General features: G+C 41.5%; 5 protein-coding genes, 2 non-coding genes and 2 pseudogenes across 23 annotated transcripts; 5 read left to right on the forward strand and 4 right to left on the reverse strand.

Moving 5' to 3' along the window:
- Positions 1-20109: 20109 nt before the first annotated feature.
- On the reverse strand, positions 20110-491997 carry LOC126278659 (zinc transporter 6-A-like). Of its 12 annotated transcripts, none has more exons than XM_049978886.1 (9): positions 491710-491997; positions 476099-476252; positions 450871-450913; positions 428996-429181; positions 412779-412922; positions 403643-403762; positions 389519-389621; positions 378774-378890; positions 20110-21787 (listed from the first exon to the last, which is right to left on the reverse strand). In XM_049978886.1, the coding sequence occupies exons 2-9, from the start codon at positions 476223-476225 to the stop codon at positions 21032-21034; spliced, it is 1596 nt and encodes a 531-aa protein (XP_049834843.1). In that variant the 5' UTR covers positions 476226-476252; positions 491710-491997; the 3' UTR covers positions 20110-21031. The 12 variants fall into 12 exon arrangements, with proteins under 12 accessions (XP_049834843.1, XP_049834838.1, XP_049834832.1 ...); XM_049978881.1 differs by lacking the exons at positions 378774-378890; positions 389519-389621; positions 403643-403762; ... (2 more) ...; positions 450871-450913; positions 476099-476252 and adding exons at positions 35543-35659; positions 46288-46390; positions 60412-60531; ... (2 more) ...; positions 107628-107670; positions 136067-136220 and having other exon boundaries at positions 491710-491979; XM_049978875.1 differs by lacking the exons at positions 378774-378890; positions 389519-389621; positions 403643-403762; ... (1 more) ...; positions 428996-429181; positions 450871-450913 and adding exons at positions 35543-35659; positions 46288-46390; positions 60412-60531; ... (1 more) ...; positions 85765-85950; positions 107628-107670 and having other exon boundaries at positions 491710-491979.
- Positions 90676-90751, forward strand: Trnar-gcg (transfer RNA arginine (anticodon GCG)). Its single transcript has one exon. It is a non-coding gene; the product is annotated as a tRNA-Arg (tRNA).
- On the reverse strand, positions 156414-156531 carry LOC126279287 (5S ribosomal RNA; annotated as a pseudogene).
- Positions 171948-358220, forward strand: LOC126278657 (centromere/kinetochore protein zw10 homolog). Of its 2 annotated transcripts, XM_049978873.1 has the most exons (11): positions 172004-172058; positions 172269-172399; positions 180460-180653; positions 187391-188201; positions 206426-206574; positions 262619-262725; positions 274048-274223; positions 298453-298659; positions 312178-312315; positions 321385-321518; positions 357875-358220. In XM_049978873.1, exons 2-11 carry the CDS (start codon positions 172348-172350, stop codon positions 358088-358090), a joined length of 2184 nt encoding a protein of 727 aa, XP_049834830.1. In that variant the 5' UTR covers positions 172004-172058; positions 172269-172347; the 3' UTR covers positions 358091-358220. The 2 variants fall into 2 exon arrangements, with proteins under 2 accessions (XP_049834829.1, XP_049834830.1); XM_049978872.1 differs by having other exon boundaries at positions 171948-172399.
- On the forward strand, positions 433907-433982 carry Trnar-gcg (transfer RNA arginine (anticodon GCG)). The gene has a single exon. It is a non-coding gene; the product is annotated as a tRNA-Arg (tRNA).
- A 4378-nt stretch (positions 491998-496375) lies between the features above and the next one.
- On the reverse strand, positions 496376-496493 carry LOC126279152 (5S ribosomal RNA; annotated as a pseudogene).
- A 15544-nt stretch (positions 496494-512037) lies between these two features.
- LOC126278656 (centromere/kinetochore protein zw10 homolog) lies at positions 512038-696901 on the forward strand. 2 transcript variants are annotated; one of them, XM_049978871.1, is made up of 10 exons: positions 512038-512316; positions 520942-521135; positions 527923-528733; positions 546995-547143; positions 603714-603820; positions 615267-615442; positions 637124-637330; positions 647573-647710; positions 653709-653842; positions 696556-696901. In XM_049978871.1, exons 1-10 carry the CDS (start codon positions 512265-512267, stop codon positions 696769-696771), a joined length of 2184 nt encoding a protein of 727 aa, XP_049834828.1. In that variant the 5' UTR covers positions 512038-512264; the 3' UTR covers positions 696772-696901. The 2 variants fall into 2 exon arrangements, with proteins under 2 accessions (XP_049834828.1, XP_049834827.1); XM_049978870.1 differs by having other exon boundaries at positions 512167-512316; positions 653703-653842.
- An 8939-nt stretch (positions 696902-705840) lies between these two features.
- Positions 705841-714143, reverse strand: LOC126278660 (RNA-binding protein Rsf1). 4 transcript variants are annotated; one of them, XM_049978888.1, is made up of 4 exons: positions 713944-714143; positions 707350-707911; positions 706666-706767; positions 705841-706278 (listed from the first exon to the last, which is right to left on the reverse strand). In XM_049978888.1, the coding sequence occupies exons 2-3, from the start codon at positions 707901-707903 to the stop codon at positions 706698-706700; spliced, it is 624 nt and encodes a 207-aa protein (XP_049834845.1). In that variant the 5' UTR covers positions 707904-707911; positions 713944-714143; the 3' UTR covers positions 705841-706278; positions 706666-706697. The 4 variants fall into 4 exon arrangements, with proteins under 4 accessions (XP_049834845.1, XP_049834848.1, XP_049834849.1 ...); XM_049978891.1 differs by lacking the exon at positions 713944-714143 and adding an exon at positions 713735-713819; XM_049978892.1 differs by lacking the exon at positions 713944-714143 and adding an exon at positions 713604-713633.
- Positions 714144-744664: 30521 nt separating this feature from the next.
- Positions 744665-852195, forward strand: LOC126278392 (mediator of RNA polymerase II transcription subunit 17). The gene is made up of 10 exons (XM_049978491.1): positions 744665-745083; positions 745216-745404; positions 765793-765928; positions 766021-766201; positions 771159-771344; positions 778251-778456; positions 782340-782602; positions 788561-788870; positions 796804-796952; positions 849951-852195. Exons 1-10 carry the CDS (start codon positions 744995-744997, stop codon positions 850159-850161), a joined length of 1920 nt encoding a protein of 639 aa, XP_049834448.1. The 5' UTR covers positions 744665-744994; the 3' UTR covers positions 850162-852195.
- Positions 852196-1153433: the final 301238 nt, after the last annotated feature.

Consider the following 1153433-nt stretch of genomic DNA (forward strand, 5'->3'; position numbering starts at 1 on the left):
TACCACATATGACCACTCTTTACGGGCAGTGTCATATGTACTGAAAAAGAAATGTGAAACAGGGATGCTAGCAGATATAGTGGTTTGTTTTGTAATATTGCTACATATAGACAACATTCAAATTTTATAAGACTCAATTAAATTCTGTTTTCTGTTTTTTGACTGACAAGTCCCAACATTTTCACAGTGAAGAGAAACCTGTCCCTAGGTTGTGAAGAAAAGCCGAAAGTTACTAGGTAATTGTAGGGATATATCCTTACAATTGGCAACTCTGCTGCATTTATGGGTGCCGATAGAGTTGTATAAAGCATACATTGAAACAATGTGATTAACTGCTAGTTTCTTGATTTTCATCGTTTTATTTATTATAAGATCTATATTAATTTTCTTGTTCTTCCATTATTGATAACTTGTTCTTTTTTACTCTAGATTTACTTTATCATATGACATTTTATTTGCAATTATTATGGTAGAAATTCAAAAACTTATTCTTATACCTACACTAATTACTTATTTTGAAACAATGTCTTTGTTTCAGATATAACACACTTTAGTTAGTTGCGAGTTCATTGTTGTCCTTAGTTATATGTTATTATGCTACTCCCAATTGAAGAACAACCTCCTATGAACACCGTGACTACATTCACCATTTGCAAGATGAACTACGCAATGTGTGTATGTTTAAGACAGCTACCACCCTTCAACTAAAGTATAGCCAACAATGACTACTTTCTCAAATGATATGCTTCAGTGACGCAACTGTACAATGTATTCACTCACGTGCACTATATTTTTGTTTTACTTAGTGCTCAATAATGATTATTAAAATCATACTTTAGGCAGCAAATAAAATATTATCTGCAATTTGGAAAACAATATATTTTAATTATCTAAAAATCACGAGTTGTGCTTTCACAACATATGGTTCAAGTACATGTTTCTCATTTCCCAACGAATAATATGTAATTATTAAGAAATAAGAATAGGCTGTAAATAAGATATTATGCATTACACACAATGTGTAATTGACGATATAGTACCGTTACTGCAAGTAAGTGCAAAGAAGTGTATTAATCGATAATTAAAACATGCAAACTTTAAGAACTGTAGTTAATACAAAGTAAGTACAGGAACAAGAAAGATATGGTGTAATGTAATTACTTCTTTCAAGTAATAAAAAGTTACTACATTGATTCTAAAGTCAATCAAAAACTAATTTCTAATTCAGTGCATTGATAAAAAGAACTTATTTGAGATTTTTGGGCCCTAGTCGGTTTCTCCAAATGTTGCACATCCCTGCTTTTGAAAATAGTCTTTCAGATGGCAATGAAGTCGCCGGTATGCAGAGATATTTATGTGCAGTTTTAAATAGCGCCGGAAATAAAGTTTTATTTTCACTCCAGAATTGAAGGCAATCGTGTTTCCCATCTACATACATAATTCACTATACAATTTTGTCATTGCGGCTGCTGTAGAAAATGTAATGGAACTGGACTGCTCAATGGTTCGTGGTATTTTTCTGTCTTAAACGCCCCAAAGTTTATCTTCAGCATTAGAAGTAGAGGCTGCATCGAAAGCAAGAGACGTTGATGGCTGGTCGAGTGAACCCAACGTCACCCCTGATAAGTAGTCCTTTAATTCATTCATTACCCTCGTTTGTGCACAGCTTACGTTATTTCTAAACTGAAAGCTTTATTTTATTTTATTTTTTAATCGCAGAACGAGAAAAGCAGCTTTTGCTGCTATCCTGTTAGTTCTGTAAACTCCAAGTCGGCTTTCTGTTACATTGGCAAGATCTCTTTGTAAGTATTTACCTGTCTCTGTCATTGTTTATTTTTCTATTTATGGCATTTTGTAGGCCGACTACCAGTAATATAGCAAATGATAGTGACAGATATTTTTTCCGGATGAAATAGCAGTTTTCAAAAGGATGTAACACAGCCACGATATCTTCAGCCAATAACCACTCTCGTGAATCCAAATTTGCTGGAGGTGATTGCAGTGACGGTAAAGCAGTGGAAAGTCAAACCTTAAGCTTTAGCACGCGATCGATCAAGTAAAATTTACTGTTCCAATGGGTACATACATCGTGCTTTAGTCTGATTACATCCAAATTCATTTGCTTCTACTTGGAGACCAAGGCGTATGAGGATGTTGTGCTATCTTTACAACATGAAACAATGAAATGGCATTTAAATATAACTTGCAGTAACTGATTTTTGTCAGGTGTTTCGTCCCCTAAATGAAGTCTGTCCATTTCTACAAAGTCTTTGACTGCAAGACAGAGTGTTAGCGACAGAGAACTGACTGCGCTTATTAAAAATTTCACTAAGGACCAATTGTAAAATCTCGGGATAAATCCAAGGCTAGCTCACTGAGGAATAGGCTGATCACTGGTTAACTTGGAGTGCGCATTGTACGTCGCCATTTTATTCTCGGTTAGTTATTGCCGGAACAACGTTCATGTCGAGTTAAGTTGCCAGCAACTGAACAGTATTCTGATTATTTTCGCGTAGAACATTTCATATTTACGTAGTCGTCGTCGTCTTTGTCTGCAGAAATACTGTGTCAAAAATGAGTGATAAACGTTCCAGATCGCAAAACATTTCAGTTGAGGGTGCCTTGAAGCTGGTAGATACTGTGAATGAGTTAAAGAGTAGATAACACGCAGTTAAAATATTAGCGCAAAACATTTAACTAAATTGGTAGGGTACATACACTCCTGGAAATGGAAAAAAGAACACATTGACACCGGTGTGTCAGACCCACCATTCTTGCTCCGTACACTGCGAGAGGGCTGTACAAGCAATGATCACACGCACGCCACAGCGGACACAACAGGAACCGCGGTGTTGGCCGTCGAATGGCGATAGCTGCGCAGCATTTGTGCACCGCCGCCGTCAGTGTCAGCCAGTTTGCCGTGGCATACGGAGCTCCATCGCAGTCTTTAACACTGGTAACATGCCGCGACAGCGTCGACGTGAACCGTATGTGCAGTTGACGGACTTTGAGCGAGGGCGTATAGTGGGCATGCGGGAGGCCGGGTAGACGTACCCCCGAATTGCTCAACACGTGGGGCGTGAGGTCTCCACAGTACATCGATGTTGTCGCCAGTGGTCGGCGGAAGGTGCACGTGCCCGTCGACCTGGGACCGGACCGCAGCGACGCACGGATGCACGCCAAGACCGTAGAATCCTACGCAGTGCCGTAGGGGACCGCACCGCCACTTCCCAGCAAATTAGGGACACTGTTGCTCCTGGGGTATCGGCGAGGACCATTCGCAACCGTCTCCATGAAGCTGGGCTACGGTCCCGCTCACCGTTAGGCCGTCTTCCGCTCACGCCCCAACATCGTGCAGCCCGCCTCCAGTGGTGTCGCGACAGGCGTGAATGGAGGGACGAATGGAGACGTGTCGTCTTCAGCGATGAGAGTCGTTTCTGCCTTGGTGCCAATGATGGTCGTATGCGTGTTTGGCGCCGTGCAGGTGAGCGCCACAATAAGGACTGCATACGACCGAGGCACACAGGGCCAACACCCGGCATCATGGTGTGGGGATCGATCTCCTACACTGGCCGTACACCTCTGGTGATCGTCGAGGGGACACTTAATAGTGCACGGTACATCCAAACCGTCATCGAATCCATCGTTCTACCATTCCTAGACCGGCAAGGGAACTTGCTGTTCCAACAGGACAATGCATGTCCGCATGTATCCCGTGCCACCCAACGTGCTCTAGAAGGTGTAAGTCAACTACCCTGGCCAGCAAGATCTCCGGATCTGTCCCCCATTGAGCATGTTTGGGACTGGATGAAGTGTCGTCTCACGCGGTCTGCACGTCCAGCACGAACGCTGGTCCAACTGAGGCGCCAGGAGGAAATGGCATGGCAAGCCGTTCCACAGGACTACATCCAGCATCTCTACGATCGTCTCCATGGGAGAATAGCAGCCTGCATTGCTGCGAAAGGTGGATATACACTGTACTAGTGCCGACAATGTGCATGCTCTGTTGCCTGTGTCTATGTGCCTGTGGTTCTGTCAGTGTGATCATGTGATGTATCTGACCCCAGGAATGTGACAATAAAGTTTCCCCTTCCTGGGACAATGAATTCACGGTGTTCTTATTTCAATTTCCAGGAGTGTATATGTATAACTTCCTGTGTTGAATTTAGTTGAATTATCGGGTATTTCTTACTTGACCAGTAAGAGAGCTTTCTAGATTTCTGAATAAAGTATGTAAAAAAATACAATAGTTCTCATTCACAAACAATTTCATATAGATCGACAGAGCAGCTACAATAAGCAAATGATAATTATTATTGTTGTTCTTATGTAAGCTAAGAAACACGTAAATATTACGCACAGAAAAGGTAGCTGAGGCTGTAGATTGGTGGCCCCATATGTGGAATGTAAGTTCCAAAAATACTCGATTCGATAAAGTTCTCACAGGAGAACGCCACAGTCAGTAGGAATACCGTAGTCTTCTATCAAATGTAGCTGTAGAGTAGATGGTGAATTGAATTGCAAGTAGGCACATAAATAGAAGCAACTGTGAAATGCTGTCTGATTTGTGAAATAGTTGGTCTTTATAGCCTCTCCAGGAAACTGTGACAACATAGACATCATGGCGATTGCTTTGATTGAAAATTCTGAAAGGAGCTACTGGCTGTCTTGCTGTTGTATTTACGCCTTAGTACGATTCATTCTTTACAGCAGCAATGGGTGTTATGCAGAAAATACCCTTGCTAAATTATTGACCACTATTTGTGCATCCACTTTCGCAATTCTTGAGAATATATAACTAATGGTTTTTTGATGTGATTATTAATTATATTGAGGGTATATATATATATATATATATATATATATATATAAAGAATAAGCTGCAAACATTTACAAAAAGCATACATTATCTTTTCTATAATCTTGGTGTGGAAATGTACCTATGGCACATACCAACTGGAGGCACCATAAATGATTGAGAAACTGTGTTATACATAATTTTGGGTTGTGTAATCATCTCTAGCACCTGTATGTAATGTGTTAGGGGAAATGTGTTCTTCTTTTCTTGTCATCTCAGCTTAGAACTGCCAACTTTTTTTCAGAATAAAAATACCTAATCTCAAATGTGAAAGAATTGTCAGAGTTGCAAATGGTGTTTCTTCAAAAGTACCTTAACAAGTATCAGAGAAGGAAGAAAAAAACTGTATTGGTTAAAAAAGCATCATCAAGCTCAGAATTAGGATCAGAAAGTAAAAATTAATACAAAAATTTCAGAATAAAAATATATTAATCCATACACATTTGTTTTTTTTTCTTTTCTTTTCATTACACCAGAGAACTGGAATAATTAAAAAGCTGTCTCTTGTGCATATTTTCCAGTGGCACACACATCCTTTTAATCATGGACAGAAACAAATTGCCAGTGGCAAAATGTCTGAGTGTTTGTACTAGCTGGTTCATTGGTAAAACAGAGTCATTTCTGAAAGAAAAAAAAAAGAATGACATGAGACAATTCGAGAGAAATTTAAAAACATAATTTACCGCCAGTCCTTCCATTGTTATCTTTATGTAGATGCAATAACTAAAGATTCCTGTTAACTGAATGAAAAGTACCTATGTTCTTATCACACAGAGATAATTATTTTATGATAAATGTGTGTGTGGTTATATCGATAATACCAGTAACTGAGAAATACAACAGTTATCTGATATAGCTATCTTTTTTTTTTAAAGAAATGCTTTCCTATTAATTTTACTGTTAAATTTAACTTGAGTAAACATAAACAATTTACATGTTTATGAGAATAATGCTAGGTGGTGGACTATTTTGTGGCTGTGAAGCATTCACTGAAAGGTGGAAAATTATTGTCCCACTGGAACATACGAGTGAACAGTATTTTTTACCACAGATTTGGCTGAGTGAACTAGGGACATTTGTGTACTATCAAACTTTTTGTTACGTTAAACAATAACGATAAGCCATCAACTTTAGAAAAATGGTGCTTCACACAAGTAAAATATAAAATATTTCAATTTAAGTTACCTTTAACTCGCTACAAGTTGAAATAAAGTAGAACAATGAAAATAAATTGATACAGGTATTCAAGGAATTTTAAAAACATTGCATTCCAGGCACTCCTTCCACATGCTACAACTATACAGATAATTAGATTCCTATTCTATTCTTATAGAATAGAAATACTTCTGTTTTTTATGATAAATATGGGTTGGCTTATGGGAATAATACTAATAACAAAGAAACAACAGCTACATTCTAGTATAGCTTGGGAAGAATCACATTTTTTTTTTAAAGAAAAAGACCTTTCTTTCCTCTTAATCTTACTGTGTAAAAACTTAGCCTGAGTAAGAACAAATAGTTCACTGACTTCAGTAAATAATGGTAGGTGGGAGGCAATCTCCCAGCTCTGAGGCATTAATGGGCCTGTAATCCTAATATTTTCAATAAAAGGGGGACAGTTGTTTTGTCACTGCTGTGGTGTTTACAAAAAGGAGGCATTTCCAATAACAACCAAATTGGAACGATATGTTCTGTCATTGATGAGATTGGGACACTACTGTTTTGTCAAAACGTTTTGCTACAGGAAAAATCGATGTTTCTGCAAAAACAGAAAAAGCTGTTAATGCAAATTGTACATATAATTGATGTTTTTCGATATGGTTAAGTCTATTATGGCAGTACCTGCTAAATAAAAGGAAACAGTCCTTTTAGCAACCGCCGCAATCGTAGCAGATAAACAAGACCATTTTTCAACCAACCGCCGTTTTAATTATTCTGATTTTCATAAATAACACGACGGAATTTACTAGGTACTGAAATCGGATGCATATTACTACAAACAAACAGTATTATTTTAGAAAACAAAGAAATAGTTCCACCTATCCAGTCATATAAATTCGGAATCGGCGTCGTCACTCTTTCTTTTCCTTCCTCATTCTCATGAACACTTCTGCATATGCCACTATCCCTGCCGTCTTGAAGAGTTATTCCTCGATTAAGCTCGCTAACCGGCCAGAAATTCGCTGGTTATCTCGAGTTTATTCTCCGGTTAGGCACTATTCCGAGAATAGAGATTAACAGGTTGCCGACCGGGGATTGTACAACTGGCCCTAACACTTTTTTTTATTGAAGCTGCATCACTATAATACCTATTTTTGAGCTTATCTGTCGATCTTCCAATATCTGCCGAATAACATTTGCTATTTTTCAACTGCGTGATTGTCTTGTATTTCCGAGGTAGAGATTACTATTCATTGTAATTCTGTTTCTTCTATAAAATGATTGGTCAATAAAACATCTTTTACCTTCTGATGTCTAAATATGTTACAGTAATATGTTCAACCTTCTGCATTATTTCCTTATAAACTGCTGACTCAGTATTATACTTTTCTTCTAACAACTGAGTCAATTTTCTGCTAGAATGCAGATCGTAATCAGCATTTAATATTTTGCTGCATTCGTGGAAACCCTCATTCTCGACAATTCGGAAAAGGCTAGTAATCCATAACTAGCATATGAATCAGGGGGCATCATCTCTAGATTTCAAATGGCTCTGAGCACTATGGGACTTAACATCAGAAGTCATCACTCCCCTAGAACTTAGAACTACTTAAACCTAACTAACCTAAGGACATCACACACATCCATGCCCGAGGCAGGATTCACACCTGCTACGGTGTAAGAGGCCTGCCACACTAATGGCTGAAATCCTACCTAGAAAATCGCTCTCAGATAGCAGAGGTAAAACACATGGGAAAAAACGAACTCCAAGCTTATCAATCGAAACCTTCTACATTAACCCACGGTGTGCCACAAAGCTCAATTTTAGGTTCCTTTCTCTTCTTAATTTTCATAAACGACTTCCCCCTACACGTTCAACACTCCGAACTAGTGCTATTTGCAGATGACACAAGCACATTAATTGAAGGTGAAAACAAAGTGGCTTTAAGTTTAAATGCTTAAGTCACAAATGAAAATCTCAGAGAGTGATTTATGAGGAATAAATTACTGATAAACCCTAAAAAAACAGTCGTCTTACACTTCCATACCCAACAAAATAAAAACACATTTAAACCAAACAGGTCCATGGAAAAGCAAAGAATTAACAGTGTCACTGAAACAAAATTTCTTGGCATCTACTTACAAGACAATCTTAAATGGAAGTCCCACATCACATCATTAAATTCCAAACTATAGAAAATGACTTATGCGATGAGAATTATATGGAACAATACAAGTCCTGAAACAGTTAGAGCGGTGTATTACTCTTGCATACACTCCCTGTTGAGATATGGCATCATATTCTGGGGAAATTCTCCTCCAAGCATAACAACATTCCGGATTCTACCCCTACCATGTATCTATATACTAAAGTTGTCATATACCTAAAAAAAAGCATGCTAAAAATGAAAAAAGTATTTATTCAAAATAAATCTGTACATGAACACCACACAAGAGCAAATAGTGACATACACAGACATCATTGATCATTGTTTACCACACTGTGCAAGAAAGGTGTATATCACTCAGGTTCACATTTGTTTAATAAGCTGCCAAGTAACTCAAAGGCCATAAACAAAATCCATAGCTTTAAAAAATCTGTAACTTCATATCTCTTGGAAAACTGTTTTTACGCAATAACACAGTATCTTGAAAAATAAGTTAATTTTGGTTGTAACAATATAAAAATGTAATGTAACAATATAGCAATATAACAATGTAACAATTTATAAATGTAATGTATACAATCAATGTAACAGTATATTAATGTAATGTCATTTTGTCCAACATCTAATGTATGGTATATGTACCTCAAGGATTCAGGACGTAAATAAATAAATAAATAAACCATAGTAGTCGCGCGGTTCCGAGCGGTAGAGCCTAGAACTGCTCGGCCACCGCGGCCGGCCATCTCTAGATTTCTGCAAAATTTTTCACGGCACAGTCGAACGAGTTTGCTTGAATTGTTTTGTTGATTATTCATCAATACCTGAACAAGTCGCTGGTGGTAGAGATGCCACGTTGGAGGAACAATTACCGGTACTTGTAGATACCGACGTATTACTGTCTAACCCCGAGGGACAATAATATTCACTAGGCTGCTATATTTATATATGTTTTATCAATGTGATTGTATTTCCAAAATATCTGTTCGAACTATTTTTGCACCTCACTCTTCGGGTTCGGTCGCTGCGAAAGCGGCTATGATCTCCCAGCTAGCGTGAAACAAACCGTAACTGAGCGCCGCCATGTAACTCGTTCAACTCGAGTTAGTAATAATCTCAAAAAAGGTTAGCCCGTTTCATAAACCGAGTTGACCCTAAGCTCGTTCAAACCGAATTGGCATGGAAAGTAAATTAACGTTCGGCGTCATTTGCACGTTCAAGTCTGCTCAGGCTGTACTTCTCATAAGCTAAGGTAACAAATCCGAGTCGTTAGGAAAATTCTAACAGTTTCATTTCTCTCGTTAGCGTCTGCGCGGTTTGCGAAGCGGTTTGATTGTAATTTTGTGTCGTATGTGAAATCGGCGATCAACCTGGAACTTTTTTTTATTGTGTGACATCTAAATATCCTATCTCAAAGCAGTATGTTCTACTGATTGCAATTTTTTTAATTTCAGGCTATATAATCAATGCAATATAAATCTTCTAACGCAACATTTTTTTTTTCTTCAGGGCAACTCATAATCAGCGATCTAGTACCCAAATGCCTCGCCACGAGCAGGAGCTGCAGGCCGCAATTTCGAGTCTTTTGACATGAAATTTTGAAGCCGGTGATACATCTGGAATTTGCTACAATGGCGTTCTTAAGGCACACATTGCCTCCTCACGAGCGCTAATTTATGCCACTCTACAAGCTGGAATTTGAAAATATACTCATAAGACACTTTGAATTTGCTGTAAAATTTGTACATTGATCGGACGATCTTTAGGTATCCAAATGCCTCTACATGTGCATGAACGGTTGGCGTGTTGAAGTCCGCAATTCAAAAATACGCTCATGAGACACCCGAAAGTTGCTTTAAGGATTTTGGCGACCATCAGACCATCTTAAGGTAGCCAAATGCTGCGGCTCGAGCATGAATAGTGTAAACATAAAGCTTCGTCATCGTTTCCCTCAGTATCTTTATACTAAAAATAAGTAAATAAATAAAATAAAAAATTAAACTCTTCACGAAATATCATATAAGCATATACAGTTTTAAATATCACAGTGAGTGACGTCGCGTTCTACAGGCATGGACTCAACTCGGTTCACAATTCGTATTCGGTCGGCGCGACGGGGATGTACTTCGACCTCGCGCGAGACTTGTCATCGGCAGCGGCAGCCGCCATGCACCGTCTGAACACAACTCGAGTTAGTTGACAATGTAACTCGGGTTGACTCGAAATCCCTTTAAACCGAGTTAGCCGGTTTGGTAACTCGAGTTGACACGTCTCCACAACTGCCCTTTAGCTGTGGGATCTTTGAATTGTTTACGTGCTCTGTTATTAGTTTTCGAACGAAGCTCTCCGTTCAGATTACGCACATTTCCTAAGCAGTGAGAGTTTAGCGTGCAAGAGATAAACATAAGCTACATTCATTTATAATAGTCTCTCCTACATAATACGCGTAGGAATTTAAGGTTGCTGTTTGACGATCAAATAATTGGGATGAAGATGTACGAGGTAAAATACATTACGAATATTAATGCTACCGTACATTGTCGTTTCAAGTCCTTTCCCCGCGGTGGCAACGTCACCTTTCCCCTCGCCCCTCTCAATCCTCCATGAGCCCAGGGGACTTCTTTCAGCGTAAGCTTGGCTGCTGTCGTTTCGTTCGGATGTAAACAACGCTACTTCCGCAATCTGCCGTCGGCAGTTAGTTTTTACGTTCATAACAGAGTGAAATCTTAGCTCACTTGTTAGAAAATAAGATAGTAAGTGCACTAGCGCCCAAAATTAAATGAACAAACCACAATTTCCCCGTCCTTTCACGATATAATCATACAAACTGTCAACAGATGTCCATACGATCGTGTTCTGCACGGAGGACGGCATTCTAGTCAACGGACAAGCACGCCAACGATGACGTCAGGGCACCTATCAAACGGGATAGAGTTTGCCGGGTGGTCCCACATTCACAATTGCTGTGTACACAGTCACAGACGGTGCAGTATGACACAAAGAAGACGCCTATTAGGCTCTCTCCGGTGGAGGGCCATGGGAAGAATGGAAGCAGGACAGTTGCAAACCGATGTGCCCTGATGGCTTAATGTGAATTGCTCTGTGTAACTGAGAACTGTTATTTGGCATTAAGAGCACGGCAATACCGCCTTAGTACTGCATGGCAACTGCATTTGACCTCGCAGCATCCACAGAACTGTTGTAGTAAGGCAAACGGTATACAGAAGGCTTCAGCAGAGTGGCGTTTATTGTCGGAAACCTGCTGTATATGTACCTCTGACGTTGAGGATGATTCTTTATGGGGTGGACAGGAATTATCTTGACCACTTGAATACCTCTTCATGAAATTGTATGGTTAAATCAGCAAGGTTTAACTGTTGTCAGGTATCATGATGAGATCTTGGGACCTCATGTGTGTTTGTTGCAACGTGCTGTGGGCCCAGACTTTGTGTTGATTGAAGTTAAATGCTGAACCTCATGGAGGACACATGGTTGATGTTTTCTTGGAAATGGAAGATATTTGCATGCATGGTGAAGCCTGCTTGCTCTAACAATTTGATTCCTGTAGAGCACATCAGATGCACTGGGGTACAGGCTGCATCCACCAACCACTCTAAGAGACTTGCGAGCAGTGCTGCAGGAAGAATGGGCATTATTGCTTCAACATGAGATTGATGACATAATTCACAGCAAGCCCCGTCGTCTGTCAGGCCTGCATTGCTGCCAGAGGTAATCACACCTCACAATGAATGCAATAATCAGTTGTTGGAATGTGTGTGTAAATCCATTAAGTGTAAAAAAAGGAATATTTTTGCCTACCGTTATGCATGTTGTAGTTGTTTACATTGTGTAGTCTTTACATTGTTTCTAGTGCACTATGACCTGATTATACAGTTTCCTGGTAAAATAAACGAAACCTCGCAAAATTTAAGTTTGTTGGTTTAATTTTGGACACCAGTGTGTGTGTGTTTTATTTTAGCGCGAAAATTGGGTATAGATATATGTAGCAATTATGAGTTGCTTCAAAGCTTGTAGAATCAGTAAAGTCTACTCATATTTGAAGCACACACACATACCAAATTAAGAATAAAGTATACTACTTTACTGAATTAACGTGGTGCATTGTTGAAATATAATTTAATTGATACTTACTTGTCAAACACCTAATTTCATAAATTAATCAAGCTTGTGGTAATATAAAAGTGTATGTTTCACTGCGTATAATTTTAACTTTTATTGAAACAGGCATAACCTTAAAACTAGTGAAAGAGTAAAAACCTACTGGTTAAAAAAAAAAAAAAAAGTTTTCTTTTGGTTTGACCATTTGGTTAATTTTTGTCCTGCTTATACCTGGTTATTTTATTTTTTTATTAACAACCGACTGGAAAAGAATACCACAATCACCTTGCCTCCTCTTTGTTCCCAAAACGTTGAGTTTTTAAATAAAATGTTCTTTTCTGTTTTTGAAACTCAATAATGTCTATTCTGTTGTCCTGAAATACTGTTACTTTTGACAGTGGGGAAAGCAAACAACAATAGTATAATAACAGCCCCAACAGATAGAAACAAGCCACAGTCAAGTGAAACAAGAGCTGGAACACATCAGTGAGCCAATAGACAACACTCTTTGCATACTCATGAGTGTGTTACCACTGGTAATATGAAAATATATTAGCAAGTGAAATGAGAATAAGGATTTCTCAACTTCTTTTGTAAAAGAAATTAAAATTGGGTGGAAGCATCATAGAAGAGATGATTTTTTTTTCTTTAAAAACTAGTTATGTATAGTACACAATTTTATAGACTTGGTGGTTTTGTACAACTTAGTTTCAATCACAAAATCTCATAGCTAACTTTTCATTAGCAGTAGCTGGTTCGTTCGTGTAGGCAGAACTCGATATTGTTGCCTCAGCATCAAATTTGACCTCTGGTGGTATAGTTCTTGTTCTGGAGTAAGCATGCATTAAGTTATCAGTTAATGTATTATTTCTTTTTTTACAGTTTCTTTGTTACCAATATCTACCCATTTGAAAACTTCTTGCAGCATGATTTTCTGAAGTGATGGGTGGGGATGATGAGTGATGTTCGTGAAATTTAATGAATGCCAAATACCAGGCAAAAGCTGCTAGCCATCGTACAGTATCTTCTCTGTTTGTCAGAGATGAACACACCTACCAACAGAGTATTTTAGTTGATTATTATTTTGGTTACTTTCACAAAGATAGAAAAATCTTTGCTCCAAGTTGAAGCACAAGCAATGCTTTCTGTAAAATTTTATATATGCAGTTATGTAAGCTTTTTTGAATATCTAAGCCAAAACAAAAGAAAAAAGAATGCCACTCATAATATGAGAAGTATATTTTCAGAAATACATGAATACTTCAGTTACTTACGTTTCCTTCCTTGCATCACTGTCACCCTGTCATTTATCTTTAATCACCATACACGACAAATGTAATGTCCCCTCTTCGCTTTTCCTTCCTCTTTTTAACATAAAATTGGTCACTTCACTTAATACGGATAACTAAAAGATATATGAACCATGGACCTTGGACCTTGCCGCTGGTGGGGAGGCTTGGGTGCCTGATAACCGTACCGTAGGTGCAACCACAACGGAGGGGTATCTGTTGAAAGGCCAGACAAACGTGTGGTTCCTGAAGAGGGGCAACAGCCTTTTCAGTAGATGATTGACTGATGTGGCCCTGTAACACTAACCACAGCAGCCTTGCTGTTGTGGTACTGCGAACGACTGAAAGCAAGGGGAAACTATAGCCGTAATTTTTCCCGAGGGTACGCAGCTTTACTGTATGGTTAAATGAGGATGGCATCCTCTTGGGTAAAATATTCCGGAGGTAAAATAGTCCCCCATTCGGATCTCCGGGCGGCGACTACTCAAGAAGATGTCACTATCAGGAGAAAGAAAACTGGTGTTCTACAGATCGGAGTGTGGAATGTCAGATCCCTTAATCGGGCAGAAAGGTTAGACAATTTAAAAAGGAAAATGGATAGGTTAAAGTTAGATATAGTGGGAATTAGTGAAGTTTGGTGGAAGGAGGAACAAGACTTCTGGTCAGGTGACTACAGGGTTATAAACACAAAATCAAATAAGGGTAGTGCAGGAGTTGTTGTTGTTGTTGTTGTTGTTGTGGTCTTCAGTCCTGAGACTGGTTTGATGCAGCTCTCCATGCTACTCTATCCTGTGCAAGCTATTTCATCTCCCAGTACCTAATAGTACCTGCATCCTTCTGAATCTGCTTGGTGTATTCATCTCTTGGTCTCCCTCTACGATTTTTAGCCTCCACACTGCCCTCCAATACTAAATTGGTGATCCCTTGATGCCTCAGAACATGTCATACCAACCGATCCCTTCTTCTAGTCAAATTGTGCCACAAACTTCTCTTCTACCCAATCCTATTCAACACCTAATTAGTTATATTTTCAGCATTCCTCTGTAGCACCGCATTTCAAAAGCTTCTATTCTCTTCTTGTCTAAACTATTTATCGTCCATATTTCACTTCCATACATGGCTACACTCCATACAAATACTATCAGAAACGACTTCCTGACACTTAAATCTATACTCGATGTTAACAAATTTCTCTTCTTCTGAAACGCTTTGCTTGCCATTGCCAGTCTACATTTTATATCCTCTTTACTTCGACCATCATCAGTTATTTTGCTCCCCAAATAGCAAAACTCCTTTACTACATTAAGTGTATCATTTCCTAATCTAATACCCTCAACATCACACGACTACATTCCATTAGCCTCGTTTTGCTTCTGTTGATGTTCATCTTATATCCTCCCTTCAAGACACTATCCATTCCGTTCAACTGCTCTTCCAAGTCCTTTGCTGTCTCTAACAGAATTACAATGTCATCGGCGAACCTCAAAGTTTTTATTTCTTCCCCATAGATTTTAGCACCTACTCCAAATTTTTCTTTTGTTTCCTTCGCTGCTTGCTCAATATACAGATTGAATAACATCGGGGAGAGGTTACAACCCTGTCTTACTTCCTTCCCAACCACTACTTCCCTTTCATGCCCCTCAACTCTTATAACTGCCGTTTAGTTTCTATACAAACTGTAAATAGCCTTTCGGTCCCTATATTTTGCCCCTGCCACCTTCAGAAATTGAAAGAGAGTATTCCAGTCAACATTATCAAAAGCTTTCTCTAAGTCTACAAATGCTAGAAACGTAGGTTTGCCTTTCCTTAATCTAGCTTCTAAGCTAAGCCGTACAGTCAGTATTGCCTCACGTGTTCCAATATTTGTACGGAATCCAAACTGATCTTCCCCAAGGTCAGCTTCTACTAGTTTTTCCATTCGTCTGTAAAGAATTCGTATTAGTATTTTGCAGCCGTGACTTATTAAACTGATAGTTCGGTAATTTTCACGTCTGTGAATACCTGCTTTCTTTGGGATTGGAATTATTATATTCTTCTTGAAGTCTGAGGGTATTTCGCCTGTCTCATACATCTTGCTCACCAGATGGTAGAGTTTTGCCAGGACTGGCTCTCCCAAGTCCGTCAGTAGTTCTAATGGAGTGTTGTCTACTCCTGGGGCCTTGTTGTAACTTAGGTCTTTCAGTGCTCTGTCAAACTCTTCACGCACTATCATATCCCCATTTCATCTTCATCTACATCCTCTTCCATTTCCATAATACTGTCCTCAAGAACGTCGCCCTTGTAGAGACCCTCTATATACTCCTTCCACCTTTCTGCTTTCCCTTCTTTGCTTAGAACTGTGTTTCCATCTGAACTCTTGATATTTATACAAGTGGTTCTCTTTTCTCCAAAGGTCTCTTTAATTTTCCTGTAGGCAGTATCTATCTTACACCTAGTGAGATAAGCCTCTACATCCTTACATTTATCATCTAGCCATCCCTGCTTAGCCATTTTGCACTTCCTTCAGTTTTAATCTACAGTTCATAACCAATAGATTGTGGTCAGAGTCCACATCTGTCCCTGGAAATGTATTACAATTTAAAACCTGGTTCCTAAATCTCTGACTTATCATTATATAATCTATCTGATCTCCAGGATTCTTCCATGTATACAACCTTCTTTTATGATACTTGAACCAAGTGTTAGCTATGATTAAGTTATGCTCTGTGCAAAATTCTCCCAGGAGTAGGTTTAATAATGAATAGGAAAATAGGAGTGCAGGTAAGCTACTACAAACAGCATATTGAACGCATTATTGTGACCAAGATAGATATGAAGCCCACGCCTACCACAGTACTACAAGTTATATGCCAACTAGCTCTGCAGATGACGAAGAAATTGAAAAAAATGTATGATGAAATAAAAGAAATTATCCAGATTGTGAAGGGAGACGAAAATTTAATAGTCATGGGTGACTGGAATCCGACAGTAGGAAAAGGGAAAGAAGGAAACATAGTAGGTGAATATGGATTGGGGCTAAGAAATGAAAGAGGAAGCTGTCTGGTAGAATTTTGCACAGAGCACAACTTAATCATAGCTAACACTTGGTTCAAGATTCATAAAAGAAGGTTGTATACATGGAAGAAGCCTGGAGATACTGACAGGTTTCATATAGATTATATAATGGTAAGACAGAGATTTAGGAACCACATTTCAAATTGTAAGACGTTTCCAGGGGCAGATGTGGACTCTGACCACAATCTATTGGTTATGACCTGTAGATTAAAACTGAAGAAACTGCAAAAAGGTGGGAATTTAAGGAGATGGGACCTGGATAAAATGACTAAACCAGAGGTTGTACAGAGTTTCAGGGAGGACATAAGGGAACAATTGACAGGAATTGGGGAAAGAAATACAGTAGAAGAACAATGGGTAGCTTTGAGGGACGAAGTAGTGAAGGCAGCAGAAGATCAAGTAGGTAAAAAGACGAGGGCTAGTAGAAATCCTTGGGTAACAGAAGAAATATTGAATTTAATTGATGAAAGGAGAAAATATAAAAATGTAGTAAATGAAGCAGGCACAAAGGAATACAAATGTCTCAAAAATGAGATCGACAGGAAGTGCAAAATGCCTAAGCAGGGATGGCTAGAGGACAAATGTAAGGATGTAGAGGCACATCTCACTAGGGGTAAGATAGATAATGCCTACAGGAATTAAAGAGACCTTAGGAGAAAGGAGAACCACTTTTATGAATATCAAGAACTCAGATGGAAACCCGGTTCTAAGCAAAGAAGGGAAAGCAGAAAGGTGGAAGGAGTATATAGAGGGTCTATACAAGGGCACTGTACTTGAGAACAATATTATGGAAATGGAAGAGGATGTAGATGAAGATGAAATGGGAGATATGATACTGCGTGAAGAGTTCGACAGAGCACTGAAAGACTTGAGTCAAAACAAGGCCCGGGGCGTAGACAACATTCCATTAGAACTACTGACGGACTTGGGAGAGCCAGTCCTGACAAAACTCTACCATCTGGTGAGCACGATGTATGAAACAGGCGAAATACCCTCAGACTTCAAGAAGAATATAATAATTCCAATCCCAAAGAAAGCAGGTGTTGACAGATGTGAAAATTACCGAACTATCAGTTTAATAAGCTATATCTGCAAAATACTAACGTGAACTCTTTACAGACAAATGGAAAAACTAGTAGAAGCCGACCTCGGGGAAGATCATTTTGGATTCCGTAGAAATATCGCAACACATGAGGCAGTACTGAGCCTACGTCTTATCTTAGAAGCTAGATTAAGTAAAGGCAAACCTACATTTCTAGCTTTTGTAGACTTAGAGAAAGCTTTTGACAAAGTTGACTGGAATACTCTCTTTCAAATTCTGAAGGTGGCAGGGGTAAAATACAGGGAGCGAAAGGCTATTTACAATTTGTACAGAAACCAGATGGCAGTTATAAGAGCCGAGGGGCATGAAATGGAAGCAGTTTTTGGGAAGGGAGTGAGACATGGTTTTAGCCTCTCCCCCTTGTTATTCATTCTGTATATTGAGCAAGCAGCAAAGGAAACAAAAGAAAGATTTGGAATAGGTATTAAAATTCATGGAGAAGAAATAAAAACTTTGAGGTTCGCCGAAGACATTGTAATTCTGTCAGAGACAGCAAAGGACATCAAAGACCAGTTGAAGGGAATGGACAGTGTCATGAAAGGAGGATATAACATGAACATCAATGAAAGCAAAACGAGGATAATGGAATGTAGTCGAATTAAGTCGGGTGATGCTGAGGGAATTAGATTAGGAAATGAGAGGCTTAAAGTAGTAAAGGAGTTTTGCTATTTGGGGTAGAAAACTAACTGATGATGGTCGAAATAGAGAGGATATACAATGTAGACTGGGAATGGCAAGGAAAGTGTTTCTGAAGAAGTGAAATTTGTTAACATCGAGTATAGATTTAAGTGTCAGGAAGTCGTTTTTGAAAGTATTTGTAAGGAGTGTAGCCATGTATGGAAGTGAACCATGGACGATAAATAGTTTGGACAAGAAGAGAATAGAAGCTTTCGAAATGTGGTGCTACAGAAGAATGCTGAAGATTAGATGGGTACATCACATAACTAATGAGGAAGTATTGAATAGGGTTGGGGAGAAGAGAAGTTTGTGGCACAACTTGACTAGAAGAAGGGATCGGTTGGTAGGACATTTTCTGAGGCATCAAGGGATTACCAATTTAGTATTGGAGGGCAGTGTGGAGGGTAAAATTCGTAGAGGGAGACCAAGAGATGAATACACTAAGCAGATCCAGAAGGATGTAGGTTGCAGTACGTACTGGGAGATGAAGAGGCTTGCACAGGATAGAGTAGCATAGAGCGCTGCATCAAACCAGTCTCAGGACTGAAGACCATAACGTCATTATCGTCGTCATCATCATCATATAAAACTAGTGCTTGTGTACAACTTACATTAATTTCTGCATAAATTGAACTCGAAGGCATGACAGGAATCTTTTTGCGTGTGGTGCGGCGCCTTCTGAATGGGGCATCTCTGAAGAAATGGACATCAGCTTTCTGGACTCTGAGCACTGTCTCATAAAATGGGTGAGGGACGCTGGAGTGACAAACAACAGCACACAGCACCCCAACAAGAGGAGAGCACTGCAGTAAGCCACAGTTACCATACAATTGTGCCAGCACCTCGCTGTCCATCATAAGTCAATCGGATACGAGGCGCTGGCCAGTAATTTGTCTTTTGATCTGCCCATGGCAGTATGCAGCAGCGAAGCTCAGGTACCAAGACAGCTGTGACTCCAGAGCAATGTGCACAGAAAATGCCCAGTACCACCACATGGAGACCACTGTTTAACACCAAAGAGAGGTGCACTCTTCCTTGTTTTGTAATGTTCTATTTGACTGATAACTACACTCTGCTCGCAGATCTTCGATTGTTCACTCAGCACCAATCTAGCTATGTACATGGACTCTGTATCAGATACAATTGTGGTTTACATATTAAAGTGATTGTCTGTTTACTGGTGTTCTCTATTTTGTTTGTTACAACAAAAGACTAGGACAGAGCAGCATCAGAAAGATAGTTGAAGACTAGAGAAGATGGACTGGTTTGTGTTCCAGGAGGAGATTACTTCTTACACAACCACACAAATTTATGTTTGACAATTAGAATGTTGATCCATCATCAATGAAATGCTTTATATTTGGAACATTCGTACATGAGTTTGCAATCTTTGGCCACCAGACTAGCAATAGGAATCTGAATAACATTTATTTGTAAAGTTATTTCATGTGTATAATAAAGACACTGTAATACAGTATACCTCTCTTATCAGATTAACTTGTTTTTATGATCATATGAGGCATGAAGATCTAGGATAACAAAGAGCTGCTTGTCAGAAAAGACTAAATGTATTAATACTATCTGCAAGCAATATGACGATGTGATTGTGTAGCTCTGAAATTATAAACTGGGACAGTAGTGTTCACTGAATTACATTACAGGTAACACAATAAAAACACTAGCAATATGAAAATAATTTTAATTTCCATTTTTTAATATTAAAAAGGACAGTATATTTCTTTGATAAGTCACAGATGATAAACACACACATATAAAGGATTGGAGCACAGACTTCTACTCACCCAAATGAATAGTACTTTTACTCCTTATTTCACACTGATCTGGAATTTTACATTACTTTATTATATTATAAAGGTAAGAGAAATATTTTAATCCCTATGTGATGCACATATTCATTCATACCATCAATTAACACTGTAGCAACCAAAGACCAACAAGCCACAAGGTTCACTTTTTCTTTCTTCTCAATTGACATCTTCCAAATTTTTTAACTGACAAGTGTAATTCGTATCATCTACATCCCTACTGTCTAGAAAATTAAATGGAAACACACTGAACAGTACCAGTTGCCCTTCCCTTTAAACACTTGCAGCCTTAAAAACAGAGAAAAAAGTTTTTGTTTCAGTTTTGTAAATTCTATTCAGTAGCCATCACATTTACAACAGAAATAGAAAAATATGACTAAAATACAGTTTTAAACTTCTTTACTTCTAAGCTTGAAAGTCTTCAACTGTAAAATGGTAAACAATATTTATTGTACTATAAATTGTTATCCAGTCTTTATTATTTAGTTTATTATAGGTTGAAAAACATGCCACCATTACAATGATTACAAAAAACATGGAATCAGCAAAGTTAATCACAAATTTCAATTAAAACTGCTAGATAGCATTAAACTTTGTCATAAAAATACTGGTAGGAAACACTGTCAACAATATTAATAGACTTTTTAAAACTGACATCTGTAATTTCTTGCAGAAAAACTTACAGTTATAAATAAATATTATATGTTTGAGTAATCATTTTCTTGAATATAACAGTGAGTGTTGAAGTCCTTAATAATTCACAGCCATAAACCACATTTTCAGTGCGGACGATACACAAATTTATCAGAATCTAACATATTAGTTCCTGATAGGAGGAGATTATTGTTTCTAACATTCTGAGGATTTGTTACCATTGACACAGGAATCTCGTGTAAGAACGGGTTGTTTTTATGTGGTGAATGATTTATTTCAATAGTAGTTCCAACTAGCGTGCCAAAAGGGTTGCTTGTTTGATCCACACTTTGAAATGATGAACTATTTGCCAGTGGAAGTGAATTACTCACATAATTAGATTCATATGTATTGAAATTTGTTTGCCTCTCACTTCGCTGCACTGCCTGAGTAGCTGGGACAATGTTCATATTGTAGTTTGGAGCCACATTAGTTGTATTTCCTATGTTACTCCAACTGTCAATCTTTCCCACTGGAACTGATGACTTAACGGTCTGGGCAGTAGCACCATGAGGGATGAGTAACCTTGCAGAATAATTGTTACCGGAATGTGGAAGAGCAGTAGCATCTACCCAGTTACCATGAGGCACACGCGCATTTTTGCCATTGACTGCAGAGTTAGTCCGACTATAACTGACATCATTTAAATGAAATGGTTGCGGCACACTGTTTGGCATGGATAGTAATGGAGCAATATTATTCACACCTCTTCTTAAGGTCCATTCATCCTTAAATACTTGCACTGTTAATTCCGATACCACATTTGATAATTTGTCCACAATGTGAGCGAGCACTAGTTGTTCATCTGCATCACGCCGAACACGCACATGAAGAGATCCTGCCTGTAAACAAAATACACGGAAATTAAAGTTTTGTCTTCTTACATCAATGACAGTGAAAATACAAGGGTTAGTCAATAAATAATTTGCAGAGCAGGGTAGTGACAGCAGCACAACAAGAGATGACTGTTCTCTGCATACAGTCCCTCGGCCAATGAAATTGCACAATTGCATGCAGTTCTAGACAGTATTTTGGCATTTAAAACTTACTGGTTTACCCTTGAATTAACAAGATTTTAAAATTGAAATTAAAGACTTTTGCAGGTAGCCACAGTGGTTATTCTTTCCTTTACTTCAATACTGCCACTCAGGTGTATGTGGAGTTTCTCTATATAGTCAACATACCTTTATTTACCTTACATGTTATAATTTGTATGCAGTCATCATGAGACTTGACTATTCAACAAGTGAGAAAGGTGAGAAATGCTGTTTATATGTGAATAGCCCAATCTTCCTGCTCCATGCACACTTCTTTTTATTTCAGCACAATATTATGAAGTGCAAAATCACAGCATCTGTATTAGAGCCATGTAATATTATATATAGACAATAGTTGAACCCTCTGCACTCTGTAATGCGGACACAGGACATCTTTCTGTGCTCTTATTTAAATTTACACAATCCAAGCGGCAAGTGCGCCCCAAAGGATTGGCAAAATCCGTCTGTGGAAACAATGAGGCCACTGACTAACAAGTAGGGTATATATTAAAACAAGTGTGCTTTCATTCAAATATATTTACATAAGCATTACAATACAAAATTTTTTGATTGTGTGAAATTTTTTGAACTTCTTCGGGTGGACAGTTTCCACTGTTATTTAACTTGAATTGTTTACAAATGACTCACTCTCATCATCAAAATCTTTGTCACCCTCGTTTCCACTTAGAAATTCCTCTAAAATCTCTACTATCTCATCCTCAGAAAGAATTGTGCATGAAGAACTAGCCACTCTGCCCCTAGTAACTTGAAAGTAATAATTACAACCTTTCCCTCAACACAACTGCTCAAGTTCAACACTGAGTTAAAACAGGCTGCCCTAAATGGCCAAACTCTGCAACATGGATGCCTAGTATAGTCAGATTCAAAAATGGAGCATGAGAGTACTAAGAAAAATCATGTCGAATGAGGCTTGACATCAGAGTGGAGAACAATGGGTCGAGTGCCTCCAACCACTGGTGAAACAAGTTAATGTACATTTACATGCCCCATAAAAATTGCACATTGCCTGCAGTACATTCCAACAATGCTGTCTGGCAATACAGTGGCCATATAAATTGCATTCATACAGGGTGACATTTATTGAACTAAATGAAATAAAATTGTTGTAACTTCTGAACGGTTTGCGATAGGATGTTCAAACTGCATGGTTGGCCGTGGGGCTTGATGGAAATAGTGTGTGCTGTATGGTTTGGTTTAGAGACAAAGCCCACTTTCATTTGGATTGGCGCAATTGGGGAACTGAGACTCTGCATTCGTGGTCAAGAAGTCTCTTCACCCTCAATGGGTGACTGTGTGGTGTGCAATGTCCAGTCACGAAATAATCAGTGCGATATTCCTTGATGGCACAGTGACTACCGAATAGTACGCGAAACTTTTGGAAGATGTTTTTCATCTCCTTTATCCAGACTGACCCTGATTTTGAAAAGGTGTGGTTCATGCCAGACAGAGCTCGAAGCCATCGAAGCGACAGAGTGTGTAATGTCCTGGAGAAGCAGGGCTCTGGAGTACCCAGAGGCCACTGGCATGGCCCTCAATTGGCCGCCATATTCTCCAGACCTGATCACAGAATATGAGGCCGATGCAGGAAAGCCTGTTGTATAGCTGCCTCCAGTAGGGGCAGGTTATCAGAAATGGAATGATACCTCCTGAACCCACACTGAAAGCAACCAAGAAATTGCCTGAATTCTAAGATCCAGACAAGGCGGTGGTTGACCATCTGCTCCAAGGTCTTTTTCATGCAGCTAGTGAGGGCAGCACTATGATAATTACTAGGGCAGGTACAGTATTTCCCAGGTTTTAAAAGTGGAATTACAACTGACTCATGCCATGAGTTGGGAAAGTGATCTGACACCCAAATGGCACTAAAAGTGCGAGAAGGATATCTTCATTTCGCCAAGTGATGTGACATAGCATACTGTAACTGATTCTGTCATGACCAGGGGATGTGCTCGAGATGCAGACACTGCAGAATCCAGCTCCCATATGGAAAATGGGCAGCTATAATCTTCATCGGTGGTGGACCCGAAGTCCAAATTGCTCCTCTCAGTAACTGCTCTGTAGCAACCCGGATCCTGACTGGCAGTTGAAGTAAATGTGGCAACAAAATAGACTGCTATAGTTTGGGCAATGTCTCATGGCCTAGTTTGAAGAGTGCTTTTCGCCATTACAGCAGCTATGAAACACCCCTCCTGCTCTCTCAGAAATTCTCCTAATGGTCTCCCATACAACAGAACTCTTCGTGGAATGATTAATGATGCTCAGTAACTGTTGCCATGACCTCTTCTTGCTCTCTCAAATAATTTTACACTCACCACCCACAAGGCCATGAGATTCTCGGCAGTTGGCTGCATGCAGGGCTGCATGCCTAGTCCTGATTGCAGAGCAGCATTTGTCACTCTACCAAGGAACAGGGTGCCTCTTCAATTGTCCTGTGCACTGTGGAATGGATGCTTCAGCGGTGCAGCGGATCATTTTGGTAATATGATCCACCTATTGTGAACATTCACATGATGTTCAAACTGGGCTAGCCGATTGTAAAGCATCCAGTCTGCTCTACTGAGCACCCATCGAAATGGTTTCCTTTTGGGTTCCAGCCCATCTGGTAGGTCAAACCAGATCAGAAAGTGATCACTTCCATGCAAGTCATCAATCACTTCCCATTGAGCAAGGTGAGCAAGGACAGGAGAAAAGTGAGAGATAGATGGCAGAGAATGGCCCAGTTCCAGTGCAGAAGTGCATGTTATGTTCCATATTTAACAAACATGCATTTGCTGACAGGAGAAACCTCTCAGTTGCTCTACTCCTGGGGCAGGTAGTTGCAGAGCCCCAAAGACCATTATGTGCATCGAAATAACACAATGGGGTGGGGGAGCTGTGTAAAAAGGTCGTTGAGAGCCTCTTTGTTGAGCGATTTATGTGGAGGCAGATACAGGGAACATATTATCAACAGAAGACGCATGTGCACTGATAATGCAACAGCTTGTAAATTTGCTGTATGGGAGAGAGGCGAGGAGTAGTAGTCAGTACAGATGAAAATACCTAGTTCTCCTCTAGTTTTCTCTCCACTAAGGTCATCCTTTTTGTGGAGTACATAGTCTCATACCACAGAGGTGTATGGCCGATTAAAATTAGTCTCCTGCAGTGACAGACACAGTGGTCAACCCTGAGATAGTAGACAAAGTTCCTCCATAGGCATCCTGAATCCCTGCAAGTTCCACTGAAGTACAGGAGCCATTTCATTGGCATGGTTTTAATTTACCCCTATCGTTGTACTGGGCAGGTGAAGAACTTGTAGAGCAGGGGGCTGAAGGGGCTGCCTGGATCTGAGGCACCTAACTCTGTGATGTCTTCTCAGCAGTCAGATGTGAAAGAATGACACTGATGGCACTCGATGCAGCTTTTGACCTGAACATTGTGATTCTGCACACTACCCATCTGAGGATGAGGGGGACAGGGGATGTTGAGAGGCATTTTGCTTACAGAGTGCCCTCTTGATGCTCACTACGGAACTATTGCTAGTCTTTTCTGTGACAGTTGCTTAATCCTTACTCCCTTTGCCTTGCGTGTACACATGCAAGTACAGGTGCTGGTGGTGGATAGTAGTTCGCTGGACGTCATCTGCATCAAAGAGTTGACCTTAGGAACAGAGTCTGTGCCAGAGAAGCATTAGAGGTGGTAAAGACATGGGGGGGGGGGGGGGGGGGGGGGGAGTGGCGCTTCATCACCTTATATTCCTTTTTGGCTTCTGCGAAGGATATCCACTTGCTCACTTTTAGTTCCTCTGCAACAACAGGGCAATCTCAGCTTCAGACTATGTGGCTTCCAAAGCAGTTAACACAGACTGCTGGAGATGGACAGCCAGTCCCAGCTTCATGGGCTGCTTTCCACATTTCCTGCAGGTTGCTTCGCCCCCACGACTTTGGCTGAAAGCTATAATATGTAATGGTCTTTTTGTTGTGCCTGTCCACAACTCAATGGGTCATCTTTATGGTGAGTGGAAACTATCCTTTGCTTCATGTTATTGGTACTTTTATTTATACTTTATTTTTGTTGAGCAGCACATATCACTGTTTACACAATCAGTTCAATTCCTGCTTCAGACATGTAAAAAAAAAAAAAAAAAAAAAAATCTTTCACTCCACCTCTGATTGAGATGGCACACTGCAGCGGCACAGAGCCCTTTTCAGCCAGCTGTGTAGCTAATATGACTCCACTCTGAAACTCTTTATTGATAACAAGTTTGTTTGTTTGGCCATCCTCCACAGCAAGTGCAGAAATACTTGTTTTGTAAATAAAACTGCATTTTCTTACTGCAAATTAATTTTTCCCAGACACTTTTCACCTTTTTATTACTTTAAGGCATCATCAGTGGGATGGTATGTGGTAATCTGTGTTTCCTCTCATCTGGTCTGGAACCCGCAATACCACTTTATTACCGACACACAGCACAATTCTGTATTCTGAACTTTTTCACACTGTTCACAATGTTTCTCCTTTTTTGTGGTGTACTATTATTCTTTTCCCAATTGATATAGCTATTTCTTCAGACACTGTGCTTTTAGCAATGAAATATTACAACTTCATTATGTGTTGCCACATAATGAAATGCTGCAGCTGCCTGTGACATCAGCAATACTGTCTAGCCAAACCAGAGAATTGACTGTATTGACGCCACACTGCAGAAATGTGGACAGCAAAGATATTGCAGCAAATTACTGCTGTAAGATATGGTCCATGTAAATACCTCTACCATCTGCAGCACCTGATACAAATCATATTTGACTTGCAGACTTTTGAATCTTATCACCCATTATACATTTTCAAGGAGCACATTAATGTTTTAGAGTTATACTTCCTTTAGCTTTAAGCCTATGTCTGCGTCTACATGACTACTATACAGTTCACAATTAAATGCCTGTCAGGAGGTTCATAAACCACCTTTAAGCAATTTCTCTACCACTCTGAACAGTGTATGATAGAAACAAACATTTAAATCTTTCTTTGTAAGCTCTGATTTATCTTATTTTACTGTGATGATCATTTCTCTCTATGTAGGTGGGTACCAACAAAATATTTTTGCATTTGGAGCAGAAAGTAGTTGATTGAATTTTTGCAGAAAGATTTCACAGCAGCAAAAAATGCCTTTGTTTTAACGACTGCCATCCCAACTCGTGTGTTATCATATCTGTGACACACAGTAATACTACAGAAGAGGATGGACAAAGAATATTTATTGTGTGCTTTGGTAAAAAAATTTCTCAATCACATTTAACACTGTGTCATCATAAATACTTGAAAGTACAGTATCCCTCTTGGCCTGGACATAATGACACCCCTGTCTTTAGGACAATGACAAAAAGACTGTTAATATAATTTGGATCCAGAACTAATAACACAATTCAATTACTGATTAAAAAATTTTCAAAGTGAAAAGCATTTTTCAGATAACTGTCAGACAATATAATTTCTGATAGATAGCTCTTTGTTATTTCAGGTTTTTCAGCGGGACAATATTGTTAAACTTCAGCCATTTCTGCACTGTCAAAATTCACATCATCACATTTAATGAATTTGATCAAGTATGCCTAGTATGCAGCACAATATGCAGAACAACAGGCACAATAATTCCTTTTTCCATTCGAGTTCTGTATAAATGAAACTGTTCTCATGTCACAGCTGCATCTCCTAATTTTCCGATTGTGTGCTGGGTGGGAAGGTCTGTACAAATTGGAGTTGTAAGTGGTTCTTCGTGTAGAAAAAAAATGAGTTCAATGAGTAGTTTTAACTTTTTTTTAGTACTTGCAGTGCATCTTAGCAGGTAAAATTTTGACAGTGCATTTCTTTTGGTGTATTCTTCTCATGCGGAAAAATTCACGGTAGGTGTTGGCATGTAGGACTGGACCACTCGCTTGTGAGTATGTAGACGTCTATCTCTAATATGTAATTGAAGATACTCAGCCATTGTTGTTGTTGTTGTGGTCTTCAGTCCTGAGACTGGTTTGATGCAGCTCTCCATGCTACTCTATCCTGTGCAAGCTTCTTCATCTCCCAGTACATACTGCAACCTACATCTTTTCGAATCTGCTTAGTGTATTCATCTCTTGGTCTTCCTCTACGATTTTTACCCTCCACGCTGCCCTCCAATGCTAAATTTGTGATCCCTTGGTGCCTCAAAACATGTCCTACCAACCGGTCCCTTCTTATTGTCAAGTTGTGCCACAAACTGCTCTTCTCCCCAATTCTATTCAATACCTCCTCATTAGTTATGTGATCTACCCATCTAATCTTCAGCATTCTTCTGTAGCACCACATTTCGAAAGCTTCTATTCTCTTCTTGTCCAAACTATTTATCGTCCATGGTTCACTTCCATACATGGCTACACTCCATACAAATACTTTCAGGTATGACTTCCTGACACTTAAATCTATACTCGATGTTAACAAATTTCACTTCTTCAGAAACGCTTTCCTTGCCATTGCCAGGCTACACTTTATATCCTATCTACTTCGACTATAATCAGTTATTTTACCCCTAAATAGCAAAATTCCTTTACTACTTTAAGTGTCTCATTTCCTAATCTAATTCCCGCAGCATCACCTGATTTAATTTGACTACATTCCATTATCCTTGTTTTGCTTTCATTGATGTTCATCTTATATCCTCCTTTCGAGACACTGTCCATTCCGTTCAACTGCTCTTCCAAGTCCTTTGCTGTCTCTGACAGAATTACAATGTCATCGGCGAACCTCAAAGTTTTTATTTCTTCTCCATGAATTTTAATACCTACTCCAAATCTTTCTTTTGTTTCCTTTACTGCTTGCTCAATATACAGTTTGAATAACATCGGGGAGAGGCTACAACCCTGTCTCACTCCCTTCCCAACCACTGCTTCCCTTTCATGCCACTCGACTTTTATAACTGCCATCTGGTTTCTGTACAAATTGTAAATAGCCTTACGCTCCCTGTATTTCACCCCTGCCGCCTTCAGAATTTGAAAGAGAGTATTCCAGTTAACATTCTCAAAAGCTTTCTCTAAGTCTACAAATCCTAGAAGCGTATGTTTGCCTTTTCTTAATCTTTCTTCTAAGATAAGTCGTAAGGTTAGTATTGCCTCACGTGTTCAAACATTTCTGCGGAATCCAAACTGAACTTCCGCTTCTACCAGTTTTTCCATTGGTCTGTAAATAATTCGCATTTTGCAGCTGTGACTTATTCAACTGATAGTTCGGTAATTTTCACATCTGTCAACACCTGCTTTCTTTGGGATTGGAACTATTATATTCTTCTTGAAGTCTGAGGGTATTTCGCCTGTCTCATACATCTTGCTCACCAGCTGGTACAGTTTTGTCATAATTGGCTCTCCCAAGGTGGTCAGTAGTTCCAATGGAATGTTGTCTACTTCCGGGGCCTTGTTTCGACTCAGGTCTTTCATTGCTCTGTCATACTCTTCACGCAGTATCTTATCTCCCATTTCATCTTCATCTACATCCTCTTCCATTTCCATAATATTGTCCTCAAGTACATCGCCCTTGTATAAACCCTCTATATATTCCTTCCAACTTTCCGCCTTCCCTTCTTTGCTTAGAACTGGGTTTCCACCTGAGCTCTTGATATTCATACAAGTGGCTCTCTTTTCTCCAAAGGTCTCTTTAATTTTCCTGTAGGCAGTATCTATCTTACCCCTAGTGAGATAAGCCTCTACATCCTTACATTTGTCCTCTAGCCATCCCTGCTTAGCCATTTTGCACTTCCTGTCGATCTCATTTTTGAGACGTTTGTATTCCTTTTTGCCTTTTTTGCATTTTTATATTTTCTCCTTTCATCAATTAAGTTCAATATCTCTTCTGTTACCCAAGGATTTCTATTAGCCCTCGTCTTTTTACCTACTTGATCTTCTGCTGCCTTCACTACTTCATCCCTCAAAGCTACCCATTCTTCTTCTACTGTATTTCTTTCCTCCATTCCTGTCAATTGTTCCCTTATGCTCTCCCTGAAACTCTCTACAACCTCTGGTTCTTTCAGTTTATCCAGGTCCCATCTCCTTAAATTAGCACCTTTTTGTAGTTTCTTCAGTTTTAATCTACAGGTCATAACCAATAGATTGTGGTCAGAGTCCACATCTGCCCCTGGAAATGTCTTACAATTTAAAACCTGATTCCTAAATCTCTGTCTTACCATTATATAATCTATCTGATACCTCTTAGCGTCTCCGGGATTATTCCATGTATACAACCTTCTTTTATGATTCTTGAATCAAGTACTAGCTATGATTGTTATGCTCTGTGCAAAATTCTACCAGACGGCTTCCTCTTTCATTTCTTCCCCCCAATCCATATTCACCTACTATGTTTCCTTCTCTCCCTTTTCCTACTGATAAAGTCCAGTCACCCATGACTATTACATTTTCGTCTCCCTTCACTACCTGAATAATTTCTTTTATCTCATCATACATTTCCTCGATTTCTTCATCATCTGCAGAGCTATTTGGCATATAAACTTGTACTACTCGAGTAGGCGTGGGCTTTGTGTCTATCTTAGCCACAATAATGCGTTCACTATGCTGTTTGTAGTAGCTTACCCACACTCCTATTTTTTTATTCATTATTAAACCTACTCCTGCATTACCCCTATTTGATTTTGTATTTATAATCCTGTACTTCCATGACCAAAAGGCTTCTTCCTCCTGCCACCGAACTTCACTAATTCCCACTATATCTAACTTTAACCTATCTATTTCCCTTTTTAAATTTTCTAACCTACCTGCCCGATTAAGGGATCGGGTATTCCACGCTCCGATCCGTAGAATTCCAGTTTTCTTTCTCCTGAAAAACTATGGCCGTAGTTTCCCCTTGCTTTCAGCCGTTCACAGTACCAGCACAGCAAGGCTGTTTTGGTTATTGTTACAAGGCCAGACCAGTCAATCATCCAGACTGTTGCCCCTGCAACTACTGAAAAGGCTGCTGCCCCTCTTCGTTTGTCTGGTCTCTCAACAGATACCCCTCCGTTGTGGTTGCACCTACAGTACGGCCATCTGTATCACTGAGGCACGCAAGCCTCCCCACCAACGGCAAGGTCCATGGTTCATTGGGGGGGGGGGGGGGGGGGGACGGACTCACCCATTATGCTAACTGAATCAGAAACCAAACCACACGTTTGTCTGGCCTCTCAACAGATACCCCTCTGTTGTGGTTGTACCTACGGTACGGCCATCTGTATCGCTGAGGCACGCAAGCCTCCCCACCAATGGCAAGGTCCATGGTTCATTGGGGGGGGGGGGGGGAGGGGGGGGGGGAGTCAGCCATTATGCTAACTGAATCAGAAACCAAAAATGCTGATTTCCAGATGTGGTATTCGACCAGTCTAGCAAAACTGATTAAGCCCCTAATATGTAAACATGACAGTGAAAATTAGTTTATGAAATTCAGTTTTTGTCTTCTCGAAGTTGTGTCATATGTAAAAGTAGTGATTACACCAATTTTTGAATTTTAGCTAGTAGACAGATGTATGCATTTTTTGTTCTAAGAAGCTGGGTCCCACAGCTGAATTCTATATTCTGTTACATAGTATGTACAGAGAACGTACAACCATCCACATTACACAAGAGCAATGATACATACTTGGGGTTTTGCACTTTCTGTCTTGCAAACATGTTCTTATGCATATTCTCTTTCCAAAATGGGCTTTGAGATGATATGCAATACAGCATAATAGGTGTAAACAAAGCATAGGGCTACAGAGTGCTGAACAAAATGCATTTAGCTGTCAAGACAGCAATGTATGAAGCCTTCAGTGACCACCATCAAATCATGTTTAACAAAACCCAAAGAAATTCTGGTCATATTAAAAGCTGTTCGTAGCACCAACGTCAGTGTCTAGACACTCCCAGCTGAGATGTGGACTGAAATTGAGAGTAACAAAGCAAAAGCAGAAATGCTTAATTCCATTTTCAAATGCTCCTTTACAAACGAAAACGCAGGATAACTGTCCAAGTTTAATTTTTTTAGCTACTGAAAGATGAGTGAAATAGATATTAGGGCCACTGGAATTGAGAAACAGCTGGAATTGTTAGAACTAACATAGCTCCAGGACTGGATGGAATTCTTGTCAGATTCCATACTGTCTTTGCAGCTGCTCTGCTCAAAAGAATTGGGGGATCAGGTGAGATATCATACACAATTGACATATGATAACCCATTTTATTCAGATATCAATTACAATTGTAATTTGTGTGTGATCCAGTACAATATTTTGCTATCTCAACTCTTTACTTGAGATTTACATGGCATTTACGTAGAACGAGGCACCACAACAGTGAAACAGTTATACTCGTTCCCCTCTAATACAGTGTGTGATCACCGGCCAGTACAGTTTCTTGCACGAGTACAATATCCAGCTCTTCAACCGCTGACCTGCGGGAGGTGTTGGTCTGGCTGCAGTGCATCTGCCAAGTGCATCCCAAACATGCTAAATCGGGTTTAATCCAGTGAACAAGCTGGCCACTCCATTCATTCAATTCAGTCAGCTCCAAGCATGTTGTCCACCAGTGCAGCTCTGTGGGGACAGGTGTTATCGTCCACCAGAAGGAACCCACCTTCTATGGCACCAGCGTAGGGCACAACAAAAGGTCGAAGGATCTGATCTCTATACCTCTGAGCAGTGAAAGCACTATTCTGAATGGCATAGAGGTCCGTACAACCACCAATACTAACTCCTGCCAACACCATTCATCCACCACCATGATATGGTGATGTTTCCTGCACATAGCAAGATATCTTGACTCATCTGTGAACAGCACCCAGCACCTTTTGTTACTACTCCAGTCCTGATGCTCCTCCGTTCAGTTTCTGTGGGCTAAACGGTGTCGTGGTTTTAAAGGGGCACACACCACAGGCCTCCGAAGGCGATTTCAGACTGTTTGTATTGATATTGGGCATCCTGTTGCTGCCTGGAGGGCGTGTGGCAGCTGAGTTGCATTCCGCCTCCTGTTTCGATGGGCTGTTAACATGAGATAATGGTCATGTCATTACCCATGGATGAAATTGGCCTTGCCTTCTTTTAACAGTTCCTGTTGTCTGAAATCGCATCATGGTCATGGTAATTACACTTTAGGACACTCCAATAGCTGCAGCTACTTCCCTTTGTGTCTGTCCCATTTCCAACTGTCCTGTGGCTCACCATGCCATATCTTCGGGTAAGTCACATTGTTGCTGCATTACACTACCTGCTCACTTCACTATTTGAACCCAATGGCTTATGTAATTCATTTGGTAGTGTAAATATAAGTCAACACCAACCCTCTCTGCAGCAACTTTCTGTTATAACCACTATCTCGGTGGCCGTAATGTTGTTGCCTCCACTCCATAGAACTGACAGGAAGACATTGAACCATTTTAGTTCATTCTGACAGTGACAATACATCAGAACCTAGATATCTCAACTGATCCCCTAATTGTCTTGACCAGTGTATAATATATCACAGATATCTGAAACAAAAAGCCATGCCCAGTAGTTGGAAGAAAGCACAGGTCACGTCCATTTACAAGAAGGGTGGTAGAAGTGATCAAACGAAACTACTGCCCAATACCCTTGACTTCGATCTGTTGCTGAATCTTGGAACACATTCTGAGCTCAAAATTGATGATATATCTTGAAAAGAATGACTTACTCCATGCTAACCAGCATGGATTTGAACACACTGATCATGCAAAACCCAACCCTCACTTTTCTCACTTGACATACTGAAAGCTTTGGCTCAAGACATTTAGGTAGACGGAATAGTTCTCAGTTTCAGAAAGCATTTGGAATCAGTGCCGTATAAACACCTATTTGATCATATGTAGTATCAGGTGCAATTTGTAACTGGATTGAGAGTTTCTGGTACGGATCCTCCCTGGTAAGTTATCAAGGATGGGGCTTTGATGACAAATGTAGAAGTAAATTCGGATGTGCCCCATGGAAGTGTGATGAGACCCTTTTTTTTCATGGTGTATATTTATGACCTTGTGGATAATATTAACAGTAACCTCAGAGTTTTTGCAGATCATGCATTTATCTATAATTAAGTACTGTCTGAAAGAAGCTGCTTAAATGTTCAGTCAGATCTTGATAAAATTCCAAAGTGGTGCAAAGATTAGCAACTTGCAGTAAAAGTTTAAAAATGTAAAACTGTGGATTTAACAAAACGAAAAAACATAGTCTTCTATTGCTATAACATCAATGAGTCATAGCTGGAATCGGCCATCTTAAACAAATACCTGAAACACTTTTTATAATATGAAATGGAAAGATCACATAGACTCTGTTGTGGGTAAAGCAGACGATAGAATTTAGTTTACTGGTAGAATATGGGGGAAGTACTATCAGTCTACAAAAGACTGCTTAAAAATTAGCAACAATCCATTCTAGAATATTATTCAAGTGTATGGAACTCGCACTAACAGGGGATACTGAACATATACAGAGAAGGGCAACACAAATGATCACAGGTTTCTTGGACCCATGGGAGGGTGTCACAGAGATGATGAAGAAACTTAACTGGCAGATACTTGAAGAGCCTTGAGAAAGCTTACTTACAAACTTTCAAGAACCAGCTTGAAATAATGACTCTAGGTATACACACCACCCTACATATTGCTAACATAGGGATCATGAGGACAAGATTAGATTAAGTCTAGCACATACAGAGGCATTTAAACAATCATTCTTCTTGTATTCCATACACCAATGGAACGGGAACAAAACCTAATGACTTGTACAATGAAATGTGTTACATTTTTTATATTTACACACAGTAAATAAAGCTATTTAAAACTGTCTGTGATTGAATAGTTCTTTGGGATAAAATCTGTTATGAAACAGCCTTTATTGGGTAATTTTATGTTTTTGCATTCTGATGTAGAATTTACATCTATTTTCACATTTATGACAAAATTCCTATTTTTCAGGTCCCTAGTAACTGGTATGTAGACAATTTTTTTCCTCAGACAGAGAAAAATCACTACAGCTTTAAATCTAAGCAAGACAGCAGCTTTGTTACATTTATTGGTTATTGCCTCAAATCTGAGTGCAACTTTGTTATATATGGAACGTTGATTGTTGCTTTGATGGACAAGATCCCATGGACATCAGTCTCTTGAATATTAATCATGAATCGCTTATCAACATACATGTTTGGCAGGTACAAAGAATTGAGCAAAACTTATTGATACATAAGCTGTAAGATGGAGATTTTTTTATTATTGGTTGTACAAAAAAGATTAAACAGTATGAAGCTGCCTAATGGGGCAAACGCTACACTCCTGCGCAGGAACAACTGACTTTATGCACAAAAACAGTGCACTAACTGGAACAGATTAATTATATTTTTTGAGCTGAAAGGGAATACAATGCCACTGGTTCACAAAAACCACCTTCACATAAAATGTCATACCAATGAAATTACTATCACTGCGTAGGAACATTTTCATAGCATAAATATTTACGTCAACAATAGTGTTCTTTGAAATAACAAGCAGCATAAAATATAACAATAATTTTACCATTTTTCCAAATGAAAGTGTCCAGAAATGTTCATTTCGAAACTCAAGCACACCATCGATGGTTAAAGACTCTCTAAGGCATTTGTCAAGCTGCCCAATCACATGTGAAGGTGTTGTCTAAAAGCAAATAAAATAAATGTTACAACAAAATATGTTTATCAAAAAATTCTTATGAGATTGTGTAAGAAAACTGAATTTTGGCAGTTGTACTCCAGTGTTTATGTATAAAAACCTTACATCCATGCCTGAGAGGTGAAGAGGTATAAGTCCAATTCCCACAGTTTCAACTTACACCGTATTTTTAATTCCCACACACTGCGAAGTTATGCTCCAACCAATGACTGAGTTATGGTAAAATCAATGGTTGAGTTTTGATCCAATCAATGACTGATTTAAGAAATGTTGAACTGACAAACAGCCTTTTAGCACTGCCTAAATTGGGCAAATTCTGGATCACAAATGAAGCAATGAGTGGATATTAGAAAGAAGGTTTAAATGGTGGATACTGGACTTCTCCTCCTATACCTCTCAGGTACAGATATATATTCAATGATTACTAAATTAAAATGATACAACAGTTTCTACACAATGACAACCAAAGTCTAGCACTCTAAATTATTTTTGTTAACTGAGATTAAATGTGTTCAAGCAATCAGTCACTCTAAAATATACTATTTCCATTGCTGTGCTAATCAAATGGATACCATTAAACCATTATTTTTCATAATTTCAGAAACTAAATTATTCTGGTGGATAAAAAGATTTTTTTCAACATCCTTCTTCATAAAGAAGCAAGGTAGCTAGTGACATATAAACCTATTCTCCTTCCCAGTTCCTTTCACATTGCTGAGAACCATCAAAAAATTACTGCATATTAAGGGAAGAAAGAGTCCAGTTTATTAAGAGACCGGGTAATTAGAAATGGATAGATGTTTGAACTGGGCCAGGATATGGAAGGTTGGTTAGTTTGTTGTTTAAAGGGACTAAACTAGTAAGGTTGTGAGTCCTGATAGGTAGAGGTCTGCGCAGATGCGGATATCCGTGGTATTTGTTAATTAACGGATAAAATCGTGACCGGTGCGGGTATCTGCGCGTCATCTGCGGGTAATGAGCAAGGCATCTGCCCAGTATGTACGTTGCAAGGTTAGTTCAGAACTTCAAGTCTGTTGACATTCTTGGAATCTTGCAGGGCCCGGCTAGAGCGGATGTGTGTTGTCCTCAGCCCTGGCTGCGACCAACGTCGCTGTAACCAAGAGACCTGCGCCTAATCCGTTTCCGCGACAGTGTCTTTCGTGTAGCCTCTGAAGTGCTCTCTGGGTGGCAAACCTGCCCACTGTCTACCAGACAGGTGCCCATTGCAATTTTCCGCTGCCTGCAGTTTGCGCTTTGTGGTGACAGAGTGACAACGTGCATCCTAGCAAATATCAGTGAGAGTTCTTTCTTCAAATGAACACCATATCGATGGATACAATTTCGTGTAAGGTGAAATAAGGTGATTTTACATTAGTGAAGGAAAACAAATTGAAATCACCAATTTGGAAAAAATTCGGTTACGTATTTGATTGCAACGAAAAGATAAAAGATATAGTGGCTTGTTTTACATGTAAAAAAGTATATTCCTACACCGGACACAAAAGTGGAACTTCAAATTTGCCAAAACATTCGTGTGAGGCTGGACAAAGCAGCATAATTACTTATTTATATACCAAGAGAAAGTTCCTGAAGTTCTGCCAAATTTGAAAACAGCCGCGACAGAAAAACTTATAAATCTTGTCAGCAAAGACATTTTACCATTCAAAGTTGCATGTGGATCTGGGTTTCTCGAGACGGCACAGTTTCTTATTGATGTGGGGGCCAAGTACGGTGCAGTGAGTGCTAAGGAACTGCTACCTCATGCAACCACTCCTAATTTCTATAACCACTGATTTTGTTGTCACTCTTCGGAAGACAAGTTATTTCTTCCAGACAACGTCACTTATTGCTGGCAGTTTAACTTTTTCACGGGTGCGCCAGTGTTTTGCAGTGTAGGCCTAATACCGTAAATATTGGAAGTGACGAGGACTGAACGCGTAAGCTATAATATAATCATCAGCTGACATGAATGGCTTCAAAAGTTTGACACTGTCGGTAAATGATGCAATGTGCTAGTAACAGTTTAAAACCATTGTCATTTTCAGCTGCCTTGGCACAATAGCAGAGAAATATAGTTGTTTCTATACACGCATTTCCATCATTTGATACTAGTACATTAAATTTTATTTTTTAAAATAGCGTTTCCAATATCACGAGAGCCGAACCGCTACTGTGTGTGCTCCAGACTGCCAATGCTTTCCTGTTTGGAATGGTCTGCTTTAGACTAGGTATAGAACATTTACTGTGATTTAAGAAGTCAAAATTAGTTAAGTTGTCCCAGAAATGGCACCCTAACAATAACTATGTCATTACATAACATAATTGTAAGTACTACTGTCTATTACTATGCATTACTCATTCAAAACTTCAATATATGCTGATGCGGATAAGGAACTTGTGCATGCGGATTAATTGCTGCGGATGTGGTTGCGGATTAGGACCTTGCTGATGTGGATTGCACTTTTCTTATCCGCGCAGTCCTCTACTGATAGGGAAGGAAATTGGTTCGTCTTCACAAGAACAATCTTTGAATTTGCCTTGAGCTATAGAGGGAAACTACAGAAAACTCAACTCCGGAGGGCTGGATTGTGAAATATTACTGTATCTCATTGCTACCTATCTGAATCCCTCGGAGTGCATTAAAGATAAACACCAGCCCTAATTGTCCAATTGTAAAGTGACCTGTTTCCAAATTACATGCAAAAATAACCACTATTTTAGTATACATATAATTCGAAAACGATGCTTTGCTGATTAATGTTGTTCTTATGTGAGAAACATAATATAAATGTGAAATTAATACTGTAGCTAATCGAAAGAAATGTAGCACATGGTCAGGATGTACCAGTAAACCTATCAGTATAAAATTACTACAGCAAATTAAATAGAACACATAAATAAAGCATGTTAATTGAATCTCCAATATATATTAGCAATAAAATTTGGGCACTAGTTGATTTGTTACAAACAAATTTAGAAATATAATTGTTACCTGTAACATAATTGGTCAGAAAATGTTATATTAACTCATAACTAAGTTGAAAATAGGTTCACCTTGTTCAGCACGAAGATTGTAAATTTTTAGCAATGTGTATCTCATATTCGGTTTAACTTTTAATTGTGATTTTACATAAAATTGTAATTTTCATTGTAAATAATTGTTAACAAAAGTATAAATAGAGGTCACGCAGGCGCCTTGGGGCAATCGTTTTTTGGCTAGGGTTGTGAGCAAATGTATTGTAGGCTCACTCGTTTGTTGATTGTTGTAAATACTGTGTCATTTGATGTCAACTTTGGGTACATGTGATGCAACCGGTACAGTTCATCAGGCTCGGACACCGGAGTCCTGGAAATATATTGATATTAAAACTGCACTGTACTTTGGAATTTATTTAGGAGTTTTCCGCAATCCTTTTCATCATCGACTGGGCATTTCACTCAAAACATTTGCAATGTGGAGGTGGGAAAATATAAACATCTCAATTGGGAACTGAACCCTGCTCCTCCAGAATGAGAATCCAGTGTCTTAAACAGTGATCCTCCAAGTTTGCTACTTCAATTTTTTGTTGATGTGTTTAGAATACATTATATTGTTTGGCTTTGTTAGTCAGGTGTAAAGCTTCCCACAAGTCATCATATAGTTGAGGCACTGAGTCCCAAAAGACACATTAACGAGACTGAGAATTGCGCTCGGCTTTCAGATGGATCCTGCTCATGTAGAAACACACACACACGTGTGTGTGTGTGTGTGTGTGTGTGTGTGTGTGTGTGTGTGTGTGTGTGGGTGCGTGCGTGCGTGCTTGCACATGTTCTCTGAACACTTGTTTTTGTGCCTATCAACAACTCAATATCTCGATTACATAGCGAGCTGTTACCTTCACTCTCTCTAATTTTTTTCTGCTCCACAACTGACTTCCCAGTGCCATATTGATATTAAAAAATTTGGCCATTTTGAGCCCAAGCCAAACATGTCAGTCTTCATGGTGGACTTGAGAAGAGATGTGTGTCTTAAAATCTTATGTGGTACTCTGATCAGCATCACCTCTCCACATTAGCAACAGCTGTTTTAATATGCTCTGGGACTTACAGTTCTAATGGTGCTACTGAAGTAGAGCATTTCTTTTGATTTTCTAAACTGAAACCAATAAAAAAAAGTATGAGGGAAATTTTCAAAAAGAAAAGTACTGCAGGTGGTAATAACGAAGGAAAATAAAACTTTGCAAAAAGCAACACAATTGTCCTCAAGATTTTTTTTAATACCACAAGCACTACAAACAGACAGGATCACCATCAAAGTCTAAAAAAAAACTTTTGGAATACTCAACATTAATTCCATCTAAAGATCAGTACATTAAACCACCTGTTGGAAAAACAAAACATTCTAAAAATACAACATTCTAATCCTTGTAATACCAGAAACAAATATTATGGGAGATATACAAGATATGTGGATAACTTGTAGGTGCTTCAAAAAGAAACCTGGTGCAAGGATCATAGGAAACACATGTAATCTCAGAACTGGTGAGACTGATATCTCTGTCAACAGAAAAATATTGAAATCTGTCACAAAATTTGTCGTCTTTTGGATGACTATCATTTTTGACATCTGAATACATAAACAGATTATACACTTGAATCAACTGTCATGTCTCAATCAATAGTGGCTACAAACAAAAAAAGGGAAGAATCCAAAGGAGTAATACAATCACGACAACAGTAAAAAAAATTCCTCATAAAAAAAGTGTCATTACAGATAATGGTAGAGTGTCTGCCACTTACAAAATGAGAAAAATAAACTGTTCACAATCAATCAATCAATCAATACAACTTTGTAAATCCTTCAGTCTAAAATTAATGTCCACTTTCTTCTATGCTATTACATGTGTCTAACTACCACACATCATTCAGTTGTAGGTGAGTGGCTCCCTTTTCTCATTCAGGGTTCTGTACCTCATTTGGTAAAAATGAAATCCTTATAGCATCATTTTGTTGTCCATCTGTCCACCCAACAGACTGTTAAAATCCCTTTTCCTCAGGAACGGGTACACATATCAAGTTGAACTTTATGCCTCATACTAACGTGTAAGGCCAACTGACAGTGAAACAAATTGATGCAACCAAAAAGACAACCATTTATGTCACATTATTTGATACTCAATCTTGAAAACCTGTAGGGTGCTTCCCATTGATCTGTAATGATGAAACTGGACAAGAAGCAAGGTTTCCAGGATAACTAAAGGGAAAAAAAATCTGAAAATTGTTGATTTGTAATTATCTCACACGAAAAAAGTTGTCATTTGTTTCTGACTGCCTGTCTGTCCGTCTGTCTGTATGTTAAGAACCCTTTTTCTCAGGAACGGGTATACGTATTATGCTCAAATTTATGTTACATACTAAAGTAACCTGGTAATGTAATAAATGTAAGTTTCAAAGTCAAAGCAATCAAAAGACACAAGCCTTTATTGTCGCAAACCCTCTCATTAAAACCTGTAGGATACTTACCTTTGACCTAGAATCATGAAATTTGGTAAGAAGCAGCATTTAGCAGTACAAGTAAAGAAACAAAATCTGAGAAGGGTTAATCTGAGGTTATATAATACAAAAATATTTTTTGTCATTTGTTATCCAACATCAAAATTAAAATTAAAACACTCTTGCAAGTCTCAGAATTCCTGGGGCCATTATCTTACTAGTATCAACAGGCAACAATCATCAAGATTCTTGATTCCCGGGATTGATGGACTGTCCATAGAGATAATTAAGTTTCTAAAGAACCCTCAGAGTGCGAGTCCTACTTGCATGTGGCCAATTTTTATTTATTATTTTCATCTCACAACATTTGTCACTGTAGCCAAAAATTAAAAATACAGATTGATAGCATGCAGCTTCAATTAATCATCCAAAATAATTAGAAGAAATCAGGAAGCTGCCAATAAATCTAAAGGAGGGGCAGGGGGATAGGTGAAAAAAAAGTACATGTTAGGAGAAAAAAATTCAGAGAATATGTATAAATCACATTTAGTGAAATAAAGGGTGTAAATAACTCCTAGATAACAGAAAATTTACAAGAATAAAATCAAAGAAAAACACAAAATGTTAAAAACCAAATGTAAAAACATTTTAAAAATGCTACAACAGAACATTAAATAAGACATGGAAAGTTGAAGAGGCATTTCAAAGGAATAACACAATATGTCTCACAAAATATTAAATAAACTTCACTCTTGAAGAATTTTGATAGAGAAAAGAAACTTGGGACCTGAATTTGACAATGCAAATAATTTTTCACTACACGTTTATTACTAAGCTAACTTCTCAACTTTGTAGCATCCAAAATAAGATCAATCTTCCAAACAGTAGACAAACAAGATGTGAACTCTGCACCACCTAATTTAGAAGAACCAACAACTTAAGAATTAAAAAAGGAAACAAAGAATCTACAGAAAATGGCACATAACAAACTTTCAGAAGCAAGACATACAAACTAGGTAGATAGAAAACTGATGCCTGGATATGTTTAATAATCCATCATCATCATCATATTTCAATACAGGAAATACACTGTTCATGTAGCCACCGTCTCCCATCATCCTTAACATTCTAACTTAACAGTTTTTCAGGCGATCAAAATTTATCAGTTTCTAAAGAGACAGATAAAACAAGTACAAACATTTGTAGGGGAGTCACACTTATTCCAAAACTCACAAAATCCCATGTTAGTGCAATATGAAGCAGAGTGGAAAATCATATTGATAAAAACTGGAATATCAGGATAAAATCTACAAAGAAAGGTTATGCAGAAACCACATTTATAGAATTTTAAAGAACATAATAAGTCATGGGATACCTCCTAATATATCATGCCACACCTCTTTCTGACAGGCATAGCGCAGCAACTCGAAGTGGCATGGACTAAACAAGTCGTTGGAAGTCCCGTGTACCCTGCCTCTATTGCCAGCCACAATTGTGAAAGAGCTGCAGGTGCAGAACATTGTTCGTCAATGAGCTCTCCATTATGTCCCACAAGTATTTGATGGGATACATGACAGATGATCCGGGTGGCTAAATCATTCACTTGAACTATCCAGAACAGCCTTCAAACCATTTATGAATAACTATGGCCCAGAGACACGATATCATTGTTTGGAAATGAAGTCCACAAATGGCTGCAAATTGTCTCCAAGTAGATGAACATAAACATTTCCAGTCAATAATCAGTACAGTTGAGCCAGAGCGTCCAGTCCATTTTTGTAAACACAACCCACACCATTATGAAGCCACCACCAGCTTGCACAGTGCCTTGTTGACAACTTGGGCCTATGGCTTCATGGGATCTGCACACACTGGAACCCTATCATCGGTTCTTATCACCTGAAATTGGCACTCATTGGACCAGGCCACAGTTTTCGAGTCATCTATAGAGTGCAACTGTTGTGGTCATAAGCCGAGAAGGGGCACTGCAAGGAAGATGATGTGCTGTTAACAAAGCCACTCGTGTTGGTTGTCTCTGCCACAGTCCATTAACACCAAACTTCACTGCACTGTCCTAACAGATATGTTTGTCATACATTCCACATTGATTTTTGCAGTTATTTCACACAGTGTGGCTTGTCTTTTAATATCAAAAACTCTATGCAAACACAGGTGCTCTTGGTCATTAAGAAAAGGCCAAAAGTGACTGCATTGTCAGTGGTGAGAGGTAATGGCTGAAATTTGGTATTCTATGCACACTACTGACACTGTGGACCTCAGAATATTGAAATCCCTAACGATTTCCGAAGTGGAATGTCTCATGTGTCTAGCTCCAGCTACCATTCCTCATTCAAAATTTATTTATTCCTGTTGTGCAGCCATAACTCCATCTACATTGGTATCTATACCCTACAAACTGTAGTGAGGTGCATGGCAGAGGATACTTCCCATCGTACCTGTTATTAGGATTTCTTCCTGTTCCATTCACGTATGGAGTACGCAAAGAATATTCAAATCTTATCCTCATGATCCCTATGTGAGCAATAAGTAGGAGGTTTTAGTATATTCCTAGAGTAATCATATAAAGCCGGTTCCTTAAACTTTGTTAATACACTTTATCGTGAAAGTTTACACCCGAGTCTGCCATTTGAGATCCTTCAGTATTGCTGTGACACTCTCCCATAGATTAAACTAACTTGTGATCATTCATGTTGCCCTCCTCTGTATACATTCAGTATCCCCTGTTAGTCCTATTTGGTATGGATCCCACACATATGAGCAATGAGTCATGCAATGATTTGTAATCCACCTCCTTTGTAGACTGATTGCACTTCCCCAGTATTCTACCAATAAACCAAATTCTACCACCTGCTTTACCCATGACAAACGATTTGATCATTCGATTTCATATACCTACAAAGTGTTATACCCAGGTATTTGTACGAGTTGACTGATTCCAACAGTGTCATAGATATTATGGTAATAGGATACTACATTTTTTTTCATTCTGTCAAGTGCAAATTTTATATTTCTGAACGTTTATAGCAAGTTTCTATTCTCTGCACCACATTGAAATCTTATCAAGATATGACTGAATATTTATGCAGCTTTTTTCAAGACAGTACTTCATTATAGATAACTGCATCATCTGCAAAAAGCCAAATTTTACTATTAATATTGTCTGCGATGTTATTAATATACAATACAAACAGCAAGGGTCCCAACCCAACACACTTCCCTGGGGCACACCCGAAGTTACTTCTGCATCTGTTGACTCTCCATCCAATTAACAGGCTGTGTCCTTCTTACCAAAAAGTCCTCCATCCAGTCACAAATTTCCCTTGATACCCCTTGTGATCATACTTTTGACAATAAGCAATGGAAATCTTTCCATATGAATCACCTGAATAAAATGACAACTCCACTAATGCACTAACCTTTTATAGTTTGAGTATACAACACTACTGTCATCTGTATATGTGCATATCATTATTCCATGACTTTCTTCACCCCAGTGTGTGTACTAAAACCTGCTCTTCATGCTACAAATTCAAGGTAAATAACAAACTGATAAACTTCAAAAACAATCACTCACAAATAACAAATCTAAAGTCAAAATTCTCAGGAAAATTCTTAAATCATTCAGAATACAGAGCAATTCAAAGTAAGGAGACACACTTTCACCTACACTCTTTAGATGCATATTGGGGGATAATTTTTAAGAAAAAGAAAAGAGTCAATTTATTGAAATTAATGACACAATCAACATGGAAAAAAGAAACTAAATAACTTGTGTTAGCAGAAAATTAACATTTTTTCTATATATACGAATGGAATATGACTCAAATATATCTCGTGGAAAAAATTCGAAAAGAAAATAAACCTATACATCTCCTCATCTAAACATGTTGGATACATTCAAATACTAAAATCTGACTTTGGAAAAATGAATGAAGGAAAAAAACTGAAGGACCCTAAAATCACCCAAAACAAGTGATTAATTAAACAATGGAAAGTCCAGGATGGACTAACAACATTATTATGAAATGAATAGACTGCTACTCACCAAACAGAGAAGATGCTGAGTCATAGAGAGGCAACAATGAAAAGACTGCTATGCATTTGAGCTTTCAGCCAAATGGCCATAATAGAAAACACACATTCACACAAGCACAACTCGCACATGTATGACCACTGTCACTGGCTGCTGTGGCCGGACTGCAGGCTGCTACCATGTCCAACAGGGGCCACAATCTGCATGGGTGGTGGGATAAGGTGGATGCATGGGGCAGGGAGGGGGAAAGACATAAGAATTGTGATGTCCGGAATTAAAAAAAAAAAAAAAAAAAAAAAAAAAAAAAAAAAAAAAAAAAAGGAGGGGGGTAATTTTTTGTTTTTGTTGATAGGAAAGAAAGAAAAAAGGGTGAATAAAGGTGAAGGGAAGTGGTTCTATTTTTACTGGAATGAACTTATTGATGGACATCACAAAAATTTATTTTACCTATATTTTTTTCTTTTACTCATCGAAGAAGACAACACAACACATATAAAAGAAATCATCACACTAATATTATCCACAGAATGATCGTTTCACAAGACACTTTCTAGCTCGACTGACTCTTAAGACTGAACAAGACTCGACTGACTCTACCCTCTCTCTGGACCACAGCCTCTTCACGTCCCTCTGGACCAGAGATTTCAACTGTGATTCGCACGCCGATTATTTAATTAATCGTACAGCTGCTGGGCGCACGCTTGGCGCGTCATTTAAATGGGGTTAAACGCACACCGCGAGAGGCGTGGGCTAGCGGTGTCTTACAGGTATCGCCACAGAATATCTTTGCAAGCATTTCAGTGAGGTACTATCCAGTTACATAGCACAGTCTGAGGTACAATCATATTTGATTCATCTTGTACCAAATGCTCATTAAATAATATAATACCTTCACATCTGCACACAGATCTAACATTGCTGTATAAACTTATTGGCACAAATAATACATAGAAGAATTAAGTCTATAACCATTTTAATAATCTCCAAATATTATTCTGTCACGCAGCATATACTTCAGATTTACTGTTGAGTTCTAGCTACTGATACTTCAAACAGAAACCAAAATATGTAGTATGATAAAACTTACCTGCAAAAGCACTTTCCCAGTATAGACACTCATAGGCAACATAGTTGCACACATCATGACTGCTATTAGTATGGCAGCAAATGTGTCAGCCATATGATAGTTCCTACGAAACGCAGAAAATGTGTTACACATAAAGCAGATTTAAGCACAATCATGCTGCCAAATGTATTTCATATTAAAATCACCCTCAAAAATAAATGAAGTAAGAAAATATATGTCAGTAATAAATTCTGCATTATACTTTGAATACAGCACTGGTGATCTGAGACTGCTCTCTGTGTGAGTCTATGGAATGAAAGCTTGTGTGTGTGTGTGTGTGTGTGTGTGTGTGTGTGTGTGTGTGTGTGTGTTGTGGGAGTGGGTAGAACATGTGCTTAAAATGGGGGAGAAACCTGCAGCTTGAATGCTAGTCACATAGTTGTGCTTTGACACACATCTATGGGTCATGCACCCAATCAGATGCAAGTGTGTAGTTGCCTTTTTATGTGATTAATGCATTTGATGGTAATGATAGTTAGCTTTGAGACATGAAACAGTGAAGGAAGCAAACAAAAAAAAAAAAAAAAAACTATGCAGAATGACAAGGCCCACTAGAAAACCTTGGATATTACATAAGACCTTAAATTTAATTGATGAAAGGAGAAAATTTAAAAATTAAGTGGATAGAACAGAATGTGGACACCAAAAACAAGAGATTAACAGAAAATGCAAAGTGAGAAAACAAGAATGATTATATGAGAAGCTGTAGAGGCATGGGTGTCTACAGAAAAGCGAGATAGCACTTACAGGAAATTTTTTGGAAAAAAGAGAAGCAGCTGTATGACCATCAGTAGCTTAGATAACAACACAGTACTAAGCAAATAAGGGAAGGCTAAAAGGTGGAAGGAATATACTACACTAAGAAAACAAACTTAAAAGACAATATTATGGAAAGGGAAGAGGCAATGGATGGAAATGAGATGTGTGATGTGACACTGTGAGAAGAAATTGACACAGTAATGAAAGACCTAGTAAGTTAAAATAAAAATATATACTTGGAGTACATAAAATTCCCTCAGAATTATTAAAGTTCTTTGGAGAATCAGCCATAACAAAATTGTTTCATCTGATACGTAGGATGTGGGAGACTGGCACACTACCCCCAGACTTCCCTCAAAAAGAAAGTATTAATCCGAATACCAAAGTTGAAAGGTGAGAGTATTATTGAGCCATCAGTTTAATGTGTTATGGTTGTAAAACAAAGATTATCTGCAGAGGAGTGGAAGAGTAACAGAAGCTGATTTTCAGGAAGATAAATTTGAGTTCCAGAGAAGTGTAGAAACACCTAAGGCAATATTGACACGAATTTTCTTAAAAAGATGTAAATACAACAATGAAAAGTATTGTGTGGAATACAAATAATATAAGGAGTACAAGTGCCATATCTGTCACCATATAATTGAGATACTGAGTGACTGATTTGAAGTACAATTTAAATCATTGATATGCATTTGGACAAAGTCTATCCTCAGAGTTAACTAATTCTGAAGTAACAACCCTTCCGCAAGAATGGGGGGGGGGGGGTGAAGAGAGAGGGAGAGGGGGGGGGGAGAGGGAGAGAGAGAGAGAGAGAGAGAGAGAGAGAGAGAGAGAGAGAGAGAGAGAGAGAGAGAGAGAGAGAGAGAGTGAGTTTTTCTCTGGTGTTTCAGCAGTTAGATACCAGCAGTTTCGTTTTTGCAATATACACTATTACACAAATGCTTTATGTGGCACCTGGTGTCAATGAAATAAATTTTCAGTGGAATATTATGTGCACATTCAACAGTATAGTCCCAAATTTGTCTCTTGCGATATCTGGTTCAACACTATATTAACAGAGAGTAAAATCTGAAGAATAACGAATACTCTAGCAGAAATTACTAGTACTGCTACCTACTGGTAGCAGACAGATAACATGGGACCCTTGATGGGGCACCACAGCATGTACACCACACTAACGTCATTCAAACAGTAACTACAAATTACAACTCATAGGAACTGTAAGTGAATGCAACATAGCTGTGCACTGCCTTTTTTGGAGAAAACTGTAAATGCTTTGTTGACCCTGACAGTATACAACCATCTCTATACAATCACTTTGGGATCATGGCATCCATCACACACAATGGTATAAGCCCCTGATACCATGGTTTACACTGAGCGAGGTGGCGCAGTGGTTAGCACACTGGACTCGGATTCGGGAGGACGACACTTCAATCCCGTCTCCAGCCATCCTGATTTAGGTTTTCTGTGATTTCCCTAAATTGTTTCAGGCAATTGCCGGAATGGTTCCTTTGAAAGGACACGGCCGATTTCCTTTCCAATCCTTCCCTAACCCGAGCTTGCGTGCTGTCTCTAATGACCTCGTTGTCGACGGGACGTTAAACACTAGCTACCACCACCACCACCACCACCGCCGCCACCACCATGGTTTACAGAGAAGGTAGGCAAGGAAACACTTGTAATGGAACCTGGAACAAACTGCATGATATCAGGAGGGTTGCCATTGAAGAGCAGGTTGTGATTGACCATCAAATGTCTTAAATAGAGCCATGCATTCCGGCAGATTTATCTGCCTGGGGTTGATTGCTCCATTTTCTTGACTGCATCTTCGTTAGTCAAGTTCAACTTTACTGGGAACAGAGTGCATGAGGCACAATGCTCGTGGCTCCTTCAGGTATCCGGCAGAGTCTGAAGGTCAAATTAATACAGTTTCTGAAAGTATTCAAGAGGCTACAAAGACTACAAAAGTTGACAGTGTTCCAGTACTGTAGTTGCTCCTATATCTATGCTGCATATATGCAGACCAAAGTGACAAGTAAAAATTTGTACCAAGGCCAGGATTTGAACCCAGGTCTCCTGCTCACTAAGCACTTGCACTTACCACCACCATCTGGAGGTGTGGGTTTGAATCCCAGTCTTGGTACAAATTTTCATTTGCCACTTCAGCCTGCATACAAATGTTTGAAATTTGAAAAGGTCTCTTTAACAATACAGTTTCATTTGATTAAAGCATCTGCACCTGGGTTTCAAGTGTGGTCCACCATTTCATTTGATGCCAAGGTGCTACTCCAATACAGTTGGAGAGCCTCTGCAATGCTGTTCAAGTTTAGGGGTATACCAATAGGCTAATGCATCAATGGGAATTTGGACTGCGGACGGAGGCATGATAGTGTTGTCCGTGCAATTGTGAAAGGCCACTGTGCCAGAATGGCATAGTGGTTAGTGCATCTGACCAGTAAGCACAAGACTTGGTTTTGAAGCCTGGCCTTGGTACCAATTTTCATTCATTGCTTCAGTCTGTAGCAGGTCTGTCCAAAAAAATTCTAGAACATTCATAATTTTGTGCCATTGCTGTGTTGGAGTGAAATAAGGTTGGCACCCCTGCACACATCTGTATTTAATGAGTGACTGCTGGAAGTTTCATGTTGTATGCCTGTTAGTGACTGTTCAGTGCTGTACTGAGTAGAACGTTGTGTTGCACATTTTGTGAATTCTAAGATAGCACAGTTAGAGGAACAATGTGTCTGCATCAAGATTTGCGTGAAACTCAAGAAATCCTTTACAGACACACACCAAATGATGCAGAAAACCTACAGTGATGAGTGCTTAAGCCGTACTCAGTATTAAAAATGGTTCACATGGTTTAAGAATGGCTGGAACGAAGTTAAAGATGACCCTCGTTCAGGACGCCCTTAGACATCTATTGATGACACTCATGTTAGGAATGTCAACAAAATTGCGCACGGCAATCGAAGAGTGACTGTCCGAGAGATTGCAAAAGAATATAATATTTCAATTGGATCATGTCATGAAATCCTTACACAGTATATAGGAATGCATTGTGTTGCTGTCAAGTTCATCCCAAGGCTCATGAGTCAAGACCAGAAAGACCATCTGTGAAATCATTGTGCTGCTTCATCCTCTGCACTCTACAGACCTGGTCCATGTAGACTTTTAGATGAGCTGAACCATGGACCTTGCCGTTGGTGGGGAGGCTTGCGTACCGTAGGTGCAACCACAACGGAGGGGTATTTGTTGAGAGGCCAGACAAACATGTGGTTCCTGAAGAGGGGCAGCAGCCTTTTCAGTAGTTGCAGGGGCAACAGTCTGGATGATTGACTGATCTGGTCCTGTAACACTAACCAAAACGGCCTTGCTGTTGTGGTACTGAGAAACAGCTAAAAGCAAGGGGAAACTACAGCCATAATTTTTCCCGAGGGCATGCAGCTTTACTGTATGATTAAATGATGACGGCGTCCTCTTGGGTAAAATATTTCGGAGGTAAAATAGTCCCCCATTCGGATCTCCGGGTGGGGACTACTCAAGAGGACGTCGTTACCAGGAGAAAGAAAACTGGCGTTCTATGAATCGGAGCATGGAATGTCAGATCCCTTAATCGGGCAGGTAGGTTAAAAACTTAAAAAGGGAAATGGAGAGGTTAAAGTTAGATATAATGGGAATTAGTGAAGTTCGGTGGCAGGAAGAACAAGACTTTTGGTCAGGTGAACACAGCGTTATAAATACAAAATCAAATAGGGGTAATGCAGGAGTAGGTTTAATAATGAATAAAAAAAATAGGAGTGCACGTAAGCTACTACAAACAGCATAGTGAACATATTGTTGTGGCCGAGATAGACATGAAGCCATCCCTGCTTAGCCGTTTTGCACTTCCTGTCGATCTCATTTTTGAGATGTTTGTATTTCTTTTTGCCTGCTTCACTTACTGCATTTTTGTATTTTCTCCTTTCATCAGTTAAATTCAGTATCTCTTCTGTTACCCAAGGATTTCTACTAGCCCTTGCCTTTTTACCTACTTGATCCTCTGCTGCCTTCACTACTGCATCCCTCAAAGCTACACATTGTTCTTCTACTGTATTTCTTTCCCCCATTAATGTCAATTGTTCCCTTAAGCTCTCCCTGAAATTCTGTACAACCTCTGGTTTAGTCAGTTTATTGAGATCCCATCTCCTTAAATTCCCACCTTTTTGCAGTTTTTTCAGTTTTAATCTACAGTACATAACCAATAGATTGTGATAAGAGTCCACATCTGTCCCTGGAAATGTCTTACAATTTAAAATCTGGTTCTTAAATCTCTGTCTTACCATTATATAATCTATCTGAAACCGTCTAGTATCTCCAGGCTTCTTCCATGTATACAACCTTCTTTTATGATTCTTGAACCAAGTGTTAGCTATGATTAAGTTGTGCTCCGTGCAAAATTCTACCAGGCGGCTTCGTCTATCATTTCCTAGCGCCAATCCATATTCACCTATTACATTTCCTTCTCCTCCTTTTCCTACAGTTGAATTCCAGTCACCCATGACTATTAAATTTTTGTCTCCCTTCACTACCTGAATAATTTCTTTTATCTCATCATACATTTCATCAATTTCATCATCATCTGCAGAGCTAGTTGGCATATAAACGTGTAAAGCAGTAAAGGGTTTTAGCCTCTCCCCCTTGTTATTCATTCTGTATATTGAGCAAGCAGCGAAGGAAACAAAAGAAAACTTTGGAGTAGGTATTAAAATCCATGGAGAAGAAATAAAAACTTTGAGGTTCGCTGATGACATTGTAATTCTGTCAGAGACAGCATAGGACTTGGAGAGCAGTTGAACGCAATGGACAGTGTCTTGAAAAGAGGGTATAAGATGAACATAAAAAAACGAGAATAATGGAATGTAGTCGAATTAAGTCAGGTGATGCTGAGGGAATTAGATTAGGAAATGAGAGGCTTAAAGTGGTCAAGGAGTTCTGCTATTTGGGGAGCAAAATAACTGATGATGGTCAAAGTAGAGAGGATAGAAAATGTAGACTGGCAAGGGCAAGGAAAGCGTTTCTGAAGAAGAGAAATTTGTTAACATTGAGTATTGATTTATGTGTCAGGAAGTCGTATCTGAAAGTATTTGTATGGAGTGGAACCATGTATGGAAGTGAACCATGGACGATAAATAGTTTGGATAAGAAGAGAATAGAAGCTTTCGAAATGTGGTGCTACAGAAGAATGCTGAAGATTAGATGGGTAGATCACATAACTAATGAGGAGGTATTGAATAGAATTGGGAAGAAGAGGAGCTGGTGGCACTACTTGACTAGAAGAAGGGATCGGTTGGTAGGATATGTTGTGAGACATTGAGGGATCACCAATTTAGTATTGGAGGGCAGCGTGGAGGGTAAAAATCGAAGAGGGAGACCAAGAGATGAATACATTAAGCAGATTCAGAAGGATGTAAGCTGCAGTAGGTACTGGGAGATGAAGAAGCTTGCACAGGATAGAGTAGCATGGAGAACTGCATCAAACCAGTCTCAGGACTGAAGACCACAACAACAACAACAACAACAAAGAAAATTCACAGACAGCACTTCATGCTATCCATCAAGAGGCATATCAGACTACCTTCTGGAAGTGGAAACAGCATTGGGAGTGGTGTATCAACTGTGGAGGAGAGTATTGCAAAGGAGACTATGCACAATAATTAAAAAGTAAGTGCAGAAAAAAACTGTGGATAAAGTTCCAGAATTTTATGAACAGACACTTCTAGAAAAAAATGGACACCCTTTTAAAGATCTAGCCACCAGTCTTGCCACAGTGGTAATACCATTTCCTGTCAAGTCACTGAAGATAAGCTCTTTTGGGCTTGGTTAGCACTTGGATGGGTTACTGCCTGGGTCTGCCAAGCAGTGTTGGCCAGTGGGGTGCACACACCTCTTGTGAAGACAGTTGAGGAGCTACTTGACTGTGAAGTAGTGGCTCCAGTCATGAAAACTGACTGGGAGAGTGGTAGGGTGACCACACTTCCTTCTATATCTGTATCCAGTGATGACTATTGGCTGAGGATGACAAAGCGGTCAGTCGGTACCATTGGGCCTTCCGAGGTCTGTTCAGGAGGGGGGGGGGGGGGGGGAAGTGTCTTTCAGAGGTTTCCAGTTCAACAGGCCATGAGAATACTGTGTATCAATCTACCAGTATACAAACAAGTGGGACTTTTACAAGAATTAGTAGTTTCAAAATACTAAAAGTTTTGTTCACAGTAAGACTGTATAGCATTGGAAATTACAGTAACAATTTAAGACATTTTGTGAATGAAGATTATAATGCACATTGCTGCTACTGCAATGAATGAGCAACGAATTGCTGCAACATTGCATATGAAGTACAAGAAATGGTTACACTTACAGAGCAATAGCACAAGCAGTTCTGAGGTACCACGTATTGACCAATACTGAAACACTCACATCAGTACGTGGCATAGCCTCCACAGGCAGAAATGCACGTGTTGGCTTTGGTATCCAGTCAGTTGTACAGATGGTGAATACTGTCCTGGGATACATTACACTACGCCTGATCAACCTTTCCAAATAGTTCTGTTAAGTTGCTGGTTGATAAGTCGCATGAGTCACTTCTCGTACCATCATATCCCACTCTTGCTTGACTAGAGACAAGTCTTGTGATCATACTGGCCAGGGAAGTTGCTGCAGCACTTCTTGCAATGCACATTGAGTTTCATGGGCAGTGTGTGGGTGAGCATTATCCTACTGGAACAACACATCACCATCCTGTTGCAGGAATGGCAAAAGAACGGGTCTGACAACATTCTGCATATACCAAGTGCTTGTTAGTGTACCCTCCAGAAACAAAAATGGTGAACGAAAGTTATACTAATCGCACCTCAGACCATAAGGCCTGCGATTCAGTCAGTGTGTCTAGAATGAAAGCAGTCCACAAGACAGCACGCACCAGTACCCTCCAGAAACAAAAATGGTGAATGAAATTTACAGCTAATCACACCCCAGACCATAAGGCCTAGGATGCAGTCAGTGTGTCTAGAATGGGTTGGGTTGTTTGGGGGAAGAGACCATACAGCAAGGTCATTGGTCTCATCGGATTAGGGAAGGACGGGGAAGGAAGTCAGTCGTGCTCTTTCAAAGGAACCATCCTGGCATTTGCCTGGAGCAATTTAGGGAAATCACGGAAACCTAAACCAAGATGGCTGGACACGAGATTGAACAGTCGCCCTCCCGAATGCGAGTCCATGTCTAGAATGAACGCAGTCTACAAGGCAGCATTCACCAGATCTATGTCACACACGCAAACGACCAACACTTGCATGCAGAAGACTGTCTTCATTGCCGTAAACCATGGTGCACCATTAAATCTTACAAGTGATGCTCTGATGCTCTGTCAGTGTCAGTCAAGGTGTATATGTCGATGCTGAGGTGTGAATGGAAGACGGGGCTCATGTTGATATGTCTGGGCTCATAAGCTCTTTTATCTGTGTTGTGGTAGCTGTATGATATGCAACTGCTGCCATTACAATATGACAATATGACAATCCTACCAGGAGTCTCTAGTTTGCGGACATCTAGAGCCACATCTACAGGTGTGAGAATGTTCAAATGGCCACTAATACCAGCATCATTGCACAGCTCACGCAGCACATCCAACCTGTGTGACAATGCTCCAAAAGGATCATCTCACCACTCGGAAGGCCACAATCTGATATTTTTCAAACTCACTCAGTTGGCCATAGGAAGCACGAGTGTGTCCCCACGGCGTGATTGCTTGCCTGCTTCACACACCTACAAGTGCTGACCCTTCTTCCAGTCAGCATTCCCTGTTAAAGGGTAGACACAGATAGCTATTTGGTAGCTATGCCACTAGACTATCTTTTGGCCGATGACACTGCAACCATTATTAGTGTATCTACTATCGTGAAGTGACATACGCCATCACTGGATCAAAACTGATGTCATCTTTCCAGATGTACTCTCCCCCACTCCAATATTGTACATATAGATCTTTTAGACTGAAAAAGGTCTGTCAAACCATATAGTTTCATAAGATCTATGTATACCTGCCTCTAGCAAGAGGGTATTTAGTAGAGCTGGGCTTCTCATTCCCGACAAACACAATGGAATGTCTACAGAAAATCTGAATGACCTGATTATGGTGCACTACAATACCATTCTAAGTTTCACATATATTTCCGCCACATCCAGTTTTCACTATCATAAATATCTAAACTCATTAATAGCTCATTTCAGGAATAAATTCATCCAGAAGGCCATTGTAGTAATATGAGCAGAGAAACATTTCTTTATTTACTTGAAGCAAGAAAGTTTTCAACAAACTTCATACTAATTTCTAGTTTGCTGTTTGTGTTCCTTCACTGCCTTAGTTTTTAATTTTAACAAATATATTTGCATCCAACAGATAATTTTGTGTCTGTATCATACAACTGTGATGTCACATTGATATTGTTGCACATACAAGGGGAGACCCAAAAATAGCTGGAATTTCTTTCTAGAAAGCATATACTTTATCGTTTTCAAATACAACCCTAATCTCCTTCGAAGTATTCTCCATTAGCACTAATACACTTGTCCAAATGTTCATTCCAGTGTTCTAAGCACCTTTTAAATTCGTCCTCTTTGATACCTGCTAGCACTTTCATGACATTGCGTTTTACGTCTTCTACATTTGTAAAATGCTTCCCTCTATAGTCTCTTTTCATCCTCGGGGCTAGGAAGAAGTCCGAGGGTGCTATATCCGGCGAATAGGGCGTGTGGGTCAAGGTAGTCATCTTCGTTGAGGCCAAAAACTGACAAACGCTGAGAGCCATGTGCACGGGAGTGTTGTCGTGATGCAGGAACCACACGCCAGAATCCCACAAAGCCAGATGTTTCTGTGACAAACTTCTGCGAAGCCCTTTCATAACCTCCAAATAGAATTGTTGGTTTACTGTCTGGTTTTCAGGGACAAATTCAGAGTGTACGATCCCTTTGATAAAAAAAAAAAAAAAATAAAATAAAAAAAACAGATCAACATCGTTTTCACATTCAATTTCACTTGTCGAGCTTTTTTTTGGTCGAGGTGAGCCAGATGACTTCCATTGTGATGGCTGTTGTTTACTTTCTGGATCGTACCCATAGCACCATGACTCATCACCTGTAATGATTTTGTTGACAAAATGTGGATCATCTTTGAACGCATCCTTCATTTTGAGACAGGCTTGAATGCAACAATCCCCTTGATCTCCGGTAAGAGGCTTCGGCACGAATTTTGCTGCTGCCACTCTTCACATCCCCAAATCGATGGCCAAGATGCGCTGAATTGAGCTCCAGGACAACCCGGACATGTTCTCGAGTTGGTTGATTGTTCTGCGTTGATCTTCACTGATGAGATCACAGATTTTGTCGATGTTGTCTTTGCTTCGAGCAGTTGAAGGTCAACTGGAACGGGGCTGATCTTCAACCACCATTTCTCCCTTTTTAAACCTTGAAAACCATTCGTACACTTGTGTTTTACTAAGAGCATGGTCTTTGTAGGTTGTCTGAATCATCACAACAGTTTCTGCTCCGTTCTTGCCGAGCAAGAAACAAAACTTCACTTCCGCCCGTTGTTCGTAAGAACTAGCCATTTCCTCGTGTCACGTCTGCACTGTAGGCGCACTCAAAGAACTGCCAAAGAAATCACACTTCTCACTGTTGGGTGACGCCATGCGGCAGAATGACTCAGCAGAGCTGCTACTACAACCCTCTGGTGGTGCAACCTGCTACTGGCGCAACCTGCTACTAAAAGTACGTGACGTGCAGCATTACGATTCCGGTAACTTTTGGATCTCCCCTCGTATGTACGAGCAATGCCATCTGACCTCTTTTCACAGGAAGCTGTTATTTGCAAACTCCCAACTTATAAAAAAGTCATGCTTGCTGTAAGATGGGAAAAGCTCAATTATAAGCAAATGGTGTAATAGCCGTAAGGGTTTACATTTCAGTTGTATTACATCACAAGGACGGATAAAGACTTTTCCTCAATGGATAGACCTACTTTGCAACATTCAAGTATTTTACACTTTTCTGTTAACCTATAAGTTTTTGTTTTGGAATTAACTTGTTGAAACCTTTCTTGGAATTCAGTGAGAAGGATGCACCTGCTTTGCAAGGCATACAACTTTAAAGGCAGGAACCACCGAAGTTCACGAACTCTTCTATTACTTTCAGCACAAAGTTTGTTTCTGCATTTATATTTTATATAAGTGTAAGAAGAAAAGGCCTTTTTGTACAAATATGTTAATGGAGACAGGTAACAAAGTTTTTATGGCTTTATTTGGTAGCAGTGGGAACTTCGCCTTTAAAATTGACTAGAAACTTACTGGTGACAATGACTAACGTTTCTGTAGCACAAAGGCACTGGAAATTTCCACAAGCTATTTGTTTAAATTTATATTTAATGTGGATTGAAACATTATTCTCTCTTCCAAGAGATTGTGAATCCAGTTTTTATGACCCGAGAGAGCAGGCAAATATTCTCTGGCAGTTTCTCCGAGTTCATTAAAATGGTCTTTATTTATGTTATTTATGTTCTTGTCTGAACAAAGATGAATTTCTATGAAATAGTGATCATAAACTACACACAACATGAGAACAGTGCTGCCACAAGATAATCACCTAAATGAAAAGCACAATACTGTTTCTGTTCAACAGGCTTAATTTATTCACGTTATCCAGTTTTTGGGTTACAAAGCCATCATTGGAATTGTAGACCATCATTGGAATTTAACTTACTGATGTCACCAATGAAGTTTGTGGCATTTTGTCTGTTTCATTTGGAACGGAGCTTTTCCCCATGCATGTAACAATGTGTTAATTTACCAATCACAAGCAAGAAAGTTTAAGGAAACATCTTGTTCCTGATGTTGCAGCCATCATTTAATTTAAGACCAAAGGTGAAAGACTGTATCTGTAAATACAGTGTGGAGTAAAAAAAAACTGTCTGCTAACTGGCCACAGAGATCTCGTTTGGCCAAAAAGATCCTGCAGTGATAAATCATGTTAAGATAATGTAAGGTGGATGGTCATGCAGATGAACACAAGATACATTCATAGTTCAGTTTTAATCGCATCAAGGATTGATGCAAACAGACTGTCTGGTTTTCTCCCCTTCAGATGCCTCTTAGAACAAGTAGAGCTTTCAGAGAACCGACACAATGACCTGCTAAGGAGGATATATGGGAGACCAGCTTAGTTATCTACTGAACATTAACTTCAAGAACTTCTTGGTTTTGAGGAATGTAGAAAAGCACGATGAAGATGTAAGGATGGTGGCAGAAATTCCTTCTGCCGACATAAATTCATAAACACTATTTTTTCAGTAGAATAGGAAAAGTCTTTGTCCATATTCCATGAACAGAGATCGTCGATACAGTGCTAACGTTGCCGTTTGACTTCACAGGTCCACCAAGAGCTGCAATAGACAAATCTATGAGAAAAGCTCGTGCAGGATTCCTTGACCAGTGCACAGAAAGCATTCTCATTCTCAGTGCTGGGCGAATCCATGTCTCTGTTCCAAAGGGGCAGCCACCACACTTGCCTATTGCCTACACAGATGTGAGCTTTGTATGTTAATGAACAAAACATTCTCCGTCCATCTCTCCTACAATGCGGCATGTGCACACCAGTTGACTGCAACCTTTCTCAAACTATCCACTTAAAAACCTGAATCTCACACATCATATAGCCTCATTTGTCAGCTTCATGATGAACTGCTTATCATATCACTACCTGCCATAGTTATTGTGAAATCTCTATAATTAGTAATGTACTGTGCTCAATTCGAATACTTTGCAATGAAAAATTGGGGTCCCTCTGAGTTTGAACTTGTGTCTGGTGCATGCTAGTCCACACGTTTTTGTGTATGAAATGGGCCTAAAATACTGAGTTTCTCTTTAAACTTGAGACAAGATTCATATCTATTGCCAACCTTGAGAAAATGGATTATATGTAGTGGACTCACTTCTGATCATCTGCACAAATGAGAGTAGAAGTGAAATATTCGTATTATCTTTCAAATCTCATAAACTGTTTGAGTAACCAAAATCAGTTTTTGGCAAATGATAGTGTGTAACGCGGAGTGTATTTTACCACATAGCTAAGCTGCACTTGTACTCAGTTGCTTGATTAATAGAAGACTCTTTCACGATTCTGTTGCAATTGCGGCTGCATTAGCATGTTAGTGAGGTGAAATTGTGTAAACACCACTGTATTTAGAGAAAAGAAGCTAATTTTAACACGGCAACAAGATAAAGAAAAAAGGGTGTACAAGACAGGGGAAAATAAAATGCTCTCTCTGATCCAATTTCAGGGTAATCCTGTACCCATTGTGTTTTTAATAATAAATGGTTGACTTGTCGAATTATTTGTCGTATGGGCATATTATGTTAATATGATCTTTTGCAGACTTGCTAGCAGTAACTTACAAGTTCTACAAGGAAGGCATTTAAGCAAAGGCTTAGGCTGTAGAACTACATCTTCCCTACCGCATTGACCTGTCCTCAAGAGAGAGCCCCCCCCCCCCCCTCCCCCCCGTCACTACTGTTGTTCCCTCCCTACCATGCCTTCTGTGCAGCTACCAGCCAAGAAATGTTGCATGAAACCTACATTACTAATCCAGCCTTTTAAAACTTCTCTAATAAAGTGAAGCAGGTGACCTCAGAAGCCCCATCTGTGCACTATAAAGAAGATGCCAATCCCCCACCAGTGTAATAGTCCTTTTACAAATAAAAGACTACAGCTGGAGTCCCACACTTATGCATGATATGGATTGACATGGTAATGAGAGTGTCGACCAGGGAGTGATGCATATGAAAGCAACTTGGTATGTTTGTTAGTAGTTACTGTGACTCAAGCTATCACACCAACTGTCCAGTGACCATTTGTTCTATCTCCTTGCAACTTTACTGGTGTGGGAAAAGGGCTCATAGCTGTTGGAATGTGTTTGCTTTCACTAGGCTTAGGTATTATTCCACCTTCAACCTAAGAAGCCCACACTTATTCACAGATAAACAGATGGTGCAAAATATTTTTTGAGCAGTTTACACTGTATCAGCAAGAAAAACACAATGGAACCTAAAATAGTGCAGAATTTGCTTTGATCCAGTCTGGGTATACACACCAGATTAAACCAACAGTGATACTGGAGAATATTAAGGTTATTTTGTACTCTAAGTCAGAGTCGATAATCTTGTCTCAAACGATCTAAATAGAACATCACAAATACTAAAAATATAAGGATTTTAAAAAATGAATACAGTTGAATCTTACCTCATTTCTATTAACAGGTCAGTGAAAAATATGAGCAATGCTCCTGTAGATGCTATTAGTACCATGGGGTTAATACGAGGCAGCAACAGACTGCTTAGGGCTGGTATAAATGAGCACACACTGTTGGGAACAAAAGAGTATGATCAGTTCAATGGAGTCAATAAAATAATGGAGACCTAATTGATTTGATCTAAAAAAAAAAAAGGATATTCTATCAATACACTTCTTCAATCCTAGATAATGCTACTACAACTTTGATCTGACATGAACACATGACAAATAGTTTCAATGCTGCTAGCATTGTATACTATCATAAAATAAACATTATTTGCAATTTGATAAACAACTCAAACATAATTTTCATTGAAATATTGTTTATTGGCTTCTGTTTCAGTTTCTTTGGCTGACATTTGTTCCATCGTTTTTCTGACACCTCACCAGCACAAATGGCTGGCAGTCAAAGCTTCACCCTTCATTGCTGGTGGTGAACTGCAATGAAGCAAGAAACTTTGACAATGCCAGCCACTTGTGCTAATGTGGCAACAGGACAATCATCAAACAAATGTTTGCAGAAGAAACTGAGACAGAAGTCAAAATGCAATATGTAAACAAGTGGCCATGAAAGTCTAACAATTTTGTACAACTTTCATTGTTTTTTACTGCATCAGGTCACTGGCTCTTAACTGCAAATGAAAACTACCACAACCAAATGAACAGCAACTTTAATATCAAAATAGGGACTATTAATGCTTTACTTGTGTATTTAAGCTGCACTGATAGAAATTTGAAATTTTTGAAGAAATAAATTGCTGAAGAGCTGTTTCAGTCATCTGCAAGTACGAGGGCTACCCACAATGTACATTACGTTTTTGAATTAAAAATAAATAAAGTATTGGAATTTTTTAAATTATATACATATGAAAGCCACACTTAAATACTACTTTTCTACATAGTTGCTGTTTAAATTAAGGCACTTATCGTAGCGATGGACGAGCTTGGAAATTCCTTCGTTGTAAAATTCGGCCGCCTGCGCCTTCAACCACGTGGTTACCTCTTTTGGGACAGAAAAGGTGTGATTTTTGTGGATTTACTGGAAAGAGGCACTACAATAAACTCTCAAAGGTATTGCGAAACTCTGCACAACGTTAGAAGAGCAATACAAAACAAGTGCAGGGGAAAGTTGGGCTCATAGATCTTGCTGATTCACGACAACGCTCGGGCCCACACGCAATTGCCACTTGTGAAATTCTCGAATCTTTTAGGTGGGAGTTGTTTCCTCATCTGCCGTACAGTCCCGACCTGGCACCGAGCGACTTCCACTTATTCCCAGCAATGAAGAAGTGGTTGGCTATGCAGCATTTTGATGACGACCCACAGCTTCAAGAAGAGGTAACCACATGGTTGAAGGCGCAGGCGGCCGAATTTTACGACGAAGGAATTTCCAAGCTCGTCCATCGCTACGATAAGTGCCTTAGTTTAAATGGCAACTATGTAGAAAAGTAGCATTTAAGTGTGGCTTTCATCTGTATATAATAAAACATTTTTCCAATACTTTATTTATTTTTAATTCCAAAACGTAATGTACTTTGTGGATAGCCCTCATACCACAGACTGTGTTACAATGTCTCATGAAGATGTAGAAAAAGTTAGTTACTTTACAAAAATAATAAATTACCCAAGAACAAAATTATAATTAGACTGAATGGCTTGTCAGTAACAGTTTCCAGTGGGTGAATTCCAGTAATTCCAGAGTGTTCAAGGTGGTTCTTACATTATTGAACTTGTCGTTGAAAGTAATTTTTTTCTTCAGTAGCCAGCAAAACATCATCTACATTCAGAAGGGTCCAATGAGCTAATTTCTGAAGATCTCTGTTGAGCGTGTCCATTATTATGATGAATAATAGTGGGGGCAAGAGCAGCTCCCTGATAAACACCCACAGAAACAGGAGAGTCATTTGATATCCAGCAGCAGAAAGTTGTCAACCTTTAGGGTTATGGTACAGCAGCTGATCCTATTCAGTTAGTTCTTCGGGTACTTCTTGTTCTCAGAGTACAAATCATATGACATCCCCTGGTACTTGGTCAAAAGACTTTAAAATGTCCAGGTAAGTAAAGATGTTTAGATTCTCACAATGTTTCTCAATAAGCAAGCAAGTTACACATATAGTATGAGTGTCCCACAGCCTTCAATAAAACCACTGACAACCTTGCATATCTTGCTGTCTATGATGGACTCCAAGATCTTGATTGTATGCGATAGGAAGTGTACAGGTCAGTAGCTGGAACATTTAGCCAGACTACTCTTTTGTTCCCAAACTGGGACTGAACTGGTCAAACTCCACCCAATTTGTACCTTCTTCTCTTCGATGACATCGTTGGGGAAATCTGTCGGCCTTCAGCTGCCTCCCAGTGCTTGATTTCCACAGCTCTGCTGGAAAATCATCTGGCCGAATCACCTTCCCAAGTTTCATTTTCCCTGTGGCTTCTAGAACTTCTGACTTGGTGATTGATATGATATACCTGGAATAGGTGTCAATTGTTTTACTGAGAAATGTGAGAACTCTCCATTGGGGACTGCTTTGAAGTACTGCTGCCAGCTCTCTCCTGCCTTCATTCAGTCAGTGTTAAGTTTGCCTCCTCTTTCAATGATGTCCAGAATTTCTCTGTCTGCAGTATGCTTAAGCCACTCCTTTGTTAGGTTATAGATAACACACTCGTCCTCTGGCACATCAAGTATTTCACAGATCTCACTGTAATGTGCTGATTTGCAATTGCACCTGCCTACTCTGCATCATGCCTAGCATCAAAATTGGTGTTCATGTTTGCAGATTTTTTGAAGTAAGAAACATGTGATACAATTCTTTCTTCACTCTCATTTTGTTTTTAACATCTCCTATCTGCAACCGTATCTGATGACATGTTTTCGGGCAACCAGGTTTACATTTGCCTATTTGCTCATGGGTAGCTGTTTGAACAATTCAATTTCTTTTAGTACATTCCATGTTGTTTTAATTTCAGTAATAGGTGGAAAATTGATGTTTGACATTATCTCTTTCTCTGAGCAACCATCATTTTATCCATGTAGTTCCATTTTGTTTTTCTTTCTTTTGAGTTGTCATTTTGATGCACATTTGGGCTACGAGTGTGTGTTGTTGAGGAAGCATTATTTAATACAGAACGGCCTTTGCATACCTATAACAGGCCTTTCATCAAGTGTTTGCACAAGGAAGAAGTTCAAAGATGCAAGGGTCACTTCTTGAAAAAATTGATTGAGATAACTAGATTGTGAGCTTCCACAAAACCTAACCTTCTGTCTAACCTAGCATTCACAATATATTCATCAGGGGACTGCTTCTGTACTTGAACCTTGTACACATAATGATGGCACTGTGATGTTTGTCATATGTATGTTCTTATTTGAGTCTCAACAAAGGCAAAACAAAAATAACCAATGGGCTTGACACTTACAAGTTGTTTTTTTTAGTTATCAGCCTTCTGACTGGTTTGATGCAGCCTGCTACAATTTCCTTTTATGTGTCAACATCGACTCAGAGTAGCACTTACACCCAATATTCATGGACATATTACAATCTCTATCTCCCCCTACAGTTTTTGCTCTCTAAGGCTCCCTCTGGTACCATGGTAGCTGTCCATGAAGTCTTAACGCATGCCCTATCATCCTGTCCCTTCTTCTAGCCATTGTTTTACACATATCCTTTCATCAATAAGTCTGTGGAAGACCTCTCCATTTCTTATCTTAATTTTCAGTATCCACACTACATCTCAGACCCTTTAAATTTCTTATTTTCCCACCAATACATAATTCACCTCCATACATACTGTGATCCAGACACACATTCGCAGAAATTTCTTCCTCGAATTCAGGCCTTAATTCGAGGTCTGTGCTAGTCTATTTCTTATGTCTTTCTTGTTTCATTTATTATGTGACATTTTACCACTTTTGATATTAAGTTTATAGCTTATCTCATTTCTGCTACACCACAGTACTTTAACCTTTCTTGGTTTACTCCCAATCCATATTTTGTGCTCAGTTGATTTCATCCATCATTCCTGTAATTCATCAAGACTTTAATTGATGGCGATGATATGAGTGGACTTATTATCTCTTATCCAACCTAAGCATTTTTTTCAGAATTTTATATTGTCACAGGAAAGCTGATTTTTGTTACCAATCCCTCATATATTTTGGTTCAAATGTAATATCAAAGACCTGAAGACTTGTTTTACTTCCTTCTCCCAAAACTAGTAATTTATGAACATCAAACAAGAAGACTGCTACTTCAACATAACCTTTTCTTGTGTTATTAACTATTGTTTCAAATTACTCTGTTTTCTCTTGTCATTTGCATTTCTCAAGACCCCACCACCTCTCAACACACATACTTCTATTCACTTTATCTCTCCTGTTTGGATTTCAAACTTAGCATGTGTTCTTTTTATTCCCACTTCTATGTCTTCCCTTGCTTTTAGTGGATGTGCATGTCTCTCAAGATGAGGGCACTATATAGCATTTCCTTCGATGCATCACCTTCACATATTTTAGAGTTTTTTGTTCCTCATCAGTCAGGGGGATATGTCGGATGTCAACAACTACCGCCCAATCTCTCTTCTGACAGCTCTATCAAAAATTTTTGAGAAAGTAATGTATTCAAGAGTAGCCTCCCATATTTGTAAAAATAAAGTACTAACAAAATGTCAGTTTGGTTTTCAGAAAGGCTTTTCAACAGAAAATGCTATATATGCTTTCACTGATCAAATATTAAATGCTCTGAATAACCGGACATCACCCATTGGTATTTTTTGTGATCTCTCAAAGGCCTTTGATTGTGTAAATCATGGAATTCTTTTAGATAAGCTAAATCATTATGGTTTGAGTGGGGCAGTGCACAAATGGTTTAATTCATACTTAACTGGAAGAATGCAGAAAGTTGAAATAAGTGGTTCGTGTAATGTTAAAACAGCTGATTCCTCAAACTGGGGTGCTATCAAGCACGGGGTCCCACAGGGTTCGGTCTTAGGTCCTTTACTGTTCTTGATATACATTAATGACTTACCATTCCACATTGATGAAGATGCAAAGTTAGTTCTTTTTGCTGATGATACAAGTATAGTAATAACATCCAAAAACCAAGAACTAAGTGATGTAATTGTAAATGATGTTTTTCACAAAATTATTAAGTGGTTCTCAGCAAACGGACTCTCTTTAAATTTTGATAAAACACAGTATATACGGTTCCGTACAGTAAATGGCAAAACTCCAGTAATAAATATAGAATTTGAACAGAAGTCTGTAGCTAAGGTAGAATTTTCAAAATTTTTAGGTGTGTCCATTGATGAGAGGTTAAACTGGAAGCAACACATTGATGGTCTGCTGAAACGTCTGAGTTCAGCTACGTATGCTATTAGGGTTATTGCAAATTTTGGTGATAAGAATCTCAGTAAATTAGCTTACTATGCCTACTTTCATTCACTGCTTTCGTATGGCATCATATTCTGGGGTAATTCATCGTTGAGTAGAAAAGTATTCATTGCACAAAAACGTGTAATCAGAATAATTGCTGGAGCCCACCCACGGTCATCCTGCAGACATCTATTTAAGGATCTAGGGATCCTCACAGTAACCTCACAGTATATATATTCCCTTATGAAATTTGTTGATAATAATCCAACCCAATTCAAAAGTAATAGCAGTGTGCATACCTATAACACCAGGAGAAAGGATGATCTTCACTATGCAGGGTTAAATCTGACTTTGGCACAGAAAGGGGTAAATTATGCTGCCACAAAAGTCTTTGGGCACCTATCAAACAGCATCAAAAGCCTGACAGACAGCCAACTAACATTTAAAAATAAATTAAAAGAATTTCTAGATGACAACTCCTTCTACTCATTGGCTGAATTTTTAGATATAAAGTAAGTAAAAAAAAAACTTAATCATTAGTGTCATGCAATATTTTGTGTAATGTAATTTCTTGTACAGACATCTTTTATTAACCTGACACGTTCCACATCATTACGAAGTGTCGTATTCATGATCTATGGAACAAGTATTAATCTAATCTAATCTAATCTAATCTAATCTCTGTTCTCATGAATTAAGCGACTGGGAGCTATGGAAACATGAATAGCCATCTTTCTCAATTTATGTGGTTCCAAGTGTAGTCCTCCCAATTCTAGCAACCGGAAAGTAGGAGTCTTGTTCTGTCTGATATGATAAAAAAGGTTAAGATATTTCACAATTAATACAGTAGCTCAAAATGATCACAACTAGTGTTACACACATATGAATATAATATATTCTGTATTCCAGTATTAGGCTAACTTGCAGGACTGCAGTCCAAAATAAAGTATCCTTTAACATTTATGGATCACTGCTTCACTTTGTAGTGACAATGACACATTTTATTAATTTTCCGTGCTTCTAACATTTTTAATATTTCATTTACTTAGAAGACATTACTTAGAATAAGCCTGAAAGTGAAATTCCAGCAAATCTTGAAAAAATGGGGGAAATTCAGTCATACAAACTTGTCCGAGGCAGTATCCTAGCAGAGTATCATCAAAAATTTTCTCTCACACCTCAGTAGTAATTTTGTAGTGCACCATTGTGTTCAGAGCAAAATTCTTGATTCTCTTTTCAGGGCATGATTTTAGATAGGTCTGTTCTGACAAACACATTTGGCCTTTGATATTGGCATAACTTCCACACATTACCAGTTAGGATGAATGGACACCTTTCTTCCTTCCCCCTTCAACCCTTCTGCCATAAGTAGAAGCCACTGGCTCTGCTAGCATCCCTTGGTTAGTAAATTTTTGATATATTTAATTATATTATATTTCTGAAAGCATCATGCGCTGAAGCCACTCAAAACATTGCATTCCCTTATAGGTTTTACAGGATTGGAATAAAAATCTTGGGATGTACACTTTAAAACTTTCTGTTTCCAAAATATGACATACGCTGGTTTTCTTAACCTCAGTCTCATCTGCACACTTTTTAGTAGGTTTTTCCGGTGAGTATATGAAAATTGGTATAGGAGACATGGCTTGTTTCTGAGCAAAGTCTACCACACCTGTTATTGTGCTCACCACAAGGGACACTGCTAATTCGAAACTTACCACACAAATGCACAAAATTAATAATTGGGGGATTACTGGTAACCAATCACAATACTGTTGGAGGCAATGAGCACTTGACAGATATGCAAGTAAGACAGAAATACTAACTAAGATTTCAGATATTACCTGAGGCTTGGTGACAATTTCAGTATCATTTATGGCCTGTTAAAGGGACACTGTACCTGAAATTCATTAAAATTTGACATTTTCTGTTTTCTGCTCCATAATGTACTTTGGACTTTCCTGAACATTTTGGTATTTAATACATTACAATCTGACAATAGTGAGACCTTCAAATAATATTTTGAATGTTGATGTGTGACCGTCAAATTTTGCAGCTACACATATATACAACCACAGTTGAGCAGTCAGATCTGAGAACTACACAGTCTAGAAGGCTGTGGACTGCTTTGTTTTGAACCTACAGCTACGTCACAGAAGTTGGCATTACGAATAAACAAATCAGTCATTTGTTTCTGATACTAGTTTTTGTTAAAAGTAGTGTGATTATCAGCTTTTATTGTAGTAAGCTAACTTCTATTTCTTCTTATATGTAAATAAAATGACTAAGCATAAAAGAACTGTGACAATTTAGAGAAGATGAAAAGAGCTGTGTGGAGCACTTTCTATTATCAAATATCAATCAATGAAAAGCCATGTCATGCTTTGTGTCCACTTCCACCAAACAGTTGTGTAAATATAGCCAAGCTCAATTTTCTGGCACCCTGCATGAATTTACACATAAACATTCTCTTCCTTTGGCAGTAATGGAGGCAATCAGACCTATTACAGAGATTTGGCAAATCCTGAGCTACTAAAGAAGTGTTTACATGGGAAGACCCAGAATGTGAATGAGTCCTTCAATAATGTTATGTGGCGCCATGTGATTAAAAATGTATTTGTTGGCCTTATGACTCTAAAGTTAGCAGTGTCTGATGCTGTAATAACTTTTAATGGTAGGAACTATGAAAGACTTACAGATCTGGAGAAGTTACGGGTAAGATTTGGACAGAACACAGCTAAAGGACTGCGGGAACTGGACGAGTTTTGTGTATGTGAAGCAGAGTTAGCTGCCCAGCAAATGACAAAAGAAGCAAGAAAGAAAAGGAGGAGGCAAGCACTGGGCTGTTGTGACACTGAAGAAGACACAGACAATGGTCTAGGGCAATTCTAGTACATAAAAGATGCAGAAATGTTCAGCTGTATAAGAATTTGTGATAAAAAAGTTTTAAACCTAAATATATCTGAACTACATTTTTTGCAATAAATGACCCATTTTCTAAAAAGGTACTGATGGCATGAAATTTTCACAGCATGCCAAATGTGAGATTCGGAACTAGAATAATTAAAATATTAAAATATCCTTTGTTTTTATGTTCATTTATTTACAAAATTCTGGCAAAAAATTGAGTGTTTGGGGGGGGGGGGGGGAAAGAGGGAAGATAGCATGCCCCACAATACGATTTTAGTAATAATTCTAGTTCAGTGTATCTAGAAAGGTGCATTCAACAATTAAGGAAAATTGTAAGTTGGTGTCTTGAAAAGTTACCAAGATATGGGTCACAAAATTCGAAAATTTAACATTGGCGGTATAGGACATACAATGTTTCCTTAACTGCTCAGTATCTCAACAATACAATGAGTTGTTACCTTTAGCATTCCATTAACTGTATTCCACCCAAAATGTTCCAATTTTATATTAAATCCACAAAAATATTTGTCACATTGGCAGATATGCTGTCTCATTCTCATTTCATTTATCTATGACAATTTATCACCTTAAAACTGGCTTTTACTATTTGAACAAAATTGTGGCTACATTTTGTTTATTGAGACATCCGTCAAACAGCAGTGCTTGCAAATAAGTAGCATATGTTAGGGATCAAATAAACACAAACAAGTACCCCACCCACTCTCCCCCTCCTACCCACACAATGAAAACACAACACTTAAAACAAGGATAATATTAACCATAACTTTATTCATATAATCTCACCTCTGACTTATGTCAGAAACATGCTCCTGCAACCAGCTTGAGGATGAGGCAGCGATTACATGTTCTAAAGCAGCGTTGCTTACACCATAGATCACCAGAAGATGAGTTAGGAAAGCAAGTCCCATTCCTACAAGGAGCCGTCCTCTAGAAAACAGAACATGCCATTAACATTTGGATTTCAAAATTTTTCTAAAATAGCCTCTCACACATTATATTTGTTTAGCTAAGGTAATATAACTTGACTATTCAAATTCCAGCAGGCTAGAAAGGTAAGTTGTACTATCTATTTCTAATTATCACTTGAAAATTCAGCTCCTGGAAGATAAAGATGCTGCATATCTTTTCACTGTTGTTTCTTAGTTCACAATCAACCTTACGTACAGTGGAGGTCTGAAGAACTTTGTAACCTTTAATTTAAATGATGAAATGTTATATGGTGACATTAAGAAGCTTATAATCAATGAGAAGTTGAAAATAGAAACAAATTGCCCTCACAGAAAGTTGGAATTAACTCCAGGAAAGAGGATTAATAAGAAACTCTATGATTAAGGCCTTGTACATTGTAATGCAGGGAATAATGTAGCTAAATAAAAAGGGGCATGTAATTGGAAAGATAGGTAAAAAAGACAAAGGGATATTGCAACCAACCTGGAAACAGTTTCTGGTGGCAATAGTAGCTCAATTGTTTTCCAGAACTGCAGTGCAGGAGAAGTCTACTGCAGCTCTTTGAGCTTTTGTGTTAAGTCATTGTCCCAAAACATCTCATAAATGTATAACAAGTACAAACTAGTGCTACCAGCAGAGTACAGTTTTACTTGAACAGAGTTCTTGTTAAAATCTTCATACAGACCCCGGGATAAGAGATTTCTTTCACACTGATGCACACAATTCTAAAGTAAAAATTGGTCTAGTAAGTTTTAACAGCAACCCTGACACCTCTACAATTACATATCTGTGAAGAGCAACATTAGTTGTTCGTAACAGATGGGGTCATCTTCTATTCTTCACATCCTAAACATCTCTCTGAGTGCTATGAGAAGAACAAATGAAACACATCACACATTCTCCAAATCTGCACTTTTTCATCACAATATACCACAATAAATGGTGTTTCAATCATAAACATGTTTCTCCAGTGTTTCACTGTTTTCTTGAGTCAACCATTGCAAACTGGTCCTGGAACACTGTTAATTTCCTTTACGATGGTAGAAGTAGTGACAATGTTCAGCAGCCTAAACAGGACAAAGTGTCACAACAGTGCAGTTGCTTAATGCTGTCTTGTTCACATTTCTGTTTGAATGCTACACAGAAAGTAGTTCCTTGACTATGTATAAAAGGTCTTGACATTTCTTGCACTAACTAATAAGGACCATCACCAAACTAGGTGTGAATCTGACAAGCTCCTCAGAACAATATCTTTTCCACTCTTGTTTAGGCTGATACAGTGAAGATTATCCATATGCTTTGTGTAGCACAGAATATCGTGGTGTGGATAATTTAGATCATGGAACCAAGTTTAGAAAAATAGTGTAATGCCTTTTCCTGTAATGCTATGAAGAATAATTGAATGAGAAAATGACATTATCACAATGGATTCTGTTAATAGAGTTAAGTTCACAAATGTAATCTACATAACTCCACAATGTCGTATGGTATCATAATTTGGGGTAATTCAAACAAAAGATTTCAGACACCTAATGCATGTAATAAGCACTATTTGTGGTGTGAATTCATGAACATAATGCAAAACCCTATTCAAGGAACTGGGTGTACTACTTACTGCTTCTCAGTATATTTATTCCTTAATGACATTTGTTGTGGTTCATGGTGTGGGTTCCTGTAGTCATGTCCTAGTCCATGAACAACGGGCAATGTATGAGTGGCCAAGTAAGTGGTACCGACAGTTGGGATACCAGTTACTTTGGAATAAGGCTGGGCATCTAGGACATAATCTGAGTCGTGGACACCTTTGTGCTCATACGGCAAAGACTACCAAATCCACCGGTTAGTCCCTCAGCCATCAGGGGTAAAACCCAATGGGACTCGGCGCAAGTAAGGCTAGCAACCTGCTTCCCTGGTACTTTAAATATGATGCTGGCAACAATCAGAGCAAAATGCCTCGGACCTTTGGAGGTGACAGAGTCCCACCTCTAACTGACAAACCAGGGACTCCTAAGATACGACTTGGCAAACAAATGGTAATGAGATGGGGAGCTATTAATATCAATGGAGGCTACTCTGGGAAGAAGGTAGAGCTGGCAGAGGCTGCAAGTAAGATGGGGCTGGACGTCTTAGCTGTTAGTGACATTCGGGTAAGGGGTGAGAAAGAGGAGGAAGTGGGAGAATACAAGGTCTACCTGTCAGGAGTCAAAGCAGGAATAGCACAATGGGGTGTAGGCCTTTACATCAGGAAAGAAATGGAACCCAGCGTAGTTGCAGTAAGGTATGTAAACAAACGACTGATGTGGATAGATTTGACAGTGTTTAGCAAGAAAATTAGGATTGTGTCAGTATATTCTCATTGTGAAGGGACAGATCAAGATAAGATGGATAGTTTTTATGAGGCAATCAGTGAAGAGTAAAGGACAAGGACAGTGTTCTGCTCATGGGTGATTTAAACGCCAGGATTGGAAATCGAACAGAAGGATATGAAAAGGTTATGGGTAAATTTGGAGAGTATATGGAGGCCAACAGGAACGGGAAACAACTCTTGGCTTTCTGTGCCTGTATGAGCTTAGTAATCACAAACTCCTTTTTTAAACATAAGAACATTCACCGGTATACTTGGGGAGGCAGGGGAACCAGATCTGTAATTGACTATATAATAACAGATCAGGAATTCAGGAAGGCTGTGAGGGACACACGTGTATTTAGGGGATTCTTTGATGACACTGATTATTATTTAATCTGCAGTGAAATTGGGATTGTGAGGCCGGAAGTGCAGGAGGATAAGAGTGGAGAAACTTCAGGATAAGGAAATCAGGCACACGTACATAACAGTGATATCAGAAAGGTACCAGTTAGTTGAATGTAGTCAATTACAGTCATTGGAAAAGGAATGGACAAGGTACAGGGACACAGTACTAGAAGCGGCTAAAGAATGTCTTGGAACAGTAGTGTGTAAAAGTAGGATGAAGCAAACAGCTTGGTGGAATGACACAGTCAAGGCAGCCTGTAAAAGGAAAAAGAAGGGGTATCAAAAATGGCTACATACTAGAACTCAGGTAGACAGAGAAAGTTTCGTTGAAGAAAGAAACAAAGCCAAACAGATAATTGCAGGCATCCAAGCAGAAATCTTGGGAAGACTTTGGAAACAGGTTGGTGACTATGGGTCCAGCTTCTGGAAAACCATTATGGAGTGTAATTAGCAGTCTTCGAAAGGGAGGTAAGAAGGGAATGACAAGTATTTTGGACAGGCCAGGAAAACTGCTGGTGAATCCTGTGGATGCCTTGGGCAGATGGAGGGAATATTTTGAAGAGTTGCTCAATGTAGGTGAAAATGCAATCACTAATGTTTCAGATTTCGAATGGGATAGGAATGATGATGGAAATAGGATCACATTTGAGGAAGTGGAGAAAATGGTCAATAGATTGCAGTGCAATAAAGCAGCTGGGGTGGATGAAATTAAGTCGGAACTCATCAAATACAGTGGAATGTCAAGTCTTAAATGGCTACACAGGATAATTGAAATGGCCTGGGAGTCGGGAAAGGTTCCATCAGACTGGACAAAAGCAGTAATCACACCAATCTTTAAACATGGAAACAGAAAAGATTGTAACAACTACAGAGGTATCTATTTAATCAGTGTTGTGGGTAAAATCTTCTCAGGTATTGTTGAAAGGAAAGTGCGAATATTAGTTAAGGACCAATTGGAAGAAAATCAGTGTGGGTTTAGGCCTCTTGGAAGGTTGTCAGGACCAGACCTTTAGCTTACGGCAAATAATGGAGAAGTGTTATGAGTGGAACAGGGAATTGTATCTACGCTTTATAGATGTAGAAAACACATATGACTGGGTTCCTAGGAGGAAGTTATTGTCTGTTCTACGAGATTATGGAATAGGAGGCAAACTTTTGCAAGCAATTAAAGGTCTTTACATGGATAGTCAGGCAGCAGTTAGAGTTTATGGTAAATTGAGTTCATGGTTCAGAGTAGTTTCAGGGGTAAGACAAGGCTGCAACATGTCTCCACTGTTGTTCATATTATTTATGGATCATATGTTGAAAACAATAGACTGGCTGGGTGAGATTAAGATATGTGAACACAAAATAAGCAGTCTTGCATATGAGAATGACTTAGTTGTGATGGCAGATTCGACTGAAAGTTTGCAAAGTAATATTTCAGAGCTAGATCAGAAATGTAAGGACTATGGTATGAAGATTAGCATCTCCAAAACGAAAGTAATGTCAGTGGGAAAGAGATATAAACGGATTGAGTGCCAAATAGGAGGAACAAAGCTAGAACAGGTGAACGGTTTCAAGTACTTAGGATGCATATTCTCACAGGATGGCAACATAGTGAAAGAACTGGAAGCGAGGTGTAGCAAAGCTAATGCAATGAGCGCTCAGCTACGATCTACTCTCTTCTGCAAGAAGGAAGTCAGTACCAAGACTAAGTTATCTGTGCACCGTTCAATCTTTCGACCAACTTTGTTGTATGGGAGCGAAACGTTGGTGGTTTCAGGTTACCTTATCAACGAGGTTGAGGTCACGGATATGAAAGTAGCTAGGATGATTGCAGGTACTAGTAGATGGGAACAATGGAAGGAGGGTGGCCACAATGAGGAAATCAAAGAAAAACTGGGAATGAACTCTATAGATGTAGCAGTCAGGGGGAACAGGCTTAGATGGTGGGGTCATGTTACACGCATGGGAGAAGAAAGGTTACCCAAGAGACTCGTGGGTTCAGCAGTAGAGGGTAGGAGGAGTCGGGGCAGACCAAGGAGAAGGTACCTGGATTAGGTTAAGAATGATTTTGAAGTAATAGGTTTAACATCAGAAGAGGCACCAATGTTAGCACTGAATAGGGGATCATGGAGGAATTTTATAAGGGGGGCTATGCTCCAGACGGAACGCTGAAAGGCATAATCATCTTAAATGATGATGATGATGAATGACATTTGTTGTAAACTGTATATCCCTTTTGGCAACACACAGTTCAGTTCACAAAATCAATACTGCGAACAACAACAATCTAGATAAAAATTTAAAGAAACTCACTTTAGTCCAAAATTGACCCACTATCCAGAAACATACATTTTCAACAACTTGCCAGAAATCATAAATAGTTTAGCTATAACTAAAGTTTATTTTAGGAGGCAACTCAAAGACTTACTTGTAGCTAGCTTCTCCTACTCCTCTGACATGCATTATTACTGTTATTACTATTGCTGTATTTTTGATTAAGCAATCTGCCTTCAGGCCACAAGTGGCCCATTGGGACCATCTGACCACCGTGCCATCCTTAGCTGAGGATGCAGATAAGTGGGGTGTATGGTCGGCACACCGCTTTCCCGGTCATTATGATGGTTTTGTTTGACTGGAGCCACTACTATTAGGTTGAATAGCTCGTCAATTGGCATGATGAGGCCGAGTGCATCCCGAAAAATGGCAACCGTGCATGCCGGCCCAGATGGTCATTCATCCAAGTGCCAGCCACACCCGACAGCACTTAACTTCGGTGATCTGACAGGAACCAGTGTATCCACTGCGGCAAGGCTATTGCCACGTATTTTTGATTAATATCACACAAAGTAAAAAAAAAGGTCATGTTCCACATGCACGAGAATCTCCTCAATATGGATCCATGGAAACAGAGTTCACCTAATCTAATCTACATTTGCACACCACAGTCACAACACTGTGTGTGGAGGAAAGTACATAGTATACCTGAATTTCATCTCCCTTTCATATTCTATTTGCAGATGGTAAATGCATAAACCCAAATTTCTTTAATCTCTGCAAACTGGACACACTGCAAATTTTAAGAGCACAACTTTCTGTGATACACAGTGTCTGACTTGTAGCATATCCCATAAGAATTCAATGAAAATTTCTGTGACATGCTTGCTCTGAAGAAACAAAGTTGTGATAAACTGTGCAATTATTCTTTAAATCTACTTCATCTCTTCTATGAATCCATCTATGCACACCCATTTATGTGCAGTATGTTACATTTATTTATCTTGAGGGTCAGCTGCCAATATGTGTGCCATACACTCATCATCTATAAGTCTTTCATAATATTGTATTCATTTTGTACTAATGTTATCTCCCTAGGCATAGTAGTATCATCTGTGAACAGTCACATTCTGCCAGACACTTATTAGGTGACAATGCCGTACTGTAGAAAAGCTGGAGAAAAAATAACACCACAGTATCATTCGACATATCACAACCTACAATATTCTGCATTTCATTAAAGAACAGAGCAAGCTAGGTACAACAGAACGGGTGATTGGAGAATCTGTTTTGATCCCTACAGAGGGAATTTTCAATTAAAAAAGAGTCATCAAATGTGAGTAAAAAATATGTTTATTAATTTTACAACCAATTGAAGCCAGTGAGATAGATCTGTTGTTTTGCACATCTGTCTTATAAATTTTATTACAAATTAGATTGACTATGATTTTGTTATCACATGGAAAACAATTTGCAATCACATCGAAAACAATGTTGTTCTAATGATCTAGGATAAATATTTGCTAGAAAAGGATAAGTTCTTCAGCAGATTTGACACAGAATATAATAAATATACCTCTGAATCCAGAGGCCTTCCATCCATTAACCAACATCAGTTGATTTCATCTTCGCAATCACTTATTTCCAAAACCCTTTATTCATCACAGTCACTGTGTTCAACACCCACAAGGAATAAAAAGACTTATTTCTACAGCTGTGATTTTGGCATCCACAAGATGAATGAAAGTTTGAACTATGTTGTAATCTTTAATGAAGTAATTTTTGGAAAAAAATAGTATTTGTACTTTAATTTCATCGTCTTCTGTTTTGACGTCTCCATGATAAATAACCAGCTGGACAAACTTGCTACACAGAAACGAACCAGTACTGCATTGCACAACAGTCATATTTACGTAAAACACAACTGCATATGACATTCAAAACAAAAATTTTCTAAGAAATTTGTAAATGTTCTTTACTAGATTGCAACCCTTCCCTCACAGCTGCAGATCATACTGACTTTGATCACGCAGTTTGAGCTGTTGCCTATCACTAAGGGGGACCAGACATGGGGATCCAAACAATGTCCAGCACATCCCAAGTGTTCCTCAACTGGTCCACTACTGCGGCTGCTCTGGTTACTACTGGCACTGAAGTTGACCCCTCACCCATGATCGAGTAGGAGGTTCTTCCAAAGGCGACATGCAGTGAAAGACTTTCTGATGTGCCAATTGAAAGACTTGCTGGTTCATATGACAAACAGATTTCAGGCACTGTCTGTAACTGACACAGATCCGGAGCCAGATACAATTGTTTGTCCTGGTTCAGAGGAAGCTGCTTGGCTTGCAATATCCGGGTGGGATTACTAGTAGCTGAGAACTCCTATGTTACACCCATAATGGGGCTTTGTGCACTCTGTGCGCATGCTGGGGTTGGGAGTCATTCCAGATGTCGAAAAGGTCTTTCCACTGACATGAAGATCACAGGGTGCAGCCAACTGCAGGTGGTGCCTCATGTTGATCTTAATGGGGTGTGTCACTTTGGTTACAAGAAATAGTTTGTGGCGGCTATCTGTATCAGTAAAGACTGCCAGTTTAGCTTGCAAGATGAAGACATGCTCACCATCTGTAGCATTATTGTGGACCTTTGGTATGGAGCTGTGTGGAGGATATGAATGAGAGGCTCAGGTAGGTATGTGACAATTTTGGCAGTAGATTCTTTTGATTTTGCCATAGTGTGGTAGTGTATTGTGTTCCACTTCAATACATCAGAGGTCCGTTACACCCAGTTGGTTGCTATAAGGGCAGCGGGTGCTGTCTGGAGTGGACTGGGTAGTTTTTTAGGATACGCAGTCTTGGGGAAAGAACAAAAAGCGTTTCAGTCTTGAAGGTTTCAGGTCAAACAAAGGACAAGGCTAGACCTAGTAACTGCAAATATTATAGTTGCAAACTGTTGTAGCTGTGTTGGAAAAGACCCAGAGTTCCAAATACTAACAGAAAGTACTTAAGTTCAAATCATTACAGGTACTAAAAGCTGGCTACAGCAGGAGATAAGCTCAGCTGAAATTTTTACAAAGGACCTAACAGTATTCAGAAAGAATAGATTAAATATGGTTGCTGGTGGCATTTTTGTCGCTGTTAGAAACAGGTTATCTCGAATCTAAGCCGCACTTTTTTTTCCGGTTTTTGTAATCCAAAAAAACGCCTGCGGCTTAGAATCGAGTGCAAAGTAAGCGGAAGTTCTGAAAAATGTTGGTAGGTGCCGCCACAACTGATTTCTGCCATCGAATATATGTAGCACTACAACAGGCATGTTTTGAGGGCACAAAGATAAATACTGGCGCCAAAACCTCTTCGTCAGTAAAGAAATAAAAAAAATTAAAAAAAAAGGCGGAATTCGAGCTTTTTTTCTCCGCCCCGAGTTTTGACCACTGCACTTTCATGCATTATCCAACAAAGTAAATAGAAGTTTCGTATTGTTCATCTTCTAGCAGCATTTCAATGTACTACGAAAATCCGACTGGCAAGACCGTTTGGGATGTTTGTCAATATGGGAAACTCTACGTCCTGAAATTTTTCCCACCTGTGAGAAGAGATGGTTGCTACTAGGAACTTTTATGAATTGTGAATCACATGCACTATTCTCTCCACCATAAGAATAATACGAATGTAAACATTTTGCCATGTATTCTTTCGTGTTTGCTGCTGTCTCATTTAAATCCTGTTTGCCTAATAAACTCCTAAACTAGAGCGAGACAACAGCAAACGCGTAAGAATACACATATCATGTCATGTTTAAATTCGTATTATTTAATGCCTAATAGTGATACAGTCAGAAATGAAGCACGGCAATTGACTAAATTTTTAAATCTAAGATGACTCTAATTTTTGTGCAGATTATAATGTACTAAAGAGGTATCTGCAAAGATTTTCATACAGAGAAAGCTGTTCGCTAAACTCTCAATCAGAACATCTTCCATCATATGCAGTCTATTATTTGGTTCTTGTTGATCATTATCAAAGAAAGCAGCAGTGTAAGTAACTGCACACAAGAGCAAGCCATGTCGCGAGCGGCGACAGGCTGTAAACACTCATCATCAGAATGTGACAAACAATGCATGACACAGTACAGTAATGCATTTTCAGCTTAGAGTGACGTAAACACATAACAGCAATTATCAGATCAAAGAAAAATAAGCAATCAATTCAAATCAGACAAAGCACGTGAAAAAGGAAGGGTACCCGTATAAAGACGGACAGAGTGCCTGATGCATAGCAATGGCTACCTGGTAAAGCTTAACTGCTAAGCTTATGGCTCGAACCAAACTACTGTAGCTCTATCATCATTCATTCGACCTAAATGGTGTCTCGTATTATAATGGACCAACTATGTTTCGATTTGGAGGTGCGGCCTAAAACTTTTATCTCCCCTTGAATCTCGAGTCTCAAATTTAGGTACGGCTTAGATTCGGGGAATTTTTTTTCCCTTGATTTCGAGTCACATTTTTCAGGTGCAGCTTAGATTCGAGTGCGGCTTAGATTCAAGTAAATACGGTAGTATGGTCCGAGATTGTACTAGACAGCTGTAATAAATTAATAATTGGTTTCTTTTACTGACTGCAACTCAGGTAATACAGCTGCTGAAAGATTTAAAGGAAACTGGAGTATCATGTCAAATAGGGATGCCACTGATACAGTTATAGCTGGAGGTGACTTCAATTTACCCTCAATATGTTGGCAAAAATAAATGTTCAAATCTGATGGTTGGCATAAACCTTTGTTCAAAAATGTACTAAATGATTTCTCCAAAAATTACTTTGAGCAATTAGTTCAGGTGCCGACCTTAAATGGAATTGGTTGTGAAACCATACTTATCCTGTCAGCAACAGGTAATAATGGCAAACAGGGAGCATCAAGATGGACACAACAATAGTGACAATGATCTAGCAACATCCACAAAAAAAGGTGGGAGGGGGGTGCGAGTAAAATTTATCTATTTTAAAAAGCAGATGAAAATTCAGTAAAGGTCTTTCTAAGAGACAGTCTCCATTCTTCCTCCTGAACTAACTGTGTAGGCATTGACCATATGTGGCTTGAATTTCAGGAAAGAGTATCGAATGCAACTGAGAGATTTTTACCAAATAAATTAATAAGAGATGCAACTGATATCCACGGCACACGAAACAGGTCAGTACACTGTTGCAGAAGAAGAAGAAGAAGAAGAAGAAGAAGAAGAAGAAGAAGAAAGGAAAACAGGGCAGAAATTCCAAAGAGATTCTGGTCATATATAAAGTACACCAGCAGCAAGACACAATCAATTAAAAAAAAAATAAATAAATAAATAAAATAACTTCACTGTACGATAGCAATAGCAATGTTACTAAATATGGTTTTCCAAAATTCATTCACCAAAGAAGATAAAGTAAACATTTAAGAACTTGACCAAGAACAGCTGCCAACACAAGTAACTTGGAAGTAGCAGTGAAGCAACTCAAGTCTTCTGGTCCAGACTCTACACCCAGTAGTTCCTCTTCAGAGTATGCTTATACAATAGCTCCATACTTAGCAATCATATAACACTGTTTGCTCAATGAAACATCTGTACCTAAAGACTGAAAAGTTGCACAACAACAAACAACAAAGGAAATAGGAGTAATGTACTGAATTACAGACCCATACAACTCCTGTTGATTTGCAGTATGGTTTCTGAACACTTACTGTGTTTGAATATTATGAATTAGCAAAAAAACTACTGACACACAGTCAGCACTGATTCAGAAAATGTAGCTTCTATGTAACATGACTAGCTTTTTATTCTCATAAATAATGAGTGCTATTGAAAGGGAATATCAAACTGATTCCATATTTCTAGATTTTCCGAAGGTTTGATACCATTGCTCACAAGCAGCTTCTAATCAAATTGTGTGTCTATGGAATATTTTTTCAGTTGTGCAACAGGATTTGTGATTTCCTCTCAGAAAATTCACAGTTAGTAATAACTGATGGAAATTCATCGAGTAAAAGAGAAGTAATATCTAGTGTTCACCAAGAGAGTGTTTAGGACCTGTGCTGTTCCTAATCTATGAGGGTGATTTGATAAGTTTGGTAAAAAGGCAAGGAAAAATGTTTGTTCTGTAAACAACTCACGTTATTTTTTGACATGGTCTCCTTTGCTATACGCTTGGTCCAAGGATCCTGCTGCTTTTTCACCCCATCAGAAAAATAAGTTTTGTCAGACTCTGCAAAATACTCATTGACTGAAAGTATCATTTCCTTAGTGGATGAAAATTTCTTCCTGGCAAGCCAAAGTTTCAAGTTAGGGAACGGGAGGAAGTCACCTGGGGCTAAGCTGCTGAATAGTTTGGTTGAGGAACCAATCCAAAGCTCAATTCATATACTTTAATCTTTGTTATCACTGATATGTGGAACGGTGCATTATCCTGGCAAAAGAGCTCTTTTTTGAGTGCCAACTTTGGCCTTCTTTCAGCCAAATAAGTTTCAAACATTCCAACAATGAAGCATAATAGGATCCAGTTACTAAGACGATTATTTCTTGGAACTCCCAAAAAACAGTGGTGATCATCTTATCAGCTGACAAAATGGTCTTTGCCTTTTTCAGTGCACTTCCACCAGGCTCTGTTCTCTGTTTTCATTGACGTTTTGACTCTGGCATGTAATGATGGATCCAGGTTTCATCAACAGTCACAAATTAGTGCAAAAAGCCTTGCAGATTGTGATTAATCACCAACAGACATTGTGCTGAAATGTTGTACCAGATGCGCGTTTGGTCGACTGTGAGTAATCATAGCGCCCACCTCACACGTATCTGGACACCTGGCTGAAAATAACCTACAAGTTCATGGTGTCCTTCATCAGTAATGCTGAAATTCAATATGGTGTTGGCCCACCCTTAGCCTTGATGACAGCTTCCATTCTCGCAGGCATATGTTCGATCAGGTGCTGGAAGGTTCCTTGGGGAATGGCATCCCATTCTTCACGAAGTGCTCCACTGTGGAGAGGTATCGATGTTGGTCGGTGAGGCCTGGCATGAAGTCGGTGTTCCGAAAAATCCCAAAGGTTTTCTATAGGATTCAGGTCAGGACTCTGTGCAAGCCAGTTCCTTACAGGGATGTTATTGTCGTGTAACCACTCCGCCACATGCCGTGCATTATGAACAGGTGCTCGAACGTGTTGAAAGATGCAATCCCAGAGTTGCTCTTCAACAGTGGGAAGCTAGAAGGTGCTTAAAACATCAATGTAGGCCTGTGCTGTGATAGTGCCATGCAAAATAACAAAGGGTGCAAGCCCCCTCCAAGAAAAATGCGACCACACCATAAAACCACCACCACCGAATTTTACTGTTGGCACTACACATGCTGGCAAATGACGTTCACCAGGCACTCGCCATACCCACGCCCTGCAATCGGATCACCACACTGTGTACTGTGATTCATCACTCCACACAACGCTTTTCCACTGTTCAATCATCCAATGTTTACACTCCTTACACCAAGTGAGGCATCGTTTGGCATTTACCGGAATGATGTGTGGCTTAAGATCGGCCACTTAACAATGAAATCCAAGTTTTCTCATCTCCCGCCTAACTGTCATAGTACTTGCAGTGGATCCTGATGCAGTTTGGAATTCATGGTGATGGTCTGAATAAATGTCTGCCTATTACACATTACAACTCTGTCAGCGGTCTCTGTCAGCCAACAGACGAGGTCGGCCTGTACGCTTATGTGCTGAACATGACTCTTCATGTTTCCACTTCACTATCACATCGGAAACAGAGGACCTAGTGATGTTTAGGAGTGTGGAAATCTCACGTTCAGACATATGACACAAGTGACATCCAATCAACTGACCATATTTGAAGTCCGTGAGTTCCATGGAGTGCCCCATTCTGCTCTCTCACAATGTCCAATGACTACAGAGGTTGCTGATATGGAGTAACTGGCAGTAGGTGGCAGCAAAATGCACCTAAAAAACATATGTTTTTGGGGTTGTCTGGATACTTTTGATCACATAGTGTAGCTTCTTCATAGCCAGCTCTCCATATTCGGCAGTCTTGCATTACCATATCATGGATTTTGTCAATGATTTCCTTTGTAGTGTCCTCAACTGGATGGCAAGAGTGCACTTCGTCTTTGGTGCTTGTCTGACCATCTTTAAATTCGTTAATTCAAATGGAAATGGTCTTCAATGATGGCACAGTCTCTATGTGAACTTCATCTCATTCTATTTTGATTTGTGTGGCAGTACAATTCATGAAATTAACATGGGTATAACAACAGCACAAAACCCAGTTTTCCCATTTTCAATTGCAGTCAACACGCAGTCCAATTCAAATGGCTGCCAACAACGAACTGTAGGCTGCAATTTTTTAAAGTTGTTTATACAATCATTGGAATAATTAAGCTTATCAATCATGAAGGCACAACAAAAATGTTCCATTATTTCACGGAAATTTACCAGGTTTATCAAATAAATCTCATATATAAATAATTCAGGAGATAATCTGAACAAACTTCTTAGATTGCTTGCAGATGATTCTGACATTTACCATCTCATAATGACATCAGAAGACCAAAACCAACTGTAAAATGATTTAGACAAGACATGAGTAAGATGCAAAAAACAGCAATTGACTCTAAATAATGAAAAGTGTGACGTCAACCACATGGGTACTAAAAGGACTCTCTTAAATTTTAGTTACATGATAAATCAGACAAATCTAAATGCTATCAATTCAACTAAATACCAAGAGATTACATTTATAAACAACACACATTTGAATTATCACCTAGATAATGTTGTGAGTAAGGTGAACCAAAGACTGTTTTACTACCAGAACACATAGAAGTGATATGAAATCCACTAATGAGACTGCCTACACTACTCTTGTTTGTCCTCTACTAGAGTATTGTTGTACAGTATGGGATCCTTACCAGATAGGACTGATGGAGGACATTGGAAAAGTTTAAAAAAGGGCAGCTTGTTTCCTACTATCACAAAATAGGGGCAAGAGTGTCACAAGCATGAAACATGATTTAGAGTGGCAATAATTAAAATAAGTTCGTTTTCTGTTGTGGCAAGATCTTTTCATGAAATTTCAATCTCAAACTTTCACCTCTCCTCCGAATGTGAAAATATCATGTTGATGCCCAGTTATAAAAGAAGAAAGGAGCATAATAATAAAATATACAATATGTGCTCAGAAGTACCTGGACAACCCCAAAAATATACATTTTTCATATTAGGTGCATTGTGCTGCCACCTACTGCCAGGTACTCCATATCAGTGACCTCAGTAGCATTAGACATCGTGAGAGAGCAGATGGGGCGCTTTGCGGAACTCACGAACCTCGAACGTGATCAGGTGATTGGGTGCCAATTGTATCATACGTTTGTATGCAAGATTTTCACACTCCTAAACATCCCTAGGTCCACCGTTTCCGATGTGATAGTGAAGTGGAAACATAAAGGGACAAGTAGAGCACAAAAGCATACATGCCGACCTCGTCTGTTGGGCGACAGACACCACCAACAGTTGAAGAGGGTCGTAATGTGTAATAGGCAGACATCTATCCAGACCATCACACAGGAATTCCAAACTGCATCAGGACCCACTGCAAGTACTATGACAGTTAGGCGGGAGGTGAGAAAACTTGGATTTCGTTGTCGAGCAGCTGCTCATAAACCACACATCATGCCGATAAACATCAAACAACGCCTCGCTTGGTATAAGGAGCGTAAATATTGAACTATTGAACAATGGAAAAACTGTGTGTGGAGTGATGAATCATGGTACAAAATGTGGCAATCCGATGGCAGGGTGTGCGTATGGCGACACTGGTGAACATCATCTGCCAGTGTGTGTAGTGCCAACAGTAAAATTCAGAGGCGGTGGTGTTATGGAGTGGTTGTGTTTTTCATGGAGGCAGCTTGCACCCCATCACATCACGGGACTATATTAATGTTTTAAGTACATTCTTGCTTCCCACTGTTGAAGCGCAATTTGGGGATGGCGACTGATTCTTTCAACACAATGGAGTACCTGTTCATAATGCATGGCCTGTGGTGGAGTGGTTGCACAACAACAGCATCCCTCTAATGGACTGGCCTGCACAGAGTCCTGACCTGAATCCTATGGAACATATTTGGGATGTTTTGGAATGTCGACTTCATACCAAGCCTCACCAAGCAACATCGATACCTATCCTCAGTGCAATACTCCATGAAGAATGGGCTGCTATTCCCCAAGCAACCTTCCAGCACCTTATTGAACATATGCCTGTGAGAGTGGAAGCTGTCATCAAGGCTAAGGGTCAGCCAACGCCACACTGAATTCCAGCATTACCGATGGAGGTTGCCACGAACTTGTAAGTCATTTTCAGCCACGTGTCAAGCTACTTTTGATCAAACAGTGTATCAGAGCATGCACGGAAAGATTTAAGAGTTTCTTTTTCCCACGTGCTGTTCCAAAGTGGAACTGTAGATAAATAGTATGAAAGTTGTTCAATGAACCATCTGCGAAGCACATAAGTATGAGCTGCGTAGTAGTCACATAGATGTATACTAAAAATACCTATTTCAACAATTTAGCTTACTGTAGTATGTTTAGTTAAGATACAGCATACAGTTTAGTTATTAATTTCGTTTGCAACTTCTAAAACTTATGTATAAGAAAGAAGAAGAGAGACTTAGGCATTTAGAGAGTGTTTGTGTATATGCTTTGACTCTAACACATTAATTTGTCAATAGGTACACTTCAGTTTTGTTTCAATGATTCAATTAGAAAATGCTTTGCTGGTAGTTACACTGTAAACTTGCAAAAGACCAATAAATAAAAGTTATGTTTTAACTTTGCTAATATCATTGTTTATTGGTAGGCCACAATTTTGCAATACCATACTTATCTTATCTTCATAAATTTATTCTTACCACCACATGTGATGAAATGAAGATCTTAAAAAAAAACCTATGTCATTAATTAAACTTAGTGAAATAACATGCTACGTCAAACTGAAAACTTACGTATGTATCTGTGTTTGTTCAAGGATAAGCCGCTCAATGCTTTCTTTGATGATGAACACTGAAGCCAGTTGTGCCAAAACAGTGCTTCCAAAAACAGCAAGTACCTCAAATCTCTCATATCCAAAACTGTACAATGGAGACGGTTTTTGTTTCTTTACCCAAACTGAAAGAATGCATATTATCAAGCTGCAATGGAAGAAAGAAACAGAAATCAGTTTTATAAAAATATCAATTATTATTATTATTTTTGCTACTGCAATTGAAGAGATAACATCATTGCTACATATTAATATTAGCAGGTACCAGTTGTCTAAATGTTTCATACTATCTAAATAAATTAAATTCATGTTTGTGACGATCAAAATTATAAGTAAATTAACTTGTACATTATACAAGTTAAATTGTTGATTTATTGTACAAGAGACTCCTCAACATTACATAGTGCCAACTTTTTGGTTCATGGTATTGTGGTGTTGTGCAATCTACCTGTAACACATTATTTAATATAGCACAGTACATGAAAACTGAATCACCAAATACGTAAAGTGTGCGTGCACCCACACACACGTGCACGCATGCCCACACATGCGCGCGCGTACACACACACACACACACACACACACACACACACACACACACACACAAGTGTTTGATTTGTGACAGTATACCCCCAGTTCCCAGTACCTGTACCTCTGATTCAAAAAAAGTCGGAATTATAGATTTCGACATCTGGTACAACAGAACTTCACTTACTGTCACTACAAATGTTATATTCACACTTTTAAGAAGTCTAAATTTCAAAAGAAGCTCCTGGAAGGTCACAGTACCAGAACCTCTCTTTTAAAAAATCAAGCATACTATACACAAACCCTTTCGCTGCTACAGACTACCTCTTAGGATTCTGTGCTGAGGCTGCTTTCATTGTGCGTGTACTTCTCACTAAATGCTGGTGCCTGTGCTGATGGATAGCATTCCGGCCGATATGAAATACCTATCATACCATTATACAAAAATTAGTAGGTGAAAAAAATTGATTTTTGCACAATCTGATGTCTTTGCTCCATAAAAAACTGAATTTCTTTTTATTATTCATCATATTTACTATGCTGCATCAAATTAAATAAAATAGTGCATGAAATTTTAAGGAGTTAACAGAGGTAGAAATAGGTAGCATAAATTTTGCATATGGTTGATTTTAGCTTGTACATTGCAGTATATGAAACAATGGTAAGATAACAAAATTTTATTTAAAATTGCTAGCAGAATGATATTTCGTACTTGAGTTATTGGGTTTTATATCCAAGAGGACCAACAGGTGCGACATTCCCAGTTCCATCCATGAAGACTCACTGCCTGCTATGAAATACTTACCAACTGTCTTTAAGAAAACTGTAAGGTGAAATTAAAAAAAAAAAAAAATGATTTTCGCTCATCTTGCAGTCTGATACCTTTGTTGACTGAATTTCTTTTCATTATATGCCATAGTTACTATGCTGCATTAAATAAAACAAAACATTGCGCGAAATTTTGAAGGCACGAAGGCGGAGACAGGATTGGACAAAACTGTTGTATGAAGGGTGCATAAGGTTACTTCAGATAGAAGCCATTACCTGAGATTGAGGCCAGGACGATTATGTGAGCGGAAAGTGCAATGTAAGGGTAACTCCCATCTGTGTAGTTCAGAGAAGGTGGTGGTGGTGGAAGGAAGGACCCATATGGCTCAGGTTCCTTCCCATCCATTTGAAGTTGCCACATCACCTTCAGCGGGTGCTGTCACCCACCCCACAGCCCTTTCCCTGTCTCCCTCTCCCTCCACCCACACCACCTGACACTAGCACCACAACAACCCATCCTCCTGCCACAAAAGAGCACTGACACTGTCAGTCTTGCTGGCACCATGTAAGGGCATAGGCATGTGTGGGAGTGTATGTGTGTTTATTTTGCTCTAGCTCGTCAAAGGATAAAATCGGAAAGCTAGCATGTTTTCTTAGTTTTATACCGACCGGGTGATAAAGTCAGTATAAATTTGAAAACTGAATAAATCGTGGAATAATGTATATAGAAAGGTACAAATTGACACACATGCCTGGAATGACATGGGGTTTTATTAGAACCAAAAAATACAAAAGTTCAAAAAATGTCCGATAGATGGTGCTTCATCTGATCAGACTAGCAACAATTAGCGTAACAAAGTAAGACAAAGCAAAGATGATGTTCTTTACAGGAAATGCTCAATATGTCCACCATCATTCCTCAACAATAGCTGTAGTCAAGGAATAATGTTGTGAACAGCACTGTAAAGCATGTCAGGAGTTATGGTGAGGCATTGGCGTCAGATGTTGTCTTTCAGCGTACCTGGAGATGTCGGTCGATCACGATACACTTGCGACGTCAGGTAACCCCAAAGCCAATAATCGCACGGACTGAGGTCTGGGGACCTGGGAGGCCAAGCATGACGAAAGTGGTGGTTGAGAACACGATCATCACCAAATGTGTGCACGAGAGACCTTTCAAGCATTTAGCAATATGGCGTGGAGTGCCATCCTGCATTTTGGTTCTAATAAAACGCCATGTCATTCCAAGCGTGTCTGTCAGTTTTTACCTCTCTATCTACATGATTCCGTGGTTTATTAAGTTTTCAAATTTATACTTACTTTTTGATCACCTGGTACGTGCCTATCAGCAACTCAATGCTTCAGCTTTTTGGTGAGTGGGTTACTTTAATCCTAAAGCAAGTAGGATGTACGAAGAGCCCATAGACATTCAAAAGCACAAAAACAATTTCAACAGAAAAGAAGCTGTGGGCTATAGTACTAAATAAAACAGACAGCAGCAACTATTCTCTTTCCATGGCATATGGCAGCATGACTCTGTGATCTTAGGCAGCAGTCTGATGACATCATGAACCAATCATTGCATGGATGGATATGAAGAGTTTGGCTTGCTGGGCTTCTTTGAGTCTGTAACACTTTTCTGAGTCATTAAAACCTCCGATGATGTCTCCAGCATTGGAAGACAAAATGTCAGGCAATTAATTATGCCTTGGGCCACGGGCCCTATGCTCATAAAACATATACCACCAATAACGTAAATGCCAGCTGTGACAGCCTCCATTCTATGGTTATAGCTTTTACTTTTGTCCATGATAGGTACAACGTCTTCTTGTTAAAATCATAGCTCTGATGATGAAAGCTTGCTTCTTTAAAACATATCAATTTCATTTTAATTTTATCCATATTTCGCAAACGCTCAGTACAATGGAGAGGAAAAAAAAAGAGCTTTCAGTTACAACTTGTTTTGTTTTCTTAAGTACACAATGCATTTTGGACCCTGTGGGTCCAACATCTGATGTAATTCATCTTAATACATGCTTTATTTTTTTTCTCTTGCATGAGGTGAAATGCATATTCTTGTCACAAAATGCATCATGTACTTAATAAAACATAAAAAGTTGTGACTGAAGGCATTTTTTAAATTCATACCTACAGGATATCAATTTCAGTAATCCTGCTTTATAAGTGTGTTGAGCCTATATTTTAAAATAGCTATGTTTAACCATACCCTTATCTTCACTTCCATTTCACTTCATAACAAAATTTATGAATGGGCTAATGGTGTTGTCATGGTTCTTTTTGTTGCCCTTGGTAGCTAATTTGTTTATGGAAGACATTGAGGAAATAATGCTGTGTCTGTGTTTGAAACCTACAACATTCTTGAGATACCAAAACACCACCATTGAAATAACGTCTCATGGCATAGATAATGTATGTAATCAGCATGACAGACAGCATTGTGATTAGTCTGCAAACAGCCTTAGTTACATACTATGACTCGGTCACCCCTGTAGTGGTACTTTCATCTGGCTGTTTAGGAATCAAGCAAGAACTTATGCAGACATCTGCAGAAAACAATAAATTACACTCAGCTTGACACGTGTGTCAGATTATTGTTCCCAAATAATGGCTTCAACATGTAACTTATTTGCATATTACGAGGAACCGCCTTATTACACACGACACCTGATAATACCACAGCCTTATTATTCCACGTACTACCACACAACAGTCTATCTGAAATCACCCATTTAGGATCAGACAGACGGAACTACAATTTTGCCACTTTTGAGTTTTTAATACCATAAGGTACACAGAATCAAGACCTACGTTACGGCCAAACAAGCGTAGCTCTATCTTATATGATTTACATTTTAGTTGTAAACGATCTACATTTTACAAAAAAAATAATAGTAAGGATCAGACAGACGGAAGAGCTGATCTGTTTTTAGACCAAAGGACGCAGCGTTAATTTGTGAAACGGAACAGCTCTTACGTTTCTCTGATCCTAACAGAACTGTTAGAAGTTGCTTTTCCTGCTACTTCTCTTTAGATACATTGATGTCGTTGCTCCATGTCAAAAATGAATATATGGAGTCCAGAGGAACAAGTATGGTGGAAATGTGCCTGGAGAAGGAACATGATATAATGGAATCTTGTAAGTGTTAGAACCTGTTTCTTAGTGTGTATATTTTGGTAGTAAGTAATTATTATTACTAATATTACTGCTGTTGTCATTATTATTATTATTGAAACTTCCTGGCAGATTAAAACTGTGTGCCGGACTGAGACTCGAACTCGGGACCTTTGCCTTCGCAGGCAAGGTCTCGAGATCGAGTCTCAGTCCGGCACACAGTTTTAATCTGCCAGGAAGTTTCATATCAATGCACACTGGGCTGCAGAGTGAAAATCTCATTCTGGAAACATCCACCAGGCTGTGGCTAAGCCATGTCTCCGCAATATCCTTTCTTTCAGGAGTGCTAGTTCTGCAGAGTTTGCAGGAGAGCTTCTGTAACGTTTGGAAGGTAAGAGACGAGATACTGGCAGAAGTAAAGCTGTGAGGACGGGGCATGAGTCGGGCTTGGGTAGCTCAGTTGGTAGAGCACTTGCCTGCGAAAAGCAAAGGTCCCGAGTTCGAGTCTCGGTCCGGCACACAGTTTTAATCTGCCAGGAAGTTTCATATCAGCATACACTCTGCTGCAGAGTGAAATCTCATTCTGGATTATTATTATTATTATTATTATTATTATTACTATTATTATTATTATTATTATTAGTAGTAGTAGTAGTAGTATTTATATTCATAGTTGAGGAAGAACATGATGTGGAGATGCTCAGGACATTCATTGGTTCAGATACAGATGATGATCCTTCTTCCTATGAACCGGACAACACTACAGATTCTGGTGAGTAGCCAAGCAATTACTAGACACTATAGAAGTTCCAGTTAATTTTCTATTCCCTTCCTCTGAATACCTGTCATGTTATTGTTAAGGACAGCGGTATGGCCATAGAACATCCCTTGTAAAGAGTGTCACAAAAACTGCTGGGGATGCAACTACTGCACAAGTAAATTATCACAATCAGGATGGGGAAACTGCAGATGGCAATGCTCGTATTGAGAATAGTAACAAAACAAGAAAATAAAAAAGGACAGTGGTTAAAGAGGAATGGAAAAGAAATCAAAGAAAATTCAATCGACACCATGGCGGCATATATTTCTACAAAGAATTCCGAAGTTCCTGCAACAAAACATTTTGCCAAAAGATAGCTCTAAATGTCAACGACAGTGCAGCAGAAAGTTTACTGAACAAGACAGACAAAATATCCATAGGGTCTCCTGGGATCTTGGATCAGTTGAGCTACGAAGGCAGTACGCAAGCAAGCTAGTGGAAGAAGAAGAGAAACAGAGTGTGAGGACAAAATCGGGATAACTCACGAAGGAAGAGGACGAATAAATTCTACCTAATATAGGGTTCTGTAAGATTAAAGTGTGTATGCAATTTTTTCTCAAGACATTTGACATTTCTGAAACCTTTGTAAGGAATACTGTTAAAAAAAGAGCAACATCATGTAATTAAGAAAGAGCGAAGAGGATGTCATGAACCAGGTAGAAAGAGACCACAAGAAAGTAAAGAGGTTATAAGCAAACACATTAAGGGTTTTCCTGCCCTTGTTTCTCATTACAAGAGGAAAGAAATGTAGAGCAGATTATTTATCTGCCGATATGAGTATTATGATAACGTATAAGTTATATCAGGAACAATTCTATGAGGAAGGAAAGACAGTCCATAAATTATGACTGGCAGAAAGAAGAAACTTAATTTGAAATTCCACAGGCCACGAAAAGATATGTGTGATAAATGTTTAAAGTTTTCACACATTTTGGCCAAGAAAAAGAAAGACAGAGATTTTAAAAGGGAACAGGAAGAGCATTTGAAAAGGAAAGAAATGGCAAGAGAATTTAACAACATTAAGAAGGAAATCACAAGAAAAGGTGAATCTTTACTAGCTGAATTTGACTTAGAGGCTACGCTTTACTGCTGAAAGTGAATGCAAAGGAAGTATTCCATAAAGAAGGCTCTCTGTATACAATTTCACAGTTCTTAATGTAGGAGAAAACAAAACCAATTCCCGCACACGGGACGAGGCAACAACAAAAGGACGATCCATGCAGGTGCTTCATGTCAGTGGAATTTTTTGAAAAATCATGCAATAAGAAAACTGATAACCTTATTTTCTGGTACATATGGGGGCCAGAACAGGAATGCCAACATGAACACTTTTCTGATGCATATGGGAACCAGAACAGGAATGCCAACATGAGCACTTTTCTGGTGCATATGGGAAGCAGAACAGGAATGCCAACATGAGCATTTTGTGTTTGCATGCAGTGAATACACTAGACATTCCAACTATTGACCAATTGACTTCTTTGAACCTTGATATTCGCAATTGGAAGTAGACTCAAAGCATGCGAGCATCGTAAGAAAAGGTAAACATATGGACGTTTTTTATCCCATTGGCGGGTATACAATTGTAAGAATGACCTCCAGCAAGTACCAGAGTGAAAAAAATGGATAGCACTCAAATTTTAAATTTCAACCAGTTTCAGAAGAAAATAATTTGGAATGGAAAACTGCTGGGAATGGAGAAACTGTGAAATGGCTTGAGATTGTTTGGATGTGATACAGAAAAGATCAGCCAGACATGTTGATTTTCAAGTATTCCTACAATGATCGTGACTTCCAAGTTTTGCACATTATTAAAAGACCTGGCCTGTGAAATTCTTCAAATTCAGGACCTGAAGACAATAGTCTGTGCCCAGCATGTGACAGTCCTGTCTGCATAAGTAAAAAAGAGAAAAAAGATCTTATAGATTTATGTAATAAGGGTCTTAAACCTCACAGGTATCACACTTTATATCAAGAACTCAATGCTGTTTGCTGTTAACGATTTAGAAAATGAGGAAAACATGGAAGAATCACAGGAATAGACTTCATGTTTATTTTCTGTTCCCCCCCCCCCCCCCCCCCCCCCCCCTCGTCTCCTTTATTATTGTTGTTAGTTTATCAAACATAGCTATTTCATGTAAACCACTGATTTTGGCTCATTTAAATGTCTGTGTTGTATTACTTTTGAAACAATAATCCACAAACAGAAAAACAGGTGTGAGAGAGCACAGTTTCATTAAAATGATTTTCCTATGTTTCTTATGTGAAGATTAAAAAATGAGAATATTATTTCTGTTACCTGTAAATTATTTTTTTTTTTTGAGTTCAATGTTACTGCAAACAAATAATAATGACTTTTATTCTCTCGCTTATAGTACTCATTGAATAAAACTTGACACATTCCCATAGCTTATTCCATGTAATCTGTATTTATAAAGACATCATTAACACAACTGCAGTAATCTTTAATATGATAATATTGCTTAAAGCTGCATACTATTTGTTTGATGTTCGTATGTTATACAGCAGTAGTCATTAACTTAAGGATCAGACAGACATAACTACGTGCATAATTTCATAAAATATTTCATTAGTGTCCACCAAGTGACTAGAACATGTAACACCTAGTAGAAAACAACAGTCAATGAAGTATACTCTTTATATACCACAGAAAGGTTTGTGAAAAACTATTAGAAAGTACTCCGTTCTTTGGACAAAACCTTTAAATTGAACTACTGTTTTTGGAGTTTCGTTTCTTCGATCGTAAATGAGCAAAACGGCACATTTCATAAATCTGCTGCTGCACTGAATATGACTTATCAACAGTATCAACCATGAGTTATTAGTCAAACACAAAAAGTTAGGGTACCTGTCAAACTTTATCACAATTCATGTACATATAGCTACAGCAATTTATTCTAACGCCACAACTAATGGACATTATTTTCATGCAATTTCACACAAAACAGGGTGACAGCAAGGGATTTTGAAGTATGTAACAACTAACTGTAATTATAAGAGGCTGGGTAAACTGCAGGAAATACATACTATCACATGAACATCTTCAATCAAACATTCACCTTTGTAGGGAACAAAACATATTTGTCCTGAAATGTTTCAATTAAATAATTAATTGATTATTCATCATCAGCAACAAGTGAAACATTGTCAAACTTGTTTTCTCATCTGCTGCAAACTTAAGATCCTCCAACATTTTGTGGAAATATTAAGAGGTTTTACAACTCTTTCCATACTCAAGAAAAGTGCTTTTTGAAAATCATGCATCTTTCTACAAACATGCATGCACAGTGCTATGGGACCTTTGGTGGTATTCACGGCACAAAATACCACATACTGGAAACATCTCTTTCGAACTATCACCTTCTGAGAATAAGTGAACCTACCTTAAGTATCTCTAACTGAGAATGTAGACAATTTGAACTTATTGAGTCTAGTCATTTCCAATGTCATTTCTCACAATTCTTCTGATGTCAAAGCCATTTGAATAAAATCACTGTATTCCCAACCTGTTCCTCCACTACAAAGACTTTCTGATTCATTCCTTCTCTACTATTCCAACTATTAATGGAGTAGCAGCATTTTCCAAGCAGAAAAGCCAATTTCATTAGTTTTCTTGCTTTTGCATTTCCCCATGTAGATTCATTGTCCCCCTCACCAGACACATTACTGTATTTCTTCCACATTAATCTTTCTTCCCCTGCAATGGAAAAATGTTTTTCAACTGTACAATTGGCCTCTCTACACAAATGCAATGGTAACTAATTATAGGTGAAGCTTTGTCACACATGTTTTTTCATCTACTGCAAACTAATATCCCCCAATACTGGGTGGAAATATTATGAGGTTTTACAACCCTTTCCATACTCATGAAAAGTGCTTTTTGAAAATCATGCATCTTTCTACTAATTTATAGTACTCAAACAAATATATGAGTGTTCTTTTTCTTACACAACAAAACCCGTACGCAAGTTGCTACCTTCCTATAACTGTGGGAAATCTTGCTTGTAAACTGTGTATACTTCACATATTTCACTCAGTATGCTCTTTAACTGTTCTGATGTATAGAAAATACTGAATATTTTTTAATGATACTGTTGTTTCTAATGAACTACAGTTACTGCCCTTCATCTCAGATATAAGAGTCACAGAGGAGAAGCAGCAGGGCCCAAGACGAAAATCTGTTAGTCATGTACAACAGCCACTGAGTCCCATTAAATGTGCTAGGCCATTTACCAAACCAACACATTATTAACTGAAGTAAATTTATTTGTTTGAAAATAAAAAAGTAATATGGATGCTTCATTGTCCAGTGAACACTCTTCTCATAAACGATGTGTTCCCAACTAAGTTTTCTAACAGAGGTAGAAAGAAATGCCAAATAATCCCCACCTCCTTCCGTGTAACAGATTACAACTTATCACATTAGCAGGAATAATTACATTGATATTGCAAATAATTTCTTAAAGTTACTGGAATCAATGCCAAAAGAAACCCTAAAAGATAGTTTATTAGATTGAAAACTGTATTGTCCCTACAGTACAGTTTCTCTCATTACCTTATATTAAATAACTTTCATGACAACACTATACAGTGGCTTGCAAGGGAAAATATGTAACTGCAGAGTGAATTCATAGAATGTTTCAAAGATTTTTTAATGTATATAAAAATAGACGTTAAAAAATACAGAACATTAATAACCCATGAACCCTGAATCATGGACCTTGCCATTGATGGGGAGGCTTGTGTGCCTCAACGATACAGATAGCCATACCGTAGTTGAAACCACAACAGAGGGGTATCTGTTGAGAGGCCAGAGGCCAGACAAATGTGTGGTTCCTGAAGAGGGGCAGTAGCCTATTCAGTAGTTGCTGGAACAACAGTCGGGATGACTGACTGATCTGGCCTTGTAACATTGAGCAAAATGGCCTTACTGTGCTCGTACTGTGAATGGCTGAAAGCAAGCGGAAACTACAGCCATAATTTTTCCCAAGGGCATGCAGCTTTACTGTATGGTTAAATGATGATGGTGTCCCCTTCAGCAAAATATTCAAAGGTAAAATAGACCCCCATTTGAACCTCCATGCGGGGACTACTCAGGATGACGTCATTATCAGGAGAAAGGAGTGTGGAAGATCAGATCCCTTAATCAGGTAGGTAGGTCTGAAAATTAAAATAGGGAATTGGATAGGTTAAAGTTAGCTATAGTGGGAATTAGTGAAGTTCGATGGCAGGAGGAACAAGACTTCTGGTCAGGTGAACACAGGGTTATAAATACAAAATCAAATAGGGGTAACGCAGGAGTAGGTTTAATAATGAATAAAAAAATAGGATTGTGAGTAAGCCACTATGATCAGCAGAGTGGAAGCATTATTGTAGCCAAAATAGACACAAAGCCCATGCCTACCACAGTAGTGCAAGTTTATATGCAAGTTGCTTCACGGATGACGAAGAGCTTAATGAAATGTATGATGAGATAAAAGAAATTATTCAGATAGTGAAGGGAGATGGAAATTTAATTGTTATTGCTGACTGGAATTCGACAGCAGGAAGAGGAAAAGAAGGAAAAGTAGCAGGTGAATATGGAAGGAATGAAAGAGGAAGCCACCTGATAGAATATAGAATTTTGCACAGAGCATAACTTCATCATAGCTAACACTTGTTTCAAAAATCATGAAAGATGGTTGTGTACATGGAAGAGACCTGGAGTCACTGGAACGTTTCTGAGATTATATAATAGCAAGACAGAGATTTAGGAACCAGGTTTTAAATTGTAAGACGTTTCCAGGGGAAGATGTGGACTCTGACCACAATCTATTGGTTATGAACTGTAGATTAAAACTGAAGAAACTGCAAAAAGGTTGGAATTTAAGGAGATGGGACCTGGATAAAGTGACTAAACCAGAGGTAGTAGAAAGTTTCAGAAAGAGCATTAGGGAACAATAGACAAGAACGGAGGAAAGAAATATAGTAGAAGAAGAATGAGTAGCTTTGAGAGATGAAATAGTGGAGGCAGCAGAGGATCAAGTAGGTAAAATGATGAGGGCTGGTAGAAATCCTTGGGTAACAGAAGAAATATTTAATTTAATTGATGAAAGGAGAAAATATAAAAATGCAATAAATGAAGCAGGCAAAAAGGAATACAAAGCCTCAAAAATGACATTGGCGGGAAGTGCAAAATAGCTAAGCAGGGTTGCTAGAGGACAAATGTAAGGATGTACAGGTATATATTACTAGGGGTAAGATAGATACTGCCTACAGGAAAATTAAAGAGACCTTTGGCGAAAAGAGAACCACTTTTATGAGTATCAATGACTCAGATGGAAACTCAGTTCTAAGCAAAGAAGGGAAAGCACAAAGATGGAAGGAGTATATAGAAGGTCTATACAAGGGTGATGTACTTGAGGACAATATTATGGAAATGAAAGAGGACGTAGATGAAGATGTAATGGGAAATATGATACTGCATGAAGAGTTTGACAGAGCACTGAAAGACCTAAGTTAAAACAAGGCCCTGAGAGTAGACAACATTCCATCAGAACTACTGATAGCCTTGGGAGAGCCAGCCCTGACAAAACTGTCATTCAGTGTCAGAGATGTATGAGACAGGTGAAATACTCTCAGACCTCAAGAAAAATATAATAATTCCACTACCAAAGAAAGTAGGCGTTGACAGATGTGAAAATTACCAAACTGTCATAGCTGCAAAATACTAACATGAATGCTTTACAGATGAATGGAAAAACTGGCAGAAGCCGACCTCAGGGAAGATCATTTTGGATTCTGTGGAAATGTCTGAACACGTGAGGCAATACTGATCCTATGACTTATCTTAAAAGACAAATTAAGGAAAGGGTTGGTTGGTTGGTTTGTGGGGGTTAAAGGGACCAGACTACTTAGGTCATCGGTCCCTTGTTCCACGACCATAATAACACACGAAGAAAAGTCCAACAAGCAATAAACACATAACGGAGACGACAAGGGACGACACAGTACAAGAAAGACATAGACGAAGACCAGAGAAAAGAGATTAAAAGACACACAGAGTGCAACGGTCATTGGCCGACCATGAAAATAAAACTGGAAAGGCCAACAACCAAGGGACACATTAAAACAACACAAACTAAAACCCCAGGCCAAAAGCCACAGTCGACACAAAAAAAAATAAAAAGGGACTCTCATATTGAATGATAAAAACCCCCTGCTCGAATAAAACGGAGAACTAAGTCAGCCATAGTAGAGTCATCGGTTAAAAGAGCAGGGAGTGTATCAGGCAGCGCGAACGTCTGCCTGAGGGCAGTTAAAAGTGGGCAGTCTAGTAAGACGTGTACCACGGTCAGGGCCAATCCGCAGCGACAGAGAGGCGGATCGTCACGGCACAAGAGATACGCGTGCGTGAGCCGGGTATGTCCTATGCGGAGCCGGCAGAGGACGACAGCGTCCTTGTGAGACCCCCGCATGGAGGAGCGCCACACACTGGTTGTCTCCTTGACTGCCCGAAGTTTGTTGGGAGAGGGCAGGGTGCGCCACTCATCACGCCAAGCAGCAAGGACCTTCTGCCGCAATACGGATCGGACGTCACTCTCTAAAAGACCGATCTCCATGGCCGGGGAACTGACCGCCTGTTTCGCCAGTTCGTCAACCCGCTCGTTACCCGGGATGCCGACGTGACCCGGGGACCAAACAAAGGTGACAGAGCGGCCGCAACGGACGAGAGTATGGAGGGACTCCTGGATGGCCATCACCAGACGGGAACGAGGGAAACACTGGTCAAGAGCTCGTAAACCACTCAGGGAGTCACTACAGATGACAAAGGACTCACCTGAGCGGGAGCGGAGAAACTCTAGGGCACGATAGATGGCAACCAACTCGGCAGTGTATACACTGGAGCCAGCTGCCAATGACCGTTGCTCACAATAATCCCGTAGAGTGAGAGCGTAACCAGTGTGGCCAGAGACCACCGAACCGTCGGTGTAGGCCACCGCCGCGTTCGGAAACTCGGCCAGGATGGAAAGAAAGCGGCGGCGGAGGGCCTCCGGAGGCACTGAGACCTTCGGACCCTGTGCCAAGTCGAGCCGAAGGCACGGTCGGGGCACACTCCACGGGGGCAGACGGAGATTGGCCCGGAAAACAGGCGGCAGAGGAAAAAAGTCAAGGCCACGGAGAAGGTCCCGGAGGCGAACCGCAATGGGACACCCTGACCGGGGCCGCCTGTCTGGAACATGGACGATCGAGCGCGGGAACAGGAGACGGTAGTTTGGATGCCCTGGCATGCTATAAACGTGCGCGGCATAGGCGGCCAGAAGGCGGTCACGCCGGAACCGCAATGGAGGGACACCAGCCTCCACAAGTATGCTGTCGACGGGGCTTGTCCGGAACGCTCCCGTGGCGAGGCGGATCCCGCAGTGGTGTATGGGATCCAGCAATCGCAATGCTGAAGGCGAGGCAGAACCGTACGCCACACACCCATAATCAAGGCGGGACTGGATCAGCGCTTGATATAGGTGGAGGAGGGTGGACCGGTCGGCACCCCACCTGGTGTGGCTTAAGCAACGGAGAGCGTTTAAGTGCCGCCAGCATGTTTGCTTCAGCTGCCTAATATGGGGCAGCCAAGTCAACCGGGTATCGAACACCAGTCCCAAGAACCGATGCGTCGCGACCACAGCAAGAGGTTCACCGTCAAGGTAAAGGCGCGGCTCAGGGTGAACCGTGCGACGCCGGCAGAAATGCATAACGCAGGTCTTCGCGGGCGAAAACTGGAAGCCATGCGCTACAGCCCATGACTGCGCCTTGCGGATGGCACCTTGCAGCTGCCGTTCAGCAGCGGCGATGCCACTGGAGCTGTAATATAGGCAGAAGTCGTCCGCATATAAAGAAGCCGCGACGGACGACCCCACCGCCTCAACGAGCCCATTGATGGCAATTAAAAACAGGGACACACTGAGGACAGACCCCTGTGGGACCCCGTTCTCCTGGACCCGGGAGGAACTATGCGACGCAGCTACTTGCACGTGGAAGGAACGATACGAAAGAAAATTCTGAATAAAAATCGGGAGCGGGCCCCTAAGGCCCCACCCATGAAGTGTGGCCAGGATGTGATGGCGCCAAGTCGTATCGTATGCCTTCCGCATGTCGAAGAAGACGGCAACCAGATGTTGGCGGCGCGCAAAGGCTGTACGGATGGCAGACTCCAGGGAGACCAGATTATCGGCGGCAGAGCGGCCTTTACGGAACCCACCCTGAGACGGAGCCAGAAGGCCCCGAGACTCGAGGAGCCAACTCAACCTCCGGCTCACCATACGTTCCAGCAACTTGCAAGGAACGTTGGTGAGGCTTATGGGGCGATAGCTGTCCACCTCCAGCGGGTTCTTGCCAGGTTTCAATACGGGGAGGACTATGCTTTCCCGCCATTGAGACGGGAAAACACCCTCGACCCAGACTCGATTGAAAAGATCTAGGAGGCGTCGCTGGCAAGGCACTGAGAGGTGTTTCAGCATCTGGCTGTGAATGCGGTCTGGTCCAGGAGCCGTATCAGGGCAAGCAGAAAGTGCGCTCTGGAATTCCCATTCGCTGAAAGGAGCATTGTACGACTCCGCGTGGCGCGTGTGAAAGGAAAGCCTCCGACTTTCCAACCGCTCTTTCCGGGAGTGGAAGGCCAACGGGTAGTTCGTTGACGCGGAACACTGAGCAAAATGCTCTGCTAACCGGTCCGCAATCGTGTCGGAGTCGGTGCACACTGCTCCATTCAGCGAAAGCCCAGGGACAGAGACAGGTGGCCGATAGCCTTGGAGTCGCCGAATCTTGGCCCAAACCTGCGATGCAGAGGTACCGACGCCAATGGTGGAAACATAACTTTCCCAGCACTCCTGCTTCCGTTGGCGAATAAGGCGTTGGGCTCGGGCGCGGAACTGTTTAAAAGCAATGAGGGTCTCCAACGACGGGTGCCGCTTATGGCGCTGAAGAGCCCGCCGGCGATCTCGAATCGCCTCTGCGATCTCGGGCGACCACCACGGCACAGTCCTCCGCCGAGGTGACCCGGATGTACAGGGAATCGCAGATGCCGCCGCAGAAACGATGCTGGTGGTGACCGACTGAACCACCGCATCAATCGGATCAGTGGAAGGAGGTGCGATCACTGCGACAGATGTAAATAAGTCCCAATCAGCCTTATTCAGAGCCCATCTGGAGGGGCGTTCAGAAGAGTGACGCTGTGGCAGTGACAGAAAGATGGGGAAATGGTCACTACCACATAAGTCGTCATGGACCCTCCAGTGGATGGATGGTGAAAGTCCGGGGCTGCAAATAGAAAGGTCAATGGCTGAAAACGAGCCATGGACCGCACTAAAGTGGGTCGCCTCTCCCGTGTTTAAAAGGCAGAGGTCAAGCTGTGACAGAAGAGTCTCGACATCTCTACCCCGGCCAGTAATCGCGGCGCTACCCCACAAGGGGTTATGGGCGTTAAAGTCGCCCAGCAACACAAAGGGAGGCGGCAGTTGTCCTATCAATGCAGCCAACACATGACGAGAGACATCACCATCCGGCGGAAGGTACAAACTGCAGACAGTAATAGGCTGAGGCGTCCACATCCTTACAGTGACAGCCTCTAAGGGTGTATGAAGAGGCATACACTCGCTGTAGATAGAGTTAAGGACGTAGACGCAGACTCCACCAGACACCCTCTCATAAGCTGCCCGGTTCTTATAATAACCCCGATACCCTCGTAGGGCAGGGGTCCGCATTGCCGGAAACCACGTTTCCTGGAGGGCAATGCAGAAGAAAGGGTGACTGCTGACGAGTTGGCGGAGCTCAGCAAGGTGGTGGAAAAAACCGCTGCAGTTCCACTGGAGAATCACTTTGTCCATGGGCGAAATAGGCGTGAAGGGACCGAGGAGGCAGATCACGTCACTGGGTCACCTACTGCCACCGATCGAGGACCAGTACAATCGGCGTCCTTGGCGTCTGAGGGTATGGCGAGATCCAGGTCCTCAGCGGACGCCAGGATCTCCACCTCATCCCCAGACGCAGAGCCTGTATGGAGCGGTGGGGTGGATGCCACCGCGCGTTCCTTGGCCTTAGAGGCCTTCTTCTTCTTCGTCTTCTCTCTCTGCTCCTTGGGCTTTACTGGCTGGGAGGGCTCCACCGAGTCAGTCTCCGGGACGGAGGAGGAGCGGGAAGCCCTGCGACCAGCCGCTGGCCTGCTTTTCAGCCATTGGCTGACGTCACCCTTCCCAGAGGTGGAAACCTGGGAAGGGAGGGACCCGAGGGATCCCTTGCGAGAGAGAGTCGCCGAAGAAGTCGGACGCTTCTCCGGCTTAGAGTTGGGGACTTGTGTCCCCGATGGTTGGGGGGTCGTTGCTCCTGAGGTAGGTGGTGCAGGAGCAACAGATGGGGAAGTGCCCCCCACCATCAAGGGGGCAGGTGTAGTATTCCGGCTCAGAGTGTTCAGTGGAATCGGTGCAGCAGATGACAAAACTACTGTTTTGGCAGCGGTGGCATAGGAGTTGGTCAGAGCCACAGGATGTAGCCTCTCGTATTTCCGCTTAGCCTCAGTATAGGTCATGCGGTCCAGGGCCTTATATTCCATGATCCTTCGTTCTTTCAGTAGAACCTTGCAGTCTGGCGAGCAAGGGGAATGGTGTTCGCCGCAGTTCACACAGATGGGAGGCGGCGCACATGCAGTATTAGGATGTGAAGGGCGTCCACAATCTCTGCATGTCATGCTGGAAGTACACCGAGATGACATGTGGCCGAACTTCCAGCATTTGAAACACCTCATCGGGGGAGGGATATAGGGCTTCACATCACACCGGTAGACCATCACCTTGACCTTTTCGGGTAGGACGTCACCCTCGAAGGCCAAGATGAAGGCACCGGTGGCTACCTGATTATCCCTCGGACCCCGATGGACGCGCCGGACGAAGTGAACACCCCGCCGTTCTAAATTGGCGCGTAGCTCGTCGTCCGACTGCAAGAGTAGGTCCCTATGGAATATAATGCCCTGGACCATGTTGAGACTCTTATGGGGTGTGATCGTGACGGAAACATCCCCCAACTTGTCACAAGCGAGTAATCGCCGTGACTGTGCAGAGGATGCCGTTTTGATCAATACTGCCCCAGAGCGCATTTTGGACAAGCCCTCCACCTCCCCAAACTTGTCCTCCAAGTGCTCGACAAAAAACTGAGGCTTGGTCGCCATAAACGATTCCCCATCGACTCGTGTACAGACTAAATAGCGAGGTGAATAAGGTTCGCTGCCAACCGTAGCCTTTCGTTCCTCCCATGGCGTGGCCAGGGAGGGGAACGATTGTGGATCATATGCCTGAGCGTTGTATTGAGGCCGAGAACGCTTAGAGACTGCTGGCGGCTGGCCGCCAGCAAGAGATGATGTACCACACTTCATCGCGGGTCATCCGCCCTGATGCCACCTACTCCGACCAAGGGCCCTCCCCACGGGCGCCACCCAGCCTCAGCAACGACCACCTGGCGGGATGGCCATTGCCGGGAGTCCCGATGCCCCAAGGAGACAGGCATCTACTCCTTGGCATACGCGGGGAGTTAACGGCGCAGGCATCAGTAGAGCGATCCCTGTGTTGTCAGGGGGCTACAACCGACAGGGTACATGGCGGCCCCACCACAACGGACTGGCTACCGTGCTGGATTTCAGGTGAAATGTAGTCCATGATCGTCATTGGCGCATAAAGCGACACAGCAGAGCAGACTGCAAAAACCGCACCCAAGAACAAAGCCACGCCCTAGAGATGGTGAGTGGGCGGAACAGCTATGCGACGACGACCAACCAAGCTAGAGATGGTAATGAGCGATGGACACATTGCACCTTGTAAGGCGCCCTTCCCCAATCAGCTCGCTCTTCGGAAGAATTTAGAAGATGGAGGTCAAACCCGGTAGGGGACCATCACAGAAGGCCGAAACGTTTGAGACTCCTTTTAGTCGCCTCTTGCGACAGGCAGGAATACCGTGGGCCTATTCTTACCCCCGAACCCACAGGGGGGTAAGGAAAGGGAAACCTACCTTTCTAGCATTTGTAGACTTAGAGAAAGCATTTGACAATGTTGACTGGAATACTCTCTTTTAAATTGTGGAGGTGGCAGGGGTCTATTACAGGGAGCGAAAGGCTATTTACAATCTGTACAGAAACCAAATGGCAGTTATAAGAGTCGAGGGGCATGAAAGGGAAGCAGTGGTAGGGAAGGGAGTAAGATAGGGTTGTAGCCTATCCCCGATGTTATTCAATCTATATATTGAACAAGCCATAAAGAAAACCAAAGAAATACTCGGAGTAGGAATTAAAATCCATGGAGAAGAACTTTGAGGTTTGCCGATGACATTATAATTTTGTAAGAGACAGCAAAGGACCTGGAAGAGCAGTTGAATGGAATGGATAGTGTCTTGAAAGAAGTTGAACATCAACAAAAGCAAAACAAGGATAGTAAATACTGAGGGAATTACATTAGGAAATGAGAAACTCAAAGTAGTAGATGAGTTTTCATATTTGAGGAGAAAAATAACTGATCATGGTCGGAATAGAGAGGATATAAAACGTAGACTGGCAATGGCAAGGAAAGTGTTTCTGAAGAAGAGAAATTTGTTAACATCAAGTATAGATTTAGGTGTCAGGAAGTCGTTTTTGAAAATATTTGTATGGAGTGTAGCCATGTATGGAAGTGGAACATGGACGATTATTATTTTGGACAAGAAGAGAATAGAAGCTTTCAAAATGTGGTGCTACAGAAGAATGCTGAAAATTAGTTGGGTAGATCATATAACTAATGAGGAGGTATTGAATAGGATTTGGGAGAAGAGAAGTTTGTGGCACAACTTGACTAGAAGAAGCGATCAGTTGGTAGGACACGTTCTAAGGTATCAAGTGAACACTAATTTAGTATTGGAGGGCAGCGTCGAGGGTAAAAATCGTGAACACACAGCGCAGAATCAGAAGGATGTAGGTTGCAGTAGGTACTGGGAGATGAAGAAACTTGCAGAGGATAGAGTAGCATGAAGAGCTGCATCAAACCAGTCTGTGGACTGAAGACCATAACCACAAAAACAACAACAACAACAACAATAATAATTAATAAATTATGAGATTCACTGATCAGTCTTATCTTTCAGGACGCAAATGGTCTAATACTGTTGACAGACACACACGAAAGTATAGCTGACACACTACCTAGTTTTTGGTACTAAAAATACCTCCTTTGGGGAAGCAAGAGCAGTAGGTCAGGTAGTGTTAAAAAAGAAAGGTCAGATCATTTAGGTTCCAGGATGAGAGAGAAACACCTGTATTTCTCCCTATAGATGGGTCTTTCACATCCTGAGAGACCGCCATTTAATTTTTTAACCCTGCACAACCTATCCATCTTGCCGCCACAAGGAAGGAATTATTCATTCTGAAAGCTAGGTATTGTGTCTCTTTTACACATGTCTATCGATAGTATTACACATTTTGCCTCCTGAAGGCAAGTTATGGTCAGTGAATCTGTTGTATTATATTTCTTAACTGAACTTCCCTTTGAACATTAAATGTTCTAACTTAAAAAGTAACTATTCAGTTGTGAAGCCACAAAGTACTGAATAAGCATACATTTATATGTGAAATAATTGCCACTCACGATGCAGTTTATTAAAATATTGCAAAGAATCCTACTTATTGTTCACTGTTTGTTAGGCCAATAAGTTTCACCTATTAAATCTCTATTAGTAAATATGGACCACTTAATAAACAGAACTGTTCTACACGCAGTTAAGTGATTACTTGTGCTGTCTGCAGCTAACTGTTGCTCAATAATTCCCTCTATCTTTTTCAACACCATTTTTTGTTAGTTAATTTATGAGGTGAGTGGAGGAAGCAAGCACTTTTCAACATATCAGCTGCTGCCGGGAGTGGAGCAGTACAAAAGGAGTAACCCCTTACACAGTGCAGCATTTATACATGTTCTGTGTCCATTGATGACGATGATGATACATGTGGTACAAGGGGTCTTTATTGCCCTTATGAAAATCATTATGAGATAAACATGGTTAAAAGAAACCCATAAACATTTCAACATGAATTCATCCCAAAATGTTTGTGTCACAGGTAATACAAATGGGTGGGTCCTCACACTGGAGCAAAAATTTGTGTGTAAAGGGAGCTATGTCTCATGTCGAGACAGGTGAGTAGGACTTCATCCTGCATGCATGATCAAGAGGAGGAATGATATGAATGGACAGTTGGTTTTACAGCCCATAATACATTGTTTCCCATTCCAGCCCCCTGTCCTCCCATGATGCAATGATGCATGATACCCATGATGCATAACCCCCATGATGCATCACCTGGTTCAATAGTGTGTTCAAAACCAGTAAGGGAATGATTCATTCTTCAATTTTGGCATATTCATAGGACACATAGGCTGCTATGTCGGTTTGGTTGTTTCCCTTTATTCATGTGTATACATGTACCCAGTAGAATGCCACCACTTTTCCATTCTGCCGCTGCAAAAGACGAGAATCATGAATGTTCTGTATATTTTCTTTCCAGTTGAGCACATTTGTTGAAGGGCCTACAGGGCACTAAGGGAAACTGAATAGATGAGAAACATTTTCCCCTGGTCCCCTTCTCATAGGCTTTGGTGTATTGAGAAGCACGTACAACTCAGCATAGTATACAGAACACATATCTCATAGGCAGATCCTGAAGATACAATGACAGATTACTATTGAGCGTCCAAGGAATTCCCCGTTCTGATGTGTCTGTAACCACAGTCTTAAAAATCTGGTGCTCACTCAACATATTATCAGACTAATCCCTAATAACAGCATTTGGAATTTTTTTTTCTAGTATTAGTCAAGTTTCAAACAATTCTGACCCTATTGAGAAGACAAGGTGAGAATTTACTCTAATCTTGATAAATAACATTCACTAGGACAATTAGTGCAAAACTGCTACATAGGAGGATAAGTAACGTCGATATATGTGCATGCTTTGGGTATGGAGTATATTTTGTATACTTGTTGCATCAAGAGTAGTTGCTGTCAGATGGGAAGTGGTGGCTCACCAGCATCAGTGCAAAGGCAAGGAATGGAGCTCATCCTAAAAGTCTCTGTGATCAACCCAATTCCCTTATGGTAGACAGAGTAATCACAACCAATCCTAAATCTAAAAAGCAATATATTTTACCTTTAGAATCTCTTTGGGATTTCTTCGTTTATAAGTAGATGCACGACTGTCAGTTGAAGGAACAGTAAAGAACATTCCAGAAATTATTGAATGTATATACCTCCATCAGAAAAGAACTAGTTGCAAACAAGGCATGGCTCTTATTTACCACAGAAATACATAGAGAGCCATTAAGTCCTAAGTGTGTGTGTGTGTGTGTGTGTGTGTGTGTGAGAGAGAGAGAGAGAGAGAGAGAGAGAGACTTTATTCAAATGGTTTCTTTAATTTAATAGTAAGCCAATAGTAAAAGAAAATTGTGTTAACAAAGAAAGATGTATACTGACCATTAATTAAGCACTAACTATAAAATTTAATGGAAACAGAAGGAAAGAAACTTACCTTAGTATATTAAATCCCATTGTGTAAGTATAGGCCAACAAAGCTAGAAAAATAAAACAAGCACAAATAAGATTTTACAATTGTCAAAAGAAAAATTCACTTGAGAAAAGTATTTTTAAGACAAAATTCTGGTCAGCACTTATCTCTAGGAGAAAAATATTAAATACTACCAATATACACACATGAAAGTATACATATTATTCCAGCTTTTGGAACTAATAGTTTCTTCTTTGAGGAGGAGAGAGGCATACAAGGAATGGACAAAAATATGAACGCATCACAAAAACAACACATTACCATGCCTAACACACTGTAGGAAAGCTGCTGTCATCCAAAAAAGCTTCTAATCATTTCCAAGTGGATAAATACAAGTTCTGTATGGTTTTCAAGGGAACCTTATAGCATTCTTCCTGAAAAATAGTGGCACGTTCAGGCAATGATGGCAGAGGTGGATGTGAGCATACACCTTCTCTCCAAAATCGACCACAAAGGCTCAATAATATAGAGATCTGGTGACTGGTGGACAGGGGAGACGTGACAATACATCCTTCTGCTACAAAACTGTCCTGGATGATGTGAGGTGTGTGAACAGGGGGCCTGTCATCTTGGAACACAGAGTCATCATTGGGGAAAACACTGTACCATGGGATGGACCTGATGAGCCAAAATAGGGACATAATCCTTACTACTTTCCCTGAATGATCTGCCCTTCCTTATTGACCTTCTAACACCCATATCTCTCTCTTCCTCAAAGAATGAACTATTAGTTGCAAAAGCAAGAATAGTGTTTGCACTTTAACATGTGTCTATCAGCATAACTTAACATTTTGCATCTTGCCTCAAAAAAGTTTTTAAACATAGAATTTGCATTTTTAAACAGTCAATGAAGACATCTATTGTACAACAGTAGCATCAATAAAAAATAACTCAGTGAAAAATTACATCCAATGCTGGCTTCATTCTTATTAACAGGAATACAAAATTATCAGGGCAAAAGAGGCAGCAAGACAGATCCTCACACTGCACATGAAATCATGAGAAAAGTAAGAGAAAGAGTTGGATGAAGGTACACAAACATAAATAACTGAACTGAAGGGAGGGGACCAGAGTCAAGTAACAAGTAAGTGCTGACTGCAAGGGACAGGGGGTGGGGGCAGAAAATTTGGGTAGTAACAGTGGTATGGGTAGATGTAGGATTCTTGCAATGGATTGTAGGACCAAAAGGTGTGTATGGAAAGTAGTCCTCTCACTAACCATATAATTCACAGGAGTTTGTGTTGGAAGAGAAGATTAAGACTATTTGGGTTGTGGAACAGTCACTGATGTTTCCCATGTTGTGCTCTGTAGCATGCTCCAGCACGGGAAGTTCAATCCTGTTCTTTGTTACAGTTTGGCAATGGTGTTTTATACGAGTAGACATTTAGTTAATGGCTCTGCCAATATAAAAACCATGCAGTAGCTGCTGAAGTGTCGGTATATGACATGGTTGCTTTCACAGATTGTACTGACTTTGTGGAAAAGGATGTGCTGGACGCATGCAATAGACAATTCCATATAGGTTCACCACATGGTCATGGCCTGTGTGCAAGGAGTTGGAAGCAAGAGTGTCATGAAAATGACCCAGAATATTTTCATAAGTTGGTAGTGGGCAATGACCATGACAACAATGGAAATGTTTTTGGAGGAAGACATTCCTCATTTCGAGGTGTAATAAAATGTAGTTTAAGTTCAAGTGAAGCATGCTATTCAGCTGTTCCAGTTTATGGACAGTATGGGATGGGGGTGCTTTTTGGAACTGATTTAGTTACTGTGGTTGAGTATTATGAATATCAGGGATGGGAGATCTGCTTATTGGCCAGATTTAGAAGAGGATGGTGTCTGAAAGTCTTAGAAAGTTTTATATTAAATGTGACTGTGTATCACAGCACAGACATTGTCTGCAGAAGGCAAGTCTGTACAGGAGGGGAATTTCAGCATGGAGCTGTGACAGCCCATAGAAGTATAGTTACTGGTTACAGTTGATGAATTTGAAGCAGATGAAGGTTTTTTATGGTTCCATCAGAGAGGTGAAGGTTTTGTTCATGAATGTTTCCCAGTGAACTGAACCGGGTGAAGAAATGATGCCAAGGTTGTGGAGGAACGAGGACAGCATGCCCTTGTCCCCACATGATGGTCACAAAGATAACCAGATGAGGGGTTTCTGATTCTGTGCAGGTGTAAAGCAGTCCTGTAGGTGGCCCATAAACGGGTTGGTATATTCATACACTGAGAGAGTGCCGTTGGCTGTGTGACAGACTTTTTAAAAATATGTTCCCTTCAAAAGGACGTAGTTTGTCATCTCTACATAGAATAAGGTAGTAAGTTTGGAGTTTGTATGATGCTGGGACAGACAACAAGGTTGCAGAAAAGGGGAACATAAGGTTGGACTGTGGGCAAATGGCTGGACTTCAGTCTAATTAAAATTATTTGTCAGTTGGCACTTCATCCTGGAACTGAGCTCCTCAAACCATAGCTCTCAACATCATATGCAAACTGTCAGTTGCTGTTAGTGCATCATTACAAAACATCAGTGCTCTTGCGGAGTTCAGGTACTGTGGTGTACACATGTAACCCATTACTGTAGTATCAGTGGCCCATTTAACTGTCATCAGTCAAAGAGAACTAAAACGTGTTTTTCCAGTGATGGAAGTCTGCTCCCTGTAATCCAAGCCTTAACTGAAGCACACACGGTGCCCGATGTAGCAATGCTGTAATACCATGTGACAAATGCAAAAAAACAAATGGTTTTTATCAGAATGTAAGATGTATGTCCTTGCAGTGGAAGCACATTAACCAGGCACAATAAAGTTCTTGGGACAGTTTATTTAGCCCACATTAGGAAGGTCGGTGTGCAGGATCTAGAAAAGCTTCAGTGAAATATCTTGGTGCTACTATCAAGTTTGGCAAATATGGAGATAAAGATAATGTGGAATCAGCTGATGTGTTTGTTGTACAATATTCTATATTATTTCAAACATTTTGTGCTGAAACCTATAATAAATAACTTATCTACACTTTGGAGATTGATGATTAGAGATTACACATGATGCACTTTTATCTTCCCTGTTCAGAAAAAGGCAGAGCAGTTTAACATCAAATTAAGAGGTATGGGCAACTACACTCATGCCCATAAATTAAGGATAACTGCAGAACGTGGTGCCACACAACGTGACATTATACAAAACTGGCACTAATAGCATAGGCTTACAGGGAATACATACGACAAAGATCTGTAAGTTGTAATGGTTCTTTATTTACATGACCATTACGGCATTCCAGCACAGTTCTCGATACCACTAATATTGTACTACTTTTCTGCGAAGTAACAGACATATTTTTGTGACAATATTCACATTTGGTTTTATTAATGTATAGGTACTCCGATGTATCGACATATTACAGTGATATGGTTCTAGTGTGTATTCATTTCTGTAAGACTGTCATAATCTTTGACTTACTTGTAACCGTTTTGGCGCGAATGCACACAGAGCAGTCTTTGTTTCACTTTGCAGAAGTTAAGTTGTTATTTCGTTTTGTAAGAGAACAGTCAAGTCTTGTGTTTGGTTAAAGTGGAAATTAAATATATGAAGATTGGTACAAAACTGTTTTCTTGATGATGTGACAATTAAGAAGAAGTATATGTGAATTTACAAGAAGTTTAATAAAAATGTGTATTGTGAACACCAAGTCAAAAATTATTTCTACCATACCATTGTTCTGATCTGGGATTGTTTGATCATTAAGAATTTCCTGAAAAACACATTTGTTAGGTCTTCAGATATTACTAAAATACATATCTGGACCTTCTAGCAGTCAAAGTGGAATCACCCTAGAATCAACAAGATGAGCCATAACCCCTTCAATGAAATCTACGTGGGAATCCATTCAAGATAAGTGCCAAAATTAATGACTTTTTTTATAGTGACTTCATTATTTCCATTCTGACGATACCATCCACAGTCACTAACTTTGTTGTTGTGTGAGCAACATTATTAATCTGATTTCTAACCTACTTTGCAAGTGGTGGTATTGTTAGAAAGTCCACGGTATTGGTGATAAGTTGAGAAAACTGTCCCGAAACACATGTGCTACAAAATGCTACTGTTTCCTGAATGTTGCCCCGACATCAATATGGGATATGATCACCATGCACATGTACACAGGCTGCACAACGGGTTGGCATACTCTGTTGTAGGGATTTGAAGACGTGCAACAATACGTCGACCGAGAGTATCCCTAATGTGCTTGATGGGGTTTAGGTCTGGACAACAGGCAGGCCACTCCATTCGCCTGATATCTTCTGTTTCAAGGTACTCCTCCACGATGGCAGCTCGGTGAGGTAGTATGTTATCATCCATCAGGAGGAAGGTGGGACCCACTGCACCCCTGAAAAGGCGGACATACTGACACAAAGTGATGTCCTGATACACCTGACCTGTTACAGTTCCTCTGTCAAAGACATGCAGGGTGTACGCGTACCGATCATAATCCCACCCCACACCATCAAACCATGACCTCAATACAGGTCCCTTTCAAGGACATTAAGAGGTTGGTATCTGGTTCCTGGTTCACGCCAGACGAAAACCCGGTGAGAATCACTGTTCAGACTATACCTGGACTCATTCGTGAACATAACCTGGGTCTATTGTTCCAATGACCATGTACTGTGTTGTTGACACCAGGCTTTACGGGCTCTCCTGTGACCAGGGGTCAGTGGAATGCACTTTGTAGGTCTATGGGCGAATAAACCACGTCTGTTCAGTTGTCTGTAGACTGAGTGTCTGGAGACAACTGTTCCAATGACTGCGGTAAGTAAGGTTGCCATAATCTCGGAATCCAAAATCAGGACAAAACTTACGGTCACCATAGCCGATCGAAGGAAATAAGAGGAATAAGGAGTCCTCATGCCCACAAGCTAAGGGAAATGTGCATTTAATTAATGATCCAGAGTTTAGGAAGGACCGCTTCATTAAGAAAGCATTTATTACAAAAAATAAGAATATGCATTACATTATTCAGTACATGAAGTTCTATTGTCATCATTTGAGCTTTTCTTATACAAATCGTATTTCTGAGAACCTTGAATAGATGAAAGGAACTTAATTTGGTTCTCAATCAGTTTATGAAATTCACTGCAACTTACATATTTCATATTGGACTGTATTTGCTCCATTGCATTAACTGATTTTACTGTTAACCTATTCCTTTCTTCTGTCCACTGAGAATTCATGAGGGAAAAGACTCTCTCTACATTGGCGTTATGACTGGGAATGGAGAAATAAAATTCCACAATTCTACATAGGCGTTATGACTGGGAATGGAGAAATAAAATTCCACAATTTTCAGCGACTCTGAATACTGCTCACTAGAAATACAATTATGAATGAAGGACACCCATTTCTTATGTGACATCATAGTCTCAAAACTTTCATCTTTGACCTCCTCCAAAACACACTTTAATTTCAGTACTTGGTCAAAGAGAAGGGACTCATTCAATTTACAGCTTGTGTTTTCATGCATCCACTTGAATGTCTTTTCAACATTTTCCCATGAAGGTACAGTCTTTAGCAAAATCCAGTCAAAATGTTTAATATCAGACAAGGGCTTACTACATTTTATCAAGTAATAAATAACAGTTTGAATGAAAAGAGAGACTTCCCCTAGAAATATAGAGTGCTGATATTGTGTGAGGTCAGATATTAATTCTTTAACTTTAGACGTAACGAAAACACACTGTTTTCTGTCTCCTAAAATTTGCAGTATATTTTCTAGCTCCAATCTTACCTCATTCACTGATATGTCTTCCCTCTCAATGCTGCTAACTGCCCTCTGGAAAGGATTCATTTGTGCATACAAGAAGAGCAGATATATTTCACCAACAGAATCAGAAAAGAATTTCTTGAGAAGGGAAGGACATGTATCAAGTGAAAGAAAGTAAGACTTAAGTGCCTTAAACATGTGGATGAACCTCTCTATAGCAGGAAACATGGTGAGCCACCTGGTTGTTACATGTCTAAGTAGGTCCTTATGTGTCACATAAGGACAAATTCTTTTAGTGATGCTACACGAACAGCATATATGGAGAAATAATTAAAAATATATTAAAAACAAAGATTCCAAGACTTACCAAGCGGGAAAGCGCTGGCAGACAGGCACATGAACAAAACACACACACAGAATTACTAGCTTTCGCAACCGATGGTTGCTTCTTCAGGAAGGAGAGGGAAAGACGAAAGGATGTGGGTTTTAAGGGAGAGGGTAAGGAGTCATTCCAATCCCGGGAGCGGAAAGACTTCCCTTGGGGGGGGGGGAGTCATTCCAATCCCGGGAGCGGAAAGACTTGCCTTTTCGCCCCGGACCTTTTCATTTACCCTAAAATCGCATACTGTCCGTGAAATCCGTGGCATATGGCAACCCTAGCGGTAAGGTCCCGAGCAAGGCTACCTGCAGTACTCCATGGCCGCCTGCAGGCACTGATGGTGAGATAACACTTTTCTTGTGGTGTTGTACACTGTGGACGTCTCGTCGTGTAGCACCTGGACACATTTCCTGTCTGCTGGAATCATTGCCATAATCTTGAGATCACACTTTGTGGCACACAGTGGGCCTGTGTTACGACTTGCTCTGTTTGACCAGCCTCCAGTCGACCTCGTATTCTACCCCTCATAATGTCATCAATGTGTGTTCTTTGAGCCATTTTCAACACACAGTCACGATTAGCACGTCTGAAAATGTCTGCACACTTACTCGCTGCACCATACTCTGACATGCACCAACACACCTCTGTGTATGTGGACTGCTACCAGTGCCACCGTACAACGATCACAGGTGAAATGCACCCCATGGTCATAGCCCAAGGTGATTTAAACCCACAAACTGCCCACCAGAGTGTTGTTTCACCATGTATCAGCATTATCCTTAAATTATGAGCATGAGTGTACATCTGTAGGTCATACTCATCACATTTTCTATGGTTATTTGAGAAGTAAACTAAATTGACTTTACAATGGTTTTATTTGAACTAATAATTAGTAACATGGCTACTGTTTATTTGTCACCAATTTCAGCTGCTATGCATTCAGAATACATTGAAATTACTATTACCTTCCATTGTATGTTGCCAGTACCTCTTTCCAGGTATCCTGAATAAGAACCTAAGTTGCCGATGGATAACACTGGTGTGATTGCTTAACTTATGAGGATACAAAGAGAATACATGCATGACACAGAGACCACAACTGGATTATTCAAGCTGCTCTAAATTATTTGGGAGTGCTAACCCTGAAACAGATAGTATCTAATGAAGGTCAAAACAATACTCATACTAGCCGACTGACAGGTTCAAGAAATCCTTGGGACAAGATTATCTCTGTCTTTGGCATTGTCCTTGAACAAAACCACTTTGTGCTTTCTGTAATATCTGTAGGCATTAAGTTATTCACATTCTACAGCTCTTCTTGGAAGATGTAGTAGACAGAGTGCTTATAGTACACAAGATTCACTTATATTAACTCGACCACCTGATCCGGAGTATCCCAACCCGTTGTGCGGCCTGTGTATGTGTGCATGGTGATCATATCCCATATTGATGTCAGGGGAACATGTGCAGGAAACAGGTGGCGTTTTGTAGCACATGTGTTTCGGGACAGTTTTCTCAACTTATCACCAATACCATGGACTTACAGATCTGTGTCATGTGTGTTCCCCGTAAGCCTATGCTATTAGTGCCACCATGTTGTGTGGCACCACATTCTGCAATTATCCTTAATTTATGAGCATGAGTGTAGTTGCCCATCACACCTCTTTCAATTAAAATAAATTTTGGCATTTCAGTAAGTTCAGTGGCAGGGATCAACTGCCAACCAATTGTAGTTCTTCTCGAGTGCTACATGCTCAATGTGATTCATGTTTTGTAGGTGTATACAGAACTTTCTCAAGGATCACTGGCTGCATACCAACACCACTTGCCCCACCACTGTACTACATAGGCATGGTGTATGTTTTACCAACAATGTAGTTATCAGGTACAGGACTGTAAGAAAATAGCACACACATTTGATCAGCTTGATATCCTGAGACCATGCAATCAGGATATCCTTAGACCCAGTCAATACCATACTGTCGGACACTGCATGGGGGAAGAAAGACCCATCTGCTCCCTCTGTAAAAGGAATCATCATTTATTATTTTACGATGGCTTGAAATTATTTGCTTCCTTTAGTGTTTCCCTGGATCTCATAATGGTCAACATGGGCAGTCCAAGTCCCACTTAAATCCAAATGGTATGTATATATGAAACAGGATTCAGAAGCAAATGCAAAGGTACACACTGTATACTAGATGCTGACAGCCAGTTTACTTTCATAGCAGAGCTTTAATTGATGGCCTAAAATTACAGCTGTTTTGTCACTCCTCGGTCAGTGAGTCAATACATTTGAATTTTCATCAAAGTTATGCAGACTAACACATGTGAAGCAATGAAGTGGATGGAATAATGCTTATATCACTGTCATTGCGTTTGGAGATCAATTAAAATTCAAAAATTCAAACTCTTTGCAAATACATCAAAAGAACTGAGCATGGCACAAAACTTTAGTTAACAGATACCACCGAAGAACATAAAGGTCTTCCCAAAAAGCTGCTTATGGCAACCAGAGTGATATTGAAAAATAGTTATCTCTGCTTTGCCAATATGGCTCTCAGCTTAATGCATGAGGATGGTGGGATTCAGGAAATGATAAATCTAAAAACACTCAGATGCTGTAGTAGGGATGCTAAAAGCATGCAAACAACACCTATCAATAATAAAGCAACCCTCAATACCAGTGACAACCAATTGCTCTCCCCAACAAACTTTCTTGTCAAGTGGAGACTTACAACACTACTAGCAAAACCCAGACCCTCCAGAGCAACAGACACAATGAAAGAATTTAGGCTTCAGCAGAAGAAAAGAAAACAACCTGTAATGATTATGTTTCATTCAGCAAATGATAATTTTTTTAATGTATTTTCATTGTCAAAATGGTCCACAATATTATGGAGCATGAGCCAAGTAGTGCTGTGCCATCTGTAGGATAACCACGTAAGGAGATGTTTCAGAGAGCCTGCTGTTTGATAGCAAAAGCAAGGAGGCCAATTAGAATATTTAAAGACAAATGTACTAGACATTAAAATGGAACAAGAATAAGTTAATTAAAAGGTAAAACAATAATGGAAATTCCTGGATGGAGCAACATCCAAAATATGGGAAAGGCAACCAACCGCCAATAACAGATCGATTGACAGAGTACAGAGACATGTAACAGGAAACAGGATTCACACTTGTTTTTGAGTGCTTGCTCTTTTTCTAGCAAAAGTACACACACATTCACCAACACCATCACACAGAAACCATATGCGTACTCGTGTGGACACGGCACTTGGGTATCTGTGTGTGCACTTTTGCTAAAAAACAGAGCACGAGCTCAAAAGCTAGTGTGAATACAATTTCATTTTACATGTCTTTTGCTCCACACAGTGGTCCACTATGAATGAGTGGTTGCCTTTAAACTAAAACAAAAATTACACATAGTTAGTAAATACAGTGTAATAAAAAAAATGAAGCACCACAAAGGAGTTATGCAAACTCAGCACAAATTGATATAAATACAGGTACTGACAGAAAATAAAAAACTGCAAACTCTGGCAGCCGATAGATGAACGTGTGACAGTGTAATGCAATTTCACCGCACAGCTGGCAAGGATAGTAAACAGGGGACATGATGATGACAGGGCATAAAGTGTTTGTGAACTTCATTGCATATACTCAGATGGACAGTAACTATGCCTTGCAGATAGGCACATGAACATTAAACGCAGATGTCAGCATAAGAGAGAGGACATGTTGTCAAGCTCAAAGATGCCAGTTGGAGTAATCGGTAAATTGCTACATCTAGAGAGAGACGACAGGCCGAGAGGATCGAACAATCATTAGAGAGGCACTCAGAGTCCCAGATTCATCATCATCATCATCGATCCAATGTGAAACTGGTGCTTCACTGACCACATGGACCATTAAAAGGTAGTTTACAGAAAGGGTGCTAAGCTTATGGTGCCCCTTGAGTCAACCACCATTGACCTCTGTGGACCAACAAATCTGTGTCAAGCACATTCAGTCTGCAATCTTATTGACTGGAGTAGAACTGTCTTCAGTGATGAGTCCCACTTGAAGCTGAGCTCAATAATCATAGAAGACATGTGTGGAGACACTCCACACAATGGTGGGATACCAACCTGACTGCCCCCTAGCATGAGGCCTGACATATCAGAACACATTGGTAGTCATCTAAGGCACCCTTACCAGCCCAGCAGCACATTGACAATATTCTACACCACGTTTTGTTGCCCTTCATGGGAAGTCATCCTGGCTAACATTTCAGCAAAATAATGTCTTTCCACCCACACGAGGTGGCTATCTGCATGCTAGCCAAATCCTACCTAGGCCAGCAAGGTTTTCAGATCTCCCTTCTGCTGAGAGTGTCTGGAGCATTATGGGCAGGGCCCTCCAACCAGCTCAGGATTTTGACAATCCAACTGGTCAGAATTTGGCACAATATCCCTAAGGAGAACACCCTGCAACACCAAGCTGACTAACAAGTTGGTTGGTTTGTGGGGGTTGAAGGGACCAGACTGTAAAGGTCATCGGTCGTTTTTCCATGACCATGAAGCACCCACAAGGGATAAAAATCAAGCAATGGAGATGACAAAGGATGACACAGAACAAGAAAGACACAGGAAAAGACGAAACAAAAGGAATTAAAAGCACACAGTGTGTGACAGTGGTTGGCTGACCATGGAAACAAAAAATGAAAAGCCAATCACCAAGAAACACTATAAAGCCCAATGTAAAACCATAGGCCAAAGGCCAGACTCAACACAAAAAAGGACAAACCCTTAGATCGAGCGATAAAAGCCCCTTGCACGAATAAAACTCAAAACTAAATCTGCCATTGCAGCGTCATCCGTTAAAAGTGCAGGGAGTGTATCAGGCTGCTGAAACGTCTGCCTGAGCACAGTTCAAAGAGGACAGGCCAACAAGATGTGGACCACTGTCAACACTGATCCGCAGCTACAGAGAGGTGACCGTGCATCAGCTGGGTGTGGCCAATGGAAAGCCGGCAGAGAACAACTGAGTCCTTGCGGGAGGTTCGCAGGGAGTTGCGCCACACACCTGTGGTCTCCTTGACGACACGAAGTTTGTTCGGTGAAGGCAGAGTGCGCCATTTATCGCCCTACGTATCAAGGACCGTCTGCAGCAAAACTGATTGGAGATCACTTTATGAAAGGCCAATCTAGGACAGTGCACTGACAGCCTGTTTGGCCAGCTTGTCAAAAAGTTCATTACCCGGTATGCCAACATGAGCCAGGGTCCACACAAAGACCATGGAGCAGCAACAACGGGAAAGAGTATAGAGGGACTTCTGGGTAGCCATCACCAGATGAGAGTGAGGGAAACACTGGTCAATAGCTCGTAAACCACTCACGGAGTCACTACAGATAACGAAGGACTCACCTGAGCAGGAATGGATATACTCTAGGGCATGAGAGATGGCAACAAGCTCTGCAGTGAAAACGCTGCAGCCAGTCTGCAAAGAGCGTTGTTCAGAATGATCCCCAAGAGTAAAAGCATAACCAACTCGACCAGTAACCATCAAACCGTCGGTATAGGCCATATCAGAGCCGTCAAATGCGTCTAGGACAGAAAGAAGGTGGCGGCAGAGGGCCTCAGGATGGACTAAGTCCTTCGGGCCTGTGCCAAATCCAGCCGAAGGCATGGGCGGGGCATACACCACGGGGATATACGTATATGGGCCCAGAAAAGAGGTGGGAGAGGGAAAAACTCAAGCCCAGAGAGAAGAGCCGAGACGTGAACCACAATAGTACACCCTCACCTGGACCACCGATCTGGGAAATGGACGACTGAGTTGGGGAACAGGAGACGGTAATTTGGATGCCCAGGCACAACATAAGCAGCCGGTAGACATAGGCGCTGGTTACAAAATGGAGGGACACCAGCCTCCATAAGTACGCTGTTTACAGGGCTTATGCGGAAAGCTCCAGTTGCAAGTCGGATCCCACAGTGAAGTATGGGGTCAAGCAGTCTCAACGCAGAAGGTGATGCCGAACCATAAGCCAGGCTCCCGTAATCGAGACAGGACTGAATCAATGCCTGATACAGTTGTAGAAGGGTAAACTGAACGGTACCCCAGCTGGCGTGACTCAAGCACTGAAAAGCATTCAGATGGTGCCAACACGGTTGTTTAAGCTGCCGAATATGAGGGAGCCAAGTAAACTGGGTATCAAAAAGCGAGCCAAAAAAATGGCGTATCTCCACCACAGCAAGAGGTTCACCGTAAAGATAAAGCCGTGGCTCTGATGAACAGTGTGACGCTGGCAGAAATTTATGACGCAGGTCTTGGTGGCCAAGAACTCGAACCGTGCATGACAGCCCACGACTGCACCCTGCGCATAGCACCCTGTAGCTGCTGTTCAGCAACCGCAATTCCAGTGGAGCTATAGTACGAGCATAGAAAGAAGCTGATATGGATGTTCTCACAGGTGCAGTTAGTCCATTGATAGCAAGTAAAAAGAGGCACACACTCAAGACAGAGCTTTGTGGGACCACATTCTCCTGGACTCGGGAGGAACTATGGGGGGAACCAACTTGCACACGGAAGGAACGAAGCGACAGAACATTTTGAATAATAATTGGGAGCAAGTCCCTAAGACCCCACCCATGAAGTGTGGTGAGGATGTGATGTCACCCTGTGGTATCGTATGGCTTCCGCACATCAAAAAAGATGGCAACCAGATGTTGACAGCAGGTAAATGCCGTACGGATGGCAGACTCCAGGCAGACCAGAATATCGGTGGCAGAGCGGCTCTTACGAAATCCACCCTGAGATGGAGCCAGAAGGCCCCGAGACTCAAGTAACCAACTCAACCTCTGGCTCACCATGCATTAGAGAAACTTGCGCAGAACGTTGGTGAGGCTAATGGGGCGGTAGCTGTCCACCTCCAGTGGGTTCTTGTAAGGCTTCAACACTGGTATGACAATGCTTTTCTGCCGCTGAGATAGGAACTCACCCTCAACCCAGATACAGTTGAAAATGTCGAGGAGGCTTCACAGGCAGTTCACCGAGAGGTGTTTGAGCATCTGATAGTGGATGCGAGCCGGGGAGGCGTATTAGGGCAAGCGGCTAGGGTACTTTGGAATTCCCACACACTAAATGGAGCATTGTACGATTCAGGGTGGCACGTGTGGAGTGAAAGGCTCCCATGTTCCAACCGCACTTTCAGGGAGCAGAAGGCCAGTGTGTAATTTGGAGAAGCGGAACTCTGAGCATAATGCTCCGCTAAGAGTTTCGCAATTGTGTCAGAGTCAGTACAAACTGCTCCATTCAGGGAAAGCCCAGGTAAGCTAATGGGGGGCCGATAGCCATAGAGCCACCTGATCTTGGCGCAAACCTGCGATTGAGAGGTACGGAGGCCAAAGGTGGAGACATACCTTTTCCAACACTCCTGCTTGCGTCGGTGAATAAGGCATCGGGCTCGGGCACAGACCCGTTTAAAGACAATGAGGTGTTCCAATGATGGGTGCTGCTTATGACGTTGGAGGGCCCGCCTGCGAACTCTAATCGCCTCAGCGATCTCGGATGTCCACCAAGGAACAGACCTCTGCCAGAGGACCTGGAAGAACAGGGAACTGCAGATTCCACGGCAGAAACGATGCCAGTGGTGATCGTGTGAACCACATCAATGGCATCATTAGAAAGAGGCTCAATAGTGGCAATGGAGGCAAACAAGTCCCAGGCAGCCTTATTCACAGCCCATCTGCAGGGGCGCCCAGAAGAGTGACGCTGTGGCAGTGACAGAAAGATCGGAAAGTGGTCACTACCACACAAGTCGCCATGCACACTCCATTAGACAGATGGTAGAAAGCTAGGGCTGAAGACTGAAAGGTTGATGGCTGAATACATGCCATGCACCACATTGAAATGTGTGGAAGCACCATTATTTAAGAGGGAAAGGTTGAGCTGTGCCAACACTTGCTCAATGACAGTGACTTGGCCTGTTGCCACCAAGCCACCCCACAAAGGATTATGGGCGTTAAAATTGCCCAGTAACAGAAAAGGTAGTGGCAGTTGGTCTATCAGCACAGCCAATACATGCTGTGGGACATCACCATCCAGTGGAAGATAGATACTGCAGACAGTAACAGTCTGAGGCATCCACAGCCGAACAGCGACAGCCTCTACAGGTGTTCGAAGAGGCACACACACTCACTGTAAAGAGAGTTAAGGACATAGGTGCAGATGCCACCAGACACCCTGCTGCCTGCTTCTTATAATAACTCCAATAGCCACGGAGGGTGGTGGTTCGCATCGCCAGAAACCTAGTTCCCTGGAGAGCAATGCAGAAGAACGGATGAAGGCTGAGAAGCTGTTGGAGCTCAGCAAGGTAGTGGAAAAAACCTCTGCAAATCCACTGGAGAATGACATGTTCTGTGGCCAAAAAAGGTGTGAAGGGACCGAAGAAGCAAATTACGCCACTGGGTCAGCTGATGCCATCAACTGAGGACGTGTGCAATCGACATCCTTTGTGCCTGAGGGTCCGGCGAGATCTGGGTCCTCAGCGGACGCCAGAATCTCCACTTCATCCTCAGACACAGAGCCTGTAGGGGGTGGTGGGGTGGTTATCACCGCAAGTTCTTTGGTCTTAGATGTCTCCTTCATGGACTTTTCTCACTACTGCTTGGGTTTCACTGGCGGGGACGGCGTCACTGATTCAGTCTCTGGAACGGTGGAGGATCGTGAAGCCCGAGGACCAGCTGCTTGTGGGCACTTCAGCCACTGATGGGCGTCATCTTTCCCACTGGTGGAAACCTGGGAAAGGAGGGACCCAAGGGACCCCTTTCGAGCGAGAGAAGCCAAAGAAGTTAGACGCTTCTCTGGCTTAGAAGAGTGGTGGTGGTGGATATGGTGTTATGGGCACTCAACAGTGTAGTCTTTAGCGCCCGAACGGAAACAACGGACAAGTGTCACTAAAATGCAGCAAGTGCAAAAATAGGACTAAAATTAAAGGTGAAAGGCTACATAGGCAGTTTGCACGTCAACAGTTGCAAAGTGGAAAGCAGCACATAAAGAGGATAACTGCAAGAGAACGCAGGGGAAATGGTTAAAATGAAACACATAGCACACGTTTGGAACAGGCCTATTACAAGTATAAAAAGGAGTGGTAAGCCACTCGGAGACACACTAAAAATTCCAATCTAAAATTTTAGGCTGAAGCCCAGAAACATCACAGTACCTTAAAACTTTCTTGACACTCGCCTCGTCATCGGCTAAAATCGAGAGCAGATCCCCACTAATATTAACTTCCGCCCTGACAGAACGATATAAATCACACTCAACTAAAATGTGGCGTACAGTGATTTGTACGCCACAGGCATCAGACAGCGGGGGTTCCTCTCGCCGTAGTAAGAAGGCATGCGTAAGAGGACAGTGCCCTATGCAAAGACGTGTAAGGGTCACTTCATCACACCTAGGTGACCGGCACGAGGAACACCACGGCTGGATGGTGGGTTTCACCAATCGCAGCTTATTTTCCCTCACCGCCAGCCATTCCTCCTCCCACAATTGCATATACTTCCGCCGCAGCACAGAAACAACACCTTGCAAAGGAATAGAACATTGTGTCACCTCCGGTAATCTGCAGGCGTCCTTGACAGCTCTATCAACTTGTTCATTTCCCCGTATGCCCACACGCCCTGGCACCCAGCAAAAGGACACTTGCTTGCCCTGTCGTTGGAGGATATACAGTTGGTCGTAAATCAGCTGTTCCAACTTCTCCGCTGGGTACAGGTTCTGCAGTGACTGTAATGCGCTCATTGAGTCAGAGCAAGTTAGGAAGTTTTTGCCCTGAGTACACTGTATCTGCTCCAATGCCTTCAGGATCTGCTCCAATGCCTTCAGGATCGCGTGAAGTTCTGCGGAAAAAACAGTGTATTCCTGGGGAAGGCGGATCCTGATGACACATTCGGGGAACACTACTGAGCAGCCAAGAAAATCCCCCTGTTGGGATCCATCAGTATATACTACTGTAAAATCATGATGCCTATCTAAAATGTTAAAAAATAAAGATTTGAAAGTAAAATCTGATGTACTGTCTTTCTTAAAATTTGCCAAATCTAAAATCGGTCTGGGCCTCTGGAGGAGCCAAGGTGGGTATCTGCTCCAACCTCGATGTGAAACATTAAAACCGGCCACACCCATCTCTAAAATGCAATCCTTTGCACGAATCCCATAGGACCTTGTTGCTCGTTGCCGGTTGCGAAAAAGCCTTTCCAGTGGAGGCCGAGCAACAGTGTGGTGCAGGCGTGTATGGTGTGGATAATGTTTGATAGGCCTGACGCACCATTAGTAGACGCCGCCGGAGGTGAAGTGTCGGTTCACCTGCCTCTGCACACAGGCTTGGTATGGGGCTCGTTCTGAACGCCCCAGTGGCCAACCGAATCCCCTCATGGTGCACCACATCCAACAGCTTCAAATAAGTGGGTCTTGCAGACTCATACACCATGCATCCACAATCAAGCCGGGACCGCACAAAGGCTCTGTAAAACCGGAGCAGACAAGTCCTGTCTGCTCCCCATGTGATTTTAAAATAGACAGCACCTTAAGAGACCGTTTTTTCAGTTCCTTAATGTGTGGCAGCCACGTAAGCATAGAATCAAAAGTGAGGCCCAGAAACTTCACCGTGTCTTTAAAATTCAGAACGGTGTCCCTCATCCTCAACTCAGGCAAGTCAAAAATGGAATGAGAACAGTTAAAAAGAACACACACCGACTTATCAGTTGAAAACTGAAAACCACTCTTCTGTGCCCATTCATCCAAACGTCGGAGAGTGAGTTGCAACTGACGAGTCGTCGTTGCAAGGCTTGAAGGGTAAAATACAGAGAAATCATCCACAAACAAGGAACACTGCACAGGACTTTTCACAACAGACGTAATACTATTAATAGCAATAGCAAATACCATCACACTTAAAACACTACCTTGAGGGACACCATTCTCTTGTTCAAAGCGACTAGACAGTACGTTCCGACTCTGTACCGAAAATAACGTGGTGACAGGAAGGACCGAATAAAATTTGGAAGACATCCACGAAAACCCCATTTGTGGAGCAGCCTGATGATAAGATGCCTCCAAGTAGTGTCGTATGCCTTTGGAATGTCAAAAAAATATTCCCAACAGGTGATGCTGGTGCAGGAAAGCCTATTGTATGGCCGCCTCCAGGAGGGCCAGGTTATCAAAGGTGGAGTGATACCTCCTGAACCCACACTGAAAGCAACTAAGGAGTTGTCTGGATTCTAACATCCAGACAAGGCGGCGGTTGACCATCCGCTCCAAGGTCTTTCCCACGCAGCTACTGAGGGCAACACTACAGTAACTACCCGGGCATGTGCGGTCTTTCCCAGGTTTTAAAAGAGAAATTAAAATTGCTTCACGCCACGAGTCGGGGAAGTGACCGGACTAGATTAAAAAGTCGAGGAGGATTTCTTTATTTCTGCCTGTGAGGTGCCGCAGCATGCTATAGTGGATTCTATCCTGACCAGGGGATGTATCACGAGCCCCACACAATGCAGAATCCAGTTCCCACATGGAAAACGAGCAGTTGTAATCTTCTGTATTGGGTGCGTGGAAGTCAAAACTGCTCCTCTCAGCAGCCACTCTGTGGGGCTCGAAAGCTGGATTCTGACTGGTGGTTGCAGTAATAGCTGCAAAATGAGCCGCCATAGACTGAGCAATATCTTTTGGGGTCGCGTGGAGAGTACCATTCCACATTATAGCAGCCATAGGGCACCTCCCACCTCTCCCAGAAATCCTCCTGATGGTCTCCCATACAATGGAACTTCGTGTAGAACGATTAATGGTGTTAAGGAAGTGCTGCCACGACCTCTTCTTGCTCTCTCGTATAATCCGACGACACTTTGCCCTCGCCTCCCGAAAAGCTGCAAGGTTCTCTACAGTTGGCCGGCATTTGAACCTACGCAGAGCTGCCCACCTAGCCCTGATTGCACAGCGGCATTCGTCGCTCCACCAAGGGACAGGCTGCCACTTTGGTTGTCCCATGGACTGTGGGATGGACGCTTCACTGGCGCGGTGGATCACTTCAGTAATATGATCCACCCATTCCTGGACACTGACCCGATGTTCAAACTGGGTGAGTTGACCATACTGTGCCCAGTTGGCTCTACCGAGCACCCATCGAGCTGGTTTCCTTTCCGGTTCCACTGCATGTGGCAGGTGAATCCAGATGGGGAAGTGATCGCTGCCGTGTAAGTCATCAACCACTTCCCAAGCAGCAGTGTGAGCGATGGCTGGAGAGCAAAGCGATAGATCAATGGCAGAGAACGACCCAGTTGCAATGCAAAAATGCGTGCTTTGACCTGTATTTAGCAAATAGGCACTGGTAGACAGAAGAAGCCTCTCAATTGCTCTACACCTGGGGCAAGTACTCACAGAGCCCCAAAGCATATTGTGTGCATTAATATCACCACAGAGGATGAAGGGGTGGGGGAGCTGTGTAAGAAGATCACTGAGAGCCTCTTCGTCAAGCACATCATGTGGGGGCAGGTAAAGCAAACGTACTGTTAGAATATGGTGCACATGTACTAATATTGCAACTGCCTGTAAATCCGTCGTGAGGGAGTGAGGCGAGGAGTGGTAGTCGGTGTTGACGTAGATACGTACTCCTCCTCGAGCTCTCTGTCCACTCAGGTCGTCCTTTTTGTGAAGGACATAACCACGTAGCTCTGGGGTGTATGTTTCACTGAAATTTGTCTCTTGCAGACATACACACATAGGTCTATCCTTAATCAATAGACGTAGTTCCTCCACATGTGTCCTGAACCCTTGCAGGTTCCATTGTAGTATGGGAGCCATCACAGTGGTTGTATTTTCTGCCTCTCTTTCCGCCGAGGTGGGGAGACTGCAGCGGGTGGAGGCTCAGTCTTGGAGTGAGATGATTGCCCCATATTCTCAGACTCCATCAGCTCTGGGGAAGAGTCTGATGAAGCTTCTTAACATGATCCGAGGGTTTACCAGCTGATTTAATCTGTTGGTGCTGCTTCACATGTGCTTTCCTTTGTTTAGAGGGCTTTGCTGGAACCGGAGCTGGGGTGTTTACGACCATGCTGGGCTTCGGAACAGCCTCAGCAATCGGAGATGCCTGGGGCTCTTCAACGTTAGCTACTGTACCTTTCTCTGCTGTTCTAGGAGGGGCTACAGGCTCTGAAACAGTTGCTGCCTTGCAAGTGCACTGACATGTGCACGTGTTCGTGCCAACACTAACAACCTCCGTCTGTGTAGATGCATCGACCTTCAGAGGCGGCTTCTGAACAATGGAAGCAAAAGACGTAACGAATGTGGGGGGCTGCATGGCCTTAAAGATCTTTTTGGCTTCACTGTAGGGGATACGCTTAGTTGTTTTTATTTCTTGTGTTTTACATTTCTCTAGGAAGATTCTACAGTCCCTACTCCAAACAGGGTGGCTTTCAGAACAGTTTATACATGTGACAGGCGACGAACAGTCAATTCCGTCATGGGCAGCCTTACTACAGTTGCCACACATCGCTTCTCCCTTACACCCTAGAGTTGTATGCCCAAAACGATGGCACTTAAAACAGCGCATTGGGTTTGGGACATACAACCGGACATTTAGTCGAAGAAATCCTGCCGTGACGTGTTCTGGGAGTTTGGGGGTATTGAAAGTAAGAATGAAGGAGTCTGATTTCACCAGGTTCCCATCCACCCTTTTCTGAACGTCAACAAACCCCTCTTTAATTCTTCTACAGGAATGTCAATGAGATCCCTACAGGTAACAACACCCTTACTGGAGTTCAGGGTGCTGTGAAGCTCTGTATTGATAGCGTATTCCCCCAAGCTTTTAGCTGTTTGAAGGTTAACTGCTTGCTGAGCAGTTGATGTTTCAACAAGTAGTGTCCCATTCCGTAAACGCTTCACTGATTTTAAAGTTCCAGCTATTCCTTCTAGACCCTTTTGGATATAGAATGGCGAAACCTTTTCAAAGGAACCCTCTTTCCTTTTTATAATTAAAAACACATTCTGGTTTTCAGTATGTGCTCTGTTACTCTGAACTGCTGTACGTTTGCTGACGTCGGAGTCAGGAGGACTGGCGAACCTAGCCCTCTTGTTGGATTGGGCGGTAGTGCCTACCAGCGGTCCACCCATCCCACTGGCCGGCGAAAAATTAGAATGAGGAAAAGAGGAAGAATTCGTGGTATTCATGGTCGTCCAGCGAGCAGCTAGGGAAACTTACGTCCATCCAGACAGAGCCCCGCATGACTAGATAAGCCTTGTACAACTGAGGTGCGGCAGGTTCCCCAGAGGTTGCCCGCTAGCGACTGTTCCACCTCAACAGCCATGCATCTTATCGGTGCGCAGCACACCTTAAGATTGAAGGTTTTTTTTATAGAGGTATGTACCGTTCTCGCGATCCAGGCAACCAAGCCAAGATCCCCGGTCCCTAAGACACACAACGTTCCACCATTGCACCACACAGTGGTCACTGAAGCATGCCCAGAGCTTACGGTATCAGCAGACTGGTGGTGCACACCAGTCCACAGCTTGAGGACCCCGGGTTTGCCAAGACCGAACCCTCCGGCTTAGAAGTGGGGACGGTTGGCCCCTATGGGTCGGGGGGTGTTGCTCCCAAAGTAAGTGGCACAGGAGCAACAGGGAGGGTAGTGCCCCCCACAAGCAAGGGGGCAGGTGTAGTCTTCTGGTTCTGAGAGGTTACTGTTGTAGGTGGAGCTGATGGGGCTAGAACAGTGGTAGTACTGACAGAAGATGTGGTCATATGAACAGGATGAAGGCTTAGCCTCAGTGTCGGTCAGTCGGTTCAGGGTCTTATATTTCTGTAAAGTCCTGCCATCTGGGGAGCAAGGTGAATGATGTTCTCCGCAGTTGACACAGATGGGAGGTGGGGCACATGGAGTATTGGGAAGTGATGGGCGTCCGCAATCTCAACATGTGGACTGAAAGTATAGTGGGAAGACATATGGCCAGACTTCCAGCACTTAAAGCACTGCATAGGGGGAGGGATATAGGGCTTGAAGTCACAGTGGTAGACCTTCATCTTGCCCTTCTCAGGCAATGTATCGCCACCAAAGGCCAAGATGAAGGCAAGGCTGGCATCCTGATTATCCCTCGAACTCCGATGAATGCGCTGGACGAAATGAACACCTCGCTGCTCCAAATTGGCGCACAGCTCATCATCAGACTGCAAAGGAAGATCCCTGTGGAATATAATACCCTGGACCATACTTAAACTCTTATGGGCGAAATGGTAACAGAAATATCCCCCAACTGGTCACAGGTGAGTAATGTCCATGACTGGGCAGAGAATGGTGTTTTTATTAAGACTGACGCAGAGCACATTTTGGACAAGCCCTCCACCTCCCCAAACTCATCCTCTAAATGCTCGACAAAGAACTGAGGCTTCATAGTCATGAAAGACTCCCTGTCAGCTCTCGTACATACTAGGTACCAGAGCGAATAAGCTTCACTGCCAACCTTAGCCTTTCGTTCCTCCATGGTGTGACCAGGGAGAGTAAAGATTTGGGGGCATATGTGTTTGCATTAAATTGAGCTCTCGAACACTTAGAGACTGCTGGTGGCTGTCCACCAGCAAGAGATTATGTACCACGTATAACTGTGTCACCCGCCCTGATGCAACCCACTCCGACCAAGAGCCCTCCCCCAATGGGCGCAACCCAGCCGCAGCTAGGGCCACCTGCCAGGGTGGCCATCGCCGGGAAGTCCTGATGCACCAGGAAGGGCTTGTAGGATGCTTAAGGAGTCAATACAAATGACGAAGGACTCACCAGAGCAGGAGCGGATATGTTCAAGAGCACAATAGATGGCAACCAGCTCTGCAGTGAATACGCTGCAGCCAACCAGCAAGGAGCGTTGTTCTGTATGGTCAACATGAGCATAAGCAAAGCCAACAAGACCGTTGACCAGTGGTCCATCTGTGTAGATGATTTCTGAGGCCCCAAACTTGCTAGTATGGACCATGGAGGTGCATCGAAGCGAGTCTGCATGAAAGGTGGTAGGGGAGAAGTGTCAAGGTCATGAAGAAGTGACCAGACATGGACAGTGAAGAGATTACCAGTTCTGGCCTGCTCTTGCGAGAGATGGACTGCTGTGTTGGGAAAAACAAAACGGTAATTTGGGTGGCGAGGTGAACTATGGATGTGGGCAGTATAGTCTTCGAGTAATATTTGCCGCCAGAGCCGCAATGGAGGAACGCCAGCTTCTACAAGGAGGCTGTTCAGGAGGCTAGATCGAAAGGCTCCCGCAGCAAGGCAAACTCCACAGTGTCGGAGAGGGTCTAGTAGACTCAGTACAGAAGTGGCGGCTGAACCATACACCACACTTCCTTAATCACATGGGACTGTACAACAACTTGGTACAGCCGCAGTAGTGTACGATGATCAGCACACCAGTCGGTGTGGCTCAGGCATCGAAGTAGATTAAGATGCCACCAGCACTTGTCTTTAAGCTGATGAATATGGGGAAGCCAACTTACGCGGGCATCGAAGATCAGTCCCAGAAAGCGGTAAGTCTCCACTACATCTAGTAGTTGGTCATCGAGGTAAAGTTCTGAATGGGGGTGGACGGTACAACAACAGGCGTCACACAAGTTTTGGTGGCCGAAAACTAGAAGCCGTGACTGAGAGCCCACAACTGTGACTTCTGTATAGCTCCCTGCAGACGGCATTCAGATGCAACAGTAGAAGACGAGCAGAAAGAAATACAAAAATCGTCAGCTTATAGGAAGGGAGAGACTGACAATCCTACTGCTACTGCAAGACCACTGACGCCAATTAAAAAGAGTGGGACGCTCAGGACAGAGCCCTGCAGGACCCCACTCTCTTGTGTATGGGGTGTGCTATGAGAAGCACCAACGCGAACTCTTAAAGTGAGGTACGATAAAAAGTTCTGTATAAAAATTGGGAGTGGACCCCGAAGACCCCACTCATGCAGAGTAGCGAGAATGTAGTGTCACCAAGTAGTATAATAGGCCTTTGTGAGATCGAAAAAGACGGCAATGAGGTGTTGTCACTCGCAGACTCTAGGCACACCAAGTTGTTGTTGGTGGAGCGTCCTTGGCAAAAATCACCCTGGGACGGAGCCAGGAGGTCCGGAGACTCAAGGAGCCAACACAACCATGTGCTCACCATATGTTCCAGAAGCTTGCACAGGTCACTGGTGAGGCTGACAGGGCGATAGCTGTCAACATCTAGTGTGTTCTTCCTGGGCTTTAGCACTGGAATGATGACACTTTCCCACCACTGTGATGGGAAGCCAGAAGGCAGTGTCGGGAATCCGATGACAGATGTTTCAGCATTTGCGAATGGATGTGATCTGGGCCAGGGGATATGTCAGGACAGTCGGCAAGGGCACTAAGAAATTCCCACTCACTAAAAGGAGCATTGTAAGGCTCAGGGTGGCGCGGAGCAAGAGAGAGGCAGTGTCGCTTCACCCTCTGTTTGAGGAGATGAAAGGTGGGATGGTAATTTGCTGACGCAGAGATGCAAGCATAATGCTCAGCAAGATGTTCTGCTATTACGTCGGGATCGGAAGATACAGCTCCGTTTTTGGAAATGCCAGGTACTCCTGCAGGGTTCTGGTAACCAAAAAGTAGGCAGAGCTTGATCCAAACCTGAGAGCAAGAGATTCCTGTTCAAATGGTGGAGACGTAATGTTCCCAACACTCCTGCTTCTTTTGTTTGATGAGGAGGCGAGCCTGTGTTTGGAGCCGTTTGAAGGCGATAAGGTTCTCCTGGAAGGGTGACACTTACGTCGTTGGAGGGCCCGCCTATGGTCTCTAATGGTCGCAGCGATTTCAGGTGACCACTAAGGCAATGATTTCTGCCGGGGGCAACTGGAGGATCGAGGGCTTGCTGATTCAGCTGCAGTGACAATGGCATTAGTGGTGATATGGATCACTTCATGGGTGGTGGCATGCGAGGGGATAAACTATGTTGGTAGTGGATGTGAGGTGTTCCAGTCAGCCTTGGGAAGAACGCACCTTGTCAGGCGTCGAGATGAGGGATGCTGCAGTAGGGACAGGAAAAGTAGAAAGTGGTCACTACCACACAAGTCATCATGTGCTCTCCAGTGAATTGATGGGAGGAGGCCACAATTGCAAACCGATCAATGGCCGAATATGTGCCATGTGCCACACTGAAATGTGTGGAGGCACCTGTGTTTAGGAGGCAAAGGTTGAGACAACTTTGCCACGGCCATTAACCTTGGCTCCACCCAATAAAGGATTATGGGAGTTAAAATCACCCAGAAGGAGAAAAGGTGGGGGCAGTTGCAAAAATTAGTGCAGCTAAAATATGGGGTGGTGCTTCACAATCTGGAGGAAGGTAGATGTTACAGACGGTAATTTCCTGTGGTGTCCTTACCCTGACAGCCACAGCTTCTAAAGGTGTTTGAAGGGGCACAGGTTCACTACAGACAGAGTTAAGGACGAAAATACATATGCCACCCGACAATCTGTCACAGGCAGGACAGTTTTTGTAGTAATCTCAGTAGCCACGAAGGGTGGGCGTTCGCATGGCACGAATCCAGGTCTGCCAAAGTAAAATGCAAAAGGCAGGGGTACTGCTTAAGAGTTGAGGTAATCAGCCAGGTAAGAGAAAAAACTGCAGCTGGAGAATGATGCTTTCTGTCGTCTGGGGCGGCATGGAGTGACCAAGGAGGCAAAATAGGCCTCAGCAGCACCCGTTGCTACTTGCTGAGTATTGGCATTCAGTACCATTGCATCCGGGGCGTCAGCGAGATCTAGGTCCTCAGCGGACGCCAGAATCTCCACCTCGTCATGGGACACAAAGCCGTGGGGGAGTGCTGGTACAAAGGACACTGGAGGCTCCTGTTTCTTAGTGGACTTTTTCTTTGAAGTTTTGCCCTCTCGCCGCTCCTTAGAGGCTTGCTGGGAGGGCTTCTCAGAAGTAACTTCAGGAACAGACAAAGATCTTGAAGCCCTTCGACCAGCAGCCAGTGGCTCTTTCAGCCACTGGCTGGTGTCCCCTGGGCCACTGGTGGGGATCATGGAAGGTAGAGTCCCAAGGGACCCCTTCGGCACGACAGGAGCCGGAGGAGACTGTTGCTTCTCTGGCGGGAGGGAGGGGACCAGTGTCCCTGGCTTTTTGGGGGGACGACGCTCCCAAAGTAGAATCTCTGGGAGGAGCAGGAGAAGTCTTTCCCCCAGACATCTGGAGGGGGGGGAGGAAGATGGGTGGCCCTGAGGACCCACAGGAGCAGCCTTTGATGGTGGGCCTAACAGCATCATCGATGACGACACTGTCATGGCAGTGACATAAGAAGATTCCATGGGAACAGGCTGTAGCCTTTCATATTTTAGTTTAGCCTCACAGTAGATAGCCTGCCCAGGGGCTTTTACTCCATAATTTTACGCTCCTTTTGGAGTACCGGGCTCTCCGGTGAGCAGGGGGAGTGATGCTGTGCAAAGGTCACACAGGTGGAAGGAGTTGCACATAGAGTATTCAGGTGAAGCAATCTCTACATGTGGCTCTGGAAAGGCACCAGGAGGACATGTGCCCAAACTTCCAACATTTAAAGCACTGCATAGGGGGAGGGTCGTAGGGTTTGATGTCACAGCAGTACACTATCACCTTGAGCTTTTCAGGTAATTAATCACCTTCAAAGGCCAAGATGAAGGCATCGGTAGCAACCCTATTGTCTTTTGGCCCCCTGTAAACGCGCCAGACGTAATGAGCACCCCACCATTCTAAATTAGCATGTAACTCGTCCCTGGACTGTAACAGGAGGTCACGATGAAAAATAATGCCCTGGACAATATTGAGGCTTTTGTGGGGAGTGACTGAAACAGGGATATCACCCAGCTTGTACACATGAATAATGCTCGGGACTGGGTTGGGGATGCCGCCTGAATCAAAACCAACCCATTGCGCATCTTGGACATTGCTGTCACTTCCCCAAACTTATGTTCCAGGTGCTCAACAAAAAACAGAGGTTTGGTTTCCAGAAAGGAGTACCGATCAGTTCTGCTGCAAACTAAATAACGTGGAGAATAAGGATCCTGTCGTTCTGAAGCCCTATATTCCTCCCACGGGGTGGCCAGGAAGGGGAATGATTTGGGGTCATATTCTGCACATTTAAGTGAGCCCTCGAATGCTTAGAGACTGCTGGCAGCTGGCCACCAGCAAGAAAAGATGTGCCACGCTTCATTGTGTGTCATCCGCCCTGATGCCACCCACTCTGACCAAGGGCCCTCTCCACAGGCACCACCCAGCCACAGCTAGGGCCACTGCCGGGAGTTCCGATGCCCCAGGGAGACAGGCATCTAATCCTTGGCATATTTGGGGAGTTAATGGCGTAGGCATCAGCAGAGTGATCCCTGTGTTATCAGGGGGCTACAACCAGGGCAGGAAGCGACACTGCATAGTGCACAGCTTATTATCACCCAAGACATGCAGAATGGGTGGGACTGAAATGTGATAATGAGAAAAGGGAGCTAAAGATCACAATGCCGATGGACACAATGCACCAAGTAAGGCACCCTTCCCCAATTGGCTCGTTCTTCGGATTAATTTTGAAATATGGAGGTCAAACCCAAGAGGGGACCATCACATAAGGGCCGAAACACGTGAGACTCCTTTTAGTCACCTCTTATGACAGGCAGGAATATCACGGGCTTATTCTTACCCCTGAACCTACAGAGGGGCACAGATAGGAGAACTGTTACAAAGTCCATCCAGCTGGTCATATCTTTCGCAACTTACCAGGGTGGAGAGAATGTGGAGGAGCATCTCTGTAGTCTTTGATTACAAAATGACGAGCCTTTGTGTTTGTAGCTTGTTAGAAGGATTGGAAATAAAGTTGATGCTGCCAAGTGCTGTCACGTGTTGTATAATATTCTGTGTTATTTCCAATACAGTTGATGTCAGAAGTGAAGAAGGATTTGTATTTTGGTAGGAGGTTCTATTATGTATCGAAGATCTGAACAGGCATTGGAAGCAATAGTGGACTTCTGGAATGGAATCACTGTAGATCTCAAGAAAGTTATTAGAGAGCTTCTGCTAGAATATCACTGCAGAGGATCCTTTAGCAATAGTAGAACAATAAGACAGGAACTACTTTCAGACTGGATAGCTGCTGTATCATCTTTTTAATTGAGGAATGCACTAAGAAGGAAACATGAGCAAGGCTGGATGTGTGCTTATTCAGCAGTCAATGCTTCCAATTACACAGAGGGGGGCTTATCAGTTTAATCGCTTGTACGATACATCAGACTTTGAACAATTGTAGTAAATGCATCTTACATGCCATGCAGAGAATATGTGGAGTTTATCACGAGAAATGCCTTCCAGTTTGGCACTAACTGTCTTAAATTTTTGCACAAGCCTATTGAAAGTACATACTGCAGATTAACATATCCTTATCTCAGTAATACACAAGAATCTATACCCTATTAACAGATAATTTCTTTATTGTGCAGCTGTTTCTTCCCAATAAGGACACAATGTACACAATCCGCATCAAATTCATGACATGAGGTGTGCTGCAATTGTGGTAACATTATAAGAATCCTTAATTCGTTAAACAGTTTTGGACTAAAAAACATTCTAGGTGCATGAAGTGAGCTGCCCTGAAATATTACTGACACATACCAAAGAATGAAAGTACATGAGGTAAACCAGGCTAAATGTATCAAAGATTCTTATAGTGGCCAACATTTTGGTACTAAAAATATTCTGCTGTAGCTCATAGGTTGGTATGTGACATTCACAAAAGCTTTCCATTCATTCTTGGTCTGAAATGCAACCAATCTGTATTGGAGCTATTGATACACTCAGACAGATGTAAGTAATTGAAACATACTACGAAAAGTGGTAGTCCAAGTATGAAATCCCATGGAACATCACAATCAGATTTCAGTTCACATTTTTTGATGTGACAGCATGAATCCACCCTATACTTTCTACAACACACACAGTACACTACACTATCATCATAGACTTTCATTTTTTCTTCTATAATACTGCTGTAACACAGTCTATGTCTAATACTTACAGTTTTTAATATCAGTATTATTTCTTACTGCAATTAATACTATGTAATACAACTTAGCCAGTTTCACAGCTCTACTTATCTACTTTATAACAGTGCATGAATATGCTCAGCTATTCAGCCAAGTTGCAGAATTACAGGTGACTATTCATCCCATTTACCAATCATCTACAGAACACATTAGAATGCTGTACCATAACATGTACATACCCATGCTCTGAGTACTTGAGCACCATGACAGGAGAACACAATAGCATATGATGTTTAGGCCTAGAAGAATAAAAATGTGCTTTGTCTGTCCTTCCTGGATGACGGACAAAAGTTCTTTCTTCAACATATTTCACACAGTCATTCAGAACAGGAGCTGAAAGAAAAATATAAATTTGTTAAATAGTAACATGTGTAGAAATGGAAAATTGCTTTACTTTCGGATGAAATCCTCTCTCTCTCTCTCTCTCTCTCTCTCTCTCTCTCTCTCTCTCTCTCTCTCTCTCTCTCTCTCTCTCTCACACACACACACACACACACACACACACACACACACACAAACACACACACCAATCTGAATAGGCTGGGTGGTAGGGGACATGAACAGCTGTGACGTAGAGTGAGGTGGGGACAAAATGGAGGAGAGAGGGAGGATTGTGATATTATATTTATTCTGGGCAAGGCTGGTGCCGTGAGTCCCAAAGGTACCAAACACCTGGGCTGTCAGTGAGGTTGACAAACTCTCTACGTACTCGCCCCAACTGCCTTACATTCTTGCAGAAGTCTAAAATACTGCTGCCGAATATCATGCTCTTTTCTACATGATAAAGAAGGGTCTTCTCTCCACACACAGATAATTTCTCTGCTGCTCACCTGTTCTTTCCAAACAAGAGTACAATGTACAATGTCAGAACCAAATTCCTGATAGTAGTAGGAATCATGAGAGGATAAGCGAGTGGTATGCTCAGTGCTAGAAAACCCTATTTGAATGCCATAATGTACATTTGCTTTACAAAGGCTGTCTTGCTTGAATGGCCAAAGATAATAAAATAACACTTAAAAAATATGATAGAGTGTAAGGAAACTGGTAGGAATTATAGGGACACACAAAATCCACACGCACCCTCAGGCAGAGAATTTAATACTGAAATTACTAGCATGGAAGCTTCATCAATATATGCAATTGTAACTGTTATTACTGAATAAAGATTAACCATTACAGAAGTCCAGTTGGGATATCCACAGTTGTGGAGAGCATAGCATAGATTACTACTCACCATAAAGATGACACACTGAACTGCAGAAGATAGGCATTATGAAAAGACTGTTAACATTAAGCTTTCGGATAAAGCTTCCATCAGGGGAAATTGTGGGGGGGGGGGGGGGGGGGGGGGGGGGGAATCTGATGAAAGCTTTGGCAGAAAGCTTAATTTTTAACTGCCTTTTCATTGTATGTGTCTCCAAGTCAATTCATCACCTTCATGGTGAGCAGCAAGCTTTCAGGCATTTTATTTCACCTGGTGGTTACTTATGGACCTATCCCAAAATAGTGTAACAAGCCAGCCCAATGTAAGTTGCACCAAGTGAGAAAATCAGGGAGCGTGATTATTTGCATGAAAAATTGTGGAGCTTTGTTGGTTTGGAAAGAAATAAAGATGCATTACATCCACTTAATTAACAATAAGACAATGTTTGTGATATATTCGGTAACTCCCAATAAACAAACAATTACATTGAAATCCAAGTGTGTTGCATGAATTCATTTTTCAAGAACTTGCACTACTGTAGAGTTTGGAGTTTCATGAATCCACAAAAAGTTGCAGCATGGACACCAAGGATTTAAAACAGCTCTGTGTGGCTACCTCTACACGAACAGTAAGCGACATTGCCCACAAATTGTCTCATACAGCAGGTAAGGTAGCTAATTAAGAGGTTAACCATAACTTAGTCTCCATTATTAACAGTAATTCCCAGTGGTAGTGTCATAAGGTGCCAGGAGGAGCAAGTTGAAAAAACTGCTAGGAGCAGCAATGAAAAAACAGGAATGTCATATCTTTGCCATTGACAGATGAAGATGTACCAAAGGCAAAGCTACAGATATTGTTGGTATAGTGGCTCTTTCACAAGTGGCAATAACTGTGACATGTGAATGCTGGTTACTCAAGTTGACTGCCTAAAACTATGAAGACAGCAATATAACTGGTCACAGAGCAGGTGGAAGTCAATCTCTCTTTTGGCAACAGATCATCACTATGTCAGTCTCCTAACTGCCACTGCCACCAGACTTTTTAAAATATCGCTAGACTCCACTAGACTCTGCCAAATTCATTGTCTCAGCTGCTGTATTGCCATGGGTCCCTGACTCTGTTAGCAGTGCTTGGCTACATGAGACAAACTGCAAAATATTTCATCAGGATATCTGTGCTACCATGGTCTATTGCGTAAAATCTCTGAACTTGCTCATGGAATCATCAAATCTCACTGATAGTATTCTAGTGCAAACACTGAACTTGTCATACTTCAAGTGACAGTCCCTTTTACTTCACTTATTTTCTGGAAAAAAAGTTTTCCCAGATACAAGGATCCAACAATTTAAATTGTATTACTGTTTGATGGTGAGTACATATTGTAGCAGTAAAAGAATATATTTGTTCTAGGCTACAGCAAGTGAAGTGCAGGAGGGTGATGGGAGTTTCCATAGAAGGAAAATTGAGGTAATTAGATAACAGAACGTTACAAAAGTGGAAAAGCAATAGGAGACTGAGAGGAAGACAGAACAGGGTGGGAACAGGATGGGGTGGAGGAAGACTGGATGAACGTAAGAACCATCAAAGAGTGAGGTCAGGGAGGTTGCAGGAACAAAGAATACGTTGCATGCAGAGTTCACACATGCAGAGTTCAGAAGAGCATGACTTGAGGGAAAATTCATTTAGTACATGCTATGAAGAATCTATTTAAATCAACCACATTATAACACGGATAACATTTGGCAACTTGTTCGCTTGGTTGACCTATACCCACGGTTTGGCAGTTATCTTTCATCTAGGATGATAGTTTGTTTATGGTCTTACTCACGTAGTTACTGAAACCAATTCTGTTAATATCAGATTCTGAATGTGGATCACAATTTAGGGTACATCTCACAATAACAAAAATTATTACAGCTTTCAAAACTAGTCCTCACCTTTGTATTCCTGTATCTAGTAAGTTATTATATCTATCATAATTTATGTTCGCTTATGTCATTGATTTTAACTTCATCTAAAAATGATGTTTTGAAGATCTAACATTGTTCTATGAAAAATACTTAACATGACACTTGAAAATGGTGGTGAGGACAAAAGGATTATAGACAAAACTGTACAACAATACAAAAATAAATAAAAAAACTAAAAGTTGCAGCCAATCTAGAGTAATCCAAAGAATTCACAATTATAATTAAAAGCTTCAAAAGTGTTCTATGAATGAACAACAGTAAAAATTAGAATGTTAGGAAATGTACTAACAACAGAATGATCAATCTAATTTGTACAATTTCTCACATACTAAAGGCAAACAATTAGAATTAGCGATTACATTAGCATCAAGGAAAACATCAATTTGATTTCAGCCAATCAAGTGGGACAATATATATGTAACAAGAATGATCAAAATCACCCCTGGAGCTGTTTTAACATTCAGAGAAAAACGGTATTAGCTCTTCTGAGTACAAGAATCATTCAGTAATGTTAAAATGAAGAACCTATAGAGAATTGTCAGAAAACTGCAATACTGGATGAATGACAGGCTTATTTTAATTTGTATTTGGGAAAGAAAATGCAGATGTATCTTGATTACAGAGAGATTAAAAGTTTTCACATAAGAATAACCTGACCCATCTCATTTAATCACAGGAGGAATGACAGGCAAAGGAAGCCTTAGAAAGGAGAGCTAGAGAGTTGTGAAGACTAATAAGTGTAGGCAATAACCTAGTGTTGCTTATGAGGTAAGGAAACACTTTGCAAATAATGGTTGCACCCTTATGGACATAGAAAATAGTTATGACAAAAAGGACAAATTTCCACTATTCAGAAGTCACAACAATGAGTAAGGAAGACTACCGCAAGTATTTGAATCATATAGGCACTTAGAATGAAGATCCCAACAACCATTTAAGTAATATGATTTGTAAAAACAATCCTGAATAAAAGAAAGAATGCAGATAGTGTGCCAATGAAGATGATGCAATTGCTGACCAGCAGGCTAAGTATGGATTTATGGAAGTAAATTATTAAGTACTTTGATAGGCATTTAAATATGTCTGCTTGTGTCTGTATATGTGTGGATGGATATGTGTATGTGTGCGAGTGTATAGCTGTCCTTTTTTCCCCCCTAAGGTAAGTCTTTCCGCTCCCGGGATTGGAATGACTCCTTACCCTTTCCCTTAAAACCCACATCCTTTAATCTTTCCCTCTTTCCTGACGAAGCAACCGTGGGTTGCAAAAGCTTGAAATTTTGTGTGTGTGTTTGTATGTTTTTTTATTGTGGCTATCTACCACTGCTTTCCCGCTTGGTAAGTCATGGAATATTTGTTTTTAATATATTTTTGCCATGTGGAATGTTTCCTTCTATTTTATTTAAGTACTTTGATAGCAACACATCCTTTTGACTCATAAATACCAACTTTGAATACAAATAAAAAGAAATACATGGAAAGATTTGAGAGGTTTCTTCTTTGGTATAACAGTCTTGAACCAGGTTGTTGACTGGACACTAGCCAATTTATGAAGTCCTTTCCCTCTTCATTAATCTGTTAGTAACTTTGTCCATTTTTAATGTCATCTGGCATTCCAAGTGTCCTTCCTCTTCTTCTCTTTCCTGCAAATCTTTGCCTCTTTACAGAAGGCAATTTCCTCAAAATATATATCCTCATTCTTATCAAAACCATTTGTATTCTTCCCTCTTGCAACCTTTGGGGTGCTTATTTGCTCCTCATTCTTGTCAACACATTCCACTTTAAGCATCTCACTCTACTAGCATATACCAAAATAATACAACTCTTCTTTACTTGCTGTATAATAAGACACTCAGCGAATTCCTTTCTCAGCTCTATCAAAATCCTTTCTACTCTCAATAAACCATTCACCTATTCAATACACCTTTTATCCATTATTATTTTACTTTTTATTTGCTCCAAACAGCTTCCACTTCCTATCACCAAACATCCCAAGCACCTTTCTATTTTTATTTGTTTCAATGTATTTCCTTCCAATTATATTTTGACAGAACTTCAGCACTTTTTGATTCCCATCACTTTGGTCTTCTCCAGTCTGAGATGTACTGATAGTGAAGCACAAAGTGGACACATTGGTTTTCCAATGAAGGACTGCCCAGGAGAGCTGAAGAGAAATAATCAATTCTGGCTTATACATGCAAGAGCGAGCAATGTAAATTACTTGAAAGATTTCAAACATATACTCTTCACAGTTCCAAAAGAAGGGTACAAACTTCTCATCAAATAGCACATGCCTAGATGAAACACTGAAGTGAGAAATTAACATGCAATGGATGTGGGGCAATCTATTACTGTATAGTATATCATAACAACAAATCTCAGGTGATGTCTGTTTCAGCTCAGACATACAACTGTATCTATATTTCATCTATAACCATGATTCTGCTAGAAACTCGTGACTGGCTCATATAATTTATTAGGCACACACTATTGGAAAATGTAAGGTGTGTGTGTGTGTGTGTGCGTGTGTGTGTGTGTGTTTATATATACACACAAAGATGCTGTAACTTACCAAACGAAAGTGTTGGTATGTTGATAGGAGACAATAAAAAACACATAAACACACACACAAACATCAAGCTTTCACAACCCAAGGTTGCTTCATCAGGAAAGAGGGAAGGAGAGGGAAAAACGAAAGGATGTGGGTTTTAAGGGAGAGGGTAAGGAGTCATTCCAATCCTGGGAGTGGAAAGACTTATCTTAGGGGGGAAAAAGGACAGGTATACAATCGCGCACACACACACATATCCATCCGCACATATACAGACACAGGCAGACGTGTGTGTGTGTGTGTGTGTGTGTGTGGAGGGGGGGGGGGGGGGGGCGAGTGTATACCTGTCCCTTTTTCCCCCTAAGGTAAGTCTTTCCACTCCCGGGATTGGAATGACTCCTTACCCTCTCCCTTGTGTGTTTGTGTATTTTTTATTGTCTCCTACCAACATACCACCGCTTTCATTTGCTAAGTTACAGCATCTTTGTTTTTAGATATATTTTTCCCACGTGGAATGTTTCCCTCTATTATATATATGGGGTGGAGTGGGGCTGACATAGTAAAAAATACCTAACATCTTACCACTCCGTGCCATTTCAGGCAAGCTAGAGAAGCACTTACTTTTCTTGTGGCAAAATAAGAATTTGTTATAAGTTTATATTGTTAATAATATTTAATCATGACAGTGTACTGTATACTGTGACATCCATTACTTCATATTTTGCACGAGTTCACCCTCATTATTATATCACTAACATTGTCATGTCTGTGGCAAAATTTTCTGACAATAATGTTAGCAGCAAACTAGTTCACACATCCTTCTGCACGAGTCAGTTTTAAAAATAAGCCATTCTGGATAAAATCATGTTAAATATCTACAGTGCCACTTTCAACTGATTTAAGTTCTTCACAAATTCATTAATAGATCTCAAGAGTCTGCCTAAGTTTACATTAATTCTGCATGACACAATACAACTCAGTTTGTCACTGATGTCTTCCAATGACAAATCACACAACACTACAGTACTTCTTATGTTCGAGTATAATGTCTTTTCTGGAGACTAGAATCTGCTCTGTAGGAATCAGCATGGGTTTAGAAAAAGACGGTCGTGTGAAACCCAGCTCGCGCTATTCGTCCACGAGACTCAGAGGGCCTTAGACACGGTTTCACCGGTAGATGCAGTGTTTCTTGACTTCCGCAAGGCGTTTGACACAGTTCCCCACAGTCGTTTAATGAACAAAGTAAGGGCTTACGGACTATGAGATCAATTGTGTGATTGGATTGAGGAGTTCCTAGATAACAGAACGCAGCATGTCATTCTCAATGGAGAGAAGTCTTCCGAAGTAAGAGTGATTTCAGGTGTGCCGCAGGGGAGTGTCATAGGACCGTTGCTATTCACAATATACATAAATGACCTGGTGGAAGTTCACTGAGGCTTTTTGCAGATGATGCTGTGGTGTATCGAGAGGTTGCAACAATGGAAAATTGTACTGAAATGCAGGAGGATCTGCAGCGAATTGACGCATGGTGCACGGAATGGCAATTGAATCTCAATGTAGACAAGTGTAATGTGATGCGAATACATAGAAAGATAGGTCCCTTATCATTTAGCTACAAAATAGCAGGTCAGCAACTGGAAGCAGTTAATTCCATAAATTATCTGGGAGTACGCATTAGGACTGATTTAAAATGGAATGATCATATAAAGTTGATCGTCGGTAAAGCAGATGACAGACTGAAATTCATTGGAAGAATTCTAAGAAAATGCAATCCGACAACAAAGGAAGTAGGTTACAGTACGCTTGTTCGCCCACTGCTTGAATACTGCTCAGCAGTGTGGGATCTGCACCAGATAGGGTTGATAGAAGAGATAGAGAAGATCCAGTGGAGAGCAGCGCGCTTCGTTACAGGATCATTTAGTAATCACAAAAGCGTTACGGAGATAATAGATAAACTCCAGTGGAAGACTCTGCAGGAGAGACGCTCAGTAGCTCGGTACGGGCTTTTGTTAAAGTTTCGAGAACATACCTTCACCGAAGAGTCAAGCAGTATATTGCTCCCTCCTACGTATATCTCGCGAAGAGACCATGAGGATAAAATCAGAGAGATTAGAGCCCACACAGAAGCATACCGACAATCCTTCTTTCCATGTACAATACGAGACTGGACTAGAAGGGAGAACCGATAGAGGTACTCAGGGTACCCTCCGCCACACACCGTCAGGTGGCTTGCGGAGTATGGATGTAGATGTAGATGTATATTCACTGTAGCGATGTGGGGCAGAGGCCAATAGCTAGTCGCTGCAATGCAAAATCACCTGGCATATGATTAGTACCCAGTTCCTGGAAGGGAGGTCCTTGGTGATCTCTGTAATGTGTGAGCGTCAATTGACATCCACCAAGAACTCTGTCCCAAAATTTTTTTTGATAGAACTAGTATTTTTGATGTATCAGAAAATAAAGGAACTTCTTATAATTTGATTGGTTTCTTACACACACACACAAACACACACACAGGGTGGTCCATTGATTGTGACTGGGCCAAATATCTCATGAAATAAACGTCAAACGCAAAAACTAGAAAGAACGAAACTTGTCTAGCTTGAAGGCGGAAACCAGATGGTGCTATGGTTGACCTGCTAGGTGGCGCTGCCATAGGTCAAACAGATATCAAAAGAGGGTTTTTTTTTTTTTAAATAGGAACCGCCATTTTTTATTACGGATTCATGTAGTACGTAAAGAAATATGAATGTTTTAGTTAGACCACTTTTTAGTTTTGTGATAGATGGTGCTGTAATAGTCACAAACATATGGCTCACAATTTTAGACGAACAGTTGATAACTGGTAGGTTTTTTAAATTAAAATACAGAACTTAGGTATGTTTGAACATTTTATTTCGGTTGTTCCAATGTGATACATGTACATTTGAGAACTTATCATTTCTGAGAACGCATGCTGTTACAGCGTGATTACCTCTAAATACCACATTAATGCAATAAATGCTGAAAATGATGTCCATCAGCCTCAACGGATTTGGCAATATGTTTAACGACATTCCTCTCAACAGCGAGTAGTTCGCCTTCCATAATGTTCGCACATACATTGACAATGCACTGACGCATGTTGTCAGGCATTGTCGGTCGATCACGATAGCAAATATCCTTCAACTTTCACCACAGAAAGAAATCCGGGGACGTCAGATCCAGTGAACGTGTGGGCCATGGTATGGTGCTTCGATGACCAGTCCACCTGTCATGAAATATGCTATTCAATACCGCTTCAACCGCACGTGAGCTATGTGCCAGACATCAATTGTGTTGGAAGTACATCGCCATTCTGTCATGCAGTGAAACATCTTGTAGTAACATTATGTAGGAAATCAGCATACATTGCACCATTTAGATTGCCATCGATAAAATGGGGGCCAATTATCCTTCCTCCCACAATGCCACACCATACATTAACCCAGCAAGGTCGCTGATGTTCCACTTGTTGCAGCCATCGTGGATTTTCCGTTGCCCAATAGTGCATATTATGCCAGTTTACATTACCGCTGTTGGTGAATGACGATTCGTCGCTTAATAGAATGTGTGCAAAAAATCTGTCATCGTCCCGTAATTTCTCTTGTGTCCAGTGGCAGCACTGTACACCACATTAAAAGTCGTTGCCATGCAATTCCTGGTGCATCGAAATATGGTATGGGTGCAATCGATGTTGATGTAGCATTCTCAAAACCGACGTTTTTGAGATTTCCGATTCTCACACAATTTGTCTGCTACTGATGCGCGGATTAGATGTGACAGCAGCTGAAACACCTACTTGGGCATCATCATTCTTTGCAAGTCATGGTTGACATTTCACATGTGGCTGAACACTTCCTGTTTCCTTAAATAACTATCTAGCGAATGGTCCAGCCACTTGGATGATGTCATCCAGGATACCGAGCAGCATACATTTTACACGCCCGTTGGGCAAGTTGATCACAATAGCCATACATCAACACAATATCAATATTTTCCGCAATTTGTAAACAGTCCATTTTAACATGGGTAATGTATCACGAAGCAAATACCTACCGTCCACACTGGCAGAATGTTAGGTGATACCAGATACTTATACGTTTGTGACTATTACAGCGCCTTCTATTACAAAGCAAAAAAAAAGTTGTCAAACTAAAACATTCAAATTACTTTACGTACCACATGAATATGTAATAAAAAATGGGGGTTCCTATATATATATATATATATATATATATATATATATATATATATATACCAAGCGGGAAAGCGCCGGCAGACAGGCACATGAACAAAACACACAAACACACACACAGAATTACAAGCTTTCGCAACTGGCAGTTGCTTCGTCAGGAAGGAAGGAAGGAGAGGGAAAAATGAAAGGGTGTGGGTTTTAAGGGAGAGGGTAAGGAGTCATTCCAATCCCGGGAGCGGAAAGACTTCCCTTAGGGGAAAAAAAAGGACAGGTGTACACTCGCACACACACACACACATATCCATCCGCACATACACAGACACAAGCAGACACCTGCTTGTGTCTGTGTATGTGCGGATGGATATGTGTGTGTGTGTGTGCGAGTGTACACCTGTCCTTTTTTTTTCCCCTAAGGGAAGTCTTTCCGCTCCCGGGATTGGAATGACTCCTTACCCTCTCCCTTAAAACCCACACCCTTTCATTTTTCCCTCTCCTTCCTTCCTTCCTGACGAAGCAACTGCCAGTTGCGAAAGCTTGTAATTCTGTGTGTGTGTTTGTGTGTTTTGTTCATGTGCCTGTCTGCCGGCGCTTTCCCGCTTGGTAAGTCTTGGAATCTTTATTTTTAATATATTTTTCCCATGTGGAAGTTTCTTTCTGTTTTATATATATATATATATATTTAAAAAAAAATAAAAAAAACAGTTGACAGACACTGGACATGTGGCAGTGGTAGCTGGTGCAGATTTGAAATTCTGCAGGCAGTGTGTTTAATATCATATTACGTGGGATTTGTTCAAATTAGTAACTGCGCAAAAAACTTTACTGATAGTTCTCCAGAGCGGATTCAAGACTGTATTGGATATAAGAGAGTCACTTCAATTGGCATGGTGATAAAAATGGCAAGTCAGTTATGGTGTGCAATACCTATTCTTGGCACTGAGCCACAATGGCATGTGTGACATGATGCAAAGGATGTAAACAGCTTGTTGTTAAATGTTATCTTCGGATGTCTCCGTAACTGGAGTAAACTATTCTGTTTATTCCAAATGTTACAATTTCTGAGGGTGTGGTTAGGCAACAACCTAAAGGCACAGCTTACAGAGGTGTAAGTGGGACAAGTAGCAATCATATTTATAATCTTGGTTCTCACAAGTATTGGCTGTATTTTTCCGTTGAATATGGTATGATTTCTTTTAAGATTTATTTTGTTGGACTTGTCTTGTCTACTCTAGCTACACAGCTCCATTCAAGTTGTCAATTCCATGTTTAATTATTTTTGCAATCTTTCATTAGATGTATACTGCAAATTCTTTTAGGATTTAATTTTGTTGGAATCACTCTGCATACCTCAGCTCACATCTAATTGTAAATTCCATGTTCCATTATTTTTCATGATTTTTAGCTGCATCTTGTTCCTGTCTGTTGCATTTCCTAAGTTTTACTGTTACTGCGATTCTGAGGTTTTTTACGTTAAATGTTATTTTCTCCCTACTCTGAACCCCAGTTTCCCATGGTTGTCCCATTCGTTCCTATACTTAATATTAAGGATTTCACACAATCCTACAATTTGTGATTACAGTTTTGTGTCATGGAAATGTTTATAAGTATGGGATGTTATTTTGAAATCTTGTGTGTGTTGCATATAATAATGAGTGGAATCATATGCTAAAATTTATACAAACTGGTAGTAACCTACAAATTCTGTTGTAACATCTGCCATTACTCCATCAAGTGAGTAGACTCTGAAGTAGCATTTCTGACTTCTGGAAAACATAAACAGAATTAATATTGATGGCCTGAAAATTCTTCATGGTAGTTCCATGCAGAATTCTGTTTGATTTTAATAACAGAACAAAGATATGTCATGAAAATACTACAAGAACCCAACAGCTGTGTGCAAACTGGGGTTTGACATGTAATAACATAGGTCAAAAATAATGAATTGTCAACACATTATGACAAAACCCTCTCCCAAATGCAGAGCAACTGAAATGTATTACTGTGTTTTCCAAGTCAGTGGATACAGTTTGGTGCTGACTTCAGAATGATATGACTACAAAGCAAACATGTAGCTGTCAAGAGGCTCTATGATGGAAGACCAATTCTTCCGATTAACATCTGTCAAGCACTGTCGCAATTCTGATGGAAGGAATATGATATTTTTTGATGATTCAGTATTTTTCGTACTGAATGATGGTGCAGAACAAGTAGTTGGCCAGAAGTTTTCCATTCCAACTACAACTATATCTGACAGTGGCCAAATGCCAGTGACAGTTTGGAGCTAGAAGTGTTTGTGTGGATTGTTAGTGCTTTACAAGACAGATGTTCAAGTTGGTGCTGCCCACGATATCCATTTTATTTGTAATATGATTTTGAATGCAGATGGACATTGAAGTTGAAGAGTTTGGGTGAGATACTAAGTGGTAAAAAAGCCGCATGGTGTGCTCTTTGGAGTACTGAAAATATCTTATAAAGAACTGTCGACAATGTTATGAACAGGATAGATTGCTACTCGCCTGTCTTAATCGTAATGTTGTTGACATTCCAACCTGGATTTTCCATTGTTTTATTATCCCTTCTATCTGCATTTGGACTCAGAATGTATACAATATCTAAAATGACTTGCAACACTAGTACACGATGCAGCAGCGTTCAAAGCATAATTTGACTTGTGTACTACAATGACGTAATGCAGGAATGCACGGCAGCTCATGCCGCATTCGTGTACTAATGAGCTGCCATTTCAAGTGTGACAGTGATATGGAGTGCACAGCATCATGCCTTCGATGTTGAAAGTTATTTCAAGAATAGCCACTCTGTTATTGCTACCCAGCGTCTATTTTGGCAACATTTCAACTTGGGAAGACATGGGAAAGTTCCAAATGGACAGAGCGTTGTGAGGTGGGTACGTGCATTGCGAACAACAGGTTCTGTCTGCAATGGCAAACCGGGAAGAAATTAAAGAACAGTGCGAACACCAGAAGCCATGGAAAATGCTCGTGCTGCACTCTTGCGTAACCCAAAAAGATCTGCTCGTTGTCATGTGCAAACTGTGCATATGCCCAGTCGCTCATTCAGGAGAATATTGTGGTTGACCAAAGTAACCGATCCCACCCGTCAGCTTTGACCCGTGACGTAAGGCTGTTGTGGTGTGTGACGTCACAATGGCGTGGAATTTAGTTTCTGAGAGTTGCGTGTTTGTAGGTGTCGTTTTGATGTGTTCGGTGGTGCTCTCTGGTGGTGTGTTTGTGTGCTGTGTGTTAGCATTGCACGTGTGTGGTATCAGTAGTGACGGTGCTTTTACCAGAATATTTTTCAGGGAGTTAACGATTTTGGCTTTGTTATGTCAATATTACTGTAGGTTTTTTTCTGTTTGTCGTGTGCGAATTTTGGTTAATTGCTTTTTTTTTATGTCTTTGGTATGTATGGATATGACTGACAAGGTCAACAGTTTTCAGTTGTCGGCAATGATGGGGGACAGTGCGTTGTCTCTAATAAAATTTCTCCAACTATTCGAATTTTTGAATGAAGTCGTGAAGTGTTCAGTGTGTCGTGAAGGGATACGGCTTACTGAATTTCCAGCATCTTAGACCAGGGGTGGCTACATGTGGAGATGTTGTAAGGATAACAGGTCAATGAAGCATTTGATTCCAATTCTGTTGGTTTATTGTGTTTTTTGAGGTAGTGACGATTGCGGACGTGGGTGCGGTTTTGGGTTTTATGATTTAGTATCGGGAGTTTCTGTTAACCTATATAGGTCAAGGGAAGTGTTCAAATCCAATGTGTAGTTGTGGCTGTGGGTGTTATGGTATCGGGAGTTGCTGTTGAGCTATATAGGTCAAGGGAAATGTTTGATTCCAATTTGTGGGTTCGAGAGCTGCTGGTGAGCTACATAGATCAAAGGAAGTGTCCGATTCCAGAGGATATTGTGTTTAATGGAATTTGGGGAGTTTTGTGTTGTCGGTTTTTTCCGTCATTTTGTGTGGTTTGATATGGTGATGTGTGTCTAAATTTGCTTATATTTACTTTGTCCCCACCCAAAAACCCCGTTAGTTTAATTAGGTACTTTGTGGAATGTGTGTGTGTTGCTTTTTCAATGTATTTTCATGTTTGTGGTCATGTTTACGTATTGACGCCATAGGCGCCATATTGGAGTCGTAGTGTATGGTTGTTTCCGCCATATTTGTGATGTCATGGGTCAAAGCAGACGGGGGGAATTGGACGCTTCTGTATTTACGAATGTTGCACAAAGACCTCCATTTTCACCCATATACGCTGCAGATTGTTGAGGAAAATAGGCCTCGCGATTGGGTTTCGCGCGAAACATTCTGCTTAATCATGCGTGATCTCCTTAGCCACAATCCATAGATGTTGCACACCATCCTGATGTCAGATGGAGCTCATTTCGAGTTATGTGGTTCAGTGAATAAACAGAATTGCCATTATTGGAGTGATGTAAGCCCTCGTGAACTGCACATCAAGCTCTTGCACGCTTCTCGTGTCACAGCGTGGTGTGGAGTTGCTTCCTTTGGGATTATTGGCTCTTACTTTTTTGAAGAAGACAGTGGTGTGGCTGTAACTATCACCAGTGAATGCTACCTAAAGATGCTGCAAGACTTCCCCAATTAGGTATGCTCGATGTGGGTGTGGAAAAATTATGGTTTCAACAAGATGGAGCAACCTCGCATACAGCAAGAATTTGCATGGATTTCTTGCATCAGACATTTCCTGGTAGAGTAATTTCCCATTTTTGTGACATTTCCTGGCCGTCTCACTCACCTGACCTTTCATGTGCAGACATTTTCCATTGGAGTTACCTGAAGCAAGAAGTGTCCCAAACATGTTGTGCCACCATTCCTGAGTTGAAGGATCGCATCAGAACAGCCATCGGCAATGTCCCAGGGAATACGTTACGCCGAGTAATGGAAAGCTTTCAACACTAGATGAATGTGTTGTGCAGAGGGGGGCATCATTTGACACAAGTCATATTCAAAAAGTAATGCACGCAATGGACAATGACATACACATTAGTAAATGGCATACATTTAACTATTAATTGACATAAGAGGTAATAAATAAATTAAAGTTACTAACTGATGGTGTGTTTTTAATTTCCTACTATGAACGCTGCCTGTATGTTTAAATGAAATGGTCAAATTGCAGGTTTAATCTTGGACTAAAAACCTTCCTGTCACACGCTAGATGAGGTAGTTTTTAGGCCAAAGGAAGGTACAGGTTTCCAACACCAGTGATTTTGTCTAAGGTACTTTTACTTTCACATAAGAAACTCAATGATTACAAATTTCTAAAACTATTCACCTAACATAGGGAATGAAAAATTTATAAACAAACTCATGACATTCAAGGCTACAAAGGTTAAAAATGCTGTTCACTCGCCCATAATGTGTGAGAAAATGTATGTGTCTGTTATGTTAAACACATGTAACTATAAAAATGTCGTAAACATTGCTTACAATGTAATGTGCACAATTCAGAACATGACTATTTATAGTAGGTAAAGTTACAATTTAAGTGAAATTAATCGTGTATATACGTGACTTACGCGAAATACGTGCGCAGCGATAAAACACATGTCCCCATTTGCAATGTCGTGCTTCGGCATTAGGGCTTACTAAAAATTTTGTTCTGTCTATGCATATACTGATATATATAATAAATGTTAAATCTCTAGTTTCGAGCAAATTGCGGCTGTTACCTGATACATAAATTCTTAGGTTCAATTTGGTACAAAGAAACCAGCTGGAAACTCGGTGGCAGCAGCTGACAGACTTTGTAAACATACATCTGGGAAGGAGTGTAGGTATCATGCGGTAGCCTGAACTGGGAAGAAACCTTTCGTGGTTCTTACATTTAACCCGCGGCAGCGGAGACGTATTGTATCAAGAATAATTTGCAGGTGATTTTTGTACAACATACCTTTAAAATCATTTCGAGTATTGTTCCTCTTCTGGTTGACGTTTTTCATTGCAGAATACGTTTACCCCATGTTTAGCGTCTAGTCTTTGTTCCATATCACACAATAGAAAGTCTTGTTTACTTTCTCAGTAGCTATCATCCACTCGGCACTTTTATTATCACGATGAAGTGATATCAAATACAAACAATGCTGGACACAACCACAAAAACACCTCCTATATCCCACATCAGATCATCACACTCGCACACGCGGTAACGTCTGCTTCGGATCGGATGACAGATATCGATGGATCGACATTCACTTAATAGTCGAAAGACAATTCGATTCTCTAAATCGGTGCAGGAGACGACCTTCGGGAGAGGCGTCAGTGGGAGTTCGATCAGCGCGTCTTGTTAATTACTTTCATGTTCCACGGATCATTTTGCACGATAAACCGTAATGACATGGAACAAATAGTCTTATATTCACATTAAAAATTATTTTGTAAATATGACTACATGTAGTCAAGACGCTTTTTACACACAACGCAATTAGAGCACACTTTACACCTTAGCATCAGACGCGAGAACAATGGTGGAACAGCACAACAAAGACAGTCATTTCCAAGCAGACTCAGTTATTTATTCCAGAATGAAATTTCCACTCTGCTGTGGAATGTGCGCTGATATGAAACTTCCTGGCAGATTAAAGCTGGGTGTGGACAGGTCGTGAGTCGTGCTTGGGTAGTTCAGACAGTAGAGCACTTGCCTATGAAAGGCAAAGGTCCCAAGTTCCAGTCTCGGTCTGGCACATAGTTTTAATCTGCCAGGAAGTTACACTTGTTCCTTGTTTATTGCGTTGATATTGACATTCGTTGTTGATGTCGGCAGTCGGTGCCATCTGAGAATCCCCCCTCCGCACTGGCCTATTCCAGTGTGGAGCATTGTGGAGTGACAGGGTAAGTAAGAGGTCGGTCCTGTTCTGACATGTAGCCTTTTGAGGCATTGGATTGATAGTGTCGGTGGTTTGCCTTTGACTAGGATTGAAAATGTCTGTTCCCCACATTGGAGGAGTTTGTAGGGCTTGGAATACGGATGCTATAATGCTGTACAAACTGTGTTGTCATGTAGCGTGATGTGAATGCAGTCACATAGTTCTGTCTGCACAAAAACTGGCCATACACTACGTGCATGTGGGAGTGCTGGGGTGCAGATAGTAGCGATGGGCTGTTTAACACTGTGCACCAAAGGCATTAAGTCTAATGTTGGAACTGGTGACTAAGATAAAAAGAAGTCTGCCAGCAGTGTGAGTCATTCAACTTATATAACCTCTTAGAGAGAGGACTTCAGGTCATCCTTGTATGCAGCGCAGACACCCAGCAATACATCAGTCTTTTGTGCATCATTGCACATCAAAGCGACCTTGAGGGTGAAGTGCCATCTGCTTCTTTGTGGATGGTAAGCAGTTGTATGAAAGCGTTGCACATCACTCAAATTGAGCAGCTGTGCAAAGCAGAGCGACTCGAATTGATGTCCTTGATCAGTTGTAATGGACAATGGGCATCCAAAGCGAGAGACTCGCAATCTAAGAATGCCTGTGCGGGGGTTCTGCCATTATAATGTGTAGTGTAGAGGTCCCTACACAACTAGTTGTATGGTCAGTAGCCAATAACATGTACTTATAGCCATTGGGTTCTGGTAAAGAGACGACTAAATCCAAGTGAAGATGCTGGAAATGCCCTTTTTGTACTTTAAATGTGCTGTGTGGTGGGAATGCATAGTGTCAGGTTTTGCTACAGTGGCGTGGAATGCAGGTGTCTGACCTTTTCTTGCAATCTGCCTTAATTCCTGCCCAAGCGAAATGTTCCATAATTGGTCTTATGGAAGGGCAAACTGCTGTTTCGGACAGACTGTGTAAGCTGTCAAAGATCATTTACTCGAATGACACTGGAACTAAATTTTGTGGTCTACACTGTGACGTGTCACACCATGACTGTGTTGTATGGCTGGGTGCTTTGATGTGTTGGAACCTCAAGCTCCTATTGGGGGCCTATAGGAGGCCCAGTAAATGTTTGTTTTTCTTGTCCTACGGTCAAATCACCAAAATCAATTAGTCCAGTGAAAGACCTAATGCAAGCCACTACATTTTCTCCCTGCTCAAATTTGCGTATCTGTTGATAATTGAGCAATAAAATAGAGGTGTCGGAAGCAGCAGAGGAAAACGTCTCTACTATTGTACTTTTGTTCAAGATTTTTAACACTTCATTCAGGTGTTATGTAAGTGAAATACTGAATTTACTGATTTTTTTAATCACTTTCATTTTCTGTAAGTGCAGAATAACGTTTCATGCACAACTGTTTGAAGAATGCATTTTGTGTACTGTTTGTAGTGGTGCATAATTCTCACATTGTAATACTGTTAATACAGGGTGTACATAAAGTCCAGGAACACTTTCAATTATTTATTGCACAACAACCAAACATTGTACAGATATCATACATATGTCATTTTGAAGAGAAACCCTGATTTTTTTTATTTATTCCGAAATAGCGTAGTTTGGTAATTTGCCGATAGTCAGTGCTAGTAGCAAACATGGTGAGTTCAGGTGCAAAGTGAGCTTTCTGTGTGTTGGAGTTCGACAAAAACAAGTGTGCTACAGCTGTTTCATGAAATGGTCTCCTCAATCATCAGATCTCACTCTGTGTGACTTTTTTCTGTGGGGACACATTAGAGATCTAGTGTATGTACCGCCTCTATTTGCAAGTATGTCTTCTTGTTTCATATGACGCTGAAAACAGAGGGATCCGATGGTAAATGGGCAAAGCCTTGGATGTTGGGTACCAGTTATCGATCAGTGATGGTTCTGGAACTGAGGGTCCCCGCACATATGAAATGTGCCATACTTTTTGGGGGCCAATTTATCAGTGAAGCCCAAGGGCTGTTCGAAGGTGGACAGTGTCCTTAGTTCTTAATTAATTTACAGACGCTTCAGTGATCAGTAACTTTTCAGAAAGAAGGCACTGTGCCATGTAGGAGACAGGATGTCCCTCTGTGGTTTCAGTTCAGTGGTTCGTGCTACCCTGAATGTCGTGGTGACATAAGGGCTGGTACACACTAAATGTACATGTGGTGGAGTCAGTGTCACCGCTTGCACTGTTACAAATAGCACTGTCACTACCCTGTATGCAATTCGTTGGTTCAAAAACGAGATAGTTTCAATGGGAAGACAAACTAGATGTCTAACAGATTTATCCAGTGTTGGTTGGTGTTTTCACAGCGCTTCTCCAGAAGCAGCCTTTATTCACGTTGTCAGAAGTGTCTATCAAATTCAGATTCAGTAAAGCCTGAGTCAGTGATTCGTCGAGGTGAGCATACTCGTTGTTACTGCCAGGGTTGTGGATGAAGTTCTGTACTCCGTTTTGCAGGTCCTCCACATTATGTTGGATCTCCATGAGGCTGAAGTTCTGCGAAGTTAGGCTCTTTACATTGGCGGGAGGTCGATGTAACAATGATAGGAGCTGATAATCGGATTCGCTTGCATAGTGACGTCTGTAATAATGAACTCCGTTATTGTAAAGGCAGACATTCTACTCTGTAGTGCTCTGTTCCATTGTTCATGTCCACTAGAAAACCTGTCCATTACTGAAATCAATGTTATGTACAGTAGTACCATATGTTATAATGATTGATCCAGTCACCACCCTGGGTAGTGGTGAAGTATCTGTGACCAGTTGAGTAGCAAAATGAGTTGGAAGAGTGCTGAGTTTGGAAGATGATTCACCAGGAAATGCTGCTTAGTATGCTGGTCACGTAAACACAGATAATGGGTCAAACACGTTTGGTTCACACTGGTGATTCTACTTCATGCTTTAGCAGTGTCACAACCACTGACACTTGGTGAAGGTCACAGATGACGTTTGCATGACTGAAGAAAGGAACGCATATGCAGGTAGTGGTGCCAGAGTGTGCATGGAAACAACAGTTATGTGCAATCTGTTGGTTGTTCTCCATATTCCAAACGGTGAAACGTGCCTGGTGGCTTGTTGTCAGCTGATTGTGGTGTATCTCAGTCACCAGAGGATAAGGACCTGACTCATATTTGTAGTATCAGATATTTCTGCATGTGCCGTCTATTTTTCGTACGGCAATTGTGGCAGGGAAGGACAAGATGGCTGCCAGTTCTCTGTGCATGGCGTGTAGGTGTGCACTAGAAGTGATCAGATGTATTTGGTAGTCATAAGCCACGTCGATACACAACACAGCTGCCAAAATTTATTAACTTAAGTGGCTTCAATGGTAACAGGCAAGTCTTGAGAGATAACATTCAAACAGCTACAATAGTAATCGTATTTAAAACAATAAAGATTAACTTTCTTGAAAGGGACAAAATCTTAGAGCTACGGAAGTTAATTCCCCAAATGAACCACTGGGCCACTAGCATTTGCTTACCACGAAAACTAAACTAAATTCTGTCTGAAAAGATGTTGGAAGACCCAACGGCACCGACCGGCCGCCATGTCATCCTCAGGCCACAGGCATCACTGGATGCGGATATAGAGGGGCATGTGGTCAGCACACCACTCTCCATATGTCAGTTTTCGAGACCGGAGCTGCTACTACTCAGTCAAGTAGCTCCTCAGCTTGCTTCACAAGGTCTGAGTGCACCCTGCTTGCCAACAGCGCTCGGCAGAGCAGATGGTCACCCATCCAAGTGCTTGCCCAGCCTAACCGTGCTTAACTTCGGTGATCTGATGGGAACCGGTGTTACCACTGCAGCAAGGCCGTTGGCATTTGCTTACCACAGACACAGACAATTTTATGGTCGTTACATCAGTCAGAGAAGCAACAACTTCCAGCACAAATAAAACTCAGTTTCGTCCTCAGAGGTCACTAACACGCGCATAAGTCTAGAACACATGACAATTACTTACAGGCATGGCTGAAAAAATAAGTAGATATTGAACAAGTTGTAATTAAAAGAAATTTTAAAACACCCAAATACAGCACTCAGATAATGCCAAACAGAGTGATGGGGAACCATAGGCAATCCAGCATAGTGGGAGCAACTTCAGCGTGGGAGCACATGTGTAAATCAAGTAGCAAGTACATTACCCCTAAAGGGCAGAACAGACTGTGCCAGAAAACTAACAGTACTCCAACACTCACATCAGCAACTATGCCAGGTTAATATAGGGTAAACTGGCTGTGTCGACATTAGGTCCAAGCATTGCTGACCGACACCACTCTATCGACCACCAGATAACCATGATCATCTCATTGTACATCGCATGTGCCTCTTCTCTCTCCCTCGCTGACTGCGTATGAATGACTGCCCATGTGTTCAACAAGCTGCTCCAAGGGACTACAACTGAAGACCCAACTAATAGGAAACCGAAGCGCCACCTAGTGACTGAATAGAGACAGATGGAATCAGTAGGCAAAGGTGTAAAAACTTAGAATGAGCAAACATGCCTCAGGAAGATTGCTTTGAATGTTGCCATATGGTGTCAGCAAGAGCAAGAATACTCGTGGGAGGGGTTTGATAGTCATTGACACTCGCATTTTAGTTTTTAAGTGGTTCCATGCAGTTTGGTGCAACATGCAATCCTTGGGACACATCATCCAGATTGACGAATGGCCGTAATAGCTTCTGATGCACTTTGAGATCCATTGTCTCAGCAATAAGCGTTATGGCATGTTCACCGGTTTCACACAAAACAAACCGTTGTGACAAGTCACCAGTGTACGAATTCGTGTGGCAGTGATTACAAATGATATTCAAGTACTGATGCCACGAAGCACACAAATATAAACTAATACCTAATTAACTCTTGTACACACAATGTAATCAGAGTACACTTTACACTGTTGCATCACACGTAAGAACAATGGTGGAACAGCACATAAAAGACAATCCAAAGAGGCTCAATTGTTCATTGTTTTTTGTGTGACATTGGTGATCACTATTGATATTAGTAGTCGACGACACAACAACCTTTTACACACTATAGTCATAGACTTCTTCTATGGAATGGAAGCACTTGTAAGGGAGAAACCTTTTTAGTTTGTTTTCAAATTTTGTTTTTCTGTCTGTCAGACATTTTATATCATTGGATAAGTGATCAAAAATTTTTGTTGTAACATTGAACTGTAGTGGATTGTTTACAACTAACTTCATGATTGAATGAATATAGTGTGAAGTAGCGGTCAAATAGGCCCACACATTAAGCTTATATGAAGGGCTTATTTCAATAGTGGTACAAGTCCATTACTTCCACTTTTCTGCTGATAATGCTTCTGCAATTAATGATCCAAACAGAAAGAAAGGTTCACCTCTAGCAAGAAGCCACATGCTTGGATATTTCTGGTATCTCAACTGCAGATTTTTCAGCACTCATTTAACTTTAGGACTGTGTATCTCACAATGAACAAAAATGGACTTGTACCACTATTGAAATAAGATCTTCACATCAACAAGATGATCATTGGTGAGAACCACATAGTACATTTTTGGGCAACAAAGGCTTTCTTTCTTAAAGATCACTTATCTCAGAACATTATTCCAAGTGACATTACTGAATGAAATTATGGAAAATATGTAAACTTACTCGTTTGTCTTTTCCAAAGATTTGCTATGATTTTAAGTGCAAATGTAAATGAAATAAGTTGGTTTAGGAGATTCAAAATGCTGTTTTTTCAGTCCAAATTCTCATCTGTATGGACACATAAGAATTCTGAAGTTTCCACACTATTTGACATTACACTTGTCATTAGGATAGTACCTCTACATGTGCAAAACTGAGTATGTTGTGTCTTTTTAAAATTGAGCATGAGTTCATTTGCAGAAAACCAGTGAATGATAATTTTAAGAACACTGTTTACAAAATCTTCTCTTACTGTATCCATGCTTGGATTCATTACACTACTAATGTCATCTACAAAAATAACGAATTCTGTTTTTTTTAATATTAGATGGAAGATTGTTTATGTATATGAGGAACAAGAGCAGATCTGATGTTGAGCCTTGGGGAATCCATGTTATTTCTCTTTAGTCAGAATAACTACACTGGTTGAATTACTAATTACAACATTCTGAATTCTTTAGGTTGGATGTGATGTTATCTATTTGTTGGCTATGCCATCAGTCCCGTGCTCCTCAGTTAATCTAGGAGAATACTGTGTGATTAACGGAGTCAAACGCCTTAGATAGGTCGCAGAAAATACCAACCAGCGCTATTTCTTTATTTAATGCTTTTAGAACTTGGTGAGTAAACATGTAAATCAAGTTCTCAGTATGGCAACTCTTCTGAACTCCAAACTGTGAGTTAATGGTTCAAATGGTTTAAATGGCTCTGAGCACTATGGGACTTAACATCTAAGGCCATCAGTCCCCTAGAACTTAGAACTACTTAATCCTAACTAACCTAAGGACATCACACACATCCATGCCCGAGGCAGGATTCGAACCTGCAACCGTAGCAGTCGAGCGGTTCCAGACTGTAGCGCCTAGAACTGCTCAGCCACTGCAGTCAGCTTTGAGTTAATGAGGATATTACTGCTGCTAAGGTGAGATACTATTGTAGAAGACACTACCTTCTCAAAAGTTTTGGAAAATGATTCCAGTAGTGAAACAGATCTATAGTTATTGATGTCTCTCGCATCACCTTTCTTATAGAGGGCTTTAACAGCGGCATATTTCAGTTTCCTTGGAAAAGTGCTTTGAGGTAGTGGTGCATTACATATTTTGCATGTGACTGTGCTTATTACATGAGAAAAATCTTTTTTATGGAGAATATATATTTTCCTATTTTCAGAAGGAGAAGTCGGTGACACATTCTTATGACTGGATTTTAAGAGAGTTTCTTTTTCATAATGATGTTGTGATTTGCTCTTGAACTGTTTCTCCCTATATTTTCTATTGTATTTAAGAAATGGTTACTGAACATTTTTTCTTTGACTTATCATTACTAGCCCTTTCCTTCAATTCAGTAGTGATCTTATTCTGTTCTTTGGCCACTTGTCCTGTCTCTCTTATCACTATATTCTGTATAGCCTTGAGTCTGTTGTTGGCAGTACTGATTTCTGATACTGAATTTTAACAATGTTTCTTTAGTAATTTTAATAGCTTTTATAGTGTGGAACTACTGCAGAATCTCTATTTGTTCCTTTCACTGTATATTTTGATCCTTCTGGTGACCTATAGTTTTTTAAATGGCTGTTTCATATCCTTTCTGATTTCTATTTTAAAATGAAGCATCCAGAAGAAAACTCTGGTAAATCAAATTCTTCTTGTAAATGAATTGTTGTCACCGCCTTGTTCTCATATTTAACCAAAATATTGGTGGATTAAAGAAAAAAAGTAGATTCTCACAAAAGTAAAGTAAAAAATAATGTTACCATTTTCCACCAAAATATTTCAGGATTGAAGAATAAAGTAGATGACCTCCTGGTTTGTTTAGATGACATTGAATCTGATAATGTAATAGGTATACTGTGCCTGTCTGAGCATCATATTGTATCTGATATGGAAAAGGTAAATATCAGTGGTTATAAACTAGCTGCACATATAAGTAGCGAGAATAAGGTGAGAGGAGGAGTTGCCATATATGTCAAAAGTTATCACTGTGTAAGAAGCTTAGATATAAGGAAGTTTTATCTAGAGCAACATATAGAAGCATGTGCCTGTCAACTTAAACTGAAAGAGGGTTCTTTTATAATTGTAACAGTATATAGGTCCCCTTCAGGAAACTTTCATTTATTCCTGGAAAACTTGGATGCCTTGTTGTGCTATCTGTCAGATATGGGAGAGCAAATTATTATTTGTGGGGACTTCAATGTTAAGTGAAAGAGTGTAATAGGAAGAATGACCTGTAAGTCTTGCTCGGTTCTTTCAATTTGACATCTTTCATTGGTTTTCCTCCTCAGGTAGTAAAGGACAGCAACACATTCATAGATAACACTTTTATAGACCAAGGCAAGTTTAAAAACATAAATTCTTGTCCTTTTGAGAATGGCCTTTCTGATCATGGTGCTCAGCTAGTTACAGTGTATGACATAGCTTCATTCAGTAATTCAAAACTACCCTCTAAAGTTGTGCATTCAATTAATGACTCAACAATTAGAAATTTCAGGGAAAATCTTCAGCAGTTAGACTGGGATGAGGTGTACAAGGAACCCAATGCTAATTTAAAATATAACTTATTTCATGATACACTTGCAAGAGAATTTGAAGTTGAGCAGTTAGACTGGGATGAGGTGTACAAGTAATCCAATGCTAATTTAAAATATAACTTATTTCATGATACACTTGCAAGAGAATTTGAAGTTAAAACTAAAAACCTTGGCTTACTACAGAAATAAAAATATTTTGTAACCAAAAAGGGAGCAGTATCTAACAAGAAAGAGTAACGACCCAGAAACAGCCAAATATTATAAAAACTACTGTGCTACATTAAGAAAGGTTATTAAAAAGTCCAGAAGCATGTGCATCATGTCTGGGATTAATACCCCTGATAACAAAATCGAAACAATTTGGAATATTATTGCACAGGAGACAGGGCAACCAAGGGTACAGGAAGATGGCATTACCATCAAAGCAATTGGAAATTTGACAAACAACTGCCCTCACTTGGTGGCCATCAGTGGTTAACTGGTAAATGAAGTCCACCTGTCTGGTGACCCTTTTTTGAATAGTGTTGTGATTTGAGTGTGATCTATGAAAACTGCGAATTCTGTACCTTCCATACAGTCACAGAAATGCTTGACAATCGTGTAGATTGTGTACAGTTCCCAATCTATTATGCTCAAGTTTTTTGGCTTCTCCATTAACAGTGAGGAGAAGAATGCCAGGACTGCCATGGCTGTCACTGTGCTGTTGTAAGGTGGCGCCAGCTACCTCTTAGCTTTCATCTAACACAGTGGTCATAGGCGCCTTTTTTTGCAAATGACTCATTACTACTATCCATGTGGCATACTCCTTCACTGACTCAAATGCCGCAGTTGCTTCCACATTTCAAGCACCCTACTCATATCTGCTGTGAATTTTCCTTTAACCTCTCTGGTCAAGGTCAATGGTGCTAGCAGATGGGCCACATGTGGCAGGTGGTGACGGTAGTATTTAAGCATTCCCCAAAATCTTCTAAATTCCTTGAATGTCCTTGGTCGTGTTGCTTTCTGGGTCACCCCAACTCGTTCTGGGAGGGGTAGGACGCCTGACGTCGACATCTCAAACCCTAAAATGTTCACGCTACATTTCCGAAAAATGCACTTGTGTTTATTCACCACTACCTTACTTACAGGAGTCGTTCAGAAAGTGGTAGAAGATGCCAAGTATCCTGTGACAGTGGATGAAAAAAAAGGGATATCGTCCATATAACAGTATACCTCTTCAGGCTGTGTAGTCCTTGGTGGAGGAAACCCTGTCACGTCTGGGAAGCATGTTTTATACCATGTGGCATATGCGAATACTCTTGTCTACTGGAGCGAAGAATTTGTATCTTCACATGTGCACTGTTGGCAATGGTAAAAGCTGTCACACCCACCAATTCACTATTCATGTCCTTTATTTGTGGAATGGGGAACCTGTAAGTGATGGTTCTGCCATTCAGTAGCTGGTAATCTCCACACAGTGTCCATGACGAATCTCTTTTAGGCTCCATGTGTAGAGGAGAGGTCCATTGGCTGTTTAAACATATTTCCAACCTTAATCTGCCTGTCAATGTCTGCTTCAGCTGCAATCAACTTCTCAGTTGTGAGGCGACAAGGTCTTAAAGCTACTAGTTGTCCTGGTGCTATTTGGACAAAGTGCTGCGTTTTTGATCTTCTTCCAAGTTGGTCATTTGGTGGAATGGTGAGGCTAGGGAACTCTTTCAGGATCCTTTGGAATTCGTTCTCTTGCAACATGCTTGCAACAGCAGCTCGGGGCATTGGAACTCCTCAGATATCCACAAGTACATGGTAATGATATAGGATGTCTGGTCCAAATATTAAGTTTTTCCATCTGTAATTAAAAAATTTCACATGATTAGTTCCTTTATGCCAATATCAAGGTTCAATTTCTTCTCGCCATGTGTTGGAATGTATGTGTTGTTAGCTGCTGTGCTGTGGAATAAGGCGCCCTTACAGTTGTGTTGATTGAACACTGACATCAGATCCTGCATCCACTAAAAACTTCAAATGGGATGTTTTATTCGTAATGAAGTGTCGTTTTGATGTTGTTTGTGAGCAAGTGAAACCAATACAGAAGTGTTTTATTTATTTATTATCGTCCCAATGATCACATTTGTGATATAGTATTTGTCAGGTACATTTTAAAACTATATAATATCTTTACAAAATTGTTATCTGTGCTGAATTCATATGAATCTATCTTACGTTTAATACAATATACAACTAATAAGTATTTTTATAACATAATTTATTATGTGCTTGACAGACATATTCACTGATGTAATTCCATTTGTCACATTAACTTAAACACATATTCTTATACAGTTGCACAGAGATATTTACTTATGCTGTAATAACATTTGTCAAGCATGTGGTTCTTTATAACAGTTTTAATTTTTTCCTCATTTTCCAGCTCTTTGATATGTTTTGGTAGTGCAGGGGCTACAACACTCCCTAATATGTGGAGTCTTCGAAACTAAAGGTTTCACAAACAGGTATGGCAGTAGTGTAATTTCATCACTTATGAATAATGTCTGTGCCTGGAATCGGATGAAACATGCTGTTCATTCCCTGTGTTTGACTGTCGCCTCAATGCCCTCGTCCATTACTGTCCAGGAAACCTGTTGCTGTGAATGCATGCATAGAAGCTGCTGTGTCAGTGAGCTGGGGACGACAGAGCAGAGGTCAATGCAGGCATCTTCGCATGTCGCGGGCCAGGGCGTGCCACTAGCGGAAATGTGAGCGGACGATTTCTTATAATCTGGCGTGGCAGTCGTAACAGGGGTAGGGTGTCTTGACAGCTGCACTCGATGGTCAGCTGTCGAGGGCATTTGGTAACTGCCGCAGAGCCTAGGAAGTGCGAAACTTGTTGCCAAACTGGCGGTAATACCAGCACCAACTGCTCTCCTTGTTTCATTGCCATCCACTGTCTAGTTCTTCTTCTTCCTACTGTTTGCCTTTGAACTGCTCTGCCGAGCTCTCCGTTCAGTGTAGTGCTGTCACCTGTGCTACAAGCGCTTGTACTTTTACGGTTAGTTTCTGGGAGTCGAAGTGAGGTGCTGCACGTGGCAGTCTCGCTTCGGGGCCAGCATTGGTCGAATTAATGCTATCACGCTTCGTTTGATGCAACCTGCCATGCTTCCAGCTATGTCTACCAACAGTTTTAGTGAAGTGTTATTATCCATCGCTAAGATAAGTCTCATGCACTCTGGAAGTCTGCTGAGTCATAGTATATGGAAGGACTGCTCAGAAAGTAGGTCGGATCCCACTGGCTATTGCAGTTGCATAGTAGGTGGGTAGGGGATGTGTTTGCTAATTCCTCATTCGCCATTAATCTGCGGAGCCTTTATTCTGCTGGTTAGACAATGTTTAATTAGGCAGGCTTTATGCGCTGCATAGCTATGTGTGTATAAGGCATCCTCTACTATGATTGTTTGAGTCTCACTTAGGTGAGTGACTACGTAATGGAATTGTAGTGTGTTGCATTTGGCATTGTGTTGTTAGGAAACGATTTCCACATCCAGGAACCAGAGTTTTGGTCAGTAAATGCAGAACACAGGTAAGTTAATGTCTTGTGCATTCCTACCTTGTGTGGCCAATTGTAGAGGTTGTTGTTCTGATGTACTATCCGCCGTACTATCTGGTGGTTGCGTGATGTTGCCACTGTCCTCTGTTTTGGTGCTGACACTGTTGCCTGAAGGCATGTTGCTGAGTTCTGTGCAGAGTCACCGTTGGAGGGATGCTAGCTGAAGTGCAGTAGGTGCAATGATGTACACTGGTTGATCTTTCTATACCTTTACTTTAAACAATATCCCTCTAAAAAGTACATTTTGTTCCACATAAAACTGGTAGTCCTCACACCTGAGATTCCAGTAGCAATGAACTAACTAAAAAGGAATACATAACAGTAACGTTAAAAATATATAGGTATCTGTTTATAAGAATGCTGGAGTAGGGGCCATGGGCATCTAGGTATCACTGACTTCACATTGATGCTACCAGCAACATGCTGTAGTTCTGGAGTTCTGTTAATATTTTTAGTAGCAAACAACCCACTATAGTTACCAAGGGTGACAGTCACTCTATGTTGTTAATAAATAAATAAAATAAATTTGTCATTTTCCCTTTTTGATGGTAACTCAGTGATGTTATGTTTTATTCTTTTGTTGAGATGTTGTGCTGATACAGAAGTAAATAAAAGTTACCTGAATTTTATCAAATAAATCGTTATTATTATAAGTAAACCAATAATTCATATGCCTTAAGAATGCCCACAGTTCTCTAAATTTATCAGGTTATGGACCCTGTGTTGATTTACAGGTCATATAAATTGCTTCTATAATACAAAGGACGCGATCTCACTACTGATGAGGCCCAGGAATTTTAAATTCTGCTGTCCACTGGAGCTAATTTTAGTAACCAGAAATATTTGAATTGAGGTACTGTTAAATGAGATGGATCTGCTTGCAGTATTCTGAAATGGTCGTATATGAAGAGAATGATATATTAGATGAACATCCAAAGAGAGATGCTATTAGCAAGTTTGAAGAAATGTGAAAATAAATGTAAGTCACAAATCGTACAAAGAATTTCTAATAACTATCTAGAGACTGCAAAAGACAAAGCTACTGGTACGTTTTTTGATCTGTGATTATCACAGTGCAATGCTTTTAAGCGAAGAGTATTAGCAAGTCAGTTGTTAGTTTAGAAATGTGATCTAACAAATTTGCTGCTTCCAGATCATTTTCACCATTTCGACAATTAACTCGAGAGCAAGATTAGAAAACACCAACACTGTTTGCCATATGTTGTTGACAATACCACTGGATTCCATAATCTAGTCACAGTGTTAGAAACACTCTCACTAGATATGTTAACTCTAGATTTTGTATGAATTTTGTCCTTTTGTTCTTTTATATGAACAGACAAAAAGGAAAGATGTTGTCAAGAAAGACCACGTTAACTCATCGACGGGTTCTCTGTTGTGGTCTTGACAATAATCTAAGTCTGATAATTTTGATTGCAATATTAAATCAGATAATGGAGGTACTAATCGTTTTATTTTTCGGTGTTACAGCTATGAAGTGAAAGGACAAAAAATGTCAGATTATCCAAAAACCAGAGAAAAACGAAGAACAGAAACCAAAACAAAATTCTGCAGGGGTAGTGTCTGATGATAAAAACAGAAAACAGAATAACTACTGTTTCCCTGCAGCTAATTCTGAAATTTCAGCAACATCATCTTAAATTAAATTGTATTTGCTTTTCTGGGCTCCAGACAATTTAATAAATAGTAATACACTTGTAAAACAGAAATCAATATTGCAACATTCAGAACATTTCTGTATTCTAAGTGTGTTGGTGAAATTGAATTTTCAGTTGTGTAGCGACAACAAAATTCCGATTCTGATTAAAGATATTTTGCCAGTTCCAGACCTCATCTGTACAAGTCTGATGACATTGTTCAAAAGGACAATGTGACTCTTGACACTGCACAAAGGAGCAAGTCAAACATGTGCACATTAGATTTTACAAATAAGAAAATGCCATGTCATGTAGTTTCACCAACACAGACAACCTGATCCGAGTTACAATAATATTTGTAAGTAGCAGATGCTAATTTAGGGCATGAACTTCACAGCTGACAAGTCAGTTTACGATTTTTGTCGTACATGCTCGGATGGGAAACAGGTGTCACAGCCCCATAAAACACAAAGAGTAAAAACAACCATACCATTAGAACTAGTGATCTAAATGGACCAATTGCTCTAAACACATAAGATAATAAAAGGTATGTTTTAACATTTATTGATGATTTTACTCATTTTGTTTGCGCATATGTACACTCCTGGAAATTGAAATAAGAACACCGTGAATTCATTGTCCCAGGAAGGGGAAACTTTATTGACACATTCCTGGGGTCAGATACATCACATGATCACACTGACAGAACCACAGGCACATAGACACAGGCAACAGGGCATGCACAATGTCGGCACTAGTACAGTGTATATCCTCCTTTCTCAGCAATGCAGGCTGCTATTCTCCCATGGAGACGATCGTAGAGATGCTGGATGTAGTCCTGTTGAACGGCTTGCCATGCCATTTCCACCTGGCGCCTCAGTTGGACCAGCGTTCGTGCTGGACGTGCAGACCGCATGAGACGACGCTTCATCCAGTCCCAAACATGCTCAATGGGGGACAGATCCGGAGATCTTGCTGGCCAGGGTAGTTGACTTACACCTTCTAGAGCACGTTGGGTGGCACGGGATACATACGGACGTGCATTGTCCTGTTGGAACAGCAAGTTCCCTTGCCGGTCTAGGAATGGTAGAACGATGAGTTCGATGACGGTTTGGATGTACCATGCACTATTCAGTGTCCCCTCGACGATCACCGGAGGTGTACGGCCAGTGTAGGAGATCGCTCCCCACACCATGATGCCGGGTGTTGGCCCTGTGTGCCTCGGTCGTATGCAGTCCTGATTGTGGCGCTCACCTGCACGGCGCCAAACACGCATACGACCATCATTGGCACCAAGGCAGAAGCGACTCTCATCGCTGAAGACGACACGTCTCCATTCGTCCCTCCATTCACGCCTGTCGCGTCACCACTGGAGGCGGGGTGCACGATGTTGGGGCGTGAGCGGAAGACGGCCTAACGGTGTGCGGGACCGTAGCCGAGCTTCATGGAGACGGTTGCGAATGGTCCTTGCCGATACCCCAGGAGCAACAGTGTCCCTAATTTGCTGGGAAGTGGCGGTGCGGTCCCCTACGGCACTGCGTAGGATCCTACGGTCTTGGCGTGCATCCGTGCGTCGCTGCGATCCGGGCCCAGGTCGACGGGCACGTGCACCTTCCGCCGACCACTGGCGACAACATCGATGTACTGTGGAGACCTCACGCCCCACGTGTTGGGTAATTCGGCGGTACGTCCACCCGGCCTCCCGCATGCCCACTATACGCCCTCGCTCAAAGTCCGTCAACTGCACATACGGTTCACGTCCACGCTGTCGCGGCATGCTATCAGTGTTAAAGACTGCGATGGAGCTCCGTATGCCACGGCAAACTGGCTGACACTGACGGCGGCGGTGCACAAATGCTGCGCAGCTAGCGCCATTCGACGGCCAACACCGCGGTTCCTGGTGTGTCCGCTGTGCCGTGCGTGTGATCATTGCTTGTACAGCCCTCTCGCAGTGTGCGGAGCAAGTATGATGGGTCTGACACACCGGTGTCAATGTGTTCTTTTTTCCATTTCCAGGAGTGTATTTTCTAGAAGCAAAGTCATAAGTGTAAAAAATTTTCAAAATTCTCGAAACTATTCTACAGCTCATTTTAATTCGTCTTTGTTGTGATAATGGCTGAGTATATCCTTCAAATGAACTGAAAATTTGCTTTGGAGATTTGTACTTTCGATTTGCGTTAATAGTGAGATATACAGAACTTCAGAACTGGGTTTCTGCATGTCTAAAGAGGACTATTTTGCATTGTGCACTTCTCAAATCGAAACTTGACAAGAGTTTGTAGATGGAACAGTTTTGGCTGCAATGTGTATAGCAAGTAGAAGTGTAGCTACAGCATTGGAAGGAAAAGCACCAGTGGTTCTGTGGTATGGGGTTGTATAGCCTTGGCCGGCTGGGCTGGGCGAGCGGTTCTAGGCGCTACAGTCTGGAACCGCGCGACAGCTACGGTCGCAGCTTCGAATCCTGCCTAGGGCATGGATGTATGTGATGTCCTTAGGTTAGTTAGGTTTAAGTAGTTCTACGTTCTAGTGGACTGATGACCTTAGAAGTTAAGTCCCATAGTGCTCAGAGCCATTTGAATTTTTCTATAGCCTTTTCCAAAATTTCAAAGGAACTTGTTGTTAGAAAGTTTGATTCTTATTCACTTACATGGATTTTTATTAGCTGTTAACCAAATGGATACATATTTTGTCGTCCAGAGCTGCAGAAAGTCATTTCAGGAAAGAATGCAACTTCTGGTGAAACAAAATTCAACTAGTGTGCAACGATATTCAGGAAAAGATGTAAACAGGGCATAAGATTACAAGACAGACGAATTCAGGGCGGAAGAATACAAGACAGACGAATTCAGGGCAGAAGAATACAAGACAGATGAAACCAGAACATAAGAATGCAAGGCAGACGAAAAGAAGAAAGAAGAAAAGAAGACAGATAATTGAAAAGAACCGGTCAAGATCCCTGAAAAGTTACAGACACTTCAATGGGAATGAAGGGTGTCTGTATGATTTGACGATTATGCAGTACTAGCCTTGCACGCTGAATCATTTATTGTTGATGTTCCTAAATGCTACGAAAATATACATGTGGGACATGATGAACATGAATGGAGGGAAGCAATCAATGAAAAAATGATGTCATTGGAACTTAATGAGTCATATTCATGGGAATCCAAAGAAGAGACCAAATGAGAGCGAATGGGTTTTCAAAATTAAACGAAATCAAGGTAGCAAGGGTAAGGGTTTTAGTCAAAGGATGTGCTCAGAGAAAGGGTTATGATTATGATGAAATGTACACTCCTGTTGCATATTTCGCATGTTGAGAACATTGGTGTCAATCATCATTGCAGGGGATATATTTATATGCCAAATGGATGTCAAAAATGCCTTTCTACATGGGGATGACACAGGTAGAAAGAAACAAATCATTATATTAAAGAAGGACTTGTATGCACTGAAACAAGTTCCTCATACACCGAATGCAACAACTGTCAAAATACTGGACTTAGACAGTCAAACATTGGCAGATTTTTGTATATTGATAATTTGTAAAACAGTAGAGTGTATCTCATTTTATATGTAGATTTTATTATATTGTCTGCAAGTAACTCTTATGAGGTCGACAGGATCAAAAAGGATTTGGAAGATCGATTTTTCATTTGAGATATGTGTGAACGTTGATTTCGAAAGGTCAGACGACGGAAAGATTATGAGTCAACCTGTATACTTGCAATAACTACTGGAAAATTTTGACATGAACGATTGTTACCGAATTAAGGCACCAAAGGAGACCAAATCCACAATGGAAAGCAGACCAGAGATGAATAATGATCAATATTACATAGGTGAATCTAAACCATTAGACCAGTTGATGGTTATTTGATGTATGCTGTGATTTCAAAACAAGATCTGAGTATAGCAGTATATTATTTCAGCAAACACCAAATCAAAGCAATGGAGAGCCATTGGAAGGGACTTAAAAGAGTAGCAATATATATTAGATGAATGTTCAATTTTGGTTTGTGTTATTGAAGAGAATGAGCAGAGTTGGTTCTCTGCTATGTAGATACTGTACAGGTTTTGGCAGTGGAGAAGATAGGAAATCTACATTAGGATTCATTTTGAAAGTGCAAGGAAATACTGTTTGTTGACAACAAAACGTCAAAGCTGTGTCTCCTTACCTTCAACTGAAGCTAAAAATGTAGTTTTGGTCACAGAAGCAGGTGAACTTCTATGACTAATTCAATTGGCAACTGACATAGGACTCTAAGTCAACTGCCCAGTAAGGACTCTTGAAGACAACCAATCTTGTATTCATTTGCTTCAAAGGTTCGAAGAATGAAACACGATGATATTAAATACAATTTCGCCAAAGATAATGTGAGTAGATAAATTATTGGTGTGTATTATATAAATACTAAGGAACAACTGGCTGATTTGTTGACTAACTCATTATCCAGTGAAAAGTTTGAAAAGCTGCAAGGTTGTTTAAATGTTGTTGGGGTGGATAGAGTGTTCTTTGAATTTAAGAAGAGTGTTGAGGGTTGCAATTAAAATCTCTCATCTCAATTACTTTTTAGAATGTTCCTTTTCGTTTTTAATGGCAACTCTCTATTGGTGTATGTTGTTGATATGTTGTTGTCAAGTGTTGCAGTTTCTTGTGCTTACTCCAAAGTAAATAAAAGTTACCTGTAGTCCATCAAATAAATGGTGATTGTTACAAGCAAACGGATAATTTTTGTGCTTAATGCCTATAGCTCTCGAAATTTATTGTATAAATATTCCTACTAAGAGGTAATGCATTGTAACAGGGATCATTTTGTGTTACCGATTAGCAAGATTTAAAAAGATAACTGTATTTACCATATTTGTGCTTCTTTCTTCCCCTGTATTTATAAAACTTAGAAAAAATCACTGACAGCATGATTATGACATTAATTAACTGCTTGAAAGAGAGTTAAGTGCTAAAATTTAAAAACAAGTTACATTACAATTTCTTCAGGAGCTCATAGCAGAAAACAATCAACAGTCAATGTGTAACCTGTGTAAAGCGCGACAACTCCGTGGAGGATGGAGTCTCATAATCAAATGTAAAGGTCGAGATGCCACAGGGAACTGACACCTGACTGCCAGCTCTCCTTCTTTCTACTTAGGAACACGGGAAGTCCTCTCACAAGTATGTGCACTTGTGACAGTGTTACGAATCTGCAGACAATTTGTATTATAATTCTAATAGTTGAAAATACATTGTGTTGTTATGAGGTGATTGAAATAATAATAACTGTGACATACAGATATGCACACATTAAAATAAGTCTGAACATTATGAGTTACCTGAATATGCCGGCCCTCTGGAGCTGCCGCCTGCGTGTAGCACATGCCTTGCAGTTCCAGAAGCCCTGGGTACATTAAGTGGTGTATCGATAGTGTCTGCGAATAGAGTTAGTAATAAAGAAGTAATAAATTAAATCATTATTCCTGATGCAGCAGATTTATTGCATGAAAGGAGAGATTGTAGTACGAGATAAACGTTTCCCATTTATTATTTTGGGAGTGGAACTAGCGAGAAAAAGTTTTGTAAACCTTTGAAATTACATGTAAAGTTTGTTGCAAGTCACGAAGTGCTCTCATTCCCAAATAGTGGAAGAATAAAACGTTGGTAATTGCACGAGATGAGTTAGCCTCAAAACATATGCACAGTTTCTAATTTTTATAATCTTATTTTCATCCTTCAACGCAAAAGTTAAAAAAAAATCGCCCAATGATTACGTGAAATACTGGAACCAAATTTTTGCCACTGATATCGTTGGATAGGCAACTTACAACTGGGAAAATGAATCATAAACCGGTATAGATATTCAGTAATGTAAATTACGTATTGGCCTAGATGATGTAAACAAAAGTATTAATGTATGCAATAATTTGCTAGATACTAGTTATTAGACGTATGTATAGGTTTCAGTGTTTGCATACAAATTTTACTTGATCCATGTTTTGCCCATATAATGTATGTCGTCTACGGATTTTAATACACAATATACATGGAGGTATTCTTACCTCCATGACAATATACATGTATTTTTTTTAAAAATCTTTGCTTGCTCCTTTGTTTACGGTCAGACTGTCCATGATTGTGTTGGCTAAAGTGGGTGGCTAGTTGACAGGAGACGAACAACAAGCAGGCGGCAAAAAGCAACTGATGAAGATTGAGATGAGTGGAAGTTTTTTATCTGAGGTTCTCCTATCTGCAGGTATGTTTATAGTACACTGTGTTTAAGGGACCCAAAATCCTCAAATATAAAAGTGTTAAACGATCAAAAGTGGCATTAATAAAGGGGCGCTAAATTTATGCTGTAGAGAAAGTATGTTGATGTCTCGCGTTAGTGTGGTTGTATAGTGTACACAAAGCTAGTGGTTAGATACTTGACTACTATCTTATATGAGTTCTCTGAAATGATCTTTTAGTTTCAAATTTTATAAAGAAAATTGCACGAAATAAGGCTCGAGTGTAGGCGTCAGACTCTGCTACAAATCAATCTTTTTCTGCGAACTTTATTTCATACTCGTTCACTTCTTCAACTGTCAAGTAAACTGACTTTCCAAAGTTTACTAGACGTCAGTCTACGCTACGTATCAGTCTGTCACTGCGATGTGCAATCAATAGTTTAGGAGGAGACGGCCGTTTTCTAACACTAGTCGCCGGAGCAGGATATCAAAGCAGTTTCAGAGTGAGCTTTGAATTTAAACCAACTTTGACGACTTTACAAACAAGATAGTAGGTTGACGAAAAAATTGACCCATTGCAAAATCACTACACTAATATAAATTTCCTAAATTGCTATCACAGGTACAAAAATGTACAGGATAGTAATAATTTTTATGTTGAAAGTAATTAAACATGTCATAATAGTGTGTACTGCAGAAAGTAAAAGCAAAATAATATGGAATTCATAAAACATGAAACTGGAAGGCTAGACAGTTGCAACACACAAATCAAAGGCGGCAGTAAAGTAATAGAAAATACTCATGAATTTGCAAATCTTGTAAATGATTAGTTCTGTGGCATTGTGGAGATGTTGTGTCAAACTACTACTGAAACATCTGTTAATTACACTACAAATACAATGATATTTTCCACAATAAAGCTTTAAATCACTAGGACAGTAAAAAAATTGAAAAACAAGAAGTCTGCAGGCATAGATGGGATTTCATTCTCTGTTCCGAATGTTTGCGGAGATGGCATACAATCCCACTTAACAAATATACTAAATAAATCCTTTTATTAAAAGTATTTTCCAGAGTACCAAAAGCACTCGTGTCATTACTAAAGAAAAGCAATGAAGAGATTATAGAAAACTGCAGGAAAGTTTCATTATTGTCAGCATTTTCAAAAATAAGTGAATCATTTGTGGAATGTAGACAGATGAGCTACATTCATAAACACGACCTTTTTAATGAAGCACGGTTTAGTTTCAAAATGGCAGAATTTCAATAACAGCCATTACAGAGTTCACAAAAGTTGTGTTTGAAGCTCTTGACAAGGTAGACTGTTATAAGCATACTCTTAGGCCTGCCCAAGGCTTTTGACTACAAAAAGCAGGGCCTACTAAGCTGTCTAGAAGCCCTAAGGGGAAGGGAAATAGCAGAAGGAAAAAAAAAGATGGTATGCATGTAAGCTGGCAATAAATTTTTAGCAAAACATTTATCAGACAAGAAACATACAAACATAGGAGTGCATCGGTGTAATTGAATCCAATTCTGTTTGTAGTATATATCAATGATTTTCTAGACAGTATAAGATGTGGAGAAAAAATTTCGTTGCTGATAACAGCAGCATCATAGCCACTAAAACACCAGAATTCCTAATAAAGAAGGCAAAAAAAAATCTCAGGGATATTTTCAATTGGACAGTATGCAACGAATTATTGTTTAGCTAAAGAAAACAGTGTACACTTCAACACAGAGGGAAAGAACAAATCTGTTTCATTAAACATATATATGATAAACGTATGGATCGTGTTACAAGCACAGAGTTGTTAGGGATGCATATTGATAGTCAGTTAAAATGGAATAAAGGTGCAAAAGATACTGACAAAAGGAATATCATCAGCAAACTAAGTATCTGTTCTTTACCAAGCGAGCACACATATCAAACTATTTTGCATAGCAGGGAAAACTTTAGTAGCTATTTCTGTAACAGTTAAAATAAATAGTTGAACAAGAGTCAGTTTGGACTTGCATTTGCCAAACAAAAACCCAAAACAGCTTTTTCTGTCAGAGAATAAAATTTATAGGAAAATGCACAAGAAGATGGAAAAGATTACTAAAATATTTATGTTTAAAAATGAAGCTTAATGTACTTTATAAGTAATGCATGCTACACAACTAAAGATTACTTAGAGCGCTCAGAGCATGTGCTAATAATGAAAATGGACAACTACAACACTGTCACATTACAGTATGTTATCACAATGTAATGATTTTACAAAGAAATATGCCTAGATCTACAGTACATGATAGTAATGTTTTGCCATTCCCCTGAGGTCAAAATACTACTCATTGTGGAGGACACTGACTACTTTCCAGATGGACTGAAGGTGGACATGGAATGTTTGTGTTCCTGGAGGTGCCAGTGGGCGTCCGTGGTAAACACTGAAAAGACCAATATTTTAGAATTGTGCAGGACAATTTGCATTTTGAAGGAATAAGCTTTTCCATGTGGCCCTCTTTGGATTCACCATTTCAGACTACAGGGTTTTCCTCTCTAGACTTAACACTGTGCCAGACTTGTTTCTTATTGATTTTGTGAGGGGATTTCAATATAAGCTTTGAGACAAAAATGTTAACAGATTTACTTGACTCTTTTATTTACTTGAGATTAGCATCGCCAAAATGAAAGTAATGACAGTGGGAAAGAAATATAAACGGATTGAGTGCCAAATAGGAGGAACAAAGTTAGAACAGGTGGATGGTTTCAAGTACTTAGGATGCATATTCTCACAGGATAGCAACATAGTGAATGAACTGGAAGCGAGGTGTAGCAAAGCTAATGCAGTGAGCGCTCAGCTAAGATCTACTCTCTTCTGCAAGAAGGAAGGCTAAGTTATCTGTGCACTGTTCAATCTTTCGACCAACTTCGTTGTATGGGAGCGAATGCTGGGTGGATTCATGTTACTTTATCAACAAGGTTGAGGTTACGGATATGAAAGTAGCTAGGATGATTGTAGGTGCTAGTGGATGGGAACAATGGCAGGAGGGTGTCCACAATGAGGAAATCAAAGAAAAACTGGGAATGAACTCTATAGATGTAGCAGTCAAGGCGAACAGGCTTAGATGGTGGGGTCATGTTACACGCATGGGAGAAGCAAGGTTCCCCAAGAGACTCATGGGTTCAGCAGTAGAGGGTAGGAGGAATCGGGGCAGACCAAGGAGAAGGTACCCGGATTCGGTTAAGAATGATTTTGAAATAATAGGTTTAACATCAGAAGAGGCACGAATGTTAGCAGTGAATAAGGGATCATGGAGGAATTTTATAAGGGGGCTATGCTCCAGACTGAATGCTGAAAGGCATAATCAGTCTTAAATGATTATTATTATTATTATTATTATTATTATTATAACCTGGTACAGACAACATACTTTCTAACTTGAGTTAAGGGAAACACCATCATGATCATAATCAACATCTTCATATAAATCATGTATTAAAATATTTATTGTAAAGTTTTTGTTCAAGTTATCACTCAGTGTTCTTTTTCAGATCTCATTAATTGTGAGTTGTGACAGGCCTTATTTTTTTTCCACAGCGCATGATTGTTATCATTTTTTATGTGACACATTGCAGTTGATACTGGTACAATAAATATTTTAAATATCTTCATAGACTGTTTTCTGCTTGTTTGAAACAGCATGAGCAAAAAAATTAGCAATGGTGTGTCAGATCATAATGCACAGGTAGTAAGACTGAAAACAATCAAAGCAGAATCATATCCCAATGTGTAAACAACAAAAGATATAGCGATATGATTCCACTTGCAATTTAGACATTTACAGCTAATGTTGAAGGGCTAACTTAGCAAGAATTCTACTTTACAAATGACTTGATTGACAAGTATAAACACTTCTTCAAACCTGTAACACTTTCTTTAAAAACTCTTTCCCACTGGGAAAAAAAGAAGCAACCTTATTACACAGTACTAATAAGCAACTGATTTGGATAACTGATGTCATTAAAATAACAAGTAACTGGAGCTATATCATAATATGGACATTTGGAGCCCATTAACAGAATCATACCACAGACAATACTGCAATGTCTGAGGAGTGTCATCAGACAGTGTAAAAGTTCAGTGCATCACACCAAGAGAATATAAAGCTTTCAGAACAAAATTAAAACTGTATATCCAATTGTGAAAGATTATCAGGGCATAATGTTGGTGCTCAGTATATTACACTTCTCATGTGTGAGAATGAAACTATTAGTTGTGCACAATATTTAAAAATTACTTTTGTCAACAGCTGGCAAGTTAAATCAAAATTTTATTGGTACGGGTAAATACACGAAACTTTTGAAAGTTGGTGTTCCAAGACATCACATGCAAACAATCAAAGACAAACATGAATCAATTATTACATTATTAAGGAGTAAAAACTCCCATGGGTTTGACGAAGTTTTAAATAGGTTATAAAGATCGGAGCACCATAAATTATTTCTGTAATGGGTCATTTATGCGTTGTGCCTCTTAGATGTGGTCTATTTCTTAACAGATTGAAATACTTATGAATGAAACCACTTTATTAAACATGTGAAAGAGATGTTGTAAACAATTTTGAAAGAGATGTCGCAAACAGTTTGAGAGTAGTCGCACATCCTAATGCACATGAAAATAATACCAGATACATAGTTTGGCTTCAGGGAGGGTGTTATCACTGTGTGAGAAACTACCAGTGCTAAATGATAGGTTGAGGATGGTAGGTATTTTCTTTTATATAACAAAAGCATTTGATTGTGTGGATCATACTATACTTCTGCATACATTAGAACATTATGGGATTACGGAAGAAGCTCAACAGTAGTTCACTTCATCCTGGAAAGTAGGAAACAGATGATTGTCCTCCTATGTTGACAAATAGGGAAGAGATCAAAATCTGATTGGTGTCAAGCATTGGCAGCCACAGAAATTTTTCCAAGGGGAGGGGGGCAAGACACAAAAATTTGCTAGTTTTAATGTAAATGATTTGTTGTGTCTGAAAATGTGTTGTGCTTCAAGAGCTAAATTTGACAAGTACACCAAATTAATTGTATCTCAAAAGACTGATAGTTGTCTACTTGGTATCTTTGGAATCTAAACATTTTAAGAGTATATGCAAAGTTCCTGTGGTCTACGGGTAGCGTCTTTGACCAGTAATCAGAATGTACTGGGTCACAGTTTCAGACTGAGCCAGAGCTTAAATTGTGAATAAAAATCATCAATAAAGGCGGCCAGTGACTTGTGGCATAAGAAGTTGCCCTCATTCTGTCAGCGGCCTTGTCAAAGATGGCGGAGGATTCGACAGAGCTTCATGGCATTATCTTGCCCTTGGAGTGGAAGACTGCCCCTAAAAGGCAGAAGAATTAGCAGTGATCAATGGCATGAGCATGCAGAAGGCAATGGAAACAACTGAATTAAAGATACACGATGTGTATCCACAGGACATGTGTCCAGCAAGTGGGAAAAAAAATGGAAAAAAAGTTTCATGGTCTCTCCATTGGCAAAAGATTCCAGACTAGTCCCCATTTGTATCTCTGAGAGGAGGACACTGAGGAAAACATTAAATAACTAATGAAAGGATAATGTTTTGCAAGTTGGGGTATGAAATATCAGAAGTTTGACCATGGTAGGAAAGGTAGAAAATCTGAAAAGGTAGAAAAGGATTTCTGGTCAGAAACGTATAGGGTAATATCAACAGCAGAAGAAAATGGCGCAATCGGAATATGATTATTTATGGATAGGAAGGTAGAGCAGAAAGTGAGTTACTGTGAACGTGTTGAACAATGAGGTTTGTGCTGGCCATTCAGGTCTTTTTGCATGGTATTTCAACTGCATGACTCAAGTCTTCTCCAGGTGCTGTCTGATACTAATTCCAGTGTGACACGAGTCGGGGCTTTTTCCACATAGGAATCAGTATCTGACAGCACCTGAAGAAGACTGTGAGTCATACAGTTGAAATATTGTGTAAGAAAGATGCAAATAACTGGCAGAAACATGATTTTTCAACATGACAGTGCCTCACCAGGAAAGCCTGAATAATTAATGTGAAGAGTTCAGTGATAGGGTTGTTCTCATCAGAATTGGCAGCAAACCAGCACCATTAACAATAGTTCACAGTACATACCAGTGTCACAACCAGAAGATAGAGAGATAGAAAATGTATGTGATGATATTGAAAGGGTAATTCAATACGTAAATGGAGATGAAAATCTAATAGTAATGGGAGACTGGAATGTGGTTATAGGGGATTGAACGGAAGAAAGCTTCACTGGAGAATATGGACTTGGCAGTAGAAATGAGAGAGGAAAAAGATTGATTTCTGCAGTAAATTTCAGCTAGTAATAGCAAATACTCTGTTCAAGAATCACAAGAGGAGGAGGCATACTGAAAAAGCCAGGAGATATGGGGAGATTCCAGTTAGGATTACATCATAGTCAGGCAGAGATTCGAAAATCAGATATTGCATTGTAAGGCATACCAAGGAGCAGATACAGACTTAGATCACAATTTAGTAATTATGGAAGAGTAGGCTGAAGTTAAGAGTCTAGTCAGGAAGAATCAATGTGTAAAGAAATAGGATAGAAGTACTAAGGAGTGAAGAGAAATGCTTGATGTTCTCTGAGACTGTAAATAGTGTGATAATGAATTGCTCAGATGGCAGTTCAGTTGAAGAGGAAAGGACATCTCTGACGAGGCTGGTCACATAAGTTAGGAAAAAAACCCTAGGTACAAGGAAGTAACTGTGAGGAAACCATGGCTAACATAAGAAATACTTAAGTTGGCTGACAAAAGAGGAAAGTTCAAAAACTTCCGTGGAAATTCAGGCGTACAGAACTACACGTCACTTAGGAATGAAATAAATAGTAAGTGCATGGAAGCCAAGGCAAAACGGATACATGAAAAATGTGAAGAAATGATGGTCAGAAGGACTAACTTATGATGTAGTCAATGTCAAAACAATCTCCATTGAAATTAAAAGCAAGGGCAGTGACATTAAAAGTACAGTGTGAATTCTGATAGGGAGCGAGCAGATAGGTGGAATGAGTACATTGATTTTCTTTATGAGAGGGATAATTTGTACGAAGACATGACAGGGGAAGCAGTAGCTGACAGGGAAGAGATAAAGGATCCAGTATTAGTCAATATTTAAATGAGCTTTGGACGACTTACGATCAAATCAGGCAGAAGGGATAAATAACATTTCGTTGAAATTTCTGAAATCGTAAGGGGGGGGGGGGGGGGTAAGTGGCAACAAAGTGATTATTCACGTGAGTGTGTAGAATGTATGAAACTGGCGATGCACTGTCAACTTTTGGAGAAACATCAACCACACAATTCTGAAGACAGCAAGTGCTGAGAAGTGTGAGAATTATCACACAATTAGCTTAGCAGATCATGCATACAAGTTGCTGACAAAAGTAATATACTGGAAAATGCAAAAGAAAATTAAGGATCTGTTGGGTGATGACCAGTTTGGCTTTAGGAAAGATAAAGGCACCAGAGAGGCAGCTCTGACATTGCAGTTGATAATGGAAGCAAGACTAAAGAGACTCAAGGCATGTTCATAAGATTTGTCAACCTGGAAAAAATGTTTGACAATGTAAAATGTTGCAAAATGTGTAAAATAGGGATAAGCTGTAAGGAAAGACAGATAATATACAATATATACAAGAATGAAGAGGGAGCAATAAAACTTCACCAAAATGAAGTGCTCAGATTAAAAAGGGTGTGAGACAGGGATCTAGTCTTCCACCTCTACCGTTCAATATGTACATCGATGAAGTAATGTTAAAAATAAAAGAACTGTTCAATGCCAGTGGATTCTGGTCCGAGCTGCTGGGGATGGCTGTCATGTGTGAGAGGTGTGCTTTGCTTGTGTGTGTGTGTGTGTGTGTGTGTGTGTGTGTGTGTGTGTGTGTGTGTGTGTGTGTGTGTGTGTGTGTTTTACAGTGTAATAGGTGAGGAAAGCATGTAGTCTTGTGATTTATTTTGCATTAAATGAAAAATTACCAATGATATTTTGAAACTGCTATTTACGTACATTTTATTTCTGTTTACAGAGGAGGCAGAGATAAAAGACCTGAATATCAGTATTGATAATGTATCAATGAAAGTACAGGACCTGAAGACCGAAGTTAAGAAGGTCATAGAAGAAACATGTCACCTTCTCCCATCAGGAAATGAGCAACTTGTCAGTCAGGCGGAGAAACTGAAAACAAACATGAAAAATATTTATGAAAGGATTGAGAACCAGGTAAATTTGGTATGGAGTCATTGTGCTGATACCTTCACCACATCTTGACCACATATCCCTGCTGCAATGATGGACCTTCAACTTTCATTAGTTCAGTCTTCTTCATTCTATTCTGTGCTCCACCAACCTTACAGTTCTGCAGTGGGATAAATTTAACCTGACATATGTTAGGTGGTAGCCTTTCTTTTTGGTACTATGAGCGTAGCTTTGTTCCAGTCTTAGATCCTTCTAAAGAATATTTTGAAGGAGAGGGTGCTTAAAACAACACTGTTGGTATAATTGAAGTCTTTATTCAAAAGTACCAGAGGCCCAAGCGCAACCATCCCACTGTCTCATGAGCTGAAGGACTCATGTGGCTCTGCCAGGAGCGAGTCCTCCATTGTGTCCTTCAGTTGTCAAATGAGTTGAAATGCTTTCCTTTGAGATTTTTTTTTTAGTGGACCACATATATGGAAGTCACATGGCAACAAGTGTGGGATCTAGACTGGATGCTTGAGCTGCTCCCACTTGGACTTGGCCATTACACTGTGTGCGATCTTGAAGACGTGTGGACGCGCGTTATCATGGAGCAGAATCACTCCCCTGTGAGCAGCGCAGGCCGTTTGCAGTTGATGGACTTGGGTAGGCAACCAAGTGCCTCACAGTGCATGTCACTATTAATGGGTTGTACATGCTGCAGGATTTCGATGAGTGTCGGACCTCGGGGGAGGGGAACATCGAGCATTACCATGCCTGCTGAAGGCACAGATTTGAATTTTTTAGGGGGATGTGCTGATGCCTGCTTCCATTGCATGCATGTCTCACTATGGTACTCCAAAGTGGCATATTGAATTTCAACCGTTGTGGTTGTTACAACGTTCCATACCTTTTCATTTGAACACACTATGTAATACAGGATTTTCTGACTGACTACTCCAGAAATTTCTTTTCCTACACTTGATTGTCTCTAATAACTTCAGTTCTTCTGTTACTTTTTTGAATATTGCCCGATTTCTTATTTTTCTTTCAATTTACACCACATATTTTTCTTCAGACTATATTTCTAACTATTGCCTTTTGCTTTTTGCTGTGACCACATTTCAGTGCCATATGTGGCTACACTCAGCATCAAGCACTTGACTAGTCTTTTTCTTTACTGCTGGTCTAAGATACAATAGAACACTCAATTTTGTAGGAAATTACTGTTAGAATGTAAACATTTTATGAGTAAAGGAGACCGCTGGCTGAAAATCAGAAGCATTAGTTGTCAACAGGCACACACAAAAAAATAAAGAAAATCTGCGGTATTTGAAGTAATCATTTATTGAACTAGAGTATAAATATATATGTGTATACCTTAGTCCCTATACGATGCTGGCTGGTCGTACAAGGCCTATTCTCAAGATCCTTCCCAACCCCCCCCCCCCCCCCCCTAAAGTGGTAAGTGGTGTTCTTTCACTCCCCCACCCCCAACATGTACATCATCCTACCCCTTCGCTATCCCCATACCACTTCTTACCTCTCCTTCCTCCCTGTGCAGTTCCCACTCTCACTTTCTTGCCATAGTGATCCATCCATGTAGCTCCTCCTACTCCAGTCCTGTCACAGGCTTATCCTACACATAAGAGGCTGGGACATCTGTCTAATTAGCCATGTCATACATCATATCTGCTGCAAACAATGCACAGCTTGTTGTTGTTGTTGTTGTTGTTGTTGTTGTCTTCAGTCCTGAGACTGGTCTGATGCAGCTCTCCATACTACTCTATCCTGTGCAACCTTCTTCATCTCCCAGTAACTACTGCACCCCACATCCTTCTGAATCTGCTTAGTGTATTCATCTCTTGGTCTCCCACTACGATTTTTACCCTCCACGCTGCCCCCCAATACTATTCGAATGATTACCAACCAGCTGTCGACAAGGACAGGCCACTGCCTAACTGCTGCCAAGAATAAAGTTGACCACCTGGCGGCTTAACATGCAGCTGACCCCAGTGCTCAATTTCAATGGTTGTTTCACAACCTGGGCCATCTGGAGCTTTTCCTCTGTCCACAGCTTGTCTGAACTATCAGATGGGAGTTATCCTTGCAAAAATCCTTTGCTACTGTAACCACATGGTCTCAGTCTCTGCTACCACCCCACCCCCCAACCCTCTGCGGTTCCAGGGGTTAGAATAGGACCGAGGTATTCCTGCCTGTCATAAGAGGCCTTTATGTGATGCTCACCTGTCAGCTTTGGCCTCCATCTTTCTAAATTTTTCCGAAGAGCGAGCCAATTGGGGAAGGGCGCCATACACGGTGCAACATGTCCATTGTGCATTGAGATCTTTAGCCCACTTTCTTGTCATCGCATTGCAGTCCTGCTCATTCCCCATCTCTTGGGTGAGGACACCTTCCTGGCTGCATTTTCCACTGTGCGCTGTGCAGTATTGCTTTCTGTGCTGACGATGACCATGGACTTACCTCATATCCAGCATGATAGCCAGTCCGTCGTGGTGAGACCACCATGTACTCTGTTGTTTGTAGTCCCCTGACAACACAGGGATCGCTTTGCTGATGCCTGCACCATTAACTCCCCACGTATACCATGGAGTAGATCCTTCCAGGTGGCCCTTGCTGAGGCTGGGTGGCACCCATGGGGAGGACACCTGGTGGGAGTGTGAGGCATCAGGGCAGATGACACGCCATGAAGCGTAGTATGTCATCTCTTGCTGGTGGTCCGTTGCCAGCAGTTTCTAAGCAGGCAAAGTCTAACTTGAATGCTAAGAAATATGACCCCATTTCGTTCCTCTCCCTGGCCGCACCATGAGAGGAATGCCAGGCTAAGGATTTCAGTCAAGCTTATTCGCCCCAGTACCTCGTATGTACGAGAGTTGATTGGGAATCTTTCATGTCCATGAAGCCTAAGTTTTTTGTGGATCATATGGAGGACAAGTTTGGGGAGGTGGAGGGCTTGTCAAAAATGCGGTCTGGGTCAGTCTTGATAAAAACAGCATCCTCTGCCCAGTCACGGGCATTACTCACTTGTGACAAGTTTGGGGATGTTTCCGTTACCATTGCACCCCATTATAGCTGAAATATGGTCCAGGGTATTATATTACACAGGGGTGTTCTTTTGCAGTCTGACGACGAGCTGTGCATCAATTTAGAGCGGCGAGGTGTTTATTTCACCCAGCGCATCCATCAAGGTCCAAGGTATAATCAGGTTGCCACCAGTGCCCGAAAAGGTCAAGGTGCTGGTCTATCGCTGTGACATCAAGCCATATATCCCTCCCCCGGTGCAGTGCTTTAAGTGCTGGAAGTTCGGCCATATGTCTTTCCGCTGTACTTCCAGTGTCACATGTCGAGATCGTGGATGTCCATCACATCCCAATACTCATGTGCCCTGCCTCCAATCTGTGTCAACTGCGGAGGGCATTATTCACCTTGCTCACCAGACTGCAGGATTTTACAGAAAAGAGGGAAAATCGTGGACTGTAAGACCCTGGACACTGAGGCTAAGAGAAAATTTGAGCACCTACATCCTGTTGCTATGACCACCTTTTACGCCGCCACCACGAGAGCAGTTGTTGCCCTATCGGTTCCTCGCATTCCTGTCACCTCTCAGAACCAGAAGACACCACCTGCTCCCTTGACAGGGGGGGGGGGGCGCATTCCATCCCTGTTGCTCCTGCACCACTTATTTCGGGAGCAACACCCCTCCCAACCAACGGGGATATCAGTCCCCACTTCTGAGACAGAGAGTATTTTTCAGCTCCTCTTGCTAGGAAGTTGTCCCTTGGGTCACTCCCTTCCCAGATTTCTGCTAGTGGGAAAGATGACACCCACCAGTGGCTGAAGAGCTCAAAAGTGGCTTGTTGTAGGGCTTCACACTCATCCTCATTCCCAGAGACTGAATTAGTGAAGTCCTCCCAGCCAGGGAAACCCAAGGAGCAGCAAGAGAAATCGAAAAAGAAGGTCCCCAAGAGCAAGGGAATTGCGGTGGCACCCAAATCACTGCTACCTACAAGCTCTGCATCTGCTAATTTAGTTTTACAATTAATATGTGACGTTGGGTTTTATCATTCTATATAAGTTTTAATGCATGTCCTTTGTCCCTTTGTATTCTCGACTCTAAATTTGTTTGTTTGTTTGCTGGGGGGGGGGGGGGGGGGGAGTGCAAGCATTGGGGAGGACAACCAAGAGACAAGACATTGTGAAAAAAAAAAACACATTCAATAACCATCTGAAATACCATAAAAATGAGAACAACTAACAAGTCAAGATGATGTGTTTCCAAAAGCCGCAGAGCTATGTGGAGGCCTTTATTCGCAACTACCAGTGTCATGCCAGTATAGGTGCATTTTCAGTTTTATGATGGTTATATTTTTGTAATGTAGGTGGACAATTATAGAGTTCCAGCGTTCAGGGAGTTATCTGCATCAAGAGTCAAATCATATTGTTGGGTTGACATAATAAAATTGAGTAAACCCAAAGGATGCTTGTCAAAAATGTTCTAAGCATGACTGCTGAATGAGTAGGATATATTGCAGGATTTGGTAGACATCAGCTGTATAAAACTGATGTAAGTAAAACTTAAAAATCTTGTATGATGTATGTACATTTGCCTTATTACTAACAGTCCAATTTGGTGAAAGCAGCCTAGGAGGCTAGTAATACTCCGGAAAGCGGAAGCCCACGGTGCCAAAGAGGCCAGAGAGACATCACTTGTCACTACGCGGCAGTATGTTCTGTGTCATTAAAGCGTCAGTACATATGACATAATGATGTCCATGGTACTCAAAATTTATGATACTGTGATGAAACTTGAATGGATGATTAATGTAATTGCACGGTCAACACACACAATGACACAAATTGTGTGGTATGCTGGATTTACTTAGCTACAGAAATGACCTTATGTATGCTAATAATGATATCTAATTCTGTGTGTTACATAATTTCGAAGTCTTGTCCATCAGGCTACATGTGTATGTTGATTATTTTTAGGTCTAAAGATGGTCATCATTGATAAACATTAATTACCTGATTAATAAATTTTTGTGGTCTGTGACTTGATTTAAAATAAAATAAATGTAAGACACATGTGAAATACCGCCAGATTTCAAGAACACATGATAATTCCTATTCCAAATAGGCGTTTGTTGATAGGCATGAGTCATTTACATAAGAATGGAAAAACCTGATAGAAGCCAACGTTGGGGAAGATCAATTTGGGTTCCAGAGAAATATAGGAATCGTTGAATCAATTCTGATCCTATGACTTATTTTAGAAGATAAGGAAAGGCAAATATATGTTCATTACCTTTGTAGCTTTAATGAAAATGTTTGACTGTGCTGAATGGACTACACTCTTTGAAGTTCAGTAGGTAGCAGGGATAAAATACAGGAAGCCAACTGTTATTACAACTGGTGCAGGTACCAGATTGCAGCAGTAATAGTCAAAGGACAGAAATGGAAGCAGTAGGTCAGTAATCGAGAAGGGAGTGAGACTGGGTTGCAGCCTATCTGTGATGTTATTGAATGTGTCCTGTGAGCAAGCAGTAAAAGAAATTAAGGAAATTTGTAAAGGGAAATAATGTTTGCGGAGGGAAAATAAAAACTTTGAGGTTTTCCAATGACATTGTAACTGTCAGAAATGGCAAAAGATTTAGAACAACAGTTAATGGAATGGATAGCTTCTTCAAAACAGACTATAAAATGAACATCAACAAAAACAAAACAAGACTAATTTAGGCAGCTAAATAACTGTTGACAGTCTATGTAGAGAGGATAAAAAAATGGGAATTGGCAATAGCAAGAATAGCACTTCTAAAAGAGATGAAGTTTATAACATCTAATGTTAATTTATGTGTTAGAAAGTGTTTTTTGAAGTTATAAGTCTGCAGTGTAGCCATGTACGGAAGTGAAACGTGGATGATAAGCAGTTCAGACAAGAAGGGAATAGAAGCTTGTGAAATGTGGTGCTACAGAATAATTCTGAATATTAGACAGATTGATCGAATAATTAACGAGGCGAAATTTAATTGAAATGGTGGAAAATAAATTTGTGATACAACTTGACTAAGAAGAGACTAATTGAATGAACACTCCGTTACGCATTGAGGTATTGTCCTTTTGGTAATGTGTGTGTGTGTGGGGGGGGGGGGGGGGAGGAGGTAAAAATTATAGAGGAAGCTTTAGGTATGAATAAAGTAAGGAAGTTGAAATCCGTATAGGTTGCCATAGTTATTTGCAGGTGGGAAGGCTTGCCCATGATAGACTACTATATAGAATTTCTTGAAAGCAGTCCTTAAACTGACGACTACAACAAAAACACAGTACATAATCTATCCAGTTTTGTCAAAGGGGAAAGCAATCTCATGTTCCAGCCTCTTTTGAAAAGTGCACTGTAACGTGAGTAATACCCCTGATAAGGCTCCATTTAATGTTGTTCAAAAATGGGTAACTGCTGTTGCATTCCATCTGATTTTTTGTTAAGGCAGAAACTGTGTAGTATGTAATTAATGTATTTTGCAGTCTGTTGTGTTTATGTGCCGAAATAAATAGCTATCCGTAGTCTTGGTAACAATTTTGTATTACTGCTACTCACATTCCAGCACTATGATTAAAAATACTGTTTATTGTATTATGGTTGTTATTTAAGGTACCCTGTATGTTTAGAAAGGTCCATTCTAAGATTGTTTTGTAAGCCAAATGACTGACTGGATGCTGCCAGATTTGTATGTAATAACTGTTGTAATTATTTTTTCCCCTTTCAGCATAAATTTCAACTACAGAATTCAACTGGAGAGCTGAAAAGATTGTCAGAAATACTCCAAGAAACTAATCTTTCTCTCCAGTTTGTAACTGAACTAATAGAGATAGATGTGGCACTGCAAACTTGCTGTGAACTGCAAGCAAAAGGAGAATATTTAAAAGCAGCAGAAAGATTAAGAAAACTTGAATCTTTCTTCCAAACAAGTCATGAACAAGAACTGGAGATCATAAAGGCTTTGTCAAAGGAACGAATTTTATATCTTGAGAAATTTCTGTATGATTTGCGAGAAATATGGAAGTTGTGCATAAACATAAATGAGACAGAAGTGGAGAAGAACCGGCAGATATTGTTCAAAGTAAACATTTCTCGTTTAAATGACATAGAGCAAATGATGAAGGCCCTTGATTATCTGGAGAAACTTGAGTTTTCTTTCAAGAAATTGGCAACACTAATACAAAAATCAATTTTGGAGCCTGTCATCTTAAATGAATGTTTTGTAGAAACATTTACTGATGAGAAACATGCAGTACTAGAAATACAGATGAAAGGTGGCTCGTCTAGGCCAAACTATAAACTTGTTTTCAGAAATCTGATGGAGATCTTCTGTTTTCTAGAAAAATATTTAAATGTTGAAATAAATAAGAATTTCTTTGTCTTAAATAAACTTGGTGATATGATATGTGCAGAGTTTATGGAATACCTGATCAAAAATTCTCTCTCGCATACAATACCATCTCATAGTGAAGAGTTTGCTGATTATGATAATGTCATTAAGGCTGTTGAAGAATTCCAGGAATATGTTATAAAAATAGGTAAGAGTCTTTTTAATTTAATAGGCAAAATATTTATGATGAATGCTGTTTCGGCAGTACATTAAACAGGGTGATTCAAAAAGAATACCACAACTTTAAAAATGTGTATTTAATGAAAGAAACATAATATAACCTTCTGTTATACATCATTACAAAGAGTATTTAAAAAGGTTTTTTTTCACTCAAAAAGAAATTCAGAGATGTTCAGTATGGCCCTCTCCAGACACTCAAGCAATATCAACCCGATACTCCAACTCGTTCCACACTCTCTGTAGCATATCAGGGGTAACAGTTTGGATAGCTGCTGTTATTTCTCGTTTCAAATCATCAATGGTGGCTGGGAGAGGTGGCCGAAACACCATATCCTTAACATACCCTCATAAGAAAAAATAGCAGGGGGTAAGATCAGGGCTTCTTGGAGGCCAGTGATGAAGTGCTCTGTCACGGGCTGCCTGGCGGCCGATCCATCGCCTCGGCTAGTTGACGTTCAGGTATTTATGGAGAGATAAGTGCCAATGTGGTGGCGCTCCATCCTGCTGAAATATGAATTGTTGTGCTTCTTGTTCGAGCTGAGGGAACAGCCAATTCTCTAACATCTCTAGATACTGTAGTCCAGTTACAGTAGCACCTTCGAAGAAAAAGGGACCAAAAACTTTATTGGCTGAAATGGCACAGAAAACGTTCACCTTAGGCGAGTCACGTTCATACTGAGTTGTTTCCTGCGGATTCTCAGTTCCCCATATACAGATACTGTGACGGTTGACTTTCCTGTTAGTGTGGAAAGTTGCTTCATCACTAAACACAATCTTTGAAACCGAAAGATTCATCTGTTTCCATTTGAGCAAGGATAAAATCACAGAAATCGTTTCTTTTAATCTTATCAGCTGCAGACAGTGCTTGAACCAATTTCAGACGATAAGGTTTCATAACTAACCTTTTTCGTAGGACTCTCCATACAGTTGATTGTGGAATTTGCAGCTCTCTGCTAGCTCTGCGAGTCGATTTTCCTGGGCTGCGAACAAATGCTTGCTGGATGCGTGCTACATTTTCATCACTCGTTCTCGGCCGTCCAGAACTTTTCCCTTTGCACAAACACCCATTCTCTGTAAACTGTTTATACCAACGTTTAATACACCACCTATCAGGAGGTTTAACACCATACTTTGTTCGAAATGCACGCTGAACAACTGTCGTCGATTCACTTCTGCCGTACTCAATAACACAAAAAGCTTTCTGTTGAGCGGTCGCCATCTTCGCATCAACTGACGCTGACGCCTAGTCAATAGCGCCTCAAGCGAACAAATGTACAACTAAATGAAACTTTATAGCTCCCTTAATTTTGCTGAGAGATAGTGCTTAGGTCTGCCTTTTGTCGTTGCAGAGTTTTAAATTCCTAAAGTTGTGGTATTCTTTTTGAATCACCCTGTATTTTGTACACATGTGGATACACAAAAATTACTGAAGATAGTAATTCTTTTGATGAAGATAACCGCTATGGTACTAGAAAATACACTCTTCCTTGGGACTCTGGTGCTTTTTGCACCCAGGAGGCACCTTACTATTGAACTGTTACTTAGATTAGCTAAATTAATGGTTTAGATGCTGCTGTTTACTATTTTAATGAATGTATGGTTACAGTAATATTAGCTTACCTGTACCTGGAAAATAATACTTATTACAGTGAGAAAATATGTTGTAACATTATGTTTCATCAACTTGAACTTATAATATTTCTGTATTCCATAAAACTGTTAGTTGAATATAATCTAATTGACAAGTTGTTATGATTTGTCTTGATTGTGTAGTGGCAATGAGCAAATGTAACTTCCTTCTTTGGGTTGGTAATGTTTGTTTCTGTTGTAAAATCTTCACCTTTCAACACACAAAATCAATTAAACTGCTCATACAAATGGAAACGGAATCTTTCATTAATAATTTTAATTCTTCTGCACGAATAGTTAACATTTGTGAACAATTTTCAGTTTCTTTCACAAGCATATTTCATCGCACACAGTATTTAAGCTTGAAATATATTGGAATGAAATAAATAAAAAATTCTTATTTTCAATATATTTTATCAGAAAATCAGTTTCAGAAATCTCTTACATTTTATCATTCTTTGAACAAAGATTTTTAACTGAATATCTTGACTGTTGCAGTGGACAAAAGTGCAGTCTGTCACATAATCGGCAGTAGTGCAGTCAGGTTGAGAAATTACAGCATTACATTCATGTGCAATATTATATTATGACATTTATGAGTAGTGATGCTTGTCACTTCTGGAGGAGAAATGATTGTAAGCACTGCTGCACTATGCTGGAAAATAACAGCTTCTCATGAAACTTCAAGCTAATTTGGCAGTGGTGCAAGAAGAATTAGCAGTTTTTCATGCCGCATTCTGGAGTAGTAGTTAGATGTAGATCAGAGAATTGGATTAGGCTTCATCACTAAAGGAGATACAGGATACATTTGGGGTATCCTGTCTCAATGCCCATGTATCATATGATTATAAAAATTATTTCCATGCTGCTCTTGGTGGAGAGAGATGTGAAGGGATGGAACCTACAGATAAATTGCAACAACAACAGGAACATTAATTTTTCCCTCTTCTGCATCAGTTGTTTCCTTCTATTATGTTGTCTAGGTGTTACATTGCTATTTTCACATAAGTGGTTGAAGAGGTTGATACATTTGTGAGGATATCTAGCCACATACACCATACAAGAATGAACTGCATTCTTCCTACACTCTCTGCGTTGGTAAATTCTATCATCTAATCATAACCGACTGCTTGGACTGTCAGACACTAACTGACTAGCAAGTTGCAGCACACTCAAGGAACACACGAGCACACTGTAAGCAAACATAACAACTTGGTACCTAGTATCCACACAGGTTGAATGGCACAAACAAGTGTTGGTGTGGAAATTTTCAAAGTATGATATCTTGTAAGTGACTTAGACTACAGTCCTGTGACAAACACAGTCGACATTCTAATCAACTCTACTTTTAGTTTGTTAATGTGAATCATTATTGTTCCATTTAAAAGTGTGTGTTTGCACAAAAGATTGTAAGTATTATTACACTGTCTTTATTGGCTAACAATATGAGACCCTGACTACCAATCCATTGTGTTAAGTCCACACGTCAATAACACTTCCCATTTATGCAATATTTGCAGTTCAAGTTTCACTCTGTGTAATTGCAGTTAAAACAGCTACAAGTACAACAGACTACTGCAACTAGGAAAAAGCCTATGTCATTGAAGAAAATACATTTAGTGTCTTCTATTGAAACATCAGAAGCTACGTTAATAAAAAGGATGAACTTCTTATATACATTCAGGAAAATGAAAGGATAGCTGGACTTTAAGCATATCGGAACATCATGTGGAAATCACTGAGAGAGGACAGATTCATCTTGATGGCTGCAAGCTAATATCTCACTACCCTAGAACTGATAGGAAGAAAGAGAACTTGGATATATATACAAAAGTTGGTGGCTCTTGAAACTAATGAATATTGTGATTAACAGCTTTTTAAATGCTGTGCGACAATAGTATTCAGAATACACATAAGCTTGTGGTATTTACAGTTGTAGAACACCAGTAGGAAGTATCTTAAGCTTGATAGTTTTAATGAGGTTATGCAGACTTGACTATGGAAAAGTTATGGTCACTAATCAGCACAGATTTAGAGAGCATCAGACTTGCGAAACTCACCTTGCTCTTGTCTCTCGAGATGTCCTGCGAATCATGAATGAAGGGCAATAGGCGTATTCCATTGTTTAGATTTCCAGAAAGTGTTTGACACTGTGCCTACTGCAAACATTGAGTGAAGGTACAGTGGCTCGAAGACTTAAGGAATAGATCCCAGTACTCTTTCGTCAATAGTGAGTGTTCATCAGACACATGGGTGCCATCAGAAGGGTCCCAGGGAAGTGTGATAGGACTGCTCTTGTTCTCTGTATACATAAATGATATGACGAACAGGGTAAGCAGCAATTGGCAGCTATTGGCTGACTATGCTGTGGTGTATGTGAAGATGTCATCATTTTATGACTCGGGGAGCTTACAAGATGACTTAAGACAGAATATCTGCTTGGTGTGACAAATGACAGCTTTCTCTAAATATAGGAAAACGTAAATTAATACGAATGAGTAGGAAAAGCTATGCTGTAGCATTTGAATACAGCATTAGCAGTGCTGCTTGACACAGTCACATCAATTAAAATATGTAAGTGTAACATTGCAAAGCACTATGAAATGGAATGAGCACACCATGTTGGTAGTAGGAAAGGCAAATGCTCAACTTCATTTTATTGGGAGTATTTTGGGAAAATGTAGCTCATTTATAAAGGAGACAGTGTAGAGAATTCTATTGTGTCCTATTCTTGGCAACTGCTGGAGTGTTTGAGATATGCACCAGGCTTGATTACAGGAAGACATGAAAGCCATTCAGGGACACGCTGCTAGATTTACTACCAATATGTTTGATCAACACACAAGTATTGCACTGGTGCTTCATAAACTCAAATGAAAGCCCCATTTGGGTTCAGGGGTAAGAATAGGCCTGTGGTATTCCTGCCTGTCGTAAGATGCGAAAAAAGGAGTCTCGAACGTTTTGGCCCATATGTGATGGTCCCCTCTTGGGTTTGACCACCATATTTCAAAATTATTTCGAAGAGCGAGCCAGTTGGGGAAGAGCACCTTACTTGGCGTATTGTGTCCATCGTGCATTGAGACCTATAGCCAGCTTATTCATCGTTGCATTGCAGTCCCGCCCGCTATTCATCTCTTGGGCGAGGATACATTCCTCGCTGCGATTTCCACCATGCACCCTGCAGTGTCGCTTTCTGCACTGACGACGACCATGGACCACTTGCCACATAATATCCAGCACGGTAGCCAGTCCGTTGTGGTTGGGCTGCCATGTACCCTGTTGGTTGTAGCTCCCTGACAACACAGGGATCGCTCTACTGATGCCTGCGCTGTTAACTCCCCATGTATGCCAAGGAGAAGATGCCTATCTCCCTGGGGCCTCAGGACTCCTGGCAATGGCCATCTGGCCAGATGGCTCTTGCTGTGGCTAGGTGGCGCCTGTGGGGACAGCCCTTGGTCAGAGTAAGTGGCATCAGGTTGGATGACACGCAATGAAGCATGGCACATCTTCTCTTGCCCACCACCAGTCTCTAAGCATTCGAGGGCTCACTTTAATGCTAACATGTATGACCCCAAATCGTTTCCCTCCCTGGCCATACCATGGGAGAAACGAAAGGCTATGAATGACAGCGAGACATATTCGCCCCGGTATCTAGTCTGTACGAGAGCTGATGGGGAATCCTTTGCGTCCATGAAACCTCAGTTCTTTGTAGAGCATTTGAGGACAAGTTTGGGGAGGTGGAGGGCTTGTCAAAAATGCGGTCTGGGTCAGTCTTGATAAAAACAGCATCCTCTGCCCAGTCAAGGGCATTACTTGCTTGTAAGATGCTAGGTGATGTTTCTGTTACTATCACACTCCATAAAAGCTTAAATATGGTCCAGGGCGTTATCTTCCACAGGGACCTTCTTTTACAGTCCGACGATGAGCTGCGCATCAACTTAGAGTGACAAGGTGTTCATTTCATCCGGCACGTCTACTGGGGTCCAAGGGATAATCAGGTTGCCACCGGTGCCTTGATCTTGGCCTCCGAGGGTGACACATTATTCGAGAAGGTGAAGGTGATAGTCTACTGCTGTGATGTCAAGCCATATATCCCTCCACCGATGCGGTGTGTCAAGTGTTGGAAGTTCGGCCATATGTCTTCCCGCTGTGCTTCCCGCCTCATATGTCACGATTGTGGTCATCCATCCCATCCCAATACTCCTTGTGCCCTGCCTCATGTCTGTATCAACTGTGGAGAGCACCATCCCTCTTGCTCACCAGACTGTATGATTCTACAGAAGGAACAGAAAACAATGGAATACAAGACCCTGGGCCGACTGACCTACATGGTACACGGAAATTTGAACGGCTCATCCCCTGCGCATGACATAATCTTATGCCACCACCGTCACTCCATCCGTTGCACCGCATACAGTCAGCTCTGAGAGCCGAAGGTCTACAGCTGCCCCCTTGATGGTGGTATTGGGGAGGGGGGCCACTTCCCTCCCTGTTGCTCCTGCACTACCTACCTTTGTAGCTGCACCCCCCCCCCCCCCCCCAATCCCTAACCATGGGGAACACCAGCCCCCACTTCTAAGCCGGAGAAGCGTAAGTCTTCTTCGGCTTCTCTCGCTAGGAAGGGATCCCTTGATCACTCCCACCAGTGGCAAACCAGACACCCGCTAGGGACTGAAGAAGCACCAGGTAGATGGTCGTAGTGCTTCGCGGTCCTCTTCAGTCCCAGAGACTGAATCAAAGAAGACCTCCCAGCAAGGGAAACCAAAGGAATAGCATTAGAAATCGAAATCGAAGGCCCCTAAGACCAAGAAAATTGCAGTGGCACCCACTCCACCGCTACGTACAAGCTCTGTGTCTGAGTATGCGGTGGAGATTCTGGCGTTTACTGAGGATCTAGATCTCGCCGATCCCTCAGACATGATGGATGTCGCTCCCATTGGTACTCAGTCAGTGGCAGCAGGTGACCCAGCAGTGTAATCTGCCTCCTTGGTCCCTTCATGCTTTTCTCGGCCATGGACAATGTCATCCTCTAGTGGAACTGCAGTGGTTTCTTCCATCTTGCTGAGCTCCGACAACTTCTCAGCCTTCACCCTTTCCTCTGCATTGCTCTTCAGGAAACTTGGTTTCCGGCGATGTGAACCCCTGCCTTCCGTGGCTATTGGGGTTATTATAAGAACTGGCCAGCTTATGAGAGGGTATCTGGTGGCATCTACATCTATGTCCTTCACGCTTTTTACAGTGAGTCTGTCCCTCTACAAACACCTTTAGAGGCTGCCACTGTTTGGGTGTGGACGCCTCAGGCTGTTACTGTCTGCAGTCTCTACCTCCCGCAGCATGTCCTGGCTGCGCTGATAGCCCAATTGCTGCCACCTTTTCTGTTACTGGGCGACGCCCATAACCCTCTGTGGGACCATTGAGCAAGTATTGACACAACTCGACTTTTCTCTTTTTACTACTGGTGCTTTCACACATTTCAGTGTGGTGCATGGCACATACTCAGCCATCGACCTTTCGATCTGCAGCCCTAGCCTATTACCATCTGTCCAATAGAGTGTGCATGACGACTTGTGCGGTAGTGACCACTTTATGATTTTTTTGTCACTGCCACAGTGTCACTCTTCTGGGCGCCCCTGCAGATGGGATATGAATAAGGCTGACTGGGACTTGTTCACCTGCACTGCCACTATTGAGCTTCTTTCCAATGACGCCATTGATGCGGTGGTTGACTCGGTCACCACCGGCATTGTTACTGCTGCAGAATCTGCCATTCCCTGTTCTTCTGGGTTCCCTCGGCGGAGGACTGTGCCTTAGTGGACACCCGAGATCGATGAGATGATTAAAGATCGCAGGCAGGCACTCCAGCATCACAAGCAGCATCCCTTATTGGCACACCTCATCGCCTTTAAACGGCTCTGTGCATGAGCCCGCCACCTCATTCGCCAATGCAAACGGGAGTGCTGGGAAAGTTATGTCTCCACCATTGGCCTCCGTACCTCTCCATCACAGGTTTGGGCGAAGATTAGGTGACTCTGTGGCTATCAGACCTCCGTCAGCGTACCTGCGCTTTCACTGAATAGAGCGGTCTGTACTGACTCTGACACAATTGCAAACTGCTTAGTGGAGCATTTTGTTCAGAGTTCTGCTTCTGTGAATTGGAACATCGGAGCATTTCATTTCACACAAGCCACCCTGAATCGTACAATGCTCCATTCAGTGAGTGGGAATTCCAAAGTGCCCTAGTCACCTGCTCTGATACGGCTTCCGGGCCAGATCACATCCACTGTCAGGTGCTCAAACACCTCTCGGTGGACTGCCAGTGATGGCTCTTAGACCTTTTCAACCATGTCTGGGTTGAGAGTGATTTCCTGTCGCAGTGGCCGGAAAGCATCGTAATCCCTGTGTTGAAACCTGGCAAGAACCCACTGGAGGTGGACAGCTACTGCCCCATTAGCCTCACCAGTGTTCTTTGCAAGTTACTCAAACGCATTTTGAGCCAGAGGTTGAGCTGGCTACTTGAGTCTCGGGGCCTTCTTGCTCTGTCCCAGGGTGGGTTCCGTAAGGGCCACTCTGCTCCCAATAATATAGTGTGCCTGGAGTCTGCCATCCGTATGGCCTTAGCCTGCAGACAGCATCTGGTCGCCGTCTTTTTTGACATGTGGAAGGCATACGATATGACATGGCAACATCACATCCTCTCTACGCTTCATGGTTAGGGTCTTCAGGGACTGCTCCTGATTTTCATACAGAGTTTTCTGTCGCTTTGTTCCTTCCGTATGCAAGTTGCGGCCTCCCATAGTTCCTCCCGAGTTCATGAGACTGGAGTACCACAAGGATCTATATTAAGTGCCTGCCTCTTTTTAATTGCAATTAATGGGCTCGCTGCGGCGGTGGGAACATCTGTCTCAGCATCCTTGTATGCTGACTATTTCTGCCTATACTTCAGCTCCACTGTCATTGCAGCTGCTGAACGGCAGCAGCAGACCGCTATCCACAAGGCGCAGTCTTGGGCTGTAGCACATGGCTTCCAGTTTTTGGCTTCCAAGACCTGCGTTATGCATTTCTGCTGGCGACGCACTGTTCTCCCTGAGCCACAGCTCACAGCTTTATCTTGATGGCGAACCTCTTGCTGTGGTGGGGACCCATCAGTTTTTGGGATTGCTTTTTGATACCTGGTTGACTTGGCTCCCTCATATTTGGCAGCTTAAACAGATGTGCTGGCGGCATATTAATGCTCTTCGTTGCTTGAGTCACAGCAGCTGGGCTGCTGATTGGTCTATTCTTCTATGGCTGTACCAGGCGTTAATTCAGTCCTGTCTAGATTATGGGAGCCTGGTTTACGGTTCGGCATCACCTTCTGCATTGCAGTTGCTTGACTCCATCCTTCACAGTGGGATCCGACTTGCCACTGGAGCTTTCTGGACAAGTACTGTCAGCAACATACTTGTGGAGGCGGGTGTCCCTCCATTGTGGTTGCGGCGCCAACAATTATTGGCCGCTTATCTACACACGTTTGTAGCTTGCCTGAGCATCCCAATTATTGTCTCTTGTTCCATCAGTTGGTCGTCCATATTCCGGTACGGCGGCCCTGGTCAGGGGGCATGATCGCGGTTCGCATCAGAGCTCTTCTCTCTCTCTTGTCTGGTGATAGCTATCCAGGAGTCCGTCCATACTCTGTGATCTTTATGTGGACCCCGGGTCATGTCGGCATCCTGGGAAATGAATGTGTTGACACGCTGGCCAATAGAGGAGGCAAAAAATAACGTAACTGATAGAAATAACTGCGATAACTGTTCCTCTGATATAGGCAGTTATTTCAATAACTGTCTAATGTCAACAGTGCCTCGCACCATCTGTTGACCGAAGATCGTATTACGCTTTCCTGTCAACTCATTGGAGATCTGGCTAGGAACTAGGGAGAGGGTAGACCATTTGGAAGGCGTTCTATAGGCAATGGGAATAACTGTGAGACTGCGCGCCATCTGTTGATAAGAACTGTGTACTACATCATGCGCCTTCGTTACTTTTAGCACAAACAATTAAATAAAGTTAATGTCCAAGCGGTGGCTGATAGGAGCTGCAGTACAGGCATTAACAAGTACGGTCGTTCCCTTAAGCCACCGCCTCATATGTCAATTTAGCTTGGACGGGCTGTATAAAGAGATGTACCATAAGGAATTCGAGTGACTATGGAAATAACTGTCAGAGATCGGTATTTTCCTCTGGCAGTTATCGTTATTGGCTCTCTGGTAGTTATCGGGCTACCATTACAGGTAACCTGGTAGTTGGTAACGGAATAACTGTGTATCTGTGTTCCTGATACAATGACTCCAGTGATATTTCAGAGACGATAGTTACTGGAGCGAACAAATATTTACGTACTTCTTCGGAAATAGCTGCTGGCCATTGCGAATGACAAATAACATGTCAGAAATTATAACATAATACAGTTGAATATAATAATTATCATCCCCATCATTTGTCAGGAGATTGTCAAAATATGTGAATATATCACAGTAACTGCTAATATTTACAGAATTGATACGCTGTCAGAATAAAACACAGTTACGCACTTTTAATAAATTTATCATACACAGAATACCTGATCTTGACTGTTGCAACCAAGTGCTGTCAAAACTGAAATATAGCAGAATTTTTACCTAAGTTGGTATATCAGTCTCTGTTACGATATTCGTCTACAGAGTAGAAGAAGGGGTCAATGGAAGCGTCTGATTCCACCCGTCTGCTTCGACGTAAAGGTGTTGTGGTGTGTGAATGTCATTACGGCACGGTGTTTGAGTTTTTTTTTTTGTGTGTGTGGGGGGGGGGGGGGGGGCCTTCCGATCTAGTTCGCAATGCTGGAATTTGCTGGTGGTAGTTAATTTTTTTTTCTAGCTGTGATGTTTTGTGTGTTTATGGAGTATTGAATGTGATTTAATTTATGTAGAGATGATTGATTTGTGAACTTTTGGGATTGTGGTTGGTTTTTTGGCATCAGTAGCTGTTGTGGACCTATATAGGTCACCGGAAATGTCCGATTCCCATTTTCATAGTTGTATGTGTTGATGTTTTAGTATCGTCATTTGAGGTTGACCTATGTAAGTCAAGGGAAATTTCAGATTCCAATTTTCGTACTTTTAGTTGTGGGTATTGGTGTTTTGGTATGGGTACTTTGGTTGACCTATATTGTTCAAGGGAAGTGTCCAGTTACTTGTTGGCAGTTTATTGAAAATGCATGTTCCTGAATATTGGACACCTTTTGGACCAAGATAAGTGATTTTAGGTCTTTATGTAGATTGCTGTTCCCATTTCTAGTACTGATATTATGTATTGAGCTATTGGTTGAAAATACTTGTAACAAATTTAATTAAGGAATAAATATACTAGGAAGCAGTAGTTAGAATACAAAGTTCCTTGAACAGGTTCCTACATGATGTTCTTGAATTTATACCACGAACGATTTTTATTACACGCTTTTACATGCAAAAAACTTTTGCTACGTTTGATAAGTTAACACAGAATATGCTCCCTTATGAAATAATAGAGTGAAAAAATGTGGTATGCCCTTCCCACTGAATTTATTATCGAGTTGTAGTCCCAGAAATGTAACACTGTCAACTTTTTCGATCTGCATGTCTTCATATGCTATAAACATGCTGTAGCTGGAGAAATCGAGCAGTTTCCAAATCTGACATAAAACTTGGATTAGCGTACTCACACTTTCCCCAATAGGACTAGCTTTTACAGCACAGGAGTAAACGAATCTGTCACATTATGTATATTTTTTGTTGTATTACAAGGCTGTACACTTTATTCTATTATGTGAGCAGCACAAGAAATTAAACTTCGAATTTAACCTACAGTACTCAGTTTACATATTACTTCACACTTAAAAACGCACGTTGTTAACATTTTACTTAAACAGTGCTGTGGCGAAGTTCCGCGTACTTTGTCACAGCTGCGAAGATAATATTTCTAATAGCGACCGGTAACCTACAAACATATAATATGAGACACTAATAATCGTTCTAACATCAACTAAAATGTACCCCGAGTTAATAAGTTAAGGTTATGACATGATTCATACGACATTTATGCCATTTCACACTACTCGCAATTATACTGATAACTAAACTGATCGATTCCAACTATGTCGTTATTTAACTGTAGTCCCTCGGAGTATTCGGTATTCGCTACCGAAAAATAACTTGGCAGTTATTAATAACTGTTAACGATAACGGTTATCAAAAAATAACTGGAACTGTGATAACGGTTACTCCAGAATAATCGTTTGGCCCACCTCTACTGGCCAAACAGGCTGTCGGTGCACCAGCCTTGGAGATCGGCTTTTCAGAGAGTGACCTCAGGTCAGTTTTGTGGCAGAATGTACTTCACACCCGGGGTGAAGAATGTCGCACCCTTCCTTCACTCAACAAACTTTGGGCCATCAAAGAGGCTACTGGTGCGTGGCGCTCCTCCTTCCGGGTCTCTCACAAGGACTCTGTTGTACTCTGCCAGCTGGGCATTGGCCTATTTATTGTGCCACGAGAGCCCACCTTTATGTCTCTGCGGGTTAGCTTTGACGGTGGTCCACATCTTGTTTGACTGCCCGCTTTTAACTTGGACGCTCGCGCTGCCTGATACGCTTCCTGCACTTTTATCAGACGACGTTTTGATGGCAGATTTAGTTTTGAGTTTTATTCATGCAGGGGGTTTTTATCGCTTGATTTAAGTGTTTGTCCTTTTTTTGTGTTGAGTCTGGCCTTTGGCCTTTGATTTTAGACTGGGGTTTTTCGTGTGTTTCTTAGTGGTTGGCATTTCCTTTTTTTTTCTATGGTCGGCCAACCATTGTCACACTCGGTGTGATTTTAATTCTTCTTTTCTGGTCTCTGCTTGTGTCTTTCTTGTCCTGTGTCATCTCTTGTCATCTCCATTGTTTGTTCTTATTCTTTGCGGGTGTTTCAAGTTTGTGGAAAAAGGGACCGATGGCCCTAGTAGTCTGGTCCCTTCAATCCCACAAACCAACCAATCAGTGAACAACACTGCCATTTGCAGCCATTTTAGACTGTTTGTGAATAACACATCTAATCACAAATACTAAATTAAAAAGACTGCTGACTAAAACATTAATATAACTGGAAACACCAGCCATATGAAGGTGACCATGATAGCCCAAACCAGTTATGGTATTGAATCCCTGGTATGAGAATCCCTGGAGGGAAGACACTTGTTTTTGCAAAACTCTATTGAGGAAATTTAAAGAACCGGCATTTGAAGCTGGCAGCAGAAAGATTTTACTGCTGCCAATGTACATTTAGCATAAGGTCCATGAAGACAGGATAAAAAAAATTAGGGCTCGTATGGAGGCATATAGACAGTTGTTTTTCCCTTGCTCCATTTGCAAGTGGAGCACATAAGGAAATGACTAAAAGTGGCACAAGCTACCCTCTTCTATGCACTCTACGATGGCGTGTGAAGTATATATGTAGATGTAGAATTGTTGTCTGTGGAGACTTAAATGATGAACTTCTGCCATTGTGACAGCTATTAACAGTTGTTTTTGCAGTGATTTAGCATTAAAACCAATAGTCAATTTTTACCTGACCATTGCGATCAAATGTAAACAATAAAATATACCAAGCAGTTTCACTACAGATCATAGAAGAAAAAGATTTTCCCCTCATCCTCTCTAGTAAGTATCCCTGGACTTGGGATCCTGGGTTCCTGTACCTATATCCTTAACACATCGACTGCTGCGGATATGCTCGGTACCACTTTGGCCCTTGCATCATTGTTCGTAATAAGACTACATAGTTGCTTAGTGTTTTGTGATCAGGCTACTTCACCTTGTGTTGAATATTTTCTGGAGCACACAGCTGCGATTTTGTCTTTTCACCCAGAGTTGGATGAACACTACAACATTATAAATACAGCAGCGAACAAATCTTGTGAAGTCTTAAAGTTCCTGGCTTTCTCTGCAGATGAATTACTACATAAACTCACAGAGTCATTAAAATTCAACATAGAAATATGTCCAATAGTTTTTGACTCACTTCTAGTGCCCAACTGTGATTACAGCTCATGTCTTTAGATGCACTTGAGTAATTTCGTGTTCTTTCTCAGTTACTTGTTCCTAGTAATTTCTCTTATCTCTGCACCCCACACTGTACTAACTGAATGAAGAATTAAACGAGCCTCAGCTTACTGTAGAGTGTTTTTGTAAGCCAAAATATTGTACTCTGTTGGTCACAACTAGTTTTAAAAGTGATTTATATTCATTACCATAACTGGTTTGGGCTATCATGGTCACCTTCATATGGCTGATGTTTCCAGTTACATTAATGTTTTAGTCAGCAGCATTTTTAATCTAGTATTTGTGGTCACATGTGTTATTCACAAACAGTCTAAAATGGCTGCAAATTTCATGACTTCCAGTATCAATAAACTAATCCTAATATGTTGCTTATAGTGAAAGGAGTACACTGACAGTCTTATCACTTCAGTTATGTTGGCCTTTACTGTTAACCCTATAAGAACTTTTCCACTGCACTTTGTTGAACTTGTTTCATGAGACTGGCTAGTAATTTCATGTGTGATTTTGTTCTTTAGGCTACAGCAATCTGAGTATATAATCATAGGTGGACATCTGTGTAAATTGTGTTAGGAAGGCCCAGGTGGCACTGCCCTGTGTAGTAGCTAATCAAAGGATTGCTTTAATTTTGAGTTACTTCTTGCTAAGCGAAGTGACTATAACTGAGCTTTCTGTGGTACAGTGATGCTTAATCTTTTTTCCCCATTCATCCAAAACTTACAAAATAAGTCTTACAGCCCAAAATATCCAATCATTCCTGTTCATTGTGCTAGAATACTAGCTCTTCTAAATAAAACTTTTATGTGTTGGAAATCTTTTTGGAAGTTAACTATTAAGTTTTGAGCACATAACTGAATAAAAGTTCCCTAGGCAGCTGTCAGTATGAAGTGTGAACACAGAACACAGTTAGCTGCTGCACTCACTTGGCGAGATGCCATCTAAGCACAACAGTGTGCATTCACAGTGCCTCTCCAAATGACTATTTAAGTCCTTCTCCTGTGGCAGTCATTCGACCTCTGCAGCACCCTATATCAGACCCATGACCCATCCCAGATTGCTACTCACATCATACACAGTTGCAGGCCACAGTGGTCAGAGAGAGTGGCCATGTGTGTGTGAGTTAAAATTGTGTAGATATGCATGTATTTTCTATTTCTGAAGGAGGACTTTTTTGTTCGAAAGCTTAATGTTTAGCAATCTTTATACACCTATCTTTGAGTCGATGTGTCTTGCATGTGGAGAGAGAGGAAATATATCCTTTTCATAATGTTGTTGTTACTTCATTTTGGACGTTCCACTGTTTAATTTTTATAATTTTGAATAATATGTTGCCTTCAGTATTGGAAAGTTGTCAAAAGTAACAGAAGATAATCATCTGGCCATAATTTTGTTGAAAACTGTAGTGTTAAAAGAGTAAGTCTCTTCACATCTCTTCAATATTTATCAGCTTTTTCACATGAACTATAATAGACAAATAGCAGTGAAAGAATACACTTCCAACAGTTCCTTTTGTTTCCACTGTGACAATCTGGAATGACTGATTCTGGTTTGTCATGGTAGTAAAGAAAGGTAAAGCTGTTATCAGCCCAACAGTTGCTTTGAACACCCCAGTGCTTTTCTAGGCATGGTCCTATTGAAGGTTGTGTGTCCTTGACTTTCTCTAAACTTTGATCTGGCTTATCCACCTAGTCCAATGGGGCCTACAGTTCAGCAAGGACTTGCAACCATGGTGCAACTGAACATTTTTCACACTAACAAACATTGACATAAGTGAAAGAAGTAATAAATGATGGATAAAAATTCTAGGACTTACTGGGCATTGAACCCAAGAGCTTTAGATCCATAATCTGGCACATTTATGATGAACCAATGACATACTCTTCTTGTACTAACAATTTGTCAGAGCTTCTTTTAAAAATCTCAGGAAAATTTCAGAAGCTGAATCATCAAATGCGTACACAAATGGACAAAAATAACTTTTTTTCAATTGAGATGTGTCACTAAAGCAGGCTGTGTTCTCCAACATTTCGTCCTCACTTTCAGATGCTTCAGCTTCTGAAGAATTTTCATCTCCTGCAGAACTGGATGAATGTGTTATCCCAGCTTGTGTACGTGGGTCAGGACTTTTACTTAGTTTCTGTTGAAGAGCCGTCAGTTCCATCTAGTTAGAATCTCAAACATTTCTTCCTCTGAACAACTATGACAGCATGCTCTTTTCTTATAAGGGGACCTTCCGGTCTCCGACATTTTTGTTTCGGGTGAGTCTTATAAAAGGGTTCTGAAGTTTTGAATGTAGCTCATACACACTTTATGTATGGGGTGATAAGTGAAGTAGCTCAGTCAGTAGTGTGTGAGCCAGTCGTGTAACAGATTTGGGTTCGGTCATACCTACCTCCTAGTATGTTTTCATTTTGTTTTTTAGTTGTTTTAAAAATTATAACAATTGTTAAATAAAGTTAATGACGTAAAGTATTATCAATTAAATCATAAATAATTTTATTTTATGTGTGAAATGGTTGTCACACCTACTTAAAATGTGAATTACATTCATCAGTACTATTTTATTTTCAAATGGTTGAATAATTTCAGATGCAGTTTCAATGAAGGTAAATTAATTATCACTATCACAAGATTCTGGGTGGAGTTCCATTATATAAATTTTTTTTACAGTATCATGTTCACTTGAAAATTTGTATTTTATGTGCAAACAGCAGAATGATAATTGTCATAAAAACATTGAAAACAAAAAATATTTTGACATTTTACACAGTTTATGAACGATGATTGTTTTAAAGGAGAAACATAAAAGATATGTTGAAAAAGATACTTTGTTGACATTCCTGAAAACTTCTCTTTCATCAGAAAGCCTGGAAATATACCAGGCATATTGGATCCTTCCCTTAAAAATTGGTGATGACAATCTTCATGAGAATTTATTTCTCTGTTATTTTCAATAAGATAAGCACAGTTTTGTATATGCTTTATCAGATATTTTTTTACTTGTCTATGAAAACGGATGTCTCATGGTTGAAAAAGTGGAGTACATTTCAGAGGACTCACTTTAATTTTACACTTTGATGATTTCTTGTCATCCTGGAAGATTTTGTCGTATAATTCAGGCTTTGCTTGTCCACCCCAAGAGTCAATAACTGTTCCTGACCCATGTAAGACTTCAAACATCAGTTGAGAAAGTCAGTATACAGTTCTGTCATTAGCTTCCCAGATTTGAAAGACGATATTACAACGTTTTTATAACTTTGCTCATATTCTTTTATTGTTTTTTGAACTCAGGGACCAAAATTACTGGTTGCCTCTTACAAACAAAAACACGCATGAGTTAGGATGTTTTCGTATAGTGAGAACACATTGAGTGGTATATGTCAGCATCAATTTATCCATGTTGTGTCATTTGATGACCCTTCCACAGCTTATCATCACCCAATTTTGTATTAACTTTGTAATGACAGTAATTAAAGCCTCCATGAAAAATGCATTTGAAATTATTCAGCTTTATAAAAAGAAGATATTGATGAGAGTAATTCACATTTTAAGTAGGCTGTGACAGCAATTTCACAAACAGAATAAAATTATTTATGATTTAATTTAAAACACTTAAAGTCATTGACTTTATTTAAAAGTTGTTATAATTTTTAAAACAATTAAGAAAACAAAATAAAATCGAGCCTGCGGGTAGGATCGAACCCTGATGGGCTGTATGACATTCTAGCATGCTACTCACTGAGCTATTTCACCTGTATGCTGAAAAGCTGCTTCTGCTGAATAGTGCGCTTTAAGACTTCTATGAGTGGACACCCTTGAGGTATACTACCAACCTGCAACATCTCATCCCAAACAGAATTTCCAAGACCTGAAGGTCCCCTTTCCAGTAAAAACAAATCATAGTCAATAGACAGTAACTGCCAGTGAAGATGATAACAACAACTAAAGATCACAGCAGCAAATTCCACAGGAACTCCAACCAGCAGTCCAAATGTCAAATAGTTTTCAGACACTCGGCACAAGACATTTTATCAATCTGGAGCACACAGGGTTCAGCAAGGCAGGGCACACAAACGTATCTATAACACTTGGTGGAAGGAGCAGTGATACACCAAACACATCTAGAACAACTGTTTGATGTAGTAACATGTCTAGAGCAATCAAAGAGGGTTAAGCCTTACCATCTGTTTTCCTCCAATGTGTTACTCTCTTTTGCCAGGTGGAGATCTTCATGTTTCAAAAGCTAGCAATTTTATGTCTATTTCTCTCTGTTTGTATCATAAATTTTAGTATTAATAATGTTCCTGTTCTGGAACTTGCTGCAATCTGTCTATATTAAATTCACTCGTGGTATTAATTACAGCACATTGTGTGTGTGAGTATATTCTAACAAATGTTTGTATCATTAGTGTTGCACTTAAGATACTTAGTTTACCATTTACATTACACCTAATGTGTTATATTTTTATTTTCAGGTTTCTTTAAGGACACGGCAAATTCAATTTTGAACTATGCTAAAAATGTTGATGTTTTATTTGCAAACAAAACCTGTGAAACATATTTGGCAAAGGCACGAGAAATAATGAAACAGGATTTGCATGAAATGATTGAAGTTGGACCTTGGGCAAGTACTAGTATCTTAATTAAATTTGAATGTTTTCATGACCAGTGCCAGTTACCACAAAACTTTTTGATTACTTGTGTAAATCTGTGCCTGTTTTGTAGAATTGTACCAATGCTTCAACCACCACTCTAGATTCTTCTGTAGTGCAGAGAAGGGGGGTTAACGTCTTCATCACATGCAGCTTCTCAGTTGCATGTGCCACCATGGTTGGTAAACACTTCTGAGGAGTCTGCTAGTAGTTGCAGAGTATAGGTTTCATGAACCTGTGGTTCCCAAGCTTGGTCAGTAATGGCAGTCATCCATAACTGTAATCTCTGCACAGGCATCAGTGATTACTGCTAGGTGTGACATAGTGGAGAGCTGGAATATAATTTTTGAAGTAATCAGACATTTGATGGGTCTGATGTTTCTGGTATACGTAAGTGATCATCCACTTGTCTTGTCAGGAGACGCAAATTTTGGAATTCTTGCAGATGATTAAATATAGGATTAAACATTACTGTCAGTCCTCTTACTGGAAAGGCAGTTAATGAAATATTTAAAAAGATCAAAAGATGGTTAAAGGAAACTGTATAATTTTAATAAGAGTCATTGCATTCAATTCAGTGCATACTCAGTGAACTACAAAAATACTCCACTCAAACAGTGAAATACAGGGAGCAGAAAGTGTTAAATTTTGGTGGAACCCATACCCTAGATTTAATTAAACACATTAGTTCAGCAATATTTGTAGTTTGTATAATTACTGCTTTAGCTGATTTAAGTATGAGGAAACTAGCTTGTTTGGCATATTTCCATTCACTAAGAGTTACAGAATTTTGTTGGAGTGAAGTGTGGAAATTCATCTTATATAGATAGTATTTTCAGAACACAAGAGCATTTAATAACAGTTAAATGTGGTGATAACTCTAGAACATCCTGCTGAGACCTCTTAAAAAGCTTGGTATTATGACAGGTGCTTTTTCTTCATCATCATCCACTTCATTCTGTCATATTCAAAGTGTCGGCAAAGGAGGCTTCTCCACCAATTACAGTTGGTTAAACTTCACTCCCTCTTGATGCTGTCCCAGCTATGTTCTTCCAACATTGCTCAACATCAGATCCCCCCTGCGGGTCCGAGGGTTAGAATAGGCCCGAGGTATTCCTGCCTGTCGTGAGAGGCGACTAAAAGGAGTCCCTCCCCCTAAAGGGGGTAGTTAGCGCCTGAGTCCGGAGACGGACGGTTTCACGACCTATATTTGTGTTCATTTTGGTTTTTCACTTCTTCTGGTTTCTTCCTTCCTTTGGTTGGTTCCTTTCTTTGTTCTTCTCCACCTCACTGTCTTACTTACTCTTCTCCTTGCCTTCTTCTCCTTGCCTTCTTCTCCTTGCCTTCTTCTCCTTGCCTCCTTCTCCTTCTCTGGTCTCCGCTTCGGCGTTTGAGACAGTCTGTCCTTTCTTTCCCTCTCTCCTTTCTTTCTCCTCTTCTTCCTTCCTCCCTGTACGTGCCTGAAGGCCGACCCACGCGTTAGCACGCGTAGCCGGTGACGGGGTAACGCGTAATTCCCCGCCCTGGGTAGACAAGTAAGGCACGCACGTACCCCCTGGTAAAGGCCAGGCCCAGGGAGGGGTGATTGCCTGAGCTGACACCTTCCGACCATGCCGATTGGTCCCTCCGTCCGTTTCTCGGGAGGTGTGAACAATCACCTAAGACGGGAGTACCCGCTGAGAGGGTCCCCACAAGGAAGGAGCGTGCCATCGGAGACGCTGGCAATTATGGGGGATTCCTCCGCAATGGATTTCTCTTCTTCTTCTCTCTCAACTTCTGTCCACAAACGGAAACTTGACCAGCCACCAGTGACAAAAGTACTACCGCCTGCCCCACAGTTCCTCGTAGTTTCTCGATCTGAGGACGGAAAGGATTTTTCCTCTGTCAACCCTTTCGTTATCCATAAGGGCGTAGATGCCATAGCCAGATCTGTCAAGTCTTGTACCAGGTTGCGTAATGGTACCTTGTTACTAGAAACTGAGGGCGCCTTTCAGGCACAAAAACTGCTTCGGGCCACACTCCTGTACACGTTCCCTGTCTGGGTGGAGCTTCACCGCACTTTGAATTCGTCTCGTGGTGTGGTCTATACTAGATCACTCGACGGATTGACTGACGAGGAGATTCAGTCTTTCCTCGCTGAGCAGGGCATGACGGCAGTTCCATAGCGTCATGAAAAAGGTCAGCAATGACCTTGTACCGACCCGGACATTTTTCTTGACCTTTGATAGTGTTCAGCTGCCGTCGCGCATCAAGGCGGGCTACGAGGTTATTTCTGTTCGCCCCAATGTCCCGACACCTACGCATTGCTACCAGTGTCAGCGTTTTAATCACACTCGCCATTCTTGTTCCAATGCGGCTACATGTGTGACTTGTGGCAGGAATGCCCATGAGGGTGACTGTCCACCTCCGTCTCCTCATTGTGTGAACTGTCGCGGTGACCATGCAGCGTCCTCCCGCGACTGCCCCATCTACAAGGAAGAACGCTGTATCCAAGAAATTCGGGTCAAAGAGAGAGTCTCCATCTCGGCTGCTCGCAAGCTATTCGCTAGTTGGAAGCCCACGTTGCTCCCAGCGGGGAAGTACAGTACTGTCCTCGCCTCTCCTCGGACTACCAGGGAGGTGGCGACGCAGACATGCGATCTGACCTTCAGCACTACGGTCGTCCGTTCGGCCAGTGCTAAGATCGCCCGGCCGACGTCTCCTCTTCCTCCCATCGCCCCTCTGACACAAGCACCTTTATCAGCTTCTGCCAGGACGAAGACCCAGAAGTCAGAAGCACGGGCCTTCAAGAAAGAACCGTCTCGTGCATACCTTCTACGTACCTCTAACCCTCAGCCATCGACCAATCCTTCCACAAAACGACCTTCCAAGAAGGCTCATAGGAAGCACAGTTCTCCTTCCCCGCCACGGCGCATTTCTCCTCCTGCAACCCCCAGCGGTTGCCGCCCCAGGCCGTCATCCGTTTCGCCTGGTAGCCGAACATCTGGCCGTTCACCAGCGGAGGAAGCTCCCCCTCCCGGCCATCTTCACAAGGTGGCCGATGAACCTATAGAACAAATGGACGATGACTGTCCGCCTCCTGCTAGCGGCGGCAGTGCTCGCTTGAAGCCGGGCCCTCAGCGGCCTTCTAGATGAGCCCTTCTTGCATCTTCTTCTTCTCACGATGGCACTTATTCACTGGAATATTCGCAGCATTTGTTCCAACCGAGAGGACTTGAAATTGCTGCTCTGCTTGCACCGTCCGCTCGTCGTAGCCCTCCAGGAAACGAAGCTATGCCCATGCGATCAAATTGCCTTGGCACACTACACCTCTGAGCGTTTTGACTTACCCCCTGTGGCAGGTATTCCGGCTCATGGAGGGGCTATGTTGCTGGTCCAGGATGATATCTACTATGATCCCATCACATTGCACACCGGTCTGCAGGCAGTTGCCGTCCGCATTACTCTCTCCAATTTTACATTTTCCATCTTTACCGTTTACACTCCATTGTCGTCTGCCGTTACCAGGGCAGACATGCTGCAAATTATTGCTCAGCTCCCTGCACCATTTTTGTTAACTGGAGACTTCAATGCTCACCATCCTCTTTGGGGCTCTCCAGCATCCTGTCCGAGGGGCTCCCTGTTAGCAGACTTTTCAACCAGCTCAGTCTTGTCTGCCTCAATACTGGCGCCCCTACTTACCTTTCAGACACCTCTCACACCTATTCCCATTTAGACCTCTCTGTATGTACTACCCAACTTGCATGCCGGTTTGAGTGGTATGTGCTTTCTGATACATATTCGAGCGATCACTTCCTGTGTGTTATCCATCTCCTGCATCATACCCCCTCTCCGTGCTCAACTAGTTGGAACATCTCCAAAGCAGACTGGGGTCTCTTCACTTCCAGGGCGACCTTTCAGGATCAAACCTTCACAAGATAATCAGGCCGCACACCTCACGGAAGTCATTCTCACTGCTGCTGAATATTCCATCCCTCACACTACTTCTTCTCCATGCCGCGTACCGGTCGCCTGGTGGACCGCAGCATGTAGAGACGCTTTATGTGCTCGTCGACGTGCTTTACGTACCTTTAAACGCCACCCTACAGTGGCGAATTGTATCAATTATAAACGAGCAGTGTTGTCGTATTTTTAAAGAAAGCAAGAAAGCCAGCTGGGCTACTTTCACAAGCACCTTCAACAGTTTTACTCCTTCTTCTGTTGTCTGGGGTAGCCTGCGCCAGCTATCTGGCACTAAGGTCCACTCACCAGTTTCTGCCTTGACGGTCGCGAATGATGTCCTTGTGGCCCCTGAGGATGTCTCCAATGCCTTCGGCCGCTTTTTCGCAGAGGTTTCGAGCTCCATTCATTACCCCCCCCCCTGCCTTCCTCCCCCGAAAACAGGCAGAGGAGGCTTGGCCACCTAATTTCCACTCCTCGAATTGTGAAAACTACAATGCCCCATTCACCATGTGGGAACTCGAAAATGCGCTTGCCCTGTCACGGTCCTCTGCTCCGGGGCCTGATTCTATTCATATTCAGATGCTGAAGAACCTTTCTCCTGCACATAAAGGCTTCCTTCTTCGTACTTACAATCTCATCTGGATTGAGGGACATGTTCCCCCATGCTCGCGTGAGTCTATTGTTGTGTCGATTCCTAAGCCGGGGAAGGAGAAGCACTTGCCTTCCATTTATCGACTGCACGGCCGTCCATCTTACGCCGCCTCAACTCCATACAACATCGGGGTTTACGGCTTGCGATCGGAGCGTTTTATACTAGTCCCGTCGAGAGTCTTCATGCTGAAGCCGGTGAATTGCCACTCACCTACCGGCGCGATATACTGCTTTGTCGTTACACCTGTCGGCTTCTGTCAATGCCCGACCACCCATTGTATCGTTCCTTTTTTGACAACTCTCTCGACCGTCAATACGGGTTGTATGTCTCTGCCCTGCTACCCCCTGGAGTTCACTTTCGTCGTCTCCTTCAACACCTTTATTTTTCACTCCCTGCAACCTTTAGAGTGGGCGAGAGCCACACGCCACCTTGGCTCCAGGCTCAGGTTCGCGTTCACCTTGACCTCCGCTCGCTCCCAAAGGAGGTTACCCCCGGTTCAGTATACCACTCCCGTTTTGTCGAACTTCGATCGAAGTTCATTAATATGACCTTCATTTATACAGATGGCTCTATGACCAATGACGGGGCCGGGTGTTCTTTTATTGTCGGGGCACAAAGTTTCAAATACCGGCTACATGGCCATTGTTCGGTCTTCACAGCTGAGCTCTTTGCCCTCTACCAGGCTGTTCTTTATGTCTGCCGCCACAGACATTCTGCTTATGTCATCTGCTCCGATTCTCTGAGCGCCATCCAGAGCCTCAGTGATCCGTATCCGGTTCACCTTTTCGTGCACCGGATCCAACGCTCTCTTCAGCAGCAGGTGGACGATGGGTCTCCATTTAGCTTTATGTGGATTCCTGGCCATGTCAGTATCCCTGGGAACGAAGCTGCAGATGCCGCGGCCAAGGCTGCGGTTCTCCAGCCTCGGACGGCTTCTTGTTGTGTCCCTTCATCAGATTGTAGCAGGGTCATTTGTCGGCACATTTTATCGCTGTGGCATGCCGATTGGGCTGCACTTAGGGACAACAAGCTCCGGGCCTTGAAACCTCTTCCCGTAGCTTGGACGTCCTCCTCACGTCCTTCTCAGCGGGAGGAGGTTGTTTTGGCCTGGCTACGAATTGGATACTGCTAGTTCAGCCATCGCCATCTGCTGACGGCAGCGCCGGCGCCGTTCTGTCCATGTGGGCATTTGCTGACGGTCCGCCGCATTTTAACGTCCTGTCCGTATTTTACTACGCTGCGTCTTGATCTTGGCCTGCCATGTACTCTGGATGCCATTTTAGCGGATGACCCAGGAGCTGCTGCTCGCGTTCTTCGTTTTATCAACTTGACACACCTGTCTAAGGACGTTTGATTATGCTGTAGTTTTTTAATCATATGCCTGTTAATACGTCTTTTATAGTGTTGTCCCTTTTAGTTGTTGTTTTAACCTTGTGCCTCGCGGTACATTCCTAAATTAGTCAGGGCGCTAATGACCATTGTAGTTGTGCGCCCTAAAAAAAAAAAAAAAATCATCAGATATTACTACAGCCTTGTATCTGAGACTTTCTGTTGGTTCTCTACCCCTCAGTTTTAAATCGTACATTACTCGTCGTATAGCTTGTTAGGATCCATATGTGCCATCCGTCCATACCATTTTTCTCGTGGCTGAAACTAAGACCATATATTTCTGTTCAGGTGTTTGTTTAATCTTGAGAGTCTTCTTTAGAGTAGCTGCCGTAGACATAAGTCATCTGTAAACCACATGACATTCATTTTTTCACCTCCTGTTGTTTCATGTACTTTTCCCTGGGTCACTTTCATTGCAGCAGTTAAAAGAAGGGGAGACAGAACTCCATGTTGTCGTAGTTCAGATTTCATGACAATGGTTTCAGTCATGCCTGTAGGTGTTTCGACTTTACTGTGGCTGTCATCATTCAAATTCTTGATCCTGTGTACTATGTCATCCTGTACTGCAATTTTCTTCAGTATTTCCCACACCTTTCCTGTGTCCACAGTGTCAAATGCTTTCTTTATATTTAAAAAGGCTAACAAAAGGTCTTGGTTGTGTTTATAGTATTTTTTCATTAATTGCTGGAGAGCAACAATTAAAGCCAATGTCAATCTTCCCTTCCTAAATCCATACTGTTCTTCCAAGAGATTTTCTTCAATCAAGGGTCTGATATTACACTCCAGAATTCTTTCATAAGTTACACCCAAGTGAGATGTGAAAGTGATACATCTATAATTGCAGCATTGCTATCACCTTTCTTGAAAATTGGGATTATGATATCCCTGTTTCCAATCAGCAAGTACCTTCCCCTTTTTCCATATCTTATAGAAAAGTCTGTAGATCCATTGTGTTCCTGCAACTCATGTGGCTTTCTTCAGTTATTTCATCAACCCAGCTGATTTTCCAATTTTGATTTATTTCTGAGCTTATTCTACATCATTCCAAATTAGGTCTGCCCCACTGCCTGAGTCAAATGGGTGTGATGCAGCACTGTCTTCTTGTGTATGCTGCATATAATTTACTTTTAACAGCTCATCAAAGTAAGACTTCGAATAATCATCTTGTGGTGTTGCAGTTTTTCTTGTTATATCCGTGCTTGCTATGGAATGGCAAGAGGAATTCTGCCTTATGCAAAACACCTTTTTTCTGTTTTGTTTCACCCAGACATGTTTCAGCACATTTTGTGCTATCTTCAGTGGGTTCTTTTTTTGTTTTTTAACTATGTAATTGTTGTTACAAATTAACATTTAGTGATACATTTTGGTACATAATATTACATCTCATAAAAGGTATAAAATACTCTACACAAAATAGAAAATCTATACACTACGGTTTAACAGTTGTTCAGCTATATTATTATATTTTCCACAAATATGATACTCTATTTAGTTTATTTCATGTAGATATCACTTTCTTTCTGTGATTCTCTATATTATGGTCATATTCATTTACAATTGTGAATGAATAATTGTTGTAAAATATTATACATCATTTGTTCATAGTTCACAGTTGAGATATTTATTAACGACCTGATGCCCTGTGTGTTGTTTATAACATTATATCCAAGTTCTATTCAGAGCTAATTGGCAAAAAGAGTGGATGTATGCATTAGTTTACATACCTTACATGATATTATTGGACGTTTATTGTGGTAAATATTCTGCTATACAAGGTACAACTTCTCATCCACAAAACAGCAAAATGTAATTTTTATTTTTCTGTTTATTATGCATTTTCAGTCGGAAATGAATGTATATCACGTTTTTTCGTGTGTAACTTACGGTTTTGATATTGTGGTGCTTTCTCATATGTTGCTGGAAAAGTGAATAGGCAGATTTCGTGGCCTATGGTCCCTTGACACTGCACTTCCACAGGTTTTTTTTCCCCCAAACATAGAGTTTTTGCCACCATTACGTGTTGTTGGGGCTGTGTGGTGTTCATTTGGTTCTTAGCTTGTTTGGCTGGGTGAGGCAGGTGAGTTTGATGTGAAGTGTATTTGGCATCTGTGGTGTTTGGTTTGTGTGTGTGTTTTCAGGAGTGGGGTGGAGGGAGGGAGGTAGGTAGGTAGGTAGGTAGGTAGTTTTTTTGTTTGGGTATTATTTGTATAGTAGTCCTACTGTAGCGAAGAGGGTTTTATTGCATAATGATGTGTATTCATTGAGTACTTTCTTTCTTTGGGCTATTGATTTTTGGGTGTGATTGTTTTCTTCCATAGTTAATTTTTGGTATAAGCTGTTACTAGTTTTAAGGATGTGTAAGTCTGTTTCAATGTTTGTTGGGTGGTGATTGTGAGCTATCAGGTGGTCTACAAATGTTGAGTGTGAGTTATTGCTTTTCAGTGCTCCGAGGTGTTCTGTGTACCTGGTTCTGAAATTCCTGAATATTTGGCCCACATATACAGACTGACAGCAGTTGCAAATAAGTTGGTATATACTGGCCTGGCTATATTTTTCAGTGTTGTCTAACGTTTTGATGACTTAAAGTGTGTGTGTTGATCTGGGTTATACTGATTTATTTTCCCAAACCACATTCCACTTCTTTACGAGATGACTTACTTGGGGTTTGCATCCACTGTTCTCTACTGGATAGCCAACTGCTGCAAACACTCTTGACTTCTTCTCCGTCAAATAACACTAGGTACAGGAACTTCCAAGTTTCTTTCTACTCATGAAATAAGTAGCCCATACAAACTTTACTTTTTGTCAATTAACAATGTATTTGACTGTCAAGCACAATAAAAAATTCTCACTTTCAACAAAATATCTACTTCCAGCAAGTCTCTCGTACAGTCGTACATTAGAAACAAATTGTTTTACATTCAAAGGATAGTCCGCTTAGACACCATGGCTTTCAGAAAAAGTGTCTGAAAATACGTCCTGCCTTTAACAAGGATGATTCAAGAGTCTACAAGAGTACTTTTTCAACTGTTCTTGTAATAATTAACAATAGTCAATGGCACAATAAGCACAGAGCAGCATGTAAACTCCATGGTTCTTCATTACACGCACACCAACACATCTATGGAGTGTCCGACAGGTACTTGTTGGTGCCGTTTGACCGCTGCGTCTACTTTCTTCCTGTGACTGATTTTAAACCTGCACACAGAAACATGTGATGCACAGTAGGTAGGATTTTACCATCCCATACTCGTACCTAGAATATCGTGTGTTCGAGACAGTAGAAGGCTGAGTGGTTATAGAATTTACACAGAAATCCTTGAATCTCTACATATCTCCACCCCCCCCCCCCCCCATGCCTAGATTTAACATGTGATATTAATCATTATTCAAATAATACCACTCATAATAACATTTCCTATGTTAACAGTATACATTTCTTACATATATTTATATACATCTCTCTCTTTTCTCTAACAATTCTCTGTCCTCTCTGGAACCATCTTTCGCTTACTGTTTCTCTATTCTTTTCTTATTTTACTTTGTTATTAGGACACAAGCATTTATTTGTGGTTTTAGTCAGCTTTACTATATTTAGGCATTGTGAGGACTCTTCTTCTTTTTTTCACTTCCTTTTTCAATCGAAAACTTCAAGTGTTTATGACACATGAGTAATCTATTTTCTATTCTTATCTTTTTGTTCTTCCTTTTTCCTAGTATGTTCTATTTTCATTTGTTGTAGCTTGGAGGAACTCTGTGCAAAATGAAAGTGTTGTTTTGATACATACTTCCATGAAACATAATAATGCTAGTTGTTAATAGAATTTACACTTTCCAAAATAATTCCTATAAAATTTGTGACCTTTATCAAGATACTGTCCCCTTCTCCTAGGATCAGCACCTATTCATTGTTTGTGGGTTGACCTTATGAGGGCACTTCCTCTTTCCATTCTGGTTGGTGCGCCCCTTACAAAACATCTCTATTTTTTTAGGCCACAGATCCTCCTATCTCCACGTAGGTACATCTGCCCTTTATACTTAGAGAATGCTGCGTATGCCCCCCTTATCCTTTCTGAGTAGGCCTCACTGTTCATTACCCTAATATACAGTTCTATGTATACCATAATTAAGTATCTTCTTGTAAAGCTAGTAATTTATTTTAAACTTTGCATTTATTCTTTAATATATCATTCACTCCATAGAGTCCTCCTCTATTTATCAAATTCCATAATTTCAATAGATACTGTGTCTATATATACTGCTTACGTCCTCCTGTCCTTCAGTTCATGAGAGTTTTTATTGCACTGGTGTTGTTTATGCCTTTTTCTTATTTAGCCATTACTCATTACTATTTTATAGTTGTTTGTTATATATTGGCACCTCTCCTTACGTATATTCGATGTAGAACCGTCATAACTCCCCATGTATGTGCACATAATTCCCTATGTACACACCTTTTTCTCTACAACACCTGGCGGTTCTCACATCATGACAGGCTTTGTCTTATATAATTTAATGTTTGTGTAGAAGTGTATATTTTTATATATATGTGGATATGTGTTCGTGTAGTCTGATTCTTCAGCCTTCTTAACTAAAGATAAGATCTAGGTTATTAGTAACCACGGAAATAAGGAAGGACTTCAGCGATAGAAGTTTATGAATATTGAAATAGGGAAAAGATGGACAGGTCCTCAAGATGGGAAGTAAGAAAGGAAAAAATAGATGTGTTTGCCAGGATCGAAGAAGAGAAAGAAGATAGCCCAAAGACATGAACCCCCCCCCTCCCCCTCTCTTCCCCAGGATCCCTACCTCTCAGGGTACTTGAGTGAGATGCTGGAGGAGATTTGGTGTTAAATTGTCTCCTACAGAACGGACTTGTCCCACCTTTATCTTTGAGGTCCCCAAAGTGAATCTTAGCAACCCTATGGAAACGGCAAATGAAGAAGAATCCGGCACACTTGTTTGCGAGTGTTGTTCGAAAGGTGTGATGTGTGTTTTGTGTTAGTCATGGTTTACCTTTTCTTGTAAATCATGCTTTTAGCTACAATACCCACATCTTTCAAAATTTATACAAACCCTCCCATCCATATCACATCTCGTAAAAGGTATAAAGTACTCGACACAAAATAGAAAATCTATACACTATGGTATAACAGTTGTTTGGCTAGTCACATCTTATTGTATTTTTCACAAATATAATACTCTATTTAGTTTATTTCGTGTAGATATCAATTATTTTCTGCAATTCACTTAAGGTGATCTCTATATTATGGTCATAGTCATTTGCAATTGTGAATGAATAATTGTTGTAAAATATTATACATCATTTGTTCATAGTTCGCAGTTGAGATATTTATTAATGACCTGATGCATAGAAGGTATCGAACAGCAAATTCAATCTTCTTAGAATCTTTCCAATTTTTTTTTTTAAGAAATGCGTCGAATGTACATCTCTGTGTGGCTTAAATTGAGGGAATTGTCTAGATAACCCTAAATTAGCTTCCCATTGTAAATCAGTTACAGTTTCACTAGTCAGGTGAAGGTACCCTTTTTCTACTTTGTCTTGCATAAGCCTAAATCCTCGCCACAGGTCTTCTATACCCTTCCTGGTATCATTAAGTTCGGAAGAAGGAATAGGTGATATGTTCCCAGATATTATTCTCGCGGTAACTTTTCTATCTATAATTTCTCCAAATGGTTCCCCCAAACTAATTACATTTATGATATCAGAATTAGCTATTTTCTCTTTGAAATTCCTTTCTACATTATCTACTTGTGTACTGATACCTGTAATTTGCGACTGAATGATTGGCATTAACTCATTCTGCTTATCTACACTCTCTTGCAAAGTTTACAACCCATGCCTTACATCGTTACATTGTATAATGTATATATTTTCAGAAGATCCTAACTTTTCAACAAGTTCTGATTCTACATTGTTACATTTGTTCTCAATGTCCAGTTCTAACTTTTTTGTCAAATCCTGAAAGGTATCATTCTGTTTCTGACTAAGATCGGAAAACATATGATTTATATGAATAATCAAAGAGTTTGTCAACTCATTTCTTAAATCTACTTTTAAATTCTCTGCTTTAGTACTTACAGTGTCAAACTCAGTCTTCAAGGTGCCTATGCCTTCACGCAGATTACTAAATTCTTTACTTTGAGAGTCAAATTTGGCGTTTAAAGCATATGTAATTTACTTAGAGTCGCACTTTGAGCTTTAATTAAATTTACGAACTCAGGACTGTCAGGTATTTCTTTGCTAACTTTCATGGCCATAGCTGGGTTTCCCTAGCCAGTGAACAGCAGCTGGTGCTGGCAGTGGCAGATGTAGGTTGGTTTCCGTGTCAGTGTCCCCGCAATGTGTGTGTGAGCGGTATACTCCACACACTTGATCTTTTTGGTTGAAGTGTTCTGGTCATACTTTTTCTTAGTCCAATACGTTGAAATCTTCTTTGCTCTTTTATCGTTGTGAATTTTTCGTGTCTTCACCATTTTTCATTCAAATTTTGCTCCATAGGATACTCAAACATATTCCAATGTTTCAGAATAAATCCTTTGTCTTGTTATGTCTGGTTGCTATGGCATAACACAACAGTTTCTTTTCTCGCTCTTGACTGAAAATTCCAGTTTTTACAGTCCTTTCATAAAGGTCGCCATGTTCTAACAACTTAAAGTGTGAAAGTAGACATACTAACTTTACTTTTTGTCAATCAAAATGTATTTGACTTTCACGCACAATAAAAAATTCTCACTTTCAACAAAATATGTACTTCTGGCAAGTCATATGTTAGAAACAAATTGTTTTACATTCAAAAGGAAGTCTGCTTAGACACCAAGAATTTCAGAAAGAGAATCTGAAAATATGCCTTGCCTTTAACAAGGCTGATTCAAAAGTCTACAAGAGTACTTTTTCAACTGTTCTTGTTATAATTAACAATAGTCAATGGCACAATAGGCACAGAGTGGCATGTAAATTCCATGGTTCTTCATTACACAATCGCTAACACATCTATGGATTGTCCGACAGGTACAAGTCGGTGCCGTTCGACCACTGTGTCTACTTTCTTCCCGCGACTAATTTCAAACCTGCACACACAAACATGTGATGCACAGTAGGTAGGATTTTACCATCCACAATTTTACCTACAATATCATGTATTCAAGATGGTAGAAGGCTGAGTGGTTATAGAATTTACACAGACATTCTCGAATCACTAGAGTTGGTGGTATTTCTTCCAAGTCTGCTTTGTATTGTGTTGTTGGCTCTGTATGCTATGTTGAGTCCTTGTTTCTTTAGTATGTTACCCACCCTGTGTGTGACTGTGTTGTCGTAAGTCATTATGTGCCATTTGTTGCTTACTGTCTGCAAATTTGTTGTGTGTGTGTGTGTGTGTGTGTGTGTGTGTGTGTGTGTTTCATGGTTATGTGTTGTTTGTTTTTGTATTTAGTGGTTTATTTTGTCCCTCTCTCTTTGTATCAGACCCATTCTCCTGTGCAATTTGTTTTATTGTGTTGAGTTCTTGTGTGTAATCATGTTTGATCATGGGTATTTTGTTCAGTCTGTGTAGTAAATATCTGAAGCTGGCTTCTTTGTGAGTTATGAGGTGATTGGATTGGTTATGAATAATGGTGCTGGTGATCGTGGGTTTTCTGTAGGTTGTGAATTCATGTTTGTTGTTTCTTTTGTGTATGGTGAGATTAAGAAATTAAGTTTTTCATCTGTTTGTGTTTCAGCGGTGAACTGTATTTGTGGGTGGATGGAGTTTATGTTGCCATGAAGTTCTTTTAAGTGAGGCTGTGGTTCATCTATTAAGCAGATTGTCATCTATATATCTCTACCGGTATATTATTTTGTACTGTTTTGGTATTACTATTTTGCTAAAGTTTTGTTTTTCTATCTGACTGAGGAAAATGTCAGTTAGGAGGCCACTGATTGGGGATCCCATAGGTAGTCACATCTTGTTGAGAGTAAAATCTGTTGTTGAATGTGAAGTAGTTTTGCTCTGTGATGAGCCTGAGGATGGCTGATATTTTTTGTATGTTTGTTGTGGGTATGTTTCCTTGTAATTGAATGTTTCTTTCTATGATGTTGATGGTTTCTTCTGTTGAGATGTGTGTGGAAATGGGAAATTATGTCAAATGAAATCAGTGTTGCTGTGTTTGGTATGTTTTCATTTCTTATTTTTTCTATTAAGTCACTTGAGTTCTTTAGACTTCTGTTTTCAGTGAATTTGTATACTGTCTGTAGCAAAGTGTCCCCCCCCCCCCCCCCCCCCCTAAGTAGTATGTTGGTGCTTTGGTAAAGTTCATCAGTGGACGTATGGGTATTCCAGGTTTGGGAAGCTTAGGCAATGATTTTAGGCTGGGGGCCTTGTGATTTTTCTGTATCATTCTTTTAATCTATGCTTCTGTGAAAATTGTTTCTATGTTTTTCAGAGTTTTCTGTAACTTACTTTGGTATCCGTTTGTTGGATCCTTTCTTAATCATGTGATGTTGTTGCTTTGGATGAATTCTAATGTTTTGTCAAGGTATTCCTGTTTGTTTATGACTTCTATTGAATTACCCTTGTCGGATTTTGTGATGATGGCATTTTCTTGTGTTAATTTGTTCTGAAGTTTTCTGTATGTTTTTTCTTCAGCAGTCCTTGCGTTTTCTTTTATGGTGGTTTTGTTCTCTTTGATTATGTTTCTTATTTCCTCAGCACCTAGTTCTCTTGTTAGATTTGCAGTGAATTCAGATGTGTTTAGTTTTTCTTGTTGCTTTATGATGTGTTAAGTTTCTGTTATGATGTTTTCTACTGTCCTGTGTGACACCATTGTGTTTATGTTGTTTGGGACCCTTCTCAAGTAGAGGCTGCTTTCTTATTCAGATAATTTTATGCCTGTTAGATTGACTACTGTTTTGTGAAAGGTGATGGGATTGGTTGGTGTTTGTGTGGTTTATCATTTTTGTGAGATCAAGAGAGTTCACTTGAACAGTAAATTTTGCAGTTGGTTCTCAATCAAAATATAGTCTTTAAGAAATCCACTTTTTCCATCCCATTCATACTTTGTGATGTTACAGCTTTTTTGTTTTTAGTACCAAGAGTTGCCTCCTACAAAATGGTCCATCATCCAGTCAAAACCACATTTTACATCTACAAAATAATCTTTCATTTGATGATCAATAGTAATAAAAATTCCGTTTTTTTTTGCTTGAGCTTCTCTTGTCCAGAATACAGTAGATGATATCCCTCTCATAAGTCTTTTGATCCTTGTTCTATCCTTTTTCTTTTCTTTTCTTTTCCCCCACAGAGTTCATGTATGTGAATTTTTCTCATTTTCATCAAATCCTCTATTTTGCCAGTTAGTGTCAGAATATTAAGTGTGGCAGTTTCGATTCGAGTCACATATCAAGTTTTTTGTGTTCTCCACTTTCATTGTGATGTAAACCGTCATTAATATCATTGGCAGAGGGAGAGCAAGAACTTTTTTGGGAGATAGGTGTTTCCATCCAAGGCCACATGTAGACTTGAAAGCAATTAAATTTGTTTAGAAACTGGATCACTGGGCCTGTCACTTCCGAATATTTGAATGTCAGGGTTCTCACCCATAGCCTTGGAGTTTCCACTCCATCACAAGGCAGTGGTTCCATTTTCATTTAATCCTTAGAAGAAAGGTCATCTCCTCTCCTAGCTTTATTGCTGAACTGGAGTATCCTTCTCCGACCTTGGTGCCATTAAGATCTTCACCCGCAACCCTGGGCGTGGATCTGTGCTATACACTAGGAGATTGGGTCCCTGCCTGAACTCATCCATTCTGTCATTGTGGCATACTGAAATGTAGAATGCCCACCTGCGTGATATTTATGTGCCAGGCAGGAATTACTCACGTAGATGAGAAGGGAAAGTGACCCAACCTTCCTTGAGCTGGGCTGATAGATGGGTATGATGCCACTCCCAAAGGTAGTTCACGACATATACTGAGGTGACGGTACCGTGCTGCACCTCCTTTTGCCTGGCGTAGTAAAGCACCTAGACATTGTGTGGGCCCAACAAGTCATTGGAAGTCCCCTGCAGAAATATTATGCCAAGCTGCCGTACAGCCGTACATAATTGTGAAAGTGTTCCCAGTGCAGGATTTGGTACATGAAATGACTTCTCAATTTTTTCCCAGAAATGACTGCTTGATTATTTTCCAGAGATGTTGGGTGATCTGCGTGGCCAAATCATTTATATAAATTGTTCAGAATGTTCTTCAAATCAGTTATGAAAAATTGCAGCCCGATGACATGGCACATTGTGTTCCAGGAATATTCCATCATTGTTTGGGAACATGCAGTCCATGAATGGCTGCAAATGGCCTCCAAGTAGCAGAACATAACTGTTTAGAGTCAGTGATCAGCTAAGTTTCACCAGAAGACCCAGGCCATTCCAGGTAAATACAGCCCACACTATTACGGAGCCACCACCAGCTTGACAACTTCTGGCCATGACTTTGTGGGATGTGTGCCACACTCAAACCCTAAAATCAGCTCTTACCAACTGAAATCAGGACTTACCTGACCAGCCACCAGTTTTCTTGTTGTCAAGGGTTCAACAGATGTAGTCACAAGCCCAAGAGAGGCGCTACAGGTGATGTGCTGTTAGCAAAGGCACTCGCATTGGTCATCTGCTGCCACGGCCCATTAACACCAAATTTTGCTGCACTGTCGAAATGACGTTTGTTGTACACCCAATATTGATTTCTGCAGTTACTTCATCCAGTGTTGCTTGTCTGTTAGCTCTGATTATGCAAACGTCGCTGGTTTTGGTCATTAATTGGAGGCTGTCAGCCCCTGTGCTGTCTGTGGTGAGAGGTAATGCCTGAAATTTGGTATTCTCAGCACAACCTTGACATTGTGGATTACAGAATATTGAATGCCCAAACAATTTCCAAAATGGAGTCATGGGTGTCAGCTCCAACTACCATTCTGCATTTAAAATCTGTTAATTCCTAACATGCCACTGTAATCACGTCGGTCACCTGAGTGCAAATGATAGCTCTGCTAGTACTCTACCCTTTTATGCCTTGTGTACATCATACTACTTCCATCTGTATATGTGCATATTGCTATCCCTTGACGTTTGCCACCTAAGTGTATATTCACTGACAGAAAAAAGTCACAGCACAAAAAATAATTAATGTAGAGCAATGAAATTTTGGGAATACTTCTGTTTAGGTAAAATATTGAAGTCATTAACAGTGCAACATCATTGTTTAATATATGTGCAAGATAACCATTGCAGATGTGAAATGCTGGTTCATTAATAACTAGTGTAACCTCCAGTATGTTGAATGCAAGCATGCAAATGTGCGTACATTGTAGACAGATCTGTTGATCGAGCAAGCCAAGGCAGCAAATCGGTTTCCTGTAGAGACTGTAGCATTACGACAGTGGTATGTGGGCAAGTGTCACCCTGTTGGAAAACAACCCCTGTAAGGTTTTTCATTAATGGCAGCACAACAGGTTGATTCACCAGATTACCAAGCAATTTTGTAGCCAGGGTGCATGGGATAACCACAAGAGGGGTCCTGCTGTCATGTGAAATCGCAACCCAGACCATAACTCTTGTATAGAGCCAGTGTGTCTTAACACACAGACAAGTTGGTTGCAGGTGCTCAACTGGCCACCTTCTAACCACCACATGGCCATCAGTGCACCAAGCCAGAACCAGGTTTCATCAGAAAATGTAACAGGCCTCCACCCTGTCCTCCAATGAGCTCTTGCTTGACACTGATGAAGTCTCTGATGGCAGGGGTTTGGGGTGAGTGGAATGCATGCTACGAGACATCTGGTTCCGAGATGTCCTTGAAGCAGCTGATTCGTAACAATCTGTTGTGTCACTGTGGGGCCAACAGCTGCTCAAATTGCTGCTGCAGATGCAGTATGGTGCACTAGAATCATATGCTGAACACTATGGTCTTGCCCTCGGTAGTGCCAAGTGACCATCCTGACCCTGATCATCTTGCAACTGTACAGTCTAGTGACCCCCACTGCCATCAATCATATATAGTGGCCACATTCGTCCCAGGTCTTTCTGCAGTATTGCAGAAGGAGCATTCAGCTTCTCATAGCCCTATTGCATGATCTCATTCAAATTCAATGTGGTGTTGAAAATGGTGTCTTTGTCACCTTAAAGGCATTCTTGACTGACACCAACTCACTATCTCTAATCTCAAAGTTAACTAATACTCACCACCATTATAGTATGTATTTAAATCAGATGTAGAAACACACCTACCAACTTTTGTTTGTCACACAGCTTCTTCTTGGTGTGACTTTTTTCCCCGTCAGTGTATTCATAAATGTCCTTTGTCATTATCAGTATTTCTTATCATTAGTATTTCTTTCTTTATTTCTTTTTTTTTCTTCGTGGGAACTCTTGAAAACAATATTTGAGGGTATATTAAAAACAAAGATTCCAAGACTTACCAAGCGGGAAAGTGCCAGCAGACAGGCACAATGAACAAAACACACACAGTATTACTAGCTTTCGCAACCGATGGTTGCTTCTTCAGGAAGGAGAGTGAAAGACGAAAGGATGTGGGTTTTAAGGGAGAGGGTAAGGAGTCATTCCAATCCCGGGAGCGGAAAGACTTCCCTTAGGGGAAAAAAAGGACAGGTGTACACTCGCTCGCGCGCGCGCGCGCGCGCGCGCACACACACACACACACACACACACACACACACACACACACACACACACACACATATCCATCCGCACATACACAGACACAAGCAGACATATTTAAAGGCAAAGAGTAAGGGCAGAGATGTCAGTCGAGGCGGAAGTACAGAGGCAAAGAAGTTGTTGAAAGACAGGTGAGGTATGAGCGGCGGCAACTTGAAATTAGCGGAGGTTGAGGCCTGGCGGATATCGAGAAGAGAGGATATACTGAAGGGCGAGTTCCCATCTCCGGAGTTCGGATAGGTTGGTGTTGGTGGGAAGTATCCAGATAACTCGGATGGTGTAACACTGTGCCAAGATGTGCTGGCCGTGCATCAAGGCATGTTTAGACACAGGGTGATCCTCATTACCAACAAACACTGCCTGCCTGTGTCCATTCATGCGAATGGACAGTTTGTTGCTGGTCATTCCCACATAGAAAGTGTCACAGTGCAGGCAGGTCAGTTGGTAAATCACGAGGGTGCTTTCACACATGGCTCTCCCTTTGATCGTGTACACCTTCCGGGTTACAGGACTGGAGTAGGTGGTGGTGGGAGGGTGCATAGGACAGGTTTTACACTGGGGGTGGTTGCAAGGGTAGGAGCCAGAGGGTAGGGAAGGTGGTTTGGGGACTTCATAGGGATGAACTCAGAGGTTACGAAGGGTAGGTGGACGGCGGAAAGACACTCTTGGTGGAGTGGGGAGGATTTCATGAAGGATGGATCTCATTTCGGGGCAGGATTTTAGGAAGTCGTATCCCTGCTGGAGAGCCACATTCAAGGTCTGATCCAGTCCCGGGAAGTATTCTGTCACAAGTGGGGCACTTTTGGGGTTCTTCTGTGAGAGGTTCTGAGTTTGAGGGGATGAGGAAGTGGCTCTGGTTATCTGCTTCTGTACCAGGTTGGGAGGGTAGTTGCGGGATGCGAAAGCTGTTTTCAGGTTGTTGGTGTAATGGTCGAGGGATTCAGGACTGGAGCAGATTCGTTTGACACGAAGGCCTAGGCTGTAGGGAAGGGACCGTTTGATATGGAATGGGTGGCAGCTGTCATAATGGAGGTACTGTTGCTTGTTGGTGGGTTTGATGTGGATGGATGTGTGAAGCCGGCCATTGGACAGATAGAGGTCAACGTCTAGGAAAGTGGCATGGGATTTGGAGTAGGACCAGGTGAATCTGATGGAACCAAAGGAGTTGAGGTTGGAGAGGAAATTCTGGAGTTGTTCTTCACTGTGTGTCTTTGATGAAGGATAGACACCAACCACTTTCTCGAACGCCTGGAATCCGTACCCAGTCTGTTACCCCCGGAAACCATCCTTGTAACCATTGATGCCACTTCCCTATACACGAATATCCCGCACGTCCAGGGCCTCGCTGCAATGGAGCACTTCCTTTCACGCCGATCACCTGCCACCCTACCTAAAACCTCTTTCCTCGTCACCTTAGCCAGCTTCATCCTGACCCACAACTTCTTCACTTTTGAAGGCCAGACATACCAACAATTAAAGGGAACAGCCATGGGTACCAGGATGGCCCCCTCGTATGCCAACCTATTTATGGGTCGCTTAGAGGAAGCCTTCTTGGTTACCCAAGCCTGCCAACCCAAAGTTTGGTACAGATTTATTGATGACATCTTCATGATCTGGACTCACAGTGAAGAACAACTCCAGAATTTCCTCTCCAACCTCAACTCCTTTGGTTCCATCAGATTCACCTGGTCCTACTCCAAATCCCATGCCACTTTCCTAGACGTTGACCTCTATCTGTCCAATGGCCGGCTTCACACATCCGTCCACATCAAACCCACCAACAAGCAACAGTACCTCCATTATGACAGCTGCCACCCATTCCATATTAAACGGTCCCTTCCCTACAGCCTAGGCCTTCGTGTCAAACGAATCTGCTCCAGTCCTGAATCCCTCGACCATTACACCAACAACCTGAAAACAGCTTTCGCATCCCGCAACTACCCTCCCAACCTGGTACAGAAGCAGATAACCAGAGCCACTTCCTCATCCCCTCAAACCCAGAACCTCTCACAGAAGAACCCCAAAAGTGCCCCACTTGTGACAGAATACTTCCCGGGACTGGATCAGACCTTGAATGTGGCTCTCCAGCAGGGATACAACTTCCTAAAATCCTGCCCCGAGATGAGATCCACCCTTCATGAAATCCTCCCCACTCCACCAAGAGTGTCTTTCCGCCGTCCACCTAACCTTCGTAACCTCTTGGTTCATCCCTATGAAGTCCCCAAACCACCTTCCCTACCCTCTGGCTCCTACCATTGCAACCGCCCCCAGTGTAAAACCTGTCCTATGCACCCTCCCACCACCACCTACTCCAGTCCTGTAACCCGGAAGGTGTACACGATCAAAGGGAGAGCCACGTGTGAAAGCACCCACGTGATTTACCAACTGACCTGCCTGCACTGTGACGCTTTCTATGTGGGAATGACCAGCAACAAACTGTCCATTCGCATGAATGGACACAGGCAGACAGTGTTTGTTGGTAATGAGGATCACCCTGTGGCTAAACATGCCTTGATGCACGGCCAGCACATCTTGGCACAGTGTTACACCATCCGAGTTATCTGGATACTTCCCACCAACACCAACCTATCCGAACTCCGGAGATGGGAACTCTCCCTTCAGTATATCCTCTCTTCTCGATATCCGCCAGGCCTCAACCTCCGCTAATTTCAAGTTGCCGCCGTTCATACCTCACCTGTCTTTCAACAACTTCTTTGTCTCTGTACTTCCGCCTCGACTGACATCTCTGCCCTTACTCTTTGCCTTTAAATATGTCTGCTTGTGTCTGTGTATGTGCGTATGGATGTGTGTGTGTGTGTGTGTGTGTGTGTGTGTGTGTGTGTGCGCGCGCGCGCGAGTGTACACCTGTCCTTTTTTTCCCCTAAGGGAAGTCTTTCCGCTCCCGGGATTGGAATGACTCCTTACCCTCTCCCTTAAAACGCACATCCTTTTGTCTTTCCCTCTCCTTCCTTAAGAAGCAACCATTGGTTGCGAAAGCTAGTGATTCTGTGTGTGTGTGTGTGTGTGTGTGTGTGTGTGTGTGTGTGTGTGTGTGTGTTTTGTTCATTGTGCCTGTCTGCCGGCGCTTTCCCGCTTGGTAAGTCTTGGAATCTTTGTTTTTAATATATTTTTTCCATGTGGAAGTTTCTTTCTATTTTATTTACATCATAATTTATTTGAGGGTATTTTATAATTAAAATTAACACTGTAATACAACAATATCCCATAATGTTATATCATTGTAGTTTACTTAAACAAAATGTACATCTTTGACTACTTTCCACATTCAAGGGAAACATCTCTATGGAATCCATGAAATATGATTAAGGTATTGTAATAGTTAGCTAGTCCGCAAGGTGGGTTGTGTGATGAGTTGTAATGCTGCTGTTGAGGCAAAACGGGAGCTAAGGAAGAATCAGTGAGATATCTACCACACCAAGATTGTTAGGCTTACCCTATCAGGTGGAGCTCCTGTTTCTATGGAGGGTTTATTGTGTACCTTTGAGGCTGTCTGAATGAATTCGTCATATTCGAATTGTAATATTGCCAATGGATAGCATGGATCAACATCCAAGCCAACAAGGTGGCATAGACACCAATTCATGCTAATATTTCATCTAAAAAGAATATTTTTAACCAATAATATCTACATATTCATAGATACTTCACAAGCCACCATACAGTGTGTGACAGAGGGTACCATATGTCACTACTAATCATTTCCTTTCCTGTTCCACTCACAAATGATGAGGGAAAAACAACTACATACCTCCACATGAACCCTAATTTCTTGTATCTTATTTTTGTAATACTTAGAAGCAATGTACATTGACAGCAATAGTATCGTTCTGCAGTCGGCTTCAAATGCGAGCTCTCTAAATTTTCTCAATAGAGTTTGTTGAAAAGAACATTGCCTTTCCTCCAAGGATTCCCATTTGAGTTCTTGAAGCATCTGCATAACATGCACTTGTTGTTCGAACCTAACAGTAACAAATCTAGCTGCCCGCATCTGAATTAATTTGATGTCTTCCTTTAATCTGACCTGGTACGGGTCCCAAATACTCTAGCAGTATTCAAGAATAGGTTGCACCAGCATCCTACATATGGTCTTCTTTACAGATGAACCTAACTTTTCTACAGTTGTCCCATAAACCAAAGTCAACCCTTCACTTTCCCTACAGACCTCAGATAATTGTTCCATTTCATATCGCTTTGCAACATTAGACTTACATATTTGAAGAATGTGACTGTGTCGAACAGGACACTACTAATGATGTATCTGAACATTACGGGTTTGTTTTGAACATTACGGGTTTGTTTTTCCTACTCAGTCACATTAACTTACACTTTTTACATATAGAGCTAGCTGTCATTCACCACATCAATACCCCCCAGGGGGTCCACAACTCTTTTGTGGGTATGTGCGTAGCGAGCATGGGACCCCAAGCTAGGGTGGCCCTCCTTCCTTTCCAGGCTGCATACCTTCCTTTTCCGCATCCTTCCCCATCCCCCATCTTCACCCCCCCCCCCCCCCCCCTGCCTCCGCCTCTTTCCTTCCCTTCCCTTTCTCCCCCTCTGAGAGTATGTTTTGCGCCTACGTCCGGAGACGGATGCTCAAAAATTTAACACATTCTTCGCTTTCTCTGCTTCCAAGTCTTCGTCCCTCCTTTGTCCTTCTCTTTTCCTTACCTCTTCTCTTAACCCTTTTCTCCGCTGAGGCATTTGAGACCTCTTCTTTCCTTTCCCTTCCTTTGTTTTTCCCTTTCTCTTTTTACCACCTCCCTGTGTGTGTCTGAAGGCCGACCCACGCATTTCCATGCGTAGCCGGTGACGCGTAATTCCCCACCCCGGGTAGACAGGTAAGACATGTACGTACCTCCCGGTAACGGCCAGGCCCAGGGAGAGGTGATTACCTGAGCTGATACCTTCCGAAAGTGCCGATTGGTCCCTCCATCCGTTTCTCGGGAGGTGTGACCTGAGGTGTGAACAATCACCTAAGGCAGGAGTGCCCTCAGAGAGGGCCCCCACAAGGGAGGAGCGCACCATCAGAGACGCCGGAAATCATGGGGGATACTTCCGCAATGGTTTCCTCATCTTCTACTATGTCTGCTCACAAGCGTAAGTTCAATGAGTCTCAGCCACAGACAGTTCTTCCATCGTTGCCACAGTTCCTTGTTGTTTCTCGTTCTGACGAGGTGTCGTCGCAATTGCAGGTCCTGTAAAGTCATGTTCCAGATTAAGAAATGGTACCTTGTTGTTAGAAACAGTAAGTGCCCTCCAGGCACAAAAATTGCTGTGTACTTCACTGCTACACACCTTCCCTGTCCGTGTGGAAGTGCACCGCACTTTAAATTCCTCACATGGGGTCATTTATACATGCTCCCTCGACGGATTGTCTGACGAGGAAATTCAACACTACCTGTATGACCAGGGCATAACGGCTGTTCATAGTCATGAAAAGGGTTGACACAAACATTGTTCCAACCCGTACTGTCTTCTTGACACTTGACAGAGTTCAACTCCCATCGCACATAAAAGCGGGCTATGAGATAATTTCCATTCGCCCTTATATCCCAAACCCTACCCGTTGCTATCGGTGTCAGCGATTCAATCATACCAGCCAATCCTGTTCCAATCCGGCCAAATGTGTTATGTGTGGCAAGGATGCCCATCCCCTCATTGCATCAACTGTATGGGTGACCACGCTGCTTCCTCTAGAGATTGCCCCATTTTTAAAGACGAAAAGCTCATTGAGGAAATCAGAGTGAAGGAAAAGGTGTCGACCTTTGCTGCTCAAAAATTATTCTCCAGTCGAAAGCCCACTGTGCTTCAGACAGGTAAATACAGCACTGTCCTTGCCTCTCCTCAGCCCACAAAGGAGGCGGCCACACAGACTTTTGATCTCACCTTTAGTGCCACGGTCGTCAGATCAGCCAGCGCAAAGATCGCCCATTCAACTTCCCCACTTTCGCCTGCTCACCCTATGCCTCACCATTCATCGGGTTCTGCTAAATCTCGAGCCCAAAAGTCAGGCACCCGACTTCCAAAAAAAGAGCCTACTCGTGACGATTTTTTACATACCCCAACTTCACAACCATCGGTTCCTCCTCCATCTAAACATCCTGTTTCCAAGAAGGCAAATAAGAAACCCAGTTCCTCTCCTTCTCTGCCACGGCGTGTCTCATCTACAGCACCACCTGGCGGTAGCAGCCCTCGGCCGTCTTCTGTGTCGCCGAGGCGCACTGCTGGCCGCTGATCAACTGGCCGATTGCTGGTGGCAGGAGCTGCTCCTGAACAACCTATTGATCAGGATCTTCTGCCTTTGGCTGAATGCTGTTCCATGCTGTTGGTCGCAAGTTCTGAGCAGTCATTGAGTTGAGGACAACCTTGGTCACTTTTTTCCATTTTCTGTCCACCCTATGTCCATTATCCATTCAAATATCCACGGCATTCGAGCCAATTGGGAAGAATTGTCGATCCTCTTACAATCCTACTCGCCGGTCATCCTCTGTCTTCGGGAAACAAAGCTGCGTCCAAACGACCGCTTTGTTTTCCCCCATTTTCAGTCAGTCCGATTTGATCTCCTCTCTGTTGAAGGCACTCCAGCACATGGAGGACTCATGATTCTTCTTCATGATACTCTCACCCAATCCCCTTAAACACTTCCTTCCAAGCTGTCGCTGTCTGTCTTTCCCTTTCTGGATACACCTTCTCTCTTTGTACTGTATACATTCCATCGTCCACACCAATGCCACGAGCTGATCTTCATCTTCTTGGTCAGCTTCCACCCCCCTATTTGCTGGTTGGGGACTTCAATGCCCACCACCCGCTTTGGGGATCTCCACATCCTTGTCCATGTGGCTTACTATTGATAGACGTCTTCCACCAAGCGGATCTTGTTTGCCTCAACACTGGGGACCCTACATTATTGTCTGCCTCCACGACAAATTTCTCTCATTTGGACCTTTCGGTTGGTACTGTTTCACTAGCTCGGCGCTTCAAATGGTTCGCTCTTGCTGATACACACTCGAGTGACCACTTTCCGTGTGTCCTTTGATTGCAGCCACAACTGCCATATATGTGCCTGCGACGCTGGAAGTTTGCCCAGAAGATTGGACACTTTTTTTTGTCTCTAGCGACATTCGATGACTGTCAGTTTCCTAGCGTCGACGGTGAGGTCACTCATATTACAGACGTTATTCTTACAGCTGCGGAACGTTCCACACCTCGCACCTCCGAATTGCCCCGGCGCCCCCCTAGTTCCTTGGTGGAACGAGGCATGTCATGATGCAATACTTGAGTGGCGATGTGCTCTTCGCGTTTTCAGACACCATCCCACTTTGGCCAACTGCATCCGCTATAAGCAGTTCCGTGTGTGATGCCGTCAACTCATCCGCGGTAGCAAGAAGGCAAGCTGGGACTTCTTTACTAGCTCATTTAACACCTTCACTCCCCCCTCGGAAGTTTGGAGTCGGATTCGACGGTTATTTGGCACGCCTAGTTTCTCCCCGGTCTCTGGGCTCACTGTCGCGCATGATACATTAGTGGACCCCGTCGCAATTTCTAACTCATTGGGTCAACACTTTGCTGAGATTTCGAGCTCTTCAAATTACTCGCCAGTGTTTCTCTCGAAGAAACATGCAGCGGAAGTGCAACCTCTATCTTTCTCCTCTCAAAATCGCGAAAGCTATAATACTGTTTTCTCCATGCAGGAACTCCAACATGCACTTTCTTCTTCTCGCTCCTCCGCCCCAGGACCGGATGGTATCCACATCCAAATGTTGCTGCATTTATCAACCCATAGTCTGCGTTACCTCCTACCCCTTTATAATCAAATTTGGACCGACCGTACTTTTCCCAGACGATGGCGGGAAGCTATCGTCGTTCCTGTTCCGAAACTTGGAAAAGACAAACATCTCCCCTCTAGCTATCGCCCCATTTCTCTCACGAGTAGTGTATGTAAGGTTTTGGAGAGTATGGTGAATTGCCGTTTAGCCTGGTGGCTGGAGTCCTGCAGTCTTTTAACACCTGCCCAATGCAGTTTCCGAAAGCATCGTCCTGCAGTTGACCATCTTGTTGCTCTCTCCAATTATATCATGAACAATTTTCTCCGGAAACGCCAAACAGTAGCAATATTTTTTGATCTGGAGTGAGCATATGATACCTGTTGGAGGACAGGCATCCTCCGCACACTTGGGGCTTTTGAGGTCGGCTGCCCCTTTTTCTTCACGAATTTATGGCAGAATGCACATTTAGAGTGCATGTGAACACTACTCTCACCTATACTTTCTCCAAAGAAAACTGGGTACCCCAGGGCTCCGTGCTAAGTGTTGTACTGTTTGCCATTGCCATAAATCCAATTATGGATTGTCTCCTTCCTGATGTCTCGGGCTCCCTCTTTGTGGGCGATTTTGTGATCTACTACAGCTCTCAACGGGGCAGCCATCTTGAACGATGTCTTCAAGGATGTCTTGATCACCTCCACACTTGGAGCATCGAAACAGGCTTCCACTTCTCTCCCAGTAAGATCGTTTGTGTTAATTTTTGGCGTCATACGGAGTTTCTTCCACCTTCCTTACATCTTGGACCTGTCGACCTTCCATTTTCGGACATCGCTGAATTCTTGGGTCTTATGTTTGACAGAAAACTGTGCTGGTCCTCCCACATTTCCTATCTTTCGGCTCACTGTCTGCGATCCCTCAACACCCTCCGTGTCCTGAATGGTACCTCCTGGGGAGCGGACCGAGTGGTCCTTCTCCGCCTCTATCGCGCCTTAGTGCACTCGAAATTGGACTATGGAAGCATAGTTTACTCCTCCGCTCGGCTGTCTATTCTTCGGCGTCTCGACTCTATCCACCACCATGGATTACGTTTAGTGTCTGGAGCTTTTTACACCAGCCCTGTGGAAAACCTTTGTGCTGAGACTGCTGAACCTCCACTGTCCAATCGGCGAGCTGTCCTTCTGGGTCGTTATGCTAGCCATCTCTCTTCCATGTCTGCTAATCTGGCTCATGACATTTTTTTCGATGCCTCCTTGGATTTAGGGTATGCAGACTGCCCTTCCTCCCCACTGCCACCGGGAGTCCGCTTCCGTCAACTGCTCCATTCTCTTTCCTTCCGCTTTCCTAAAACTTTCTTGACAACTTGAGGTACAGCACCGCCTTGGCTCTGTCCCCGGACCTGCCTGCTCCTTGACCTTTGTCAGTTTCCCAAAGATGGTACCCCTTCACTTGTTTATTGTCGGGCATTTGCTGCTCTATGTGCACAAATGAAGGAAGCCACATTTATTTACACTGATGGCTCAGAAACATTGTTTGGTGTAGGGAGTGCCTATATTGTTGGCAACACCCCAAATCGATTTTGGCTTCCCAACCAGCGTTCGGTTTATACTGCAGAGCTATACGCTGTTCTCCAGGCTGTACAATACATCCATCGCCATCAGTGGATACAGTATGTAATCAGCTCAGACTCTCTCAGCTCTCTCCTTGGTCTCGAAGCTCTCTACCCTGTACACCAAGCGAGGTGGTGCAGTGGGCAGACACTGGACTCACATTCGGGAGGATGATGGTTCAATCCCACATCCGGCCATCCTGTTTTAGGTTTTCCGTTATTTCCCTAAATCGCTCTAGGCAAATGCCGGAATGGTTCTTTTCAAAGGGCACGGCTGACTTCATTCCCCATCCTTCCCTAATCCGATAAGACTGATGACCTCGCTGTCTGGTCTCCTTCCCCAAAAACAACCCAACAACTCTCTACCCTGTCCACCCTCTGGTCCATCGGATTCAGGACTGCCTCCACTTGCTCCACTTGGGGGGCGTCTGTGGCGTTCCTCTGTATCCCAGGACATGTTGGTATCTGTGGAAATGAGGCGGCCGATATAGCAGCCAAGTCTGCAGTCTCTCTTCCTCAGCCACCTATTCGCATGATTCCCTTCGCTGATCTACGGAGTGTTTTATGTCGTCGTGTTGCTCTTTTATGGCACGCACATTGGTCAACACTTCCCAATAATAAATTGCAGGACGTGAAAGCTCTTCCCTGTGCTTGGACCTCTTCGTCCTGAACACGTTGTTGCTAGGAGATAATTTTAACTAGACTCGGGATAGGGCACTGTCTTTTTAGCCATCGACATCTTTTAAGTGGCGATCCTCCCCCACTCTGTCCCCACTGCTCTCAGCTGTGGACGGTAAGACACCTTTTACTTGAGTTCCCTATTTTACTCCGTTACGCGCCCGTCTACAGCTGTCGCCCGTTATATCTTCCATTTTAGCAGATGACACACGCTCAGCCGATCGCGTTCTCGAGTTTATGAGTGCCAGTAAGATGTCAATCATTTGAAGCTGTTTTTGGAGACAACCAACCCCCTTCTATAGTGGTTTTTTAAGCTTTCCTTCTATTTTTAGTTTCTCCAATTTTTTGAGTTTCGTTCCCATTACTGCTGGTTTCCAGTTTCGTTTTTTTACCTTTTCGTAAGTCACAGACTGGGCGCTAATGATCGTAGCAGTTTTGCGCCCTAAAACCATAACAAAAAAAAAAACCACATCAACAAGAATTTTGTCAAGCCATCTTGTATCCCCTTACAGTTACTCAACTTTGACACCATAGTGTTCACCACAACATCATCAGAAAACAACCGTGAATTGCTGCCCACCCTGCCCAGCTAATCATTGCTGTGTATAGGGAATAACAGCAGTCCTATCACACTTCTCTGGGGTACTCCTGATGATACTTTTGTTTCTTATGAACTCTTATAGTCGAGGACAACATATTGAGCTCTGCTGCTTAAAGAGTCTTCGAGCCACTCATATCTGTCAACCTATTCTATGTGCTCATACTTTCATTAACAGCCTGCAGTGGGGCACCATGTCAAATGCTTTCTGGAGATCTAGAAATTTGGAGTCTTCATCCATAGTTTGCAGTGCATTGTGAGAAACGGGCAAGCTGGGTGTCACATGAGCAATGCTTTCTAAAACCATGCTGATTGGTGGACATAAACTTCTTGGTCTCAGGAAAGTTTATTATATTCAAACTGAGAATATGTTCAAGGATTTTGCAGCAAGCAGAAGTTAGTGACATTGGTTTGTAATTTTGTGAGTCTGTTATTTTACAGTTCTTATATACAGGAGTCACCTACACTATTTTCCAGTCGCTTCAGAATTTTAGCTGGGGAGGAATTTGCAATTAATGCCTGTTGGATAAGGAGCCAGTGCTGTAGAGTACTCCTTGTAAAACCAAGTTGGAATTCCTTCCAGACCTAGTGACTTGTTTGCTTTCAGGTCTTCCAGCTGTTTCTCTACACCAGGGATGCTTATTGCTGTGTTGTCCATACAGATGACTGTCCGATGGTCACATGACGGCATGTTTGTACAATTTTCCTGCCTGAATGATTTTTTTGAATGCCTTAGTCACATTTAGCGATTGTAAATAGGACCAGAATTTCCTCTGGTTCACTGCCAGATGTTTTGACAATGTGTGACAGTGGTAGTTCTAAGCTTCACACATAGATCTTTTCACAGACAAATCTCTACTAACCTTTGCTTGCCGTCATTTGTGCATTCTCTTTTGAACTAAAAGTACAACAGCCTCTGCTTCCTCAGCATTTCCTGAATTTCATTAGTAAACCGAGGTGGGTCTTGTCCTTAATCCACTCACTAGGCACATAATTCCTCTACATAGATCATTCTGGAACTAAGTGATGCAAATTCACTGTCTAAGTGTTGCATGACCTGGGTATTTTTGTGCTGCTGATAGATTTTCTTTGAACGTCTCTACAACTGTTGCAGTGGAATCAGGTTGCCTCGAAAAACATCCAACAATTAACTTGGTTTTGCCCACACCTGTTACACGTGACCACATAAATTGACTGTCACACTCAACTTCAACCTCAATATAGTATTTCTTTCTGACATACATTCCATGATTTGCTGAGTAGCTCAGGGCTTTCCACATCAAGTTTGAGACAGCTCTCGGTCCCTAGCATAATTTGAGTGCAAGAACTTTCCTGGAAAGCAGTAAATTTGGGAAGTTTGATATGAATACTTATGAATACTTTGACAAGGCAGTCTGACTTCCCTTGCTCAGACTACCGACCAGCCTAAAAAACTCTTCACAAGTACTTTGCTGCCTGAGTAGCTGCTTAAAGTGTGTAGTGTACCTCTGACCTATCAAGGGGAGTCCTACAAATCCCCTCACTATAATGCAAGTCTAAAAATCTGCACACAAGACTGTCACAGAGTTGACAAAGCCTTTGGTTTGGGCTCTCCTCTCTGCTGCAAACAAAAGGACATTGATCAGCTCTGGAAACAGGTCTGTAGATTGTGAGCTCTGCTTGCACCCCATGCACGAGGACAGCAGCATTCACTGTGTCCGCCAGCCATCTATATGAATTGAGGATGGACTTAGAACCCATGTGACAGATGTTGTTGGTGCTGACATGAGCCATAACTTCCAGACCACTGCACCCTGCATGCTCGATAGTCACAGGCAGGATCATCTTTACATCTTGGATGAGGCCGCCCAGTAGACATGCCAATTGCACGTTGGCGTCTTTTTTCCAGCCAGGTCATGTTTAGAGTGAAAATGAAAATTTTAGTTTTTTGTTTGTCTGAAGAAAGTAGAGGCGCTAAGCACGCACATTCCTCCCCCCCCCCCCCCTCCCCCTCCCTCAGTGTACATCGTCTGCTCCAAGAGAACACTACAGCTGAGGATGATTAAAAATCAATTTCCCCTCAGTGTAGAACAGTGTGCAGAAATTACATATATTCTGTCCATATGTGTTTCTTATGTTCGTACTAGCAACCCATATCTTATTCAATGTAGTGTTAGCAAACTGTGGAAAATACCTCCTAATATCGTGTTGGACCTCGTTTTGCTGGCATAATGCAGCAACTCGACATGGCATGGACTCAGCAAGTTGTTGGAAGCTCTTGCAGAAATATTAAGCCATGCTGACCTATATCTAACCATAATGTGAAAGTGTTGCCAGTACAGGATTTTGTGCATGAACTGACATCTCGATTGTGTCCCATCAATGTTCATTGGGTTTCCTGTTGGGTGACATGGATGGGCAAATCATTCGCTCAAACTGTCCAGAATGTTCTTCAAATCAGTTGTGAAAAATTGTCATCCATAAAAATTCCATCGTTGTTTGGGAGCATGAGGATTGTGTTTGGAAGCATGAAGATTGTGAATGGTTCCAAATGGTCTCCAGTCAGGGATTAGTCCATTCCGAGTAAACACAGCCCACACCATTGTGGAGCCACCACAAATTTGCACATTGCCTTGTTGACATTTTGGGTCCATGGTTTTGTTGGGTCTGCACCACACTCTTAACCCTACCACCAGCTCTTACCAACTGAAATAGGGACTCATCTGCCCAGGCCATGATTTTTGAGTTTTCTAGGGTCCAACCACTAGGGTAATGAGCCCAGGACAGGTGCTGCAAGTGATGTGGTCTGTTAGTAGAGACACTTAAGTGGGTCATCTGCTGCCATAGCCCATTAACGCCAAATTTTGTTGCACTGTCCTGATGGCTACATTTGTCGTAGGTTCCGCTTTGAGTTCTGTGGTTATTTCATGGAGTGTTACTTGTCTTGTTAGTACTGACAACTCTTCGCGAACACTGCTGCTCTCGGTCATTAAGTGAAGGCTCTTGGCCAGTGTGTTGTCTATGGTGAGAGGTAATGCCTGAAATTCGGTATTCTCCACACACTCTGGACTCTGTGGATCTCACTGATTCCGTAATGGTTCTCGAATTGGAATGTCCTATGTGTCTAGCTCCAACTACTATTCTACATTCAGAGTCTGCTAATTTCCTTCAAGTGGCCATAATCATGTTGAATTGACACACCTTAGTACAAATGCAATTCACTTTTACATCTTGTGTACATGATACTACCACTATCTATATGTGTGCATAATGCTGTCCCATGACTTTTGTCGCCTCATTGAATAATCACACTTGGTGTTGAGTTTTAATGAGCAGTCTTTCAATTTCATCATACATGTTGAAACATGCTTTCTCAAAAATAGCCTTTCTATCATTTTCAGTGTACTGCTTCACACAAAAGTTTCCATATTTGATCTCGGGCACAAGTATTCTACTTTTGGTTGCAAATTCTTTTGTCAAACATTCATTGCTAATTATCTTTCACTGTGCATTTCCCCATGGCTTTTGTTTTTCTGCCATCAGCTAAAGTTATGTTTTCAGCTAAAATATTTTAACCACAGCTGAAAAATAATTTTCATTTGGAAGCATGTGATGCTTGAGTTGCCCTTGAATTCACAATCCAGTGGCCACTTTTCAGTGGAGCTGTACCACAGGAAGCACTCACGCTAACAGCACTACTACTGTATCCCATTCATTTCGAAGTCCAAATAGTCACTGCTAGATCTCCATCTTTAATTTCATACAGTTTTGTTTATTGTTACAACATGAAAGCACATCAGTGGCTATATGTATATCCATTTGATGAACACCTGTCTTATATTATAGTGTATTAAACAAGGTATGAACGGCGAACCAGAGCTGGCACCCAGGCAAATTGTGGAAATCAGTTAATTCCTTTTGCAAAAGATTTTAATTGAGCTGAAGTTAATGCTCAGCTATTGCTATCATTGGTATGTGCACCATTCATATTTTACCTGCAAAAACAGTCACCCTCATCCCGATTTTTATGTCACACTTAGCTGTATTAGACCATGGTCTAAGATAAGTTTAAACAGTTTGAAAAAGCCTTGGTGCATTTCTGCTTTATGTGCATAAAACTTGTTTTCTGGGAGGTTTTGAAGCATGACATTTGTGTACTTTATGCTTAAATGAATCAGTTAAAAATTTCACATGAAAGTAGATAAATTGATGAAGTCAAAAGGAATTTTTTCCTTTATTCAATAATCTTTACCCATTGTCGAGATATGATGGTTTAAAGTTGAGCTAAATGTAGCACATAAAATTCATTCTTACATGAACTGAATACATGGAAATGATTTAAAGTTTGTCAGATAAATAAAAGTGCATTTATGCGATAAAATTGAAAACTTTATTTCAAAAATTTAGTTTTGTTCAAATTTTCCATGCAAAACACTCATTTTTGTGAGTTTTTTATGCACATCTCTTCTGTGTTTCAGACTAGTGTGAATCGATTCAAATTTTGTTTGAAGTTAGACTAATATATGTAATTAATGGGTGTCCTGTTGTTTTGTGAAAACTTTATCTGTTGCCATGATATAAGCAATGTGGTGTGTAAGACAATGAAAAAAACCAAGTATATCAGAACACTTGTTCGGGTTCGGGGGTAAGAATAGGCCCGCGGTATTCCTGCCTGTCGTAAGAGGCGACTAAAAGGAGTCTCAAACGTTTCGGCCTTATGTGATGGTGCCCTCTTGGGTTTGACCTCCTTTTTTCCAAATTTCTGCTGTTAGTGCGTGCCATTTGGGGAAGGACGCCTTACGTGGTGTTTTTCTATTGTCATGTGGCGGGATTTACACCCAAAGTCTTCTGGGTTGCCTCCTCCTCGTCTTGTGCGCAATCCCCTTCTTAGCACCCACGACAACTGTGGACCCTTTCAACACCTAAAATCCAGCACTGTATCCAGTCCGTTGTGGTGGGGTCGTCATGTGCCCTCTTGGTGGTAGCCCCCTGACCACACAGGGATCGCACTACAGACGCCAGAGCTGTTTCCTCCCCATGTATGCCAAGGTGTATGTGCCCATCTTGTCTGGGGCACGGGGACTCCGGGCAGCGGGATATTGGCCAGGTACCCGTTGCTTTGGCTGGGTGGCGCCCTTGGGGAGAGCTCTCATTCAGAGTAGGTGGCATCTGGGTGGATGTGGCGCAATGAAGCACAATAAATCACACCAAGCTGGTGGTCGCACGGCCACCAGCATCTCTAAGCGAGGCAGAATTGAATTTGGTGCTGTGCAATATGACCCTCAGTCATTCCCCTTGTTGGCTGCGCTGTGGGAGGGATGCGGATCTAGTGCCAAGAGGAAGCCTTACGTACCACAATACCTTGTCTGCAACAGGACTGATGGTGACTCCTGTCTTACTACGAAGCCTCTTGTTTTTTGTGGACCACCTGGAGGATAAGTTTGGGGAAGTGGTGGGGTTGTCTAAAATGAGGAATGGGTCCATCCTCCTCAAGACGTCCTCCCCAGCCCAGTCACGGGCGTTGCTCTTGTGTGATAAGCTGAGTGATGTCTCTGTTACCGTCACTCCCCACAGTAGCTTAAATATGGTCCAGGGGATTATTTACCATCGTGACCTATTGTTGCAATCCGACGACGAGCTGAGAGCCGACTTGGAACGACGTGGTGTGCATTTTGTCCGTCATGAACATAGAGGACCCAAGACTAACAGGGTGGCCTTCGAGGGTGCTGTATTGCCTGAGAAGGTCAAGCTAATGGTTTACCGTTGTGACGTCAAGCCATACATCCCTCCCCCGATGCAGTGCTTCCAGTGGTGGAAGTTTGGGCATATGTCCTCCCGTTGCCCATCCAATGCCACATGTCGAGATTGCGGACGCCCCTCTCATCCCGATTCTCCATGTGTGCCTCTGCCTGTATGCGTCAAGTGTGGGGAGCACCACTCTCCATGCTCGCCGAATTGCCCCGTTCTTCATAAGGAGCGGAAGATAATGGAATTTAAGACCCTGGACTGGCTTACTTATCGAGAAGCAAAACTGAAATTTGAAAGGTTGTATCCTGTTTCCCTTCAAACATCTTATGCTGCAGTCATGTTTCGTCGCCCTCGCGAGTGGCAGTTGTCGTCTCATCAGTGCCGCCTTCAGTGGGCCCTCGGAGCCGTGCATCTCTGTCTGCTCCCTAGTGTCTGGGGGCAAGCCTTCCTCTGTTGCCCCCATAGCCGTTGGGGGCAAACCCTCTTCTTTCACTCCCCCCACGCTTACTTCGGGAGTGACATCTGCTCCAAAACTGGTGGGCTCGATCCCTCTCCCTCCTTCTCCGCCGGCGTTGCCTCTGCCAGTTCCTCTCTCATGGAAGGGGTCCCTCGGGGCTCTCGCTTCCTCCGTTTCTTCTCCTACCCAGCCGGATGTCAGCCAGTGGTTGAAGGTTCCGCCACCTGCTGGACGTAGGGCTTCTGCATTGTCAGCCTCCGACGCTCCTTCAGAGAAGCTCTCCCAGCCCTCTAACCCTAAGGACAAATGCGAAAAGAAGGAACGGCACGTGTCCAAGAAGAAGGACGTTCCGGCGGTTTGAGTACCACCTGCAGTCAATAGTTCTGGCTCCGGGGATGAGGTGGAGATACACGCCTCTGCTGCGGATCTCGCCCCCACGGAACCCTCGGGGGCCTTTCTTCTGGACGCAGCTGAATCTCCCCCGGTGGGGGCCGTCGGCTCTGAGGCGCCGTCTGCCTCTTAGTCACCTCCACACCCTCCCAGTCCCTTCCAGCTTCCATTCTCCAGTGGAATTGCGGCGGTTATTTCCGCCACTCGCCTGAGCTCCGGATGCTTCTGAGTGTTTTTCCCCTGTTCTCTGCATTGCTCTTCAGGAAACTTGGTTTCCAGCAATGCCGACCCCCGCCCTTCGCGGTTATCGGGGATACTATAAGAACCGCGCTGCCTGTCAACGAGCGTCAGGTGGAGTTTGCCTCTTTGTTCACCACTGTCTGTAGCTCGCCCGCACCCCTTCTGACGCCTTTAGAGGCAGTCGCTGTCAGGGTTGAGCTCTCGCTGGCTATTACTGTTTGCTCTGTTTACATTCCTCCAGATGGGGAGCTCCCCTGACATGTCTTGGCTGCGCTGCTGGCTCAACTCCCGCCACCATTGCTGCTTCTGGGCGATTTCAATGCCCACAACCCTCTATGGGGTGGGACTGTCTCAGATGACCGCAGTTGTGCCGTGGACCATGTGTTGGCTCAGCTCGACCTTAGCCTCTTGAACACCGGTCCTCCTACGCATTTTCAGTGTGGCCCATGGCTCTTTATCGGCCGTCGATCTCTCTCTTTGCAGCCCCAGACTTGTCCCATCCCTCCACTGGAGAGTGCATCTGACCTGTGTGGTAGTGACCATTTTCCCATCTATTTGTCACTGCCCCGTGTCATTCTTCTGGGCGCCTGCCCTGCTGGGCTCTCAACAGGGCTGACTGGCCGGCTTTTACTTCCACTGCCACCATTGAGTCTCCCCCACAGGGTGACATTGACAAGGTGGTCCGTGTCTTGACCACATCAATCATTTCTGCAGCCGAGGCTGCCATCCCCTGCTCTTCTGGACTCCCTCGGAGGAAGGCTGTACCCTGGTGGTCGCCGGAGATTGCTGAGGCTGTTTGCAACCGTAGGCGAGCTCTCCAGCGTCATAGGCGGCCCCTGTTTTTGGAGACCCTCATCGCCTTTAAGAGGCTCCGTGCGTTGACCCGTCGTCTTATTACACGGCGTAAGCAGGAGTGCTGGGAGAGGTATGTCTCATCCTTGGGCTCCGGTGTCTACTCCTCGCTCATGTGCTCCCGGATCCGGCGGATTTATGGATACCAGACCCCTATGGGTGTCCCTGGAATCTCCCTGGACGGCGCTGTCTGCACGGATGCTGCCGCCATTGCTGACCACCTTGCCGCGCACATTGCTATGAGCTCTGCGACTGCAACTTACCACCCCCCCCCCCCACCCCCCCCCCCCCCACCCCCCCGGCCTTTTGCTCTCTAAAGGAGCGAGCCGAGCGGACGCCGGTATCATTCCACACACGGCGTTCTGAAAAGTACAATGCTCCTTTCAGCGATAGGGAATTCCTCGCTGCCCTTGCCGATTGCCCTGATACAGCACCAGGACCAGACTGCATCCACGCACTCCAGGGACTGCCAGAGACACATCCTCACCGTCTTTAACCACATTTGGGGCGAGGTCTTGTTCCCGTCGCAGTGGCGAGAGGGTGTTATTGTCCCCATCTTGAAGCCCGGTGCGGACCCACTGGCGGTGGACAGCTATCGTCCCATTACCCTCACCAACGTTTTGTGCAAATTGCTCGAACGTATGGTGGGGCGGCATTTGTGTTGGGTCCTTGAGTCGCGCGGACTCCAGGGTGGCTTCCGTCGGGGCCGGTCTGCTGCGGACAATTTGGTGCGGCTGGAATCTGCTACCCGTACGGCATTTGCCCGACGTCAGCATCTCGTTGCTGCATTTTTTTATCTGCGGGAGGCGTATGACACCACATGGCGGCATCACATCCTTGTTACGTTGCACGAGTGGGGTCTTCGTGGTCAGCTCCCGGCTTTTCTTCAAACCTTTTTATTGCACCGCTCTTTCTTGGTGCAAGTCGGTGCCGCCTCTAGTTCATCTTATATACAGGAAAATGGGGTCCCGCAGGGCACGGTGTTGAGCATCTCCTTATTTCTAGTGGCCATTAATGGTCTGGCTGCAGCCGTGGGGTCGTCGGTGTCTCCTTCTTTGTATGCCGATGACTTCTGCATCTCATTTAGCTCAACGACTACAGGAGTCGCCGAGCGCAGGCTGCAAGTAGCCATTCGCAAGGCAGCATCATGGGCTCTGACTCATGGTTTTCAGTTCTGTGCAGCTAAGACTCGAGTTATGCACTTCTGCAGGCGTCGGACGGTCCACCCTCATTCTGAACATTACCTCTACGGCCACCTACTTGAAGTGGTGGACACTAGCCACTTCCTAGGACTCATCTTTGATGTCCGGCTCACATGGGTTCCTCATACTACTCATCTGAAGCAAAAGTGCTGGCGGCACCTCAGCGCCCTCTGCTGCCTGAGCCACGCGTCTTGGGGTGCAGATCGCTGCACGCTGTTGAGATTGTACAGAGCCCTTGTGCAGTACAGGCTTGATTATGGGAGCCTGGCCTATGGGTCTGCATCACCCTCAGTGTTGACGTTGTTGGACCCCATACACCACTGTGGGGTTCGGCTTGCAACTGGCGCTTTCCGTATGAGCCCCGCGGATAGTCTACTGGTGGAGGCTGGGGTTCCCCTGCTCCGGATTCGCCGCCACCGACTGCTCACCGACTATGCTGTCCACATGCATTGCTCGCCGGGCCATACCAATCCTCGCCTGCTTTTCCCTGCCATGGTCCTCCATCTTCCCGAACGGCGACCTATGTCTGGGCTTTCCATTGCTGTCTGCGTCCAGTCCCTGCTGTCGGAACTGGGCTCATTCCCTCTTCTGCCTCCCTTCTGGGTCCATGCACCTACGCCTCCCTGGTGTCTGCCCCGGCCGTCCGTCCATCTGTCCGTCTGGACTTTTCACAGGGACTCAAGGACTCGGTTCCGCCTGTGGCCCTCTGTCGACGTTTTCTTGCACTCCTCTCCTCATTCTCGGGCTATGAGACTGTCTACACTGATGGTTCCCTGGTTGATGGTCGTACTGCCTACGCTTTTGCTCATGCTGCCCATGTTGAACAGCGCTCCTTGTCGGCTGGCTGCAGTATTTTTACTGCAGAGCTGGTGGCCATATTGCGCGCTCTTGAGCATATGCGTTCCTGCTCAGGTACGTCCATCGTCATCTGCAGTGACTCCCTGAGCAGCCTCCAGGCTATCGACTGCTGCTATACCTCTTCTCCTCTGATATCATTTATTCAGGAGTCTGTTTCTGCCATTACCAGCTCTGGTCGTTCGGTGGTCTTTGTTTGGACGCCAGGTCACATTGGCATCCCGGGGAACGAACGTGTCGACAGGCTGGCCAAGAGGCGATCGACGCCTCAGCTTTGGAGATCGGCCTCCCAGCTCGTGATCTGCAGTTGGTGTTGTGCCGTAAAGTGCTTGGGATGTGGCATGATGAGTGGCGTAGCCTGACATCGCCGAATAAACTGCGAGCTGTTAAGGAGACGACCGATGTGTGGCGGTCCTCCCTGCGGGCTTCTCGCAGGGACTCTGTCTTTCTGTGTCGGCTCCGCATCGGCCATACCTACCTGACGCACCGCCATCTTTTGCATCAGGAGGATCCCCCCCTGTGTCGGTGTGGGTCTCGGCTGACGGTCGCCCACATTTTGTTGGAGTATCCCCGACTGCGTACCCTCTGGCAGTCTTTTAATCTCCCGGGCACTTTGCCTTTGGTTTTATGCAATGATGCCTCCATGGCTGATGACGTTTTAAATTTTATCCGTGGTAGTCCTTTTTATGGTTCCATTTAGGGAGGTCCTGCACCTTCCCCTTTCTGTGTCTCTTGTTCTCGAGTCTCTCATCATTGGTTGCAGATTTTAGCGTGTAGTCGGATGGTTGACTCTTTCCCCTTTTTTTTTGTTCTCGTGGTCAGTCAACCAGTCTCTGGCCACCTCTTTTTTTCTGTTTCTTTCTGTCTGGTGTTCATCTGTACTCTTCTTGTCTGTCGTGTTCGTTGCCGCATTTGTGTTCTTTCAGAGCCTGGGGGGGGGGGTCTCCTTCCCCTCGGGTTTTTTACCTGCTCCTCAACTTTTCGTCTCGCCTGTTTTTGGAATGAGGGACTGATGACCTTAGCTGTTTAGTCCCCTTTAAACATCCCAACCACCACCACCACCACCACCACAGTTGTTGCGTGAGTCAACAAAAATTTGCAGCGGTTGCAGATTACGACAGTCTGTTGCCAGAATTATGGTAGAGTAAAACTTGGGAAGAAGAATGAAAAATGATCCCATCGTGGCACAAATGAAGATAAATATGTCTTGGGCAGAGTCTGGCCATGTAAAAGAAAGGAAGTAGCTTTCCAGGGAGTTTAAAAGACGTTTAAATCAAAACTTTTCGACATGTTTGTGCATTTTCATGAGTTAACTCTACTTGAGCTCTCTTAGACCCATCCTGTTACTTGAATGGTGACGGGTATAAAACCAAATAGAGACAAATTTTTGTGCATCTAGAGAACGGGATACATTACAATAGGAAGTATCTGAGAGTGGGATTGCATCCATAATAGAAAATATCACTGTGTGGGGACGAAGGGAAATGCAATGTTGATGACAGGATGGCATACACCGTGTTGTATGCTACTATACCAATGTCTCCTCTTTTCTTGTTTCTTGAGCCCGGATTCTTGAGATATCTTGTGAAGAGTCATGATAAAAGTTTAGTGGTGTCATGGGACAATCTGTTGTGGATGAATTTGTTTCCAACTAATAATTTGTCCAGTTAATGTGAAATAATTATGTGTGATAGAAGTGTTCAGATAAACCTTATTACACTTCAACAAGATTTTAATAATTCCACCTGGTGCAGTTTATCCTAGAATTGGAGGCCTATTGCTCTGTTTTAATGAAGTAATGCCCATTCAGCTATATTGGCATTTATCACTGGTTGTGATATGAACTGCTGCTTGGCAGTGTTCTTGAGTATTCAAAATCAACTTGCAGTTAATGTTCATTTATCAATAAGAACAGTGTTTGTCAGTGAAATGCAGTATCAATGAAGTTACACAACAGTTGGTAATTTAACTTTTGAAACCGCTGGTTTATTGGCATTTCTGGAAAAGAACACTCGTATACTCTCATTCGATCAGCAAATTCCATGTTACAGTTTGTATGTGTAATGGGACATATCGCAAATCATTCTAATGAATGAATGAATTGATTTGGATTACAGTGTTGAAAAGCAACATGATCAACAAGGTGATATGTGTCCTAATTAATACAGAACTTTGATATTTTGAATAAATTTTCAGTTCGTTTTTATCAAAAATCAGTGTTTGTCTCGAAAAGTAATCTCAATATGTGATTTAATGGAAAGCTCAACCACACGCTAGCATGTAATGTGTTTCAAATCAAGTGTGCAGGTTTCGATTTTCCCTGATGGGCTAAAGGATTTTTTGTAATAACGTGATGTGTGTCTCACACATAAAGTGTAAATGAAACTGGATTTGTCTCAGTTTGGCTCAAAATCACAAAATGATATTCACCGCAGTGTACATGCACACAGTGGTAACTTGTCTAAGAGTAAAAGCCGCACATAAATCACACTTTTTACATGCATACAAAAATCAAAATACCTTTGTATTAAACAGATAAATTATGGCATGCAATTACTAATTAAACATTTCCTATTCTAAATAAATTTCAAGAACTTGTATTTCATAATCAACAAAATTTTATCCTGTGAAAGGAATTATTAGTCTGCTGATACGGATTCAGATTACTGTCAACTCATGTCTGGACGATGACGTCACGAATTGATACTTGCTTGAAATGAACGAAATACTCTGTCCACGACATATTTGCCTTTTATGTGCTATGGTAGGAGCATTTTTCATTCTGGTCAGTAGTGTATAATTTTCCATAGATTGACAGTTCCTCAGTTTTAGCGAATATTAATTGCCTTCTCATTTGCACAGTATGAAATAAGCTCTCCTTGGGCTACATGATTTTAGACCTTCCCATACTGTTTTCGCATTTACCAAATTTATTTGCTTTTGCTGCTCATCGCATTCGGGAAGTGTAATTATTGAAAATTTCGTACCTTGAAATTTGATATGTATGCCTTTTTTTTTTTATCAACAACTGATGCATGTTCACCAGGTACTGTCTTGCGAGGCTCAGTTTCACCTTCACATCAGACTATATTAGTCGTTTTTATTTGGTATGACCAGGAAGCTTGATTCACTCCATTTAGTTTCTCAGTGCCGTGTCTTGTATTCCGTCATCTCTGTATATTTTACAGATTGTCTTACTCTTGTTAAAAGAACACATTTCATGTCCTAAAATTCAGTAACATATCTTGACATCTTTCCCAAATGCATTGCCCAAAAATGCTTTGATGATATTGGCAAATGTTTAGTCTTTTTCATATGTTTGAGTTTTAGATTGGCTAATTGACACTAATGCAGTTTTCATTTTTTATTAGCTTTCCTGGATCCAAAGCCATTGTTGATGTGGAATAAACAGTAACATTACACCCATTAATATTTGTTGGGAAAAACAGCATACATCAGTAATAAGAATTAAGAAATTATGGACTGCAGGGTGCGACCGCAACGAAATGCGTTGTTATAGGGGTTCTTGGGACGAGAGGATATTAGAAGAAAGGGCTACCCCAATTCCACCGACCACGTGTGGGATGCGTTGGGGAGATATATTTGACCACGTCAGTGTGCACTAACGCCCAGCCAGCAACTGTCAACTGCCCTGGTGGAACAATGAAACACCCTATCACCACAGCTCCTTACCGACCGTTATTCAGCATGAGACCACGTTGCCGAGCAGGAATTGCCGTCTGTTCTTAATGGAACAAAAACTTACTCATTTTTCACCATCTTTTTAAACCACATCACCATGAAAGATAACCCAGTTACAAAAATGGAACAAATAAAGGAGCTGTTATCCACTTGCTTAATGTTAATTCGCAACACTTAAACTTGCCTGAAAGAGGGACAATACGAAGATAGTCAAACAGTGAATGCTCAGCAAAGCCGACGTGTAATATGTGAAGTCTCCTTGTCTTGGATAGTGCAGTAATTGCCCTGTGTCTGGAAGAATTCGCCAAAGGTACCAAGCCTATTATTGGCAATAGGCCATGAGAGATTGAAACTGTGTGTGTGTGTGTCACTGCTGAGGCAAGAGAGGTTTCTGCCCTGGAGACCATAATGTAGCTGGCTGAAGAATGACCCAGCTGTGATTTACAGTAACAGGTTTGCGAAACATACTTGTGAATAAGGCTGGAACAAGTTGGAATTTTTCACTCCAGGATGCTGGATGTCACTCTGTGAGAGCTTTTTTGCACCACAATTGTGACCTGTTCTGAGTGACACAGATAATGCAGTTTCTGCAAATGAGGAAGCTTCACATGAAGGTATTTAGTGGATTTTCAACTGTCAGTTGCCGCAGTTGGCTGTTTGGGAAACATGCAAGACAACAATGAATAACACCTAAAGAGAAAAAGGTGTTTTCAGTAACACTGCATGTTAGCGGACATTACAATGAACTACCTGATTCTATCATGAAATACATAAGCAACATTTGGAGGCAAGATTAACTGGTAGTAAATTTGAAAAGAGTTAGGAAAAGGCATGGTTTCATTCAGTGAACATTCTATTTTATGCCAGTCCTTGATATTTAAAGTTGTCACATCTGCATATGCAGCTGAGTTGTTTTATGAGGGATGATCAAAAATTTTCCATTTGTGGGCATTGCTGCAGCATATATGCAATCCAGTGTGACTCTGATGTGGTTATATAAGTACTGGCTTGCAGGCAAGGTGTTAGTGTGGCCTTTGAACGGAAGTTTTTTGATCACCCCTTATTCGATGATGTTAACCACTTTAAGAGCCTTGGCATACCTGAGGAGTGAGCAGCATGTCTGATTATCAAATGGAGGGTTCCGGTTCAATTTCTGGTAGTGCCAAGGGCTATTCTTTGGTGAGAGGATGGGAATGGGTCAAATTTGGCTTCATGAGATCTATTGTGGAACTACTAAAGTACAAAGCTTCCCAATGACAGGATTTCATGGGGTGTCCAGCTGGACCATGTCAGTACATCATGTCCTCAGACAGTTGTATTTCCTCTGATTTCTTAATGGTGGAGATTTAAGACTGTGATGTGTGGGGCTCAATTTTTGTTTCATAATTCGATTGTAGGAAAAGGATGAGAAGGAAAACTTAGGTGAAAATGTACTGGAGAAAGGAATGAAAGAGGAAGTCACCTGGTAGAGTTTTGCACAGAGCATAATGTAACTGTTGCTAACACTAGGTTTCAGAATCATAAAAGAAGGTTGTATATGTGGAAGAGAGCTGAAGATTGTAGGGTTTCAGATTGATTATATAATGATTAGACAGATATTTAGGAACCAGGTTTTAAATTGTAAGACGTTCTCTGGGGTAGATGTGGACTCTACCCACAATTTATTGGTTATGAACTGTAGATTAAAACTGAAGAAATAGGGGAAAGGTCAGAAGTTAAGGAGATGGGGTCTGGATAAGTTGAAAGAAGCAGAGGCTGTGAGCTTCAGAGGAAGCTTCAGGCAACAGTTGGCTAAAACAGGGAAAAGGAATACAGTAGATGATGAATGGGTAGCTTTAAGAGATGATATAGTGAAAGCAGCAGAGGATCCAGTAGGTAAAAAGACAAGGACTATCAAGAATCTGTGGATAACACAAGAGATATTGAATTTAGTTCTTGAAAGGAGAAAATTTAAAAATGCATCAAAAGAAACAGGTGAAAGGCAATATAAACATCTAAAAAATGAGATTCACATGACCTGCAAAATTGCTGAACAAAAATGGCTAGAAGACAAGTGTAAGGATTTAGGAGCATATTTCACTAGAGGCAAGATACAGGGTGTGGTAGATAAGTAATGAGGCTCAGTCTAGAAAAACAAATTTATTGATCCAATTTGTACAAAACGTTAATATTCTTCAAAGTACTCGCCTTGGGCATCGACACAACGTTGCCAGTGCGTTTTCCAAGCGTCATAGGCCCCACTGTAGTCCGTTTGAGTTATCCCAGTTAGTGCCTTCGTGACAGCACATTGGATGTTCGGAATATAGTCGAAACGATGACCCTTCAGGCATCTTTTGACCTTCGGAAATAGGAAGAAATCAGGACGACTCAAGTCAGGGCTGTATGGTGGCTGTGGCAGAACTTCAACTCCAATTTGGGTCAAGTAGGAGGTCACGAGGAACGCTCTGTGCGCCGGAGCGTTGTCGTGGTGGAGACGCCAGCGTTGAGCAAGGTCCTGTCGCTTCTGTTTGACGGCTCTGTGCAATTGCTGAAGGACTTCTTTGCAGAATTCGACATTGACAGTCTTCCCCTGAGGGACAAACTCTTTGTGAATTAACCCCCGCTTGTCGAAAAACACAATCAGCATTGTCTTGATGCGGGACTTTGACATTCTTGCTTTCTTCAGCCGCAGGGATGCCGATTTTTGCCACTCCGAGCTCTGGGCTTTCGTCTCCGGGTCGTACTGGAATGTCCACGATTCGTCGCCTGTTACTACGTTGTCTAAAAAGTCTGGATTATTTTCCAAATCATTCTACATCTCACAGCAAACGTCCACTCGTTGTTGCTTTTGTTCGGCGGTGAGCACTCGGGGAACCAATTTTGCGCAAACTTTCCTCATCATCAAATCGTGCGTAACAATTTGGTGAACCGTAAATTTATTACGGAGACCTCATTGGCGATCATTTTGAGACTTAACGACGGTCGGAGTCCAGGAGTTCTTTCACTCTGGCCACCGTTTCATCCACACGACTCGTTGAAGGGCGTCCAGATCGTTCCATGTCTTCAACAGATTCCCTCCCGTTCTTAAATTCATTAAACCACCGGAACACTTGAGCTCTTGATAGGGAGTCTTCTTTGTAGGCCTCCGTAATAATAGCAAAAGTATCCAAAGCAGTTTTGCCCAAGCGAAAGCAAAATTTGATTGCATACCGCTGTTCTATCGAGCGAACAATCTTCAGCGTTTTCACAAGTGTCACTGGCACACAAACAATGTAATATGCGAAGCTCGACCCTCACTGCACCAGAGCTCCGACGCGACTGCGAACCAGTCCTATTGTTAGCTCAGTTCCCCCACCACGTGACGTACAGGTGGAGACCGCCCTACGAGCGACTGGTGCGCCGCGCGGCGGCCAGTCTCATTACTTATCTATCACACCCTGTAGACACTGCCTACAGGGAAGTTAGAGGCTTTTGGGGCAAAAGAGACGCAGCTGTATGAATATTGAGAGCCCAGATGGTAAACCATTCCTAAGCAAGGAAGGGAAAGGTGGAAGGAGAATACAGAGGATCTATACAATGGATATGAAAATGAAAGCAATATTTTAGAAAGGGAAATGGATGTAGATGAAGATTAGATGACAGGTACGATACCATGAGAAGAATTTGACAAAGCTCTGAAGGATCTCAAGTAGAAAGAAGATCCCAGGAGTAGACGACATTCTGTCTGAACTACTGATAGTGTTGGGAGAGCCAGCCATGACAAAACACTTCCATCTGGTGTGCGAGAGGTATGAGACAGGCAGAATACCCCCAGACTTCAAGAAGAATGTGGTAATTCCAGTTACAAAGAAAGCAGTTGCTGACAAGTGTGAAAATGACTGAACTATAAGTTTAATAAGTCATGGTTGCCAGATACTAACACAAATTCTGAACAGAAAAATGGGTAAACTGGTAGAAGCAGACCTCGGGGAAGATTAGTTTGGATTCTGGAGAAATTTAGGAACATGCGAGGCAGTACTGACCCTGTGATGCTTCTTAGAAGATAGGTTAAGGAAAGGCAAAACTACATTCGTAGACTTAGAGAAAGCTTTTGATAATGTTGACTGAAATACTTTCTTTGACATTATGAAGGTATGAGGTGTAAAATAGGCAAAGCGGAAGTCTATTTACAACTTGTACAGAAACCAGATGGCAGTAATGGGAGCCGAGGGACATGAAAGGGAACCAGTGGTTGAGAAGGGAGTGAGATAGGGTTGTAGCCTATTCCCGATGTTAGTCAGTCTATACATTGAACAAGGAGTAAAGGAAAGTGAAGAAAAATTTAGAGTGGGAATTAAAGTTCAGGGAGAGGAAATAAAAACTTTGAGATTTGCCGATGACATTGTAATTCTGTCAAAGACAGCAAAGGACTTGGGAGAAGAGTTGAACGGAATGATCATTGCCTTGAGAGGAGGATATAAGATGAACATCAACAAAAACAAAACATGGATAATGATATGACACTTAAAGTAGTAGATGTGTTTTCTCATTTGGGCAAATGGAAGAAAAGCATTTCTGAAAAGGAGAAATTTGTCCACTTTGAACTATGTTTTCTCTAAAAGAATTGTCTGGAGTGTAGCCATGTACAGAAATTAACCATGGATGATGAACAGTTTAGACAAAAAGAGAATAGAAGCTTTCAAAGCGGACCTATAGAGGAATGTTGAAGATTAGATGGGTAGATTACATAACTAACGAAGAGGTACTGAATAAAATTGGGAGACAACAAATTTGTGGCAAAGTTTGAGCAAAAGAAGAGACTGATTGATAGGACACAATATGAGACATTAAGGGATCTTCAATTCAGTATTTGAGGGAAGTGTGCGGATGGTAAAATTCATAGAGGGAGACAAGGAGATGAATACTGTAAGCAGATTCAGAAAGCTGTAGGTTGCAGTAGTGATTCAGAGATGAAGAGGCGCTCACAGGATAGAGCAGTGTGGAGAGGTGCATCAAACAAGGCTTGAGACTGAAAGCAACATCAAAACAGCATAGTTGATTAAGTGACCAATAGATATATAATGTTCGACAATAGCTGTGTTGCTGGCCTGCAGGGGCAAACCACTGGTGCTCCATAATATTCTCATAAAAAGGTGCATATGGTTTGTCCTGCATAAGATTTGCAGGGCTTCGTGAAACCTTGTAAATGTTTTTTACAGAACAGTAGATCATCTTTGATCCCAGACGTGCTCAATTTTGCACTGGAGGACAAGATGTACATTAACCTTATGTTTTCTTAGTACTCTACTTATTTTCATAGCAACATTTCCTATATATGGCAGGTGAAATGTCACTTTGAAGTCCCCATCCCGTTCCCTGTTCTGCCATATATCGTTTATATGTCTGCAACATACCTAGTATCTGATGAGATGAATATCAATTTTCTAGGAAGGCAGTCTGTATATGTACCAGTTCTGACTGCAGGTCCCACTGCCTGTGCTGGGTAGTGGCAACTGCTAGCCTGTAAATACAGCCTGTGAGTGGGCTTATTTTATGTTATAAAATATTGAGTCTCATAGAGACTGCTCAAACCATAAGGTCAAACTAGAAATGTCCTATATATTACCAGAATATTGTGGGTTGTAAAATGATTGAGTCAAGTGATCTCTCCTCAAAATATCCTGTAAAACTTTTGGTCACTAGGGGAGACAAAGGGCTCCACACACTACACTATCACAGCATTCAAAGGACTCATTAAGTAAAAAAATATGTTGCGGACAGACTGTGGTCAAACTTTGGTGTTTTATCATTCTCTAAACTGTTACTGATCAGATGTAGTGAGTCCACCAAAGGTATTATTGTAATAGGTAAGACAGTGTCAGAACTACTGAATAATTCAATACTTTTCAGTTAAGTGACTTAAATCTGATGAAAAAATTAGTATAACGGCATATGTGCTGCAGATACTTGCCTACAATGGGACTGAATAAATATGTCAATCATTTGGTCAAACCATAAAGGGACACTCCAACATTATCAATCACAGTAGGTCATAGAGGTAAACATTTCTTGTAGACTTAAGCATATACTGCAAGTGAACTGTGTTATCACAATATTATGTCATCTCAGTCTTTTGATAGCCTCCTTTGGTGGAGAGCTGACTGTCAAAAGCCCTGAAGTTTTCCTCATTATGTTTCTTACTGATCCTGCAGTACACTGTGTCAGGTGAAAAATGTTGATCTTGTGGCATCAGCATGGTATTGTTACATTTATCTGCTTTTAATACTATACTTGCCATACCTGGTTGTAAGTTGCGGAGACTACTCTCTCTATTGGCCATACGTTACTCTTCTGTGGTATAGCTCTTCTTATCACTGGATAAGGCAACCAAGAAAGTTCCGCTGCAGCATCGGGTGTAAGAGAGTAAATCGCCTCGGTGGTGCAGCTTACAAAGTTTACTAGTGGTGGTGAAACAGATGTAGGATAAAAATTAAGACCTCTTACCTGCTCTGACACAGTTGTGACATAAATCAATTTTTGTGCCAAATATGAAAATATATCATAAAACACAAACTTCCAGTGGCATCTGTGTCGCAGATCTATTAAACTTTGTGATCTGTCTCATCAGATCAGTGAGTGTCCAGTTCACCTTGCTTGCAAATCACACCCATACATCAAACTTTTGGGACTGAATCATGAAGGAATCAGTGGTAATGTGACCATCTGAGGAGGATAAATTGTGTTGGTGGTTTGCAGCTGGACACCATATGGAATCCTGTAATTGGGACACTTCATGCTCTGCATAGTTGACATCTTGCTGTGATTGTACAAAATGAAGATGATTGATCAATATTGAAATGGTCAGTGTTCACCATGGAGGGTGCTCAAAGATGTGTGCAGACTTGTAGGAGAAAAGCATGCACTCCAGTATCACCTGCATTCCGACTTCAGAGTATGTCATGCACATTCCAGAGGGGTCTTAAGTATTAAAGTTCATTGTTACCTTCCCCATCATACAACTGCAGATAACCAGATGGCATGGCACCTGAATATTGTGACAGGAATTACTTTCATGTGATGACATTTTTATTGTTACTTTGCAGAAGTGCTGTAACAAGTACATATGAGAAGACAGCGTGCAGAATGGGGTTTGGGGAAGGCATTGGTGCTCGGTTCCTATTTGATCTAAAAACATGGGGTAAAAAGTTTTTGGTTTAGTCTGGACCAGCAGCCATTTTTATAGCTATTAGAACATCTACATTGCTGTAGCCATGTTACAGTATATTAAGCAAGATTAGAATGATGAACGAGGGCTGGCATCCAGGCAAATTGTACAAAATGATTAATTCCTTGCGCGAAATATTTTAATTCAGATGAAATTAATGCCACCCTTTTTATGTACACTGTTCAGATTTTATGTGCGAAAACAATCTCCCTCATTTGGATGTCACGTCATCCTTAAATAACTCTGGACTGGGTGGTCTACGATAGATTTTAACAGTTTGAATAAAATCTTTCTTTGTTTGGATTTTACAGGCAAAAACAGGTTTTTCTGGGAGGTTTTTAAAGTGTACAACTTCTACACTTTAAATTTTGAATCACTTGAAACTTTGCACGAAAGTAGGTAAATAGAGTCAAACAGCTTTTTTCCGTCCATTAATCTTTATCTTGTTTTAAAGTCAACCTAAATGTTGCATGTAAAATTTGTCTTATATGAACTGAATGTGCAGAAATGACTTAGACTGAACCATATAAATAAAAGATGCATTCTGATGATAAAATTGAAAACTCACTTTTAAAAATCTAGCTTCATTCATTTTTGATGTGCAGGAAACATGTTTTTGTAAGATTTTTATATGTGCCACGTCTATGTTTCAGACTTGTTTAAATTGGTTCAAGTTTTGTAAGAAAGTAGACAAACATGTGTAATTAAGGTCCATCCTGTTGTTTTGTGAAAGCTTTTCCGCTGTCACAGTTGTTGTTGTTGTTGTTGTTGTTGTGGTCTTCAGTCCTGAGACTGGTCTGATGCAGCTCTCCATGCTACTCTACCCTGTGCAAGCTTCTTCATCTACCAGTACCTGCTACTGCAACCTACATCCTTTTGAATCTGTTTAGTGTATTCATCTCTTGGTCTCCTTGTACGATTTTTAACCTCTACGCTTCCCTCCAGTACTAAATTGGTGATCCCTTGATGCCTCAGAACATGTTATACCAACCAATCCCTTCTTCTAGTCAAGTTTTGCCACAAACTTCTCTTCTCTCCAATCCTATTCAATACCTCCTCATTAGTTATATGATCTACCCATCTAATCTTCAGCATTCTTCTGTAGCACCACAATTCGAAAACTCCTGTTCTCTTCTCGTCCAAACTAGTTATTGTCCATGTTTCACTTCCATACATGGCTACGCTCCATACAAATACTTTCAGAAACGACTTCCTGACACTTAAATCAATACTCGATGTTAACAAATTTCTCTTCTTCAGAAACGCTTTCCTTGTCATTGCCAGTCTACATTTTATATCCTCTCTACTTCGACCATGATCAGTTAGTTTGCTCCCCAAATAGCAAAACTCCTTTACTGCTTTAAGTGTCTCATTTCCTAATGTAATTCCCTCAGCATCACCCGACTTAATTTGACCACATTCCATTGTCCTTGTTTTGCTTTTTTTGATGTGCATCTTATATCCTCCTTTCAAGACACTGTCCATTCCGTTCAACTGCTCTTCAAAGTCCTTTGCGATCTCTGACAGAATTACAATGTCATCGGCGAACCTCAAAGTTTTTATTTCTTTTCTGTGGATTTTAATACCTACTCCGAACTTTTCTTTTGTTTCCTTTAGTGCTTACTCAATATACAGATTGAATAGCATCGGGGAGAGGCTACAACCCTGTCTCACTCCCTTCCCAACCACTGCTTCTCTTTCGTGCCTCTCGACTCTTATAGCTGCCATCTGGTTTCTGTACAAATGTAAATAGCCTTTTGCTCCCTGTATTTTACCCCTGTCACCTTCAGAATTTGAAAGAGAGTATTCCAGTCAACATTGTCAAAAGCTTTCTCTAAGTCTACAAATGCTAGAAATGTAGGTTTGCCTTTCCTTAATCTAGCTTCTAAGATAAGTCATAGGGTCAGTATTGCCTCACGTGTTCCAATATTTCCAGGGAATCCAAACTGATCTCCCCCGAGGTCGGCTTCTACCAGTTTTTTTATTCGTCTGTAAAGAATTCGCATTAGTAGTTTGCAGCTGTGACTTATTAAACTGATAGTTCAGTAATTTTCACATCTGTCAACACCTGCTTTCTTTGGGATTGGAATTATTGTATTCTTCTTGAAGTCTGAGGGAATTTCGCCTGTCCCATACATCTTGTTCACCAGATGGTAGAGTTTTGTCAGGACTAGCTCTCCCAAGGCTGTCAGTGGTTCTAATGGAATGTTGTCTACTCCCGGGGCCTTATTTTGACTTAGGTCATTCAGTGCTCTGTCAAACTCTTTATGCAGTATCATATCTCCCACTTCATCTTCTTCTACATCCTCTTCCATTTCCATAATATTGTCCTCAAGAACATTGCCCCTGTATAGACCCTCTATATACTCCTTCCATCTTTCTGCTTTCCCCTCTTTGCTTAGAACTGGGTTTCCATCTGAGCTCTTGATATTCATGCAAGTGGTTCTCTTTTCTCCAAAGGTCTCTTTAATTTTCCTGTAGGCAGTATCTATCTTACCCCTCGTGAGATAAGCCTCTACATCCTTACATTTGTCCTCTAGCCATCCCTGCTTAGCCATTTTGCACTTCCTGTCGATCTCATTTTTGAGACATTTGTATTTCTTTTTGCCTGCTTCACTTTCTGCATTTTTGTATTTTCTCCTTTTATCAATTAAATTCAGTATCGCTTCTGTTACCCAAGGATTTCTACTAGCCCTCGTCTTTTTACCTACTTGTTCCTCTGCTGCCTTCACTATTTCATTCATCAAAGCTACCCATTCTTCTTCTACTGTATTTCTTTCCCCCATTCCTGTCAATTGTTCCCTTATGCTCTCCCTGAAACTCTGTACAACCTCTGGTTTTATCAGTTTGACCAGGTCCCATCTCCTTAAATTCCCACCTTTTTGCAGTTTCTTCAGTTTTAATCTACTGTTCATAACCAATCGATTGTGGTCAGAGTCCTGATCTGCCTCCGGAAATGTCTTACAATTTAAAATCTGATTCCTAAATCTCTGTCTTACCATTATATAATCTAAATAATTAATGGAAAATCTAATATAAAGATGTGAAACAAATACTAACAAAGAGATAGAGGGGCTAGCCAGTACTTACCTCAGCTCAGTACAGTCGATAGATACACAAAAGACAACTGAAAATTTCCATTCCTAGCTTTCGGAAAAAATGTTCCTTCATCAGGGAGGAGAGAGGGGAAAGAAAGGGAAGAAGGGAAAGTGGATTTAGTTACTCACAACCCAGGTTATGAAACAACAGGGAAAGGAAACCTTTCTTTCCCATTATATAATCTATCTGAAACCTGTCAGTATCTCCAGGCTTCTTCCATGTATTCAACATTCTTTTATTATTCTTGAACCAAGTGCTAGCTTTGTCTAAGTTATGCTCTGTACAAAATTCTATATTCTATCAGGTGGTTTCGTCTTTCATTCCTTACCCACATTCCTTGTTCACCTACTGCTTTTCCTTCTCTTCCTTTTCCTGCTATCGAATTCCAGTCAGCAATAACTATTAAATTTTCATCTCCCTTCAGTATCTGAATAATTTCTTTATCTCATCATAAATTTCATTAAGCTCTTCGTCATCTGCAGAGCTAGTTGGCATATAAACTTGTACTACTGTAGTAGGCATGGGCTTCGTGTCTATCTTGGCCACAATAATGCATTCACTATGCTGTTTGTAGTAGCTTACCCGCTCCTATTTTTTTATTCGTTATTCATTGTTATTTATTTATTTATTTATTTATTTATTCATTATTATGTCAAAATATAGCGGTCTAAAGTTGAACATAAAATGCACATAAGATGTGTGTTATGCAAATCACATATGCTGAGATGGTTTAAAGTGATACAGATCATGATAAAAAATATATTCTTATGGTTGTTATAAGAAACATTTGCAAAAATCTTTCTTTGTTTGGTTGTATGTCTGAAAAACCACACATTTGCACGTGAAACTGTGTTTTTAGGAAATTTCAGTTTGAGTGCTATCGTTGCGTATAATTAAAACAAAACAAAAAAAAAAAACTGGTTATTGAAGTTGGTTCTCATTTTGTTGCTTATACATTAAAAACTTTATTCAGCAGTAACTTAAAATCATTGAAAAATCTTTATTCGTGCAAAACAACATGTGTACCAAGCCAGTATTAAGGATTTATAGTTATTTTTCATATGTTTGCACGTAGAGACTCATGCATATCTAAATTAAAAATTCCTTCTCATCCAGTCCAGTAAGTCTTGACTGACCTGCGATTCTGTGTGACTTTCCCAAAATCTACCCCTCTTCTTAGACACCTCCTGCCCTTTTCCTTCACCCTTCTTCCTTCCGATTCAACCCTTCTGCCTGAAGGAGCCACTGGCTCAAAATTTTTTCTAATTATAAACTCCTTTTATGTGTGCATTCTGCCACCTCTCGGTGAGTAGATTTTTTTTATCTCTGCAATTATATTATTTTATTATGAATTAAATTTGTGTAACTGTAAAACAAACAAGTTAAGGGAAAAAATAAAAAATAAATAAAGTTTTAAAAAATTAAGAAATATGAATCAAAATAACAAAATTATAAAAATAATAAAAATAAGAAATAAAACAGAAGAGCATGGAATGTCAGATCCCATAACCTGATGATACTAATTTGCATGTCTTTCCTCAAAGTGAGAGATGGCTTTAGCCCTACAGTGCCCTCGATTGCTGTATAACATCCTCTATATATTTTTGGATACCTAAATCCAGAAGAAGATAGTCTTAGGGAAACATTTGCTAAAATATATACCATTGGTAATTATCCAGTGAGGCAATACAAACAGAAATTACAAAATTGTTTACATAATTTTTGAATATGAAGAAAATTCCCCTAAACTGTAATACTGTAATTCGGCAATTATTTTACTTCATATATAAAGGGAGGCACACAACACAAACAAATACTATGATCCTATACAGTTCCTTCATGTAGTTACCACTAATTGCTTAACAGATTCATTAGATTTTAAGTAGGTAAAGGAACAAGTTGGTATTAGAAGTGGTTGCTCCACAAGAGACTATGTAAAAGTTGTATACAAAATTGTAGAATTGAGCAATGACTATGAATCATCGTTAGCAGTGTTGAGCAAGGAGACATCTTATCAGCAAAACTGTTCTCAAAAGTCCTAGAGGAAATTTTCAGATCCTAAAGCTGGGAAATGGAGGAAAGAATATATATTTGATGGAACTCATCTGAACTAATTACATTTTGCCAATGACAGTGTAGTATCTGCATTTAGTACAGATACACTCAAGCAATTAATTGGGAGTTTTCAAAGTACACCTGACAATCAATTGTCATAGGACTAAAATAGTATACCTGAAAACATTGAAAAGACAATAGTAGAAGCTAACAATAAAGCCATAGCATTAGTTTCTGATTTTTTTGTGATTAGGGCAGTTGAGGAAAAGAAACAGGAGAGTAAAGTGTGGATGTGCATAACTGAAAAGTGTAGTGCATGGAAAGGTACTTTCTTTGTGGCTTCAGAAGGTACCACTCTAATCTGTATAAGCTAATTAAACTCCTCTCCAAGAGGAATTGCTCCACAAGTGGCCTTTTATGATGGTATAATGTGCATCATTGTGTAAGTCATAGCATGAATGCATTTCTTTTTATTACTCTGACAATGTTTATCACTAATACTCACTGTATAGACATTACTGATCCACCTATTTCAAAAACAAATCACCCCTCAGGACAGTCAGTGATCAGGGAGAAGACTAGTCACTAGTACTCACTGTATAGACACTACTGATCCATCTGTTTCAAAAACAAATCACCCCTCAGGACAGCGAGTTATCAGGGAGAAGACTAGTATTAAGTTTGGTGTGTTTATAGACTACAAAAGAAAAGTGACATGATGCAAGTATTCAGGAAGTATTTTTGGCTCGTCATCTTATTTCCTTAAATTTTTTCTATTTGCATTTTTTTTTCGATATTTTTAGTTCCTCAAAAATGAATCAAAAGCATTTATACGAAAGAAATTAGCGTTTTGTCTGAAGCTTACTTTCATTTTACTGTATTTCAGGTCCCATCTCGGACTCTTCATATTGATAGTGTCAACACTGCGATGGATTTACTGCCAGATTTCAAATTGAGCAAGTATTCATTTCAATTCCCACAGTGCAAGATAAGGTAAAAGAAAATTCTTAAAACAGTACATCCAAAGGAAACCTGCCAACCAAAATGCTAGACACTTTCAATTGTACTCAAGAGCACTTTGCTCTGGAATAAGAAATATACTTGGACAATATTGTATCTAATTAATGCCTCCTTCCATCTTCAGATGTCTCTCTGAAGAATAGTCATTCATTTGCTGAAGCCTGTGCTGTATGACATGGGATTTTCTATCTTTAGTGATTGTGATATCTGTATGATTTTCAAATTTAGCTTTCTTGCCTTAATTTAAATATTTTTGAAAGAATTAATTCAATGACATTTACTTTTGGTTCATAGACAGATATTTGTGATGTATTATTCAGCTACTTCTCATTCCTTCCAGTCGTTTATTCATTACTTTAGTTATTCAGAAACTAACCAGACCATTAAATGCTTTGTACCTTTGGGTACAGTCTTACTATTTATGTGGAATACACCAGTTTCAGTTTTGTAGTCTGTGTGGAATATATCAGTTTGAGTTTTGTTGTCCGTATGAACCATGGACCTTGCCGTTGGTGGCGAGGCTTGTGTGCCTCAATGAGACAGGTAGCCATACAATAGGTGCAACCACAAAGGAGGGGTATCTGTTGAGAGGTCAGTCAAATGTGTGTTTCCTGAGGAGGGGCAGCAGCCCTTTCAGTAGTTGCAGGGGCAACAGTCTGGATGATTGACTGATCTGGCTCTGTAACACTAACCAAAACAGCCTTGCTGTTGTGGTACTGCGAACGGCTGAAAGCAAGGGGAAACTGCAGCCATCATTTTTCTCGAGGGCATGCAGCTTTACTGTATGATTAAATGCTGATGGCGTCCTCTTGGGTAAAATATTGCAGAGGTAAAATAGTCCCCTAGATCTCTGGGTGGGGACTACTCAGGAGGACGTTGTTATCAGGAGAAAGAAAACTGGCGTTCTACGGATCAGAGCGTGGAATGTCAGATCCCTTAATCAGGCATCTACGTTAGAAAATTTAAAAAGGGAAATGGATAGGTTAAAGTTAGATATAGTGGGAATTAGTGAAGTTCAGTGCTAGGAGGAACAAGACATTTGGTCAGGTGAATACAGGGTTATAAATACAAAATCAAATAGGGGTAATGCAGGAGTAGGTTTAATAATGAATAAAAAAATAGTAGTGCGGGTAAGCTACTACAAATAGCATAGTGAACGCATTATTGTGGCCAAGATAGACACGAAGCCCACATCTACTACAGTAGTACAAGTTTATATGCCAACTAGCTCTGGAGATGACGAAGAGCTTAATGAAATTTATGATGAGATAAAAGAAATTATTCAGATAGTGAAGGGAGATGTAAATTTAATAATTATTGCTGACTGGAATTCGATAGCAGGAAAAGGAAGTGAAGGAAAAGTAGCAGGTGAATATGGAATGTGGATAAGGAATGAAAGACGAAGCCGCCTGATAGAATATAGAATTTTGCACAGAGCATAATTTAATGATAGCTAACACTTGGTTCAAGAATCATAAAAGAAGGTTGTATACATGGAAGAAGCCTGAAGATACTGACAGCTTTCAGATAGATTATATAATGGTAAGACAGAGATTTAGGAACCAGGTTTTAAACTGTAAGACATTTCCGGGGGCAGATGTGGACTCTGACCACAATCTCACCAAAGCCTTCACAGACAGGCACTACCTCAGGACCTTCTCCACAAACAGAATTCATGTCTAATTTTCCCACTTACCCTCAATCCTCTCACCAGCCTTGAAGAATTCGCTACAAAAGAGCATCCTCCTCACCGTGCAATGCCATCTTGGACTGGAACAACTCAACCACATCCTTCATCACGGCTTTGACTTGACTATCTAACATCATGTCTTCAAATGCGGAACATCCTACCCAAGATCTTTTTCACCCCTTCTAAAGTGGTGTTCCATTGTCTACTAAATCTCCAAACATCCTAGTCCATACCTATGTCACTCCCAATCCCAACCACTTGCCACAGGGAACATATCCCTGTGGTAGACTGATGAGCAAGACCTGCCCAATCCACCCACCCAGCCCTTCCTATTCCAGGCCTTTCACAGGCTTACGTTATCCCATCAAAGGCCTGGTGACCTGTGAAAGCAGCCACATCGTGTACCAGATCTCCTGCAACAGCTGCAGCTTTTTGTATTAGTATGACTCCCAACCAGCTGTCTAACAGGACAAACGGCCATTGACAAACTGTGGCCAAGAGCAAAGTAGATCACTCTGTGTCACAACATGCAGCAGAACATAAAATGCTTGATTTCAATCCTGCTTCACAACCTAGACCACCTGGATCCTCCCCTCCACTACTACCAGCTTTTCTTAACTTGGCAGTCGCAAGTTAGGCTTATAACACATTCTCTGCTCCTGGATTTCATCCCAGCCTCAATCTATTGTAACCTATCCCTTTTCATGGCACCCACCCTCAGTGTGTGCTACCCTCTGTCTACACACATTTTCCCTTCCCTGCTCTTCTCACTTTTCATTCCCTGTTTTTTCCCCCACACACCCCACCTCCTGCCACATAGTCCATGTATGCCCAGCTAGATAGTGCCATTCTTTCCACCTGCCCATACACTGCTATGTCTCCCTCTTCGCTCCAGATTGCTAGTCATGTAACAGTCACATGTCAGTTGGAACAGCCAGTGGTACCAGTCATGTGTGCATGAGGAATGGCTGCTTGTGTGAATGTGTGTGTAATGTGTAACACCAGTCTCTTCGTTGTGCCTGTAAACAACTCAGTCAGTCATCTGTATGGTGAATAGGAATCTGTCCTTTTCCTAATATTGTTAATACACGTATACCATGTGTACACAAAATTGTCAGATTCTTATTCATTCTGCATTTCACTAAATTTTATTAATCACAATGTAACTTAGTCTGATGGTGACAACAGTATATTGAGTTCATAGGACAACATTTTATTTAAAGAAATATTCGTCATATCTGCAAAGTGTGCACATCAAAGTTCAATGCTGCTAGAGATTGTATGTTTTGAGATTGACATAGCTTACTTAAAAGCCTTCATTTTCCATTTCAAACAAATGTTCCACTTTCCCTGCAAACTTGGGTTTCAAAATTTTCATGTTCCGGAACGTTTCCAATCTTAAAATGCAATTCTTTCCAAAATCCAATGTTATGGTTTCTTTTTCTGTAAATGTGAACTTTTACTGAAATATGTGTTAGTTTATTAATTATCCCAATTAGAAAATATAGCTTTCTAGAAAATTCTTGGTGACCCTTTCGAAATCCCTGTGCACCTTAAAGCTTCTCTTTCATAAAGTAGTACCTATAAGTTCCTTGTTTTCTAATAATACAGCTTTTGTTTGGACCAATTTACTTCATTGCCTATTATATCATTGTATCTTTAAGTTTTTCTATCTTTCATGTTAATATCCTAAATGTAATTGTCCCATATTTTACTATTTTATGGTTTCTGCAATACATGTCACCCGCCCCCCCCTCCCCCGGGTTCGGAGATAGGAATAGGCCCGCGGTATTCCTGCCTGTCGTAAGAGGCGACTAAAAGGAGTCCCTCCCCCTCAAGGGGGTAATTTGCGCCTGCGTCCGGAGACGGACGGTTCCACGACTTATATTTGTGGTCATTTTGGTTTTTCGCTTATTCCGGTTTCTTCCTTCCTTTGTTTGGCTCCTTTCTTTGTCCTTTTCCCTCTCACTGTCTTCCTTACTTTTTACCTTGCTTTCTACTCCTTTCCTTCTTCTCCTTTCCTTCTTCTCCTTTCCTCCTCCTCCTTGCCTCCTCCTCCTTGCCTCCTCCTCCTTGCTTTCTTGTCCATCCTCTCGTCTCTGCCTCGTCGTTTGACACAGTCTGTCCTTTCTCTCCCTCTCCCCCCCCCCCTTTTTTTCCCTTTTCTTCTTTTCTCCCTGTGCGTGCCTGAAGGCCGACCCATGCATTCGCATGCCTAGCTGGTGACGGTGTAACGCGTAATTCCCCGCCCTGGGTAGACAAGTAAGGCACGCACGTACCCCCTGGTAAAGGCCAGGCCCAGGGATGGGTGATTGCCTGAGCTGACACCTTCCGACCGTGACGATTGGTCCCTCCGTCCGTTTCTCGGGAGGTGTGACCTGATGTGTAAACATTCATCTAAGGCGGGAGTGACCTCTGAGAGGGTCCCCACAAGGAAGAAGTGCGCCATCGAAGAAGCTGGCAATCATGGGGGATTCCTTGCAATGGATTTCTCTTCTTCTTCTCTGTTGACGTCTGCCCAAAAACTGAAACTTGACCAGCCATCAGTGACAAAAGTACTACTGCCTGCCCCAAAGTTCCTCGTAGTTTCTAGATCTGAGAACGGAAAGGATTTTTCATCTGTCAACCCTTTTTTTTATCCAGAAAGGCGTAGATGCCATAGCCAGATCTGTCAAGTCTTGTACCAGGTTGCGTAACGGTACCTTGTTAGAAACTGAGAGCGCCTTTCAGGCACAAAAACTGCTACGGGCCACACTCCTGTACATGTTCCCTGTCCAGGTGGAGGCTCACCGCACTTTGAATTCGTCACGTGGTGTGGTATATACTAGCTCACTCGACGGATTGACTGATGAGGAGATTTAGTCTTTCCTCTCTGAGCAGAGCATGATGGCTGTCCATAGGGTCTTGAAAAAGGTGAACAATGACCTTGTATTGACCCGGACACTTTTCTTGACCTTTGATAGTGCTCAGCTGCCGTCGCGCATCAAAGAGGGCTACGAGGTTATTTCTGTTCGCCCCTGTGTCCCGACACCTACGCTCTGCTACCAGTGTCAGCATTCTAATCACACTCGCCAGTCTTTCTAATGCGGCTAAATGTGTCACTTGTCCCAGGGACGCCCATCAGGGTGACTGTCCACCTCTGTCTCCTCGTTGCGTGAACTGTCAGGGTGACCATGCAGCGTCCTCCCGTGCCTGTCCCATCTACAAGGATGAACGCTGTATACAGGAAATTCAGGTCAGAGAGAAAGTGTCCACCTCGGCTGCTCGCAAGCTATTTGCTGGTAGGAAGCCCACACTGCTCCCAGTGGGGAAATACAGTACTGTCCTCGCCTCTCCTCGGACTACCAGGGAGGTGTCGACACAAACATGTGATCTGACCTTTAGCACTATGGTTGTTCGTTCGGCCAGTGCTAAGATTGCCCGGTCAACGTCTCCTCTTCCTCCCGTCACCCCTAAGACACAAGCACCTTCATCAACTTCTGCTAAGAGTAAGACCCAGAAGTCAGATGCACGGGCCTTCAAGAAGGAATCGTCCCATGCAGACTTCCTACGTACCTCGAACTCCCAGCCATTGACCAGTACTTCCACTAAATAACCTTCCAAGAAGGCTCATAGGAAGCAAAGTTCTCCTTCTCCGCCACGGCGCATTTCTTCTCCTGCACCACCCAGCGGTTGCCGCCCCAGGCCATCATCTGTTTCGCCTGGCTGCACCGCTGGTAGCCGAACATCTGGCCGTTCACCGGCGGAGGAAGGTCCCCCTCCCAGCCATCTTAACAAGATGGCTGACGAACCTATTGAACAAATGGACGATGACTCTTCACCTATTGATAGCGGCGGCAGTGCTCGAAGCCAGGCCATCAGTGGCCTTCAAGGTGACCCCTTCTTGCTTCTCCTATTTCTTTTTCTTCTCAAGATGGCACTTCTTCATTGGAATATTCACGGCATTCGCTCCAACCGAGAGGACTTAAAGTTGCTGCTATGTTTGCACTGTCCACTCGTCGTAGTTCTCCAGAAAACGAAGCTACGCCCATGTGATCAAATTGACTTGGCACACTATACCTCTGTGCGTTTTGACCTACCCCCTGTGACAGGTGTTCCGGCTCATGCAGGGGTTATGTTGCTGGTCCGGGATGATATTTACTATGATCCCATCACATTGCACACCGACCTGTAGGCAGTTGCTGTCCGAATTACTCTCCCCACTTTTACATTTTCCATTTGTACCGTTTACACTCCATCGTCGTCTGCCATTACCAGGGCAGGCATGATGCAAATTATTGCTCAGCTACCTCCACCATTTTAGTTGACCGGAGACTTCAATGCCCACCATCCCCTTTGGGACTCTCCAGCATCCTGCCCGAGAGGCTCCCTGTTAGCAGACCTTTTCACCCACCTCAATCTTGTCTGCCTCAATACTGGCGTCCTACTTTTCTTTCAGACACAACTCACACCTATTCCCATTTAGACCTCTCTGTATGTACTACCCAACTTACACGCCGGTTTGAGTGGTATGCACTTTCTGATACGTATTCGAGCGACCACTTCCCTTGTGTTTTTCATCTCCTGCATCATACCCCCTCTCCATGCTCAACTAGTTGGAACATCTCCAAAGCAGACTGGGGACTCTTCTCTTCCAGGGCGACCTTTCAGGATCGAACCTTCGCAAGCTGCAATAGTCAGGTCGCACACATCATGTTAGTCATTCGCACTGCTGCTGAATATTCCATCCCTCACACTACTTCTCCGCGTCACGTTCCGGTCTCCTGGTGGACCGCAGCATGTAGAGATGCTTTACGTGCTCGTCAATGTGCTTTACACACCTTTAAACGCCACCCTACGATGGTGAATTGTATCCATTATAAACGATTACGTGCACAGTGTCATCCTGTTATTAAAGAAAGCAAGAAAACCAGCTGGGCTGCTTTCACAAGCACCTTCAACAGTTTTACTCATCCTCCTGTTATCTGGGGTAGCCTGTGCCGGCTATCTGGCACTAAAGTCCACTCACCAGTTTCTGGCTTGACGGTCGCGAATGACGTCCTTGTGGCCCCTGAGGATATCTCCAATACCTTTGGCCGCTTTTTCGCAGAGGTTTCGAGCTCCGCTCATTACCACTCTGCCTTCCTCCCCCGAAAACAGGCAGAGGAGGCTAGGCCACCTAACTTTCGCTCCTCGAATTGTGAAAGTTATAATGCCCCATTCACCAAGCGGGAACTGGAAAATGCACTTGCGCGGTCATGGTCCTCCACTCCAGGGCCTGATTCTATTCATATTCAGATGCTGAAGAACTTTTCTCCTGCGGGTACAAGTTTTACTTATTATCGCATCTGGATTGAGGGTCATGTTCCCCATGCTGGCGCGAATCTATCGTTGTCCTGATTCCTAAGCCGGGAAAGGACAAGCACTTGCCTTCCAGTTATCGACCGATCTCCCTTACCAGCTGTGTCTGTAAGGTGATGGAACGAATGGTTAACTCTCATTTGGTTTGGCTGCTCAAATCTAGAAGCCTACTTACAAATGTACAATGTGGATTTCGTAGGTGCCGCTCAGCGGTTGACCAACTGGTTACCTTGTCGACCTTCATTATGAATAACTTCTTGCGGAAGAGCCCGACTGCGGCTGTGTTTTTTGATTTGGAGAAGGCTTATGACACCTGTTGGAGGGCGGGTATTCTCCGCACCATGCATACATGGGGTCTTTGCGGTCGCCTCCCTTTTTTTATTTGTGCCTTTTTAATGGATTGACAGTTCAGGGTATGTGTGGATTCTGTCCTGTCCAACACCTTTCGCCAGGAGAATGGGGTGCCACAGGGCTCAGTTTTGAGTGTAGCTCTCTTCGCCATAGCGATCAATCCAATAATGGATTGCCTCCCAGCTGATGTATCAGGCTCCCTTTTCGTGGACGATTTTACTATCTATTGCAGTGCGCAGCGTACATGTTTCCTGGAGTGCTGTCTTCAGCGTTGTCTTGACTGTCTTTACTCCTGGAGTGTTGCCAATGGCTTCCGTTTTTCTGCCGAGAAGATGGTCTGTATTAACTTCTGACGCTACAAAGAGTTTCTCCCACCGTCCTTATGACTTGGTACCATTGCTCTCCCATTCGTGGAGACAACAAAATTTTTAGGTCTTACACTTGACAGGAAACTTAGCTGGTCTCTACACGTGTCATATTTGGCTGCCCGTTCTCTAAATGTCCTCTGTGTTCTCAGCGGTATGTCGTGGGTAGCGGATTGAACCGTCCTACTTCGCCTATATCGGTTGATCGTTCGCGCAAAGCTGTATTATGGGAGCTTCGTATACTCCTCTGCACGGTCATCCATCTTACGCCGCCTCAACTCTATACAACATCAGGGTTTACGTCTTGAGATTGGAGCGTTCTATACTAGTTCCGTCGAGTGTCTTCATGCTGAAGCCAGTGAATTGCATCTAACTTACCAGCGCGATATACTGTTTTGTCGGTATGCCTGTCGGCTATTGTTAATGCCCGACCACTGGTCTTATCATTCCTTTTTTGACAACTCTCTCAACCGTCAATATGGGTTGTATGTCTCTGCCCTGCTACCCCCTGGAGTTCGCTTTCATCGCCTCCTTCAGCACCTTGATTTTTCACTCCCTGCAACCTTTCGAGAGGGCGAGAGCCAAATGCCACCTTGGCTCCAGGCTCAGGTTTGCATTCACCTTGACCTCACCTCGCTCCCAGGTTACCCCAGCTTCGGTATACCGCTCCCGTTTTGTCGAACTTCATTCGAAGTTCATTAATATGGTCTTCATTTATATAGATGGCTCTTAAGACCAATGACGGGGTCAGGCGTTCTTTTATTGTCGAGGCGCACTGTTTTAAATACCGGCTACATGGCCAGTGTTCGGTCTTCACAGCTGAGCTCTTTGCCCTCTACCAGGCTGTTCTTTACATCTGCCGCCACCGAAATTCTGCTTATGTCATCTGCTGTGATTCCCTGAGCACCATCCAGAGCCTCAGTTATCCGTATCTGGTTCATCCTTTCGTGCACCGGATCCACTGCTATCTTCAGCAGCTGGGGGACGACGGTTCTCCAGCCACCTTTATGTGGATTCCTGGCCATGTCAGTATCCCTAAGAACAAAGCTGCAGATGCCGTGGCCAAGGCTGCGGTCCTCCAACCTCGGACAGCTTCTTGTTGTTTCCCTTCATCTGATTGTAACAGGGTCATTTGTTAGCGCATTTATCGCTGTGGCATGCCAATTGGGCTACACTTACGGACAACAAGCTTCGGGCCTTGAAACCTCTTCCCACAGCTTGGGCGACCTCTTCACGCCCTTCTCGGCGGTAGGAGGTCGTTTTAGTCCAGTTACGAATTGGACACTGCCAGTTCAGCCATCGCCATCTGCTGACGGCTACGCCAGCACTGTTCTGCCCATGTGGGCAAATGCTGATGGTACGCCACATTTTAATGTCCTGTCCGAATTTTAATACACTGTGCATTGATCTTGGCGTGCCATTTTAGCAGATGACCCAGGAGCAGCTGCTCGCATTCTTCGTTTTATCCACTAGACAAACCTGTCTAAGGACATTTGATTATGCTGTTTTTTTTTTTAATCCTATGCCTGTTAATATGTATTTTATAATGTTGTCCTGTTTAGTTGCTGTTTTAACCGTGTGCTTCGCAGTGCATTCCTAAGTTAGTCTGGGCCCTAATGACCATTGTAGTTGTGTGCCCTAAAAAAGAAAAGAAAAGAAAAGTCATTTCACACAAAGCCAGTCAGTGTTCAGTAGTCTAAATGTATAAATGTGTCAGTTCTGAATATGTAAATAGTAATTAACAAGTTCGCAATCTACACTGATGGGGAAAAAAATCATAACACTAAAAAAAATTGATTTAGAGTAATTAGATTTCCGAATACATTTACCTAGGTAACATATTTAAGCAGTTAACATTGCGAGATCACAGGTTAATATATGCCTGAGATAAGTCAATGCGAATGTGAAATTCTGATAAATTAATAACAGGTGTAATTGCCAGAATGTTGAGTTTGTGTGATGAAGTTCCATGCCTATTGCACTTCGTCGGGCAGTACCTGGACAATTAATGCTGTTTGTGGATGACATTGGAGTTGCTGTCTGATGATGTCTCATATGTGTTCGATTGGAGACAGATCTGGTGATGAAACAAGCCAAGGTGACATGTTGATACACTGTAGAGCATGTTGGGTTACACCAGTGGTATGTGGGAAAAGTGTTACCCTATTGGAAAATGCCTCCTGGAATACTGTTCTCGAATGGTAGCACAACAGGTCGAATCACCAGATTGACATACAAATTTGCAATCAGGTTGCATGGGGTATCCACAAGAATGCTCATTCTGTCATATGAAATTGCACCCCAGACTGTAACTCAAGGTGTAGTTCCAATGTGTCTAGCACGCAGAGAGGTTGGTTGTAGGTACTCAACTGGCCTCCTCCTAACCGAATCATGATCATCACAGGCAACAAGGCGAATCATCTTACATCAGAAAATACAACAGACCTCCAGTGGTCTCTCACTTGACAGCAATGAAATTGCAAATGGCCTTGGTTTGGGGGTCAATGGAACGCATGCTACAAGGCGTCTGGCTTGGAGCTGTCCTTGAAGTAACCTGTTTGTAATGGTTCGATGCACAATGGTAGTGCCACTTGGCTGTCTAGACTCCAGTGTTCTTGCGACTGTACATTCACCAGACCACTGCTGTCAGCAGTCATGTAAAGTGGCTACATTCCTGCTAAGTCTTTCCGAAATATCGCAGAAGGAACATTAGCTTCTCGTAGCCTTATTACATGACCTCGTTCAAACTCAATGGGGTGTTTATAATGGTGTATTTGTTGCCTTTTTAAAGGCATTCTTGTCTAACATCAGCTCACCATGTCCAGTTTCAAAGGTAACTAATGCTCATGACTGTTACAGTGTGTATTTAAAGGAAACCTGATTTGCATCCTCATAGTGGCACTACTAGTACTACTCTTGTGTGACTGGCGTGAAATATGAATAGTCATTATCTTTCAGATGTAGAAACATGCCTACCAACTTCTGTTTATGTTGCACAACTTCTCCTTGGTGCTGTGATTTCTTTTCCTGTCAGTGTATGTTCATTATCTAGTTTTCATCAGTCATGAATTTGTTTTCAATGAAATTTCTATTAACTGGTGTAGCTTACCGATCTGTGTTAAGACAGTGAGTGTCATACATTCTAAAAAGCTGTTGATGGAAACTGAACTTAGTGCTAATAAATATGAAGAGACTGAAAATAAAATACTGCATTGTTGTGTACGTTATAGCTCTTGTTACATCCAAAAGCCATAGGACGAAATTATAGAAGAAACAGGTTGGTAAACACTTCAGACTGTGATAAGGGACAATTTCATTACTTTTTCTGGCTAGCTAAAATGTTTCACAAAATGCTGGGTTCTGAGTGACCACCATGTTTATAGTGTACTTTTGTACTTCTCTCATTTATCTATATTGTGATGTGTGTGTGTGTGTGTGTGTGTTTGCTGCTTTTGTTTAAGATATTTTCTAACCACATAAAGTATGTTTCTTTTTAAAGAATATTTAAAAGTAATTTATTATGGTCATATCATTCTGTTTTCATTCCAGCAAATCAACTCAAGATGTTTTAAAGATTGTTTTTGATATACTGGAGGAAGCAACACAGCGCACTGACTTCTGTGCAGTGAGGCTGTTTTACACTGCAAGAAATGTTTTTGAATTGTATCGAGCTGTTGTTCCAACATATCATGCAAAGTTCTTAGAAACTATTCCTCAGCAAGTTGGTAAGCATCTTTCTCATTTTTTGTTATTGTTTACCATGTTAGTAGATGTACTTTAAATAAAAGTGCACTCCCTTTTTTAATAGCAAAAACAAAAAACCAAAAACAAAAAACTTGTACAATCTGCAAGTAACTTCTTGTGATTAACCAATATCCATTTTCAGCTTCATTGCTGTACACATTTTATCTAATGCAGCACTGTTTTTTACTCAAGCTTGACACATTCTCCTGTTATACACTCCTGGAAATTGAAATAAGAACACCGTGAATTCATTGTCCCAGGAAGGGGAAACTTTATTGACACATTCCTGGGGTCAGATACATCACATGATCACACTGACAGAACCACAGGCACATAGACACAGACAACAGAGCATGCACAATGTCGGCACTAGTACAGTGTATATCCACCTTTCGCAGCAATGCAGGCTGCTGGAGACGATCGTAGAGATGCTGGATGTAGTCCTGTGGAACGGCTTGCCATGCCATTTCCACCTGGCGCCTCAGTTGGACCAGCGTTCGTGCTGGACGTGCAGACCGCGTGAGACGACGCTTCATCCAGTCCCAAACATGCTCAATGGGGGACAGATCCGGAGATCTTGCTGGCCAGGGTAGTTGACTGACACCTTCTAGAGCACGTTGGGTGGCACGGGATACATGCGGACGCGCATTGTCCTGTTGGAACAGCAAGTTCCCTTGCCGGTCTAGGAATGCTAGAACGGTGGGTTCGACGACGGTTTGGATGTACCGTGCACTATTCAGTGTCCCTTCGACGATCACCAGAGGTGTACGGCCAGTGTAGGAGATCGCTCCCCACACCATGATGCCGGGTGTTGGCCCTGTGTGCCTCGGTCATATGCAGTCCTGATTGTGGCGCTCACCTGCACGGCGCCTAACACGCATACGACCATCATTGGCACCAAGGCAGAAGCGACTCTCATCGCTGAAGACGACACGTCTCCATTCGTCCCTCCATTCACGCCTGTCGCGACACCACTGGAGGCGGGCTGCACGATGTTGGGGCGTGAGCGGAAGACTGCCTAACGGTGTGCGGGGCCGTAGCCCAGCTTCATGGAGACGGTTGCGAATGGTCCTCGCCGATACCCCAGGAGCAACAGTGTCCCTAATTTGCTGAGAAGTGGCGGTGCGGTCCCCTACGGCACTGCGTAGGATCCTACGGTCTTGGCGTGCATCCGTGTGTCGCTGCGGTCCGGTCCCAGGTCGACGGGCACGTGCACCTTCCGCCGACCACTGGCGACAACATCGATGTACTGTGGAGACCTCATGCCCCACGTGTTGAGCAATTCGGCGGTACGTCCACCCGGCCTCCCGCATGCCCACTATACGCCCTCGCTCAAAGTCCGTCAACTGCACATATGGTTCACGTCCACGCTGTCGCGGCATGCTACCAGTGTTAAAGACTGCGATGGAGCTCCGTATGCCACGGCAAACTGGCTGACACTGACGGCGGCGGTGCACAAATGCTGCGCAGCTAGCGCCATTCGACGGCCAACACCGCGGTTGCTGGTGTGTCCGCTGTGCCGTGCATGTGATCATTGCTTGTACAGCCCTCTCGCAGTGTCCGGAGCAAGTATGGTGGGTCTGACACACCGGTGTCAATGTGTTCTTTTTTCCATTTCCAGGAGTGTAGATTCTAATGTACTCTGCACTTCCAGGAAATCTGTTTTTACGTGCGCTTTCACTTCTCTAAACTGATTTTTTGGTGGCAGCTGGCGTCTTCTAATGATCAATTAGCTCTTTGAATGATATATTAAAGTTGAATCATGCTTCCCCAAACTTCTGGACCTACACGTTTCTGTATTTACCCCTTTTGTTTCCCAAGTGATTTCTTTATCACTCATACCTGGATTACGTTATAGGATAATCATCAAAACCAGTTGTAAGTGACAATTAATCAATTCAAACAATTGGCTCTCTTTGACTATCACAAATGTTGACAGCAGCAGAGCTGTAGTGCATGCAAAATAATGTGGCTGGTAGATGCGCAGTCAGCAGGGCAAGTGTGCGAAGAGTGGTAGTGGTGGGGGTCACAGACAGGCTGTCAGTGCTCTTTGGGGGAAATGCTGAGTGCTGGAGGGGAAGAGCCATTCTAAACAGAAACCTACACTCATATTTTTGTAAATATTATGTAGAGTTCCTCCATGCCCACACTTGCTTGATGACCATCAAAAAATGATACACTCTCACCTCTGCTTTGCTTAGAATCTTAAAAGAATTCTGCTGAAAATGTGACAAAAGCAGCAATTTATTTTCACCAGACTTGTTAACTGTTTGTACCTTTCAGAGAAGTGTCATGAGTCACGAATTTTGAGTAAAACCTACATTTCTCTTGTTGCAGCATTAAAATTTGGTTCTTTTGTCAAAACACAGGGAGTTTACACAATGTCATCCCATCAAATTATTGTGTAGATACAGGCTGAGAGATTATTCTGAAACAATGATTTATTAAGTGAGGAACTGAGGACAAATAAGGTTGATAGCTTCTGCAAAAGCATGTCTGTGGTACAAAAGTAAATGTTTAATATTTTCACGTACATTGTTCCCAAATCTATAGCATTTCTCATTTCACCAGATATTGATGCCTCTTACAAGTTACATTCTCCCATTGAAAAAAGTCAGTAGTTGGTGGAGTAACAGAATAGATAATGAGGTTTGTGTGACAACCATATGGCAAACTACTCTCCTCTTTGCATGCCGTCATTTGCCAAAATCTTGTTTTGGTGTCCCAAACCATTTTAGATATGAGGAAAGTTGTGGACATTTCATCCTGGCTTTATCACTAGCACCCACAATCACAGATGAGTGTTCTACGTGAGATAATTTTCTTGAGATTGGTGACAGATAGAGACCTCCATGCAAATTTAAAGAAAAATTCAACATGTTACCTAAATTTCATGTGCAGCATCATATTGTGTAATATGCACCAAACGCAAAGTCATAGTGACCCCTGTTTTTCATTGCAAATTTTTTCCAGTTTTGCAGTGTCTTACTTAAATGCAAATATCACACTGTCAACCACCATTATCAAAATAATGAGCACACCATCATGAAGTTGACATATAAAGCAAAACTGAAATTTTGTAAAAAGTAGTTTCTATAAAATTGTTTCAGAAAGATTGCAGGGTGTGCACCTCAATTCTGGGTCAGTGCAGTGCATCCTTAACTGTATGAAAGTGGGCAAACATTGTCAGCCTCTTCCTCCTAACAAATGAAGAGCCCAAGCAGCACTTTGGACAAAAACTGTTCACTGTGCATCAACCACCGTATCCTGCATGGACTCTACTTACCGCCACGGGTGAACTGTGGAAGAACACTCTGTTGTTGTTGTTGTTGTTGTTCTTGTTATTATCTATAGTTGAGTCTTTGGCAATGGCTGCATTGCATCAATTACTAAATGACACAGTGCTTACATCAATAATGGAAGGAGTAAAACTTACAGCTCACAGCATGACTCAGGCATGGGAAACTAAAATAGTGTTTGACTGCAAATTTCTTTATTTAGTTCAGTTATTTGTTTTGATCATTAAGATCATCATCAAACTGATGTGAAAGAGAGAGTATGTGCATGTTCATGCTTTAAGAGCATTTTGATGAGTTACAACAGTACAAGTAGTACTGTTGATTCACATGACTGGAGAAGCATCCCACAAATAACATACCTCTCTCGTTAAACTTACTAAAGAAGTGAATGAAACTTTTAGGCACAATTGGCATCATCACAAGATATGAAAACATGATAGTACTGTGATGAACATTCATGGCCCATAATATAGAATCAGCATTGACGCACTGCTTACAGCTCAAACACAAACAGCTGAGGGGGCATGGACACTAAGTGTCGCTTACTGTAAGCACAATTTACAATGATGTATTACAGAACCAGAGATAGGATGTCCTACATATGCCAAAATAGGATGATGTAAATAAAATAGAAACTTCCACATGGGAAAAATATATTAAAAACAAAGATTCCAAGACTTACCAAGTGGGAAAGCGCCGGTAGATAGGCACAATAAATAAAACACACACACACACAGAATTTCGAGCTTTCGCAACCGGCGGCTGCTTCGTCAGGAAAGAGGGAAGGAAAAGGAAAGATGAAAGGATGTCGGTTTTAAGGGAGAGGGTAAGGAGTCATTCCAATCCCGGGAGCGGAAAGACTTACCTTGGGGGAAAAAAGAGCTATATACTAGCGCGCGCACGCTCACACGCTCACACACACACACACACACACACACACACACACACACACACACACCCATACATACATACACGGTGGTTGATGCACAGTGAACAGTTTTTGTCCAAAGTGCTGCTTGGGCTCTTCATAATATTAGGGCCACAGTTAGATATTCAAAATAATCTTCAAGGTGATAATGTCGCCCCTCATCAAGACAGACAGTGTTACTTCGTGTGTGTGTGTGTGTGTGTGTGTGTGTGTGTGTGTTGGGGGACAGGGTACGTATTAATGGAGAAAATTCATGCGAAAGCTAGCAACATTCTGTTCTACTAATGGCATTCCATTACCATAGAGTACTTAAATCTGTATTTACGTGATATTACAATTATTTCCCCCCTTCATGTTATCATTTTTAGTGCTGCCATGATGTGCAAAGATGAATGACAACTATGGATACTTGAAGGTGTAATTTAGGTAGCCTGGATCCAGACTAACCCAATCTTTTGGGTAGTGGCTACTTTATAATTGTAAACAAAATTTTTCTCTCAGTCCTGGTAAAGCACCTATAGACCAGTCTCTGCATTCTTTAAATCAGCATCTTTGATGCAAAATATTTTCCATAAGCTGTGCTTTTAGCTAAGTGAAAGGAGGGCAAGATCCATGCTGTGTGTAGAGTGTAATAAACAGTTTGACTAAATATGAAGGAGTTCACGAATGCAAAAGTGTCAAGCAGTTGGATGCAGTTCAGATCGTTTTGGTCAGGATTTTCTAAAGTGGTGGATAATGGCTTTTCTGTTGTTGTATGGAGGGACATTTTGTTGAGTAACCACACCACTGTATACAGAGAATGAAATTACCACATTCTTATCAACATGTGAAAGAACCTGACCTTCACAAGTCAATGAATGGGATAGTTTCCTTATTGTGCCTACATATTTCCTGTCATCATCATCATCATCAACAACAACATCACACACACACACACACACACACACACACACACACACACACACTAACTCACTCACTCTCTACCACCACCACTGCTGTTCAACATTCCAATAAGTTTCTGTTGACTCTCATCCTGTGCATGCTGCATCCATTGGATACAAATAAATCTCATTCCAAATGGCCTCAAAAAATGGTTAACAAGCTACTAAGCAAAATTTTTATCTCTGCAGTACTATCCTTATGATTTATTCTTTCAAATGTTACAGGTGTCAAAATTGTGGATTTTTTTTTACTTTAGTTGCCACAACACTAGCTCAATCTTGGTGTGTGTGGATTACAGAGCACCTATACATGCCTGCTCCAACATGTAGTACGATTTAAAAGTTGAAAGAAAATTTTCAAACCACGTATTGCTCATCACGAATCTGACAATTGAAAACCCTGGGTGGAATGTAACAATATTAAGAAAAAGATAGTTGTTACTCTCCATATAGTGGAGATGCTGAGTTGCAAATAGACACAACAAAAAGTCTGACAGAAAAATGAGTTTCGGCCAAAAAGGCCTTTGTCGGAGGTAGAACATACACAAACACTCGCACACACATGATCACAGTCTTGGCTGCTGAGGCCGGACTGCGAGCAGCAGTGCATGATGGGAGATGCAACTGGGTGGTGGGAGTAGGGAGGAGGCTGGCATGGGGAGGGATTGCAGGGTAGGGGTCGCTGACTGTGAAATGCTGCTTGTGAGAGTATACAGGGACAAAGTGGAGAGAGGATAAGACAGCTAGGTGCAGTCGGGAGGTTACACAAAGGGTGGGGGAGGGTTAGCAGAAAAGTAGAGAGGAAAGAAGACTGTGGTTGCGTTGGTAGAATAGACTGTGTAGTGCTGGAATGGAAACAGGAAAGGGGCTAAGACTAATGAAGGTTGAGGCCATTATGAGAATGTAGGACGTATTGCAGGAGGAGTTCATACCTGCACAGTTTATAGAAGGTGGTGATGGTGGTGGTGGTGGTGGTGGAGATAGCACAGTCTGTGAAAAAGTTATTGAAATGAAGAATATTGTTGTGGGCAGTGTGGTCAGCAATGGGGTGGTCCAGCTGTTTCTTGGTGACAGTTTGTCAGTGGCCATTCATGCAGACAGACAGCTTGTTGGTTGTGATGCCCACATAGAATACAGCACAATGGTTGCAGTTTATCTTGTAGAACACATGATTGGTTTCACAGGTAGCCCTGCCTTTAATGGGATAGGTGATGCTTGTGACTGGGCTGGAGTATGTGGTGGTGGATGCATGAGGATATTGTGTATGTTCAGTGGATGGCAGAATACCACTCTGGGAGAGGTGGGAACGGTATTGGGTAGAATAATCCTCATTTCAAGGCATGACGAGAGGTGGTCGAAACCCTCGCAGAGAACGCGATTCAGTTGCTCCAGTCCTGGGCGGTACTGAGTCATGAGGGAAGGCCCCTCTGTGGCCAGATAGTGTGATTTAGGGAAGTGGTGGGTGACTGGAGAGATAAGGCACGGGAGATCTGTTTTTCTACAAGACTGGGAAGATAATTACAGTCTGTGAAGACCTCAATGAGAGCCTCAGCATAATTTGAGAGGATCCACTGGTCACTACAAATGCAATGGTCACAAGTAGCTAGGATGTATGGAAGGGACTTCTTAGTACGGATGGGTTGGTGGTGTCGAAGTAGATGTATTATTGCTGGTGGTTGGTAGGTGTATATGGATGGAGGTACGGATGTAGCAATCTTTGAGATGAGATCTAGAAAGATGGCTTGTTGGGTTGAGTAGGGCCAGGTGAGGCAAATGGGGGAGGAGGTGCTGAGGTTCTGGAGGAATGTGAATATGTTATTCTCATCCTCAATCCATATGAAAATATCATGAAAGAAACTGAATCAGGTGAGGGGTTTGGGATTCTGGGTGTTTAGGAAGGACCCCTCTAGATGGACCATGAATAGATCGTCATAGGATGGTGCCATACGAGTACCCATAGGTGTACTCTGGATTTGTTTGTGGGTAATGCCTTCAAAGGAGAAGTAATTGTGGGTGAAGACAAAGTTGGTCATAGTGATCAGGAAGGTGGTTATTAGGTTTGGAATCCATTGGGTACTGTGAAAGATAGTGTTCAATAGCGTTAAGGCCATGGGCAGTAAGGATGTTTGTGTAAAGGGAGATGCCATCAATAGTGACGAGCAGAGCACCCCGTGGTAAAGGAAGAGGAACTGTGGAGAATCAGTGGAGGAAATGTTCCGCATCTTTATGTATAGGAGGATAGGTTTTGGATAATAGGCTGATGTGTTGGTCTACAAGAGCAGTGTGTGTCTCGGTGGGGCACAGTAACCCACCACAATCTTGTGTCCTAGGTGGCTGGGTTTATGGACTTTAGGAAGCATGTAGAGGTAAAAGTGTGGGGAGTGTTAAGGGCGAGGAGCGAGATATACTTCAGGAAGAGGTTCTGGGGTGAGCCTCTAATCCTGATACCCATGTCAGAACGTCTCCATGTAGTCTATCTCATCTCTTACCCCTACCACTCCCCGCACTCCTACCTTCTACATACTTCCTGAAGTCCAGAAACCCAATCACCCAGGACACAACATTGTGGCTGGTTACTGTGACCCCACTGAGAGAATCTCTGCTCTCGTAGACCCAACGTCTTCAGCCTATTAGCTGCAACCTACCCTGCTATAAAAGAGATGCTAAACATTATCTCCACTGATACTCCACAGTTCTGTTCTTTACCACATGGTGCCCTGCTCATCACTATTGATACCACCCCCTTTAACACTAACATGTTTAATGCCCTTGGCCTTACCGATATTTAATGCTACTTTTCCCAATGCCCAATGGATTCCAAGCCTACAACCTCCTTCCAGATTGCCATGACCAACTATATCCTCACCCACAATTACTTCTCCTTTGAAGGCGTTACCCATGAACAAATCCATGGTGCAGCTATGGGCTCTTGTATGGTGCTATCCTGTACTAACTCATTCTTGGATCATCTAGAGGAATCCTTCCTAAGCACCCAGAATCCCAAACCCCTCACTGGTTTAGATTCATTCATGACCTGGATTAAGTGTGAGGACACACTATCCACACTCCTCCAGAATCTCACAAGACCTTCTCCCCAATTCACTTCATCTGCTCCTACTCAAGCCAAGAATCCACCTTATCTCAGTACCTCCATCCATCTCAAACCTACCAACCAAGGCAATACCTGCACTTTGACAGCAGCCACCCATTCCATACCAAGAAGTCCTTCCCATACGGAGCAGTCACTCTCAAAATACACCGAGGATCTCACTGAGGCCTTCACAGATGACAATTACACTCCCAACTACATACAAAAACAGATCTCCCATGCCTTATCTTTCCAGTCACTCACCACCTCCCAAAGACCCATTGTCTGGCCACAGACGAGCATTCCCCTCATGACTCAGTACCACCCAGGACTGGAGCAACTGAATCACATTCTCTGCCAGGATTTCGGCTATGTCTCATCCTGCCCTGAAACGTAGAACATCCCATCCACTATCCATCCCACCCCTCCCGCAGTAGTGTTGCGCCGCTCACCCAACCTACATAATATCCTCGAACATCCCTACACAACTCCTGCTCCCAACCCCCTTGCCCCATGGCTCATATCCTTGTAACAGACCACCGCCTACTCCAGTGCAGTCATAAGCGTCACCTATCCCATGAAAGGCAGGGCTACCTGTGAAACCAGTCATGTGATCAACAAGCTAAGTTGCAACCACTGTGCTGTATTCTATGTGGGCATGACAATCGACAAGCTATCTGTCCGCATGAATGACTACCAGGAAACAGCTGGACCATCCCAATGCAGAGCACGCCGCCCAACGCAATATTCTTCATTTCAGCAACTGCTTCACAGCAGTCATTCCCACCAACACCAGCTTCCCATAATTGCACAGGTGGGAAAGTTCTCGTAATTCTCCTGACTTCAACCTTCATTAGTCTTAACTCCTTGCCTGTTTTCATTCCAGCACTACACAGTCATCTACTCCACCAACACACCTGCAGTCTTTTTACCCCTCTACTTTTCCGCTAACCCTACCTCGCCCTCCATGTAAGCTCCCAACTGCACCTAGCTGCCCTACCCTCTCTCCACTTCATCCCTGTATGCTCCCACAAGCATTTACGGTTCACCACCCCTATCCTGGTATCGCTCAGCCTCCTCCCTATGCCCACCACCCAGTTTCATTTCCAATATGTGCTGCAGCTCGCAGTGTGGCCTCAGCAGCCAGAGACTGCGATCATGTGTGTGTGTTCTACCTGACAAAGGCCTTGTTGGCCAAAAGCTCATTATCTGTCAGTCTTTTTGTTGTGTCTATCTGCAACTCGGCATCTCCACTACATGGTGAGTAGCAGCTATCCTTTTCATAACATTGTCATTATGAATCTAGATAATTCAAGGAGTAAATTTGCTGAATAGTAGACATTTCGAGTTGTCAGAGGCACATCAACAGGACTGAATAATTTGCTATCTTTTGGACGAATTCTTTTTTTTGAGTTATATGGTACACAAACACACAAATAAATACAAACACGTGCATGCACTCTCTCTCTCTCTCTCTCTCTCTCTCTCTCTCTCTCTCTCTCTCTCTCTCTCTCTCTCTCTCTGAATGAAGTAGATGGGAGTTGCCCCAGCAGCACATCCTTCGATGCCATAATTCTCCTGGCCTCAATCCCTTCTAGCCCCTTGCTGTACATCTAGAGTGTGTGTGCCAAACATTTAATTTTAGTGCCAACAGACTTATACTTTGATTCATTATTCAGAAAATTGATTCACTACTGCATGTGAAGGGCACATCACAAAAAAATTAATTAATGCTCTTCATTGAATTAACCAAGTATTTCTTTTAAATTCTGCAAGTGCAACTGGACTCACATTACAAAAATAAAAGTACAAAATGGCAGCAGTACACTTCAGTACTGAAGATCATTTAATTTTGTCTAGACAAGTTACAACTTGTACTTGAAACTGTACCATGCTTAAAGCTAGACTAACTCAGGGTCTAATTGAAGAATGACTGCAAGAAGAGATAGCATTAGTATCTATAACATTTAAATTTATTCTATTAAGACTGTGATGAAATGGAAGTTAATGACATTGCCCTACATAGGGTGCCAAAAATGTAGTAAAACTGTAAACTGAAATGATAATGGTCCCACATTGTAAAGATGTTGGGTGGCAAAAATGTCCAGAATTTCAATCAATAAAGGATTGGAGAATTTTACATTTTTTAATAATTATATAAAACTTGTCAATGCTAACAAACATTGGATCTAATTTGACTGGATATAGACACAACTCAATAACTTGGCATGTAGGGGGGATTATCTACTTTACCTCATCACAGTACAGAATTGGTAATACTTGCTAGCTCAGGTGGCTGGTGTGATGTTGGTGTGATGTGTCAATCTCCGTGAATCTCTCATGGTGTGACATGGCTGTTGGTTCACAGCTGGCAGCTTTCATCGTCATGTCCAGTGGCTTTGGAGGTGATGCTTAGAGCAACTTAACACCTTCCTCATTTGGTATTTCCCGCTTAATCATTCTCTAGGTAAAAAAACTGCCCACTGGCTGATGTAGTGTTATTGTCCTCACCTTACTGGCCCCTAAAATGCATGTGGCATCTATTTGTGTGCAGTAATTAGACCACAGGGGCAACATGCATGATACATTTGATAGTTGAGATCAGACAATGCAAACATTGTCAGATGCCTAAAGATTCAAGAATTAGACCCCAGTAAAACCAACTGACACAGAATGAAAAATGAGGATGTAACAAAGGACGATAGACATCAAAATGAATACAGGCGTCAGCCAAAGTCTGAAAACTGAGTATCAAACAAGGTGACATTCCTTCAGAAGATGAAGTCAGAATGCTTTATGCTAAACAATGTGCGAATTGCATAGAATGATGTGTGAGAATCTCCTGAAAGGGTCTGTTGTGTGACATGTATCTCAGAATGCATTCTCATAGGTCTCCGAATGCTCTTCCAATCATCTCCGAATCAGTCCCACAGTGCTGACTCTGGATGATCTCCAAAAAACTTGTGTGTGCCAGGCTCCTCTGTAAACTACAGTGCTCCACCCCCACTATGTCATTCAGAGAGTTAAATCCTGTTGTGTCATCTTTGTCATTGGTCGGCTCAGGTTGCAACGTCACCCAGTGAATGATCAGTTAAACTGTACGTTTCTGTCTTTTGTAGCTTTCTGGAAAGTCTCGTGATATCCAGACCCATGCACATAACTTGCTATCGGCCTCTGTGGCCACCTGCCCTAGGTTAATAGAAGACATGTATCTTTTGATCTCTGGTGCATGCCAGCTGTAGCTCATGCTGCCCAGGAAAGAACCATTGACAATCTGTGTGCTAGTGACAATTTGCCGGTCTGGCTAAACCTTTCAGACAGATTAGTGCCTCAAAGAAAGGCACGCAGATAGATTTTCAGCAAGGGTTTTGGACAGAGTGCAACCAGCTTAATGTTTTCAAACATTGCTATTTCATACAGGGTTGGCTGAATCATATTGGCAGCATGATTTCAGTCTTCATATCAAGAAAGAGGACAGCTTTTCTTTGATGGAGTAAGTAGTACAACTTCACTAAAGGGAACAGGCAGGTATCCCTGTGAAGTGACTGTTCAGTTTCTAACAGTGTATTTGTTGACTGAACAGTCCATGGGTGGTCTGCCAATTCATAGTGTCCAGCAGGCACAATATTTTGGTGATCAGTCGCCATTGTCAGGTGCGCTGAGGGCACGTGGCCGACTAATATACCCTGCCTGTGTGAGGTGCTCTGTCTGCAGTCTGCAACCACAAATGTGCGTCGGCATCTCTTAGATACTAGTGTCAGCAGCTGTGATAGCAGTGATGTAACTCCTCTGTCCACCCTCATCGACAAGTTGTTTTGTGTGTTGATGGTCTTCTTAATAAAACTTAGCACTGGTTCCCAGGCCTTACTAAGATTATGGTCGCAATCTTGGTTGATGAGATTGGCCCTAGTGGGTATTTCTATGGCCTCTTTAACATCAGTGTCCCAGTATTTGGAATCTGTGCCAGGATTGTGGTATGTTTACACTCCATTGCATGATTCTTGGGTAAATGGTGCTCTGTGACTGCCGACTTGTTGGTTTACATCAGTCAAGTGTGCCTCTGGTGTTCTCAGCAGTGATCTTCGACAGTGTGCACTGTCTGTTGAATATATGTAGTTCAACATTGACATGGTAGCTGGTATATGCCAGCCTTTCACAAACTGATATAATGTGCCAGTGTATAGTATAAAGACAGTGGCTGCCTCTGTCTCCGTGACTTCTTCCATCTCTACAGGATGTACCATTGTGGTAAGTTGGAGAGCGGACTCAATCTGCTATTCTGGGTAATCATTTTTTAAGAATACAGTTCTGAGGTGTTTCAGTTCCTGGGGCAGACTCTCTGTGTCTGAAATGGTGTGTGTCCTGAGGACTAGTGTTGTTAGTACCCCGTTCCTCTGTGAAGGGTGGTTACAGATGTCTGCATGCAAATAGATCTCAGAGTGTGTTTTCTTCTAATAAACACTGTGGCCCAGGCTGCCATCAGCTGTAGGGCAGACTCACTGCATCTGAATTGGTGTACACTCTGTGTTCTAGTGCTTTTAGTCCTCCATTCCTCTGCAAAGGGTTGTGGCAGCCGTCTGCATCCAAATATAGGTCACTGTGCGTTTTCTTCCGTTAGACACTGTGGCCCAGGATTCAACAGAGACTGGCTTTCAATAATTGTGGTCCTGACAACAATGGCAGAGCTAACCATCGAAAGCTTGAGCATTTTATTGGAATTGACACGGCTTGAAAACCAAGAAGATTTTGTCCAGTCATGCTACTGCGAAAGACTCCAAGGACACATATCTTTCCTCTATGGTGGTGACATAATGCACAGTATACGACTGTTGGAAAAACGGTGTGCAAAAGGAAATCACATCTGCTGAGTTCTTTAGCATTTTTGCAAATGCTGCTGGGACAAGGAGGTAATTCCTCATTTTGCAGTAGTTCAGCACCACAGTTGAACTGCTGCAGTGGACAGAATTTTGAAGAGGACAAGTCATGCCCTATTGAGAAAGCAGATACGGTAGACAAGATATGAGCTGGATCTTACTGCCAGAAACCAGTCTCCATTCGATTAGAAGTGGGTAGACATAGCCATGGCAACTTAACAGGCATAACAGCAAGCTAGTTTGTGCAAGACAATGTCTAAGTAAAGTAACAAGTTTGAATGCTTAACTCACAGAGGAATTGATGTGGAAAATTGTAAGACCCACAGAACAATTGTTAATCTCTCCAAACAAGCACTCGACAATGGTTCTGTGACAGCATTGGCTAAGCCTTAATTTTTCACCAGTTGTGCGGTGTCTGCCAATTTTGGAGATTATTAGTGAAATAGAGCAGTGCATTCAGCATCTCTCACATGCCACAGTTGAGGACATCAGACTAACTGCCAGCCATATTTTGTCGAAAGCGAAGTGACCGAAATCAAATAACAGCCAGGAGAAACAATGTGACTTATGCTTATTGCGTGAGAACGATGACTTGTTTGTCTTGCCAGCCAACAGAGGAAATGCCACCCTGGTTCTGAACTGAAGACTACCACCTGAAGCTGCTGAATTTATTAGATGATGATGCGTACCAGACGCTTAGTCAAGATCTGACACAGGCCGTAGTCAGGAAGACAGGAAAGTTATTAAAGGAATCTGACTTACCAGATGAAGTGGTGAAGAAATTAATGCCTTACACCATCAGTCCTCCCAGGCTTGTACCGAGCGAGGTGGCACAGTGGTTAGACACTGGACTCGCATTCGGGAGGATGATGGTTCAATCCCGCGTCCGGCCATCCTGATTTAGGTTTTCCGTGATTTCCCTAAATCATTCCAGGCAAATGCCGGGATGGTTCCTTTGAAAGGGCACGGCCGACTTCCTTCCCCGTCCTTCCCTAATCCAATGAGACCGATGACTTTGCTGTCTGGTCTCCTTCCCCAAACAACCCAACCCAACCCAACCCTCCCAGGCTTTATGGACTGCCGAAGATACATAAGGAACATTTTCCTCTTAGGCCCATTGCTAGTACAATTAGCTCACTCACCTACATACTGGCAAAGCATCTTGCAGGAAACTGAGTCATTGTGAACACTATGTTACAAACTCGCAGACATTTGTTGAAATGCTCAAGAAAATGAAAAAAAGGTCAAAACGACGTAATGGTTAGTTTGGACGTGGTGTCACTTTTTATGATGTGCCAGTACAAGACACGCTGTACCAAAAGTGGTCCAACAGTTTCCATCTGGAATCGTCAAGTTGTTCCATCATGTTCTAATGACAACATACTTCTTGTACCATGACAAATATTATGAAATGATGGATGGCACCGCAATGGGCTCACCACTGTCTCCCGCAGTCACGAATTTCTTCACAGAGCACTTTGACAAGCAGGCTCTGAATGCTGTGGTATCACATCCGTCTTGCTTCCTCAGGTACGTCGATGACACCTTCCTGAATGGCCTCACGGTGAAAATACACTGCAACAGTTCATGGATCACATGAATAGTGTCCATCCCAACATTAAATTTACCATCAAGATGGAAAAGGATGGCAGGCTACCGTTCTTAGATGGTTTAGTTGAGCGGGAGGCAGGAAGATGGCTCGGTCATTCAGTGTACAGGAAACTGATGTACACTGATTGATATTTGAATGCTTTCAGTTTTCACAGCCCTGTACACAAGAAAGCGGTCCTAAACACATTAATACTCACAGCCAAAGTTATTTCTGATGACAACCACATACAGTCTGAATTGCAGTACTTGAGACATGTGTTCAGGAAGAATGGCTACAGCAAAAGAGAAATTGCAGATGCTTTTACGTGTCATCGAAGAAGGGCGCGTTGTGAATTGGCAGAAGAAGCGAAGCTGGCAGCTTTCCTGTCTTGCTGTGGGGTGACGAGTAGTAAGTTTGGACATCTGCACCAGAGACATGGATTGAAACCAGTGTTCCGGCCCACCCCCAAAATGTGAGATAAGTTCTGCCCTGTTAAAGATGACGTAGCTCATCGTGTGCCCAGTGCGTATGGTGTCCCTTGCAAGTGCGGCAGCTTCTATATAGGCCAGACAATTCGCACAGTTGCGGAGCGTTGTACCGAGAACAAGAGACACATTAAGCAAAGGGAGCATGACAAGTCAGCCATAGCTGAGCATTGCCTCAAAAACAGACACAAGATACAGTTTGAGAACACAAGACCTTTGGCTCATATGTGAAACATACTGAGACTCAGTTATAAAAGAGGGGCTGAGATTAGAATGAACCTCAGCAATTTCAACAGAGACCAGGGCTACACACTGAGTAGGGCATGGGGGCGGGATTTGGATGTCAAAAGGAAGCAATGGTGGACACTTGTCCGGTGGGGGGGGGGGGGGGGGGGGGGCAGCAGTTGCAGGCCCTCTCTGGTCGGTGCCAGTGGCCATAATTGTAGGTATATAAGTGGGAAATAGTGTCAGTCCCGGCAGTCAGTAATTTTACTCGTGACGATTATGGCAGAGGTAGCCATCGAAAGCTCAAGCATTTTATTGCACTGACGTGGCTTGAAAACCGAGAAGATTTTGTCCAGCTCTTCTCTTGACCATGATGTCCAGGAATGGTAATCTTGATTCTGCTTTGGTCTCCATAATGAATTTAATGTTGGGACTTATAGAGTTCGAATGTGTAAGAAACTCAATGAGTTTACCCCTTCTGTAGAGCCAGATGATGAATGTGTCATTCACGTAATGGAAAAAACACACGGGTTTCAATTTGGATGATGCCAGGTCTTCCTTGTTAAAGTACTCCATTTACAATTTTGCGATCACAGGCAAGAGTGGGCCGCACATTGTGACTCTTTGTTTGTTCATAGTATTCCCCATCAAACAAAAAACTCTCAGGTCCCAAATACCCGCTTTCTTTCTGCTGGTAGTGTTAGACTACAGTACCTGAGAGAGTGCCTGAGACCACTGGATTACATGTGAACAAAAACAACGCCACTGTTGTTCTTCCCCTCAGACTACATTGAGAAGATGGACAGCCGGTTAACTGAAGACTCCTACTGGAAGATCATTGACCCCACAAAGAAGGTGGAGAACAAGACCAGCTCTCTTCTCAAGGACACAGATTTACCAGAGGATGTTGCCGATCAACTCTTACTTCAAGGGCCTGTACTGCCAAGACTTTATGGGCTCCCTAAAGTTCACAAAGATGGGGAGAGTTGTGCCCCATAGTCAGCAACACTAGAGCACCTGCATGTTTGCTGGCAAAATACCTTATGGAAATACTAAGCTCTTATGTGGGTAAATGCACTCATCTTATACGCAGTTCTGTGAATTTTGTAAAATGCCTCTAAAACTTCATGATAAGAGTCAGGTACCCTGGCAAGTTTTGGTGTTCCGTCATTGAGCAGTGTATCTCCAAAAGAGTCACTAGAGCTTATTGGTCAGAAATTTGATGAGAAGGCCACTGATCTTTTCAGGCATATCCTGACTCCAAGTATTTTCTGTTTAATGGAAAATACTACGAACAAATGTAATAAGTTTCAATGGGCAGCACACACTCCTCTGTGGTAGCAAATTTGTATAAGGAGTACTTAGTGAAGGAAGCTCTGACATCATACAAATGGGAACCCATGTGTTTTTCCATTACGTGGATGACACGTTTGTCAATTGGCCCCATAGAAGGGGCAAACTCCTTGACTTATTTACACATTTGAACTCCATAAATCCCAATATCAAATCCACTATTGCGATTGAAGCAGAAGGAAGACATTTGTAGACATCATGGTCAAGAAGAGCTGAGACAAATATGTGTCATAATGTGTATTGGAAGAAAATGCACACTGACCTGTATTTGGATGCAGACAGCTGCCACCAGCCTTTGCAGAGGAATGGGATACTAAAAACACTAGTACACAGGGTGTACACCATTTCAGTTGCAGAGAGTCTGCTCCAGAGCTGATGGCAACGTGGGCCACGGTGTGTATTGGAAAGAAATTCACAGTGAGCTGTATTTGCTTGCAGACAGCTGCGACCATCCTTTGCGGAAGAGAATGGCAGATCAGTTGTGCTCCCTGTCCCACCACAACAGTATGGCCCCGAGACAGAAGTCGTGGAGGAAGGGGAGCCACTGCCTTTATACTGTACACAGGTGCACTATTGGGAAGAATTGGATGCATATTGCAGAAGCACCAAGTGAAAACTGCCCTTTGCCCTCCAAATAAAACATGAGCATTATTGGGAAGCGTCAAAGATGATCTCAGTTTGCAAAAGGGTGGCGTATACCAGATTCCATATCACTGTAGGAAAACATATATTAGACAAACACTGCACACTGTCGAAGATCACTGTTGAGAATGCCAGAGGCACCTTGACTGACGTATACTAGCAAGTCAGCAGTCACAGAGCAGTGTTTGCCCAGAATCATGCAACGGAATACGAACGTGCCAGAATCATAGCACAGACTTCCAAATGCTGGGACAACATCATTAGAGAGGCCATAGAAATTCACAACACAGATGACCAGATCAATCGAGAGTAAAACTATAATCTTAGCAAGGCTTGGGAACCGGTGCCGAGTTTAATTAAGAATACACTCGACAAACAAAATGATCTACCGACCAGGGTGGACAGAGAACTTGGGCCAATGATATCACAGGTGCTGACACTAGCGTCCCCAGGATTGCTGAAGCTCGACGATGGGCGTACACGCGCGCGCGCCCCACACACACACACACACACACACACACACACACACACACACACACACACACACACACACACACACATATCCATCCATACATACACAGATACAAGCAGACATATTTAAAGGCAAAGAGTATGGGCAGAGATATAAGTCAAGGCAGAAGTGTTGAGGCAAAGATGATGTTGAATGATGATCTAGTTGACATTCCCTGAGAAAAACTGAAAGCCGAATGGTCCTCGGAAGACGTTGTCCACGTGCAACATGTTATTAAACAGGTGGATGGCGATCTCGTAAAATCAGACTCATTTATCATTACTCTTAATAGCATCACACTACCAAAGCAGGCAGGTTTCCTACGTCTCAGTGTATGACATTATTACCCAAATCCAATTCAGTGTTTTAAATTCCAGCACTTTGGGCACACTACTCTTGGTTGTAAAGGAGAAGTCACTTGTGGGAAATGTGTAAAGCTCCCCATGAGGGAATTGGTTGATCCTCTCCTCCAGAGTGCGTCAGCTGCTCTGGGGATCACCCTGTGTGGAGCAGGGACTGCAGAGTTTACCTTGAGGAATGGAAGATGCAGGAGATCAAAACGACAAAGCGCATTCCTTATGGTGAAGCCAAGAAGGTATACAAGTCCACGCTGCCACCTATATTCGCTGCCTCATTTTCTTCTGTTTTGAAACGGCCAGACCTGTAACCTGATGAAATTACACAAACAAAGGTTGCTACTTGCAGAACTAGCACCTGTGTTTGTCAATGCACATGTGCTGCCTCAGTTGCTTTGAATCCTGTCCCCCTCCCCGAACCTCAGAAAAGGCCTTGGTTGCTGCCATCGTGGACCTTTCTGCCTCTCCACATGTCAAGTCTTGTGCACCGTCCACTGCTGATACACCCCCTACCACTTTTGAGGTTGTGGCTCCAAAGCCACCTCAGACCAAAAAATTGAAATCAAAGTGCCGCTGAAGGAGACAAGAGGTACCCAGTCTGATGATGTCGATGTCATTCTGTCTGGCATCTGTCTCGAACCTTCTTCTGAGGCGATGAAGGCTTATGTTGGACTGAGGAAATCATATTGCCCCGTAAGAGCCTACACCCATTGTGGGCTCCTTTCTCTGACAAAGTCAGAATGGAGGTACTACCACCCTGATAGATGGCTCCCATTATACAGTGGAACATGAATGGATTCAGGTCACATGTGGAGGAATTGAAACTCCTAGCATAGCAATGCCCCCTGGGCTTGTGTTTACAGGGGACACCTTTAAAAGCATCTGATGCTCCTATACTATGGGGCTGTACACTATTTCGCAAGCATGACCTGACTGGGGAAAGTGCTAAAGGGAGGTGACTGTGTTTGTCAATAATGGGCACCATTCCTCTGCTCTTCTCTGGATACTGACCTGCAAGGAGTTGCAGCTGAAATTCATGCACATTGGAGGCTTACAGTTTGCTCTCTTTATTTACTTCCACTGGATGAAGTTGACTCTGAGACTGTCACAGATATTATGGAACAACACCCCTAACCATTTCTTCTCCTGGGAGACTTCAATGTCCATCATGTCCTGTGGGGCTCAACTCTACTTGCCCTAGGGGTCAAGTGTCGGAGAGCTTCCTGACCTAGAGCTGTGTATCCTAAACACTGGTACTCTGATATATTTCTGTGCTGCTACTGGGTCATTTTCAGCCATTGACCTATCTCTCTGCTCTCCAGCACCCACTGACTGTTCACTGGGAGGTCATTGACGACCCACATTCCAGTGACCACTTCCCCATCGTCATTCACCTACTGGATGATGTGTTGCTGTAACAGAAGCCATCAACATGAATGATTGACAGGGCTAACTGGATGCTGTTCAGACAATTGGCTGTATTTGAACACTGTGACACCATCCAGGAATGGGGGGATCACATCATGCATGTGATCCATCACATTGCTGATGTATCCATACCAAAGTCTTTCAGCCCTCTTAAGAGGCAACCTGTACCTTGGTTGACAGACGAGTGCCATTCAGCCATCCGGGACAAGCGTGCAGCTCTTAAACGGTTTAAATGCCGCCCAACAGTGGACAATCTTACCGCCTTTCGAATAGCAAGAGCCAAGGCTCATTGGGTCATTAAAGAGAGCAAAAAATGATCATGGCAAGAGTTCCTGGACTCCATCAACCATTCCACTTGAAGCCATCCGGAGGATTTCCAGTAAACGTAGCCATTTACCGACTGTAGTGCTGAAACAGGAGTGCCTCCAAACAACGCCCAGAGACTGCTCAGATGCTGGCCAAGCATTTTGCACAAACTACTGTGAATGCAAGCCAGGATCTGGTTTTCATTGCTAGCATGCAGCCGTAGAAAGGGAAAAGTTGAACTCCCCTTTTTCCATGTGGAAACTCAAATCGGCGCTGACTGAGACTTAAGACACTGCTCCCAGCACAACCACTTCCGGTACTGCATGCTTCAACATTTGCCGGCAGAATCAAAGGAAATCCTTCTCAAATGTTTTAATCTAATATGGCAAACAGGCAACTTCCCCAACTCATGGAGAGAGGCATTTCTGATCCCTATCCTCAAACCAGGAAAGGACAGCACATGTCCCAGTAGTTATCGGAGCATTGCCTTAACGAGCCGTGTAGGAAAGACCATGGAGCAAATGGTTAACCATCATCTGGTCTGGTTGTTAGAGACCAGGAAATTCCTTAGCCACTCTCAATGTGGATTCCGAAGATTTCGGTCCACTTTCGACAACCTGACCCTCCAGTAGGCTTTCCTCCATAAGCATCACTGTATCGGCAGTTTCTTCAATATAATTAAGGTATATTATACTACTTGGAGACACAGTATTTGTGCATAACTACATCAATGGGGCTTTCATTGCCACCTCCCCATCTTCATAGGGTCTTCCCTGTCTCAGTGATATTTTAGGACCTGAGATTTTGACACGCTGTCTGATCTATTTGAGCAGGAGAATGGTGTCCCACAGGGCAGTGTTTTAAGTGTTACCCTCTTTGCTGTAGCCATCAATAGTATCACGTCTATGGTAAGCAGTACTGTACAGTGCTCCTTATTTGTGAATGATTTTTCTGTTTTCTGTTCCTCCTCCAGTGTTGCAATGGCAGCTGTAGTTGGAACTTGCAGTGCGGAGGTTAGAGGAGTGGGCTGCAAAGACAGGTTTTCAGTTTTCTGCAGTAAGTGTGGTTGTGTGGTTGTGTGGTTTTTTGTGTGTGTGTGTGTGTGTGTGTGTGTGTGTGTGTGTGTGTGTGTGTGTGTGTGTGTGTGTGTTCATTTTAATTATTCTCATCGTCTTTTTAATTTGTCTGCCTTGAATATGAGAGACACCATCCTACATTCTAGAGACACAGAGCAGTTTCTGGGCATCATTTCTGACTCGTGATTGTCGTGGTTGCCACAACTGCGAGACCTGAAAGCCAGAACCTTGAAGGCACTGAACATCACCAACTGCCTCAGTCACAGGACTTGGGCAGTGGATAGGGTGCATCTCCTCCAGATTTATTGGGCTTTGTGCATTCACGGCTGGACTAAGGGTGCATGGTGTATAGGTCAGTGAGGCCCTCTTATTTGAGGATCATTGATGCTGTCCATTATGAGATTTGACTGGCCACGGGCGCCTGTCGTACCATTCTTGTACCCAGCCTCTGTGCTGAGGCGTGAGGAACCGCCACTTATCATCCGGCACCAGCTCCTCATGGGGAGTCAGGCGCGTAAGTTCCTGGCAGCTCCAACAGCTCATCAACCTCTGGAGTGCCTTTTTTCTAACCGTCTATGAGTCACAATGCCATTTGAGATCTGGGTGCAGCATGTGCTGGAGTGACTCGGTGCAGAGCCAGTACAACCCGAAATCCAGGGTTTTTTTGTCTGCCGCCCTGGTCACTGACGAGGCTCATTGTGGTTATAGATTTGGTGCGGTACAGGAGAGATAGCACTCATGCTTCCATTTTTAATGTGATGTTTTCCAACATTTTATCTGAGCACCACAACCATGTAGCTGTTTCAACATATGGGTGAGCATCCGTTGGTTGCTCTGTCATCTTCCCCAATCATTTTCTCAAGTTTAGACTGCTTCTAGAATTTCCTATCTTCGACATACAATTTTATGCACTCTTGCGGGTGCTGGAGCAGATGAGATGTTCTACCAATGCTCAATTTCTCATCTGTTCAGATTTCTGAGCACCCTTCACTCTCTCCAGCATTTGTACCCAGCAGATAAAGTAACCCAGACTATCCAGAATGCCCTCCTCCAACTACAGCGACTGCGGAAGGAGGTGTCTTTCTGCTAGGTACCAGGGCATGTGGGAATTGTGGGGAACGAAAGGGCGGATCGAGCAGCCAAGGAGGGGTGTCGTGACCCCCTGGTATTTCAGTGTGCTATACCCTTGCAGGCTATCACCTCGCTGTTGAGGTATAAAGTCCTGTGTCGATGGGAAGATGAATGGCTGGAAGTGACTGACGATAAGCTCCTTGTTGTAAAGCCCACAACTTGGCCGTGGCATACTTCCTTCCAGCCACAACGATGGGACGAGGTCCTCCTTACTCATCTTCACATAGGCCACAGTCGTGTGATGCAAGGATTCTTACTCCAGGGAGAGGACCCTCCAATGTGTGGTGCTTGTGGCATGCAGATCACGATGCATCACATTTTAGTGGACTGCATTTTATTTGCAAACCAGTGGACTGCGACGGATTTGCCAGCGAATCTGCAGTCTATTTTATGTAATGATCAGACGAATTTGGTTCAATTTTTTAATGTTTTGTGAACTGTCCAACATTTTTAACAAGATTTTAGGGAGATGTTTCTAATTTGTCAACAGGGTAGCTGGCTCCCCCAAGTTTTTTGTAAGTGGTCAGCCAGTCACATATCCCTGTGCTTTTCTTTTAGCTCGTCTGTGTTTTGCTTTCTCTGTGTTTTGCTTTCTCTGTGTTTTGCTTTCTCTGTGTTTTGCTGTCTCTGTGTTTTGCTGTCTCTGTGTTTTGCTGTCTCTGTGTTTTGCTGTCTCTGTGTTTTGCTGTCTCTGTGTTTTGCTGTCTCTGTGTTTTGCTGTCTCTGTGTTTTGCTGTCTCTGTGTTTTGCTGTCTCTGTGTTTTGCTGTCTCTGTGTTTTGCTGTCTCTGTGTTTTGCTGTCTCTGTGTTTTGCTGTCTCTGTGTTTTGCTGTCTCTGTGTTTTGCTGTCTCTGTGTTTTGCTGTCTCTGTGTTTTGCTGTCTCTGTGTTTTGCTGTCTCTGTGTTTTGCTGTCTCTGTGTTTTGCTGTCTCTGTGTTTTGCTGTCTCTGTGTTTTGCTGTCTCTGTGTTTTGCTGTCTCTGTGTTTTGCTGTCTCTGTGTTTTGCTGTCTCTGTGTTTTGCTGTCTCTGTGTTTTGCTGTCTCTGTGTTTTGCTGTCTCTGTGTTTTGCTGTCTCTGTGTTTTGCTGTCTCTGTGTTTTGCTGTCTCTGTGTTTTGCTGTCTCTGTGTTTTGCTGTCTCTGTGTTTTGCTGTCTCTGTGTTTTGCTGTCTCTGTGTTTTGCTGTCTCTGTGTTTTGCTGTCTCTGTGTTTTGCTGTCTCTGTGTTTTGCTGTCTCTGTGTTTTGCTGTCTCTGTGTTTTGCTGTCTCTGTGTTTTGCTGTCTCTGTGTTTTGCTGTCTCTGTGTTTTGCTGTCTCTGTGTTTTGCTTTCTCTGTGTTTTGCTTTCTAGATTAGCACTCTTCCCTCCTAAGTGGTTTTAGTGCATGTGAGATAGCGTGACTGTGTGGTCATTTTGAGTGTATGAGAGTACAACAATTTTTAGTTCCTCTCCACATTTGTTTGTCTTAATACATGTAAGGGCACTGATTGACTCCCGCCATTGGGCACCTGCAAGATCTAAAAACAGATGCGCCCTTGTGCACGCGCGCGTCCACACACACACACACACACACACACACACACACACACACACACACATTGTTACTTAATATGATAGTCTGACACTGAGCCACCTCCCAGATTGAGAAATATTGAAAAAGATTAGTTTGTAAGAGAACGGTAATGTAATCAGCATAAAAATTGCAAGATAGTGAGTGATCACAGACAGACGAAACTGCAGCAGATAGTTAACCACTAAAGGAAATAACTAAATAAAGTTCATCTGACTAAAATAAATATCTTTACAATGACTAGAGGTAATAGAGGGAAATGACACAGTTAGTGATTACAATTAGCTAATACCATTTCCCTCTATTCCCTCTAGTCATTGTAAAGGTATTTTTTTGTTTTGTAAATAAATAATTTATTGATTATTTTTGTTACTGATAGTTATTTTTGTATTTTTATTTGTTTCCAGCCCTTTTCCACAACAACTGCATGTATTTAGCTCATCATCTTCTAACACTTGGCCACAGTTACAGAGACAGGCTACCAAAAGTTCTGGGAAGCCATTTTGTAACATTTGTTGACCAGGTACCTAAACTACGTGAACTGGGAGGCACTGTATTCCTTAAATACATGCAGAGCCAACGAAAACAGATTCTGGAGATTCTCAGAAGCTCAGGTACGTTTTATACTTTTTTGCATAGCCAGTGGTGTTGCAGTGATTTCAAATACTAAGAAATAGTGCGAGGTAAAATAAGTGCTGGGAAATATGTCTTCACAAAATGTGTGGTATTGAAATTTTTTTGAAAATTTAGCAGAAAATTTTACTATTACTGCTTTTCATATGGATCAAAGTACAGATTTGAGTAATTATGCAGTCTACTGAGAATGAAAATTATGGCTCAGCTTAGATAAAACACACACTTAAAAAAAAAGGGAAAAGCATTTCCTCTATCACACAACACCATGCTGAATCAAATTCTGTTAAAGAAAATATTAAATAAGGGGCACTCAATATAAAAACTAAACCCAGCCAGTACAGAGAAGCCAGTCACATTAATTTTAGGACAAAATTGAGTTGAGTTTCTGAGTAAAGATGTGCCCTACTTATGAGATTTAGCTTTCAAATGACGTAATATTAAATGTATCTGGTATAAAAATAGCTTTAAAAATTAATAACTCACAAACGGCTTAAGAGATTCATACAAATATGTCAATAGATAAGTCTCAGTGCGCGTTATCAAATTGTTTTGGTAGATTTTTTGTGAATGTTGCATATTTTAAATTTACGGGCTGTAATGTATCTTCTGTGCATGAAAAAGTGAATTTTGTCATAAATGTGAAACAGTGAAAGTAGATTTAATTAGGGATGTATGACTGTAAGTAATTTTAATTGTTTACTTTTATTGATGACACAATGCTGCAAAATAGTATCCACATGGATAGAAACACTATTTCTAACAAAACCTTTAAAGCTACAGAAAAAATATGCTCAACATTAGAAATCTGATGAAATTAGCATCCAAATTAATGTTTAATAGTATTACGGAAAGGTTAGTTGCTACTCACCGTACAGTGGAGATGTTGGGTTGCAGATAGGCACAGCAATTAGACTGTCACAAAATAAGCATTCAGCCAACAAGGCCTTTGTCAGAAACAGATAAAAACACACACACACACACACACACACACACACACACACACACACACACACACACACACACACACATATGCAAATGCAACTCGCACACAAATGACCATAGTCTCTGGCAGCTGAAGCCACACTATGCAGCAGCAGCAGTAGTAGTGCATTATGGGAGAGGCAACTGGTGATGCTGGGGCAGGGAGGGGGAGGGATAGCTTGGTAGGACTGGAGGACAGTGATGTGCTGCTGGGGAGTGTGCAGGGATGTCGTGAGATGGGGGTAGGGCAGCTAGGTGCAGTCGAGAGGTTAGATGGCGGGCGGGAGAGGGATAGAAAAGCAGAGAAATAGAGAGACTGTGTGTGTTGGTGGAATAGAGGGCTTTGTAGTGCTTGAATGGGAACAGGGAAGGGGCTAGTTGAGGGAGGACAATGACTAATGAAGGTTGAGGCCGGGAGGGTTATGGAAACATGGACTATATTGCAGGGTGAATTCCCACACACGCAATTCAGAAAAGCTGGTGTTGGTGGGAAGAATAGATATGGCAAAGGCTGTAAAGTGGCCATTGAATTGAGGAATGTTGTGTTGGCCAATGTGCTTAGCAACAGGGTGGTCCAGTTGTTTCTTGGCCACAGTTTGTCGGTGTTCGTTCATGCAGACATGCTTGCTTGTTGTCATGCCCACATAGAATGCAGCACAGCAGTTGCAGCTTACCTTGTAGATCACATAACTGGTTTCACAGGTAGCCCTGCCTTTGATGGGATAGGTGATGCTTGTGAACGGACTGGAGTGGTGGAAGGATGTATGGGACAGGTCTTGCATGAAGTTCTATTTCTGGGATATGAGTCATGAGGTAAGGGGTTGGGAGTAAGGGATGTGTATGGATGTTGGGAGTAGGGATTGTCTATTATGGATGGACAAGGATATTGTGTAGATTCAGAGATGGTGGATACCATTTTGAGAGGGATGGGAGGGATACTGGGTAGGCCATTTCTCATTTCAGGGCATGAGGAGAGCTAGTTGAAACCCTGGCGGTTGCTCCAGTCTTGGGTGGTGTTGAGTTATGAGGGGAATGCTCCCTCTGTGGCCAGACGATGAGACTTTGGGAGGTGGTGGTTACTGGAAAAATAAGGCACAGGAGATTTGTTTTTGTACAAGGTTGGGAGGAGAATTATGGTCTGTAAAGACCTCAGTGAGACCTACGGTACATTTAGAGAGGGACCGTTCGTCACTGGAGATGCAATGACCATGGGTGGCTAACCTGTATGGAAGGGACTTCTTGGTATGGAATGGGTGGCAGCTGTTGAAGTGGAGGTACTGCTGGTGGTTAGTAAGTTTGGTATGGGCAGAGGTACTGCTGTAGCCATCGTTGAGGTTGAGGTCAACATTTAAGAAGGTGGCTTGTTGGGCTGAGTAGGACCAGGTGAAACTAATGGAGGAGAAGCTGTTGAGGTTCTGGAGGAATTTGGATAGGGTGCCCTCACCCTCGATCCAGATCACAAAGACGTCATCAGTGAATCTGAAACAGTTTAGGATTCTGGGTGTTTAGGAAGGATTCCTCTATAAAGCCCATGAATAATTGGGCTTAAGTTGGTGCCATACGAGTATCCAGAGGCATGCCCTGGGTTTGTTTGTGGGTAATGCCTTCAAAGGAGTAGTAGTTGTGGGTGAGGACATAGTTGATCATGGTGACTATGAAGGAGATTATTGGTTTGGAATCCGCCTGGCATTGGAAAAGGTAGTGTTCAATAGTGGTAAGACCATGGGCATTAGGGATATTAGTGTAAAGGGACGTGGCATAAATAATGATGAGCAGAACACCTTGTGGTAAAGGGACAGAAACTTCAGAGAGTCGGTGGAGGAAATGGTTGTTATCTTTTATATAGGAGGGTAAGTTCTGGGTAATAGGCTGTGAAGGTGTTGGTCTACAAGAACAGAGAGAGAGAGAGAGAGAGAGAGAGAGAGAGAGAGAGAGAGAGAGAGAGAGAGAGAGGGGGGGGGGGGGGGCACAGTAACCGGTCCCAATGGGGTGTCCTGGGTGGTTGGGTTTATGGACTTCAAGGAAGCATGTAGAAGGTAGAAGTTCGGGGAGTGGTTGGGGTGAGGAGTGAGATTGACTCGGGGGTGAGGTTCTGGGATGGGCCTAAGGATTTGAGGAGAGACTGGAGTATTAAATATATATTATATTTTTCATGCTCCAGTCCCTCCTCAAATCCATAGACCTATCCCAGAACCTCTCCCTGGAGTCCATGTCTCTCCTCATCCTTACCACTCCCCACACTCCTACCCTTTACATGCTTCCTAAAGTCCATAAACCCTACCACCCAGGATGCCTCATTATGGCCATTTACTGTGCTCTCACAGAGAGAATCTCTGCTCTGGTAGATCAGCACCTTCAGCCTGTTACCCAGAACCTAACCACCTATGAAATATTTCTAAGTATTTGGTCGCTGATTTGTAAAATTCTGTATGTGTTGATCGCATATACTTAGAAACATTTTTGGCATGAGGATCTGAATATTTCATGTCAGGTGACTTCGTCTAAACTTTAAAACTGCTCTGCAGTTAACTTTGATGGTTATCTGCACTTAGACTATCTTCAGTTTACAGTTATGGAACTTCAACTTTTGACTTGCACTAAAGCCACATTTACTAATTTAACTGATTTTCTGATGTTTATTCAGTCACATGATGCTAGTTAGCCTATTTAAACATTCTCACAGACAGATATTATTTCAGTGATAAATGATTGAGAGTCGTGAGAAATGATACTTCGTTTTCTGCAAATGAACTCTGTTATAGATTATAACACCATGAGAAGTGAACATTACTTCACTGTAAATTCCTGCCTGTGTACACTGAATGTGTGACTAAATTTATTTCGGTTTAATGCATTATATAGTGTGGATTGGCTCCTGGATAGTAACGTAGCCAGCATTTTTGAAATCCAACCACGCATTATGTAGACCATAACACTACAGTGTTTTGTAGTGCTTCTTCAAGTTTTGTTTACACAGAGGCATATGGGGATTCACAAGTAGTTATTTGGTGGAAGCAACTGTGTCTGACTCCACCAATAGTCAGTCATTTATCATCAGGGAGAAGAGTAAAGGGAACATTTCATTTACATTCCTAATATTATCCATAAGGTCACATGCAACTATCAAAATCCGCCACAGGAGAATTCAAAACTAATTTTAACTGTCTTCTATAATTTCTATAATTTATTTGTGAATCCATATGACACTCAATCACAATTCCTTATACCATTGCTCTAACCCTTGTGGATGTCCCCATTATACAGCCAGTCTCATTGTTAGAAAAGAAGTAAACATGTGAGAGGCATACTTGATCTCCTTTCAACTAAAATGCGAAATCCAGTGTTTTATGATAGTATGCCCACAATCAGAAAGAACTGCCTCAAACTGCCAACAAACGGCAAATATTCTGGTGGTGATTATGTTGTCGACTTTTTAACTCCCCACCCCCACTATGAACTACGGACCTTGCTGAGGTGGGATAGCTTTGTATGCCTTAATGACACAGATAGCCATAGCCGCACGCACTGTATGTCCAACTACATTGAAGGGGTATCTGTGGAGAGGCTAGACAAACATGCATTAGCAGCAGCCTTCTCAGTTGTTACAAGGGTACAGGTCTAAGTGATTGACTGATGTGGCTTCATAACATTAGCAAACATGGCCTTGCTGTGTCAGTATTACAAGAAGCAGCAAGCTTGCAAAAATTACAGCTGTTATTTTTCCTGAGGACATATATCTCTACTGTACTGCTTAATGATGATGGCATTTTCTTGCATAAATTACTCTAGAGGCCAAGTAGTCTCCTTTTGGATCTCTGGGTAGGGACTGTTCATGTGTCATTAGGACAAACAAAACTGCCAATCTACTGGTTGGAGAATGATGTTGGATCCCTTAATGGTGTAGGTTGTTGTTGTTGTTGTCTTCAGTCCTGAGACTGGTTTGATGCAGCTCTCCATGCTACTCTATCCTGTGCAAGCTGCTTCATCTCCCAGTACCTACTGCAACCTACATCCTTCTGAATCTGCTTAGTGTACTCATCTCTCGGTCTCCCTCTACGATTTTTACCCTCCACGCTGCCCTCCAATGCTAAATTTGTGATCCCTTGATGCCTCAAAACATGTCCTACCAACCGATCCCTTCTTCTAGTCAAGTTGTGCCACAAACTTCTCTTCTCCCCAATCCTATTCAATACCTCCTCATTAGTTACGTGATCTATCCACCTTATCTTCAGTATTCTTCTGTAGCACCACATTTCGAAAGCTTCTATTCTCTTCTTGTCCAAACTAGTTATCGTCCATGTTTCACTTCCATACATGGCTACACTCCAAACAAATACTTTCAGAAACGACTTCCTGATACATAAATCTATATTCGATGTTAACAAATTTCTCTTCTTCAGAAACGCTTTCTTTGCCATTGCCAGTCTACATTTTATATCCTCTCTACTTCGACCATCATCAGTTATTTTACTTCCTAAATAGCAAAACTCCTTTACTACTTTAAATGTCTCATTTCCTAATCTAATTCCCTCAGCATCACTCGATTTAATTTGACTACATTCCATTATCCTCGTGTTGCTTTTGTTAATGTTCATCTTATATCCTCCTTTCAAGACACTGTCCATTCCGTTCAACTGCTCTTCCAAGTCCTTTGCAGTCTCTGACAGAATTACAATGTCATCGGCGAACCTCAAAGTTTTTACTTCGTCTCCATGAATTTTAATACCTACTCCAAATTTTTCTTTTGTTTCCTTTACTGCTTGCTCAATATACAGATTGAATAACATCGGGGAGAGGCTACAACCCTGTCTCACTCCTTTCCCAACCACTGCTTCCCTTTCATGCCCCTCGACTCTTATTACTGCCATCTGGTTTCTGTACAAATTATAAATAGCCTTTCGCTCCCTGTATTTTACCCCTGCCACCTTTAGAATTTGAAAAAGAGTATTCCAGTCAACATTGTCAAAAGCTTTCTCTAAGTCTACAAATGCTAGAAACGTAGGTTTGCCTTTTCTTAATCTTTCTTCTAAGATAAGTCGTAAGGTCAGTATTGCCTCACGTGTTCCAACATTTCGACGGAATCCAAACTGATCCTCCCCGAGGTCTGCATCTACCAGTTTTTCCATTCGTCTGTAAAGAATTCGCGTTAGTATTTTGCAGCCGTGGCTTATTAAACTGATAGTTCGGTAATTTTCACATCTGTCAGCACCTGCTTTCTTTGGGATTGGAATTATTATATTCTTCTTGAAGTCTGAGGGTATTTCGCCAGTTTCATACATCTTGCTCACCAGATGGTACAGTTTTGTCAGGACTGGCTCTCCCAAGCCTGTCAGTAGTTCCAATGGAATGTTGTCTACTCCGGGGGCCTTGTTTCGACTCAGGTCTTTCAGTGCTCTGTCAAACTCTTCACGCAGTATCGTATCTCCCATTTCGTCTTCATCTACATCCTCTTCTATTTCCATAATATTGTCCTCAAGTACATCGCCCTTGTATAAACCTTCTGTATACTCCTTCCACCTTTCTGCCTTCACTTCTTTGCTTAGAACTGGGCTGCCATCTGAGCTCTTGATATTCATACACGTGGTTCTCTTCTCTCCAAAGGTCTCTTTAATTTTCCTGTAGGCAGTATCTATCTTACCCCTAGTGAGATAAGCTTCTACATCCTTACATTTGTCCTCTAGCCATCCCTGTTTAGCCATTTTACACTTCCTGTCGATCTCATTTTTGAGACGTTTGTATTCCTTTTTGCCTGCTTCATTTACTGCATTTTTATATTTTCTCCTTTCATCAATTAAATTCAATATTTCTTCTGTTACCCAAGGATTTCTAGCAGCCCTCGTCTTTGTACCTACTTTATCCTCTGCTGCCTTCACTACTACATCCCTCAGAGCTACCCATTCTTCTTCTACTGTATTTCTTTCCCCTATTCCTGTCAATTGTTCCCATATGCTCTCTCTGAAACTCTGTACAACCTCTGGTTCTTTCAGTTTATCCAGGTCCCATCTCCTTAATTTCCCACATTTTTGCAGTTTCTTCAGTTTTACTCTACAAGTCATAACCAATAGATTGTGGTCAGAGTCCACATCTGCCCCTGGAAATGTCTTACAACTTAAAACCTGGTTCCTAAATCTCTGTCTTACCATTATATAATCTATCTGATACCTTTTAGTATCTCCAGGGTTCTTCCACGTATACAACCTTCTTTCATGATTCTTAAACCAAGTGTTACCTATGATTAAGTTGTGCTCTGTGCAAAATTCTACTAGGCGGCTTCTTCTTTCATTTCTTAGCCCCAATCCATATTCTTCTACTATGTTTCCTTCTCTCCCTTTTCCTACACTCGAATTCCAGTCACCCATTACTATTAAATTTTCGTCTCCCTTCACTATCTGCATAATTTCTTTTATTTCATCGTACATTTCTTCAATTTCTTCATCATCTGCAGAGCTAGTTGGCATATAAACTTGTACTACTGTAGTAGGTGTGGGCTTCGTATCTATCTTGGCCACTATAATGCGTTCACTATGCTGTTTGTAGTAGCTTACCCGCATTCCTATTTTCCTATTCATTATTAAACCTACTCCTGCATTACCCCTATTTGATTTTGTGTTTATAACCCTGTAGTCACCTGACCAGAAGTCTTGTTCCTCCTGCCACCGAACTTCACTAATTCCCACTATATCTAACTTTAACCTATCCATTTCACTTTTTAAATTTTCTAACCTACCTGCCCAATTAAGGGATCTGACATTCCACTCTCCGATCCGTAGAACGCCAGTTTTCTTTCTCCTGATAACGACATCCTCCTGAGTAGTCCCCGCCCGGAGATCCGAATAGGGGACTATTTTACCTCCGGAATATTTTACCCAAGAGGATGCCATCATCATTTAATCATACAGTAAAGCTGCATGCCCTCGGGAAAAATTACGGCTGTAGTTTCCCCTTGCTTTCAGCCGTTCGCAGTACCAGCACATCAAGGCCGTTTTGGTTAATGTTGCAAGGCCAGATCAGTCAATCATCCAGACTGTTGCCCCTGCAACTACTGAAAAGGCTGCTGCCCCTCTTCAGGAACCACACGTTTGTCTGGCCTCTCAACAGATACCCCTCCGTTGTGGTTGCACCTACGGTACGGCCATCTGTATCGCTGAGGCGCGCAAGCCTCCCCACCAACGGCAAGGTCCATGGTTCATGGGGGGAGGATGGTGTAGGTATGCAATAGAAATTAAAAATGGAAATGGAGTGGTTAAAGTTAGATGTAGTGGGAATTAATGAAGTGCAGTGGTAGAGAGAGCACTACTTCCAGTCAGGTGAGTACAAGGCTGTCAACATAAAAACAAATAGAAATAGTTCAGGAATAAGCCTGATAATGAATAAGAGAATAGGAATGGTGGTAAACTACTTATGAACGGCATAGTGAATCCATTATGCACTACAAGTTTATATGCCTACTATCTCCACAGATGAAGAGACTGAAAAAGTGTACAATGACATAAAAGAAATTGTTCAGATAGTTGAGATATATGGAAATTTAATTGAGAGGGGAGTTGGAATTTTATAGAAGGAAAAGGATGAATAGGAAAAACAGTAAGAGAACATGGACTGGATGAAATGAATGAAAGGGAAAGTCCTCTGGTGTAATTTTGCCCCAAGCACAATTTCGTCATTGCTAATACTTGGTTTAAGAACCCTGCGAGAAGATTGTATACAGGGAAGAGATCTGGAGGCATAGGAAGGTTTCAGATAGATTACATAATACTAAGACAGAGATTTCAAAACCATATTTTAAACTGAAAACGTGTCCATGGGCAGATGTGTACTCTGACCATAATTTAATGGTTATAAACTACCAATTAAAACTGGAGAAATTGCAGTAAGGTAGGAATTAAAAAATGGGACCTGAATGAGTTGAAAGAACATGAGGTTGCTGAGTGTTTAAGGTAGCATTGGCAACAACTGTTTGAATCAGAGTTAAGGAACACAGTAGAAAATAAACCTTGAGAGAGGAACTACCAAGAGCACCAGAGTACCAAATAGGTAAAACAACAAGGCTCAGTAGGAATTCTTGGATAATGCACAAGATATTGACTAAGGGATAAATATATAAAAATGCAGCAAGTACAGGAGATAGGAGCAATGTACACAAAATTAGAGGGACCTTTGGAGAAAAGAGAAGCATATGCATAAGTATTAAGAGGTAAAATGAGATGCTTATACTAAGCAAAGAGGAGGAGGCTGCAAAGCGGAAGGAATACATAGTGTGTCTGAATAAGGGAAACAGGCTCTGAAAGGTTGCATAATACTTTTTATATTGTGTCTTCCTCCTGCTGATTGGCAAGATGATTTTTTTATCAATCCAATTAGATTATATTTTCAAAAATTGGTTATTTTCATTTGGAATATTTGTTTGAAATGACAAGAACATCTAGTGAATTTATCTACATAATTCATTGACACACTGGGAAATTACTGAATGATTGCAATGTTACCAAAGCTTTCCTGCATCTTGCAATTGTAGTTAAACTACTTGCACAGGCCTGAGGTCAGAGATGAAGTGTGGTTCATGACCTAAAGGAGTGTTCAATGCCGAAAGGATACCACATTGAGTTTTATTACCATTTCTGTAAGTCTGAAAATAGGCTAAAGCTAACTAGCAATAAAATGGAAACACGTTGACAAAGAGCCTGCCGTTAATATCGGCTATCACATTAAGCTGCAGAATACTAAAAGGTTGTATTTCTCTCTTTATAATAAAATGGATTTTACAACCACAAGGAGAGAAACAAATCACACACTTACCATGAAACCCGTGAATGGTTTTAGAGTCCAGCATACCTTCTAGTTTCTTTTAATATATTTCATTAAATTGTTGGTATCTCATGGTACTTTCTGAGGAGGATTCTTTTTTCCTTGAAATAGAAACTAGTGTGGTCAATATGAGGTCGAAAAAATATAACTCTGACTATCTTATTTCACCAGAACTCTTACAAGGTACTCTGCCTGTGCCATTGAAGAATGTGTACAGAGTGATGGCCAGTACATCTGGTTCAGAGTGGAGACTGTCGGCTGTATTATCTCATACAGAACAGTATTAAGTAACAAAGGTGACAATTGAAATACGTGCACATTTGGGATGGGCAGTGTTTAAATACTCCTACAGCCTCCTAGACTTAAATTTTCCATGATTTCATTAAACTGGTTAAGGCAAGTGCCGGATGGTTCTTTGGGGAAAAAAAGAACATTTCCATCACTCTTCCAACCTTTTGTAGCACCGCTAGTCACTTTGTCATCAATGAGACATTAAAACCTAACCTTCCATTATTTGCTTACATGCCATAATTCTTGAGACAAGCAAAAGCCACAGAAATTCATAATTAATTCAGTATGTCACCAGTCAATGGACTGAAATTAAAATTTGTCTTGCTGACTGAGTCATATTCAGCCTCAGTTGTAGTACTACAAAAGCAGCTTGCTAGTTTAACAAATGCAGCTGTATATTTCTTATGTTTACAAACTGGTAGGCTAAGAGGCCTAATTGGTATGAAACTAACAGGACTTAACAAAATTAGGAGCAAATTGTGTCAAATTTGAGACACTTCAAAGAAAATCTGTGCCGAGCTCTAATCGGTAAATCACAACTGCGCTTTATTCATGGCGATGTATGCCACAAGTGGACTGAAACATTATTCCCAGGTCACTTGTGATTATACACTTGTCGCTTTCGAAATGTGGTGCTACAGAAGAATGCTGAAGATTAGATGGGTAGACCACATAACTAATGAGAAGGTATTGAATAGAATTGGGGAGAAGAGGAGTTTGTGGCACAACTTGACGAGAAGAAGGGACCGGTTAGTAGGACATATTCTGAGGCATGAAGGGATCACAAATTTAGCATTGGAGGGCAGTGTGGAGGTTAAAAATCATAGATGGAGACCAAGAGATGAATAGATTAAGCAGATTCAGAAGGATGTAGGTTGCCGTAGGTGCTGGGAGATGAAGGAACTTGCACAGGATAGATTAGCATGGAGAGTTGCATCAAACCAGTCTCAGGGCTGAAGACAACAACAACAACAACAACATTGGTTACCAAAAAGTTTTATTTAACTTCTCATAACACATTTCTGGTTGCCCTATTATTAAACTTACCAGTTGAGAATACGTTACAGTAAAGCAATTCTATCCTAAATTGTATTTTTATGCCACAGATCTGATGAAGGGGTAATGCGAAACATGCTATCAGAACTTAAATAAAGATTTTGGTGTCAGAAGAAAGTACATAATCATTAGTGCCAACATGATCACAGATGCCCACAAAGACTTCTTGCCTAAAGTAAGGCAGTTACGCTTGGCTGCTTGCTCTAGTTATGGAAATGGGAAATAAAATTCAAAATATGGTGTGCTTTTGGTATTTCGATGCTTCTTCGGATTCATGTTCAGCGATATTCAAGGCCTGAAGGCTTGGCATTGCAGCTAAGGCAGCATGAGAAGTCTGGACCCACTCAAGTACCATGTTGTAAATGGAAATGCTTTCTTCCTGCTGCTGTGTAACTGAGATGTAATAGCATTGTGAGAACTGTTTGGCAACTTTGTGATTGTTCTCTGCTTTCAGAGTGTAGATTTAAACTACCAAGCTAAATTTACTTGATATTTTGTGCAGTGTTGAAATAATTTGAGTAATTGTTTTGTAAGATGTATGCTGAGTTAATAAATTTCATTTGTCAAATCCAGGAAGCTATAACACTCACAATGTACAGCTACTCATTGTTCACATTATGAGCTATCCGCATAAGCCAAAATAAGAGCCATAAGAGAGACTTTTGATCATCTACTCTCTATCTGCATTACAGAGAGATCATCACCTGCTGCAAAGACTGTTTTAGCTGTCTGTTCAAATCTTGCTTGGCAATAAGTGTAATTAATCAGTTTTTTCTTATATTTTAATAGAAGTGCCAGTGGTAGTAACATAGTTAATGGGACTGTGAGAGAAACTTTGTGGTCTTAATATGGCTGTTGTGAATACCTTATAATCTGTTTCTCATGATTGTCAACCTTCTGCGAGACCATGTTATCATTTTTATGATAATTTAACATACCAAACTATAATTTACAGTGAAAAAATGATGTTGCTGTAAACTAAGGCCCTCATTTTTAATCTTGGCTCCCACAAATTTTCCCAACTCTATTTCATTGCAAGTACCACATATTTCTCCATCAACCTTGAAAGTTCTGTTGGCATGCCAAAATTCCTTTAGACCTCCATATAGTGGTGATAAGTTCCTATGGGAGCAGACTGCTGAGGTCATTGGTCCCTAGGCTTAAATACTGAATCTGACTTAAGCTGAGGACAAAACACACACACACACACACACACACACACACACACACACACACACACTCACACCGATGCCCGAAGGGGGGGGGGGGGGGGGGGGGAGATAGACTTGAACCTCCGACGAGGGGAGCTGCGCGAACAATAGCAAGGCACCTCAGACAGTGTGGCTTCCCCATGCAGCCCATACAGTATGCAAGGTATCTCTCATATGGTATTGTACAAAGCTGTAGTATGTCATGCTGTCTCCAATTATTCCTTTAAGACAGCGTATTTATCTTCTCCATGTGCTTTAGGTGTAAGTTTGGTATTGCAATGTCGGTTAGCTGCATTGATGAGTCATGTGATGTGGCTACATTTTTCTGGTAGCACAATGTTACAATGGTTTGCTTGTAATTAGTAAGTAATTATTTTTCAATGTGAATACATTAAACACTATTCATTTGCCTAATAAGTTTTAGTATTCATATTTATAATACGATTGTTTTTGCCAAAAGTCAAACTGTTTTCCAGTGGTACATTCTTGTACACCAATTTTGCAGTTGAATCATGCTTGACTTTGTAGTCTGTAGCTACGAAACTCACATGTGAATTTGCAGTTCAGAACACACTAAGTGAGCCATGATTACTAAGTGGCAAATTGATAAAAGTTGAGAAAGGCCATATTGTGGCTTCAATAGAGTCACAATAAAACACAAGTTTATAGACATTTGTTGACACAGTTCTGATATCATTGGCACGTAGGCACAATTCACAGGAGACATTCTTCACTCCCTACTGTTGACACTGGCCATGTCATGGTGAGTAGGTACCATGATGACATTACTTAGACAGGAACTTCCTGTAAGTGGACAGGAATTGACCTCAAACAGAACTGTCCTCCTGGCCTCTAGCAGCACTACTTCAGGACATAGGTGTGGTGGTGGCATTTTGGAACTAGTGGGAGGTATGGCTTCTTCCTAGCATCTCATCGGTGCCTTGTGATACTGCTTTCCTGTGCAGTCTCTCTGCGGTGGTTGATACCACCTGCACCATGCTTGGTACTTGAGGAAACCACAGTTAGCATCATCATCATCATCATCATCATCATCATCATCAATAATTAATGTCACTATTGTTGTTGTTGTTGTTAGTGTAAGTATTAATAAACTCTTTGTAATATGAAATTTGTCTGTTTTTTTTTTTTTAGGTCTGACTAACCTTGGTGAAAAATGCAAACAAGATCCAAATGTAGAAAAATCTATAAGACAATGCTTGCGACAACTTGAGTTGCTACAGAAGGTTTGGAATGGTGTATTGCCTACAAATGTATACTGCAAAAGCATTGGTAAATATTGTTGTGATCCAATATCTGTAAGGTTAAAGATGTTTAATGTGTGTGGGCTTTTTTTTTTTTATATCTGAAAATGTGTATGTAGTGGCAGGTAACAAAAAAGGTGTAATAGTATGCTGATTTTGAAGCATCATTTGAAAGAACTTTTCAAGCTTGTTCGTGTGTCTGTTGACTGTTCAGCATACCAGATATACAGTGAGTGGTTAACATTACTGAATCTATTATTTGTAATCAACCCAGGACTTAAGTATCACCTTAACAATTTTCAATATGTTTCTGTCTTCCATTCCCTTTATTGCAACACATCTTTCTCCACTAAAAAATTCTTTAAGTTCAAATACCAACTAAGCTTTAAAATTCCTTAATAACAGGCACATGTTGCAGCTACAAGCCATAATGTTTCCCAACTTGCAACTGCTGTTGCACTGGATTTTTTTAGTTAAGTAGAGAATAGGGCAAAGCTTGAGAAAGCCTTAAAGAGGGATGATAGACTCTCCAAGTAGATGTCTAAAAATATATTTTGCATCTTTAAGAGGTGTAACATAACGGCTTGGTGTAAACATACTGTGGTTGTTGAATAGCACTAAAATAAATACAGTTGAAAAACCAGTTGAATTTTATCTGGGAAGTTCTAGTTAACAGATTTGAAAGTAAGGTGACACATCAAATAAACTCAGTAGAAGGAGGAGGTTAGAAGGAAAAAAAGTCATAGCAAACTGTTGTTGTGAGTGGGGCAAGGGGGGGGGGGGGGGGGGGGGATGCTGCGCACAAGGAATCAAGGGAGCTCTGAACTGTATTAAAAAGTATTGAGAGAAGAAAACAAGTAACAAGGTCCAAATATGTACTTCAAACAGCAACACATCTATCGAAATTCCAGACGATTTGTAATAAACAGACATCTGCTTGTATGGCTGAGAATGTCCTATAGAAGATGTGTGTTCCTCAGACTTCTCTGTGACTGTATATGGCAATCTTGAAGCTGATCGACTCATTATATATAGGTATGTACTTGTCCATGTATGACCCAAGTGGTTTTGATACTTAATTTAATGTGAAGGGTGCAGTTCCAGTCAGCGACGCCTTGCTGTAGATGATAGATACAATGATGACAATAATAATAATAATGATTGTCACAATTTGGGAAGGCACTTACTACAACTCCTCTGAACATTGCATGGAGATGTGTTCTTAAATCTTAAATATGAGAGAGTCAGGTCCAGACTTAATTAAAAAATCCTTCTATTGATTAAAAAATCCTTCTATTGACATTATCCTTGTCAAAATCTTCAGACAGGTTAAAGCTATTGCTTGATAGGAACTCAAATCCAGATCCACTCGTTTTACAAGCTATGCTGTTACTGACAGCTGCCTTGGTCTATCTTTCATTGCAGCTCACAACTTAAATTCTACCTGTATCTCTCTTCTAATTTCTAAAAGCCTCAGACTTCCCACCTACTTCAACAGAGTAGCACTCCTGGAAGGAAGAATATAGTCAAGAAAAGGCATAGCCACACCTGTGTTGATTCTTGATTCCAGAGTGATCATAATATGGAGCACAAAATTTGTTGCATGATTACACAATGGACTGATGCAAACGGCATTTGTTTCTAGCTTTGTGTACAATCTTAATAGCTCTTCTTGAAAATGAGTGCTATCTGCATGTGTGCATTTTTTCAGTTGCTTGTAATGCTTCTTTGTTCCAGCAACCTGTGATAAACTGCTGCTGAAAAGAAGCAAATTATTTTGTACAATCTATTAGAATTGTATAGCAGTAACAGAAATGCCTGCATGGAAGAGTACATAAAATAAGGGGAAGTCAACAACTCACCTACAGTGGACTGATGTCTGGAGCATAGAAAATGTAAACACATAAACGTTTGTTTGAGCCACAAAATTTGGGTGTCCTGTGTGAATGTATGAACTTTTACTATAAAAAGAGCAACAGTTTGAAAGCTAGTGTAAATTCTGTTTTCAATTTATTTGAGTGCTCCGCACATCAGTATGCTGTAGGTGAGAGGTTGCTTTTTCCTTATTTTACCTTTACATAACTGTAAAAGTATACCAGCAGGTCCAGTTACATCTTGTCTTTATCGTATCATTTGAATTGATTTTCTTTTCCACGATAACTTATTTCAGTAACAGTAATTTTGATGGTCTTGAGGTAATTGAAAGTGTGGACCATAGTATTGAACCATAATATAATCTTCATCAGTGAAACACTTTTGGGAGACTGAATGTTGTTTTTGAATTCATTGAATTTTATTGCATTGCTTTCCTCAAGTTCATTTTGGCCTCATTGACCTTTTGTTTGTGAACTAATCTTCGTAGCTACAACTCTGGATGATGAAAGGTTGTTGTTGTTGTCTTCAGTCCTGAGACTGGTTTGATGCAGCTCTCCATGCTACTCTATCCTGTGCAAGCTGCTTCATCTCCCAGTACCTACTGCAACCTACATCCTTCTGAATCTGCTTAGTGTACTCATATCTCGGTCTCCCTCTACGATTTTTACCCTCCACGCTGCCCTCCAATGCTAAATTTGTGATCCCTTGATGCCTCAAAACATGTCCTACCAACCGATCCCTTCTTCTAGTCAAGTTGTGCCACAAACTTCTCTTCTCCCCAATCCTATTCAATACCTCCTCATTAGTTACGTGATCTATCCACCTTATCTTCAGTATTCTTCTGTAGCACCACATTTCGAAAGCTTCTATTCTCTTCTTGTCCAAACTAGTTATCGTCCATGTTTCACTTCCATACATGGCTACACTCCAAACAAATACTTTCAGAAACGACTTCCTGATACATAAATCTATATTCGATGTTAACAAATTTCTCTTCTTCAGAAACGCTTTCCTTGCCATTGCCAGTCTACATTTTATATCCTCTCTACTTCGACCATCATCAGTTATTTTACTTCCTAAATAGCAAAACTCCTTTACTACTTTAAGTGTCTCATTTCCTAATCTAATTCCCTCAGCATCACCCGATTTAATTTGACTACATTCCATTATCCTCGTTTTGCTTTTGTTAATGTTCATCTTATATCCTCCTTTCAAGACACTGTCCATTCCGTTCAACTGCTCTTCCAAGTCCTTTGCCGTCTCTGACAGAATTACAATGTCATCGGCGAACCTCAAAGTTTTTACTTCGTCTCCATGAATTTTAATACCTACTCCAAATTTTTCTTTTGTTTCCTTTACTGCTTGCTCAATATACAGATTGAATAACATCGGGGAGAGGCTACAACCCTGTCTCACTCCTTTCCCAACCACTGCTTCCCTTTCATGCCCCTCGACTCTTATTACTGCCATCTGGTTTCTGTACAAATTATAAATAGCCTTTCGCTCCCTGTATTTTACCCCTTCCACCTTTAGAATTTGAAAAAGAGTATTCCAGTCTACATTGTCAAAAGCTTTCTCTAAGTCTACAAATGCTAGAAACGTAGGTTTGCCTTTTCTTAATCTTTCTTCTAAGATAAGTCGTAAGGTCAGTATTGCCTCACGTGTTCCAACATTTCGACGGAATCCAAACTGATCCTCCCCGAGGTCTGCATCTACCAGTTTTTCCATTCGTCTGTAAAGAATTCGCGTTAGTATTTTGCAGCCGTGGCTTATTAAACTGATAGTTCGGTAATTTTCACATCTGTCAGCACCTGCTTTCTTTGGGATTGGAATTATTATATTCTTCTTGAAGTCTGAGGGTATTTCGCCTGTCTGATACATCTTGCTCACCAGCTGGTAGAGTTTTGTCATGACTGGCTCTCCCAAGGCCGTCAGTAGTTCTAATGGAATATTGTCTACTCCAGGGGCCTTGTTTCGACTCAGGTCTTTCAGTGCTCTGTCAAACTCTTCACGCAGTATCGTATCTCCCATTTCGTCTTCATCTACATCCTCTTCTAATTCCATAATATTGTCCTCAAGTACATCGCCCTTGTATAAACCTTCTGTATACTCCTTCCACCTTTCTGCCTTCCCTTCTTTGCTTAGAACTGGGCTGCCATCTGAGCTCTTGATATTCATACACGTGGTTCTCTTCTCTCCAAAGGTCTCTTTAATTTTCCTGTAGGCAGTATCTATCTTACCCCTAGTGAGATAAGCTTCTACATCCTTACATTTGTCCTCTAGCCATCCCTGTTTAGCCATTTTACACTTCCTGTCGATCTCATTTTTGAGACGTTTGTATTCCTTTTTGCCTGCTTCATTTACTGCATTTTTATATTTTCTCCTTTCATCAATTAAATTCAATATTTCTTCTGTTACCCAAGGATTTCTAGCAGCCCTCGTCTTTGTACCTACTTTATCCTCTGCTGCCTTCACTACTACATCCCTCAGAGCTACCCATTCTTCTTCTACTGTATTTCTTTCCCCTATTCCTGTCAATTGTTCCCATATGCTCTCTCTGAAACTCTGTACAACCTCTGGTTCTTTCAGTTTATCCAGGTCCCATCTCCTTAATTTCCCACATTTTTGCAGTTTCTTCAGTTTTACTCTACAAGTCATAACCAATAGATTGTGGTCAGAGTCCACATCTGCCCCTGGAAATGTCTTACAACTTAAAACCTGGTTCCTAAATCTCTGTCTTACCATTATATAATCTATCTGATACCTTTTAGTATCTCCAGGGTTCTTCCACGTATACAACCTTCTTTCATGATTCTTAAACCAAGTGTTACCTATGATTAAGTTGTGCTCTGTGCAAAATTCTACTAGGCGGCTTCTTCTTTCATTTCTTAGCCCCAATCCATATTCTTCTACTATGTTTCCTTCTCTCCCTTTTCCTACACTCGAATTCCAGTCACCCATTACTATTAAATTTTCGTCTCCCTTCACTATCTGCATAATTTCTTTTATTTCATCGTACATTTCTTCAATTTCTTCATCATCTGCAGAGCTAGTTGGCATATAAACTTGTACTACTGTAGTAGGTGTGGGCTTCGTATCTATCTTGGCCACTATAATGCGTTCACTATGCTGTTTGTAGTAGCTTACCCGCATTCCTATTTTCCTATTCATTATTAAACCTACTCCTGCATTACCCCTATTTGATTTTGTGTTTATAACCCTGTAGTCACCTGACCAGAAGTCTTGTTCCTCCTGCCACCGAACTTCACTAATTCCCACTATATCTAACTTTAACCTATCCATTTCACTTTTTAAATTTTCTAACCTACCTGCCCAATTAAGGGATCTGACATTCCACTCTCCGATCCGTAGAACGCCAGTTTTCTTTCTCCTGATAACGACATCCTCCTGAGTAGTCCCCGCCCGGAGATCCGAATGGGGGACTATTTTACCTCCGGAATATTTTACCCAAGAGGATGCCATCATCATTTAATCATACAGTAAAGCTGCATGTCCTCGGGAAAAATTACGGCTGTAGTTTCCCCTTGCTTTCAGCCGTAGAAAGGTAGAACAATGAAAAAATTTCAGACCAAGTGGCAAGGAGTAGTTTTTACAGGATAATGAACAGCTATCTGTACACAGTCCAGTTCCCAAAGATTTGATGGTTGGCACATTGTGTTGCTGTACTAAAGCTTGGAAAGGAACCCACTGAGCCCAAGAACTTCTGTCCATGATCTCTTTAGTTCCATGTGCACAAAACATTTGAAAGGACAGTTTACAATAGTTAATTGTGAGCGTAGATGAAAAGTTAATTCCCAAACAAGCTGGTTTTAGGTCTGGTAGATGTTGTGGCTGCCGACGTATCAAGAATGAATTTGAAAGAAAACCTAGTCACTGGGGTTGCCTTTATAGATCCAACATATGCTTGTGACATGGTGAACTGTCGGACACTGTGCAGGAAACTGTACACCCTGAACAAATATTGTGTTGTTACCAGCCTCTTGTTGGAGATGCTGCAGAACAGATGTATCAGTTTCCATAAATGTTTTCTGTCCAGATTGTGTGGACTATTTTTATTTATTATATTTTTTCACAGTCATCTTCAGCTACTAATAAAACTGAGAATGTGAATTACAAGTTCTGAGTTGAGTACTTTCCATACCGAACAGGTTGTGCCCTTTGTAATCAGACATTTCTTTGTGACAATCTAAGAAAAGAGAAAAATGAAGGAAAGGAAAACAGAAGCTGCTGAAGGAACCAGAAGAGTAGGCTGCCTCAGGGAAGCATCCTATCTTCCACATGTTCTGCAATGTAAGAAAAATGTCCCAAATACTCGGGGAATATGTTGATTTGACTGTGCAATTACGCAGTAATAATTCCCCAAAGTAGAACCTTTGAAAAGCTCGTTGGCATGGTGTTAAGACATTGGACTTGGATTCAGGAGGTTGGTGGTTCAAATTCCTGTCCAGTCATGCACATTTAATTTTTCTGTGATTTCCCTAAATTGCTCCAGGAAAATGCAGGGATGGTTTCTTTGAAAGAGCATAGCCAATTTCCTTTCCCATCCTTCCCCAATCTGAGCCTGTGCTCCAACCGTATTGATTTAGTCATTGACATAACATTAGGGTTTAATGATCACTCTACCTTTTTTTAATGGGTTGAAGTGTAGTTGACAGAAGCTTTGTAACTTGTTGCTATATAATTGGAAGGAAACACTCGAAGCAAATCCCAGCGATGTCCAATTCTGCTGTTTTCATCTACACAGCATATAGGGTAACTGACATCTTAATATTCCCCAGAGAGAATTCAGGCTAAAGCATAATCAAACCTTATGTATCTAACAGCTAAACTTGACCACATCCTCTGTTACAAGCAGCTCTGCTAGGCATTGATATAAGTGATCTACGCAGTGAATAGAATACCCACAAGGGACTCACCGGGGAGTCAATCCAAAACTTCTACATTTGATCACCAAGTGCTTAAGCTTTATGGCAGATTGAATAAGTATCAGCTCACACAAAGCATGTCTAGGACACACTGAAAGAAACTAGAAGAGCTGTGACAGGGTGGTTATAACCTATCTCAGTACCAGATTGTTGATACAGCTCCACCAGGTCTAAGAAGAGCTGTTTGGAAGTGTGTGAAAGGAAAAGCATATACTTGACTCAAGACAATCCATGTAGACCCATCCCATCACTGTTCAACATGTGAGATTGAGGAGGATCTTCATCAAACCTCTGGATGTTATCTCAAAGGCCAGACTTCTTCAGCTTTGGAAGAAATTGTACCGAAAAGATCCAGAGAATTCTTTATACAATGAAAAATTGGAAAGTGAATACCGCTTACCATACACCAACCACAGACTGTTTAATCAATTAAGAAGGGAGATTTCTAAACGTAGGACCAACGTGATGAAATGGTATTACACTGAGAACAACTAAAATCTCTGGACATTACTACTATCTGGAATATCTTCTTCTATTCCCAAATCCAGAAATCCAGATTATTCTGTAATTGGCAAGTCCTCATTTTACTACGCAGAAATTCCAAAAAAATCTGTGGAATATTGAAAACTATAATTTAATGCCCTCTGAACTCTGAAAATAAGTAACTTGGTTTAGATGGGTGATGAAGCCCTCTTTTCTTTCATAGCAAATTTAGAACATGCTCTATTGAACTTTATCGTATTTTTCCCATTCTTCACAATCTTGCTCAGCACAGACTGAAGTTCACAGATAATCAAAACATTGCAGCATCTCTTTCATAAGCTATTACAACAAATTGTGTATTCTCAGCAGTTAATGCTTTTTCTACCAATCAGTACAGGACATTATCACCACATTGCTTATATTTCCTGTCCTCTCTGATACATTAAATGACCTCACTTACTCAGCAGGCTGTCTCGTTTCCTCACATGGCAAGCCACTGCACATCATTATGTGATATACCCTCTTACCTCACAGAAGGTAATAAATGTATTGCTACTGTTTCTGATAGATGTTGTGTGGATTTTGTATTAAATATTTTAACTGATATGGTATTTTGATTTGTTGTTAAAGTTCTTGCTAGTCTCTGTTAGTTGTAATCATAAATTAGCTGTAGTTCGTCAATGCTGTTTGCATTGACCCATGATAATTTCACTATATTATTCCTGTATGCTGCAAGACCAATCAGACTTTGGGAGTAGAATTTACTTCACAACTGGGACCTAAGGTCATCACCTGTAGGAAATGGGAAAGCACAAACTAAGATAAGAAGCCTGGATTGCTGGATTGGAGGGGCGGGGAAAGTGGGGGGGGGGAGTGAGGTAAGTTAGTGGTTCCAAGGCAATATAACAATATGAGTTACCACAAAGTAAAACAGAATTTAAGTTAAAGGGAAAAAATTGAGAATTATGATGATGCAGAGGAAATGAGATGTTAATGGCAACAAGTTCAGATTGTGATTAACAAACACATGCTGATGACCAAACATTCATATATGAAGTTCTAAGATACTGATGTTGAGACACAGGAGCATAGTGAAGTAGGTACCAATGGCACAGCTGGTTTGATACTTGCAATGTTTAGCTTGTTGCGAGTATTTATACAAATTGCATTTCCATGCAAATGAAGCTCTCTGAGAATAAAACTATGATTTATTATGACTGTTGTAATTTTTCTCCACCCAATCTTTAACATTACAGCCTATAACATCAGGCATGTTGTATTTGTAGGCTGTCATTCATTTGTCAGCTAGTTTACATTTGGCCCAGGTTCTGATGATGACAATGGATAATTGCCAGGAAAATGATGTGCTTATTGCTTGATATTCCCTTCTGTACAGAAATAATTTTGCTGACTTCACTTAATGGTTGCAGCAACTAAAAGCCAAGCTAGCAAGAACAGGTGAGGCTATAGATTCCCAAAATTCAAAAAAGAAGTTAAATTGCCAGTAGAGGGTAGTAGCCCGTCAGTTTCCATATGCAATATGACATGAAGCTTGGTATTAAAATCTATTCTGAATGATTTTGATGTGTTAAACTTATTATAAATATAATGTGTGATTTATCTTTAGGATTCTAAAATTTTCTTGACATGTACATTCAAAGATCTGTTCCACATAACTTTGTGCGTGCTTTCCACAGTCACACAGTTTTATAGCTTGTGTCTTCCAGTGCTGCATATTCACTACAGTGCATATAGTTGATATATTTAAAAAACTGTTGTTATATTTGTTCTAGGGTGCCTGGTAAATGCATTCATTGAGGAGATCATCACCAGAATTTTAACAATTGAAGATATTCCAGCTGAAACTGCTGTCATGCTCGTGAGAGTGTTTGGTTTAGTAACAGCTAGAGCACCACAAGTTTTTCAGGTAATTTGATTGCTCTTTCTAAAGTGATTCGCTTCTGTGCTGCCGGCCGCGGTAGTCTCGCGGTTCTAGGCGCGCAGTCCGGAACGGTGCGACTGCTACGGTCGCAGGTTCGAATCCTGCCACGGGCATGGACGTGTGTGATGTTCTTAGGTTAGTTAGGTTTAAGTAGTTCTAAGTTCTAGGGGACTGATGACCACAGCAGTTGAGTCCCATAGTGCTCAGAGCCATTTGAACCATTTTTGAGCTTCTGTGCTGAACACTTTTGTTTTTGCTATTTTTTTCTAAAGTCAGTCACAGTACAGGATGGTGCTTGTCTGAATTTGCCCTGAGGTGATGATTACTCCAAGGAGGATGGGGGTAGGCACATTTGAGAAGATTTAGCATAAAGCTGTAGCTCTGCTTGCTTAATTTGGCATCATGGAGTGGATGACAGTGGAGCGTACATTTGTTGTTGAGGCATACTTTTCTAAAGGTTGTTCACTCTTCGCCACACAGAGTGTACCAATTTCAGTATGGAGCCCCATGATCGTGTTCCTTTCTGGCAGTTGAGTGTGTCATGGGTAAACAAATTCAGGGAAAATTTGTGATATGATATGAAGCAGGGGCTGGGCTTCCACAAACAGCAAGGTCACCTCAAAATATTCACTTGCTTTCTGTTTTGAGATGCCCCCAGCTCTGTGCCAGCAAACATGCAGTTGTTGTTGGGTTATCTGCTCATTCTGAGGCACATCCTTCAAAAAGAAGTAAAATTTCATCGCTACAAATTGTCTGTGGGGCAGGAACTTAATCCACATGATTCTGTTGCTCAAGAAAATGCACGTGAGTTGCTTTTTGGCATTCATTATGACACACACTTGTTTTCTTCAGTGAAGAGTCTTACTTTCATCTTGTGGGATCTGTAAATAAGGTTTCACAATGTGTAACTTTTTGGTGTTTGCTATCATGAGTTGGAATAATTGGTCCACAGATTTTTGAATAAAACCAACAGGCAGTTCCAGTGACTTCTGACTGTTAATCCATGATTCAGGAATTTTTCCTGTCAACACTCAATGAGGTGGGTGTGGAAGATGCCTAGTTTCAGCAGGATGGTGCCATGGCACACAAAGTGTGTTTGTCAATGACTGTTCAGTGGCCACACTTCACAGGATGCTTCATCTCCTTGAGGAGTAATCTGCACTGGCCATCACAGTTGCTAAATTTGGCCCTCTGTGACTATTTTTTATGGTGCTATCAGAAATCATTTGTTTACGATGATCATCCTAGGACCCTGGCCCGCATGAAAAACAATATTCATCATGTTGTCACCAATGTATCCATCAATATGCTGGAAAGAGTTCGATTAATGCAGCATACTGAGAATAATGGATACTGTCTGCCTGATATCATGTTTAAAACTGTTTAAACCTAAAATGTTAATGTTGTACGTGATGCTGGTCAAAGAATTAAATATATGTCTACATTTTTTAATTGAATTTCTAAACAAGCAATCTGCTCCACCACGCCCAGTATTATGATCCTACGGTTCCTGAAGGTAAAGGGGGTTGGAAGAGGTATGGGCAGATGCAGCTTTACAGCATTTACAAGGCAACATTCTGGATGACTCATTGACGTGAACTTGCAACTTTAGGCAACATGACTGTGCTCTCTTGGTAGACCAATCCAGCTGAAAGCAAGGGGAAACTACAGGTGTTATATTTCCTGAAGGCACACAGTTCTGCTGTGTGATTTTAATGATGATGGCATCCCCCTGGTTAAAATACTCCAGAGTAAAGTAGTTCTCCATTTGAAATCCAGGGTGGGGACTCCCCAGAAAAAGCATATTTGCAATCTACTGGTATGTATTTGGAAAATTACATCACTTAATTAGTAAAGTTTGTTAAAACATTTGAAAAGAGAAATTGAGGTATTGAAATTAGATATTGTGGGAATTAATGAAGTGAAGTGGTGAGAAGAGCAGGATTTCTTTTAAAATGTGTACAGGGTTATCAAAACAAAATAGGATTATCAACACAAAATAAAATTGTGGTAATGCAGTAGTAGTCTAATAATAACAAGAATGTAGGAATGTGAGAAAAAGTAGTATGAACAGTATAATGAACTGATCGCCATAGCCAAGATAGACACAGGCTACTACCAACCACTGTGTTACAAACATGTATACCTACTACATCTGCTTATAAAGAGACTGAAAAAATTTATGAAGAAATGAAATAAATTATTCAGTATGTTAAAGGAATAAAAATTTGTTATAATGGACTGGAATTCAATAGCAGAAAATGGAAGATTAGGGAAAAACATGGGTTGTGGGAAATGAATTGAAAGGGGAAGCCAAGCTGTTGTATCTTGCACAGAGCAGAATTTAACCGTTGCATACATTTGGTTCAAGAATCATGAAGAAAAGTTGTTTACACGGAAGAGAGATGGAAACATTGGAAGCTGAATGAATTGCCAAAAGGTAGGAAATTAAGGAGATGGGACCTGGATAAGTCAAAATAGCCAAGAGTTGCTGAGAGATTCAAAGGGGGTATTAGATGATGCCCAACTGAACTGGGTGAAAGAAATACTGCTTGTTACAAAGAGATTCATCCAATCTCACAAGACTTAAGATAGAAACTTGAGGTTAATTTTAAGTTAGTCATTGAACCAAAAATTTTATTTTGGCACCCAAACTATTTGAAACAGGTAATGCAGAACAGGAAATCAGCGATCATAAAGCGGTTACTGCATCGATGATTTCAGCTGTAAATAGAAATATTAAAAAAGGTAGGAAGATTTTTCTGTTCAGCAAAAGTGACAAAAAGCAGATTACAGAGTACCTGACGGCTCAACACAAAAGTTTTGTCTCAAGTACAGATAGTGTTGAGGATCAGTGGACGAAGTTCAAAACCATCGTACAATATGCATTAGATGAGTATGTGCCAAGCAAGATCGTAAGAGATGGAAAAGAGCCACCGTGGTACAACAACCAAGTTAAAAAACTGCTGCGGAAGCAAAGGGAACTTCACAGCAAACACAAACATAGCCAAAGCCTTGCAGACAAACAAAAATTACTCGAAGCGAAATGTAGTGTGAGGAGGGCTATGCGATAGGCGTTCAATGAATTGGAAAGTAAAGTTCTATGTACTGACTTGGCAGAAAATCCTAAGAAATTTTGGTCTTATGTCAAAGCGGTAGGTGGATCAAAACAAAATGTCCAGACACTCTGTGACCAAAATGGTACTGAAACAGAGGTGACAGACTAAAGGCCGAAATACTAAATGTCTTTTTCCAAAGCTGTTTCACAGAGGAAGACTGCACTGTAGTTCCTTCTCTAGATTGTTGGATAGATGACAAAATGGTAGATATCAAAATAAGACGTCAGAGGGATAGAGAAACAATTAAAATCGCTCAAAAGAGGAAAGGCCACTGGACCTGATGGGATACCAGTTCGATTTTACACAGGGTACGCGAAGGAACTTGCCCCCCTTCTTGCAACGGTGTACCGTAGGTCTCTAGAAGAGCGTAGCGTTCCGAAGGATTGGAAAAGAGCACAGGTCATCCTCGTTTTCAAGAAGGGACGTTGAACATATGTGCAGAACTATAGACCTATATCTTTAATGTTGATCAGTTGTAGAATTTTGCAACACGTATTATGTTGGAGTATAATGACTTTTCTGGAGACTAGAAATCTACTATGTAGGAATTAGCATGGGTTTCGAAAAAGACGGTCGTGTGAAACCCAGCTCGCGCTATTCATTCACAAGACTCAGAGGGCCATAGACATGGGTTCACAGGTAGATGCCGTGTTTCTTGACTTCCACAAGGCATTCGATACAGTTCCCTACAGTCGTTTAATGAATGTAGTAAGAGCATATGGACTATCAGACCAATTGTGTGATTGGATTGAGGAGTTCCTAGATAACAGAACGCAGCATGTCATTCTCAATGGAGAGAAGTCTTCCGAAGTAAGAGTGATTTCAGGTGTGCCGCAGGGGAGTGTCATAGGACCGTTGCTATTCACAATATACATAAATGACCTGGTGGAAGTTCACTGAGGCTTTTTGCAGATGATGCTGTGGTGTATCGAGAGGTTGTAACAATGGAAAATTGTACTGAAATGCAGGAGGATCTGCAGCGAATTGACGCATGGTGCAGGGAATGGCAATTGAATCTCAGTGTAGATAAGTGTAATGTGCTGCGAATACATAGAAAGAAAGATCCCTTATCATTTAGCTACAAAATAGCAGGTCAGCAACTGGAAGCAGTTAATTCCATAAATTATCTGGGAGTACGCATTAGGACTGATTTAAAATGGAATGATCATACAAAGTCGATCGTCGGTAAAGCAGATGCCAGACTGAGATTCATTGGAAGAGTCCTAAGGAAATGCAATCCGAAAACAAAGGAAGTAGGTTACAGTACGCTTGTTCGCCCACTGCTTGAATACTGCTCAGCAGTGTGGGATCCGTACCAGATAGGGTTGATAGAAGAGATAGAGAAGATCCAGTGGAGAGCGCGCTTCGTTACAGGATCATTTAGTAATCACAAAAGCGTTACGGAGATGATAGATAAACTCCAGTGGAAGGCTCTGCAGGAGAGACGCTCAGTAGCTCGGTATGGGCTTTTGTTAAAGTTTCAAGAACATACCTTCACCGAAGAGTCAAGCAGTATATTGCTCCCTCCTATGTATATCTTGCGAAGAGACCATGAGGATAAAATCAGAGAGATTAGAGCCCACAGAGAGGCATACCAACAATCCTTCTTTTCACGAACAATACGAGACTGGAATAGAAGGGAGAACCGATAGAGGTACTCAGGGTACCCTCCGCCCCACACTGTCAGGTGGCTTGCAGAGTATGGATGTAGATGTAGATGTAGATGTAGAGTTGCAAGGTACAGTTTCACACTGTTGTGCACCTCAATTGTTCATACCCAGTGTGTATCTACTTGTTATGGTTATAACATAGCAACAAAAGACATTATGCTTTTGCCATTTCATCAGTTTCAATTCATTTACAACAGTGTAGAATGGTTTTCATCAAAAGCATGACACTGCCCTTCCTATAGCTTAGAGCATTTGGCGACAGCAGCAGTTTCAAATTACTAATTATTTTTGTGTCGGAGAATCCGCAGGTCTCCCATTTGCACTCATTTTAGATGTAAAACACATTCAAAAGAGTTTTTCTTCCAGCCTACTGAAGTCTACTTCTCGTGGCATCCAAGGCTGAACCATTTCTCATGTAAAAAACTACACGTTGGCTCCCCCCCCATGGACCATGGACCTTGCCGTTGGTGGGGAGGCTTGCATGCCTCAGCGATACAGATAGCCGTACCGTAGGTGCAACCACAACGGAGGGGTATCTGTTGAGAGGCCAGACAAACGTGTGGTTCCTGAAGAAGGCAGCAGCCTTTTCAGTAGTTGCAGGGGCAACAGTCTGTATGATTGACTGATCTGGCCTTGTAACATTAACCAAAACGGCCTTGCTGTGCTGGTACTGCGAACGGCTGAAAGCAAGGGGAAACTACGGCCGTAATTTTTCCCGAGGGCATGCAGCTTTACTGTATGATTAAATGATGATGGCGTCCTCTTGGGTAAAATATTCCGGAGGTAAAATAGTCCCCCATTCGGATCTCCGGGCGGGGACTACTCAAGAGGATGTCGTTATCAGCAGAAAGAAAACTGGTGTTCTACGGATCGGAGTGTGGAATGTCAGATCCCTTAATCGGGCAGGTAGGTTAGAAAATTTAAAAAGTGAAATGGATAGGTTAAAGTTAGATATAGTGGGAATTAGTGAAGTTCGGTGGCAGGAGGAACAAGACTTCTGGTCAGGTGACTACAGGGTTATAAACACAAAATCAAATAGGGGTAATGCAGGGGTAGGTTTAATAATGAATAGGAAAATAGGAATGCGGGTAAGCTACTACAAACAGCATAGTGAACGCATTATTGTGGCCAAGATAGATACGAAGCCCACACCTACTACAGTAGTACAAGTTTATATGCCAACTAGCTCTGCAGATGACGAAGAAGTTGAAGAAATGTATGATCAAATAAAAGAAATTATTCAGATAGTGAAGGGAGATGAGAATTTGAAGAAATGTATGATGAAATAAAAGAAATTATTCAGATAGAGAATTTAATAGTCATGGGTGACTGGAATTTAGTAGTAGGAAAAGGGAGAGAAGGAAACGTAATAGGTGATTATGGACTGGGGCAAAGAAATGAAAGAGGAAGCCGCCTGGTAGAATTTTGCACAGAGCACAACTTAATCATAGGTAACACTTGGTTCAAGAATCATAAAAGAAGGTTGTATACATGGAAGAATCCCGGAGATACTAAAAGGTATCAGATAGATTATATAATGGTAAGACAGAGATTTAGGAACCAGGTTTTAAATTGTAAGACATTTCCAGGGGCAGATGTGGACTCTGACCACAATCTATTGGTTATGACCTGTAGATTAAAACTGAAGAAACTGCAAAAAGGTGGGAATCTAAGGAGATGGGGCCTGGATAAACTAAAAGAACCAGAGATTGTACGGAGTTTCAAGGAGAGCATAAGGGAACAACTGACAGGAATGGGGGAAAGAAATACAATAGAAGAAGAATGGGTAGCTTTGAGGGATGAAGTAGTGAAGGCAGCAGATGATCAAGTAGGTAAAAAGACGAGGGCTAGTAGAAATCCTTGGGTAACAGAAGAAATATTGAATTTAATCGATGAAAGGAGAAAATATAAAAATGCAGTAAATGAAGCAGGCAAAAAGGAATACAAACGTCTCAAAAATGACATCGACAGGAAGTGCAAAATGGCTAAGCAGGGATGGCTAGAGGACAAATGTAAGGATGTAGAGGCTTATCTCACTAGGGGTAAGATAGATACTGCCTACAGGAAAATTAAAGAGACATTTGGAGAAAAGACGACCACTTGTATGAATATTAAGAGCTCAGATGGAAACCCAGTTCTAAGCAAAGAAGGGAAAGCAGAAAGGTGGAAGGAGTATATAGAGGGTCTATACAAGGGCGATGTACTTGAGGACAATATTATGGAAATGGAGGAGGATGTAGATGAAGATGAAATGGGAGATACAATACTGCGTGAAGAGTTTGACAGAGCACTGAAAGACCTGAGTCGAAACAAGGCCCCTGGAGTAGACAACATTCCATTGGAACTACTGACGGCCTTGGGAGAGCCAGTCCTGACAAAACTCTACCATCTGGTGAGCAAGATGTATGAGACGGGTGAAATACCCTCAGACTTCAGGAAGAATATAATAATTCCAATCCCAAAGGAAGCAGGTGTTGACAGATGTGAAAATTACCGGACTATCAGTTTAATAAGTCACAGCTGCAAAATACTAATGCGAATTCTTTACAGACGAATGGAAAAACTAGTAGAAGCCGATCTCGGGGAAGACCAGTTTGGATTCCGTAGAAATATTGGAACACGTGAGGCAATACTGACCCTACAACTTATCTTAGAAGCTAGATTAAGGAAGGGCAAACCTACGTTTCTAGCATTTGTAGACTTAGAGAAAGCTTTTGACAATGTTGACTGGAATAGTCTCTTTCAAATTCTAAAGGTGGCAGGGGTAAAATACAGGGAACGAAAGGCTATTTACAATTTGTACAGAAACCAGATGGCAGTAATAAGAGTCGAGGGGTATGAAAGGGAAGCAGTGGTTGGGAAGGGAGTGAGACAGGGCTGTAGTCTATCCCCAATGTTATTCAATCTGTATATTGAGCAAGCAGTGAAGGAAACAAAAGAAAAATTCGGAGTAGGTATTAAAATCCATGGAGAAGAAATAAAAACTTTGAGGTTCGCCAATGACATTGTAATTCTGTCAGCGACAGCATAGGACTTGGAAGAGCAGTTGAACGGAATGGATAGTGTCTTGAAAGGAGGATATAAGATGACCATCAACAAAAGCAAAACGAGGATAATGGAAGGTAGTCGAATTAAGTCGGGTGATGCTGAGGGAATTAGATTGGGAAATGAGACACTTAAAGTAGTGAAGCAGTTTTGCTATTTGGGGAGCAAAATAACTGATGATGGTCGAAGTAGAGAGGATATAAAATGTAGACTGGCAATGGCAAGGAAAGCGTTTCTGAAGAAGAGAAGTTTGTTAACATCGAGTATAGATTTAAGTGCCAGGAAGTCATTTCTGAAAGTATTTGTATGGAGTGTAGCCATGTATGGAAGTGAATCATGGACGATAAATAGTTTGGACAAGAAGAGAATAGAAGCTTTCGAAATTTGGTGCTACAGAAGAATGCTGAAGATTAGATGGGTAGATCACATAACTAATGAGGAAGTATTGAATTGGATTGGGGAGAAGAGAAGTTTGTGGCACAACTTGTCCAGAAGAATGGATCGGTTGGTAGGACATGTTCTGAGGCATCAAGGGATCACCAATTCAGCATTGGAGGGCAGCGTGGAGGGTAAAAATCGTAGAGGTAGACAAAGAGATGACTACACTAAGCAGATTCAGAAGGATGTAGGTTGCAGTAGGTACTGGGAGATGAAGAATCTTGCACAGGATAGAGTAGCATGGAGAGCTGCATCAAACCAGTTTCAGGACTGAAGACCACAACAACAATAACAACAACAACAACAACAACAACATATTTTTGGTTTTATAATAATAATAATAATAATTATTATTATTATTATTATTATTATTATTATTATTATTATTATTATTATTATTATTACTACAACTACTTCGGTGCAATACAGAAAAGCTATTTCTAGCCACTGGTGCGTTAAAGTAGTATCAAAAATTTGTGGATTTGATAAATTTAATTAAAATAAATTGCCATAAAATGCCATGTTATGATTCTGGTACCGTTTTATCAAATATATCAGGTGCTCAATTGATTGTCTTACCAAGTAGTATTCTTCAGGACTGAGTATATAATTATGATTGTTGTTGCAGTTATTAATATCTAACAGCAATATGTATGTCATTTGCATAAATGCCCATCGTTTGTTGTTCTGTCGTGCCAGAAAATCTTCTCGTGCATATCATCTATAACTTTCTGAAGTATTTGTATTGCAAAGGCAAGTGGCAAAATTATTTTGCAGAGTATACAATGAGACACTGTAAAAAAGCCTGGGAATTTTACATCCTGGTGCAAGTGGTCGTTAATAATATCTGTTGCTAAATAAGGTAACATCCAGAATTGTAGTACAAGATAAGTATTAGAGGCACAGGGGCTCAGAGTAGGTCTTGTATTCTACCTTAATAATCATTAATAAACCACCGGTAGGTATAAAATTGAAATATTCTACCTTAATAATTATTACCAAGCTGTCAGTAAATATAAAATATGAAGTTGAGAAACCACATCAGTTAAAAAAATTAAACCACTTTTTCTATATAATTAACAATTGATTGATGAATGTAACAATTTGTAAAGAAATGAAATGGAATGATAATGTAGACTCAGTTGTAGGTCAAGCAAGTGGCAGACTTCAGTTCATTGGCAGGATAGTAGGTAAATATAATCAGTCTACAAAGGAGATAGCTTTCAAAAAGATGCAGCTCACACTTGTGGGACAGGACTAACATGGGATATTGAAGTAATACAAAGTAGGCCAGCACTAGCATTAACAGCTTTGTTTGACGTGTGGTAGAGTGTTGTGAAGATAGTTAAGAAACTGAAATGGTGGAGGCTTGAAGACAGATGTGAACTTTCCCAAGAAAGCCTACTTGCAAAGTTACGAAAACTAGCTTCAAGTATTGAATCTAGGAATATACTGAAACATCCTAATTATCGCTCCCATAGGGATCATGAGCACAATCTAAGACTAATTACAGCACACCCAGCGGTGTTTGAGTAGCCACTCTTGCCGTGACTCATATGTGAATGGAACAGAAAGAAGCTCTGAAAACTGGTATTATGGGAAGTATCATTTGATGTGCACTTCACAGTGGTTTTTAGAATATGGGTATAGGTGTAAATGCAGGATGTTGGTATTGGTGTTTAGGGATTTGATGGTGCAGCAGTTACATTTATCCTGTGCTGTAGGGAAGTGGATGTTTGATGTGGAAGAGTTCGCAGCTGTCACAGTGGAATTATTGTTGTTTATTGAATTTGGTATTATATGTGCTGAAGTGTGGATGTGACCTTCAATGAAATGTAGATTTAGGAAGAAGGTCTGAGCTGTAGGACAGGGAGTGTTAGATGCAGAACGCATGGCAGTTGGCAGAGGTACCCGAGTGTTTGCTACAGCACATGGGCAATCTGGATCCTCCCTCCCTGAACTAGTTTCCCTGAACCCTCACAGATGGGAACATGTTCTTCAACATATCCTTGCATCCTGCCACCCTCCTCGACTTAACGTACATTAACATACATCCTTTTTTCTCCTATTGTTAGTATTTCTTCATTTCTTAGCTCAGTATTTTATTTTCTTTTAATTGTCTTTTTTCGTACTGACTTTCTGTCCCAATTCTCCCTCCTCCCCTTGTTTTTATAAAAAATTTCCTTTCTACTGTCTCCTACTTCTAAATTGCACGATTCGTTCCACTTCTCATTTCTCTTGCCATTACTCTATTTTTTTCATCATACTCTCTCCCCCTATCATTTCTGAGCTGATTCTGGCTTTCCAGTGTACTATTTTTGACCTCATATTCTTTTGACTTATGCCCCTTTAATTTTACCTCTCCTCATCCTCGCAAATGGGTCCCTGTCAAACTATTGTCAGTGCAATCTGTGACCCCTTCCCACCCCTTTTGAGCCTTGCAACCTGTCTCTCTGTCCCCACTGATGAAGGAACTAACTGTTCTGAAAACTTGGATAGTTTTGTGTCTGTTGGCAGTACTTAGAATTTAGCCTCCTTAATCTTTCCTTGCAAATATATAGTTTCTGTACGTGACCTCCAATTTTTGGTAAAATTATTGCTTAATTCAGATAATAAGTCATTACAATAACTGAAAATATTCAAAATTATTGATGTTTGATGAATTACAAGCATACACAGCGCAAATTTGTAAGTCCTTAGAACCAATATGTTATGAGCACTTACCAGTAATCCATCTAATCGAACACTACTCACTATCCTAAATTCTGTAATAAATAGTTATTCGTATTGAATTGTGGAATTGTGATCTATGCAACATATGCAGCCCCATAACTGCTGCTGTTGGTATATGGCTGCCACCCTCAGGAGCATCCCCATTTAGCTCTGATTGTTGTGACCCCTAAATAATTTTTAGAACATTTTGTACACACATTTCACACAAACCATCAGTCATTTTTTATTTGTTGAAACAGTATAACCAAACTGTGTAATCATCAGTACCTTGTACAACGGTTCGCTTAACTATTTGCCAGTGCTACAAAGGATAAGCAATAGTTCTTTTCTGTTCCATAAAAGTAGATAACAGGTAAATAAAGAATTCTAACTAAATAAAAAAAAAATTACGAATTCTGAATCAATATCAAAGCAAGTAAAAATGATGTATGAACCTCAGACAATTATTTGTCAAAGAAATGCACATTTTGAATCATTTTACATTTTTTAGTGACAAATGAAAGCCACCTTCAATTAAAAAATGTTTCTTTATTCATTCACAATGCATTAAATCATCAAATCATGAACATAAACCGTAAGGTTACATCTAATTTTGAACAATGTATATACTTTTACCTGTCATATCTTTCTGTGTAAGTTATGTATTAATGACTTTCCCCAAGTTTGCATTGCTATTTAAGATGTCTTGATTTTATTTTCCTCTTGTGTTTCAGTTTTAGTGTGGCATGTTTGTCAGAGAAAATGTGACCTGATTTTGGGCAAATTATTTCTGTGATGCTGCAATGATGAGCCATTGCATACAAATACGTCTTTGTGAAACTAGCAAGTTTTGGGTATAACATTGCATGTGCATGCCATCAAAATTTCATCTCTTCTGAAAAGAATTTTTTCTTCCTCCCAAACTTACTAACAGTTATCATGTTTGTACTGGTATTAGTAGTAACAGCTGAAGTTCCAAGAGTTGAACTCATTATATCAAAAGTGTTCCAAATTGAGTCTTCAAAAATTGTTCAGAAACTTTATTCTTATCAAAAGGAAAATTCTCTTGAGAAAATTATGAAATTGTGAGACACAATTACACTACAGATGTATCCTTTCCAACTTGGTGTCTGATTAACCCTCTACATCTCCACCTCAAGGAAGGAATTATTAGTTCCAAAAGTTCAGACAGTGTATGAACTTTTATGTGTGTCTTTCACCAGTAGTGACATTTCTCCTACAGTTATGTAGATCCTTTCAGGGACATCCGTAACACAAACCCTCTTAAAAACACCTGTCTTTTGAAATGTGAGTCCAAAAGAGCCCATTTTGACAATGCTGGGGGTGATAAGTTACATTGAGTCTACCAATAAGTTTGAAGGTAAATAAGACTTTTTTTCCAGTGAGCTTTGCTAATTCCTTAACATTCACAGCACACTCATTGTGCCAATCAAAACTTTTGATACAGGTACTTTGCTGTGGGAAGTGGAGTCAGTTCTTGAAATGGTTTCAAAACTTTGATTACTCCTGGAAAAATGCCCCATGCTTAAAACAAGTGTCACTTCTAACAGATTTTTTACTCTATCCATCATTTCAGCGTACGATTCCAGCAAGTTACACTAATTTGTGTTTCACAACCTTTTGTTATAAAAAGTAGTGAGTGTTTTATAGGCCTGGTTGCTCGTATGAAAATATTCCACACTGAATTTTATGTGATAGGATATTTTATTATTTCAAGATTAGCATGAACTATTAAATATAAGTGTGTGAGCAACATATAGAATATGTTCCCATCTTGTCAAACATATTTTAGCATTAAGTGACAAGGTTTTTTTGGATTAGTATATTTGTTAGTATGCCAATCATTACATTCAAAATAACCTAGAACTGTTTGATTTTATCCAGCTCTCCATGCTAGTCCATCCTGTGCAAGTCTCTTCATCTGTCTATAACCACTGCAATCTACATCTACTTGGACCTTCTTACACTCTCCTTCTACAACTTTTTATCAGATCACTACAGAAACTTAATCATGTGCCATTTTTTTTGCTCCCCAGTTTTATGTAGCACCTCTTCATTAGTTATCCAATCCACCCATTTAATCTTCAGCATTCTGCTCTAACACCTCATTTCAAAACTTATATTGTCTATTTGTCTGAACTGTTTGTCATCCTCATTTCACTTCCTGCATGGCTACAATCCAGACAAACACTTTCAGGGAAGTCTTCCAAATACTTAAATTTGTATTAAAATTTAACATATTTCTCTTTCTCAGAAACCTTTTTCTTCCTATTACTGTCAACATTTTATATCCTTTCTATGTCTGCCACTGCCGATATTTTGCTGCTCAAATGCCAAAACTCAACTACGCTTCATGATCCTTGGTTTGCTTTTGTTGATGTTCAACTTGTAACCTCCTTTCAAGACTATCCATTTCATTCAACTGGCTGTCCAAGTTCTTTGCTCTGTCCAGCAGACTTGCGGTCTCATTGACAATGCTTAAAATTTTTATTTCCTCTCCCAAAACTTTGACTGCCTTTCAGATTTCTCTTTGGTTTCCATTACTGTTTGCTCAATGCATATATTGAATAACATGGGTGAATAGGATACAACCTTTTCTCACCTCATTCTCAGCTACTGCCTCTCTTTCATGCCCTCTGACTGTTTATAACAGCTGTTTGGTTTTTATGGAAACTGTAGACAGCCTTTCATTCCCGTATTTTATCCCTGCTACCTTGTAATCTCATAGTGTAACCAGCCAACATTGTCAAAAGTTTTCTCTGAATCTACAAATACTATTAAAGGTCCTACTGCACTGGGACATCCTACTGCACTGGGACACCATGATGGTTGTGCTGGCAACACTCAGGTCTGGCAGTACAAGACACCGGATGAATTTCTTCAGTCTGCACTTAGTATTACATGGACACAGAAGAGCTAGTAGCTTTGTGATTGACATTAAAATAAAGAGAATCCAGAAAAATAAGAGGTTCTGGATACATCCCTCCATTGCTGATTGTGACACGAACTAGTTATTTCTAAGTTCTACAACCTGTCAGCATCCTGAAAGTGCATTATTATGAGTAGTTTGAATGCAATTTTAATGTTGATGGATGTGTTCTTAAAAATGGGTTTAGTTTATGAGGTGGGTGAGAAAAGTAATAAGGCTGACAACACTGTGATCAATCTGGCAACACATGTTGTTCTGCTTGTGCTTACCTGTGTGTTCATCCCTTCCTGATGCTCAGTCAGAGTTTCACGTCTGTACAGCCATTTTTGAGAGCACCATCAGTTGTAGACTTACAGAAAGCTTTTGACAATGTTGACTGGAATACTCTCTTTCAAATTCTGAAGGTGGCAGGGGTAAAATACAGGGAGCGAAAGGCTATTTACAATTTGTACAGAAACCAGATGGCAGTCATAAGAGTCGAGGGACATGAAAGGGAAGCAGTGGTTGGGAAAGGAGTGAGACAGGGTTGTAGCCTCTCCCCTATGTTATTCAACCTGTATATTGAGCAAGCAGTAAAGGAAACAAAAGAAAAGTTCGGAGTAGGTATTAAAATTCATGGAGAAGAATTAAAAACTTTGAGGTTCGCCGATGACATTGTAATTCTGTCAGAGACAGCAAAGGACCTGGAAGAGCAGTTGAACGGAATGGACATTGTCTTGAAAGGAGGATATAAGATGAACATCAACAAAAGCAAAACATGGATAATGGTATGCCACTTAAAGTAGTAGATGTGTTTTCTCATTTGGGCAAATGGAAGAAAAGCATTTCTGAAAAGGATAAATTTGTCCACTTTGAACTATGGTTTCTCTAAAAGAATTGTCTGGAGTGCAGCCATGTACAGAAATTAACCATGGAATGTAGTCAAATTAAATCAGGTGATGCTGCGGGAATTAGATTAGGAAATGAGACACTTAAAGTAGTAAAGGAGTTTTGCTATTTAGGAAGTAAAATAACTGATGATGGTCGAAGTAGAAAGGATATAAAATGTAGACTGGCAATGGCAAAGAAAGCGTTTCTGAAGAAGAGAAATTTGTTAACATCGAGTACAGATTTATGTATCAGGAAGTCGTTTCTGAAAGTACTTGTATGGAATGTAGCCATGTATGAAAGTGAAACATGGACAATAACTAGTTTGGACAAGAAGAGAATAGAAGCTTTCGAAATGTGGTGCTACAGAAGAATGCTGAAGATAAGGTAGATAGATCACGTAACTAATGAGGAGGTATTGAATAGGATTGGGGAGAAGAGAAGTTTGTGGCACAACTTGACTAGAAGAAGGGATCGGTTGGTAGGACATGTTTTGAGGCATCAAGGGATCACAAATTTAGCATTGGAGGGCAGCGTGGAGGGTAAAAATCGTAGAGGGAGACCGAGAGATGAATACACTAAACAGATTCAGAAGGATGTAGGTTGCAGTAGGTACTGGGAGATGAAGAAGCTTGCACAGGACAGAGTAGCATGGAGAGCTGCATCAAACCAGTCTCAGGACTGAAGACCACAACAACAACAACAACAACAACATCAGTGAAGTTGTGTTTTTGTTGTGTGTTAAACTTGGCGATTCTGTTAGTGTGGCATTTGAAGTATTGAAACAGATCTATGTGGAACATTCCTTATCAGGAGCACAAGTTTTTCACAAGTCATTTTTGGTATGCCTACCTTGCTCAGAGAGACCTTAAACTTCAAAAACTGCTCTTGTGAGATCACACTGACTATTAACCATAACGATGGTGAGTGAGCTGTTAAAATTTTCAGCATACATCAAATTTTGACTGAAGTTTTGCACATGTGAAAAGTTTGTGCCAAAAAAACTCAGAACTCAGCAGAAAGTTAATTGCAAAAAATGTCCATTGATCTTCTTGAGAGGACTGTCAATCAGCAAAAATGGTTCAGTCATGTGATCACAGGTAATGAATCCTGGATTTTTTAGTACAGTCTGAGACAAAGCATCAAATTGAGGAGTGGCACTCGGACATCTGTTCAACTGAAAAAAGCTTGAATGTGCAAATCAAAGATCAAAACAAATTTGATTTGCTTTGTTGACAGTAGGGGTATCATGCATAAAGAGTTTGTTCTTCCAGGAAAAACTGTCAACCAAGTGTTTCACAAAAATGTTCTCAAAATGCTCAGGAAAAGGATAAATCGAGTGAAACCGGACATTGCAAACAAATGGATGCTGCGTCATGACAACGCTCCACGTCTCATAGCCACCTCCAACAAGGAATTTTTGACCTCGAAAGGTATTCCTGTTCCACAGCCCTCCTATTCACCTGATCTGGGTCCTTGTGACTTTTTTCTCTTTGGCCAAAATTGAAAAAGTCTTTAAAAGGAAATCATTTTGGGACTCTGGAGAACAATATGAGCAACACATTCAAGTCCCTACCAGTTGAAGCTTTTCCCACTGCTACCAAGACAGGGAACAGTGGCGACATCAGTGTTTAGCTGCTGCAGGGAACTGCTTTGAAGGGACAGTATTTTTGTTTGGAAAAAAAAGAACACACACACACACACACACACACACACACACACACTTAGATCGATAAAAAACTAAAACTTTCTCCATTGACCAACCACCTGGAGCTGCTACTACTCAGTCAGGTCCACAGTTTGAATAGTCCTGAGATGAAATATTCCAAATTGCTGGTTTCGTTTGAATATTACAGAGATAAGATTTAGTATTCAAACTATCCATAGCACACACATGGAATTCAAAAGAAGCCAATGTGTGAGTGAGCAGCAGGTAGTGTGTGCCAGCTCTGCTGGCATAGCAGTGCAGATTCGAACATGAGCAGCTGTTTGTTCCACTGGCAGCACTGGCACCTCTGCCACACCCGAGTAGATGGCTCCACTGTGTCTCGCAGTCGTATTTGGTGCCTGTCAGCAGAGCTGCGTAAATGTAGCTTTGCCTTTTTTCAGCCTGTCTTCTAAACTAAGTCATAGTGTCAGTATGGTCTTGCATTTATATACATTTCTCTGAAATCCAAACTGGTCTTCCCAGAGGCTGGCTTCTACCAGTGTTTCCATTGTACTATAATGTAATAATTGTTAGGTCTGAGGTTGTAGCTCAGAAAATCCAGGCATCTGCAATCAGTCTTAAGATTGAAACATATTTTAACTTGTTTTGTAACTTTTACATGGCCAGTATAAACAGTGTATTTCAAATAGCATTTACGAGATATTTTATTGGGCTCCAGGTAGTGTAATAGTTCAGATCGAAACATCTGGAAAGAAACTATTACTCTTTCTTTCTGTACCACATTTGTAATTTAGTACAAGGGTTAAAACATCTGCCTTCACTTTTCTTTTGCAGCAGCACTTTCAAACTGTACAAGACACATACTGGTACTACTTTCCCGATAACTTTTACACTGGTAGCTTGAAGATGAGAGAAGTGGTATTGTGAACAGCTGTGGTGGATTTAGCTGCTCTGCTAGTAGTTTTATTCTGTGTATCACGATCAAAACAATTATGGCTCTGTGGACTACATAAAATGAGTTTGTAGACCATGTGTGACTCTTGCGCCATGTGTTACGACTACTGGGCTAAGTAAAAGCATCAACAGTAGCTAAGCAAAAGGAAGGGAACCAGGCATAACTGCCTCAATTTCATAAGGGCATTGATGTATAAACAACAAGAGGAATTGACTGGCCTACAGGTGCCTGCAGCACCAGGCCTGTCTCCAGCCTGTGTGATAAAATTGGGGACCTGCCACTTGTCATCTGGAGGCAGCTCCTCATGTCACACAAGTTGCACAGGATCTTTTGCTGTTACAAAATCACTGGTGTTTGAAACCATTGCTCATTTTACCATGGAACTGATTTTCATCCATTATCCAAAAGCAAAAAGTCCCTTGGGGTCCAGGCAATGCACAAGGCAGCGGACTTTCTCATGTGATACGGACCAAAACTAACACAGGATGGGATTCATGAGTGCACACAAGAACTGAGCTGGAAGAGAAGGGCTTAAAGTTCGTGCCAATGAATGAGAAAATAGTTGCAAGATCATGTAACAGATGGCTCTGGGTACACTTGCTACTGGTTCAACATCCATTAAATCTAATGGTTTCCTTCTGTCTGGTACTGAAGGAGCTAAAAAATTCACATTTGTGATATATGAGAATATAGATGCAAATTTTGCCTAAAAATGCAAAATTATCTAACATGTAAGATTCCATCCCGTCTCAAAAATCAGATCGACAGGAGGTGCAAAATGGCTAAGCAGGGATGGCTAGAGGACAAATGTAAGGATGTAGAGGCTTATCTCACTAGGGCTAAGATAGATACTGCCTACAGGAAAATTAAAGAGACCTTTGGAGAGAAGAGAACCACGTGTATGAATATCAAGAGCTCAGATGGCAGCCCAGTTCTAAGCAAAGAAGTGAAGGCAGAAAGGTGGAAGGAGTATACAGAAGGTTTATACAAGGGCGATGTACTTGAGGACAATATTCTGGAAATGGGAGAGAATGTAGATGAAGATGAAACCGGAGATACAATACTGCGTGAAGAGTTTGACAGAGCACTGGAAGACCTGAGTTGAAACAAGGCCCTGGGAGTAGACAACATTCCATTGGAACTACTGATGGCCTTGGGAGAACCAGTCCTGACAAAACTCTACCATCTGGTGAGCAAGATGTATGAGACGGGTGAAATGCCCTCAGACTTCAAGAAGAATATAATAATCCCAATCCTAAAGAAAGCAGGTGTTGACAGATGTGAAAATTACCAAACAATCAGTTTAATAAGCCACAGCTGCAAAATACTAACGCGAATTCTTTACAGACAAATGGGAAAACTAGTAGAAGCCGACCTCGGGGAAGACCAGTTTGGATTCCGTAGAAATGTTGGAACACGTGAGGCAATACTGACCCTACAACTTATCTTAGAAGAAAGATTAAGGAAAGGCAAACCTATGTTTCTTGCGTTTCTAGACTTAGAGAAAGCTTTTGACAGTGTTGACTGGAATACTCTTTCAGATTCTAAAGGTGGTACGGGTAAAATACAGGGAGCGAAAGGCTATTTACAATTTGTACAGAAACCAGATGGCAGTTATAAGAGTCGAGGGGTATGAAAGGGAAGCAGTGGTTGGGAAGGGAGTGAGACAGGGTTGTAGCCTCTCCCCGATGTTATTCAATCTGTATATTGAGCAAGCAGTAAAGGAAACAAAAGAAAAATTTAGAGTAGGTGTTAAAATCCATGGAGAAGAAATAAAAACTTTGAGGTTCGCCGATGACTGTTTAATTCTGTCAGACACAGTGAAGGACTTGGAAGAGCAGTTGAACGGAATGGACAGTGTCTTGAAAGGAGGGTATAAGATGAACATCAACAAAATCAAAATGAGGATAATGGAATGTAGTCGAATTAAGTTGGGTGATACTGAGGGAATTAAATTAGGAAATGAGACACTTAAAGTAGTAAAGGAGTTTTGCTATTTGGGGAGCAAAATAACTGATGATGGAAAAGGTTTCTGAAAAAAAGAAATTTGTTAACATCAAATATAGATTTGTCAGGAAGTCCTTTCTGAAAGTATTTGCATGGAGTGTAGCCATGTATGGAAGTGAAACATGGACAATAAATAGTTTGGACGAGAAGAGAATAGAAGCTTTCGAAATGTGGTGCTACAGAAGAATGCTGAAGATTAGATGGGTAGATCACATAACTAATGAGGAGATATTGAATAGAATTGGGGAGAAGAGGAGTTTGTGGCACAACTTGACGAGAAGAATGGGCCGGTTGGTAGGACATGTTCTGAGGCATCAAGGGATCAAGAGAATAGAAGCTTTCGAAATGTGGTGCTACAGAAGAATGCTGAAGATTAGATGGGTAGATCACATAACTAATGAGGAGATATTGAATAGAATTGGGGAGAAGAGGAGTTTGTGGCACAACTTGACAAGAAGAATGGGCCGGTTGGTAGGACATGTTCTGAGGCATCAAGGGATCACAAACGTAGCATTGAAGGGCAGTGATGAGGGTAAAAATTGTAGATTGAGACCAAGAGATGAATACATTAAGCAGATTCAGAAGGATGTAGGTTGCAGTAAGTACTGGGAGACGAAGAAGCTTGCACAGAATGGAGTAGCATGGGGAGCTGCATCAAACTAGTCTCAGGACTGAAGACCACAACAACAACAACAACAACAACAACAACAGACGACGATTCCATAGCAAATTGTATCCAGGTCAACTACTTTATCAAAGATAGTTTGACATAACTTTATTTTCTACAATAAATATAAAGAAGGGGCCAGTTTTCTGTTGCTGGTATTGCACACATCACATAGTGAAGCCCAGTAAAAGTACACACATGCAACAGTATTTCAGTGCACTCGATACTCCGGTGTTAAGCCAATTGTGGGCAGTAGACTGCTCTGTATAAAATATACACTGCATAATGCAATTGAGGATGTGTTAGGTGACAATTAGTGGCTTTAGGAAAGGTAAAGGCACCAGAGAGCCAGTTCTAATGTTGTGGTTGATGATGAAAGCAAGACACATTCATAGGATTTGTTGACATGCAAAAAGCATTCAACAGTGTAAAATTGTGCAAGAGGTTCGAAATACTGAGAAACATATGGGTAAACTATAAGAAGAGACCAGTAATGTACAATAAGTAAGAGAGCCAAGAGGGAACAATAAGAGTGGAAAACCAAGATGGAAGTGCTCTGATTAAAAAGGGTTTAAGACAGGGATGTTGTCTTTCGGCCTTATGTTCAGTCTGGACATCAAAGAAGCAATGATGGAAATCAGGAGTGGAATTAAAATTCAAGGTGAAATTATATCAATGATATGATTCACTGATGACACTGCTGTCATGAGTGAAAGTGAAGAAGAATTACATAAACTGCTGAATGGAATGAACAGTCTAATAGGTACAGAATGTGGATTGAGAGTAAATCAAAGAAAGATGAAAGTAATGAGAAGTAGCAGAAATGAGGACAGTGAGAAACTTAACTTCAGGATTGATGGTCACAAAGTAGATGAAGTTGAGAAGAGTAAAAAAATTCTGAGAATGTTCTTTTCGAACACCTCATTGTATAATAGTGAAACACGGACTGTGGGAAAGCCAGAACAGAATCGAAGCATTTGAGGATTGGTGCTACAGACAAATGTTGAAAATTAGGTGGACTCATAAGGTAAGGAATGAGGAGGTTCTGTGCAAAATTGGAGAGGAAAGAATGTGTGGAAAACACTGTCAAGGAAAAGGGAAGAATGATAGGACATCTGTTACGACATCGGAATGACTTCCAGGGCACTAGAGGTAGATGTAGAGGACAAAAACTGTAGAGGAAGACAGATTGGAATACATACAGCAAATAATTGACGAAATAGGCTGCAAGAGCTACTCTGAGATGAAGAGGTTGGCACAGGAGAGGAATTTGTGGCGGGCTGAATCAAACCAGTCAGAAGACTGATGACTCAAAAAAAACTATGCAATGTAGGACTTAGCTTACGGTGGCCCAGTGTAATGTTAGGTATTTTCGTGGACTTACTTGTTGAAGAATGCTGGTTCTGCTTTCTTGCAGCGCCAGTGTCTTCTGCTAGCAACGGACGCTTCTCCGTAGATTTCACTGCTAGGAAGGGGAAATTTTCACTCTCTATTCTTATTTTAAAAAATACGCTCCTCTTGGAATATCATTCAATGCACCATAACATATTTATTTCCACTTTGTACAAAAAAGAAAAACTGAACTTTATGACGTAAGCCCACACATTACCGGACACCCAGAATCAGTTAATTACACATTTTTGAACACAATAAGCTTTTATCATGGCTGACTATCCACATCCAGTCCACGTACTCTCAACAGCAGTTCAACGTCTAATAAACAGTCACTATCTCGAGTCACTCCACTTGTTTTTCATCAATGCAAAGCTACATTACTCTATGCAGCCGGCCACAGAGCTTCCGGACCGTATTTGATTATTCTTGGCAGGTTGCACTGAACACTTGCTAATGCCGATGAATTCTCTCTCTTCCAGTTTTGCCTGCACAAACAATAAATGGGTGCAGTATCCCATGGGTGCAGTATCCCATGCTCATCCTTATGCCCTGCCTTAAAATAACGCATGTTTGAAACAGCTGGAACACAAGTGTCTCCAGACTTTCGTAAAATTCTGGGGGCACTACAAGCTGTAGGACCTAGCATCTTAGAACACATAAATACAAACATTTGTCTGCTAGCTAAAATTCAAGAGTTGATATAATGCAGAAACTTTAACATGGCAGTTCTATGTGGTAGGTGTTTTGAAGTATGGAATGTATCAAATAATGGTAGAGATCAGACATGATACTACCTAATTTATGACACTACCAACCTCAACAACTAATTGCACAATAACCATTATTGAAAACTTACAACAATATCAAGAAACAAACCAGAGCAGCACTCTGCTGCTTCTCAATAAGAGCAATCATTTGTTTAAAGATTAAATAGATCCAAAATAAGAAAACAAGCTAAGATCATTTCAGAAAAACTGTTGATGTTATTGCAAAAGTAAACATTGCAGTCATTTACCACTTTTATTTTCAACTGTCAGTTTCCAAGCATTCATACTTTGTCTTTAGTTACATAGCACGACAACCTTCTAAATCTGTAAATCTAACCATATGCACACAAACAAAAAATTCAAATGCAAATTTTGCCAAAATAGATGCTACATTTTCAGATCCGTTCTGATATTGAATTGAGAAGTCTGTCTGATGAGGCAGAATTCTAGTTATGTTTGTGTGCTTCTTACATTTTCATCTCTGTGGAATGTTAACCTCTTTTCATTCCTCCAGAAGGCTCAACAAGCTATAGAAATTCTATATATCATGTTTTCTGCCCAGATATTGACTCAGGTAACTACGGCATTCTCAGGAACCAGTGAGCCAGATGGTTGTGGATTTTGATACTTAAAAGGCCTCACGACCTAAGTAGACCATTTGAGGAAACAATACTTGAAAAGCTAATATTCCTTCATCCTGTTTTGTTAGTATGTGACTGGTCAAAGGATAAATTAGCATTACACATCTTTCACCATCTCTTTACATATAATAACTCTATTCACAGCCATAACTTCATGTATGTTTTGCAACAAACAGATGAAATAAGAGGTCAGGATAAACAAACCTCGAGATCCTGAATATTATTTCCTTAATGCTCTCACTGATCTTTGTCTGATCGTGAGCACTGAGTACCCACTTGTATCATTTAGTATTCATAGTGCATTTAGGTACTAGCTACCAAGAAGACTGCAATAGTTGAGCAAGATGGCAAAAATGATTCTTTTTTGTTTGTGGCCCCTTTTGGAATTGAACATTATTCCACTGGGTGCCTTTCATGAAGTCTGCTCTGCTTCTGTTTTGGTTAGTAATGAATCATAAAATTTTTACTCCCACTGCCTGAATACATACTTAATGAGATTTATTGCATCTTCTCTCATTTCAAACACAACCAACACTTACCTGACTAGTTCATTGTGCCTCGCACAATTTCAGCAGTTACGTAGTCTTGTACATCAGTTATAATATAGTGTGTGAATTAACACACATTTGGAAATATTAAAGCTGAAAGGTAGTCCTATATTGATACAATAGTCCTCTGCAAAATAAAACCAAACAGGGACAGTACAGTTTGGCCAACTCACAATGGTCCAATCTGGCATGTTAAAACATCCTCTGAGAGTTTTAAGAGTTTTGAAGAATGCTGAAGATTAGATGGGTAGATCACATAACTAATGAGGTGGTAATGAATAGAATTGGAGAGAAGAGAAATTTGTGGCACGACTTGACTAGAAGAGGAATCGGTTGGTAGGGCATATTCTGAGGCATCAAGGGATCACCAATATAGTATTGAAGGGCAGCGTGGAGGATAAAAATCATAGAGGGAGACCAAGAGATGAATACACTAAACAGATTCAGAAGAATGTAGGTTGCAGTAGGTACTGGGAGATGAAGCTTGCACTTTTTTTAATGCCAAAACGTTCCCTACTTTCTGATTAGCCCTCGTACATATGATCTAAGACAAAAAAAAAAAAAAAAAAAAAAAAAAAAAAAATCAACATCACAAAGAAATTACCCAAATGAGACAGTAATCTACAGATGTGATGTACATGTACAGACAAAAAAATTATTACGATTTCAGAAAAATTGGATGGTTTAGTCAAGAGTGAGAGCTTCACAAATTGAGCAAGTCAGTAATCTGTTGGTCCACATCTGGCCCTTATGCAAGCAGTTATTCTGCTTGACATTGATCGATATAGTTGTTGGATGCCCTCCTGAGGGATACTGTGCCAAGCTGGTTAGAGGCCCCTGCCTAATTGTTCTTGATTGGGGGACAGATAAGGTGATCCTGCTGGCCAAGGTAGGGTTTGTCAAACATGTGCAGGCAGGCATTGTCTTGCAGAAATGTTAGCCCAGGATGGGCAACAAAACGGGACATAGAATATCGGCAATGTACTGCTATGCTGTAAGGGTGCTGTGGATGACAACAAAATGGGTGCTGCCAGGAAATTGAAATGGCACCCCATGCTATAACACCTGGTTGTCAGGCCATATGGCAGGTGACAGTCAGATTGATATCCCACCACTTTCAAGATTGTCTCCAGGCATATCTTCATTGGTCATCGGTTCAAAGCGGGTCTCACCACTGAAGACAGTTCTACTCCAGTCAATGAAATTCCGAGCCAGGTGTGCCCAACACTACTGTTAATGGACTTGTTGGTGTACAAAGATCAATGTTATTCAATGCAAGGGGCACCGTGAATTCAGCCCCCTTTCTGTGAGTCACCTATTAATGGCCCTATGATCACTGAGGCACCAGTTGCATGTCAGATCAATGATAATGATGAATCTAGGGCCCTGGCTGTCTCTCTCATGATTGCCCGGTTGTCAGCTGTCATTTCTCTAGGTCGACCACTTCCTTCTTGAGGCTGTGTTCAGCCATGGCTCGCCCATTCCAGCCAGCATCAATGAATAGTGGCACCACTCATATTCAAATGTCGAGTGGGTTGCCAATTACTCCAGCAGGCTTCTTTAAGCCCTACTACACCTTCTCAAATGCTGACATGTGCATATACTGTTCATGCACCTATCTTTGAGGTCTAGTTACTGTCCAACTGAGTACACAGAATGAAGTTCATGAAGACTTTACGCTGTAGAATCAATGTGTCCTGTGCTTACTATCATCACCAGCTGCATGGTGAAATTGCACTGTAGTGTCACACGTTCTTACACAGATCACCAAAGTTTACAGTTTTACATTTTCCATTGATGCCTGTATGTATGTCAGTTTGTGACCACTTTGCACAACTCCTTCATGGTGCTACATCATTTTTTTCCTTTAGTGTGTGTATATTTATTGAAAATATATAGTCTATGTTCATAAGAGTGTTTATTAGAGCATTGTGTAAAAATTTGAAGTAAATTGGTCATTAACTTTTTTTGAGATTTGGTAACAACATTAAACATTGTCTTGTCTTTATATAGTAGTATACCGTAAGAGTGATTTTGAAACCAGTTTTTCGACTGAAAAAAATTTGCAGAAGCAAATGCAGACACTGACCATAATTTGTTGATTATGAACTGTAAATTAAAACTGAAGACATTGCAGAAAGGTACGATGGAAAGGAGATGGGACCTGAATGAATTGAAAAAGCCTGTAATTGTTGATAGCTTCAAAAAGACTACTAGACAACAGCTGACTGTAATAGGAGTAATGAATACTATAGAAGAAGGAGAAGTAGCTTCCAGAGCAGAAAAGAGTGAAGGCAACAGAGGAAAAATTGGGATTGCCTCAAGTTCTGGAAAATCAGAGGATGTCAGAGAATTTCAAACATATCAGGGAAATTTGGGGGGGGGGGGGGGGGGGGGGGGAAACAAACCATTGGGAAAATCTTGTTTTTTGTCTCCATAGTATGAAAATTGTTTGTTTACTGACATCGTTCGTTGGACCTGGCTGAATACGTACACTATTTCCCTACTCTCTCATTCTTACTGCTTCTCCCCTTCCCATCCCTCCCCGCAGCTTGCAGGCAGTACTTGCTGCTCGCCTAGCAGCTGCTGATGCAGCGAGGCAGGAAGAGTGATTTGTTTGGACCTGATTCTCAGAGATTGTTGACGCAGCAGCCGGAGACAACAGGTATGTGTGCATGAGTTGTGTCTGAGTGATTGTGTGTGCACTATCGTTCTCTGAGGAAGGCAATAGTCAAAAGTTTAGTTGTGAGCTTGTGATTGTCTTTCCTATGTGCCTGTCTGTGGCTCAGTGATCATCTTTACGGTGAGTTGCTACCTATCCTCATTGGTATTGACTCTCAAAGTATTTGTGCAAGCTATCTGTTGTGTGGGTGATAAACGTAGTCTCATTTCATCAACATGGTGCATGTGACACATGAATAGCTGGCCACATGAGTGGACGTCTGTGATGGGCCAAAACCGCAGCCATTTCTGTGGGTATCTCCAACGGATCTGGCCTGAAGGCCAGGTCTGTCTGCGTTTGGCGTAATGCGGTGGATTTTCATGATTTATCTATGGACCTGGGACTGTGGTGCTCCTCGGCAGGCCAGAGGCCACGGACGATGGATTTCAGGAATTGTGACTGTCTCACCAAAAGTAAATTGTAGTGTGCCATTTTACAGAGATGTTATTTATTCTACCACTTTGAAAGTAGTTTATCTATTAGAAAGTACGGACAGTGAGAAGAAGAAAATTGTGGCAGTCGCTGGCAGTTTGTACGCTATGTACTCGTGTATTTATTGAAGTAAAAATCACACAATACGTGTAGAATAATAGGCATAACAGAGTAGAACCAACATCTTATTACCTGTCACCTGTAGTGTTGGTTTACACAACTCTTCTCTACCTTATACATTTCTTTCAAGAGGCCTACTTTTTTCTGAGGTTATTTCTGGAAGCAGTGAAGGTATCTTAAATCTGCCTTGTGACTCCAACTAAATGCTTATTTTTGTCACCACATGTGTTTTGTTTTATTGAAATAATGTCAGTGGTGTTAATGAAACATGTATACCATTTGGCTTGCTTTCTCCATCTAGAAACAGTTCATGACAAAAGATTTTGATGTTAGTACTTGAGATTTTGTTCACACGTTTAGAAATACAGAAGTCCTTATTTTTTTGTCAAATTATGTCTTTACTTATCCTTGAGATCTCAAAATTTGTCAGGGAAAAATGCTAAAACTTGTCTGGAAATCAGGGAATTTCACTTGGGGAAACTTGTGGCGACCCTGTAAATAGGCAAGATTCAGTCGAAATTTTTGATTATCACACAAGATATTAATTGACAAAAGGAGAAAATACAAGAACGCAGCAAATGAACAGACAAAAGAGACTAGGTGTCTAAAAAATGAGATTGACAGAAAATGTGAAATGGCTTAGCAGGAATGGCTAAGAAGCCACAGAAGCTTGTGTGACTGTTGGAAAATGGATGTAATATACAGGAAAATTAATAATCTTTTAAGGAAAGAGCAACAGCTGTATGAATATGAAGAGCTCAGATGGTAAGCCAGTTCTAAGCCAAGAAGGGAAGACTGAAATGTTGAAGGAACATACTGAAAGACTGTACAAAAGGAAAGAAAGACACTTTATGGAATGGGAAGAGGAATTTGAATTTGATGATGGTAGATGGAAGATGTGATAGGCTTACTGCAAGATGAACTTGACATAGCACTGAAAAATGCAAATTGAAATTAAAACTATTCTGCCTGGTACACAACATAAATGAGACAGGAGCAAGACCCATACATTGGAACATTTACAGAGTGAGCATAGTATGCTGTGCATATCACCAACTTCAAACCAGAACTGCTACATGTCTTCAGTAACAGCATGCCACAAGTGTTCAATGTACGTCTGAAACTGATGGAATGGAACTGATCTGCTAGTACAAACCATTATAGATAAGTGATGAGAGGAGGGACTATAGGTTAATGGAATGTGCCAGAGTCCCAAACATAGTACAGCCAGGCAAGAAGAGTGGCAAGGTGTACAGTCCACTGATATCCTAGATTATGTTAGTGAGAGAGGTGTCACCCAAGGTGAAAACTGGGTGGTGGCTGTTGTTGACACAGTAAGTGAAACAAAAAACATCTCTGAAATTGGTCTCCATGGCTGATGAATGGAATATCAGTTGTCTGAGCTTCTTAGACATTGCCTAACCCACTTTGAAAATAACTGCTATGTGATATTAATACATGATAAGGCAGTCGGACAGCGAGTGAAATTTTTTTACTCTAAATGGATAGGATTCTTCGAGTTGACTTCTTGTGTCGCAAAAATCAATTTGGGGTAAACTATTCCTGTAAGTTATTATTTTTATTTAGTTTTTGATGCTACTGGAGAACACAAAAATATGCGGTTTGGAACTTTAATAGTGGCAACGATTTATTTACAGTTCGTACAAAGTAGATACGTTTCAAAGTTTTACTGAGCTTCAAAGTAGTCACCAGCATTGTGTATAACCGGTCGCCAGCAATGTGGAAGTCGTAGGATACTCATTAGCAGTGCCAGTTGTGTTGACAGTTCGAGTGGCGCGGTCTATTGCACACGAATTTGTAGCATTTCTGAAGTGAATGCTGTGAAGTGTTTCCTTCAGTTTAGAAATCGAGTTGAACTTAATGAGGGCTTAGGTCATGGGAGTGCAGTAGGTGGTATAGCACTTAGCAGCCCCATCAGTCAAACAAATCAGTAACAACTTGCACTGTATGTGCTTGAGCATTGTCCTGCAAAATGATGGTCAGGTCCTGGAGAATGTGTCATCACTTCTATCTCTATGCTGTTCATTTTTGGAACACAACCTACGACTTTGAAGGTCAGAGAAACTTAGAAACCCGTATCTATTTTGTACGAGCTGTAAATAAATAGTTGCCACTATTAAAGTCCCAACCCTCATATATGCCATTCTGGTACAGTAACAATGTTCTGTGCTAGTCTACACTGTACAAGTCCCTCTTATCTCTGCAATCTATATCCACCTGTTAGTCAAGTTGTGCCATACATTTCTTCTCTTCCAATTTAACTCAGTGCCTCTTCATTATTTATGCAATCCAATCAAATAATCTGTAGCATTCTTTTGTAGCTCTTCATTTCACAAACTTATTAACTTCTTGTGTGTCTTGTTTATTAGACTTATGTGCGAGATACCACTCTGGACAAATGCTTTCAGGGAAGACATCCCAACACTAAAATTTATATTACTTGTTAGTAGTAATCTTTTTCAGAAATGCTTTCCTTGCTATTGGCATTCTGCATTTTGTATCCTCTCTAATTTGACCATTGTCACAGAGATGATCTTCTAAGTCCTTTGTAGTCTCTTACAGAATTACAATGTCATCTTCAAATCTTGATGTTTTTATTTTTTTCCCTAAACTTTAATTCCTTTCCAAATTTTTCCTTAGTTTCCTTGACTGCTTGCTCAATGTATAGATTAAATAACCTGGGTGTAAGATAAGTATCCCTTCTCAACTACTGCCTCCCTTTCCTCTTACAATTGCAGTCTGGTTTGTGTACAAGTTTTAAATAACCTATTGTTCCCTCATTTTCTCCTTGCCAAAGAGTGTATTCCAGGCAACATTGTCAAAACTTTCTCAAGATCTGCAAGTGCTTAATGTTGTTTTGTGTTATCCAACCTATCCTCTAAAGACAAATCATTGTGTCAGTATTACCTTGCCTTGCACCTACATTTCTCAGGACCTCAAACACTGATCATCCCTGATTTCAGCTTCTCCTAGACTTTCCTTCTGTTAATGGTGTGTGTTTTGCACCCATAAACTGGTGGTTCAGCAATATTCACACATGGCAGCATTAGTCCCCAAAAAAGACGGGATATTACATTCTGAAGGCATTTCCATACAGTAAGAATATCTCTGGAATGAGCATCAGATGTGCAGAACATGCTGTGGCATGCCTCACAGCATGTGTATTAATGTTGTACTTAGTTCTACCTTGTGTTTTTTGCATCCAGCCATGTGGTTTGTAACTGTTTCGATGTATTCAAAGCACCTTCTACATGGCCATTTTGGATTAGCCACAAGACCATCCTCCAACAGCAGAGGAATTATATGAAAATTCGTATTCAGTCACCTATCCAGAATAGATACTTTACACCACTGTAGATGGTATGAGAGTCACATTTGAGGAAGTGCAAAACACTCACTGATGAGCCAAAGCATTATTAGCATTGCCCAGTGCAAGATTTACTGTCACTTGGTTGTGTTGTGGGTATGTGAAGCAGTAAGTACATAGGTGGAGCAGAGATGAAAGGAGAATCATTGTAGTGACAACAGGGGCCATAAATGAAGAATTTGATTGACATAAGCAATTTTGGCAAAGGGCAGATTATTATGGCCCAGTGCCTGGGAACAAGCATCTCATAAATGGGAAAGCTGGTGGCTGTTACCCTGTTCCAATGTCGTTAAGACTGCAAGTGGACATGGGATAGAGATTGGACTGTGAATCAATGTAAACATGTCTCCTGGTTGAAGACTCATGTTTCTGGTTTTAACAAGTTTATGTTTGTGTCCAGGTAGGCCATCAGACAGGCTAATGGCTGCTCGAAACATGCACCTCCTACAGATGCAGGGTGGTGAGCGCAATACTCGTATTGCGCTTTGAATGCATTCACCTGGGCTTCCACAGGATCTTGGGTAATCATCAGAGGCACCATGACAGCTATGGAGTACACAGACTTTACTGTGGACAGCCTGCATCCCTTCACACTTGTTACCTATCCCTATGTCAGTGGCAACTTCCAGCAAAATTACTGCATGAAAGTGTAGTAATGTTAATGTCTCAGCCAGCAAAATCACTTTGATCAGAATATTGGAACTCATCTAAGACACTATCAAGTGCCAGTTCTGTGCCTACAAACCACCAACACACAATTTATGAGAGCTATGTGACCTGTGTATACGCATCTGATGGCACATATCTCCTGAAACCTACCAAGGACGTCTAATCCATTCCATGCACAACCTCTGCTTTAATGCATTCCAAAGGTGAACCAATATACTATTAGGCAGGTGTTTATAATGTTCTGAGTCATCAGTGTGCTAAATTTATGAAAATTTAGGCAGTAAAGATAAAAACCCTGCCAGAACAAAAGCTGCTTTCTACCAATTCTGCTGCATAACCACCTATAAAAGTGTTTCAAGAGTGCATGAAGCTTCAACAGGTTCATGAAATAAAGAGCTGCACTCAGTGATGCTCATTCAGCAGTTGTCCGCTTGGGTTTGTAACATTGGAAACTGTATTTGGATTCTTTCCTGCTCTTATATCAAATAGGAATAAAATGGAATGTAACATACTAGCATTAATGGTTCTGCCCATCATTGACGATTTACCTTTAATCTGCATTGTACTGCCTTTTGGCAGGACTTCACACTGCACTCTTATGAAGAGGTCTGTTGAGACAGGGAAACACAAAAGTACCCAGCAAGCATTGGGAAGCTGTACCAAAAGCAATGTTTCCGATTTGGGAAAATTCACGTAAATCATTAGTTATGAGGCAACAAAGAAGAGTATCCACCATCAGATAGGTGGACTGCATAGAAAGCCTTCCACTCATCCTAATGACAAGAAAATTCTACCTAAGCTATGGTAACATTTGTGAACTTAATACTATGTAAAACCATACTGCAAAAAAGAAATCTGAAATGTGTTACAATAGGTCTGCTTCTGCACCTGAAAGTTATATTTCCAGTACTGAGAAGTTATTCCATATAACTCCAACATTCAATGTATTCAGAAAAAAATTGAACTTCTCAGTGTGAAAAAGATTGCAGAAGATTTGCAACAGAGAAGTGGATGCGAATGGAGCAAACATTGATGAATGTCAAAAGATAATTATCATAGTCAAACTTGTGTAGTTTCCTGAGATATTTCCAATGTTGTCGTGTTAGCAAAACAAGTGTTTATTTTATTACTTTATATTTATGTGAGCTGAGAATCTCAAGTACTTTAGTTTTCATGATCACCTCTAATACTTCAAAAATTTCTGATGAACATTACTCTAATGGTGTATTACATATGAGCACATAACAAATGATTAAACTTAATTTATGACAGAATGAAATGTAAATAATTAAAATGACTGACCATTTTTTTAATCTACCTTTTTGTTCCTATACTGAAACATGTAGTGTCATATAGAAAAGTGGATAAAATTTTCAACAGTGAAATGTGAAACCAGATAATGTGCCTTTAAACAAATGAAGGTAGGCAACTATTCACCTACAGTTGATTGACATTCACTTACTCATTCACTGTGTTTCATAAATGGAGAAACAAGTCAGTGTATGGTTTTACCAAGGAAGTGTTATAACCGTCCCCTCCACCTTTCTTAAAGTAAGTGTGTAAAAAATTTAGGAGACAACCTGAGCAATGGTCTTAGGTATTTGCTCACAATGCTGTCGTTACCGTCTAGTAAAGGTATAAGAAGATCAAAATGAATCACAAAAAGAGTTGGACAGACTATTTGCATGAGTAAAATTTAAAGATCAGTGATTGATGCAACAAACCTACTAAAAAGATTGCCTACACTGCATTTGTATTTACCAGGTAGGTTCGATGGAGGCCACCGAAAAAGTTCAAGGAATGGCAGCTCATGTTGTATTATCATAAAATGGATGAGGGGGGTCAAAGGTATGATAAGCAAAGTTGCACTGACAAAGGCGTTCTTGTTGCCATGCAATATTTTCACAAAATTACAATTGCCAACTTTCTCCTTTGAATGCCAAATATAAATTAAGAGAAATTGGAACTTGCACATAAAGATTCAGATGTTCATGTCTTCCACACACTATTCTAGATTGGAATGGTAAGGAAATAGTCTGAAAGTCATTTCAGGAATCTTCTCCTAAACATGTTAAAGCAGTGTTGTCATAAGTCGTTATAGTTTTTGGTTTAGTTTATATGAGGTGAGTATCTCAAGTGCATGATTTTTAGTGTTCATCTCTTGATATTTCAAGCTATTCTCATTATGCATGTGCAGATAACAAGTAGTTAAACATAACAGAATGAATTGTGAAAAAAAGAGAGACTATAATTTTGTTCCTATACTCTCAATAACAGGTACTGAAAAGTGTAACTCCACATACACTAAGCAAATAAAATGTTCAACAGTAAAATGTAAAGCCAACGCGCCCTTAACAATAGGGTTATCCTTTATCATTTCCATTATCATAAAAATGTATCTCTGCATTAGATATAAGTAGAAAATGTATCTTGTTAAATATGTGTTCTAGTATGCTGATGGGTTTTCTGTGACTGTATATCATCTTCAGAACACTTGGCTAAATTATGCGACAGCTTCTCAGCTTTTGTTTCGAATACTTCCATTCATACTTGCAGGTCACAGATATACCCTGCTGATTTTCTGAATTCTCCGTTACTTTTCTGCTTGTGTATGTCAAAGATTTGGACATCAATTCTTCAACAAACTTTTAATCCAGAATTAACATTTACATCCATTTAACACATTTAGTGATGTTTCGCCACCAGACGAGGCTCTGCGGTGGGTGGCAGATCCCATTGGTAGCCAATAAAATGACTGATGAAAATCACATTCCAGCTTGCACTAGACCCCCAGAAAATGTAATATTTCTTGAATGTAACATGTAATATTCTGAATTTATTTCAGAAACACATCTTCCTAAACAAATAGGATACACCTTCACCTGATAGATCGTTTATCATTTTCCCACTATTGATTATCTCTTTATTTGGAAATCCACTGTGATCAGTTCCCATCTCATGTCATTCTCAAACAGGCAACAGCACATTTCCAATTACCATCAGCATAATAAATTTGATGTTGTTTGTTATGCTGCTTAGTCTGTCAGTACTTGAGAAACAAGGAGTGCTTTCAGGTAGTTCCATTATCTGCTAAGGGAGCATACACTGTGCCCAGCACATGATGACTGACAGCGTGAGAATGAAATAAGTCAGAATTGGCAAATACTGCACTTTGCTATTCATAAATTTTGGATCAATAAAATGGCATTTCTCTCCCGAATTTCAGTTTTGTTTATGCCCTCCTCATTAATACAAGAGTAACCCAAAAAGTAAGGTCTCCTTTTTTTTTTATAAGAACATAGACCTGTTTATTTTTACAATGGTTTACATCAGTTTACAGCTTGAACATTTAGCTATTTTTCAACATAATCACCATTTCTGTCGATGCATTTTTGTAGATGCTGTGGCAGTTTAGGTATTCCCACGTCATACCAGCTCACCGCCATGCTGTTCGGAAAGTTATGAACCTCTTCTTTCACCTCGTCGTCGGAGCTGAATCGCTTTCCGGCCAAATGTTCTTTTATCTTAGGGAACAGGTGATAGTCACTGAACACCAAGTCAAGACATTGGGTGGGTGGGTGATTATTTTCCACTGAAACTGTTGCAACCGTTTGCCAAACTATGTATGGGCGAGCATTGTCATGGAGAATGTGTACGCTCTTGCTCAACATTCCTCTTCTCCAGTTCTGAAGAGCCCATTTGAGTTTTTTCAGTGTCTCACAGTAGCTTGTCAGCATTAATTGTGGTCCCAGCGATTCAGCTCTGATGACGAGGTGAAAGAAGAGGTTCATTAACTTTCTAAACAGCATGGTGGTGATCTGGTATGATATGGGCATACAAAAACTGCCACAGCGTCTACAAAAATGCATCAACAGAAATGGTGATTATGTCGAAAAGTAGCTAATGTTCAAACTGTAAACTGATTGGTTGGTTTGGGGAAGGAGACCAGATAGCGTGGTCATCGGTCTCATCGGATTAGGGAAGGAAGTCGGCCGTGCCCTTTCAGAGGAACCATCCCGGCATTTGCCTGGAGCGATTTAGGGAAATCACGGAAAACCTAAATCAGGATGGCCGGATGCGGGATTGATCCGTAGTCCTCCCGAATGCGAGTCCAGTGTCTAACCACTGCACCACCTTGCTCAGATGTAAACTGGTGTAAACCATTGTAGAAATAAACAGGTCTATGTACTTACAAAATAATAGGAGACCTTACTTTTGGGATTACCCTCGTACTTATAAACAATGAAATATTGTAAAGATATTTTTGATAAAGAATCTTCAGCTGCACAATTCCTTAATTGACCAGAATGGCTCTTTATTTCGTTTTTCTGTAATATATAATGTCTTCATTTTAGAATATCTGAAAGTTTCTCACCGAAGAAATTATTTTGTTATCTGTAACTGTTTAAGTAAATTTTCAAGGTACATGGAACAAGAAAGTACAAAGACAAAACTCTTGAGTAGAGAAATATTGATCATCTCGTAATTGCACTTTTGGATGTTATATCTTAACAAAATAGTACCATGCAACCTGAGTGTAACTTCCTTGCCACAGAAAGGAAGTAAGTACATATCACAGAGTAACAGTCTGGTCAAGAGTAACCTTTATACTTCACTTTTCAACTCTTCAAATACTATCAGTTAATGTTCTATAGCAGACAGTTGTCAAACTACAATCTGTGCCTGAATGTTAATGATGTGAGGAAGTGATTGAAAAATCTTGCCAAATGTGAAAGACATTCTGTAACTCTCCCTTTACTGGCAAAACATCGTAAAGCTTTTGACACACATTTCAGAATTTCTGTGTATAAAACAAATGTTATGAGGTAAGGTGTTGCACATCAGTACGAGAACTGTTCGCTGTGTTTACGGAAGTAGCTGTCCACTGTACTCAAAAAGATTGATGAAAATGGTGTTTAACAATGTCTCAGCTGTAAGACAACTTCCTGCAGATTTGTCATAGTGTGTTGAATGAGACTGTGACTAAAGAATTATGTTACCTAAAGTTCTTTGCTCATTGGGTTCAAGCTCTTAGCTGGCAGAATTATATGCAGAGGGAATTTGTAAATTTCTGAAGTGATGTGAAATGCATAAATCGGAATGGTTATCACATAGAGAAGTAATACAAAGGTTGAGTTTTAAAGCGTACTTCCTGCATAGCCCTACTAGGTCAGCTAAAAGCTAACATTATCCACACCTTGGTATAGTTTGGCCATGTAAGTTGTGTAATCTGAAAGAGCTGTCAAATGTTGTGGAACTACTGAGGGGCAGTATGCCCAGAGCCCTTTGTCACTATTTTGGATTAATTTTCTGGAGACGAGAAAAAAATAAAAACCAAGTGTTATGTATATCATATTTCCAAATAAGTTACTATCCAATACATAAGAGAGCTGCCCGCATTCCAAATCAAATGCTGCTGATTATTTTTGTTATATTGCTATAATATTCACTTCACTGTGCCTTATGAGTAAAATTTGTTTGGGCAGTTGCAATTGTAATGATGGATTGGTAGTAGTTTAAAATTTCTAATTTTGTGTATTGTGCTCTCTTCTTTGGACAGGACCCAAAGGAAGTTGTTAGGTATGTGAAGCTGTGGCTGCGTTTTCAAGAACTTGCTATTGTCCTGGGAGAGAACTTGAAGGGTATAGAAGCTAGATGGTGTGATGGAAAAGGTCCATTAGCTCATTACTTTGCACCAGCAGAAGTGAAAAAGTTGATACGAGCACTCTTCCAAAATACTGACAGGAGATCTGCTGTACTTGCACATATAAAGTGATATTCTTCCAGATGCAGAGGAGTTGCAAGAAGTATATGGTGCAGAATTTGAAATTTAAAGGACTTTGTAGACTAATTTTACTGTATATACAGAGGGCAATTAATTAAAATATATATTTTTATAATTTTCATTTTGACTGCTTTAATTTGAATTAGGCATGTGAGAACTGAACCAACCAGTCATAGATGGCTAAAGCCTGGGAGGGAAGGTAAGTAACAATATCTCGCCATGGGACAGTCCCACATCCTGAAACTGAGCTCATAAGAACATAAAATTAAGAAGCTGGCTCCAGTCTTATTTCCACATAGTGAACAATGCCTCCTGTGATATCAATCACTATGCCTTAATTTCTCACTGGAAGAGATACTACTAAGAAGTTTAAATTTCAGAGAATGATTAGCAAACGTGTTACAGCGCTCCCTGTAGCACCGAAGATTAACTCAGGATCCCTATTGACAGTGGTCAGAACATTGAGAGAACCCAGTCTATTATTTGTGTATCTGGAAAGTGGACTGCTTTATTTGGTGAATCATTTAATTTTTCTTTACAATTTGTTTAGCATTCAGTTGTAAGAACTGAAATAACAGCTCATGTAGAGGTGGGCAGCAAATGTGAAACTGAACAAACTCTTTAAAAAAATCACTTTGAAAAGAAATACATGTACAACACAAATCAGAGGTGTCTTTCATCCATAGCAGTCCCATCTGTCTTTAACTTTCAACACTTACAGAAAAAGCTGAAATCGTGCAACCAGGGCTCAGAAGTGAACTTTCAAAAATTTGGTCAGTAATACTCTAAGTCATTTGTAGTATACAATAAATCTGTAAATTAATAATCATACTCTTTATATATACAACAAAAGTACTGCTTCCATTAGCTAACCACGATGCATTACGAAGTTTACCATAATCTTCATGGTTGTATCTGCTCATTTTGCATTGATTTACTTTGTGAGCAGCAAGAAGTTAGGGCTGGACCAAAAAAGTGTGTACATCAAGCAGGAGTTATTTTATGTTAATCAAAGTCAATTTCATGGGGGCACACAGATGACACCCTGACTATAGATAAAATGGGAGGATAGGTATTCAGTTTGCTTCAGTGATGGCAGATGTGAGGCCATTGTGTGAAAATTAAACTCTTTGAAGAACCAAGGGGAAATTAGTTTTTTGGAACAGACATCATGAAAAATAAATATCACACAAAAACAATTTGCTTCATCCATTCATAAATCATGTCCTTTTGTATCCATCATAAAATACTGTTACAAGTTTATGATCTTATTGCTGGTGATTAGGATTATTATTATTACCAGGCATGGTAGATAATGCATGTCCAAGAAGCTAGAGAAATTATCACTACTTTCTCACAAATGGATCAGTTGCACAGCACACACGTCAACTGCCATGAGGCTGCTGTGACTACATGGCAGTCAACACATTGATAGCTTTGACTTCTGACTTAATGTGGTCATTGGTCTGGTCACACAGAGGTTTGGCTTAGTTGTAGTAAATAATTAGTAGTTGTGGAGTAACATTCCACATACTTAGAGCAAAACATATTTCCGATGTGACAACAGAAGGGCATGTAAATCAGTGACTGCTTGCACCTCATTGGAAGCCAAACATTTACTTCTAGTGAATAAGACCAGGATAGAGCAAATATATGTTCAGTACAATTACCATCCCCAGTTGTTGCTGCAAACTAGCGTATAATTAAATTCACTTTGAAAGATACATTAAATCATGCAGTGTTAGAAAACCCTTGTACTTCAACTTACATCAAATAGTGGAAAATGCATCCTGTTGCGCAGTTCTTCAATGAGAAAACAGAGCCTCATACTTTGCTGTCACTAAAAATGCCCACCTTTTGTTTGAAATACTCAAAGCCATCTCTAAAAATTAGGAAATCTTTTAGACCTAAAGTATTTGTTCAATTCCATGAAAGTCACAGTAATATACTGGATATTTATAAAACAGGATATTGAAAGCAAGAGTAAATGTCTGTTGAAGAAACTACACAAGAGGTTATGCAGTCTAAAGTTAGGGAGGATCACATTCTTGTCTGACTGGCATATGGATATTGCCTACCCAAATGCTTCTTTACTCCTCAAGTCACCAAGTGAAATGTTGATTCTAGTAGTGCCACTTAACTTGGCCAAAAAAGTCATTGAACAAAATCAAACACCAGAAAAATCCAGGATGGAATAATGACAATATTGTCTATCCTTTTCATATCTTTGAACAATTATTTATCTTTGTGTATTGTATTAACACCAATGGTGAAACAGTGACTTTCCATTATTGCCAACCTTAACTCTGAGATCATACAAGTTGGAGGGGAGGATCTGTATCAGCTGCATCAAGACTTATGCAAACTGGCAGCAATGAATGAAAAGGTTTACAGATGGACTCAAACCATGGATCTCCTATCTACTAGACAGTTGCAATAACCACTACACCATCTAGAGACAGCTTCTCAAATGCATGGACTATCTTGGCATTCTTCCCACCTGATCCACACCTAGTACCATTTATCTGCAGTCCTCCATGCTTGTTAATGTTGAGATTCCTGCTAGAGGTCAAATGATTGTGCATTTGCACTGGAAGTTTTGTACACATTACCCACCAAAGTGAATCAATTACTTGTATGTGTGGTTTCTGTTCTTTCAGACATGAGAGTAATCTGTATACATGTGTATCTCTGAAATAAAGTCATTGCTATAGTTGCAGGAATACTTTGTCCCATTCATTTTGGATTACCCTGTATTATTAATGGAAAGATTTGGTATCTACACTTTAATGCTTCTCCATTTTCTCTTAGTGGTTAACATCAATTGCTAAGTGATGGATACTTCACCAGACTTTTTACCATCATGGTGCCAGCTTCTGCTGTGGCTACCAAGTCAACATTTCTGCATTTTCCTCCACAAGGGGATATAAAGTCTTCCTAGACAAGTAATGTAGCCAAATGTACAAGAAAAAACTTTGTTAACTCATTGAGAGCCACTACATGACAAATGGTACAACTAGTTCCTGAACATGTGTAATTCCATCAAGAAGCCAAACTGGACAGCATTGTGCAACATGCATACTTTTGTCCATACAAAAAATTTGTGAAATTTATTGCAGTTCTAGTACAGTACCTTCAGACAGTAACTTAAGTCGTACAGACCACTTTTTAAACATTCAACTGCTTATGAATTTCCAGTTCAGTGGCAATTTTTTTCCTTCAATGTGGCTGCACCAAAGACTTCCCTAGTGTATTCTGAACCCCCTTTGAGTACTGGTCAGAACTATTAGTAGAATAATGATTCAATGAGAATTGTGACCAACGAGTTTGCCTCAAATGTGCATACTGCGTGAACTGTATGCATTTACCATACTGTTATTAACAACTTTCATCTTTTTTTACCTCTGACAGTGTAATCAAGTATGTGTGTTATGGAGTATTTGTCATACTGACTGGTCAGTCCATTGGTGTAAAATCTTTCTTACAGTATTCTCATCAAAAGTATATCCTGTTTTGGCAGTTCATAGCTACAATGTTGTGAATATACATTTTGTCACTAACTGCACTATGTACAAATACAATTTGCACAACACTAGGACTGAAGCCCCATAATTTTGGCAGTATGATGGCTCTCCCATCAAATGTGTAATGTATACTGCAGTTACTAGCAATATTCGAATTAAGACATTTTTATCCAAGGCTTGAAATTTTTGGTAACATTCTAGCATAAAATCTTTTGGGAAAGGTGTGCTTACCTGACATTTGCCACTCATTTTTAATAAACAATTTTTCACCAAGTGTTTGGGAGTCTTCATGCTGATGAAACCATGAGTTTGTGAGAATATGCTGTTTAGAGAAAGTAACACATAAAATTCAGATACTTTCAACACGAATACCTTGACCTGATGCCTAAAGGGGCTCCATACCAGTTGAAATTAGTTTTGTTTCTGCTGTATCATCTTTATGTATTCACTTAAAACACTGCAGACTGACCATGAGTTCTCAGAACAAATTTAATTTTGTATATTGCCCACCTCGGAGGGCAATTATTTGAGAGAAATGCAAAAGCTTTCAAAGCAGTTCAAGTATCACTAAATTGGAGTGAGTAGGTCATGTACAGAAGCAAGTAGGTGTGAGGCAGTAATGACATAAGTGCAAACAAGAGGGGGAAATTTGAAGATGTCCATGGATTGTGCCCTCCAGGAAATCATTTTCAGTACAAATACATCAAAGTACAGCAAAACGTTGAGAAATTTATTAATGACGAAGTGTACCAATTTTTCCATAGTGGAGGTATTGAAAGAAACTTTGATACTACAGAAATATCTTCACAGCTGCATCTAGAATACTGAGTCAAACAGTGTAATCTGGGGAGTTCAATCAAGAATTTTTTGCAAGGTATTAAGTCCTGAAACGACTTAACTAGACAGAGACTTAAGCTACTAGATAGCTGTTACAGACCTTTAAACACGAGCAAGACAGCAAACACAAGCTGGAGAAATTGAATTGCAGGAGATGGAGCTGTGACATACCAACAGATGAAATGGCTGTTTTCTGTAATGTGTACTTTCTCTCAGCAAGTACACACATTGGAGTATTGTATTTGTGTATTTCAACATTTTTTAAAACAATATTTAATATATTTTTGTTCCCAATAATTTCCAAAAGGTAACTCCCATACAAATAAATTTTACATTACATAAGACAGGGATTACAACCTACCTGAGGCATCAAGAAACAAAATATGATCAGTTTATGAAATTTGAATTAGACAGTATCAACATGCAATTTTCATGTGCAGAGCCTTTTTAAGAAATATATGGCAATTTTTCTCAATGCCACTGACACCACCTCCACAAAAAAGCAGAGACAAGAGTACTATCATAATATTACATGTTCCAAGATCTTGATGTGGATACTGTCTTCATTTCAATGAATCACATGGAAGGATGAAATTTCACTTCCATGTAAACCATTACATGCTACATGAAATATAGGGGAATCAAGTGATATTTAATTTTGAAGAAGATCCACTTTATTCAACAATGAAATGTACAACACAAATACATTACTTCTATACAATGCTAATTCTGTAAATAAGGTTTGGATACTATGTACATAACACCAATTTATAAGTGCATAGCTAACTTAATATACTGCATTACTCTGTGAGTCACTAAATTTTGATTTAATGTTTCTTCCATTCTGAATTCCATCACAATTCTATCAAGCACTGTACTTCAAATGCTTCGTGCACCTTTTGATCACTATTGGGCTGACACTGCTCATATCCAGTACAGTACAATTACACATTGTTGAAACGGTTGTCTGCTATTTATGACTCCCTTCTTCTAGCACACTGACTGCCACACAGTGATGGCTGATTCACTATCAGGCTGGAGCATGGTGTGGTGTGGCTGCTGGTGGGGCCCATATGTAACACTGCTGTGGTCACCAGTGGCCTCATGGTAATGTTAGCTGCCTAATATTGTCTCAATGTTTACTTTTATGATTTCTACAAAAATAATCAAGCTGTAATTACTACTGTCTTACAAGTAATGTATTGATAATACACAAACCTTGAAGGGATATGAAACCTATTGGCAACTATTATTTTGAAACCATTCTTTAATGTGTTCGATTTGACAAACTGCTAATCCAAAATGCAGATTATTTGGTTTCACTTTCATAAACTTGCAGCACTGTTTATGAACATCTTAATTGTATCTTAAGTGGAGAAGTTTACCAAAGCATAGTCCTTGCCAAAAATTGTAGGATACAAAGTCAAATCTTTTCTTATGCAAGTGGCAAATGATGGAAAACAATGAAGCCGGAACAAGAAGCAACCCAGCCTGCCATTTGAAACCAATTTATTTACACTAATTAGAAGCTAAACTTCGAAGATCACTTCTGTCCCTTTGCACGAGTTAAATTACTTCTACAGTGGATTCTGAGAGATTTAAGATTCAGGTTAACTCCAGCACACAAAATTTAAAATTAAAAACTTAAAGGTTAAGTAATTTTGAAACTATTTAAAATGAATAAAAAATCCTGTGTCAAATTACATCTGCAGTAAGCAGTCAGATACCCCTATCTTCACCTATATACCTGAGGATTTCTAAATACTCAGGACACTGCAGTGCTGAACAACTAAAATCACACTCAGTCTCCATGTCAAATGCAAATAAAACCAGTAATCATGCACCACTTACGCTTTTCTCAAATACTGTCTCCAACCAAGGAAAGCCACAAGAATATTCACAATCAAAGAGCAAAAGAGACTATAGAACCAAAAGCTGACACTTTAATCTGTAATTAACCAAGTTTTGCAACATTAAATGAGTGACCAAATCATGCATTACTCTGACTCACCCACAATATCCAAAGTCAACAGAAAATGGGGTTTGTCAAACCAGAAAAATCTGAGGTGGCACACCACCAAATTCTTTGCTTAATATCCATTAAGTGCAAATAGTAATATATTTTTCACCTCTATTACACATGCTATATCACTAGTGTTTTGTAATATGTCTTGAGGTGGACTTAAGATTTCAAGTAACCACAGGGCTACTTCGAAGAAGTTTCTCTCCAACACGCCTCATAAAGAAAGGAAGAAATATGAATGTAATACCAAGGTGATGGTAATGACAAATGCACCAGTTATGCCTATGTGATTCAGTTTGCTATGGCATTTGCTGTGTTTCAACTCTTAACATTTCTACAAACAATACCAATACAAAGCAGCATTAACACATGAAGAGTTTAATAAAACAAGCTTCACTTATTTCATCAATCTTCAGGCACAGAACATTTGTTTGGATTAATCCTGCAAGTGACTGGATTCTGAACATAAGTCTATACACTGCACAACAAAACTAAAACAGCCCCAATGCCTGCAAACTTTTCTTATTTAAATATTGTACAGTTTTTGCAGTACTATAATTCCAATGATTGTGTCAGTTCTTGCCAACACTATCTAGTTCTGGTAGTGCTGCTGTTCTGGTTCTCCAGACTCAAGCAATACATAACAGATGCAGGTTCCTTCATGTATTCATGAAATATGAACAAGTATCTAGCATGTAAAATACTTACTGAATAGTACATATTCTAATGTCAATCATAGCTTAAATTGCAGATGCAGACAAATTCAATATCAGACTTCAAAAACTTGTCTTTTGACTAGCCAATGTGAATTTTCTTCATAACTTATGACAAAATCTGAAGCAGAACATAACTTCAAGTGGGGCTGCTATCAAACTGGGTTTGAATGAAAGACTGTCAGCTTTTCACATGCAACAAATTGCATAAGACATTAAATTTGCCAACGTGTATACCAACTACAGAAGTATAATCACATAAAAATCAGCACAAGTCAAAGCACAATGAATTTCCAATAAAACATTTAAGAAGCACTATGAAGTATCAATTTTCTCACCCTTATTTCTACCACTCCTTCCTTAAAGTCACCTTTTTAAATTGTCTCCCCACTTCCCACTAATAGCCAATACTCATTGTTATCCCCCCACCCAGAATCCCATTGTGTAAGTGAAACAGTTCTAAAATTCTGATGTTATGGCAAAAACTGAAGTAGATAAAGATACAGCCTTTTTAATTAAAATTTAAAGGCAGCAATCAGACAATTTCTTCCCTCTCCTAGAAAAAAGTTGACGACACTTGTAAAATGTTATATTACTCATTGCACATGTCAAATTTCACACTAAATCCGTGCATAATTCCCTACAAGCAATTAAGACTTCATTAAACACTGCTGGTTACTTGAGGTAACGTAACCATTTTCTCAATCTCACCAATGCTTTAGCATCATTAAATACCACCCTCCTCAGAAAGAATTGTGCATGAAGAACTAGCCACTCTGCCCCTAGTAACTTGAAAGTAATAATTACAACCTTTCCCTCAACACAACTGCTCAAGTTCAACACTGAGTTAAAACAGGCTGCCCTAAATGGCCAAACTCTGCAACATGGATGCCTAGTATAGTCAGATTCAAAAATGGAGCATGAGAGTACTAAGAAAAATCATGTCGAATGAGGCTTGACATCAGAGTGGAGAACAATGGGTCGAGTGCCTCCAACCACTGGTGAAACAAGTTAATGTACATTTACATGCCCCATAAAAATTGCACATTGCCTGCAGTACATTCCAACAATGCTGTCTGGCAATACAGTGGCCATATAAATTGCATTCATACAGGGTGACATTTATTGAACTAAATGAAATAAAATTGTTGTAACTTCTGAACGGTTTGCGATAGGATGTTCAAACTGCATGGTTGGCCGTGGGGCTTGATGGAAATAGTGTGTGCTGTATGGTTTGGTTTAGAGACAAAGCCCACTTTCATTTGGATTGGCGCAATTGGGGAACTGAGACTCTGCATTCGTGGTCAAGAAGTCTCTTCACCCTCAATGGGTGACTGTGTGGTGTGCAATGTCCAGTCACGAAATAATCAGTGCGATATTCCTTGATGGCACAGTGACTACCGAATAGTACGCGAAACTTTTGGAAGATGTTTTTCATCTCCTTTATCCAGACTGACCCTGATTTTGAAAAGGTGTGGTTCATGCCAGACAGAGCTCGAAGCCATCGAAGCGACAGAGTGTGTAATGTCCTGGAGAAGCAGGGCTCTGGAGTACCCAGAGGCCACTGGCATGGCCCTCAATTGGCCGCCATATTCTCCAGACCTGATCACAGAATATGAGGCCGATGCAGGAAAGCCTGTTGTATAGCTGCCTCCAGTAGGGGCAGGTTATCAGAAATGGAATGATACCTCCTGAACCCACACTGAAAGCAACCAAGAAATTGCCTGAATTCTAAGATCCAGACAAGGCGGTGGTTGACCATCTGCTCCAAGGTCTTTTTCATGCAGCTAGTGAGGGCAGCACTATGATAATTACTAGGGCAGGTACAGTATTTCCCAGGTTTTAAAAGTGGAATTACAACTGACTCATGCCATGAGTTGGGAAAGTGATCTGACACCCAAATGGCACTAAAAGTGCGAGAAGGATATCTTCATTTCGCCAAGTGATGTGACATAGCATACTGTAACTGATTCTGTCATGACCAGGGGATGTGCTCGAGATGCAGACACTGCAGAATCCAGCTCCCATATGGAAAATGGGCAGCTATAATCTTCATCGGTGGTGGACCCGAAGTCCAAATTGCTCCTCTCAGTAACTGCTCTGTAGCAACCCGGATCCTGACTGGCAGTTGAAGTAAATGTGGCAACAAAATAGACTGCTATAGTTTGGGCAATGTCTCATGGCCTAGTTTGAAGAGTGCTTTTCGCCATTACAGCAGCTATGAAACACCCCTCCTGCTCTCTCAGAAATTCTCCTAATGGTCTCCCATACAACAGAACTCTTCGTGGAATGATTAATGATGCTCAGTAACTGTTGCCATGACCTCTTCTTGCTCTCTCAAATAATTTTACACTCACCACCCACAAGGCCATGAGATTCTCGGCAGTTGGCTGCATGCAGGGCTGCATGCCTAGTCCTGATTGCAGAGCAGCATTTGTCACTCTACCAAGGAACAGGGTGCCTCTTCAATTGTCCTGTGCACTGTGGAATGGATGCTTCAGCGGTGCAGCGGATCATTTTGGTAATATGATCCACCTATTGTGAACATTCACATGATGTTCAAACTGGGCTAGCCGATTGTAAAGCATCCAGTCTGCTCTACTGAGCACCCATCGAAATGGTTTCCTTTTGGGTTCCAGCCCATCTGGTAGGTCAAACCAGATCAGAAAGTGATCACTTCCATGCAAGTCATCAATCACTTCCCATTGAGCAAGGTGAGCAAGGACAGGAGAAAAGTGAGAGATAGATGGCAGAGAATGGCCCAGTTCCAGTGCAGAAGTGCATGTTATGTTCCATATTTAACAAACATGCATTTGCTGACAGGAGAAACCTCTCAGTTGCTCTACTCCTGGGGCAGGTAGTTGCAGAGCCCCAAAGACCATTATGTGCATCGAAATAACACAATGGGGTGGGGGAGCTGTGTAAAAAGGTCGTTGAGAGCCTCTTTGTTGAGCGATTTATGTGGAGGCAGATACAGGGAACATATTATCAACAGAAGACGCATGTGCACTGATAATGCAACAGCTTGTAAATTTGCTGTATGGGAGAGAGGCGAGGAGTAGTAGTCAGTACAGATGAAAATACCTAGTTCTCCTCTAGTTTTCTCTCCACTAAGGTCATCCTTTTTGTGGAGTACATAGTCTCATACCACAGAGGTGTATGGCCGATTAAAATTAGTCTCCTGCAGTGACAGACACAGTGGTCAACCCTGAGATAGTAGACAAAGTTCCTCCATAGGCATCCTGAATCCCTGCAAGTTCCACTGAAGTACAGGAGCCATTTCATTGGCATGGTTTTAATTTACCCCTATCGTTGTACTGGGCAGGTGAAGAACTTGTAGAGCAGGGGGCTGAAGGGGCTGCCTGGATCTGAGGCACCTAACTCTGTGATGTCTTCTCAGCAGTCAGATGTGAAAGAATGACACTGATGGCACTCGATGCAGCTTTTGACCTGAACATTGTGATTCTGCACACTACCCATCTGAGGATGAGGGGGACAGGGGATGTTGAGAGGCATTTTGCTTACAGAGTGCCCTCTTGATGCTCACTACGGAACTATTGCTAGTCTTTTCTGTGACAGTTGCTTAATCCTTACTCCCTTTGCCTTGCGTGTACACATGCAAGTACAGGTGCTGGTGGTGGATAGTAGTTCGCTGGACGTCATCTGCATCAAAGAGTTGACCTTAGGAACAGAGTCTGTGCCAGAGAAGCATTAGAGGTGGTAAAGACATGGGGGGGGGGGGGGGGGGAGGGGCGCTTCATCACCTTATATTCCTTTTTGGCTTCTGCGAAGGATATCCACTTGCTCACTTTTAGTTCCTCTGCAACAACAGGGCAATCTCAGCTTCAGACTATGTGGCTTCCAAAGCAGTTAACACAGACTGCTGGAGATGGACAGCCAGTCCCAGCTTCATGGGCTGCTTTCCACATTTCCTGCAGGTTGCTTCGCCCCCACGACTTTGGCTGAAAGCTATAATATGTAATGGTCTTTTTGTTGTGCCTGTCCACAACTCAATGGGTCATCTTTATGGTGAGTGGAAACTATCCTTTGCTTCATGTTATTGGTACTTTTATTTATACTTTATTTTTGTTGAGCAGCACATATCACTGTTTACACAATCAGTTCAATTCCTGCTTCAGACATGTAAAAAAAAAAAAAAAAAAAAAATCTTTCACTCCACCTCTGATTGAGATGGCACACTGCAGCGGCACAGAGCCCTTTTCAGCCAGCTGTGTAGCTAATATGACTCCACTCTGAAACTCTTTATTGATAACAAGTTTGTTTGTTTGGCCATCCTCCACAGCAAGTGCAGAAATACTTGTTTTGTAAATAAAACTGCATTTTCTTACTGCAAATTAATTTTTCCCAGACACTTTTCACCTTTTTATTACTTTAAGGCATCATCAGTGGGATGGTATGTGGTAATCTGTGTTTCCTCTCATCTGGTCTGGAACCCGCAATACCACTTTATTACCGACACACAGCACAATTCTGTATTCTGAACTTTTTCACACTGTTCACAATGTTTCTCCTTTTTTGTGGTGTACTATTATTCTTTTCCCAATTGATATAGCTATTTCTTCAGACACTGTGCTTTTAGCAATGAAATATTACAACTTCATTATGTGTTGCCACATAATGAAATGCTGCAGCTGCCTGTGACATCAGCAATACTGTCTAGCCAAACCAGAGAATTGACTGTATTGACGCCACACTGCAGAAATGTGGACAGCAAAGATATTGCAGCAAATTACTGCTGTAAGATATGGTCCATGTAAATACCTCTACCATCTGCAGCACCTGATACAAATCATATTTGACTTGCAGACTTTTGAATCTTATCACCCATTATACATTTTCAAGGAGCACATTAATGTTTTAGAGTTATACTTCCTTTAGCTTTAAGCCTATGTCTGCGTCTACATGACTACTATACAGTTCACAATTAAATGCCTGTCAGGAGGTTCATAAACCACCTTTAAGCAATTTCTCTACCACTCTGAACAGTGTATGATAGAAACAAACATTTAAATCTTTCTTTGTAAGCTCTGATTTATCTTATTTTACTGTGATGATCATTTCTCTCTATGTAGGTGGGTACCAACAAAATATTTTTGCATTTGGAGCAGAAAGTAGTTGATTGAATTTTTGCAGAAAGATTTCACAGCAGCAAAAAATGCCTTTGTTTTAACGACTGCCATCCCAACTCGTGTGTTATCATATCTGTGACACACAGTAATACTACAGAAGAGGATGGACAAAGAATATTTATTGTGTGCTTTGGTAAAAAAATTTCTCAATCACATTTAACACTGTGTCATCATAAATACTTGAAAGTACAGTATCCCTCTTGGCCTGGACATAATGACACCCCTGTCTTTAGGACAATGACAAAAAGACTGTTAATATAATTTGGATCCAGAACTAATAACACAATTCAATTACTGATTAAAAAATTTTCAAAGTGAAAAGCATTTTTCAGATAACTGTCAGACAATATAATTTCTGATAGATAGCTCTTTGTTATTTCAGGTTTTTCAGCGGGACAATATTGTTAAACTTCAGCCATTTCTGCACTGTCAAAATTCACATCATCACATTTAATGAATTTGATCAAGTATGCCTAGTATGCAGCACAATATGCAGAACAACAGGCACAATAATTCCTTTTTCCATTCGAGTTCTGTATAAATGAAACTGTTCTCATGTCACAGCTGCATCTCCTAATTTTCCGATTGTGTGCTGGGTGGGAAGGTCTGTACAAATTGGAGTTGTAAGTGGTTCTTCGTGTAGAAAAAAAATGAGTTCAATGAGTAGTTTTAACTTTTTTTTAGTACTTGCAGTGCATCTTAGCAGGTAAAATTTTGACAGTGCATTTCTTTTGGTGTATTCTTCTCATGCGGAAAAATTCACGGTAGGTGTTGGCATGTAGGACTGGACCACTCGCTTGTGAGTATGTAGACGTCTATCTCTAATATGTAATTGAAGATACTCAGCCATTGTTGTTGTTGTTGTGGTCTTCAGTCCTGAGACTGGTTTGATGCAGCTCTCCATGCTACTCTATCCTGTGCAAGCTTCTTCATCTCCCAGTACATACTGCAACCTACATCTTTTCGAATCTGCTTAGTGTATTCATCTCTTGGTCTTCCTCTACGATTTTTACCCTCCACGCTGCCCTCCAATGCTAAATTTGTGATCCCTTGGTGCCTCAAAACATGTCCTACCAACCGGTCCCTTCTTATTGTCAAGTTGTGCCACAAACTGCTCTTCTCCCCAATTCTATTCAATACCTCCTCATTAGTTATGTGATCTACCCATCTAATCTTCAGCATTCTTCTGTAGCACCACATTTCGAAAGCTTCTATTCTCTTCTTGTCCAAACTATTTATCGTCCATGGTTCACTTCCATACATGGCTACACTCCATACAAATACTTTCAGGTATGACTTCCTGACACTTAAATCTATACTCGATGTTAACAAATTTCACTTCTTCAGAAACGCTTTCCTTGCCATTGCCAGGCTACACTTTATATCCTATCTACTTCGACTATAATCAGTTATTTTACCCCTAAATAGCAAAATTCCTTTACTACTTTAAGTGTCTCATTTCCTAATCTAATTCCCGCAGCATCACCTGATTTAATTTGACTACATTCCATTATCCTTGTTTTGCTTTCATTGATGTTCATCTTATATCCTCCTTTCGAGACACTGTCCATTCCGTTCAACTGCTCTTCCAAGTCCTTTGCTGTCTCTGACAGAATTACAATGTCATCGGCGAACCTCAAAGTTTTTATTTCTTCTCCATGAATTTTAATACCTACTCCAAATCTTTCTTTTGTTTCCTTTACTGCTTGCTCAATATACAGTTTGAATAACATCGGGGAGAGGCTACAACCCTGTCTCACTCCCTTCCCAACCACTGCTTCCCTTTCATGCCACTCGACTTTTATAACTGCCATCTGGTTTCTGTACAAATTGTAAATAGCCTTACGCTCCCTGTATTTCACCCCTGCCGCCTTCAGAATTTGAAAGAGAGTATTCCAGTTAACATTCTCAAAAGCTTTCTCTAAGTCTACAAATCCTAGAAGCGTATGTTTGCCTTTTCTTAATCTTTCTTCTAAGATAAGTCGTAAGGTTAGTATTGCCTCACGTGTTCAAACATTTCTGCGGAATCCAAACTGAACTTCCGCTTCTACCAGTTTTTCCATTGGTCTGTAAATAATTCGCATTTTGCAGCTGTGACTTATTCAACTGATAGTTCGGTAATTTTCACATCTGTCAACACCTGCTTTCTTTGGGATTGGAACTATTATATTCTTCTTGAAGTCTGAGGGTATTTCGCCTGTCTCATACATCTTGCTCACCAGCTGGTACAGTTTTGTCATAATTGGCTCTCCCAAGGTGGTCAGTAGTTCCAATGGAATGTTGTCTACTTCCGGGGCCTTGTTTCGACTCAGGTCTTTCATTGCTCTGTCATACTCTTCACGCAGTATCTTATCTCCCATTTCATCTTCATCTACATCCTCTTCCATTTCCATAATATTGTCCTCAAGTACATCGCCCTTGTATAAACCCTCTATATATTCCTTCCAACTTTCCGCCTTCCCTTCTTTGCTTAGAACTGGGTTTCCACCTGAGCTCTTGATATTCATACAAGTGGCTCTCTTTTCTCCAAAGGTCTCTTTAATTTTCCTGTAGGCAGTATCTATCTTACCCCTAGTGAGATAAGCCTCTACATCCTTACATTTGTCCTCTAGCCATCCCTGCTTAGCCATTTTGCACTTCCTGTCGATCTCATTTTTGAGACGTTTGTATTCCTTTTTGCCTTTTTTGCATTTTTATATTTTCTCCTTTCATCAATTAAGTTCAATATCTCTTCTGTTACCCAAGGATTTCTATTAGCCCTCGTCTTTTTACCTACTTGATCTTCTGCTGCCTTCACTACTTCATCCCTCAAAGCTACCCATTCTTCTTCTACTGTATTTCTTTCCTCCATTCCTGTCAATTGTTCCCTTATGCTCTCCCTGAAACTCTCTACAACCTCTGGTTCTTTCAGTTTATCCAGGTCCCATCTCCTTAAATTAGCACCTTTTTGTAGTTTCTTCAGTTTTAATCTACAGGTCATAACCAATAGATTGTGGTCAGAGTCCACATCTGCCCCTGGAAATGTCTTACAATTTAAAACCTGATTCCTAAATCTCTGTCTTACCATTATATAATCTATCTGATACCTCTTAGCGTCTCCGGGATTATTCCATGTATACAACCTTCTTTTATGATTCTTGAATCAAGTACTAGCTATGATTGTTATGCTCTGTGCAAAATTCTACCAGACGGCTTCCTCTTTCATTTCTTCCCCCCAATCCATATTCACCTACTATGTTTCCTTCTCTCCCTTTTCCTACTGATAAAGTCCAGTCACCCATGACTATTACATTTTCGTCTCCCTTCACTACCTGAATAATTTCTTTTATCTCATCATACATTTCCTCGATTTCTTCATCATCTGCAGAGCTATTTGGCATATAAACTTGTACTACTCGAGTAGGCGTGGGCTTTGTGTCTATCTTAGCCACAATAATGCGTTCACTATGCTGTTTGTAGTAGCTTACCCACACTCCTATTTTTTTATTCATTATTAAACCTACTCCTGCATTACCCCTATTTGATTTTGTATTTATAATCCTGTACTTCCATGACCAAAAGGCTTCTTCCTCCTGCCACCGAACTTCACTAATTCCCACTATATCTAACTTTAACCTATCTATTTCCCTTTTTAAATTTTCTAACCTACCTGCCCGATTAAGGGATCGGGTATTCCACGCTCCGATCCGTAGAATTCCAGTTTTCTTTCTCCTGAAAAACTATGGCCGTAGTTTCCCCTTGCTTTCAGCCGTTCACAGTACCAGCACAGCAAGGCTGTTTTGGTTATTGTTACAAGGCCAGACCAGTCAATCATCCAGACTGTTGCCCCTGCAACTACTGAAAAGGCTGCTGCCCCTCTTCGTTTGTCTGGTCTCTCAACAGATACCCCTCCGTTGTGGTTGCACCTACAGTACGGCCATCTGTATCACTGAGGCACGCAAGCCTCCCCACCAACGGCAAGGTCCATGGTTCATTGGGGGGGGGGGGGGGGGGGGACGGACTCACCCATTATGCTAACTGAATCAGAAACCAAACCACACGTTTGTCTGGCCTCTCAACAGATACCCCTCTGTTGTGGTTGTACCTACGGTACGGCCATCTGTATCGCTGAGGCACGCAAGCCTCCCCACCAATGGCAAGGTCCATGGTTCATTGGGGGGGGGGGGGGGAGGGGGGGGGGGAGTCAGCCATTATGCTAACTGAATCAGAAACCAAAAATGCTGATTTCCAGATGTGGTATTCGACCAGTCTAGCAAAACTGATTAAGCCCCTAATATGTAAACATGACAGTGAAAATTAGTTTATGAAATTCAGTTTTTGTCTTCTCGAAGTTGTGTCATATGTAAAAGTAGTGATTACACCAATTTTTGAATTTTAGCTAGTAGACAGATGTATGCATTTTTTGTTCTAAGAAGCTGGGTCCCACAGCTGAATTCTATATTCTGTTACATAGTATGTACAGAGAACGTACAACCATCCACATTACACAAGAGCAATGATACATACTTGGGGTTTTGCACTTTCTGTCTTGCAAACATGTTCTTATGCATATTCTCTTTCCAAAATGGGCTTTGAGATGATATGCAATACAGCATAATAGGTGTAAACAAAGCATAGGGCTACAGAGTGCTGAACAAAATGCATTTAGCTGTCAAGACAGCAATGTATGAAGCCTTCAGTGACCACCATCAAATCATGTTTAACAAAACCCAAAGAAATTCTGGTCATATTAAAAGCTGTTCGTAGCACCAACGTCAGTGTCTAGACACTCCCAGCTGAGATGTGGACTGAAATTGAGAGTAACAAAGCAAAAGCAGAAATGCTTAATTCCATTTTCAAATGCTCCTTTACAAACGAAAACGCAGGATAACTGTCCAAGTTTAATTTTTTTAGCTACTGAAAGATGAGTGAAATAGATATTAGGGCCACTGGAATTGAGAAACAGCTGGAATTGTTAGAACTAACATAGCTCCAGGACTGGATGGAATTCTTGTCAGATTCCATACTGTCTTTGCAGCTGCTCTGCTCAAAAGAATTGGGGGATCAGGTGAGATATCATACACAATTGACATATGATAACCCATTTTATTCAGATATCAATTACAATTGTAATTTGTGTGTGATCCAGTACAATATTTTGCTATCTCAACTCTTTACTTGAGATTTACATGGCATTTACGTAGAACGAGGCACCACAACAGTGAAACAGTTATACTCGTTCCCCTCTAATACAGTGTGTGATCACCGGCCAGTACAGTTTCTTGCACGAGTACAATATCCAGCTCTTCAACCGCTGACCTGCGGGAGGTGTTGGTCTGGCTGCAGTGCATCTGCCAAGTGCATCCCAAACATGCTAAATCGGGTTTAATCCAGTGAACAAGCTGGCCACTCCATTCATTCAATTCAGTCAGCTCCAAGCATGTTGTCCACCAGTGCAGCTCTGTGGGGACAGGTGTTATCGTCCACCAGAAGGAACCCACCTTCTATGGCACCAGCGTAGGGCACAACAAAAGGTCGAAGGATCTGATCTCTATACCTCTGAGCAGTGAAAGCACTATTCTGAATGGCATAGAGGTCCGTACAACCACCAATACTAACTCCTGCCAACACCATTCATCCACCACCATGATATGGTGATGTTTCCTGCACATAGCAAGATATCTTGACTCATCTGTGAACAGCACCCAGCACCTTTTGTTACTACTCCAGTCCTGATGCTCCTCCGTTCAGTTTCTGTGGGCTAAACGGTGTCGTGGTTTTAAAGGGGCACACACCACAGGCCTCCGAAGGCGATTTCAGACTGTTTGTATTGATATTGGGCATCCTGTTGCTGCCTGGAGGGCGTGTGGCAGCTGAGTTGCATTCCGCCTCCTGTTTCGATGGGCTGTTAACATGAGATAATGGTCATGTCATTACCCATGGATGAAATTGGCCTTGCCTTCTTTTAACAGTTCCTGTTGTCTGAAATCGCATCATGGTCATGGTAATTACACTTTAGGACACTCCAATAGCTGCAGCTACTTCCCTTTGTGTCTGTCCCATTTCCAACTGTCCTGTGGCTCACCATGCCATATCTTCGGGTAAGTCACATTGTTGCTGCATTACACTACCTGCTCACTTCACTATTTGAACCCAATGGCTTATGTAATTCATTTGGTAGTGTAAATATAAGTCAACACCAACCCTCTCTGCAGCAACTTTCTGTTATAACCACTATCTCGGTGGCCGTAATGTTGTTGCCTCCACTCCATAGAACTGACAGGAAGACATTGAACCATTTTAGTTCATTCTGACAGTGACAATACATCAGAACCTAGATATCTCAACTGATCCCCTAATTGTCTTGACCAGTGTATAATATATCACAGATATCTGAAACAAAAAGCCATGCCCAGTAGTTGGAAGAAAGCACAGGTCACGTCCATTTACAAGAAGGGTGGTAGAAGTGATCAAACGAAACTACTGCCCAATACCCTTGACTTCGATCTGTTGCTGAATCTTGGAACACATTCTGAGCTCAAAATTGATGATATATCTTGAAAAGAATGACTTACTCCATGCTAACCAGCATGGATTTGAACACACTGATCATGCAAAACCCAACCCTCACTTTTCTCACTTGACATACTGAAAGCTTTGGCTCAAGACATTTAGGTAGACGGAATAGTTCTCAGTTTCAGAAAGCATTTGGAATCAGTGCCGTATAAACACCTATTTGATCATATGTAGTATCAGGTGCAATTTGTAACTGGATTGAGAGTTTCTGGTACGGATCCTCCCTGGTAAGTTATCAAGGATGGGGCTTTGATGACAAATGTAGAAGTAAATTCGGATGTGCCCCATGGAAGTGTGATGAGACCCTTTTTTTTCATGGTGTATATTTATGACCTTGTGGATAATATTAACAGTAACCTCAGAGTTTTTGCAGATCATGCATTTATCTATAATTAAGTACTGTCTGAAAGAAGCTGCTTAAATGTTCAGTCAGATCTTGATAAAATTCCAAAGTGGTGCAAAGATTAGCAACTTGCAGTAAAAGTTTAAAAATGTAAAACTGTGGATTTAACAAAACGAAAAAACATAGTCTTCTATTGCTATAACATCAATGAGTCATAGCTGGAATCGGCCATCTTAAACAAATACCTGAAACACTTTTTATAATATGAAATGGAAAGATCACATAGACTCTGTTGTGGGTAAAGCAGACGATAGAATTTAGTTTACTGGTAGAATATGGGGGAAGTACTATCAGTCTACAAAAGACTGCTTAAAAATTAGCAACAATCCATTCTAGAATATTATTCAAGTGTATGGAACTCGCACTAACAGGGGATACTGAACATATACAGAGAAGGGCAACACAAATGATCACAGGTTTCTTGGACCCATGGGAGGGTGTCACAGAGATGATGAAGAAACTTAACTGGCAGATACTTGAAGAGCCTTGAGAAAGCTTACTTACAAACTTTCAAGAACCAGCTTGAAATAATGACTCTAGGTATACACACCACCCTACATATTGCTAACATAGGGATCATGAGGACAAGATTAGATTAAGTCTAGCACATACAGAGGCATTTAAACAATCATTCTTCTTGTATTCCATACACCAATGGAACGGGAACAAAACCTAATGACTTGTACAATGAAATGTGTTACATTTTTTATATTTACACACAGTAAATAAAGCTATTTAAAACTGTCTGTGATTGAATAGTTCTTTGGGATAAAATCTGTTATGAAACAGCCTTTATTGGGTAATTTTATGTTTTTGCATTCTGATGTAGAATTTACATCTATTTTCACATTTATGACAAAATTCCTATTTTTCAGGTCCCTAGTAACTGGTATGTAGACAATTTTTTTCCTCAGACAGAGAAAAATCACTACAGCTTTAAATCTAAGCAAGACAGCAGCTTTGTTACATTTATTGGTTATTGCCTCAAATCTGAGTGCAACTTTGTTATATATGGAACGTTGATTGTTGCTTTGATGGACAAGATCCCATGGACATCAGTCTCTTGAATATTAATCATGAATCGCTTATCAACATACATGTTTGGCAGGTACAAAGAATTGAGCAAAACTTATTGATACATAAGCTGTAAGATGGAGATTTTTTTATTATTGGTTGTACAAAAAAGATTAAACAGTATGAAGCTGCCTAATGGGGCAAACGCTACACTCCTGCGCAGGAACAACTGACTTTATGCACAAAAACAGTGCACTAACTGGAACAGATTAATTATATTTTTTGAGCTGAAAGGGAATACAATGCCACTGGTTCACAAAAACCACCTTCACATAAAATGTCATACCAATGAAATTACTATCACTGCGTAGGAACATTTTCATAGCATAAATATTTACGTCAACAATAGTGTTCTTTGAAATAACAAGCAGCATAAAATATAACAATAATTTTACCATTTTTCCAAATGAAAGTGTCCAGAAATGTTCATTTCGAAACTCAAGCACACCATCGATGGTTAAAGACTCTCTAAGGCATTTGTCAAGCTGCCCAATCACATGTGAAGGTGTTGTCTAAAAGCAAATAAAATAAATGTTACAACAAAATATGTTTATCAAAAAATTCTTATGAGATTGTGTAAGAAAACTGAATTTTGGCAGTTGTACTCCAGTGTTTATGTATAAAAACCTTACATCCATGCCTGAGAGGTGAAGAGGTATAAGTCCAATTCCCACAGTTTCAACTTACACCGTATTTTTAATTCCCACACACTGCGAAGTTATGCTCCAACCAATGACTGAGTTATGGTAAAATCAATGGTTGAGTTTTGATCCAATCAATGACTGATTTAAGAAATGTTGAACTGACAAACAGCCTTTTAGCACTGCCTAAATTGGGCAAATTCTGGATCACAAATGAAGCAATGAGTGGATATTAGAAAGAAGGTTTAAATGGTGGATACTGGACTTCTCCTCCTATACCTCTCAGGTACAGATATATATTCAATGATTACTAAATTAAAATGATACAACAGTTTCTACACAATGACAACCAAAGTCTAGCACTCTAAATTATTTTTGTTAACTGAGATTAAATGTGTTCAAGCAATCAGTCACTCTAAAATATACTATTTCCATTGCTGTGCTAATCAAATGGATACCATTAAACCATTATTTTTCATAATTTCAGAAACTAAATTATTCTGGTGGATAAAAAGATTTTTTTCAACATCCTTCTTCATAAAGAAGCAAGGTAGCTAGTGACATATAAACCTATTCTCCTTCCCAGTTCCTTTCACATTGCTGAGAACCATCAAAAAATTACTGCATATTAAGGGAAGAAAGAGTCCAGTTTATTAAGAGACCGGGTAATTAGAAATGGATAGATGTTTGAACTGGGCCAGGATATGGAAGGTTGGTTAGTTTGTTGTTTAAAGGGACTAAACTAGTAAGGTTGTGAGTCCTGATAGGTAGAGGTCTGCGCAGATGCGGATATCCGTGGTATTTGTTAATTAACGGATAAAATCGTGACCGGTGCGGGTATCTGCGCGTCATCTGCGGGTAATGAGCAAGGCATCTGCCCAGTATGTACGTTGCAAGGTTAGTTCAGAACTTCAAGTCTGTTGACATTCTTGGAATCTTGCAGGGCCCGGCTAGAGCGGATGTGTGTTGTCCTCAGCCCTGGCTGCGACCAACGTCGCTGTAACCAAGAGACCTGCGCCTAATCCGTTTCCGCGACAGTGTCTTTCGTGTAGCCTCTGAAGTGCTCTCTGGGTGGCAAACCTGCCCACTGTCTACCAGACAGGTGCCCATTGCAATTTTCCGCTGCCTGCAGTTTGCGCTTTGTGGTGACAGAGTGACAACGTGCATCCTAGCAAATATCAGTGAGAGTTCTTTCTTCAAATGAACACCATATCGATGGATACAATTTCGTGTAAGGTGAAATAAGGTGATTTTACATTAGTGAAGGAAAACAAATTGAAATCACCAATTTGGAAAAAATTCGGTTACGTATTTGATTGCAACGAAAAGATAAAAGATATAGTGGCTTGTTTTACATGTAAAAAAGTATATTCCTACACCGGACACAAAAGTGGAACTTCAAATTTGCCAAAACATTCGTGTGAGGCTGGACAAAGCAGCATAATTACTTATTTATATACCAAGAGAAAGTTCCTGAAGTTCTGCCAAATTTGAAAACAGCCGCGACAGAAAAACTTATAAATCTTGTCAGCAAAGACATTTTACCATTCAAAGTTGCATGTGGATCTGGGTTTCTCGAGACGGCACAGTTTCTTATTGATGTGGGGGCCAAGTACGGTGCAGTGAGTGCTAAGGAACTGCTACCTCATGCAACCACTCCTAATTTCTATAACCACTGATTTTGTTGTCACTCTTCGGAAGACAAGTTATTTCTTCCAGACAACGTCACTTATTGCTGGCAGTTTAACTTTTTCACGGGTGCGCCAGTGTTTTGCAGTGTAGGCCTAATACCGTAAATATTGGAAGTGACGAGGACTGAACGCGTAAGCTATAATATAATCATCAGCTGACATGAATGGCTTCAAAAGTTTGACACTGTCGGTAAATGATGCAATGTGCTAGTAACAGTTTAAAACCATTGTCATTTTCAGCTGCCTTGGCACAATAGCAGAGAAATATAGTTGTTTCTATACACGCATTTCCATCATTTGATACTAGTACATTAAATTTTATTTTTTAAAATAGCGTTTCCAATATCACGAGAGCCGAACCGCTACTGTGTGTGCTCCAGACTGCCAATGCTTTCCTGTTTGGAATGGTCTGCTTTAGACTAGGTATAGAACATTTACTGTGATTTAAGAAGTCAAAATTAGTTAAGTTGTCCCAGAAATGGCACCCTAACAATAACTATGTCATTACATAACATAATTGTAAGTACTACTGTCTATTACTATGCATTACTCATTCAAAACTTCAATATATGCTGATGCGGATAAGGAACTTGTGCATGCGGATTAATTGCTGCGGATGTGGTTGCGGATTAGGACCTTGCTGATGTGGATTGCACTTTTCTTATCCGCGCAGTCCTCTACTGATAGGGAAGGAAATTGGTTCGTCTTCACAAGAACAATCTTTGAATTTGCCTTGAGCTATAGAGGGAAACTACAGAAAACTCAACTCCGGAGGGCTGGATTGTGAAATATTACTGTATCTCATTGCTACCTATCTGAATCCCTCGGAGTGCATTAAAGATAAACACCAGCCCTAATTGTCCAATTGTAAAGTGACCTGTTTCCAAATTACATGCAAAAATAACCACTATTTTAGTATACATATAATTCGAAAACGATGCTTTGCTGATTAATGTTGTTCTTATGTGAGAAACATAATATAAATGTGAAATTAATACTGTAGCTAATCGAAAGAAATGTAGCACATGGTCAGGATGTACCAGTAAACCTATCAGTATAAAATTACTACAGCAAATTAAATAGAACACATAAATAAAGCATGTTAATTGAATCTCCAATATATATTAGCAATAAAATTTGGGCACTAGTTGATTTGTTACAAACAAATTTAGAAATATAATTGTTACCTGTAACATAATTGGTCAGAAAATGTTATATTAACTCATAACTAAGTTGAAAATAGGTTCACCTTGTTCAGCACGAAGATTGTAAATTTTTAGCAATGTGTATCTCATATTCGGTTTAACTTTTAATTGTGATTTTACATAAAATTGTAATTTTCATTGTAAATAATTGTTAACAAAAGTATAAATAGAGGTCACGCAGGCGCCTTGGGGCAATCGTTTTTTGGCTAGGGTTGTGAGCAAATGTATTGTAGGCTCACTCGTTTGTTGATTGTTGTAAATACTGTGTCATTTGATGTCAACTTTGGGTACATGTGATGCAACCGGTACAGTTCATCAGGCTCGGACACCGGAGTCCTGGAAATATATTGATATTAAAACTGCACTGTACTTTGGAATTTATTTAGGAGTTTTCCGCAATCCTTTTCATCATCGACTGGGCATTTCACTCAAAACATTTGCAATGTGGAGGTGGGAAAATATAAACATCTCAATTGGGAACTGAACCCTGCTCCTCCAGAATGAGAATCCAGTGTCTTAAACAGTGATCCTCCAAGTTTGCTACTTCAATTTTTTGTTGATGTGTTTAGAATACATTATATTGTTTGGCTTTGTTAGTCAGGTGTAAAGCTTCCCACAAGTCATCATATAGTTGAGGCACTGAGTCCCAAAAGACACATTAACGAGACTGAGAATTGCGCTCGGCTTTCAGATGGATCCTGCTCATGTAGAAACACACACACACGTGTGTGTGTGTGTGTGTGTGTGTGTGTGTGTGTGTGTGTGTGTGTGTGGGTGCGTGCGTGCGTGCTTGCACATGTTCTCTGAACACTTGTTTTTGTGCCTATCAACAACTCAATATCTCGATTACATAGCGAGCTGTTACCTTCACTCTCTCTAATTTTTTTCTGCTCCACAACTGACTTCCCAGTGCCATATTGATATTAAAAAATTTGGCCATTTTGAGCCCAAGCCAAACATGTCAGTCTTCATGGTGGACTTGAGAAGAGATGTGTGTCTTAAAATCTTATGTGGTACTCTGATCAGCATCACCTCTCCACATTAGCAACAGCTGTTTTAATATGCTCTGGGACTTACAGTTCTAATGGTGCTACTGAAGTAGAGCATTTCTTTTGATTTTCTAAACTGAAACCAATAAAAAAAAGTATGAGGGAAATTTTCAAAAAGAAAAGTACTGCAGGTGGTAATAACGAAGGAAAATAAAACTTTGCAAAAAGCAACACAATTGTCCTCAAGATTTTTTTTAATACCACAAGCACTACAAACAGACAGGATCACCATCAAAGTCTAAAAAAAAACTTTTGGAATACTCAACATTAATTCCATCTAAAGATCAGTACATTAAACCACCTGTTGGAAAAACAAAACATTCTAAAAATACAACATTCTAATCCTTGTAATACCAGAAACAAATATTATGGGAGATATACAAGATATGTGGATAACTTGTAGGTGCTTCAAAAAGAAACCTGGTGCAAGGATCATAGGAAACACATGTAATCTCAGAACTGGTGAGACTGATATCTCTGTCAACAGAAAAATATTGAAATCTGTCACAAAATTTGTCGTCTTTTGGATGACTATCATTTTTGACATCTGAATACATAAACAGATTATACACTTGAATCAACTGTCATGTCTCAATCAATAGTGGCTACAAACAAAAAAAGGGAAGAATCCAAAGGAGTAATACAATCACGACAACAGTAAAAAAAATTCCTCATAAAAAAAGTGTCATTACAGATAATGGTAGAGTGTCTGCCACTTACAAAATGAGAAAAATAAACTGTTCACAATCAATCAATCAATCAATACAACTTTGTAAATCCTTCAGTCTAAAATTAATGTCCACTTTCTTCTATGCTATTACATGTGTCTAACTACCACACATCATTCAGTTGTAGGTGAGTGGCTCCCTTTTCTCATTCAGGGTTCTGTACCTCATTTGGTAAAAATGAAATCCTTATAGCATCATTTTGTTGTCCATCTGTCCACCCAACAGACTGTTAAAATCCCTTTTCCTCAGGAACGGGTACACATATCAAGTTGAACTTTATGCCTCATACTAACGTGTAAGGCCAACTGACAGTGAAACAAATTGATGCAACCAAAAAGACAACCATTTATGTCACATTATTTGATACTCAATCTTGAAAACCTGTAGGGTGCTTCCCATTGATCTGTAATGATGAAACTGGACAAGAAGCAAGGTTTCCAGGATAACTAAAGGGAAAAAAAATCTGAAAATTGTTGATTTGTAATTATCTCACACGAAAAAAGTTGTCATTTGTTTCTGACTGCCTGTCTGTCCGTCTGTCTGTATGTTAAGAACCCTTTTTCTCAGGAACGGGTATACGTATTATGCTCAAATTTATGTTACATACTAAAGTAACCTGGTAATGTAATAAATGTAAGTTTCAAAGTCAAAGCAATCAAAAGACACAAGCCTTTATTGTCGCAAACCCTCTCATTAAAACCTGTAGGATACTTACCTTTGACCTAGAATCATGAAATTTGGTAAGAAGCAGCATTTAGCAGTACAAGTAAAGAAACAAAATCTGAGAAGGGTTAATCTGAGGTTATATAATACAAAAATATTTTTTGTCATTTGTTATCCAACATCAAAATTAAAATTAAAACACTCTTGCAAGTCTCAGAATTCCTGGGGCCATTATCTTACTAGTATCAACAGGCAACAATCATCAAGATTCTTGATTCCCGGGATTGATGGACTGTCCATAGAGATAATTAAGTTTCTAAAGAACCCTCAGAGTGCGAGTCCTACTTGCATGTGGCCAATTTTTATTTATTATTTTCATCTCACAACATTTGTCACTGTAGCCAAAAATTAAAAATACAGATTGATAGCATGCAGCTTCAATTAATCATCCAAAATAATTAGAAGAAATCAGGAAGCTGCCAATAAATCTAAAGGAGGGGCAGGGGGATAGGTGAAAAAAAAGTACATGTTAGGAGAAAAAAATTCAGAGAATATGTATAAATCACATTTAGTGAAATAAAGGGTGTAAATAACTCCTAGATAACAGAAAATTTACAAGAATAAAATCAAAGAAAAACACAAAATGTTAAAAACCAAATGTAAAAACATTTTAAAAATGCTACAACAGAACATTAAATAAGACATGGAAAGTTGAAGAGGCATTTCAAAGGAATAACACAATATGTCTCACAAAATATTAAATAAACTTCACTCTTGAAGAATTTTGATAGAGAAAAGAAACTTGGGACCTGAATTTGACAATGCAAATAATTTTTCACTACACGTTTATTACTAAGCTAACTTCTCAACTTTGTAGCATCCAAAATAAGATCAATCTTCCAAACAGTAGACAAACAAGATGTGAACTCTGCACCACCTAATTTAGAAGAACCAACAACTTAAGAATTAAAAAAGGAAACAAAGAATCTACAGAAAATGGCACATAACAAACTTTCAGAAGCAAGACATACAAACTAGGTAGATAGAAAACTGATGCCTGGATATGTTTAATAATCCATCATCATCATCATATTTCAATACAGGAAATACACTGTTCATGTAGCCACCGTCTCCCATCATCCTTAACATTCTAACTTAACAGTTTTTCAGGCGATCAAAATTTATCAGTTTCTAAAGAGACAGATAAAACAAGTACAAACATTTGTAGGGGAGTCACACTTATTCCAAAACTCACAAAATCCCATGTTAGTGCAATATGAAGCAGAGTGGAAAATCATATTGATAAAAACTGGAATATCAGGATAAAATCTACAAAGAAAGGTTATGCAGAAACCACATTTATAGAATTTTAAAGAACATAATAAGTCATGGGATACCTCCTAATATATCATGCCACACCTCTTTCTGACAGGCATAGCGCAGCAACTCGAAGTGGCATGGACTAAACAAGTCGTTGGAAGTCCCGTGTACCCTGCCTCTATTGCCAGCCACAATTGTGAAAGAGCTGCAGGTGCAGAACATTGTTCGTCAATGAGCTCTCCATTATGTCCCACAAGTATTTGATGGGATACATGACAGATGATCCGGGTGGCTAAATCATTCACTTGAACTATCCAGAACAGCCTTCAAACCATTTATGAATAACTATGGCCCAGAGACACGATATCATTGTTTGGAAATGAAGTCCACAAATGGCTGCAAATTGTCTCCAAGTAGATGAACATAAACATTTCCAGTCAATAATCAGTACAGTTGAGCCAGAGCGTCCAGTCCATTTTTGTAAACACAACCCACACCATTATGAAGCCACCACCAGCTTGCACAGTGCCTTGTTGACAACTTGGGCCTATGGCTTCATGGGATCTGCACACACTGGAACCCTATCATCGGTTCTTATCACCTGAAATTGGCACTCATTGGACCAGGCCACAGTTTTCGAGTCATCTATAGAGTGCAACTGTTGTGGTCATAAGCCGAGAAGGGGCACTGCAAGGAAGATGATGTGCTGTTAACAAAGCCACTCGTGTTGGTTGTCTCTGCCACAGTCCATTAACACCAAACTTCACTGCACTGTCCTAACAGATATGTTTGTCATACATTCCACATTGATTTTTGCAGTTATTTCACACAGTGTGGCTTGTCTTTTAATATCAAAAACTCTATGCAAACACAGGTGCTCTTGGTCATTAAGAAAAGGCCAAAAGTGACTGCATTGTCAGTGGTGAGAGGTAATGGCTGAAATTTGGTATTCTATGCACACTACTGACACTGTGGACCTCAGAATATTGAAATCCCTAACGATTTCCGAAGTGGAATGTCTCATGTGTCTAGCTCCAGCTACCATTCCTCATTCAAAATTTATTTATTCCTGTTGTGCAGCCATAACTCCATCTACATTGGTATCTATACCCTACAAACTGTAGTGAGGTGCATGGCAGAGGATACTTCCCATCGTACCTGTTATTAGGATTTCTTCCTGTTCCATTCACGTATGGAGTACGCAAAGAATATTCAAATCTTATCCTCATGATCCCTATGTGAGCAATAAGTAGGAGGTTTTAGTATATTCCTAGAGTAATCATATAAAGCCGGTTCCTTAAACTTTGTTAATACACTTTATCGTGAAAGTTTACACCCGAGTCTGCCATTTGAGATCCTTCAGTATTGCTGTGACACTCTCCCATAGATTAAACTAACTTGTGATCATTCATGTTGCCCTCCTCTGTATACATTCAGTATCCCCTGTTAGTCCTATTTGGTATGGATCCCACACATATGAGCAATGAGTCATGCAATGATTTGTAATCCACCTCCTTTGTAGACTGATTGCACTTCCCCAGTATTCTACCAATAAACCAAATTCTACCACCTGCTTTACCCATGACAAACGATTTGATCATTCGATTTCATATACCTACAAAGTGTTATACCCAGGTATTTGTACGAGTTGACTGATTCCAACAGTGTCATAGATATTATGGTAATAGGATACTACATTTTTTTTCATTCTGTCAAGTGCAAATTTTATATTTCTGAACGTTTATAGCAAGTTTCTATTCTCTGCACCACATTGAAATCTTATCAAGATATGACTGAATATTTATGCAGCTTTTTTCAAGACAGTACTTCATTATAGATAACTGCATCATCTGCAAAAAGCCAAATTTTACTATTAATATTGTCTGCGATGTTATTAATATACAATACAAACAGCAAGGGTCCCAACCCAACACACTTCCCTGGGGCACACCCGAAGTTACTTCTGCATCTGTTGACTCTCCATCCAATTAACAGGCTGTGTCCTTCTTACCAAAAAGTCCTCCATCCAGTCACAAATTTCCCTTGATACCCCTTGTGATCATACTTTTGACAATAAGCAATGGAAATCTTTCCATATGAATCACCTGAATAAAATGACAACTCCACTAATGCACTAACCTTTTATAGTTTGAGTATACAACACTACTGTCATCTGTATATGTGCATATCATTATTCCATGACTTTCTTCACCCCAGTGTGTGTACTAAAACCTGCTCTTCATGCTACAAATTCAAGGTAAATAACAAACTGATAAACTTCAAAAACAATCACTCACAAATAACAAATCTAAAGTCAAAATTCTCAGGAAAATTCTTAAATCATTCAGAATACAGAGCAATTCAAAGTAAGGAGACACACTTTCACCTACACTCTTTAGATGCATATTGGGGGATAATTTTTAAGAAAAAGAAAAGAGTCAATTTATTGAAATTAATGACACAATCAACATGGAAAAAAGAAACTAAATAACTTGTGTTAGCAGAAAATTAACATTTTTTCTATATATACGAATGGAATATGACTCAAATATATCTCGTGGAAAAAATTCGAAAAGAAAATAAACCTATACATCTCCTCATCTAAACATGTTGGATACATTCAAATACTAAAATCTGACTTTGGAAAAATGAATGAAGGAAAAAAACTGAAGGACCCTAAAATCACCCAAAACAAGTGATTAATTAAACAATGGAAAGTCCAGGATGGACTAACAACATTATTATGAAATGAATAGACTGCTACTCACCAAACAGAGAAGATGCTGAGTCATAGAGAGGCAACAATGAAAAGACTGCTATGCATTTGAGCTTTCAGCCAAATGGCCATAATAGAAAACACACATTCACACAAGCACAACTCGCACATGTATGACCACTGTCACTGGCTGCTGTGGCCGGACTGCAGGCTGCTACCATGTCCAACAGGGGCCACAATCTGCATGGGTGGTGGGATAAGGTGGATGCATGGGGCAGGGAGGGGGAAAGACATAAGAATTGTGATGTCCGGAATTAAAAAAAAAAAAAAAAAAAAAAAAAAAAAAAAAAAAAAAAAAAAGGAGGGGGGTAATTTTTTGTTTTTGTTGATAGGAAAGAAAGAAAAAAGGGTGAATAAAGGTGAAGGGAAGTGGTTCTATTTTTACTGGAATGAACTTATTGATGGACATCACAAAAATTTATTTTACCTATATTTTTTTCTTTTACTCATCGAAGAAGACAACACAACACATATAAAAGAAATCATCACACTAATATTATCCACAGAATGATCGTTTCACAAGACACTTTCTAGCTCGACTGACTCTTAAGACTGAACAAGACTCGACTGACTCTACCCTCTCTCTGGACCACAGCCTCTTCACGTCCCTCTGGACCAGAGATTTCAACTGTGATTCGCACGCCGATTATTTAATTAATCGTACAGCTGCTGGGCGCACGCTTGGCGCGTCATTTAAATGGGGTTAAACGCACACCGCGAGAGGCGTGGGCTAGCGGTGTCTTACAGGTATCGCCACAGAATATCTTTGCAAGCATTTCAGTGAGGTACTATCCAGTTACATAGCACAGTCTGAGGTACAATCATATTTGATTCATCTTGTACCAAATGCTCATTAAATAATATAATACCTTCACATCTGCACACAGATCTAACATTGCTGTATAAACTTATTGGCACAAATAATACATAGAAGAATTAAGTCTATAACCATTTTAATAATCTCCAAATATTATTCTGTCACGCAGCATATACTTCAGATTTACTGTTGAGTTCTAGCTACTGATACTTCAAACAGAAACCAAAATATGTAGTATGATAAAACTTACCTGCAAAAGCACTTTCCCAGTATAGACACTCATAGGCAACATAGTTGCACACATCATGACTGCTATTAGTATGGCAGCAAATGTGTCAGCCATATGATAGTTCCTACGAAACGCAGAAAATGTGTTACACATAAAGCAGATTTAAGCACAATCATGCTGCCAAATGTATTTCATATTAAAATCACCCTCAAAAATAAATGAAGTAAGAAAATATATGTCAGTAATAAATTCTGCATTATACTTTGAATACAGCACTGGTGATCTGAGACTGCTCTCTGTGTGAGTCTATGGAATGAAAGCTTGTGTGTGTGTGTGTGTGTGTGTGTGTGTGTGTGTGTGTGTGTGTGTGTTGTGGGAGTGGGTAGAACATGTGCTTAAAATGGGGGAGAAACCTGCAGCTTGAATGCTAGTCACATAGTTGTGCTTTGACACACATCTATGGGTCATGCACCCAATCAGATGCAAGTGTGTAGTTGCCTTTTTATGTGATTAATGCATTTGATGGTAATGATAGTTAGCTTTGAGACATGAAACAGTGAAGGAAGCAAACAAAAAAAAAAAAAAAAAACTATGCAGAATGACAAGGCCCACTAGAAAACCTTGGATATTACATAAGACCTTAAATTTAATTGATGAAAGGAGAAAATTTAAAAATTAAGTGGATAGAACAGAATGTGGACACCAAAAACAAGAGATTAACAGAAAATGCAAAGTGAGAAAACAAGAATGATTATATGAGAAGCTGTAGAGGCATGGGTGTCTACAGAAAAGCGAGATAGCACTTACAGGAAATTTTTTGGAAAAAAGAGAAGCAGCTGTATGACCATCAGTAGCTTAGATAACAACACAGTACTAAGCAAATAAGGGAAGGCTAAAAGGTGGAAGGAATATACTACACTAAGAAAACAAACTTAAAAGACAATATTATGGAAAGGGAAGAGGCAATGGATGGAAATGAGATGTGTGATGTGACACTGTGAGAAGAAATTGACACAGTAATGAAAGACCTAGTAAGTTAAAATAAAAATATATACTTGGAGTACATAAAATTCCCTCAGAATTATTAAAGTTCTTTGGAGAATCAGCCATAACAAAATTGTTTCATCTGATACGTAGGATGTGGGAGACTGGCACACTACCCCCAGACTTCCCTCAAAAAGAAAGTATTAATCCGAATACCAAAGTTGAAAGGTGAGAGTATTATTGAGCCATCAGTTTAATGTGTTATGGTTGTAAAACAAAGATTATCTGCAGAGGAGTGGAAGAGTAACAGAAGCTGATTTTCAGGAAGATAAATTTGAGTTCCAGAGAAGTGTAGAAACACCTAAGGCAATATTGACACGAATTTTCTTAAAAAGATGTAAATACAACAATGAAAAGTATTGTGTGGAATACAAATAATATAAGGAGTACAAGTGCCATATCTGTCACCATATAATTGAGATACTGAGTGACTGATTTGAAGTACAATTTAAATCATTGATATGCATTTGGACAAAGTCTATCCTCAGAGTTAACTAATTCTGAAGTAACAACCCTTCCGCAAGAATGGGGGGGGGGGGGTGAAGAGAGAGGGAGAGGGGGGGGGGAGAGGGAGAGAGAGAGAGAGAGAGAGAGAGAGAGAGAGAGAGAGAGAGAGAGAGAGAGAGAGAGAGAGAGAGAGAGTGAGTTTTTCTCTGGTGTTTCAGCAGTTAGATACCAGCAGTTTCGTTTTTGCAATATACACTATTACACAAATGCTTTATGTGGCACCTGGTGTCAATGAAATAAATTTTCAGTGGAATATTATGTGCACATTCAACAGTATAGTCCCAAATTTGTCTCTTGCGATATCTGGTTCAACACTATATTAACAGAGAGTAAAATCTGAAGAATAACGAATACTCTAGCAGAAATTACTAGTACTGCTACCTACTGGTAGCAGACAGATAACATGGGACCCTTGATGGGGCACCACAGCATGTACACCACACTAACGTCATTCAAACAGTAACTACAAATTACAACTCATAGGAACTGTAAGTGAATGCAACATAGCTGTGCACTGCCTTTTTTGGAGAAAACTGTAAATGCTTTGTTGACCCTGACAGTATACAACCATCTCTATACAATCACTTTGGGATCATGGCATCCATCACACACAATGGTATAAGCCCCTGATACCATGGTTTACACTGAGCGAGGTGGCGCAGTGGTTAGCACACTGGACTCGGATTCGGGAGGACGACACTTCAATCCCGTCTCCAGCCATCCTGATTTAGGTTTTCTGTGATTTCCCTAAATTGTTTCAGGCAATTGCCGGAATGGTTCCTTTGAAAGGACACGGCCGATTTCCTTTCCAATCCTTCCCTAACCCGAGCTTGCGTGCTGTCTCTAATGACCTCGTTGTCGACGGGACGTTAAACACTAGCTACCACCACCACCACCACCACCGCCGCCACCACCATGGTTTACAGAGAAGGTAGGCAAGGAAACACTTGTAATGGAACCTGGAACAAACTGCATGATATCAGGAGGGTTGCCATTGAAGAGCAGGTTGTGATTGACCATCAAATGTCTTAAATAGAGCCATGCATTCCGGCAGATTTATCTGCCTGGGGTTGATTGCTCCATTTTCTTGACTGCATCTTCGTTAGTCAAGTTCAACTTTACTGGGAACAGAGTGCATGAGGCACAATGCTCGTGGCTCCTTCAGGTATCCGGCAGAGTCTGAAGGTCAAATTAATACAGTTTCTGAAAGTATTCAAGAGGCTACAAAGACTACAAAAGTTGACAGTGTTCCAGTACTGTAGTTGCTCCTATATCTATGCTGCATATATGCAGACCAAAGTGACAAGTAAAAATTTGTACCAAGGCCAGGATTTGAACCCAGGTCTCCTGCTCACTAAGCACTTGCACTTACCACCACCATCTGGAGGTGTGGGTTTGAATCCCAGTCTTGGTACAAATTTTCATTTGCCACTTCAGCCTGCATACAAATGTTTGAAATTTGAAAAGGTCTCTTTAACAATACAGTTTCATTTGATTAAAGCATCTGCACCTGGGTTTCAAGTGTGGTCCACCATTTCATTTGATGCCAAGGTGCTACTCCAATACAGTTGGAGAGCCTCTGCAATGCTGTTCAAGTTTAGGGGTATACCAATAGGCTAATGCATCAATGGGAATTTGGACTGCGGACGGAGGCATGATAGTGTTGTCCGTGCAATTGTGAAAGGCCACTGTGCCAGAATGGCATAGTGGTTAGTGCATCTGACCAGTAAGCACAAGACTTGGTTTTGAAGCCTGGCCTTGGTACCAATTTTCATTCATTGCTTCAGTCTGTAGCAGGTCTGTCCAAAAAAATTCTAGAACATTCATAATTTTGTGCCATTGCTGTGTTGGAGTGAAATAAGGTTGGCACCCCTGCACACATCTGTATTTAATGAGTGACTGCTGGAAGTTTCATGTTGTATGCCTGTTAGTGACTGTTCAGTGCTGTACTGAGTAGAACGTTGTGTTGCACATTTTGTGAATTCTAAGATAGCACAGTTAGAGGAACAATGTGTCTGCATCAAGATTTGCGTGAAACTCAAGAAATCCTTTACAGACACACACCAAATGATGCAGAAAACCTACAGTGATGAGTGCTTAAGCCGTACTCAGTATTAAAAATGGTTCACATGGTTTAAGAATGGCTGGAACGAAGTTAAAGATGACCCTCGTTCAGGACGCCCTTAGACATCTATTGATGACACTCATGTTAGGAATGTCAACAAAATTGCGCACGGCAATCGAAGAGTGACTGTCCGAGAGATTGCAAAAGAATATAATATTTCAATTGGATCATGTCATGAAATCCTTACACAGTATATAGGAATGCATTGTGTTGCTGTCAAGTTCATCCCAAGGCTCATGAGTCAAGACCAGAAAGACCATCTGTGAAATCATTGTGCTGCTTCATCCTCTGCACTCTACAGACCTGGTCCATGTAGACTTTTAGATGAGCTGAACCATGGACCTTGCCGTTGGTGGGGAGGCTTGCGTACCGTAGGTGCAACCACAACGGAGGGGTATTTGTTGAGAGGCCAGACAAACATGTGGTTCCTGAAGAGGGGCAGCAGCCTTTTCAGTAGTTGCAGGGGCAACAGTCTGGATGATTGACTGATCTGGTCCTGTAACACTAACCAAAACGGCCTTGCTGTTGTGGTACTGAGAAACAGCTAAAAGCAAGGGGAAACTACAGCCATAATTTTTCCCGAGGGCATGCAGCTTTACTGTATGATTAAATGATGACGGCGTCCTCTTGGGTAAAATATTTCGGAGGTAAAATAGTCCCCCATTCGGATCTCCGGGTGGGGACTACTCAAGAGGACGTCGTTACCAGGAGAAAGAAAACTGGCGTTCTATGAATCGGAGCATGGAATGTCAGATCCCTTAATCGGGCAGGTAGGTTAAAAACTTAAAAAGGGAAATGGAGAGGTTAAAGTTAGATATAATGGGAATTAGTGAAGTTCGGTGGCAGGAAGAACAAGACTTTTGGTCAGGTGAACACAGCGTTATAAATACAAAATCAAATAGGGGTAATGCAGGAGTAGGTTTAATAATGAATAAAAAAAATAGGAGTGCACGTAAGCTACTACAAACAGCATAGTGAACATATTGTTGTGGCCGAGATAGACATGAAGCCATCCCTGCTTAGCCGTTTTGCACTTCCTGTCGATCTCATTTTTGAGATGTTTGTATTTCTTTTTGCCTGCTTCACTTACTGCATTTTTGTATTTTCTCCTTTCATCAGTTAAATTCAGTATCTCTTCTGTTACCCAAGGATTTCTACTAGCCCTTGCCTTTTTACCTACTTGATCCTCTGCTGCCTTCACTACTGCATCCCTCAAAGCTACACATTGTTCTTCTACTGTATTTCTTTCCCCCATTAATGTCAATTGTTCCCTTAAGCTCTCCCTGAAATTCTGTACAACCTCTGGTTTAGTCAGTTTATTGAGATCCCATCTCCTTAAATTCCCACCTTTTTGCAGTTTTTTCAGTTTTAATCTACAGTACATAACCAATAGATTGTGATAAGAGTCCACATCTGTCCCTGGAAATGTCTTACAATTTAAAATCTGGTTCTTAAATCTCTGTCTTACCATTATATAATCTATCTGAAACCGTCTAGTATCTCCAGGCTTCTTCCATGTATACAACCTTCTTTTATGATTCTTGAACCAAGTGTTAGCTATGATTAAGTTGTGCTCCGTGCAAAATTCTACCAGGCGGCTTCGTCTATCATTTCCTAGCGCCAATCCATATTCACCTATTACATTTCCTTCTCCTCCTTTTCCTACAGTTGAATTCCAGTCACCCATGACTATTAAATTTTTGTCTCCCTTCACTACCTGAATAATTTCTTTTATCTCATCATACATTTCATCAATTTCATCATCATCTGCAGAGCTAGTTGGCATATAAACGTGTAAAGCAGTAAAGGGTTTTAGCCTCTCCCCCTTGTTATTCATTCTGTATATTGAGCAAGCAGCGAAGGAAACAAAAGAAAACTTTGGAGTAGGTATTAAAATCCATGGAGAAGAAATAAAAACTTTGAGGTTCGCTGATGACATTGTAATTCTGTCAGAGACAGCATAGGACTTGGAGAGCAGTTGAACGCAATGGACAGTGTCTTGAAAAGAGGGTATAAGATGAACATAAAAAAACGAGAATAATGGAATGTAGTCGAATTAAGTCAGGTGATGCTGAGGGAATTAGATTAGGAAATGAGAGGCTTAAAGTGGTCAAGGAGTTCTGCTATTTGGGGAGCAAAATAACTGATGATGGTCAAAGTAGAGAGGATAGAAAATGTAGACTGGCAAGGGCAAGGAAAGCGTTTCTGAAGAAGAGAAATTTGTTAACATTGAGTATTGATTTATGTGTCAGGAAGTCGTATCTGAAAGTATTTGTATGGAGTGGAACCATGTATGGAAGTGAACCATGGACGATAAATAGTTTGGATAAGAAGAGAATAGAAGCTTTCGAAATGTGGTGCTACAGAAGAATGCTGAAGATTAGATGGGTAGATCACATAACTAATGAGGAGGTATTGAATAGAATTGGGAAGAAGAGGAGCTGGTGGCACTACTTGACTAGAAGAAGGGATCGGTTGGTAGGATATGTTGTGAGACATTGAGGGATCACCAATTTAGTATTGGAGGGCAGCGTGGAGGGTAAAAATCGAAGAGGGAGACCAAGAGATGAATACATTAAGCAGATTCAGAAGGATGTAAGCTGCAGTAGGTACTGGGAGATGAAGAAGCTTGCACAGGATAGAGTAGCATGGAGAACTGCATCAAACCAGTCTCAGGACTGAAGACCACAACAACAACAACAACAACAAAGAAAATTCACAGACAGCACTTCATGCTATCCATCAAGAGGCATATCAGACTACCTTCTGGAAGTGGAAACAGCATTGGGAGTGGTGTATCAACTGTGGAGGAGAGTATTGCAAAGGAGACTATGCACAATAATTAAAAAGTAAGTGCAGAAAAAAACTGTGGATAAAGTTCCAGAATTTTATGAACAGACACTTCTAGAAAAAAATGGACACCCTTTTAAAGATCTAGCCACCAGTCTTGCCACAGTGGTAATACCATTTCCTGTCAAGTCACTGAAGATAAGCTCTTTTGGGCTTGGTTAGCACTTGGATGGGTTACTGCCTGGGTCTGCCAAGCAGTGTTGGCCAGTGGGGTGCACACACCTCTTGTGAAGACAGTTGAGGAGCTACTTGACTGTGAAGTAGTGGCTCCAGTCATGAAAACTGACTGGGAGAGTGGTAGGGTGACCACACTTCCTTCTATATCTGTATCCAGTGATGACTATTGGCTGAGGATGACAAAGCGGTCAGTCGGTACCATTGGGCCTTCCGAGGTCTGTTCAGGAGGGGGGGGGGGGGGGGGAAGTGTCTTTCAGAGGTTTCCAGTTCAACAGGCCATGAGAATACTGTGTATCAATCTACCAGTATACAAACAAGTGGGACTTTTACAAGAATTAGTAGTTTCAAAATACTAAAAGTTTTGTTCACAGTAAGACTGTATAGCATTGGAAATTACAGTAACAATTTAAGACATTTTGTGAATGAAGATTATAATGCACATTGCTGCTACTGCAATGAATGAGCAACGAATTGCTGCAACATTGCATATGAAGTACAAGAAATGGTTACACTTACAGAGCAATAGCACAAGCAGTTCTGAGGTACCACGTATTGACCAATACTGAAACACTCACATCAGTACGTGGCATAGCCTCCACAGGCAGAAATGCACGTGTTGGCTTTGGTATCCAGTCAGTTGTACAGATGGTGAATACTGTCCTGGGATACATTACACTACGCCTGATCAACCTTTCCAAATAGTTCTGTTAAGTTGCTGGTTGATAAGTCGCATGAGTCACTTCTCGTACCATCATATCCCACTCTTGCTTGACTAGAGACAAGTCTTGTGATCATACTGGCCAGGGAAGTTGCTGCAGCACTTCTTGCAATGCACATTGAGTTTCATGGGCAGTGTGTGGGTGAGCATTATCCTACTGGAACAACACATCACCATCCTGTTGCAGGAATGGCAAAAGAACGGGTCTGACAACATTCTGCATATACCAAGTGCTTGTTAGTGTACCCTCCAGAAACAAAAATGGTGAACGAAAGTTATACTAATCGCACCTCAGACCATAAGGCCTGCGATTCAGTCAGTGTGTCTAGAATGAAAGCAGTCCACAAGACAGCACGCACCAGTACCCTCCAGAAACAAAAATGGTGAATGAAATTTACAGCTAATCACACCCCAGACCATAAGGCCTAGGATGCAGTCAGTGTGTCTAGAATGGGTTGGGTTGTTTGGGGGAAGAGACCATACAGCAAGGTCATTGGTCTCATCGGATTAGGGAAGGACGGGGAAGGAAGTCAGTCGTGCTCTTTCAAAGGAACCATCCTGGCATTTGCCTGGAGCAATTTAGGGAAATCACGGAAACCTAAACCAAGATGGCTGGACACGAGATTGAACAGTCGCCCTCCCGAATGCGAGTCCATGTCTAGAATGAACGCAGTCTACAAGGCAGCATTCACCAGATCTATGTCACACACGCAAACGACCAACACTTGCATGCAGAAGACTGTCTTCATTGCCGTAAACCATGGTGCACCATTAAATCTTACAAGTGATGCTCTGATGCTCTGTCAGTGTCAGTCAAGGTGTATATGTCGATGCTGAGGTGTGAATGGAAGACGGGGCTCATGTTGATATGTCTGGGCTCATAAGCTCTTTTATCTGTGTTGTGGTAGCTGTATGATATGCAACTGCTGCCATTACAATATGACAATATGACAATCCTACCAGGAGTCTCTAGTTTGCGGACATCTAGAGCCACATCTACAGGTGTGAGAATGTTCAAATGGCCACTAATACCAGCATCATTGCACAGCTCACGCAGCACATCCAACCTGTGTGACAATGCTCCAAAAGGATCATCTCACCACTCGGAAGGCCACAATCTGATATTTTTCAAACTCACTCAGTTGGCCATAGGAAGCACGAGTGTGTCCCCACGGCGTGATTGCTTGCCTGCTTCACACACCTACAAGTGCTGACCCTTCTTCCAGTCAGCATTCCCTGTTAAAGGGTAGACACAGATAGCTATTTGGTAGCTATGCCACTAGACTATCTTTTGGCCGATGACACTGCAACCATTATTAGTGTATCTACTATCGTGAAGTGACATACGCCATCACTGGATCAAAACTGATGTCATCTTTCCAGATGTACTCTCCCCCACTCCAATATTGTACATATAGATCTTTTAGACTGAAAAAGGTCTGTCAAACCATATAGTTTCATAAGATCTATGTATACCTGCCTCTAGCAAGAGGGTATTTAGTAGAGCTGGGCTTCTCATTCCCGACAAACACAATGGAATGTCTACAGAAAATCTGAATGACCTGATTATGGTGCACTACAATACCATTCTAAGTTTCACATATATTTCCGCCACATCCAGTTTTCACTATCATAAATATCTAAACTCATTAATAGCTCATTTCAGGAATAAATTCATCCAGAAGGCCATTGTAGTAATATGAGCAGAGAAACATTTCTTTATTTACTTGAAGCAAGAAAGTTTTCAACAAACTTCATACTAATTTCTAGTTTGCTGTTTGTGTTCCTTCACTGCCTTAGTTTTTAATTTTAACAAATATATTTGCATCCAACAGATAATTTTGTGTCTGTATCATACAACTGTGATGTCACATTGATATTGTTGCACATACAAGGGGAGACCCAAAAATAGCTGGAATTTCTTTCTAGAAAGCATATACTTTATCGTTTTCAAATACAACCCTAATCTCCTTCGAAGTATTCTCCATTAGCACTAATACACTTGTCCAAATGTTCATTCCAGTGTTCTAAGCACCTTTTAAATTCGTCCTCTTTGATACCTGCTAGCACTTTCATGACATTGCGTTTTACGTCTTCTACATTTGTAAAATGCTTCCCTCTATAGTCTCTTTTCATCCTCGGGGCTAGGAAGAAGTCCGAGGGTGCTATATCCGGCGAATAGGGCGTGTGGGTCAAGGTAGTCATCTTCGTTGAGGCCAAAAACTGACAAACGCTGAGAGCCATGTGCACGGGAGTGTTGTCGTGATGCAGGAACCACACGCCAGAATCCCACAAAGCCAGATGTTTCTGTGACAAACTTCTGCGAAGCCCTTTCATAACCTCCAAATAGAATTGTTGGTTTACTGTCTGGTTTTCAGGGACAAATTCAGAGTGTACGATCCCTTTGATAAAAAAAAAAAAAAAATAAAATAAAAAAAACAGATCAACATCGTTTTCACATTCAATTTCACTTGTCGAGCTTTTTTTTGGTCGAGGTGAGCCAGATGACTTCCATTGTGATGGCTGTTGTTTACTTTCTGGATCGTACCCATAGCACCATGACTCATCACCTGTAATGATTTTGTTGACAAAATGTGGATCATCTTTGAACGCATCCTTCATTTTGAGACAGGCTTGAATGCAACAATCCCCTTGATCTCCGGTAAGAGGCTTCGGCACGAATTTTGCTGCTGCCACTCTTCACATCCCCAAATCGATGGCCAAGATGCGCTGAATTGAGCTCCAGGACAACCCGGACATGTTCTCGAGTTGGTTGATTGTTCTGCGTTGATCTTCACTGATGAGATCACAGATTTTGTCGATGTTGTCTTTGCTTCGAGCAGTTGAAGGTCAACTGGAACGGGGCTGATCTTCAACCACCATTTCTCCCTTTTTAAACCTTGAAAACCATTCGTACACTTGTGTTTTACTAAGAGCATGGTCTTTGTAGGTTGTCTGAATCATCACAACAGTTTCTGCTCCGTTCTTGCCGAGCAAGAAACAAAACTTCACTTCCGCCCGTTGTTCGTAAGAACTAGCCATTTCCTCGTGTCACGTCTGCACTGTAGGCGCACTCAAAGAACTGCCAAAGAAATCACACTTCTCACTGTTGGGTGACGCCATGCGGCAGAATGACTCAGCAGAGCTGCTACTACAACCCTCTGGTGGTGCAACCTGCTACTGGCGCAACCTGCTACTAAAAGTACGTGACGTGCAGCATTACGATTCCGGTAACTTTTGGATCTCCCCTCGTATGTACGAGCAATGCCATCTGACCTCTTTTCACAGGAAGCTGTTATTTGCAAACTCCCAACTTATAAAAAAGTCATGCTTGCTGTAAGATGGGAAAAGCTCAATTATAAGCAAATGGTGTAATAGCCGTAAGGGTTTACATTTCAGTTGTATTACATCACAAGGACGGATAAAGACTTTTCCTCAATGGATAGACCTACTTTGCAACATTCAAGTATTTTACACTTTTCTGTTAACCTATAAGTTTTTGTTTTGGAATTAACTTGTTGAAACCTTTCTTGGAATTCAGTGAGAAGGATGCACCTGCTTTGCAAGGCATACAACTTTAAAGGCAGGAACCACCGAAGTTCACGAACTCTTCTATTACTTTCAGCACAAAGTTTGTTTCTGCATTTATATTTTATATAAGTGTAAGAAGAAAAGGCCTTTTTGTACAAATATGTTAATGGAGACAGGTAACAAAGTTTTTATGGCTTTATTTGGTAGCAGTGGGAACTTCGCCTTTAAAATTGACTAGAAACTTACTGGTGACAATGACTAACGTTTCTGTAGCACAAAGGCACTGGAAATTTCCACAAGCTATTTGTTTAAATTTATATTTAATGTGGATTGAAACATTATTCTCTCTTCCAAGAGATTGTGAATCCAGTTTTTATGACCCGAGAGAGCAGGCAAATATTCTCTGGCAGTTTCTCCGAGTTCATTAAAATGGTCTTTATTTATGTTATTTATGTTCTTGTCTGAACAAAGATGAATTTCTATGAAATAGTGATCATAAACTACACACAACATGAGAACAGTGCTGCCACAAGATAATCACCTAAATGAAAAGCACAATACTGTTTCTGTTCAACAGGCTTAATTTATTCACGTTATCCAGTTTTTGGGTTACAAAGCCATCATTGGAATTGTAGACCATCATTGGAATTTAACTTACTGATGTCACCAATGAAGTTTGTGGCATTTTGTCTGTTTCATTTGGAACGGAGCTTTTCCCCATGCATGTAACAATGTGTTAATTTACCAATCACAAGCAAGAAAGTTTAAGGAAACATCTTGTTCCTGATGTTGCAGCCATCATTTAATTTAAGACCAAAGGTGAAAGACTGTATCTGTAAATACAGTGTGGAGTAAAAAAAAACTGTCTGCTAACTGGCCACAGAGATCTCGTTTGGCCAAAAAGATCCTGCAGTGATAAATCATGTTAAGATAATGTAAGGTGGATGGTCATGCAGATGAACACAAGATACATTCATAGTTCAGTTTTAATCGCATCAAGGATTGATGCAAACAGACTGTCTGGTTTTCTCCCCTTCAGATGCCTCTTAGAACAAGTAGAGCTTTCAGAGAACCGACACAATGACCTGCTAAGGAGGATATATGGGAGACCAGCTTAGTTATCTACTGAACATTAACTTCAAGAACTTCTTGGTTTTGAGGAATGTAGAAAAGCACGATGAAGATGTAAGGATGGTGGCAGAAATTCCTTCTGCCGACATAAATTCATAAACACTATTTTTTCAGTAGAATAGGAAAAGTCTTTGTCCATATTCCATGAACAGAGATCGTCGATACAGTGCTAACGTTGCCGTTTGACTTCACAGGTCCACCAAGAGCTGCAATAGACAAATCTATGAGAAAAGCTCGTGCAGGATTCCTTGACCAGTGCACAGAAAGCATTCTCATTCTCAGTGCTGGGCGAATCCATGTCTCTGTTCCAAAGGGGCAGCCACCACACTTGCCTATTGCCTACACAGATGTGAGCTTTGTATGTTAATGAACAAAACATTCTCCGTCCATCTCTCCTACAATGCGGCATGTGCACACCAGTTGACTGCAACCTTTCTCAAACTATCCACTTAAAAACCTGAATCTCACACATCATATAGCCTCATTTGTCAGCTTCATGATGAACTGCTTATCATATCACTACCTGCCATAGTTATTGTGAAATCTCTATAATTAGTAATGTACTGTGCTCAATTCGAATACTTTGCAATGAAAAATTGGGGTCCCTCTGAGTTTGAACTTGTGTCTGGTGCATGCTAGTCCACACGTTTTTGTGTATGAAATGGGCCTAAAATACTGAGTTTCTCTTTAAACTTGAGACAAGATTCATATCTATTGCCAACCTTGAGAAAATGGATTATATGTAGTGGACTCACTTCTGATCATCTGCACAAATGAGAGTAGAAGTGAAATATTCGTATTATCTTTCAAATCTCATAAACTGTTTGAGTAACCAAAATCAGTTTTTGGCAAATGATAGTGTGTAACGCGGAGTGTATTTTACCACATAGCTAAGCTGCACTTGTACTCAGTTGCTTGATTAATAGAAGACTCTTTCACGATTCTGTTGCAATTGCGGCTGCATTAGCATGTTAGTGAGGTGAAATTGTGTAAACACCACTGTATTTAGAGAAAAGAAGCTAATTTTAACACGGCAACAAGATAAAGAAAAAAGGGTGTACAAGACAGGGGAAAATAAAATGCTCTCTCTGATCCAATTTCAGGGTAATCCTGTACCCATTGTGTTTTTAATAATAAATGGTTGACTTGTCGAATTATTTGTCGTATGGGCATATTATGTTAATATGATCTTTTGCAGACTTGCTAGCAGTAACTTACAAGTTCTACAAGGAAGGCATTTAAGCAAAGGCTTAGGCTGTAGAACTACATCTTCCCTACCGCATTGACCTGTCCTCAAGAGAGAGCCCCCCCCCCCCCCTCCCCCCCGTCACTACTGTTGTTCCCTCCCTACCATGCCTTCTGTGCAGCTACCAGCCAAGAAATGTTGCATGAAACCTACATTACTAATCCAGCCTTTTAAAACTTCTCTAATAAAGTGAAGCAGGTGACCTCAGAAGCCCCATCTGTGCACTATAAAGAAGATGCCAATCCCCCACCAGTGTAATAGTCCTTTTACAAATAAAAGACTACAGCTGGAGTCCCACACTTATGCATGATATGGATTGACATGGTAATGAGAGTGTCGACCAGGGAGTGATGCATATGAAAGCAACTTGGTATGTTTGTTAGTAGTTACTGTGACTCAAGCTATCACACCAACTGTCCAGTGACCATTTGTTCTATCTCCTTGCAACTTTACTGGTGTGGGAAAAGGGCTCATAGCTGTTGGAATGTGTTTGCTTTCACTAGGCTTAGGTATTATTCCACCTTCAACCTAAGAAGCCCACACTTATTCACAGATAAACAGATGGTGCAAAATATTTTTTGAGCAGTTTACACTGTATCAGCAAGAAAAACACAATGGAACCTAAAATAGTGCAGAATTTGCTTTGATCCAGTCTGGGTATACACACCAGATTAAACCAACAGTGATACTGGAGAATATTAAGGTTATTTTGTACTCTAAGTCAGAGTCGATAATCTTGTCTCAAACGATCTAAATAGAACATCACAAATACTAAAAATATAAGGATTTTAAAAAATGAATACAGTTGAATCTTACCTCATTTCTATTAACAGGTCAGTGAAAAATATGAGCAATGCTCCTGTAGATGCTATTAGTACCATGGGGTTAATACGAGGCAGCAACAGACTGCTTAGGGCTGGTATAAATGAGCACACACTGTTGGGAACAAAAGAGTATGATCAGTTCAATGGAGTCAATAAAATAATGGAGACCTAATTGATTTGATCTAAAAAAAAAAAAGGATATTCTATCAATACACTTCTTCAATCCTAGATAATGCTACTACAACTTTGATCTGACATGAACACATGACAAATAGTTTCAATGCTGCTAGCATTGTATACTATCATAAAATAAACATTATTTGCAATTTGATAAACAACTCAAACATAATTTTCATTGAAATATTGTTTATTGGCTTCTGTTTCAGTTTCTTTGGCTGACATTTGTTCCATCGTTTTTCTGACACCTCACCAGCACAAATGGCTGGCAGTCAAAGCTTCACCCTTCATTGCTGGTGGTGAACTGCAATGAAGCAAGAAACTTTGACAATGCCAGCCACTTGTGCTAATGTGGCAACAGGACAATCATCAAACAAATGTTTGCAGAAGAAACTGAGACAGAAGTCAAAATGCAATATGTAAACAAGTGGCCATGAAAGTCTAACAATTTTGTACAACTTTCATTGTTTTTTACTGCATCAGGTCACTGGCTCTTAACTGCAAATGAAAACTACCACAACCAAATGAACAGCAACTTTAATATCAAAATAGGGACTATTAATGCTTTACTTGTGTATTTAAGCTGCACTGATAGAAATTTGAAATTTTTGAAGAAATAAATTGCTGAAGAGCTGTTTCAGTCATCTGCAAGTACGAGGGCTACCCACAATGTACATTACGTTTTTGAATTAAAAATAAATAAAGTATTGGAATTTTTTAAATTATATACATATGAAAGCCACACTTAAATACTACTTTTCTACATAGTTGCTGTTTAAATTAAGGCACTTATCGTAGCGATGGACGAGCTTGGAAATTCCTTCGTTGTAAAATTCGGCCGCCTGCGCCTTCAACCACGTGGTTACCTCTTTTGGGACAGAAAAGGTGTGATTTTTGTGGATTTACTGGAAAGAGGCACTACAATAAACTCTCAAAGGTATTGCGAAACTCTGCACAACGTTAGAAGAGCAATACAAAACAAGTGCAGGGGAAAGTTGGGCTCATAGATCTTGCTGATTCACGACAACGCTCGGGCCCACACGCAATTGCCACTTGTGAAATTCTCGAATCTTTTAGGTGGGAGTTGTTTCCTCATCTGCCGTACAGTCCCGACCTGGCACCGAGCGACTTCCACTTATTCCCAGCAATGAAGAAGTGGTTGGCTATGCAGCATTTTGATGACGACCCACAGCTTCAAGAAGAGGTAACCACATGGTTGAAGGCGCAGGCGGCCGAATTTTACGACGAAGGAATTTCCAAGCTCGTCCATCGCTACGATAAGTGCCTTAGTTTAAATGGCAACTATGTAGAAAAGTAGCATTTAAGTGTGGCTTTCATCTGTATATAATAAAACATTTTTCCAATACTTTATTTATTTTTAATTCCAAAACGTAATGTACTTTGTGGATAGCCCTCATACCACAGACTGTGTTACAATGTCTCATGAAGATGTAGAAAAAGTTAGTTACTTTACAAAAATAATAAATTACCCAAGAACAAAATTATAATTAGACTGAATGGCTTGTCAGTAACAGTTTCCAGTGGGTGAATTCCAGTAATTCCAGAGTGTTCAAGGTGGTTCTTACATTATTGAACTTGTCGTTGAAAGTAATTTTTTTCTTCAGTAGCCAGCAAAACATCATCTACATTCAGAAGGGTCCAATGAGCTAATTTCTGAAGATCTCTGTTGAGCGTGTCCATTATTATGATGAATAATAGTGGGGGCAAGAGCAGCTCCCTGATAAACACCCACAGAAACAGGAGAGTCATTTGATATCCAGCAGCAGAAAGTTGTCAACCTTTAGGGTTATGGTACAGCAGCTGATCCTATTCAGTTAGTTCTTCGGGTACTTCTTGTTCTCAGAGTACAAATCATATGACATCCCCTGGTACTTGGTCAAAAGACTTTAAAATGTCCAGGTAAGTAAAGATGTTTAGATTCTCACAATGTTTCTCAATAAGCAAGCAAGTTACACATATAGTATGAGTGTCCCACAGCCTTCAATAAAACCACTGACAACCTTGCATATCTTGCTGTCTATGATGGACTCCAAGATCTTGATTGTATGCGATAGGAAGTGTACAGGTCAGTAGCTGGAACATTTAGCCAGACTACTCTTTTGTTCCCAAACTGGGACTGAACTGGTCAAACTCCACCCAATTTGTACCTTCTTCTCTTCGATGACATCGTTGGGGAAATCTGTCGGCCTTCAGCTGCCTCCCAGTGCTTGATTTCCACAGCTCTGCTGGAAAATCATCTGGCCGAATCACCTTCCCAAGTTTCATTTTCCCTGTGGCTTCTAGAACTTCTGACTTGGTGATTGATATGATATACCTGGAATAGGTGTCAATTGTTTTACTGAGAAATGTGAGAACTCTCCATTGGGGACTGCTTTGAAGTACTGCTGCCAGCTCTCTCCTGCCTTCATTCAGTCAGTGTTAAGTTTGCCTCCTCTTTCAATGATGTCCAGAATTTCTCTGTCTGCAGTATGCTTAAGCCACTCCTTTGTTAGGTTATAGATAACACACTCGTCCTCTGGCACATCAAGTATTTCACAGATCTCACTGTAATGTGCTGATTTGCAATTGCACCTGCCTACTCTGCATCATGCCTAGCATCAAAATTGGTGTTCATGTTTGCAGATTTTTTGAAGTAAGAAACATGTGATACAATTCTTTCTTCACTCTCATTTTGTTTTTAACATCTCCTATCTGCAACCGTATCTGATGACATGTTTTCGGGCAACCAGGTTTACATTTGCCTATTTGCTCATGGGTAGCTGTTTGAACAATTCAATTTCTTTTAGTACATTCCATGTTGTTTTAATTTCAGTAATAGGTGGAAAATTGATGTTTGACATTATCTCTTTCTCTGAGCAACCATCATTTTATCCATGTAGTTCCATTTTGTTTTTCTTTCTTTTGAGTTGTCATTTTGATGCACATTTGGGCTACGAGTGTGTGTTGTTGAGGAAGCATTATTTAATACAGAACGGCCTTTGCATACCTATAACAGGCCTTTCATCAAGTGTTTGCACAAGGAAGAAGTTCAAAGATGCAAGGGTCACTTCTTGAAAAAATTGATTGAGATAACTAGATTGTGAGCTTCCACAAAACCTAACCTTCTGTCTAACCTAGCATTCACAATATATTCATCAGGGGACTGCTTCTGTACTTGAACCTTGTACACATAATGATGGCACTGTGATGTTTGTCATATGTATGTTCTTATTTGAGTCTCAACAAAGGCAAAACAAAAATAACCAATGGGCTTGACACTTACAAGTTGTTTTTTTTAGTTATCAGCCTTCTGACTGGTTTGATGCAGCCTGCTACAATTTCCTTTTATGTGTCAACATCGACTCAGAGTAGCACTTACACCCAATATTCATGGACATATTACAATCTCTATCTCCCCCTACAGTTTTTGCTCTCTAAGGCTCCCTCTGGTACCATGGTAGCTGTCCATGAAGTCTTAACGCATGCCCTATCATCCTGTCCCTTCTTCTAGCCATTGTTTTACACATATCCTTTCATCAATAAGTCTGTGGAAGACCTCTCCATTTCTTATCTTAATTTTCAGTATCCACACTACATCTCAGACCCTTTAAATTTCTTATTTTCCCACCAATACATAATTCACCTCCATACATACTGTGATCCAGACACACATTCGCAGAAATTTCTTCCTCGAATTCAGGCCTTAATTCGAGGTCTGTGCTAGTCTATTTCTTATGTCTTTCTTGTTTCATTTATTATGTGACATTTTACCACTTTTGATATTAAGTTTATAGCTTATCTCATTTCTGCTACACCACAGTACTTTAACCTTTCTTGGTTTACTCCCAATCCATATTTTGTGCTCAGTTGATTTCATCCATCATTCCTGTAATTCATCAAGACTTTAATTGATGGCGATGATATGAGTGGACTTATTATCTCTTATCCAACCTAAGCATTTTTTTCAGAATTTTATATTGTCACAGGAAAGCTGATTTTTGTTACCAATCCCTCATATATTTTGGTTCAAATGTAATATCAAAGACCTGAAGACTTGTTTTACTTCCTTCTCCCAAAACTAGTAATTTATGAACATCAAACAAGAAGACTGCTACTTCAACATAACCTTTTCTTGTGTTATTAACTATTGTTTCAAATTACTCTGTTTTCTCTTGTCATTTGCATTTCTCAAGACCCCACCACCTCTCAACACACATACTTCTATTCACTTTATCTCTCCTGTTTGGATTTCAAACTTAGCATGTGTTCTTTTTATTCCCACTTCTATGTCTTCCCTTGCTTTTAGTGGATGTGCATGTCTCTCAAGATGAGGGCACTATATAGCATTTCCTTCGATGCATCACCTTCACATATTTTAGAGTTTTTTGTTCCTCATCAGTCAGGGGGATATGTCGGATGTCAACAACTACCGCCCAATCTCTCTTCTGACAGCTCTATCAAAAATTTTTGAGAAAGTAATGTATTCAAGAGTAGCCTCCCATATTTGTAAAAATAAAGTACTAACAAAATGTCAGTTTGGTTTTCAGAAAGGCTTTTCAACAGAAAATGCTATATATGCTTTCACTGATCAAATATTAAATGCTCTGAATAACCGGACATCACCCATTGGTATTTTTTGTGATCTCTCAAAGGCCTTTGATTGTGTAAATCATGGAATTCTTTTAGATAAGCTAAATCATTATGGTTTGAGTGGGGCAGTGCACAAATGGTTTAATTCATACTTAACTGGAAGAATGCAGAAAGTTGAAATAAGTGGTTCGTGTAATGTTAAAACAGCTGATTCCTCAAACTGGGGTGCTATCAAGCACGGGGTCCCACAGGGTTCGGTCTTAGGTCCTTTACTGTTCTTGATATACATTAATGACTTACCATTCCACATTGATGAAGATGCAAAGTTAGTTCTTTTTGCTGATGATACAAGTATAGTAATAACATCCAAAAACCAAGAACTAAGTGATGTAATTGTAAATGATGTTTTTCACAAAATTATTAAGTGGTTCTCAGCAAACGGACTCTCTTTAAATTTTGATAAAACACAGTATATACGGTTCCGTACAGTAAATGGCAAAACTCCAGTAATAAATATAGAATTTGAACAGAAGTCTGTAGCTAAGGTAGAATTTTCAAAATTTTTAGGTGTGTCCATTGATGAGAGGTTAAACTGGAAGCAACACATTGATGGTCTGCTGAAACGTCTGAGTTCAGCTACGTATGCTATTAGGGTTATTGCAAATTTTGGTGATAAGAATCTCAGTAAATTAGCTTACTATGCCTACTTTCATTCACTGCTTTCGTATGGCATCATATTCTGGGGTAATTCATCGTTGAGTAGAAAAGTATTCATTGCACAAAAACGTGTAATCAGAATAATTGCTGGAGCCCACCCACGGTCATCCTGCAGACATCTATTTAAGGATCTAGGGATCCTCACAGTAACCTCACAGTATATATATTCCCTTATGAAATTTGTTGATAATAATCCAACCCAATTCAAAAGTAATAGCAGTGTGCATACCTATAACACCAGGAGAAAGGATGATCTTCACTATGCAGGGTTAAATCTGACTTTGGCACAGAAAGGGGTAAATTATGCTGCCACAAAAGTCTTTGGGCACCTATCAAACAGCATCAAAAGCCTGACAGACAGCCAACTAACATTTAAAAATAAATTAAAAGAATTTCTAGATGACAACTCCTTCTACTCATTGGCTGAATTTTTAGATATAAAGTAAGTAAAAAAAAAACTTAATCATTAGTGTCATGCAATATTTTGTGTAATGTAATTTCTTGTACAGACATCTTTTATTAACCTGACACGTTCCACATCATTACGAAGTGTCGTATTCATGATCTATGGAACAAGTATTAATCTAATCTAATCTAATCTAATCTAATCTCTGTTCTCATGAATTAAGCGACTGGGAGCTATGGAAACATGAATAGCCATCTTTCTCAATTTATGTGGTTCCAAGTGTAGTCCTCCCAATTCTAGCAACCGGAAAGTAGGAGTCTTGTTCTGTCTGATATGATAAAAAAGGTTAAGATATTTCACAATTAATACAGTAGCTCAAAATGATCACAACTAGTGTTACACACATATGAATATAATATATTCTGTATTCCAGTATTAGGCTAACTTGCAGGACTGCAGTCCAAAATAAAGTATCCTTTAACATTTATGGATCACTGCTTCACTTTGTAGTGACAATGACACATTTTATTAATTTTCCGTGCTTCTAACATTTTTAATATTTCATTTACTTAGAAGACATTACTTAGAATAAGCCTGAAAGTGAAATTCCAGCAAATCTTGAAAAAATGGGGGAAATTCAGTCATACAAACTTGTCCGAGGCAGTATCCTAGCAGAGTATCATCAAAAATTTTCTCTCACACCTCAGTAGTAATTTTGTAGTGCACCATTGTGTTCAGAGCAAAATTCTTGATTCTCTTTTCAGGGCATGATTTTAGATAGGTCTGTTCTGACAAACACATTTGGCCTTTGATATTGGCATAACTTCCACACATTACCAGTTAGGATGAATGGACACCTTTCTTCCTTCCCCCTTCAACCCTTCTGCCATAAGTAGAAGCCACTGGCTCTGCTAGCATCCCTTGGTTAGTAAATTTTTGATATATTTAATTATATTATATTTCTGAAAGCATCATGCGCTGAAGCCACTCAAAACATTGCATTCCCTTATAGGTTTTACAGGATTGGAATAAAAATCTTGGGATGTACACTTTAAAACTTTCTGTTTCCAAAATATGACATACGCTGGTTTTCTTAACCTCAGTCTCATCTGCACACTTTTTAGTAGGTTTTTCCGGTGAGTATATGAAAATTGGTATAGGAGACATGGCTTGTTTCTGAGCAAAGTCTACCACACCTGTTATTGTGCTCACCACAAGGGACACTGCTAATTCGAAACTTACCACACAAATGCACAAAATTAATAATTGGGGGATTACTGGTAACCAATCACAATACTGTTGGAGGCAATGAGCACTTGACAGATATGCAAGTAAGACAGAAATACTAACTAAGATTTCAGATATTACCTGAGGCTTGGTGACAATTTCAGTATCATTTATGGCCTGTTAAAGGGACACTGTACCTGAAATTCATTAAAATTTGACATTTTCTGTTTTCTGCTCCATAATGTACTTTGGACTTTCCTGAACATTTTGGTATTTAATACATTACAATCTGACAATAGTGAGACCTTCAAATAATATTTTGAATGTTGATGTGTGACCGTCAAATTTTGCAGCTACACATATATACAACCACAGTTGAGCAGTCAGATCTGAGAACTACACAGTCTAGAAGGCTGTGGACTGCTTTGTTTTGAACCTACAGCTACGTCACAGAAGTTGGCATTACGAATAAACAAATCAGTCATTTGTTTCTGATACTAGTTTTTGTTAAAAGTAGTGTGATTATCAGCTTTTATTGTAGTAAGCTAACTTCTATTTCTTCTTATATGTAAATAAAATGACTAAGCATAAAAGAACTGTGACAATTTAGAGAAGATGAAAAGAGCTGTGTGGAGCACTTTCTATTATCAAATATCAATCAATGAAAAGCCATGTCATGCTTTGTGTCCACTTCCACCAAACAGTTGTGTAAATATAGCCAAGCTCAATTTTCTGGCACCCTGCATGAATTTACACATAAACATTCTCTTCCTTTGGCAGTAATGGAGGCAATCAGACCTATTACAGAGATTTGGCAAATCCTGAGCTACTAAAGAAGTGTTTACATGGGAAGACCCAGAATGTGAATGAGTCCTTCAATAATGTTATGTGGCGCCATGTGATTAAAAATGTATTTGTTGGCCTTATGACTCTAAAGTTAGCAGTGTCTGATGCTGTAATAACTTTTAATGGTAGGAACTATGAAAGACTTACAGATCTGGAGAAGTTACGGGTAAGATTTGGACAGAACACAGCTAAAGGACTGCGGGAACTGGACGAGTTTTGTGTATGTGAAGCAGAGTTAGCTGCCCAGCAAATGACAAAAGAAGCAAGAAAGAAAAGGAGGAGGCAAGCACTGGGCTGTTGTGACACTGAAGAAGACACAGACAATGGTCTAGGGCAATTCTAGTACATAAAAGATGCAGAAATGTTCAGCTGTATAAGAATTTGTGATAAAAAAGTTTTAAACCTAAATATATCTGAACTACATTTTTTGCAATAAATGACCCATTTTCTAAAAAGGTACTGATGGCATGAAATTTTCACAGCATGCCAAATGTGAGATTCGGAACTAGAATAATTAAAATATTAAAATATCCTTTGTTTTTATGTTCATTTATTTACAAAATTCTGGCAAAAAATTGAGTGTTTGGGGGGGGGGGGGGGAAAGAGGGAAGATAGCATGCCCCACAATACGATTTTAGTAATAATTCTAGTTCAGTGTATCTAGAAAGGTGCATTCAACAATTAAGGAAAATTGTAAGTTGGTGTCTTGAAAAGTTACCAAGATATGGGTCACAAAATTCGAAAATTTAACATTGGCGGTATAGGACATACAATGTTTCCTTAACTGCTCAGTATCTCAACAATACAATGAGTTGTTACCTTTAGCATTCCATTAACTGTATTCCACCCAAAATGTTCCAATTTTATATTAAATCCACAAAAATATTTGTCACATTGGCAGATATGCTGTCTCATTCTCATTTCATTTATCTATGACAATTTATCACCTTAAAACTGGCTTTTACTATTTGAACAAAATTGTGGCTACATTTTGTTTATTGAGACATCCGTCAAACAGCAGTGCTTGCAAATAAGTAGCATATGTTAGGGATCAAATAAACACAAACAAGTACCCCACCCACTCTCCCCCTCCTACCCACACAATGAAAACACAACACTTAAAACAAGGATAATATTAACCATAACTTTATTCATATAATCTCACCTCTGACTTATGTCAGAAACATGCTCCTGCAACCAGCTTGAGGATGAGGCAGCGATTACATGTTCTAAAGCAGCGTTGCTTACACCATAGATCACCAGAAGATGAGTTAGGAAAGCAAGTCCCATTCCTACAAGGAGCCGTCCTCTAGAAAACAGAACATGCCATTAACATTTGGATTTCAAAATTTTTCTAAAATAGCCTCTCACACATTATATTTGTTTAGCTAAGGTAATATAACTTGACTATTCAAATTCCAGCAGGCTAGAAAGGTAAGTTGTACTATCTATTTCTAATTATCACTTGAAAATTCAGCTCCTGGAAGATAAAGATGCTGCATATCTTTTCACTGTTGTTTCTTAGTTCACAATCAACCTTACGTACAGTGGAGGTCTGAAGAACTTTGTAACCTTTAATTTAAATGATGAAATGTTATATGGTGACATTAAGAAGCTTATAATCAATGAGAAGTTGAAAATAGAAACAAATTGCCCTCACAGAAAGTTGGAATTAACTCCAGGAAAGAGGATTAATAAGAAACTCTATGATTAAGGCCTTGTACATTGTAATGCAGGGAATAATGTAGCTAAATAAAAAGGGGCATGTAATTGGAAAGATAGGTAAAAAAGACAAAGGGATATTGCAACCAACCTGGAAACAGTTTCTGGTGGCAATAGTAGCTCAATTGTTTTCCAGAACTGCAGTGCAGGAGAAGTCTACTGCAGCTCTTTGAGCTTTTGTGTTAAGTCATTGTCCCAAAACATCTCATAAATGTATAACAAGTACAAACTAGTGCTACCAGCAGAGTACAGTTTTACTTGAACAGAGTTCTTGTTAAAATCTTCATACAGACCCCGGGATAAGAGATTTCTTTCACACTGATGCACACAATTCTAAAGTAAAAATTGGTCTAGTAAGTTTTAACAGCAACCCTGACACCTCTACAATTACATATCTGTGAAGAGCAACATTAGTTGTTCGTAACAGATGGGGTCATCTTCTATTCTTCACATCCTAAACATCTCTCTGAGTGCTATGAGAAGAACAAATGAAACACATCACACATTCTCCAAATCTGCACTTTTTCATCACAATATACCACAATAAATGGTGTTTCAATCATAAACATGTTTCTCCAGTGTTTCACTGTTTTCTTGAGTCAACCATTGCAAACTGGTCCTGGAACACTGTTAATTTCCTTTACGATGGTAGAAGTAGTGACAATGTTCAGCAGCCTAAACAGGACAAAGTGTCACAACAGTGCAGTTGCTTAATGCTGTCTTGTTCACATTTCTGTTTGAATGCTACACAGAAAGTAGTTCCTTGACTATGTATAAAAGGTCTTGACATTTCTTGCACTAACTAATAAGGACCATCACCAAACTAGGTGTGAATCTGACAAGCTCCTCAGAACAATATCTTTTCCACTCTTGTTTAGGCTGATACAGTGAAGATTATCCATATGCTTTGTGTAGCACAGAATATCGTGGTGTGGATAATTTAGATCATGGAACCAAGTTTAGAAAAATAGTGTAATGCCTTTTCCTGTAATGCTATGAAGAATAATTGAATGAGAAAATGACATTATCACAATGGATTCTGTTAATAGAGTTAAGTTCACAAATGTAATCTACATAACTCCACAATGTCGTATGGTATCATAATTTGGGGTAATTCAAACAAAAGATTTCAGACACCTAATGCATGTAATAAGCACTATTTGTGGTGTGAATTCATGAACATAATGCAAAACCCTATTCAAGGAACTGGGTGTACTACTTACTGCTTCTCAGTATATTTATTCCTTAATGACATTTGTTGTGGTTCATGGTGTGGGTTCCTGTAGTCATGTCCTAGTCCATGAACAACGGGCAATGTATGAGTGGCCAAGTAAGTGGTACCGACAGTTGGGATACCAGTTACTTTGGAATAAGGCTGGGCATCTAGGACATAATCTGAGTCGTGGACACCTTTGTGCTCATACGGCAAAGACTACCAAATCCACCGGTTAGTCCCTCAGCCATCAGGGGTAAAACCCAATGGGACTCGGCGCAAGTAAGGCTAGCAACCTGCTTCCCTGGTACTTTAAATATGATGCTGGCAACAATCAGAGCAAAATGCCTCGGACCTTTGGAGGTGACAGAGTCCCACCTCTAACTGACAAACCAGGGACTCCTAAGATACGACTTGGCAAACAAATGGTAATGAGATGGGGAGCTATTAATATCAATGGAGGCTACTCTGGGAAGAAGGTAGAGCTGGCAGAGGCTGCAAGTAAGATGGGGCTGGACGTCTTAGCTGTTAGTGACATTCGGGTAAGGGGTGAGAAAGAGGAGGAAGTGGGAGAATACAAGGTCTACCTGTCAGGAGTCAAAGCAGGAATAGCACAATGGGGTGTAGGCCTTTACATCAGGAAAGAAATGGAACCCAGCGTAGTTGCAGTAAGGTATGTAAACAAACGACTGATGTGGATAGATTTGACAGTGTTTAGCAAGAAAATTAGGATTGTGTCAGTATATTCTCATTGTGAAGGGACAGATCAAGATAAGATGGATAGTTTTTATGAGGCAATCAGTGAAGAGTAAAGGACAAGGACAGTGTTCTGCTCATGGGTGATTTAAACGCCAGGATTGGAAATCGAACAGAAGGATATGAAAAGGTTATGGGTAAATTTGGAGAGTATATGGAGGCCAACAGGAACGGGAAACAACTCTTGGCTTTCTGTGCCTGTATGAGCTTAGTAATCACAAACTCCTTTTTTAAACATAAGAACATTCACCGGTATACTTGGGGAGGCAGGGGAACCAGATCTGTAATTGACTATATAATAACAGATCAGGAATTCAGGAAGGCTGTGAGGGACACACGTGTATTTAGGGGATTCTTTGATGACACTGATTATTATTTAATCTGCAGTGAAATTGGGATTGTGAGGCCGGAAGTGCAGGAGGATAAGAGTGGAGAAACTTCAGGATAAGGAAATCAGGCACACGTACATAACAGTGATATCAGAAAGGTACCAGTTAGTTGAATGTAGTCAATTACAGTCATTGGAAAAGGAATGGACAAGGTACAGGGACACAGTACTAGAAGCGGCTAAAGAATGTCTTGGAACAGTAGTGTGTAAAAGTAGGATGAAGCAAACAGCTTGGTGGAATGACACAGTCAAGGCAGCCTGTAAAAGGAAAAAGAAGGGGTATCAAAAATGGCTACATACTAGAACTCAGGTAGACAGAGAAAGTTTCGTTGAAGAAAGAAACAAAGCCAAACAGATAATTGCAGGCATCCAAGCAGAAATCTTGGGAAGACTTTGGAAACAGGTTGGTGACTATGGGTCCAGCTTCTGGAAAACCATTATGGAGTGTAATTAGCAGTCTTCGAAAGGGAGGTAAGAAGGGAATGACAAGTATTTTGGACAGGCCAGGAAAACTGCTGGTGAATCCTGTGGATGCCTTGGGCAGATGGAGGGAATATTTTGAAGAGTTGCTCAATGTAGGTGAAAATGCAATCACTAATGTTTCAGATTTCGAATGGGATAGGAATGATGATGGAAATAGGATCACATTTGAGGAAGTGGAGAAAATGGTCAATAGATTGCAGTGCAATAAAGCAGCTGGGGTGGATGAAATTAAGTCGGAACTCATCAAATACAGTGGAATGTCAAGTCTTAAATGGCTACACAGGATAATTGAAATGGCCTGGGAGTCGGGAAAGGTTCCATCAGACTGGACAAAAGCAGTAATCACACCAATCTTTAAACATGGAAACAGAAAAGATTGTAACAACTACAGAGGTATCTATTTAATCAGTGTTGTGGGTAAAATCTTCTCAGGTATTGTTGAAAGGAAAGTGCGAATATTAGTTAAGGACCAATTGGAAGAAAATCAGTGTGGGTTTAGGCCTCTTGGAAGGTTGTCAGGACCAGACCTTTAGCTTACGGCAAATAATGGAGAAGTGTTATGAGTGGAACAGGGAATTGTATCTACGCTTTATAGATGTAGAAAACACATATGACTGGGTTCCTAGGAGGAAGTTATTGTCTGTTCTACGAGATTATGGAATAGGAGGCAAACTTTTGCAAGCAATTAAAGGTCTTTACATGGATAGTCAGGCAGCAGTTAGAGTTTATGGTAAATTGAGTTCATGGTTCAGAGTAGTTTCAGGGGTAAGACAAGGCTGCAACATGTCTCCACTGTTGTTCATATTATTTATGGATCATATGTTGAAAACAATAGACTGGCTGGGTGAGATTAAGATATGTGAACACAAAATAAGCAGTCTTGCATATGAGAATGACTTAGTTGTGATGGCAGATTCGACTGAAAGTTTGCAAAGTAATATTTCAGAGCTAGATCAGAAATGTAAGGACTATGGTATGAAGATTAGCATCTCCAAAACGAAAGTAATGTCAGTGGGAAAGAGATATAAACGGATTGAGTGCCAAATAGGAGGAACAAAGCTAGAACAGGTGAACGGTTTCAAGTACTTAGGATGCATATTCTCACAGGATGGCAACATAGTGAAAGAACTGGAAGCGAGGTGTAGCAAAGCTAATGCAATGAGCGCTCAGCTACGATCTACTCTCTTCTGCAAGAAGGAAGTCAGTACCAAGACTAAGTTATCTGTGCACCGTTCAATCTTTCGACCAACTTTGTTGTATGGGAGCGAAACGTTGGTGGTTTCAGGTTACCTTATCAACGAGGTTGAGGTCACGGATATGAAAGTAGCTAGGATGATTGCAGGTACTAGTAGATGGGAACAATGGAAGGAGGGTGGCCACAATGAGGAAATCAAAGAAAAACTGGGAATGAACTCTATAGATGTAGCAGTCAGGGGGAACAGGCTTAGATGGTGGGGTCATGTTACACGCATGGGAGAAGAAAGGTTACCCAAGAGACTCGTGGGTTCAGCAGTAGAGGGTAGGAGGAGTCGGGGCAGACCAAGGAGAAGGTACCTGGATTAGGTTAAGAATGATTTTGAAGTAATAGGTTTAACATCAGAAGAGGCACCAATGTTAGCACTGAATAGGGGATCATGGAGGAATTTTATAAGGGGGGCTATGCTCCAGACGGAACGCTGAAAGGCATAATCATCTTAAATGATGATGATGATGAATGACATTTGTTGTAAACTGTATATCCCTTTTGGCAACACACAGTTCAGTTCACAAAATCAATACTGCGAACAACAACAATCTAGATAAAAATTTAAAGAAACTCACTTTAGTCCAAAATTGACCCACTATCCAGAAACATACATTTTCAACAACTTGCCAGAAATCATAAATAGTTTAGCTATAACTAAAGTTTATTTTAGGAGGCAACTCAAAGACTTACTTGTAGCTAGCTTCTCCTACTCCTCTGACATGCATTATTACTGTTATTACTATTGCTGTATTTTTGATTAAGCAATCTGCCTTCAGGCCACAAGTGGCCCATTGGGACCATCTGACCACCGTGCCATCCTTAGCTGAGGATGCAGATAAGTGGGGTGTATGGTCGGCACACCGCTTTCCCGGTCATTATGATGGTTTTGTTTGACTGGAGCCACTACTATTAGGTTGAATAGCTCGTCAATTGGCATGATGAGGCCGAGTGCATCCCGAAAAATGGCAACCGTGCATGCCGGCCCAGATGGTCATTCATCCAAGTGCCAGCCACACCCGACAGCACTTAACTTCGGTGATCTGACAGGAACCAGTGTATCCACTGCGGCAAGGCTATTGCCACGTATTTTTGATTAATATCACACAAAGTAAAAAAAAAGGTCATGTTCCACATGCACGAGAATCTCCTCAATATGGATCCATGGAAACAGAGTTCACCTAATCTAATCTACATTTGCACACCACAGTCACAACACTGTGTGTGGAGGAAAGTACATAGTATACCTGAATTTCATCTCCCTTTCATATTCTATTTGCAGATGGTAAATGCATAAACCCAAATTTCTTTAATCTCTGCAAACTGGACACACTGCAAATTTTAAGAGCACAACTTTCTGTGATACACAGTGTCTGACTTGTAGCATATCCCATAAGAATTCAATGAAAATTTCTGTGACATGCTTGCTCTGAAGAAACAAAGTTGTGATAAACTGTGCAATTATTCTTTAAATCTACTTCATCTCTTCTATGAATCCATCTATGCACACCCATTTATGTGCAGTATGTTACATTTATTTATCTTGAGGGTCAGCTGCCAATATGTGTGCCATACACTCATCATCTATAAGTCTTTCATAATATTGTATTCATTTTGTACTAATGTTATCTCCCTAGGCATAGTAGTATCATCTGTGAACAGTCACATTCTGCCAGACACTTATTAGGTGACAATGCCGTACTGTAGAAAAGCTGGAGAAAAAATAACACCACAGTATCATTCGACATATCACAACCTACAATATTCTGCATTTCATTAAAGAACAGAGCAAGCTAGGTACAACAGAACGGGTGATTGGAGAATCTGTTTTGATCCCTACAGAGGGAATTTTCAATTAAAAAAGAGTCATCAAATGTGAGTAAAAAATATGTTTATTAATTTTACAACCAATTGAAGCCAGTGAGATAGATCTGTTGTTTTGCACATCTGTCTTATAAATTTTATTACAAATTAGATTGACTATGATTTTGTTATCACATGGAAAACAATTTGCAATCACATCGAAAACAATGTTGTTCTAATGATCTAGGATAAATATTTGCTAGAAAAGGATAAGTTCTTCAGCAGATTTGACACAGAATATAATAAATATACCTCTGAATCCAGAGGCCTTCCATCCATTAACCAACATCAGTTGATTTCATCTTCGCAATCACTTATTTCCAAAACCCTTTATTCATCACAGTCACTGTGTTCAACACCCACAAGGAATAAAAAGACTTATTTCTACAGCTGTGATTTTGGCATCCACAAGATGAATGAAAGTTTGAACTATGTTGTAATCTTTAATGAAGTAATTTTTGGAAAAAAATAGTATTTGTACTTTAATTTCATCGTCTTCTGTTTTGACGTCTCCATGATAAATAACCAGCTGGACAAACTTGCTACACAGAAACGAACCAGTACTGCATTGCACAACAGTCATATTTACGTAAAACACAACTGCATATGACATTCAAAACAAAAATTTTCTAAGAAATTTGTAAATGTTCTTTACTAGATTGCAACCCTTCCCTCACAGCTGCAGATCATACTGACTTTGATCACGCAGTTTGAGCTGTTGCCTATCACTAAGGGGGACCAGACATGGGGATCCAAACAATGTCCAGCACATCCCAAGTGTTCCTCAACTGGTCCACTACTGCGGCTGCTCTGGTTACTACTGGCACTGAAGTTGACCCCTCACCCATGATCGAGTAGGAGGTTCTTCCAAAGGCGACATGCAGTGAAAGACTTTCTGATGTGCCAATTGAAAGACTTGCTGGTTCATATGACAAACAGATTTCAGGCACTGTCTGTAACTGACACAGATCCGGAGCCAGATACAATTGTTTGTCCTGGTTCAGAGGAAGCTGCTTGGCTTGCAATATCCGGGTGGGATTACTAGTAGCTGAGAACTCCTATGTTACACCCATAATGGGGCTTTGTGCACTCTGTGCGCATGCTGGGGTTGGGAGTCATTCCAGATGTCGAAAAGGTCTTTCCACTGACATGAAGATCACAGGGTGCAGCCAACTGCAGGTGGTGCCTCATGTTGATCTTAATGGGGTGTGTCACTTTGGTTACAAGAAATAGTTTGTGGCGGCTATCTGTATCAGTAAAGACTGCCAGTTTAGCTTGCAAGATGAAGACATGCTCACCATCTGTAGCATTATTGTGGACCTTTGGTATGGAGCTGTGTGGAGGATATGAATGAGAGGCTCAGGTAGGTATGTGACAATTTTGGCAGTAGATTCTTTTGATTTTGCCATAGTGTGGTAGTGTATTGTGTTCCACTTCAATACATCAGAGGTCCGTTACACCCAGTTGGTTGCTATAAGGGCAGCGGGTGCTGTCTGGAGTGGACTGGGTAGTTTTTTAGGATACGCAGTCTTGGGGAAAGAACAAAAAGCGTTTCAGTCTTGAAGGTTTCAGGTCAAACAAAGGACAAGGCTAGACCTAGTAACTGCAAATATTATAGTTGCAAACTGTTGTAGCTGTGTTGGAAAAGACCCAGAGTTCCAAATACTAACAGAAAGTACTTAAGTTCAAATCATTACAGGTACTAAAAGCTGGCTACAGCAGGAGATAAGCTCAGCTGAAATTTTTACAAAGGACCTAACAGTATTCAGAAAGAATAGATTAAATATGGTTGCTGGTGGCATTTTTGTCGCTGTTAGAAACAGGTTATCTCGAATCTAAGCCGCACTTTTTTTTCCGGTTTTTGTAATCCAAAAAAACGCCTGCGGCTTAGAATCGAGTGCAAAGTAAGCGGAAGTTCTGAAAAATGTTGGTAGGTGCCGCCACAACTGATTTCTGCCATCGAATATATGTAGCACTACAACAGGCATGTTTTGAGGGCACAAAGATAAATACTGGCGCCAAAACCTCTTCGTCAGTAAAGAAATAAAAAAAATTAAAAAAAAAGGCGGAATTCGAGCTTTTTTTCTCCGCCCCGAGTTTTGACCACTGCACTTTCATGCATTATCCAACAAAGTAAATAGAAGTTTCGTATTGTTCATCTTCTAGCAGCATTTCAATGTACTACGAAAATCCGACTGGCAAGACCGTTTGGGATGTTTGTCAATATGGGAAACTCTACGTCCTGAAATTTTTCCCACCTGTGAGAAGAGATGGTTGCTACTAGGAACTTTTATGAATTGTGAATCACATGCACTATTCTCTCCACCATAAGAATAATACGAATGTAAACATTTTGCCATGTATTCTTTCGTGTTTGCTGCTGTCTCATTTAAATCCTGTTTGCCTAATAAACTCCTAAACTAGAGCGAGACAACAGCAAACGCGTAAGAATACACATATCATGTCATGTTTAAATTCGTATTATTTAATGCCTAATAGTGATACAGTCAGAAATGAAGCACGGCAATTGACTAAATTTTTAAATCTAAGATGACTCTAATTTTTGTGCAGATTATAATGTACTAAAGAGGTATCTGCAAAGATTTTCATACAGAGAAAGCTGTTCGCTAAACTCTCAATCAGAACATCTTCCATCATATGCAGTCTATTATTTGGTTCTTGTTGATCATTATCAAAGAAAGCAGCAGTGTAAGTAACTGCACACAAGAGCAAGCCATGTCGCGAGCGGCGACAGGCTGTAAACACTCATCATCAGAATGTGACAAACAATGCATGACACAGTACAGTAATGCATTTTCAGCTTAGAGTGACGTAAACACATAACAGCAATTATCAGATCAAAGAAAAATAAGCAATCAATTCAAATCAGACAAAGCACGTGAAAAAGGAAGGGTACCCGTATAAAGACGGACAGAGTGCCTGATGCATAGCAATGGCTACCTGGTAAAGCTTAACTGCTAAGCTTATGGCTCGAACCAAACTACTGTAGCTCTATCATCATTCATTCGACCTAAATGGTGTCTCGTATTATAATGGACCAACTATGTTTCGATTTGGAGGTGCGGCCTAAAACTTTTATCTCCCCTTGAATCTCGAGTCTCAAATTTAGGTACGGCTTAGATTCGGGGAATTTTTTTTCCCTTGATTTCGAGTCACATTTTTCAGGTGCAGCTTAGATTCGAGTGCGGCTTAGATTCAAGTAAATACGGTAGTATGGTCCGAGATTGTACTAGACAGCTGTAATAAATTAATAATTGGTTTCTTTTACTGACTGCAACTCAGGTAATACAGCTGCTGAAAGATTTAAAGGAAACTGGAGTATCATGTCAAATAGGGATGCCACTGATACAGTTATAGCTGGAGGTGACTTCAATTTACCCTCAATATGTTGGCAAAAATAAATGTTCAAATCTGATGGTTGGCATAAACCTTTGTTCAAAAATGTACTAAATGATTTCTCCAAAAATTACTTTGAGCAATTAGTTCAGGTGCCGACCTTAAATGGAATTGGTTGTGAAACCATACTTATCCTGTCAGCAACAGGTAATAATGGCAAACAGGGAGCATCAAGATGGACACAACAATAGTGACAATGATCTAGCAACATCCACAAAAAAAGGTGGGAGGGGGGTGCGAGTAAAATTTATCTATTTTAAAAAGCAGATGAAAATTCAGTAAAGGTCTTTCTAAGAGACAGTCTCCATTCTTCCTCCTGAACTAACTGTGTAGGCATTGACCATATGTGGCTTGAATTTCAGGAAAGAGTATCGAATGCAACTGAGAGATTTTTACCAAATAAATTAATAAGAGATGCAACTGATATCCACGGCACACGAAACAGGTCAGTACACTGTTGCAGAAGAAGAAGAAGAAGAAGAAGAAGAAGAAGAAGAAGAAGAAAGGAAAACAGGGCAGAAATTCCAAAGAGATTCTGGTCATATATAAAGTACACCAGCAGCAAGACACAATCAATTAAAAAAAAAATAAATAAATAAATAAAATAACTTCACTGTACGATAGCAATAGCAATGTTACTAAATATGGTTTTCCAAAATTCATTCACCAAAGAAGATAAAGTAAACATTTAAGAACTTGACCAAGAACAGCTGCCAACACAAGTAACTTGGAAGTAGCAGTGAAGCAACTCAAGTCTTCTGGTCCAGACTCTACACCCAGTAGTTCCTCTTCAGAGTATGCTTATACAATAGCTCCATACTTAGCAATCATATAACACTGTTTGCTCAATGAAACATCTGTACCTAAAGACTGAAAAGTTGCACAACAACAAACAACAAAGGAAATAGGAGTAATGTACTGAATTACAGACCCATACAACTCCTGTTGATTTGCAGTATGGTTTCTGAACACTTACTGTGTTTGAATATTATGAATTAGCAAAAAAACTACTGACACACAGTCAGCACTGATTCAGAAAATGTAGCTTCTATGTAACATGACTAGCTTTTTATTCTCATAAATAATGAGTGCTATTGAAAGGGAATATCAAACTGATTCCATATTTCTAGATTTTCCGAAGGTTTGATACCATTGCTCACAAGCAGCTTCTAATCAAATTGTGTGTCTATGGAATATTTTTTCAGTTGTGCAACAGGATTTGTGATTTCCTCTCAGAAAATTCACAGTTAGTAATAACTGATGGAAATTCATCGAGTAAAAGAGAAGTAATATCTAGTGTTCACCAAGAGAGTGTTTAGGACCTGTGCTGTTCCTAATCTATGAGGGTGATTTGATAAGTTTGGTAAAAAGGCAAGGAAAAATGTTTGTTCTGTAAACAACTCACGTTATTTTTTGACATGGTCTCCTTTGCTATACGCTTGGTCCAAGGATCCTGCTGCTTTTTCACCCCATCAGAAAAATAAGTTTTGTCAGACTCTGCAAAATACTCATTGACTGAAAGTATCATTTCCTTAGTGGATGAAAATTTCTTCCTGGCAAGCCAAAGTTTCAAGTTAGGGAACGGGAGGAAGTCACCTGGGGCTAAGCTGCTGAATAGTTTGGTTGAGGAACCAATCCAAAGCTCAATTCATATACTTTAATCTTTGTTATCACTGATATGTGGAACGGTGCATTATCCTGGCAAAAGAGCTCTTTTTTGAGTGCCAACTTTGGCCTTCTTTCAGCCAAATAAGTTTCAAACATTCCAACAATGAAGCATAATAGGATCCAGTTACTAAGACGATTATTTCTTGGAACTCCCAAAAAACAGTGGTGATCATCTTATCAGCTGACAAAATGGTCTTTGCCTTTTTCAGTGCACTTCCACCAGGCTCTGTTCTCTGTTTTCATTGACGTTTTGACTCTGGCATGTAATGATGGATCCAGGTTTCATCAACAGTCACAAATTAGTGCAAAAAGCCTTGCAGATTGTGATTAATCACCAACAGACATTGTGCTGAAATGTTGTACCAGATGCGCGTTTGGTCGACTGTGAGTAATCATAGCGCCCACCTCACACGTATCTGGACACCTGGCTGAAAATAACCTACAAGTTCATGGTGTCCTTCATCAGTAATGCTGAAATTCAATATGGTGTTGGCCCACCCTTAGCCTTGATGACAGCTTCCATTCTCGCAGGCATATGTTCGATCAGGTGCTGGAAGGTTCCTTGGGGAATGGCATCCCATTCTTCACGAAGTGCTCCACTGTGGAGAGGTATCGATGTTGGTCGGTGAGGCCTGGCATGAAGTCGGTGTTCCGAAAAATCCCAAAGGTTTTCTATAGGATTCAGGTCAGGACTCTGTGCAAGCCAGTTCCTTACAGGGATGTTATTGTCGTGTAACCACTCCGCCACATGCCGTGCATTATGAACAGGTGCTCGAACGTGTTGAAAGATGCAATCCCAGAGTTGCTCTTCAACAGTGGGAAGCTAGAAGGTGCTTAAAACATCAATGTAGGCCTGTGCTGTGATAGTGCCATGCAAAATAACAAAGGGTGCAAGCCCCCTCCAAGAAAAATGCGACCACACCATAAAACCACCACCACCGAATTTTACTGTTGGCACTACACATGCTGGCAAATGACGTTCACCAGGCACTCGCCATACCCACGCCCTGCAATCGGATCACCACACTGTGTACTGTGATTCATCACTCCACACAACGCTTTTCCACTGTTCAATCATCCAATGTTTACACTCCTTACACCAAGTGAGGCATCGTTTGGCATTTACCGGAATGATGTGTGGCTTAAGATCGGCCACTTAACAATGAAATCCAAGTTTTCTCATCTCCCGCCTAACTGTCATAGTACTTGCAGTGGATCCTGATGCAGTTTGGAATTCATGGTGATGGTCTGAATAAATGTCTGCCTATTACACATTACAACTCTGTCAGCGGTCTCTGTCAGCCAACAGACGAGGTCGGCCTGTACGCTTATGTGCTGAACATGACTCTTCATGTTTCCACTTCACTATCACATCGGAAACAGAGGACCTAGTGATGTTTAGGAGTGTGGAAATCTCACGTTCAGACATATGACACAAGTGACATCCAATCAACTGACCATATTTGAAGTCCGTGAGTTCCATGGAGTGCCCCATTCTGCTCTCTCACAATGTCCAATGACTACAGAGGTTGCTGATATGGAGTAACTGGCAGTAGGTGGCAGCAAAATGCACCTAAAAAACATATGTTTTTGGGGTTGTCTGGATACTTTTGATCACATAGTGTAGCTTCTTCATAGCCAGCTCTCCATATTCGGCAGTCTTGCATTACCATATCATGGATTTTGTCAATGATTTCCTTTGTAGTGTCCTCAACTGGATGGCAAGAGTGCACTTCGTCTTTGGTGCTTGTCTGACCATCTTTAAATTCGTTAATTCAAATGGAAATGGTCTTCAATGATGGCACAGTCTCTATGTGAACTTCATCTCATTCTATTTTGATTTGTGTGGCAGTACAATTCATGAAATTAACATGGGTATAACAACAGCACAAAACCCAGTTTTCCCATTTTCAATTGCAGTCAACACGCAGTCCAATTCAAATGGCTGCCAACAACGAACTGTAGGCTGCAATTTTTTAAAGTTGTTTATACAATCATTGGAATAATTAAGCTTATCAATCATGAAGGCACAACAAAAATGTTCCATTATTTCACGGAAATTTACCAGGTTTATCAAATAAATCTCATATATAAATAATTCAGGAGATAATCTGAACAAACTTCTTAGATTGCTTGCAGATGATTCTGACATTTACCATCTCATAATGACATCAGAAGACCAAAACCAACTGTAAAATGATTTAGACAAGACATGAGTAAGATGCAAAAAACAGCAATTGACTCTAAATAATGAAAAGTGTGACGTCAACCACATGGGTACTAAAAGGACTCTCTTAAATTTTAGTTACATGATAAATCAGACAAATCTAAATGCTATCAATTCAACTAAATACCAAGAGATTACATTTATAAACAACACACATTTGAATTATCACCTAGATAATGTTGTGAGTAAGGTGAACCAAAGACTGTTTTACTACCAGAACACATAGAAGTGATATGAAATCCACTAATGAGACTGCCTACACTACTCTTGTTTGTCCTCTACTAGAGTATTGTTGTACAGTATGGGATCCTTACCAGATAGGACTGATGGAGGACATTGGAAAAGTTTAAAAAAGGGCAGCTTGTTTCCTACTATCACAAAATAGGGGCAAGAGTGTCACAAGCATGAAACATGATTTAGAGTGGCAATAATTAAAATAAGTTCGTTTTCTGTTGTGGCAAGATCTTTTCATGAAATTTCAATCTCAAACTTTCACCTCTCCTCCGAATGTGAAAATATCATGTTGATGCCCAGTTATAAAAGAAGAAAGGAGCATAATAATAAAATATACAATATGTGCTCAGAAGTACCTGGACAACCCCAAAAATATACATTTTTCATATTAGGTGCATTGTGCTGCCACCTACTGCCAGGTACTCCATATCAGTGACCTCAGTAGCATTAGACATCGTGAGAGAGCAGATGGGGCGCTTTGCGGAACTCACGAACCTCGAACGTGATCAGGTGATTGGGTGCCAATTGTATCATACGTTTGTATGCAAGATTTTCACACTCCTAAACATCCCTAGGTCCACCGTTTCCGATGTGATAGTGAAGTGGAAACATAAAGGGACAAGTAGAGCACAAAAGCATACATGCCGACCTCGTCTGTTGGGCGACAGACACCACCAACAGTTGAAGAGGGTCGTAATGTGTAATAGGCAGACATCTATCCAGACCATCACACAGGAATTCCAAACTGCATCAGGACCCACTGCAAGTACTATGACAGTTAGGCGGGAGGTGAGAAAACTTGGATTTCGTTGTCGAGCAGCTGCTCATAAACCACACATCATGCCGATAAACATCAAACAACGCCTCGCTTGGTATAAGGAGCGTAAATATTGAACTATTGAACAATGGAAAAACTGTGTGTGGAGTGATGAATCATGGTACAAAATGTGGCAATCCGATGGCAGGGTGTGCGTATGGCGACACTGGTGAACATCATCTGCCAGTGTGTGTAGTGCCAACAGTAAAATTCAGAGGCGGTGGTGTTATGGAGTGGTTGTGTTTTTCATGGAGGCAGCTTGCACCCCATCACATCACGGGACTATATTAATGTTTTAAGTACATTCTTGCTTCCCACTGTTGAAGCGCAATTTGGGGATGGCGACTGATTCTTTCAACACAATGGAGTACCTGTTCATAATGCATGGCCTGTGGTGGAGTGGTTGCACAACAACAGCATCCCTCTAATGGACTGGCCTGCACAGAGTCCTGACCTGAATCCTATGGAACATATTTGGGATGTTTTGGAATGTCGACTTCATACCAAGCCTCACCAAGCAACATCGATACCTATCCTCAGTGCAATACTCCATGAAGAATGGGCTGCTATTCCCCAAGCAACCTTCCAGCACCTTATTGAACATATGCCTGTGAGAGTGGAAGCTGTCATCAAGGCTAAGGGTCAGCCAACGCCACACTGAATTCCAGCATTACCGATGGAGGTTGCCACGAACTTGTAAGTCATTTTCAGCCACGTGTCAAGCTACTTTTGATCAAACAGTGTATCAGAGCATGCACGGAAAGATTTAAGAGTTTCTTTTTCCCACGTGCTGTTCCAAAGTGGAACTGTAGATAAATAGTATGAAAGTTGTTCAATGAACCATCTGCGAAGCACATAAGTATGAGCTGCGTAGTAGTCACATAGATGTATACTAAAAATACCTATTTCAACAATTTAGCTTACTGTAGTATGTTTAGTTAAGATACAGCATACAGTTTAGTTATTAATTTCGTTTGCAACTTCTAAAACTTATGTATAAGAAAGAAGAAGAGAGACTTAGGCATTTAGAGAGTGTTTGTGTATATGCTTTGACTCTAACACATTAATTTGTCAATAGGTACACTTCAGTTTTGTTTCAATGATTCAATTAGAAAATGCTTTGCTGGTAGTTACACTGTAAACTTGCAAAAGACCAATAAATAAAAGTTATGTTTTAACTTTGCTAATATCATTGTTTATTGGTAGGCCACAATTTTGCAATACCATACTTATCTTATCTTCATAAATTTATTCTTACCACCACATGTGATGAAATGAAGATCTTAAAAAAAAACCTATGTCATTAATTAAACTTAGTGAAATAACATGCTACGTCAAACTGAAAACTTACGTATGTATCTGTGTTTGTTCAAGGATAAGCCGCTCAATGCTTTCTTTGATGATGAACACTGAAGCCAGTTGTGCCAAAACAGTGCTTCCAAAAACAGCAAGTACCTCAAATCTCTCATATCCAAAACTGTACAATGGAGACGGTTTTTGTTTCTTTACCCAAACTGAAAGAATGCATATTATCAAGCTGCAATGGAAGAAAGAAACAGAAATCAGTTTTATAAAAATATCAATTATTATTATTATTTTTGCTACTGCAATTGAAGAGATAACATCATTGCTACATATTAATATTAGCAGGTACCAGTTGTCTAAATGTTTCATACTATCTAAATAAATTAAATTCATGTTTGTGACGATCAAAATTATAAGTAAATTAACTTGTACATTATACAAGTTAAATTGTTGATTTATTGTACAAGAGACTCCTCAACATTACATAGTGCCAACTTTTTGGTTCATGGTATTGTGGTGTTGTGCAATCTACCTGTAACACATTATTTAATATAGCACAGTACATGAAAACTGAATCACCAAATACGTAAAGTGTGCGTGCACCCACACACACGTGCACGCATGCCCACACATGCGCGCGCGTACACACACACACACACACACACACACACACACACACACACACACACAAGTGTTTGATTTGTGACAGTATACCCCCAGTTCCCAGTACCTGTACCTCTGATTCAAAAAAAGTCGGAATTATAGATTTCGACATCTGGTACAACAGAACTTCACTTACTGTCACTACAAATGTTATATTCACACTTTTAAGAAGTCTAAATTTCAAAAGAAGCTCCTGGAAGGTCACAGTACCAGAACCTCTCTTTTAAAAAATCAAGCATACTATACACAAACCCTTTCGCTGCTACAGACTACCTCTTAGGATTCTGTGCTGAGGCTGCTTTCATTGTGCGTGTACTTCTCACTAAATGCTGGTGCCTGTGCTGATGGATAGCATTCCGGCCGATATGAAATACCTATCATACCATTATACAAAAATTAGTAGGTGAAAAAAATTGATTTTTGCACAATCTGATGTCTTTGCTCCATAAAAAACTGAATTTCTTTTTATTATTCATCATATTTACTATGCTGCATCAAATTAAATAAAATAGTGCATGAAATTTTAAGGAGTTAACAGAGGTAGAAATAGGTAGCATAAATTTTGCATATGGTTGATTTTAGCTTGTACATTGCAGTATATGAAACAATGGTAAGATAACAAAATTTTATTTAAAATTGCTAGCAGAATGATATTTCGTACTTGAGTTATTGGGTTTTATATCCAAGAGGACCAACAGGTGCGACATTCCCAGTTCCATCCATGAAGACTCACTGCCTGCTATGAAATACTTACCAACTGTCTTTAAGAAAACTGTAAGGTGAAATTAAAAAAAAAAAAAAATGATTTTCGCTCATCTTGCAGTCTGATACCTTTGTTGACTGAATTTCTTTTCATTATATGCCATAGTTACTATGCTGCATTAAATAAAACAAAACATTGCGCGAAATTTTGAAGGCACGAAGGCGGAGACAGGATTGGACAAAACTGTTGTATGAAGGGTGCATAAGGTTACTTCAGATAGAAGCCATTACCTGAGATTGAGGCCAGGACGATTATGTGAGCGGAAAGTGCAATGTAAGGGTAACTCCCATCTGTGTAGTTCAGAGAAGGTGGTGGTGGTGGAAGGAAGGACCCATATGGCTCAGGTTCCTTCCCATCCATTTGAAGTTGCCACATCACCTTCAGCGGGTGCTGTCACCCACCCCACAGCCCTTTCCCTGTCTCCCTCTCCCTCCACCCACACCACCTGACACTAGCACCACAACAACCCATCCTCCTGCCACAAAAGAGCACTGACACTGTCAGTCTTGCTGGCACCATGTAAGGGCATAGGCATGTGTGGGAGTGTATGTGTGTTTATTTTGCTCTAGCTCGTCAAAGGATAAAATCGGAAAGCTAGCATGTTTTCTTAGTTTTATACCGACCGGGTGATAAAGTCAGTATAAATTTGAAAACTGAATAAATCGTGGAATAATGTATATAGAAAGGTACAAATTGACACACATGCCTGGAATGACATGGGGTTTTATTAGAACCAAAAAATACAAAAGTTCAAAAAATGTCCGATAGATGGTGCTTCATCTGATCAGACTAGCAACAATTAGCGTAACAAAGTAAGACAAAGCAAAGATGATGTTCTTTACAGGAAATGCTCAATATGTCCACCATCATTCCTCAACAATAGCTGTAGTCAAGGAATAATGTTGTGAACAGCACTGTAAAGCATGTCAGGAGTTATGGTGAGGCATTGGCGTCAGATGTTGTCTTTCAGCGTACCTGGAGATGTCGGTCGATCACGATACACTTGCGACGTCAGGTAACCCCAAAGCCAATAATCGCACGGACTGAGGTCTGGGGACCTGGGAGGCCAAGCATGACGAAAGTGGTGGTTGAGAACACGATCATCACCAAATGTGTGCACGAGAGACCTTTCAAGCATTTAGCAATATGGCGTGGAGTGCCATCCTGCATTTTGGTTCTAATAAAACGCCATGTCATTCCAAGCGTGTCTGTCAGTTTTTACCTCTCTATCTACATGATTCCGTGGTTTATTAAGTTTTCAAATTTATACTTACTTTTTGATCACCTGGTACGTGCCTATCAGCAACTCAATGCTTCAGCTTTTTGGTGAGTGGGTTACTTTAATCCTAAAGCAAGTAGGATGTACGAAGAGCCCATAGACATTCAAAAGCACAAAAACAATTTCAACAGAAAAGAAGCTGTGGGCTATAGTACTAAATAAAACAGACAGCAGCAACTATTCTCTTTCCATGGCATATGGCAGCATGACTCTGTGATCTTAGGCAGCAGTCTGATGACATCATGAACCAATCATTGCATGGATGGATATGAAGAGTTTGGCTTGCTGGGCTTCTTTGAGTCTGTAACACTTTTCTGAGTCATTAAAACCTCCGATGATGTCTCCAGCATTGGAAGACAAAATGTCAGGCAATTAATTATGCCTTGGGCCACGGGCCCTATGCTCATAAAACATATACCACCAATAACGTAAATGCCAGCTGTGACAGCCTCCATTCTATGGTTATAGCTTTTACTTTTGTCCATGATAGGTACAACGTCTTCTTGTTAAAATCATAGCTCTGATGATGAAAGCTTGCTTCTTTAAAACATATCAATTTCATTTTAATTTTATCCATATTTCGCAAACGCTCAGTACAATGGAGAGGAAAAAAAAAGAGCTTTCAGTTACAACTTGTTTTGTTTTCTTAAGTACACAATGCATTTTGGACCCTGTGGGTCCAACATCTGATGTAATTCATCTTAATACATGCTTTATTTTTTTTCTCTTGCATGAGGTGAAATGCATATTCTTGTCACAAAATGCATCATGTACTTAATAAAACATAAAAAGTTGTGACTGAAGGCATTTTTTAAATTCATACCTACAGGATATCAATTTCAGTAATCCTGCTTTATAAGTGTGTTGAGCCTATATTTTAAAATAGCTATGTTTAACCATACCCTTATCTTCACTTCCATTTCACTTCATAACAAAATTTATGAATGGGCTAATGGTGTTGTCATGGTTCTTTTTGTTGCCCTTGGTAGCTAATTTGTTTATGGAAGACATTGAGGAAATAATGCTGTGTCTGTGTTTGAAACCTACAACATTCTTGAGATACCAAAACACCACCATTGAAATAACGTCTCATGGCATAGATAATGTATGTAATCAGCATGACAGACAGCATTGTGATTAGTCTGCAAACAGCCTTAGTTACATACTATGACTCGGTCACCCCTGTAGTGGTACTTTCATCTGGCTGTTTAGGAATCAAGCAAGAACTTATGCAGACATCTGCAGAAAACAATAAATTACACTCAGCTTGACACGTGTGTCAGATTATTGTTCCCAAATAATGGCTTCAACATGTAACTTATTTGCATATTACGAGGAACCGCCTTATTACACACGACACCTGATAATACCACAGCCTTATTATTCCACGTACTACCACACAACAGTCTATCTGAAATCACCCATTTAGGATCAGACAGACGGAACTACAATTTTGCCACTTTTGAGTTTTTAATACCATAAGGTACACAGAATCAAGACCTACGTTACGGCCAAACAAGCGTAGCTCTATCTTATATGATTTACATTTTAGTTGTAAACGATCTACATTTTACAAAAAAAATAATAGTAAGGATCAGACAGACGGAAGAGCTGATCTGTTTTTAGACCAAAGGACGCAGCGTTAATTTGTGAAACGGAACAGCTCTTACGTTTCTCTGATCCTAACAGAACTGTTAGAAGTTGCTTTTCCTGCTACTTCTCTTTAGATACATTGATGTCGTTGCTCCATGTCAAAAATGAATATATGGAGTCCAGAGGAACAAGTATGGTGGAAATGTGCCTGGAGAAGGAACATGATATAATGGAATCTTGTAAGTGTTAGAACCTGTTTCTTAGTGTGTATATTTTGGTAGTAAGTAATTATTATTACTAATATTACTGCTGTTGTCATTATTATTATTATTGAAACTTCCTGGCAGATTAAAACTGTGTGCCGGACTGAGACTCGAACTCGGGACCTTTGCCTTCGCAGGCAAGGTCTCGAGATCGAGTCTCAGTCCGGCACACAGTTTTAATCTGCCAGGAAGTTTCATATCAATGCACACTGGGCTGCAGAGTGAAAATCTCATTCTGGAAACATCCACCAGGCTGTGGCTAAGCCATGTCTCCGCAATATCCTTTCTTTCAGGAGTGCTAGTTCTGCAGAGTTTGCAGGAGAGCTTCTGTAACGTTTGGAAGGTAAGAGACGAGATACTGGCAGAAGTAAAGCTGTGAGGACGGGGCATGAGTCGGGCTTGGGTAGCTCAGTTGGTAGAGCACTTGCCTGCGAAAAGCAAAGGTCCCGAGTTCGAGTCTCGGTCCGGCACACAGTTTTAATCTGCCAGGAAGTTTCATATCAGCATACACTCTGCTGCAGAGTGAAATCTCATTCTGGATTATTATTATTATTATTATTATTATTATTACTATTATTATTATTATTATTATTAGTAGTAGTAGTAGTAGTATTTATATTCATAGTTGAGGAAGAACATGATGTGGAGATGCTCAGGACATTCATTGGTTCAGATACAGATGATGATCCTTCTTCCTATGAACCGGACAACACTACAGATTCTGGTGAGTAGCCAAGCAATTACTAGACACTATAGAAGTTCCAGTTAATTTTCTATTCCCTTCCTCTGAATACCTGTCATGTTATTGTTAAGGACAGCGGTATGGCCATAGAACATCCCTTGTAAAGAGTGTCACAAAAACTGCTGGGGATGCAACTACTGCACAAGTAAATTATCACAATCAGGATGGGGAAACTGCAGATGGCAATGCTCGTATTGAGAATAGTAACAAAACAAGAAAATAAAAAAGGACAGTGGTTAAAGAGGAATGGAAAAGAAATCAAAGAAAATTCAATCGACACCATGGCGGCATATATTTCTACAAAGAATTCCGAAGTTCCTGCAACAAAACATTTTGCCAAAAGATAGCTCTAAATGTCAACGACAGTGCAGCAGAAAGTTTACTGAACAAGACAGACAAAATATCCATAGGGTCTCCTGGGATCTTGGATCAGTTGAGCTACGAAGGCAGTACGCAAGCAAGCTAGTGGAAGAAGAAGAGAAACAGAGTGTGAGGACAAAATCGGGATAACTCACGAAGGAAGAGGACGAATAAATTCTACCTAATATAGGGTTCTGTAAGATTAAAGTGTGTATGCAATTTTTTCTCAAGACATTTGACATTTCTGAAACCTTTGTAAGGAATACTGTTAAAAAAAGAGCAACATCATGTAATTAAGAAAGAGCGAAGAGGATGTCATGAACCAGGTAGAAAGAGACCACAAGAAAGTAAAGAGGTTATAAGCAAACACATTAAGGGTTTTCCTGCCCTTGTTTCTCATTACAAGAGGAAAGAAATGTAGAGCAGATTATTTATCTGCCGATATGAGTATTATGATAACGTATAAGTTATATCAGGAACAATTCTATGAGGAAGGAAAGACAGTCCATAAATTATGACTGGCAGAAAGAAGAAACTTAATTTGAAATTCCACAGGCCACGAAAAGATATGTGTGATAAATGTTTAAAGTTTTCACACATTTTGGCCAAGAAAAAGAAAGACAGAGATTTTAAAAGGGAACAGGAAGAGCATTTGAAAAGGAAAGAAATGGCAAGAGAATTTAACAACATTAAGAAGGAAATCACAAGAAAAGGTGAATCTTTACTAGCTGAATTTGACTTAGAGGCTACGCTTTACTGCTGAAAGTGAATGCAAAGGAAGTATTCCATAAAGAAGGCTCTCTGTATACAATTTCACAGTTCTTAATGTAGGAGAAAACAAAACCAATTCCCGCACACGGGACGAGGCAACAACAAAAGGACGATCCATGCAGGTGCTTCATGTCAGTGGAATTTTTTGAAAAATCATGCAATAAGAAAACTGATAACCTTATTTTCTGGTACATATGGGGGCCAGAACAGGAATGCCAACATGAACACTTTTCTGATGCATATGGGAACCAGAACAGGAATGCCAACATGAGCACTTTTCTGGTGCATATGGGAAGCAGAACAGGAATGCCAACATGAGCATTTTGTGTTTGCATGCAGTGAATACACTAGACATTCCAACTATTGACCAATTGACTTCTTTGAACCTTGATATTCGCAATTGGAAGTAGACTCAAAGCATGCGAGCATCGTAAGAAAAGGTAAACATATGGACGTTTTTTATCCCATTGGCGGGTATACAATTGTAAGAATGACCTCCAGCAAGTACCAGAGTGAAAAAAATGGATAGCACTCAAATTTTAAATTTCAACCAGTTTCAGAAGAAAATAATTTGGAATGGAAAACTGCTGGGAATGGAGAAACTGTGAAATGGCTTGAGATTGTTTGGATGTGATACAGAAAAGATCAGCCAGACATGTTGATTTTCAAGTATTCCTACAATGATCGTGACTTCCAAGTTTTGCACATTATTAAAAGACCTGGCCTGTGAAATTCTTCAAATTCAGGACCTGAAGACAATAGTCTGTGCCCAGCATGTGACAGTCCTGTCTGCATAAGTAAAAAAGAGAAAAAAGATCTTATAGATTTATGTAATAAGGGTCTTAAACCTCACAGGTATCACACTTTATATCAAGAACTCAATGCTGTTTGCTGTTAACGATTTAGAAAATGAGGAAAACATGGAAGAATCACAGGAATAGACTTCATGTTTATTTTCTGTTCCCCCCCCCCCCCCCCCCCCCCCCCCTCGTCTCCTTTATTATTGTTGTTAGTTTATCAAACATAGCTATTTCATGTAAACCACTGATTTTGGCTCATTTAAATGTCTGTGTTGTATTACTTTTGAAACAATAATCCACAAACAGAAAAACAGGTGTGAGAGAGCACAGTTTCATTAAAATGATTTTCCTATGTTTCTTATGTGAAGATTAAAAAATGAGAATATTATTTCTGTTACCTGTAAATTATTTTTTTTTTTTGAGTTCAATGTTACTGCAAACAAATAATAATGACTTTTATTCTCTCGCTTATAGTACTCATTGAATAAAACTTGACACATTCCCATAGCTTATTCCATGTAATCTGTATTTATAAAGACATCATTAACACAACTGCAGTAATCTTTAATATGATAATATTGCTTAAAGCTGCATACTATTTGTTTGATGTTCGTATGTTATACAGCAGTAGTCATTAACTTAAGGATCAGACAGACATAACTACGTGCATAATTTCATAAAATATTTCATTAGTGTCCACCAAGTGACTAGAACATGTAACACCTAGTAGAAAACAACAGTCAATGAAGTATACTCTTTATATACCACAGAAAGGTTTGTGAAAAACTATTAGAAAGTACTCCGTTCTTTGGACAAAACCTTTAAATTGAACTACTGTTTTTGGAGTTTCGTTTCTTCGATCGTAAATGAGCAAAACGGCACATTTCATAAATCTGCTGCTGCACTGAATATGACTTATCAACAGTATCAACCATGAGTTATTAGTCAAACACAAAAAGTTAGGGTACCTGTCAAACTTTATCACAATTCATGTACATATAGCTACAGCAATTTATTCTAACGCCACAACTAATGGACATTATTTTCATGCAATTTCACACAAAACAGGGTGACAGCAAGGGATTTTGAAGTATGTAACAACTAACTGTAATTATAAGAGGCTGGGTAAACTGCAGGAAATACATACTATCACATGAACATCTTCAATCAAACATTCACCTTTGTAGGGAACAAAACATATTTGTCCTGAAATGTTTCAATTAAATAATTAATTGATTATTCATCATCAGCAACAAGTGAAACATTGTCAAACTTGTTTTCTCATCTGCTGCAAACTTAAGATCCTCCAACATTTTGTGGAAATATTAAGAGGTTTTACAACTCTTTCCATACTCAAGAAAAGTGCTTTTTGAAAATCATGCATCTTTCTACAAACATGCATGCACAGTGCTATGGGACCTTTGGTGGTATTCACGGCACAAAATACCACATACTGGAAACATCTCTTTCGAACTATCACCTTCTGAGAATAAGTGAACCTACCTTAAGTATCTCTAACTGAGAATGTAGACAATTTGAACTTATTGAGTCTAGTCATTTCCAATGTCATTTCTCACAATTCTTCTGATGTCAAAGCCATTTGAATAAAATCACTGTATTCCCAACCTGTTCCTCCACTACAAAGACTTTCTGATTCATTCCTTCTCTACTATTCCAACTATTAATGGAGTAGCAGCATTTTCCAAGCAGAAAAGCCAATTTCATTAGTTTTCTTGCTTTTGCATTTCCCCATGTAGATTCATTGTCCCCCTCACCAGACACATTACTGTATTTCTTCCACATTAATCTTTCTTCCCCTGCAATGGAAAAATGTTTTTCAACTGTACAATTGGCCTCTCTACACAAATGCAATGGTAACTAATTATAGGTGAAGCTTTGTCACACATGTTTTTTCATCTACTGCAAACTAATATCCCCCAATACTGGGTGGAAATATTATGAGGTTTTACAACCCTTTCCATACTCATGAAAAGTGCTTTTTGAAAATCATGCATCTTTCTACTAATTTATAGTACTCAAACAAATATATGAGTGTTCTTTTTCTTACACAACAAAACCCGTACGCAAGTTGCTACCTTCCTATAACTGTGGGAAATCTTGCTTGTAAACTGTGTATACTTCACATATTTCACTCAGTATGCTCTTTAACTGTTCTGATGTATAGAAAATACTGAATATTTTTTAATGATACTGTTGTTTCTAATGAACTACAGTTACTGCCCTTCATCTCAGATATAAGAGTCACAGAGGAGAAGCAGCAGGGCCCAAGACGAAAATCTGTTAGTCATGTACAACAGCCACTGAGTCCCATTAAATGTGCTAGGCCATTTACCAAACCAACACATTATTAACTGAAGTAAATTTATTTGTTTGAAAATAAAAAAGTAATATGGATGCTTCATTGTCCAGTGAACACTCTTCTCATAAACGATGTGTTCCCAACTAAGTTTTCTAACAGAGGTAGAAAGAAATGCCAAATAATCCCCACCTCCTTCCGTGTAACAGATTACAACTTATCACATTAGCAGGAATAATTACATTGATATTGCAAATAATTTCTTAAAGTTACTGGAATCAATGCCAAAAGAAACCCTAAAAGATAGTTTATTAGATTGAAAACTGTATTGTCCCTACAGTACAGTTTCTCTCATTACCTTATATTAAATAACTTTCATGACAACACTATACAGTGGCTTGCAAGGGAAAATATGTAACTGCAGAGTGAATTCATAGAATGTTTCAAAGATTTTTTAATGTATATAAAAATAGACGTTAAAAAATACAGAACATTAATAACCCATGAACCCTGAATCATGGACCTTGCCATTGATGGGGAGGCTTGTGTGCCTCAACGATACAGATAGCCATACCGTAGTTGAAACCACAACAGAGGGGTATCTGTTGAGAGGCCAGAGGCCAGACAAATGTGTGGTTCCTGAAGAGGGGCAGTAGCCTATTCAGTAGTTGCTGGAACAACAGTCGGGATGACTGACTGATCTGGCCTTGTAACATTGAGCAAAATGGCCTTACTGTGCTCGTACTGTGAATGGCTGAAAGCAAGCGGAAACTACAGCCATAATTTTTCCCAAGGGCATGCAGCTTTACTGTATGGTTAAATGATGATGGTGTCCCCTTCAGCAAAATATTCAAAGGTAAAATAGACCCCCATTTGAACCTCCATGCGGGGACTACTCAGGATGACGTCATTATCAGGAGAAAGGAGTGTGGAAGATCAGATCCCTTAATCAGGTAGGTAGGTCTGAAAATTAAAATAGGGAATTGGATAGGTTAAAGTTAGCTATAGTGGGAATTAGTGAAGTTCGATGGCAGGAGGAACAAGACTTCTGGTCAGGTGAACACAGGGTTATAAATACAAAATCAAATAGGGGTAACGCAGGAGTAGGTTTAATAATGAATAAAAAAATAGGATTGTGAGTAAGCCACTATGATCAGCAGAGTGGAAGCATTATTGTAGCCAAAATAGACACAAAGCCCATGCCTACCACAGTAGTGCAAGTTTATATGCAAGTTGCTTCACGGATGACGAAGAGCTTAATGAAATGTATGATGAGATAAAAGAAATTATTCAGATAGTGAAGGGAGATGGAAATTTAATTGTTATTGCTGACTGGAATTCGACAGCAGGAAGAGGAAAAGAAGGAAAAGTAGCAGGTGAATATGGAAGGAATGAAAGAGGAAGCCACCTGATAGAATATAGAATTTTGCACAGAGCATAACTTCATCATAGCTAACACTTGTTTCAAAAATCATGAAAGATGGTTGTGTACATGGAAGAGACCTGGAGTCACTGGAACGTTTCTGAGATTATATAATAGCAAGACAGAGATTTAGGAACCAGGTTTTAAATTGTAAGACGTTTCCAGGGGAAGATGTGGACTCTGACCACAATCTATTGGTTATGAACTGTAGATTAAAACTGAAGAAACTGCAAAAAGGTTGGAATTTAAGGAGATGGGACCTGGATAAAGTGACTAAACCAGAGGTAGTAGAAAGTTTCAGAAAGAGCATTAGGGAACAATAGACAAGAACGGAGGAAAGAAATATAGTAGAAGAAGAATGAGTAGCTTTGAGAGATGAAATAGTGGAGGCAGCAGAGGATCAAGTAGGTAAAATGATGAGGGCTGGTAGAAATCCTTGGGTAACAGAAGAAATATTTAATTTAATTGATGAAAGGAGAAAATATAAAAATGCAATAAATGAAGCAGGCAAAAAGGAATACAAAGCCTCAAAAATGACATTGGCGGGAAGTGCAAAATAGCTAAGCAGGGTTGCTAGAGGACAAATGTAAGGATGTACAGGTATATATTACTAGGGGTAAGATAGATACTGCCTACAGGAAAATTAAAGAGACCTTTGGCGAAAAGAGAACCACTTTTATGAGTATCAATGACTCAGATGGAAACTCAGTTCTAAGCAAAGAAGGGAAAGCACAAAGATGGAAGGAGTATATAGAAGGTCTATACAAGGGTGATGTACTTGAGGACAATATTATGGAAATGAAAGAGGACGTAGATGAAGATGTAATGGGAAATATGATACTGCATGAAGAGTTTGACAGAGCACTGAAAGACCTAAGTTAAAACAAGGCCCTGAGAGTAGACAACATTCCATCAGAACTACTGATAGCCTTGGGAGAGCCAGCCCTGACAAAACTGTCATTCAGTGTCAGAGATGTATGAGACAGGTGAAATACTCTCAGACCTCAAGAAAAATATAATAATTCCACTACCAAAGAAAGTAGGCGTTGACAGATGTGAAAATTACCAAACTGTCATAGCTGCAAAATACTAACATGAATGCTTTACAGATGAATGGAAAAACTGGCAGAAGCCGACCTCAGGGAAGATCATTTTGGATTCTGTGGAAATGTCTGAACACGTGAGGCAATACTGATCCTATGACTTATCTTAAAAGACAAATTAAGGAAAGGGTTGGTTGGTTGGTTTGTGGGGGTTAAAGGGACCAGACTACTTAGGTCATCGGTCCCTTGTTCCACGACCATAATAACACACGAAGAAAAGTCCAACAAGCAATAAACACATAACGGAGACGACAAGGGACGACACAGTACAAGAAAGACATAGACGAAGACCAGAGAAAAGAGATTAAAAGACACACAGAGTGCAACGGTCATTGGCCGACCATGAAAATAAAACTGGAAAGGCCAACAACCAAGGGACACATTAAAACAACACAAACTAAAACCCCAGGCCAAAAGCCACAGTCGACACAAAAAAAAATAAAAAGGGACTCTCATATTGAATGATAAAAACCCCCTGCTCGAATAAAACGGAGAACTAAGTCAGCCATAGTAGAGTCATCGGTTAAAAGAGCAGGGAGTGTATCAGGCAGCGCGAACGTCTGCCTGAGGGCAGTTAAAAGTGGGCAGTCTAGTAAGACGTGTACCACGGTCAGGGCCAATCCGCAGCGACAGAGAGGCGGATCGTCACGGCACAAGAGATACGCGTGCGTGAGCCGGGTATGTCCTATGCGGAGCCGGCAGAGGACGACAGCGTCCTTGTGAGACCCCCGCATGGAGGAGCGCCACACACTGGTTGTCTCCTTGACTGCCCGAAGTTTGTTGGGAGAGGGCAGGGTGCGCCACTCATCACGCCAAGCAGCAAGGACCTTCTGCCGCAATACGGATCGGACGTCACTCTCTAAAAGACCGATCTCCATGGCCGGGGAACTGACCGCCTGTTTCGCCAGTTCGTCAACCCGCTCGTTACCCGGGATGCCGACGTGACCCGGGGACCAAACAAAGGTGACAGAGCGGCCGCAACGGACGAGAGTATGGAGGGACTCCTGGATGGCCATCACCAGACGGGAACGAGGGAAACACTGGTCAAGAGCTCGTAAACCACTCAGGGAGTCACTACAGATGACAAAGGACTCACCTGAGCGGGAGCGGAGAAACTCTAGGGCACGATAGATGGCAACCAACTCGGCAGTGTATACACTGGAGCCAGCTGCCAATGACCGTTGCTCACAATAATCCCGTAGAGTGAGAGCGTAACCAGTGTGGCCAGAGACCACCGAACCGTCGGTGTAGGCCACCGCCGCGTTCGGAAACTCGGCCAGGATGGAAAGAAAGCGGCGGCGGAGGGCCTCCGGAGGCACTGAGACCTTCGGACCCTGTGCCAAGTCGAGCCGAAGGCACGGTCGGGGCACACTCCACGGGGGCAGACGGAGATTGGCCCGGAAAACAGGCGGCAGAGGAAAAAAGTCAAGGCCACGGAGAAGGTCCCGGAGGCGAACCGCAATGGGACACCCTGACCGGGGCCGCCTGTCTGGAACATGGACGATCGAGCGCGGGAACAGGAGACGGTAGTTTGGATGCCCTGGCATGCTATAAACGTGCGCGGCATAGGCGGCCAGAAGGCGGTCACGCCGGAACCGCAATGGAGGGACACCAGCCTCCACAAGTATGCTGTCGACGGGGCTTGTCCGGAACGCTCCCGTGGCGAGGCGGATCCCGCAGTGGTGTATGGGATCCAGCAATCGCAATGCTGAAGGCGAGGCAGAACCGTACGCCACACACCCATAATCAAGGCGGGACTGGATCAGCGCTTGATATAGGTGGAGGAGGGTGGACCGGTCGGCACCCCACCTGGTGTGGCTTAAGCAACGGAGAGCGTTTAAGTGCCGCCAGCATGTTTGCTTCAGCTGCCTAATATGGGGCAGCCAAGTCAACCGGGTATCGAACACCAGTCCCAAGAACCGATGCGTCGCGACCACAGCAAGAGGTTCACCGTCAAGGTAAAGGCGCGGCTCAGGGTGAACCGTGCGACGCCGGCAGAAATGCATAACGCAGGTCTTCGCGGGCGAAAACTGGAAGCCATGCGCTACAGCCCATGACTGCGCCTTGCGGATGGCACCTTGCAGCTGCCGTTCAGCAGCGGCGATGCCACTGGAGCTGTAATATAGGCAGAAGTCGTCCGCATATAAAGAAGCCGCGACGGACGACCCCACCGCCTCAACGAGCCCATTGATGGCAATTAAAAACAGGGACACACTGAGGACAGACCCCTGTGGGACCCCGTTCTCCTGGACCCGGGAGGAACTATGCGACGCAGCTACTTGCACGTGGAAGGAACGATACGAAAGAAAATTCTGAATAAAAATCGGGAGCGGGCCCCTAAGGCCCCACCCATGAAGTGTGGCCAGGATGTGATGGCGCCAAGTCGTATCGTATGCCTTCCGCATGTCGAAGAAGACGGCAACCAGATGTTGGCGGCGCGCAAAGGCTGTACGGATGGCAGACTCCAGGGAGACCAGATTATCGGCGGCAGAGCGGCCTTTACGGAACCCACCCTGAGACGGAGCCAGAAGGCCCCGAGACTCGAGGAGCCAACTCAACCTCCGGCTCACCATACGTTCCAGCAACTTGCAAGGAACGTTGGTGAGGCTTATGGGGCGATAGCTGTCCACCTCCAGCGGGTTCTTGCCAGGTTTCAATACGGGGAGGACTATGCTTTCCCGCCATTGAGACGGGAAAACACCCTCGACCCAGACTCGATTGAAAAGATCTAGGAGGCGTCGCTGGCAAGGCACTGAGAGGTGTTTCAGCATCTGGCTGTGAATGCGGTCTGGTCCAGGAGCCGTATCAGGGCAAGCAGAAAGTGCGCTCTGGAATTCCCATTCGCTGAAAGGAGCATTGTACGACTCCGCGTGGCGCGTGTGAAAGGAAAGCCTCCGACTTTCCAACCGCTCTTTCCGGGAGTGGAAGGCCAACGGGTAGTTCGTTGACGCGGAACACTGAGCAAAATGCTCTGCTAACCGGTCCGCAATCGTGTCGGAGTCGGTGCACACTGCTCCATTCAGCGAAAGCCCAGGGACAGAGACAGGTGGCCGATAGCCTTGGAGTCGCCGAATCTTGGCCCAAACCTGCGATGCAGAGGTACCGACGCCAATGGTGGAAACATAACTTTCCCAGCACTCCTGCTTCCGTTGGCGAATAAGGCGTTGGGCTCGGGCGCGGAACTGTTTAAAAGCAATGAGGGTCTCCAACGACGGGTGCCGCTTATGGCGCTGAAGAGCCCGCCGGCGATCTCGAATCGCCTCTGCGATCTCGGGCGACCACCACGGCACAGTCCTCCGCCGAGGTGACCCGGATGTACAGGGAATCGCAGATGCCGCCGCAGAAACGATGCTGGTGGTGACCGACTGAACCACCGCATCAATCGGATCAGTGGAAGGAGGTGCGATCACTGCGACAGATGTAAATAAGTCCCAATCAGCCTTATTCAGAGCCCATCTGGAGGGGCGTTCAGAAGAGTGACGCTGTGGCAGTGACAGAAAGATGGGGAAATGGTCACTACCACATAAGTCGTCATGGACCCTCCAGTGGATGGATGGTGAAAGTCCGGGGCTGCAAATAGAAAGGTCAATGGCTGAAAACGAGCCATGGACCGCACTAAAGTGGGTCGCCTCTCCCGTGTTTAAAAGGCAGAGGTCAAGCTGTGACAGAAGAGTCTCGACATCTCTACCCCGGCCAGTAATCGCGGCGCTACCCCACAAGGGGTTATGGGCGTTAAAGTCGCCCAGCAACACAAAGGGAGGCGGCAGTTGTCCTATCAATGCAGCCAACACATGACGAGAGACATCACCATCCGGCGGAAGGTACAAACTGCAGACAGTAATAGGCTGAGGCGTCCACATCCTTACAGTGACAGCCTCTAAGGGTGTATGAAGAGGCATACACTCGCTGTAGATAGAGTTAAGGACGTAGACGCAGACTCCACCAGACACCCTCTCATAAGCTGCCCGGTTCTTATAATAACCCCGATACCCTCGTAGGGCAGGGGTCCGCATTGCCGGAAACCACGTTTCCTGGAGGGCAATGCAGAAGAAAGGGTGACTGCTGACGAGTTGGCGGAGCTCAGCAAGGTGGTGGAAAAAACCGCTGCAGTTCCACTGGAGAATCACTTTGTCCATGGGCGAAATAGGCGTGAAGGGACCGAGGAGGCAGATCACGTCACTGGGTCACCTACTGCCACCGATCGAGGACCAGTACAATCGGCGTCCTTGGCGTCTGAGGGTATGGCGAGATCCAGGTCCTCAGCGGACGCCAGGATCTCCACCTCATCCCCAGACGCAGAGCCTGTATGGAGCGGTGGGGTGGATGCCACCGCGCGTTCCTTGGCCTTAGAGGCCTTCTTCTTCTTCGTCTTCTCTCTCTGCTCCTTGGGCTTTACTGGCTGGGAGGGCTCCACCGAGTCAGTCTCCGGGACGGAGGAGGAGCGGGAAGCCCTGCGACCAGCCGCTGGCCTGCTTTTCAGCCATTGGCTGACGTCACCCTTCCCAGAGGTGGAAACCTGGGAAGGGAGGGACCCGAGGGATCCCTTGCGAGAGAGAGTCGCCGAAGAAGTCGGACGCTTCTCCGGCTTAGAGTTGGGGACTTGTGTCCCCGATGGTTGGGGGGTCGTTGCTCCTGAGGTAGGTGGTGCAGGAGCAACAGATGGGGAAGTGCCCCCCACCATCAAGGGGGCAGGTGTAGTATTCCGGCTCAGAGTGTTCAGTGGAATCGGTGCAGCAGATGACAAAACTACTGTTTTGGCAGCGGTGGCATAGGAGTTGGTCAGAGCCACAGGATGTAGCCTCTCGTATTTCCGCTTAGCCTCAGTATAGGTCATGCGGTCCAGGGCCTTATATTCCATGATCCTTCGTTCTTTCAGTAGAACCTTGCAGTCTGGCGAGCAAGGGGAATGGTGTTCGCCGCAGTTCACACAGATGGGAGGCGGCGCACATGCAGTATTAGGATGTGAAGGGCGTCCACAATCTCTGCATGTCATGCTGGAAGTACACCGAGATGACATGTGGCCGAACTTCCAGCATTTGAAACACCTCATCGGGGGAGGGATATAGGGCTTCACATCACACCGGTAGACCATCACCTTGACCTTTTCGGGTAGGACGTCACCCTCGAAGGCCAAGATGAAGGCACCGGTGGCTACCTGATTATCCCTCGGACCCCGATGGACGCGCCGGACGAAGTGAACACCCCGCCGTTCTAAATTGGCGCGTAGCTCGTCGTCCGACTGCAAGAGTAGGTCCCTATGGAATATAATGCCCTGGACCATGTTGAGACTCTTATGGGGTGTGATCGTGACGGAAACATCCCCCAACTTGTCACAAGCGAGTAATCGCCGTGACTGTGCAGAGGATGCCGTTTTGATCAATACTGCCCCAGAGCGCATTTTGGACAAGCCCTCCACCTCCCCAAACTTGTCCTCCAAGTGCTCGACAAAAAACTGAGGCTTGGTCGCCATAAACGATTCCCCATCGACTCGTGTACAGACTAAATAGCGAGGTGAATAAGGTTCGCTGCCAACCGTAGCCTTTCGTTCCTCCCATGGCGTGGCCAGGGAGGGGAACGATTGTGGATCATATGCCTGAGCGTTGTATTGAGGCCGAGAACGCTTAGAGACTGCTGGCGGCTGGCCGCCAGCAAGAGATGATGTACCACACTTCATCGCGGGTCATCCGCCCTGATGCCACCTACTCCGACCAAGGGCCCTCCCCACGGGCGCCACCCAGCCTCAGCAACGACCACCTGGCGGGATGGCCATTGCCGGGAGTCCCGATGCCCCAAGGAGACAGGCATCTACTCCTTGGCATACGCGGGGAGTTAACGGCGCAGGCATCAGTAGAGCGATCCCTGTGTTGTCAGGGGGCTACAACCGACAGGGTACATGGCGGCCCCACCACAACGGACTGGCTACCGTGCTGGATTTCAGGTGAAATGTAGTCCATGATCGTCATTGGCGCATAAAGCGACACAGCAGAGCAGACTGCAAAAACCGCACCCAAGAACAAAGCCACGCCCTAGAGATGGTGAGTGGGCGGAACAGCTATGCGACGACGACCAACCAAGCTAGAGATGGTAATGAGCGATGGACACATTGCACCTTGTAAGGCGCCCTTCCCCAATCAGCTCGCTCTTCGGAAGAATTTAGAAGATGGAGGTCAAACCCGGTAGGGGACCATCACAGAAGGCCGAAACGTTTGAGACTCCTTTTAGTCGCCTCTTGCGACAGGCAGGAATACCGTGGGCCTATTCTTACCCCCGAACCCACAGGGGGGTAAGGAAAGGGAAACCTACCTTTCTAGCATTTGTAGACTTAGAGAAAGCATTTGACAATGTTGACTGGAATACTCTCTTTTAAATTGTGGAGGTGGCAGGGGTCTATTACAGGGAGCGAAAGGCTATTTACAATCTGTACAGAAACCAAATGGCAGTTATAAGAGTCGAGGGGCATGAAAGGGAAGCAGTGGTAGGGAAGGGAGTAAGATAGGGTTGTAGCCTATCCCCGATGTTATTCAATCTATATATTGAACAAGCCATAAAGAAAACCAAAGAAATACTCGGAGTAGGAATTAAAATCCATGGAGAAGAACTTTGAGGTTTGCCGATGACATTATAATTTTGTCAGAGACAGCAAAGGACCTGGAAGAGCAGTTGAATGGAATGGATAGTGTCTTGAAAGAAGTTGAACATCAACAAAAGCAAAACAAGGATAGTAAATACTGAGGGAATTACATTAGGAAATGAGAAACTCAAAGTAGTAGATGAGTTTTCATATTTGAGGAGAAAAATAACTGATCATGGTCGGAATAGAGAGGATATAAAACGTAGACTGGCAATGGCAAGGAAAGTGTTTCTGAAGAAGAGAAATTTGTTAACATCAAGTATAGATTTAGGTGTCAGGAAGTCGTTTTTGAAAATATTTGTATGGAGTGTAGCCATGTATGGAAGTGGAACATGGACGATTATTATTTTGGACAAGAAGAGAATAGAAGCTTTCAAAATGTGGTGCTACAGAAGAATGCTGAAAATTAGTTGGGTAGATCATATAACTAATGAGGAGGTATTGAATAGGATTTGGGAGAAGAGAAGTTTGTGGCACAACTTGACTAGAAGAAGCGATCAGTTGGTAGGACACGTTCTAAGGTATCAAGTGAACACTAATTTAGTATTGGAGGGCAGCGTCGAGGGTAAAAATCGTGAACACACAGCGCAGAATCAGAAGGATGTAGGTTGCAGTAGGTACTGGGAGATGAAGAAACTTGCAGAGGATAGAGTAGCATGAAGAGCTGCATCAAACCAGTCTGTGGACTGAAGACCATAACCACAAAAACAACAACAACAACAACAATAATAATTAATAAATTATGAGATTCACTGATCAGTCTTATCTTTCAGGACGCAAATGGTCTAATACTGTTGACAGACACACACGAAAGTATAGCTGACACACTACCTAGTTTTTGGTACTAAAAATACCTCCTTTGGGGAAGCAAGAGCAGTAGGTCAGGTAGTGTTAAAAAAGAAAGGTCAGATCATTTAGGTTCCAGGATGAGAGAGAAACACCTGTATTTCTCCCTATAGATGGGTCTTTCACATCCTGAGAGACCGCCATTTAATTTTTTAACCCTGCACAACCTATCCATCTTGCCGCCACAAGGAAGGAATTATTCATTCTGAAAGCTAGGTATTGTGTCTCTTTTACACATGTCTATCGATAGTATTACACATTTTGCCTCCTGAAGGCAAGTTATGGTCAGTGAATCTGTTGTATTATATTTCTTAACTGAACTTCCCTTTGAACATTAAATGTTCTAACTTAAAAAGTAACTATTCAGTTGTGAAGCCACAAAGTACTGAATAAGCATACATTTATATGTGAAATAATTGCCACTCACGATGCAGTTTATTAAAATATTGCAAAGAATCCTACTTATTGTTCACTGTTTGTTAGGCCAATAAGTTTCACCTATTAAATCTCTATTAGTAAATATGGACCACTTAATAAACAGAACTGTTCTACATGCAGTTAAGTGATTACTTGTGCTGTCTGCAGCTAACTGTTGCTCAATAATTCCCTCTATCTTTTTCAACACCATTTTTTGTTAGTTAATTTATGAGGTGAGTGGAGGAAGCAAGCACTTTTCAACATATCAGCTGCTGCCGGGAGTGGAGCAGTACAAAAGGAGTAACCCCTTACACAGTGCAGCATTTATACATGTTCTGTGTCCATTGATGACGATGATGATACATGTGGTACAAGGGGTCTTTATTGCCCTTATGAAAATCATTATGAGATAAACATGGTTAAAAGAAACCCATAAACATTTCAACATGAATTCATCCCAAAATGTTTGTGTCACAGGTAATACAAATGGGTGGGTCCTCACACTGGAGCAAAAATTTGTGTGTAAAGGGAGCTATGTCTCATGTCGAGACAGGTGAGTAGGACTTCATCCTGCATGCATGATCAAGAGGAGGAATGATATGAATGGACAGTTGGTTTTACAGCCCATAATACATTGTTTCCCATTCCAGCCCCCTGTCCTCCCATGATGCAATGATGCATGATACCCATGATGCATAACCCCCATGATGCATCACCTGGTTCAATAGTGTGTTCAAAACCAGTAAGGGAATGATTCATTCTTCAATTTTGGCATATTCATAGGACACATAGGCTGCTATGTCGGTTTGGTTGTTTCCCTTTATTCATGTGTATACATGTACCCAGTAGAATGCCACCACTTTTCCATTCTGCCGCTGCAAAAGACGAGAATCATGAATGTTCTGTATATTTTCTTTCCAGTTGAGCACATTTGTTGAAGGGCCTACAGGGCACTAAGGGAAACTGAATAGATGAGAAACATTTTCCCCTGGTCCCCTTCTCATAGGCTTTGGTGTATTGAGAAGCACGTACAACTCAGCATAGTATACAGAACACATATCTCATAGGCAGATCCTGAAGATACAATGACAGATTACTATTGAGCGTCCAAGGAATTCCCCGTTCTGATGTGTCTGTAACCACAGTCTTAAAAATCTGGTGCTCACTCAACATATTATCAGACTAATCCCTAATAACAGCATTTGGAATTTTTTTTTCTAGTATTAGTCAAGTTTCAAACAATTCTGACCCTATTGAGAAGACAAGGTGAGAATTTACTCTAATCTTGATAAATAACATTCACTAGGACAATTAGTGCAAAACTGCTACATAGGAGGATAAGTAACGTCGATATATGTGCATGCTTTGGGTATGGAGTATATTTTGTATACTTGTTGCATCAAGAGTAGTTGCTGTCAGATGGGAAGTGGTGGCTCACCAGCATCAGTGCAAAGGCAAGGAATGGAGCTCATCCTAAAAGTCTCTGTGATCAACCCAATTCCCTTATGGTAGACAGAGTAATCACAACCAATCCTAAATCTAAAAAGCAATATATTTTACCTTTAGAATCTCTTTGGGATTTCTTCGTTTATAAGTAGATGCACGACTGTCAGTTGAAGGAACAGTAAAGAACATTCCAGAAATTATTGAATGTATATACCTCCATCAGAAAAGAACTAGTTGCAAACAAGGCATGGCTCTTATTTACCACAGAAATACATAGAGAGCCATTAAGTCCTAAGTGTGTGTGTGTGTGTGTGTGTGTGTGTGTGTGTGTGTGTGTGTGAGAGAGAGAGAGAGAGAGAGAGAGAGACTTTATTCAAATGGTTTCTTTAATTTAATAGTAAGCCAATAGTAAAAGAAAATTGTGTTAACAAAGAAAGATGTATACTGACCATTAATTAAGCACTAACTATAAAATTTAATGGAAACAGAAGGAAAGAAACTTACCTTAGTATATTAAATCCCATTGTGTAAGTATAGGCCAACAAAGCTAGAAAAATAAAACAAGCACAAATAAGATTTTACAATTGTCAAAAGAAAAATTCACTTGAGAAAAGTATTTTTAAGACAAAATTCTGGTCAGCACTTATCTCTAGGAGAAAAATATTAAATACTACCAATATACACACATGAAAGTATACATATTATTCCAGCTTTTGGAACTAATAGTTTCTTCTTTGAGGAGGAGAGAGGCATACAAGGAATGGACAAAAATATGAACGCATCACAAAAACAACACATTACCATGCCTAACACACTGTAGGAAAGCTGCTGTCATCCAAAAAAGCTTCTAATCATTTCCAAGTGGATAAATACAAGTTCTGTATGGTTTTCAAGGGAACCTTATAGCATTCTTCCTGAAAAATAGTGGCACGTTCAGGCAATGATGGCAGAGGTGGATGTGAGCATACACCTTCTCTCCAAAATCGACCACAAAGGCTCAATAATATAGAGATCTGGTGACTGGTGGACAGGGGAGACGTGACAATACATCCTTCTGCTACAAAACTGTCCTGGATGATGTGAGGTGTGTGAACAGGGGGCCTGTCATCTTGGAACACAGAGTCATCATTGGGGAAAACACTGTACCATGGGATGGACCTGATGAGCCAAAATAGGGACATAATCCTTACTACTTTCCCTGAATGATCTGCCCTTCCTTATTGACCTTCTAACACCCATATCTCTCTCTTCCTCAAAGAATGAACTATTAGTTGCAAAAGCAAGAATAGTGTTTGCACTTTAACATGTGTCTATCAGCATAACTTAACATTTTGCATCTTGCCTCAAAAAAGTTTTTAAACATAGAATTTGCATTTTTAAACAGTCAATGAAGACATCTATTGTACAACAGTAGCATCAATAAAAAATAACTCAGTGAAAAATTACATCCAATGCTGGCTTCATTCTTATTAACAGGAATACAAAATTATCAGGGCAAAAGAGGCAGCAAGACAGATCCTCACACTGCACATGAAATCATGAGAAAAGTAAGAGAAAGAGTTGGATGAAGGTACACAAACATAAATAACTGAACTGAAGGGAGGGGACCAGAGTCAAGTAACAAGTAAGTGCTGACTGCAAGGGACAGGGGGTGGGGGCAGAAAATTTGGGTAGTAACAGTGGTATGGGTAGATGTAGGATTCTTGCAATGGATTGTAGGACCAAAAGGTGTGTATGGAAAGTAGTCCTCTCACTAACCATATAATTCACAGGAGTTTGTGTTGGAAGAGAAGATTAAGACTATTTGGGTTGTGGAACAGTCACTGATGTTTCCCATGTTGTGCTCTGTAGCATGCTCCAGCACGGGAAGTTCAATCCTGTTCTTTGTTACAGTTTGGCAATGGTGTTTTATACGAGTAGACATTTAGTTAATGGCTCTGCCAATATAAAAACCATGCAGTAGCTGCTGAAGTGTCGGTATATGACATGGTTGCTTTCACAGATTGTACTGACTTTGTGGAAAAGGATGTGCTGGACGCATGCAATAGACAATTCCATATAGGTTCACCACATGGTCATGGCCTGTGTGCAAGGAGTTGGAAGCAAGAGTGTCATGAAAATGACCCAGAATATTTTCATAAGTTGGTAGTGGGCAATGACCATGACAACAATGGAAATGTTTTTGGAGGAAGACATTCCTCATTTCGAGGTGTAATAAAATGTAGTTTAAGTTCAAGTGAAGCATGCTATTCAGCTGTTCCAGTTTATGGGATGGGGGTGCTTTTTGGAACTGATTTAGTTACTGTGGTTGAGTATTATGAATATCAGGGATGGGAGATCTGCTTATTGGCCAGATTTAGAAGAGGATGGTGTCTGAAAGTCTTAGAAAGTTTTATATTAAATGTGACTGTGTATCACAGCACAGACATTGTCTGCAGAAGGCAAGTCTGTACAGGAGGGGAATTTCAGCATGGAGCTGTGACAGCCCATAGAAGTATAGTTACTGGTTACAGTTGATGAATTTGAAGCAGATGAAGGTTTTTTATGGTTCCATCAGAGAGGTGAAGGTTTTGTTCATGAATGTTTCCCAGTGAACTGAACCGGGTGAAGAAATGATGCCAAGGTTGTGGAGGAACGAGGACAGCATGCCCTTGTCCCCACATGATGGTCACAAAGATAACCAGATGAGGGGTTTCTGATTCTGTGCAGGTGTAAAGCAGTCCTGTAGGTGGCCCATAAACGGGTTGGTATATTCATACACTGAGAGAGTGCCGTTGGCTGTGTGACAGACTTTTTAAAAATATGTTCCCTTCAAAAGGACGTAGTTTGTCATCTCTACATAGAATAAGGTAGTAAGTTTGGAGTTTGTATGATGCTGGGACAGACAACAAGGTTGCAGAAAAGGGGAACATAAGGTTGGACTGTGGGCAAATGGCTGGACTTCAGTCTAATTAAAATTATTTGTCAGTTGGCACTTCATCCTGGAACTGAGCTCCTCAAACCATAGCTCTCAACATCATATGCAAACTGTCAGTTGCTGTTAGTGCATCATTACAAAACATCAGTGCTCTTGCGGAGTTCAGGTACTGTGGTGTACACATGTAACCCATTACTGTAGTATCAGTGGCCCATTTAACTGTCATCAGTCAAAGAGAACTAAAACGTGTTTTTCCAGTGATGGAAGTCTGCTCCCTGTAATCCAAGCCTTAACTGAAGCACACACGGTGCCCGATGTAGCAATGCTGTAATACCATGTGACAAATGCAAAAAAACAAATGGTTTTTATCAGAATGTAAGATGTATGTCCTTGCAGTGGAAGCACATTAACCAGGCACAATAAAGTTCTTGGGACAGTTTATTTAGCCCACATTAGGAAGGTCGGTGTGCAGGATCTAGAAAAGCTTCAGTGAAATATCTTGGTGCTACTATCAAGTTTGGCAAATATGGAGATAAAGATAATGTGGAATCAGCTGATGTGTTTGTTGTACAATATTCTATATTATTTCAAACATTTTGTGCTGAAACCTATAATAAATAACTTATCTACACTTTGGAGATTGATGATTAGAGATTACACATGATGCACTTTTATCTTCCCTGTTCAGAAAAAGGCAGAGCAGTTTAACATCAAATTAAGAGGTATGGGCAACTACACTCATGCCCATAAATTAAGGATAACTGCAGAACGTGGTGCCACACAACGTGACATTATACAAAACTGGCACTAATAGCATAGGCTTACAGGGAATACATACGACAAAGATCTGTAAGTTGTAATGGTTCTTTATTTACATGACCATTACGGCATTCCAGCACAGTTCTCGATACCACTAATATTGTACTACTTTTCTGCGAAGTAACAGACATATTTTTGTGACAATATTCACATTTGGTTTTATTAATGTATAGGTACTCCGATGTATCGACATATTACAGTGATATGGTTCTAGTGTGTATTCATTTCTGTAAGACTGTCATAATCTTTGACTTACTTGTAACCGTTTTGGCGCGAATGCACACAGAGCAGTCTTTGTTTCACTTTGCAGAAGTTAAGTTGTTATTTCGTTTTGTAAGAGAACAGTCAAGTCTTGTGTTTGGTTAAAGTGGAAATTAAATATATGAAGATTGGTACAAAACTGTTTTCTTGATGATGTGACAATTAAGAAGAAGTATATGTGAATTTACAAGAAGTTTAATAAAAATGTGTATTGTGAACACCAAGTCAAAAATTATTTCTACCATACCATTGTTCTGATCTGGGATTGTTTGATCATTAAGAATTTCCTGAAAAACACATTTGTTAGGTCTTCAGATATTACTAAAATACATATCTGGACCTTCTAGCAGTCAAAGTGGAATCACCCTAGAATCAACAAGATGAGCCATAACCCCTTCAATGAAATCTACGTGGGAATCCATTCAAGATAAGTGCCAAAATTAATGACTTTTTTTATAGTGACTTCATTATTTCCATTCTGACGATACCATCCACAGTCACTAACTTTGTTGTTGTGTGAGCAACATTATTAATCTGATTTCTAACCTACTTTGCAAGTGGTGGTATTGTTAGAAAGTCCACGGTATTGGTGATAAGTTGAGAAAACTGTCCCGAAACACATGTGCTACAAAATGCTACTGTTTCCTGAATGTTGCCCCGACATCAATATGGGATATGATCACCATGCACATGTACACAGGCTGCACAACGGGTTGGCATACTCTGTTGTAGGGATTTGAAGACGTGCAACAATACGTCGACCGAGAGTATCCCTAATGTGCTTGATGGGGTTTAGGTCTGGACAACAGGCAGGCCACTCCATTCGCCTGATATCTTCTGTTTCAAGGTACTCCTCCACGATGGCAGCTCGGTGAGGTAGTATGTTATCATCCATCAGGAGGAAGGTGGGACCCACTGCACCCCTGAAAAGGCGGACATACTGACACAAAGTGATGTCCTGATACACCTGACCTGTTACAGTTCCTCTGTCAAAGACATGCAGGGTGTACGCGTACCGATCATAATCCCACCCCACACCATCAAACCATGACCTCAATACAGGTCCCTTTCAAGGACATTAAGAGGTTGGTATCTGGTTCCTGGTTCACGCCAGACGAAAACCCGGTGAGAATCACTGTTCAGACTATACCTGGACTCATTCGTGAACATAACCTGGGTCTATTGTTCCAATGACCATGTACTGTGTTGTTGACACCAGGCTTTACGGGCTCTCCTGTGACCAGGGGTCAGTGGAATGCACTTTGTAGGTCTATGGGCGAATAAACCACGTCTGTTCAGTTGTCTGTAGACTGAGTGTCTGGAGACAACTGTTCCAATGACTGCGGTAAGTAAGGTTGCCATAATCTCGGAATCCAAAATCAGGACAAAACTTACGGTCACCATAGCCGATCGAAGGAAATAAGAGGAATAAGGAGTCCTCATGCCCACAAGCTAAGGGAAATGTGCATTTAATTAATGATCCAGAGTTTAGGAAGGACCGCTTCATTAAGAAAGCATTTATTACAAAAAATAAGAATATGCATTACATTATTCAGTACATGAAGTTCTATTGTCATCATTTGAGCTTTTCTTATACAAATCGTATTTCTGAGAACCTTGAATAGATGAAAGGAACTTAATTTGGTTCTCAATCAGTTTATGAAATTCACTGCAACTTACATATTTCATATTGGACTGTATTTGCTCCATTGCATTAACTGATTTTACTGTTAACCTATTCCTTTCTTCTGTCCACTGAGAATTCATGAGGGAAAAGACTCTCTCTACATTGGCGTTATGACTGGGAATGGAGAAATAAAATTCCACAATTCTACATAGGCGTTATGACTGGGAATGGAGAAATAAAATTCCACAATTTTCAGCGACTCTGAATACTGCTCACTAGAAATACAATTATGAATGAAGGACACCCATTTCTTATGTGACATCATAGTCTCAAAACTTTCATCTTTGACCTCCTCCAAAACACACTTTAATTTCAGTACTTGGTCAAAGAGAAGGGACTCATTCAATTTACAGCTTGTGTTTTCATGCATCCACTTGAATGTCTTTTCAACATTTTCCCATGAAGGTACAGTCTTTAGCAAAATCCAGTCAAAATGTTTAATATCAGACAAGGGCTTACTACATTTTATCAAGTAATAAATAACAGTTTGAATGAAAAGAGAGACTTCCCCTAGAAATATAGAGTGCTGATATTGTGTGAGGTCAGATATTAATTCTTTAACTTTAGACGTAACGAAAACACACTGTTTTCTGTCTCCTAAAATTTGCAGTATATTTTCTAGCTCCAATCTTACCTCATTCACTGATATGTCTTCCCTCTCAATGCTGCTAACTGCCCTCTGGAAAGGATTCATTTGTGCATACAAGAAGAGCAGATATATTTCACCAACAGAATCAGAAAAGAATTTCTTGAGAAGGGAAGGACATGTATCAAGTGAAAGAAAGTAAGACTTAAGTGCCTTAAACATGTGGATGAACCTCTCTATAGCAGGAAACATGGTGAGCCACCTGGTTGTTACATGTCTAAGTAGGTCCTTATGTGTCACATAAGGACAAATTCTTTTAGTGATGCTACACGAACAGCATATATGGAGAAATAATTAAAAATATATTAAAAACAAAGATTCCAAGACTTACCAAGCGGGAAAGCGCTGGCAGACAGGCACATGAACAAAACACACACACAGAATTACTAGCTTTCGCAACCGATGGTTGCTTCTTCAGGAAGGAGAGGGAAAGACGAAAGGATGTGGGTTTTAAGGGAGAGGGTAAGGAGTCATTCCAATCCCGGGAGCGGAAAGACTTCCCTTGGGGGGGGGGGAGTCATTCCAATCCCGGGAGCGGAAAGACTTGCCTTTTCGCCCCGGACCTTTTCATTTACCCTAAAATCGCATACTGTCCGTGAAATCCGTGGCATATGGCAACCCTAGCGGTAAGGTCCCGAGCAAGGCTACCTGCAGTACTCCATGGCCGCCTGCAGGCACTGATGGTGAGATAACACTTTTCTTGTGGTGTTGTACACTGTGGACGTCTCGTCGTGTAGCACCTGGACACATTTCCTGTCTGCTGGAATCATTGCCATAATCTTGAGATCACACTTTGTGGCACACAGTGGGCCTGTGTTACGACTTGCTCTGTTTGACCAGCCTCCAGTCGACCTCGTATTCTACCCCTCATAATGTCATCAATGTGTGTTCTTTGAGCCATTTTCAACACACAGTCACGATTAGCACGTCTGAAAATGTCTGCACACTTACTCGCTGCACCATACTCTGACATGCACCAACACACCTCTGTGTATGTGGACTGCTACCAGTGCCACCGTACAACGATCACAGGTGAAATGCACCCCATGGTCATAGCCCAAGGTGATTTAAACCCACAAACTGCCCACCAGAGTGTTGTTTCACCATGTATCAGCATTATCCTTAAATTATGAGCATGAGTGTACATCTGTAGGTCATACTCATCACATTTTCTATGGTTATTTGAGAAGTAAACTAAATTGACTTTACAATGGTTTTATTTGAACTAATAATTAGTAACATGGCTACTGTTTATTTGTCACCAATTTCAGCTGCTATGCATTCAGAATACATTGAAATTACTATTACCTTCCATTGTATGTTGCCAGTACCTCTTTCCAGGTATCCTGAATAAGAACCTAAGTTGCCGATGGATAACACTGGTGTGATTGCTTAACTTATGAGGATACAAAGAGAATACATGCATGACACAGAGACCACAACTGGATTATTCAAGCTGCTCTAAATTATTTGGGAGTGCTAACCCTGAAACAGATAGTATCTAATGAAGGTCAAAACAATACTCATACTAGCCGACTGACAGGTTCAAGAAATCCTTGGGACAAGATTATCTCTGTCTTTGGCATTGTCCTTGAACAAAACCACTTTGTGCTTTCTGTAATATCTGTAGGCATTAAGTTATTCACATTCTACAGCTCTTCTTGGAAGATGTAGTAGACAGAGTGCTTATAGTACACAAGATTCACTTATATTAACTCGACCACCTGATCCGGAGTATCCCAACCCGTTGTGCGGCCTGTGTATGTGTGCATGGTGATCATATCCCATATTGATGTCAGGGGAACATGTGCAGGAAACAGGTGGCGTTTTGTAGCACATGTGTTTCGGGACAGTTTTCTCAACTTATCACCAATACCATGGACTTACAGATCTGTGTCATGTGTGTTCCCCGTAAGCCTATGCTATTAGTGCCACCATGTTGTGTGGCACCACATTCTGCAATTATCCTTAATTTATGAGCATGAGTGTAGTTGCCCATCACACCTCTTTCAATTAAAATAAATTTTGGCATTTCAGTAAGTTCAGTGGCAGGGATCAACTGCCAACCAATTGTAGTTCTTCTCGAGTGCTACATGCTCAATGTGATTCATGTTTTGTAGGTGTATACAGAACTTTCTCAAGGATCACTGGCTGCATACCAACACCACTTGCCCCACCACTGTACTACATAGGCATGGTGTATGTTTTACCAACAATGTAGTTATCAGGTACAGGACTGTAAGAAAATAGCACACACATTTGATCAGCTTGATATCCTGAGACCATGCAATCAGGATATCCTTAGACCCAGTCAATACCATACTGTCGGACACTGCATGGGGGAAGAAAGACCCATCTGCTCCCTCTGTAAAAGGAATCATCATTTATTATTTTACGATGGCCTGAAATTATTTGCTTCCTTTAGTGTTTCCCTGGATCTCATAATGGTCAACATGGGCAGTCCAAGTCCCACTTAAATCCAAATGGTATGTATATATGAAACAGGATTCAGAAGCAAATGCAAAGGTACACACTGTATACTAGATGCTGACAGCCAGTTTACTTTCATAGCAGAGCTTTAATTGATGGCCTAAAATTACAGCTGTTTTGTCACTCCTCGGTCAGTGAGTCAATACATTTGAATTTTCATCAAAGTTATGCAGACTAACACATGTGAAGCAATGAAGTGGATGGAATAATGCTTATATCACTGTCTTTGCGTTTGGAGATCACTTAAAATTCAAAAATTCAAACTCTTTGCAAATACATCAAAAGAACTGAGCATGGCACAAAACTTTAGTTAACAGATACCACCGAAGAACATAAAGGTCTTCCCAAAAAGCTGCTTATGGCAACCAGAGTGATACTGAAAAATAGTTATCTCTGCTTTGCCAATATGGCTCTCAGCTTAATGCATGAGGATGGTGGGATTCAGGAAATGATAAATCTAAAAACACTCAGATGCTGTAGTAGGGATGCTAAAAGCATGCAAACAACACCTATCAATAATAAAGCAACCCTCAATACCAGTGACAACCAATTGCTCTCCCCAACAAACTTTCTTGTCAAATGGAGACTTACAACACTACTAGCAAAACCCAGACCCTCCAGAGCAACAGACACAATGAAAGAATTTAGGCTTCAGCAGAAGAAAAGAAAACAACCTGTAATGATTATGTTTCATTCAGCAAATGATAATTTTTTTAATGTATTTTCATTGTCAAAATGGTCCACAATATTATGGAGCATGAGCCAAGTAGTGCTGTGCCATCTGTAGCATAACCACGTAAGGAGATGTTTCAGAGAGCCTGCTGTTTGATAGCAAAAGCAAGGAGGCCAATTAGAATATTTAAAGACAAATGTACTAGACATTAAAATGGAACAAGAATAAGTCAATTAAAAGGTAAAACAATAATGGAAATTCCTGGATGGAGCAACATCCAAAATATGGGAAAGGCAACCAACCGCCAATAACAGATCGATTGACAGAGTACAGAGACATGTAACAGGAAACAGGATTCACACTTGTTTTTGAGTGCTTGCTCTTTTTCTAGCAAAAGTACACACACATTCACCAACACCATCACACAGAAACCATATGCGTACTCATGTGGACACGGCACTTGGGTATCTGTGTGTGCACTTTTGCTAAAAAACAGAGCACGAGCTCAAAAGCTAGTGTGAATACAATTTCATTTTACATGTCTTTTGCTCCACACAGTGGTCCACTATGAATGAGTGGTTGCCTTTAAACTAAAACAAAAATTACACATAGTTAGTAAATACAGTGTAATAAAAAAAATGAAGCACCACAAAGGAGTTATGCAAACTCAGCACAAATTGATATAAATACAGGTACTGACAGAAAATAAAAAACTGCAAACTCTGGCAGCCGATAGATGAACGTGTGACACTGTAATGCAATTTCACCGCACAGCTGGCAAGGATAGTAAACAGGGGACATGATGATGACAGGGCATAAAGTGTTTGTGAACTTCATTCCATATACTCAGATGGACAGTAACTATGCCTTGCAGATAGGCACATGAACATTAAACGCAGATGTCAGCATAAGAGAGAGGACATGTTGTCAAGCTCAAAGATGCCAGTTGGAGTAATCGGTAAATTGCTACATCTAGAGAGAGACGACAGGCCGAGAGGATCGAACAATCATTAGAGAGGCACTCAGAGTCCCAGATTCATCATCATCATCATCGATCCAATGTGAAACTGGTGCTTCACTGACCACATGGACCATTAAAAGGTAGTTCACAGAAACGGTGCTGAGCTTATGGTGCCCCTTGAGTCAACCTCTGTGGACCAACAAATCTGTGTCGAGCACATTCAGTCTGCAATCTTGTTGACTGGAGTAGAATTGTCTTCAGTGATGAGTCCCACTTGAAGCTGAGCTCAATAATCATAGAAGACATGTGTGGAGACACTCCACACAATGGTCAATGGTGGGATACCAACCTGACTGCCCCCTAGCATGAGGCCTGACATATCAGAACACATTGGTAGTCATCTAAGGCACCCTTACCAGCCCAGCAGCACATTGACAATATTCTACACCACGTTTTGTTGCCCTTCATGGGAAGTCATTCTGGGCTAACATTTCAGCAAAATAATGTCTTTCCACCCACACGAGGTGGCTATCTGCATGCTAGCCAAATCCTACCTAGGCCAGCAAGGTTTTCAGATCTCTCTTCTGCTGAGAGTGTCTGGAGCATTATGGGCAGGGCCCTCCAACCAGCTCAGGATTTTGACAATCCAACTGGTCAGAATTTGGCACAATATCCCTAAGGAGGACACCCTGCAACACCAAGCTGACTAACAAGTTGGTTGGTTTGTGGGGGTTGAAGGGACCAGACTGTAAAGGTCATCGTTCGTTTTTCCATGACCATGAAGCACCCACAAGGGATAAAAATCAAGCAACGGAGATGACAAAGGATGACACAGAACAAGAAAGACACAGGAAAAGACGAAACAAAAGGAATTAAAAGCACGCAGTGTGTGACAGTGGTTGGCTGACCATGGAAACAAAAAATGAAAAGCCAATCACCAAGAAACACTATAAAGCCCAATGTAAAACCATAGGCCAAAGGCCAGACTCAACACAAAAAAGGACAAACCCTTAGATCGAGCGATAAAAGCCCCTTGCATGAATAAAACTCAAAACTAAATCTGCCATTGCAGCGTCATCCGTTAAAAGTGCAGGGAGTGTATCAGGCTGCTGAAACGTCTGCCTGAGCACAGTTCAAAGAGGACAGGCCAACAAGATGTGGACCACTGTCAACACTGATCCACAGCTACAGAGAGGTGACCGTGCATCAGCTGGGTGTGGCCAATGGAAAGCCGGCAGAGAACAACTGAGTCCTTGCAGGAGGTTCGCAGGGAGGAGCGCCACACACCTGTGGTCTCCTTGATGACACGAAGTTTGTTCGGTGAAGGCAGAGTGCGCCATTTATCGCCCTACGAATCAAGGACCGTCTGCAGCAAAACTGATTGGAGATCACTTTATGAAAGGCCAATCTAGGCCGGTGCACTGACAGCCTGTTTGGCCAGCTTGTCAAAAAGTTCATTACCCGGTATGCCAACATGAGCCAGGGTCCACACAAAGACCGTGGAGCAGCAACAACGGGAAAGAGTATAGAGGGACTTCTGGGTAGCCATCACCAGATGAGAGTGAGGGAAACACTGGTCAATAGCTCGTAAACCACTCAGGGAGTCACTACAGATAACGAAGGACTCACCTGAGCAGGAATGGATATACTCTAGGGCATGAGAGATGGCAACAAGCTCTGCAGTGAAAACGCAGCAGCCAGTCTGCAATGAGCGTTGTTCAGAATGATCCCCAAGAGTAAAAGCATAACCAACTCAACCAGTAACCATCAAACCGTCGGTATAGGCCATATCAGAGCCGTCAAATGCGTCTAGGACAGAAAGAAAGTGGCGGCAGAGGGCCTCAGGATGGACTAAGTCCTTCGCGCCTGTGCCAAATCCAGCCGAAGGCATGGGCGGGGCACACACCACGGGGATATACGTATATGGGCCCAGAAAAGAGGTGGGAGAGGGAAAAACTCAAGCCCAGAGAGAAGAGCCGAGACGTGAACCACAATAGTACACCCTCACCTGGACCACCGATCTGGGAAATGGACGACTGAGTTGGTGAACAGGAGACGGTAATTTGGATGCCCAGGCACAACATAAGCAGCCGGTAGACATAGGCGCTGGTTACAAAATGGAGGGACACCAGGCTCCATAAGTACGCTGTTTACAGGGCTTATGCGGAAAGCTCCAGTTGCAAGTCGGATCCCACAGTGAAGTATGGGGTCAAGCAGTCTCAACGCAGAAGGTGACGCCGAACCATAAGCCAGGCTCCCGTAATCGAGACAGGACTGAATCAATGCCTGATACAGTTGTAGAAGGGTAAACTGAACGGTACCCCAGCTGGCGTGACTCAAGCACTAAAAAGCATTCAGATGGTGCCAACACGGTTGTTTAAGCTGCCGAATATGAGGGAGCCAAGTAAACTGGGTATCAAAAAGCGAGCCAAAAAAATGGCGTATCTCCACCACAGCAAGAGGTTCACCGTAAAGATAAAGCCGTGGCTCTGATGAACAGTGTGACGCTGGCAGAAATTTATGACGCAGGTCTTGGTGGCCAAGAACTCGAACCGTGCATGACAGCCCACGACTGCACCCTGTGCATAGCACCCTGTAGCTGCTGTTCAGCAACCGCAATTCCAGTGGAGCTATAGTACGAGCATAGAAAGAAGCTGATATGGATGTTCTCACAGGTGCAGTTAGTCCACTGATAGCAAGTAAAAAGAGGCACACACTCAAGACAGAGCTTTGTGGGACCACATTCTCCTGGACTCGGGAGGAACTATGGGAGGAACCAACTTGCACACGGAAGGAACGAAGCGACAGAACATTTTGAATAATAATCGGGAGCAAGTCCCTAAGACCCCACCCATGAAGTGTGGTGAGGATGTGATGTCACCCTGTGGTATCGTATGGCTTCCGCACATCAAAAAAGATGGCAACCAGATGTTGACAGCAGGTAAATGGCAGACTCCAGGCAGACCAGAATATCGGTGGCAGAGCGGCTCTTACGAAATCCACCCTGAGATGGAGCCAGAAGGCCCCGAGACTCAAGTAGCCAACTCAACCTCTGGCTCACCATGCATTAGAGAAACTTGCGCAGAACGTTGGTGAGGCTAATGGGGCGGTAGCTGTCCACCTCCAGTGGGTTCTTGTAAGGCTTCAACACTGGTATGACAATGCTTTTCTGCCGCTGAGATAGGAACTCGCCCTCAACCCAGATACAGTTGAAAATGTCGAGGAGGCTTCACAGGCAGTTCACCGAGAGGTGTTTGAGCATCTGATAGTGGATGCGAGCCGGGGAGGCGTATTAGGGCAAGCGGCTAGGGTACTTTGGAATTCCCACTCACTAAATGGAGCATTGTACGATTCAGGGTGGCACGTGTGGAGTGAAAGGCTCCCATGTTCCAACCGCACTTTCAGGGAGCAGAAGGCCAGCGTGTAATTTGGAGAAGCGGAAATCTGAGCATAATGCTCCGCTAAGAGTTTCGCAATTGTGTCAGAGTCAGTACAAACTGCTCCATTCAGGGAAAGCCCAGGTAAGCTAACGAGGGGCCGATAGCCATAGAGCCACCTGATCTTGGCGCAAACCTGCGATGGAGAGGTACGGAGGCCAAAGGTGGAGACATACCTTTTCCAACACTCCTGCTTGCGTCGGTGAATAAGGCATCGGGCTCGGGCACAGACCCGTTTAAAGGCAATGAGGTGTTCCAATGATGGGTGCTGCTTATGACGTTGGAGGGCCCGCCTGCGAACTCTAATCGCCTCAGCGATCTCGGATGTCCACCAAGGAACAGACCTCTGCCAGAGGACCTGGAAGAACAGGGAACTGCAGATTCCACGGCAGAAACGATGCCAGTGGTGATCGTGTGAACCACATCAATGGCATCATTAGAAAGAGGCTCAATAGTGGCAATGGAGGCAAACAAGTCCCAGGCAGCCTTATTCACAGCCCATCTGCAGGGGCGCCCAGAAGAGTGACGCTGTGGCAGTGACAGAAAGATCGGAAAGTGGTCACTACCACACAAGTCGCCATGCACACTCCATTAGACAGATGGTAGAAAGCTAGGGCTGAAGACTGAAAGGTTGATGGCTGAATACATGCCATGCACCACATTGAAATGTGTGGAAGCACCATTATTTAAGAGGGAAAGGTTGAGCTGTGCCAACACTTGCTCAATGACAGTGACTTGGCCTGTTGCCACCAAGCCACCCCACAAAGGATTATGGGCGTTAAAATTGCCCAGTAACAGAAAAGGTAGTGGCAGTTGGTCTATCAGCACAGCCAATACATGCTGTAGGACATCACCATCCAGTGGAAGATAGATACTGCAGACAGTAACAGTCTGAGGCATCCACACCCGAACAGCGACAGCCTCTACAGGTGTTCGAAGAGGCACACACACTCACTGTAAAGAGAGTTAAGGACATAGGTGCAGATGCCACCAGACACCCTGCTGCCTGCTTCTTATAATAACTCCAATAGCCACGGAGGGTGGTGGTTCGCATCCCCGGAAACCAAGTTCCCTGGAGAGCAATGCAGAAGAATGGATGAAGGTTGAGAAGCTGTTGGAGCTCAGCAAGGTAGTGGAAAAAAGCTCTGCAAATCCACTGGAGAATGACATGTTCTGTGGCCAAAAAAGGCGTGAAGGGACCGAAGAAGCAAATTACGCCACTGGGTCAGCTGATGCCATCAACTGAGGACGTGTGCAATCGACATCCATTGTGCCTGAGAGTCCGGCGAGATCTGGGTCCTCAGCGGACGCCAGAAACTCCACTTCATCCTCAGACACAGAGCCTGTAGGGGGTGGTGGGGTGGTTATCACCGCAAGTTCTTTGGTCTTAGATGTCTCCTTCATGGACTTTTCTCACTACTGCTTGGGTTTCACTGGCGGGGACGGCGTCACTGATTCAGTCTCTGGAACGGTGGAGGATCGTGAAGCCCGAGGACCAGCTGCTTGTGGGCACTTCAGCCACTGATGGGCGTCATCTTTCCCACTGGTGGAAACTTGGGAAAGGAGGGACCCAAGGGACCCATTACGAGCGAGAGAAGCCAAAGAAGTTAGACGCTTCTCTGGCTTAGAAGAGTGGTGGTGGTGGATATGGTGTTATGGGCACTCAACAGTGTAGTCTTTAGCGCCCGAACGGAAACAACGGACGAGTGTCACTAAAATGCAGCAAGTGCAAAAATAGGACTAAAATTAAAGGTGAAAGGCTACATAGGCAGTTTGCACATCAACAGTTGCAAAGTGGAAAGCAGCACATAAAGAGGATAACTGCAAGAGAACACAGGGGAAATGGTTAAAATGAAACACATAGCACACGTTTGGAACAGGCCTATTACAAGTATAAAAAGGAGTGGTAAGCCACTCGGAGACACACTAAAAATTCCAATCTAAAATTTTAGGCTGAAGCCCAGAAACATCACAGTACCTTAAAACTTTCTTGACACTCGCCTCGTCATCGGCTAAAATCGAGAGCAGATCTCCACTAATATTAACTTCCGCCCTGACAGAACGATATAAATCACACTCAACTAAAATGTGGCGTACAGTGATTTATACGCCACAGGCATCACACAGCAGGGGTTCCTCTCGTCGTAGTAAGAAGGCATGCGTAAGAGGACAGTGCCCTATGCGAAGACGTGTAAGGGTCACTTCGTCACACCTAGGTGACCGGCACGAGGAACACCATGGCTGGATGGTGGGTTTCACCAACCGCAGCTTGTTGTTCCTCACTGCCAGCCATTCCTCCTCCCACAATTGCATATACTTCCGCCGCAGCACAGAAACAACACCTTGCAAAGGAATAGAACATTGTGTCACCTCCGGTAATCTGCAGGCGTCCTTGGCAGCTCTATCAGCTTGTTCATTTCCCCGTATGCCCACACGCCCTGGCACCCAGCAAAAGGACACTTGCTTGCCCTGTCGTTGGAGGATATACAGTTGGTCGTAAATCAGCTGTTCCAACTTCTCCGCTGGGTACAGGTTCTGCAGTGACTGTAATGCGCTCATTGAGTCAGAGCAAATTAGAAAGTTTTTGCCCTGAGTACACCGTATCTGCTCCAATGCCTTCAGGATCGCGTGAAGTTCTGCGGAAAAAACAGTGTATTCCTGGGGAAGGCGGATCCTGATGACACATTCGGGGAACACTACTGAGCAGCCAACAAAATCCCCTGTTGGGATCCATCAGTATATACTACTGTAAAATCATGATGCCTATCTAAAATGTTAAAAAATAAAGATTTGAAAATAAAATCTGATGTACTGTCTTTCTTAAAATTTGCCAAATCTAAAATCAGTCTGGGCCTCTGGAGGAGCCAAGGTGGGTATCTGCTTCAACCTCGATGTGAAACATTAAAACCGGCCACACCCATCTCTAAAATGCAATCCTTTGCACGAATCCCATAGGACCTTGTTGCTCGTTGCCGGTTGCGAAAAAGCCTTTCCAGTGGAGGCCGAGCAACAGTGTGGTGCAGGCGTGTATGGTGTGGATAATGTTTGATAGGCCTGACGCACCATTAGTAGACGCCGCCGGAGGTGAAGTGTCGGTTCACCTGCCTCTGCACACAGGCTTGGTATGGGGCTCGTTCTGAACGCCCCAGTGGCCAACCGAATCCCCTCATGGTGCACCACATCCAACAGCTTCAAATAAGTGGGTCTTGCAGACCCATACACCATGCATCCACAATCAAGCCGGGACCGCACAAAGGCTCTGTAAAACCGGAGCAGACAAGTCCTGTCTGCTCCCCATGTGATTTTAAAATAGACAGCACCTTAAGAGACCGTTTTTTCAGTTCCTTAATGTGTGGCAGCCACATAAGCATAGAATCAAAAGTGAGGCCCAGAAACTTCACCGTGTCTTTAAAATTCAGAACGGTGTCCCTCATCCTCAACTCAGGCAAGTCAAAAATGGAATGAGAACGGTTAAAAAGAACACACACCGACTTATCAGTTGAAAACTGAAAACCACTCTTCTGTGCCCATTCATCCAAACGTCTGAGAGTGAGTTGCAACTGACGAGTCGTTGTTGCAAGGCTTGAAGAAGGGTAAAATACAGAGAAATCATCCACAAACAAGGAACACTGCACAGGACTTTTCACAACAGACGTAATACTATTAATAGCAATAGCAAATACCATCACACTTGAAACACTACCTTGAGGGACACCATTCTCTTGTTCAAAGCGACTAGACAGTACGTCTCCGACTCGGTACCGAAAATAACGTGGCGACAGGAAGGACCGAATAAAATTTGGAAGACATCCACGAAAACCCCATTTGTGGAGCAGCCTGATGATAAGATGCCTCCAAGTAGTGTTGTATGCCTTTGCAATGTCAAAAAAATATTCCCAACAGGTGATGCTGGCGCAGGAAAGCCTATTGTATGGACGCCTCCAGGAGGGCCAGGTTATCAAAGGTGGAGTGATACCTCCTGAACCCACACTGAAAGCAACTAAGGAGTTGTCTGGATTCTAACATCCAGACAAGGCGGCGGTTGACCATCCGCTCCAAGGTCTTTCCCACGCACCTACTGAGGGCAACACTACAGTAACTACCCGGGCATGTGCGGTCTTTCCCAGGTTTTAAAAGAGAAATTAAAATTGTTTCACGCCACGAGTCGGGGAAGTGACCGGACATTCAAACTAGATTAAAAAGTCGAGGAGGATTTCTTTATTTCTGCCTGTGAGGTGCCGCAGCATGCTATAGTGGATTCTATCCTGACCAGGGGATGTATCACGAGCCCCACACAATGCAGAATCCAGTTCCCACATGGAAAACGAGCAGTTGTAATCTTCAGTCGGTTCAGGGTCTTATATTCCATTATTTTCCACTCTTTCTGTAAAGTCCTGCAGTCTGGGGAGCAAGGTGAATGATGTTCTCCGCAGTTGACACAGATGGGAGGTGGGGCACATGGAGTATTGGGAAGTGATGGGCGTCCGCAATCTCAACATGTGGACTGGAAGTATAGTGGGAAGACATATGGCCAGACTTCCAGCACTTAAAGCACTGCATAGGGGGAGGGATATAGGGCTTGAAGTCACAGTGGTAGACCTTCATCTTGCCCTTCTCAGGCAATGTATCGCCACCAAAGGCCAAGATGAAGGCAAGGCTGGCAACCTGATTATCCCTCGAACTCCGATGAATGCGCTGGACGAAATGAACACCTCGCTGCTCCAAATTGGCGCACAGCTCATCATCAGACTGCAAAGGAAGATCCCTGTGGAATATAATACCCTGGACCATACTTAAACTCTTATGGGCGAAATGGTAACAGAAATATCCCCCAACTGGTCACAGGTGAGTAATGTGCATGACTGGGCAGAGGATGGTGTTTTTATTAAGACTGACGCAGAGCACATTTTGGACAAGCCCTCCACCTCCCCAAACTCATCCTCTAAATGCTCGACAAAGAACTGAGGCTTCATAGTCATGAAAGACTCCCTGTCAGCTCTCGTACATACTAGGTACCAGAGCGAATAAGCTTCACTGCCAACCTTAGCCTTTCGTTCCTCCATGGTGTGGCCAGGGAGAGTAAAGATTTGGGGGCATATGTGTTTGCATTAAATTGAGCCCTCGAACACTTAGAGACTGCTGGTGGCTGTCCACCAGCAAGAGATTATGTACCACGCCTAACTGTGTGTCATCCGCCCTGATGCAACCCACTCCGACCAAGAGCCCTCCCCCAAAGGGCGCAACCCAGCTGCAGCTAGGGCCACCTGCCAGGGTGGCCATCGCCGGGAAGTCCTGATGCACCAGGAAGGGCTTGTAGGCTGCTTAAGGAGTCAATACAAATGACGAAGGACTCACCAGAGCAGGAGCGGATATGTTCAAGAGCACAATAGATGGCAACCAGCTCTGCAGTGAATACGCTGCAGCCAACCAGCAAGGAGCGTTGTTCTGTATGGTCAACATGAGCATAAGCAAAGCCAACAAGACCGTTGACCAGTGGTCCATCTGTGCAGATGATTTCTGAGGCCCCAAACTTGCCAGTATGGACCATGTAGGTGCATCGAAGCGAGTCTGCATGAAAGGTGGTAGGGGAGAAGTGTCAAGGTCATGAAGAAGTGACCAGACATGGACAGTGAAGAGATTACCAGTTCTGGCCTGCTGTTGCGAGAGAGGGATTGCTGTGTTGGGAAAAACAAAACGGTAATTTGGGTGGCGAGGTGAACTATGGATGTGGGCAGTATAGTCTTCGAGTAATATTTGCCGCCAGAGCCGCAATGGAGGAACGCCAGCTTCTACAAGGAGGCTGTTCAGGAGGCTAGATCGAAAGGCTCCCGCAGCAAGGCAAACTCCACAGTGGTGGAGAGGGTCTAGTAGACTCAGTACAGAAGTGGCGGCTGAACCATACACCACGCTTCCTTAATCACATGGGACTGTACAACAACTTGGTACAGCCGCAGTAGTGTACGATGATCAGCACACCAGTCGGTGTGGCTCAGGCATCGAAGTAGATTAAGATGCCACCAGCACTTGTCTTTAAGCTGATGAATATGGGGAAGCCAACTTCAGCGGCCATCGAAGATCAGTCCCAGAAAGCGGTAAGTCTCCACTACATCTAGTAGTTGGTCATCGAGGTAAAGTTCTGAATGGGGGTGGACGGTACAACAACAGGCGTCACACAAGTTTTGGTGGCCGAAAACTAGAAGCCGTGACTGAGAGCCCACAACTGTGACTTCTGTATAGCTCCCTGCGGACGGCATTCAGATGCAACAGTAGAAGAGGAGCAGAAAGAAATACAAAAATCGTCAGCTTATAGGAAGGGAGAGACTGACAATCCTACTGCTACTGCAAGACCACTGACGCCAATTAAAAAGAGTGGGACGCTCAGGACAGAGCCCTGCAGGACCCCACTCTCTTGTGTATGGGGTGTGCTATGAGAAGCACCAACGCGAACTCTGAAAGTGAGGTACGATAAAAAGTTCTGTATAAAAATTGGGAGTGGACCCCGAAGACCCCACTCATGCAGAGTAGCGAGAATGTGGTGTCACCAAGTAGTATAATAGGCCTTCGTGAGATCGAAAAAGACGGCAATGAGGTGTTGTCACTCGCAGACTCTAGGCACACCAAGTTGTTGTTGGTGGAGCGTCCTTGGCAAAAATCACCCTGGGACGGAGCCAGGAGGTCCGGAGACTCAAGGAGCCAACACAACCATGTGCTCACCATATGTTCCAGAAGCTTGCACAGGTCACTGGTGAGGCTGACAGGGCGATAACTGTCAACATCTAGTGTGTTCTTCCTGGGCTTTAGCACTGGAATGATGACACTTTCCCACCACTGTGATGGGAAGCCAGAAGGCAGTGTTGGGAATCCGATGACAGATGTTTCAGCATTTGCGAATGGATGTGATCTGGGCCAGGGGATATGTCAGGACAGTCGGCAAGGGCACTAAGGAATTCCCACTCACTAAAAGGAGCATTGTAAGGCTGAGGGTGGCGCGGAGCAAGAGAGAGACAGTGTCGCTTCACCCTCTGTTTGAGGAGATGAAAGGTGGGATGGTAATTTGCTGACGCAGAGATGCGAGCATAATGCTCAGCAAGATGTTCTGCTATTACGTCGGGATCGGAAGATACAGCTCCGTTTTTGGAAATGCCAGGTACTCCTGCAGGGTTCTGGTAGCCAAAAAGTAGGCAGAGCTTGATCCAAACCTGAGAGCAGGAGATTCCTGTTCAAATGGTGGAGACGTAATGTTCCCAACACTCCTGCTTCTTTTGTTTGATGAGGAGGCGAGCCTGTGTTTGGAGCCGTTTGAAGGCGATAAGGTTCTCCTGGAAGGGTGACACTTACGTCGTTGGAGGGCCCGCCTATGGTCTCTAATGGTCGCAGCGATTTCAGGTGACCACTAAGGCAATGATTTCTGCCGGGGGCAACTGGAGGATCGAGGGCTTGCTGATTCAGCTGCAGTGACAATGGCATTAGTGGTGATATGGATCACTTCATGGGTGGTGGCATGCGAGGGGATAAACTATGTTGGTAGTGGATGTGAGGTGTTCCAGTCAGCCTTGGGAAGAATGCACCTTGTCAGGCGTCGAGATGAGGGATGCTGCAGTAGGGACAGGAAAAGTAGAAAGTGGTCACTACCACACAAGTCATCATGTGCTCTCCAGTGAATTGATGGGAGGAGGCCACAATTGCAAACCGATCAATGGCCGAATATGTGCCATGTGCCACACTGAAATGTGTGGAGGCACCTGTGTTTAGGAGGCAAAGGTTGAGACAACTTTGCCATGGCCATTAACCTTGGCTCCACCCAATAAAGGATTATGGGCGTTAAAATCACCCAGAAGGAGAAAAGGTGGGGGCAGTTGCAAAAATTAGTGCAGCTAAAATATGGGGTGGTGCTTCAAAATCTGGAGGAAGGTAGATGTTACAGATGGTAATTTCCTGTGGTGTCCTTACCCTGACAGCCACAGCTTCTAAAGGTGTTTGAAGGGGCACAGGTTCACTACAGACAGAGTTAAGGACGAAAATACATATGCAACCCGACAATCTGTCACAGGCAGGACAGTTTTTGTAGTAATCTCAGTAGCCACGAAGGGTGGGCGTTCGCATGGCACGAATCCAGGTCTGCCAAAGTAAAATGCAAAAGGCAGGGGTACTGCTTAAGAGTTGAGGTAATCAGCCAGGTAAGAGAAAAAACTGCAGCAATTCCACTGGAGAATGATGCTTTCTGTCGTCTGGGGCGGCATGGAGTGACCAAGGAGGCAAAATAGGCCTCAGCAGCACCCGTTGCTACTTGCTGAGTATTGGCATTCAGTAACATTGCATCCGGGGCGTCAGCGAGATCTAGGTCCTCAGCGGACGCCAGAATCTCCACCTCGTCATGGGACACAAAGCCGTGGGGGAGTGCTGGTACAGAGGACACTGGAGGCTCTTGTTTCTTAGTGGACTTTTTCTTTGAAGTTTTGCCCTCTCGCCACTCCTTAGAGGCTTGCTGGGAGGGCTTCTCAGAAGTAACTTCAGGAACAGACAAAGACCTTGAAGCCCTTCGACCAGCAGCCAGTGGCTCTTTCAGCCACTGGCTGGTGTCCCCTGGGCCACTGGTGGGGATCATGGAAGGTAGAGTCCCAAGGGACCCCTTTTGCACGAGAGGAGCCGGAGGAGACTGTTGCTTCTCTGGCGGGAGGGAGGGGACCAGTGTCCCTGGCTTTTTGGGGGGACGACGCTCCCAAAGTAGAATCTCTGGGAGGAGCAGGAGAAGTCTTTCCCCCAGACATCTGGAGGGGGGGAGGAAGATGGGTGGCCCTGAGGACCCACAGGAGCAGCCTCTGATGGTGGGCCTAACAGCATCATCGATGACGACGCTGTCATGGCAGTGACATAAGAAGATTCCATGGGAACAGGCTGTAGCCTTTCATATTTTAGTTTAGCCTCACAGTAGATAGCCTGCCCAGGGGCTTTTACTCCATAATTTTACGCTCCTTTTGGAGTACCGGGCTCTCCGGCGAGCAGGGGGAGTGATGCTGTGCAAAGGTCACACAGGTGGAAGGAGTTGCACATAGAGTATTCGGGTGAAGCGAACGTCCGCAATCTCTACATGTGGCTCTGGAAAGGCACCAGGAGGACATGTGCCCAAACTTCCAACATTTAAAGCACTGCATAGGGGGAGGGTCGTAGGGTTTGATGTCACAGCAGTACACTATCACCTTGACCTTTTCAGGTAATTAATCACCTTCAAAGGCCAAGATGAAGGCATCGGTAGCAACCCTATTGTCTTTTGGCCCCCTGTAAACGCGCCAGACGTAATGAGCATCCCACCATTCTAAATTAGCATGTAACTCGTCCCTGGACTGTAACAGGAGGTCACGATGAAAAATAATGCCCTGGACAATATTGAGGCTTTTGTGGGGAGTGACTGAAACAGGGATATCACCCAGCTTGTACACATGAATAATGCTCGGGACTGGGTTGGGGATGCCGCCTGAATCAAAACCAACCCATTGCGCATCTTGGACATTGCTGTCACTTCCCCAAACTTATGTTCCAGGTGCTCAACAAAAAACAGAGGTTTGGTTTCCAGAAAGGAGTACCGATCAGTTCCGCTGCAAACTAAATAACGTGGAGAATAAGGATCCTGTCGTTCTGAAGCCCTATATTCCTCCCACGGGGTGGCCAGGAAGGGGAATGATTTGGGGTCATATTCTGCACATTTAAGTGAGCCCTCGAATGCTTAGAGACTGCTGGCAGCTGGCCACCAGCAAGAAAAGATGTGCCACGCTTCATTGTGTGTCATCCGCCCTGATGCCACCCACTCTGACCAAGGGCCCTCTCCACAGGCACCACCCAGCCACAGCTAGGGCCACCTGGCAGGATGGCCACTGCCGGGAGTTCCGATGCCCCAGGGAGACAGGCATCTAATCCTTGGCATATTTGGGGAGTCAACGGCGTAGGCATCAGCAGTGATCCCTGTGTTATCAGGGGGCTACAACCAGGGCAGGAAGCGACACTGCATAGTGCACAGCTTATTATCACCCAAGACATGCAGAATGGGTGGGACTGAAATGTGATAAAGAGAAAAGGGAGCTAAAGATCACAATGCCGATGGATACAATGCACCAAGTAAGGCACCCTTCCCCAATTGGCTCGTTCTTCGGATTAATTTTGAAATATGGAGGTCAAACCCAAGAGGGGACCATCACATAAGGGCCGAAACACGTGAGACTCCTTTTAGTCACCTCTTATGACAGGCAGGAATACCACGGGCTTATTCTTACCCCTGAACCTACAGAGGGGCACAGATAGGAGAACTGTTACAAAGTCCATCCAGCTGGTCATATCTTTGGCAACTTACCAGGGTGGAGAGAATGTGGAGGAGCATCTCTGTAGTCTTTGATTACAAAATGACGAGCCTTTGTGTTTGTAGCTTGTTAGAAGGATTGGAAATAAAGTTGATGCTGCCAAGTGCTGTCACATGTTGTATAATATTCTGTGTTATTTCCAATACAGTTGATGTCAGAAGTGAAGAAGGATTTGTATTTTGGTAGGAGGTTCTATTATGTATCGAAGATCTGAAAAGGCATTGGAAGCAATAGTGGACTTCTGGAATGGAATCACTGTAGATCTCAAGAAAGTTATTAGAGAGCTTCTGCTAGAATATCACTGCAGAGGATCCTTTAGCAATAGTAGAACAATAAGACAGGAACTACTTTCAGACTGAATAGCTGCTGTATCATCTTTTTAATTGAGGAATGCACTAAGAAGGAAACATGAGCTTGGCTGGAGGTGTGCTTATTCAGCAGTCTATGCTTCCAATTACACAGAGGGGGGCTTATCAGTTTAATCGCTTGTACGATACATCAGACTTTGAACAATTGTAGTAAATGCATCTTACATGCCATGCAGAGAATATGTGGAGTTTATCACGAGAAATGCCTTCCAGTTTGGCACTAACTGTCTTAAATTTTTGCACAAGCCTATTGAAAGTACATACTGCAGATTAACATATCCTTATCTCAGTAATACACAAGAATCTATACCCTATTAACAGATAATTTCTTTATTGTGCAGCTGTTTCTTCCCAATAAGGACACAATGTACACAATCCGCATCAAATTCATGACATGAGGTGTGCTGCAATTGTGGTAACATTATAAGAATCCTTAATTCGTTAAACAGTTTTGGACTAAAAAACATTCTAGGTGCAGGAAGTGAGCTGCCCTGAAATATTACTGACACATACCAAAGAATGAAAGTACATGAGGTAAACCAGGCTAAATGTATCAGAGATTCTTATAGTAGCCAACATTTTGGTACTAAAAATATTCTGCTGTAGCTCATAGGTTGGTATGTGACATTCACAAAAGCTTTCCATTCATTCTTGGTCTGAAATGCAACCAATCTGTATTGGAGCTATTGATACACTCAGACAGATGTAAGTAATTGAAACATACTACGAAAAGTGGTAGTCCAAGTATGAAATCCCATGGAACATCACAATCAGATTTCAGTTCACATTTTTTGATGTGACAGCATGAATCCACCCTATGCTTTCTACAACACACACAGTACACTACACTATCATCATAGACTTTCATTTTTTCTTCTATAATACTGATGTAACACAGTCTATGTCTAATACTTACAGTTTTTTAATATCAGTATTATTTCTTACTGCAATTAATACTATGCAATACATCTTAGCCAGTTTCACAGCTCTACTTATCTACTTTATAACAGTGCATGAATATGCTCAGCTATTCAGCCAAGTTGCAGAATTACAGGTGACTATTCATCCCATTAACCAATCATCTACAGAACACATTAGAATGCTGTACCATAACATGTACATACCCATGCTCTGAGTACTTGAGCACCATGACAGGAGAACACAATAGCATATGATGTTTAGGCCTAGAAGAATAAAAATGTGCTTTGTCTGTCCTTCCTGGATGACGGACAAAAGTTCTTTCTTCAACATATTTCACACAGTCATTCAGAACAGGAGCTGAAAGAAAAATATAAATTTGTTAAATAGTAACATGTGTAGAAATGGAAAATTGCTTTACTTTCGGATGAAATCCTCTCTCTCTCTCTCTCTCTCTCTCTCTCTCTCTCTCTCTCTCTCTCTCTCTCTCTCACACACACACACACACACACACACACACAAACACACACACACCAATCTGAATAGGCTGGGTGGTAGGGGACACGAACAGCTGTGACGTAGAGTGAGGTGGGGACAAAATGGAGGAGAGAGGGAGGATTGTGATATTATATTTATTCTGGGCAAGGCTGGTGGCGTGAGTCCCAAAGGTACCAAACACCTGGGCTGTCAGTGAGGTTGACAAACTCTCTACGTACTCGCCCCAACTGCCTTACATTCTTGCAGAAGTCTAAAATACTGCTGCCGAATATCATGCTCTTTTCTACATGATAAAGAAGGGTCTTCTCTCCACACACAGATAATTTCTCTGCTGCTCACCTGTTCTTTCCAAACAAGAGTACAATGTACAATGTCAGAACCAAATTCATGATAGTAGTAGGAATCATGAGAGGATAAGCGAGTGGTATGCTCAGTGCTAGAAAACCCTATTTGAATGCCATAATGTACATTTGCTTTACAAAGGCTGTCTTGCTTGAATGGCCAAAGATAATAAAATAACACTTAAAAAATATGATAGAGTGTAAGGAAACTGGTAGGAATTATAGGGACACACAAAATCCACACGTATCCTCAGGCAGAGAATTTAATACTGAAATTACTAGCATGGAAGCTTCATCAATATATGCAATTGTAACTGTTATTACTGAATAAAGATTAATCATTACAAAAGTCCAGTTGGAATATCAACAGTTGTGGAGAGCATAGCATAGATTACTACTCACCATAAAGATGACACACTGAACTGCAGAAGATAGGCATTATGAAAAGAATGTTAACATTAAGCTTTCGGATAAAGCTTCCATCAGGGGAAATTGGGGGGGGGGGGGGGGGGGGGGAGATCTGATGAAAGCTTTGGCAGAAAGCTTAATTTTTAACTGCCTTTTCATTGTATGTGTCTCCAAGTCAATTCATCACCTTCATGGTGAGCAGCAAGCTTTCAGGCATTTTATTTCACCTGGTGGTTACTTATGGACCTATCCCAAAATAGTGTAACAAGCCAGCCCAATGTAAGTTGCACCAAGTGAGAAAATCAGGGGGCGTGATTATTTGCATGAAAAATTGTGGAGCTTTGTTGGTTTGGAAAGAAATAAAGATGCATTACATCCACTTAATTAACAATAAGACAATGTTTGTGATATATTCGGTAACTCCCAATAAACAAACAATTACATTGAAATCCAAGTGTGTTGCATGAATTCATTTTTCAAGAACTTGCACTACTGTAGAGTTTGGAGTTTCATGAATCCACAAAAAGTTGCAGCATGGACACCAAGGATTTAAAACAGCAATGTGTGGCTACCTCTACACGAACAGTAAGCGACATTGCCCACAGATTGTCTCATACAGCAGGTAAGGTAGCTAATTAAGAGGTTAACCATAACTTAGTCTCCATTATTAACAGTAATTCCCAGTGGTAGTGTCATAAGGTGCCAGGAGGAGCAAGTTGAAAAAACTGCTAGGAGCAGCAATGAAAAAACAGGAATGTCATATCTTTGCCATTGACAGATGAAGATGTACCAAAGGCTACAGATATTGTTGGTATAGTGGCTCTTTCACAAGTGGCAATAACTGTGACATGTGAATGCTGGTTACTCAAGTTGACTGCCTAAAACTATGAAGACAGCAATATAACTGGTCACAGAGCAGGTGGAAGTCAATCTCTCTTTTGGCAACAGATCATCACTATGTCAGTCTCCTAACTGCCACTGCCACCAGACTTTTTAAAATATCGCTAGACTCCACTAGACTCTGCCAAATTCATTGTCTCAGCTGCTGTATTGCCATGGGTCCCTGACTCTGTTAGCAGTGCTTGGCTACATGAGACAAACTGCAAAATATTTCATCAGGATATCTGTGGTAACATGGTCTATTGCGTAAAATCTCTGAACTTGCTCATGGAATCATCAAATCTCACTGATAGTATTTTAGTGCAAACACTGAACTTGTCATACTTCAAGTGACAGTCCCTTTTACTTCACTTATTTTCTGGAAAAAAAGTTTTCCCAGATACAAGGATCCAACAATTTAAATTGTATTACTGTTTGATGGTGAGTACATATTGTAGCAGTAAAAGAATATATTTGCTCTAGGCTACAGCAAGTGAAGTGCAGGAGGGTGATGGGAGTTTCCATAGAAGGAAAATTGAGGTAATTAGATAACAGAACGTTACAAAAGTGGAAAAGCAATAGGAGACTGAGAGGAAGACAGAACAGGGTGGGAACAGGATGGGGTGGAGGAAGACTGGATGAACGTAAGAACCATCAAAGAGTGAGGTCAGGGAGGTTGCAGGAACAAAGAATACGTTGCATGCAGAGTTCACACATGCAGAGTTCAGAAGAGCATGACTTGAGGGAAAATTCATTTTGTACATGCTATGAAGAATCTATTTCAATCAACCACATTATAACACGGATAACATTTGGCAACTTGTTCGCTTGGTTGACCTATACCCACGGTTCGGCAGTTATCTTTCATCTAGGATGATAGTTTGTTTATGGTCTTACTCACGTAGTTACTGAAACCAATTCTGTTAATATCAGATTCTGAATGTGGATCACAATTTAGGGTACATCTCACAATAACAAAAATTATTACAGCTTTCAAAACTAGTCCTTACCTTTGTATTCCTATATCTAGTAAGTTATTATATCTATCATAAATTATGTTCGCTTATGTCATTGATTTTAACTTCATCTAAAAATGATGTTTTGAAGATCTAACATTGTTCTATGAAAAATACTTAACATGACACTTGAAAATGGTGGTGAGGACAAAAGGATTATAGACAAAACTGTACAACAATACAAAAATAAATAAAAAAAACAAAGTTGCAGCCAATCTAGAGTAATCCAAAGAATTCACAATTATAATGAAAAGCTTCAAAAGTGTTCTATGAATGAACAACAGTAAAAATTAGAATGTTAGGAAATGTACTAACAACAGAATGATCAATCTAATTTGTACAATTTCTCACATACTAAAGGCAAACAATTAGAATTAGCGATTACATTAGCATCAAGGAAAACATCAATTTGATTTCAGCCAATCAAGTGGGACAATATATATGTAACAAGAATGATCAAAATCACCCCTGGAGCTGTTTTAACATTCAGAGAAAAACGGTATTAGCTCTTCTGAGTACAAGAATCATTCAGTAATGTTAAAATGAAGAACCTATAGAGAATTGTCAGAAAACTGCAATACTGGATGAATGACAGGCTTATTTTAATTTGTATTTGGGAAAGAAAATGCAGATGTATCTTGATTACACAGAGATTAAAAGTTTTCACATAAGAATAACCTGACCCATCTCATTTAATCACAGGAGGAATGACAGGCAAAGGAAGCCTTAGAAAGAAGAGCTAGAGAGTCGTGAAGACTAATAAGTGTAGGCAATAACCTAGTGTTGCTTATGAGGTAGGAAACACTTTGCAAATAATGGTTGCACCCTTATGGACATAGCAAATAGTTATGACAAAAAGGACAAATTTCCACTATTCAGAAGTCACAACAATGAGTAAGGAAGACTACCGCAAGTATTTGAATCATATAGGCACTTAGAATGAAGATCCCAACAACCATTTAAGTAATATGATTTGTAAAAACAATCCTGAATAAAAGAAAGAATGCAGATAGTATGCCAATGAAGATGATGCAATTGCTGACCAGCAGGCTAAGTATGGATTTATGGAAGTAAATTGTTAAGTACTTTGATAGGCATTTAAATATGTCTGCTTGTGTCTGTATATGTGTGGATGGATATGTGTATGTGTGCGAGCGTATAGCTGTCCTTTTTTCCCCCTAAGGTAAGTCTTTCCGCTCCCGGGATTGGAATGACTCCTTACCCTCTCCCTTAAAACCCACATCCTTTAATCTTTCCCTCTTTCCTGACGAAGCAACCGTGAGTTGCGAAAGATTGAAATTTTGTGTGTGTGTTTGTATGTTTTTTTATTGTGGCTATCTACCAGTGCTTTCCCGCTTGGTAAGTCATGGAATATTTGTTTTTAATATATTTTTGCCATGTGGAATGTTTCCTTCTATTTTATTTAAGTACTTTGATAGCAACACATCCTTTTGACTCATAAATACCAACTTTGAATACAAATAAAAAGAAACACATGGAAAGATTTGAGAAGTTTCTTCTTTGGTATAACAGTCTTGAACCGGGTTGTTGACTGGACACTAGCCAATTTCCGAAGTCCTTTCCCTCTTCATTAATCTGTTAGTAACTTTGTCCATTTTTAATGTCATCTGGCATTCCAAGTGTCCTTCCTCTTCTTCTCTTTCCTGCAAATCTTTGCCTCTTTACAGAAGGCAATTTCCTCAAAATATATATCCTCATTCTTATCAAAACCATTTGTATTCTTCCCTCTTGCAACCTTTGGGGTGCTTATTTGCTCCTCATTCTTGTCAACACATTCCACTTTAAGTATCTCACTCTACTAGCATATACCAAAATAATACAACTCTTCTTTACTTGCTGTATAATAAGACACTCAGCGAATTCCTTTCTCAGCTCTATCAAAATCCTTTCTACTCTCAATAAACCATTCACCTTTTCAATACACCTTTTATCCATTATTATTTTACTTCTTATTTGCTCCAAACAGCTTCCACTTCCTATCACCAAACATCCCAAGCACCTTTCTATTTTTATTTGTTTCAATGTATTTCCTTCCAATTATATTTTGACAGAACTTCAGCACTTTTTGATTCCCATCACTTTGGTCTTCTCCAGTCTGAGATGTACTGATAGTGAAGCACAAAGTGGACACATTGGTTTTCCAATGAAGGACTGCCCAGGAGAGCTGAAGAGAAATAATCAATTCTGGCTTATACATGCAAGAGCAAGCAATGTAAATTACTTGAAAGATTTCAAACATATACTCTTCACAGTTCCAAAAGAAGGGTACAAACTTGTCATCAAATAGCACATGCCTAGATGAAACACTGAAGTGAGAAATTAACATGCAATGGATGTGGGGCAATCTATTACTGTATAGTATATCATAACAACAAATCTCAGGTGATGTCTGTTTCAGCTCAGACATACAACTGTATCTATATTTCATCTATAACCATGATTCTGCTAGAAACTCGTGACTGGCTCATATAATTTATTAGGCACACACTATTGGAAAATGTAAGGTGTGTGTGTGTGTGTGTGTGTGTGTGTGTGTGTGTGTGTGTGTGTGTGTGTGTGTGTGTATACACACAAAGATGCTGTAACTTACCAAACGAAAGTGTTGGTATGTTGATAGGAGACAATAAAAAACACATAAACACACACACAAACATCAAGCTTTCACAACCCAAGGTTGCTTCATCAGGAAAGAGGGAAGGAGAGGGAAAAACGAAAGGATGTGGGTTTTAAGGGAGAGGGTAAGGAGTCATTCCAATTCTGGGAGTGGAAAGACTTATCTTAGGGGGGGAAAAAGGACAGGTATACAATCGCGCACACACACATATATCCATCCGCACATATACAGACACAGGCAGGCGTGTGTGTGTGTGTGTGTGTGTGTGTGTGTGTGTGTGTGTGTGTGTGTGTGTGTGTGGAGGGGGGGGGAGGGGGCGAGTGTATACCTGTCCCTTTTTCCCCCCTAAGGTAAGTCTTTCCACTCCCGGGATTGGAATGACTCCTTACCCTCTCCCTTGTGTGTTTGTGTATTTTTTATTGTCTCCTATCAACATACCACCGCTTTCATTTGCTAAGTTACAGCATCTTTGATTTAGATATATTTTTCCCACGTGGAATGTTTCCCTCTATTATATATATGGGGTGGAGTGGGGCTGACATAGTAAAAAATACCTAACAGCTTACCACTCCATGCCATTTCAGGCAAGCTAGAGAAGCACTTACTTTTCTTGTGGCAAAATAAGAATTTGTTATAAGTTTATATTGTTAATAATATTTAATCATGACAGTGTACTGTATACTGTGACATCCATTACTTCATATTTTGCACGAGTTCACCCTCATTATTATATCACTAACATTGTCATGCCTGTGGCAAAATTTTCTGACAATAATGTTAGCAGCAAACTAGTTCACACATCCTTCTGCACGAGTCAGTTTTAAAAATAAGCCATTCTGGATAAAATCATGTTAAATATCTACAGTGCCACTTTCAACTGATTTAAGTTCTTCACAAATTCATTAATAGATCTCAAGAGTCTGCCTAAGTTTACATTAATTCTGCATGACACAATACAACTCAGTTTGTCACTGATGTCTTCCAATGACAAATCACACAAAACTACAGTACTTCTTATGTTCGAGTATAATGTCTTTTCTGGAGACTAGAAATCTGCTCTGTAGGAATCAGCATGGGTTTTGAAAAAGACGGTCGTGTGAAACCCAGCTCGCGCTATTCGTCCACGAGACTCAGAGGGCCATAGACACGGCTTCACAGGTAGATGCAGTGTTTCTTGACTTCCGCAAGGCGTTTGACACAGTTCCCCACAGTCGTTTAATGAACAAAGTAAGGGCATACGGACTATCAGATCAATTGTGTGATTGGATTGAGGAGTTCCTAGATAACAGAACGCAGCATGTCATTCTCAATGGAGAGAAGTCTTCCGAAGTAAAAGTGATTTCAGGTGTGCCGCAGGGGAGTGTCATAGGACCGTTGCTATTCACAATATACATAAATGACCTGGTGGATGACATCGGAAGTTCACTGAGGCTTTTTGCAGATGATGCTGTGGTGTATCGAGAGGTTGCAACAATGGAAAATTGTACTGAAATGCAGGAGGATCTGCAGCGAATTGACGCATGGTGCATGGAATGGCAATTGAATCTCAATGTAGACAAGTGTAATGTGATGCGAATACATAGAAAGATAGGTCCCTTATCATTTAGCTACAAAATAGCAGGTCAGCAACTGGAAGCAGTTAATTCCATAAATTATCTGGGAGTACGCATTAGGACTGATTTAAAATGGAATGATCATATAAAGTTGATCGTCGATAAAGCAGATGCCAGACTGAGATTCATTGGAAGAATCCTAAGGAAATGCAATCCGACAACAAAGGAAGTAGGTTACAGTACGCTTGTTCGCCCAATGCTTGAATACTGCTCAGCAGTGTGGGATCTGCACCAGATAGGGTTGATAGAAGAGATAGAGAAGATCCAGTGGAGAGCAGCGTGCTTCGTTACAGGATCATTTAGTAATCACAAAAGCGTTACGGAGATGATAGATAAACTCCAGTGGAAGGCTCTGCAGGAGAGACGCTCAGTAGCTCGGTACGGGCTTTTGTTAAAGTTTCGAGAACATACCTTCACCGAAGAGTCAAGCAGTATATTGCTCCCTCCTACGTATATCTCGCGAAGAGACCATGAGGATAAAATCAGAGAGATTAGAGCCCACACAGAAGCATACCGACAATCCTTCTTTCCACGTACAATACGAGACTGGACTAGAAGGGAGAACCGATAGAGGTACTCAGGGTACCCTCCGCCACACACCGTCAGGTGGCTTGCGGAGTATGGATGTAGATGTAGACGTATATTCACTGTAGCGATGTGGGGCAGAGGCCAATAGCTAGTCGCTGCAATGCTAAATCACCTGGCATATGATTAGTACCCAGTTCCTGGAAGGGAGGTCCTTGGTGATCTCTGTAACATGTGAGCGTCAATTGACATCCACCAAGAACTCTGTCCCAAAAATATTTTTTTATAGAACTAGTATTTTTGATGTGTCAGAAAATAAAGGAACTTCTTATAATTTGATTGGTTTCTTACACACACACACACAAACACACACACAGGGTGGTCCATTGATCGTTACTGGGCCAAATATCTCATGAAATAAACGTCAAACGCAAAAACTAGAAAGAACGAAACTTGTCTAGCTTGAAGGCGGAAACCAGATGGTGCTATGGTTGACTTGGTAGGTGGCGCTGCCATAGGTCAAACGGATATCAAAAGAGTTTTTTTTTTTTTTAATAGGAACCGCCATTTTTTATTACAGATTCATGTAGTACGTAAAGAAATATGAATGTTTTAGTCAGACCACTTTTTAGTTTTGTGATAGATGGTGCTGTAATAGTCACAAACATATGACTCACAATTTTAGACGAACAGTTGATAACTGGTAGGTTTTTTAAATTAAAATACAGAACTTAGGTATGTTTGAACATTTTATTTCGGTTGTTCCAATGTGATACATGTACATTTGAGAACTTATCATTTCTGAGAACGCATGCTGTTACAGCGTGATTACCTCTAAATACCACATTAATGCCATAAATGCTGAAAATGATGTCCATCAGCCTCAACGGATTTGGCAATATGTTTAACGACATTCCTCTCAACAGCGAGTAGTTCGCCTTCCATAATGTTCGCACATACATTGACAATGCGCTGACGCATGTTGTCAGGCATTGTCGGTCGATCACGATAGCAAATATCCTTCAACTTTCACCACAGAAAGAAATCCGGGGACGTCAGATCCAGTAAACGTGTGGGCCATGGTATGGTGCTTCAATGACCAGTCCACCTGTCATGAAATATGCTATTCAATATCGCTTCAACCGCACTTGAGCTATGTGCCAGACATCAATTGTGTTGGAAGTACATCGCCATTCTGTCACGCAGTGAAACATCTTGTAGTAACATTATGTAGAAAATCAGCATACATTGCACCATTTAGATTGCCATCGATAAAATGGGGGCCAATTATCCTTCCTCCCACAATGCCACACCATACATTAACCCAGCAAGGTCGCTGATGTTCCACTTGTTGCAGCCATCGTGGATTTTCCGTTGCCCAATAGTGCATATTATGCCAGTTTACATTACCGCTGTTGGTGAATGACGATTCGTCGCTTAATAGAATGTGTGCAAAAAATCTGTCATCGTCTCGTAATTTCTCTTGTGTCCAGTGGCAGCACTGTACACCACATTAAAAGTCGTTGCCATGCAATTCCTGGTGCGTCGAAATATGGTATGGGTGCAATCGATGTTGATGTAGCATTCTCAAAACCGACGTTTTTGAGATTTCCGATTCTCACACAATTCGTCTGCTACTGATGCGCGGATTAGATGTGACAGCAGCTGAAACACCTACTTGGGCATCATCATTCTTTGCAAGTCATGGTTGACATTTCACATGTGGCTGAACACTTCCTGTTTCCTTAAATAACTATCTAGCGAATGGTCCAGACACTTGGATGATGTCATCCAGGATACCGAGCAGCATACATTTTACACGCCCGTTGGGCAATTTGATCACAATAGCCATACATCAACACAATATCAATATTTTCCGCAATTTGTAAACAGTCCATTTTAACATGGGTAATGTATCACGAAGCAAATGCCTACCGTACACACTGGCAGAATGTTAGGTGATACCAGATACTTATACGTTTGTGACTATTACAGCGCCTTCTATTACAAAGCAAAAAAAAAGTTGTCGAACTAAAACATTCAAATTACTTTACGTACCACATGAATATGTAATAAAAAATGGGGGTTATTTTATTTTTTTTAAATATATATATATATATATATATATATATATATATATATATATATATATATAAAATAGAAAGAAACTTCCACATGGGAAAAATATATTAAAAACAAAGATTCCAAGACTTACCAAGCGGGAAAGCGCCGGCAGACAGGCACATGAACAAAACACACAAACACACACACAGAATTACGAGCTTTCGCAACTGGCAGTTGCTTCGTCAGGAAAGAGGGAAGGAGAGGGAAAAATGAAAGGATGTGGGTTTTAAGGGAGAGGGTAAGGAGTCATTCCAATCCCGGGAGCGGAAAGACTTCCCTTAGGGGAAAAAAAAGGACAGGTGTACACTCGCACAAACACACACACTGTGTGTGTGTGTTTGTGCGAGTGTACACCTGTCCTTTTTTTTCCCCTAAGGGAAGTCTTTCCGCTCCCGGGATTGGAATGACTCCTTACCCTCTCCCTTAAAACCCACATCCTTTCATTTTTCCCTCTCCTTCCCTCTTTCCTGACGAAGCAACTGCCAGTTGCGAAAGCTCGTAATTCTGTGTGTGTGTTTGTGTGTTTTGTTCATGTGCCTGTCTGCCGGCGCTTTCCCGCTTGGTATATATATATATATATTTAAAAAAAAATAAAAGAACAGTTGACAGACACTGGACATGTGGCAGTGGTAGCTGGTGCAGATTTGAAATTCTGCAGGCAGTGTGTTTAATATCATATTACGTGGGATTTGTTCAAATTAGTAACTGCGCAAAAAACTTTACTGATAGTTCTCCAGAGTGGATTCAAGACTGTATTGGATATAAGAGAGTCACTTCAATTGGCATGGTGATAAAAATGGCAAGTCAGTTATGGTGTGCAATACCTATTCTTGGCACTGAGCCACAATGGCATGTGTGACATGATGCAAAGGATGTAAACAGCTTGTTGTTAAATGTTATCTTCGGATGTCTCCGTAACTGGAGTAAACTATTCTGTTTATTCCGAATGTTACAATTTCTGAGGGTGTGGTTAGGCAACAACCTAAAGGCACGGCTTACAGAGGTGTAAGTGGGACAAGTAGCAATCATATTTATAATCTTGGTTCTCACAAGTATTGGCTGTATTTTTCCGTTGAATATGGTATGATTTCTTTTAAGATTTATTTTGTTGGACTTGTCTTGTCTACTCTAGCTACACAGCTCCATTCAAGTTGTCAATTCCATGTTTAATTATTTTTGCAATCTTTCATTAGATGTATACTACAAATTCTTTTAGGATTTAATTTTGTTGGAATCACTCTGCATACCTCAGCTCACATCTAATTGTAAATTCCATGTTCCATTATTTTTCATGATTTTTAGCTGCATCTTGTTCCTGTCTGTTGCATTTCCTAAGTTTTACTGTTACTGCGATTCTGAGGTTTTTTATGTTAAATGTTATTTTCTCCCCACTCTGAACCCCAGTTTCCCATGGTTGTCCCATTCGTTCCTATACTTATTATTAAGGATTTCACACAATCCTACAATTTGTGATTACAGTTTTGTGTCATGGAAATGTTTATAAGTATGGGATGTTATTTTGAAATCTTGTGTGTGTTGCATATAATAATGAGTGGAATCAAATGCTAAAATTTATACAAACTGGTAGCAACCTACAAATTCTGTTGTAACATCTGCCATTACTCCATCAAGTGAGTAGACTCTGAAGTAGCATTTCTGACTTCTGGAAAACATAAACAGAATAAATATTGATGGCCTGAAAATTCTTCATGGTAGTTCCATGCAGAATTCTGTTTGATTTTAATAACAGAACAAAGATATGTCATGAAAATACTACAAGAACCCAACAACTGTGTGCAAACTGGGGTTTGACATGTAATAACATAGGTCAAAAATAATGAATTGTCAGCACATTACGACAAAACCCTCTCCCAAATGCAGAGCAACTGAAATGTATTACTGTGTTTTCCAAGTCAGTGGATACAGTTTGGTGCTGACTTCAGAATGATATGACTACAAAGCAAACATGTAGCTGTCAAGAGGCTCTATGATGGAAGACCAATTCTTCCGATTAACATCTGTCAAGCACTGTCGCAATTCTGATGGAAGGAATATGATATTTTTTGATGATTCAGTATTTTTCGTACTGAATGATGGTGCAGAACAAGTAGTTGGCCAGAAGTTTACCATTCCAACTACAACTATATCTGACAGTGGCCAAATGTCAGTGACAGCTTGGAGCTAGAAGTGTTTGTGTGGATTGTTAGTGCTTTACAAGACAGATGTTCAAGTTGGTGCTGCCCACAATATCCATTTTATTTGTAATATGATTTTGAATGCAGATGGACATTGAAGTTGAAGAGTTTGGGTGAGATACTAAGTGGTAAAAAAGCCACATGGTGTGCTCTTTGGAGTACTGAAAATATCTTATAAAGAACTGTCAACAATGTTATGAACAGGATAGATTGCTACTCGCCTGTCTTAATCGTAATGTTGTTGACATTCCAACCTGGATTTTCCATTGTTTTATTATCCCTTCTATCTGCATTTGGACTCAGAATGTATACAATATCTAAAATGACTTGCAACACTAGTACACGATGCAGCAGCGTTCAAAGCATAATTTGACTTGTGTACTACAATGACGTAATGCAGGAATGCACGGCAGCTCATGCCGCATTCGTGTACTAATGAGCTGCCATTTCAAGTGTGACAGTGATATGGAGTGCACAGCATCATGCCTTCGATGTTGAAAGTTATTTCAAGAATAGCCACTCTGTTATTGCTACCCAGCGTCTATTTTGGCAACATTTCAACTTGGGAAGACATGGGAAAGTTCCAAATGGACAGAGCGTTGTGAGGTGGGTACGTGCATTGCGAACAACAGGTTCTGTCTGCAATGGCAAACCGGGAAGAAATTAAAGAACAGTGCGAACACCAGAAGCCATGGAAAATGCTCGTGCTGCACTCTTGCGTAACCCAAAAAAATCTGCTCGTTGTCATGTGCAAACTGTGCATATGCCCAGTCGCTCATTCAGGAGAATATTGTGGTTGACCAAAGTAACCGATCCCACCCGTCAGCTTTGACCCATGACGTAAGGCTGTCGTGGTGTGTGACGTCACAATGGCGTGGAATTTAGTTTCTGAGAGTTGCGTGTTTGTAGGTGTCGTTTTGATGTGATCGGTGGTGCTCTCTGGTGGTGTGTTTGTGTGCTGTGTGTTAGCATTGCACGTGTGTGGTATCAGTAGTGACGGTGCTTTTACCAGAATATTTTTCAGGGAGTTAACGATTTTGGATTTGTTATGTCAATATTACTGTAGGTTTTTTTCTGTTTGTCGTGTGCGAATTTTGGTAAATTGCTTTTTTTTATGTCTTTGGTATGTATGGATATGACTGACAAGGTCAACAGTTTTCAGTTGTCGGCAATGATGGGGGACAGTGCGTTGTCTCTAATAAAATTTCTCCAACTATTCGAATTTTTGAATGAAGTCGTGAAGTGTTCAGTGTGTCGTGAAGGGATGCGGCTTACTGAATTTCCAGCATCTTAGACCAGGGGTGGCTATATGTGGAGATGTTGTAAGGATAACAGGTCAATGAAGCATTTGATTCCAATTCTGTTGGTTTATTGTGTTTTTTGAGGTAGTGACGATTGCGGACGTGGGTGCGGTTTTGGGTTTTATGATTTAGTATCGAGAGTTTCTGTTAACCTATATAGGTCAAGGGAAGTGTTCAAATCCAATGTGTAGTTGTGGCTGTGGGTGTTATGGTATCGGGAGTTGCTGTTGAGCTATATAGGTCAAGGGAAATGTTTGATTCCAGAGGATATTGTGTTTAATGGAATTTGGGGAGTTTTGTGTTGTCGGTTTTTTTCCGTCATTTGGTGTGGTTTGATATGGTGATGTGTGTCTAAATTTGCTTATATTTACTTTGTCCCCACCCAAAAACCCCGTTAGTTTAATTAGGTACTTTGTGGAATGTGTGTGTGTTGGTTTTTCAATGTATTTTCATGTTTGTGGTCATGTTTACATATTGACGTCATAGGCGCCATATTGGAGTCGTAGTGTATGGTTGTTTCCGCCATATTTGTGATGTCATGGGTCAAAGCAGACGGGGAGAATTGGACGCTTCTGTATTTACGAATGTTGCAAAAAGACCTCCATTTTCACCCATATACGCTGCAGATTGTTGAGGAAAATAGGCCTCGCGATTGGGTTTCACGCGAAACATTCTGCTTAATCATGCGTGATCTCCTTAGCCACAATCCATAGATGTTGCACACCATCCTGATGTCAGATGGAGCTCATTTCGAGTTATGTGGTTCAGTGAATAAACAGAATTGCCATTATTGGAGTGATGTAAGCCCTCGTGAACTGCACATCAAGCTCTTGCACGCTTCTCGTATCACAGCGTGGTGTGGAGTTGCTTCCTTTGGGATTATTGGCTCTTACTCTTTTGAAGAAGACAGTGGTGTGGCTGTAACTATCACCAGTGAATGCTACCTAAAGATGCTGCAAGACTTCCCCAATTAGGTGTGCTCGATGTGGGTGTGGAAAAATTATGGTTTCAACAAGATGGAGCAACCTTGAATACAGCAAGAATTTGCATGGATTTCTTGCATCCGACATTTCCTGGTAGAGTAATTTCCCATTTTTGTGACATTTCCTGGCCGTCTCACTCACCTGACCTTTCATGTGCAGACTTTTTCCATTGGAGTTACCTGAAGCAAGAAGTGTCCCAAACATGTTGTGCCACCATTCCTGAGTTGAAGGATCGCATCAGAACAGCCATCGGCAATGTCCCAGGGAATACGTTACGCCGAGTAATGGAAAGCTTTCAACACTAGATGAATGTGTTGTGCAGAGGGGGGCATCATTTGACACAAGTCATATTCAAAAAGTAATGCACGCAATGGACAATGACATACACATTAGTAAATGGCATACATTTAACTATTAATTGACATAAGAGGTAATAAATAAAGTAAAGTTACTAACTGATGGTGTGTTTTTAATTTCCTACTATGAACGCTGCCTGTATGTTTAAATGAAACGGTCAAATTGCAGGTTTAATCTTGGACTAAAAACCTTCCTGTCACTCGCTAGATGAGGTAGTTTTTAGGCCAAAGGAAGGTACAGGTTTCCAACACCAGTGATTTTGTCTAAGGTACTTTTACTTTCACATAAGAAACTCAATGATTACAAATTTCTAAAACTATTCACCTAACATAGGGAATGAAAAATTTATAAACAAACTCATGACATTCAAGGCTACAAAGGTTAAAAATGCTGTTCACTCGCCCATAATGTGTGAGAAAATGTATGTGTCTGTTATGTTAAACACATGTAACTATAAAAATGTCGTAAACATTGTTTACAATGTAATGTGCACAATTCAGAACATGACTATTTATAGTAGGTAAAGTTACAATTTAAGTGAAATTAATCGTGTATATAAGTAACTTATGCGAAATACGTGCGCAGCGATAAAACACATGTCCCCATTTGCAATGTCGTGCTTCGGCATTAGGGCTTACTAAAAATTTTGTTCTATCTATGCATATACTGATATATATAATAAATGTTAAATCTCTAGTTTCGAGCAAATTGCGGCTGTTACCTGATACATAAATTCTTAGGTTCAATTTGGTACAAAGAAACCAGCTGGAAACTCGGTGGCAGCAGCTGACAGACTTTGTAAAAATACATCTGGGAAGGAGTGTAGGTATCATGCGGTAGCCTGAACTGGGAAGAAACCTTTCGTGGTTCTTACATTTAACCCGCGGCAGCGGAGATGTATTGTATCAAGAATAATTTGCAGGTGATTTTTGTACAACATACCTTTAAAATCATTTCGAGTATTGTTCCTCTTCTGGTTGACGTTTTTCATTGCAGAATACATTTGTTTACCCCATGTTTAGCGTCTAGTCTTTGTTCCATATCACACAATAGGAAGTCTTGTTTACTTTCTCAGTAGCTATCATCCACTCGGCACTTTTATTATCACGATGAAGTGATATCAAATACAAACAATGCTGGACACAACCACAAAAACACCTCCTATATCCCACATCAGATCATCACACTCGCACACGCGGTAACGTCTGCTTCGGATCGGATGACAGATATCGATGGATCGATATTCACTTAATAGTCGAAAGACAATTCGATTCTCTAAATCGGTGCAGGAGACGACCTTCGGGAGAGGCGTCAGTGGGAGTTCGATCGGCGCGTCTTGTTAATTACTTTCATGTTCCACGGATCATTTTGCACGATAAACCGTAATGACATGGAACAAATAGTCTTATATTCACATTAAAAATTATTTTGTAAATATGACTACATGTCGTCAAGACGCTTTTTACACACAACGCAATTAGTGCACACTTTACACCTTAGCATCAGACGCGAGAACAATGGTGGAACAGCACAACAAAGACAGTCATTTCCAAGCAGACTCAGATATTTATTCCAGAATGAAATTTCCACTCTGCTGTGGAATGTGCGCTGATATGAAACTTCCTGGCAGATTAAAGCTGGGTGTGGACAGGTCGTGAGTCGTGCTTGGGTAGTTCAGACAGTAGAGCACTTGCCTATGAAAGGCAAAGGTCCCAAGTTCCAGTCTCGGTCTGGCACATAGTTTTAATCTGCCAGGAAGTTACACTTGTTCCTTGTTTATTGCGTTGATATTGACATTCGCTGTTGATGTCGGCAGTCGGTGCCATCAGAGAATCCCCCCTCCCCTCTGGCCTATTCCAGTGTGGAGCACTGTGGAGTGACAGGGTAAGTAAGAGGTCGGTCCTGTTCTGACATGTAGCCTTTTGAGGCATTGGATTGATAGTGTCGGTGGTTTGCCTTTGACTAGGATTGAAAATGTCTGTTCCCCACATTGGAGGAGTTTGTAGGGCTTGGAATACGGATGCTATAATGCTGTACAAACTGTGTTGTCATGTAGCGTGATGTGAATGCAGTCACATAGTTCTGTCTGCACAAAAACTGGCCATACACTACGTGCATGTGGGAGGGCTGGGGTGCAGATAGTAGCGATGGGCTGTTTAACACTGTGCACCAAAGGCATTAAGTCTAATGTTGGAACTGGTGACTAAGATAAAAAGAAGTCTGCCAGCAGTGTGAGTCATTCAACTTATATAACCTCTTAGAGAGAGGACTTCAGGTCATCCTTGTATGCAGCGCAGACACCCAGCAATACATCAGTCTTTTGTGCATCATTGCACATCAAAGCGACCTTGAGGGTGAAGTGCCATCTGCTTCTTTGTGGATGGTAAGCAGTTGTATGAAAGCGTTGCACATCACTCAATTTGAGCAGCTGTGCAAAGAAGAGCGACTCGAATTGATGTCCTTGATCAGTTGTAATGGACAATGGGCATCCAAAGCGAGAGACTCGCAATCTAAGAATGCCTGTGCAGGGGTTCTGCCATTATAATGTGTAGTGTAGAGGTCCCTACACAACGAGTTGTATGGTCAGTAGCCAATAACATGTACTTATAGCCATTGGGTTCTGGCAAAGAGACGACTAAATCCAAGTGAAGATGCTGGAAATGCCCTTTTTGTACTTTAAATGTGCTGTGTGGTGGGAATGCATAGTGTCAGGTTTTGCTACAGTGGCGTGGAATGCAGGTGTCTGACCTTTTCTTGCAGTCTGCCTTAATTCCTGCCCAAGCGAAATGTTCCATAATTGGTCTTATGGAAGGGCAAACTGCTGTTTCGGACAGACTGTGTAAGCTGTCAAAGATCATTTACTCGAATGACACTGGAACTAAATTTTGTGGTCTACCCTGTGACGTGTCACACCATGACTGTGTTGTATGGCTGGGTGCTTTAATGTGTTGGAACCTCAAGCTCCTATTGGGGTCCTATAGGAGGCCCAGTAAATGTTTGTTTTTCTTGTCCTACGGTCAAATCACCAAAATCTATTAGTCCAGTGAAAGACCTAATGCAAGCCACTACATTTTCTCCCTGCTCAAATTTGCGTATCTGTTGATAATTGAGCAATAAAATAGAGGTGTCGGAAGCAGCAGAGGAAAACGTCTCTACTATTGTACTTTTGTTCAAGATTTTTAACACTTCATTCAAGTGTTATGTAAGTGAAATACTGAATTTACTGATTTTTTTAATCACTTTCATTTTCTGTAAGTGCAGAATAACGTTTCATGCACAACTGTTTGAAGAATGCATTTTGTGTACTATTTGTAGTGGTGCATAATTCTCACATTGTAATACTGTTAATACAGGGTGTACATAAAGTCCAGGAACACTTTCAATTATTTATTGCACAACAACCAAACATTGTACAGATATCATACATATGTCATTTTGAAGAGAAACCCTGATTTTTTTATTTATACCAAAATAGCGTAGTTTGGTAATTTGCCGATAGTCAGTGCTAGTAGCAAACATGGTGAGTTCAGGTGCAAAGTGAGCTTTCTGTGTGTTGGAGTTCGACAAAAACAACTGTGCTACAGCTGTTTCATGAAATGGCCTCCTCAATCATCAGATCTCACTCTGTGTGACTTTTTTCTGTGGGGACACATTAGAGATCTAGTGTATGTACCGCCTCTATTTGCAAGTATGTCTTCTTGTTTCATATGACGCTGAAAACAGAGGGATCCGATGGTGAATGGGCAAAGCCTTGGATGTTGGGTACCAGTTATCGATCAGTGATGGTTCTGGAACTGAGGGTCCCTGCACATATGAAATGTGCCATACTTTTTGGGGGCCAATTTATCAGTGAAGCCCAAGGGCTGTTCGAAGGTGGACAGTGTCCTTAGTTATTAATTAATCTACAGACGCTTCAGTGATCAGTAACTTTTCAGAAAGAAGGCACTGTGCCATGTAGGAGACAGGATGTCCCTCTGTGGTTTCAGTTCAGTGGTGCGTGCTACCCTTAATGTCGTGGTGACATAAGGGCTGGTACACACTAAATGTACATGTGGTGGAGTCAGTGTCACCGCTTGCACTGTTACAAGTAGCACTGTCACTACCCTGTATGCAATTCGTTGGTTCAAAAACGAGATAGTTTCAATGGGAAGACAAACTAGATGTCTAACAGATTTATCAAGTGTTGGTTGGTGTTTTCACAGCGCTTCTCCAGAAGCAGCCTGTATTCACGTTGTCAGAAGTGTCTATCAAATTCAGATTCAGTAAAGCCTGAGTCAGTAATTCGTCGAGGTGAGCATACTCGTTGTTACTGCCAGGGTTGTGGATGAAGTTCTGTACTCCGTTTTGCAGGTCCTCCACATTATGTTGGATCTCCATGAGGATGAAGTTCTGCGAAGTTAGGCTCTCTACATTGGCGGGAGGTCGATGTAACAATGATAGGAGCTGATAATCAGATTCGCTTGCATAGTGACGTCTGTAATAATGAACTCTGTTATTGTAAAGGCAGACATTCTACTCTGTAGTGCTCTGTTCCATTGTTCATGTCCACTAGAAAACCTGTCCATTACTGAAATCAATGTTATGTACAGTAGTACCATATGTTATAATGATTGATCCAGTCACCACCCTGGGTAGTGGTGAAGTATCTGTGACCAGTTGAGTAGCAAAATGAGTTGGAAGAGTGCTGAGTTTGGAAGATGATTCACCAGGAAATGCTGCTTAGTATGCTGGTCACGTAAACACAGATAATGGGTCAAACACGTTTGGTTCACACTGGTGATTCTATTTCATGCTTTAGCAGTGTCACAACCACTGACACTTGGTGAAGGTCACAGATGACGTTTGGATGACTGCAGAAAGGAACGCGTATGCAGGTAGCGGTGCCAGAGTGTGCATGGAAACAACAGTTATGTGCAATCTGTTGGTTGTTCTCCATATTCCAAACGGTGAAACGTGCCTGGTGGCTTGTTGTCAGCTGATCGTGGTGTATCTCAGTCACCAGAGGATGAGGACCTGACTCATATTTGTAGTATCAGATATTTCTGCATGTGCCGTCTACTTTTCGTACGGCAATTGCGGCAGGGGAGGACAAGATGGCTGCCAATTCTCTGTGCATGGCGTGTAGGGGTGCACTAGAAGTGATCAGATGTATTTGGTAGTCATCAGCCACGTCGATACACAACACAGCTGCCAAAATTCATTAACTTAAGTGGCTTCAAAGGTAACAGGCAAGTCTTGAGAGATAACATTCAAACAGCTACAATAGTAATCGTATTTAAAACAATAAAGATTAACTTTCTTGAAAGGGACAAAATCTTAGAGCTACGGAAGTTAATTCCCCAAATGAACCAAGAGTCACTGGGCCACTAGCATTTGCTTACCACGAAAACTAAACTAAATTCTGTCTGAAAAGATGTTGGAAGACCCAACGGCACCGACCGGCCGCCATGTCATCCTCAGGCCACAGGCATCACTGGATGCGGATATAGAGGGGCATGTGGTCAGCACACCACTCTCCTAGCCATATGTCAGTTTTCGAGACCGGAGCTGCTACTACTCAGTCAAGTAGCTCCTCAGCTTGTTTCACAAGGTCTGAGTGCACCCTGCTTGCCAACAGCGCTCGGCAGAGCAGATGGTCACCCATCCAAGTGCTTGCCCAGCCTAACCGTGCTTAACTTCGGTGATCTGACGGGAACTGGTGTTACCACTGCAGCAAGGCCGTTGGCATTTGCTTACCACAGACACAGACAATTTTATGGTCGTTACATCAGTCAGAGAAGCAACAACTTCCAGCACAAATAAAACTCAGTTTCGTCCTCAGAGGTCACTAACACGCGCATCAGTCTGGAACACATGACAATTAATTACAGGCACGGCTGAAAAAATAAGTAGATATTGAACAAGTTGTAATTAAAAGAAATTTTAAAACACACAAATACAGCACTCAGATAATGCCAAACAGAGTGATGGGGAACCATAGGCAATCCAGCATAGTGGGAGCAACTTCAGCGTGGGAGCACATGTGTAAATCAAGTAGCAAGTACATTACCCCTAAAGGGCAGAACAGACTGTGCCAGAAAACTAACAGTACTCCAACACTCACATCAGCAACTATGCCAGGTTAATATAGGGTAAACTGGCTGTGTCGACATTAGGTCCAAGCATTGCTGACCGACACCACTCTATCGACCACCAGATAACCATGATCATCTCATTGTACATCGCATGTGCCTCTTCTCTCTCCCTCGCTGACTGCGTATGAATGACTGCCCATGTGTTCAACAAGTTGCTCCAAGGAACTACAACTGAAGACCCAACTAATAGGAAACCGAAGAGCCACCTAGTGACTGAATAGAGACAGATGGAATCAGTAGGCAAAGGTGTAAAAACTTAGAATGAGCAAACATGCCTCAGGAAGATTGCTTTGAATGTTGCCATATGGTGTCAGCAAGAGCAAGAATACTTGTGGGAGGGGTTTGATAGTCATTGACACTCGCATTTTAGTTCTTAAGTGGTTCCATGCAGTTTGGTGCAACATGCAACCCTTGGGACACATCATCCAGATTGACGAATGGCCGTAATAGCTTCTGATGCACTTTGAGATCCATTGTCTCAGCAATAAGCGTTATGGCATGTTCACCGGTTTCACACAAAACAAACCGTTGTGACAAGTCACCAGTGTACGAATTCGTGTGGCAGTGATTACAAATGATATTCAAGTACTGATGCCACGAAGCACACAAATATAAACTAATACCTAATTAACTCTTGTACACACAATGTAATCAGAGTACACTTTACACTGTTGCATCACACGTAAGAACAATGGTGGAACAGCACATAAAAGACAATCCAAAGAGGCTCAATTGTTCATTGTTTTTTGTGTGATATTGGTGATCACTATTGATATTAGTAGTCGACGACACAACAACCTTTTACACACTATAGTCATAGACTTCTTCTATGGAATGGAAGCACTTGTAAGGGAGAAACCTTTTTAGTTTGTTTTCAAATTTTGTTTTTCTGTCTGTCAGACATTTTATATCATTGGATAAGTGATCAAAAATTTTTGTTGGAACATTGAACTGTAGTGGATTGTTTACAACTAACTTCATGATTGAATGAATATAGTGTGAAGTAGCGGTCAAATAGGCCCACTCATTAAGCTTATATGAAGGGCTTATTTCAATAGTGGTACAAGTCCATTACTTCCACTTTTCTGCTGATAATGCTTCTGCAATTAATGATCCAAACAGAAAGAAAGGTTCACCTCTAGCAAGAAGCCACATGCTTGGATATTTCTGGTATCTCAACTGCAGATTTTTCAGCACTCATTTAACTTTAGGACTGTGTATCTCACAATGAACAAAAATGGACTTGTACCACTATTGAAATAAGATCTTCACATCAACAAGATGATCATTGGTGAGAACCACATAGTACATTTTTGGGCAACGAAGTCTTTCTTTCTTAAAGATCACTTATCTCAGAACATTATTCCAAGTGACATTACTGAATGAAATTATGGAAAATATGTAAACTTACTCGTTTGTCTTTTCCAAAGATTTGCTATGATTTTAAGTGCAAATGTAAATGAAATAAGTTATTTTAGGAGATTCAAAATGCTGTTTTTTCAGTCCAAATTCTCATCTGTATGGACACATAAGAATTTTGAAGTTTCCACACTATTTGACATTACACTTGTCATTAGGATAGTACCTCTACATGTGCAAAACTGAGTATGTTGTGTCTTTTTAAAATTGAGCATGAGTTCATTTGCAGAAAACCAGTGAATGATAATTTTAAGAACACTGTTTACAAAATCTTCTCTTACTGTATCCATGCTTGGATTCATTACACTACTAATGTCATCTACAAAAATAACGAATTCTGTTTTTTTTTAATATTAGATGGAAGATTGTTTATGTATATGAGGAACAAGAGCAGATCTGATGTTGAGCCTTGGGGAATCCATGTTATTTCTCTTTAGTCAGAATAACTACACTGGTTGAATTACTAATTACAACATTCTGAATTCTTTAGGTTGGATGTGATGTTATCTATTTTTTGGCTATGCCATCAGTCCCATGCTCCTCAGTTAATCTAGGAGAATACTGTGTGATTAACGGAGTCAAACGCCTTAGATAGGTCGCAGAAAATACCAACCAGCGCTATTTCTTTATTTAATGCTTTTAGAACTTGGTGAGTAAACATGTAAATCAAGTTCTCAGTATGGCAACTCTTCTGAACTCCAAACTGTGAGTTAATGGTTCAAATGGTTTAAATGGCTCTGAGCACTATGGGACTTAACATCTGAGGCCATCAGTCCCCTAGAACTTAGAACTACTTAATCCTAACTAACCTAAGGACATCACACACATCCATGCCCGAGGCAGGATTCGAACCTGCAACCGTAGCAGTCGAGCGGTTCCAGACTGTAGCGCCTAGAACTGCTCAGCCACTCCAGTCAGCTGTGAGTTAATGAGGATATTACTGCTGCTAAGCTGAGATACTATTGTAGAAGACACTACCTTCTCAAAAGTTTTGGAAAATGATTCCAGTAGTGAAACAGATCGATAGTTATTGATGTCTCTCGCATCACCTTTCTTATAGAGGGCTTTAACAGCGGCATATTTCAGTTTCCTTGGAAAAGTGCTTTGAGGTAGTGGTGCATTACATATTTTGCATGTGACTGTGCTTATTACATGAGAAAAATCTTTTTTTATGGAGAATATATATTTTCCTATTTTGAGAAGGAGAAGTCGGCGACACATTCTTATGACTGGATTTTAAGAGAGTTTCTTTTTCATAATGATGTTGTGATTTGCTCTTGAACTGTTTCTCCCTATATTTTCTATTGTATTTAAGAAATGGTTACTGAACATTTTTTCTTTGACTTATCATTACTAGCCCTTTCCTTCAATTCAGTAGTGATCTTATTCTGTTCTTTGGCCACTTGTCCTGTCTCTCTTATCACTATATTCTGTATAGCCTTGAGTCTGTTGTTGGCAGTACTGATTTCTGATACTGAATTTTAACAACGTTTCTTTAGTAATTTTAATAGCTTTTGTAGTGTGGAACTACTGCAGAATCTCTATTTGTTCCTTTCACTGTATATTTTGATCCTTCTGGTGACCTATAGTTTTTTAAATGGCTGTTTCATATCCTTTCTGATTTCTATTTTAGAATGAAGCATCCAGAAGAAAACTCTGGCAAATCAAATTCTTCTTGTAAATGAATTGTTGTCACCGCCTTGTTCTCATATTTAACCAAAATATTGGTGGATTAAAGAAAAAAAGTAGATTCTCACAAAAGTAAAGTAAAAAATAATGTTACCATTTTCCACCAAAATATTTCAGGATTGAAGAATAAAGTTGATGACCTCCTGGTTTGTTTAGATGACATTGAATCTGATAATGTAATAGGTATACTGTGCCTGTCTGAGCATCATATTGTATCTGATATGGAAAAGGTAAATATCAGTGGTTATAAACTAGCTGCACATATAAGTAGCGAGAATAAGGTGAGAGGAGGAGTTGCCATATATGTCAAAAGTTATCACTGTGTAAGAAGCTTAGATATAAGGAAGTTTTATCTAGAGCAACATATAGAAGCATGTGCCTGTCAACTTAAACTGAAAGAGGGTTCTTTTATAATTGTAACAGTATATAGGTCCCCTTCAGGAAACTTTCATTTATTCCTGGAAAACTTGGATGCCTTGTTGTGCTATCTGTCAGATATGGGAGAGCAAATTATTATTTGTGGGGACTTCAATGTTAAGTGAAAGAGTGTAATAGGAAGAATGACCTGTAAGTCTTGCTCGGTTCTTTCAATTTGACATCTGTCATTGGTTTTCCTCCTCAGGTAGTAAAGGACAGCAACACATTCATAGATAACACTTTTATAGACCAAGGCAAGTTTAAAAACATAAATTCTTGTCCTTTTGAGAATGGCCTTTCTGATCATGGTGCTCAGCTAGTTACAGTGTATAACATAGCTTCATTCAGTAATTCAAAACTACCCTCTAAAGTTGTGCATTCAATTAATAACTCAACAATTAGAAATTTCAGGGAAAATCTTCAGCAGTTAGACTGGGATGAGGTGTACAAGGAACCCAATGCTAATTTAAAATATAACTTATTTCATGATACACTTGCAAGAGAATTTGAAGTTGAGCAGTTAGACTGGGATGAGGTGTACAAGTAATCCAATGCTAATTTAAAATATAACTTATTTCATGATACACTTGCAAGAGAATTTGAAGTTAAAACTAATTATAAGAAACCATGCAAAAAACCTTGGCTTACTACAGAAATAAAAATATATTGTAACCAAAAAGGGAGCAGTATCTAACAAGAAAGAGTAACGACCCAGAAACAGCCAAATATTATAAAAACTACTGTGCTACATTAAGAAAGGTTATTAAAAAGTCCAGAAGCATGTGCATCATGTCTGGGATTAATACCCCTGATAACAAAATCGAAACAATTTGGAATATTATTGCACAGGAGACAGGGCAACCAAGAGTACAGGAAGATGGCATTACCATCAAAGCATTTGGAAATTTGACAAACAACTGCCCTCACTTGGTGGCCATCAGTGGTTAACTGGTAAATGAAGTCCACCTGTCTGGTGACCCTTTTTTGAATAGTGCTGTGATTTGAGTGTGATCTATGAAAACTGCGAATTCTATACCTTCCATATAGTCACAGAAATGCTTGATAATCGTGTAGATTGTGTACAGTTCCCAATCTATTATGCTCAAGTTTTTTGGCTTCTCCATTAACAGTGAGGAGAAGAATGCCAGGACTGCCATGGCTGTCACTGTGCTGTTGTAAGGTGGCGCCAGCTACCTCTTAGCTTTCATCTAACACAATGGTCATAGGCGCCTTTTTTTGCAAATGACTCATTACTACTATCCATGTGGCATACTCCTTCACTGACTCAAATGCCGCAGTTGCTTCCACATTTCAAGCACCCTACTCATATCTGCTGTGAATTTTCCTTTAACCTCTCTGGTCAAGGTCAATGGTGCTAGCAGATGGGCCACATGTGGCAGGTGGTGACGGTAGTATTTAAGCATTCCCCAAAATCTTCTAAATTCCTTGAATGTCCTTGGTCGTGTTGCTTTCTGGGTCGCCCTAACTCGTTCTGGGAGGGGTAGGACGCCTGACGTCGACATCTCAAACCCTAAAATGTTCACGCTACATTTCCGAAAAATGCACTTGTGTTTATTCACCACTACCTTACTTACAGGAGTCGTTCAGAAAGTGGTAGAAGATGCCAAGTATCCTGTGACAGTGGATGAAAAAAAAGGGATATCGTCCATATAACAGTATACCTCTTCAGGCTGTGTAATCCTTGGTGGAGGAAACCCTGTCACGTCTGGGAAGCATGTTTTATACCATGTGGCATATGCGAATACTCTTGTCTACTGGAGCGAAGAATTTGTATCTTCACATGTGCACTGTTGGCAATGGTAAAAGCTGTCACACCCACCAATTCACTATTCATGTCCTTTATTTGTGGAATGGGGAACCTGTAAGTGATGGTTCTGCCATTCAGTAGCTGGTAATCTCCACACAGTGTCCATGACGAATCTCTTTTAGGCTCCATGTGTAGAGGAGAGGCCCATTGGCTGTTTAAACATATTTCCAACCTTAATCTGCCTGTCAATGTCTGCTTCAGCTGCAATCAACTTCTCAGTTGTGAGGCGACAAGGTCTTAAAGCTACTAGTTGTCCTGGTGCTATTTGGACAAAGAGCTGCGTTTTTGGTCTTCTTCCAAGTTGGTCATTTGGTGGAATGGTGAGGCTAGGGAACTCTTTCAGGATCCTTTGGAATTCGTTCTCTTGCAACAGCAGCTTGGGGCATTGGGACTCCTCAGATATCCACAAGTACATGGTAATGATATAGGATGTCTGGTCCAAATATTAAGTTTTTCCATCTGTAATTAAAAAATTTCACATGATTAGTTCCTTTATGCCAATATCAAGGTTCAATTTATTCTCGCCATGTGTTGGAATGTATGTGTTGTTAGCTGCTGTGCTGTGGAATAAGGCGCCCTTACAGTTGTGTTGATTGAACACTGACATCAGATCCTGCATCCACTAAAAACTTCAAATGGGATGTTTTATTCGTAATGAAGTGTCGTTTTGATGTTGTTTGTGAGCAAGTGAAACCAATACAGAAGTGTTTTATTTATTTATTATCGTCCCAATGATCACATTTGTGATATAGCATCTGTCAGATACATTTTAACAACTATATAATATCTTTACAAAATTGTTATCTGTGCTGAATTCATATGAATCTATCTTACGTTTAATACAATATACAACTAATAAGTATTTTTATAACATAATTTATTATATGCTTGACAGACATATTCACTGATGTAATTCCATTTGTCACATTAACTTAAACATATATTCTTATACAGTTGCACAGAGATATTTACTTATGCTGTAATAACATTTGTCAAGCATGTGGTTCTTTATAACAGTTTTAATTTTATCCTCATTTTCCAGCTCTTTGATATGTTTTGGTAGTGCAGGGGCTACAACACTCCCTAATATGTGGAGTCTTCGAAACTAAAGGTTTCACAAACAGGTATGGCAGTAGTGTAATTTCATCACTTATGAATAATGTCTGTGCCTGGAATCGGATGAAACATGCTGTTCATTCCCTGTGTTTGACTGTCGTCTCAATGCCCTCGTCCATTACTGTCCAGGAAACCTGTTGCTGTGAATGCATGCTTAGAAGCTGCTGTGTCAGTGAGCTGGGGACGACAGAGCAGAGGTCAATGCAGGCATCTTCGCATGTCGCGGGCCAGGGCGTGCCACTAGCAGAAATGTGAGCGGACGATTTCTTATAATCTGGTGTGGCAGTCGTAACAGGGGTAGGGTGTCTTGACAGCTGCACTCGATGGTCAGCTGTCGAGGGCATTTGGTAACTGCCGCAGAGCCTAGCAAGTGCGAAACTTGTTGCCAAACTGGCGGTAATACCAGCACCAACTGCTCTCCTTGTTTCATTGCCATCCACTATCTAGTTCTTCTTCTTCCTACTGTTTGTCTTTGAATTGCTCTGCCGAGCTCTCCGTTCAGTGTAGTGCTGTCACCTGTGCTACAAGCGCTTGTACTTTTACGGTTAGTTTCTGGGAGTCGAAGTGAGGTGCTGCACATGGCAGTCTCGCTTCGTTTGATGCAACCTGCCATGCTTCCAGCTATGTCTACCAACAGTTTTAGTGAAGTGTTATTATCCATCGCTAAGATAAGTCTCATGCACTCTGGAAGTCTGCTGAGTCATAGTATATGGAAGGACTGCTCAGAAAGTAGGTCGGATCCCACTGGCTATTGCAGTCGCATAGTAGGTGGGTAGGGGATGTGTTTGCTAATTCCTCATTCGCCATTAATCTGCGGAGCCTTTATTCTGCTGGTTAGACAATGTTTAATTAGGTAGGCTTTATGTGCTGCATAGCTATGTGTGTATAAGGCATCCTCTACTATGATTGTTTGAGTCTCACTTAGGTGAGTGACTACGTAATGGAATTGTAGTGTGTTGCATTTGGCATTGTGTTGTTAGGAAACGATTTCCACATCCAGGAACCAGAGTTTTGGTCAGTAAATGCAGAACACAGGTAAGTTAATGTCTTGTACATTCCTACCTTCTGTGGCCAATTGTAGAGGTTGTTGTTCTGATGTACTATCCGCCATACTATCTGGTGGTTGCGTGATGTTGCCACTGTCCTCTGTTTTGGTGCTGACACTGTTGCCTGAAGGCATGTTGCTGAGTTCTGTGCAGAGTCACCGTTGGAGGGATGCTAGCTGAAGTGCAGTAGGTGCAATGATGTACACTGGTTGATCTTTCTATACCTTTACTTTAAACAATATCCCTCTAAAAAGTACATTTTGTTCCACATAAAACTGGTAGTCCTCACACCTGAGATTCCAGTAGCAATGAACTAACTAAAAAGGAATACATAACAGTAACGTTAAAAATATATAGGTATCTGTTTATAAGAATGCTGGAGTAGGGGCCATGGGCATCTAGGTATCACTGACTTCACATTGATGCTACCAGCAACATGCTGTAGTTCTGGAGTTCTGTTACTATTTTTAGTAGCAAACAACCCACTATAGTTACCAAGGGTGACAGTCACTCTATGTTGTTAATAAATAAATAAAATAAATTTGTCATTTTCCCTTTTTGATGGTAACTCTGTGATGTTATGTTTTATTCTTTTGTTGAGATGTTGTGCTGATACAGAAGTAAATAAAAGTTGCCTGAATTTCATCAAATAAATCGTTATTATTATAAGTAAACCAATAATTCATATGCCTTAAGAATGCCCACAGTTCTCTAAATTTATCAGGTTATGGACCCTGTGTTGATTTACAGGTCATATAAATTGCTTCTATAATACAAAGGACGCGATCTCACTACTGATGAGGCCTAGGAATTTTAAATTCTGCTGTCCACTGGAGCTAATTTTAGTAACCAGAAATATTTGAATTGAGGTACTGTTAAATGAGATGGATCTGCTTGCAGTATTCTGAAATGGTCGTATATGAAGAGAATGATATATTAGATGAACATCCAAAGAGAGATGCTATTAGCAAGTTTGAAGAAATGTGAAAATAAATTTAAGTCACAAATCGTACAAAGAATTTCTAATAACTATCTAGAGACTGCAAAAGACAAAGCTACTGGTACGTTTTTTGATCTGTGATTATCACAGTGCAATGCTTTTAAGCGAAGAGTATTAGCAAGTCAGTTGTTAGTTTAGAAATTTGATCTAACAAATTTGCTGCTTCCAGATCATTTTCACCATTTCGACAATTAACTCGAGAGCAAGATTAGAAAACACCAACACTGTTTGCCATATGTTGTTGACAATGCCACTGGATTCCATAATCTAGTCACAGCGTTAGAAACACTCTCACTAGATATGTTAACTCTAGATTTTGTATGAATTTTGTCCTTTTGTTCTTTTATATGAACAGACGAAAAGGAAAGATGTTGTCAAGAAAGACCACGTTAACTCATCGACGGGTTCTCTGTTGTGGTCTTGACAATAATCTAAGTCTGGTAATTTTGATTGCAATATTAAATCAGATAATGGAGGTACTAATCGTTTTATTTTTCGGTGTTACAGCTATGAAGTGAAAGGACAAAAAATGTCAGATTATCCAAAAACCAGAGAAAAACGAAGAACAGAAACCAAAACAAAATTCTGCAGGGGTAGTCTCTGATGATAAAAACAGAAAACAGAATAACTACTGTTTCCCTACAGCTAATTCTGAAATTTCAGCAACATCATCTTAAATTAAATTGTATTTGCTTTCCTGGGCTCCAGACAATTTAATAAATAGTAATACACTTGTACAACAGAAATCAATATTGCAACATTCAGAACATTTCTGTATTCTAAGTGTGTTGGTGAAATTGAATTTTCGGTTGTGTAGCGACAACAAAATTCCGATTCTGATTAAAGATATTTTGCCAGTTCCAGACCTCATCTGTACAAGTCTGATGGCATTGTTCAAAAGGACAATGTGACTCTTGACACTGCACAAAGGAGCAAGTCAAACATGTGCACATTAGATTTTACAAATAAGAAAATGCCATGTCATGTAGTTTCACCAACACAGACAACCTGATCCGAGTTACAATAATATTTGTAAGTAGCAGATGCTAATTTAGGGCATGAACTTCACAGCTGACAAGTCAGTTTACGATTTTTGTCGTACATGCTCGGATGGGAAACAGGTGTCACAGCCCCATAAAACACAAAGAGTAAAAACAACCATACCATTAGAACTAGTGATCTAAATGGACCAATTGCTCGAAACACATAAGATAATAAAAGGTATGTTTTAACATTTATTGATGATATTACTCATTTTGTTTGCGCATATGTACACTCCTGGAAATTGAAATAAGAACACCGTGAATTCATTGTCCCAGGAAGGGGAAACTTTATTGACACATTCCTGGGGTCAGATACATCACATGATCACACTGACAGAACCACAGGCACATAGACACAGGCAACAGGGCATGCACAATGTCGGCACTAGTACAGTGTATATCCACCTTTCGCAGCAATGCAGGCTGCTATTCTCCCATGGAGATGATCGTAGAGATGCTGGATGTAGTCCTGTGGAACGGCTTGCCATGCCATTTCCACCTGGCGCCTCAGTTGGACCAGCGTTCGTGCTGGACGTGCAGACCGCGTGAGACGACGCTTCATCCAGTCCCAAACATGCTCAATGGGGGACAGATCCGGAGATCTTGCTGGCCAGGGTAGTTGACTTACACCTTCTAGAGCACGTTGGGTGGCACGGGATACTTGCTGATGTGCATTGTCCTGTTGGAACAGCAAGTTCCCTTGCCGGTCTAGGAATGGTAGAACGATGAGTTCGATGACGGTTTGGATGTACCGTGCACTATACAATGTCCCCTCGACGATCAACGGAGGTGTACGGCCAGTGTAGGAGATCGCTCCCCACACCATGATGCAGGGTGTTGGCCCTGTGTGCCTCGGTCGTATGCAGTCCTGATTGTGGCGCTCACCTGCACGGCGCCAAACACGCATACGACCATCATTGGCACCAAGGCAGAAGCGACTCTCATCGCTGAAGACGACACGTCTCCATTCGTCCCTCCATTCACGGCTGTCGCGACACCACTGGAGGCAGGCTGCACGATGTTGGGGCGTGAGCGGAAGACGGCCTAACGGTGTGTGGGACCGTAGCCCAGCTTCATGGAGACGGTTGCGAATGGTCCTCGCCGATACCCCAGGAGCAACAGTGTCCCTAATTTGCTGGGAAGTGGCTGTGCGGTCCCCTACGGCACTGCGTAGGATCCTACGGTCTTGGCGTGCATCCGTGCGTCGCTGCGATCCAGGCCCAGGTCGACGGGCACGTGCACCTTCCGCCGACCACTGGCGACAACATCGATGTACTGTGGATACCTCACGCCCCACGTGTTGAGCAATTCGGCGGTACGTCCACCCGGCCTCCCGCATGCCCACTATACGCCCTCTCTCAAAGTCCGTCAACTGAACATACGGTTCACGTCCACGCTGTCGCGGCATGCTACCAGTGTAAAAGACTGCGATGGAGCTCCGTATGCCACGGCAACCTGGCTGACACTGACGGCGGCGGTGCACAAATGCTGCGCAGCTAGCGCCATTCGACGGTCAACACCGCGGTTCCTGGTGTGTCCGCTGTGCCATACGTGTGATCATTGCTTGTACAGCCCTCTCGCAGTGTCCGGGGCAAGTATGGTGGGTCTGACACACCGGTGTCAATGTGTTCTTTTTTCCATTTCCAGGAGTGTATTTTCTAGAAGCAAAGTCATAAGTGTAAAAAATTTTCAAAATTCTCGAAACTATTCTACAGCTCATTTTAATTCGTCTTTGTTGTGATAATGGCTGAGTATATCCTTCAAATGAACTGAAAATTTGCTTTGAAGATTTGTACTTTCGATTTGCGTTAATAGTGAGGTATACAGAACTTCAAACTGGGTTTCTGTGTGTCTAAAGAGGACTATTTTGCATTGTGCACTTCTCAAATCGAAACTTGACAAGAGTTTGTAGATGGAACAGTTTTGGCTGCAATGTGTATAGCAAGTAGAAGTGTAGCTACAGCATTGGAAGGAAAAGTACCAGTGGTTCTGTGGTATGGGGTTGTATAGCCTTGGCCGGCTGGGCTGGCCGAGCGGTTCTAGGCGCTACAGTCTGGAACCGCGCGACAGCTACGGTCGCAGCTTCGAATCCTGCCTAGGGCATGGATGTATGTGATGTCCTTAGGTTAGTTAGGTTTAAGTAGTTCTACGTTCTAGCGGACTGATGATCTTAGAAGTTAAGTCCCATAGTGCTCAGAGCCATTTGAATTTTTCTATAGCCTTTTCCAAAATTTCAAAGGAACTTGTTGTTAGAAAGTTTGATTCTTATTCACTTACATGGATTTTTATTAGCTGTTAACCAAATGGATACAGATTTTGTCGTCCAGAGCTGCAGAAAGTCATTTCAGGAAAGAATGCAACTTCTGGTGAAACAAAATTCAACTAGTGTGCAACGATATTCAGGAAAAGATGTAAACAGGGCATAAGAATACAAGACAGACGAATTCAGGGCGGAAGAATACAAGACAGACTAATTCAGGGCAGAAGAATACAAGATAGACGAAACCAGAACGTAAGAATGCAAGGCAGACGAAAAGAAGAAAGAAGAAAAGAACAGATAATTGAAAAGAATCGGTCAAGATCCCTGAAAAGTTACAGACACTTCAATGGGAATGAAGGGTGTCTGTATGATTTGACGATTATGCAGTACTAGCCTTGCACGCTGAATCATTTATTGTTGATGTTCCTAAATGCTACGAAAATATACATGTGGGACATGATGAACATGAATGGAGGGAAGCAATCAATGAAAAAATGATGTCATTGGAACTTAATGAGTCATATTCATGGGAATCCAAAGAAGAGACCAAGTGAGAGCGAATGGGTGTTCAAAATTAAATGAAATCAAGTTGGCAAGGGTAAGGGTTTTAGTCAAAGGATGTGCTCAGAGAAAGGGTTATGATTATGATGAAATGTACACTCCTGTTGCATATTTCGCATGTTGAGAACATTGGTGTCAATCATCATTGCAGGGGATATATTTATATGCCAAATGGATGTCAAAAATGCCTTTCTACATGGGGATGACACAGGTAGAAAGAAACAAATCATTATATTAAAGAAGGACTTGTATGCACTGAAACAAGTTCCTCATACACCGAATGCAACAACTGTCAAAATACTGGACTTAGACAGTCAAACATTGGCAGATTTTTGTATATTGATAATTTGTAAAACAGTAGAGTGTATCTCATTTTATATGTAGATTTTATTATATTGTCTGCAGGTAACTCTTATGAGGTCGACAGGATCAAAAAGGATTTGGAACATCGATTTTTCATTTGAGATATGTGTGAACGTTGATTTCGAAAGGTCAGACGACGGAAAGATTATGAGTCAACCTGTATACTTGCAATAACTACTGGAAAATTTTGACATGAATGATTGTTACCGAATTAAGGCACCATAGGAGACCAAATCCACAATGGAAAGCAGACCAGAGATGAATAATGATCAATATTACATAGGTGAATCTAAACCATTAGACCAGTTGATGGTTATTTGATGTATGCTGTGATTTCAAAACAAGATCTGAGTATAGCAGTATATTATTTCAGCAAACACCAAATCAAAGCAATGGAGAGCCATTGGAAGGAACTTAAAAGAGTAGCAATATATATTAGATGAATGTTCAATTTTGGTTTGTGTTATTGAAGAGGATGAGCAGAGTTGGTTCTCTGCTATGTAGATACAGGTTTCGGCAGTGGAGAAGATAGGAAATCTACATTAGGATTCATTTTGAAAGTACAAGGAAATACTGTTTGTTGACAACAAAACGTCAAAGCTGTGTCTCCTTACCTTCAACTGAAGCTAAAAATGTAGTTTTGGTCACAGAAGCAGGTGAACTTCTATGACTAATTCAATTGGCAACTGACGTAGGACTCTAAGTCAACTGCCCAGTAAGGACTGTTGAAGACAACCAATCTTGTATTCATTTGCTTCAAAGGTTCGAAGAATGAAACACGATGATATTAAATACAATTTCGTCAAAGATAATGTGAGTAGATAAATTATTGGCGTGTATTATATAAATACTAAGGAACAACTGGCTGATTTGTTGACTAACTCATTATCCAGTGAAAAATTTGAAAAGCTGCAAGGTTGTTTAAATGTTGTTGGGGTGGATAGAGTGTTCTTTGAATTTAAGAAGAGTGTTGAGGGTTGCAATTAAAATCTCTCATCTCAATTACTTTTTAGTATGTTCCTATCGTTTTTAATGGCAACTCTCTATTGGTGTATGTTGTTGTCAAGTGTTGCAGTTTCTTGTGCTTACTCCAAAGTAAATAAAAGTTACCTGTAGTCCATCAAATAAATGGTGATTGTTACAAGCAAACGCATAATTTGTGTGCTTAATGCCTATAGTTCTCGAAATTTATTGTATAAATATTCCTACTAAGAGGTAATGCATTGTAACAGGGATCATTTTGTGTTACCGATTAGCAAGATTTAAAAAGATAACTGTATTTACCATATTTGTGCTTCTTTCTTCCCCTGTATTTATAAAACTTAGAAAAAATCACTGACAGCATGATTATGACATTAATTAACTGCTTGAAAGAGAGCTAAGTGCTAAAATTTAAAAACAAGTTACATTACAATTTCTTCAGGAGCTCATAGCAGAAAACAATCAACAGTCAATGTGTAACCTGTGTAAAGCGTGACAACTCCGTGGAGGATGGAGTCTCATTAGTCAAATGTAAAGGTCGAGATGCCACAGGGAACTGACACCTGACTGCCAGCTCTCCTTCTTTCTACTTAGGAACACGGGAAGTCCTCTCACAAGTATGTGCACTTGTGACAGTGTTACGAATCTGCAGACAATTTGTATTTTAATTCTAATAGTTGAAAATACATTGTGTTGTTATGAGGTGATTGAAATAATAATAACTGTGACATACAGATATGCACACATTAAAATAAGTCTGAACATTATGAGTTACCTGAATTTGCCGGCCCTCTGGAGCTGCCGCCTGCGTGTAGCACATGCCTTGCAGTTCCAGAAGCCCTGGGTACATTAAGTGGTGTATCGGTAGTGTCTGCGAATAGAGTTAGTAATAAAGAAGTAATAAATTAAATCATTATTCCTGATGCAGCAGATTTATTGCATGAAAGGAGAGATTGTAGTACGAGATAAACGTTTCCCCTTTATTATTTTGGGAGTGGAACTAGCGAGAAAAAGTTTTGTAAAGCTTTGAAATTACATGTAAAGTTTGTTGCAAGTCACTAAGTGCTCTCATTCCCAAATAGTGGAAGAATAAAACGTTGGTAATTGCACGAGATGAGTTAGCCTCAAAACATATGCACAGTTTCTAATTTTCATAATCTTATTTTCATCCTTCAACGCAAAAGTTAAAAAAAATCGCCCAATGATTACGTGAAATACTGGAACCAAATTTTTGCCACTGATATCGTTGGATAGGCAACTTACAACTGGGAAAATGAATCATAAACCGGTATAGATATTCAGTAATGTAAATTACGTATTGGCATAGTTGATGTAAACAAAAGTATTAATGTATGCAATAATTTGCTAGATACTAGTTATTAGACGTATGTATAGGTTTCAGTGTTTGCATACAAATTTTACTTGATCCATGTTTTGCCCATATAATGTATGTCGTCTACGGATTTTAATACACAATATACATGGAGGTATTCTTACCTCCATGACAATATACATGTATATTTTTTTTTTAATCTTTGCTTGCTCCTTTGTTTACGGTCAGACTGTCCGTGATTGTGTTGGCTAAAGTGGGTGGCTAGTTGACAGGAGACGAACAACAAGCAGGCGGCAAAAAGCAACTGATGAAGATTGAGATGAGCGGAAGTTTTTTATCTGAGGTTCTCCTATCTGCAGGTATGTTTATAGTACACTGTGTTTAAGGGACCCAAAATCCTCAAATATAAAAGTGTTAAACGATCAAAAGTGGCATTAATAAAGGGGCGCTAAATTTATGCTGTAGAGAAAGTATATTGATGTCTCGCGTTAGTGTGGTTGTATAGTGTACACAAAGCTAGTGGTTAGAGACTTGACTACTATCTTATATGAGTTCTCTGAAATGATCTTTTAGTTTCAAATTTTATAAAGAAAATTGCACGAAATAAGGCTCGAGTGTAGGCGTCAGACTCTGCTACAAATCAATCTTTTTCTGCGAACTTTATTTCATACTCATTCACTTCTTCAACTGTCAAGTAAACTGACTTTCCAAAGTTTACTATACGTCAGTCTACGCTACGTATCAGTCTGTCACTGCCATGTGCAATCAATAGTTTAGGAGGAGACGGCCGTTTTCTAACACTAGTCGCCGGAGCAGGATATCAAAGCAGTTTCAGAGTGAGCTTTGAATTTAAACCAACTTTGACGACTTTACAAACAAGATAGTAGGTTGACGAAAAAATTGACCCATTGCAAAATCACTACACTAATATAAATTTCCTAAATTGCTATCACAGGTACAAAAATGTACAGGATAGTAATAATTTTTATGTTGAAAGTAATTAAACATGTCATAATAATGTGTACTGCAGAAAGTAAAAGCAAAATAATATGGAATTCATAAAACATGAAAGTGGAAGGCTAGACAGTTGCAACACACAAATCAAAGGCGGCAGTAAAGTAATAGAAAATACTCATGAATTTTGCAAATCTTGTAAATGATTAGTTCTGTGGCATTGTGGAGATGTTGTGTCAAACTACTACTGAAACATCTGTTAATTACACTACAAATACAATGATATTTTCCACAATAAAGCTTTAAATCACTGGGACAGTAAAAAAATTGAAAAACAAGAAGTCTGCAGGCATAGATGGGATTTCATTCTCTGTTCCGAATGTTTGCAGAGATGGCATACAATCCCACTTAACAAATATACTAAATAAATCCTTTTATTAAAAGTATTTTCCAGAGTACCAAAAGCACTCGTGTCATTACTAAAGAAAAGCAATGAAGAGATTATAGAAAACTGCAGGAAAGTTTCATTATTGTCAGCATTTTCAAAAATAAGTGAATCATTTGTGGAATGTAGACAGATGAGCTACATTCATAAACACGACCTTTTTAATGAAGCACGGTTTAGTTTCAAAATGGCAGAATTTCAATAACAGCCATTACAGAGTTCACAAAAGTTGTGTTTGAAGCTCTTGAGAAGGTAAACTGTTATAAGCATACTCTTAGGCCTGCCGAAGGCTTTTGACTACAAAAAGCAGGGCCTACTAAGCTGTCTAGAAGCCCTAAGGGGAAGGGAAATAGCAGACGGAAAAAAAGGATGGTATGCATGTAAGCTGGCAATAAATTTTTAGCAAAACATTTATCAGACAAGAAACATACAAACATAGGAGTGCATCGGTGTTATTGAATCCAATTCTGTTTGTAGTATATATCAATGATTTTCTAGACAGTATAAGATGTGGAGAAAAAATTTCGTCGCTGATAACAGCAGCATCATAGCCACTAAAACACCAGAATTCCTAATAAAGAAGGCAAAAAAAAAAATCTCAGGGATATTTTCAATTGGGCAGTATGCAACGAATTATTGTTTAGCTAAAGAAAACAGTGTACACTTCAACACAGAGGGAAAAAAACAAGTCTGTTTCATTAAACATATATGATAAACGTATGGATCGTGTTACAAGCACAGAGTTGTTAGGGATGCATATTGATAGTCAGTTAAAATGGAATAAAGGTGAAAAAGATACTGACAAAAGGAATATCATCAGCAAACTGAGTATCTGTTCTTTACCAAGCGAGCACACATATCAAACTATTTTGCATAGCAGGGAAAACTTTAGTAGCTATTTCTGTAACAGTTAAAATAAATATATTAAAAACAAAGATTCCAAGACTTACCAAGCGGGAAAGCGCTGGCAGACAGGCACATGAACAAAACACACAAACACACACACAGAATTACGAGCTTTCGCAACTGGCAGTTGCTTCGTCAGGAAAGAGGGAAGGAGAGGGAAAAATGAAAGGATGTGGGTTTTAAGGGAGAGGGTAAGGAGTCATTCCAATCCCGGGAGCGGAAAGACTTCCCTTAGGGGAAAAAAAGGACAGGTGTACACTCGCACACACACACGCACACACACACACACACACACACACACACACACACACACACACACACACACACACACACACACACATATCCATCCGCACATACACAGACACCAGTGTACACCTGTCCTTTTTTTCCCCTAAGGGAAGTCTTTCCGCTCCCGGGATTGGAATGACTCATTACCCTCTCCCTTAAAACCCACATCCTTTCATTTTTCCCTCTCCTTCCCTCTTTCCTGACGAAGCAACTGCCAGTTGCGAAAGCTCGTAATTCTGTGTGTGTGTTTGTGTGTTTTGTTCATGTGCCTGTCTGCCGGCGCTTTCCCGCTTGGTAAGTCTTGGAATCTTTGTTTTTAATATATTTTTCCCATGTGGAAGTTTCTTTCTATTTTATTTACATCATCATTAGTTAAAATAAATAGTTGAACAAGAGTCAGTTTGGACTTGCATTTGCCAAACAAAAACCCAAAACAGCTTTTTCTGTCAGAGAATAAAATTTATAGGAAAATGCACAAGAAGATGGAAAAGATTACTAAAATATTTATGTTTAAAAATGAAGCTTAATGTACTTTATAAGTAATGCATGCTACACAACTAAAGATTACTTAGAGAGCTCAGAGCATGTGCTAATAATGAAAATGGACAACTACAACACTGTCACATTACAGTATGTTATCACAATGTAATGATTTTACAAAGAAATATGCCTAGATCTACAGTACATGATAGTAATGTTTTGCCATTCCCCTGAGGTCAAAATACTACTCATTGTGGAGGACACTGACTACTTTCCAGATGGACTGAAGGTGGACATGTAATGTTTGTGTTCCTGGAGGTGCCAGTGGGCGTCCGTGGTAAACACTGAAAAGACCAATATTTTAGAATTGTGCAGGACAATTTGCATTTTGAAGGAATAAGCTTTTCCATGTGGCCCTCTATGGATTCACCACTTCAGACTACAGGGTTTTCCTCTCTAGACTTAACACTGTGCCAGACTTGTTTCTTATTGATTTTGTGAGGGGATTTCAATATAAGCTTTGAGACAAAAATGTTAACAGATTTACTTGACTCTTTTATTTACTTGAGATTAGCATCGCCAAAATGAAAGTAATGACAGTGGGAAAGAAATATAAACGGATTGAGTGTCAAATAGGAGGAACAAAGTTAGAACAGGTGGATGGTTTCAAGTACTTAGGATGCATATTCTCGCAGGATAGCAACATAGTGAATGAACTGGAAGCGAGGTGTAGCAAAGCTAATGCAGTGAGCGCTCAGCTAAGATCTACTCTCTTCTGCAAGAAGGAAGGCTAAGTTATCTGTGCACTGTTCAATCTTTCGACCAACTTCGTTGTATGGGAGCGAATGCTGGGTGGATTCATGTTACTTTATCAACAAGGTTGAGGTTACGGATATGAAAGTAGCTAGGATGATTGTAGGTGCTAGTGGATGGGAACAATGGCAGGAGGGTGTCCACAATGAGGAAATCAAAGAAAAACTGGGAATGAACTCTATAGATGTAGCAGTCAAGGCGAACAGGCTTAGATGGTGGGGTCATGTTACACACATGGGAGAAGCAAGGTTACCCAAGAGACTCATGGGTTCAGCAGTAGAGGGTAGGAGGAATCGGGGCAGACCAAGGAGAAGGTACCCGGATTCGGTTAAGAATGATTTTGAAATAATAGGTTTAACATCAGAAGAGGCACGAATGTTAGCAGTGAATAAGGGATCATGGAAGAATTTTATAAGGGGGCTATGCTCCAGACTGAATGCTGAAAGGCATAATCAGTCTTAAATGATTATTATTATTATTATTATTATTATTATTATAATTATAACCTGGTACAGACAACATACTTTCTAACTTGAGTTAAGGGAAACACCATCATGATCATAACCAACATCTTCATATAAATCATGTATTAAAATATTTATTGTAAAGTTTTTGTTCAAGTTATCACTCAGTGTTCTTTTTCAGATCTCATTAATCGTGAGTTGTGACAGGCCTTATTTTTTTTCCACAGCGCATGATTGTTATCATTTTTTATGTGACACATTGCAGTTGATACTGGTACAATAAATATTTTAAATATCTTCATAGACCGTTTTCTGCTTGTTTGAAACAGCATGAGCAAAAAAATTAGAAATGGTGTGTCAGATCATAATGCACAGGTAGTAAGACTGAAAACAATCAAAGCAGAATCATATCCCAATGTGTAAACAACAAAAGATATAGCGATATGATTCCACTTGCAATTTAGACATTTACAGCTAATGTTGAAGGGCTAACTTAGCAAGAATTCTACTTTACAAATGACTTGATTGACAAGTATAAACACTTCTTCAAACCTGTAACACTTTCTTTAAAAACTCTTTCCCACTGGGAAAAAAAGAAGCAACCTTATTACACAGTACTAATAAGCAACTGATTTGGATAACTGATGTCATTAAAATAACAAGTAACTGGAGCTATATCATAATATGGACATTTGGAGCCCATTAACAGAATCATACCACAGACAATACTGCAATGTCTGAGAAGTGTCATCAGACAGCGTAAAAGTTCAGTGCATCACACCAAGATAATATAAAGCTTTCAGAACAAAATTAAAACTGTATATCCAATTGTGAAAGATTATCAGGGCATAATGTTGGTGCTCAGTATATTACACTTCTCATGTGTGAGAATGAAACTATTAGTTGTGCACAATATTTAAAAATTACTTTTGTCAACAGCTGGCAAGTTAAATCAAAATTTTATTGGCACAGGTAAATACACGAAACTTTTGAAAGTTGGTGTTCCAAGACATCACATGCAAACAATCAAAGACAAACATGAATCAATTATTACATTATTAAGGAGTAAAAACTCCCATGGGTTTGACGAAGTTTTAAATAGGTTATAAAGATCGGAGCACCATAAATTATTTCTGTAATGGGTCATTTATGCGTTGTGCCTCTTAGATGTGGTCTATTTCTTAACAGATTGAAATACTTATGAATGAAACCACTTTATTAAACATGTGAAAGAGATGATGTAAACAATTTTGAAAGAGATGTCGCAAACAGTTCGAGAGTAGTCGCACATCCTAATGCACATGAAAATAATACCAGATACGTAGTTTGGCTTCAGGGAGGGTGTTACCACTGTGTGAGAAACTACCAGTGCTAAATGATAGGTTGAGGATGGTAGGTATTTTCTTTTATATAACAAAAGCATTTGATTGTGTGGATCATACTATACTTTTGCATACATTAGAACATTATGGGATTACGGAAGAAGCTCAACAGTAGTTCACTTCATCCTGGAAAGTAGGAAACAGATGATTGTCCTCCTATGTTGACAAATAGGGAAGAGATCAAAATCTGATTGGTGTCAAGCATTGGCAGCCACAGAAATTTTTTCCAAGGGGAGGGGGGCAAGACACAAAAATTGCTAGTTTTAATGTAAATGATTTGTTGTGTCTGAAAATGTGTTGTGCTTCAAGAGCTAAATTTGACAAGTACACCAAATTAATTGTATCTCAAAAGACTGATAGTTGTCTACTTGGTATCTCTGGAATCTAAACATTTTAAGAGTATATGCAAAGTTCCTGTGGTCTACGGGTAGCGTCTTTGACCAGTAATCAGAATGTACTGGGTCACAGTTTCAGACTGAGCCAGAGCTTAAATTGTGAATAAAAATCATCAATAAAGGCGGCCAGTGACTTGTGGCATAAGAAGTTGCCCTCATTCTGTCAGCGGCCTTGTCAAAGATGGCGGAGGATTCGACAGAGCTTCATGGCATTATCTTGCCCTTGGAGTGGAAGACTGCCCCTAAAAGGCAGAAGAATTAGCAGTGATCAATGGCATGAGCATGCAGAAGGCAATGGAAACAACTGAATTAAAGATACATGATGTGTATCCACAGGACATGTGTCCAGCAAGTGGGAAAAAAAACCAGACTAGTCCCCATTTGTATCTCTGAGAGGAGGACACTGAGGAAAACATTAAATAACTAATGAAAGGATAATGTTTTGCAAGTTGGGGTATGAAATATCAGAAGTTTGACCATGGTAGGAAAGGTAGAAAATCTGAAAAGGTAGAAAAGGATTTCTGGTCAGAAACGTATAGGGTAATATCAACAGCAGCAGAAAATGGCGCAATCGGAATATGATTATTTATGGATAGGAAGGTAGAGCAGAAAGTGAGTTACTGTGAACGTGTTGAACAATGAGGTTTGTGCTGGCCATTCAGGTCTTTTTTGCATGGTATTTCAACTGCATGACTCAAGTCTTCTTCAGGTGCTGTCTGATACTAATTCCAGTGTGACACGAGTCTGGGCTTTTTCCACATAGGAATCAGTATCGGACAGCACCTGAAGAAGACTGTGAGTCATACAGTTGAAATATTGTGTAAGAAAGATGCAAATAACTGGCAGAAACATCATTTTTCAACATGACAGTGCCTCACCAGGAAAGCCTGAATAATTAATGTGAAGAGTTCAGTGATAGGGTTGTTCTCATCAGAATTGGCAGCAAACCAGCACCATTAACAATAGTTCACAGTACATACCAGTGTCACATCCAGAAGATAGAGAGATAGAAAATGTATGTGATGATATTGAAAGGGTAATTCAATACGTAAATGGAGATGAAAATCTAATAGTAATGGGAGACTGGAATGTGGTTATAGGGGATTGAACGGAAGAAAGCTTCACTGGAGAATATGGACTTGGCAGTAGAAATGAGAGAGGAAAAAGATTGAGTTCTGCAATAAATTTCAGCTAGCAATAGCAAATATTCTGTTCAAGAATCACAAGAGGAGGAGGCATAATGAAAAAGCCGGGAGATATGGGGAGATTCCAGTTAGGATTACATCATAGTCAGGCAGAGATTCGAAAATCAGATATTGCATTGTAAGGCATACCAAGGAGCAGATACAAACTTAGATCACAATTTAATAATTATGGAAGAGTAGGCTGAAGTTAAGAGTCTAGTCAGGAAGAATCAATGTGTAAAGAAATAGGATAGAAGTACTAAGGAGTGAAGAGAAGTGCTTGATGTTCTCTGAGACTGTAAATAATGCGATAATGAATTGCTCAGATGGCAGTTCAGTTGAAGAGGAAAGGACATCTCTGACGAGGCTGGTCACAGAAGTTAGGAAAAAAAACCCTAGGTACAAGGAAGTAACTGTGAAGAAACCATGGCTAACAGAAGAAATACTTAAGTTGGCTGACAAAAGAGGAAAGTTCAAAAACTTCCGTGGAAATTCAGGCATACAGAACTACACGTCACTTAGAAATGAAATAAATAGTAAGTGCATGGAAGCCAAGGCAAAACGGATACATGAAAAATGTGAAGAAATGATGGTCAGAAGGACTAACTTATGATGTAGTCAATGTCAAAACAATCTCCATTGAAATTAAAAGCAAGGGCAGTGACATTAAAAGTACAGTGTGAATTCTGTTAGGGAGCGAGCAGATAGGTGGAATGAGTACATTGATGTTCTTTATGAGAGGGATAATTTGTACGAAGACATGACAGGGGAAGCAGGAGCTGACAGGGAAGAGATAAAGGATCCAGTATTAGTCAATATTTAAAGGAGCTTTGGACGACTTACGATCATATCAGGCAGAAGGGATAAATAACATTTCGTTGAAATTTCTGAAATCGTAAGGGGGGGGGGGGTAAGTGGCAACAAAGTGATTATTCACGTGAGTGTGTAGAATGTATGAAACTGGCGATGCACTGTCAACTTTTGGAGAAACATCAACCACACAATTCTGAAGACAGCAAGTGCTGAGAAGTGTGAGAATTATCACACAATTAGCTTAGCAGATCATGCATACAAGTTGCTGACAAAAGTAATATACTGGAAAATGCAAAAGAAAATTAAGGATCTGTTGGGTGATGACCAGTTTGGCTTTAGGAAAGATAAAGGCACCAGAGAGGCAGCTCTGACTTGTTCATAGGATTTGTCAACCTGGAAAAAATGTTTGACAATGTAAAATGTTGCAAAATGTGTAAAATAGGGATAAGCTGTAAGGAAAGACAGATAATATACAATATATACAAGAATGAAGAGGGAACAATAAAACTTGACCAAAATGAAGTGCTCAGATTAAAAAGGGTGTGAGACAGGGATCTAGTCTTTCACCTCTACCGTTCAATATGTACATCGATGAACTAATGTTAAAAATAAAAGAACTGTTCAATGCCAGTGGATTCTGGTCCGAGCTGCTGGGGATGGCTGTCATGTGTGAGAGGTGTGCTTTGCTTGTGTGTGTGTGTGTGTGTGTGTGTGTGTGTGTGTGTGTGTGTGTGTGTGTGTGTTTTACAGTGTAATAGGTGAGAAAAGCATGTAGTCTTGTGATTTATTTTGCATTAAATGAAAAATTACCAATGATATTTTGAAACTGCTATTTACGTACATTTTATTTCTGTTTACAGAGGAGGCAGAGATAAAAGACCTGAATATCAGTATTGATAATGTATCAATGAAAGTACAGGACCTGAAGACCGAAGTTAAGAAGGTCATAGAAGAAACATGTCACCTTCTCCCATCAGGAAATGAGCAACTTGTCAGTCAGGCTGAGAAACTGAAAACAAACATGAAAAATATTTATGAAAGGATTGAGAACCAGGTAAATTTGGTATGGAGTCATTGTGCTGATACCTTCACCACATCTTGACCACATGTCCCTGCTGCAATGATGGACCTTTAACTTTCATTAGTTCAGTCTTCTTCATTCTATTCTGTGCTCCACCAACCTTACAGTTCTGCAGTGGGATAAATTTAACCTGACTTATGTTAGGTGGTAGCCTTTCTTTTTGGTACTATGAGCATAGTTTTGTTCCAGTCTTAGATCCTTCTAAAGAATATTTTGAAGGAGAGGGTGCTTAAAACAACACTGTTGGTATAATTGAAGTCTTTATTCAAAAGTACCAGAGGCCCAAGCGCAACCATCCCACTGTCTCATGAGCTGAAGGACTCATGTGGCTCTGCCAGGAGCGAGTCCTCCATTGTGTCCTTCAGTTGTCAGATGAGTTGAAATGCTTTCCTTTGAGATTTTTTTTTTAGTGGACCACATATATGGAAGTCACATGGCAACAAGTGTGGGCTCTAGACTGGATGCTTGAGCTGCTCCCACTTGGACTTGGCCATTACACTGTGTGCGATCTTGAAGACGTGTGGACGCGCGTTATCATGGAGCAGAATCACTCCCCCGTGAGCAGCGCAGGCCGTTTGCAGTTGATGGACTTGGGTAGGAAACCAAGTGCCTCACAGTGCATGTCACTATTAATGGGTTGTACATGCTGCAGGATTTCGATGAGTGTCGGACCTCGGGGGAGGGGAACATCGAGCATTACCATGCCTGCTGAATGCACAGATTTGAATTTTTTAGGGGGATGTGCTGATGCCTGCTTCCATTGCATGCATGTCTCACTATGGTACTCCAAAGTGGCGTATTGAATTTCAACCGTTGTGGTTGTTACAACGTTCCATACCTTTTCATTTGAACACACTATGTAATACAGGATTTTCTGACTGACTACTCCAGAAATTTCTTTTCCTACACTTGATTGTCTCTAATAACTTCATTTCTTCTGTTACTTTTTTGAATATTGCCCGATTTCTTATTTTTCTTTCAATTTACACCACATATTTTTCTTCAGACTATATTTCTAACTATTGCCTTTTGCTTTTTGCTGTGACCACATTTCAGTGCCGTATGTGGCTACACTCAGCATCAAGCACTTAACTAGTCTTTTTCTTTACTGCTGGTCTAAGATACAATAGAACACTCAATTTTGTAGGAAATTACTGTTAGAATGTAAACATTTTATGAGTAAAGGAGACCGCTGGCTGAAAATCAGAAGCATTAGTTGTCAACAGGCACACACACAAAAAATAAAGAAAATCTGCGGTATTTGAAGTAATCATTTATTGAACTAGAGTATAAATATATATGTGTATACCTTCGTCCCTATACGATGCTGGCTGGTCGTACAAGGCCTACTCTCAAGATCCTTCCCAACCCCCCTCCCCCCCCCCCTAAAGTGGTAAGTGGTGTTCTTTCACTCCCCCACCCCCAACATGTACATCATCCTACCCCTACGCTATCCCCATACCACTTCTTACCTCTCCTTCCTCCCTGTGCAGTTCCCACTCTCACTGTCTTGCCATAGTGATCCACCCATGTAGCTCCTCCTACTCCAGTCCTGTCACAGGCTTATCCTACACATAAGAGGCTGGGACATCTGTCTAATTAGCCATGTCATACATCATATCTGCTGCAAACAATGCACAGGTTGTTGTTGTTGTTGTTGTTGTTGTCTTCAGTCCTGAGACTGGTCTGATGCAGCTCTCCATACTACTCTATCCTGTGCAACCTTCTTCATCTCCCAGTAGCTACTGCACCCCACATCCTTCTGAATCTGCTTAGTGTATTCATCTCTTGGTCTCCCTCTACGATTTTTACCCTCCACGCTGCCCCCCCAATACTATTCGAATGATTACCAACCAGCTGTCGACAAGGACAGGCCACTGCCTAACTGCTGCCAAGAATAAAGTTGACCACCTGGCGGCTTAACATGCAGCTGACCCCAGTGCTCAATTTCAATGGTTGTTTCACAACGTGGGCCATCTGGAGCTTTTCCTCTGTCCACAGCTTGTCTGAACTATCAGATGGGAGTTATCCTTGCAAAAATCCTTTGCTACTGTAACCACATGGTCTCAGTCTCTGCTACCCCCCCCCCCCCCCCCACCCCTCACCCCCCAACCCTCTGCGGTTCCAGGGGTTAGAATAGGACCGAGGTATTCCTGCCTGTCATAAGAGGCCTTTATGTGATGCTCACCTGTCAGCTTTGGCCTCCATCTTTCTAAATTTTTCCGAAGAGCGAGCCAATTGGGGAAGGGCGCCATACACGGTGCAAAATGTCCATTGTGCATTGAGATCTTTAGCCCACTTTCTCGTCATCGCATTGCAGTCCTGCTCATTCCCCATCTCTTGGGTGAGGACACCTTCCTGGCTGCATTTTCCACTGTGCGCTGTGCAGTGTTGCTTTCTGTGCCGACGATGACCATGGACTTACCTCATATCCAGCATGATAGTCAGTCCGTCGTGGTGGGACCACCATGTACTCTGTTGTTTGTAGTCCCCTGACAACACAGGGATCGCTTTGCTGATGCCTGCACCATTAACTCCCCACGTATACCATGGAGTAGATCCTTCCAGGTGGCCCTTGCTGAGGCTGGGTGGCACCCATGGGGAGGACACCTGGTGGGAGTCTGAGGCATCAGGGCAGATGACACGCCATGAAGCGTAGTATGTCATCTCTTGCTGGTGGTCCGTTGCCAGCAGTTTCTAAGCAGGCAAAGTCTAACTTGAATGCTAAGAAATATGACCCCATTTCGTTCCTCTCCCTGGCCGCACCATGAGAGGAATGCCAGACTAAGGATTTCAGTCAAGCTTATTCGCCCCAGTACCTCATATGTACGAGAGTTGATTGGGAATCTTTCATGTCCATGAAGCCTAAGTTTTTTGTGGACCATATGGAGGACAAGTTTGGGGAGGTGGAGGGCTTGTCAAAAATGCGGTCTGGGTCAGTCTTGATAAAAACAGCATCCTCTGCCCAGTCACGGGCATTACTCACTTGTGACAAGTTTGGGGATGTTTCTGTTACCATCGCACCCCATTATAGCTGAAATATGGTCCAGGGTATTATATTACACAGGGGTGTTCTTTTGCAGTCTGACGACGAGCTGTGCATCAATTTAGAGCGGCGAGGTGTTTATTTCACCCAGCGCATCTATCAAGGTCCAAGGTATAATCAGGTTGCCACCAGTGCCCGAAAAGGTCAAGGTGCTGGTCTATCGCTGTGACATCAAGCCATATATCCCTCCCCCGGTGCAGTGCTTTAAGTGCTGGAAGTTCGGCCATATGTCTTTCCGCTGTACTTCCAGTGTCACATGTCGAGATCGTGGATGTCCATCACATCCCAATACTCATGTGCCCCGCCTCCAATCTGTGTCAACTGCGGAGGGCATTATTCACCTTGCTCACCAGACTGCAGGATTTTACAGAAAGGAGGGAAAATCGTGGACTGTAAGACCCTGGACACTGAGGCTAAGAGAAAATTTGAGCACCTACATCCTGTGGCTATGACCACCTTTTACGCCGCCACCACAAGAGCAGTTGTTGCCCTATCGGTTCCTCGCATTCCTGTCACCTCTCAGAACCAGAAGACACCACCTGCTCCCTTGACGGGGGGGGGGGGGCATTCCATCCCTGTTGCTCCTGCACCACTTATTTCGGGAGCAACACCCCTCCCAACCAACGGGGATATCAGTCCCCACTTCTGAGACAGAGAGTATTTTTCAGCTCCTCTTGCTAGGAAGTTGTCCCTTGGGTCACTCCCTTCCCAGGTTTCTGCTAGTGGGAAAGATGACACCCAGCAGTGGCTGAAGAGCTCAAAAGCGGCTTGTTGTAGGGCTTCACACTCATCCTCATTCCCAGAGACTGAATTAGTGAAGTCCACCCAGCCAGGGAAACCCAAGGAGCAGCAAGAGAAATCGAAAAAGAAGGTCCCCAAGAGCAAGGGAATTGCGGTGGCACCCAAATCACTGCTACCTACAAGCTCTGCATCTGCTAATTTAGTTTTACAATTAATACGTGACGTTGGGTTTTATCATTCTATATAAGTTTTAATGCATGTCCTTTGTCCCTTTGTATTCTTGACTCTAAATTTGTTTGTTTGTTTGCTGGGGGGGGGGGGGAGGGGGAGGGGGAGTGCAAGCATTGGGGAGGACAACCAAGAGACAAGACATTGTGAAAAAAAAAAAAAAAAAAAATTCAATAACCATCTGAAATACCATAAAAATGAGAACAACTAACAAGTCAAGATGATGTGTTTCCAAAAGCCACAGAGCTATGTGGAGGCCTTTATTTGCAACTACCAGTGTCATGCCAGTATAGGTGCATTTTCAGTTTTATGATGGTTATATTTTTGTAATGTAGGTGGACAATTATAGAGTTCCAGCGTTCAGGGAGTTATCTGCATCAAGAGTCAAATCATATTGTTGGGTTGACATAATAAAATTGAGTAAACCCAAAGGATGCTTGTCAAAAATGTTCTAAGCATGACTGCTGATTGAGTAGGATATATTGCAGGATTTGGTAGACATCAGCTGTATAAAACTGATGTAAGTAAAACTTAAAAATCTTGTATGATGTATGTACATTTGCCTTATTACTAACAGTCCAATTTGGTGAAAGCAGCCTAGGAGGCTAGTAATACTCTGGAAAGCGGAAGCCCACGGTGCCAAAGAGGCCAGAGAGACATCACTTGTCACTACGCGGCAGTATGTTCTGTGTCATTAAAGCGTCAGTACATATGACATAATGATGTCCATGGTACTCAAAATTTATGATACTGTGATGAAACTTGAATGGATGATTAATGTAATTGCATCGTCAACACACACAATGACACAAATTGTGTGGTATGCTGGATTTACTTAGCTACAGAAATGACCTTATGTATGCTAATAATGATATCTAATTCTGTGTGTTACATAATTTCGAAGTCTTGTCCATCAGGCTACATGTGTATGTTGATTATTTTTAGGTCTAAAGATGGTCATAATTGATAAACATTAATTACCTGATTAATAAATTTTTGTGGTCTGTGACTTGATTTAAAATAAAATAAATGTAAGACACATGTGAAATACTGCCAGATTTCAAGAACACATGATAATTCCTATTCCAAATAGGCGTTTGTTGATAGGCATGAGTCATTTACATAAGAATGGAAAAACCTGATAGAAGCCAACGTTGGGGAAGATCAATTTGGGTTCCAGAGAAATATAGGAATCGTTGAAGCAATTCTGATCCTATGACTTATTTTAGAAGATAAGGAAAGGCAAATATATGTTCATTACCTTTGTAGCTTTAATGAAAATTTTTGACTGTGCTGAATGGACTACACTCTTTGAAGTTCAGTAGGTAGCAGGGATAAAATACAGGAAGCCAACTGTTATTACAACTGGTGCAGGTACCAGATTGCAGCAGTAATAGTCAAAGGACAGAAATGGAAGCAGTAGGTCAGTAATCGAGAAGGGAGTGAGACTGGGTTGCAGCCTATCTGTGATGTTATTGAATGTGTCCTGTGAGCAAGCAGTAAAAGAAATTAAGGAAATTTGTAAAGGGAAATAATGTTTGGGGAGGGAAAATAAAAACTTTGAGGTTTTCCAATGACATTGTAACTGTCAGAAATGGCAAAAGATTTAGAACAACAGTTAATGGAATGGATAGCTTCTTCAAAACAGACTATAAAATGAACATCAACAAAAACAAAACAAGACTAATTCAGGCAGCTAAATAACTGTTGACAGTCTATGTAGAGAGGATAAAAAAATGGGAATTGGCAATAGCAAGAATAGCACTTCTAAAAGAGATGAAGTTTATAACATCTAATGTTAATTTATGTGTTAGAAAGTGTTTTTTGAAGTTATGAGTCTGCAGTGTAGCCATGTACGGAAGTGAAACGTGGATGATAAGCAGTTCAGACAAGAAGAGAATAGAAGCTTGTGAAATGTGGTGCTACAGAATAATTCTGAATATTAGACAGATCGATCGAATAACTAACGAGGCGAAATTTAATTGAAATGGTGGAAAATAATTTGTGATACAACTTGACTAAGAAGAGACTAATTGAATGAACACTCCATTACGCATTGAGGTATTGTCCTTTTGGTAATGTGTGTGTGTGTGTGTGTGTGTGTGTGTGTGTGTGTGTGCGGGAGGGGGGGGGGGGGGGAGGAGGAGGTAAAAATTATAGAGGAAGCTTTAGGTATGAATAAAGTAAGGAAGTTGAAATCCGTATAGGTTGCCATAGTTACTTGCAGGTGGGAAGGCTTGCCCATGATAGACTACTATATAGAATTTCTTGAAATCAGTCCTTAAACTGACGACTACAACAAAAACACAGTACATAATCTATCCAGTTTTGTCAAAGGGGAAAGCAATTCATGTTCCAGCCTCTTTTGAAAAGTGCACTGTAACGTGAGTAATACCCCTGATAAGGCTCCATTTAATGTTGTTCAAAAATGGGTAACTGCTGTTGCATTCCATCTGATTTTTTGTTAAGGCAGAAACTGTGTAGTATGTAATTAATGTATTTTGCAGTCTGTTGTGTTTATGTGCCGAAATAAATAACTATCCGTAGTCTTGGTAACAATTTTGTATTACTGGTACTCACATTCCAGCACTATGATTAAAAATACTGTTTATTGTATTATGGTTGTTATTTAAGGTGCCCTGTATGTTTAGAAAGGTCCATTCTAAGATTGTTTTGTAAGCCAAATGACTGGATGCTGCCAGATTTGTATGTAATAACTGTTGTAATTATTTTTTCCCCTTTCAGCATAAATTTCAACTACAGAATTCAACTGGAGAGCTGAAAAGATTGTCAGAAATACTCCAAGAAACTAATCTTTCTCTCCAGTTTGTAACTGAACTAATAGAGATAGATGTGGCACTGCAAACTTGCTGTGAACTGCAAGCAAAAGGAGAATATTTAAAAGCAGCAGAAAGATTAAGAAAACTTGAATCTTTCTTCCAAACAAGTCATGAACAAGAACTGGAGATCATAAAGGCTTTGTCAAAGGAACGAATTTTATATCTTGAGAAATTTCTGTATGATTTGCGAGAAATATGGAAGTTGTGCATAAACATAAATGAGACAGAAGTGGAGAAGAACCGGCAGATATTGTTCAAAGTAAACATTTCACGTTTAAATGACATAGAGCAAATGATGAAGGCCCTTGATTATCTGGAGAAACTTGAGTTTTCTTTCAAGAAATTGGCAACACTAATACAAAAATCAATTTTGGAGCCTGTCATCTTAAATGAATGTTTTGTAGAAACATTCACTGATGAGAAACATGCAGTACTAGAAATACAGATGAAAGGTGGCTCGTCTAGGCCAAACTATAAACTTGTTTTCAGAAATCTGATGGAGATCTTCTGTTTTCTAGAAAAATATTTAAATGTTGAAATAAATAAGAATTTCTTTGTCTTAAATAAACTTGGTGATATGATATGTGCAGAGTTTATGGAATACCTGATCAAAAATTCTCTCTCGCATACAATACCATCTCATAGTGAAGAGTTTGCTGATTATGATAATGTCATTAAGGCTGTTGAAGAATTCCAGGAATATGTTATAAAAATAGGTAAGAGTCTTTTTAATTTAATAGGCAAAATATTTATGATGAATGCTGTTTCGGCAGTACATTATACAGGGTGATTCAAAAAGAATACCACAACTTTAAAAATGTGTATTTAATGAAAGAAACATAATATAACCTTCTGTTATACATCATTACAAAGAGTATTTAAAAAGGTTTTTTTTTCACTCAAAAAGAAGTTCAGAGATGTTCAGTATGGCCCTCTCCAGACACTCAAGCAATATCAACCCGATACTCCAACTCGTTCCACACTCTCTGTAGCATATCAGGCGTAACAGTTTGGATAGCTGCTGTTATTTCTCGTTTCAAATCATCAGTGGTGGCTGGGAGAGGTGGCCGAAACACCACATCCTTAACATACCCTCATAAGAAAAAATCGCAGGGGGTAAGATCAGGGCTTCTTGGAGGCCAGTGATGAAGTGCTCTGTCACGGGCTGCCTGGCGGCCGATCCATCGCCTCGGCTAGTTGACGTTCAGGTATTTATGGAGAGATAAGTGCCAATGTGGTGGCGCTCCATCCTGCTGAAATATGAATTGTTGTGCTTCTTGTTCGAGCTGAGGAAACAGCCAATTCTCTAACATCTCTAGATACTGTAGTCCAGTTACAGTAGCACCTTCGAAGAAAAAGGGACCAAAAACTTTATTGGCTGAAATGGCACAGAAAACGTTCACCTTAGGCGAGTCACGTTCATACTGAGTTGTTTCCCGCGGATTCTCAGTTCCCCATATACAGATACTGTGACGGTTGACTTTCCTGTTAGTGTGGAAAGTTGCTTCATCACTAAACACAATCTTTGAAACGAAAGATTCATCTGTTTCCATTTGAGCAAGGATAAAATCACAGAAATCGATTCTTTTAATCTTATCAGCTGCAGACAGTGCTTGAACCAATTTCAGACGATAAGGTTTCATAACTAACCTTTTTCGTAGGACTCTCCATACAGTTGATTGTGGAATTTGCAGCTCTCTGCTAGCTCTGCGAGTCGATTTTCCTGGGCTGCGAACAAATGCTTGCTGGATGCGTGCTACATTTTCATCACTCGTTCTCGGCCGTCCAGAACTTTTCCCTTTGCGCAAACACCCATTCTCTGTAAACTGTTTATACCAACGTTTAATACACCACCTATCAGGAGGTTTAACACCATACTTCGTTCGAAATGCACGCTGAACAACTGTCGTCGATTCACTTCTGCCGTACTCAATAACACAAAAAGGTTTCTGTTGAGCGGTCGCCATCTTCGCATCGACTGACGCTGACGCCTAGTCAATAGCGCCTCAAGCGAACAAATTTACAACTAAATGAAACTTTATAGCTCCCTTAATTTTGCTGAGAGATAGTGCTTAGGTCTGCCTTTTGTCGTTGCAGAGTTTTAAATTCCTAAAGTTGTGGTATTCTTTTTGAATCACCCTGTATTTTGTACACATGTGGATACACAAAAATTACTGAAGATAGTAATTCTTTTGATGAAGATAACCGCTATGGTACTAGAAAATACACTCTTCCTTGGGACTCTGGTGCTTTTTGCACCCAGGAGGCACCTTACTATTGAACTGTTACTTAGATTAGCTAAATTAATGGTTTAGATGCTGCTGTTTACTATTTTAATGAATGTATGGTTACAGTAATATTAGCTTACCTGTACCTGGAAAATAATACTTATTACAGTGAGAAAATATGTTGTAACATTATGTTTCATCAACTTTAACTTATAATATTTCTGTATTCCATAAAACTGTTAGTTGAATATAATCTAATTGACAAGTTGTTATGATTTGTCTTGATTGTGTAGTGGCCATGAGCAAATGTAACTTCCTTCTTTGGGTTGGTAATGTTTGTTTCTGTTGTAAAATCTTCACCTTTCAACACACAAAATCAGTTAAACTGCTCATACAAATCATGGAAACGGAATCTTTCATTAATAATTTTAATTCTTTTGCATGAATAAAGTTAACTTTTGTGAACAATTTTCAGTTTCTTTCACAAGCATATTTCATCGCACACAGTATTTAAGCTTGAAATATATTGGAATGAAATAAATAAAAAATTCTTATTTTCAATATATTTTATCAGAAAATCAGTTTCAGAAATCTCTTACATTTTATCATTCTTTGAACAAAGATTTTTAACTGAATATCTTGACTGTTGCAGTGGACAAGAGTGCAGTCTGTCACATAATTGGCAGTAGTGCAGTCAGGTTGAGAAATTACAGCATTACATTCATGTGCAATATTATATTATGACATTTATGAGTAGTGATGCTTGTCACTTCTGGAGGAGAAATGATTGTAAGCACTGCTGCACTATGCTGGAAAATAACAGTTTCTCATGAAACTTCAAGCTAATTTGGCAGTGGTGCAAGAAGAATTAGCAGTTTTTCATGCCGCATTCTGGAGTAGTAGTTAGATGTAGATCAGAGAATTGGATTAGGCTTCATCACTAAAGGAGATACAGGATACATTTGGGGTATCCTGTCTCAATGCCCATGTATCATATGATTATAAAAATTATTTCCATGCTGCTCTTGGTGGAGAGAGATGTGAAGGGATGGAACCTACAGATAAATTGCAACAACAACAGGAACATTAATTTCTCCCTCTTCTGCATCAGTTGTTTCCTTCTATTATGTTGTCTAGGTGTTACATTGCTATTTTCACGTAAGTGGTTGAAGAGGTTGATACATTTGTGAGGATATCTAGCCACATACACCATACAAGAATGAACTGCATTCTTCCTACACTCTCTGCGTTGGTAAATTCTATCATCTAATCATAACCAACTGCTTGGACTGTCAGACACTAACTGACTAGCAAGTTGCAGCACACTCAAGGAACACACGAGCACACTGTAAGCAAACATAACAACTTGGTACCTAGTATCCACACAGGTTGAATGGCACAAACAAGTGTTGGTGTGGAAATTTTCAAAGTATGATATCTTGTAAGTGACTTATACTACAGTCCTGTGACAAACACAGTCGACATTCTAATCAACTCTACTTTTAGTTTGTTAATGTGAATCATTATTGTTCCATTTAAAAGTGTGTGTTTGCACAAAAGATTGTAAGTATTATTACACTGTCTGTATTGGCTAACAATATGAGACCCTGACTACCAATCCATTGTGTTAAGTCCACACGTCAATAACACTTCCCATTTATGCAATATTTGCAGTTCAAGTTTCACTCTGTGTAATTGCAGTTAAAACAGCTACAAGTACTACAGACTACTGCAACTAGGAAAAAGCCTAGGGCATTGAAGAAAATACATTTAGTGTCTTCTATTGAAACATCAGAAGCTACGTTAATAAAAAGGATGAACTTCTTATATACATTCAGGAAAATGAAAGGATAGCTGGACTTTAAGCATATCGGAACATCATGTGGAAATCACTGAGAGAGGACAGATTCATCTTGATGGCTGCAAGCTAATATCTCACTACCCTAGAACTGATAGGAAGAAAGAGAACTTGGATATATATACAAAAGTTGGTGGCTCTTGAAACTAATGAATATTGTGATTAACAGCTTTTTAAATGCTGTGTGACAATAGTATTCAGAATACACATAAGCTTGTGGTATTTACAGTTGTAGAACACCAGTAGGAAGTATCTTAAGCTTGATAGTTTTAATGAGGTTATGCAGACTTGACTATGGAAAAGTTATGGTCACTAATCAGCACAGATTTAGAGAGCATCAGACTTGCGAAACTCACCTTGCTCTTGTCTCTCGAGATGTCCTGCGAATCATGAATGAAGGACAATAGGCGTATTCCATCGTTTAGATTTCCAGAACGTGTTTGACACTGTGCCGACTGCAAACATTGAGTGAAGGTACAGTGGCTCGAAGACTTAAGGAATAGATCCCAGTACTTTTTCGTCAATAGTGAGTGTTCATCAGACACATGGGTGCCATCAGAAGGGTCCCAGGGAAGTGTGATAGGACTGCTCTTGTTCTCTGTATACATAAATGATATAACGAACAGGGTAAGCAGCAATTGGCAGCTATTGGCTGACGATGCTGTGGTGTATGTGAAGATGTCATCATTTTGTGACTCGGGGAGCTTACAAGATGACTTAAGACAGAATATCTGCTTGGTGTGACAAATGACAGCTTTCTCTAAATATAGGAAAACGTAATTTAATACGAATGAGTAGGAAAAGCTATGCTGTAGCATTTGAATACAGCATTAGCAGTGCTGCTTGACACAGTCACATCAATTAAAATATGTAAGTGTAACATTGCAAAGCACTATGAAATGGAATGAGCACACCATGTTGGTAGTAGGAAAGGCAAATGCTCAACTTCATTTTATTGGGAGTATTTTGGGAAAATGTAGCTCATTTATAAAGGAGACAGTGTAGAGAATTCTATTGTGTCCTATTCTTGGCAACTGCTGGAGTGTTTGAGATATGCACCAGGCTTGATTACAGGAAGACATGAAAGCCATTCAGGGACATGCTGCTAGATTTACTACCAATATGTTTGATCAACACACAAGTATTGCACTGGTGCTTCATAAACTCAAATGAAAGCCCCATTCGGGTTCAGGGGTAAGAATAGGCCTGTGGTATTCCTGCCTGTCGTAAGATGCGAAAAAAGGAGTCTCGAACGTTTTGGCCCATATGTGATGGTCCCCTCTTGGGTTTGACCACCATATTTCAAAATTATTTCGAAGAGCGAGCCAGTTGGGGAAGAGCACCTTACTTGGCGCATTGTGTCCATCGTGCATTGAGACCTATAGTCAGCTTATTCATCGTTGCATTGCAGTCTCGCCCGCTATCCATCTCTTGGGCGAGGATACATTCCTCGCTGCGATTTCCACCATGCACTCTGCAGTGTTGCTTTCTGCACTGACGACGACCATGGACCACTTGCCACATAATATCCAGCACGGTAGCCAGTCCGTTGTGGTTGGGCTGCCATGTACCCTGTTGGTTGTAGCTCCCTGACAACACAGGGATCGCTCTACTGATGCCTGCGCTGTTAACTCCCCATGTATGCCAAGGAGAAGATGCCTATCTCCCTGGGGCCTCAGGACTCCTGGCAATGGCCATCTGGCCAGATGGCTCTTGCTGTGGCTAGGTGGCGCCTGTGGGGACGGCCCTTGGTCAGAGTAAGTGGCATCAGGTTGGATGTCACGCAATGAAGCATGGCACATCTTCTCTTGCTGGTGGCCACCCACCAGCAGTCTCTAAGCATTCGAGGGCTCACTTTATTGCTAACATGTATGACCCCAAATCGTTTCCCTCCCTGGCCATACCATGGGAGGAACGAAAGGCTATGAATGACAGTGAGACATATTCGCCCCGGTATCTAGTCTGTACGAGAGCTGATGGGGAATCCTTTGCGTCCATGAAACCTCAGTTCTTTGTAGAGCATTTGAGGACAAGTTTGGGGAGGTGGAGGGCTTGTCAAAAATGCGGTCTGGGTCAGTCTTGATAAAAACAGCATCCTCTGCCCAGTCAAGAGCATTACTTGCTTGTAAGACGCTAGGTGATGTTTCTGTTACTATCACACCCCATAAAAGCTTAAATATGGTCCAGGGCGTTATCTTCCACAGGGACCTTCTTTTACAGTCCGACGATGAGCTGCGCATCAACTTAGAGTGACAAGGTGTCCATTTCATCCGCCGCGTCTACTGGGGTCCAAGGGATAATCAGGTTGCCACCGGTGCCTTGATCTTGGCCTTCGAGGGTGACACATTATTCGAGAAGGTGAAGGTGATAGTCTACTGCTGTGATGTCAAGCCATATATCCCTCCACCGATGCGGTGCGTCAAGTGTTGGAAGTTCGGCCATATGTCTTCCCGCTGTGCTTCCAGCCTCATATGTCACGATTGTGGTCATCCATCCCATCCCGATACTCCTTGTGCCCTGCCTCATGTCTGTATCAACTGTGGAGAGCACCATCCCTCTTGCTCACCAGACTGTATGATTCTACAGAAGGAACAGAAAACAATGGAATACAAGACCCTGGGCCGACTGACCTACATGGTACACGGAAATTTGAACGGCTCATCCCCTGCGCTTGACATAATCTTATGCCACCACCGTCACTCCATCCGTTGCTCCGCATACAGTCAGCTTTGAGAGCCGAAGGTCCACAGCTGCCCCCTTGATGGTGGTATTGGGGAGGGGGGCCACTTCCCTCCCTGTTGCTCCTGCACTACCTACCTTTGTAGCTGCACCCCCCCCTTCCCCCCCCCCCCCCCCATCCCCAACCATGGGGAACACCAGCCCCCACTTCTAAGCCAGAGAAGCGTAAGTCTTCTTCGGCTTCTCTCGCTAGGAAGGGATCCCTTGATCACTCCCACCAGTGGCAAACCAGACACCCGCTAGGGGCTGAAGAAGCACCAGGTAGATGGTCGTAGTGCTTCGCGGTCCTCTTCAGTCCCAGAGACTGAATCAAAGAAGACCTCCCAGCAAGGGAAACCAAAGGAATAGCATTAGAAATCGAAATTGAAGGCCCCTAAGACCAAGAAAATTGCGGTGGCACCCACTCCACCGCTACGTACAAGCTCTGTGTCTGAGTATGCGGTGGAGATTCTGGCGTTTACTGAGGATCTAGATCTCGCTGATCCCTCAGACATGATGGATGTCGCTCCCGTTGGTACTCAGTCAGTGGCAGCAGGTGACCCAGCAGTGTAATCTGCCTCCTTGGTCCCTTCATGCTTTTCTTGGTCATGGACAATGTCATCCTCTAGTGGAACTGCAGCGGTTTCTTCCATCTTGCTGAGCTCCGACAACTTCTCAGCCTTCACCCTTTCCTCTGCATTGCTCTTCAGGAAACTTGGTTTCCGGCGATGTGAACCCCTGCCTTCCGTGGCTTTTGGGGTTATTATAAGAACTGGCCAGCTTATGAGAGGGTATCTGGTGGCATCTACATCTATGTCCTTCACGCTTTTTACAGTGAGTCTGTCCCTCTACAAACACCTTTAGAGGCTGTCACTGTTTGGGTGTGGATGCCTCAGGCTGTTACTTTCTGCAGTCTCTACCTCCCGCAGCATGTCCTGGCTGCGCTGATAGCCCAATTGCTGCCACCTTTTCTGTTACTGGGCGACGCCCATAACCCTCTGTGGGACCATTGAGCAAGTATTGGCACAGCTCGACTTTTCACTTTTTACTACTGGTGCTTTCACACATTTCAGTGTGGTGCATGGCACGTACTCAGCCATCGACCTTTCGATCTGCAGCCCTAGCCTATTACCATCTGTCCAATAGAGTGTGCATGACGACTTGTGCGGTAGTGACCACTTTATGATTTTTTTGTCACTGCCACAGTGTCACTCTTCTGGGCGCCCCTGCAGATGGGATATGAATAAGGCTGACTGGGACTTGTTCACCTGCACTGCCACTATTGAGCTTCTTTCCAATGACGCCATTGATGCGGTGGTTGACTCGGTCACCACCGGCATTGTTACTGCTGCAGAATCTGCCATTCCCTGTTCTTCTGGGTTCCCTCGGCGGAGGACTGTGCCTTAGTGGACGCCCGAGATCGATGAGATGATTAAAGATCGCAGGCAGGCACTTCAGCATCACAAGCAGCATCCCTTATTGGCACACCTCATCGCCTTTAAACGGCTCTGTGCGTGAGCCCGCCACCTCATTCGCCAATGCAAACGGGAGTGCTGGGAAAGTTATGTCTCCACCATTGGCCTCCATACCTCTCCATCACAGGTTTGGGCGAAGATTAGGTGACTCTGTGGCTATCAGACCTCCGTCAGCGTACCTGTGCTTTCACTGAATAGAGCGGTCTGTACTGACTCTGACACAATTGCAAACTGCTTAGTGGAGCATTTTGTTCAGAGTTCTGCTTCTGTGAATTGGAACATCGGAGCATTTCATTTCACACAAGCCACCCTGAATCGTACAATGCTCCATTCAGTGAGTGGGAATTCCAAAGTGCCCTAGTCACTTGCTCTGATACGGCTTCCGGGCCAGATCACATCCACTGTCAGGTGCTCAAACACCTCTCGGTGGACTGCCAGTGATGGCTCTTAGACCTTTTCAACCATGTCTGGGTTGAGAGTGATTTCCTGTCGCAGTGGCCGGAAAGCATCGTAATCCCTGTGTTGAAAACTGGCAAGAACCCACTGGAGGTGGACAGCTACTGCCCCATTAGCCTCACCAGTGTTCTTTGCAAGTTACTCAAACGCATTTTGAGCCAGAGGTTGAGCTGGCTACTTGAGTCTCGGGGCCTTCTTGCTCTGTCTCAGGGTGGGTTCCGTAAGGGCCACTCTGCTCCCAATAATATAGTGTGCCTGGAGTCTGCCATCCGTATGGCCTTAGCCTGCAGACAGCATCTGGTTGCCGTCTTTTTTGACATGCGGAAGGCATACGATATGACATGGCAACATCACATCCTCTCTACGCTTCATGGTTAGGGTCTTCAGGGTCTGCTCCTGATTTTCATACAGAGTTTTCTGTCGCTTTGTTCCTTCCGTATGCAAGTTGCGGCCTCCCATAGTTCCTCCCGAGTTCATGAGACTGGGGTACCACAAGGATCTATATTAAGTGCCTGCCTCTTTTTAATTGCAATTAATGGGCTCGCTGCGGCGGTGGGAACATCTGTCTCAGCGTCCTTGTATGCTGACTATTTCTGCCTATACTTCAGCTCCACTGTCATTGCAGCTGCTGAACGGCAGCAGCAGACCGCTATCCACAAGGCGCAGTCTTGGGCTGTAGCACATGGCTTCCAGTTTTTGGCTTCCAAGACCTGCGTTATGCATTTCTGCTGGCGACACACTGTTCACCCTGAGCCACAGCTCACAGCTTTATCTTGACGGCGAACCTCTTGCTGTGGTGGGGACCCATCAGTTTTTGGGATTGCTTTTTGATACCTGGTTGACTTGGCTCCCTCATATTTGGCAGCTTAAACAGATGTGCTGGCGGCATATTAATGCTCTTCGTTGCTTGAGTCACAGCAGCTGGGCTGCTGATTGCTCTATTCTTCTATGGCTGTACCAGGCGTTAATTCAGTCCTGTCTAGATTATGGGAGCCTGGTTTACGGTTCGGCATCACCTTTTGCATTGCAGTTGCTTGACTCCATCCTTCACAGTGGGATCCGACTTGCCACTGGAGCTTTCTGGACAAGTACTGTCAGCAACATACTTGTGGAGGCGGGTGTCCCTCCATTGTGGTTGCGGCGCCAACAATTATTGGCCGCTTATGCTACACACGTTTGTAGCTTGCCTGAGCATCCCAATTATTGTCTCTTGTTCCATCAGTTGGTCGTCCATCTTCCGGAACGGCGGCCCTGGTCAGGGGGCATGATCGCGGTTCGCGTCAGAGCTCTTCTCTCTCTCTCTCTTGTCTGGTGATAGCTATCCAGGAGTCCGTCCATACTCTGTGATCTTTATGTGGACCCCGGGTCATGTCGGCATCCTGGGAAATGAATGTGTTGACACGCTGGCCAATAGAGGAGGCAAAAAATAACGTAACTGATAGAAATAACTGCGATAACTGTTCCTCTGATATAGGCAGTTATTTCAATAACTGTCTAATGTCAACAGTGCCTCGCACCATCTGTTGACCGAAGATCGTACTACGCTTTCCCGTCAACTCATTGGAGATCTGGCTAGGAATTAGGGAGAGGGTAGACCATTTGAAGGCATTCTATAGGCCATGGGAATAACTGAGAGACTGCGCGCCATCTGTTGATAAGAACTGTGTACTACATCATGCGCCTTCGTTACTTTTAGCGCAAACAATTAAATAAAGTTAATGTCCAAGCGGTGGCTGATAGGAGCTGCAGTACAGGCATTAACAAGTACGGTCGTTCCCTTAAGCCACTGCCTCATATGTCAATTTAGCTTGGACGGGCTGTATAAAGAGATGTACCATAAGGAATTCGAGCGACTATGGAAATAACTGTCAGAGATCGGTATTTTCCTCTGGCAGTTATCGTTATTGGCTCAAAGTTCTCGCTCTCTGGTAGTTATCGGGCTACCATTACAGGTAACCTGGTAGTTGGTAACGGAATAACTGTGTATCTGTGTTCCTGATACAGTGACTCCAGTGATATTTCAGAGACGATAGTTACTGGAGCGAACAAATATTTACGTACTTCTTTGGAAATAGCTGCTGGCCATTGCGAATGACAAATAACATGTCAGAAAGTATAACATAATACAGTTGAATATAATAATCATCATCCCCATCATTTGTCAGGAGATTGTCAAAATATGTGAATATATCACAGTAACTGCTAATATTTACAGAATTGATACGCTGTCAGAATAAAACACAGTTACGCACTTTTAATAAATTTATCATACACAGAATACCTGATCTTGACTGTTGCAACCAAGTGCTGTCAAAACTGAAATATAGCAGAATTTTTACCTAAGTTGGTATATCAGTCTCTGTTACGATATTCGTCTACAGAGTAGAAGAAGGGGTCAATGGAAGCATCTGATTCCACCCGTCTGCTTCGACGTAAAGGTGTTGTGGTGTGTAAATGTCATTACAGCACGGTGTTTGAGTTGGGTTTTGTGTGTGTGTGTGTGTGTGTGTGTGTGTGGGGAGGGGGGCGGGGGCTTCCGATCTAGTTCGCAATGCTGGAATTTGCTGGTGGTAATTAATTTTTTTTTCTAGCTGTGATGTTTTGTGTGTTTATGGAGTATTGAATGTGATTTAATTTATGTAGAGATGATTGATTTGTGAACTTTTGGGATTGTGGTTGGTTTTTTGGCATCAGTAGCTGTTGTGGACCTATATAGGTCACCGGAAATGTCCGATTCCCATTTTCATAGTTGTATGTGTTGATGTTTTAGTATCGTCATTTGAGGTTGACCTATGTAAGTCAAGGGAAATTTCAGATTCCAATTTTCGTACTTTTAGTTGTGGGTATTGGTGTTTTGGTATGGGCACTTATGGTTGACCTATATTGTTCAAGGGAAGTGTCCAGTTACTTGTTGGCAGTTTATTGAAAATGCATGTTCCTGAATATTGGACACCTTTTGGACCAAGATAAGTGATTTTAGGTCTTTATGTAGATTGCTGTTCCCATTTCTAGTACTGATATTATGTATTGAGCTATTGGTTGAAAATACTTGTAACAAATTTAATTAAGGAATAAATATACTAGGAAGCAGTAGTTAGAATACAAAGTTCCTTGAACAGGTTCCTACATGATGTTCTTGAATTTATACCACGAACGATTTTTATTACATGCTTTTACATGCAAAAAACTTTTGCTACGTTTGATAAGTTAACACAGAATATGCTCCCTTATGAAATAATAGAGTGAAAAAATGTGGTATGCCCTTCCCAACTGAATTTATTATCGATTTGTAGTCCCAGAAATGTAACACTGTCAACTTTTTCGATCTGCATGTCTTCATATGCTATAAACATGCTGTAGCTGGAGAAATCGAGCAGTTTCCAAATCTGACATAAAACTTGGATTAGCGTACTCACACTTTCCCCAATAGGACTAGCTTTGACAGCACAGGAGTAAACGAATCTGTCACATTATGTATATTTTTTTGTTGTATTACAAGGCTGTACACTTTATTCTATTATGTGAGCAGCACAAGAAATTAAACTTCGAATTTAACCTACAGTACTCAGTTTACATATTACTTCACACTTAAAAACGCACGTTGTTAACATTTTACTTAAACAGTGCTGTGGCGAAGTTCCGCGTACTTTGTCACAGCTGCGAAGATAATATTTCTAATAGCGACCGGTAACCTACAAACATATAATAAGAGACACTAATAATCGTTCTAACATCAACTAAAATGTACCCCGAGTTAATAAGTTAAGGTTATGACATGATTCATACGACATTTATGCCATTTCACACTACTCGCAATTATACTGATAACTAAACTGATCGATTCCAACTATGTCGTTATTTAACTGTAGTCCCTCGGAGTATTCGGTATTCGCTACCGAAAAATAACTTGGCAGTTATTAATAACTGTTAACGATAACGGTTATCAAAAAATAACTGGAACTGTGATAACGGTTACTCCAGAATAACCGTTTGGCCCACCTCTACTGGCCAAACAGGCTGTCGGTGCAGCAGCCTTGGAGATTGGCCTTTCAGAGAGTGACCTCAGGTCAGTTTTGTGGCAGAATGTACTTCACACCTGGGGTGAAGAATGTCGCACCCTTCCTTCACTCAACAAACTTTGGGCCATCAAAGAGGCTACTGGTGCGTGGCGCTCCTCCTTCCGGGTCTCTCACAAGGACTCTGTTGTCCTCTGCCAGCTGGGCATTGGCCTATTTATTGTGCCACGAGAGCCCACCTTTATGTCTCTGCGGGTTAGCTTTGACGGTGGTCCACATCTTGTTTGACTGCCTGCTTTTAACTTGGACGGTCGCGCTGCCTGATACGCTTCCTGCACTTTTATCAGACGACGTTTTGATGGCAGATTTAGTTTTGAGTTTTATTCATGCAGGGGGGTTTTTATCGCTTGATTTAAGTGTTTGTCCTTTTTTTGTGTTGAGTCTGGCCTTTGGCCTTTGATTTTAGACTGGGGTTTTTCGTGTGTTTCTTAGTGGTTGGCATTTCCTTTTTTTTTCTATGGTCGGCCAACCATTGTCACACTCGGTGTGATTTTAATTCTTCTTTTCTGGTCTCTGCTTGTGTCTTTCTTGTCCTGTGTCATCTCTTGTCATCTCCATTGTTTGTTCTTATTCTTTGCGGGTGTTTCAAGTTTGTGGAAAAAGGGACCGATGGCCCTAGTAGTCTGGTCCCTTCAATCCCACAAACCAACCAATCAGTGAACAAAACTGGCATTTACAGCCATTTTAGACTGTTTGTGAATAACACATCTAATCACAAATACTAAATTAAAAAGACTGCTGACTAAAACATTAATATAACTGGAAACACCAGCCATATGAAGGTGACCATGATAGCCCAAACCAGTTATGGTATTGAATCCCTGGTATGAGAATCCCTGGAGGGAAGACACTTGTTTTTGCAAAACACTATTGAGGAAATTTAAAGAACCAGCATTTGAAGCTGGCAGCAGAAAGATTTTACTGCTGCCAATGTACATTTAGCATAAGGTCCATGAAGACAGGATAAAAAAAATTAGGGCTCGTATGGAGGCATATAGACAGTTGTTTTTCCCTTGCTCCATTTGCAAGTGGAGCACATAAGGAAATGACTAAAAGTGGCACAAGCTACCCTCTTCTATGCACTCTACGATGGCTTGTGAAGTATATATGTAGATGTAGAATTGTTGTCTGTGGAGACTTAAATGATGAACTTCTGCCATTGTGACAGCTATTAACAGTTGTTTTTGCAGTGATTTAGCATTAAAACCAATAGTCAATTTTTACCTGACCATTGCGATCAAATGTAAACAATAAAATATACCAAGCAGTTTCACTACAGATCATAGAAGAAAAAGATTTTCCCGTCATCCTCTCTAGTAAGTATCCCTGGACTTGGGATCCTGGGTTCCTGTACCTATATCCTTAACACATCGACTGCTGCAGATATGCTCGGTACCACTTTGGCCCTTGCATCATTGTTCGTAATAAGACTACATAGTTGCTTAGTGTTTTGTGATCAGGCTACTTCACCTTGTGTTGAATATTTTCTGGAGCACACAGCTGCGATTTTGTCTTTTCACCCAGAGTTGGATGAACACTACAACATTATAAATACAGCAGCAAACAAATCTTGTGAAGTCTTAAAGTTCCTGGCTTTCTCTGCAGATGAATTACTACATAAACTCACAGAGTCATTAAAATTCAACATAGAAATATGTCCAATAGTTTTTGACTCACTTCTAGTGCCCAACTGTGATTACAGCTCACGTCTTTAGATGCAGTTGAGTAATTTCGTGTTCTTTCTCAGTTACTTGTTCCTAGTAATTTCTCTTATCTCTGCACCTCTGTACTAACTGAATGAAGAATTAAACGAGCCTCAGCTTACTGTAGAGTGTTTTTGTAAGCCAAAATATTGTACTCTGTTGGTCACAACTAGTTTTAAAAGTGATTTATATTCAATACCATAACTGGTTTGGGCTATCATGGTCACCTTCATATGGCTGATGTTTCCAGTTACATTAATGTTTTAGTCAGCAGCATTTTTAATCTAGTATTTGTGGTCACATGTGTTATTCACAAACAGTCTAAAATGGCTGCAAATTTCATGACTTCCAGTATCAATAAACTAATCCTAATATGTTGCTTATAGTGAAAGGAGTACACTGACAGTCTTATCACTTCAGTTATGTTGGCCTTTACTGTTAACCCTATAAGAACTTTTCCACTGCACTTTGTTGAACTTGTTTCATGAGACTGGCTAGTAATTTCATGTGTGATTTTGTTCTTTAGGCTACAGCAATCTGAGTATATAATCATAGGTGGACATCTGTGTAAATTGTGTTAGGAAGGCCCAGGTGGCACTGCCCTGTGTAGTAGCTAATCAAAGGATTGCTTTAATTTTGAGTTACTTCTTGCTAAGCGAAGTGACTATAACTGAGCTTTCCGTGGTACAGTGATGCTTAATCTTTTTTCCCCATTCATCCAAAACTTACAAAATAAAAGTCTTACAGCCCAAAATATCCAATCATTCCTGTTCATTGTGCTAGAATACTAGCTCTTCTAAATAAAACTTTTATGTGTTGGAAATCTTTTTGGAAGTTAACTATTAAGTTTTGAGCACATAACTGAATAAAAGTTCCCTAGGCAGCTGTCAGTATGAAGTGTGAACACAGAACACAGTTAGCTGCCGCACTCACTTGGCGAGATGCCATCTAAGCACAACAGTGTGCATTCACAGTGCCTCTCCAAATGACTATTTAAGTCCTTCTCCTGTGGCAGTCATTCGACCTTTGCAGCACCCTATATCAGACCCATGACCCATCCCAGATTGCTACTCACATCATACACAGTTGCAGGCCACAGTGGTCAGAGAGAGTGGCCATGTGTGTGTGAGTTAAAATTGTGTGGATATGCATGTATTTTCTATTTCTGAAGGAGGACTTTTTTGTTCGAAAGCTTAATGTTTAGCAATCTTTATACGCCTATCTTTGAGTCGATGTGTCTTGCATGTGGAGAGAGGAAATATATCTTTTTCATAATGTTGTTGTTACTTCATTTTGGACGTTCCACTGTTTAATTTTTATAATTTTGAATAATATGTTGCCTTCAGTATTGGAAAGTTGTCAAAAGTAACAGAAGATAATCATCTGGCCACAATTTTGTTGAAAACTGTAGTGTTAAAACAGTAAGTCTCTTCACATCTCTTCAATATTTATCAGCTTTTTCACATGAACTATAATAGACAAATAGCAGTGAAAGAATACACTTCCAACAGTTCCTTTTGTTTCCACTGTGACAATCTGGAATGACTGATTCTGGTTTGTCATGGTAGTAAAGAAAGGTAAAGCTGTTATCAGCCCAACAGTTGCTTTGAACACCCCAGTGCTTTTCTAGGCATGGTCCTATTGAAGGTTGTGTGTCCTTGACTTTCTCTAAACTTTGATCTGGCTTATCCACCTAGTCCAATGGGGCCTACAGTTCAGCAAGGACTTGCAACCATGGTGCAACTGAACATTTTTCACACTAACAAACATTGACATAAGTGAAAGAAGTAATAAATGATGGATAAAAATTCTAGGACTTACTGGGCATTGAACCCAAGAGCTTTAGATCCATAATCTGGCACAGTTATGATGAACCAATGACATACTCTTCTTGTACTAACAATTTGTCAGAGCTTCTTTTAAAAATCTCAGGAAAATTTCAGAAGCTGAATCATCAAATGCGTACACAAATGGACAAAAATGACTTTTTTTCAATTGAGATGTGTCACTAAAGCAGGCTGTGTTCTCAAACATTTCGTCCTCACTTTCAGATGCTTCAGCTTCTGAATAATTTTCATCTCGTGCAGAACTGGATGAATGTGTTATCCCAGCTTGTGTACATGGGTCAGGACTTTTACTTAGTTTCTGTTGAAGAGCCGTCAGTTCCATCTAGTTAGAATCTCAAACATTTCTTCCTCTGAACAACTATGACAGCATGCTCTTTTCTTATAAGGGGACCTTCCGGTCTCCGACATTTTTGTTCAGGGTGAGTCTTATAAAAGGGTTCTGAAGTTTTGAATGTAGCTCATACACACTTTATGTATGGGGTGATAAGATAAGTGAAGTAGCTTAATCAGTAGTGTGTGAGCCAGTCGTGTAACAGATTTGGGTTCGGTCATACCTACCTCCTAGTATGTTTTCATTTTGTTTTTTAGTTGTTTTAAAAATTATAACAATTGTTAAATAAAGTTAATGACGTAAAGTATTATCAATTAAATCATAAATAATTTTATTTTATGTGTGAAATGGTTGTCACACCTACTTAAAATGTGAATTACATTCATCAGTACTATTTTATTTTCAAACGGTTGAATAATTTCAGATGCAGTTTTAATGAAGGTAAATTAATTACCACTATCACAAAATTCTGGGTGGAGTTCCATTATATAAAATTTTTTTACAGTATCATGTTCACTTGAAAATTTGTATTTTATGTGCAAACAGCAGAATGATAATTGTCATAAAAACATTGAAAACAAAAAATATTTTGACATTTTGCACAGTTTATGAACAATGATTGTTTTAAAGGAGAAACATAAAAGATATGTTGAAAAAGATACTTTGTTGACATTCCTGAAAACTTCTCTTTCATCAGAAAGCCTGGAAATATACCAGGCATATTGGATCCTTCGCTTAAAAATTGGTGATGACAATCTTCATGAGAATTTATTTCTCTGTTATTTTCAATAAGATAAGCACAGTTTTGTATATGCTTTATCAGATATTTTTTTACTTGTCTATGAAAATGGATGTCTCATGGTTGAAAAAGTGGAGTACATTTCAGAGGACTCACTTTAATTTTACACTTTGATGATTTCTTGTCATCCTGAAAGATTTTGTCGTATAATTCAGGCTTTGCTTGTCCACCCCAAGAGTCAATAACTGTTCCTGACCCATGTAAGACTTCAAACATCAGTTGAGAAAGTCAGTATACAGTTCTGTCATTAGCTTCCCAGATTTGAAAGACGATATTACAACGTTTTTATAACTTTGCTCATATTCTTTTATTGTTTTTTGAACTCGGGGACCAAAATTACTGGTTGCCTCTTACAAACAAAAACACGCATGAGTTAGGATGTTTTCGTATAGTGAGAACACATTGAGTGGTATATGTCAGCATCAATTTATCCATGTTGTGTCATTTGATGACCCTTCCACAGCTTATCATCACCCAATTTTGTATTAATTTTGTAATGACAGTAATTAAAGCCTCCATGAAAAATGCATTTGAAATTATTCAGCTTTATAAAAAGAAGATATTGATGAGAGTAATTCACATTTTAAGTAGGCTGTGACAGCAATTTCACAAACAGAATAAAATTATTTATGATTTAATTTAAAACACTTCAAGTCACTGACTTTATTTAAAAGTTGTTATAATTTTTAAAACAATTAAGAAAACAAAATAAAATCGAGCCTGCGGGTAGGATCGAACCCTGATGGGCTGTATGACATTCTAGCATGCTACTCACTGAGCTATTTCACCTGTATGCTGAAAAGCTGCTTCTGCTGAGTGGACACCCTTGAGGTATACTACCAACCTGCAACATCTCATCCCAAACAGAATTTCCAAGACCTGAAGGTCCCCTTTCCAGTAAAAACAAATCGTAGTCAATAGACAGTAACTGGCAGTGAAGATGATAACAACAACTAAAGATCACAGCAGCAAATTCCACAGGAACTCCAACCAGCAGTCCAAATGTCAAATAGTTTTCAGACACTCGGCACAAGACATTTTATCAATCTGGAGCACACAGGGTTCAGCAAGGCAGGGCACACAAACGTATCTATAACACTTGGTGGAAGGAGCAGTGATACACCAAACACATCTAGAACAACTGTTTGATGTAGTAACATGTCTAGAGCAATCAAAGAGGGTTAAGCCTTACCATCTGTTTTCCTCCAATGTGTTACTCTCTTTTGCCAGGTGGAGATCTTCATGTTTCAAAAGCTAGCAATTTTATGTCTATTTCTCTCTGTTTGTATCATAAATTTTAGTATTAATAATGTTCCTGTTCTGGAACTTGCTGCAATCTGTCTATATTAAATTCACTCGTGGTATTAATTACAGCACATTGTGTGTGTGAGTATATTCTAACAAATGTTTGTATCATTAGTGTTGCACTTAAGATACTTAGTTTACCATTTACATTACACCTAATGTGTTATATTTTTGTTTTCAGGTTTCTTTAAGGACACGGCAAATTCAATTTTGAACTATGCTAAAAATGTTGATGTTTTATTTGCAAACAAAACCTGTGAAACATATTTGGCAAAGGCACGAGAAATAATGAAACAGGATTTGCATGAAATGATTGAAGTTGGACCTTGGGCAAGTATTAGTATCTTAATTAAATTTGAATGTTTTCATGACCAGTGCCAGTTACCACAAAACTTTTTGATTACTTGTGTAAATCTGCGCTTGTTTTGTAGAATTGTACCAATGTTTCAACCACCACTCTAGAATCTTCTGTAGTGCAGGGAAGGGGGGTTAACGTCTTCATCACATGCAGCTTCTCAGTTGCATGAGCCACCATGGTTGGTAAACACTTCTGAGGAGTCTGCTAGTAGTTGCAGAGTATAGGTTTCATGAACCTGTGGTTCCCAAGCTTGGTCAGTAATGGCAGTCATCCATAACTGTAATCTCTGCACAGGCATCAGTGATTACTGCTAGGTGTGACATAGTGGAGAGCTGGAATATAATTTTTGAAGTAATCAGACATTTGATGGGTCTGATGTTTCTGGTATACGTAAGTGATCATCCACTTGTCTTGTCAGGAGACGCAAATTTTGGAATTCTTGCAGATGATTAAATATAGGATTAAACATTACTGTCAGTCCTCTTACTGGAAAGGCAGTTAATGAAATATTTAAAAAGATCAAAAGATGGTTAAAGGAAACTGTATAATTTTGCATTCAATTCAGTGCATACTCAGTGAACTACAAAAATACTCCACTCAAACAGTGAAATACAGGGAGCAGAAAGTGTTAAATTTTGGTGGAACCCATACCCTAGATTTAATTAAACACATTAGTTCAGCAATATTTGTAGCTTGTATAATTACTGCTTTAGCTGATTTAAGTATGAGGAAACTAGCTTGTTTGGCATATTTCCATTCACTAAGAGTTACAGAATTTTGTTGGATTGAAGTGTGGAAATTCATCTTATATAGATAGTATTTTCAGAACACAAGAGCATTTAATAACAGTTAAATGTGGTGATAACTCTAGAACATCCTGCTGAGACCTCTTAAAAAGCTTGGTATTATGACAGGTGCTTTTTCTTCATCATCATCCACATCATTCTGTCATATTCAAAGTGTCGGCAAAGGAGGCTTCTCCACCAATTACAGTTGGTTAAACTTCACTCCCTCTTGATGCTGTCCCAGCTATGTTCTTGCAACATTGCTCAACATCAGATCCCCCCTGCGGGTCCGGGGGTTAGAATAGGCCCGAGGTATTCCTGCCTGTCGTAAGAGGCGACTAAAAGGAGTCCCTCCCCCTAAAGGGGGTAGTTAGCGCCTGCGTCCGGAGACGGACGGTTTCACGACCTATATTTGTGTTCATTTTGGTTTTTCACTTCTTCTGGTTTCTTCCTTCCTTTGGTTGGTTCCTTTCTTTGTTCTTCTCCATCTCACTGTCTTACTTACTCTTCTCCTTGCCTTCTTCTCCTTGCCTTCTTCTCCTTCTCTGGTCTCCGCTTCGGCGTTTGAGACAGTCTGTCCTTTCTTTCCCTCTCTCCTTTCTTTCTCCTCTTCTTCCTTCCTCCCTGTGCGTGCCTGAAGGCCGACCCACGCGTTCGCACGCGTAGCCGGTGACGGGGTAACGCGTAATTCCCCGCCCTGGGTAGACAAGTAAGGCACACACGTACCCCATGGTAAAGGCCAGGCCCAGGGAGGGGTGATTGCCTGAGCTGACACCTTCCGACCATGCCGATTGGTCCCTCCGTCCGTTTCTCGGGAGGTGTGAACAATCACCTAAGACGGGAGTACCCTCTGAGAGGGTCCCCACAAGGAAGGAGCGTGCCATCGGAGACGCTGGCAATCATGGGGGATTCCTCTGCAATAGATTTCTCTTCTTCTTCTCTCTCAACTTCTGTCCACAAACGGAAACTTGACCAGCCACCAGTGACAAAAGTACTACCGCCTGCCCCACAGTTCCTCGTAGTTTCTCGATCTGAGGACGGAAAGGATTTTTCCTCTGTCAACCCTTTCGTTATCCATAAGGGCGTAGATGCCATAGCCGGATCTGTCAAGTCTTGTACCAGGTTGCGTAATGGTACCTTGTTACTAGAAACTGAGAGCACCTTTCAGGCACAAAAACTGCTTCGGGCCACACTCCTGTACACGTTCCCTGTCTGGGCGGAGCTTCACCGCACATTGAATTCGTCTCGTGGTGTGGTCTATACTAGATGACTCGACGGATTGACTGACGAGGAGATTCAGTCTTTCCTCACTGAGCAGGGCATGACGGCTGTCCATAGCGTCATGAAAAGGTCAGCAATGACCTTGTACCGACCCGGACATTTTTCTTGACCTTTGATAGTGTTCAGCTGCCGTCGCGCATCAAGGCGGGCTACGAGGTTATTTCTGTTCGCCCCAATGTCCCGACACCTACGCATTGCTACCAGTGTCAGCGTTTTAATCACACTCGCCATTCTTGTTCCAATGCGGCTACATGTGTGACTTGTGGCAGGAATGCCCATGAGGGTGACTGTCCACCTCCGTCTCCTCATTGTGTGAACTGTCGCGGTGACCATGCAGCGTCCTCCCGCGACTGCCCCATCTACAAGGAAGAACACTGTATCCAAGAAATTCGGGTCAAAGAGAGAGTCTCCACCTCGGCTGCTCGCAAGCTATTCGCTAGTAGGAAGCCCACGTTGCTCCCAGCGGGCAAGTACAGTACTGTCCTCGCCTCTCCTCGGACTACCAGGGAGGTGGCGACGCAGACATGCGATCTGACCTTCAGCACTACGGTCGTCCGTTCGGCCAGTGCTAAGATCGTCCGGTCGACGTCTCCTCTTCCTCCCATCGCCCCTCTGACACAAGCAGCTTTATCAGCTTCTGTCAGGACGAAGACCCAGAAGTCAGAAGCACGGTCCTTCAAGAAAGAACCATCTCGTGCAGACCTTCTACGTACCTCTAACCTTCAGCCATCGACCAATCCTTCCACAAAACGACCTTCCAAGAAGGCTCATAGGAAGCACAGTTCTCCTTCCCCGCCACGGCGCATTTCTCCTCCTGCAACCCCCAGCGGTTGCCGCCCCAGGCCGTCATCCGTTTCACCAGCGGAGGAAGCTCCCCCTCCCGGCCATCTTCACAAGGTGACCGATGAACCTATAGAACAAATGGACGATGACTGTCCGCCTCCTGCTAGCGGCGGCAGTGCTCGCTTGAAGCCGGGCCCTCAGCGGCCTTCTAGATGAGCCCTTCTTGCATCTTCTTCTTCTCACGATGGCACTTATTCACTGGAATATTCGCAGCATTCGTTCCAACCGAGAGGACTTGAAATTGCTGCTCCGCTCGCACCGTCCGCTCGTCGTAGCCCTCCAGGAAACGAAGCTACGCCCATGCGATCAAATAGCCTTGGCACACTACACCTCTGAGCGTTTTGACTTACCCCCTGTGGCAGGTATTCCGGCTCATGGAGGGGTTATGTTGCTGGTCCGGGATGATATCTACTATGATCCCATCACATTGCACACCGGTCTGCAGGCAGTTGCCGTCCGCATTACTCTCTCCAATTTTACATTTTCCATCTGTACCGTTTACACTCCATTGTCGTCTGCCGTTACCAGGGCAGACATGCTGCAAATTATTGCTCAGCTCCCTGCACCATTTTTGTTAACTGGAGACTTCAATGCTCACCATCCTCTTTGGGGCTCTCCAGCATCCTGTCCGAGGGGCTCCCTGTTAGCAGACTTTTCAACCAGCTCAGTCTTGTCTGCCTCAACACTGGCGCCCCTACTTACCTTTCAGACACCTCTCACACCTATTCCCATTTAGACCTCTCTGAATGTACTACCCAACTTGCACGCCGGTTTGAGTGGTATGCGCTTTCTGATACATATTCGAGCGATCACTTCCCGTGTGTTATCCATCTCCTGCATCATACCCCCTCTCCGTGCTCAACTAGTTGGAACATCTCCAAAGCACTCTGGGGTCTCTTCACTTCCAGGGCGACCTTTCAGGATCAAACCTTCACAAGATAATCAGGCCGCACACCTCAGGGAAGTCATTCTCACTGCTGCTGAATATTCCATCCCTCACACTACTTCTCCACGCTGCGTACCGGTCCCCTGGTGGACCTCAGCATGTAGAGACGCTTTATGTGCTCGTCGACGTGCTTTACGCACCTTTAAACGCCACCCTACAGTGGCGAATTGTATCAATTATAAACGAGCAGTGTTGTCGTATTTTTAAAGAAAGCAAGAAAGCCAGCTGGGCTACTTTCACAAGCACCTTCAACAGTTTTATTCCTTCTTCTGTTGTCTGGGGTAGCCTGCGCCAGCTATCTGGCACTAAGGTCCACTCACCAGTTTCTGGCTTGACGGTCGCGAATGACGTCCTTGTGGCCCCTGAGGATGTCTCCAATGCCTTCGGCCGCTTTTTCGCAGAGGTTTCGAGCTCCACTCATTACCCCCCTGCCTTCCTCCCCCGAAAACAGGCAGAGGAGGCTTGGCCACCTAATTTCCACTCCTCGAATTGTGAAAACTACAATGCCCCATTCACCATGCGGGAACTCGAAAATGCGCTTGCCCTGTCACGGTCCTCCGCTCCGGGGCCTGATTCTATTCATATTCAGATGCTGAAGAACCTTTCTCCTGCACATAAAGGCTTCCTTCTTCGTACTTACAATCTCATCTGGGTTGAGGGACATGTTCCCGCATGCTGGCGTGAGTCTATTGTTGTGTCGATTCCTAAGCCGGGGAAGGAGAAGCACTTGCCTTCCATTTATCGACTGCACGGCCGTCCATCTTACGCCGCCTCAACTCCATACAACATCGGGGTTTACGGCTTGCGATCGGAGCATTTTATACTAGTCCTGTCGAGAGTCTTCATGCTGAAGCCGGTGAATTGCCACTCACCTACCGGCGCGATATACTGCTTTGTCGTTACGCCTGTCGGCTTCTGTCAATGCCCGACCACCCATCGTATCGTTCCTTTTTTGACAACTCTCTCGACCGTCAATACGGGTTGTATGTCTCTGCCCTACTACCCCCTGGAGTTCGCTTTCGTCGTCTCCTTCAACACCTTTATTTTTCACTCCCTGCAACCTTTAGAGTGGGTGAAAGCCACACGCCACCTTGGCTCCAGGCTCAGGTTCGCGTTCACCTTGACCTCCGCTCGCTCCCAAAGGAGGTTACCCCCGGTTCAGTATACCACTCCCGTTTTGTCGAACTTCGATCGAAGTTCATTAATATGACCTTCATTTATACAGATGGCTCTATGACCAATGACGGGGCCGGGTGTTCTTTTATTGTCGGGGCACAAAGTTTCAAATACCGGCTACGTGGCCATTGTTCGGTCTTCACAGCTGAGCTCTTTGCCCTCTACCAGGCTGTTCTTTACGTCTGCCGCCACCGACATTCTGCTTATGTCATCTGCTCCGATTCTCTGAGCGCCATCCAGAGCCTCAGTGATCCGTATCCGGTTCACCTTTTCGTGCACCGGATCCAACGCTCTCTTCAGCAGCAGGTGGACGACGGGTCTCCATTTAGCTTTATGTGGGTTCCTGGCCATGTCGGTATCCCTGGGAACGAAGCTGCTGATGCCACGGCCAAGGCTGCGGTCCTCCAGCCTCGGACGGCTTCTTGTTGTGTCCCTTCATCAGATTGTAGCAGGGTCATTTGTCGGCACATTTTATCGCTGTGGCATGCCGATTGGGCTGCACTTAGGGACAACAAGCTTCGGGCCTTGAAACCTCTTCCCGTAGCTTGGACGTCCTCCTCACGTCCTTCTCAGCGGGAGGAGGTCGTTTTGGCCCGGCTACGAATTGGATACTGCCAGTTCAGCCATCGCCATCTGCTGACGGCAGCGCCGGCGCCGTTCTGTCCATGTGGGCAATTGCTGACGGTCCGCCACATTTTAACGTCCTGTCCGCATTTTACTACGCTGCGTCTTGATCTTGGCCTGCCATGTACTCTGGATGCCATTTTAGCGGATGACCCAGGAGCTGCTGCTCGCGTTCTTCGTTTTATCAACTTGACACACCTGTCTAAGGACGTTTGATTATGCTGTAGTTTTTTAATCATATGCCTGTTAATACGTCTTTTATAGTGTTGTCCCTTTTAGTTGTTGTTTTAACCTTGTGCCTCGCGGTACATTCCTAAATTAGTCAGGGCGCTAATGACCATTGTAGTTGTGCGCCCCCCCCCCCCCCCAAAAAAAAAAAAATCATCATCAGATATTACTACAGCCTTGTATCTGAGACTTTCTGTTGGTTCTCTACCCCTCAGTTTTAAATCGTACATTACTCGTCGTAGCTTGTTAGGATCCATATGTGCCATCCGTCCATACCATTTTTCTCGGGGCTGAAACTAAGACCATATATTTCTGTTCAGGTGTTTGTTTAATCTTGAGAGTCTTCTTTAGAGTAGCCGCCGTAGACATAAGTCATCTGTAAACCACATGACATTCATTTTTTCACCTCCTGTTGTTTCATGTACTTTTCCCTGGGTCACTTTCATTGCAGCAGTTAAAAGAAGGGGAGACAGAACTCCATGTTGTCGTAGTTCAGATTTCATGGCAAAGGTTTCAGTCATGCCTGTAGGTGTTTAGACTTTACTGTGGCTGTCATCATTCACATTCTTGATCCTGTGTACTATGTCATCCTGTACTGCAATTTTCTTCAGTATTTCCCACACCTTTCCTGTGTCCACAGTGTCAAATGCTTTCTTTATATTTAAAAAGGCTAACAAAAGTTCTTGGTTGTGTTTATAGTATTTTTTCATTAATTGCTGGAGAGCAACAATTAAAGCCAATGTCAATCTTCCCTTCCTAAATCCATACTGTTCTTCCAAGAGATTTTCTTCAATCAAGGGTCTGATATTACACTCCAGAATTCTTTCATAAGCTACACCCAAGTGAGATGTGAAAGTGATACATCTATAATTGCAGCATTGCTATCACCTTTCTTGAAAATTGGGATTATGATATCCCTGTTTCCAATCAGCAAGTACCTTCCCCTTTTTCCATATCTTATAGAAAAGTCTGTAGATCCATTGTGTTCCTGCAACTCATGTGGCTTTCTTCAGTTATTTCATCAACCCAGCTGATTTTCCAATTTTGATTTATTTCTAAGCTTATTCTACATCATTCCAAATTAGGTCTGTCCCACTGCCTGAGTCAAATGGGTGTGATGCAGCACTGTCTTCTTGTGTATGCTGCATATAATTTACTTTTAACAGCTCATCAAAGTAAGACTTTGAATAATCATCTTGTGGTGTTGCAGTTTTTCTTGTTATATCCGTGCTTGCTATGGAATGGGAAGAGGAATTCTGCCTTATGCAAAACACCTTTTTTCTGTTTTGTTTCACCCAGACATGTTTCAGTACATTTTGTGCTATCTTCAGTGGGTTCTTTTTTTGTTTTTTAACTATGTAATTGTTGTTACAAATTAACATTTAGTAATACATTTTGGTACATAATATTACATCTCATAAAAAGTATAAAATACTCTACACAAAATAGAAAATCTATACACTACGGTTTAACAGTTGTGCAGCTATATTATTATATTTTCCACAAATATGATACTCTATTTAGTTTATTTCATGTAGATATCACTTTTTTTCTGTGATTCTCTATATTATGGTCATATTCATTTACAATTGTGAATGAATAATTGTTGTAAAATATTATACATCATTTGTTCATAGTTCACAGTTGAGATATTTATTAACGACCTGATGCCCTGTGTGTTGTTTATAACATTATATCCAAGTTCTATTCAGAGCTAATTGGCAAAAAGAGTGGATGTATGCATTAGGTTACATACCTTACATGATATTATTGGACGTTTATTGTGGTAAATATTCTGCTATACAAGGTACAACTTCTCATCCACAAAACAGCAAAATGTAATTTTTATTTTTCTGTTTATTATGCATTTTCAGTCGGAAATGAATGTATATCACATTTTTTCATGTGTAACTTACGGTTTTGATATTGTGGTGCTTTCTCATATGTTGCTGGAAAAGTGAATAGGCAGATTTCGTGGCCTATGGTCCCTTGACACTGCACTTCCACAGGTTTTTTTCCCCCAAAACATAGTCAGAGTTTTTGCCACCATTACATGTTGTTGGGGCTGTGTGGTGTTCATTTGGTTCTTAGCTTGTTTGGCTGGGTGAGGCAGGTGAGTTTGATGTGAAGTGTATTTGGCATCTGTGGTGTTTGGTTTGTGTGTGTGTTTTCAGGAGTGGGGTGGAGGTAGGTAGGTAGGTAGGTAGGTAGGTAGGTAGGTAGGTAGTTTTTTTGTTTGGGTATTATTTGTATAGTAGTCCTACTGTAGCGAAGAGGGTTTTATTGCATAATGATGTGTATTCATTGAGTACTTTCTTTCTTTGGGCTATTGATTTTTGGGTGTGATTGTTTTCTTCCATAGTTAATTTGTGGTATAAGCTGTTACTAGTTTTAAGGATGTGTAAGTCTGTTTCAATGTTTGTTGGGTGGTGATTGTGAGCTATCAGGTGGTCTACAAATGTTGAGTGTGAGTTATTGCTTTTCAGTGCTCCGAGGTGTTCTGTGTACCTGGTTCTGAAATTCCTGAATATTTGGCCCACATATACAGACTGACAGCAGTTGCAAATAAGTTGGTATATACTGGCCTGGCTATATTTTTCAGTGTTGTCTAACGTTTTGATGACTTAAAGTGTGTGTGTTGATCTGGGTTATACTGATTTATTTTCCCAAACCACATTCCACTTCTTTACGAGATGACTTACTTGGGGTTTGCATCCACTGTTCTCTACTGGATAGCCAACTGCTGCAAACACTCTTGACTTCTTCTCCGTCAAATAACACTAGGTACAGGAACTTCCAAGTTTCTTTCTACTCATGAAATAAGTAGCCCATACAAACTTTACTTTTTGTCAATTAACAATGTATTTGACTGTCAAGCACAATAAAAAATTCTCACTTTCAACAAAATATGTACTTCCAGCAAGTCTCTCGTACAGTCGTACATTAGAAACAAATTGTTTTACATTCAAAGGATAGTCCGCTTAGACACCATGGCTTTCAGAAAAAGTGTCTGAAAATACGTCCTGCCTTTAACAAGGCTGATTCAAGAGTCTACAAGAGTACTTTTTCAACTGTTCTTGTAATATTTAACAATAGTCAATGGCACAATAAGCACAGAGCGGCATTTAAACTCCATGGTTCTTCATTACACATGCACCAACACATCTATGGAGTGTCCGACAGGTACTTGTTGGTGCCGTTTGACCGCTGCGTCTACTTTCTTCCCGTGACTGATTTTAAACCTGCACACAGAAACATGTGATGCACAGTAGGTAGGATTTTACCATCCCATACTCGTACCTAGAATATCGTGTGTTCGAGACAGTAGAAGGCTGAGTGGTTATAGAATTTACACAGAAATCCTTGAATCTCTACATATCTCCACCCCCCCCCCCCCCTCCCCCATGCCTAGATTTAACATGTGATATTAATCATTATTCAAATAATATCACTCATAATAACATTTCCTATGTTAACAGTATACATTTCTTACATATATTTATATACATCTCTCTCTTTTCTCTAACAATTCTCTGTCCTCTCTGGAACCATCTTTCGCTTACTGTTTCTCTATTCTTTTCTTATTTTACTTTGTTATTAGGACACAAGCATTTATTTGTGGTTTTAGTCAGCTTTACTATATTTAGACATTGTGAGGACTCCTCTTCTTTTTTTCACTTCCTTTTTCAATCGAAAACTTCAAGTGTTTATGACACATGAGTAATCTATTTTCTATTCTTATCTTTTTGTTCTTCCTTTTTCCTAGTATGTTCTATTTTCATTTGTTGTAGCTTGGAGGAACTCTGTGCAAAATGAAAGTGTTGTTTTGATACATACTTCCATGAAACATAATAATGCTAGTTGTTTATAGAATTTACACTTTCCAAAATAATTCCTATAAAATTTGTGACCTTTATCAAGATACTGTCCCCTTCTCCTAGGATCAGCACCTATTCATTGTTTGTGGGTTGACCTTATGAGGGCACTTCCTCTTTCCATTCTGGTTGGTGCACCCCTTACAAAACATCTCTATTTTTTTAGGCAACAGATCCTCCTATCTCCACGTAGGTACATCTGCCCTTTATACTTAGAGAATGCTGAGTAGGCCTCACTGTTCATTACCCTAATATACAGTTCTATGTATACCATAATTAAGTATCTTCTTGTAAAGCTAGTAATTTATTTTAAACTTTGCATTTATTCTTTAATATATCATTCACTCCATAGAGTCCTCCTCTATTTATCAAATTCCATACTTTCAATAGATACAGTGTCTATATATACTACTTACGTCCCCCTGTCCTTCAGTTCATGAGAGTTTTTATTGCACTGGTGTTGTTTATGCCTTTTTCTTATTTAGCCATTACTCATTACTATTTTATAGTTGTTTGTTATATATTGGCACCTCTCCTTACGTATATTTGATGTAGAACCATCATAACTCCCCATGTATGTGTGCATAATTCCCTATGTACACACCTTTTTCTCTACAACACCTGGCGGTTCTCACATCATGACAGGCTTTGTCTTATATAATTTAATGCTTGTGTAGAAGTGTATATTTTTATATATATGTGGATGTGTGTTCGTGTAGTCTGATTCTTCAGCCTTCTTAACTAAAGATAAGATGTAGGTTATTAGTAACCACGGAAATAAGGAAGGACTTCAGCGATAGAAGTTTATGAATATTGAAATAGGGAAAAGATGGACAGGTCCTCAAGATGAGAAGTAAGAAAGGAAAAAATAGATGTGTTTGCCAGGATCGAAGAAGAGAAAGAAGATAGCCCAAAGACATGAACCCCCCCCCTCCCCCTCTCTTCCCCAGGATCCCTACCTCTCAGGGTACTTGAGTGAGATGCTGGAGGAGATTTGGTGTTAAATCGTCTCCTACAGAACGGACTTGTCCCACCTTTATCTTTGAGGTCCCCAAAGTGAATCTTAGCAACCCTATGGAAACGGCAAATGAAGAAGAATCCGGCACACTTGTTTGCGAGTGTTGTTCGAAAGGTGTGATGTGTGTTTTGTGTTAGTCATGGTTTATCTTTTCTTGTAAATCATGCTTTTAGCTACAATACCCACATCTTTCAAAATTTATACAAACCCTCCCATCCATATCACATCTCGTAAAAGGTATAAAGTACTCTACACAAAATAGAAAATCTATACACTATGGTATAACAGTTGTTTGGCTAGTCACATCTTATTGTATTTTTCACAAATATAATACCCTATTTAGTTTATTTCGTGTAGATATCAATTATTTTCTGCAATTCACTTAAGGTGATCTCTATATTATGGTCATATTCATTTGCAATTGTGAATGAATAATTGTTGTAAAATATTATACATCATTTGTTCATAGTTCACAGTTGAGATATTTAATGACCTGATGCATAGAAGGTATCGAACAGCAAATTCAATCTTCTTAGAATCTTTCCAATTTTTTTTTTTAAGAAATGCGTCGAATGTACATCTCTGTGTGGCTTAAATTGAGGGAATTGTCTAGATAACCCTAAATTAGCTTCCCATTGTAAATCAGTTACAGTTTCACTAGTCAGGTGAAGGTACCCTTTTTCTACTTTGTCTTGCATAAGCCTAAATCCTCGCCACAGGTCTTCTATACCCTTCCTGGTATCATTAAGTTCGGAAGAAGGAATAGGTGATATGTTCCCAGATATTATTCTCGCGGTAACTTTTCTATCTATAATTTCTCCAAATGGTTCCCCCAAACTAATTACATTTATGATATCAGAATTAGCTATTTTCTCTTTGAAATTCCTTTCTACATTATCTACTTGTGTACTGATACCTGTAATTTGCGACTGAATGATTGGCATTAACTCATTCTGCTTATCTACACTCTCTTGCAAAGTTTACAACCCATGCCTTACATCATTACATTGTATATTGTATATATTTTCAGAAGATCCTAACTTTTCAACAAGTTCTGATTCTACATTGTTACATTTGTTCTCAATGTCCAGTTCTAACTTTTTTGTCAAATCCTGAAAGGTATCATTCTGTTTCTGACTAAGATCGGAAAACATATGATTTATATGAATAATCAAAGAGTTTGTCAACTCATTTCTTAAATCTACTTTTAAATTCTCTGCTTTAGTACTTACAGTGTCAAACTCAGTCTTCAAGGTGCCTATGCCTTCACGCAGATTACTAAATTCTTTACTTTGAGAGTCAAATTTGGCGTTTAAAGCATATGTAATTTACTTAGAGTCGCACTTTGAGCTTTAATTAAATTTACGAACTCAGGACTGTCAAGTATTTCTTTGCTAACTTGCATGGCCATAGCTGGGTTTTCCTAACCAGTCAACAGCAGCCTGTGCTGGCAGTGTCAGATGTAGGTTGGTTTCCGTGTCAGTGTCCCCGCAATGTGTGTGTGAGCGGTATACTCCACACACTTGATCTTTTTGGTTGAAGTGTTCTGGTCATACTTTTTCTTAGTCCAATACATTGAAATCTTCTTTGCTCTTTTATCGTTGTGAATTTTTCGTGTCTTCACCATTTTTCATTCAAATTTTGCTCCATAGGATACTCAAACATATTCCAATGTTTCAGAATAAATCCTTTGTCTTGTTATGTCTGGTTGCTATGGCATAACACAACAGTTTCTTTTCTCGCTCTTGACTGAAAATTCCAGTTTTTACAGTCCTTTCATAAAGGTCGCCATGTTCTAACAACTTAAAGTGTGAAAGTAGACATACTAACTTTACTTTTTGTCAATCAAAATGTATTTGACTTTCACGCACAATAAAAAATTCTCACTTTCAACAAAATATGTACTTCTGGCAAGTCATATGTTAGAAACAAATTGTTTTACATTCAAAAGAAAGTCTGCTTAGACACCAAGAATTTCAGAAAGAGAATCTGAAAATATGCCTTGCCTTTAACAAGGCTGATTCAAAAGTCTACAAGAGTACTTTTTCAACTGTTCTTGTTATAGTTAACAATAGTCAATGGCACAATAGGCACAGAGTGGCATGTAAACTCCATGGTTCTTCATTACACAATCGCTAACACATCTATGGATTGTCCGACAGGTACAAGTCGGTGCCGTTCGACCACTGTGTCTACTTTCTTCCCGCGACTAATTTCAAACCTGCACACACAAACATGTGATGCACAGTAGGTAGGATTTTACCATCCACAATTTTACCTACAATATCATGTATTCAAGATGGTAGAAGGCTGAGTGGTTATAGAATTTACACAGACATTCTCGAATCACTAGAGTTGGTGGTATTTCTTCCAAGTCTGCTTTGTATTGTGTTGTTGGCTCTGTATGCTATGTTGAGTCCTTGTTTCTTTAGTATGTTACCCACCCTGTGTGTGCCTGTGTTGTCGTAAGTCATTATGTGCCATTTGTTGCTTACTGTCTGCAAATTTGTTGTGTGTGTGTGTGTGTGTGTGTGTGTGTGTGTGTGTGTGTTTCATGGTTATGTGTTGTTTGTTTTTGTATTTAGTGGTTTATTTTGTCCCTCTCTCTTTGTATCAGACCCATTCTCCTGTGCAATTTGTTTTATTGTGTTGAGTTCTTGTGTGTAATCATGTTTGATCATGGGTATTTTGTTCAGTCTGTGTAGTAAATATCTGAAGCTGGCTTCTTTGTGAGTTATGAGGTGATTGGATTGGTTATGAATAATGGTGTTGGTGATCGTGGGTTTTCTGTAGGTTGTGAATTCATGTTTGTTGTTTCTTTTGTGTATGGTGAGATTAAGAAATTAAGTTTTTCATCTGTTTGTGTTTCAGCGGTGAACTGTATTTGTGGGTGGATGGAGTTTATGTTGCCATGAAGTTCTTTTAAGTGAGGCTGTGGTTCATCTATTAAGCAGATTGTCATCTATATATCTCTACCGGTATATTATTTTGTACTGTTTTGGTATTACTATTTTGCTAAAGTTTTGTTTTTCTATCTGACTGAGGAAAATGTCAGTTAGGAGGCCACTGATTGGGGATCCCATAGGTAGTCACATCTTGTTGAGAGTAAAATCTGTTGTTGAATGTGAAGCAGTTTTTCTCTGTGATGAGCCTGAGGATGGCTGATATTTTTTGTATGTTTGTTGTGGGTATGTTTCCTTGTAATTGAATGTTTCTTTCTATGATGTTGATGGTTTCTTCTGTTGAGATGTGTGTGGAAATGGGAAATTATGTCAAATGAAATCAGTGTTGCTGTGTTTGGTATGTTTTCATTTCTTATTTTTTCTATTAAGTCACTTGAGTTCTTTAGACTTCTGTTTTCAGTGAATTTGTATACTGTCTGTAGCAAAGTGTCACCCTCCCCCCCCCCCCCCCCCCCCCCCCCCAAGTAGTATGTTGGTGCTTTGGTAAAGTTCATCAGTGGACGTATGGGTATTCCAGGTTTGGGAAGCTTAGGCAATGATTTTAGGCTGGGGGCCTTGTGATTTTTCTGTATCATTCTTTTAATCTATGCTTCTGTGAAAATTGTTTCTATGTTTTTCAGAGTTTTCTGTAACTTACTTTGGTATCCGTTTGTTGGATCCTTTCTTAATCATGTGATGTTGTTGCTTTGGATGAATTCTAATGTTTTGTCAATGTATTCCTGTTTGTTTATGACTTCTATTGAATTACCCTTGTCGGATTTTGTGATGATGGCATTTTCTTGTGTTAATTTGTTCTGAAGTTTTCTGTGTGTTTTTTCTTCAGCAGTCCTTGCGTTTTCTTTTATGGTGGTTTTGTTCTCTTTGATTATGTTTCTTATTTCCTCAGCACCTAGTTCTCTTGTTAGATTTGCAGTGAATTCAGATGTGTTTAGTTTTTCTTGTTGCTTTATGATGTGTTAAGTTTCTGTTATGATGTTTTCTACTGTCCTGTGTGACACCATTGTGTTTATGTTGTTTGGGACCCTTCTCAAGTAGAGGCTGCTTTCTTATTCAGATAATTTTATGCCTGTTAGATGGACTACTCTTTTGTGAAAGGTGATGGGATTGGTTGGTGTTTGTGTGGTTTATCATTTTTGTGAGATCAAGAGAGTTCACTTGAACAGTATATTTTGCAGTTGGTTCTCAATCGAAATATAGTCTTTAAGAAATCCACTTTTTCCATCCCATTCATACTTTGTGATGTTACAGCTTTTTTGTTTTTAGTACTAAGAGTACACCTTTTTTGTTTTTAGTACCAAGAGTTGCCTCCTACAAAATGGTCCATCGTCCAGTCAAAACCACATTTTACATCTACAAAATAATCTTTCATTTGATGATCAATAGCAATAAAAATTCCGTTTTTTTTGCTTGAGCTTCTCTTGTCCAGAATACAGTAGATGATATGCCTCTCATAAGTCTTTTGATCCTTGTTCTATCCTTTTTCTTTTCTTTTCTTTTCCCCCCACAGAGTTCATGTATGTGAATTTTTCTCATTTTCATCAAATCCTCTATTTTGCCAGTTAGTGTCAGAATATTAAGTGTGGCAGTTTCGATTCAAGTCACATATCAAGTTTTTTGTGTTCTCCACTTTCATTGTGATGTAAACCGTCATTAATATCATTGGCAGAGGGAGAGCAAGAACTTTTTTGGGAGATAGGTGTTTCCATCCAAGGCCACATGTAGACTTGAAAGCAATTAAATTTGTTTAGAAACTGGATCACTGGGCCTGTCACTTCCGAATATTTGTCTGTCAGGGTTCTCACCCATAGCCTTGGAGTTTCCACTCCATCACAAGGCAGTGGTTCCATTTTCATTTAATCCTTAGAAGAAAGGTCATCTCCTCTCCTAGCTTTATTGCTGAACTGGAGTATCCTTCTCCGACCTTGGTGCCATTAAGATATTCACCCGCAACCCTGGGCGTGGATCTGTGCTATACACTAGGAGATTGGGTCCCTGCCTGAACTCATCCATTCTGTCATTGTGGCATACTGAAATGTAGAATGCCCACCTGCGTGATATTTATGTGCCAGGCAGGAATTACACACGTAGATGAGAAGGGAAAGTGACCCAACCTTCCTTGAGCTGGGCTGATAGATGGGTATGATGCCACTCCCAAAGGTAGTTCACGACATATACTGAGGTGACGGTACCGTGCTGCACCTCCTTTTGCCTGGCGTAGTAAAGCACCTAGGCATTGTGTGGGCCCAACAAGTCATTGGAAGTCCCCTGCAGAAATATTATGCCAAGCTGCCGTACAGCCGTACATAATTGTGAAAGTGTTCCCAGTGCAGGATTTGGTACATGAAATGACTTCTCATTTTTTCCCCAGAAATGACTGCTTGATAATTTTCCAGAGATGTTGGGTGATCTGCGTGGCCAAATCATTTATATAAATTGTTCAGAATGTTCTTCAAATCAGTTATGAAAAATTGCAGCCCGATGACATGGCACATTGTGTTCCAGGAATATTCCATCATTGTTTGGGAACATGCAGTCCATGAATGGCTGCAAATGGCCTCCAAGTAGCAGAACATAACTGTTTAGAGTCAGTGATCAGCTAAGTTTCACCAGAAGACCCAGGCCATTCCAGGTAAACACAGCCCACACTATTACGGAGCCACCACCAGCTTGACAACATCTGGCCATGACTTTGTGGGATGTGTGCCACACTCAAACCCTAAAATCAGCTCTTACCAACTGAAATCAGGACTTACCTGACCAGCCACCAGTTTTCTTGTTGTCAAGGGTTCAACAGATGTAGTCACAAGCCCAAGAGAGGCGCTACAGGTGATGTGCTGTTAGCAAAGGCACTCGCATTGGTCATCTGCTGCCACGGCCCATTAACACCAAATTTTGATGCTCTGTCGAAATGACGTTTGTTGTACACCCAATATTGATTTCTGCAGTTACTTCATCCAGTGTTGCTTGTCTGTTAGCTCTGATTATGCAAACGTCGCTGGTTCTGGTCATTAATTGGAGGCTGTCAGCCCCTGTGCTGTCTGTGGTGAGAGGTAATGCCTGAAATTTGGTATTCTCAGCACAACCTTGACATTGTGGATTACAGAATATTGAATGCCCAAACAATTTCCAAAATGAAGTCATGGGTGTCAGCTCCAACTACCATTCTGCATTTAAAATCTGTTAATTCCTAATATGCCACTGTAATCACGTCGGTCACCTGAGTGCAAATGATAGCTCTGCTAGTACTCTACCCTTTTATGCCTTGTGTACATCATACTACTTCCATCTGTATATGTGCATATTGCTATCCCTTGACGTTTGCCACCTAAGTGTATATTCACTGACAGAAAAAAGTCACAGCACAAAAAATAATTAATGTAGAGCAATGAAATTTTGGGAATACTTCTGTTTAGGTAAAATATTGAAGTCATTAACACTGCAACATCATTGTTTAATATATGTGCAAGATAACCATTGCAGATGTGAAATGCTGGTTCATTAATAACTAGTGTAACCTCCAGTATGTTGAATTCAAGCATGCAAATGTGCGTACATTGTAGACAGATCTGTTGATCGAGCAAGCCAAGGCAGCAAATCGGTTTCCTGTAGAGATTGTAGCATTACGACAGTGGTATGTGGGCAAGTGTCACCCTGTTGGAAAACAACCCCTGTTAGGTTTTTCATTAATGTCAGCACAACAGGTTGAATCACCAGATTACCAAGCAATTTTGTAGCCAGGGTGCATGGGATAACCACAAGAGGGGTCCTGCTGTCATGTGAAATCGCAACCCAGACCATAACTCTTGTATAGAGCCAGTGTGTCTTAACACACAGACATGTTGGTTGCAGGTGCTCAACTGGCCACCTTCTAACCACCACACGGCCATCAGTGCACCAAGCCAGAACCAGGTTTCATCAGAAAATGTAACAGGCCTCCACCCTGTCCTCCAATGAGCTCTTGCTTGACACTGATGAAGTCTCTGATGGCAGGGGTTTGGGGTGAGTGGAATGCATGCTACGAGACATCTGGTTCCGAGATGTCCTTGAAGCAGCTGATTCGTAACAATCTGTTGTGTCACTGTGGGGCCAACAGCTGCTCAAATTGCTGCTGTAGATGCAGTATGGTGCACCAGAGTCATATGCTGAACACTATGGTCTTGCCCCTCGGTAGTGCCAAGTGACCATCCTGACCCTGATCATCTTGCAACTGTACAGTCTAGTGACCCCCACTGCCATCAATCATATATAGTGGCCACATTCGTCCCAGGTCTTTCTGCAGTATTGCAGAAGGATCATTCAGCTTCTCATAGCCCTATTGCATGACCTCATTCAAATGCAATGTGGTGTCGAAAATGGTGTCTTTGTCACCTTAAAGGCATTCTTGACTGACACCAACTCACTATCTCTAATCTCAAAGTTAACTAATACTCACCACCATTATAGTATGTATTTAAATCAGATGTAGAAACACACCTACCAACTTTTGTTTGTCACACAACTTCTTCTTGGTGCGATTTTTTTTTTCCCCGTCAGTGTATTCATAAATGTCCTTTGTCATTATCAATATTTCTTATCATTAGTATTTCTTTCTTTATTTCTTTTTTTTCTTCGTGGGAACTCTTAAAAACAATATTTGAGGGTATATTAAAAACAAAGATTCCAAGACTTACCAAGCGGGAAAGTGCCAGCAGACAGGCACAATGAACAAAACACACACACACACACACACACACACACACACACACACACACACACACACACACAGAATCACTAGCTTTCGCAACCAATGGTTGCTTCTTCAGGAAGGAGAGGGAAAGACGAAAGGATGTGCGTTTTAAGGGAGAGGGTAAGGAGTCATTCCAATCCCGGGAGCGGAAAGTCTTCCCTTAGGGGAAAAAAAGGACAGGTGTACAATCTCGCGCGCACACGTGCGCACACACACACACACACACACATATCCATCCGCACATACACAGACACACACACACACATATCCATCCGCACATACACAGACACAAGCAGACATATTTAAAGGCAAAGAGTAAGGGCAGAGATGTCAGTCGAGGCGGAAGTACAGAGGCAAAGAAGTTGTTGAAAGACAGGTGAGGTATGAGCGGTGGCAACTTGAAATTAGCGGAGGTTGAGGCCTGGCGGATATCGAGAAGAGAGGATATACTGAAGGGCGAGTTCCCATCTCCGGAGTTCGGATAGGTTGGTGTTGGTGGGAAGTATCCAGAGAACTCGGATGGTGTAACACTGTGCCAAGATGTGCTGGCCGTGCATCAAGGCATGTTTAGCCACAGGGTGATCCTCATTACCAACAAACACTGCCTGCCTGTGTCCATTCATGTGAATGGACAGTTTGTTGCTGGTCATTCCCACATAGAAAGTGTCACAGTGCAGGCAGGTCAGTTGGTAAATCACGAGGGTGCTTTCACACGTGGCTCTCCCTTTGATCGTGTACACCTTCCGGGTTACAGGACTGGAGTAGGTGGTGGTGGGAGGGTGCATAGGACAGGTTTTACACCGGGGGGCGGTTGCAAGGGTAGGAGCCAGAGGGTAGGGAAGGTGGTTTGGGGACTTCATAGGGATGAACTAAGAGGTTACGAAGGGTAGGTGGACGGCGGAAAGACACTCTTGGTGGAGTGGGGAGGATTTCATGAAGGATGGATCTCATTTCGGGGCAGGATTTTAGGAAGTCGTATCCCTGCTGGAGAGCCACATTCAAGGTCTGATCCAGTCCCAGGAAGTATTCTGTCACAAGTGGGGCACTTTTGGGGTTCTTCTGTGAGAGGTTCTGGGTTTGAGGGGATGAAGAAGTGGCTCTGGTTATCTGCTTCTGTACCAGGTTGGGAGGGTAGTTGCGGGATGCGAAAGCTGTTTTCAGGTTGTTGGTTTAATGGTCGAGGGATTCAGGACTGGAGCAGATTCGTTTGCCACGAAGGCCTAGGCTGTAGGGAAGGGACCGTTTGATATGGAATGGGTGGCAGCTGTCATAATGGAGGCACTGTTGCTTGTTGGTGGGTTTGATGTGGACGGATGTGTGAAGCCGGCCATTGGACAGATGGAGGTCAACGTCTAGGAAAGTGGCATGGGATTTGGAGTAGGACCAGGTGAATCTGATGGAACCAAAGGAGTTGAGGTTGGAGAGGAAATTCTGGAGTTGTTCTTCACTGTGAGTCCAGATCATGAAGATGTCATCAATAAATCTGTACCAAACTTTGGGTTGGCAGGCTTGGGTAACCAAGAAGGCTTCCTCTAAGCGACCCATAAATAGGTTGGCATACGAGGGGGCCATCCTGGTACCCATGGCTGTTCCCTTTAATTGTTGGTATGTCTGGCCTTCAAAAGTGAAGGAATTGTTGGTCAGGATGAAGCTGGCTAAGGTGACGAGGAAAGAGGTTTTAGGTAGGGTGGCAGGTGATCGGCGTGAAAGGAAGTGCTCCATTGCAGCGAGGCCCTGGACGTGCGGGATATTCGTGTATAGGGAAGTGGTATCAATGGTTACAAGGATGGTTTCCAGGGGTAACAGACTGGGTACGGATTCCAGGCGTTCGAGAAAGTGGTTGGTGTCTATCCTTCATCAAAGACACCAACCACTTTCTCGAACGCCTGGAATCCGTACCCAGTCTGTTACCCCCGGAAACCATCCTTGAAACCATTGATGCCACTTCCCTATACACGAATATCCCGCACATCCAGGGCCTTGCTGCAATGGAGCACTTCCTTTCACGCCGATCACCTGCCACCCTACCTAAAACCTCTTTCCTCGTCACCTTAGCCAGCTTCATCCTGACCCACAACTTCTTCACTTTTGAAGGCCAGACATACCAATAATTAAAGGGAACAGCCATGGGTACCAGGATGGCCCCCTCGTATGCCAACCTATTTATGGGTCGCTTAGAGGAAGCCTTCTTGGTTACCCAAGCCTGCCAACCCAAAGTTTGGTACAGATTTATTGATGACATCTTCATGATCTGGACTCACAGTGAAGAACAACTCCAGAATTTCCTCTCCAACCTCAACTCCTTTGGTTCCATCAGATTCACCTGGTCCTACTCCAAATCCCATGCCACTTTCCTAGACGTTGACCTCCATCTGTCCAATGGCCGGCTTCACACATCCGTCCACATCAAACCCACCAACAAGCAACAGTACCTCCATTATGACAGCTGCCACCCATTCCATATCAAACGGTCCCTTCCCTACAGCCTAGGCCTTCGTGTCAAACGAATCTGCTCCAGTCCTGAATCCCTCGACCATTACACCAACAACCTGAAAACAGCTTTTGCATCGCGCAACTACCCTCCCAACCTGGTACAGAAGCAGATAACCAGAGCCACTTCCTCATCCCCTCAAACCCAGAACCTCTCACAGAAGAACCCCAAAAGTGCCCCACTTGTGACAGAATACTTCCTGGGACTGGATCAGACCTTGAATGTGGCTCTCCAGCAGGGATACGACTTCCTAAAATCCTGCCTCGAAATGAGATCCACCTTTCATGAAATCCTCCCCACTCCACCAAGAGTGTCTTTCCGCCGTCCACCTAACCTTCGTAACCTCTTGGTTCATCCCTATGAAGTCCCCAAACCACCTTCCCTACCCTCTGGCTCCTACCCTTGCAACCGCCCCCGGTGTAAAACCCGTCCTATGCACCCTCCCACCACCACCTACTCCAGTCCTGTAACCCGGAAGGTGTACACGATCAAAGGGAGAGCCACGTGTGAAAGCACCCACGTGATTTACCAACTGACCTGCCTGCACTGTGACACTTTCTATGTGGGAATGACCAGCAACAAACTGTCCATTCACATGAATGGACACAGGCAGGCAGTGTTTGTTGGTAATGAGGATCACCCTGTGGCTAAACATGCCTTGATGCACGGCCAGCACATCTTGGCACAGTGTTACACCATCCGAGTTCTCTGGATACTTCCCACCAACACCAACCTATCCGAACTCCGGAGATGGGAACTCGCCCTTCAGTATATCCTCTCTTCTCGATATCCGCCAGGCCTCAACCTCCGCTAATTTCAAGTTGCCGCCGTTCATACCTCACCTGTCTTTCAACAACTTCTTTGCCTCTGTACTTCCGCCTCGACTGACATCTCTGCCCTTACTCATTGCCTTTAAATATGTCTGCTTGTGTCTGTGTATATGCGGATGGATATGTGTGTGTGTGTGTGTGTGTGTGTGTGTGTGTGTGTGTGTGTGTGTGTGCGCGCGCGCGCGAGTGTACACCTGTCCTTTTTTTCCCCTAAGGGAAGTCTTTCCGCTCCCGGGATTGGAATGACTCCTTACCCTCTCCCTTAAAACGCACATCCTTTCGTCTTTCCCTCTCCTTCCTGAAGAAGCAACCATTGGTTGCGAAAGCTAGTGATTCTGTGTGTGTGTGTGTGTGTGTGTGTGTGTGTGTGTGTGTGTGTGTGTGTGTGTTTTGTTCATTGTGCCTGTCTGCCGGCGCTTTCCCGCTTGGTAAGTCTTGGAATCTTTGTTTTTAATATATTTTTTCCATGTGGAAGTTTCTTTCTATTTTATTTACATCATAATTTATTTGATGGTATTTTATAATTAAAATTAACACTGTAATACAACAATATCCCATAATGTTATATCATTGTAGTTTACTTAAACAAAATGGACATCTTTGACTACTTTCCACATTCAAGGGAAACATCTCTATGGAATCCATGAAATATGATTAAGGTATTGTAATAGTTAGCTAGTCCGCAAGGTGGGTTGTGTGATGAGTTGTAATGCTGCTGTTGAGGCAAAACGGGAGCTAAGGAAGAATCAGTGAGATATCTACCACACCAAGATTGTTAGGCTTACCCTTAGCATGGATCAACATCCAAGCCAACAAGGTGGCATAGACACCAATTCATGCTAATATTTCATCTAAAAATAATATTTTTAACCAATAATATCTACATATTCATAGATACTTCACAAGCCACCATACAGTGTGTGACAGAGGGTACCATATGTCACTACTAATCATTTCCTTTCCTGTTCCACTCACAAATCATGAGGGAAAAACAACTACATACCTCCACATGAACCCTAATTTCTTGTATCTTATTTTTGTAATACTTAGAAGCAATGTACATTGACAGCAATAGTATCATTCTGCAGTCGGCTTCAAATGCGAGCTCTCTAAATTTTCTCAATAGAGTTTGTTGAAAAGAACATTGCCTTTCCTCCAAGGATTCCCATTTGAGTTCTTGAAGCATCTGCATAACATGTACTTGTTGTTCGAACCTAACAGTAACAAATCTAGCTGCCCGCATCTGAATTAATTTGATGTCTTCCTTTAATCTGACCTGGTACGGATCCCAAATACTCTAGCAGTATTCAAAAATAGGTTGCACCAGCATCCTACATATGGTCTTCTTTACAGATGAACCTAACTTTTCTACAGTTGTCCCATAAACCAAAGTCAACCCTTCACTTTCCCTACAGACCTCAGATAATTGTTCCATTTCATATCGCTTTGCAACATTAGACTTAGATATTTGAAGAATGTGACTGTGTCGAACAGGACACTACTAATGATGTATCTGAACATTACGGGTTTGTTTTGAACATTACGGGTTTGTTTTTCCTACTCAGTCACATTAACTTACACTTTTTACATATAGAGCTAGTTGTCATTCACCACATCAATACCCCCCAGGGGGTCCACAACTCTTTTGTGGATATGTGCGTAGCGAGCATGGGACCCCAAGCTAGGGTGGCCCTCCTTCCTTTCCAGGCTGCATACCTTCCTTTTCCGCATCCTTCCCCATCCCCCATCTTCACCCCCCCCCCCCCTTGCCTCCGCCTCTTTCCTTCCCTTCCCTTTCTCCCCCTCTGAGAGTATGTTTTGCGCCTACGTCCGGAGACGGATGCTCAAAAATTTAACACATTCTTCGCTTTCTCTGCTTCCAAGTCTTCGTCCCTCCTTTGTCCTTCTCTTTTCCTTACCTCTTCTCTTAACCCTTTTCTCTGCTGAGGCATTTGAGACCTCTTCTTTCCTTTCCCTTCCTTTGTTTTTCCCTTTCTCTTTTTACCACCTCCCTGTGTGTGTCTGAAGGCCGACCCATGCATTTCCATGCATAGCCGTTGATGGGGTAACGCGTAATTCCCCACCCCGGGTAGACAGGTAAGACATGTACGTACCTCCCAGTAACGGCCAGGCCCAGGGAGAGGTGATTACCTGAGCTGATACCTTCCAAAAGTGCCGATTGGTCCCTCCATCCGTTTCTCGGGAGGTGTGACCTGAGGTGTGAACAATCACCTAAGGCAGGAGTGCCCTTAGAGAGGGCCCCCACAAGGGAGGAGCGCACCATCAGAGATGCCGGAAATCATGGGGGATACTTCCGCAATGGTTTCCTCATCTTCTACTATGTCTGCTCACAAGTGTAAGTTCAATGAGTCTCAGCCACAGACAGTTCTTCCATCGTTGCCACAGTTCCTTGTTGTTTCTCGTTCTGACGAAAGTCACGACTTCTCCACGGTCAACCCTTTCATTATTCAGAAAGGTGTCTTCGCAATTGCAGGTCCTGTAAAGTCATGTTCCAGATTAAGAAATGGTACCTTGTTGTTAGAAACAGTAAGTGCCCTCCAGGCACAACAATTGCTGTGTACTTCACTGCTACACACCTTCCCTGTCCGTGTGGAAGTGCACCGCACTTTAAATTCCTCACGTGGGGTCATTTATACATGCTCCCTCGACGGATTGTCCGACGAGGAAATTCAACACTACCTGTATGACCAGGGCATAACGGCTGTTCATAGTCATGAAAAGGGTTGACACAAACATTGTTCCAACCCGTACTGTCTTCTTGACACTTGACACAGTTCAACTCCCATCGCACATAAAAGTGGGCTATGAGATAATTTCCATTCGCCCTTACATCCCAAACCCTACCCGTTGCTATCGGTGTCAGCGATTCAATCATACCAGCCAATCCTGTTCCAATCTGGCCAAATGTGTTATGTGTGGCAAGGATGCCCATCCTCTCATTGCATCAAGTGTATGGGTGACCACGCTGCTTCCTCTAGAGATTGCCCCATTTTTAAAGACGAAAAGCTCATTGAGGAAATCAGAGTGAAGCAAAAGGTGTCTACCTTTGCTGCTCAAAAATTATTCTCCAGTCGAAAGCCCACTGTGCTTCAGACAGGTAAATACAGCACTGTCCTTGCCTCTCCTCAGACCACAAAGGAGGCGGCCACACAGACTTTTGATCTCACCTTTAGTGCCACGGTCGTCAGATCAGCCAGCGCAAAGATCGCCCATTCAACTTCCCCACTTTCGCCTGCTCACTCTATGGCTCACCATTCATCGGGTTCTGCTAAATCTCGAGCCCAAAAGTCAGGCGCCTGACTTCCAAAAAAAGAGCCTACTTGTGACGATTTTTTACATACCCCAACTTCACAACCATCGGTTCCTCCTCCATCTAAACATCCTGTTTCCAAGAAGGCCAATAAGAAACCCAGTTCCTCTCCTTCTCTGCCACGGCGTGTCTCATCTACAGCACCACCTGGCGGTAGCAGCCCTCGGCCGTCTTCTGTGTCGCCGAGGCGCACTGCTGGCCGCTGATCAACTGGCCGATTGCTGGTGGCAGGAGCTGCTCCTGAACAACCTATTGATCAGGATCTTCTGCCTTTGGCTGAATGCTGTTCCATGCTGTCGGTCGCAAGTTCTGAGCAGTCATTGAGTTGAGGACAACCTTGGTCACTTTTTTCCATTTTCTGTCCACCCTATGTCCATTATCCATTCAAATATCCACGGCATTTGAGCCAATTGGGATGAATTGTCGATCCTCTTACAATCCTACTCGCCGGTCATCCTCTGTCTTCAGGAAACAAAGCTGCGTCCAAACGACCGCTTTGTTTTCCCCCATTTTCAGTCAGTCCGATTTGATCTCCTCTCTGTTGAAGGTACTCCAGCACATGGAGGACTCATGATTCTTCTTCATGATACTCTCACCCATCCCCTTAAACACTTCCTTCCAAGCTTTCCCTTTCTGGATACACTTTCTCTCTTTGTACTGTATACATTCCATCGTCCACACCAATGCCACGAGCTGATCTTCATCTTCTTGGTCAGCTTCCACCCCCCTATTTGCTGGTTGGGGACTTCAATGCCCACCACCCGCTTTGGGGATCTCCACATCCTTGTCCACGTGGCTTACTATTGATAGACGTCTTCCACCAAGCGGATCCTGTTTGCCTCAACACTGGGGACCCTACATTTTTGTCTGCCTCCACGACAAATTTCTCTCATTTGGACCTTTCGGTTGGTACTGTTTCGCTAGCTCGGCGCTTCAAATGGTTCGCTCTTGCTGATACACACTCGAGTGACCACTTTCCGTGTGTCCTTTGATTGCAGCCACAACTGCCATATATGTGCCTGCGACGCTGGAAGTTTGCCCAGAAGATTGGACACTTTTTTTTTGTCTCTAGCGACATTCGATGACTGTCAGTTTCCTAGCGTCGACGGTGAGGTCACTCATATTGCAGACATTATTCTTACAGCTGCGGAACGTTCCACACCTCGCACCTCCGAATTGCCCCGGCGCCCCCCTAGTTCCTTGGTGGAACGAGGCATGTCATGATGCAATACTTGAGTGGCGATGTGCTCTTCGCGTTTTCAGACACCATCCCACTTTGGCCAACTGTATCCGCTATAAGCAGTTCCGTGTGTGATGCCGTCAACTCATCCGCGATAGCAAGAAGGCAAGCTGGGACTTCTTTACTAGCTCATTTAACACCTTCACTCCCTCCTTGGAAGTTTGGAGTCGGATTCGACGGTTATCTGGCACGCCTAGTTTCTCCCCGGTCTCTGGGGTCACTGTCGCGCATGATACATTAGTGGACCCCGTCGCAATTTCTAACTCATTGGGTCAACACTTTGCTGAGATTTCGAGCTCTTCAAATTACTCGCCAGCGTTTCTCTCGAAGAAACATGCAGTGGAAGTGCAACCTCTATCTTTCTCCTCTCAAAATCGCGAAAGCTATAATACTGTTTTCTCCATGCAGGAACTCCAACATGCACTTTCTTCTTCTCGCTCCTCCGCCCCAGGACCGGATGGTATCCACATCCAAATGTTGCTGCATTTATCAACCCATAGTCTGCATTACCTCCTACCCCTTTATAATCAAATTTGGACCGACCGTACTTTTCCCAGACGATGGCGGGAAGCTATCGTCGTTCCTGTTCCGAAACTTGGAAAAGACAAACATCTCCCCTCTAGCTATCGCCCCATTTCTCTCATGAGTAGTGTATGTAAGGTTTTGGAGAGTATGGTGAATTGCCGTTTAGCCTGGTGGCTGGAGTCCCGCAGTCTTTTAACACCTGCCCAATGCAGTTTCCGAAAGCATCGTCCTGCAGTTGACCATCTTGTTGCTCTCTCCAATTATATCATGAACAATTTTCTCCGGAAACGCCAAACAGTAGCAATATTTTTTGATCTGGAGTGAGCATATGATACCTGTTGGAGGACAGGCATCCTCCGCACACTTGGGGCTTTTGAGATCGGCTGCCCCTTTTTCTTCACGAATTTATGGCAGAATGCACATTTAGAGTGCATGTGAACACTACTCTCACCTGTACTTTCTCCAAAGAAAACTGGGTACTCCAGGGCTCCGTGCTAAGTGTTGTACTGTTTGCCATTGCCATAAATCCAATTATGGATTGTCTCCTTCCTGATGTCTCGGGCTCCCTCTTTGTGGACGATTTTGTGATCTACTACAGCTCTCAACGGGGCAGCCATCTTGAACGATGTCTTCAAGGATGTCTTGATCACCTCCACACTTGGAGCATCGAAACAGTCTTCCACTTCTCTCCCAGTAAGATCGTTTGTGTTAATTTTTGGCGTCATACGGAGTTTCTTCCACCTTCCTTACATCTTGGACCTGTCGACCTTCCATTTTCGGACATCACTGAATTCTTGAGTCTTATGTTTGACAGAAAACTGTGCTGGTCCTCCCACATTTCCTATCTTTCAGCTCACTGTCTGCGATCCCTCAACACCCTCCGTGTCCTGAATGGTACCTCCTGGGGAGCGGACCGAGTGGTCCTTCTCCGCCTCTATCGCGCCTTAGTGCACTCGAAATTGGACTATGGAAGCATAGTTTACTCCTCCGCTCGGCTGTCTATTCTTCGGCGTCTCGACTATCCACCACCATGGATTACGTTTAGTGTCTGGAGCTTTTTACACCAGTCCTGTGGAAAACCTTTGTGCTGAGACTGCTGAACCTCCACTGTCCAATCGGCGAGCTGTCCTTCTGGGTCGTTATGCTAGCCATCTCTCTTCCATGCCTGCTAATCCGGCTCATGACATTTTTTTCGATGCCTCCTTGGATTTAGGGTATGCAGACTGCCCTTCCTCCCCACTGCCACCGGGAGTCCGCTTCCGTCAACTGCTCCATTCTCTTTCCTTCCGCTTTCCTAAAACTTTCTTGACAACTTGAGGTACAGCACCGCCTTGGCTCTGTCCCCGGACCTGCCTGCTCCTTGACCTTTGTCAGTTTCCCAAAGATGGTACCCCTTCACTTGTTTATTGTCGGGCATTTGCTGCTCTATGTGCACAAATGAAGGAAGCCACATTTATTTACACTGATGGCTCAGAAACATTGTTTGGTGTAGGGAGTGCCTATATTGTTGGCAACACCCCAAATCGATTTTGGCTTCCCAACCAGTGTTCGGTTTATACTGCAGAGCTATACGCTGTTCTCCAGGCTGTACAATACATTCATCGCTATCAATGGATACAGTATGTAATCAGCTCAGACTCTCTCAGCTCTCTCCTCGGTCTCGAAGCTCTCTACCCTGTCCACCAAGCGAGGTGACGCAGTGGGCAGACACTGGACTCACATTCGGGAGGATGATGGTTCAATCCCACATCCGGCCATCCTGTTTTAGGTTTTCCGTGATTTCCCTAAATCGCTCTAGGCAAATGCCGGGATGGTTCTTTTCAAAGGGCACGGCTGACTTCATTCCCCATCCTTCCCTAATCCGATAAGACTGATGACCTCGCTGTCTGGTCTTCTTCCCCAAAAACAACCCAACAACTCTCTACCCTGTCCACCCTCTGGTCCATCGGATTCAGGACTGCCTCCACTTGCTCCACTTGGGGGGCGTCTGTGGCGTTCCTCTGTATCCCAGGACATGTTGGTATCTGTGGAAATGAGGCGGCCGATATAGCAGCCAAGTCTGCAGTCTCTCTTCCTCAGCCACCTATTCGCACGATTCCCTTCGCTGATCTACGGAGTGTTTTATGTTGTCGTGTTGCTCTTTTATGGCACGCACATTGGTCAACACTTCCCAATAATAAATTGCAGGACGTGAAAGCTCTTCCCTGTGCTTGGACCTCTTCGTCCTGAACGCGTTGTCGCTAGGAGATAATTTTAACTAGACTCGGGATAGGGCACTGTCTTTTTAGCCATCGACATCTTTTAAGTGGCGATCCTCCCCCACTCTGTCCCCACTGCTCTCAGCTGTGGACGGTAAGACACCTTTTACTTGAGTTCCCTATTTTACTCCGTTACGCGTCCGTCTACAGCTGTCGCCCGATATATCTTCCATTTTAGCAGATGACACACGCTCAGCCGATCGCGTTCTCGAGTTTATTAGTGCCAGTAAGATGTCAGTCATTTGAAGCTGTTTTTGGAGACAACCAACCCCCTTCTATAGTGGTTTTTTTTAAGCTTTCCTTCTATTTTTAGTTTCTCCAATTTTTTGAGATTCGTTCCCATTACTGCTGGTTTCCAGTTTCGTTTTTTTACCTTTTCGTAAGTCACAGACTGGGCGCTAATGATCGTAACAGTTTTGCGCCCTAAAACCATAACCAAAAAAAATAAAATAAAATAAAAAAACCACATCAACAAGAATTTTGTCAAGCCATCTTGTATCCCCTTACAGTTACTCAACTTTGACACCATAGTGTTCACCACAACATCATCAGAAAACAACCGTGAATTGCTGCCCACCCTGCCCAGCTAATCATTGCTGTGTATAGGGAATAACAGCAGTCCTATCACACTTCTCTGGGGTACTCCTGCTGATACTTTTGTTTCTTATGAACTCTCATAGTCTAGGACAACATATTGAGCTCTGCTGCTTAAAGAGTCTTCGAGCCACTCATATCTGTCAACCTATTCTATGTGCTCATACTTTCATTAACAGCCTGCAGTGGGGCACCATGTCAAATGCTTTCTGGAGATCTAGAAATTTGGAGTCTTCATCCATAGTTTGCAGTGCATTGTGAGAAACGGGCAAGCTGGGTGTCACATGAGCAATGCTTTCTAAAACCATGCTGATTGATGGACATAAACTTCTTGGTCTCAGGAAAGTTTATTATATTCAAACTGAGAATATGTTCAAGGATTTTGCAGCAAGCAGGAGTTAGTGACATTGGTTTGTAATTTTGTGAGTCTGTTATTTTACAGTTCTTATATACAGGAGTCACCTACACTATTTTCCAGTCGCTTCAGAATTTTAGCTGGGGAGGAATTTGCAATTAATGCCTGTTGGATAAGGAGCCAGTGCTGTAGAGTACTCCTTGTAAAACCAAGTTGGAATTCCTTCCAGACCTAGTGACTTGTTTGCTTTCAGGTCTTCCAGCTGTTTCTCTACACCAGGGATGCTTATTGCTGTGTTGTCCATACAGGTGACTGTCCGATGGTCACATGACGGCATGTTTGTACAATTTTCCTGCCTGAATGATTTTTTTGAATGCCTTAGTCACATTTAGCGATTGTAAATAGGACCAGAATTTCCTCTGGTTCACTGCCAGATGTTTTGACAATGTGTGACAGTGGTAGTTCTAAGCTTCACACATAGATCTTTTCACAGACAAATCTCTACTAACCTTTGCTTGCCGTCATTTGTGCATTCTCTTTTGAACTAAAAGTACAACAGCCTCTGCTTCCTCAGCATTTCCTGAATTTTATTAGTAAACCGAGGTGGGTCTTGTCCTTAATCCACTCACTAGGCACATAATTCCTCTACATAGATCATTCTGGAACTAAGTGATGCAAATTCACTGTCTAAGTGTTGCATGACGTGGGTATTTTTGTGCTGCTGATAGATTTTCTTTGAACGTCTCTACAACTGTTGCAGTGGAATCAGGTTGCCTGGAAAAACATCCAACAATTAACTTGGTTTTGCCCACACCTGTTACACGTGACCACATAACTTGACTGTCACACTCAACTTCAACCTCAATAGAGACAACATTTTTGTTAACTGCAGTCAACACTCTCCCTCCTAAGGCCTCTAGTATTTCTTTCTGACATACATTCCATGATTTGCTGAGTAGCTCAGGGCTTTCCACATCAAGTTTGAGACAGCTCTCGGTCCCTAGCATAATTTGAGTGCAAGAACTTTCCTGGAAAGCAGTAAATTTGGGAAGTTTGATATGAATACTTATGAATACTTTGACAAGGCAGTCTGACTTCCCTTGCTCAGACTACCGACCAGCCTAAAAAACTCTTCACAAGTACTTTGCTGCCTGAGTAGCTGCTTAAAGTGTGTAGTGGACCTCTGACCTATCAAGGGGAGTCCTACAAATCCCCTCACTATAATGCAAGTCTAAAAATCTGCCCACAAGACTGTCACAGAGTTGACAAAGCCTTTGGTTTGGGCTCTCCTCTCTGCTGCAAACAAAAGGACATTGATCAGCTCTGTAAACAGGTCTGTAGATTGTGAGCTCTGCTTGCACCCCATGCACGAGGACAGCAGCATTCACTGTGTCCGCCAGCCATCTATATGAATTAGGATGGACTTAGAACCCATGTGACAGATGTTGTTGGTACTGACATGAGCCATAACTTCCAGACCACTGCACCCTGCATGCTCGATAGTCGCAGGCAGGATCATCTTTACATCTTGGATGAGGCCGCCCAGTAGACATGCCAATTGCACGTTGGCGTTTTTTTTCCAGCCAGGTCATGTTTAGAGTGAAAATGAAAATTTTAGTTTTTTGTTTGTCTGAAGAAAGTAGAGGCGCTAAGCACGCACATTCCTCCCCCCCCCCCCCCCCCCCCCCCCCCCCCCTCCCTCAGTGTACATCATCTGCTCCAAGAGAACACTACAGCTGAGGATGATTAAAAATCAATTTCCCCTCAGTGTAGAACAGTGTGCAGAAATTACATATATTCTGTCCATATGTGTTTCTTATGTTCGTACTAGCAACCCATATCTTATTCAATGTAGTGTTAGCAAACTGTGGAAAATACCTCCTAATATTGTGTTGGACCTCGTTTTGCTGGCATAATGCAGCAACTCGACATGGCATGGACTCAGCAAGTTGTTGGAAGCTCTTGCAGAAATATTAAGCCATGCTGCCCTATATCTAACCATAATGTGAAAGTGTTGCCAGTACAGGATTTTGTGCATGAACTGACATCTCGATTGTGTCCCATCAATGTTCATTGGGTTTCCTGTTGGGTGACATGGATGGGCAAATCATTCGCTCAAACTGTCCAGAATGTTCTTCAAATCAGTTGTGAAAAATTGTCATCCATAAAAATTCCATCGTTGTTTGGGAGCATGAAGATTGTGTTTGGAAGCATGAAGATTGTGAATGGTTCCAAATGGTCTCCAGTCAGGGATTAGTCCATTCCGAGTAAACACAGCCCACACCATTGTGGAGCCACCACACATTTGCACATTGCCTTGTTGACATTTTGGGTCCATGGTTTTGTTGGGTCTGCACCACACTCTTAACCCTACCACCAGCTCTTACCAACTGAAATAGGGACTCATCTGCCCAGGCCATGATTTTTGAGTTTTCTAGGGTCCAACCACTAGGGTAATGAGCCCAGGACAGGTGCTGCAAGTGATGTGGTCTGTTAGTAGAGACACTTAAGTGGGTCATCTGCTGCCATAGCCCATTAACGCCAAATTTTGTTGCACTGTCCTGATGGCTACATTTGTCGTAGGTTCCGCTTTGAGTTCTGTGGTTATTTCATGGAGTGTTACTTGTCTTGTTAGTACTGACAACTCTTCGCGAACACTGCTGCTCTCGGTCATTAAGTGAAGGCTCTTGGCCAGTGTGTTGTCTATGGTGAGAGGTAATGCCTGAAATTCGGTATTCTCCACACACTCTGGACTCTGTGGATCTCACTGATTCCGTAATGGTTCCCGAATTGGAATGTCCTATGTGTCTAGCTCCAACTACTATTCTACATTCAGAGTCTGCTAATTTCCTTCGAGTGGCCATAATCATGTTGAATTGACACACCTTAGTACAAATGCAATTCACTTTTACATCTTGTGTACATGATACTACCACTATCTATATGTGTGCATAATGCTGTCCCATGACTTTTGTCGCCTCATTGAATAATCACACTTGGTGTTAAGTTTTAATGAGCAGTCTTTCAATTTCATCATACATGTTGAAACATGCTTTCTCAAAAATAGCCTTTCTATCATTTTCAGTGTACTGCTTCACACAAAAGTTTCCATATTTGATCTCGGGCACAAGTATTCTACGTTTGGTTGCAAATTCTTTTGTCAAACATTCATTGCTAATTATCTTTCACTGTGCATTTCCCCATGGCTTTTGTTTTTCTGCCATCAGCTAAAGTTATGTTTTCAGCTAAAATATTTTAACCACAGCTGAAAAATAATTTTCATTTGGAAGCATGTGATGCTTGAGTTGCCGTTGAATTCACAATCCAGTGGCCACTTTTCAGTGGAGCTGTACCACAGGAAGCACTCACGCTAATAGCATTACTACTGTATCCCATTCATTTCGAAGTCCAAATAGTCACTGCTAGATCTCCATCTTTAATTTCATACAGTTTTGTTTATTGTTACAACATGAAAGCACATCAGTGGCTATATGTATATCCATTTGATGAACACCTGTCTTATATTATAGTGTATTAAACAAGATATGAACGACGAACCAGAGCTGGCACCCAGGCAAATTGTGGAAATCAGTTAATTCCTTTTGCAAAAGATTTTAATTGAGCTGAAGTTAATGCTCAGCTATTGCTATCATTGGTGTGTGCACCATTCATATTTTACCTGCAAAAACAGTCACCCTCATCCCGATTTTTATGTCACACTTAGCTCTATTAGACCATGGTCTAAGATAAGTTTAAACAGTTTGAAAAAGCCTTGGTGCATTTCTGCTTTATGTGCATAAAACTTGTTTTCTGGGAGGTTTTGAAGCATGACATTTGTGTACTTTATGCTTAAATGAATCGGTTAAAAATTTCACATGAAAGTAGATAAATTGATGAAGTCAAAAGGAATTTTTTCCTTTATTCAATAATCTTTACCCATTGTCGAGATATGATGGTTTAAAGTTGAGCTAAATGTAGCACATAAAATTCATTCTTACATGAACTGAATACATGGAAATGATTTAAAGTTTGTCAGATAAATAAAAGTGCATTTATGCGATAAAATTGAAAACTTTATTTCAAAAATTTAGTTTTGTTCAAATTTTCCATGCAAAACACTCATTTTTGTGAGTTTTTTATGCACATCTCTTCTGTGTTTCAGACTAGTGTGAATCGATTCAAATTTTGTTTGAAGTTAGACTAATATATGTAATTAATGGGTGTCCTGTTGTTTTGTGGAAACTTTATCTGTTGCCATGATATAAGCAATGTGGTGTGTAAGACAATGAAAAAAACCAAGTATATCAGAACAGTTGTTGCGCCCCCCTGCGGGTTCGGGGGTAAGAATAGGCCCGCGGTATTCCTGCCTGTCGGAAGAGGCGACTAAAAGGAGTCTCAAACGTTTCGGCCTTATGTGATGGTGCCCTCTTGGGTTTGACCTCCTTTTTTCCAAATTTCTGCTGTTAGTGCGTGCCATTTGGGGAAGGACGCCTTACGTGGTGTTTTTCTATTGTCGTGTGGCGGGATTTACACCCAAAGTCTTCTGGGTTGCCTCCTTCTCGTCTTGTGCGCAATCCCCTTCTTAGCACCCACGACAACTGTGGACCCTTTCAACACCTAAAATCCAGCACTGTATCCAGTCCGTTGAGGTGGGGTCGTCATGTACCCTCTTGGTGGTAGCCCCCTGACCACACAGGGATCGCACTACAGATGCCAGAGCTGTTTCCTCCCCATGTATGCCAAGGTGTATGTGCCCATCTTGTCTGGGGCACGGGGACTCCGGGCAAGGGATATTGGCCAGGTACCCGTTGCTTTGGCTGGGTGGTGCCCTTGGGGAGAGCTCTCATTCAGAGTAGGTGGCATCTGGGCGGATGTGGCACAATGAAGCACAATAAATCACACCAAGCTGGTGGTCGCACGGCCACCAGCATCTCTAAGCGAGGCAGAATTGAATTTGGTGCTGTGCAATATGACCCTCAGTCATTCCCCTTGTTGGCTGCGCTGTGGGAGGGATACGGATCTAGTGCCAAGAGGAAGCCTTACGTACCACAATACCTTGTCTGCAACAGGACTGATGGTGACTCCTTTCTTACGACGAAGCCTCTTGTTTTTTGTGGACCACCTGGAGGATAAGTTTGGAGAAGTGGCGGGGTTGTCTGAAATGAGGAATGGGTCCATCCTCCTCAAGACGTCCTCCCCAGCCCAGTCATGGGCGTTGCTCTTGTGTGATAAGCTGAGTGATGTCTCTGTTACCGTCACTCCCCACAGTAGCTTAAATATGGTCCAGGGGATTATTTGCCATCGTGACCTATTGTTACAATCCGACGACGAGCTGAGAGCCAACTTGGAAAGACGTGGTGTGCATTTTGTCCGTCATGAACATAGAGGACCCAAGACTAACAGGGTGGCCACCGGTGCCTTTATCTTGGCCTTCGAGGGTGCTGTATTGCCTGAAAAGGTCAAGCTAATGGTTTACCGTTGTGACGTCAAGCCATACGTCCCTCCCCCGATGCAGTGCCTCCAGTGGTGGAAGTTTGGGCATATGTCCTCCCGTTGCCCATCCAATGCCACATGTCGAGATTGCGGACGCCCCTCTCATCCCGATTCTCCATGTGTGCCTCTGCCTGTATGCGTCAAGTGTGGGGAGCACCACTCTCCATGCTCGCCGAATTGCCCCGTTCTTCATAAGGAGCGGAAGATAATGGAATTTAAGACCCTGGACTGGCTTACTTATCGAGAAGCAAAACTGAAATTTGAAAGGTTGTATCCTGTTTCCCTTCAAACATCTTATGCTGCAATCATGTTTCGTCGCCCTCGCGAGTGGCAGTTGTCGTCTCATCAGTGCCGCCTTCAGTGGGCCCTCGGAGCCGTGCATCTCTGTCTGCTCCCTAGTGTCTGGGGGCAAGCCTTCCTCTGTTGCCCCCATAGCCGTTGGGGGCAAACCCTCTTCTTTCACTCCCCCCACGCTTACTTTGGGAGTGACATCTGCTCCAAAACCGGTGGGCTCGATCCCTCTCCCTCCTTCTCCGCCGGCGTTGCCTCTGCCGGTTCCTGTCTCGTGGAAGGAGTCCCTCGGGGCTCTCGCTTCCTCCGTTTCTTCTCCTACCCAGCCGGATGTCAGCCAGTGGCTGAAGGTTCCGCCACCTGCTGGACGTAGGGCTTCTGCATTGTCAGCCTCCGACGCTCCTTCAGAGAAGCTCTCACAGCCCTCTAACCCTAAGGACAAACGCGAAAAGAAGGAACGGCACGTGTCCAAGAAGAAGGACGTTCCGGCGGTTTGAGTACCACCTGCAGTCAATAGTTCTGGCTCTGGGGATGAGGTGGAGATACACGCCTCTGCCGCGGATCTCGCCCTCACGGAACCCTGGGGGGCCTTTCCTCTGGATGCAGCTGAATCTCCTCCGGTGGGGGCCGTCGGCTCTGAGGCGCCGTCTGCCTCTTAGTCACCTCCACACCCTCCCAGTCCCTTCCAGCTTCCATTCTCCAGTGGAATTGCGGCGGTTATTTCCGCCACTCGCCTGAGCTCCGGATGCTTCTGAGTGTTTTTCCCCTGTTCTCTGCATTGCTCTTCAGGAAACTTGGTTTCCAGCAATGCCGACCCCCGCCCTTCGCGGTTATCGGGGATACTATAAGAACCGCGCTGCCTGTCAACGAGCGTCAGGTGGAGTTTGCCTCTTTGTTCACCACTCTGTCTGTAGCTCGCCCGCACCCCTTCTGACGCCTTTAGAGGCAGTCGCTGTCAGGGTTGAGCTCTCGCTGGCTATTACTGTTTGCTCTGTTTACATTCCTCCGGATGGGGAGCTCCCCTGACATGTCTTGGCTGCGCTGCTGGCTCAACTCCCGCCACCATTGCTGCTTCTGGGCGATTTCAATGCCCACAACCCTCTATGGGGTGGGACTGTCTCAGATGACCGCAGTCGTGCCGTGGACCATGTGTTGGCTCAGCTCGACCTTAGCCTCTTGAACACCGGTGCTCCTACGCATTTTCAGTGTGGCCCATGGCTCTTTATCGGCCTTCGATCTCTCTCTTTGCAGCCCCGGACTTGTCCCATCCCTCCACTGGAGAGTGCATCCTGACCTGTGTGGTAGTGACCATTTTCCCATCTATTTGTCACTGCCCCGTGTCATTCTTCTGGGCGCCTGCCCTGCTGGGCTCTCAACAGGGCTGACTGGCCGGCTTTTACTTCCACTGCTACCATTGAGTCTCCCCTACAGGGTGACATTGACGAGGTGGTCCGTGTCTTGACCACGTCAATCATTTCTGCAGCCGAGGCTGCCATCCCCTGCTCTTCTGGACTCCCTCGGAGGAAGGCTGTACCCTGGTGATCGCCGGAGATTGCTGAGGCTATTTGCAACCGTAGGCGAGCTCTCCAGCGTCATAGGCGGCCCCTGTTTCTGGAGACCCTTATCGCCTTTAAGAGGCTCCGTGCGTTGACCCGTCGTCTTATTGCACGGCGTAAGCAGGAGTGCTGGGAGAGGTATGTCTCATCCTTGGGCTCCGGTGTCTACCCCTCGCTCATGTGGTCCCGGATCCGGCGGATTTATGGATACCAGACCCCTATGGGTGTCCCTGGAATCTCCCTGGACGGCGCTGTCTGCACGGACGCTGCCGCCATTGCTGACCACCTTGCCGCGCACATTGCTATGAGCTCTGCGACTGCAACTTACCCCCTGCCTTTCGCTCTCTAAAGGAGCGAGCCGAGCGGACGCCGGTATCATTCCACACGCGGCGTTCTGAAAAGTACAATGCTCCTTTCAGCGATAGGGAATTCCTCGCTGCCCTTGCCGATTGCCCTGATACAGCACCAGGACCAGACTGCATCCACGCGCAGATGCTGAAGCATCTCTCCAGGGACTGCCAGAGACACATCCTCACCATCTTTAACCGCATTTGGGGCGAGGGCTTGTTCCCGTCGCAGTGGCGAGAGGGTGTTATTGTCCCCATCTTGAAGCCCGGTGCGGACCCACTGGCGGTGGACAGCTATCGTCCCATTACCCTCACCAACGTTTTGTGCAAATTGCTCGAACGTATGGTGGGGCGGCATTTGTGTTGGGTCCTTGAGTCGCGCGGACTCCAGGGTGGCTTCCGTCGGGGCCGGTCTGCTGCGAACAATTTGGTGCGGCTGGAATCTGCTACCCGTACGGCCTTTGCCCGACGTCAGCATCTCGTTGCTGCATTTTTTTATCTGCGGGAGGCGTATGACACCACATGGCGGCATCACATCCTTGTTACGTTGCACGAGTGGGGTCTTCGTGGTCAGCTCCCGGCTTTTCTTCAAACCTTTTTATTGCACCGCTCTTTCTTGGTGCAAGTCGGTGCCGCCTCTAGTTCATCTTATATACAGGAAAATGGGGTCCCACAGGGCTCGGTGTTGTGCATCTCCTTATTTCTAGTGGCCATTAATGGTCTGGCTGCAGCCGTGGGGTCGTCGGTGTCTCCTTCTTTGTATGCCGATGACTTCTGCATCTCATTTAGCTCAACGACTACAGGAGTCGCCGAGTGCAGGCTGCAAGTAGCCATTCGCAAGGCAGCATCATGGGCTCTGACTCATGGTTTTCAGTTCTGTGCAGCAAAGACTCGAGTTATGCACTTCTGCAGGCGTCGGACGGTCCACCCTCATTCTGAACTTTACCTCGACGGCCACCTACTTGAAGTGGTGGACACTGGCCACTTCCTAGGACTCATCTTTAATGTCCGGCTCACATGGGTTCCTCATACTACTCATCTGAAGCAAAAGTGCTGGCGGCACCTCAGCGCCCTCTGCTGCTGAGCCACACGTCTTTGGGTGCAGATCACTGCACGCTGTTGAGATTGTACAGAGCCCTTGTGCAGTACAGGCTTGATTATGGGAGCCTGGCCTATGGGTCTGCATCACCCTCAGTGTTGACATTGTTGGACCCCATACACCACTGTGGGGTTCGGCTTGCAACTGGCGCTTTCCGTATGAGCCCCGCGGATAGTCTACTGGTGGAGGCTGGGGTTCCCCTGCTCCGGATTCGCCGCCACCGACTGCTCGCCGACTATGCTGTCCACGTGCATTGCTCGCTGGGCCATACCAATCATCGCCTGCTTTTCCCTGCCATGGTCCTCCATCTTCCCGAACGGCGACCTACGTCTGGGCTTTCCATTGCTGTCTGCGTCCAGTCCCTGCTGTCGGAACTGGGCTCATTCCCTCTTCTGCCTCCCTTCCGGGTCCATGCACCTACGCCTCCCTGGTGTCTGCCCCGGCCGTCCGTCCATCTGTCCGTCTGGACTTTTCACAGGGACTCAAGGACTCGGTTCCGCCTGTGGCCCTCCATCGACGTTTTCTTGCACTCCTCTCCTCATTCTCGGGCTATGAGACTGTCTACACTGATGGTTCCCTGGTTGATGGTCGTACTGCCTACGCTTTTGCTCATGCTGCCCATGTTGAACAGCGCTCCTTGCCGGCTGGCTGCAGTATTTTTACTGCAGAGCTGGTGGCCATATTGCGCGCTCTTGAGCATATGCGTTCCTGCTCAGGTACGTCCATCGTCATCTGCAGTGACTCCCTGAGCAGCCTCCAGGCTATCGACTGCTGCTATACCTCTTCTCCTCTGATATCATTTATTCAGGAGTCTGTTTCTGCCATTACCAGCTCTGGTCGTTCGGTGGTCTTTGTTTGGACGCCAGGTCACATTGGCATCCCGGGGAACGAACGTGTCGACAGGCTGGCCAAGAGGCGATCGACGCCTCAGCTTTGGAGATCGGCCTCCCAGCTCGTGATCTGCAGTTGGTGTTACGCCGTAAAGTGCTTGGGATGTGGCATGATGAGTGGCGTAGCCTGACATCGCCGATTAAACTGCGAGCTGTTAAGGAGATGACCGATGTGTGGCGGTCCTCCCTGCGGGCTTCTCGCAGGGACTCTGTCGTCCTGTGTCGGCTCCGCATCGGCCATACCTACCTGACGCACGGCCATCTTTTGCATCAGGAGGATCCCCCTCTGTGTCGGTGTGGGTCTCGGCTGACGGTCGCCCACATTTTGTTGGAGTATCCCCGACTGCGTACCCTCTGGCAGTCTTTTAATCTCCCGGGCACTTTGCCTTTGGTTTTATGCAACGATGCCTTCATGGCTGACGACGTTTTAAATTTTATCCGTGGTAGTCCTTTTTATGGTTCCATTTAGGGAGGTCCTGCACCTTCCCCTTTCTGTGTCTCTTGTCCTCGAGTCTCTCATCATTGGTTGCAGATTTTAGCGTGTAGTCGGATGGTTGACTCTTTCCCCTTTTTTTTTGTTCTCGTGGTCAGTCAACCAGTCTCTGGCCATCTTCTTTTTTTCTGTTTCTTTCTGTCTGGTGTTCATCTGTACTCTTCTTGTCTGTCGTGTTCGTTGCCGCATTTGTGTTCTTTCAGAGCCTGGGGGGGGGGGGGTCTCCTTCCCCTCTGGGTTTTACCTGCTCCTCAACTTTTCGTCTCGCCTGTTTTTGGAATGGGGGACTGATGACCTTAGCTGTTTAGTCCCCTTTAAACATCCCAACCACCACCACCACCACCACCACAACAACCACCACAGTTGTTGCGTGAGTCAACAAAAATTTGCAACGGTTGCCAGATTATGACAGTCTGTTGCCAGAATTATGGTAGAGTAAAACTTGGGAAGAAGAATGAAAAATGATCCCATCGTGGCACAAATGAAGATAAATATGTCTTGGGCAGAGTCTGGCCATGTAAAAGAAAGGAAGTAGCTTTCCGGGGAGTTTAAAAGACGTTTAAATCAAAACTTTTCGACATGTTTGTGCATTTTCATGAGTTAACTCTACTTGAGCTCTCTTAGACCCATCCTGTTACTTGAATGGTGACTGGTATAAAACCAAATAGAGACAAATTTTTGTGCATCTAGAGAACGGGATACATTACAATAGGAAGTATCTGAGAGTGGGATTGCATCCATAATAGAAAATATCACTGTGTGGGGACGAAGGGAAATGCAATGTTGATGACAGGATGGCATACATCGTGTTGTATGGTACTATACCAATGTCTCCTCTTTTCTTGTTTCTTGAGCCCGGGTTCTTGAGATATCTTGTGAAGAGTCATGATAAAAGTTTAGTAGTGTCATGGGACAATCTGTTGTGGATGAATTTGTTTCCAACTAATAATTTGTCCAGTTAATGTGAAATAATTATGTGTGATAGAAGTGTTCAGATAAACCTTATTACACTTCAACAAGATTTTAATAATTCCACCTGGTGCAGTTTATCCTAGAATTGGAGGCCTATTGCTCTGTTTTAATGAAGTAATGCCCATTCAGCTATATTGGCATTTATCACTGGTTGTGAAATGAACTGCTGCTTGGCAGTGTTCTTGAGTATTCAAAATCAACTTGCAATTAATGTTCATTTATCAATAAGAACAGTGTTTGTCAGTGAAATGCAGTATCAATGAAGTTACACAACAGTTGGTAATTTAACTTTTGAAACCGCTGGTTTATTGGCATTTCTGGAAAAGAACACTCGTATACTCTCATTCGATCAGCAAATTCCGTGTTACAGTTTGTATGTGTAATGGGACATATCGCAAATCATTCTAATGAATGAATGAATTGATTTGGATTACAGTGTTGAAAAGCAACATGATCAACAAGGTGATATGTGTCCTAATTAATACAGAACTTTGATATTTTGAATAAATTTTCAGTTCGTTTTTATCAAAAATCAGTGTTTGTCTCGAAAAGTAATCTCAATATGTGATTTAATGGAAAGCTCAACCACACGCTAGCATGTAATGTGTTTCAAATCAAGTGTGCAGGTTTCGATTTTCCCTGATGGGCTTACGGAATTTTTTGTAATAACGTGATGTGTGTCTCACACATAAAGTGTAAATGAAACTGGATTTGTCTCAGTTTGGCTCAAAATCACAAAATGATATTCACCGCAGTGTACATGCACACAGTGGTAACTTGTCTAAGAGTAAAAGCCACACATAAATCACACTTTTTACATGCATACAAAAATCAAAATACCTTTGTATTAAACAGATAAATTATGGCATGCAATTACTAATTAAACATTTCCTATTCTAAATAAATTTCAAGAACTTGTATTTCATAATCAACAAAATTTTATCCTGTGAAAGGAATTATTAGTCTGCTGATACGGATTCAGATTACTGTCAACTCATGTCTGGGCGATGACGTCACGAATTGATACTTGCTTGAAATGAATGAAATACTCTGTCCACGACATATTTGCCTTTTATGTGCTATGGTAGGAGCATTTTTCATTCTGGTCAGTAGTGTATAATTTTCCATAGATTGACAGTTCCTCAGTTTTAGCGAATATTAATTGCCTTCTCATTTGCACAGTATGAAATAAGCTCTCCTTGGGCTACATGATTTTAGACCTTCCCATATTGTTTTCGCATTTACCAAATTTATTTGCTTTTGCTGCTTATCGCATTCGGGAAGTGTAATTATTGAAAATGTCGTACCTTGAAATTTGATATGTATGCCTTTTTTTTTTTTATCAACAACTGATGCATGTTCACCAGGTACTGTCTCGCAAGGCTCAGTTTCACCTTCACATCAGACTATATTAGTCGTTTTTATTTGGTATGACCAGGAAGCTTGATTCACTCCATTTAGTTTCTCAGTGCCGTGTCTTGTATTTCGTCATCTCTGTATATTTTACAGATTGTCTTACTCTTGTTAAAAGAACACATTTCATTTCCTAAAATTCAGGAACATATCTTGACATCTTTCCCAAATGCATTGCCCAAAAATGCTTTGATGATATTGGCAAATGTTTAGTCTTTTTCATATGTTTGAGTTTTAGATTGGCTAATTGACACTAATGCAGTTTTCATTTTTTATTAGCTTTCCTGGATCCAAAGCCATTGTTGATGTGGAATAAACAGTAACATTACACCCATTAATATTTGTTGGGAAAACAGCATACATCAGTAATAAGAATTAAGAAATTAAGAAATTATGGACTGCAGGGTGCGACCGCAACGAAATGCGTTGTTATAGGGGTTCTTGGGACGAGAGGATATTAGAAGAAAGGGCTACCCCAATTCCACCGACCACGTGTGGGATGCGTTGGGGAGATATATTTCACCACGTCAGTGTGCACTAACGCCCAGCCAGCAACTGTCAACTGCCCTGGTGGAACAATGAAACACCCTATCACCACAGCTCCTTACCGACCGTTATTCAGCATGAGACCACGTTGCCGAGCAGGAATTGCCGTCTGTTCTTAATGGAACAAAAACTTACTCATTTTTCACCATCTTTTTAAACCACATCACCATGAAAGATAACCCAGTTACAAAAATGGAACAAATAAAGGAGCTGTTATCCACTTGCTTAATGTTAATTCGCAACACTTAAAGTTGCCTGAAAGAGGGGCAATACAAAGATAGTCAAACAGTGAATGCTCAGCAAAGCCGACGTGTAATATGTGAAGTCTCCTTGTCTTGGATAGTGCAGTAATTGCCCTGTGTCTGGAAGAATTCACCAAAGGTACCAAGCCTATTATTGGCAATAGGCCATGAGAGATTGAAACTGTGTGTGTGTGTCACTGCTGAGGCAAGAGAGGTTTCTGCCCTGGAGACCATAATGTAGCTGGCTGAAGAATGACCCAGCTGTGATTTACAGTAACAGGTTTGCGAAACATACTTGTGAATAAGGCTGGAACAAGTTGGAATTTTTCACTCCAGGATGCTGGATGTCACTCTGTGAGAGCTTTTTTGCACCACAATTGTGACCTGTTCTGAGTGACACAGATAATGCAGTTCCTGCAAATGAGGAAGCTTCACATGAAGGTATTTAGTGGATTTTCAACTGTCAGTTGCCGCAGTTGGCTGTTTGGGAAACATGCAAGACAACAATGAATAACACCTAAAGAGAAAAAGGTGTTTTCAGTAACACTGCATGTTAGCGGACATTACAATGAACTACCTGATTCTATCATGAAATACATAAGCAACATTTGGAGGCAAGATTAACTGGTAGTAAATTTGAAAAGAGTTAGGAAAAGGCATGGTTTCATTCAGTGAACATTCTATTTTATGCCAGTCCTTGATATTTAAAGTTGTCACATCTGCATATGCAGCTGAGTTGTTTTATGAGGGATGATCAAAAATTTTCAATTTGTGGGCATTGCTGCAGCATATATGCAATCCAGTGTGACTCTGATGTGGTTATATGAGTACTGGCTTGCAGGCAAGGTGTTAGTGTGGCCTTTGAACGGAAGTTTTTTGATCACCCCTTATTCGATGATGTTAACCACTTAAAGAGCCTTGGCATACCTGAGGAGTGAGCAGCATGTCTGATTATCAAATGGAGAGTTCCGGTTCAATTTCTGGTAGTGCCAAGGGCTATTCTTTGGTGAGAGGATGGGAATGGGTCAAATTTGGCTTCATGAGATCTATTGTGGAACTACTAAAGTACAAAGCTTCCCAATGACAGGATTTCATGGGGTGTCCAGCTGGACCATGTCAGTACATCATGTCCTCAGACAGTTGTATTTCCTCTGATTTCTTAATGGTGGAGATTTAAGACTGTGATGTGTGGGGCTCAATTTTTGTTTCATAATTCGATTGTAGGAAAAGGATGAGAAGGAAAACTTAGGTGAAAATGTACTGGAGAAAGGAATGAAAGAGGAAGTCACCTGGTAGAGTTTTGCACAGAGCATAATGTAACTGTTGCTAACACTTGGTTTCAGAATCATAAAAGAAGGTTGTATATGTGGAAGAGAGCTGAAGATTGTAGGGTTTCAGATTGATTATATAATGATTAGACAGATATTTAGGAACCAGGTTTTAAATTGTAAGACGTTCTCTGGGGTAGATGTGGACTCTACCCACAATTTATTGGTTATGAACTGTAGATTAAAACTGAAGAAATAGGGGAAAGGTCAGAAGTTAAGGAGATGGGGTCTGGATAAGTTGAAAGAAGCAGAGGCTGTGAGCTTCAGAGGAAGCTTCAGGCAACAGTTGGCTAAAACAGGGAAAAGGAATACAGTAGATGATGAATGGGTAGCTTTAAGAGATGATATAGTGAAAGCAGCAGAGGATCCAGTAGGTAAAAAGACAAGGACTATCAAGAATCTGTGGATAACACAAGAGATATTGAATTTAGTTCTTGAAAGGAGAAAATTTAAAAATGCAGCAAAAGAAACAGGTGAAAGGCAATATAAACATCTAAAAAATGAGATTCACATGACCTGCAAAATTGCTGAACAAAAATGGCTAGAAGACAAGTGTAAGGATTTAGGAGCATATTTCACTAGAGGCAAGATACAGGGTGTGGTAGATAAGTAATGAGACTCAGTCTAGAAAAACAAATTTATTGATCCAATTTGTACAAAACGTTAATATTCTTCAAAGTACTCGCCTTGGGCGTCGACACAATGTTGCCAGTGCGTTTTCCAAGCTTCATAGGCCCCACTGTAGTCCGTTTGAGTTATCCCAGTTAGTGCCTTCGTGACAGCACGTTGGATGTTCGGAATATAGTCGAAACGATGACCCTTCAGGCATCTTTTGACCTTCGGAAATAGGAAGAAATCAGGACGACTCAAGTCAGGGCTGTATGGTGGCTGTGGCAGAACTTCAACTCCAATTTGGGTCAAGTAGGAGGTCACGAGGAACGCTGTGTGCGCCGGAGCGTTGTCGTGGTGGAGACGCCAGCGTTGAGCAAGGTCCTGTCGCTTCTGTTTGACGGCTCTGTGCAATCGCTGAAGGACTTCTTTGCAGAATTCGGCATTGACAGTCTTCCCCTGAGGGACAAACTCTTTGTGAATTAACCCCTGCTTGTCGAAAAACACAATCAGCATTGTCTTGATGCGGGACTTTGACATTCTTGCTTTCTTCAGCCGCGGGGATGCCGATTTGTGCCACTCCGAGCTCTGGGCTTTCGTCTCCCGGGTCGTACTGGAATGTCCACGATTCGTCGCCTGTTACTACGTTGTCTAAAAAGTCTGGATTATTTTCCAAATCATTCTACATCTCACAGCAAACATCCACTCGTTGTTGCTTTTGTTCGGCGGTGAGCACTCGGGGAACCAATTTTGCGCAAACTTTCCTCATCATCAAATCTTGCGTAACAATTTGGTGAACCGTAAATTTATTACGGAGACCTCATCGGCGATCATTTTGAGACTTAAACGACGGTCGGAGTCCAGGAGTTCTTTCACTCTGGCCACAGTTTCATCCACACGACTCGTTGAAGGGCGTCCAGATTGTTCCATGTCTTCAACAGATTCCCTCCCGTTCTTAAATTCATTAAACCACCGGAACACTTGAGCTCTTGATAGGGAGTCTTCTTTGTAGGCCTCCGTAATAATAGCAAAAGTATCCGAAGCAGTTTTGCCCAAGCGAAAGCAAAATTTGATTGCATACCACTGTTCTATCGAGCGAACAATCTTCAGCGTTTTCACAAGTGTCACTGGCACACAAACAATGTAATACGCGAAGCTCGACCCTCACTGCACCAGAGTTCTATTGTTAGCTCAGTTCCCCCACCACGTGACGTACAGGTGGAGACCGCCCTGCGAGCGACTGGTGCGCCACGCGGCGGCCAGTCTCATTACTTATCTACCACACCCTGTAGACACTGCCTACAGGGAAGTTAGAGGCTTTTGGGGAAAAGAGACGCAGCTGTATGAATATTGAGAGCCCAGATGGTAAACCAGTCCTAAGCAAGGAAGGGAAAGGTGGAAGGAGAATACAGAGGATCTATAGAATGGATATGAACATGAAAGCAATATTTTAGAAAGGGAAATGGATGTAGATGAAGATTAGATGACAGGTACGATACCATGAGAAGAATTTGACAAAGCTCTGAAGGATCTCAAGTCGAAAGAAGATCCCAGGAGTAGACGACATTCTGTCTGAACTACTGATAGTGTTGGGAGAGCCAGCCATGACAAAACACTTCCATCTGGTGTGCGAAAGGTATGAGACAGGCAGAATACCCCCAGACTTCAAGAAGAATGTGGTAATTCCAGTTCCAAAGAAAGCAGTTGCTGACAAGTGTGAAAATGACTGAACTATAAGTTTAATAAGTCGTGGTTGCCAGATACTAACACAAATTCTGAACAGAAAAATGGGTAAACTGGTAGAAGCAGACCTCGGGGAAGATTAGTTTGGATTCTGGAGAAATTTAGGAACATGCGAGGCAGTACTGACCCTGTGATGCTTCTTAGAAGATAGGTTAAGGAAAGGCAAAACTACATTTGTAGACTTAGAGAAAGCTTTTGATAATGTTGACTGAAATACTTTCTTTGACATTATGAAGGTATGAGGCGTAAAATAGGCAAAGCGGAAGTCTATTTACAACTTGTACAGAAACCAGATGGCAGTAATGGGAGCCGAGGGACATGAAAGGGAACCAGTGGTTGAGAAGGGAGTGAGATAGGGTTGTAGCCTATTCCCGATGTTAGTCAGTCTATACATTGAACAAGGAGTAAAGGAAAGTGAAGAAAAATTTAGAGTGGGAATTAAAGTTCAGGGAGAGGAAATAAAAACTTTGAGATTTGCCGATGACATTGTAATTCTGTCAAAGACAGACTTTGAGATTTGCCAATGACATTGTAATTCTGTCAAAGACAGCAAAGGACTTGGGAGAAGAGTTGAACGGAATGATCATTGCCTTGAGAGGAGGATATAAGATGAACATCAACAAAAACAAAACATGGATAATGGTATGACACTTAAAGTAGTAGATGTGTTTTCTCATTTGGGCAAATGGAAGAAAAGCATTTCTGAAAAGGAGAAATTTGTCCACTTTGAACTATGTTTTCTCTAAAAGAATTGTCTGGAGTGTAGCCATGTACAGAAATTAACCATGGATGATGAACAGTTTAGACAAAAAGAGAATAGAAGCTTTCAAAGCGGACCTATAGAGGAATGTTGAAGATTAGATGGGTAGATTACATAACTAACGAAGAGGTACTGAATAAAATTGGGAGACAACAAATTTGTGGCAAAGTTTGAGCAAAAGAAGAGACTGATTGATAGGACACAATATGAGACATTAAGGGATCTTCAATTCAGTATTTGAGGGAAGTGTGCGGATGGTAAAATTCATAGAGGGAGACAAGGAGATGAATACTGTAAGCAGATTCAGAAAGCTGTAGGTTGCAGCAGTGATTCAGAGATGAAGAGGTGCTCACAGGATAGAGCAGTGTGGAGAGGTGCATCAAACAAGGCTTGAGACTGAAAGCAACATCAAAACAGCATAGTTGATTAAGTGACCAATAGATATATAATGTTCGACAATAGCTGTGTTGCTGGCCTGCAGGGGCAAACCACTGGTGCTCCATAATATTCTCATAAAAAGGTGCATATGGTTTGCCCTGCATAAGATTTGCAGGACTTCGTGAAACCTTGTAAATGTTTTTTTTTTTTTTTTACAGAACAGTAGGTCATCTTTGATCCCAGACGTGCTCAATTTTGCACTGGAGGACAAGGTGTACATTAACCTTGTGTTTTCTTAGTACTCTACTTATTTTCATAGCAACGTTTCCTATATATGGCAGGTGAAATGTCACTTTGAAGTCCCCATCCCGTTCCCTGTTCTGCCATATATCGTTTATATGTCTGCAACATACCTAGTATCTGATGAGATGAATATCAATTTTCTAGGAAGGCAGTCTGTATATGTACCAGTTCTGACTGCAGGTCCCACTGCCTGTGCTGGGTAGTGGCAACTGCTAGCCTGTAAATACAGCCTGTGAGTGGGCTTATTTTATGTTATAAAATATTGAGTCTCATAGAGACTGCTCAAACCATAAGGTCAAACTAGAAATGTCCTATATATTACCAGAATATTGTGGGTTGTAAAATGATTGAGTCAAGTGATCGCTCCTCAAAATATCCTGTAAAACTTTTGGTCACTAGGGGAGACAAAGGGCTCCACACACTACACTATCACAGCATTCAAAGGACTCATTAAGTAAAGAAATATGTTGCGGACAGACTGTGGTCAAACTTTGGTGTTTTATCATTCTCTAAACTGTTACTGATCAGATGCAGTGAGTCCACCAAAGGTATTATTGTAATAGGTAGGACAGTATCAGAACTACTGAATAATTCAATACTTTTCAGTTAAGTGACTTAAATCTGATGAAAAAATTAGTATAACGGCATATGTGCTGCAGATACTTGCCTACAATGGGACTGAATAAATATGTCAATCATTTGGTCAAACCATAAAGGGACACTCCAACATTATCTATCACAGTAGGTCATAGAGGTAAACATTTCTTGTAGACTTAAGCATATACTGCAAGTGAACTGTGTTATCACAATATTATGTCATCTCAGTCTTTTGATAGCCTCCTTTGGTGGAGAGCTGACTGTCAAAAGCCCTGAAGTTTTCCTCACTATGTTTCTTACTGATCCTGCAGTACACTGTGTCAGGTGAAAAATGTTGATCTTGTGGCATCAGCATGGTATTGTTACATTTATCTGCTTTTAATACTATACTTGCCATACCTGGTTGTAAGTTGCGGAGACTACTCTCTCTATTGGCCATACGTTACTCTTCTGTGGTATAGCTCTTCTTATCACTGGATAAGGCAACCAAGAAAGTTCCGCTGCAGCATCGGGTGTAAGAGAGTAAATCGCCTCGGTGGTGCAGCTTACAAAGTTTACTAGTGGTGGTGAAACAGATGTAGGATAAAAATTAAGACCTCTTACCTGCTCTGACACAGTTGTGACATACATCAATTTTTGTGTCAAATATGAAAATATATCATAAAACACAAACTTCCAGTGGCATCTGTGTCACAGATCTATTAAACTTTGTGATCTGTCTCATCAGATCAGTGAGTGTCCAGTTCACCTTGCTTGCAAATCACACCCATACATCAAACTTTTGGGACTGAATCATGAAGGAATCAGTGGCAATGTGACCATCTGAGGAGGATAAATTGTGTTGGTGGTTTGCAGCTGGACACCATATGGAATCCTGTAATTGGGACACTTCATGCTCTGCATAGTTGACATCTTGCTGTGATTGTACAAAATGAAGATGATTGATTAATATTGAAATGGTCAGTGTTCACCATGGAGGGTGCTCAAAGATGTGTGCAGACTTGTAGGAGAAAAGCATGCACTCCAGTATCACCTGCATTCCGACTTCAGAGTATGTCATGCACATTCCAGAGGGGTCTTAAGTATTAAAGTTCATTGTTACCTTCCCCATCATACAACTGCAGATAACCAGATGGCATGGCACCTGAATATTGTGACAGGAATTACTTTCATGTGATGACATTTTTATTGTGACTTTGCAGAAGTGCTGTAACAAGTACATATGAGAAGACAGCGTGCAGAATGGGGTTTGGGGAAGGCATTGGTGCTCGGTTCCTATTTGATCTAAAAACATGGGGTAAAAAGTTTTTGGTTCAGTCCGGACCAGCAGCCATTTTTATAGCTATTAGAACATCTACATTGCTGTAGCCATGTTACAGTATATTAAGCAAGATTAGAATGATGAACGAGGGCTGGCATCCAGGCAAATTGTACAAAATGATTAATTCCTTGCGCGAAATATTTTAATTCAGATGAAATTAATGCCACCCTTTTTATGTACACTGTTCAGATTTTATGTGCGAAAACAATCACCCTCATTTGGATGTAACGTCATCCTTAAATAACTCTGGACTGGGTGGTCTACGATAGATTTTAACAGTTTGAATAAAATCTTTCTTTGTTTGGATTTTACAGGCAAAAACAGGTTTTTCTGGGAGGTTTTTAAAGTGTACAACTTCTATACTTTAAATTTTGAATCACTTGAAACTTTGCACGAAAGTAGGTAAATAGAGTCAAACAGCTTTTTTCCGTCCATTAATCTTTATCTTGTTTTAAAGTCAAGCTAAATGTAGCATGTAAAATTTGTCTTATATGAACTGAATGTGCAGAAATGACTTAGACTGAACCATATAAATAAAAAATGCATTCTGATGATAAAATTGAAAACTCACTTTTAAAAATCTAGCTTCATTCATTTTTTATTTGCAGGAAACATGTTTTTTGTAAGATTTTTATATGTGCCACGTCTATGTTTCAGACTTGTTTAAATTGGTTCAAGTTTTGTAAGAAAGTAGACAAACATGTGTAATTAAGGTCCATCCTGTTGTTTTGTGAAAGCTTTTCCGCTGTCACAGTTGTTGTTGTTGTTGTTGTTGTTGTTGTTGTTGTGGTCTTCAGTCCTGAGACTGGTCTGGTGCAGCTCTCCATGCTACTCTACCCTGTGCAAGCTTCTTCATCTACCAGTACCTGCTACTGCAACCTACATCCTTTTGAATCTGTTTAGTGTATTCATCTCTTGGTCTCCTTGTACGATTTTTAACCTCTACGCTTCCCTCCAGTACTAAATTGGTGATCCCTCGACGCCTCAGAACATGTTCTACCAACCAATCCCTTCTTCTAGTCAAGTTTTGCCACAAACTTCTCTTCTCTCCAATCCTATTCAATACCTCCTCATTAGTTATATGATCTACCCATCTAATCTTCAGCATTCTTCTGTAGCACCACAATTCGAAAACTCCTGTTCTCTTCTCGTCCAAACTAGTTATTGTCCATGTTTCACTTCCATACATGGCTACGCTCCATACAAATACTTTCAGAAACGACTTCCTGACACTTAAATCAATACTCGATGTTAACAAATTTCTCTTCTTCAGAAACACTTTCCTTGTCATTGCCAGTCTACATTTTATATCCTCTCTACTTCGACCATGATCAGTTAGTTTGCTCCCCAAATAGCAAAACTCCTTTACTGCTTTAAGTGTCTCATTTCCTAATGTAATTCCCTCAGCATCACCCGACTTAATTTGACCATATTCCATTGTCCTTGTTTTGCTTTTTTTGATGTGCATCTTATATCCTCCTTTCAAGACACTGTCCATTCTGTTCAACTGCTCTTCCAAGTCCTTTGCGGTCTCTGACAGAATTACAATGTCATCAGCGAACCTCAAAGTTTTTATTTTAATACCTACTCCGAACTTTTCTTTTGTTTCCTTTAGTGCTTGCTCAATATACAGATTGAATAGCATCGGGGAGAGGCTACAACCCTGTCTCACTCCCTTCCCAACCACTGCTTCTCTTTCGTGCCTCTCGACTCTTATAGCTGCCATCTGGTTTCTGTACAAATGTAAATAGCCTTTTGCTCCCTGTATTTTACCCCTGTCACCTTCAGAATTTGAAAGAGAGTATTCCAGTCAACATTGTCAAAAGCTTTCTCTAAGTCTACAAATGCTAGAAATGTAGGTTTGCCTTTCCTTAATCTAGCTTCTAAGATAAGTCATAGGGTCAGTATTGCCTCACGTGTTCCAATATTTCTAGGGAATCCAAACTGATCTCCCCCGAGGTTGGCTTCTACCAGTTTTTTTATTCGTCTGTAAAGAATTCGCGTTAGTATTTTGCAGCCGTGGCTTATTAAACTGATAGTTCAGTAATTTTCACATCTGTCAACACCTGCTTTCTTTGGGATTGGAATTATTATATTCTTCTTGAAGTCTGAGGGAATTTCGCCTGTCCCATACATCTTGTTCACCAGATGGTAGAGTTTTGTCAGGACTAGCTCTCCCAAGGCTGTCAGTAGTTCTAATGGAATGTTGTCTACTCCCGGGGCCTTATTTCGACTTAGGTCATTCAGTGCTCTGTCAAACTCTTTATGCAGTATCATATCTCCCACTTCATCTTCTTCTACATCCTCTTCCATTTCCATAATATTGTCCTCAAGAACATTGCCCCTGTATAGACCCTCTATACACTCCTTCCACCTTTCTGCTTTCCCCTCATTGCTTAGAACTGGGTTTCCATCTGAGCTCTTGATATTCATGCAAGTGGTACTCTTTTCTCCAAAGGTCTCTTTAATTTTCCTGTAGGCAGTATCTATCTTACCCCTCGTGAGATAAGCCTCTACATCCTTACATTTGTCCTCTAGCCATCCCTGCTTAGCCATTTTGCACTTCCTGTCGATCTCATTTTTGAGACATTTGTATTTCTTTTTGCCTGCTTCACTTTCTGCATTTTTGTATTTTCTCCTTTTATCAATTAAATTCAGTATCGCTTCTGTTACCCAAGGATTTCTACTAGCCCTCGTCTTTTTACCTACTTGTTCTTCTGCTGCCTTCACTATTTCATTCATCAAAGCTACCCATTCTTCTTCTACTGTATTTCTTTCCCCCATTCCTGTCAATTGTTCCCTTATGCTCTCCCTGAAACTCTGTACAACCTCTGGTTTTATCAGTTTGACCAGGTCCCATCTCCTTAAATTCCCACCTTTTTGCAGTTTCTTCAGTTTTAATCTACTGTTCATAACCAATCGATTGTGGTCAGAGTCCTGATCTGCCTCCGGAAATGTCTTACAATTTAAAATCTGATTCCTAAATCTCTGTCTTACCATTATATAATCTAAATAATTAATGGAAAATCTAATATAAAGATGTGAAACAAATACTAACAAAGAGATAGAGGGGCTAGCCAGTACTTACCTCAGCTCAGTACAGTCGATAGATACACAAAAAACAACTGAAAATTTCCATTCCTAGCTTTTGGAAAAAATGTTCCTTCATCAGGGAGGAGAGAGGGGAAAGAAAGGGAAGAAGGGAAAGTGGATTTAGTTACTCACAACCTAGGTTATGAAACAACAGGGAAAGGTTTCCTTTCCCTGTTGTTTCATATCCTGGGTTGTGAGTAACTAAATCCACTTTCCCTTCTTCCCTTTCTTTCCCATTATATAATCTATCTGAAACCTGTCAGTATCTCCAGGCTTCTTCCATGTATTCAACCTTCTTTTATGATTCTTGAACCAAGTGCTAGCTTTGTCTAAGTTACGCTCTGTACAAAATTCTATATTCTATCAGGTGGTTTCGTCTTTCATTCCTTACCCACATTCCATATTCACCTGCTGCTTTTCCTTCTCTTCCTTTTCCTGCTATCGAATTCCAGTCAGCAAAAACTATTAAATTTTCATCTCCCTTCAGTATCTGAATAATTTCTTTTATCTCATCATAAATTTCATTAAGCTCTTCGTCATCTGCAGAGCTAGTTAGCATATAAACTTGTACTACTGTAGTAGGCATGGGCTTCGTGTCTATCTTGGCCACAATAATGCATTCACTACGCTGTTTGTAGTAGCTTACTCGCTCCTATTTTTTTATTCGTTATTCATTGTTATTTATTTATTTATTCATTATTATGTCACAATATAGCGGTCTAAAGTTGAACATAAAATGCACATAAGATGTGTGTTATGCAAATCACATATGCTGAGATGGTTTAAAGTGATACAGATCATGATAAAAAATATATTCTTATGGTTGTTATAAGAAGCATTTGCAAAAATCTTTCTTTGTTTGGTTGTATGTCTGAAAAACCACACATTTGCACGTGAAACTGTGTTTTTAGGAAATTTCAGTTTGAGTGCTATCGTTGCGTATAATTAAAAAAAAAAACTGGTTATTGAAGTTGGTTCTCATTTTGTTGCTTATACATTAAAAACTTTATTCAGCAGTAACTTAAAATCATTGAAAAATCTTTATTCGTGCAAAACAACATGTGTACCAAGCCAGTATTAAGGATTTATAGTTATTTTTCATATGTTTGCACGTAGAGACTCATGCATATCTAAATTAAAAATTCCTTCTCATCCAGTCCAGTAAGTCTTGCCTGACCCGCGATTCTGTGTGACTTTCCCAAAATCTACCCCTCTTCTTAGACACCTCCTGCCCTTTTCCTTCACCCTTCTTCCTTCCCATTCAGCCCTTCTGCCTGAAGGAGCCACTGGCTCAAAATTTTTTCTAATTATAACCTCCTTTTATGTGTGCATTCTGCGCCTCTCGGTGAGTAGATTTTTTTTATCTCTGCAATTATATTATTTTATTATGAATTAAATTTGTGTAACTGTAAAACAAAAAAGTTAAGGGAAAAAATAAAAAATAAATAAAGTTTTAAAAAATTAAGAAATATGAATCAAAATAACAAAATTATAAAAATAATAAAAATAAGAAATAAAACAGAAGAGCATGGATTGTCAGATCCCATAACCTGATGATACCAATTTGCATGTCTTTCCTCAAAGTGAGAGATGGCTTTAGCCCTACAGTGCCCTCGATTGCTGTATAACATCCTCTATATATTTTTGGATACCTAAATCCAGAAGAAGATAGTCTTAGGGAAACATTTGCTAAAATATATACCATTGGTAATTATCCAGTGAGGCAATACAAACGGAAATTACAAAATTGTTTACATAATTTTTGAATATGAAGAAAATTCCCCTAAACTGTAATACTGTAATTCGGCAATTATTTACTTCATATATAAAGGGAGGCACACAACACAAACAAATACTATGATCCTATACAGTTCCTTCATGTAGTTACCACTAATTGCTTAACAGATTCATTAGATTTTAAGTAGGTAAAGGAACAAGTTGGTATTAGAAGTGGTTGCTCCACAAGAGACTATGTAAAAGTTGTATACAAAATTGTAGAATTGAGCAATGACTATGAATCATCGTTAGCAGTGTTGAGCAAGGAGACATCTTATCAGCAAAACTGTTCTCAAAAGTCCTATAGGAAATTTTCAGATCCTAAAGCTGGGAAATGGAGGAAAGAATATATATTTGATGGAACTCATCTGAACTAATTACATTTTGCCAATGACGGTGTAGTATCTGCATTTAGTACAGATACACTCAAGCAATTAATTGGGATTTTTCAAAGTACACCTGACAATCAATTGTCATAGGACTAAAATAGTATACCTGAAAACATTGAAAAGACAATAGTAGAAGCTAACAATAAAGCCATAGCATTAGTTTCTGATTTTTTTGTGATTAGGGCAGTTGAGGAAAAGAAACAGGAGAGTAAAGTGTGGATGTGCATAACTGAAAAGTGTAGTGCATGGAAAGGTACTTTCTTTGTGGCTTCAGAAGGTACCACTCTAATCTGTATAAGCTAATTAAACTCTTCTCCAAGAGGAATTGCTGCACAAGTGGCCTTTTATGATGGTATAATGTGCATCATTGTGTAAGTCATAGCATGAATGCATTTCTTTTTATTACTCTGACAATGTTCATCACTAATACTCGCTGTATACACATTACTGATCCACCTATTTCAAAAACAAATCACCCCTCAGGACAGTCAGTGATCAGGGAGAAGACTAGTCACTAGTACTCACTGTATAGACACTACTGATCCATCTGTTTCAAAAACAAATCACCCCTCAGGACAGTGAGTTATCAGGGAGAAGACTAGTATTAAGTTTGGTGTGTTTATAGACTACAAAAGAAAAGTGACATGATGCAAGTATTCAGGAAGTATTTTTGGCTCTTCATCTTATTTCCTTAAATTTTTTCTATTTGCATTTTTTTCCGATAGTTTTAGTACCTCAAAAATTAATCAAAAGCATTTATACGAAAGAAATTAGCGTTTTGTCTGAAGCTTACTTTCATTTTACTGTATTTCAGGTCCCATCTCGGACTCTTCATATTGATAGTGTCAACACTGCGATGGATTTACTGCCAGATTTCAAATTGAGCAAGTATTCATTTCAATTCCCACAGTGCAAGATAAGGTAAAAGAAAATTCTTAAAACAGTGCATCCAAAGGAAACCTGCCAACCAAAATGCTAGACACTTTCAATTGTACTCAAGAGCACTTTGCTCTGGAATAAGAAATATACTTGGACAATATTGTATCTAATTAATGCCTCCTTCCATCTTCAGATGTCTCTCTGGAGAATAGTCATTCATTTGCTGAAGCCTGTGCTGTATGACATGGGATTTTCTATCTTTAGTGATTGTGATATCTGTATGATTTTCAAATTTAGCTTTCTTGCCTTAATTTAAATATTTTTGAAAGAATTAATTCAATGACATTTACTTTTGGTTCATAGACAGATATTTGTGATGTATTATTCAGCTACTTCTCATTCCTTCCAGTCGTTTGTTCATTACTTTAGTTATTCAGAAACTAACCAGACCATTAAATGCTTTGTACCTTTGGGTACAGTCTTACTATTTATGTGGAATACACCAGTTTCAGTTTTGTAGTCTGTGTGGAATATATCAGTTTGAGTTTTGTAGTCCGTATGAACCATGGACCTTGCCGTTGGTGGGGAGGCTTGTGTGCCTCAATGAGACAGGTAGCCATACAATAGGTGCAACCACAAAGGAGGGGTATCTGTTGAGAGGTCAGTCAAATGTGTGTTTCCTGAGGAGGGGCAGCAGCCCTTTCAGTAGTTGCAGGGGCAACAGTCTGGATGATTGACTGATCTGGCTCTGTAACACTAACCAAAACAGCCTTGCTGTTGTGGTACTGCGAACGGCTGAAAGCAAGGGGAAACTGCAGCCATCATTTTTCTCGAGGGCATGCAGGTTTATTGTATGATTAAATGCTGATGGCGTCCTCTTGGGTAAAATATTGCAGAGGTAAAATAGTCCCCTAGATCTCTGGGTGGGGACTACTCAGGAGGACGTTGTTATCAGGAGAAAGAAAACTGGCGTTCTACGGATCAGAGCATGGAATGTCAGATCCCTTAATCAGGCATGTACGTTAGAAAATTTAAAAAGGGAAATGGATAGGTTAAAGTTAGATATAGTGGGAATTAGTGAAGTTCAGTGCTAGGAGGTACAAGACATTTGGTCAGGTGAATACAGGGTTATAAATACAAAATCAAATAGGGGTAATGCAGGAGTAGGTTTAATAATGAATAAAAAAATAGTAGTGCGGGTAAGCTACTACAAATAGCATAGTGAACGCATTATTGTGGCCAAGATAGACACGAAGCCCACGTCTACTACAGTAGTAAAAGTTTATATGCCAACTAGCTCTGGAGATGACGAAGAGCTTAATGAAATTTATGATGAGATAAAAGAAATTATTCAGATAGTGAAGGGAGATGTAAATTTAATAATTATTGCTGACTGGAATTCAATAGCAGGAAAAGGAAGTGAAGGAAAAGTAGCAGGTGAATATGGAATGTGGATAAGGAATGAAAGACGAAGCCGCCTGATAGAATATAGAATTTTGCACAGAGCATAATTATTCATAGCTAACACTTGGTTCAAGAATCATAAAAGAAGGTTGTATACATGGAAGAAGCCTGAAGATACTGACAGCTTTCAGATAGATTATATAATGGTAAGACAGAGATTTAGGAACCAAGTTTTAAACTGTAAGACATTTCCGGGGGCAGATGTGGACTCTGACCACAATCTCACCAAAGCCTTCACAGACAGGCACTACCTCAGGACCTTCTCCACAAACAGAATTCATGTCTAATTTTCCCACTTTCCCTCTCACCAGCCTTGAAGAATTCGCTACAAAAGAGCATCCTCCTCACCGTGCAATGCCATCTTGGACTGGAACAACTCAACCACATCCTTCATCATGGCTTTGACTTGACTATCTAACATCATGTCTTCAAATGCGGAACATCCTACCCAAGATCTTTTTCACCCCTTCTAAAGTGGTGTTCCATTGTCTACTAAATCTCCAAACATCCTAGTCCATACCTATGTCACTCCCAATCCCAACCACTTGCCACAGGGAACATATCCCTGTGGTAGACTGATGAGCAAGACCTGCCCAATCCACCCACCCAGCCCTTCCTATTCCAGGCCTTTCACAGGCTTACGTTACCCCATCAAAGCCCTGGTGACCTGTGAAAGCAGCCACATCGTGTACCAGATCTCCTGCAACTGCTGCAGCTTTTTATATTAGTATGACTTCCAACCAGCTGTCTAACAGGACAAACGGCCATTGACAAACTGTGGCCAAGAGCAAAGTAGATCACTCTGTGTCACAACATCCAGCAGAACATAACATGCTTGATATCAATCCTGCTTCACAACCTAGACCACCTGGATCCTCCCCTCCACTACTACCAGCTTTTCTTAACTTGGCAGTCGCAAGTTAGGCTTACAACACATTCTCTGCTCCTGGATTTCATCCCAGCCTCAATCTATTGTAACCTATCCCTTTTCATGGCACCCACCCTCACTGTGTGCTACCCTCTGTCTACACACATTTTCCCTTCCCTGCTCTTCTCACTTTTCATTCCCTGTTTTTTCCCCCACACACCCCACCTCCTGCCACATAGTCCATGTATGCCCAGCTAGATAGTGCCATTCTTTCCACTTGCCCATACACTGCTATGTCTCCCTCTTCGCTCCAGATTGCTAGTCATGTAACAGTCACATGTCAGTTGGAACAGCCAATGGTACCAGTCATGTGTGCATGAGGAATGGCTGCTTGTGTGAATGTGTTTATAATGTGTAACACCAGTCTCTTCGTTGTGCCTGTAAACAACTCAGTCAGTCATCTGTATGGTGAATAGGAATCTGTCCTTTTCCTAATATTGTTAATACACGTATACCATGTGTACACAAAATTGTCAGATTCTTATTCATTCTGCATTTCACTAAATTTTATTAATCACAATGTAACTTAGTCTGATGATGACAACAGTATATTGAGTTCATAGGACAACATTTTATTTAAAGAAATATTCGTCATATCTGCAAAGTGTGCACATCAAAGTTCAATGCTGCTAGAGATTGTATGTTTTGAGATTGACATAGCTTACTTAAAAGCCTTCATTTTCCATTTCAAACAAATGTTCCACTTTCCCTGCAAACTTGGGTTTCAAAATTTTCATGTTCCGGAACGTTTCCAATCTTAAAATGCAATTCTTTCCAAAATCCAATGTTATGGTTTCTTTTTCTGTAAATGTGAACTTTTACTGAAATATGTGTTAGTTTATTAATTATCCCAATTAGAAAATATAGCTTTCTAGAAAATTCTTGGTGACCCTTTCGAAATCCCTGTGCACCTTAAAGCTTCTCTTTCATAAAGTAGTACCTATAAGTTCCTTGTTTTCTAATAATACAGCTTTTGTTTGGACCAATTTACTTCATTGCCTATTATATCATTGTATCTTTAAGTTTTTTCTATCTTTCATGTTAATATCCTAAATGTAATTGTCCCATATTTTACTATTTTATGGTTTCTGCAATACATGTCACCCGCCCCCCCCCCCCCCCCTCCCCCTCCCACGGGTCCGGAGATAGGAATAGGCCCGCGGTATTCCTGCCTGTCGTAAGAGGCGACTAAAAGGAGTCCCTCCCCCTCAAGGGGGTAATTTGCGCCTGCGTCCGGAGACGGACGGTTCCACGACTTATATTTGTGGTCATTTTGGTTTTTCGCTTATTCCGGTTTCTTCCTTCCTTTGTTTGGTTCCTTTCTTTGTCCTTCTCCCTCTCACTGTCTTCCTTACTTTTTACCTTGCTTTCTACTCCTTGCCTCCTCCTCCTTGCCTCCTCCTCCTTGCCTCCTCCTCCTTGCCTCCTCCTCCTTGCCTCCTCCTGCTTGCCTCCTTCTCCTTGCCTTCTTGTCCATCCTCTCGTCTCTGCCTCGTCGTTTGAGACAGTCTGTCCTTTCTCTCCCTCTCTCCCCCCCCCCCCTTTTTTTCCCTTTTCTTCTTTTCTCCCTGTGCGTGCCTGAAGGCCGACCCATGCATTCGCATGCCTAGCTGGTAATGGTGTAACGCGTAATTCCCCGCCCTGGGTAGACAAGTAAGGCATGCACGTACCCCCTGGTAAAGGCCAGGCCCAGGGAGGGGTGATTGCCTGAGCTGACACCTTCCGACCATGACGATTGGTCCCTCCGTCCGTTTCTCGGGAGGTGTGACCTGATGTGTAAACATTCACCTAAGGCGGTAGTGACCTCTGAGAGGGTCCCCACAAGGAAGAAGTGCACCATCGAAGACGCTGGCAATCATGGGGGATTCCTCGCAATGGATTTCTCTTCTTCTTCTCTCTTGACGTCTGCCCAAAAACTGAAACTTGACCAGCCATCAGTGACAAAAGTACTACTGCCTGCCCCAAAGTTCCTCGTAGTTTCTAGATCTGAGGACGGAAAGGATTTTTCATCTGTCAACCCTTTTGTTATCCAGAAAGGCGTAGATGCCATAGCCGGATCTGTCAAGTCTTGTACCAGGTTGCGTAACGGTACCTTGTTAGAAACTGAGAGCGCCTTTCAGGCACAAAAACTGCTTCGGGCCACACTCCTGTACATGTTCCCTGTCCAGGTGGAGGCTCACCGCACTTTGAATTCGTCGCGTGGTGTGGTATATACTAGCTCACTCGACGGATTGACTGATGAGGAGATTTAGTCTTTCCTCTCTGAGCAGAGCATGATGGCTGTCCATAGGGTCTTGAAAAAGGTGAACAATGACCTTGTATTGACCCGGACACTTTTCTTGACCTTTGATAGTGCTCAGCTGCCGTCGCGCATCAAAGAGGGCTACGAGCATCAAAGAGGGCTACGAGGTTATTTCTGTTCGCCCCTGTGTCCCGACACCTACGCTCTGCTACCAGTGTCAGCATTTTAATCACACTCGCCAGTCTTTCTAATGCGGCTAAATGTGTCACTTGTCCCAGGGACGCCCATCAGGGTGACTGTCCACCTCTGTCTCCTCGTTGCGTGAACTGTCAGGGTGACCATGCAGCGTCCTCCCGTGCCTGTCCCATCTACAAGGATGAATGCTGTATACAGGAAATTCAGGTCAAAGAGAAAGTGTCCACCTCGGCTGCTCGCAAGCTATTTGCTGGTAGGAAGCCCACACTGCTCCCAGTGGGGAAATACAGTACTGTCCTCGCCTCTCCTCGGACTACCAGGGAGGTGTCGACACAAACATGCGATCTGACCTTTAGCACTATGGTTGTTCGTTCGGCCAGTGCTAAGATCGCCCGGTCAACGTCTCCTCTTCCTCCCGTCACCCCTAAGACACAAGCACCTTCATCAACTTCTCCTCTTCCTCCCGTCACCCCTAAGACACAAGCACCTTCATCAACTTCTGCTAAGAGTAAGACCCAGAAGTCAGATGCACGGGCCTTCAAGAAGGAATCGTCCCATGCAGACTTCCTACGTATCTCGAACTCCCAGCCATTGACCAGTACTTCCACTAAATAACCTTCCAAGAAGGCTCATAGGAAGCAAAGTTCTCCTTCTCCGCCACGGCGCATTTCTTCTCCTGCACCACCCAGCGGTTGCCGCCCCAGGCCGTCATCTGTTTCGCCTGGCCGCACCGCTGGTAGCCGAACATCTGGCCGTTCATCGGCGGAGGAAGGTCCCCCTCCCAGCCATCTTAACAAGATGGCTGACGAACCTATTGAACAAATGGACGATGACTCTTCACCTATTGATAGCGGCGGCAGTGCTCGAAGCCAGGCCATCAGTGGCCTTCAAGGTGACCCCTTCTTGCTTCTCCTATTTCTTTTTCTTCTCAAGATGGCACTTCTTCATTGGAATATTCACGGCATTCGCTCCAACCGAGAGGACTTAAAGTTGCTGCTATGTTTGCACTGTCCACTCGTCGTAGTTCTCCAGAAAATGAAGCTACGCCCATGTGATCAAATTGACTTGGCACACTATACCTCTGTGCATTTTGACCTACCCCCTGTGGCAGGTGTTCCGGCTCATGCAGGGGTTATGTTGCTGGTCCGGGATGATATTTACTATGATCCCATCACATTGCACACCGACCTGTAGGCAGTTGCTGTCCGAATTACTCTCCCCACTTTTACATTTTCCATTTGTACCATTTACACTCCATCGTCGTCTGCCATTACCAGGGCAGGCATGATGCAAATTATTACTCGGCTACCTCCACCATTTTAGTTGACCGGAGACTTCAATGCCCACCATCCCCTTTGGGGCTCTCCAGCATCCTGCCCGAGAGGCTCCCTGTTAGCAGACCTTTTCACCCACCTCAATCTTGTCTGCCTCAATACTGGCGTCCTACTTTTCTTTCAGACACAACTCACACCTATTCCCATTTAGACCTCTCTGTATGTACTACCCAACTTACACGCCGGTTTGAGTGGTATGCACTTTCTGATACGTATTCGAGCGACCACTTCCCTTGTGTTTTTCATCTCCTGCATCATACCCCCTCTCCATGCTTAACTAGTTGGAACATTTCCAAAGCAGACTGGGGACTCTTCTCTTCCAAAGTGACCTTTCAGGATCGAACCTTCGCAAGCTGCAATAGTCAGGTCGCACACCTCATGTTAGTCATTCGCACTGCTGCTGAATATTCCATCCCTCACACTACTTCTCCGCGTCACGTTCCGGTCTCCTGGTGGACCGCAGCATGTAGAGACGCTTTACGTGCTCGTCAATGTGCTTTACACACCTTTAAACGCCACCCTACGATGGTGAATTGTATCCATTATAAACGATTACGTGCACAGTGTCATCCTGTTATTAAAGAAAGCAAGAAAACCAGCTGGGCTGCTTTCACAAGCACCTTCAACAGTTTTACTCATCCTCCTGTTATCTGGGGTAGCCTGTGCCGGCTATCTGGCACTAAAGTCCACTCACCAGTTTCTTGCTTGACGGTCGCGAATGACGTCCTTGTGGCCCCTGAGGATATCTCCAATACCTTTGGCCGCTTTTTCGCAGAGGTTTCGAGCTCCGCTCATTACCACTCTGCCTTCCTCCCCCGAAAACAGGCAGAGGAGGCTAGGCCACCTAACTTTCGCTCCTCGAATTGTGAAAGTTATAATGCCCCATTCACCAAGCGGGAACTGGAAAATGCACTTGCGCGGTCATGGTCCTCCACTCCAGGGCCTGATTCTATTCATATTCAGATGCTGAAGAACTTTTCTCCTGCGGGTACAAGTTTTACTTATTATCGCATCTGGATTGAGGGTCATGTTCCCCATGCTGGCGTGAATCTATCGTTGTCCTGATTCCTAAGCCGGGAAAGGACAAGCACTTGCCTTCCAGTTATCGACCGATCTCCCTTACCAGCTGTGTCTGTAAGGTGATGGAACGAATGGTTAACTCTCATTTGGTTTGGCTGCTCAAATCTAGAAGCCTACATACAAATGTACAATGTGGATTTCGTAGGTGCCGCTCAGCGGTTGACCAACTGGTTACCTTGTCGACCTTCATTATGAATAACTTCTTGCGGAAGCGCCCGACTGCGGCTGTGTTTTTTGATTTGGAGAAGGCTTATGACACCTGTTGGAGGGCGGGTATTCTCCGCACCATGCATACATGGGGTCTTTGCGGTCACCTCCCTTTTTTTATTTGTGCCTTTTTAATGGATTGACAGTTCAGGGTATGTGTGGATTCTGTCCTGTCCAACACCTTTCGCCAGGAGAATGGGGTGCCACAGGGCTCAGTTTTGAGTGTAGCTCTCTTCGCCATAGCGATCAATCCAATAATGGATTGCCTCCCAGCTGATGTATCAGGCTCCCTTTTCGTGGACGATTTTACTATCTATTGCAGTGCGCAGCGTACATGTTTCCTGGAGTGCTGTCTTCAGCGTTGTCTTGACTGTCTTTACTCCTGGAGTGTTGCCAATGGCTTCCGTTTTTCTGCCGAGAAGATGGTTTGTATTAACTTCTGACGCTACAAAGAGTTTCTCCCACCGTCCTTATGACTTGGTCCCATTGCTCTCCCATTTGTGGAGACAACAAAATTTTTAGGTCTTACATTTGACAGGAAACTTAGCTGGTCTCTACACGTGTCATATTTGGCTGCCCGTTCTCTAAATGTCCTCTCTTTTTCAGCGGTATGTCGTGGGTAGCGGATTGAACCGTCCTACTTCGCCTATATCGGTCGATCGTTCGCGCAAAGCTGTATTATGGGAGCTTCGTATACTCCTCTGCACGGTCATCCATCTTACGCCGCCTCAACTCTATACAACATCAGGGTTTACGTCTTGAGATTGGAACGTTCTATACTAGTTCCGTCGAGTGTCTTCATGCTGAAGCCAGTGAATTGCATCTAACTTACCAGCGCGATATACTGTTTTGTCGGTATGCCTGTCGGCTATTGTTAATGCCCGACCACTCGTCTTATCATTCCTTTTTTGACAACTCTCTCAACCGTCAATATGGGTTGTATGTCTCTGCCCTGCTACCCCCTGGAGTTCGCTTTCATCGCCTCCTTCAGCACCTTGATTTTTCACTCCCTGCAACCTTTCGAGAGGGCGAGAGCCAAATGCCACCTTGGCTCCAGGCTCAGGTTTGCATTCACCTTGACCTCACCTCGCTCCCAAAGCAGGTTACCCCAGCTTCGGTATACCGCTCCCGTTTTGTCAAACTTCATTCGAAGTTCATTAATATGATCTTCATTTATATAGATGGCTCTTAAGACCAATGACGGGGTCAGGCGTTCTTTTATTGTCGAGGCGCACAGTTTTAAATACCGGCTACATGGCCAGTGTTCGGTCTTCACAGCTGAGCTCTTTGCCCTCTACCAGGCTGTTCTTTACATCTGCCGCCACCGAAATTCTGCTTATGTCATCTGCTCTGATTCCCTGAGCACCATCCAGAGCCTCAGTTATCCGTATCTGGTTCATCCTTTCGTGCACCGGATCCAACGCTATCTTCAGCAGCTGGCGGACGATGGTTCTCCAGCCACCTTTATGTGGATTCCTGGCCATGTCGGTATCCCTGAGAACAAAGCTGCAGATGCCGTGGCCAAGGCTGCGGTCCTCCAACCTCGGACAGCTTCTTGTTGTTTCCCTTCATCTGATTGTAACAGGGTCATTTGTTGGCGCATTTATCGCTGTGGCATGCCGATTGGGCTACACTTACGGACAACAAGCTTCGGGCCTTGAAACCTCTTCCCACAGCTTGGGCGACCTCTTCACGCCCTTCTCGGCGGTAGGAGGTCGTTTTAGTCCAGTTACGAATTGGACACTGCCAGTTCAGCCATCGCCATCTGCTGACGGCTACGCCAGCGCTGTTCTGCCCATGTGGGCAAAGGCTGATGGTACGCCACATTTTAATGTCCTGTCCGAATTTTAATACACTGTGCATTGATCTTGGCCTGCCATTTTAGCAGATGACCCAGGAGCAGCTGCTCGCGTTCTTCGTTTTATCCACTTGACAAACCTGTCTAAGGACATTTGATTATGCTGTTTTTTTTTAATCCTATGCCTGTTAATATGTATTTTATAATGTTGTCCCGTTTAGTTGCTGTTTTAACCGTGTGCTTCGCAGTGCATTCCTAAGTTAGTCTGGGCCCTAATGACCATTGTAGTTGTGCGCCCTAAAAAAAAAAAAAAAGAAAAGAAAAGTCATTTCACACAAAGCCAGTCAGTGTTCAGTAGTCTAAATGTATAAATGTGTCAGTTCTGAATATGTAAATAGTAATTAACAAGTTCGCAATCTACACTGATGGGGAAAAAAATCATAACACTAAAAAAAATTGATTTAGAGTAATTAGATTTCAGAATACATTTACCTAGGTAACATATTTAAGCAGTTAACATTGCGAGATCACAGGTTAATGTATGCCTGAGATAAGTCAACGCGAATGTGAAATTCTGATAAATTAATAACAGGTGTAATTGCCAGAATGTTGAGTTTGTGTGACGAAGTTCCATGCCTATTGCACTTCGTCGGGCAGTACCTGGACAATTAATGCTGTTTGTGGATGACATTGGAGTTGCTGTCTGATGATGTCTCATATGTGATCGATTGGAGACAGATCTGGTGATCAAACAGGCCAAGGAGACATGTTGATACACTGTAGAGCATGTTGGGTTACACCAGTGGTATGTGGGAAAAGTGTTACCCTATTGGAAAATGCCTCCTGGAATACTGTTCTCGAATGGTAGCACAACAGGTCGAATCACCAGATTGACATACAAATTTGCAATCAGGTTGCATGGGGTATCCACAAGAATGCTCATTCTGTCATATGAAATTGCACCCCAGACCGTAACTCAAGGTGTAGTTCCAATGTGTCTAGCATGCAGAGAGGTTGGTTGTAGGTACTCAACTGGCCTCCTCCTAACCGAATCATGATCATCACAGGCAACAAGGCGAATCATCTTACATCAGAAAATGCAACAGACCTCCAGTGGTCTCTCACTTGACAGCAATGAAATTGCAAATGGCCTTGATTTGGGGGTCAATGGAACGCATGCTACAAGGCGTCTGGCTTGGAGCTGTCCTTGAAGTAACCTGTTTGTAATGGTTCGATGCACAATGGTAGTGCCACTTGGCTGTCTAGACTCCAGTGTTCTTGCGACTGTACATTCACCAGACCACTGCTGTCAGCAGTCATGTAAAGTGGCTACATTCCTGCTAAGTCTTTCCGAAATATCGCAGAAGGAACATTAGCTTCTCGTAGCCTTATTACACGACCTTGTTCAAACTCAATGGGGTGTTTATAATGGTGTCTTTGTTGCCTTTTTAAAGGCATTCTTGTCTAACATCAGCTCACCATGTCCAGTTTCAAAGGTAACTAATGCTCATGACTGTTACAGTGTGTATTTAAAGGAAACCTGATTTGCATCCTCATAGTGGCAGTACTAGTACTACTCTTGTGTGACTGGCGTGAAATATGAATAGTCATCATCTTTCAGATGTAGAAACATGCCTACCAACTTCTGTTTATGTTGCACAACTTCTCCTTGGTGCAGTGATTTCTTTTCCTGTCAGTGTATGTTCATTATCTAGTTTTCATCAGTTATGAATTTGTTTTCAATGAAATTTCTATTAACTGGTGTAGCTTACCGATCTGTGTTAAGACAGTGAGTGTCATACATTCTAAAAAGCTGTTGATGGAAACTGAACTTAGTGCTAATAAATATGAAGAGACTGAAAATAAAATACTGCATTGTTGTGTACGTTATAGCTCTTGTTACATCCAAAAGCCATAGGATGAAATTTTAGAAGAAACAGGTTGGTAAACACTTCAGACTGTGATAAGGGACAATTTCATTACTTTTTCTGGCTAGCTAAAATGTTTCACAAAATGCTGGGTTCTGAGTGACCACCATGTTTATAGTGTACTTTTGTACTTCTCTCATTTCTCTATATTTTGATGTGTGTGTGTGTGTGTGTGTGTGTGTGTGTGTGTGTGTGTGTGTGTGTGTTTGCTGCTTTTGTTTAAGATATTTTCTAACCACATAAAGTATGTTTCTTTTTAAAGAATATTTAAAAGTAATTTATTATGGTCATATCATTCTGTTTTCATTCCAGCAAATCAACTCAAGATGTTTTAAAGATTGTTTTTGATATACTGGAGGAAGCAACACAGCGCACTGACTTCTGTGCAGTGAGGCTGTTTTACACTGCAAGAAATGTTTTTGAATTGTATCGAGCTGTTGTTCCAACATATCATGCAAAGTTCTTAGAAACTATTCCTCAGCAAGTTGGTAAGCATCTTTCTCATTTTTTGTTATTGTTTACCATGTCAGTAGATGTACTTTAAATAAAAGTGCACTCCCTTTTTTAATAGCAAAAACAAAAAAACAAAAACAAAAAACTTGTACAATCTGCAAGTAACTTCTTGTGATTAACCAATATCCATTTTCAGCTTCATTGCTGTACACATTTTATCTAATGCAGCACTGTTTTTTACTCAAGCTTGACACATTCTCCTGTTATAGATTCTAATGTACTCTGCACTTCCAGGAAATCTGTTTTTACGTGCGCTTTCACTTCTCTGAACTGATTTTTTTGTGGCAACTGGCGTCTACTAATGATCAATTAGCTCTTTGAATGATATATTAAAGTTGAATCATGCTTCCTCAAACTTCTGGACCTACACGTTTCTGTATTTACCCCTTTTGTTTCCCAAGTGATTTCTTTATCACTCATACCTGGATTACGTTATAGGATAATCATCAAAACCAGTTGTAAGTGACAATTAATCAATTCAAACAATTGGCTCTCTTTGACTATCACAAATGTTGACAGCAGCAGAGCTGTAGTGCATGCAAAATAATGTGGCTGGTAGATGCGCAGTCAGCAGGGCAAGTGTGCGAAGAGTGGTGGTGGTGGGGGTCACAGACAGGCTGTCAGTGCTCTTTGGGGGAAATGCTGAGTGCTGGAGGGGAAGAGCCATTCTAAACAGAAACCTACACTCATATTTTTTGTAAATATTATGTAGAGTTCCTCCATGCCCACACTTGCTTGATGACCATCAAAAAATGATACTCTCTCACCTCTGCTTTGCTTAGAATCTTAAAAGAATTCTGCTGAAAATGTGACAAAAGCAGCAATTTATTTTCACCAGACTTGTTAACTGTTTGTACCTTTCAGAGAAGTGTCATGAGTCACGAATTTTGAGTAAAACCTACATTTCTCTTGTTGCAGCATTAAAATTTGGTTCTTTTGTCAAAACACAGGGAGTTTACACAATGTCATCCCATCAAATTATTGTGTAGATACAGGCTGAGAGATTATTCTGAAACAATGATTTATTAAGTGAGGAACTGAGGACAAATAAGGTTGATAGCTTCTGCAAAAGCATGTCTGTGGTACAAAAGTAAATGTTTAATATTTTCACGTACATTGTTCCCAAATCTATAGCATTTCTCATTTCACCAGATATTGATGCCTCTTACAAGTTACATTCTCCCATTGAAAAAAGTCAGTAGTTGGTGGAGTAACAGAATAGATAATGAGGTTTGTGTGACAACCATATGGCAAACTACTCTCCTCTTTGCATGCCATCATTTGCCAAAATCTTGTTTTGGTGTCCCAAACCATTTTAGATATGAGGAAAGTTGTGGACATTTCATCCTGGCTTTATCACTAGCACCCACAATCACAGATGAGTATTCTACGTAAGATAATTTTCTTGAGATTGGTGACAAATAGAGACCTCCATGCAAATTTAAAGAAAAATTCAACATGTTACCTAAATTTCATGTGCAGCATCATATTGTGTAATATGCACCAAACGCAAAGTCAAAGTGACCCCTGTTTTTCATTGCAAATTTTTTCCAGTTTTGCAGTGTCTTACTTAAATGCAAATATCACACTATCAACCACCATTATCAAAATAATGAGCACACCATCATGAAGTTGGCATATAAAGCAAAACTGAAATTTTGTAAAAAGTAGTTTCTATAAAATTGTTTCAGAAAGATTGCAGGGTGTGCACCTCAATTCTGGGTCAGTGCAGTGCATCCTTAACTGTATGAAAGTGGGCAAACAATGTCAGCCTCTTCCTCCTAACAAATGAAGAGCCCAAGCAGCACTTGGGACAAAAACTGTTCACTGTGCATCAACCACCGTATCCTGCATTTACTCTACTTACCGCCACGGGTGAACTGTGGAAGAACACTCTGTTGTTGTTGTTGTTGTTGTTCTTGTTATTATCTATAGTTGAGTCTTTGGCAATGGCTGCATTGCATCAATTACTAAATGACACAGTGCTTACATCAATAATGGAAGGAGTAAAACTTAAAGCTCACAGCATGACTCAGGCATGGGAAACTAAAATAGTGTTTGACTGCAAATTTCTTTATTTAGTTCAGTTATTTGTTTTGATCATTAAGATCATCATCAGACTGATCTGAAAGAGAGAGTATGTTCATGCTTTAAGAGCATTTTGATGAGTTACAACAGTACAAGTAGTACTGTTGATTCACATGACTGGAGAAGCATCCCACAAATAACATACCTCTCTCGTTAAACTTACTAAAGAAGTGAATGAAACTTTTAGGCACAATTGGCATCATCACAAGATATGAAAACATGATAGTGCTGTGATGAACACTCATGGCCCATAATATAGAATCAGCATTGACGCACTGCTTACAGCTCAAACACAAACAGCTGAGGGGGCATGGACACTAAGTGTCGCTTACCGTAAGCACAATTTACAATGATGTATTACAGAACCAGAGATAGGATGTCCTACATATGCCAAAATAGGATGATGTAAATAAAATAGAAAGAAACTTCCACATGGGAAAAATATATTAAAAACAAAGATTCCAAGACTTACCAAGTGGGAAAGCGCCGGTAGATAGGCACAATAAATAAAACACACACACACACACACACACACACACACACACACACACACACACACACACACACACACACAGAATTTCGAGCTTTCGCAACCGGCGGCTGCTTCGTCAGGAAAGAGGGAAGGAAAAGGAAAGATGAAAGGATGTCGGTTTTAAGGGAGAGGGTAAGGAGTCATTGCAATCCCGGGAGGGGAAAGACTTACCTTGGGGGGAAAAAAGAGCTATATACTAGCGCGCGCACGCTCACACACACACACACACACAGACACACAGACACACACACACACAGACACACAGACACACAGACACACAGACACACACACACACAGACACACACACACACACACACACACACACACACACACACACACACACATACATACATACATACACGGTGGTTGATGCACAGTGAACAGTTGTTGTCCAAAGTGCTGCTTGGGCTCTTCATAATATTAGGGCCACAGTTAGATATTCAAAATAATCTTCAAGGTGATAATGTCGCCCCTCATCAAGACAGACAGTGTTACTTCATGTGTGTGTGTGTGTGTGTGTGTTGGGGGACAGGGTACGTATTAATGGAGAAAATTCATGCGAAAGCTAGCAACATTCTGTTCTACTAATGTCATTCCATTACCATAGAGTACTTAAATCTGTATTTACGTGATATTACAATTATTTCCCCCCTTCATGTTATCATTTTTAGTGCTGCCATGATGTGCAAAGATGAATGACAACTATGGATACTTGAAGGTGTAATTTAGGTAGCCTGGATCCAGACTAACACAATCTTTTGGGTAGTGGCTACTTTATAATTGTAAACAAAATTTTTCTCTCAGTCCTGGTAAAGCACCTATAGAGCAGTCTCTGCATTCTTTAAATCAGCATCTTTGATGCAAAATATTTTCCATAAGCTGTGCTTTTAGCTAAGTGAAAGGAAAGAGAGAGAGGCAGGGCAAGATCCATGCTGTGTGTAGAGTGTAATAAACAGTTTGACTAAATATGAAGGAGTTCACGAATGCAAAAGTGTCAAGCAGTTGGATGCAGTTCAGATCGTTTTGGTCAGGATTTTCTAAAGTGGTGGATAATGGCTTTTCTGTTGTTGTATGGAGGGACATTTTGTTGAGTAACCACACGACTGTATACAGAGAATGAAATTACCACATTCTTATCAACATGTGAAAGAACCTGACCTTCACAAGTCAATGAATGGGATAGTTTCCTTATTGTGCCTACATATTTCCTGTCATCATCATCATCATCATCATCATCATCATCATCATCAACAACAACATCACACACACACACACACACACACACACACACACACACACACACACTAACTCACTCACTCTCTACCACCACCACTACTGTTCAACATTCCAATAAGTTTCTGTTGACTCTCATCCTGTGCATGCTGCATCCATTGGATACAAATAAATCTCATTCCACATGGCCTCAAAAAATGGTTAACAAGCTACTAAGCAAAATTTTTATCTCTGCAGTACTATCCTTATGATTTATTCTTTCAAATGTTACAGGTGTCAAAATTGTGGATTTTTTTTTACTTTAGTTGCCACAACACTAGCTCAATCTTGGTGTGTGTGGATTACAGAGCACCTATACATGCCTGCTCCAACATGTAGTACGATTTAAAAGTTGAAAGAAAATTTTCAAACCATGTATTGCTCATCACGAATCTGACAATTGAAAACCCTGGGTGGAATGTAACAATATTAAGAAAAAGATAGTTGTTACTCTCCGTATAGTGGAGATGCTGAGTTGCAGATAGACACAACAAAAAGTCTGACAGAAAAATGAGTTTCGGCCAAAAAGGCCTTTGTCGGAGGTAGAACATACACAAACACTCGCACACACATGATCACAGTCTTGGCTGCTGAGGCCGGACTGCGAGCAGCAGTGCATGATGGGAGATGCAACTGGGTGGTGGGAGTAGGGAGGACGCTGGCATGGGGAGGGATTGCAGGGTAGGGGTCGCTGACTGTGAAATGCTGTTTGTGAGAGTATACAGGGACAAAGTGGAGAGAGGATAAGACAGCTAGGTGCAGTCGGGAGGTTACACAAAGGGTGGGGGAGGGTTAGCAGAAAAGTAGAGAGGAAAGAAGACTGTGGTTGCGTTGGTAGAATAGACTGTGTAGTGCTGGAATGGAAACAGGAAAGGGGCTAAGACTAATGAAGGTTGAGGCCATTATGAGAATGTAGGACGTATTGCAGGAGGAGTTCATACCTGCACAGTTTATAGAAGGTGGTGGGGTGGTGGTGGTGGTGGTGGTGGTGGTGGTGGTGGTGGAGATAGCACAGTCTGTGAAAAAGTTATTGAAATGAAGAATATTGTTGTGGGCAGTGTGGTCAGCAATGGGGTGGTCCAGCTGTTTCTTGGTGACAGTTTGTCAGTGGCCATTCATGCAGACAGACAGCTTGTTGGTTGTGATGCCCACATAGAATACAGCACAATGGTTGCAGTTTATCTTGTAGAACACATGATTGGTTTCACAGGTAGCCCTGCCTTTAATGGGATAGGTGATGCTTGTGACTGGGCTGGAGTATGTGGTGGTGGGAGGATGTATGGGGCAGGTCTTGCATCTAGGTCTATTACAGGATATGAGCCATGGAGCAAGGAGTTGTGCAGGGATGCATGAGGATATTGTGTATGTTCAGTGGATGGCAGAATACCACTCTGGGAGAGGTGGGAACGATATTGGGTAGAATAATCCTCATTTCAAGGCATGACGAGAGGTGGTCGAAACCCTTGCAGAGAACGCGATTCAGTTGCTCCAGTCCTGGGCAGTACTGAGTCATGAGGGAAGGCCCCTCTGTGGCCAGATAGTGTGATTTAGGGAAGTGGTGGGTGACTGGAGAGATAAGGCACGGGAGATCTGTTTTTCTACAAGACTGGGAAGATAATTACAGTCTGTGAAGACCTCAATGAGAGCCTCAGCATAATTTGAGAGGATCCACTGGTCACTACAAATGCAATGGTCACAAGTAGCTAGGATGTATGGAAGGGACTTCTTAGTACGGATGGGTTGGTGGTGTCGAAGTAGATGTATTATTGCTGGTGGTTGGTAGGTGTATATGGATGGAGGTACGGATGTAGCAATCTTTGAGATGAGATCTAGAAAGATGGCTTGTTGGGTTGAGTAGGGCCAGGTGAAGCAAATGGGGGGGGGGGGGGGGGGGAGGTGCTGAGGTTCTGGAGGAATGTGAATATGTTATTCTCATCCTCAATCCATATGAAAATATCATGAAAGAAACTGAATCAGGTGAGGGGTTTGGGATTCTGGATGTTTAGGAAGGACCCCTCTAGATGGACCATGAATAGATCGTCATAGGATGGTGCCATACGAGTCATAGGATGGTGCCATACGAGTACCCATAGGTGTACTCTGGATTTGTTTGTGGGTAATGCCTTCAAAGGAGAAGTAATTGTGGGTGAAGACAAAGTTGGTCATAGTGATCAGGAAGGTGGTTATTAGGTTTGGAATCCATTGGGTACTGTGAAAGATAGTGTTCAATAGCGTTAAGGCCATGGGCAGTAAGGATGTTTGTGTAAAGGGAGATGCCATCAATAGTGACGAGCAGAGCACCCCGTGGTAAAGGAAGAGGAACTGTGGAGAATCAGTGGAGGAAATGTTTCGCATCTTTATGTATAGGAGGATAGGTTTTGGATAATAGGCTGATGTGTTGGTCTACAAGAGCAGTGTGTGTCTCGGTGGGGCACAGTAACCCACCACAATCTTGTGTCCTAGGTGGCTGGGTTTATGGACTTTAGGAAGCATGTAGAGGTAAAAGTGTGGGGAGTGTTAAGGGCGAGGAGCGAGATATACTCCAGGAAGAGGTTCTGGGATGAGCCTCTAATCCTGATACCCATGTCAGAACGTCTCCATGTAGTCTATCTCATCTCTTACCCCTACCACTCCCCGCACTCCTACCTTCTACATACTTCCTGAAGTCCAGAAACCCAATCACCCAGGACACACCATTGTGGCTGGTTACTGTGACCCCACTGAGAGAATCTCTGCTCTCGTAGACCCAACGTCTTCAGCCTATTAGCTGCAACCTACCCTACTATAAAAGAGATGCTAAACATTATCTCCACTGATACTCCACAGTTCTGTTCTTTACCACATGGTGCCCTGCTCATCACTATTGATACCACCCCCTTTAACACTAACATGTGTAATGCCCTTGGCCTTACCGATATTTAATGCTACTTTTCCCAATGCCCAATGGATTCCAAGCCTACAACCTCCTTCCAGATTGCCATGACCAACTATATCCTCACCCACAATTACTTCTCCTTTGAAGGCGTTACCCATGAACAAATCCATGGTGCAGCTATGGGCTCTTGTATGGTGCTATCCTGTACTAACTCATTCTTGGATCATCTAGAGGAATCGTTCCTAAGCACCCAGAATCCCAAACCCCTCACTGGTTCAGATTCATTCATGACCTGGATTAAGTGTGAGGACACCCTATCCACACTCCTCCAGAATCTCACAAGACCTTCTCCCCCATTCACTTCATCTGCTCCTACTCAAGCCAAGAATCCACCTTATCTCAGTACCTCCATCCATCTCAAACCTACCAACCAAGGCAATACCTGCACTTTGACAGCAGCCACCCATTCCATACCAAGAAGTCCTTCCCATACGGAGCAGTCGCTCTCAAAATACACCGAGGATCTCACTGAGGCCTTCACAGATGACAATTACACTCCCAACTACATACAAAAACAGATCTCCCATGCCTTATCTTTCCAGTCACTCACCACCTCCCAAAGACCCATTGTCTGGCCACAGACGAGCATTCCCCTCATGACTCAGTACCACCCAGGACTGGAGCAACTGAATCACATTCTCTGCCAGGATTTCGGCTATGTCTCATCCTGCCCTGAAACGAAGAACATCCCATCCACTATCCATCCCACCCCTCCCGCAGTAGTGTTGTGTCGCTCACCCAACCTACATAATATCCTCGAACATCCCTACACAACTCCTGCTCCCAACCGCCTTGCCCCATGGCTCATATCCTTGTAACAGACCACCGCCTACTCCAGTGCAGTCATAAGCGTCACCTATCCCATGAAAGGCAGGGCTACCTGTGAAACCAGTCATGTGATCAACAAGCTAAGTTGCAACCACTGTGCTGTATTCTATGTGGGCATGACAATCGACAAGCTATCTGTCCGCATGAATGACTACCAGGAAACAGCTGGACCATCCGAATGCTGAGCACGCCGCCCAACGCAATATTCTTCATTTCAGCAACTGCTTCACAGCAGTCATTCCCACCAACACCAGCTTCCCATAATTGCACAGGTGGGAAAGTTCTCGTAATCCTCCTGACTTCAACCTTCATTAGTCTTAACTCCTTGCCTGTTTTCATTCCAGCACTACACAGTCATCTACTCCACCAACACACCTGCAGTCTTTTTACCCCTCTACTTTTCCGCTAACCCTACCTCGCCCTCCATGTAAGCTCCCAACTGCACCTAGCTGCCCTACCCTCTCTCCACCTCATCCCTGTATGCTCACACAAGCATTTACGGTTCACCACCCCTATCCTGGTATCGCTCAGCCTCCTCCCTATGCCCACCACCCAGTTTCATTTCCAATATGTGCTGCAGCTCGCAGTGTGGCCTCAGCAGCCAGAGACTGTGATCATGTGTGTGTGTTCTACCTGACAAAGGCCTTGTTGGCAGAAAGCTCATTATCTGTCAGTCTTTTTGTTGTGTCTATCTGCAACTCGGCATCTCCACTACATGGTGAGTAGCAGCTATCCTTTTCATAACATTGTCATTATGAATCTAGATAATTCAAGGAGTAAATTTGCTGAATAGTAGACATTTCGAGTTGTCAGAGGCACATCAACAGGACTGAATAATGTGCTATCTTTTGGACGAATTCTTTTTTTTGAGTTATATGGTACACAAACATACAAATAAATACAAACACGTGCATGCTCTCTCTCTCTCTCTCTCTCTCTCTCTCTCTCTCTCTCTCTCTCTCTCTCTCTCTCTGAATGAAGTAGATGGGAGTTGCCCCAGCAGCACATCCTTAGATGCCATAATTCTCCTGGCCTCAATCCCTTCTAGCCCCTTGCTGTACATCTAGAGTGTGTGTGCCAAACATTTCATTTTAGTGCCAACAGACTTATACTTTGATTCATTATTCAGAAAATTGATTCACTACTGCATGTGAAGGGCACATCACAAAAAAATTAATTAATGCTCTTCATTGAATTAACCAAGTATTTCTTTTAAATTCTGCAAGTGCAACTGGACTCACATTACAAAAATAAAAGTACAAAATGGCAGCAGTACACTTCAGTACTGAAGATCATTTAATTTTGTCTAGACAAGTTACAACTTGTACTTGAAACTGTACCATGCTTAAAGCTAGACTAACTCAGGGTCTAATTGAAGAATGACTGCAAGAAGAGATAGCATTAGTATCTATAACATTTAAATTTATTCTATTAAGACTGTGATGAAATGGAAGTTAATGACATTGCCCTACATAGGGTGCCAAAAATGTAGTAAAACTGTAAACTGAAATGATAATGGTCCCACATTGTAAAGATGTTGGGTGGCAAAAATGTCCAGAATTTCAATCAATAAAGGATTGGAGAATTTTACATTTTTTAATAATTATATAAAACTTGTCAATGCTAACAAACATTGGATCTAATTTGACTGGATATAGACACAACTCAGTAACTTGGCATGTAGGGGGGATTATCTACGTTACCTCATCACAGTACAGAATTGGTAATACTTGCTAGCTCAGGTGGCTGGTGTGATGTTGGTGTGACGTGTCAATCTCCGTGAATCTCTCATGGTGTGACATGGCTGTTGGTTCACAGCTGGCAGCTTTCATCGTCATGTCCAGTGGCTTTGGAGGTGATGCTTAGAGCAACTTAACACCTTCCTCATTTGGTATTGCCCGCTTAATCATTCTCTAGGTAAAAAAACTGCCCACTGGCTGATGCAGTGTTATTGTCCTCATCTTACTGGCCCCTAAAATGCATGTGGCATCTATTTGTGTGCAGTAATGAGACCACAGGGGTAACATGCATGATACATTTGATAGTTGAGATCAGACAATGCAAACATTGTCAGATGCCTAAAGATTCAAGAATTAGACCCCAGTAAAACCAACTGACACAGAATGAAAAATGAGGATGTAACAAAGGACGATAGACATCAAAATGAATACAGGCGTCAGCCAAAGTCTGAAAACTGAGTATCAAACAAGGTGACATTCCTTCAGAAGATGAAGTCAGAATGCTTTATGCTAAACAATGTGCGAATTGCATAGAATGATGTGTGAGAATCTCCTGAAAGGGTCTGGAAGAGCATTTGGAGACCTATGAGAATGCATTCTGAGATACATGTCACACAACAATCATCTCCGATTCAGTCCCACAGTGCTGACTCTGGATGATCTCCAAACAACTTGTGTGTGCCAGGCTCCTCTGTAAACTACAGTGCTCCACCCCCACTATGTCATTCAGAGAGTTAAATCCTGTTGTGTCATCTTTGTCATTGGTCAGCTCAGGTTGCAACGTCACCCAGTGAATGATCAGTTAAACTGTACGTTTCTGTCTTTTGTAGCTTTCTGGAAAGTCTCGTGATATCCAGACCCATGCACATAACCTGCTATCGGCCTCTGTGGCCACCTGCCCCAGGTTAATAGAAGACATGTATCTTTTGATCTCTGGTGCATGCCAGCTGTAGCTCATGCTGCCCAGGAAAGAACCATTGACAATCTGTGTGCTAGTGACAATTTGCCAGTCTGGCTAAACCTTTCAGACAGATTAGTGCCTCAAAGAAAGGCACGCAGATAGATTTTCAGCAAGGGTTTTGGACAGAGTGCAACCAGCTTAATGTTTTCAAACATTGCTATTTCATACAGGGTTGGCTGAATCATATTGGCAGCATGATTTCAGTCTTCATATCAAGAAAGAGGACAGCTTTTCTTTGATGGAGTAAGTAGTACAACTTCACTAAAGGGAACAGGCAGGAATCCCTGTGAAGTGACTGTTCAGTTCCTAACAGTGTATTTGTTGACTGAACAGTCCATGGGTGGTCTGCCAATTCATAGTGTCCAGCAGGCACAATATTTTGGTGATCAGTCGCCATTGTCAGGAGCGCTGAGGGCACGTGGCCAACTAATATACCCTGCCTGTGCGAGGTGCTCTGTCTGCAGTCTGCAACCACAAATGTGCGTCGGCATCTCTTAGATACTAGTGTCAGCAGCTGTGATAGCAGTGATGTAACTCCTCTGTCCACCCTCATCGACAAGTTGTTTTGTGTGTTGATGGTCTTCTTAATAAAACTTAGCACTGGTTCCCAGGCCTTACTAAGATTATGGTCGCAATCTTGGTTGATGAGATTGGCCCTAGTGGGTATTTCTATGGCCTCTTTAACATCAGTGTCCCAGTATTTGGAATCTGTGCCAGGATTGTGGTATGTTTACACTCCATTGCATGATTCTTGGGTAAATGGTGCTCTGTGACTGCCGACTTGTTGGTTTACATCAGTCAAGTGTGCCTCTGGTGTTCTCAGCAGTGATCTTCGACAGTGTGCACTGTCTGTTGAATATATGTAGTTCAACATCGACATGGTAGCTGGTATATGCCAGCCTTTCACAAACTGATATAATGTACCAGTGTATAGTATAAAGACAGTGGCTGCCTCTGTCACCGTGACTTCTTCCATCTCTACAGGATGTACCATTGTGGTAAGTAGGAGAGCGGACTCAATCTGCCATTCTGGGTAATCATTTTTTAAGAATACAGTTCTGAGGTGTTTCAGTTCCTGGGGCAGACTCTCTGTGTCTGAAATGGTGTGTGTCCTGAGGACTAGTGTTTTTAGTACCCCGTTCCTCTGTGAAGGGTGGTTACAGATGTCTGCATGCAAGTAGATCTCAGAGTGTGTTTTCTTCTAATAAACACTGTGGCCCAGGCTGCCATCAGCTGTAGGGCAGACTCACTGCATCTGAATTGGTGTACACTCTGTGTTCTAGTGCTTTTAGTCCTCCATTCCTCTGCAAAGGGTTGTGGCAGCCGTCTGCATCCAAATATAGGTCACTGTGCGTTTTCTTCCGTTAGACACTGTGGCCCAGGATTCAACAGAGACTGGCTTTCAATAATTGTTGTCCTGACAACAATGGCAGAGCTAACCATCGAAAGCTTGAGCATTTTATTGGAATTGACACGGCTTGAAAACCAAGAAGATTTTGTCCAGTCACGCTACTGCGAAAGACTCCAAGGACACATATCTTTCCTCTATGGTGGTGACATAATGCACAGTATAAGACTGTTGGAAAAATGGTGTGCAAAAGGAAATCACATCTGCTGATTTCTTTAGCATTTTTGCAAATGCTGCTGGGACAAGGAGGTAATTCCTCATTTTGCAGTAGTTCAGCACCACAATTGAACTGCTGCAGTGGACAGAATTTTGAAGAGGACAAGTCATGCCCTATTGAGAAAGCAGATACGGTAGACAAGATATGAGCTGGATCTTACTGCCAGAAACCAGTCTCCATTCGATTAGAAGTGGGTAGACATAGCCATGGCAACTTAACAGGCATAACAGCAAGCTAGTTTGTGCAAGACAATGTCTAAGTAACGTGTTGTTGTTGTTGTTGTCTTCAGTCCTGAGACTGGTTTGATGCAGCTCTCCATGCTACACTATCCTGTGCAAGCTGCTTCATCTCCCAGTACCTACTGCAACCTACATCCTTCTGAATCTGCTTAGTGTACTCATCTCTCGGTCTCCCTCTACGATTTTTACCCTCCACGCTGCCCTCCAATGCTAAATTTGTGATCCCTTGATGCCTCAAAACATGTCCTACCAACCGATCCCTTCTTCTAGTCAAGTTGTGCCACAAACTTCTCTTCTCCCCAATTCTATTCAATACCTCCTCATTAGTTACGTGATCTATCCACCTTATCCTCAGTATTCTTCTGTAGCACCACATTTCGAAAGCTTCTATTCTCTTCTTGTCCAAACTAGTTATCGTCCATGTTTCACTTCCATACATGGCTACACTCCAAACAAATACTTTCAGAAACGACTTCCTGATACATAAATCTATATTCGATGTTAACAAATTTCTCTTCTTCAGAAACGCTTTCCTTGCCATTGCCAGTCTACATTTTATATCCTCTCTACTTCGACCATCATCAGTTATTTTACTTCCTAAATAGCAAAACTCCTTTACTACTTTAAGTGTCTCATTTCCTAATCTAATTCCCTCTGCATCACCCGATTTAATTTGACTACATTCCATTATCCTCGTTTTGCTTTTGTTAATGTTCATCTTATATCCTCCTTTCAAGACACTGTCCATTCCGTTCAACTGCTCTTCCAAGTCCCGTCAGTAGTTCTAATGGAATGTTGTCTACTCCGGGGGCCTTGTTTCGACTCAGGTCTTTCAGTGCTCTGTCAAACTCTTCACGCAGTATCGTATCTCCCATTTCGTCTTCATCTACATCCTCTTCTATTTCTATAATATTGTCCTCAAGTACATCGCCCTTGTATAAACCTTCTATATACTCCTTCCACCTTTCTGCCTTCCCTTCTTTGCTTAGAACTGGGCTGCCATCTGAGCTCTTGATATTCATACACGTGGTTCTCTTCTCTCCAAAGGTCTGTTTAATTTTCCTGTAGGCAGTATCTATCTTACCCCTAGTGAGATAAGCTTCTACATCCTTACATTTGTCCTCTAGCCATCCCTGTTTAGCCATTTTGCACTTCCTGTCGATCTCATTTTTGAGACGTTTGTATTCCTTTTTGCCTGCTTCATTTACTGCATTTTTATATTTTCTCCTTTCATCAATTAAATTCAATATTCAATTCAGCAGTTGCAGGCCCTTTCTGGTCGGTGCCAGTGGCCATAATTGTAGGTATATAAGTGGGAAATAGTGTCAGTCCCGGCAGTCAGTAATTTTACTCGTGACGATGATGGCAGAGGTAGCCATCGAAAGCTCAAGCATTTTATTGCACTGACGTGGCTTGAAAACCGAGAAGATTTTATCCAGCTCTTCTCTTGACCATGATGTCCAGGAATGGTAATCTTGATTCTGCTTTGGTCTCCATAGTGAATTTGATGTTGGGACTTATCGAGTTCGAATGTGTAAGAAACTCAATGAGTTTACCCCTTCTGTAGAGCCAGATGATGAATGTGTCATTCACGTAACGGAAAAAACACACGGGTTTCAATTTGGATGATGCCAGGTCTTCCTTGTTAAAGTACTCCATTTACAATTTTGCGATCACAGGCAAGAGTGGGCTGCACATTGTGACTCTTTGTTTGTTCATAGTATTCCCCATCAAACAAAAAACTCTCAGGTCCCAAATACCCGCTTTCTTTCTGCTGGTAGTGTTAGACTACAGTACCTGAGAGAGTGCCTGAGACCACTGGATTACATGTGAACAAAAACAACGCCACTGTTGTTCTTCCCCTCAAAGACTACATTGAGAAGATGGACAGCCGGTTAACTGAAGACTCCTACTGGAAGATCATTGACCCCACAAAGAAGGTGGAGAACAAGATCAGCTCTCTTCTCAAGGTCACAGATTTACCAGAGGATGTTGCCGATCAACTCTTACTTCAAGGGCCTGTACTGCCAAGACTTTATGGGCTCCCTAAAGTTCACAAAGATGGGGAGAGTTGTGCCCCATAGTCAGCAACACTAGAGCACCTGCATGTTTGCTGGCAAAATACCTTATGGAAATACTAAGCTCTTATGTGGGTAAATGCACTCATCTTATACGCAGTTCTGTGAATTTTGTAAAATGCCTCTAAAACTTCATGATAAGAGTCAGGTACCCTGGCAGGTTTTGGTGTTCCGTTATTGAGCAGTGTATCTCCAAAAGAGTCACTAGAGCTTATTGGCCAGAAATTTGATGAGAAGGCCACTGATCTTTTCAGGCATATCCTGACTCCAAGTATTTTCTGTTTAATGGAAAATACTACGAACAAATGTAATAAGTTTCAATGGGCAGCACACACTCCTCTGTGGTAGCAAATTTGTATAAGGAGTACTTAGAGAAGGAAGCTCTGACATCATACAAATGGAAACCCATGTGTTTTTCCATTACGTGGATGACACGTTTGTCAATTGGCCCCATGGAAGGGGCAAACTCCTTGACTTATTTACACATTTGAACTCCATAAATCCCAATATCAAATCCACTATTGCGATTGAAGCAGAAGGAAGACATTTGTAGACATCATGGTCAAGAAGAGCTGAGACAAATATGTGTCATAATGTGTATTGGAAGAAAATGCACACTGACCTGTATTTGGATGCAGACAGCTACCACCAGCCTTTGCAGAGGAATGGGATACTAAAAACACTAGTACACAGGGTGTACACCATTTCAGTTGCAGAGAGTCTGCTCCAGAGCTGATGGCACCGTGGGCCACGGTGTGTATTGGAAAGAAATTCACAGTGAGCTGTATTTGCTTGCAGACAGCTGCGACCATCCTTTGCGGAAGAGAATGGCAGATCAGTTGTGCTCCCTGTCCCACCACAACAGTATGGCCCCGAGACAGAAGAAGTCGTGGAGGAACGGGAGCCACTGCCTTTATACTGTACACAGGTGCACTATTGGGAAGAATTGGATGCATATTGCAGAAGCACCAAGTGAAAACTGCCCTTTGCCCTCCAAATAAAACATGAGCATTATTGGGAAGCGTCAAAGATGATCTCAGTTTGCAAAAGGGTGGCGTATACCAGATTCCATATCACTGTAGGAAAACATATATTAGACAAACACTGCACACTGTCGAAGATCACTGTTGAGAATGCCAGAGGCACCTTGACTGACGTATACTAGCAAGTCAGCAGTCACAGAGCAGTGTTTGCCCAGAATCATGCAACGGAATACGAATGTGCCAGAATCATAGCACAGACTTCCAAGTACTGGGACAACATCATTAGAGAGGCCATAGAAATTCACAACACAGATGACCACATCAATCGAGAGTAAAACTATAATCTTAGCAAGGCTTGGGAACCGGTGCCGAGTTTAATTAAGAATACACTCGACAAACAAAATGATCTACCGACCAGGGTGGACAGAGAACTTGGGCCAATGATATCACAGGTGCCGACACTAGCGTCCCCAGGATTGCTGAAGCTCGACCATGGGCGTACACGCGCGCGCGCACACACACACACACACACACACACACACACACACACACACACACACACACACACACACACACATCCATCCATACATACACAGACACAAGCAGACATATTTAAAGGCAAAGAGTATGGGCAGAGATATAAGTCAAGGCAGAAGTGTTGAGGCAAAGATGATGTTGAATGATGATCTAGTTGACATTCCCTGAGAAAAACTGAAAGCCGAATGGTCCTGGGAAGACGTTGTCCACGTGCAACATGTTATTAAACAGGTGGATGGCGATCTCGTAAAATCAGACTCATTTATCATTACTTTTAATAACATCACACTACCAAAGCAGGCAGGTTTCCTACGTCTCAGTGTATGACATTATTACCCAAATCCAATGCAGTGTTTTAAATTCCAGCACTTTGGGCACACTACTCTTGGTTGTAAAGGAGAAGTCACTTGTGGGAAATGTGTAAAGCTGCCCATGAGGGAATTGGTTGATCCTCTCCTCCAGAGTGCGTCAGCTGCTCTGGGGATCGCCCTGTGTGGAGCAGGGACTGCAGAGTTTTCCTTGAGGAATGGAAGATGCAGGAGATCAAAACGACAAAGCGCATTCCTTATGGTGAAGCCAAGAAGGTATACAAGTCCACGCAGCCACCTATATTCGCTGCCTCATTTTCTTCTGTTTTGAAACGGCCAGACCTGTAACCTCATGAAATTACACAAACAAAGGTTGCTACTTGCAGAACTAGCACCTGTGTTTGTCAATGCACGTGTGCTGCCTCAGTTGCTTTGAATCCTGTCCCCCTCCCCGAACCTCAGAAAAGGCCTTGGTTGCTGCCATCGTGGACCTTTCTGCCTCTCCACATGTCAAGTCTTGTGCACCGTCCACTGCTGATACACCCCCTACCACTTCTGAGGTTGTGGCTCCAAAGCCACCTCAGACCAAAAAATTGAAATCAAAGTGCCGCTGAAGGAGACAAGAGGTACCCAGTCTGATGATGTCGATGTCATTCTGTCTGGCATCTGTCTCGAACCTTCTTCTGAGGCGATGAAGGCTTATGTTGGACTGAGGAAATCATATTGCCCAGTAACGGAGCCTACACCCATTGTGGGCTCCTTTCTCTGACAAAGTCAGAATGGAGGTACTACCACCCTGATAGATGGCTCCCATTATACAGTGGAACATGAATGGATTCAGGTCACATGTGGAGGAATTGAAACTCCTAGCATAGCAATGCCCCCTGGGCTTGTGTTTACAGGGGACACCTTTAAAAGCATCTGATGCTCCTATACTATGGGGCTGTACACTATTTCGCAAGCATGACCTGACTGGGGAAAGTGCTAAAGGGAGGTGACTGTGTTTGTCAATAATGGGCACCATTCCTCTGCTCTTCTCTGGATACTGACCTGCAAGGAGTTGCAGCTGAAATTCATGCACATTGGGGGCTTACAGTTTGCTCTCTTTATTTACTTCCACTGGATGAAGTTGACTCTGAGACTGTCACAGATATTATGGAACAACACCCCTAACCATTTCTTCTCCTGGGAGACTTCAATGTCCATCATGTCCTGTGGGGCTCAACTCTACTTGCCCTAGGGGTCAAGTGTCGGAGAGCTTCCTGACCTAGAGCTGTGTATCCTAAACACTGGTACTCTGATATATTTCTGTGCTGCTACCGGGTCATTTTCAGCCATTGACCTATCTCTCTGCTCTCCAGCACCCACTGACTCTGTTCACTGGGAGGTCATTGACGACCCACATTCCAGTGACCACTTCCCCATCGTCATTCACCTACTGGATGATGTGTTGCTGTAACAGAAGCCATCAACATGAATGATTGACAGGGCTAACTGGATGCTGTTCAGACAATTGGCTGTATTTGAACACTGTGACACCATCCAGGAATGAGGGGATCACATCATGCATGTGATCCATCACATTGCTGATGTATCCATACCAAAGTCTTTCAGCTCTCTTAAGAGGCAACCTGTACCTTGGTTGACAGACGAGTGCCATTCAGCCATCCGGGACAAGCGTGCAGCTCTTAGACGGTTTAAATGCCGCCCAACAGTGGACAATCTTACCGCCTTTCGAATAGCAAGAGCCAAGGCTCATGGGGTCATTAAAGAGAGCAAAAAATGATCATGGCAAGAGTTCCTGGACTCCATCAACCATTCCACTTGAAGCCATCCGGAGGATTTCCAGTAAACATAGCCATTTACCAACTGTAGTGCTGAAACAGGAGTGCCTCCAAACAACGCCCAGAGACATTGCTCAGATGCTGGCCAAGCATTTTGCACAAACTACTGTGAATGCAAGCCAGGATCTGGTTTTCATTGCTAGCATGCAGCCGTAGAAAGGGAAAAGTTGAACTCCCCTTTTTCCATGTGGAAACTCAAATCGGCGCTGACTGAGACTTAAGACACTGCTCCCAGCACAACCACTTCCGGTACTGCATGCTTCAACATTTGCCGGCAGAATCAAAGGAAATCCTTCTCAAATGTTTTAATCTAATATGGCAAACAGGCAACTTCCCCAACTCATGGAGAGAGGCATTTCTGATCCCTATCCTCAAACCAGGAAAGGACAGCACATGTCCCAGTAGTTATCGGAGCATTGCCTTAACGAGCCGTGTAGGAAAGACCATGGAGCAAATGGTTAACCATCATCTGGTCTGGTTGTTAGAGACCAGGAAATTCCTTAGCCACTCTCAATGTGGATTCCGAAGATTTCGGTCCACTTTCGACAACCTGACCCTCCTAGAGGTGGCCATTCAGTAGGCTTTCCTCCATAAGCATCACTGTATCGGCAGTTTCTTCAATATAATTAAGGTATATGATACTACTTGGAGACACAGTATTTGTGCATAACTACATCAATGGGGCTTTCATTGCCACCTCCCCATCTTCATAGGGTTTTCCCTGTCTCAGTGATATTTTAGGACCTGAGATTTTGACACGCTGTCTGATCTATTTGAGCAGGAGAATGGTGTCCCACATGGCAGTGTTTTAAGTGTTACCCTCTTTGCTGTAGCCATCAATAGTATCACGTCTATGGTAAGCAGTACTGTACAGTGCTCCTTATTTGTGAATGATTTTTCTGTTTTCTGTTCCTCCTCCAGTGTTGCAATGGCAGCTGTAGTTGGAACTTGCAGTGCGGAGGTTAGAGGAGTGGGCTGCAAAGACAGGTTTTCAGTTTTCTGCAGTAAGTGTGGTTGTGTGTGTGTGTGTGTGTGTGTGTGTGTGTGTGTGTGTGTGTGTGTGTGTGTGTGTGTGTGTGTTCATTTTAATTATTCTCATCGTCTTTTTAATTTGTCTGCCTTGAATATGAGAGACACCATCCTACATTCTAGAGACACAGAGCAGTTTCTGGGCATCATTTCTGACTCCTGATTGTCGTGGTTGCCACAACTGCGAGACCTGAAAGCCAGAACCTTGAAGGCACTGAACATCACTGCCTCAGTCAAAGGACTTGGGCAGTGGATATGGTGCATCTCCTCCAGATTTATTGGGCTTTGTGCATTCACGGCTGGACTAAGAGTGCATGGTGTATAGGTCAGTGAGGCCCTCTTATTTGAGGATCATTGATGCTGTCCATTATGAGATTTGACTGGCCACGGGCGCCTGTCGTACCATTCTTGTACCCAGCCTCTGTGCTGAGGCGTGAGGAACCGCCACTTATCATCCGGCACCAGCTCCTCATGGTGAGTCAGGCGCGTAAGTTCCTGGCAGCTCCAACTTCACCCGCACTCCATACTGGTGCTCATCAACCTCTGGAGTGCCTTTTTTCTAACCGTCTATGAGTCACAATGCCATTTGAGATCTGGGTGCAGCATGTGCTGGAGTGACTCGGTGCAGAGCCAGTACAACCCGAAATCCAGGGTTTTTTTTGTCTGCCGCCCTGGTCACTGACGAGGCTCATTGTGGTTATAGATTTGGTGCGGTACAGGAGAGACAGCACTCATGCTTCCATTTTTAATGTGATGTTTTCTAACATTTTATCTGAGCACCACAACCATGTAGCTGTTTCAACATATGGGTGGGCATCCGTTGGTTGCTCTGTCATCTTCCCCAATCATTTTCTCAAGTTTAGACTGCTTCTAGAATTTCCTATCTTCGACATACAATTTTATGCACTCTTGCGGGTGCTGGAGCAGATGAGATGTTCTACCAATGCTCAATTTCTCATCTGTTCAGATTTCTGAGCACCCTTCACTCTCTCCAGCATTTGTACCCAGCAGATAAAGTAACCCAGACTATCCAGAATGCCCTCCTCCAACTACAGCGACTGCGGAAGGAGGTGTCTTTCTGCTAGGTACCAGGGCATGTGGGAATTGTGGGGAACGAAAGGGCGGATCGAGCAGCCAAGGAGGGGTGTCGTGACCCCCTGGTATTTCAGTGTGCTATACCCCTGCAGGCTATCACCTCGCTGTTGAGGTATAAAGTCCTGTGTCAATGGGAAGATGAATGGCTGGAAGTGACTGACGATAAGCTCCTTGTTGTAAAGCCCACAACTTGGCCGTGGCATACTTCCTTCCAGCCACAACGATGGGATGAGGTCCTCCTTACTCGTCTTCACATAGGCCACAGTCGTGTGATGCAAGGATTCTTACTCCAGGGAGAGGACCCTCCAATGTGTGGTCCTTGTGGCATGTAGATCACGATGCATCACATTTTAGTAGACTGCATTTTATTTGCAAACCAGTGGACTGCGACGGATTTGCCAGCGAATCTGCAGTCTATTTTATGTAATGATCAGACAAATTTGGTTCAATTTTTTAATGTTTTGTGAACTGTCCAACATTTTTAACAAGATTTTAGGGAGATGTTTCTAATTTGTCAACAGGGTAGCTGGCTCCCCCAAGTTTTTTGTAAGTGGTCAGCCAGTCACATATCCCTGTGCTTTTCTTTTAGCTCGTCTGTGTTTTGTTTTCTCTGTGTTTTGCTGTCTCTGTGTTTTGCTGTCTCTGTGTTTTGCTGTCTCTGTGTTTTGCTGTCTCTGTGTTTTGCTTTCTCTGTGTTTTGCTGTCTCTGTGTTTTGCTGTCTCTGTGTTTTGCTGTCTCTGTGTTTTGCTGTCTCTGTGTTTTGCTGTCTCTGTGTTTTGCTGTCTCTGTGTTTTGCTGTCTCTGTGTTTTGCTGTCTCTGTGTTTTGCTGTCTCTGTGTTTTGCTGTCTCTGTGTTTTGCTGTCTCTGTGTTTTGCTGTCTCTGTGTTTTGCTGTCTCTGTGTTTTGCTGTCTCTGTGTTTTGCTTTCTCTGTGTTTTGCTTTCTAGATTAGCACTCTTCCCTCCTAACTGGTTTTAGTGCATGTGGTCATTTTGAGTGTATGAGAGTACAACAATTTTAGTTCCTCTCCACATTTGTTTGTCTTAATACATGTAAGGGCACTGATTGACCCCCGCCATTGGGCACCTGCAAGATCTAAAAACAGATGCGCCCTTGTGCACGCACGCACGCGCGTACACACACACACACACACACACACACACACACACACACACACACACCATTGTTACTTAATATGATAGTCTGACACTGAGCCACCTCCCAGATTGAGAAATATTGAAAAAGATTAGTTTGTAAGAGAACGGTAATGTAATCAGCATAAAAATTGCAAGATAGTGAGTGATCACAGACAGACGAAACTGCAGCAGATAGTTAACCACTAAAGGAAATAACTAAATAAAGTTCATCTGACTAAAATAAATATCTTTACAATGACTAGAGGTAATAGAGGGAAATGACACAGTTAGTGATTACAATTAGCTAATACCATTTCCCTCTATTCCCTCTAGTCATTGTAAAGGTATTTTTTTGTTTTGTAAATAAATAATTTATTGATTATTTTTGTTACTGATAGTTATTTTTGTATTTTTATTTGTTTCCAGCCCTTTTCCACAACAACTGCATATATTTAGCTCATCATCTTCTAAGACTTGGCCACAGTTACAGAGACAGGCTACCAAAAGTTCTGGGAAGCCATTTTGTAACATTTGTTGACCAGGTACCTAAACTACGTGAACTGGGAGGCACTGTATTCCTTAAATACATGCAGAGCCAACGAAAACAGATTCTGGAGATTCTCAGAAGCTCAGGTACGTTTTATACTTTTTTGCATAGGCAGTGGTGTTGCAGTGATTTCAAATACTAAGAAATAGTGCGAGGTAAAATAAGTGCTGGGAAATATGTCTTCGCAAAATGTGTGGTGTTGAAATTTTTTTGAAAATTTAGCAGAAAATTTTACTATTACTGCTTTTCGTATGGATCAAAGTACAGATTTGAGTAATTATGCAGTCTACTGAGAATGAAAATTATGGCTCAGCTTAGATAAAACACACACTTAAAAAAGAAGGGAAAAGCATTTCCTCTATCACACAACACCATGCTGAATCAAATTCTGTTAAAGAAAATATTAAATAAGGGGCACTCAAAATAAAAACTAAACCCAGCCAGTGACAGAGAAGCCAGTCACATTAATTTTAGGACAAAACTGAGTTGAGTTTCTGAGTAAAGATGTGCCCTACTTAAGAGATTTAGCTTTCAAATGACGTAATATTAAATGTATCTGGTATAAAAATAGCTTTAAAAATTAATAACTCACAAACGGCTTAAGAGATTCATACAAATATGTCAATAGATAAGTCTCAGTGCGTGTTATCAAATTGTTTTGGTAGATTTTTTGTGAATGTTGCATATTTTAAGTTTACGGGCTGTAATGTATCTTCTGTGCATGAAAAAGTGAATTTTGTCATAAATGTGAAACAGTGAAAGTAGATTTAATTAGGGATGTATGACTGTAAGTATGAAACAGTGAAAGTAGATTTAATTAGGGATGTATGACTGTAAGTAATTTTAATTGTTTACTTTTATTGATGACACAATGCTGCAAAATAGTATCCACATGGATAGAAACACTATTTCTAACAAAACCTTTAAAGCTACAGAAAAAATATGGTCAACATTAGAAATCTGATGAAATTAGCATCCAAATTAATGTTTAATAGTATTACGGAAAGATTAGTTGCTACTCACCGTACAGTGGAGATGTTGGGTTGCAGATAGGCACAACAATTAGACTGTCACAAAATAAGCATTCAGCCAACAAGGCCTTTGTCAGAAACAGATCAACACACACACACACACACACACACACACACACACACACACACACACACACAAATGCAACTCACACACAAATGACCACAGTCTCTGGCAGCTGAAGCCACACTATGCAGCAGCAGCAGTAGTAGTGCATTATGGGAGAGGCAACTGGTGATGCTGGGGCAGGGAGGGGGAGGGATAGCTTGGTAGGGCTGGAGGACAGTGATGTGCTGCTGGGGAGTGTGCAGGGATGTCGTGAGATGGGGGTAGGGCAGCTAGGTGCAGTCGAGAGGTTAGATGGCGGGCGGGAGAGGGATAGAAAAGCAGAGAAATAGAGAGACTGTGTGTGTTGGTGGAATAGAGGGCTTTGTAGTGCTTGAATGGGAACAGGGAAGGGGCTAGTTGAGGGAGGACAATGACTAATGAAGGTTGAGGCCAGGAGGGTTATGGAAACATGGACTATATTGCAGGGTGAATTCCCACACACGCAATTCAGAAAAGCTGGTGTTGGTGGGAAGAATAGATATGGCAAAGGCTGTAAAGTGGCCATTGAATTGAGGAATGTTGTGTTGGCCAATGTGCTTAGCAACAGGGTGGTCCAGTTGTTTCTTGGCCACAGTTTGTCGGTGTTCATTCATGCAGACATGCTTGTTAGTTGTCATGCCCACATAGAATGCAGCACAGCAGTTGCAGCTTACCTTGTAGATCACTTGACTGGTTTCACAGGTAGCCCTGCCTTTGATGGGATAGGTGATGCTTGTGAACGGACTGGAGTGGTGGAAGGATGTATGGGACAGGTCTTGCATGAAGTTCTATTTCTGGGATATGAGTCATGAGGTAAGGGGTTGGGAGTAAGGGATGTGTATGGATGTTGGGAGTAGGGATTGTGTATTATGGATGGACAAGGATATTGTGTAGATTCAGAGATGGTGGATACCATTTTGAGAGGGATGGGAAGGATACTGGGTAGGCCATTTCTCATTTCAGGGCATGAGGAGAGCTAGTTGAAACCCTGGGGGTTGCTCCAGTCTTGGGTGGTGTTGAGTTATGAGGGGAATGCTCCCTCTGTGGCCAGACGATGAGACTTTGGGAGGTGGTGGTTACTGGAAAAATAAGGCACAGGAGATTTGTTTTTGTACAAGGTTGGGAGGAGAATTATGGTCTGTAAAGACCTCAGTGAGACCCTCGGTACATTTAGAGAGGGACCGTTCGTCACTGGAAATGCAATGACCATGGGTGGCTAGCCTGTATGGAAGGGACTTCTTGGTATGGAATGGGTGGCAGCTGTTGAAGTGGAGGTACTGCTGGTGGTTAGTAAGTTTGGTATGGGCAGAGGTACTGATGTAGCCATCGTTGAGGTTGAGGTCAACATTTAAGAAGGTGGCTTGTTGGGCTGAGTAGGACCAGGTGAAACTAATGGAGGAGAAGCTGTTGAGGTTCTGGAGGAATTTGGATAGGGTGCCCTCACCCTCGATCCAGATCACAAAGACGTCATCAGTGAATCTGAAACAGTTTAGGATTCTGGGTGTTTAGGAAGGATTCCTCTATAAAGCCCATGAATAATTGGGCTTAAGTTGGTGCCATACGAGTGTCCAGAGGCATGCCCTGGGTTTGTTTGTGGGTAATGCCTTCAAAGGAGTAGTAGTTGTGGGTGAGGACATAGTTGATCATGGTGACTATGAAGGAGATTATTGGTTTGGAATCCGCCTGGAATTGGAAAAGGTAGTGTTCAATAGTGGTAAGACCATGGGAATTAGGGATATTAGTGTAAAGGGAGGTGGCATAAATAATGATGAGCAGAACACCTTGTGGTAAAGGGACAGAAACTGCAGAGAGTCGGTGGAGGAAATGGTTGTTATCTTTTATATAGGAGGGTAAGTTCTGGGTAATAGGCTGTGAAGGTGTTGGTCTACAAGAACAGAGAGAGAGAGAGAGAGAGAGAGAGAGAGAGAGAGAGAGAGAGAGAGAGAGTGGGGGGGGGGGGGGCACAGTAACCGGTCCCAATGGGGTGTCCTGGGTGGTTGGGTTTATGGACTTCAAGGAAGCATGTAGAAGGTAGAAGTTCGGGGAGTGGTTGGGGTGAGGAGTGAGATTGACTCGGGGGTGAGGTTCTGGGATGGGCCTAAGGATTTGAGGAGAGACTGGAGTATTAAATATATATTATATTTTTCATACTCCAGTCCCTCCTCAAATCCATAGACCTATCCCAGAACCTCTCCCTGGAGTCCATGTCTCTCCTCATCCTTACCACTCCCCACACTCCTACCCTTTACATGCTTCCTAAAGTCCATAAACCCTACCACCCAGGATGCCTCATTATGGCCATTTACTGTGCTCTCACAGAGAGAATCTCTGCTCTGGTAGATCAGCACCTTCAGCCTGTTACCCAGAACCTAACCACCTAAGAAATATTTCTAAGTATTTGGTCGCTGATTTGTAAAATTCTGTATGTGTTGATCGCATATACTTAGAAACATTTTTAGCATGAGGATCTGAATATTTCATGTCAGGTGACTTCGTCTAAACTTTAAAACTGCTCTGCAGTTAACTTTGATGGTTATCTGCACTTAGACTATCTTCAGTTTACAGTTATGGAACTTCAACTTTTGACTTGCACTAAAGCCACATTTACTAATTTAACTGATTTTCTGATGTTTATTCAGTCACATGATGCTAGTTAGCCTATTTAAACATTCTCACAGACAGATATTATTTCAGTGATAAATGATTGAGAGTCGTGAGAAGTGATACTTCGTTTTCTGCAAATGAACTCTGTTATAGATTATAACACCATGAGAAGTGAACATTATTTCACTGTAAATTCCTGCCTGTGTACACTGAATGTGTGACTAAATTTATTTCGGTTTAATGCATTATATAGTGTTGATTGGCTCCAGGATAGTAACGTAGCCAGCATTTTTGAAATCCAACCACGCATTATGTAGACCATAACACTACAGTGTTTTGTAGTGCTTCTTCAAGTTTTGTTTACACAGAGGCATATGGGGATTCACAAGTAGTTATTTGGTGGAAGCAACTGTGTCTGACTCCACCAATAGTCAGTCATTTATCATCAGGGAGAAGAGTAAAGGGAACATTTCATTTACATTCCTAATATTATCCATAAGGTCACATGCAACTATCAAAATCCGCCACAGGAGAATTCAAAACTGATTTTAACTGTCTTCTATAATTTCTATAATTTATTTGTGAATCCATATGACACTCAATCACAATTCCTTATACCATTGCTCTAACCCTTGTGGATGTCCCCATTATACAGCCAGTCTCATTGTTAGAAAAGAAGTAAACATGTGAGAGGCATACTTGATCTCCTTTCAACTAAAATTCGAATCCAGTGTTTTATGATAGTATGCCCACAATCAGAAAGAACTGCCTCAAACTGCCAACAAACGGCAAATATTCTGGTGGTGATTATGTTGTCGACTTTTTTAACTCCCCACCCCCACTACGAACTATGGACCTTGCTGAGGTGGGATAGCTTTGTATGCCTTAATGATACAGATAGCCATAGCCGCACGCACTGTATGTCCAACTACATTGAAGGGGTATCTGTGGAGAGGCTAGACAAACATGCATTAGCAGCAGCCTTCTCAGTTGTTACAAGGGTACAGGTCTAAGTGATTGACTGATGTGGCTTCATAACATTAGCAAACATGGCCTTGCTGTGTCAGTATTACAAGAAACAGCAAGCTTGCAAGAATTACAGCTGTTATTTTTCCTGAGGACATATATCTCTACTGTACTGCTTAATGATGATGGCATTTTCTTGCATAAATTACTCTAGAGGCCAAGTAGTCTCCATTTGGATCTCTGGGTAGGGACTGTTCATGTGTCATTAGGACAAACAAAACTGCCAATCTACTGGTTGGAGAATGATGTTGGATCCCTTAATGGTGTAGGTATGCAATAGAAATTAAAAATGGAAATGGAGTGGTTAAAGTTAGATGTAGTGGGAATTAATGAAGTGCAGTGGTAGAGAGAGCACTACTTCCAGTCAGGTGAGTACAGGGCTGTCAACATAAAAACAAATAGAAATAGTTCAGGAATAAGCCTGATAATGAATAAGAGAATAGGAATGGTGGTAAACTACTTATGAACGGCATAGTGAATCCATTATGCACTACAGTAGTACAAGTTTATATGCCTACTATCTCCACAGATGAAGAGACTGAAAAAGTGTACAATGACATAAAAGAAATTGTTCAGATAGTTGAGATATATGGAAATTTAATTGAGAGGGGAGTTGGAATTTTATAGAAGGAAAAGGATGAATAGGAAAAACAGTAAGAGAACATGGACTGGATGAAATGAATGAAAGGGAAAGTCCTCTAGTGTAATTTTGCCCCAAGCACAATTTCGTCATTGCTAATACTTGGTTTAAGAACCCTGCGAGAAGATTGTATACAGGGAAGAGATCTGGAGGCATAGGAAGGTTTCAGATAGATTACATAATACTAAGACAGAGATTTCAAAACCATATTTTAAACTGAAAACGTGTCCATGGGCAGATGTGTACTCTGACCATAATTTAATGGTTATAAACTACCAATTAAAACTGGAGAAATTGCAGTAAGGTAGGAATTAAAAAATGGGACCTGAATGAGTTGAAAGAACATGAGGTTGCTGAGTGTTTAAGGTAGCATTGACAACAACTGTTTGAATCAGAGTTAAGGAACGCAGTAGAAAATAAACCTTGAGAGAGGAACTACCAAGAGCACCAGAGTACCAAATAGGTAAAACAACAAGGCTCAGTAGGAATTCTTGGATAATGCACAAGATATTGACTAAGGGATAAATATATAAAAATGCAGCAAGTACAGGAGATAGGAGCAATGTACACAAAATTAGAGGGACCTTTGGAGAAAAGAGAAGCATATGCATAAGTATTAAGAGGTAAAATGAGATGCTTATACTAAGCAAAGAGGAGGAGGCTGCAAAGCGGAAGGAATACATAGTGTGTCTGAATAAGGGAAACAGGCTCTGAAAGGTTGCATAATACCTTTTATATTGTGTCCTCCTCCTGCTGATTGGCAAGATGATTTTTTTATCAATCCAATTAGATTATATTTTCAAAAATTGGTTATTTTCATTTGGAATATTTGTTTGAAATGACAAGAACATCTAGTGAATTTATCTACATAATTCAGTGACACACTGGGAAATTACTGAATGATTGCAATGTTACCAAAGCTTTCCTGCATCTTGCAATTGTAGTTAAACTACTTGCACAGGCCTGAGGTCAGAGATGAAGTGTGGTTCATGACCTAAAGGAGTGTTCAATGCCGAAAGGATACCACATTGAGTTTTATTACCATTTCTGTAAGTCTGAAAATAGGCTAAAGCTAACTAGCAATAAAATGGAAACACGTTGACAAAGAGCCTGCTGTTAATATCGGCTATCACATTAAGCTGCAGAATACTAAAAGGTTGTATTTCTCTCATTATAATAAAATGGATTTTACAACCACAGGGAGAGAAACAAATCACACACTTACCATGAAACCCGTGAATGGTTTTAGAGTCCAGCATACCTTCTAGTTTCTTTTAATATATTTCATTAAATTGTTGGTATCTCATGGTACTTTCTGAGGAGGATTCTTTTTTCCTTGAAATAGAAACTAGTGTGGTCAATATGAGGTCGAAAAAATATAACACTGACTATCTTATTTCACCAGAACTCTTACAAGGTACTCTGCCTGTGCCATTGAAGAATGTGTACAGAGTGATGGCCAGTACATCTGGTTCAGAGTGGAGACTGTCGGCTGTATTATCTCATACAGAACAGTATTAAGTAACAAAGGTGACAATTGAAATACGTGCACATTTGGGATGGGCAGGGTTTAAATACTCCTACAGCCTCCTAGACTTAAATTTTCCATGATTTCATTAAACTGGTTAAGGCAAGTGCAGGATGGTTCTTTGGGGGAAAAAAACGAACATTTCCATCACTCTTCCAACCTTTTGTAGCACCGCTAGTCACTTTGTCATCAATGACACATTAAAACCTAACCTTCCATTATTTGCTTACATGCCATAATTCTTGAGACAAGCAAAAGCCACAGAAATTCATAATTAATTCAGTATGTCACCAGTCAATGGACTGAAATTAAAATTTGTCTTGCTGACTGAGTCATATTCAGCCTCAGTTGTAGTACTACAAAAGCAGCTTGCTAGTTTAACAAATGCAGCTGTATATTTCTTATGTTTACAAACTGGTAGGCTAAGAGGCCTAATTGGTATGAAAGTAAGAGGACTTAACAAAATTAGGAGCAAATTGTGTCAAATTTGAGACACTTCAAAGAAAATCTGTGCCGAGCTCTAATCGGTAAATCACAACTGCGTTTTATTCATGGCGATGTATGCCACAAGTGGACTGAAACATTATTCCCAGGTCACTTGTGATTATACACTTGTCGCTTTCGAAATGTGGTGCTACAGAAGAATGCTGAAGATTAGATGGGTAGACCACATAACTAATGAGGAGGTATTGAATAGAATTGGGGAGAAGAGGAGTTTGTGGCACAACTTGACGAGAAGAAGGGACCGGTTAGTAGGACATATTCTGAGGCATGAAGGGATCACAAATTTAGCATTGGAGGGCAGCGTGGAGGTTAAAAATCATAGATGGAGACCAAGAGATGAATAGACTAAGCAGATTCAGAAGGATGTAGGTTGCCGTAGGTGCTGGGAGATGAAGGAACTTGGACAGGATAGATTAGCATGGAGAGCTGCATCAAACCAGTCTCAGGGCTGAAGACCACAACAACAACAACAACAACATTGATTACCAAAAAGTTTTATTTAACTTCTCATAACACATTTCTGGTTGCCCTATTATTAAACTTACCAGTTGAGAATACGTTACAGTAAAGCAATTCTATCCTAAATTGTATTCTTATGCCACAGATCAGATGAAGGGGTAATGCGAAACATGCTATCAGAACTTAAATAAAGATTTTGGTGTCAGAAGAAAGTACATAATCATTAGTGCCAACATGATCACAGATGCCCACAAAGACTTCTTGCCTAAAGTAAGGCAGTTACGCTTGGCTGCTTGCCCTAGTTATGGAAATGGGAAATAAAACTCAAAATATGGTGTGCTTTTGGTATTTCGATGCTTCTTCGGATTCATGTTCAGCGATATTCAAGGCCTGAAGGCTTGGCATTGCAGCTAAGGCAGCATGGGAAGTCTGGACCCACTCAAGTACCATGTTGTAAATGGAAATGCTTTCTTCCTGCTGCTGTGTAACTGAGATGTAATAGCATTGTGAGAACTGTTTGGCAACTTTGTGATTGTTCTCTGCTTTCAGAGTGTAGATTTAAACTACCAAGCTAAATTTACTTGATATTTTGTGCGGTGTTGAAATAATTTGAGTAATTGTTTTGTAAGATGTATGCTGAGTTAATAAATTTCATTTGTCAAATCCAGGAAGCTATAACACTCACAATGTACAGCTACTCATTGTTCACATTATGAGCTATCCGCATAAGCCAAAATAAGAGCCATAAGAGAGACTTTTGATCATCTACTCTCTATCTGCATTACAGAGAGATCATCCCCTGCTGCAAAGACTGTTTTAGCTGCCTGTTCAAATCTTGCTTGGCAATAAGTGTAATTAATCAGTTTTTTCTTATATTTTAATAGAAGTACCAGTGGTAATAACATAGTTAATGGGACTGTGAGAGAAACTTTGTGGTCTTAATATGGCTGTTGTGAATACCTTATAATCTGTTTCTCATGATTGTCAACCTTCTGCGAGACCATGTTATCATTTTTATGATAATTTAACATACCAAACTATAATTTACAGTGAAAAAATGATGTTGCTGTAAACTAAGGCCCTCATTTTTAATCTTGGCTCCCACAAATTTTCCCAACTCTATTTCATTGCAAGTACCACATATTTCTCCATCAACCTTGAAAGTTCTGTTGGCATGCCAAAATTCCTTTAGACCTCCATATAGTGGTGATAAGTTCCTATGGGACCAGACTGCTGAGGTCATTGGTCCCTAGGCTTAAATACTGAATCTGACTTAAGCTGAGGACAAAACACACACACACACACACACACACACACACACACACACACACACACACACACACCGATGCCCGAAGGGGGGGGGGGGGGGGGGGGGGACTTGAACCTCCGACGAGGGGAGCTGCGCGAACAATAGCAAGGCACCTCAGACCGTGTGGCTTCCCCACGCAGCCCATACAGTATGCAAGGTATCTCTCATATGGTATTGTACAAAGCTGTAGTATGTCATGCTGTCTCCAATTATTTCTTTAAGACAGCGTATTTATCTTCTCCATGTGCTTTAGGTGTAAGTTTGGTATTGCAATGTCAGTTAGCTGCATTGATGAGTCATGTGATGTGGCTACATTTTTCTGGTAGCACAATGTCACAATGGTTTGCTTGTAATTAGTAAGTAATTATTTTTCAATGTGAATACATTAAACTCTATTCATTTGCCTAATAAGTTTTAGTATTCATATTTATAATACGATTGTTTTTGCCAAAAGTCAAACTGTTTTCCAGTGGTACATTCTTGTACACCACATTTGCAGTCGAATCATGCTTGACTTTGTAGTCTGTAGCTACGAAACTCACATGTGAATTTGCAGTTCAGAACACACTAAGTGAGCCATGATTACTTAGTGGCAAATTGATAAAAGTTGAGAAAGGCCATATTGTGGCTTCAATAGAGTCACAATAAAACACAAGTTTATAGACATTTGTTGACACAGTTCTGATATCATTGGCACGTAGGCACAATTCACAGGAGACATTCTTCACTCCCTACTGTTGACACTGGCCATGTCATGGTGAGTAGGTACCATGATGACATTACTTAGACAGGAACTTCCTGTAAGTGGACAGGAATTGACCTCAAACAGAACTGTCCTCCTGGCCTCTAGCAGCACTACTTCAGGACATAGGTGTGGTGGTGGCATTTTGGAACTAGTGGGAGGTATGGCTTCTTCCTAGCATCTCATCGGTGCCTTGTGATACTGCTTTCCTGTGCAGTCTCTCTGCGGTGGTTGATACCACCTGCACCACGCTTGGTACTTGAGGAAACCACAGTTATCATCATCATCATCATCATCATCATCAATAATTAATGTCACTATTGTTGTTGTTGTTGTTGTTGTTGTTAGTGTAAGTATTAATAAACTCTTTGTAATATGAAATTTGTCTTTTTTTTTTTAGGTCTGACTAACCTTGGTGAAAAATGCAAACAAGATCCAAATGTAGAAAAATCTATAAGACAATGCTTGCGACAACTTGAGTTGCTACAGAAGGTTTGGAATGGTGTATTGCCTACAAATGTATACTGCAAAAGCATTGGTAAATATTGTTGTGATCCAATATCTGTAAGGTTAAAGATGTTTAATGTGTGTGGGCTTTTTTTTTTTATCTGAAAATGTGTATGTAGTGGCAGGTAACAAAAAAGGTGTAATAGTATGCTGATTTTGAAGCATCATTTGAAAGAACTTTTCAAGCTTGTTCGTGTGTCTGTTGACTGTTCAGCATACCAGATATACAGTGAGTGGTTAACATTACTGAATCTATTATTTGTAATCAACCCAGGACTTAAGTATCACCTTAACAATTTTCAATATGTTTCTGTCTTCCATTCCCTTTATTGCAACACATCTTTCTCCACTAAAAAATTCTTTAAGTTCAAATACCAACTAAGCTTTAAAATTCCTTAATAACAGGCACATGTTGCAGCTACAAGCCATAATGTTTCCCAACTTGCAACTGCTGTTGCACTGGATTTTTTTAGTTAAGTAGAGAATAGGGCAAAGCTTGAGAAAGCCTTGAAGAGGGATGATAGACTCTCCAAGTAGATGTCTAAAAATATATTTTGCATCTTTAAGAGGTGTAACATAACGGCTTGGTGTAAACATACTGTGGTTGTTGAATAGCACTAAAATAAATACAGTTGAAAAACCAGTTGAATTTTATCTGGGAAGTTCTAGTTAACAGATTTGAAAGTAAGGTGACACATCAAATAAACTCAGTAGAAGGAGGAGGTTAGAAGGAAAAAAAGTCATAGCAAACTGTTGTTGTGAGTGCGGCAGGGGGTGGGGGGTGGGATGCTGCGCACAAGGAATTAAGGGAGCTCTGAACTGTATTAAAAAGTATTGAGAGAAAAAACCAAGTAACAAGGTCCAAATATGTACTTCAAACAGCAACACATCTATCGAAATTCCAGACGATTTGTATTAAACAGACATCTGCTTGTATGGCTGAGAATGTCCTATAGAAGATGTGTGTTCCTCAGACTTCTCTGTGAATGTATATGGCAATCTTGAAGCTGATCGACTCATTATATATAGGTATGTACTTGTCCATGTATGACCCAAGTGGTTTTGATACTTAATTTAATGTGAAGGGTGCAGTTCCAGTCAGCGACGCCTTGCTGTAGATGATAGATACAATGATGACAATAATAATGATGATTGTCACAATTTGGGAAGGCACTTACTACAACTCCTCTGAACATTGCATGGAGATGTGTTCTTAAATCGTAAATATGAGACAGTCAGGTCCAGACTTAATTAAAAAATCCTTCTATTGACATTATCCTTGTCAAAATCTTCAGACAGATTAAAGCTATTGCTTGATAGGAACTCAAATCCAGATCCACTCGTTTTACAAGCTATGCTGTTACTGACAGCTGCCTTGGTCTATCTTTCATTGCAGCTCACAACTTAAATTCTACCTGTATCTCTCTTCTAATTTCTAAAAGCCTCAGACTTCCCACCTACTTCAACAGAGTAGCACTCCTGGAAGGAAGAATATAGTCAAGAAAAGGCATAGCCACACCTGTGTTGATTCTTGATTCCAGAGTGATCATAATATGGAGCACAAAATTTGTTGCATGATTACACAATGGACTGATGCAAACGGCATTTGTTTCTAGCTTTGTGTACAATCTTAATAGCTCTTCTTGAAAATGAGTGCTACCTGCATGTGTGCATTTTTTCAGTTGCTTGTAATGCTTCTTTGTTCCAGCAACCTGTGATAAACTGCTGCTGAAAAGAAGCAAATTATTTTGTAGAATCTATTAGAATTGTATAGCAGTAACAGAAATGCCTGCATGGAAGAGTACATAAAATAAGGGGAAGTCAACAACTCACCTACAGTGGACTGATGTCTGGAGCATAGAAAATGTAAACACACAAACGTTTGTTTGAGCCACAAAATTTGGGTGTCCTGTGTGAATGTGTGAACTTTTACTATAAAAAGAGCAACAGTTTGAAAGCTAGTGTAAATTCTGTTTTCAATTTATTTGAGTGCTCCGCACATCAGTATGCTGTAGGTGAGAGGTTGCTTTTTCCTTATTTTACCTTTACATAACTGTAAAAGTATACCAGCAGGTCCAGTTACATCTTGTCTTTATCGTATCATTTGAATTGATTTTGTTTTCCACGATAACTTATTTCCGTAACAGTAATTTTGATGGTCTTGAGGTAATTGAAAGTGTGGACCATAGTATTGAACCATAATATAATCTTCATCAGTGAAACACTTTTGGGAGACTGAATGTTGTTTTTGAATTCATTGAATTTTATTGCATTGCTTTCCTCAAGTTCATTTTGGCCTCATTGACCTTTTGTTTGTGAACTAATCTTCGTAGCTACAACTCTGGATGATGAAAGGTAGAACAATGAAAAAATTTCAGACCAAGTGGCAAGGAGTAGTTTTTACAGGATAATGAACAGCTATCTGTACACAGTCCAGTTCCCAAAGATTTGATGGTTGGCACATTGTGTTGCTGTACTAAAGCTTGGAAAGGAACCCACTGAGCCCAAGAACTTCTGTCCATGATCTCTTTAGTTCCATGTGCACAAAACATTTGAAAGGACAGTTTACAATAGTTAATTGTGAGCGTAGATGAAAAGTTAATTCCCAAACAAGCTGGTTTTAGGTCTGGTAGATGTTGTGGCTGCCGACGTATCAAGAATGAATTTGAAAGAAAACCTAGTCACTGGGGTTGCCTTCATAGATCCAACATATGCCTGTGACATGGTGAACTGTCGGACACTGTGCAGGAAACTGTACACCCTGAACAAATATTGTGTTCTTACCAGCCTCTTGTTGGAGATGCTGCAGAACAGATGTATCAGTTTCCATAAATGTTTCCTGTCCATATTGTGTGGACTGTTTTTATTTATTATATTTTTTCACAGTCATCTTCAGCTACTAATAAAACTGAGAATGTGAATTACAAGTTCTGAGTTGAGTACTTTCCATACCGAACAGGTTGTGCCCTTTGTAATCAGACATTTCTTTGTGACAATCTAAGAAAAGAGAAAAATGAAGGAAAGGAAAACAGAAGCTGCTGAAGGAACCAGAAGAGTAGGCTGCCTCAGGGAAGCGTCCTATCTTCCACATGTTCTGCAATGTAAGAAAAATGTCTCAAATACTCGGGGAATATGTTGATTTGACTGTGCAATTACGCAGTAATAATTCCCCAAAGTAGAACCTTTGAAAAGCTCGTTGGCATGGTGTTAAGACATTGGACTTGGATTCAGGAGGTTGGTGGTTCAAATTCCTGTCCAGTCATGCACATTTAATTTTTCTGTGATTTCCCTAAATTGCTCCAGGAAAATGCAGGGATGGTTTCTTTGAAAGAGCATAGCCAATTTCCTTTCCCATCCTTCCCCAATCTGAGCCTGTGCTCCAACCTTATTGATTTAGTCATTGACATAACATTAGGGTTTAATGATCCCTCTACCTTTTTTTAATGGGTTGAAGTGTAGTTGACAGAAGCTTTGTAACTTGTTGCTATATAATTGGAAGGAAACACTCGAAGCAAATCCCAGCTATGTCCAATTCTGCTGTTTTCATCTACACAGCATATAGGGTAACTGACATCTTAATATTCCCCAGAGAGAATTCAGGCTCAAGCATAATCAAACCTTATGTATCTAACAGCTAAACTTGACCACATCCTCTGTTACAAGCAGCTCTGCTAGGCATTGATATAAATGATCTACGCAGTGAATAGAATACCCACAAGGGACTCACTGGGGAGTCAATCCAAAACTTCTACATTTGATCACCAAGTGCTTAAGCTTTATGGCAGATTGAATAAGTATCAGCTCACACAAAGCATGTCTAGGACACACTGAAAGAAACTAGAAGAGCTGTGACAGGGTGGTTATAACCTATCTCAGTACCAGATTGTTGATACAGCTCCACCAGGTCTAAGAAGAGCCGTTTGGAAGTGTGTGAAAGGAAAAGCATATACTTGACTCAAGACAATCCATGTAGACCCATCCCATCACTGTTCAACATGTGAGATTGAGGAGGATCTTCATCAAACCTCTGGATGTTATCTCAAAGGCCAGACTTCTTCAGCTTTGGAAGAAATTGTACCGAAAAGATCCAGAGAATTCTTTATACAATGAAAAATTGGAAAGTGAATACCGCTTACCATACACCAACCACATACTGTTTAATCAATTAAGAAGGGAGATTTCTAAACGTAGGACCAACGTGATGAAATGGTATTACACTGAGAACAACTAAAATCTCTGGACATTACTACTATCTGGAATATCTTCTTCTATTCCCAAATCCAGAAATCCAGATTATTCTGTAATTGGCAAGTCCTCATTTTACTACACAGAAATTCCAAAAAAATCTGTGGAATATTGAAAACTATAATTTAATGCCCTCTGAACTCTGAAAATAAGTAACTTGGTTTAGATAAGTGATGAAGCCCTCTTTTCTTTCATAGCAAATTTAGAACATGCTCTATTGAACTTTATCATATTTTTCCCATTCTTCACAATCTTGCTCAGCACAGACTGAAGTTCACAGATAATCAAAACATTGCAGCATCTCTTTCATAAGCTATTACAACAAATTGTGTATTCTCAGCAGTTAATGCTTTTTCTACCAATCACTACAGGACATTATCACCACATTGCTTATATTTCCTGTCCTCTCTGATACATTAAATGACCTCACTTACTTAGCAGGCTGTCTCGTTTCCTCCCATGGCAAGCCACTGCACATCATTATGTGATATACCCTCTTACCTCACAGAAGGTAATAAATGTATTGCTACTGTTTCTGATAGATGTTGTGTGGATTTTGTATTAAATATTTTAACTGATATGGTATTTTGATTTGTTGTTAAAGTTCTTGCTAGTCTCTGTTAGTTGTAATCATAAATTAGCTGTAGTTCATCAATGCTGTTTGCATTGACCCATGATAATTTCACTATATTATTCCTGTATGCTGCAAGACCAATCAGACTTTGGGAGTAGAATTTACTTTACAACTGGGACCTAAGGTCATCACCTGTAGGAAATGGGAAAGCACAAACTAAGATAAGAAGCCTGGATTGCTGGATTGGAGGGGCGGGGAAAGTGGGGGGGGGGGGGGGGGGGGAGTGAGGTAAGTTAGTGGTTCCAAGGCAATATAACAATATGAGTTACCACAAAGTAAAACAGAATTTAAGTTAAAGGGAAAAAAATTGAGAATTATGATGATGCAGAGGAGATGAGATGTTAATGGCAACAAGTTCAGATTGTGATTAACAAACACGTGCAGATGACCAAACATTCATATATGAAGTTCTAAGATACTGATGTTGAGACACAGGAGCATAGTGAAGTAGGTACCAATGGCACAGCTGGTTTGATACTTGCAATGTTTAGCTTGTTGCGAGTATTTATACAAATTGCATTTCCATGCAAATGAAGCTCTCTGAGAATAAAACTATGATTTATTATGACTGTTGTAATTTTTCTCCACCCAATCTTTAACATTACAGCCTATAACATCAGGCATGTTGTATTTGTAGGCTGTCATTCATTTGTCAGCTAGTTTACATTTGGCCCAGGTTCTGATGATGACAATGGATAATTGCCAGGAAAATGATGTGCTTATTGCTTGATATTCCCTTCTGTACAGAAATAATTTTGCTGACTTCACTTAATGGTTGCAGCAACTAAAAGCCAAGCTAGCAAGAACAGGTGAGGCTATAGATTCCCAAAATTCAAAAAAAAAGTTAAATTGCCAGTAGAGGGTAGTAGCCTGTCAGTTTCCATATGCAATATGACATGAAGCTTGGTATTAAAATCTATTTTGAATGATTTTGATGTGTTAAACTTATTATAAATATAATGTGTGATTTACTTTTATCTTTAGGATTCTAAAATTTTCTTGACATGTGCACTCAAAGATCTGTTCCACATAACTTTGTGCGTGCTTTCCACAGTCACACAGTTTTATAGCTTGTGTCTTCCAGTGCTGCATATTCACTACAGTGCATATAGTTGATATATTTAAAAAACTGTTGTTATATTAGTTCTAGGGTGCCTGGTAAATGCATTCATTGAGGAGATCATCACCAGAATTTTAACAATTGAAGATATTCCAGCTGAAACTGCTGTCATGCTCGTGAGAGTGTTTGGTTTAGTAACAGCTAGAGCACCACAAGTTTTTCAGGTAATTTGATTGCTCTTTCTAAAGTGATTCGCTTCTGTGCTGCCGGCCGCGGTAGTCTCGCGGTTCTAGGCGCGCAGTCCGGAACCGTGCGACTGCTACGGTCGCAGGTTCGAATCCTGCCTCGGGCATGGACGTGTGTGATGTTCTTAGGTTAGTTAGGTTTAAGTAGTTCTAAGTTCTAGAGGACTGATGACCACAGCAGTTGAGTCCCATAGTGCTCAGAGCCATTTGAACCATTTTTGAGCTTCTGTGCTGAACACTTTTGTTTTTGCTATTTTTTTCTAAAGTCAGTCACAGTACAGGATGGTGCTTGTCTGAATTTGCCCTGAGGTGATGATTACTCCAAGGAGGATGGGGGTAGGCACATTTGAGAAGATTTAGCATAAAGCTGTAGCTCTGCTTGCTTAATTTGGCATCATGGAGTGGATGACAGTGGAGTGCACATTTGTTGTTGAGGCATACTTTTCTAAAGGTTGTTCACTCTTCGCCACACAGTGTGTACCAATTTCAGTATGGACCCCCATGATCGTGTTCCTTTCTGGCAGTTGAGTGTGTCATGGGTAAACAGATTCAGGGAAAATTTGTGATATGATATGAAGCAGGGGCTGGGCTTCCACAAACAGCAAGGTCACCTCAAAATATTCACTTGCTTTCTGTTTTGAGATGCCCCCAGCTCTGTGCCAGCAAACATGCAGTTGTTGTTGGGTTATCTGCTAATTCTGAGGCACATCCTTCAAAAAGAAGTAAAATTTCATCGCTACAAATTGTCTGTGGGGCAGGAACTTAATCCACATGATTCTGTTGCTCAAGAAAATGCACGTGAGTTGCTTTTTGGCATGCATTATGACACACACTTGTTTTCTTCAGTGAAGAGTCTTACTTTCATCTTGTGGGATCTGTAAATAAGGTTTCACAATGTGTAACTTTTTGGTGTTTGCTATCATGAGTTGGAATAATTGGTCCACAGATTTTTGAATAAAACCAACAGGCAGTTTCAGTGACTTCTGACTGTTAATCCATGATTCAGGAATTTTTCCTGTCAACACTCAATGAGGTGGGTGTGGAAGATGCCTAGTTTCAGCAGGATAGTGCCATGGCACACAAAGTGTGTTTGTCAATGACTGTTCAGTGGCCACACTTCACAGGATGCTTCATCTCCTTGAGGAATAATCTGCACTGGCCATCACAGTTGCTAAATTTGGCCCTCTGTGACTATTTTTTATGGTACTATCAGAAATCATTTGTTTACGATGATCATCCTAGGACCCTGGCCCGCATGAAAAACAATATTCATCATGTTGTCACCAATGTATCCATCAATATGCTGGAAAGAGTTCGATTAATGCAGCATACTGAGAATAATGGATACTGTCTGCCTGATATCATGTTTAAAACTGTTTAAACCTAAAATGTTAATGTTGTACGTGATGCTGGTCAAAGAATTAAATATATGTCTACATTTTTTAATTGAATTTCTAAACAAGCAATCTGCTCCACCACACCCAGTATTATGATCCTACGGTTCCTGAAGGTAAAGGGGGTTGGAAGAGGTATGGGCAGAAGCAGCTTTACAGCATTTACAAGGCAACATTCTGGATGACTCATTGACGTGAACTTGCAACTTTAGGCAACATGACTGTGCTCTCTTGGTAGACCAATCCAGCTGAAAGCAAGGGGAAACTACAGGTGTTATATTTCCGGAAGGCACACAGTTCTGCTGTGCGATTTTAATGATGATGGCATCCCCCTGGTTAAAATACTCCAGAGTAAAGTAGTTCTCCATTTGAAATCCAGGGTGGGGACTCCCCAGAAAAAGCATATTTGCAATCTACTGGTATGTATTTGGAAAATTACATCACTTAATTAGTAAAGTTTGTTAAAACATTTGAAAAGAGAAATTGAGGTATTGAAATTAGATATTGTGGGAATTAATGAAGTGAAGTGGTGAGAAGAGCAGGATTTCTTTAAAAATGTGTACAGGGTTATCAAAACAAAATAGGATTATCAACACAAAATAAAATTGTGGTAATGCAGTAGTAGTCTAATAATAACAAGAATGTAGGAATGTGAGAAAAAGTAGTATGAACAGTATAATGAACTGATCGCCATAGCCAAGATAGACACAGGCTACTACCAACCACTGTGTTACAAACATGTATACCTACTACATCTGCTTATAAAGAGACTGAAAAAATTTATGAAGAAATGAAATAAATTATTCAGTATGTTAAAGGAATAAAAATTTGTTATAATGGACTGGAATTCAATAGCAGAAAATGGAAGATTAGGGAAAAACATGGGTTGTGGGAAATGAATTGAAAGGGGAAGCCAAGCTGTTGTATCTTGCACAGAGCAGAATTTAACCGTTGCATACATTTGGTTCAAGAATCATGAAGAAAAGTTGTTTACACGGAAGAGAGATGGAAACATTGGAAGCTGAATGAATTGCCAAAAGGTAGGAAATTAAGGAGATGGGACCTGGATAAGTCAAAATAGCCAAGAGTTGCTGAGAGATTCAAAGGGGGTATTAGATGATGCCCAACTGAACTGGGTGAAAGAAATACTGCTTGTTACAAAGAGATTCATCCAATCTCACAAGACTTAAGATAGAAACTTGAGGTTAATTTTAAGTTAGTCATTGAACCAAAAATTTTATTTTGGCACCCAAACTATTTGAAACAGGTAATGCAGAACAGGGAATCAGTGATCATAAAGCGGTTACTGCATCGATGATTTCAGCTGTAAATAGAAATATTAAAAAAGGTAGGAAGATTTTTCTGTTCAGCAAAAGTGACAAAAAGCAGATTACAGAGTACCTGACGGCTCAACACAAAAGTTTTGTCTCAAGTACAGATAGTGTTGAGGATCAGTGGACGAAGTTCAGAACCATCGTACAATATGCATTAGATGAGTATGTGCCAAGCAAGATCGTAAGAGATGGAAAAGAGCCACCGTGGTACAACAACCAAGTTAAAAAACTGCTGCGGAAGCAAAGGGAACTTCACAGCAAACACAAACATAGCCAAAGCCTTGCAGACAAACAAAAATTACTCGAAGCGAAATGTAGTGTGAGGAGGGCTATGCGATAGGCGTTCAATGAATTGGAAAGTAAAGTTCTATGTACTGACTTGGCAGAAAATCCTAAGAAATTTTGGTCTTATGTCAAAGCGGTAGGTGGATCAAAACAAAATGTCCAGACACTCTGTGACCAAAATGGTACTGAAACAGAGGTGACAGACTAAAGGCCGAAATACTAAATGTCTTTTCCAAAGCTGTTTCACAGAGGAAGACTGCACTGTAGTTCCTTCTCTAGATTGTTGGATAGATGACAAAATGGTAGATATCAAAATAAGACGTCAGAGGGATAGAGAAACAATTAAAATCGCTCAAAAGAGGAAAGGCCACTGGACCTGATGGGATACCAGTTCGATTTTACACAGGGTACGCGAAGGAACTTGCCCCCCTTCTTGCAACGGTGTACCGTAGGTCTCTAGAAGAGCGTAGCGTTCCGAAGGATTGGAAAAGAGCACAGGTCATCCCCGTTTTCAAGAAGGGACATTGAACATATGCGCAGAACTATAGACCTAATCTCTAATGTCGATCAGTTCTAGAATTTTGTAACATGTATTATGTTGGAGTATAATGACTTTTCTGGAGACTAGAAATCTACTCTGTAGGAATTAGCATGGGTTTCGAAAAAGACGGTCGTGTGAAACCCAGCTCGCGCTATTCATCCACAAGACTCAGAGGGCCATAGACACGGGTTCATAGGTAGATGCCGTGTTTCTTGACTTCCGCAAGGCATTCGATACAGTTCCCTACAGTCGTTTAATGAATGTAGTAAGAGCATATGGACTATCAGACCAATTGTGTGATTGGATTGAGGAGTTCCTAGATAACAGAACGCAGCATGTCATTCTCAATGGAGAGAAGTCTTCCGAAGTAAGAGTGATTTCAGGTGTGCCGCAGGGGAGTGTCATAGAACCGTTGCTATTCACAATATACATAAATGACCTGGTGGATGACATCGGAAGTTCACCGAGGCTTTTTGCATATGATGCTGTGGTGTATCGAGAGGTTGTAACAATGGAAAATTGTACTGCAGGAGGATCTGCAGCGAATTGACGCATGGTGCAGGGAATGGCAATTGAATCTTAGTGTAGATAAGTGTAATGTGCTGCGAATACATAGAAAGAAAGATCCCTTATCATTTAGCTACAAAATAGCAGGTCAGCAACTGGAAGCAGTTAATTCCATAAATTATCTGGGAGTACGCATTAGGAGTGATTTAAAATGGAATGATCATATAAAGTTGATCGTCGGTAAAGCAGATGCCAGACTGAGATTCATTGGAAGAATAATACGGAAATGCAATCCAGAAACAAAGGAAGTAGGTTACAGTACGCTTGTTCGCCCAATGCTTGAATACTGCTCAGCAGTGTGGGATCCGTACCAGATAGGGTTGATAGAAGAGATAGAGAAGATCCAGTGGAGAGCGCGCTTCGTTACAGGATCATTTAGTAATCACAAAAGCGTTACGGAGATGATAGATAAACTCCAGTGGAAGGCTCTGCAGGAGAGACGCTCAGTAGCTCGGTATGGGCTTTTGTTAAAGTTTCAAGAACATACCTTCACCGAAGAGTCAAGCAGTATATTGCTCCCTCCTATGTATATCTTGCGAAGAGACCATGAGGATAAAATCAGAGAGATTAGAGCCCACAGAGAGGCATACCGACAATACTTCTTTTCACGAACAATACGAGACTGGAATAGAAGGGAGAACCGATAGAGGTACTCAGGGTACCCTCCGCCCCACACTGTCAGGTGGCTTGCAGAGTATGGATGTAGATGTAGATGTAGATGTAGATGTAGATGTAGATGTAGATGTAGATGTAGATGTAGATGTAGATGTAGATGTAGAGTTGCAAGGTACAGTTTCACACTGTTGCTGGCAGGGTCTCCCTTGTGCACCTCACTTGTTCATACCCAGTGTGTATCTACTTGCTATGGTTATAACATAGCAACAAAAGACATTATACTTTTGCCATTTCATCAGTTTCAATTCATTTACAACAGTGTAGAATGGTTTTCATCAAAAGCATGACACTGCCCTTCCTATAGCTTAGAGCATTTGGCGACAGCAGCAGTTTCAAATTACTAATTATTTTTGTGTCGGAGAATCCGCAGGTCTCCCATTTGCACTCATTTTAGATGTAAAACACATTCAAAAGAGTTTTTCTTCCAGCCTACTGAAGTCTACTTCTCGTGGCATCCAAGACTGAACCATTTCTCATGTAAAAAACTACACGTTGGCTCCCCCCCATGGACCATGGACCTTGCCGTTGGTGGGGAAGCTTGCGTGCCTCAGCGATACAGATAGCCGTCCCGTAGGTTCAACCACAACGGAGGGGTATCTGTTGAGAGGCCTGACAAACGTGTGGTTCCTGAAGAGGGCAGCAGCCTTTTCAGTAGTTGCAGGGGCAACAGTCTGTATGATTGACTGATCTGGCCTTGTAACATTAACCAAAACGGCCTTGCTGTGCTGGTACTGCAAACGGCTGGAAGCAAGGGGAAACTACGGCCGTAATTTTTCCCGAGGGCATGCAGCTTTACTGTATGATTAAATGATGATGGCGTCCTCTTGGGTAAAATATTCCGGAGGTAAAATAGTCCCCCATTCGGATCTCCAGGCGGGGACTACTCAAGAGGATGTCGTTATCAGCAGAAAGAAAACTGGCGTTCTACGGATCGGAGCGTGGAATGTCAGATCCCTTAATCGGGCAGGTAGGTTAGAAAATTTAAAAAGTGAAATGGATAGGTTAAAGTTAGATATAGTGGGAATTAGTGAAGTTCGGTGGCAGGAGGAACAAGACTTCTGGTCAGGTCACTACAGGGTTATAAACACAAAATCAAATAGGGGTAATGCAGGAGTAGGTTTAATAATGAATAGGAAAATAGGAATGCGGGTAAGCTACTACAAACAGCATAGTGAACGCATTATTGTGGCCAAGATAGATACGAAGCCCACACCTACTACACTAGTACAAGTTTATATGCCAACTAGCTCTGCAGATGCGAACAAATTGAAGAAATGTATGATCAAATAAAAGAAATTATTCAGATAGTGAAGGGAGATGAGAATTTAATAGTCATGGGTGACTGGAATTCAGTAGTAGGAAAAGGGAGAGAAGGAAACGTAATAGGTGATTATGGACTGGGGCAAAGAAATGAAAGAGGAAGCCGCCTGGTAGAATTTTGCACAGAGCACAACTTAAATCATAGGTAACACTTGGTTCAAGAATCATAAAAGAAGGTTGTATACATGGAAGAATCCCGGAGATACTAAAAGGTATCAGATAGATTATATAATAGTAAGACAGAGATTTAGGAACCAGGTTTTAAATTTCCAGGGGCAGATGTGGACTCTAACCACAATCTATTGGTTATGACCTGTAGATTAAAACTGAAGAAACTGCAAAAAGGTGGGAATTTAAGGAGATGGGACCTGGATAAACTAAAAGAACCAGAGGTTGTACAGAGTTTGAGGGAGAGCATAAGGGAGCAATTGACAGGAATGGGGAAAAGAAATACAGTAGAAGAAGAATGGGTAGCTGTGAGGGATGAAGTAGTGAAGGCAGCAGAGGATCAAGTAGGTAAAAAGACGAGGGCTACTAGAAATCCTTAGGTAACGGAAGAAATATTGAATTTAATTGATGAAAGAAGAAAATATAAAAATGCATTAAATGAAGCAGGCAAAAAGGAATACAGACGTCTCAAAAATGAGATCGACAGGAAGTGCAAGATGGCTAAGCAGGGATGGCTAGAGGACAAATGTAAGGACGTAGAGGCTTATCTCACTAGAGGTAAGATAGATACTGCCTACAGGAAAATTAAAGAGACCTTTGGAGAAAAGAGAACCACTTGTATGAACATCAAGAGCTCAGATGGAAACCCAGTTCTAAGCAAAGAAGGGAATGCAGAAAGGTGGAAGGAGTATATAGAGGGTCTATACAAGGGTGATGTACTTGAGGACAATATTATGGAAATGGAAGAGGACGTAGATGAAGACGAAGTGGGAGATATGATACTACGTGAAGAGTTTGACAGAGCACTGAAAGACCTGAGTCGAAACAAGGCCCCCGGAGTAGACAACATTCCATTGGAACTACTGATGGCCTTGGGAGAGCCAGTCCTGACAAAACTCTACCATCTGGTGAGCAAGATGTATGAGACAGGCGAAATACCCTCAGACTTCAAGAAGAATATAATAATTCCAATCCCAAAGAAAGCAGGTGTTGACAGATGTGAAAATTACCGAACTATCAGTTTAATAAGTCACAGCTGCAAAATACTAACGCGAATTCTTTACAGACGAATGGACAAACTAGTAGAAGCCGACCTCAGGGAAGATCAGTTTGGATTTCGTAGAAATGTTGGAACACGTGAGGCAATACTGACCCTACGACTTATCTTAGAAGCTAGATTAAGGAAGGACAAACCTACGTTTCTAGCATTTGTAGACTTAGAGAAAGCTTTTGACAATGTTGACTGGAATAATCTCTTTCAAATTCTGAAGGTCGCAGGGGTAAAATATAGGGAGCGACAGGCTATTTGCAATTTGTACAGAAACTAGATGGCAGTTATAAGAGTCGAGGGACATGAAAGGGAAGCAGTGGTTGGGAAGGGAGTGAGACAGGGTTGTAGTCTCTCCCCGATGTTATTTAATCTGTATATTGAGCAAGCAGTAAAGGAAACAAAAGAAAAGTTTGGAGTGGGTATTAAAATCCATGGAGAAGAAATAAAAACTTTGAGGTTCGCCAATGACATTGTAATTCTGTCAGAGACAGCAAAGGACTTGGAAGAGCAGTTGAACGGAATGGATAGTGTCTTGAAAGTAGGATATAGGATGAACATCAACAAGAGCAAAACGAGCATAATGGAATGTAGTCGAATGAAGTCGGGTGATGCTGAGGGAATTAGATTAGGAAATGAGACACTTAAAGTAGTAAAGGAGTTTTGCTATTTGGGGAACAAAATAACTGATGATGGTTGAAGTAGAGAGGATATAAAATGTAGACTGGCAATGGCAAGGAAAGCGTTTCTGAAGAAGAGAAATTTGTTAACATCGAGTCTAGATTTAAGGGTCAGGAAGTCATTTCTGAAAGTATTTGTATGGAGTGTAGCCATGTATGGAAGTGAAACATGGACGATAAATAGTTTGGACAAGAAGAGAATAGAAGCTTTCGAAATGTGGTGCTACAGAAGAATGCTGAAGATTAGATGGGTAGATCACATAACTTATGAGGAGGTATTGAATTGGTTTGGGGAGAAGAGAAGTTTGTGGCACAACTTGACCAGAAGAAGGGATCGGTTGGTAGGACATGTTCTAAGGCATCAAGGGATCACCAATTTAGTATTGGAGGGCAGCATAGAGGGTAAAAATCGTAGAGGGAGACCAAGAGATGACTACACTAAGCAGATTCAGAAGGATGTAGGTTGCAGTGGGTTCTGGGAGATGAAGAAGCTTGCACAGGATAGTGTAGCATGGAGAGCTGCATCAAACCAGTCTCAGGACTGAAGACCACAACAACAACAACGGTTTCTGTCTTGGATTCCACACCCGGCGTGCATTTTAATGGTTTTTCTGACTTTTACTAACATGAGTAGCTGGTATTATGGAAGCCTTATCCTCCATTGCTGATGGTGGACTGAAGCTTAGTTCACAGTCATAGATTACATGTGACTGTCATTACCATATGCAAAGGCTTTTCTGTGATCACAACTGTTGTGGTTCTCCCCTTGCTACCTGCAGTGGTCATTTGCTGCAGCACAGCAATCAAGGAACCATTTACCTTGAGACTTTTCTCTTTCTATTCTTGTTGGAATCCATAGGACTCCCATTTGCAGCAACTGTTGGATATACAAATGGAAAAATACACCAATCTTTCATGAATAATCTGAATTTATTGTGGATCAATTTTGACTATAGAATAGCTGTCATTATTGCTCGAAGTAACAGAAACAAGTAACATACAAACATATAGAAGACAGTGTCACTCAGTAAAAATGCAAATGAGAAAAATATATACCATACATCATCCATTGTGGTTACATCAGACTTGAGCCTGAACACATAATCTTGCAAATTGGAATACATAGTCACATCTATAAACCCACTGAGAAAAAGAAGCAGCGTATCTGACAGAATATGAACATCAACTGACGCTATTGTTTACAGACTACAGCAGCAGCAACAACAGCTTGGCCAACTCAATCAAGAGTGCCCTCTGTGTAGGCAAATAGTCAAACTAAAATTTATATTTGTAAAAATATCAAAAAAGTGCATGTCATTACATCAAAACTAATACATATAGCTGTAAATAGTCTGTTAATCTTAGAAGCTACCAAATAATTTATAAAAAGTAAATTAACAGTGCTAATACAAATATAGATGTAAATATGTCAATATACCAAAAAATCAATTATAAAATGTGGGGTGCGCCATCTATGAATGGGGAGAGGATACATTTGCATATTACAGCATTAAACAAACAAAACTGCACATCTTGTACAAATACAAGGCCATAGGAAATTTAATAAAACAACAATTTTATTTAAAATATGAAACAGTAACACAGAAAAGAACAAGGATGTGGAAACTATGGTTATCTGGAGGGGACACACGAAAATGACTATATGTGAATACAAATTGAGTCAGAAAAACTTAACAGATGGCACTGATCGACATCCCGCTGTAGAAAGTGCCAAACTTGAAATATAAAACTTTACAAGAAACAGTTTAAAGCAAAAATGTTTGCCATGCCATCTTGATATAAATGCAACAAGAAAAATGTGGTAATTATAGCATGTAAGAAATACACTTGAACTAACATGCAAAGAAGTGTATCATAAAGTAGGAGAGAACCTGCTCAAATATAATACACACTACAGATTGTATAATATAAATGGACAGATAAAAAATTACCAAGTGTCAGCAAAGAAACACACACACAAAAGGATTTAACTTTTACGAGCTTTCGGAGCCAGTTGTTTCTTTTTCTAGCAGAAGAGTTGAAGGGGAAGGAAGAGGGGTGAAGGAAAAGGACTGGAGAGGTTTAAGGAGAGGGGCACAGTTATGATGCCTACCTCCATCTAACAAACGGTCCACAAACAACTACCAAAAGTGAGTATTTTAAAAATGAGTATGCTCATTGAGCAGGTGAATTCCAGATGATCTGTGGTGGTAGAAATCTCGCATCTTCTCACCAGCACGGTGCAGTGGTCTTCTATGTGATTCAACAAATGCAACACAATGTTCTCTCTCAATCAGGTGAGCGGCAAAGTTGGATTCTCCGCCACATCCTTTCTATCTATGGCAACATGTTCAGCAAAGCATACCTCCACTTTATGCCCTGTTTGTTCAGTGTAGCTGTGTTACAATCCAGACAAGAAACTTTATACACACCTGATCCATGCAGAAAATTAATTTTATCAACTTCATGAGATAGCACACATTCCAAATTGTTGGTAGACAAAGAAACATTTACTTCAACTATTTTAAAAATTGCAGCAATTTTGAGACTAATGACACCATAGTACAGTAGAGCCAACTACTTTTTACCATTTTTACATTTATTTTTGTCTATAGTGTGATCCACGAATTATGGCAGTTCATGCATGTCGAGGCATGGATGGGCATTGCATTATTGAAGATTCCAAACAACAATTGCGGTATGTGCATGCGCATGCTTTCTGCTTGGAGAAAGCATATATCCTGCAAATTATGTCTCTCACTTGCTTATGCAGAATTTATAACTTACCACCACAATCAGCAATGACAAATCACAACAAATGAAATTGAAATTCGCTAAATAACATGCTATGATCAGATTTAATGCTTGCATTCGCTTCGGGATTCATAGCAGAGCGCTCAGAACACTACAGAGTGCTCATTGGCTGTTGGAGAATATGTGACGTATGTGCGCAGAATAAGCCCAAACTCAATTGCCATCGTTTGTGACTCCAGTTATAATGCAGTATTAGTTACCATCTCACTCTTGTGTTTGTGTGCAATTTCATTATAAATTTTTTTTTGTATGTAACTAGGCAGATAGTCGTTAGATTATATGCTCTATACACTCTTATTTATGTCATGATGCGATGGCAAACATTTTTGCTTTTAATTGCTTGTAAAGTTTTATATTTTAGTTTTCTAAAAATTTTATTTAAAGTTTGGCACTTTTTATGGTGGCTTGCAATGCCTTCTGATAGTTTTGTACTCACATATAGTTGTTTTCGTGAATCCTCTATAGATGGCTGTACTTTCTACTTCCTTCTGTGTCACTGTTTCATATTTTAAGTAAAATTGTTTTGTTAAATTTCGTATGACCTTATATTCGTCAATATTTTTTATGCTTTTATATTCATATGTATCCTCTTACAATTCATAGATGGCATTCCCTACATTTTGTAAGCTGGTTTTTTGATGTATTGGCATAATTATGTGTATTTTCTACTAACACTGTTAATTTACTTTTTATAAATTATTTGGTAGCTTATAGTATTAACAGTGTATTTATGTCTATATGTACCAGTTTTGGTGTAATGACATGCTCCTGTGTTATATTCATCCAAAATAAACTTTGGCTTAATTAACTAGTTGCCCACCCGGGGGGTATTCGGTGCTCTTGGTCAAGGTGCCAAACCGTGGGTGCTGCTGTAATTCGTAAACAATAACTTCAGTGCATGTTCCACATTCTGTTACGTATGCTGATTCTTTTTCTCAGTACATTTATAGGTGCAGCTAGGTACTTAAATTTGAAAGATATATGAGTTTTAATCACAAGTTTGATGTGACCGCATTGGGTAATGTAAGGTATATATTTTTTCTCACTTGCCTTTTTATTTTGTTACACATGACTGATCACTGCATTCTTTCTTTAGCATTTTTTCCTTTCTGGTTGAAGCTATTGTCATGTGTGGCTTTCTAAGGATTCTGTGAACAAGTGGTCTACTTAGTTCTTCTCTACAGCAAGAACTTCTGTGTTGGCAAATTTTATTACGTGATTGGTCTCACACAATGCATATTCCACCACAACTGATTTCTCCTTCTGTCCCAACCTCCAATGTCCTGCTGTCGATTGATCATACAGTCATTCCAACATAGACTTTTTCACATGTATAGGGAATGCAGTATGATATTGCAAGTGGCATCACTTTTGTCATTTGCCGAAGTATGACACTCTTTGATCTTCTTTACCATTTAAAAATAGCCTTTGTGTCATTTTTGCACAGCATGCAGTAGATTCTGTCCACAACCCTGGCAGTGTGTGACAGAAAGGTAGTACTCCACCTAGGCTGTACGGATTACCAAAAATCCTGAAAGATAACTATTCCACTAACACCAGTCATAAGTGCTTCTGCCTCACCAACACGTAAACTGATGAAACACTTGGCCTCTGTACTTCAGCCACACATGAGGAAGACTGACACACACCTAAAAGTCTCAAGGCATTTCATTCCAAAGTGGAAGAAACTAAAACTTACAACAAATTGCTTCCTGGTCAGCTTTGATGTCGTTTCTTTCACTCAGTGATTTTCTAGAGCATAATAGTTGCATTTTCCCACATGACATCACCAAGCACTTTTGTGCTTACCTTACCATTTACAATTTCATGTGGAATGGCTGTTTCCACAAACAGTGGTAAAGCATCATCATGGGCAGCTCCCTCTGTCCAGTAGTGGCCAGTTTCTTCATGGAGCATTTTGAAACACAGATGCTGGACTTATCACCTTGTAAACCTGTAAACCTGTGGTGTGGTACAGTTACATCACTGATACCTGAGCAGGTTGAGGAACAGCTCGGTGACTTCATAAGATATCTGAAAACTTTCACCATGCAAACTTAAAATTTACTAGGAGGTAGAAAAGGACCAACAGCTACCCTTTCTAGATTTGCTGGTGCAAGGGATGATGAGAACCTGGGACATTGTGTGTATAGAAAACTGACATACGCAGACCTGTACCTGCACACATTGTCAAGTCACCACCCAAGACAGAAAAGAGCTGTAATTAATATGCACGAAGCATGCGTAAGATGAATATGTGAACTGCAGCACATGAGATGTGACACACTGAAAGCTTTATGAAGACCAATGGGTATACCACAATTTACGTAAGAGGTGTCATGAAGTCTAACACTCGCCAAAGTGACATATTGGAAGACTGGGTTCAGCCTTCCTGCCATACATTCCCACGCCTTTATAAGACAACAAGTGTCTGACGCAGTTTTTAGATCGGTTGCTGCTGCTACAGTGACGAGTTATCAAAATTTAAGTGAGTTTGATCATGGTGTTAGTCGGCGGGTGAATGATCAGACACAGCATCTCCGAAGTAGTGATGAAGTAAGGATTTTCCAGTACGACCATTTCATGAGTGTACTATGAATATTGGGGATCCAGTAAAACATCAGATCTCTGACATCGCTGTGGCCAGAAAAAGATCCTGCAAGAATGGGACCAATGGTGCTTGAAGAGTATCATTCAACTTGGCAGAAGTGAAACATTTCTGCAAATTGCTCCAGATTTCAATGCTGGGCCATCAACAAGTATCATCATGTGAACCATTCAGTGAAACATCATCGATATGGGCTTTCGAAGCTGAAGGCGGCTCGTGTACCCTTGATGATTGCGTGACACAAAGCTTTAGACCTCGCCTAAGCCTGTCAGCACCAACATTGGACTGTTGGTGACTGGAAACATGTTACCTGGTCGGATGACTGATTTCAAATTGTATCGAGTTGATGGATGTGTATTGGTATGGAGACAACCTCATGAATCCATGGACCCTGCATGTCAGCAGGGGACTGTTCAAGCTCTCCAATGGTGTGTGCCATGTGCAGTTGGAGTGATATGGGACCCCTGATACGTCTAGATATGACTGACAGGTGACACGTATGTAAGCATCCTATCTGATCACCTGCATCCATTCATATCCATTGTGCATTCTCTCTGACTCGGGCAGTTCCAGCAGGACAGTACGACACCCCACATGTCCCGAATTGCTACATAGCAACTCCAGGAACACTCTTCTGAGTTTAAACACTTCCATTGGCCACCAAACTCCCCAGACATGAACATTTTGAGCATATCTGGGATTCCTTGTATTGTACTGTTCAGAAGAGATCTCCACCCCATGGACAGCCCTGCAGGATTCATGGTGTCATCTCCCTCCAGCACTACTTCAGACATTAGTAAAGTCCATGCCATGTCATGTTGTGGCACTTCTGCGTGCTTGCAGGGGCCCTACACAATATTAGGTTGGTGTACCAGTTTCTTTGGCTCTTCAGTGTAGATTCCCGTGTTGTAGCGAACCACTGTTGCAGTTAGTAAGGAGAGAACCACAGCGGCAATGGTTACGGGAAAGCCTTCAGTCATTGGTACACAGGTATATGTAATCTGCAACTGTGAGCTCTACACCATTTTGCCACCAGCAATGGAGGGTGAAGCTCTGACAATGCCGGCAATTTTGAATTTCTCATGTGTCTGACATGTCCTTTGTTGTGACATTATTGTTTCAAACCATACAGGATTCAATCATTACAAGCCCTTCATTTTGGTAATGTTTTGTAAATTCATTCTGGAAATTGAAATAGAAGGTAACATTTATTTCATGTTACATACTCAACGATAGGGCTGCATTCATTTAAATGAAAAAGTGAACCTCTAAAATCTAATAACATTGGGGCACAGCAGCCACATACCAAAATCAAGCACTAGAGATAGTCTCCAAAACTTAATGTGTCTTTTACTGTGTCCTGGGAAAAGATTTATAGCTTGTTCTTTTTTTATGGACTAAGTAATTACAGGAATCACATACCTCCTTATTTTGGAGATGTGATGTTTTCAGTTATGACAAAATGATGAAAATATCATTTGTCAGTGACCACTACACTGGCTCCTGCATGTAAGAGCATTTTTTAACAATGGGCTGCCTCAATGGTGGATCAGCCATAATGAGGTATGGATCTCTCACTACACCATTGGGCACCATGGTAGCATGTTTTCACAATACAGTACGTGATTTTTGTTTTTGTGAGACTGTGTGAAAAACTGTGTATGTGATGTCCGTTCCAACAACTTTTTGTAAAACATGACAGTGCATAGCAACAGCATCTTGGCAGTGTGCCCAGAGGTCTTGCAAAAATAAGAAATGAGTTTGACTATTGTCTGGATATTTATAATGCCTCTAGTGGAAGGAACATGACCATTTGTGAGGGATGAATGAAAACATTGATCCTAAATGTAATTGTAAGAAGTATGAAAAGGTTTTACATGCATGCATCTAAAATATATACCCTTATAAAAACAGATGGTTCATATGAAAATAAAATGTTTTTAGTCCTATGCCTAACTTAAAATTTACCACAATTTCTATCTTTATTCATACAGAACATAAAGTCTTATGAAATCTTTTTGAAACATCCTGTACATTACATGAAGAATGGTTAGCATTAAGAGAAGGCAGCAGAGGAACAATTGCACAAAAGGACAAGTCCCAGAAGAACTCCTTGGAGATCACGTATGATATTTAATTTTTTATTGTTGAAAGGAGAAAATATAAAAATGCATCACTTGAGGTAGGCAAAAGGGTGTATAGATGTCTAGGAAATTTTAGATTGCCAGAAAGTGCAAAATGGCAAAGTAGGAATAGTTAGATGACAAATGCAAAGTTTTACAAGCAAGTATGGCTGTAGGACAGGTTGATGCAACATGTAGAAAAACTGGAGAGCCCTTTGGAGAAAACACAAACAGGTATATGAAAACAGAGCACTACTAGTCAAAAAGGGCAGACAAGAAAGGTGGAGAGAGTTTATAGAAGAGCTGTATAAAGGAAATTAATTTGAAGACAGGTTTGTGAAAAGGCAGTAGGAAGTGAATGATGAGCTGAAGTCTGTCATTCACACTGTGAGAAATTTCACAAAGTACTGCAAGACTTAAATCACAACAAGGCACCTGGAAGAGACTACTTTCTGTCTGAATTATTAATATGCATAATATTATATACAACTGAAATACTCAGACTTCAAGAAGAATGTAATAGTCTCAGTACCAAAGAAGGCAGACCATTAGTTAAAAAGTTTTGCTTAAGAAACACTAACACAAATTACCTGTAGAAAAATGTATAGACTGGTAGAAGTTGACATGTCTTGAATCAATTCTGGAGAATTTGAAGAATGCTTAAGTTAATATTGACCATACGACAATGTCAAAATATGGGCCTAAGAAAGACAGTTACACATTTATAGCATTTGCAGACTTGGAAAATTCTTTTAACAATGGGTTGCAACATATTCCCCATGTTTTCGGGCTGTACTTGAGCAAGCAGTAAAGGAAACTAAGGATAAATCTTGAGATAATGAAATTAAGATAAAAGCGATCAAAACTATTAGGGTTTCCTGATATCATTGTAATTATGTCATTGACAGCAAAATTCTTGGAAGACCAGTTCAGCAGAATGAGTAGCGTCTTGAAAAGGAGTTATAAAATAACAATCAATAAAAGTTAAACAAGGGTAATAGAGTATAGTCAAATTAAATCAGGGGATGTTGTGTGTGTCTGGGGGAGGTGGGCAGGGTGACTGAACACACACTGAGAGTGACAAAGTGGTTCTTGTGCGAAGTTGCTTATCACAGTTGAAATTATAATTTGATTTCATTGTTCTGAATTTGAATTGTTATATTTTATGTTTATGTTTATCCTCTTGGGTAAAATATTCCGGAGGTAAAATAGTCCCCCATTCGGATCTCCGGGCAGGGACTACTCAAGAGGATGTCGTTATCAGGAGAAAGAAAACTGGCGTTCTACGGGTCGGAGCGTGGAATGTCAGATCCCTTAATCGGGTAGGTAGGTTAGAAAACTTAAAAAGGGAAATGGATAGCTTAAAGTTAGATATAGTGGGAATTAGTGAAGTTCGGTGGCAGGAGGAACAAGACTTCTGGCCAGGTGACTACAGGGTTATAAACACAAAATCAAATAGGTGTAATGCAGGAGTAGTTTTAATAATGAATAGGAAAATAGGAATGCGGCTAAGCTACTACAAACAACATAGTGAACGCATTATTGTGGCCAAGATAGATACGAAGCCCACACCTACTACAGTAGTACAAGTTTATATGCCAACTAGCTCTGCAGATGACGAAGAAGTTGAAGAAATGTATGATCAAATAAAAGAAATTATTCAGATAGTGAAGGGAGATGAGAATTTGAAGAAATGTATGATGAAATAAAAGAAATTATTCAGATAGTGAAGGGAGATGAGAATTTAATAGTCATGGGTGACTGGAATTCAGTAGTAGGAAAAGGGAGAGAAGGAAACGTAATAGGTGATTATGGACTGGGGCAAAGAAATGAAAGAGGAAGCCGCCTGGTAGAATTTTGCACAGAGCACAACTTAATCATAGGTAACACTTGGTTCAAGAATCATAAAAGAAGGTTGTATACATGGAAGAATCCCGGAGATACTAAAAGGTATCAGATAGATTATATAATGGTAAGACAGAGATTTAGGAACCAGGTTTTAAATTGTAGGACATTTCCAGGGGCAGATGTCGACTCTGACCACAATCTGTTGGTTATGACCTGTAGATTAAAACTGAAGAAACTGCAAAAAGGTGGGAATCTAAGGAGATGGGGCCTGGATAAACTAAAAGAACCAGAGATTGTACGGAGTTTCAAGGAGAGCATAAGGGAACAACTGACAGGAATGGGGGAAAGAAATACAATAGAAGAAGAATGGGTAGCTTTGAGGGATGAAGTAGTGAAGGCAGCAGATGATCAAGTAGGTAAAAAGACGAGGGCTAGTAGAAATCCTTGGGTAACAGAAGAAATATTGAATTTAATCGATGAAAGGAGAAAATATAAAAATGCAGTAAATGAAGCAGGCAAAAAGGAATACAAACGTCTCAAAAATGACATCGACAGGAAGTGCAAAATGGCTAAGCAGGGATGGCTAGAGGACAAATGTAAGGATGTAGAGGCTTATCTCACTAGGGGTAAGATAGATACTGCCTACAGGAAAATTAAAGAGAAATTTGGAGAAAAGACGACCACTTGTATGAATATTAAGAGCTCAGATGGAAACCCAGTTCTAAGCAAAGAAGGGAAAGCAGAAAGGTGGAAGGAGTATATAGAGGGTCTATACAAGGGCGATGTACTTGAGGACAATATTATGGAAATGGAGGAGGATGTAGATGAAGATGAAATGGGAGATACAATACTGCGTGAAGAGTTTGACAGAGCACTGAAAGACCTGAGTCGAAACAAGGCCCCAGGAGTAGACAACATTCCATTGGAACTACTGATGGCCTTGGGAGAGCCAGTCCTGACAAAACTCTACCATCTGGTGAGCAAGATGTATGAGACGGGTGAAATACCCTCAGACTTCAAGAAGAATATAATAATTCCAATCCCAAAGAAAGCAGGTGTTGACAGATGTGAAAATTACCGAACTATCAGTTTAATAAGTCACAGCTGCAAAATACTAATGCGAATTCTTTACAGACGAATGGACAAACTAGTAGAAGCCGATCTCGGGGAAGACCAGTTTGGATTCCGTAGAAATATTGGAACACGTGAGGCAATACTGACCCTACAACTTATCTTAGAAGCTAGATTAAGGAAGGGCAAACCTACGTTTCTAGCATTTGTAGACTTAGAGAAAGCTTTTGACAATGTTGACTGGAATAGTCTCTTTCAAATTCTAAAGGTGGCAGGGGTAAAATACAGGGAACGAAAAGCTATTTACAATTTGTACAGAAACCAGATGGCAGTAATAAGAGTCGAGGGGTATGAAAGGGAAGCAGTGGTTGGGAAGGGAGTGAGACAGGGCTGTAGTCTATCCCCAATGTTATTCAATCTGTATATTGAGCAAGCAGTGAAGGAAACAAAAGAACAATTCGGAGTAGGTATTAAAATCCATGGAGAAGAAATAAAAACTTTGAGGTTCGCCAATGACATTGTAATTCTGTCAGCGACAGCATAGGACTTGGAAGAGCAGTTGAACGGAATGGATAGTGTCTTGAAAGGAGGATATAAGATGACCATCAACAAAAGCAAAACGAGGATAATGGAAGGTAGTCGAATTAAGTCGGGTGATGCTGAGGGAATTAGATTAGGAAGTGAGACACTTAAAGTAGTAAAGGAGTTTTGCTATTTGGGGAGCAAAATAACTGATGATGGTCGAAGTAGAGAGGATATAAAATGTAGACTGGCAATGGCAAGGAAAGCGTTTCTGAAGAAGAGAAGTTTGTTAACATAGAGTATAGATTTAAGTGCCAGGAAGTCATTTCTGAAAGTATTTGTATGGAGTGTAGCCATGTATGGAAGTGAATCATGGACGATAAATAGTTTGGACAAGAAGAGAATAGAAGCTTTCGAAATGTGGTGCTACAGAAGAATGCTGAAGATTAGATGGGTAGATCACATAACTAATGAGGAAGTATTGAATTGGATTGGGGAGAAGAGAAGTTTGTGGCACAACTTGTCCAGAAGAATGGATCGGTTGGTAGGACATGTTCTGAGGCATCAAGGGATCACCAATTCAGCATTGGAGGGCAGCGTGGAGGGTAAAAATCATAGAGGTAGACAAAGAGATGACTACACTAAGCAGATTCAGAAGGATGTAGGTTGCAGTAGGTACTGAGAGATGAAGAATCTTGCACAGGATAGTGTAGCATGGAGAGCTGCATCAAACCAGTTTCAGGACTGAAGACCACAACAACCACAACAACAACAACATTATTATTATTATTATTATTATTATTATTATTATTATTACAACTACTTCGGTGCAATACGAAAAAGCTATTTCTAGCCACTGGTGCGTTAAAGTAGTATCAAAAATTTGTGGATTTGATAAATTTAATTAAAATAAATTGGCATAAAATGCCATGTTATGATTCTGGTACCGTTTTATCAAATATATCAGGTGCTCAATTGATTGTCTTACCAAGTAGTATTCTTCAGGACTGAGTATATAATTATGATTGTTGTTGCAGTTATTAATATCTAACAGCAATATGTATGTCATTTGCATAAATGCCCATCGTTTGTTGTTCTGTCGTGCCAGAAAATCTTCTCGTGCATATCATCTATAACTTTCTGAAGTATTTGTATTGCAAAGGCAAGTGGCAAAATTATTTTGCAGAGTATACAATTAGACACTGTAAAAAAGCCTGGGAATTTTACATCCTGGTGCAAGTGGTCGTTAATAATATCTGTTGCTAAATAAGGTAACATCCAGAATTGTAGTACAAGATAATTATTAGAGGCACAGGGGCTCAGAGTAGGTCTTGTATTCTACCTTAATAATCATTAATAAACCACCGGTAGGTATAAAATTGAAATATTCTACCTTAATAATTATTACCAAGCTGTCAGTAAATATAAAATATGAAGTTGAGAAACCACATCAGTTTAAAAAATTAAACCACTTTTTCTATATAATTAACAATTGATTGATGAATGTAACAATTTGTAAAGAAATGAAATGGAATGATAATGTAGACTCAGTTGTAGGTCAAGCAAGTGGCAGACTTCAGTTCATTGGCAGGATAGTAGGTAAATATAATCAGTCTACAAAGGAGATAGCTTTCAAAAAGATGCAGCTCACACTTGTGGGACAGGACTAACATGGGATATTGAAGTAATACAAAGTAGGCCAGCACTAGCATTAACAGCTTTGTTTGACGTGTGGTAGAGTGTTGTGAAGATAGTTAAGAAACTGAAATGGTGGAGGCTTGAAGACAGATGTGAACTTTCCCAAGAAAGCCTACTTGCAAAGTTACAAAAACTAGCTTCAAGTATTGAATCTAGGAATATACTGAAACATCCTAATTATCGCTCCCATAGGGATCATGAGCACAATCTAAGACTAATTACAGCACACCCAGCGGTGTTTGAGTAGCCACTCTTGCCGTGACTCATATGTGAATGGAACAGAAAGAAGCTCTGAAAACTGGTATTATGGAAAGTATCATTTGATGTGCACTTCACAGTGGTTTTTAGAATATGGGTATAGGTGTAAATGCAGGTTGTTGGTATTGGTGTTTAGGGATTTGATGGTGCAGCAGTTACATTTATCCTGTGCTGTAGGGAAGTGGATGTTTGATGTGGAAGAGTTCGCAGCTGTCACAGTGGAATTATTGTTGTTTATTGAATTTGGTATTATATGTGCTGAAGTGTGGATGTGACCTTCAATGAAATGTAGATTTAGGAAGAAGGTCTGAGCTGTAGGACAGGGAGTGTTAGATGCAGAACGCATGGCAGTTGGCAGAGGTACCCGAGTGTTTGCTACAGCACATGGGCAATCTGGATCCTCCCTCCCTGAACTAGTTTCCCTGAACCCTCACAGATGGGAACATGTTCTTCAACATATCCTTGCATCCTGCCACCCTCCTCGACTTAACGTACATTAACATACATCCTTTTTTCTCCTATTGTTAGTATTTCTTCATTTCTTAACTCAGTATTTTATTTTCTTTTAATTGTCTTTTTTCGTACTGACTTTCTGTCCCAATTCTCCCTCCTCCCCTTGTTTTTATAAAAAATTTCCTTTCTACTGTCTCCTACTTCTAAATTGCACGATTCGTTCCACTTCTCATTTCTCTTGCCATTACTCTATTTTTTTCATCATACTCTCTCCCCCTATCATTTCTGAGCTGATTCTGGCTTTCCAGTGTACTATTTTTGACCTCATATTCTTTTGACTTATGCCCCTTTAATTTTACCTCTCCTCATCCTCGCAAATGGGTCCCTGTCAAACTATTGTCAGTGCAATCTGTGACCCCTTCCCACTCCCTTTTGAGCCTTGCAACCTGTCTCTCTGTCCCCACTGATGAAGGAACTAACTGTTCTGAAAACTTGGATAGTTTTGTGTCTGTTGGCAGTACTTAGAATTTAGCCTCCTTAATCTTTCCTTGCAAATATATAGTTTCTGTATGTGACCTCCAATTTTTGGTAAAATTATTGCTTAATTCAGATAATAAGTCATTACAATAACTGAAAATATTCAAAATTATTGATGTTTGATGAATTACAAGCATACACAGCGCAAATTTGTAAGTCCTTAGAACCAATATGTTATGAGCACTTACCAGTAATCCATCTAATCGAACACTACTCACTATCCTAAATTCTGTAATAAATAGTTATTCGTATTGAATTGTGGAATTGTGATCTATGCAACATATGCAGCCCCATAACTGCTGCTGTTGGTATATGGCTGCCACCCTCAGGAGCATCCCCATTTAGCTCTGATTGTTGTGACCCCTAAATAATTTTTAGAACATTTTGTACACACATTTCACACAAACCATCAGTAATTTTTTATTTGTTGAAACAGTATAACCAAACTGTGTAATCATCAGTACCTTGTACAACGGTTCGCTTAACTATTTGCCAGTGCTACAAAGGATAAGCAATAGTTCTTTTCTGTTCCATAAAAGTAGATAACAGGTAAATAAAGAATTCTAACTAAATAAAAAAAAAAATTACGAATTCTGAATCAATATCAAAGCAAGTAAAAATGATGTATGAATCTCAGACAATTATTTGCCAAAGAAATGCACATTTTGAATCATTTTACATTTTTAGTGACAAATGAAAGCCACCTTCAATTAAAAAATGTTTCTTTATTCATTCACAATGCATTAAATCATCAAATCATGAATATAAACCGTAAGGTTACATCTAATTTTGAACAATGTATATACTTTTACATGTCATATCTTTCTGTGTAAGTTATGTATTAATGACTTTCCCCAAGTTTGCATTGCTATTTAAGATGTCTTGATTTTATTTTCCTCTTGTGTTTCAGTTTTAGTGTGGCATGTTTGTCAGAGAATATGTGACCTGATTTTGGGCAAATTATTTCTGTTGATGCTGCAATGATGAGCCATTGCATACAAATACGTCTTTGTGAAACTAGCAAGTTTTGGGTATAACATTGCATGTGCATGCCATCAAAATTTCATCTCTTCTGAAAAGAATTTTTTCTTCCTCCCAAACTTACTAACAGTTATCATGTTTGTACTGGTATTAATAGTAACAGCTGAAGTTCCAAGAGTTGAACTCATTATATCAAAAGTGTTCCAAATTGAGTCTTCAAAAATTGTTCAGAAACTTTATTCTTATCAAAAGGAAAATTCTCTTGAGAAAATTATGAAATTGTGAGACACAATTACACTACAGATGTATCCTTCCCAACTTGGTGTCTGATTAACCCTCTACATCTCCACCTCAAGGAAGGAATTATTAGTTCCAAAAGTTCAGACAGTGTATGAACTTTTATGTGTGTCTTTCACCAGTAGTGACATTTCTCCTACAGTTATGTAGATCCTTTCAGGGACATCCGTAACACAAACCCTCTTAAAAACACCTGTCTTTTGAAATGTGAGTCCAAAAGAGCCCATTTTGACAATGCTGGGGGTGATAAGTTACATTGAGTCTACCAATAAGTTTGAAGATAAATAAGACTTTTTTCCAGTGAGCTTTGCTAATTCCTTAACATTCACAGCACACTCTTTGTGCCAATCAAAACTTTTGATACAGGTACTTTGCTGTGGGAAGTGGGAGTCAGTTCTTGAAATGGTTTCAAAACTTTGATTACTCCTGGAAAAATGCCCCATGCTTAAAACAAGTGTCACTTCTAACAGATTTTTTACTCTATCCATCATTTCAGCGTACGATTCCAGGAAGTTACACTAATTTGTGTTTCACAACCTTTTGTTATAAAAAGTAGTGAGTGTTTTATAGGCCTGGTTGCTCGTATGAAAATATTCCACACTGAATTTTATGTGATAGGATATTTTATTATTTCAAGATTAGCATGAACTATTAAATATAAGTGTGTGAGCAACATATAGAATATGTTCCCATCTTGTCAAACACACTTTAGCATTAAGTGACAAGGTTTTTTTGGATTAGTATATTTGTTAGTATGCCAATCATTACATTCAAAATAACCTAGAACTGTTTGATTTTATCCAGCTCTCCATGCTAGTCCATCCTGTGCAAGTCTCTTCATCTGTCTATAACCACTGCAATCTACATCTACTTGGACCTTCTTACACTCTCCTTCTACAACTTTTTATCAGATCACTACAGAAACTTAATCATGTGCCATTTTTTTTTTCTCCCCAGTTTTATGTAGCACCTCTTCATTAGTTATCCAATCCACCCATTTAATCTTCAGCATTCTGCTCTAACACCTCATTTCAAAACTTATATTGTCTATTTGTCTGAACTGTTTGTCATCCTCATTTCACTTCCTGCATGGCTACAATCCAGACAAACACTTTCAGGGAAGTCTTCCAAATACTTAAATTTGTATTAAAATTTAACATATTTCTCTTTCTCAGAAACCTTTTTCTTCCTATTACTGTCAACATTTTATATCCTTTCTATGTCTGCCACTGCCGATATTTTGCTGCTCAAATGCCAAAACTCAACTACGCTTCATGGTCCTTGGTTTGCTTTTGTTGATGTTCAACTTGTAACCTCCTTTCAAGACTATCCATTTCATTCAACTGGCTGTCCAAGTTCTTTGCTCTGTCCAGCAGACTTGCGGTCTCATTGACAATGCTTAAAATTTTTATTTCCTCTCCCAAAACTATGACTGCCTTTCAGATTTCTCTTTGGTTTCCATTACTGTTTGCTCAATGCATATATTGAATAACGTGGGTGAATAGGATACAACCTTTTCTCACCTCATTCTCAGCTACTGCCTCTCTTTCATGCCCTCTGACTCTTTATAACAGCTGTTTGGTTTTTATGGAAACTGTAGACAGCCTTTCATTCCCGTATTTTATCCCTGCTACCTTGTAATCTCATAGTGTAACCAGCCAACATTGTCAAAAGTTTTCTCTGAATCTACAAATACTATTAAAGGTCCTACTGCACTGGGACACCATGATGGTTGTGCTGGCAACACTCAGGTCTGGCAGTACAAGACACCGGATGAATTTCTTCAGTCTGCACTTAGTATTACATGGACACAGAAGAGCTAGTAGCTTTGTGATTGACATTAAAATAAAGAGAATCCAGAAAAATAAGAGGTTCTGGATACATCCCTCCATTGCTGATTGTGACACGAACTAGTTATTTCCAAGTTCTACAACCTGTCAGCATCCTGAAAGTGCATTATTATGAGTAGTTTGAATGCAAATTTAATGTGGATGGATGTGTTCTTAAAAATGGGTTTAGTTTATGAGGTGGGTGAGAAAAGTAATGAGGCTGACAACACTGTTATCAATCTGGCAACACATGTTGTTCTGCTTGTGCTTACCTGTGTGTTCATCCCTTCCTGATGCTCATTCAGAGTTTCACGTCTGTACAGCCATTTTTGAGAGCACCATCAGTTGTAGACTTACAGAAAGCTTTTGACAATGTTGACTGGAATACTCTCTTTCAAATTCTTGCGTTTCTAGACTTAGAGAAAGCTTTTGACAGTTTTGACTGGAATACTCTTTCAAATTCTAAAGGTGGTAGGGGTAAAATACAAGGAGCGAAAGGCTATTTACAATTTGTACAGAAACCAGATGGCAGTTATAAGAGTCGAGGGGTATGAAAGGGAAGCAGTGGTTGGGAAGGGAGTGAGACAGGGTTGTAGCCTCTCCCCGATGTTATTCAATCTGTATATTGAGCAAGCAGTAAAGGAAACAAAAGAAAAATTTGGAGTAGGTGTTAAAATCCATGGAGAAGAAATAAAAACTTTGAGGTTCGCCGATGACGGTTTAATTCTGTCAGACACAGTGAAGGACTTGGAAGAGCAGTTGAACGGAATGGACAGTGTCTTGAAAGGAGGGTATAAGATGAACATCAACAAAATCAAAATGAGGATAATGGAATGTAGTCGAATTAAATTGGGTGATACTGAGGGAATTAAATTAGGAAATGAGACACTTAAAGTAGTAAAGGAGTTTTGCTATTTGGGGAGCAAAATAACTGATGATGATCGAAGTAGAGAGGATATAAAAAGTTGACTGGCAATGGCAAGGAAAAGGTTTCTGAAGAAAAGAAATTTGTTAACATCAAATATAGATTTGTCAGGAAGTCCTTTCTGAAAGTATTTGCATGGAGTGTAGCCATGTATGGAAGTGAAACATGGACAATAAATAGTTTGGACGAGAAGAGAATAGAAGCTTTCGAAATGTGGTGCTACAGAAGAATGCTGAAGATTAGATGGGTAGATCACATAACTAATGAGGAGATATTGAATAGAATTGGGGAGAAGAGGAGTTTGTGGCACAACTTGACGAGAAGAATGGGCCGGTTGGTAGGACATGTTCTGAGGCATCAAGGGATCACAAACGTAGCATTGAAGGGCAGTGATGAGGGTAAAAATTGTAGATTGAGACCAAGAGATGAATACATTAAGCAGATTCAGAAGGATATAGGTTGCAGTAAGTACTGGGAGACGAAGAAGCTTGCACAGAATGGAGTAGCATGGGGAGCTGCATCAAACTAGTCTCAGGACTGAAGACCACAACAACAACAACAACAGACGACGATTCCATAGCAAATTGTATCCAGGTCAACTACTTTATCAAAGATAGTTTGACATAACTTTATTTTCTACAATAAATATAAAAAAGGGGCCAGTTTTCTGTTGCTGGTATTGCACACATCACATAGTGAAGCCCAGTAAAAGTACACACATGCAACAGTATTTCATTGCACTCGATACTCTGGTGTTAAGCCAATTGTGGGCAGTAGACTGCTCTGTATAAAATATACACTGCATAATGCAATTGAGGATGTGTTAGGTGACAATTAGTGGCTTTAGGAAAGGTAAAGGCACCAGAGAGCCAGTTCTAATGTTGTGGTTGATGATGAAAGCAAGACACATTCATAGGATTTGTTGACCTGCAAAAAGCATTCAACAGTGTAAAATTGTGCAAGAGGTTCGAAATACTGAGAAACATATGGGTAAACTATAAGAAGAGACCAGTAATGTACAATAAGTAAGAGAGCCAAGAGGGAACAATAAGAGTGGAAAACCAAGATGGAAGTGCTCTGATTAAAAAGGGTTTAAGACAGGGATGTTGTCTTTCGGCCCTATGTTCAGTCTGGACATCAAAGAAGCAATGATGGAAATCAGGAGTGGAATTAAAATTCAAGGTGAAATTATATCAATGATATGATTCACTGATGACACTGCTGTCATGAGTGAAAGTGAAGAAGAATTACATAAACTGCTGAATGGAATGAACAGTCTAATAGGTACAGAATGTGGATTGAGAGTAAATCAAAGAAAGATGAAAGTAATGAGAAGTAGCAGAAATGAGGACAGTGAGAAACTTAACTTCAGGATTGATGGTCACAAAGTAGATGAAGTTGAGAAGAGTAAAAAAATTCTGAGAATGCTCTTTTCGAACACCTCATTGTATAATAGTGAAACACGGACTGTGGGAAAGCCAGAACAGAATCGAAGCATTTGAGGATTGGTGCTACAGACAAATGTTGAAAATTAGGTGGACTCATAAGGTAAGGAATGAGGAGGTTCTGCACAAAATTGGAGAGGAAAGAATGTGTGGAAAACACTGTCAAGGAAAAGGGAAGAATGATAGGACATCTGTTACGACATCGGAATGACTTCCAGGGCACTAGAGGGAGATGTAGAGGACAAAAACTGTAGAGGAAGACAGATTGGAATACATACAGCAAATAATTGACGAAATAGGCTGCAAGAGCTACTCTGAGATGAAGAGGTTGGCACAGGAGAGGAATTTGTGGCGGGCTGAATCAAACCAGTCAGAAGACTGATGACTCAAAAAAAAAAAACTATGCAATGTAGGACTTAGCTTACGGTGGCCCAGTGTAATGTTAGGTATTTTCGTGGACTTACTTGTTGAAGAATGCTGGTTCTGCTTTCTTGCAGCGCCAGTGTCTTCTGTTAGCAACGGACGCTTCTCCGTGGATTTCACTGCTAGGAAGGGGAAATTTTCACTCTCTATTCTTATTTTAAAAAATACGCTCCTCTTGGAATATCATTCAATGCACCATAACATATTTATTTCCACTTTGTACAAAAAAGAAAAACTGAACTTTATGACATAAGCCCACACATTACCGGACACCCAGAATCAGTTAATTACACATTTTTGAACACAATAAGCTTTTATCATGGCTGACTATCCACATCCAGTCCACGTACTCTCAACAGCAGTTCAACGTCTAATAAACAGTCACTATCTCGAGTCACTCCACTTGTTTTTCATCAATGCAAAGCTACATTACTCTATGCAGCCGGCCACAGAGCTTCCGGACCGTATTTGATTATTCTTGGCAGGTTGCACTGAACACTTGCTAATGCCGATGAATTCTCTCTCTTCCAGTTTTGCCTGCACAAACAATAAATGGGTGCATTATCCCATGGGTGCAGTATCCCATGCTCATCCTTATGCCCTGCCTTAAAATAACGCATGTTTGAAACAGCTGGAACACAAGTGTCTCCAGACTTTCGTAAAATTCTGGGGGCACTACAAGCTGTAGGACCTAGCATCTTAGAACACATAAATACAAACATTTGTCTGCTAGCTAAAATTCAAGAGTTGATATAATGCAGTTCTATGTGGTAGGTGTTTTGAAGTATGGAATGTATCAAATAATGGTAGAGATCAGACATTATTTAATTTATGACACTACCAACCTCAACAACTAATTGCACAATAACCATTATTGAAAACTTAAAACAATATCGAGAAACAAACCAGAGCAGCACTCTGCTGCTTCTCAATAAGAGCAATCATTTGTTTAAAGCTTAAATAGATCCAAAATAAGAAAACAAGCTAAGATCATTTCAGAAAAACTGTTGATGTTATTGCAAAAGTAAACATTGCAGTCATTTACCACTTTTATTTTCAACTGTCAGTTTCCAAGCATTCATACTTTGTCTTTAGTTACATAGCACGACAACCTTTTAAATCTGTAAATCTAACCATATGCACACAAACAAAAAATTCAAATGCAAATTTTGCCAAAATAGATGCTACATTTTCAGATCCGTTCTGATATTGAATTGAGAAGTCTGTCTGATGAGGCAGAATTCTAGTTATGTTTGTGTGCTTCTTACATTTTCATCTCTGTGGAATGTTAACCTCTTTTCATTCCTCCAGAAGGCTCAACAAGCTATAGAAATTCTATATATCATGTTTTCTGCCCAGATATTGACTCAGGTAACTACGGCATTCTCAGGAACCAGTGAGCCAGATGGTTGTGGATTTTGATACTTAAAAGGCCTCACGACCTAAGTAGACCATTTGAGGAAACAATACTTGAAAAGCTAATATTCCTTCATCCTGTTTTGTTAGTATGTGACTGGTCAAAGGATAAATTAGCATTACACATCTTTCACCATCTCTTTACATATAATAACTCTATTCACAGCCATAACTTCATGTATGTTTTGCAACAAACAGATGAAATAAGAGGTCAGGATAAACAAACCTCGAGATCCTGAATATTATTTCCTTAATGGTCTCACTGATCTTTGTCTGATCGTGAGCACTGAGTACTCACTTGTATCATTTAGTATTCATAGTGCATTTAGGTACTAGCTACTACCAAGAAGACTGCAATAGTTGAGCAAGATGGCAAAAATGATTCTTTTTTGTTTGTGGCCCCTTTTGGAATTGAACATTATTCCACTGGGTGCCTTTCATGAAGTCTGCTCTGCTTCTGTTTTGGTTAGTAATGAATCATAAAATTTTTACTCCCACTGCCTGAATACATACTTAATGAGATTTATTGCATCTTCTCTCATTTCAAACACAACCAACACTTACCTGACTAGTTCATTGTGCCTCGCACAATTTCAGCAGTTACATAGTCTTGTACATCAGTTATAATATAGTGTGTGAATTAACACACATTTGGAAATATTAAAGCTGAAAGGTAGTCCTATATTGATACAATAGTCCTCTGCAAAATAAAACCAAACAGGGACAGTACAGTTTGGTCAACTCACAATGGTCCAATCTGGCATGTTAAAACATCCTCTGAGAGTTTTAAGAGTTTTGAAGAATGCTGAAGATTAGATGGGTAGATCACATAACTAATGAGGTGGTAATGAATAGAATTGGAGAGAAGAGAAATTTGTGGCGCGACTTGACTAGAAGAGGAATCGGTTGGTAGGGCATATTCTGAGGCATCAAGGGATCACCAATTTAGTATTGAAGGGCAGCGTGGAGGATAAAAATCATAGAGGGAGGCCAAGAGATGAATACACTAAACAGATTCAGAAGAATGTAGGTTGCAGTAGGTACTGGGAGATGAAGCTTGCACTTTTTTTAATGCCAAAACGTTCCCTACTTTCTGATTAGCCCTCGTACATATGATCTAAGACAAAAAAAAAAAATCAACATCACAAAGAAATTACCCAAATGAGACAGTAATCTACAGATGTGATGTACATGTACAGACAAAAAAATTATTACGATTTCAGAAGAATTGGATGGTTTAGTCAAGAGTGAGAGCTTCACAAATTGAGCAAGTCAGTAATCTGTTGGTCCACATCTGGCCCTTATGCAAGCAGTTATTCTGCTTGACATTGATCGATATAGTTGTTGGATGCCCTCCTGAGGGATACTGTGCCAAGCTGGTTGGAGGCCCCTGCCTAATTGTTCTTGATTGGGGGACAGATAAGGTGATCCTGCTGGCCAAGGTAGGGTTTGTCAAACATGTGCAGACAGGCATTGTCTTGCAGAAATGTTAGCCCAGGATGGGCAACAAAACGGGACATAGAATATCGGCAATGTACTGCTATGCTGTAAGGGTGCTGTGGATGACAACAAAATGGGTGCTGCCAGGAAATTGAAATGGCACCCCATGCTATAACACCTGGTTGTCAGGCCATATGGCAGGTGACAGTCAGATTGATATCCCACCACTTGCAAGATTGTCTCCAGGCATATCTTCATTGGTCATCGGTTCAAAGCGGGTCTCACCACTGAAGACAGTTCTACTCCAGTCAATGAAATTCCGAGCCAGGTGTGCCCAACACTACTGTTAATGGACTTGTTGGTGTACAAAGATCAATGTAATTCAATGCAAGGGGCACCGTGAATTCAGCCCCCTTTCTGTGAGTCACCTATTAATGGCCCTATGATCACTGAGGCACTAATTGCATGTCAGATCAATGATAATGATGAATCTAGGGCCCTGGCTGTCTCTCTCATGATTGCCCGGTTGTCAGCTGTCATTTCTCTAGGTCGACCACTTCCTTCTTGAGGCTGTGTTCAGCCATGGCTCGCCCATTCCAGCCAGCATCAATGAATAGTGGCACCGCTCACATTCAAATGTCGAGTGGTTTGCCAATTACTCCAGCAGGCTTCTTTAAGCCCTACTACACCTTCTCAAATGCTGACATGTGCATATACTGTTCATGCACCTATCTTTGAGGTCTAGTTACTATCCAACTGAGTACACAGAATGAAGTTCATGAAGACTTTACGCTGTAGAATCAATGTGTCCTGTGCTTACTATCATCACCAGGTGCATGGTGAAATTGCACTGTAGTGTCACACATTCTTACACAGATCACCAAAGTTTACAGTTTTACATTTTACATTGATGCCTGTATGTATGTCAGTTTGTGACCACTTTGCACAACTCCTTCATGGTGCTACATCATTTTTTTCCTTTAGTGTGTGTATATTTATTGAAAATATATAGTCTATGTTCATAAGAGTGTTTATTAGAGCATTGTGTAAAAATTTGAAGTAAATTGGTCATTAACTTTTTGTGAGATTTGGTAACAACATTAAACATTGTCTTGTCTTTGTATAGTAGTATACTGTAAGAGTGATTTTGAAACCAGTTTTTCGACTGAAAAAAATTTGCAGAAGCAAATGCAGACACTGACCATAATTTGTTGATTATGAACTGTAAATTAAAACTGAAGACATTGCAGAAAGGTACGATGGAAAGGAGATGGGACCTGAATGAATTGAAAAAGCCTGTAATTGTTGATAGCTTCAAAAAGACTACTAGACAACAGCTGACTGTAATAGGAGTAATGAATACTATAGAAGAAGGAGAAGTAGCTTCCAGAGCTGAAAAGAGTGAAGGCAACAGAGGAAAAATTGGGATTGCCTCAAGTTCTGGAAAATCAGAGGATGTCAGAGAATTTCAAACGTATCAGGGAAATTTGGGGGGGAAAAAAACAAACCATTGGGAAAATCTTGTTTTTTGTCTCCATAGTATGAAATTTGTTTGTTTACTGACATCGTTCGTTGGACCTGGCTGAATACGTACACTATTTCCCTACTCTCTCATTCTTACTGCTTCTCCCCTTCCCATCCCTCCCCTCAGCTTGCAGGCAGTACTTGCTGCTCGCCTAGCAGCTGCTGATGCAGCGAGGCAGGAGGAGTGATTTGTTTGGACCTGATTCTCAGAGATTGTTGACGCAGCAGCCGGAGACAACAGGTATGTGTGCACGAGTTGTGTCTGAGTGATTGTGTGTGCAATATCGTTCTCTGAGGAAGGCAATAGTCAAAAGTTTAGTTGTGAGCTTGTGATTGTCTTTCCTATGTGCCTGTCTGTGGCTCAGTGATCATCTTTATGGTGAGTTGCTACCTATCCTCATTGGTATTGACTCTCAAAGTATTTGTGCAAGTTATCTGTTGTGTGGGTGATAAACGTAGTCTCATTTCATCAACATGGTGCCTGTGACACATGAATAGCTGGCCACATGAGTGGACGTCTGTGATGGGCCAAAACCGCAGCCATTTCTGTGGGTATCTCCAACGGATCTGGCCTGAAGGCCAGGTCTGTCTGCGTTTGGCGTAATGCGGTGGATTTTCATGATTTATCCATGGACCTGGGACTGTGGTGCTCCTCGGCAGGCCAGAGGCCACGGACGATGGATTTCAGGAATTGTGACTGTCTCACCAAAAGTAAATTGTAGTGTGCCATTTTACAGAGATGTTATTTATTCTACCACTTTGAAAGTAGTTTATCTATTAGAAAGTACGGACAGTGAGAAGAAGAAAATTGTGGCAGTCGCTGGCAGTTTGTACGCTATGTACTCGTGTATTTATTGACGTAAAAATCACACAATACGTGTAGAATAATAGGCATAACAGAGTAGAACCAACATCTTATTACCTGTCACCTGTAGTGTTGGTTTACACAACTCTTCTCTACCTTATACATTTCTTTCAAGAGGCCTACTTTTTTCTGAGGTTATTTCTGGAAGCAGTGAAGGTATCTTAAATCTGCCTTGTGACTCCAACTAAATGCTTATTTTTGTCACCACATGTGTTTTGTTTTATTGAAATAATGTCAGTGGTCTTAATGAAACATGTATACCATTTGGCTTGCTTTCTCCATCTAGAAACAGTTCATGACAAAAGATTTTGATGTTAGTACTTGAGATTTTGTTCACACGTTTAGAAATACAGAAGTCCTTATTTTTTTGTCAAATTATGTCTTTAATTATCCTTGAGATCTCAAAATTTGTCAGGGAAAAATGCTAAAACTTGTCTGGAAATCAGGGAATTTCACTTGGGGAAACTTGTGGCGACCCTGTAAATAGGCAAGATTCAGTCGAAATTTTTGATTATCACACAAGATATTAATTGACAAAACGAGAAAATACAAAAACGCAGCAAATGAACAGACAAAAGAGACTAGGTGTCTAAAAAATGAGATTGACAGAAAATGTGAAATGGCTTAGCAGGAATGGCTAAGAAGCCACAGAAGCTTGTGTGACTGTTGGAAAATGGATGTAATATACAGGAAAATTAATAATCTTTTAAGGAAAGAGCAACAGCTGTATGAATATGAAGAGCTCAGATGGTAAGCCAGTTCTAAGCGAAGAAGGGAAGACTGAAATGTTGAAGGAACATACTGAAAGACTGTACAAAAGGAAAGAAAGACACTTTATGGAATGGGAAGAGGAATTTGAATTTGATGATGGTAGATGGAAGATATGATAGGCTTACTGCAAGATGAACTTGACATAGCACTGAAAATGCAAATTGAAATTAAAACTATTCTGCCTGGTACACAACATAAATGAGACAGGAGCAAGACCCATACATTGGAACATTTACAGAGTGAGCGTAGTATGCTGTGCATATCACCAACTTCAAACCAGAACTGCTACATGTCTTCAGTAACAGCATGCCACAAGTGTTCAATGTACGTCTGAAACTGGTGGAATGGAACTGATCTGGTAGTACAAACCATTATAGATAAGTGATGAGAGGAGGGACTATAGGTTAATGGAATGTGCCAGAGTCCCAAACATAATACAGCCAGGCAAGAAGAGTGGCAAGGTGTACAGTCCACTGATATCCTAGATTATGTTAGTGAGAGAGGTGTCACCCAAGGTGAAAACTGGGTGGTGGCTGTTGTTGACACAGTAAGTGAAACAAAAAACATCTCTGAAATTGGTCTCCATGGCTGATGAATGGAATATCAGTTGTCTGAGCTTCTTAGACATTGCCTAACCCACTTTGAAAATAACTGCTATGTGATATTAATACATGATAAGGCAGTCGGACAGCGAGTGAAATTTTTTTACTCTAAATGGATAGGATTCTTCGAGTTGACTTCTTGTGTCGCAAAAATCAATTTGGGGTAAACTATTCCTGTAAGTTATTATTTTTATTTAGTTTTTGATGCTACTGGAGAACACAAAAATATGCGGTTTGGAACTTTAATAGTGGCAACTATTTATTTACAGTTCGTACAGAGTAGATACGTTTCAAAGTTTTACTGAGCTTCAAAGTAGTCGCCAGCATTGTGTATAACCGGTCGCCAGCAATGTGGAAGTCGTAGGATACTCTTTAGCAGTGCCAGTTGTGTTGACAGTTCGAGTGGCGCGGTCTATTGCACACGAATTTGTAGCATTTCTGAAGTGAATGCTGTGAAGTGTTTCCTTCAGTTTAGAAATCGAGTTGAACTTAATGAGGGCTTAGGTCATGGGAGTGCAGTAGGTGGTATAGCACTTAGCAGCCCCATCAGTCAAACAAATCAGTAACAACTTGCACTGTATGTGCTTGAGCATTGTCCTGCAAAATGATGGTCAGGTCCTGGAGAATGTGTCATCACTTCTGTCTCTATGCTGTTCATTTTTGGAACACAACCTACGACTTTGAAGGTCAGAGAAACTTAGAAACCCGTATCTATTTTGTACGAGCTGTAAATAAATAGTTGCCACTATTAAAGTCCCAACCCTCATATATGCCATTCTGGTACAGTAACAATGTTCTGTGCTAGTCTACACTGTACACGTCCCTCTTATCTCTGCGTAAGGAACTGCAATCTATATCCACCTGTTAGTCAAGTTGTGCCATACATTTCTTCTCTTCCAATTTAACTCAGTGCCTCTTCATTATTTATGCAATCCAATCAAATAATCTGTAGCATTCTTTTGTAGCTCTTCATTTCACAAACTTATTAACTTCTTGTGTGTCTTGTTTATTAGACTTATGTGCGAGATACCACTCTGGACAAATGCTTTCAGGGAAGACATCCCAACACTAAAATTTATATTACTTGTTAGTAGTAATCTTTTTCAGAAATGCTTTCCTTGCTATTGGCATTCTGCATTTTGTATCCTCTCTAATTTGACCATTGTCACAGAGATGATCTTCTAAGTCCTTTGTAGTCTCTTACAGAATTACAATGTCATCTTCAAATCTTGATGTTTTTATTTTTTTCCCAAAACTTTAATTCCTTTCCAAATTTTTCCTTAGTTTCCTTGACTGCTTGCTCAATGTATAGATTAAATAACCTGGGTGTAAGATACAGTATCCCTTCTCAACTACTGCCTCCCTTTCCTCTTACAATTGCAGTCTGGTTTGTGTACAAGTTTTAAATAACCTATTGTTCCCTCATTTTCTCCTTGCCAAAGAATGTATTCCAGGCAACACTGTCAAAACTTTCTCAAGATCTGCAAGTGCTTAATGTTGTTTTGTGTTATCCAACCTATCCTCTAAAGACAAATCATTGTGTCAGTATTACCTTGCCTTGCCCCTACATTTCTCAGGACCTCAAACACTGATCTTCCCTGATTTCAGCTTCTCCTAGACTTTCCTTCTGTTAATGGTGTGTGTTTTGCACCCATAAACTGGTGGTTCAGCAATATTCACACATGGCAGCGTTAGTCCCCAAAAAAGACGGGATTATTACATTCTGAAGGCATTTCCATACAGTAAGAATATCTCTGGAATGAGCATCAGATGTGCAGAACATGCTGTGGCATGCCTCACAGCATGTGTATTAATGTTGTACTTAGTTCTACCTTGTGTTTTTTTGCATCCAGCCTTGTGGTTTGTAACTGTTTCAATGTATTCAAAGCACCTTCTACATGGCCATTTTGGATTAGCCACAAGACCATCCTCCAACAGCAGAGGAATTATATGAAAATTCGTATTCAGTCACCTATCCAGAATAGATACTTTACACCTCTGTAGATGGTATGAGAGTCACATTTGAGGAAGTGCAAAACACTCACTGATGAGCCAAAGCATTATTAGCATTGCCCAGTGCAAGATTTACTGTCACTTGGTTGTGTTGTGGGTATGTGAAGCAGTAAGTACATAGGTGGAGCAGAGATGAAAGGAGAATCATTGTAGTGACAACAGGGGCCATAAATGAAGAATTTGATTGACATAAGCAATTTTGGCAAAGGGCAGATTATTATGGCCCAGTGCCTGGGAACAAGCATCTCATAAATGGGAAAGCTGGTGGCTGTTACCCTGTTCCAATGTCGGTTAAGACTGCAAGTGGACATGGGATAGAGATTGGACTGTGAATCAATGTAAACGTGTCTCCTGGTTGAAGACTCATGTTTCTGGTTTTAACAAGTTTATGTTTGTGTCCAGGTAGGCCATCAGACAGGCTAATGGCTGCTCGAAACATGCACCTCCTACAGATGCAGGGTGGTGAGCGCAATACTCGTATTGCGCTTTGAATGCATTCACCTGGGCTTCCACAGGATCTTGAGTAATCATCAGAGGCACCATGACAGCTATGGAGTACACAGACTTTACTGTGGACAGCCTGCATCCCTTCACACTTGTTACCTATCCCTATGTCAGTGGCAACTTCCAGCAAAATTACTGCATGAAAGTGTAGTAATGTTAATGTCTCAGCCAGCAAAATCACTTTGATCAGAATATTGGAACTCATCTAAGACACTATCAAGTGCCAGTTCTGTGCCTACAAACCACCAACACACAATTTATGAGAGCTATGTGACCTGTGTATACGCATCTGATGGCACATATCTCCTGAAACCTACCAAGGATGTCTAATCCATTCCATGCACAACCTCTGCTTTAATGCATTCCAAAGGTGAACCAATATACTATTAGGCAGGTGTTTATAATGTTCTGAGTCATCAGTGTGCTAAATTTATGAAAATTTAGGCAGTAAAGATAAAAACCCTGCCAGAACAAAAGCTGCTTTCTACCAATTCTGCTGCATAACCACCTATAAAAGTGTTTCAAGAGTGCATGAAGCTTCAACAGGTTCATGAAATAAAGAGCTGCACTCAGTGATGCTCATTCAGCAGTTGTCCGCTTGGGTTTGTAACATTGGAAACTGTATTTGGATTCTTTCCTGCTCTTATATCAAATAGGAATAAAATGGAATGTAACATACTAGCATTAATGGTTCTGCCCATCATTGACGATTTACCTTTAATCTGCATTGTACTGCCTTTTGGCAGGACTTCACACTGCACTCTTATGAAGAGGTCTGTTGAGACAGGGAAACACAAAAGTACCCAGCAAGCATTGGGAAGCTGTACCAAAAGCAATGTTTCCGATTTGGGAAAATTCACGTAAATCATTAGTTATGAGGCAACAAAGAAGAGTATCCACCATCAGATAGGTGGACTGCATAGAAAGCCTTCCACTCATCCTAATGACAAGAAAATTCTACCTAAGCTATGGTAACATTTGTGAACTTAATACTATGTAAAACCATACTGCAAAAAAGAAATCTGAAATGTGTTACAATAGGTCTGCTTCTGCACCTGAAAGTTATATTTCCAGTACTGAGAAGTTATTCCATATAACTCCAACATTCAATGTATTCAGAAAAAAATTGAACTTCTCAGTGTGAAAAAGATTGCAGAAGATTTGCAACAGAGAAGTGGATGCGAATGGAGCAAACATTGATGAATGTTAAAAGATAATTATCATAGTCAAACTTGTGTAGTTTCCTGAGATATTTCCAATGTTGTTGTGTTATCAAAACAAGTGTTTATTTTATTACTTTATATTTATGTGAGCTGAGAATCTCAAGTACTTTAGTTTTCATGATCACCTCTAATACTTCAAAAATTTCTGATGAACATTACTCTAATGGTGTATTACATATGAGCACATAACAAATGATTAAACTTAATTTATGACAGAATGAAATGTAAATAATTAAAATGACTGACCATTTTTTTAATCTACCTTTTTGTTCCTATACTGAAACATGTAGTGTCATATAGAAAAGTGGATAAAATTTTCAACAGTGAAATGTGAAACCAGATAATGTGCCTTTAAACAAATGAAGGTAGGCAACTATTCACCTACAGTTGATTGACATTCACTTACTCATTCACTGTGTTTCATAAATGGAGAAACAAGTCAGTGTATGGTTTTACCAAGGAAGTGTTATAACCGTCCCCTCCACCGTTCTTAAAGTAAGTGTGTAAAAAATTTAGGAGACAACCTGAGCAATGGTCTTAGGTATTTGCTCACAATGCTGTCGTTACCGTCTAGTAAAGGTATAAGAAGATCAAAATGAATCACAAAATGAGTTGGACAGACTATTTGCATGAGTAAAATTTAAAGATCAGTGATTGGTGCAACAAACCTACTAAAAAGATTGCCTACACTGCATTTGTCTTTACCAGGTAGGTTCGATGGAGGCCACCGAAAAAGTTCAAGGAATGGCAGCTCATGTTGTATTATCATAAAATGGATGAGAGGGGTCAAAGGTATGATAAGCAAAGTTGCACTGACAAAGGCGTTCTTGTTGCCGTGCAATATTTTCACAAAATTACAATTGCCAACTTTCTCCTTTGAATGCCAAATATAAATTAAGAGAAATTGGAACTTGCACATAAAGATTCAGATGTTCATGTCTTCCACACACTATTCTAGATTGGAATGGTAAGGAAATAGTCTGAAAGTCATTTCAGGAATCTTCTCCTAAACATGTTAAAGCAGTGTTGTCATAAGTCGTTATAGTTTTTGGTTTAGTTTATATGAGGTGAGTATCTCAAGTGCATGATTTTTAGTGTTCATCTCTTGATATTTCAAGCTATTCTCATTATGCATGTGCAGATAACAAGTAGTTAAACATAACAGAATGAATTGTGAAAAAAAGAGAGACTATAATTTTGTTCCTATACTCTCAATAATAGGTACTGAAAAGTGTAACTCCACATACACTAAGCAAATAAAATGTTCAACAGTAAAATGTAAAGCCAACGCGCCCTTAACAATAGGGTTATCCTCTATCATTTCCATTATCATAAAAATGTATCTCTGCATTAGATATAAGTAGAAAATGTATCTTGTTAAATATGTGTTCTAGTATGCTGATGGGTTTTCTGTGACTGTATATCATCTTCAGAACACTTGGCTAAATTATGCGACAGCTTCTCAGCTTTTTTCTCGAATACTTCCATTCATACTTGCAGGTCACAGATATACCCTGCTGATTTTCTGAATTCTCCGTTACTTTTCTGCTTGTGTATGTCAAAGATTTGGACATCAATTCTTCAACAAACTTTTAATCCAGAATTAACATTTACATCCATTTAACACATTTAGTGATGTTTCGCCACCAGACGAGGCTCTGCGGTGGGTGGCAGATCCCATTGGTAGCCAATAAAATGACTGATGAAAATCACATTCCAGCTTGCACTAGACCCCCAGAAAATGTAATATTTCTTGAATGTAACATGTAATATTCTGAATTTATTTCAGAAACACATCTTCCTAAACAAATAGGATACACCTTCACCTGATAGATCGTTTATCATTTTCCCACTATTGATTATCTCTTTATTTGGAAATCCACTGTGATCAGTTCCCATCTCATGTCATTCTCAAACAGGCAACAGCACATTTCCAATTACCATCAGCATAATAAATTTGATGTTGTTTGTTATGCTGCTTAGTCTGTCAGTACTTGAGAAACAAGGAGTGCTTTCAGGTAGTTCCATTATCTGTTAAGGGAGCATACACTGTGCCCAGCACATGACTGACAGCGTGAGAATGAAATAAGTCAGAATTGGCAAATACTGCATTTTGCTATTCATAAATTTTGGATCAATAAAATGGCATTTCTCTCCCGAATTTCAGTTTTGTTTATGCCCTCCTCATTAATACAAGAGTAACCCAAAAAGTAAGGTCTCCTTTTTTTTATAAGTACATAGACCTGTTTATTTTTACAATGGTTTACATCAGTTTACAGCTTGAACATTTAGCTATTTTTCAACATAATCACAATTTCTGTCGATGCATTTTTGTAGATGCTGTGGCAGTTTAGGTATTCCCACGTCATACCAGCTCACCGCCATGCTGTTCGGAAAGTTATGAACCTCTTCTTTCACCTCGTCATCGGAGCTGAATCGCTTTCCGGCCAAATGTTCTTTTATCTTGGGGAACAGGTGATAGTCACTGGACACCAAGTCAAGACATTGGGTGGGTGGGTGATTATTTTCCACTGAAACTGTTGCAACCGTTTGCCAAACTATGTATGGGCGAGCATTGTCATGGAGAATGTGTACGCTCTTGCTCAACATTCCTCCTCTCCAGTTCTGAAGAGCCCATTTGAGTTTTTTCAGTGTCTCACAGTAGCTTGTCAGCATTAATTGTGGTCCCAGCGATTCAGCTCCGATGACGAGGTGAAAGAAGAGGTTCATTAACTTTCTCTAACAGCATGGTGGTGATCTGGTATGATATGGGCATACAAAAACTACCACAGCGTCTACAAAAATGCATCAACAGAAATGGTGATTATGTCGAAAAGTAGCTAATGTTCAAACTGTAAACTGATTGGTTGGTTTGGGGAAGGAGACCAGATAGCGTGGTCATCGGTCTCATCGGATTAGGGAAGGAAGTCGGCCGTGCCCTTTCAGAGGAACCATCCCGGCATTTGCCTGGAGCGATTTAGGGAAATCACGGAAAACCTAAATCAGGATGGCCGGATTGAACCGTAGTCCTCCCGAATGCGAGTCCAGTGTCTAACCACTGCGCCACCTTGCTCGGTTGTAAACTGGTGTAAACCATTGTAGAAATAAACAGGTCTATGTACTTACAAAATAATAGGAGACCTTACTTTTGGGATTACCCTCGTACTTATAAACAATGAAATATTGTAAAGATATTTTTGATAAAGAATCTTCAGCTGCACAATTCCTTAATTGACCAGAATGGCTCTATTTCGTTTTTCTGTAATATATAATGTCTTCATTTTAGAATATCTGAAAGTTTCTCACAGAAGAAATTATTTTGTTATCTGTAACTGTTTAAGTAAATTTTCAAGGTACATGGAACAAGAAAGTACAAAGACAAAACTCTGAGTAGAGAAATATTGATCATCTGGTAATTGCACTTTTTGATGTTATATCTTAACAAAATAGTACCATGCAACCTGAGTGTAACTTCCTTGCCACAGAAAGGAAGTAAGTACATATCACAGAGTAACAGTCTGGTCAAGAGTAACCTTTATACTTCACTGTTCAACTCTTCAAATACTATCAGTTAATGTTCTATAGCAGACAGTTGTCAAACTACAATCTGTGCCTGAATGTTAATGATGTGAGGAAGTGATTGAAAAATCTTGCCAAATGTGAAAGACATTCTGTAACTCTCCCTTTACTGGCAAAACATTGTAAAGCTTTTGACACACATTTCAGAATTTCTGTGTATAAAACAAATGTTATGAGGTAAGGTGTTGCACATCAGTACGAGAACTGTTCGCTGTGTTTACGGAAGTAGCTGTCCACTGTACTCAAAAAGATTGATGAAAATGGTGTTTAACAATGTCTCAGCTGTAAGACAACTTCCTGCAGATTTGTCATAGTGTGTTGAATGAGACTGTGACTAAAGAATTATGTTACCAAAAGTTCTTTGCTCATTGGGTTCAAGCTCTTAGGTGGCAGAATTATATGCAGAGGGAATTTGTAAATTTCTGAAGTGATGTGAAATGCATAAATCGGAATGGTTATCACATAGAGAAGTAATACAAAGGTTGAGTTTTAAAGTGTACTTCCTGCATAGCCCTACTAGGTCAGCTAAAAGCTAACATTATCCACACCTTGGTATAGTTTGGCCATGTAAGTTGTGTAATCTGAAAGAGCTGTCAAATGTTGTGGAACTACTGAGGGGCAGTATGCCCAGAGCCCTTTGTCACTATTTTGGATTAATTTTCTGGAGAGGAGAAAAAAATAAAAACCAAGTGTTATGTATATCATATTTCCAAATAAGTTACTATCCAATACATAAGAGAGCTGCCCGCATTCCTAATCAAATGCTGCTGATTATTTTTGTTATATTGCTATAATATTCACTTCACTGTGCCTTATGAGTAAAATTTGTTTGGGCAGTTGCAATTGTAATGATGAATTGGTAGTAGTTTAAAATTTCTAATTTTGTGTATTGTGCTCTCTTCTTTGGACAGGACCCAAAGGAAGTTGTTAGGTATGTGAAGCTGTGGCTGCGTTTTCAAGAACTTGCTATTGTCCTGGGAGAGAACTTGAAGGGTATAGAAGCTAGATGGTGTGATGGAAAAGGTCCATTAGCTCATTACTTTGCACCAGCAGAGGTGAAAAAGTTGATACGAGCACTCTTCCAAAATACTGACAGGAGATCTGCTGTACTTGCACATATAAAGTGATATTCTTCCAGATGCAGAGGAGTTGCAAGAAGTATATGGTGCAGAATTTGAAATTTAAAGGACTTTGTAGACTAATTTTACTGTATATACAGAGGACAATTAATTAAAATATATATTTTTATAATTTTCATTGTGACTGCTTTAATTTGAATTAGGCATGTGAGAACTGAACCAACCAGTCATAGATGGCTAAAGCCTGGGAGGGAAGGTAAGTAACAATATCTCGCCATGGGACAGTCCCACATCCTGAAACTGAGCTCATAAGAACATAAAATTAAGAAGCTGGCTCCAGTCTTATTTCCACATAGTGAACAATGCCTCCTGTGATATCAATCACTATGCCTTAATTTCTCACTGGAAGAGATACTACTAAGAAGTTTAAATTTCAGAGAATGATTAGCAAACGTGTTACAGCGCTCCCTGTAGCACCGAAGATTAACTCAGGATCCCTATTGACAGTGGTCAGAACATTGAGAGAACCCAGTCTATTATTTGTGTATCTGGAAAGTGGACTGCTTTATTTGGTGAATCATTTAATTTTTCTTTACAATTTGTTTAGCATTCAGTTGTAAGAACTGAAATAACAGCTCATGTAGAGGTGGGCAGCAAATGTGAAACTGAACAAACTCTTTAAAAAAAATCACTTTGAAAAGAAATACATGTACAACAGAAATCAGAGGTGTCTTTCATCCATAGCAGTCCCATCCGTCTTTAACTTTCAACACTTACAGAAAAAGCTGAAATCGTGCAACCAGGGCTCAGAAGTGAACTTTCAAAAATTTGGTCATTTGTAGTATACAATAAATCTGTAAATTAATAATCATACTCCTTATATATACATCAAAAGTACTGCTTCCATTAGCTAACCACGATGCATTATGAAGTTTACCATAATCTTCATGGTTGTATCTGCTCATTTTGCATTGATTTACTTTGTGAGCAGCAAGAAGTTAGGGCTGGACCAAAAAAGTGTGTGTACATCAAGCAGGAGTTATTTTATGTTAATCAAAGTCAATTTCATGGGGGCACATAGATGACACCCTGACTAGAGATAAAATGGGAGGATAGGTATTCAGTTTGCTTCAGTGATGGCAGATGTGAGGCCATTGTGTGAAAATTAAACTCTTTGAAGAACCAAGGGGAAATTAGTTTTTTGGAACAGACATCATGAAAAATAAATATCACACAAAAACAATTTGCTTCATCCATTCATAAATCATGTCCTTTTGTATCCATCATAAAATACTGTTACAAGTTTATGATCTTATTGCTGGTGATTAGGATTATTATTACCAGGCATGGTAGATAATGCATGTCCAAGAAGCTAGAGAAATTATCACTACTTTCTCACAAATGGATCAGTTGCACAGCACACACGTCAACTGCCATGAGGCTGCTGGTGGTGCAGTATAGCTGCCTGCTGTGACTACATGGCAGTCAACACATTGATAGCTTTGACTTCTGACTTAATGTGGTCATTGGTCTGGTCACGCAGAGGTTTGGCTTAATTGTAGTAAATAATTAGTAGTTGTGGAGTAACATTCCACATACTTAGAGCAAAACATATTTCCGATGTGACAACAGAAGGGCATGTAAATCAGTGACTGCTTGCACCTCATTGGAAGCCAAACATTTACGTCTAGTGAATAAGACCAGGATAGAGCAAATATATGTTCAGTACAATTACCATCCCCAGTTGTTGCTGCAAACTAGCGTATAATTAATACATTAAATTAATTAATACATTAAATCATGCAGTGTTAGAAAACCCTTGTACTTAAACTTACATCAAATAGTGGAAAATGCATCCTGTTGCGCAGTTCTTCAATGAGAAAACAGAGCCTCATACTTTGCTGTCACTAAAAATGCCCACCTTTTGTTTGAAATACTCAAAGCCATCTCTAAAAATTAGGAAATCTTTTTGGACCTAAAGTATTTGTTCATTTCCACGAAAGTCACAGTAATATACTGGATATTTATAAAACAGGATATTGAAAGCAAGAGTAAATGTCTGTTGAAGAAACTACACAAGAGGTTATGCAGTCTAAAGTTAGGGAGGATCACATTCTTGTCTGACTGGCATATGGATATTGCCTACCCAAATGCTTCTTTACTCAAGTCAAGCCAAAAAAGTCATTGAACAAAATCAAACACCAGAAAAATCCAGGATGGAATAATGACAATAGTCTATCCTTTTCATATCTTTGAACAATTATTTATCTTTGTGTATTGTATTAACACCAATGGTGAAACAGTGACTTTCCATTATTGCCAACCTTAACTCTGAGATCATACAAGTTGGAGGGGGAGGATCTGTATCAGCTGCATCAAGACTTATGCAAACTGGCAGCAATGAATGAAAACCATGGATCTCCTGTCTACTAGACAGTTGCAATAACCACTGCACCATCTAGAGACAGCTTCTCAAATGCATGGACTATCTTGGCATTCTTCCCACCTGATCCACACCTAGTACCATTTATCTGCAGTCCTCCATGCTTGTTAATGTTGAGATTCCTGCTAGAGGTCAAATGATTGTGCATTTGCACTGGAAGTTTTGTACACATTACCCACCAAAGTGAATCAATTACTTGTATGTGTGGTTTCTGTTCTTTCAGACATGAGAGTAATCTGTCTGTATACATGTGTATTTCTGAAATAAAGTCATTGCTATAGTTGCAGGAATACTTTGTCCCATTCATTTTGGATTACCCTGTTATTAATGGAAAGATTTGATATCTACACTTTAATGCTTCTCCATTTTCTCTTAGTGGTTAACATCAACTGCTAAGTGATGGATACTTCAGACTATTTACCATCATGGTGCCAGCTTCTGCTGTGACTACCAAGTCAACATTTCTGCATTTTCCTCCACAAGGGGATATAAAGTCTTCCTAGACAAGTAATGTAGCCAAATGTACAAGAAAAAACCTTTTTGTTAACTCATTGAGAGCCACTACATGACAAATGGTACAACTAGTTCCTGAACACGTGTAATTCCATCAAGAAGCCAAACTGGACAGCATTGTGCAACATGCATACTTTTGTCCATACAAAAAAATTTGTGAAATTTATTGCAGTTCTAGTACAGTACCTTCAGACAGTAACTTAAGTCGTACAAACCACTTTTTAAACATTCAATTGCTTATGAATTTCCAGTTCAGTGGCAATTTTTTTCCTTCAATGTGGCTGCATCAAAGACTTCCCTAGTGTATTCTGAACCCCCTTTGAGTACTGGTCAGAACTATTAGTAGAATAATGATTCAATGAGAATTGAGACAAACAAGTTTGCCTCAAATGTGCATACTGCATGAACTGTATGCATTTACCATACTGTTAACAACTTTCATCTTTTTTTACCTCTGACAGTGTAATCAAGTATGTGTGTTATGGAGTATTTGTCATACTGACTGTCAGTCCATTGGTGTAAAATCTTTCTTACAGTATTCTCATCAAAAGTATATCCTGTTTTGGCAGTTCATAGCAGCTACAATGTTGTGAATATACATTTTGTCACTAACTGCACTATGTACAAATACAATTTGCACAACACTAGGACTGAAGCCCCAGCATTTTGGCAGTATGATGGCTCTCCCATCAAATGTGTAATGTATACTGCAGTTACTAGCAATATTCGAAGTAAGACATTTTTATCCAAGGCTTGAAAATTTTGGTAACATTCTAGCATAAAATCTTTTGGGAAAGGTGTGCTTACCTGACATTTGCCATTCGTTTTTAATAAACAATTTTTCACCAACTGTTTGGGAGTCTTCATGCTGATGAAACCATGAGTGTGAGAATATGCTGTTTAGAGAAAGTAACACACAAAATTCAGATACTTTCAACACTAATACCTTGACCTGATGCCTGAAGGGGCTCCATACCAGTTGAAATTAGTTTTGTTTCTGCTGTATCATCTTTATGTATTCACTTAAAACACTGCAGACTGACCATGAGTTCTCAGAACAAATTTAATTTTGTGAATTGCCCACCTCGGAGGGCAATTATTTGAGAGAAATGCAAAAGCTTTCAAAGCAGTTCAAGTATCACTAAATTGGAGTGAGTAGGTCATGTACAGAAGCAAATAGGTGTGAGGCAGTAATGACATAAGTGCAAACAAGAGGGGGAAATTTGAAGATGTCCATGGATTGTGCCCTCCAGGAAATCATTTTCAGTACAAATACAAAGTACAGGAAAACGTTGAGAAATTTATTAATGACCAAGTGTACCAATTTTTCCATAGTGGAGGTATTGAAAGAAACTTTTGATACTACAGAAATATCTTCACAGCTGCATCTAGAATACTGAGTCAAACAGTGTAATCTGGGCCAACACACACACACACACACACACACACACACACACACACACACACACACACACAGAGAGAGAGAGAGAGAGAGAGAGAGAGAGAGAGAGAGAGAGAGAGAGAGAGAGAGAGAGAGAGAGAATATGATGCAGCGGTAACATTCGAGTTCAAGAATTTTTTGCAAGGTATTAAGTCCTGAAACGACTTAACTAGACAGAGACTTAAGCTACTAGATAGCTGTTACAGACCTTTAAACACGAGCAAGACAGCAAACACAAGCTGGAGAAATTGAATTGCAGGAGATGGAGCTGTGACATACCAACAGATGAAATGGCTGTTTTCTGTAATGTGTACTTTCTCTCAGCAAGTACACACATTGGAGTATTGTATTTGTGTATTACAACATTTTTTAAAACAATATTTTTTAATATATTTTTATTCCCAATAATTTCCGAAAGGTACCTCCCATACAAATAAATTTTACATTACATAAGACAGGGATTACAACCTACCTGAGGAATCAAGAAACAAAATATGATCAGTTTATGAAATTTGAATTAGACAGTATCAACATGCAATTTTCATGTGCAGAGCCTTTTTAAGAAGTATATGGCAATTTTTCTCAATGCCACTGACACCACCTCCACAAAAAAGCAGAGACAAGAGTACTATCATAATATTACATGTTCCAAGATCTTGATGTGGATACTGTCTTCATTTCAATGAATCACATGGAAGGATGAAATTTCACTTCCATGTAAACCATTACATGCTACATGAAATATAAGGGAATCAAGTGATATTTAATTTTGAAGAAGATCCACTTTATTCGACAATGAAATGTACAACACAAATACATTACTTCTATACAATGCTAATTCTGTAAATAAGGTTTGGATACTATGTACATAACACCAATTTATAAGTGCATAGCTAACTTAATATACTGCATTACTCTGAGTCACTAAATTTTGATTTAATGTTTCTTCCATTCTGAATTCCATCACAATTCTATCAAGCACTGTACTTCAAATGCTTCCTGCACCTTTTGATCACTATTGGGCTGACACTGCTCATATCCAGTACAGTACAATTACACATTGTTGAAACAGTTGTCTGCTATTTATGACTCCCTTCTTCTAGCACACTGACTGCCACACAGTGATGGCTGATTCACTATCAGGCTGGAGCATGGTGTGGTGTGGCTGCTGGTGGAGCCCATATGTAACACTGCTGTGGTCACCAGTGGCCTCATGGTAATGTTAGCTGCCTAATATTGTCTCAATGTTTACTTTTATGATTTCTACAAAAATAATCAAGCTGTAATTACTACTGTCTTACAAGTAATGTATTGGTCATACACACACAAACCTTGAAGGGATATGAAACCTATTGGCAACTATTATTTTGAAACCATTCTTTAATGTGTTCAATTTGACAAACTGCTAATCCAAAATGCAGATTATTTGGTTTCACTTTCATAAACTTGCAGCACTGTTTATGAACATCTTAATTGTATCTTAAGTGGAGAAGTTTACCAAAGCATAGTCCTTGCCAAAAATTGTAGGATACAAAGTCAAATCTTTTCTTATGCAAGTGGCAAATGATGGAAAACAATGAAGCCAGAACAAGAAGCAACCCAGCCTGCCATTTGAAACCAATTTATTTACACTAATTAGAAGCTAAACTTCGAAGATCACTTCTGTCCCTTTGCACGAGTTAAATTACTTCTACAGTGGATTCTGAGAGATTTAAGATTCAGGTTAACTCCAGCACACAAAATTTAAAATTAAAAACTTAAAGGTTAAGTAATTTTGAAACTATTTAAAATGAATAAAAAATCCTGTGTCAAATTACATCTGCAGTAAGCAGTCAGATACCCGTATCTTCACCTATATACCTGAGGATTTCTAAATACTCAGGACACTGCAGTGCTGAACAACTAAAATCACACTCAGCCTCCATGTCAAATGCAAATAAAACTAGTAATCATGCACCACTTACACTTTTCTCAAATACTGTCTCCAACCAAGGAAACCCACAAGAATATTCACAATCAAAGAGCAAAAGAGACTATAGAACCAAAAGCTGACACTTTAATCTGTAATTAACCAAGTTTTGCAGCATTAAATGAGTGACCAAATCATGCATTACTCTGACTCACCCACAATATCCAAAGTCAACAGAAAATGGGGTTTGTCAAACCAGAAAATCTGAGGTGGCACACCACCAAATTCTTTGCTTAATATCCATTAAGTGCAAATAGTAATATATTTCACACATGCTATATCACTAGTGTTTTGTAATATGTCTTGAGGTGGACTTAAGATTTCAAGTAACCACAGGGCTACTTCGAAGAACTTTCTCTCCAACACGCCCCATAAAGAAAGGAAGAAATATGAATGTAATACCAAGGTGATGGTAATGACAAATGCACCAGTTATGCCTATGTGATTCAGTTTGATACGGCATTTGCTGTGTTTCAACTCTTAACATTTCTACAAACAATACCAATATAAAGCAGCATTAACACATGAAGAGTTTAATAAAACAAGCTTCACTTATTTCATCAATCTTCAGGCACAGAACATTTGTTTGGATTAATCCTGCAAGTGACTGGATTCTGAACATAAGTCTATACACTGCACAACAAAACTAAAACAGCCCCAATGCCTGCAAACTTTTCTTATTTAAATATTGTACAGTTTTTGCAGTACTATAATTCCAATGATTGTGTCACTTCTTGCCAACACTATCTAGTTCTGGTAGTGCTGCTGTTCTGGTTCTCCAGACTCAAGCAATACATAACAGATGCAGGTTCCTTCATGTATTCATGAAATATGAACAAGTATCTAGCATGTAAAATACTTACTGAATAGTACATATTCTAATGTCAATCATAGCTTAAATTGCACATGCAGACAAATTCAATATCAGACTTCAAAAACTTGTCTTTTGACTAGGCCAATGTGAATTTTCTTCATAACTTATGACAAAATCTGAAGCAGAACATAACTTCAAGTGGGGCTGCTATCTAACTGGGTTTGAATGAAAGACTGTCAGCTTTTCACATGCAACAAATTGCATAAGACATTAAATTTGCCAATGTGTATACCAACTACAGAAGTATAATCACATAAAAATCAGCACAAGTCAAAGCACAATGAATTTCCAATAAAACATTTAAGAAGCACTATGAAGTATCAATTTTCTCACCCTTATTTCTACCACTCCTTCCTTAAAGTCACCTTTTTAAATTGTCTCCCCACTTCCCACTAACAGCCAATACTCATTGTTATCCCCCCACCCAGAATCCCATTGTGTAAGTGAAACAGTTCTAAAATTCTGATGTTATGGCAAAAACTGAAGTAGATAAAGATACAGCATTTTTAATTAAAATTTAAAGGCAGCAATCAGACAATTTCTTCCCTCTCCTAGAAAAAAGTTGACGACACTTGTAAAATGTTATATTACTCATTGCACATGTCAAGTTTCACACTAAATCAGTGCATAATTCCCTACAAGCAATTAAGACTTCATTAAACACTGCTGGTTACTTGAGGTAACTTAACCATTTTCTCAATCTCACCAATGCTTTAGCATCATTAAATACCACCCTGGATGTTTAGAATGTGGGTACTATTTATAAAATCTTTTCTTATTTTATATTGAAAATACCACTTCTGGCAAAGATCAAACAGAAGCTGACAAAATGATTTAAAATGTTAGCCAACTGTACCTCAGAAACAGTATCAGTGGATAAAAATTAAGAAATTTTTTACATGAGCACTCTGCAAACCACTGGGGCCAAAAATGTCATCACAAAGCAATTAAATCTGCTTTACAATAAGAACACGAACAGCAACACTTCGTATCAGTTTGTAATACTGTTGTGTAAACTATCAGTGCTAAACTTTAGGCTTCGATACATGTCCATGTCCCAAATTTAAGGGAAATGATCTACTCAAAGCACAAAGGGAAAGAATCCACCTTTTAAAGCAAAATTAATCTGAATTTTTAATGGACAATACACATTCTAACTGAAAAGCTTTTATGCCACAGTTCTGACAATACACTAACTGCTACTGTGTTAGGTGTGGAAATCAGTATGTTACAATTTAATGATTTGTTTATTACCACAAGGACACTACACCTTTACAAATCTATCTCTATACTCACCAACTGAAGCATAATATCTTCTGAAGACCTCGAAAGTTTGATAGCTTCGAAAAAACGGTTTCACTATTAATGTCAGTACTAGCACACATGGGACTATTACTCCCAATCAACTTGAATGTGAAGCAGAAACCAATTATGATAATTATTTGCAAGGCTGCATCCATCCACATTCATCTAACATACAATAATTTAATTGTAAAACACAGCATTGTGCTTCCTAGTGGGCATGTTTGTCCTGGTGTATTTCACTGCAATCGGTCAAGGACCATGCACCAACTGCACAGTTGCTAATTATACTGAATGTAATGTGTGACTTTTTGATCTATTACAGCTTAATCCGGATGAAACAGATTTTACTGCAAATATAACTTCTATATCTAATACTCACCAGACATGTTACAGGGCATCAAATTGAAACAGCATGTAAAGATTTAGGTATCTGGATATAAATGAGTTTTCTAAAAACTTAATGAACTACATACCTAATGTCTGCCTGCAAAGATTAGTATCAACTCCACACTGTAATGAAATACACAAAGGATTCATGACCAATGGTCCAGGCTCTTAAATCAAAATTGAACTTTCTCACATTGAAGGACTTTATTCAACACTAAACACGAAAACTATGTTTTAGTAATACCATTAATCTTAACACTGAAGTTACTTGGTGAAAGAATGAAATATAAAAAAGTTATGATAATGTGTGAAAAATGGGAAGCTGCATGACATAGCAACTGTTATTTAAGCTTGTCCATACACTCAAAACTTAACACAGAATGAGTAAACCTATAATGTTCATTCCTTAATTCTTGTTTCAGTAATCAACACTTCACAAATAAAACATTTTGGGCAGTTCTTCCACACATTGGGGCTATTCAGATGAACTCGGAGATCATTTTTTGGATGCGGTTACAATCTCGAAGCTCTTAACGTGACGAAATTATCGACCACAAAAGTGGTGTCGTTGGATAGTGCCCCGTTCTCTCGACGATCAAAAATGTGGTCGTGAAGGAAAGGGACTGCAAACATGGCAAGATACAAAACACTTCCTTGATCACTCTGCATCATAGTTTTAGAAAGCTAAGGCATAAACAATTTAGTTCCAAATTCTGCTTGAAGTATACTAACTTATCTCCATGCATATGAGCCATGCGTGTTAAAAGGTTTAAACTATCCTGTCCAGATTAGTAACATGCATAAGGAAACAATCACTTTTTTAGGATTAGAATGGAACAGTAACTACTGGATGACTACATAAAGGAACTACAATATTTTTTCTACTGAATTGAGATAAATACTGTAATTTAGGACTCCCATCAGATGGAAACGATACCACATGTTTCAGAACACGTAGGAATGGCAGCAAAATGTTTCGCTACCAACATATGAAAAAAAATTCGTTGTACCTTAAGTCCTTCCATTTTCATCGCAGACCGCTTTAGTATCCGTCGCCTGATCGATTACCACCGTAGCCAAATGAACCATCAGCACTCCCATAGTCCCTGGAGCTGAAATATTCGCAGTAACATTCGTAGGAGGGCAGTCATCTACTAGCACTCAAAATATATCGAAGCACAGTTCAATTCCAACAGCGAAGCACATAATTCTTACAAACGAAGTTATTTCATGATAGCAAACAGATTAACCTTCATTGATGATAGGGCTGTATATCACAGTAGTAAAGTGTGAATTTCACATAAACAGCAGATTTAACTTTGATCACTTTCACAAACTACACCAACAATGATGGTTTGCTGACATTTAATGTTAATATGATACATGTGACAAGTTTGCCTGGGTTTCAAACTTCTTAAAGAAAGAAGTACAGTGATATGCCATGAGACTGTCCTTGCCTTGTCCCTCAAACCCAACAATTAGATTTTACTAATCGAAGATTTTAAATTCACATGGACCTGCAATTACCAGCTTTTTCTGCACTATTGGTCCATGCTTGCTCCATACTTGAAAGAAATAATGTCGAAGGAGCTTCAGCTTAAGAACTGACAACAGCACCAACTAGGACCCGCAAACTGTCTCATGACAATACTAAATTTCATGTACGAAGACCGGTTTGTTGGTTGGATAAATACCTGCCACGCCCCACTGGGGAGCGACTGCGATACCTCGATGAGCCAGTATCACCACCGTAGTAATTATTTGAAACCCTGTAGCCAGATCCACGAGCTCCATCACGTTCGTAGTCTCTGCTTCCTCCATAGCTGCCACGGCTGGAACTGTAGTCGTCATCTCCGTAGCGTCCTCTTGAAGATCCCCTACCACGGCTTCCGCGGAAACTACCTCTGTCATATGAGCCCCTAGAGCCTCCCCTCCCAAAAAATCCTCTACCACCACCCCCTGACCCACGAAATCCACCTCTACCTCCACGGCCCCTTCCCCGTGAAATCTCTACTCTCAATTTTGAGCCATTTAATGCAAAGCCATTCAAGTCATTGCAGGCAGATTCTGCATCACCTTCATTTGCAAACTCAATAAAAGCAAAACCTGGTGGATTGAATGCTACCCAGACATTGTTCAATTTCCCATATTTCTCAAATTCTGTTTCTAAATCTTCCTTTTTAATTGATTCATTTAAACCTCCCACATACACTCTCGTTCCCCTCTGCTGATATCCTTCTGAACTCATATCTCGGTCTGAAAGCAGAACATTAGCAATCAAGGTAATTTGCATGAACACCATATACTGCAATCCACCAATTCAATGGAATAAACATTACACTAAGCATCTACAGATTGATAGCTATACATCTATGTGACTGTATATGTATCAAATTTTAGATTAAACTGCAAATTATGTCAAAATCTGCAAATAAAATTGGCAAGCATTGCACTGATAATTTAACGATCATGCACTGCAACCTGCACATGACAACTTGACTTTACTTTTAAACTGCTCAGTCATACATGAAGTACACTATGAGAAAATCCTGCACCAGCACAACCAGTCAAGTGCACATCACATAGTTTTGATAAGAAAAGCTATGGAAGGTAGGGTTAAGCCACACCAAAGTAATTAAAACCTCAAGATTAACTGTCACAGCCAAAACAAGCTAACTGTTCCCAGAAGCCATGCTTATTGGTTCATACAGTAATTTTACTTTAAATCTGACTGCACTTTTGAAACCTGCACAACCTGTGATCTAAGTTAGTCAGCACCTGGAAAAGAAAATTCTGACCATACACCAATAATGAGAAACTTAAAGGTCACCAGTTGGCACATTTTAAAGTGTATGGTGTTTAACAACATACACCATCTTATCATTAACAGCCCAGCCTCATTTATAGCGTGGCCAATTTTCCTTTAACACCATTAAGAGCAAAGCGAGTCATTCGGAAATTAATCAATGTGCCAAGTATGGGCAAATTCCCTGATACAATGAGCATAGTGCCTTAAGGAACCATAGGCTGTCTCAAAAATGCCTTGGTTAACTGTAATGGTATCAGTTTGAGTTATCAAGTCATCAGCGTAAGGTTGCTAGTAAGTAGTTAAAACACGACCAGATCTCTGGACCTGTTCATTGGAGTTACCATGTACTGTATTAATACCATTTGATTACTGTAGTGGAAACTGGCAATACCATTTGAGATACCTAAGATTTAAAACTAACTTCTTTTTGTCTAAAAATCACCTTCAATTAAAGATGGTTAAGCACAGGCACTACAGCTGGAGACTAACATGTAAGGTTGGTTCTCTCAGCTCAACCAAACGCCTACAGGAGCAAACTAGTTGACAAATCTCTGGCCACAAGAATGAGTGGGTTTTGTCCTGTGTTTAGCACTGCTGGCAATAGGGTAGACCAGCAGCTGTTAGTGAGCAGTCTTAATTATGATTGCACAGGCCTGTCAGAAGAATGATCAATAAAGTGGATCGAGACAACAGTTCAAATCCACATCCGGTCATCCTAATATAGGTTTTCCACGATTTTCCTAAATCACTTCAGGCAAATGCTGGGATGGTTCCTTTGAAAGGGCTTGGTCAATTTCCTTCCCCAATTTGATGGGACCATTGACCTCACTGGTCTCCTCACCCAAATCAACCAACAAGAGTGGGTTGATGAAACAGTACACAGCTAATTAAATAGCTCAGTGACTTAGTATCCAGTGGAAGTGGAGAAATAACTAACACACGATTATCAATGAAGCCTGAGGTAAGAAACATTCCAATTTGGGACAAAACAGAAGGAAGACATCTATGAGACAACCAAAAAGAGTAACAGCACAGAAACTTACAAGCAGAAGAAAGCTTTTATTACTATCTTGAGACCTCTCCTCCCATTGTCAAAACTTAACAAAACAGCCATGTATGCAATTATGCACAAAAATGGCAGGATGTGCACTATTGCCCAATCTGTCCCGAACTGTACATGAATGCTTCAGGATCTAACAAAATTATATCTAAAATCATATTTCACAAAAATTTTATATGTTCTTTCACCAAAGAAAAAATGTTTTCCACAATGTAAAGAATTTGTTGTAGGTTCAGTTAAGATACAGCTGCAACCATTGGAACCATGCAAATGAATTCCAACACAGGCATTCTGCCAGTGCCCATGGTTTGTGACTAGTGAACAAACCACTCACTGTTCATGTTCAAGTGGCAGCCAATGGAATGGATAGTTGCAACAATTTTCTACTGATCAGAGGAAATTATTCCAGCTAGCCTCAAAGACATTCTCTAAATAGAGATCAGCACGCACACACACACACACACACACACACACACACACACACACACACACACCCTTGTCTGTTTAATCTGTTAGCACACTCATTGGCCACAGCCAACCTCTTGAAGGAACAGTACATCTCAACCTTATAAAAATTTGAAACACCATAGCATAATTTCATTTCCTTGATGGATTTTTCTGCAGAAATCAGTTCCACATATAAACCCTGGGGCACCAAACCTCATCCTCTGGTACCACTTTCAAAATGAAACTTTCCCTATCCATGCATGGATCTAACAACAAAAGCTAGAAGTTAGGGTCTCACACTATATACATTGCTATAAATGACATGCACACATTAACATGGCTCACTTTAGAGAGGACACAGGTAGAAATAAGCGTGCTACACTGTACACATATCAGTGAAATTAAGCTGCAAACCAAATTCTTAACCACTGGGCACATTGCAGCCACTCCCCACTAATTAAACCAACAATTTTTCTTCAAATTAGATAACTTCCAGCATTTGTAATGTTTGGGAATTTACTTCATTGTAAATTATTAAGACATACTATCTGCAATGTATTGTCAATCAACAACAATGTTACCATTATTAATGAGACATGCTTATCATATGTTTACAATCAAAATATGTAAAATAAAACAGGGTACTGTTTCAAGTGGTAAGAGTTCCAGTTGTCATTTTGTATCACTGCTTCTCCAAAAAGTGCTAATAAGTGGAAAGCAGAAATGTGACTATTTCATTCATCACAATTCGTACTTTTGGAATTAAATAATGAAACACTGCAACACTTACATTTACTTTCATGCTTAGATCAACATGTTTCAATTTCCCCATTGTCATGAGCAAATATTTATATTATTGTGTGTTGCACTGCCACTCTTGCACAAGTTTTCTTTCTGAGGTTGTAAGGCTCTGTGCACCTCCATTATACAGAGAACACAAACCACTCACTGTTCATGCACAACCTTAGTCAAGATTTGCAACTTACACAGAATTAATTCAGAACACAGTGCTATTTACGAAAAATATGTATGTAGCAGGTGCGCTATTTCATTATTTAAATCAGAAATACTAGAGCAACATGAAAACGTCAATGACAACAACTAACATTGCACGTGACCAAACAACAAACACAACATGCACTTTCCAGTAAACCCAAAGTGTTCTGACAGTATCACAAAGCTGTGCATACACAGTAGACAGTGTCTGAAAATGGTTTCACTCCAACAAACCCTATACCTACAAGAGATGTCCAACTCATGAATCTAACTATCGTCTGCTACAGCATAATCCATATTCACCAGTCCCTTAAGTCTAATTTGTCACTATAATAAGAGGGTGGTTTTTCAATGTAGTCTCCTTGCAGATTAAGCACTTGGTCCAGTGATGTTCCAGTGCCTTGACCCAATGTCTAAAATGAGTGTCCCCAGGCCAGCAAAATAGCTGTCAACTCCAGCTATCATTTCTTCATCTTAAGTGAGCCTTCACCACCAAGAAAAATTTTGTTTTGGGAAGAGGTGGAAGTCTGACAGAGATGATCAGGTGAATAAGGCAGGTGTGACAATTCATACTTTGTTTGGGTAATTTTGCCACGCCATTTTCATGCATTTTTGATACAGCGTCAGTCACTTCACCCATCTTGCAGTAATTATTTACATTTCTGATTTTTCAGTTAAAATGGGATACACCCTCTCACATGAGATCTGGCAAGCATGACAATTTCACACACTTTCAATCGGCAATCCTCCATAACCACTTTGTGCACTTTTGCGATGGATTTCTAAAGTAGGATCATCCAAGCTCTCCTGACCAAATTTAAATTCATTCATCCAATTGGCAAGAATTTAATATGAAGGAAATCTGTACGAGCATTCTTTGCTTTCATACCTTTCTTTACAAAATACTGTCACTAATCTCTTTTCCACCTTCACAAATCACTATGCAGTAACAAGAACAGAGCCACAGCTCTCTTCCAAGAACACTGACATGGCACATGTCTACAAGCAACAGTCCAATGAATTTCACATGAACAACTGCTGCACTAGGCTGACCTCTCATGGCGATTCCTTAAATGATGCCACCTTTAATATACAGTGAAAAGGTAAAGCTAGAAATTACGTTTTCCACTTCACGAGATTCTTATATTACTTAAAGTATTATGTATATGCCATTAACCACATGACCAACTAATTATGGACGATCATTAGTAAGAAAACTAGGTACCATTCCTTTTAATACATACAAATTTTTAAAAACATACTATACCCAATATTTATATATGCCAACAGAATTTGGGAACTCTTAGTTGCCAGCAGATGCCAGGAATAACAGGTTACCAATACTACCTTGAAAATACAGCCCAGGTCTATATAATGGCTCAATAGCAGGTAGACATATTTCAAATTACTGGTAACAAATTACACAATTTTGTGCTAAGTGCAATTTCTCAAATGTGGTCTATTCCCTCAAGGAATGCTGAGACCAAGATGTAGCTGCAGTCAAATTTCAAATTAAATAGTAACAACCATGGTATTGCACATTATGCCTTATGGATCAGAAGAAAATCTTAACTAATCCGTGTCAGTGAAAGATAGTTGCCAGCAAGCTTCCAGCAATTACATACACTGGGGAAAGAAAGACTTCATGGCTCACAAGCCAAGCACAATGCAAACAACAGTAGTGTGGTAATACCTACACCCTACCACATACACTAACTTAAAATAGTATCCAAAGTATCCCATTCATTTCACGAATATGCCACAAACACTTTGCAAACAAGTTGCTAGACACTATTCTATAATGCAGTATTTTGAGTTTACTACAGTGAACTAAATATCACACATAACAAACCTACATCATGTTAAGCTGCAGATATCCTGTAACAGTCATTCCACAAACTCCAATTAAAACATAATGTAGACCATGAGAAATGGAATGTTACAGACATGATGTGTGTGGCAAAAAAAAAAAAAAAAAAAAAAAAAAATAGCTAAGGGGATGAAATTACACACAAAGACATTGCTTTTCATTTACAGACTAATAAACACCCACGATTTTTAAACACCAATAATACAGTAGAACGTAAGCTAAGCATTTTGAACCACTTTCAAACATATTAATAACTACTTTCGTTCCAACTAATAAGAAATTAAATCTCTAATAAGGAAAAAAATTGCGTTTAAGTGCCGACCGAAACGAATGCCTGGACACTATCTGGTAACTTTGCACGAACGAAGTATGCCGAGAATCAGTTCATCAGAATTGGAATCGCTGCTGTATATTTGTAGCATACTTCAACCGAAAATGCGGGAATCGCAATCTACAAAGCGTACCACTTAACGAGTTCCGGTAGAACGAAATCAACAATTAGTAATCTTCGAACGAACTCCAAATAATAGGTACAGCATTCTTTAAATAACATGAAATTGTTCAAAAATGTAGCTAGGTAAACAATGATTTACCACTGTCGAATTAATAACAGGAAATTCAAACTTTTGGCAACAAAATACGAAATCTACGTTCCGATAATTCTGTACCCATACACGAAAATGGCGCTAATGCAAGACATTAATACGACAGCGCAACCGCGGGAAACTTTTCTTCGGGGCAAAAAAAAACGCAAATGAACACATACTTGGCAATAAAAAGCACACATTCGACGGAGAAATACCAACATCTACTTGAGCGTACAAAACTCAGACTTCCTTGAAATGAAACAAGACATGCCGCCAATTTAAACTTAAAAAAACAACCATGAATAAATACTCTTTCGGATGTTCACGAAAAAGTAAAGTTTGCAGTTAAATACAGTTTCTGAACAGTCCACAAGTTACAATAGATAGAACAGTCCGGCTATTTAACGAAGCCAAAATGGCGGCCTATTTCAAACTCTGTGAGCATTTCCAACCGGTGCAGTAATAAAAATATAATACTTACAAAATACACTACATACGACGAACACAAAATATTGATACCTTTAAGAAGCGCCTCAAAATGTATTTATACTCTTTACACAAATCCACGTGCAACCACTTCAGCAAAATTCAATAGAATGAATTCAGACCAAATTCCCCCCGCTAACCAAGCGGAAATCGATAATGCAGGAGAGAGCAAAGAACTTCAATGTCAAAGATACACACATTTAACATCTACGGCAGACATTAAGGATGACCACACAACATCACAAAAATCAACAGAGTCTTCAACATGTTTAAGACGAGTCAATTTCGTCTTAAGACAGAAATGTCCAGTGGAGATAGAGAAGGAAAAAATATAGAAAAATATTTTGCCATCTGGCACGATAACTAGAAAAGTTACAAACTGTGTAAAGGCAGTCATGCCAGGACAAAACATTCCAAAATGCATTTCAAATGGCGGCAATCGATCATCAATGGACCGTCAGCTCACGTCACATCATCTTATGTCATGGCACATCACTGGGGTAGGAGTCACCAGAACAACATCTGTGAATGCACAATAGAGCGCAGCATTATTCTATGGCGACGGACTCACCGACAACATTCTTAACTCTTAGATTTTTGTTACTATTCTTTGTATTGGCTTATATTTTTCAGTTCATGGTGTTTGATCTTAAAAAATAAGAAGTTATTGCCCAACTACTTTGTTGAATCTCTTTACAGGATAGAGATATGCTTTAGTTGACTAAAGTGGTGATCCCGTACACTGAACTCCGTTGAAGCTGAACAAACGCAGTACTGTTGTGAGTCGTCTAATGTAGATTCGGCGTATCCGCGAGTGCTATGGATCAGGACGACGCTTTGTTGAGGCATATCGAAGATTTACGGCGCGGCATTGAAATCGAGGAAAACGATGCACTCAACTTTTCTATTGCACCAAGGAGCGTCCGATTGGTGGATAACAGTAGCAAGATGAGACAAAGTCTTCCGCAGTTCATTCCTGATATATTTGAATCATGGCATACAGTGCTCGATCTGACATTTCAGCCCCACAACATTGTAAAAGAAGATACCAAGTGCGCTCCACAATGAAACAACAATGATCAGCGCAGATATACTACTCCGCCCGCCCGCTACGCAGAATTATACGCATTTTAAACAGTTAGTCCTTGAATGGCTACGTCGGCCGGCGGAACAACCTGTCCAAGAGGTACTATATGGTGAAAAAATAGGAGATAAGTCACCTTTGGAAATTTGGCGGCACCTGCGAAGGTTAGTCGACGACACCGAGTTGCCAGATACGACACTGCAATATGTACAGTTGCCAAACGCAGTTAGAGCGGCTGTGGAGATTGCCGACGCACGCAATATTTCATCGTTGCTCTCAGTAGCTGACAAGGTCTCTGCCTCGTTAGGTGCAGGGCATACGTCGTCTGTGACGTTCGAACGCAGCAGTGCATACCTTCAGGAAGCTGCAGCGATACAACGACGCCAACAACCGCAACAACTGGATGAGCTACGAAATCATATTGACGGCTTGTAGCGACAGATACCGACATTGCTCGGAGGCAAGGCAGGCACATACAAGAAGAGCAAGGAAGTTGGCAGTGTGTGTAAGGAGGGTATTTGCTTGTACCACTGTCGCTTCAGAAACAAGGTGTCACACTGCACATCACCTTATACTCACCCAGATGGCGACGGCGGCTGGCGATCAGCGCCGCCGCGATAATTTCCAAGAATGTTTGCCTATCGAAGCAGCGGGCTCCAAACGATAGATATCGAACGTGCCATTCTAAATCCATCACGCGGCTGTTGTGGCGGGCATTATTACCATGTTTATAGTGGGCACTACAACAATGACAAAAGTAGAGCGTTACTAAAATACTTCTAATTACAAAGGCAACGACTTACCTTACTCGTCGCCGACGCTGTCGTCATGAGAAAGTCCCTTTGATGTATATGCTATGGGAAGCATTCCCTTTTTGCTATAACCTGGGTAGACTCTGCCAATGTCACGCAAAAATATGGGTAGAATGCCACATGCGTCAACTTTTCTCTTGTAACTGCAAGTTATGGAAATACAGAAACTGAAACAAGTAGAGTTGGTCTCTTTCTCCTGGACATCCTTCTCTTTTAATGGAAGATTTCAGTGATTCGGTATTCTGCATGTGCACACTAGGGTCATCGAAAGGTGCAAAATTTACAGAGTGCTTGACGAACTCGTCTTTCAACCCTTCTGCTTTCAGTGTCTTGTAGGACTGAAAGCTGTCTGTAATCACATTGCTACCGGACAGTATAAAGTGCTTTATCAAACCGACTAAAGTTATCTTGTCTCGGGAGAACACTCTTGCCACAAAACACTTCCGGGGCTCTCGTTCTATACCACTGAATGCCCAAATATGTTTGATTTCATTCTTTAAAGATCGTCCTCTCTGATTTTTCCTTCGTGCTATGTAAGATTCGTCCACTTCAACAGCTTGATTTGGTCCATCGATTGGTACACTCTCGTTCATCACTATTATAGAACACACTTGTCTCCAAAACTCGAAACAGTCGCACATGGTATTGGTAGATAAGTCAGTTTCTGATACTGTTGCTTACAGGGTGTAGTTCCCAGTTAATCAAGATACAAGAATTATACTGGACGGGATCCATAATTTGGAGTAGTCAAACCATGTAATCTTCCTGACAGTCGTTTGTTCACTACAGTTTCTGCAATGAAATTGTAAAGGTATTTCATTATCAGAACTCTTCTTACGAACTTTTATAGACTTTGCCCCACCACAGTCTACACAGTTCCTCCTTTGTCATCTGGTATTAGTCCATATTTCTAAAAAAAAATCAAACAATTTTCTACATTGGGTAAGCATGAAATTAGATTCTTCCACGTGAGGCATTCAGCTGAAGAAACATATACAGTATCAAACATCCCACTCACTACCGATATAAATCGTTTGGATTTCCCTAGCAACTCACAAATGATTTATCGTAAAACCCGCCAACACATTCGCGTGATCGATTTAGAATCGCACATTCGATATCTATTGTTTGGAGCCCGCGGCTTCGATAGACAAACATTCTTGGAAATTACCGCAGCCGGTCGTTAATTCCAGCACCAGCGCCTACCACTGCGGGGTGAGAGCGATGATGGGTAACTACTGGTGAGGTTTATACTATACCCCCACTGTCCCAGCAACTATTTGTCACAGCCTTTAAATCCAGCCGCGCTTATTTAATCTACTCAGATTCGAACGTCACTGCACTGCCTGTTAGAAGTTGCTAGGCGAAGCTTTCTCCATCTCAGTCAATGGTCACAGTAGCAAACCAGACGTCAATAATGACTTATGGTCAATGACAGACAGATGTACACCTCGGTTTCCAAGAACGTATAGCTATTGCCTCGTCGAGCATCCGCTGGGATACACAGTGTATTAAAGGCACCATAAGAAGGGGTAATCTGCCGACAGTCGGTAAGAGACAGGAGGTGACGCCGCAATAGCAAACTACGAATTTGTGACGTGTGCGTAGACAGTTAGGCACAACACAGACCATCACATGAGGACTACACCTGGTCAACCAGTGTCTTAGCGCCCACACCAGTTAGCTTCTGATCGTTTCGACACAGCGAAGACAGAATTAAAAGAACTATTGAGCTCAAGAGTCGTCTGTAGACCCGGCAGCCCATTGTAATCGCCACTTATGTGGCAGACAAGAAAGATGGGATCTGGAGACCATATGGAGACTACTGGGCACTCAATATCTGTAGCATTCCTGATCGTTATCCGATACCACACATTAGGGATTTTATACAAGGGCTGGCAGTGTCATTGACTGCCAGGAAGCATATCAACAGATACCAGTTACACTTGCTGATATACCGAAGACGGCTGTCAGGAGACCATTCAGCTTATTCGAATACCTCCGTATGTTGTTTGGTTTAAAAATGGGGCACAAACTTGGCAGCGGTTTGTCAACGAAGTACTTACAGGTTTACTGTACTGCTTTGCACACCTCGACGACATCCTGGTATCCTAGTCTTTTCGGAACTCGATAAATTGCACAAACTGCACCTAAAGTCTGTTTACCAACGTATTGGTGCAAATAGCATTTGGTCAATGAATCGAAGTGTTTACTTTGACAACGCCAGGTGCCATTCTTGGGCTACTCAGTGACAGCAACCAGTATCAGCCCACTGCAAGATAAAGTTGCACTTATTTAGTAGATGGCTCGCCTCATCGATTATCACCAACTACACCAGTTTCTTGGAGCAGTTAATTTCTACATACATCTCTCTAATGGACGGCCATCCAGGCACTTTTGATGTCAGCACTAGCCGCTAAGGACGCAGTGAGCAAACGAACAGTGCACACCAAAGATGCTGATGGCATTGGATACGATCAAGGCATGTCTACGTCAGGCAATCATGTTGGCACACCTGATTCCTCAGGTGTAACTGGCAATCATTGTGGATGCCAGTCAGCATGCCACTGGCGCAGCACTACATCGGCACATTGAAGTCCACTGGCAGCCTCTGACTTCTTCTCTCGTAAGCTTATGTCGTCACAAATTAAATGGAGTGCTTACGATGGGGAATTGCTGGCAATTTATGAAGCTTATGTAAGTCTGCCAGCTTTTGTGGCCGCTGTCACTAAAGTTAAAATCTTCTGGGGTGTTAGGCTGCGTCATATTTCCTATAAAATAATCGACGTTTAGGCCCCTCTGCTGCGATCTTCTTCAATATCTTCCGGTGTCCACTACTGCCAGAAAAAAATTATGAAGCTGTTAGACACATGCACACATGCGCTTCTGGCCACAAGTAGAAGCCAGAGACCATTTACGTATTTCACAGTTCACAAGCCAATTACTTTCGCTTTCTGTAGGAGCAAGGATGGCTGCTCACCACGACAAGTTAGACAGCTTGAATTCATCGCCCAATTCACGACAGCCTGCAGCATATGAAAAGAGCTAAGAACGTGGTGGCGGATTTCCTGTCGCAGTTGGAATCGATCTCTCAGACCACTGACTACAAGGAGTTAACTGCTGTGCGAGAGAGAGGTCAACAACCCGCCAAATTCCTTTGCGATAGTACATGCGGGTTACATCTGTGGCAAATACGAGGTGCATTCAAGTTCTAAGGCCTCCGATTTTTTTCTCTGGACTAGAAAGAGGTAGAAACATGCGAATTGTTTTAAAATGAGGCATTGTCAATACGCCCCAGAGATGACAGCACCGTACGGCAGATGGAATTTTACCCCCAGCGGCGAGAATGAGAACTGTTTTAAATACTTAAAATGGCGACGTTTTCCTTACTTGAAGAGCGTGCAATCATTCGTTTTATGAATTTGCATGGTGTGAAACCAATTGAAATTCATCGAGAGGTTGAAGGAGACATGTGGTGATGGAGTTATGGATGTGTCGAAAATGCGTTCGTGGGTGCGACAGTTTAATGAAGGCAGAACATCGTGTGACAACAAACCGAAACAACCTCGGACTTGAACAAGCCGGTCTGACGACATGATCGAGAAAGTGGAGAGAATTGTTTTGGGGGATCGCCGAATGACTGTTGAACAGATCGCCTCCAGAGTTGGCATTTCTGCGGGTTCTGCGCACACAATCCTGCATGACGAAAAGTGTCATCGAGGTGGGTGCCACGAATGCTGATGGACGACCACATGGCTACCCGTGTGGCATGTTGCCAAGCAATGTTGACGCGCAACGACAGCATGAATGGGACTTTCTTTTCGTCGGTTGTGACAATGGATGAGACGTGGATGCCATTTTTCAATCCAGAAAAAAAGCGCCAGTTAGCTCAATGGAAGCACACAGATTCACCGCCACCAAAAAAATTTCGGGTAACCGTCAGTGCTGAAACAAAGATGGTGTCCATGTTCTGGGACAGCGAGGGCGTAATCCTTACCCATTGCGTTCCATAGGGCACTACGGTAACAGGTGCATCCTACGAAAATGTTTTGAAGAACAAATTCCTTCCTGCACTGCAACAAAAACGTCCGGGAAAGGCTGCGCGTGTGCTGTTTCACCAAGACAACGCACCCGCACATCAAGCTAACGTTACGCAACAGTTTCTTCGTGATAACTTTGAAGTGATTCCTCATGCTCCGTACTCACCTGACCTGGCTCCTAGTGACTTTTGGCTTTTTCCAACAATGAAAGACACTCCCCGTGGCCGCACATTCACCAGCCATGCTGCTCTTGCCTCGGCGATTTTCCAGTGGTCAAAACAGACTCCTATAGAAGCCTTCGCCGCTGCCATGGAATCATGGCGTCAGCGTTGTGAAAAATGTGTACGTCTGCAGGGCGATTACGTCGAGAAGTAACGCCAGTTTCATCGATTTCGGGTGAGTAGTTAATTAGAGAAAAATCGGAGGCCTTAGAACCTTGTAAAACCTGCTGGTGAACATTTGCGACTTTAGTGCGACTTATCACAGGGAAAACCGAGACCTTTCGTACCTGAGAAATTACGACAGCAATTATTTGACAGCATCCATAGGCTGGCTAATCCATAAATAAAAGACAGCATCAAACTGATGATGGACAGATTCATGTGGCCTAATATAAATAAGGACTGACAGAGTTGCGCAAATTGTGCTTAGATCGTCAGAGGCTCAGGATTGGACGACACATGCACAATGCAGCACTGACGACACAATGTTTCACATATATGCACAGCTAAACGCTGATGACATACATGGCTGGATGTGTACCGACAGGCCACAGTGTGTGCAATTTCAGACACAGGTGAGCATCGCTTGTGAGAAGGTAGTGCCTGGAGCTATCTGCTTCATGTGCCTTTATTTACATATGCATTATGAGAGATACTGTGTCTCCATTGTTTTCATAGGTACACTTTGTCTTGCACTTTCATTAAATTACTAAGAAAAGTCCTGATATCTTTCAGAAATATGAGTATCCTGCAGATTGCAGGGTTGCAAACGACAATTTGCAGTTTCGTCAGTCCATGTCTATACCCATACACCGCAGTGATTATGTTCAAAATGTAACTTAGTCCTGTATTGTAGATCTCTTGAAAGCTCTAAACGTCAATAAGCCGTCACCTGACATTTGACTGTAACAAACTACATCTTTTCGAGAGATCCTCAATGTGTTTGTGTTTCAGAACAACCTATTCGTAGGACATAAATTATAATTTAAAAACACCAAGAATAAGCTTGACGGAATCCAATATGGCGTCCCCAGGAAGCTTCCGCCCAAGTTTATCTATGAAACAAGGGGAGCCACAGTACCTCTCCGCAGTGAAGCTAAAGCTGGTATCATGTTCCTATTGGAAACGTGTTTTGTTAATACGTTTCTGATTTTGTTGCTTGTCTCTGTCTTTGTCCACGCTGGCGGTAAACAATCATTTCTTGTGTATCTCCATTGTCTGCAATGCTACTTGTGTGCTGTATTATCTCCACAGGCTAGGAAACTGTAATGATATGCGGTGCTACATTATTAATACTTGGAGGTTCACATTAACAACACGAAAGGTGTCATCGTCGCTGGTGGACGAAAACGTACTGTTGGGAATAACTTACTAAAGAAGCTGACTATGGAAGATGGATCTGGTTTCCGCAATTTCACTCAAATGTCACCTCCCGACTTTGAATTTCTGGCGGAAATTGTGGCATTATTTGTTTTTTTAAAAAAGATACAAATTTCTGGAAGTGATTATAGTCAACCAAAGACTTGCTGTAATTCTTCGTTACTTGGCAACAGGAGATTCATTTCAGAGTCCTGCGTATTTATTTCATATTTCGAAGCAAGCTATATCTCAAATAGTACTTGACGTTTATTGTGAACTGCTGGAAGTACTGAAGAATTATGTATAGGTAAGTAAATGAAAAACATCATTAAATAAGCATGTTGTCTCATTTTTATTTGTTTTGTATGATATGACACTGATCATAAATCACTTCTTTTACAATGTCGTCAGTGTGTTGGATATGCAAATGTATGACAAGGGAATCAACATTACTTGTTTATGCTCTTGACGCATCTACAAACACTGACGATTTCTAACTCTAAAAAATAGTCTAAATGTTATTTTATCACATCACTAAGTTCTGCCATAGCTTTTGTTTTGCAAACCTGCGGCAGGTTTTGTAGCATTGATATCACATACTGGCCATAGTCACTGCATTCGCCACTAACCTACTCTTTCTGTCTTTTCAGCACATTAATTAATAACTGGGAAGCAACATTATAGGTCTCACTCTCTAGCTTTCCACCCACTCATCCTAATTTTCTTGGTAGAGAAGTCGATGTAGAAGGGGCAGCAATGTCCTCTTCATCTGCAATTCATCCCTCTGGAAAATCATCCAGAACCTGAAATCAGATTTCTTTTTTTCCGATGCTGGCGACTGAATACGACTGACATGAGATAGTACGTGTGCTCTCGCAAATACAGCGTGTACATGAAGTCCAGGAACATGTTCAATTATTTATTGCACAATTACCAAACATTGTACAGATATCATATATATGTCATTTTGAAGAGAAACCCTGACAGTTTTTTTTTCATGTGTACTGCCACAGCATAGTTTGGTAATTTGCCAATGGTCATAGTTAGTAGCAAACATGGCGAGAGTTCAGGTACAGAGCGAGCTATCTGAATGTTGGAGTTAGACAAAAACAAGTGTGCTACCGGTGTTCGAAGGATGTTTACAACCAAGTACACTAAGAAGCCAGCAACAAGGAAGGCCATTTACCACTGGCACAACAAATTAGTTATGACGGGCTGCTTGTGCCCGACAAAGAGAAGTGGGTGTCTCAGTGTGAGATATTCATAAGGAGTCCAAAGAAATAAGTACGTCGTGCATTCTCTGAACTCGAAATGGCTCCAGTGACAGTGTGGAAAGAACTGCAACAGAAGCTGTCTGTGAAACCATTCGAATTGGAGCTAGTGCAGAAGCTCAATGACGACAACAAAGACAAGCATTTTGAGTTTTTGTTCGCAGTTGCAACAATTGAATGAGGAGAGGGATGGCATTGTTGATCGCTTAATTTTTAGCTATGAAGCTACTTTTCACACTAATGGGAAAGTGAACAGGCATAATTGTCAAATCTGGGGTATCATTTTCGAGTGCTGTTTTGTACTTCTTGCTTTGTGTATGCCACAAGCAGTCCTCAGGCTGGCACAGTGATAATAACTTGACTATCTGCTGCTCGTCCACTCCTTTTTTCCTGAAAAGCTTAATAAAGCAACCAATAATTATACAATACAACTCTATTCAATCAGAAAGAGTCTGAATAGCTTGTATTGGTGATTCAGGGAGTTTCTCCTGACAAATAGGTAATTGTGAAGACAAAAATTCGATATGTCGCACCGTTTCCAAGATATTTAGCACTGAATTTAGCCAATCAGGTCTTTGTGTGCGCAAATTCAAGCACCTGCTCGCTCTAAATTGCTATAATGCACAGATATCTATGGATCATGAGTTACCACGTGTTCAGATTATCATTATCTGTTCACATGCAAATTCTTAGTAAGCTCTAAGCTTAATCTAGGTGAGTAGAAGCTATGTCTCTTCGGTATGAGGAAATCAATGGAATAAAAGTTTGGGCCACTCTGTCTCTGTTAGACCGCTTGAATTTGCGCGCGTGACGACCTGATTGATTAAGTTCAATATATATTATTGACTTGCTATTCTATATTCGCTAAGATGCAAGGCTGGTACCTTTTGCCGATCATACAAGTATAGCTATCACACCCAACAGACGAGAATTAACCTTGTAAATGATGTTTTTCCGAAAATCATTAAGTGGTTCTCTGCAAATGGGCTCTCATTAAACTGTGACAAAACACAGTAGATACTGTTCCACATAGTAAATGGAATGACACCATTAATAAATATAGACTACGATCAGAAATCAGTAGCTAAAGTAGAATATTCAAAATTTCTAGGTATATGCGTTGATGAGAGGTTGAACTGGAAAAAACACACTGAGGATCTGCTGAAACGCTTGAGTTCAGTTACTTATGCTATTAGGGTCATTGCAAATTTTACGATATACATCTACGTACCACACCTATTTTCATTCTCTGCTTTGGTATGGCATCATATTCTGGGGTAACTCATCATTGAGTGAAAGAGTGTACATTGCACAAAAGCGTGTAATTAGAATAATTGCTGGAGCTCATTCAAGATTATCCTGCAGACACTTATTTAAAGAGATAGAGATCTTTACTGTAGCCTCACTATATATATATATATATATATATTCACTTATGAAATTTGTTATGAGCAATCCAAACAAATTCAAAAGTAATAGCAGTGTACATGGCTACAACACTAGGAGAAAGGATGATCTTCACTACTCAAGGTGTAAATCTAATTTTGACTCAGAAGGGGGTAAATTGCCACAAAAGTCTTTGGTCTTGTACCTAATAGCATCAAAAGTCTGACATATAGCCATATAGCATTTAAGAGGAAATTAAAAGAGTTTCTTAATCGCAACTGCTTCTACTCATTAGAAGAATTTTTGTATGTAGTAAGTGGGTAATTTCCCCAACTCACCCACCCCCTCTCAAAAAAATTAAAAATATTAAGTGTCATATAATATTTTGTGTAACGTTATATACACTTCTGGAAATTGAAATAAGAACACCGTGAATTCATTGTCCCAGGAAGGGGAAACTTTATTGACACATTCCTGGGGTCAGATACATCACATGATCACACTGACAGAACCACAGGCACATAGACACAGGCAACAGAGCATGCACAATGTCGGCACTAGTACAGTGTATATCCACCTTTGGCAGCAATGCAGGCTGCTATTCTTCCATGGAGACGATCGTAGAGATGCTGGATGTAGTCCTGTGGAACGGCTTGCCATGCCATTTCCACCTGGTGCTTCAGTTGGACCAGCGTTCGTGCTGGACGTGCAGACCGCGTGAGACGACGCTTCATCCAGTCCCAAACATGCTCAATAGGGGACAGATTCGGAGATCTTGCTGGCCAGGGTAGTTGACTTACACCTTCTAGAGCACGTTGGGTGGCATGGGATACATGCGGACGTGCATTGTCCTGTTGGAACAGCAAGTTCCCTTGCCGGTCTAGGAATGGTAGAACGATGGGTTCGATGACGGTTTGGATGTACCGTGCACTATTCAGTGTCCCCTCGACGATCACCAGAGGTGTACGGCCAGTGTAGGAGATCGCTCCCCACACCATGATGCCGGGTGTTGGCCCTGTGTGCCTCGGTCGTATGCAGTCCTGATTGTGGCGCTCACCTGCATGGCGCCAAACACGCATACGACCATCATTGGCACCAAGGCAGAAGCGACTCTCATCGCTGAAGACGACACGTCCCCATTCGTCCCTCCATTCACGCCTGTCGCGACACCACTGGAGGCGTGCTGCAGGATGTTGGGGCGTGAGCGGAAGACGGCCTAATGGTGTGCGGGACCGTAGCCCAGCTTCATGGAGACGGCTGTGAATGGTCCTCGCTGATACCCCAGGAGCAACTGTGTCCCTAATTTGCTGGGAAGAGGCGGTGCCGTCCCCTACGGCACTGCGTAGGATCCTACGGTCTTGGCGTGCATCCATGCGTCGCTGCGGTCTGGTCCCAGGTCGACGGGCACGTGCACCTTCCGCCGACCACTGGCGACAACATCGATGTACTGTGGAGACCTCACGCCCCACGTGTTGAGCAATTCGGTGGTACGTCCACCCAGCCTCCCGCATGCCCGCTATACGCCCTCGCTCAAAGTCCGTCAACTGCACATACGGTTCACGTCCACGCTGTCGCGACATGCTACCAGTGTTAAAGACTGCGATGGAGCTCCGTATGCCACGGCAAACTGGCTGACACTGACGGCGGCGGTGCACAAATGCTGCCCAGCTAGCGCCATTCGACGGCCAACACCGAGGTTCCTGGTGTGTCCGCTGTGCCGTGCGTGTGATCATTGCTTGTACAGCCCTCTCGCAGTGTCCGGAGCAAGTATGGTGGGTCTGACACACCGGTGTCAATGTGTTCTTTTTTCCATTTCCAGGAGTGTATTGTATAGACACCTTGTATTAACCTGACACATTACAAATCATTACGAAGTATTGTATTCATGATCTATGAAACAAGTACTAATCTAATCTAATCTCTAATCTAAATCAATGCTAAATAACTCAGAAACAATGCAGCATATCGAATTTATTTTTTAACAGTTATTTCTCAGCACAGCCTCCACTCCAACACCATTACTAGCTTTTCAGGCTCTTTCTGATCATCCTGTATGTACATAACATCGAATATTACAGAACATACTTTTAATAAGTTGATGAGAAGGTCATAGAAACTTTTTAAAAAAGGGTATATAGAAAAAATTTAAGAATTAGCAGCAAGCAAAACCAGGACAGCAGCAGCTTCTCACTTCACAACTTGTGACCTCTATCCTGTACACCATCATGAATATATACAATTTGTGACTTTCTTAACTTACACTTACTGAAGGCTTCATATGCTGATTACTCATTACCTTACATTTAATTGTCGCAAATCGTCTGAATATTGACACGTCTTTATCAGCCCCTTAAAATTTGGTACAGCAGATATTCAAAGGACATACGCTATAATATAAAACAAAAACGACGAAATCCAATACGGCATCTCCCACTTCCCAGAACTCGATATGATCACGAAAGTCAATGGACATCCCAAACACGAGAAGCTGGGCATGTACACATCACAGTGATGCCAAAGAGAAGTATCACTGCAATGATCCCAATGTCTCATTATTGTCAAAGTATCATTGTTACTGCAATGGCGGTTGTAGAAGAAGAATTAAAGGGGCATCTCGTTATATCTTCAGCTGGTGAAATCACATCAATTTTTAAACTATTGCTCTCTTTTGTTTCTTTGAAAGTATGAAACTGCCAACTACACACCTGTTATTTAAATATATGTTACGAAAAGAACTATACTTATCGAGAAGCTTCCCAATGGTAGCTAAATGCACTGGTTATGGGAAGTGTTTGTAATTTGCGCAAAAAAATTACGATTCATTATTGGAGACGTAAACTTCTTCCATTAAGTATTTTCCTTTAAAGTCACTAAAAGAACAAGAAAAAACACGAGCAGGAACATTTCCGTATCCGTATCAGAATATATTTCACCTGAATGTGTATTTTAATTTAAAAATTATTCTTTTCAAAAGAAATCTCCTTAAATTACAAGCTTGTAAATTTTCTCTTGTAATTTAAAGACAACTGAGAATAGCCACCATTTCATTCTATTTTACGTGTCTAAGTCTTTTCTATGTTTGTTATTTTGAGTCTAGTCTGTTTCACCAGACTATTTACTCACATTTCCATGTTACATACTTAATTCCTAAGAGAGTGTTCTTATGTCTACATTAGAGGACCTGGCAATGCTTCCCAATTATTAAATATGTATGGGAATTGGATATACGTCTTAAACCCTGTCATTCTGTTCTCTTTGCCCAACTCCTCCCCCCTCTCTTTGTCCATTTCCTCCCCCCTCCATCTATGCATCACCTCCATCCCATTCTTTCTGTCTATCTCCTCTTCCACATCTCTCTGTCCATTTCCTCCCTCCCCATCTCCGTCCTCTTACCACTGTTTTTGACCTTGAGCCTTGTTTATTGTTGTTGCAAACGAAACATTGATTAGGAATTTAAGTCACTTAAACTGTTTATTGTTATTGCAGGCGAAACCTTGATCAGGAATTGAAGTCACTTAAACTGAATGGGTAAATAGTTTGGGATATTTGGTACAAGGGATATTAGAGACACATCTCCAGTTGCTGGGTATGTGAGGATAGTAGCTTGAATGACAGTATTTTGCGTAGTTTCAGTCTGGGAATCGGTAGGATTAGAAGGCCTTGGACAACTGAGATACCATAGTATTAGTCACATCATAAACTGATAAACAGAAGACCACAACAACAACAAGCTGATTAGACATAAGTACAACTTACCTCTTTCCTGTAAAAGCAATAGTGAGGAAGCAAGAAAAACAATATATTGTTATGTATACAATTTTTGTCTAAAATTGTATATCAGGAAAAACAGTATGCATGGGATCAATAATACGTCTAATGATTTACATGCCCCCCTATCATAACTGATCCTGAGTCCAAGGAAGGAATTGAAACTTCACATTTTCACAATACATCATTTTCTTTCTCATTGACAGGTTGTTATTTATAAAAATCACGCACATTAAAATGATGATTAGTACAAAAGTACTCTTGTTTATCTAGCATGTGCTACAATTCCAGCAGTAGCGAAAAAGACTATTCCGTTTTATTTAGCAGACACTGCCATGACAGACTTAATCAAATCAAACAACGATACCAGTTATTTGCACTATTTGTATTAACACCTTTTTCTGTTTTGACAAAACATCGATTTTTCTTGTTGCAAAAGCGGTTGTGTTCCAATTTCATGAATAGCAGAACATATATTTCCACTCTGTGTTCTATTGTAAATGCTCCTTTTTGTGAACACCACTGTAGTGTGAGAACAGTTTTCTGCCTTGTAGTGAATATATTAGACTCACAGGCCCATTAATATTTCAGAGCAAGAACATTGTCTCCCACACACCATTATTCACTGAAGCCAGTGAATTATTCGTTCTTACACAGGCTAAGTTTAACATAGTGAGATTAAGAGAAAAGTTAGATCCACATCAGCCTAATGTAATTTCTCTTTCAGCTATAAGTTAGATGAGGATTCTATTAAGTTCGTGAAGTTAAATTTCGTAAAGCTATCTTTTATAAAACCTCGTAAGAAACAATGACAAATGAGCAATATTATATTTTCAGGTTGCCAAATTCAACTTTAAATTCTGATTGAAAACGAACGCCATGCTCCCCTCAAATAGTATCAGATGTGTTAGCGTAATCAAATTTATGCAAAGAGGCGCCTGATTTATTAGAAAGTGTATCACTGAAAATAGTCACTTATATGATAACATAAGTGTTGCAATTAGATGCTAATTAATTCTGATAGCATTTTTAAATAAGTTCTTCTGCTCTGGCTTCGTCGTATTTCCTGTGAAAATGAAAAGTTTAAATGCGTCGCGTAATGGCGGCCAACTGTCTTAGCCAAAGATGATCGCAGCTAACTCTGCAGCAGCTGCAAAAAATGCTACACAAACTCTTGCGTTAAAACACATGTGGTGTGGGTTCCTTAAATGATTACTCTGCACTCCAGATTAGCTTATTATATTTTCGTAACTCTCTTACACATCAGTTATGATCTGGTATTTAAATGAGAGCAAGTCAAAAGCTATCGCAATACGATCATACCTTCTGCACTCAAACAATAGCTGAGACTCAAGAAAATATCAGAGGGTAACTACGTGGATTGTCTTCCAGTCCTTTTATAATATAACAAAGATTATCATGTTCAGTTCTTCAGTTTACACATATGATATTATATAGTGGGGAATAATGTCTTTTTTCTATTATCAGAATCGATAAACTGTCTTTAAAGTTATTTCGTCACTTTGTCCGTATCACAATTACGCATTAAAGTTCACACAACATTGCGCATGTATAGTTCTTTTGCCGTCATTTATATTGTTCGTGTCAAATATATGGATAGGGACACTATACCAACCATGTTGTTGTTGTTGTGGTCTTCAGTTCTGAGACTGGTTTGATGCAGCTCTCCATGCACCTCTATCCTGTGCAAGCTTCTTCATCTCCCAGTACCTACTGCAACCTACATCCTTCTGAATCTGCATAGTGTAGTCATCTCTTTGTCTACCTCTACGATTTTTACCCTCCACGCTGACCTCCAATACTAAATTGGTGATCCCCCAATGTCTCAGAACATGTCCTACCAACAGTTCCCTTCTTATAGTCAAGTTGTGCCACAAGCTCCTCTTCTCCGCAATTCTATTCAATACCTCCTCATTAGTTATGTGATCTACCCATCTAATCTTCAGTATTCTGTTTTACCACATTTCAAAAGCTTCTACTCTCTTCTTGTCTAAACTATTTACCTCCATGTTTCACTTCCATACATGGCTACACTCTATACAAATACTATCAGATACGACTTCCCGACATTTAAATCTATACTAGATGTTAACAAATTTTTCTTCTTCAGAAAGGCTTTCCTTCCCATTGCTAGTCTACATTGCATATCCTCTCTACTTCGACCATCATCAGTTATTTTGCTCCCCAAATAGCAAAACTCCTTTACTACTTTAAGTGTCTCATTTCCTAATCTAATTCCCTCAGCATCACCCGAATTAATTCGACTACATTCCATTATCCTCGTTTTGCTTTTGTTGATGTTCATCTTATACCCTCCTTTCAAGACACTGTCTATTCCGTTCAACTGCTCTTCCAAGTCCTTTGCTGTCTCTGACAGAATTACAATGTCATCAGCGAACCTCAAAGTTTTTATTTCTTCTCCATGAATTTTAATACCTACTCCGAACTTTTCTTTTGTTTCCTTTATTGCTTGCTCAATATACAGATTGAATAACATCGGGGATAGGCTAACACCCTGTCTCACTCCCTTCCCAACCACTGCTTCCCTTTTATACCCCTCGACTCTTATAACTGCCATCTGCTTTCTGTACAAATTGTAAATAGCCTTTCACTCTCTGTATTTTACCCCTGCCATCTTCAGAATTTGAAAGAGAGTATTCCACTCAACATTGTCAAAAGCTGTCTCTAAGTCTACAAATGCTAGAAACATAGGTTTGCCTTTCCTTAATCTTTCTTCTAAGATAAGTCGTAGAGTCAGTATTGCCTCACGTGTTCCAACATTTCTACAGAATCCAAACTGATCTTCCCCGAGGTCGGCTTCTATCAGTTTCTCCATTCGTCTGTAAAGAATTCGAGGTAATACAGGGTGTTTCAAAATGAACATATCGGTTTTAAGGCGTTGTAGCATTTATTACGTTTGATTTACAATTGTAAATAATACACCAAATGAAAGAGCAACTCAAACAGTTTTATTTGCATACCTTCGCGCAATGGGAAAAGTATGTAACGACAAAGAATGAGTGAAAAACGTGTAGAACGAGTGCGAATCTTTAAACTTATCCCCAAGAAATATCCCCGCAGCAAGTTTATGGGTCTTTCTTTTTCGGTGAATCAACTGTAACCGATGTTTCTTACCTTGATGTGCTACAGTTATGGCCCGTGCCTCAATGGGAAGAAGCTGAATAACACATCTTTATTTGGGAGCAAGATGGTGCGTCGCCTCACTGGCATAACTCAGTATGCGACTGGTTAAACGACGTTGTATCCAACCGGTGGACTGGGTGCAAGGGGCTGGTTGACAAAGCATTTTATGCATGGTCCCCAAGTTCACACACGATCTGACGTGATCATGTGTATGTGACTTTGTATCTGACTTTACAAAACAGTGTTATTGCAACAATTACTCCTGAAATTACTCCTGACACATCGATCAAGGTTTCGGAACATTTCGCCTATCTACTCGATGTGTGATCGGTGTTCACACTGAATAATTATAAGAAAAACTGTTTGTATTTCTCTTTCATTTGGTGTATTATATATAATTTTAAGGTGAATGTAATATGTGTTACAAAGCCTTAAAACCCGTACATTCATTTTGAATCACCCTGTATTTTGCAGCTGTGACTTATTAAACTGATAGTTCAGTAATTTTCACATCTGTCAACACCTGCTTTCTTTGGGGTTGGGATTATTATATTCTTCTTGAAGTCTGAGGGTATTTCGCCTGTCCCATACATCTTGCTCACCAGATGGTAGAGTTTTGCCAGGACTGGCTCTCCCAAGTTCGTTAGTAGTTCTAATGGAATGTTGTCTACTCCGGCGGCCTTGTTTCGACTCAGGTCTTTCAGTGCTCTGTCAAACTCTTCACGCAGTATCCTATCTCCCATTTCATCTTAATCTACATCCTCATCCATTTCCATAATATTGTCCTCAAGTATGTAGCCCTTGTATAGGCCCTCTATATACTCCTTCCACCTTTCTGCTTTCCCTTCTTTGCTTAGAACTGGGTTTCCATCTGAGCTCTTGATATTCATGCAAGTGGTTCTACTTTTTCCAAAGGTCTCTTTAATGTTCCTGTAGCCAGTATCTATCTTACCCCAAGTGAGATAGGCCTCTACATCCTTACATTTGTCCTCTAGCCATCCCTGATTAGCCATTTTGCAACTTCCTGTCGATATCATTTTTGAGACGTTTGTATTCCTTTTTGCCTTCTTCATTTACTGCATTTTCATATTTTTTCCTTTCATCAATTAAATTCAATTTTTTTCTGTTACCCAACGGTTTCTACTAGCCCTCGTCTTTTTACCTATTTGATCCTCTGCTGCCTTCACTATTTCATCCCTCAAAGCCCATATTTATCAGAAAACATTTGCTACATTTATATATGTTAAGAACAGAACAGGAATTAGGTCACTGAATCTGCATAGTTGTAGCATGTGGAAGGAGTGCCTGGAATGCTATGTTTTTAACTTCCCTTGAATACCTAGTTATTTTCAGAGTCCTCATTTATGTCTAATTATAGTCAGTTGAAGGGAACAGAAATTGAAATATCTTATATTGTACCTGTGTTCAGTACCATTTTTCTAAAATTGGTTGTTTAATGTAAAACAAAGCCTGATAGTACACCAGTGCCCGTAGTTCACTCATCCAAATCGCTAGTACAAAAAAACTGTTTGTTCTTATCTCTCATTGGGACAATAACTTTCCATCTTTTTGTGAATGTCCACCATCTAGCATTATTCCCATAAACATGTAAATTATTATTGATTACTCTAGCTAAGTTTAACACAGTAATATTAATAGGGAAGTCAACTTCTTTTAAATAAAGCTGTAGCAGATAGGTGGTGCTTTAGTTATTGAATCTAGATAATCATAACAGTGAAAGGAATGGATGACAAATTATGTTTTAAAATTCCTCTTGAATTAATCATGCCATTCTCGTCTTTCTTTCAGAAATGGCACTGGTTCACCATGAATGAACGACCACAGACAGTCACTCAAATATAAAGGCTCTGATGATTCCTTTCTGTCCATTGGACACTGAATTGGTATTGGCAAGGAGGAAGCCAGGACGATTATTAAAAGGATGTACATGACACTGCACAACATGCAAAAGAGATCATCTCTGAATTACGTCATTTCTCTAATGTAATTAAAAGATAAGAAAATCAGCAAATGTGTATGGATTAATACATTTTTATTATGAAATAATTTGTTTTAATTTTTATCTTCTGATCCTAATTTTGAGCTTTATGATCTTTTTTAAAATTCAATACAGTTTTCCTCCCTTCTCCAGTTCTTGTCAAGCTATTTTTGAAGCAACACCATCTGCAAATCTCATTTTTTTCACATTTGAGAGCAGCTATTTTTATTCTGAAAACAAAACTGACAGTTCTAAACTGGGATGACTAGAAAAGAAGGAGGAACACAGTGAAGGTATCACACCCCCAGTTATTTCCCCTTCCTCTCCCAGATTATATGTAGCTGCTAGATATGAATGCACAAACCAAAATATTGTATGAAATAGAGTGATATACAATAGTAGCCTCCAGATTGATATGTACCTTAGGTACATTTCTCCAACAGAAGCATAAGAAAATAATGGTTGTTTATTGTAAATGTTGACATCTTGTTCTTCATATATGCTCAATATAATTATCAATCACCACATCATAGAAACAGAATTTATATATGCCCAAGAACTTCAAATGTGGATGCACAAATAGTGTTCAATTATTCAGCAAAAGTGCTTTGTGTATAATACCCATTGATGTTGTAGTGAATTAATCATTCGAAGAGGTAAATACAACAGCAAACTAGCCAATAAAAACTCTCAGAAATCGATCTCCATTACGTCTGTGTTGTCACAGTTCGTTGGAGAGACTGATAAGACCAACTATTTCACAAAGAAGACTGCATTTCACATTTGCTTCTATATTATGTGCCTACTCACAGTTCACCATCTACCATACAGCTACATCTGATGGAATACTATTGTGTTTATGAATCGAACTGACTAAGGCGTCCTTCTGTTGACATTTTTATCAAATCGTGTATTTCATTAAATACAATCTGGAAATCACATTCCACATATGAGGTGCCACCAATCTGTAGCTTCTGCTACCTTTTCTGTGCATAATATTTACGTTTTTCTGTCTTTAAAATCAGTATAGTTGTATGTCTGTTGTAGCTGCTCTGTCAATCTATGTGAAGTTGTTTGTGAATGGAAACTAATGCACAGTTTTACCCATACTGGTACTCTACTCGGAAATCCAGAAAGCTCTCAAACTGGTCAATAACAAATACCTGATTGTTAAACTAATTTCAAGATTGCTACAACATAAGGTCACTACCAATTTACTGAAATATTTTGCACTAATATATTCATTGAATAAGACTGCAGCAGTTGTTGTGTTTTCTACTATACAGTGTCTGTCAGCCTACAAATATCCTCAGGCGTCAAGTTCTTATAGTTTGTCTTAGATCCCTCTAACGAAAGTCAGTGCCCAGTAATTGTAAGGAAGCATAGGTCACATCCATCTACAAGAAGGGTAGCAAATGTGATTCACAAAACTACCACCTAACATCCTTCAGGTAAATTTGTTTTATCTTGGAACTTTTACTGAGCTCAAACATAAAGAAGTATCTCGAAGCGAATGACCTCCATGCCAACCAAAGGGAATTTAGAAAACATCCATCATGTGAAACCTAACTCACACTTTCCTCGCATGACATACCGAAAGCCAAAAATAAAGGGAGTCATGTAGATTTAGTATTTCTCGATTTCCGAAAAGCGTTTGACTCAGTACCACATCTATAATAATTATCAAAAGTATGATCTTATGGAGTATCAAGTGAAATTTTTGACTGGACTGAGGAGTTCTTGTTAGCAAAGATGCAGCAAGTTGTCTTGGATGGAGAGTCATCCAGAGATGTTGATGTAAATTCAGATGTATCCCAGAAAGTATTTTGAGACCCTTGCTGTTCATGTTATTATTTATTACCTTACAAACAATATTAATAGTAGTCTCTTATCTTTGCAGACAATGCAGTTATCAATAATGAAGTATTATCTGATTGAATTTGTCTAAATATGTGGGTTGGAACTTAAATAGTGGCAACTATTTATTCACAACTGATACAAAAGAGTTACATGTCTGCACCTGCTACTGTCTTTCAAAGTAGTCACCAGCGTTGTGTAGATCCCGTTGTGTAGATCCCGATGTGGAAGGCGTAGTATACCGTTAGCAGAGCCTGTTCTGTTGATGGTGCGAATGGAGCGGTCTAAAGTTATGGTGATTCTCGTACAGGTCTGTGATGGTGTTATCCTAACGCATTACGTTCCTCCACGGCAGACTGTCAGTGCCCAGTATTACTGTTCGTTTTTGGAGCATCATCTGCTACCAGCTTTGCGATGGAAGCGGCGACACTTTCTGCGCAATCCACCCATCATTTGCGACAATGCGCGGAAGCATACAGCGCAAGGTATGGCTGCTCTGTTCGGTCAATGGGACTGGGAAATACTGTACCGTCCACCATACTCTCCAGACCTAAGTCATAGTGACTTTCATTTGATTCCGAAGATGAAGGAACCACTTCGTGACATTCGCTTCAGAACTGTTCCAGAGAATCGACAGGCAGTAGACCGCTCCATTCGCACTATCAACAGAACAGGCGCTGCTAACGGTATACTACGCCTTCCACGTCGCAGGAAACGGATTCTACATAACACTGGTGAACTCTTTGAAGGGCAGTAACAGGTGCAAATATGTTTCTCTTTTGTGCCAATTGTGAATAAATAGTTGCCACTATTTAATTTCCAACCCTCATATTCATTGGGGTATTGCTAAAATTTCAGCATGGTGCACACATTGACAAAAATTGTGCACCTCACAAAACAAAAGAACGAGGTATCCTATGACTGCAATATCAACGAGTCACAGTTGTAATCAGCCAAGTCTTACAAATACCTGGTTGTAATTTTGCAGGGATATGAAATGGAACGATCACATAGACCCAGTCAGAAATACATTAGGGCAGGTTTCAGACTTCGGTTTATTAATAGAACACTGGGGGAATGCAATGAGTCTACAATGCTTACAAACCACTCATCAAATATTTAACCTGAAAACCTCACAGAGCTTCGTCTTCATCTAATAAATGACCTCTGATAAGTGCTGTAAATGAAATGTTTGTCAAGCCTTGTCTTAAAAATTGGAGATGTTTCAACTTTTCCATTATGCAGTTATCAGAGTAAAATGTTTTCATCATCATTTTATTCCAGTAGTAAGTACAATAATAATTCGGGATGACAGTTTGAAAAAGGCGAATTTATTTCCACAAAATGTTCACGGTGCCAGTGCCTGCAAATAAAGTATTTTAGCTTCTCTTTTCTCAATACTGTACTGAAATATGTCTTCCATTAAAAGTTTAAAAACAATTTTGATATATGAGCTACATTTAGTTGGCAGCAACATATCACCTAAAACAAACGAAACGTAAAGGAGCCAGCGACCACATTTTCTAAATTTGTGCTGCATAGTACTTGGACGATAGGTATCACAAAGACTATGACCAACATCGACAGAATAGACACTTCATCATCAAGCTATAAAGTGAAAAATAACAAATGTAAATATCAATTTTTGGTGCCCATTAGTTTCTTTAGAATCGAATTAGAAGTATTTTACAGTGACGAGAATGCACAAAACCGCAAGATGTGATTTTTAATTTTTTGAAAAGAAGAAGAGAATCAGTACTGGAAATCTAACTACAGGACTTGATGTAGGTTTTCTTCATGTGCATAGAGTATTTTTCTCATGTGCACTATCAGCCGTTCTAAGGGAACTGCTTCCTGTGTGGCATCCCTCGTCGCTGAAACACGCTGACAACCGCTGTGACACTAAACCACGCCGCCAGACAGATTTCTGCTATATCTATCTCTGGATTTATCCCAAAATTGTACAACTGCCCCTAGACTAGGTAAAATATTACGATATCAGAGATCTTGCTGCTAACTGATTTTCATCCTACCTAGCTAAAAGAATGCAGAGTGCTGTACTAAGAAATTCATGAAGCATAGACAATGAAACAGCACCTTTCGAATGGGAAGTAAACACTGCAGGTGTATGGCACAGATCAATATTAGGTCTGCTCTTGTTCCTATTGCATATAATGATCTTCCATCTTATATTCAAGAAGTAGAAATATTTCTCTTTGCTGATGATGCAAGTATTGTAATCAGTACTAATACAGTAACCTCAAAATATGAAAATGTAATTATATATTTTTTTAAATTTGATAACTGGTTCTCTGTAATCGAATTGTCACTGATTTAGGTAATACATAATACGTGCAATCCATTGCTGCATGAGACATGACTCCATCCTTAGAAATAATGCATGTTGGTAAATCAAATAGTGAAAATGAAGTATTCTAGCTTCTCCATGTGTTTATGTTGGTAAGTGCCTGAACTAGAAGTTGCCATGTTACAGATCTTCTTAAATTTGTGAACTATGCAACTTCTGCAGGTTTTGAAACTGAGGATGCCAAGAAGATGGTATTCTTTTGCTATTTTCATTAACTAATGTCTTATGGCATCCTATGCAGTGATGACTTCTCATTGCAGAAAATAGTAATCATTGCACAGAAGTGTATAGTAAGGGCAAAGTGTGGTGTTCAGTCTAGGATTTTTGTGGGCATTTCTTTAAATAGTTGAGCACTCTGACAACAGCCTTACCTTACATTTACTTCCTTATAAAGTTTGTTGTCAACAAACATTCACAGTTTGGAAACTGCTGTAACATTAAAAAATATAATACTGGAAGGAGAAGTCATTGACACTAACCATCATTCAACCTTAGTGTGGCACAGATAGTATTGGAGCATTCAGCAACAACATACTTTAAAAACACAGTGACAGAGATAATGTAGCTTATAATGAGATTAAATTCAAACTCAAACTGAAATCATCTCTCATTGACAACTCTTTTTACTCCACCAAAGAATTTCTGGATGTGTAGCAGTATGATTTTCTGTGTGTGTTTGTTTGTGTGTGCAAACGCAAAACAATCCTCCAAAATGGTAGATTCAATTAACGATTGAAAATTTTAGGAAAAGCTTCAGCAGTTAGAGTGGGATGATGTGTCTGGGAACCTGATGCCAATTTAAATTATAGCATATTTCATGACATGTTTATGAGTATTTTTGAAAACAATTTCCCTAAGAAAACAGTGAAATATTATTGGAAGAAACCATGTAAAAGCCATGCCTTACTAAAGGGATAAAATACCTTGTAATGGGAAAAGGGAAATGTATCTAATAGCAAGAATGAGTAATGACCCAAAAACAGTCAAATATTATAATAACTACTGTCCTATATTAGGAAAAGTTATTAAGAAGTAGGAGTATGTGTTTTATGTTTGAGGTTAGCAACTCTGACAATGAAATTAAAACAGTTTGGAACACGGTTGAAAGGGAAGCAGGGCAATCAAGAGCACAGGAAGACTGCAGTACCATTAAACTGAATGAAAAGTTTATTAACAAGAAGTCAGAGGTAGAAAATATTATTAATAGTCATTGTGGAGAAAATGGGATTCAGATGTTCATTAGACAAGGCAAAGCTATAAATGACAGAGGCAATATCTATGCAGTTTGATAAAACTGAAACTCTACCCGTTTCTTCTTCTGAAGTTCGGAAACTTCAAGGTTACTCAAATGTAAAAAGCTGACATGGAATTGGTGGCATCTCCAACAAAGGTCTAAAAGCTTGTTCCCAACAGATAGGTAGGATTCTCCGCCACATATTTAATAGCTCACTGAATATGGCTTTTCTCCTGATAGATTGAAATATGCTATTGTTAAACCATTGTATAAAAAGGGGTTATAGGTCTGATGCCAACAACTACAGCCCAATCTCACTTCTGACAGCTTTTTCCAAAATTCTTGAAAAAGCAATGTATTCAAGATTAGCGTTACATATTTGTAAATATGCCAATTTGATTTTCAGAAAGTCTTTTCAACAGGAAATTCTATATACACTTTCACCATTGAAATATTATATGCTCTGAATAACCGAACACCATCAATTGGGATTCTGTGTGATTTCACAAAGGTTTTTATTGATTAAATCATATACCTTTTCTAGATAAGCCTAATTTGTGGTATCAGTGGAACAGTGCACAAAGGATTTAATGTGTATGTAAACAAAGAGTACAGAAGATTGAAATAAATAGTCCACAAATAATGCGTAAAAATCGGCAGATTTCTCAAACTTGGGAGGTATCAAGAATTGAGTCCCACAAAGTTTAATCTTGATCCATTATAGTTCTTAATGTATATTAATGACTAGCCACTCCATATTCACGAATATGTGAAGCTAGTTCCTTTTGCCAATGATAAAAGTATAGTAACTGCACCCAAAGAAACAAGAATTACCTGAGAAAATTCTAAATAATCTCTTGAAAATTATTAATTGGTTCTCTGCAAATAGACTCTCATTAAATTTTGATAAAAAATCGTTCTGTACAGTAAAAGCCGCAACATCATTAATAAATATAGACATTGAACACAAGTCTATAAGCTACACGTGGTAGCCGCACCGCCTGAGACGCTTTTTCACTGTCCATGCGGCTCCCTCCATCGGCGGTTCGAGTCCTTCCTCTGGCATGGGTGTGTATATTGTCCACACCGTTAATTTACTTTAAGTTAGATTAAGTAGTGTGTAGGCTTAGCGAGTGATGACCTCTGCAGTTTGGTCCTGTAAGACCTTACCACAAGCTTCCAAGTGTTCCTGATGCCTATAGCTAAGGCAAAATATTTCAATTTTTGGGTTGTGCATTGAACTGGAAGAAACATTTTGATGATCTGTTGAAACATTTGAGTTCATCTACCTATGCTGTTCAGGTTATTGCAAATTTTGGTGTCAAATGTATAAGTAAATTAGCTTACTATGCCTATTTCTATTCACTGCTTTTCTATAGCTCCATATTTTAGGGTAAAAAAGTATTCATTGCACAAATGTGTGCAAGAAGAATAACAGCTAGAGCCTAGCCAAGATCATCTTGTAGATATTTATTTGAGGAACTAGGGATATTCACAGTACCTCCACATTATATATATTGACTTGTGAAATTTGTTATGAATAACGGAACCAATTCAATAGCAACAACAATGTGCCTGTCTTCAACACTAGGAGAAAGGCTGATCTTCACTACTTTGGGTTAAACATAACTTTTACACAGAAAGCGGTGAATTATGTTGCCACAAAAATTTTTGTCACTTATCAAATAGCATTGAAAGTCTAAAAGACAGCCATCCACCATTTAAAAACAAATTTAAAAAATTCCAAATGACAACTCCTTCTGAGCAAAAAATGAATTTTTAGATGTAAATTAGTGATCTTAAAACTAAAAAAAAATGAGTACTAACATGTAAAGCAAGCTTTTGCTAAATTGTGACGTTTCACATCATGATGAAGTGTCAGATTCATGATCTGGGGAACAATCATTAATCTAATTTCTAAATCTACTCCACTTTGCGTATGTGTTTTGTGTTATTTTTTTGTAAGAGAAGTTGAGACAGTGACATTGAACGTAGCTGAGTATAAATCTGTTTGTTACATAAAAGGAAAAAGGAGCTTTAGAAATATGTAGTTGATTATCATGTTTCCATATTTTCTGCTGAGAAGATGAACTGTGATTGTAAAACTGATACATTCCATATCATAGTTGGAGGTCACAGTCATGATCCAATAACTACCTCATCAACTAGGTTGAATGGAAGTAGTTTTGCAGTGATTACTTGTCATTTGTGCCCATAGGTGTATGCAAGAGTGGGCGCTTATCCCCTCCTGAAATCTGGGTATAGGCTTTTTATCTATTGCAGAATTCCCTTGAACTCCTAGCAGTCACTGCCTATGACCCATTACACTGCATATTTAAGATTGCTGACTGTGATGAGAATTACTGCGACTTTAGGAATCAGTATCTATTTTAATTTTCTTTGTAGTCACTCTGCTCTAGGAAATTACGTTAATTTCATGGTGTAGCTATGCTTTCAGTTCTGTTCTGCAGTCAATATGGATTTGATTCTTTAAATTACTGTGTCGAAATAATGTCTTCGATCTTTAATGCAAATTTCTCATTCAGGCCTTAGTGAACCACAGAAAGGAGCCAGTCCAGCACTCTGGAGCACAGATTCCGTCATCAGTTCTCAAAACAGTAAATACAGCAGCAGTTTCTGTGCCAGTCATCTGTCCCCAGCTTCCATAAGGACGCCCTTTCCCATCATAATGCAACAGGATCACAATAACACTTTATCATTTCTCTATGGAAAAAGAAAATCTATACTGGCTTGCTGATACTGCATTAAGTTTTGCACATGCACATATGCATCTATACTCTGCAAACCACTGTGAGGTGTATGGCAAAGTATATGTCCCATTGTAACAGTCATAAGAGTTTCTTCTTATTCCATTCGCATATGGAGTGCCAGAAGAACGATTGTTTCAATGCCTCTGTGTATGCTGTAATTATTCTAGTCTGATCCTCATATGTGGACAATATGTAGGAGGTTGTAGTATATTCCCACAGTAATAATTTCAAGCCGGTTCTTGAAACTTTGTTAACAGACTTTCACAGGATAGTTTACATCCATCTTCAAGATTCTTCCAGTTCAGTTCCTTCAGTATGTCTGTGACACTGTCCCATGAATCAAACAAATCTGTGGCCATTTTCGTGCTGCCCTTCTCTGTATGTGTTTAATATGCCCTGTTAGTGCTATTTGGAATGGTGGTATGGCGTGGTGCGTTGCTGCTGTGTATAAAGTGCCACTCATCTTATGGTGAATTTCTTCTCACATGAACACCTCCTTGAAGTTACTGAAATGCAGATCCCAGCTGGAAAAAAGCTATAGGAAAAACAGCTGTACACCTCATAACCATAAGTCACACTAAAAGTTGTTTTGTTATTGGAAGGTTAATGATAGTTAAATGAAAGTATTTATGTGTGTAAAGTTTCATTCTGTTATGGTAAGCGTGCATACACAAGTTACTACCAGGCCTTACTCTATGGTGTATAAAAACTGGAAAGTCGACAAGCACACGTCACCCAGTTTATGGTAATTATTAGTTATCACTTACAGAAAGTTTACAAACAGATTCTTCTCTTTAGAATAGCTCGCTCAGATGTTGCTATAATAAGTCTCATATAACAAAATGTTCAAGTTTGGAAGTAAGCAACACACCATGTGGAATTTAGTTACTTAAAATATCACCAAAAGTGTTGAATTTCTCACTGTGCATTAAATCGAATTTTCTTCCACACTTAATGGCACTTCTCAAATATTTTGGTATCGAAATACCACAATATCAATAATTTTCATCAGTGCATCTATCAATAGCTCTGATAACTATGAGATCCAAGCCCTGACTCTACTCATCTCTCTACACAAAAGTTCCCACAATATGTGCATATATGCTAATTTCTAATTGGCAGAGAAACATCACTGCCAATCGGAAAGCAGCATCAAACCTGCTCAATCACTGGCATATATATAACCAAACAATTCTTGTCACTGAATATCCACAAGTCACTGAATATTCACAAGTACAAAATTAACTCACCCTTAACAAAACTAATTTACTGAAATCATAATCCCGTTTCCCCAGTACCATAAATTGACGAAATAGTTTATAACAAAGTCCTTGGTACAAATGACTAACACACACGTCATTCTCGAAAATTCCATATGAGAACAATTACTTCAACATATAGTATAAAAACTTTACACAAAACATTACTTCACATTCACACCTGCATTCAGTCTCAAACTAATAACAATTATAGTAGCAATTAATAAACAATTACAAAATTAAACAAACAGAATTGCAAATAAAAATGACAGTACTTTTGATTGCAGCTCAAACAGTGTCTGTCAGCTAGTGAACTCTATCAGATTGCATAAAAACTACATACATCTGTGCATCTTAGACCTCCTGTTATGTTCTGTACATGCCTCATACTGCACGTCTTTTCACTGCTGCTACAATCCTAGTAGGCATGATGTAAGGCGCTACACTCCATTGGATCAAAAACACTTGTGCAATAATTTAGAACTAGTTGCATGAGTGATTTGTAAGTAATCTCCTTTGTGGACGGATCGCATTTTCCCAGCATTCTACCTACAAACCGAAGTCTACCGCCAGCTTTACCCACAACTGAACCTATGTGGTTATTCTGTTTGATATCCATACAAAGTGTTACATTCAGATATTTGTATGAGTTGGCTGATTCCTGCAGTAACTCATTAATTTTATAGTCAAAGGATGCTACGTTTTTTCGTGTTGTGATATGCACAATTTTACAGTTCTGAACATTTAAAGCAAGTTCTCAATCTTTGCACCACTTTGAAATGTTATTAAGATCTGACTGAATATTTATTTAGCTTCTTTCAGCATTTCGTCATAGATAATTGCGTCATCTGCAAAAAATCTGAGATTATTATTATATTGTCTGCAAGGCCATTAATATTCAAAGTGAATGGCAAAGGTCCCAACACACTTCTCTGCAGTACACCATAAGTTACTTCTACATATGACGATGACTGTCCATCCAGGATAATGTGCTGCATCCTTATCAGAGCTACTGTTGCCTTTGTACAATGGAAGAACACAGGTATACTGCATTGTAGATGTATACTTCTGTACCTAATCCGAAATAAACCAGTCGAAGACAGAAAATATCTAACATATTCTGTGCGAGAAGAGTGGGAAAACAGTGTGAAATTTCAGCATCATTAAATGTGCTGTCCAGGATTCGGGGCTTCTTGAACTAGATAGGTACAACACAGTGTCACAAGCAGTCACAGAGCAGGAATTCTACATTCCAGTTGTCATGCTGCACAATAATGTGACGAAATGGAGAGACGAATATTATCTTGGCGCAGCCCCAGTCTGATTCTACCAGCCAATATTTGACTGCTTTTGGGATGTTTTCGACATTCTTTTAGTCGTATACTGACTCTAGACTACACTTTACCTAACCAACGCAAAAAATATAGCCGTTGGAACACATTTGTTAGAAACTAAAAAAAACAAAGCTTGTAAGTAGTTAAATAAAACCCTTTACTATGGACGGATAAGAAGTTTTATGAGAAAACAAAGTATTATAAATGGCGTCAGAGTTTTTTAAAGTTTGTTTCCAGTTCTCAACTTCGAGGAATAGCCATGTGCGTTTTTTTTAATATTCAGAAGGATGTTTTCAGTCATTCTGACTTTTCTCCTTTTTTTCAGGTTTCTAATTTTCAGTTTCAACCTAACATTACGGGAATAAGAAAAACTTATTTTTTGAATATTTTCTAGGTTCATTCCATAGCTCTTTCGATTTCCTGAGTATAATTACATGAGGATGTAATTGCAGATCTTTGAATCAAGCAAGTGGCATGATTTTCATGTTACTAACGAAAAACATTAATTTTGCATGTGTAATTGAAATATGCTGATGTATAATTACCACACCAAAGCAAACTTTTTTAAAAAATACTTAGAATATAACTATCACATTTTGATATGGATTATGTTTTATATATCCCTTGACAAATTTATTTATTGTGTCATGACATGTATCAAGCTCATCGAATCAGTTATATAAAAACTGGTAAGTTTTGAATCTTGCTCCTCTAGAAAAATTTCTGCAGTCAACCATGCTTGTGCCCAAAGATTGTAGAATTTTTTCAAATTTGCAGCTGCAACTTACGACTTATGCTCATCTTAATTATGAGTAGATTTCCGGTCGGTTCGTTACGAATTGTCTGCCCAGATGTAACGCGCAGACTTTGGCGCAAAAATATGTAGCATGCTAACCGGCTTTTAGGAAAAGGTTATATATTGACAAAAATTGTGATGTTTCACCATTTTATAGGGTCCTCTTTTTTTGTACAATTTAATCATGCACCTATGTCTAAATCACATTACAATGAATCACGCGTCACTGACGGACGGACAGTTCAGCTGCGTAATTATTTATAGTGCAGTGAATTATCTGCGGTTCCCAAGGAAACGTTTGTTGTTGGTGTTTTAATCTTTGCGTCCATGTCACAGTATTTTCGTCTGCCGTAAACAAACATGGCTTATTCTGTTAACATATCTGTTGAGGCTCCTATTGAAAATCAGATACAGGAAATATCATATGATGGACAGGAAATATATCAGAGGTAAGAATGTTCCGAGACATCCCTTGTTTTGTTGCAGATTACTTTCGTAATCGTTCTAAAGGGAAGCTGTATTCAGAAATCTCAAAACAGACCAGAACCCACTGGTATTACGCTTTATGTTTTGTGTTACAGCCCCCTCTCTATGTCAGAGAACCTTGCGAAATTGGCTCAGAAAATTGATTTTAGTAAAACTGCTGTGGATGACTTGAAGAAAGATAATGGAGAAAACTTGGACAAAAGCGACGACGAGTCGTCTGCGAAAGATCCAGTCAACTACCAGTCTTCTTTGTGGCCATGGGACTCTGTTAGGAACAAATTAAGGTTGTATACTTTTCCCACGAACTTCATGGTTGTTTGCGGGGTTTGGATCTATGTGTATAAACAACCGTTTTATATCCTCACAGAATTTGACAATAATTCATTTTTGTGGAATGTTTGTGTGTGCTCCTGTTTTCGACATGCATGAAATGATCTGTTCCTATCGCTCTGTCCAATCCAACAATTATCAGACAAACGATGTATACATACACACAACAGAAATTGTCTACAAATGAATTAATAAAGATGCTAAAATAGATAAAACTTATTGCTGAAGTTTTCGATACAAAGTTTGCAGTTGGTATAAAATTATGAGACAGAATGTTTTGTACAGTCAATTGACACATGTAACAGTGCATAGCAGCATCTCAGCTTTCAGAATTATTAGTTACTTCCTCAAGGAGGATGGTTGGGTAGGTTTGGGAAGATTAAAAAGGAAAAATGAAATGAAATCTTGTGGTATTGATGGCTGGGAGGCCCAACAGGGGGAGTTCAGCCGCCGAGTTGTAAGCCTTATTTCAGCTGATGCCACATTGGTGACTTTAATGTCTGTGATGATGAGGACTACACAACACCCATTCCATGACCAGGAAAAAGGGGCAGCTAGCTGAGGTCTTGCTTCTTCCATATTCTTGTAGCTGCCGGGTCATGCTAAATGATGAACACACCAAGGAGCTCAGTCAACATGACCAGATACAAGTTGTGTGAGCTAAGGTTCCTGAGCTAGGGACAGGTAACCACTGCCAGTCTTCTGTAACCATAACCTACCACTGTGTGTTTTGGATTCTAGCTTAACTGTAAAAAAAAAAAAAAAAAAAAAAAAAAAAAAAACGAAACCTCTATGACAAAGAACCTCAACATCAAGTCCTATGTGTAAGCATCATGAATGATTGTTAAAGTGATACAATTGTTAATGGGCATCCTCTGGTCAATGCAACACCTAAATTGTGTAAGACTTGCGCAGTTACCCAGAGTTCTGTCGAGTTGATATATACGTCTCTAGCTGCATGTGGTAATTCCTACAGTGTGTAATAAAAGTAGTAGCAGAAATAGTATGGGCCATTGAGAAGTAATTGATTGACTTGCACTGGTAGACAAAACAACAATGGCTTCAACCCCTCTATTGCTTGCACTAAAACTGGGTTTACTATACGCTTTCTCTCCCTGTTATTCTCGTAAAGCCAGCCAGTACCCTTAAAGAATCGAAGGAGCTCCTTTACCAGTTATTTATTAGACACAATTTCTTCAAGAATTAATGACCTGAATATTCTGTGTTTTTTGATCTCCAATGCTTCATACAGGCAAATTAACTGTGACACATTTCATTTAATTCACAACATAGTTTTCACTTGGGGGCTTCTTTATCTATACCAGTTGTGTGTAGGTGTTCCTAGGGCCAATCATTAGTCCTATCATGAGTTTAATCTGTCTCCTGTTTGAGCCCAGGATTGCAGAACTTCTCTTGAAACATGACTTGGGTATCATTAGCGTGCAATGTTTTTGTTTTTTGATCTTAGTCCAATATTCTGCATGCTATCTCCTAATCCAGCCCCATAGTTTTGATTTTATCGTTGGTCTGTTGATAGGACAGGCTCCGGTTGAACGTGTGGAGTTGTCGCACTTGTCCTTGACAGCCTATCCCCTTATTTGTTGCCACTAATTCCTGTGTGATCAAGAACCCACACCATGTTAACACTGTTGCATTCCCCTTTCCTCACAAAAGCTTCATGGCATTTTGCAACGAACTTTGATTTTGTTGCAAGAGCTGATAGTGATTTCAGAGCTGCTCCTATGTCTGAATGAATGTAGATCCCATGATCCCTGTAGCATTTAATGACAATTCTCCACTGCGAACTTTCTGATAGCAGATATTTTCTCCTGGAATAAGTGCCAGCCTTCCTAGAGAGAGTGCTCTCTCTAGTGTAAGCTGTACCCCATACACCCTGACCCTGACACCATCTTCTCCACAGGGGGTTCATATCTCTCTTGTGAGTATGTGCTACTTCCCTTTCATTCTGTAAGCCTATTTTTTTTTTTTTTTAACCTCTCCGCCTTTCCTTCGGATTGTTTCCTTGGTACTGTTCATGCTTGGACCTCGTTTGTGATTTTGGACACTTTGGTTTCTTCCCATTTGGCATTCTACAAGTATTCCTTCGTAACTACATGGTCATTCTGTTGAGTCTGACTTGCTACTTTTGAAATTTTACAGAAGTTCGGATTGTGCAGGGAGGGTTGTTCAGTGCAGTGTATGTTCCACCATTACACCTTTCTTTGCACTCTTCTTTTCTTGCAAAGATACTACATCCAAATCCCAGTATGGAAGCCATTCCATTGTGAGATGGAGGGGGGGGGGGGGGTGGTCAACAATTTCCTGCACAGTGGTAGCCACCTAACCACACAGGAATCACTCTGTTGGTGCCTGGGCTGGAAACTCCTCATTCAAGCCAAGGAGTATGTACCTGTTGTAGATGGGGCATGAGGACTGTGGGCAGTGGTTTACGGGCCATGTAACCATTACTGTGGCACCCATGGCAAGAGCCTCTTTTCAGAGTAGGTGGTACCGAGGCAAAAGATTCACACATGAAGGAAATTAAGCTTTCTTCGACTGGTACTGTAGTCTCTTCAGATGGGAAAGATTAGTATAATGCACAGACATACGGCCCCATACTTGTGGGCGCGACATACTTTACCCAATACTTTGTCTGCCCTCAGACTGATGGGGATACTTTGGTTGCAATGAAACCATTGTTTTTTTTGTCAAAAACAGTGAAGACAAGTTTAGGGAAGTTGAGCCTCTGGGGAAAATGAAACATGATTCCTTATTCATTAAAACTTCCTCTGGTGCCCAAACTACAGTATGTGATCATCTATGTGACATACCAATGACCATGGCCTCATACAAAACTTGAATGTGGTCCAAGGAATCATCGTCCACTCCAAACATGTAAGGAACTATATACACTCCTGGAAATTGAAATAAGAACACCATGAATTCATTGTCCCAGGAAGGGGAAACATTATTGAGACATTCCTGGGGTCAGATACATCACATGATCACACTGACAGAACCACAGGCAACAGAGCATGCACAATGTCGGCACTAGTACAGTGTATATCCACCTTTCGCAGCAATGCAGGCTGCTATTCTCCCATGGAGACGATCGTAGAGATGCTGGATGTAGTCCTGTGGAACGGCTTGCCATGCCATTTCCACCTGGCGCCTCAGTTGGACCAGCGTTCGTGCTGGACGTGCAGACGGCGTGAGACGACGCTTCATCCAGTCCCAAACATGCTCAATGGGGGACAGATCCGGAGATCTTGCTGGCCAGGGTAGTTGACTTACACCTTCTAGAGCACGTTGGGTGGCACGGGATACATGCGGACGTGCATTGTCCTGTTGGAATAGCAAGTTCCCTTGCCGGTCGAGGAATGGTAGAACAATGGGTTCGATGACGGTTTGGATGTACCGTGCACTATTCAGTGTCCCCTCGACGATCACCAGAGGTGTACGGCCAGTGTAGGAGATCGCTCCCCACACCATGATGCCGGGTGATGGCCCTGTGTGCCTCGGTCGTATGCAGTCCTGATTGTGGCGCTCACCTGCACGGTGCCAAACATGCATACGACCATCATTGGCACCAAGGCAGAAGCGACTCTCATCGCTGAAGACGACACGTCTCCATTCGTCCCTCCATTCACGCCTGTCGCGACACCACTGGAGGCGGGCTGCACGATGTTGGGGCGTGAGCGGAAGACGGCCTAACAGTGTGCGGGACCGTAGCCCAGCTTCATGGAGACGGTTGCGAATGGTCCTCGCCGATACCCCAGGAGCAACAGTGTCCCTAATTTGCTGGGAAGTGGCGGTGCGGTCCCCTACGGCACTGCGTAGGATCCTACGGTCTTGGCGTGCATCCGTGCGTCGCTGCGGTCCGGTCCCAGGTCGACGGGCACGTGAACCTTCCGCCAACCACTGGCGACAACATCGATGTACTGTGGAGACCTCACGCCCCACGTGTTGAGCAATTCGGCGGTACGTCCACCCGGCCTCCCGCATGCCCACTATAAGCCCTCGCTCAAAGTCCGTCAACTGCACATACGGTTCACGTCCACGCTGTCGCGGCATGCTACCAGTGTTAAAGACTGCGATGGAGCTCCGTATGCCACGGCAAACTGGCTGACACTGACGGCGGCGGTGCACTAATGCTGCGCAGCTAGTGCCATTCGACGGCCAACACCGCGGTTCCTGGTGTGTCCGCTGTGCCGTGCGTGTGATCATTGCTTGTACAGCCCTCTCGCAGTGTCCGGAGCAAGTATGGTGGGTCTGACACACCGGTGTCAATGTGTTCTTTCTTCCATTTCCAGGAGTGTATTAATCTCCAGTGGCAAGGCATACACTTTCAGATGTGAACAAAAAGGCCCTAGGATAATCGTGTGGATAACAGGTGCCTTTAATCTTAGCCTTTGATGGGAATGTCATTCCAGAGGCAGCCAACATTCAACAGCTATTTCGGGTCTTGGACTGTAGTGCAGTCTTTGTGCCAATTCATTGGTTCTTGCAGAACACCTTGTGACCCACTTTATGACAGCATTGACGTATTCTAGGTGTGGCTACCTTTCTACTGCAGAACCAACTTAGTGCAGAGATCCCTGTATGCTTCTGTCTCCACCTAGTTGAATCCTACAATGGGCCATCCAGTGAGTGGGGGCTACTTCAGGCTTTTGTCTCAACCCAAAACGCAACCCTAGATCCTGATGTAATTCGCTGTCATATCATCAAAAACCTGAATGTTCCCCAAAGGCAACGTCTCCAAAGGGTCTTCAACTGTCTTTCGCTCCAAGGTGCTTTCCCCTCAGAACTGTGAGCTATTATAGTTGTCTGAGTTGTTAAGCCAGGCAAAAACCATGCATCTCTTGATATTTACCAGCCGATGAACCTGAGCAAAGTATTCTGTAAGTTGCTTGAAAGGATGATTGTCTATAGATTATGCTGGGTTCTAAAATCTCAGGGCCTTTTATCCTCCTATCAGTGTGGTTTCCAGGATGGATGTTCCGCAACTTACCATCTGTTTAGGTTGGAAACAGCCATCTGACAGGCTTTTTGTAAATCCCAACACCCTGTCACAATCTTTTTTGACCTGCATAAGGCATATGGAGCTGCTTGATGTTATCACATTTTAAATACCTTTCAGGACTGGGGCTTTCAAGATCCCCTACCGATTTTTATTGACTAGTTTTTATCCCACTGGTTGTTCCGGGTTAGACTCTACACTTCACTCAGCTCCCCACAGTTCCAAGAGAATGGTATCCCACAGGGATGTTAGTTGAGAGTCACACTTTTCCTCATTGTCATTAATGGGTTAGTGACCTCTGTTGGACTGCTGGTCTCCCCTGTGTCATATGTCAATGATTTTTGCATTTGGTGTGCTCCCTGCTGTCGTTGGGTAAGCAGGTGCAGCAGCAAGTTGTATACTCCTAGCTCACTCGTTTGTTAGATAGTTTAATTCTTAATTTCTTTGCGTGTTTTTGGTACTTGCATTGTTTAATTCATAAATTTCAGGCGTATTATAGTATTTGAGAGTTGTAGCATCGCGTTTTAGTACCTGAATAGTGTAAATTCGCGTAATCGTCTGTCTTCTGTTTTTGTTTTGAACGGCCAGTGTCGGTTGGTCACAGCAAGTGTGCTCCCTGCTGCCGTTGGATAAGCAGCTGCCAGCAGCAAGTCGTATACCCCTGGCTTACTTATTTGTTACATAGTTTAATTCTTAATTTCTTTGCGTGTTTTTGGGTACTTGCATTGTTTAATTCATATATTTCGGGCGTATTATAGTATTTGAGAGTTGTAGCATCACGCTTTAGTGTTTACTTGGTGGATTCTTACTTAAATTACGTGTGAATTTTGTATAGGATGTGTAATTTCGAGTTTTAGTTACTGTAATCGTAAATTCAGGCAGATTGTAGCGCAGTTGTTAGGCATTTGTACAGTTTAGTTGATACATTCTTTGCGTGTTTCGCTTGCGTTATCTAGGCACGGACTCGTGTTTCAGTAACTGTTGTTCAACATCGATTAGAATGGACAGGGACTGCGATTGCTGTGTTCAGATGAGGACTGAGTTGGCATCCCTTCGCTCACAGCTGCAAGCGGCGCTGACTTTGGTCGCGCAGCTTGAGGCTGTTGCCAATGGGCACCACTGTGGGGAGCCGGACTTGGGTATCACGGGGATGCCAACCTTGTCCCGTCTGTCCCCAGATCAGTCTGCTGCTGTGGTTGCCCCGGTTGCTGCCCGCAGATGGGCTGAGCCCTCGCCTGTGGTTGATTGGGAGGTCGTTCCAAGGCGTGACAGGCAGCGAAACACGTCCCTGGAGGCTGATCAGAAAGTCTCCCTGGAGCGTCTGACAAACAGGTTTCAGGCACTGTCTCTGGCTGAGCCAGATGCAGCTGCCTGCCCTGTTTCAGAGGCTCATTCTCAGCCTTCAAGGTCCGGGCAATCGCAGAGGGTGGGCTTATTGGTAGTTGGGAGCTCCGATGCTAGGCGCGTAATGGGGCCCCTTAGGGATATGGCGGCTAAGGAGGGGAAGAAATCCAGTGTGCACTCCGTGTGCATTCCGGGAGGAGTCATTCCTGATGTGGAAAGGGTCCTTCCGGATGCCATGGACAGCACAGGGTGCAGCCAGCTGCAGGTGTTGGCACATGTCGCCACTAATGACATGTGTCGCTTTGGATCTGAGGAAATTCTCTCTGGATTCTAGCAGCTATCTGATTTGGTGAAGGCTGCCGGTCTTGCTTACGAGATGAAGGCAGAGCTCACCATCTGCAGCATCATCGACAGAACTGACTGCGGACCTTTGGTGCAGAGCCAGGGTGGAGGGTCTGAATCAGAGGCTCAGGCGGTTTTGCGACCTTGTTGGCTGCAGATTCCTTGACTTGCGCCATAGGGTGGTGGGGTTTCAGGTTCCACTGAATCGGTCAGGGGTTCACTACACTCATCTGGCGGCTACATGGGTAGCGGAGGCTGTGTGGCGTGGACTGGGCGGTTTTTTAGGTTAGAAGGCCTCGGGAAAGTACGGGGTGGGCTGCAATGTCAAAGGGTGCATGGCAAATACAGGACATGCTTGGATCAAGGACCAGTCGGAATATAGTTGTAAATTGTTGTAGCTGTGATGGGAAAGTCCCTGAGCTTCAAGCGCTAATAGAAAGCACAGAAGCTGATATCGTTATAGGTGCAGAAAGCTGGCTAAAGCCTGAAATAAGTTCTGCAGAAATTTTACAAAGTCTCAGACGGTGTTCAGGAAAGATAGATTAGGCAGAATTGGTGGTGGAGTGTTTGTGTCTGTCAGTAGTGGTTTATCTTGTAGTGAAGTCGAAGTAGATACTCTGCGCGAATTGGTATGGGTGAAGGTTATACTTAACAGCCGAACTAAGTGAATAATTGGCTCCTTCTACCGACCCCCAGACTCCGATGATACAGTTGTGGAATAGTTCAGAGAAAGTTTGAGTCTCGCAGCAAATAAATACCTCTCTCATACGGTTATAGTTAGTGGGGACTTCAATCTTCCCTCGATATGTTGGCAAAAATACTTGTTCAAAACCGGTGGTAGGCAGAAAACATCTTCTGAGATTGTCCTAAATGCTTTCTACGAAAATTATTTCGAGCAGTTACTCTACGAACCCACGCGAATTGTAAATGGTTGCGAAAACACACTTGAGGTCTTAGCCACAAACAATCCAGAGCTGATAGAGAACATCATGACTGATACAGGGATTAGTGATCACAAGGTCGTCGTGGCTAGGTTCAATACCGTTTCTTCCAAATCCATCAGAAACAAACGCAAAATAATTTTATTTAAAAAAGTGGATAAAGTGTCACTAGAAGCCTTCCTAAAAGACAATCTCTATTCCTTCCGAACTGACTATGCAAATGTAGACGAGATGTGGCTCAAATTCAAAGATATAGTAGCAACAGCAATTGAGAGATTCATACCTCATAAACTGGTAAGAGATGGAACAGATCCCCCGTGGTACACAAAACAGGTCCGAACGCTGTTGCAGAGGCAACGGAAGAAGCATGCGAAGTTCAGAAAAACGCGAAATCCCAAAGATTGACTAAAATTTACAGACGCGCGAAATTTGGCATGGACTTCAATGCGAGATGCCTTTAATAGGTTCCACAACGAAACATTGTCTCGAAATTTGGTAGAAAATCTGAAGAAATTCTGGTCGTATGTAAAGTACACAAGCGGCAAGACGCAGTCAATACCTTCGCTGCGCAGTGCCGATGGTACTGTTACCGACGACTGTGCCGCTAAAGCGGAGTTATTGAACACAGTTTTCTGAAATTCTTTCACCAGGGAAGACGAATCGAATATTCCAGAATTTGAAACACGAACATCTGCTAGCGTGAGTTTCTTAGAAGTAGATACCTTAGAGGTTGCGAAACAACTCAAATTGCTTGATACGGGCAAGTCTTCAGGTCCAGATTGTATACCGATTAGGTTCCTTTCAGATTACGCTGATACAATAGCTCCCTACTTAGCACTCATATACAACCGCTCACTCACCGATAGATCTGTACCTACAGATTGGAAAATTGCACAGGTCGTACCAGTGTTTAAGAAGGGTAGTAGGAGTAATCCATCTAACTGCAGACCTATATCATTGACGTAGGTTTGCAGTAGGGTTTTGGAGCATATACTGTATTCAAACATTATGAATCACCTCGAAGGGAATGATTTATCGATACGTAATCAGCATGGCTTCAGAAAACATCGCTCTTGTACAACGCAGCTAGCTCTTTATTCTCACGAAGTAATGGCCGCTATCAACAGGGGATGTCAAGTTGATTCCGTATTTCTAGATTTCCGGAAAGCTTTTGACACCGTTCCTCACAAGCGACTTCTAATCAAGCTGCGGGCCTATGGGGTATCGTCTCAGTTGTGCGACTGGATTCGTGCTTTTCTGTCAGGAAGGTCGCAGTTCGTAGTAATAGACGGCGAATCATCGAGTAAAACTTAAGTGATATCAGGTGTTCCCCAGGGAAGCATCCTGGGACCTCTGCTGTTCCTGATCTATATAAATGACCTGGGTGACAATCTGAGCAGATCCCTTAGGCTGTTTGCAGATTATGCTGTAATTTACTGTCTAGTAAGGTCATCCAAAGACCAGTACCAGTTGCAAAGCGATTTAGAAAAGATTGCTGTATGGTGTGGCTGGTGGCAGTTGAACCTAAATAACGAAAACTGTGAGGTGATCCACATGAGTTCCAAAAGAAATCCGTTGGAATTCGATTACTCGATAAATAGTACAATTCTCAACGTTGTCAACTCAACTAAGTACCTTGGTGTTAAAATTACGAACAACTTCAGTTGGAAAGACCACATAGATAATATTGTGGGGAAGGCGAGCCAAAGGTTGCGTTTCATTGTCAGGACACTTAGAAGATGCATCAAGTCCACTAAAGACACAGCTTACACTACACTCGTTTGTCCTCTGTTAGAATATTGCTGCGCGGTGTGGGATCCTTACCAGGTGGGATTGACGGAGGACATCGCAAAGGTGCAAAAAAGGGCAGCTCGTTTTGTATTATCGCGTAATAGGGGAGAGAGTGTGGCAGATATGATACGCGAATTGGGATGGAAGTCACTACAGCAAAGACGTTTTTCGTTGCGGTGAGATCTTTTTACGAAATTTCAGTCACCAACTTTCTCTTCCGAATGCGAAAATATTTTGTTGAGCCCAACCTACATAGCTAGGGATGATCATCAAAATAAAATAAGAGAAATCAGAGCTCGAACAGAAAGGTTTAGGTGTTCGTTTTTCCCGCGCGCTGTTAGGTAGTGAAATAGTAAAGAGATAGTATGATTGTGGTTCGATGAACCCTCTGCCAAGCACTTAAATGTGAATTACAGAGTAGTCATGTAGATGTAGATGTAGATGGTGTTACTCCTACAAGTTAGCCTCTGCTGAAAGTCAGCTCCAAAGTACCGTCTAGTGGGCGTCTGCATGGGCTCTTCCCGTGGTTTCCAATTCTCTCCTTCAAAAATGTGGGTCATGCATTTCTGCCTGTCGTTCCACATTTATCCTGGCCTGGAGCTCTACTTAGTTACCTGGACATTGTAGCACAGCCCCTTTTCTTGGGCCTCCTGGCTGCCCTATATTTGTCACGTGAAGACAAGCTTCATGCGGAAGCTTAACGTTCTGTGCTTCCTTGGCCACACATCTTGGAGTGCAGACCATGCTACTTTTATCTCTATTTACTGGGCTGTGGGTTTGTCCCGACTGGACTTTGGTTGCCAGTTTTATGGCTTGGCGGCCCCTAAGCTATAAAACTGTTAGACCCAGTCCAAAATCGTGATGTGCATGTGGCCACCAGGGCTTTTCAGGCTAGTCCTGTTGACAGTCTCGTTGCTGAGGCAGGGATCTTCTTTTGTCAGATTTGACAGTACCAGCTTTTGGTCTCCTACGCAGTCGTAATTCAACAGTTTCCCGATCATCCCTCATATCCCATTCTCTGTATGTATGAGTGGTGTCGTCCTCTGAATACCTGCCCTTGGGTGGGACTACCAGTTGGTATGTGCCTCACTTCCCCCTTATAAGGTCTGCACCTCATGCATTTTCCCTTGAATGTGCGCAGGCCATGGATTAGGACCAGTCTTTTCCAAGGCCCTAAACTCGCTGCATCCCCCATGACCATTCAGTATCTGTTATGTCAAGTTCTTCAAGAGTTCCAGGATGGTACCATCTTTTACAACAGCAGCTCCAAAACTCTGGATTATGTGGGTTATGGTTTTACTCTTCTTGCCATTAGCAGAGCTCTCCATTTTGTTAAACAGGCCTCCATGGACTGTGTTTTATGTGCACTGACTCAATGAGCAGTCTCTGGGCGATTGACTAGTGCTATTCATGCCAGGCTTTAGTCTCTGTTATTCGTGTCCTCGTTGGCCTTCTTCATCTTGCTTGTGTTGCCTGGCACAATCAAAGAGATTAATGCAGCATGGTGCTCTTCCTTCTGCATCTCTCAGAAAGAATCTACAGTCCTATGCAGTCTCCCCATCAGTCATACCAGGTTAATCCATAGTTTTCTTTTGTGTAATGAACTACTCCCACATTGTGGTTGTGGAGCCTTACAGACAGCAGCACATATCTTGATGGAATGCCTCCTCCTTTTGGCCTCTGTGATAAGTATGCACTTATGGACACATTGCCTCTAATATTAGTGGGTGATTTGCAGATGATTGAAGTGGTTCATAGTTTTCTCAGTGAAAGTGGCTTTTGTTCTCAAGTATAACATTTTAATCTCTCTCTAGAGCAGGGCCAGGTTGTTTGGGTGGGGCATCTCCCATTGTATGCTAGGTATGAGTGATCCCTGACCCTACTTCCTTTACCAGGCTACCCTTTCTCCCTCTTTTACTCTGTTTTTTAATCACTTTTAGATTCGATTTGCTTCCTTTCTGCTGTACCTAATTTTCTATTCTGGTTGCCATACTTTGTTGAATAGTGGGTGCTCTTGACTGTAAATGGATCAAGTGTGACAGCTGGGGATGGGACATTTCCTTTCACGTGATGAGCTCTGGTGATGCCCACCTTTTGACTTCCATATCTCCTTCATGTTGCTAATGTTACTGATGTTACAAAAGGTGTCCATTACATTTTTAGCCTTCTCTCTTTTCCTGCTATGAGTCTCCTGAGTAGATCAGAAAATGTTCTCTGTGGACATCTCTACAACTGGATTCACCAGTCTTGGATTGAGGGACTGATTACCTCATTGTCTACTTGTGCAATTGTTCTAACAGTATTAGCAAATTTGCCAAGTATTACTATCCTTGGTAAAAGTAACATCTAGTATTTAACTTTTCAATGCTCCACGGTACTGGAAGAGGGGGAGGTGGGGGGGCACTCTTTTGAAGCTCCCTCTGGTGGTGTTGATCACCATTTTCTCACTCATCGTGGTGGCTTCTGCTTTTTGTGTACTCGGCATAGTCTTAATCCACTTGCGATGGTGGTCTCAGTGCCATGTTTTCTGCAGCTCTAAACATGGATTTGAAAGTCATGTTGCTAAAAGCCTCCTCAGTACCCAGGAAAATGCAGAGAGCGATTTCCTGGAAGTGTAGAGCTTTTTCCATCTTCCCAGCAAGTTGTTGAAGTGGTGTTTCACAACATTTGCCTGATTAATGTGCGTATTGGTTTTTATGTAGAGGAACCTCAGTTAACTTCCTTTCCCTAATGTGCACATTAACCAGTTTTTCTAATGTCTTTAGGAGAAAGGAGGACATACCTGATCTGTCTCGTGTCCGTAGTCTTGGTAGGAACAATTCTCTCGGGCTTCAGAATGAAAACTACCATCATTGTCCTCCAAGCATTAGGAGTGCTCCTATTGCTAGACTTAGTTTAAACAGTCTGTGTAGGAATCTAATTAATCTTCCTCCTGTTTGTCTGCAGGAGAGTCAGAAAGATTCCATATGGGCTTGGTGACTTGAACAGTTTAAACATTCCCACAACCCACTGCATTTTTTCTGAAATCAACACATTCTGTGACATATTCTCAGTTCTTCCTTTAGTTACCTTTAAACTAGTACCTTTCAGGAACTGAGTCCAGATCTGTGTTTTCTGCAGAGAGCATTGAGGGAAGTGAGTCTTGAGAAGATCATCGGACGTACTTGTGCATCCATCATCCTCTTTCCATAGAGTGACTCCTGGATTAGTTGGTATTCTAGTGAGGATTTTATGAAGTCTGGCACAAGTAGGTGTACCTTCCATCTCCTCACGGAGTACGTCTCAGGATGCTAGTTTTGCTTGCTTAATTGCAAGGTTGTATTTGGCAAGGGCCTCCCGATATTCTCTTGTAGCATTGAACAATCTTCTCATTGATTCCTTAGCAAGTCCAGATTATTGCTCCACCAAAGTACATTCCTGTCAGTGCACTACTTGGTGATTGGACAGGTTTTTAAGTACAAGTTCATAAGGACAGACTTTCACTTTACCTGCCATCCTCAATATATAATGGATTTCGTATTGAAGTTCTGACTTCAGATAAGCATGAGTTTTCTTTCTTTCCTGCATAATCCTGTGTCTGTTTTCCTAGGATTCCTATAAGCCAAGGTTTGTTTAAGGCTCATTCCAACCTCAAACTTAACGTGCACTTGGTCAGATAAAGATGGCTCTGATGCCGTATGCCATTGTTTGACAGAGCTGACCGTTAAGATAGACCCAAAAGTTATTTCATTTACTACTTCCCTTTTTCAATTCCTGAAGGTAGGTTCCCTACAGCTACTCAAGATCATCAGATTGCCTCTGTTGTTTGTATCACTGCTTCCCCCACCAAGTTGTGAGCACTGACATCACAACCAACCAACAGTTGTCGGCTGTAAGCAGTTTTCTACCAATCTCTTGACCTCCTAGGAAGGAGGAGCACAGTCCACCTAAGGAAGGTAACCTCAGCCAATACAATTCCCCTCATGCTTCCTTGCTCACTCTGTTTCATCCAAATGGGCATTAATTAAGTCCCTGGAGCAAAAGTTGCCATTGGCATGAATGAGATTCCATTCTTGGCATAAATAGATATTCTATATTGTTTTAGATTTGTAGCATAAATCAACTTACCTCTAATTCCCCTGAGGCCTGATACACCCCATTTATGTAAATAGATTTCCTGGTTCGCGGTGAAATGCTAATTACTCAGGGAGGGCACCTAGCATCTTGAGGCTCCATTCACAACACATGGGGGACCGCTGCAGTAGTTGCACAGCAGCCAGCATGACCCTCAGCTTCATGTGAAAAAGCAAGCCTCTCCATCCACAAGGTCAATGCTGCAACATAGTGGTGGCCTCCTGAAGTCGACCATTGGAAAGTGATAACTTGAGGGCAGATTTTTAGGGTTAACTGATCCTAATGATACCAGATGGTAGCTTCATCCTGTGACATAGTGATGTTGTGGTTTCTGGCATCAAACATGCACAAAGAGAAGCTGAATAGAACACTGACAATGCTTTTAGTGTGTCTTTATTATTTTTTGAAACATAAGTTGTGGGGACAGACTGATCTGTTATGTTTCCCAGAGTATAGGTTAGGTTGAAAGTTTGTTGAGAGTTGATTGAGAATTGGGAAGCAGTATTGGAGGCTTCAGTCAATCCAGTCTTTGCATTTGTGGCTGTATTTCATATGTTGTATTTTAAGTGCATGTGTTTTTTTTTATAGATGTATCATTCAACAAATGTTTCTTGTTCTCATAGTGTATAAAAAAGAGGAGTAATTTAAAAAACTAAAGTAGGTACACAATGTGTCCGATGTTGACCCACATTTACATCCTGAAAACACGTGCAGTCACCAAGCGAGATGGCACAGTGGTTAGCACACTGTACTCGCATTCTGCAGTATGATGGCTCAAACCTGTGTCCAGTCATTCTGATTTAAGTTTTCCAAGATTTCCCCAAATTTCTTCAGGCAAATGCTGGGATGGTTCCTTTGAAAGGTCACAACTGACTTCCTACCCTAATTTGATGGGATCAGTGACCTTGCTTGTTGGTCCCCCCCCCCCCCCCCCCCCCCCCTCCCCACACACACACACACAAATCAACCAGCCAACCATGTGAAGTCTTACAGTTTCATAGCCCTTATGTGTGCTACCTAACAAATCTATTCTGGTGTTGAATACAACAATAAAAATTGCTGTGTTGTTGCTTAAATGAAATAACTTTGTGATAAGTAGCAATCGAGTGTGTGCATGTTGGTTACTTTTACTGCACCATGCAGCCAGTCACACTGGACAAGACTGTTCATGTACCTGCAAAACAGGCAACATAGTGTAACAAGTGTCACTTGAGAAATAACTGCCATTGGCTATTGACTGGCTCCTTCTACTTGACTTCGTGAAATGCTGTGAGAGAGTAAAGAACTATTATTATTGCAGTGATGTGGTACTTATTCATTAGGCTAGTCACCTTTGTAGTGCAATGTGATGCCAGCAATTAATTCACTGTATTATACATTTGCTTATATTTTGTGATATCATTTTTAAGGAAAAGACAACTAAAAGAAATTTTCTTCATGCACAGGGGCTTCAACAATGGGTGCAATAGCTGTATGATAAATTTTTGTACAAAAATTAAGCTGTTAGAGTAATGATGTTTTTTTTGCATTTGGCAGTGAAATACACAACATTTTCAGGTTACATTAATAAATGCTTGCACCTGAATTGCAGATCGCTTGCAAAAAACAGTTCCAGATTACACAACACATCCAAACTTCATTTCAGTTTTCAGAGGTGGCACAGAATTAGTTTCATTGCCAGTCAACACCAGAAAATGTGGCTAGTACCAAAAGGACTGTAGAAAACAATATATTGTAAAACAGTTTATACAGGTCTCTCATGTTGGCAAAAATAGCCAGCATGAAACTGAACAATTCAGTACATGGTGAATTTTTTTTTTTTTTTTTTTTTTTTTTAAAAAAGGTCATAAAAATTCCCACTGTGTTTTTGCAGATCTAAGCCAAATATGTGACAGTAACATGCACAGAATATGCAAAGTACATGGGTGTACGCAAAAAATGAAAAAAAATAAATAAATAAAACCTGTGCCATGTTATAGTCACAAATGCTGCAATATATGAATAAAGCAGGTGAACAGCTTGAATGCAAAGTCTGGTACACACTTTGTACAAAGTAGCAGAACAGTTAACTCCTGCAACTTGAAGAAAATATTATATTGTCCAGATTAGAAAATGTGTTTGTTAAAGCTTTGAGACTAAAACTTTCCAAGTAAATGTTACAAGAAGCTTTACCACCCTTTAACCCTGTTTTAAATAGATGCAGCTCATGGCTTGAGGCTGTTTTCTACTGCTGTGACCATTTGGGAAATGTTAAAGTGATACTCTTCTCATATTATGATGGAAAATGCCAGTAGCCAAATCGAACTGTACGTCTGCGATGTCATCCAAGCCATAAGTTTTAAAATTGATATACAAGACTTTGACACAATTCAGTCTATATCTGGAGTAAATACAGGGTATTTATATCAGGTTTGTCAACAGCGAATGTACCAAGGTTACTCTTAATGCAAAATGTGACAGTCCCTTTCCAGAGAAAACTGTGCACATAGCTTATGTGGAGCCCAGAGGAACTGTCCAGCATCCACATTTCCATTAAGGGCACTAAGAGTTCAGAGAACGCTTCTATAAATCATATCACATGTCAGTAACTTGATATAACCAATCAGATGACTGCAATGAACAGACCTTTTTTTTCATTGATTTCATGAAGCTTGATAGTCAGTTTGGTAGTGACAGACTGGTTTAGGGTCCCTTCTATGCTCCTAAGATGTCTTCATGCCTATAGAGGCAAACTAATTAAAAAAGACAACAATTAATAAAGCGGTGTGCTGGAAGAAGCACATAAGCTTGTTCAGAGATATTATTCCTAAAAACTAACAACAACTACAATCAAATTTAAGGAGTTACTGCCTCTTAATCAAAGGGGGGGGGGGGGGGGGGGGGTCCTTGCTCTGTCTTTGGACAGGGCAGACAATGACTGATTCACCGTACTTTGTTTGATGTCGTCTGGCAGTGTGGGGAAACTTGCTTCAGTGCCACACTTGGTGGTAAAGGGCTGCCCAAATGGCTGGGGATTGGATGGTAAAAAACCCACCAGGTAATCCTGGTGCACACTGCACTTCATCACACTACTTACACCACATTGCACGCAGTATTCCAGGTGCTGATACTGGTGGGGGATGAACCAGGTGTCCTGCATCAGGCTTGGTACAGCTGCTGTCAAGGGAAGCACCTGTAGAGAATGCGGCTTGGGAAGGTGGCATTGAAGACGCGTTAGCACTTCTCTCGTTAACTGAACTATGATAAAACATTGACACTGGATGTAGAGGCAAAATCCTGCTGTATGTGCATACTCCAGAAAAATGTGCAAACAATGATGTGAGCCACATGGTGTTGCATGAGATGAGCTGCCGAAGGGGCAGCCAGGTGGTGTTGCCTCATTGAAGTGGAAGAAGAAACTGCCCGAGCAATGGTTTGGTGTGCATGGCATCTGGAAAGTGTGGCAATCTAAGCTATACCTCTGACAGAAGTGACCAGTGAAGGTGCTTGTGGGGGTGGGGTGGGGGGTAGAGTACAGTGGTACCTTAGCCATTAGTCGCTTCACTGACCGCTGACTTTCTGTCAGTGCAGCCTGTCATCTGCTGATGTGCTGCTACAGGCGGAGGTGAACAGAAGGAGTTGCCACACAGTTCCACCCTTACAAAAGGAAAACTGTGGTGCCAACCATGCAGAGGGGTGTTTGGAAATGACTGGGGATGTCTGCTGGAGGGTGGGAGACACGTATGGGTTGTCACTGCTGTGCTAGTGCTCATGGTGTGGTTTCCTGTGATAGGAGGGGCGGGGGCAGCTCCTGTGCATGGCATTGGGAGCCTGTGAAATAGTGTTGCTGCTCTAGTGGTGCAGGTGTTAGTGGCGGTGGTCATGGTACTCTGTCGGGAGTGGCAGGCACCTGTGAGGTCAGGGTGACACCGGGGTCCCAGGATGGTGTGTCAGTCATATAGTTGATTGGCAGTGGGCAACAGGCAGCATTGGGGGGCTGCGTCTGTGGCAGTGTGTTGGACACGGCATCAGGAGTGACGTTGACTGTTGGCACATCAGGAACAGCAAAGGGGATGGTTTTGGCCTACATTGCATTGGAGGCTGTGTTGATGGTGCTGTGGCTGGGACTGGTGGAAGGTGGGGGCAACACCATCTCAATGGTGCTGTGCTTGTTGGCTGGAGGGGTCTCTAGGACATAAGCCAGCTTGTGTCTGTTTATAGAGATGGTTATTGTGGCCCCATACAGACGAATGGAAAAGTCTTGTCCCTACGTTACTACACTAAGTGCAGGCCCAAATACTGAGGGCAGGACGTAAGCTGGTAGGCATCCATCTAAAGCATGACGTGTGCATGCTGTGAGGTCAGAGTGGATGAAGGTATGGCGCTCATCATGACGTAGCAGAGGTGTTCGTTGTAGCTGAACCATGAGACCTTGGAGCTGATGTACGAAAACTGGAATGGTGCTGTTGGAAAGCAGTGAAATTACTTGCTGGAAATGGCGAGTGGCTGTCTGTATATCAGCCCCACAGGAGAAGTTCCCAGGTTAATTTTATGTGCAATCCTCAAGCCTAGAAGTACCAGGGGTAGGGCAGCAGACATTTGGATGAATAACATGTAAGATCAGTTTTAAGTGTGCCATGGAACTGCTCCACCATTCCATTAGCTGAGGATGGTAGCTGGAGGTATGGTGGACATTGGAGCCACAGGTGGCTGTCAGAGATCGGAAGAGGGCCAAGATGAACTGGTACCTGCGATTTGCAATGATGTCGGGGGCATCCAATCTGGGATGCCCAGGTCTGAACAAAGGCTACAGCCACAGTTTCAGCTGAAATGACAGGGATAGGGACAGCCTCTGGCCACTGTGTAAATCTGTCTGTAATTGTCAACAGATATCGACAGCCATTGGAGGAGAGTAGTGGGCCGACTATGTTGAGACGTATGTGTGTGAACTGGTGTTGTGTGGGAGGGAAGGGTGGCCGCATGGGAGTGAGTGTGCTGTCCAACCATGGCACGCTGATATGGAACATAGGTCCGGACCCAGTTTCTGCAGTCACGTTGACTGCCTGGCCAGACAAAGCATTGTTTCATGAGGGTGGCAGAAGTGTGGACGCCTGTGTTGTGTGAGGTCATGGACATGGTCAAATGCCAGTTTTCAGAAAGTAGGAGGGAGAAAGGGTAGTGGGCAATCATTGGAACCATCAGGTTGTGGAGGATCCGCAAAGCCATTACACCAGATCTTATGGGCAGAGCAGGTGTGGATCTTACCTGGAGGTTGAGGCCAGAGTCTAGCATTCTGAAGGATGTGGATGAGGTTCAGATCATCCTCCTGAGCAGTGGCCAGGGCATTGTAGTGTAAAGTTTGCCACAATGTTGCTGATGCAGGCAACATGCCGGAAATCAGTGGTGAATTGTGCGATGTACTGTAGCCTAAACTGTCGCAGTGAGATCTGGTCCATGTCTTTTCTGCAAAAACTAGAGGCAAGGGGGTGGTGATCAGTAGAGATTGTAAAGACACTTCCCGCGACTAAATATTTATTGGAAATAGCGAATGGCTTCATGGACTGTGAGCAGCTCAAGGTCATATGCACCCCAGTACCATTGTGTATCAGTGAGCTTGGATGAAAAGAAGGAAAGCAGTTACCAGATGTTGTTCACACATTGTTGTAGGTTGGCTCCAACAGCCATCTGGCTCACATCTGCTATTATTGTGAAGAGGGCACTATGGAAGGGGTGGACTAAAAGGACCACATTGGTGAGGTCTCATTTTGTTTTCCCAAAGCTCTCGATCCTGGCCTGGATCCAAGGGACAAGTTTGTTGCCTTTGTTTCTCCCACTCTGGGGTGGCAACAGCATCCTTAAAATGGCGACAGAAGAATTTACCATGCCAATGATATGCTGGAGGCCTTAACATCGCTTACTGCGAAAATGCACTTAGCTGTGTTGGGGATCATTCCAGCTTTCTGTAGGTGAGAAAATTTTTTGGGTAGGTGTTGGCAGTGTTGGGTGGGGTCCCTGGGGTAGATGAGTATATCATCTAGGTAGGCAAAACAACGCAGTGTGCCCTGGAGTGTGTTGTCCAATCTGCCCTAGCAACCAACGTCGTTTAACCAATCATGTATTGTGTCACGCCAGAGACAGAACACCATCCTGCTGCCAAATAAATTTCTGTGGTTCAGCTTCTTCCAGTATAAAGAAAGAGCCATAGTTCTAACACCTCAAGATATGAAGCACCAGCTACAGTTGTTGCACAGAAAAAGAAAGGCTCTTAAACTTTCTGCTGGAACATGACACAAGGAAAACTTAATTTAGGGAAGTCTCGTTTCAACTGTGCCTTCTCGTGGGGCTTTGGTGACCCCCAGACACACGTTATGTGTGTTCACATTCCCACTTACATGAAATGTCAAGTCTTCACTGAAGACGACACAATCCAGAAAAGCTTCATGGTCATGCACTAACATTTTGTTTGCAAAGTTGGTAAGTAGAGCGTAGTCTGTAGGCTTTAGAGCTTGTAACAAGTTTACAAATACAATTATTTGAGCTACTCTTTCATTTGATGTACTATTTGTAATTGTAAGTTGAATATAATAAATGCTACAATGTATTAAAATAGGTATATTCCTTTTTGAACATGCTGTATATTGATGCTGTTGTCAGTGGCCTGAAAATTTTTTTGAGATATGATATGAGTTTTTAAACCATCACCATGGTCTCAGGATGACAATTGTGGTGAAAAGTTTATTGAGTAAGGACTCAACTCTGCAGCAACTATGAAATTAATTTTTAATTCTCAACAGTGGTTATTTTTTCAACAGGAATGCCTTAACAGAAGTCTGTGTTTTGCATGATGTATTGGTCATTGCTAAAGAAAAACGTTATATGGTTCTTGACCCAGTTCCACAAGAAAACATAGAGACAAAGGCAATGGTGCAAGTGTATGCAAGAAAAAAGGTAAAAAATATATGTATACATGTTATCAGCATTAATGATTATAATAATTGATTTGTGATCTTGTCTGAGGTAAAGGGCTTGATCTGTTGAAGGCCTTAGCAGCAGCAGCATCAGTTCTTTTAACTGGTGCCGAAAGACTGAGAACTTCACAGAGCGAACTGGTGCGAAATAGAAATGTTCCTGATTTTCACATAGAGCTTCTAAGACTGAGACAGAACTGGCGGCTGAAAAAAGTATCAAATTCTATAATTGGAGACTTGAGCTATAGAACAGGTACTACTAGTTTAATGAAATGAGTGTTGTTATGGTTATTAATAGTGTTATTACTAAGAGTCTATCATTAAGAGTGATACGTTTTAAAATTTTAAGGGGGGGGGGGGAATTGATGTATCAAAGTAAATTGTGCTTTATTTTGAAGCTTGGATACTGCATTGTTTTCTGAACAAAATATCTTTCAAACGTCCACTACAGCTTTGAACACACTGATGCACTTGACGGCTGCAGTTTTTAATTAGTGTGTCCAACATTAGCACCATTTTGTCAGGAATAGCCCAATGAATGCTTCTATGTAGCACCAAAGAAAAAAAAAATCTACACATATTAAACCATGTGACTATGGTGACCAATTCACAGATCCATGTCTTGAGATGATCTGGTCTCCAAGTTTCTCCCTCAGCAAATCAAGCATAGCAGCAGCAGCAGCTGTAGCTGTGTGACACATAGGGCCATCTTGCTTGAACCCCCTGTTTTCAATATCTATGGTCTCAAGTTCTGGCCAAAGAAATTCACATAACTTGGCTCTATAGCAATTGCCATTGACAGTAACAGTTCTTCTCTCATCTCGAAAGAAATGAAATCCTGTGACTTGCCATGGCATAAACTGCACCATTCAGTGAGTTTTTCTGAATGCAGTGGCATCTCATCGGTCACTTGTGAAGTCTTCTCATTCCACTAATGACAGTTTTTCCTTTTGATGAAGCCATGAGATGAAGATGCACCTGTCTGAGGAACTGATTTTTCCAGTGAAATCAGGATCAGCTTCCAACTGTTTACAGCCCAATCAGTGAACTCATGACACAACATGTGCTTGTTTCACTTTAATTTTTCAGTCAGTGCAGATTTGTATGGTTGCAGGTCCAAATTCTTTAACAAGAATTAAGGTTCACCATTTTGATGTCTCAGATAGCCCCAAACATTAAAATCATCTGGAAACTAACACATTCGGCTCTTCCTCAGTACTGGCTGTTACACTTTACATTGTCTTCTTGATGGTGATGTTGAGTGACATCCCACTCAAATTTGATAGGAGTGTAGTGTACAGCCTGAATAGAGAAATGGTGATGTGACTCAATTATCTGATGAACAAATGATGAGCGCACACAACTGAGCTGCTACTTCAGTAAAATTTTGTAATGATTTCTAAACATCCAGGAAGTGCAAGTCACTGCATTATGAAACTGCAAATTGTACTGGATGTTTTCACATCTGGAAGGACACTCGACAGAGTGCGTGACCACCACCCCCCCCCCCCCCCCCCCACACACACACACACACACACACAAAGTACAAAGTAGAAATGAAAATTACAATTTTAAAAAGTATTGCTTGTAATGAAAGACCGTTTATAAATGTTTTCTGTCTACAGTGCCACTCAGCTCTACTAACCAAAATTATGAATAGAAATTTTAGTTGTGAATGTAATTGAAATATTGGTTTTCTTAAACCATGTAAGGCAAATATCAGGATATTCCATTGCAAAGGTCACAGTTGATTTCTTTTCCGAATCTGAGCTCCTACTCTGTCCCTAGTGACCTTAGCCTTGATGAGACATTAAACTGTAATATCTTTCCTTTCTTTCTGCTGAATAATTACAAGACCTTTACAAGATTGTATGTTTACTTTAGATTTCATACTAAGTCAGTTGATAATGGAGTATATGGGATGATTACATTTTCAGATCAATGAAATGTTCGAAAGTAGTAAGTGTTAAAATATTATATTAGTCATTTGAGTAAATGAAAATATTTGCTCTACATCATATGGAGGGCGACTGTATTTTTTTGTCTTTCATTCCATTCTGTAATACATCAATGCTGACTGCACTTGGGGCTTGTACTCTTGGCTGTTGTGGCTACCAGACACTTTGTGGTGTTGGAGAAGGGGTGTTCGTTCAGTCTAGAAGTACTAGCCAGTCTTTCCAAAATCTTTCTAAATGATAAGTGGTAATGGTCTTCTATGCTGGCTTCATGGCTAGTTACTTTCCCATATAACAGATGTTTGCCAGCATGTGTTGGAAATAAACTTTTGAGCTGTCCTGCCTGGAAAGAGCACTTTGGTGTTGAGTGCTTTTTGTGGGAACAGGAAAAGGCAAAGGAAAGCACATTCAGTCTGTTCCTGAGGTTGGCTGGCTGAAAAGTGTGAATATAGAAACCATTTTGTGAAGGAGCTGGGAACTTATGAAATTGATGAATGGCTCGGCAACTCTTGTGATTAGCACAGGTACCAAATGAAATTGTCCTCATGGATGTGGAATAAGGCAAAAAATCCTTAATATTTTTTTGCAGTTAAAAGTTAATAACAAGCTTCTTTTCACAAAACATGTAAATTTACAATACACTGAGATGGATATGATGATGTTTAGGCTGTTGTGGCCATGCATCACCTGTTGGTGGAGGTGATGTGTTAGTGTACCAAGTGGGGGGGGGGGGGGGGGGGGGATGAGTGCGCCTCAGTGATTAATAAAGTTTTTCTGCCGGTTTTGAAAAAGTTCAGAACTGTGTTCTGTGTGAAGTTCAGCTTAATCTGCTGGTTTCCTTAGTAAGTGTTCCAGTTTAATGAGTGTGCTCACTGTTGGTAGTGAGAGAGTGCTGAGCTCCACATGGTAACAGTAAATATCTGGAGGTGATATTTTACGAACTGAGATAGAGAGAAGTCTAATTCAGTTAAAAACTTGTGTCTGTGGAAACTTGAAGTAAGGTGATTATATGTGCCTTTTGAGCAATTGACTTTCTAAAGTAATCCTGTTTTATCTTTGTGAAGATTATTCATGGAAGTGCTAGTGGCCAGCTGGAAGCCATTAGCATTTTCATTTCTGAGTTGAGTGTTAGAGTTGGGGTTGGGTTGTTTGGGGAAGGAGACCAAACAGTGAGGTCATCAGTCTCATTGGATCAGGGAAGGAAGGGGAAGGAAATTGGCCATGCCCTTTCAAAGGAACCATCTTGGCATTCGCCTGGAGCGATTTAAGGAAATCATGGAAAACCTAAATCAGGATGGCCGGACGCGGGATTGAACTGTCATCCTCCTGAATGCAAGTCCAGTGACCTAGCTACTGCACCACCTCACTCGCTCAGTGGTAGAATTTCATAATCTTTCTGAAAGTAGGTTGATTGTTACAGGACGTTTCTTAGTGGTAACTGTGGTAACACTATCCCAGATATTGAGCTGAGGCTGGAAACCATTAGTAAAACTGGTTTTGATAGTGTAGCAGTACATAGAATTACTCCGGGTCTGCCAGTAGATGTCTTTTAGTAAATGTGCCAAGCAAGATTGTGTGTAATTTGACTCACATGCTGCACAATGCTAGGATTGTGTGGGTTATGGTGCATTGCCACAAAAGCTCCAAGAGTGGATCAAAAGAATGTTTCAGTGTGTACTTGATTTGGTTGTTCTGATATACAAAGTTGTAGTGATATTGTTAATCTATTTTTGGTGACACCTCTGTATCCTGGGCAGGTAACTGGTTCCTTGATGGAGAGTATTAATTTCATTGTTGCTTCCAGCAACTACACTTCAGTACATTACATCCAAATGGAGTGGATCAATCATCCAGGTTCTTGAGGAACAAGGCAGTCTCCCTCAGAATTAACCAGTTTGCGATGGGGTGCATGAGTTCAACTCTGTGGAATTATGTCTGTTTTCCATTCACTTTCCAACTCAGATGTTCATACAGTTTTTATGACCCAAAGGGGTTCCTGAGTTGGGGCAGATGAATGCAACTGCCTTTGCTTACCAATAAAGTCTGGATGTGCTTTAATACCCACAGTGTACCACAATATAGGAATTTTGTGAGACATGAGAAACAGGTATCACAGATTAACTGCTTAGACTGTGAGAATGTTACAAGCCACCGAGGGGAGATAACAACGGTCAACCTCAATGTATGATATTTGTTGAAGGATTGGATATCTGCTGAGACAAAACTGTTGTTTTCCTGTGGGGTTCTAGCTGTAGCTGAGTTATAAAGCATGCTCAGGTATTCAGGGCTCTGCCTGAGTCAATTTTTAATTTCCTAAATCTGTGGGAATTTCCATGGGTTCTACAAAATCTGAAAAAGAAACGAAACATTCCTATTAGTTTGAGTAGTCCATTGGACAGTCCTCATGTCCAACAAAGTGAAACATCTTTGGCAAATAGTTGTCCAAGAATTAATCATCTCAAAATAGCCTTGAATTGTAACATAGTACTGTCTTCATTGTGAAGTGTTTTCACTCTAGAGAAAAAAGACTGTGACCCATTTGAAAATATTTATCACAATAGAACATAATTATCACAGTGGAAAGTATAATGAAACAGCATTTTGCTATCAGATCCATGTAATAAAAAGAAGGAAGAATGAAATAAAGTCTTCTAAATATGTGGGAAGTTTACATTCAGATCCTAATGAATTGATATAGTTGTCCAGTTTTCAGATGAGCATCTCTAATTCACCTCAGTGTAAGAAAGTTAAATGGTAGTGTTTTTTGTATGTATTCTCATGACTGCTTTGATGTGAGATATTCATAGTAGAAAACAAGTGTACGTTTGTGAAGTAACACATAAAAATGAACAATGTTTTTGTGTAATTTTGCTTCTTGATTTTCAAGTACATGAATCAGTGATATTTTCTAGTTCATTAGTCTTTAAACTGTGTTCCTTACATTGTAATTTCACGGAGGTACTTCGCTGCCATAATTATATGATTTTATATTTTGGTGCTTCCACGTAGCTCATTGATGTTGATACTATTTTAATTGTAGAAATAAGACTTATTGTGAATCACTTTGTGCAGTTATGTTTTTGTTTCTCTAATGCTTCCAGAGTTTGTCCTCATAGATCATTAAGAAACGAACTGCATCTTTGCAGCTAATACAGCTCCTTTTAATTTTGAATGTGATGAGCTTTACCGTATAACTTATATTATGAATATTGTATAACTGTAATAATGTAGATATTGATGTCCAAAAATTTTAAGCTGGTTCCAAATATGCACAAACGGGGATGTTTGAAGTAACAAAAGCAGAAGAAGAACCACAGCAAGGAACAAGTCCTCCATCATCCCCAGGAACAGGGCCCTTACCAAAGCCAAGTTCAGCACTGCGTGTCACAGTACCTAGTGAGCTTCAAGGTGTCGCATATATTGAAGTACTGTGTCAGAAAGGTAATTAATTTCTTGTCTCTTTGATATCCATGCAACCTTTTATATGTTGGTGGTTTTCAGATGTTGTTCTATATTTCATATATTATCACTCACAATTTAGTCACCACTATAGCAGATGTAGCCGTTACATGCTAATTTCCTGTCGTTAGCCACAGGCTACTTTAAAACCTAAGTGTTGTAATGTCAAGTTAAACATATATATTTCAAAACAACACAACACGTGTAAGTCACAGAGCAAGTTGACCAAGCAAAACATGTGAACACGGTAACATTCAAATTAGCACTGAGTCCAAGTCTAGCAGCTCTGGCTGGCTGGCCGCTTAGGTGGTGTAGCTGCTTCATATCTGGCAGACAGCACCGCATGTAGAGGACGCGTGTAATTGCACGGTGGCACTTTGAATGATCGGCGAGTCACAGCACTTTTCCCCCCCTTTGAAATTTTTGCACTGTAGATTGCTAATGTCCATAGGCGTTGTTTGACTGGCCATAAAGTCTCGAGGAGGAGGCTTCCCATATGGACGAAAGTGTCCCCAATGGTAACGGTTCGAGATGATAGGAGACGGAGGGATCGAATCAGCTGGGGCCCCGTGCACCAATCTGCCCGTTGCGGCAAGTCCGATTGATATAACAGGAGACATGGGCGATGTGGCCATGTCCGCAGGAGAGGGAGTTGCTCCAACTGGTCATCTGGTTCCTGCATGGGCACGTCTCCTGGTGGCATCCATTCTTGTGCTGGCACCGAAATGACAGTGAGAGGGCTGCATTGTGAGTAATAAGAGATGCCAAGATCCCGGGCGTCAGGTAGACCCAAAGATGGTGTAGCGGCATTCGGAACAGGCGTTGCTGGCACACGAGGCTGAAGCTGGTCCGAATGACGCACTGCAACACCCGTGTCCATCTGGATTTCATACAGGCGTTGGCCACGGTGTTGTAAGATGCGGCCAGGACTCCATTTTGGCCGCCTGGCATATCCCCGTACCCATACAAGGTCGTTGGCGGTGAACCGGCCAAGTGAAGGCACCCGTGGCCGGGAGGTGGAAGGCCGCAGAAGATGAAGTAGCGTGCGGGGCTGTCGGCCATGTAAGAGCTCAGCTGGGCTGTGGTCGTCCATAGGGGTGGAACGGTAAGAAGCCAGAAATTGGAGAATCGCATCATCAGCAGCAGAAGAAGTCAGGAGTTTCCGCATCTATGTGTGCTATTTGAGAGTTGATGCCAGGCCAGTACACATGACGGCGCACCAGAGATTTTGTGCAAGAGACACCCCAGTGCCCTTGGTGAAGGAGGCGCAAGACCAAAGCACGCAAAGACGCAGATACCACAACACACGGTGAAGCATTGTCGGTGGTAAGGAGGATAACACCATCGCAGCCATGAGGCGGTAGCGCAAAGCGTAGTAGTTCCGCAACGGATCAGAAGTCTTAGCAGACGGACGATCTGGCCAACCCTTCGAATACAGCGTAAAACCCGGGAGAGGGTAGGGTCAGAACCCATAGCAGCCGCCAGCTGGTCCTTGGTGATAGGGAATCCGTCCACAACCCACTGCTCAGCAACATCCAGGTGAAAACCCAAAAGTTCATCCCTATCAAATGCCAGATCAGGACCCATGGGAAGGTGATACAGTGCATCAGCATTCACATGTTGAGCCGTCAGCCGGAAATGAATCTATTAATTGAAACGAGACAAGTAAAGAGCCCAACGTTCGGGAAGTGACATTGGTGGATGAAACAAGGAAACAAGTGGTTTGTGACCCGTAACAAGATGAAATTTGGATCCATAGAGAAAAACACCAAACTTATGGAGAGCATAAATAATGGCCAAAGCTTCTTTCTCAATTTGAGAATACTTTTGTTTGGCATCCGTGAGCGTTTTGGAGGCATAAGCAATGGGTTGTTCAGAACCGTCAGAAAAACGGTGCGCAAGGACTGCACCCACCCCGTATTGAGAAGCATCCGTGGCAAGAACAAAATGTTGGCCAGGTTGATGAGTAGCCAGGCACAAGGCCTGTTTCAGCATAGTCTTCAATTTCTGGAAAGCCGCATCGCATGACGCAGACCGGTGAAAAGGCACGTTTTTATGCAACAGGTGATGCAACGGCTGTGCCACCAAAGCAGCAGACGGTAAAACTTGTGATAGTATGCTATTTTCCCCAAGAAGGCCTGCAGTTCCTTAACAGACGTAGGGCGGGGAAGGGCATCGATCGCAGCGACAGTTCGCTGAAGCAGGCGAATACCACCCCGAGATAGTTGAAACCCCAAGTACGTGATAGATGCCTGAAAAAATTGTGAATTCTGAAGATTACACTTAAGACCGGCAGTCTGTGAGACATGAAAAAGTGTGCGGAGATTCTGAAGGTGTTCTTCAGTGGTGGAGCCAGTGACAACAATGTCGTCCATGTAGTTGATACACCCAGGGACAGGGAGCAATAACTGTTCCAAGAATCGCTGAAAGAGAGCAGTGGCACTGGCAACCCTGAATGGCAATTGCTGGTATTGATAGAGGCCGAAAGGCGTGTTAAGGACCAGAAACTGCCAGGAAGCAGCGTCCAGAGGAAGTTGATGATAAGCTTCTGACAGGTCAATTTTAGAAAAATACTGGCCACCCGCAAGTTTAGTGGACAATTCTTCATGTTGGGGCATAGGATAAGTGTCGATGAGGCATTGTGCATTTACAGTGGCTTTAAAATCGCCACAGAGATGAATATCACCATTGGGCTTAGCAATAACAACGACAGGAGAGGACCACTCACTGGAAGTGACAGGACCCCTGAAGTAGTGAGATGATCCCGTTTTACCTGATCATGAAGGGCCACAGGAATGGGCCGAGCCCGAAAAAACTTAGGCCGAGCAGTGGGTTTGAACGTGATATGAGCTTCAAAGTCGTTGACAAGGCATCCAATTGAGCATAAGGAATAGCATCAGAAACGATATTGACAGAGTCATCTATGGAGAACCCAAAAACGCGAAAGGCATCGAAACCAAAAAGATTTTCTGCGTTACTCTGGTCGACCACAAATATGGGAACAGTGCGAATGGCGGATTTGTAAGATACCTCAGCATTAAATTGTCCCAAGAGAAAAATCTTCTGTTTATTGTACATCCATAATTGCCGAGTGACAGGTGATAGGAGTGGAGAACCCAGCTGAAGATATGTCTGAGAATTAATGATAGTGGCAGCAGAACCAGTATCCACCTGCATGCGAACATTCCGACCAAGGATTTGGACTGTGAGGAATAACTTCCCTGAAAGGGAAGAAGTGCAATTGACAGACAACACAGAAGCAGTATCAGCGTCACAGTCATGAACATCATGTATGCGGTCAGATTTGAAAACGTAAGACCCATGACCCTTCTTTTTGCAATTGTGACACACGGCCCAACGTTGGGGACAATCCTCGCGTGAATGTTTCGTAAAATACCGCGGACATGAAGGAAGTTGCCGGGGGTTTTGCTGCAGTTTCTGAGAGGGTTGTTTATGGTTAGGCCAAGACTGTGCGTGGGATCGTACTGCAGCCACGTCGGCCGGCGGGGACACATCGCACGCCTCGTCAACAGCGCACAGAGGTTGTATGTCCCCGATGTCACCCCACGCCTCTATTTGCGCTCCAGTGGCGCGAGAAATTTCAAAAGACTGCGCTATGGATAGGACTTCCTCTAGAGTCCGTTGCCTAACTTCTTTGTCGGGCGCCAGCCGGATAATAGCATCCCGTACCATGGAATCCACATAGGATTCTTTGTGAACGTCTATAACAAATTGACAATTTTGACTGAGGCCGTGAAGCTCAGCAGCCCAAGCACGATAGGATTGATTCGGTTGTTTTTGACAACGATAAAAGGCAACACGAGAGGCTACCACATGCGTTTGCTTATGAAAATATACTGACAGAAATGAGCACATTTCAGCAAAAGACAAAGACGCAGAATCTTTCAAAGGAGCCAATTGCGACAGCAATCGATACATTTGATTTCATAATCAGACCAGTCTTCCGCCGTCTCGTCGTAAGGAGGAAAAGGAGGTATAGACAACGACGAGAAACGGCCCGTATTGGATGCTGTGACGAAATCGCGAATCGCCGCTGTGAGAAGCGTTTGCTGTTCAATGAGACCTTGCAGTAGTTGTTCTAAAGTAGCCATGGAAACCTGTGGGTCAACGATGAAAAGGAAAAATCCACTACCTCGTCGCCAATTGTTATAACGTCAAGTTAAACACATATATTTCAAAATGACACAACACGTGTAAGTCACAGAGCAAGTTGACCAAGCAAAACATGTGAACACAGTAACATTCAAATTACCACTGAGTCCAAGTCTAGCAGCTGCTGGCTGGCTGGCCGCTTAGGTGGCGCGGCTGCTGCATATCTGGCAGACAGCGCTGCATGTAGAGGATGCACGTAATTGCGTGGCGGCACTTTGAATGATCGGTGAGTCACAACACTAAGGAAGGAAGAAATTTTCCTCGCCAGTGTTAGACCACCAGAAAGGCCATGTTGGTGACATAAAGTTGCTGATCACCATTTTCCTTGTATAAATTCCAAATCTCTCGACAGTGCTTCATGGGTAGAGAGTTGTAGCACTGTAGATGATGATCTCCCCATTGTATGTCTCTTCTCTCAGACAAAAAATGAGTGCACCATTTAGTGAGAAACTTGCATTGCAGCACAGGAGGTATATGGCATAAAAGTAAGTTCTTCTATACAATTGCCTGCAAGTAAACAGTTTTGTACATTCTTTTAGACCCCATTGTATGCCACCTGCACAGGCTACGTTAGTAATCCTGTATAAGCAGCTTACGTGAGAGAAGTACCGTATTTACTTGAATCTAAGCTGCACTCAAATCTAAGCCGCACCTGAAAAATGAGACTCGAAATAAAGGAAAAAAAAATTCCCGAATCTGAGCTGCACCTGAAATTTGCGACTCGAAATTCAAGGGGAGATAAAAGTTTTAGGGCGCACCTCCAACTCAAAACAAAGTTGGCGAATGAATGACGATACAGCGACAGTAGTTTGGTTCAAGTCGTAAGCTTAGCAGTTAAGCTTTACCAGGTAGCCATTGCTATGCGTCAGGCGCTCCGTTCGTATTTATACGAGTACCCTTTGTTTTTCACGTGCTCCGTCTGGTTTGAATCGATTGCTTATTTTGCTTTGATCTGATTAATGCCGTTTTCTTTGTTATAGGTGTTCACGTCACTCTAAGCTGAAAATGCATTACTGTACTGTGTCATGCATTGTTTGTCGCATTCTGATAGTGCGTGTTTACTGCCTGTCGCCGCACGCGGCACGGCTTGCTTTTGTGCGCGCTACCACCGCTTACAATTTAAAAAAAAGAGAGAGGAATCGTCTCATTAGCGAAACAATGGCAGGAGACTGCTATTTGTTGTTACTTACACTGCTGCTTTCTTTGATAATGATAAACAAGAACCAAATAATAGACTTCGTATGATAGAACATGTTCTGAACGAGAGTTAGGCAAAAATTTTTCTCCGTTTGAAAATCTTTGCGGCCGCTTCTTTAGTACATCAAATTCTGCACAGAAATTAGAGTCATCTTAGATTTAAAAATCTAGTCAGTTGCCGTGCTTCATTTCTGACGGTATCACTATTAGGCATAAGAATAATACGAATATAAACATGACACGATACGTATATTCTTCCGCATTTGCTGTTGTCTCACTCTAGTTTCGTAGTTTATTAGGCAGACAGGATTTAAATGAGGTAGCAGCAAACGCGAAAGAATAGATGTTTATATTTGTATTATTCTTATGGTGAAGAGAATACTGCATGTGATTCACATTTCATCAGGTTCCTATTAGCAACCATCTCTTCTCACAGGTAGGAAAAAATTCAGAACGTAGAGTTGGCCATATTGACAAACATCCTAAACAGTGTTGCCAGTCGTCCCACGCCCGGGTTCCTGGGTTCGATTCCCGGCGGGGTCAGGGATTTTCTCTGCCTCGTGATGGCTGGGTGTTGTGTGATGTCCTTAGGTTAGTTAGGTTTAAGTAGTTCTAAGTTCTAGGGGATTGATGACCTAAGATGTTAAGTCCCATAGTGCTCAGAGCCATTTGAACCATTTTTTTTGTTGCCAGTCGGATTTTCATAGTACATTGAAATTCTGCTACATTCGAAGATGAACAATGTGGAATTTGTATTTACTTCGTTGGATAATGTATGAAAATGCAGTGGTCGAAACTCGGGGCAGAGAAAAAAAGCTCCTCTTCCACCTTTCTTTTTTTTTTTTTTTTTTTTAAATTTATTTACTGACGCAGAGGTTTTGGCACCAGTATTTATCTTTGTGCCTACAAACCATGCCTGTGTAGCGCTACATGTATTCGACAGCAGAAGTTAGTTGTGGCGGCACCTACCAACATATTTCAGAACTTCCACTTGCTTTGCACTCGATTCTAAGCCGCAGGCGGTTTTTTGGATTACAAAAACTGGAAAAAAGTGCGGCTTAGATTTGAGTAAATACAGTAGTTCAGCTTCAAAATGTAGCTGCCACCTTTTTTCTCAATAAATAAAATATAGCATGATTATGGAATAGGACTAAAACCAACCCATACAAAGATTTAACATTAGTACAGAAATGAGTCATACACATTGGCATTCATGTATTCATCAACCCATCTGAGTATATTAAATGTCTTGTAAGTAATATATTGGAGTCATAGAATGAATTAAGAAATTTTCTTTTATCTAGTACCATTTACTCTGTTAAACTTATTCAATGTCTTAAGTTGTATCAAAGTTTATGTTAGTACTGTTATAACTTAATAAAATGTAATAGTATAATATTTCGTAAATTTAAACTATTCTGTTGAGTCACACTTAAAAAAAAAAAAAAAAGTCCATTTTTCCACATTGCAATGGATTTTCTCTCTGTAATGCTCTTTGCATTGTTGCATGGCTTTCAGATCAAGAAGACTTGTGCAGTGCTACAATTAACCTACTTGGGTCAGGACCTACAAGTACAAATGCTGATGTCCACTGGCAACAAAAGCTAGAAGCAGCACAGAATGTCTTGTTTTGCAAAGAGCTCTTTAATCAGCTAGCAAAGGAAGCTGTGCAGCTTCAAGCACCAATCCCACATATGGTTGTTGGAAACCAAATTATGGCTAACGTAAGTGCCCTGCTGAATACAACACTTTTACAACGTGATAGCTTTTTATATTTTTTTCCTAAATAGTAAATTTGGGTTATGTAATTTTCTGTTTTGTGTTAAATCAGTGATATTCATCTTTCTAAACAAGATACTTTACGTACCTATATACACTGTGGTGGCTTGTGAGAATACATTGAGGGTGATCACAAATGTTTAGATTCAGATACATGTGAGTGTGTGAAATTAATACTGTCTACTGTATTACAGTTATGCTTATCAACAACTTTATACAACTAGAGCCACTGTCTACAATAATAATAATAATAATAATAATAATAATAATAATAATAATAACCAACACCAACCTATCCGAACTCCGGAGATGGGAACTTGCCCTTCAGTATATCCTCTCTTCTCGATATCCGCCAGGCCTCAACCTCCGCTAATTTCAAGTTGCTGCCACTCATACCTCACCTGTCTTTCAACAACTTCTTTGCCTCTGTACTTCCGCCTCGACTGACATCTCTGCCCGAACTCTTTGCCTCACAATCAACAGTTATGTGCTTTAGGCCCTTATGATTCCCAGTGCCTCAAATGGATTACTGTATGATAAAATTCATAACTTAATACACTATAACTCATTCAGAAACCCAGAAAATAGGCGTACTGTCAGTACAACTTTAACATATACTGATGTCTGATATAATTTTACTGTAGTATATAGTGAGTGAATTAGTATTTCTGAGGAATGAGCTATCATCTAGCAGGATTTATGCTGAGTGAGTGAATGGGGATAAAAGTGTGCCACAGTGTCATACCACCTGGTGGCACTGACATAAACTTCAAGGGCTAGCTGTCCACATTGTGAACCATGCACTTTCTTTATCAAATCCGTATGTATTTGGCCCATAAGACAATTATGTCAAGAGTTGTGGATGCACAAAAGCTACTTAAAGTGTGTACAGCTGAAAGTGTGCTCGCGGCGCTAATGCCAAGTTTTACAGAATCTAGGAGAGCAGTAGTGCAGTATATTTAAGTGCCATATCTTTCAGATTGCAGCATCTATTATGTTTAACAGGATTCAAAGAAAAATAATGAATAAATCAGCAAGGTGTCAAATGTTAGTGTGTTCACGTGCTTTTGTGCTCTTACACAGCTGCGGCCACTGTATATACATGTCATTATCATGGCTGCGGGGGGGGGGGGGGGGGGGGGGGGGGGGGGAACTGTAAAGAAAATAAGGGCCAGAGAAGATAGAGAGTCTGAACTCACATATTCCTAATGGTGCATGGCTGATCAGTGTCATCTTCCCTTTTGTTGATAGGGTATCTGCTTGTCCAAATAACTGTATTTGTATTGTTTTTTTTATTTTCATTTTGTATCTTAAGTATTTTTCTCTAAAAACTAACATGATCTCATCTTCCTTGCAGCTATCCAACAAATTTACCAAAAATAGGATGTTTTAAAACTATTAATTATTCTAGCATTTCCTTTCATTAGAAAGTAACATGGTGTAGTCCGAATGTATTACATGGGATGCAGAGAGTAGAAAAGACATTGTTGTTGTTAGTAGTAGTTAGTAATTTGAAATATAATGACAAGAAACCCATATTTAGTTCCAAAATTTAATTTTTGTTAGCTGTTGCAAATCTATAAGGTGACTAATTATTGAAAAATTAACAAAAAATTGCCAGCAGAGGTTGAGGCCAGGCAGATTACAGGATTGAAGCATGTGTCAACTGTCCGCACAGACCACCATCTATCAATGGTTATTCCACATGATAAATATTTTCATGGTAATTACATTAAGTTCATTGTGATAGGAATCTTGTAAGGTTCCCTTCTTTAAATTCATTTAGCACATCCAGATACTGCCCCTTTTTGGCTGTACGCAGAATCTCAGCATTACTGTGTCAATGGTCTTACGGTTATGTGCTGAAAGATATGTGCTTGGTGCATATAAGTGTGTTCATTAAGCAGAGTTTTAAATGTTTTATTTATGAAATTGTTGAACATTAATTGCATTGGCCTTTTTGTGCTCATTTTTACACAATTCAACTTTTGTTTGTCAAGAAGGCTTTTACTTCATTTAAATCTGTGATGAAACTCTCTTTGCTTTTACTACAACTTTCTGACACTACTATTGAACCATGGATGGATCTTTCCCATCGCTGCCTAAAGTGTGTTTTGCAGTGCCATTGTATTTCATCCATTCGTGCTCCCCATTTCTGACCCCCAGAGCTGAATATCTGATGTTGACTACTCCAATTCTATGCAATCACTGAGAACTTAATGGAACATTGATCTTTCCAAGTGCACAAAAGGGAAGTTACTGGACCTATATGTATGAGTCATGTTCAGGAAGTTAGTGTACTGTGGCTATAGTAGGCTGTGTTTCTGTTTTTTGAGGGTTGGCAACACTACGCAGTATAGGGGTATCCCCCGACCACAGCGAGCATTGCAGGAACACATTAGTATGTAAATTCATGTTGTTGTGACCAGTTGTGTGAGAGATTTTGGTAAGAAATCCCACCAAGTCTGAGCTGTGTACTGTGATCCGCTTCCTATTCTTGGAAGGAATAAAACCTATCTAAAAATTTTTGCAAATCAAAACAGTTTACGGCAAAGGTGTTATGAACAGAACGTGTGTTTAAGTGATGTAGGGAGTTTAGTGGAGGCAGAACAACAATTCATGACAAACAGAGGAGTGGAAGACCTTCCATTTTGACTGTTCATGAAGACCGACGATTGACAGAGAATGAAACTTCTGTGATGTTGCCACAACTCTTCAGAATTCATTTAAATGAGACATTCACAGAAATACTGGAATACCAGAAACTGTGCGCAAGATGGGTCTCAAAACAGCTGACAGCAGCAGCACAAGAAAACTCAGGGTCAGTAGCACCCACAAGTCTCTTGAACAACTTGAACTGGAAGGTGAGGATTTTCCGAGCTCAATTTGACTAGAGATGAAATGTGGGTGGCTCATTATATACCTGCGACAAAAATACGGGCATCACATTGGTGTCAGCAATTCTCCAAATTCAAAACAACAATTTTGGGGAAAAAAGACCATGGCCTAAGCGTTCTGGCTCTGAAAAGGCATCATTTTGATCAAATTTCTGCAGCAGAAGGAGAGCACCAATGCACAAAGATATTGTGGAAGCCTACAAAATCTCAAAAGGAGCAGTAAAAGAGAATACTGGCGAGAGGAGTGTGCTTGTTGCACAATGTCCATCCTCACAGTCTTAGCCGCCAAGGTGCTCTTGGACTCATTTGGTTGGGATGTTTTGAAACCCATCAACCACTGCCACCTCATTCCCCTGACCTTCTCACCTCCCTGAAGGCACATGTGAGTAGAATTAAATTTTCAGCAGATGAGTGGATGCAGAAAGAGGTTCTGAAGTGGGAGGAGGTGGCAGGAGAGTTCTTCGAGGAGGGCATAAAGCAGCTTATGTCACGGGTCACCACATGCATTGATCAAGATGCCAGTTACATGAAAAAATAGTCAGAAAGTGTGGAAACAATATCTTGTAATTCTTTTTCAACACTTTTTTAAAAAAAAAGATGTATAAAAACGCATGACACTTGCTTTCTGAATATGCCTCTATGCCATTTTGCTATCCATGTGTAGTCTTAATCAAATACTTCTTGTACTCTGATGTACATATATTGGTAATTTGGATTCATTTGATCAATTCTTTCTGAATGTTGCAGTTTGTACAAAAGTGTGTGTGTGTGTGTGTGTGTGTGTGTGTGTGTGTGTGTGTTTCTTTGTTTGTTTGTTTGTGTGAGGTCAGTATCTATGAACACATGCCACCTGACAGCAGTTATGGACAGTGTAAGTAATTAGTCATTGAACTTCTGTTTGAATGTGGGAATGAGACTTAAATCATTTCAGGTGCTACCAGGTATTCAGCTGATTATTGGCCTGTGCCATAACACAGGAACAGACAAAAAACCTGCTGCTGCTCCACCACAAAAGTCAGAACATGATCATGTGTTGGAGCATTCCTTACATCAGTTGTTGCGTGAAGTTCACCATCGTAACACCCACCACCCATTTCCACATCCAGCATCTGGCCCTCTCGGACCCAGCAAACGGAGAGCTCTTGCTGGTCCAACTGCTGCAGATCGTCATGAGCTGCAGGAGATGGCAAAATCGTAAGTATGATTCAGGATTTGAAAGTGAGAAGAAGTAGCTACACAGAAAATACATTAGTGGTGAGAGGAGTCAATGTATTCTGAATCCCCTCTGTGATCTGAAATTGCTTTACTTTCAATGCTGCATTGAGTTTACGTTTTCCATGCCTTAATTTTGGAAAATCTGCAATGCGTGGTTGAAGTGGCCCTTTGTAAACACTGCATGAGATTTGATTGATATGCATTGTCATCATGATGTCCCCCCTTAACATTCCTACAGATCTGTACTTATACTTTATATAATGTCTCTTTCTTTTTTATAAAACATAAAGATAGCAATCTGAAATTTTTTAAATGCTTTTTAAGAATGATTGTCATTGTGTCTCTGAAGACCGTGCTATCAGTTTATGTAACTGGATAACCTTCTATTACTACCTATTCTCTGCTGTGAACTATCTGTATCTACATTTCAAACTTTCATTGTCTGTGTACTGTGTTTTTGAAGTGGAAGTAGAGGAAAATAATATCTTCTCGTAACTGATATTTTTCTGTTGCAGACATACTACTCAGTGCTGTCTTGGTAACTCATTATCTTTGAAAGTAGTAGTACTTAATAATTCTGTAAAGGAGGAGGAAAACCTTCCTGTGAAAAACATTACTAACTAATCTTGATTGTGCTGCACATTTGAGAGTGATTAACAAGATTGCAAAGCTGACTCTGATTTTAGGATTACCACTGATTTCAGCTCTACATGGTGCCAAATCTTCTGGAAAATGTGGAATTCTCAGGGAATTACATATTACCCAGAAAAATCAGGGAAATTTCAGGGAATTCTTAGCACTGGAACTTCATTTTATTGAGCTTTGTAAATCACAAATTTTAAAATACTAAAAAAAAATTAGAATGCTTTGAACAACTGCAGATAGGACATTCATATTCACAGGTCATGTACTGTAGTATGTTCTCCACAAATGATTAGCATTTGAACCACGTCGGCCCATGGGTTTAAGGTCAACATCGATAAAGCGGCGCAACACCACCTGCCGCTAAAATGTGCTTGCTGCTCCCGTTGGCACTATAAACCGAAGGTAATGGATCAGTGTGACTTGAGCAGACATGCAGGATGCCTCACAAAAGTATGTGCGAACTGTACCATCAAATCAGTGAGTTAGAAAGAGAGTGCGTGAGAGAATGTGATGAATCGATCCGGGAAATGGCCTCTTGTGTGGGACTACGTGCGCGGCAGTGCAAAGGGTGTGTGCAGAATGGTTCATAGGAGGCTGTAAGACAAAATGAGGTGGGTTAGGTTGCACGACCCATACCACCCCTCTCCCCTCCCCCTTCCCCCTCCTCCCCATGACAAGACTGACACCTCATCTGAATGGCATTGCAGGACAAATCTGCATCAACCTTGGCTCTGGTGCAACAATGGAATAATGTAACACATCGTACACTATTGAGGTGACAGTCCATTGCCGTTTATTACAGCAGGGTTATGTGGAATTCATCCACTTTCCCATCTACCATTGATGAATGTGTAGTAACATGCTAGATGACAGTGGTGTATGGGACATCGTTGGGGACAGAAATGGCATCAGATAGTGTTTTTTGAATAATCCAGGTTCTGTTTGTTTGAAAATGATGGCGGCATTTTGGTTTGAGATCAGGCAGTGGGAGTGGCATCACTGTGACTGCATTCACACAAGAGGTATTGTGCCAACTCAAGGCCTTATGGTGTGGGGTCCTATTGGGTACAACCTCAAATCACAGTTGGTGTATGTCCAGGGCCCTGTGATCAGTGTGACCTACGTGAATGACTTCCTACAACCCATAGCCTAGCCATACCCTTTCTGCGCAACACCCCAGATGCCATTTTTAGTAAGACAATGCACGACCACATGTTGCTGCATGAACACATGCTTTCATGGTGTCACAGGATCTCAGCCTTTTGCCCTGACCTACCAGATCACCTGACATGTTGCCAGTCGAAAATGTGTGGGATATGGTGAAACAACAGGTGCAGGGCTGCCACCCAATGCTAACCATTACAGATGAACTTTGGAGCCATCCGAATGCGATATGGATGGCTATACCCGAGGATGCCATTTGCACCAGATACGCAGCAATGCCATCGTACACGGAACAAGTTATCAGAGCCCCTGGTGGGCCCTGTGCCAACTGGGCAGCAGGACACATGATGAACTGAGGTGCCTGAAATGCTAATCATTTCTGTGGAACTGATGTACATGTCCTGTGAATATGAAAGTCCTATCTCTAGTCATTCAAGGTGTTCTGTTTTTTTCTGAACATGAGTATATTTCAGAGAGTGTTACTTATGTTAATATTAAAAGTAAAAAGTGAAACTACTCCTGAACCGGCCATGAATTACTTATGTTAATATTAAAAGTAAAAAACGAAACTCCTCATGAACAGGCCATGAACGCCCAACACACACACACACACACACACACACACACACACACACACACACACACACAACCTGTGTAGCTACAGTGTGCTGGGTACAGTTCGTCAAGTAGGTTGGGTGAGGGATTGTGCTGGTTGGAATGGGTAATGGAAGAAAACAGGCAGGAAGTGGGAGGGGTGGTTGAAGCCTCAGGGGATGGTGGCAGGTGTACGAGATAGGAATGCAGCAGGGAGAAGCAGTAGGTGAACAGAATAGGAATGCAACACATAGTCATCACAGCAATCCTCCCACCATCCCCAAAAGCTGGTTGCAACCTTTGTTTCCCAATATCATCTCAGACTGGAACAACTGAACCATATCCTTTGGCAGTGCTTTGCTGTCTGTTATTGTGCCTCGAAATCAGGGAAGTCCTACACACAATCCTTCCCCTTCCATTCTAAAGTGGTATTCTGCTAGCAGACAATGTATACAATATCCTGGTTCATTCCTATGCTGCACGCACTCCCTATCCCCTTGACACATGCATCAAATCTCTCTGGAAGACCCAAGTGTAAGACCCATCCAATTCACCAACCCTGCAGGTCCTACTCCAGTCCCATTACAGGTTTATCTTATCCCAGGGTCACATGTGAAAGCAACCATGTCATACATCAGCTCTACTACAATTGCTGCATTGCATTTTATATGACCATGACTACCAACCAACTGTCCACTCGAACGAATGGTCACTGTCAAACTGGGGCCAAGAACAGAGTTGACCACCAAGTTGTGGAAAATGCTGCTGAACACACCATGTTTGATTGCAGTGCTTGCTTTACAACACAAGCCATCTGAATCCTTCCCCCCAGCACCAATTTTTGTGGACTACATAGATGGTAACTTTCCTTGTGACAGGTCCTTTGTTCCCGTAACCTTCACTACCTGCCTGCTCCCACACACTCTTCCCTACCTCTGTTTTGTCAGCCACTCCCAGTCTACTCCCCCATGCCATCACCATTTTGCAGTGCATGAACTCAACAGCTCTGGTGTCCATGTGTTGCTTTCCTATCCCAGGCATCTGCTGCTTCTCCATCCCACATTCCTACCTTGTATGCCTGCTGCATTCCTCTGATCTGTCAGTCATCATTCTCCAACACACCGTCTCACTCACCAGCTCTTTCTTATTGCCAACTACAGACTTGAGGAACATCATTCATAAGAAATTCTCTGACAAAGATTTTTCAAATTTATGTTTAATGAAGTGTGTGTAGATCAAGATTTGTTATGATACTTTACCAGAAGTAAATTGCAGACACATTGGAAAGATGAATTCACTCATGCATTTTAGAATGTTATCTGTGATTCCTTATGCTAGCCATCTCAACAGTAATGGGATATGTAGTAAGTCACAGTTCGGATTTCAGACATGCTGTTCCACTAAGACAGCAATATACAATTTCACTGTCCACATAATAGAGTCTTTAAATAGTAAAATTTCGTCAGTAGGAATATTCTGTGACTTATCCAAAGCTTTTGATTGTGTGAACCATGGCATTATGTCAGAGAAATTACAATTCTGTGGTATAAATAGAACAGCACATGAGTGGTTTAAGTCATATCTACAGAACAGGAAGCAAAAAGTCTTTTTATATGCTTCAAGTGATTTAAAGGAGTTTGCCACTTCATCTAACTGGGGTGAAATTACATTAGGTGTTCCACAAGGTTTGATCATTGGTCCCCTCCTGTTCTTGATATATGTGAATGACCTCTCTTCTTATGTGAAACAAGATGCTGAACTGACACTGTTTGCTGATGATACAAGCATAATTATTTATCCAGTAAAAGAAAGTCCGATAGAAAATGACACAAATAAGATCTTTGGAAAAGTTATTAATTGGCTTTCTGTGAATGGTCTTGCTCTGAACTTTGAAAAAACACAGTATATCCAATTTTCTGCTGCAAAAAGTACAATTCCTTCAATAAACATAACACATCAAAAGCAGTTAGTAGCCAGGGCAGAGCATACTGAGTTTTTGGGTGTACATATAGATGAGAATCTTAATTGGAAAATTCGTATTTTGGATCTCCTAAAGTGACTAGGTTCAGCAACTTTTACAATCAGAATAATTGCCAATTTTGAGGATGTAGAAATTACTAAGCTAACATACTTTGCATACTTCCACTCTCCGATGTCATATGGAATTATATTCTGGGGCAACTCAACACTTTGGCTAAAGATATTCACAGCTCAAAAGAAACTAGTTAGAATAATGTGTGGGTTTCATAGTCACACACCTTGTAGGCATCTGTTTAAAAGGTTAGGAATTCTTACAACTGCTTCACAGTACATTTATTCAGTAGTGAATTTTTTTCTCAACAACATGGACCAGTTTAAAATCAACAGCAACATTCATGATTACAATACCAGAAAAAAGAAAGACCTACACTATCCTTTACTTAACCTATCTTTGGCACAAAAAGGGGTAAAATATGCTGCTATAGAACTTTTTGATAAATTACCAGATGAAATAAAATGTCTAACACACAGCAGTAATAGTTTCAAAAACAAATTGAAATCATACCTCCTTGACAACGCCTTCTATACCATAAATGAATTCTTGAACATGAGTAAATAAATCTGCAAATACAATATATGCATTTTGTGTCATTTAAGGGACTGGGATAGATAATAGTAATATTTAGGAATAACACTATAATGTAAACAAAAAAAAAAAAAAAGAAAAAAAACTTGTTTCCTGTGCGCATTTCTTGTGCATTTGACACGTTCCACATCATAACAGTTTTCCGTGCTATTGATCAATGGAACACGTAACTAACTAATTAACTTATAAGTGTGTTTGAAAGATTCTCATTGGTGTTTGGTATTCAGAATGATGCCACAGAATTGTTAGAATCTCTTGGAAAGACTTAGCAATACCGAGAAAGGAGTAAGGAATTTTTAAGAAATCCAGCTTTCATAGCTGATAACTCACTGTGTCTGACTGCTATATGGAACACCTGGATTCCATTCCTGGTGCTTCTAAGTATTGTTTCTCATTGGGTGAGGTTAAAATGGAGAGCATTTAGTCTCATACGGACAAATAGGGAGCTACATTTTGGAGAACTTCCATGCTGAAAGCTGACACTGACAGATAGGAGAGTAGTGTGCTGACAGCATGCCCCTCCATACTGATATCCAGTGGCACCTCAGTAAGAGGGTGACACAGTTATTAGTCATCTTACAGGGTTTGATTGACCTGATCGCAATTATAATAAAGTCATTGGTGAGTACAGCCTGTAATAAGAGAAGGAGGAGGATTGGAAACAAGGCAAAACTATATGAAACATGTAGAAACAACTTAGTCTTGTCCTCAGTTATTTACAATTTACCCATTTCTCTCAATTATAATGTGTCCTTATGCTGCTAGATCTGTTCTACATGCTCTTGTATGTATTTAACAAATTGTCGTCTATAACAAGTGCAACTTTAACATATACAAAAGTTTTTTAAAAGTTTAATGAAATGCTATTTCATTCTCTGGATGCCCTATTTTCTTTGTGTATGTTGCAGGCAGACTCTTTTGGAGCAAATAATTCAGCAAGCTCAACACTTCTTCATGCGTCTGCGGACAGAATATGTATTGGATACTATTGCAAAAGAAGTGAAGGATCCACTCATTATATCACACTGGAATGCTTTAAATTCCCCGACTCAGTCATGTGTAAAAATAAACATTATGACTCATGGGTATGACGCAGTGTGCCGGACTTCTCTCATTGTGCATGTGGGAGAGAAGTCTCTCAAATGTGTCTGTCGTGATGGTCGAGTAATGCACATGTCGTATGAGCCCCAGGAGTTACGTGACCTTATTTTCTGTCAGGTAAGCAATGTTACTAAGCGAAAAATTACATTGTCTCCAAACCAACTGATAGAAAACAAAAACATTACTAAGTGAAAAATTACATTGTCTCCAAACCAACTGATAGAAAACAAAAACATAATGGGAAGGTGACATAAAACATGAATAAGTAACGTGTGTTTCAAGTTCATTTACTGACTGTTATTCAAGTCATCTGGTACAGCTAATCTCACATTTCACTGCTTAGAAGAGGTATGTGGGTAATGTTTCCATATCTGGATCAGCAAAGAGATATATATTCTTTCCTGAATTTTTAGATTTTGGTTTCTCCAGAAAAAGATTTACAGATAGCTAAATCACAACGCAAGATAAAAAAAAAAAGAAAAAGAAAATAAAACTGGTATTTCTCCACAACAGCAGCAATTTAGCACATATTCTCAGACATTGAGTAAAGTAAGGTGATTCCTAGGAAATGAAGAACACAGGAAGTTTTCCAAAACACAAAAAGCACATTGACTAGCACTGGAAAAATATAATGTTGTTGTCTATGATCAGTGATGGGAAGAACCAAATGAAACAATCAATTCAGTTGGTTGTGGTGAAAAAGTCATCTTATTCAGTTGTAATTGTATGTATTGATTAAATTATTCTTTCATTCTTTTGAGTGAAACTAATATATGGGAGCAACGAAATGAAAACCACTGATTCATTCAGTTGTGTAGTTTTAGGTATTGATTGTGTTGTATACAACTTCATACACAATGGTAAGGAGAGGTGGGCTACAGAGTGGTGCAGAACTGTTGTCGTAGGAAAGCTGGAGAGGAGCAGAAATGATTAGCATACAAGTTAACACAGTAAACAGAAGATTTACTTAATTATCATTTCTCGAATCATACAAAGACTCATTACAAACAATGCAGCAAGAACTAGAGTCCAGATATTACAGTATCAACAAGGATCAGGCTATCTGTATTAAAGCGTAGCCACGACGAGGTGGCATGTGCATAGCATCATGTAGCAAAGAGGTTCCAAATGCCAAGGGGTGAGTGGCTGCTGTTGGCCATGCTATGTTGCAGCAGCAGAGGGCACTCATAGCCCAGTGCCACTGAAGGCATGGTTCAGTGGGTGCTCAACGCTGGGTCTGCCTGATCCTGAGTGACCGCTATCGGTGTGGTTGGTGATGGATACTTTCAATCCCATTGTCAACTTAAGGTTGCTGTTAGGGTGTTATTGATATATGAAACCACATTACCCCTCCCCCCCCCCCCCCCCAACCTCCTCACTGTCGTCATATAGCTTAGACGAGCAATGATGGAGGGGAAGGCTGGATGCAGGTGGCAGTGAGGAGAGAGGACTTGCTGCTGAGCTCCCACCTGCAACACAGCATATGCCCCAAGCCCTACTGGTAACATCAGTCAAAAAACTGGGTGAGGGTGCACACCCACATCCAGAGGCAGAGCAGCAAACAGAGATGGAGGTATCTCAATGACTGCAGAGGGACCTGAGACAGCACGTGTGACAACCACTGGGAAGAGGGGCCATCCTCAGGCAATGGTGGCTGTCAAGACAGCAATGGCCGTGAGAGGATATCATCTTCCATCAGCTCTGGAACTGGTGCTGACAGTGGGGGACTGCTGCATCAGGGCAGACACGAAATCTGGAAGCACAAAGTATGTGGCAGTAACATGCAATTTGCATGAACAAATTTTATTCTGATTGTGTCTCAGCAATCCTGTCGATTCCTGCTGGAAAAAGAGAGAATGTCCAAGGAGGCATACAATGGTGCCTTGCTCCCAGAATCTCCACCCAGCATACAATCTGTAAAAGACTGAATTGTTAGTTTGCTATGTTACCTGTATGGGCAGAGTGGGCACCGCCAACTGTGGTGGGTATAGAAATTGAAGCAAGGTGCAGTGCCACCGGGCATGTAACAACTCTGTCGATGATGTACTATTGCATATCTGGGAGCTGTAGGAGAGCGGTAACAGAGCTTGATCCCGTGTGTGGGAGGCATGAAGTTTGTCTATCTGATGCTTAAAAGCTCTTACAAAGCAGTCAGCTTCACTTCTGAATTGTAGGTGAAGTGGTGCACTCATGATGTGGTGGATACCAAAAGTGGTGCAAAACTGTTCAAACTGGGTGGCAACAAATTGGGGTCCATTGTCAGTTACAATCACTTCAGCCAATCCCTCGAGGCAGAAGATTGATGACTAGGCCCTTCAGGTTTGGGCCATTTGCAGACCTGCTGAGATGGAGATGCCTGATGTTCAGCACAGGCTCGGCACTGAGAAGTCAGCTGTTAAGTTTGTGCATCCAGACTGTTCCAAGTGCAATAATGTGAAGCAAGCTGCTTGGTGTGAATGACACTACAGAGACTTTGGTGTAGCAGATGAAGCATGTGACTGGTCATTATCAGTCTCAAGCAAAATGTCACATTGGCGAACTGCAGAGGGGTGTGGGCAAAATATCGACAAACCACAGAGCTACGAATCTGTCTGCCTAAACGTGGTCAACCATTGTGTATGTAGTGCAACAGAATCTGCAAATCAGGATCCTCTGCTGTGGCCTGGACAATTTTCCAGTAGTTAAACAGAAAGCTATGCAAAGCATCTGTGTCCTGTGCATCAGTGTAGCAACAAGAAGCAGAGGACTTGTTGAATGTGGAATCTGGGCCAAGAGGAAGGTGAGGAAGAGCACCTGCATTGGCATACTTAGAAGTGGCTGATACATAATCCCATACTTATAACTTGACAAAAAAAAAAAGAGCCTACCATTGCAGCACCTGTGCTGTGTGAGTTGGGACTGACTGAGAAGGGCTAAGCAGATATTGTAGAGGTTAATTGTCAGTTACCATGTAAAATGTTCTGCCAGAAAGATACTGGTGAAATTTAGTGACATAATAGATAATGGCAAGAGCCTCCTTTTCAATTTACAAATATTAAATTGAGCTTTGTTCAACAACTTTGAAGCAAATGCATTTGGCCTGTCAACATCACCAAATTTACGTGACAAAACTTGCACCGATGCCACAAAAGGAAGCATCTACAACGAAGACCACAGATTTGGCTGGATCAAAATGAACAAGGCATCAATCACAAAGCTAAGTATCTTTGAACTTCTGGAAAGTAGACTGACTCTCTTGCGACCAAAAGGAACATTCTTCCTCTGCGGACAATGACTGGGAGCCACAACTTGAGCAACATTAAGAATAAATTAGCTGTAATGCATGAGTTTTCCTAACACTGGCTGCAATTCCTGCACATTGTATGGATGTGGGAGGTCATGGATAGGATGCAAATGTGATTGCAATGAGTGAACTCCCTGGCAGTTAATGATATGTCCTAAGTACTCAAGTTCAGTTGGGGGGGGGGGGGGGGGAGACCACACACACACACACACACACACACACACACACACACACACACACACACACACACACGCGCGCTTCAAATAGAGTGCGAAAATTGCTAATGTGTTCATCAATAGTGCAATTTGAGATGACAGTGTCATCGAAACAATTCAAGCAAAAAGGAACTTATGCTCTCAATGGCGCCTGAAAGTCCTGAAAGATGGCGGGTGTGGAAGCACTACCAAATGGCAGTCTCAAAAATTTCAAAAGACCCAGATGAATGTTAATGACAAAGACATCTTGCTACTGCTGATACAGAAGTATTTGCAAGTAAGCGGCGTGCAAATCAATTTTGGAAAAGTAATGACTGGCACCCAATTTATCCCTCAATCCTTTGGGCCATGGGAAGGGATAACTGTCAATAACTGTTTGAGAATTGACAGTTTTCTTAAAATTGGTGCTCAACTGGAGTCTGCCAGATGGCTTCTTTAGAATAACAAAAGGGAATGCCCACTGACAGACAGCAATGGGGCCTATGTCCCCATTGTTTTGGAAAGCAGTAAGTTCCTGAGACACCTGGTCTTGAAGAGCATAAAGAACAGGACAAGCTCTAGCAAAATGTGGCTGTGCAGTGTTCTTCATTGTGACATGGGTAACAAAATTATTGGGTTTGCCTAAACCATCAGAAAACAAATCCTCAAATTCTGCACATAACTTAGCAACACTATCCCAAGGATCAAAGGAAGCCACAGAAAGTAAATTGTCCTGATCCTTAGCCCAAACAAATCAAAAGAGTCTAGATAAAAAATATTAGCACTGTCACAAGAGGAAATCACTGTAAAGGTCTGTGTAGCATCACATAACAAAGACCGAGCGAGGTGGCGCAGTGGTTAGCACACTGGTCTCGCATTCGGGAGGACGACGGTTCAATCCCGTCTCCGGCCATCCTGATTTAGGTTTTCCGTGATTTCCCTAAATCGCTTCAGGCAAATGCCGAGATGGTTCCTTTGAAAGGGCACGGCCGATTTCCTTCCCAATCCTTCCCTAACCCGAGCTTGCGCTCCGTCTCTAATGACCTCGTTGTCAATGGGACGTTAAACACTAACCACCACCACCACCACATAACAAAGAGGCTGTAAGTGCAAGAGTGCAAGTGGCTGCCGCTGGCCTTCATATATTGTGGTGGCAGAGGACATTCGTAGTCCAGAGCTGCTGGAGACATAGCTCAGCGGATGCACACCATTGGGTCCACCAGATTCCACACAACCACTGTTGACATCTGATGTCACATGCAATTCCATTGCCAATTTAATCATGCCGGTAGTGTATCAGTATGTGATAACACAGATTAGATTATTATTCATTCATTTTTTTCAAGTGAAATGAGTCTGTGGTAGCAACTGAATAAAAACAATTGAAATGGTCCACTTTATTGACTGAATTAATCGTTTGTTCTTTTCAACAGAAACCAGTCTGTAGTTTTTGGTTGAAACATGTATTTTTTCTTTCATGTGAAATCCCTCTGTAGTGTTTCAGTTGAGTGACCTATCCATTGATTTTTCTGAGTGAAACCAGTCTTTAGTATTTTCATTAGTTGAACTTTTTTTTGTGTGTGTGTATGGCGAATACAGACATATCATAAAATTACATTACATATACATATGAACATATTGACACACAAGAAACTTAAGTTTCTCTTTACAACTGAATGTCTAGTCCTTCAGTTGTCTTTACAACTGAATATCTAGTCCTTCAATCCAGCACACAGCATCTGGAGTTGCTAGCAGGAAGTCCTCTTCAGCACCATGATAGGCTCGAATCTGCATTCACTGACAATGTGGTGAACAGTCTGGTATGGAGCCCCGCAGTCACAGGCTGGATTAGGCAGCTTCTTCACTTAAAGAGAGCATCCCTGCATCGGCCATGGCCGGTACGGATTCTGATGAGAGTAGTCCAGGTCTTGCGTGGTAGGTCGAATCCACTTGGAAGTTTAGCACCTGAGAAGGTGTTATGCAGGCGACCATCAGGCACTGCTTCCCACTGACCTTTCCATTCTTCAAGAGGTTTGAAATTCTTAGCAACTGTGTCAGCAGCATTGCACAGAGTTGGAGGGCATGAATTCAGTCTCTTACAATTCAAAAGTGGCAGGTTGCTGTGCACGGGTGGGTTAGAATTCCTGGAGATCTTGTGGAATTCTCTCATAAGGGCATTACATCTGCATAGATCAGGACGCATTATACTGGTTAAAAGTGGAAGCGAATAAACTGGAGTAGATCTGATTGCACCAGATATTATGTGCATTGTCGTATTTGGCTGGGTGTCAACAAGCCTTGTATGATGACTGTTCATTCAAACAGGTGCACAATACTCAGCACTTGAGTACACCAAGCCCAGAACTGAGATCACAGGGTGGTTGCTGACAATCCCTAGGTAGTTCCGCATAACTTATGGAGGATGTTGTTTTGAGTCCTCAACTTTTGAGCTAAGTTACGAAGGTGTTGTTTGAAGCATGGTGTACAGTCCAGGATGACACCAAGATATTTTGGGTTCCAATTATGACAAAGAATTCTGCCTCTGAAACTTACTTCCAGTTTTACGTTCACCAACCGATTATTTAAATGGAAGCAATACACTTCTGTTTTACTTACACTGGGTTGGAGTCTCCAGATTTTGAAGTAATTATCAAATGCAGACAGATCATTGGTTAGAATCTCTTCTGTTAGCTTCATTTCCTGGTGTTTTACGGCTAGAGGCAGATCATCGGCATAGCAGTATTTTCTGGATGAAGTGTCAGGTACATCAGATAGATATAGGTTGAACAGTAATGCTGAGAGAACTGATCCTTGAGGCAATCCGTTGTTCAGCTTCCTCTCCTTACTTATGTTTCTTCCAGTGATTACCTGGAACTTCTGACCACTTAGCATGCTTTTAATCAGTCGAGCCATTGTTGTGCAGGCTATGATGCAGAGAAATTTGTTGAACTATAGCAGTGGTATACAACCAGGGTACACAAATGCCTCCACCCCTCTCCATGGAGGGTAGCCCTACCATCAGGGATGGGATGGGGTGGGATGGGAGGGGTTGGTCAGAGTTAAAACTGGTTAATATTTTGCTGTAGATTAAGTTGTTCCAGATACAGTTAACACATAACTAATGAAACTGATGTGCTGTTGGCAGTATAAAAAATGAGTGTGTGTGAAGAAGTAGGGAACATTGGCAGATTTTAGTGACTGTTTGCGTTCTGTTTTACTGAAAAAGTGGGATGATTACCATTTGACTGTGTGTGCTTTCTGTGTCAGCCTTCTGCTGCTGCCAGCAGTGCAGCTGGGACGAGAATGTGGCCTGCTAGTGTGGGGGTGGGTTCTAGCACTGTGCTGGTGGCTGGGCCTCCTCCACATCCCAGCTTTTCTCTTGGTGGCAGCAGGAGACTGACAGCAATAGCACAATGAGCCCAGCCCCAAGGACGTTGCCCTGGATGGAAAAAAAGAGTGAAAACATATCTAAATGAAATCAGTCAAACCCAAACACTGAATGAAAAACTGTTGGAGACTTTTGTCAGTTGGTTGTCTCACATTAAGTGAAATCAGTCAAATGCAGAAAGTGAGTGAAAAATATTGATGTAGCTGATGTGACTGGAGAGACTAGTTTTCATTCAATTGTTTCATTCGGCCTGACTGAACAAAAAGAAAATAGTTGACTGGCCAATCAGTTGTTAAAACCAGTTAGTTGTCCCTTCACTATATATTATGAATTTGCCTAATGTTTAATCTCTTCTTTTCTTTGTAAATTTTCCATTAATTCATCATTTAGCTGTAGATTTTGTCATTTTTCTCGTAAGTGAAATTATGAAAGAAACGTAATTTTTTTTGTAGCTGAAATTATGAAAAAAATGTAAATTTTTCCCCTTAACTGAAATTATGAAAAAAAATGTTAATTCACAATGATAGAAGAAAACAAGTCCATTAATGAGTGGCACTAAAAGACAAAATATTCTGGGGATATAAAAGTCTCTTTAAGTAACACACCTTGTAAGTAAAATTCATTGTAAATATAATGAAACGTGAAAGTTTCTCACAAAGCAAGATGGTATGACCATGATGCTGAATCTGGAGTGGGTGAACTGGTGCAACAAATGTGCAAATAATCGTATATATGGCCAGGAGCACAACAATGACCGTTACTATGATTGTATCTAAAACCCCTTGATTTTTCTTGTGTATTTACTATTTGTTACTTTTACACTCAAGTTTGTACAGCTGTACTTAAATGTTATGCATTATTTAAACTTTTAAGTTCATACCATTGTGTAATTTGCTTCTGCTTTCCTAAAAGTCGTAGTATGCTTTCAGTACACTTGTAAGAAATGAGGATATCAGGTCAGAATGGAATGCGAAAGTCAGACTATTTGTGGCTTAAGTTAAATCTCTTTTTATGTGAGCATTTGCACTATCTTGAGTTGTTTGATGTTATTTTAATAATAATAATAATAATGTGGCAAGTTGTATTTGATTATTATTCGCATAAGTGGCACAATCATTGACTGCATAGTGGTTTTACATTTGTCCTACAGAAAAAATAAAAAATACATGCTGATCTGTTTTACAGATTTATCAGCATCAGATAGCTGCAGTGCAGAGCCTGGCGAAGCGCATGGGCTGGCAATTCTTATCTAATAGCTCACACCTCGGACTTGGTGCCGTGGAGCCTCTAGGAAATGCTAGTAGCTGCATTCTCGCCTCCCCAATTGGAGACAGGTACTGTTGTATTTATAAGCTTGTTCTCTGTCTGCTGTACACTCGAACAGATAGCAGGTGATAAACAGTGTACACCACTGACCAGTTTATGTTGTTCATGGATGAGCCATCATTCACCTGTCATGGTATTTTCAATAGCCACAACAGTCATATTGGTGGCTACCAGCAATGATTCTCTGTCAGTGTAGAAATGGGCATTGTCCAAGCCAAGTAATAGGACATTATTTGCAGCCTCCCCATTTGACCAGTCCGCATTACCTGGTGTTGTGCTGCCACAGTTCTTATAGTTTGTACCTCTTGTTGTCTGCTGTAGGATGTGATTTCAACATGACGGTGCAGCAGTCCAGTTTGATATTAACGTTGATGAGCATCAGAACAATGCACATCCTTATTGTTGGTTTGAAAGAGGAGGTTTTGTCCCTTGGTCAGTGCGATCACTGGATCTGACGCCTCTGGACTTTTTCCGTGGGGTTACTTCAAGATATTGGTGTACACCCTGAAGGAGCAGGTGAAGACCTGCTTACTAGGATCCAAGCTGCCTGTTGCCTGGTACAACGTGCGCCAGGGATCTTTATCAGTGCGACAGAATTTAGCACACCATTGACGTGCATGCATTGAGACTGGTGGTTGCCACTTTGAACAATTACTATGAGCTACATTGTTGTTATGCAGTGTACGCTGTGTATGTGTACAACACAATAAATGTACATTTCTGACCATTGGTTCTCTATCTCAGTATAGTTGGTGGACCCACTATCAATAGTTTCAATTTGACCCGAAAGTTTTGAGATACCCTGTATATAATCTTTTATTATTAACGTGGTGTGAACAACGTTTTTAGGCAATAAAATACAAATGACATATTGACAGCTAATTAACCTTCATATACAGTAATGACTGAAACTCTGCTCATTACATATATCTGAGTTTCAGGAATAATCACAGAGACACTTTATTTTGAAATACAAAATAAATAGCTCAGATAGGCATATAGGTTGCTAGATGCTGTCTAATGAAATGTTATAGACAACCTTATCACTGCAGTTTCCCAAGTGTAAAATCTAAAAGCTCGCTGTGATGTCTTGAAATGTGTGAACAAAATATTGCTGTCACTCTGTATTTCTTGTACTCTGTTAGATACTTTTTCACCAAGTCTCCTTTCTTTTTCTGTCACCTTTTCATCACAATACATGCAGCACAAATTCCCTTGCAAAGGAGAAGTTGCATAGCAGACTGCTTGTACAGTGTGGAAATGTGAGACAGAAGAATAGGCATACATATGTATGTTCTATTCACTAATTTTTTGCACGTGCTTTTAATCCTGTGTATCTGTGATTGTGCTTGAGGAAAGAAGCATTTTGTGCATATACTTTAAGTACTGTAGACTGAACCTGCGTTTAGAGAACCTGTGTTTGTGATACGTCCTGGGCTATAGTATACCCCTAGAGTCCTCACTTAATGTTGCTTCTTGAATCTTTCGAAGTAGACTTTCATGGGATAGTTGACATCTACTTTCAAGCATTTGCTAGTTCAAGTTTATCATGTTTTCTGTGATGCTCTTCTGTGGCTCAAACCAACCTCTGACTGTTTGTGCTGTCTGTTATTGTATGTATTCAGTATCCCCTGTCCTATTTAGTATGGATCTCACACACTTGAGCAATATTCTAAGATGGGTCACATAAGTCTTTTCTAAGCGACTGCATTTTCCCATTACCCTGTCAAGGAACCAAAATCTTCCAACTGCTTTACTTACTACTGGGATTATGTGATATTTTCATTTCATGTGGACACAAAATTTTTCACCACCAGGCATTGGTTTGAGTTGACTGATTCTAATTGTAACTCATTGATATTGTAGTCAAAGGATAATATTTTTTTCTATTTATGAGTTGCAATTTTACATTTCCAGGCATCTAAAGCAAGTTACCAGTCTTTTTACCACTTTGAAACCTTATCAACAGCAGATTTTCTCAGATAGTGCTTCTTTATAGGTTCTGCATCATCAGCACAGAGTTTGAGGTTACTGTTAATGTTATCTCTGAGGTTGTTAGTATATAATATAGATAGTAAGGGTCCTAAGCACTTCCCTGGGGTACACTTGCAGTTACCTATTCAACTGTTTGTGACTCTCCATCAAGATAACATGCTGTGTGCACCATACCAAGCAATCCTTGATCCAACCAAAAAAAATAATTTATTGTCCCACTTGACATGTGGCTGTAATGTGGTGCAGACTCAAACACTTTTTGTAAGTAAAAAATGCTGCACCTACCTGATTATCGTGCATCATGGCTCTTAAGATGTTGTGAGGAAATCAAGAGATGGGTTTCATATGACTGACTGTTTTCAGAATGCATGCTGGTTTTTGTGGAGCATTCTGTTTGAGAAACCTCATTTATGTTTGAGCTCAGAATGTGGCCTGAGAGCCTATAACAAATGGATGTCAGTGGTATTGGATAGTGGTTTAGTTGATCACTTCTGTTATCATTCTTGTTGATGGTGTGCCCTGTGCTTCCGTCGAACTATTAAGCCACAGGTCACCCCCCCCCCCCATCCCCCCCCTCTGAGTGATCAGCAGTATATAAACTGAGATAACAAAAGTCAAGAGATACCTCCTAATATCATGTTGGATCTCCTTTTCCGCATTGTAGTGCAGAATCTCTGTGGCATGGACTCAACAAGTCGTTGGAAATCCCCTGCCGAAATATTTAGCCATGCTGTCTCTATAGCTGTCCATAATTGCGAAAGTGTTACCAGTGTAGGAGTTTGTGTACAAACTGACATCTTGATTATATCCCATAAATTTTTTATGGGATTCATGTTGGCTGATACAGGCGGCAAAATAATTTGCTTGAATTGTCCAGAATGTTCCTCAAACTAATCATGAACAATTGTGGCCTGGTGACATGGAGTGATGTCATCCATAAAAACTCCATTGTTGTTTGGGAACATGAAGTCCATGAATGGCAGAAAATGGCCTCCAAGTAGCTGAACGTAACTATTTCCAGTCAATGATCAGTTCAGTTGGACCAGAGGACCCAGTCCATTCCATGTAAATACAGATGAAACCATTATGGAGCCACCATCAGCTTACACAGTGATTCGTTGACAACTTGGGTCCTGGCTTCGTGTTGTCTGCACTACATTTGAATCCTATATTCAGCTCTTACCAGCTGAAATCTGGACTCATCTGACCAGGCATTGGTTTTGTAGTCATCTAGGTTCCAACCGATATGATGGCGAACCCAGGAGAGGCACTGCAGGCAATGTCATGCTGTTAGCTAAGGCACTTGTATTGGTTGTCTGCTGTCATAGCCCAGTAATGCCAAATCTCAGTGCAGTGTCCTAACGGATATGTTTGTCATATGCTCTACATTAATGTTTGATTATTTCACACAGTGTTGCTTGTCTGTTACCACTGGCAACTCTATGCAAACGCCACTGCTGTCAGGATGCTGTAGATCTTGGAATACTGAATTCCCTAAATATTTCCAAAATGGGGTGTCCCATGTGTCTAGCTCCGACTATTATTCTGCATTCATAGTGTGAAGCCATAGTCACTTTTGAAACCATTTCACATGAGTCACCTGTGTACGAATGGCCCCCACTTTATACATTGTGTATCCTATATTACCACCATCTGTGTAAGTGCATATCATTATCCCATGACTTTTTTCACCTCAGTGTAATGTAGTTAAAGAGAGACTAACCAAGCTGTAAGTTCTGTACAAATCTGACAAGGATTCTATAGGTCCTTGTTGTTCAGTTTCAGCGGTTCAACTGCTTCTCAGTTCCACTCACATCAAACTATATTATTAGTAATCTTTACTGTGGAATCCTGTCTGCTTGTCTCTTATAGGGTGCCTAGGAAGCTGTTTTCTCTGATAACTTGACAACATACAAGCATATCATATTAATGTAGTTTATCACAGTAATTGAATTGACAATACTTAACTTTGATTTACAATGTCTTGTCACAAGCAATTGGTAACATGCAAGCAATCAGTGTCTTTTGCTATATACAATGTCCTTGCAAACAATCACACAAGTTCATATGAATCACAAGTCACGGCTCTTCTAATGCTCTCTTCTAGTCTGGGTGCACTAGTGTCAGGCTGAGGCTGGCCGAGCAGTTCTAGGCGCTACAGTCCGGAACCGCGCGACCGCTACGGTCACAGGTTCGAATCCTGCCTTGGGTGTGGATGTGTGTGATGTCCTTAGGTTAGTTAGGTTTAAGTAGTTCTAAGTTCAAGGGGACTGATGAACTCAGAAGTTAAGGCCTGTAGTGCTCAGAGCCATTTGAACCAATTTGAGGCTGGCAGGAACGACGCCTATATTCTCTTCGGATAGAGACCACTCCTGTTGTGGTGCAGCCCTAGTTAGTGTACTGTTGGCTGACATCGTCTCACAGTTTTCTCTGTGGCTATGTTCTTGTTCTTCGTGTCGGCACTTGTTGTTAATGCCGGAACATTTACAGTGTAGTGAGAACTAAACTGAGGCAACACTTCTGAATCAGGAAAGCAATAACACTTCTACCCCATTACAAATTTTGTTTAATGCCCTATATGATTTTTTCTTTTTTACAAGAGCTAGTGTGGTACTGACTCAGATGCTGTTTGAAAGTCAAGAAGTATTGTATTTACCTAGTTACCACCATCAAACCATAGACAGTCCAGGATGGAATGACAAGAATATGGAAAGGATAGACTGCTGCTCTCCATGAAGAAGAGGTATTGAGTTGGAGGCAAGTGCAATGAAAAAGGCTTCCAAAATATTAAATCTTTAGGACAAAGTCCTTCTTCTGCAGTAGAAAACACCCACACATTCACAAAAGCCCAACACACATGTACATGACCACTGTCTCAGGATGCTAGATTTATGAGACAGTGGCACTGTGTATGAAAGTCACTGGCCACCAACACTAAGCTACAAGCAATTGCACGTGGTTGGAGAAGTGATCTGGATGGTGGGGGCAAGCAGGAGACTGGTGTGGGAAGGGGGAGGGATAGCAGGTTAGAGGTGCTACTTGTGGGAGCATACAGGGACATGGTGTAGACATGGAGACAGGGTAGGGCAGCTAGGTGCAGTAGAGAAGTTAGGTTTTGATGGGGAAGATGGGGATGGGGTTAGAGAAGTAAAAAGACTGTGGGTGCATTGGTGGAATAGAGGGAGGACTGTGGTGCATAGTGCTGGAGTGGGAGCAGAGAAAGGGATAGGTGGATGAAGGATAGTGACTAACTAAGGTTGAGGCCAAGGGTGAAATGGAAAAATAGGTTATATTGCAGGGAGAGTTCCCACTTGTGTACTTCAGTGGCGCAGACTGTGAAGCAGTCATTGAAGTGAAGAAGATAGCGTTGGGCAGCATGCTTTGCAGACAGGTGATTTAGCTGTCTCTTGACCACAGTTGGTGTCCATTCATGCAGTCAGACAGCTTGCAGGTGACCCCATTCCAGAAAACTAATGGGATCTCCAGCCTCTACATAAATCCTTAGGCCTATCCAGGAACCTCAACCCAGAGTGAGTCTATCTATCTCCTTACCCCTCCCACTCCTCACACTTCTCCAATGTCTCTCCACAGTTCCCATCCCTATACCACAAGGGGCACTGCTCATTACTATTGATGCCATCTCCATTTACACTATCATCCCTAATGCCGATGGACTTGCCCCTATTGAACACTACCATTCCCAACACCCAAAAGGATTCCAAACCTACAACCTCCTTTCTGGCCACCATGACTAACTACTTCCTCAGCTACAATTACTTTGCCTTTGAAGGCATCACCTATACACAAATGCATGGTATGGCAATAGGCACTCGCATGGCACCATCCTATGCCACCATATTCATGGGCCATTTAGAGGAATCCTTCCTGACCACACAGAATCCCGAACCTCTCACCTGTTTCTTGAACCTGGTTGCCCACCAAACCTATGCAATATTCTCGTCCATCCCTCCTCCATCCGTGGTGCCAACCTGTTGCTCAAGATTCATATCCCTGTAATAGAAGTAGATGCAAGACATGTCCCACACATCCTCCCACCATCTCGTGCTGCATTCCTTGTGGGCATGACAACGAACAAGCTGTCTGTCCACATGAATGGCCACTGAGAAACTGTGGCCAGGAGACAGCTAGACCATTCAGCTGCTGAGCCCAACACAACATTCTTCACTTCAGTGACTGCTTCATAACCTGCGCCATCTGGCTCCTTCCTGCCAACACCAGCTTTTTTTCTGATGTGCTCTCTCCCTGTGACATATCCTATGTTCTCTTAGCCCCCCCCTCCAACCTCACAGGCCTTAGTCTTTGTTAGGACTGTCTTTCACCCACTTTTCCCCTTCCTCACTCCCGCTCCAGTACTACACAGCTTTCTATTCTACCTGTCACTCGCCCCCCCCCCCCCCCCCCCCCCCTCCACCATGCTCCAGCCTCTTGCTTAGCGCTACCACCCAGAGCGCTTCTTTTATCATGTGCAGTTGCTCGCAGGAGACAGTGGTCATGTGTGTGAGAGTTGTTCTTGTGTGTGTGTGTGGGGGGGGGTTTAGAAGAAGACCTTTTGCCTGAAAACTTACTTCTTTAGCATAGTTTTTGTTGTGTCTGTCTGCGACTTAGCATCTCCGCTATATGGTGAGTTGCAATCTGTCCTTTTCTTATTATAATCATTATTCCATCCTAGATTTTCCAAAATATTGTGCTGCATATGTTAGCCCAGTACGTAGATATATTTGTAATTTTTCGTACAGGAGTGATCAGCTTCCAGAACAATTAAAGTACTCAGTAATGAAGCTGCTTTATAAAAAAGGAAAAAGGATTAACATAGACCATTTTAGACGTATTTCTATGCTAAAGTAATTGGAAAGGATATGTAATTAATGTTTTCGGTTCACATTGCTTGCTGCCAAATGTACAATTTGGTTTTAGAAGTGATTTAACAATAGAAAACACTACATCTTCTTTCCTGTGAGGCACTGACCAGATTAAACTACAAGTTGTGGGCACTAGGTGTCTTCTTTGCTTTACCGAAAGCATTTGATTGTGTTGATCACAAGATATAAGTGCAGAAGTGAAGTAGCTGACACTATCTTGGTAGTGAAATGAGGGGCAAAATAGGCAATGTATCCAGTAGTACAGTTTCCAAGGCAAACTTCATAGCTTGGGGGGGGGGGAAAAAAAAAAAAAAAAAAAAAAAAAAAAAACTGATGCTAAGTCGCAATAAGGCTCAGTTTTTACAGTTTCCAACATACAATTCTCAACTAAAACTGACATTTTGATTACACAAAATGACCATTTGATTACGATTACACAGCCCAATGAAATTTTTTTTGAAAAGCTTTTTTTTCCACTTTGATAGCTGATCTTTATAGATTTTTATAAACTGAATCCAAATCTAGCCTTAGTTTTACTGTATCACCCATAGTTTTCAAACAATATGCTTTTTATTGTATAGTATAAAAATCCTATGCTATATGGTAAACGAGGAAATTAATGAAATGCTTTGTTACAACATAAGCACAGTTTGTATTTACAGTAAGCTACTTAAAACAATTATATGTGTTAATAGAGGGTGTCCCCCCCGCCCCCTCCAAGAACCATGGACCTTGCCGTTGGTGGGGAGGCTTGCATGCCTCAGCGATACACATAGCCATACCGTATATGCAACCACAATGGAGGGGTATCTGTTGAGAGGCCAGACAAACGTGTGGTTCCTGATGAGGGGCAGCAGCCTTTTCAGTAGGTGCAGGGGCAACAATCTGGATGATTGACTGATCTGGCCTTGTAACATTAACCAAAACGGCCTTTCTGTGCTGATACTGTAAATGGCTGATAGCAAGGGGAAACTACAGCCGTAATTTTTCCCGAGGGCATGCAGCTTTACTGTATGGTTAAATGATGATCGTGTCCTCTTGGGTAAAATATTCCGGAGGTATAATAGTCCCCCATTCGGATCTCCGGGCGGGGACTACTCAAGAGGATATCATTATCAGGAGAAAGAAAATTGGCGTTCTACGCATCAGAGCGTGGTATGTCAGATCCCTTTATCGAGCAGGTAGGTTAGAAAATTTAAAAAGGGAAATGGATAGGTTAAAATTAGATATAGTAGGAATAGTTCCATTATCCTTGTTTTGCTTTTGTTGATGTTCATCTTATATCCTCCCTTCAAGACACTATCCATTCTGTTCAACTGCTCTTCCAGGTCCGTTGCTGTCTCTGACAGAATTACAATGTCATCGGCGAACCTCAAAGTTTTTATTTCTTCTCCATGGATTTTAATACCTACTCTGAATTTTTCTTTTGTTTCCTTCACTGCTTGCTCAATACACAGATTGAACAACATCGGGGAGAGGCTACAACCCTGTCTCACTCCCTCCCCAACCACTGCTTCCCTTTCATGCCCCTCGACTCTCATAACTGCCATCAGCTTTCTGTACAAATTGTAAATAGCCTTTCGCTTCCTGTATTTTATCCCTGCCACCTTCAGAATTTGAAAGAGAGTATTCCAGTCAACATTGTCAAAAGCTTTCTCTAAGTCTACAAATGCTAGAAGCATATGTTTGCCTTTCCTTAATCTAGCTTCTAAGATAAGTCGTAGGGTCAGTATTGCCTCACGTGTTTCAATATATCTACGGAATCCGAACTGATCTTCCCCAAGGTTGGTTTCTATTAGTTTTTCCATTCGTCTGTAAAGAATTCGCGTTTGTATGTTGCAGCCGTGACTTATTAAACTTATAGTTCGATAACTTTTGCATCTGTCAACACCTGCTTTCTTTGGGATTGGAATTATTATATTCTTCTTGAAGTCTGAGGGTATTTCACCTGTCTCGTACATCTTGCTCACCAGATGGTAGAGTTTTGTCAGGACTGGCTCTCCCAAGGCCATCAGTAGTTATAATGGAATGTTGTCGACTCCCGGGGCCTTGTTTCGACTCAGGTCTTTCAGTGCTCTGTCAAACTCTTCGCGCAGTATCCTATCTCCCATTTCATCTTCATTTACATTCTCATCCATTTCCATAATATTGTCCTCAAGTATGTAGCCCTTGTATAGACCCTCTATATACTCCTTTCACCTTTCTGCTTTCCCTTCTTTGCTTAGAACTGGGTTTCCATCTGAGCTCTTCATATTCATGCAAGTGGTTCTCTTATCTCCAAAGGTCTCTTTAATTTTCCTGTAGGCAGTATCTATCTTACCCTGAGTGAGATAAGCCTCTACATCCTTACATTTGTCCTCTAGCCATCCCTGCTTAGCCATTTTGCACTTCCTGTTGATCTCATTTTTGAGACATTTGTATTCCTTTTTGCCTACTTCATTTACTGCATTTTTGTATTTTCTCCTTTTGTCAATTAAGTTCAATATTTCTTCTGTTACCCAAGGATTTCTAGTAGCCCTCGTCTTTTTACCTACATTATCCTCTGCTGCCTTCACTTCTCCATCCCTCAAAACTACCCATTCTTCTTCTACTGTATTTCTTTCCCCCCATTCCTGTCAATTGTTCCCTTATGCTCTCCCTGAAACTCTGTACAACCTCTGGTTTAGTCAGTTTATCCAGGTCGCATCTCCTTAAATTCCCACCTTTTTGCAGTTTTTTCAGTTGTAATCTACAGTTCATAACCAGTAGATTGTGGTCAGAGTCCACATCTTCCCTTGGAAATGTCTTACAATTTAAAACCTGGATTTTCAATCTCTGTCTTACCATGATACCTGTCAGAGGAGGTATTGAATAGGATTGGGGAGAAGAGAAGTATGTGGCACAACTTGACTAGAAGAAGGGATCAGTTGGTAGGACATGTTCTGAGGCATCAAGGGATCACCAATTTAGTATTGGAGGGAAGTGTGAAGAGTAAAAATTGTAGAGGAAGACCACGAGATGAATACACTAAACAGATTCAGAAGGTGTAGGTTGCAGTAGGTACTGGGAGATGAAGAAGCTTGCACAGGATAGAGCAGCATGGAGAGCTGCATCAAACCAGTCTCAAGGCTGAAGACAACAACAACAACAACAACAACAACAACGATAGAGGTTTCACTTGTCAGCTGGAATTGGTTTTTTTCTTTCTCTTTTTTCATTGAAGCTTCTTGTGTAGCTTTTTCTATGATGAGTCACTCACTGAACTTCTTGGTGAAGTGACCAATAGTAGACCCCCATCATGTTGGTTTCCAGCGGCCTTGGTTTTTCCATCACTTTAATGTCCTGGTGAAAACGCTCTCCTTGCTCCTCACTAACATCTCCCATATTGTCCGGGAAGTAATCCAGGTGACTGTTCAAAAAGTGAACTTTTAGGCTCATTAAATATCCTAAAGTTTTAAACTTCTTTAACATTGTAGTTATAATAGAAACATATTCTGGGTCTTTTTCATGTCCTAAGAACTTTGTAACAACTTTCTTGAATGATATCAATGCTTCTTTCTCATTTAAGGTTATTGTGGATTCAAAGTTAACATCAAACATCAATTTTCTAATGTCAGATCCGACAAAGATACCTTCTTTTAGTTTAGCTTCTGAAAGGTATGGAAACTTTTGACAGAGATACTTAAGACATGGCCCATCTTTAGGCAAAACCTTTACAATCTGTTTCATTAAGCCTAGTTTTATATGTAGAGGTGGTAGGAGTACGTTTTTTGGATCTACAATGTTTTTGCATAGAACGTTGTTGTTAACCATGTTTTACAAACTCCCTCACAGGCCGAGTCTTTCTGCATTAATGTTGATCCCTAGCCCTACTGTCCCATTCATGCAACAAACATGGAAATTTGGTAAAGCCACCTTGCTGACCAAGGACCATGCGTGTTACTCTTAGATCGCCACATATCATCCAACCATGAGCAGAATAGCCTATTTTATTCAGCACTATTTCTAGTTTTTCATAGCATTCTTTTGTATGTACAGAATGTCCAACAGGCATGTTACCTTAGTGTAATAAAACAACCTTTAAACTAGTTTTGGTTGAATCAATAAACAGCCTCCAGTCTTCATTTTTGTATTCAAACTCATTCATCAAACCGGTAGCAGTACACTAAATCACCTTCTTGTTGCTCTTTTTCTGTACGTATGATTGCTGGTTCCAAATGCCAATTAAGTTCTTTTCTTTTAATCTAGAGCCAAGCAATTCAGCTTTTTCTTTCGTTAAGCCCAGATCCCTAACCAAATCGTTAAGCTCGATCTGAGTAAACAGTTTGGGCTCTAGACTTTTTGTACTACAATGGAAATCATCATCATCCGGTTCATGTAAATCAGATTGAACATCAGAAAATACTTCTGTTGGTATAGAATTTAAGTCATCTGCTTGTTCAGGAACTGGCAAATCTACTCCATGCCCTACTGGTCGGATTGCAGATGGAAGGTCAGGGTAGCTTACTACCTTCTTGTTTTTCGAATTATGACCAGTAATATCAACACTGCAAAAGTAGCAATCACAGGAAAGATTTCTTGGCTCCCTCCATGTCATAGGAACAGCAAATCTAAAGGCTTTTTTCTCCTTTTTGGACCATTTTCTCATATCTTCAACACACACATAACATACCTTATGCGGTATCCAAGATTTAACTTGATCACCAAGTTTAGATCCAAAGTATGATAGGTGAACCTTTTTCACAAAGTCTGTAATGTTTCTAATCATAAATTCACCACAAATATAACAATAACAGTCAACAGAGTTTTTACTATTACAATTAGACATTGTACTGAGCACATGTACAGGAAAGGGGAAAGTGAGGTTAGGTTGACAGTAAACAAAACAACACCTGTTAACACGCAAATAGAATTGACCTTTTTCTGCCAGCAAATGGTTTTCGGCGGTGCTACCAACATCATCTACATTCATTACACCTCCTTTTTAAATTACTGTAACTACATAAAAGGCGTTAAATTCTTTAAAAAAATTGCTTAATTTAATTGTAAAATGTGAAGAAATGGTGGGTGATACAGTTTTTTAAGTGTCATATTTGGATTTTCTACCCTAAAAAACATAAGAATAAGGTATTTTCAGCAAAAAAAGTTTTTCCACTACTGGCCTGTGTTGTAGAATCTGAACAATTCAGATTCCTAGATAGTTAGCAGTCTTAGAAAGTCTGTGTTCAGGATCTTGTTTGAAACTTAATGCTGCTATGTTTACCATTAGAACAGTGTCTGAAATAAGGGATGTTTCAGAATGAAAATTAGTTTACCGTGACTATTTTCATTTGCTTGTGACATTTGTTTTTGTATTCTGGGGTAACTGTTCCCATTTGCAAACGGTATTTTTTGGCTCAGAAACAGGCAGTTCAACCAATATAAGCTGTGAATTCATGAACCTCTTGTCAACCTATGTTAAGCAGTCTAGAAATTCTGGCATTGGCATCTCAACATAAACTTTCTCAATTCTGGCACTGGCATCTCAACCTATATTTAATGTCATTTGTTGTTAACAATATGAACTTATTCCCAAGAATTAGCAGAATGGTCAGGCCCTGCAGAAAGTGTCATCTTTTCTGTCTCTATGCTGTTCATTTTTGGAACACAACCTACGACCAGCTTAGAAACAGAAGTGATGACACTTTCTGCAGGATCTTAGCATCATTTTGCAGGACAGTGCTCAAGCACATACAGTGCAAGCTGTTACTGATTTGTTTGACTGATAGGGCTGGTAAGTGCTGCACTCCCCTGACTTAAGCCCTCATGAGTTCAGCTCAGTTTCTAACCTGAAGGAAACAATTCACAGCATTCACTTCAGAATTGCTACAATTTGTCGAACAATAGACTGCGCCACTTGAACTGTCAACACAGCTGGCACTGCTAAGAGTATTATACGACTTCCACATTGCCTGCAATGGGTTATACACAATGCTGGTGACTACTTTGAAGGTCAGTAAAGCTTTGAAACATGTATCTATTTTGTACGAGCTGTAAATAAATAGTTGCTACTATTAAAGTTCCAACCCTCGTATATACATATGAGGTGTGATAAAAGAAAGTAATGTGAATTGTTTAATTTTGTGGTCTTTATCATGAAGAATGTTTGCATTTTCAATTGTTTCTAGTATGTAGTTTATATTTGATAGTTTGAAAGGTTATATGTGTTTTTGAGTGCTGGTGAATTTTTACTTTTGAAAACACAAAAAAAAAAAAAAAAAAAAATGGATCAAAGAATTTGCATTAAATTGTACTTGAAAAATGAAATAAAGTGCAGCACTGCAATTGAAATGTTGACTATGACTTTTGCCAAATCTGCTATGAATAAGAAAAGAGTTTGAGTGATATAAACATTTCAGAGATAGTCAAGAAGATGTTGAAGATGATGACCATTCTATATGTCCTAGCAAATCAATTACAGATGACAATGTGGAAGAAGTAAAGAAAACAATTGTGGAAAATTGCTGAATCACCATCAGAAAAGTTGCTCTGATGTTAGCATACCCTTTGGAATGTGCCAACCAATTTTTTCGAATGTTTTGGCATGAAATATGTAGCAGCGAAGTTTGTTCCAAAATTGTTGAGTTCTGACCAAAAACGATATTGCATAGACATTGTTCAGGAATTGCTGAATGGAGTCAACAGTGATCCAAAACTCGTGAAGAAGGTTTACAGATGACAAAACCGTATGACAGCAAAACCAAGGCCTAATTGTCCCATTGAAAACTGCCTGTAGAACCAAGACCAAACAAATATTTGCCAAGTTCGAACACGTATGAAGGTTCTTCTCACTGTTTTCTTTGATTACAATAGGATAATGCACTTGAGCTCCTGCTGTATGATTGCACAGCCGATAAGGAATATTACATTGAGGTTATGCATCATTTGCGTGTTGCAATTTCAAGAAAATGTCTGGAATTGTGGCAAAACCACTTGTGGAAATTGCATCACTACAATGCTCCTGCTCACACCTCAAAGCTGTTATATTTGACTGTGGCACCGGGTTCACTGGACAGGGCCCTCTGTGGCTTCTTGCTATTACCAAGGCTGAAGAGAACCATGAAAGGAAGTCATTTTGCCACCATTGATGAGATAAAAACAGAACTCCTGGAGGGGCTGAACATGGAAAATGAGTTACAGATGTGCTTCCAAGAGTGGAAAAACCACTGGCATAAGTGTATTATATCTGAGGATGATTGCTTTGAAGGGGACAGAATTGATGTTGATGAATAAATAAAAATTCTTTAAGAAAGTCAAAAATTGTCATTGTTTTTTGTCGTACCTTGTACATCATAGATGATTGAGACTTACAAGGTCAAAGTTTTATTTGACTATTGCCCCTAGTTTACTGAAAACATAAATCTTCCTCCTTGCTTTAGTCGTTCTCTGTACTTTAACTATCATTGTTGCTACAACTGCCTCTTGGTTACTGATACTAGTTTCAGAATGGACATCTTTCAAGAAGTCATGTCTGTTTGTTGCCGTTAGATCTAATGTATTTCAGCCATCAGTGGGTTCTGAAATCTCTGTTATAAACAGTATTTCAGAGAAAGCATTTAGTATTGGTTCGCAAGATATAGACCTAAGATGACACTATGATTGGGGTGTGTACATACTAGTGTGCTGAGGTTTTCCTCTATTTCTGATTTTAACCAACTTTGTATACCTGATATTGTAAGTACTCCACAACTCTTTAAGAATGCTTCAGAGTCTGGTACTTTGAGGAATGCTTTGTCAATTGATCACCAGGATTTTTAATAGTTTCATCTGTGGGGGCAAGCTTTTGGATCTACATTAAAACTGTGGGATCTTGTACAAGTACCATTACCTGGACAGGATAGGGAGCCGCTAAAAACAAAGACAAAGAAAAGAGAGAAGAGACAAGTCCTTTTGTGTACACCCTACACACAGCCAGCTACTTAAATAACAGCTTTGATGTGTAATGTACCCCTAAGCCATTTTTGGGGACCCTACAGTTTTCAGGCTTATGGTGCAAGTCTAGAAAGTCACAGAACCTTCAGAGTCTTCAATTTTTGCCTTCCTTTTGAGGACACTTTGGAAAACAGTTGGTTGACAGTTTATCCTGGAGGAACAAATTCCTTATGCATGATATCCCTACTGTCAAAGAAGCAAATCAGCATTGCTTTAATCTTTGATTGGCTCATTTGAGCTTTTTCTGGACGAGAAGATGTCTCAACTTGCTACTTCTCACTTTGCTGCTTTGTCTCAAGGTCATACTAAAAAATCCAGGATTTTTTTGATCACTGAATCATTTGTAATCATTGGTAGTCCTCTGAAGAAGATCAATGCACACATTTTTGCAGTTAACTAAACAAACACTGTTTTTTATCTTGTTCCACAAATTTTATTGTTATAACTGCACAACCTAGGTTTTGGGTTAAAAGCCCATTTTGAAATGCATTACTGATTCCAAAGATGAAGAAGCAAGCCAGGCTCCTACTGTCCCCAATGAAAAATGCAGATAAAGTGGAAAAGAAATGGTGCAGATTACCATTTATTAGGAAAATGTCAAACATGATAAGTAACATTTTGAATGCAAAGGTTTTCTCAGTGACTTTCTATGTCTCTCAGACAATGGGAGTTGCTTGTTCAGTGCAAAAGACAAACAACATGCCATCACAAAAAGTGGGGTTTATAAAATCATATGCCGCAAGTGTCAGTCTTGCTACATTGGACAGATGGGGAGTTCAAGGCTTGAAGACCATCATAGAAGCTGGAGATTGAAGAAGCCTGATTCAACAGTTGCGGAACATTGCCTTAGTAATAACTATGAATACATAATACATGCATAAGTCTTACACATACTGTAAAAGGGGGCTAAACTCAGCTAGTTAAAAATTTTAGAAATTAAAAAAAAAAAACCAGATGTGTACATACCCACATATATTATTAAACGAGCAAACCCAATTCAGTTATTCACTTCCTTTAGATGACATCAAAACTCTGGTATAGAAATAAAACTTTGAGCTTCAATCCAACAGTAGATAAAAAGTTCTTGGCCAATGCTTAAATTTATTCCTAGGTAAGTTAAGTCATGTTAGTGTAACTGCTGAATTGTGTAATTCCATATGTAATTTGCCAAAAGTGGTCATTGAACTAATTTTACATTACTGAGGGATAGATACATTAAGAAGTTGAAATTACTATTTTTGCCTTTTTGCCTTATTACCATGTTTATCTTTGCATTATTGTCTTTGGAATTAGTAATGTGCTTGAAAATGGGCTTACAGCCCGAAACCTAGGTTGTGTAGTAACAATAATAAAATTTGTGAAACAAAGCTTCAATTAAAATGATTTTTGCAATTATCTTTCTGCATAGTTGTAAAATTTTTTGGCTCCATTTTGGCATAGACCTTTCGCATGTGCAAAACTTTGGTCAAAATTATCTTCATTGTTAAATGTCGGTCTGATCTCACTAAAGCATGCACATGTTTGACATATTTGTCAGTTTGTGAAGTTGAAGCGAGGTTCATCTTCAACATGTTCTCGGCCTTTCAAAAATTATTTGTGTCGGTGAAAAACTTCAGCTCCCGACAAGGAATATTCACCATATGGCTGTTCAACTTCTCAGAGGTCACATTTGCAGGTTCTCAAAGTTTGACACAAAACTTGATGGCATAACGTTGCTTTAAATACCGTTCTTCCATTTTTGTAACACCCAACAACAACACAACTACACTGATGGCACTCACAGAAATCACATGATGGCTGTACGGAGCTGAAACCTGGCCTGAGCATCTGGAAGGGATGAACATTAGTCTACACAAGTAGAACAACACAGCATTGTCAGCTCACTTGTAGTGCTTTTGTATGTCCATCCTTTTGGCTGGAGGTCTTGGGCGGCAAGGCTATTCACTATTGTAATAAAGTGAAATGCCTACATCCATACTTATGATCTTTTTTATTGTGTAGATACCAGTTTTGTCACTTCAGTGTGTCATCTTCAGGCATAGTTGATGCTGAAGGGGTTAAAATGATCCATATATACCACATCATTGGCCAACAACTGATTTACGCAGGCTGCAGTTGATGGTTGGAGTGCTGACACCGAAGTTTACAGATAGTCTGTGTGAACAAGGTATGTTGGTCACTGATGCGAGTATGTATGGATCGTGTTAACCCCTTCAACATCTACTATGGCCTGAAGAGGGCACATTGAAATGCCAAAACTGGCAGCTACACAATATCTAATATCATATGAACAGCTGTAGGCATTTCATTTTCTTACAACACTTGCAGTGTTGTCAGTTTCATTAAGCCTCATTACTTTTCTTATTCACCTCGTACCTTGAGTTAGACAGTGAGCTTCTTCACAGCAAGACTAGTATCCACATAAACAATGTGATGATGTCTGGAACACCGTCAGTGGTATGCCCAGCAACAGCACTGGACATGAAATGGCACCACATCATCTTTTCAGACAAGTCCCAGTTTTGCATAATAATGGATGTGTCCATATGCGGAACCTCCAAGGAAAATGATGGTTGCCAGATTGTTTTCGTTATCGCCATACAAGCCTAGTATCTGACAGGATAGTATGGGGTGGCATTGAGTAGACAACATGATCACTTTTAGCGAGAGGAGGCATTGCCTACAGGGGAAACAGCAACTGTTGAAATTAAGTTTTTCTTGTTGCATTCAATATTTTTTATCGATTGATTTCACTCAGATTAATAAGAGCATCATCAAAACCTGTGGAATTTCCACTGTGGGATAAACAAAGTGTTGCAGTATGGAACTTTAAAAGAATGTAATTAGTTTCCAGTATGATAAATTAGCTCAGAGTAACTGAAAAGCGCACGCACACGCACACACACACCACACACACACACACACACACACACACACACACATTTTGGAAAAAGTAACATAATTTAATTAGTATGTTATTATCAGACTGTGGTAAATAACTGCCATTGGTTACAAAATACATTTAAACTGCTACAGGAAACAGAAATTTACATTTGATTCACTGCTATTATGCACATGTATATAGACATGTCACTCTTGCATTAGACAAAATTCATTGTGCTGTAGTATCTGTACATCTTTGAAAATATCCTTACAAATGTATTGTTAAAAGTACACATTTATAAAGTTCACCTTTGAGAATATTTCTGTAAGGATAAAATAGAATGTAGTTGAGATTGTGACTTGACTGCTTATCTATAGTACTTTGTTGTAGCCCGCATCTCGTGGTCGTCGGTAGTGTTCTCGCTTCCCACGCCCGGGTACCCGGGTTCGATTCCCGGCGGGGTCAGGGATTTTCTCTGCCTCGTGATGGCTGGGTGTTGTGTGATGTCCTTAGGTTAGTTAGGTTTAAGTAGTTCTAAGTTCTAGGGGACTGATGACCATAGATGTTAAGTCCCATAGTGCTCAGAGCCATTTTACTTTGTTGAATAACTAGAAGAATCCATGTAAATTAAACCTGTTTTGTTCATTTAATTAATTTTGTGGGTTTTTCTTTCCTATGAAAATTCTTTCAAGATGTTTAGCATAGGGCCCTTATGTGCTGTGTGGATAGTTTTCATGCTATCTTGAATCTTGTCTTAAGTATGCTTGTTTGTCTTGAAGTGCTCACGCTATGCTTTATGATTTTAATTTAAATTGCAACTTACTTTAAATAGTATTTTGGTTTGCTCAATGTACATACTCTGACAATTTTGACAATGTAGTAAATGTACTCCTGAACTGTCGTTGTGGACATTCCCCTTGTGTTTTAATGCATATCTAAGGGAAAAACTTTGCATTACAATTGTTACTGGACCTTTACATATGTTTGTTGTATACTATTTATTTTCTACTGGTTTGTCTGTGTTATTGTGTTTTGCCCATTTAATTTGGACAGCAGTCATTACGTTTCTGGTGTGTTAAGGCTGATGAATGTCCTGTATGTTCAAGATTTCCATGGAATTTTCATTCAACAAGGTAGAGCAAGACTTCATGTTGCCTGTTGTCTTGACCTACCTTGATACAAAGGGTGTTCAGCTGTTGTCCTTGTTAGCCTGTTCTCCAGACCTGTTGCCCATCGATCACATTTGGTCATGGATAGCAAGAGACTGACATGCCACCACTCAACAGCCATTATGATCGATGAACTGTGGCATACAGTTGATGCAGCATAAAATGATGTATCTGTATAACTTGTAAATAATAGATTTCAGTTACCAGTCGTCCTTTTTAAATTTTTTATTGCCAGATCTAGATTTCAGCTAGAAACTAGCCATTCTCAATGTACTACCATTTTTGATCAATGAATGTAATGGCTGTGGGTCGGGCTACATCCACAGTTCATTCGAACTGGATGAAGCCCGACCCACAGGCATTACTTGCTTTGTAAAAAAATGATAGTACATTGAGAATGGCTAGTTTCTAGCTGAAATCTACCGTATTTACTCGAATCTAAGCCGCACGTGAAAAATGAGACTTGAAGTCAAGGGAAAAAAAAATTCCCTGAATCTAAGCTGCACCTGAAATTTGAGATTCAAAATTCAAGGGGAGAGAAAAGTTTTAGGCCGCACCTCCAAATCGAAACAAAGTTGGTCCATTTTAATATGAGACAATTTAGGTCGAATGAATGACGACGATACAGCTACAGTAGTTTGGTTCGAGTCATAAGCTTAGCACGTAAGCTTTACCAGGTAGCCATTTGCTATATGTCAAGTGATCCGTCCGTATTTATACGGGTACCCTTCATTTTTCACGTGCTTCGTCTGGTTTGAATCGATTGCTTATTTTGCTTTGATCTCATAAGTGCCGTTTTCTTTGTTATAGGTGTTTACGTCACTCTGAGCTGAAAATGCATTACTATACTGTGTCGTGCATTTCTGGCAGTGCATGTTTACTGTCTGTCGCCACTTGCGGCATGGCTTGCTTTTGTGCGCGCTACCGCCGCTTACAATAAAGAGAGAGCGAGAGAGAGAGAGAGAGAGAGAGAGGAATTGTCTCATTACCGAAACAATGGCAACAGACTGCTATTTGTTGTTACTTACACTGCTGCTTTCTTTGATAATGTTCAACAAGAACCAAATAATAGACTGCATATGAGAAAATGTTCTGAACAAGAGTTTAATGAAAACTTTTTTCTGTTTGAAAATCTTTGCAGACGCCTCTTTAGTACATTACATTCTGCACAGAAATTAGAGTCATCTTAGATTTAAAAATCTGGTCAATTGCCGTGCTTCATTTCTGACTGTGTCACTATTAGGGATAAGAATAATACGAATATAAACATGACATGATACGTATATTCTTCCACGTTTGCTGTTGTCTCACTCTAGTTTCGTAGTTTATTAGGCAGACAGAATTTAAATGAGATAGCAGCAGGCACGAAAGAATAGATGGCAAAATGTTTATATGCCTGTGTAGCGCTACATATATTCGACAGCAGAAGTTAGTTGTAGCGGCACCTACCAACATATTTCAGAACTTCCGCTTGCTTTGAACTCTATTCTAAGCCGCAGGTGGTTTTTTGGATTACAAAAACCGGAAAAAAGTGCGGCTTAGATTCGAGTAAATACGGTAGATCTGCCAATAAAATTTTTAAAAAGCGTGACTGATAGCTGAAATCTGTTATTTACAAGTCAATATAACAGTTGCTGAGTGCAACAGCCTTCTGAATGGAAGGTAACTTCATGGTATCTGTATAAGTTATCCAAACTCAGTTCAACTTGATGCCCAGCCAGGTTTGAGCCATTGTTGCTGCCAGAGGTAGCAGCACTGTGTACTAAGTTTTGCACTCTGTGTATCTGTAAATATAGTAAACATTTAATCATGTAGTCTTCTCATTGTACTGTGTATGTACAGTAAGTAAAGTTTTGTTATTTGTTATCCTTCTTGGCGTAGTACTGAACTTTTATTGTTGCAAAACTACATTGTAGTCATGTAAATAATAAAAATAAGAAGTTATAGTAGATAAATATGAACTATGTAGTAACTGAGGAGGCTGCAGCTTTTTTAAAAGTACTGCTAATTTTACTATGTTAAATTTAGTTTTAGTAAGCACAAACGGTATATAGTAGTTGATCAGTAGTAATTATTAACACATTATCTGATAGCTGCTTATCATCATAAATGTCTTCCTTGACTCATGACTCATACCTGAATGTTAGTACTCATGACTGGTATGTACAAAACTTGTCTACTTTTTGTTTAAAAAAATGTTTGCATACTTTTTGTACCCGTCATCAGTCTTTTGGCTAGCTTAATGCAGTCCGTGCTGAGTCCTTCTCGTATGCCGACCTCTTCATATCAGGTAGGAGTGTGGTAGAAGAAGAAATGTTTGTCAGTTTGGAAGACATAGGTGATCCAGTATTAAGAGCCATATTTGACAGTGCCTAGGAGGCTTACGATTAAGCAAAGCAGTAGGGCTATATAGCACCCCTTCATAGTTATTCTGTATGACAGCAGTGAATGTTATTATGCAAAGTAAGCTAGTTATTAATATTTTTGTCAGCAATTACAAGTTTAGCAAATGTTGTTGGATGATGATGATGATGATGATGATGATGATGATGATGATGATGATGATGATGATTAGTGTTTTAGGGTGCACAACAATGTTGTTAGACTTGAGGATTCGAAATGATATGTGAGGGTAGCTCCGAAAATAATGTCTCCTATTTTTATTTGTGGAACCTTCAAGAGATACATAAATCACCACAGCACAACCAAATACAGCAATATTTCAGCTGCAGACTGTCATTTTTCTACATAGTCACCACCATTCATTATGCACTTTTGCCAACGATGAACAAGGACCTGCGTGTCACACTTGTTAAAATTGGAGCCAGCTGAGGCTAACCGCTTCCTTACAGCTTTGACAACAGAATCTGAGTCTTGAAAATGTTTGCCACATACTCCATCTTTCAGAGACCCAAAGAGATGAAAGTCTGAAATTACTAAATCAGAACTGTATGGTGGATATGGTAAGACAGTCCAGCAGAATTTTGCAATGAGTTGCATGATCACGAAACAGGTGTGGGGGCCTGGCATTATCATGTTGCAGGTGAAAGTTGGTCTTCTTAGTAAGTGTCATCTTGTAGTGTGCTGAATTGACAGTTTCTCCAGGCCCCAGGACATCCAAAAGAACCACATCTTGGCTATCCCAGAGGACTGTGCACATCACTTTGCCTGCAAACAGCTGTGTCTCGAATTTCTTCTTTTAAGAAGAATTTGCGTGTCGCCATTCCAGGGATTGTCTTTTGGATTCTGGCTCATTGTCATAATAGCGCATCTCATTTCCAATGACGATGCTGTTCAGAAAACTGTCACCTTCAGCTTCATGTTGGTACAGCAGGTCCCGACAAATTCCCATTCAATGAGTTTCTTGTTCTTTTGTAAGCATCTGTGGAACCATCTCGCACACACTTTGTGATAACTGAGATGTTCCGACATTGTTTCCAAGGCATTACAGCCAACATTCAGCTTGCACACAATTCTCTGGCCATTATCCACCCATCAGCATGGAAGAGTGGATCAAGACGCTCTCCATTGTGAGGGATGACAGATGCGCAGAGTCAACCGGCCCGTGTCTTCTCATAGATACCATTTGCACCACCTTGAAAATGTCATACCTGTCGCTCACATTACTCACTGTATAGTATCATCTCCATAAGCCTTTAGCAAGCATCAATGGATTTCAGTCAGTGCAATTCTTTCAGCAGTGAGGAACTCAATAACACATCACTGTTTTCCCATGTGTCCATATCATACTCCATTTTCAAACACACTTCTGCTGGCACCAACTACCATAGAAAAACGGAACCACCTGCAAATGAAACAGGAAGGTTCAAGCAGTAGCACTACACTGACGACATCTGGCAAGGACTTCCAAAATCACCACAAAAAAAAGGAGACATTACATTCAGAGCAACTCCCGTATGTTGTGAGTTCCTGTTATTAACATATATATATATATATATATATATATATATATTAAAAACAAAGATTCCAAGACTTACCAAGCGGGAAAGCGCCGGCAGACAGGCACATGAACAAAACACACAAACACACACACAGAATTACTAGCTTTCGCAACCGATGGTTGCTTCTTCAGGAAGGAGAGGGAAAGACGAAAGGATGTGGGTTTTAAGGGAGAGGGTAAGGAGTCATTCCAATCCCGGGAGCGGAAAGACTTCCCTTAGGGGAAAAAAAAAGGACAGGTGTACACTCGCACACACACACACATATCCATCCGCACATACACAGTGCGTATGTGCGGATGGATATGTGTGTGTGTGTGTGTGTGTGTGCGAGTGTACACCTGTCCTTTTTTTCCCCTAAGGGAAGTCTTTCCGCTCCCGGGATTGGAATGACTCCTTACCCTCTCCCTTAAAACCCACATCCTTTCGTCTTTCCCTCGCCTTCCTGAAGAAGCAACCATCGGTTGCGAAAGCTAGTAATTCTGTGTGTGTGTTTGTGTGTTTTGTTCATGTGCCTGTCTGCGGCGCTTTCCCGCTTGGTAAGTCTTGGAATCTTTGTTTTTAATATATTTTTCCCATGTGGAAGTTTCTTTCTATTTTTTATATATATATATATTTCATGTTGTATTGTTTTTGATACACAGTTGATTAAGCTGTGTTTTTTCTTAGTTAAATGATAGACCGTTTACTGAAAACTAATGAATAATAATTTTGAATAGCTCATTTATTCCTCATTCTGTTGTTCCAACTCTGTTGGGACCAGTTGTGATGCTTGCATCAAGTGCAATGAGCATTATTGTTTCTGTTTTATCACTGTCAGACCTAAGGTCATTTATATAGGGTGGTACAAAAAGGTACAGCCAAACTTTCAAGAAACATTCCTCACACACAAAGAAAGAAAATATGTTATGTGGACATGTGTCCGGAAACACTTACTTTCCATGTTAGAGCCCATTTTATTACTTCTCTTCAAATCACATTGATCGTGGAATAGAAACACACAGCAACAGAACGTACCAGCATGGCTTCAAACACTTTGTTCCAGGAAATGATCAAAATGTCCTCCATTAGTGAGGATAAATGCATCCACCCTCCATCACATGGAATCCCTGATGCACTGATGCAGCCCTGGAGAATGGCGTATTGTATCACAGCCATCCACAATACAAGCACGAAGAGTCTCTACATTTGGTACCAGGGTTGCGTAGACAAGAGCTTTCAAATGCCCCCATAAATAAAAGTCAAGAGGGTTTAGGTCAGGAGAGCGTGAGGGCCATGGAATTGGTCCGCCTCTACCAATCCATCGGTCACTGAATCTGTTGTTGAGAAACGTACGAACACTTTGACTGAAATGTGCAGGAGCTCCATCGTGCATGAACCACATGTTGTGTCGTACTTGTAAAGGCACATGTTCTAGCAGCACAGGTAGAGTATCCCATATGAAATCATGATAACGTGCTCCATTGAGCGTAGGTGGAAGAACATGGGGCCCAATGAAGACATCACCAACAATGCCTGCCCAAATGTTCACAGAAAATGTGTGTTGATGACGTGATTGCACAATTGTGTGTGGATTCTCATCAGTCCACACATGTTGATTGTGAAAATTTACAATTTGATCACTTTGGAATGAAGCCTCATCCGTAAAGAGAACATTTTCACTGAAATAAGGATTGACACATTGTTGGATGAACCATTCGCAGAAGTGTACCCGTGGAGGCCAATCAGCTGCTGATAGTGCCTGCACACGCTGTACACAGTACAAAACAACTGGTAACACTCTCCATACAGTGACGTGGTCAACATTACCTTGTACAGCAGCAACTTCTCTGACACTGACATTAGGGTTATCGTCAACTGCATGAAGAATTGCCTCGTCCATTGCAGGTGTCCTCGTCTTTCTAGGTCTTTCCCAGTCGCGAGTCATAGGCTGGACTGTTCCGTGCTCCCTAAGACGCCGATCAGTTGCTTCGAACGTCTTCCTGTTGGGAGACCTTCGTTCTGGAAATCTGTCTTGATACAAACATACCGCGCCACGGCTATTGCCCCGTGCTAATCCATACATCAAATGGGCATCTGCCAACTCCGCATTTGTAAACATTGCATTGACTGCAAAACCACGTTTATGATGAACACTAACCTGTTGATGCTATGTACTGATGTGCTTGATGCTAGTACTGTAGAGCAATGAGTCACAATTGAACACAAGCACCGAAGTCAACATTACCTTCCTTCAATTGGGCTAACTGGCGGTGAATCGAGGAAGTACAGTACATGCTGACGAAACTAAAATGAGCTCTATCATGGAAATTAAGCGTTTCCGGACACATGTCCACATAACATCATTTCATTATTTGTGTGTGAGGAATGTTTCCTGAAAGTTTGGCCGTACCTTTTTGTAACACCCTGTATACGCTAAGTGATCAAAAGTATCTGGACACCTGGCTGAAAATGACTTAAAAGTTTGTGGCGCCCTCCATCGGTAATGTGGAATTCGGTATGGTGTTGGCCCAGCCTCTTCCACTCTTGCAGACATATGTTCAGTCAGGTTCTGGAAGGTTTCTTGGGGAATGGTAGCCCATTCTTCTTGGAGTGCTGAACTGAGGAGAGGTATTGATGTCGGTCAGTGAGGCCTGGAATGAGGTTGGCGTTCCAAAATATGCCAAAAGTGTCCTGTAGGGTTCAGGTCAGGACTGGCCAGTCCATTACAGGGATGTTATTGTTGTTTAACCACTCTGTCACACTCCTCTGTGTGTCAGTTGCAAAGCGATTTAGAAAAGATTGCTGTATGGTGTGTCAGGTGGCAGTTGACGCTAAATAACGAAAAGTGTGAGATGATCCACATGAGTTCCAAAAGAAATCCGTTGGAATTCGATTACTCGATAAATAGTACAATTCTCAAGGCTGTCAATTCAACTAAGTACCTGGGTGTTAAAATTACGAACAACTTCAGTTGGAAGGACCACATAGATAATATTGTCGGGAAGGCGAGCCAAATGTTGCGTTTCATTGGCAGGACACTTAGCAGATGCAACAAGTCCACTAAAGAGACAGCTTACACTACACTCGTTCGTCCTCTGTTAGAATATTGCTGCGCGGTGTGGGATCCTTACCAGGAGGGATTGACGGAGGACATCGAAAGGGTGCAAAAAAGGGCAGCTCGTTTTGTATAGGGGAGAGAGTGTGGCAGATATGATACACGAGTTGGGATGGAAGTCATTAAAGCATAGACGTTTTTCGTCGCGGCGAGACCTTTTTACGAAATTTCAGTCACCAACTTTCTCTTCCGAATGCGAAAATATTTTGTTGAGCCCAACCTACATAGGTAGGAATGATCATCAAAATAAAATAAGAGAAATCAGAGCTCGAACAGAAAGGTTTAGGTGTTCGTTTTTCCCGCTCGCTGTTCGGGAGTGGAATAGTAGAGAGATAGTATGGTTGTGGTTCGATGAACCCTCTGCCAAGCACTTAAATGTGAATTGCAGAGTAGTCATGTAGATGTAGATGTAGATGTAGATGTCCGGGGGTTAGAATAGTCCTGAAGTATTCCTGCCTGTCTTATGAGGTGACTAAAAGGAGTTTCACACGTTTTGGTCTTCATGTGATGGTCTCCTGTAGGGCTTGACCTCCATTCTTCAAAATATTTCTGAAGAGCGAGCCAATTGGGGAAGGGCGCCTTACTAGGTGCATCATGTCCATCGTGCAGTGAGATCTTTAGCCCATTTTCTCGTCACTGCATTGAAGTCCTGCCCATTCTCCAAGTCTTGGGTGAGGACACCTTCCTGGGTGCGTTTTCCACCATGCATTATGCAGTCTCGATTTCTGCATCGATGATGACCATGGACTTCTTTGCACCTGATATCCAGCATGGTAGCCAATCTGTGTTTTGGTGGGGCTGCCATGTACCCTGTTGGTTGTAGCCCCTTGACCACACAGGGATCGCTCTTGTGATGCCTGCACTGTTAACTCCCCACATATGCCGAGGGGTAGATACCCACTCCCCTGGGGCAATGGGAGTCCCGGCAACAGCCATCCTGCCAGGTGGCCTTTGCTGCGGCTGCTGGGTGGTGGCCGTGGGGAGGGGCCGTGGTCGGAGTGGGTGGCATCAGGGCAGATGACATAATTTTCCTTTCTCTATGGAGAATCCTGCAGTCAGGCGAGCAAGGCAAATGGTACTCTCTGCAGCTGACACATATGGGATGCGGGACACATGGAGTATTGGGATGTGATGGGCATCCACAATCTCGGCATGTGATGCTGGAAGTACTGTGGGAAGACATATGGCCAAACTTCCAGCACTTAAAGCACCGCATCGGGGGAGGGATATAGGGCTTTACATCACACCAGTAAACCATCACCTTGACCTTCTCGGGCAATGTATCACCCTTCATCGCATGATGAAGCACAGTCCATCATCTCTTGCTGGTGGTGAAACACCAGCAGTCGTTAAGTGATCACGAGCTCAATTCAACGCACAGAAGTACGACCCCAAGGGAATGTTTCATGATGATGAAGCCTCAGTTTTTGTTGAGATTTTAGAGGACAAATTCGAGTAGGTGGAGGGCTTGTCCAAAATGTGATCTGGGTCAGCATCCTCTGCCCAGTAATGGGAGTTACTCGCTTATGAGAAGCTGGGGGATGTTTCTGTAGCCATCATGCCCCATAAGAGCTTAAATATGGTTCAGGGTATCATATTTCACAGAGACGTTCTTTTGCAGTCTGACGATGAGCTGTGCGCCAATTTAGCCAATTTAGAGCAGCGAGGTGTACATTTCAACAGGAATATCAATCGTGGTCCGAAGGATAATCATGTTGCCACTGGTGCCTTCATCTTGGCCTTTGAGGGTGATTCATTGCCCAAGAAGGTCAAGGTGATGGTTTACCAGTGTGATGTAAAGCCCTATATCCCTCCCCCAATGCAGTGCTTTAAGTGCTGGAAGTTTGGCCATATGTCTTCCCACTGTACTTCCAGCACCACATGCCAAGATTGCGGATGTCCATCACATCCCAATACTCCATGTGCACCGCATCCCATCTGTGTCAGCTGCAGAGAGTACTACTCGCCTTGTTCACCTGACTGCAGGATTCTCCAGAGAGAAAGGAAAATTATGAAGTACAAGACCCTGGACAGACTGACCTACACTGAGGCTAAGAGAAAATTTGAATGCCTGCATCCTTTGCATATGACATCATCTTGCGCCGCTGCTACAACAGTTCTGGCACCATCAGATCCACCAACCCTGGTCACTTCTCAGAGCCGGAAGACTACACCTGCCCACTTGGTGGTGGGGGGCATTTCCCTCCTTGTTGCTCCTGCACCACCTGCTTCGGGAGCAACACCCCCCCCCCCCCCCCCCCCAATCATAGGGGACATCCATCCGCACTTCTAAGCCGGAGAAGTGTAAGTCTTCTTCGGCTTCTCTCGCTAGGAAGGGGTCCCTTGGGTCACTCCCTTCCCCGGTTTCTTCTAGTGGGAAAAGACGACACCCACAAGTGGCTGAAGAGCCCAAAAGCAGCTGGTCATAGGGCTTCACACTCATCCTCAGTCCCAGAGACTGAGCCAGTGAAGTCCTTCCAGCCAGGGAAACCCAAGGAGCAGCAAGAGAAATCCGAAAAGAAAACCCCTAAGAGCAAGGAAATTGCGGTGGCACCCACACCACTGCTATCTACAAGCTCTGCGGCTGAGGATGCGGTGGAGATTTTGGCATCCGCTGAGAACCTAGATCTCATCAGACACTCAGACACAATGAATATAGACTGCTTAGGTAATAAATCAGTTGCAGGAGGTGACTCTGAGGCATAAACAACATCATTGAATGTTCCATGCCTTCCCAGTCTCACAATGTCATCCTACAGTGGAATTGTGGTGGCTTTTTCCACCTCCTGGCTGGGCTATGGCAACTGTTTAGCTTACACCAGCTATCTGCATTGCCCTCCAGGAAACCTGGTTCCCAGCAATGCGAACCCCTTCCCTCTGCTGATATAAGAGATATTACAGGAACTGTAGTGACTATAATTGAGTGTCAGGTGGAGTTTGCATTTATGTCCTAAACTTGGTCTGTAGTGAACATGCCACTTCAAACCTCTCATGAAGCTGTGGCTGTCAGAATAAGGACAACACAGGAAATAACTGTCTGCAATATCTATCTTCCTCCAGATGGTGCAGTACCCCTGAATGTATTAGCTGCACTGATTGATCAACTCCCTAAACCTTTCTTACTTCTGGGAGATTTTAATGCCTATAACCCCTTGTGGGGTGGTACCATGCTTACTGGCCGAAACAGAGGTGTCGAAACTTTACTGTCGCAATTCGACCTCTGCCTCTTAAATACTGGGGCCGCCACACATTTCAATGTGGCTCATGGTAGTTACTCAGCCATTGATTTATCAATTTGCAGCCCAGTACTTCTCCCATTTATCCACTGGAGAGCACTTGATGACCTGTGTTGTACTGACCACTTCCCAATCTTCCTGTCACTGGCCCAGCATCTGGCACATGGATGCCTTCCCAGATGGGCTTTGATCAAGGTGGACTGGGGAACTTTCACATCTGCTGTCACCACTAAGTCTCCTCCACACGGTAACACTGATGTGATGGTTGAGCAGGTGACTAGCACAATTGTTTCTGTGGCAGAAAACTCGATCCCTCACTCTTTAGAGTGCCTGAGGTGTAAGGCAGTTCCTTGGTGGTCGCCAGAAGTCGCTGAAGCAATTAAGGAGTGTCAGTGAGCTTTACAGCGGCACCCTTCCCTGGAGCACCTCATAGCCTTTAAATGGCTCTGTGCCTGTGTTTGCTGCCTTATTGAACAACAGAAGAAGGAGTGTTGGGGGATATAAGTTTTCACCATTGGGTGGGTGCCACACGGCACCTTCCCAAGTCTGGGCAAAGATCATCAGATGTATTGCCGAGCACTTTGCTCGAGCCTCTGCATTGGAGATTTACCCCCCCCCCCCCCCCCCCCCCCGCCTTTTGCACACTCAAACAGCAGCTGGAAGGGAACGTCCTCTCATTCACTACATCCTGCAGTGAATCCTATAACGCCCCATTTACAGAGTGGGAGCTCCTCAGTGCCCTTGCACATTACCCCGACACAGCTCCTGGGCCTGATTGCATCCACAGCCAGATGATTAAACATCTCTCATTTGACTACAAGTGACATCTTCTCATCATCTTCAACTGGATTTGGTGTGATGGTGCTCTCCTGCCATTGCGATGGAAAGATGCCACCATTCCGGTGCTCAAACCCGGTAAAAACCCTCTTATGTGGATAGCTATCGGCCCATCAGCGTCACCAACGTTCTTTGTAAGCTGCTGGAACGTGTGGTATGTCAGCAGTTGGACTGGGTCCTGGAGTCACATGTCAGGGCGACTTCCGCCAGGGTCACTCTACCGCTTAATCTTGTGTCCATCGAGTCTGCCATCCGAACAGCGTTTTCCAGACAGCAACACCTGACTGTCATCTTTTTTGACTTACGTAAAGCATACGATATGACTTGGCGACATCATATCCTTGCCACATTGTATGAGTGGGGTCTCCAGGGACCAATCCTGATTTTTATCCAAAACTTCCTGTCGCTCTATACTTTCCGTGTCCAAGTTGGTGACTCCCATAGTTTCATCCGTATCCAGGAGAATGGAGTCCCACAGGGCTCTGTATTGAGTGTCACTCTATTTTTAGTGGCCATTAACAGTCTAGCAGCAGCTGTCGGGCCCTCCATCTCACCTTATCTGTATGCAGATGACTTCTGCATTTCGTACTGCTGTTCCAGTACTGTTGTTGCTGAGAGACGCCTCCAGGGAGCCATCCACAAGGTGCAGTCATGGGCTCTAGCCATGGCTTCCAGTTTTCAGCCGCAAAGTTGTATGTCATGTGCTTCTGTCGGTGCTGTACCGTTCATCTGGAACCCGCACTTTACCTTAATGATGATCCATTCGCTGTAGTGGAGACAGATCAATTCCTAGGACTGGTTTTCGATGCTTGATTGACTTGGCTCCCTCAACTTCGTCAGCTTAAGCAGAAGTGCTGGCAGCACCTCAGTGCCCCCCATTGCCTGAGCAACACCAATTGGGGTGCAGATTGCTCTATGCTGCTGCAGCTCTACAGAGCCCTTGTCCAATCCCTAATTGACTATGGGAGTGTGGTTTATGGTTCAGCAGTGCATTCAGCGTTGTATTTACTCGACCCTGTTCACCACTGTGGGGTCTGATTAGCGACAGGAGCTGTTAGGACGAGTCCAGTAACCAGCGTACTGGTGGATGCTGGTGTCCCTCCACCGCAGATCAGACGTGCGCAACTGCTCACCAGTTACGCAGCACACATTCATTGTTCCCCTGAGCATCTGAATTACCGTCTTCTTTTCCTGTCTGCGGCAGGCCATCTCCCGCATTGGCGTCCAGATTGGGGCTAACGATTGCGGTTTGAACTGGAGTCCTTCCCTTTACCACCTCTACTTGCGGTCCATTCACGTACGTCTCCATGGTGTACGCCTCAGCCACAGCTTCGTCTGGAGCTTTTACATGGCCCAAAGGACTCCATTAACCCCGCCTCTCTCCACTGTCAGTTTCTCTCGATTCTTGACATGTTCCGGGGCTCTGAAGTGGTTTACACTGAAGGCTCAATGGCTGATGGTCATGTAGGCTTCGCATATGTTCGTGGAAGACATATTGAGCAGCACTCCTTGCCAGTTGGCTGCAGTGTTTTCACTGCAGAGCTGGCGGCCGTATCTCCTGCTCTTGAGTACATCCGCTCATGCCCTGGCAAGTCATTTCTCCTGTGTATTGACTCATTGAGCAGCCTACAAGCTATCGACCAGTGCTACCCTCACCACTGTCTGGTAGCGTCCATTCAGGAGTCCATCTATGGCCTGGAACAGTACCACCGTTCCGTGGTGTTTGTGTGGACCCTGGGACACATCGGACTCCCCGGCAATGAACTTGCCAAAAGGCTGGCCAAACAGGCGATGCGGAAACCACGTCTGGAGATAGGCATCTCCGAAGCTGACCTGTGTTCTGTCTTACACCACAGGGTTTTCCGGCCTTGGGAGACGGCATGGCATGACAGCACACACAACAAACTGTGTGTCATTAAGGAGACTATGAATGTGTGGAAGTCTTCCATGCAGGCCTCTGGCAGGGAATCAGTTGTCCTCTGTTGGCTCCGCATTGGCCATTCGTGGCTAACGCATGGTTACCTACTCCGTCGCGAGGACCCACCTCAGTGTCGCTGTAGCCCCCAAATGACAGTCGTCCACCTCTTGCTGGACTGCCCACTTGTAGCCACTCTGTGGCAGACTTTTAACTTTCCCAGCACCCTGCCTTCGGTATTGGGCAACAATACGTCCACAGCAGCTTCAGTGTTACGTTTTATCCTTCTCTCTAGGTTTTAGCGCATGTCCTTTGTCCCTCTCTGTCCTCCACCCTAGTGCTTTTAGAGTGGAGGTTTTAATGTATTGCAGAGTGGCTGGCTTTCCATTTTTATTCTCGTGGTTGGCCACCCACTATTATGTTTTACTCTCTTCTGTTTCTAGCATCTCTCTGTTGTTTTCTTGTCCTCTTTTGTTCCTTCTAGTGTTCATTGCCTTCCCTTCTTTCTTGTGTCTTTTCCTTTCTTTCCATTTTGTGTTATATGTTTTATCTGTTTTATTCTCACACTTGTGGCATTGTTTTATTAGGACCAAGGGACCGATGACCTCATAGTTTGGTCCCTTCTCCCACCTCCAACCAACCACTTCGCCACAGACTGTGTATTATGAACAGGTGCTCAATCATGTCGATAGATGCAGTTGCCATCCCCGAATTGCTCTTCAACAGTGGGAAGCAAGAAGGTGCTTAAAACATCAATGTAGGCCTGCACTGTGATAGTTCCATGCAAAACAACAAGGGGTGCAAGCCCCATCCATGAAAAACACGACCACACCATAACACCACCGCCTCCAAATTTTACTGTTGGCACTACACCTGCTGGCAGATGACGTTCATCAGGCATTCTGGCAGATGACATTCATCAGGCATTCGCCATATCTACATCTACATGATTACTCTGCAATTCACATTTAAGTGCTTGGCAGAGGGTTCATCGAACCACAATCATACTATCTCCCTACCATTCCACTCTCGAACAGTGCGTGGGAAAAACGAACACCTAAACCTTTCTGTTCGAGCTCTGATTTTTCTTATTTTATTTTGATGATCACTCCTACCTATGTAGGTTGGGCTCAACAAAATATTTTCACATTCAGTCACATTGGATACTGAAATTTCGTAAATAGATTTCGCCATGATGAAAAATGTCTTTGCTTTTATGACTTCCATCCCAACTCGCGTATCATATCTGCCACACACTCTCCCCTATTACGTGATAATACAAAATGAGCTACCCTTTTTTGCACCCTTTCGATGTCGTCTGTCAATCCACCCTGGTAAGGATCCCACAGCGCACAGCAATATTCTAATAGAGGACGAACGAGTGTAGTGTAAGCTGTCTCTTTAGTGGACTTGTTGCATCTTCTAAGTGTCCTGACAATGAAACGCAACCTTTGGCTCGCCTTCCCCACAATATTATCTATGTGGTCTTTCCAACTGAAGTTGTTCGTAATTTTAACACCCAGGTACTTAGTTGAATTGACAGCCTTGAGAATTGTACTATTTATCGAGTAATCGAATTCCAACGGATTTCTTTTGGAACTCAAGTGGATCATCTCACACTTTTCGTTATTTAGCGTCAACTGCCACCTGACACACCATTCAGCAATTTTTTCTAAATCGCTTTGCAACTGATACTGGTCTTCGGATGACCTTACTAGACGGTAAATTACAGCATCATCTGCGAACAGTCTAAGAGAACTGCTCAGATTGTCACCCAGGTCATTTATATAGATCAGGAACAGCAGAGGTCCCAGGATGCTTCCCTGGGGAACACCTGATATCACTTCAGTTTTACTCAATGATTTGCCGTCTATTACTATGAACTGCGACCTTCCTGACAGGAAATCACGAATCCAGTCGCACAACTGAGACGATAGCCTATAGGCCCGCAGCTTGATTAGAAGTTGCTTGTGAGGAACGGTATCAAAAGCTTTCCGGAAATCTAGAAATACAGAATCAACTTGAGATCCCCTGTCGATAGTGGCCATTACTTCGTGTGAATAAAGAGCTAGCTGTGTTGCACAAGAACAATGTTTTCTGAAACCATTCTGATTACATATCAATAGATCGTTCCCTTCGAGCTGATTCATAATGTTTGAATACAGTATATGCTCCAAAACCCTACTGCAAACCGACGTCAATGATATAGGTCTGTAGTTCGATGGATTGCTCCTACTACCCTTCTTAAACACTGATGCAACCTGCGCAATTTTCCAATCTATAGGTACAGATCTATTGGTGAGCGAGCAGTTGTATTTCATTGCTAAGTAGGGAGCTATTGTATCAGCGTAATCTGAAAGGAGCCTAATCGGTATACAATCTGGACCTGAAGACTTGCCCATATCAGGCGATTTGAGTTGCTTCGCAACCCCTAAGGTATCTACTTCTAAGAAACTCATGGTAACAGCTGTTCGTGTTTCAAATTCTGGAATATTCCAGTCGTCTTCCCTGATGAAGGAATTTTGGTCAACTGCGCTCAATAACTCCGCTTTAGCGGCACAGTCGTCGGTAACAGTACCATCGGCACTGCGCAGCGAAGGTATTGACTGCGTCTTGCCGCTTGTGTACTTTACATACAACCAGAATTTCTTCGGATTTTCTACCAAATTTTGAGACAATGTTTAGTTGTGGAACCTATTAAAGACATCTCGCGTTGAAGTCCATGTCAAATCTTCGAGATTTCGCGTGCTTCTGAACTTTGCATGCTTTTTCTGTTGCCTCTGCAACAGCGTTCGGACCTGTTTTGTGTACCATGGGGGATCAGTTCCATCTCTTACCTATTTATGAGGTATGAATCTCTCTATTGCTGTTGCTACTATATCTGAATTTGAGCCACATTTAGTCTACATTTGCATAGTCAGTTCGGAAGGAATGGAGATTGTCTCTTAGGAAGGCTTCTAGTGACACTTTATCCGCTTTTTTAATAAAATTATTTTGCGTTTGTTTCTGGTGGATTTGGAAGAAACAGTATTGAGCCTAGCTACAATGACCTTGTGATCACTAATCCTTGTATCAGTCATGATGCTCTGTATTAGCTCTGGATTGTTTGTGGCTAAGAGGTCAAGTGTGTTTCGCAACCACTTACAATTCCCGTGGGTTCATGGACTAACTGCTCGAAATAATTTTCGGAGAAAGGGTTTAGAACAATCTCGGAAGATGTTTTCTGCCTACCACTGGTTTTGAACAAGTATTTTTGTCAACATATCGAGGGAAGGTTATACCCACATCCTGCCATCAGATCGTCACATTGTGTACCGTGATTCATCACTCCATACAACTTTTTCCACTGTTCATCATTCAATGTTTATACTCCTTACACCAGGTGAGGCTTCGTGTGGCATTTACCGGTGTGATGTGTGGCTTATGAACAGGCGGTCGACTATGAAATCCATGGTTTCTCACCTCCCGTCTAACTGTCATAGTACTTGCAGTGGATTCTGATGCAGTTTGAAATTTCTGTTTGAAGCTCTGGATAGATGTCTGTTTGTTACACATTATGACTGTCTTCAACTGTCGGAGGTTTCTGTCAGTCAACAGACGAGATCAGCCTGTACGCTTTTGTGCTGTACGTTTCCCTTCATGTTTCCACTTCACTATCACATTACATAAGAAACAGTGGACCTAGGGATGTTTAGGAGTGTGGAAAGCACGCATACAGACATATGGCACAAGTGACACCCAGTCGCCTGACCACGTTTGAGGTCCGTGAGTTCCGTGGAACACCCCATTCTCCTCTCTTACAATGTCTAATGACTACTGAGGTCCCTGATATGGAGTACCTGGCAATTGGTGGCGGCACAATGCACCTAATATAAAAAAATGTGTGTTTTGGGGGGATCCGGATACTTTTGATCACATAGTGTATATATAGCAAGAAGAGGAGTGGTCCCAAGTTTGAACCCTGTGGCATGTCAATAGCAAATTGTTTTGTCTCAGAAGAGGGTTTCTCCTAGGGCTGCATGAGCTATTTAACATGAACCTTTGCTTGCTGTCGGTTATGTATGAAGTAAACCACTTACTCATTGTACTTCAAAAGCCATATGCTTTAAGTTTGTGAAAAAGAATCCTGTGTTTTACAAAGCCAAATGCCTTTGGCAGATCTGCAATTTTTTTTAGAAAGTGATTGTAAAATAGACCTGCTATAAGTTTGGTGTTATGAGCCACCTGGTTGTCATCTTGTTCTTTGGATGATTTCCCAATTTCCCTTGTAAATATGAACTTCTGGCATGCTGGAGTAAATGAGGGGCAGCAATTTGTGTTAATCAATACAGCTGTGAAACAGCCAAAGTTGCAAATTTCACTTCTGAGTGTTATCCATATTGTTTCAACTCCATATTCAGAGCTGTATCTCTGACATCATATACCAGTTGTTGGTTTTCTTATAACTCTCCTCAATAAAAAGCAATACCTCTAGTAATATAAAAGCATTTGCACATTTGTGGTTATCCTGACCATTTTGTATAGTTCTCTCTTCCTGCTAAATGATACTTGAATGCCTTTGGCTATTGTAGATTTTCTCAGTACAATGCTGGTGCTATGATTCACAATTTTTGTAGGGAAGCAGCAACTAAAAGCAGAGAAACTGAGTTAGAGATGCATCTAATGTTTACTTTACATCCAACTGATGGTTTGCATGTTTCTATCTAAAGGTATGAGCTGTGAGCTCATTAATTATTATAATAGTTTTCCTTGTTAATTCGTGGTTTACAGTTGTCATGTTGTCTATTATGGTGACTTGGTCATCAGTGTCTGATAACCCATTTAAAATTAGATTAACATTAACTTTACATACAAAATTGTTGTCTATTAAAGTGTCACTGTTGTGCATAATTCTGGTGGGAAAGTTTACTGCTGTGGTTAAACTGTAAGTGTTAAATTTCGTTATGATGTTTTTGCTCATACTCCCATAAATAACTGATGTTGAAACAGCCACGGAATATTATGTGGCTCCTTTTGTCAGACAGTTGACAAGTTACATAACAGAATTTTAAACATATGCCTAATTTGAGATAGAAATTTCTGAGAACATACATCTAGAGCACATCATTGTATGGTAGTGAATCATGGACTGTGGAAAAATTGGAAAATATGGGGATCAGAGCATTTGAGATGTGGTGTTATACAGAGACACTGAAGCTTAAATATAAAGATATAAGTAAACAAGTCATGTGCAGAATAAGTGAAGTATGGAATACCTGGGAAGCACTGACTAGAAGAAGGGCTGGATGATGGAACAAATGTTAAGACAGTTGGGAATAACTTCCATGAACCCAGAGGGAACCTTAGATGACAAAAACTGTAGGGAAAGAATGAGATTGGTATATTATTAAATTATGATTCGGAATTACTGGCCAGTACTTATCGTCATGATGCAAAATATATGGCACTGCCAATAGACAAGCATAAAAAAATAAAACTAATACACTTGTTAGAATATGTGGAACAAATGATTCAGGATGTTATGTGTAAGTGCTATTCCAGTATGAAGAGATTGCCACAGATCTCGTGGTGGGCTGCAGCAAAATAGTCATAAGATAGCCAACAGACAGCCCCCTTCTTCTCATATAATATTACCCATCTCTACTAGACCACAGCTACGAAAAATATTAGGTGCAGCCCACCAAGAAGGAATTAAGCTGGCTTGAGTCCAACTTCTGTGTTGATGCTCATAAGGTACTGCTGTCCTTCAAGTGATATATTCCATTTCTCAAAAATCTACACACCAATCCAATGCCTTGCCCTTATGGAGAAGCATCATTTACAGATAAATTGGGCATTTTAAATTTCCGAAGAGAACTTTAATTTACTTATGTGTATGGCAAATAATAATACTGTATGCAGGGCTGAACCAAACCTTAGCATGGATTCTTATTAAGCCCTGATTTATTTTGATTCGACTAATTTAATTTTCATAGCATAATTTTATAACAGTTTAGATAATCACCACAATTTTAATATCGTGTATCAGACAAGCCTAAGCAGGGAATTTTGTCAGCTGCTCAGTTATTCTGACCGTGTCTTCAGGTTTTCCCTCCAAATGTATGCATTACAGAATTCAAAACAAATATGAAGGTAGTGCACATAATAGGCATAGTTAACAGAATAACATTTTTGGCATCTTAATTCCTTTATTGTTTTCTTTGTAATGTATGAGGGTTGGAACTTTAATAGTGGCAACTGTTTAATTACGTGAGACAGATACGTGTTTCAAAGTGTGTATATCCTTCAGAGTAGTGACCAGCATTGTGTATAACCTATTGCCAGCTGTATAGAAGTCATAGGATACCCTAAGTGGCACTGGTGTGTTAATAGCTGGAATCTATCAGTCTGTTGTCCACGGATCTACATCTACATCTACATCTACATCTACATCTACATGACTACTCTGCAATTCACATTTAAGTGCTTGGCAGAGGGTTCATCGAATCACACTCATACTATCGCTCTACTATTCCACTCCCGAACAGCGAACGGGAAAATCGAACACCTAAACCTTTCTGTTCGAGCTCTGATTTCTCTTATTTTATTTTGATGATCATTCCTACCTATGTAGGTTGGGCTCAACAAAATATTTTCGCATTCGGAAGAGAAAGTTGGTGACTGAAATTTCGTAAAAAGGTCTCGCCGCGACGAAAAACGTCTATGCTGTAATGACTTCCATCCCAACTCGTGTATCATATCTGCCACACTCTCTCCCCTATAACGCGATAATACAAAACGAGCTGCCCTTTTTTGCACCCTTTCGATGTCCTTCGTCAATCCCACCTGGTAAGGATCCCACACCGCGCAGCAATATTCTAACAGAGGACGAACGAGTGTAGTGTAAGCTGTCTCTTTAGTGGACTTGTTGCATCTGCTAAGTGTCCTGCCAATGAAACGCAACCTTTGGCTCGCCTTCCCGACAATATTATCTATGTGGTCCTTCCAACTGAAGTTGTTCGTAATTTTAACACCAAGGTACTTAGTTGAATTGAATCTCTGTAATAGTTCTGAAGTGAATGTCATGAAGTGTTTCCTTTACTTTATAAATCAAATTGAATTTACAAGTGCTGATGCCTGGTGAGTGTGGTGGGTGGTACAGCACATTGCAGCCCTATCAATCAAATAAATCAATCACAGCTTGTGCCGTATGTGCTTGAGTGTTGTCCTCCAAAATGAAGAGTGGGTCCTGCATAAAATGTTGCCGCTTCTTTCTCTACATTGGTTGCAGGCTATGTTCCAAAAATGAAGAGCTTAGAGAAAGAAGCAACAACACTTTCTACAAGACCTGTCCATAATTTTGCAGGATGGTGCTCTGGCACATATGGTGCAAGTTGTGACTGATTAATTCGATCGATGGGACTTCAACAGTCCTTGAACTTAAGCCCTTGTGACTTCAGCTTGAGTCCTAAGATGAAACAAGCACTTCACAGCATTCGCTTCAGAGCTGTTACAGAGATTCATCAGGCAATAGACCACTCCAACTGAGCTAACAATGCAACTGGTGTGGCTAAGAGTGTCCCATAATTTACACATTGCTGCAATGCTTTGTACACAATGCTGTTGACTACTTTGAAGAACAGTAAACCTTGAAACATGAATCTATTTTATATAAGTTGTAAATAAATAGTTGCCACTATTAAAGTTCCAACACTCGCATTGAGCAGAGATAATAATATGGGCTTCCTTTCTCCTGCTACTGAAACAAGGGATTCTACTAGGTACCAAGGTACAGTATAAATTAATATACCTGCAGGCTGATATTAGGAAGCAAAGAGGCTTGTGTGAAGCACATTGTGACATAATGTGATGTCTCTCAAACTTGATTACGTTATATTCCATATTGGTACTGCCATTATTGAGTCACTGTTGAAATGGGTATGTTAGGAAAAGGGTGACTGCAGGTAACCATCCTTATCTCCTAGTCTGTTCAAGGTTCATGGATGATTCTTCACAATCTTGTCCTTTGTCCAGGAGACTATCCTCATTCCTCCACTGCCTAAATGCCTTTTTTGTGCTAGTTTCATCTCATCTTCATTCAAATTAACCTTTCGTCTTCCTAGATATTAAGTACTACCTTTTTTGATGGCTCCATAAAGACTTCTGTCCACATCAAGTGGACCTCCCACCAACAATATCTACACATTGATAATTTGCATTACTTCCTCATAAAGAATTCTCTCCCTTGTAGCTTTGTCATTCATGGTCAGCGCATCTGTGTTGGTGAGTAGTTCCTCATACAGTACACTAAAGGCTTTGCCAAGGCTGTCGTGGACTACTTTTCTATCCTAGCTGACAAACAGACCTCTCACACTGCATCTTCCCATATATGAACATTCCCTCTAATGAGCAACAAAGGAGCAATCCCACCCATCAGTGCAGTACTGCCTGGTTGAATCACCTGAACCACTTGCCTCTCCACAGTTTTGATTTCAGTACTTTTCATTTTGCCCTGAAATAAGAAATGTTCTTTCCAAAATGCTTCCTACTGCTTCTAGAATGGCATTCAACAGCTGACTCAACCTACAAACTATGTTGATTTGTCCTTACGACACTCATTCTTTCAGCTACTTGCCATATGCCTAATATTGTAGTGAACAATCCACGTACAAAATGTGTTACAAGCACTCATCCACATTTCTTGTTCCAGTCCTGCCACTGTCATATACTTGTATTGTTTCATGAGAGTCGGGATCACATGTGCCATACCATATACCAAGTTTGCTGCCACTTTTGGTGTGATCAGCAATTAACTGTCCACCCAGATAAATGATCACCATCAACTAAGGCCAAGAAGAAGATTGATGACTCAGTGACAGAGCAAGTTGCCAATATTTTGGTTCTGCAAGCCCCCTAGTTTTGGTCCCTGTCCTGTGAAACCCTTCCTCTGCCCCCCCCCCCCCCTCCCCCGTTAGCCCCTGTCCTGTGATATCCTCCCCTCTCCACTCTCCACCCCCAGCACCCAACAAAAAAAGCTCCTTTCTGTCTACACTGGGACACTAGCTTTACTTTCATCAACTGTTAATAGATAGGTAGATCACCAGCTCCCACCCTCCCCTGCTCTCTCCTGCTGTCCTTGCCCATATCTCCAGTTCCTCTTTCATTGTGTGCAGCTCTCTCTCTCTCTCTCTCTCTCTCTCTCTCTCTCTCTCTCTCTCTCTCTCTGTTGCCAAATTCTTAAGCGCTTCACTTGCTATCCATCCTTCTTCTATGAATTCCTCCTCTGTTCCTTTACCTCTCCCTCCCCCTTTTTTGTTCGTCTTACCTTCTCTACTGAACCACAAGCTATTACTTTGATTGGGTGGCTATACTGGGACTTGGTAGCTGTATGTATGTGTGCTTTGAAGGAGAATGAAAGTTCATTTGCTGAGCTATCATATTTGAGTTGATGTTTGGTGCCTTCAATGCTTAACTATATTGTGAATGGTTATTTTTATTGAATGAATTATTGGTTAATATTTTGATAATTCTTGCTGTTTTGGTATTTTTTGATGTTTGTATTAACTGTCTAGGATCAGGTAACAATTTATTTTCTTCTTCTTTCATTGTCGTTTCCTATTTTTCCACTATTCCATCTTCTCCCTGTGTTGTTTTATTATTTCTATTGTATCCTTTTTATTCCTAATTGCTTGTTTATTCCTTTCCTGAAAGGATTCTTTCTGTTGTTTGTGATTAGTTGGTGCTGTGTTTTTTTATAGATATTTTATATTCTTGTAATCCACGAGATTGTTGACTTTATTTTCCTGGTTTACATGAATATGTGTTTCATTTGTCTGTCCTCATTCATTTGATTGAGGTGTCCAAAGATTAACCTTTCTGTTGCCATTTCTTCTGATCTTTTTGTATACATTCGTAAACTGCAACTCATTTTTCAACCATCTGTAATTTGTATTGCATCCATTTTTGTCTAATGATCTGTCTTTCAAGTGTCTAGGGCTGGTTTGACTATCTTGTGGCACAAGCAGCCACTTGGGGTGCCAAGCTAAGAGGGGCAACAGAGGTGCTCATTTGCCAAATTTGTGTGTAGGGTGTACCATAGTAGTGAAAACAGACAGGCTTGAAAATATACAATAATAGAAACAGAAACGTTCCAGTAGATGTGGGTTTGCAAACAACCCATTTGTGAAGTAATGTCAAATGTGTGGTTATGGGGCATCACTCACTTCAGTATGAATGATTGTCCTGCTTAGTATAAACCATTAAGCCCACAGTTCTTAAAGAATTGAACTCACATGTGTAAAACAGCTTCAATATTCTGATTACTTTACAAATGAGTTAATATATCAAATATTTAACACTAAGCATGTAAGTATAAAAAGTTTTAATAAGCTATGAAATTATGTTTAAAGTTTGCTGGCAGCCATTAAGTGCTCTCATTATGCTAGCCAACAAAATTTTACTTTTTTTCTGTAACTGGCATGAAAACAGCTAATCTTTATGTTTGTGGGTGTGCTGATACTGAAAATGTTAATGAAAGTGCAAGGTTGGCACTCATTTTGAAGATATGATTTAATGTTATTGGCTATATAAGCTTGTGCATGTATTTACCTTGGTGTTATCCCTTAGAGAAAGGTCACTGTGCCTGGCTTTTGTTGTTTTCTGCTGGTGATTCCCTTACCAGTGTCCAGCACTAACATAGATGCAATCGACTTTCCCTGTGTCCTTTCCCTTTACATGTCTGAAGTTTGCTGGTGGAAGTGGAGTGTTCTCTATGCTCATCGGTTACAGCACTGCAGTTGCCAGGAAAGAAGTCCAAGTGGGAATCTAGGAAATGTAACTTTAAGGACATGTTGCACCCCAATCTGTTGTAGCAATGCAGAAGATTTGCAACAAGATCCTTATAGTTTTCAGCCTTCTTATTTCCTATAACGTTTGTTGATACTTGAACAAAGACATCCCAAGCTAACTTTTCACCACTTGTCTGGATTGTGTTGAAATGCTCATCTTTGTACAGTTTGCATGTCTGGGGACCCACAAAAATCCACTCTTTGATTTTCGCTTCACTAAGATGTGGAAATTTCTCACTTAGATAGAGAAATGCTTCCCCAGTATTGTCCAGCCTTAAGGAAGTTTTTCATTAGGCCTAATTTTATATGAGGAACAGGGAGAATTATGATCTTGGATTCAACAAGTGCTTCATGCATAACATTGTGAGATCTTGGTTCATGTGATTAAATTTAGGCCAATCTTTCTTTTTATAATAAAGTGCTTTGGTGTGTCTGTCTCAGAGGTACAGGAAGCAACAGAATTTCGTCTAACTGTATTGTAGCCCAAGTAATGTGCCGATGGTTTTTAGTTCCCTAGAAATCTGTCATTTAGACTTGTCATAAGTCAATTGCAGTAACAAGTGTTTCATGTTATCATACATTTCTTTCATGTAACATGCATGCCAATCAGAATCGCTTTGCCATTATACAGTAGCACAAGCTTGAGACTTACATTGAAGAAATTGATGAACAACCACCAATGATCATTTTTATAGTCAATGCCTATAGCTGCCGTTAGTTGCTGTACATCACTACAAAATACCAGGCTGTTCTCACTTTCGAAAAATGGAATTAATGGTGTTGCCAGTTATGGAATGCAGTCACATTTACCATCTTATCAAGACAATTCCACTGTTGTAATCTTGACACCAACAGTTGAACTTTACCTTTTGGCATTTCCAGATCTCTCACTAGGTCATTAAGTTCACACTGTTATATTGTGAGTCTCCTCACACTCATTGTTACACACAAAATCAGGATCTTTTGAAGAAGTGGACATTGAAGGTGATGCTGCAGCACTAGCTTCACTACCACCTTCATCACTATAACACTGAAATGGAACAGGAACAGGCAGTTCATCTCAGTGAGGCACTGGTCACATGGCTGATGGTATGTTTGGTTATGTCAAGGAAGACTTTTTCTTCTTGGAAATACCATGTGTCAATGGAATTTCACATCTCACTATTCTGTGTTCATATAAAAAACTCATCGTTATTATTCTTGCTGTTATTCACACTAGTAATAATGATGATGATGATGATAATAATAATAATAATAATAGAAGTCGTAAGTTGTGTATCAATTTCTGTTCTTCTGTGTTGCTTCTGCAGGCGTGTTTCAAGTTATCAAATTCTTCCCACTGCTATCCTAGTAAGTTCATTGGTTAATATAGAGCAATTATTTGTTTACATAAAGAACTTTTCTTACAGTATTTATTTATGTAAAATTGACCTAGGCACTTCTGTCATACAACTGAATACACTTTTTGTACAGTATTTATTTATATAAAATTGACATAGGCACTTTTGTCATACAACTGAATACACTATAATTGTGTGATTTATTTATTGTATACGTAGGATAGCCACTACCATTGCAACTTGCATATAAGATAATAGTTAACTCTATGTATTTTTCTGTTTTCGTGCTGTTGTGGCCTTCAGTCCAGAGACTGGTTTGATGCAGCTCTCCATGCTACTCTATTCTGTGCAAGCTTCTTCATCTCCCAGTACCTACTGCAACCTAAATTGGTCTGAATCTGCGTAGTGTATTCATATCTTCTCTCTCTATGATTTTTACCCTCCATGCTGCCCTCCAATACTAAATTGGTGATCCCTTGATGCCTCAGAACATGTTCTACCAACCGATCCCTTCTTCTAGTGAAGTTGTGCCACAAATTCTTCTTCCCCCAATTCTGTTCATTCCACCTCATCAGTTATGTGATATACTCATCTAATCTTCAGCATTCTTCTGTAGCACCACATTTCTAAAGCTTCTATTCTCATCTAGCCTAAACTATTTATCGTCCATGTTTCACTTCCATACATGGCTACGCTCCATACAAATACTTTCACAAACGACTTCCTGACACTTAAATCGATACTCGATGTTAACAAATTCTCTTCTTCAGAAATACTTTCCTTAGCATTGCCAGTTTACATTTTATATCCTCTCTACTTCGACCATTATCAGTTATTTTGCTCTCCAAATAGCAAAACTCATATACTACTTCAAGTGTCTCATTTCCTAATCTAATTCCATCAGCATCACCTAATTTAATTTGACTACATTCCATTATCCTCATTTTACTCTTGTTGATGTTCATCTTATATCCTCCTTTCAAGCACTATCCATTCCGTTCAACTGCTCTTCCAAGTCCTTTGCTGTCTCTGACAGAATTACAATGTCACTGGCGAAGCTCAAAGTTTTTATTTCTTCTCCATGGATTTTAATACCCACTCTGAATTTTTCTTTTGTTTCCTTCACTGCTTTCTCAATACACAGATTGAACAACATCGGGGAGAGGCTACAACCCTGTCTCACTCCCTTCCCAACCACTGCTTCCCTTTCATGCCCCTCGACTCTCATAACTGCCATCTGCTTTCTGTACAAATTGTAAATAGCCTTTCCCTCCTCGTATTTTACCCCTGCCACCTTCAGAATTTGAAAGATAATATTCCAGTCAACATTGTTTATCTGTTTTATTAAGTAACAATGAGAGTGTAATTTGATGTTTTTTTGTGTGGTGAAGCAATTGTGCTTTGAAAATGTGCCTATCCTCTTGACGTTTTCACATGTTTGATAAACAAACTGTAGTGATCGAAAAAAAAAAAACGTTTACAGTATCTTTCATATAGTTGTGTTTTTATTTGAGCTTCAAAATATATACTGATCAACCCCTTGGTATCCGGCATTTTGCATTATTTTTTCTCTTATGGAAGATCATTAGTGACAACATCTTTGGCTTTCATTTGTTCATTGATGTAGTTACACATATCTTAAATTTGTCATTACTGATGTAAGATTTGTGGCAGATGATATGAGTTTCTAGCATTTCCACATAACTGTAATCAATTAAAGTATGCTTTTTGTATGTGACTATTACCCTAACATACGTTCTCTCTCTCTCTCTCTCTCTCTCTCTCTCTCTCTCTCTCTCTCTGATGTGCAGAATCAGAGTAGTGAATTGTGGTTGCTATCTCACTGGGCACAAGATGTTCAGAAACACATATTACATCTACGTGATTGATACATTACAAGAACCTTCAACATTTGCGACGGGACACAGCCCATCGAACACATGCTGATGTGAGGTGGAGTGTGCACCATTAAGTTAAGTTATTCTTTTGACTTTGTTCACATGTACTTTTATGTGTCATCTTTTTCTTTTATAAATATATAGCTATGCTGAGCTTTTAATTATTGACAAAGGTCTTTATAGACACTTTTGAGTTTATTGTTCTGAAGAAGGTGTAGTTATCTACACCGAAACCTAGGTAAACACTAGGTGTTTTTTCACAATCGAGGCGGATCTCAGTCCATTAATATATGATACATTACAGTTTGTCTGAATGAATCATCCCCCCAGGGGGTACACAACTCTTTTGTGGATACATGCATGGCGAGCACGGGGCCCCAAGCTAGTGCAGTTCGCCTTCCTTTCCGGGCTGCCCTACCCCCCTTCCCCATCCCTCCTCATCCCCAATTCCCCCCCCCCCCCCTTACCTCCCCTTCACACTCCCTCTTCTTGGGAGTAATGTATCGAGCCTTCGTCTGGAGACAGACGTTTGAACACTCCAGGATCCTGTTCCCTTTGTTTTTCTCCGTTTTCACGCTTTCTTCCTCTATTGGTCTTTCCCTACATTCACTCTTCTCCTTGCTTTCATGCCCTTACTTCTATCTCTGCCTCATTCTCCTTGCCCTATTCTCCTTGTCTTCTTTTCTGTGTCTTATTCTCCGCTTCGGCGTTTGAGATTCTTTCTTCTACCCCTCTATCCTTCTCTCTCTTTCCTCTCTTCTTTCCTCCCTGTGCATGTCTGAAGGCCGACCCATGCATTCGCACATGTAGCTGGTGACGGGGTAACGTGTAATTTCCCGCCCTGGGTAGAGAAATAAGGCACGCACGTACCCCCTGGTAAAGGCCAGGCCCAGGGAGGGGTGATTGCCTGAGCTGTTACTTTCCGAACGTGCCGATTGGTCCCTCCGTCTGTTTCTCGGGAGGTGTGACCTGAGGTGTGGACAATCACCTAAGGTGGGAGTGCCCTCTGAGGGGGCCCCCACAAGGAAGGAGCGCGCCATCAGAGACACTGGCAATCATGGGGGATTCATCTGCAATGGATTTCTCTTCCTCCTCTTCCTCCTCTTCTTCTTCTTCTTCTTCTTCTTCTTCTTCTTCTTCCGTGTTTTCTGCCCAAAAAAGAATGCTAGGTGCAACTCCTGTTCCGAAAATTCTACCACCAACACCAAAGTTTCTTGTTGTCAAAAGATCTGATGGTCACAATTTTCCAACAGTCAACCCTTTTGTCATTCAGAAGAGTGTAGATGCGATTGCAGGACCAGTGAAATCTTGTACTCGGTTGCCCAACGGTACCTTGCTGTTGGAGACAGAGAGCGGCTTCCAGGCACAAAAATTACTTCGAGCCACTCTCATACACATATTCCCTGTACAGGTGGAGGCCCACCGCACCTTGAATTCGTCACCTGGTGTGGTGTATGCTAGGTCACTCGACAGACTAACTGATGAGGAGATTCTGTCTTTCTTCTCTGATCAGGGAGCGACAGCCATCCATTGGGTCATGAAAAGGGTCGACAAGGACCTCATACCGACCCGAACCATATTCCTGACATTCGACAATGTTCAGTTGCCTTCACGAACTAAAGCGGGTTATGAGATCATTTCTGTTCGGCCGTATGTACCCAGCTCTACAAAGTGTTACCAATGTCAGTGGTTTAACCATACACAGCAGTCTTGTTCAAGTGTGGCTAAATGTGTTACCTGTGGCAGAGACACCCATGAGGGTAACTGTCCACCTTCGTCCCCTCATTGCGTCAACTACATGGGCGACCATGCTGCCTCCTCTTGCAACTGCCCCGTCTACAAAGATGAGGAAAGTATACAGGAAATTCGAGTGAAAGAGAAGGTATTGACCTCGGCTGCTCGCAAGTTATTCAATAGCCTAAAGCCCACTGTGCTTCCGGCAAGGAAATACAGTACCGTTCTCGCCTCTCCTCGGCCTACCAGGGAGGTAGCTACACAGACATGTGATCTAACATTTAGCAATTTGGTCGTCAGATCGGCCAGTGCAAAGATCGCCTGATCAACGTCTCCTCTTCCTCCCACCAATTCTAAGGCTCAAACATCATCATCTGCTACTGCTAAGATGAGGACCTCTAAATCAGATGCTCGGACCTTCAAAAAAGAACCGACACGCGAAGATTTCTTACATACCGAAACTTCACAGCCATCAACTGTTCTTTCGACAAAACGTAATTCTTCGAAGAAGGCTCATAGTAAAAAGAGTTCACCCAACGGTTGCCGTCCCCGGCCATCTTCAGTTTCGCCAGGCCGCACCGCTGGTAGCCAATCCTCTGGCCTTTCACCGGCGGAGGAAGCTGCCCCTCCTGACCAGCTCAGGAAGGTGGCAGACGCAACTGTTGAGTTGATGGACCATGACTCACCACCTATCGATTGGAGCAGCAGTGCTCCCTCGAAGCCAGGCCCTCAGCAGCCATCAAGGTGACCCTTTCTTGTTTCTCTTTTCTTTTTCTTTTCTTTTTCATAATGGCGCTTCTTCAATGGAATATTCGCAGCATTCGATCCAACCGAGAGGAACTCAAATTGCTCCTTCGAATGCACTGCCCGCTTGTCATAGGCCTCCAAGAAACGAAGTTACGCCCACGCGATCGTATTGACCTGGCACCCTATACCTCCGTGCGTTTTGACCTACCCCCTGTGACAGGTATTCCGGCTCATGGAGGGGTCATGTTGCTGGTTCGAAATGATGTCTACTATGATCCAATCACATTGCACACAGATCTGCAGGCAATTGCCGTCTGAATCACTCTCCCCACTTTCATGTTTTCCATTTGTACTGTTTACACTCCATCATCATCTGCCTTTACTAGGGCAGACATGATACAACTGATTGCTCAGCTTCCTACACCATTTTTGTTTATTGGAGACTTTAATGTCCACTATCCCCTTTGGGGCTCTCCAGCATCCTGCCCAAGAGGCGCCCTCTTGGCAGACCTTTTCAACCACGTCAATCTTGTCTGCTTAAATACCGGTGCACCTACCTTCCTGTCACACACAACGCATACCTATTCCCACTTGGACCTCTCATTATCCACTATCCAACTTACACATCAGTTTGAGTGGTATGCTCTGTCTGACACATACTCAGGCGACCATTTCCCTTGTGTAATCCATCTCCTGCATCGCACCCCTTCTCCACGTTCCACTAGCTGGAACATCTCCAGAGCCGACTGGGGGCTTTTCATCTCCCTGGCGACCTTCCATGATCATGACTTCTCCAGCTGCGATAGTCAGGTCGCATACCTCACGGACGTTATTCTCACTGCTGCTGAATATTCCATCCCCCCTACTTCCTCTTCTCCTCGTCGAGTCCCAGTCCCATGGTGGACTACAGCATGCAGTGATGCTATTCCTGCTCGGAAATTTGCTTTTACGCACCTTCCAACACCACCCTACGATGTCGAACTGTATCAGTTACAAACGACTCCATGTTGTGTTGTCAGTGAAAGCAAAAAGGCTTGTTGGGTGGCTTTCACGAGCTCATTCAACAGTTTTACTCCTCCTTTGGTTCTCTGGGATGGCCTGTGCTGGCTATCTGGCACCAAGGTCCACTCCCCGATTTCAGGCCTGGCTGTAGCGAATGAAGTCCTTGTGGATCCTGAGGATGTCTCAAATACCTTCGGCCACTTTTTAGTGGAGGTTTCGACTCTGCCCATTACCACACTGCCTTCCTCCCCCGAAACCAAGCAGAGGAGGCACGGCCACCTTCTTTCCGGGCTTTGAATCATGAAAGTTACAATGCCACTTTCACCATGCGGGAACTCGAAAGTGCACTCGCCTGGTCCCGATCCTCTGCTCTGGGGCCCGATGGTATCCATATTCAGATGCTGAAGAACCTTTCTCCTGCAGGTAAAGGCTTTCTTCTTCGTGCCTATAATTGCATCTGGACTGAAGGTCATGTTCCCACACGCTGGCGTGAAGCAATTGTTGTTCCCATACCCAAACCAGGAAAGGACAAACACCTTCCTTCCAGTTATCGCCCCCATCTCCCTTACCAGCTGTGTCTGCAAGGTGATGGAGCGCATGGTCAATTCTCGATTGGTTTGGCTCCTTGAATCTCTACGTCTCCTTACCAATGTCCAATGTGGCTTTCGTAGGTGCTGATCTGCTGTTGACCAACTAGATACCTTGTCGACCTTTATTATGGACAACTTACTGCGTAAGCCCCAGACGGTGGCTGTGTTCTTCGATTTGGAGTAGGCTTACGACACCTGTTGCAGGGCGGGCATTCTCCGCACCATGCACACTTGGGGCCTTCGCGGCCATCTCCCTATTTTTATTAATGCATTTTTAATGGATCGAATGTTCAGGGTACGTGTGGGTTCTGTTTTGTCAGATGCCTTTCGCCAGGAGAATGGTTTGCTCCAGGGCTCCGTTTTGAGTGTGGCCCTTTTTGCCATAGCTATCAATCCAATAATGGATTGCCTTCCAGCTGACGTTTCAGGCTCCCTTTTCATTGATGACTTCACGATCTATTGCAGCACTCAGAGCACGTCTCCTGGAGCGCTGTCTTCAGCATTGTCTAGACCGTCTATGTTCCTGGAGTGTCGCTAATGGTTTCCATTTTTCTGGTGAGAAAACGGTCTGTATGAACTTCTGGTGTTACAAACAGTTTCTTCCACCATCCTTACATCTTGGCCCTGTTGCTCTTCTATTCGTGGAGATAACAAAATTTTGAGGTCATTCATTTGACAGGTAACTTTGCTGGTCTCCACATGTGTCTTACTTGGCTGCTCGTTGTACCCGTTCCCTAACTGTCCTCCATGGGGAGCAGATCAAATGGTCCTGCTTCACTTATATCAGTCCATTGTCCGATCAAAGCTGGATTTTGGGAGCTTTGTCTAATCTTCTGCCCGGCCGTCCATCTTACACCATCTAAACTCTATCCACCATCGGGTGTTGCGTCTGGCAACTGGAGCATTCTACAGCAACCCTGTTGAGAGTCTGTATGCCAAATTACTGCTAAACTTCCGGCGAGATATGTTGCTTTGTCGGTGTGCCTGCCGACTGATGTCAATGCCTGACCACCCGTCATATTTCTCTTTCTTTGGCGACTCTCTTGTCCACCAATACAGGCTGTATGTCTCTGCCCTGTTACCTCCTGGAGTTCGCTTTCGTTGCATGCTTCAGGAACTTGATTTTACCCTCTCTACGACTTTTTGAGTGGGTGAGAGCCTGACGCCACCTTGACTCCAGGCTCAGGTTCGCATTCACCTTGAACTCATCTCGTTCCCAAAGGAGAGGACCACAGATTTGATATACCGCTTGGAGTGTGTCGAACTGCGTTCGAGGCTTGCTAATAACGTCTTTATTTACACAGATGGCTCCAAGACCACTGCTGGCGTCGGATGTTCAAGCTTTACAGCTGAGCTTTTTGCTATCAGGCTGTTCAGTATATCCGCCACCATCGTCATTCTCCCTATACAATCTGCTCTGATTCTTTGAGCGCCATTCAGAGTCTCCATGACCCATATTCGGACCACCCTCTCGTGCAATGAATTCAACAGTCCCTTCAGTCGCTAGCTGATACCAGCGACGGGTCCTTTTTTTGTGAATTCCTGGCCTCATTGGTGTGCCTGGGAACAAAGCTACTGATGCTGCGGCCAAGGCTGCTGTCGTCCTGCCTCGGACAGCTTCCTTTCGTGTCCCACCAACTGGTGTTAATGGGGTTCTTTGTCGGTGCGTTGCATCATTGTGGCATGAGGCTTCCCAGCGAGAAGAGGTCATTTTGGCCTGGTTGCGGATTGGGCATTGCCAATTTAGCCACTGCTACCTGTTGTCGGGAGACCGTGCCCCGCAGTGCCCCTGTGGTCATCCATTGGCGGTGCGCCATGTTTTATTGTCCTGTTCCCATTTTATTCACTCTCATGTTGTCCTATGTCTGCCATGTACCGTACCGGAACTTTTAGCTGATGATGCTCGAGCAGCTGCTCGTGTCCTTCATTTTATTACACTGACGGACTTCTCCAAAAAGATCTAACTCTTTTATTTTGTTTATATGCATCTTTGTAAGTACTTTCTGATGTTTTCAAACACATCAGGTTCAAATTTTTGAGTAATATTTCTTTCAATAATGATAGCTTAAAATCTTTCTTCACATCACTGACTACAAGGGTACTCCTGTGAGAGATAGTATCTCCCACCTTCTCCCCTTTTTCATAAAGATTCTTCTACCAGTTTTGTTAATTTTACTTTCCATCTCCTATGGAGAAGTGGACCATGATTGATAAAACCCCACCTGCCAACAGCATCAACAAGAATCTTGATTTTTGTTTCATGTATGGGTTGTACAAACTCCCCCTTCCCAAAAGCAATGTTTCTGAACTCATGAAATAGTGAATTGCTCTTCAACATGTATATAGTGCTTACAGTCCACCTGCTCGTTACAGACTCTATTCTTTCCTCTTCATTTCCTCCATCACCTTCTTCAGCCACCAATCCTTCTCTGTCAGTATGTTCCTTTCCAAGTTGTTCTTTTGCCCTCCCTCTCTTTCTCTCTTTGTTTTTCTCATCTTATTTCCACCTGTAGGTTTTTTTTTTCATCTCCCCTCTGTGATTTGAGTATACCTTTTATTTTTTGATGTGTCAATCAGCTCAGGATGAACAGTATACTGAAATTAGGATTCCAGCTGTTGCTGCAACTTCGTTTGTATCAAGCTATAACCATTACCTTCCTCTGGTACCTGCGTACACATCACCCTTCACATTTCCTGATTTTGCATCTTTCCCCTTCTCCGTGAAGAAATTTTTGAAAATTCGATAAGTGAGATATTGAACCATGCTTTTAAATTTATGTCTCAAGTGACTCTACTTCGGCTATTCTCATGTTAAGTAGAAACTTCTTTTTTGCATTTGATGTTGTTAACAATAATTATTTTACTTTAATTTTGAATGAATGTTTCAATTGAACCTTGGTTATATGCTTTATAGTTTGAAGAAATAAGATGTCTTGTATTTTGGCAGGATGATTGCTGTAAGATGTGAGCCACAGACAGGAGTTCAGGTTTCTATTGCACAGTCACCAAGGAAAGATTTCTTCCCTGGTCAGTTGGTGAAAGAGCGGAAGTGGGAGAACTTGGGAGGTAGCTTCAAAGAAGTACGATGGGACAAGATGGAAGGAAAGAACTTCCTTAACAAAATGGAGCTCCTCATGGCCAGTCTTACAAGTTCCTAGGTCCTACCAATGTGTTTTACTGACATTTCTGTTATGCACCCTGATCCTGCTGAACACAAACATTTGTACTTCTTTTGATGTTCAGCTTTTGATCTGTGAGGATTCAGTGAAACAAAAGAAAGGACTCTTCTTGAAATGACTTTTTATGGATTAATTTTTAACTCAGTCTTCTTTTGGAAAAATAGAAGACTTTAAGAGTGTGTAAAATGAGAGATTTCAATTGATTTTATCAACGTCAGAAATGCTAGGTATCACTAAGTTATTGTACACAAGACATTCCATACTCTATGCAGTTTTTGGGAATTGTATAAGATGTTTCTACTAGTGCTGTCTCCTTGTCAAAACTATTATTTACATTTTTGGAGTTTCTGAGTTCCTTTTCAGATATACACATATTTGTTCAGTGTTCATTTGTATATTTTGGCATAAACTAACTTTGTAAGAGTGAATTTCTTATGGTTATTAAGTAAAGAGTAATCAGTGTAGTAGTCTTGTCTTGCAATTTATCACAATTTGAAATCTGATATGTAGAGTGTAAAATGATGAAAAGGTTTTTCAATGGAGAACAAGAGGTTAACTTTGCTGTCCTGTTTTTGTGTACTCAAACATTTAAGGTTTGTGTTGATTGATTGAGTATTGGTAACAGCAATGCAATTCAAGGTATACAGAATGCTTACTATTTGTGATGTTACTGAGAAATTAGGTACAGTATGAAATTGTGATAAATCAACACTGAAGTTGTAAGAATTAAACATGATTAGCACGATGTGTCAGAAACAGAGGGGACAAATGAGCAGAAAAAAACTTTTCAGGTGATGTTTGTGGTGTCATTATGCCATTGCTTTAAAATTTGGTTGACTAAACCACTGTTATTTCCAATCATTGCTCTTGGAAGTCATTACAAGCAGTATTTAAAAGATCTTAAGTGATTGGAACCATTTTTTTCTTTCATGTTTCTGGTTGCTTACAGTATTCAGACCCTCACTTAACAGGACACAGGTGAAGATAAGACTGATATAGACGAATTGCAGTTTAAAAATAAAGAACCATATCACCTGAGCTGTGGGCTATCATCCAATAATTTACAAGAAATTGTGAAATTATGTTGACCAATAGTCTCACTGCACAAGAGCTACAAGATGGAGACGTTTATGGTAACACATTTTGTCATCACAACCAGATACTGATGATCAGTATTGCTTCTGGATATGACAAATGAAAGGGGGAAGAAGCAGATTTTTGTACTGCACTGTGGTATTTGTTTTGAACAGCTAAATAATTTTTTTTGTATTGCTTAGAGTGTAAATGACTTGGTAAGTAGGCTCACTGCAGTATAACTCAAATAATGAGCATTGAATGCAGTTGCTGTTCAGTGATATACCTATTTTGTGAGGTGATGCAGTTTACACAAAAAAAAATTATGTTTCATGCAATGTGATTGTTTGTTTGTATATACTAAAGATATTTAGCCATTTGAGTTGTAAACAGTAACATTATATTTTCTCGATTGAATTTTCCTTTGTTAAATTATGTACTGAACATATGAAATTGTTTTCATTTTATTCTGTAAAATCTATAGATAAGATGTGCATTTATCTTACATTTGTGGATAATTTATAAGAATGAAAAGTACAATTGCATTTGAATTGACTGTCTGAGTGATATGCCAATGAAAATTGTGGCACAGATATGTAACATTTTAACATAGAGAGAAACTGAGTTTAAATGACGTGCAGCAGGGAATATGTATAGTAAAAATAAGCTGGGTGGGATGAAGAAAAATGAGAATTTAGACTGTACTGTTCATTATGTTTTATTCACATAGCTTAAACTGTTGTTATTGATCACTTATTGCTGTTTGTGCTGTTTAAGGTGGTCTAATTGTAGAGAGATGGTAAATGTCTAACACACAGTGCAACTTTGGTGTAATCTAGAACTGTGCACTATTTATAAAACTATTAATTGCAAAAGAATTTTGTTTAACATGATGAACCATCCGTTTGCATTTTTTGCTGTTTTTTTTTTTTTTTTTTTTTTTTACCTGTACATGAAGTGAAAGTTCAATATTATAGAAAGTATGTAAACTTTTGCGTGATTTGAGAGAGATAAGTCACATACTGTGCACATGGTATCAAAGTGTGTGAGTGAATAAGGGTGTTTACACTTTCATTTTATGTCCAGACTTGTTTTTGGAAAACTAGGCCTAGTTCATCAAAAATAATTGGAGAACTGTTTTATGTCAGAGGATGCAATTTAGTAAAATGATAAATCCATCATTTATCACCATTCAAAAAAGACACAGTTATACAAATCAGATAACATATATTTTCATTTATATTGCATGTAATGTAGAATTTTACATATTTGCAATTTCGGCATATCATGGAAAGTACAATAGACAGTTTGATATTAAATTTTAGCATTACTGTGAGAGAATTACTATAGATAAAATATGATGGTGTGAATATTGATTTGTAAGACAGTTTTATGTCACATTATATATCTTGCTTGTAGTCCTCTTACTTTGTATTCTTCCAATGTACAAATGAAAGTATGCTGTGATCTCACACATTTTTTGAGATTGTGGTGTCTGTTTGTATCCCTTACTTAGCTTTCATCATGTCATGTCTGGCACACAAATAATTATAATTGCGGCTGAGATCATGTACTCAGTGTTAGTTGGTTTTTATTTGCTCATCTGCTTTTGTGGTCCTTGGTTGCTGTGTTAAAGAAAATTCATTTCAATTTTTAAAGAAAATTCATTTCAATTTTTAAAGAAAATTCATTTCAATTTTTAAAGAAAATTCATTTCAATTTTTTGATCAAAATTAAAATTTATTAGACCAATTGCTGCAACAAGTCACAAATGTCATAAATAATAGTGTCTATTGCAGGCTGTAATTAATGCTTTTATTTTATAACAGCAACATTGTCTCAGCATACATGTCATTTGGGTGCAAACAGCAAATAATTATGAGTGTTTCACATGTCTCACAAGATTTAGATACTGATCATAGTAACAACAGCAAGAAATGCTATGTTCTCAGCAAAGTTACCCTCCCCCCCCCCCCCCCCTCTCTCTCTCTCTCTCTCTCTCTCTCTCTCTCTCTCTCTCTCTCTCTCTCTGTGTGTGTGTGTGTGTGTGTGTGTGTGTGTGTGTGTGTGTGTGTGTGTTCATTCTTGGTGCCATGATTGTATATTTCATGGCATATTTTTCTACCTCTTTTGTGCAAGAATTCATTTGGAGAATTTATTAATTAGTTTATGTTTCGATCTTGTCTATTAATGTAAAATACTTGGCTTACCATTCATTAGAACCCAAGAATTGTCAGTAGCAGTACAACAGCTGATACTTCAAAGGTGAGCTGCAGTTGGCAAAAAGGGAGGTGAGATTCTGCTTATGTAAAAAGTGAATGAAACATACAGAAGGAAATGGACTGAGTAATAGTGATACTAAGATGAACAAATGAACTATGCATTTTCTTTAGAGCTTCTGAATTAGTCCCTGTCATGCTCCAAAAGTGTCAAAGAAAAACAAAATAATTCACTTATATATTGCTTGTAGTTGTCAGCAACAGAGTGCTGGACTACAGTGTGAGATATTTAGGCCTACCATGATATTGTCTTCTTGTTATTTTTTATGTCCAACTGTACTTAGGTAAGTGATGACTGAATTTTTGAACCATTGTTCTGTGTATCTGTATGTATTTAGAAGCATATTTGTAAATAAGAGAGTGTGATGTATCTAATGTTTTTTCTGCACAATGAGTGTATGAATCTGTGTACAGTACATAAATATTTACTTTACTTCTAAAAATGAATATTTTTGTTCCTTCAATTACCATAAGCCTATAACAAATGTTGATTTTTCTAAGTGATGACATAATGGCTCTGAACAAAGAAGTAATTAATTTGAACCTATTTTCTGGAAATAACATAGTTTAGTCAATAAGTTTGTAGTATAATATATATAGATCATGATTTCAAGATATAACGCAATATCATTCACTACATTGCAACACTTACGCAGTATATTATAAAGCAAGCACACAAGACACCTGGATATCATTTGGATTTTAAGACAACCATTGTTCTAGAAGCTTTTTGTGAAGAGAAGGCTGTGTTTAAGCATCTGGTTTTACCTCTACCTCCTCTAATATACCTCAGCAGCAGCACAACCCCAATATTACTCTGAGCCATTACCGAATACAGGTTGTTTCATGTACACCAGCTCTGTCTCTGGCACTGTATGGGAACCTATATCCCTGTGGATAGTAGATCATCTCGTGACACTTGGCCCAGTGTTCAGTCAGTGTGGCAGATGGCATATTGGTAAAGTATGTGTAAGTTCATTGTTTACTGTACAATCAAGTGTACAGAGATTTTAACAATGGAGTCCTTGCCTAAAAAGGCATAATACTAAACAGGCATGGAATCGGACCAGTCTTTGGAACACCCAAAGAAATTAAAGAAGCATTGTTACCAGTCGAGGGTAATCTCATCTGGGAATTTATACCATCCCTTGCAAATGTGTCAGAAGTTATGTGGGCCAGTCTACACAGACTGTTGCCGTTTGCTGCAAAGAGCATCAGTGTCATTATAAATACAGGTATCTGGATAAATTCGAAAAGTACATGACAGTATATGAAACAGTTCTTGTATGTAGTGACTCCAATTTGAGCACCTGTTGTAACTAAAGGTAAACTTAGCTGGATTACATCTTAGTGGCATGACATTTTGTACCCGGTGCCTTTGTCGCCTCACAATGGGCCGTCCATCAGCAAGTCTCACCTGTGACGGAGCTTAGCCTCCAAGCCACTGGGTGCATGCTAGCATCGTCCACCACTAACCAGCATATCTCAGACTTGGATGCCTTGCTAGCAGCCTAACAACACCAGTCAGGCACGTCAGCATCTGTCACAGTGGCAATTGAGGATTGCTTTATGCTGCAAGGTTGTTCCGTTCATAGGCTGCATTGACCCAAGCAGCTACTGCTGTCTTTGTGACAATGTCTGCTACTGTGATCAGGAGATTGACACCTGACTGTGCCCATGGAACATGGACACCATAGTTTGATGCCAGAATGCAGTACCGGCTGCATACCTAAGGCTGTTCAAGATAGCAGGAACAATAAAGAGTTTAAATGCACACCATTTGTCATGCTGCGGCCACCTTTTTTCCTTGATAGACTCCTGTAGTCCTTGTCAATTCATCGAACCCAAAAACAGAGTCAAATACCATCCTGACAATCCAAAGAACGAGTCTCCCACCCCTCTGTAGCAAATATTGTGCACTTGGCCAAATTCTGGAGTCAGAAGTGGTATTGGCCAAGTTACTGCAATAATCGCCAACACAAGTAACTCGTGGGGTCTTTGTATATGTTGATCCTTGGATTCATCTTCTTTCCGCCATCCTGTTTTTCATTATGCGACCTACAGATTTGGTTGCGGTACCTGGGAAGGGCCCAAGAGTTGAACCAATGATACCAGTTGTACATACATGATAAAACCTAGTGGATCATATTGTCCTGTGCACAGAACCACACACTGTCATATGCTGGAAGAAAGGGCACTAAGCCAGGTATGGCAGGGAAAGTACTTGGTTAAGATGAAGAAGGCTGTGGGTACAAAGGAGGATGAAGTCAGTGTAGATAGTAGAGTCATGTAAGTTATAGATTATCAGTTTTCCAAGGCTCTGCATTAGTAGATATGGCTCGATGTCTGCAGAGTGTCTGATTCGTGTCCGTAACTCTTCTCTCCCTTTCCGTTTCTGTGCTGTACTTGTGATTCTTCCATTTTCTGGTGATGTAGTTGTAAACCATGGTACAGCACTGAAAAAGTAAAACATAGATTGCTGTCACAGCAATATCTTATGGTTTGGATTTTTTATCTTTACATCCTGCAACTCTGGCTCAAAGCAGTGTAGCAAGGTGCTGAAATACCATGGGTGCAAGATGGGACATTGGCCGTAACATTATTGTTATATTGCTCCAGGTCCCTTGAGGTACAGTGGGCTTGATATCAGAAAATCCACTTAACAAAGCAGTGTATGGAATAATGGGAGAATGTGTCAGGTATCAGGGGATTGTGATGAAGAGAGAATTGTTGAGTATTATAAAGTTGTACTGAGGAACTCAGGTTGTAACTGGTAAAGCACCTATGGCTACGTAAGTACATCAGTGGCATACCCTGGACACCTCCCTTGGGTATGACAGGTGAAGTTTAGGGATTAAGCAATAATTCTCTAGTCCTTATGGTCATAAATGCAGTTGCAGTGGCTTTACAGTGGATTGATTTGTCTTTCCGAACTTGCTGCTTAATTATAACAACATAGTGACAAGGTGTAATGGGCCATTAGGATAGAATGTCATGTGAAATGTGGGATAACTAGGTAGAAGAAGACGTGTGGTAAGTTGTTAAGGTTAATTAAAGAGTTGAGGAAAACATATGCAAGAGGATGGGTACATATGTTTATAATTTGGCAGGAGTATGGTTCAAGGAAGCCGCATAAATTCCTATACCTTTCCTCCTATGAGAAGATGTGACCCTGCTGCCAGAATGGATGAGTCAAAAGAGACAGACTCCAATAGAGTTTCGGACTCCAGAGTGAGACATCTTGAAGACTGTTGCAGGAAACATCAAGTGAATCACGAAGTGGAACTTGAGCACATCAAGTATAAGTGTGATATCTTCTGTACGGCATCTTGCCAGCTTTCAATGCTGTTGTCTGTGCAGCAGCAGCAGCAGCGCGAAGGAGTACCAAATGTTCCTGGACTTGAAAGTTTTGTGGACAGAGACATTATTGCTTTTCGCACCTACCATATGGCTGAACTGGCTAATAAAGACTTTGGTAAATCAGCATATATCTCTCCTTCCTCTTTGTCTTTATATACTCGTAACAGAAGGAAAATATCTGTAAATGAGTCTGTATTTATTTGGGTAAAAGGTAAAGGAGTATGTGAATGTGTAAAATTTGTTGCTGACTGTACTCTATATTTTCATAAATAAAGTATCTATTTTCAAACTGATCTGTAGTGTAGCTGAGAACCATACAAGGGTACATCTAGAAACGGGGGGCTCAAGGATGCAACAGCGTGTCACGCTACAAAGGCGGCTGACGTAACCCGCCGAACGGCTTACACAATCTTGGCAGCGTGCCTGTGGCAGACTCAGCCATCCAGCTAGGCAGGTCTTTGGCTCATTGGTCAGATAGATGTTTTGGTAAGTTGTTAACCACTGTTGTACTGGGTGGAATACACGTGATGGAAGAAGTAAAGTAATCCACTCACTATATACACTTTGTAGTGGAGGGTTCGAGCACTCTAGATATTTCAGACAGTTTCTTTTTTGGAGCTAACCATCACAAAACACACACACATACAGGGTGTTACAAAAAGGTATGGCCAAACTTTAAGGAAACATTCCTCACACACAAAAAAAGAAAATATGTTATGTGGACATGTGTCCAGAAAAGCTTACATTCCATGATAGAGTTCATTTCATTACTCCTCTTCAAATCACATTAATCATGGAATGGAAACACACAGCAAACAGAATGTACCAGTGTGACTTCAAACACTATGTTACAGGAAATGTTCAAAATGTCCTCCGTTAGCGAGGATACATGCATCCACCCTCCGTCGCATGGAATCCCTGATGCACTGATGCAGCCGTGGAGAATGGCATATTGTATCACAGCCATCCACAATACAAGCACGAAGAGTCTCTACATTTGGTACCAGGGTTGCGTAGACAAGAGCTTTCAAATGCCCCCATAAAAGAAAGTCAAGAGGGTTTAGGTCAGGAGAACGTGAGGGCCATGGAATTGGTCCGCTTCTACCAATCCATTGATCACCAAATCTGTTGTTGAGAAGCGTACGAACATTTCGACTGAAATGTGCAGGAGCTCCATCGTGCATGAACCACATGTTGTGTCCTACTTGTAAAGGCACATGTTCTAGCAGCACAGGTAGAATATCCTATATGAAATCATGATAACGTGCTCCACTGAGCATAGGTGGAAGAACATGGGGCCCAATGAAGACACCACCAACAATGCCTGCCCAATCGTTCACAGAAAATCTGTGTTGATGACGTGATTGCACAATTGCGTGCGGATTCTTGTCAGCCCACACATGTTGATTGTGAAAATTTACAATTTGACCATGTTGGAATGAAGCCTCATCCGTAAAGAGAACATTTTCGCTGAAAGAAGGATTGACACATTATTGGATGAACCATTAGCAGAAGTGTACCCGTGGAGGCCAATCAGCAGCTGATAGTGCCTGCACACGCTGTACATGGTACGGAAACAACTAGTTCTCCCATAGTACTCTCCATACAGTGACGTGGTCAACATGACCTTGTACAGCAGCAACTTCTCTGACACTGACATTAGGGTTATTGTCAGCTGCATGAAGAATTGCCTCGTCCGTTACAGTTGTCCTCGTCGTTTTAGGTCTTCCCCAGTCGCGAGTCATAGGCTGGAATGTTCTGTGCTCCCTAAGGCACCGATCAATTGCTTCAAACGTCTTCCTGTTGGGACACCTTCGTTCTGGAAATCTGTCTCGATACAAACATACCGCGCCACGGCTATTGTCCCGTGCTAATCCATACATCAAATGGGCATCTGCCAACTCCGCATTTGTAAACATTGCACTGACTGCAAAACCACGTTTGTGATGAACACTAACCTGTTGATGCTACGTACTGATGTGCTTGATGTTAGTACTATAGAGCAATGAGTCGCAATTGAACCCAAGCACCGAAGTCAACATTACCTTCCTTCAATTGGGCTAACTGGCAGTGAATCGTGGAAGTACAGTACATACTGACAAAAGTAAAATGAGTTCTAACATGGAAATTAATCGTTTCTGGACACGTGTCCGCATAACATCTTTTCTTTATTTGTGTGTGAGGAATGTTTCCTGAAAGTTTGGCTGTAGCTTTTTGTAACATCCTGTATACAGACACAGATCTAGCTGCTTTCAGAAGCATCACTGCATAACATTTTTTGACTGACAGGTCAGGTAACCACTACAATCTTAGTAAACATAGTACCAGACATAAATATTTAATTACATACCTGAAGCTTTACGTACAGTGATATTTCAGTTTGGTTTATTAGGGTTTCTGACACCATGTTAGTTATGTTGTACCAGAACCATTGAGCTAGAACTACAACATTGGTCTTGTCATACCTCATTTCATGTTTAATTAGCCCATTAGTTTTTTCTGTGCTCTGAAGATCATTAACAGATTTTCTAACAAAGTAATATAGAATGGTATAGCTTAGAGGCTATTTATACATGATTATATGTATATGGCTATATTCTGGCATAGATTAATAAATAACAAAAGGCATAAATTTAATTAAAAGTGGTGTTGCTCATCTGTCTGATGAAACTTACTTAATTTTTGTATATTAAAAGTCTACCTTCTGTACTACATATGTTACTAGTTTTAAATTAAAAGTTCATCTTTAAAGTAGGAGCTGTCCAGATGAAATGATTTCAGTTGTCAAACATTTTAAGTTGTTTAGCAAGTGCTTGTAGTTGTTTGTGTCTACATATTTAACTTCATTATTGGCCACTAAAACTTCACTTGTGAGTAATGGAGATCATTTTTTCTTCTAATGTAGGTGTTTCAACAAAAAAAAAAAACACTTATTGAAAATATACTGTAATTGGCTAGATAAAAAAAAAGATTGACTCACCAAGTGGCACCAGGAGAACACAAACATAAAAGTACTGAAATCTGCAAGCTTTCGGAACCAGTGGCTCCTACTTCTGGAAGAGGAGTTGAAGAGGAAGGAAGAGGGCCAAAGGAAAAGTACTGTTGAGATTTGGGAAATGAGAAGAGTTTGGAAATGTCTCCCAATATCCCAGATCAGGGGAAATTTACAGGAAGGGATGAGAAGGAAAGTCATCATGTGTATTACAGTCATGTTAGTATTGGAGTCCCCACCAAATTCTAGCTTGTTGCTTAATCTAAGTGGCTGAATCCCCGTATATGGGGTGTCCCAAAATAATGTATACACTCATTGTAACTGAATATATCTTCAATTAAAGGACACAGAAATAAAAATTTTGCAGATAATAATACAGAACCACTTTTAGCTGGACCTTAAGGTGTGTAACAAACAATGTGCTCCATTTCTATTTCCTTTAATTAAAGATTACTCAGTTTCAAAGAGTGTATATATTATTTTGGGACATACTGTGTATACACTCATGTTAATGGCCAGAAGGAAAGCAAGCCCAGTGAGAATAAAGTTGTTGGACCCCTTCACTTCTCTTGCAGATCAGTATCAGAAACAAGCTGATTTGTTATTAATCTCTGAAGGGGATAAATAACACTACTGCTGTACCAAGAACATGTATTGCTGAATTTCCTCCCAATTGCATTCCCACACTTATGCACAGTATATTTGTCCTGTGTGCTGAAACCCATTTTATATGAGCAAGAGACTAAAAAAGCATCTGTTGGAATGCTGTACTCAGGACCTTGTAGAATATCTATTGAGGTGAATAAGTAATTAAAATTTAAGAAATTTTACCTGATGACTTTGAGCGCCTTGTGGCTCCTGTGACATGCTGTGATGGTGACCTCACTGCCTCACATACCACCCTCATAGAATGATGTGTACCTTCTGTGGCAGCATATCAGGTTGTGTGTTTATATAACTTGAGTCATAATCATTTTGTGTCATTTTCTAGGGAAAACCTGGCAAAATGGCTGTGCTCTGAGCTTGAACAGTTTGCGACTAAAGTTGATATGATTGATTGCTCCAACATTTCTATCTGACTAGGAGGAAGATACAAAATTGCATAACAACGCACTTGACTGCTATATTTGTGGGCTGCCATTAGATTGTAAAGCTGAAGCACTGTGTAGGATCATTGTCATGTAACTGGCAAGTTCCACATTATAGCGCACAAGGCATGTAACCTGAAGTACGAACTAACACAACACATACCAGTTTTTTTTTTCCAACATTTGAGTGAGTATGATGCTCTTTTCCTCGCTTAGCAGTTGGCTCATTTTGATTTGTGCAAAGTTCAGGTTACTGACCTAGCTGGGAACATTGCAAACATATTTTATTTTCCAAGAGAATCACCAAGAATATTACCCTGCACTTGCTGGACTCGCTATGACATATGCATACACCACACCAGCATATATTGAAAGACAATATGTCAAAATACCCAGACACGTGAAAGGGGTAGACAAGAGGATCATGAACTTACACCACTTATTGCCTGAACCACCCGTTTCTGAGCCAAAAATATCCTTTTAGAATGGGAAGAGTTACCCCAGAATATAATACCATACGCCATAAGCGAATGAAAATGAGCAAAGTAGACTAATTTTCGTGTCGAACGATCACTCACTCCAGATAGCATTCAAATAGCAAAATGGCAGTATTAAGTCTTTGAACAAGATACTGAATGTGGGTTTTCCATGACAACTTACTGTCTATCTGAACACCTAGAAATTTGAACTGTCCAGTTTCACTAATCACATGCCCATTCTGTGAAATTAAAACTTCAGGTTTTGTTGAATTGTGCGTTAGAAACTGTAAAAACTGAGTCTTACTGTGATTCAGCACTAGTTTATTTACTGCAAGCCATGAACTTAGGTCATGTATTGCACTATTTGAAACCAAGCCAATGTTGCACACAAGATCCTTTACTACCAAGCTAGTGTCATCAGCAAACAGAAATATTTTAGAGTTGACCGCAATACTAGAGGGCGTATCATTTATATAAATAAGGAACAGGAGTGGCCCCAACACTGATCCCTGGGGCACTCCCCACTTGACCATGCCCCACTCAGACCCCACATCACAGCCATTATCAACATTGTGAATAATGACCTTTTGCTGTCTGTTGCTAAAGTAAGAGGTGAACCAATTGTGAGCTACTCCCTGTATTCCATAACGGTCCAACTTCTGGAGTCTTTTGTGATCAACACAATCAAAAGCCTTAGTTAAATCAAAAAAATATGCCAAGCATTCAAAACCTTTTGTTTAAACCATGCAGTACCTCACAGTGAAAAGAGAATATAGCATTTTCAGTTGTTAAACGACTTCTAAAGCCGAGCTGTACATTTGATAGTAGATCGTGTGATACAAAATGATCAATTACCCTTACATACACAGCCTTTTCAATAACTTTTTCAAACACTGATGGCATAGAAATAGGTCTAAAATTATCTACATTATCCCTTTCTCCCTTTTTATAAAGTGACTTTTCACTACTGAGTGCTTTAATTGTTCAGGAAACCGGCCATTCCTAAAGGAAAAATGGCAAATATGGCTAAATAAAGGGCTAACATGCACAGCACAGTACTTTAATAGTCTGCTAGACACTCCATCATAACCATGAGAGTCCTTAGTCTTCAGTGATTTAATTATTGACTCAATCTCCCTCTTGTCTGCATCACAGAGGAGTATTTCAGACATCAATCTCGGAAAGGCATTTGCCAAGGAAGTTAAATGATTCCCCGTAGAAACTAAATTTTTATTTAATTCTCCATCAATGCTCAGAAAATGATTGATAAATTCTGCACATATATCTGGTTTATCAGTAACAGAAATATTTTTGCTGTGAACTGACTTTATATCGTCAACCTCGTGATGCTGACCAGACCCTTTCTTCACACCTGACTAAATGGTTTTAATTTTATCCTGTAATTAGCTATTCTATTTGCATAGCACATACTCTTTGCCTTCCTAATAACATTTTAAGCACCTTACAATACTGTTTGTAATGGGCTTCTGTAGCTTGATTGTGACTACTTCAAACATTTTGATATAATTCCCTCGTTGTTCTACAAGATATCCTTATCCCACTAGTCAGCCACCCAGGCTGCCTATTACTGCTAGTACCCCATTTACAATGTTCTAATGGAAAGCAAACTCTCAAAGAGTATGAGAAATGTGTTACGGAAAGCATTACATTTATCACCTATGTTAACATTGTAAACATCCTGCCACTCTTGTTCCTTGACAAGGTTTAAAAAACTCTCTAATGCTGTTGGATTAACTTTCCTACACAATTTGTAATTAAATATGACATTTGTTTGAGTACTAAAGCTTTTTAGTGTTAAAATTTGTGCATTATGGTCTGAAAGACCATTCACTCTTTTACTGACAGAATGCCCATCTAGTAATGAAGAACGAATAAAAATATTGTGCTACTGTTTCCCTGCACCCTAGTTGGAAAAACACCATCTGCATCAGATCATATGATGATATAAAATGCAGCAATGTGTTCAGCATTAATAAAGAGAATGAAAAACACTTTTTAACCTAAAAGGCTGAAAGAGCAACCAAGCAAGCAGGCCGCCCTCCTCCCCCAGAGGAAGCGAATGAAAAGAAATAACAAAATAAAAAACAAAAAAGCAAACACTTCATCCATCAGCATTACCTGATGATGACGTATCAGCTGTCTGTCGAAATATATGGGACTTTCAACGATCAGATCCGTCAGTACTCCCAAAAACCGGGAAGCTCTATTGTCTTTGTTTTACTTTAATTTATGTTCATTTTGTAGCCTCTTTTCAAGACTCTATGCATCCATTCAGTTGATCTTGCAGGTCCTTTGCCGTCTGCGATTGAATTACACTCATTGGCATACCTTAAAGATACTGATTTTTCCTTCCTGAATCATTCTTCAGTTTCTAAATTATTCCATTTCTTTATTTCCCCATTACTGCTTGATAAATGTACAGGTGAAACAACATGGGAGATAGGCTACAACCTTGAATTAATCCCTTCTCAATTCATCTCTCTTGTCTCATCTTCATCACGAAGACACGCAAGTCGGTGAAGTGGCATCAAATACACTACTGGAAAAAGAAACAACACCTAGAAAAACGAAGCTGATTCTAATTCTTTCTTCTTCTTCTTCTTCTTTATCGTTGCCTTGTTCCACATCATGTAGGGTCGGTGTTGCTCTTCTGGATCCTTCTCCTCCATAGCACTCTATCCATTGCCTCTTCCTTCTTCCATCCTTTCTCCCTTAGGTCCCCGGATATCTTATTCTTCCACCTCATCTTCGGTCTTCCTCTCCTTCTCGCTCCTTCAATCTTTATATCATCAACTCTGTTTTCGATATACTCTTCCCCTTTTCTCTGTAAGTGTCCGTACCACCTTAGTCTGCTCTCTTGTATCTTTATCTACATGGGTCCCACTTGCACAGCTCCTCTAACAAATTCATTTCTAATCCTGTCCATCCTTGTTACCCCACACATCCACCTCAGCATCCTCATTTCCACCACTTCCATCTTCCTTTCCTGGGCTACTTGATTGGCCATGTCTCTGCCCCATATATCATAGCAGGCCTTACCACTGGCTTGTACACTTCCCCATTCAACCCAATGCTCGCCTTCTTGTCACACAGCACTCCACTCATTTTCCTCCAGTTGTTCCAACCGCAATTTATTCGGTGTTGCATCTCGCTTTCCAGTCCTCTGTCCTTCTGTATGTGTGACTCCAGGTATTTAAATTTGCAGACCTATTTCAGCTCATCATCCTGGATCTTGCAAGACCTCATCTTCACATCCTTCAGTGCTAAATATTCTGACTTTGTCCTGCAAATTTTCATCCCTCTTTCTTCTAGTGCCTTCCTCCAATCTTCCAGCTTTTCCTCAAGTCTGTCGATGCTCTGCTCACAAAAAACCACATCATCTGCAAACATTATATTCCACGGCGCTTCTTTCTTCACATCGTTCACCAGCACATCCATAATCAGGTCAAAGAGGTAGGGACTAAGTGCAGATCCTTGATGTAACCCTACTTTTACTGGAAACTCCTTTGTCATGCCCACACTACTTCTCACCTGTGTCATTGCTCCTCTGTACATTTCCTTCACTAACCTCACATACTACTCTGGCACGCATTGCTCTCTCATGCTTCTCCATATTTCGTTCCCTGCGACTCTGTCATATGCTTCCTCCAAATCAATGAAAGCCATATGTAGATCGGCTTGTAGCTCCCCGTGTCTCTCCACTATATGCCTTAAAGCATGTATTGCATCAGTCGTTCCTCTTCCAGGCGTGAACCCAAACTGTTCTTCTCACACCACAGTCTCCTTGCGTAATCTTGCTTTTATAACTCTTTCCCAAATTTTCATTTTGTGTGCCATCAGTTTAATACCTCTATAGTTACTGCAGCCCTGCACATCACCTTTCCCCTTAAATATTGGGATCAGTACACTAGTTCTCCACTCATCTGGCATCTCCTCATGTCGCCAAATCTTCTTCATTAAATCCCAAAGGAGCTCAGTTCTCTTTTTACAGAGACACTTCCATACCTCAACGGGGATCTGGTCTGGGCCAACTGCCTTCCCATTTTTCATCTTATCGACAGCCCGTTCGACTTCATCTCTACTGATGTCCATCGTTAATCCTTTGTTTGCCCCCCCTTCCTCAGTTTTCACTCTTACATTTTTCCTCATTCAGCAATTTCTCAAAATAAATCAACCACCTTTGGACTATTTTTCCATGCTCATGCATAATTATTCCTGTTTCATCTTCCATTTGTTTTATAACTGTTAGATCCTTAGAAGCTTTATCTCTTGATTTGCCTATCTGTATCAGTTGTTTCATATCCTGATTTTTCTGTAGTTGTTCCTATGCCTCCCTTACTGATTCAGAAGCTGATTCTAATTGGCTGACGGAAAATGCCACCTGGAGGATAGTAGATGTATTGGTTTCAACGTCGTCCGCCAACAGATAGCAAAGTGGCATAGCTACTGGGGAGCCATCTGTGTCTACCCTTTAATAGGGAATGCCTGTAGCGCAAATGTGTGAAACAAGCAGGCACTCAGACCCACTTGTGCTTCCTACAGCCAACTGAGTGAGTTAGAAAGGGGTAAAATTGTGACTTCCCGAGCGGTAGAATGGGCCTTTCGGAGAATTGCCCCACAACTTGGACATGCTGCATGAGTTGTGCAATGATGCTGGTATCGGTGGTCACGTGAACATTCTGGTCGTCTACGCAGCACAGACGCCCGTCGGGATCGTCGTACTGTAAGGGGAGCAATGGCAGATCGTGCAACTACCACAGCACACTTAAGAGTGCTTGTGAGCTCAGACGTGTCAACAGGAGCTGTTGCGAACCAGTTATTGCCGGCCAGGTTGGCCGTGCGGTTCTAGGCGCTAGTCTGGAACTGCGGGACCGCTACGGTCGCAGGTTCGAATGCTGCCTTAGGCATGAATGTGTGTGATATCCTTAAGTTAGTTAGGTACTTGTAGTTCTAAGTTCTAGGGGACTGATGACCTTAGAAGTTAAGTCTCATAATGCTGAAAGCCTCCCCCCATGAACCATGGACCTTGCCGTTGGTGGGGAGGCTTGCGTGCCTCAGCGATACAGATAGCCATACTGTAGGTGCAACCACAACGGAGGGGTATCTGTTGAGAGGCCAGACAAACATGTGGTCCCTGAAGAGGGGCAGCAGCCTTTTCAGTAGTTGCAAGGGCAACAGTCTGGATGATTGACTGATCTGTCCTTGTAACAATAACCAAAACGGCCTTGCTGTGCTGGTACTACGAACGGCTGAAAGCAAGGGGAAACTACGGCCGTAATTTTTCCTGAGGGCATGCAGCTTTACTGTATGGTTAAATGATGATCGCGTCCTCTTGGGTAAAATATTCCGGAGGTAAAATAGTCCCCCACTCGGATCTCCGGGCGGGGACTACTCAAGAGGATGTTGTTATCAGCAGAAAGAAAACTGGTGTTCTACAGATCGGAGTGTGGAATGTCAGATCCCTTAATCGGGCAGGTAGGTTAGAAAATTTAAAAAGGGAAATGGATAGGTTAAAGTTAGATATAGTGGGAATTAGTGAAGTCCGGTGGCAGGAGGAACAAGACTTCTGGTCAGGTGACTACAGGGTTGTAAACACAAAATCAAATAGGGGTAATGCAGGAGTAGGTTTAATAATGAATAGGAAAACAGGAATGCGGGTAAGCTACTACAAACAGCATAGTGAACGCATTATTGTGGCCAAGATAGATACGAAGCCCACACTTACTACAGTAGTACAAGTTTATATGCCAACTAGCTCTGCAGATGACGAAGAAATTGAAGAAATGTATGATGAAATAAAAGAAATTATTCAGATAGTGAAGGGAGACGAAAGTTTAACAGTCATGGGTGACTGGAATTCGGCACTAGGAAAAGGGAGAGAAGGACACGTAGTAGGTGAATATGGATTGGGGCTAAGAAATGAAAGAGGAACCTGCCTGGTAGAATTTTGCACAGAGCACAACTTAATCATAGCTAATATTTGGTTTAAGAATCATGAAAGAAGGTTGTATACGTGGAAGAACCCTGGAGATACTAAAAGGTATCAGATAGATTATATAATGGTAAGACAGAGATTTAGGAACCAGGTTTTAAATTGTAAGACTTTTCCAGGGGCAGATGTGGACTCCGACCACAATCTATTGGTTATGACCTGTAGATTAAAACTGAAGAAATTGAAAACAGGAGGGAACTTAAGGAGATATGACCTGGATGCACTGAAAGAACCAGAGGTTGTACAGAGTTTCAGGGAGAGCATAAGGGAACAATTGACAGGAATGGGGGAAACAAATACAGTAGAAGAAGAATGGGTAGCTCTGAGGGATGTAGTAGTGAAGGCAGCAGAGGATAAAGTAGGTACAAAGACGAGGGCTGCTAGAAATCCTTGGGTAACAGAAGAAATATTGAATTTAATTGATGAAAGGAGAAAATATAAAAATGCAGTAAATGAAGCAGGCAAAAAGGAATACAAAAGTCTCAAAAATGAGATCGACAGGAAGTGCAAAATGGCTACGCAGGGATGGCTAGAGGACAAATGTAAGGATGTAGAGGCTTATCTTACTAGGGGTAAGATAGATACTGCCTACAGGAAAATTAAAGAGACCTTTGGAGATAAGAGAACCACTTGTATGAACATCAAGAGCTCAGATGGAAACTCAGTTCTAAGCAAAGAAGGGAAAGCAGAAAGGTGGAAGGAGTATATAGAGGGTCTATACAAGGGCGATGTACTTGAGGAGAATATTATGGAAATGGAAGAGGATGTAGATGAAGATGAAATGGGAGATACGATACTGCGTGAAGAGTTTGACAGAGCTCTGAAAGACCTGAGTCGAAACAAGGCCCCCGGAGTAGACAACATTCCATTGGAACTACTGACAGCCTTGGGAGAGCCAGTTCTGACAAAACTCTACCATCTGGTGGACAAGATGTATGAAACAGGCGAAATACCCGCAGACTTCAAGAAGAATATAATAATTCCAATCCCAAAGAAAGCAGGTGTTGACAGATGTGAAAATTACCGAACAATCAGTTTAATAAGCCACAGCTGCAAAATACTAACACGAATTATTTACAGACGAATGGAAAAACTAGTAGAAACCGACCTCGGGGAAGATCAGTTTGGATTCCGTAGAAATGTTGGAACACGTGATGCAATACTGACCTTACGACTTATCTTAGAAGAAAGATTAAGGAAAGGCAAACCTAGGCTTCTAGCATTCGTAGACTTAGAGAAAGCTTTTGACAATGTTGACTGGAATACTCTCTTTCAAATTCTAAAGGTGGCAGGGGTAAAATACAGGGAGCGAAAGGCTATTTACAATTTGTACAGAAAGCAGATGGCAGTTATGAGAGTCGAGGGGCATGAAAGGGAAGCAGTGATTGGGAAGGGAGTGAGACAGGGTTGTAGCCTTTCCCCGATGTTATTCAATCTGTATATTGAGCAAGCAGTAAAGGAAACAAAAGAAAAATTCGGGGTAGGTATTAAAATCCATGGAGAAGAAATAAAAACTTTGAGGTTCGCCGATGACATCGTAATTCTGTCAGAGACAGCAAAGGACTTGGAAGAGCAGTTGAATGGAATGGATAGTGTCTTGAAAGGAGGATATAAGATGAACATCAACAAAAGCAAAACGAGGATAATGGAATGTAGTCGAATTAAGTCGGGGGCTGCTGTGCGAATTAGATTAGGAAATGAGACACTTAAAGTAGTAAAGGAGTTTTGCTATTTGGGGAGCAATATAACTGATGATGGTCGAAGCAGAGAGGACATAAAATGTGGACTGGCAATGGGAGGGAAAGCGTTTCTGAAGAAGAGAAATTTGTTAACATCGAGTATAGATTTAAGTGTGAGGAAGTCGTTTCTGAAAGTATTTGTATGGAGCGTAGCCATGTATGGAAGTGAAACATGGACGACAAATAGTTTGGACAAGAAGAGAATAGAAGCTTTCGAAATGTGGTGCTACAGAAGAATGCTGAAGATTAGATGGGTAGATCACATAACTAATGAGGAAGTATTGAATAGGATTGGGGAGAAGAGATGTTTGTGGCACAACTTGACCAGAAGAAGGGATCGGTTGGTAGGACATGTTCTGAGGCATCAAGGGATCACCAATTTAGTATTGGAGGGCAGTGTGGAGGGTAAAAATCGTAGAGGGAGACCAAGAGACGACTACACTAAGCAGATTCAGAAGGATGTAGGTTGCAGTAGGTACTGGCAGATGAAGAAGCTTGCACAGGATAGAGTAGCATGGAGAGCTGCATCAAACCAGTCTCAGGACTGAAGACCACAACAACAACAACAGTGCTGAAAGCCATTTGAACCATTTTTAAATTGTTTATTAGCAGTGGGACTACAGGCACGCCCATCTATAGGCCATCTTCCTCTCACACCACAGCAACGATGCACACTGCCCGACTGGTGCCGTTACTGGATCACTGGAAGGTGAAATGGCATGCCGTGGTCTTCAGTAATGGAAACAGTTTGTGCCTGCACGAAAGTAATTGTCGTCTGTGCGTGCAACGTGGACCTCGTGAATGCTGTCTTGTAGAGTCCACTGTCCAAGACACACTTGCTCCACCCCAGGCCATATTCTCTGGGATGCGATACGCTACAATATTCTCCTTCACCTTTGATGTTTCCGGAGGGGACGCTAACCAGCTGTCAGTACTTGCAGAATGTTGTTAGACCCGATATTTTGCCGTTCTTGCAACGGAAGATGACATGTTTTACCAAAAGGTTAATGCTCGCCCATAGATTTCCCGTGAAGCTCAACGTGCTCTGCAAGACACGCAACAACTTCAAAAAGGTTCATATGGCTCTGAGCACTATGCGACTTAACTTCAGAGGTCATCAGTCGCCTAGAACTTAGAACTAATTAAACCTAACTAACCTAAGCACATCACACACATCCATGGCCCAGGCAGGATTCGAACCTGCGACCGTAGCAGTCGTTCGGTTCCAGACTGTAGCGCATAGAACCGCGCGGCCACTACGGCCGGCATGCAACAACTTCCCTCGCCAGAACGACCTCTGGATGTGTCTCGAATTGAACACGTGTGGGATGCAATAGGACGAGAAGTGATTCGTACAACTAGTCAGGCAACAGCTCTTACAGAACTATGTAGATATGTCTAGCAGGCGTGGCGTAACGTATCCCAGGACAGTATTCGCCATCTGCACGATCGACTGCACGGCCGAGTCAGCGCCCGCATTGCCGTCCTTGGAGGCTCCACCACGTACTAATATGGGTCTTTCAGCATGGGTCAATACCTGGTACCAAAGAACCGCTTGTGCTATTGATTTGTAAGAGTAATCATTTCATGTACACCATATGCATTGTTGAAACAATAAATCTTGAGTGAACTGGAAACCTCTAAAAGGGTGCACTAATTTTTTTCCGACAGTGTGTATAAAGACTAGCACCAGGCCGTTAGACAGACCCAGATGCCTCTTTCCGGGCAATAATGCCATACGGTCATTTTATTTTATTTTTAGATTAGATTAGATAAGTTTCTCGTTCCATAGATTCTTGCTGAGGAGATCCCCGTGGATGTGGAATATGTCAATTTTTTTTAAAAGCTGAAATAACAATACTAATAGTATGAATATATACAATACATAATTTGTTTCTATTAAAAAAAATTCATCAGTGGACTAGAAGGAGTTGGCCACTAGTAAGTCTTTCAGGCTCCTTTTGAATTGATCTTTATTTGTAACTAAATTTTTTATGTTTGCTGGCAAATTATTGAAGATCAGTGTTCCTGAGTAGTGGACCCCTTTTTGAACTAAAGTGCTTTTAAGTACTTATGCAGATCATTTTTGTTCCTGGGTATTGTATGTATGAGCTAAGCTGTTTGTTGGAAAAAGAGATACACTCCTGCAAATGGAAAAAAGAACACATTGACACCGGTGTGTCAGACCCACCATACTTGCTCCGGACACTGCGAGAGGGCTGTACAAGCAATGATCACACGCACGTCACAGCGGACACACCAGGAACCGCGGTGTTGGCCGTCGAATGGCGCTAGCTGCGCAGCATTTGTGCACCGCCGCCGTCAGTGTCAGCCAGTTTGCCGTGGCATACGGAGCTCCATCGCAGTCTTTAACAATGGTAGCATGCCGCGACAGCGTGGACGTGAACCGTATGTGCAGTTGACGGACTTTGAGCGAGGGCGTATAGTGGGCATGCGGGAGGCCGGGTGGACGTACCGCCGAATTGCTCAACACGTGGGGCGTGAGGTGTCCACAGTACATCGATGTTGTCGCCAGTGGTCGGCGGAAGGTGCACGTGCCCGTCGACCTGGGACCGGACCGCAGCGACGCACGGATGCACGCCAAGACCGTAGGATCCTACGCAGTGCCGTAGGGGACCGCACCGCCACTTCCCAGCAAATTAGGGACACTGTTGCTCCTGGGGTATCGGCGAGGACCATTCGCAACCGTCTCCATGAAGCTGGGCAACGGTCCCGTACACCGTTAGGCCGTCTTCCGCTCACGCCCCAACATCGTGCAGCCCGCCTCCAGTGGTGTCGCGACAGGCGTGAATGGAGGGACGAATGGAGACGTGTCGTCTTCAGCGATGAGAGTCGCTTCTGCCTTGGTGCCAATGATGGTCGTGTGCGTGTTTGGCGCCGTGCAGGTGAGCGCCACAATCAGGACTGCATAGGACCGATGCACACAGGGCCAACACCCGGCATCATGGTGTGGGGAGCCATCTCCTACACTGGCCGTACACCTCTGGTGATCGTCGAGGGGACACTGAATAGTGCACGGTACATCCAAACCGTCATCGAACCCATCGTTCTACCATTCCTAGACCGGCAAGGGAACTTGCTGTTCCAACAGGACAATGCACGTCCGCATGTATCCCGTGCCACCCAACGTGCTCTAGAAGGTGTAAGTCAACTACCCTGGCCAGCAAGATCTCCGGATCTGTCCCCCATTGAGCATGTTTGGGACTGGATGAAGCGTCGTCTCACGCGGTCTGCACGTCCAGCACGAACGCTGATCCAACTGAGGTGCCATGTGGAAATGGCATGGCAAGCCGTTCCACAGGATTACATCCAGCATCTCTACGATCGTCTCCATGGGAGAATAGCAGCCTGCATTGCTGCGAAAGTTGGATATACACTGTACTAGTGCCGACATTGTGCATGCTCTGTTGCCTGTGTCTATGTGCCTGTGGTTCTGTCAGTGTGATCATGTGATGTATCTGACCCCAGGAATGTGTCAATAAAGTTTCCCCTTCCTGGGACAATGAATTCACGGTGTTCTTATTTCAATTTCCATGAGTGTATATTATTTAGGACAAATTTCATGAAGGAGTAAATATACTGAGAGGCAGTAGTTAGTATGCCCAGTTCTTTGAAGAGGTTTCTACAGGACATCTGTGAATTTACTCCACAAATAATACGTATTACACGCTTTTGGACTATGAAAACTTTTGTTTGACTTTTACCGCCGTTTAACTGACGATTCCGTAATACCGTAACTGTCAGCACTTAATTTCTTTTGTACAGTTATTATGACTTGTTTCTTGAAGGCAGAAGGTGTTTCACCTATCTAACGTACCTATATATCAGGTGGTACAGTTTTCTCACTGCAGCTCTCCAAAGGAAGTTAATAATTCTGAGGGGGGATTGTCGCCTACTCTAGGTTTTCAGTACTTTCTCAGATTCTTCCGGTAGTGTCATATCACCCATGTCATCTTCGTCCATTTCCTCTTCTCTTTTTTTCCTTTGTATATTCCTCTTACAGCAACCTTGCAGGGGATGTTTCCAGAATGATTCCCTCAGGCTGTGGCTAAGCCATGTCTCCACAATATGCTTTCTTTCAGGAGTGCTAGTTCTGCAAGTTTCGCAGGAGAGCTTCTGTTAAGTTTGGAAGGTAGGAGACGAGATACTAGCAGAAGTAAAGCTGTGAGTACCGGGCGTGAGTCGTGCTTCGGTAGCTCAGATGGTAGAGCACTTGCCCGCATAAGGCAAAGGTCCCGAGTTCGAGTCTCGGTCGGGCACACAGTTTTAATCTGTCAGGAAGTTTCAGTATCTATCTTACCCCTAGTGAGATAAACCTCTACATCCTTACATTTGTCCTCTAGCCATCCCTGATTAGACATTTTGCACTTCCTGTCGATTTCATTTTTGAGACGTTTGTATTCTTTTTTGTCTGTTTCATTTACTGCATTTTTATATTTTCTCCTTTCATCAATTAAATTCAATATTTCTTCTGTTACCCAAGGGTTTTTACTAGCCCTCGTCTTTTTTCCTACTTGATCCTCTGCTGCCTTCACTGCTTCATCCCTCAAAGCTACCCATTCTTCTTCTACTGTATTTTTCCCCCATTCCTGTCAATTGTTTCCTTATGTTCCCCTGAAACTCTCTACAACATCTGGTTCTTTCAGTTTGTCCAGGTTCAATCTCCTTAAATTCCCACGTTTTTGCAGTTTCTTCAGTTTTAATTTACAGGTCATAACCAATAGATTGTGGTCAGAGTCCACATCTGCCCCTGGAAATGTCTTACAATTTAAAACCTGGTTCCTAAATCTCTGCCTTACCATTATATAATCTATCTGAAACCTTTTAGTATCTCCAGGCTTCTTCCACGTCTACAGTCTTCTTTTATGATTCTTGAACCAAGTGTTAGCTATGATTAAGTTCTGCTCTGCGCAAAATTCTACCAGGCGGCTTCCTCTTTCGTTTCTTACCCCCAATCCATATTCACCTACTGCATTTCCTTCTCTTCCTTTTCCTACTGACGAATTCCAGTCACCCATGACTGTTAAACTTTCGTCTCCCTTCACTATCTGAATAATTTCTTTTATTTCATCATACATTTCTTCAATTTCTTCGTCATCTGCAGAGCTAGTTGGCATATAAACTTGTACTACTGTAGTAAGTGTGGGCTTCGTATCTATCTTGGCCACAATAATGCGTTCACTATGCTACTTAAACTAACTTATACTAAGAACAACACACACACACACACACACACACACACACACACACACACACACACACACATGCACGAGGGAGGACTCAAGCCTCCGGTGGGAGGCTACGTGACAAGATTCGCCACATCACGCGACCTACATCGTATGCCAAGAAGTTATGGCTGCCTAATGTCAAAATTATGGTGCAGTAGAAGTTGAGAACAAAATGAAAAATGCTCCTATTAGAACGAGAATGGGGAATGTATTCTTGACTGAGTTATGGATGTAAAAGACCGGAACTACCATTTCGAGTTACCTGGCTTTGTTTTAATTCACGATTAAATAAAAACATCTTTACATGTTCGCATTTTTTTTACGAGTAACCCTACTTCCCCACACCATTGAGCTCTCTTAGACCCTCCCCCTGTTATGTGTATGGTGAGGTGTGCAACAACAAATATATACAAATTAATGTGCTTCTAGAGAGTGGGATGCATCTACAATAGAAAGTATCCGATAGTGGTGGCGCATCTGTAACAGGAATTATGTCAGAGCGGGCATGCATGCATATTAAATTTCGATGACACGTTGTGTCGCACTGCACGACATGACAAATGCCACGTTGGATGACATGACTGCATGTGTCATGTTACTTAACTTGGTATGATGCTTTAAGCACTGAAGCGCCAAAGAAAATGGTATGCGTATTTAATTGCAGACAAATGTAAACAGGCAGAATACGGCGCTGCAGTCGGCAACGCCTATATGAGCAACAAGTGTCTGGCGCAGTAGTTAGATCGGTTACTGCTGCTACAATGGCAGGTTATCAAGATGTGAGTGAGTTTCAACGTGGTGTTATAGTCGACGCACGAGCGATGGGGCAGAGCATCTCCGAGATAGCGATGAGGTGGGGATTTTCCCATACGACCATTTCACGAGTGTACCGTGAATATCAGGTATCCGGTAAAACATCAGATCTCCGACATCGGTGCATAAGGAAAAAGATGTTACAAGAACGGGACCAACGACGACTGAAAAGAATCGTTACACGTGACAGAAGTGCAACCCTTCCGCAAATTGCTGCAGATTTCAATGCTGGGCCATCAACAAGTGTCAGCGGAGAGCCATTGAACAAAATGTCATCAATATGGGGTTTCGGAACCGAAGGCACACTCGTGTGCCCTTGATGACTGCACGACACAAGGCTTTACACCTCGCCTGGACCCATCAACACCGACATTGGACTGTTGATGACTGGAAACATGTTGCCTGGTCGGACGAGACTCGTTTCAAATTATATCGAGCGGATGGGCGAGTGTATGTGTATGGAGACAATCTCATGAATCCATGGACCCTGCATGGTAGCGGGGGACTGTTCAAGCTGGTGGAGACTCTGAATAGTGTGGGGCTTGTGTAGCTGGAGTGATATGGGACCCCTGATACGTCTAGATACGACTCTGACAGGTGACATGTACGTTAGTATCCTGCCTGACCACCTGCATCCATTCACGTCCATTGTGCATTCCGATGGACTTGGGATCTCCAGCAGGAAAATGTGACACCCCACACGTCCAGAATTGCTACAATGTGCCTCCAGGAACACTGTTCTGAGTTTAAACACTTCCTCTGCCCACCAAACTCCCCAGATATGAACATTATTGAGCATATCTGGGATGCCATGCAATGTGCTATTCAGAAGAGATCTCCACCCTGTCGTGCTCTTACGGATTTATGGACAGCCCTACAGGATTCATGGTGACAATTCGTCTATTCCCTCTAGCACTACTTCAGACATTAGTCGAATCCATGCCACGTCGTGTTACGGCATTTCTGTGTCCTCGCATATGTACTAGTTCTTTTGGTTCTTCGGTGTATTACATGACATAGGTACTAATACTAGCAAGTAAAAAATCGCGAATATGTCAAGATGTTTTGATTTAAACGTCTTTGAAACTGGTAGGTACATCGAAAAACTATTTGTCATCTTTTACATCGCTTTTTTGTGCTACGATAGGAGCATTTTTCATTGTATACATATTTGTTTAGAAAATGTAATTAAACAAGCATATTATACAAGGGATATCATTTATTTACTCTTTGGACATGCTAACAATATCGGCGAATAATGACATGAACCTGTACGCTTAGAAGATATACCGAAACAAAAAATTTAAAGGTTAAGTGTAGTATCAACGAAAGCTTTGGATTTGTGCATTTACGTATTTATATTCATGGGAACTCGAAAAACTTGCAATAAACAATTAACCTTAGGTGTATCCCACTATGTAGCCTGTTGGATTAATTTCGTTGTGGTCTTATTAGTTTTCTACGAGGGTTCCACGGTTGTATATTTATTGGCGTTTAGTTGGAGACTAGAACGCTATTCAGTTAAGACGTTTAGAACCAGATATTCTGCACAGTGCCCATTTTTCTTCTGAGATCCATCCATTTTTTTTCTTGATTGTATTTCAATGCCCCCTATGGGGTGGGCTGGCAGTAGCATAGGCGCAGCTCTTCAGCTCAGAGACAGTACGTAACAGGAAGACATTTAAAACAATGTAAAGGAGGAAATACAGCGAAACAGATATATAAATGGGGAAACATAATGAAAGATAGCGTAAAAAGGGGGTGACTGTAAAAAGGTGATAAAAATGTTAAAACTGGACACATAAAATCACACACTGGATGATTAAAAGAAAAACAAGGAAGAGTACGGCCGAGTATCAAAATTTGCGATGGGCAGCGTAGCACATAACAATCACTGACAGGAACAAATGGTTCAAATGACTGTAAGCAGTATGGGACTTAACATCTTAGGTCATCAGTCCCCTAGACTTAGAACTACTTAAACATAACTAACCTAAGGACATCATACAAATCCATGCCCGAGGCAGGATTCGAACCTGCAAGCGTAGCAGCATCGCGGTTCTGGACTGAAGTGCCTATAACCCCTCGGTTACACCGGCCGGCGACAGGAACACTATGTACAAGTTCAGCACATGATTAAAATCGCAGCTCTTGAGCCGGCCAGAGTGGCCGAGCGGTTCTAGGTGCTACAGTCTGGAACCACGTGACCGCTACGGTCACAGGTTCGAATCCTGCCTCGGACATGGATGTATGTGATGTCCTTAGGTTAGTTAGGTTTAAGTAGTTCTAAGTTCTAGGGGACTGATGACCTCAGCAGTTAAGTCCCATAGTGCTCAGAGCCATATGAACCATTTGAACAGCTCTTGACGTCATGGGAGAACAGCACCAAATACAACACTGAAGTAGCACACGGACGACGACGAGCAAACTGAGAGGATCTGCCAGGGGTACGGAGATGAGAGAGAAGAGAAGAAAGGGGAGAGAGGCGGTGCTAGAGGGCTGAGAGAGGGGGCGCACAGAAGGGGGCTAGGGAGGGAAGGGCAGAGGAGGGACACAGCTGAGGAGGGGGTGCAGTGACTCAGGGAGGGGGAAGGACGAATATCTTCTCTGGTCTGGGGAAGGGGAAGGAAAATGGGGAGTCTGTGGGAAAGAGGGGGGCCAAAGGCCAGGCTACAGTTGGTGGGAGGGGGGATCAAGCCTGCAGACAGTGTAAAGGATGCGGATATGCTAGAGGAAAATGAGGTGGGGGAAGGGGATGAGGCCATGCAGGAGTTGTATGGGGGAAGGAAGGAAGATACAGAAGATTAGGGAGAGCACATGGCGTTCTAGCATTTGGAGGGCCTTATAAAAGCAGGGAGGGGGTGGAGATCCAGGCAACGCTGGCATAACAGAGGATAGGACAGATGAGAGATTTGTAGGTGCCAGACAGGAGTTTCAGGAGGCGGAGGTGGGAATGGGCTTACTGCTGGATGGTCAGGAGATGAGGGGTCCAGGTGAGGTGACGTTCAAGAGTGAGGCCAAGTTATCTGAGGGTGGGGGTGAGGTGGATGGGACGACCATAAATGGTTAGGTAGTAGTCATGGAAACGGAAGGAGCTGGTGATGCAGCCTATGATGATTGCCTGGGTTTTGGAGGGGTTGATGTGATGGAACCACTGGTTGCACCAAGTGGTGAATTGGTCAAGGTCGGATTGGAGGGTGTGTTGGGACAGTTTAAGGGTAGGGTAGAGAGCCAGGAAGGTGCTGTCATCAGCATTTTGGGGGAGGTGTACTGGGGCATATCTGCGGTGTACGGGTGATAGAGGAGAGGGGAGAGGACGAAACCCTGTGGGATGCCAGTAGTGGGATAAAAGATATTGGAGTTGGTATCGTTAGATCCATAAACAAATGTGACGGGAAAAAATATATAGTATAACGGGAAGTAGATGATGATTTATTTCCCATTAGTCCACATATTAAGGTTTCTTCCTGTTCCATTCATGTTGTGCCACAGCAGGAAGTATTCTCTGCCATGCACTCCACAGTGATTTGCAGAGTATGGATGGACACGATAGATAAAAAATGTATACATACTTTAAAACTGGCTATACAAACCATACGCCTTGAAATCAGAATGGGTATTGGTGTAGTACAGTGGTTGAGCAACAGATGGCGGAGGTATTGTGACGCGCCAATGTCGGTGCACGAAATGAGGCCATGGCGACAGCACGACTAGCATTCGAGAAAAAAAGCATTATGAAACGATATTGGAAGTTCGAGAACATCAGTAAAGTCCAATGACATTAGAGGCAGGAATATGTAACTGAATCATCAACATGCATAAGCATCACTCGTTCTCGGGATAATTTCGAAAATGCTGGAACAGTTATCGACATGCACAAAGGTATTTCAGGCCACCCACGCACAGCAATAGGTGAAGAGTCTTCGTCTAAGGTGTTTGATGCATTCGCATGCGCATCACAGAAATCAATACAACAATGTGTACTGATACAGGGTGGGTAGCGTAAGTCGTATTTTGCACAGAGTAAAATGGAAAGTTTACATTCCGCAATTCTTACACGCATTGAATGAGGAGTACCAAGACAGAAATCCGTTTACTGAACGGTTCCTTGCGCAGGCTGAACATGATGCAAATTTTGTTTCCAAACTGGTGTGGTCTGATGAGACACAGTTTAAATTAAATGGCACGGTGAATAGGCCTCGCGAAATCGACATGTTTGTGTCGAGCGAGCGATCAGTGGTCTGGGACCTAATGTCTGGTACGGTTTACTATCAGGGGAGGGACTGAACCTTCCTTTTTCCAAGGTATGATTACTGGCAGGACTTATCAGGAGATGCTGGACTCAGTAATTTTACCATTCATTTGCGATTTGTTTCATGATGAGCAAAGGTTGGTGATGAAACGTTTTTCTTCCAACAAAATATCACTCCACCCCAATTTCATAGGAATGTGTGTGCCTATTTGGATAAAACTGCACCGGGTCGTTGGATCAGAAGAAAGTGTCCCATCGAGTACACTGCACGCTCTCCTAATTGAACTCACCTGATTTTTACTTGGGAGCGCTCTCAAGAAAGTAGTTTACAGCAGGAAGCCCGTCACAGTAGCAGAACTTTACTATGAAATAAAGACGGTTTGTCAAGCAGTCCCGTAGCTACTCGGGAAGATGTGACCCTGAGTTTACGATATCATGCTCGGTGGTTTGCAGTTTGAATTCTTAATGTAATTGTTTCACTTTCAGTCATTGGAATATTGACGATAATATATAGGCTTATCTTTATCAAAGTGTGTATGTATTTGAAACCAGGTTGGTAGGCACTCGGAGAGCGCACAGGATAAAGTTATGATTGTGGGTGGAGCCGTAAACAGTTACTGTGAGTTGCACAATCAAACACACAACTTTATTTTTCTAAGAACCACTCATTTACACATTGCTTTAAAAGATCACAACTAAATAATACGGCTGAGACCTAGTTAAAGAACTTGAGATGCTTTCTGGGCTGAGGGCCCAAAACCACACCAAAAACAGGGACGGCTGAAGGCCTGGCTCAAAAATCAAAAGCAATTAAAAAACAAAAGGTAAAATAAAAAAAACATTCAATTAAAAGCAATTAGCGGCTGAAGGCCTAGACTACACGTCTGAAGGACAACTATAATTAAAACATATTAATAAACAATATTTTTTCTAACCAAGAAATTTCTTTTTAAACTTACAACAGAACGGCCGAAAGCCTAATTAAAGAAATATTGACTTAGCGCACAGCTGAAGGCCACAAACAAATTTGAAACAACGGCTGAAGGCGTGAACAACAAGTCAGACAAAAAATTTAAAATAAACCCCTTCCTTCTGATAAAAAAAAATTCCTTTAAAGAATACACACGGCTGAAAGCCTTATTAAAACGGGTTCACGTAAGTCCTCGGCTGAAGGCCACACATAACACATCGAACAACTAAGGTTTAGGGCTTGGATTACAAAAAATTTCAGATAGAACAAATTTTAAGGAAAAATATTTTTTAAAAATAAAATCAGTCTTCAAAATTTTAAGCTAACACGGCTGAAGGCCTTTAAGTAAAATTTAAAAAGAACTGAATTAATACACGGCCGAAGGCCTCGCACAATACTTCAAACTAAAATGAAAATCACAATCTAAAACAAACAGAACAAGTGGTGCTCAGAAGTGTTCCAAGGGTCAGCCTGAGGAGGTAGCTCAAACGTAAGGTGAGGTGAGACAGGCAACCAAGAGATGAAGTTAAATAAACGGATGGCAACCCAAACTAAGGACGGCCCAAGGACCGACCAACAATTTGACCAATTCCCTTCCGTCCGACCAACGGCACAACCACGGAAAATACCGGCCGAGGACGAGGATATGAACAGCACTACGTCTTCAGAAATTGGCGTCTAAAAACAGCCAAGGGAACAATAACCACTCTAAGAAAAATATGAAGCAAACAGCTTAAAAGGCTGTCGAACTACACGTTGTGCCGGTCAGGCTTATCTTTATCAAAGTGTGTATGTATTTTTTTTTATCTATCCTGCAGATGTGGTTAGATGAGGACAGTAATTGCAGTAAGCTGCTTTTGTAATGAATGGATTGGCATCGTTCGTTTACTTCTCTTGTGAAGGTTCACCTACAAGCTGCTTTACAAGAAGATCGGATATCTCACGTAAACTTGTACTGGGAAGGCTCGTATTTCACGTAAAAGCGAGAGCATTAATTCAAGGCGAACTGATCCCATATCAAGCCCAGTATCTACCCACTTTATTGTTATGAGATACGGCGGAGAGGAATTTTGCCACAGGGGTTTAACTTTTCTCAATTCACTTTACAGGAGTTTCAGGAGGCGCTGGCGCTATCTGATGAGCGAGCGTAAGTGAAGATTACATCTGAGGTCGCGGTTAACAAACTCTTTCGCCCTGGATGCAATGAACGTGTTTACGGAGGGAGGGGCTGACAAAGCAGAGGCAGTGTGACGTGGAAGCTTTGCTGTGAGCCCGTCCCAAAAAGCCGGCTGCCGCCTTCTTTGAAGCTGTGGCGGCCTCCGGCTACAAAAGATGTCTGCCCCCGGTGATCCCTCGCCGCCCGAGTCTGCGCCGAGATAAGACGCCGATGGCTCGGGACTCTCCGTGTCCGCATGAAAGAAGGTATTAGCCGCCTCGGCTGGCAATGACAGCGCGTTAGGATCACTGCTTGTTGGGCTGAGCGTGATTAGACTTCCTCCTTTCGCCTCGTTCCTGCGATGCGCTCTACTTCCTTCTTTTCTTACCGAACACACAACGTGTCCTCACTGGATCTGGGAATGATTAGTACCCTTGATGGATTAAGTAACTGGTTCGGTCAGGGGTCTGATGTATTGCCCGTACAATGCGTATATAAAAACAAAGAAAACGGAAAATTAATATTCGACACAAGTTTCTTCTTGATTCGGATCCAACCAATTCATGGCCACACCAAACAATACTCATGTCATTATTTCAGTTTTCCGTCTTTCCTTGCTCGCTTCAGAATTCGTGGGCCGGCCGGAGTGGTCGAGTGGTTCTAGGCGCTACAGTCTGGAACCGCGCGACCGCTACGGTCGCAGGTTCGAATCCTGCCTCGGCCATGGACGTGTGTCATGTCGATAGGTTAGTTAGGTTTAAGTAGTTCTAAGTTCTAGGGGACTGATGACAGCAGCAGTTAAGTCCCATAGTGCTCAGAGCCAGAATTCGTGAGGTATATTTCGTCTATGTAACTAATTGAAAGCAGTTTGTTTGTTGCCATATGCGTTTCGCTTCTTTCAATTGTGATACATCTTCATTGACGATTGCCAGCGCTTTTAGCCCATGTACGCAATGTGTTGAACCAAATGTGGGTGAAAGAACGCTGGAAATCGGCCAACTGGAGCATAGAGACTAATGAACACATCTCCAGGACTACACAAATAGGTTAACAGCGCTGGAAATCGCAACTGAAGATGCTTCACAAATAAAACAAGCGAAACGTGCATGGTAATAAACAAACTGCCTTCAGTTAGTTGCATAGACGGAATATACCTCCACAAATATTCATGATTTATTGTTTCTGTGGGAAATACCCTTAGGTAACAAAAGTCATGGGACACCTCCTAATACCGGGTCGTATCTCCTTTTGCCCAGCGTAGTGCTGCTCGACGTGGCGTGGACTCCACAAGTCGTTGGAAATTCTCTGGAAAAATATTGAGCCATGCTGCCCCTATTGTCGTCCATAACTGGTTCAAATGTCTCTGACTACTAGGGAACTTATCATCGGAGGTCATCAGTCACCTAGAACTTAGAACTACGTAAACCTAACTAACCTAAGGACACCACACACATCCATGCCCGAGGCAGGACTCGAAACTGCGACCGTAGCGGTCGCGTGGTTCCGGACTGAAGCGCATAGAACCGCTCGGCCACAGCGGCCGGCCGTCCATAACTGCGACGGTGTTATAGGTGCAGGGTTTTGTGCACGAACTGACCTCTCGATTATGCCCCACAAATTGTCGATGTGGTTCACGTTAGACGATATGGTTGGCAAAATCATTCGCTCGATTTGTCCAGAGTTCTTCGAATCAATTGTGAACACTTGTGGCCCGATGACATGGCGAATTGTCAAGCATAAAAATTTAATTGTTGTTTGGGAACTTGTCCATGAATGGCTGCAAATGGTCTTCAAGTAGCAGAACATTACCATTGCCAGTCAACACAGTAAACACAGCCCACACCATTATTTAGCCACCACGGCCTCGCACAGTACCTCGCTGACGACTTGGGCCAATGGCTTCGTGGGACCTGCGCCACACTCGAACCCTACCATCAGCTCTTCCCAACTGCAATCGTGACTCATCTGACCAGACCACGGTTTTTCAGTCGTTTGGGGTCCAACCGATATGATCACGAGCCAAAGAATGGCACTGTAGGCGATTTCGTGCTGTTATCAAAGGCACTCGAGTCGGTCGTCTGCTGCCAGCTTATTAACGCCACATTTCGTCGCACTGCCCTAACGGATACGTTCGTCGTACGTCGCACATTGATTTCTGCGGTTATTTCACGCGGTGTTACTTGTCTGTTAGCACTGACAACCTTTCGCTCTCGGTCGTTAAGTGAAGACCGTCGGCCACTGCGTTGTCCGTGGTGCCTATGGATATCGGAATGTTGAATTCTTTAACGATTGCCGAAACAGAATGTCCGTTGCGTCTAGCTCCAGCTACTACTCCTTGTTCAAAGTCTGTTAGTTCCCGTCATGCGACCATGATCACTTCGGAAACATTTTCACGTGAATCACCTGAGTACAAATGCCAGCTCCGCCAATGCACTGCCCTTTTATATCTTGTGTATGCGATACTACTGCCATCTGTATGTGAGCATATCGCTGTCCCATGACTGTTGTCACCTCAGTGTAATTCTTTTTGTCCTTTAGCTTTGTTATTTTTCTTTTCCTCTACTTCTGCAGGGTGATTCCGTGATGATGTTACAAACTTTCAGAGATGGTGGGCAAGGCTGCTGTGGGGACAAGGGACCTTGGTCCGGAAACGACTGGACCAAAAAAAGAAAAAAAAAAGTCCAGTAAATATGAGCTCTAAAATGCGTACATTAAGACCTATGAGCACTTGTTCGTCTTCACTGCTGAGAAACATCTCTTCTACTGACCAAAAAAAGAAAAAAAGTGCACTAAATATGGGATCTAAAATACATACCTTAAGGCCTATGAGCATTTGTTCCTCTTCCCTGCTGTGCAACAACTCTTCTACTGAACGAGTGCCCATAGCTCTTAAGGCCAGATTATCATTCAAAATAGCGGAAAATTCGATTTTTGTATATTTATTTTTTGAAAGGTGTATGTGTCTAGAATGTTTGGACGAAAAGGTTTTTTAATCCGTGCATTGCAAAAGTTTCTACAGCCTATTGCTCGAAGAAGTATCAAAACCGCGTTGGGACGTTCTCGACCGGAGATGACCGGTTCAGGTAGAAAACTTGTGCCGTGACGCACGTTCACAAAATGAATTATATTGTAGTAGGCACGCAAGCATATTCGCCGAAGAAACTGACGAACGACTTGCACAGGCTGCCGATCGCAGCATGTCCAGCTCAGCCAGTTCAGTTTTTCTGAAGAACGACGGAGTTGCTCTCCAGGAACAATTCTAGTTAGAGGAAGGGTTCATATATCGTCCTGGAATTGCAGACTAAACATACGTAACGATAACTCCGATTTTTGTGTCAAAATTGGTCAAAACATAATTTTTGGTCCGCCACATTGGATTAACCATTTTGAATTTTGAAAATGTAGCTTCAGATTCTTGTTCAGCGACAGCAGAAAAATGCAATAACATGCACTTTATGCGAATTGAACTAAAAATAAGTATAAAAGTTATCCCTAAACTTTAAACAGACTTTTCTCGAGAAACGATTTTTCAAAACTGGGTGCAGCATAAAATAAAAAGCTTCAACCTATTAAATTCTCCCTTTTTCCCGAAAAGTAAACACTTCTCTTGATAGCTTATACCTATAACATACGAAATTTATTAATACTAACTATTTTTTGTAAAGCCATCAAGAGTGAAACAAACCCCTAGGAAACGAACTCAAAGTTCGAGTTAGCAGCAAATTGTTAAATTTATGGTTATTTCATTGTGGTTAGGTATAAGCTCCAATAAATTTAATGTAGTATCGACTGATTTTATCGATTTTTTTATTTCATGTAACTCCTGAGAGTCTACACCGCACGCAGTCTGCGTACTTCAAACTCGCAAACTTTTGATCAAATCATAATTAGGGGCCTAATTTTGTTTTTTGTTTTTGTACTGAAGATCTGATATCAAATTCGTAGAGTGATCAGTCATAACCCTCAAACATATGCTTTATATGTCTTTTCATTGTCTCAAAAAATTTCCGAACTTCTACTTTTTGCTCATTTGAATGGAAACATGGACTTGAGGCATGCATTTTAGAGCCTGTATTTATTGGACTTTTTTTCTTGTTTTGGTCCATACTACCTCCTCCAAAAATATGAAAACCAAAGAGTTTGCAGTATAAGAGATGTGGTTTTCGCAGTATCGTAATGAACAAGTGTTCAGAGTTCCTAAGGTACGATATGCAGCTTAGATCGCATGTTTATTAGACACTTTTGTCATGTTTTGGTCCATACTGCCACCTCTGACACTCGCCTACCCTAAAACGTAGCGGTACATGTATTCCACTGCCAGAGGAATCAGAACGATTTTTGCTTTTGACTTTCGACACAGGTTTTTGCGGACCAGCGTCCCTTACCTCAAATTGATACATTAACCCTTCTCCATCATCCCTGAAAGTTTGTAACACCACCATTGAATAATTCTGCACATGTGTACTCCGCAGGCTATCTTATGGTGCGTGGCAGAGGTGTACTTCTGGTACCATTATCATCCCCCACCCTCCCTACCTTGCTCCATTCGTGACACAAAACAAAGGATGGAGCCCCTCCACGCCCACACCAACGTGGTGACCAAACCAAAAGTTCTACTGTCACCTCCGTACAACATGTTAGTTTTTGAATCAGGAGTCACAGGATGCGGGCTGTGGTGTTATCCATGCGACTGGGAAAGATTACTTATTAACAGGGCCCGTCAGGAGATAGAAAGTAGACGGAAGCGATCGAAGGGTAGCGGTTGTAAGGGCAGAGGAAAAGAAGTGTCAAGGCAAGCGCCAAGGGAAAAAAACCTCTGCGACAGTAGGACGGGTCGTCATACATTAGTGGGCGATCGGTTATAGATCAGCTCACAGACAGTGTAGGGGGTGTGTGTGGCTGGTTTGTGTGCAGTGTACAGTACGGTTTCCCTGCGGTTGCCTGTATTTCGGCGGGTCGATCATCTGGAGTTACCAGTAGCAGCTGTGTTGCAGGGGTTCGCCAGTACTGTCGTGTTAGCGTGCTATGGACCATAGATGTTTAGTTCCTTGCCAACAGTGTCTTTGGTCTGTTATGCTTCCATCTATGGTTGTGGTCGTAGTTACCCAGAGAAAGGATAAACGGGTTAAGCGAATGTCTCGTGTTACTGTTCAGTCGTGTGGAGAGTTTTTGGAATACCTGCAAGATGGTATCTAGCCGATATTCCCGGGGAAGGTCCGCGATGCGAATGTAGCGCGGAGCGTTGCTTATGATTTTGAGTACTTTGTTCTGTATGAGCTGCAGACGGCGCAGGCGAGTGGGCGCAGCGTATCCCCAGACAGAGGCTGCGTACGTCATCAGGGGTCTAATAAGTGTCATGTACATGGACCTAGACACCCTCTTATTCAGTGTACTACGCTTGTTAAGCATAGGGTAGAGTTGTTTGAGCCTCGCGTTTGCTATGTTGGTCACGTGTTGAATGTGCCCCCCCCCCCCCCCCCCCCCCCAGAGTAGTTTCCGGTCCAGCCAGACACCGAGGTATTTGACCTTCTAGCGGAAACGTATTGGGCGTGCATGTAGTGTTATTGGGTTGCAGTGCTGATGTTTGCGCAGTAGCTTCGGTCTTCTGGAGAACAGAAAGGCTTCGTAATTGTCGACGTTTACTCTAACACGCCATTTCACCAGCCAAGGCTCTGCCGCTCTGAGTGCAGTCTGTAGTCGTGAGTTTATGTCAGACGGCTTCCAATCTTGCTCTAGGATGGCAGTAGATTGCCACCGTCGTGTTGTGTGTAGCTGGGAGGTCGTTAATGTAGAGGTTAAACAGTAAGGCCCTAGGGTGTTTCCTTGCGGTACTCCTGCCTGGATACCATGTCGTGTCGATTGTTTGCCCTGCATGTCGGTGTTGAAACTCCTGTCCGTGAGATATGAGTGTATGAGGCGTACGAGCCCGTCGGGGAACCTTGCCTCGCTGAGTTTGCGTATAAGGCCGTTGTGTCATTCACGTATGGCACGTGGGATGAACAAGTGTCGGCAAACCAAGGTAAGAGCTCTGATCTCGTCTATGTAATTTCTCGAGACGCACGCGGGAGAAATAAATATGTTGCTTGGCTCTTGGAACTTACGCTCTCAGAATTGCAACAGTAAACTTCTCCGTGATTCATAACGCCTGTCTTTTAGCGTCTGCCACTGTGGTTTATTGAGCATTTCCGAAACTCTCTCGCACTAATTAAACGATCCCGTCACAAAACGCGCCCCTATTCGTTGGATCCTCTCTATTTCTCTTATTAATCCAACTTGATCAGGGCCCCTGAGGTATAATACTCGAGAACCGATCGAACAAATGATCTGTGTTCCTCAATGAAGATTGCTCTGTATTTGCTTCATTGTCTTTCTGAGTGTTTGTCTGCTCTGAATGTCTTCATTCGATATGGTCTTCTTGTCTAATTCAGAGTGTTACTGATCCGTTTATTTTTATTGTTGCTGAAATTCTGAGATAATGCTCGTTCAATCCGTGTGACTCTGCGCTGTTCTGAACGCTCTCAGTTCTAAACTCCGTACAGACAAGATCAAGACAGTAAGCACTAACTCTTAGTGGTGAACGGTTTGGAATTATATGCATAAAAAGAGACCATTTAACGTAAACTTTGTCTTTCGTTAAATATTTTTTGTTGGTTCTGTTCCACGTCTTTGATAAATTGCGGAAACGACATATTGTAACATATAAAGCAGCTTTAAATTCATTTTTAAATGGCGATATACCATTTGTAAGTAGGCTGTTTAGGTTTTTTTATTGGTAACGCCACGTAGCGTTCTGTATGAAAATCACTGGCTATGCTGTGTGCGGTCTGTGGCTGGTTTGCATTGTTGTTGGCTATTGTAGTGTTGGGCAGCTGGGTGTTAACAGCGCGTAGCGTTGCGCAGTTGGAGGTAAGCCGCCAGCAGTGGTGGATGTGGGGAAGTGAGATGGAGGATTTTTGAGGATGGATAATCTGGAGGTGTGTCCATCAGAAACAGTACATTTGTAAGAATGGATGTCATGAACTGCTATATATTATGACTATTAAGGTAAATACTTCGTTTGTTCTCTATTAAAATCTTTCATTTGCTAACTATGCCCATCAGTAGGAAGTGCCTTCCGTAGTTTGAATCTTTTATTTAGCTGGTAGTAGTGGCGCTCGCTGTATTACAGTAGTTCGAGTAACGAAGATTTTTGTGAGGTAAGTGATCTGTGAAAGGTATAGATTAATGTTAGTCAGGGCCATTCTTTTGTAGGAATTATAGAAAGTCGATTACGTTGCGCTGAAAAATATTGTGTGTCAGTTTAAGCACAGTCATGTATAATTTTTCTAAGGACGTTTCACATTTTCCAATACAGTTCTCGTCGCTAAATGATGTCACATATACCTCATAAAACAATTGTCAAAATATAATATTTGCAAATAATAACTTGTTATGCAAAGGCACACACATGGTGTATCAACTCACACATTACACATCTACCTTTGGATAAAACAATATTACTTGCAAATACGAGGCCGTTGGGATCCAGCACGGCGTTCCGTATTACCCTATTGAACCCACCGATTCCATATTCTGCTAACAATCATTGGATCTCGACCAACGCGAGCAATTAAAATTGCTACACCACGAAGATGGCGTGCTACACACGCGAAATTTAACCGACAGGAAGAAGATGCTGTGATATGCAAATGATTGGCTTTTCAGAGCATTCACACAAGGCTGGCGCCGGTGGCGAGACCTACAACGTGCTGACATGAGGAAAGTTTCCAACCGATTTCTCATACACAAACAGCAATTGACCGGCGTTGCCTGGTGAAACGTTGTTGTGTAGCCTCGTGTGAGGAGGAGAAATGCGTACCATCACGTTTCCGACTTTGATAAAGGTCGGATTGCAGCCTGTCGCGATTGCGGTTTATCGTATCGCGACATTGCTGCTCGCGTAGGTCGAGATCCAATGACTGTTAGCAGAATATGGAATCGGTGGGTTCAGGAGGGTAATTCGGAACGCCTTGCTGGATCCCAACGGCCTCGTATCACTAGCAGTCGAGGTGACAGGCATTTAGCCGCATGGCTGTAACGGATTGTGCAGCCACCTCTCGATCCCTGAGTTAACAGATGGGGACGTTTGCAAGACAGCAACCATATGCACGAACAGTTCGACGACGTTTGCAGCAGCTTGGACTATCAGCTCGGAGACCATGACTGCGGTTACCCTTGACGCTGGATCACAGACAGGAGCGCCTGCGATGGTGTACTCAACGACGAACCTGGGTGCACGAATGGCAAAACGTCATTTTTTCGGTTGAATCCATGTTCTGTTTACAGCATCATGATGGTCGCATCCGTGTTTGGCGACATCGCGGTGAACGCACATTGGAAGCGTGTATTCGTCATCGCCACACTGGCGTATCACCCAGCGTGATGGTATGGGGTGCCATCGGTTACACGTCTCGGCCACCTCTTGTTTGCATTGACGGCACTTTGAACAGTGGACGGAACATTTCAGATGTGTTACGACCCGTGGCTGTACCCTTCATTCGATCCATGCGAAACCCTACAGTTTGGCAAGATAATGCACGATCGCATATTGCAGGTCCTGTACGGGACTTTCTGGATACAGGATATGTTCGACTGCTGCCCTGGCCAGGACATTCTCCAGATCTCTCACCAATTGAAAACGTCTGGTCAATGGTGGCCGAGCAACTGGCTTGTCACAATACGCCAGTCACTACTCTTGATGAACTGTGGTATCGTGTTGAAGCTGCATGAGTAGCCATCCAAGCTCTGTTTGACTCAATGCCCAGGCGTATCAAGGCCGTTATTACGGCCAGAGGTGGTTGTTCATGGTACTGATTTCTCAGGATCTATGCACCCAAATTGCGTGAAAATGTAATCACATGTCAGTTTTAGTATAATATATTTGTCCAACGAATACCCGTTTATCATCTGCATTTCTTCTTGGTGCAGCAATTTTAATGGCCAGTAGTGTATATTTTGACAATTGTTTTATGAGATATATGGTGACACCTGTTATTCACAAAAGCTACACTGGAAAATGATGTCTAGCCGAAACCAGTAGTACGATTAAAAACAAATTACACGTCATCTTCCTGTGTTAGAATGTCATTTTTACCTAAATTAATTTTCAGGGAATAAATTAATTTTCAAGGAACACCTACGTGGGGATAGACTACTATAAACGCAGGACACTCCACATAAAATGAGAGCCTATTCTAAAGTAGTGAAAACGAGTGTGGTTAAAATGTTGAAATGTTAAAAGTTTTTGTTAAAATAAAGACACAAATATTCGTAAAATTCATGAACCCCCCCCCCCCTCTCTCTCTCTCTCTCTCTCTCTCTCTCTCTCTCTCTCTCTCTCTCTCTCTCTAACTCTCTAACTCTCTCTCTCTCTCTAACTCTCTCTCTCTCTCACACAAATACACACACACTCACAAATAGACACACTTACAGACGGAGTTCTTTAACTTACTTTTGCCATTTGTAGTGGTGCCTAACGCAGTCTTTTGCAATTGGACAGGTTCTTGTCCAGTATAATCGGCTGTCTATCGGAAACATTGCAACTGTGTTTGTGTGCGCCTACCTGCCCCTTCGTTTAGGGCAGCAAGCGGACGTAAGTCTCACCCAGCTGTGTCCCTCTACAGTCTCTATGTGCCGGACCTAGAATTATTCTATGCCTTTTGTGGTGGCACCAACCTGGGCGCACAACATCCACATTTGCCACACTAGTTTACACAACGTAGTAGTGTGTATTAATACACAAAGGCCTCGTTTCTCGCAAATGATTTCTAAGGGGCAAGGGCTAGGAGACAGTGGTAATGGGTGTCTGTGGTTCCGTGGTTCTATAAATTTTTTAGGCCTGCCACATCGTGAGGAAATGTACAGAGGCTGTGAAGCGGTCTGGTCTAAAGACGCACGTGACCAAAATAACACGGCAACGATAGTCCCCAGGTGAGACGACGAGGCAGACTCATTTTGTGTGCAAATATAGACAAGTGACGACTGTAAAAAGCCTCTACATCAGTCGCCGTCAAATATTTTTGCTCAACAACTAAGTAACGACATTGTAGGCCAGCACCATGGCCGCTTATGTACCGATCTTGTTATCCTGTCATCATAGGATGTCAGTATCCTATGAGAGCCCAGCTACAGTAAGGGCTCGGTAAGTTGACCACCGGCCCCTTAGCACTGATCATTAAATTCGGCACCATTCGGAACGCTTCTGTTTCACATTACTGCCACCCTCAGCGATCCCGAAGTTGTGACACTGACGAGTTGTTGTGCTGTCTGTATGAGCGGACGATTAATTGCTTAATGACAGAAACTGTATTATATTTAAATGCCTTACGCAGTATGATCCTCCCATGAACCACGGACATTGCCGTTGCTGGGGAGGCTTGCGTGCCTCAGCGATACCCATAGCCGCACCGTAGGTGCTACCAAAACGGAGGGATATCTGTTGAGAGGCCAGACAAACATGTGGTTCCTGAAGAAGGGCAGTAGCCTTTTCAGTAGCTGCAACAATCTGGATGACTGACTGATCTGGCCTTGTAGCACGAACCAAAACATCCTTGCCTTGCTGATACTGTGAAAGGCCGTAATTTTTCCCGAGGACATGCAGCTCTACTGTGTGTTTAAATGATGATGGCATCCTCTTAGGTAAAACATTCCGCAGGTAAAATATCCCCCATTCGGATCTCGGGGCGGAGCCTGCTCAGGAGGACGTTGTTATCAGGAGAAACAAAACTGGCGTTATACCGATTGGAGCGCGGAATGTCAGATCCTTTAATCGGGCAGGTGGGTTAGAAAATTTAAAAAGGGAAATAGATAGGTTAAAGTTAGATATAGTGGGAATTAGTGAAGTTCGGTGGCAGGAGGAACAAGACTCCTGGTCACGTGAATACAGGGTTATAAATATAAAATCGAATAGGGGTAATGCAAGAGTAGGATTAATACTGAATAAAAAATGAGGCGCGGGTAAGCTACTACGAACAGCATAGTGAACGCATTATTGTAACCAAGATAGATACAAAGCCCACGCCTACCACAGTAGTACAAGTTTATATGCCAACTAGCTCCGCAGGTGATGAACAGATTAAAGATATGTATGATGTGATAAAAGAAATTATTCAGATAGCTAAGGGAGATGAAAATTTAGTAGTCTTGGGGGACTGGAATTCTATAGTAGGAAAAGGAAGAGAAGGAAAAGTAGAAGGTGAATATGGACTGGGGGAAAGAAACGAAAGAGGAAGCCGCGTGGTAGAATTTTGCACGGACAATTATTTAATCATAGCTAACACTTGGTTTAAGAATCATGAGAGAAGGCTGTACACGTGGAAGAGACCTGGAGACACCGGAAGCTTTTAGATTGATTAAATAATGGCTAGACAGAGATTTAGGAACCATATTTTAAATTGTAAGATATTTCCAGAGGCAGATGTAGAATCATAACACAATTTATTGGTTATGGTCTGCAGATTAAAACTAAAGAAACTGCAAAAAGGCGGGAATTTAGGGAGATGGGATCTGGATAAATTGAAAGAAACAGAGATTGTAGAGTATTTCAGAGGGAGCATTAAGCAACGATTGGCAAGAACAGGGGAAAGGAATACAATAGAAGAAGAATGGGTAATTTTGAGAAATGAAATAGTGAAGGCAGCAGAGGATGAAATAGGTAACAAGATTATGGCTAGTAGAAATCCTTACGTAACACAAGAGATATTGAATTTAATCGATGAAAGAAGAAAATATAAAAATTCAATAAATGAAACAGGTGAAAGCGAATACAAACGTCTAAAAATGAGATTGACAGGAAGTGCAAAATAGCTAAGCAGGAATGGCTAGAGTACAAATGTAATGATGTAGAAGCATATATCACTAGGGGCAAGATAGATACTACCTACAGGCAAATTCAAAGAGACCTTTGGAGAAAAGATAACTACCTGCATGAGTATCAAGAGTTCAGATGGAAAACCAGTCCTAAGGAAAGAATGGAAAGCAGAAGGTGGAAGGAGTATATTGAGGGTCTATATAAGGGAGATGTGCATGTCCTTGATTGTCAGTATTGGAAGAGAAACAACAAAACATTCCCTCTCTTACACCCTCTCACCCCGCAGGAGCTTTGCTACTTATGTCTCTACCCTAAGGAAAGCGACCAACTTTACTATCTTCACGGCCGAATGAACCAACATCAGTTACAATTAAGAACATAGCGAAATATTACTGTCTCTATTTTTTTTTTTGTTGCTGAGCATGAAAACTACACTCTTAAGAAGTTCTTAACGTTAGCTAATGTTTCTGATCTCGGCATTTTGTTGCTAGATGCATTTTATTATACACACATCAAAACAGTTTTGTATCACCCCACTTCCCAGAACTCTTGAAGATACACGTTGACGGTGGATATTGTATCATAGACACAGTCCCTTTCACTGTTCAGAGATGTCACTAAACCCTCCCGAAGATGAAAACAACCCTGATTGACCAGCGCCTATTAGACGGAGGGGGTCCGTGAGCCGATCAGTTCTAGTCATTTTACCAGGAAGGAGGTACACGGCTCGTGTCGTCTGTAGTTCAACCATTCCTAGACGCTCAATACCGCAGTTCGATCGGGTCCGCAAAGTTACTTTGCGCCAGGAAGGGCTCTCAACCAGGGAAGTGTCCAGACGTCTCGGAATGAACCAAAGCGATGTTGTTGAGGCATGGAGGAGATACAGAAATACAGAAACTGTCGATGACATGCCTCATGCAGGCCGCCCAAGGGCTACTACTGCAGTGGGTGACCGCTACCTACGGATTATGACTCGAAGGAATCCTGATAACAGCGCCACCATGTCGAATAATGCTTTTCGTGCAGCTACAGGACGTCGTGTTACGACTAAAACTGTGCACAATAGGCTGCATGATGCGCAACTTCCCTCCCGACGTCCATGGTGAGGTCCATCTTTGCAACCACGACACCCATGCAGCGCGGTACAGATGAGCCCAACAACATGTCGTATATGCCTTCAACCAGACAATCGTCGGAGACGTGTTTGGAGGCAACCCGGTCAGGCTGAGCGCTTTAGATATACTGTCCAGCCAGTGCAGCAAGGCGGAGGTTCCCTGCTGTTTTGGGGTGGCATTATGTGCGGCCGACGTATGCCGCTGGTGGTAATGGAAGGCGCCGTAACAGCTGTACGATACACTAATGCCACTCTCTGGCCGATAGTGCAACCATATCGGCAGCGCATAGGCGAGGCATTCGTCTTCATGGACGAAAATTAGCACCCCAATCGTCCACATCTTGTAAATGACTTCCTTCAGGCTAAGGACTCCGCTCGACTAGAGTGGCTAGCATGTTCTCCAGACATGAACCCTATCGAACATACCTGGGATAGATTGAAAAGGGCTGGACGACGTGACCCACCAACCACTCTGAGGGATCTACGCCGAATCGCCGTTGAGGAGTGGGACAATCTGGACCAACAGTGCCTTGATGAACTTGTGGATAGTATGCCACGACTAATACAGGCATGCATCAATGCGAGAGGACGTGCTACTGGGTATTAGAGGTACCGGTGTGTACAGCAATCTGGACCACCACCCGTTAAGGTCTCGCTGTGTGGTGGTACAATATGCATTGTGTGGTTTTTATGAGCAATATAAAGGGTGGAAATGATGTTTATGTTAATCCCTATTCCAATTTTCTGTAGAGGTTCCGGAACTCTCGGAAGCAAGGTGATGCAAGACTTTTTTTGATGCGTGTAAAATCCGACTAAGAAACGCGGGCCGCTTTAATAGTTCATTCTGGCCGCATGCGGCCCGCTTGCCGCCGTTTGGCGACCACTGCAATAGGTCAAAGCCGATTTTACCGGTGTAACTAAAAACCTAGCAGAAACTTCCAGCGAGAAAACTATGGAGTTAATTTTGGTAACGTGTGGGACATTACTGTATCGTGTCAGATATGAAAGCATTTTACTTATGAGAGACTCAATGTGTGACAATGCTCTAGTTACAGCCAGGATTTTAGTGCCGTCGGCTCGCCGTAATTCGATCGAGAATATTCCCGATCTCCCGAAAATTTTTTATTCGCATCTCTTACTGACGCTTCGTCACTGCACCCACCACCCAAATAGCCGATATGCACTATAGAAACGTAACTGTAGGCAGTTTCAGGCCAATATTTCCTCTAAATTCAATCAACGTATGTTTTTGGATGTGATTTTTGTGAGCCCCAAGTTTTTATCGAAGTATTCTACGAGACTGTGGCCCTCAGCACGCAGTAAGTACATTTAACACAAAACATAAAATTTTTGTCTTTCAATATACTTTCTGAATCAAAAACCGAGTAACTGGAGCAGACAACGAACTGAGTCTCTAAGTCAGAATAATTACTTTTCTCACGGAGGCCACTCTGTATTTTTCTAGCAGCCGGATACTCCCCTCTGTCGTAATGTCAAGGTACAGTTTTATGTACTAATTTTTTGTCAAAATCATCAAATTGCGTAATTTCCGTTTCTATTCTATCCCTTTCTTGGAGAACCAAAACACGTGCTGTTGTCTAGAGTTCTGACGATGTTACTGCACTGTTGATACGAATACAGTCGACTCGGAAATAACACAAGGTTTTTTTTGTCATTTTGTGAACTTGTGAAACATTTCTATTATCCCAGTCTTCTCCACTGTTGCCCAGATAAGTAAAAACTCTTTGGTACGGTGGACACGATAATTATAGGTCGTTTTCGAATGCGGTTTCGCCCTTTACGTACAGCGACTGGATTAGCACTGCACTTAGGCCCTTGCTCCTGTATTTCACTCACTACCAAAGACACGTCAATACACCATGCCATGGGAGACTGAAACCACATGTGAACACACGATATCGTACAGAAACACAGAAAATTCAGCTGGCTCTTACCTCGGGCGCTGCTAACAGTGGACATACGGGAATAAAACTATGAGACTGGCGAATCACTGCGCTTAGCGTCGATGGACTACTGGAGGCGGGTGTGACCTTGAGGTGTCTAAATTCGTGACTGCCACTCTGTGGTACGCGCTGTACACAAATCTTGCACTTCGGCGCCTCTGGCGCGTCACTCAACTTGCCCTCGCAAACAGCCGTCAGTGATATAGTGGTACATCCTGTATATAAATCTCACATTCGAGTCGCCTGTAGAGCCCCTCTCAGCCTGACACCGCAAGCAGCAGCTTGTGCCGCTTTGGCCTTAAACTGTCCCTGACTACAACCCATGAAGAATTGCTCTCACAGGGATCACAAAGACAAGGTTTAACTACACTGATGCTCATAAATTAAGGATAATGCTGATACATGGCGAAACAACGCTCTGCTGGGCGGTTTGCGGGTTTAAATCACCTCGGGCTGTGACCATGCGGTGCATTTGACTTGCGATCGTCGCACGGTGGCGCTGGCAGCAGTTCGCATACGCAGAGGTGTGTTGGTGCATGTCAGAGTACGGTGCAGCGAGTAAGTGTCCAGACGTTTTCAGACGTGCTAATGGTGACTGTGTGTTGAAAATGGCTCAAAGAACACATATTGATGTCGTTATGAGGGGTAGAATACTAGGGTGACTGGAGGCTGGTCGAACACAGCAGTTCGTATCACGAGCCCTCCGTGTGCCACAAAGTACAGGGTGTTTCAAAAATAACATGTATATTTGAAACGGCAATACAAACTAAACGAGCAGCGATAGAAATACACCGTTTGTTGCAATATGTTTGGGACAACAGTACATTTTCAGGCAGACAAACTTTCGAAATTACAGTAGTTACAATTGTCAACAACAGATGGCGCTGCGGTCTGGGAAACTCTATAGTACGATATTTTCCACATATCCACCATGCGTAGCAATAATATGGCGTAGTCTCTGAATGAAATTACCCGAAACCTTTGACAACGTGTCTGGCGGAATGGCTTCACATGCAGATGACATGTACTGCTTCAGCTGTTCAATTGTTTCTGGATTCTGGCGGTACACCTGGTCTTTCAAGTGTCCGCACAGAAAGAAGTCACAGGGGTTCATGTGTGGCGAATAGGGAGGCCAATCCACGCCGCCTCCTGTATGTTTCGGAAAGCCCAAAGCAATCACACGATCATCGAAATATTCATTCAGTAAATTAAAGACGTCGGCCGTGCGATGTGGCCGGGCACCATCTTGCATAAACCACGAGGTGTTCGCAGTGTCGTCTAAGTCACTTTGTATCGCCACAAATTCACGAAGAATGTCCAGATAGCGTGATGCAGTAATCGTTTCGGATCTGAAAAATGGGCCAATGATTCCTTTGGAAGAAATGGTGGCCCAGATCAGTACTTTTTGAGGATGCAGGGACGATGGGACTGCAACATGGGGCTTTTCGGTTCCCCATATCCGCCAGTTCTGTTTATTGACGAAGCCGTCCAGGTAAAAATAAGCTTCGTCAGTAAAGCAAATGCTGCCCACATGCATATCGCCAATCCTGTGCACTATATCGTTAGCGAATGTCTCTCGTACAGCAATGGTAGCGGCGCTGAGGGGTTGCCGAGTTTGAATTTTGTATGGATAGAGGTGTAAACTCTGGCGCATGAGACGATACGTGGACGTTGGCGTCATTTGGACCGCAGCTGCAACACGGCGAACGGAAACCCGAGGCCGCTGTTGGATCACCTGCTGCACTAGCTGCGCGTTGCCCTCTGTGGTTGCCATACGCGGTTGCCCTACCTTTCCAGCACGTTCATCCGTCACGTTCCCAGTCCGTTGAAATTTTTCAAACAGATCCTTTATTGTATCGCTTTTCGGTCCTTTGGTTACATTAAACCTCCGTTGAAAACTTGCAACAACACTGTGTTCTAGGCGGTGGAATTCCAACACCAGAAAAATCCTCTGTTCTAAGGAATAAACCATGTTGTCCACAGCACACTTGCACGTTGTGAACAGCACACGCTTGCAGCAGAAAGACGACGTACAGAATGGCGCACCCACAGACTGCGTTGTCTTCTATATCTTTCACATCACTTGTTGACAATTGTAACTACTGTAATTTCGAAAGTTTGTCCGCCTGAAAATGTACTGTTGTCCCAAGCATATTGCAACAAACGGTGTATTTCTATCGCTGCTCGTTTAGTTTTTATTGCCGTTTCAAATATACCGGTCATTTTTGAAACACCCTGTATGATTTCAAGATTATGGAAATGATTACAGCAGACAGGAAACATGTCCAGGTGCTACAGCACTGGACGTCCACAATGTACAACACCAAAAGAAGATCGATATCTCACCATCAGTGCCTGCAGACGGCCATGGAGTACTGCAGGTAGCCTTACTCAGGACCCTACCGCAGCCACTGGAACAGTTGTCTCCAGACACACAGTCTACAGACGACTGAACAGACACGGTTTATTCGCCTGGAGACCTGCAAGGTGCATTCCACTGACCCCTGGTCACACGGGAGCCCGTAAAGCCTGGTGTCAAGGACACAGCACGTGATCACAGGAACAGTGGTCCCAGGTTATGTTCACGAACGAGTCCAGGTATAGTCTGAACAGTGATTCTCGCCGGGTTTTCAAGGCACGGGCCAGGAACCAGATACCAACCCCCTTAATGTCCTTGAAAGGGACCTGTACGGAGGTCGTGGTTTGGTGATGTGGGGTGGGATTATGGTTGGTGAACGTACACCATTACATGTCTTTGACAGAGGAACTGTACCAGGTCAGGTGTATCGGGACGTCATTTTGCACCAGTATGTCCGCCTTTTCAGGGGTGCAGTGGGTCCCACCTTCCTCGTGATGGATGATAACGCACGGCCCCACCGAGCTGCCATCGTGGAGGAGTACCTTGAAGCAGAAGATATCAGGCGAATGGAGTGACCTGCCTGTTCTCCAGACCTAAACCCCATCGAGCACGTCTGAGATGCTCTCGGTCGACGTATCGCTGCACGTCTTCAAACCCCTACAACACTTAAGGAGCTCCTACAGGCACTGGTGCAAGAATGTGAGGCTATACCCCAGCAGCTGCTCGACCACCTGATCCAGAGTATGCCAACCCAATGTGTGGCCTGTATACGAGTGCATGGTGATGACATCCCATACTGATGTCGGGTTACATGCGCAGGAAACAGTGGCGTTTTGTAGCACAGGTGTTTCGGGACAGTTTTCTCGACTGTGGACATACAGATCTGTGTCGTTTTGTTCCCTAGGTGCCTATACTGTTAGCGCCAGTTTTGTGTAGTGCCACGTTGTGTGGCGCCACATGCTGCAATTATCCTTAATTTATGAGCATGAGTGTATTTACAGCGCACACAGAGGTGTTTTTCCTGTCCCCGAAATGCGAATGGAAAGAAAATAATCTCTAATAACTGTTGTGGCTAGATGTCCAATGCCACACATTTCACCGTGGTCTGCAGAGTACAGATGTCGATCTAGAGGTAGATATAAAAATAACAGTCATGTGATTAAACAGCACAAAGGAATTGACTTACTGCCCTTTGAAAACTGCAGCAGCAGAAACATCATATACAGGAAACTGCGTGATGGTAAATGATATAGAAATACTGTAGGGATAAACAACAAAAGTATAAGAACAATGTAAGAAAGAACATAAGCCTAGAGCTGCCATTGCAAATGACACGTTGGCACGTTCAGCGATATATCCAAGTTGATGGTTGATCGAGAATGAGCACATATAGTATACTCCATTCATCATAAGAATAAACTTGATGCAAACGAACACACATGCAATGACTGGTCAGCAGCTGTAGATCGTACTCTGGTGTTGTTCCGCTCTTGTAAGTAGGCCCACCTTATGTACTGGATATTTGATTACTGTGTCACAGTAAATGAAACTTTAAGACATTCTGATGTATTAACCCATCAAGGTTTGTCTTAATTATACTTCAAAAATAGTGTACACAGTCACAGTCTCTGTCAGCGCTACTTTTGCTCTGATTGTCTCACTGTTCACGTGTACGGCGGGAATGGGCGACACTGCTTCCTGCTTCATAGCGAAACACGCGCGCCCAACACTTTAATGGTTAGAAAAAAATTGTTCTTAATGTTTTTCACAACATTACAGAGCAAAATATGCTTTGTCCTTTGTTGGGAAACATGATGTAGTAGATTAAGCACCACAGTGTCACGTGTATGTAGGCTTGGCGTAATCGGTGGCGTCGTTGATGGAAATAATTAGGCAGGCTGGTGGGCGGTGGTTCGAAATCCATTGTGATCAACAATTTTTTGGTCCGTTTGAATACCTAAACCATTGAAATATGAAATTTATTAATATGTGGTAATTATCTCATACTTAACCACCATTTTTTCAAGAAAAATGCACGTCTTCTGGTTTCTAGTTACTTATCACACGCAGAATTCTGGTTTTCATTGCAAATACAAATTCTTAACTATCGATATATTATAAAACACTGATACAGATTTTGAAGTTAAGAAAACATTACACAATTAAATTTTTGGAAGAAAATTGAAAAATCAAATACTCTTTGCTTGAATATGCCCATTGTTTTATAGGACAGATGTGGTTTCACACGAGCCACAGTGATAAGCGTCGCAGAAACATGGAAAACAATTTTCACGGCGTCGAGTACACTGGACAAATGCTGCATTTTTACAGTTGTCACCGTGCCACTGCTATCTGAACCAAACAGAATTGATCTGGAGCCCAGGTAACGGATTTGTCGCGAGAAATAACAAGACATTTAAGCTGCCAAACTTACTGGAACTAATGCATGAAGCTTTGTGACACGTCACTATCGAACGATGCCGAAATGCAGAACAGGACTTCATGAAAGAGGAGGAGGAGGAGGAAATTTGGACTTTTCGGTGGCTTGGGATTCTATTGTCGATCGCCTCGTTATCAGCGAAGCAGTACTGAAATGTACTTTTCTCGGAGTCCGATATGGAAGAAGTTCAGATTTTACACTGTGCTCAGCTCATGCAGAAAAATTATCGTTGTTAAAGTCAGGAATTTTCATTACTCTAGTTTTTTAAGTACAGTACTATTTTAACTAAGATCAAGGGCATGTTTTTCCTTCAGATCACCTAAGAAGCATATTGCCTGAGTTGTACCATTATTCCTTCTGTTCAAAAATTAAATGACATTCTAGGCTGTATTGTTCTCTGCACATCTCTTTTTACGTCTTTACTACAGCTGTTCACACTGCAGGTTAGTTGGACCAGGTGGCTGGCCAATGATTTCTAAGTTAAACGTGCCGGTAAGGCTATTGTCCCTTATTATCACTGAGTCGGTGTACGCGTAACGCACATCATGAAACGTTTCCTGATTATCGTACTTGACTGTAATCAAGGCAGATTGGCTTCTGGTCCATGGGAAACGAAATCCAATGAGGTTCCAGCAAATGTGGAAGAATGTTTACATGAGGTTTCTTCTTATGATGGCCGGCAGGTGTGGCCGAGCGGTTCTACGCGCTTCAGTCTGGAACCGCGCCACCGCTACGGCCGCAGGTTCGAATCCTGCCTCGGGCATGGGTGTGTGTGTGATGTCCTTAGGTTAGTTAGGTTTAAATAGTTCTAAGTTTTAGGGGACTGATGACCTCAGATGTTAAGTCCCATAGTTCTGAGAGCTATTTGAACCATTTTCTTCTTCTTATAATGGAGTATAGATGGTGTGTTATGTGAGGAACCACTTAAAAATGCAACGCTTGTTTGAAGTCATAACAAATGTACAAAATCCTGTGACCAATACATTGGCGTTTCAGATCTATAGCGTTACGCTTTCTGGTAGAAATTCTGTCTGAGATTTGGAATCAAGTCTCTCCATTCAACCAAACACACACTTGTGTTCAATCGTATGTCTTTTAAAGATTACAGCCAATGGTAAATCATATTCGTGGCGCTGTAGTATCTCTAAATGAGTCATCTTTTTCGAACCTATCTGCTAAGAACCTCATACAGCAAAACTGCCACGTAGTTTTAGACGGTCTCTCTGCATCGTGTAACTGTTCCTTAGTCTCTGCACTGCCATCCATGCACCTTTGTCCATGTAGTCATTCCAATTCAAGTCAAACTGAGCAGAGGTCGGAGAGTGCTATATCCTACCACCTTCTGCGTCCTGTGGAGAAACAGGGTGAGCTGAGTTAGTGTAACATGACCATATCTTGACTACTTGGTGGAAATGGGAACATGCTCTCGTAGCTCAACCAACCATGTACGACGTTTTAGGGTAATGCCAAACAGAGCGCCGCGCGGGATTAGCCGAGCGGTCTGAGGTGCTGCAGTCATGGACTGTGCGGCTGGTCCCGGCAGAGATTGGAGTCCTACCTCGGGCATAGGTGTATGTGTTTGTCCTTAGGGTAATTTAGGTTAAGTAGTGTCTAAGCTTAGGGACTGAGGACCTTAGCAGTTAAGTCCCATAAGATTTCACATACATTTGGACATTTGAACCAAACAGAGCTTTCTCCTGTAGTACAAAAAGTCAGTGCAGTTATGGCGTTGTTTCTTACCTGGAAAATTAGGAGGACTTCACATCATATGGGAAATGAAAGAAAGAGGATTTTGCTACTGCACTGAAGTGCATTTAGAGAGTATACACAGGTACCGCAGTCCGAAGGAGATCTGCATCCCTCAGGGTGCATCCATCTCTGTCTCCCAAACGTCCTTACTTTGCACCATACAACAGAGAAAAACTACAAACTATATGCAACCAAACTTTTAAGCTCCATACCACGCACTGTAATAGTGCTCCGCTAATGTCACCTGGTAGAGAAGTTGATGAGGTTTTACTGTCTCTCTCCCTTCTGAAATATCGAAAACAAATACTGGCTGCATGTTGACATCGAGCATAGGCAGTGATCCTATTAAATATACACATATTGCTTCACTGGAGCAAGTGGCATGTGATCGAATTCGCTCCCACAGACTTGTATAAAGTTTCATCATCTGGGCTGGAAGAAGTCCATATCCCTTAGACTATCATTCATAATAGAAGTTATAGCTTTTTAAGCAGTTTTATACTTTTTTTTTTTTTTTTTTTTTTTTTTTTTTTTTTTTTTTTTGCTGTAGCAAAGCTATGCAGTATATGACAACTTTGGGCAGGGCCATACCTTTTTTTCTACCATGACTTCGATTTATGTGGCACATGCTAAAACATCATTAACACATTTTGATCCACTGGCTATCATAGAAAGATGGATGGGGAGTGAGTTGCAGAGGGGGTCGTGGTGCAGGTGGGGTTTGGGTGGGGGTGGGTGGTTTTTCTGAAGGATGGATTATCCCCAGGGGGTCATCCGAGGTCTGTCTAACAAGTAACCGGCCTTTGATTTTCCCGCGCAAAACAGACAGCGTGGCACCACTGTACACAGTAAAGGAAGAAACCTTTATGCGCTTGCGTGAATTTTGTCCCCGCCTTCCAGCGCGTCAGTTGCTGCCTGTCGGCCGCTGAGTGAGGTGCTACACAAGGTGTTCGTCGGATTACCGATTCTCTCAAGATATCTGAATGTGCTGAGCAGAGATACTGCTTCAAATTTTGTCAAAGGCTTGGTGATTCTCAAAGCGAAACCATTCGTAAGATTCAGCAGGTGTTTGGAGAAGATGTGAGTGGTTCAACAAACTCAAAAATGGACGCACATCAACGGAGAGTGACAAGCCTTCTGGGAGGCCCCAATCTGCTTGGAGTGCAGCAGTTGTTGAGAGGGTGCAAAATGGTCGATTGACCATGCAGGAGATTGCCCTAGAGGCTGGAGTGAGTAAAGATTTTGCACATGCAATTTTGCATGATGATTTGAACGTGCACCGAGTGGCTGTGAAATTCGTGCCCAAGTTGTTGTCGTCGGAACAAAAAGACCTACGTTTTGACGTTGCACAGGACCTTCTGGATACCACCAACACTGATTCTGAGTTTCTGAACACCATGATAACGGGAAATGAGTCTTGGGTGTACGGGTATGACCCAGAAACAAAAAAAACAGTCGTCGCAATGGAAGCATCCCGAGCCTCCAAGGCAGAAGAAAGTGCGGCAGGTCCGAAGCAAAGTCAAGGTGATTCTGTCTTCTTTGATGTCCGTGGAATTGTTCATCACGAATACACACCGAAAGGACAAGCAGTGACAAAGGAGTACTATCAAAATGTTCTGCGGCGCCTCCGTGACGCAGTTTGGCGCAAAAGACCTGGCCTGGCAGCAGCTGTAGGGCCGTCATTATCGCCCTCCTTATATGCTGACGATTTCTGCCTTTATTTCAGTTCCTCCGCCATTGGTGTTGCTGAACGCCGACTACAGGGAGCCATTCGGAATGCGCAGTCATGATCTCTCGCCCGCGGGTTTCACTTCTCTGCCGACAAGACCTGCGTTTTGCACTTCTGTCGGCGACGGACAGTCCATCCTGACCCTGCACCTTTCCTTGATAGCCGTGAGAGGCACCCACATGCCTTGCTCATACTGTGGCATCAAGCAGTCAGGCCTGCAAGACGAGTGGTCTGTCAAGCGAGTGGATTTATTCTTATTTATCGAGTAACATCAATAACTGATTGTGAGCTCTAGTACCCACAATTAAGCTACAAATTATTCTCCTGTTTGAATATTACGCAACGGAAACGGATAACGCACATCTGACTACTAGTAATTTACACAACTCTCATTGTTCACTATGCTCTGGCAATACCACATTTTCTTTCTTACCCAACGACTTTGACCAACACGTAGCCATCGCACTGAATATGAATGGAGCGCACATAATAAATTCTGGGTATCGTGACTACACACTATTCGAAGAACAAGGCCACCAATCTTTTTCTTTTCACTATCTTTTTTATTCCGATAGATTCTATTATGATTCCAAGACAACCTAAACACATTATACAATTACACATGAGAAACTCCGCCCAGTGGGCATGGCTGTACATTGATGATTCTCTATCTTATGATCTCGTAATTATCTAACGCTACAGTTAACTTTCTGGATAGGATGGTGGATCTTTTGCTATATCTCACACTTCGACTCTCGCACCCATCATCATGAAAATTTCCTCCAGATCGAGTGGTACAAAAGGAACATGCGTAACCCACTACCTCTGAACCTGTCTTGCTACTCCCATGCAAACCACACATACTTAAATTACATGAAATACACCACACTGGCAACATGGAATACAACACAAGGAATAGTCACAACGTTATAATCACATCACTTTCAGCTTCCCACTTCAATTAGAATTCATCCCAGTTCCACACGACACTGCCCCACTTCGTAGATTTTCTTTCCTACTATGAACTCTGGAGGATATATGCACGTCTTCCTGTGCAATGCAAGCCAAGTGGCGTTGCTGGATAGACGGTTGACTCACCTAGCTTCACTCTCAGAGTATTATAGTTTGAATCAAGCGTCATACGGAAACATAACACGCAAAGTGATATTAAGAACATATTCGTCACACACACGAGTCCTCAACTGATACCATGGACGAGTACTTCTCTTTATCCTTTGTCTCACACACAGATTGAGACTCACACAGTACTCACCACGTGGAAGTACTCGTCTCTAATTTCTCACCACGTGGAAGTACTCGTCTCTAATTTCAAGTCTTGCACACGCCATTTCTTAAAGATTTGCAACTTATAGTACACACGCCAGTAATTCAGCTTAACTTTAGCACTCGGAAGTATTTCAACTTACTACTAGCACTCGCAAGTATTCCAACTTAGTATAGCACTCGCAAGTATTTCAGCTTATTGCTACACGTGGTTTCACTGTGACCGTTGGTCACTTCTGAAGATTACTACGATCCCCTTACTATTACCTGCCTATCATTTAATTCTTCCCCCCAAAAGTTCCTGAAATAGAGAAATAATTATTCCAAACTACTCTTAAGTATTTCACGTGCATACCATTTTCTCCACTCTTTTGTCTTTACGGAGCACACCTAAGACATGTCTTACCAACATAAGATCCAACGCCAGAGTGCTGAAACATGGCCGTTCTTCAGGTCATCTCGCACCTCCCTCAAGGTGGGAGAGCACCATGCTACCGTATTAGACAGGCACATTTCAGGCGCTCAAAGCTCAGGTAAATATCATCTCTTTGGTTCCACCAACGGTGACGAAAGGACGGTCTCAAAGATGATCATATATTGCACATTCACTGTCTGCGGTTCGCAGACGACCATACATTCATTCAGTTCAAAGATCTCACCAAATTGGATGTAGGGATTTATTTTGTGGCAGTGCACATGTGATCAATTAAATATAAAAATTTTCATTCTTTCCTACACTGGTATCCGGCTTCGGTGTATAAAGTGAAATTGAGTTATTATTACAAAAATATGTCGTTCTGACAAGAATAACGAAGAATGTTGCACCTATTTTCAATGTCGGGCGGTACTGTACCCTTTCAGCCGTCCAGTATGGGTAGTCGAAACGTGTCGCTTCTTAGGAATGGTTTTCGACGCCTGGCTACCATGGTTCCCCCACATTCGTCTGCTTAAGCAAAAGTGCTGCAGCATCTTAATGCCCTCCGCTGCCCGAGCAACGCCACTTGGGGAGCAGATCGCTCTACATTGCTACGGCTCTACAAAGCCCTAGTTCAGTCACGACTTGACTATGGGAGTGTAGTATATGGTTCGTCAGCTGAGGGTGCTGACGAACCCTCAGCATTTAAGTTGCTTGATCCTGTGCACCGTCTAGCGACGGGCGCTTTTCGAACGAGTCCAGTGGCCAGTCTACTATTGGAGGCTGGAGTCCCTCCATTGCACATCCGGCGCCGCCAACTGCTCACCCATTATGCAGCGCATGTCCATAGCTCGGCTCAGCATCCGAATTACCGTCTTTTGTTCCCGAACACAGTGGTTCATCTCCCGAAACGCTCGCCTCAGTCAGGGATAACGATCGCTGTAGGTGTCCGTTCCCTGTTGTCTGAACTCGAGTAATTTCCTTTACAGTGTTTCGTGAGGGTCCATACACATACGCCTCCGTAGTGTATGCCTGTGTCGGAACTACGTCTGGACCTTTCGCAATTCCCTAAGGACTCCGTTCCTCCTGAGGCACTCCGCAGTCACTTTTTATAGATCCGTGACGGATCTCTCAGGGTTCTGAAGTCATCTATACGGACGGCTCGCTTGTTAATGGTAGCGTAGGCTTCGCCTATGCTCACTCGGCGCAGATCGAACAGCGCTTCTTGCCGGATGGTTCCAGTGTCTTCACTGACGAGCTGGTGGCCATGCCCTTGAGCATATTCGTTTCTGCCCCGGTGTGTCCTACCTGGTCTGCAGTGATTCGCTGAGTGGTTTACAGGCCACTGATCAGTGCTACCCACGCCATCCTCTGGTAGCAACTGTCCAGGAGTCGGTTTATGCCCTCGAAGGATCTGGTCGATCAGTAGTCTTTGGGACCTGCCGGAATCCCGGGAAATGAGCTCGTTGACAGGGTGGCCAAACAGGCCACTCGTAAGTCGCTTCTGGAGATTGAAATACCTGAACCTGACTTCCGGTCGGTGTTACGCCGCAAAGTTCTCGGGATTTGGGATGCTGAATGGTGTAGTTCAGATACGCCATCAAGGAGAGCACAACTGAGTAGAAGTCTTCTCTGCAGTCTTCTCGCATGGACTCTGTGGTCCTCTGCCGCCTTCGCATCGGCCACACTTGGCTGACGCATGGCTATCCTCTCTGGCGTGAGGCCCCACCATGTTGTCGCTGCAGCTCACGTTTGACAGTGGCCCACCTTTTGGTGGACTGTCCACATCATGGAATTTTAATCTCTCTGACTCACATCCTTCGATTTTAGGAGACGATGCCTCCACAGCTAACTTGGTTTTACATTTTCTAAATGATGCTGGTTTTTATTCTTTGGTTTAAGTTTTAGTTCTTGTCTTTTGTCTCCGTGTGCTTCCTATCCTAGTACTTTTAGGTTAGAGATTTTAATGTGTTGCACAGTGGCTGGCTCATCCTTTTTTTTATACTCGTGATCAGACAACCCAGGACATCTGCTCTACTGTTTAAAGCTCTACTGCCTGTTTCTTGTATGTCTGTGCTTTTCTTGCTTTCTGTTGCCCTTAGTGTGTTCAGCTTTGTGTTTTTTTTATCCATATATAACTCCTGTGGTGTGTTCTGTTTGTTTTCCGTTTTATCACATGGACTTAGTTCAATGGAACAAGGAACCGATGACCACGTAGTTTGGTCCCTTTAAAAATCAAACGAAGCAACCAGACATGTGAACAGCGAAAAATTGGTAACTGAATCACGACAACACCCCTGCGCATCTATCCCACTTGATACAAAATTTCTTGTCCAACCTCCCTACTCCCCAGACATGACTCCTTGCGACTTCTGGTTGTTTCAAAAACTGAACACGCCACTGAAAGGATCGCGTTTTGAAAGAGATAATGCGGAACACAATGACGGAGCTGAACACCGATCTACAGAGGTGTTTCCGGAAGTGGAAGGATCGGTGGGCTAAGTGTGTGCAAGTACAAGGGGCCTACTTTCAAGGACATTAGGGTTCCAGGGTCCCAACCCCATCAGGTATTCGAAATATTTTTTCTGACCAAAGGTCAATTATTTTTTGACAGGCCTCATAAATCAATCTTCACAGGTTCATAAACCACTTCGCTGAACAAAAGGGTAAGTTCATAAATCAATCAGCCATCATAATTTAATTGATCGTTTTAATTAGTTTGATTAATAAATTTGACATCAATTTTATGTATAATGTGTTTTAGAATAGACACCACACACACACACACACACACACACACACATATATATATATATATATATATATATATATATATATATATATATATATATCAGAGAGAGAGAGAGAGAGAGAGAGAGAGAGAGAGAGAGGGACGCACCTGCTATAAATTCGATGGCGCATGGTACCGCAAGGGCGGGCGAAAATGATGTGTTTGGTGATCACTATCTGCAGCGCAGCCACCCAGTGTGTCTCAGTTCATTGCAGACGATAGAGGTGCTGCATGAATCTCCCATGATTAAAGCAAGGACGAAAAAAGAACGACGAGGAATTTTCTGCGGTGCATCCCAAAGTTCTACCATTGCTGAGCAGGGATGTTCTGGACTATATCTGCACAATATTTTCTCCCAAGTTGTTATAGTATATTATGCACTCTATGTGCACAATCTCTTCTCCCTAGTTTTATAGTAGGTACGATATGAGTATCATCTACCATCACACCTCTTTCAAATGTAACCGTAGGCTTCCGCGGCCGTTGTCAATGTCAATAAAATTCTTCTGGGTTAGAGACCGCATTGTCATTTATAAAATTCCAACGTTTCGGCGTCTGTTGCAAGACGCCTTCCTCAGGGTGTGTTGCTAACTGCTGAATGGGCGCAAGTGTGGGTACATATATACTATGGAAGAGTGTTGTGATTGGATGTGAGGATGAGGAGGAATGGTACTAGTAGTTCATTTTATTGGCGTTTGCATTGCGTCTTGTTAGTGGCGGAAATAGGCGTTTTCCATTGGAGTTTCCTTTACTGCCTGCCATTGGTGGAAATCGCCGAATAGACTTAGCGGCGACTGCAGCGTAGCGTTGTTTACTAACTGCCTAGTATCGACTAGGCCGCGTCAGCGCTCTGTGTACCATCCTCCGCTGTGGCCTACCGCACGCCTGTTGCTTTGCGCGAGCTGTCCTTCCGCAAAGCTGTCACAGCAGGTAGCCAAGACGCTGGAAGTCTGTACCCGTCTTCTCTGTTCATATTATCGGGTCGCTTGGCTATTTCTATAGCCTCTCTAATCTTCCTCCTCAAACTAAACGGCTGTTTCGCCAGTACTCGGACCTCTCGAAATTCGATGTTCATCCTGCACTGCTCATGATGTTCTGACACCGCTGATTTGCTATATTGTTTGAGGCGGATATATCTTTCATGTTCAGTTAGCCTCGTGCTTATTGGACGCCCAGTCTCACCTACATACACCAGTCCACATTCACACTCGATTTCATAAACTCCGGCGGCATGAAGCTTGTCAATTGTATCTTTTGTCGAGCCCAGAATGTCTTTTATTTTGTTGTTGCTACGAAAAATCGGCTTAATACCTGCCCAAGCCAGACGGGAAGCTTGGACACAGAGTTTACAGGAAGCCCACCAACACGGACAGGTACCTGCATGCATCCGCCCACCACCATCCTATGCAAAAGACGGCCCTGCGAACTTTAACTAAGAGAGCCTACAGGATCAGCGATGAATACAACCTGCAAGCTGAACTGCAGAACCTCAGGACCATTTTTGGAGCTAATGGCTACGACATGAGGCTGACACGCAAAACCATGGCGCTGAAGGAGGAGGGCAACAGGGAAATACAGAACGAAGCACGGAACACCGCCGTGCTACCGTATGTACAAGGGGTTACTGAACGCCGGGGCAAAAAAAAATCTCCGTCGGGCAGGTATTAAGCCGATTTTTCGTAGCAACAACAAAATAAAAGACATTCTGGGCTCGACAAAAGATACAGTTGACAAGTTTCATGCCGCCGGAGTTTATGAAATCGAGTGTGAATGTGGACTGGTGTATGTAGGTGAGACTGGGCGTCCAATAAGCACGAGGCTAACTGAACATGAAAGATATATCCGCCTCAAACAATATAGCAAATCAGCGGTGTCAGAACATCATGAGCAGTGCAGGATGAACATCGAATTTCGAGAGGTCCGAGTACTGGTGAAACAGCCGTTTAGTTTGAGGAGGAAGATTAGAGAGGCTATAGAAATAGCCAAGCGACCCGATAATATGAACAGAGAAGACGGGTACAGACTTCCAGCGTCTTGGCTACCTGCTGTGACAGCTTTGCGGAAGGACAGCTCGCGCAAAGCAACAGGCGTGCGGTAGGCCACAGCGGAGGATGGTACACAGAGCGCTGACGCGGCCTAGTCGATACTAGGCAGTTAGTAAACAACGCTACGCTGCAGTCGCCGCTAAGTCTATTCGGCGATTTCCACCAATGGCAGGCAGTAAAGGAAACTCCAATGGAAAACGCCTATTTCCGCCACTAACAAGACGCAATGCAAACGCCAATAAAATGAACTACTAGTACCATTCCTCCTCATCCTCACATCCAATCACAACACTCTTCCATAGTATATATGTACCCACACTTGCGCCCATTCAGCAGTTAGCAACACACCCTGAGGAAGGCGTCTTGCAACAGACGCCGAAACGTTGGAATTTTATAAATGACAATGCGGTCACTAACCCAGAAGAATTTTATTGACTCTTTCAAATGGTTCAAATGGCTCTGAGCACTATGCAACTTAACTTCTGAGGTCATCAGTCGCCTAGAACTTAGAACTAATTAAACCTAACTAACCTAAGGACATCACACACATCCATGCCCGAGGCAGGATTCGAAACAGCGACCGTAACGGTCGCTTGGTTCCAGACTGTAGCGCCTAGAACCGCACGGCCACTGCGGCCGGCTCACACCTCTTTAAGATCTGTTTACGAATGATGGTCGTACGTTTTTGTGCCAAGGTGAACAGGCCTCTTAGCGACATTATCTCTGATACTGTAATGCCCTACTACCCGTAACGTTATACCATTTGTCGTGGTGGTCTAATTCAGCAATCCTTTCTACCAGCTAGTGTGTCTGTACGATTCAGTGTAAGCAGCAATTCTGGCCGCGAGTGAGCTAGTACACTCCATTCCACGTAAGAAGAACTTCCTGAGGAAGGTAGAGTTGCCCACCACGGTGTTCCTGTCTCTTTTTTTTTCTTAGAGCGTAAAAACAACTGTGGTAATACGCGCTCATGTCAGAACCGTAGAACAAAAAGACGAAAAAGGAATTAGAAACGACTACACTTTAAGCCCAATCGACGGAAGGAAAGACAGCTAAAAACAGGGACGGAAGAAAGGTCCATAAAATACGCCATGGAAACAACGGGGGTCCTGAACTAAAGATTTTGTCCTCCGCCATATTTGCTATGATGGATAAAAAGTAAAATGCGGTAAAAAATGGCATTCCGTCAGGAAATGGCGAACCGTCAAATGTTGAGGGCAATGCCACAAAGTGGTGAGGGATCACGATTTAACAAATGGAAATGGCGATGGCTAAAAAGGCAGAGGGCCGAGAGGACGTCGTCCAAGCCCATGCCCCGGAGCTTGTTCTCATGGAGTGAGGTGTCTCTTCATCGCCGCATGCGCTGTCGACGCCATCTGAATTACGTGACCCATAGAGTACGAGGTGGAGTGCCAGTTGCCATACACGAGCACGGCTCAGCAGTTCAATATGCATACTAAATTCCAAGTATAGTGAGTCAGCGAGCGTTACTGTGTATTACCTCGGTGTCAAATGGTTCAAAATGGTTCAAATGGCTCTGAGCACTATCGGACTTAACATCTATGGTCACCAGTCCCCTAGAACTTAGAACTACTTAAACCTAACTAACCTAAGGACATCACACAACACCCAGTCATCACGAGGCAGAGAAAATCCCCGAACCCGCCGTGAATCGAACCCGGGAACCCGGGCGCGGGAACTTCGGTGTCACTTTGGACAATAGGTTAATGTGGCGCCAGCGACTACAGAAATTTCAAGGGAAGGGACAGGCCCTATACTCGTGAGGCAAACATATTATGCAAGAGTTGTAGGCGTTGGTTTATATGTAACACCCACTTCTGAGCAACACGTAGCTTTGTATACTTAAGAGAACGTTCATGGCAGACATTTATTAGTGGCAAACGTAATCAACATATATAAAATAAAATCCATTCTTCCTTACGGCCTCTTAGTTTATGAGCTTAGGGGTGTTATTTTTACTTCTGTGGTAAAAATTATAAGCCCACTCGTCTGAGTTATTTTTGCTTCTCTAGTAAAAATAATAAGCCCAGTCGTCTAGCGCTACCACAGACAGAACAAACGTAATTTTCATATTTCAACTTAAAACATTTTTTGTGCGGGCTCTGTGTATTTTTAAGCCAGCGAGGTAATGATTTTGTGTTCTGGTGAAAATTATGAGCCTTAAATCAGTGTGTCTTATTTATGTCTACCACTATAGGAGTTAGATCAAAATCAATTTACTTATTTCACTTTCATTTTATTTTATTTGCAAGTGCAGTCCAGAAATTCAGTGCGTGCAGTCGCATGAGTCCAGAAAATCAGTGGGCACGCTCCATCTTCTATTCTCGGCAGGTACATCTCGGTTAGATTGCTCCTCCGCCGTCCCCACGTGTCTTGAGTTTTGTAGTGGCCTAAACTGTCAGACACCATGGTGCTCTTTGGTGTAGTTTGCAAAACAACTTCGAGAACGGCACTTCTCAGCTTTTGCGCTTCCAGCGGCTTGAACACCGCAGTGGCATCACCTTCGTCGTACACAAATCCAAGGCTCTGAAAAATAAGCGAGACTACATGAGGAAGAGTTTCCTTCCCGTATGTGCTCAGACACCAAGGCATACCTTCGTATAGTTCGCTAACGGCTTCGATGCCGCCACCCCCTCTCACAGCTTTTGTGCTCCAGCAAGTTGTTCACAGCGTCGTCGTCTTACTGAAATAAATCAGGTCGTGGGAGCCCGTACTCACTCAAGACACCACGTCATACCTTCGTATCGTTGAACATAGCATCGACGCGGCCACTTACTCAGTGTTTGCGCTTCCAGCGACTTGGTGCACGGCACTGGCTTTATCGTCGTCGTACTCAAATAAATCCAAGGCTCTGAAAAAGAGTGAGAGAGTACATGAGCAAAAGCTTACACTTAAACCTAAATAACCTAAAGACAACACACACATCCATGCCCTAGGCAGGATTCGAACCTGCGACCGTAGCGGTCGCGCGGTTCCAGACTGCCAGACTGTAGCGCCAGAATCGCTCGGCCACCAGCAGCCGGCGCATAGTTTGCAAACAGCATCAAAGCTGTCACTTCCTCAGCTTTTGCGCTTCCAGCGATTTGTACACGGCGTCATCGTCGTCCATATACATTCACAACTGCAGCAAGCTGTCTGCTCGCAGAGCACATGTCTCTGAAACTCCGCCTAAGGTTCTCTGCGCCTCTACTTATATAGTAGCACGACAATGCTAAGCGTGGTTTCAGTGGAAATGTGCTCTGACGTCATTTCTTCACCCATTGTCCATTACGATGCCACGTGCATATGTCGATACTACACAACCATTCGAGAAAGATGAATCGAGGAAATGCACACTGGCTCACCCATTGATTCCGTGTTCGATATCTGGACTGCAAACTTGGTGATTTTAATCCCCAGAGAGTCTTACGTAAGTTGTAGACACTAACCTGTAGACTACGTTTTAATCTCCTTATGCTATCTAAAATTGTACCAATGACTTCCTCGCTTTTAACAATGATTTGTACAAGCGTCATAGACCATATCATGTACTTTTTAATATTTGTGAGAGGTGGAACAATTCTTAAGGCATCAGGTGATCTCTTGTCGGTTTTCCTGCGCATTCACTTTGTGTCCATCCTTCGAAAAGTCTCCATTCGTCAAGGTTGTCCCTGGATTCACCAGCACCTGATCTTATCGTGTTCAGACATCTCCTGGTGAACTAATCAAAAGCATCTCCATGTGGTATGCACTCAGCACGTTTATCAGTGTCTGCATTTGCTCACATCTAGCCATCTAGTTGCCCAAAATTGTTCTTTACCATCACGTGGAGACATAAATAGTGCTGACACTGAACTAAGGAAATTTCTTCTGGATTTCAACGTAGATGGTAGTAGTTGATGGCCATGGAGAGGTTGTAAATGATTTAGTTCAAAATTTCTCCTTCCGCCGCGCGATATTAGCCGAGCGGTTTAAGGCGCTGCAGTAATGGCCTGTCCGGCTGGTCCCGGCGGAGGTTCGAGTCCTCCCTCGGGCATGGATGTGTGTGTTTGTCCTGAGGATAATTTAGGTTAAGTTGTGTGTAATCTTAGGGACTGAGGACCTTAGCAGTTAAGTCCCCTAAGATTTCACACACATTTGATCTATTTTTTTCTCCTTCCGACGTCTGCAGCTCTTCACTATGCATAACAGGTGGTGCAATACCTGCCAAGCAGTTAACCATGTCTGTAGGTGTCTGTTTCATGTACGCAATTGTCAGTCATGCAGTTTCATTCAGTACGAGGAATACTTGTTTTGTCTGGCCAGAGATGTGCCATATGCGGAACGTGTACTCCCCTGCAGGGAAACGGCGTGCCAAGGCGGAGGTTCCGATGAATTGAGATTGGGCTCCCCAGTTACTGACAGCGATTTCCTGAATGATGTTGTAAAGTTTTGTACGGTATTATCGTCCTGTGCTTCACGTGACATCTGTGTCACCATTGTCTTTGGTTAAGCATCCACCTATATGTTCATTAATATTTCCTGTCTATTCATCTCACTTTAATTAATCTGTGCATGTAATTGTCAAATACATGTTCTGTTTAAATTCTGATTTGCTAAACGGTATTTGTAGAACTGGTTCAATCGTAGGGCAAGTAGGTTTGTAACTATGTAAAAGCCGGAGGGAAATCTCACCGCTACGAAACCCCCACGGTGGATATAGAAAAGCTGGATTTGGCTGTAAAACCTCTCTGTGTCTTCGTAGCACAGTCACTTGCTTGCTAGCCTGCAAACCGTTCACATCTCGTATGCTGAAGGAAGCAAAGAAAGCAACAAGAGTGAGTATTAATGCCTCGGATATGGTAGATTATTGGCTCGTTATTAGTAGCATTTACTGGTTGATTCTGAATCACAAAATTCGATGAAAAGAAGCTAATTTTCAGAGTACTTTATACATCAAGGCCCATGGGTACATTTGCCGCTTTTACTTTAGTTGCAAAAGACCAACTCCGCCACAGCCTGTATCTTAAGTGATTTACATTTAAGTGTCTGACAGAGGATTCTTCAAACCACCTTCAGTCTATTTTTCTACCGTTTCACTGTCTAAAATATTCTAAAAAATATGAAAAAGTAAATCTTTCTGACGAGCTCTCACTTCTCTTATTTTATTATGAACATCATTTCTCCCTATGTAGGATAGCGACGGTGAAATATTATCACATTCAGAGGAGAAAGTTGGTGACTGAAATTTCGTGAATAGGACTTTACGCAACGAAAACCGACTTTGTTTTAATGATAGTCATCCCAACAACTTATCCCTCATACTCTCGAAACTGAACGAGGTTCCCTTCTTTGAGCTTTTTAGATGTCCTTCGTCTATCCTATCTGGCAAGGATCCCATACAGTGCACCAGTACTCTAGCAGACAACGAAAAAGCTCCCTCTGGGCAGTCTCTTTAGTAAACCTATTGCACCTTCTAAGTGTTCCGACAATAAACCGCAATCTTTGGTTTTCCTTCCCTCCAGCGTTGTCTATATGAGCGTTCCATCTTAATTTGTTCCTAACTGTAACTACTAGGTATTTAGTCGAACTGATAGCCCTTAGATTTGTGTAACATAAATTTAACAGACTTCTTTTTGACTTACTTGGATGGCCTCACACTTTTCCTTATTGAGAGACATCATTTAGATACCGTGTCTAAGTAATTTTGCTGTTGGTTTTGATCTTCTCATGACTTTACTAGAGGTAAATGACAGCATCATCTGCTAGCAATCGAAGAGGGCTGCTCAGACTACCTCCTAAATCGTTTATGTAGATTAGTAACGTCAGAGGGCGTATAACACTTCCACGGGGAACGCCGGAAATTACTTGCGAAATACTCGATGATTTTCCGTCGACTACTACGTACTGTAACATTTCTCAGAGGAAATCACGGGTCCAGCCACACAACTGAAGCGATACTCCATAGGCACGCAGTCTGATTAGAAGTCTCTTGCGAGAAGCGGTGTCAAAAGGCTTCTGCTAGATCTAGAAATATATAATCAAAATGTCAATCCCTGTCGATAGCACTCATTAGTTCACGCGAATAAAGTGCTAGTTGTGTTTCAAAGAAATTTTATTTTATGAACCCGTGCTGCTTGTGTTTCAATAGACCATTTGTTACCTTTGAGGTAATTCATAATGTTCGAACACAGTATATATTCCAGAATCCCACTGCAAATCGACGTTACTGGTATGGGTCTGTCACCCAGTGAATTACTTCTGCTTCCTTTCTTGGGTACTGCTGAGACCTGTGCAAGCGGTTGTATAAGATTGCTAAGTATGGGGCTATTCCATCACCATATTCTGAAAGGTATGCTATCTGGACCGGAAGACTTGCCTTTATCGAGTGCCTTAAGCTGCTTCGCTACACCGAAGATACCTACTTCTAAGTTATTTATGTTGGCAGTTGATCTCGATTCGATTTATGGAATATTTACTTCGTCGTCTTTGGTGAAGGAATTTTTATTGGTGGTGTCATCGATAATATTACCATTGGTACTGTGCAGTGAAGGTACTGATTGTGTCTTGCCCCTGGTGTACTTCTCCTTCGACCAGAATCTTTTTGGATTTTTTGTCAGAAGATTCTCTGGAAGCTATTAAAAGCATCTCGCATTACAGTCCACGCTAATTTCGAGCTTCAGTAAAATATCGCCAATCTCGGAGATTTTGTGTTCTTTTAAATTTGGCGTGCTTTTTTCGTTGCTGTTACAACAGTTTTCTCATCTGTTTTATGTAGCATGAGGTATCAGCATCATCTTTTATTTATTTATTTGGTGTAAATCGCTCAGTTGCCTCACATACTGCTGCTGCTTTGGTCGCAGGTTAGAATCCTGTCCCGGGCATGGCTGTATGTTATGTCTTTAGGTTAGTTAGGTTTAAGTAATTCTAAGTCTAGGGGACTGCTCACCTCAGATGTTAAGTCCTATAGTGCTTAGAGCCATTTTTAGATGTGAAGGAGTGGAGACAGTATCTTAAGAAGGCGTCAGGCAAATTTTTCTCTTCCTTTTTAAATATATATATTACACACTTATTTTTGTGGATTTGAATGTTGCGGTGGTTAGTCGTCGTACAACGATCTTGTTTGACCGTGTTGCTGTTTCGAGTCCTATATGTAAACATATCTTAGTACCGAGTAAAGCCATATGTAGCAGTTCATTTTCTTGATGAACGGTATAAACCATACTCTGCTAGGCAAGCTGACGACCGTTCTTTGATTCGTGTAATTTACGTTTTACTTTATAACTACCACGACCTTGATTAGATTCGCACTAGTTCCACTACTGCTCTCATTCAAACGTAATCTTTTCGATGCCGAAACAAAATCCGATACCTTTTTCACTAGCATACTTTCGTGGTACGAATTCCAAATTCGTGTCATAGGAGTAACATTATTGATGAATTGCTACTGTGATAGCAGTCGTTAGAGAGGTATAATGTTATTTCGGGCTGACACTTTTAGCTTCGTGTTGAGGCAATGTTTGCGGTACGTTAAAGACCTATCCAAGTTGACTCCAAGGTTATTTAGGAGTAAAACAGTGTTCCAACTCGATGTCCTACCAGTTAACTTTTATTTCTGTCACTGTTGTTGTAATTGGAACATCATGTTTTCCATACGGGGCATCCACAGTTGAAACATTCCGTGTTGAATAAAAAGAACCGCTGCGGCTGTTAAAAATCGTTATTGAAAGACACATCCGGTTTCGCAAATTCTGTTTGCATCATCACGTGTTTATCCGTATACAAATGTATAAACAACACATTAGAATGAAAAATAAAAGCCATTAGGTTTGTGCTTACTTATAGGCGATCCATAAGGCCGATCTGTTTAGAAGATGGAAAAAGCACATTCCCCTGCACACTCACCAAGGTGTTTAAAATATGAAATAAAACATAATAAAAACATAATAAAAATACAATAAAAATGTAAAGTAAAATAAAATGTAAAATAAAAATTAAAAAATTAAGGCCATCCTAAAAAAGAGCTCGGTAAGAATGTCAAAAGTGGGAACGTGTAGATATTAAATTAATAATTTATAAAGATTTTCTGCAGAAGAACCACGTTTGATACGTTGACGGAGGAAATACCTGTTATAATAACGTCGCATTTCACTTCCATTGTAGATAGCCTGAGGACGAAGCCCGTTGCTGTAGTTTTGCTGTTGCTGTGTCTAGAAATACACACCTGATGATGCAAATATAGGTTGAGAAACCAGTCGTGTCCCTGCATAAAGATTCTTTATCAGTCGCAGCGGTCCCTCTTATTCAGCATGTTGTAATTTGTCCTTGATATCTCGAATACTGGCACTGAGATGCAGCTGACGTCCGAGGTGATACCACAAATGTTCAATAGGAGACAGATATGGAGATATTTGTGGCCACAGGAGTACTTCAACATCACGCAGATAATTCATAGACACATGTGCGGTGAAAAATGGCATTATGATAGTCTCACATGACAGATAACACGTGAGGACATAGGATGCTGTGACGTACGATTGTGTCACCAGATTTACCTCAGTCACTACCAGTCATGACCCAAAGTAATACATATTGGAAGAGTGGGGCCTCTCTCGAGGTCGCCGTCACACTCGCTGAGGATCGTCATGCTGGGTACTGCAGAACCGAGGTTCGTGGCTGAACACTATGCGACGCCGTTCATCAGCAGTCCATGCCTCAAGGTCACGACACCACATCGGACACAGCTATTTGTGTTGTGGTGTTGACAGCAGCTCAGGTACGGGACAGTGAATCCCTAGTCAGGCTGCTGTAGTGTTCTACTAATGGTGCAAGAAGACACAGAATGTTTCAGGGCGTCCATTGCTTGTTCCCAGGTGACAGACGCAGGTGTGAAGGTTTTGTGGTGTGCTTGCGGCAGAATACGGCGATCCTCCCTTTTCCTGGCCAGAACTGGTCTACCGTAACCTTGACGATAAGTATGCTTGCTTTCACGTTCCCATGAAGGCCAACATCGGCCAACTGTCACATCCGAATGTCCCACAAGTTCGATATTGCACGATTCGACCAGCCGGTCAATCGGAGATCTGCAATGAGATCCCTGTCAAATTCTGTCAGATTCTGATAACGCTGTCTCACACGTGTATGTGGCGCCTCCTTGCCCTTCACAGTGATCACTCAACATGTGGCGATGTTCGCACCCCTAACATAACGTGGCAGGTCTGGTAACAACAAACACGAACAACGCTAACACACTCTTGTGGCTGTTCTACCTGTCACAGAGAATCATTTACATACAGGCAGGTGGTGTGTACGTGTACGGAGTTAAGTCATTGCCACACAGAACGCTCAGCAAAGATGCGACTTGTGCACGCGGTACATGTTCCCCAAAGTGGTATACTTTGATCGCAGAGCGCTCTCGTGGCAGTTGTCGGCTGTATCTGGCTCTTAATTCACACTGTTCACAAAATGGACGGGCGTGAAATACCTGAATTAGCTCTATTTGAAATTCAACAATTAGCATGCCGAGTTCAGTGTGCTGCTGAAGGCTCAGAATCGATGCGATTTGTGCTTACGATATGTGGGCCCCAATGTGGTATACGCGATCGCAGCGCTCTTCAGCGGCAGTTGTCAGTTGTATCTGGCTCGTAACTCACACTGTTTACGAAATGGACGGGCGTGAAATTCCTATATCAGCTCTATTAAAACGTACATTTTCTCCCGTGTCCATATGATAGTCATGTTGTTCTGTATGTCCTATACATAAATAAAAACGTCCGTATTCGTGAACATTTTATAAGGGAAAAAGGAAAGTATCATGTCCAGTCAATGAGGACATCAGCTTATAAAATATTCATTATTAATAGTGCAATAAAATTTACGATAGTTCCTCACATGAGGTAAAAATTACTTACCATTCACACTTTTTAGTAAAACCCAAAGGTCATTCTCACTTTTTCACATCTCCTATTCACTATCAGAATCTTTACAACACATGAAATACAAAACTTAAAAGAAGAAAGGGCAGAATGTCTTACTGTAGGCACTCAAAGCTATCCTGTACATTAAGCCAATCGAACAAATTCACTTCTCAAAAACAGCGCACTTATATTTACATAACATCGAGTATTGTAGTATATACGTACATTAAATTAATAAGAAAGTATAAGAACATATAAAAAAGCGAAGGTTAGTGAAAAAGTACACTCGGATGAGGTGGACGCAAACCATTGCCCCCTCTCACGTCTTGTTACAAGTTTGTCAAGCTACATACTGAGCTACACCGAGCACAAATTTTAAACGACTATATCTAGCATGTTACAATGTCCTGAAAGCTTTAGTCGTAACTATGTAACTAACTGAAATTTAGTTACAACAAACTGCACCAAGAACAACTAGTTTTTTATGGATCCTCAATGTGCCGTTGCCTCCAAACGACATACTCTCATAATACGGAAATACAAAAATTATTTAACCGTGAATATGACGTTTCTCGTCATTTTATTACAACGAATCATGCAATTAACGACATGTATTGGAGAGATCCTCAATTTGCTGGTGCTCATAAACGGCATATACACTGAGCCGCCAAAGCAAGTGGCATAGGCATGCGTATTCAAATACAGTGATATGTAAACAGGCACAATACGGCGCTCCAGTCGCCAACAAGTGTCTGGCGCAGTTGTTAGTTCGGTTACTGCTGCTACAGTGGCAGATTATAAAGATTTATGAGTGTCATAGTCGGTGCACGAGCGATGGGGCACAGCATCTCCAAAGTAGCGACGAAATGGGGATTTTCCTGTACGACCATTTCACGTGTGTACCCCACATATCAGGAATCCTGAAAATCATCAAATCTCCGACATCGCTGCGGCCAGAAAAAGATCCTGCAAGAACGGGACCAACGACGACTGAAGAAAATCGTTCAACGTGAGAGAAGTGTAACCCTTCCGCAAATTGCTGCAGATTACAATTCTGGGCATCAACAAGTGTCAGCGTACGACGTATTCAACGAAACGTCATCGATACTCGCTTTCGGAGCCGAAGGCCCACTCGTGAACCCTTGACGACTGCGAGAAGAAAAGCTTTGCGTCTCACCTTGCCAATCACATCGACATTGGACTGTTGGTGACTGGAAACATGTTGGCTGGTCGGACGAGTCTCGTTTCAGATTGTATCGAGCGGATGGACGTGACTGGTATGGAGACAACCTCTTGAATCCATGGACCCTGCGTGTCAGAAGGGTACTGTTGGAGGCTCTGTAATGGTGTGGGGTGTGTACAGTTGGACACCTGATACATCTAGATACGACTCTGACAGGTGACACGTACGTAAGCATCCTGTCTGATCACCTGCATCCTTTCATGTTCATTGTTCATCGCATTGGACTTGGGCAATACCAGCAGGACAAAGCGGCATCCCACACGTCCAGAATGGCTACAGTGTGGCTCTAGGAACAATCTTCTGAGTTTTAACACTTCCGCTGGCCACCAAACTCCCCAGACATAATCAGTATTGAGCATTACGGATTTATGGACAACCCTTCACGATTCATGGTGTCAATTCCCTCCAACACTGCTTCAGACATTATTCGAGTCGGAACCACGTTATGTTGCGGTACTTCTGCGTGGTCGTGGGTGCGCTACACGGTATTAGGCAGGTGTACCAGTTCTTTGGCTCTTCAGTGTATCAGTGTATACACATGACAGTCAACTGACAGCCAACATGGCGCCTTGCGACTCGGTACAGAAGGGAAATGGCGTGCATGCGACGGAGGAGGCGCTGTGCCATCTCATTGGTCAACAGCTAAACGCACGTTCAGAATATCTGTCATGCTAAATATTGCTTTGCACGTTCAGAAAGACTCCCGAATGTGCTATTCCGCGCTATGACGTCAGAATCTCGGCACGCTCAACGCTCAACTTCTGCATGCACGGTCCGTGTGCCGTCGGCTTTACATTCACATCCGATTGTGTCTTCTGAGTACTTCACGTTACTTGTCAGGCAGTGAGTTTGAGTGATTTTATTGTCTGTTCAGATTTGATTCTGTACTGAGCTGTTCATTACCAGGAATTGCCTCTGACCGGAGGAGTTCAGTCATAGGCATACAGACAGTGCCTATTATACCCATTTACGAGAAGAGCTGTGAAACAAAGAGTATCAGCTGTCTTCATCATCAAAAGTAACGTCTTACGAAATTGTAGGCTGAAAGATACCAATAAGAAAGATTTTCTTTCTTCATGCACCGTGGTGTCTTAAAATATATGTTCACTGTAAATATCTTGACGAACGTGTGTAGAGTTCGGGCATCCCGCTTGTGTTGTTAATAGCGACAAGAGAGAAGTCGAACTTAACGCCACCGTTCGAATGAGACACTGTGGGGAGGTTTGTAATTTAGCCCAGGCCACTGGTGCAAAGCCTCGTGATATGAAAGTATACGAAACCACGTCGCCTTGCTTCTCAAGTACTGCTGGTGGGAAGTTCATTCTCAACCTGGATTTGAACCACCAGTATCTGAAACGGCTACCTACAAGTCAAGCGGCACCGCAAAAGAGTACATTAGCAGCCTCGGCTATAAAGAGAGAACGGTCCTCATTATTCATACTGTGTGACTTGTACCTTGTTAGTACACAGGTAAGTGCTGAGTCATGAATACAAAAATCGCAATATCAGATAACATTCCATTTTCTCTCTGCTTTTACTCAATGTTATTTTCAAGTCTGTCAATAATTCGTGTACAAGAAAAGAATACCAATCTGATTCGAATTCAAATGTAAATTATCAGATATGTAGTGCAGGAGAGAATAATGAGGAAGTAACGACCAGTTGCCGAAGAGGTCGTTAGATAGTGAGCTCTATCTTGTACTGAATAAGATGGGAAAGGAAATCTATCGTGACTTTTTCAAGCGAACCACCCCGCGAATAGGCCGGCTCGCTATCTTTGGGATTCTGTATTGTATGTGCGTATTGAACCGGGACCTAGAAATGACGGAGAGGCTTCGTCGCCGCCGAAGCCCACAATGATTCACAACTCCACACCTGGCTACAGCAGTCCACTCACCCCACCGCCGCCCTACATCGATCCCGGGTTATTGTGCAGTTCGGCCCACAGTGGACCTCCACCCCGGAACTTCTCATACCAGACGAATGAAACGCTAAACCCTCAAATGTTTGCGTGGTAGAGTAATTATGGCATACGCGGGCGTGGAGACAGTGTTTCCACAGCAATCGCTGACATAGTGTAACTGAGGCGGAATAAGGGGAATCAGCCGGCATTCGCCGAGCCAGATGGAAAACCGCCTAAAAACCATCCACAGGGCCGGCCGGCACACCGGACCTCGACACTGATCCGCAGGGCGGATTCGTGGCGAGAACCGGCACACCTTCCCGCTCGGGAAACAGCGCGTTATCAGACCGCGCGGTTAGCCGGGAGGGCTATGTTGGGATACTGGGCTTGTTTCGCGAAGGAACAGAATTCAAATCCTCACATGGATATTCTGATTTCAGTTTATATAAATCACTTCAAGCACATTTTACACGTGCTCGATGGAATTTGAGTTCGGCGAAGATGCTGGCCCGTCCATTCGCCGCTTATTCTCTCGTCAGGGATAATGTTGCATGGGCGTACTAATCACCAAATCTTTGAATACAGTAGACTCACTGCTCATCGTGACACTATACTCCTTCCCAATGGGCGACTTTCCAGGGGTGCATTCGGCCTTACATCATCGGACTCGCTACCACAAGAACTTCTTACCAACCTTGTGGTCAGCATGGGAGCACGTTGCAGAGAATGCACTGTCGTGCGTGGTGGAACTATGTCTATCATTCTGTATTATCCGTTAGTGTCGCTGAGTATTTCCTTCAGTTACCTTCAGCACTATACTGTAGAAGTTCGTTCTATGTGTGGTCCAAGCGTCAGAGAACTACATACTTCATCAAACTGGAATATCATGGAGCTCATTACAATGACTTCCTATAGCACACCCATTCAGGTTTGAACAATATTTATACAACACCTTACTAACAAAATAAATATAATTCCTTCTGAAAACAGAAAAGATTTTTGTTAGCTACAAAAAAAAAAATCATTAAAAAACAAAGCAGCTTCTCTGCTAAGTGTACGTCCAGAAAACAAAAACAGTGAAAATATCTATATTTCATTATGATGAGTTCTTCCATTCTGCGAGGCATGCTCCGGATGAGACCATCAAGTTTATCTTGGGGTATGAGGTCGTTCTCCTCAATAGCAGGTTCAGTGAGATCCTGAAGATCGACGGGTGGATTTGGGTGCTGTGCGATGGCCACCTTCAACAGGTCCCATACATTCTCAATTGTATGCATGTCGAGAGCTGTGCTAGTCAAAGCATTCGGTTGATGTTGCGTCTTTGAAAATACTGAGACACTGCTAGAATATGGTGCGGTCTTGCATTGGCATCGATAAGGTTGAATTTGCCACCGACTTCACGTCTGCAGCGCCTTACAATCGTTTGTAGGACCTCTTGGCGGTATCAGGGACCAGCCAAATTGCCTTAAATGGGAATTGGATGGGTCCACCGTCCAATCATTATTGCCGCCTGGAACACTATACTCGACCTGCAAACGGATGAAGTTCCTGAACCTCTGACGTTCCTGGTGTCGTCTAGCACGTCTTCAGATCCTAACACGTTTAGCGTCCAGTCGCAAACCAATACTGGTCTCATGAGCAAACATGGCATTACTCCACTCTGCAATGGTCCAATGTTGATTTGCAAAAGCCCGGGTATTCCGATTGCGCCGTTTCCGTTGATTCAGTGCAAAACTTCTCATTTGTCCTCTGGAATGAAGACCACTCGGATGCAATCTTCTACGCACTGTTTGGCCTGAGATATGAGTCCCTGTTGCCGGGAGAAGTCATTTATAAGATTTCTGGCAGATAGATTTTGGACGCCTGCGAACCGACGCTTCGAGGAAACGATACTACCTTGATGCGGTCATACTAGGACGACCTCTGCGAGGTTTATCGTTCACATTTCCCGCCTTTCTATACTTCCTCCACACATTAGATACAGCAATCTGAGTGACATGTAACCGATCGGCAACATCTTGCTGTGTTTGACCTGCTGAAAGTAAAGCCACTAACTTAAATCTGTCAAAGTGTTGTATGCCTCTACGTGGCATGTTACTGCAGTGTTGAACATAAAGTGAATGAATCTGTTGTTTATACTGTACTGCTCGCAGTGTGCCTCTGAGGCAGCTGTATGTTTACATGACTGGCAAAGTACGCCAGTAATACACTACTGGCCATTAAAATTGGAACACCAAGAACAAATGCAGATGATAAACGGATATTCATTGGACAAATATATTATACTAGAACTGGCATGTGATTACATTTTCATGCAATTAAAATGGGTGCATAGATCCTGAGAAATCAGTACCCAGAACAACCACCTCTGGCAGTAATAACGGCCTTGATACGTCTGGACATTGAGTCAAACAGAGGTTGGATGGCGTGTACAGGTACAGCTGCACATGCAGCTTCAACACGATACCACAGTTCATTAAGAGTAGTGACTAGCGTATTGTGACGAGCCAGTTGCTCGGCCACCATTGACCAGACGTTTTCAATTGGTGAGAGATTTGGAAAATGTGATGACCAGGGCAGCAGTCGAACAGTTTCTGTATCCGGAAAGGCCCGTACAGGACCCGCAACATGCGGTCGTGCATTATCTTGCTGGAATGTAGGGTTTCACAGGGATCGAATGAAGGATAGAGCCACGGGTCGTAACACATCTGAAATGTAATGTCCACTCTTCAAAGTGCCGCCAATGCGAAAAAGAGGTGACCGAGACGTGTAATCAATGACACCCCATACCATCACGAAGGGTGATACGCCAGTATGGCGATGACGAATACACGCTTCCAATGTGCGTTCACTGCGATGTAGCCAAACACGGATGCGATCATCATGACATTGTAAATAGAACCTGAATTAATCCGAAAAAATGACGTTTTGCCATTCGTGCTCCCAGGTTCGTCGTTGGGTACACCATCGTAGGCGCTCCTGTCTGTGATGCAGCGTCAAGGGTAACCGGAGCCATGGTCTCCGAGCTGATAGTCCATGCTGTTGCAAACGTCGTCGAACTGTTCGTGCAGATGGTTGTTGTCTTGCAAACGTCCCCATCTGTTGACTCAGGGATCGAGACGTGGCTGCACGCTCCGTTACAGCCATGCTGATAAGATGCCTGTCATCTCGACTGCTAGTGATACGAGGCCGTTGGGATCCAGTACGGCGTTCCGTATTACCCTTCTGTACCCACCGATTCCATATTCTGCTAACAGTCATTCGATCTCGACCAAGGCGAGCAGCAGTGTCACGATACGATAAACCGCAATCGTGATAAGCTACAATCCGACCTTTATCAAAATCGGAAACGTGATGGTACGCATTTCTCCTCCTTACACGAGGCATCACAACAACGTTTCACCAGGCAACCCCTGTGTAGCACGTCATCTTCGTGGTGTAGCAATTTTAATGGCCAGTAGTGTAAATACCGCCCAGTATATGGTCTCTAACTGGAAAATTCATGTAGTGCCTATGTCAATGACACCTCTAGTATCGTAGAGTACATTTTACGATATTATTTTAAACTTTTGTTGAGCAGTGTATTTTACTCGGCTGTGACATATCACGTGAAAGTTATTTTAGTCCTTAAGTTTCGAACACCAGTGTATATCTACATTAATACTACGCAAATAATTATGAAGTGCATGGAGAAGGGTGCCTTCCATTGTACCACGTATTGGGGCTTTCTTCCGATCCATTCGCATATGGAGCGCGAAAGAATGATTTCTTAAACGCCTCTGTGCGAACTGCAATTAGTCTGATCTTGTTCTCTCGACTCCACACGGGAACGATACAAAGGGGATCGTAGTATGTTCCTAGGTTTCTCATTCTTTAGGCTTTGCAAGTAGATTTGCGCAGAGTAGTTGACTTCTATTTCCAAGTGTCTACTTGTTCAGGTTTGCCAGCATTTCCATGATGCTCTTGCGTCGATGAGACAAACCTGTCACCTGTCGTAATGCTTTTCTTTGCAAGCGTTCGGCCGGCCGGTGTGACCGAGCGGTTCTAGGCGCTTCAGTATGGAACCGCGCGACCGCTACGGTCGTAGGTTCGAACCCTGCCTCGGGCATGGATGTGTGTGATGTCCTTAGGTTAGTTAGGTTTAAGTAGTTCTAAGTTCTAGGGGACTGATGACCTCAGATGTTAAGTCCCATAGTGCTCAGAGCCATTTGAACCATTTATAAGCGTTCAGTATCCTCTGTTGGTCCTATTTCGTAGAGGCCTCATATACTTGAGTAGGATTCTGGGACTGGTAGCACGCGTTTTCAGTAAGCAATGCCCACGGTTGACTGCATTTTGCCAGTATCCTATCAGTCACGGAAGTTTGCCACCTGTCTTCCATATAACTGATGTTACGTGGCTATTCCATTTATATCCCTACAAATTATTACAACCATGTATTTGTATGAGATAAGTGACTGCAAAAATATACTGTTACCTTTGTCGTTAGAGACCATTATGGCTTCATCCACCATTGATTCAAGTTTTTAGTTGTGTGACCAATCGTGTCAGCCTTCTTTGTTACGATCAGTATCCTCTGATAGTCCTGTCTGGTACGGGACCCACACACTAGGGCAATATACTACGATGGTTCGCAGGGTGTTTCCATTCCATATCCCACAAACTACTGCACCGAGATGTTTTTATGAGTTGGCCGATTCCAAATACACTCCTGGAAATGGAAAAAAGAACACTTTGACACCGGTGTGTCAGACCCACCATACTTGCTCCGGACACTTCGAGAGGGCTGTACAAGCAATGAGAACCGCGGTGTTGGCCGTCGAATGGCGCTAGCTGCGCAGCATTTGTGCACCGCCGCCGTCAGTGTCAGCCAGTTTGCCGTGGCATACGGAGCTCCATCGCAGTTTTTAACACTGGTAGCATGCCGCGACAGCGTGGACGTGAACCGTATGTGCAGTTGACGGACTTTGAGCGAGGGCGTATAGTGGGCATGCGGGAGGCCGGGTGGACGTACCGCCGAATTGCTCAACACGTGGGGCGTGAGGTCTCCACAGTACATCGATGTTGTCGCCAGTGGTCGGCGGAAGGTGCACGTGCCCGTCGACCTGGGACCGGACCGCAGCGACGCACGGATGCACGCCAAGACCGTAGGATCCTACGCAGTGCCGTAGGGGACCGCACCGCCACTTCCCAGCAAATTAGGGACACTGTTGCTCCTGGGGTATTGGCGAGGACCATTCGCAACCGTCTCCATGAATCTGGGCTACGGTCCCGCACACCGTTAGGCCGTCTTCCGCTCACGCCCCAACATCGTGCAGCCCGCCTCCAGTGGTGTCGCGACAGGCGTGAATGGAGGGACCAATTACGAGTATTCACTACGCGAGACTTTCCCACGGAAATTTCCAGCCGCCATTTTTTTAAGTGGCCTTAGCGTCTATGCAGAGCACTTGTTAGCTGCCTGACGCTCAGCTACTTCCTCTCTCGTTAACATTGGCAGCTCCGAGGCGGGGGAAATAGCGAGGGTGGGGGCGGTTTCCGCCCTGAAACCCACCTTAAGCTAGACGTTTATGATAGTTGTCCCGAAGTTCGGCTGCTTGCTCACCTCTGCCGCCTCTCTGCTACTCTCATCTACATCTACATGGATACTCCGCAAATCACACTGAAGTGCCTGGCAGAGGGTTCATCGGACCACCTTCACAGTAATTCTCTATTGCCGGCCGCGATGGACGTGCGGTTCTAGGCGCTTTTTTTTTGGTCATCAGTCTACTGACTGGTTTGATGCGGCCCGCCACGAATTCCTTTCCTGTGCTAACCTCTTCATCTCAGAGTAGCACTTGCAACCTACGTCCTCAATTATTTGCTTGACGTATTCCAATCTCTGTCTTCCTCTACAGTTTTTGACCTCTACAGCTCCCTCTTGTACGAGTACCATGGAAGTCATTCCCTCATGTCTTAGCAGATGTCCTATCATTCTGTCCCTTCTCCTTATCAGTGTTTTCCACATATTCCTTTCCTCTCCGATTCTGCGTAGAACCTCCTCATTCCTTACCTTATGAGTCTGCCTAATTTTCAACATTCGTCGTTAGGTTTAAGTAGTTCTAAGTTCTAGGGGACTGATGACCTCAGCAGTTAAGTCCCATAGTGCTCAGAGCCAGAGCCAATTCTCTATTATCCCACTCTCGAACAGTGCGCGAAAAAAACGAACACCTGTATTTTTCCGTGTGGGCTTTGATTTCCCTTATTTTATAATAGTGATCGTTTCTCCATATGTAAGGCGGTGCCAACAAAATATTTTAGCATTCGGAAGAGAAAGTTGGTGACAAATTTCGTGAGAAGATCCCACCGAAGCAAGAAACGCCTTTGTTTTAGTGATGTCCACCCCAAATCCTGTCTCGGGCGTGGATGTGTGTGATGTCCTTAGGTTAGTTACGTTTAAGTAGTTCTAAATTCTAGGGGACTGATGACCTCATAAATTAAGTCCGATAGTGCTTAGAGCCATTTTTGAACCAAATCCTGTACCACGTCCGTGACACTCTCTCCCCTATTTCTTGATAGTACAAAACGTGCTGGTCTTCTCCGAACTTTCTCGATGTACTCCATCAGTCCTACCTGGTAAGAATCCCACACCGCGCAGCAGTACTCCAAAAGAGGACAGACAAGCGTAGTGTAGGGAGAATCTTTAGTAGATCTTTTAGTGTTCTGCCAGTAAAACGCAGTCTTTAGTTTACAGTCTCCACAACATTGTCTATGTGTTCTTTCCAATTCAGGTTGCTCGTAACTGTATTTAGTGGATTTACGGCCTTTGGATTTGACTGATTTATCGTGTAACCGAAGTGTAACGGATTCCTTTTAGCACTCATGTGGATGGCCTCACACTGTTCATTATTTAGGGGCACCTCCCAATTTTCGCTCCATACAGGTATCTTTTCTGAATAGTTTTTCAATTTGTTTCGATCTTCTGATGACTTTACTACACGATAAACGACAGCGTCATCTGCAAACAACTTAAGACGGCTGCCCACATTATCTCCTAAATCGTTCATATGGATAGCGAACAGAAGATGGCTTGTAACACTACCTAGGGGAACACAAGAAATCACTACAGGGCGGGCAGCGCCGCCCTGCGAGAAATCAGGCGCTACCAGAAGAGCACACAGCTGCTCATCCGCAAGCTGCCATTCCAGCGCCCAGTGCGCGAGGTCGCCCAAGACTTCAAGACCGACCTGCGCTTCCAGAGGTCCGCCGTCATGGCCCTGCGGGAGGCCAGCGAGGCCTACCTCGTCGGCCTCTTCGAAGACACCAACCTTTGCGCAATCCACGCCAAGCGCGTCACCACCAGGCCCGAGGACGTCCAGCTCGCGAGCCGCATCTGCGGGGAGCGCGCCTGAACCGCGGCGCGGCACCGCCCACGCACACAAAAAACGATGACTTTCCGTCAGGTAGTGCAAACTGCCACCTATCTGACACGAAATCACGAATCCAGTCACATAACTGGGAGGATATTCCACAAAGACGCAATTTGATTACCAGCCGCTTGTGAGGTACAACGTAAAGCCTAGTGGATGTGCCGAATAAACAGAAAAATACAGCTTCTCACAAACAGAAGCAAATAGCTAATTCAGTTCCTAACCTGACAAGCCTAGTAATAATTATGAAAAGAACATCTCAGCTACTCATTCATTATATTAAAGGACCTGGGGAATACTATGAAAGCATTAAAATGTGAATAGAAATATGTAGGGTGGCGCTACACGAATAATTCAGGCACCTTACAACCTTATTTTGCCGCGCGGGTTTAGCCGAGCGGTCTAAGGCGCTGCAGTCATGGACTGTGTGGCTAGTCCCGGCGGAGGTTCGAGTCCTTCCTCGGGCATGGGTGCGTGTGTTTGTCCTTAGGATAATTTAGGTTAAGTAGTGTGTAAGCTTCGGGACTGATGACCTCAGCAGTTAAGTCCCATAAGATTTCACATACATTAGAACACTTTGAACCTTATTTGTAGTCGCGACACACCACTGTGTTGCGACACGGCGGTTGAGATACGCTGTACTAGGGTACCGTGGAGGACTTGTTTTAACGCCTTCCGGAAATCGAGGCACGTAGCATCAGCTTGGGCACCGTTATCTGCTTCCTTGTGGGTCTGATGGCAGACGGCAGACGCTGCCGCTAGCTCACTGGCGCCGACGCCGCCTCCGACGCTGCCCCCACCGCCGCCGCCGCCGCCGCCGCCACGACTGCGCGGCGCCAGAACCGCCGCCCAAACAGAGCGCGCCGCCGCCAGCGCTTGTTTGAAAAATACTTGTTAATAAGGGAGCGGCGCGGTGCGGCGTCACGCTTTGTTGTTGTTTGAATCTTTGATCTGGCTTTGTTTCTGCCCTTGCCGGGAGCCGCGGCGTTTATTTCTCTTGACGATCATCACTTAGCCGCGACTGTCCCTCAAAGTTTAATGAAGAAGGAGGCCCAACTTTTCACCGGGCGCGCCGCGGCCACCCTCCTCCGCGTGTTTACCGCCACGTTTGTTTTTCTTCTGTACACTCGACGCCGCCGCCCGTCTTGTGTATACCGTCTCCACCACGAATACACGTTTGTGTCGAGCATAATAACGGAAAACAAATATTTTCTGTTGTGGCTTAGGCGTAATGGGTGTTCTTCCTGCAACGGGGGGGCGACGCTAGAAAGTACGCCGACCGCATTCACGTGTTCCGGACGGGTGGTCTCGCTTTTGGCGGGACTGCGGCGAGTGCGCCTGCAATGAAGCGGGCGCGAGATTAATTCGTCTTCAGTTGAGTTTACACAACGCGCATCAGCCTCGCGCAACAGTTTCGCGAGACAAGTCTCGCGTAGTGAATACTCGTAATTGGTCCCCACTGCGAAACATGCTGCTCGAAATTAGAATTATATTAATACCGTCAGCTGGGCACGGGCGTTGATATAGATCAACGGGGACAGGTGAAAATGTGTGCCCCGAGTGGAACTCGAACCCGAGATCTCCTGCTTACATGGCAGACGCTCTATCCATCTGAGCCACCGAGGGCATAGATGATAGTGCGACTGCAGGAACTATCTCGCGCACGCCTCCCGCGAGACTCACATTCTCACCTTGTACGCCTACACACTACATTCGTAGCGTCCCACCCCAACACACTCATTACTCGTGGAACACATTCTTCAAGTCCCGCAAGAGTTCGGGGAATATGTGTGCATCCGCACAGAAGAAGAAGGACATAGCCGGTATCGCCACAACTATATACGTATATGTCCGAAAGAACAGACATCATTGATGACCTGCAGCCGTCTAGAACGAAATTAGAATTATATTAATATCGTCAGCTGCGCACGGGCGTTGATATAGATCAACGGGGACAGGTGAAAATACCGGTCATGACCTTCTTCTTCTGTGCGGATGCGCACATAGTCGACGAACTCTTACGGGACTTGGAAGAATGTGTTCCACAAGTAATGAGTGAGTTGGGGTGGGACACTACGAATGTAGTGTGTGGGCATACAAGGTGAGAATGTGGGTCTAGCGGGAGGCGGCCGTTAGATAGCCGCTGCAGTCGCACTACCATCTGTGCCCTCGGTGGCTCAGATGGATAGAGCGTCTGCCATGCAAGCAGGAGATCCCGGCTTCGTGTTCCCGTCGGGGCACACATTTTCACCTGTCCCCGTTGATCTGTATCAACGCCCGTGCGCAGCTGATGGTATTAATATAATTCTAATTTCGTTCTAGACGGCTGTAGGCTATCAATGATGTCTGTTTTTTCTTCGGACAAGTCCGAAAGAACAGACAGCATATCCATGTAAGTATACATTTTGCTCGAGGTTGTTTTGCGGTCAGAGGAACCCCTGGCGGCTTTTGGGCGTGAAACATAGTGTCCCCCTTCTCTTGTTTCACGTAATATAAATGTCGTACCTTACTGCCCGCCAGAAACCGAACGAGGATGAAAGCATGCACCTTAACGAATTATACGAAAACTATTCGCTTTTGTGGGATCACAAAGAAAAAGACTCTCATAATTACAGAAAAAGAGAGGATTCGTGAAAGCAAACTAGCGTGATCCTTTAACGGCCAGTCTCACCTTTGAAATCAAGACTGAAAACACTGTTGGGGTCACACAGAGGTGATGGGTCTTGGGAAAATAAAAGCAAACCACTGGGTCACGTCTACAATTTTTTTTCTACTATGGGCTGTCAGAGACAGCAAAGGACCTGGAACAGCAGGTGAACGGAATGGACAGTGTCTTTAAAGGAAGATATAAGATGAACATCAACAGAAGCAAATCGAGGATAAGGAATGTAGTCGAATTAAATCGGGTGTTGCTGAGGGTATTAGATTAGGAAATGAGACGCTTAAAGTAGTAAATAAGTATTCCTACTTGGGGAGCAAAATAACTGATGATGGTCGAAGTAGAGAGGATATAAAATGTAGACTGGCAATGGCAAGGAAAGCGTTTCTGAGGAAGAGAAATTTGTTAACACCGAATATAGATTTAAGTGACACGAAGTCTTTTTGAAAGTATTTGTACGGAGTGTAGCCATGTATGGAAGTGACACGTGGACGATAAATAGTTTAGACAAGAATAGAATAGAAGCTTTAGAAATGTGGTGCTACAGAATAATGCTGAAGATTAGATGGGTAGATCACATAACTAATGAGGAGGTATTGAATAGAAGTGAGGAGAAGAGGAGTTTGTGGTACAACTTTACTAGAAGGAAGGGATCGGTTGGTAGGGCATGTTCTGAGGCATCGAGGGATCACCAATTTAGTATTGGAGGGCAGCGTGGAGGGTAAAAATCGTAGAGGGAGACCAAGAGATGAATACACTAAGCAGATTAAGAAGGATGTAGGTTGCAGTAGGTACTTGGAGATGAAGAAGCTTGCACAGGGTAGAGTAGCTTGGAGAGCTGCATCAAACCTGTCTCTGGACTGAAAATCACAGCAACAACGGGAGTACAAAAATGCAACATATTTTTTTCTGAAAGCAGATTGGTTTTATTCAGGATCCCAATACTCCATATTGTACCCAACTCTTTTGGTTACAAAATCCTAGTTTTCAGTTCAGTGTGACAGCCACAAACCACCTCCTGAGAGGCGCTGTTTGTCCGCGTGTTACCCCTCTGCTAATCGTTGTCGCAGCCAACGTTTCGCTCCCTCAATAAATTTCCCATAATCCACATGCGGCTTCCTGGGCAGTGCACCCGTCGTTGGAAGAAACAGATGGAAATCGGATGTTGCGAGATCCAGGCTGTAGGGCGGATGAGCAACAACAATGCTGTGAAGTTTTGTGAAGTCCTCATAAGTGTGTAGACTTGGGTGTGGCCTCGCATTGTCAAGGAGAAGGAGAAGTTCGTTTGCATTTTTGTGGTGACGAACGAGCTGCAGTCATTTTTTCAAGTTCCTGGTGGTAGCACAGTACACTCCAGAGTTGATCGTCGTGCCGTGAGTGAGCACAACAAGTAGAACAACCCCCTTCATGAGTCCAGAAAACCGCCGTCAAGACTTTACCGGCCGGGGGTGCGGCTTTGAAGTTTTTCTTTAGAGGAGAAGTGGTGTTGCGCCACTCCATGGATTGCTGTTTTGTTTCCGGTTCGAAGTGATGACCCATGTTTCATCGCCTCTGACGATGTCCGACATAAAATTTTCACGATCAGCCTCGTAACGCGCAAATAATTCCGCACAAGCGGTCCTTCGTTACTGTTTGTTCTGTTAGGCGGTGGGGCACCCAACTTTGCCTACCTCAACAGATGGACGAGTCTATCAGCACTTCCAACAGAGACGTCAAGTTGAGCATTGAGATGTTTGATTGTGGTCCGTTGATCACCTCGAATGAGAGTGTCCACACGTTCCAACACTGCAGCAGTCACAGCTGAGCGTGGCCGGTCAGCACGCCGCAGATAGGACAGTTTCGTGCGACCTTCTTGCTATGAAAACAGACGCATCACCAAACGACTCACAGTGCTTTTGCTCACTGCTAGGTCTCCGTAGAGATTCTGCAAGCACCTATGAGTATCTGCGATGAAGCAAGCACCTATGAGTATCTGCGATGCTCTGGTTTTCCGCCAAAGAAAACTCAGGAACAGCTGTATGCTTGGAATGCACTTCCGTTACAGACGCAATTTTGAAGGCTACGTATTGCGCCGTCACCTATGGGAACTTCATGAAACTACAGGGGCTCAAGTGGGAAAATTCCAATGTGTGCCACATCAAATTCCGAATTTGTTCAACCGCAGCTGACTGAAAGAAAATGTGCTGCGTTACAAAAATTAGCTACATTACTTACTGAAAGCCACTTGTACCTTTATTATTTTACAATATTTTACAGAATACTTATATATTGATAAATTTTGAGGGATTTAGGAACCTTTAGTTTTAAGAAAAGCATAGCTCGGATCGCAATAATTTATTTTTATCCCAGTAACCTGTTTCGGTCTATATAACTGTCTTCACACCCGAGACTCTGAAATGTGTAACATAATGGGTCATGTATGACAAAACTTAAAAACTTAAAAACTATCATATAACCAACGGATCGCAATAAATTGTTTATTTTTATCGCAGTAACCGGTTTCGCTCTATGTGAGCGGCTTCAGACCAGAGACTCTGAAATGTGTAACATAATGAGCCAAGTATGACAAAACTTACTCACCTTCCTTAAAAACTGCCATAAAATCAACATAGTTATAACGTGTTGCCACATGACATATCATGTCGATACACGGAACTGCCGTGACTCCTGTTACCAGCTAGTAACTAGCTAGCAATCCACCCACAACTCCCCACGTGATCCACAATAAAAGCGATTAATATTCACAAATAGCGTGAGCATAAACAAAACACATCATACAGTGCAAGCATATGTAATACAAAATTGCCTAAAATCCTCAGGTACATTTAACGTAGTTTGAAAAGGGTTTAAAAGGCCGATAGTGGGCAACCGGAATATTAACACTGCCCTATGTTGGACATTTGACTGAACTATGTAGCTGTGTATACGTTGTCAATGTGTGGAGCACAAACGATTCATTCAGTCAAGCAAAGATCACGCTGTACCGGCTGGCACCGGTCACTACGAGGACACAAGCTATCCCAGTCATTACTTATCCTGCTGGTGCCCCAGTTTAGCAATAACAGCGTTATGCAGCGTTCAGTCACAACTGTACACTTGTATACATACACCATCTACTTATTAAAATTACCATGAACGGTAGAAAAACATATCACAGTAGACTGAGTAGAAGATGTCCCAGGAGGATAAGTCAGTATTCAGAGACATATGGGATGTATTCGGAGTTGCAAATACGGACAACCATCAGTTGGGTCAATGAAAGTGTTCGATTCCACCCGTCTGCTTTGATCCATGAAGTAAGGGTGTAGTAGTGTGTGACGTCATTACGGCGCTGAATTTATGAGTTGGTTGTGTTTGTAAATGTCGTCTTGTTGTGTTTGATGGCGACCTCTGCTGGTGTGTGAGTATGTGCTGAATGTAATGTGTTGGACTGGTTTCATTTGAGCCTTGGAGTTGAGTGAGTGAAGGCGTTGGCTGTATCTTTAGTTGGGGACGTAAGGTTTGTAATTTTTTTTCAGTGGATATCAATTAATTTTTTTTCTTATGTGTTTGGCGTTTTCGTTAGGATTTATTGATTTACTGTTTGTGCCGCGGTAAGACGTTTATTTTATTATGTGGCTACTGTTGTTAGGTATGGATATAACGATGAAACATAACGATGCTATATTGCGGTCGGATAGGGGGGACGACTTGTTGTCCGTTATTAAATTCCTCCAGACTGATCGCTGAGTTTGTGAAGTGTAGTATTTGTCACGAGAGCATGAGGTTGACCAAGAGTTTCGTCATCTCGGGTACTTGCGGCGCTGTAGGCGAGCGCCTGATTGTGTGTGTATGTGTGTGTGTGTTTGGGATGGCCGACCTGGTTTGCAGCGCCGGAATTTGTTGGTGGCACGTAATTGTTTGTTTGGGGGCTATTTTACCCGAGTTGTAATGTTTTATGTATTTGTGGTGTATTGAATGTGTTTTAATTTACGTAGGGATGTTTGAGTTTTGAATTTTTGCGGTGTTATGGTTTCGGGTTTGTTTTTCGTAGTTGTAGATGTTGGTTTTTTTGGTACCAATAGTCATGGTTGACCTATATAATTCAAGGGAAATGTCCGATTCCAATTTTGGTGTTTCGGTATTGTCAGCTGTGGTTGAGCTATATAAGTCAAGGGAAGTGTCCGAGTCATGTATATTTCGTAGTTTTTCTTTTTTGTTCGTCATTTTGTGTGTTTCGGGATCGTGGTGTGTTTTTTTCTGATATATTTAGCTTATCCCCACCCTAAAACCTCCACTTCCCGCGGTTGTCCCATTAGTTTGATTGTATTTTTGAAAGGAGACGCATTGTCTTATTTACACGTATTTTCGTGTTTGTTGCCTTGTGTTTGTAGGGACAACAGAGGCGCCATATTGGAGACGCTTAGAATAGCCATTTCCCCCATATTGATGACGTCACGGATCAAAGCAGGCGGGTGGAATCGGAACTTCTGTAATCCCCATAAGCCTTATAAGGAAATGACGACGATGAAAATTTGCACCAGACCGGAACTCGAACGCGAATTTCCCGGTTAACGCTAGCGGTCGCCTTAACCACTTTGACTATTCTTGCACGACGTTACTGCATCACAACCTGTACTCGTACACACATTATGTACGTACTTACCGTACAGTGGAGGACATTTTAATCGAATGTCGCTGTCTAGTATGCATACATGTCCGAAGGAACATTGCATCGTTCTTATTAACACCACAGGCACTGAAACATCGTATTCAAATACACGACAGGGACAATTATTAGGAGCGATAAGCAATGAGCTTTAAAATGCATTCATTAAGAGCTATGAGTACTTGGTCATCTTCGCTACTGTGAAAGATATCTCTTGTACTGAGAGAGTGCTCATATCTTTTATGGCGTGCATTTTAGAGGCCATGTTTACTAGACAATTTTTTATTTTTGTGTCTCTAATATATCCTCTCAGCAAAGCAAAGCAAACAGCTGGCCATGGAAGAGATTTGTTTCACAGTATCGAAGATTAAGACGTGCTGGGACACCGTATATAATTAAATAACTGCAGTAACAAAATGTTTCCGTTTGTCACTTAGTTAAACCAACTATCAGGTTCTGCTTAGGTTACCGTGGTAGCTGACATGGAAGTCCCCATTGTGTTGATCAACACAACTGTACGTCCCAAATGGTCGGCAGAGGGGGCGCAAGTAAGATAGTGTAGTCTTCATAAAGCGGTTGGACAAAAACATGGAAACACGATGAGAAATCCATGACTGAATATCAATGCAGATGACAGCCAAGCCTGCAGTTTTCGCTGTTGTATTTGACCGCGACTGGCAACTGTGCAATGTCGTCAAGACGTTGCAGGTGTTGGTTATGCCCAGGACGGCGTTCTGTGTAGTTGTGAGTGTATTATGTCGGAGCTAAGTGAATTCGAATGTGGGTAAATTGTTGGTGTTCGTATGGCGGATGCTTCCGTAACCAAGGGAGTCGTTTTTGGTTTCAAGAGACACCATATCGACGTTTTATATCTGTGGTGTGCGTACTGTAAGACCTTCCGTACACACACCATCAGATTAGTTGACTTGTCGCGCTAACGAAGTAGGCGAGTGTCAGCAATATGTCTCGTGGTCTTATCGTGGCGTGTTTATCTTCTGCTGTTAGGTCAGACGATAGAAATGCCACTTGCACGCTTAGTGTAGCAGATTGACGGTCACCAGCTTTAAACAGAACTTGATTAATTTTCACACACATTTATTAAAATAATAATAATCATAAACCTTACTTATCTTGATTCTGGATGCTATTTACAATTGACAATCTGAAGTTCCTTTGGTCTTGGTACGTTAATCTTATTCTCACATATCTCTGATACTTGACAAAGTGTCTATACATCTCTCTTCATGGCTATGTACAGGAATATGATAATCTTATTAGGTGCAGACTGAAACTTGACTATAGACTGGTGCAGACTAATGCAGGCTGACTAATCGGAGGTATGTACACTTGTTCAGGTATCACTGCGCGAGTGTGATCCGCGAGGAGAAAAGGTTCTACGTTAGCAGCAATCACACTGGCTGCGTTACATATTAATACGCGGATCGGCGGAAGCAGAAATTGGTCCGTCTGTAAGACAGCGCCATCTCGTAGTGCGGAGACGGACGAGCGCTGCGCCTGCGCTGTTGTGCTTAGCGGGGCGCGCTCTATTGGGAAAGTTGTGTACGCGCTGACTGCACGGAACTACGTACACAACAATATCAGATACAGGGAAAGCGGTACTACATCATTCGCTGAGTCACAACGCGGACGAATGTGTGTGTTGAGTGATCGTGACAGACGGTCATTGAAGAGGATTGCGATGAAAAATAAGGGGACGACAGCTACAAAAATCACTGCAGAACTGAATGTCGCACCCGCGAGTCCTGTCAACACCAAAACAAGTGACAAGGACTCCACAAAAAAAATAACTGCAGGGCGAGCTGGAATTCCAAAACCACACATCAATGAAGCAAACGCACGTAACAGGAAAAAGTGGCGTAGAAGCCATAAAATGTGTACTATGGAACAACGAAAGAAAGCTGTGATTGGATGAGTCTTTTTTCACACTATTTCCAACTTCTGATCGAGTATACGTCACAAAGGTGAAACATGGTGGGTGTTCAGTGATGATTAGGGTACCCATATCGTGGTATTCCGTGGGCCTCATGGTTACTCTACAAGATCGTGTTACTGGCAAGCATTATGTGACGATTTTGCAGGTCCATCTCATGGTACAATGTTTACTGCCGAATGGTTCCGGTGTGTTCCAAGTCTACAGTGTCACTATTCACAGAGCACGCATCAAATGGTTCAAAAGGCTCTGAGCACTATGGAACTTAACTTCTGAGGTCATCAGTCCCCTAGAACTTAGAACTACTTAAACCTAACTAACCTAAGGACATCACACACATCTATGCTCGAGGCAGAACTCGAACCTGCGACCGTAGCGGTCGCGCCGTTCCAGACTGTAGCGCCTAGAACCGCTCGACCACTCCGGCCGGCACAACACGCATCGTGCAGGACTGGTTTTGTGATCACGAGGATGAATTGGCGCATCTGATCTGGCCTCCCATTGCCACCAGATCTGAATGTTATCGAACCTTAGTGGTTTACTTTGGAGAGAAGGGGGCGCTATCGCTATCCACCTCCACCTTTGTTACCTGAAAGTCCAATTGTTTAGTACGAAGAATGACAGAAAACTCGTTTGAAAACCATACAGGAACTGTATTTATCCATTCTGAGACAACTGTAAACTGTTTTGTATGCCAGTGGGTTTCCCTCGCCATACTGGGCATGGCAGCGAATTTGTTTTTGTTGTTTTGATACTTTTGTCCAGTCCATATAATAGTAGATTCTCTCGCAGGTGCCAGTGAGGGGATGTGCAAGGCTCAGTACTAGGCGTTTCGGAACATGGTTCCACAGCACTGTACAGACCGAAACCAATTACCAGTATAAAAATAAATAATGTATTGTGATCCGGACGTCTTTTCTGTTAAAAGTATTTATTAGTTTTTATTACAGTTCTACTAATAAAAACTTTGTTTATATGTAGAGAGAATTGATATGAACTGATGTGGTTCACATACAAATGCTTCGACCTTTTAAAGGGCAAAGACAACACAATGCAACCTTCTGTAGTCATATGGATGAAGTTCCTAATTGTATCTTCTAGGGGTTCTACTGCAGTTCCTCTTATTAGCTGGTTCTCATATTAGCATCGCTTCGTTTCCTTTTCCAAATACATCATCGTCAGGAGGGAGAACGCGATTGCGGCAGCCACAGGTATTACAGAGTGCGCTGACATGGTTGCCTCATTCGAACCTATACCTCACACTTTTTGTGCCTGTTCTGCCATAACATTTCGCTCTTTGTAAATGAAAGGGCGAGACAGCTGTTTCCCGAAACAGTCTCGCACAACTGTCTCCCGCGGCAAGTCCCGCGTTGTACGAACACACCTTTACGAACTGCAGTGTATTGTCATACACTGAATACAACTGCAGGTCTGCCAGGCGCCCATAGGGCATTGCTCGCACCGCTGATAAAGATCTGAATGCTTGCAGATGTTCTGAAGTCGGTGAAAAAATCACACACAATCCACTGTAGCTCTCTAATGGAAACCACTAGTGAAATAAACACTGACAAAAACTCACAGGAAGGGTTGTTCCCCATTTGAAGACGTGCTGTGCGTGACGTCAGAATGTTATGCTAGATGCGACGTAAGGCGCGTTTTTAGATACTATTTTCGAGCAGTCTGTTACAGTCGGTTGTATGGGGAAGATGGCAGACTATGGTGAGAAAACCAATGGGGATGGTAATCGGTGCAAGGCACATGGGTCATAGCATTTCGGAGACTGCACAGGAATTCAGACATCAAAATGAAAATGGCTCTGAGCACTATGGGACTTAACTTCTGAGGTCATCAGTCACCTAGAACTTAGAACTACTTAAACCTAACTTAACCTCTAGAAAATACACTCCTGGAAATGGAAAAAAGAACACATTGACACCGGTGTGTCAGACCCACCATACTTGCTCCGGACACTGCGAGAGGGCTGTACAAGCAATGATCACACACACGGCACAGCGGACACACCAGGAACCGCGGTGTTGGTCGTCGAATGGCTCTAGCTGCGCAGCATTTGTGCGCGGCCGCCGTCAGTGTCAGCCAGTTTGCCGTTTCATTCGGAGCTCCATCGCAGTCTTTAACACTGGTAGCATGCCGCGACAGCGTGGACGTGAACCGTATGTGCAGTTGACGGACTTTGAGCGAGGGCGTATAGTGGGCATGCGGGAGGCCGGGTGGACGTACCGCCGAATTGCTCAACACGTGGGGCGTGAGGTCTCCACATTACATCGATGTTGTCGCCAGTGGTCGGTGGAAGGTGCACGTGCCCGTCGACCTGGAACCGGACCGCAGCGACGCACGGATGCACTCCAAGACCGTAGGATCCTACGCAGTGCCGTAGGGGACCGCACCGCCACTTCCCAGCAAATTAGGGACACTGTTGCTCCTGGGGTATAGGCGAGGACCATTCGCAACCGTCTCCATGAAGCTGGGCTACGGTTCCGCACACCGTTAGGCCGTCTTCCGCTCACGCCCCAACATCGTGCAGCCCGCCTCCAGTGGTGTCGCGACAGACGTGAATGGAGGGACGAATGGAGACGTGTCGTCTTCAGCGATGAGAGTCGCTTCTGCCTTGGTGCCAATGATGGTCGTATGCGTGTTTGACGCCGTGCAGGTGACCGCCACAATCAGGACTGCATACGACCGAGGCCCACAGGGCCAACACCCGGCATCATGGTGTGGGGAGCGATCTCCTACACTGGCTGTACACCTCTGGTGATCGTCGAGGGGACACTGAATAGTGCACGGTACATCCAAACCGTCATCGAACCCATCGTTCTACCATTCCTAGACCGGCAAGGGAACTTGCTGTTCCAACAGGACAATGCACGTCCGCATGTATCCCGTGCCACCCAACGTGCTCTAGAAGGTGTAAGTCAACTACCCTGGCCAGCAAGACCTCCGGATCTGTCCCCCATTGAGCATGTTTGGGACTGGATGAAGTGTCGTCTCACGCGGTCTGCACGTCCAGCACGAACGCTGGTCCAACTGAGGCGCCAGGTGGAAATGGCATGGCAAGCCGTTCCACAGGACTACATCCAGCATCTCTACGATCGTCTCCATGGGAGAATAGCAGCCTGCATTGCTGCGAAAGGTGGATATACACTGTACTAGTGCCGACATTGTGCATGCTCTGTTGCCTGTGTCTATGTGCCTGTGGTTCTGTCAGTGTGATCATGTGATGTATCTGACCCCAGGAATGTGTCAATAAAGTTTCCCCTTCCTGGGACAATGAATTTACGGTGTTCTTATTTCAATTTCCAGGAGTGTAGAACTACTTAAACCTAACTAACCTAAGGACATCACACACATCCATGCCCGAGGCAGGATTCGAACCTGCGACCGTAGCGGTCGTGCGGTTCCAGACTGTAGCGCCTAGAACAACTCGGCCACTCTGGCCGGCTCACAGACATCGAACATTTGTCAGTGGAGCTGGAGTGTATACCCTGCATATGTATTGTGAAGCAGTTGTGAGGGCCTCATCGCTCTCATCCAGATGGTGCAAACTCTGATGATAGCTCATAATTAAAAGGCTGAAACCGGTCAGAAGTAACATAAACTGCGATCAAAACTGTTTTTAAATAATTTTATGACAATTGTAGTGGCACTTCCGTCACCAAGTGTAACAGCAACACCAAATGTAGCGGAAAGAGGTAAAGGGCACTGTATTGAGACTCGTCCGAGCTTTCCAAGTGATTTGTTGTTTCCAACTACAGTGCCCCCATTCCTCTCGATCTGCATCACCAGGTCCTGCGATGCTGAGACACCACTTCCCTGTCTGTGAAATGGCTTGGTGCGGAATGGCTGCCTCAGCAACTCGTGCATGCACTGCTGTCTGTCAGCCTTGAACGGCAGTAGAGTTGCGTCGTTGTCAGGATGCTCCGGCAGCCGACTCAGCGGCCTTCGCCTCTGCCGCCTCAGCACCACCCACTACAAGGCGACCCGCGGCACGCTCCAGCAAGTGCCCGCGATCCAGCAGCTGAATCTGCGGCCCTCGCCCTGGATGTCTCTAGTGCATGTTGGGAGCCAGGACGACTCCCTGTGCTAGTGGCCCGTTGAGTGGCCTGTTGTTGGCTGGCTACAGACCCTGTGCCAGCGACTCGCCAGGGACTGGAACCCTGGCACCTCATCTGCTGCTGTGTGTAGCTGGTGGTGTGACATACCGCGCCATCTAGGAGAGCTGCAACACTTGAATGCCCAACATTGGCCTCAGAGGGTCGAACCAGCGACCTGATATGGACTGGAAAGCTGACGTCCCATCTGCTGCTGCAAGTAGCCGGTGGTGTGACATGCCCCGTCATCCAGGAGAGCTGTCACACTTAAATGCCCCACGTCGGCCTCAGAGGGTCGAACCAGCGACCCACCGTGGACTGGAACACTGGCGCCACATATGCTGCTGCGAGTTGCCGGTGGCGTGACACGCCCCGCCGTCCAGGAGAGCTGTCACACTTGAATGCCTTGTTAGAAAACCGGCACCTGTTTATACGCGGCTGTGCGCCTCTGGTTTGCTAACGCGGCGCTCCGAGCCACGTACTCATAACACCTAGGTAAGCCAGTGGGCCCCTTCTGTCTGTAACTTATGCAATGACAACCGCTGAGTTTACTCTTTTCAGCGGGTCTACAGCCCTGTGGCCTCCATTCTACTTTGCAACTGCTGGTAGCGTAACTTACTGTCAACAGGCCCGCACCTGGCTGTAACTTGTGTACTCCAAAATATTGTACCAAAATTGACTTTACCTATCCCAGACGATAGTGCCGCTACACAATAAAGGTCACTTTTCTCCGACAATGTTATATTAAATTATGGAAGTTGTCAAAATAACAAAAAAATTTTTGCATGTTCCTGACATGATCTGTCTGGGGACGATCTGCGTGCATGATAACTGAAGAAAACTCCACAAGCCAAGATCGCTAAAAGAGCATTTTGTTGTATAATAGGTTTAAACCCAGCGGTACTGTCATCATTGGATCTTACACTTCAAAATTTTTACAACATTGGTATCCGTCAGTGTTGATCTGACAACGTCAGTATACGCATTGCATCAACTGAGGTGTGTTGGTGGGGTTTACTGTCCGTACCCTTCCTAATGCTCTTCTACAAGTTGTGGTCGTGTTTACCTACCCTAGAATGTTAGCTGCCGCATACATAAAAAAGATGTTTACTACATCGTAGAAGCAATCTGCTGGCACAGTTGTCCCACAGCGCATCTGACTTCGACACTTTCGTTTCAGGTAAAGTGCTGCTGCAATGCAAAAGCGTAATACAACATTGTGCCTCGTGTTATTTCTGCACCATCCTGCTGAGACCTCTCAGAAAAAAAGAAAACTTTGCAAAATTTCTGATAACTGAAGAAAACTTCACAACCAAGTCTACTAAAAAGCATTTTATTGGATGACTCCGCGGCACGTTCCTCGAAATCTTCCATAAACAAACAAGAACAGGTGAAAGAGGGTTCCCATCACAATTTCATCTGTATGCTCATAGAACTGGTCACTGGCTGAAAAATAAGTGGAAGTCAATAGATGTAAACAGGTTAGTTAGTTCAACATCAAACTTGTACTCGGTTAATCGTAACAAATCAGACAGAGGAATGCGAGTGAAGAAAGAGACCACGTCATAACTTAGTAAAATATCGGATTAATTTAAACGCAACTCCTCTAGTTGACGTAAGAGATCTGCCGAGTTCCTAATGTGATGTACACATCGATCTACTAGTGGGCTCTCCACAATATCAAGATATTTTGCTGCGTTGTATGTCAGAGCACCAATGTTACTGATAATAGCACTAAAAGGACTCTCTTCCTTGTGCATCTTCGGAAACCCACTTAGGTTTTCCACAAACCGCATTTCACATATTCGTTTACGTTGACGATTTAAATCGCGCCGTACAAAGACAGGATTTCATTGAGGTGGAGAATACACTTTCCCAAGGTCTTAACGCGATAGATTACTATATCACAGATTAATGTGGAAGCATTTACGTTTCACCTCAGTATCAGGAACGTAAACAATTATCCTATGTCCAGGATCACGATTCCCACAATGTGATACACACGTAAGTAATCTATGGCCTGTGCGAGCATAGAGTTCCTCGTTGCTGGCATCTTATAATACTTTCCTGGTTTGTGACAGCAACAACCTGTTGTTTTATATATCACCGTTGCCGTGTTGCAGATAGCTTTCGTTAGGGTGGTGTACTTACTTGTGAATCAGTGCTGCAATCGACTTTATATGCACTATTTGGTGAAAAGTATCTGGACACCACTATGTATTGTCCGCAGCTCCTGGTCGTGCGGTAGCGTTCTCGCTTCCCGCTCCCGGGTTCGATTCCCAGCGGGGTCAGGGATTTTCTGTGCCTCGTGATGACTGGGTGTTGTGTGATGTCCTTAGGTTAGTTAGGTTTAAGTAGTTCTAAGTTCTAGGGAACTGATGACCATAGCTGTTAAGTCCCATAGTGCTCAGAGCCATTTTTTTGAACCACTATGTATTGCTGAACTGAGCACATAGATGTCACAAGACGTGGACCCTGCAGTATAAAAGAAAGCAGGGCTAATTGCGTTGTCATCAGAGCAGTAGCACAGCAGAATGTAGTCAGCAGCTGTGGTTAGCTTTACTGACTCTTAGGGGGCTCCAGGTTCGATTCACGGGCGATTGATATTCTCCCGCGGTGTCCGTTGGCGGCCGAGACAGAGAGTTACGTGACTTACTGTCACGCTTGATGGGACACCCTCGAGAGTATACTATACTGACAGCTTAGGTGACAGGAGCCTGCATTCGTCGTCGTGATCCATGCTGGGCGGCTGCTTCACAATTTCAGTCGCCTCTCGTATCTTTCTCTTGAAACTGTACACTTTAGCCGCTGTCAGTATGATGTTCTCCCATTAGTGAAAAAATGTGTATTGCGAACCGTATATATCTTCTGTGTTCCATTAGGCGTGTGCTGGTAGGACGGCCCGTCTCACCACTGCAGACTATTTCGCATTCGCAGCTAACTTCATACGCCCCAGACGCGTGCAGTTTGTCCATAGCATCCTTTTAGAGCCTACCTTATCTGCGATTTTTATGCTGCTGCAGTACATCAGCTTGACCACCACGTGGTGGAGAATTTATCCCACACAGTCATTGACATCCTGCCAGTAGGTAAGTGGACGATACTAATCATCTTGGTATTGAAGCTCTTTTTTTTCCGTGTTTGCTTTTCCAATATATATGTTTTTGGATAGGGTCCGCCTTTAGCAAAACACAGTTTTGTTTTTTAACCCAGACATGTTTCACTGCAGTTGCAGCATCCTCAGTGGGCTTTTATTTTCCATCTGTTAAAGATAAAGAACGTTCTTTGTTGTTTTGTAAACATGTAGCTATTAGTTTTTAAAAAATGTAATTATAGATATTTGAAAAAACACATAAATTATGAAAATCCATACCTTTTTACCACATGGTGTGGTTTTTCTAACGTCTTGTGTTTCTACAATGACCGACAGTTTGTCATCTGCAACCACTTATACCTTAAAGTAGATAAATTGTTTAAGCCAAAATTACGATTTGAAGAACTATGTTATTATTATGCCTGAAATTATTTAATTCTATGTGTGTGTGTGTGTGTGTGTGTGTGTGTGTGTGAGTGTCTATTTACATGGTGTTTCACTTACTCTTTTTTCGTCTTCATCACTGTCAAACACTGAATATTGAGTTGCCGCTGCCACTGTCACTGTCACTCACCGTTTCACTGTTTATCAGCTATAAAAACAAAACATGGCTGGCAGTGGAACAGCTGGAGGTGTAAAAACAAGATGGCTGACAGTGGAACAGTTGAAGGTGTTCCTGGCGGCTGTTTTGAACCTTTCAGAGGTGACAGATATTTTTACTTTTTTTTTATTTATTTTTTTAGTGTGTGTTTGTGTTTGTGTGTGTGTGTGTGTGTGTGTGTGTGTGTGTGTGTGTGTGTGTGTGTGTGTGTATGTAAAAGGGGGAGACAGAGAGAGAAAGAGAGGGAGAGAGAAAGGGAGGGAGAGAGAGATTTTAGGTTTCAGGATCTTTTTTTTTTCTGGTGGGTGGGGGAGGGGGGTTAAGATCTCTATAGGTTGGTTTTGTCTGTTAATTCTTTGAGGGGAGAGAACAGAGTGCCATTGCAGAGAGCTGTGTATTCATTTATTATTTGTTTGCCTTCTACTATGGCTTTTTGTATCTGGTAATTTTCTTCGATTATCAGTTTTTGTGAGGGGCTGTTGCTGCATTTGAGAATTTTCAAATCCGTGTTGATATTTGTTGGGCTATGTTTGTTGTCCATGAGGTGTTCAGCAAATGTGGAATGACAGCTGTTACTTTTTAATGCTCTTTTGTGTTCTGTATATCTGGGTATTAAAGTTTCTGGTTATATAGGACAGACAACCAGAAACTTTAATACCAGATATACAGAACACAAAAGAGCATTAAAAAGTAACAGCTGTCATTCCACATTTGCTGAACACCTCATGGACAACAAACATAGCCCAACAAACATCAACACGGATTTGAAAATTCTCAAATGCAGCAACAGCCCCTCACAAAAACTGATAATTGAAGAAAATTACCAGATACAAAAAGCCAAAGTAGAAGGCAAACAAATAATAAATGAATACACAGCTCTCTGCAATGGCACTCTGTTCTCTCCCCTCAAAGAATTAACAGACAAAACCAACCTATAGAGATCTTAACCCCCCTCCCCCACCCACCAGAAAAAAAAAGATCCTGAAACCTAAAATCTCTCTCTCCCTCCCTTTCTCTCTCCCTCTCTTTCTCTCTCTGTCTCCCCCTTTTACATACACACACACACACAGACACACACACAAACACAAACACACACTAAAAAAAATAAATAAAAAAAAGTAAAAATATCTGTCACCTCTGAAAGGTTCAAAACAGCCGCCAGGAACACCTTCAACTGTTCCACTGTCAGCCATCTTGTTTTTACACCTCCAGCTGTTCCACTGCCAGCCATGTTTTGTTTTTATAGCTGATAAACAGTGAAACAGTGAGTGACAGTGACAGTGGCAGCGGCAACTCAATATTCAGTGTTTGACAGTGATGAAGACGAAAAAAGAGTAAGTGAAACACCATGTAAATAGACACTCACACACACACACACACACACACACACACACACATAGAATTAAATAATTTCAGGCATAATAATAACATAGTTCTTCAAATCGTAATTTTGGCTTAAACAATTTATCTACTTTAAGGTATAAGTGGTTGCAGATGACAAACTGTCGGTCATTGTAGAAACACAAGACGTTAGAAAAACCACACCATGTGGTAAAAAGGTATGGATTTTCATAATTTATGTGTTTTTTCAAATATCTATAATTACATTTTTTAAAAACTAATAGCTACATGTTTACAAAACAACAAAGAACGTTCTTTATCTTTAACAGATGGAAAATAAAAGCCCACTGAGGATGCTGCAACTGCAGTGAAACATGTCTGGGTTAAAAAACAAAACTGTGTTTTGCTAAAGGCGGACCCTACCCAAAAACATATATATGGACGATACTATTTTGTTCCGTGTATAAGGGCCGTAATTGATAGAGCTGCTTCCCAAACATTAGGAACATGTATCTCCAATGTCACATAAGGGGCAGAGGATATAGTGAAAGATGTAGAAAAATTGTGGAATCTAGTAGATAACATGGCAAATAAAATAACAACGCTTGAGATAGAGAAATAATATCAAAATCATGGCGCATGAAATCTAAGAGGTAAAAGACTGGGTGGAGTGGTACATGAGCAAGTGTCATCAGGAGAAAATCGCCAGAAATGTAGCCAAATGAAGCAGCTGCAGTTGGGAGTAGCAATAACGGGAGAAGAAGAGGAAGAGAGACTGCGGAAATGTGAATCGCAGCAATCACAGCCACTGATGCCTGTAAGAGCTAGCAGGAGACGATTATCACTTTATAACAACCATGTATTTTTCAGATAGTTTACTGTGCGTTTTACGTAGCAGTAACTGATATAATACGAAGTTCCATGATTAATTACAATATTTTCGTCTGGAATTGTACTTCCAAGTCACACAACGAACACTGGTTATGTAGCATCACTATATATAGTTACAGAAGTTGCATTTATGGTATAGGCAAGACTCGAGGTAATTCCGAGACGGTCATAAGCGTCAATATTCATTATCATAATTAGACAGGATGTTATGTTAGTTTCTTTTGTAGTTTTTGAGTTAAGATGCTCCTGTAATAACGTATATAAATGAAGAGTTTAGACTAAGTAGGAGTAAACGGTTTGGGTCCACGACCCTGTGGGGAGACAGCTCCATAATTACACCGAAACTGGTAGCTATCGAGGCTAAGTAGTCAAGATAATAGAATTAATAAATAGTTATAAAAGCAAAAATCTCTACTGCTATGCAACTGTTGTATCTGTTATACAATATTTACAACCTGCTTCAAATTTTCTAGATAGTAGGCGTACGTCTATTGTAATTAAACCTAAGTCGAGAAAAGACCCCTTCTCTCTATTTTCGTTCTATTTTGTGGTGCCATGTTTCACGTATTATTTTGCTATCATAGCAAGTGTCTCTGACAGAGGATTGCAGTTGAGCTGTTACCGCTTCAAGAAGCCTGCGTCTCTGATCTTGTTGTGGCGTCCAGTAAATACAGGGTGGCCCACGAAATGTGTTACCAATTGTTTCTTTCACAATTTACGACGCACATTAGATATTCCGCATGAATCTCTACAGCAGTACCAGCAGAGCTTGGAAAAACAAATGAGTTACGGAATGACGTGTAATTCACGATACTTCCACTAGGAGACTAGTAAGCAGCAATGGCTGACAATGGAAGACAGACGACACAACAAAGATCGGCAATTGTGTTACTTTTTCATGAAACGAAAAGCCTTGTCATGACTCAGAGGCGTTTTCGACAACAGTTTAACACACGATGGGTCCCTTGCAAAAAGACCATCCACAAGTTGTACGATAGATTTGTACAGGAAAGAACAGTATTGGAAGCGAAGCGACGTCGACCTAAGCCTGTTCGTTCGCCGGAGAATAATGAAGCGGTACGAGTTGCTGTTCAGAGAAGTCCCGGGAAATAGTGCAGAAAGGCAGCAGTGCAACGCTCCGTTATCGCATTCTTTAAAGTGACCTCCATATGTACCCATACAAGATGACCTGTGCACAGAAGCTCACTGAAGAACACAAGCAGCGGAGACTACTGTTTGCTCAGTGGGCGGAGGATAGGGAAGAAACTCTCAGCAACGTTTGGTATTCAGAGGAGGCGCATTATCATTCAGACGGTGTGGTTAACAAACAAAATGCACGCTTTTGGGCCACTGAAAACCCACAAGTGCTTCATGAACGACAACATTATGCTCCTAGGATTACAGTGTGGCAGCAATTTCCAGTCACGGACTTATTGGACCCTTTTTCTTTGAAGAAACTGTGAACAACGAGCATTATTTGAGCATGCTTCGGAATCGTTTCATTCCACAGCTTCTTGCTACTGTCTTGCCTTTCAACACACTGTGTTTCATGCAAGATGAAGCAAGGCCACATACTGCAAACACTGTGTTGGAGTTTTTACACGAGCATTTCGACATGCGGATCATTTCACTCAGGTCTCCAGGTCGCTTCAATGACGGACAAAATTGCCCCCCCCCCCCCCCCCCAATAGTCCAGACCTCAATCTATGTGACTTTTTTCTTTGGGAGTACCTAAAGGAAAATTTTTCCAGAAACGTCCACGTGATTTAATGGAGCTCAGAAGACTTATTCTTCAAGCTTGCAGTGAAATTACGGAAGACATGTGCCGTAGGGTAATCACTAACTTCAGTGTTCGTTTGAAGGAAGTTAGAAAAAAAATGGTAAACATATTGAGCATGTGCTGAGATAGAACAAATCTCCATGAACGGCTCTTCATTGTAGCATATGTTCCTTTCAGATTGTATTGACAATAAAGTTTATATTCAAAAACAAAATGGTAACACATTTCGTGCGCCACCCTGTAGATATTCACTGTGTATCAATAAGAATCATTCGATTTGGCACGTCTATATTTCTGAAACTAATAAACATATACAATAAATTATGTTTTTTGATGAATAGGAAACTCAAAAAGCTTTTTTCATACCTTTTCATAGGTGTTCAATATGCTCCCCTTGAGATGTATGTCAGTGAAGTACTCAGATTGTTCCCACACTGTAGCGAGCATGCCTTGAGTTACAGCTTCCGCAGCTACTGTTACGCGATGTCTCAGTTAATTCATTGTTGTTGGTAACGGAGACACAAAAACGGAGTCTTTTATAAACTCCCTCAAGAAATAATCACACACCGCCAGCTCCGGTGATCCTGGAGACCAGTAATGTATGGCTGAATCATTTAATACAATATGACCGATACACTGTTCAGTAAACCTTTGATTTAAAAATTATGCGTAGTTTCATGTGTAAATGTCGACGCAACACACGACGTCGAGGGCATGTTGAGCTGCCGAGCTGCACGGTGAACGGATTTATGCGGATTCGTTGTGAAACTATGGCGGATGCGTTCCACGTCTATATCAGACCACCGGGGACGGCCGGGCGATCTGCCCTTACACAAACAACCTGTTTCTCGGAGTTTATGTCATCGTCTAATGCTCTGTGCTGTAGGAGGATCCACACCATACCTATTAGTCGAGAAAATAGAATTAATAAATAGTTGTGAAAGTAAAATCTCTAGTGCTATGTAACCATTGTATCAGTTATGCAATATTTACAACCTGCTTCAAATTTTCTAAGTAGTAGGCGTACGTCTAGTAATTAAAACTAAGTCGAGAAAATGACCCCTTCGCTCTGTTTTCGAAAAATCACGCTGAACAGCTATTACTGACCCGAACTGCGCAAACCGTAGAACACAAAACGCTTTCTGTTGTCCAAACACAATTTTTATTAGAACTAAAGTGGGCGCACACTGCTGTTACCTAGCGGCGGGAACCATGTAAAACTCTAGAGTTCGCTCTTTCCAATAGTACGTTGTTCACGCACATATCTCAAATAATTTAATAGTTATGATTTCTTAAAAATCAGATGATTCTTTTTGATACACCCTGTATGTTGAATAAAATTCAACAGAGAATTAACAGTTAAGAAAGGCAGTAATAATCTTAATACGACAAGTCTTTCTTAATCGCTGGTATCCTAAGAATGATGCTTAAGTGACTGCAAATAATTAAGACCGTAAAGCAGACTCTATTTCTCACTCAGTTAGTGACGAGGATCGGCGAGGAATGAAAGCTTTTACCTTGTAGCTCTCTCACTTCGTTGTTAGATAAATTGGAATGCCAGCACAATAAAATAACAGCGCTTCTATTTAACAGAGACCAGTTAATAGTAAATTATGTGGTCTGAAGGTACAGTGGATGTGGATATGGTGTATATGGGCCCTCAACAGTGTAGTGTTTAGCGCCCGAACGGAAACAACAACGGACAAGTGTCACTAAAATGCAGCAAGTGCTAAAATAGGACTAAAATTAAAGGTGAAAGGCTACATAGGCAGTTTGCACGTCAACACTTGCAAAGTGGAATGCAGCACATAAGGAGGATAACTGCAAGAGAACGTAGGTGAAAGGGTTAAAATGAAACACATAGCACATGTTTGGAACTGGCCTATGACAAGTATAAAAAGGAGTGGTAAGCCACTCGGCAACACACTAAAAATTCCAACCTAAAATTTTTGGCTGAAGGCCAGAAACATCACAGTACCTTAAAACTTTCTTGACACTCGCCTCGTCATCGGCTAGAATCGAGGGCAGATCCCCACTAATATTAACTTCCGCCCTGACAGAATGATATAAATCACACTCAACTAAAATGTGGCGTAAGTGATTCGTACGCCCCAGGCATCACACAGCGGGGATTCCTCTCGCCGTAGTAAGAAGGCATGCGTAAGGGGACAGTGCCCTATGCGAAGACGTGTAAGGGTCACTTCGTCACACCTAGGTGACCGGCACGAGGAACACCACGGCTGGATGGTGGGTTTCACCAATCGCAGCTTATTTTCCCTCACCGCCAGCCATTCCTCCTCCCACAATTGCATATACTTCCGCCGCAGCACAGAAACAATACCTTGCAAAAGAATATAACATTGTGTCACCTCCGGTAACCTGCAGGCGTCCTTGGCAGCTCTATCAGCTTGTTCATTTCCCCGTATGCCCACATGCCCTGGCACCCAGCAAAAGGACACTTGCTTGCCCTGTCGTTGGAGGATGTTGGTCGTAAATCAGCTGTTCCAACTTCTACGTTGGGTACAAGTTCTGCAGTGCATGTAATGCGCTCATTGAGTCAGAGCAAATTAGAAAGTTTTTGCCCTGAGTACACCGTATCTGCTCCAATGCCTTCAGGATCGCGTGAAGTTCTGCGGAAAAAATAGTGTATTCCCGGGGAAGGCGAATCCTGATTACACGTTCGGGGAACACTACTGAGCAGCCAAGAAAATCTCCCTGTTGGGATCCATCAGTGTATACTACTGTAAAATCATGATGCCTATCTAAAATGTTAAAAAATAAAGATTTGAAAGTAAAATCTGATGTACTGTCTTTTTTAAAAATTTGCTAAATCTAAAATCAGTCTGGGCCTCTGGAGGAGCCAAGGTGGGTATCTACTCCAACCTCGACATGAAACATTAAAACCGGCCACACCCATCTCTAAAATGCAATCCTCTGCACGAATCCCATAGGGCCTTGTTGCTCGTTGCTGGTTGCGAAAAAGCCTTTCCAGTGGAGGCCGAACAACAGTGTCGTATGCAGGCGTGTATGGTGTGGATAATGTTTTATAGGCCTGGCGCACCATAAGTAGACGCCGCCAGAGGTGAAGTGGCGGTTCACCTGCCTCTGCACACAGGCTCGGTATGGGGCTCGTTCTGAACGCCCCAGTGGCCAGCCGAATCCCCTCATGGTGCACCACATCCAACAGCTTCAAATAAGACCCATACACCCCCATACACCGTGCATCCATAATCAAGCCGGGACCGCACGAAGGCTCTGTAAAACCGGAGCAGACAAGTCCTGTCTGCTCCCCATGTGAGGTGACTAAGACATTTTAAAATAGACAGCGCCTTAAGAGACCGTTTTTTCAGTTCCTTAATGTGTGGCAGCCACGTAAGCTTAGAATCAAAAGTGAGGCCCAGAAACTTCACCGTGTGTTTAAAATTCAGAACGGTGTCCCTCATCCTCAACTCAGGCAAGTCAAAAATGGAACGAGAACGGTTAAAAAGAACACACACCGACTTATCAGTTGAAAACTGAAAACCACTCTTCTGTGCCCAGTCATCCAAACGTCGGAGCGTGAGTTGCAACTGACGAGTCGTCGTTGCAAGCCTGGAAGAAGAGCAAAATACAGGGAAATCGTCCACAAACAAGGAACACTGCACAGGACTTTTCACAACAGACGTAATACATTAATAGCAATAGCAAAGACCGTCACACTTAAAACACTACCTTGAGGGACACCGTTCTCTTGTTCAAAGCGACTAGAAAGTACGTCTCCGACTCGGTACCGAAAATAACGTGGCGACAGGAAGGACCGAATAAAATTGGGAAGACATCCACGAAATCCCCATTCGTGGAGCCGCCTGATGATAAGATGACTCCAAGTAGTGTCGTATACCTTTTCAATGTCAAAAAATATTCCCAACAGGTGATGCTGGCCCAGGAAAGCCTGTTGTATGGCCGCCTCCGCGAGGGCCAGGTTATCAAAGGTGGAGCGATACCTCCTGAACCCACACTGAAAGCGACTAAGGAGTTGTCTGGATTCTAGCATCCAGACAAGGCGGCGGTTGACCATCCGCTCCAAGGTCTTTCCCACGCAGCTAGTGAAGGCAACACTACGGTAACTACCCGGGCAAGTGAGGTCTTTCCCAGGTTTTAAAAGAGGAATTAAAATTGCTTCACGCCACGAGTCGGGGAAGTGACCGGACATCCAAACTAGATTAAAAAGTCGGAGGAGGATTTCTTTATTTCTCCCTGTGAGGTGCCGCAGCATGCTATAGTGGATTCTATCCTGACCAGGGGATGTATCACGAGCCCCACACAATGCAGAATCCAGTTCCCACATGGAAAACGGGCAGTTGTACTCTTCTGTATTGGGTGAGCGGAAGTCAAAACTGCTCCTCTCAGCAGCCACTCTGTGGGGCTGGAAAGCTGGATTCTGACTGGCGGTTGCAGTAATAGCTGCAAAATGAGCCGCCATAGATTGGGCAATATCTTTTGGGGTCGTGTGGAGAGTACCATTCCACATTATAGCAGCCATAGGGCACCTCCCACCTCTCCCAGAAATCCTCCTGATGGTCTGCCATACAATGGAACTTCGTGTAGAACGATTAATGGTGTTAAGGAAGTGCTGCCACGACCTCTTCTTGCTCTCTCGTATAATCCGACGACACTTTGCCCTCGCCACCCGAAAAGCTGCAAGGTTCTCTACAGTTGGCCGGCATTTGAACCTACGCAGAGCTGCCTGCCTAATCCTGATTGCACAGCGGCATTCGTCGCTCCACCAAGGGACAGGCTGCCGCTTCGGTTGTCCCGTGGACTGTGGGATGGACGCTTCACTGGCGCGGTGGATCTCTTCAGTAATATGATCCACCCATTCCTGGACACTGACCCGATGTTCAAACTGGGCGAGTTGACTATACAGTGCCTAGTTGGCTCTACCGAGCACCCATCGAGGCGGTTTCCTTTCTGGTTCCATTGCATGTGGCAGGTGAATCCGGATGGGGAAGTGATCGCTGCCATGTAAGTCATCAACCACTTCCCATGCAGCAGTGTGGGCGACGGCTGGAGAGAAAAGCGATAGATCAATGGCAGAGAACGACCCAATTGCAATGCAAAAATGCGTGCTTTGACCTGTATTTAGCAAATGGGCACTGGTAGACAGAAGAAGCCTCTCAATTGCTCTACCCCTGGGACAAGTACTCACAGAGCCCCAAAGCATATTGTGTGCATTAAAATCCCCACAGAGGATGAAGGGGTGGGGGAGCTGTGTAAGAAGATCACTAAGAGCCTCTTCGTCAAGCACATCACGTGGGGGCAGGTAAAGCGAACATACTGTTAGCATATGGCGCACATGTACTAATATTGCAATTGCCTGTAAATCCGTCGTAAGGGAGAGAGGCGAGGAGTGGTAGTCGGTGTTGACGAAGATACCTACTCCTCCTCGAGCTCTCTGTCCAGTCAGGTCGTTCTTTTTGTGGAGGACATAACCACGTAGCTCTGGGGTGTATGTTTCACTGAAATTTGTCTCTTGCAGACATACACACATAGGTCTATCCTGAATCAATAGACGTAGTTCCTCCACATGTGAACCCTTGCAGGTTCCATTGTAGTATGGGAGCCATCACGGTGGTTGTATATTCTGCCTCTCTTTCCGCCGAAGTGGGGAGACTGCAGCGGGTGGAGGCTCAGTCTTGGGGCGAGATGATTGCCCCATATTCTCAGACTCCATCAGCTCTGGGGAAGAGTCTGATGAAGCGTCTATCGGGACCACATTAACATGATTCGAGGGTTTACCAGCCGATTTAATCTGTTGGTGCTGCTTCACATGGGCTTTCCTTTGTTTAGAGGGCTTTGCTGGAACCGGAGCTGGGGCGTTCATGACCATGCTGGGCTTTGGAACAGCCTCAGCAGTCGGAGATGCCTGGGGCTCTTCAATGTGAGCTACTGTACCTTTCTCTGCTGTTCTAGGAGGGGCTACAGGCTCTGATACAGTTGCTGCCTTGCAAGTGCACAGACATATGCACGTGTTCGTGCCAGCACTAACAACCTCCGTCTGTGTAGATGCATCGGCCTTCAGAGGCGGCTTCTGAACAATGGAAGCAAAGGACGTAACGAATGTGGGGGGCTGTATGGCCTTAAAGATCTTTTTGGCTTCACCGTAGGGGATACGCTTAGTTGTTTTTATTTCTTGTATTTTACGTTCCTCTAGAAAGATTCTACAGTCCCTACTCCAAACAGGGTGGCTTTCAGAACAGTTTATACATCTGATAGGCGACGAACAGTCAATTCCGTCATGGGAAGCCTTACTACTGTTGTCACACATCGCTTCTCCCTTACACCCTAGAGTTGTATGCCCAAAACGCTGGCACTTGAAACAGCGCATTGGGTTTGGGACATAAGACCGGACGTTTAGTCGAAGAAATCCTGCCTTGACGTGTTCTGGGAGTTTGGGGGTATTGAAAGTAATAATGAAGGAGTCTGATTTCACCAGGTTCCCATCCACCCTTTTCATGATGTTCTGAACGTCAACAATTCCCTCCTGAGCCCACTCACTCTTTAATTCTTCTACAGGAATGTCCACGAGATCCCTACAGGTAACAACACCCTTACTGGAGTTCAGGGTGCTGTGAAGCTCTGTATCGATAGTGTATGCCTCCAAGCTTTTAGCTGTTTGAAGGTTAACTGCTTGCTGAGCAGTTGATGTTTCAACAAGCAGTGTCCCATTCCGTAAACGCTTCACTGATTTTAAAGTTCCAGCTATTCCTTCTAGACCCTTTTGGATATAGAATGGCGAAACCTTTTCAAAGGAACCCTCTTTCCGTTTTATAATTAAAAACACATTCTGGTTTTTAGTATGTGCTCTGTTACTCTGAACTGCTGTACGTTTGCTGACGCCGGAGTCAGGAGGACTGGCTAACCTAGCCCTCTTGTTGGATTGGGCGGTAGTGCCTACCAGCGGTCCACCCATCCCACTGGCCAGCGGAAAATTAGAAGGAGGAAAAGAGGAAGAATTCGTGGTAGTCATGGTCGTCCCACGAGCAGCTAGGGAAACTTACGTCCATCCAGACAGAGCCCCGCATGCCTGGATAAGCCTTGTACAACTGAGGTGCGGCAGGTTCCTCAGAGGTTGCCCGCTAGCGACTGTTCCACCTCAACAGCCATGCATCTTATCGGCGCGTAGCACACCTTAAGATTGAAGGTTTTTTTTTATAGAGGTATGTACCGTCCTCGCGATCCAGGGAACCAAGCTAAGATCCCAGGTACCTAAGACACACAACGTTCCATCGTTGCCCCAAACGGTGGTCGCTGAAGCATGCCCAGAGCTTACGGTACCAGCAGACTGGCGGCACACACCAGTCCACAGCTCGAGGACCCCGGGTTCGCGAAGCCCGTACCCAGCAAACGAATGCTGAGCCCCCTGAGGGAGTCTGAAGGTACAATAATACAAATAACGAATGCTGGGAAGTTAGTTGCGTTAAATGTATATGTTAAACGAAAGTTTCTTCGTAACCTCAAAATACATCAGTCGCAACGCCACTGAGCGTGTTATACATGTCAAGTTGTTACTATGCACTGCTGTAGGAGCGCCATAGTGCCAGTAGTGTCAGTGTCGTCGTAACTGCCGCTTGCGTCACGCCTACTGTGCAGCGAGCTACATTTATTTAAGTATTAACTCTATTTTTCTTACTTGTCACTTCTTCTTCCGTGTGTTTTTGCTTGTCGAGTGCTAGTAATAGTATTCCATAGATTTCGTGTTTGGTTTGAATGCAGTCAGAGAGAGTCCCTTTAGTCAACCATAGTGCCAGTAGTGCTAGTGTTTGTTTTGAATACAGTCCAGAGACAGGTAGTGCTATTTTCATTGTTTTCTACATGAAGTGTCTAGTAACCACAGTTTAGTCAACTATCAGCCGCCTTTAGTGAATTAGCACGCTAGTTAAAAGTGGATTAACTCTCTACAGTAAACTGATTTTTAGGATGGATAGGATGTGTGACTGCTGTGTACAGACACAGGAGCAGCTGGCCATTGTTCGCGAACAGCTGAACGTGTTGATGGCCACGGTCAGCCGTCTTCAGGCTGCTGCCTCGGAGTGTAGCGGCAGTGGGGAGTCGGGTGCGTCACATGGTACACCCCAGGTGTTACATGCTTCACCCACTGTCCCTGCTGTCGAGACATCTTCTGGGGTACCGGGTGCGGTTGGGCCATCCTCTCCCCAAGGGGAGTGGCGGGTTCAGCGGCGCACGAGGCGGAGGGTCGATGTGGAAGCTGGCCGTGTGGCATCGCCTACTCTGCCTGTTAGTGGACATGTGGCCGCTCCTTCAGCAAGATCCAAGTAGGCACACGGGGGGAGGGGTTTATTAGTTATTGGGAGCTCCAACGTTAGGCGGGTGATAGAGCCCCTTAGGGAAAAAGCGGAAAGGTCGGGGAAGAAGGCCAGTGTTCACTCTGTCTGCTTGCCGGGGGGTCTCATCCGAGATGTGGAGGAGGCCCTGCCGGCGGCGATAGAGAGCACTGGGTGCACCCGACTGCAAATAGTTGCTCATGTCGGCACCAATGACTCCTTCTGTCTGGGTTCAGAGGTCAGCCTCAGTTCTTACAGTCGGTTGGCGGAGTTGGTGAAGGCGGAAAGCCTCGCTCGCGGGGTGGAATCTGAGCTAACAATTTGTAGTATCATTCCCAGAACCGATCGCGGTCCTCTGGTTTGGAGCCGTGTAGAAGGCTTAAACCAGAGGCTCAGACGATTCTGCGGAGATCTGGAGTGCATATTTCTCGACATCCGCTATCGGGTGAAGAAATGTAGGGTCCCCCTGAATAGGTCAGGCGTGCACTACACGCAGGAAGCGGCTACAAGGGTAGCGGAGTACGTGTGGAGTGCACATGTGGGTTTTCTAGGTTAGAGAATTCCCTCCCTAGGCCAGACAAGACGCCTCCCGAGACGCGGCAAGGTAGGAATAGGCAAAATGCAACAGGGAATAACAATATTAATGTGCTAATAGTAAACTGCAGGAGCATCTATAGAAAGGACCCAGAACTGCTCTCATTAATAAACGGTCACAATGCCCACATAGTACTAGGGACAGAAAGTTGGCTGAAACCAGATGTAAACAGTAATGAAACTCTAAACTCAGATTGGAATGTATACCGCAGAGACAGGATGGACAGTGAAAAGGCAGGTGTGTTTATAGTGATAAGAAGTGCAATAGTATCGAAGGAAATTGACGGAGATCCGAAATGTGAAATAATTTGTGTGAAGGTCACGGTTAAAACAGGCTCAGACATGGTAATTGGATGTCTCTATAGACCCCCTGACTGTTGTGGCTGAGCACCTGAAGGAAACTTTGGAGAATTTTTGGAGTAGATTTTCCCACCATGTTATAGTTCTGGGTGGAGATTTTAATTTGCCGGATATAGACTTGAAGACTCAAACGTTCAAAACGTGTGGCAGGGACAAAGAATCCAGTGAAATTTTTTAAAGTGCTTTATCTGAAAACTATCTTGAGCAGTTAAACAGAGAACCGACTCGTGGCGATAACATATTAGACCTTCTGGCAACAAACAGACCCGAACTATTTGAAACAGTTAACGCAGAACAGGGAATCAGCGATCATAAAGCGGTTACTGCATCGATGATTTCAGCCGTAAATAGAAATATTAAAAAAGGTAGGAAAATTTTTCTGTTTAGCAAAAGTGACAAAAAGCAGATTTCAGAGTACCTGACGGCTCAACACAAAAGTTTTGTTTTAAGTACAGATAGTGTTGAGGATCAGTGGACAAAGTTCAAAACCATCGTACAATATGCGTTAGATGAGTATGTGCCAAGCAAGATCGTAAGGGATGGAAAAGGGCCACCGTGGTACAACAACCGAGTTAGAAAACTGCTGCGGAAGCAAAGGGAACTTCATAGCAAACATAAACATAGCCAACGCCTTGCAGACAAACAAAAAGTACGCGAAGCGAAATGTAATGTGAGGAGGGCCATGCGAGAGGCGTTCAATGAATTCGAAAGTAAAGTACCAAAATGGTACTGAAACAGAGGATGACAGACTAAAGGCCGAAATACTAAATGTTTTTTTCCAAAGCTGTTTCACAGAGGAAGACTGCACTGTAGTTCCTTCTCTAGATTGTCGCACAGATGACAAAATGGTAGATATCGAAATAGACGACAGAGGGATAGAGAATCAATTAAAATCGCTCAAAACAGGAAAGGCAGCTGGACCTGATGGGACACCAGTTCGATTTTACACAGAGTATGCGAAGGAACTTGTCCCCCTTCTTGCAGCGGTGCACCGTAGGTCTCTAGAAGAGCGTAGCGTTCCAAAGGATTGGAAAAGGGCACAGGTCATCCCCGTTTTCAAGAAGGGACGTCGAACAGATGTGCAGAACTATAGACCTAATCTCTAACGTCGATCAGTTGTTTTGGAACACGTATTATGTTGGAGTATAATGACTTTTCTGGAGACTGGAAATCTACTCTGTAGGAATCAGCATGGGTTTCGAAAAAGACGATTGTGTGAAACCCAGCTCGTGCTATTCGTTCACGAAACTCAGAGGGCCCTAGACACGGGTTACCAGGTAGATGCCGTGTTTCTTGACTTCCGCAATGCGTTAGATACAGTTCCCCACAGTCGTTTAATGAATAAAGTAAGAGCATATGGACTATCAGACCAATTGTGTGATTCGATTGAAGCGTTCCTAGATAACAGAACGCAGCATGTCATTCTCAATGGAGAGAAGTCTTCCGAAGTAAGAGTGGTTTCAGGTGTGCCGCAGGGGAGTGTCGTAGGACCGTTGCTATTCACAATATACATAAATGACCTGGTGGATGACATCGGAAGTTCACTGAGGCTTTTTGCGGATGATGCTGTAGTATATAGAGAGGTTGTAACAATGGATAATTGTTCTGAAGTGCAGGAGGGTCTGCAGCGAATTGACGCATGGTGCAGGGAATGGCAATTGAATCTCAGTGTAGATAAGTGTAATGTGCTGCGAATACATAGAAAGAAAGATCCCATATAATTTAGCTACAATATAGCAGGTCAGCAACTGGAAGCAGTTAATTCCATAAATTATCTGGGAGTACGCATTAGGAGTGATTTAAAATGGAATGATCATATTAAGTTGATCGTCGGTAAAGCAGACGCCAGACTGAGATTCATTGGAAGAATCCCAAGGAAATGCAATCCGAAAACAAAGGAAGTAGGTTACAGTACGCTTGTTCGCCCATTGCTTGAATACTGCTCAGCAGTACGGGAACCGTGTCAGATAGGGTTGATAGAAGAGATAGAGAAGATCCAACGGAGAGCAGCGCGCTTCGTTACAGGATCACTTAGTAATCGCGAAAGCGTTACGGAGATGATAGATAAACTCCAGTGGAAGACTCTGCAGGAGTGACGCTCAGTAGCTCGATACGGGCTTTTGTTGAAGTTTCGAGAACATACCTTCACGGAAGAGTCAACCAGTATATTGTTCCCTCCTACGAATATCTCGCGAAGAGACCACGAGTATAAAATCAGAGAGATTAGAGCCCACACAGAGGCATACCGACAATCCTTCTTTCCACGAACAATGCAAGACTGGAATAGAAGGGAGAACCGATAGAGATACTCAGGGTACCCTCCGCCACACACCGTCAGGTGGCTTGCGGAGTATGGATGTAGATGTAGAATTACGCCGAATAATAACAGAGCAGTGGCGCTCGCGTCCTAGCTCCATTGAGGGTGATACAAGACAGTTAGAAGCTGGAGCTAATCCGTGTTCTCTTATTTTTGAAGAAATCAAAAACATAATTGTATCCAATGATGTGTTGCACAGTTCTTAACTAGCTGCTACAGTTGTAGAGATTAATGATTCCAAGCAAACATACAACTAGCAGGAAAAAATAAATTTAAAACATTACATCGTGTGACTTCTTGGTTAACCAGTAAGGGAATGAAGTCTTCCGTTTCAAGTGATGGTGGTGTACAGATATCCATTAAGAACCAGTAGGATGCCTGTTCACATTGTGGTCTAGTCAGCCATCAGCTTACAGAGGTGGTCATCAACTGCTGTTACTGACTGCAGGCGATCTCTACGAGACAGATCTTCAATCTTTTGTATCTCACGATAGGGGTACAAAGAAGGAGCCTCCTAGAAGATTGTGAGCCTAAAGAGTGAATACAGGCACAATCGGGCGTACCCTGGAAACGGTGAAAGATTTCACCGGCTAATCCTTCTAACACCAGATCAAGTTAGTCCAAAACCAAATTAACATCAAGATGCAACGGCCTTTATCAAGACCACCCCTTGTGACGATCTCGATAAATATTGAGGGATTCTCTAATCATAAGAGTGTTTTATTAGCAGACATGTGCTATAAACATAAATGCGACGTATTGTTGGTGCAGGAAACACACCGGGGAGCTACCAGCCACAGACCTAAAATAGCAGAAATGGATTTGGCCATTGAAAGACCTCACGATAAGTATGGGAGTGCGATTTTCATCAGACCCGGGCTCAACGTAACTTCAGCCACAATGACAGAAGTAAATAACATCGAAGTACTTACCATTCGCGCCCAGAAGTTCTCTGTGACGTCTGTGTACAAACCACCAGATGTGGACTTTGTTTTCCATGAACCAAACAATTTTGCAAATGACCATATTAATTTTGTCATGGGCGATTTCAACTGCCATGGTAAAGCATGGGGATATAATTAGACTGATGAGAATGGTGTACAGCTTGAATCCTGGGCTGACACTAACGACCTACAACTCATTCATGACCCAAAACAGCCAGCATCGTTCAACAGCAAAAGATGGAGAAGGGGATATAATCCTGACAACATCTTTCTGAGTAGGAAGTTGGCAGCACAGTGCATGAAGCTTGTTGAAGAACCTATCTCAAGTACACAACACAGACCCGTCATTTGTGTTGTGAATGCCATGGTTAAACCAGAGGAGGTGCCTTTGCGAAGACGGTTTAATTTCAAAAAGGCAGACTGGCAGAAATTTAAAGAGCAATTGGACGAAGAGATTGAGAAAATCCCTCCTCGACCAGATGAGTATTGTAGATTTATCGATCTTGTGAAAGGGATCTCAATGAAAAACATCCCAAGAGGTTGCCGTACCCAGTACATCCAGGGTCAGACCGGCAACAGCAAGGTCTTACTTGACAGGTAGCAAAAGCTGTTCACTCAGGACTCCTTCAGCGAAGATACGATGGAGGCTGGGGAGGAACTAATGCAGGCTATTGGCGAGCATAAGAGATCACGGTGGTGCAAACTAGTAGAGAATCTTGACATGAAACAAAACAGCAAACGTGCATGGAAATTACTGAAAAACTTAAGTGGAGACGCAACTGACCACCAGCAGAAGAACAACGCGGTAACAGCAAATCAGATAGCTAGCCAACTTCTGAAGAATGCGAGAACCAAAGGCAAAAGAGAAAGGGAAAGAGTTATACCCCAAGAACAAAAAGAGTACGGACTCCTCAATGCTTCATTCACAGCAACCGAACTGGAAGACGCCATTCAGAGTATGAAACTGAATAAGGCCGCTGGAACTGATGACCTTAGAACGGAGCAGATAAAACAGTTTGGGCCCAAAGCTCGAAACTGGTTACTACAAATGATGATCACCTGTATTAAAGAGCTGAATATTCCAAAACTATGGCGGCAGGCGAGAGTCGTGGCTTTACTGAAATCTGGCAAGGAGATAAAGGACCCCAAAAGTTACAGACCAGTGTCACTTCTATGCCATCTCTATGAGATACTGGAGCGGATGATTCTCAACCGGGTGGCAGAAACTATAGATGGAAATCTCATAAAGGAACAAGCCGGTTTCAGACCAGGAAGATCTTGTTGTGGGCAAATACTTAATCTGACGCAACATATAGAAGACGGGTTTGAAAAAAAAATTAATAACTGGAGCAGCTTTCATAGATCTTACTGCTGCATACTACACGGTAACCCACAGAAAGCTATTGCGCAAATTACACCACCTCACAGGGGACTGTAGGTTGACGATGGTTATTGGTAGTCTACTGCAAAATCAAAGATTTTATGTCTCCCTAAATGGTAAGAACAGTAGATGGCGACTGCAGAAGAATGGCTTACCACAAGGAAGTGTACTTTCTCCCATCCTTTATAACGTGTACCCTAATGACCAACCTATACCTCAAGATGCAAGACTGTTCGTATACGCTGATGACACAGCTGTGGTGGTCCAGGGATCCAATTTTGATGCAACATCTGGAAATCTCTCTAGAGCGCTTGAAGAACTGGCTCAATACTATGACGCCAATCACCCCAAGCCAAACCCTGACAAAACCCAAGTATGTGCTTTCCACCTGCGCAATAGAGATGCTGGAGTTGAGCTCGACGTTACATGGCAAGGTAAGAAGCTAAAGCACTGTCCAACACCTAAATACCTTGGGGTTGTACTTGACAAGAACGCTTTCCTTCAAGCAGCATTGCCAAAACACCAAGGCTAAAGTCTGCTCCAGGAATAACATCATCCGCAGGCTGACAAACTATGAATGGGGAGCTCAACCATCAGTACTGAGGACATCAGCACTTGCTCTGTGTGTTTCTGCAGCAGACTATGCAGCGCCAGTATGGGAAGCATCTGCACATGCTAAACAGGTTGATGCAAGAGTAAATGAGACAATGCGAATTGTTACAGGCTGTCTCAGACCCACACCAACGGGTAATTTGTACCTACTTGCTGGAATTGCCCCATCCAAGATCAGAAGGCAGGTGGCAGCAGACGCTGAGAGAACAAAGAAAGAAACAGATTCTCGACACCCACTGAATGAGCACGTCACTCAGGCTCGGAGGCTTAAGTCTAGAAATAGCTTTATTGCAAGAACCAAGATCCTTGACGGTTCACAGGAAGATAATAGAGTCCGTAAATGGGACAATGAACAAACCGCACTGCAGATAATACCAAAAGAGCAAATTGCACCTGGAAACAAACTTCCTTATACAGTGTGGAGAGCACTAAATACGCTGAGGGCAGGTGTACCCAGATGCAAAACTAATCTGTGCAAGTGGGGACTGCTGACTAACGATGACGACGTTCTTTGCGGATGCGGAGAGGTACAAGACGAGGCACATCTGCTCATGTGCCGACTTCTGCCGGAGCCCTGCAGTTTTAGTGACCTGCTACAAGCCAACGACAAAGCCGTAGCGGTGGCTAACTACTGGAATAATAAAATTTGATCTGGTCACGGAAAAGTAAAGCAAATCTCACGATAGACGCAGAATGTTCTAATGTCGTCGCTGTGTTGTTCAGAAATTCGGCTGGCAACTACCCTTGCTGGCAAACCTTCTTACTTTGAAGTGGCAATGCACATACGAAATTTATCAGCACTTCTGACATTAGCAGCATTGAGTATGAAGATACAACCTATTGGTGACGTATGAAAATTTTCCGGAGCGAGATTCGAATCCGGGTTTCCCACTTGTCACAAGCAGTCGGCTTAGCCACTTCACCTATCCGACCACACTTTCAGGACTGAACCAAACTTTCATATGTTATACTGTATACGACGCCACTGCTCGCAACTTTGCTTGCAGTCCCACTACAACGTTTCAACGAGACAAACGTATTCAGCACTAGTGTTACGATAGTCATTTTGCTCGTCGATACTTGTAACACTTATTTTTAACAACGTCTGAAGAAGCAGACATTGGTGACTATCTTGCAGCTGTACTAACATTGTGAAATTTATTCGAGATTGTGGAATATTTCTGGCATCAGCAGCACTGAGTACGAAGATAATACGTAATGGTGACTTATGAATATTTGTGTCGACTGGGACTTGAATCTATATTTCGCGCTTGTCGCGAGCGGTCGCCTTAACTACTTTGGCTATCTCAGCATACTTCCAGGATGAACCCAAAGATCTTCATTGTTAAAAATAAGTATTTCAACCGTCGATGGGCAAGATGACGATCGTAATAGTAGCGTCGAATGCATTTGTGTCCTTGAAACCCTGTAGTGGGACTCCAAGTAAAGTTGCAAATGATGGCGTTGTGGAAATTGACGCATGTAAGTTTGGATCAGATTTTGCAACTGCGAATAAATTTCATAGATTTACTGCAACTGAAAGATCACATCCAAGGTCTGTTTCTTGTGACATTGTTAAAAATAAGAAATGTACGTATGGTCTAAGTTCGAAATGACCATAGCCATGCCGACAGACTGCACAACGTTGTAGTACATTGACCTGTTCACGACTTCACAACTGGAGACACAGGGTTATCTACAGCACTATTGCACTGGCAATGAGAATGCAGATTTATTTTAAGCTCCATTGCATTGGTGGCTGTACGTAGATATTTCCTATGGTCAAAAGACTGACGAGGAAAACACATGAACCATGCAAGTAATGTTGTGTGTTTGTGTTGTGTTGTTTTGGGGAAGGAGACCAGACAGCGAGGTCATCGGTTTCATCGGATTAGGGAAGGAAGTAGGCCGTGCCCTTTGAAAGGAACCATCCCAGCATTTGCCTGGAGCGATTTAGGGAAATCACGGAAAACCTAAATCAGGGTGGCCGGACGCGGGATTGAACCGTCGTCCTCCCGAATGCGAGTCCAGTGTCTAACCACTGCGCCACCTCGCTCGGTCAAGTAATGAGGTTGGTGCAATTTATTACTGAGTGTTCCGTGTATACGTACTAAACACCACGTCTTGACAACCTAGCAGCAGGCGGATAGGACACTGTCTGCGTTGCACAACACAAGGCGCAGACGAAGCCTCACAAAGACCGGGAAGAGGCGCGGCATGTTTGTTACGCCGCTGGCTACGAGAAGCCACACAGGTGCTCAGCCAGCAAATTGGCGTCCTCCGATTGGTCAATGGGGCTTCCGCGGCTGTTGACGCATGTTGGGGCTTCCCCGCCGTGCGTGCTGGCTTTCCGGCTTCCCTGTACTGTGTGGGCGCCATACATGGAAACATCTGCTCTGTTACGTGTGGCTGTTGGCAATGTAACGTATTGTCTTGCCGATGAACATTTTCATTGTGAGACTTTCAACATAGACTACACGAAATTCGTAAATTTTTCTTAATGTTTTGGCTGAATCAATGTTGGACACAAAAATTTAATGTTACAGAAATGGAAGGATTATTATTATTATTGTTATTGTACGCATCAAATGTTCGAATGTCAGTTGAGGAAATGACAAACCTACACACAGATAAACTGTATACATCATAGTCAGCATCCTCCGTTGTTATAGGGAGATGTGGGAGTTGATCCTGTGAAATGCATGATCCTCAGCTGTATTGACTGTTTGCAATCTGCCCATTGGTCTTCTTTCCAGGCTGTCATCCTGATGTAGCCTGATGCCCGCACAGAGCTACAGACTCTACATCTCTACGTGGTTAGTTCCTTTGCTGAATCAGTTCAACGGAACCCACAACTCTCTCTGTAACTGGTCGTTTGGGTCCACAGTCGTTGCGTTTTGGAACTTCAGGTTTAGCAGTTCTCTCACCAAGTCCTTCTTCTGCTAAAACCTGTATGAAGTAATAGTGTCATAGAATTCGCGTTCGGAAGGACGGCAGTTCAAATCCTCGCCCAATCATTCTAAGTCACTTATGGAAGATAAAGAAATGGTTCCTTCCCAAACCTCTTCAGTTCGAGTTTGTGATCTGTTCCCAATAACCGCGTCGTCGACAAACCGTGAGCCTTAACCCTTCCTGCCTTCCTTCAGAGGATTGCTCGGCATATATTTGAAAGCATGAGAACCAAAATGACAGGAGTTGACCTAATGGTCCTAGTGGCTATCCTCATAGATACACTTAGCGCGCTACCAGTCTGGTCAGTAATATGGCGCAGAAGAAACGAGAGCTGAGGAAGTTTCGTCATCTGAAGAAGAATTCGAGCAAGAATTTTGTCGCAGAAAAGAAAATCGTGCATTTTATGAATTTGTAGTTCGTTATAATGCCTGTTCAGGATATTCTCCGGTAAGTAGTAATCATTTACATAGTTAATTCTTCTTCTAAATCCCCATTTCGATGGCGGCGTAAATTTATTTTGCACTTTCACATACACTCCTGGAAATTGAAATAAGAACACCGTAAATTCATTGTCCCAGGAAGGGGAAACTTTATTGACACATTCCTGGGGTCAGATACATCACATGATCACCCTGACAGAACCACAGGCACATAGACCCAGGCAACAGAGCATGCACAATGTCGGCACTAGTACAGTATATATCCACCTTTCGCAGCAATGCAGGCTGCTATTCTCCAATGGAGACGATCGTAGAGATGCTGGATGTAGTCCTGTGGAACGGCTTGCCATGCCATTTCCACCTGGCGCCTCAGTTGGACCGGCGTTCGTGCTGGACGTGCAGACCGCGTGAGACGACGCTTCATCCAGTCCCAAACATGCTCAATGGGGGACAGATCCGGAGATCTTGCTGGCCAGGGTAGTTGACTTACACCTTCTAGAGCACGTTGGGTGGCACGGGATACATGCGGACGTGCATTGTCCTGTTGGAACAGCAAGTTACCTTGCCGGTCTAGGAATGGTAGAACGATGGGTTCGATGACGGTTTGGATGTACCGTGCACTATTCAGTGTCCCCTCGACGAACACCAGAGGTTTACGGCCAGTGTAGGAGATCGCTCCCCCCACCATGATGCCGGGTGTTGGCCCTGTGTGCCTCGGTCGTATGCAGTCCTGATTGTGGCGCTCACCTGCACGGCGTCAAACACGCATACGACCATCATTGGCACCAAGGCAGAAGCGACTCTCATCGCTGAAGACGACACGTCTCCATTCGTCCCTCCATTCGCGTCTGTCGCGACACCACTGGAGGCGGGCTGCACGATGTTGGGGCGTGAGCGGAAGACGGCCTAACGGTGTGCGGGACCGTAGCCCAGCTTCATGGAGACGGTTGCGAATGGTCCTCGCCGATACCCCAGGAGCAACAGTGTCCCTAATTTGCTGGGAAGTGGCGGTGCGGTCCCCTACGGCACTGCGTAGGATCCTACGGTCTTGGCGTGCATCCGTGCGTCGCTGCGGTCCGGTTCCAGGTCGACGGGCACGTGCACCTTCCACCGACCACTGGCGACAACATCGATGTACTGTGGAGTCCTCACGCCCCACGTGTTGAGCAATTCGGCGGTAAGTCCACCCGGCCTCCCGCATGCCCACTATACGCCCTCGCTCAAAGTCCGTCAACTGCACATACGGTTCACGTCCACGCTGTCGCGGCATGCTACCAGTGTTAAAGACTGCGATGGAGCTCCGTATGCCACGGCAAACTGGCTGTCACTGACGGCGGCGGTGCACAAATGCTGCGCAGCTAGCGCCATTCGACGGCCAACACCGCGGTTCCTGGTGTGTCCGCTGTGCCGTGCATGTGATCATTGCTTGTACAGCCCTCTCGCAGTGTCCGGAGCAAGTATGGTGGGTCTGACACACCGGTGTCAATGTGTTCTTTTTTCCATTTCCAGGAGTGTACTTCAGCTATAAATTAGAACATTAAAAGTGGTCATTAGAAAAAAACACATATTTATTGAAGGTTCAAATTATCGTACTCGCATAATAAAGTGGAGGATGATTCCATATTTGTAGATTTCCAAAAAGCATTTAACCCTGGCCTTGCTGTAGACTATTAACGAAGCTACGAACATATGGAATAGTTTCCCAGATATGTGAGTGACTCGAAGACTTCAGTAAAGAACCCAGTATGTTGTCCTCGACGGCGATTGATCGTCAGAGGCAAGGATAACGTCAGGATTGCACCAGGGAAATGTGATAAGAATTCTGTTATTTTCTGTATACGTAAATGATCTGGCGTACAGGATGGGCAGCAGTCTGAGATTGTTTGCTGATGATGCTGTGATGCACGGGAAGATGTCGAAGTTGAGAGGCTGCAGGCGGATACGAGATGACTTACGCATAATTCTAATTGATGTGATGAATGGTAGCTAACTCTAAATATAGAGAAATGTAATTTAATACGGATAAGTGGGAAAACAAATCCAAAATGTTCGGATACAACATTAGTAATGTCCTGCTCGACACAATCACGTCGTTTAATATCTGGGCGTAGCGCTGCAAAGCGATGTGAAATGGAACATGCAAGTGAGGATTGCGATAGGGAAGGCGAATTGTTGATTTCGATTTTTGGGAGAATTTTAGGAAAGTGTGGTTCACCTGTAAAGGAGACCACATATAGGACGCTAGTGAGACCCATTCTTGGACTCTGCTCAAGTGTTTGGGATCTGCAGCAGGGCGGATTAAAGGAAGACGTCGAAGCAAGATTCAGCAAGATTCAGTAGGTTCGAACAACACGCAGGTATTACTGAGATGCTTCAGGAACTCAAACAGGGAACCCTGGAGAGAAGGCGACATTTTTTTTTCGAGGAACACTATGAAGAATATTTAGAGAACCAGCATTTGAAGCTGTCTGCAAAACGGTCCTACTGCCGCCAACATACATTTCGCGTAACAATCACGAAGATATGAGAAATTAGGGCTCATACGGAGGCATATAGACAGCCGTTTTTCCGTCACACTATTTGCGAGTGGAATAGGAAAGGAATTGACTAACAGGGTGCAGGGAACCTCCGCCACGCATCGCATGTTGGCTTGCGGAGTATCTGGAATGTATGTGTGTACGCCAGTCTCGAGTATTTCAACCACGGTGCGCACTTGCGATTTATTAGTTATCTGCATATAGTTTACATGAATTCATACAACATTGACTTTATCTTATCGAGTTTGGGTTCGAATGAAGGGTTTTGATGTGCAAAATACTATTGTGATGGCGGAATATGTAAGCAATGAAGGTCAGGAGACCACGACGTCTTACAAATAGTACAGCGTGGCACCGCAGAGAGCGCTAAATAATGTCCCACAGCCTCTCTATGTATAATACATCTCGATGGAGTGGAAGTAATAAGGAGCAAGGAGCCCACCAATAGCGTTCTGTGGGTGGCTGACTATTCACGTCAACATTTTCTAACAATCCATACGCTCAAATATCGCACTATAATAGTATATTCCCTTTCAGAGTTTTATGAAGTGCATAATTATACAAGTCCGTGTAATAAAACCAAGTTGCCATTATTTGCATAACTTCGAAATCTTATAAAGATCTGACGGAATATTTGTGCAACTTTTTTTCAGACAATATTTCATTATAGATAGCTCCACAATCTGCGAAAAGTCTGAGGTACTATTGTTATTGTCAGCGGGTCATTTGTTTACAGCATGAACAGCAAGGGTCCAAACACCCATTCCTGAGGTACGCCTGAAGTTACTTCTACTCCTGACAATGACTCTGCGTCCACGATTAACTGCTGGATCCCCCCTATCAAGAAATACTCTGCCAGCTACAAATTTTGTTTGATGTCCGCCCCGGCATTTGCGTTAAGAGATCTAGACGATCTATGGAAGACCTAAATCTGAATATCAGAATGGTGATCTGAATCAGCATTCTCTCGAATGCAAGGCCAGCGTGTTACCACTGCGAATCCTAGCTAGATTTAGGGTAGATGCTATACTTACGGTATCATATTTCTCAGTTCAGTAGTTTCGCACAAGTCATAAATGAGGTAATATTTTGCAAAAAGCTAAAATCGGCTTGCAACTACAAGGGCTATTTGCTTTTTTGAGCTTCCAATGGTCGCTAAATTAAAACCACAGCGAAAATCCGGTGAAGCTTGTAGCATTGTCTCTATTATACCTGTCCATAGCGACAAGTCACTTTTTATTTCTGAGTGTACAGTGGGCGCATAAAGATATCTTGAAAATAGTGTCTCATGCCAAGTGTGAAGTCCTGCTGACTGGGTTCGCCTGATTTCATGCAGCACGCATAACGCAACTCTCATGTGTTTCCTTCTTCGCGACAATTTTCGACCGCTCTTTCAGCTCGGACTTGGCTGCGTCTAATGAACCGCTGGGTATGAGGACAGCATTTTAGCACGGACAACGAGCTGCAGTCGGGCGTGAGGAATTGGCGGTAATCACAGGCGGCTGCAGGAGGCTATTGGAAAGTACCACGCTACAAGAAATATCTAAGGTCGGAGCGGCGACTATGTAGAGAAGTAGCTGGAAGGTGCAGCTAATGTTGTAATAAACCATTTGAAATTCTCACTGTGGTTTCCGTTTCGCGATCGATCTGAGATTGAACAAAACAGTCCTCGTATATGCGAGGGCGTGCTTAAAAGTAATGCTTCCGAATTTTTTATTCGCTTCTCAATATCGATCTTGTATATTATTTTCCCGAGCGAGGTGGCTCAGTGGTTAGCACACTGGTCTCGCATTCGGAAGGACGACGGTTCAGACTCGCGTCCGGCCATCCTGATTTAGGTTTCCCGTGATTTCCCTAAATCGCTTCTCAGGCAAATGTCGGGATGGTTTCTTTGAAAGAGCACGGCCGACTTCTTTCCCTAATCTGACAGGACCGAGGACCTTTGCTGGTTAGTCCGCTTCCCCAAAATAGCTAACCAACCACATACCGTAGTCAACTTCCCCAGTTCGCTGATGCAAAGTGCACCCCTTTTCTCCTAGATGACTCCGTATTGTAACGTTTAACATGTTGGTGCTTGAGGAACAGCGTGCTGTAATTGAATTTCTAACAGTTGAGATCGTCGTCCACACATGGAACACTCTCCTCTTCAGCTTGACAATGCAGAACACGCACGAGCACTGCAACATGCGACGCCTTTGGTTCACTGTCATCGATCATCCTAGATACAGTCCCGACTTGGCTCCATCCGATTTTCATCTGTTTCCAAAACACAAAATCTTGGAGGTCTTCGCTCGGATAGTGATGAAGCTTTGCAAGCAGAAGTGAGGCTGTGGCTCAGTCAACAATGTGAAACATGCTACAATGACATTGTCAACAAACTGGTCAGCCGTTGGGAGAATATTGTTCGTCACCAGCGTGAGTATGTTGAAAAATGTAGGCACGAAAAATTTATAGGCATAAAGAATGAAGATGCAGAATGTTAATGAAGTGTGTTCTATTCAAAAAGCATTAAAAGTTTTTACATAAAAAATTCGGAGGCGTTACTTTTCAGCACTTCATTGCACAAAGGGGCCACAAAAGGTTTCCGTTCTAAGGCTTAACAGTCCTGCACCAAGTCTTTGTCCGACAGAAATCTTCGTTCCTTCCAGGCCTTTTTTAAGGGACCGAAGACGTGATAATCGCGTGGGGAGAGACCAGGAGTATAGGACAGGTGCTCTACGGTTTCTGACTTGAGTTGGCGTAACTTTTGATCTCTGCTAGATCGAACGAAGTCCTGTGTTGGATCACGAACAGCATGGAACCTGGTCCACCGTTTCACAGTTGTTATTTTTGGTAGATATGCCGCCCCACACACATTCTTAATTTTTCGATGGATGTCTACCGATGTTTGTCTTTCGGTGGCTAAGAAACGAATAACAGCACGTTGGTACTGTTGGGACGAATTTGGTAATAATGTCGCCATAGTTCACGTTTGTCATTTACCGCACGCACATTGGAAAGACAAGGATTGCCATACCAGTCCTTTGAATGCATGTCCCAGCATGTACCCCCAACGGAGTCGCGCTGCGTTGTATATACGCTGCAGCAACGGAATCAAACGGAAATTTATTGATCGCCCCTTATATGTTAACACATGCACCAATTAGAGGGATACGTTTCCTAGAACAGAAGGTGTTGTGCTTTACGTTCTTTTCTTATTCGTCATCGAAGTGCAAATCTGGAGTTTCAATGTGATGATTAAAAAATTGCGGACGGGAACAGTATGCATTCTTGGCAGAGGCAATATGTGGGCAGGCTCAATAATTTTCCGGTGTACCAGCACTGCAGTAGTCGGATACCAAAAGGCACAGTAACCACATTATCCATATCTTTCCCACAAGCTGTTCCAATCCGCTGTATTTTAGTTATTTAGTTGAAAGATCACACTTGCACTTCGGTGTACCACCACTGCAGTAGTCGGATACCAAAAGGCACAGTAACCACATTATCCATATCTTTCCCACAAGCTGTTCCAATCCGCTGTATTTTAGTTATTTAGTTGAAAGATCACACTTGCACTTCGGTGACAGATGACGGAAAAACGTACATCAACACAGAAACTTGTATTTTTGGGAAATATGATTCTGTAACTACGCGTTTTAACACATATTTTTTCAGGCCAGTTTCCAGCATGTTACTAAGTAGTACCTCAACTATGACTCTTGCGAAGTTGCTGGTGATAATTGTACATTACACGTCATCGTTTCCTTTGAGACTTAGGCTTCTGTAGCAAAATTGAACGAAACTTCTCCTGAACCGGACATGAAAGCTCAGTGGTACCGACCAGCGGACGTGTCATCTTCAGCCCATAATAATCAACATAAATAAAGAAAAGAACAATATATTCCAATCTCAGAAGGACCATTAATAAATGTTTAGGTTTAGAAGAAAAAACATAAACACCAGCAAAATATACCAATAAAGAAGTAAAAATAGAGAATATAAACGTTAGTTTTAATAGTAAAAAAAACCACCCGTCTTGTATACCGGAAATAAGTCTATCCCCCACTTTTAAAACTTCATAGGTGAAAAAGATTCCATCGTCGGTCCCCAAAACCGATATTTTAAATAAACTAACCCGTGAAATGATTAAAATAATAATTATATCACTATCAAATGTAATAAATATTAATTTTAGTAAATGCGGATATGGAGGGGCATGTGGTCAGCACACCGCTCTACCGGCCGTATGTCGGCTTCCGAGACCGGAGCCGCTACTTTTCAATGAAGTAGCTCCTCAGTTTGCATTCTGTAGTAGAAGACTACTATAAATGATTCATTCGTTCCAAAGTTCTATATTTTCCGAAGTATTACAGATAAAATATGAATCATGAGTAGAACTGTAAACTCACCATGTTTACATTTTGTTCTCTACAAATATCATATGAGTGCCCTTCTGATCACATGACACACGTCCAAGCGGGGATCAATCGGGAACTTTATGTAGCAACAGTCTGTTAATGGTTGCCACAGCAGCGTTGAATTCTTTGAGTTGTACCAGTGTTCTTCGCTATGGGGGTACATAAAGCGGTCTTTAAAGTACTCCGTAGGAAGAAGTCACAATGCGTCGGGCACATCATCTTCCCCACTGCGCCCAATCCAGAGACGTGGAAGTTCGTCCATTAGATAGCGACGAACATCGACACTCCAATGAGGGGATGCACCGTCTCACGGAAGACGAAAATCCCGGAATCAACGGTCAGTTTGGAAACAAACACAACTGCAACGTATCGAGATAAGAGGTACCCATCACATTCTTGACACAGAAAAAAAGCCTGGAACAACCTGCATGTTTCCCTGACTTCAGTCCCATCGAGCATGTGTGGGATGCTTTGGGGAGATGTGCTGCAGCTCTTAGCAGCTCTAAGTCTACACGCACTATCAACCATCCAACAGTTGTCAACCGCGCTGGTGGACGAATGGAACACCCTATCACAAGAACCCCTTACCAACCTTTTGAACTGCATGGGAACACATTGCAAAACGTCATTAAGAGCCAGCTCCGTTCATTTGTAATGTCCAGGGGACCATCATAAATTGCGGTGACCTCAGTGTGATCTTTGACTTTGGATACAAGTGTCATATCTATTCGTTTCTTTACGCATTTCTTCCAGTTACCGTTTGTACTACACTGTAGAAGTTCTTTCTATATATGGTCCAAATTTCGTAGAGCTATGTAAATTGGCAGTGAAATATCATGCGAAATTTACCTTCGTCCTTAAGTTTTGCACATTACTGCACAATCAACGGTTTTGATACGTACATCAAAGTACGCGGGGGGCACGTCTTGTCTATGAGAATCTGAGTAAACTGTAAATCCTCTATAAACTTGGACAAAGTATGCTAGATTTCCTGTTCGGGCCGATTTTAGTTTTATTATGACGTTGAACCACGAGGTTAGTTTATAGAGTAAGATACGTCCGTACCTCAGTCGAAAACGCGAGCCGCTCGTTACAGAGGAATGTTTATTTAATCCAGCCGCCTCACTTGTGGCAGGGAACTTTTCCTTCGAGGCCTGTCAGTGAGACGTAAACATTTTCCTAAGTGCCGCCGGCGCCGAAAAAAAGAGGGGCAGCGCGGGAAGGAAAGGGACGCGAAGCCCGGAACGTTGCTGTGTAGGGCGAGTAGTGGGGGGAGGGGGAAAGGTGGGGGGGTGACGGCTGCCACGTGGCGAGGCGAGGCGAGCCGAAGCACAGCTCCGGCGGAACGTCTCCACGCCATGATCAGATGTGACACATTTATCTGCAAAACACAACAAGCAGAGACGGTTTATCCACGTACCTACTGTAGCGCATGTAACGGGACCCGTGTTGTTAGGGATTCCCGCGCAGCAGCACTGCCCAACATATTTAATCGGTACCAGTTTTAAATTAAATTAAATTAACAATAAAAATATTGTTTAGGAGTCCGTCCACATGACCTTACAGCACAGAAAGGGGTATTCAATAAGTAATGCAACTCGTTTTTATCTCGAATAGATGAAAAAATTCGCCGTCTTCTGTGACCGAGCGGTTCTAGGCGATTCAGTTCGGAGCAGCGCTGCTGCTACGATCGCAGGTTCGAATCCTGCCTCGGGCATGGTTGTGTGTGATGTCCTTAGGTTAGTTAGTTTTAAGTAGTTCTAAGTCTAGGGGACTGATGACCTGAGATGTTAAGTCCCATAGTCCTTGGAGCCATTTCAACCATTTTTTTTAATTTGGAGTCTGTTGTGCGACATCGTGAAATGTTCCGTCTTCTGCCCCTATGATTTCATAAAATTCCTACAGGTGGCCGCGCTACACGTAGCCTTCAAAATGCCATCTGGTTCCAAACAGAGAGTTACCATTCGTTTCTTTTAGCGGAAAACCGGAGCGGAAAACCGGAGCGGAAAACCGGAGCATCGCAGATATTCATGAGCCCTCCAGAATGCCTATGGAGACAGGACAGTGAACAGAACCACGGTGAGTCGTTGGGTGAGGCGTCTGTCATCATCGCAACAATGTCGGTACAAACTTGTTCGATCTCGCGCGTGCCGGCCGACCGCACACAGCTGTGAGTCCTGCAATGTTGGAACGTGCGGACACTCTCGTTCGAGGTGATTGACGGATCACAATCAAACACCTCACTGCTCAGCTGGAGGTATCTGTTGCTACTGCTGACACAGTAGTCCACCGGTTGCGGTATCCAAAGCTGTGTGTCCGCTTCATTCCTCGCCTAACAGAAGGCCGTTTAGAGCAACGAAATACCATCTGTGCGGAGTAGCTTGCTCTTTACGCGGCAGATCGTGACAATATTTTATCGAACATTGTCACAAACGATGAAACAAGGGTTCATCAATTCGAAACAAAGCGGCAATCCTAGGAGTGGCGTCACGCCACGTCTCCTCCGAAAAAATGTTCAAAGCCGGTAAAGTCATGGCAACGGCCTTCTGTTTGATTTCCTCCCACATGGTAGGACGATCAACTCTGAAGTATACTGAGATGAGCTACCCTCAGGAATCTGAAGAAACGACTTCACCGTGTACGTCGCCACAAAAATGTAAACGAACCTCTTCTTCTCCATGACAACGCAAGGCCTCACACAAGTCCACGTACCCGAGAGGAACCCACTCAACAGCTCGGATCTCGCACCTTCCGTCTACCATTTCGGCCCAATGACGGATGCACTCCGCGGGTAACAGTACGTTTATGACGGGGAGGTTATAGATACAGCAAGACGCTGGCCCCAACGTCGACCAGTAGAGTGGTACCATTCAGGCATACAAAAATAAATAAATAAATAAATAAATAATAAATAAAATAAAATGGCTCTGAGCACTATGGGACTTAACATCTGAGATCATCAGCCCCCTAGAACTTAGAACTACTCAAACCTAACTAACCTAAGGACATCACACACATCCATGCCCGAGGCAGGATTCGAACCTGCGACCGTAGCGGTTGGGCGGTTCCAGACTGAAGCGCCTAGCACCGCTCGGCCACATCGGCCGGCGGGCATACAAGCCCTCCGAGTAAGGTGACGTAAGCCCATCGCATTGAACGGAAATTACGTTGAGAGACAGTGTTTTGTAAACAAAAGAGTGGGGAAGTATTGAAGTCCTGATTTAAACTAACCTGCTTTCAGAGAAAAAAGCGTGGCATTACTTATTGGGCACCCCTCGTAATAGATCATTGACATGAAACTGTGTATACAACGTGCTTTCAAAAAGAAACGGAAAAAAGCCCTTGAAAGGGTCGCATTACCTGCGGAAAAAAGTGTGGTCTCTATAATAGCGCTGAGTTCGTAATTTCACCGCTAGAGGGATACGGCCGCACACTCACGTGAAGACACACTCACGCGTCGATGGTCCACTGTACTTAGTCGTGCTGAAAACAGTGGCATATAGGCTTGAAAAGAAGAGTAAAGGTCTGTAGTAGTTTTATGATAGCTGAAGGAGTGCGGGGAAGGGATATTAATCGCAGAACGGCAGAAGTGTGCGGAGAGCACTGCATTTCTGGTTCAAATGGTTCAAATGGCTCTGAGCACTATGGGACTCAACTGCTGTGGTCATCAGTCCCCTAGAACTTAGAACTACTTAAACCTAACTAACCTAAGGACATCACACACATCCATGCCCGAGGCAGGATTCGAACCTGCGACCGTAGCAGTCTCACGGTTCCGGACTGCGCGCCTAGAACCGCGAGACCACCGCGGCCGGCACTGTATTTCTGTTGCAAGGGTTAAGGCGTGGCACAAGCCATTAAGGGAAGCACGGATGTAGTTGACTGATGACGCACACTGTGGGACACCAAACCGTATTAGCGATGCCATTGTTCTGCAAGTGGATACTTCCACTATTCAAGACCTACGAGTTACAGTAGCAGCCATTGCTGCAGAAGTCGGACGGAGCGTCAGAAGTTCTGTTGTCATCATTAAGGAGAGCCTGAAATTTCACAAACTGTGCCCCCAGTGGGTGTCTTACGGTCTTCGCCAAGCACAGGAATCGTGTTGAATAGACTTACTCTCAAACATCTGCAGCGTGAGTGAGAGCCTGTCACGAGTGATCCCTGGAGACGTGACATGGTGTCATCACTTAGAGCTCGAGCTAAAACTACTACGTCTCCAGTGGGGGCGTTCAGGGCTGCTGCCACCCATAAACTCCGAGGCAAATATGGGAAAGGTTGTTGTCACCAGCTCTGAACAAAAGGACCCTCCCTTCCTATCGACTTCCTGTAGCATGCCACGAAAGTAATTGCGCAGCAATACTCACGAACATTCACGAAGCGATGAAATCGAAATGCCAGGGCAGCTCGTCCATGAGCGATCCTGCTCCACAAATATTCAAGGCCTCATAACAGTCAAGACGTTCTTGCAGATAGTCAAATGGGAGGCCTTCAGTCACGCTCCATACAATCCGCATCTGTCCCCCTATGATTATGGCATTTTTGGTGGACTAAAGAAGTCTAGGAGAGAAAAACGATTCACCTCTGAGGAAGACTTCAAGTACTACTTTCGGAAACGTTTCACAACCCAGCTCCATAACTTTTACGAAACGGTCATTCACTCATTTGAGTCGCCGTGGAACAAGTGGCTCAACAATGTTGTGCAATGTTCTTGAAATAAACGTACAAGTTCCTGTTTACAGGCGTTCGGCTTATTTTTTTAATGCTTCTCTTGTTCATATTTTCAAATGTCTGAGCAAATGCTATAACGGAATATAAGTAATTGGCTTAAATAAAAATGTGTCCTGGTGCCATCTTTATTTGTCCTGTACCTTGCAGCCATGTTTTACGAGACATCGGCTGTAAACATTGTATATGTAGAACCTAATGCAGATTTGACGGATGACTATTTAATCAGTCCAGATTCCATTCTAAAATTTATCAAATCTCACTTATGTAACTGAACTGCATTATGCTGACGGCAACGCTTCTCCAGTTCAACATCTGCAGAGCTGCAACTGTCTGTAAATTGTTTCAGTAGTGCATACTATTGGCTTGACAATCAGCATTCAACGAAGGTACTCGCATAGTTAGTTCCTGGAACTGCCTTTCCGGACTTCAGTATCTCTCTTTGCAACGTACCTTTGAAACAAGTAGCCCATTTACTCTCTCTAGAAAGTATATTAGTAAGTAACAGCTCAACGGAAAAGAACATGGAGAACAGCATACATGCTGCTCATGTTGCCTCTGAACGTCTCCTACATCGGGTCTGACTGAGTAAAGATCTGACACTACTCACCAAACATGGTGTATCGAGCACCTGTTTCTAGTCTGCTCTTCGGTTACATGCCATGATCTTATGAAACTAGAATTCTTCGCCCAACAGAATCTTAGATACGTTATGAACTTCAAACTTCCTATCAAACACAACTATTCTTCAGAAAGCAGAGGTGTACAGTATAGAATCCACCGTCATTTGTCACTAACTTGGAATGATTGGGCATTTCGAGCAGATGAGAAATGACAGACTTCGTCGACAAAGTTTTTGGTGGTGAAGTGAGCACAGGTAGAAGGCTCTGTAGTGCTCCTCTGAAGCGTTTAAAAAAAAAAAGGGTGGAGCCCCTCCACGCCCACACCGGCAAGATGTCCAACTCAAAAGGTCTACTGCCAACTTTACAGAAGAGTTAGTTTCCATTAAAGTGAGGTGTCACAGTATGTGGGTACTGCGATGTTTGCGTACGTGTGGTTAAGGTTGACCATTAATACGCGCTCATCTGGAGATATATTGGTCGAAAGTCGAACGAAGGGTAGAGGTTTGAAGGGCAGAGGGAAAAAAGTGCCAAGGCAAGAGCCAAGGGGAAAAAAAAACTCTGCGATAGTTAAGTCGGGTATTAAGAGCAGTACCGGATGTCTTGCTGCATGCGACAGGTCATGCAAGGGTAGGCTTTGTTAGTAGTGGGTATTATGCAGGGCGATACCCTTGACGTTGTGCGGTGCTGTTAGTCGGCGGCTGCCGCTGTGTGCCGGTGTTGATCTCACGGTGAGCATTAGCGTAGCTGTGTTAGGTTCATCATCGTTTTGTGTCCGATAGATCATATATCAGATGCACAGTGTAGGGCATGGTGGCGATTTTTTTCGTACATCAGTGTGCCAGCTCGTTGGTTTTCCTGCTGTAGCCCGTTGGTCGGCTTCAATAGCAGCTGGCATATGCCGTCAACGGTGTTGATATGCAGGGGCTTGCCGACGTTTGTCGGTTGTTCGTGTATGTTAGCCTGCAGTAGGTGGTTGTGCCCCAGCTAGTAGTGTCTGGACGCTTATACGTCAACCTATGGTAGTCTGAAGCGCTGTAAGACTCAGCTAAGAAGAACTTAAGTAGTCTAAACACTGGTGGGAGTGACTGATGCGCCACCGCAGAAGATACTGGAGCGCCCCAGGGAAGTGTGGTAGGTCCGCTGTTGTTTTCTATCTACATAAATGATCTTTTGGATAGGGTGGATAGCAATGTGCGGCTGTTTGCTGACGATGCTGTGGTGTACGGGAAGGTGTCGTCGTTGAGTGACTATAGGAGGATACAGGATTACTTGGACAGGATTTGTGATTGGTGTAAAGAATGGCAGCTAACTCTAAATATAGATAATTATCAATTAATGCAGATGAATACGAAAAAGAATCCTGTAATGTTTGAATACTCCATAGTAGTGTAGCGTTCGACACAGTCACGTCGATTAAATATTTGGGGGTAACATTGCAGAGCGATATGAAGTGGGACAAGCATGTAATGGCAGTTGTGGGGAAGGCGGATAGTGGTCTTCGGTTCATTGGTAGAATTTTGGGAAGATGTGGTTCATCTGTAAAGGAGACCGCTTATAAAATACTAATACGACCTATTCTTGAGTACTGCTCGAGCGTTTGGGATCCCTATCAGGTCGGATTGAGGGAGGACATAGAAGCAATTCAGAGGCGGGCTGCTAGATTTGTTACTGATAGGTTTGATCATCACGCGAGTCTTACGGAAATGCTTCAGGAACTCGGGTGGGAGTCTCTAGAGGCTGACTGCAGTACAGATTTACTGCCGCCAACTTACATTTCGCGGAAAGACCAGAAAGATAAGATAAGAGAGATTAGGGCTCGTACAGCGGCTTATAGGCAGTCATTTTTCCCTTGTTCTGTTTGGGAGTGGAACAGGGAGAGAAGATGCTACTTGTGGTACGAGGTACCCTCCGCCACGCACCGTACGGTGGATTGCGGAGTATGTATGTAGATGTAGATCGTAATCGCTGGAGCACAAGTACTTCAGGTGCTATTTTATATTTGATCAGGTACTTCGGAAACTGGAAAATGAGGAACGTCAGAGATGCAAACTTCGGTAGGTCCAACCATGCCCTCCACCCATTACGTATAATCTACGTGACTCTATATTTCATCCCAGGATTAGTCTGCTAAGCCATCAGAGGCATCGCCACAGTTGAACTGCGATGCAGTAAAGGAAGTACACGAGAAAAATGAAAGCTCGGAAAGGAGTATTAACCGACGCCGAAATCAACCAGTTATAATTTTTTAAACAGAACGTAATCTGCTTCTGTCATGTAGCTGGTGTATTTAAACCAACTCTGTACACTCAATTTAAATAAAATATCTGCCAGTTTCAGTTATGGATCTACAAATGTTCAGAGACTTAGTGGTGCATGCAAAATGCTAAACGTAATTTCTGTGTTCAGATGAATATTCTGGTAGCGGAATGTTCATTTAACGTTGCACTATTATTTAGTACTTGGCTTATACAATTATAGTCTACAAGTACATACGTTAAACTGATACAAAATAAGATAATATGAACAGTCAGGTAATAAAGAAAGCTAGAAAACCGGCAGTAACTAAAAGATGTAAATCCAAAGAATCCAGCCCGTTGATTGCTATAGATGTTGCGACTACAAAGGCGTGCTTTCTTTTTTGTCAGTCGTGAAAAACGTTTTCCACTGTTTGTTCCTATGTTCCTCAGTCTCACTGGTCATCCTCAGTCATTAACCATTTATGTAGTGCTATTTTGGTCACGATATGGCCAGTTCTGACACGGTTGAAGGTGCTCCATGTTGTTCTTGGTAGTCTCACTCCAGTGATTGGATGGTCGGATCCGTTTTACCCACCTTCTGACCATGGAAGGACGTCCCCTGATTTCTCCATTCTTCTCTTGGATCATAGCTTTCTGGGGCGAGATGACATTGTTTACCCAGACTGTTTCTTTCGAGTTTAGTTGGTTGTGCAGTACGTTGTTCAGTGTTTTACTAACTAAATCTTTTGAGTTCCATCCATGCATGTGTTATTACTTGTCGTCGTCGGAGATCTGATACGACAATTTTGACGACAACAGACAGCCATGGTTTTGAGGTTGGATTTAGGAGTTCCTCTCATGACTGACATTCATCGTTTAGATGAATAGTTTTCAAGGCCAACACCCAGTTAAAAGGTAAACTGATTTATTACAAAAGGTATATTGATGACACAATCATCTTGTTCAGCGGTGCAGTAGGTGAAATAAAATCATTTGCAAATGCCACGAGTAACATGCACCCCATTATCAAAATCACTGTAGAGCATCAGACGGAAGACGGTCTCAATTTTCTTCATCTTAGAATAAAAAAAGTTGAATCACAAGCATGCTTTTGAAATTCGTAGAAAACCAACCACCAAAGATATGCTTCATGCAACCCTACACAGCACAAAATGGTTTATTTCAGATCCACGGGAAACCGTTCATCTCTCAGTTCATCTGCCAAGGAGAAAGAAATCAATATTACCAAAACTAAAGCTAAAAGCAATGGCTGTAAGCCACAAATAATTGATGACCTGTACAATAAAATTAAAGATAGTAAATCACCTGTAGTAAATTCACAACCAGCAGGAGAATAGGAAAGATTTGCGTGCATTCCTTCATAGGCACAATCTCATACCAAATTGCCAATTTTTTTTGAAGGGCAGGAGTTTAAGTAAGCTTCTGTACCAATAATACTGGGCAACATAACATTATCCACAACACCAAAACCACAAGCCAAATCCTAAAAAAATCAGGAATATACAAGGTTTTTGTAACAGTTGCCCCAGTTTTTATCTGGCAGAAATCGCCAGAAGCTTCAGTATGAGATATTCAGAACACATGGATGCCTTTAGACTAAAAGATTAAAACAAATCTGCAATTGCCAGTGACATGGACCAATATGCATCTTAGAATTAAAGAAGTTGAATCAAAAGCATGCTTTTGAAATTCGTAGAAAACCAACCATCAAAGATATGGTTATAAATAATGCTTCATGCAACCCTACACAGCACAAAATGGTTTATTTCAGATCCATGGCAAACCGTATGAATAAAATTCCTCTCAGTTCATCTGCCAACGAGAAAGAAATCAATATTATCAAAACTGTAGCTAAAAATAATGGCTGTATGCCACAAATAATTGATGGCCTGTACAATAAAATTCAGAACACATGGATGCCTTTAGACTAAAAGATTAAAACAAATCTGCAATAGCCAGTGACATGGATAAATATGGACACTGTTTCTAACATTAATGACAACTTAAAGATATTACATACCACTAACAAAGGCAAGAAAATGCACCTCTTAGAGGAACTAGAAATATGTATTCACACGCTCAGCTCACCCCAGCACATTCTAAATCAGCAGCTGGAGCTGGGCAATAAGCATTTTCCAAATAGTTTCCTTGGGCTGCTCACAGAAATCAAACACAGATTGCACCCCTAACAGTCACAGCACTGCAGTTTAAGATACCGGTATGTAATTGGACAAAGATAAACTACCATACTGAACAAATGTGTTGCTCTCATCCCACCCTCCAATTTTTTAATTCTGTATTTCATGCAGTTAACTTATGAACTGTGACGATAATGAAATACATGTATATATAAGTATGCGTAAGATCTGTCTACTTTATAATGTGTAATTGGTTGACTGAAGTATTTTGGTAATAATTTCCACTGCCAGATAAGAAGAAAAACCCTACTAAAACAATTTATCCTACTGTCTTTTAATAATAAGTTTACTCTTAGAGTGCTAACATTTTTCTGCATTAACATGTGGCATTATGCACATCCCACACATCATCTTTGCTCTGTTTACATCCTTGTTCAGTACTTAATAACTATCTTTGTATCTCTGCTTAATGATAATCTTTGTATTGTAAACAAAAACATCAAGTGGATAGCACATGCAGGATGCTCAACACTCATTTTAAGAATATTATGAAGAGTGCCACGGTAAGTTACTTACAATATGTGTGCTGTGTGGCATTCAAGAACATGTGCACCGAGCTAGAAAACCACATGGACCGCAACAAAAGAAATCGCCATCTGCTGGAACGTACGTAGGTGAGCACAACTATTTTGCATCGGATATAAAAGAATGCAAGTACTTTAGCGTATTTTTATTAATGGAACAACTTATAAAGTGGCACCAAATATTCAAATATTCTTGTGCAGTGTGGAGCCGACGACATGTTGTTGATCAAAACACATGTGTAACGAAAACTATTAGCCCTCTGAAGATGGGCATGGTAGCCCGAAACCGGTTATGACACTAAAATGAAACATTTAAAAAGAATTTGTGGCTGGTTGCGTCATTCACCAACTAGTATATATTTTTCTGACGTGGCCACTTCTGCCCAAACAGGAAGATACACAAGTATTTGTGCTGTAGTTCTCAAGGTGTTTGCATTAGATCCCCAGCTAGCATCAGTCTATTCCTTTCTTGATTTTAGCCTTTGTCCTGTTAGTTATACGTGTTTTGTAAATGTCAGGGATCTGCTGAGACACTTACCTAAATATCAGGGTTGTCGAGTATTACGTAATTTTTGTACCGGAAGTTTACATTCAATTCTTTGTTTCTCGTTCTGTTGGCGAGGTGGAACGAGCTGACTTTTGTATTGTTAAGATGGTGTAAACTCTCTACTTTATATAATATTGGTCAAGTTTTTTCAAGGTAGTTTGTGTTTGTTGATCTTCGAATGTGTTACTCTGAGTTGCTATCGCTAGATCGTCGGTGTACCTAAACTTTACAGACTCAAGTGTAGACTATATAGCCAGTGTACAACTTAAATAAAAATAGGGCTCAAATCAGAGCCTTTGAAAGACCGCTCTTTATGGTATAGGATTTACGTGTAGTTTCTCCAATGTTACCTTTAAAAGGGTGGTTTCTAAGTTGTTTTCCATTAGAGCTGTGGTCTTTGAATTTAAATGGTTTGATTTAGCTTATACAGTAATTATTTCAGCCATACGGTGTTGTACACTGGTTTGAGGTCAATAAATGACGTTGAGGTCTTCTTTTGGATACCTGATTCTGTAAATAACGTTAGGGCGAGAACTTGCCGATTTGCGTGAAATCCTGCCTAGAGTGAAGAGGTTAGGGCATCATTTATTGGGTATATTGTATAAGGGTGATCAAAAAGTTTCCGTTTGCGGTCGTTGCTGCAACGTATATGCAACGTAGTGCGACTCCTACACTCCAAGCACCCATATGTAGGGAAGGGATTAGTGTGGCATTTGTTCTTTCCCACGTGCGTGCGGTAAATGCGGAAACGTGGACTATGGCGACGTTATACAAAATGAGTCCAGACAGGACCAAGGTGCTGTTACTCTTTTCTTTGCTGTCGAAGGATAAACACCGGCAGATAACCGTCGGAGAATGGAAAACGCGTATGGGGCTGAATGACTGGTGAAAACAATCGTTGTGGAATGCTGCGCCAACTTCCGTGCTGGCCGCGATTCGATACAAGACACTGGTCATTATGCTGGTAATTACGCAGAAGTTACGCCAACTGAAGGGGGGCACACTCCAGCACCCGCCCTATTGTCCGGATCTCACTCCATGCGGTTATCACACCTTCACTCCCTTCAAAAAGGCCATGAGGTTTCGACAACTCACGTCGAACAAGGATGAACAGCTGGCAGTTACTGACTCCTTCACGCAGCAGGACACTGTTTTTTGGCAAAGGAGTATCTCCAACCTAGAGTATTAGTGGGCTGACTGCCTAAATGCTCATGCCGATTTTACCTGACCAGCATACCAGTTCTGGACTGTACTGCCATCGAAGTTAACGTTTTGATCGTCCCCTCCAGCAGCTTGTAACAGATGTTTAGCAGCTGAATTGGGCAATATGTATAACGAGACTGGCTGGTGTGTCGTATTAGTCAATGTTGCGTTACTCCTCTCGTTTCAGAAATCTAATTATGCGAGGTGTCCCACGAGGAATGGTTAATATTTAGAGATACGACAGGGTCGATGATTCGAAACAAACAAGTGTAGTATACATTCAGTCTAAAATGCATATCTTACAGTATATGTGAAGTTTTTCATCTTTACTATTGCGAAAGACGTCTCTTCTACCGAAAGAGTGTTCATTAAATATTCATTTCAGATCCCATATTTATCACACAATTTTTTCTTGTTATGACCCACACTACGTCCTGCCAAAATAAGGAAAGGAAAGAGATTGCAGTAGACAAGATTTGTTCCAGAGTATCGAAGATGAAGAAGTGCTCATAGTTATTCAGGTGCGCATTTTAGAGTTCGTTTACTAGACTTTGTGCTTAGAATTATCGTTCAGCACCGTGTATACTCTCTTTTGTTTGTAATTTTAGGAAGCGAACAATTAAAGATTCAATTGAAAAAAGTTAAAGTCGTATCACAACCTGTACGATTTATTATGGAAGTTATAAGTCGGTTCAAAGCAGTTTACGTACACTCAGTTTTAGCCAAATCCTGTAATCCGCAGTACCACATTAATCACTTCACATTGAAACTTTATGACCGTGAGGACGCGGTGCGAGTAATTATACACAATAACAACAATTACACTGTGTTTTGGTGAAGTGCAAAGTTCTTTTACGACCTCATTTGTGAAAATACGTGTTATATTTACGTGTGCATCATGACACCTCACATTGGTGCTGAGAATAAAAGGGATTGCCTCACGAAAACATAACAAATAAACGTAATAAATAATATACAAGTGGTCCTGAAAAATCATGCACACCAAGTGTAAAGATTAAATAAAACGGAAACCCACAGATGATGGCACAGTGGTGCTGAAAAATATTTGGGTACTTGGAGAAAGCGGTATTTTGCATAACTGTCGGACCTTACATCCTACAATTTTAACTGCAAACACGGTAAACACAAGGAGCTGCAAATACAAATGATGAATATACTGAATCTATCACTTCGAACACCCACGTCTCATGTGAGCGCCGTCGCTCGAACGACAACGTTTCATTCACTTGTCTAAGCAAGGTGTTTACATGAATGCCCATTTTCGTGAATTCAGAATCCAGTGCACCTTCTAAATGAGCTGCTAACGAGATGTAAAGTTGCTGGTGTCACGGAGCGACATGTTTCCTTGATGTTCTGTTCTGTTTGAAGTCATCTGGGCCGGCCGGAGTGGCTGTGCGGTTCTAGGCGCTACAGTCTGGAGCCGAGCGACCGCTCCGGTCGCAGGTTAGAATCCTGCCTCGGGCATGGGTGTGTGTGATGTCCTTAGGTTAGTTAGGTTTAATTAGTTCTAACTTCTAGGCGACTGATGACCTCAAAAGTTAAGTCGCATAGTGCTCAGAACCATTGAACCATTGTTTTGAAGTCATCTGCGGTAGTGGGCTTGGTGACACAAAGATGATTGTCTAGATATACCCACAAAAAGAAATTTACTGGTGCTTCCGGTGTAGCACATTATTGACTGCTGACAAGCATAAGACTATGCAAAGTGTGTAAGCAGATTTGTTATTGCCTCAATGAAAATTTGACCAATACAACCCACTAAGTTGGAGTTTGTAATGACACATCGTGTCCGGTGGATCACTCCGTTGGCGAGCCTGCTCAACGATATGTGGTAAGCCATATTACCATTTTATTTTAGGGTTGATTAACGAATACATTTTAGTAGAAATTTATACTGAGTAAAACGTGCGTTTTATGCTTTGTTTGATGTACTGCATGGGGACTTAACAGATACAGCGGTCCGCAGCTCGTAGTCGTGCGGTAGTGGTCTCGCTTCCCACGCCCGGGTTTCCGGGTTCGATTCCCGGCGGGGTCAGGGATTTTCTCTGCCTCGTGATGACTGGGTGTTGTGTGATGTCCTTAGGTTAGGTAGGTTTAAGTAGTTCTAAGTTCTAGGGGACTGATGACCATAGATGTTGAGTCCCATAGTGCTCAGAGCCATTTTTTGGATACAGAGGAGTCTTCTGGCGTTATTTTGTTGATGAGAAAATGCTGGACCGACTGGTGGCAGAGCGAACAGCCATGCACCACTAGAGTATGTCTCCAACCATGCCTAGATCCCGCTGTTCATTGTTAACCTATCATTACAACAAAAAAGATGAATAAATATCATGTTTCTGAAACATTGTACGAATTCACACTGGGAAACACTTGGTTACAGATAAATGTCACTTAACGCCTTAATATGTGACTGTTGCTGTTGTCAGTATGTGGGTGTTATGTTGACGAGTTTCGCAATGGATTGATCTGACAAGTACCCTTTGGCTCCTGCAAGAAGCAATTTCCACCCCACAGTACTACAGAACTCAGACAGATACTCCTAACGTACCAAAAAATGCCTGAAAAACTTTCAGCAATAAATATCTTCTGAAGTAATCTGCTGTAAGGAAAGACACAAAAATATTCTATTTTCTTACGTGACTAGTGGTATACTTGGGTACTGGAGTATTGCTAGTTGGTGTGAGAAAAACATTAAAAGAACAGAAAATATTATTTATTGCAAAATCTGGGAAAATCAAGTGAAACTTTTATTTATAAACTGATACACAAATTTCCTGGTTCTTTTCGGAATAGGAGGTTACCTCTTTTGGCTAGGAATCATGTTAATGAAATTTATATACAAAGTGTGGGAAAGCTCTTTCATCCTTTTTCTTTAAGAAAGTTATTTACTCGGCAGAATGGCTGAGAGCCGCACCTGTTTAACTTGAATCCGTATCTGAGTAATTTTTCTAAGTACGGTTGAGGCTGGCGCGTGAGAAATGTATATTGTAATATTAAGAAGAATGGGAAAGAAAATTGAGGATGTGTTAGATGACGATTATTTTGGATTAGGAAAGGTAAAGGAGCCAGAGAGGCAATTGTGACGTTGCAGTTGATAATGGAAGTAAGACTAAGGAAAAATCAGGACAAGTTCATAGGATTTGTCGACATGGAAGAACCATTCGACAATGTCAAGTAGTGCAAAATGTTTGAGTCTGAGAAAAGGTGAAGACGGGTAATATTTAATATGTACAAGAACCAAGAGGGAACATTAAGACAAGAAGACCAAGAATGAAGTGCTCGGATTAACACAGGTGTAAGACTGGGATGTAGTCTTTCACCTCTACCTTTCAATCTCTACGTCGTAGAAGCAATGACGGATCAAACGAAAGCTTCGAGAGTGATATCAGTAATAAGATTCGCTGTTGACATTGCTATCCACAGTGAAAATGAAGAAGAATTGTAGGATATGCTGAATGGAATGAACGTTTTAATGAGTACAGAATATGGATTGACAGTAAATCGAACAAAGAGGAAAGTAATAAGAAGTAACAGGAATTAGGGCAGCGAGAAAATTCACATCAGGGCTGATGATCACGAAGTACATGAAGGAATTCTGCCACCTAGGCAGCAAAATAGCCCATGACGGACCCAAAAATTAGACTAAAACAGGCAAAAAAGGAATTCCCGCCAAGAGAAGACTGCTAGTACCAGGCATCGGCCTTGCTTTGAGGAAGAAGTGTCTGGGAATGTACGTTTGGAGCGCAGCATTGTATGGTGGTGAAACATGATTTGTGGGAAAACAGGAAGAGAAAGGAATCGAACCATTTGAGAAGTGGTGCTACAGAAGAATGTTGAAAATAAGGTTGACTGTTAAGGTAAGGAGTGAGGAGGTTCTCTGCATAATCGTCGAGAAAATGAATGTATAGAAGACGCTGACAAGAAGAAGGGACAGGATGGTGGGAAATCTGTTAAGACATCACAGAACAACATGCATGGTACTAGAGGGAGCAGTAGAGGGTAGAAACTGTAGAGGAAAACAGAGGTTGGAATACATCCAGCAAATAATTGTGGACGCGAGTTGCAAGTGCTACTCTGAGATGAGGTTGGCACAGGAGTGGAATTCGTAGGCGGCAGCATCAAACCAGATAAGAGACTGACAAGTATGAGTTTGTTCGCTGATAATTCTATTGCCTTCAGGAAAGTATTGTTGTTGGACAATCGTAAGGAATTACAGAAAGGTTTGGGCAGACTTTCCAGTTTGTGTAATGAATAGGAGTCTCGTTAAATGTGGATAATTGTAAGACAATACATATAACAAAGAGAAATAACTCTACAGTATCTGGTTACAAGATTAGTGGAGAACATTTTGAGAATATTTTCACATGTTGTACGTATTTAAGGATAATATACAAACAAGCGTTATGAAATGGGACGATGACATAATATGTATATTCAGAAGACGAGTGAAGGCTTAGAGTTCTTGGAAGGTTTCTGGGAAAGTGGACTACATCTGTGAAGGAATTCGCCTTCAGGGAGGCTAATGCGATCAGTTCAATTGTTCCAGCATTCGGTGTAAGGCAAGACTCTCTTTGGGCCGAATACTGCTGTGAACTCCACAGTGCCTTTGCCAACTTTCGACCGCTGAAATGACTTACCATGGCAGTTGCAATGGGGCAGACAGTTTTGTGTGAACTCCGGACCATGTTGCAAGGTAACGTTTTCCACATACACTGCCTGACAAAAAGGTCAAGCACCCAGAAGATCAGGTTGGATGTCAGTATAACTTCGTACAAGTACAGACTATGGACGTGCATGTAAATGATATAATCTCAGTTCTCCGTGACAGTTAAAATGGCCACCAGAGGACATTAATGTTGTTTGTGTTCAGTGTTGAAACAGGCTTGCTGGGGTATATAAGGAGGCATGAACAACGTCAGTTGGTAAATGATAACTGTGAGAGACACGGAGATTCCACTTCCTCATGTGAGAATGCGTAATCAGTACCTTACAGAGTTTGGAAAGTGCCTGATAGCGGGTATCTCATTTGGTCGGCTGGTCGAATCGTGCAATATCCAGATTTATGGTATATTCTGATGTGACAGGTGCTCAATTTTGGCTGCAAGGGAACGTGAGGACAGGCATATTCGTCGTCGAGGTACAGGTGGGGCACGTGCGGCCATCACAATGCAAGATCACAATGTTGTTCACCAAGCACATCGTAACCTCGTCAGATCTGCAGTCCAAAAACATGTAATGGAGTCCCTGCTCCTTTCTGCGTCAACCTGCACCATTGGTTGGAGACTAGCAGCACACTGACTAGGGAATTACCGCCCATGCATAGGCTGCTGTTAACATCGAAACACAATGGCTGCATTTGAAGGGGCACCATGACGAGGAAGCATGGACTGCTGATGACTGGCGTCACATTGTTTTCAGCCATGAATCGCAGTTCTGCATTACCTGTATGACCATCGTTGGCGAATATAGCGACAAACTGATAAGAGTTCTATTCTTATAGTATTTTGGAGAGGCACGGCAGTGTTGCTAGTGGCGTTATGGTGTAGGAGCCATCGTGTATGACTTCAAGGTCACGGCTGGTAGTGATGAAGGACCTCTCGTGGCGCAACAGCACGTACGGATATACTTCGTCCCCACGTCTCATCTTTCATATGACAGCATTGTGATGCCATTTTTCATGAGGGCAATGCTCTTTCACACATGGTACTTATCTCTGTGAACTGCCTGCGTGACCAGAAAGGTCCCCAGATCTGTACTCGATAAAGCATGTACAGGTCCAGCTCCGACAACTCCATCCAAGCGACATAAGGCAGGATATCAAGGACTATTTACGACAGTTGCGAGTTAGCGTGTGTCAGGAGAGGATTACAACGGATTCATGACACTCTTCCCAACCTAATCAGTGCATGCATGAAGGCCACACGTGGTGGTCAGATGTGATGATGATGTTTGGTTTGTGGGGCGCTCAACTGCGCGATCATCAGCGCTCGTACCAAGTCCCAGTTTTTACGCAGTCCAATTTTTTTCGCTCTCCAATCTAGCCAATGTCACGAATGATGATGAAATGATGAGGACAGCACAAACACTCATTCTCCAGGCAGAGATAATCCCCAACCCGGCCGGGACTCGAACCCGTAACACCGTGATCCAGAGGCAGCAACACTAGCCACTAGACCACGAGCTGCTGACTGCCAGGTGTGATGCAACATCATACTGATAAGGTGTACACGTAATGAAACATTCTTCATAAATCTTACTCAACTTTATAATCACTGAAATGAGATGACATATCATTTCGATCTCTTTCATTTCGTTTGCTTCCCCCCTTCCGGGTGCTACATATTTTTATCGGGCAGTACGAAAACATAATTATCAGTGGTGACAGTAGCGATAAATGCCAAAAAAATCGTGTGAATGACTCAGCACTGAACCCTCGATCGGTAGAGTCGTAGCCTAACACCCAATTAGCTAGTGTGGCACATAATTTTTCGTGCTCATATACCGACATATGTACACAAAAGTTACTTACACTGATATGAATGAGACAAGGACCATTATTTTAGGACGATTACAACCGTTTCTTGCCACCATCACTACTGATCTATGAATGTACCACCACGGAATGCCAGACGAAGAGATGCAGAGAGGTGGAGAAGAAGGTGTAAGATGATGGCACTAGGTATGATTTTCATGGTTACATAACCCAGCCGACTAACCTCAAATCAAAAACAACTTTCTTGTAGATGTCGGAACCTATTCTATCCTCCTATAGGTATAGACAAATGGAGTTCCGGCGATGTTCAGTATCTGTATATCAACCGAGAATGTCGAGGACGAACTTGCTGCTGTCCAAAACTACGAACAGGCCGAACATGTGACAACATTCCTCCACTATTTTCCACATGTTACAATGCTTTGCTCTGTATAAAATATTCTTGGAATTCTAGCCGTGACAATTGAGGGTAAAACCTTGAGGTATCGACTATTACCTCCATCATCTTCGTCAAGAGCAACTGACTGTCAAAACTGCTGCTGTGGTGACCTTATATAACCCATAGACTACTTCTGAGTGGTCGGTAATTACGTAAAGCAGTCGCAGATGTTGTCAACGTCTGTGCTGCTGGTGCCACCGCTCCCTCCGTAGCGTGAATATTGCGACGAATATCCTTTGTTCTTCTCTGCATCGAGAGCTCGCTTCCATTCACCGCTAAGATTATATTCGCTGTCAAGGTTGAAGATTTTCTCTCACATTCTTATTTCTACAACCCTTTTAATTATAGAGTCCAGTATGTAGGAGCCTGGGCCAAAACTTTTATTTCGTCAAGCTGTATTTTATTTTTGTTCGTGAGGCTGTGCTCAACAACTACAGATTTGTCCAGTCCTCTGCACAGCGGTCGGAAATGGTGCGAATGGACTGACCGATGTAACTGATTCTGCACTCGTGAGGGATGCTGTAAATTTAAGGGATCCTAAGTCCGAGACTGTCCTTAACAGGGCACAGCATTTCCTATGTCTTCTTACGAGGTAGAAAATAGGTCTTATACCTCGTCTTCTCGCTACTGGGCACTAAGATATAAATCAGCGTGCTTCGACTTGCGGTACACTGAGGGGCCGAGACGCCAATCCGACTTTCGTTATACTAAAACATCTAAAAATGGGCTTCATAAGGCTATCACAGCAGCACTTTTGACGGTAAATTGCTCCTGACGAAGATATGGATGTAACCGTCGAAAGCTCCAGATTTTACTCTGAATTGACGCGGAAAGAAGGAAGAGAATGTTTCGTATAACAATGCCGCCGCGAAAGACTTTGTTCTCATAAGGCCTTGGTCCGACCCAAGCTTTCGTATTTCAGTGCTTCCCAGAAGTGACAACCACAGCGGAACCACAAATGCCAATTAAGATTCCCAAGCAGTAATGCATAACCAACAATTTTATTGTAACAATGAACGTACAATAAAGATAATGATGGCTGTTGACTAGATATGTAAGTTCTCGCAAGTCTGAAAGATTCACAAAGTAAATAGTTCCTGAGTAAGTTCCACAGAGAAACTGGAAAGTCACTGCTCAACTAGTTCATGAAGTATGATAAAGTAAGACTGAGAGTCAAAATTCTTCAGGACATTAATCTGATTGTAACTACTGACGTTTCAATCAGATGCGAAGTCGAACTAGCCTGTACCCTGCCCCTAAATAACATGGCCGAAGGAGAGCGACGGTTCTCTGGGGACTGCTTGGCTCCATGTAGTGATGCTTCTGATTTGATCATCTGGCCCTGGAGCTGACGTTAACTGACTGCTCTGGTTCCAGGTGTCGATTCAGGCCAAGTCGATGGTTATTAGCTTGGCAGTCAGGTGGACATGTGATTGGCACAAACAAAATAGTTCCATGTCTGCAGTGTTGGCAGTCGTGATACGGAAACCGCGATTGGCTCTGCTGTTGCTGTGATTTTCCATGGATCTGCTTCTTAGATGGCTTGTATACATACTGGCGTGTGTACGCTGGCGAATGCGTGTGTTTACGCGTGGTGTTTGCCAGCCTGTGTTGTGACCCTGGTGAGTAACCTTTAGCCTGCTGACCCGACGATCCTGACTGCAATGCCAAGTGATTATAGTCGCAGGATGTGGCTGCCCTGTTCCCCTAGGGGAGAACTGTCTCAGTGTATGGAGATTCCACTGCGAAGGTTGCGCCTGCTGGTAAGGCATCCGTGGTCCATTCGAGTCGATGTCCATGGGGAGGCAATTCACTGTGGCCATGTCCCTGTCGTTGGAGCTGTGATTGCTTGGCTAAAAGGGCTATAAGTGTGGGAGCTGCTGCTGCTGCAGCAGCTGGCCAGGAAAATGGTCCACAATGGGTTCCTCTGAAAAAAAAAACATCGTGACAGAATCACTGTGGGAGAAACTGGGGCTCCTCTGGGGATGGAGCTGATTGATATTGCTTGTCCCCTTGCCTGATTGTGGCGTCGCACCTCAATCATGGAGCAGCCCAGAACGCAGATGATATGGGCAAGAACTCATCAGCTTTTTGGCCTGATCAACACCATTGCAAACACCTATATATTGAGCTTTAACTGGTGTTAACAGCCTACTGGCAATGGGTTGCTATAAGCGACTGGCATGATCACCGACTTCTTGGGCCGATGGTCATGGCTATGAAGCTTCTCAGCAAGGCTGGTGCGTCTCAAGGTGTTATACAATAGGAGGCTAGAAAGAACGTCAGTGCATCCTCTCTGTTGTAATCTTGTTGTTTTCAAGGTGCGGAGAAAACGGTCGGTGATGTGATTAGATGTCAGACTGGAGGGGACCATCCACACATGCTGAATACCATGTTCATCACCAGACTGTTGAAATTCCAGTGAACAAAACAGAGGACCATTGTCTGTAATGAGTGCAGTTGGTAACCTCTCATAGGAGAATGAATGACAGGGCCCCATATGCGAAACAAATGGAAACTCCCTGTAAGTGTCGATCAGGACGAGCCACTGGGCCCCCCAAGAATAGGCTCACAAAATCCAAGTGGATCCGTTACTGCAGGTGTGTAGGAGGAGGCCGCTGGAGGTATCTCCTACCTGGCATCGTCTGATGTTGTTGGTAAGGGCAGGCTTTTAACGCACCCTTTTCTTATTGGCAGAATAATACTTGGAAACAATTTTCAGATGATACAAAACCATATGCGATGCTTTTAAGAATAGTATGCCTCGGGAAAGGTATGTTACAAATGAGATGGCATGATAAGTTACCAGTCGAAAATACATCAAGTAAAAGCGAATTGCCGTTAGCAACCCCATCAGCTTCTTCAGTACTGTACAAATGCCATCATATTTACCTTCTGCTTTTGATGTATGACGCCCTGGTGGCTATTATACATCCTCATTGTTTGAAGGCTTCTTTGACCTCGAATATACCTTATTGACTTCCCCAGAAGAAAAAGTGATATGGTAACAAGTATTAGACCGAATCTCAAGAGAAAGGATATGCAGTGTCGATTTTGTTTGAAAGTAATATTTAAACGACGCCATAGGATGTACTTTCAGTTGTTCTGTTCTTAAACAATAGGTGCACAATCCTGACGCATATATCTGGAATATATAAAACACACTCAACAAACTAATATGACCAACAATAGCATTGTACAAATGACTTGCAGATACCTTTTAAATAAAAATTAAGCTTATTATTCAGTAAATAGCACAATACACAGAGGCCTCTGAAAACATACGTCTTATCATGTCGTCTGTAACAGCACAAGAGACATTAGCCTACCAGAAGAGGAAGTCCTCTTTACACACTGTTTTGTTTCAACAAAAATGGAAGTGTCACAAGAAAGTCGTTTTAACTTCTCACCTGTAATGTCAACGCATACACTTAATATGGAGTCTTTCGCTTTTAATATATTACATGTTTTGCGAAATATTTTTCTTTATATAGTATTGATTCATGTTATGCATTTACCAAAAAAAAATTAAAAATTAACACACTTATTACAAGACACTTCAATCAGTTGCCATGAGTTCGTTCAACGTCCTTATCAGTCAGTGCCTCTCCAGTACACATGTTCCCAGGCCATCCTCCTTATTAACACAATGCTCCAATGTCCCTGACACAGTGGGAGCTGTACCTGATGGTGCAGGGCTTTGTGGATAGCGACCTGAGTTTTTACATTTTAACGTTGGAGATGAAGGACCTCTTGAAGCTACAGAGTTCATGGATTGCTGCCATATGCTGCCATATTCTGAATGCATAGGAGCTTTCTGTTAGCTGGACACCCATGCATGACATAGCGCAGAACAGGATCACCTGGAGTCATCTTAGAGATAGAGTTCACATAAATGGGAAACTGTGTTACTGCCTCCACGGGTTCTATATCCATGTGAAAACAGTTTTGGCGTCACATTGAAGGATGTGCCCTATTGCGCCAGTAGGCAAGATAGGACGTCCACGTTAGCACGCTGAGTAGTAGTGCAATACTGAATATCGTAATTATACATTGATAGGAAATTTTGTAGGTGTCTTGCCGTCTTCTGAGGTATACCAGCTCCCATATGGAAAATAGACATTAGCGATTTATGATGTGGCAGGAGGCACTGTGCTAAACTTTATCATGGAATTTTTTGGGCAAATACAATTATCAAAGCTTCCTTCTCTATTTGGCTCTAATTACCTTGATCCATTGTTAGTGTTTTGGAGGCAAATGCATGTCGTTAACCTTGTGAATGATGTCTGCCCCCAACTCACAAAGCGACACATCCACAGCCACTGCAATATGCAATTAGACAGTTTGACCTGAGGAGTGCCTGCTTGACCTGAAAAGCTTGCTGGGAAGCAGACAACTAATGACATTCCATGTTTTTATGCAACAGATGGTGCAGCGACTTCACGATGGCTATTGCATGAGGGCTAAAATTTTTTTAGTAGTTCAGTATACCATAAAATGACTTCAGCTATTTGGAACGCATGAGGGGATGAAGATGCTGTATGGCTACATTATGCTGTGGTATTGGACGGATATCCAAAGCTCTAAAGATTGTCCTAGGTGCTCTACCTGTTAGCCCAAAACCACACATTTATCTTTGTTAGACATCAGTCGAGCTTACTACAAATCCTGAAAAAGTGTCTCAAAGTTTCGTGACATATCCAGTGAGCTTGTCCCCATGACAATTATGTCATCTCAATAACCTGTCATACCCGAGACATCATGTATCAGTTGTTCCACATTGCATTGAAAAATGACTGGACTTCTAGAAATTCCAAGCAGCAGATAACTGTATCAACCAAGCCAAAAGATGTATTTATCACAAAGATGCCTTTGGCTTGTTCGTCTGATTGTAAATGAAGTTAAGCTTCCTGAAAAGCAATCTTTTCATTAACAGTCCTGTGAGACAGCTTGATCATGACGTCTTCCACTTTGAGGTTAGGGCAGGTATCCATGAGTGACTGAGCATTTATTGTGGACTTGAAATCAAATCACATACGAAGGGGCCTGTATGGTTTTCCACCAACTTAGTGGATGTGGCTCACAAACTATTGTAGATCAGAGTGAGGGCACCTTCATCCTCCATCTTCTGTAGTTTAAACTGTAATTTGCCCCATAAGGCAAAAGAAATATACTCAGCTTTACAAAATTTAGGAATGGCTTCAGCATAATGTGTGCCTCATAGCTACAAACACATGTCTGTCCATCGACAACAGTAGCATGTTTTTGGAAGAGGTAATGAAGGCGTCAGTAGGTTAATGAGGCTCACACTGGCTCGGTGGAGTCATGTCCCTAACTTGGAGAGAAAATGTAAATCTAAAATATTGGTGTTTGATGAACAATAATTTGGTTGTAAGGACTGAATCTTTATTCTTGATGGTAGGACAGAAATAGCCCTGCATGGAAACTCTTTAGCCCATTGTAAAACAGCTGCAGAAGTGATGAACCTAACTGCTTAAATGTTTACACGTTGAGTGTCGTTGTAAAGGATTCTGTGTCTATCGGGAATTGGACCAGAGTGCCATTTACAGGCATTTCCAAGGTCTAGGCTTGAGTAGAACAAGGTGAGATTGCATGAACTTTAAATGCATCAAAACCTATTCCTTGAAAGTGGGGCTCACTATCTGAGTCCATATCAGAGGTGCATACTACGCACACTCATCCTTCAGGCAGAGTGTCAGACCTGAGCCTTGTGATTCGACTTGCAACAAATCAAACGCTTAGTCTTGTGAAAGTAACACTTTTGACTTTGGATTGTGACAAAAAATTGAAACAACTGGAGTATCTTGGGGGATCAGAGACCCAATGTGTCCAGAGGGTGGGTGACGATTTCTGGGAAACTGTTGTTTTCGAACGACAACAGCAAGGCGAACCTTAAGAATATAGCTAAGCCAGAAAGATCTCCGAGAGCTACTGTGGCGCCTCTGATGACATCACAGTTTTTTCAAATCGACGAATGAGTGGTAAACCGGCAACCAAGTAGCGGTCATTTAATTTCAGACAGTATTTTGAAGTTCCTCTTCTAGTGAATGGACCAGAATCTTACTGTGCACTAAGGAGTCCACATATGACGCCAGAATGAGATTTTCACTCTGCAGCGGAGTGTGCGCTGATATGAAACTTCCTGGCAGATTAAAACTGTGTGCCGGACCGAGACTTGAACTCGGGACCCTTGCCTTTCGCAGGCAAGTGCTCTACCATCTGAGCTACCTAAGCACGTCTCACGACTCGTCCTCACAGCTTCAGAAGAGCTTCAGGGAAATTTTGAAAGTAGGAGACGATGTACACGAGGTACACTATTCGTGTTGATAAATTATCTCAGACAATTGTCCAGAATTCACATCCGTGGTCTGGAAGCATGCTTTGCATAGTAGGCAAACAAAGGCCATTTACATGACATCTTACTTCCTAGCAACTAACATCTCTGGATGTATTATGAAATGACTTGGTACATTATGCAGTTCTTAGTGCCAACAGGGCACAAATCATGGGACTTGTACATATATCAGTTTGAAGAAATAGTTAACGTACTTCCAAATGATTCAACTTCTTTGCCAATAGATTTAATTTCAATAAATCAGAAAACGTACAATTATCAGCTTCTGCTAGGTTGAGACATAGCATTGTTGTAAAGTTAGCTTTGGAAAATATAAGGAATGCTGCAAAGAGACACAAGAGAAATAACGAACAAGGGAGGTCAGCAAAGTCATTCATAGTAGAGAAGAAAGTACTAATGGAGTTGCGCACACTATCCAACAAATGGCATCCATTGATAAGAAATTTTTTCCAGTATTCTTGGGTCCTTCTAGAGTGAGATATGTAGTGCGTCCAAATATAGTTGAAGTTGATACTCGTAGGAGCAAGTGGTGTCATGGAACTCAATGATATTCAGAGATTAAAGCCGGGGAGAATGATATCATATATTACCTAAAATAGGTGTGGATCACATTGTAAGGTGGCGATATAATGTTGCCCCTTAACACACTATTTTAAATATAAACTTAATCTACTGATCAAGCCGAGGAGTTTGAAACCATGCATGCCCTACTTCAAGTAAAGTGATACTAATTTGAGTAGTATGGAGAGTAATCATTCATATGTGGCCGACATGAACTCGATACTAAGAAGCGTTCCCTAGCTTGAATGTTAAGTCACGTAGTATCCCAACAGTGGGGCAGAGACGAGTGGACAGAACACACATAGAAAGACCACACCTGATGCCTGGGAAAGCTTCTAGGAAAGGATTGCTTTCAGAATCACAATGGGAGGTAAAATCACGAAAAACATTGTCGCTATGTTTGTTTTTCTCAAAAAAGAAAACAGACCACATTGGAAAGCACTGCTATTTTTAACAAATGCTCGCATATCACGTGATGAAGGCGTGGAGAACACGATGTACATGGGGACAGCTCGTGTGTGGGCGGAGTCTGAGAGTTTAGGAGCGAAACATGAATGCTATAGGCCAGAAGGATAAAGAAACGACACAAGTCATACCATAATTAGCATTTGCCGCTATGACTTGTGGTAGGGGATGAGTACAAGGTACAGTGGGGAGAACAGAAAAGGTGTAGACGGAGCACTTCCTGGTCTGTCGGCCTAGGAAAACTTTACAGTGAACACTTGCTTTCATAGGGTTCGAAAATCTCGTAACATCTCCAGAGTGGAGATTACGGATTTCGACCAGAGTTAGTTACGATCGGCGGAACATTTAAATAGCGCAGAGGTGTACACGTCACTAAGCTAGAGCGAGTGGACATTGCTAATAATTTAACTAGGGAAAAGCACAGTTTTTCGCTTCACGAAAAGTCAGGGCAGTTTCTGACTGCTGATAAAGTCAAGGACAGAACACTATTGAGGTTTACAGGTCCGCAGAGCGTCCACGCGCCATCGTCATCATACGCCACTGCTGACCACAGCAGCCGCCAACAAAGCACAGAAAAGATCGAGTTTGCTCAGGCGCTCAGTAAGAGAGTCACTAGCTTGTGTGTGCACTTCAGCTCCATTGAAGATTGGAGTTGTGTTACATATTTTCTTCTCATTCCTTCGTGTACATGCTAGCCATGTATCGCGTGTGTGTTCATAGGGCTTAAAAGTCTATAAAGACATCGGTATATATATGTCAGTGTCCAGCTAAAATAGCATAGATAGTAGTCCTATTACTACTATTGAAATGTTGTGAGTGTAATATTTTGGAGGGTTATTTGTTTAGTGATCACTGTATTGTAAGTTATGCCAGGGATTATTTTCTCCAGTTGGAACACTTTTGAAAGGTTGTTATGTGTTCATGCTTATCGCGATTAATTTCATTTAATCTGTGCATTCATCGTCAGGATCTTCGTAATTATAGAGGATTTTCCAATATCGACAACTACACACCTGAACCCAATGTGTATTGTGATTCTGAAATTAAAAGACTTAGTACAGGTAACGGTTGTTTGTGTGTTCTAGAGTAGAGACTACCCCTTCCTCACTGAAGTATTTTAGGGTATGTATGGCGGCCTGGATTCACAGGCTCTTTAGTTCTGTCAGATATCTCCGTGCGTGGGAAATGGTAAGGATGGGTCATAACGACCGGGGGGAGAATGTTAGAATATTTAATTTATTATAGATTGTGTATTATGTATTAGATATTTGCAGATTAACAAAATTGTATGAGTAACATGACTGAAATACCCTTTGTATGAGTGACCAAGGAACTATAGAAGTTCATGTGGAGATGTGCAGGACGAAACGAGTGGTAGGGACATGAAGAAGAACGGAGAAAACAATGTCCTATAAAACAGGTGTCATGAAGAGGAACATTAAGGTGATATCGGTGAGAAAATTAAGTGGTGATGTTGAATGAATGATTGAGTAGGAGAAGCAAGATTTATTGTTATCAACTTTTGTTTTATATAATTTGTGTAATTTTTTTTGTACCTATGAATGCTTGAATGTGCCAATGTATTTAATTTTGTGTGTTAAATTGGGATTGTTCTGCAAACGAATGGTATATTATGATTTATTGTTTTTTCTTTGGAAGTAAATTAGGAAGGACTTGATTATGTTAATGACGGTGATCTTCAGAGACTGAGAGGAGCTGAAGGCTAGCAACTGTGCTATAATGAACGGAAATTTTTTTGCTAACCAAACTTTCAATTACAGATTCAGTTTTAATGAGGGAGGAATTTGAGTGAATGTCATAATTTTTATCTATTTTTGGAATTACGCATTGTCTGTGAAGTTATTCCACACAAATAGAAGATTTCACTGGGAGAATTCGCCCCTTTTTTCTGGAGTTTGCTATTATATGGCTGTGAATCAAGGACAGTCAGAAGCGAAGAGGCAAATATTTGGATAATTTTGAAATGTGGTTGTGGAGAAAAATGCTAAAAATGAAACGGTCTGACACATTCACGAATAAGAAGTACTTCTATAAATAGGAAACGGAAAAGGACTACTTAAAATGTTAAGAATGAAGGAAACGTATTTCCAGGGCCATATACAAAAATATTGTGAAGCAATCATCTGCAATGAAGAATCGTGGAATACAAGATTGCTGGGAAGACAATGAGAGGGAAAGGAAGGCTTGGAACGCTGGATGACATTAAAAACAGACGAAGTTACCAGCAGATTGAGGAAGAGGAGCGGGACAGCGGGAATCGGAAAGCGTCTATTTGATTTCGCTCTTTTAAAACAGATGTATTATAGAAGAAGAGAAGGTATTACACCTGAAGGTATACATTGACACGGAATACGTGATCTGGAACCGGTTTAATTTTAGCAGATGAGATAATAAATGCTGATTTCAGCAAAATAGGTTTCCTATGTATCCTGCTTCTACAACTGTAGAGCCACAGCACTCCGTCTTGAGAACGAGGAGGTGGTTTTACTGGGTCACGACTGACTGTCGGCTAGTAATTGTGTACTGAATTAAAATAGTAGAAATACTTTTTATTTTTGTTTCTGCAACAGACGTTTTTGTTTTCGCTTTAGATACTGACATACTACAGACAGATTGTTAAGCAATTGTTTTGTATGTCAGTTGTCACATATTGCACCATTCTGCCAAAATGTGTTGCCTACGATGGAGAAGACGGTAATTTCAGTAAGCTTACTTTATCGGCTTATGCTGAATTTCGGTTCGCCTAAGCCACGTGTTATGATAAGCCACACTCGAAAATGCTGCCCTCTAGGCCAGTCGCCAAAACTAATTAATGGGGCACGATGACAGGTTTGTTTTGGCGAAGAGGTGTTTATTTCCCGTTGTTTAAGATCCGGAAGTCGCGTCACTGCCACAAGCTGCCGTAATAAAGGGCCCGGCTGACATCTGATTTCGTTTATTGACAGTGCGGGCAGAAACTTCCCGTCCCTGGGTACCGTGGTGATGGGCTGTTAAACGCGCGTCTCTCATCGCCGGTTTGTGGCTGACAAGACTGGCAACGCCTCTCGCGCTTGCGTCGTAGATCACTGGTAGCCAGGATGGCCCATTACTTCACTGTAAAATCATGCTAGACGTGAATACCAAAGCAGCGTCGCTGCTGCGCTGCTGCAGGTTAAAGTAGTTTTCTACATGTGCCATCCTCCTCCATCTAATTTTCATTAGTCTCAGGTACGACTGCTTCTCATAATGTGTCAGCCATTATGCTCCCGTTGTTCTCCGTCTCATCGATTTAGTTTTCTCTTGTCCTGCAGTGGGATCCGGTTTGGATGCGCATATTGAATTCAACTGTCTCACACGTGGCTTTAGAGTGATAATAACCATTCATTGTTACTGATAGCGTACTCCTCTATAATCAGACTTCACAGAATTCTATAGGCCGTATGTCACAGCATTTACTACCTTACTGGTAATGTAATTAAACTTTAAACCGTTTCGTGCGACCAACTACTATTTTAGGAAAGTTTCTTATCATCCCCGGACGAATCATTTCGAAGTCAAAGTTTCACGACAGACACGTACAGTCATTTACTACGACACCTCGGCAACGACTCTGGCGGCCGAGTGCTACTGCCGCAACGCCAAACACAGTGCAAAGAAACCCAGTGCCGATGCCACAGATGGAGATCTGCTTATGACGACAACTCGCTACCCCCCGCTAGGCTCTACCAGATTAGACTGTGCTCGTGTGCACAAACGGATATTCGGAAGAGATGCGACGACAGCAACCTTACATATTCCAGTATATTCCCTGACCGACTTGTTTGTCTTTCTTTCTCTTCTTGTACTTCGTATCATCCACCTTTCCATTGCTCCCTGAGCAATCCCTAGTTTTTGAACTTCTTTTGCTCTTTTCATCTGAAGACTGTCGAAAAAGGAAGTTCTTGTTCCAGGCCGTGAAGACCCAAAGGATTTCTACCGGCCGCCGCCTCATTCTCCGCCTTGCGGCTTAATGCGGATGCAGTATGCAGGGGCATGTGGCCAACGTACCTCTCGCGCGGGCATTTTTCAGACTTTCCAGACCATGGAGTCGCTACTATTCGGTCAAGCAGCTCCTCAATTGGCATCACGAGGCTAAGTTCACAGCGTACAAGTTCTCCCATGAAGGAAAAATCCTTGGCAGTACCGAGAATTGAACTCAGGTCCACCGCACGGGTGCCGTCTATGCTGAAAGCTCTGCATTGGAGGCGATGAAGTCCAACGACCATAAGTCAAAACCAGCAGAACAAACTGCCTCTTCGAACACTTCACAAACTCAGTTTTAACAACGCTGGGCACTTTTTACTCTTTTGCTTATTCTTTGATGGCCTTTCATTCATTGTCTTCAACTGCCGTTAATACGAATTTTATCTGGTCCTATCATTCCACTGTTAATTTTGATAGCCTTACACCAATGAATGCATAAGAGACTATGACACAGGTTTTTATGCCACGAAACATTATATCTCTATACATGGCGTAACAAAAAGGTCTGGGCAAGATTTTAAGAAACATTCCTCACACGTAGAGCAGGAAAAAATGGTTCAAATGGCTCTAAGCACTATGGGACTTAACATCTGAGTACATCAGTCTCCTAGACTCAGAACTACTTAGACCTAAGCACATCACACACATCCATGCCCGAGGCAGGATTCGAACATGCGACCGTAGCAGCAGAGCGGTTCCGGACTGAAGCGCCTAGAACCGCTCGGCCACAGCGGCCGGCTGTAGAACACAAAAATACGTAATATGGACGAGGGTCCAGAATCGGTACCTAGGTAATGGAGGATCAGTCCCTTATGCTCGATGCTGTCTGGAACTAAACCCACTAGACTTTTACACTGAAGACACAAAGAAACTGGTAGACCGGCCAAATACCGGGTAGGGCCCTGCGAGCACACCGAAGCGCCGCAACATGACGTGGCATGGACTCGACTAATGTCTGAAGTTCTACTGGAGGGAATTGATACTATGAATCCTGCAGACCTGTCCTTAAATCCGTAAGAGTACAAGCGGTTGAAAATTTCTTCTGAACAGCACGTTGCAAGGCATCCCAAATGTGCTCAATAATATTCGTGTCTGCGGCGTTTGGTGGCCAGGGTAATTGTTTAAACTCAGAAGAGTGTTCTTGGAGCCACTCTGTAATAATTTTGAACGTGTTGGACGTCGCATTGTCCTGCTGGAATTGCCCAAGTCCGGCTGAATGCACAGTGGACTTGAATGGATGCAGGTGATCAGACAGGATGACTATGTACGTGTTACCTGTCAGATTCAGGGGTCCCATATCACTCCAACCGCACACCAGAGCCTCCACTAGCTTGAACAGTCCCCTGCAGACATGCAGTGTCCATGGACTCATGAGGTTGTCTCCGTACCCGTACGCGTCCATCCACTCGATACAATTTTAAACGAGACTCCTCCGACCAGGCAACATGTTTCCGGTCATCAACAGTCCAATGTTGGTGTTGACGGGCCCAGGCGAGGCTTTACGCCAGTGGAGCAGCATTTCGGTTTGTGTGTGTCGTGCAGTTATCAAGGGAACGCGAGTGAGCGTTCCCGAAAACCCATACCGATGATGTTTTGTTGAATGGTTCGCACGTTGACGCTTGTTGATGGCCCAGCATTGAAACCTGCAGCAGTTTGCTGAAGAGTTGCACTTCTGTCACGTTGAACGATTCCCTTCGGTCATCGTTGGTCCCGTGCACAAATTGTGAAATCGCTCACTTTCAGGCAGTTCTGATGTCGAATAGTTGAGTTACATGTGTGTGTATTATGTAAAACACTGCCATTCATGAGCACGAATCCAAATGTCTTACGAAGAGACGCCCTGCATAACAAACTTGAACTCAAGCAAAACCAGGTTACTAACGCGCAGCCACAGAGAAGGCGACAATTAGACTTGCTCGCCAGAACTGGTAGCAAAAGACTGTATGCGTCAAACATCTTAACATTATATGCCAAACCTCATTAAACCTGCAGTTAATTAACTACACAGACATATGTGAGTACACTTGTAGTTATTATGGACGGTGACATAGTAATGTAGTGACAGGATATTTTACAAGTCAGTAGGTGACAAAAATGAAACTGTATCAGGCAGAAGGCATACTATGCTACAACTGTTCAGTGAAATGTATAGTAGAGTGCTTCTCCCAAATCCAGACTATTTCAGTTTGTGTGAGCTTGTAATACTTTCAACAGAGAGCATACATATGCCTCCCGTTGATTAATTAATTGTTAGCTGATTTTCTCCACAGGAAGCTATTACCATTAATTGTATCCGATGCGTGTATGCAGTTGTTTATGAGTTCCTGCCATTTTATGCTGGGTGGCATTTCTACAAGCTGTACCTTATATGTTGTTCCGATGGTCCCTTGATCCATCAACCTGCTACACTTATGTGTGTAGCAACGAAACAATGTGAAGCAAGAGTTTACTGCAGAAACCAATTTTGATAGTAAAACAAAAATTAACTACATCAAAGATATTTGCTAATGTGGAACTTGAAAAAAAAAATAGATGTATATAATTTGTTATCTCTCCACTCGAAAAATAGTAAAAAATTATGCTATAATGAAAATTATATGAACAAAATAGTTTCTTGTAATCACTGTTTCCATGTAAAACAACAGTAACTCAATGTGTAATAAAATTGTATGACTGAAAATTTAATACAAATGAAAAATCTTTCATGTGTGAATCTGCAAGTATAACTGTGCGAAAATAATATTATGAGAAATATTATATGTACACTGAGTAAATATTCTGTGAGGCTGAAGACACTTTTCGCGGTTTTCTGTGGAAGGGCACTGAATGGTAGAGCAAAGTAAAGAAAATTAACCCAGAATACAACAAAAAGTCCGTCATGACGAGTAACAAAAGTCACATCGATGAGATTCTATGGTGTGTAATGTAAAAAGGTCAAACGTATTGTTATTCAAACTTATTATTATTACAGAATGAAAGAATTCTCTGAACACATCTAAGTAAAAATCCACTTTTATTGTGGCATAAAATCATGCTGAATTACTACGGGTAAAATCAAAGTGGTGTAAGTAGGCTGTTTAGGTTTTTAGTTGGTAACGCCACGTAGCGTTCTATATGAAAATCACTGACTGACTGTGCTGTGTGAAGTCTGTGGCTGGTTTGCATTGTTGGAATATTTGCTATTGTAGTGTTGGGCAGTTGGATGTGAACAGCGCGTAGCGTTGCGCCGTTGGAGGTGAGCCACCAACAGTGGTGGATGTGGGGAGAGAGATGGCAGAATTTTAAGAGCGGACGATCTGGACGTGTGTCTATTAAGGTAAATACATTGTTTGTTCTCTATCAAAATCTTTCATTTGCTTACTATGCCTATCAGTAGTTAGAGACTTCAGTAGTTAGAATCTTTTATTTAGCTGGCAGTAGTGGCGCTCGCTGCATTGCAGTAGTTCGAGTAAAGAGAGAAATGTCTGAGTACGTTCAGTTTTGCTCAGCTGTTTGAAAATGAAATAACGTAGAGCTTTATCAGCACACTAATTCATTAATTTTTCTAAGGGGACGTTTCATATGTCGACCCTTAGCAGAGGATACTTCACTGGAATCTTCTGATTTTTTTCTTGTAGTTTGTGCAATTAGTGTAGCTATTGTTTATTGCTAGCGCGTAATTATAGAGAGAATTTCCTTTGTAGTTGTAGTTTTTCATTGTTGTACAGTAAAACAGTTGTGGCATTCATGTAGATTTGAACCAAGTATTTCGCAGCTGCGCTTGCAGTTAACGAGATATTATTTTCAATGCTATGTTAATGTGTTTTCTTATTTTGCTCTTCAAATTGTGCTTTTCTGTGTTATTGTGTGAAATATTGTGACAATAATGGCGTGTGAAAAACGTAATACTAGGCTCCAAAGTAAACTGAGAAATGACAATGAAGACAAGAGTAGTGTGTTGGCGCCACTGTGTAATGAATTAACTAATGTTCAACATTGTAATTTGGTAATTGTGTATAGGGAAATGGAGCGGGCGGCAAATAATGGTGTACACAGTGAAACAATTAGTTCATTACTACACGTAAATTCAAAACATTTAAGAATTCTGGCAACGACATTCATCCAGAAGCGTGGCTTCATCAATTCTCTCATTGTTTTCCTCCCAACTGATCTTTGGAGCACAGATTAGGATTTGTGTGTGGCTGCTTAGAGAATGAACCATCTGTATGAATGCGATCGATCATTCACGATCGTCAGAATGAAGGAGAATGTTATCATGCCTTCCTCACAGCATATTGTTCTCAAGCTACACAAGACCGAGTAAAACATAGCATCATAATGATGAAACATTTCGAACAATCTGAATTTTCCAGTCTTGTGAAATATTTGGAAGACATGTTGCACAAGAATCAGTACCTGTCAAACCCATACAGCCCCTCAGAACTCATCCGCATTTGCTTAATCAAATTGCCTGAACATTTACCGACGTATACCACATGATAATTGCGATGAAGTTGAAATTCTGCGTACTAGGAAGAGTAAAGGATTGCACCACATTTCACATGTAAAACCGTTTATTGAGAGATAATCTGCTTTTTAACTTAGTCTTGGCTATAAAATTTTTCACCTCACGTTACTAGTACACTTTGTCAGACTTAGAAACTGTTAACATGCAACAATGGTTTGAAGTTGAATATCCAGTCAAGAGTAAAGAGAACTTATTTAAACAGTAATTATGAGTGCATTGTTGTAGTGAACAGACGACACAATGTTATTGTGTGTGTACATTCTTGCTTCTTAGTTGCACGATTACGTAATGACTATAAGGCTCACGTACTTAGAACATATACCGATACTGCTAATGAGATTTTTATGCAACATTTTGGTTTACTTGAAAATACATTCTGGATTTAAAGTACTTTCTGAAAGGTATCAGGTGACACAGTGGTTAGTTTATTTGACAACTACGCGATTATATCACGACGTTACTAATGAGTGATGCAATTTCTATTATTGCTTTTGCGCTGTATCTGTTTCATATCTGCACAGTTTTTCTGAATTCTTCTGGAAAGTAAAACATGTTTTAGTAGTAATTTTTGTGGTATAGCTACAGTGAGTCAGCCTTTTTTGTAGCACAACAATACGTTACAGTATAGCACTTTCTTGATCACGGTAATGTACGGAATAACTACGATATCTATACGCATAGCACTTCACTTTTGTTTATTACGAGGTAAGTACATTGACTTCTGCAGAACTTAGCTTACAGAGGACGATAATTACGACACTTCGACAGAATTATCTTACAAGACGCACAGTTTAGCGCTACAGAACACGTATTTAAGTGATTAATAGTGTACTTAAAACATTTATTTTTTAAGATTTTTGAATTACAAAGACACAAAGGTTTTCCGTGATACATTTCATTCCATTGCTGTTATCGGAAACACCTGAGGATACAATTACATTATTTCTCAGGGGGGTACACGCCTACTTTGTGTACTAAGTGTGTAGCGAGCGCTAGCAGCCCTAGCTAATATGGTATTTGCTTATACAACTTTACACATCGGCAGCATATTTCTCTAACACAGAATTACCCAGTTACTTGATCATTTAAATGAGAGTGACAAACTTTTTTTTTACGTCAGTGACAGATGTTTACGCAATTACACAGTTGGATAACTTCACACTTATGAAATCGTATTTTGTCTGCACTTTGTGAACTGTTCCTATTTTTTCGGGAACCATCGTGATACTATGAGATCTTGGAATGATGTATTTGGTATGGGATCATGATTTTTAATGTACGTTTGAGGTAGAAGACACTATTGAAATGAGCAGAGAATTCTTTTTAGGTTTTGGAATTATAGCAGAAAGCTACGACGTTTTTGAGATTTGACTGAGGTGTTATGATGTTGTTACTACGATGACGATGTGGATTATGCTGTTGAGGTATGTTTATGATCAATAAGCTGATGCTATATGAGGAATTTGATTATGTTACGTGTTTATTATGATGAAATATTGAAGAAGTGTCGACGAATATGTACATGTGCAATAAGGTAAGGAATAAAGAATAGTGGTTAGTGTCTCTGATAGGTGAAAAAGGATGTTGGAAGCCAAGAATCGTACTTTAAGAGCCATGAAATGTGTGTACGTTTGTGAATGTATCACAATGCACCGAAAATTTTTTGGACACTGTTATATTTAGAGGATTTTGTTTCTACGCATTTGTAATGCAATTTCTAGACCTGTGAAATTTTTTTATATCAGACTGTTGTAAGGTGTCAAGCAAATCCCACACCTTCCATGAAAACCCTGACATGATAAGCAAATCCAGTAGTATGTCACATAGCTCCGAATAAATCGTGACATTAAATTAACCAAAGTAATACGAGTAACGAGTGAGCAAATGGAATACCACAGACTAACACAAGAATGCCTAAATGCATGTCATACCTTCCCACTGTGAGACAGACGCAGTTCCGAGGGGAGAAACGAGAACAGAAGCCGAGAGCAGAACCGTGGTAAGGTAGAAGACCCTACGATAAGGGATGGACTGGACACCCACGTCGCCAGCCTACCACTAAGACCACACCACCCGCACGTTTTAGCATGACTTTTTCGTGTCTCTGTTACGTCAAGGACCACCCCCTAGCCCATGTTAAAAGCTAAACCATTCAGAGTGTCACCCTATACAATCCCATTAAGCTACAGGAATAAAGTATTCCAGGAGATATCTAAAATGTTAGATGACGATATTATTGAACCAGCTACCTCCACACATAAGAGCCCGCTCCATATTTTACAAAAACAAGATGGGAGCATCAGGTTAGTGCTTGATTCCAGACAGATCAACACAATCATAATCACTGAGACAGATCGCCCAGAAAAATTAGAGGAACTGATACAAAACTTCCACGGTGCTAAGATATTTTCATCAATTGATTTACGGAGTAGTTTCTCGCAAATAGAATTGGCCCCAGAATGTAGAAAATTTACAGTATTTATCGTATTCTGTAGATGTTACCAGTTTAAACGATTGCCATTTGATTTAAACATACTGTCAGCAGCGTTTATTAGGGGATTTAATACTATACTCAGTCCTGAAATTTTACAAAAAATTACTTATGTTGATGATGTGGTTATAGCAGAACCCTCTTGGGAACATCACGACACATTAAATAAATTTTTACAGACCCTGAAAGAGCATGGGGTCATAGTAAATATAACAAAATCCAAATTTGGAAGGCGAGAGGTCAAATTTCTAGGACACATAATTTCCGAGAAAGGGGTAATGCCCGACCCAGAAAAACTAACGGCAATGAAAGAGTTCTGTACTCCATATAATATGAAAACTCTCAGAGGATTTCTAGGTCTCACCGGATTCTATAAAAATTTATTTGGTTCGACTCTCTCGCAACAGCACGCCTATGTGCGTTGACTGGAAAAAATACGCCATGGGTATGGGATCAACAAGCCAATGAAGAATTTTTAAAAGTGAAAAACGCACTAACAACAGCACCGATTTTAGCACATCCTGATCTAACACAAAATTTTTGTATGGCCACTGATAGCGCGAAAACAGGTTTAGGAGTTGTTTTATTCCAAGAATACGAACAGGCAGGGCTAAGATCATATAGAACAATTGCATTTGCCAGTCGGGTACTCACAAAAAGCGAGAAAAACTATTCAGTCACGGAGCTGGAAGCATTGGCCATTGTGTGGCGCTTCCAACGGTTTCGATACTTCCTATTCGGAAGAAAAATAGAAGTATGTGCTGACCACAAAGCATTAGAATTCCTGTTATCCGCCAAACTAACTTATGGGAGGTTAGCCAGATGGATGTTAATACTACAAGAATTTGACTTCACTATTACACACATACCAGGACCAGCGAATGTATTAGCAGATGCTTTATCACGATGTCCACAGGGTGCATCCAATAACATAGGTTTGGAAGCAGCAGAACACCAGTTTACAATGTACTATATGAAACAAGTACCTTTCGAAAACTACATTACGACAGCATTGAAAAACATAGGCAAAGAACATGACAAAGATCCCGAAATACTAGGAATCAAACACAAGTGGAGAAGTAAGGATTTTCCAGCCATTCGACAGCACTATCTCGTAAAAAACAATGTTTTATTTTTTAGACGAAATGTTGCAACGAATGAATGGTTAATTTATATCCCAAATGAACTAATTAATAAGTACATATGGTATACACATTTAAGTAATGGCCACTTTGGACCAAAGAAATGCTTTTTAAAAATAAAAGAAACAAGCCACTTTTCTAATATGGAAAGACGAATTAGAACAGCATTAGTCAAATGCAAAAACTTATTAGGGCTAAACACGTCACTTTCCAAACCAAACCACCTATGTTTCCAATAATCCCTAAAAGATTAAAACAAATAGCTGGAACAGATTTGATGGGGCCCCTCCCACGCACAAAAATGGATATATTTTCATATTTGTCGTTTTGGAACTTACTTCTAAATATGTTACCTTGACACCATTAAAACAGGCAACAGGTCTTGCTATAAGTAAAGCATTTAGACAAGAATAATTTCTGATAATGGCTCACAATACAAATCAGTGCAATGGCAGAACACGTTAAAACAACACAAAATAAAACCCATCTACATACATAAGTACAAACGTAGCGTAAATCCAGCAGAACGATCTATGAAGGGTATAGGCCCTTTATGCCGATTATATGCAGGCAAAAGACACAACACTTGGGATATATACCTTAAAGATTTTTAAGAAGTAATAAATGAAATGCCATATAGCACTACACTACTACCTCCAGTTACTGTACTTAAAAATATTGAACCCCCGAACATAACCAGAGAAAATGTTAGATTTCCTATTGTACCACGTAGACAGCACAAACAAGTCATAGCAACAGCACTCGCCAACATCAGAAAGGCAGCCATTAAAAGAAAAGAAAGAGGAGATAGAACAGCAATTAAAAGAACATTCTCAGTAGGCCAGAAAGTATTTGAAAAAACACACCATCTCTCCAGCAAACAGAAACACAAAACACATAAGTTTTACGCTGCATACAAAGGACATGTTATAATTAGCCGAATTGCTCACGATAATGCTGTGGAACTAATGAACCCAAAAACAGGTAAAACCTTAGGACTTCACCATGTGAGCCATATCAAAAAGTTTGAAGATTAATTTTATTACAGATAAATAATCAGCACAATATTTCAAGATTATGTTGTAGATAAGATCGAGAAAGAAGATTGAAGAGAGAGAAAGGTGGGAAAAAGAAAGTAGTTTCAATAATAACACCAATAGTACTGTAGATTACGGTGAAGGGATAAAGCGTAGATAGTCTAACAGCATGAAATACTAAAATGCTATACACCATGACACTACACAAAAATAAAAAACGAAATTGAGGATTCTTGAGTAGACATTAAGACTCCAAATATCTTAGAATTGTAATATGGAAAGGGCGCCAACATTTGTAAAGCTTTTTAAGAAGGCGCAAAATAATGTACGTACTAGACATATGTTAGATGATTATAAGTAAAACTTTTTGTAAGAACCATTGTAAAAACTCCAGCAAGGAAGAGATGCAACAACCCACAAGTTGCAACGCGAGAAGTATCAAGAAAGAAAAGGACGTATTTAGCAAGACACGATTCCTACGAAGTGTCGAGAGAAGGGAAAGGACAGTGAGACCAACAAATGGCCCTTGTAAATCTATTACTGAAGGGACTGGTGCATGGACAGACAAGCAAACACCCGACTTTCGCCGCTCGTAAACCCCGGGACGCCCCGACTCAGTGGAGCGAGCAAAAAACGGCCCGACGGGAGAAGACTGCTTGGGCAAGCCACCGCTGGAAAAAAAAAGTTTAAAAGTCACACTACACACTACAGCTATTCTGCTATTAAACAGCACGCTGATGCACGAAACTGAAGAAAACTTCCACAAAGTAAAAATGACACACCCAAAAAATTTATCAAACTTTTACTAGTAGGAGAACTTCAAAGCGACTAGTTATCAATAAATATTTCCATATCCTGTCCAGAGAAGAACCAAGAAGCAGAGAAAAAGCAGGAAGAACATAAGTTGAAGATTCGCAAGATTGAGACCAAGAAAGAAGATGGGTGAAGAATAGACGACATACCTTCCCAAATCCCTATCCTATTGTAATCTAGTCGTCTGGAAAGTATTAGAGCGGAAAACGACCGCTTTCATCGACACATAACGATGACTTTCACGCATACAAAGCCAGTAAACCACGAGATTCTGCACTCACAGCTCCATTCCATTATGGGACCTCCACAACAGCAACATACTCTTGCAAAGCCAACAAGGAACGACGAACGATGCTGTACATCAAATACTTGCCCACATCCATCTCGCTGATCATCTTCGTGCAAAAACATTCGCCAACCTCATGCTTAAACATTCATAGGATTGTGTGAACGTGTGAAATCAAATTATGTGATGTAGGGTGCAAAAGAAACGTGTGATAAACTAAATAAGTTAAGCACACCAGACAACTAATAAACTAAAAAATAACAGTCATTGACTATGGACTTAAGTAAAAAATAGACTGTCGATAAAAATAAGTCATTAGTTCTGAAATGGACAGTATATAAAGAAACAATATGCCACTTGTTTTTTCCTCATTGAAATAAAAGAATAACTATATTTTACTTATTTTCTCGTTATAAAAACAAAGAATAAAAAATTATCTTGTTGGATGATTTCCCTTTTTTTAAACATTTGTACCGTTTTTAGGATAATATCTCAATACTTGTGTATGTATATTTCTTAGTCAAAGCAATCCTTGGAAATAATTCTTATTTGTTAGTGTAACAATTTTGAAATGAGTGTCTAGAAACAAAAACGTTTTACTTATACATGATATTTAGAAAATGTAATAGGAATAGATACTTAATTACTACCTTTATAAAAACAATATTTCTAAGAAAATCGATGTGAAAGACTCCCCACTTTTGATAACAAACTTCTTAAAAAAACAAACAAATGATTCAATCATTGCCTAAATTCAGTGCAAAAATTAAGTTAGAAGGGTGGTGATATATAAGCGGTCAGGCAAATCCAATACCTTCCATGAAAACCCTTACATGATAAGCAAATACAGTAGTAGGTCACACAGCTCCGAATAAATCGTGACATTAAATTAACCAAAGTAATGCGAGTACGAGTGAGCAAATGGAATACCACAGACTAACACAAGAATGCCTAAATGCATGTCATACCTTCCCACCGTGAACAGACGCAGTTCCGAGGGGAGAAACGAGAACAGAAGCCGAGAGCAGAACCATGGTAAGCTAGAAGATCCTACGATAAGGGATGGACTGGACACCGACATCAGCCTACCGCTAAGACCACACCACCCGCACGTTTTAGCCTGAGACATTTTCGCGTCTCTGTTACGTCAAGGACCACCCCCCAGCCCATGTTAAAACCTAGAGCCCTCCAGAAAAACAGTATAGATCTTAGTATAACACAAAAAGGGCCACACCACCCGCACGTTTTAGCGTGAGACTGTTTCGCGTCTCTGTTACGTCAAGGACTACCCCCAGCCCATGTTAAAAGCTAGAGCCCTCCAGAAAAACAGTATAGATCTTACGATAACACAAAAAGGGCCATACCACCCGCACGTTTTAGCGTGAGACTTTTTCGCGTCACTGTTACTTCAAGGACCACGCCCCAGCCCATGCTAAAAGTTAGAGCACTCCAGAAAAACAGTATAGATCTTACGATAACGCTAAAAGGACCACACCAACTGCAAGTTTTAGCGTGAGACTTTTTCGCGTCTCTGTTACATTGCAAACTTTAAAAACATTGCCCCACCACGAAAAGTATAACGTTTCTCATTGGATGGACAGAATTTTTGGTAGGCGGAGCTTAAGGTTGACATTGAGACCCTGATTGGTCAGATGAAAACACAGCCAGATAGTTTTCTTAAACCCACTTCGGTAAATTGTAGAAAGGAGAAGTTAGGAGAGGAGTTGCTTCCGAGATGGCGAGGTGAGCGGAGCTGTACTGCCCGCCGCTCTGACGCTGCCTCAACATCGACAAGGTAATGAACGCACACGATGCCGCATTTTTGAGCGCATAAAGCTTCACTCAGAACTGCAGATGTCTCATCTGTTACATCCCCTTTTTTTGCTTAATACTAGTGTCGATCGTAAATTAAAGCTCATGGTGTTCACATTTGCCACTTGAAGTAAAAATCTGAAACGCGATGATTTCTCTGTTATATAATTACTGAGAAGCCACATCAGCCACTGTAATTTACGACAAGTTAGATAAGTAATTAAAGATAATTGAGGGTCACTGTAGACCATTTTGATAGTTTTCTCTTTTGTGAAACTTAATTTAAACCTAGATTATAGATGTAATACGGCATAGGTCATCCTTCGATCCATTGTAGAACTTGGAAACCCATTGAGGGAATATTCGTTCACATTTTTGTTGAATGCAGTTGGTTTTTACCATCCTGTATTAAAAGACTTCCTTTTATCAATAGTGCAATTTATAAACAATGTTTTGTGAGTAGAATAAAATTTCCAATGGTAAACTTAACTGCTTTTTCGACGTTATTTTACCAGCTAACTAGAAATACGAAAGCCTTGAACCCCTTCCACTAAATTTAGTTAGTATTAAGATTCTTTTACAGGGAGTGCAGTGGAGCTGACGCTGAAATCATTAAGTATTTGGTTATGTCATCGCTAGTCTCACTGAACTCTTCTGAATTCTACATGTCATGTGTGGTCTGGCGTCTCCTTTCCAGCAACAGGTCCCAGGTTCAAACTAGTCAATTCCCTAAAAAACACGCTCAGAGCGTCGTTGCGCGAAAGTGGTAGGGAGACACGATATAGAACAAACAGACACCACCATGAATGTTTAGACTGTCATTGTAGTGCAAACTGCTGTCGTAAATATTTCTGTAAGAAAGATAATTGACCTTGTCATAATGCGTTGTGGGCACCCAGCTGTACCAGTTGCCTCGCGAAAAAGCCATTAAGTGGAGAAAAAAGAGGCCATTAACCTCGCTATTGACATTCCTTTACAGAAAGCATCGCAAATACGACGTGCTCATTACTTGGAAACATATGATTATATTGTGGAGCCTGTACTTTGTGCTACTTACTGAAATGTTTATGAACTGATGGGAAATATTCTTACATCTGCACACTTGATTATGAGAGTTGAGAGAATTTCTACTAACTTATGAAATGCCACATGACTATTGAATGATATTTTATGCTTTACATTACACAGTTGCTTATTTCATTTGATATCTGGTTTCCAGCTGTGTTGCAGCATTGGTTTTATGAAATAAAATTAAAGTCATTTGCTAATGTGAACACTTTCTGTCAACAGATCTATTAAATAATAATTTTATGATCCACATTCTTCAAAAAAGGAGCACTTGGAAATGAAAGAACGATAAGAAGGTACTAATAACAGTAACTGCACACATATTTTTCTTTTCAAGTACTTGGTAATTTTTTTTTTTGTAGAATAAGTTGTGGTGCACCACTTTAATTACATAGACATTAAGTGTGAATAGACATTTTCCTTATCTGCATTGTTGTCTTTAGTGTACTATTTTTTCTGCTTGCGGGTTTGTCATGATTAGAAATAAGTTGTTACATTTCCTGCTGCTGTTTGCCAGACATAGTGCTACTGAATTTCTCTTTGTATTACTCTGATAAGCCAGTTTTACTACTGTACTATGTATCTGAGCTCAGTAGATTTAAGTTAGCTTACGGGGGGATACTATATAAGAAACTAACTATGAAGAATAGGGAAAGAATGCATTGAGAAGTTATATGAAAAAGACTTGGCCAAAATTGAGTATTGTACAATGAGAAATATTTATTTTGAAAAAGGATACGAACAAAATAGTAGGGTTTAGGGACAACAGGTTCAGATAGGATTTTTTTTTTTTTTTTTTTTTTTTTTTTGCAGGAAAGAGCTATGGAATGAAGTTTTGAGTTGGACTACAGTACCAAATGTTACACTGAAAACGAACACTGTCCTTTCCTTTTGTGTTATTCCACTATGTGTTTGTGTACCCTTGTGTGTTTGTGTTTCTCCTGTCTTTATGCGTTTAGCTAATAGGATTTATGTTGTAGAATTTTTCGAATACTATGTTATTTACTTTGTAAAGATGTTTAGACATAATGTATTCTGTTCTGTTTCAATGCTCATGTGTGAAATTAATGTTTCAAAAACTATTATCATTATTTTATTTGTTTACTTACGTCATATGCATGGGGGGTTAATTATATATAATGCTAATAATTTTAATTTTTTTAGTCGCTGTTTGTCCAGTTACGCAGTCTCGTAACCGGTTGTCCCTGAATAATATTAGTACGCAATCTGACTGCATAGAATAACAACAAAGAATGAAAGAAAATTTCCGTTAACACAATAAATTAATTAAGTCTCAAGCAACTATAAAAAGCTACGAAACAAGAAAGCATAAGTGTAGCTGTTCTGTGTCTGGAAGTGTGATTCAACGTACACATTTGGCACGGTTCTTCCTCAATATGACAAGATGCTTTAAACGCCATTTACAATGAAGTAATTAAAAAAACAGAAATACAATGATTGCACATAGAAACCAGAATTACACTCTAATACATGAACACAAGCCAGATGCTTTGTTGACTGAACCTGTGACCAAGAGGTATTGTTATTTACCAAATTTGAAATACAATTTTTTTTTTCTGTTACCTCATATATATTGATGAAAAATACACTCTGATCATTACAACATCCCCAATCGAACATCATCGGCTGTCTAGCCCATCAGAACAACTGCACACGACAGCACAACTAGTACTGCAACTACGTCTACCTCAGAACTACAACTGCCCACAGCAACTTCTCAACAAGCACTGCCAGTGGAGGCGGCGGAATAAAACTCTTTGGCGCAATCTCTGGCGCTGTGACTCAGTGTAGCCACCTTTCAATAACTCCTGTAACACTGATGTATATGTTTATTTCTATTCTTTTGTAAAGCCTGTATTACTACAAATGTTTATTATTATTATGTTATTATTATGTTTTAATGATGTTTTCTGTACCTTTGTAATTGTATTCTCATGTTATAAAACTGTAATTGACAACAGTTCATCAAATTAAGTAAGTTGTAAGAATTCATTTCAGTGCACACATTTCTGTTGGTCATAATATATGCACAGTATGTGAGAAGTCGGGACTGTTAGTGTTGTACTTAAAAGCGTATGTGACAATTTTTAGAGATTTACCACAACTTGTTTGATTAATGCTTCCTTTCGTAAAAGTTTTCATTTAGTCTATTAGATTATCTCCTTATTGTGAGAATGTCCATTTCGAGTCGTACTAGTAAGCAGATATCGTTTCGCGTTTATTCTGTTTCAATATGGCGTCGAGTGCAACGTTTGACTTCATACAATGAAAGAGGCCACCTCCTACCTGCCTTTCTGTATACCGTCTACTTTGTCCTTTGACCAAGCCTGCTGCAGACCTATACGGAAAAAAAGTAATATTTCGATTTGTACTATTCTTCCTGGTGTTGCAATTTTCAGGACCAGAATTTTAAAAGTAACTGAAGCATACATCCTTGATTCCTTCTACAAGGTGTATTCCAAAAGAAAGGGTCGATCGGCCACGAAATGGGAACCACAATGAAAATCAAAAGTGTTTTATTTGCATTAGTTAGCCACACCTTCCAGCAACGTCTCAACGAGTCACCGCTCCGTCTGAGACATTTGTCGCAGCCTTGTACCAACTTTTCAATACCCTCGTCGTAGAAGGCAGCCGCTTGCACATTTCGCCGATTCTCTTCGCTGATCTGCAGATTTTTGTTTGTGCCAAAACGATGACTTCATTGCCAGCGGTTCATGTCAGCAGAGATGAAAATCAGAGCAAGCAAAGTCCGAGCTGTATGGAAGGCGGTCAAACACTCCCAATCGAAAACGCTGCAGGGGCGTCCTCGCTGCCCCTGCAGAGTGCGGCCGAGAACTGTCATGAAGAAGGAAATGCTTGACAGTTATGTTGTGTGGGCTGCATCATATCAGGCGAAATCTCTCACGGGCACTCAAACTTGACGTGAGACCCTGTTTTCTAGGCATCTTTACGTGATCACTGTGCGCTCAGAATAAAAAGACAGACGTGACGCGATTGCGGGCATACTAGAGACACTGCCCAACACATCTATGCAAAGCGTTATCGGATTTTCACTGTGGTTTCCATTTCGCGACCGATCGGCCCTTACTTCTAACCAAACTGCACGCCCATGGAATATCGCGACTGGATTCGCGATTTCCTGTCAGAAAGGTCACAGTTCGTAGTAACAGACGGAAAGTCATCGAGTAAAACGGAAGTAATCTCCAGCATTCCCGAAGGAAGTGTTATAGGCGCTCTATTGTTCCTGATATATTTTAACGACGAAAGAGACAATCTGAGTAAGCCTCTTAGATTGTTTGCAGATGATGCTGTCATTTACCATCTTGTAAAGCCACAAGATGACCAAAACGAATTGCAAGATGATTTAGATAAGATATGGTATGTTGCGAAAAGTGGGAATTGACCCTGAATAAAGAAAAAGTATGAAGTTATTCACATGAGTACTAAAAGAAATTCGCTAAATTCGATTACGTGATAAGTCACACAAATCGAAGGTTGTGAATTCAACTAAATATTTAGGGATTACAATTACAAATAACCTAAACTGGAATGATCAGATACATAATGTTGTGGGTAGAGCAAACCAAAGACTGTAATTCATTGGCAGAACACTTAGAAGGTGCAACAGGTCTGCTAAAGAGACTGCTTACATCATTTTACGCTTGTCGAACTATTCTGGAGTACTGCTGTGCGGTGTGGGATCCGCATCAGGTGGCACTGACGGATGACATCGAAAAAGTTCAAAGAAGGGCAGCTCGTTTTGTATTATCACGAAACAGGGGCGATAGTGCCACAGACATGATACGTGAATTGGAGTGGCAATCATTAAAACAAATGCGTTTTTCGTTGCTGCGGGAGATTCAAGCGCTCACGTAGGCTCTCCAGTAGTCGTTCTTCCCGCGAACCATACGCGACTGGAACAGGAAAGGGAGGTAATGACAGTGGCACGTAAAGTGCCCTCCGCCACACGCCATTGGGTGGCTTGCGAAGTATAAATGTAGATGTAGATGTAGATCTTCTTATGAACTTTCAGTCACCAGTTTTCTCCACTGATTGTGAAAATATGCTGTTGGCAACCACCTACATATGGAGAAATCATCATCACGATAAAATGAGAAAAATTGAAGCATGTACATAAAAATTAAGGGCTCGTTTTTCCCGCGGGTCGTTCGAGAGTGGAATTATAGAGAGACAGCTTGAAGGTGGTTCGTTGAACCCTCTGCCAGGCACTTTATTGTGAATAGCAGAGTAATCATGTAGATGAAGATGTAGATGTAAACTTTCGGAATACACCTCGTACAAATTTTCTATTCCTACTTGAAGTTTTATCGTGCCAGTTTGTCATCTTAGTGTCCGCACAAGACAGAAAAACGTCGGTTGACGCTTATTTCACTAGGGTATACTCATAGTCGTGCCGGAGTTCAAGAAGATCCGCGGACTTCCTTAGGTCTCCGGCCGCTTAAGAATCTAGAATTGGCGCGGGGCTGTTCTTCAACGAACTCCGCGGGCGGAGATGCGCCCCTCAAAAGGGGATGCAGGTGACACCCGAAACCGCGGCAGTGCACTGCGAGGGAAAGGGCGTACTGTTGGCAAATCAAAGGGCAGCGTGCCGCCGCCATTGTACGACGGGCCAACCCCTTGCTTCCCGGTAATCGGGCGCGGCGCCGGCTAACGGTAAATATTTGTGCGCCGCGCTGAGCCGCCTTCCCGGGGGCCCGCGCTCGCGCCTGCGCCCTGGGCTGGCGGAATTTTAATCGCCATTGTGCGCCGCTGACGGCGTCATTAGGAGCGCGGGGGCGTGGCGCCGGCCTTTCATGTCGCCGCCCTGAATGCCGCGCCGGGTGTCAATTACTCTCGCCTCGCGCGCCGATCGGCCGACGGCGCGCTCCACCCCGCACAGTAGCAGCCGACACATCAAAGGCGGCGGGCAGCGCAGACAGCTGCCGGAGACGAGATCCTACCCCTTGTCTTCTCTCCCCTCCCCTTCCGCTCCATTCTTTACCTTTTCTCGTCTTGCTTTCTTTGTTTCGGCGGGACGCTACCGGTCGGCGTACACTACACCGTCATCAATAAATCTACGCGGTTTCTGAGTTGGTCTTATACTAGGGGTAGCGGTTGTCACAGAAAAAATCGGTTTACAGTTCTTGTGGTCTTCAGTCTTCAGTCCGAAGATACTGCTCTATCTTGTGCAAGCCTCTTCATCTCCATCCAACAACATACATCCTCCTGAATCTGCTTACAGTATTCATCTTTTGGCCTCCCTCTACGATTTTTATCACCCCGCCTCGCCCTCCACAACACACACTTCTCGCCAATAATTAATTCGTGATCCACTGATGTCTCAGCAATTATCCTTATCATCCGATCCCTTCTTCTAATCAGGTTCTGCCACAACAAATTTCTTTTCTCGTCAATTCTAGTCAGTACCTTCTCATTAGTTACCTGATATACCCATCTAATCTTCAGCATTCTTCCGTAGAACCACATTTCAAAAGCTGTTCTGAAGAAGAGAAGTCTGTTAACATCGAATATAAATTTAAGTGTTAGGAAAAGACTTCCTACCACTTAAATCTATATTCTATATTAACAGATTCTTCTTCCCCAGAAACGCTTCTCTTTCCATGGTCAGTCAACATTTTATATCCTCTCCACTTCGGCTACCCAAACGGCAAAACTCATCTACTACTTTAAATGTTTCATTTTCTAATCTACTTCACACAGCATCACCTGATTTAATTAAATTGCATTCCATTATCCTTGTCTTGCCTTCGTTGACGTTCATCTAATACCCCCCCCCCCCCCCCCCCCCCCGCTCTTTCAAGACACTGTCCATTCCGTTTAATCGCTCTTCCAATTCCTTTGCTATCTCTTACACAATTACAATGTCATCGACAAATCTCAAAGTTTTTGTTACTTCCCCCGGAATTTTAGTTCAAACTTCAAATTTTTCTTTGGTTGCATGCTCACTTCCCGCTCAACCACTGCTTCCCTTTCGTGCCCCTAGACTCTTACAACTGCCATGTGATTTCTGTACAAATTGTAAATAGCCTTTCGTTCCCTGTATTTTACCCTTGCCAACTTTAAAGTTTGAAAGAGAGTATTCCAGTCAACATTGTCAAAAATTTTCTCTAAACCTACAAGTGCTATAACGAAGGTTTCCCTTTCCTTAGCCTATCTTCTATAAGTCGTAGGGTCTTTATTGCCTCGCATGTTCCTAGATTTCTCTGGAATCCAAACCTATCTTCCCTAAGGTCGGCTTCTATTAGTTTTTCCATTCTTCTGTTAAGAATTTGTGTTAGTAATTTGCAACCGCAAACATATTAAACTGATATTTCGGTATTTTTCTCACCTGTCAGCAGCTTCTTTCTTTGGACCTGGGATTATTACGTTTTTCTAGAAGTCTGAAGATGTTTGGCCTGTCGTCTATATATTACAATAGGCTGTCAGTAGTGCTGACTGGGTATCTCTAATTCAGGGGCCTTCTATCGACTTCGATCTTCCAGTACTCTGCTAAATTCTTCTCCCATTACCACATTTCCCATCTCGACCTTATCTACATCCTCTTACTTTTGTTATAAAATTGCTTTCAAGTTCATCTCCCTTGTATATATCTTCTATTACCCCTTCCATCTTTCAGCTTTCTTTATTTACGACTAGTTTTTTATCTGTGCTCTTGATATTCAAAGAGGTGTTTTCTCCAAATGCCTCTTTACGTTTTCTGTAGGGGCATCCGTCTTTCCCCAGTGAAATATGCTTCTAAATACTTGCCGTTGTCCTCTAGTCATTCCTTTTTTCGGTCATATCGTTGTTTGTCCAGCCAGTTTAACATGTCCGCTAAAACCGCTCAAAATAACCAGTTTCTGCAATACCTGATTATGAGGTTTATATTCATATTATTTCCTGTAATAAACGTAGAACTTGAAAAAAACTACCTCTTTCAGTTTCAAGATATATTAAATTACATAGGCAAATATATTAAATCAAATAGGCAAATAAAAGAAAGTTCAACCACCATTGGGTGCTTGTCTCCGAAAATGGAAGTATTTGAACACAACAACAAAATCGCCAGTATTCTCCTACCGATTCTAATTCAAGGAAAAACTGTTTTATAATTATTATTATTATTACAAGTCCCTTACTCTTTTATTATTCCATAGAAATGGCAGACAAATCTTAAAGCAAATTAGGCTTGGTACTTCAATGCTTTGTCAATACGTAAAAGTATTTCCAGGCTAGGGTTGGTGTCATTCTGCAATACAACCGATGTCCAGCGACGACAGCGAGTAACTATCATATATATCAGGGGGTGGCAGAGGGGGGGGGGGGGGGGGCTGGGCGACAATTCTTGCTCACTGCACGTACGCGCATACGTTAAGCCATGACACACGACAGCAGGGACGTAAGTTGTCTCAGCAATACTGTACCAGTCCTTATGCCATGTGTTTGTTGCTCATTTTTGCCGGCACTGTTATCGAAATAGCACTGATCACTTTTCCCCATTTTCTACAATAACAAAATATTGCAAACCAATAACCAGTACAGATTTTATGAATAAAAATTACTCCTACTTTAAAAATGGCTTATTTAAAAACGAAAAATTTTAGCGCTGCTGCTATGACTAATGGATATTTCGGTTTCGTTTACTTGTTTATCATTAAAAAATAAGAAACCATTTATAAGCGCCACCTAGCAAATACCGAAAAATACCCATTATTCAGTACTAAAATAGCGGCGTCGCTTTCAACCGGTCGGATTTTCGTCCTCTACGAAGCCGGCCGCGGTGGTCTCGCGGTTCTAGGCGCGCAGTCCGGAACTGCGCGACTGCTACGGTCGCAAGTTCGAATCCTGTCTCGGGCATGGATGTGTGTGATGTTCTTAGGTTAGTTAGGTTTAAGTAGTTCTAAGTTCTAGGGGACTGATGACCACAGCTGTTAAGTCCCATAGTGCTCAGAGCCATTTGAACCATCAAACTACGAATCCAAATGTTCCATGTACTATCCCACGTCGGTATGGTGACTATTTTTTCTGCCACTTATCGCTTCCTTCACCCGTGGCAATAGTTCTTACACATAAATAATGCAATGTTATATAGGTCGAATAATGATATTAATTATATTAATCATCTTGTCCGCGTCTGCTTCCTAACATACAGTGTAATATGGAACGGTGATCCTACACTGAGCAAACACAATATTTGTTCATTAGAACAGACATATTCGTCTCGAGTGAATCAGCAACTGTACTGATATTGAAAACAATGCTCATTTATTTCCATACTTCGTGAAATTATGTAAGAAACAAATTTCAATTCATAATAAATAAGTTTTTCAGGTTGTGGTATTTATATTGATAGAAGCAGTGACAGAAAAATATTAACAGGAAAAATATGTACCTTAGCATTAGATATTGATGTTCAAGTTGCTGTCTGACATTTTCAGAAAACACCCAGAACACTCAAAGACCTTGATTAGTTGCAGATTAAAAACTGGAGAAAATTGCCTGTACGTCAAATGTCTGACGGCTACTTGAACATCAGTCAGCAATACTGTTGTTGTTGTTGTCTTCAGTCCTGAGACTGGTTTGATGCAGCTCTCCATGCTACTCTATCCTGTGCAAGCTGCTTCATCTCCCAGTACCTACTGCAACCTACATCCTTCTGAATCTGCTTAGTGTACTCATCTCTCGGTCTCCCTCTACGATTTTTACCCTCCACGCTGCCCTCCAATGCTAAATTTGTGATCCCTTGATGCCTCAAAACATGTCCTACCAACCGATCCCTTCTTCTAGTCAAGTTGTGCCACAAACTTCTCTTCTCCCCAATCCTATTCAATACCTCCTCATTAGTTACGTGATCTATCCACCTTATCTTCAGTATTCTTCTGTAGCACCACATTTCGAAAGCTTCTATTCTCTTCTTGTCCAAACTAGTTATCGTCCATGTTTCACTTCCATACATGGCTACACTCCAAACAAATACTTTCAGAAACGACTTCCTGATACATAAATCTATATTCGATGTTAACAAATTTCTGTTCTTCAGAAACGCTTTCCTTGCCATTGCCAGTCTACATTTTATATCCTCTCTACTTCGACCATCATCAGTTATTTTACTTCCTAAATAGCAAAACTCCTTTACTACTTTAAGTGTCTCATTTCCTAATCTAATTCCCTCAGCATCACCCGATTTAATTTGACTACATTCCATTATCCTCGTTTTGCTTTTGTTAATGTTCATCTTATATCCTCCTTTCAAGACACTGTCCATTCCGTTCAACTGCTCTTCCAAGTCCTTTGCCGTCTCTGACAGAATTACAATGTCATCGGCGAACCTCAAAGTTTTTACTTCGTCTCCATGAATTTTAATACCTACTCCAAATTTTTCTTTTGTTTCCTTTACTGCTTGCTCAATATACAGATTGAATAACATCGGGGAGAGGCTACAACCCTGTCTCACTCCTTTCCCAACCACTGCTTCCCTTTCATGCCCCTCGACTCTTATGACTGCCATCTGGTTTCTGTACAAATTATAAATAGCCTTTCGCTCCCTGTATTTTACCCCTGCCACCTTTAGAATTTGAAAAAGAGTATTCCAGTCAACATTGTCAAAAGCTTTCTCTAAGTCTACAAATGCTAGAAACGTAGGTTTGCCTTTTCTTAATCTTTCTTCTAAGATAAGTCGTAAGGTCAGTATTGCCTCACGTGTTCCAACATTTCGACGGAATCCAAACTGATCCTCCCCGAGGTCTGCATCTACCAGTTTTTCTATTCGTCTGTAAAGAATTCGCGTTAGTATTTTGCAGCTGTGGCTTATTAAACTAATAGTTCGGTAATTTTCACATCTGTCAGCACCTGCTTTCTTTGGGATTGGAATTATCATATTCTTCTTGAAGTCTGAGGGTATTTCGCCTGTCTCATACATCTTGCTCACCAGCTGGTAGAGTTTTCTCAGGACTGGTTGTCCCAAGGCCGTCAGTAGTTCTAATGGAATGTTGTCTACTCCGGGGGCCTTGTTTCGACTCAGGTCTTTCAGTGCTCTGTCAAACTCTTCACGCAGTATCGTATCTCCCATTTCGTCTTCATCTACATCATCTTCCATTTCCATAATATTGTCCTCAAGTACATCGCCCTTGTATGAACCTTCTATGTACTCCCTCCACCTTTCTGCCTTCCCTTCTTTGCTTAGAACTGGGCTGCCATCTGAGCTCTTGATATTCATACACTTGGTTCTCTTCTCTCCAAAGGTCTCTTTAATTTTCCTGTAGGCAGTATCTATCTTACCCCTAGTGAGATAAGCTTCTACATCCTTACATTTGTCCTCTAGCCATCCCTGTTTAGCCATTTTGTACTTCCTGTCGATCTCATTTTTGAGACGTTTGTATTCCTTTTTGCCTGCTTCATTTACTGCATTTTTATATTTTCTCCTTTCATCAATTAAATTCAATATTTCTTCTGTTACCCAAGGATTTCTAGCAGCCCTCGTCTTTGTACCTACTTTATCCTCTGATGCCTTCACTACTACATCCCTCAGAGCTACCCATTCTTCTTCTACTGTATTTCTTTCCCCCATTCCTGTCAATTGTTCCCTTATGCTCTCCCTGAAACTCTGTACAACCTCTGGTTCTTTCAGTTTATCCAGGTCCCATCTCCTTAATTTCCCACATTTTTGCAGTTTCTTCAGTTTTAATCTACAGGTCATAACCAATAGATTGTGGTCAGAGTCCACATCTGCCCCTGGAAATGTCTTACAACTTAAAACCTGGTTCCTAAATCTCTGTCTTACCATTATATAATCTATCTGATACCTTTTAGTATCTCCAGGGTTCTTCCACGTATACAACCTTCTTTCATGATTCTTAAACCAAGTGTTAGCTATGATTAAGTTGTGCTCTGTGCAAAATTCTACTAGGCGGCTTCCTCTTTCATTTCTTAGCCCCAATCCATATTCACCTACTATGTTTCCTTCTCTCCCTTTTCCTACACTCGAATTCCAGTCACCCATGACTATTAAATTTTCGTCTCCCTTCACTATCTGAATAATTTCTTTTATTTCATCGTACATTTCTTCAATTTCTTCATCATCTGCAGAGCTAGTTGGCATATAAACTTGTACTACTGTAGTAGGTGTGGGCTTCGTATCTATCTTGGCCACAATAATACGTTCACTATGCTGTTTGTAGTAGCTTACCCGCATTCCTATTTTCCTATTCATTATTAAACCTACTCCTGCATTACCCCTATTTGATTTTGTGTTTATAACCCTGTAGTCACCTGACCAGAAGTCTTGTTCCTCCTGCCACCGAATTTCACTAATTCCCACTATATCTAACTTTAACCTATCCATTTCCCTTTTTAAATTTTCTAACCTACCTGCCCGATTAAGGAATCTGACATTCCACGCTCCGATCCGTAGAACGCCAGTTTTCTTTCTCTTGATAACGACGTCCTCCTGAGTAGTCCCCGCCCGGAGATCCGAATGGGGGACTATTTTACCTCCGGAATATTTTACCCAAGAGGATGCCATCATCATTTAATCATACAGTAAAGCTGCATGTCCTCGGGAAAAATTACGGCTGTAGTTTCCCCTTGCTTTCAGCCGTTCGTTATTTGACAGAATAAATCAACCCAATGAAGCTGGAAAACTTCTCTGAAACATGTTCACTTATTAAAACAAGTAGAATTGTGTTTTCTGAAGACATAATCACATTTCCATTTTATATTATAAATTTATTATTATCATTATTTTGTTGGATATATGACCTGTCTGTGCAAGTAATAAAGGTTGTTGGTTTTTTTGCCATGCTCGTTTTGCTTCCTTTCATTTACGAAGCGCCCACAGTGGCCCCTAATACAAAGTTTTTGTACATTTGTAACAAATGTGTCTCCATATATAATTCAATACTATAGTTTTTAGTTATTCTCTTATTTTCGGAAAGAAACAACTTTTTTAACCCAAATTTCGTAAAGTGAAATTAAGTTTTGGTTCTAAATATGTTTTTTTTAAAATCTTGTATCACATATGTGGATCCATGCGGACAGCAACGCTCGTTAGCACGCCACTTTCGGGATTCGGGGAGGCGCACAGGCATCGAATCGAATCCACTCGGTGGGTTAACTAAGGTGGGCGGTGTTCTGACCAGCCTGGATAAGATTTTTAGGCGGTTTTCCACTACAAATGTACATTGTTGTTCTGCATACATCAGGATGTGCTATTCTCGATTTTTCGAACACATATCGCCTAAACACTTTTTTTTCACTGGGTGTTTTTTTTTTAAATATGTTTTGGTTTTGTATGTGTTTGCATACGTGTGTGTGTGTGTGTGTGTGTGTTCTGTATGCTCACAATGCAGGAAGCAGAGCAACAGAAAAAGCAGACAAATACCAAGCAGCTGGTCTATACCAATTTGAATGTTATAATTGGAAATCAGTATACCTGGAGATGACAGGCAGAAATTTTCAAAACGAGATACAAACATCACGTAAGAAGTGGAAATTATGACAGCAGCCTTACTACCTTTGTCGAATACTTAAAAAAGCATGAGCATGAACCATCTAACATGAAATAGGAGATCGAAAATATTAGAACATGGTAGTGACCACCTAAAATAGAATAGGTAACGAAAATTATTAGAATGATCAGCTGTAACAGGAAACTGATATTATAGGAAAATTTTCACATACAAGGAGCCCTTACAATGAACAGAAAAGTAATAAATGACAAATCTAATGTAAGCTAGAACACAGCAGCCACAAAAAATACAACAAACTTATGTGTAAAACATTATAGGTTAGATAATAACGTAATAAATCTCCCCACGGCAAACACTAGAAAAAAGCAATACCCTCCACTCAGATTACCCTTTGCCCAGAGCATCCTTCAAAACACACAGTAACACGTGTACGAACACAACAAGCAAACAAACATCAAACTACGTACAGACACTACAGAGCAAACAAAGCACGATCGAAAACACACAGCGACTGTATAAGTAGGCTGTTTAGGTTTTTGTGTTGGTGACGCCACGTAGAGCTCTGTATTAAAATCGCTGACTGCGCTGTGTGCAGTATGTGGTTGGTTGAACTCAATTTTGGATTATTCGTTAGTGTAGTGTTGGGCAGTTGTATGTGAACAGCCAGCAGTGTTATGCTTTGCTCGTATATACTTGCTTTATTTTCTATCTAGTTTTTAACTGCGCTGCAGCATTGGTTAAAATAAAATTTATTACATGTACTATTGCAAATATTTTCTGTCTACAGATCTATTAAATAATAATTTTATGATCTACTTTCTTAAAAAAAAGGGAGCACTGGGAAACAAATGAAGTACAGGAAGGAGAACTGATATAGACTTTAGGATGTAAATACACATTTCCTTTGACAGGAATGGCATACATAATTTATTTAACTGCTTGGTAACTTGTTTGGTAGAGTAAGTTATTGTGATGCCTACCTCTAGTGTTAAGATTTGACATAGGTATTAGACATTTCCTACCTTTACTGTAATATTTTTTATGCTTGAGCTTTGTCATGTTTAGATATAGTTTATTGCTTTTGCTGCTGCTGTTTGTCAGGCATTGTCCTACTGAATTTCACTTTGTATTACTCTGTTAAGCCAGTTTTACTGCTGATTTATTTTTCTTGTTGCTGCACATTAGCTCATATTAGTTGTAGTGTTGAATTTGCTTTGCTAATTTATATTTATTGCTGCTTGCTTTGGCATTTTGCAGTTTTTTCTCGTTCTTGTTTGTGTTAATGTTCAGTGCTGCTGCATTGCCTCGTTGCTTAGTTTATGCATCTGAGCTCCGTAGGTTTACGTTAACTCAAGAGGGGTGATACTGTATAAGAAACTAACTATGAAGAATAGGGAAAGAATGCATTGAGAAGCTATAAGAAAAAAGTTTGGCAAAAAAAGTAGTGTACAATGAAGAATAATTATTTTGAATGAGGATATGAATACGCAAGTAGAGCTTAAGGACAACAGGGTTAAGTAGGATTTTCTTGAAAACAAATAAGGAGGTTATGAATATATGAACATACTAATACAGAAAGCATGCGTAGATAGGACTTTTTGGGAATAATGATGAACTAAGGGAGATCTCCAAGAAGTAAAGGAAGCTTTGTGTGCAAATGAAATACGATAAATACTGCAGTACCAAATGTTATACTGAAAACAAACTCTGTCGTTTCCTTTTGTGTTGTTCCGTTATGTGTTTATGTGAACCCCTGTATGTCTATGTTCTTCCTGTCTTTATGTGTTTATCTGATACGAGTTATGTTGCAGAATTTTTGTAATGATAAGATGCATTTACTATGATGAGGGCTACCGTTATCCTCAAATACAACCTGTTCTTTAGTTTGAAAAAAATGTTTAGATATTACTTATTCTGTTATGTTTTCTTTTTATGCTCATGTATCAATTTAATGTTATAATTAATATTCTCATTTTTTCATTTATTTACTTACGTCACAATTCTTATAATACTCATGTATATGCTTATTTCTATTCTTTTGTAACGCCTGGTTTACTACTAATGTTATCATAATATTTTTAACGATGCTTTTTTTTGTACCTTTATAATTGTGTTCTTATGTTATAAAATTAGACACCTGGTCCTCAAATTAAGTATATAGCAGGGTTTCATTTCACTGCACACATTTCTGTTGGCCATAGTATACCCACAATATGTGAGAATTTAAAAAAAGGGGGCTGTTAGTGTTCGAACATTTGTTGGTAATTCAGCAAGGGATTGGTTAACAGCATTGCCGGTTCTAAGGACGTTCCAAAAAGTTTGTGAGTGCACAAGTGGTGGTTCATGGACTCTGCTGTATTATCCGCAAGACTCTTCGATGGTGATTGTGCACCCACACACTGCTCGCCATCTCTACAAGGAGTACAGTGGGTCTGCACCTTTGGTAGCCCACAAATACCATTATCTCTACAAGAAATACTGTGGGTCTGCTCTGTGATGACCTACCTACCAATTTTCTTCAAAATTTCTTCTGACTCTGCTGTGGATTTGCTCTGTTGTGGCCCCTTACCTGTCTGTGTGTCAAGAGTCAGTACGGTCTTTCCGTTGAAAGGACAACACTACTTCTTCAAGACTGCATGAAAATCCATTACTTCCGTGTGCATTTTCTTTTACTGCTCAGACTTTGTGCATAAAACTGTAATTACTACTGTGATGAATGATCAGGACTGTCTTTATGGACTGTGAGGACAGTTTTTGCTTTTGACCAACAGTGTATCAATAAGTATGTAGATTTCATATATTTGCTATCGTTAATATGAAAACTTTTAGCAAATCCTTATTGGCCATTGCCCAAAAAAAAATTGTAAATTTTTTTTGGCCACTGCCCAAAAAAAATTGTAAATTTTTTGTGGGGAGCATGGGGGCTATGTAAGTAGGCTGTTTCGGTTTTCATGTTGGTGACGCCGCGTAGCGTTCTGTATTAAAATTGTTGACTGTGCTGTGTGTGGTCTGTGGCTGGTTGGACTCATTGTTGGATTATTCGTTAGTGTAGTGTTGGGCTGTTATAGATGAGCCGCCAGCAGTGGTGGATGTGGGGAGAGAGATGCCAGATTTTTGAGATGTTAATATGAGCGGACGATCTGGACGTGTGTGTGTCAGAAGAAGGAAATTTGTCGAACTGGATGTGAGTTTTGAACACTTTTAAGGTAAATGCATTGTTTGTTCTCTATCAAAATCTTTCATTTGCTAACTAGATGCCTATCAGTAGTTAGTGGCTTCAGTAATTAGAATCTTTTATTTAGCGGGCCGTATTGCCGCTCGCTGTATTCTAGTAGTTCGAGTAACGAAGATTTTGGTGAGCTAACTGATTCATGAAGGATAGGTTATTGTTAGTCAGGGCTATTGTTTTGTAGGGATTATTAAAAGTCATATTGCGTTGCGCTAAAATATTGTGTGCCAGTTTAGAAATGATTAGAATAAGTAAAGAGAAAACTGAGTGCGTTCAGTTTTAATCAGCTGTTTCAGTATGAAATAACACAGAAGTTTACCAGCACAGTCTTTCTTTACATTCAGAGGGGACGTTTCAACTGCTTACAACATTATAAATAATAAACATACACAACCAAAAAAAGAAGTCAGCGAATATTAACTGTTCAGGTGAAATGTGCTGATAAATGCCGAAAATCGGACATCCTGTGTGTTGCTCCAGATTTTAGTGAGCCGCACCGTCGGTATTTTCCGCTTAAGCGATTCCAGGTACTCCATAAAAGTATATGATTTAAATATGTATTTTATATGACGTTTATACCAAAATACTGTTTTCTGTCTGTTTCATGTGGCACGAGGAAGATCCTGGCAAGTGATTCATCGGTGGTCCAGCGACGCAGCAAATCGTCAGTGCAGGTCACTAATCACACAAGCGCCGACGATCCGCGACGGGCGAGAACATCGGCTCATCATTGTTTGCATCCTCTCTATGTGTGATTGTAAAGTTGATGTTTAAAATGAAATTATGAAAATGTATGAATTCAGAAGGTCTCTGGCTTGTATGAGCACTGTATGCCATGTCGTTGTCTCGCAAATAAAAAATGTGTTACTTAAATTTGTGTTAACTACTTCTATTGGGCAGCATAATAACTGTACCAACGAACTATACAGGAATTGGTGAAACTGGATTTACTTCGAGATAACGTTTTAAAGTCAATGGCTGATGCACAGATGGAAGGAGAGGTCTTTTATCTTACCCTTTGGTGAGTAATGGGGCAAGTGGTTCAAATGGCTCTGAGCTCTATGGGACTCAACATCTGAGGTCATCAGTCCCCCAGAACTTAGAACTACTTAAACCTAACTAACGTAAGGACATCACACACATTCATGCACGAGGCAGGATTCGAACCTGCGACCGTAGTGGTCGCGCGGTTCCAGACTGAAGCGCCTAGAACCGCTCGGCCACCGCGGCCGGCGGTGAGTAATGAACACACTCAGTGGGCCAGAAAGTTTTAAAATATGATGTACAGCGGAGTCCATAATAAAAGTATTGTCGATTTGTGAAGAAGGGTCAAAATTTAAGTTTTGGAAAATTAGGAAATGGAAAAACTGACTTTTTTAATGTGACGTACTTTGATCAATACAGTGCAATAGTTTCATTTTATTGTTTGAGTGTAAATTTGATCTTCAAGTGTAATCACAGAAAATTACGACTACGCTAACATTACTTGCAGCTGTAGTATATGTGAAGCTTATTTATTAACAGTTTCAGATTGTAGGTGTGTTTGACAGGGATGTGGACATAGGAATTTTAAAGTCACGAATCTTACATTCTTGTCGCAGTTATTAACTACTATTTAAGAAGAAAACGTTAAAGCGATATATTTCGATGTTACGTAGCAGAGCTGTTAAAGAGTATCTGTAGACAATCGAATTTTATCGATGCGAGGTATCATTGTTTAAGTGAAATGGAAAATCAGTTCTTAAGAACGTTAATTAATTTTTCATACGGCTGAAGAAAGAGTACAAAGTCTTACCATACCCAGTATACATCGGCTAGGCTCTTCGGGCTATAGAAGATAGGGAGGTATTCAGTTATCCATGTTATGTCAAGCGAGAGAGTAGACAACTGGTGGAGGACGCATCACTAGTATCGGCACGGGACCTCTCACTTAGTGTACGCAGGACCATAGTATACAATGGCACGGCGATACACATCTAATAACTAGATACAAAAATCGTAAGGGAAACCAACCTTACGAAACTCGTTACCAAAAAAGTTGTTTCTTCGCGAATAATAGGAGAATAACGAAAGTAGTGTAGTATAGTAATTTATCTGGGAACACATTATATGCGTGCAACAAAGTTAAATCATAGTCCATTAAAGGCGCTTCGTGAATAAAAGGAAGCGAAACGAGTCTGTCATAAAAACTAACAGCTTTCTATTTAGTTGCATAGACGGACCATTACGTCTAAAAGGTGATGATAATAATATGGGAGTAAATAAGGAGGGATAGGAAAAATTAAAAAAATTAAAATAGTATCAATATTTTGCATACAACTATATCATTTTTTTTTTCGTTTTCAGTTGGGTTGCAGTCTATTAGAAGACTGTACGCCTTATTTGGCCCATGTTGGACAGTGATTTGGAAACTGCATCTTTATGACGTGAAAGACAAATTAAAACAATTATCTATGTCCATTACTTTTTTTTCACGGTGGGGTAAAAATCATGATCTTCCGGTCGCTCACCGGATTACATGAGTACTTATTTTCGTGGATATAGCAAGTTGCGTGCCTTAAGCTTCAGTTCGAATACGTTCCATTAAAAAGAAAGCTGTAGGTCGCTATAAACTGTAGCTAAAAGTCGCATAAACGACTGTCATATACGAAGTGCTGCATATGACACAACAATGTTTCAACGTTTGACGCGAGTGTAGACACCGTACCTGATCAGTCGTATAAACATAGGTGTGTAGTGTGCACGGAAGCTCGTCTCGAGTTTTTTTTTTTTTTTTTACTTTATTGGCTTTCTGAATGTGTCCCCACATTTAGAGTATACGTTAGTTTAAATCGTGCTGTGGTATGAAGTTACAAACGAATAACAAATGACAGACTCTGATATAAAACAAATTCAACGTTTACTGAAACGAGTAACCGTCCCGAATTAATCGACTTTGAAAGTGGGATGACATGCGGTGTAGAGCGTACTGTCATAGTAGCATACAGCATGTTTCTCATTACTGGCTTCCGAGTGAGGTACCTACTTCAATGTACTGAGTGCCACATCTTCATTGGAATATCGAGAAAAACTGAACACAATGTTTCGAAGCAAATTATCTTCGATGTTATCTTTGGCACTATCATAACACGAATTACTACCTAAATTGGGGTGTAGTTTGATGCATCGTTGACTAGAACAGTTTTGGAAATCTGCGTTGGGTTCTCCTAAAACACACAGTTATTTGAGCAGCCAGAATTTCCTTTGCCCGCCGCTGAATGTTTCGAACTAGGGTGAGGCAGCTTAATTTGAGCTGGAAAACCGTTTATAATATTTGAAGATGGTTCAAATGGCTCTGAGCACTATGGGACTTAACATCTGTTGTCATCAGTCCCCTAGAAATTATAACTACTTAAACCTAACTAACCTAAGGACATCACACACATCCATGCCCGAGACAGGATTCGAACCTGCGATCGTAGCAGTCGCGCGGCTCCGGACTGGGCGCCTAGAACCGCGAGACCACCGCGGCCGGCAATATTTGAAGAGATTACCTATGTGTACATAAAGTGAAAATTGATAGTCGGAAAGTTACATCCCCTAATGTAATACTTCAGTTGATGGTGGCCCGTAGATTACTTGCAGCATCGAAGCAGCCAGTAAACAGTATTATAATTTCGACGTTACAACGAGAAGTAAGATCTTTTTAGAAGGAATAACAAAAGCACCGTGAGAAGTTAAACTACGCGTTGCAGCTACTGCTTGCGACATGGAAGGAGCCTTAGGTGTCAACAAATAAAACATATTTCTCAAACCACATGGATCATGACAGGATAGTGTGGGTATTCGGTAATATACACGTTATTGAAATTGCTGAGAAACCACTTACTAGATGAAGGAATCGTTTTGCCGGATGCCACGACTGTGACAAAAGTGTTTATACAAGATCTGCTATGTCTTCAGAAGGGAGAATTTTCAGTTGCTATTCATATTTCAGAGGCGCACGCCAAAGTGTGGGAATAGCATTACAGTTATAATTGCGTAGGCTTCCGCGGCCAGAGTGAGTCGACATAAAAGTTTTCTGGGTATGGTACCTCGTCATTATGTGAAAACTACTGTTGCTGGAGAAGAAACCAACGTTTCGGCCACGATTGCAGCGGCCTTCTTCTGGGTCCAATGGTGCGTTCTAGCTTCGTAGTTTCCTTTATGTTTTGTTGTCAGTGTTCACTGCGCATGCCATTACGTCATAATTTTAAAAAGGTAGTAGTTTCATTGGTCACTTAAGGAAGAAGGAGAGGGAACTTTATTTTAATAGGTTATTGCGGTGGAGGGAGAACGTGACTGCTGTTGTCTATTGGCTCTAGTGTTACGTACCATGATTGGTGGTTCCCCGTCGAATGAGAAGTTTGCTACTGTTTACCAACTGCATAGCTAGAACGCACCGATAGACCCAGAAGAAGGCCGCTGCAATCGTGGCCGAAACGTTGGTTTCTTCTACAGCACCAGTAGTTTTTACATTATGACGCGGTACCATACCCAGAAAACTTTTATGTCGAGCTGCACAGTTATTTACACGACGCTCTGCACAAGCTGTGAATATGTGCTAAAGAAAATGCGAAGGTAGTTTTCTGGCCTAGTAAATGGTAAATACTAAATTCGAGATACCCCAAAGTATAGACGATTTCCGTGAAGAGCAGGTACGGCCCCAACCATAGAAACAGGGAGAATATTTTAAGAAGAATCTTGGAAGTTTGTTTGGCCATAATCGTGGGGAGATGTATAAATCTCCATGCATTTTAGAAAGGAGTTTTCATATCCATGCTCAGGCATTGGTATCTTGAGCGTGTAAGAAACATTGGAGCAATTTAGAGACTGTTACGGTGAACCAAGATTGACTAGGAAATTATTTTTTCGGAGTTTGGTGTCTTGGTTCGTTCCAGTCAGTGAAAAAAAGGGATGCAGCTTAATGGTTACAAATTATTTAGAAGGAGATAGCATCCAAGAATTAGGTTCCTTCTTTATGCATCTGCCCAGCATCTTCACCGAAATAAAATGAAAATACTGTACATTTGTTAGTAATAATGGAATAATGTCAAGGTTAGTAAAATAATAAGGTCAGTGCTTTCTGTAATACTCTCTAGAAAACGTATTTATTTATTCCTTAATCTGCATGCACAAGTGGCGACTTAATCGCGCGAAACATATATTCGTCTGTTGTCTGTATAATGCTTCTAAACACAAAGATAGAATTAATTTTCGTCTTTTTCTCCGAAATGAAAGTCAGCGAGCAAAAATATATTCGGAGCCACGTCTCTAGTGTAGCATAAATACACTGCTAGACCAAATATTTAATTAACTTTCTCGTTAAGTATTGTATTGTTTGAGAGGCTACAAATCCCACAATGGGGTAAGTCATTTTTTCTTGCAAACATGTCTGCCACCATTCTAATTTTTCTTTCTTGACGTCAACACTAGTTTTAAAATTGTTTACTTTTAGAGTATAAGGGGCAGATAAATGTAAACGAGACAGATGGAAAAAAAGTAAGTAAACTCTTTATCATTACAAAAGTAATCGTCATAGCTGTTAATACATTTCTCCCACGGTGAAGCAAGAAGTTGAATGTTTTCATGGAAAAATAGTTGCAGTTTCCCGCGGAATCAATATTGCACTCGGGTGGTACCTCTTCGTACAAAGCAAATCGATGGTCACGAATGTCTTCCATCAGGACTCCAATAGTATGAAAGTTGCATGTTGAGAGATCAGGAATGTGCGGGGTATGTTTAAGGGCTTCCCATTAAAACTTAGTCAGCGTAGTCGAACCAACGGGCACACCATCTTTTGAAAAGTTAGGATGACCTTTTTCTTTGATTTCAAGGGCCTGCTGCTTCTTGGAACACAGCGCCTCAATTAACGCACCGCGGTATGTGGACACAGCAAAAACTGAGCCGCCCCATCAAATGAAAACACCGAGCCGAGGGATACTGACGGGCAGCATTATTCTGTTGCAGGATAATGTCCGCCCACATGCTGACAAGTTTGTTTCTACTACACTGCAAAAGTTTCGCTTAGAGCCTCTCACACACGGGCCACACAGCCCCTCTCTCCCCTCATGCGATTTCCATTTTTGGAATCCTAAAGAAACACATTCGTGTTCGTCATTTTCTTTCGGATGAAGAAGTGCACGTCTGGATACAATGATGGCTCCGCAGGCGACTGCAAACATATCCATGAAGGCACTGTCCGGCTTGTTTGGCAGTGGGATAAGTGTATTAACAGGCGATTACTTTTTTCCCATCTGTCTCGTTGTCATTTGATTATACTTCTTTAACTTGATTTCAGAGAGGCTATCGTTCTCAATATTTCTATTATTTCCAATTAAGACGGCGCATTTCTCCACTTGATAACAGGCTTTGCCTGCATATGGAAAAAATTAAGCGATATCTCTGGTCCTGCATAGAAACATCTTAGCCATTACTGACTTAACAATTTAATATGCTACAATGTAAAACCGCTTCAAAATCTGAGTAAAGCTACGTCAATGAAAACGAAGTGAAATTTTCAAGTGAAATTTTAGATCGCAAAGGGAATTATTTGCGAGTATAAAAGCATAAAATTCTAAATGACGCAATACTATGCATCTCAGTTACACACTTCTTTTTTTGATTTGATAAGCACAGATAATTTTTATATCTTCATTTTGTATGGGATGAGATTGGGATGAACTTCTCTGGGTTATCTTTCAACTTAAGCATTCGATTGTGGAGAAAAATCACGGGAAAATCACCATACGCAAATCCTTCAGTCTCATGCATTAAGCGAATAGTTTTTAACGTCTAGAAAAAGTTCTGCATAGAATATGCATTTACAATGAGACTATCAGCTTAGACAGTGCAGCAAACAAGATCAGACAATAGTATGAATTCATATATGGTATTGTGGATAAGATTTTCAGAGGTAAGAACATGATCATACAAGATGACAAAGAATAGGCTATACAGAAAAGAACATAGCTAATCAAGGACTGAATTGATCGGAGTGTATTACAAAGTTATACAGTGTGAACGACAGAATTATCACGGAAAATTTAAATATGTTCTGTCTTTGTAGGGTAGTAGCATTGAAACATTTTTTTCTGCATGTGGAGCTTTACGTCGATTCACGTCAACCTAGGTTATGGTCTTGTTCATTTGAATACCTGGTTCAAGAAAGAAACGTTACTGGTGACCTCAGGCCCAGTGTCATGAAAACGCCATCCACGACATCAAATGTCAGTATCACATGTAACTGTCGTACAATAGATATCGGAAAGCAGTTAACATGATTATCTTCCTGGAATTCAAATCGTACGACACAAAAAATTAAATTTGCGCTAATTATTGAAGAAGGCAGAAATCATTATTATGACAAAACAACTTGAAACCGTCAGAACTCGAGAGGGGGAACACTATGTATGTACTGGGGTTACTGTTGGCTTACGCGATTTTAAATTTCCACGAGATCACCTTCTTTCATGATGCGAATACCATCATGTCAAGTCAGTACCAGGTCCATTCTCTGTTCACAACAGCCTAAAAGTGCATTCATACAGCGTCTTTGCCGTCTGACGTTGAAATTCAATGAAATATATAAATAAATTTAATGTTTTAAGTGTAGTTGTATGAGTAGGGCTAAAAATGATGTGTTCATAAATGTTAACACTACTCATCTATGCATATCCTGTAAACTGACTCGTCCCACACTATTTCGACTAATGATCCGTTCAGATGATCTTTGCAACATTTAACATACTGCGTTCATTGGAAGAATAAGCCTGACGTAAACATTACACTGTGTATTCTTCCGTATTTACTTGAACTTCACTGTATTTCGTTTCAATTGGCGCCTAAGCCGAGTACAGTCAAGTACGACAATAGGGATACGTTTTATGCTAAGCGCTACGCGCACATTTAATCAGCGATGATTGGGGCAATATCTTTACCGGCACATTTAATTTAGGTAGCACTGGCCGGGCACGTGGCCCAACTAACCTGCAGTGATGTGAACAGTTGCAGTTAAGACGTAAAAAGAGATGAGAAGAGAAACAATGTAGTTTCGGATGTTATTTAGTTTTGGAAAACAATGAAATCATAAATGGCAAAACTCTGGCAATACGTTTCTTAGGTGACCACGAGGAAAATATAACATTCTCTCGTTCTCAGCAAACATAGTACTGTGATTAAAAACAAGAATGATGGAAATTCGTAACTTAAACACAGGGTAACTTTTCTGCATGAGCCATGTGTGACGTAGAAATCATTTTACAGGGATTTCGCCATATAGTTTGTAAGTCGTGAAGTCGTGTATATTTCTATTGTTTATTGTTAAACCACAATTTATGAAAGATGTTTATATTTTATTAATAGGATTAAACAGGAATAATTACTATTTGTCATATTGGAAATAATTGTGGTAGCATGGTATGTCTGCGCCGAAGTATTGTTGTCGGGAGAGACCGCACATTGATATAATTTTAAAAATGGCCGGAGAGACCGCGTATGGATACATTTTAAGAAAACAGCGGGAAAGACCGCGCATTGATACATTTTGTAATGGTAACACGGATTGTCTGCACCAGAAAGCATTGTTGGCGGGAGAGAGGGCACTTTAGCGTTCGTAGGAAGTCAGTAGTAAGCGAGATGTGAAGCGAGTCGGTAGCAGGTCTGAAGCGAGAGGTGGAGAGGAGCGGTGTGCTTACCAGCCACCAGCTATGATTCACAAGAGATTATAAACGGATGTACAGAGACATCAGCTAACTATTATCATAAGAGGAACTAATATTATTGAATTATTTTTTTTGAGAAACATACTAAAGGTATGTTTGCGCAGTGCTAGTTGTAAGATTTTTGTGAAAAGTAAGTCCCATTTGAACGTTTGTAAAATCATTTCATTACCAACAGTAAATATTTGAAGAATCGTTTTCAGAATATAATTAATTTTTGCCAGCAATATTGCATTACTGATTATAATCCATCCCAAAAACCATCAACGTAAAACTTTGCAAAATGTTATTGTTGACAAGAAAAAGTTTAACAATGAATTACGTAACTTCAGTCAAATTAATTAAGGAATAACATCAGCTTTGCTACTCAAGAATAACGTCAGCTTTGGTGATAAATACAGCCACTTGTTATGACAGCCCACCAGCAGCTAACAGAGTATAGTAAAAGAGAGTAAGTATATTCATGTTGCAGTTCGATGTAGAAGTCAGATGGCGATCTAGTAACAGTAAAAAAGGTAAGCAACAGTTTTGGGTTATTGCAGATTACGACTGAGGGCCACGACAACGACACATTCTATGTTTCGTCGAAATAATCAGCAAATCACTTTCAATAAGCAGCATTTAAATTTGTATGCGAAGATTGCGCTTATTATTATTGAGAAAGAGAATTAATTTCAAAGGGAAGATTTCACTTGTTACTATTAAGCAAGAGATAAAAATCCAAAGGGAAGGTTTCATAGGTTGTTGTAGAAGGTAAGGTTGCGTAACAAAAGAAATATAGAGGAGACGGGAAGGTTTCACTTGGCGATATCCAATCAGTAAGACACTTTAGTGTATCTACTGTGAAAATGAATATACTGACTCTGACAATTTTATGAATAAATTAGTGTTAGTGGCGCAACGCTTATACTAAAGTGTATACCTTTAATTCACAGCCCATCGGCAATTCTGTTTGCTCTATTGATTATGCTTTGAAAAGTATTTGTACAGTGTTGAATCTGCTTTGAACAGTGATGTATTTTGTAGCGTGTGCTAATTATAGTCAATGTCCCGTAGAATAATTACTCGTTGTCAAAGTAGTAAAGTGTAGAAAATACTGACGAGAAATTCTTTTAGGAATAGACAAAAATAGTACGTGTGAAAAACCCGATAGTGAAACGTTAGGTGAACAGACATTCGAGAATAGTAATAATGTGGAATCTTTTGACGAACAATCAACTTCAGAAACGTCAACTGATAATGAGACATTAGTGCAAAATAATTACCTTTTAAATACAACAAACGCTACACAGTCACAAATTACGCGTAGTAGACATAATAGTTTCAGTAACGAAACCACCTATAATGCAGTCAAACAGTGTGACTCCATTACGTGCCGAAACAGATTGAAACGGTACACAGCTACACAATCTGCGTAGCAGATACAACAGTTTTATTGACGAAAATTCCGAGACGACGGAAGAGGTGACACGATTACAGTCATCTGAGGATGTTCAAATTAACACAGATGTAGAGCCCTTAACAACGAATACAAATACACACAGAAGTCAATCCGAAACGGATCCAACAAAGGCATTTTTGCTACAAATGAGACAAGACATGAATCAAAACTTTAACAGAAGGACACAAGAATCAGCAGACCTAAAAAACGAAATCAAGGCAGAACGCGCACACGCAGATAAGAAATTAGACAAAATGTACCAAAATCTAAAACACGAAATCAAAGTAGAAATTCAAGCAGTCGCTCAAAAATGTTCACAATCATACCAATAATTACACGCCAAGGTTCAAGAAATAACAGAAAAACAAGAAGAATTCGCGGTTAGCATACAAGAAACAATGACCGAGAACTTTTCTAAACAAAACGCTCACATTGACTAACGTTTTAAAAATGACACAGAAAACTGATACGTCACCGCAAACTGGTGCAATCGCAAAATGTTGTTGTGGTCTACAGTCCTGAGACTGGTTTGATGCAGCTCTCCATGCTACTCTATCCTGCGCAAGCTTCTTCATCTCCCAGTACTTACTGCAACCTACATCCTTCTGAATCTGCTTAGTGTATTCATCTCTACGATTTTTACCGTCCACGCTGCCCTCCAATGCTAAATTTGTGATCCCTTGATGCCTCAAAACATGTCCTACCAACCGATCCCTTCTTTTTGTCAAGTTGTGCCACAAACTCCTCTTCTCCCCAATTCTATTCAATACCTCCTCATTAGTTATGTGATCTATCCACCTTATCTTCAGTATTCTTCTGTAGCACCACATTTCGAAAGCTTCTATTCTCTTCTTGTCCAAACTAGTTATCGTCCATGTTTCACTTCCATACAAGGCTACACTCCATACAAATACTTTCAGAAACGACTTCCTGACACTTAAATCTATACTCGATGTTAACAAATTTCTCTTCTTCAGAAACGCTTTCCTTGCCATTGCCAGTCTACATTTTATATCGCCTCTACTTCGACCATCATCAGTTATTTTGCTCCCCAAATAGCAAAACTCCTATACTACTTTAAGTGTCTCATTTCCTAATCTAATTCCCTCAGCATCACCCGATTTAATTTGACTGCATTCCATTATCCTCGTTTTGCTTTTGTTGATGTTCATCTTATATCCTCCTTTCAAGACATTGTCCATTCCGTTCAACTGCTCTTCCAAGTCCTTTGCTGTCTCTGACAGAAGATAAGTCGTAAGGTTAGTATTGCCTCACGTGTTCCAACATTTCTACGGAAGCCAAACTGATCTTCCCCGAGGTCCGCTTCTACCAGTTTTTCCATTCGTCTGTAAAGAATTCGCGTTAGTATTTTGCAGCTGTGACTTATTAAACTGATAGTTCGGTAATTTTCACTTCTGTCAACACCTGCTTTCTTTGGGATTGGAATTATTATATTCTTCTTGAAGTCTGAGAGTAATTCGCCTGTCTCATACATCTTGCTCACCAGATGGTAGAGTTTTGTCATGACTGGCTCTCTAATGGAATGTTGTCTACTCCCGGGGCCTTGTTTCGACTCAGGTCTTTCAGTGCTCTGTCAAACTCTTCACGCAGTATCTTATCCCCCATTTCGTCTTCATCTACATCCTCTTCCATTTCCATAATATTGTCCTCAAGTACATCGCCCTTGTATGAACCCTCTATATACTCCTTCCACATTTCTGCCTTTCCTTCTTTGCTTAGAACTGGGTTGCCATCTGAGCTCTTCTCTCCAAAGGTCTCTTTAATTTTCCTGTAGGCAGTATCTATCTTACCCCTAGTGAGATAAGCCTCTACATCCTTACATTTGTCCTCTAGCCATCCCTGCTTAGCCATTTTGCACTTCCTGTCGATCTCATTTTTGAGACGTTTGTATTCCTTTTTGCCTGCTTCGTTTACTGCATTTTTATATTTTCTCGTTTCATCAATTAAATTCAATATTTCTTCTGTTACCCAAGGATTTCTATTAGCCCTCGTCTTTTTACCTACTTGATCGTCTGCTGCCTTCACTACTTCATCCCTCAAAGCTACCCATTCTTCTTCTACTGTATTTTTTCCTCCATTCCTGTCAATTGTTCCCTTATGCTCTCCCTGAAACACTCTACAACCTCTGGTTCTTTCAGTCTATCCAGGTCCCATCTCCTTAATTAGCACCTTTTTGTAGTTTCTTCAGTTTTAATCTACAGTTCATAACCAATAGATTGTGGTCAGAGTCCACATCTGCCCTTGGAAATGTCTTACAATTTAAAACTTGATTCCTAAATCTCTGTCTTACCATTATGTACTCTATCTGATACCTTTTAGTATCGCAAAATACAGAAAACGAACAAAGGCAGCCTTTTCAGAGAAACACGCGTGCGTCGCCGTATAACCACAGCTATAACGGCAGAAGGAGAGAAAACGAACACCGACCGCAAAGGACGTTCTACAGTGATAATTTTCATAGAAATTCAAACAGTGCACAACAACCAAGTTATCGTGTGAATGTACCAGACACAAGAGTTCATCTGCAAGCTCGTTCCAATCGCGACGCGCATTGTTTGTTCTCCATTCTGCATCTTTTTGTGTAATTCCAATTGAATCCAACAATGACATCATAAACAAACTCTTCCATGGTAGCTTCTGAGACACTGATTAATTTTTAATTCAGTATGCAACTTTAGTTTGTGTACTCGTAAAATATCTTTGAACAGCTGAGGGCTAGCATCTTGCAAGGAGAGCACGTCCCAATCTTGGTACCTATCATAAGATTCTGCTGCGTCAATGGCCCAAACAGCAGCCTTGGATGTGCCTGCTAATGAATCTAATATGCCGTATGTCCGTCCACGAGTGCGGCAATACTCCTCGCAACGAGCGTACAGGTACGAACGGATGCTTGTTGCACATCTCAGATAAAACGACCTGGAATTGCCTACGCAATATCATGTCTTTCTCTAGCAGTGGTGCAGTCCTCATTTCATATGCATGTTCGATGGGAACTTGAGCTGTCGGTTCGTATTGCAGCCGCGGTGTTCTCTCGTAACTGACACGTTCCATTACTGGTATGCACGAGTGATTCCGCATCCTGCACATTTTCTCGCACTTCAGCAATATCCATTTCAACTCATTTTATTTCTTCCAAAGTCCCTCTTCATCCTTTCTCAGTCCGGACTCGCCCTACGCAAGTCTCTTGTTGACAATGAACTAGTGTCAAGAGGCCCGTCACTGCTTCTCTCATTTATTTCCAGTTTCTACTTTATACGACTTAAGTTGTTGATTGGCCTTCTCTTCCCTTCCATTAAATGTTGTGTCAGCTAGAACGAGGGCCGAACAGCCGTCTAGCCCTAATTTCTCGTCTCTTCGCGTTCCTCACGCGCAGTGTATGTTGGTGGCAGTAGAATCGTCTGGCAACCAATGGCCGTTCTATAAATTTTCTCAACAGTGTTTCTCGAAAATAACGTCACCTTCTCTCCAGTTCCTAAAGCATACCGGTAACACTTACGTGTTGTTCGAACTTAGCAGTAACATATCTAGCAGCATGCATCTTAACTGCTTCGCTGAGTTCCTTCAATACTATCTGATACGGTTCCCAAACACTCCAGCAGTACTCAAGAATAGGTCGCACCAGCGTTTTATATGCGGTTTCCTTTACAGGTGAACCACTGTTTCTTAAAATACTCCCGACAAAAGAAAGTCTACCATTCGCCTTCCCTATCACATTTTATCTCATACCGGTTTGCAACGTTACGCCCCGATGTTTAAACAACTTGACTGTGCCATGCAGGACACTACAAATGTTGTATCCAAACATTACAGGTTTGTTCTTCTTACTCATCCGCATCACACAAACTAAGAATTTTGTCTAAGTCATCTTGTATCCTCCTACAGTCACTGAACTTCGACACCTTACCGTACACCACAGCGTTATCAGCAGACAACCGCAGATTGGAGCGCACCCTGTTCGCCATATCATTTATGTATTTAGAGAACAGCAGCGGACTTATCACGCTTCCCTGGGGCCGTCCTAAAGATACCCTTGTTTCTGATGAACACTGGCCGTCGAGGACAACATACTGGGGTCTATTACTTAAGATGTCTTCGAGCCACTCTCATATCTGTGAACTTATTCCATATGCTCGTACCTTCGTCAACAGCCTGCAATGGGGCACCTGTCAAATGCTTTCCGGAAGTCTAGAAATAAGGGATGTGTCTGTTGCCGTTCATCCATCGTTCGTAGTATATCATTGGAGAAAATGGCAAGCTGACTATCACACCAGCGATGCTTTCAAAAACCATCCTGATTTGAGTCTGAATGCCATCCTCTGTTGCAGGGACCATAACACTCATGTGCTTACCAGAGAACAGCTACAAACTGCAGCCACTGAACAGCTGCTTTTTCAAGCAACTGAAGGACGTTTATCCACAAGAATGCAACCAGTGGCTCATTAACCGCCCTGGATATATAATTACGCAAGAATTTAGTGCTGAATTATTTTGAAACTCTTATCAAAGCACAGTCACATTGACGAAGCCAACAAAGGCGTTCGAGAATGCAGCATTTATCGATCCGATCGTCACATATTCCTGCTTTCGACACTTATAGACCAATGTGAGAAATTTAATAACGCATCCACTGCTGAAGCTGCATATCTCCACAACCAAAATTTATAGACATCCACAAATGAACCACAACCAGGACCAAGTACCTACATTTCCCCAAAATAAATAATTCCTTTGCCAAGATGAACAGATTGCCAAAAACAGAAGAAAGGGAGTAAGTGAGAAATAGTATCTGGGACCCTATTCAAGCAGTAACTGGAATCACAATCAAGAGAACAAGAAATAAAGAAATCAAAGAGGAAACTGTTTGATTCACGTCAAGCAAACAAAAAGGAAGCAAAGTAGAACTTAAATAACTTGACGAAAAGTCCACAAACTTTTCATTTTTCAGGCTGTACCGAAAAATACGTTAATCCACCAACAAAAACGACTTGATTCAATGTGTTAAGAGCTCTTGTTGTAAAGGTTCTGGATACTTCATTTGTGATCTTTGTTAAAAAGATTATCCTCCGATTGGAATTTCTTTGCAGGTTTTTGTTCACAGGCTCTGGAATTTTTCATTAAACCAACTTATGTATCAACAACAACTATTGTATGCTGAAATTAAATAAAGAAGAAGAATTTAATGACACATATGTTTCTTCTCATTTAAAAACAATGCGCAAATTTATCCCCATAGAAACGCACTTTTACACCACGTTCGGGCAAGACTTTGCATTTGCATTACTTTTTTTAATTTTGCAAATTACAGTTCAAATTGTACATATGACTTTCGGTCTTTATATAATAGGCAAAAGTTAGATGAAATGCCAGTTAAAATATAATTGTGAAGTTTCCTTTAATATATCGCTAATTAAACCTTAAGAGCGCTATCCTACCCCACTTTATTCTCTCTGTGGGGCTGTGGACGGACTGAATACAAGGTTGAGAACGCTAGGTGTCTTCTTTGATTTAACGAAGGCGTTTGATTGTGTTGATCATAAAATATTACTGCAGATGTTGGACTGTTATGAGATAAGGTGAGTAGCTCACAATTGGTTCACCTCTTACTTTAAGAACAGACAGCAGAAGGTCGTTCTCTGCAGTACTGATAATGTCTACGACGCGCAGTCCAAATGGGGCCTAGTTGAGGGTGCCCCAGTGGTCGGTGATGGGATGGCTGATGCTTCTTATTTATATAAATGGTAAGCTTTCTAGTATTACAGGTGATTCTAAAATATTTCTGTTTGCTGATACCACCAGCCTGGTAGTGCAGGATTTTGTGGGCAATATCACAGGGTAGTGCAGAATTTTGTGTGCAATATCAAAACAGTGTCAAAAAATGCTGTTAAAGACATACGTTCACGGCTTGTAAAAATAAATTGATGCTAAATCATAGTAACAGTCAGTTTTTACAGTTTATAAAACAATTCAACATTTTTATTACACAAGATGGGCATATGGTTAGTGAGACTGAACAAATCTCTAGGGGCTCATATAGATAATAAGCTGTTGTGGAAAGCTCATATTCAGGATCTTGTTCTAATCTGCCTAGGATTCACGTACGTTTCATTTTGTCTATTATTACTCTTCTGTTATAATTTCATGTATGACTCGTTCCACGATCAAAGAGACTTGCTCCTCAATTTGGCCCCACGGAACGTGACATACAACGTAAATCAATAAAAAATGCAGCTTTATGATCATCCACACCAAATCAGCTGGTCCGCTAACACAGTCATGTTCGACAGTATTGCTGCTCGCATTGTGTGTTGCCATCTGTTGCCATATGACGGAACGTCTAACATTGTAGAACATGTGTTAAATTTTGAAAAGCAATCCTAAAAATATAAAGACGAGTCGATCGAAAACTGTCGCCAGTCGCGTAGTGAACATGAACTATTTGCGTTGTGCTTAGGCTGCTGTGATAACTGGCAAGAAAAGTATTCTAATAATTAGATTGAAACCAGTTACCAGAAATGATAAATAATATCCTAGGACGTTGGTCGGTCAGTCTAAACAGCAGACTGACAACCTAAAACGGAATACAGTATTATAAAAGTTTTGTGATACAGTCATTAATTCGTGGATGTACTGTAATATATCCCCGTACAACGTGGCTCTAGATAAGGAACAACACATTTTCAGACGATAGTCCCCTACAGGTTTCGCGCAACTCCGTTCAAAGAACACGAACATGTAGTAAGAGTTCAGTTACCACCTGTGAGGTAGAAGCACTTTCAGCCGACAATGGCAATGGCTGCTGTGTAGAGCTTTTGTTGCCGTGTTTCGTCTAACCACACAGAGAAGGGGAGAGAGCGCCCTGTTCCTTTCGTGTGCCGCTGCTTGTAGGATTAACGGCGCAATAAACTGAAACTTTATAAACACCGGCTCACTCGCAGACAGCTCCAAGTTAAGATAAGGAAAATATAATTCTCAAACCTCCGCAGAGCCGGCTCACGAACTTCCATCCGGAAGACGCTCAGATGACCATAAAGTGCAGAGGCCGCCACATTTTACAAGGAAGTTACGAAACTTGCAGCAAAGGTAACTTCGGTTGCTCCAACAGAAATTCAGCCGACAAAAACTTAGACTTTGTGGTAATTTGATGCTGCATTATTTAGATTCAGTAAGTTACTTCTCATCTTATTCACGATGTTAAAGTGGAATAAACAGTAAGGAATTGGAACCATCTTTTACTCACTATTAACGTCGGGGTACACGTCGGTTGCCTGGAAGCTGTCTGAGGTTGCTCGCTGTGCTTACTTGAGACAGCCGTGTATGTGGCAGTATTCCGAACATGTGTTCCTTCCCTCACTTTTAACTTAATTGTCCATCAAAAGGCGCCTACACAATTTTAACAGAACTATTCATTTGTATAGCATTTATACGTGGACAGTTGCCTCATAGTACGCCTGGAAACAGTTTGCATCTCATTGGCATATTCGATAGGGTTCATGTCTGGAGAACATGCTGGCCACTCTAGTCGAGCGATGCTGTTCTCCTGGAGGAAGTTATTCACAAGATAAGCACGATGGGGGCTAGAATCGTCGTCCATAAAGACAAATGCCTCGCCAATGTGCTGCCGATATGATAGCGGTATCGGTCGGAGGATGACATTCACGTATCGCACAGCCGCTACAGCGCTTTCCATGACCACCAACGGCGTACGTCAGCTCCACATAATGCCACCCCGAAACAGCAGGGAACCTCCACCTTGCTGCACTCGCTGGTCAGTGTGTCTAAGGCGTTCAGCCTGATCGGGATGCCTCCAAAACACGTCTCCGCCGATTGTTTCGTTGAAGGCATATGCGACTCTCATCGGTGAAGAGTACTTGGTGTCAATCCTGAGTGGTCCATTCGGCATGTTGTTGGACACATCTGTACCGCGCTGCATGGTGTAGTGGTTGCAAAGATAAACCTCGCCATGAACGTCGGGAGGGAAGTTGCGCATCAAGCAGCCTATTGTGCACCGTTTGAATCGTAACACGACGTCCTGTGGCTGCACGAAAAGCAATGTGCAACATGGTGGCACAGCTGTCAGAATTCCTTCGAACTATAATCTGTAGGTAGCGGTCATCTACACTGCAGTACTAGACCTTGGGTGGCCTGAGGGAGGCATGTCATCGACAGTTCCTGTGTTTCTGTATATCCTCCATGTACGAAAAACATCGCTTTGGTTCACTCCGAGACGCCTGGGCACTTGCTTTGTTGAGAGCCGTTCCAGGGACAAAGTAACACTGCGGATGGGATCGAACCGCGTATTAACCGTCTAGGTATAGTTGAACAGCAGACAACACGGTGGTTGTTTACATCTTTGGGCAGGTTTAGTGACATCTCTGAACAATCAAAGGGCCTGTGTCTGTGATACAATATCCGCAGTCAACTTCTATATTCAGGAATTCTGGGAACTGGGGTGATGCAAACCTTTTTTTTGATATGTCTATGTTCTTTCACTTTCTTATTAATTTAATATATATGTATATATTACGATATTCGATGTTATGTAAATATAAGTGCGCTCTTTTGAGAAGTGAATTTGTTTCATTGGCTTAATCTACAGGATATCTTTGAGTGCATGCCCTTTCTTCTTTTAAGTTTTGTGTGTCCTATGTTGCAAAGATTCTGCTAGTGAATAGGAGAGATAAAAAAGTAAGAATGAGCTTTGGGTTTTACTGAAAAGTGAATGATGAAGTAATTTTTACCTCATGTGGAAAACTATTGTAAAGTTGTATTGCACTGTTAGTAACGAAATGTTTATAAGCTGATATCCTGATTGACTAGACGTGGTACTTTTCTTTCTCCCTTGTAAAATGTTAACGGATATGGAAGTTTTTATTAATGCATAGGACATACAGAACAACATGACTAGCATATGGACACGGGAGGAAACTACGTTTTTATAGAGCTGATATAGGAATTTTACGCCTGTCCATTTCGTAAACAGTGTGAGTTACGAGTCAGATACAGCCGACAACTGCCGCTGGAGCGCGCTGCGATCAAAGTATACTATTTTGGGGCGCATGTGCCATGTGTACAAGTCGCATAGTTACTGAGCGTTCCGTGTGGCGATGGCTTAAATCTGTACACGTACACACCACATTCCTGCGAGTATGCAAATGATTCTCTGTGACACGTAGAATAACCACCAGAGTGTGTTAGCGTTGTTCGTGTTTGTTGTTACCAGCCGTGACAGGATAGCCGGCCGGAGTGGCCAAGCGGCTTCAGTGTGGAACCGCGCGACCACTACAGTCGCAGGTTCGAATCCTGCCTCGGACATGGATGTGTGTGATGTCCTTAGGTTAGTTAGGTTTAAATAGTTCTACGTTCTAGGGGACTGATGACCTCAGATGTTAAGTCCCATAGCGCTCAGAGCCATTTGAACCTTTTTGAACCTGACAAGCTATGTTAGGGGCGCGAACAGCGTCGTACGTTGAGTGGTCACTGTGAAGGGCAAGGAGATACCTCGAACACGTGTGAGGCAGCGTTATCAGAATCTGACAGAATTTGACAGGGATCTCACTGTAGATCTCCAATTGACCGGCTGGTCGAATCGTGCAATATTCAACTAGTGGGACATTCGGATGTGACAGTTGGCCGATGTTGCCCTTCACGGAAACGTGAAGGCAGGCATACTCATCGTCAACGTTGCGGTAGACCAGTTCTGGCACGGAAAGGGAGGATCGCCGTATTCTGCCCCAAGAACATCATAACCCCTGCACATCTGCGTCTGCCACACGGGAACAGGTAATGGACTCCCTGAAACATTCTGTGTCTTCTTGCACCATTAGTAGGACACTACAGCAGCCTGACTAGGGATTCACTGTCCCGTACCTGAGCTGCTGTCAACACCACAACACAAACAGCTGTGTTCGATGTGGTGTCGTGACCTGGAAGCATGGTCTGCTGATGAACGGCGTCGCATAGTGTTCAGCCACGAATCTCAATTCTGCAGTACCCAGCATGACGATCCTCGACGAGTATCACGGGGACCTTGGGAGAGTTCCCACTCTTCCAACGTGTATGACTTTGGGTCATGACTGGTAGCGACTGAGGCAACTCTGCTGACACAACGGTACGTCACAGCATCCTGGGTCCTGTCGTGTTATCTGTCATGCGAGACTATCGTCATGCCAATTTTCTTGGCACATGTCTCTTTTTAACTGTCTGCGTGATGTTGAAGTACTCCTGTGGCCACAAAGATTTCCAGATCTGTCCCCTATTGAACATGTTTGGTATCAGCTCGGACGTCAGCTGCATCTCAGTGCCAGTATTCGAGATATCAAGGACAAATTACAACATGCTGAATAAGAGGGACCGCTGCGACTGTTAAACAATCTTTATGCAGGGACACGACCGGTTTCTCAACCTATATTTGCATCATCAGGAGTGTATTTCTAGACACAGCAACAGCAAAACTACAGCAACGGGCTTCCTCCCAGGCAGTCTACAATGGAATTGAAATACGACGTTATTATAACAGTTGTTTCCTTCGTCAACATTTCAAACGCCGTTCTTTTGCACAAAAACTTTATAAATTATTAATTTAATGTCTACCACATTCTCACTTTTGACATTCTTACCAGGCTCCTTTTTGGATGGCTTTAATTTTTTAATTTTAATTTTATATTTTATTTTATTTTACATTTTTATTATATTTTTGTTATATTTTATTTCATATTTTAAACACCTTGATGAGTGTGCTGGGGAATGTGCTTTTTCCGGCTTTTACACAGATCGGCCTTATGGGTCGCCTATAAGTAAACACAAACCTAATCGCTTTTATTTTCCATTCTAATGTGTTGTTTATACGTTTGTATAATGATAAACACGTGATGATGCAAACAGAATTTGCGAAACCAGACGTGTCGTTCAATATCGATTTTTAACAGTCGCAGAAGTTCCTTTTATTCAACACGGAATATTTCAACTGTGGATGCCCTGCATAGGAAATATTATGTTCCAGTTACAACAGCTGTGACAGAACTAAAAGTTAACTGGTAGGACATCGAGTTGGAACACTGTTTTACTCCTAAATAACGTTGGAGTCAATTTGGATAGGTCTTTAACGTACCGCAAAAATTGCCTCAATATGAAGCTAAAAGTGGCAGCCCGAAATAACATTATATCTCTAACGACTGCTACCACATTAGCAATTCACCTATAATGTTACTCCTATGACACGAATTTGGAATTCTTACCGTGAACGTAAGCTAATGAAAAAGGTATCGGATTATGTTTGTAAGTAGGCTGTTTAGGATTTTTATTGGTAACGCCGCCGCCACGTAGCGCTCTGTATGAAAATCACTGGCTGTGCTGTGCGCAGTCTGTGTTTAGTTTGCATTGTTGTCTGCCATTGTAGTGTTGAGCTGCTTCAGCTGGATGCTAACAGCGCGTAGCGTTGCGCAGTTGGAGGTGAGCCGCCAGCAGTGGTGGATATGGGGAGAGAGATGGCGGAGTTTTGTAATTTGTAAGACTGGATGTCATGAACTATCATATATATTATGACTATTAAGGTAAATACACTGTTTGTTCTCTATTAAAATCTTTCATTTGGTAACTATACCTATCAGTAGTTAGTGCCTTCCGTAGTTAGATTCTTTTATTTAGCTGGCAGTAGTGGTGCTCGATGTATTGCAGTAGCTTGAGTAACGAAGATTTTTGTGAGGTAAGTGATTTGTGAAACGTATAGGTTAATGTTAGTCAGGGCCATTCTTTCATAGGGATTTTTGGAAGTCAGATTGTGTTGCGCTAAAAACTATTGTGTGTCAGTTTCAGCACAGTCGTGTATATAATTGTTCTTAGGGGACGTTTCATATGGCGACCCTGCCAGGATACCTCACTGGAATCTTCTGATTTTTTCTTGTAGTTTGTGTAGTTAGTGTAGCCTTTGTTTATTGCTAATGCGTAATCATAGAGAGAATTTCCTTTGTAGTTGCAGTCTTTCATTGTTGTACAGTAAAACAGTTGTGGCATGCATGTATATTTGCACCAAGTATTTCGCAGCTTCACTTGCAATTATCTAGATATTATTTTCAGTGCTATGTTAATGTGTTCTCTTATTTTTGTTCTTCAAATTGTGTTTTTCTGTGTTGCTGTGTGAAATATTGTGACAATAATGGCGTGTGAAAACGTAATACTAGGCTCCAAAGTAAACTGAGAAATGACAGTGAAGACGAAAGCAGTGTGTTAGCGTCACCATGTAATGAATTCACTAACGTTCAAAGTAGTAATTTGGTAATAGCGCATAGGGAAATGGAGCGGGCTACAAATAATGGTGTAGGCAGTGAAACAATTAGTGAACAGGGAAGCATTATCGATCGATCGGTCGGCAACAGCTCGCCTCAGGATTCCGAAATGACAGGACACAATCTTGCAAATACTGTAGATTCAGATTTTGCGTCCTCACCGTTTTCTCAAATAAATCAAGATACATTTTCTGCTTTTCAAAATGCGAATATTGCCGGTTCAAATGCACTGCCGAAAAGCACTGAGGAACATGTTTCAGACACCAGTGCACTGTTATTACAGTTAATGCAACAAATGGGACAAAGGCTACAAAAGTTAGACACAACGCTTGAACAAAATCAGAAACAAATGGGACAAAATCTTCAAAAGTTAGACACAATGGAACAAAATCAGAGACAAACACAGCAACAGTTGGACACAATGGAACATAATCTTCAAAAGTTAGACACAATGGAACAAAATCTTCGGAAGTTAGACACCACACTTGAACAAACACGTGAAGATTTAACTACTGAGTTACATAACATTGAATCGAAATGTCAAAAAATCTGTAATGACGTAAAAACACAAATTTGTGAGCATTTTCAACCTATTTTTTCGCGGCATGAAAACGCATTACAGAATCACGAAGCAGCCATAAAAGAATTGCAAACTGTTGTTCGTGAAAACCACGACACCTTGCAAGCTAAAATGGACTCAGTTGCATCCACCGATTCGGTTACGCAACTTGCAAGAACTCAGGAAAACTTAAAGGTCACAATAGATTCGATTTCAACACAAATGGACACTCTGAAACTTGGTTCAGAAAAACACACTGAAGAAATGTGTTCACTATGGAGAAAGTAGCCGAACTTACAGATGAGTTCACTTATCTAAAAAGGTAGATGATGATCTGAATGATACAGAAGAGTGCGAACAAATTAGGAAATTCAAACAAAATCAGAATCAAATTAATACACAACACCAAAGAGAAATCCGGGAAGTGCAAGATCAGCTGACACAGGTAATACAAGAATTACGTATTTCAGAGGACAGTCGCGCTCCAACACGGGAAGAGGGACTTATAAATACGGAAAAGCCACAAAATAATAACACAGGGCATTTCGGAAATTGTGAAAGAAATTGGCAAGGTGCACCGAATTTTGAGATGGAACTGCCGACACGACGTAACAATGAACGATATGCTACCCGCCGACACGATGATTTTGACTATAAGCTGTTCATTACTACACGTAAATTCAAAACATTTAGGAATTCTGGCAACGACATTCATCCACAAGCGTGGCTCCATCAATTCTCTCATTGTTTTCCTCCCAACTGGTCATTAGAGCACAGATTAGAATTTATGTGTGGCTACTTGGAGAATGAACCAGCTGTAAGAATGCGATCGGTCATTCACGATTGTCATAGTGAAGGAGAATTTTATCATGCCTTCCTCTCAGCATATTGGTCTCAAGCTACACAAGACCGAGTAAAACATAGCATCATAATGATGAAACATTTCGAACAATCTGAATGTTCCAGTCTTGTCAAATGTTTTGAAGACATGTTACATAAGAATCAGTATCTTTCAAACCCATACAGCCCCTCAGAACACATCCGCATTTGCTTAATCAAATTACCTGAACATTTACGACAGATTATTTTAGCAGGACGATGCAAAGACGACATTGAAGCTTTTCAGGGACTGTTACAAGAACTGGAAATTGACACTGACAATCGCGGAACGCGAAAACAGGAGCACAACAATTACAGGTCTCACCTGTCACAATTCCGCGATGACAGAAATAATTCACGACAAGGCTATTTGTACAACATAAATCGTGACCAAAACAGACACCACCCGTATGACAACCGTTGGCAGAGTAGTAATAATTACAGGGAAAGATCACCTCTCCGCGGTAATGACTATCACAGAGACAATCAGAGAAACAGACAATATGGAAACCAAAATAAGTATTATCAAGGGAGACGGAATAACTTAAGACGCAACGGTCCAGCGCGCAGTTACGATTCAGGGAGAAATTCTGCACCACGTGACCGACAAGAAAGAAACTATGGAATCTACCGACATGACGACACACGATATGATCGTAACGACAGATCTGAATTGCAGCAGAACTGGCGGGATTCAAACAGAGCAGGGCCCTCTCGACAAGGTGAATTTGTAGAAGTTAGGTCTCCAAATCCCATTAACGACTCGTGTCAACAAAGACACAATAGGCAATGACTCACACCGCTGGCAGCCACAAAACGTACGCATGAAACTGACGACGCAGCTGCCGTAGCTAGTAATTACGTAAAAATGGAAGACATTAGGGACATCTTACTCCAGGAACACGACGTAAAACATAACAACATTGCATATCCTGTGATTCACATTACTGTAAATGACGTAAAATTTACGGCAGTACTTGACTCAGGCAGTCCCATTTCAGTAATTAGTGAAACAGCTTTTAGCAAATGCAACAAATCGAACGATTGCCCCACACTTCCGTTACGCAAGATTAAATTACAAGGTGCACTCATTGGAAAAAGTGTAGATGTACGCCAACAAACCAACTTAGAATTCTTTTGTCAGAGTCACAGTTTCTCTATGAACTTTCTTATTGTTCCATTGTTGTCGACGGAAATTATACTGGGAGTAGACTTTTTGAATGAATACAAAGCAATCTTAAACTTTCACGATGCTGAAATAAGTTTAGAGAAAGAAGGTAAGTCAATAGCTTTGAAATTTGAAGATTGGCTCTCAAACCATGACGAGGAAATTAATCGGCTTTACCTTCTGTTAGACAACAGTTCGGAATTTTCTATGGAACTAGACACTAACAATCACTCTGCAAGTACTGACAGGGATGATATCGACGGCATATTTGAAACTAATGAGTTAATTCAGAATAAAATTCAAAGAATTGAGAATTGTGACACTGATAGGCAGGACCTTTTTGAGATTTTACAAGCACATTCCACAGTTTTTACTCACAAAACAGGAACAATCAAGGGATTTCAATACCAATTTCGTGTTCGTGAGCATACTAAATTTTGTGTTAGACCATACGTAATTCCAGCACATTATAGGGACCGTGTTAGAACAGAAATACAATCTATGCTTGACGAGGGCATTATTGAGCCTGCAGTAAGCTCATACAACAATCCATTACATGTTGTTGAGAAGAAAAATGGGTCGATCAGGCTTGTCTTAGATTCGAGACAAATCAATACTATCATTATTCCTGAAACAGGCAGGCCGCAAACGTTGGAAGAACTTCTTCAAAATTTTAATGGTGTAAAAGTGTTGTCTTCCATTGATCTCAGATCCAGCTTTTATCAGATCGAACTTCATCCAGAATGTAGAAAATACACAGCTTTCCTTTGTTTCGGCGTTTGTTATCAGATTCGGAAACTTCCTTTTGGCTTGAACATTTCTTCGGCGGCATTCATTCGCGGGCTAAATTCCATATTACCTGAGTTCTTAAAACGTCACATCACCTTATATGTGGACGATATTCTGATAGCAGAAGCCTCATGGGAACAACATAATCGCATCCTCAACAGCGTGTTACGTATTTTTGCAGAATCTGGAATTACAGTTAACTTGGAAAAGTCTGAATTCGGTAGGACAAAGGTGAAGTTTTTGGGACATATTATTTCTTCTGAAGGCATTCGGCCGGATCCTGAAAAGTTAGAAGCAGAGCCATTCCAGTTCCATCCACAAAAAAACAAGTCCGCAGTTTTCTAGGTCTCGTAAACTTTTACCGTCGTTTTCTGCATATGCAAATTCTAGTCACACCAAAACTTTGTTCTCTCACTGGAAAAAATACTATTTGGAACTGGGACGAACAAGCACAGTTGGAATTCAATTCTTTGAAAGAATCGCTACTTACCGCGCCAATACTAGCTCATCCAGATCTGTCACAAGATTTCTGCCTTAGCACGGATTCTTCTAAAGTCGGTCTTGGTGCCCATTTATTTCAAGAAGCCATAGAAAATGACACTACCGTTCAGAAAAGCGTTGCTCTTGCTAGCCGAGTGCTAACAAAATCTGAAAAAAATTATTCCGTTACTGAATTAGAAGCTTTAGCTATCGTTTGGGCATTTAACAAATTCCATTTCTTTCCTTACGGTAAGAACGTAAAAGTATACAGTGATCATCGTGCATTACAATTTCTTACGTCTTCAAAATTAAATCATGACAGGTTAAAACGTTGGGCATTGTTTCTGCAAGAATTCCACTTCACAATAGTCTACATTCCCGGCAAGGAGAACATTGTTGCGGACGCACTGTCCCGTGCACCGGCTGGGCTTGAGAAAAGTAACACAGAAAGCAACCTCGAGAAATATTTCAGTATTCTTTACATTCAGAAAGTCGCCTTTGAAAACTTCATCACCACATCTTTAAAGGACATTGCTCATGAACAAGATAAAGATCCGATTTGGAAAGACATCAAAAGTAAATGGCATGAAAAGACACACACATAGATTCGGCATTATTATCTGGTTAGAAACAACATACTGTTCAAACGCTGCACTGTTGATGACAAGCTATGGGTACTGTGCATTCCAGACGATTTCGTTAATAAGCTCATTTGGTACATTCATTTCAGCTATGCACAGTTTGGTCCACGAAAATGTTATCATATTCTTCGAACGATTTGTTATTTTAATAATATGGAAAAGAGAATTCGAAGAGTCTTGTCTATTTGTAAACTTTGTCAAAAGGCGAAACCATCTACTGTCTCGCATCTTGCTCCATTGTTTCCTATCATTCCTTCTAAATTAAAAGAATTTGCTGCTGTTGATCTCTTGGGACCGCTTGTCAGAACATCTAATGGATTTTCGTACGTTCTAGTAGCTGTTGAACTTACTTCAAAATTTGTTTCTTTCACTCCGTTACGTAAAGCCACTGGACGGTCTGTATCCAACGCCTTTGTTAGAAATTTCTTACGTGAAGTTGGACACGTTAGTAAAGTAATTTCAGATAACGGACCGCAATTCAGATCTGCTGTTTGGTCACGCATGCTTCGTAATCATAAAATCAAATCTGTTTTTATTTCATTGTACTCACCACATTGTAACCCGTCTGAACGGATTATGAAAGAAATCAATAAGCTTTGCACACTTTATTGTCACAGAAAGCATCAGCATTGGGACAGATATTTACACTTATTTCAAAACGTGCTGAATGAAATGCCTCATGACTCCACTGCTTTACCACCTGTTCTTGTACTGAAGAATAAAGAACCACCAAACAGAATCAGAGAGCTTGTACCTTTTCCGAATACACGTAAACTTCGACACAAAGACATAATTGATTTGGCTATTAAAAATATACATTCTGCTGCAGACAAAAGGAAAAAATTACACGGTAAAGCAAATGCAAAGAAATTATATATTGGTCAGAAAGTTCCCATTAAAGCTCATCCATTGTCACATAAGAAGAAACACTTGAGTCACAAATTCTTTCTAGTTTACAATGGACCTTACAGAATCCGACGTATACCACATGATAATTGCGTTGAAGTTCAAACTCTGCGTACTAGGAAGAGTAAAGGTTTACACCACATTTCACATGTAAAACCGTTTATTGAAAGATAATCTGCTTTTTAACTTTGTCTTTGCCATAAAACATTTCACTTCACATTTCTAGTATGCTTTGTCACACTGAGAAACTGTTAACATGCAACAATGTTTGAAGTTTACTATCCAGTCTAGAACCAACGGAACATATTTAGACAGTATTTACGAGTGCTTTGTTACAGTGAACAGACATCACTGTGTTATTGCGTGTGTACATTCTTGCTTGTTAGTTGCACGATTACGTAACGACTATAAGGCTCACATACTTAGAACACTTACCAGTATTGCTAATGAGATTTTAATGCAACATTTTGGTTTACTTGAAAATACATTCTGGATTTAAAGTACTTTCTGTGAGATACCAGATGACACAGTGGTTAGGTTATGTGACAGCTACACGATTTTATCACGACGCTACTAATGAGTGACAATTTACAATGTTGCTTTCGCGGTGTTTCTGTTTTATATCTGCACAGTTTTTCTGAATTTTTCTGGAAAGTAAAACATGTTTTAGTAGTAACGTTTGTGGTATAGCTACAATGAGACAGCCTTTTCTGTAGCACAACAATACGTACAGTACAGTACTTACTTCATCACGGCAATTAGCGTAAGAACTAAGATATCTATACGCAAAGCATTTCAATTTCGTTTATCATGAGGTAAGTACATTGACTTCTGCAGAACTTAGCTTTCGGAGGACAATAACTACGACACTTCCACAGAGATTGTCTTACAGCAAGACGCACATTTAGCGCTACAGGACACGCATTAAACTATTTATTTTTCAACATATTTGAATTACAAAGAAAGTTTTCCGTGATACATTTCATTCCATTGCTGTAATCTGTAACACCTGAGGATATAATTACATTATTCCTCAGGGGGGTACACACTTACTTTGTGTACCATGTGTTTGGCAAGCACAAGGAGCCCTAGCTAATATGGTATTTGTTTATACAACTTTACACATCGGTACCATATTTCTCCAACACATAAATTACACAGCTATCTGATCATTTAACTGAGAGAGACAAACATTTACTTTACTACATCAGTGACAGATGTTTACGTAATTACACCATTGGATAACTTCACACTTACGAAGTTGTATTTTGTCTGTACTTTGCGAACTGTTCATATTTTTTCAGAACCATTGTGATACTATGAGAGCTTTGAATGATGTATTTGGTATGGGGTCATGATTTTTAAAGTACGTTTGAGGTAGATGACACTTTTGACATGAGCACAGATTTTTTTAGGGTTTGAAATAGGAAGCCACGACGATTTTGAGATTTGGCTGAGGATTTATGATGTTATGATGACGATGTGTATTACGCTGTTGTGGTATGTTTATGATCAATAGGCTGATGCTATGTGAGGAATTTGATTATGCTATGTATTTCTTATGATTAAATATTGAAGAAGTGTCGACAAATATGTATATGTGTAATAAAGCAAGGAATAATGAGTAGTGGTTAGGGACTCTGGTTTGTGCAAAAGGTTGTTGGAAACCAAGAATCGTACTTTAAGAGTTATGAAATGTATGTAAATGTGTGAATGTATTACAATGCTGATGAAATTTTTTTGGACACTATTATATTTAAAAAATTTTGTTTCTACAGATTTGTAGACGTGTGAAAATATTTTTATATGTGACTGTCACTGTAGCGGAAACTGATGTTGTAAATTTTTCAGTAAGAAATGTAAGTGACCACCTGCACGTAATGCGTCATGGGCACCCAGCTGCACGACAGGTGCCTGGAAAAAAAGCCATTAGTGTGTGCCTTTAAGAGGCACAGGTAAAAAAAAAAGAGGCCATTATCCTCGCTATTGACATTCCTTTGTAGAAAGCATCGTAAATACGACACCCTCAAACTTGAAAACATAATTACACTGTAGAGTTCTTAATTTATGATATTTACTGAAATGAAATGATGAGAAACGTTTCATGTCTATTGTCTTGCTAGCTGGAAGATTGTTTACTGCATTATGAAGTGCCTTATGGCTAATGAATGACGTTTCACGTCTTGCTTTGCCTATTTTGTTTAATATCTAGTTTCTTGTTGCAATGCAGCATTCTTTAAATTTAAATTTAATACATGTACTAATATAACTACTTTCTGTCTACAGACCCAGTAAAGAATCATTTTATGATGTACTTCCTTAGAAAAGAGAGCACAAATAGACATTTCCCTTCACAGGACTTACAAAAATAATTTTTTTTTACGATTTGGTAACTTATCTGCTAGCGTATGTTCTAATGATGCATCACTCTAGTGTTAAGATGTGACATAGGTATTACACATTTTTACTGTAATATTTTTTCTGTTTCAGCTTTGTCATGTTTAGATATAAATTATTACATTTATTGCTGCTCGCTATGCTTACTTTCATTATTTTGTCACTGCTGTTTGTATTAATTGTTTTGTGCTGCTGCTGCTGCTGCTGCTGCCTTGTCCCTAGTTAAGCATCTGAGATCAGTAGATTTAAGTTAGCTTAAGAGGGGGTAGACTATATAAGAAACTAACTATGATGAATTGGAAGAAAAGCATTGAGAAGCTTTAAGAAAATGGTTTGGCCAAAAAAGTAGTGTACAGTGGAGAAAAACTATTTTTGAAAGAGGATGTGAACAGAATACAGAAAGAAGGTTTAGATAGGACTTTTTGGGAATAATGATAAACTAAGGGAGATCTCTATGCAAAATACTGCAGTAAAACAAACCCTGTCCTTTCCTTTCGTATTATCCCTCTATGTGTTTATGTACCCTTGTGTATTTGTCCTTTTTCCTGTCTTTACGTGTTTAGCTAATAAGATTTATGTTGTAGAATTTTTCAAATACTATGTTATTTTCTTTGTAAATATGTTCAGACATTATTTATTGTGTTTTGTTTTAATGCTCATGTGTGAAGTTGATGTTTCAAAAGTTATTCTGAACTTTATGTATGTACTTATGTCGTAATTTTTGTAACACTGATGTATTTGCTATTTCGATTCTTTTGTAAAGCCTGTACTACTGCTAATGTTATCTGTATTGTTATGTTCTTTAATAATGTATTTTGTACCTTTGTTATTGTATTCTTATGTTATATAATTGTAATTGACACCAGTTCATCAAATTAAGTCACTTGTAAATTACATTTCACTGCACACGTTTCTGTTGGTCATAGTATATGGACAATATGTGAGAAGTAGGGACTGATAGTGTTTGCACATGTGTTAATAATTCAGTAAGGGACTGGATAACAGCATTGCTGGTTGTAAGGACATTTCAAAAACAATTTTTGTGAGTGCACATGTGGTGGTTATGGACTTGCTATATTATCCGCAAGACTCTTCAATGGTGATTGTGTACCTGCACAGTCAAACAGATGGCTGCTGGCCATCTCTACAAGGACTACAGTGGGTCTACACCTTTGACGACCCACCAATACCATTATTTCTACAAGGACTGCAATGGGTCTGCACCTCTGGTGGCCCACCAATACCATAATCTCTACCAGGACTACAGTGGGTCTGCTCTGTGATGACCTACCTACCGATAGTCTTCAACGTCGACTGACTCTGCTGTGGCCCATTACCTGTCTGCATGTCAAGAGTCAGCACTGTCTTTCGTTGGAAAGACAACACTACTTCTTCAAGACTGCTTAGAAATCCACTACTTCCAAGTGCAATTTCTTTTATTGCTCAGACTTTAAAAAAAAAAAAAAACACTGCAATTTTACTATGATGAACGATCAGGACTGTCTTTATGGACTGTGAGAGAATTTTAGCTTCTGACCAACATTGTATCAATAAGTGTGTGCATTTGATATCTTTGTTATAGTAATTATGAAAAATTTTATCAAATCATTATTGGCCAGTGCCCAAAACAATTTGTAAAATTTTTTGTGGGGAGCATGGGGGCTATGTAAGTAGGCTGTTTAGGATTTTTTATTGGTAACGCCGCCACCACGTATGAAAATCACTGGCTGTGCTGTGCGCAGTCTGTGTTTAGTTTGCATTGTTGTCTGCCATTGTAGTGTTGAGCTGCGGCAGCTGGATGCTAACAGCGCGTAGCGTTGCGCAGTTGGAGGTGAGCCGCCAGCAGTGGTGGACGTGGGGAGAGAGATGGCGGAGTTTTGTAATTTGTAAGACTGGATGTCATGAACTATCATATATATTTTGACTATTAAGGTAAATACACTGTTTGTTCTCTATTAAAATCTTTCATTTGCTAACTATACCTATCAGTAGTTAGTGCCTTCCGTAGTTAGAATCTTTTATTTAGCTGGCAGTAGTGGTGCTCGATGTATTGCAGTAGCTTGAGTAACGAAGATTTTTGTGAGGTAAGTGATTTGTGAAACGTATAGGTTAATGTTAGTCAGGGCCATTCTTTCGTAGGGATTTTTGGAAGTCAGATTGCGTTGCGCAAAAAACTATTGTGTGTCAGTTTAAGCACAGTCGTGTATATAATTATTCTTAGGGGACGTTTCATGTTTCGGCATCTAAAAGATTACGTTTGGACGAGAGCAGTAGTGGAACTAGTGCGAATGTAATCAAGGTCGTGGTAGTTATAAAGTAAAACGTAAATTACACGAATCAAAGAACGGTCGTCAGCTTGACTAGCAGAGTATAGTTTATACCGTTCATCAAGAAAATGAACTGCTACATATGGCTTTACTCGGTACTAAGATATGTTTACATATAGGACACGAAACAGCAAAATGGTCTAGCAAGGTCTTTGTAGTGCAACTAACAACCGCAGCATCTACATCCACAAAAATAAGTGTAAAATACGAGCGTTAGAACTTAAATAGTGGCAAATATTTATTCACAACCGATACAAAAGAGTTACATGTTTGCACCTGTTATTGTACTCCAAAGTAGTCACCAGCGTTGTGTAGAACCCGTTGTCAGCGATGTGGAAGGCTTAGTATACCGTTAGCAGAGCTCGTTCTGTTGATAGTGCGAATGGAGCGGTCTACTACATGTCGAATCTCAGCAACAGCTCTGCGGCGAATGCCACGACGCCAAAACTGAAACGCCAGTCCAACGAATGGCGTCGTTACAGGTCGCCGCGAAAGTTGAAATGCACAATATTACTGTTAGTTTTTGGAGCATCAGCTTTCCGAAAGAAGCGGCGACACTTTCTGCGCAACACACCAAACAATGGTTCAAATGGCTCTGAGCACTATGGGACTCAACATCTTAGGTCATAAGTCCCGTAGAACTTAGAACTACTTAAACCTAACCAAACCTAAGGACATCACACACACCTAATCCCGATGCAGGATTCGAACCTGCGACCGTAGCAGCCTCGCGGTTCCGGACTGCAGCGCCAGAACCGCACGGCCACCGCGGCCGGCGAGCAACCCACCCACCATTTTGCACGACAATGTGCGAGCGCATACATCGCAGGCTGTGGCTGCTCTGTTCGGTCGATGGGACTGGGAAATACTGTACCATGCACCATACCCCCAGGACTTAAGACCGTGTGACTTTGATTTGATTCTGAAGATGAAGGAACCACTTCGGGGCATTCACTTCAGAACTGTTCCAGAGATTCGACAGGCATTAGACCGCTCTATTGGCACAATCAACAGAACAGGCTCTACTAACGGTGTTCTACGCCTTACATATCGCTGGTCACTAATTTGAAGGACAGTAACAGGCACAAACATGTAACTCTTTTGTATCGGTTGTGAATAAATAGGTGCCACTATTTAAGTTGCAACCCTCGTATATCTATTTTAAAAAGCAGATAAAAATTTGCTTGACGCCTTCCTAAGACACAGCCTCCACTTCTTCACATCTCACTATGTAAGTGTAGACGAGATATGACTTAAATTCAAAGGTATTGTATCTGAGGCGATTGAGCGATTTATACCAAATAAATTAATAAAATATGATACTGATACCTCATGCTACATAAAACAGGTGAGAAAACTGTTGTAACAGCAACGAAAAAAGCACGCCAAATTTAAAAGAACACAAAATCTCCGAGATTGGCGATATTGTACTGAAGCTCGAAATTAGCGTGGACTTTAATGCGAGATGCTTTTAATAGCTTCCAGAGAATCTTCTGACAGAAAATCCAAAGAGATTCTGGTCGAGTGTAAAGTACACCAGAGGCAAGACACAATCAATACCTTTACTGCACGGTACCAATGCTAATTTTATAGATGACAGCAGCACTAAGGCGGAATTATTGAATACAGTTTCAGAAATTCCTGCGCCAAAGAAGACGAACTAAATATTCCATAAATCGAATCGAGAACAACAGCCAACACGAATAACTCAGGTGTAGCGAAGCAGTTTAAAGCACTCGATAAAGGCAAGTCTTCCCGTCCAGATAGCGTACCTTTCAGAGTATGTTCATGCAGTAGCCTCATACTTAGCAATCTTATACAACAGCTCGCGCAGATCTCAGTAGTGCTCAAGAAAGAAAGCAGAAGTAATTCGCTGAATTACAGATCCGTAACAGGGCCGTCGATTTGCAGTGGTATGCTGGAACATACACTGTGTTCGAAAATTGTGAATTACCTCAAAGGTAACAAATGGTCTATTGAAACACAATCAGTACGGGTTCACAAAATAAAATTCCTGTGAAACACAACTACCACTTTATTCGCTTGAACTAATGAGGGGTATTGACAGGGATTGACAAATTGATTCCATATTTATAGATCTAGCAGAAGGCTTTTGACACAGTTTCTCGCAAGAGACTTCTAATCAAACCGTTTGCCTATGGAGTGTCACTTCAGTTGTGCGACTGGATCCGTGATTTCCTCTCAGAAATGTTACAGTGCTTAGTAGTCGACGGAAAATCATCGAGTAATTCACGGCGTTCCCCATGGATGTGTTATAGGCCGTTTTACATTACTAATGTGCATAAACGATATAGGACGTAGATTGTTAGCAGATGATGCTGTCATTTACCTTCTTGTAAAGTCATGAGAAGATCAAAACCAATAGCAAAATTACTTAGATACGGTATGTAAATGATGTCTCTCAATAAGGAAAAAGTAAAAAGAAATCTTTTAAATCTTAGTTACAAAAATCTTATGGCTATCAGTTCGACTAAATACCTAGTAATTACAGTCAGGAACAAATGAAGTTGGAACGCTCATATAGACAATTTTATGGGGAAGGAAAACCAAAGACTGCGTTTTATTGGCGGAACACTTAGAAGATGCAATAGGTCTACTAAAGAGACAGCCCAGACGGAGCTTCTTGGACCTCTGCTAGAGTACCGCTGCACTGTATGGGCTCCTTGCCAAATAGGATTGGCGGAGGACATCTAAAAAGTTCAAAGAAGGGAACCTCGTTTTGTTTCATCGCGAAATAGTGGAGAGAGTGTCATGGATAAGCGTGTTGGTATGACTATCATTAAAACAAATGCGTTTTTCTTTGCAGAGAGACCTATTCACGAAATTTCAATCACCGACTTTCTCCTCTGAATGTGATAATATTTCACTGTCGCTAGTCTACATAGAAATGATGATCATAATAAAATAAGAGAAATCAGAGCTCGTACAGAAAGATTTACTTTTTCATTTTTTCTAGGAGCTTTTAGACAGTGAATCGGTAGAGAAATAGACTAAAGGTGGTTCGAAGAATCCTCTGTCAGACACTTCAATGTGAATTACTTGAGATACAGGCGGTGGCGGAGTTGGTCTCCTGCGGCTAAAGTAAAAGCGGCAAATGTACCCATAGGCCCTGATGTATAAAGTACTCTGAAAATTATATTCTTATCGTCGAATTTTTGTGATTCAGAATCAACCAGTAAATGCTACTAATAATGAGCCAATAATCTACCACATCCGAGGCATTGTTACTCACTCTTGCTGCTTTCCTTGCCTCCTTCAACATACGAGATGTGAACGGTTTGCAGGCTAGCCATCAACTGACAGTGCCACGAAGACTCATAGAGGTTTTACAGCCAAATACAACTTTTCTATACCCACCGTGCGGGTTTCATAGCGGTGAGATTTCCCTCCAGATTTTACATAGCTACAAACCAACTAGCCCTCCGATTGAACCATTTCTACAAATACTGTTTTAACAAATCAGCATTTAAACAGAACATGTATTTGACAATTACATGCACAGATTAATTAAAGTGAGATGAGTTGACAGGAAATATTAATGAACATATACGTGGATGCTTAACTAAAGACCATTGTGACACAGATGTCACGTGAAGCACAGGACGATAATACCGTACAAAACTGTTACAACAACATTCGGAAAAATCACTGTTAGTAACCGGGGAAGCCCAATCTCAATTCATCGGAAATTCCGCCTTGGCACGCCGTTTCCCTGCAGGGGAGTACACGTTCCGCATATGGCACAGCTCTGGCCAGACAAAACAAGTATTTGTCGTACTGAATGAAACTGCATGACTGACAACTGCATACCTGAAACCGATACCTTCAGTCAAGGTTAACTGCTTGGCAGGTATTTCACCATCTGATATGCTAGTAAACTAGCTGAAGACGTCGGAAGGCGAAAGGTTGAACCAAATCATTTACACCCTCTCCATGGCGATCAACCAGCATGATCTACGTTGAAATCCAGAAGTAGTTTCCTTAGTTCAGTGTCAGCACTATCTAAGTATCCACATGATGGTAGAGAACAATTGTGGGCAGCTAGATGTGATCAAGTACAGACACAGATAAACGTGCTGAGTCCGCACCGCATGGAGGTGCTTTTGATTAGCTCACCTGGAGATGTCTGAACAGGATAAGGTCAGGTGTTGGTGAATCCAGGGACAACCTTGGCGAATGGAGACTTTTCAAAGGATGGACACAATGCCATTGCGCAGTAGAACCGACGAGATATCACCTGACGCCTTAAGAACTGTTCCACCTCTCACAGATATTAAAAAGTGCGTGATATTGTCTATGGCGCTTGTGCAAATGATTGTGTAAGTAGGCTGTTTAGGTTTTTTTTATTTGTAACGCCACGTAGCGCTCTGTACCACAGACTGCACACAGCACAGCCAGTGATTTTCATACAGAGCGCTACGTAGCGTTACCAATAAAAAAACCTAAACAGCCTACTTACATAAAACATGTTTTTTTACTACATCAGTGACACTTGTTTACGCAATTACACAGTTGGATAATTTCATACTTATGAAATTGTATTTTGTCTGTACTTTGTGAACTGTTCATATTTTTGCGGAACCATTGTGATGCTATGAGAGCGTTGAATGATGTATTTGGTATGGGATCATGATTTTTAAAGTATCTTTGAGGTAGATGGCACTATTGAAATGAGCAGAGAATTTTTTTAGGTTTTTAAATTATTGCAGAAAGCTACGACGTTTTTGAGATTTGACTAAGGTGTGATGATAATATTTTCACGACGACGATGTGTATTATGCGGCTGAGGTATGTTTATGATCAATAAGCTGATGCTATATGAGGAATTTGATTATGCTATGTATTTGATATGATGAAATATTGAAGAAGTGTCGACGAAAATGTATTGGTGTAATAAGGTAAGGAATAATGAGTAGTGGTTAGGGACTCTGGTTTGTGAAAAAGGTTGTTGGAAACCAAGAATCGTACTTTAAGAATTATGAAATGTATGTAAATGCGTGAATCTATTACAATGCCAACGAAAATTTTTTGGTCACTGTTATATTAATAGGATTTTGTTTCTACACATCTGTAACGCAAATTCTTGACCTGTGAAACTTTTTATATGAGACTGTCACTGTAGTGCAAACTGGTGTCGTAAATATTTCGGTAAGAAAGTTAAGTGACCACCTTCACGTAATGCGTCGTGGGCATATAGCTGCGCGACAGTCCCCTGGAAAAAAGCCATTAGTGTGTGCCTTTCAGAGACACAGGTGGAGAAGAAAAAAAAAGGAGGCCATTATCCTCACTATTGACATTCCTTTGTAGAAAGAATCGCAAATTCGACACGCTCAAACTTGAAACATATGATTATACTGTGGAGATCTTAATTTATGATATTTACTAAAATGCCTAATGAAATAACGAGAAACATTTTTACATCTATTGTCTTTCTAGTTGAGAGAATTTTTTTGCCTTTGCAGACGCCATTTGCCTAGTGAATGACGTTTAATATGTTGCTATATATATATATATATATATATATATATATATATATATATATATATATATATATATATATGCTCATTTTGTTTAATATCAAGTTTGTAGCTGCAGCAGCATTCGTTAAAATAAAACTTAATAGATGTACTAATATCACTATTTTATGTCTACAGACCCAGTAAAGAATAATTTTATGATGTACTTTCGTAGAAAAGAGAGCACAAATAGACATTTTCCCTTCACAGGAATTGCAAAAATAATTTTTTAACAGTAAGTCAAGGTGATGCGTCACTCTAGTGTTAAGATGTGACATAGGTATTAGACATTAGCCATCTTTATTGTAATATTTTTTTATGCTTGAGCTTTGACGTAATTAGATATAAGTTTTGCAATTGCTGCTGTTGCTTGCTTTGCCAATTTCCATTTTTTTGTCATTGCTGTTTGTGTTAATTGTTTTGTGCTGCTGCATTGCCTCGTCCCTTAGTATACATATCTGAGCTCAGTAGATTTAAGTTAGCTTAAAATGGGGTAGGCTATATAAGAGAACGAGTTGTGATGAATTGGAAGAAATGCATTGAGAAGCTATAAGAATATGGTTTGGCCAAAAAAGTATTTTGAAAGAGGATATGAACAAAAAAGTAGGGTTTAGAGACAAGTTTAGGTAGGATTTTCTTGGAAATAAATGTTGTAAGATAATGGAAAATAAATAATGAGATAAGAAATATGTGAACATATAAATACAGAAAGCATGCTTGGATAGGATGTTTTGGTAAAAACAAATGTTGAAATAAGACGAAAGATCTATGGAATGAAGTTTTGGGTTGGACTGCAGTACCAAATGTTACACTGAAAACGAGCCCTGTCCTTTCCATTGTGTTATCCCCCTATGTGTTTGTGTACTCTTGCATATTTGTGTTTTTCCTGTCTTTATGTGTTTAGCTAATAAGAGTTATATTGTAGAATTTTTCTAATAATATATTATTTACTTTGTAAAGATGTTTAGACATTATTTATTCGGTTTTGTTTTAATGCTCATATGTGAAGTTGATGTTTCAAAAGTTATTCTGATCTTTTATCTATGTACTTATGTTATAATTCTTGTAACACTGGTGTACATGTTTATTTCTATTCTTTTGTAAATCCTGCATTACCACAAATGTTATCTGTATTGTTATGTTCTTTAATGATGTATTTTGCACCTTTGTTATTGTATTCTTATGTTATAAAATTGTGATTGACACCAGTTCATCAAATTAAGTGACTTGTAAGTTACATTTCACTGCACATGTTTCTGTTGGTCATAGTATATGGACAACATGTGAGAAGTAGGGACTGTTAGTGTTTGCACATGTGGTGATAATTCAGCAAGGGACTGGATAACAGCATTGCTGGTTCTAAGGACATTCCAAAAAGTTTTGTGAGTACATAGGTGGTGGTTTATGGACTTGCTATATTGTCTGCAAGACTTTTCGATGGTGATTGTGCACCTCCACAGTCGCAACAGATGGCTGCTAGCCGTCTCTACAAGGACTACAGTGGGTTTGCATCTTTGATGGGCCACCAATACCATTATTTCTACAAGGACTGCAGTGGGTCTGCACCTCTGGTGGCCCACCAATACCCTACTCTCTACCAGGACCACAGTGGGTCTACTCTGTGATGACCTACCAAACGATATTCTTGAAAACTTCGACTGACTCTGCTGTGGGTTTGCTCTGTTGTGGCCCATTACCTGTCTGCATGTCAAGAACCAGCACTGTCTTTCCTTTTGAAGGACAACACTACTTCTTCAAGACTGCTTAGAAATCCACTACTTCCGAGTGCATTTTCTTTTATTGCTCAGACTTTGAGAACAACACTGCTATTTTACTGTGATGAGCAATCAGGACTGTCTTTATGGACTGCGAGAAAATCTTAGCTTTTGACCAACATTGTATCGATAAGTATGTGCATTTGATTTCTTTGTTACTGTAATTATGAAAAAAAAATTTTAATCTGCATTGGCCACTGCCAAAAACCATTTGTAAACTTTTTGTGGGGAGCATAGGGGCTGTGTAAGTAGGCTGTTTAGTTTTTTTATTGTTAACGCCACGTAGCGCTCTGTATGAAAATCACTGGCTGCGCTGTGTGCAGTCTGTGGCTGGTGCATTGTTGCCTACCATTGTAGTGTTGGGCAGTTGGATGTTAACAGCGCGTAGCGTTGCGCAGTTGGAGGTGAGCCGCCAGCAGTGGTGGATGTGGGGAGAGAAATGGCGGTGTTTTGAAATTTGTGAGACTGGATGTCATGAACTGCTATATATGTTATGACTTTTGATGATATTAAGGTAAATACATTGTTTGTTCTTTATTGAAATGTTTCATTTGCTAACTATCCGTATAAGTAGTTAGTTTGAATCTTTTATTTATCTGGCAGTAGTGGCGCTCGCTGTATTGCAGTAGTTCGAGTAACCAAGATTTTTGTGAGGTAAGTGATTTGTGAAAGGTATAGGTTAATGTTAGTCAGGGCCATTCTTTTGTAGGGATTTTTGAAAGTCAGAATGCGTTGCGCTAAAAATATTGTGTGTCAGTTTAAGCACAGTAATTCATTAATTGTTCAAAGGGGACATTTCAATTGTTACAAGAGAGGAAGAATTGGTACAATTTTAGGTAGCATAAGGAGATTAAAACGCGGCCTACAGGATAGTGTCTACAAGTTAAGTACGACTCTCTGGGGATAAAAATCACCTAGTTTGCAGTCCAGATATCGAACACGGAATCAATGAGTGTGCCAGTGTGTATTTCCTCGATTCATCTTTCACGGATGGTTGTCTAGTATCGACATATGCACGTGGCATTGTAATGGACAATGGGTGAAAAATGAGGTCAGAGCACATTTCCACGGAAACCACGCTTAGCATTGTCGTGCTACTATATAAATAAAGGCGCAGAGAAGCTTAGGCGGAGTTTCACAAACAGATGCGCTGCGAGCAGTCATCACACTGCAGATGTGAATGTATATTGACGACGATGACGCCGTGTACAAATCGCTGGAAGCGCAAAAGCTGACGAAGTGACGGCTTTGATGCTGTTTGCAAACTATGCGAAGGTATGCCGAGATGTCTGATCTCGTAAACAAGCTTCCACGACTCCATGTAAACTTTTGGTCACGTACTCTCACTTTTTCAGAGCCTTGGATTCAATTGAGTACGACGATGACAACGCCGCTGCCGTGCACAGGAAGCGCAAAAACTGACGAAGTGGCCGCGTCGACGCTATGTGCAACGATACGGAGGTATGCCGTGGTGTCTTGAGTGCGTACGAGCTCCCACGACCCGCAGTAAACTTTCACTCATTAACTCCTATTTCCAGAGTCTTCAATTTATTTGCGTAAGACGTCGACGCTCTGAACAATTTGTTGGAGCACAAAAGCTGTGAGGGGGTGACGGCACCGAAGCCGTTAGCGAACTGTAGGAAGGTATGGCATGGTGTCTGAGCACATATGGGCAGGAAACTCTTCCTCATGTACTCTCGCTTATTTTTCAGAGCCTTGGATTTGTGTATTACGACGATTTTGCCATGGCGGTGTTCAAGACGCTGGAAGCGCAAAAGCTGAGGAAGTGCCGTTCTCGAAGCTGTTTTCAAACACGAAAGAGCACAGTGGTGTCTGACAGCCTAGGCGGCCGCTACAAAACTCAAGACACGTGGCGACGGAGGAGCAGCAACCTAACCAAGCTGTACCTGACGAGAATAGCAGTTGGAGCGTGCACACTGAATTTCTGGACTCATGCACGTTAAAATAAAATAAAATGAAAGTGAAATAAGTAAATTGATTTTGATCTAACCCCTATAGCGGTAGACATATATAGGACACACTGGTTAAGGCTCATAATTTTCACCAGAATGCAAAAGCATTTCCTCTCTGGTTTATAAATACAGAGAGCTCGCACAAAGAATGTTTTGAGTTGAAATAGGACAATTACATTTGTTCTATCTGTAATGGCTGTAGACAAGTGGGATTATAATTTTTACTAGAGAAGCAAAAATAACTCAGACGAGTGGGCTTATAATTTTTATTAGAGAAGCAAAAATAACACCCCTAAGCTCATAAACTACAGGCCGTAAAGAAGAATGGATTTTATTTTATATATGAAGAATGGATTTTATTTTATATATGTTGATTACGTTTGCCACTAATAAACGTCTCCCATGGACGTTCTCTTAAGAGTATACAAAGCTACGTGTTGCTCAAAAGTATGTGTTGCATATAAACCAGAGGCTACAACTCTTGCGTAATATATTTGCCTCACAAGTATAGGGCCTGTGCCTTTCGCTTGAAACTTCTGTACTCGCTGGCGCCACATTAGCCTATTGTCCAAAGTGACATCGAGATATTTCACAGTTGTGCTTCATCCCAACGAACGCTCGCTGACACTATATTTGGAATTTAGTATGAATATTGAACTGCTGAACCGTGCACGTCGATGGTAACAGGTATTCCACCTCGTAACCTATGGGTCACATAATTCAGATGGTGTCGACAGCGCATGCGGCGATGAAAAGAAACATCGCTCCATGGAAACAAGCTTTTTTTTCGTCTTTGTGTTCTACGGTTCTGTCTTGGGCGCTTATTACCCTAGTAGTTTTTGCGCCCTAAAATGAAACAAACTTCACGGTGGGCAACTCTACCTTCCTCAGGAACTTTTTACGTAGAATGCAGTGTACTAGCTCACTCGTGGCCAGCATTGCTGCTCACACAGAATGTACAGACATACTAGCTGGTAGAAAGGGTTATAATGTTACGGGTGCATTACAGTATCAGAAGTAATCTCGCTAAGAGGACTGTTCACCATGGCACAAAAACGTACGACCATCTTGCGTAAACAGATCTTAAAGAGGTGCGATGGAAATGAGACTCATATGGTACCTACTATAACACCTTGGGAGAAGAGATTGTGCAGACAGTCCCTGCACAGCAATGGTACACCTTTGGGATGCACCACAGAAAATTCCTCGTCGTTCTTTTTTCGTCCTTGCTTTAATCATGCAGCACCTCTGTCGTCTGCAATGGACTGACACACGCTAGGTGGCTGTGCGAACACATCATTTTTACCCGTCGTTTCGGTATCATGCGTGCGTCTCTCTCTCTCTCTCTCTCTCTCTCTCTCTCTGTGTGTGTGTGTGTGTGTGTGTGTGTGTGTGTGTGTGTGTGGCTCAGAAGAAAGCGTTTCCTATATACAGGCACTCACGAGTAGAGGAATGATGTCTGTTCTGATACACTTTAGATATCACATTGATGTCAAATTTATTAATTAAACCGATCAATTAAATTATGATGGCTGATTGATTTATGACCTGACCCTATTATTCTGCTAAGTGGTTTATGAGCCTATGATGATTGATTTATGAGGCCTCTCTAAAAATTATCCGACTTTTGGTCAAAAAAAAAAATTTCGAATACCTGACGGGGTTGGGATCCTAATCACTGGTAGTCAGGTGATTCACATGAAAAGGTTTCCTACGTGACTATGGCCGTACGAAGAGAATTAACGAACTTTGAACGCTCAATTGTAGATTGAGCTAGACGTATGGGACATTCCATTTCCGAAATCGATAGAGAATTCTATACACATCAAAAACGTTTTGGCGCGCGGGATTAGCCGAGGAGTCTATGGTGCTGCAGTCATGGACTGTGCGGCTGGTCTCGGCGGAGGTTCGAGTCCTCCCTCGGGCACGGGTGTGTGTGTTTGTCCTTAGGATAAGTTAAGTAGTGTGTAAGCTTTGGGACTGATGACCTTAGCAGTAATGTCCCATAAGATTTCACACACACACACACACACACACACACACACACACACACACACACAGAAGTTTTGCATCACCTCGGTTCCGAGAGTTCCGGACCTTGTACAGAAAATTGGAATAGAGATCAACATAAGCATCATTTCCGCCCTTTATATTGCTCATGGAAACCACACGTTGCATGTTGTACCACGATACAGCGAAACCTCCAGAGGTAGAGGTCCAGATTGCTGTACACAATGGTACCTCCAATACCCAGTAGCACGTCCTCTTGCATCGATGCCTGTATTCGTCGTGATTTACTAAGCACAAGTTCATCAAGGCACTGATGGTCCTGATTGTCCCACTCCTCAACGGTGATTCGGCTGAGATACCTCAGAGTGGTTGGTGGTCACATCGTCCATAAACAGCCCTTTTCAATCCATCCCAGGCATGTTCGACAGGATTCATGTATGGAAAACATGCTGGCCACTCTAGTCGAACGATGTCATTATCCTGAAGGCAGTCATTCACTAGCTGTGTACGATGGGGGTGCGAATTGAGGCCTATGAAGACGAATGCCTTGCCAATATGCTGCCGATATGGTTGCACTTCTCGGTCGCAAGATGGCATTCACGTATCGCACGGCCGCTACGGTGCCTTCCATGACCACCAGCGACATACTTCAGCCCCATATAATGCCACCCCAAAACAGTAGAGAACCTCCACCTTGCTGCACTCGCTGGTCAGCGTGTCTAAGGCGTTCAGCCTGACCGGGATGCCCTTCAAACACGTCTCGGCCGATTGTCTGGTTGAAGGCATATCCAACATTCATCGGTGAAGAGAACGTGATGCCAAACCTAAGCGGTCCATTCGGCATGTTGTCGGGCCAATCTGCACCGCGCTGCATGCTGTAGTGGTTCAAAAGATGAACCTCGCCACAGACGTCGGAAGTGGAGCCTGTTGCGCACAGTTTGAATCGTAGCACGACGTCCTGTGGCTACACAAAAAGCATTGTGCAACATGGTGGCGTTGCTGTCACGGTTCCTCCGAACCATAATCCGTAGTTAGCGGTCATCCACTGCAGTATTATCCCTTGGGAGCCTGAGGGAGGCATGTCATTGACAGTTCCTGTCTCTGTATATCCTCCATGTCCGAATAACATTACTTTTGTTCACTCCGAGACACGTGGACACTTCCCTTGCTGAGAGCCCTTCCTAGCACAATGCGGACGCGATCGAACCGCGAACGAGCCGTTACCTCCTTCCTGGTGGAATGTCTGGAACTGATCGGCTGTCTGACCCCTCTCCATATAATAGGCACTGCTCATGCATGGTTGTTTACATCTTTGTACGGGGTTTAGTGACATCACTGAATAGTCAAATGGACTGTCAAAGGGACAATATCCACAGTCAACGTCAATCTTCAGGAGTTCTGAGAACAGAGGTGATGCAATTTTTTTTGATGTGTGTATTTTCCAAGAGTATGTCGAGTATACCAAATTTCAGGCATTATCTATCACCACGGACAACGCAGTGGCCGACGGCCGTCACTTAAGGACCGAGAGCAGCGCCGTTTGCGTAGAATTTGCAGTGCTGAAAGACAAGCAACACTACGTGAAGCAACCGCGGAAATCAGTATGGGACGTACGACAAACGCATTCGTTAAGACAGTGTGGCGGAATTTAGCCTTAATTGGCAATGGCAGCAGACGACCGAGGTGAGTGCAGTTGGACCCCAGACGACTGGAAAACCTTAGCTTGCTCAGATGAGTCCCGATTTCAGTTGGTAAGAGCTCCAGTAGCTTTCGAGTGTGGTGCAGACCACACTAATCCATGGGTCCAAGTTATCAACAACGCACTGTGCAAACTGGTGGTGGCTCCATAATAATGTGGGCTGTGTTTACATGGAAGAGGCTGGGTAGTTGGATATTCGGCTCTTGGAGACTGTTGCAGCCGTTCATGGATGTCATGTTCCCAAACAATGATGAAATTGTTTAGGGTTGATAGTGCTCCATGTTACCGGGCCATAATTGGCCGTTGTTTGGTTTGAAGACGTTCTGGACAGTCCGAGCGAATGGTTTGGCCACCCAGAGCGTCCGACATTTATCCAATCGAACATTTATGGAACATAATCGTGAGGTCAGTTCTTGTACAAAATCGTGCACCGGCAACACCTTCGCATTTGTGGACGGCAATGTGGCTCAATATTTCTACAGGGAACTTGTTGAGTCTGTATCACGTCGAACTGCTGAACTCCGCTGGGTAAAAAGGGTCCGACCCGACATTAGGAAGTATCTCATGACTTTGTCACCTCAGTGTAATAGCCATTTTCTGTGATCTTCAGTCCGACGACTTGTCTACATCTACATCTACCTGACGGTGTGTGGCGGAGGGTACCTTGAGTACCTCTATCGGTTCTGCCTTCTATTCCAGTCTCGTATTGTTCGTGGAAAGAAGGATTGTCGGTATGCTTCTGTGTGGGCTCTAATCTCTCTGATTTTATCCTCATAGTCTCTTAGCGAGATATACGTAGGAGGGAGCAATATACTGCATGACTCTTCCGTGAGGGGTATGTTCTCGAAACTTTAACAAAAGCCCATACCGAGCTACTGAGCGTCTCTCCTGCAGAGTCTTCCACTGGAGTTTATCAGTCATCTCCGTAACGCTTTAGCGATTACTAAATGATCCTGTAACGAAGCGCGCTGCTCTCCGTTGGATCTTCTCTATCTCTTCTATCAACCCTATCTGATACGGATCCCACACTGCTGAGCAGTATTCAAGCAGTGGGCGAACAAGCGTATTGTAACCTACTTCCTTTGTTTTCGGATTGCATTTCCTTAGGATTCTTCCAATGAATCTCAGTGTGGCATCTGCTCCACCGACGATCAACTTTATATGATCATCCCATTTTAAATTTCTCCTAATGCGTACTCCCAGATAATTTATGGAATTAACTGCTTCCAGTTGCTGACCTGCTATTTTGTAGTTAAATGATAAGGGATCTATCTTTCTATGTATTCGCAGCACATTACACTTGTCTACATTGAGATTCAATTGCCATTCCCTGCACCATGCATCAATTCGCTGCAGATCCTCCTGCATTTCAGTACAATTTTCCATTGTTACGACCTCTCGATACACCACAGCATCATTTGCAAAAAGCCTCAGTGAACTTCCGATGTCATCCACCAGGTCATTTATGTATATTGTGAATAGCAACGGTCCTATGACACTCCCCTGCGGCACACCTGAAATCACTCTTACTTCGGAAGACTTCTCTCCATTGAGAACGACATGCTGCGTTCTGTTATCTAGGAACTCTTCAATCCAATCACACAATTGGTCTGATAGTCCATATGCTCTTACTTTGTTCATTAAACGACTGTGGGGAACTGTATCGAACGCCTTGCGGAAGTCAAGAAACACTGCATCTACCTGTGGACCCGTGTCTATGGCCCTCTGAGTCACGTGGACGAATAGCGCGAGCTGGGTTTCACACGACCGTCTTTTTCGAAACTCATGCTGATTCCTACAGAGTAGATCTCTAGTCTCCAGGAAAGTCATTATACTCGAACATAATAAGTGTTCCAAAAATCTACAACTGATCGACGTTAGAGATTAGGTCTATAGTTCTGCACATCTGTTCGACGTCCCTTCTTCAAAACGGGGATGACCTGTGCCCTTTTACAAATCTCTGGGACGCTACGCTCTTCTAGAGACGTACGGTACACCGCTGCAAGAAGGGGGGTAAGATCCTTCGCGTACTCTGTGTAAAATCGAACTGGTATCCCATCAGGTCCAGCGACCTTTCCTCTTTTGAGTGATTTTAATTGTTTCTCTATCCCTCTGTCGTCTATTTCGATATCTACCATTTTGTCATCTGTGCGACAATCTAGAGAAGCGACTACAGTGCAGTCTTCCTCTGTGAAACAGCTTTGGAAAAAGACATTTAGTATTTCGGCCTTTAGTCTGTCATCCTCCGTTTCAGTACCATTTTGGTCACAGAGTGTCTAGACATTTTGTTTTGATCCCCCTATCGCTTTGACATAGGACCAAAATTTATTAGGATTTTCTGCCAAGTCAGTACATAGAACTTTACTTTCGAATTCATTGAAAGCCTCTCTCATAGCCCTCCTCACACTACATTTCGTTTCGCGTAATTTTTGTTTGTCTGCAAGGCTTTGGCTATGTTTATGTTTGCTGTGAAGTTCCCTTTGCTTCCGCAGCAGTTTTCTAACTCGGTTGTTGTACCACGGTGGCCCTTTTCCATCTTTTACGATCTTGCTTGGCACAGACTCATCTAACGCATATTGTACGATGGTTTTGAACTTTGTCCACTGATCCTCAACACTATCAGTACTTGAGACAAAACTTTTGTGCTGAGCCGTCAGGTACTCTGTAATCTGCTTTTTGTCACTTTTGCTAAACAGAAAAATCTTCCTACCTTTTTTTAATATTTCTATTTACGGCTGAAATCATCGATGCAGTAACCGCTTTATGGTCGCTGATTCCTTGTTCTGCATTGACTGTTTCTAACAGTTCGGGTCTGTTTGTCACCAGAAGGTCTAATATGTTATCGCCACGAGTCGGGTCTCTGTTTAACTGCTCAAGGTAGTTTTCAGATAAAGCACTTAAAAATATTTGACTGGATTCTTTGTCCCTGCCACCTGTTATGAACGTTTGAGTCTCCCAGTCTATATCCGGCACTGTCCACCTCATCACGAGTAACTACTGCAACCTACATTCATTTGAACCTGCTTACTAAATTCATCTCTTGGTCTCCTACAATTTTTATTCGATACACTCCCCTTGTAGCCATGTATGGAAGTGAAACATGGACGATAACTAGTTTGGACAAGAAGAGAATAGAAGCTTTCGAAATGTGGTGCTACAGAAGAATACTGAAGATAAGGTGGATAGATCACGTAACTAATGAGGAGGTATTGAATAGGATTGGGGAGAAGAGAAGTTTGTGGCACAACTTGACTAGAAGAAGGGATCGGTTGGTAGGACATGTTTTGAGGCATCAAGGGATCACAAATTTAGCATTGGAGGGCAGCGTGGAGGGTAAAAATCGTAGAGGGAGACCGAGAGATGAGTACACTAAGCAGATTCAGAAGGATGTAGGTTGCAGTAGGTACTGGGAGATGAAGCAGCTTGCACAGGATAGAGTAGCATGGAGAGCTGCATCAAACCAGTCTCAGGACTGAAGACAACAACAACAACAACACTTCCCTTTAACGAGTAATTTAAAACTCCTTGATGCCTCAGAATGAGTCCTATCAGCAGATCCCTCCTTTCAGTCAAATTGTGTTATAAATTTCTTTTCAGCGTAGTTCGATTCGGTGCCTCCTCAGTTGTCAACCAATATACCTACCTAATTACCAGCATCCTTTTACAGCACCGCACTTCAAAGGCTTCTGTTACCCTCTTGCCTGAACTGTTTATCATTCACGTTTCACTTTCATACAAGACTACATTCCAAACAAACACGTTGAGAAAATAATTCTATGAAAGCCTTCAAAAGCAAGTAGACCAAAACAGGGAAGGTTTTCTGGTTATAATTGGAAATCGTAGTGCTCGTGTTAGGAATTTTGTGATACCTGTAACTGGGTACAGGTATTAAATAACATTGGACTTGAATTAGATCGCTTTGTAACATGTAGCGAAGTGAAAATTACCAATACTTTGTTTCACAAAGAAAGATATACACACATTAACATGGAGTACAAGGGGCTATAGAGGGATTACTGAGTATATCACAGCGAACAGAAAACTCGGAGGATTTGTTGGAAGGTGCAAGAGTACATAAGGTACTGGCAAAGAGTCCTAGCATGTCGTAGCGATTGCAAGGTAAACCTGATTACTAGATGAATGAAACTAACTATTACGAGCAGTAAACTTGAAGATGAATTTATCAAAGTCTACTTCTGCAACAAGACGTTTTTTTGAGTCATCAGTCTTCTGACTGGTTTGTTGCGGCCCGCCACGAATTCCTCTCCTGTTCCAACCTCTTCATCTCAGAGTAGCACTTGCAACAAACTTCCTCAATTATTTGTTGGATGTATTCCAATCTCTACCTTCCTATACAGTTTTTGCCCTCTACAGCTCCCTCTAGTACCACGGAAGTCACTCCCTCATATCCCCTCTCTTTGTCAAACCTATTCCTTTCCTCTCCGATTCTATGCAGAACCTCCTTAGTCCACTTATTTTCAACATTCGTCTGTGGCAAATGGTTCGATTCTCTTCTCTTCCGTTTTTCCCACAGTCCATGTTTCACTACCATTCAATGCTATGCTGCAAACGTACATTCTCAGAAATTTCTTCCTCAAATTAAAGCCTGTGTTTGACACTAGTAGACTTCTCTTGGCCAGGAATCCGCTTTTTGCCAGTGCTAGTCTGCTTTTGATGTCCTCCTTGCTCCGGCCATCATTGGTTATTTTGCTGCCTAAGTAGCAGAATTCCTTAACTTCGTCTATTTCGTGACCGTCAATCCTGATGTTAAGTATCTCACTGTTCTCATTTCTGCAACTTCTCATTACTTTCGTCTTCCTTCGATTTAATCTCAGTCCATATTCTGTACTCATTAGATCGTTCATTCCATTCAGAACATTATGTAATTCTTCTTCACTTTCACTCAGGACAGCTATGTCATCAGCGAATCTTATCCTTTATATACTTTCATCTCGAATTCTAATTCCACTACCAGATCATTCTTTTAATGAAATTATTGCTTCTCCAATGTACACACTGAGCAGTAGGGACGAAAGACTACATCTTGTATTACACCCTTTTTAAACCGAGCACTTCATTCTTGGCCGTCCACGCTTATTATTCCCTCTTGCCTCTTTTACATATTGTATGTTACCCGTCTCTTGCTATAGCTTACCGCTAATTTTCGTAAAACTTCAAACATTTTGCACCATTTTACAGTGTCGAATGCTTTTTCCTATGAACGTGTCTTGATTTTTCTTTTGTCTTGCTTCCATGATCAAAGGTAACGTCATAACTGCCCCTCTGATGCCTTTACCTTTTCTAAATACAAACTGACCGTCCTCTAACACATTCTCAGTTTCCTTTCTTTTCCATTCTTCTGTACATTACTTTTGTCAGCAACTTGGATGCATGAGCTGTTAAGCTGATTGTGCGATAATTCTCGCACTTGTCAGTTATTGCAGTCTTCAGAATTGTGGGGATGATATTTTTCCAAAATATGGCTGGTATGTGTCTAGACTCATATATTCTACACACCAATGTGAGTAGTCGTTTTGTTGCCACTTCCCCTAATGATTTTAGAAATTCTGATGGAATTTTATCCATCTCTTCTGCCTTATTTGACCGTAAGTCCTCCAAAGCTCTTTTAAATTCCGATTCTAATACTTGATCCCCTATCTCTTCTAAATCGACTCCTGTTTCTTCTTCTATCACATCACAAAAATCTTCACCCTCATAGAGGCTTTCAATGTATTCTTTCCACCTATCTGCTCTCTCCTCTGCATTTAACAGTAGAATTCCCGTTGCACTCTTAATGTTACCACCGTTGTTTTTAATGTCACCAAAGATTGTTTTGATTTTCCTGTATGCTGAGTCTGTCCTTCCGACAATCATATCTTTTTCGATGTCTTTACATTTTTCCTGCAGCCATTTCGTCTTAGCTTTCTTGCGCTTCCTATTTATTTCATTCCTCAGCGACTTGTATTTCTGTATTCCTGAGTTTCCCGGAACATTTTTGCACATCAAAAACGATTCGCGCATTATTTACAGAATAAATTTACGGAAAATAATGTAAACATGAACACATAGAAGCATGTGTGATCCAGGCGACGGCGACGGAGGCAATAGGGAAGAAAAACAATTTTAGCAATTCAAAGAGCGTTATAATTATGCTGTCCCTTTATTATGACCAATTTTCCCAATATATCTAATTTCATGTTTTATTCTCTGTTTAAGAAAATTATGAATCCTGTTGAAAATGTGAGACATGCGCAACCACATACTATTGGAATAGAGTGTTGCACTCTCTGGAAACTGGAGAGGGCTTGCTCCTTGTGATTTTCATACTAAGAGGGAGAGAGAGAGAGAACTGTGATGAATGGGGACTAATATGGTGTGAGCTTTTGTGGAGGTACAGAATGCAATCGAAAAAGTATATTATTGTTGGCGGGCCTCTTGATAAATTTGTAATTGACAGAAGTACGTCCGATTGTGGACGAGTTTTGAATTATTATTGTGACTAAAATATGCTAGGGATTGTTACAGGTTGAGGTACATGTCCAGCATTCTTTTGCAATTTCCTGAACCTCTGTTTCTATGTTTACAGATTTCTTTCTGCGCAATTTGCGTGAATGGTTGAAGGATGACGGGTTAAATAGAGGCTGCATCAGGGTCTTTGCCTTTGAGCAAATCAGTTGATTCCGTAATTTCACTTTTAAGTACAACTAATTAACAACGCGTTTAACCTCCACGCAGAGCGCCGCAATGTCGTAGATACAGACTCCCTGCTATTTGTAATCAAGATGAGGAATTCAAAAGTGAACGTTTTTACTAATGTACTATGATCAGTGCAGTTTCGCTTGATGCAGTATAGCTTCGTTGAACATATGAAATTACCCTCACATAAAACAAAGGTATTCGTATTGGACTTGAATAGATGGAACGAAGCTTTAGTGGTGACTTATTGAACTTAAATGATAAAATTTCTTTGCTGTGCTATTCACAAGAGAGAGAGAGAGAGAGAGAGAGAGAGAGAGAGAGAGAGAGAGAGAGAGAGAGAGAGAGACAGAGACAGAGACAGAGAAAGCTTGTATAGCACCAAGCTCATTTAATGACACAGACAATTAGGTAATATATATATTATATATATATTGTACATTATATATTATTTTAGAAAGACAATAATATATGAAATGAGGGTATAGTAAATGCAGTTAAAGAGGAAAAAATGCTTACATTAGAAATCTGGGGTACATTGCAAAAGAAACGACTGTGCAGCATAAATAAAAACGTAACTATACTAATAGTGGGACACCAAGAATCCTGAACACTGAAAATCATCTACATGGTAGACGAGAGATGGCTTACAAACTCCTGAAACAAGAAACAGGTTTCACATAACAGACAAAAATCGATAAAATACTATCAATGATTATGAGTAGAAAACAATGATAAAATTGAACTAACAAAAGCAGACTAGGACAAAGAACAAGATGATGAAATATAGCAAGGAGACAATAATACACTGGAGGGAATGGAGGATTGAAGCCGTGCCTTGCCGAATGGCGGAAAAAGTACCACTCTATAAACAAGGAACTGGAAATGCTTGCGAAAATTACAGAGGAATCAGCGTAGCTGTAAATTATACCCACTAATAAATAAATGGATGTAGAGGCTTATCTCACTAGGGGTAAGATAGATACTGCCTACATGAAAGTTAAAGAGACCTTTGGAGATAAGAGAACCACTTGTATGAACATCAAGAGCTCAGATGGAAACCCAGTTCTAAGCAAAGAAGAGAAAGCAGAAAGGTGGAAGGAGTATATAGAAGGCCTATACAGGGGTGATGTACTTGAGGACAATATTATGGAAATGGAAGTGGACGTAGATGAAGATGAAATGGGAGATACGATACTGCGTGAAGAGTTCGACAGAGCACTGAAAGACCTGAGTCGAAACAAGGCCCCCGGAGTAGACAACATTCCATTGGAACTACTGACGGCCTCGGGAGAGCCAGTCCTCAAAAAACTCTACCATCTGGTGAGCAACATGTATGAGACAGGCGAAATACCCTCAGACTTCAATAAGAATATAATAATTCCAGTCCCAAAGAAAGCAGGTGTTGACAGATGTGAAAATTACCGAACTATCAGTTTAATAAGTCACAGCTGCAAAATACTAACAAGAATTCTTTACAGACGAATGGAAAAACTAGTAGAAGCCGACCTCTGGGAAGATCAGTTTGGCTTCCGTAGAAATGTTGGAACACGTGAGGCAATACTGACCCTACGACTTATCTTAGAAGAAAGATTAAGGAAAGGCAAACCTACGTTTCTAGCATTTGTAGACTTAGAGAAAGCTTTTGACAATGTTGACTGGAATACTCTCTTTCAAATTCTGAAGGTGGCAGGGGTAAAATACAGGGAGCGAAAGGCTATTTACAATTTGTACAGAAACCAGATGGCAATTATAAGAGTCGAGGGTCATGAAAGGGAAGCAGTGGTTGGGAAGGGAGTGAGACGGGGTTGTAGTCTCTCCCCGATGTTATTCAATCTGTATATTGAGCAAGCAGTAAAGGAAACAAAGAAAAATTTGGAGTATGTATTAAAATCCATGGAAAGGAGGATATAAAATGAACATCAACAAAAGCAAAACGAGGATAATGGAATGTAGTCGAATTAAGTGGGGTGATGCTGAAGGAATTAGATTAGGAAATGAGACACTTAAGGTAGTAAAGGAGTTTTGCTATTTGGGGAGCAAAATAACTGATGATGGTCGAAGTAGAGAGGATATAAAGTGTAGACTGGCAATGGCAAGGAAAGCGTTTCTGAAGAAGAGAAATTTGTTAACAGCGAGTATAGTTTTAAGTGTCAGGAAGTCATTTCTGAAAGTATTTGTATGGAGTGTAGCCATGTATGCAAGTGAATCATGAACGATAGATAGTTTGGACAAGAAGAGAATAGAAGCTTTCGAAATGTGGTGCTACAGAAGAATGCTGAAGATTAAATAGGTAGATCACATAACTAATGAGGAAGTATTGAATAGGATTGGGGAGAAGAGAAGTTTGTGGCACAACTTGACAAGAAGAAGGGATCGGTTGGTAGGACATGTTCTGAGGCATCATGGGATCACCAATTTAGTATTGGAGGGCAGCGTGGAGGGTAAAAATCGTAGAGGGAGACCAAGAGATGAATACAGTAAGCAGATTCAGAAGGACGTAGGTTGCAGTAGGTACTGGGAGATGAAGAAGCTTCCACAGGATAGAGTAGCCTGGAGAGCTGCATCAAACCAGTCTCAGGACTGAAAACCACAACAACAACAAATAAAAGCAGGTTGAAAGGAATAGCTGAAGCCCTTTTATTGGAAGAACAAAATATTTTAAAAAGGGCGATCGTACTGTAACGTTATTACAACTGGAATGCTGCAGATAACTGAAAAGAGACGAGAACATAATCTGGAAACTCAGATTTGCGGGTTAAGGTGCGAAACAGGAAGGTCATCAGCACCCATTATGAAAAAGCATGCGACACAGAGAATATACATACGCTGTGAAATATAATGAAAAGACAAGGTTATCCTAAACATTTATTACAAGCGATAAAAAACTGGTATTTAAATAACGAAATTTTAACTGATACCGTCAAACAGGGAACAGAACCAATAAGTATTAACAGAAGAGCGACAAGAACGCAGTCTCTCACCCACTTTGTCAACATGTATGTTGACGATGTTGTTAGACAATGGAAACAAGAAGTTAACCAAGGAATAAAATTCCCAGAAACACGCATTTAAATACTGTTCTCTTTGTTGATGACCAAATCATTTTACAACAGACGAAGGACGATGTACAATTGGCTCTACATCGGTTAGACGTAATAGGCAGACTCATTGTCAGTGACATGAAAATATCAGAAAATAAAACCAAAGTTATAGCTTTCAAAGGAAAGTAATCAGTATGTTTTAAAATAATACTAAATGGAAACCAGTTGAGCAGTTATCCCACGAAATCGATCTGTGTGGAATATAGTTTTCCAAAAGAGCGTTTAATTGGTTGAAAATAACCAAGATAATTAAGAAACATTTAATTAATGATTGGACGTTAAATTTTTGCCTTAATTTTCATAGACAGACAAAAATTAGGAGATGGACAAATGGAGTATGAAACTGATCGTCATGAACAGTTGCTCCTAGCAATATAAACAAAGTTTCAGAAACTTCATCTCTTTGAGGCTTAGCTAATTTACAGAAAAAAACGTTAGTTTAATGTAGAATTTGTGGTATTGTTTCTTCCATGTCGAACAGATAATACAAATATCAATGTACAACATGAATTGAAACTTTTCTGATTTCTCTTGATCTATGTACCGTCAATAACAGAATACCAATCGATATTTAAATATATTTCTTTCTTTCTGAACAACATTTGAAAATAAAGAAAATGAAAAATGGCAAATGTCATTTGTTTGAAAATAAAAAGTAAAATAGATTATAGAAATTTCTGACGCGCCTCAATTTGCTTTACGTGATTTCGAGCATCATTCAAAAGGCTCGTTAAATGTTTCTCTAGTCTGTTTTATTTCTTGCTTTTAGAGAAATAATTTCTTAAAACATTGTATCGTTTTTCTTCAAAAATTTGTCTTATAGAATAATTTTTCCGTACGATTTTCGGCTACTGGCCATCTTCAAACGACTGTTCAAACACAAGAGTGCAGGGTCAGAATACAGTAACAGGGCTAAACCGTACTGAAACTCACAAGCTCAAACGTACTACGCCAATAGGGTGGTGCCCAGATAGAAGATAGTGGTGGAAGAAGTTTTGCACAGCCAGAATTTGATCGACAATGGTAGGAGAAATGATGACGTCAAGTATCCTTGATTAAATTCCAGTGTCTCTCGCTAGCCTCTCGTGGAGTGAGGGCATATGATACTGCTGATCTTTTCTGCCGCTGGGAATTCGACAGTAGGTTTCATCCGTTCTTTTCTCTCTCTGATCTTCATCAACAACATATCGCAGCGTTAAAATTCCACCATGTCACCATATTCACTTAAAAATATGTACACTTACCACACAACACTCACATTTTATGATGGAAAGTGGTCACTGTCTGAGAAAGAAGAAAATCTTCCCAACTAGGCGGCTGACACCTACTCCTTGGAATCTCCCAGTTATCAAAGGACTTTAAATACGGCGGCCAAACTCCCCCGAATGGGGCCTCCAGGCCAACACTGCCATACGATCATTTCCATTTCAACGCCATACGACTCTTTCTTTCTAGTATGTGATATACAGAAAGAGTGAGACATATTATCGGGCAAAGGCAGCTGTGTCCTAACCGTTGCAGGAAAACAGCTTGGTGACAAGGAACAGTCACGTTGATGTCCGACCAGAAGAAGGGAGGAAATAGTGACGACAGAAAACGCACTGCAGCGCAGGTTTACGTGGTCATGAGTGGAATACGAATATCTACTCGGTATTGAAATAGTTCAGGATTTTAAGTACTTACGATCTACATATAGTTTATGTGATCTGAGGCTTCCTTGATCGATGCCGCGGGCGGCATAGCACCGAACTTGACAACAAGTGCCAAATAGATCTGGCTTTTAATATAACTATGAATTAGCCATTAAATGTATTTTCTGTCCTCTGTGATTAAGTTTTAAATAATTCCAGAATAGACCAATGAACAAATGCGAACGGCAGGACATAACCTCAAAAATCCTATTTTTGCGAAAAACTGAGCACCAAAGGTGAGATCGCGATCCAAGTGCAATGCAAGGAACGTTGTGCCACGTTGTTCTTGACCAACAGCGTCAGCTATCGTTTAATTTTTCAAGAAGTGGTTGCTAAAAGATCTGTCACAGTTGTAGTACGTATGTTTGGTGATTAGTTTTGAACAAACCGGTTCATTCTCAGACCTGACTTACTGTGGCTCCACTGACAGTGCATCAGTAGGTCAGGATTGAGAATGAATCGGTTTTTTCGAAACTGGTCACCAAACATATGTACTGCAACTGTGACATTTTTGTTAATAATTGCTTCATGAAATATGAAAAGATTGCTGGTCATGGAACAACAAAAATGTTGAAACCGAAATAAAAACCGTTTAATTGTTACGTTCATTTCGATGATATAATCCATATATCTGCCGTTTGTATGTTGAATGAGCTATAGGCTAATTGGTAGGAAATATAGTACTGGACCTGTCATGCGAGAGATACGCAAATCATAGGTATCATCCGCGAAAGAGTAGGATAAAGGTATCAAAAATGAATACTTCACTCTGTAGCGGTGTATATGCTGTTTCGATTCTTCCTGACATATTCAAATTGTGCCACACATCCCACTTAGGCTCGAAATCGGAACCTTGCCTTTCAGGGGCAATGCACTAACTGCGTAAGCTAAATTATTTACCTTTACTTTTTCTTTCATTTGTTTTTTATTTTTCTGCAGTCGTAAATAGTACTTTCTTCTTCATATATTTTTTTTCTTTGACCTAGCGCTATAACTGATAAAAATTGTAAAACCAAATTTTTCTTGTGGAATCGAAGTACCTCAGGGAAATTGGTCTTCTTGGATATTAAGGACATATCGTAGACGCGTGTACTATGACGACGAAAGAAATGTAGATATGAAATACTTTGCTGCTTACGGGAATAATGGAAAGAGCAGCATATACAAGTGACTTCAATAGAACAGGCCTTCTGCATTGCACATAGCTAAATTGTATGAATAAGTGATGTCTGTTCTTTCGGACATATCCGAAAGAACACATATCACGCGGAATCTGAAGCTGTGATATGTATTATGTAAATTGAAGCTGAAAGAGGGGCGGGGGGGGGGGGGGCGGGGGGAGGATGATACGAAAGGAGCTATTGATGTCAGCTGACGTCAGCAGTTCATTCCCTTCTTTCTCCCCCCCCCCCCCCCTCCCACATTCGGTTTACATAAGGGAAATTAACCTCACGGTTGCCTTCGTTAATTTGGCTAACATCGTGTTTTGATTAATCTTCGGATATTTTTGGTCTTTCATCATTGCAGCACCGTCAGCAATCGTGATGATCTAACAAATGAGAAACTCTCAGCCTCGATTGTGGTAATGAAACCAACCTTTACCTAGGTTTCAGGCCAAATAATTGAGCCTTCTTCAGAAGATGTACCTGAATCTATAATTTGTCTAAGAGGGGATGGTCTAGAAATAAAGCTAAAACAGCCTTAATACGCTTAGTCATTTTTAAAATGTGACTACGCCTATTGAGACTGTTTAGTTTTATTTCTAGACCACGCAATCTCAGAAAAATTATACATTCAGGTATATCTTCTGAAGAAGGCTCAATTATTTAGCCTCAAACCTAGTTAAAGGTTGGTTTCATTACCGCAATCGAGGCTAACAATTTCTTATGTATTAATCTTCGGATAGCCGTTTACGATGGCGTCAGTTCTCGTCGCCTTGGTTTAGTAATATATTCATTTTGTTTTATTTTTTATTTTCCTTGAAGTGTAGTGATACCGAGGTTACCGACGTCCCAGCTTCTTATTCTAGCACAATGTTCTCATCAAGAACTATGTTTATTGCCTTCGGTTTGCTTCCTGATGCTGAGCTACACAGGCACGATTCACAGCCCGCCCTTACTGCTTGACTTCCGCCTGTGCCTTTCTCCAAGATTCCAAACTTCATGAAAGTACTCCTGTACACCTCACAGGAGATGGTCGTGCAAATAGTATCACAGTACGGTCAGCGAAATTCTATGTACGCCCGGTATGCGTCGGTACGGCAACAACCTCAGTTCGTATTTCCGTCTTTCTCTTTCTGTGACGTAAACCACTGCCACTCTGCCCTTTTCTGCAGTTGGGTCTTGTCGTCTAAAATCTTATAAATGGACCGGACGCTGTACTCCAGTGGCGGCCGCGGTTGGCGGGCAGATGTCGCAGCGTCGCCTGTCATTACGGGGGCGTACCGCAGACGGAGATTAGCACTTGAAAGGACGCGCCCCCACCGGTTTGTTATGAAATGGTCCAATTAGAAAGAGCGCGCGGACAGAGAAGCGAGAGGGAGAGCGCCATTGTGGGCGCGCGTCAGGTAGCCCAAAGCGGCGCCGTGTGTGTTGTGCCACAGGCGACGCCCCGCGCATGCGCAGAGCCGGCCGGGGTCGGGTGTCGCACCGCCTCTGGGACAGCTGCGAGGGCTCGGCTCAACCCTACGCACTCCAGCACCGCACATTTCCCAGAAGGCACGTACAAAGTATACGCGAACTACACCGACAATTTCTAGACTTGCTTACGGGTGTTACATATTTCGGTAGGACGGAGTCGTGGTCTCCGGTGACTCATTACTGAGTAGACGGAAGTGGGTAGTATCGGAGACGTAAGCTTTTACGGAACTATAATTTCCTCTGACGGTTCTACTGGAACTTTCTTCACACTAAAGGGATTGTCAAAGTGTTCCGCTAGACGTCAAATGTCTTCTCTCTCTTCCTAATCGGACCAGTGGCACATTGGCCTGTGGATAAGATATTGAGTCCATAATTACGTATGACGTGTTTACTTTGGTTGATCTTGATACGGTCTTCAGAGACGTTACCGCCGTCGCGAGTGTTCAGCCTTCCCTCCAGGTGGCAGGAAGAGCCGCGCGAAGCTAGAGCCTGAATAGGGAGAGAGTGGCAACCGGACAATACGGTGGGCATTTTTCTGCCAAACTGCGGGCTCGACTTTTGAATTGCCAGTAGTGGAGTAGCGGAGTACACAATCACAAGACAATATGGTGAAATCATTCGTTAATGCCATTGTTTATAAGAATAATGTATTATAATAATTTTCACACAGCCAATTTACAGGTCTGTTTTCAAATTTAACTATGTATATTGCAAGTTGTTTTATATGTAGTAAAAATCAAAAACGACTTACTTCGCATAGATAAGAGTACTTGGTTGGTTTCTACAAGGCTCCTGTTTGATTTATGTCAGCCCTGTTGACTCCGACTGCCCACTGCTTTCGTTTTTCTTCATTGCGTGGAAATGCTGTTGTTGTTGTGGTCTTCAGTCCTGAGACTGGTTTGATGCAGCTCTCCATGCTGCTCTATCCTGTGCAAGCTTCATCATCTCCCAGTACCTACTGCAGCCTACATCCTTCTGAATCTGTTTCGTGTATTCATATCTTGGTCTCACTCTACGATTTTTACCCTCCACGCTGTCCTCCAATGCTAAATTTGTGATCCCTTGATGCCTCAAAACATGTCATACCAACCGATCCCTTCTTCTAGTCAAGTTGTGCCACAAACTTCTCTTCTCCCCAATCCTATTCAATTCCTCCTCATTAGTTATGTGATTTACCCACCTTATCTTCAGCATTCTTCTGTAGCACCACATGTCGAAAGCTTCTATTCTCTTCCTGTCCAAACCAGTTATCGTCCATGTTTCACTTCCATACATGGCTACACTCCATACAAATACTTTCAGAAACGACTTCCTGACACTTAAATCTATACTCGATGTTAACAAATTTCTCTTCTTCAGAAACGATTTCCTTGCCATTGCCAGTCTACATTTTATATCCTCTTTACTTCGACCATCATCAGTTATTTTGCTCCCCAAATAGCAAAACTCCTTTACTACCTTAAGTGTCTCATTTCCTAATCTAATTCCCTCAACATCACCCGATTTAATTTGACTACATTCCATTATCCTCGTTTTGTTTTTGTTGATGTTCATCTTATATCCTCCTTTCAAGACACTGTCCATTCCGTTCAACTGCTCTTCCAAGTCCTTTGCTGTCTCTGACATAACTACAATATCATCAGCGAACCTCAAAGTTTTTATTTCTTCTCCATGAATTTTAATACCTACTCCGAATTTTTCTTTTGTTTCCTTTACAGTTTGCTCAATATACAGATTGAATGACATCAGGGAGAGCCTACAACCCTGTCTCACTCCTTTCCCGACCACTGCTTCCCTTTCATGCCCCTCGACTCTTATAACTGCCATCTGGTTTCTGTACAAATTGTAAATAGCCTTTCGCTCCCTATATTTTACCCCTGCCACCTTCAGAATTTGAAAGAGAGTATTCCAGTCAACATTGTCAAAAGCTTTCTCTAAGTCTACAAATGCTAGAAACGTAGGTTTGCCTTTTCTTAATCTTTCTTCTAAGATAAGTCGTAAGGTTATTATTGCCTCACGTGTTCCAGTATTTCTACGGAATCCAAACTGATCTTCCCCGAGGTCCGCTTCTACCAGTTTTTCCATTCGTCTGTAAAGAATTCGCGTTAGTATTTTGCAGCTGTGACTTCTTAAACTGATAGTTCGGTAATTTTCACATCTGTCAACACCTGCTTTCTTTGGGATTGGAATTATTATATTCTTCTTGAAGTCTGAGGGTATTTCGCCTGTCTCATACATCTTGCTCACCAGATGATAGAGTTTTGTCAGGACTGGTTCTCCCAAGGCCATCAGTAGTTCTAATGGAATGTTGTCTACTCCCGGGGCCTTGTTTCGACTCAGGTCTTTCAGTGCTCTGTCAAACTCCTCGCGCAGTCTCGTATCTCCCATTTCGTCTTCATCTACATCCTCTTCCATTTCCATAATATTTTCCTCAAGTGCATCGCCCTTGTGTGAACCCTCTACATACTCCTCCCACCTTTCTGCCTTTCCTTCTTTGCTTAGAATTGGGTTGCCATCTGGGCTCTTGATATTCATACAAGTGGTTCTCTTCTCTCCAAAGTCTTTAATTTTCCTGTAGTCAGTATCTATCTTACCACTAGTGAGATAAGCCTCTACATCCTTACATTTGTCCTCTAGCCATCCCTGCTTAGCCATTTTTCTCCTTTCATCAATTAAATTCAATATTTCTTCTGTTACCCAAGGATTTCTATTAGCCCTCTTCTTTTTACCTACTTGATCGTCTGCTGCCTTCACTACTTCATCCCGCAGAGCTACCCATTCTTCTTCTACTGTATTTCTTTCCCCCATTCCTGTCAATTGTTTCCTTATGCTCTCCCTGAAACTCTCTACAATCTCTGGTTTAGTCAGTTTATCCATGTCCTTTCTCCTTAAATTCCCACCTTTTTGCAGTTTCTTCAGTTTTAATCTACAGTTCATAACCAATAGATTGTGGTCAGAGTCCACATCTGCCCCTGGAAATGTCTTACAATTTAAAACTTGGTTCCTAAATCACTGTCTTACCATTATATAATCTATCTCGTACCTTTCAGTATCTCCAGGATTCTTCCATGTATACAACCTTCTTTTATGATTCTTGAACCAAGTGTTAGCTATGATTAAGTTACGCTCTGTGCAAAATTCTACCAGACGGCTTCCTCTTTCATTTCTTCCCCCCAATCCACATTCACCTACTACGTTTCCTTCTCTCCCTTTCCGTATGCTAACATACGAAATCCACCTTCACCTCTTTTGTAACAACCAAATGCAGCACAACCTGGCATCGTTTACGAACGTCTGCAGAACGAATTACAGATGTCAAAAACAATACTGTACAATTACTAACGTGTTTACTTCAAACATGTAGGCCTACCGACTTCATCACAAAACGCTTCATTATTTCAACTCGTATTTCAGATCGCAAACGCTAATTACGTACTAAAATCGATATACAACTAAATCGAACATGCATGCACAACGCATAACATGTCTCTCAATGATTCAAATACCTTTTAATCGTTTCCAAAATTCCTCTGAACTTCAATTCAACTCAAAAGCACGGCGAACATAGGTAGCGCAAGAGACGTTTGGCGCCATTTTTCTGCCAAAGATAATCAACCAATCACGGGCAACTTCACCTATGGCCACTGTCTCTGTATACAGGCTCTCTACGCGAAGCCTTCAAGAGCAGCGGAAGGGACCGTCTCGTGGCAGCTGGCTTGCGGTTCGCCTGTATAAGGTTGCGGGAATTGCGTTGGCAGTTGGTCTTTGGTGTCGGTTCACTTTCGCACTCTTCACAGCGAAGCAGAGCTGTGCGAGAGCCAGGGCCACTGGGAGCCAGGCCTACTCCAGGAGCAAGGTGTGTGACTCGGCTCCCGTCTCCTAATATACGAGCAACCCGGTTATATTTCTACTTAAAAAAAAACTTCTAAAATGATTGAAACATAATGCATTTCAGATAATATTGGAGATCCACAAAAAACAATACGGGACACTAATCGCATCTTCACAAACGCAATCGGTCCGTACATAGCAGCGCATGGTACCAATAAGTTCCAAAAAGCCGCGTGCTAAAATGCAGTTTTTCAGGGGATCATATCTACTGATTACAGAGATTTTTTGTGTACCTGTCAGAAGAACTGGCATACTCAAAATGGTTCAAATGGCTCTGAGCACTATGGCACTTAACATCTGAGGTTATCAGTCCCCTAGAACTTAGAACTACTTAAACCTAAGGACTTCACACACATCCATGCCCGAGGCATGGTTCGAACCTGTGACCGTAGCATTCGCGCGGTTCCGGACTGAAGCGCCTAGAACCGCTCGGCCACCGCGGCCGGAGAACTGGCATACTGTTCCTATTCTACAGCATGGGGTCGAAATTTAAAAATCACACCTTTCTGCAGGCCAGGCATATTAAGCAAATCGGCTAGCTTTTTTTGTGTTAGGTGTAGCCTAGGGTGGACTTAAGGTGGTTGATGAAATCACCGTTTCTTAATGGACGAACCCCGAAAAACCACGATTTTTTGGATACGAAAAGTAACCAGTGCTGGGGATGGCCTCCCTCTAAAATTTCTGTTCATGGCAAACAGTGGCAAATTTTACTATATGTTGTTAAGATGATATTCTTGGGAAACTTCGACAGTTTTTCAATATAATTGTCCCTTAACAAGATCCAGAGGTTCAAATCTGTCGTACTTACTCTATAAAATATGCACGTAATATCTGGTCTAAGGCGTATATGTAGTTTTAAATGACGTCGTGGACCCATGTCAAGGGTTCTAGGGTCATCCCAATTGTTCTGAGCTCACTGAGCTCTATTTTTTTGTCAGCGGTTTTTCATCAATAATACTTTATGACGGAATGTCTCTGTATAATGTGCACTCCATGCCTTTACAAATACGTCCAAAGTGGTGCTGAGTAATAAAAGTTGAGCTAAAAAGGGTCTTAACATGCATTACAGGAACTTAAAATGACTACCAAAAATTATTGAAAACTTCCTCGAAAGACTAAAATCTCAGTAAAATATTTCTAATAACATTTTCTTTTTTAATTCAAATACTAATCTTGGCGTTTTCGATGAACTGCGATCGATAAATGAAGTGTAGAGAAAAACGCAAAGCAAACGATTTTGTGTTAACCTTATATTATGCTCACTTATTTGTTGTTTTTGCGTGTCAAAGTTTATAAATGTGTCGAAGTATATAAATAAATTATCAAAACTTTAGTGACCTATAGAATTCCCTTTATGTAAGCTGCATACACTGCTGTAGCTGGCAAAAGAGGAGAACCAGCGGAAAAATGTTCCTGCCGGAACAGAAAAGGGCGAGTAAGTTCCTCTTGAAAATAAGCTAACGGAAAAATGGGAATCCAACTGCCTCAGTTCTCAGTCTGCCTTTCGCACCAAAAATTTTGGCATGCGAACATATTCGATCTTTTTTTGTGCTGAAAGGAGAAGCAGTTATGGTGGAAGAGAGAGGAGACATGGCCAGGGGAAGAAAAATAATAAAGGGGAGAGATAGTGATGGTGGGAGAGAGGAAGTGTCAGTGAAAGAGAGAGGGAGATGGATGGAGAGAAAGCAGTGGCAGCTGAAGAGAGAGGAGCCACTGATGGTCGGTGAGAGACAGTGGCAGTAAAAGAGAAAGAGAGAGGCATGGAGATAGAAGCCGTGGGAGAAAAAGAGAGGGAAGACAGTGGAAATGAGAAAGAGAGATGAGTGGACGCCATACATAGGCCTGGGGGGTGGGGGTCTGGCTCCTCCCAGACTGGCGAACTTTAACACTTAGGTATAGGAGTGAGCGCATTTTGAACCGAAATTTTAAGCTCGTGGGTATAGGGTAAAAGATCTGTTAGGCATTTCAATAAACAGACATCAGCTCACACCCAGGTAGTCCGCTGAGTCATGGTACGGGATGTAAGAGGTCCAGGTTTAAAGAATTTGTTGTTAGCGCACTCGAGCAGATGCAATTTCGATGGATTGCTCACGCGCTGCCTGCGATATGTAAGCTATACGAGAATCGCAGACGAGAGAGCAGTGTTGTCAGCAGTAGGAACGGTGTAGCAGTAGACTAAGTAGTTGCTAGCAGTCGTGTGTGTGGAGTTGGCTGGGCCGGTCGTGGGGGAGCGATGGCGGTGCCTGAGCGTTGTAGTATAAGGTAAAAGCAGCCTCGCGCATATGTAGTATTGTTATATCAAGCCCCATGTAAATGTTTAAAAAAATTCTTAATATTAATCTTTCTCATAAAAAGTAACTTTTGACAATCACTCAACTCAATTTAAAGAATTTACTAATTTCTCCAATCCATGGTAATCCCGATTAATGTAAACAAAAATCAGTTGTTTCCTTTATACATGACAAATCTATCGGCCAGCATTGCACTGGGCTGTACCAGAAAAATTTCTTATAGGAGCAGATGTATATGCGTTATCCGGCGACCTTATTGAGATAAGAATTTTCATTTTATTTAGAATGATCTTTCAGGGCCATGACGCAGCACTGCGACGTCCAAAATTTAGCAGTTTAAATTCACAGTTATTTACTGAATGGTTGTAAGTGAATCACAATTTTATTGAGAGATTAGTCACGTTATTATTGGTAGGTTACGGAATAATAAACTGTTGCTAGATTACACTAAATGCCAGTGCTATACATGTTTTCATTGTTGGATAGTTACGCTAAATGTGAATATTATTTATATTATTTTATTGTTGGGAGGCTGCAGGGGAACATTTTATTATCTGGTTGCCTATTATAATGTCAATAGCGCTTTCGTCTAGGAAATGTTTCATGCACACTTGATCTGATACAATTGTTTACAGGAGCCAGAGTGCTGAATCACCTTTCTGCTTTCGCTATAGTCGCTGGAAGAGACAAGGTCCGCATAGATATGCTTATATTCGAAAACAAGCTTAAAATTATAAGCAAATCCGTCTCATTCGAGAATTCTAATGGTTTCAAAGTAATCTATTCATAGTTTGAAGTAAGAGTTGTTTACAAGTATTTAACTTCTCTTAAATATGTTGTGAAATCATAATGATATTCATTGTTAAATTTGCATACCTCTGCGACCTGATTGTTAGTCATCTTTAATTAATTCATTAAAACACAAATGTTTTATCTAAAATCTTCCCTGTTTCAAATCGGGTTTTTCAGTTAGACAGTAGACTGTCGATTTATCCTGAATAAATCTTCTGAATTCACATCCGCCACTTCATTCCTGCCTTCAAAATGAAACGATTTCCCCTTCTTAGTGCGCTCCTCCAGGAATTCAGGATCGATATTAATTGCACTGGGGACAGCTTTAGATGAGGGGGGACTGGCGTTCTAGTTTGTGCGCACTCATTTAACTAGCCCTCCAAGAGTCTTACCTTTACGTCAGTAGTAGTATTTCGAACTTGCAGTAATTAGCGTCTGTAGTCAATTGGTACCAACAGCCATAGTTAAATTGATGCGTGACTGATCACTTAAATGGTACACAGAACGTGTTTCAGCTGACTAATTTAAACTACGAAGAGTTTCAACAGCAAAGGCGTTCTTATTTGAGTGAGTTACAAATGATATTAACACAGCAACCCGAACACTCCAACGGGTGTCAGACATGGACTATAAAGAACTTCTACCACTGCTTCAGAATTTCCCATCGCTGTGGACTGCTGCTGAACAGGACGTAAAGAAGTTGAATCACTTCGAAAAAAGTATCTGATTCATTACTGCCGGTTGCATGTCCTCCACAGAATTGTATACCAAGCCCATAGAACAAATTTTGCAGGAGTATTTCACTGCAGGAAATACAAGACCCTCTAATATTAGTTCCGTTATCATAAAGTTGCCCGTGGCATTCACAGATAGAAACTGAGTGTTTCGCCGGCCGCGGTGGCCGTGCGGTTCTGGCGCTGCAGTCCGGAACCGCGGGACTGCTACCGTAGCAGGTTCGAATCCTGCCTCGGGCATGGGTGTGTGTGATGTCCTTAGGTTAGTTAGGTTTAAGTGGTTGTAAGTTCTAGGGGACTTATGACCTAAGATGTTGAGTCCCATAGTGCTCAGAGCCATTTGAACCATTTTTGAACTGAGTGTTCTCCAACTGTTGATCGAATTAAATGTGAAATAGCAACTCTCGTTTTCTGACTGCAGTCTATAAAATCCAAAAACTATTTAAGTATTTTATATTTTCTTCTCGAAGTAAGTGTAACACTGGGTGCACGTTGTTTGTCCAATACGATTTGAATCAGGAGTTGCATCAACCATAACTGAAAAATACTTTTCGTTTCCTCTCGGTTCCAAGATGGTATTCCTGGCACGATGGGCACAACTAGAATAAATTCATTCTGAGTATAAATTGACAGATAATTCTCTTGTAAACGGTTTATAGATTCTTGTCGGTCTTTGACCTTGCTAACGTATTTTTCAAGAACTGGATCATAGTCACACAAGAGCTCTAACACTCTGAGGAAGTTTTCATTATTTGGGTTTCCAATTTTCTGAGCTGAACCTCCGAAGGCCCAGCATCCCTGACAAGAAAATAATGTTACATCAAGTCACAGGGCATTACCCACGTAACTCGGATATTCTACACACAAACAAAAGAAGATTACCTCTTTACTTCCGACCACCTGCATGGCCAATGTGCACATTTCATTTCATTTCATTTCTTCTAGGACAACTACGCAGAAATAGGAATTTATTGTATTGTGTTTACTCATGAGTGAAAAATATTTTCTGTGTGGTCGTTTTTTATGTAAAATCACCTTGTGATGGAATCAGTAGTACCTTATCTTTGACTGCTGTTGGCAAACCTACCAAATTATAACATTTCACAGTTGTTGCCGTGTACATTTGTTGTAGAATTTTTTGGTAGGGTTTCCAGCAACATTTATAGAAAGAGCATTTTCGAATCAGTTCAAAATGGTTCAATTGGCTCTGAGTACTATGGGACTTAACTTCTGAGGTCATCAGTCCCATAGAACTTAGAACTAAAAAACCTAACTAACCTAAGGACATCACACACATCCATGCCCGAGGCAGGATTCGAACCTGCGACTGTAGCGATCGCGCGGTTCCAGACTGTAGCGCCTAGAACCTCTCGGCCACTCCGGCCGGCTCGAATCAGTCACAAGGTGGTTGTAGCGCCTGTTGTCTAAAGAAAATATGCCGTATTCACGATTAAACACGAAATATAATTTAATGCAATTTGTCTGTATGACTCATAAAATTGAAATGGATAAAAAGAGTTAGATTGGTTATGCTGGTTCTGGAGTAATGTTCTTTTATGATACAAAGATCATTTTACAATAACAGTCTGATTTTTGTCAGTTTTCACCCTCGGGGATCCAGACTTGGGTCACCTACTATGAGGCTTCGGTCCCTGGGATTTCCCCCGCCCCCCTTCCCATCCTGTCACACCTGGCCGTTGCTCGAAGTATGCATCAAAGCTTGAGCGGAGCGTGGAAGTAAACACTAGACTCCAACCAGGTGCGTGCGGCTTGGTAAAGTGTTGTTCCGTCTTGTCGGAACCACAAGGTAGCAGCGGCAAGGAAGGAGGTCCTGATCCTCTTTTTCCACCTGCTTCGCAGCGGATGGAAAGCTATGTGGAAACCTAATTGGGTTTTATGGTGAACGTGCTTTCTTGTAGTCTCACAGTAAGGAATGGATGATGCCTGTTTACCAATAACTTTCAGTGGCGCCTGTAGCGCTGGTTGGTTAAAAAGTGTGAACTGAGTTTTGTAGTTTGAGTGCATTTCCTAAGGAGGTGTGGTCTTTGTTCTTGTAAATTGCCTTAAAACTAAAGGAATGTAATGTTCTGCCATGAAATTTCAGTTATATTATTCAGTACTTAAGGTTTTAAGCGAAATTTTGCTGCGTGTTTGTCTTTAATAGTGCTGCTGTCCCTTTCGGACTTTATTTTAGTTAAGTGCTTTTATGATTTTAATAAACGCTGGCCAAACTAATTTCCTCCCTTTCTATAATTTTTGGGTCAGTTGGTAAAATAAAATAAAAGTAATAAAGTTCGCTCGAGACTTAAACTCATTTAAGTAACTGTTGTTCTGTAAAATTTTTGTATATGCAAGAGTGTAAATGGTATCTTGTTTCTGTTAGACCAGCTGCTCTTTTAAGGTTGTCCCAATGTTACCTGCCCAAGGGGCGGCCGCTGTTGGCGTCATGTTTACGGGGCTTGTGGTACCCGCTTGTGATTAATGTGAATACTGCTTTGAACTAGAGAATATTTTGATTATTTGTTGTGATCTTTAATCACAATAAAATGTCAGTTTGTGGAACTTATCGCGTCCGGGAATCAGTTTCTAAACTTGAACGTAAATTGTTCTTCCTACTCTCAACATATTATATCCTCGGTTTTGTGATGTTTAAATACTTGCTATCTGACATTCACTTACGAGAGTTTCAATTCTAAAGTTTGTACTAGTAGAGTCGGACTGTTCAAATCTGATGATGTATAAATCGAAGTGCGTCATTAAAGAAAGTAGTCTCCACACATCCTGTGACATATACCTTTCATGAATCACTTACCTCAAAAAAATCTTCGTTACTCGAACTACTGCATTACAGCCAGCGCCAATATTAAATAAAAGATTCTAGCTACTGAAGGCACTAACTACTTATAGGCATAGTTAGCAAATGAAAGAACAAACAATGTATTTACCTTAATAGCGTTCAAAAGTCATTCCACCACTGCTGGCGGCTCACCTCCAACTGCCCAACGCTACGCACTGTTCTCATTCAACTGCCCAACCCTACACAAGCGAATATTGCAACAATGAGTCCAACCAGCCACAGACTGCACACAGCGCAGTCAGCAATTTTCATACAGAGCACTATGTGGCGTTAACAACACATAATCCTAAACAGCCTGCTTACAAAATCTTTCTCTTCATGGCCCCACACAGAGAAGAGGGCGCCGCAATCTCTACTTTGAAAAGGACGTCTTTCATCGTGTGAAAGAGAACCAGACGACGAGTACTTGAAACATAGCCATAGCCGTGGGTTCCTGTAGAGCACACAGGTCGGAGCTTATAGTCATCGCTCTGTGTGCACCGTAAAGCAGGAGACTGGAAAGTGGTTCGATCTTCAAACTTATTCTACATCAAGACAGTACATTTCCGGACATGGATTCCTTACCAGAACCTTATCTACTAAGTCCCCTGTAAAAACCCTCGAAGCCTGTGATGGGAATTGTCAAACATAACGTACTGCAAAGGATATTGGTCCTATATCACTCTCTTGGGGTACACCCGAAGTCAATTTTACCCGCGCAGATTTCTCTCCACTGTGAATGACATGTTTTGCTCTGTTTGACAGTAAGTCATCGGTCCACTCGCACAACTGGTATTCCGTACGCTCCCATTTTGTTCATTAGATGGCAGTAAGGAACTGTTTCGAACACCTTTCGGAAGTCAAGGAACATCGCATCAACTTTGGCATCAGTATCTACTGCTCTCTGAATCTTGTGGACGAACAGAGCGAGTCGGGTTTCACACGATTTTTGTTTCTGGAACCTATGTGGATTTCTACAAAATGGATTTTCAATCTCCTTTGATTCATCGGGGATACGGTACAGCGGCCGGTCAAATATCTGCCAGTGAAATATCGCCAAACTAGTATGTTTTCAGAAGGTATTTTAGTTAGACGACCAATTTCGGCATCTCATCAACGCCTTCTTCGGGCCTCGTGCTACTCCCATATATGGGCAGCCAGATATATCGATACTTGCATAAATGGAGTTATGAATATCTGGATTCTGTGAATTCGTTTTCAGATTGTTTACTTCGGAGACCTGAGAGCTATACCCAGTAGAACACGCGTGGTAGCAGCTCTGACTACATCTCCGTCCCAATGCTAGTATCCAGGTTATCAAGAACCAGTTACAATAGGTGAGTGCCAGCTTGCCTCTGGAGAGGAAAGATAGGTCCTGCGACACCCTTTCCAACCGTATCAGCACATACACCTCGGTGAGAGGCGCTGCTAGGTCAAACTTGTAACAGTTCTTCGTAAATTTGACTCAATTTTTTAATCACCGTAATAACTTCAGATATCTCTCAATCCGTAAAGTTCCATTTTGTTTCCTCCTCCATTTGCGGGTGGTTAACGCTTTTATGTAGACTAGGTAGAACAGGTTGAGAATAGAGAAGGGAAGCGAACGTGGAGTGAGGTGCAATGCATGTCTTCCTGGTAAGACCTATAAAATACAAGTGGGCCAAAACTCGAGGCTACATTGGCGTAAGTTACTATAGCACAAACGAGGGAAGTATGACTGAGAATAATGGCAGGATGTAGACCCCAAGTACCGGCTAGGATGTCAGTGCTCGAAAGGCTACCATACCATTCTAATTAACAGCAGACATTTGGAAATGGAGTTAAAGTTTAGGGGGATGAAATAAATGAGGTTTGCCGATGACATCGTAATTCTGGTGGAGACGGCAAAGGAGTGGGAAAGTCGGTGGAACGGTTTAGACACCGCCTTGAAAAGACGCTATAAGATGAACATCTACAAAAGTGAACTGTGGGTGACGGAACTGGGCGATGCTGATCCTATTACATTATGAAACGAAAAAACGCTAAATTTAACAGAGGAGTTTTGCTATTTGAGCAGTGAAATATTTATAGGACCCAAAGCAGAGAGGATATAAAATGCAGACTGGTAACAGCAAGAAATTGTTTTTGAAACAGAGAAGTATGTTTTAACACCTAATGTAAATGATGTGTTAAGAAGTCTTTTATGAAAATATTTCTCATGTGCGTAACATTACTTGGAAGCAACACATTGACGACCAACGGTGTAAACAAGACGAGAACAGATTGAGGAATGCAAGAGCATAAATTGGTAGATCGGACCGCTAATTAAGAGGTACTTAATCGAGCTGGGGGGAAAATAGTTTTATGACACTAATTGAATAAAAGAAGGTGTCGCTTGACATGACACTTCCTGATCTGGCTTACCATACGCCCGTGATTAGCATGGACAGCCCTCGTTTTTGGTACTGTCTGGAATAGTTCTGGGGTTGAAAAAAATTACAAATTTTGTAAATGGCCAGGATCTTTTTTAAATTTTAAACCTGTGTTTTCGACATTGATTTTTAAACGTTCTTTTACGGCCTTGCCTCTCACAGCCGACCTTGGAGCATGCGCTGACATCGAAGGGAGGCCTGGTTACTCGTTCGGCCACAACTTTTCGCTTCCTCATTTGGCAACAACAAGGGCGACGTGTTTATTTTGTTTTCGTGTGTGAAGAACTCCTTCACACGCTTTTGATCATTTTACCTCTATTGGTTTTTTGTCTCGTCGTTTAACAGTAAGCAAAAGAAAGTTGTTTTTAATGTTAAACTGCAACACGAATACAAAGTTTTGGAATTGTGTAATGACAGTGACAACGAACGTATTTATTGCACACATAGGAAAGGGTGATACGAAAGATTACGTGAAACCAGCTGGAAATGAGCGTTTGGCGTCATTGGCCGGGAGGCCCCTTTCGGGGCAGGTCCGGCTGCTTTAGTGCATGTCTTACTACATTCGACGCCACATTGGGCGACCTGCCCGCCGGATGGGGATGAAATGATGATGAAGACATCACGACACCCAGTCCCTGGGCGTAGAAAATCTCCGACAAAGCCGGGAATCGAACCGGGGCTCGTAGGACGGCAATTCATCACGCTGACCACTCAGCTATCGGGGTGGACGTGAAAACAGGTAAACATAGGAGAGCTGTTAATACGAGTGCTTCAACCAAACATAAGAGATTTTTTAAAGCCAAAGATATGAATTGTGATCTGCAGTGTGATGCTAAAGAGGCTACATTTTAATATCACAGTGTTACGCACTATCTCAATTTCAAAACACCAGACTGTGTATCTAAACTAGTTATAAAGTTATGTGACCGAACACTTCCATCTGTTTCAACCAAAACTAAGGCAGTTATTGATAATGTTAGTTCGCTATTCGTATTTGACAATGTGTATTTGGTAAACATTAAGTTTGTAACAATAAAAATGGATTACTCAAACAGAAGTGAAATAGATTTTGTTCCTATTGTTGTAAAATATTTCAGCCTGCAGGAGAGAATTCAAGTTAAACGTTTAAATTTCGATGTATGGAAAATTACAGATAAACAGAGTTGGTTTGCTATACTGTGGGTGACAGTAACAGTGCTGATGTGAAAAAAGGCGTATAAAAATGTGTTTAGGATAGTTAAGATTGTTATGGATGGACTTTTTTTAAAAGAATTCGCTGTTCAGCTCACGTTGTATACAAATGTCGTCTCTGGCGAAAAATGCATTTGAGTAAACAAAATTTAATGGCAACTGAGTAAACAAAATTTAATGTTTCAGTAAATCAATAGGATTTTTAAGTAACTTCAAAAATTCTAACAGCTTTATCCAAAATTCTTTAAAAGTAACGTATTCAAGAGTATCGTCACACATTTGTAAAAATAAAGTTCTAACAAAATGTCAATTTGGTTTTCAGAAAGGCTTTTCAACAGAAAATGCTATAAATGCTTTCACTGATCACATATTAAATGCAATGAATAACCAAACGTCACCCATTGGGATATTTTGTGATCTCTCAAACGCTTTTGATTGTGTGAATCATGAAATTCTTCTAGATAAGCTTAAGTATTGTGGTATGAGTGGGACAGTCCACAAATGGTTTAATTCATACTTAACTGGAAGAATGTAGAAGGTTGAAATTAACCGTACAGATAGTCTACAAAAACCAGCAGAGTCCTCTAACTGGCGAGGTATCAAGAATGGTGTCCCACAGGATTCAATCTTGGGTCCCTTATTGTTCTTAATATTTATTAATGACTTGCCACTCTATATTCATGAAGATGCAAAGTTAGTTCTTTTTGCTGATGATACAAGTATAGTAACTACAACCAAGAAGCAAGAATCAGCTGAGGAAATTGCAAAATAATGTCTTTCAGAAAATTATTGAGTGGTTCTGTGCAAATGGACTTTCACTAAATTTTGAGAAGTTTATACAATTCTGTACAGTAAACCGCATAACACAATTGATAAATATAGACTGTTGCTAAGGCAGAAGACTCACAATTTTTGGGTGTGTGCATTGATGAGAAATTGAATTGGAAGAAACACATCGATGATCTTCTGAAACGGATAGGTTCAGCTACTTATGCTATTAACGTTATTGCAAATTTTGGTGATAAACATATCAGTAAATTAGCCTACTATGGCTGTTTTCATTCACTGCTTTCATATGGCATCATATTTTGTGGCAATTCGTCATTAAGAGAGAAAGCATTCATTGCACAAAAGCGTGTAATCAGAATAATAGGTGGAGCGCACCCAATATCACCTTGCAGGCATTTATTTAAGGAACTCGGGGTATTCAGAGTACCTTCGCAATACATATATTCACTTATGAAATTTGGCATTAATAGCCCATCCCAATTCAAAAATAACAGCGAAGTGCATAGCTGCAACACTAGAAGAAAAGATGATATTCACTATTCTGGATTAAATCTCACTTTGGCACAGAAAGGGGTGAATTATACTGCCAAATAGTATTAAACGTGTGGCAGATAGCCACTCCTTCTACTCAATAGATGAATTCTTAGATATGAAGTAGTAACTGTAAAAAAGTTAATTAATTAATTAATTAGTGTAAAGAAAACTTACATTAAAGTGACACGTTCCACATTATTACGAAATGTCGTATTCATGATCTATGGAACAAGGATTAGTGTATGTAAGTATGTATGTATTGGATGCAAAAAGATAAAAAAAAAGAAAATAAAGGTGGGCCTAATCCTGAGGCATCGAGGAACTATGAAGTGTTGGGGAATTAAAATTGTAAAAGGAAACTGAGACTTGAATGCAGAAGCAAGATCGATTGGATGTAGTGCAGTCATTAACCAGATATGAAAGGACTCGCACAAGCACGGAAAGCTGCATCGACTGTAGACTGAACAGGACAACAGTAATATGATTACAGCTGCCAGAAGACAGAGTAACGGAGTCTGAGCGAAATCGAAAAAGTTTCCTTTCAGGGAGACTGAGCCGTGCACAGAACCGATTCCTCACCGATAACGCGAGGCTGCGTCCGAGGTGGGGCCTAAGCCACGTCCTCCCAGGAAGTTGGCGAGACTGGCCACGGCGAGCTAACAGGAGCTGCTTTGGCTCTCACAGTCCTGCCTTGCAGCTACCTGGAGACGGAAGTTCCTGAGCAGCCATTCCATGGGACTGTAAAGCGACGAGCATTTCTCAGTGTTGCGCTGTCCTGTGAGTGGGTCTTGGATTGCTAAGCTCACTTGTCTGAGAAACACGGCACTCGAGTTCCAACACGACCTTGGTTCGCCTTTGCTGTTTGTTCCATGGGTATACGAACATACTGGAGCAGCTGACAGATATAGATTTGTCTGATAAGCATTTTAATTGACCCGTGACGTGCTTGTGCTCAGTTGTTAAGTGTAGTTACTACCAAGGGATCTGTACCAGTAGCCTTTTGGCGTCTATGTGTTTAAAAAAAGTCTTCCACATGTGTATAGTGCACGAGCAACTCCAAGTTACTAAGTGTCTTTTTTTTTTTTTTTTTTTTTGAGCTCATTGAACTGATCTTTGTTGGCCATGTTTACATGTGATGTTAAGCACGAGCCAGTTGAAGTCTTTAATGTTGTAAGGTACTGGTATACTTTTTTTTCGGCAGCTGTTCATTGTTGAATGTTGTTTAAATTGAAAAATTGTTTTTGAGCGCCAATTCTATTTGCCCAATAGTAGCCTTTTTTTAAATTTTTGGCGTAACTTGGGCATTTGCTTGAAGTTTATGATTTTGAAAAGATATTCTTCAATATGTAGTGTGGGTTTTGTTTGAAGTTTAGTATTTTGAAGACGATTGTTCGTGCAACAGCTGGGTCCCATTTTCTTAATCGTGTTTATAAGTGGTATTGCTCCCACTTGTTCTTATATTCTGTTGTTATGGCGACCCACTCGTTGATCTGGATCTAGTCTTTAACCTTCTTGAATGCTGCTCCTTATCAATACTTCTTATGCAATTTTTTTTCTGTATTTTAGTCTTGTTTGTCTGATATAGGCTGAACTACGGGCAGCAAAGACTACAACTAGTTAAATTTCATCTTTTTGTACCTCCTGTAACTATCTTATTAATATCTCAATGCTTTCAAATGGTTGCTCATTTGCTTAAATATTGTTTCAGTAGCGAAGTCGTTTTGCTAAATTATTATTACTCACTAACTAACATTCTCCGTCTTGTTTTTTAAATTATTCTGCTGTCGAAAGCAAGCGTTTTGTCATAAAAAGCGAAGTTGACTATCTGAATTTTTTATGGTAGTTAATTTTAAGTGTTGTTTTCAGACAAGTGTCTTTTCTGGAGCATACGCCAACTTTTATTTCCCAGTACCTTTCCACTGCCAACTCCCCTCTAACTGTTCCATTTCAGACGCAGAGGCTCTCTCTCAAGCAGTGTACTCGTTAAATTTAATAAACTGTCATACGAGTTTCAGGAGAAGGAAGCAGGAAATTGCAGAAGATGGAGCTACAGCACCATAGCTTTTGAGTTGCTTAGAAATTTCCCTCTCGCTACAGGCGTTCACAACTTACATAAAGTCGAGGCTGTGATGAGCTGCGAGGCCAGCACTCCGACGTCATCAACAGACGGCCTCATTCCACAGCCATATTTTTCCGATTGGCCTCGCCGCTACGGCCAATGGGCCGTAAACTTGTCGCGCGCCGAGACTTTATTTCCTCGCACCTGCTTCGCGGAGAGACAAGTATATTCCGTAAAACGGCGACAATAGCGGCGAGTGAGATTCACTCCGGACCATTGTGCTTCTCCCACTGCGTACACCCGACATAACAATGGGGGTAGAAGGCGCGGCGCGGCGCAGCGGGGGAGGTTTCCAGCGTGACAGACGCACGCAAGTGCGTACGAGGCGTTATTAAGAAATAGTGTGTGTGTGCGTGTGTGTGAACGCCCGTCGAGCTGGCGGGGGCGTTTGGTCTCATCTTGTCGACAGCCGCCGAGCCGTAATGAACGCGGACGCAAGGTGTCGTGTGTTGCTAAGAAAGCTGTCGCAGCGCACAGGGCATTCCGAGCTCTTTAGAAAGGGACCAACACAGCGCATGAAAAATGAGCGCCGTAGACGGCCAGCCGGGGAGAGGGGAGGCGAGGGGCGGCCGAATATGAAAAGGAAAGCGCCCGAGCCGACACGGCTGCGGGAAAACTTTGGCCCGCCTCGACGAGGTCCGGGGCCTAGCTGCTGAGACGGATTCCTACCGCCCGCCGCGGGACAAAGGCAGCGCAATAATGAAGGCTTTGTCTCGGCGGCGCTGCGGACGAATTAGTATTTATACTAGAGGCTGGTTAGCGTCCCGTTTACACAACACGAGGGGGCGGTCGGCCTATTATGTGGTCTGCGAGCGGCGGCGAGACCGCCTGTGAAACTCAAGACGCGGGCCGCGCTGGGATGAATGCGGGGAGCAGCGCCGGATGTGCCGGGGAAACTCTCCCCGGTAGGATTTTTCTTCACCCCTCTCTGCGTGCTGCCTACCTTGGCTCCATCTTGTTGGACGTCACGTTCCCCGTACCAACGCAAATTGGTGACCGTGGCTGAAATTCCGTCAGGATCCGGGATTGCAGCAGGACGACGTTGATATCTTGTCACGATATTTCGACTGAAAACCATTCAGTCAATTTCAGGTGAGTTACACCCTTATCGGTTCGAGTCCGTATAAATGGCTGTGTTCAGCGACTGTATTAAAACTGAGAATTATACAGCAATCAGTGGCTGACAATCTGTTTATAACAGATCTAACTAGATTTCAGCCACGTGGCTATCATCGGTGTTAGAAACGTATAAGAATACGCTACGCTAAGACACATGCACGAATTAAAGAGGATTATAGCAGTATAAGCTTAGTACAAATGTAGACGATAATGTACCGGAAAGATGTAACTCAAGTTATCATTATCGCTTGTCTATACAAATACCCACTATTATACTATCAATGTCAGTATTTGAGTTCACACTAACGCCCCTGTTTACTATAATAATTATTACACAGCTGTATATGTCGTAATTGTGGCATCGTTCAAACAATGAGGCTAGTATACGGGAAACAGTCGTTAAAAAAACTTTGTTAAAAATAGCTAGGATACGAATTATTCAAAAAGGCAGTCGCTAGCGATTTGCCGATCGAGCCGCTTGGTGGTTGCTGTGTGAACGAACAAAAGTTTGTACATATTGCTGTTTGAAGAAGTAAACAAGTAATGACAATATAAATTACTCTTGCTTTCACGAATAAAACTTTACGATAAACTATGTATTATAACACAGTTGGCTTCATTTTAACTTCAGATCGAATTAAAAATATATACAATTGAAAGAAAACAGCCCTCGGTCTCTATTTTTAACGAATTAACCGGGATTCAACACTGCTAGGAGTGTCTTCCTCAGAATTTAAATCAAGGAATGGTCAATAACATGGTCACGGAATTATGACTGAAATTGTATGATACAGAGTATAAGTGCAGAATCATCGTGAAAGACTCATAGTACATATATGTCATTTATAAAATGATAAATTTGCCAAAAGGGCATTAGTCACAAAGATATTTAAGGTAAAAAATTGTGATGGTGAGCCACTAAGGGCTGCTCATTACTTACGTGGTTACAGGTTGCAAACGGTGCCCGCATTAACAAAATAATGCGGCCAGGTGAACATGGCACTGCAACGAGCGCGCCATGCGAATACAAGTTGCAAACGACAAGGCTTAGCAACTTACGCACCACCAAAGATACTTTATAAGAAACAAGACACATTACACTTTACAATGCATTCGTGCCCAATTTCCCATAGGACTGTATAACTTGTTGGTTAGTTTGGTGTTACTCGTAAAATCATGAGACTTTAAGCTGGCTTTAACACCGAACATGTTCTCATGCATGAGCCTGGAAGGGTACTATTATAACTGGTCAATACTGTAATTTGAACTACATATGTACAGGGGTCACTGAACCCCAGTATAACTTACCTCAAGGTCATCTGTGCGATAATTGTAAACAGTGCTCCTGTAAGTAGGCTGTTTAGGTTTTTATGTTGGTAACGCCACGTAGTGCTCTGTATGAAAATCGCTGAGTGCGCTGTGTGCAGTCTGTGGCTGGTTGGACTCATTGTTGGAATATTCGCTTGTGTAGTGTTGGGCAGTTGGATGTGAACAGCGCGTAGCGTTGGGCAGTTGGAGGTGAGCCGCCAGCAGTGGTAGCTGTGGGGAGAGAGATGCGAAAGTTTTGAGAGGACAGTCTGGACGTGTGTCCGTCAGAAAAAGGAAATTTGTTTAATTGGACGTCACAACTTTTGAACGCTATTAAGGTAAATACACTGTCTGTTCTCTATCGAAATCTTTCATTAGCTAACTATGCCTATCAGTCGTTAGAGCCTTCGGCAGATAGAATCTCTTATTTAGCTGGCAGTATTGGCGCTCGCTGTATTGCAGTAGTTCGAGTAACGAAAATTTTTGTGAGGTAAGGATTCATGAAAGTTATAGGTTATTGTTAGTCAGGGCCATTCTTTTGCAGGGATTATTGAAAGACTGCGTTGTGCTAAAAATATTGTGTGTCAGTTTAGTGATGATCAGAATAAGTAAAGAGAGAACTGTCAGACTACGTTCAGTTTTACTCAGCTGTCTCTGTACCAAATAACGTAAGAGTTTTTCCAACACTGTCATTCTTAATTTCTCAAAGGGGACGTTTGAGTCTCAGTGTGCACTGAAATACTGAGGTGGATAGTCTGGCGCAGGCTATTTGTATATGCAAACGATAATGGTGGTATGACTTGCATTTTATTAGTATGTTACTTTATCGTCTACTCTTATACAAAGGTTATACGACTCTAGTATGTTTAGATTCATGCACATGTCTTATTGTAATGTATTCTTATATGTTTTTAGCACTTATACTAGCCACACAGTTGTTGAAATCGACCTAGACCTGCGATAAACAGATTTTAACGACTAATTCCTGTGTATTTCTCAATTTTTTGACGCTTTGTTTGAACTAACACTATATGTACTCAAAGAATATTCTCTAGATCAGAACAGTTTTAAGGAGGAAGAAACGTGGCCACTCCCAACACCGAGAGCAGAAGGAGCTGCTCAAGTCCATGGCGTTCCTCCCACATGTTGGCAATATATCGTCGAAATCAGTGAGAATCCCGAAGAAACACTATGTCAAAATAATCTTCTAGTCACCAGTCCGAGGTTCTTTAGTCTGGTCTTAGCGTTGTTTGTTCTGAACGTTACTGAGATCCTTTGCTTTTTCTAGACGTTTCCAATTGTATTTGCTACTTCATTATATTATGTTAGTGTGGACCATCTGTGGTGTGGTCCGCTGCGTTGTCTGTTGGTTCTGCCTTTGAGTTTTCAGGTACTTTGGTTGAGCTCTTGAGTGGGTGACCACTATTTTTATTTTTCATTTTTACTTTCTTGTTGAGCTTGTTTTGATGTCTGTTTTGTAGTCGTTTTCAACAGCGATTCATTTGATTGTATTTAATACACTATTGGCCATTAAAATTGCTACACCAAGGAGAAATTCAGATGATAAATGGGTATTCATTGGACAAATATATTATACTAGAACTGACATGTGATTACATTTTCACGCAATTTGGGTGCATAGATCCTGAGGAATCAATACCCCGAACAGCCACCTCTGGCCGTAATAACGGCCTCGATACGCCTGGGCATTGAGTCAAACACAGCTTGGATGGCGTGTACAGGTACAGCTGCCCATGCAGCTTCAACACGACAGCACAGTTCATCAAGAGAAGTGACTGGTGTATTGTGACGAGACAGCTTTCGATTGGTGAGAGATCTGGAGAATGTGCTGGCCAGGGCAGTAGTCGAACCGTTTCTGTATCCAGAAAGACCTGTACAGGACCTGCAACATGCGGTCGCGCATTATCCTGCTGAAATGTAGGGTTTCGCAAGGATCGAATGAGGGGTAGAGCCACGGATCGTAACATATCTGAAATGTAACGTCCACTGTTCAAAGTGCCGTCAATGCGAACAAGAGGTGGCCGAGACGTGTAACCAATGGCACCCCATACCATCACGCCGGTTGATGCGCCAGTATGGCGATGACGAATACGCGCTTCCAATGTGCGTTCACCGCGATGTCGCCAAACAGGGATGCGACCATCATGATGCTGTAAACAGAACCTGGATTCAACCGAAAAAATGACGTTTTGCCATTCGTGCACCCAGGTTCGTCGTTGAGTACACCATCGCAGGCGCTCCTGTCTGTGATGCAAGGGTAACTGCAGCCATGGTCTCCGAGCTGATAGTGCATGCTGCTGCAAACGTCGTCGAGCTGTTCGTGCACATGGTTGTTGTCCTGCAAACGTCCCCGTCTGCTGACTCAAGGATCGAGACGTGGCTGCACGATCAGTTATAGCCATGCGGATAAGATGCCTGTCATCTCGACTGCTAGTGATACGAGGCCGTTGGGATCCAGCACGGCGTTCCGTATTACCCTGCTGAACCCACCGATTCCATATTTTGCTAACAGTCATTGGATCTCGACCAACGCGAGCAGCAATTTCACGATACGATAAGCTGCAATCGCGCGATAGGCTACAATCCGACCTTTATCAGAGTCGGAAACGTGATAGTACGCATTTCTCCTCCTTACACGAGGCATCACAACGACGTTTCACCAGGCAACACCGGTGTATTGCTGTTTGTGTAGGAAAATCTGTTGGAAACTTTCCTCATGTCAGAACGTTGTAGGTGTCGCCAACGGCGCCAGCCTTGTGCGAATTCTCTGAAAAGCTAATCATTTGCATATCACAGCATCTCCTTCCTTTCGGTTAAACTTCACGTCTGTAGCACTTCATCTTCGTGGTGTAGCAGTTTCAATGGCCAGAAGTGTAGCTGTGCGTAGTTTTCTGGTTTAAGAGGTGTTCTGTTTATCCTGTGGCGTATGTGTTTGAAAGTGACATATTTATGGAGTGTCAGGTGATTGGATCAGCTACGGATAATAATGCTTGTGGATGTGGATTTTCTGTGGATGGAAAATTCATGTTGGTTCTTGTTTCATTAATTGTAAGATCTAAGAAATTTAGTTTCTTGTTTTTTAAACTTTTTTTGTTTTATCAATTGCCAGGTGGACTTGTGGGTATACTGTGTATATGTTACTTCTTGTTTTACAGTGTTGTTGAACATTATGTGCTCTACATGATCCAAGAAAATGTTGGCGAAAGTTCCACTAACGGGGGATCCCATGGGTAGCCCCTCGTGTTGCAAATAAAAGTTGTTATCGAAAGTGAAGTAGCTTTGTTCTATGGTTAGGGTGTTGTTCTATAATATTTATAGTTTCTCCTGTGAGTGTGTGTATGTATAGGGATGTGATGTCAGAAGATATCAGTTTCGCTGTTGGTGGGATGTTGATGTCCTTAATTTTCTCTATCATGTCTCCTGTGTTCTTGAGGCTCCTATTGTTTGTGTATGCGTATGTTTTCTGCAGGAATGTGTGCGTGTGTCTCCGTAGTAATCAGGATGGGGCTTTCCTGAAGTCAGCCACTAGCCTTACCGGAGAAGAGGTTTGTGGACGTTTGGAAGGCTTGTTAAGAGTGGAGCTATAGGATTCTTTTGTGTCGTTCTTTTTGTCTGATTCTGTGTGAAGGTTAGCGTGACTTTTTTAAGAGAGTCTTAGGTTGGTTTGGTGTATTTGTTGTGGGTCATAGGTTAGATTGGTTCTTTTATTCTCGCCCAGAAACTTTTCTGTTTTCTCATTGTATTCTGTGTTCGTTGTTAAAGACTAGAGAGTTCCATTTGTCCGTCTTGGTGACGAGTGCATTATGTTCAGCAGTGCTGGAATATACCAACACTCATGTAACCCCTGTCAGACCGAGTATATAGGACAAATAAGCAGAAAATTCCGAACGAGGTACACGGAGCACATGAGAAATCTAAAGAGCGACAGGAAACATTCCACTTTCGCGGAACACGTAATGAACAAAAACCACAACCCCACTATCATCATCGAAAGTGATCCACACATCCTGAGACACAGCAACAGTTAATACCGACAACTAAAAATAGAAAAAAATTATTACAGACAAAGGGGCTATAGTGGAAGAGACACTGTGCAACAACACACTCTTTACCGCTCTAAAGTAACCGACACAGGACACAGAACTGAAAACACGCACACGCACGCACAAACACACATACACATACACATAAGAACCATTCCCCATTACACACAGAGATATAAATAAGGAACAGAAGTCGTCAGAACTCCTGGTACAATTGTCATAACCTTCCCGCAACATATGATACATTTCTCGCAACACACGCGAACAGGAACATGCCGTAATGTTTTGGGTTATGAACGAAGTGCGAAAGTTATGTTTCTCTGCGTGTATAAGTAGCTGCAAGCCTCCAACGAACAGGAGTAACAATGAACATGAGTAACAGCATAGTACACGCCAAAACTGAATCCACAACGCTACCACAATCCCAATTGCATAAGGCTGACATACATAATAAATTCACGTTTTTGTATTTGTTTACTAACAGCAGCTCATACTTTTGCGGATAACATGATGTACGCCGAAGGAAACAGCAACAGAAAAACGCAGAAAATGTGCTGGGAAAAGCGGTAGCAATTGTAAAACCATGCTGTGACGTGTAATAAATGAGGTTTTATGAAATAGGCAATTTTTTTTTTAAGTTACTGCTGCCAGTCACAGACTTTGTCAACTATTGTATTATTTATTTAGCGACATGTTTCGAAGGTTAAACCTTATCTTCAGGCTAAATGGCATATTGATATTACATACTCTTTTCGTAACTGCTGCAGTCATCTTTGTTCTTCTGGCGTGGCAGTCTCGTTGTGATGTGTTGCGGTGCATCGATTTCCGTGGCTCTCTTGGTCACAAATTGTCATTAATATAGCAGTAACTTGTAAACACGATCACAAACAGTTCTGTAGTCACGGTCGAAAAATAGTCAAAATGGCTGCAAAAGGTATTGTGAAAGTATTAACATAAAACAATATTTAAAACCAAACAGTATAAATGTAATAATGTTTTACAATGTTTTATAACTATGCTATTTCTGCATGTTTCAGAATCAAAGAACCCGCTGATGATGGTGATATTTGTTGCTGAAACTAGTTTCGAGATAAATAAATAAATGACAAAACTGTTTTGCATCAAGGCGGAGCCACAACTCCCGTATTCTTGTTTCTGTATGCCAACACAGACCAATGGAAGAGTTACAAGATAAAATTATTGAGGAGAGACCGGTTGAGTTCAGTAACAAATTTTAGATGGTAATTTCACGGAAATTCAGGAATACAGAAATACGAGTCACTGAGGAATGAAATGAATAGGAAGTGCAGGGAAGCTATGACAAAACGGCTGCATGAAAAATGGGAAGAAATTGAAAAATAAATCATTGTCAGAAGGACAGACTTAGCATACAGGAGAGTCAAAACGAACTCGGTGACATTAAAAGCAAGGGTCGTAACATTGAGAGCGCAACGGGAATTCCACTGTTAAATGCAGAGGAGAGAGCGGATGGTTGGAAAGGGGACATTGAAGATCTCTATGACGGGTAAGATTTGTCTGATGTTACAGAAGAAGGAACAGGAGTGTATTTAGAAGAGATAGGGGATCCAGTATTAGAATCAGAATTTAAAAGAGTTTTGGTGCACATTAGATCAAATATAGAAGAAGGAATAGACAATATTCCATCAGAACTTCTAAAGCCATTGGGGGAAGTGGCAACAAAATGACTATTCACGTTGGTGTGTAGAATGTGTGGATCTGGCGGCATACCCTCTGATTTTCGTCAAAAATCATTCACACAGTTCTGAAGATTACAAGAACTGGCAAGTGCGAGAATTATTTCACAATCAGCTTGACAGCTCATGCATCCAAGTTATTGACAGGAATAATATACAGAAGAATGGAAAAGAAAGGAAGTTGAGGATATGAGGATATGACGGTCAGTTTGTCTTTAGAAAAGGTAAATGCATCAGAGAGGCAATTATGACGTTGCCTTTCATAACGGATGCAAGACTAAAGAAAAATCAAGACATGTTCGTAGAATTTGTCGACCTGGAAAAAGCGTTCGACAATGTAAAATGGTGCAAGATGTTCGAAATTCTGAGAAAAATAGCGGCAAGCTATAGGGAGAGAGGGGTAATATACAAAATGTACAAAAGCCAAGAGGGAATAATAAGAGTGGGAGACCAAGACCGAAGAATTCGGATTAAAAAGTTGTAAGACAAGGATTTATTCTTTCGCCCCTGTTATCTGTACATTGAAGAAGTAATGATGGAAATAAAAAGAATGGTTCAGGCGTCGAATTAAAATTGAAGGTGAAAGGATATCTATGATAATATTCGCTGGTGTCATTGCTATCCTGAGTGAAAGTGAAGAAGAATTACAGGATCTGCTGAATGGAGTGAACAGTCTAATGAATACATAAAATGGATTGAGAGTAAATCGAAGAAACACGAAAGTAATGAGAAGTAGCAGAAATGACAAAAGCGAGAAATTTAACATCAGGATCGATGGTCACGAAATAGATGAAGTTAAGGAAATCTACAATATAGGCAGGAAAATAACCAATGACAGACGGAACTAGGAGGACATCAAAAGCAGACTAGCACTGACAAAAAGGGCATTCCTTGCCAAGAGAAGTCTACTAGTATCAAACATAGGTCTCAATTTGAGGAAGAAATTTCTGAGATAGTACGTTAGGAGTACAGAATTGTTTGGTACAGAATCATGCATAGTGGGAAACTCGGAACAGAAGAGATGGTTCAAATGGCTATAAGCACTATGGGACTTAACATCTGTGGTCATCAGTCCCCTAGACTTAGAACTACTTAAACTTAACTAACCTAAGGACGTCAACACATCCATGCCCGAGGCAGGATTCGAACCTGCGACCGTAGCAGCAGCGCGGTTCCGGACTGAATCGCCTAGATCCGCTCGGCCACAGTGGCTGGCGAACAGAAGAGAATCGAAGCGTTTGAGATGTGGTGCTACAGAAGATTGTTGAAAATCAAGTATATTAATAGTATACTAATGAGCAAAGGAATAAGGAGGTTCTCCACATAATCGGCGAAGAAAGAAACATATGGAAGACACGGAGTAGAAGGGACAAAACAGTATGACATGTGTTAGGACATCACGGACTGACCTTGGGGAACTGTAGAGGGTAAAAGGTAGGGGAAGACAGCAAGTAATCTACATCCAGCAAATAACTGAGGCTGTAGAGTGCTAATGCTACTCTGAGATGAAGTTAACGCAGGAAAGGAATTCGTGTGGTCGGGGAGGGGAGCATCAAACCTGTCACAAGACGTTTGCTAACAAAGGAGAATAAAAGAACACGTCTTAGTTGTAATTTATCTACATCTCTCCAACCAATGCGCTTCGCTGTTTTGTGATGATCATACTTGGTTCGCGTATTCATCTACATGCAGAGTGCGCTATTATAGTTCTGAAAACTTCCCTGAAAGCAGGTGGCATTTCCCTTGCACCGAACAATTCCTGTCCAGACTCGTGAGTGTGTGGAAATCCTGAATTTACAGTTGCTTACTCCTGTACATGTCCGATTCCCCAGTTCTCTACAGTACTTTGTTATGTTACGTTACCTATAGACAGATGCATACTCGCTACCTGAAAAATTCTTACCAGCCGGAAAAAGCGAAAGTGCTAGCTATAGAGGGCTAAATCCGGGGATAATCACGATGAACAGAGTCTGAATAAATTATTATGGCACGCCACTGATTGCTAAAACAAGCAGCACTGAGAATTTATCTTTATGGTTTTGTAGCCCCAAGTCCGAAGACTGAATGTATGTGCAAAACATCTTCGTCACTGCATAGCTACTGTAAACTACTTCCATTCGAACTTTCTTATAGTAATGAAGCATTTGTGTCCTTCTATAACTCGTAGCCTCAAACTTCCCTCTGTTATCAAATTACTTTCTTGATGCCTCAGAATATGCCAATCAATGTATATGTTCTATTACTCATGTTGCACTATAAAGCTCCTGTCCAGTTTCATTCATTTCGCTATGTTACTCTACCTACTTATTAAATCTTTAGTGTTCTTCTAGAGCCCCATAACTCAATAGCTTCTGTTCTCTTCTCTTTTTTACTTCCATTTCACTTATTGAAAAACTTATTTTCATATGAGACACATAATTTCGGAGCTTTGTGCCACATGCTTGTACGAGGACTGTACGTTTATGAAGGTCCGATCGGTCACAAAATGAAAACCATACCGAAAATCTGACGGAGCTTTGCACAGATGTGTTGGGCAGAGCCTGTAGTATGCCCGTCGATGGCGTCATGTCGCGCTTTTCAGTTCTGAATGCACAGCGAGCACTTAAAGATGCGTAGAAAACAGAATCTCCCGATAAGTATAATTCCCTGCTGAGAGATTTCTCCTGATTCCATGAAGCCCACATAGCGTATCTGAGGTGCATTTACTTCTTCATGCTGCAGGATTAATGAATTAACTCTTGTATCGTTTTAGATGGCAAGTGTTTTGTCACCCACCATACTGTCCGAACTTGGCTCCCTCTGAGTTTCATATCTGCGCACATGAACCGCTGGCTATGAAGCCAACGTTCTAACACAGACAACGAGCTGCAGACCAGCGTAGAGAATTGGCAAAAAGCGCCGGCTTCTGCCTTCTATGACGAGAGGTATTGAAAAGTTGGTACGACGCTATGACAAATGTCTCAGTCGGAATGGCACCTGTGTAGAGAATTAGGTGGAAGGTGTAGTTAACTGTTGCAAATAGAACATTTTTCATTTTCACTATGGATTTCGTTTCGACTGGACGTTAATAAACGAACAGCCTCGTATTTCTCTACGCATTCCACTATACAAACTTCTGGCTCTCCTGTTTAATCGATCACATTTCGTACGTAGTTATTTGTTTTCACTTACATAATATATAACTGGTTCTATTGCGTAATGAAACACACGCCTCTCACTACACATGCTTGTAAATTACTGCAGATTATTTTATATCGTACATTATGTTTACACATTTTTCGCTTAAAAATGCACGGCTAGTCCCTTACCAATAGCGACGTAAAATATGAACGGTTTTGTGCCAACTAAGGTGGTCTGGTCCCACCCTGAAGGATTTAATGAATCGTAATTCTATTTAACGGCTGCGATATCTGATAAGAAGAACTATTTTGTCGCGTAATAAACTTCCGCAGTAAAGGTGTAATTTATTGTCATGGACAATACAGCTGTACTTGGATGTATCTGAGCTTGGTGGCACCGTAGGGAAAGGTGATTCTCCCCTAGTCCGAGCACAGTTGACTTGAGGGAAGGTAAATTGCTTTACTGAATTTCATGGGGTTGCATCAGTATCAGAGAAATTTCCACAAACTTGACAATAACATTTCAGGATTTTGTGATGGAAACGAAAAGAGCAAGAGGTCCTAGCAAGAGAAAGCAACATTAGAATTGTGTAATTGGCAGAAGAGCGAGAAGCAAAGTTCGTGTTCAGAAGCCAAAACTAATCATTCTGGAGACGTCACGCTTACAGATTAAAAGATAATCACTTCGTAATTATACTGCTCACTTGGTAGAAGATTAAATATGGGGCAGTCTTCAAGAACTCCTCTGGACTCGGTAACTCTGAGAGTTACTTGCAGGTTTTTCGCAGTATTTCGTGGAGAATTCTAGGTGGGCTGCAGAACGCTAGAGTAGACTACAGTTTTTCGAAAATCTGTTATGTGGCTAAAAGGGATCAGTGAAATTAGGATTAAATTGCAGTTGTTTCGAATCTTTTTACAGCTTCTTATAACCTCGATGGTCATAAAGACTGCAAATAATAATCGTCCTCCTTCCTGTTAGCATAGTTTGGAACATCCTGTTATCTTGTCTGACGATGAGAAGCAGTGCGGTGCCCGTAGGGGTGTATTTTTATGTTAGGCATTTACTTGTTACGCGTGTGTTGACCGCTGTGTCTATTGTATGTGGTTGTTTCTACTTGATCTCTCCACATCTTTCTTGATTTACTCATTGATCCTTTCCTTTCTGGTCGATAATTCATTGCTCTTTTAGGCTGTATATTTTCATTCATGTTTGTGGCAGGATTGCCCATTTAATTCTATACGCCTTGATCTGCTCATTTATGCTTTGAAGTCCTACCTCTTGTCTCCTTGTTTTATTCCTCATTGGGTTAGGCAGTCTACAGCCACCTGCTCACATCCGCAGCCTATATTCTTGATTTCCAGCTGTAATTTTCCGAGTCTGACAGTCATAAACTATATATGGTATTACCATTGACTTCTACAACTTTACTAGGGATTCTTGTATCACCTCTCTACTCAGGGCTTTGTATATGATGTCGTTAATGCAACTGAATCTTTCAGTCTGGTCGTTCAGATTGCTTGGGGCTGTGTCTTGACATTTAAATGACATCGCTTTTGTCTTTTTGGTCGAGACTGTTAAGTTGTATCTGTTGGCGGTTATATTTTATTTCTAAACATGTTTTTGAAGAGTTTCTCACGGTGGCCATAAGAAGCTGGTCATCAACAAAGAGAGTTGCCATTACTATTAAATAATTTCGTTGGTTAAACTTTTGATGTAAGACTATTTATTTTAGGCATTATCTCAAAGTGTCATCAATATAGAAATTGCAGATTATCGGAGACAAACTTCATCTTTGTCGTAAACCAAGATTTGTTGCTACTTTAACATTCTCTTTTCCAGCAATGACGATTCGTGCATTTATTGAATTGTTCCACTATCTTCATTATCGTAGGCTTTCATGCAGTCAGAAAACATCAGATGTTTTTCTCTGTTAAATTTGACGAGCTTTTCAGTTATTTGTCCGATGCCATATGTGTTGTCCGAATAGGACCTACCGTTCCTTAACCCCGTTTAATTCTCCACAGTTTGAGAGAAACTTTTCAAGAAGAATGACTTTAACTGGTAATAGAGCTCACAGGCACCGTTACTCACTGACGAAACAAAACGTGGTTGTCGGTGTATTATCCGTCAGTGAGGGCATATTCGTAATTTGTTGTGTGAGAATGATACATTCACTTTGTGTGTTTGATGTTTACTTGAAAGATGCTTTATGTATGTCGTTTCGTGTATTCTTGATGTTGGATGTATTTCATTCAGTGAAGGTAGCCTTTTAGCTCGTTATTTTTGCGATTAGTCATTTGTCTGTGGAAGTTAGTGAAATTAAGTAGCGTAGCAGAGTCGGGGGAAGTGCCACTAATGCCATACTCTTATCTCGGAAACACAAAAGTAACCAAGAGAAGATGTGGATAGATGACCTAATGTTGTTATAGTCTTAATGAAGAAGATATGAGGAACTGACTGTTGCGACTGTATTTGTGCTATCACCCGTTTACACGCTCTATAAGCATCTACGTCCTTTTTTACAACTATTTTGTATGTAAATGAGTCTCCCATGGTAGCTGATTGGTCGATGTCAGTGACTGCAACGCGTAGGCTCCGTGTTCGATTCAATACTGCCAAAGGGGATTTTCTGGTAGAAAGAACAGAACAGTATTGTGACGTACCACCGCTAGCACCTCTGATATGCCTCATCACTTCTCGCACAGTTATTAACATTGGTTCCGCTTTTCTTTATGAAACCGGAAACTAAAATCTAAATAATTATACTTCGTAAATATCTATATTCACTACAAATTCTGACCAGTTCCACCCGGTGTGAGCTCTCTTATTGTTAAGTAATTCAAATGTATTTTCAGTATTCCGATCTACTGTGTCTTACATATTTGTATAGGGAATAATTTCCTCAAGTACTTGTGATTGTTTCCTGCTTTTCTGTAGGTATACAGGGTGGTCCATTGATAGTGACTGGGCCAAATATCTCACGTAATAAGCGTCAAACGAAAAAACTACAAAGAACGGAACTTGTCTAGCTTGAAGGGGGAAGCCAGATGGCGCTATGGTTGGCCCGCTAGATGGCGCTGCCATAGGTCAAACGGATATCAACTGCGTTTTTCTTAAATAGGAACCCCCATTTTTTATTACATATTCGTGTAGTACCTAAAGAAATATGAATGTTTTAGTTGGACCACTTTTTTTGCTTTGTGATAGATGGTGCCGTAATAGTCACAAACGTGTAAGTACGTGGTATCAAGTAACACTCCGCTGTACGCACGGTATTTGCTTCGTGATACATTACCGGTGTTAAAATGGACCGTTTACCAATTGCGGAAAAGGTCGATATCGTGTTGATATATGGCTATTGTGATCAAAACGATATCGACCTTGCGTAAGCGCTGAGGATGACTCGCTGGCCGGTCGGTACTCGGTACCGTTGGAACTTCAAGGCCTGTTAGGGCGGTGTTTGTTTTCGTTTTTTTGTTTTTTTGTTTATTTGTTCATCACCGTTTTTTTTGTTTTTTTGTTTATTTGTTCATCACCGTGCTTCCGTTTTCCTCTTGACTTTAAAAAGAAAGTCATACAATCACTAGTGTTCCATATTCTTAATTATGAAACGCTATTCTTCAAGGACTTTCATACGAGAATTCCGGATGGAGCTGGTGATGAACGCTGATGTGCGATAATGTGATGACCGTTTTTCTCTACCATATCACTCCTGCCTTATAGCTACGTGCACGTGAGCATAGAGGCTTTCGTACCACCTGTTCGTTTCACCGTCTCCTCAGTTATTGAACTCGCCATTATTTATATTCATGTCTGCTGTCTGAACAGCATAGCAGAAATACACGTTCTCAACAACGCGAAATTCTGGCTATACCTGCACATAATGCAGCGATCTTCCCAAAAACATTTTTTGCGTCAGGAAGCCGACTTTCGAACGATCATCCACAAAAGAAAATAAAAAAAAAAGACAAAACCGTCATCAACTGGAATGTTGGTCTGTACATCACAACACTTGGCATAGTTCTGTTAGAGGTACTCATAGTATAGCGTTGTCTTCCTCCGAGCTTTAAAATGACTTACCCAGCCCGTGATGGGAGGGCCAACAGTTTAACGTAGATTCCTAACCACGGTTCAGCTCGACATTTTTCATATATTGGCAAAAGTAAAAGAAATTATAATAGACAGATAAAAATCCTGACAGGAGACCGAACCCAAGACCTTTGATTCCACTATCTGGAACTTGTCCACACATCCAACGGCTCACACTACCTTCCACCACATCTCAGAGAAATGAAACTCTTTGCCAACTTCAAAAGACAGTTTCCATCAGAATAGCTATATTTTCCTCATGTCTGCATATCACTAATATATTTCTGTCCCCTTCCTTCTTCATCACATTTCGCTGCTGCTTGGCTACAGATAGTATACTGAAACAATCAGATCTTTCTACCGGCTTTCATTTCAGTTGTCTCCTCAGTTACTGTCCTTTCTGTTTCTGGTGATATTAATCCTTGGATGCTTGCTTGGTTGGACTCGCAAAAGATGTGTGAGAGGGATCTGCTGCATAAGACTCCTACTTCAAAACAAATAAAGTCTATTTATTAAAACAATATTATCAAATTATGATGGGTTTGGTGACACACAATGAAAAGAAAATATTTACTGTGATGTTGTGACCGTCAGTTTAGTATATGACATACAATATAATAAATTACGTTATAATTTTTCTGAGTTTCAACGACAAACTTTAAGTTTTAGTAAATTCTGCTGACGAAAGATAGCCACTTTGCAAATAATTTCAGTATGTTTTTGCAAATATTTTTTATGCATTTTCTTAATGATTGATCACTTTCTCTGTTTATTTTAAGTGGACACATGGGGCATGATCGTTTTTGAGATTTCCCAGTCACTCATTCTTTGGCTGTTGACGAGTAACTCCACAACGTTCCATGGCTGATAGAGATTTTTTCGTAGGCCTGGGTTGTTGGTACGTGGTTGTTGATACTCTTTTCCGTATGAGGACGTATCGTTTCTTTCGATAATTCCTTGTGGAATAATATTCTTTATCAGATCTGCCTTCCTGATGGTTGGAAAGTTGCTGTGAAAATAAACACAGGGTATTCATAGATTCTACATGCATTAAATTCGTCCATAGGTCAAAAGGCTGTTTTCCTTAGTGTCTCCTGCATTTGTATGTACGTGCCTTCTGTCCTACTGTCGTGAGAATCTGCTACCGGTTTACTTGAATTGCTGAGTGAAATTATCTCTGGCTTCTTTTTACGACCTTCCTTTACTGTAGAGAACTGAGCAGTAAGAGACTTCGGTTCTTTTTGCACACATAACCTACAGTCTGTCTTCGAAGCCACATTTTGAGCCGTGCTGCGGCTCGCGTTGGTGCAGTTTGTAGGTTTCCGCCCTGTGTTGGAGGCCAGACGGTATCGTTTAATAGGCATGGTTGCGGTTGTTTTTCTTCTTGTGTTGACCGGCGCCACTCGGTTTCGCAAGCGTGTCCTGTCCGCTAGTGGCAGCAGTGGCGGTTATCGGTATGTAATAACTGTTACCCTATCTCTGGGCGACGTCGTTGCTTTTCCGGGTCGTGTGTGTGTGTGTGTGTGCCAGTACAGTTGGGGACTCAGGAGGAGCCAGGTCCGCGCAGTGCCAGAACACGGCCGGACCGCTGGCGGCACGCATGGACTGCCGGATCGAAGGGCTGTGGTCACGAGGGTGCACAACCTCGACGTGAACCGTATCCAACAAGCTTTAAGATGAGTGCATTTCAAACAAAGTAGAGACATCTCCACCATTGTGATATCTCGCGATTCTCCAGAGACTTGGTTCGTGTTGCTGCTCGTTGTGTCGCCAAGGCGAAGAGCAGCGAGTGGAGTGCTTGGGGAAGGCGGATCTGATTAGCTTTCTTCGACTTCTTACTACTACTTACTGCGTTCAACTTGTTACAATTTGTTAAGTTCAACCAGCGGTAATTTTTCTTGCCTGGTGGCCGCTAACGCCCCAGTTACCTGACCTGGGGGTTAGCGTATGTAGCGGCAGTCCACATTTCCTCGCCTTGCCGCTGCTGTCCTGTAAGGCGTGTAGTTTTGACAGCTTTCTTGATTGTAGGCTGGTTGGTGATTCCTCTACTCTGGTGATAGTGATTCGTTTCTCGTTCCGGGAGCTCTAAACACAGTATTCTGGGGACGTAGTGCAGAACGCCGATTCCGGCTTTGGCGTATTGTTCCATCCATGCACTTGGTTTGTCGGACGTCAGGTAGTTTCAGCAAGATTATCATTAGTCATCTTTAGACTGCCAGTAATCTGAGTTACCATCATGCCACCTTGTGAAGTGAATGCAACTCTTGGTTGCGTATCTCATCGCTCGCGAAAGTGCTTGTTGCCGGACCTTCTCAGAGGTCGATTCCTGCAGAACCGTCTGTGGACCCTTGGTTCTTGTAAGGCATGCGTGCTCAAAAAGGTGTGATGCCCAGTAGTTCAGTGCAACGCTCCTTCAGTTCAAATGGCTCTGAGCACTATGGGACTCAACTGCTGTGGTCATTAGTCCCCTAGAACTTAGAACTACTTAAACCTAACTAACCTAAGGACATCACACACATCGATGCCCGAGGCAGGATTCGAACCTGCGACCGTAGCAGTCGCACGGTTCCGGACTGCGCGCCTAGAACCGCGAGACCACCGCGGCCGGCGCTCCTTCAGTCCACGCCTTTTGTGGGTATAATCTGGCTCAGTACCCTTTAAGGAACTTATGTACTGGTCCTTGTGTTTTATTATTATATTATTAATTACAATACCTTGTAATGCCTACATTGAAGGTTACTTATGTCTAGTTAACAGTTCTAGCCGCCTTCGTGAATAAATCTAGCAGTGTAGTGTTTAGTGGATGTTAAAGATTGTTACAAAGTTTACCATCATCTTATTTCACCCGTTTGGTGATCGGTTGCTTGTTTTTTTTTTTTTTAATTAACTTTTGCTATTGTATTGCTGTTTTACAGCAGCTATCTAATTTTTTTATATTATTGCCGTATAAGGCCTTCAGCCGTGATTGCGGTCATTTGCCTTAAAATTCTAATTTGGTATTTGTATTTTAGCAGTAAGCATTAAAACCTTATTTACTGCCATTCCTGGCGTCTGATGCCTTCTACTGTGTTTGTGGAGACTTATCTTTAATATTTCAATACCAGTAAGTTGTAAGTTGCAGCGAGTTTTTAAACAATTCTTAATTTATTGTCTTTCCTGGCGTGTAAGGCTTTCTGCTCAGATCACAGTGGTTTGCTTTTAAAACATTATCTACTGGACATGTATTTAATGGTGACTTGCTAAATTGTAACTCATTGAAAGCACTATTACTTACACAGTTGTTTGTTCCTTCATTAATAACGTGTAGTATTTTTATTTATTGTTGAATCTGGAATTACTGGTTAAAATAAATTGCGTGTAACTGTAAAAGGCAACCGATAGTAACTGATTACGGCTCCGGCCACAATCGCAACCGCGTCCTGCCTTCCCTTGACTACCAGGTGTCACGTGTCTTATAGCATTCCCAGTAACGACAGAACTTATTGGAGTAAAACACGGGTACAATGCAGCAGAATTCCAGTACACATAAAGTTCTAAAACTGCTGTAGGTTACTGTAGACTACCATAGACTATGTTAGTTTTCCTAGTAGCTTTGGTGAGTTATGATCGTATCCGCATTACCTGTACTTTACGTGTGTTGCATACCTATCTGGCGTTGCCTCATAACGATCACTTACTTTACACATGCGGTCAGTGTCTTACAAGACCGAAGGCAGTGAACCATCTAGAAACTGAGTGATCACATATAAAGGGCTCGATAACCAATGGAACATTTTTGTTCTACACGGTTATCTTCCTGTCTGTTGCTCAAGAATAAACAGTATTTATAGCAGGACTGAAATTATCAGTGCTCAGTTCAGGTTTTATTCGAAGGGCCTGATTTGAAACGGGAAGCAGAGGAATGTTATAGTAAAAATAAAGAAAATAATTCAGTTTATCATACAGCACCAAAGCTCGCAAATTCCCAAACAAAAAGGTAAAAAAAAACGCAAAACAAAAATCTATCAAACATCGCTTCACTGCCTCGTTGAACTTGTATAAGTTTCACGTCATTCGTAAACAGCTTTCGCTTTTATCAATAATAACTGGAAATTCTTGACTTTGATCATGATGAAGAGCGTTCTATTGAGTACAATTAAATATACAGGGTGTACGTAAAGCCTGGGAACACTTTCAATTAATCACTTTTGAATACGTCATAGGAGCAGACAGTGATCAATATTATTACTAACAGTTACTATTAAAATCAGTCTTGATCAGCAGCAGCAGATTCTGGTACCAGAATAAATAAATTTGTGATCAAGACTGATTCTAATAGTAACACTTTCAATTATTTATTGCACAAGAACTAAACACTGTACAGATGTCATACATATTGCATTTAGAAGAGAAACTCTGAAAGTATTTTTTTTACATACATTCGATATGCGAACCATGAGTGGCCCGGCAGACGTCAATACGGTAATCGAATTCTTGCCATAGCCGTCCCAGCATGGCATCATCGACTGTGGCAGACCCTTCCCGTATTCTCTCCCTGAGCTCTGCTACATCACGTGGTATAGGCGCTACATACCCCAGATCTTTAATGTGTCCCCACAGAAAAGTCACACGGAGTGAGATCTGGTGATCGGGGACGCCATTTCACGAAACAGCTGTCCCCTTCTGCAGCATGGCCGATCCATCGATGCGGCAGTTCCGTGTTCAGCTACCCAGGAACTTCACGATGAAAATGGGGTGGAGCTCCATCTTTCTGAAAGATGAATAGAGAGTAAGACTGCAGTTGAGGCATCGGCCAATTGCTGCAATATGTCCAAGTAGAAATATCCAGTGACAGTGCTCCCAGCCAAGAAAATTGGCCCGTACAGTTTTCGACGCGATAAGGCACAAAAAACATTTACCTTTGGGGAATAACGCTCAAATTCAATGCATTCGTGTGCATGCTTTATACCCCAGATTCGACAGTTATGCATGTTCACTTTCCCATTAGTGTGAAAAGTGGCTTAGTCGCTAAAAATTAAGCGATCAACAATGCCATCCCCATTCTCATTCAATTGTTGCAACTGCGAACAAAACTCAATGCTTATCTTTGTCGTCGTCATTGAGCTTCTACTCTAGCTCCAATTTGAATGGTTTCATAGACAGCTTCTGTCGCAGGACTTTACTCACTATCATTGGAGCCATTTCGAGTTCACGGGATGCACGACGCGCCGGTTTCTTTTGACTCCTTATGAATGTCTCTCATAGGCGCTCCACATTCACTTCACTCACACTGGGACGTCCGCTTCTCTTTGCTGGGCACAAGCAACCCGTCAGAACGAATTTGTTGTGCCAGTTGTAAATGTCCTTCCTTGTTGGTGGCTTCTTACCGTACTTGGTTCTAAACTTCCATTGAACAGCTGTAGCGCACTTGTTTTGGCCGAACTCCAACACACAGCAAGTTCTGAGTAGGAATTAAAATCCATGGAGAAGAAATAAAAACTTTGAGGTTCGCTGATGACATTGTAATTCTGTCAGAGACAGCAAAGGACCTGGAAGAGCAGCTGAACGGAATGGACAGTGTCTTGAAAGAAGGATATAAGATGAACATCAACAGAAGCAAAACGAGAATAATGGAATGTAGTCGAATTAAATGGGGTGATGCTGAGGGTATTAGATTACGAAATGAGACGCTTAAAGTAGTAAATGTGTTTTTCTATTTGGGGAACAAAATTACTGATGATGGTCGAAGTAGGGAGGATATAAAATATAGACTGACAATGGCAAGGAAAGCGTTTCTTAAGAAGAGAAACTTGTTAAGATCGGGTATAGATTTAAGTGTCAGGAAGTCGTTTCTGAAAGTATTGGTGTGGAGTGTAGCCATGTATGGAAGTGAAAGATGGACGATAATTAGTTTGGACAAGAAGAGAATAGAAGCTTTCGAAATGTGGTGCTACAGAAGAAGCTGAAGATTAGATGGGCAGATCACATAACTAATGAGGAAGTATTGAATAGGATTGCGGAGAAGAAGAGTTTGTGACACAACTTGACTAGAAGAAGGGATCGGTTGGTAGGACATGTTCTGAGGCATCAAGGGATCACCAGTTTAGTATTGGAGGGCAGCGTGGAGGGTAAAAATCGTAGAGGGAGACCGAGAGATGAATACACTAAGCAGATTCAGAAGGATGTAGGTTGGAGTAGGTACTGGAAGATGAAGAAGCTTCAACAGGATAGAGTAGCGTGGAGAGGTGCATCAAATCAGTCTCTGGACTGAAGACCACAATAACAACAAGGATATAAAATACGCAATGGACTAACACTGAAAGATGTGAGGGTCTAAGTGCAAAATAGAGAAACAAACAAAAGAAACGAAGAAAAGTGGTCGGCTCCCATTTTGTCTCTTACACATTCATTTATCATTGTTCCGCTACCATTATTACTGGTAATACCAATTACTACATCATTTATACAGTGTACGAAAACTATCGAATAGAAGTTTTGCTGGAGTGCAACTCTAAAGTACACAGTATAATGAAAATTCGACGTGAACTAGTAACCGGTGGTATAACCGTCATTCTAAGAACACATCGGACTGTTTTATCTCGCAAAAAATGTTATAGGAGACCTTGTACTAATGTACAAATTAGGCACCTTGCGAGTGTCGAAAGAAACAATAATAGTAATTGGTAAAATGTTTCATTTGTGGAAAGCGGCCGACTTTCCGTGGCACTCTGGCTGTCTGGCCCTGAGCGCGGATCCTGCTGCTCTCAGTTCAGCCTGGTGCACGCCGGCAGGTCGGTCTGGCGGCCGGCGCCTCCCATGAGCCAGGCCGTCGCGCTGCGTCGCATCACCCGGCCGCCGGACACGGCTCCCACATTAGGCTAAAGGCTGCCGCCCCTTATCTGGTGCCGGGCCCGGACCAGCTGCAGTCTCCTGAGAGGGAAGAACAAAGGGCCCGGAAGAAAATGTGCACAGCAGCACCGCGGCACTGACGCAGGACACCGGCACCACTTGTTTTCAGCTAGAAAAAATCATTCTGCGTCCAAGAAACTTGTTGACAGTCTAGTCCCTCTCTACACACTGACAAAACAAGTGAAGCATTCAAAAGGTGAGGCTACCTGGCGTTATTTTGGCTGATACGAAATCGAATCAAATTCACAGAGTTCTTGGCAGTATGAGACCACGCCGGCCGCGGTGGCCGAGCGGTTCTAAGCGCTTCAGTCCGGAACCTCGCGACTGCTACGGTCGCAGGTTCGAATCCTGCCTCATTAGGTTAGTTAGGTTTAAGTAGTTCTAAGTTCTAGGGGACTGATGACCTCAGATGTTAAGTCCCATAGTGCTCAGAGCCATTTTTTATGAGACCACCACATGACTTTGCACCTCTTCTGGCCTGGAACCACGCTTTGTGAAGGGTATAAAACGATCTGAAAGCCCTTGTATCCTTTCCTAAGGCAGTCCGGTCCATAACTATGACAGCAGGTCTTTGATATCTTGGTCACTGACACTGGGACGGACTGGATGTCCGAGCTGGTCCCACACATGTTCTGTTGAGCAAAGATCTACGGATCTTACCAGCCAAAGCATGCGTGTACATCACCCAGAGAGTTCATAACAGCACGTGAGGTTTTTGGGAGAGCGTTCTCCTGTTAAAAATGGTTCTAAGACAGAGGCCTCGTAAGGTACGATGACCATTGCGCAGTGACAAATTTTCGTCGAAAGCGCGGGCCGAGTTCATTCGTTTGTTCGAAAGGGGAGGCCGACAAGTGTCTGCCACTGGCCGGCTGGCGATGGCAGGATCAAGGCGCACGCCCTGCAGTTTTTCTCAAACGATTTTACAGAAACTATTCGTTAAAAAAAATACATTTTTGCTTTACTTGCAGCTTTATATCTCAGGCTGATGATGAAGCGCCCATCATGTCGTTAATGGTCAGTTACTTTCATATTTACTGGGAAGTAAGGCACTGCACGAAATTCGGACAAGATTGCAATGAAAGATAGAGGTCGGTATGATTTTGCATTTGGTGCATAAAACACATGTAGATGCGTATGAAATTTAATTAACATACTGAATTTCTCTTTAGAAAGTTGATCTGACGTAGCACGCTCACTTGCGACCACACTGTGCCAGCGATAAAGCCGGAGTGGAATGTCCACAATATTCCTGATATTTCGTAAACGGTTTCAGATATCGAAATGAGATTTTGGCAATGATAGCACACAAAGAGGAGACTATTCTGTCATATCGTTACTATGCAAAACTTCAGTATCTACTGTGTTATTCCACTAACTACACACTTTTTCGATGAAACAATGTAATTTTTAAGGACCATTGATATCTGGTGATATGTGAAGTGCTATGGATTTTGGAACAATATAAGTGAAGATATTACACTTTTTTGTACTAAGGGGGTGCTTTTTCATAAGCTATTGACCTTGCTTTTTCCGCAGTTCCACATTTAATAAACATAATGAACCACTATTTCAGAATTCTCCCTCAATTGCGTGTGCACAAGATGTAAGTGAAGTGAGACTGTATAAAATCCGCTGTGTTTTGGCAAAACAAGCGAATTTCGATGTGGCAACCAGAGGAATGTGTGGGCTTTACTCAAAATTTGTCACTCATGATGCGTCTTTCAAAGTTACAGATGGCTGCCAAGCTAGGCAAAAAGAAATTGCTGCATTTTTGCCGAAATTCTCTTTAGATAGTAACCAAAATGTAGGTGACAGATCTTTTTGAATGGTCATTATGCAAGTGTGGCAGTGGAGGGGCCTCACTTAACATTGACAAAAAATGGGAGCGTAGACTTCAGTTTAGAAAGATATTTCCGCTGACTGTAAGACCCATCACCACCGCTCTCCCCATGCGTGCCCTGGCGACTGCGCATCTACCAACCACAATGTCCTGCGCTGAGATAATCACGCAAGGACGCAGGAAGTCCATGACGAACCGTTGTGCAGCTAGACTTCCTTCAATTACTACCAGCCGTGACCTAAACTCATACGCGATCGCTCTCCACATCATGACGCCAGACTCGAACCCGGGTTTCTTGCTTCGAGTGCCGGCCGCGGCACAAATTTCAATCCATTTCTTCACCTTTCAACATTATCGTAGATAAAGATGAGGCTTATATCTCTCAGGGATAATTTAATTGTATGATCTATACAATGCGACGCCATTCATCAGATGCTTCCAGGGAATGGCACCACTTCAGACGCAGCCGTTTGAGTTGTGCAGAATGGGACGGTAATTCTCTCGTCCAACTGCTGCGGTTAGTGTTCGACCAGTAGCGCGAGATAACACAGGATGTTGCAGGGAGTCCATTACTTGTCCTCGGACAGCAGGAACAAATGTGAGGGGCTTACGATGTACTTGTGCACATTACATCGATTCTTCTTTGTCGCGGTCAGACGCTGTCCAACTGAATCTTTACGAAGAGCATGCCTGCCCTCATGTTGCCATGCAGCCCACAATTGGGCCACTCTCACATCCGCAAGGCCCGATAATCTGGATATTGCACGATTCGACCAGGCGGCCGATAGGAGATCTACAGTGAGGCCCATTTCAAACTCTGTCATGTGCTGATAACGCTGCCTTACTCGAATACGCGGCAGCTCCGTGTCCTTGACAGTGAACACTGGACGTCTCACGCTGTCTCCCCATAAATACCCTACCAGGCCTGGTATCAACACTAAACACAAACAAGACTAATGCACTCTTGTGGCCGTTCTACCTGTCGCAGAGAATTATAACTCTAATAATTTAGGTATGAGCTCATGATGTGTATGTGTACGAAGTTTCATTGCATCCGTCCACGTATTCTGCGTGCTTGAATTTTGATCAGTGTTTTATTTAGCTACAAATAAGGCACATTTTATGCTTTGATGAATGGCATGCAAGAGACCTGCGTTTTGCATGTTCAAGGAGCGTTCCGCCTCGAAAATCACCTCTTCGTCATTAGGATGACTGCCACGCAATGCTTCCTTCATCCGAGGAAAGACGAAGAACTAACCGGGTACCATTTCAGGAGAAGACTAGACGTGTCCCAAATTTTGATAACACAAAGAAAGTGCATGTGTTACAGTGTCCCTTGCATTTTCTGAAAAAAAAAGGTCTCGAACGACTGATAAATTTATTTGTGCACTTTAATAACTTTTCTTATTTCTTGAACACACTCTTTTTATTTACAAAAGCACCTTACGCGTTTCGACTTTCCGTCATTTTCAAAAGCAGTGTTATGTCGATCATGCAAAATTGTTCATTACATCCATTGTATCTCGTCAACATTCTCTGTTGACGTGATGCTATATGGTCAAGACATAAGAAGAGTTATTAAATGCATCCAAATGGCAGCTTCGGCTAACAGAATTTTCTTCCAAATTACAAATTTATTTATTACGCCGTTTCGGCAGCTGACATCATCAGAAAAACAGAACAGGATTTACAAAACAAGCTGTGGCGATGACGGTACCGAAAGGCTCCTCTAGCTGCATGATACGGAACTGTGGCGCGGAAGTTTGTGTGTGAACCTGGCCTGCAGACATGTGCGCGACCAGCATATTAATACACTCCAAGAAAAAAAGGAAAAGAAGATAGAATTATGACGCACCACGAACGAATTATCAGAGTGGGATGGAAATCGGTAGGTATGGTGTAAAAGTACGTACAAACAATGACTATAATTTCAGAAAAATTGAGTAATCTATTCAAGACAAAGATCTCTACAAATTGAGCAAGTGAAATGCTCCCTTGTGCATCTCTGGCCTTTATGCAAGCAGTTATTCGGCTCCGCATTGGTCCTCCAGAGGGATATCGTGCCAAATTCTGTCCAACTGGTGCGTTAGATCGTCAAAGTAACGATCTGTCTGGAGACTGGGGAGAACTCTAGCGACTTTGATAGCCAAGGCGGGTTTAGCAAACGCAGAGACAAGCAGTCTGCGGACGGGAATTATCTTCCTCAAATGTAAGCTCAGGACGACTTGCCATCCAAGGCAATAAAATGTGGCGTAGAATGTCGTCGACTTACCGCTGTGCTCTAAGGGTGAAGCGGATGACAAGAAGGCGGGTCCTGCTACGAAAAAAAATTACTCTCCAGACATCACTCCTGCTGGTTGGTCCGAATGGCGGGCGACGATTAGGCTGGTATTATACGGCTGTTCGGGTCGTCTACGGACATGTCTGAGGGCTGGAATCTCATTGAATGAAACAGAAATGCCTTCAGTGGTGAGTCACGCTTCAAATTGAGCCCCGACGACCAGCTAAGACGTGTCTGGAGACGTATTGGACAGCAGAGGGCTACCAGCCTGATGTCGCTCGCCATACGGCTGGACAATCAGGAATGATGGTCTGCGGTGCCATTTCTTTTCGTACCAGGAACTCTTTGTCATCCACGGCATCGTTACACCACAATAGTCCGTCGACGATATTCTACACTCGCTTTGTTGCCCTTAATGGCAAGCTGTCCTGGGCTTACGTTTCAGCAAGGTAATACCCACCCGCTTCTCTTCGTGCTTGCCAGACGTACCTTCGTCAGAAAGGTCCCCGGAGCTATCCCCAAACGGGAACGTTTGGATTATTTTGGGTAGGGCCCTGCAACCAGCTCGAGATTATGACCATCTAACGCTCCAATTGGACAAAATTTGGCACAGTATCTCGTAGGACGACATTCAGCAACGCAGCCAATCAATGCCAAGCCGAGTAACTGCTTGCTAAAGGGCTAGAGGTGGACTAACGCGTTACTGACTTTCTCAATTTTTCCTGAATAAATCAACCATTTCTTCTGAAACTGTAATCATTTGTTCGTTTGTACATGTGTATCGCATCAGACGACTTCCATCCATTGTGTTACAATGTATTTTGTTACTTTTTGTCAAGGCAATTAGTTTTATGCTTTCTCTACTCTTTCATCTGTTTACTTTTTTCTTTTATCTCTTCTGCAGTCCATCTTTTTCTCTGCCTTTTTGGAAGCGTTTTGTTTTGGAAACTTCTGTTACTCTTAACTGCATTTCTATATTTTATATTGTTTTAAATTTCTTGTTTATTTATTCCATTTTCTTCTAGCACTTAATCCACTTTCCTTTAACTTTGAATTTTCCAAATTGTTGAGCAATATTGTTCTTGTCAGTCTGCTAGTCACACTCTTTGGGTGCGCCTATAGATCATTAGTCTGCCTTTTCTAATTTAGACTGTAGCTTTTCCTACATGACTGGGTATTTCTGTGTTATTTATTAATTTATATGTTTCTCGCTGCTGTAATATTTCTACTGGCGTGAAATTAAATTAGTCGTTGCCTGATGTTTAAGATCAACCGTAGTCTCTATCTCTTACAAAATTCGCATAATAAATCTGAGATTCATGTATGGGACATACGTATAAAGCATCTTTAATAATGTCAAAAGTATGTTCATAATCGTAATTAGAACCGGAGTAATGTCATTTTTTCTTGAAAGGGGTGAAATTTTCTCGTCTGGGAAACACCTTCAAACTTATCATGTTATGGAGCTTCCTGGCAGACATAAATTGCGTGTTAGACCGGCATTCGAACACGGAACCTTGCCTTTCGTAGGCAAGGCTCTTACCGACTGAGCTATTCGGACACATATCAGTGTTACTTCTGCCGTTCCGTTACTCTGCCACATCTTGCGCTACTAGTGCTCCTGGAAGAAAGGGTTTGGAGGAGAAAAGGTTGAGCGACAGCTTAGGAAATTGTTTCCAGAATGAATTTTAAGTTAAAAGACTAATTTTCGCTGATTTCGAAGTTACTGGCGCAGTGTTCAGCACACTGGACTCTTATTCGGGAGGACGGTGGTTCAAATCTTTGTCTGGGCATCCAGATTTAAGTTTGCCATGATTTCCCTAAATCGTTTTACATGCATACGCCGCAGTGGTTCCGTCGAAATGAACATGGCCGACTTCCTTCCCTGTACTTCCCCATTCTGAGCGTATACTCCACCTCCAAAGATATCGTTCAACACTAACCTTCCTTTCTTTTACATTTGTAAATACGTCACATGATGTAGTGTCACTGATAACGGTGAAGCAAGAGGAAGCGGGTGGATTATATTGCTAATACTACACTACAATTTTGTCAAACGGGTATGGCACCTTGCCAGAGTCTGATCGGGGTTACTGTCGGATCCTAAAGTCAGCATGACTCGATATTTTGGCAAATCGTCTGTTCGCCATCTTCAACAGAATGCTACTACTGCTGAGTCCCGCTGACAACTGAATATGCTACCTTACCGATTGAGTTATAACTCCCACATCTCGTAACTGACTTACAGATTCGAAAACGTATCACCTCTCCGGGGAAGACGTGTAATGCGTCAATCTGTAGGATTCAAACAGCGGTGTAATGCGCAATCCTTATAAGTTGAAAAGATGGGACACTTGTGTTAGTGTTAGAAGTCTAAAATGACCTCACTGGGAACTTCAAACCAACACCCAGAGATGAAAACAGTCATTGGCACGAATAACAAATTCAGGAAACGCTTAAGAGAGAAACATGTGTGGTAGGCTAGAGCCTTCGCTTTGACGGGGAGTATCGTACAATAATCCGATTTTGGAAAAAACCTGAAAGGGGTCGAATCTTATCACAGGTGGTAAGTAAAATACTGAGACACTTGTCTTACAAACATATGAAGGTAAAAATTTTTGCTACTGAAAACCAAATGTGCGATCTGGTGGAAGTAACGAAGCATCTGCTATGTGGCTAAAAAGCCGAAAATGCAACCATCAATTTTGAATACGGAGGCGTAAAACATCCTGCAGCTGTCTTGTCCACCATTTTCATGTACGTTAATTACAGAAAATTTTCGATTAAATGCAAAAATTAACGAAATTTGAAAAGAATCTACGCAACTGTTAACGAAAGTTGAAGCAAATCTATATCGAGGCTCGAACCCAGTGTCTCCCACTTGCGAACCTCTGTGTGGCACGGTGGAAATTTTTTTTTTATCTGCCGCTGTTGGGAGTAAAATGAGAATGGGAAGGGGAAGTATGTGGGGAGGGGAGGAGAGGAGTTGACGTCATTAAGAAGTAGCTCACAGTGCCGTTAAGTAATTTTTGTCTACTTTGGCTGTGCCCTAACCTGCGAAACAGGAAAATGAGCCAGACCTCTATCGAATCGGTGGGGGTGATTATCATCGACTATCGGCTTGTACATTGGACAGCTTCAGTGTGGCTTTAGGCGGTTCCTCACACTCGTTTAGGCAGATGGAGGGCCGTTACACAAAATTCGCTCCAGAGACTCAGATATAGGAACATTTAACATACGATCATACACAGAACAAGGTCTACATCGTTTACACACAAACGGCACACACGAGTTCCCTCCCGTAGGTTACCTTGATGACTCTTGCGTCATGAAGGCCATCCGGCGACAGAGTTAAATAACAAAATAAAAATTTGCTAAATCCTGAAGTAGAGGATCCCTTGCTAGAGGGTATAGACATTAGAGAAAATAAATAAGGCCAAAAGAAAAGCAAACTAGTAATAAAAGTGGTAAGTATTTCGCCCTTATTACTGATTGAGGTGGTGCAATAGTATTACGCTAATCCCATATTCTGGAAGGTATCACAATATCGTCTGTACTGTAGTGGAGGAGTGTTACCCAAGGAAAACTCTCAGTTAATTTCGTAACGTCACTAGTTTGAAAGTTTTGTTTTGAACAGTGACACAAGAATCTAATTATTTTGATGTTTGAGAATTTTTTCCAGTGGAAATGTATTAACTAATTGGGACATTGTCAACAGTTAACAGAAATACAGGTAATATTAAAGAAATTATTCCCAAACTCTGATTACAATTGCTTTAAAAAACCATTACATTCATAGATAAACATCTTTAGAACTGTCTAAAATATAAGACCGAAATCTACGTCTGGAATTATCTGTCTGGATTTTGAAAACTGTTGTTTTACGCAACTTTTAAATTTTGAACTGTTCCCATTTGGATTATACTTATATTGGATAATACTTATATTGCGGTTGCACATTCGTGGTGCTCTTATCTGCTAGTTTGTAATTTATACGTATGATTACATAGGTATGTGATCAAAACCGAGATTTGATGTTTCACGTAAATGGTATTTTACCTCACATTTTGTGTCCACTGCTGTTGTTTGTTTCTCTAGTCCATTATCTTTGTTTTTTTGATAAATCTGAAGATGTTCGTCGCTGAATTAAATTAAGTACCCGGGCTTTAAAGGATGTCAAAGCATGTGGCTTTAAAAGATGTCAAAGAATGTGGATAAAATAGTTTCAATAATTGTGTTGGTAATTAATATTCCGAGGATCAGGGACAAGGATTATAAAAAATCTGGGTTCAATAAGTTCCTGCTAATAATTGCTGCTTAGGTAGAATGTCATATTGCATTCTTGTTTAAGTTTCATACTGAACAAGAGTTCACGTCGCAAATCGTATAAGGGACATAAGTTTGCTGAGAGTTCATTTCTGTGCAATTGAATTAGCACAATTTATGTTATGTGCAGGCTTTCCTCCTTAATTTAATGTGGAGCAACTTCAGTGCCAAAGCACACACTTCTTTAGTGTAGATGAAACTGGTCTGTTTCCCATCACTTTACACACCTGGCGGCAGAACACACGAAATTTATTTACGCATTTTTATGTACTTCACAATGTTGAAAAACAGGCCGAAATAATATGAAGCGCTGTGGTGCCAAACGGAAAACATAACCAGTTTTGAGCTGTATTAAGCAATTACACACGTAGTATAATGCAGAAGCAATACTTTGTCATTGGAGACGTATCATAATAAAATGACGTAAAACAGGATTGATAGAACATATATCGCCATTTTTCATTGCACATACACGAAGCATGAAACTAGCAATTCCATATTACCATCAAGTTAGGATCGAAACATCATTTAAAGCAAAAATGTTAAATTTACAGTTCCGCAGTGCCGTTTAGTGAATAAAATATGAGCTTACCGAGTATCATCAAATTGAATGCAGGAATTACTTGCAATTAGAACTCAACACGTTGTTCTTAACGAATCAAAATCGATAGATGTAAAAGTAGTTCTAAGAATACTCCAAAGAAGTGTGATAGGGTCGTTGCTGTTTACGATGTATGTTAATAATCTAGCCAAGGGCAGTCAACCTTTTTTATCTAGAGATCACTTTTGTATTTCTCTTAGTGATAAATTTTTCTTACCGCTCGCCAGCTTCACAGAAATGGTGATTTATAAGGTAGGGAAGTAACTTTATGAAAATTATAAACTAGTTACACCAAGTTAAAACACATAATAGTCACTTCTTAAACACTTAACGTCAGATTTTTATGGAAACCTCATAAAAATGCTTTTAGAACCCCTGCCGCCTACCATGAAAGATGGAACTCCCACTAGTAGAGGTAGGAATTAGGCTGACTACAACATTTTTGGTCATTAATTTCGGAAGCTCCATGAGCCTGTTCGCTGATGATGCTGTTGTCTACATAACGGATGAAACGTCAGAAGGCTAACAAAATATATGAAGGCCCTACAGAAGACTGACTATTGGAGCGTGGACTGGCAGTTGAACGTGGGCGCAAATAAATGTAACAAATTGCCCATAAATAGACGAGCAAATCCTTTCTTTTTCGCTCATGCTATTGTCAAGAAATCACTGGAGAAACTGCCTGCCGTGAAGTATCTAGGCGTAACTATTCGACGCGACCTAAATTGGAATGATCACACCAAGAAAATACACTACTGGCCATTAAAATTGCTACACCACGAAAGTGACGTGCTACAGACGCGAAATTTAACAGACAGGAAGAAGATGCTGTGATATGCAAATGATTAGCTTTTCAGAGCATTCACACAAGGTTGGCACCGGTGGCGACACCTACAACCTGCTAACATGAGGAAAGTTTCAAACCAATTTCTCATACGCAAACAGCAGTTGACCGGCATTGCTTGGTGAAACGTTGTTGTGATGCCTCGTGTAAGGAGGAGAAATGCCTACCATCACGTTTCCGACTTTGATAAAGGTCGGACTGTAGCCTATCGCGATTGCGGTTTATCGTATCGGGACATTGCTGCTCGGGTTGGTCGAGATCCAATGACTTTTAGCAGAATATGGAATCGGTGGGTTCAGGAGGGTAATACGGAACGCCGTGCTGGATCCCAACGGCCTCGTATCAGTAGCAGTCGAGATGACAGGCATCTTCTCCGCATGGCTGTAACGGATCGTGCAGCCATGCCTCGATCCCTGAGTCAACAGATGGGGACGTTTGCAAGACAATAACCATCTGCACGAACAGTTCGACGACGTTTGCAGCAACATGGACTATCAGCTCGGAGACCATGTCTACGGTTACCCTTGACGCAGCATCATAGACAGGAGCGCCTGCGATGGTGTACTCAACGACGAACCTGGGTGCACGAATGGCAAAACGTCATTTTTTCGGACGAAACCAGGTTCTGTTTACAGCATCATGATGGTCGCATCCGTGTTTGGCGACATCGCAATGATGGAAGCGTGTATTCGTCATCGCCATACTGGCGTATCACCCGGCGTGATGGTATGGGGCCATTGGTTACACGTCTCGCTCAGCTCTTGTTCGCACTGACGGCACTTTGAACAGTGGACGTTACATTTCAGATGTGTTACGACCCGTGGCTCTACCCTTCATTCGATCCCTGCGAAACCCTACATTTAAACAGGATAATGCACCACCGCATGTTGCAGGTCTTGTATGGGCCTTTCTGGGTACAGAAAATGTTCATCTGCTGCCCTGGCCAGCACATTCTCCAGACCTCTCACCAACTGAAAACATCTGGTCAATGGTGACCGAGCAACTGACTCGTCACAATACGCCAGCCACTACTTTTGATGAACTGTGGTATCGTGTTGAAGCTGCATGGGCAGCTGTGCCTTTACACGCCATCCAAGCTCTGTTTTACTCATTGCCCAGGCGTATCAAGGCCGTTATTACGGCCAGAGGTGGTTATTCTCAGGCTCTATGCACCCAAACTGCGTGAAAATGTAATCACATGTCAGTTCTAGTATAATATATTTGTCCAATGAATACCCGTTTATCATCTACATTTCTTCTTGGTGTAGCAATTTTAATGGCCAGTAGTGTAGTAGGAAAAGCAGCTGCCAGACTGACGTTGATAGGGAGAAACTCAAGGAAATGTAACTCACTTACTAAAGAAGTGATTTACAAAAAAACTTTTTCCATCTATTCTTCAGTATTGCTCATCTACGCTTAACGGTTGAGGTAACGGAAGAGAAGCTTATTTCGTCACGTGATCATTAAGTTGGGGCGAGAGCGTTGCGGAGATGCTCAGCAAACTGCAGTGAAAGACGCTAGAAGAGAGGCAGTGCGCATCACTCAGAATTCTGTTGCAATTTTGAGAGCACACATTTCAGAAAGAGTCGGATAATATACGTCTTTCGACAAATGACTCTGAGCACTATGGGACTTAACTTCTGAGGTCATCAGTCCCCTAGAACTTAGAACTACTTAAACCTAACTAACCTAAGGACATCACACACATCCATGCCCGAGGCAGGATTCGAACCGTCGACCGTAGCACTCGCGCGGTTCCAGACTGAAGCGCCTAGAACCGCTCGGCCACCGCGGCCGGCTATGTCTTTCGAAATGACGACTAAGAGACAATTTTGAGTTCAGAAGGAGATTCACAGACGTCATTGCCACGCGTAATTCGCGAGTGGTACAGGGAGGGGAGATGGATCAGGTAGTGGTACAAGCCGTATCCTACGCCACACATCGTAAGGTGGATTACGGAGTACAGATGTAGGTACAGATGTCAACATTCTTCTGTTTTTAATTTTTTGTCTGTTCATACTTAGCTGCTCTTCAAGTATAATACAGCCCGATGATGTTAATTTATAGATGATTTAAAATTTTAAAATCGGGAAGCCTTAAGCATGGAATAATGCCTGCCTGTTTCCCGTTCAGTATCTCCGACCGATGTAACCACAAGCCGTTGGCATGAGGTGCTTGAGAGGTACTGTGCATGCTAAGAAGAGACCGGACGTCCGAAAGGACGAACCCTTTGAAACCTGTGTGGCGCTGCAAAGAGAAGCTCGCGAAGGGTTGCACGAGGGGCTTTGTGGACCGTACCCGCCATATTGTGGCGAGTGTTATTCCTCCCCGCACGGGGCTCGGGCCGTGTATCCGGCCCCTGCGAGCCGCCGCAAGAACTAATATTTTGATAGGATTAGGCGCCTAAAGCAGGGCATTCTATGCCCACGAGTGGTTTGCTACCTAGCCGAGCGGGTGCGCGACGCATTCTGCGTGAGTCACAGCGCACACAACGCAAGGGTCGCGGCCGCTGCTTTCAGAATCACTCTCGCATAATACGCCGCGTTTGGGCCTCTGGCAACACTGACTCAACACTGTTTCGCACTCTCTCTTCCGCGGGCTCGTGGAAGGAGTTATGTTTACCGCAAGCCTTCCTGGCCCTCGTTGAAAAGAGTTCATCTCAATCAAGCTGACGTGCAGCTGCTGCCCGTCTGCTGGACGATGTCGCCCGAGGGTAATCACCGAGGGTGCTCGGCGCCGTCCTGTCACAGTGGCTATTTTGCAATAGGAAGGACAGACTCGAATCCCCACTGTTGGAAAACAGCTTACCCCCACTCCTTAACTGAATGTTTTTGGTCTGCCGTATGGCAACTATGTACTATGTTAATTACTCACTGTCTCTCACGACTAAGGAGGAGAACACGGAAAGTGTCACAAGCGGATTTCCGAGAAACTTCGGTCAGTGGAAGAGCAGCTAAAATAGGCGAACGCGTTTGTCGGCTTACCTATAGATACTAGAACGCTTCTGAGAAAACGACCGTCAAAGTTGCTGTATCCTGCCTGCTCATCAAATATGGGGTGTCTACAAAACCTGCTTCCTCGGATCGCTAGACAACGATTCAAGCAAGACGTATTAATGAGCTTATTACCGAAAATAAATGACAATACGTAACTTTGAGAAATACGAGGGTGAGTCAAATGAAAACCTTAAATATTTTTTAAATATTATTTACTGTGTAAAAGTGGTACAAAGCTGTATCACTTTTCAACATAATCTCCCCCACGCTCAATGCGAGTCCTCCAGCGCTTTCAAAGTGCATAAATTCCTTTAGAAAAAAAATTCTTTTGGTAGTCCGCGCAACCACTCATGCACCGCGTGGCGCACCTCTTCATCAGAACGGAACTTCTCCCATTGCGTTTTTGAGTAGTCCAAACATATGGAAATCACTTGGGGCAAGGTCTGGTGTGAATGGTGAATGACGAAGACACTCAAAATGCAGGTCTGTGATCATTGCAGCTGTTATACGGACAGTGTGGGGCCTTGCATTGTCATGTTGCAAAAGGACACCTGCTGACAGCAATCCACGTCGCTTTGATTTGATTGCAGGCCGCAGATGATTTTTTAGGAGATCTGTGTATGATGCACTGGTGACAGTGGTCCCTCTAGGCACGTAATGACGCCTTTTTCGTCCCAAAAATGAGTCAGCATAACCTTCCCTGCTGACGGTTCTGTTCGTAACTTCTTTGGTATAGCTGATGAGGAATGGCGCCATTCATTGCTCGCTCTCTTCGTTTCCGGTTCGTGGAAGTGAACCCAGGTTTCGTCCCCAGTAACGATTCTTGCAAGGAAGCCATCACCTTCTCGATCAAAGCGCTGAAGAAGTTCTTCACAAGCATCAACACGTTGTTCTCTCATTTCAGCACTCAGCTGAAGTAGCATCCATCTTGCAGACACTTTGTGAAACTGGGGCACATCATGCACCATGTGGTGTGATGACCCATGACTAATCTGTAAACATGCTGCAATGTCATTCAGTGTCACTCGGCGGTTTTCCTCCACTATGGCTTCAACTGCTGCAATGTTCTGTGGAGTCACAACTCATTGTGCCTGACATGAACGAGGAGCATCTCCCACTGAAGTCACACCATTTGCGAACTTCCTACTCCATTCGTAGACTTGCTGCTGTGAAAAACATGCATCACCGTACTGAACCTTCATTCGTCGATGAATTTCAATAGGTTTCACACCTTCACCGGATAACAGAACGCTGTTTTTCCCTGGTGCAAGTCGCAAGTGGGGCGGACATCTTCATACTGATACTGCGACGGTATGTGTGCATCTGCACTATGCTGCCACCTACAGGCCATTCTGCACGCTGTTTGTAGCACGCTTACCAACTTGCAGGATAGCGGCCCGAAATTTCGATTTGTTATTACAAATTTAAGGTTTTCATTTGACTCACCCTCGTACATAGATGTGTCGCAAGCAAAGGGCGACATGCAACATAATCAATGTCTTTCAGTATAAGTATTCCTATACAACAGAAGTAATACAGTGGAGGCTTCTATCTGGGTCGCTGGTCTTGACGCTTCTGTAGAACTCGTGGAATTCTTCACAGCCAGGCGGCACGGAGCTTATGTCCTCTTCATGTAGAGAGCGGTTCCGTGGCGTTGTCGTCCTGGAGAGGGGTCGGTCAGCGTGTAATTGACTGACGTCGTCTCACAGACCTCTCTACTCTTACATTCCCACCTGGCGTGCTGGCTCTTAACTTTACCCCAGGCCAAAAGTTTTCGATGTAATTTAGATCCTTTTTAGAGCACAGTCAGCTCACTTGAACTGGCATCACCGCGACCACCATCACGGCCTTTCACTTTGAGTTCTGTGTTCGAAACCACATTAATGCATTTATTTATTTTATTTTTTTCATTTATCTACCTATGTCCGTAGAAGGTCCCTATTCGAATGTTTCTTATCAAGTTAGGGGATACAAGGACGGTTATATTAACTGCAAAATTGCATCAGGGACTCGCAATAGCTATCAGAAACTCCTGGAAATTGAAATAAGAACACCGTGAATTCATTGTCCCAGGAAGGGGAAACTTTATTGACACATTCCTGGGGTCAGATACATCACATGATCACACTGACAGAACCACAGGCACATAGACACAGGCAACAGAGCATGCACAATGTCGGCACTAGTAGAGCGTATATCCACCTTTCGCAGCAATGCAGGCTGCTATTCTCCCATGGAGACGATCGTAGAGATGCTGGATGTAGTCCTGTGGAACGGCTTGCCATGCCATTTCCACCTAGCGCCTCAGTTGGACCAGCGTTCGTGCTGGACGTGCAGACCGCGTGAGACGACGCTTCATCCAGTCCCAAACATGCTCAATGGGGGACAGATCCGGAGATCTTGCTGGCCAGGGTAGTTGACTTACACCTTCTAGAGCACGTTGGGTGGCACGGGATACATGCGGAAGTGCATTGTCCTGTTGGAACAGCAAGTTCCCTTGCCGGTCTAGGAATGGTAGAACGATGGGTTCGATGACGGTTTGGATGTACCATGCACTATTCAGTGTCCCCTCGACGATCACCAGAGGTGTACGGCCAGTGTAGGAGATCGCTCCCCACACCATGATGCTGGGTGTTGGCCCTGTGTGCCTCGGTCGTATGCAGTCCTGATTGTGGCGCTCACCTGCACGGCGCGAAACACGCATACGACCATCATTGGCACCAAGGCAGAAGCGACTCTCATCGCTGAAGACGACACGTCTCCATTCGTCCCTCCATTCACGCCTGTCGCGACACCACTGGAGGCGGGCTGCACGATGTTGGGGCGTGAGCGGAAGACGGCCTAACGGTGTGTGGGACCGTAGCCCAGCTTCATGGAGACGGTTGCGAATGGTCCTCGCCGATACCCCAGGAGCAACAGTGTCCCTAATTTGCTGGGAAGTGGAGGTGCGGTCCCCTACGGCACTGCGTAGGATCCTAAGGTCTTGGCGTGCATCCGTGCGTCGCTGCGGTCCGGTCCCAGGTCGACGGGCACGTGCACCTTCCGCCGACCACTGGCGACAACATCGATGTACTGTGGAGACCTCACGCCCCACGTGTTGAGCAATTCGGCCGTACGTTCACCCGGCCTCCCGCATGCCCACTATACGCCCTCGCTCAAAGTCCGTCAGCTGCACATACGGTTCACGTTCACGCTGTCGCGGCATGCTACCAGTGTTAAAGACTGCGATGGAGCTCCGTATGCCACGGCAAACTGGCTGTCACTGACGGCGGCAGTGCACAAATTCTGCGCAGCTAGCGCCATTCGACGGTCAACACCGCGGTTCCTGGTGTGTCCGCTGTGCCGTGCGTGTGATCATTGCTTGTACAGCCCTCTTGCAGTGTCCGGAGCAAGTATGGTGGGTCTGACACACCGGTGTCAATGTGTTCTTTTTTCCATTTCCAGGAGTGTATATCTATTGTATGGTTGTTTCAGGGGCTACAATCATTTTAAATCCTCATGTTCTTATGTTTCATCTTAATTCTTATATTTTTTTCTTGTGTTAGTTCTTGAGGAAGACTTGGTGCATTCCCTTGGATAATACCGATCATAGAAGCATTCTAAACGTAGTAGAAGTTACGAACAGCACGAGCATCGCGCGAGGGCAAGTTGGCACCCCGCCATTTCTTTGTATGAATCTCACTCGGGGAAGAAACGCCGTTAACGTGCTGAAGATTTCAGTCATTGTCGATAATTTCGCGGCAGACTATGCATAACGGATCACTTTTCTGAAAACTGGCGCTTGCAATTTATTATGAATCAGAATAC

This window comes from Schistocerca gregaria, chromosome 6, assembly GCF_023897955.1.
Source record: "Schistocerca gregaria isolate iqSchGreg1 chromosome 6, iqSchGreg1.2, whole genome shotgun sequence".
Classification (NCBI taxonomy): domain Eukaryota; kingdom Metazoa; phylum Arthropoda; class Insecta; order Orthoptera; family Acrididae; genus Schistocerca; species Schistocerca gregaria.

Bases quoted from the DNA above. Each gene is read 5' to 3' on its own strand.
- LOC126278660 (XM_049978888.1), bottom strand. From the start codon at position 707,903: ATGAGTTCAGAAGGATATCAGCAGAGGGGAACGAGAGTGTATGTGGGA. The intron at 706,768-707,349 runs GTATTTATCCAA...CGAATATTTCAG, and splicing joins TCCCCAGTGGGGCGTGGCAG to CTCCAGGGACTATGGGAGTG.
- LOC126278659 (XM_049978886.1), bottom strand. From the start codon at position 476,225: ATGTTGAAGAAAGAACTTTTGTCCGTCATCCAGGAAGGACAGACAAAG. The intron at 412,923-428,995 runs GTAAGTTTTCAG...TCTGTTTTCTAG, and splicing joins GAACAAACACAGATACATAC to AGGACGGCTCCTTGTAGGAA. The intron at 21,788-378,773 runs GTAAAATTATTG...TTTTGTTTACAG, and splicing joins CACTTTCATTTGGAAAAATG to GCAGGATCTCTTCATGTGCG.
- LOC126278392 (XM_049978491.1), top strand. From the start codon at position 744,995: ATGGCTTATTCTGTTAACATATCTGTTGAGGCTCCTATTGAAAATCAG. The intron at 788,871-796,803 runs GTAAGCAATGTT...TCTGTTTTACAG, and splicing joins GTGACCTTATTTTCTGTCAG to ATTTATCAGCATCAGATAGC. The intron at 796,953-849,950 runs GTACTGTTGTAT...GTATTTTGGCAG, and splicing joins GCCTCCCCAATTGGAGACAG to GATGATTGCTGTAAGATGTG.
- LOC126278656 (XM_049978870.1), top strand. From the start codon at position 512,265: ATGAAGATTGAGATGAGCGGAAGTTTTTTATCTGAGGTTCTCCTATCT. The intron at 647,711-653,702 runs GTAAATATTGTT...TTGTTATATTAG, and splicing joins TGTATACTGCAAAAGCATTG to TTCTAGGGTGCCTGGTAAAT. The intron at 653,843-696,555 runs GTAATTTGATTG...TTCTTTGGACAG, and splicing joins GAGCACCACAAGTTTTTCAG to GACCCAAAGGAAGTTGTTAG.
- LOC126278657 (XM_049978872.1), top strand. From the start codon at position 172,348: ATGAAGATTGAGATGAGTGGAAGTTTTTTATCTGAGGTTCTCCTATCT. The intron at 172,400-180,459 runs GTATGTTTATAG...TTCTGTTTACAG, and splicing joins TGAGGTTCTCCTATCTGCAG to AGGAGGCAGAGATAAAAGAC. The intron at 180,654-187,390 runs GTAAATTTGGTA...TTCCCCTTTCAG, and splicing joins ATGAAAGGATTGAGAACCAG to CATAAATTTCAACTACAGAA.